Raw genomic sequence first — 1,080,189 nt, 5'->3', positions numbered from 1 at the left:
TTCCCAAGAATTGCTGTGAACTACCGCTGTGCCAGTCCTCCATGGCAGCAGGCCCAGCAGAGCACCCACCCTCTTGCTTTGCCCCCTAGACCCCGCCTTCAAGGTTTGCTTTGCCAGGGAAACTCAACTGCCCCTGGTGTCTGTGATCCCAAGGGGTAAGGCCACTTTAGGCTGGAACTTCCTCCACCACCCACCTGTGAGTCAACAAAGGAAGCCAAGAACTTTACCCTCAGGCCTGGGCCAGCATGCTGGGAGCCTGTCCTCCTGGCCTAGCAAGGCAGCAGGGCAGTCATTGCCCAATATGAGGACCCCAAAACAGGGGTGACACTGCCTGAAAATCCAGGGAGCTACTCCTGGTGCTGGGGTTTCTGTCCAGCTTCTGATCTTCAGACATGCCCCACCAAAGCCGGCTTCTGCCTACAGCCCTTCTACCAGAAGCTCACCCAAGACGATAAGCAGCTTACCAAGATCCACACTTCCTGCCCAAGATAATAAGTACCAAGATCCACACTTCCTGCCCAAGATAATAAGGACGGTTGGTGGAATGAGTTTTTCTGCTGCTTTGGACCTGGTATCTAGGGTCCTAGCTGAAAAGAAGAGGTGCTAAATGCCTCACATTCAAAAGAGAGCTCTCAGAAACCAGGGCCAGATACTATTTCCCTAGGCTTCCACAGTCAGCCCTGCTCCTATCCCTACCACCTCACTGCTCCTTCTGTGTGGAGAAGAGCGGAAAGAAGTCATCTAGGCCAACAGCCTTGGACAAAGTTTACAGTAGGAAGAGACTCCCTATTCCCCACTGTCCACTCCTGCCCCAAGGCAAAAGAAATGGGGGAGGGGCTGCAAGAAGGGGAGAGCAGCACCTCATTCCCCAGCTGGACATCTGCTTCAGCTATGGACTTGCAGGTTTCCCCTTTGCCTACCTGAGCAGGAGAAAGTGAACTGAAGAGAGAGGGCAGCCGAGGAATGGTTTGCACCCGGAGAAAGTATGAGTCTTGAACTGTCTTGTCAAGATCTACCCAAGAGGCCTGCCCACTGGGCACAGGGACCCAGAAACAATAGGCTGTGGGGTGTGCCACCAGAGCGTTGCTGAGAACTGGCAGAAGACGTCCTTTCAAGCTGGATCTTCCACATCAGGGAATGGTGTGGTCCCCTCTTTCCTACACCTTCCCACTCCAACACCTGGAGGACTGTAACACTAAGTGAGGGAAGTAGGCCAGAGAGCATTCGGAATTAGATACGAGAAAGAGGTTTTAGAGTGAACCAACCTCACTTTAGTGTTTGAAAGTGACAAGAGTAAAGGAATCTGTCTACAATGTGCTAAGGGAAAAGACTTTTGCTTTTTATTTTTAGGAGCAAATCAAATTGGAAGATAGTGATTGGAAAAAGTAAAGCCATTTTGTTTATGTGCTGCTGAGTTGGGACTGCCCAGTAAACAATTCCAGAATCATAAATAGCGAAGGGCCTGTGGAAGTGTGGACTCCACATGCTACCACATCCTTTCCTACCCTGAGACTCTAGGTTTGATTGTAGCTATAGCAGACTTCAAAGAGAGTCACAGCCGTCACTGGGCTTCAGTTGTGTGTGGACAAATCTGGAGGACGGTGGGATTAGTCAGCCCTGGGCTCCTATTTGAGTCCTGTGAAGGAGATGGGAGGAGGTACTGAAATAACTGAAAGAGCCACTTTTATTAAAATTGGGTAAAACATTGCTGTTAAAGCATTGCTCTCAAGTCACATTTATCTTATTGCAAAATCCAGTCAAGAGAAAGTTTTTTACTTGCCAACCACTGCATCTAAAGCTGTGCTGTTTAATGCAGAAGCCCACTAGTCACGTGTGGCTACCTAAATATAACTGAAAATTCAATTGTTATATTAGACTAGTCACATTTCAAATGCTTAGTAATCGCATGTGCCTAGTGGCTACTCTATTGAATCTGTATACTGAAAGATGCAGAATGTTTCCATCTTCACAAAAAATTGTATTAGGCAACTCTGTGTGAAAGAAAATGCTATTAGTTCCAATGATGAACAAGATCATGACCAAGATGGACTGCCAAGACGTCATTTAGAATGTACAAAATTACATAGTCCAAACTTCCTGGGCAAGTCAAAGTTTAAAGTGATAGAACAGAAAGAGGAAGAGAAGAAGCCCCATTACTGCAGGGGACACAGTGAGCCCTGGGCTCACAAAAGTCCATGAGGCCTGAACTCTGGGAACTTGAGAGCGGCTATGGAGGAGACTTGGGAGCCGGAGGACAGTCCAGTCACTGGGTACTGATCCCTGCGGAAGTGAGGGCAGTGCCCGGACAGAGGATGGTGATCCTCAGAGAAGGTGATGGCACATGGTGGGAGGGATTTCACTGTGGCAGTCACCTCCCTTCTGGAAACTCTCAGAAACGGAGGGAGACTTCGAGGGACAAAAGCCTGGGAAGTACACATTACAACAGAGTCCTGTTTTTCCCATCAGGGGTAGGGGATGAGAAGTGGCAGAAGTCTGTGTTATCTAATGCTGTGTAACAAATCCCTCCAAAACACAGTGACCTAAAATGACAATAATTACTTATTATTTCTCACAGTGGTGGGTTAAGAATTTGGACTCAAATTGGTAGGCCGGGGTTCCAGTTCAGGATCTCTCATGAGGATACAGTCATGACTGCAAGGTTGTTTGCAAAGGTTGACTGGGGCTGAAGCATCCATTTCCAGGTGGCTCACTGATAGGGCTGGCTAACTGATGTTGGCTATTAGTAGGAGGTCTTAATTTTCTCAACGTGGACTTCTTCACATGGTTGTGTGTGTGTGTGTGTGTGTGTGTTCTTCCAGTACTGTGGCTAACTTCCTCTAGGATGAGCAATTCAAATAGTCAAGGTAGAAATTGAAGTACATTTTTTTAACCTACATTTGGAAGTCACACACTATTACTTCTGCTGTCTTCAATAGTAACACAGCCCAGCCATAAGTCAGTGTGGGAGGGGACTACTCAGGCATACGAATGCTAGCAAGCAAAGTTCATTTGGGGGCCGTCTTGGAGGCTGGCTACCATGAGGACACACAGAGATAAGAGCTGTAAATTTTCAGATTGTATTTTTTTCATCTTAAATGTACTATAAGAATGCCTTTTAAAAAATTTATTATACTTTAAGATCTGGGATACATGTGCAGAACGTGCAGGTTTGTTACATAGGTCTTTGCGTGCCCTGGTGGTTTGCTGCACCCATTAACCCACGATCTACATTAGGTATTTCTCCTAATGTTATCCCTCCCCTAGCCACCTGCCCCCCAGCAGGCCCCGGTGTGTGATGTTCCCCTCCTTGTGTCTATGTGTTCTCATTGTTCAACTCCCACTTATGAGTGAGAACATGCGGTGTTTGGTTTTCTGTTCCTATGTTAGTTTGCTGAGAATGATGGTTTCCAGTTTCATCCATGTCCCTGCAAAGGACATGAACTCATCCTTTTTTATGGCTGCATAGTATTCCATGGTGTATATGTGCCACATTTTCTTTATCCAGTCTGTGATTGATGGGCATTCCAAGTCTTTGCTATTGTGAACAGTGCCACAATAAACATATGTGTGCATGTGTCTTTATAGTAGAATGATTTATAATCCTTTGGGTATATACCCAGTAATGGGATTGCTGGGTCAAATGGTATTTCTGGTTCTAGATCCTTGAGGAATTGCCACACTGTCTTCCACAGTGGTTGAATTAATTTACACTCCCATCAACAATGTAAAAGTATTCCTGTTTCTCCACATCCTCTCCAGCATCTGTTGTTTCCTGACTTTTTAATGACCACCATTCTAACTGGCGTGAGATGATATCTCATTGTGGTTTTGATTTGCATGTCTCTATTGAGCAGTGACGATGGGGTTTTTTTGTTGTTGTTGGCTACACAAATGTCTTCTTTTGAGAAATGTTCAGACTGTATTATTAGAAATCTCTCAGTTGCAAGTGACCAAAACCCAACTCAAACTAGCTCAAGAAAAAAAAATCAAAAGAGAACTTGCATCTATAATTGAAAAGTGTTGATATTGTTGGATAAAGGGGCTTAAATGATGTACTCAGGGTTCTGTTGGATGCTCAGATCAGCAAGATGGCCACAAGCAGCTTTAGGCTTGCATCTCCAGTTTAAAAGGAGACTCTTTCCTGTTAGCACCAATAAAATCCCAGTAAGCTTTCACTGGCTAGAATATTTATATCTGAAACAATCACTGTGAGCCCTTTAGGATAGGTTGTTCGGATTGGCCAGGCTTCAGTCACTTGCCCATTTCTGGACTGGAGTACTGTTAGCAAAAGAAGAATGAATGGTGCTAAGCCAGCATAATCGACCACAGTTGATGCAAAAGCACATCTATGTCTATCTGGCTTCATAATGGACACTTACATGATATTACACTGATTCCCTTATGATGAAGGCAGCCAATGCCAAACTTCCAACCCAGAAACATATCATCATTTTCCATTAACCTTCTTATAGTATCAGAGGTAAATTTATTCCTCTGTGAGATTTGTTCTTGCACAGTTAAGACTAGAGATTTCTCCTGGCTTGATATGCATCTAGTATCTCTATGTCTGGATGGTCCTTCAAGGAGCCATGGCTTTTTTTTATGTTGATGACATCACTTCCAGTGTCCTCTAGCATGCCTCTTTGCCAGAAGGTGAAAACACAAACTTCCAACAAGATCTCAAAGATATGTGATTAAAACTATTTTATTAAAGAGAATTATGACCTTGTATATGCAGGGAGTAATAAGTACAGTAATAGCTCATGGATAACTGGACCATGGATAACTAGTTTATGATATATTCAACCCTTCAAAATACAGACTCTATTCCTGGGTTGGGGGAAGTCTCTCCAGATCAAATATAACACACAGAGCTACATATCGAAGCATTCACTTTGACTTGCATTGATTCTAATTGATCATATAAACAGATAGTTCTGGACATGTTTGATTTTTCTGGTTCCCCAGTATGCAGCAAATAAGAGACAACAATCTGAATGAGAATGTGGCAGGGAGCTGTTAGAGACAGTCACTGTGTTGTCAACAGAGATGATATCTGATAGTTTGGTTTGCCATGACTGTGATGGTATCCTGTTTATATATAAATTTATATGTTTATATATAAATTAAATATAAATTATATATATTTATATATTATATATAAAATTATATATTATATATATAATACATGCTATAACTGTAGTATAGTTTGAAGTCAGGTCATGTGATGTCTCCGGCTTTGTTCTTTTTGCTTAGAATTGCTTTGGTTATTCAAGTTTTTGGTTCCATATGAATTTTAGAATAGTTTTTTTCTAATTCCGTGGAAAATAATATTAGTAGTTTGATAGGAATAACATTGAATCTCTAGATTGCTTTGGGCAGTATGGTCATTTCAACAACATTTATTCTTCCAATCCATGAGCAGTAATGTTTTTCCATTTGTTCGTGTCATCTGTAATTTTTTTCAGCAGTGTTTCGCAGTTCTTGTGCAGATCTTTCACCTTCTTGGTTAGATATATTCCTAGGTATTTTATTTTTTGTATGTGCTGCTATTGTAAATGAGATTACATTCTTGATTTGGCTCTCAGCTTGAACGTTATTGATGTATAGAATTGCTATTGATTTTTGTGCAGTGATTTTGTATCCTTAAACTTTACTGAAGTCATTCATTAATTCCAGCAGCCTTTTGGTGGAGTCTTTAGAGTTTTCTAGGTATGGAATCAGACTGTCAGCAAACAGAGAGAGTTTGACTTCTTTTCCTACCTGGATGACTTTGCTTTATTTCTCTTATCTGATGGTTCTGGCTAGAACTTCTGATGTCCTGATTCTTGCTGCTATTTATTTAACACTGATGGTGGGTATGGCTCTGGACTGAGCACTTTATATGTCATGTCTCATTCAGTCCTGACAATAACTCTATAAATTCAGGGCTATTGTTTTCTCCATTTTTACAGACGGGAAAACTGAAACTTAAGGGAGACATCAAGTTATTAAGAAACTGTTGAGTTATGTTTAACGTCTGTTTAATGAAACAGGTTAGTAGATAACCCAGATTAGAAATATTTCCTTCAGAAGTAGCTTACCAGAGACATTTTAGAGCTTAAAGGGATAAGTGGAAAGTTCACTTACGAAATCTATCTTTTGCTATCTTTTGCTATCTATCTTTTGCTATCTATCTTTTGCTATGAGGTGGCTCCAGGGTGCTTTCCAGGCCTAAGATTTTAAATGCATGGAGGTCTGGGCCTCTAAGGTCATATAATGATATAAATGGTTCTGAGGAGATTGTCTATTGGAACAGCCACTGTCCCTGTTGGATGCTTTCAGGGCCCAGGAGAAGACTGTGAGAGCAGTTGGCCATACAGTCTCTTCTCAGAGTAATCGCGGATAGTGAACCCTAGCATCTCTATGGTGTGTCTAGTCATTATCCCAGCCAACCTAGCATGATGGCTAGAAGGATACAAGATCCATTCGTACTTTGGGTGCCCACAGACCAAAACTACCCTTATCCCCTGTTTCAAGATTACACAGACACATTCAAGGAAGTCTTTCTTTGAAGAAGGCTGCCACCTTTGGACTTGAGGTCAGTGCAGACCTTATTCACTATCCCTCTGCTCTTGATTCAGCTGGCTGAGAGAAGCCATCAGCTCGAATGTTTTCTTAGATTTGAGAAGCAAACAAATGGGAAAAAAATCCTGTGTGTGTTTTCACATCTCACAGTGGTGTGTTAAAAAGCCCTCTGGATCCCTCTCATTGGGGGTGGATACAGTATTGAGAAGGATAAACCTTTGTCAAAGACTGTCAGGAGTCACTGAGATTATGTGGTTTTCTTAGGTAGGGGGTGTGTGTGTGTGTGTGTGTGTGTGTGTGTGTGTGTGTTCATTCTTGCAGATTTTCACAACCCAATGCAGTCGCCTGAGACATGAAAAGAAGCTGCGATAATCCATCCGTCTTTGAATGCCAGTGTCTCCAAAGAGCTCAGGAATTTCATGGTTTTCTGGAACTCAGACCTATGATGGGAAATGCTTCTCTTTCTGACCCTTGGCAACTCTAATATATCCACTGTTCTTTCTGGCCTGGGACTGACCCTTGCATCCATTCAGCAAATACTACACTAGTCAAGAATAGGCAGTGAGGAAGAAAATTCAGATATCAAAATTGGCCTTTGCAAAACAGAACTGATTACTGGATTCAAATATTCCATAGAAACGGGGGGCATGATGCTCTCTTTCAATGAGATTTCTTTTATTTTTAGACTTTACAATGTACAGTGATCAAATGTACACCCATAAGTATGTGGTGCTGGCTGGTCTTAGATGAAATTGCAAAGGAAAGGACCTTGGATTTTCCACACCCTCTTTTTTGCAACCTTTTATCATCTTTTAATAATTCCCCTGCAGGAGATGTTCCATGCTCTTAGGATGTAATGTCCTCTCCCAACAGGGGAAAAGCAGCTATGTAATGAATTAATTCAAAGGAAAGGAAGTAGGACTGTGTTGTAATGGTCTATGCTGCCCAAAAGCAATACATTTTAAAAGACAACTTTTAAAGACACTTTGAAGGAGCAAGTTTCTTTTTTGGCTGTAGGGGAGGGAGGAATACAAGACCCAGCAATCAAGAAGAATTGGAGTATAGTCATTTCCTAAATTCTCCTGATGAGAATCACCTGAGGGTAAAACTCAGCTTTTCCCAACCTTACTCTTGACCTTTGCTCTGTAGGAGAAGGACCTAAGAGTCTGTGTTCTGCCCATTCCTGTGACCAGCTGAGCTTGGAAATCACTGGTCTAGGTGATCACCTACTCTGCATTCACACAAAGCTGAAGGTAGAATGGAGTTGTGGAAAGTTGTTCTTCTTATGGAAAGAGCTGAGTTTAATTCTTGACTCTGTTACTAGATAAGTGGCTTGAGCTAATCATTTAGCTCCCATGAATGTTGCTTGTAAATTGGATCAATTATCCAGTTTTCACAGGATTGTTGTGAGGCTTAGAAATCATGCATATAAAAGCCTGGCACATAGAATATCCTCCAAGTGTTCAGTTAATAATCCTTTAATTTTCTTTTTTAAAGAGATGTAGTCTTTCTATATTGCCAAGGTTGGAGTGCAGTGGCTATTCACAGGCACAATCATAGCAAAATACAGTCTTAAACGCCTGGCCTCAAATGGTCTTCCTACCTCAGCCTCCTGAAAAGTGAGGACTACAGGTGCAGGCTATTGTGCCCGGCCTGATAATTCTTAATAGTAGTTGAGTCGAATAAAGAAAAAAATTGTTTTTATATCATTTCAACTGGGTGTTCAGAGTCTTTAAAAAATTTTATTTAAATGCTTTCAAACGTACTTAAAAATATAGAAAATAGCATAATAGCCCTCTTCATAGCTATTCCCTAGCTCCTACAATTATCAGCACATTGCTCTGCCTTCTTGTAATTCTGTTTAATTTTTTTAAGTGGTAAGAAATATAATAATTTCTGTGGTAACCTATGCTTAGGATTTTTTTAAACCTTCTAAAAGATAATGCCACCTTTTGGGGGAAGGAAAAAAATACACTAGGAAAACCTAGTGTAAGTCAGCACTTATCCCTGACAAATGCATAAGCAGTAGTGACTTTTTCCCAAAGTTCTAACTGTACAAAATTCATCCCAATGCAGTCCCATAGGTCTGCACGGTGTGTCTACAAACAAGTCCACTGCCTGGGCCAGATAGTTCCTAACAGCTGTGGGAACATGCTATGGGTGGCATTGCAAGGTTAGTCCAACAGACGTGTTTTCACAAAAAGCAAAGGAACCTTGCTGGTCTGAGCACAGGAACAGTGTGATACTCGGAAATCCACAGAGGAGTCACATCCAACACATCCTTCTAGCCACTGCACATCGTGTGCGGAAACCTACGTGTCCAAGAAGCTCCTGTCAGAGTGAAGAAAGCACTGTGAGGCTGAAATCCTGGGCCTGCTGTGCTGGGTCAAAAGTTTGCTATTTGAGAGCACAAAGGACATTCATTTGTGACTTCTCCATTCCCAAAAGACCTTGCAGGTGTTAGCATGTTGACAAGGTGACATGTGGTCCTTGTGTTTGGCCGTTTCTAAGGCTCGTTGCTCTTAAATCATCACTCTAATATACTAACAACCCCAGTGAGAACTTGCAGCTCCCAATGTTTGTTTGTTCATAAGTTAACTGTTGAATTAAAAATGGATCAGTTTCACAAAGAATGATCAGAGCCCAAACAAAATACGAAAAGGAAGGGAAAAAACACCAACCACCAATGTAGTTCAGAGTTCATCTCTGCTGACTGTTTAGAATTGAAGTCAGGATTCATCATCATGTAGTTCTTATTCTATGAATCCAGGGCAAAAGACTTCTCTTCTGGGTGGGGGTGTTGTTGGGAACGGCATGTTGCAGCAGGTTCTGAGGCACCCACTGAAGTCTCAGGAAATCTGGGATTGACAGAAAGAAGGCACAAGGGCGCAAGTCCATGGCAGCAGTGATTGGTTCTGTTGTCTTGTTCTTACTGTGTGGAATTTGCCAGGAAACCTTGCAGTCAGACACCTTGTCCTGAGAAGGCTGTGCAGCACCTGGTCCCTCTAATGTGTACCTGCGCCTTCCAGGTGCTCTGACGGGATGCCGTTCCCACAGTGAAGGCAATGAGGGCAGCTTACTGTGAAACTAACTCAGAGCACTGCTCGCCACATACTCGCATTCCTACCGAGTCACTTGCCTGCCTGCCCAGCTCCCTCTCTGGACGCTGATAATCCCCCAAACAATGCCCTATGACTGCAAAGTGATGGGACTGATCTCCCAGAGCCAGACCTGGAACTCTGTCTTGTAACTTTTCAGTCACGCTAGGCATGTGATGCACTTTGAACACCTCAGAGGACAGAGAGGTCAAAAAGGTGTCCATTTTTACTTCAACTACAAAAATCTGTTAATCCTGGTTAGAAGAGGGGGAGAGAAGGGAGTAATGACAGGAAGAAAAAGAAGAAAAGGAATGAAGGAAGGGAGGGCAGGTGGGCTGTTGGCTACTAGCCACAAATAAGCAAGAGGTCTGGCTCCTAATTTATATCAACTTAAACCCAAGACATTTCTTCCTTTGCTAGGATGCTCTACCTTTCTTAGGGTAAGCTTTTCATTATTTCTGAGGGGAGGAGGGATAACGAGTTGATTTAAAAAGTTTCCTTTAAGCTGTGGAAACAAGAATCCCTTAGCAATGTTATGTCTTGCCCTCACATTCTTCAAAGCTCTTTATGTTTTAACCTCATGTTGAATTCACTTTCACAACTTTTGTTGCTATAACATGGCTTTCTTTCACTCCTTCAGTTTTCAAGTTGCTTTATTCGCTATAAATAATCTCATCAAAATATCTAGGTTTTTCCCATGTGAAGAAAAACATTGGGAAAAATGGGGGATAGAGATTTAACCATTAAATTCCACCTCTCCCCCAACTCTGTCAGCAGCCACCAGGACCAAACGCAGTGCATCTTCCATGCCCTACTTAGCACAACAGACACCACCATATCAAACTATTTGCTGGGGGCAATTCAGGCTTCCACCTGAAGAACCTGGATAAATGCCCACAGCCGCTGGCTGCCCATAGCCTCTCAGAAAATAAATGCCTTCCAGGTTGACTTTCTGTTCTCTCTGTGTGAATGAAACTCACCAGTCCTGGAAACTGTTTACACACATTTGGTAGGTCATTCCTCCCTTAAAGGGATCTGAATAAAGAGCCAGAGAAAAGGGCTCTTTCTCTCCCGAAGCTTGCTGATTGTCTCTCTCCTGGGCCACCTGACTCCCCTTAGCCTTGTGCCTTTGTACAGCTGGTGTTGACATCAGGTTAATTACATGGTCCTGTGTTTACACGTGGGTCTCCTGAAAGGCTAGCAGCAAGTTAGCTGTGCGGAGGCAGCTTGCAAAGCTCATTTCATTGACTTGCCCTTATGCCTGAAATGGACTTTTCCAATAGTGACTGGTGAATGATTCACAGGCATTCCTAGGAGACAAGCACATAGCATCATCCCTACTTTGTCAACAAAGAAGTGGGCTAAAGTGGGAGCTGCTGGTCCAGGGCTGCACAACAAGTGTGTCAGCAACAGGGTCAAGTGCTGCTTTTGGGGCTAGGCTTACATTCATCTGCTCCCACCCTGGGTGGCTCTGCTGCCTCTGGACAACTTACACTCTTGGGATATCTTGCAAGCTTGACAGGGAGAACACATTAATATACATATGAAAAATGCAGCACTGGGTGAGTGCTAGCACCTTAGCTCTCTAAAGCCTCCAGCTCTGTATTGGAATGACTATGGGCCAGCCTCTCATGCCATATGCAAATGAAGCTTCATGAAGGCAGGAAATGATGATGTTTTCTTGGCTGCTCCCAGTGCCTAGACTCGTGCCTGGCTCAGGTCAGTAGGGACTCGATAAGTACTAGATGAATGATGAATGAACCTTGACTACATTCTGTTAGCCACTGGGGATAACAGCTAGGCCTTGCCTGGCTGGTGCCCCTGTGAACCCTGCACTCCTCTTACCCACCTCAGTGAGAAAGGGCATTTAAATAGGCTTGTGACTGAGGGTCTCTTGATCTGATCGTCTGTGATTTCTTCGGAGACCCTCAGTCACAAACCTATTTATAGCCATTCATAGAATGGCCTCTATGCCACAAAGTACAAATATATAGAGGTCAGATGATTTGTTCACACTCCCTCAGCTGGGACAAAATCTCAGCTCTCCTGACTTGATACCCCACACTGGGTTTTTTAATACAGTTTTGCCTCAGGATTAGGCTATAGCTGTAGCCACGCTGGCTGTCCACAGGTCCTGGACTGAACAGTCATGTAGAAGGTTTAGAAACTACAGAGAAAGCCCTATCCTCACCATTGTGCCCTCAGCCCTGCAAAACTGAGTTGATCCATAGATTGATCAACAGAGTTGATCCACAGATATGAGATATTCATTTGAAGGGCAGACAATGTGAGGACTAAGCCAGGCTTGGCAAAATGAGCATTTGTAAGGGGCAACTCAATTCGATGGGATTTTGTTTCCCATCGTGGTTCGTGTGAGTGGGAATCTAACAGTGCTCCCCATTTCACATGCTAGGAAGTATCTGTTTCTCTCTACCTTTTTCTTCAGGAAACTTTAGTTGAAGGAAAATCCTTATTTCCTGGATAGAAAATCTAAGGCAGGCAGATAGATATTTGATAACTTGTATGGAAATGTACTGGGGAATCTTCCGTAGGGCAGAATTCTAGCATTGCCTCTTTTCAGAGTCTTGTACATTTCTTAAATCCAAATGTGTAGCTCATTTTTCTGTGAAGGGTATTTTACAAAAGGGCTAGGGAAAATATACTATGTGAAGAAGTATTAACCCTTTGGATCAACTTTGGTCCTTATATCTTAGAAATCAGGTGATTCAAAGAAATCCTAAATGCCTCTGGTCACTCCCAATTCTACATTATCTTTTCTTCCCAGCTTTGGAGAGGGTAGCTGCTCAAGTGCCCAGGTCTAGAGGGGTCAGAACTTGGTACAGCCCTTAGAGTGAGGGTCCTGTGTGACAATCAGGCCCTTTTGCTAAGTGTTAAATATTAATATTTGGAAGTTTCTACTTATAGAGCCTGAGCCTGAGAAGAAACCACTTGGCAGACTTGGAGAAGTTCTCCTAAACCAAGTGCTGCTGGTTTGTCCCACACAGGATCACCCAGTCCCGCCACATTCTTCCACAAAGTCAGAAGTTCACTTAGATGGCTGGGCTCACTGAGATTACAGCAGAAAACTCTATGAAAGGCTACTAAGAATAAATTTCCTGGAGGTGGTACATCTGACCAGCAGAAGAACCTCAGAAGAAGAACCTGACAAATGAGGCTGTCCTTAGACAGCGCAGGGATGGCTGCTTCCTCCTTTGACTTCAAGTCTAGATGACCATGCCCAGGAGTGTCTTCTCTATAGGGATGATTAGGAACAGCAATTCAGCTGGAAGTGGGTGCCAGCTGGACCTTGAAACCATGCTTTTGTAGCACTTCATATAAGCTTAAGAAAACACCAATTGTTCATATAAAGAATTGGGGGAGGTGACCCAATGGTAATAAAGTTGGCCTAAAGTCCCAAAGCCCCTGCTTGGCATGGCGCTGATGCCTAAAAGCCTAGATGCAATTTTTACATAAGAAACTGAGCAGCAGATTGTCTCACTGTTCTGAGAAATTCACATTTTTCAGCAATTTAGAGGAACCCGCTTCAGGTATTTAATTAATCAAAACTGAGAAATATTTTCCAGTGGGAAAATTCAGATGTCTCCTCTATCTTTCAGGATATATAACGTCTAGAAAGCTCAAATGACATTTTCATGTCTTCCTGGTGCCAAGCCAGTGAACGGGTGGTGTGAAATGTTTATACCAACAGTCATTACTAAAGTTTCCCACAGGGCTGAATCCAATTAATTAGGCCTAGCTAAACCTGTCAGCCACACCCAGGACCCAGCTGAATAACCTTTCCAGGATTTAGAAACACCCCTTCGACAAACACTCATTTATTACTACCTGTATTCTGTGAATCACTCTGCTGCAGATACTGCCTGACAAAACTTCCTCAAAACACAGTGCTTCATAGACTAAAAGTCAAAGACCTCTGCTTTTTCATTTTAAAATGTTGTTCTTCAAACCACTTTACCAATATTAATGTATATTTCATTTTGACCCATAGTTTGCTCAGAACCAAGAATAATGCAGTTTATTTTTCTTCAGGTCCTAATCAAAGGACTGGATAGTTTCTACCAGCACCATTTGTTTTCCTTGAAATTGATGGGAACCTCTTTTTCCTCCCCCAAAGTCTGTAGAATATACTCAGAATGCATTAGAAACTCTTCTGAGCCTGAAGCTTGTGTCTTTCTTGGAGGGCTCTGGAAACTCATTCCAGAGCAAACTCACATGTTTTGGTACCAACATTATCTTTGGACCCAGGGTTTCATTCAACACACATTTATTGAGTGTTGATCAGTGCCAGGGTACTGTTCAAAATGCTGGGCAAACAATATGAATGCTTCCTGCTTTCCCAAGACTTCTAGTGGTGAGTGGCTGGTAGGGGGAAAAAATAAGCAAATCAACAAAGAAGCAAAGTTACTGCTGATAGTGACAAGCAATATTAAGATAGCACAAAGGATAACGGCCTAGAGAGCGACTGGGGATGTGAGTGTTGAGGTGGTCGGGGAAGCTTTGCTGAGGGAGTAGCATTTTAGTTGAGATCTGAATGATAATATTATGCTAATTGCATCACACTGTTACATTTACTTTTATATTTTTAAATTAAATCCATAAGGATACAAAGTCAAACAGAACAAAGAGACTGATTAGGAGACCATTGTGCTCTCATACTATTTTTTTTCTTCTTTCTTTTTGGTGGGCAGACGTATTCAGGGAATGCTGGTAAATTGGTTCAATATCTAAGGTGCGCAACACTGCAGTATCTATCCGAAATCAAAATGCATTTTGATCCAACAATCCCACTTCTAGGAATTAAATCTATAGAAAGAATGGTACATATGCAAGTCGGGGGTTGGTTAAGTAAATTATGGAACATTCATATGAGAGAACACTTTTCGGCCATTAAACAATGAGGTTGGGGTCCAAGATAAATTGTTAAATGAAAAACAGCAAGGTGCAAGAACTATGTGTTTTGTTTCATACGCTATAATCTTTGGGAGGATATATTAAAAAAAACTGATAACAGTTTTTGCCTCAGCAGGGGTTAGGGGAGAATTAGAATTAGAAGGACATTGAACAATACTTATAACCTCTATATGTCCTTCTGTAACTTTCACATTGTTTTTACTTGTGCATACATTAGCTATTTAAATAAACAGATGTTATGCAAAATAAAGCATTGCAGTATAAATAATTACAGATATATTTTATCCAAAGTTCTTTCCATGTGTACTTACACATCACAGTTTCAGCTGGGATAAATTTTAAATGTTAAAAGGGGAAAAGCTCCTAAAATCAGTTGTGTAGTTATCTTCTTGGCTGGCCCAGTGTATGGGCATTTCTCAGCCTATGCTTGAGTATGGTCTTTGTAAGATTGAGCTTAGGAAACGTTGCAGAAAAGGCATTTTCTCTCAGGAGAGATATCCTCTTTGGAAGACAGTGCACTCATTTCTGATCCATTGAAAGATTTGAATAACTAACTTGACCAATGTTCAGACAGAGAATTGAAAAAAGATGATTTTTTTCTGAAAAACTTTCCAACACATACATAATTTTTCCTCTTCTAAGGTGGGGTAGGTCTTGGTTTCTAAGAATGAACTTGCTCCAGCAGAAATGTTTTTCTCAGTTCTCACAGCTAATTTATATTCTGGACCATTTATAATTACAGATTGATAAGAGCCTTTAGCTACCAGTAAAATTTTAAGAAACACAATGGAAATCAAAATTTTTTTTGCTGTATTTTGAGCACAATCGCTATTGTTTCCTACAATGCTGTGCCAGGGAAGGATACCTAATAATACTTATAATCTCTGCTTCTTGTGGAAATAAAATCTGTCTCCTGTTAAACAAAGCACTTAAGCACACACAAGTTTTATTTGAAAATTTCCCATCAATAATCTGAAAGAGCCATGGAAATGACATTCAGTACCTATTTTAAAAATGTATTAAATATGTATCTAGTAGAATTGTGAGAAATTAAGTCACTTGTAAAAATTTCCATCAACTACAAGCTGGATGTGAGAATTCGCACAGGGGCAGAGCTTGGAGAATTGGCAGCGTGGCCTACAGTTTTGAGTCCCAGTGGGGCTGCAGAAAGGAGAAATGGTTCATTTCAAAAAGCCATGGTAACACCCCAGAGAGCAGCTGCATGTGGAGCTGAGTCAGAGAGCACAACCTGACCAAGAAGGGGAAAAGAGGACAGAAACTGCTCATCATCTTGTTGGCAGAATCTTTGAACACTCCATTCAAGAAATGAATGCTGTCAGTTGGTGGCAGAGTCTACCCACTTTGTGAAGTAGGGTACAGATGAAAGGTATTTCTGGACGCCAGCTTGTTGGCCACTGGTCTTCCACTGCGGCACAAGCCCCAGGGGAGAAAGCCAGAGTCAATATTGCAAGAGGTCTTGCCAAGTGCAGGCCTTTCCAAACGCAGGCCTGTTATGTGTGCTGACAGAACCTGGTTGTAGGAGAGGAAGTTATCAAAAAGTGGGTCACTAGAGAAGGCTGGGCTAGCTCCACACCAGGGTCCCTTGTCCTCATGATCAGGTTTCAGGGAAGGCTTTTGTTTTTGTGGCTCTTAACAACACATACCCTCTAGTATTCTTGTGGGAGGGAGGGGAAATGGTGTCATGTGGGCACTAGATAGCAGAGGTGGAGAGAGAAAAACCTGAGAGAGTGAAAGAATAATTCAGAAAGAATTCTAGAACTCAAGACTCTGACTGTAGCTCCATCCCAAGGAGGGACTGCTCTGATACAGGCAGCAAATATGCCTTGAGAGTCCTGTGGAGATCTGTGTGACAATTGTGAATAATCTTGAATTTTGACTTGTATTTTCCACTTTCTATTTTTGACATCCCTCTTTAGAGTCACTCAGTTGGAATCAGATGACATTCCCTATGAAGTTTATTATGTCTCTAAGGTCAAAGTCTTTACTATTAATGATTTAAGCTACAGCTTTACAATTTCTTGTAAGAGAAATTGAGTTGGAAAGGACAGTAAAGATCTGCCCCACTCTTTTAAAGATGAGGAAACTGAGACCTAAAGAGGTTAAGTGATATGGTCAAAGCTCTAAGAAAAGCTGAGACTAGAATTCAAGCTTTCTCTAGGCAGAGTCCTTTGCTACTTGAAAAGTAACATTAATTTCCTGCTTTCACATTCTACTCACATTTCTATTAATTTTGTTTCAAACTGTATGGTCCATTTCTCTGTCCCAAAGAGAACAGAATATGTTGATCGAGCAGGAATTTCCAGAGGGGGTCGGGGTGGGAGTCTACAAGGGCCCACAAAACTTAATGTGATCAGAGGAACCTTAATTGACAAATAATGTCCAGATTTACAAATACTTGACACATATAAACTGACTCCAGCTCAAACTTATGAAATAGAGAAGATAGAGTTAACCTTTGTCTTCGGGGGAAGCCATGGCTGCTTAAGGACACTGCACCGTCAGCTCAGTGATGTCTTGATTTGATCTGGGATTCTGCACTTGGTATTGCAGACAATACTCATGTGGTGCCAAGGAAAAAGAAATTTGGCATTTTCCAGTTCAGTAAGTCTAAACAAACCACATCATTTTACATCAAGTAGATCATGTTTTACCAGAATTTTCCAAACTGGCAGTCTGTCTTGATCAAATCAACTAAATTATTGCCACTGTGGCTATCTGTGAAAGAACACAATTTAAAAAATCTGGTGCCTTATCATACATCTTCTCAGGTAACACATCTCCTAGAGACGGTGAAATACACCATTCTGCTCAGTCAGAGTGACTTCCTCCCTCCTTCACTTGGGAGTGGGTCTGTGATGCACAGTGACACTTTGGCAGACAGACTATATTTTTATATGTCTGTCTTAGTTCGTCTTAAGTTAAACTTATGTTAACCTTATTCCTTAAGAATGGGTACCAAATTTTCTGCACCTTGCTGTGGTCTCTGCAGTCATTCACTAAGGTAACATTATTTATTCAGTGTTTGACACATCTGGTTTCCAGACCATGTCTAGATAGACCTCGTCTGGTGATTAAAAAGTTTGTCCAAGAGCCACAAGCCCTGTTCTGTTTCTTCATCCATTAGTTCATCTCTGAAACACTTGAACTTCATCCTTGAAGGCACCAAACTATCACATTGGTGCCTCACATCTGAAAGTTGGAAGAAGAGAGTAAAGGTCCTGTGTACCTTTACCATTTTTACCTCAATGACCTGCTTTTGCAGGAAGATGTGCAGTAGCTTTAAGCCTGTATTTTGAAAGTGAGGTACATATAATGATCAATTGAAAGACACAAATATTATAACATCTATTTATTTTTATCTTTAAAAAATGAAGAAAAAAAATGCTGTTTCCTCATATTTTAACACTCTCATTAGGGCTGTCTGTTGAACGAGCACATATCATGTACAGTAGGCATAGTACCCTCTAGAAAGAATAAGAGGTTCCTGGAGCAGAGGGAGGTATCTACCCTTTTTTTCCCTTTCAGGGTGTCGTAACATATTGCATTTTTTTGCTTTTGGTTGAGTGGGTTTAGGATTATATAATTTAAATTAGGGGTTGGCAAACTATGTTCCCTGAGCCAAATCTGGCCTGCTGCCTATCTTCGCAAATGAAGTTTTACTGGAGCACAGTGTACTCATTCTTTTGCATATTGTCTATGGCTGCTTTCAGACAATGGCAGAGTTTAGGAGTTTAGTAGTTGTGACAGAGACCATATGTCCCACAAAACCTAAAAGATTAACTATCAAACCCATTACAGAAAACATTTGCCAAACCTTGTCCTAAATAGTTCCACTTTTGCAAAATCTTATAAGACTGTGGGAGAGGGGGTGATGACAGTGGGAAGGAGAATTGTACCCATGAAAATCTTTATATTACACCTAGGTTATCTCATGATATTTTTATTTTATGAAAACACACATCTCAAAGTTGCTGATCTTTTTTTTCCCCCCTGACGACAAGTAGCTGATTCTAATGACCTAGAAGATATTTTGGGGGAAAAATGAAAAAAGACTCACAATTTAAACTGTCTTTTCAAGGTAAAAGGACACTTTAAAACAGTGAGTGAGAAAAACCTATGTAATTTCACAAGAAACCTACTATGAAAAATTTTGAAAAATAATGTTTTATTGTGTTTCCATTTTATGTAATTGTTTCTTAAAAAGTATTATCACATACAAATGTCCATATCTGCATTCTTAGAAACACTTGGAAGCAGAATTTTCATTTAAAAGCTATCTAAATGAAGAGTTTCAGTAAAATTTGAAGAGATATGTTAAAAATATAAAAATACACTGGGCGCGGTGGCTCAAGCCTGTAATCCCAGCACTTTGGGAGGCCGAGGCGGGCGGATCACGAGGTCAGGAGATCGAGACCATCCTGGCTAACACGGTGAAACCCCGTCTCTACTAAAAATACAGAAAAATAAGCTGGGCGTGGTGGTGCGTGCCTGTAGTCCCAGCTACTCAGGAGGCTGAGGCAGGAGAATGGCATGAACACGGGAGGCGGAGTTTGCAGTGAGCCTAGATCGCGCCACTGCACTCCAGCCTGGGCAACACAGCGAGACTCCATCTCAAAACAAACAAACAAACAAAAATATATAAAAATACACTTTTCTATTAGTTTGCAAGGACAACTGATAGACGTCTAGAAATATGCATGTTTGCTAGCTGATTTTCAACAGAAATTTTTGCTTAAGGAGATTAAGAATGAAAAAGTGGTATTATGATTTAGTAAGCTCAGCCAGTGATGGGCTTCTTCCATTCAGACGTGTCTTTGGGATATTCTTTTTCCAGCTACTATTAATATTTTTTAGTGAGAACAAAAAAGTATTTTGTGCATATTTAATAAATATGAAACTACTAACATTTCTTTTTAAAAAATCTTTTTATCTTTTATTTTATATTACTTAATCTATTTCTTAATTTATTTCTATTTTTGTGTTTTATAATGTATTTATTAATGGAGAAAATACATATATAATTTATGAATATATAAATATACATACATTGGAGTGGATGCTCTCAAAGTTTTCAGTGATAGAAATGTATAGTCAAAAAATTTAGTGATCAAAAATTTGGAGTGTGAACTTGGAATTTAGCAGATTTAGGTTTAAATAGGGCTCTGTCACTTATTGGCTACATTCTCTTGATTAAAATAATTTATTGTATGCCTTATTTTCTTAATGGTAAATTGAGATAAGGCACATAAGGCAGTTACTACAAAGCCTAGCACATAGTAAATGTTCAATAAATATCAGTAAATATAATTATTGTACCTATATATCTCCAAGTTCTCCAGGTTTCCAGGGTCACCCTTTTCTTTAATATTTCAATAAAATAATTCAACTCCTCCCATCCCACTTATGGGAAAGCTAGTATATGCCCCTGATTTTTTTGTAGAAAGTCCTGTCCGAGTACACTGAGAGTGCTATAACAAATTACCATAAATTGGGAAATTATAAACAATAGAAATTTATTTCTCACAGTTTGAAGTCTGGAAAGTCCAAGATTAAGGTGCAGGCAGATTTGGTGAGGGCCCACTTCTTAGTTCATAAGACAGGTATCATCTCGCTGTGTTTTCACATGGCAGAAGGGAAGATGGAGCTCTTTGGGGTCTCTTTTATAAAGACACTAATCCCGCTGAGTGCTCTATCATGACCTAATCACCTCCCCAAGACCCCACCTCCAAATACCATCATACTGGGGATTGATTTCAACATACGAATTTTGGGAAGACAAACATTCAGCCTAGAGCAGTACTTGAATTCTTCTGCTATGTTACATTTTTTCTGGTTGCCTAATGTCCCTCTCTTGGCTCAGTTCTCTATCACCTGCAGGCTGATCTATTCCTTATCTTACATGACTCTAAGAGTAAGTATTGTAAGACTTTCCTTAAGACTTGTGGATCTATTCACATTAGCAAAGACTTGGAATCAACCCAAATATCCATCAGTGACAGACTGGATTAAGAATATGTGGCACATATACACCATGGAATACTATGCAGCCATAAAAAAGGATGAATTCATGTCCTTTGTAGGGACATGGATGCAGCTGGAAACAACCATTCTCAGCAAACTATCACAAGAATAGAAAACCAAACACCGCATGTTCTCACTCATAGGTGGGAATTGAACAATGAGATCACTTGGACTCTGGAAGGGGAACATCACACACCGGAGCCTATTATGGGGAGGGGGGAGCGGGGAGGGATGGCATTGGGAGTTATACCTGATGTAAATGACGAGTTGATGGGTGCAGCACACCAACATGGCACAAGTGTACATATGTAACAAACCTGTGCGTTGTGCACATGTACCCTAGAACTTAAAGTATTAAAAAAAAAAAAAAAAAGACTTGTGAATAACACAGGGTAATAACAATTAAGAACTGGAAAGAATTTAAAATTTAGGTATCAAACAATGCCCTTCCTAAGTTCATGGACTGCTGCCCATTGCTGAGAATGTCTTAATAATTCTGTCCAGTGTTGAGCCTGGCCTGTTTCCCTGTTGTTGGTACTATTCTTTTCCTTTCAGAAAATTTTGTCTTCCTAAATGTTCCCTGAATTCAGACCCCAGCCCCCAGTTTCTCAGACTACTGCAGGCTACTCTGTTATGCCAAGGCCATGAGTACAGCTGCAGTCTGGGCACTAAACTTATCTGGGGGTGCCATTCACACTGACAACTGAATAATGAATGCTCCCTGGAGTTGTACAGTAAGATAGCCCTGCCTCTTTCCATCAAGAATGGGGTGAATGCAAAAACTTCACTTTCAAAATCAAGAAGCCCATTAGCTAAGAGTATCTTAAATAAAAATGCCATTCACTATAGGTCACTATCTCTCCCTAAACAAACAATTAATAGAAGCTTTTGACTCCAAAGTTATTAGATTGAATTATTAGGCAGAGATCAAGGTCAACATTTTTGTACTTCCCTTCTACAAGTCTCTATGCTGGAACTGGGTCAATAAAACATTTATTAAACCCCTTTCTCAATCAAGTCCTATGTGTCTAGATTTCCTCCCCTTTTCACCACCACCACTGCCAATAGCAACAATACTATGATTACCTTCACCATCATCATGACCTGCTTGATCACCCTGACCATGAACATCACCACCCCCGCTACCACCATAACCATCTCAATCACCACTATACAGCTGACTCTTGAAAGACACAAGTTTGAGTTGTGCAGGTTCACTTACATATGAATTTCTTATGCTTCTGCCATCCCTGAAACAGCAAGACCAACCCCCCCTTCCTCCTCCTCCTCAGCCTACTCAACGTGCAAATGATGAGGATGAAGACCTTAGGATGATCCAGTTCCACTTAATGAATAGGGAATATATTTTCTCCTCTTATAATTTTCTTCATGACATTTTTTCTATGGCTTACTTTATTGTAAGAATACAGTATATAATACGTATACAAAATATATGTTAATCAACTTTACACTATCAGTGAGACTTCTGGTGAACAGTAGTTAAGTTTTGGGGGAGTCAAAAGTTATATGTGGATTTTCAACTGTGTAGGGGTCAGTGTCCATAACTCCCATGGTTTTCAAGGGTCAGCTGTATCACCATCACTACTATCATGAACATCACAATCACCATCAACATGAAGGACCACTATCATCACCCCAACAATAATGATCACTATCACTACAGTCATTGCTACCTACTTGTTGGCTTTTCTGAGGCCCTGTGGCAATTGTCTGAAAAGCTGCTAAAGCTCTCTAAATTCTTTATCTTGGGAATTCTATAGGCATGTCTGCCACCTGTCTGCTTCTGACTTTTTTTGTGTATTAGCCAGATACCCTTTCCCCTCATTTCTAGAGAACAGGATAGAACAAAACTCATTTCCAAGTCCTGATCTCTCGCTTCCACCCAGCCCAACTATAGGCTCTGACATTGGCATCTTCAGGTTTGGGATTGATCCTGAGCTTTGTTAAGCATGTAACCAAGCTTCCGTAATATTGTTTCTACCCTTTTCATCCTATTGTTTCCTTTTGTCTCTGGAGAAAACTCCCTGTTCTATTTCCTGACCAAGTGCCATCCAGACAACTCTTTAACTTGTGAAAAGGGGTATTGGTAATTGTAAGTGACCCCTTGCCTTTACTGGTTCCTTTGGTGCTTGGCTATCCTGTGACAGAAAACTCTAGCCAGGAAAGTTTTCAATCCACTTGGCATCCCAGTAAGAGACTGAACATCTGCCACTCTTGGAGCCAGTTGGTTTCTCACCCTCCAGAAATGGGAGGTTTCTGTTGAACAAGAACAGCAGGGTTGGGACTGCCTTCACTTGGAGGGTGTGTCAGTGCAATGGTGGAAGCCTTCTTGCAGTAGCTTCATGATCCATTACTGATCCCTGAGTGGAAAATATAAGCATTGTGGCATGCCTTCACAAATAACATTGGCCACAAAGCCACAGCCTTCCTAAAGCCTTTCCATTTTCTTTTTAAACTGAATACGGTCTAATACAGAACAGAGAGGGAATGGAAATCAGATTTTAAAAAGTAGGCCGGGCATGGTGGCTCATGCAAGAGGCCAAGGTAGGAGGATTTCTTGAGCCCCGGAGTTGGAGACCAGCCTGGGCAACATAGTGAGACCTCATCTTTACAAAATAAAGTTTTAAAATTAGCCTGGTGTGGTGGCACACATCTGTAGTCCTAGCTACTCAAGAGGGTGAAGTAGGAGGAGTGCTTGACTCGGGAGGTCAAGGCTGCAATGAGCCATGATCACGCCACTGCACTACAGACTGGGCAACAGAAAAAGGTTCTATGTCAAAAACAAGTTAAAAAAAACAATAATGCTTTCCCTGTAGTTAGAAGCACTTCTATAGTAGGAGCTAGAAGCAAAAAGTTGAAACAGTACCTGAACATCTCAAGTAACAAATCAAAAACTAACTTTTGGTTCAATTACCCGAATTGAATGAAAGTGGTATATAGTATAGGTGGAAGCAGGCTACAGTGACTGTAAGTACAAATTCCAGAACCAAACTGTTTGAGTTTAAACTGAGTTCCTCTGTTTACTTATGTGACCTTGATTAAGTTACTTAACCTCTTGAGGCCTTAATTTGTTCATCAGTAAAATGGGAATAATAACAGTACCTACCTCACAAAGTTATGAGGCTTAAAATGGTTAATGAATGAACAGTGCTTAGAACAGTGTCTGGCACCTATGAGTTCTATTATCCCAAAAGTTGTTTCAGTTATATGTCACTTGGCTTTTTCAGACACAATCATAGCAGTAATGTTCTTGTGAGCCCATGTCTGGATAAGAAAGAGCCGAAGCATCTACTTTAGTGTGGAGGGCTCCTCTATCTTTTCCATCACACAATATGAGGGAGAGGACCTCACAGGGCACAGGGTTCTTAACTTGTCTTCTCTAAGAATCATCTAATATGCTTGTCAAAATTCAGAAAGTTTGAGAAAGGGTCCAGAATCTAGTTTTCACACTCCCAGGTGGTCATAAGAAGGCTCAGGGAAGTTGTAAAATGTTGCAGTAGCATAGGAATTGGCAAATTATGGCTTGTAGGCCAAACTGTATTTTCTTTTTCCCTTACAAATAGAAGCCCAATCTTGTTCAGGTATGGGTGACCACTTGCTTAATGGATAACTCCTATTCCCTAGGGAGTAAATATTGGTTAGTTCAAAGCATTCATAATGAATCTCTCCCCTTGCCAGGGATTGGTTTAGGCATGGTCTTGTGATGCAACCCGGGATAGCAAGACATAAATGAAAGTCCACTAGAGTGTTACTCTAAGGTTTTTCTAACTCTTATAAGACCAAAAAAAAAAAAAAAAGGCACTTCATGAGGATCACCCCTTTCTACATTTGGATGTTGCAAACGAGATGTGGTATTTGGAGCCAGAGCAGTCCTTGCAATCATGAGGGAAGAGCCAAGAGAATCACACAGAATCCTTGGAAATGTTGCACCTTTGAATTAATCAATCTTGAATTAATCTGTTCTAGATTTCTGTTAGGAGAGATATGGAATTCATTATATTAATTATAATTTAAGATACTTTTATGTGTCTTTACTGAAACCATCTAATCACCGTGACCCTCTCCACAAGACTCTTTGGAGAAAGGTACAATAGAGAACAAAGTTAAATGGATGTCCCATCCTTCAAAGCAAAGCTTCAAATAAGGTCTTCTGGTAAGAAGTTCCTGATTATGAACAATAAAAAGCTGGTTAGAGCTGGGATTATTCTTAATAAGGTTTGAGACCTTAACAACATCTTTATGAAAGATAATATTCTTTATGAACAAGGGGCTAAAGAAAACTCTGTACCTTGCTAAGCTTAAGAAAGCTATTTTATATCCTGGAGAAAGGAATTTCCTGGGCTCTGAGCTAGTTAATAACTTTCAAACTAGCTTGTTTCTCTTCCCCAGGTAAAAGCACCTAAAGGACGCTTGAATCTGCAAAGTAAATTTACTATTAGACAATCTCAATGCTAAGATTTTTCATCCTACATCTTTTTCACTAACCAATTTGCATTCTCCCCCATCTTCCACAAGAGATCTGTTTTACTGGGCTGTCTGACTAACTGTAGTGCTTGCCATTATTCAGTATTTAACTGCTCCTTTGAAGAAATCTTACTTTAAATGGGGTTTGTCTTCAGCATGTAGATGTACCACTTTTGGAAAGCCACTGGTAGTCTACTCTCTTGGAATTTCACACAACTTTTAACACTTTCCACAGGCTTCGTGAATTTCTCACATTTGTAGAGCTCGTTTTAATTATTAATTCATATTGGAACAGTTCTCTGATGATTCTCCAATATCATTACTATTATTTTTACTATTTATATTAGTTTTCTATTGCAGCTATTACAAATTACAACTTAGCAACTTTAAACAACACAAATTTATACTTACAGTTACAACACAAATTTCTACTTACAGTTCTGGAAGTCAGAGTCCCAAAATCAAGGTGTTGGCAGGGCTGCATTAATTCTGGAAGCTCTAGGGAAGAAGGTGTTTTCTTATGTTTTCTAGCTCCTAAAGGCCATCTGCATTCCTTGGCTCATGGTGTCAACCTCCATCTTCAAAGTCAGCAGTGCAGAGCATCTTTCCATCTCTGACTTGTCTCCTTATAAGGACCCTTGTGATTACACTAGGCTCACTAGAAGATAACCTACCTCAGGAGTCGGGATTCCTAATCAATAGTGCTTTTTTTGCCATATAAGGTTACATATTGACAGGTTCTTGGGATTAGGACTTCGACACTTTTGTGGGCCGTTATTCGGCCTACCACAGTACTTACTATTCCTTCTGCTGCTGCTACTACTGCTATTCTTACTACCACTCATTAAAATTTGATTGTATATCAAGAGCCAGGCACTCTTCTGCTTTACATTCTTTATCTCAGCCCACAAGCCACATACTCAAATTGTGCAAATAACTTTCTTGGGCAGGCTTGTGACTAAGCCATTGCTTTGTGATAAGTAAATGACACTAATTTATCACAAAATTGAGTTCCCCTAGCAATGACTCACAAAATCTGCATTCCCACTCTTGTCTAGCACTGACTTGTATGTGCCTATGTTATCAACAATTATAAATAAGACTACAAACTTGTAGCTTAGAAAATATAGTCATAAATCTATAGTAATGGATAGAAACTGGCATTTAGAAATCCAGCTGCATTTATGAGTGGTTGGAACTAATGCTTATATATACTGGGTTCAATTAGCTTAGATCACTGAGACTAATGCTAATTAGACTCATGATTGCTACTCCTACAGGGAATAGTTAATTACACCCAGTTTAGAAACTATGACTTAACTCTTGACCAAAATACTATAAAATGCACGACCTTCAAGTAAGACCTTTGTCTAATGCCCCAAATCTATCACTGCTGTTCAAAAAACAATTTATAAACTGATGGTTGCACAATAATTTCTTATTCTTATTGAAGAGTACTATATTATCTTGTGCTGTGTAGCACCTGTTTAGTGTACTCTTGCGACTCAGATCTGTTAAATAAGATCCTCAATACACTGTGATACACTTTGAAGAGCAGCTCTGATGTATCTAACATGAGGCCCACCAAATAGACAATTCGGCACCTAAGACTTGCTAAGCATTAAAAGGGTTAGAGGCTCTTGAACTGGGTTGAACCTATTAGCTCTCTGATTTAAGGCTATTTTAAGGTTGGATATAATTAAGGACATGCACCTAGTTATAAAAGGAAATTATTGAAACATTAATAAATAGTCTAGCCCAGTGGTTCTAGCCTGTTAACCATGAACACCAGCAGCATATGGGAATTATCATAAGGAACCGTTAATCCATTTAAGCATCAAATATGTCTACAGACTAAGTATATCCTGCATATCAAACTTAGATATATACATTTGTGATGAGTAATCCAAGTTTGATTAAAAAAAAAAATCATTGAATTCCTGGTAGCTTTTGGTCATTCTGCATTTTATAAATCATTAGGCAATTAATAATTACTATGATAATCGATGAGAATGACATATTTTAAATGGCTGGGCACTGCTCCTCTAGCTTGAAGAATTTGGCAAGTGTTCATGAAACACTTCTACCACACAAATACTTCCATTCATGTAAGATTAAAGCTTCAAAAGAGCTGCCATCTGACAGTTCTATACTGGAGTTAAGTCTTCCAAAAGACATGTGAAGAAGTGAGTCAAGCAATAAAATAAGACCAACTAATTAATGCTGATGAAACCTTTCAATAGCATCTTTTTCTTTATATAACAATAACTTACAAGTAACTAAGATTAGAAAGTTAAAGAAGGTAAAAAGTAGTTTAATTTCTTCAACCTGGCTGTAATAAGAGTACTTAAATCAATAAACTAGATGGGACTGTTTTTAAAACTATCTTTTAATGGAAAATGTATCTGGCTTTTAATTTGTAAGTACATGCTGTAAGTTGTTTGTATAGCACTTTACAAAAAAAATTTGCAATGTAGGGTTTTAAAGTTAGACAGTCTCATCATTTATAGTCATTTTAAAAAGTCAAAGACGAGAAAAATGAGAAAATTAACCATGTGGAAGGTTACGTGATTTGTTCAAGGCTGTATAGTTTAGTTACAATAGAAGAGCTTAAGTTATTTTTTTTAAACCACACGGTAATAGCAACAACATATGTAGTATGGATTAGATTCTAGAAAAGTACTATGTAGGATTTTCTAAAATGTGTTTTGACTGTTAGATTCAAACTAAGGAAATCTAGAAACATTTGCAGTAATCTTATTTTCCTTAAATGAAGGAGGAAAAAACCTCTCATTTAAACTGACAGTATGGTATTGGGTTTCTATTTAGTCAATCTTGGCTCACTGCACCTCTGCATCCTGGGCTCAAGCCTCAGCCTCCTGAGTAGCTGGGACCACAGGCACACATCACTGCACTCGGCTAATTTCTCTATTTTTGTAGAGACAGGGTTTTGCCATGCTGCCCAGGCTGGTCTCAAACTCCTGCAATCCGCCTCAAGCAATCCGCCTGCCTCAGCCTCCAAAACATGTATACATACGTAACAAACCTGCACATTTTGTACACGTACCCTAGAACTTAAAGTATAATAAAAAAAAAATTATGGGATTATAGGCATGAACCACTATGCCTGGCGATACAATTCCTTTTTATATTTCCTTCACACCCAGTGAAGGGGACAACCTGCTTATGTTTTTCTCTGCAGCTGTCTGCTGATACAGATTGAGTTTCCCTTACAGGAAACACTTGGGACTAGAAGTGTTTCGGATTTCAGGTTTTTAAGTATTTGTGTATTTCCCAGTTGAACATTCCTAATCTGAAAATCCAGAATCTGATATGTTTCAATGAGCATTGTCTTTCAGTATCATGTTGATGCTCAAAAAGTTTTCGAGGCCGGGTGCAGTGACTCACACCTGTAATCCCAGCACTTTGGGAGGCCAAGGTGGGCAGATCACCTGAGGGTCAGGAGTTGGGCCAACATGATGAAACCCTGTCTCTACTAAAAAAAAAAAAAAAAAAAAAAAAAAAAAAAAAAAAAAAATTAGCCAGGCATAGAGGCGGTTGCCTTAATCACAGCTACTCATGAGGCTGAGGCAGGAGAATCTCTTGAGCCTGGGAGGTGGAGTTGCAGTGAGCCAAGATCGCACCACTGCACTCCAGCCTCGTGACAGAGCGAGACTCTGTCTCAAAACAAACAAACAAACAAACAAAAACTTGTCCATTTTCTCCAAGTATTACCTGCAAAATAAAATATTGACTCTTCTCTTGTGAATGATAGTGGACTGCTAGATAATGTACTTTCTGCATATTCCCACTGCAGAAAAGTTTAAGCTGCAAGTTCTGGTTAGGTCTGTTCATTCAGTCACTCAATCATACATTTAACCAACCAATCAATGTTTACAGATCACCAACTATGTATTAATCCAGTGATCTTAAATGGAACCAAAACACAACAAATTTTTAAAGAATTACCATAAGTTTTATTTTTGCTTAGTTTTATTAAAAAAATAAATATGTCATAAAGCTTTCTTTTTCCTTAGGGAGAAAAAAAGGAACAAGTCTCATAAAACCAAATAAGCAATGGTAAGGTGTCTTAACTTGAAAAAGATTAGGAGTCACTGGTTTACAAGTTATAATTGAATGAAAGAACTGTAACAGCCACAGTTGGCCATTTCATGCCAATGGCAGCAAACAACAGGATTAACTAGGGCAAAATAAATAACTGTGTGGAAGCCCTGATAAGTGCTTAATAAACAGACTGATTCACTGAGACATCAGTACAGATACATCTTGCTTAAACAATACAAGTTCCTGAAAAGTTTTGTGTAAATGATATAACCACAAACATACCAGGAGAGCTTGGTAACTGAAAGAATTCCATGGTGAATCCTTTTGTGAACAACTACTTTCACTTTTGTAAATCCAGGTATTTGCTTTTTATAAGGAGTATACCTAGTTGCTACCTCTCTGAACTGAGGAAACAGCATATTCACCAAACACTGTGCTCCAGCTGGGCCACCGGCACAATTTCCAAGTTTGTGTTTCTATTAAGTAGTGTTTAAGTAAGGTAGTCAGCCAGGGAACCCAGCTCTATCTGACAAAGCAGGTGTAGGAGTGGAACTGCCATCTACCAATAATTCCAGCAAATACTTTTGCTAATATACTTTGTGCAAAACACAGTAATAACCTTAGCAATTCGGCTGTAGATGTACTTCCTTTTTCTAAAACTTTCAGTCACAAGCGAAGTCTAGAACCCCAAAAGAAAGTCATACTTCTAATCCTGAAGACTGCCTTTAACCGAATTAGCTGTCCAACTCCTTCAAATTGGAATGGATGATAGTGAAAGAGACTGAGTTTTCCAAAGTTGAAGTTTAACAACACAAAAATCACATTTCATATCACTAGTTAGTGAAAAATTTTGCTGGTGACAAACATTTTTCAAATGGTTTTTTGTTGTTTTAACTTCCTCTAAACAGAACTCTGAATTCTGGGGCAAACTCTGCAGAAGTTAAAGTCACTGATGTTCTCTGGTTGGCTGATACATTTTAGTACTACCGATAGAAATAAAAATTTCTTTCTACCCACCAGAATTTCATGAACTTATACCAAAGCAGTGATGCTTTGGACAGGGAATATGCATGGTAGTACTAGTTCCTGCAAGTTTTATCAAATGTAAATAAATAAATAGAATCCTCACATGGCTCACAGCCTCCATTCCATTTGGTCAAACTTCTATCAGGCCCAAGCCACATTTAAATTAGGCTGTTCAGTTTTTCAATTTAATGCTCCTAATAACATTGCTGTCTATATGTACAAGTGTGAATGAAAAGAGTGTGTAATCTGTAGTCTTTTCCACACTGAGTACACTAATAATTAGTATATAATTAAAGAGTAAGTGGTCATTTTAAAACTTGTATTTTTTTTTAAAAAAAAACATTTTCTAGCACTTTAAAAAATGGGTCTGAAAAGTGCCCTATTAATGTCCAATGCTGTTCCCCACCCAGTCCCACCCATTCAAAACCTGCTACAAATGCTGGATTGAGTTCATATCAAATAATTTAGCAGTATCAAGATTTTTCAAATGGAAACAGTGTTACTGACTTCTTCATATTGGATAACAAAATAAGGGTAACTCTGGTCATCATTAAAAATGACAAAAATCTGAGGCTCAAAGAAATTATCCACACAAGAGTCATAAAGGTCACTGGTGACACTGCCAGGATTGACTGGAGGGGGCCTTCTCATGCCATGACTGCCCATTGTGTATCTGCCCGTCAGCACTTTGGCCAGAAACATGAAATGGACTCCTTTGGAGGACTTCTTAGAAAAGTTATGAGAGTAGCTTGCCTTCTTTGCAAAATAACTGCCTTGTCCAAACATTGTAGCATGCTTTCCACAGACTCGAGGGTCAAAGTTGTGTTTGCAGATTCCATCTACCACATCCTGGGATGTTCCATGAAATAAATGTCTCTCATTTATTATCCTGTCACGGCCAAACATTTTCCTGTTCATATATTCCTTTTTCCTAATGGAAAGAACAGACAGGAAATTCAGAAGGATGAAATACAGGTCAATTTAACAGGCATGATGTAGTCATAAACTTCTCTTTATGGTTTTAATGAGTAGGAAATATTAAACTAGTTATCAAGGGCAAAATGCCATCAAAGATCCCATTAAAAGTGGAAACTTATCTTTCCACTGTAGAAAAGCCCTTTTCCTTCTTTCTCCACCAATCATTCACTTGCTTTCTCTTTCATCTTAAATCTATTAAGAGTTCTCATATGTTTTCCTTCCTCCGGATGCCCTCCTTGCCTAATTCCTCCAATCTGAGGGTCTCTTAGATTCTGAGATTCCTGAAATCTAAATGTATTCCTTCCCTTTGTACTACATTAGTTTGTTGACTTGAGAGGCACCACAGTAAAGTGATTAAGAGCAAGGCCTCTGGTGCCAGACTGCCTGGGTTCAAATTCCAGCACCGTATCATAATAGCTGCATGACCTGCAGCAAGTAAGCTTTCTGTGACTCAGTTTCTTCTTCTCTGTAAAATGTAAACTGTAATAATCCTACTTATGGCTGTTATGAGGATTATATGTCAGTTAATACACAGAAAATACGAACATAAATGCTGTGCAAATGTTTACTATTATGTTCCTCATTTGACATTAGCTACAATAAAGCTCTCTTGAACTTCATACATCTGACTCACCTTTTATATTTCTCCCAAAGAAACTGGTTTTGGACTCTCAATATCTGCAAAATTCTGTATTTAAACTCAGGCACAGTCTTATGAAAAAGATTGTAAATGATCCGATAACTTTTATCCTCTGCAGAAACAGGCACTTGGATGAAGTCCTGAGATGGATGCATATAAACCCAAGTTTCAGGGTAGAAGTTTGCTGAAGTGACCCCATCTGGGCAGATGATTTGTGATGAGGAAGTTGCTTCAAGAGGTGGAGGAGCTTGTGTGGGAACCCCACCAAGTGTCCTAAAATGGAGAGGAAGAAACATCAATGTAAAACATTAAGAAGTAAGTACGCCTCACATTATAGTGCTCTATATCAGTGTCTACTTAATATTATAATCTGTATAGCTTAAGTGCTTATTTAAAAAATAAAAAATGCTATCTATTTAATTTAAAAAAAAAAGTCTTACAGCAAACATTGCCTGTACATGAATAACCTATTATTAGCCTTCTCTGGGCCTCCTTCCTGTGGAGAAAATTCTGGAATGTATAGCTACAAGGCAAACAAGCAAGAGCCAATTCACAAATACCTTTACTTTTGAATCTTAGACTCCTCTTTATTACCTATAGCTAAAGAAACTTTGTTATATGTTTTCTTCCAAATGTGCTGATACTAAGCAGAAAAGATTTCATTACCAAAGGATGTGTGGGTGGGAGACAAAGTAAGGCATGAAGCAAGGAGGGAGCTTATAGGGAGAAAAAAAAAGCTACTTTAATTTCTGTATAAAAACAAACAAAAATTATGGAACAGGACCTGAATGCTGATAAATATTTGACATTTACTTCATTTTCCAAGATCACATATAGAAACAAAACCACCAATACTATTCAACTTTTACAGCTTTGAGTGTGCTTAAGAGGGAGCTAATCACTATAAACTCTAGACACCAGAATGCATATCTGTGAGCCTTTAAATTCATGTCTTTATTTTGAACAATGATTTTAGATAAGCAGCAGCTTTGGTAAGTTACTTATTCCTGCCTAGTTAAATGCTTAAATTTAAATCATATTTCTTGGCCATTTTTGAAACGGAGAAAAAGAGAAGAAGTAGAGAGCGAGGAAATCCTGACCCTGAGACCTAGTTCAGGGCCAGGTGCTATAACACTCATTGGCACATACTGGTCACAAGGAAGTAATGTGTGCCAAAATGGATTAGGAAACTGAAATTTTCGTAAGAGCTTTGTGACACAGAGACTACAGCTTTGTGTGTCTCATCTGCAAAGAGCATAGCTGACCATCTCTCTCATCATAATCATAGCCAGTTAATACTATGTGCCAGTCATTTTTACATACAATGTCACTAATTGTCACAATAACTCTGTAAGATGACTTGGTTATCCCCACTTTTCAAATGAAGAAACTGAGGTTTAGAGAGATTAAATAATTTGCCCAAGTATAGCTGGCAAAGAGCAAAGACAGAATTTGAATCTAGGCCAGGCCCATCTAGATAGTTTCTAATCTCATACTCTTTTCAGTCCCATATGTTTCACAATTTATATTTTTTTCTTTCTTAAAAACAAGGCTAGAAAGTGATCAACAGGATACTAGGATTCCAACCTAGTTTTGCCTGACACCACCACCACCACATTATCATCATCAACACACAGTCTTTTAAGAGATGACTTTCAAGAAGCTAAAAGTTACAGAAGCATGACTGCCATCTCTAACCCTCACCTTCTACAAGTGACTGTGCCTTTAATTTAATGTGCCTCAAAGTCTCTTGGTGAGACAGAGAGTCCTGGATGGGTGGATCCAGGGCTTACTGAATCTCCGAGGTGCTTTGAAGTACAGGGACAGATTTAAAGTGCTGCTGGTTTATCCAACCTTCACAACGAAAGGCACAACAGTTCTTGTCCTCTGCAGCATTTTCTCAGAGCCCACACAGATTCCTTTGGATCCTCAGTACTGATACATTTTTCTGGTACAATGGTACATTTTTCACTGGTACACTTTCCTGAAGAGAGGCCTCACTGCTTTAATCAGATTCTCAAATATCTGTAACTCCTTAAAAAACCATCACTATTCTGGAGGAATGGCAGGGAAGCAAAGAATATAAGCCCCTTATTTTTATTTAATAGCTCTTCCCTCTATCCAGCTTTGCAAACAAAAGGGTAAGTCCCCAGCCCACCAGGTTTTCTATTATTATCAGGGGTTGAAGTTACCAACACAGTCTTCTGGTTTGAAGGAGAAAGGTAAGATTCTCTGCGAACACTCTTCCCTAGAGGTTTCAGACTGTCAGCCTGTACAGCAAACCTAGCTGTGACAACAGAAGAGATTCTGTGCCTTTTCTTTCTGATATCACTACTATGGACCCGTTCCATAAAATGAAAGCTTCAAATACAGCTTTTTCTTTTTTGGGGGGGGGATGGAGGTCTGTTATTACTAACATATGCTTGAAGATGAGCGGAGATAAATCCTATCCATTCTAACATATTAAACTGGACTATGTATATGCTTAACATCCATTCCAACCCATAAATGCTTACTTGTAACAAGCCAACATCCTAACTTGCCTAAAACATAAAAATGCATATACACATCTGTCTGATGGGCTTCAACACTCTAGTTGCCACGGGTTAAAAAATGTATTTCAAGCAATTGCAAATGTGCCTTTATTTTCTGAGAATGATGAGTTTGTATTCACCTCATGGGTATTCCAAAGACATACTGCATGTTTCACAGACTGACACTAGCCTTCTCTAGAGAGGCAAAGTCAAAGGGAATTGAGCTTCTACACAAGGATCTCTGAAGAATGAGCTTTCAGAATCCAAAGTCACCTTTTATTATCTCCCTCCTTCCCCTTACCATTTTGAAAGATGTTTACTAAATCAATTTCAGCGATGAAATACAAATTAATTCATTTTATCCTTTTGAGGGGGGTATTAAAGAAACTGTGCCAGGCATTCTCATGACCATGAGGTGACTGCATGGGACAAATGTTCTTTCAGCTGAAAGCACTGAACCCCCAAACCTCTAAGCTTTGTTTGCTTATGCAGTCTCAATTCAAGTATTCTAAGATTATTAAAGAATAAACTCCTGTTTATCAGCCCCATTAAAAAGCAAGAGAAACCTTTTAAAAACAGCTGAATTTGTAGAAAATTCATTAAGTCAACCTCCTACCCCACTCCTTCCACTCTTAGACACTGATTCCCTGAGAATTGTGGCCTCTTTAACACCTATGTTTTTTTGTTGGTTTTTTTTTTTTTTGACCCTTTGCATTTAAAAACACTTAAAAACAAAACATCATGCCTGTAATCCCAGCTACTTGGGAGGCTGAGGCAGGAGGACTGCTTGAGGACAGGAGTTCAAGACCAGCCTCAGCAACATAGTGAGATCTTGTCTCTACCAAAGAAAAAAAAGAAAAAATTAGCTGGGGATGATGGCAGCATCTACCTGTAAGTCCCAGCTACTTCGCAGGCTAAAGCAGCAGGATCACTTGAACCCAAGGGTTCAAGGTTACAGTGAGCTATGATGATCATACCACTGCACTCCACCCTGGGCGACAGAGGAAATTCTGTCTCTAAAAAAGTTTTAAAGATTTAACAAAACAAAAACCACTTAAAAAAGAAACTTTCTCCCTGGCTAAGATCATAGCCTCTGGAATCTACTTCTAAAATATGCTTTTTGGAACCAATTCCCCTCATCTTTCTCCCTACTAGGTCCTTCAGCCCCACGTTCTAGGGTAGATAGGATCACTGCATTTACCCATCCCACCCTGGTAGACTGGCTATTTCTCTGCTCTTTTCTCATTAAAGTTTATCTACCTAATATTTCTTTGATTTGCTGATCTCTTACTTTATATCTGATTATCAGTTTTAGACAGAAAGATTAAAATAGAAAATTTTTAAAAGAAAAAAGAAAATAGAGAGTAACTATTTTTGTTCTCCTGTAAGCCTATATTATGAATATATTACTACCTAGTAGATATTGAGGGTTCTATTCCAGACCACTGCAATAAAGCAAATATTGCAATAGAGTAACACAATTTTTTAGTATCCCAGTGCATATAAAAGTTATGTTTACACTATATCACAGTCTATTCAGTACATAATAGCATTAGTTCTTTAAAAAAAAGAATATTTATACCTTACTTTTAAAATACTTTATTTTAACAATCATCTGAGCCTTTGGTGAGTGGTAGTAATTTTACTGGTGGGAGGGTCTTGCCTTGATGATGGCCTGACTAATCAGGGTGGTGGTTGCTGAAGGTTGAGGTGGCAGTGGAAATTTATTAAAACAAGACAAGGAAATTTGCCACATCAATTGACCCTTCATTTCATGAAAGATTTCTCTATTGCATGCAGTACCATTTGAAAGCATTTTACCCACAGAACTTCTTTCAAAATTGTAGTAAATCCTCCCAAACTTTGTTGCTTTATCAACTAAGTTGATGTAATATTCTAAACCCTTTATTATTTCAAAAATCTTTACAGCATCTTCACCGGTAGATTCAATATCAAGAAACCACTTTCTTTGCTCATCCAAAAGAAGCAACTCCTCACGCATCCAAGTTTTATCACGACATAGTAGCAATTCAGTCACATCTTCAGGCTACACTTCTAATTCTACTTCTCTTGTTATTGCCACCACATGTGCAGTGACTTCCTCCACTGAAGTCTTGAACCCTTCAAAATCATCCAGGTGAGCTGAAATAAACTTCCAAATTTCTGTTAATGTTGGTATGTTGACCCCCTCCCATGAATCACAATGTTCTTAATGGCATCTAAAATGGTAAATCCTTCCCAAAAGTTTTCCAATTTACTTTGCCCAGATCCATTAAAGGAATCACTACGTATGGCAGCTATAGCCTTACAAAATATACTGTTAAAATAGGAGGTCTTGAAAGTCAGAATGACTCCTTGATAAGTGGGCTGCAGAATGGATGTTGTATAGCAGGCATGAAAACACTAATCTCCCGTACATCTCCATTAGAGCTCTTGGGTAACCAGGTACATTGTCAATGAGCAGTAATAGTTGGAAAGAAATCTTTTTTTCTTGAGCAGGTCTCAATAGTGGGCTTAAAATATTCAGTAAACCATGCTATAAACAGATGTGCTGTCATCCAGGCTTTGTTTTTCCATTTATAGAACACAGGCAGAGTAGATTTAGCATAATTCTTAAGGGCCTTAGGCTTCAACTTAAAGTCACCAGCTGCATTAGCCTTTGACAAGAGAGTCAGGCCTGTCCTTTAAAGCCAAGCATCGACATCTCTCTATGACGTCCTAGATGGCATCTTCTTCTAATATAAGTTTGTTTTGTCTACATGGAAAATCTCTTGTTTAGTTTAGCCACCGTCATCAATGATATCAGCTAGATTTCTGGATAACGTGCTACAGCTTCTACATCAACACTCCCTGCTTCACCTTGTACTTTTATGTTGCAGAGATGGGCTCTTAAACCTCATGAACGAACCTCTGCTAGGTTTAAACTTTTCTTCTGCAGCTTCCTCACCTCTCTCGGCCTTGAAAGAACTGAAAAAAGTTATGGCTTTACTCTGGATTAGGCTTTGACTTAAGGGAATGTTGTGGCTGGTTTGATCTTTTATCCAGACCACTAAAACTTTCTCTATATTAGCAAGAAGGCTGTTTTACTTTCTCATAATTTGTGTGCTTACTAGAGTAGCACTTTTAATTTCCTTCAAGAACTTTTCCTTTGTATTCACAACTTGGCTAATGTTAAGGCATAAGAGGCCTAGCTTTTGGTTTATCTCAGCTTTCGACATGCCTTCCCCACTAAGCTTAATCATTTCTGGCTTTTGACTTAAAGTTAGAGATGTATAACTCTTCCTATCACTTGAACACTTTGCTGTTTTATGTGGGTGCTGTTCTAGGCACCCCAAAACAACTGTAACGTAAAGATCACTGGTCAGATCAACATAACAGATACAATAGTAATGAAAAGTTGAAATATCCCAAGAATATCCAAAATGTGATTCAGAGGCACAAAATGAGCACATGCTGTTGAAAATATAGCACTAACATACTTGCTTGACCTAGGGCTGCCACAGACCTTTGATTTGTAAAAAACGCAATGATCTGTGAAGTACAATACAGCGAAGCACCGTAAAACAAGATATGCCTGTATAATGAAGGTATATTTGTGGCATTAATTGTATTGCTGCTTATCTTTATAGTTCATACTTTTACAAAACAAGCCTAAGTTTCAAAAAAAAAATAAATAAAAAAGGAGGGCATATTCCATAATTACTTATTTTGAGATCAAAACAGATGCATTTTCACCATTCACTAAAACTTTCCAACAATGCAGAACTTGCATTCTTAACCTCACACAGAAGTTGTATCTTCCTTGATTGGCTCAGCATGCCAAGCTGCTGGTCTCACTAATGAGTTCTACTATCTCACCAGGAGGACAATATATTCTTAACTATTGGACACTGACACTATCTCCAGCTGTGCTAGTAAAATCACAGAAATGGCATTTTTACTAGTTCTAATTTTTTAAGAAACCCTACAAGGTAAAATTTTTCAAACTGGCACTTAGAAGAAAGAACACACTTAACCCAATTCAATATATATTTCTAAAATAAGTCTTACTACAAATTTATTTTGGATATTGATCATTTCAGGAATTTTTATTTGTATTTTGTTTTTACTGTTCCCCTTGCAATCAATCACAGGATTAGAATCACTAAGATTCTGTCATAACAACTTAGGGAAAACAGTTTGAGCTAGAATAAAAACAGTAGGAATATAAAAATGGTATCTTTACCTCAAAGATCAGCACAAAAAAACAACCATTATGCTAGACCTCTAAAGTTCATAAAACCAAGTAAACCTATATCATTTTCAAAATCCATCTCTAAAAATAGTATATCTGACTAGGGTAGATAATGATTTCCCTAGAGATACTAATTTTCAAAGGTGGGCATGCAAATGGTAATGTGCCTCACCTTTTGGTATCTATAAAGATGTGCCACTGGGTTGTCTGAAGACGAAAGGAAGAAACGACGCTTGGAAAAATGGAAGAAAAGCTCACCTACAATTCAGAAGGGTGAGTTCAGTCCTAACCTTATATTAAGAAAGCTGTATTCTCAGTATGACAAGTAATTTTAGTGAGTATCACAAGAAGAGGTGGCTTACCTAGCAAATGAGAGTGTACCTTATTTGAAAAGATGAATTTTTCCCATTCAAATTCACTCAAGTAAAAGGAAATCAAGAAATCACCTTGTAGGACTCTCCTCACTTAACCTGGAAGTTTGGCTAAGTTGTCCTGTAACACAGAAGGGTCTCATCTTGAAAGTAGTTTCATGGAAGGAAAAAATCTTCCATGAAGGAGGTGAATGCAAGTTCTGTGCCTCATTCCAGACACAACAATATTTAGTTGTGGAAAAACGTTAACTCTAAAAAATCCAGTAAGATACTCATTCTTTTAGTGTAACTGGGTTTATTGTAGCTTATTTGCACTCCATTTATTGAAGAATTAAAATCCAAAGAATAATCTGAAATTTCACATTCTAGGGGTACTAACCAAGGTAGACTCTTAATTTAAGGTATTTTTTCTCTCTAGTATTCAGGAGTGCATTTACATAAAATGAAAGTAAAATTGAGACTTTATACTCAACACTTACTGTAAATATGGAAGCAGTATAAAACAGGAGCGGAAGAGGGGTCTCCTTTTTATTTCTCTCCTGAAGAATGAATTGTGGAGGATGTAGTGGTTATTCCACATCATAAATCGAACCTCTTTCAGACCCCGAGAGTTGGCTTCTTCAATCAATCGAATGACAGACTATGGAGGAGAAAACAGAAGATAACAAAAAAAAAAAGAGGAAAGTTAATAATCATGGTTAAAAATGAAAATTTAACCAAAGGCAAAAGTTAACCTCACAGGAATTTCAATAAAGTACAGTGAGTCTAATTAACTTCCTTTATATGCTAAGATTTTTTTTTTTCCTTCCAAGTATGTAGGGCCCAGGGAACTATTTTATTTTATTTTGAGCCTTAATAATATTATAGAGAGTTTTCGTTCATATTTCTTAAGGGAGTTTTCAAAACAGGAACTAAAGATAGTGATGTTGGCCAGTCCCAGTGGCTCACGCCTGTGAGAGGCCTGTGAGCCACTCCCAACACTTTGGGAGGCAGAGGAAGGAGGACTGTTTGAGGTCAGGAGTTCAACACCAGACTGGGCAACATGGCAAGATCCTGTCTCCACAAAAAATAAAAAAATAAAAATTAGTTGAGTATGGTAGCATGCACCTGTCGTCCCAGCTATTTGGGAGGCTGAGGCAGGAGCACTGTTTGAGCTCAGGAGTTCAAGATTATAGTGAGCTATGATTGTGCCACTGTACTCCAACTGGGCAACAGAGCAAGAGCCTATCTCAAAATAAATAAATAAATAAATAAATAAATAAATAAATAAATAAATTTGAAAAGGTGGTGGTATATAAAGTTCAAGTTCTAAACCCAAAAAACTTCTCAGAGGAAAAACACAGGAACAGTCTGAGTATTCTGAGAGTACCTTTTAAACAGCCTTGTATTCTATTTGGAAGGTAGATGACTAGTGATTACCAAGTATTCTGAGAGTACTTTTTTTTTTTTTTTTGAGATGGAGTCTCGCTCTGTTGCCCAGGCTAGAGTGCAGTGGCGCGATCTCGGCTCACTGCAATCCCTGCCTCCCAGGTTCATGCCATTCTCCTGCCTCAGCCTCCCAAGTAGCTGGGACTACAGCCACCAGCCACCACGCCCAGCTAATTTTTTGTATTTTTAGTGGAGATGGGGTTTCACCATATTAGCCAGGATGGTCTCGATTTCCTGACCTCGTGATCCACCCGCCTCGGCCTCCCAAAGTGGTGGGATTACAGGTGTGAGCCACCACACCCGGCCGTATTCTGAGAGTACATTTTAAACAGCCTTGTATTCTCTTTGGAAGGCAGATACTAGTGATTACTTAAGCTTACTTAATTTAATATTGTGTTTTACAATAATTAACATACTAGGTTTTCTTCTTTTGCTATTGTCTTTAAAAATAAAAGTAAGGTAGGTAAGTTGTTCCCCCCTTTTGTAATGCTGGAAATGAACTTAAATTGAAAAAGTCAGATCTTTGGAATGTGAAATTAACCTCTAAAGTCCATCTGAGGATGTTTAAACGACTCACAATTGTCATTCAGAAGCAAAGTAAACCATCATCATTTTAAAACCTTGCTTTGAGACTGAAGGGCTATTATCACTGTCTCAGACTAAGGATGCAAGTGCACATAGGAGAAAATTGTAAATAACTGATTTATCTGACCACAGCTCAATAAACATTTCCAAGTACTTCTTCCAGAGACATGAGCGATTGTTTCCATTGGGCTTCTAAAATGCTAAGTGTAACACTTGATCCAATCTCCATAAGCCCAGGAGCCAGATATAATCAAAAGTTATACCAATTCTCATCTCGTGAAAATTACTCCATAGGTCGCAACAGGTCAAAGTATTTCATCTCTATAATGTAAGATTCTGTGGAAAGCATTTTATTTATCTGATAATAGTGGTATGTTATCTTTGGATTTCAAATTAATGGAAAGAAATACATTTTAAGAAAAAGAGAAAAGTTTTCTTGTATCATTGACACTCATAAGCTGTTTGATTATATGCATACTTCTGCCTAGTCATTGTTGTAAAGAAAGAATAAAAGAATAGAGGAAGAAAAAATAAATAAATTTGAAAAATGTACTTGTTAACAAAGAACCTGTAAATACCTCAGGATACTCTCTCCATCCAAAGTGGTCCCTACAGAAGAATTTCCAGACTGTGTGGTAAATAGAGTTGACATTGCTAGAGGGTGGTGTGGACAGCCTTCGTAGTTGGTCAAATTCAGTTGTTTCATACACATTCATGGCATTCAAATCTGCCCAAAATTCTTGTCCTCTAAAAAACAAACAAACAAACAAACACCAAAAACCTGTTAATACGTTTGTAAAACAAAAATATCCAAAAATCTCATTGGACATTAAAAATATACAGCATAGCCTGTCGGTAGAATTTTCTAAACTTGCTTTACTTGGAGTAAAAGCATATTTATTGCTGGTTGTTTCCACAGCATCCATTTCCTACATGCCCTTTCTAATCAAGACCAAAATTTCTAGGCCATGGAATTACAGTAAGATTGATTTAACCCCAAAGAACCACTGGCCTAACCCAATCAAAATAAGCCCACCCTCCACTCTACGGTGGGCTGGCCTCAGCCAATCAGGGAGTCAGTTTTACTATGAAGCTATGTAGAAACTAAACATAGACAAAAGAAAATTTCTCTTGAAGCTTGACCTTTTTTTCAGAGGCCATCCGTTTACTTGCCAATATAGGAATACACAGTATTGCCTGATCAAAGACAATAAAAGAAGGGAAAAATAAAATGAATCCAGATAAAGCCAGTACTAATCCACCCAACATCAATATTATCTTTTATCCGGTGGGCTGAAAAATGTTGGCAAAACATGAAGAAAAAAAATAGTTTGGATTATTATGAGGTTTAGCTTTGAGAATATTTTGGTCATCTTATTATCTGGTCTACTGCTGCTGAATCATTACTTTACAAATGTCTCCATACTGCTGGAGGGAAGTCCCACTATATGAATCAGACTCATTTAATAATTTATAAAAGGTAGACCAATAAAAACATTTGTGTTTCCTCTTTTATGGAACTTCATTACAGTTGGAAACATTTGAACCATTATTTCAAATAACTGGCATAATGGTCATTGTATTCTTCTTTCTTTTATCTTGTGTATGTTTGAAAGTTACTATAATATAAAAAATTAAATATATGGTAACAGCATAGATATTGTAGCATAGTCTACCACAGATTTCTAAATGGATGTCTACAACACAAGAAATACTCTAGATCTAGTGGCATTCAGAAAGTACATGTGAAGTCTAGTTGCTGAGACAGATTTTCCCAATAATTAACTTATTTCCTTGCTGTAAATTAGGATTTTGAAAAGGATATTAAAGTTGATCTACAGTTGTGCCATTGCACTCCAGCCTGGGCAAAAAGAGTGAAACTCTGTCTAAAAAAAAAATTGATCTATGGGTTTTGTTAGCTAGCACATTTTCCAAAATCTGCTCTTGGAATACTTGTTTCAAAAACTATTAACAGGTATTCTGTGCACAAAAGATTCTGCAGTCAAATATTTGAAAAACTGATTATGCAAATACTTGCCATTCTCCATCCCAATGTTCACAATTTCTGAATCAGGTTCTACACTGAAAAAAACACTCAATCATATAACCGATGATGCCAAAAAGTATGGAACTTATAAAAAGCAGTATACTCCTTTAAAATTCCTAAAGATGTTGCCAATAAACCCCAAACTTCTTGCTTAGTAAGAGGACTAACTAGTTGGATGTGGTCTCAAAAACAACATATAGTTTTAATTAAGCATGAAATAAGACAATATAACGTAGTTTAAAATAATATTTGGCCACTGTTTTAAAATGATTTATGGTAAATAGGAATATTTAATTCAAACAGAAAAATGTTTCTGGGAAATCCTAAAAAGTGAAACAGACAGACAATACAAAACAAAAAAACAAAAAAGTCCTGAAAACTGGAACTCCTATGCCTAAATTAAACGTCATATCAAGTTGCCTTAAGCAATTTTCATTAACTTCAGGAGAATCTGATGTTATGATTGGGAAGTGAGATAAAAAACTTTCTCCCTGTTAAGACTGTTTCAAGTTTCTAAACATATTTTTCCTGCTTTAAGCTTATCGCCCAGCAACTGTTCCCAATTATGAGTCACAAATCCTCAGTATTTCCTTTAAGGAGTTCTTAGAACAGCAGTCATTATGTTAACATGCATTATAATATAAACAGCCAATGCTTTTTGCTGTTTAGTGTCAGATTTTATCCTGGACATCACTCTAGCAATTTCTGTTTAAGCCTGTATTACTGAGACTTCATAGATAATGATTTGCATGAGAAAGACATCTACAACTGCAGCTTTTGCTACATTCTCGTGCATGTCAGTCCTTTGGGCATTACGAAGTTTCTACGACAAATCCTAATTTACTATAATCAACTGTTCTTTGGATTGATATATCAAAGTACTGTTATAGCTCTATTTGATTTTCAATGCTTTTTCTAAACTTGACAGAGACAAAATCACAAATTTGAAAAACATTAAATTATCTTTTTGTGAGATTAATTTTACCACCTGCTCTCCCTTAAACAGTGAATGCTTTAAAAATCTAAAGCCAAGAGGTTTTTTTCTCCATAATCTGCATCAGCATAAATATGTGCAATATGGATGCCAAATGTTCAACAGCCACCACATTCTTCTTTACCAAACTATTGTTTCCTATTATCAGAAAGCAGTTACGAGTCATCTATATGTGATAATCGCGATGGTGGGCTCTACTGGGCAATACACAAAGAATTAAACAGATGTAGTCCCTGTCTTCTAGGAATGTTAAGAGAGGAATAACTAACAAAATGTAGCCAAAGAAGCAGTACGTCTGCCTGTCTAAATTCATCAGTGGCAAGTACATTCAGGAAATAAGAGACAAAGAATAAACATGCAGCAATATGGAAGAGGAGGTGGTTATTGGCATCCAGTAATGGATACAGGTCAGTAAAATTAAGAGGTTTTACTTTATCAATCCAAGATAGCTTTCTGCAAGAAAAAGAATCTTAGGAGCAGTTTAAATAACAGGAAATATCACTAGTAAGTAAAGAGCTGTGTGTAAGAACAAGGAAAAAGAGGTCTCCAAGCACTTTGCTTCTTAAAAGACAAGTGGAGACAGGATTGGTATAAGTAGCTGGAAAAGGAGACGTTCTAAACAGGGGTATCTGAGAGATGAGGAAATGGGAACCTGTAAATTCCTATAAGGGGATAAAACAAGCGATGTGAGAGACTTCAGGCAACGAACTGAGGGTGCTTAAGTCCAGGGTGTCAGAGCCTTAAGATATAAGGTTAGGAATTTGAAGTATTGAGCAGATAAGTTAGAATCAAGGCAGTAATTACAGGATGTTGGAAACTGAGCAAGAGAGCCAGTGCTAGAGATTGAGGGTGTCTTTGTAAAAGCAACGTGCAACAATCCTTGTGGATGAAAACTCCATCTGGCCTAAAGGCATCTCTGAGGGATGGCCAAAAAAGAGTATGAGTGATAGCCACTCCACAGGAGGATTTATATCTTGCTATTTGTATCACATGGCTAAATCCATCAGTATTCTTTTATCTAAGATACAGCCCTATCATGAACCAGAAAAAAACAAAACCTTGTGAACAGACTGCTGATTTTTGCTATTAAGGAAAGAATTAAATTGAACCGCTGAAATATTAACAATTCTGTTTTTGCATGTCTCACCAACACACCACCACACATCCCACTATAAGAATCCATATACAACACTAATTTAAAATGCTGAAAAGGACGCCCATTCTCATAATTTAGATGCTTTGTAACAATGGTTCTCCTCTTATTCAACAAATATCTACACATACCAATTAAGCCAACATTTTCCGACACACATTACCAATGCACAGAGCACCAACACCCGCACTAAGTCAGAAAGTATGCCACACACATTTCTTTAACAAGTATACTAATATCTTAGTATTTAAGATCCTGAAGAGAAAGTAAAAAGGACCTATGACATGAATAATAAACAGAGTTGGAATGCAAACCAAAACTAAAAAAGAAAAAGATGCTAAATGAAATAGAAAATAGTAAGAACACAACTTCTTTCTCAGATAAATAGCTCTTGGGTTTATGCATTTGGGAGCTCAGTAAAGAGTGTAACCATTTTAGGCAGTTTATCTATTTATAAAGTGTTTATAACCAAGAAGAAAATGAGACCAAAAAAAAGCAAAGTAACTTAAAGTAGACACATTAATTTGGTACTGGGCTCTGCTTTGGCCATAAAGAAATGAAAAAGGCAAAATGACACAGAGCACCAATCGAGTGGGGAAAGGAAACCCTGTGGCATAGTGGGAAATGTGGCAAAAAGGTGGTCAGAAGCAGATGGCCTACCTCTGCTGGGAAAGGTGTCAAGAAAGGTGGTCAAGGGAGTTGTCCCAGAGTGGATAAAATGTGAGCAAGGTCCAGCTACCAGGCAAACAATGGGAGGCAGGACACCACATGCAGAGTGACTCCATGTGTAGAAGCTAACCAAACAAGGCACACAAGAATAGTGTGCAAGAGGCACACCCAGTTCATGTGGGAGGTTAGAGTATATGTATCTATGAGAAATAAGGGATAAAACTGGACTGGATAAGTTGGCTTGGGCCAGATAATGAAGAGCTTTGTTTACTGTGTTAAGTTGTTAGGTCTTGATTCTATGGGCAGTAGGAAACACCAGTGAATTTTCAACAAAGTCCAGACTTGTCTTTATAAAGGTCATTCCAATTGTAGTGGTATAGAAGAATGATTTACTTATTTATTTTTGGCAGTTGATAGAGAAAACCATTCACCTGCTAAATATTAGGATATTTATCAATATTATTCTATGAACAATCATCTCTAGTTATTAGAACTGCACATGAGACATACAATGAAAGAGGACTAAGGAGGCAATGTAGGAATGATTTGAAGTATTTAAGAGTTAGAATTTAACTGCATAAAGGATAATTACATGTGGGGCAGAAGAGAGTGAAATGAGAGTAGGATGTGTCCCATGTTTCTGATCTGGGTGGTTGGATAACGGTGCTATTAATGAGACAAATTACAAGACATACAGCAGGTTTAAGTGGCAAGGTGATAGAAATAAAACATAGAACTCAGACTTTGGCATAGGTTGATTAAATACAAAGTTTTCTGAACCCTACTCTGCACAGTTTTAACCAGATCGGTAAGACTTCAGAACCGTGGCTTCCTGCCTGTAAGAGTTAACTGGTTTCTACAAGGATAAGCCTGTGACCTCAAACTAATTAACACATACCTTAATCAGCTAGACTCACCATATACAACTAGTAGTGCCCTTTTATTATTATGATGTAAAGTGAAAATACCTCCCAAAACGGAGTGTCATAATGATAGAAGGATAAAGATTAAATGCAATGTGGAGAGTACTGAGGTTCTGCTACTGGCTTGAGACAGGCATGACAAATGGGATATGTTTGCCGCTGCTAAAGAATTTCACAGGCGAACAAAACATAGCTGGCTTTTGATACCTGGCTTTGATATTTCCAGGACTCATTTAGCAATGCAGGAATATCTGGAAGCTTATATCCCTTCAAGTATTTTACAAGGTAATGAGAATCAAAGCCATGGCATACACAATACCAACACATTTCGTGAAAACAGTGTCATTATTAAAGTTCAGAAAACTATGTATTTGTAATTTGCTTCTTTAGAAGCAAAACTGTCATTTATTCTGTCGCTAATTAAGATTTTTGCTAACACTGCCTCAAATAAGTAGCAGAGGACTGTTGTGGGGGGCGGCAATAAAACTTATTCATAAATGCTTATATCCAAAGCAACATCTTTTAATACTCACCAGAGGTTAAATTTTTCTTTCCCTTTTTTTTTGGAGATAGGGTCTCCTTCTGTCACCTAGGCCAGAGTGCAATAGTGCCATCTAGGCTCACTGCCACCTTGAACTCCCTTGCTTAAACTACCCTCCCACCTCAGCATCCCCAGTAGCTGTGACTATAGGCACGCTCCACCACACTCGGGTAATTTTTGTATTTTTCTGTAGAGACGGGGTTTTGCCGTGTTGCCCGGGCTGGTCTCAAGCAATCCTTCTGCCTCAGCCTTCCAAAATGTTAAGATTACAGGTGTAAGCCACTGCACCCAGCCTCAGAATTTAAAATTCTATACTTAATTACCACACTATGACACTGTAAAACTATTAACATAAAACTCAGATCATGGATTTATCTAAATACCTCAAAAGATTTTTGGGTAGGTAAAAGTGTTCCCCACCTTAAGATACAATGTATTTCTCGGGATCAGTTCTTGAAGAAGTGATCATGAGGCAAAATTCTATGTTGCTGCTCCCTTGGTACCTCCTGAGACATCTTGGAAATTCCTGCTTCCAAGAAGGCAGCAAGTTAGTGGGAAGGATGCTGTCTAAAATCACATTTATCTGTGTGCCAAACCTCATGTCTGATTCATAAATTGTTAGACATCTGTAGTCTTAAAAGTCATTCTAGAAGTGAACCCAGTGAAATGAAAAAGAAAGGATAAGATATAGAAGAGAGGCAGGTAAGTTTCCTAAATGAAAAAAGATAATCTGTTTTTAAACTTTTTAATTATACATTCTCCAAAAGCATGCAGAGAACTAAACAAACATAACACAGCTTATTCTCAAAACAGACTGATACTAAGACATGGTCATTTGCATACATCTAGATGTTTGCTAAACCCCTAATAAATAATACCACACAATGAAGTCCACCGGCCCCAACGCAACCACTAAAAGCAAATTACAATATCTACTTAAGGAAAAGAACCTACTAAAATATTGTTATGCTGGCTTTTTTTGTTGTTTGTTTTCTATTACAAAACTACAGATCAAAGCAAAGAACACAAAAAGACTTTCCAATAAAATGTGGATAAGTCTAAAATCTTTCATAAATAAAAATTACACTTATAAGACCAGAAGATCTCATTGCCATCTATTTATGGTAGTGTGGGACTAAATTTTGCACCATGAAGGTACCAGAAATCTCATACAGTCTTAACTTTTATTCAAGTTCAGTCACATGTCCTAAGATCACAGAAGGCACTATAAGTGAGACAGACTTCTCAACCATGGCCTGATGAGAAAGTGAAACTTAATTTTTGTAAGAACAGCTGGGATAGAAGGCACAGGTTAGTTTTTAAAAGTTGGTAGCATGCCTTATGCTACCTTATATTATGCAATCACTGATTTTTATAAAGAAGAGTAGCTATCCCCTCTGTTAAGAAAAATATTTTTAAAACTGAAAGGTTTCTATCTAATCTCAAAGTAAACAATAAAAAATGTCTCCCATGTATTCGAGGCACAAATAGTGGTTAATTCAATTTTTTGAATATAGAATTTGACATCCCTTAAAAAGGAATAAAATAGATGTGTTTATAATTTTTTTCTACATAAATATAATACTATATGTAAATGATAAAATTACTTAAAAATAAGTTGCTTTCAAATATCTCAATTCAGCACTCATTTACACATAAATACTAGTTATAGTTATCATAAAAATATGTTCTAATAATGCCTAGTAAGATATAAACCATTAGCTTAATTTATTTCTGCTTTGACTTTTAAATTACAAATGATTCCCATAAAAAGGTTTTTATTCAGAATTTTCTATTATTTAGCTTTGGCTTTTTCCCCAATTAGTCCAGATGAACTAACTGATCAATGAAAGAATCAGAAATATATTCGTTGGTGACTTACTATGTATTTGATGCTAATAACCCAGAGATGAGTAAACAGCTTTCAGGAGACTAGAGATTTGAATGCATACAAGCAAACTATATACAGAGAATTCATCACTCTGATAGTTCTTTAAACAAATTGCTGGAGAAAAAGACTTCCTATAGAAAAGACAAAGAGTCTTTTTATTGTCTAGGTTTTATAAGCTATAACAAAACCTTTCAACATAGTCTTAAATTGGTAACTTTTTCTGAGGGAGTTGGATTCTACAAAGCCAAGTTTCTGTGATAGATTCAATTTTATCAGTTAAGAGAGTCGAAATTATTTCTGAGTAACAAATTTGTAAAACACTTTACATAATGCTTCTGATGTCCGCCAGCATCTGGATAATCCAAATGTCAGAAAGCAAGCAAGCAAAGGTCCTTCTGTTTCACATACTTTGCCCTGACTCTGTTGGGGATGTCTTTCTTTTATTAGGATGAGTAATTAAACCTTAGAAGGCAAACCCAGTGTTTATCCTGTGCTAATTTTTACTCTCTAAATGCCTGGAAATGAAAGAGCTAAGCCAGGTGACAGTCAGAAACCAAAGACCAACCACAGCAGGAAATTATTTGGAGTATTTTGTGCCGTTTGCCCTCTCTATACCTTGATCAGCTGCAGGAACTGTGAAGATCACAGGGTGCATGCAAGATTCTGAAAGCACATGCACTACTGCAAGCAAAGTTCACCCTTTGATCCCCACCCTTGCCATTCAAGTGCTGGTGAAAAATTAGACCAAAGATGATCATCCAAACTCTTTGGCTATGTCATATAAGTGGGACAATTTAAGAATTCTCCAAATTAGTTCAAAAAGAAAAAAAAAGCTAATGTAATAAAGAGAAATTCTTGTAAGTATAGCCTAAACATCTTTTCTAATCATTACAAGAAGTACTATGTTTCAACATAAGATTATTCACAAATCCTTCCTAAAATCAGAGGCAATAGCACCAAAACAGAGGACTTCAATTTGCATAAAGAATACAAATTTACTGAACTCTTCCTCAGACAACTTAGTCATGGGCGACTCTCAACACACTCCTTACACAACTTTTTGTGGTACACATACTCGAAAGTCACTGGTTTCTGTAGAAGGTGAAAAGGAATAGTTGCTCTAGCATTCTCACTCTTGTAAGAACTTATCCTTTCATTGTGATGACCATGCAAAGGTTCTTTACTTGTCCAGTGGGTGTTACCAGTAAGTAAACAGCATAGAGCAGAGAAAGATCTAGGAGACAGATACATTTTGTTGTGTGGAAACCCAAATAGGAATGCTTAGTTAACTCTCTTCTATGCTTGCCTTAGTAACAGTAACTAGCTAAGTCAGCAAGGAAAATTGGAAGTTTCACAAATGACAATTAGAAGTTTATTAATGTCATCAACTTCTAAAATTTGAGTTCCTAATCACAGAATTGATTATATTTAGCTCAAGTCTGCAATACTGTCCTCTTCACAGATTGAATATAAATCTTTACAAACAGAATTTATTGTACATAAAATCCTTAATTTTCAAAAATGTATTTCACAATATATCACTTGTAATGTCAAATTCCCTATTAACAAGGAATTATTTATATTAAAAATCTGAAGCTTTCAGTTACTGTGTCAGGGATTGGGGTGGATTAGGTTTAATGTTTGAAGGAAGAAATTTTAAATTGGGGTGAGTCTGTATACGGTATAATTTTCAGTCCCTAGAAAGCACTGTCATAAACAATCTATAAATATAAAAATGAGCCCTATTTAGTTTTGTTAAAGAAATTCCTTCACATCAGCCGGGCGCAGTGGCTCACGCCTGTAATCTCAGCACTTTGGGAGGCTGAGGCAGGCAGATCATCTGAGGTCAGGAGGTCAAGACCAGCCTGACCAATATGGAGAAATCCCATCTCTACTAAAAATACAAAATTAGCCGGACATGGAGGCGCATGCCTATAATCCCAGCTACTCAGGATGGCTGAAGCAGGAGAATCGCTTGAACCCAGGAGGCAGAGGTTGCGGGAGCTGAGATGGTGCAACTGCACTCCAGCCTGGGCAACAAGGGTGAAACTCTGTCTTAAAAAAAAAAAAAAAAAATCCTTCACATCTAAAATGTAGCTTGTTTGCTCCTAGAAATGGTGAACTTCAGAAGCATTTCACTCCTTGTACAGTTTATGTTTAATGTGTTGCAAAGTAGAGGTAAAACCAAGATCTCAGGCTATCACCTATTTCAAACCCAGAATGAAAGGGAAAATGGCTTAACCTTTGGCACTGTGGTCTTTTTCAAAGATACAAAATCTTTCGAATTCACTTTACCTTAAGACCCCAATCTTATTATAAAAGGGAAACTCTACTACTTTTACAAAGTGAGTTTCTTTCAAAACTTTGACAGTGTCCAATTTGAACTAGCCATACAAGTTGTGCCAAAATAATTATCTTGCAATTTGAAATGTTTTTTCCTTTGCAAAAAATGATACACACATGTACTAAGTTTTCCTTCCACAAAAAGACAACTGCAACTCACAAATTGGAGACTGATAATTATTAAAGGTTGTTGGCCAAGGTTAAGAGGACTTAAGGTCCTAATTTAAATACAATCCAGAATCATCACCATCAGACAAAGGATGCAGAATCTGGTGTCTCAAATCAGGAGATGATAAATAAAAATAAAAGAAACCATGGGAAGAAAGTCATAATTTCAAATAGCTATATTTTTGTAGCATTCCTTGAGTAGTCAAGGTTTGCATGGACTACATACTGCTTTACCCTTTAGGAATAGCACCCAAACCCAGAATAAAACTGAGGATCACTAACCACGATTAGAAATACACAGAAGAACTTAAGAAGTTTATCTTTGCTTTATAGTAGATTGTAAATCTATGATCTAGAAATTCTGGTATAATAGGATAATTCTAGTATAATACAAAGTAGATTTACAGGGACACAACAGAGCTATCAGTCAAAAGTAGCATTTTTTTTTCATGCCCATTATGTGCAGAATGAAGTTTTAAATGCTGAATGGAGTTACTACTATAAATTGAGCACCCCAAATCTGAAAATTGGAAATGCTTCAAACCCAAAACCTTCTGAGCACCAAGATGATACCCAAATGCTCACTGGAGCATTTCGGATTTCAGATGCTTAACCGGGGCACTATGCAAATATTCTAAAATCCAAAATCTGAAACACTCTGGTCCCCAAGAATTTTGGATAAGGAATATTCAACTCGTATTCCCTCTTTTTCTTACTTACAATAAAAAGTAAGAGCTTTGGATTTAACTCAATGATAAAATATATAATGTATCATGCAATTATTTTTAGGGTATGCCACATAACCTTATAAGCTATTTCCTCCAACTGTCTGATTTAAAAGTTATAAATCTTTTTGACAAGGTTCATTTTCATTACCATAGATACATCAGGAAAAGAATGACCCCATCCTGAAGCCAGGTGGCAGCTGCTTCAAAAAGTCTAATCTGCTTATTGATGAAAAACCAAAAAGGGAATAAATGATTGCTATTGATTCCCATGATAGCTCTACACAGATCCAGTAACTTCTCTGGATTAGTATAGATAGAAGCCAATTAGTTGTATTTCATATGTAAATAGTAGCATAAAGAAGTACAAAAAATAATTCATTGGATTGCTTTATCCTAAAGCACAAGGCACACATTTTGAAAGTCACTTCAAACACAGTTCTTGCTTATGGAGCTCTCTTTCTCTTAGGCAGAAATTTTTAAAATAAATTTAAACTCATCCAGCTGTGTATATTCAAGAACTACCAAAAGTCACAAGGCATAGTAAGTTTCAGCTGTTCTCCTCTCTCCAGTGTTATCAATAACACATAATGAGTTAGTTCATACATCATCACAGCTGTGCACGCCACAGCTAACTTGGCTAATTTAACTACTCCAGTAGAGTTCAGGAGCTTGCTCTAGTTTAGCTAATTCACTATGCAAGTCATATAGGGATTATAACAGTATACGCTTTTTATGATCATTAATATACATTTCTCTTTTATATAGAGTTTCTGTGAAGTCATCTAATGGTATTGTCCCTTGGACAGATTTTAAAAATAGACTTCTAAGGGCAATTAGCAATCAAAATCACTCAGCAACTAAAACTGACAACACTCTAGCCTTAAGCCTTAAAGCAACTAAAACTCCCTATCAGTGAGCATTAATCCCAAAAGAAAAAAACCCTGTCCTCTGAAAAAAAAAAATAATGGATTCAGGGTTTACAACTTTCCTCTTCCTCTTCACCTCCACTCTCTTTCAATAAATTCAGAATTAGAAATAATCACTGGTCATATGTGCACCTGCAGGTAGCCTCCAAAATAAGGTTTGCAGTGTGTCCCTTCTTGATAGGTGGAAATAACTAGAAAATTGTTCTGGCTCAATTTAAAATGAATGTAATATGAAACTAGTGGTGATCTTGTTTGCTAAAGAGAGATTTGCACAACCTCCATAATTTCAATTATCCACAACAGTACTCCACAGTGTGCAAGGCTCTTTTAAAACTGCTTAATTCTGCCATCTGATGTCATCGTCTACTAAGGATGAGTGCCTACACTGTTCAAGACTGTGCTTTCTTAATCTAAAACACAACACTCAATGTTGTTTCTCAACTGTATATTTGGAATTTGGAAATTCTCCAAGGCTCATCTCGTGTGCAAAAAAGAAGCCTCAGCATCTATATCTGGGAAGTTCATACACACTAGTATGCAGTTGATGTTGGCAATGAACGTTTGTAGATGTACAAAAGCAGAATGAGAAAGCAAAGTGGGATTACATCATAATTTCATTACAAGGAATAAATAAGCATGTATTATTGAAATCCTTTCTTAATGCGCTTTTAGTATCTAAGCATCTTGACTAAAAAGTTGGAAAGGTCCTGTGAATTTATCTAGTTCAACTTCCTTTCCAATTTCATTCCTGAGAATAAAATGAACACTATACATCTAATTTAGATTTAGGTATTAAATCCAATACATTTGCAAAGCTAAATAAAAAGATTTTTATCTGTACAGTTTGAAACTATGAACTTTCGTCTCTGCTAGAGACCCAGAACTATGAACTTTCCCCAAGTATCACACAATGAAGATGTTATGGATACAGAATATAATGATTTACCAAACCATATAAACTACTGAAAACAGTGGGATAAACAACTGCCATTCATTATTCATTATTTCTGAATCCAAAGACTGCTGGTTCCAACTTGGACATATACACAGCTGAACACACACTTCCTGGTTATGTGCAATCTGCACAGATAGACCAGCTTTACAGGCCTGACCACAGAGATTAATAGCTTTAGCCAAATAATGTGGTAACCATGTGAACCTGGGCTGCTTCAGCTTGTTTGTGAATCTCTCAGCAAGGCTCAACATGCCGTTATCTGCATCTTGTTGCCAGGAAACACAACATCGCTTTAGAATACAAGGAAAACCAGGTTGCAATGACCACAGGTCAACTTCCCAAAAGCCTAATTTTTGACACTTAGCTATCTACTATATTACAACATTTCTTCCTGTAATCTTCAGAGAACTTCACTTTACTAGTAATTTAACAGTTAACACTTTTTGTTATTTTCCCAGGATAGGACCACTTATTACCACTAACAATGTAGTAGGAGCAATGATAATTATAATAATTCACTTATACTTTTCTTTTCCCAAGTGTCAGATAAACATTAGTTTACTTCATTAAAACTGATTTGGAAATCAAGCACCCATTGCAACTACCTCATAATACAATAATGCATGCTTATGGGCCTATATCTATGTCTATTCTTAAGCAAAATAATCTTACCAAAGGATAAAAAATACCCATATGTTCCTGACCTAAGAATTCCTGGATTTTCTAGGATCAAAATTATTGTCTTGCCTTGTTCTCATGGTAACAGAATGTCATGTGTTGGCCAATAATCCTGCTAGTTTCTTCCTGATCAATTCAAACAGATAGAAACTTAATGTACCAAGATGCTGAAGTACTCAGCAGACTGGAAATTTGCTTCATGAGAGTGAAGTGGGAGCCACTGTTCTGCAGAGTTTTGCAATCTGGAGATAGAAGGATTAGAGTGGCTTTGAGAGTATATAAAATTAATTACCCTTGACATAGCCATTAGAATTGCTAGCTCATGGGCAACAGAGATTTTGGAAAATACCTTATTAAAAATATTTTTAAGATAAAATGGAAAAACATTTTTCTCTTCCAATGCTGGTTTGAAAAAGTAAGTTAAAAGTACTTAGCTGTATTATAAGACTTTCACTACAGAAGCAAGGTGGAATCTTGAATGTAATATATTATCAAGATAATACATTTACAGTCAGAAAAACTATACTCTTGATATGACCTTACTTTTATCTCATAGGGTCTTCTATGTAATACTTTTGAATTTGGGCTTTATACTGTTTCTCTTCTTGTTCCACACTTCCCTTTTGAAACACAAAATGCAAAGTTCAAGTCTCATGATAATTAAGTTGCTAAAAAGACACATGGATTTCTGTACTATATAACGGAAATATTAAAATTATTAAAAGAGAACCATTTACCCATTACTGAAGGGAACGAGACAAATGAAAAAAAAAAAAAAAAAAAAAGACCAAGTTTCTGTAATGTGAACAAGCTCTCGCACCAGTCAGAATTCAGAAGGTTGACATGAAAACTATCAGAATCAGACAACTTGGAAATGGTTTACTGCCACCATTTGCTGACTCTCTAAATACATGGGTAGTGTAAACCAACATATCTGTGAACAAAGATGACTCTTAAGGAAGTGTTTTCTCCTGGACTTCTGGGATGGTATATTCAGTGTATTTCCACTCCCCTCTCCCCACCCCCAATATGGGTCATGCATCTCAGTACTATACCAGGCCATTCAGTAGCTATGAAGGTGTTAGGTTGCCCTCATGGCCTCCCCAATCAGGCAGCATGGACAGAAGTGCTCTCCTCTCCCTTTTAATTTTAATCCTTACTCTTGGTCATACACAAATAGCTATTAACACCACACACTTTAGCTCCTTCTATGCTACAGGAGAAATAACTTAGAGATGCAAAGATTAATGCTTATTATATAGCCATTTTTGCACAAGCAACTTTACATCAGGCAACTATCATTTTCTTCATTTTAAATTTTAAAGAAGAATTCAGATGTAGAAATACCAGTTCCCTGCCAGTGAATGCTGCTTAGACATCCATACTAAAAGAACTGAGTTATGTGTATACACTCATCTTGCATACCAAAACTCAAGGATAATTGTTTGAGTAATAAACATACCTTAACATAAATTCATCCCTTCACCGATTGTTAAAGGACTCTTCCAAATTAAAAAAAAAAGTATCCTAAATTCTGGAAAAATTTATTTTATCTATAATATAAACTTAATGGAGAAAAGCTCCAAGGAAACTAATAAAAAGATCCAGAAGTATGGGAAGAACTTCTGAATCACTCACAGAAAAGATGTTTATACCATTCGAAATGAAGAGGGCCACAAACATCTCTGACAATACTATTCTTCTTTAAAAAATAACAGCTACTCAATGTGCAGAGCTTTAAAATTAAACAAATTAGGTGTTCATTATTTATGTTATAGTAAGATTCACCAGACTTTCTTTCAAAAGCTAGCTTTTCTTGGGTGATTAAAACAGTATTTAATTCACAATATTTAATGTATGTGCAACTTCTCAGTCACACGCACGTTGAACTGAGTGACATATGAATTGTTCAAATCATAAAACCTTCATTGTCTGGTTGAGTTAATAGCCTGCATTCACCCACCATGAAAAATCAGGATAGCACAGTCAAAAGAATAATAGTGGAAAAAAAGAAAACCTGTTACTACTGAAAGAAACCACCCTACTAAGCTTTTAGGCTTCTTTACCTTCTCTATAGCATTTAACAACAGTTCTACACGTTGTTATAAATACATACCCATACTTCATTCTCATTCTATCATTTTCTGGGTTACAGTAAAATCTTTCCAAGTGCTCCTGAGAATCATTGAATACACTCTGCCACTTTTGAGTAGTTGTCCTTTTGATCTGCCAATGATATGGCAAGACGGTGTGGTGCTTCAAACAATCCCTGCCATAAATACAAGTGCCTTGCAGAAAGTCCATGCAAATTTCAATTCCGTTCTCTTGGTGAGTGTGGTACTGCAATTGGTTCACCAGCTCAAACACGAGGTCAAGGGAAGCCTCTTCACTTTTGTCCTGGAAGAGCTCAGTACTCAGTTTATCACTGGTGTCCAAAATGTATTGGATTGTAAAACTGTTTTCTTGGAAAATGCCTGGAACATAATCTATGACTTTGTCTAAGCAGTCAGGACTAGTAGGAACATCACTTGAAACTGGGTGCAAGAGATCAGTCTGGAAGTGACCTGCTGTAGAATCTGCCACCGTCCCACTGAGAGTTTCTGATGGAAAGCTGTGATCTTGGATTGGAACCACTTGTTCTGGAGCTTCAGTGGAAGGATGGGCTTCCGGTATCTGGTCCCCAACATTTGTCCTATCAGGTATCAGAACAGACATATTATTTTCTGCTGGTGGGCATGATGAATTGATTTCCATGGCTTTCTTCATCAGAGGTTCATGTAAGCTGTTCTCATCTGTACTCTGGTTCCTAGATCTAAAAACCCCATCAAGCGAGCCAGATTCTAGAAGAGTGTTTAATATTGGCCTCAGAGACCTCAGGGTTCCAGTTCCCAATCTTTTCTGATCCTTTTTCTTAAAACAAGTCTTCAATGGAGTGATCTTCTCAGAGAGTCTCATTTGGCATGAAAAGTTATCAGGAGGAGAGGGAGGCTGCACTACACAGTCTGGCTCAGGTTCGGTGGTTTCCATTTCCATGATGTGGATTAGTTCCAACTGCTCCTCAGAGTCTAAAAATTCTACGAGGAAAGGAAGGAAGATGATCATTTACAAACTGACAGCAACTGGATTTCATTCATTCACTAAAATGTTTTGTTTTTGTCCTAATTCCCTGAAACCATTCCTCTTATACTATATTTAGTTTTTACAGGTCAATGTTAAATTTTATTGAGAAATTAAGGCTCCAAAGCACCCAAGGCTATCCAAAAGCACACAGCAGGTAAAAGTAGAAGAGTCTTTCAATAGGCCATTGGCATGCATTTGTGGGCTGAATACACAAGAGTTTGAAATTCTGCCAGGTTATGAATTTTTACTATAAGGCTAGAGTGGGGTGGGAAATGGGAGGTAGAAATAACTGTGTCTAGATGATGACAGCAGGGAAACCACACTTCCCCTCAGCTTTGCGGTTCTCTTCATAGTTGTTGATGTATCACCTATCTCATGAGTTGACAAAAAGTTTAAAAGTCCATCAAATGAAAGATAAACTTCAAACTTAAACAGTGAGTGAATTTAAGGGTATAAGAATATACACAAGAAACAGGGGCTCTCAACTGAAATACTATATGGGAGAAAGCCAGGAGTTTGTTAAGCATTTCTATATTCAGAAAGCTCTAATATACTATCCAAGAATGTTGAGTCTACTTTTGCAACCCCCAAAAACATTACCATTACTGATGGAATATAAGGGTGTGTTTAGTAACGAAGCCCCATCAGCAACAACCACTGCACACTGTGTCAGAAGACAAGCACAACTTGGTAACACAGAAAAAGCCTCCTAGTTCTCGTCCTTAGAAAAGTTACATATATACATTTTTAAAGGGCAAATGAAGGCATATTATAGAAAAACAAAACAACAATATAAAACACGCACCAAATTTCAGATTCCTAATCAACTACTGAAAGAGACAAAAAAAGTCCTTTCTTCCAAGAATCAGACCCCTTGAAAAAAACTGAAATTTGAAAACATTTACTGAGATTGTGCCAGGTGAGAAAGGAATGGTGATGAGCAATTAATCCTCTTCTCTCTTGTCCAATAAACTGAAAGAGATCTGTGACGCAAGGTCCCATGACTTAATCAAATATGCATCCTAGGTGCCCAGTAAAGTGCCTAGCTACCACAATGCACACAGCTGGTGTTCCACATATATTTTGTCGGCTGAATTACTTAAGAAAAGCACATATCAAATGCTTAGTTCTTTGGTGTTTGTGGGTCAACAACGAAAGATAAAACTGAGTGTCCCCAAAAGTGAATATTAAAAATCTAATTGGAGAGAGTCATAAATCTATGTGTAAGAAGTCCATCACATTCAGAAAAGTAAAATACAAAGCAGTTTATAACAAAGTGTTAAATGTACATAAGTACAAAAGGAAAAGGCAGAAAAAGGAGAGTTCACTGTGAGCTGGCATTGTTAGGGAAAGCTTCACGAAGAAGAAGGGATCTGACATGAGACATAAATCAACTGGAAAGCAGCCAAGCCAGGCGTTATTATTCATCATTTGGTGCTATTGCCTCAAGGCACAATTGGCACAGATTGTGGTATTCCCTCTCCACCATACCAAACCGGACTGCGCTTTCCCCACGCGCACACACTCTAACCACTCCTATCAAACCCAATCAAGGTAAAAGAGACACGAAATCGATTTTATTTATATGTGTGTCTGCAAGTACACACGCAAGCGCGCGCGCAACTTTTCCTATTATTGCCCTTCATCAAACTCGGAAACAAAACTGGGAGGAAGCAGCAGAGAACTGGAGGAGTGGCTGGAGGTGGAAAGCCACTAGAACCTAGTTCCTCAATTAGTTTTCATAACAGAAAAATAAAGATGCGAAGGACACATCCTCCGGTCTCCAGCGGCAGGCGACACACCGCGACACCCCGCGACACCCCTCACCTCGTGACGCCGGGGTTCTCCAGCACTCCCGGCCGAATGCACTTTCCGAAGAAACCGCCGCTCCAAAGCCTGCCCGCCCGCCGCCGCGCGACACCCCGGCGCCGAGCCCGGGTCCGAGCGACGCCTCCTGCCGGCCGCGGCGGTTTGCTCAGCTCCTGGTCCCGGGCCGCGCCAACTCCGCGCAGCGCCGCTGAGGCGCCGCCCGGCTCTGCAATTCCGGGTGTTCCCGGGCGTCCCCGCCCCCGCCTTCCCCTCAGCAGGCGCCTGGGCGCCCCCCAACCCCTGTCCAGCCTCCTTCGGACCAACGACCCGCCCCGGCCTCCCTACATCCGAGAGGCCACTCGCAGCGCCTTCTGCCTTTAATTCTTTTTTATCCCCTCAGCCCACCTCCCGAAGAGCGTCCAGCGGGTCTTGGGGGCTCGCAGAACTGAGCCGCGAAGCGCCGGGGAAACGCGGCTGGCGCTTCCCGCGGCGGCGGGGAGGAAGACGAAGACTTGCGCGCTCTCAAAGTTAACGTGAAAACAGCTTCCAAACTTCTGGGCTGCAGCCCGAAACGCGGGGTAGCCGGAAGACTCCCGCAGCCGCCGTGCCCTCCCCCGGCTCTGGGAAGGGCTCCTCGGCGCCTCAGAGCACCCGGGGTCGGCCCGCGGGGGAGGCCGCATAGACGCGCCCCCACCCTGACCAACGGGGAAGGGGCAGGCGCCGGCGACCCCAACTAAATCCTTCGGCGCCTCGGTCTGATGTATACACCTGCCAGAAGCTCTAAGTGCCTAAGAAGTGTAACCAATTCCATCTTGATGCTGACGGGACCCGAGTGAATTCGGTACAAAGGGCAGTCTCAAAATCAATCACCCGATCCGCGAGAGCCCGGCACACTCCCGGCGCGGGGCCGGAGCCGCGAAGCCGGCGCTCGCACTCCCCGCTAGGGTCCCTCAGCCCCTCAGTGCCCTCCCGGAGCCCTTTACCTGAAAGGGACCCTGAGAGAACGGACGACAGGAGCCGAGTCGAAAGCAGTGTCCGCGCCGGAGGTCAGCGCCGAAGGCGGGAGCCGGCGTCTACGGACCACAGAGCGGCGACGCGGCCAGCCGCGCACGGGCCATTCCGCCGCCGCGGACGCAGAAAGCCTCGATCGCGCTCCGAGTCCAGCCAGCTCGCCTGTCACCTCGATCTCTGCTTTAAGTGGCTTCCGGTCGCCTCCTCCCGACGGCCCGTCGCGGAGGCGGAGCCTGGGCGGCCGGAGCGCGGTGGGGTGGGGTGAGGAGGCCGGGCTCTCAGTGGGTGCCGAGAAGAAGACCCGCCCCCTGCGCGCGCGTGCGCGTTCGTTCGAGGGGAGGCGCGCGGGTTGTGTGCCGTGGACTTGTGTTCCCGCGAGGGGGCGTGTCCTTTCTCGCGCCGGCGGTGTCCCCGCGGGTCCGCGTCTCCACGCGACTGTGAGAAAGGAAGGCGTGTGCCGCGTGGGACGGGCTCCACCTGCCTGCGGACAGATGGTGGGTCACTTTGTTCCGAGGAGACCCAGGCACCCGAGGGAGGATGTGAAACGGAACGACCCGTTTCGGTGCGGTTGGCTTTGTTTATTTGCCTCCTCCCCAGACGCCTCCAGCCCCTGATGTCGACGCACCCTGTGAGGAAGCAAACGGCTGCCTCCGCCACTGCCACCAGACGAGGTCGCCTGCCCCGCGCCGGACAGGCCGGACGGGCTGCGCACCTGCGGCGGCCGACTGTTTCGTGGGCCTTGTACGCCACCTTGCAGAAGGGGAACCTAGCTCTGAGGTTTTGATGATAGAAGCTCATTTACTTGTGTTTTAAAGCCCACAAACGCCGTAGTGACTAATTTATTCATTCAGCAAATGTCTCTCAGAGCGTCTATTACGTACCAATCATGTGGCCTGGACTTCATGCCTGTCCTCATGGAGCTTGCAGAGCACCTCTGAAATACACAGCACATACAGAATGGCCATATTTTCTGGGCTGTAAAATACTTTAAAGTGTAACTCCATATATTGAGTAGATTTTCAGTAGTGAAGGAAGAAACAATACATTTAGTTCATATAATCCGTATGTATGAAAAAACGAAAGTGCTGGTAATTCCAGACATGGAAGTCAGTAAAACCTAGGAGCTAAAAGGTAATAATCATAGACATTATGATTCTAAGCCTTTATTAAACTGTTCTAAACCAGACTGGGTAAGCACACCAGCAATGAATGGATTAAGGGTGTTATCTCCTCAGCAGCTTATTTCAAATTGCATCAAGGCAGGGCCATTAAACTAAGGTGAGAATGATATGGGCGGAATTCAGAGGATAATAGGTAAAAGATGAAAAACTTTACATTTTTCATTTCTCAAAATCTTACTGAGACAGATCTTGGTCTGTGTCTACTCATACATAGAATCGCCTAGAAGCTCATATTTGAATTTACCGTATTACTCTTGGCTTTCTATTTTTCTCATTTGTTCTGTTTCTTTTCTGTCCTTTTGTGCCTTCTTGTAGATTATTTTTAATTCCACTCCCTTCTAACAATTAGGTTGTTATACATTCGTTATGCTTTTAGTAGTACTTCAGTTATTTATTGCTGTGTTCAAACTACCCCCAAAATATAATGACTTAAAACAATGGCTCTTTTATTTGCTCATGATTCTGAATTCTCTGGCACAGGAATTCAGTCAGGACATAGTACAGGTGGTTCATTTCTGCTCCATGATGTCTGGGGCTTCAATTAGTGTGGGCATAATGGGGCCTGGCTGGAATGGCTTAACTAGGGTCATAAGTCTTGGGACTTGAGGATGGAGATGGAGTTTCATGACAAAAATGAATGTGAACATGATATGGAAAATATGGAGATGGAAGCCACAAGCTAAGGATGCTGGAACAGAAAGAAATCTGTTAGCTATATACCTTGGTTTTTCTCTACATGGCTTCTCCATATGGCTAATTTAGGCTTCCTCACAGCATCATAATCTTAGGATTGCAAGAGGGGACATTCCAAAAAGACAAGCCTCAATGTGCAAGCCTTTACTTTTATCATGCTTACTAATGTGTCACTGGCCAAAGCAAGTCACATGGCCAAGCTCAGCGTCAGTGTGGGAAGGAACTACACAAGATTGTGAATATTGGGAGGTGTGACATATTGGTAGTCATTTAGATTAGGGACAGACCACCTTAATCCAATTGGAGAATAATTAAAAGTTACTTCCAGGGTATAACCCAGTTCCAACTTAAAATCTTTTCTCCTTAGGTCCGGAACTCAAAATTTTTACCCGCCCAATCCCACACCCACTCCCCTTGAGACAGTTGAAAACTCTGGCTAGTTTCTCAGCCTCTCTCCACTACTGCTTTCTGAATGTTAATTGCCTCAAAGGGAAAAATGGCACCAAACTCTGAACTCAAAATCTTGGATTTAGGCTCCTCAGACTGCTGAAGTTTTACTGCTCCAGAAAAGGTATCCTCTACAATCTCTACCTTGGATGTGGCCCATCTTTTTTTGAAAGAGGGATGACAATGTGCCTACCTGAAAAATTCATTTCCCTAGATCCCTTGCAGTTATGGATGGCTGTGAGATACACTTCTAGACACATGCTTGAGATTTCTAGAAAAGCATTTCCTTTCCTAATACAGAGTCACCCCTTGAATTTCTTCCTTTTGTTCTTTCTTCTAGAATAATAACAGGATGGAGATGGAGTTTCATGACAAAAATGAAGGTGAATATGATGTGGAAAATATAAAGATGGAAGCAACAAACTAAGGATGCTGGGGCAGAAAGATAGAAGGAAACTGGGTCACTCATAACATCTTGAAACTGCTGTAGCCATCCTAGACTGGCTGCCTCTAGACTTAATATGTTTAAAAAGTAAATCCCAATTTTATTAAACTTACCTGTTCTGTATAGATGAACACATTCTTAGCTAATAAACTATCATGTCTCCTAACTAGTCTTCTTCTAGGCTCTGCCAGTTAGATAGTAATGTGAGTTGGTATGTCAGAAATAGAAGAACAGTCACAAATACAACTCCTGTAACATTTCCTGATAATTCTGTAAATATACCAAATTATAGTAAGATTAAGAAACATGTTAATTAAAGAAAAACAGGAAGTAGAAGAAATAACAATGCACATAGTTGAACCTTTTAAAGTCTCATTTTGGCCACACAGTGGCTCATGCCTGTAATCGCAGCACTTTGGGAAGCTAAGGCGGGAGGATCAGTTGAGGACAGGAGTTTCAGAGCAGCCTGGCCAACATGGTAAGACCCCCATCTCTATGGAAAAAAAATTTTTATTAGCTGGGCACGGTGGCATGCACCTCTAGTCCCTGCTACTTGGAAGCTGAGGAGGGGGGATTGCTTGAGCCCAAGAGGTCAAGGCTGCAGTGAGCTATGGTCACACCATTGCACTCCAGCCTGGGTAACAGAACAAAACCTTGTCTCTAAATCTCATTTTAACACTTTGATATAGTTATGATCTGTCTTATTTATTCCAGGTATTTTTCTATATTTTACCTAACATTATGTCATAAACAGCTTTCCATGTTAATATTGTCTTTTAAACAAATAGCTGTTTAATGTTCCAAATAATTATATTCTTTGCTTATCTAGTTCATTCTCATTGCACATGTCAATTCACTTTTTTTCATAACTTATTCACTGCATATCTACTACATTCCAGTAACTGGACTAAATATTTTAAGTACACATAGATGAATAAGATGTGGTTCCTCCCTGAGCACTCTTCAAAACTACAAAAGACACATATGTAGATGCAATATATATGTATACATGGCATATGCATGTGTATACTTTTTATATGTGACTCTAAGCTATTTAATAAGCTATTTAATTGCCTTTTTTTAAAATTTCTTTTTTTTGAGACAGGATCTTGCTCTGTCCCCTAGGTTGGAGTGCAGTGGCGTAATCTTGACTCACTGCAACCTCCACCTCCAGGTCCAAGTGATTCTCCTGCCTCAGACACCTGAGTAGCTTTGATTACATGTGTGGGCCACCACACTCAGCTGATTTTTGTATTTTTAATAGAGACGCGGTTTCACCATGTTGGCCAGGCTGGTCTCAAACTCCTGGCTTCAAGCAGTCCACCTGCCTGGACCTCCCAAAGTGCTAGGACTACAGGCATGAGCCACTGCGCCTGGCCAACTTATCTTTAAATATGCTTATAGAATGGAAATATTTTAATTTCCAATTCATTTAATTGATAATTTCTGTCATTCTTATCTGCCGGATTTGCCTTTAGCATGACTGATCAGTTATCAGTAGAGTACTTACAATGAACAGTTTATTAATATAAAAGCCATTCCTTCTTACTTGAATTTCAAGTGACCCAAGGCCTCCAGTTTTCATTTTCATTAACAGTAAGTGCTATCAAATGTAAATACCAATATTCTATTGCTTTCTGTTTTCATAATTGTTAATTTCCTAACATCCTTCTTGTGGAAAGATAATCATTTTTTGTTACCATATAAGGAAACAGTGAATAACATGACTCAGAGCAGAATGAAAAACCCGAGATTTGAAAACAAAGGCTTTGTCTTTTAGCTTTGCTGTACTAAAATACAGTATTTCCCATGCTGTATATGGGAAATACAGCCAACTTGTGTAAATGGCAGACTGACAACTCCTTATCTAAGAGGGCTAAGTCCAAGCTATAATGTTTTCTATGAGTGTATATGTAAGAGTAATTTATTCTTTAACTCAAAATTGCATATGTGCATGTATCTCATATATCTAAAGTGAAAGAGGCTGGATGCAGTGGCTCACAAAGCACTATAATCCCAGTGCTTTGGGAGGCCAAGGAAGGAGGATTGCTTGAGGCTAGGGGTTTATGACCAGCCTGGAAAACAGTGGGACCCCATCTCTACCAATTTTTTTTTTTTTTTTTTTTTTGAGACAGAGTCTTGCTCTGTCACCCAGGCTGGAGTGCAGTGGCGCCATCTCGGCTCACTGCAAACTCCGCCTCCCAGGTTCACAGCATTCTCCTGCCTCAGCCTCCAGAGTAGCTGGAACTACAGGCGCCCGCCACCACGCCCGGCTAATTTTTTGAATTGTTTAGCAGAGGCGGGGTTTCACCGTGTTAACCAGGATGATCTCCATCTCCTGACCTCATGATCCACCCGCCTCGGCCACCCAGAGTGCTGGGATTACAGGCGTGAGCCACCATGCCCGGCTAATAAAATTTTTAAAAAGAAATTAGCCAGGCATGGTGGCATGCACCTATAGTCCCAGCTACAAGGCAGTTGAGGCAGGAAGATCACATGAGCCGAGGAGGTGGCAGTGAGCCATGGCCACATTACTGCAATCCAGCCTGGGCAACAGAGCAAGACCTTGTCTCAATGAATAAATAAATAAATAGTTGCATTACTGCAATCCAGCCTGGGCAACAGAGCAAGACCCTGTCTAAATAAAAAAGTAAGTAAGTAGGTAAGTAAGTAAATAAATAAATAAATAAAATGAAACTATTATTATCTAGGCAACTGAAGTACTGTTTTTTGTTTTTTGTTTTTTGAGATGGAGTTTCGCTGTGTCGCCCAGGCGGGAGTGCAGTGGCGCGATCTCCGCTCACTGCAAGCTCCACCGCCTCCCGGGTTCACGCCATTCTCCTGCCTCAGCCTCCCTAGAAGCTGGGACTACAGGTGCCCGCCACCATGCCCAGCTACTTTTTTTGTATTTTTAGTAGAGACAGGGTTTTACCGTGTTCGCCAGGATGATCTCGACCTCCTGACCTCGTGATCCGCCCGCCTTGGCCTCCCAAAGTGCTGAGATTACAGGCGTGAGCCACCGCGCCCGGCCGTACTGTTGTTTTTAAACATATAAAATTTATTATTAAAAATAATGTCTTGATGTTGTTATAATGAACTAACTCCTGGAACTTACCCTAAGGAAGATTTCCTATTTCTCTGCACTCGTGGGATTCTAGAACAAGATAAGATTTGGGCTGTAATTTATTTACTTCTAGTAGGTTTTAAATATGATGTTGGTGGGAGAAGATTAGAAAATGCTCCTAGGGAATATGTCAGGCAGCAAGGTAGGGAATTAATGAATTAAAGGTAACCTCAAAGGTAGGTTTGTTTAGAGCCTGTCATGAACATGCTTTGATAAATGTAAACTTAAAATTCATATTTTCATAAGATGATGCACCTTGCAGACCATTTCCAAGTTTTAAAAATATCTCTCAGTTATAGTTTCCTCCCTCTTGAAACTCACTTTTTTCTCTGCCTCTGACGAGGCAGCAGAGTGCTTCTGTCTGGGAAAGGTGAGGGTTCCAAGGCCTAGTAGGAAATGAAACGGATAAAGTGTGAATAGGACAAGTTCTAAAACGCTTAAGCAAGATCACAAACTATTCTGATTATCTAAGATTTGCATTTGTAAATTGCCTAGTCATCTGCTTGACTGTTTTGTTTTCTCAAGATCCCTAATAGTCAAGTGTTCTCTTCGATCCCCTTCAGTTTTGGACCTGTTGAGTAATTCTTACAGCACATACTGAAAGTACTGTCTCATCTAACTGGCTTTAGTTCTATATGAGATGATTTCCTCAGAGAAATCCCCAGATGTTTTCCTGATCATTCAATCAATTGATTCAACACACATTTATCTAGTAGTAGTTATGCAATGGTGACTAAGACAGTCTCCATTTGTCAGTTTCTTGTAGGGAAGTCTGTGAACTGACCACCCAGAATCACTTGGGAAAGCCTGCTGCAGATGCCCTAGTCCCACCCTAGTCCTCCTGAATCTCAGAGAACAGGTCAGGAGAATCTGCACTTTGCAAAAATTCTCTAGGCACTACTGCTTTAAGAGCTCATAGTCTTTTAAAACACTTGCGAGTGGGGAGGAGGTGGCTTATGGGTGTGGCCAAGTAGGAAGACAAACACACTAGCATGGTAAGTGCCATAATAGAGATTTACATGCAAGGCCAAATACAGTCAGCCCTCAGCATCTGCACACTCCACATCCACAGATTCATCCAACCATAGATCAAAAATATTTAGGAAAGAAAACAGTAAAAAAATTAATGCAAATAAAAATACAATATAACAACTATTTACATAGCATTTTATTAAGTAGTATAAGTAACCCAGAGATGACTTGAAGTAGATAGGAGGATGTGCATAGGGTATGCAAATACTATACCGTTTTCTGTAGGGGACTTGAGCATCCATGGATTTTGGTATCTTGGGAGTTCCTGGGACCTTGTGCCTGAGAATACCGAGGGACATTTGCATAGAGATGATGAATTAAGTCTAACTATATTGTCAGAGAAGAGGATTACCATCAGCAGATTTCTTGAAGTAGCTAGAAGTATTATTCTTTAGAATGTTAAGAGACTCAGCTGTTTTTTACTTGGGGTACATCTAAAATCCAATAGAAAAAAAAAATTTAAAACCTCTACTTAAAAAATAAGTGAATTCCCAACTAAAATTAAAGATCTTGATAATCGTGTGCAGAGATCATCTGAGTTAACAGCACTTCTACTTGTTGAATTTATCCTGAGGATATACTTAGAGTTTATGTGCATGGGTTTGGTTGCAAATCTCTTTCCTACAGCAAATAAATTGTGACTGAGTGCTCATTTTCATCCAGCCCCAGACACAGTTCTCTGTGGGAAAGCTTTCCTCTCCCCATTTCTTATACTGTCAAAGACATTCTGGGACATGACGAGTTCCCATTTTTGCTATTCAGGCACTGAAAAGCCAATACTCTGTTTTTATAGTAAAGAAGGTTTTTGGTTTATTTGTTTTGTTTTCCCCCAGCACAGTAATAGAATTTAGAAATTGAATTCATTAATATTCCTTGGCAGCCTCACTATGCAGTCTCCTGTACACGGCATATGTTTTCATGTTGATGTCCAAATTCAATATGGTGATTTTGGCAGACTGGACATCCTAGCCATTCACTAAAGAGAGATCATTCTGATGCTCACCTGCCTTTTATCTCTGACTCCTCCACTAGGCAGATAGCTCCTGGGTTTTTAAACTGGCCTGCACATGAGAATCACTTGAGCCACTTTAAATAAATATATATAAATAACATATATTATATAATACATTTATTATGTAAATAATAATAAATATACATTTTCTCTCTCTATATATATATATATATATATTTTTTTTTTTAAATTTCATGGGCCCTAGGCGTTGAATAGGGACTGTGTTGTATTTGTCTTCTCCTCTTTGGTTCCCAGTAGGGCACTGGACATAAGTCATGTAATCAATGACTTCACTTATTCATTCAACACATACTCTTGAGCATTTGTGTTCTAGGTACTTCTAAGTGCTAGGAATACAGTAGAGAATAAAATAAATGGTCAACTCTTAACATTCTAATAAGAGGAAGACAGGTGGTATCAGGTGGTATCAGGTGGCGATGAAAGCTGTAAAAATAAAACGACATGATAAGGATAGGACAACCACATACTTTATCAAAAAAGGACACTTTGAGAATAATTATTCACAATTATGTCAATATAGTACAGCTGAAATCAGGACTTTCGTGGAAAAAACAAGATATGTGGTCACTCTACATAAGGTGTTAAGAGAGTACTGTGGAAAAGGAAATGAAGTGTTTTCAAAAATATGATGTGCTGTTACTAGAAGGCCTCCCCAGAAAGAAAACATTTAAGTAGAAGCCTGAGGACAATGAAGGCATAAGGGAAAGAGCATTCCAGGTAGATGGAATAGCATGTGTAGGGACAAGCTTTGCATGTTAGAGGGAAATCACAGAAGCTAGTTTGATGGGAGTGGAATGAACAAGAGTACTGTTGATGAGGTCAAAGGGATGGCCAGAGGCCAGATTTCATAAGATCTTTTAGGCTAGGCCCATGGTAAGGACTTTGGATTTTACCCTGAGACAGAAATCTATATAATTTACCTTTTAAAAGGATCACTCTGGTGTTGTGTGGAGAGGATGGAAAGAGTGAACACAGGAAGATTAGTTAATAGACCAAGCAAGAGATGGTGGTGGCCTGGATCATGATAATGGAGAGAGGTGGTTAGATTCTGGACACATGCTGAGGGTAAAGCTGAGAGGATTTGGTGTATGAGGGAAACTGAAGAGCCAAAAATGGGTCCTCAGTTTTTGGTTTAAGCAACTAGAAGAATGGATCTGTCTTTCACTTAGATGGTGAAGATTGTAGGAAGAACACATTTTGGGGAACAGGGAGAAACAAGAATGTAGTTTTGGACTTGTTAAGATTGAGACATATTAGATATTTAAGTGGGATAGTGGGAAATTGCATAATTAAGTCTAAAGTTTAGGGGAGACATTGGAGCCACTTGCAACCATACCTAAGAAAGTCCCCATTGCCAAACTTACGTAGCAAACATGTTCATTCATCCATTTTACATGTAGGTTAATTAAGAGGTCTTAAAAGTGTGTTTTTTAAAAGAGGAGCAGTGGGCCATATTCTGCACTTGCAGAGGAGGGAGATTTATTTTCATGAAGTCTGGGAGTGAGGTGTTGCCCAGTAGTGTGTCCACTCATATCATATTTCTCTTGCAGAAGGAAGCTGTAATCCCTATAAACATGAGCTAATTTAAAGTTCCCATTACCCAATTGTGACCTGATGACCCCATTCTGGGAAGCTGACTGAGAAATGACTTTGAGGCTAAAGAAATCAAACAGTTGATATTTGTATGTTATGTGACATATTCTTTCTTTAGAAAGAAAAAGTAGCCAGGCCAAGCATATGAAAATAAAATATCAGTACAGGCTCATGCAAGTTCCTAGTAATGTAAGCCTAAATTTGGCCTTAAAACAAAAACTTATAGTATCAATTAGCATTCCCATTATTTATTGGCTTCTTGCCTACAGACTTTAAAGAAGCAGCTGTCTTTTATTTTCAAATGCAAAACAGATGGAAATTTATGGTACCAGGAAAATCTATACTAAGCCAAATAAAACACTTGCAGCATTATTTACTGTATGCATTATTTTTACTTCATCACCTGCCTGAGACTCTTTGGTTTTTATTTTTCACTTTCTGAAGAGTTAGCTAAATTAGAAATCAAGGCTCTGAATGACTTTTTCTCAATTATCAGTGTGTTTACATTGAAACAAAGATAACCTCTTGGTTTGAAAGTTTTGCAAAGTCACCAAAAAACAATGTTACTTTGGTTAAAAATAACTCTCTATTGAAATGAAGTAAATGTCAGCATTAGAGAAATGGAAACCAAAACTTTTTATCAGACCTCAAAGTTGAAAGGCAGGAAATGTTAGCTGCATTGACAGAACCCTAGGTACAGGGAGTTGGTGAAAATAAATAGTATGGTTACACAGATAAGTGACCCAGAAAAGAACTTGTTGGTTGACATAATTTTTATTTATTCCTCTATTTTGTTGAATGCCTGCTACAAGTAGTTGCTGGGCACACAATGGTGAAAAAAGCAAACATGATCTCTGCCTTCATGTTGCATATGGAAGAAGACATATTAACTCAAATAACCACTCAAATCAACTTACAACCGTAAACTTTAATAAGTGCTTTGAAAGAAGCCTTTCCTGCTGAAGAAACATTTGGTTGGCTCTGATGATGGAGTAAGCATGAACTAGATCAAAAGGATATGGGTGGAAGCAGCTAATGGTGGTCAGGGGACAGAATGTTAAGTGCAAACCAGAATCATGAAGCTGTGGCATGCCAAAGAGAACCACTGTGTCTGGAAAATAGCAAGTGAGAAGGAGAGTGGCTGGATATTACTTGGAAATGTAGACTTTTAGGCCTCCTAATTAAGAATTCTGAAGAAAAATGGATGTCATTGAAGTGCTTTAATTAGGAAAATGCCATGATCATATTTTAATTTTTAAAAGTAAAACCGTAATGAGGGGAACTTTCAGTTCCAGTAATGAATTAGGCAATTCGGCTAACACTCTTACCAAGTAAAACCACAAAAGTTGGACAAAATATTTTGAAATTTACTCTGAGAGTTAACATGACAACATCTGGAATAATACCTGGGAGAAGGAAACTCAGACATGTGAGTAGAGCATTTAGAACCACTTTTCCGAATAGGAGTCTGAGAAGCTGAATAGAAATTTTGACAGACTAACAAGGATAGGGAGATAAAACTGAAGTTCAAGGAAGGTCAAGGGGAGTGATGCCAGGTTTTGGGTTGGGACCCAAAGGACTACGTGAAAGTAAGGGTAAATCAGAAATAGGCCAACCTTCCTGGAGGGTTGAACCACCCACTTCGGATTCTCTCAGGCCTTCCAACTGGATTGAATTAAGGTGATATAGGATTGCTACTGGCCTTAATCTCTTACTAGAAGCACATATAAAAATTCCTTGAAAAAAGATAACATTCTTCTTGGTCTCAAACTATTTTTACAATGATCCAAATGCAATATCTAGCACTCATAAAAAATAACCAAGAAAGCATTCACAAACTGGTGGGACAAGTCAGAGGACAAAGAAATCAAATTGAAGGTCTTCCTACAGGCCAAAATAGGGCAATTTGAATGATAAAAAGAATAATGATGGTAATTCATTAAAAAATAGTGGATAAAAAGAAAATCCATGAGCCTATAAAAATACTCAGAAAAAGTTTGGGGCCCTGGCACAGTGGCTCATGCCTGTAATCCCAGCACTTTGGAAAGCCGTGATGGGTGGATCACTTGAGGCTGGGAGTTTGAGACCAGCCTGGCCAACATGGTGAAACCCTGTCTCTATTATAACACAAAAATTAGGTGGGCATAGTGGCAAGTGCCTGTAATTCCAGCCACTTGGGAGACTGAGGCAGGAGAATCGCTTGAACCCTGGAGACAGAGGTTGCAGGAGTAGCCACTGAACTCCTGACTCTTTCTAAAAAAAAAAAAAAGGAGCAAGAGGGGGTACAAAAAAAGAGGGAAAGCTTTTCTTTATAGAAGAATGCTAGCTAATAAATGTGGACAGATTGACAGAATTGGAAAATCACCATTTTGCAATTACAAAAGTAATAATAATAGTATATGAGGTAAACTGAAGAGCCGGGAATGGCTCTTCATTGACAATGAAAGGATAATCAATGGATACTAATGCCACTAGGTGAGAGGTTGGAAAATAGTCATAGTCTCCAAGTATCTTCTTATACATTACTCATTAATAACATAAAGAGATAATCTGACAGTAGAGAAATCCAACACATACCACCTTAACCAAATGATCAAGCTTAAAAATGAATACTGATGGGACTAATGAACATTACAAGCCTTCTGATATTAATGAATAAAGGAGGACAAACCATCATCTATGTAGTGTTGTTGCCAAAATATTTAATTTAAACCCAAGCATTAGACAAATCCAAATAGTAAGACATTCTACGGAACTCTTTAAAAACTATCGATGTCATGAGAGGGGGAAGAAAAGGCAATGGAACTCTTCTAGATGAAAGGAAAGTAAAGGCTATGCCTAAACCTAATATAGATACGGGATGTTTTAAAATGCTATAAAGGATGTTATTTAGGCAATTGAAGAAATTTGCATATGTAGTGAATATTAGATATATTATGGTATCAATGTTAAATTTCTTGAGTGTGATAAGAGAGAGATTGTGATCATGTAGGAGAATATCATTGTTCTTAAAAGAGATACATGTTGAAATGTGTAGGAAATGAAACATCATTTTATATGTAGAGGACTTTCAAATGGTTCTGTAATATCTGTATCTGTACATATGCATGCAGTCTTCATTTTGCAGGACTGTAAAAAGATATGGTAGTACAAGATTATAAAAATAAAAAGCTGAAACTACAAAGTGATCTTAATAATCAATGGGGAAAATCACAATTGTTCTGTCACCTTTAAAAATGTTAACCAAAACATTAAGAACACTCTTATGGTCAGTCATAAATGCAGAAAATTGTTATTAAAAAAAAAAAAGCAAAACTAACTTGTATTTAGTGCACTGTAATTTAAAACATTAGAAATATTGAGGATTAAAGTGTTTTATTTCTTTGTTAAAACTTACCAAAGGCCAGGCGTGCTGGCTCACACCTGTAATCCCAGCACTTTGGGAGGCCAAGGTAGGCGGTTTGCTTGAGCTCAGGAGTTTGAGACCAACCTGGGCAACCTGGTGAAATACTGTGTCTCTAAAAATAATAAAAAAATTAGCCAGGCATGGTGGTGTGTGCCTGTAGTCCCAGCTACTCAGGAAGCTGAGGTGGGAAGATGGCTTGCGCCCAAGAGGCAGAGGTTGCAGTGAGCCATGATCATGCCACTGCATTCCAGCCTGCGTGGCAGAGCAAGACCCTGTCTCAAAAACAAACAAACAAACAAACAACATCAACAACAAGAAACTTACCAAGAATAATTTGAACAGTGCTGCTTCTTCTGATTATATAACTTATCTTATGGATGAAGCATCTTTTCTCCACTTTCACAAATCATATTCCTTTCTAAGTTTGGATTAGCTTGCATTATTTTATCCTTTGCATTTTCACTGTTGTGAAATGTTTCTAAAGAGATTTTCTAATTCTATCAAACTACCTACTTTTTTTGTGAAGTTTTTTGGCAATGTCACTTCCTCTGGGACATCTTCATCCTTTTTTGTCACAGCCACTGTCTTCATTAACGTCAAGAATTTCACCTTTACTAAGTTCCCCTGACTGCATACCTTTAGTCTTTCTAATGATCACAGTGTCAACATTGCCATAGCCAACTATCTTTCCTATAACTCTATGTTTGATTTGAATTTCACTTCCAATGTTACTACTTCTCATGTTTTTCCTTAACTTTCATTTTCCTTGGCCAATTTCCTCTTTTTAATATCTATTTTGTTTTGTTTTGTTTTGTTTTGTTTTTGAGACAGAGTCTTGCTCTGTAGCCCAGGCTGGAGTGCAGTGGTGCTCACTGCTACCTCTGCCTACCTGGTCCCAGTTCAAGCAATTCTCCTGCCTCAGCCTCCTGAGTAGCTGGGATTACAGGCAGGCACCACCATGCCCAGATAATTTTTTTTTTTTTTTTGTAATTTTAGTAGAGACAGGGGGTTTTACCATGTTGGCCAGGCTGGTCTTGAACTCCTGACCTCGTGATCCACCTGCCTCGGCCTCCCAAAGTGCTGGGAGTACAGGCATGAGCCACTGTGCCCAACCTTTAATATCTATTTTTATAAAATATTATGTGAGTTTATCACTGGGAGACAAAGAAGTAACACAATTTCATGTCTTGCTGTCTGTGCATGAACTGAAAAACATATATGCAGTGATCAATTGCTGACAGATTTTGAAAGCAGTGAATGATTGGTCGCTGTCACTGATCATGATGCACATTTGTTAATTACATAGTGATTGGCAGACTGAAGGTCTTGCAGTGAAGTTTGTACTTTGTGTAATTACATTTAGTAAGCATAGTCACTGAAATTTGAATCATGTCACTGGGTAACTGCCTTTGTTTGTGTATATATATGTATGTGCATATATACATAGTTATGTGTGTGAATCTAGAAAAAGGGTATATAGATAGCCCATTGTATTATTCTTGCAGCTTTTCTGTCACTTTCAAATTTATCTTAATAAAAGTTAGGGGTGGGAGAGTGGGAAGGAAGCAGATCATAAGGAGATAAGACAATGCAATCGAAAATCTAGAGAAAGAATAGATAATAAAAACAGACAAACAGGAAATCCAGAGACTAGAAAATCCTATGGAATCAAACCACCTGGATTTGAATCTCACTTTAATTATCAGCCATGTGATCTTAGACAAGTTATGGAATATGTCTTGTTATCTAATATGTTTCTCTTAAAAATTAGGGCTAAAAGAATATCTACTTCATAGGGTAATATGGATGGTTAAATAACTTTCATATATGAAGTAATTCTAAGTGTACAGATGTGTTAAGAGGGGGAGACTTTACTATCTTTAGATACTAATAAGAATCCAGAAGAGAGAGGTTGAAGCTAGGAGAAGAGATAGTTAATGGTGTATCCTTCTTAAGAAGGTGGGAGGGGATGGGATCCAAACAAGAAACAGAGGAGTTGGTCTTGCACTAAGACCATCTCTATTTTAACAGGAAGGAGAGAGAATAGGATGGGTGAAGGTATAGGTTGGATAGTGTATTTGTTAGGGAGAAGAAGTTATTTAATTTTGTAGTCTCCAAGAAATAAAAGGTGAGGCATCTTCTGAGCATGGACAGCACAGTAGGGGATTAGAGGTTGAAGACAGCATGGAAGACTTGAGATGACTCTTGCACAGAATAAGAGAGCCTGCTGGCCAAAGAACTATAACAGCATTGTTGGCAGTGTGGAGGGCCCAGAGTTGCTGACCTTAAAATTATAGTTCTATCAGTCTGCCCTTTTGTGTTTCTTACTTCAGCTGCCAGTGGCTCAGCTGCCTTGGCGCAGGCATGGAGAGTGTGAGCTGTTGAGTTCATCCAGGATTGAGATTTTTTCAGATGGATGTGAGGAAAAGATAGACAAGAGAATTTAAGGTATTGGCAAGGAGATTACTGAAAGTATGTACCATGAAATCTAACCTGGGAGGGAATTAGTCGTAGGAGAGGGCTTAGTGATGAGGGAGAAAATAGAGGGGACCATGAATTAAGAAGGATCTCCTTGAGGCCATTGTAGTAGTCCTAGTGAGAAGCGTTTAATAAGCAAGCTAATAATTTCCTAAATTGGGGAGCAATGTGCTGTGTGAACAGGATGTTCAATTGGGGCCCTTTCTCTTTTAGTTTTGACTGAGACTCTAAAACCTTAAAGGAAAACAGTAGGTGCCAAAATGAGGAGCTATATCAGTTGGCGACGTTTGCCAAGGGAGGGTCAGTGTGGTTGTGTGACCCTTAATTCCTTAACCACCTGTAATGTGTACAAATATTCAAATTGAGAAATTGAGAGACCTGTTTTCTTTGGAGAATTGTTGGAGTGCCTTGGGTGTTTCTTTCCCTCTCTCACGGGGAAAGGTAGTGGTATCCCTGTCTCTTTAGCTCAAATAAGGATACTGTATCGAAATCACCTGAAGAGGTTTAAATGTGCCTCTGGAGTTTGAAGAGCATTAAGGACTGGTACGAGTAGCTCTGTGCAAATCATCCAGGTTAGAGAAGGTGGGGAGGAAAGGGGAGAAGTGGGCAGGGGCACTGGGAGCAAACTGCGCATCCACAAGCAGTGAGGCAAGGGTGGGTGACTGTTTCTCCTGAGCCAGATGCGGCCCTGTGGAGAAGCTTGCCTGGGGCAACCTCAGATGCCAAAACTGGCTGGAGGGGGTATGTGACCACAGGGAAGGGAGTGGCCAGGGGCTAAGGAGAGAATTGTAGGGGGCGAGCCTCAGGAGAGTCATTGCCTTCACAATGGGAGAATAGTTGGATGTTCCAAAGGGAGGATCTCCCTGAAATTCACAAAAATACCCAGTGAAGGAAAGAGTGAGCAACAGGATTCTGCCATGCCAAGAGGCTTCCATAGGTGACTGTGTCTGTGCCTACCAAGTGGGACCTTGATGACCTCTCCTCCCTTTTCCTGACCCAACCCTTGAAGGACACAGAGGTAGTTAATTGGGGGGTTAAGAAGGTGGGTGTGGGTGGACAGAGAGTAAGGAGAGGGAAGAAGCAGCCATCTGTATTTTCATCCCTTCTCCCCACCCCCTCAGGTTTTCCAGTCTGCTGCAGCAACAAGATGGGGGTGGGGAGGCTCAAACTTTATGAGTGTCATTCAAATTTTATTGAACATTTTAATTACTGAACTGAGACCATTCTTGTGGCTGAGTTACCAGGAGAATTTTTATGACCTGAAAGAAGCCAGGAAAGTAAGTCTGCACTAGGAACAAGGAAAACAAACAAACAAAAAAAAAACTAGCCTATAGAGGAGTTGGAAAAGCGTGATGGATATGGTTTAGATCTGTGTCCCCACCCCAATTTCATGTTCAATTGCAATCCCCAATGTTGGTGGTGGGGCCTGGTGGGAGGTGATTGGATCATGGTGGTGGTTTCTCATGAATGGTTTAGCACCACTGCCCTTGATGCTATTCTCAAGATAGTGAGTTCTCATGAGATCTGGTTGTTTGAAAGTGCATAGCACCTCCCCAGTCTTGCTCCTGTTCCTACCATGTGAGATGTCTGCTCTCCCTTTGCCTTCCTCCATGACTGAAAGCTTCCTGAGGCCTCCCCAGAAGCAGAAGCTGCTATCATGTCTATACAGCCTGCGGAACCGTAAGCCAATCAAACCTCTTTGCTTTACAAATTACCCAGTCTCTGGTATTTCTTTATAGCAATGCAAGAATGGACTAATAGAGTGATTTAGAGAAAAAAAAAAAAAAAACCAAACTTGTATTATCGTTCTACTCTATAAAATTCAGTTCATTCACTATAATACTGATTGCATCAGGTTAGTAAAATAATGATAACAAGGTCCAGAATGTGGCTGTGTATGTAGCTGGCCCTGATGGAGTGGACTAGAAGGTCATTGAGGGTGAAGAAGTCAAGGTATGAGAAGACTTGGTGATGGCTGAGTCATCTTTGTAGATAATGAATTCTTCCACGATGCTGGCAAAAGTTGGGGTTTAAAGACTGCAAGCCCAAAGTCCGTGGTTCTTAAACTTTAAAGTGTATTAGAATCCACCTAGAGAGCCATTAGAAGATAGAGGGGCCCAGGCTTATTGAAGTAGGATAGGGCCTGGGCTTCTGTATATTTTCAACAAGTTCTCAGGTAGTATGAAATATACAACAACATTTGAGAACCTCTACCCAATATTTAGTGGTGAGTAGTAAGTGATCAATAAGTACACAACCATATCTACCCGAAGAAAGGAAGAGAGAGCAATTTAGCCAAAGAGCAGGAGTTCCCAGGAAGCAATTTTTTCTTTTTATTACATGAGGGTAAAGAAGGAGTAGTCTAAGAACAGTAATAGGGACAACTAGCCTCTCAACCCATTATCAATAACTATTCTTTTTCATTTTTTTTTCTTTTTGTGAATATGAGTGTTGTGGATTGAACTGTATCTCCCCGAAAAAGATCTATTGAAGTCCTAACCTTTAGTACCTCAGAATATGACCTTATTTGGAAATAGAGTCGTGATAATTTGGAAATATATGTAATCAGTTAAGATGGGTCCCTAATACAATATAATTGGCATCCTTATAAGAAGATGGCCACATGCAGACACAGAGACATACAGTGAGAATGCTATGTGATAATGAAGGCAGAGATTAGAGTTATGCAGCTGTAAACCAAGGAAGGCCAAACCACCAGAAGCTATGAAGGGAGAAAGAAGGATTCCTTGATAGGTTTAAGAAAAACCATGGCCCTGCTGACACCTTAATGTTGACTTCTGTCTTCCACAACACTGAGATGGTACATTTGTATTGTTTTAAGTCACCCAGTTTCTGATACTTTGTTACAGAAGCCCTGGGAAACTAATACAATAAAGTTGAGATATTTCTTTCTTGGTGTGCCATAAATCATCTCTCCTACATTCAGCCCATGTTGTGTTTTTGTCCCCTTTGCAATGAACTTACAGTCTCTCTCAGGACAGAGAAACCATGTTCGAATCAGTGGATGATGCCATTAGAACAACAAGAAAAAGAAAAGTCTACTGCTTCCCAACATGCTTAAGCTAAAAACACAATATACTTTATATGTTCTTGATGGAGTAGTCAGCCCCCACACTGGCGTCTGCATTTATTATTGACAAATGAGTCAGTTCATATGAGATTGGTAGCTTATTTGAGTAGGTGTATGCTAAAGTTATTTTGAAAAAAGGAAAATAAGCCTATAAATATACTTGTATGCTACTTTCATGAGAAAGCACTTCTCATGAGGAATCTTTATTAAACCAGTTTTCGCAAAAGTGCTGAGAAAACTCAGCAGTCATACATAATGGGTTTCACTTTCAAAAGTCCGCCCACCTCCTTTGACTTTCATAACTTCTCTCCTCTCCCTAATATTGAAGGAAACTCTTGGGCCACAGATGGCCCAACAGACCACACTAACTGATCCCAGGAAATATTAAGTTTCCAATTTATTTAGCAAAGCCTACAGAAACCAAGCAGAAGTGAGGTGCCATTCAGAGTAAGAACAGAGAAACATACCAATCCCATTCCCATGTCCACTGGTCCCTAAGAGGGTGCACGGCTGCCTGTGACCCATCAGATCAAAACATACTATAGTCCAGAAATGCTGCTTGTAGAAATTCAGCTTGCAGAAAAATAAGTCAAAGGGCAAGGTAAGGGACTGAGTTGGCTTATAGATTCTAGAGAGAAGATAGAGCCAATGGTTGCTAGCTGAGCAGAGTAGTCGAGGACTTATGCCTGGAAGAGGGGTTTTGTGTTAAATCTCCCTTTTTATGTCAGGACCTTGAGCGTGGACTATAGGAGCAGACAGGGTAACGTCAAAGGGGGATCTGGGCTAAACATTTTTTTTTTTTTTTTCTTGAGACAGAGTCGCACTCTGTTACCCAGGCTGGAGTGCAGTGACACAATCTTGGCTCACTGCAGCCTCTGCCTTCTGGGTTCAAGTGATTCTCCTACCTCAGCCTCCTGAGTAGCTGGGAGTCAGGTGCGCACCACCACGCCCAGCTAATTTTTGTATTTTTAGTAGAGATGGGGTTTCACCATGTTGGCCAGGATGGTCTCTATCTCCTGACCTCGTGATCTATCCACCTCGGCCTTCCAAAGTGCTGGGATTACAGGCGTGAGCCACCGCACCCAGCTGGGCTAAAGATTCTTATCCCAGCTTTGACTGCACATGAATGCTTTCCAAGCTCTCTCTTGAGTCATAATCCAGCCTTCTGTAAGATATTTTCACTTGGATGCTCTGCAGCTACCTGAGTTAAGCTCATCATACCTAAAAACTTAGTTCACATCTCACCTCCATCTCCCTCCCCAAAATCTGTCTCCTCCTCTTGAATTTTCTTTTTATGTACTCTCCCCAACTCCCAAAGAGAGTTGTCTGCTTGTGCTGTCTCAAAATGCTTTACTTCTCCCATGTTCTCTGATCTACCTTCAGCATCCTAGATATTTCCGAAGCTGCCTGGTTAAAGCCTCCAGTGACCCTGGTAGCATGCAACTGAATAGTCTCCTCACTTGTCTTCATGCTCATTGCTGAACAGCATTCAAGCTGCATACTTCTCAGCTGACCATTCTCCTCTCTTGATCTCTAGTACGTTACCCATCTAGTTTCCCTTCTACTTTGGCTATTTCTATATAGTCTTCTTCTCTTCAACTTCTAAAATATAGAGTTCCTCTGACATTTCTTTAAATACTATCAATATATACTGATAAACTATATTTCTAATAGGCTCCAGACATGCAAATGTAATTAGTAACTCAACCTTTCTCTCTGTCTCTCTCGATGTCTCTCAGGCATCTCAAACATAATATACACTCCATCAAACTCTAGATTCCCTTGAAAGCCTCCGAGCTCTGTCAATCCCAAGTCTTTACAGCTCAGTAAACTGCACTCCATTTAATTCAGATCAGAAATCTCTCCCTTTCCCTCATCTCCCACATCTAATTCATCTGTAAGTTCTGTGGTTCCTACCATCCGTTCACCACTTTGATTTAAGCCAACATCTGGACTCTGGAAATGGCCTCCAAACTGATTTCTCTGATATACTTCCTGACATCTTCATTCCAACTCTGCCCCAGTATCTTCACTGAGAACAGCTGGAGAGTAAACATTTAAGAACTTACTGTGGCTCACAAGGCCATGCATGATGGGGCTTTTGCTAGTCTCTCTGAGCTCATCTCATTCCGTTCTCTTCTTCGCCCACAGAGCTTAAACCTGCTGTCCTTTCAGTTCCTGGGGCTAGCCCAGCTTTTTCCTGCTTCAAGGTTTTGCATAAATTGTCCCCTTTTCCTTTGAACACTCTCTGCCTACTCCATATATATATGGAATATATATATACACACACATATATACGTATATATACACACATATATATGTAATTTTATATATATATATACTTTGCCTAACTACACTTAACATTTGGTACAGCAATTGATACATAGTAGGCTCTCAGTAAGTATTTGTTGAATGAGTGCAACGAATGGATCTGACTGGAAAATTCTACCAACAACCCATTGGTCAGTGAGGAGGACAAGGGGAAACCACTCACTAAGTGCCAGAAACTGCCTGTTAGAAAAACAGAATGTTCTTATAGATACCTATATTTCCTTTTCCTTAAAGATTCTTATTTCATAGGGCAGATTAAAAAATAATCAAAATATTCAAAGAACAATATGTAGTGTGAGACTATGTAAATACTTTCAGCAGAAGCTAAGATATAAATAATAAATAATAAATACTGGCAGCAGTACAGAAGACAATTAATTGCCAAATGATTAGTACAGGCTCATGGTTTACAACACTTTCATCAGTAAGGATTTGTTCATTGTGCTTTTCCAACAAGGACCTCATATTTTTGAAAACATTTGCTTACTAAACAAACTACGTTTACCATTTGATAATTGTTTTTCACTTTAAATCATATGTAATCCCCAATTAGACGTATATAATCCCTAATTAGGGCATTTAGTCAACATAACAATGCAAGCCAAAAGCAAGATCAGGTATGTTTGTTTTAATGTCAATAAAATTTTACTGAGCTTTTCGAAATATTTAAAATATCTTGCCAACCCCCACCTGGTGTTTCATTCAAAGCTTTAGCTCATGTATTTTGTAAAGAAAATAATACATATGGTTTGTTTACCATATGTATCTTTTTTCTTCATGAAAATCTCCCTGTGTCTTTTTGCAGATTAGTAACTGTAAGTGAATCCGGTTCCTTGAGGGAGAGAAAATTCTATCATAGTGGTATTTTGAAAATGAGTTAATTGAGGTTTTGATAGTCTACCAGAGCCAGGAGACATAGCAGACTCCACCACGGAATCTGACGTGCTTCCTGTTTTCTCTACTCATCATGCAGCAGTAAAAAGAGAAATGAAGAGAAAGAAATGAACAAAACTTTCTTTTTTAGTGAAACTATTGGATTTGTTTTTATCCTGCCTTAATGGTAGGAAGTAACACTACACACTAGTCCAAACTAATTCAACTACTAAAGCTCTAAAGTTCTTTGTTCTTCCTTTGAACATGTATATGTAATTTTAATCATTTCAGACAGCATGGGTTCTCAAGAAGTAATTTTTGTCAAGGAAAGGAAGAATATGTAAATATTTTATATACATAATATGAACGCTCATCCATGTGCTTTAAATGGGTCTGAAATAATCAAACGAATGATATTTTTCCAGCTGCTACTTTGAGAACATTTCCTAAAAACTGACCATTATTAGCAAGATCAGTGTTTCTATAGAGGTATTTAAGATATTCAGGTAAATCATGTTACATAAGTTCTGAAGATGAAGGATGTTAATCATATAGTTATTGAGCAACTTAACACCGGAACTCAAGATATTTCAATTCATAATTTTGCTAACAGGTGCAGAATCTTCTATTTTTTTATAGCTTTTGTGTGGGAAGCAAGCTGTAGTGGAGTTGGTGGCAATTTTATCTTACTAGACAAATGCTTGATAGATCAAGCATTTTTGGTACTTAATGTGTCTCACAATAGACCCAAATTTCACTTTTTTTTCCTGTTGAGATGTTCACAAACATCCCCCATCTTAAGACTTAAAAGAACTTTACAAATGAATATCATTTTCCTGCATGTTTTAGCCATAGACAAGATGAAACATGTACATTGACTGTTCTGAGGCTATGAAGTCTCTGCAAAGCTGGAATACAAAGCTGTAGGGCTTTTGTCCATTAGGTATATATAAACTTTTTATTTCATTATGGTAAAATATCTGTAACAAAATGTGCCATTTTAATCACTTTAAGTATACAATTCACTGGCATTGGCAACATTCACAATGTTATGCAATTATCACCACTATTTCCAAAATTTTTCCATCACCCCAAACAGAAACTCTATCACCAGGTACATTTTTCATGCAATATGTTGAATAAATGTTTATTCACTAAGAAATAGTTCATCCATTAAACAAATAGTTATCAAGTATCTACCATGTGTGTAACCCTCTGCTAGAAACTAGAGATGAGCAATGAGAACAACGTGAGATGAAAAGAATAAACAATGGAGAGAGTGGCCCATTTTCAGAAATTGATGCCTCTGGAGGCCAGCTGACCAACTAAAACACCAGTAATAACATTAATACTGTCTAAGCACTTTAGTTATATTAATTCATTTAATGTTTACAACAACCCTATGAGGCAGGTACTATTATTATTATCCTGATGTTACAAGTGATGAAACTGAGGCAAAGGGGGGTTAAGTAACTTGCTCAAGGTCACACAGCTAATAACAGTTGGAGCTGGGTTTCCAACCCAGGCTGACAGACTCAGAGTATGTACCCTTAACCACTGTGTGCAACCTAAACAATTTTTTTTAACTGAGGCATAATGGACATACAATAAAATGCATCCAATTTAAGTTACGGTTCAATGAATTTTAACAAGTGACTACAACCATGCATAGCATAATCAAGAAATAGCACATTTTCCTCACCTTAAAATGTTCCCTTGCACCCTTTTGCAGTCCGTGCTCCCTGACCCATAACCCTTAGTTTTAGGCAACCACTAAACTGCTTAATTATAGATTAGATAGATTTTCCTTCCCCTAATTTCATATAAATAGATTCATACAGTACTCTTTCCGTCTAGCTTCTTTTGCTCAGTAAACTTAGAGATCACTGATGTTGTTGCATGTGTTAGTAGTTTCTTTAGCAGTTGAGTAACATACTACTGTATGTATATATCTCAATTTGTTTATCAGTTCATCTGTTGATGGACCCTTGGGTTGTTTGCATCTTTGACTACTATGAATAAAGCTGCTGTAAGCATTCATGTACTAATATAAGCAAATGTAGGGTTTAATTTATTTAGGATAAATACCTACACATGAGATTGGTGGGTTATATAGTAAGTATGTGTTTAACCTTTATAGAAACTATTGCCGGGCGTGGTGGCTCACGCCTGTAATCCCAGCACTTTGGGAGGCAGAGGCGGACGGATCAAGAGGTCAAGAGATGGAGACCATCCTGGCTAACACAGTGAAACCCTGTCTCTACTAAAAAATACAAAATAACAATAATAATAATAATAACAGGGCGTGGTGGCGGGTGCCTGTAGTCCCAGCTACTCGGGAGGCTGAGGCAGGAGAATGGCGTGAACCCGGGAGGCGGAGTTTGCGCCGAGATTGTGTCACTGCACTCCAGCCTGGGTGACAGAGCGAGACTCTCTCAAAAAAAAGAAACTGCCAAATTATTTTCCAAAGTAGTTGTAGTGTTTTATGGTCCCACTAGCAACGTGTGAGAGTTCTGACCATCCATGTCCTTGTCAACAGCGAGTATTTCAGTCTTCTTAATTCTGGCCTGTCTAAAGTCTAATGGATATGCAGTGGTGACACACTGTGGTTTTAATTTGTACTTCCTTGAAGATAAATAGCGAGTATCTTTTCTTGTATTTACACAACATTCATATATCTTATTTTCAAATCATTTGCCCCTTGTTTCATTAGATTATTTTTTTCTTACTATTGAGTTGACTACTTACTATTGAAGGTTTTTAAAAATATATTCTGGATATCAGTCTTTTGTCAAATATATGTTTTGCAAATATGTTCTCCCAGTTTGTGGCTTGTCTGTTCATTTCCTTAATTTTGTCTTTAAGAGCAGAGGGTTTCATTTTATGAAGTCCAATTTATCATTCCTTAATGATTTGTCCTTATTTTTATTCTAAGAAACTTTTGCCTATCCCAAGTTCACAAAGATTTTCTCCCATGTTTTCTCATCTAGTCTTTTACAATTAAGCATGTGGTTAGTTGCAGACTTTCATAAATGTCCTTTACTATGTTAAGGAAGTTTCCTTCTGTTCTTGATATGCTGAGAGACTGTCATAAATGAAGCATTTATGAAATGCTTTTTCTGTATCTATTGAGATGACCATATAGTGTTTTCTTTTTTTCTGTTAATATGGTGAATTACACTGATCACATTTGAATTTCAAATCAACCTCATTTTCCTGAGATTTCACTAGATCATGATACAGCATCCTTTTAAATACTACTGGATATGATTTGCTAATATCTACTGAGGATCTTTGCATCTGTGTTCATGAGAGATATTAGTCAGTGTTTTCCTTTTCTTATTGTAATGTCTTTGTCAGGTTTTGATATCACAGTAGTGGTGGCATCACAAAATGGGTTGGGAAATTTGCCCCTTCAATTTTGTAAAGAATTGATACCATTTTTTCCTTAAGTGTTTGATGAAATTCACCACTAATGTCATCTGGGCCTGCAGTAAAACCCAGATTAGAACTTTAATTTCTTTAATAAATATGAGGCTAATAAGGTTTTCTATTTCTTCTTGAATCAAGGTTGGTTATTTATGTCTTTTAAGGAATTTGTTCATTTCATTTAAGTTGTCAAATTTATTATCAGAGGTGTTCATATTCCATTCTTATGCTTTTAATATTTATAGAATCTGTAGTAGTGTTCCTTTTTTAACTTCTAATGTTGGTATACTTTTCTTGTTGATCAGTCTACCTAGAGACTTAACAGTTTTATTGATCTTTTCAAAGAACCAGCTTTTGATTTCATTGATTTTGTCTTTTGGGTTCTATTTTATTGATTTCTGCTCTTATACTTATTATTTTATTCTTTTTGCTTACTTTGTTTTATTTCCTCTTTTTATCATTTGTTAAGTTGAAAGCTTTATTGATTTTAGACCTGTCTTCTTTTCTAATGTAAGCATTTAGAGCTATAAATCTCCCTCTAAGCACTGCTTTTGCTGTATCCCATACATTTTGATATGTCGTATTTTCATTTTTATTATTTTCAAGATGTTTCCTAATTTCCCTTGTATTTTTTCTCTACTGCATAAATTATTTAGAACTGTGTAGTGTAATTTCCAAGTAATTAGGAATTTTTCAGATATCTATTTTTGATTCCTAATTAAATTCCCTTGTGGTCAGATATTATACTCTGATTTCTATTTATTGACACTTGTTTAATGGCCTAGAATATGGTCTATCTTGATGATTATTCTGTGTGTATTTGAAAGAATGTGTATTCTACTATTGTTGGGTAGAGTAGACTACAAATGTCAATTAGATCAAGTTGATTGGTAGTGTTGTTCAAGTCTTCTGTCCTTACTGATTTTTTGTCTACTTGTTCTATTAATTATTGAGAGGGAAGTATTGAAACCTCTGACTATAATTGTGGATCTGTCTATTTTTCCTCACATTCTATTAGTTTTCACTTCATATATTTGGAAGCTATGTTATTAGCTGTCATTAAGGACACACTTCTCCAGCTGGAAAGAAGTCAAATGATTTCCAGGCCTATGAGAACACTGTGAATTGTTTGGTTTACAACTCCCCAGTCATTTCATAATGAAGCTTCTTTGGAATTTCCCCTTATGTCTTCATGATGACTTATTCAGCAACGATCTCAAGGGCAGCCCTACCCCTACTCAATTTTCTGAAGCTCTCTCTCTCTCTTTTGTTAGTAGAATTCTCCCTCCTACAACTCTGCTATTCCAATCCCAGCTTCCACCTTCTGAATTTCTAATCTTTCAATTTGGCAAGACTGCCACACTCTGCTTGGCCATGCCACACCACCATATGAAAAGTATCCTAGGCAGAAAGCTAGTACTATTGCAGGGTTCATCTCATTTTTCTCCCTTCTCTCAGGGTTCAGAGCACTGAATTACCTGTTGTTGTTCAATGACTACAAACAATTGTTCGTACATTTTGCTTAGAGTGGGAAGGTATGTCTAGACCCAGTTATTCCATCATGATTAAAAGCGGAAGTCAGTAACTTTTGAAAAGAGGCCAAAGTACTGCAATATTGACAAATTATAGCTTACGTAAACAAAGGAGAATTTTAAAAGGAGAAAACCCATTGAAAAATACTGGAAATATTTAGATTTCAAGAGTTTCAGGAACTCTGAAAAATAGTTTAACTAGTACCCCTGACATCAAGCGTTGATTATTCTGTTTGAATTAAGCCAGAGCTAATATTCCTAAGGATTCTAAAGATTCTTGCCAGCTTTTAGGATTTCAGCAAGTAGTGCTTATTTATTCATTCATAAATAATACATTTACATATATCTCACATTAATTATGACCAATTTCATAACTTAGTAAGCATTCATTCATCTTCTTTCTCCAGGGATAATAGACGTAGAGCAGAAATATATTCCGTGTTATATATTTGTGTTATGTGAATGTTCAGAAAAAAACAAACTTTCATACAGTAGTTACAGATAAATAATGGAATCTTCAGGAACTCTCTTTTCTCCTCGATGTCTGCTGAATAATGACTTCTTCCCAGTGGCTGGTCCTACCATCACCTGAAAAAAACTCTTCGAAGCTTCTGATCTACTTCTTTCCTCAATTTTTACTTCACCCCATGAGGCAGAGTTAGGATTTATGGTAGGAGGATAAAAGGAGAAAAGAGAATAATTAGGAATAATATTAGCATTGAATATTCAGCACTTTCAATATGCCATATATTGTGTTCATTAGTCAGTATAGCCTAGGTTTGCTGTGATAACAAGCAATCCCCAAAGCTCAGTGGCTTATAACCTGTAATAACAAACGCTTCTTTCTTGCTATTTTAGATCTTTATTGTATGCTGGCTCTGACTTTAGTCTATATTTTCTTTACTATGAGACTTTGAGAAATGAAGCAATAGCTATCTGGAACATTGCAGGTCATTAAGGTAGAGGGAAAAGAGAAACATAGCAAATGGTGTACTGGCTCTTCAGTCTTCTTCCCCAAAATGTCATGTGTCACATTCATTCATGTTTCATTGGTTAAATCAAGTCTCATGGCCTAGGCTGACATCAGTGGGATTGGGAAGTCTAATGCTCCCCCAGGGAGAAACACCAAATATTTGTGAATAATAAAGTAGTCTACTATACTGTACTAAGCACTCAAATGTTTTCTCCTTTTGTCTTCATAACAGGCTTCTAGAAATAGGTAGTATTATTGTTCTGTTTTAGAGATGAATAAACTAAGGCTCAGAGAGTAACCTGGCAAAAGTCAAACAATATGAAATGGTAAGGCCTGGACCCAGATTGTCTGACCCTAGTGTAATTGTGTTATACTGCCATCAAATGAGAAAAGGAAAAGAAAGGATTTGGGAAGGAATGAGCAGAAAGAAAGGAAAGGAAGTGAGATATTAAAAATAATTGCAAACTACTTCTTAAGGAAATCAGATGCAGTGATAAGAAAGGGGTAAAGAGAAGTAAATGGGAAAGATGAGAGAAAGGGAAATGTTCTCTTACTTCATTGCTTGCCAGTCCACCTGCATATATCCATCCTGCATCACATGCCTTTATCTTATGCCATCCCAAGAAAGCCCAGCTCCTGTCTCTCCACATTCCAAAGGCTCTAACCCTGTGACCTACCTCAAGGTTCCCCAGAGTCCTAGTCTATTTTAATTGATTGTTCTTTTTATACTGTGCAAAAAAGTGAGTTAACCATATAAATTTAGCATTGACAAAAACATTTCTATTCTTTATACCTGGAGTGTTATAAAAATGCAAACACTTGATACTTTTCTATTGCTGTCTTTGGAAACATGCATATTAGTGATTTGTATCTGCCCTTTGAACAAAACCAGTATCCAAAGTTTTCTGAAGCAATTCTGTGAGAATAGAAGGTGAATATAGCTCATTCATATATCTTTAGAATTACATTAAAGAGGGAAAAGAAACTGGAAAATATCACTAGCGTTAATGAAAAAGCTTAAAATCTATGTTCTATCAAATGCCATACAAAATGAGCTGAGGAAAGAGATGCTTCTTCCAAGAGGAAATAACCAGTAAACAAATACATGGAAAGGAGTTCAACCTCACTAGTGGTAAAAAAAGAATGCAAATTAAAACAAAAGTGAGGACCATTTTGTACTTTAATTAAAGGGGTAGGCCGGGCGTGGTGGCTCAAGCCTGTAATACCAGCACTTTGGGAAGCCAAGACGGGTGGATCACGAGGTCAGGAGATCGAGACAATCCTGGCTAACCCAGTGAAACCCCGTCTCTACTAAAAAAATACAAAAAAACTAGCCGGGCGAGGTGGCGGGCGCCTGTAGTCCCAGCTACTCGGGAGGCTGAGGCAGGAGAATGGCGTGAACCCGGGAGGTGGAGCTTGCAGTGAACTGAGATCCGGCCACTGCACTCCAGCCTGGGCGACGGAGCGAGACTCCGTCTCAAAAAAAAAAAAAAAAAAAAAAGGGCACACCACTCTTTAAATGTCCCTACTTGATTATGAGTTGTTTTTTCAGTGAAATTGTTATAATCTTAAAGTGTTGGTGATACTCTTTGTAGGAACTATGTATAACACATAACAAGCTCATATGGGTTAAATCATACTCTTTAAGCCTTTACTTTCCCGAAAATGAACCTGAGCTTGTCCCAGCATTCTAGAGGGGCTGCTGCAGTGGCTGGATACATTTCTGATGGAAAAATGTCTATCTCAAATGTAAAAGGTGGGAGGCTGTGGCTAGAACCTTCAGAGTTCCTCAGTCACTAGAGGAAATAAAAACCTCCTCATATGCAGGGTTTTGACCTTTGAGACAACCTCTTAGAATAGATTCTGAACAAGTAATCCATAAGGGAACAAAAGCCAAATAAACAAAGATTCTCTGCATTATTTCTTATAGAAAAGATTATGAAATGTATGTTGGACAACAAGAAAATAATGTAAAAGATGATATAGCTATTAAAATGTAGATTAAAAGGACTACACAGCAACACGAAACATGCTTCTGAAATTGTATTCATTGAAAATGGCACAATGCACCCACTGTGATTATCCACAATAGCTAGAAAAGATCAGGGCCAAATAAAAAGTTGGATCTGCTGAGGTGACAAAATTGTAAGCAAAAGTTTCCTCTCACTTATTTAGATTTATTGTGTAATACAGACAGAATATTTATGTAATTAGAATTCTATTTTCAGAGTAAAAGAGAAATAGAATACTGTGACCCTTTCCTACTCTTATTGGAGGCTTCAGGATTTCATTAAAATGCAAAACCCCAAATCATGCTCAGTTTTGGTATTTTCTGATAAATATATTGTTAGAAGCTCACTCCTAATCTGAATTGGTCAGTCTTTTCCATAGGATGGTTTATGTGTAGATAAGTAGCTCTTACATTAATCCAATTAACTTGAAAGATTGTAGGCAGGAATGTACACCAATCATGGTGTCCACTTGTTAAATTTTTAAAATTACAGGACAAAGCATAGGAGAAACTGGCATTTTTAAATTATGGTATTCACATTTAAAAAATACTCAAAATGTTTTTGTTTTCAACTATGTTTCAGGTGATGAATCTCTAAGGCAGTGGATTTCGTTGTTAATCTGAAATAATAAGTGCACAATTTCATCTGTGTTTCCAGACTTCTGAATGCTCTTGTAGTGTTTTTATTGTACTTTTTTCAGATAAACAATTGGACCCATTGCATTATTTTTAGAGATAATTCACCTGAAAGAGGGTCTGGAGGTTGAAGAAAAAAACATTCAGCGTATTATTTGGAAATATAACTAAAATACTGTTTAAAACAAATTCATCCTATGTATCCTCACTATTTTGAACACACTGTCTTACCCTTAGCTCTGTATCTATCTCATCAACAGCAAAAATAGAAAAGCCAGACATAGTCTTCTAAACTGGGGGGATGGCAGAGCAGAGCAAGGAAGGAGGAGGAAGAGAAGCCATAACTTCTTGTGGCTGTCCTGGCTGAGGAAAGTTAGGTTTCAACAGCAGGCTTGAAATGAGTTATAGGCTCACTGATGAGGGGGATGGGTTGAGGGGAGGAAACTATTTTCTGCTCTGGGCTCCCACACTTAACAGGAGAATGGGAAAAGAGTTATGTGCCCTCCAGTAACTACCAGAACAGCTTTCTTAGTTTTCATCTACTGAGCTTGAGGCAAATTTTCAAGATAGATGAAGATCTAGTTCCTCCTCTCTGTTTAGTGGCTGTCCCTACCCTCAGAGATAGCTGTGCGGAAACCGCATGAATGTGTGTGTGTGTGCAGGCACGCATGTGTTTGCATGGAAGGTGGGAGTGGTAGCAGAGGCAGGGGAATGAGGAAGGAGAGGAAAATCTCAGAGAGAATAATGAGGCTGTTGAGTGTGGGAGCCCAGTGCAGAAAATATTCTGGTGCTTGAGAGAGAACAGGAAGGAGTGTGTATTTGTGTGTGTTTCTTTTCTTAGATCATTTCATTCAGGAGGCATCTCCCTGGAGACTGAGGAAATTGTAGGAGTCCCCTGGGCTACTGTCAGCTCTACTTGCTGAGCTTCTGGAGAAAGAGTGAAATACTAGGTAAAGGAAATGCCTCTAGCCGGCTTCCAGGCAGAGGCAGTACTGGGAAGAAGGTGTAGGGAGGTGAGAGGGACCCCTGCTCTGAATAAATTGGAGATATTTCCGAATGTGCTCCCTCCCCACATTCAGCCTCGCTGTGCTAGCACTCGTCAGGAAGGATAGTTGGATTGTCCCATGACTCCCTGAAGCTCTAGGTTGGCAGGAGGGATGCCCCTCGCGGTATGCGCTCACCTTCCTTGCTCTGGCCATAACCACTAAGCCCCCCAGCTTCAAAGAAGGGCCATTCCTGTGACAACTGCTAAGTCCAGGGAGTGTTTGGGGGGCTGACGCTTTCCCTCTCAGGGACTTCAGAAGCCCTGTGGGTTGCCAAAGGCTCTCCCTGGCCCTTCTGTCCATTCTCCCAAAAGGACTGCCTGCCAGAGGCTTAGAACCAGCAGCCACTAGGGCAGAGAAAGCCTGTGAGTTTGAAACGCCACACCACACATTTGCAATAGCCTTCTTTGCTACTCTTTTTCATTGCAAATGTGAAGTAATCCATCTGCATTCTTGCTTCTGTGGTCCTATTTATATCATTGTTTCTGGAGAAAGTGTGCTCTGTGTTGCAAAAAACAAAACGCTGATAAACATCTGAAACACAGACTCTTTAAAGAATAATGTCTTAAAGCCTCTGGAAATGCCACCTATTTACTAAAACAAACATGTCTCATGCATCCTATGCCAGGCTTGGAAACACTGTCTGTGCTTTCATAAACTGGGTCACTGCGGCTGGTGCTCTGGGATGTACAATGACAGGGCAGGAAGTGCCCTTGAATTACACAGTGAGACCCTCTAATTCTCTTTCCTTCTGATTACAACAAGGAGGTTGTTTCAGTTTGGAGCTAATGGATTTGAACACCTTTCCAACACTTGCTTGTTACTATTATTACGGTTTTAACAGGCCATATGTTCAGAGCTTTTTGGCAGGTTTCTGGCTAGAATTTAATTTGTTTGCTTTGTTTTTGTTGCATTTATTTTTATAATTAACTTCTGTTCATGGTCGTTGATATTGGTCTTCCCTTTATGTTGTGATCATGCATTTTAAAAATAAACTTAAGTTAGACATAAAAGTTCTATTTAAAGAAAGAAATAGTTATGATGTTGTGCAACATGGCAAAAGCGTGTTCAAAAATTTGGGAAGCCCAGCTTTCGCATATTATCGAGCACCTTGATAAAGAAAAGGACTGAAAGCAAACTCATTAAAACAGTGCTTCTTGCTACCCATAGGGAACAACTAGGGTTTTTTTAAAATCATTTTTAATTTATCATGACCAATTGCTGCTGTAAAATATAATAAAAATGAATTATCACAAACTTCATGTGCTTGGGTGTGAAGACAATGTCATTTTGCTATATAAGTTATTAAATGCTTACTTTCTGTTTCTGCACTTACCTTGCCACAGAATTCTTACAACCCGCAACGGACCAGCATCCTGTTACACTTATTTGTTGGTTTGTTTATTTATTTATTTGTTTAATTTTTTATTTTTATTTTTAAGATGTAGTCTCGCTCTGTCTCCCAGACTGGAGTGCAGTGGCGCCATCTCAGCTCACTGCAACCTCTGCCTCTTGGGTTCAAGTGATTCTTATGCCTCAGCCTCCCGAGTAGCTGGGATGACTACAGGCATACCCCGCCATGCCCAGCTAATTTTGTTATATGTTTAGTGGAGATGGGGTTTCACCATGTTGGCCAGGCTCTTCTTGAACTCCTGACCTCAGGTGAGCCGCTCGCGTTGGCCTCCCAAAGTGCTTGGATTACAGGTATGAGTGACTACTCCTGATCCCATCACACTTTGGAAGTAGAAGGTGAGTTCTGCCTAAGCAAAATCAAGCGGGTTAATCCTAAAGACAGTTCAGAGGGAAGACTGGCCTACCCAGGTTGAGAAAGCCCTTCACAGTGGTTTTATTTTTAGTACCATCTAGATATTCTTTCATTTATCCAGCAGAGAGTATCTACTATGTGCAAGACATTACACAAAACCCCAGGAGGTAGGGGTTGAGAGGAATAGAAAAGGATGACTATAACAAGAGATAAGTTAAAAATAAATTAAAACCCCAGGAAGCTTATAATGTAATACAGAAGACAGAATATATATTACAAAGCAATTGGTTGTCAGGACCATGAGTAAGAGTCTAAATATAATAGAAATGTAATGTAATAGAATCAGTACTTGGTCTGAGCCAATCTCATGCACTTCCCTGTTCTCTAATGCCTCAAAGAGATATCCTCAAGGCAGGCGGGTGAGGTGGGCACTGCTGTCCCTGGATCAAGCAAGTGGAGGATGGTCATTAGCCAGAATGGCTAGAATCCTTCTGAGGGAGGCCTTTGACATCCATCACGGCAATAATCCAATCTAGGAAGTTTAGTTTTTTTATTTTCCACAAGGCCATCATGAAGACAAGCAGGAGTGTGAGAATTTGTTAGCCATAATTTGCAAATGTAAATTAACAAGCCTGCATTTCTACAATTTTTTGTTTGCCTGGATTGTCTCTGACTGCAACTTTGTCTTGGTGAACAGATCTGCCCATTCCACCCAAATAGGAAATCCCCCTGCCTCTTCCCAGTACTGAGTAGACCTGGGGCTCCCCATGGCTGAGTGCAAAGTAGAAAACAAGCCACTGGACCTTAGAAATAGTGCAAGAGGGGCAGGGTGTTGTGGCTCACGTCTGCAATCCTAGCATTTTGGGAGGCCGAGGTGGGCGAATCACCTGAGGTCAGGAGTTGGAGACCAGCCTGGCCAACATGGTGAAACCCTCACCTGTACAAAAATACAAAAATTAGCTGGATGTGATGGTGGTTGCCTGTAGTCCCAGCTACTGGGGAGGCTGAGGCAGGAGAATCGCTTAAACCCAGGAGGCGGAGGTTGCAGTGACCCAAGGTCATGCCACTGCACTCCAGCCTGGGCAACATAGTGAGACTCCATCTCAAACAAACAAACAAACAACAACAAAAAAGAAATAGTGCATGAGTTGAAGTCTAGAGAAGAATAGAACTATTGAAAATGTTCCCGTTTTAAAGGAATCTTCTATGTGCAGTTGGAAGTACTATTTGGGTTATGGAACAAAAATATGTAAATTCATGATTTTATAATTTGGTAAAAGGTATTAAAATATTCACAGGAAAGGCTAATAAAATGCACATGAAATACAACAAAAAATACATAGAGATGACGAGATCAACTGCCAAATTCATTTATTCATTCCCCAAAATATTTGTTGAATGCCTACTATATGCTAGGGGCTGTTTCAGTACTACAGATCGAAAACAAGCAAACAAACAAACAAATGAATAAATTCCTGCTCGTGTAGAGCTTACATTCTAGTGTGGGAGACAGATAAAACCAAGTTAACTGAATATATAGCATGTTAGATGTTGACAACTGCAATAGATTTGATACCATCTAACAACAGAGAAAAAGAAAATATGGAATGTAAGGAACTGTGCGTGAGGGAGAAAGGGAAATTAGTGTCTTAATAGGGGGACCTGGGAAAGCCTTGCTAATAAGGTACCACTTAAGTAAAGACGTGATGGAGTTGAGGGAGTGAGCCATGGTGATATCTGGGGGAAGAGCCTTGTAGGAAGAAGGAATAGCAAGTCCAAAGGCCTGAGACAGGGCCATGCCAAAAATGTTCCAGGAAGAAGAAAGAAAAAGAAAAGAAGGAAGGAGGGAAGGAAGGAAGGAAGGAAGGAAGGAAGGAAGGAAGGAAGGAAGGAAGGAAGGAACGGAGGGAGGGAGGGAGGGAGGGAGGGAGGGAGGGAGGGAGGGAGGAAGGAAGGAAGGAAGGAAGGAAGGAAGGGCCCTTCACAGTGGTTTTATTTTTATGGCATGTAGACATTCTTTCATTTATCCAGTTCTTTCATTTATTCTTTCATCTTTCCAAAGAAAGAAAGGAAAGAAAGAGAATTTTAAAAAAAGAAATGACAGAAAGAAAGAAAGAAAGGAAGAAAGAAAGAAAAAGAAAGAAAGAAAGAAACTAAAAACAGGACAGAATTATTGGAGCACAATAAGTAAGAGAGAGGACTTTAGGGAATGAGGTCAGAGGGGCAATCAGAAATTAGAAGATGTGGGAAAGACTTTATTGGCCATTGTAGTGACTTTGGCTTTGTGTGGAGAGAGATAGCCATTGGGGGATTTTGAGCAGCAAAGTGACAATGCTCTGACTTGTATTTTTAGAGGGTTGCTCTGGCTGCTGGCATGAGAATGGACCATAAAAGAGCAAGAGTGAAAAAGTAGGGAGAGCAATTAGGAGGGTAATGCTGTAAGCCAGGTGAGAGATAAGGCAGCTTGGACCAGAATCACAGCAGTAGAAGTGATGAGAAATGGCCCAATCCTGGATATGTTTTGAAAGTAAAGCTGTGAGCATGAAAAACTGAGGCATCATGAGTGATGCCAACCCTACATGAATTTTGCTGTTTCTACCCCCAGGCCATCAGTAAGCCTATAAGCATCTGCACCAGGCTCTAGCACAGAATAGGTACTCAATAAATATTTAATGGATGAAGGAATGGGCTCTGCCAGAGAAGAAAATACTTTGGGAGGAGAGATGTGGGGGTATGAAGGGAAGCTAGAGCTCAGGTTTGGCCATGCTAAGTTTGAGATCATTATTAGCATCAAGTGAATAGGCAGTTTGATTTCCAGGTTAGGAGTTTAGTGAAGGGTTAGATTTCTATAAATTTGGGAATCATCAGTATTAGCAGTATTAAGATGACTTTAAAAGCCACGAGATTAGATGAGATCACCAAGACAGTTAATGCAAAAGGAATGAGAAGAGGTTGAAGGACTGAGACCTGGGACGCTTCAACATTTAGATGTTGTAGAGATGAAAAAACACCAGCAAAGACAACAGAGGCAGTCAGAAGCATGGTAGGAGACAAAGCGGGTGAGTGTAGTATTCTGGAAGCCTAATGATCAACTCTGTTAATGCTACTCAAGAGCCAAATAAGATGAAGGCTAAGAGCTGCCACTGGATTTAGTAGTGTAGTGGGGCCTGGAGATTCTGACAAAAGCAATATGGGTGGAGGGATGGGAGCAAAAGCCTGATTAGAGTAGGCTCTACAAAGAGGGAGAAAAACAGGGGTAGTGGGGAAAAGGAAATGGGAAGAGAGGAATTGGAGGCAACAATCACAGACAACTCTTGAGTTTTGGTATAAGATCAAGGAGATACCTAAAGGAAGCAGTAAAATCAAGACAGTCTTTTTTATATATTCTAAGTTTTATAGGCCAATGAGAAAGATCTAAGCTGATGAGAAAGATCTAGTAGAAAGGGAAAAACTGATGATGCAGGACAAAGGAGAATTGTTGAAGAAGTGTCCTTCAGTAGGTGAGAAGCAATAGGATCGAGTGCACACTTAGATCTTTGCTAGATTCATCCACAGTAATGAAAAAGGGCAGAGTTTGTATGCATATGCTAGTGGGTGGTAGATGTGTTGGTGGGAACTTGTAGAAATTCCCTTCTGATTGTTTTCATTTTCTCAGTGAAATAGGAAACAAGGTTATCAGCCTAGCCTGGGGATGAAGTTTTGAAGAGAGAAAGAAGGGTATGAAATAGTTATCTAGGAGAGTAGAAGTTTGAATGGATCAGGGAAATGGAACATGCTTCTCAGGCCATATAACAGGCACTTCTTAGGTTTATGATTATTAATTTATATTATGTTCTACAGTTTATAATTGTGTTATTTCATCTGAAGTCTACATGGGGTAGGACAAAAATTATTGGCTCCAACTTGTAGATGAGAAAATTGATTCTCTGAAAGATGCTGGTCTTTGCCAAGGTCACCTAACTGGTTAGCAGGGAGTAGTATGACCCAGTTCCTCTGACACTTGGTTTAGTTATTTCACTCTCTGTGTTGGCCGGGGGCTATGAGTACTATGAGAGCAGAGGTAAAAGATTACTCAGGGTCGGAGTTGCCCGAGGAAGTTTCATGGAGGACTAGAAGGAGCCAGGACTTCCAGGTGAAGACCAACAGAGAATGCATGCCAGGTTGATCAGGAACAGTGGGAAAAAAAAACTTGTAAGGAGTGTTTGATAGACAGTGAATAAACCAACTTGGTTGCCATTGAGGGCAGAATTCCGGACAGGTGTCTTTGAGGCTGGATCCAGCCTGCAGATATGATTTATTTGCACTGCGCTTTACTTTTTGTTTTGAGCCAACATTTAAGAACTCAGGAACTTTTGCCTAAAAATTCAGATTTCTAGCCTCCATTGAATAAACAGAACATCTGACAACCTTCTTCAAATTTCTTCATGGCAACAGCCAGCTCTCACCTTTGAACAGGACACATGTTCTCCCATTTGCCACAGTCCATACTACTCCTTACTGGTTATATAGGACCCATATTATTCACTTCTATTATCTTCCCAGGCCCTTTTGGCATTTGAGTCTTACACCTGTTTTATGAATTCTATGGCTTAAAAGGTAGCAAACTTGAGTTCCAAACTAAGGAATTTGGTCTTCATTCTATAGGAAATAGAAAGCCATTAATACTTTTTTTTTTTTTTTTTTTCTTTTTTGAGACAGAGTCTCACTCACTTTGTTGCCCAGGCTGGAGTGCAGTAGCATGATCTCGGTTCACTGCAACCTCTGCCTCCTGGGTTCAAACGATCCTCCTGCCTCAACCTCCCGAGTAGCTGGGATTACAGGTGCCCGCCACCATGTCTGGCTAATTTTTATATTTTTAGTAGAGACAGGGTTTCACCATGTTGGCCAGGCTGGTCTCAAACTCCTGACCTCAAAAGATCTACCTGCCTCAGCCTCCCAAAGTTCTGGGATTATAGGCATGAACCACCACACCCAGCCCCATTAATAATTTTTGGGGAGGGAAGCCAAGGCTTAAAACAGCTCTTTCAAAATAATTCTGAAAAAATATTCTGATTTTTATTTGAGGCTGGGAATGAGGATAGGAAAGTAAAGGCAAGGGGTTCAAACCTCATTTCCTGATGCTATGGTCTGAATGTATCTCCCCCAGATTCTTATGAAACTTAATAATCAATGTGATAGTATTAAGATGTGGGGCCTTTAAGAAGTGATTAAGTCATGAGGACAGAACCCTTGTGAATAGATTAGCAACCTTATAAAAGAGGTTGGAGGAAGCACTGTAGGACCTTTTGCACTTATGTCTTCCACTATGCAAGGACAGAGTGTTCATTCCCTCAGGAAGAAGCAGAGTTTGAGACACCATCTTGGAAGCAGAGATCTGGCCCTCGCTAGACACCTAACCTACTAATGTCTTAATCTTGGACTTCCAAACCTCCTTGGAATAGCATAAATAGAATAAATTTCTATTCTTTACAAATTACCCAGTCTCAGGTATTTTGTTAGAGCTGCACAAACAGAGTAAAACACTGGGGTAATGGGAGCTAGGAGCTGGGCGCAGGCTGTGGAACTGGTGGGCTTGGCCCGTGTGGCTTCTAGACATTAAGATCAGGGTTGGCAGGTTTGGGCAGTGCAGGGGTGAACAGGGAACCAAACTTGTACTGGAAATGCATGGTCATCAATGAGGTTAGATTAGTTGGCTCAGAGCCTGGAGGAGTTCCTTGAAGTAGAGATAATAGGAGAAGGGGGCCTCGAATAGGGTGCTATAAGCAGGAAAGTTACCAATAAAGTCAAGCTGGTTCTGGTCACGTAGGTAAAGGCTGGACTAGGAACATGGCTATGGCAATGGAAACAGTGGGAGTGATGTAAGAGCCATTTAAAAGAAAGATTCAATAGGAACTTTGTGACTAATTGAAAGGGGTCTGAAGAATGAAGGAAAAAACAACTGTAAAGCTTCTAACTCAGGGGTCAAGAAAATAGTAGTGCCATTAACAGACATAGAAAACTGAAGAAGAGAATGAAGTTTTTAAGTATATGAGACATAAGGTGCCTTTAGAATGCCCAGGAGGCATTTGGAAGGAGAGTTTTTAGAGGAGTCTAGGCTGAAAGTAAATATTAGGGCATCATGTGCACAGAGGGAAGAGATGAAGATGTAGGAAAGTCTGAGGGAGGGAAGTAGAGAAAAGAGTTGAAGAGTAAGGATTGAATCCTCAAGCATATTTATACTTACCGAGCCCATGAAAGTATCAGAGCTGTAACAGATGAATTCAGCTCCATGCTGATCAAGGGGAAAGATGTGGTACTAAGTTAGATCAAACTCTGCAAAGACTAAAGAGAATGAGGACTGAGAAACAAAGGCAGAGCCAGAGGAAGGTGTTTGCTAGAGAGAAGAGCTACAATTTACTCATTTGACAAATATTTATTGAGACATTAGCCCTTATCCAGGCCCCAAACAAACTGAGGTAGGCAGAATGGAGATCTATCCTTGGGGAGCTTACATTCTGCTGGAGCACACAGACATTATACAAGTGTCTATTGTGGTCAGCTCTATGAAGAAAAATGAAGCAGGGCAAGTGGGCAGAGAGGTACCAGAAGATTCAGAAAGGCCTCTCTGAGGAGGTGACATTTTAAAAGAACTCTAAAGGAAGTGAGGTTGTGGGCCATGCAAATATCTGGGGGAGAGCATTCCAGGCAGAAGGGAAAGCAAGGACACACTTAGTGGGTGTGAAAACAGCCAAAAGGCCAGAGTGGCTGGAGAGTAAGGGTAAAGGAGGACACAGGGGCCAGATCACTGAAGACCACGTGGGTCACGCTAAGGACTTCAGATGTTAACCTAAGTATGAGAGGCCTATTGGAGGGCTGAAGCCAGGCAGTGATATGGTGTTGTGTATGCTTTAACATAACTGGATGTTTGTTTCTGGCTGTCTGTGACTTGGAGGGGGAACAGGGAGAGGGCATGAGTACAAGCAGGCAGCTAAAAGGCTCTGGCAGTATTTGATATGAGAGATGGCAGTTTGGAGCAGGAGGAGTGGTGGTTTGGAGCAGGAGAAGTAGCCAGATGATGCTAGGGGATGAAGCCATCAGAGAGGGGGATCTTGCAGATCCTATAAAGAGGGGGAGGAGAGAAACTTCCATGAAAGAGTAAAACCTACACTCAGGGGCTGTTTAGAAGTTCTCAGGTACAAAGAAGACAAGATGTCCTAGCCTTCATTTCAATCACTTTTGTTTTGCAGATCCTCATGGAATGACTGGTAATATTAATAGAAGGTCAACTGGCCAATGTTCAAAAAAAGCTCTCTCAGGAACGGTGGTTGTATGCCTTTGGTTTACAGCAGGAAAACACTGACCTCTCCCAACCTCAGGTATAGGTCTAGAGCGAAGGGCTTCTTATCTCATCCTAAGAGTTTCAAGAATAACACCTCATGACACCCTCCTTCTTAGCCCTGACTCTATGGTTTCTTGGACTGTGGGAGCTGAGGTGTTGGGGAACCCCTGTGGCCCATTACTCTCTTGTCCCATCCCCTCTAGGTAGCTTAGTCCATCTGGCTCTCTAGTCTGCACACTGGCACTAAGTCAAACTTCTCAAAGTACTGCTTGGATCATGTCAGGCCTCTTCTCAAAAACCTTCAGGAACCTTTCTTACTTACCACGTTGAAGTAAGTGCTGCTTCTGTTTGGCCCTAGCCTACCTTTGGGTCCTGTTGGCCTCCTCCTTTTCCCAAGACCTCGTCAAGATGTCACTGCTTGCTTTTCTCCAAATACATATCCTCTTTCCCCACCTCTGTGTCTTTGCTCCTACTGTCCCCCAATCCTTCCCTGCCTGGTAAAAATCTACTTACCATTCAAAACTGGTAAAAATCTACTTACCATTCAAAACCCATTTCTAATACCACTTTTGCCATAAAATCTTTTGAATGTGATCATCCTCCTTGAAATCCTTTCACAACTTACGCTATTCTCAGGATACTTGCTAGTTTTTTGGGGTTTGGGTTATCTGTGTGCTTTGTCTGACTCTCTCCTCTCTCCCCACATTTGACTGATGCTTCAAGGCACAACTCCTTTCTCCTCTTGTTTGTATTAACTGAGATCCTTAGCACAAGGCCTTGAATATAACAGGCAGTCAACAAATACTGAACTGGATTGCTTTTCAGATGAGACAAACAAGAATTCTGAAAGAAGTTAGAATGTGGGAAGAGAGACTTGTGAGCAAGCTTTCACAAATGTTAGAATGTACCGTGAAGATAAGCAGAGGAGCAGCCAGTAGGATGAGTTCAGGCGTGGTAGACAGCCAATCATGTGGGCCTGGCAGTGAAGGAGCTGCAGGCCTGAAGCCAGGACTTCAGGGCCACCCTCCCACATGTGGCCTGCTGCCTAGACAAGCCACCCTAAGAGTTCCACAGACTGTATGAGTTATAGGTGACTTGAGACAATTCACTCTCCTCCTATAAGCTCTTTCAGGTGGCTTGGGAAGCCCCTGTAACCAGTCATTTTTATATGACAGCTGCATGGGCAGAACAGGTGGCCCCTTCCACTCTATTAATGTGTATGTCTACTCCTAGCTATGAAGGCCTCAGTCCACCACCAGTGCCCAGCTTCCTCCCCTTCATTTATTCTGATTCTCTTTAACTGTTTATCATCATGAAATTACCCCATATCTGTGATCTGCACCTAACCATCAAAATAACTCAGCTCAATCAACTCAAAATTCCCAAACAGCCATTTTGGCTGTTAGAGCATGAAAGGACCCCAACAGTTACTGAACTCAGCTGCCCCCAACTAGGCTGCAAAGCAGAATCAGCTGTATAACTTCTCTATGCCCCACGTCTGGAAATCCTGATTAGTAGATTGTGGTGGGCCCCTGTTTTACTCCATTTGTGTTGCTATAAAGGAATACCTGAGGCTGGGCAATTTATAAAGAAAAGAAGTTTATTTGACTCACAGTTCTGCAGGCTGTACAAGAAGCATGGTACCAGCATCTGCTTCTGGTGAGGGCTTCAGTTCACCATGGGACAAACTCTTGGCAGAAGGGGAAGAGAACCTGGTATGTGCAGAGGTCACATAACCAGAGAGGAAGCAATCAAGTGTCATGGTAACTGATAGAGCAAGAATTCACTCATTACCTCAACAACTGGCACCAAGCCATTCATGAAGGATCGGCCCCCATGACCCAGACACCTCCCGTTAGGCCCCACCTCTAATATTGGGGGTTGAATTTCACCAAGAGGTTTGGAGGGTCAAATATCCAAACCACAGCAGGCCTGGAATCTGAATTTTAACATGCCTCCTAAGTGGTTCTCACAAAGCCTGTGTGCCCTGATATAATCCCCTCACTCATCTCATAGACGAGGGCTCTGAGACAGAGTATTTGGTTGCCTGATTCAAGGTCATGCTGCTGGTGTTAATAACAACCAACACTGCCTTCACACTTCACAGGGTATGTTATTTCATGTGATTCTCCAGTAACCTGCAAGGCTGATATTAAAGGATCATCACCATTTTACAGAGGAAGAAAGGAGGCTTCAGAGCAGGCAAGTGAGTTGTTTCAGGTCTCACTGTTAATGAACGAACAAATACTCATGTTCAGATTTCATAAGCCTCAGTCCTGCCATCTTTTTACTAAAAAATAAGGGTTCTGAGCCCCAGTAGGTGGTGGTGGATGGGGCTGGGTGAGGAGGACATTTCAAACCAAATTCCATGCAGTTCTGGCTCCCTATTGCTTGCTGTCATCTGAAAGAAATGAGTAGTATTCAAAGGCATAGATCAACTTAATGCAAGGTTTACAAGCTTTATAATGATTGATTGGAATTTTTAAACAGATTTTTAATTATGAAAGTGTTCAGATACACAAAATAAGAGCAATTTGAATAATCCTATTTACCATAAAATTATTCTATTCCTTTTTGTCTTGTTAGGGCAATAGAATAATCCTGTTTACCCTAATAGAAAATCCCTATATATCCAACATCCAGATTCAATAATGATCACAATTTTGCTACATTTGCTTTATCTGGCCTCCTTTATTATGTTTCTTTGCTGAAGTTGTTAAATTGAAGTATGTCAAAACAAACCCCAGGCATTGTGTCATTTCTTCTCTTCATACTTCAGGATGCATCTTGTAGCAACACCCGACCTGTGTTTAAAGGAGTGTGACGTTGCAGGCAGAGCCCCCTCCACCCACCCTATACTAGGAGCATAGCATATCTGCCTGGGTGCCCTGGCAGGCACCTGTGTGTTGCACTCTGGCACCAGGTGTGGGTTCTCAATCATCCTGCCTGGAAAACACATTTTTGGCTCCTTCTAACCCCTCTGACCATTCAGGTGTTGATTTAATTCAGTTCCAGCTTGTCAGTTGCTGCTGAGTGCCACCTTGCCTGCTTTAACGACTGTCAGGAAAGGAGGTAGAGAGGCTGCCTCCAGTAAAGTTAATTCCTGGTTCACCAGTAGAACTGTAACTAATTCCCTCTCCATGGTAAAATGCAGGACATCTATTCCTAGTGCCATAGACCTGAGGGACAATCATAGATCGAGGAATCAGAGTGTCTAGCATCCGTCAGGCAAAAAAGAGTGGTTATTATTTTTGGCAAGCATGTGTGAAATATCTGCCTGATGCTGGGGTATTCACCAGTCACATTAAGATGAAAAGTGCTCTAACGCCACCTCTGCAGAAGTAGGGAGCCATGATGACAGGAACCTCGTATATTTCACTTTGTTCAGGCTGTCCTCCCGCTACCTACCACCAGCTATTCCCATCAGTACTACACCTATAAAATCAAAAGCTAGAGCCCTAAAATCTGGAGTTAAAAAGGTCTAAAGCTTTTATCCTGGCCTATGGCACTGCTTCAACCAAAGCCATGTGTGGACTTCCCTTCGTCTGCCTGGCCAGCACCCCTACCTCCCTGCCAACCCTAGTGAGGCATTCTTAGGAAGCTCTAGAATGACAGTCCACAGAGATTCTTCAGCATTCATTGTGCTGACACACCATCCAACACAGGCTGGACACAGGAACTACAACTTTGGGTTAAGTTACCCACACTTCTATTTCTGGGAGACTACAGCATATATGTGTCCTAAAATGCTTTTGGAAAACAGGAGTAGCCAAGCTCAACACATTTTTACCAATACCTACTAGTTTCCACTTTTAATACAAGTAACCAATACTTGATTATTTAGTAGCTACATGAGGACTGTAGCCCTGGATTCTGCCACCAACATGCTGATATCTGACACCTATTGACTCACCTAATTAAATTCTTCTCTCTCAGGATCACATTCCTGTTTTTCTGTGGGTGAACAGGGGCTGAGACAATCAGTGCTATAGTTATTTTTCAACTCAGAAGGAAATTGTTGTCATTTGACACCTAGATGCATAACCCAAATTGAAAATAAACTACATATTATCATTATTTATAGAGTATAGGCTATGTCTTTATGATGCAGGAACCACTACTAAAAAATAATTCATTTGGAACAATCAGTGAATTTTTGTAAAGGAATATTTGGCTGGGGTTGCCACCATGTTAGGACAAATGACAGGCACCACCTGTTACATCTACCTTATCTGAATCAGGGTAGAGACTAGGAAGAGGCCAAACGAGGTGCCTAGGACACAAAATTTAAGAAGGCATCTACTCTCTGGACATGCAACTGTTGACCCTATGCTTGCACAACCGTGAGAGTGAGTGCCTCCTTAAATTTTGCACCCTGGGCTCTTTACTTGCCTCACCCTAGTCTCAGCCATGCTGTGGAGTGGGGTCAGCTGAGGGCATACTAATCACCTCGTTAAGTTACAGAGTCTCCCAGTCCAAATTTGAGAGATTCAAATTCAGTATATCTGGGGTGAGGTTCACAAATCATTTAAGATAAGCTTCCTTGGGTAATCCTGATAGGCAGCCAGGTTTAGGATCTACTGATGAAGTGTTTAGAATACCGCAATTAGAAGACAACCTTCTCTGAAATTTAGCGTTACTAGCTCCAAGTAAAAGTATTAGGTTCAGTTCTGAGTTTTCTCCGTGTAAAAGGTACTTGGAAATTTGACTCCGTATAAAGATTTTTGTTCAGCTGCAAGCAATATCAAATTCTACTAACAATGGCTTAAACAAATAGGGTTTTTCTTATAACTAGAAGTCTGCAGGTTAGTTACTGCTGGTATTGGGCAGCATCACTGTGATTTTCTTGGACTTTCCACAAGTGTGTTTTGCTCATGGTCCCAAAATGGCAGCTGAGGCTTCAGGGATTACCTACCCCCAAGACTGTAAGGAAAGAAGAAGCAGAAGTGCATGGTGTGTGTTCCCTTGTACCAAGAAAGCAAAAGTTTTCCCAGAAACTACCTCTTCTCAGTAGAACTCTGCTGGGTGGCATTGACTTGAACTGGGTCACATAGCCACCTGTTGTTGAAGGAAGGCTGGGAAATCAGGAAACAGGCTTATCATAATGGGTTTAGACTAGTGCTTCTCAAACTCTAGCAAGCATTGAAATCCCCTGGAGGACTTGTTAAAACACTGATTGCTGGGCTCCACCCCCAGAGATGCTGATTCAGTAGACCTGGGTTTGGACCTGAGAATTTGTATTACTTAAATATCTCAGTTGATGCGGAAGCTTCTGGACTTTAAAAAACACTTTGAGAGTCACTGACTTCCACCAATGGCTCTCAACCCTGGTAGTGCATTAAAATCATTTGGTGAGCATTTTTAAAGATGCTGTTTCCTGGTGCCACCCCAAGATGTTCTGATTTAATTTGTTGATGGAGTCCAGGCTTCCTTACAGTCAAAGCTCTCCAGGTGATTCTAATGGTAGCAGAACTGGAAACCACTGTTTTAGGCCACTCATGATTTCTTATCTGGGCCTATTATCAAGGTTCTATTAGCAAAGAGAAGAAGGGGGTAATAGGCTGCAGCAGGTTCAGATAGTGGTTTCCAAACTTGCTGCACTTTTGAAGCACTTGGGAATCTTTTAAAAAAAATCCCCACTTTAGTACATACTCTGGACACTTAAGTCAAAATATCTGGGGGGTGGGACACAGGCATCAGAAGTTTTTGAAGCTCCTCAGATGATTCTAATGTGCAAACAAGCCTGGGAACCCCTAGGTTAAAAGAAGATTGCTGCAAAGATGATTATATTTGAAAACTATTTAAAAGGAAGGTGTGAAGGGATGTTATTAATATTTGGATTGTAAATGAGAAACCTGAAGATTAATTTAATTATGTAAGTACCAAGATAATTTTATAAAGAATGCTGTTGTCCCTCTGAACTGAAGAACAGCGAGGAGGAAATGGGATCAACCTGGTCAGAATCCTTGGGTTAGATGCAAGAAGAAATTTCCTAGCTGCAAATTGTTGCAATGAAATGTGGTATGGTAAGAATGTGGTTGTGCAATCCTGTCATTGAAGAGCTATAAAAATAGTATAGATTCTCATCTGTTTAGAATGTTTTAATGTCATTCTTTCTGAAGGTGAAGAGGTCAATGAAATGACCTATCTAGCTTTCGTCTTTGAGAATTTCCTCTTTTACTCCTGTTCTCATTTCACATCTCAACTTAAAAGGCAGACCTCTGCATTAGCAATTCAAAGAAAACATAACCTTTGCCCACCTATCTGCTTGAATGGATAAAATATCTGACAGCTAGTAATAGGTTGAGATGCCACTAGCTCAAACTGCTTAGATCTCTAAAAGGCTATTTTGAGCTTCCAGATGACAAATGTACTGCCAAATAGAGAGGACCATCCGCATTTGATTTGAATAAGTTCCTGTGTTTAAAATGTAAATGCTGTGTTTAAGGATGACTCACTACTGTGTCTGGGTCCTGCTACATGCGTGCACACACAGAAAACCAAAATAGCTATTTTCATTCCACATACAAATAACATGTGTATAAATATAGCTACAATTAAAATGTGTTCTTTGTACACGAAAATGTCCCTGGCTATTGTGAGTAGGACACATCGTCTGAGTTGTCTTTGTCTTTTGCGATACTGATGAATCTTCCCTGGTCAGATGTAACTTTATTACCAGTAACATTCACTAGTTCAACTGCTGAGATTTCAATGGCACAGGAAAAAATAGGAGCCCATCAATGGAGCAAAGCAACACTCAGTGGATCTTCTCCACACTACTTGTATCTTAGGTTGAAGATCCTGTGATGGAGTTAAGGAAAAGATTTAGGAGTGTTTTCCCCGCTTTAGTACAAACTCTTGCTGCAAATCAAAATCATTATGAGGGGCCTTTACATACCCTAATGTCTAGGTTCTCTTTCATACCAACTAAGTCAGAATGATTGGGTGTCGAAGCCAGGCATCTCTAGTTTGTAAGATTCCAGTTGATTTTAATGTGCAGCAGAGTTTGGGAGCCACTGCCTTAGTCACCTTCATTATGAGATCTAAAAACCTCTTATAGAAAGAATTTCTCTTGGGTCTCATGGTAAAATATCGATATAAGGATTTGGCAAATTTTCCTCCCTGCTGAATGTGACAGAGATTAATTATTCTTGAATGTTTATTCCTCCTAATTCCTCCATCATAAGAGAATGTCTAATTTTAAGCTGCCTATGTAGTCACACAGAATAAAGACTACTTTTCCCAGCCTTCCTTGCAGGAGGGCATGGCTGTATGTTTCAGTTCTGACCCATGGGATTAAGTGGAAGTGGTGCATATTCCTGACAGTCATTAAAAAGAAGGTATGTATTCTTCCACCCTTCCTCCACCTTCTTGCTAGCTAGAATGCAGACATAATACATGAAGCTCCAACAGGCAATTGGTCAATGAGATGACTTTAGAAGAATGGAAGCCACACGAAACAAAGAAAGTAGAAGGAGTCTGGTTCCCCACACCAAGCTTGATACCAGCTCTAGAATGACTATTCTGGGCTTCTTAATGGGGGAGAAAAAGAAACTAGTTTATAGCACTATTTCTGTTCATTATAGCTGAACCTTATTCTAACAGACTCAATGGTTCTCAAACTTTGATATATATCAGAAACACCTACAAAGCGAATGAAGCATATTCAAGTAGGTAATTCTGATACCCAACCAAGTTTGAAAACAACTGTACTAGATATCCCTAGGAGGTAGAGAGAACACATGGTGAGGGTAAAACTTTGAATTTGAAAAGTAATGAGTGATTAGAATCATTTTGCAAAAGTGAATCTACTAAATAAAATATTCAGCAGTACAGTGTAGTGGTTAAAGACTGCTTCAGGAGACAAACAGAACTAAACTTAAATCCTGGCCTTGCCACTTACCAGCCATGAGTAACTAAACTTCTAAACTGTTTTCCTCATTTATAAAATGTCAGATTCTAACTGAGGTCCGAGGGGAGTTAATGGGCAAGTGGTGGGTACCTGGAAAAACACTCAAGGAATCGTAGACAGTTTTGACATGGCTTCACTCTCTCTCTGGGCATGAGCAAGCTATATGTGCAGTGTTAGCAGGGTAATTATACATTTTTACAGACAGCAGTGGCTCTGAGCTAAGCAGAAGATCACGTGGGTGATACCTAATTCGCCTCACATGGTGTGGTTACATAATGTGTGGGGTTGTACACCTGCACTCCAAACCCGATGAGTCATGCTGCGCTGGAAGGGCACTTCAGCCTACTCCTGATTAAAGCTTAGCCATTTCCCTTACACTCTACCTCCAAGGCTGAGGGTGCCCTCTGGGCATTGACATGTGCCTGTAGGGCAGAGCCCTGCATCCATAACAATTACAATAGAAACAATACAGAGAGCAACAACTCACTACTAGGATCCCAGCTATGCTATTTATGACTATTAGGGCCCAGAGTAGGCCAGAGCCTAGCGATGTTCACTGTTTCTGCAGGGAGTCATCAGTAAGGCTCTGGACCGCCTTAATCTCCCATGAGACCCATTGCAGAGCTACTGTTATATTCTGCTGATTGTCAGGGATAAAGGTACAACACTGTGTTCCTAAAAAGGCACAGGTGCTTCCTTGGGCAGCTGTTACTATGTCTAAGGCCATTTGATTTTGCCACACAACCTTTCTGATCTGATCAACCTCATCCATTAGCAGGAGGGCCACTTGGGTGTAATTCAGAGCCCAAGTACTGTGCTCTGCAAGAGCAGTAACTTGTGCTTCTACAGTTACGACACCTGCTCCAGGGACAGTCATTGCCAAGGGGTAACTATCAAGGGGCTTTGTGCACTCACAAATACTGAGAGTATAGTGCCACCCAGTTATGCAAGGGTCTGGGCAATGTGGGAAAAACACATGGCAGGTGGCATGGGCGTGGCAGGTATGTAAGGCCACCCCCAGGTACAATGTCCAGTCCAGTGTGCTGGTAGGTAAGGCCACCCTGTGTCCCCACAGATCCATAAACTCCCGGGGGCCACAACATCCATCGGGGACTAACCTTGGTGGGGCTGCTTGTTCCACTATACGTTCAATACGGTGACATGTGTTATGTTTACACAGGCTGTGACGGGTATGCATCCCACAGTGGTGTTACTCCAATGTTACTCTATGCATCATGGCACCTGGGCTGGGGGTACTACATGTTCCCCCATTAGCCAGCCCCGCCCATTATAAACACTATGGGCCAGCCAGGGGGTGGGTGCACGGTGGGCCTTGTGGCGTCCTTTGTCCAAAGCTTACTGCATTGTATTCCAGGCATCAGCCATGGGACCCCAAGTCTCCAACCATGTCCAGTTCACTGAAGACGCGGGGTGTATGTGCCAAGGCAAGCTGTCCACAGCTGCTGCTGGAAGGGTGGTACAGATCCAACAGTTGGAAACATTGGTCACCTCAGCGTAGGTGTGGGCCCAGTCCACAATGCAGTTGGAGCGTGTTAACCTACGGCCAAAATGACAGAGCAGACACAGGTACTAACAGAGGTAAATCACATCCCTCAGGCAAAATATAAGCTAAACTTTGATCCCTGGATAACAACGTGGTCACCAAGGGCTTTTGCCCTGGGAGATGGTACCATATCTTCTCAGCTCCCCATGGTTCCTTTGAATCCTGTCTCCATGCAAAAGTCACAGGGGAGCTCATAATAGGCCACACAGACAGTACATATGTCCCCTGAGGAGGGTTCCTGCCCTGGCCGTTCCCTGACAAACAGTCAACCATAGGGACTATGTATTGAACACCCAAGGAGTGACGTGCAAGTCATACTGTAGGCCCTCCCCGAAGGGAGCTACCGTGGCCAACCACTGCAGTGGGGGGCTTGGAGGGTCCATGGCCACAGCCAGGTTTTCTGTTCTTTTGCCTTCAGGGGTGTTGGGGCAGGCAACATTCATCATAGCAGGTTACCGTTCATCCCCATACCTGGTTGGAGGAGGTCATCCTTGGTATGCTTCTGCAACTGAATAAGGGTAGTGGCTCAGTATAACAAAGCCTACACTGGGGCCAGGCTGCCTTTCCGTAGCCATTCATTCAAGGTTTGGAGCACCAGGTCCAGTCTGGAATTCCAGCCCCGCAAAGACAGGGTGTGACAGGCAAGTGTAACCCATTCTTCAAGAGCCTGTTATATCACTCAATCATATCTGCAGCTTGCAGGTTGTATGGCACATGGAATCCCAACTTTATGTCCATTTCTTGTGCCCATTCTTATACCTGTTGTCCAGTGAACTGTGTTCCCCTATCAATCTCAATGGCCAGAGGGTGATGATACAGGGCACCTAAGTGTTGCAGAGGCCAGATGGTGTTCTGTTGGTCGGCCACCCTGCAAGCGTAGGTGAACAACAGGATTGTAGCTGTGTCCACAGCTGTTAGTGCATGCGTATACCCTTGTGACTTCGGCAGCAGCCCGAAGTAGTCTACTTGCCACCTGGTCAAGGGCACTCGCCCTATCGTCACTTGTGTAACACTGGGCAGCTGCCTCTGTTTAGGGTATGCCTAAGTACATGCCAGACATTTCTGACAAGCCTCCCAAATATCTTGCATGGGCAGGGACAGACCCCAACACTTATTGACCTGTTACATCAGTTTACCCCCCGCATGTCCCAGTTTCCAGTGTAGCCACAAGGCCACATCTTGTGGAGGTGCTGACTCTAACCATCAGACCTTGGCCAAGGCATCTGCTTCATCATTGCCAGGGGTGGCCAAAGGCATACAGCCTGACACGTGATAAATAGTTATCTCTTTCTGATGATCTGTTTCCCAGAGGTCTTGCCATGTGGCTTGGCCCCAAATGGGTGGGTGGCCAACTAGCCACTTCTGTATTTGCCAGGTAGTTAACCACAAGGTTAAGCCTTGAGAGACCATCCAGCTATTGGTACAGATTACCATAGGTGTCACCTCCTTTGTGATCACCATCCATACTGCTCTAAGTTCAGCCCATTGGCTATTTTGTCCACACCAGGTTTCAACCCATATGGTGTCAGTACTAGGTTGGGCTGCAACGGCGGTCCAGGCAGCAGTAGCACCTCAGCTAGACCCATCTGTTTACCATGCCCCATAAGGAATGGAGGGATGCCCTTCCTTAAATGGTGAAGGTTCAGGGTCTAGGGCTGCCTCAGGCCCCATGGCCTTATCTTGCATTAGAACTACAGGTCCCAAGACCTCTTGCCATTCTGCTGCTAAGGGGCTTGTACTCAGTGTACTCTGCTGCTCCATGTAGGCACCCCACTTTGCCAAAGTGGATGTCTGCACCGTCCCAGTCCTGGGGGTCATTACCCATGAATGCACCCATCTCACTATTGGGTAAGTTATCCACACGATGACTGCAGCCCATCCTATCACACTCTCACAAGCTTGAAGGGTGGCATATACAGCTGCTAGCTGTTTCTCTGTCAGGGAATACTGGAGCTCAGCTCCCTTCCATAGTTGGGACCAAAAGCCTACCAGCATTCACAAGCACTCTATGCACTGCCACAGGCCCCCAGCTGAAACCATCTGTGGTCACATGCACATCTAGCTCAAATGGGTGCCCCAGGTGAACTACCCATAGGGCTTGTGCCTGCTGAATAGCCCTCTTGGCTGCCAGGAAGGCGGTCTCAGCCACGTCATCCCAATCCCAGCTAGCTCTCTTCTTTGTTAACCAATGCAACAGTTTTATCATTTGAGCTAAAAAGGGCACAAATGCCTGCCAATATCCCAGGAGCCCCACAAAAATCTGCAGCTTCTTCACCGTGGTGGGCCAGGGATATGCCTGAATCTTATCAGTCATAGCCTCTGGGATGGCTTTTGTCTTACCCAACTAGATAACTTCCAAGAATTTGGCAGCTAATCCAGGCCCTTGGACCTTGGATTCATTGATGGTCCAACCGCGTGCTGCTAAATGTTGCTGCAAGAAGGGTGCTGCCACTTCTAAATCTGCAGGAGAATCAGAGGTTAACATATCATCAATATAATGGAATAGGTGGACCCCTTCTGGACATTGCCAGGAGCTAAATCCGTTGCAACTAGACCATGACATATGGTGGGGCTATGCACATAGCCCTGCAGCAACACTGTAGAAGTCTATTGTTGCCTGTCCCACATGAATACAAACTGTTCCTGGCTCTCTGGAGTGATGTCAATGGAGAAAAATGCATTGGCCAAGTTCACTACATAGTGATACTGTCCCAGTTCTGTCATCAAACAGTCCATCACATCCATGATTGACAGTACAGCTGCATGCAAAGGGGTATTACTTTATTCAGTTCCCGATAGTCCACCGTCATCCAACAAGTTCCATTAGGCTTTCTAACTGATCACACTGGAGAATTGTAGGGGCTGTGGGTGCCACACATTATCTGCACCTCCTCCAGCTTTTTAATTGTCTCAGTTATCTCTGTATGCACACTTGGCAAACAGTATTGATGGGTGGAAGTAACCTGTTGGGGTTGTGGCAAGACCTGAGGCTGGTGATGTGTATGTCCATGCAGCATCAGCTTCACCACATGCACTTGGAGTCTGAATTCCTTGGGTGTGGTTTGTAATGCTAGGCCATGTAAAATGTCCATCCCCAGAATGTATTCTGGTATGGGAGAGAAATAAACAGCATATAAATGGGGAGCCAAACAGCAGATGCCAAGGTGCAGAGATACAGGTTTCACTTCTACTGACCGGCCTCCATATCCATCAATGTAAGCAGGTTAGCCCAGAAACTTATCTGGGTTCCCATAAACAAGGCCACAATCTGTGCTGGTATCCACCAGCACCAGCACCTACTGTAGGCTGGTAGAAGACCAGTGGGTCACTAATTCCACATGTGGCTGCTGGTTGTCTGGTATCCCCCCAAGATGGGCACCTCGGCCAGTTCCCTAATCAAACAGAAAAGGCTCTACATTTCCGCCTGGCTGCAGCAAGTAGTCTTTGAGCTGGTGTCCAGGTGGGACTGGGTCACGCAGCAATGTCCTTCTCCCCCTTGGGCATTTTCTGGAATTGCTGCTCCAGAGGCAACTGTCTCCACAAAGTTAAGAGTACTTCATTGGGCTGCTTATTGATTTTCTTTCGGTCAACTCTGGCCAAAATCAAATCTAGCCACATCTGTGAGCATGTTACTTGTTGGGGCCCTCTTTTCTCCCATGGGGGGAGGGGCCCTGTGGGCAGGGCATCTTCCCCTTCTGTACAGCGTAGACCCCTCAGTCCCACCGACAGCCTTCTGCTTCCCCAAGAGCTGCCATAGCAGTGGTCACTTCATGTATGCAGTGCCCTACATACAGGGTAAGGACAGCAGCTAGGGAGCCAGAGGCACTCGGGAGCACAGAACTCAACATGAGATCCTTCATGTGGGAGGTGAAATGTTCATCATCTGGCCTCTGGGTATTCAAGTCAAACATAGCCTGCCACATACCCATCTCCCAGATGACTTGCACCAACTCAGCATACAACTCCCATTTACTCATGGTTTTCAGTATTTCACTGGTGTTGTTCCACACAGTCTGTATGGCTGCCCATAGCCACTCAATCAGGGTGTGATCACCTTGCCCTGTGCCAGCGACCTGCTCACCTGCAAATGCTGTGCTGCATCTCTCAGGGACTGTGTGTGTACTTCTCATAGCACAGTCAAAAATGCCCATACAACTCTGCCGGCAAAAGCTCTCTCCTTCTCGGTGCTCTGCACTTCCAGCTCCTTCAGTGCCTTCTTCATGCTCACAGAGGACCCATCTAATACCATTCAAGTTTCCACCAGAGCCTATCTGAGCAGCACAGCTGCCACCAGGTACCACAACCCATGTTGTGGCCACATGGATGACCCAAAATCAGTGGGAACTGAAGGTTCACTCACCTCAGGATCCTGTTCATGATGCCAATTGTTAGGTTCTAACCGATGTCTGAGGCGAGTCAGTGGGTGAGTGATGGGTAGCTGGAAAAACACTCAAGGAATCATAGACAGTTTTGACATGGCTTTACTCTCTCTCTCTGGGCACAAGCGAGCCATATGTACAGCACCAGCAGAGTAGTTATACCTTTTAGAGACAATAGTGGCTCTGAGCCAAGCACAAGCTCACATGGGTGATCATCTAATGTGCCTCACATGACATAATGTGCAGGGTTGTGTGCTTGTGCTCCAAACCCGCTGAGTCATGGTGCGAATGAAGGCCACCTCAGCCTACTCCTGACTAAAGTACAGCCATTTCCCTTATAGCCAGTAACAGTACTTTTTCCATCATATATTGTGAGAATTAAATGAGATAGTCGAAGATAATGCTTAATATAGTAACTGCCACATAGTAAAAGTTCAACACTTGTTGGCTTGAAAAAAATGAGTGTAGAATGTATGGTGTGGTTTTTAAATTTCATTTTAGCCCCTGACTCTGCTTTGTCTAATATGGTAGCCACTAACCACATACATGTATCACCCTTTCACACTTACTAGGACAGCTATAATAATAAAAATAATGATGGTGGTTGTGATAAATAATTTTAAAAATAACAGCTGTTGGCAAGGATGTGGAGAAATTGGAACCTGTATACACTGCTGGTAGGAATGTAAAATGATGTGGCCACTTTGGAAAACAGTTTGGCAATTCCTCAAAATGTTAAACATAAGTTATTACATGACCCAGCAATTCTCTTAGGCATATACAAAAAGAAATGAAAATATGTTCACACAAGAACTTGTATACAAGTGTTTATAGCTTCATTATTCATAATAGCCAAAAAGTGTACAAAACCCAAAAGTCCATCATTTGTTTACCAAAAGGTTAGCAAAACATTCTATGTAATGGAATATTATTTGGCAATCAAAAGGAGGTTTGATGCATGCTACAATGTGAATGAACCTTGAAAACATTATGCTAAGTGAAATAAGCCAATCACAAAAGACCACATATTATATGATTCAATTTATATGAAATCCTCAGAATAAAAAATTCCACAGAGACAGAAAGTAGATTGGGGCTGCAGGGTATGAAGAATGGAAATGACTGCTAATACATATGGCATTTTCTTGTGTAGGAGAAAAAAGTTTCTAAAATTAGATAGTGGCAATGTTTGCACAACTTGAAAACACTAAAAACCATTGGATTCTACATTTTAATTGGTCGAATTTTATGGTGTATGAGTTATATCTCAATAATGCTGTTAAGAACAAAACATAGCCCCTCACCCACTGACCAAAAAAGGAAACTAGTTTTGTATCAAAAATAGGGGAAATATGAAATTTACCAAAACTTCATAAAAAGGAAAGAACATTGAGAGTCAAGACCTGAATTTTAGGCTTGCAGTCTTTACTTACTAATATCAAGGGCTAGAGCAAGTCTCTTAACCTCTGTTTTCAGCCTCCTTACTTATTAAAGAAAGAGGGTTCCAGCCTGGCGCGGTGGCTCACGCCTGTAATCCCAGAACTTTGGGAGGCCGAGGTGGGCGGATCACGAGGTCAGGAGATCGAGACCATCCTGGCTAACATGGTAAAACCCCGTCTCTACTAAAAATACAAAAAATTAGCCGGGTGTGGTGCACCTGTAGTCCCAGCTAGCAGGGAGGCTGAGGCAGGAGAATGGTGTGAACTCGGGAGGTGGAGCTCGCAGTGAGCCAAGATCGAGCCACTGCACTCTAGCCTGGGCGACAGAGCCAGACTCTCTCAAAAAAAAAAAAAAAAAAAAATGAGGGTTCCATTTCTAAGATTTGGTGGTCATGATGTTTTTCCTGTTGACCAGATAGAGGAGTAGCTGCATCAGACTCTCCAGGGGGTTCATGATCCAACACAGTTAAGAGCTGCTGCCTCTGGCTTCAGCCTTGTACTCTCTTTAATGGCAAAAATCTGATAAAATACCTGTAGAAGGTTCCCACTTTGCCACACCAATGAAGCACTTATTGCATTGAACTTCAGGAGATTCACTGTATATTCTCAGAGGAATCCTGCAAAGAAACAGGGGATTATATTTTGACTCAGTTTTGCTTGAAGCATTCGGTTCAGTGTGTCCTTCCCTTACAGATCAACATGGGCGCGAAGGAGAGAAATAAAGCACTCAAGTTGCCTTTGCTCAAAATTATCTTCCTTACACCATAGCAAGAACAAAACAAAACAAAATGATTGGGTACAGACTCATCTGAAGATGAAGAACATCAATGCAGTAAAAGAAAGAACATTTGTTCCAATTCACATCTCACTGATGAGGCAATTGAGAACAGAGAGTTTGAATGACTGGCATGCAGTCCTATTAACAGTATAACTGGTACTAGACCCCTTGTCTGTAGACTCAAATTCCTTGACCTAATGTAATAAGTTTTCTCAGTTAAATTTCAGAGTGGGAGAGGGAAGATTGAGCCTCATACACACTACAGTCTAGTTTAATTTAATTAAACAATCTGTATAGTAAAGCTGTAATACTGAATGAATTAAATCTCAATATACCTTTACCTGAAATAGTTACTTCAATCACCTATAAGGATAATGTTTCCAAACTATTTTCTTGAAAGGTTTGCATGCCACCTGCTAGAACTTGGTCCTCTTTTCTCCTTTAGGCTCACTTTGTTGGTGATCTCATGCTGTCTTATCACTTTTAATACTCATCTGTCTTCACAACCCACATCTGATCCATCAGGAAGTCCTATTGACTTGACCTTCAAAATATGCAGAACCCAGCTTCTTCTCACCACTGTCATTGCCTCCATACTGGTTCAAACCACCATTATCTCTCCCTCCTGGATTACTGCCATGGCCCCCAACAATTCCTGTGCTCTGCCCTGGCCTCTCTTAAGTCTGATCCCAATATACTAAGCAAAGCAATGTTTTGAAACATAAGTCAGATCATATCACAACTCTGCCCCAAGCTCTCATGACTCCTCATAAAAATCAAAATTCGTAAAGTGGCCTCCAAGACCTTCCATGATCCTCTCACCTCTCTTGTTCATTCTGTTCCTGCCATGGTGGTTTCCTTGCTATTTCTTGAGCAGCTCAGGCACATTTACCACAGAGCCTTTGTTCTAACTGGTCCTTCTGCCAAAAAATATGTTCCTGTGGGGATAAATCTTGAAACATATGCAAATTTGTGGATCCTCATTAAGAAACCACAAATACAAAATTAGATTTCAGGCCTTGAAGGGGCCCCCACAAGTTAGGGACCTTGCAATGTGAATTTCACTAGCTTCAGTGGTAAATGTACCTACTTTCTTCTTTCAAATGTCTGCTTGACTGACTCCTTCCCTCCTTCAAAGCTTTGTTCTAATCTTTCCTTGTCAGTGAGGCCTGCTATGACCTCTCTGTATAATTCTGCAACTTGTTCCTTCATGCCTTTGCTTTTTATTCCCCCCATGGCACTTATCATCTTCTAACATACTATATAATTAACTTGTTTGTTCTCTTTACTGTTTCCCCCACCAGTACCTTGCTAGAATATAAGTTCCAGGATTCCCAGTCCCTCAAATAGTCCTGGGCTAGAGTAGGTGTTCAATAAACATTTGTAGAAGGAATGAATTTATATTTCCTCAATGCTATTTTAAAAGTATAATAATCAGGGCTAAGTGCAATGGCTCACATCTGTAACCCCAGCACTTTTGGAGGCTAAAGTGGGAGGATCACTTGAGTAAAGAAGTTCAAGACCAACCTGGGCTATCTAGGAAGACCCAGTCTCTACAAAAAATTCAAAAATTAGCCCAGCATGGTGGCATACACCTGTGGTTCCAACTACTTGGGAAGCTGAAGTGGGAAGATTGCTCGAGCCTAGGAGGTTGAGGCTGCAATGAGCTATGATCACATCACTGCACTCCAGCCTAGGTGATAGAGTAAGACCCTGTCTCTAAAAATAAATAAATTAATTAATTAATTAATTAATTAAAATAAAAGGAAAAAAATAAAATAAAATAAAATCAAGTGGAACTCCTAGGCCTGGCATGTGCTGGATTCTCAGCCCACTATCTTGAATATTAAAATTTAATTTTAAAGAGCTGTCACTACTACTGTAGCATCTAGCCTGTGTCAAATTCTTTTTTACATTCTCTTGACAATCGAATCAAGTAGGCACTATTCCCGTTTTATAGATTAGAGAACTGAGTTTAAGTCTATTATCCAAGGTCACGTAGCTAGGAAATAAGCAAATGAAATTAAACCCAGGTACGTTGGATTCCAAAGCCTGTGATCTTTTCATTTTGCTGACAGCAAGTGACATTTACACCCCAGTTTCTTTCTGGCATGGCTGAGGGAGGTAACAGAGAAAATCATATGAATTTGAGATTAATGCCTAGCTTCAGTACATCCTTGCTTTGGGACCCTGGGAAAGTTTCTTAACCTCCGAGTTTTAGTTTTCTTGTATATAAAATGGGCCTCACAGTGCCAACCTTAAAGGATAGATGAAAGAACTAAAGAAGATAGTGTTTAATATCAAGGCTTTTAAAATTATTTGATAAGTATTCCCTTCAAAGGAGTTTATAATTAAAGTACACACAGACACACACGCTTTCATAAATAGAATTTGGAGGAGGGTGCTAGCCAGTTGCTATGGGGAAGCCAGTGGCAGGGATGCAGAGCTTTTCCGATGCCAACACACAGAGGCTTGGCTCAAGAGAACATTGTAGGAGTAGGGCAGAGAAGACGATGTTGCAAACCACAAGGGAATGAAAGAGACACTCTTGAAGTTACATTTTGTTCTTACCTCCTACAAGTTGGCTTGCTCACATCTTTCCATAAGACCCTAGAGCAGGCCTTTTTTCAACACTTCACTGAACAAGTGTCACAGGATACTTGAAGTTTCCTGGAATTGAGTCATCCCGTACAATTTCAAATATTTTAAGTGTTAAATGAAAGAAAAATCTCCAACCTCTTGTTATAGTTCTGCCACGGTTCTTTAGGAACAATAGATGAGGAAAGACAGCCTGACAGTGTGAGGTGATGGGGAGGAGGTTGAGCCAAAGGCTAGAAGGGTTCATAGGTGAGGTACAATCAGCTAGTCCCAAGACTCCAGTTACCTTGGCTGAGGGCCCAGGGCTTGCTTCATGCACCACAGAGGGGCCTGCATCTCACACACATCCTGGCATGGGGCAGGCATCACTGATTAATGTTATTGTTGTTATTATTTTTTTCATTTTTAAAGGGAACATTTTGAATATTCTTTAAATAATCAATTTGACCTTATTATTTAGTCCTAATTTATCTGAAACATGTCATAAAAGAAAATTTTAAATGCCCCTGAACCTATTACCCTACTGTGGCAACAATTAAAACTATGGATTTTATAAGGAGTCTGTCTATGTATCTAATTATATGTTAGATATAATTAGATCTAAATATCTAGATCTTCTAGCTCATAATAAAGGGTTCTGATATTGAGGAGGGTGAAACAAATAAGATATGTGTCAGAATTAAGTCTAGATGTGAGTAATAGAGACCTGAAAAACAATAACTTCAACAAGATAGAACTTTATTTTTCTTTCACTTAAATCTTTATGTAGTCAGTTCAAGAGTAGCATGGTACTCCATGGTCATCTGGGACTAGAACTCCTTTGAGCTTTCTGTATCTACCATTTGTATTCCATCTGATTTATGAAAATATGTCATCTAATGTATAATAGCTTAAATATAATATAAAAATAATATTTGGATATTGTGCTTAATGGCTTAAGAAACATCAGGTTTTAAAATGAAATCCTTTAACATAATGTATATTAATTAAAACCCAAGTAATTGGAAGTGCTCCCTTGCATACACAAAAGCCCTCTGTGTCATTAAAAAAACCAACAACAGGTATTCTTTTCCCCATTTCACAGATGAAGAAAGTGAAGCTCAGAGTGGCTAAGTAATTTGTCTCCTCTCCTACAATAGGTCGCAGAGCTGGCATTCAAGCTGAACTCTCCCCTTCCTTCTACAGTTCTATTTCGAGGTAAGGTAAGGCTATAGTTCTACTTCTAGGAGGGGCTCCACACCATCCTGGCTCAACAGCATCTAAGGAAGCCAAGGCTCAAGTAAACTGTCTTTAGCTCTGGCTAGAATTGAGGTACCCTGGCTAAATGCCTCTGCTGTGAGAGCTTCAAGGACCCCTAATGGGAGTGACAGAAATGAATGCCATATTTGTATTGTTTTCTATCAACTTGTTTTAATTGAAAAATTAATATAAACACATAATTAAACATTCAGTAATAATTCAGAAAGTACAAAGAATCTGTAAAAAGTAAATTCTTAATTTTCCTTCCACTTCAGACCCCTGTGGTTTCCCTCTGCAGAGGCAACCAGAGTAAATAATTTCTTATGCATCTTTCCAGAAACATTCCATGCATATGCTAAGACATTCATAGTGTTGTGTACATACTGCTTCTTTTTAAACTTTTCACTGTGTGCTCTTATGCTGTTTGGATTTTTTTTAACCATGAGTATAGATTACTTTTCAAAAACAAATAGACACTTTTCCCCAGTTCATTCAGTTGGGTAACAAGGCATTTTTCAAACCCTGTTCCTGGAATCATAACCTGAAACTGTTTGTGGAGATTGCCTCAGCACATCTGGAATCACACCACAACTCTCTGAACTGCTTGTTGATAATGCCAGTCCAAAACTACAGGTGCTGTAATTGAGGAAGTTGTGCCCGAATGTGCCTTCAAGGCAGTTTATTTGTGATTATGCAGCCTTCTCTCCCTGGTGCCCTGAGAGCACACAGCTGGATCACTGATGGAGGCTGGGAGAGCTTTGATTCACTTCAAGATTTCAGACCTTTCTGAGGTGAGTTCCCTTAAGCTCTGTTGTAATAATAGATGTGCAGTAAAGTGTGAAGCCCTGGAACCAGACTTGAATGCCAGAAAGATGAGAAATCTCTATTGAGGAATCAGTAGGAGAACTCTTAGAATTATCAAGAAGGTTGAGGAAAATGGCTGGTCATAAATCTTGCAGGAATTTGCAGTTGTCTGGATAGTAACAGTAACCAGTTAAACCAGTGTTTCCCACACTTTGGGCATTAACATACTACCTTCATCATTTTTACTATATCCAAGTACCATTTGCACTATCATTGACTTATTGTTTTTCTTTCAATAGACTCATTCTTATTTAAATTAAATGTTTTAAACAATTATCCACATAGTAGCCAGGGTGATCTAAAAATGTTAGTCAGATCACATCACCTTATGCTTAGTACTCTAGTAGCTTTATGTCTAATTTAGCATAAAAATTGTCTGTAAAGCTGTATGTGATCTGAGCCCTCAGAGTTCACTTTTACCTTGTCTCTATTCACCACCTCCATGGCTTAGCTTCATGCACAATGGCCTCATTGCTGTTTCCCCTGCATGCTAGCCTCCTTCCTATAATGAAGTCTTTACATTTTGAGGTGGCTCTGTCCAGAATGCTGCTTCTCCAGATATCTCCATGTCTTGCTACTTTAACACCTTCAGGTTTCTACTCAAATCTCTCTCAGAGAGGTCAGACTGACCAACCTGCCCAAAAAGGTGCTTGCTTGTCATTACATGCCTCTTACAGTCTTACTTTCTTTACTTTCCTTCTTAGCATTTATCACCACACAAAATATTATACAATTATTAATTTCTTTAATTATTATCTGCCTGTCCTGACTAGAATATAAGCTCCAGGTAATCAGGGGCTTTACTTCTTTAGCTGTTATAGTCCCAGAAACTAGAATCGTGCCTGGCACATAGTAAGTGCTTAATACATAATTGTTGAATGCATGGACAGATAGATACCTGTAACTGACTTGATTGCCTAGAAACAGCTCCTATTTTTTAATAAGCGAGACTTCACAAGTAAATCGGATGAACAGATTAGTCAATAAAAGTTATGGAAAAACCTGATCATCCTTTTTTTTGGGAAAAACATGAATATAGATACTCATCATCATACAGGTAGCTAATTAAATAAATGTGTACCCAGATAGACTAAAATGTGGATAATTTGGAGCAAATAATTTTTGAAAACCTTAAAATTATAGCTAAATTTTCTTCTGATTTCTCATTGAGAAAGAACTTTCTAATCTAAAACAAGTGGAAAAATATATTAAAAGATCAATACATTTAAATTCACAAACACTGTTACTTTCTTTAGGATATTTATTTCATTAGATATTATTTGCTTGTTTTTGCATTCTCAGGGAAATGCAAATTAAAGTTATAATGAAATACCACTATGTATCTATTGGAATAGCTAAAAAATCCAAGTAAGTGACAATTCAAAAACCCACATGAAAAATGACACCAGCAATACCAAGAGGCAGCAAAGATGTAGAACAACTGAACCTTTCGTACATTCCTGGTGGGAATACAAAATGGTAGAGCCATTTTGGAAAATGGTATGACCAGTTTCTTTTTTTTTTTTTAACAGTTTGACATTTTCATGTGAAGTTAAGTATACACTTGCCATGCAATCTAGTGATCCCACTAGATTTTTACCAAGAGAAATAACAGTTTGTGTTGTGTTCCAGTACTTGTATGTGAATGTTTACAGTGGCTTTATTCATTATTGACAAAAACTAGAAATAACCCAAATGTTCTTCCATTGGTATGCGCATAAACAAAATGTGGGATTCCATACAATAGAATATTACTCAGCAATAAGAAAGGAACAAAGTGCTGACATACACAATAACATTGATTGTTTTCAAATGCTTTATTCTAATTGAAAGAAACCAGACTCAAAAAGCTATATTCTATATGATTCAATTTATATGACATCCTGGAAAAGCCAAAACTATAGGGACAGAAAACAGATGGGTGGTTGCCAGGGGCTGGAGGTGGGAGAAGGATTGACTATAAAAGGGCATGGGGAAAATTTTTGGAAATGATGGAGTATTCTATATTTTGATTGCAATGCTAATTACCCAACTTTATACATTTTTTGAAAATGCATAGAATTTTGTATAAAAAGGATGAATTTTCCTGTACGTAAAGTATACCACAATAAACTTGACTTTTACAAATAAAATTTAAAGGTATGTAAACTGAAAAAGTGTTTAAAACAAGCATGATGAAGTATTCATATTGTTAATACATAAGCTGCATAAAAAATTATAAGACAAACAGCAGTTGTTACATAACAAAAGCAAACAATGTTTATTCTAACTGGTAATCAACTAATCAAAATTAAAGCACACTGAGATAATAGTTTCCTCATAAATTAGCACCTTTCTTATCTTCTCCCAGTACCTTTTCTAAAAGGTTAATACAGGGCCAGGCACAGTGGCTCACACCTGTAATCCCAGCATTTGGAAGGCAAGAGGATTGCTTGAGCCCAGGAGTTTCAGACCAACCTGAGAAGCAAGACCACTTCTCTACAAAAAATAAAAACATTTTCTGGTCTTGGTGGCACAGGCCTGTAGTCCCAGATACTTAAGAGGCTGAGGTGAGAGGATCACTTGAGCCCAGGGAGGTGGAGTTTGCAACGAGCTTTGATCCATGCCACTGCACTCCAGCCTAGGTGACAAAGCAAGATCCTGTCTCAAAAAAAAAAAAAAAAAAAAGAAAGAGAGAGAGAAGGAAGGAAGGAAGGAGAAAGAAAAGAAAGAAAAGAAAGAAAGAAAGAAAGAAAGAAAGAAAGAAAGAAAGAAAGAAAGAAAGAAAGAAAGAAAGAAAGAAAGAAAGAAAGAAAGAGAAAAAGAAAGAAAGAAAGAAAGAAAGAAAGAAAGAAGAAAAGAAAAGAAAAAGGTTAATACAGAATGCTTGTAACAGTATGTAGGGATATAAAGGCTCACACAATTTTTGGGGGAGTGTAAATTGGTTCAAATATTCCTGGGAAGCAGTCTGGCAAGTCTATATCAGAAGATTAAGAAGTGTTCACACATTTTGTCTCAGTAATTTCACCTCTGGGAATCTATCCTAAGAAGATAAAGCAAGTTGTGAGAATAGTTTTATGTGTAAAGATAGTGGAACAAATTATTTACGGTAATAAAAAGTTTGGAACAACCTAAGTATTTGCATTAAGGTAATAGACAAATTATAGTTTATTCATATGAAGACATAGTATAAGGTAATCATTGAGAATGTTTTCGAAAAAATTTTAATGATATAAAAAATGCTTATGAAATAATGTTAAAAATAAAAATTAGTATAAAATGTGTAATCTCAACTGTCTTAAAAGTATTGATAGGCTGGGCGTGGTGGCTCACGCCTGTAATCCCAGCACTTTGGGAGGCCGAGGCAGGTGGATCACCTGAGGTGAGGGGTTCAGGACCAGCCTGGCCAACATGGCGAAACCCCATCTCTACTAAAAAACACAAAAATTAGCCGGGCGTGGTCATGGGCCCCTGTAATCCCAGTTACTTGGGAGGCTGAGGCAGAAGAATTGCTTGAACCCGGGAGGCAGAAGCTGCAGTGAGCAGAGATCACACCGCTGCACTCCAGCCTGGGTAACACAGTGAGACTCCATCTCAGGGGGGAAAAAAAGTATTAATACATAAAAAATTCAAGGGCCAGGTGCAGTGGCTCACGCCTGTAATCCTAGCACTTTGGGGGGCCAAGGCGGGCAGATCACCTGAGGTCGGGAGTTTGAGACCAGCCTGACCAACATGGAGAAACCCTGTCTCTACTAAAAATTAGCTGGGCATGGTGGCTCATGCCTGTAATCCCAGCTACTCGGGAGGCTGAGGCAGGAGAATTGCTTGAACCTGAGAGGCAGAAGTTGCAGTGAGCCAAGATCATGCCACTGCACTCCAGCCTGGGGAACAGAGCGAGACTCTGTCTCAAAAAAAAAAAAAAAAAAAATTCAAGAAGACAATTTCTTACCATGGTGAATATAGTTATTTGTGGTAACTGATTTAGTTTTATTTCTTATTGGCTTCTATTTCTTCTTTAAAATACCCCCAAAATGTTATTATGAAAGAAGCAACCTAAGATTAACAGGACTCAGCAGATATCCCTGACTTTGGGTTAACATCTTGGATATTGACTACATTTTTGGTTTTCATCTTCAAAAACTATAAGCCATTAACAGTTTGAAATAAACACAATGCTGTTAATGTTTCTAATATATTCATTTTTCTTAGAAGTTAAATTATGGTTCTGTTTATATTCTGTAGTTAAAGTTCAAAACTTTTGAGTATGATACTTAGGGTTATAAAATTGGACTGTCTAATATGGTACTCATTAGACACGTTCATGGGCTATTGAGCACTTAAAATGTGGCTGGTCCTAATTGAGAGGTGCTGCAAGACACACCATGTTTTGAAAACTTCCAGTGAAAAATTGTAAAATACATTATTAATAATTTTTATATTTACCTGTAAAAATGACATGTATATATAGGATAAATAAAATGTATTATTTAAATTAATTTTACCTTTTTTTTTTTTTTAACTTTTTCCATGCGGTTACATTAATCAGATCAGCATGCAACAGAAACCACATTAGGAACCTCAACCAAATAGGTATTTCTCTTTCTCATGTGTCTAGAGGTGGGCACTCCTGGACTGGAGTGGCAGCTTCCAGACATCATCAACCTCCAGACTCTTTCTACCTTTCCTGTTTCACCATCCTTGGGGTGGGGTTTTTCTCTTCCTGGTCACTTTCTAGTCGAAGAATGGCTACTCTGCTTCCAGCCATATGTCTGCATCTTAGGTAGAGGAAGAAAAAGAAAGTAACAAGGAGGAAAGGAGACACCTATAGTAACACAAAAATTTCTAGAAATCTTCAGCAGACTTTCACTTGTATTTCATTGGCTAGTATTATGTCAAATGATACCCGGGTTTGCAAAAGTGAAAAATACAATTCTTTCTGTTTTTCCTGTTGTAGTGTTGCTGTTGTTATTTGTTACTCTTTTTGTTGGCTTTGGTTTTTGTTTTTGTTTTGCTCGACACATTGCTGCAAGGATATATTAGTAAGGAAAAGGGGTTTCTAGTAGTGCCTGCCCACACTTCTTTGATTTTTTTAGTCAAAATTTATTTCAGTGGATGGTGCTGGATACACATTGAAAATTGTTACAATTTTTGTTTCCCCTTTCCCAGCTTTCAGAGGGACTTTGTTTCTCCCATAAACATAGTTTTTCTTCTAGCAAAGAACAAAATAGTTTATCACATTTTGGATTTTCTTAATTACCATCACATTTCAGTCTTGCCTCTAGGGCCTTTTCATTCATTGCACACAATGCCTAAAGTCTAAGAGCTTTTCGGGGCCTAAATATTTAAGACCTGAAAATAATATATTGGTTTCTCACTGCACAAAGGAAACAGTGATATCAAAAATCATTAAATATGTAGTTAAATATCTCTACAAAATATACTTAATATATTAACTGTTAAGGTTAGTATTCATAAAATGTTATGTTTGAAATATATTTGTAGATTATGATCTCACTTTTCTGAGTATGCATGATGATTACATAGAAATCACAGCTAACCAGAAATTAAATGATTTATTCCTAGTGTTAGTGGACGTGACTACTGCCTCTCTATGTCCTTTCCAGCTGGATTATTGCTCCAAGCCTTTCACAGTATCTTTAATTCTAAATGAGTGAGTGAGTTGTGAATGGACATGTTTAAGTCATTCAGACTCATGAAATATAAGTAGAAGTGTGCTGGCCCGTTTTAGATGTAAATAAGAAAGGATTTTGCCCTTACTGCTGCTGGCAGTCATCTATCTCAGCATCGTAAAGATATGTAGACTTAGGTAAAAGTCCACACTGTGGTGTGCAGAGCAAAGAGGCAATAAAAATAAATAAATAAATAAATAAATCTGGACCTTCGAAATATTAATCCACAGAATCAACCCTGAAGTCTGTCCTTTCTCTGTACTTTTGGTTATGTGTGCTAGTGTTCTCTTTAGTGCTACCCCATTAAAATAAATCACATATTTAAGGTTTAAGAATAGTCCAGATCTCATAATCTCATCCTCTAGTTTGTTTGAAAGAAACTGAAGCTCACAGATTCAAGTAATTTACTCAAGCATTGCTGTATTAATTTTCCAGGGCTGCTTTTACAAAGCACCACAAACTGGGTGGCTTAAACAGCAAAAATGTATTTTCTGACAGTTCTGGAGACTAGAAGTCCAAGATCAAGGTGTGGCAGGTTTGGTTTCTTTTGAAGCCTCTCGCCTTAGCTTGCAGATAGCAAATTTCTGGCTTCTCACATGGTCTCTCCTCTGTGTGCACAAGTCCCTGGACTTTTTCTGTGTGTCCAAATTTCCTCTTCTTATAAGGACACCAGTAAGATTGAATTCGGGCCCACCCCAATGACTTCATTTTAACTTAATCACTTTTTAAAAGTTTTATCTCCAACTATTGTCACATTGTGAGGCACTGGGAGTTAGGGATTCAATTTATGAACTTTGTTGTGACACAATTCAGCCCATAACAGTTACACTGTACTTTTCTTACCACAGTGCTAGAGCTCAGTTTAGGATCCGCATTTCCCGACTCCCAGCTGCACTTTCTTACCGCAATGAAAAGAATACTGAATTTCTGCATAATGTCTGTATGGAGTATGATAAAATCCTTAGCAGTAAAAAAGTAGCATTTGTAAGGGCGTGGAGGTGGGAGTTTGTGAGCAGCAGTGCTGGAAAGAATGTGGAAACTTCAAAAAGCCTGGCTAAAGTGACAACTCTAGAAGCCAATTACATAGAGAGGGAAATTTTATTTTATGATCCAGAAACAATTGAATGTACCTAGGTTATTCAATAATAGAAGACTGGTTGGGTAAATCATGATATATCTGCTTGTATGAAATACTATGCAGCCTTAAAAATTATGAAGTTGAATATATTTCTTAACATGAAAAGATAAGTGTGATAAAATTGGGGAAAGACAGTCTCTTCAACAAGTGGTGCTGGGAAAACTGCATATCCACATGCAAAGGAATAAAGTTAGATTCTTACCTTACACTATATACAAAAATTAACTCAAAATAGATTAAAGAACAAAATTTAACACCTAAAACTATGAAACTCCTAAAAGAAAACATAAGGGAAATGCTTCGGAACATTGAATTTGGCAATGATTTCATGGCTATGACACCTAAAGCACAGGCAACAAAAGCAAAAGTAGACAAGTAGGACTACATCAAACCTGAAAACTTCTGCATATCAAAAGAAGCAATCAACAGAGTGAAAAGGCAACCTGTGGAATGGGAGAAGATATTTGCAAATTATATACCTAAGAAGGAGTTAATTTCCAGAATATATAAGGAACTTCTATAACTCAATAACAAAACCACAAATAAACTGATTTTTAAAATGAGCAAAAGACTTGAATAGATAATTCTCCAAAGACGACGTACAAGTGGCTAACAAATATATGAAAAGAATGTACAGCATCACTAATCATAAGAGAAAGATAAATCAAAACCATAATTACATATCAACTCATACCCATTTGGATGGCCAATATCCGAAAAACAGAAAATAACAAATGTTGGCAAGAATACAGAGAAATTGGAATCCTTGCACACTGTTGGTGGGAATGTAAAATGGTTCAACCACTATAAAAACGCTATGGAAGTTCCTCAAAAAATTAAAAATAGAATTGCCATATGACCCAGAGATCTCACTTCTGGGTATATATCCAAAAGAATTCAAAGCAGGATTTTGAGGAGGTATTTGCACACCCAGATTTATCACAGCATTATTCACAATAGCCAAGTGGTGAAAGCAACCCACATGTCTACCAACAGATGAATGGATAAAGAAAATGTATAACAGTATACACATCTAATGGGATATTACGCTGCCTTAAGAAAGAAGGAAATTCTGTCACACGCTAACATGGATGAACCTTGAGGACATTATCCTAAGTGAAATAAACCAGTCACAAAAGGACAAATACTGCATAATTCCACTCAGATATCGAGTCTAAAATAGTCAAAATTAAACAGAAAGTTGAAAGGCAGTTGCTAAAGGCAGAGGGGAGAGGGAATTAGTGTTTAATAGGGTTTCAATTTTGCAAGATGGAAAAATCCTAGAGATCTGTTGCACAACAATGTAAATATGCTTAGCATTCCTGAAGTATATACTGAAAAATGGTAAGATGGTAAATTTAAAGTTATAAGTTTTCCACCACAATAAAATTATTCTTAAAATAGATTACATAACTATGGTATGTTCTTGTTTAAAAACATATACATATATGTATATATGCAGTTACTGGCAGTTTACACATGAAACTATTAGTACTAGATATTTATGAAAAATATTTTTCCCTCTGCTTTTTTTCTTATTTAAATAAATCTGGATAATGTGTGTGTGGAGTACTGAGAAAGGTCTCCATATCTAGGGGTAAAAGTGGGGACTTTTTCTGGCCAATCAAGCCAGCAGCAAACAGCAGGAAAGCAGGCAAATTTTGGACAGAAATACAGCACCAGTCTCTGCCCTGGGCCTCTCCTCCATTCACCACAGATCTCTTAGAGCTTTTCTTCAGAGCTTGGCCCCCTGCCTGCCCACTCCCTTTAGCGATGTGTGGGGAAAGTTCCTTTTATTTTGTCCTTTCTTCCACCTTTTCCAGCCGCTGTGGAGAGCAGCGCTTTGGAACTTGAGCACGCGCGGTGGGCAGCCAGAGCGTCTGCACACTGGGCCCGCACGGCTTCTGGGCACACGCGCCCCGGGTCAGCCGGTCGGCTGGCTCCCCACCGCCCTGGTGAAATGGTTTGTCCCCAGTCGCAAGCTGTTTGGGTTGTTTGGAAATGTCTTTTCCTTGCCTGTGTCTCACCCTGAGCACATCCCCTTGCTTCTGGTAATAGCCTTATAATAATCGCACGTTCGGCACGTCCTGTGTACCGACCACTCCGGGAAAAGGAGCAGCAGGGAGACTAGGCTAGGAGCGGCCTAATCCAGGAGCCAGACGGTCCTTCGGAGAAGAGCCCTGTCCTTTGGAGAAGTCTGAAGTTTGCTGGAAATGTTTAATGACCGTTTTCCACTAACTTTTGTCATGCAGAGCCCAGGCTCAAAAGCTAGTCATCACATTCCAGTGTGGTCAAGGAGCGGTAAGGCGTGGATCTGAGCTTTCCTGATCCCCTGGTCCCTCTCAGAGCCCCAGTCCCCACCCTCTCCAGCCCTCAGCAGAGGAGAGAAGTGGCGGGGTGCTGGGAGGGGCTGAGGCCCGTTACTGATGAGTGTGACTTGGAAACTGGACAGAAGAACTGCTTGCTGGTGTACATTTTCCCCCTACTGCTTTAGTATAAAAAGCAGGAGCCCCCAGAAGGGAAAATACATGGCTTTTTTTTTTTTTCCTCTCTCTCTTGGACTTTGGAAACCAAGTGTTAAAAGCAATGCGGATGAAACTGTCCCTGAAACACTAATAAGAAAACTAATTGCAGATTCCAGGAGAAGTCTCTCTTTCAGTGCCTCCAAGTGTTGCCATTTTGCTTACAAAGAAGTGAGATAAAGGGAGACAATGAAATACGTTAAGTAGGTCATTGTGGGGGGAAAGTCTGAGTTGTAAAGCACTTTCAGTTGCTTTTAGTCTCTTGATTATACCCAATGTTGACTGATACTGGAATCTTATTTCCATGGCTGGACACAGTTACAATTTACCTCGATTATTTATTAAGAATTGCAATGTATTGGGAGGCCGAGGTGGGTGGATCATGAGGTCAGGGGTTCGATACCAGCCTGACCAACATGGTGAAACCCCATCTCTACTAAAAATACAAAAATTAGCTGGGCGTGGTGGCGGGTGCCTGTAATCCCAGCTACTCAAGAGGCTGAGGCAGGAGAATTGCTTGAACCCAGGAGGTGGAGGTTGCAGTGAGCCGAGATCGCGCCACTGCACTCCAGCCTGGGCGACAAAGGGAGACTCCATCTCAAAAAAAAAAAAAAAAAAAAAAAAAAAAAAGGAATTGCAATGTAAATGTCAGATCAGTAGTACAGAAATTAAGTACAGATTTGCTCTTAGGCAATTTTGCTTGTATTGGTTAACAGTACGGTAAGCAGCAAAGAAAAAGACTGCTTGAAGAGTAATTATGCAAATAGAAGCTGTTGCTATATGTTTCAAGCGGATTATTTGTAGAAAAATCTATAGTCATCTACAGCAAATATTTAATTAATTTCCAGTCTTCTACTTGGCTAGGAACTTCATCAAATGAAGATGATGCAATCGGCACAAATTTAGCGAGTGACACCTCTGTGTGGGATACTGTTCTGATCACCTTCTATTCACTCCATTATTGAAAGAGGAATTCCCCACCCTAAATAGTATGAGATGGTGGAACACCCAGCACCCCACACTGGACAGGTGAGATTGATGGCAGTTTATGACTCACATATGCTCACAGCCTAGGGGAGGATACAGGACACCATACAGGGTCACTTGGGGTTGCACTCAGGAGTATAGTGGACAAGCATGGCCTATGGGAGGCAAGCTTTGTAGCAACACAGACTGGAGTGACCCCTGGTTCCCACTGGAGGATGACTGGCTTACTTGAATAATTTCACAGGCTAACAGGGAAGTAGAAGCCCTTAGGTTGAAGACCAGGTAGAGTGCAGCTCGTTTAGCTAATAGGGAAATTAGCCAGGTGAAGAGTCTTTTCCATTGGGGAAGGCATATCTGGCAAAAGCAGAATTCACAGTTAAGCTTTGGGGGCTCTAGGAAGCTCAAAGATGTCAAGGCAGCACAGAAAACTTTGGGCCTTACACTATAGATCCAAAAGAAGAGTAAGACATAGTTCTTGGCTGTAAAGAGCTTGAATTCTCTAGGCTGGGTTGGGAGTGCGGGTGCCAAACTATTATACATGGTTCTAACTGTAAATGCAAGAGGACTTTTGAGCACACAGAGGAAAGTAGGTATAGTAACAGCAGCAGACACTCTTCGCAGAAAACATGATGCTTGGCTAGAACTTCAAGGGTGAGTAGGATACATGGTTGAAGTGAGTCAAGTTGGGAAGGGGAAGCATTTTAGGAATGGAACAAGATGAGAATGGTCTTGCTGATGTTTCAAGACTGGCCAATTCATGTATTCAATATGTACTTATTAAGGGCCTGCTTGGGGCACAGGCCTTCCAGGGTACAGGATAAGAAAGAAACTCTAAGGACAGCATGTGCCTTGCCAGTTGGACTCTTTGGTCCAAATTGGTGGTGAACTGTGTGGCAGTGGCAGCCAGGAAGCTGTTTAGCTGGGGCCTACCATTCACTGGTAGCCACAAATGTGGACTTTGGTTGTAATCTCCAATGGGGGGAGCAACCCTAGAAATATATCAGTGGGATATAAATATATTCAATTTGTAATTATAATTGTTGTAAACACCCAAAATATACCACAATCTTAACACCCTCTTCAGCTTTTATTTTTTAATATACCAGGACTCTTAAAAAGATGGAAGTGGCCCTGGTGTCCCTTAACTTCTGGGAGGCCCTGCTAGCCAGACTGCTCCCCATCCTGCCAGAATGTGGTTGGCTCTTCTGGGCTCACCTCTGGACCCTATCTTCTCAGGTCTGCACTGAGCATTCCCATTTTTGCACTCCTAGAGCACTTTGGGCCTGTTCTCTCCTGTGGAGCATTTAGTACTTAATGATCCTGCCAACCAAACTACCCAGCATGTATGGGCAGCCACAATCAGAAAAAGAAGCTTTTAAATTACTGAAGGGAGCGCTCTGTTCTTTCCAGCACAGGGTACTCATTTTCAGGTTGTCCAGTACCAGTGTGTGCCCCCAACGATATTTATTGGAGACATGTTTCACCTCTTGTACTTGGCAACCAAAGCACAAAGATGCATACCAACATGTTCTTAGGTCTGTTCTAATTTTATATCCCAAATGGCCTGAGAGAAAAGAAAAGGGTGTTCTTTGGCTCCAGGAAACTCATTGTGACTTAACTTTATCTTCTTTAGTAAATTACTATGTACTATGTGTTACTTATTCGTAATATATCAAATAGTTTAGCTGGTAAAATATAAAGAGAAAAAAACCTCACCATATGTTCAAAGTCAACAACAATAATAACAAAAGAAAACTTTTTGTTTTTTTTAAAAGGGGAGAAGAAAAAAAGTTTGTTGGATATAATTATCACAATTGACAACAACTAAGTCCAAAAGCTATAATATAAATAGTTAAAATTCTCATGGCAAGGAATGAACTTGCCCCAAAATAAATGATTGTACAGATGAGCCCAAAATGTTCCCACACAAGTAAATTAATAGTTTGGTTTTCTAGGGGTAGATGTGCATAAACATCACATTAACCATTCTGAGGACTGTTTGCAGATTTTAAAGACAACTGTGACCACTTTCATGATGATCCCATGGATGGTGATGTTCCCAGAACTGGACATCAGGAAATCTTTAAGTATGTACTAAATCAATTAGAAGGAAATCATGCTGACTCTAGAAGGGATTATGAGTTTAGTTGACACCTTAGTAGGAAAATGAAATATCCTGTTAATGACTCACTAAAGCATATAATGTCCTGGAACAGGGAATCACTGTACTGTACTTTCTTGCAAGAGGTGTAACGTTTGAGATGTGCTCTTTGAGACTGGAGTTATTTGGGAAATGAGTACATGAAAATCATGAGACTGAGACAAATCACCACTTACACCCTGAAGAAATTCTGACCTCATCTGTACACTGTGGTTTTCTTTGAAACCCTGAGTTGCTTTTGAACCATAATGTGTGCTTATGACCTATCAAGTAGCTATGACATGAAGCTTCAGGAGACACAAACCTTAGACATACCACAAAAATATGAGCTTAGAGGATACTATATGGTAAAGTAATGTGGGAATTGCTGAAACCCTAGTGTCAGCTTTGGATGTACTGGCACTGCTCCTTTGCTCCTGATTGGCTGAAAGATCTTTTGATCTGGTGGATTCTTGTGCCTAGGTCTACTCCACCTGGGACTAGAAGGTACCATGTGGTCCATCTTCTCTCTCACTCATAAAAATTGTACTATCTGGAGTCTAAGGCAGTTATATGTAAGAGGAATTACATAAACATAATGCGCGTGTAACTTCATTTTGTTTTACATGACATATTTTGCATAACTTTGTTTTACATTAAAACTTCTTTGTCATTTAACCTGAAAGGAAGTCACAATTTACCAGTTCCACTCAAAGCCAGGACTAGGGTGAGGTGAGCAAGGTACTCACCTTAGGCACATAGTTTAAGGTAATGCAGAAAATACTCAGTAATCAAGATAAAAAATATAAGTCCATATAAGTCCACATAACAGCATCTTGGTCAATGATGAACCACATGTAAAATATAAAGATACTTTAAATATATTTTATCAGTTGGCGGTCCCATAAGATTGTAGTGGAGCCGAAAATTCTTATCATCTAGGGACATTGTAGCTGTCACAATGTCCTAGTGCAACAAATGACTCATGTATTTGTGGTGATGCTGGTGTTAACAAACTCACTGCACTACCAGTCATATAAAAATATAGCAACAGAATCATGTACCGTACATAATACTTGATAATGATAATAGATGACCATGTTACTGGTTTATGTATTTACTACACTACACTTTTTATCCTTATTTTAGAGTGTACTCCTTCTACATATTAAAAAACAGTTAGCTGTAAAATGGCCTCAGGCCGGTCCTCCAGGAGGTATTCCAGAAGGAGGCATTGTTATCATAGGAGATGACAGCTCGGTGTGTATTATCGCCCCTGAAAACCTTCCAGTGGGGTAAGATATGGAGGTGGAAGGGAGTGATATTGACGTTCCTGACTCTGTGTAGGCCAAGGCTAAGAATGTCTGTGTCTTAGTTTTTAACAACAACAAGAAAAAAAGTTTAAAAACTTTTTTTAAAGCTTTTGAAAATAGAAAAAAAAAATCTTGTGAGATAAAGATATAAAGAAAATATTTTTGTACAGCTGTACAATGTGTTGTGTTTTAAGCTGTGTTATTACAAATACATCTAAAAGTTTTTTAAAATTAAAAGTTTATAAAGTAGAAAAGTTACAGCTAGCCAAGGTCAATGTATTATTGAAGACAGAAAACTTTTAGAATAAACTTAGTGTAGCCTAAGTGATACGTGTAGACACACAACACGTGTGCTACCACTGCCTGTAGTACTCAGTACAGTAACAGAATGTATAGGTTTGTAGCCTAGGAGGAATAGTCTATACCATATAGCCTGGGTGTGTAGTAGGCTATAGCATTTAGGTTTGTGTGACTACATTCTATGATGTTCGCACAATGACAGAATCACTTAGTGATGCATTTCTCAGAATGTATCCCCATCACTAAGCAATCCATGACTGTATTTTAATGCAATGCTTTAAAAAACCAAATTGGCAAACCATGGCTCACAGGTCAGTTGCCTATTTTTGTAAATAAAGTTTTGTTGGAACCAGGGCCAGGATTAGGGTGAGACATATGAGACAAGGTCATGCAAATGCAGGGTTAGATTCTGTTATTTAAATTTTTATAGTTTGTTCATCATTGAATTTTTTGCATTAATTTCATTTTTAAAAAACCATCTTATATATCTAAATTGCCTTCCAATCTTCCTCCCATTTCCATCAATTTAGGCAGTGACCAAGTCATCCTAGATTAATAGTTATCAATTAGTGGCTAGTGCACAAAGCTGACCCCTCGCCATCAATTTTTTCTTTCTTCCTTCTTAGGGATGTGATCAAGTTCAACATTGTTCTCTCATTATCCTGTCTTTCCCAGTGCATGTGCGCGCGCGCACACACACACACACATACACACACACACTTTTTTTTTTTTTTTGAGACAGGGTCTCACTCTGTCACCCAAGCTGGAACGCAGTGGCTCAATTGTAGTTCACTGCAGCCTCAATCTTCCAGGCTCAAGCGATCCTCCTACCTCAGCCTCCTGAGTAACTGGAACTATAGGAGCACACCACCATGCTTATTTATTTATTTTTTTTAAATATTTAGTACAGATGAAGTCTCGCTGTGTTGCTGTGTTGCCCAGGCTGGTCTCACACTCCTGAGCTCAAGCAATCCTCTCACCTCAGCCTCCCAAAGCGCTGGGATTACAGGCTTGAGTCACTGCACCTGGTCATTTTTTAAATTAGAGACTTACATATGCTGAAATGTGTTGATTTTAAGTCTAAATATCCTACTTCATTTAATGGTCTGTAAGTGGATACTTTAGTGTTGATGAAAAATACAAGAGCGTACCTGAAGTAGCTTTCAGAAAAGAGCCCAGGTTACTGATATAGCGTTCTCCTATGTGTATATCTTTAAAATGAATAAACAGATATACTTTAAGCAGTTTTATATTAAAAATGTTTATTAAATAAATGGAAACAGCTCCAAACAAATATAAAAAAATTAAGAGACCTGCGGCTATGGTATAGATACATTAAAAATTATCTGTGCCCAGTTCCATTTTTCAAAATGTTAATTTTTAAGTGAGCAATATTTAATATGAAAAATTGCTTGGATTTTGACGGCATGCCTGACTGAGAGTATGCAAATTGTACACAATCCCCATGGAAATGACCTGTGACCCCTGCATTTTATTTAGGTCAGCGTGGCCAGCAGTAACCACCTTGTCCTCGTCCATGCAATTGCTGTGAGGAAAGGAAAAAAACTGCTACAATGACAGGGGTTGGGGGTTGGGAAGTGTGAGAAGCTGAGAAAGGCAAGAAGCCAGAAAGGCCTGCCCTGGGGAGCATGAAGGCTCTGTGAGCCTGCATGGTGAAAACCAGCTCTAAATTGTCAGCGTGCCAAGTGTGGCAAGGTGAACACATGTAGCTACCTCCTTCTCCTGCTCCAACTTCATGGGGGGAACATTTTCTATTTAAAGTAAGTGCGCACTCACCAAATTGATAGAAATATAATTAGGTTTTTCCCAGAAGAGGAATTTTAGGGTGATCTTGTCTCCCTGCTTTCTGCCTTGCTCCAGCTGCAGGGCTCCCTCTATATAGAATGATGCTGAATGAGCTTTCAACACTCGAAATCGATCCTGTCATTTCTTCACTAGACCCCTGGGCTTCCTAAATGAAGTCCAAACTGCTTAGCTTGGCATTCAAACCCTATCGTGAGCTGGTCCTTGCCTTCAGTGCTGGCCTCAAATCCCAAGGTGATTTCAGCTTGACAGTCTTCTATGTAATTTTTATTTCATTTTATTTTTTATTGAGGTATAATATACATAATGTATACTAATCAACAGGGTACAAGCTTATGATATTTACATATGTATGAATCTGTATATAACCACACTCAGGTCAATACACAAAATATTTTCTCTACTCCACAAATTTCTCTGGTGTCCTTCCTAGTCTGTATACCACTCCAGGTTTTCCCTGTTCTTAAACTTTATGTAAATAAAATTATATAATATGTATTATTTTATGCCTGCTTCTTTCAACATCAATGCTTGTGAAATTCATCCATGTTGTACAGTAATTTAGTTCATTCTTTCTTTCTTGCTGAGTTAGTATGTCGCTGTGTGAGTGAACCACTATTTATCCATTTTTTCACTGCTTCTTCATATTTTTCCCTTGGCACTCAGCATTGTGGAAGGTTTGAATGCAAAGGCGTGAGGAGGCCTAGCCACTGCCCTGGAGGCACTTTCCTGAGGCCTCAGGGGACTGTCACCTGGGACAGGGTCTGACCTTCAGCCTCATAGCCTCAGCAGCCTGGACTGTGAGCTCATGAAGAGGGATCTGGTGCAACCACGTCCTTAGGACTCAGAAAATCAACACTCATTTATTTATTTATAGTGAGAAATACAACCGTCATATATTCAGGTGAATGCATTTCATATATTTTTAAAGCAGTTCTGTAATATTTATGTAGCCTTTCTTGCAAGGAACTATGAACACATTTAAATAATGAGCTGCCACACATTCTGGTAAATAGACTGTTGGAATTTACAAATGAAGAATTTGGGACAAAAGAAGGAGCTAAATGTTCTCAAGGCAAACTTGTATGGGAAAAACACATCAGCTTTAACCATATCTCTGCTTTGCTTTATCTCAATTCCAGGAGGTAGGACAGTCAAATGGTTAAGGCTACAGACTGGGGCCAGAGGCCTGGTTTCAAATACATGCTCTGCCACCGCCTCTGTGACCTTGGGCAAGTTATAGTGCCTCCTCATGCCTCAGCTGTGCCACCTATACGAATGGGATGATAACAGTAGTTAAATCAGCTGAGAGGCAGAGTGATTTGAAAAATGCTGGCATGTAGCAAGCAACTTAAAAAATGCCAGCTGCTATTATTGTCTTGAGCTCTGTAAATTGTCACTTTCCTCATTATCAGAAAATTAGATCACATTTAGGCATTGCTAACTACTAAGGCCTCAGCTTGAAGTCATAATGGTAAAACCATCACTTTTAAATTCCTGACGCACAAGGTATTTCTAGAGGAGAGTCAGTGCTGGCAATACTCAACGCATACACTTTTTTTCCCTTTTTTAAAAAAAATTATTATTTCATACGTTATTGGGGTACAGGTGGTATTAGATTACATAAATAAGTTATTTAGTGGATCTGTGAGATTTTGGTGCACCCATCACTCGAGCAATATACACTGCACCCTATTTGTCGTCTTTTATCCTTTACCCCCTACTCTTCCCAAGTCCCCAAAGTCCATTGTATCATTATTATGCCTTTGCGTCCTCATAACTTAGCTCCCACATATCAGTGAGAACCTATGATGTTTGGTTTTCCATTCCTGAGTTACTTCACTTAGAATAATAGTCTCCAGTCTCATCCAAGTCACTGCAAATGCTGTTAATTCATTCCTTTTTATGCCTGAGTAGTATTCCATCGTACATATATATGCCACAGTTTCTTTATCCACTTGTTGATTGATGGGCATTGGGTTGCTTCCATGATTTTGCAATTGTGAATTGTGCTGCTATAAACATGTGTGTGCAAGTGTCTTTTTTGTATAATGACTTCTTTTCCTCTGGGTGGATACCCAGTAGTGGGATTGCTGGGTCAAATGGTAGTTCTACTTTTAGTTCTTTAAGGAATCTCTACATTGCTTTCCATATTGGCTGTACTAGTTTACATTCCCACCATCAGTGTAGAAGTGTTACCTGATCACCACATCCATGCCAACATCTACTGTTTTTTTATTTTTTGATTATGGCCATTCTTGCAGGAGTGAGGTGGAATCGCATTGTGGTTTTGACTTGTACTTCCCTGATCACTAGTGATGTTGAGCATTTTTTCATGTTTGTTGGCCATTTGTATATCTTCTTTTGAGAATTGTCTATTCATGTCCTTAGCCCACTTTTGTATGGGATTTTTTTTTTTTTCTTACTGATTTGTTTGAGTTCTTTGTAGATTCCGGATATTAGTCCTTTGTCAGATGTATAGATTGTGAAGATTTTCTCCCACTCTGTGGGTTGTCTGCTTACTCTGCTGAGTGTTCCTTTTGCTGTGCAAAAGCTATTTCTTTTAATTAAGTCCTAACTATTTATCTTTGTTTTTATTACATTTGCTTTTGGGTTCTTGGTCATGAAATCCTTGCTAAGTCAATGACTAGAAGGGTTTTTCCAATGTTATCTTCTAGAATTTTTATAGCTTCAGGTCTTCTATTTAAGTCCTTAATCCATTGAGTTGATTTTTGTATGAGGTGAGAGATGAGGATCCAGTTTCATTCTCCTACATGTGGCTAGCCAATTATCCCAGCACCATTTGTTGAAAATGTTGTCCTCTCCCCAGTTTATGTTTTTGTTTGTTTTGTCAAAGATCAGTCGGCTGCAAGTGTTTGGGCTTATTTCTGGGTTCTCTATTCTGTTCCATTGGTCTCTGTGCTTTCTATACTAGTACCGTGCTCAACACATATACTTTTGATGGCAAATATAAGGAGATTAGAAAAATAAGACCAAATATCACGGTATCTCAAGATGTTAGAATGTTTTAAATGAATATATTGTATTAGGGACACTAGTTTGTCTGTTTTGCTTTGGCTTTTTAGAATATGGTTCTAGAAAAGCAAGGAAGGTGAAGAATTATTAAAGCTTAAGACTCCCTGGAATGTTGTTAAGGAAAGTCAGAAATCTAGGGCTACTAAGTAAAATTAATTCTACTTATTGTCCATAAATTAGGTCCTAATGAGGTAAGAAATTGCAGTGAATAGTTAAAGAATGAAAATATTTTCTCTGAATAAAAAGAAAAGCCAGGGAGGCTTTACCCTCTCAATTCTATCTTATTTCTCTTTAGCTACAGTTGGATAAAAAGGAAGCAGCTCTGAGAATTGAGAGATAGAAAATACAAACAAAACCATTCATGTAATTACCTTACACAGTCTAGGCAAGGTGAATGGAACACCTGTGAATAATAGAGAATAAAGTCTTTGTAAGCATTGAACGATAAAGCCACTCAGGGGCATTTTAGCTCAAGACCAGTTCAAAAGTAAAGGACAAGTGCCTGGCGAAGGATTTTCATTCCAAGCCAGAGTGACATGAATATGAAAAGTTAAAGATTAATGCCAGAAGAACCAAATGATGCCTTTAATTATTTATATATTTCAAAGGTTACTCTTAAAGAATAACTTGTTGATAAATGTGTTCAAATTACCACTCTTTTAATGAAGATAATTATTTTTAGGTAACAGAGTGAGAGAGAGAGAGAGAGAGAGAGAAAGAGAGGCAGTGGAAGGAGGGAGGAGAGAGAGAAATGAAAGAGATACAGAGAAAGTCTGAGTATTTCAATGTGTTGGATTTTCGAAAACATGAGAGACCCAATGGGACTTCCTGGAAAAAGCAAATTCCAGGCTTCCAGTTCTTGGTAAGATGCAATGTTAAATACAATGAAAAGGTTGGACATGGGGACTCCTGAAATCAGATCACAGTCTTAGGACTCCCTAATTAAACCTGCCTGAAACCCCATTTTTGTTAATCTACACTGGGTTTTAAAATGTTTTAAAACACTATCAAAAAAGAAGATGTCATATTAAAAAATCCAATTTCTGGCTTTCCTCACAAACCCCGACATTCTGGCAACCTTGCAGCGTGCCTGCCTACTAAAGGTTGGCTGTACCTGAGTAGTGACAGTTCCTTTGCAGTTCAGCACAGCCCCAGTTTGGTCTGCCCTACCCACCTGTGCTACTGCTTTTTCAAAGCAAAATGTATCTGTCTGTTTGTAGAAGGAGGAATGAAACTGATGGGAATATTGTGGAATCTCTTTGGGATTAGGAATATGACATAATGGACAGGTCTTTGCTCCACCTATCAGGTGGCATCGGTCACTTTTCACGTAGCTATCAAGGTACATATATTTGGATAACTACCTCCAGACTGGACTTCTCCAGGGCAGGGGATCCAGTCTCATTCATTATTGTGTTCCCTGTTTAGCACAGTGCATAGCATACGGTTGGTGCTTAATAAATATTTATTGAATGAATAACAGATTAGAGGACTGTAATGTTCTCCACCTCTAAATCAAGCATGAGAAAGTATCTGCTTTTAAAAAAAGTATCTCAGTTTTCTGGATATCATCTCTCCCCACCATATACCTATATACCATCCATTCATTCTGTTGACCTTTTTGGACCTGGGGAGTTCAACTCCCATTTACCAGCAAACTGGACAGGATAATCGCTGAGCCACCTCTAGACTCCCATCACTTAACATGATCCTCACAGGAACTGGGCCAAGAGTATACCAACTGACAACTAGTTGCATGACACAGAGGGAAACACAGGGGATTTATCACTTGCATATCTGAACAACACAGATTATTTAAAATCTGGACCCATTGGCTTTCACGAAGTCAACGAATAATTTTTGTATGAACCAACTGCTTTCACTTTGTTAAAAGGACACTGCTTTTCATTGTTCCAACACATAGTTGCTTGGACAGATTTTTTTTTAGGATAATGATGAGGAGAGCAAAGATTGGTTGTTCAAAAACTCTACTTATAAACTAGGGATTCCAAACTCAGTAGCCTCCAGGGCCAGGCAGGTAATGGAAATGAGTGAAGCCTGCTGGGAAAGTGAAGAGGGACAGCTGCTCCTTGCTACAACTAACTGAAGCTATTATAGGAATCTGGACCCACTGTTTCCAGGTCTTCCAATTTTTCCAGAAAACCCAGATGCCCAGATGTATAAGGACATTTCCCAACTTAGAAAAAAAAAAAAAAATACAAAACAGGCCAGGTTGAGCCCAAGCCCTTAGGTTTTTGAAATCTGCTATTTAGCCAGGTAGGGCATAACATTCCCTCACGAAGGCTTTTATGGAAGGCACCTTAGTGGCCTGTGACTAGCAATAGAAGACTCCCTTCCCTTCCCCCTACCACACCACAAAGGGCCCTGGAACCCTCTGAAAGGAAATCATTGGTTTTATTTTTTTATTCCCTTGGGTTTATTCTTAATTAGGCATGTTGGAATCTTTACAAAAAAAATAACCATATAAATGTAAAGTGTTTAACTCACAGAGTACCCATGTGAAAATGGATTAGTAGTATTAACTGGAGAAAACAACAAAACTCCCTGCAGGCAGCTGAAACTGTTCTGCGCATTAACGTATGTATGTGTGTGTGTATGTGTGTATATGTTTATTTTTACTTGTTTTAAGAATGCTTTTTTATCCAAATTGGACTTCAGTAGGTTTTTTTTTTTTCCTTCATTATAACCATGGGATAGAAATGCATCCCTTGCCCAGAGCTATTTTGTTTTGAATGTGGGGAAATGAGAAAACTTCAGGCTTTGATCCTTAGACCAGATTACTTTCTATCTCACACTGAGGTCACAGACAGGACATGTGAATGGAACAAATGCTGAGAACTTGCACTGGCCAAAATCAAGGCAGTAGTTCAGGCCCCTCTAGCTTGATTTATTTTACAGTAATAATGACAATAATAGAAACAAGGATATTATCATTTTCTTGCTGCTTCTGTGTCCTGATTTGTTGGGGGAAAAAAAGTTCTGTCTAAAAGTCAAGCCATTTCTGATTTTTAAATTTTTATTTGTAAACTGGAGATATTAATAACTACCTTGCAGGATTTTTGTGAACATTGCTAAGTTTGACATCTATAAAACACCTGGAACTGTACCTAGTACATGGGAGAACTTAAAAGGTAGTAGGTAGTATTACTCTGATTTTTAAATTTTCATTTGTAAACTGAAGATATTAATAACTACCTTGCAGGATTTTTGCGAATACTGCTAAGTTTGACATCTATAAAACACACGCACACACACACACGTATATATATACGTGTCTGTATATATGTGCGTGTGTGTGTGTGTGTGTATATATATATAGAGAGAGAGAGAGAGAGAACCTAGTGCATAGAAGAACTCAAAAGGTAGCAGGTAGCATTATTGTTATTACTTTATACTTTCATTTGTGCTTTATAACCAGGTGTGGTCCAGGATCAGCAGTATTGGTATTCCCTGAGTACTTGTTAGAAATACAGTGCCTCAGAGCCCTTTACAGGTCTGCTGACTCAAAATCTCCATTGTAGCAAGATTTGAGGTGATTTGTGTGTTCAGTCAACCTGGACATGCACTGCTTTATAAAATGTACTTTGTACTTAGAACTTTTCACATTTTAAATGTTAAATGGTGTTCTAAAACTTGAATTATTTTATACCACCTATACAAGATTTCCTATATCTGTGTTTCATCTGCACCATTACTTATTTAATAGATATTTTGAATCGTCTCAGCAGTTTGGGAGGTCGAGGCAGGTGGATCACCTGAGGTCAGGAGTTTGAGACCAATCTGGGCAACATGGTGAAACTCTGTCTCTACCAAAAATACAAAATTAGCTGGGCATGGTGGCGGACGCCTGTAATCCCAGCTACTTGGGAGGCTGAGGCAGGGAGAATCTCTTGAACCTGGGAGGCGGGGGTTGCAGTTAGCCGAGATGGCGCCACTGCACTCCAACCTGGGTGACAGAGCAAGACTCCATCAAAAAGAAAAAAAGAAAAAAGAAAAAAAAAAAAAAAGGATAGTCTTAATTAAAAAAAAAAAAAAAAAAAAAAGACCTTAGCCTGCTCCTAAAAATGATATTGTGGGTCTTATATCCTAGCTATATTCATATAATATAGCTATATTCTATATTCATATGAAATAAATAATAGACTGTGAAGTTAAAATTGTCCTCCATATACCAATAAAAGCATCCTGGGTATCACTGTGATACACACACTGTCGTTCAAGCAACACTTTCCCAGGGGCTCACTATTTACAAGAAGATTGTTCTAAGTAGTTTAATAAAGCAACGACTCTCAATAAAATACTGGTAAACCGAATCCAGGAGCACATCAAAAAACTTATCCACCAAGATCAAGTTGGCTTCATCCCTGGGATGCAAGGCTGGTTCAACCTACACAAATCAATAAATGTAATCCATCACATAAACAGAACCAAAGACAAAAATCACATAAGTAGCTCAACAGATGCAGAAAAGGCCTTTGACAATATTCAACAGCGCTTCATGCTAAAAACTCTCAATAAACTAGGTATTGATGGATCATATCTCAAAATAATAAGAGCTATTTATGACAAACCCATAACCAGTATCAAACTGAATGGGCAGAAACTGGAAGCATTCCCTTTGAAAACTGGCACAAGACAGGGATGCCCTCTCTCACCACTCCTATTCAACATAGTGTTGGAAATTCTGGTCAGGGCAATCAGACAAGAGAAAGAAATAAAGGGTATTCAATTAGGAAATGGGGAAGTCAAATTGTCCCTGTTTGCAGATGACATGATTGTATATTTAGAAAACCCCATCGTCTCAGCCCAAGATCTCCTTAAGCTGATAAGCGACTTCAGCAAAGTCTCAGGGCACAAAATCAATGTGCAAAAATCACAAGCATTCCTATACATTAATAACAGACAGAGAGCCAAATAATGAGTGAACTCCCATTAGCAATTGCTACAAAGAGAATAAAATACTTAGGAATCCAACTTACAAGGGATGTGAAGAACCTCTTCAAGGAGAACTACAAACCACTGCTCAATGAAATAAAAGAGGACACAAACAAATGGAAGAACATTCCACGCTCATGGATAGGAAGGATCAATTATCGTGAAAATGGCCATACTGCCCAAGGTGATTTATAGATTCAATGCCATCCCCATCAAGCTACCAATGACTTTCTTCACAGAATTGGAAAAAACTACTTTAACGTTCATATGGAACCAAAAAAGAGCCTGCATTGCCAAGTCAATCCTAAGCAAAAGGAACAAAGCTAGAGGCATCACGCTACCTGACTTCAAACTATACTACAAGACAACAGTAACCAAAACAGAATGGTACTGATACCAAAACAGACATACAGACTAATGGAACAGAACAGAGGCCTCAGAAATAACATTACACATCTACAACCATCTGATCTTTGACAAACATGACAAAAACCAGAAATGGGGAAAGGATTCCCTATTTAATAAATGGTGCTGGGAAAACTGGCTAGCCATATGTAGAAAGCTGCAACTGGATCCCTTCCTTACTCCTTATACAAAAATTAATTCAAGATGGATTAAAGACTTAAATATTAGACCTAAAACCATAGAAACCCTAGAAGAAAACTTAGACAATACCATTCAGGACATAGCCATGGGCAAGGACTTCATGACTAAAACACCAAAAGCAATGGCAACAAAAGCCAAAACTGACAAATGGGACCTAATGAAACTAAAGAGCTTCTGCACAGCAAAAGAAACTACCATCAGAATGGGAGTAATGTTTGCAATCTACCCATCTAACCAAGGGCTAATATCCAGAATCTACAAAGAACTCAAACAAATTTACAAGAAAAAAACAAACAACCCCATCAAAAAGTGGGCAAAGGATATGAACAGACATTTCTCAAAAGAAGACATTCGTGCAGCCAACAGACACATGAAAAAATGCTCATCATCACTGGTCATCAGAGAAATGCAAATCAAAACCACAATGAGATACCATCTCACACCAGTTAGAATGGCAGTCATTAAAAAGTCAGGAAACAACAGGTGCTGGAGAGGAGGTGGAGAAATAGGAACAATTTTACACTGTTGGTGGGACTATAAACTAGTTCAACCATTGTGGAGGACAGTGTGGTGATTCCTCAAGGATCTAGAACTAGAAATACCATTTGACCCAGTGATCCCATTACTGGGTACATACCCAAAGGATTATAAATCATGCTACTATAAAGACACATGCACACGGATGTTTATTGCAGCATGATTCACAATAGCAAAGACTTGGAACCAACCCAAATGTCCATCAGTGATAGACCAGATTAAGAAAATGTAGCACATATACACCATGGAATACTATGCAACCATAAAAAAGGATGAGTTCATGTCCTTTGTAGGGACATGGATGAAGCTGGAAACCATCATTCTGAGCAAACTATTGCAAGGACAGAAAACCAAACACTGCATGTTCTCACTTATAGGTGGGAATTGAACAATGAGAACACTTGGACAAAGGGCAGGGAACGTCACACACTGGAGCATGCCATGGAGTGGGGGGAAGGGGAAGGGATAGCATTAGGAAAAAAACCTAATGTAAATGAGAAGTTAATGGGTGCAGCACACCAACACGGCACATGTGTACATACGTAACAAATCTGCACGTTGTGCACATGTACCCTAGAACTTAAAATATAATAAATAAATTAATTAATTAATTTAAAAAATAAAAAAAAAGAAGGAAAGACTCTTTTTCCAATCTGAATAATCACTCCTTGGTTTTTCTCTTTTATCAATTCAAACTAGGGCCATATGATGTGACAGAAAAGATTTTATCAGTCTGATAGACCAGAGGTGTCACTTTTCAGCATGTATCTAGGCCAGATTCCTTCCTCCTTTCTTAACTTCTACCAACATCTATTGAACAACCACTGCATGCCAGCCCTAGTGCTTAGCATGGAAGACAGAGTTGAGGACAACAGTGCCCCTTCCCTAGCATCTTACCACCTGGTTGGTTGTGATAGTACAGAAAAATGTGACAAAGCTGATGGTAAAGCAACCCTTAGGACATCGTGGAGGCACAGAATAGGTTACCTGCCCCAGACAGGGGGTCTAATCAAGGCTTCCTGGCCAGAAGTAAGGCCTTAGCTCAAACCCAGAGGATTGACAAAGGGAAGAGTCAGGGGGGCATGCTTAAAAGGGGAGATAGCCTGGGCAAAGCTGCAGACCAAGAAACAGTAAGGCACGTCTCCCAGAGTCTCAGTTTCTTCATTTGTGATATGAAACAGGAAGGATAGTTACCACATTAGGTCATTTAGAGTAAAAACCCCAAGGCTTGTGTTTATATGAGAGAATTACATCTGCATATCCACATATACAGAGACAGAGGCAGTGACAAGCAATAGCTGTAGTTCCACTCCCAGATATATACCCAAGAAAAATAAAAACATAGGTCCACATAAAAATTTGTACACAAGTGTTCATAGCATTATTATTCACAATGGCCAAAAGTGGAAACAAATCAAATGTCCATGATTTGATAAATAAAATGAGGTATATCTACACAATGCAATATAATTGAGCAATAAAAAGAAATGAAGTATTGATATGTGCTACAATATGAATTAACTTTGAAATGCTATGCTAGTGAAAAAAAGCCAGAAATAAAAGGACACATACGTGATTTCATTTATATGAAATGTCCAGAATAAGCAATCTATATTCCATAGATTCTTATAGATCTATAAATCTATAGAGACACAAAGTAGATTAGTGGTTGCCTATGGCTGGAGGTGGGATGGGAGAGGGAGTGATTATTAATAGGTACTGGGTTTCTTTTTGGGTTGATAAAATGTTCTAAAGTTGATTGTGGTGATGATTGTACAATTCTTTCTTTTTGCTTTTCTTTTTTTTTTTTTTTTTTTTTGAGACAGAGTCTTGCTCTGTCACCAGGCTGGAGTGCAGTGGCACGATCTTGGCTCACTGCAACCTCTGCCTCCCAGGTTCAAGCGATTCTCCTGCCTCAGCCTCCTGAGTAGCTGGGATTACAGGCATGAGCCACCATGCCCCAGCTAATTTTTTGTGTGTGTTTTTAGTAGAAACAGGGTTTCACCATGTTGGCCAGGATGAGCTCGATCTCTTGACCTTGTGATCTGCCCGCCTCGGCCTCGCAAAGTGCTGGGATCACAGATGTGAGCCACCACGCCCAGCCTGATTGTACAATTCTTTCAATATACTAAAAACCATTGAATTGTAGACCGTAAATGTTTGAATTGAATGGTATGTGAATTATATCTCAATAAAGCTATTTTTTAAGTGATAGCTAACACTTTCATAGCATAACATAGGCACAGTTCTAAGTGTTGTATATATGTTAACTTATTAATTCTTACAATATCCAATGATATAGGTACTATGATGATCCCCAGAAAAGACTGTCTAGGGTCACATGGCCAGTAAATCGAAGAGTTGTGATGCAAATCCACGGGGGCTGGCTTTGGCACACACTCACTTAATTTCCAACCTACACTGTCCTAGCTTGGGAACCATCAAAACCTTCAGTTTTAGATTCAGATAAACCTAGGTTCTGATCTCATCCTTGCTATTTATCAGCCAAGTGATCCTGGGCAGGCTACTGAACTCAGTTTTCTCATATGTTCAATGGAGATAATAATAGTGCATACCTCACAGGATTGATGTTTAGCACAGGGACTATCTATAGTAAGCTGTTAACAACCATGAGGTTCTTCTTTATGCAGAGTTGTCACTGGTTTGAGAACTGAAAAGCACCACCTAAAAGCAGCAGGCAGGCTAATACCAGGCAACTTGAAGAGTCAGCTTATTATTTCTGCAAAGACAGAATTTTGTTTTCTGTATGAAAATGGCCTAGTAAACTAGTGGTCTGGCATGCTACTTTTTACATAACATAACTTAAAGTCTTAAATGAGGATAAAAATATTTGCCACATGCACTAAGCATTTGAAATGTTGAAGATCTGCTTTTTATGGCATGAAAATAAGCAGAAGTGTGGGATGGAGAAAGAAATGTGTCACTTCCCCAGCACTGGCCTGCAAGGGCAGAGTGACCTTACACAAGAAGAAAAATGCCAGTAATTTCCAAACTAATCTAATTTTAAATTTCTTGATTTTTCATTTCATTATTTAGAGACATATTTATTCTTGAAAGGAAAGAACAAACAACCCTACATTAGTGATAAAATAAGTCATACAAGTTTTGCTGGCAAACTCCTATTGCACAGTGCTACAGAGTTCATTTGCAAGACAGGGAAGCAAGTCAAAGTCCATTGCAGTTCTCTGCCCAGAATGTTTCTTTGAGCACAGTTTGTGACCGGAATTTTTTAAATTTTATTTTGGGGTTGGCATAGTTTGCTGCGGTATGATTCAGTCTCTTCTTTCATCTCCTATAATTTTCCTCCTAACATTCAATGGACCCGCTCTGGGGTTTCCATACCATGGGAAACGTGCCAGTATTCATTCTGCTGTTTAGGCCACCTTTGATTCCTCCTTTCTCCCCCATGGCCAGTGGGTAGGTACATTTGCTAGGCTTCCTCCAGAATATATCTTGCATCTTTTCACTTCTCTCTAACTCCTTTGCTATTATTTATCCAAGCCACTTACGTCCACTGAAAGGACTACTGCAATAGTTTTTTAAATGTTCCGTCTACTTCCACTGTATTTCCCTACAGCCAATTCTCCATGGAGCAACAAGAGGTATCTCTAAAAATGTGAATAAGATCAAACTTCTGCCTAAGCCATCAATGGTCTAAATTCAAATATATGATTAGAATATTTAAAAGGTGTTCAACATCATTAATCATCAAGGAAAGTAAACTTAAAGCTACAATGTGATACTAAAGATTGAGTATCCCTTAGCCAAAATGCTTGGGACCAGAAGTATTTTGAATTTCAGACTTTTTAAAATTTTGGAATCTTTGTATATACATAATAAGATATTTTGTGATGAGGCCAAGCCTAAACACAATATTCATTTATGTATTTTTAACAATTTTGTGCATATAACTTATACACATAGCCTGATGGTAAATTTATACAATATTTTAAACAATTTTATGTATGAAACAAAGTTTGTGTACATCAAAAGCCAAGGTGTCATCAAAAAGCAAAGGTGTCACTATCTCAGCCACCCATGTGGACAATCTGTGGTTGCATGGCGTCACCATCATTCCTGGCTCTCAATTTATATGCTAACAATAAGTAATCATTTTCTAACATTTATTTACGCATAATCACTTAACTGTAAAAAAAGACATAATATTAATACAGTGAAAAAATAATGTGGTGTACAGAAACTAGGCAGAACAATAGCATCAACAGAATAATGTATTAACTGTTAAACAACAGCAACAACAAACAACGGCAGGCTTTCAGTCTCTACCTATGATGCTGTGTTTTGTTTAAATGTTACTATATACACTTTTTTTAAAGGTGAGAAGAAACATCAGAAGCACTTGAGGGACCAGCAAGTGGGTCCTCTATGGATGAGGAGGCTTTCTGCTGGATGGCTTTTAAAAATATTTCCCCCAGAGTCATCTGCCTCATTAACTATGGTTTTTGTGTTAGAAGCCTGATTTTATACATTGACATGAATTCTTATTCTGTTCTGAATGCACACTACTCTAGTCCTTCAATAAGCCCATCACAGATTTTTACCGTGTCATCTGTAGGTGATTTTTCTGCAGTGCTTTCCACTTGTGGTGCCATGTCAGTGCTCAAAAAGTTTTGGATTTTGGAGAATTTTGGATTTTGAATGTTTGGATTAGGGATGCTCAACCTGTACTAGGCACCCACCAAAATAGCTAAAGTTTTAAGAATTAAAAAGACTGACAATACCAAATACTGTTGAGGATGTAAAGAAACTAGAACTTTCATGCACTGCTAGTAAAAAGGAATATATGACACATTTGGAAAATTGTTTGGCTACATCTAATAAAGCTAAATATATATAATTCTGCTCCTAGGCATATATCAGAATAAATGAGTGCCTATGTCTATCAAAAGTTTCAACACTATTTACACTAGCATTATTTATAATACACAAACATTGGCAACAACCTAAATGTCTACTAACAGCACAATAGATAAATGGTGATACATTTGTACAACAAAATAGAAGAAGTAATAAAAAAGAATGAACTACTGGCACATCCCATAACATGGATGAATCTCCTGGATTAAGCAAGTGAAGACATACAAAAGTCTGTACTGTATGATTCTATTTATTTATGTTCAAGAATAGGCAAAACTAATCTGCATTGACAGAAGGCTTTGCTAGGGACTGGGGACGGGGTGGTTAGATTGAGAAGTGGCATGAGGGAATCTTCTGAGGTCTGGAACTGTTCTATATCTTGAACTGGGCTGGATAGTTGTTTCATGAGTAGTGTGTGTGTGATTGTGTGATCAAGTTGTACAGTTTTTGTGCACACTATAATTATGAATGTTTTTCTTCAGTTATAAAAAGTCAATGGCATCCCAACGCACTTACAATTGACTCTATAAATCATATCGTGGTCTGGCGACTGCCTTCCTTTCCTCATCTCACACTTTATTCCTCCTTGTTCTTTATGTTTTTGCTGCACAGGCCCGGCCTTCTCATTTTCCCTTACACATGCCACTCCCTAACCATTATCCTCTTTTAATTTCTTCATAGCCCCTTCCACCATTTGAAATGATTTTATCTGATTACTTGTTTATTTCCTGCTTTCTTGCTCTAGAATGTCAGCCTCATGAGAGTGGAGTCTTTCTCTGTCTTATTCACTTTCTTTTCCCAGCACGCAGAATAAGACAACTGTAGGACTCAGATATTAGTTCCATAAATTGATATGATCTTCAAATATTTGTAAACAGTAACACTGCTGAGTGTTTACAATATCTCAATATTCTTAACAATATATCAGATGAAAATGTAGCTATTATGACCATTTTGTAAATATCTTACCTGACAGATTTATTCATTTATTTATATTTATTTAATGTAACAAATGTTTATCAAATGTTCTCTACAAGCAAGGTATTGATTTAGCTAGTATTGTCTCGGGTACAATAAAGGAGAATTGAAAATACAGCAGACAGGAGTAGTAATTTCGAACTGTGTCCTAAAGCTAGCCTAGGAGTGGAAGAAGGTCATTGTTTCATGTGAGACTGAGGGGGAAATATGGGTGGGGGATATAGATAAATTTATGGTGGAGGAAGTGGAAAATGTTGAGTTCTTACTTGATGGTTTTTGTTTCCTCCAAAGTAGGAAGCAGGATCACGTGCTAAAACAGAGAAGGCAGGAGTAGGTTAGAAGACTTGAGAATCTTCAGTGCTTTCTTGTTCTTGATACATATGGGCACCTCTCCCAAATTGAAGGTTTGCAGGGTGGTGCAGTGGCAAGGCAAGGAGTGAGGGAACTGGGGGTCTTTGTAAGTCATGGAAGAAACGATATACAGAATGGGGACTCAAGAATTAAAGGCTATGAAGCCAGGAAGAATTCAGAGAAAGGAAGAGATAGAGAGGCTATTGTAATATCCAGATCAAGATGATGGAGTGGTCATACAGAGGGGGGCTCTTCTGTGTGATTCTTTTCAAGCACAGAGAAAAACATTTTAAACCAAAATCTAGACAATAATAACATGAGCATTTGGGGAAAATGATGAGTCAGGAGGGAAGTTTCATTGCTCTGTCTTGTGCAGGAAGAGGCTAGATATATGGATTAAGTACTGACTTTGTTAAAAATATATAAACCTAAGTCTGTTAAAACCACTAAATGATTAGAACTAAAATGTGTAGTTTCCAAACCCATTGAAGAAAAAGAAAAGGAATTAGGATAATCCAAAAGAAGACCAAAAAAAAGGGAGGAAAAAAAGAACTTCATAAATCGGGACTATAAAATGTCAGAGATAAATTGTCAGATTTAAACTCACCTATTAATAGATAAGACTTTTAGATAGGCTTTAGATAGGCCTTTCAAAAATCCAGGTATATATCTGTTTATAAGTTATATGCCTCAAACAAAATAACGTAGAAAGATTACAAATAAAGGGATGAAAAAAGACATACTAGAAAATTAGTGACAACAACAACAACAACAACACAGAGCTGGCCTAGCAATACTAGTGCTAGATAAAAATGGATATTAAATTAAAAGTATTTCTAGGAACCAAGGTCTTATACAGACAACGAAACTACTTACCAAGACAGTAGGGCAACCATAAATTGGTTTGCCCTTAACAACAAATTTGTTATTGTGGAAGGTTTGGTAGAAGACTGGGAAATTGGCTCATTCAATATGACTCAGCCTTCTGTTTATCATGGAAAAGACTACATTTCTCAGTTTCCCTTGCATCTAGATTCTTCACATGACCGAGCTTCTGCCAAGCAGAGATTTGGAAGATGAAAGCAGCTACTGTAAGGTGGCCACACGTTCTGGTGGCTGGAAGGGCAGTAGAGGTGCTCGGTTCTCTAGCGACAGTTATTGAGGAGTTCTCAGATTCTGGGGGAGTGTTGAAGTGGCTAAGTGGCAGGCAGCGGCTGGCCATGGGGTTTCTGCATGATGGTGGATGTTTCTCCTGGCTAGGTTGCTCATAGTCCGGGTAATACCCAAGCTTGGCTCCCCAGCTTCCCAGAAATTCTGTAAGCTCACTTGGATCCTGTAATAATCCTGTTCTGCTTAAACTAGCTGGAGTGTATCACAATAGGACATGACATGAGCTGTGTTAGAGGTAAGCTTCAAGCACTATAAGCATATGTGGGATTCTGAAACTCTGAGTGGGGGCAAGTGTAGAATCCTTGTAGGCTTCTTAGAGCAGGTGATAGCTGCAATATCGGCTGAAGTATGAGTTGGAATTAGCCAGGTAGAGGCAGAAAGATTAGGAAGGCTTAGAGAAAGAAGGAACAACATGTGCAAAGGTGGAACCCAGAAGTTGCAGAACTCTAATTAGTTCAGAATATCCCTTACACAGGATGAGAGGTACAGAGTGATGAAAAAGGAGGCTATGGCAGTGGCAGGGGTAATTCACAGATGGCCCTGCATGCCAATTTGTAGAATGCAACTGTTGTTTTTCTTGTCTGCTCAGCACCTTGGCTGCTTCTCCTCTAATCTTCTGCTCCCCTCTTTCCACTCCAATACACACACATTTCCTTTGGGAAGCTACTGCTTCTCCACTCCAGCAGGTGATTCTGATGAGCCTGTCAATCATGGTACCCTCATCCCTGATGACAGGAAAGGTCTCTTGTTCTAGATCTGACCAGTCCTGATAGCCATTCCTATGAGTATGGTGATTGGTCTAAAGTGGGGCTGTGAGTCAATTCCGACCTGTCAGATTCTTCCTGCGGATTTTTAAAATTTAGGACTGGCTCACGGAGTTGTGGATTCTGGTAGCCATTATCTGCCGTAATCCTCCCTTAATCTCCAACGAGAAAGTCTGTCTGTGATGGAAGAGACTTACGTACAGTAGAAAAAAGTAACAATGAGAAATGGAAGAGGAGATATGAGAGAGAGTTAGTTTTAGCAAGGACAGGTCTCAGGATCTAGGCCCTGACATGGCCACCCTAGTTCCTGTAGTCCTTATGTCATGCTGATCAAAACCTGACCAACATACCTATTTATAATCAAGTTACTCATAGAATTTGTTTACGCATATTTTAGTAAACATTTCTCCTCCTCCTCTTTTCCCTCTTCTTTTGTTCATTTTTGGTTATTGTATAATATTCTATTGAATTTAAATATCTTTATCTAACTATTAGGTTATTTCCAGTATGTCAAACATTGTTGGTTCGGATTTGGACAGAAGACGAGGAGAGAGGATGTGGCATAGTGTTTGTCAGCTTCAGGGAATGGCATAGAAAAAGGAATGGAGGCGAGAAAGTACACAGTGTGTTTAAGGATTAACAAATAATCCTGTTTGGCTGGAGTCGAAGAATAGTGGGAACACAACTAGCTATAAAAATAGAGTCTCTGCTGCATAGTGTACTAATGATAGGGTAGCTGAAGATGAAAAAAGGTGTGCAAATTTGTACTATATTTATTGCTAAAAAAAAAAATAAGGAAGTTGTCATGGACAAAATCATGGGGCACCACATGGAAACTCCAGCATGCTGTTCTAAGAGCTACAAATTACAAGTGTTGGGAAGAATTGCTATAACTATAATAATCTGACTCAGCATTGTGAGGACTTCTTTTTGTGCATTCAGTCGATTTTCTGTAGTTGGAAGGAGTTCTCAAATTCTGGTGCTAGTGTCAAAGTGGCGAAGTGGCATGCAGTGGCTGGTCATGGGGTTTCTGCAGGATGTATGATGTTTCTCCTGGCTAGGTTGTTCACAGTCCAGATAATACCCAAGCTTGGCTCAAAACTACAGAAAATCAACTGAATGCGCTAAAGGAAGATTTGGGAAAATGAAGAATAGTTGACCAGGTGAAAAGACTAAATTTTATACAACTGTCAATTATTAAACTGATAGATTTGGTTGCAATGTGTGTAGGTGGGTGTGGGTGGGGTACTTTTTCCCTACTCCTCTGGTTTTCATGAGGAGAGATTTTCCTGGTCTCACGTCCTAACTTTTGTAAGAATATAATCTGTCATAAAGAAGGCATTCAAATCTATGAGGTAAATCATTATTTAGTAAATGATACTGAAACAATTCAATACATGCTTAGGAAAGAAATCAGAATAGATCCTCATTTTATAGTTAATATCATACCAAATCCAATATGGAATAAAAAGAGCATAACAAATCACATTATAAAATACCAGATGAAAAAAAATATGCTTTTGTAGTAGTTGTTAGTGAGAGGAAGTAAAAAGGGATCAGAGGTAGTTTCTAAACTTGAAAGTGTTGAAAGAAATTTTAAAAAGAAAAGAATTAGTGCACTTGACCACACAAACATTATAAATTTCTATAAATGTTTTACTCCCTCAATTAAAACATTCTCTATAAACTTAGAAAAACTTTTGCATCAATATAAAGAACAGCTTATTATGTAAAATGTTCATGCATATGAATTGAAATCAGCAGAAACTTAATTTCTAAACACCTACCCCAGGCCAGGTCCGTGCTGGATACTTTGCAAACATTCAGTTAAAAAACACTTCAAGGTGGATGTATCCAGTCAATCCAATTAGAAACTCAGGGTCAGAGTTATATAGGAGTATGCCTAGTAATTCACCTCATGGGGTACCTTTTGTTTTTTCCTACAAAATAACTGTTTCTTCCTAGCCCCACAGCAGCCAGGTTCATAATTGAACCCTGATTCCCTGCAGGTACTTTTTCCCTGTGTTCAAGGGAGCCTGGCCCCTCCCCAGACTAGGAGGTGGGTTCTGAATGGTCTCAATGTGGAATGGAAAATGTGGTTCCAGTGATTAGGAGTGGATATTTGGCAAATTCTGGTTAACAAGAGAGGGAGAAATCATCTAAGGGGCTTTGGTAAATAATTTTTTGGCCTTATAAACAGACAGTGCCTTTTTTTGTTTCTGGATGCTGTTGTGTGTAAGTGTGATACATGGAAGTCTTCACCTGAATACAGGGTGATGGAGGATGGACGAGTGGCTATCTGAAGGAAATCAGAGTTTGAATATGAACCTGGCTGAGGTGGGGCTGGGAAGAAACAGCTGTCTCACAGGCAAAAACATAAGGTGCCTCATTAGATAAGTGACTAGGCATGCCTCTACACATCTCTGGCCCTCAGTTTCTACCTGGGTCAACTAGAAATGTCCACCTTATAGTGTGTGTGTGTTTTTTTGGTTTTTTTTGTTTTTAACAGAATGTTTGCAAGTGCATGATCTCATGATCAAGTGGGTGGGGCAGAGCCACACCATCTCAGGGAAAAAGGTCTGAGCCCTAATCATACTCATCCCTTCCCCCATGCAGCTCTATTTAGGGATTTCCTCTTTTGGGAGATAGTACATTTCCTTAATATTTAGTCCTGTGGAAACTGGGTGTTCCATTGCTCACTGCCAAAGGCCTAAACAGTGCAAGTAAATTGAAGAACTGAGGTTTGAACCCATAGAACTCACAATTCTAAATGGGAATATAACCAATTAACTAACACTTGGAAAATAAGTTTCAGCAATTCTAAATGGGAATATAACCGATTAATTAACATACAGAAAAAAGTTTCAACCTCATTAGTAATCAAAGAAAGGTAAATTAATCAAGAATGAGAATCTGGTTTTTAAAAACTATTACATGACAAAAGATTTTTTTAAAGGTGAGTACTGCCATACTTTGCTGGCATTTGAAAATGTAAACTCTCATAGCTCTTTAAAAATAATAACAGCAGCTATCATTTATCGAGTGCTTACTACATGGCAAGTAGTATGCAAAGCAAGCAAGTGGATTTAACCCTTATTCCAGTGAAATGAGTATTATTATCATCTGCAGTTTAAGGATAAGGTTTGAAGAGACCCACTGACTTGCTGAGGTCTCACTGGTACAAAGGACCCTTTGTGGAAAGATGATTCCATAAATGAAACAAACATGTGCCAATAGCACTGGTGAAGTGGAGGCCCCCTCAAAAATATTTTTGAGAAAAAATTTTAAATAGAATTTGACATTTCATGTTAAAAAATAAAAGCATTAAAGTAGATACCACAGGGAAACCTTCATTATGAGCCATCCTCACAACCGATTTTCAGCTAGGTGTTATATTTCTTTGAGTTTCCTAAATGAGTGGGTGGGTAGCCCCACACACTCTTATTGTTGCTGAGGGCCTCTAAGTGTCTCTCTCCAGCCCAGGTTCAACCTGACGTGACTCCAAAGCCTGTGCTCATCACAGAGCACAGGGAATCGACTTAGAAAGTAATTTAGCAAATTAAATCAGTAGCCTCAAAAACATTCATATTTCTTAATCTATTGAATATTGTGACAAATTATAAAAGCTTTAAGAATAAATGCACGAAAGGCAGAGTTTCCTTGTGATAGTAAAGATCAGAAATTAATACAAATATTTAACCATAGGGACCTTGTTAAATTATGTAATGCAAACATTAAAAACAATCTTTATAAGGACGTTATAATAAAGTGGGAAGCTGTATTATACGATGTCAAGTGGGAAAAAATTGACCTATAGAATATGTATAAGAAGCAGAACTACAAAAAGGAAAAATTTAAGTCTGTAGAGAAAAAAACAGAAAAGAAATGTGCTTAAAAATGTTAACAGAGGCTGGATCTTGGTATAATGAGTAATTTTCTCCAATTTTTTATGTTTTCTGTAATGAGGATTTTCTCTAATGAGTACTATTTTAGAGTAGAAATCATCCTAAAAATCTTTATTTTTAAACAAGGAATAAAGGCCTGGGAAGTAGTCTTTAAATAGGAAGTAAACATTACTGAGAGATGGAGAGGCTTCCCCATGAAGATATCATGATTATGATTCCTCAGTGTCAAAGCAAAGGCTGGGAGGAAACACCCATGGCTGACCTTTACTCACAGTTTTCCAGCACCACCCAATGTCAAATATTTTGCCTCACTGTCAGACCACGTGATTCAATATTTGATTCAAGAGTCATGTCATGGTAGATTTATTCAAAATGTATATGCTCATGAAGCATCTGGATAGGTTTCATATGTTTGTGGATCATTAAGCCCCAAAATATCTAGGTGAGTGAAGAATTAAGAAGTTAATTAGCAAAATAAAATACTATAATGGAATACATCTATAAACATCATTATTATAATTTATAAAAATTCACTCCCTCTTTTTGGAAACTGTCATGATTTCTGTATCACCCAGTGGCCTCCCCTGGTTCTCCTGTGATCCTGTCTGGCTGTTCCTTCTCTCTTCTTTGAGGCTCATCATTCTGTGCTTCCCTAAAAGGTACAAGCTCACCTGGTCTGTCCCAAGTGCTGTGCTTTTCTCTCTGTACCCTCCCCTGGAGAACCTCATTTTACTCTATTCGTTGCTGCGAACCTCTGTATACGAATCACCCTTCAACAGCCCCTCAGAGTTGGTACTTGATGGCTTATAAATAAGTTTAATATAAAAGTTTTCATCAGCCTTCATTTCTGAATAACAGGTAATTCTTAAAAATGATTATCAAAGAATAAGCATGTAAAACAATGTGTTAACCTTTGATGACCCTTTCCACCACTCTGTCTGACAGCGGATGCTTCAGTCTTAAGATGCACAGACTGTGTCTTGCTTTCAATGTACTTCCTCTAAAGCCACTTCATCACAGTTTTAACAACTGCCAAATCAGTGTAGTACTTCAAAAAATCCATTGAGGAATACCCTATGTTGAAGAATTAACTTGGAGCGTACAGCCACTCCATTGCTTCGTAGCTGGCTAAACCTTAGTGAGGGATCAAGGGTGACCCCTACTGAATAGGATGTCCATTCCCAGGATGAATGTATGTATAAATATAACATCCCCAAATTATCCTTCCAAAGCAAACTGTGCCTTTCCTTGTAAATGGTTTAGATTGCATTTGATTCTCATTGCTTTGCCTTAACTGAGTATCAAAGCATTTGTGTTGTCATCCCATCAAAAGATCTGAGACAGGGCACATCAGCCACTTCTTCCTCTTTCCCTTCCTTGGGGTCACTCTTAACTATTTTGGGCAATTCTCGCTCATCTGCACAAGCTCATTTAAGTATCTCCATGTCTTCTATCCCCTCCCTTTATTGTGTTTGTCCAGTTGGTAGCAAATCATCAGCTCAACAAACATTTTTGAGTGCCAATTATATATGAAGAGCTGTGCTAGGCACTGAGGAGTGCAAGATAAAAGTAAAAAGAATCTTCCAAAGTAATTCTGTCCCTTTCCTCTGGTTTCCAGGCCTGACCTGAGCTGTCAGCCACTATTCCCAAATACAATTGCTCTGTGGCTGGAGCTCAGTGTCAAAACCAGTAAGGAGCTAGTGCTGGTTACTTTGCTCTCAATCCCAACCTTTATTACAACTTTAACTTACAGCTACAAACTTAGGCGTAAAAAAAAGACTGAATTCAAGATTAGACATTCCAAATGCTCCCCAGCTATCCCATCCTAACGTTTGAAATGTTCTTTCTTACACCAAATCCTCCCTCCCTCTTCCTTCCCATCTAGCAGCCTTCTCAGGCAGTAGCGTGACTTAAAACCATATAAACCATTACATTCACAGGCAACTGGCTTTCTGTGGAGCTAGGGGAAAAAAATTCAGAAACTCCCAAGATCAAAACTGGCCCATTGTTATTTTTTTACCCTTTCACAGCAAGTTAGAAAGTTTGATGATCACTATTGTTTTTCTTCATTATTAACACTGACACTGGTTTTAGCCTTTACACTAATTTTTTTGCTCCAAGTTTCAAACAAAGAGGAGCAGACATTATTCTGCATTCATTAAAAATAACCTTGTGTTTTCCTTCATGGATTTACTACTTAGTGCCATGTGAAAGCATCTTATACATAGTAAATGCATAGAACTGGTGCCATCCATTCAAGAGCAGAGAGGGTCCATGGAGCAAAGACCAGCTGATCTGGAACTGTGAACTACACCTCCCTCCCCACTGCAGTGGCACCATCTGCGGCGTGAGGCTGGACCCCCTCCAAGTACTCACTGCTTCCTTTAGAACTCTTATGAGACTGTTTTTTGAAAGCATATTCATTCCATATGCAAAGGATGGGATACATATGCACACTAACCGCTTCTATGCATGCAAAATGTGCAGATGGGCAGAAAGAAATGAAGCAGGGGTTTGATGTTAAGATAAATTATTAACCCCAGAAATTCCTAAAAGCCACATAGGGGTCCTATAGAAAAGCAGCCTCTCTTAGAACTGGTAACTGGAACTTATTTTATATTTCGGTAACTGGTTTAGTAAAAGAGTAAGAAAAACAGCTTTTATAACTTTTTTTTTTTTTGACATTGTTCCCTTTGAGAACAAACATCTGATGGTCACAGGATTTTAACCAGGAACATAGTATCATCCCCAAAATTGATCTTTCCTCCAGGGTTCCCATCACATGTGGACCACATCATTCTTAGCTGAAACAGTGCAAGAAAACTAAAATATGTGCCTCCTTCAATGAACAGCTGTGTGATTATTTTTAGAAAGGGAAAGCAAGTAGAATTTTTAAGCAGTATACAATAAATTATAACACATTTTCAAATACTTAATATGCACGTAGTATTTATAAATACATAATAAATCTTGCAACAGATACACCAAGAGTTTTTATTGGGGTTATTTATTTCTGACTAGTTTACAGAATTAAAATGCTTAGATTTGTAGACCACATTTAGGTCTAAGGGCTTCTGGGTTTAGTCAGCATTTCTAAATGAAGATACATGGCTGACTGGATGGGGGTTTGAGAGAGCAAGTCAAGGGTAATGCCAACATTATTTGGGCAACTGGATACAAATTGATATAGGAAACAATGAAGAAATAACATGTTTCAGTCATAGCGCTGAAGGTGCTACTGAGATATCCAAATAGAGCTATTCGAAGGCAGTTGGATAGAGGGATGTCCAAGAAAGCTGTTTAGGCTTTTGGGGAGTCACTAACATATGGATGGCAGAGAGTGAATGAGATTGCCCAACATGAGAGTGTAGAGAGAGAAGGATCAGGATGAATTCTGAGACCCTAAGAATAAAAGAGGCCAAGGAGGATAAGAGGAAAGTTAGCAGAGAAGAGCAGAATGCTTCAAGAAGGAAGGAATGGTCAGCAGGGTCAGTGCTGCCCAGTCAAATAAGGTAATGACTGAAAAGAGGAATTTAGCAATGAAAAGTTCTTCAGTGACCTTAAGGCATTGGGAGGCATTGGGGAGTGGAGTACACTGAGCCAAATTATAGTGGTAGAGGTGTGAATAAGTGGTCAGAAAAAGGAGGCAACGAGTCAAGTTTAATGATGAATGAGGACAAATGAGGGTAGGTGGAGGGATAGATTAGGTTAAATCAGTATTTCTTAACCCTGGCTACACATTAGAATCATGTGAGGAACTTGAAAAAATTTTGATGCCTGACCCCAACCCCTGACAATTCTGACTTGATTGTTATGAGGTACAGTCTGGGTACCAAAAACGTATTAAACACCCAGGTGATTCTAATGAGCAGACAGAGCTGAGAGCAACTGAGATAGGAAAATAATTTCTTTTCAGGTGGAAGTGAGTTGGTTATTTCCAAATGCTGAAGATGGGAGTCATAGAGAAAAAGCAGCTGAAAGTATATGGATGCAGAGATGATGACAGTTTATGGTTTGGGGCTCCTGAGATGGGGGCCAGGATAGTCAGCACAGGTAGGGGATAAGCCTTGGACAGGAAAAGCATTACTTTACTATGACCAGAGAAAGGGTGAAACGGGTGTGGGTGGTACTGGGATTGAGTTTCTTCTGGCAGGAGGGCAAGGAGGTGACCTTTTAGTGCATCTTGTGCTCTCTGTGAATTATGATAGAAAAGAAGGGGAGGCAGTGGTAAGGTTAGCATTTGGAGGAGAGTGTGGAGAGGACTTGGCAATGTCGAGTGCCTGGTTTAGGTTAGAGACCCTGAACATGTAGTGTCAGCAGGATGTGAAGCTGATGGTTCTAAACAGAACATTAAGTACAGGGTTTGCATTCTTCATGTCATGTTAGGATAATTCAAAGCTGAAAAAGTGAAGACTATGAGAAGCACTGGCTGGTGGCTGGTTGCAAGCTAACCAAGGAAATCCCTTGTAAATAGTTACATTTATTATATCTAAAACAAATGAACAAACAAAAACCTTTATTGATACTAAAACTTATATCCATAATAAAGAGAATATAAACCGCATTCAACATATTTTAAATGAGTAAAAAGTAAATGCTCTATATTTTTATATTTGCTTCCTCAAAACATGGCAAGATATCCCCCTTCTGTGTTTGCAATGAGATGTTTCCAAATTCATTCACAAGCTGATTTCCCACACTTCCCATATTTGGTCTTGTCCAATATTCACTGCCTTTCTGATTTTATAACTAAATAACTGGTATTTGTGCACATGAAATCTAGACATTTTGAAGTTGTAAAAAAAAAAAAAGTATGTCTATATGAGTCCATGGATAGTTGAATTTTCTGTAAGATCACTCCAGGTAGGTGAGAAGAGTAACTGCATGGTTTTCAAGGGAACTGAGAGTTTCCTGGGACACCAGACTTTCTATGTTAAAGCCTAGAGAGTCCCAGGCAAACATGAAGGATTGATCACTCTACAATATCTCCGTGTCTCTCCCTCAATAATCCTAATTCCCTTATTAGTGACAAAGTGCCCACTTTCATATGGCCTGTGAGACTAGCAGAAAACAGGATGATGTCTGGTTTGTGTGCCAGGTTTTTGGTGGGAAGCCAACGTGGTGAAAGAAGACACCAATAATTGTTTGAAGAGCACAGCACCACTCTATTATCTTCCTTCTACTCTGATACGGTTTGGCTGTGTCCCCACCCAAATTTCATCTTGAATTGTAGCTCGCATAATCCCCACATGTTGTGAGAGGGACCCAGTGGAAAGAAACTGAATCATGGGGGTGGATTTTTCCCATGCAGTTGTCCTGATGGTGAGTAAGTCTCATGAGATCTGATGGTTTTATATAGGGCAATTCCCCTACACATGCTCTCTTGCCTGCAGCCATGTAAGATGTGCCTTTGCTTCTCCTTCACCTTGCATCATGATTGTGAGGCCTCCCCAGCCATGTGGAACTGTGAGTCCATTTATCCTTTTTCTTTATAAATTACCCAGTCTCAGGTATTTCTTCCTAGCAGTATGGAAATGGACTAATACATACTCCATTTGTCTTCTTACTCTAGTGTAGTAGAGCACACACATATATTTAATTCTTGAAGTCCCTGCCCAGTTTTCTTCAGGACCATGGTTTCTTTGAGGAGGGTGTTCTGACATCTCTTGCCTCTGAGACACCTTGTTTCACCTTGAGGCTACTATCCTAAGGCCTCTTCCCTTCTCCTACCTTTGGACCTCTGCAGTTCTTTTCTCTCATCCTCAGGTAGGATAAACTAAGTCAAGTACATACCTTAATTATCCAGACACAGCACTTCTTGATTAAGGAACCATAAACATCTCAATACAAAAAGGGTGTTTTGCCCTTTAGAACTCCCCAGGACAATAGAGGCCTTGACTTTGGAAGAAAAACTACTTTCTTCTTCCAAAACTCTGCTTTCTTCTTCATTCCAGTATGTTCTTTGCTTAGAACCAATTTTAAAATGATCAACAGATGAAAAGTCATATTCTTGAGGTGCATAGGATAACAGATGGCACAATAGACTGAAGAAATAAGAGTTTCATCTTTATTAAATCCTCAATACATGTTTATGGATTCGATGAATAAAAGAAGACAAAGTAGATTTCTTTTCTTTAATAACTGAAAAATTTCTCTTTCAAGTCACTGTTACTGTTTTCTGCCTTCACTGTAACCAAGCAAGTACAAATATTGCAACACTGGGTATAAAGTCATGGATCAAATCTGTAGAATATACAAGGACAAGTAAAGCAAGGTTTTTGCCATAATAATGGGCTATTACTAGTTAACAGATGTGGTAAGGTGAGGAAAGAAACTTATAGAGCAAAGACCAAAAGAATACCTATTCCACAATTACATGACAAGTCAATCCAGCCATAAAATAGAAGTCATTAAGAGTTTAAGCAGAGTATCACAGAGGAAGAAAGTGTAGTGAATAAATTATGCACATCCTATGCAAAACAGAGTGAGTTCCTCTTTCCAAGGAGAATATGGTGGGTTCATATTTTGCTCACTCTGTACAGAGTCATATTCAAAAGAAGCATGAAGTTGCCTCTGGAAGCCTTGAAGATTAATGCATATCTTTACCCTTGGTGTTCCTAAAGAACCAGACCAGATACATAGCACCTTCTAGAAAGCATCCCATAAATCCTCTTCAGCCAGAGTTCTTTTCTTCAAAGCTCATTCATGGCAGCCCTTAAAAATCTCTCCTCCTTCCTTTGGTCCACACAGTGGTCCCTCTTGACCTCCTCCTTCACCCCAGTGCTACTTTCCCAGTTGTAGCTAACTGTTTGGGCTCCTGCCCCTACTTACCATTTCTGCCAGGTTGCCCTAGGATGCTGGAGAGTTCTTTATTTGTCCCCACCCCTGTTTCTCCTTACTTCCCACAAAGCAGTTTGTGGAGTGCTCTGAGAAGTGTTCCCTTTCTCTGACTGTGGTGTGAAAAAAGACCATGAAGTATTCCTGGTAAATAAAATTCTTCACTTTTTTCTATATGCATTCCTGGGTGGGGGTAACTCTCTTTGAGGACAGCTTGAGTAGCTGGGGGCAGATGAGACTCAACTTGAATTACAAGTGAAATGAGGGTGAGGGGTGAAGGAGAGCTTGTTTTGCTATGGGTCAATCCACTAGGGACAGCTGCCTAACTAAAACAAGAAACCCCCAAATTCATCTATTAACAAGATTTAATCCTGTTGAATAGCAGCTTAAACAAATCTTGTTTTTTTTTGCTTCATGAGGCAAGTGCTACAGTCTTCATGTTCAACTTAGTTCTTCTTGGCTTCCCACCATCCCCATGCCCATTGTCTGAGCCTTTGTAGAATGCAGTCATTTCCCCTTACCTTACACCTTGCTATGGTTGGCTCTAGGCTAGTCTGTGTTTGTACTCATAAGGTTGTTCACATACTTCGGCCCAGTTTCACCACTCCTGGAAATCTATGCCAAAGAAATAATCAGAGATGCAGACGTATATTTATACCTAATATAGATATAATAGCAGAGAAATGGATACAGCTTAAATGTCCCCAAATCAAGAAATGGTTAAACATTTTTGATAAAAGTTATGTGATGAAATATATAGCTATCAGAATTCTGATATCAAAGACTATTCAATGACAGAAAATCTTTCTGGTTTAGTTTTAAATAAAATCATACACAAAAAATTTTGAAGTATGATATTAATTTTGTGTATGTATATATACATATGTATGTGTGTGTCTACACACATGCAGACATTTGGTTGCTCCTGGATGGCCAAAATATAGGTATTTATATTTCTGTATTTTATTATGAACACATCTGCATTTTATTGTGAACATATGTTTATTTTACAATCATAAAGAAAGAAATATGACTGTAAAATAAATGAAAAAGAAAGTAATTCTTAGCAGAGTAACTGTCTTAGTCTGTTTTCACACTGCTATAAAGATACTACCCGAGACTGGGTAATTTATAAAGGAAAGAGGTTTAATTGGCTCACAGTTCCACAAGGCTGGGAAGGCCTCAGGAAACTTACAATCAAGACAGAGGGGGAAGGAGGCACCTACTTCACAAGGTGGCAGGAGGGAGAAGTGAGAATACAGGAAAAAACTGCCACTTTTAAACCGTCAGATCTCATGAGAATTCACTCACTATCAAGAGAACACTATGGGGAGACTGCCCTCATGCTCCAATCACTTCCCTCTCTCAACACAAGGAGATTATAATTCAAGATGAGATTTGGGTGGGGACACAGAGCCAAACCATATCAGTAACTGATGTAGAAGGAAACTGGAAAGCACCCTATATGGTTAACAGTTGGGGCATGGTTAAATAAAGTCAGATATATTTGTAGGGTCCATCCCCACTGAGGTCCTTATTCCTGCCCCTGGCTCCTGAATGTGTGTGAATGTTGGAATCACTCTTTGCCTGCCTCCCTTTCCTCTCTCATGATCCTGCTGCCTGTGATGGTGCAATCATTAATCTCTTACCTGTTTCGACATGACTCTGCCAGCATTTATTCCTTATTTGGAGAAATCCCCTTCTCCTACTCTGCAGTTTAGTAGTGCTGACCCTCCTACACCCCACCAGGTGTGGTCCCCAGGAACCAGCTTTGTCAATCTGATATTTTTTCCCCCTGAGAACAGTGATTGGTTCACCTTAAGCAACCAGAATCCTTGCAGGCAATTTTCTTTAGGAGCCATTAGAAAAAAAACACTCGTTTTCGGGGATCAATAACTATAACGATGTTATAACCTGGAAAGTCATAAGATAAGCTGTCTTTCAGGAAAATACCCACTGTATTAGTTCTGCTTTCATGCTGTTGATAAAGACATACCTGAGACTAGGAAGAAAAAGAGGTTTGATTGGACTTACAGTTCCACATGGCTGGGGAGGCCTCAGAATCTGGGCGAGAGGCAAAAGGCACTTCTCACACGGCAGTAGCAAGAGAAAATGAGGAAGAAGCAAAAGCGGAAAGCCCTGATAAACCCATCAGATCTCATAAGACTTATTAACTATCCCAAGAATAACATGAGAAAGACCAGCCCCCATGATTCAATTACCTCCCCCTGGGCCCCTCCCACACACGTGGGCATTCTGGGAGATACAATTCAAGATGGGACTTGGGTGGGGACACAGTCAAACCATATCATTCCATCCCTGGCCTCTCCAAATTTCATGTCCTCACATTTCAAAACCAATCATGCCTTCCCAATAGTCCCCCAAAGTCTTAATTCATTTTAGCATTAATCCAAAAGTCCACAGTAAGAAGTCTCACCTGAGACAAGGCAAGTCCCTTCTGCCTATAAGCCTGTAAAATCAAAAGCAAGCTAGTTACTTCCTAGATACAATGGGAGTACAGGTATTGGGTAAATACAGCCATTCCAAATGGGAGAAATTGGGCAAAACAAAGGAGTTACAGGGCCCATGCAAGCCCAAAATCCAACAGAGCAGTCAAATTTTAAAGCTCTAAAATGATCTCCTTTGACTCCAGGTCTTGCCTCTAGGTCACGCTGATGCAAGAGGTGGGTGCCCATGGACTTGGGCAGCTCTGCTTCTGTGGTTTTGCAGGGTACAGCCTCCCTCCTGGCTGCTTTCATAGGCTGGCATTGAGCGTCTGCAGCTTTTCCAGGCACATGGTGCAAGCTGTTGGTGGATCTATCATTCTGGGGTCTGGAGGATGGTGGCTGTCTTCTCACAGCTCAATTAGGCAGCTCCCCACTAGGGATCCTGTGTGGGAGCTCTGACCCCACATTTCCCTTCTGCACTGCCCTAGCAGAGGTTCTACATGAAGGCCCTGCCGCTGCAGCAAACTTTTGCCTGGGCATCAGGCATTTCCATACATCTTCTGAAATCTTGGCGGAGGTTCCCAAACCTCAATTCTTGACTTCTGTGCACCCATGCACAGGCTCAACAACATGTGGAAGCTGCCAAGGCCTGGGGCTTCCACCCTCTGAAGCCAAAGCCCAAGCTGTATGTTGGCCCCTTTCAGCCCCAGCTGGAGTGGCTGGGACACAGGGCACCAAGTCCCTAGGCTGCACACAGCACAGGACTTGGACTGGGCCCACAAACCTACTTTTTCTTCCTGGGCCTCAGGACCTGTGATGAGAGGGGCTGCCATGAAGGTCTCTGACATGACCTGGAGACATTTTCCCCCCAGTCTTGGGGAAAAACATTAGGCTCCTTGCTATTTATGCACATTTCTGCAGCCGGCTTGAATTTCTTCCCAGAAAATGGATTTTTCTTTTTTATCACATAGTCAGGCTGCAAATTTTCTGAAATTTTATGCTCTGTTTTCCTTTTAAAACTGAATGCCTTTAATGATACCCAAGTCAGCTTTTGAATGCTTTGCTTCTTAGTAATTTCTTCTGCCAGATACCCTAAATCATCTCTCTCAAGGTCAAAGTTCTACAAATCTGTAGGACAGGGGCAAAATGCCGCCAATCTCTTTGCTAAAATATAACAAGAGACGCCTTTGTTCCAGTTCCCAACAAGTTTCTCATCTCCATCTGAGACCACTTCAGCCTGGACCTTATTGTTCATATCATTATCAGTATTTTGGTCAAAGTCATTCAACAAGTCTCTAAGGAGTTCCAAACTTTCCCACATTTTCCTGTCTTCTTCTGAGCCCTCCAATCTATTCCAACCTCTGCCTGTTACCCAGTTCCAAAGTTGCTTCTACATTTTCAGGTAATCACATTTTCAGCAATGCCCCACTCTACTGGTACCAATTTACCGTATTAGTCCATTATCACATTGCTGATAAAGACATACCCGAGACTGGGAAGAAAAAAATGTTTAATTGGACTTACGGTTCCGCAGGGCTGGGGAGGCCTCAGAATCATGGCGGGAGGGAAAGGCACTTTTTACATGGTGGCAGCAAGAGAAAATGAGGAAAAAGCTAAAGTGGAAACCCTTGATAAACCTATCAGATCTTGTGAGGCTTGTTCACTATCATTAGAATTGCATGGGAAAGACTGGATCCCATGATTCAATTACCTCCTCCTGGGTCCCTCCCACAACAGGTGGGAAATCTGGGAGATATAATTCAAGTTGAGATTTGGGTGGAAACACAGCCAAACCATATCACCCACATTATCCATATTGAGAGAGAACGATGCCAACATAGAGATGAGAGATAATGAATAAGAAAGTCATAAAGATGTCATTTGAGCCTCTGTACTCAGTAGTAATGGAACTTATTATTTACCTCCGCTAATGAATTTCTCCTCTGCCTCCCTTTCTATCCTTCTTATCTCTATTAATTTTTTTCTGTTGTTGATTTTTTCTTAAGCTTGCTCGGGAAGGGCTTCTGTTACTTGTAACTGAAAGAATTCTGACTCAAACAGGTACCCTCCCTTGGATTTGGTGACCTGAGTTTTGGAAGGAACCACTGGCTTTTGTATGCCAAGCAAGTCTGAATTATTTTTCTAAAGAACCTCTTGACTCAGGAGGCAGGGCCTTATACAGGCCTTTTCTTTCTATTTCTGGACATTTTCTGTCTTTGTTGGCTAAAAATGTGTTTCATTCTTACCAGTAAGGAAGTGATATCAGACATGTATAACTTTTTACAGGCACTAAAAATTATATTTTGAAATCATTTTTAATGACATAGGAAAATACTTGTAATATATGACCTCAATTATTTTAAGTACATAATAGCTAATCATAGAAAAATATTAGAAGGAAATATATCAAAATATTAATAGTGGCTATATCTGAGCAATAAGATTATGGGTGATTTATATATTACATTCTCTAATTTTGTAAATGGACACAATTATTTTGTGATTAGAAAATAATGAGTTATTAAAATAAATATGTGAATTGTGATATATTCATCTAAAGGGCAATTTTGTAGTCATTGTAAAGAATACTTTGAAGGCATTTTTGGTGACATTGAAAAATACTCATGATGGAATAATTGGAAAGGTAGTCAAAACTATATATAGCACTGATTACAGATGTGGAAATAAATGTATAGGAAATGACTAGAGAAATTGCTTCAAAATACTAATACGGGTTATCTCTGGGTTGTGAGGTCATGGTTAATTTTTGTTTTCTTTTTTATTTATTTTCTTTTCTTTTTGAGACAAGGTCTTTTTCTGTTGTCCAGGCTGGCATGCCTGGTGCCCTGGTTGAGGCTCACTGCAGCCTCAACCACCGAGTCTCAATCAATCCTCCCATCTCAGCTTCCCAAGTAGCTAGGACTACAGGTGCAAGCCACCATGCCCGGCTAATTTTTGTTGCTGTTGTATTTTTTGTAGAGATGGGATTTTGTCGTGTTGCCCAGGTTGATCTTGAACTCCTGGGCTCAAGCAATTCACCTGCCTTGGCCTCCCAAAGTGCTGGGATTACAGGTGTGAGCCACTATGCCTGGCCTTTTTCCTTTATATGTGTTTGTGTTTTACAATTTTCAGAATCAGAATTCTTTCTTTGTAATAATAATTGTATTAGAGTTCTCTATGCACAAATTAGTTAATTAATTATAGAATTAACTCATGCAATTATGGAGGCTGAGAAGTCCCATGATCTACTGTGTGCAAGCTGGAGGTCCAGGAAAACTGTTGCTGTAGTTCCAGTCCAAGCCTAAAGATCTGAGAACCAGGGGAGTCAGTGGTGTAAGTCCTGGTATGAGTCTGAAGGCTCGAGAAACAGGTGCGTCAGTATCTGAGGACAAGAGAAGATGGATGTTCCAGTTCCAGAAGAGAGGAAATTCCCCCTTTCTTTGCCTTTTTGTTCTATTCAGGTCTTCAGCAGAATGGATGCTGCCCACCTGCATTGGTGAGGACAATCTTCTTTACTCAGTCCACTGATTCAAATACTGATCTCACAGATCCTTCCAGAAATAATGTTTTACTAGTTATGTGGCTATCCCTTAGCCCAGTCAAGGTGACACATAAAGTTAATGATCGCAATAATAACACAGTAAAATGTTACTCTGGTGGGGAATGAGTTTGAGAAGGTAATTGTTTCTCCCTGCTACCCTTTTGATATAGGATTTGGACACCTTTCATCTTCTCTTTGGGTCAGGAGCTGAAATCCCCTCTGTCTTTAGGGATCTCAGGGATCCCCTTTAGGGGTAGGGATTGCCTTTTGTGCTGTGCAGAGACTGAGACCTTTTAAAATTTTACGAGGAATGACTGTCTTCTTGAAGCAAGTTTCCCTTGCTTTATCTCCCAAGTTATCTACACACACACACACACACACACACACACACACATTTATTTATAAATAATTAATAATACAAATTAAAATAATTAATCATGACAAATTAAATAATTTCTCAGAAAGGGAGAAGCTAAATCTGGGAATGTAGCAAAAGAAAAAATATTTATATGATGATTTGAATGCAAACCATGTGTCTTGAACTGTAATAAGTACTTTATGTACATGAGAATATGCACATATCTTTACAAAATCCCTGTGAAATGGTATAATTATTCTCCAAATTTATACATTAGCAAAATTGGGTCTTAGAAAAATAAAATAACTTTCCCAATTTCATACAACAGGTAAGTCAAAGAAAGGGAATTTGAATTAAGGCACTCTTACTCAAGTGCCTATGCTGTTAATCACTATGTATATGACAAACTGTGACAATATGCACTATGATTTTTGTGTTATTAATAACTCCAATGCCGCCTTAGTTGACAGTTGGTGAAATCCTTGCAAAGGGGCTAAGGCAAAAGTCTCAGTTCCTTTTCTTTGTTAATTATCTGATTCTGCATCATTTCTTGGTGCTCATCTTTGTAACATTCCTAGGTGATGTACAGTAGAATGAAGCCTTCTTTGGATCATGGATTTTAAAAGTAATTATAGAAAAAGCTGAACTTACCTGTAATTGATTGGAGCTCAGGCTTTAAATATATGGTATTCAGCAGTGTGTGGTTTTAGATATTTCTGTTTCTATGAGCTACTGTACATATTTTGTAGTAAAAGAAGACAAGGAAATATATTGCCTAATGTGCTTGTTGTAAAGCTCTGTATACATTTTCCTGTTTCCTTTCACTTTGTTCTGTGTGGCTAGGGTGTGAAGCAGTTTAAAGATGATCTCAGTTTTGGTTAGTTAGGAAGCAACATAGTGTTTAAGGCTATCTGAACAAGTTATCTCCATTTTGCCAAAATTATTGCCAGTGTGGTACCGCTTATTGAAGCCTCTGACTGGAGCCACCAGAGTTTTACCCCTGACCATTTCATATTTGTGTGAGTGGGCAGACTCACCCCAAGAATCAGAGAGAGGTAGTGGAGTCAAAGCAGGGGCCACAGAAGGAGCTGTCAGAGAGGAAGGAGAAGAACCAGGGGTTCCTCCAGTTTCATTGGAGATGAGAGAACAGAAACTTTTGAGAGGATGAAATATTTAATGGTGTTAAATGCTGAAGAGAGGTAAAGTGGTTAAAAATGAAGGAAAGAAGGTTGGATTTGGTGATTTAGTGGGTCATTTCTGGAGCAGATTCAGAAGAGAGGTAAAGTGGTTAAAAATGAAGGAAAGAAGGTTGGATTTGGTGATTTAGTAGCTCATTTCTGGAGCAGATTCAGAAGAGAGGGCAGGAGTGGAATTCAGGTTGCAATATGGTAAGGAATGATTGGGAAGTGAGTCTGAACAAACTCTTTTTTTCTTTGTTAGCCAAAAGCGGGTGGAAACTTCAGGTATGCAATAGAGCTGAGGGGAAGTGTGTGCATGCACCTGAGCATGTGTAGGAAATATGTTTGTGGAGAAAATGAGAAAGCTGTGCAGGCTTAACAGTTGAACAGGAGGCAACACGTCAAGAGAAAAAAGAGGACAATTTACCCTGTACCAGTCACAGTACTAGGGCCTCACATTATTTGTTTCATTTAATGCTTACAGCAACCTTGTGAACCTAATGAGATAAGTGAGGCTCAGAGAAGTTAAGCAATTTGCCTGAGAGCACACAGCTATTGTTGTGACAGATTAAACAGACAGGCCTTTCTGATTCTAAAGATCTATAAGCTGTATGCATGGAGAAAAGGATTTTAGTACAGAAAGGTCCTAGAGTGAGGTGGTTGGAGTTGGAATAAAATATATGGGTTCTTGAGACAGAGGCAAAGGAAGGTGGAATTAGAAAATGCTGTAAAGGGATTAGAACTGAATTTCATTTTATTTCTTAGATAAAAACACAGTAGACTAGGCAGCTGGCATAGGTGTTCGGCTAGGTTTCTATGAGATGTTGGTGATTCCATTGATCCATGGTGACAGAAGCACATAATCCTCTTTTTTCAATTCCTTATTGTGTCTGGTTTTGATCATTCCCCTAAATACTTCATAGAATGATTTGAAAATTGTAATACTGGGCCCTTTTATGATCGTGAACTTGCATGCTGTATTAGTTCGCTTTCATGCTGCGGATAAAGACATACTCAAAACTGGGAACAAAAAGAGGTTTAATTGGACTTACAGTTCCACATGGCTGGGGAGGCCTCAGAATCAGGGCAGGAGATGAAAGGCACTTCTTACATGGCAGTGGCAAGAGAAAAACCAGGAGGAAGCGAATGCAGAAATGTCTGTTAAGCCCATCAGATCTTGTGAGACTTATTCACTATCATGAGAATAGCATGGGAAAGACTGGTGCCCACGATTCAGTTACCTCCCCCTGGGTCCCTCCCCACAACATGTGGGAATTCTGGGAGACACGATTCAAGTTGAGGTTTGGACACAGCCAAACCATATCATCCCATCTCTGGCCTATCCAAATCTCATGTCCTCACATTTCAAAACCAATCATGCCTTCCCAACAGTCCCCCAAAGTCTTAATTCATTTCGGCATTAACAGTCCAAAGTCTCATCTGAGACAAGGCAAGTCCCTTCTGCCTATAAGCATGTAAAATCAAAAGCAAGCTAGTTACTTCCTAGATACAAGGGGGGTAGAGATATTGAGTAAATATAGCCATTCCAAATGGGAGAAATTGGGCAAAACAAAGGAGTTACAGGGCCCATGCAAATCCAAAATCAAGCAGGGTAGTCAAATTTTAAAGCTCCAAAATGATCTCCTTTGACTCCAGGTCTCACATCCAGGTCACGCTGATGCAAGAGGTGGGCGCCCATGGTCTTGGGCAGCTCTGCCTATGTGGTTTTGCAGGGTACAGCCTCCCTCCCGGCTACTTTCATGGGCTAACATTGAGTGTCTGCAGCTTTTCCAGGTGCATGGTGCAAGCTGTTGGTGGATCTATCATTCTGGCATCTGGAGGATAGTGGCCCTCTTTTCATAGCTCCACTAGGCAGTGCCCCAGTAGGACTTTGTGTGGGGGCTCTGACCCCACATTTCCCTTCTGCACTGCACTAGCAGAGGTTCTCCATGAGGGCCTCGCCCCTGCAGCAAACTTTTACCTGGGCATCCAGACATTTACATACATCTTCTGAAATCCAGGTGGAGGTTCCCAGACCTCAATTCTTGACTTCTGTGCACCCACGCACAGGCTCAACACCACATGAAAGCTCCCAAGGCCTGGGGCTTCCACCCTTTGAAGCCACAGCCCAAAGTGTCCATTGGCCCCTTTCAGCCATGGCTGGAGTGACTGGGACACAGGGCACCAAGTTCCTAGGCTGCACACAGCATGGAGATCCTGGGCCCGTCCAGTGAAACCTCTTTTTCCTCCTGGGTCTCAGAATCTATGATGGGAGGGGCTGCCCTGAAGGTCTCTGACATGGCGTGGAGACATTTTCCCCATGGTTTTAGGGATTAACATTGGACTCCTTGCTACTTATGCAAATTTCTGCAGCTGGCTTGAATTTCTTCTCACAAAATGGGTTTTACTTTTCTACTGCATAGTCAAGCTGCAAATTTTCTGAAATTTTATGCTCTGTTTCCCTTTTAAAACAGAATGCTTTTAACAGCACTCAAGTCACATTTTGAATGCTTTGATGCTTAGAAATTTCTTCTGCGAGATACCCTAAATAATCTCTCTGAAATTCAAAGTTCCACAAATCTCTAGGGCAGGGGCAAAATGTCGCCAGTCTCTTTGCTAAAACATAACAAGAGTGGCCTTTGCTTCAGTTCCCAACAAGTTCCTCATCTCCATCTGAGACCACTCCAGCCTGGACATTATTGTTCATATCAGCATTTTGGTCAAAGCCATTCATTCAACAAGTCTCTAGGAGGTTCCAAACTTTCCCACATTTTCCTATCTTTTTCTGAGCCCTCCAAACAGTTTCAACCTCTGCCTGTTACTCAGTTCCAAAGCTGCTTCCACATTTTCGGGTATCTTTTCAGCAACTGGTACTGATTGCCAATTTACTGTATTAGTTCATTTTAACACTGCTGATATAGATATACCCGAAACTGGGAACAAAAAGAAGTTTAATTGGACTTACAGTTCCACATGGCTAGGTAGGCCTCAGAATCATGGTGGGAGGTGAAAGACACGTCTTTTTTTTTTTTTTTTTTTTTTGAGACGGAGTTTCACTCTTGTTACCCAGGTTGGAGTGCAATGGCGCAGTCTCAGCTCACTGCAACCTCCGCCTCCTGAGTTCAAGAGATTCTCCGGCCTCAACCTCCTGAGTGGCTGGGATTACAGGCACCTGCCACCATGCCCAGTTAATTTTTTGTATTTTTAGTAGAGACAGGGTTTCACCATGTTGGCTAGGCTGGTCCCAAACTCCTGACCTCAGGTGCTCCGCCTGCCTTGGCCTCCCAAAGTGCTGGGATTACAGGCGTGAGCCACCGAGCCTGTCAAGAGACACTTCTTACATGGTGGTGGCAAGAGAAAAATCAGGAGGAAGCAAAAGTGGAAACCCCTGATAAACTCATCAGATCTTGTGATACTTATTCACTATCATGACAATAGCATTGGAAAGACCAGCCCCCATGATTCGATTACCTCCCCTTGGGTCCCTCTCACAACACATGGGAATTCGGGTGATACAATTCAAGTTGAGATTTGGGTGGAGACACAGCCAAACCACATCACACACATTGTTTTTCCTGGAATTCCTTTCTTTATTTATTTGTGAGTATGGAGATGGATTTTACTAGTCAATTAGTAAACCAAGTGAAATAAATAATGAGATTGAATAAATCTCACCCTGGCATTTGGTCTCATGATTTCATCTAGTAAGTTGTTAGATAACATTGACTGGGGGCTGTGAAACAGAAGAATTTTAAAAGAGTCCCAAAAGATGAGCAACAAATTACAGCTGGCTCCTGTATCACCTAAGCCATTCCAGTTGAAATTCGTGACCTACTTTGTCTTACATTCTGTTGCCATAGTGCCTGGGTTAAATGTGTAACGAAATAAAATTGATTTCCAGCGTAAATCTTAATTTTTATTGTGCCCTGCAGTGCTGCATGAATGATGCATGTGTGATAAGCCTCATATTAGAAGATTCTTGGGGGAGTTTTGAGATTTAAAGTATTATGGCCTCTATCAGTGGTTATTAAAATAATACATTTTCTGTAGATGTGTATCATTTTCTTAAAGAAGTTAGTGACTTTATGAATATCCTTAGGCACAAAGGGAACAGGTTTTTCTGACTGCTTCAGAAGCAATCCCCAATTTACGCTGGTCACATAAGTGTTTCCTAAAAAGGAAAACAATATCTCTCTTGAAAAGTATAAGCTTCAAGCTCAAAGACAAATGCTTGTTCCCCAAGTGTTTTAATGCCTCATTGAGTTTAAAAATCAATTCCATAGTAAAGTACACTTTTAAAATTCTTGAAACCTTATCTTCATTTAAAAAAAAAAATCGCAGCTGGCAAACATATCCTGTCAACAGTAGCATATGTGTGTAGGGGAATGGGTGGTTGGGGGAGGAGGTCTAACCAACAATAAGGGCCAACTTCCAGCATTCTCTCCAAAAGAACACAGTTTCTTCTGAAATGATAAGACTTTATATTTTTTAATTACACTTTACATTTTTAAAATATTATTTGCATTTAAGTCTGTTTCCTTAAACTGGGGAATTTATTGGGCAGATTAAACCCCAAATCTGCTGTGTTTGGCCTACACAAAATTTGCTGTTGATTCTAGTTTTCTTTCTGTTTAATCTCTCTATTTCAGTTTGAGTGTTTTTGGAAAGGTCAGCTTTCCAGTTGTATTGACCCTACCACTATCTCATGTCCTATGCCTGGCACAATTCACTCCCTGAAGTTATGTACTTGAACCTTATAGACATTTTGATCTTGTTACCTTTGCCTTAAACCTTTTGGCTGGAGTGATACATTATGTTATTTATATTGTTGTTATTATAAATTAACAAATTATGCTGAGTACAGTTATTCATCTAGATGTTCATTTACATGTAGAAGTTATTTATATTATTTATTTTAATAGATTCCAGATCTGTTTTGCTTTCATTTTTTGAATGAGTATTTTAGCTTTATTGTAGGTAATGGGGGTTTCTTTCAAGTCTAGAGAGAGAAATAAGGAAGCCCGAAGGCCCTTTGAGCATCTCTAATTTTCCCTTTTCTAATTTATGGCTGCTGGGGAGTTATGATTTATGCTTTCCACCTCTTCTCAGTTTGCTTCCCTTGTTCTGTATATATCTATTAACTGTTTCTTTTTTCTGGGGTTTCATTTTCAAACTCCCCGAGACAGAGAATCAGGTATGGAGAGCCCAGGCCTGCTCACCAAGGTTTGCCTATTATCCTATCTGTCCAAAAATTCACTAGGGAGAGCTGCAATGTGACAGGACTATGCCTGATAATTGGTGCATAAGAAACTGCTTTTGGCTGCTTGCTCAATATAGGGCTTTTGTGAGCAGGCATGCAGAATCAGAGATTCCACTGCATGGAGGAGACCAGAATTCATTTGTGGTTAAGAGCATGCATCCTGGAATCATATTGCTTGGGTTCATAATTTGACTCCACCATTTACTGGCTGTGGAATCTAAATGAGTTATTTCACTAATCTGAGTCTCAGTTTCTTCATCTGACAAATGGGGATAGCAAAAACATATACCTCCTAGGGTTGCTGTAGGGATGACTCAGACAATATGTGTGAAGGACAAAGCACAGAGGTGGACATATAACAAAGACTCAATTCATGTTGGTTATTATAATCAAAATAATCATGATTATTATTTGGATACTTTCACAGGTTTTGGACAGCACTTTTCATGTAGTAGCTTCTCAATAAATATTTGCTGAATGAGTACATGAACTAATGAATTAGTCAAATATCAGTGGCTGAAATATGTAGTCTGGCTGAGTAAATCATTTTACAGGTGATACTTTAAAACATTATACTTAGGGACTAATATAAGTGTTCCATCTCTTTTACAATTATTCCCATCATGAGATTTGCATTTCAAGTAGGCTTTAAAACAGAGGAGATTTTTCTTTTTTTTTTTTTTTCCCTCCCCACAGTAGCCCTGGATGATCCATTTGTTATTCTTTGAAGGTCCTAGTGAAAAGCTAGCAGCAGCTTTCTATATTGGCTAGGCAACTTGCAGTGTCTGACACAGAAAAATATGTTAATTTTTAGCATGCTAGATTTTCTTTCACAAAGTCATCAGTAATCTCTTACCATATACCTGACAGCAATAAATATTATTGCTTGGGTTTTTCCCCCAATCTGGAAAGAACAAAGTGATCTAATAGAAATGTTAAGCCTGAAATTCATAGATTAGACTCAGACTGGTATGGAATCAAGTGCATTTGATTCCTTTAGAGTTAAGCTGTGTTGAAATGGGCAAAATATATTGTAGATCTTTGCTTGGGTAGAATTTATTACCCACTTCTCTTTCTGTTTCTTAGCACATTGTATACCCTGCTTGTCCAGTGTGCCACAGCTATATATGCCACATACAAGTGATCCTTAGGTCTTGCTGCTTGCTTTTCAAAGGGAACTAGGTAGCTCTGGTGCAAGAAAACACTGCTTCAGTACTCCAAGCGTGCTACCTTCATAACTGTAATTGTTGCCACTACCAAAAATGTTATATCATAAGTATTATTCCCTATCATATTTCTCTAATTTACCCCCCATGAAAGTAATTTAAAACTCCTATTTTAGATTATCTTCTGTTTATAGTTATCTGTAGCTTTAAAAAATGTATTAATTTTTTTCTACTAGTTCTTTTATTATATCAATTGTAACATTTATATCCACTCAACATTTCAAACTTTTATCTTTCCTATTTTAGTTGTTAAAATATTTTTCTCAGGCATAATTCTTTTTAATCTCATAATTATTGTTTCTTCTTTTCTTCTTTTAAAAGAAAGATGATTGTTGTCTCTTTGGATCTTTTAGTTTTCTGAGTTTTTTTTTTTTTTTTTTTTGATGGAGTCTTGCTCTGTTGCCAGGCTGGAGTTGGAGTGTAGCGGTGCGATCTTGGCTCACTGCAACCTCCGTCTCCCGGGTTCAAGTGATTCTCCTGCCTCAGCCTCCTGAGTACCTGGGGACTACAGGTGTGTACCACCATGACAGGCTAATTTTCGTATTTTTAGTAGAGACGAGGTTTCACCATGTTGGCCAGGATGGTCTCGATCTCTTGACCTTGTGATCCATCCACCTTGGTCGCCCAAAGTGCTGGAATTACAGGCATGAGCCACTGTGCCCAGCCTCTGATTTTTATCTTTTATTTTCTTTTTATATCCTTTGTTTGTTTATAAATAGGCAAAAGAAAATCTAGTTATAGAGACAGATCCAAAAAGTTTTATTTATGAATTGGTCACAGATGGAGAAGGAAAAAAATAATTAGTGTTGAAACCCACCATTTTAACCAGAGCAAATGGGTTTAAAAGAATGCAACTGAGATAGGAAAAACTGGGGGAGGAGTATGTTGTAAGAGAAAAATAATACTTTCTTTTTCTATCACTACCATGTAATAAGGAGCATTTTTAACATCAAAAAAGACATAAACCCAGATATTTTAAAATGAATACTTTTGATTTTCTGAAAAATTCAATAGATGGTCTGTTTTCTTTTTCATTTTGTGGTGAGTTAATGAAAATTTCTGGCATTAAGGAATACTTGCAGTAGATAATGGAGGGATTTATATTTCAGGAAAACTCACTCTGGTACCTGTATAGAGAATAGATTGGAAAATATTGAAGACAAAAGCTCAATTAGGACTAGTAATAGGAAGCTGTGGAGGTAGATTACAATTTGAATACTGTGAGGAAGAAAGGTATCTACAAAACTGTTGATAAGGAGGCTGGAGGTTGAGGAAGTTGTGCCTAATGCACTGGCGTGTTCTCAGTAATGAAAAGCAGCATTTGCTGGGAGTGATGTGGTGGAATTTTTTTTTTTTGAATAAAAGATAATGTGTTGAGTTAAAAATGGAATCCAGCTGTTTTAATAGGCATACTTAAATCTTTCTGAGCTTCAGAGAAGGAGTCCTGCCTAGCCAACCTGTTCTTAGTATTATGTTTTATTTAGCATGGCTTTGGAAGCCACAAAACTCTATACGTTTATTTGAAATAAAATAGTAAGTAACTTGTAAGTGTATCAGACATATATTAAATATTACCTTCATCAGTAAGATCATGAGTTTCTCAAAAACAAGAGTCCCATTTTCTTCCTACAGAGGTGGCCTACTGTTTAGTGAAAAGAGCCCACACCTTGGAGAGCCACACCGCAGATCTACCACCCTCAGGCTCTTCATCTTCAGTGGCGGTAATGACGCGCACGTCATAAGATTCTTCAAGGTATTTGGTGAAATAAAGGATGTGTAAAGGAGAAGGGATTTTACATGAGTTAGCTATACCTTTCTCTTCTTTCTCCTTCAATGTACTCAGTCCTGGGTACGTACAGAGGGCACTAATGGCGTGGGGCCAGAAGAGCTTTTAATTTTGGAATTCTGAAGAACTGAGAACTCATGACCCTGTCATCAGCTCTGAAGTGGAATATAAATAAAGTTTTGTCAATTTTTTTTTAAAGCACCCACTAAACTACAAATCCCTTCTCTCTCCTCGAGGTGGACGGGTCACGTGTCTTTCCAGGAATCCGGAAGTCTGGTCCGCTCGCCCAATCACGCCCGGAATCCTAGCTAGCGGCGCCAGGTTGGCCATTCCTGGGGAAGCTTGCTCTCCGCCAAGCCGGGTCCCGCCTCCGCGCGCCGCGCTGACGGGTCGTTAGCGGATACGGCGGCCGCAGGGGCGGAGTCAGGGGCCTTTGCCCGCCTTGGCGGCCGGCTCTACCTTCCAAGTTTTCGCCTCCTGCTCCGCCATGGCTCCCAAAGGCAGCTCCAAACAGCAGTCCGAGGAGGACCTGCTCCTGCAGGATTTCAGCCGCAATCTCTCGGCCAAGTCCTCCGCGCTCTTCTTCGGGAACGCGTTCATCGTGTCCGCCATCCCCATCTGTGAGTGCTGGGAGCGAGGCTGGTTTGGGAGGCCGCGGGCGGGTCGGGCTGGGCGGGGACGTGGCAGGACCCAGCGAGCAGGCCAGGCGCGGATGCCGGCCGGGGGTCTGCGATCTCTCCAGGTCCCCTGAGCTCGGGGAGGCACAGAGCCTCTTCTTTTGGCACGGCGTTGTCGCCTGGGATTCTCCTGTTAAAGCACTCCGGGAGGTCACTTGTTAAAAGTACGCACGTTCCCGAGCTCCACCCCCGGAGAAGGTGGTTAACTAGTTCTGGGGTGGCGGCCCCGAATCTGTATTTAAACACACTCAAGCATACTGCCTGCTGCTCTTTTCCATACAACTGTTGCTTGCCGTTACGAAATTTTAAACTTACGTTATTACTTATTTTGTATAAATTAATTAGGTGAGAGACCCATGAAGTAACCCACTGAATTAGAAGTGCATCTTTACGTGAGCTACTTTACACCACTGCATAATTTTCCTGGTTTTTGCAGAAAGAGAGAAATTGAAGTGCCAGGGGTTGGGGATCTACCTTGTTTAGACTTTTTAAATAATCCCACTGTACCAATTCTAGAATTCTCACTGGGTTGGGAAAGTGCAGACTTGCACAATGTTGTTTTTAGTAGAGCTTAAGGTTCCAGAACTCTTGTCTTTTGCTGCACTGTTGTTGGGGCATTTAAAACCAAATGTATTTTTCTCTTTTGTCCTTATACAACCCAGCGTGCAATAAACGTGATGTGAAGCCATATTATGGCTCACTCATTTGACAGCACTGCTTGGATTTCTGATAACAGCCACGTCAGCAAGGAAACTATGGTTTGGGACTGCACGTGGCATTTTGGAATGGCCTGTGTTTAGCATGCTAGTACCCTGATGAATGAAATTCGAAGTCTGACTTGTGATTACGTTGAGCCAGAGTTTGTTCTCATTTTAGAAGCAGAAATCTCATCTGAACTAGTAATAGGAAGGTGATGTTTTTCAAATGTTCTGAACTGGAAGGCTTGAGACTATACTGTTAACTGGTTATCTCACTTCTGAAGATCCTCAGATACTGTATTGATTGCATAACTAATAACCTGGTATTTTACCAGGCTTAGCTTTAAATAATTTCGCAGGCTTTTGTTATGGGGTTGTAATGTTTTGTTTCTTTTTGTACTTTCCCCCTTTTATTTTAATTCAGGGTTATACTGGAGAATATGGCATATGGATCTTATTCAGTCTGCTGTTTTGTATAGTGTGATGACCCTAGTAAGCACATATTTGGTAGCCTTTGCATACAAGAATGTGAAATTTGTTCTCAAGCACAAGTAAGTATGTTTTTCAAGTGAAAGTACGTACTACGTGTTGTATTTTTATGTCTTCTTACAGATCGTTTGTGTGTGTTGGTTTTAATAAGCATTAATTTGAGATATCTATGTATTAATATATATATTTTGGGGGAAAGGAACATTGATGCTAGGAAGAATTATTAACTAACTGAAATGGAGACAATCATTCTGACATGGCTACAGAAGATTTTGAGGGTGGAATTAGAACACCTAAGCCCAAGCCTTAATAGGTTCATCGGAGAAACAAACCCACCAAGTAAATTAACATTTCAAAAGCTAAATGTAATTATGGAGAGAATTGTTCTGGGCTCTTCACGTATTGTTTTTGGAAGTTAAAGAAATGATCTTTTTGTCATTATTATTATTATTATTATTTTTGAGACTGCATCTCGCTGTGTCGCCCAGGCTGGAGTGCAGTGGCCGGATCTCAGCTCACTGCAAGCTCTGCCTCCCGGGTTTACGCCATTCTCCTGCCTCAGCCTCCCGAGTAGCTGGGACTACAGCCGCCACCTCGCCCGGCTAGTTTTTGTATTTTTTAGTAGAGACGGGGTTTCACCATGTTAGCCAAGGATGGTCTTGATCTCCTGACCTAGTGATTCCCCCGTCTCAGCCTCCCAAAGTGCTGCATTATTATTTTTTGAGATAAGGTCTAGCTCTGTTGCCCAGGCTGCAGTGCAGTGGCATGATCATGGCTCACTGCAGCCTGAACCTTCCCAGGCTCAAGTGATCCTCCCACCTCAGCCTCCCAAGTAGCTGGGACTACAGGTGCAGGCCACCATGCCCAGCTAATTTTTTTGTCGAGACAGGCCACGTTGACCAGGCTGGTCTTTTTGTTTTATTACTTTTTTTAAAAATTAAACTCTCTGTCATTTTCAATGCTAATTACATTTGTTTTCATACAAGTGTATAAAATGTAAAGGATTAACATATTCTAAGATCACACATGTTGTAAAATACAGCTTTTAGAGAAGAAAACTCAAGCCTCACCACCGTAAATTTAAACATTAATTATAAGCAATTAAATATTCTAGTTTCATAGAGGTTAAAATGCAGGAGCATCTAGACTTAGGAAAGATGGTAACATTTATTATTTCTCAGTGTCATGGTCCTCATTGTCTCATTGGAAGTGGTATAAATTATTGTTTAACTGACACCCTTTGATGTTGCTTTCATGTACACTGTGATACTTGGGTAGGGATAGCAGGATTATTTCCCTCCTTCCTTCATGGGGCCATCTAGGTGCCATATTGCTTTGGAAGTAATTTCTTAAAGGCAATTGGAATTTCACTGAGACTTGAAGTGTGGACATACTTTGTATGTGCATTATCTTTTCATCCATAGTTCTCACTCTAGTTTGGACACTGTTTATACTCATATTGCTGTAACAGCCTCCATCTGGTCTTTTAAAACAAGTTTAGGGCCCACCCTGCCATGCACTATATAAAGCACATTACCCTATGTAATCCTTAGAGCATCCATATGAAGTGCAGGTATTTCCCTTGTTTTATTGAATAAAGAGTATGTATTTCTCCTTATGTGACATCATTTTTATCATGTCATTCTGATAACTCATCATGGGTTTTTTTTTTTTTTTTTTGAGACAAGAGTCTCACTCTGTTGCCCAGGCTGGAGTGCAGTGGCCCAATCTTGGCTTACTGCAACCTCTGCCTCCTGGGATCAAGCGATCCTCTCACATCAGCCTCCCAAATAGCTGGGACTACAGGCACGCACTACTACCCCGCCTGGCTAATTTTTGTATGTTTTGTAGAGATGGAGTTTTACCATGTTGCCCAGGCTGGTCCTGAACTTCTGAGGGCTCAAGTGATCCATCTGCCTCGGTCTCCCAAAGTGCTAGGATTACAGGTGTGAGCTGCCACGTCCAGCCATGGCCTCTTTTTTTTAAAATGTATTAAATTCTAGACCTCTGGAATGCAAGTCATCTGCTTCCTTCCTATGAGTCTGGCCTCATCTTTCAGAATTAGGCTTTAACTCTTCTGCTTCGCCCTCACATCATCCTTTGACCATGTCTTGTGCCCTCCCCCATTTAGGATTAACTTACTTCCTTTCCATTCTTACCTGTGTTTTATTTTGAGACCTAGGAATCTTTTCCAGAGAAACCCTTCCTGACTTTGATCATTTCTTTGCTTTGTTGTCCCTGTGTTAGACTCTTTCGGAGAATGAGGAATAGAAACATGTTGAGATGATCTCAGTTAACAGGGATTTATTTTAAGAAATGGCCCAGAATGGCCTCAGCGGCTGAAGTGGCCTTCACAGTTTCCTTCCTATTGTTCTGGACACAAAGGAGCTCAGGTTTCGGGGCAGCCGTTCTGATGGACCAGCAGAGAAATTGGGTTATCTCTGTTATCTTTCTGCTTGGCAGCCCCTCAACCAACTGCCATTCCAGGATTCAGCTCATGTTGGCCTCCACTGTATGGGACTGTTTCTTGTGAGGCGTGGCCATTTGTGCATCGGGAAGCCCTCGCAAGTGGGCATCTTGTATGACCCATTCTTTGTAATACTCTTGGAACTCAGTCCCTTTGAGACTTACGTTTTTTACTTGTTCTTCATATCATTTTTCATTCATCTCTTTAGAATCAAAGTCATGTTCTTTTTACCTTCTCATTTCTACTTTAGGCTTCTTGAAGACACCCGCCATATCTTATTTTATACCCCTTAAAGCAGTTAATGGTACATTTAGTTCAGTAAAATTTCACTGACTTACTGACTTAATAGACTCAGAGTAGAGGTTTTTTTTTTAGTCATAGTTTTGGCTTTATATTAAATATGCTACTGACTTTGAAACTCCTACAGATTTGCAAGATGGTTAAGGTTCAAAGATCCCACAAGATACTGAGTGTGGGTAGATGTTGGCTGTAGAAAGAAGATGGCTTCAGAGTTGACAGTCTGGGTTCCAGTGCCAGCTCTGCCACTCTTAAATGTATAGCCGTGGGCATAGTTTTCCCTATGTAGACTTCAGATTCCTCAGCTATAAATTGGGGATGCTAATGGAATCTCAGAGGGTGGTGAGGATTCATTATGATCATACATGTGACATGTTAAGCATATAGTCTGGCACATAATAAATGTTTATGTGCAGGGTTGAAGAGGTTGGGACTAAGAGAGCCCTTAGAAGTTGTTTTTGTTTTTTAAGGTGGCATAATTTAAACGATGTTTGCAAAGATGTTTTTATTTTAAGAAATCAGGTAGTGTCTTTTTTTATCTTTAATTTTGGAAGTGTTCTGACATACTGATGTGAAAGAGTAAAGGAAGAAAAATACAATTGATTTTATGGGTTATCTCAGTTGACTGAGTGCTAGGTCACTAGCGTGACTTCTATTTTGTTTTACAGTATTCAGCACCGAGTGAGGTTTATTTTCTGAGAGCTCTAAGACAGAGGGGAGGGCTTCCTCTTAAGTTGCAGTAAACCTGCAGTGTGGTTGTTATGCCCCTGGTAGGTGAGGATAAAATTCTAGACCTAGAAGAGAAATTGCTTAGTTATCTGGTGTAATGTCTTCATGAGGATTTGTCATGTGGATAATCGGTTGACTGTTCGTCCTAAAGACACATAGTGATAACCAACTCTTTTGAAAATGCAGTAGTTTATTCCTGTGTCCTAACACCTTGATAGTTGGGGTGTGTGTGTATATTTTTATGTTAAGCTAAGAAAGGTTTCTGCAGTAAACTGTCCATTTCTTTTCCGTTGGTCTTTTGTAGAAAAAAAAAAAAAAAGTAGTCTGATGTTAAGTTCAGGAAACACATTTATTTATTTTTAATTTTTCTTATTTTTCCTGTTCTCATCATCTGTTCTCATGAAGAAACATATTTAGTGCCTGGTCTGCTAAAGAGGTTCAGAGAGAAGAATCTGCCTTTGGAGCTGAGTGTCTCAGAAATGCAAGAAGCATATGAAAAGATAGTTTTTACATAATGAATCAAAGGAATTTGGATCTTTGGAGTAAAAAGTTCATTTTAGTGTCCTAAAGTGTCTCGTAAAAAGACAGCTGTCTGCCCCCTTAGCAGCCTTTTTCTTTAGGTTTCAGAATTGATTTCCTCTTATTGTGTGATTTTTTTTGTTTGTTTGTTTTTTTAAAGAACTGTTTTTTCCTCTTTCCAGTTACCAATTTGTGTGGGGTAACGAGGTTTAAAAAGTAACTTTGTAAACCTTTTAAAAAATACATTATTAGAAACTGACTAAATGTTTTCTTTTTATTAATAACAATGTCAATTCTAACTCAGTTCTTGAGTGAGAGAGCTAAAGATGGAGACATAGGTAAAATCAGTTGTAATTTGTGCTTCACTTGTATCCCAGACACCCTTGTAGTTGAAGAAGGGTTGAAAACTCCTGCCTTGAGTGACCTGGGGCTTTCTGTCCATCACACCTAGCTTAAATCGTTCTTTGGAGTAAAGTTAGAATAATTACTTTAAGATATTACAGCTGTTATTTCCTCTTTGTTTAAGCCTAGTTTTCATTCCTGTTATGTACTTGGAACTGAAATAATACATCATATACCAATGCCTTATGGAATTTATTTGTTGAACAGTTAGATGACAGATTAAAACAAAATGTAATTAAAATGATTCTTAACTAAATTGTGTTAATAGCATTTGACTTTATTAACCACATTAATTCCTAAACTTTGGAAAATTCTTCTTTTTAAGCAGAAATCAAAACATGTCACTAATAAATTAACCACATCTTGGACATTTCTTGAACTTTTGGCTAGTGCAGTGTAATAAACTTGGACTTTCTGCTCAGCTTCTTTTCTTGAAATGTGAAATATTCTGTTGCCAATACGAAATAGGAGTACAGAGTGTTTCTGAGAGAGTGTGATGTTCACCTCTGTAGCATATGGAAACTTTTTCTTTTCTTCTTCCAGAGTAGCGCAGAAGAGGGAGGATGCTGTTTCCAAAGAAGTGACTCGAAAACTTTCTGAAGCTGATAATAGAAAGATGTCTCGGAAGGAGAAAGATGAAAGGTTTGACTCCTATTTAAAGTATGGTCATCATAAAAGGGGATACTTTTTGAATAAAATTTTTTTTTATTTTTGCTTAAAGAATGTGGATTTTGGAATTGTCTGAGGTAAATTTTGGAATTGTAGTAGTAGTAGTAATGGAAATAGTAATAGCTGATGTTTAGAGTTTTTATTACAACCGGATACTTTTATCTGTGCTATACAATAGTTGATTTATTTCAGTAAAGAGCCCTGTGAAGTAGGTACTATTTTTATCTCCTTTTTATACCTGAGGCAACAAAGGTACAGAAAGCTTGGGTAACTTGCCCAAGGTCCTGAATTAGTACATGGTAGATCCATGATAAGAACACAGGCAGTCTGACTTGAGAGCTTGTACTTGTAACTGTCTGCTGGAATTGAGGAGGCAACAGAGCTTTGTACAGAGCAGGCTTTGCCTGTTAATAGGTGTGCAACCTTGAACATATCGCCTAACCCCTCTGGGTCTGAAGGGTTTATGTGTTAACATGTCTATGTGGTGGTATTTCTGTTCCTGAGCTTCCCGAGGGATATCCAGTAATTAGTTATCTGTATTGGTTGGGAAAAAGAAAATAACTGGACTTTTCTCCTTTTGCCCAATTCTATGCCACGTTTATTAGCCCCAGTCCCGATTTTTTCTGCCAGCTGCTCTTAGAAGGCTTATTGAGCAATCTTAACATCTGAGTAGCAGAAGTCCCTGAGTCAACTTGTGCTGAAGAATTGCCACTTAGTTTAATTGTTGTGAGTCTGCTGTTTTCATGGATCTTTAGCTTTAGTATCAAGAAGGGGCTTTGTTGGAACATATTTTTTACCTCACTTTGCTCCAGAAAGACTTTGTGTGAACTTGCAGTGTTAGTGTATATAATATATTTTCTGCATTTAATACGGTTTTCTTAAAGTGCATATAAAACAAGTAACGCAACTTTAAAGAACAGAAACCATTTAAAAGGAAGAAAAGGTGGATGAGCAAGTACCTTAGAGTTAGTTACAGCAACTGAGCACTGAACTTAGTTGTGGGTTTCCAAGTGTCAGGGGAAGCATCTGAGGTCACATAGCTTTCATTGTCTGACGAGAAGCAGCATGCAAGTCCTTCTGAAAAGAAACTTTCCTGGCACTGGATCTTGGAAAGACTTTATCAAGTGGATCCTTATTTAAGGGACACTGAGTAACTTAATGAACAATGTCTTCTATAGTGGTTTTGGAAAGGTACCAAAACATTATTAAAATGATTATGTCTTATGGCTCCTTTATAAAACTGAAGGCACAGTATTACGACAATGGAGGCCTTTCTGCATGGAGCAGCTTTAATGAGGTCGGGCTGCATGGTGTTCCAGTTGCATATTTTTTGCATAGGGTTCAAGGTTAGGGAATCTAGATCACTGTTTTAGAAAAAACCTTTTGTTGAATTTTTCATTACAATGGTGTTTCTTAAACTAGGGTATGCATAATTACCTGAATTTCAAAATGTTTGTTACAGGTTTTAAAGGTTTTCTGTGATTAATTATGTCAGGGATAGTAAACAGGTTTCCTCTGCCGACTGCAGTCTTGGACAGATTTGGTCTGGCACTTGTTCTTGAGCCTGGGTCATGTCTCGGAATCTTTTTCAGTTTAGTGTTCAGGTAGTGACTACTAGTGAATCAGTTGAAATTGGGAATGAAACCTTTGCCATTTGCCGGATTAGGTATTTCAAAGTGGGGTGAGGTGGAGGTTTCATGGATATATATAAGTGCAGAGTATCAGAACATTATACAATTTCTCTTTTCATCGGTAGAAATTTGGCTGTAAAAGCCATACTGGATACAGTTTGTACTGTATTGATTGCCCTTGATAACTGGGACCAGAGCCTCTCATTAAGATCTAGTTTGTTTCCCTCTGAAAGAATTCCAGGAGATTTGATGTAAGGAGAAGGCTTATCAGCATTTCTTTGCTTAGATGTGTATTTCTCAAAGCTCTGTCTACATTCATTTGGAATATATACTCCATGCTGCTTAAAAGTACTTCAAAATATTCATTTATCCAAGGATGGAAATAAGCAGAGGAGAACGTGGGATTCATTAACATTCGTTCCAGAGTGCGAGTGTGGTTTCTTCTTGATTTATGGGTGATCTGTCATTTCACATTATTTGATTGTAACTGTTGCTTGGTCTCAGCTTTTCTCTTGTAGGAAGCTCTTCCTGAAAACATCCTTAAGATATTGGGAAGTGCTCTCCCAAACCAGGTTCCCTACTAGGAAGAAAATGTCTTCTACTAGGCAGAACCGTTGGCAATGAGGGCATTTGGGGGTCCTAAATTTAAAACAGAAACAAAAAAAAAAGGATATGAGTGGACTCAGAAAAAGTTCTAAAGGCTGTCAGGCTTTATACACTGATGTAACTAACATGTGGTCATATTGGGATCTAGGGAAATCTAAAGGATTGGGCCACTTCTTTCATTAAAACTTTTTTGAAAATGGTTCTTGTATTAGTCCATTTTCACAGTGCTATAAAGATACTACCTGAGACTCGGTAATTTGTAAATAAAAGAGGTTTAATTGACTCACAGTTCTGCGTGGCTGGGGACGCCTCAAAAAACTTACAATCATGGTAGAAGGTGAAGGAGAAGCAAGTGCCTTCTACACAAGGTGGCAGGAGAGCGAGTGAGCGCAGGGGAAACTGCCATTTTTAAACCATCAGATCTTGTGACAACTCCCTCACTGTCACGAGAATGGCATGGGGGAAACCACACCCATGAACCAGTCACCTCCCACCAGGTCCCTCCCTCAACATGTGGGGATTACAGTTCAAGATGAGATTTGGGTGGGGACACAGAGCCAAATCATATCACTCTTATTTAGGGCTTGACAGAAAAGAAGTTAGGGAGAAGCACTGTGATGCAAGTGAGATAATTTTATCATCTAGAGTAAAGTCAGGCTGATAACCTACTTAAGCAACCTGCCTTCACTGGATCTCCTGCCAGAGTCTTAAAAATGGAGGCAGTTGTCCTGAGTGTTCATTCTAGTGTTAAACCATGTTGAGACTATGCATCTTACTAGGCTGGTCTCACTGATCAGTGTTAGAATGATGTTTCCTGGAACTCCAACTCATGATTTTTAACAACTTACATTTAAACTTCTATGAAATTACAAGGTGTTTTATAGTTGATGACTGCACTTAATGTAATGTCCTTCCCTTCCTCCAAACTTACAATAAATGGAAGAGTTATTAAGTTGATGGTGTCTGTAATATGGCATGTGTTAGAGACTACAGATTTCTTATGGTGAGCGTAAGATGTTAATTTTTAGCCTTCATTTAGCTCCTTTACAGCCAAACCTGTTGTCTTTGGATTAGTATACATGGTGAATAAAATGTGTCAGTTACCAGTGACTTAAAGTGTTGTCCTTAGGGTTGATGGGATGTGTCATCTGACTCCAGAGTAGGTTTATCTTTTGAGGAGACAAAGTGTCTACAATAGTGGCCTTCAACCTTTTTGATAATGACCTACAGTAAAAAATATGTATTTTACCTTTTGACCAAATAAACTCACATGTGGACACATGCACATGTTTCATAAAACAATAATTATCCTGCTCTGTGTGATGTGCTGCTGATGTTTTTCTATTCTTTCCTGTTTCATTTTTTAAAAATGCTGGTCTCAGCCCACTCAATTAATTTCTGTGGGCATTTGATCCACTCGATTGAGTTCACATCCCACTAATGGGTCACAACCTACCCTTTTAAAAACTGCTTTACAAAGTTAATTAACCAACAAGAATAAAGGCTCCCTTATTCACAGGCATCCTTTAACTTCCTTTTGCCTGTTTGAAGGCGTAAAAGAAAAGATGGATGAAATACTAGTAAATTAGTAAGATAAACTATCAGATCAAGTAAAATAGAATAAAAAGTAAAAGAATTTTACAAACATTAAAAAGTCCTCCTAATGATTAAGTGCCTTTTTTGTTTGAATTAATGAAGATGGCTAACAATAGCCTGCTTCTGTGAGACCACAGGTAGTTTTTGTCATTGGGATTGTCTTCTGTAGGTGTGATATTGAAGTCTGATATTCGTAGGCTGTAGAAAGCCTCAAGCCCAAGGCATAGCCAAGGAACCTCCACAGGCTGCCAATCATGGAGTCTGAGTTTTAGGTAAGGGCCAAGAGAAAGACATTTGACTTAGCTGCTGATGAAAACATGCCAGTTGCCATTAATGAGTCCCTTCTTCCATAACCCTAGTTGCCTGGGAAAAATGGTAACATAACCAGTATGATGTTTTCTTACCTATCATAGAGTGAAATATTTTTTTTTCAGTGTAAGAAAGGGGAGAATTCTGACTAAATTTAATATTACATTCTTATCCTAGAACACTCAAGGAAAAACTTGTTTTATGATGAACTAGAGCCATATGCTACTTAAAGTTTTTTTTTTTGTTTTGTTTTCTATCATATTTATAAGCTTGTTTGACTTGGTTCTGTGTCTCTAGAATCTTGTGGAAGAAGAATGAAGTTGCTGATTATGAAGCTACAACATTTTCCATCTTCTATAACAACACTCTGTTCCTGGTTGTGGTCATTGTTGCTTCCTTCTTCATATTGAAGAACTTCAACCCTACAGTGTATCCTTTTCAAGGTTGATTATCTTTTTTAGAAGTCTAGAAACAGTAGTTCGTTTTGGTTCTGACTTGTCTGGATATTTTAAGTAGAAAGAAAAGCTGCTCTGGGAGTCAGTCCATTAAATAGTGCCGACTTTAGGTAACTTTCTGGACATTTAAAATAACAGCTATTGGTTTAAGATTCTTTTAAGTTTATGAATTATGACTTTATGATAAAGTATTACAAAGCAGTCTGTGGGAATCTGTGTCCTTGCCTACTTAAAAAAAAAGCTCCAAAGAGCCAAAGCAAACTTGTCATTTTTGATAGCTTCTGAAATAATAAGCCCCTGTATCTGCTGTTATTTTTGGGCTCAGGGGGTTGGGTGGATGGCCAATGCAGTTAAATAGGTTAATTCCAGTGTATCTTAATAGTGTTTCAAGATGCTGTTAAATTGAGCTTTTGGGCAAGAATCAGCCTTCTCTTATTAATTTATTAAAGTTGTTATCCAGGAATGTGCAGCCAAGATTTTAACAATTGGTGATTATGATGTAATAAAATACCAGATACCCTCCAACGTGTACCTTTTGGGAATGCTGGAGTGGTTTGCTGAAAATTGTACAGTTGTGAGGCTGGGAGTAGCTTTGAACTTTTAGAACCTCCTTGCTGTTGCAAGCCAACTGCAGCAAAACACTGATTCGCAGGGAAGACTTATTTTTCCATTGCTCTTAGGGGGGAAAAGGGAAAACAAATCTCTTTTCTCCCCATGTTCTTTGATCAGCTCTTTTCATGAAGGTTAATTGGAATTCAGATTATTCTTTGTGATCGTGTGTTCTAGGTTTCTGTCTTAAGTGTTTTTTTAAAATTGGAACACATTTCCTGTGAATGTTTTCCATTTCTTTTGGGTCTTCTGTCTTGCAAATTGTGTTTGCAGACAATGGGGCTGCACATCATTATGATTACACCAAGTGTCAGGAAGGAAGCAGTACGTTCCAAAGAGATGGGCTCTTTATTTTGTCGAAAAACTAATTTGGAGTTACTCATTTTTCCATAACATTAAATTTCTTACAGGAACTACATCTTGTCCATAAGTGCTTCATCAGGACTCATCGCCCTCCTGTCTACTGGCTCCAAATAGACCATGTCAGCTTCACCCCCTGGCTTTGTGTCTATGGGTGGCCTGTGGTATATGGAAAAGTCGCAGGGTGGTCAGGGTGGGAGACACACAAGATGTTTTCATAGTCTAGAGCCTTTAAAAAACCCAGCAGAATGTAACTCAGTATTTGTTTATTGGCTGTTTTTGACAGATTGTTGAAATTAAATGAATTGAAAGGGAAACTCAGAGTACCAGGACGTTTATTAAAAGGAAAAAAATGTCTTGCAATGTGCTATAATCACAAGAGGAGAAAATAACCTGTTTCCTTGATCTGTCAGAGGTCACAGTAACCTGGGCCGAGCTGTTATTATTTATTATATAACAGTAGTAGGAAGTTAATAACTGGTTCTCTGTGTTCCAAGTACAATATTGCAGCTTCTTTTGAACCATAAATATCCGAATGAATCCTCTTCCCAGGGGATTGAACAGAAGCTTAATGTTTAAAAGTGTTTGAATTTGTGATCTGAAATAACGCAAAATTAAAAACATGATTTCTCCAGTTTTCCAACTTGAGGAAGAGAAACTTGTGGAAAAGTTCTGCTGTTTTTTTTTTTTTTTTTTTTTTAAAGAAGAAGGGCAGCCAAGGTAGTAACCTAAAAATAGTGCCCAGGCATATGAGAGTTGTCCTATGAGGTTAAAGAACACACTGTTCCGCTGTATGGCTTTGGCCCTGAGTGGCCAGGGAGGTCAGCTTGACCCTGCCATGTTGGTTTGACTTACTAAGACATAGGAATCATTGTTTTCCTTGACCAGGGTCTCACACCCTGGAGGAATGTTAAGTAAGAGAGAGAACCTCTTTCCTGAATATTGACATGTAAAAGACCAAAGTAATTTTTCTGAACTTCTGCAATTCTGAGAACTTTCCAAGGAATTTACAGTGATTTTAGTGCTTGTCAGCATTTTTCCATGAGGACTTTCATACATTTGACTCTTTAGTTCACAGATTCCCATTGATTGTGAGTAAAATATTTCTCTCTTTAGCCCTTGGGGATCCAGCTGAGAGGAATCTCTTGCATTTTTTAACCAGTGTATGTACAGATATTTCTTGTGTGTGCCATGACTTGAAAAAGTTTGGGAAGCTCTTTAGCAATATCAGCTAAAAGGCTATGAAATCAGTTGTCATTCAGTAATTTCCTACAAGCAGCACCCCAAAGGAAATACAGTCCTAATCTTTAGTATCCACTTCTAAATTTAATGTGAATTTCATACGTGTTATTAGTTGTTTTCTTTATAATTTTATAAAAATTATCCATCAGGAGTTTAACTTCCACTTCCCATGCTATTGGATGTGTTGGGCTCCATCCAACAACTTGAAAGAAAAATGGGCAGGAATACATTTGCATAATGACCCAGATCATTTTCTGCAACTGAGAATTATATTTCATCATTGCTTCCAGAAGTCTGCAATTCTTTACTTTTCCTTGGTGGATTATTATCTAGCTGCCATCACTGGATAATGTGGAGTGACTAGAGAAGTCACATTCACTGCAAGGTACAGTTAGGGTAACACTTAGGAGGTTTATTATTTTTAAAAAACTTTTCTTGAACTCCTGGCCAACATGGTGAAACCCTGTCTGTACGAAAAATACAAAAATCAGTGTATTTTTTGTACACTAATTTTTGTACACACCAGATGTGGTGGCGGGCGCCTGTAATCTCAGCTACTGAGAAGGCTGAGGCAAGAGAAGCTTTAACCTGGGAGGTGGAGGTTGCAGAGAGTCGAGACCCTGCCACTGCACTCCAGCCTGGGTGACAAGGGTGAGACTCCATCTCAAAAAAGAAGCAAAAAAACCCCAAAAACTTGTCTTTACTGTTGATTAAAAAAAAAAAAAAACAAACAAAAAAAAAAACAACGAGCCAGACCATAGTTTGACTGGTGGCATGGAATTTGTGTATCAAATAAATGCATTTCCTTATTTGACAAACCATCAGTGTCTACTATTTGTTACCAGAGTTGGGCCATCTTTTAAAATTGCTGGTGAAAACTTGCCACTAGATGGCAGTGCCTGTATAGATGGGGAAAAAATCACCACCATTCTTGGTATAATACAGTGTAGCTTAGATGAGGTGGTGAAATAGAGGTATCAGCCTAATATTCCTAATATAGTTTCTCTTGAATTAATAAACTGAAGATTTGTAGGAAAATAAGTGAGCAAAATTTGTTTCCTGTTGTGAATTTTTCCTACAGCACTCTTTTTCATCTTGATGTTTTCCAACTTTCTGTACTAATAGATACATTTCTGTGCATAAGATTATGAGGCATATACTCACAGTTCAGTAGTTTTTGTTAAGGATTTACTGTGTGAGTACTTCATTGTCAGGAATTGCAGAACCTTTTCCCCACTGCTCTCATCGTCTAAAAGTTCTGTGTGGCACACAGAGATGCGACCCACTCAGTCAGACTTAGATAGTGAAACCATACTGTAGAATTTTTGTCGTAAAAAGACCACATACCCAGCACCCGTGAAATAAAAGATTCATCTGTAACTGGGATTCAAACTGATTAAATTCCTTTGCTCATACTCATAAATAGCACTAAAATGTTACAACATTTTCATTTACCTATTTTTAGTTCCTCCATTTTAACTTACTAAAAATCTTGGATTGATATTCTTAACCAATAAAAGTTTACTGGTGGTCCTATTTGGCATATTATTGAAACTTGGAAAGGATAATTTGAAACAAGGTTTGAAGTTCACTGAAATACAGAGATTGAATTTATACTCAATTCTTGTGAAAAGTCTTGCTAAATAAGTATGATTAAACTTTGCTTTTTGAAATTTGTCTTTTCCCTACACTTCTTTATAAGAATCCTATGATGAAGTACATAATCTTTATTATATGACATTAACTATCATTTTTCTTTTCAAATTGCTTTATTTTTAATTTTACTTTAAGTTCTGGGATACATGTACTGATCATGCAGGTTTGTTACATAGGTATACATGTAACCATCATTTTAATATCTCACACATAAATGCACATCTTTGTAGTTACCGATCAGATATATGTGAGGCAATGAAAGGCATTGAGCGGTTACAATAAAGGGCAGACATCAGGCCTCTGCCAGTATGTACCTGCTGTGCCTTTCTGCCTGCCCTCTTTCTTTGTTTTCAGTGTGCATGCCAGTCACTGCTGCTTCTGGAGACAGAATGGAAGGATACATGTATGTGTCATTTATGGAGAAAACCAATTTATAGATGTATCTATTAGAGCTCTAAGGGATTCTCTTTCACTTCCTTGGGACTCCCAAGCAGAGGAATTAATAGAAGACTAGGAGGGTCTTGGTTTAAATTTTCAGGAAGAGAGAGACTAACTTCTCTTTGGCCTTTATGAATTTTCAGTATATCTCTTCGCTGACTTTTCCCTGTTTGATTTCTGAGTTTGGATTAATACTTAAGTTTTTTAACTTCAACATTCTCACAATTTCTGCATAAAACTTTAAAGCCTTTTAAAAGAAAAAAAAAAAATCTACCTAAAGGAGCCCTGACATAGAACACAAAATACTTGGGTTCCAGGCCTGGTTCTGCCATCAGCTAGCAGTGTGTGAGTTTGGGCAAGTTTTTTTCATCTATCCAGGCCTGCTTTGCTCATTTGTGAGAGGGATGGCTTTGCAGATTGCTAAGGTTCCTTCAGGCTCTGACATCTGCCTAATGACTTGGGCAGTCTCTTCATGAAGTGACAGTTCTTAAAGTGGGAAGCCAGACACAGGGTTTCTAGTTTGCCTGAGATTTCCATATAGGGATGGCTGCTACCCAAGTTACCTTTTGGAATGATATATTCTCTGCCAGGGAATTCTTTTCGGAAGAGAAAAGAAAATTAGAGTGCGTGGAAATTTTCCTAAGGACGTAACTGAAATACATTATCTAGTATATTTACCATGACAGATTCGCATATAAAAAACTGGCTGTTCCCACAGCTAAGCCATAATATTTATATTTGGTTTTGATTTGCAAGTTTTTAAAAGTGAATTCATGAAGCCTTAACCTTAGTGCAGAGTGTTCTAAAACTCAGTGAGAAATGATATCTTCAGTAGTTAATCTCCATTGATAGAAAATGTTTGGATTGCAATTTAAATCTCAGACTTTTGATCACTGCTATTTCTGTTGAGTATTCAGTGCAGCTTAGCTGCCAATATAATTTTTATTTAGATGATTATTGCCTATTTTATGGCCACATATATTTTATATGTGTATATTTTCCATATATGGAAAATATACATAAGCCTTAAAATGAAAGATCAGATAAAATCTATTGTGAGATTTAATGCACAAAATGCTTTTATTACTCTAAGCAAATAAATCACATTTCCCATTAGACGGCACCTCAGCTCCTCTATACGTACAGCAGTTCACTGGATTGAATACACAATGAACAACTGAAAAAATGATCAATTTCCATCATTCTGATATTCGGGCAAAAAATTCAAACTTTGTTAGAATACAGGTACTAGTAATCAAAAAGAAAATTTCTTGATATCTCCCACTAGCATTTTCAGATTTAGAATTTAACCATGAAATACACATTTAGAAATAATGACAGAAAATAACATTTTAAAATGATACTACAATTCTTCTGTAAACCTCAAAGTGATTTCTGTATGGGGAAGTTGCTGACCAGAAAATTAAATTAGAATTTTGTACATCCTCAGATATCCAAATAAAGTTAAAGGGCCACCTCCACACCACCCCCTTCAAAAACAAAAAACATATTTTCTCTCTTTTTACAGATATTGACACAGTATATTCTCACAATTTTTCTCAAGTGGGATATTAATGAGGGTAAGTAGCCAATAGTGGCAGGGCTAGATATACCTCAGATTTCGAGTGCAACAAGGGTAAGCCCCATTAATCCATGCAAAGAACTTTCATGCATATAGTTTAGTGCATATAATATTATATAACCAGAAGTTCTTTAACATTTTGCTTTTCACTAGGCAAGTTAATTTACCCAGCATATTCTGAATAGTGACATAGCATTTTTTCACAAAGCCAGTGGTTGACTTTCATGTTAACAACGCTTCAAAAATACCAAACATTATGTTGAAAATCCCAGTGCTAATTAAACAATCAACATTTGCCTTTCTGGGTATTTTACAGGTTTACTTAAAAAACTGAGCATGTATTATGTTTATTTTTAAAGCTCAAATATTTAAACTTGCAGAAATTGTGCCTCCAAGCAGTTGACAGTATAAAGCAGGTTTTAATAAAATGTAACAAATGAACACCTAATTGCAGATACATTGCATTTTCTTCAAAGCTAAGTTTCCGTAGCAGTGTAGCCCTCTCTTTTATAAATCAGCTGCAATGTCACTAAAGATTGGGGTATTCATCCTTTTACTGTCACTACTTGTAAGTGGATATAACATTAGAATCCTAATAGACATTCTGGATAAGTTGTACAAGGCCATTCTTGGGGCCAAGCAACAGTAAATATTTGAAAGGTAATAAAGCCAAAATACCCAGAAATTGTAGTTTTGTTGAACAACAAATGGAACAAAACGTGTTAATATGAATGTGAAAATAGAAAAAAATATATATAAAATTCTTTCTGCTTATTCTTCCAAGCAAGACTTTTGAGTGAAGATACTGTTTATTTTTTTGTTTTTTTGTTTTTTTGTTTTTTTTTGCAGTGAGATATATTTTTAATAACTATTTACTTAACAAGAATCTATTTCCTAAGAAAAATCTCTGAATTCCTTTCCTTCACTGAATTTAGTCTGTCTACTCTGTTTCTTATGCAACTCACATTGCATCTGTGGATTTTGTTCTTTTGAAAAAATATATCTGTACAGCCTTCTTTGAGTTACCAAATGCCTGAAGGTAATACATCACCCCCTGGCCCCCATATTCTTCCCATTGCATAAGCATGAGGTGTATACAGCAATGCAAGAATAGGTGACTCCAGTCCAAGATAAGAAAATAGAATGGATTTTCTTGGTTGTGAGTTTTCAGATGTGCACAGTGGTAGCGACAGCAGACACCTCAGAGAATCCAGGGAGGGACACTAGAGGTTGAGCAGCAAGCTGCTAAGTGATTGAAAAGACTGGTTAGTAACACCTTTCTGTACTGGGCACAGGCCGCTATTTTAACCATGCAGCTTCTGTGGTTCATGCATTGCCTTATGATCTATAGTCCTTCTTGCTGTAGGGCTTGTTGCGCAATATGTTATCAATCTCATTTACCACATGTGATGTCATCTTTGGGAGGACCTGAGAGCAGGAGGAGAAGTACATAGGATATTGTTAGCAGTGTTGATCATTCGTTTTTTTGTGCTCTATATTTAGCAAATTAATCTAGCATCGTGTATCTTCACAAACCACAGCTGAAATATAACCACCCCCCCCATCACATTGTAACCTCCTTGAGGTCAGGGGCCTTGTTGATTGCATAAATGAAGGCATAAAGGCATAAGTGAAGGCTCATAGAAATATAGAGCAGCTCTATCCAGTGTAAATATAATGCAAGCCACATTTGTAATTTTTAATTTTCTATTGGATACCTTAAAAAGAACAGTGAAATAAATACACATTTTTACTCCATTATGTCCAAAACATTATTCCAACATGTAATCAATATAGAAAAGATACTTGACAGTTGTTTTTGGTACTAAGTCACATCTTGTGAATATGTTACACTTAAAGCACATCTTTGTTTGGACTCGCCATCTTTCACGCACACAGTAGCCTCATGTGGCTAGAACTATGGTAGTGCATAGCACAGGTCTAGAGACTAAGAAGAGATTTATTCTGACTGGTGGTCTGAACCCTGGTGAAAGATGGCTGGGGTTTAACAGGCATCCCAGGTAGATGGAATAGCATGGAAAAATGAACTGGAGTGATAATGTACAGTGATTAGTTGTGGGGATGGTAAAACAGGATATGGATGGTAAGAACCGGATAAGAGTGTGGAAGGCCTTAAATGCCATTTTATGGAATCCCCACTTTAGGCAGTGGGGAACCTGTCAGGACTTCTGATCTAGGAGTAACCCCATCAGACACCTGGAGGTGGTTTGAAGGGTGAGTTGGAGGAGGTTAAAAGGGGACACAGATGTTAGATATGTGTTACAATCCAAGCCGGGCAATAGGGCCTTAACTAGGGCAGTGGAGCAGAAAAGAAAAGTAGACCTGAGAGACATTTTGGGTGATGATGGTGGTTTCAAGACTGAGTAACTAGAAGAATATTGGTGTTGATTATTGAGATTAGAAACCAAAGGGAAGTAGTTTGGGGAATGAGAAGTTGGGAGGGAGTAGGATGTGTTGAGTGTAAGGTGCCTGTGGAATATCCACCTAGGAGTGACTGAGCAGCTGCACATGCAGCTGTGGAGCTTCATAGTTGCCGGAGGGCTGGAGTTGAGGGTTTGTGAATCATTTGCACTGACATGCTGATTGAAGCCTGGGGAAAGGATGAGCTCATTCAAGGCTAGCATTTATTGTGAGAAGTGGGCCAAGGGTACACATTACACCATAAGACAAGGGACAAAGGCAGACTTTCTCACTGGAAAAGTCTGACCCTGTGTGGAGACCGTGGTGAAATACAATTCTGACGACCAGTTCTGAGGTTTGAACCTCATTCTCCCTTTGCTGCAATCCTGCTGGCCAAGGTGACCTTGTCTCCACTCAAGTGCTATCCTCAGAAGCCTTAGGGTTTGGCAAAATAGTAGAGCTGCCAGCCTGGGAAACTTCATTCTGGTTAATGTTTTACTGTGAAGCTGAAGAAATAATTTGATTTCCCACTAGCTCTGGAATTTCAGTGTCCAAACAGCTAATGTGTTATTTAAAATGAGATTGTAATAATGAGACCAAAAACCTAGAAACTGGATGTGTTGGATTTTTTTTTTTTTTTTTTTTTTGGTCTAAAATACAGTGGGTTAGCCATGTGAGGAGAAAAATCCTTCATTCATTACACCAAAACAAATTTTTGATAGGAAAGAGATTTAGACATTAGAAAAACGAAACCATAAAAGTACTCGAATAAAACAAGATGTAGTATCGCAAGACCAGAATTTTCAAGAGAAGCCCCACTTTAAAACATTGTAAACTACTACAGATTTTACAAACACCCCACAGGCTACTAGTTTTGCAAACTTGATGTTACAATGCCTGGGATAGGTGGTGGGTGAGGGAAGGTCTGGCTAACGTTGCTGGGGCTGGCTGGACATTAGTGAAAGGCCTCCCAGGATTCGGTTCCTGTTGATCTGGAACCTGGGAGTGGAGGAGGATTTTGCTAGGCTGGGGTAGTGGTCAGTTTGTAGGCAGGGGGCCACTGCTATCGCCGAGGCTCTGAGTGGTTCAGGATGACTGAGGATTCAGATTCCGGGGAGGTGTGGTGGGGAGTGATGAGGCCCGACTGCTGCGGAGCCTGGCCTTCTCTGAGTGGGTGGGGAACCTCAGAAGGGTTTTAAGGCATGTGGGGAGGACGAGGAGAGGCGGTTCTCCCACCTTTTAGGCGGGAGTGGGGAGGATGGAACCTGTGTGGGTGAAGGCTGGCTGCCTGTAACTGTGCTTTCACCTGTTGTCTCTCCCACCTATCGGGCTCTGATTTATATACGCCCCTTCATTTCTGCACATCCTAGGCACATGGCATCCCTTGAAGCAGCTGCCTTCCCAGCCTACTAGAAATATTTTCTTACAACTACTGGTGCTCCATATTTTCCATCCTTCTGCAACCAGTCCCACCACTGCTGGGTACCCCTAGTCACCCAGTCTGCTCTTCACCATGTTGTGGGCCCAATCACAACTTGTCTTGGGTGGACTTCAGTGCTGGGTAGTGGGAGGTGGAGTAGAACGGGAGGATTGGTAAGCCCGCAGTGGTACCAGCCTTGCTGCATGGATAATGTCCCCTTTAGGATAGGCAAAGCCTCATCCTGCTGCAAGCAAAAGCCTTGCTAGGGAGGAAATGTTTTGGGAAGAAAAATTACTCAAGACTTTTCCTCTGAAAGTGTCTCCTTCCCCGTCAGCTGCCTTGTCTACTTCCACAGCTTTTAAAACTCAGCCTGAGACTTGCCTCATATGCCATCCCCAGGCACTATGACTGCCCCCAGGAATGGCAGTGATCTCCCAGTAATAGCATGATAAGAATCCTCAATTCCTCCCTCTTCTGCCAAGCCATGGTGTCTCTCTTTCTCAAACCTGCAGAATCCATGCACTTCTCTCCCCCTCCATGGCCACTACCCTCATTCAAGCCACCATCGCCTCTTGCCTGGATGACTGCCCTTGCTCTTCATTCTACTTTCCGCACAGCAGCCAGAGTGACCTTCAGACATTCAAACAGGAGCATGTCCCTCCTCTTAAAACCCTCCACAAGGACTTGTCACATGTAGCATGAACTGTAACCCATGGTGTCCTGCGAGACCTGGCCCTGCCTGTCTCTCCTCATCACTGCAGCTGCTGTGCCTGTGCTCAACTACATGTTGACCACATTGGCCTTAGCTGACAGTTCCTGGGAAAAGTCATGGTCCTTCCCATCTCAGGGCCTTTCCACTGCTCTTCCCTGTCCCTGAAATGCACTTTCCTGGACTCTTCACATGCTGTGTGAAGGCATGTAAATCGTTGTCAAAGAATGTAAAAAATGAAGGCATGCGAAGTCCTTGGAATAAACATATTCCAGAGGGGCTTTTTGCAAAGACATTTAAAATAGGCTCACCCATTTCTCAGTCTCAGTAAAATAAACATTTATTTACTTAATGGCCCTTTTCACAACCTGAAATCATTTTGTATATTTATCTGTCTCTCCTACTGGCATGTAAAAAACCCCTTGAAGGTTAGACGGTGTTATTCTTCTTTCCTGTGGGTACCTGGTATACAGTAGGCTCTCAAAGATCTGTTGAATGAATTAAGGGATAGATTTTTTAATTCACTGTTTCTCAGCCAGCACATGAGCTCTTTGAAGGCCGGGTCCTGTTGCCCATCTCAGTCCTCCCACTGCCTAAGATGATGCCAGACATAGAATTAAGTGCTCCATAAATATTAGTGAAACTGAAATCATTGGATTGAATTTCAGTTCTTTTTTGTACAAACTGTTCTGTCCCCTCATCACTGTGTACCCTTATCTTTTCCCAGAGCATAAATGAAAATGAGAGGTGGCATTCATAAGAGGGATAATTCCTCATGTAGGCACAGGGAACCTCACAGAATCCAGTAGGAGTTACAGGGCTGGATATGGGAGTTGTTAGAAGCAGAGAGGCAGAGGTGATTAGACAGCTGCACAGCCCTAAGAAAGGTTGGGGGAGTGGGCAGCGGATCTATGCCATTTATTCCACAGTGTGTTCTGGGCTATTTTTAAAAAGGATTTTAAATCATATTTGTCCCTACCTCCACCTGTTTCCTTTTGGGAATGGTAACAGGGCTATGTGCTTGTTGCAAGGACAGGTAGATAGGGAAGAAGCTGTGAGATAGTTCTTTTCCTCCCATGAGCAGGAGAAAAATAGACAACCTTTCTTGTTTTAGCAGGTAGTGGCAAGAATTGCGGGCAGGATCATTCCTAGGGCTTTTAGCAGGGTTGAGAGTAGGACAGACTCAGGATTAGTTGTGGCCTTTGGGGAAAGGAGGTGGTCACAATAGATACTAAACTCCACCCCTCTCCTTAGAGTTCCCAGGAACATCCTTTCAACCCACCCACTGCCACTACAAGCTCCCCAGAATATAGCTGCAGGCCCCATCTAGTGCCCTGAACCAGCGGCCATCCTCATGGCATAGGGAATGGGGATGGGCCTCCTAAATTTGCTTCTAGGGAGATGTGATCCTGGAAGTCCAAAATAGAATTTTGAGCCCATTTCTCTTAAAACATGGCAAATATTATTCAATAGGTCTTGAGTATTAACTAAGGAACATGTGGTAAGTACCCTAGGAACTGGAAAACCAGTGGAAAAGCAAAGACGCAGGTCTCTGACCTCAGAGGGCTTGCAGTCTAGCAGGAGAGACAGGCAGTTATACTACATTATCATAAAAGTTATCATGGGAGGGGGAATACAAGATGCTCAGCGAACAGAAGAGGCTCAGCACACAGCAGGTGGGCAATATTTGTGGAAAGAACAAATGAGTAAATGATGTATGTATATTGTCCTATGACTTAAATTTCCAAGCAAGTTATCAGCCAGGCTTTTATGGCGAGGCCTGGGAAGTCAGTTGCTGGGTTAACACTGGAATGCACTCTTCCACAGAAACAAACCATCCCAAGAAATGAGCTTTGGGAATACTGCCTGTTCATAGGCAGAGGACAACCCTGGATACATGTTCTGGGAAAGTGTTCTTTGCCTTTGTTCCCCCTACTCTTGCCCCACCCAGAAGGATGGAGCGGGGCAGAGACAGACACTGCCTGGAAATAGCCTCAAAGGCACCTTTAAATTCCCTGGTGTTTGTTGGAAGGGGCTGCAATACTTGCCTGAATGGCACCAAGGTTTTCAATGAGTTGTTCAGGGGTGGATGATCCCAGGAGCACAGAACTCACACCTTCATTTCTCAGGCACCACGCTGGGAGGAGAGGACACTGGGTCAGGTTATCAAAGCACTTCCAATCACTGATTAGCTTATAAACACCTGCTACAGCTGTTTGTTGCAGCCAAAATTTATTAACTCCTTTTGTGGAGGATGTACAGTGCTTCCTAGATTAAAAACCTGAGCAGCACCCCCTATTGTGTAGAAGATTTGACAGAATCTGTCAAAGCCCACCTGGGAGGGGAGATGCGAATGCACAGAGGCGTCGGATCATGGATTGTAAGATTCTCTCCGGCACGCTCAGTTGCCCTCAAGTAGAAGCAGAAAACACAGATGCACTGCTGTCTTTCTTGCTTCTCTGTTGGTTTTCCAATTCCTAGCCTACTATATGTCCCTTAGTTAACACTCAATGCATTTGGGTTGGCTCAGGGCTTAAGGCCTTTTTGCTTTCTACATAAGGCCTCGTCACCACAACCGGGGCATTCAATCCAGCTACCCACCCTAGAAACACATTGTTCTGGAAACACCTAACATTGCTCACCAGCAGATGGCTCGATTCCTGTTTCTACCTTGACCCACAACCTCCTGTCTTTCCATCGTATTCATGTTCTCACTTTTCCACATCTGTTGCTTGTAGCCCTTGTAGACTCTAGGTTTCTGGTTCCTTGGTTCCCACCTACCTGGCAGCCCTCTCTGGACCTCCCTTTCTTCCTAACACAAGATTCATTCTGTCTTGATGATCTAAATTACTCTCTTATGAACCCTCACACCCTTCACTTCCTCTGCTTCCTTAGCAGATCCCCATCAGTACTGCATCTGTGTTTTTGGCTTCTACTTCAGGGCAGCTGAGCGTGCTGGAGAGAATCTCACAGTTCATGGTCTGGTGCCCCTGTGCATTCACGTCTTCCCTCCCAGCTGGCTTCAGCCAGCCTGGTCAGCCTCATTCTTGCCCTTGGTCATCTTTCTTTTCCCAAAAATGACCTTAAACCTGTACTCTTAAACCATTCCATCAACCTCTGTCCCCTGACTCTTACTAGATGACCTTGTCCTAATGTCTATAGAAAATCAAGTCCCTCCATTGGAATATTCCTTAATTCCCCACTCTCCTACTGCATAAGAATCCACATCCATATCCTCCAGTTTCAGAAGAGGATGTGTGCGGTTTCTGTCAAAGACCAAACTCTGCCTTGGAGCCATCTCCTTTTTGCCTTTTCTTGGACTTGATTCATACGTGGTTCCACTGCCCCCACCACCCCATTTCAAAATTTCTTACGGTGTCTTTCTGTCAACAAAACATGCTAAAATTTCTCCCATTCTAAAATAAGCTTCCTCTGACCCTTTTTACCTGCTTAGATACTTCCCCAACCTTCTCCCCCTCTTAAACTTCTAAAAGGTCAGTTCGGATTCCCTTACTGACCTTCTTCACATCCCAGTCACCTTGTTGCTGTGTCCCAAAGCTAAGGTCCCCAGGAGCCTCCTGGTGGTTACGGTGGACTTCTCAGTCCTTAGCTGCCTGGAACTCAGTGTTGCTGGACTAGATGCGGTGTCTGCTGGGCCTTCCTGCGAGATGCCCCACAGGCACCGCAAACTTCCGGCTATGATGCCTGGCTCTCTTGCATTCCCAATCACATTTGGGGGCATCACCAGCAATGTGGCTCCCCAATCGGGAAACCTGGGAGTAATCTTTAAGAACTGTCCTTTTCCGACCCCCTTTTCCCTTTTAACTGCTAAGTCCAATTAATTATTCCTCCTAAATAATCCTCTAATCAAGTGCTTTTCAAACTTTGGTATGCGTCAGAATCATCCCAAGGGCCTGTGAAACACCCACTGTTGTGGCTCACCCCCTGAGTTTCCGACTCAGAAGTTCTGGGGTACGGTCTGTTCATTTTTAACACACTCCTAGGTAATGCTTATGCTGATGCTGCTGATCTGGGACCATGCTCTTTTGTGTTTTGTTTTCTAAACCAACTTTATTGAGGTAAAATTTACCCATCAAAAATTTTACCCATTTTAGTTGTACATTAAATTTTTTTTATAAATTTACAAACCACCATTTTTAATATGCAACCTTCACTATTTTCAATCCAGTTTTATAACATTTCCATCACCCTAATAAGATCCCTACCTCAAGTACCAGGCAACCACTGACCCACTTTTTGTCTCCAGATTTGTCTTTTCTGGACATTTCACCTAAATGGAATCAAACAATAAGTGGTCGTTTGGGTCTGGTTTTCACTTAGGCGTATATTTTCTAGGTTTTTCCATGTTGCAGCATGTATCCGTACACCATTTCTTATTGTTGCTAAAGAGTATTCCATTGTGTGGATACAGGGCTCAGTTTGACAATGACTGCTTTGGTTCAGCTGTCTTCACCACCTCAGTCACTGCTGCCCTCACTCAAGCCCTCATCTCTCTCCTGGAAAACTGGTTTTCCTACCTCTTGCTTGAATTATCCCCTTATATTTCCCCCATACAGCTCTCATCCAGCCAGCAGCGGTCTCTAAAAACACAAATCTGATCATATCACTTCCCTAGTTGGGCCTGAGGTTCTTAATTCTTACCTTGGAAAACCTTATTTTCTAGCCTACCTCTGCAGCTTCATGGCTCCCTACCTTGAACTTTGTGCTTCAGGAGCACTCACTTGTCTTTAAATCCTCTCCATCCCCAAGCATCTTGCTGCTTTTCTCCTCTTCCTCCCTTCCTTCTGGGGCATATTGCTCAAGCTGTTCCTTTTGCCTGGAATGTCCTTTTGCCTCCCCCTTTCTTTTCACCTCACTAATATCTGCTTATCATTTGAGATTTCCCAAAGGTATTGCCTGCTCCTAAAGTACTTCCCTGAATTCCAAGCTCCTAATTCCCTAATCCTCTGTTCCCTTCTCAGTATTATGACCTGTATTAAAATTATCTGTTTATTTGCTTGACTTGCCTACCAGGCTGTGAGATGTGTCTTATTTGCATTTGGGTGCTCAGCCACCAGCCCAGTGTCTTGCACAAAGTAGGAACTTATTAAATGTTTGTTGAATAAACATAGGCATGGATGATTGATGGATATCCCCAAGCACATCTTCTGCCCCCATTTGGACAGCCGTATTGTCAACTGATACTCTTAAGCTGTTACCATGTCCAGGCCTTTTATGGTAATCACTGAATTTCCACATGGGCAAAATACAAAATAGTGCTCTATAAAAGTACCAATCCAATCTTTCTCTCCTTTTCTTGACTGCATTGTTTCCTGCTTTGCACTGAGAACTGTTTTTGGCCTTAAAAGTAGTTCTGAGGACAAAGCCAATTCTAGGCAAATTATTGCCCATAAACTACCTGAGTACGCGAGGTCATCAACAGCTGATTCCCCTAATGGGCCTCTGGGGCACAGGAGAACCCACTGGGCAGAGCTGGTCAACTCCATGGTAGCAACTGCAGCTGATTCTGGATAATTAGCACCTCTAACCAAGTGTCACCAGCAAGTATGTCCAGAGTGCCTGTTCACTAAGAACAAAGTGTGAATGCTGGCTCCACTATACCTGTGTGACTTGGGGAGCAGGCACACAGTTGGGTTCAAGTAGTTCGCTTCCTGCTGGAGGATCTCCCCTCTCCCACACTAGCAGACCAAAGATAACACACCTGGAAATAATTTCCCTTTTGATTTTGAGAGTTTTGTGGCTATAAACAAAATTATTTATTTACAAAGAAAGAAGTGACAGGTGAGAAAGACATCTGAGGGGATAGAGGGAGGAAAAGGGGAAAAAAGCATGTATTAATTTAAACTCGGACCCCGTAAAGAAGGTACTTCATGTATATCTAATATCCAGTGAGAGTCTAAATCTTGTAAAGATTTCCTCTCTAGAAAGACAATGTTCTTCCCTGTCTTTCAGGGCTAAGTTTAATACTTCATGTTGCTGTCTAAAAACCATATTTATGATTGTGCAGAATATGTTTCTCTGCATATTACTCTGATTGCATGCCATGGCTAAGAGCAGACAGAATTTCAAGTTTTGCATGTCTACTCTTTGCAAGAACATTATCATCTTTATTAGCACTCACTGAGCACCTACTTTTTGCTTTATATATATAATTTCCCTTTACTCAACTAGTTTGTAAGATATGTATTATTATACCCATTTCACAGATAAGAAAATTGTTATCAGGTTAAGCAACTTGCCTATGGTCAAATAGCTAATATGTTTTACTGTGCTTGTTAAAGCTGTAGGGTTGCTAAGTAAAAACATTAAATACATTGCTTTATTTTTTTTTTTGAAGAAAGGATTAAAGCAACAGTCATACATATACTTAGGTACATGGCATTTCCCCCTCTTTCTAAAACCACGTCCCATTTCTATCTTTCTATGACTGTTAATTGCAACTAACATTTCTCTGCCTTCCAACCTCTGAAGAGTCAAGCTACCAACAAATATTCTATTAAATTATTTTATTTGCATAAAGCTTATCTTGAGCTTTTTATCTCATTGGGTTAGTGTTTCTGATATGTCCCAATTCCTGCAATTTCTTAATCTTTAGGATTTTTTTTTTTTTTTGTCTAGAATCAGCACCCATTTTATTCCTTTCTCATAGCTACCACATGAACTCTTTTATCTCATTTCTTCATTTGTAAGTGGAGATAGTAATAGCAAAATCCTCCACTAGCATCTATAAAATATGACTAGTAATAATATAGACCTCAGCAGATTGTTTTGATGATGAAGGAGACAACACAGTGAGCATGAGCCTGAGGTGCTTACCATAGAACCTGACAAACATCCCCTAGTAAGGGAACCAGAAGTCTCAGTGCTTTTCTGCCCAGTGTGTAGCCTTTGGCAGCATGTGGCTGTTGAGCATGCAACATGCAACATGTGTCTAGCTTGAATTGGAATGTGCTTGCTCTAGGTGTAAAATATATGCTGGATTTCAGAGATTTGTAGAAAATAAAAGTAAAATATCTCAATAATTTTTAATATTTATTACATGTTGAAATGATAATATTTTGGCTATATTGGGTTAAAGAAAATCCATTATTAAAATTAATTTCACCGGTTTCATTTTAATGTTTTAATGTGGTCACTAGAAAATTTAAAATAAGATACAGTTATGCATCCCATAGCAACAGGGACACGTTCTGAGAAATGCATTGTTAGGTATTTTCCTCATTGTGTGAACATCACAGGGTTCTTATGCAAACCTAGTTGGTATAGCCTACTGCATATCTAGGCAATATGGTATAGCCTGTTGCTCCTAGGCTCCAAATATGTACAGCATGTTACTGTACTGAATACTAGAGGCTGTTGTAACACGTGGTGTTGTATATCTAAACATAGAAAAGTTATAGTAAAAATACGGTATAAAATAGTATACCTGTGTAGGGCACTTCCCATGACTGGAGCTTGCAGGACTGGGAGGTGCTTTGGGTGAGTCAGTGAGTGAGTGGTGAGTGAATGTGAAGGCCTAGGACATTCTTGTACACTACCATAGACTTTGTAAACACTGTGCACTTAGGCTACACTAAATTTATTTTCAAGATTTTTCTTTCTTCAATAATTAACATTAGCTAGCTGTAACATTTTTACTTTATAAACTTTTAATTTAAAAAAACTTTTGGCTGGGCACGGTGGCTCACGCCCGTAATCCCAGCACTTTGGGAGGCCAAGGTGGGTGGATCACAAGGTCAGGAGTTAGAGACCAGCCTGACCAACATGGTGAAACCCTGTCACTACTAAAAATATAAAAATTAGCTGGGCGTGGTGGTGTGCACCTGTAATCGCAGATACTCAGGAGGCTGAGGCAGGAGAATCGCTTGAACCCAGGAGATGGAGATTGCAGTGAGCCGAGATCACGCCACTGCCCCTCCAGCCTGGGCGACAGAGCGAGACTCCGTCTCAAAACAAAAAACAAACAAAAAAACCTTTCAACTTATTTGTAATAACATAGCTTAAAACACAAACACATCGTACAGTTGTACAAAAGTATTTCCTTTATATCGTTATAAGCTTTTTTTCATTTTTAAAAAGTATGTTTTTAGCTTTTTAAACTTTTTTATTTGTTACAAACTAAGACACAGACACACGCATTAGCCTTGGCCTACACAGGGTCAGGACCATCACTATGTTCCACCTCCACATCTTGTTCCTCTGGGAAGTCTTCAGGGACACACGTGGAGCTGTCATCTCCTGTGATCATAATTCCTCTTTTGGGAACACCCTTCAGGAGAACGGCCTGCATGAGGCTGTTTTACAGTTAACTTTTTTTTTTTCTAGTAAGTAGAAGAAGTAACACTCTAAAGTAAAGATGAAAGGTATAGTATAGTAAATACATAAACCAGTAACATGGTCATTTATTATCATTATCAAGTATTATGTACTGTAGATGATTGTGTGTGCTAGACTTTTAGATTACTGGCAGTGCACTAGGCTTGTTTATACCAGCATGACCACCAACACACAAGTAATTCATTGCACTAGGACCTTAGGACAGCTACAACATCACTAGGCAATAGTAATTTTTCAGCTCCATTATAATCTTATGGGTCCGCCTCCATATATGTGGTCCATCGTTGACTGAAACACCCATGATTGAATGTGGTTCATGTTATCTTTCTCTCAAACAGTGTAGGTGGTTTTTCAATTGTTACCAGCAATCATGACCTTTCATGGACTCCACAGCATTAGAAGGACAATTTTTATGGCCTTCAAGAAGTTTCAGGTTGAAGCTATTTCTCTAGGATCAGCTTCTCATGTGGCAGTAGCCTTGGGCCTGTAACAGTCCTGTATCTCAGCTTCTAACCAACCCTGGCTCAGTTTTCAACAGAGACAGCAACTTGAGCCAAAAGAAATGGATGTCACTACACAGTTCACCCCTGACATCTGTGATAGTGTGTGTTATCACTGACATGTTCTCATTTAAACTATATTATAAGGGCAAGGGGAAAGAAGTAAGAAAAATTTGCTATCGTGTAGAAAATTCTGGGGAACCTCAAATAACTCACTTTATATCTAGCAGGAGTTTATGCTTCAGAGATCATCTGTCCCTACAAAAGACATTTTATCATGGTAAGGGTGTGGTCAGCAATAGAAAACTATGATCTCAGCAGAAGTCCCTCTACCACCCCATAGCTTAGTAATTTTCTTACCAACAGCTAGCTGAGGTAGTGTGCATCCCAGACGCTCTGCAATTGGGGAAAGGTCTTTTAGCTTGTTTTGCTGTTTTCTCCCTTCTTCACTTACAATTCTTTCTTTCAACCACTGGTAGCACTGAGGAAAAGCATAACATTGAAATGTTAATGTCTGGTAAAGATCTGATGTCAAAGAATGGTAATTCAATAAAATATGTGAACCTTATGATGATTTTCTGAATTTTTTGACCCTTATGTTTCACACTGCCAGGGATGATTTCATCCAAAGAAATGTTCCTCACAATCTTGCTCCTTGTTTATTGGTTCAAAGCAGATTGATTTTGACTAATATTCACCATTCAAATTGATCAGCCTGCACAGAAGTTGTTATAACCCTGATCGTGACTTATAAGCACTTACATCCTAGCCTGTCCAATAGAGGAGGTCATATTTCTTATTGGGATAGCCCAATTTTAGAATGTAGCAAAAAAAAAAAAAAAAGTGCATTTACATTTTACCAAGATCTATTATGTCTCCTTTTTATTAAGAAAACTGGGTGCCAAGCTTTCTGCTCAAAGAAAATCTTTACTTTACATTTTTGTTTGACTATTTTTCTCCCCCTTGCTTTCAGTTCACTGCTAATCTCTTATTCTTTTTATAATAGGGCTTTGTTGTTAGCTTCTGCAGCTTCTTGCTAGAAGCAGACATGGCATAACTGATAGATACCGAGTAGATTTTTAAAATTTTAAAGTGGATAAAGACTTTGCAAATGTTATTACCTATTGTGTAACTATTGAAACTTTAAAAAGTAAAGAAACTCAAAACAGGAAACTATTCTTTAAAGCCAATGAGAAGAAACTGACCCTGATCTATAGACTACAAAATGAACCTAATTTCCTCAATATAAAGAGAAAAATATTTTAGAACTTCTCAATGCCCTACTTTCCAGAAGGCTCTGCTCTTACTATGAGAAAGGGAACAACAGACTCTTCTACATAAAGCGAGCACTAAGCAGCAACACTCAGAGGAAAAGAATATTTGTAAGAGTGTTAGTCTGTTTTAGGGAAAATAATTGAAAATCATCACACTGTGTGGCAATGTGGACTTTCTCTCTTGTGTGTATTTGCGACACAATCGCCATCGCAGATCTTTATCTTCCCAGAGGCCGCAGAATGCTCTGCAACAGGCAGTGGGCCATGGACACTGCACCCACGTGATTTCAATAGGCTACTGGCTTTTGTTTTTTGAGCATTTTTTTCATCATTCTAAGACAATATTTCCAAAGAAAAGGGTAACCATATTATGTTTTATTGTGATTTTTTGAGTTATTTTGCCGATGAGAAAAGGAGAAGGGCAAGCTGCCCGTTTTGCCTCCTAAATCTCAAAGGCTTATGGGCTGGCTCCTAACTTGGTGGCCTGCTTGGGGAGATGGCTAAAGTTTTCCCAGCCTTAGCTCTGGGAAGCCTCAGCTCCTTCAAAAAGAAGAATGGCCTGAAGCATCTCTCCAGAGATGACAGTTGGTGCCAGTGGTGATGAGATGGACATTGTGAACAATGGACACTGCCTGGGGACCGGGCAGACTTCCTGGGCCAGTGCTGTCTACGTCAGAGAGTCCCTGAACTTACTTTTGGTGTCCTCCATGGGAAAAACACCAATCCTCACTAAAGTTTCATAACATCTTTCAGGGGACCAATATTTCTGAATGTATTCAAACAGACTAACAAATATTAAAAACTAATAGCCAACTGCTTTTTGAACAATTGCTTCTTATTAGTATTAGCATTTCTGAGTTTCAGTATATACCATGCATGTAAAGAGTGGTTGGTTTATCAATCTTTTGTAACTTTTCTGTTTTTGAAATCTTGTATGCAGTGCATTCTCTTCCTTAGGATTGGGTTACAAGTTCTATGTATGTGTGTGTGTATATATGTATGTGTGTGTAACACACATACACACGCACCATTTTCAGAGACAGACTTCCAAAAGTAAAAAACATTAAAAAGTAAAAATCAAGCAATTATTTATTGAGTCCCTATCTCTCCATCTTCAACACCATAAATCTCATTGTTGCTTTAGCCTATGGAAATACAAGCAGATTAGGGTTTTTAAAAAGTAGATGCATAGTTTTTATACTGCTTTCCTCATACCAAAGGAAACAAAAGTGTGTTGGAAATAAACAGCTTTAACTGCTTTACAAATGAGAACGTGTTAGCAGAGATAGGAATGAGGCTTAATTAAAATATTAATTAAATATGGAAGCAAACAAGTGTGTTTTATAGGAAGGTTGGAGGTGGGTGTGCTTGTGGCAGTAATATACCCAGCTTGCTGACTGGGCAGTAATCCATGAATCAAAAGGTGAAATCTCCTCATCCAACCCTATTCTATCATCCCACTGCACTGCAATGATTTGATTACTTGTTGGTTTTTCTAAACCTAGCAGGTGGAAGAAGCCAGGGATGGCTTGTTGCTCACGTCAGCATCTCCAGTTCTGACACTTGTAGCTGGCAAGGAGGAGGGGCTCAGCTAATATGGTGGTCAAGGAGGAGTCAGAGAAACCAGAGTTCTGTGGGGTCAAAATAAATCTCTTCCCATTTTTCAGATTGATCATGACACCTCCTCCCCAATGCAATGTGACTCTGTCAGCAGTCCTGTGGGACTCCACAGGGCTTGTGGAATCCATATTATTTCATGATTCACCCCTTCATATGTCTGTCCCTCTCATAAGGCCTGGAGCTACTCCTTGAAGGTTGCGACTGTCCCATTCATCCCTGTATCCTCAGCACCCAGCACAAAGTCTAGGTACACTCAGTAAATATTTGTCAACGGGACAACTGAATGAGCTTTTCTCCACAGATTAGTTGGCTATTAGTTTTATGTACGTTACAAACTCTAAATTTTCTTAAAGCCTATTTCTTTGCCCTCTCCCAATGCTATGATGATTTTATAAGTCCCTGTTTCATAGGTATTGATATTGGGGTGAGAATAGTCTGTGAGACTTGCCCCAAATCCCTAATTAGTTGTTTGTTAATCTTGGATTGAACTCAGGCTGAAACTGGAGCCATGGACAGAATCAGTCACATTTCAGTTCTGAACACTGTCTAGAATAATTTAACACCCAAGATCGCTGACTATTTCTACTTAAACATCAAAGGCTTTGACTCAAAACAAAAGCAAAGTCACTATTGAGGTTGAGATCTCTAGGTAAAATGCTAGAGCTGAAAACTTGCCTTCTGAAATTTTGCCATAATGTACAATATGCTTTGTTTCTTTATATGAGCGCTTGACGTACTTGGACCACCTGTCTCCCCCAACTTTGATTCATCAAGGTGTGCATGCTTCTTATTTTTTTTTGACAGAGGGGTACATACTTTTGTATTTTTTTTTTTTTTTTAGAAAGGATCTCACTATACTGCTCAGGTTGGAGGGAAGTGGCATGATCTCAGCTCACTGCAGCCTTGACCTCCCAGGCTCAGGTGATCCTCTCACCTCAGCCTCCTGAGTATTTGGGACTGCAGGTGAGCATGATATCTAGCTAATTTTTTGTATTTTTGTAGAGATAGGGTTTCGCCATTTTGCCCAGGCTGGTCTCAAACTCCTTGGCTCAAGCGATCTGCCCACCTCCACCTCCCAAAGTGCTAGGATTATAGATATGAGCCACCATACCTGGCCTAAATTTTTCTAGAAAGCATTTTGCCAAGAACAGGGAGGAGCTGCCAATACATTTTATTGCACTATTTATTTCTATTTAAAAGCTGTACACCTGGTCTCTTGATCAGACTTTATTGATTTGGTTATGGCTCATCAAATTAACAAAGGCTTAAGTACCTCTTATGTACTCATCAGGCTCTGTGATGGGTCAGATGAGAAGGTTTCAGTTTCTGTCCTAGATGTATTCACAAATCATTACTTAGTAACATGGGAAGTGTTTTTTTGTTGGGGTTCCACTCTTGTCAATGATTTCCTTACAAGCTATGTCTTTACTGCCTCCTAATGGGAAATGCCATGATGAAGTGGTGCATAACCTGAGCTGATCATAGTACCTTACCCTTTTAGCCACTGTCATTGGTCTCACAGGGTGGCACATGACCTAAGCTTGGCCAGTCTTCTCTGGACTGAAGTTGGTAAAGAAAAGATCACTTTTATCTTAGGTTACATGCCTTTAGAAATGCAAACCCGCAACCACCAGTTTTCCTGCTCCTGGTGTCATGGAGGAGACCCATTTGTAGTATAAGAAAATGACACCGACAAGCAGAGAGAACTAGAGAAGATGGAAAATCCTGACAATGTACGAGTTCATGGATGGAGTCATTGCTGAGGCCACTCCATATTTCCCAAGGATGTCTTTGTGAACCAATAGAGTCCCCATTCTCTGATCAGATTAGTTTTCATTGAGTTTTGTTACTTGCAACCAGAGAATTAGAAGACTCTGTAAGAAGCATTCATGGAATAATAGAGAAGGTACAAATAGCTCATTTTTGTAAAGTTAGGACAGTCTTCATAGAGAAGACAACCAAGCTTTGCCTTTAACAATAAGAAGGGGTTCCACAGGAGAATGAAAAGAAGGACATTTCTGGGAGGCAAAGGAGAGTACAGTGCATTTGCATGGAAAATGAAGTAGTATGATATGGGAGACACAAATGAAAAAATAGGCTCAACTTAGATCCCAAGGGAGTTTCCTTGAATGCTTTATTGTGGAGTTATGGCTTTGTCCTATAAGCAATGATTGGGAAATCATTAGAGGATTTTAAGCAGAGTTACGATATGGTCAGATTAACATTTTTAAAAGATTCAGTGGTCACAATGGTGGGTCGTTGAGGAAAGGGAAGGAAATCAGAGGCCAGATGGGAGGCTACTATAGTAAATCTGACAAGAAATGATGAAGATCTAAACAAGGGCTGTGCACAAGATGGATCTTAGAGTCAAGATAGAGTCTGGAGGATTTGGTGCCTTGTTGAACAGGAATAAGGAAGGAAAGGAGGCAGTCTGAGATAATGCCTTGGCTTCTGACCAAGATAACCAGATGGATGGGTGGAGGCACTGTTAAGCAAGAAGGAATGGCAGGTTCTGGGGGTGAGGACAGATTCCATTAGGCATGACTGATGCCCATGGGACTTCTACTTGGAGATGTCTAATAGACACAAAGAAGGAGTGCTGTGCAGTTCAGCAGTGAAGTCAGAGCTGATAACACAAATTTAGAAATCATTGTTAGAGTAGTGGGGCCAGATGAGGGGGCCCAGAAAATCCAGAAAAAGTAGTATTACCTTCTAAAAGAGCTCTAGATAGGTATTTTTTATGCTGATTTAATTTATCCTTCAACTGCAGTTCAATACTACAACAGATGCAAAATATTAACATCTTAATCTTATTAGTATAACAATAGCCAATGTGAAACACAAACTACTTATTCTCTTTTAGGGTGAGATGAATGTTACCAATTTATTTATCTACTTGCCCAGATATCTATCTTTTAATTTAACTTACTTTCTTTCCTTCCTTCCTTCCTTCCTTCCTTCCTTCCTTCCTTCCTTCCTTCCTTCCTTCCTTCCCTCCCTCCCTCCCTCCTTCCTTTTCTCTTTCTCTTTCTTTCTTTCTTTCATGGTATCCTCATTCACTCCTAAGGTTGCTCTGATACTTGCCTCCTTTACTTTTTATTTTTTATTTTTTTGCTCTGGAAACTATACTCAAGCGGCTTTCCTAAGTGCACATACATTACTCCGAAAGCACTCAGGCTGATAATGTAGAGCCTTGAGAGTCTGCAGAGCTCTAAAGAAGCATACTTTGTGATCAGCCACCTTTCATCTATTGAGAGCTCTTAATGTTTATTATTAAGGATGTTCCAGTAGATACAGAGTTGACTTTATAAAAGTCAGCAATAGAAATATTTCCCAAGCTGCTTTTGGGCTTAGCCACCTTCAAACATTTGTTACTCTTTCTTTTTTTTTTTCTTTTTCCTTTCACTAGTGAATTTGTGAAAGCTTTTTCAGCTGTTTGCAAGCTTTTCTCAGTGATGAAGGTTAGACAATCATGCACTCCAAATACAGCATAGCTACTTTTTTCTCCTTTAAAAACCTGGGTTTAAAGACAAATAAAGATGTCTTTGAGGGAGATAATTAACTGAAAGCCAGAAGACCTGGGTTCTAATATCAGCATTTTCTGTTATGAGTTTATGGTCTTGGATTGTTATTTAAGGTCTTCGTGTTTTAGTTTCTGCATCTGAAAAGGGTCTGCCTCTCAGCAGGTTATTGTGAGAACAAACACTCAGCCTATATAGAAATGCTTGGAATTTGTCAGCAAGCCTCTGAAAGAACATGTGACACCATGCTTAGCTCAACTGACTAAAAGTCACCTGTATCCATTCTGTTTGTGAGAATAAAAGTTGTTGAATGAAAACACTTAGCTCAGTGCTTGGCACATAGTAGGTATTCAGTAAAATTGTAATTATCAGTGCTTCCCTTCTTCCAATTCCTTCCTTCTTCACTCCCTTCTTGCCTTCCTCTTTTTACACTTCTTTCCTAAGATGCTTTTAGTCTGTCTTTGTTGACTTGTTAGACTTGTTTCAGAACAATCTTTAATTTTTAGAAGAGAGACCTTATTTAATATTCTGGGATAATTGTTTTTTGTAATAATACAAAACTAGAAATAGGACCATGTCATCGTGCTTTAGGAGATATTTATGTTGTATTATTTTAGAGAACAAACAAGCAAAAGCTCAACTGTTACACACAGAAAGGAAAGTCAAAGGCCTAGAGCCTTGAAAATATTCTGATTAGGGAAGCTCATGGTGGCCACAGCCACAGTGATTAAAGGATTGGTGGTTCAGACTTGACTTGAGCTGTTTTCCCAATAATTTAGCGCTGATGGAGGCAAGAGGTTGCGTAAGGCTTATACTTCCTCTTAGAAGGACTCTGGTTTATCTGATTTTTTAAATGCCTGTATTTTCTCTCCCTTGACAATACAGAGTAATTTGTGATTCTAATGTTATTACACATTCTCTCAAGTTTTTAAAAACAGGCATGTTGTTATTAATAAGGAGAGATGTTTGGAGTACTCTCCAATAAATTAGTCATCAAGATGTCCTGAATGGAGGTAATTTTGTGTCGATGATCTTGAATATCTTTTTGCTTCAGAGCAGAATTTAAACTGCTTTAAGTGACAGAAGCTTTGCTATGTATCTGTCTCCTGAAGTCTCCCCTTCTAACCCACTGCCCCCAACACACACTAAAAAGTGTCAAACATACTCAGCTACAACTGTTGGCCTTATATGGATTAAGCCTCTATGGCTTACATTTTATTTTGTAAGTTACATTTTATCAGTTTCAAATGATGGAATGTTTTCTTTAACATATGAATAAATAACAATGTAGGAATTTGAGCCCTGCAAGTCCAATCAGGTCATTGGGCACTTTTTCCCCAGTCCCCAGAGGAAGAGAATATTCGACGCATTCGACGCAGGCAGATTACGAAGGGCTGACTGATACATGGCCAGGCGCCGAAACCTCCAGAAGGCTCAGAGGAACCTGCCAGAGGCCACTGGCCCGGACAACACAGTCTGCCTGAGCTGGGAAGCCCTAGGCTGTTGCAGAGCTGTTCTTATCGATCTTCCCTCCTTCCTAGCCCGAGGCTTTTTTCTAGACATTGAGAAAAATACCTTCAGTGAAGCCCTGGAACTTTCAGGCACCCCATTTCCGTATTTTCCTGAGATGATTCCACAGGCAAGTGGAGACCACGTCATTGCACCAACCCCTACAGAAGAAAAAACTGAGAAAGCTGCTTGTGCAAATTGGGATCAAAAGTTGCGGGGGGGGGGGGGGGGGGGAGGGATGGTGGTGTTTAAATAGAATTTGGTAGGTTATCGGGAAAAGCTGTCCAGATAAATGAGTTAATATCGGCATGCATTTTTTCCATTACAATTTAGGAGCTTACAAATTGTGTTTCATTCTTTCATCAACCAATTAAACATGGACTGTCAGTTCTTGGGAAAGCCTGAAAAATGTGGCTGAAAAATGTGGCTTATCCATGAATTTTTGTTGTCCATTGAGTGCCTAACATAGTGCCTGGTACACAGCAGGAGCACACACCTGGTACACAGCAAGCACTCAATAAGTGAGAGCAATAATAACAATTGTTGTTGTTGAATTTTTATCTTTATCTCCTTTTCCCAGAATTTTCCTGCTCATATGAACCTCTAATTTTTAGGAAGAAAATTATCTCTGGAAACTTTTGATAAATAAGGCTGAAAATGTGGCTTATTCATCTTTTCCTAATGTCTAAATTTCCTGGGTACATGTTATATATGTATTTCTCCCCTCTCTCTGAAGGCATTAGTTCTACCTACACAAAGTGATAGTGCCCGACTTAGTAGTTGTTGAATTTCCCAATTCTCACTCAGTGCCAGGGCTAGGGTAGTAGATACAGATGTATATATCCATGATATTTTTGAAAGGTAGTCATTGTTTACTCGAGCAAGCACCAATGAAAAATGAATTTATTCATTGGTTGTTCCCTTTATTCAGTATGCATTTTTTTGAACACCTGCTGAGTACAGCTGAAACACTAGTCACAATTTACAACTCTGCTTGGCTTTCATCAGTGATACCTTGTAGACTAGGTGCAGATTCTGCTACATTTTGATTCTGCTACAATCTCTGGAATGCATGGTTCTTACAATGTCTGTGTTAATTAGGGACATTTAGGAAAGCATTTCAGTAACACTGTTTTTACTTCTTCCCCCCCCCCCCCCAAATCAGTGATCTTTCTCTTGTTAAAAATACCCAGTAGCTTTTATTCTGAAGATTACCTATTTTGTGGTAGAGCTCTGGCAGCTGGACCTCCACTTTCTCTCTCTGGAAAAGATGGTACTCAGCTTGTTCACAGACTGGTGGGATCATATTGAACTGTCTTGCTACAGAATAGGCTTCCTAGGGAGGAATGAGATTACAACTGAATTTATACTGATGAGAAATGAGGCTTCACTGTAATTTGTATGCATGAGAAATGTTTACTTTGGTGAAATCAGTACAAACCAAGAAACATGTAGGATGCCAAATAATAAGCAAATTTGTCACCACCAATTTCACTAAGAGCAATATGAAATGTAGGAAACCCTTATTAATTTTTTGGGAGGGTTTGGATTGAGTTAAGTCCAGGGCAAATTAGTCAAAGTGTGAATTATACACTATGATAAAGAAAATGTAGTTTAACTATTTTTAAGTTCCTAAAGACATAAGACTTAGACTAACATATAAAAGTATCTTTAACTAGCTTGGTATAAACAATGTAGTTAATACAGTTTTTTATAAGAAAACTAGAATACTCTGTTAATATATCTCCATAGCTGTGAAATTCACTTTGCCCTCTTGCCACCAGGGAACACTGTATTCTCTGTTGTATTCTGAATGGATGAGCTCCGGCTCCAATATCCATCTCTATAATGATGGAATTGGTTCTAGAATTCCAGTACCATAGTGATTATGAGAAAAGTTTGCAAAAGATCTTGCAATTTATGCATGGCATCTGAAAAGCAATAATAAGGTACTCAATAACCATTTAAAAATAGAAATTAAATTACCATTATCTCCATAGCACTCCACCTCGAGGTGCCCCAGTACATCGCCATGCCTTGGTTTATCACATGTGTCATGGCTCGGACAATTTCTATGGAAAGTCAAACAGACAACATTTCATGAATTCATCTACTTTTCAAAGATATGTGATTTTTACCCCTCTAGCCAAAGCCTAGAAGCTTAATGCAGTTATTTGTTTGATTAATAAAATTAGTCTAATATTGGTGACAACATTATTGTCTGACACGAAATATTGATGGTTTGGAGGCTGATGGTACTTTTAGGTAAACTGACATTCCATTTTCCATTTGCAGCAACAACACTAAATGGTATTGAAAATATAATGAGCACTTTAAGTTCTTCCTTTACTTTTATTGCTTGATGATTCCTGGCCTAATAAAGAATACACGATTCACCTTTTTAAGAGCCTGGGTACCTTCCTCACTAAAGTGAGAAGTAAGAGAAGGTATCTGCTTTGACTTTGCAGAATGTGAGGTCACTGAGGGTGAAAGGCCTGTCTCTGTATATTGGACTTGCAGAGCATGGCCGCACACAGAATGGGTCTCTAAGAGAGGTGACTCAGCGACAATGTGTTTAGCAGAAAGATAAACATATTAAATGCTGAACAAACAGCTGAAGCCACAGTGGCTCACAGCTTGCAATGACACACCCTGTCCTTGATCACTTTGAACCAAATTTTGTCCTAAGACACCCACATAATTGATTTCATTGGGGCCTGTTTGTGGTCCCACCCGGTGTGCTCATCAGCCTCATGCAGCTGAACATCACATTTCCTAAACAGGAAAATGAATCCCTTCCCCAGAGGATGGAGCTGAGCAAATCCTCTTGGCACCAGCCAGATGTGTTGCGGAACAAGAGAGCGTGGAGACCCTCAGTTTAATTTAGTTAAAATTTACAGACAGGGTTGGATTTCTTCCTCAAAGCAGGTCAGTTAAACACTCAGGATGCCAGGTCACTCAACATTTTCAAATAGTCACGTGCCTTGGGCTTTTCTATTTCTCAGTAATACCAGTCAGTTAAATGCCCTTCAAAAGAACCAAATCCTTGTCTCAAAGTAGAGTTGCAGTAGATGTATTCTTTTTTATTATTATTATTTCTCATGAGCAGGCACTGTCTAAATCGATAGGGAACAGGATTTGAATGAAATGGCCAGAGTTAGAGTCTTAGCTTCTTTGCTTGTTTGGCTTGTGTAAATTATTTTTAATCGCCCTTGATTTCTTTGTTTGGAAGATGGGAATGCTTTCATTCACCATTGTGTGTCCAACAGAGATAAAAGCTGGCTTTATAAGCAAACGTTTTCTTTCTTGGAGAAAGACTCTAGAATATCAAATTATTGCCCAGCAACTAAAACTATGAAGTTCATTCTCCATTTATAAAACATATGATTAAAAACGTGTAAGGAACCGCTTTTCTTCTCTTTTACTGTACAAATGGAGATGCGTGCCTATGATAAACATTTCTAAAAGTTGAAAACAATGATATGAATCTCTGCCCCAGATGAATTTTCTCTTTGGATGTCTCCATCACTGCACCAGCTCCCTTTCCCTTCACATCCTGTGTCATTCAGAGCTGGGAGTTCAGTCAATCAACAGTATCTATTAGGTGTCTGCTGTCCTGGGTGCTGGAGATATTGTGGTGAATCAAACATGCTGGTAAACATAGAAGAAGTTAACAGAAAATAAACTGGACCTGGCCTCTCCCTTAACTCTGTCTCCGCCATCAAGTAAGACAGGTACAGAGTGCTGACAGGTGGCTTGGGCAGTTGGGAGTCCTTGACAAGAGCAGTGAAGATGGAGTGGAAGTTGTGACTCTTCGTGTGCACTCATTCAATTATACAACACACAGGTATTACAAGCTTAATATTTGCCAGTCACTGTGCTGGTTGCTGGGTTCATCTGTGAGTAAAACAGACACAAACTTCCTGGACTCAGAGAGTTTCAAGTTGAGTGGGAGAGACAGAGAGGTAAATAAGTAAGTCATTATAAAATGTAAAGTGTTATAAAGAAAATAACATAGGGGACTGGGACAGGAAATGAAAGAGAAGACATATTTAGTGGAGTAAGGAAGGTCTCACTAAAGCGCAATCATGTTTAGGCATAAAAAAGCAAACAGGAGCCATCCATGTGAAGAACAGTGGAAGAGCATTCGAGGCAGATGGTATAGTATGTGCCAAGGCCCTGAGGAAGGACAGAGCTTAGCGAGTCCCAGCAATGGGAGGGAAGGAGGACGGGGGTGCAAGATAAAGTTGGCAGAGGGCAAACCATGTCATTTGTATGTTATTCAAGGTTTAATGATGCCATTAACATTTTATCAGGTAAGGGGATGGTAGAATAGAGTTTGCATTTCAGAACACTGTCTCTATGCTGTGGAGAATCATTAGTAACAGGGAGGACTGGAGGAAGTAGGAAAAGCTTGAGGAAGGTATTGCTGTATTCTAGGCAGGAGATGAGGGTGATTTGTAATAGGGTGGTGGTGGCAAACAGAGAGAGAGGTGGATATATTCAAAATATAAGTTGAAGGCAGAATCCACAATACTTACAGATAGATGGGGTGTGGTGAGGGAAAGGGAGGAATTAAAGCTGTTTCCCAGATATCTGGTTGTTTACAGAGATAAAGGAGACTCAAGGAGGAACATGTTTGGGAGAAAAATCAAGGGTTCTTCTTCGGACATGCGAAAAATGGAGATGCATGTGAGATACAAAAGGGGAGATGTTGAGCGGATATTTAATAGTTGGATAAATAAGACACTGAACAATCTGGGCCGGAGGTGGTATATACATTTATTAGTTACCAGTCTATTGATCATATTTAAATTCATGAAAATGGATGAGCCTCGTAAGGAAAGTCTATAGAGAGAAAAGAGAAGAGGTTCTGATGGCCAGCCCAGGGGTTAGAGACAGGACCCATGCAGGATGCTGGGTAGGAAGGGCCAGCCAGAGGGGCAGGAAGGAAGCCGGCACACAGGGATGTGTCAGACCAAGAGCAGAGGGCACTTCAAGAGGGAGCTGTGCCCACAGGGTGGAATGCCGTGGACATTCATGTCAGAACAGCCCCAAACAGTATCCACAGGATTTGGACACACGTAGGGAGATCACTGCGGACCGTGAGAAGAGCAGCTTCAGTGTCAGTGATGTGATGGGATCAAGCAAGGCTGGAGCCATTGGAGCCACTCAGTGGAAGAATGAGTGGAAGAAGGAGAGGCCTTAAAGACAATGAATTCAATACGTTTGGAAGAGAAACAGGACACGAGCTGACGGGACATTCAGAGTCACAGGACATTAAGAGTAAGCGTGTGTGCCATTTGGAGTGACCTAGGAAGAGGGAGTTATTGATGAAATAGACTGGGGGCTGGGAAGGAAGAGGGAGACTTGATAAAGGGAGAGGGAGGAGGGGCAGAGCCCCCATAGGTGGGAAGGACACTTCTGTCAAGATGATGGGACCCAGGGAGGTTTGTAGAACTCATCATGGGAAGACATGGGAGCACCTGTTTGATGAATTCTAGTCTCAATAAACTGTGAACCAAGTGTACAAGGAGGCGTGAGATGTGTAGGAGAAATGAGAAAAACGTGAGGAGAGCCTGTGCAAGGCACTCCAATGGCCAGGTCTTTTTGTTCCTGCTAGTTTTTTCCTCACTGTTTAGCTTTTGACTCTGAAGAGAAAAGCTTGGTGGAATTGGGAAAAGAGAACTCTGTGAGTTCTTGTCCTGGAAGGAGGCTGCAACATCAAAACTAGGGAGAAATTTCAGGAGAACCAAGAGGCTGCAGTTTTGGAGATTCATGTTGCCATGAATTAAAATTTAATTCTATTTCAGAGAAAAATTTGTTTAGCTTACTAACAGGAAAGAACCATACTGATGGCTGAGGTGGGTTTTTACATGATTTGAATAATTAAGAACACTAGAGGGCAGCATTGCTGAAAGGAAAAATCAACTGTCTTCTAGATACTGCTGTTTTAAGCGTATAACATGGAGATGCATTTTAAAAGCCTCCTAGGCAGAGTAACAATTCTGAGTGGGGAAAGGATGTTAGAAAGGTAGTTTAGTGCACCGCGTCAGCTGCCTCTGGGAAAGGAGACTCAGACGAATGTGATTAAACCTGATAACCCAGTACTGAATGTGACTCTCCTGCTCTGGACTCCTTCCCCAGTTTTCTAGAAGCCTTAACCCCAGTGGTTCGCAACTCCGACTGCATATTAGAAACACCTGGAGTGGGGGATTTACAACTACCCATGCCCAGGCTCCACTGAAATTCTGTTATATTAGAATCTCTTGTGGGTGAGGCCCCAGCATCGATGATAATTTAAAAACTCATCCCAGATGATGATTCTAGTGTGCAGCCAGGATTTAGAACCAATGCGCTTGTCTACACCAATGGTCTCGGGGTATAGCTTCTGGACTAGCAGCAGCAGCAGCACCTGGAAACTTGTTACAAATGCAAATCCCAGGGCCTCACCCCAGACCTAGTAAATTACAAAGTCTGCATCCGTGTTTTAAGTAGCCTTTCAAGTAATGCTGATACACACTGCTTTATACTATTCCCAAGCAAGCCATTTCAATGGGTACGAACGTCTTCCTACATTTCCGCTTTTACTTTTTTATCTAATCCAAGTGCTTCATGCTATAATCTTTAGTTATTTGCCTTAGTACATAAGCAAGGAGCTAGTATGATATCTATGCTGTCTCTCTCTCTCTCTCTCTCTGTCTCTCTGCTCTGAATCAGAACCACCTGGGAAGTTTGATAAAAATGCTGAGGTCCAGGTCCTCGCCTCCTTCAATGAGCCAGGGCCTTTGCATTATTTTCATTAGCTCTCAATCACAAACTTTTAGAAAAACTGACTAAACTATGGAAAGACTTTGTGAAGTCCTCCCTCTGCACTCCTTTCCAAGTTGAAATAATCATTATTCTTTAACCTAGTGGTGCCTCCCCAGGGCTCACCCGCCACAGGCAGCTCTCGCACATACTCCCTGTATCCTTAGCACACAGGTGGCTCCCTATAAATGCTGCAGGTCCATTTTGTTTCCTTGAGTACTGAATTTCCTTCTGTAAATTGAGAAATGATACGGATGTTGTGAAATTCTTTCAAAGCTTCACATAGGATAATGGGTGTAGAATAATTTGTGAATTTGAAACAGTAACACAAACTGAAAATGGCCCAGGTTTCTTCTCAAGTAGGCCCAGATTCTAACATTTTGGGGACAGTTGTTTCAGTAATGTAGGCCATCCATCTTTTTAAAAATATGCATTTTATGTCAAAGAAATTAATACAACTATTTGTTCTGAGTGAAAACAATTTTGGTTGATCAATATTTTAATTTTCTAAATTGGATCAGATGCCAAAAGTGGTAGCTCACATTAAACTTTTTTTCCTGCAAAATGTTCCCTAGAACTTTGAAAATTGTAAGCAAATAGTTGTACTGCATGAACAATAAGCCATAGGAGTAAAGATAAAAATATCTTTATTAGAAATGAGTGTTTTAATCATATAAAATTTATGCAAATTAATCTGGCCATAGAGACAAAAAGACAAAAGCAAAAGAAACCTTAGAGGTAATCCAGTGCAGTTTCTTCTCATTCTAGATGAGGAAACAGGTTAGGAGTGAAGTTTTTAGGCATAATTAAAAGCTTGAATATTATTGACAATTATAAATATTTTAAATATACTTGCAAAATGCTGAGAAAAACATGCAAAATAATAATTGTATTATTTAGTGAAATTACATGTAATTTTGTTCTTAATTTTTCACATTTCCAGTAAATATATGTTATACTTTTATGTAAAAAAGAAAGATTATCTAACAAGGCATCACTTTAAACACTAACATGTTATATATTTAACCAAATGAAATTGCTATTTTTAGAGCCCCATAATAGTTTAATATTGGCAGTATCCTATGGTTCAACCCAGATGATATCAGATTTTTTTTTAAGAGGCAAGGATCAAGATGGAGGCTAGAACACTGGTATAATGCAAGAATTTGGTTTCATCAGAGGAATTGCTGTTAACACTAATGAAAAATAGGCCTAGACCTAGGCACAATTTTTACTTCAGATCAGCTTTTGTGATTTATCTACCTTAAGTTGTTTATTTATTTAACTTCAGAAGCTTGTGTTGGTGGTGGTTTATAATTGTGCTTCTTTGAAGCTTAGAGGAATCCTCTTGAATCTTGATCAGTCCTTCATCTTCTGAGCTGTGGAGAATCCTCTCAGCTTGATGCCTGGAGATAGAGGACTACCATTCTTCAGAGGACTGGAAACTTATAATCATAAATGAAATGATGTCATCCTTAGTATGGATCATGAGTCACATGTCTTAAAGGTTTGCTGACTGTCTAAGGACAGCCTGGTTCCATTTGCCTTACAGAGCATGTACTAGGATGCAAAAGACATTGGTTTTTTTGGCCCCATCACAGTCACTAACCTTTGACATCTCTTGTCCTTGCTGAGATCTCAGTTTCTTCAATGCAGATGAGCAGATTGATCTTAATTAAGCATATACTGAATCTTGACAATAATTGTTTAGGTGGGAATATTTGAATCCCATTTTGTTGAGGAAGAACCTGAGACTCAGAAAGATAAAATCACTTGTGCCAGGTCTCAGCAGATAGTCTATAGACCCTGTCTAGCTTTGAAGTTCTGTGATCAGTCATCGTGAGAGGCTCTGTGCATAGTGCATTGAGGGAGAAGACAGTTTTGGGAGAGAAAACTAACAGGACATTTACTTAATTCACCTCATTGTGTGTTTGTGAACATGTGATGCCTTGTGTGGTTATATCCATCCATCCCTTTGCATTTAATACACAGATGGCTATAGTTCATGATGAGTATAAATGACTTGGGAAATATGATCTCTCTTTTTGTTTTTTTTGTTTTTTGTTTTTTGAAGAAAGACTAAAATCTGATGACTCTTTGAAAAGAAAGGCAAAAAAGGGCTGGTATCTGCATCTGATCTGTAAAGCTTAAAGAAAGAGTAGTATTCACAGGGCAGTTTATAGGGAATATGCTTTCTGGATCAGCGCACTGGCCAAACTGATTCTGAATCAGAACAGAACAGATTCAAGAGACTAGAAAGGAATTCACACACTGAGCCAAGTCAATAAAACCTCTTATATCTGGAGAAATTGAACCTTCTTCAAAACTCTGGCCCAAGAATGGAGCTTTATGTCTCTGAAGGCAATGCATTTTCCTCCACCCCGTAGCTACCCTGAGAGAACCCTCCCTAAAGAGCTCATGGTCCTCAACCTCTCCTCTCTGTCACACACTAGTTTTCCCTGACTCTAGACGGTTTGAAGTGAGACTTTGATATTGCCCAAATATGATTTCAGAACCTTATTCTAAAATGTGAAATAGGTTATTGAAATGGGACACTTTTAGTCTCACTTTTAGCTCAAGTCCAAAGGCTCTGAACAGCAACTGTTGTTTTTAAGTACCCCTGAGTTCCAAAGTGAAGAACTAGACCACCTATGCAGGAGACCATGGTGAAAAATGGTCATCTTTAGCCCAGCCTTCACCTTGAAACAAATAAATGAGTGGAAAAAACCCTTTTAGAACTGATCAATAAATTCAATAAGGCTGCAGGACACAAAATCAGCATATGAGAATCAGTACCATTTCTATACAATAGCAACAAACTAGCTGAAAAAGAAATCATGAAAGCAATCATTTACAATAGCCACAAAAAATTAAATACCAAGTGGTATGGTTTGGATGTTTGTCCTCTCCAAATCTCGTGTTGAAATGTGATTCCCAGTGTTGGAGGTGGGGCCAGGTGGGAAGTGACTGGATCATTGAGTGGATCCCTCATGAACGGTTTAGCATCATCTCCTTGGTGATAAGAGAGTTCTCACTCACTCAATTCACATGAGAGCTGGTTGTTTAAAAGAGTCTGGGATCTCCTTTTTCTCTCTCTCTTGCTCTCTCTAGCTTTGTAATACACCCCCCCCTTGGCCTTCCACCATGATCGTAAGCTCCCTGAGGCCCTCACCAGAAGCAGATGCCAGCACCATGCTTTCTGTACAACCTGCAGCACCATGAGCCAATTAAACCTCTTTTCTTTATAAATTACCTAGCCTCAAGTATTTCTTTATAGCAATGCAAAAATGGCATAATACACCTAGAAATAAATTTAAGAAGGTAAAAAAATCTCTACAATTATGAAACTCTGATGAAAGAAATGGAAGAGAACACATTAAAAATAGGAAGACATCTCATGTTCACAAACAGGAAGAGTTAATACTGTTAAAATGACTATACTACCCAAAGCAATCTATACATTCAGTGTAATCCCTATCAAAATTCCAATTACATTCTTTGCAGAAATAGAGAATATGATCCTAAAATTTATATGGAACCACAAAAGACCCAGAATAGCCAAAGCAATCTTGAGCAAAAAGAACAAAGCTTGAGATATCACACTACCTGACCTGAAAATATACTACAAAGATATAGTAACTAAAATAGTATGATACTGGTATAAAAACAGACACATAGATCAATGGAATAGACTAGAAATAAATTCATATATTTACAGCCAACAGATTTTTGACAAAGGTTCCAGGAACATTCACTGGGGGAAAGGGAAGTCTCTTCAATAAATAGTTCTGGGGAAACTGGATATCCATGTGTAGAAAAATGAAACTATATTCCTATTTCTCATCATGTACGAAAATCAACTCAAAATGGACTAAAGACCCAAATGTAAGACCTGACCTGAGGCTATGAAACTACTAGAAGAAAACAGGGGAAATGCTTCAGGAAATTGGTCTGGACAAAGATTTTATGGGAAAGACCTCAAAAACACAAGCAACAAAAACAAAAATAGACAAGTGGAATTATATTAAACTAAAAAGCTTCTGCACAGCAAAGGAAGTAACCAACAGTGTAAAGAGACAACCTACAGAATGGGAGAAAATATATGTGAATTATTCATCTAACAAGGGATTAATTTTCAGAATATACAAGGAACTCAAACAACTCAGCAGCAAAAACAAACAAACAAACAAACAAACAACAAGAAAACCCCCAAATAATCCAATTTAAAAATGAGCAAATGATCGGAATACATATTCCTCCAAAGAAGACATACAATTGGCCAACAAGGAAGACCCTGTCCCTAAAAGAACAAAAACAAGGCATAAGATACCATCCCACCCATTAGACTGGCTGCCATCAAAAAGACAAAAAAAAAAAAATGCTGGCAAAAATGTGGAGAAAAGGAAAATCATATGCTGTTGGTAGGAATGTAAATTAGTACAGCTATTACACAGAATAGTATGGAGGTTTCTCAAAAAACTAGAACTAGAACTACCATATGATCCATCAGTTTCACTACTAATTATATATCCAAAGGAAAGAAAATCATGTGTTGAAGAGGTATCTGCACTCTCATGTTTATTGCAGCACAATTCACACTAGCCAAGATATGGAATCAACCTAAGTGTTCGTCAACAGATGAAATGATACAGGAAATGCGGTATAGATACACAATGGAATATTATTCAGCCATAAAAAAGAATTAAATACTGTCATTTGTGGCAACATAGATAAGCCTGGTGGACATTATATTAAGTGAAATAAGCCAGGTGCAGAAAGATAAATACTCATATTTATCCTACTCATATGTGGAAGCTAAATCAGTTAATCTCATAGAAGCAGAGAAAAGAATATTGGTAACTAGAGGCTAGGATGAGTGGGAGGGAAAGGAGAATAGGGAGAGTTTGGTTAATAAACACAATATTACTTTTAAGTAGCTTTGTAGGGAGACTATAGTTAACAACTGTTTATTCTGTATTTTCAAATAGCTAGAATAGAGTATTTTGAATGTTTCTAACACAAAGAAATGATAAACATTTGAGGTGGTGGATATGTTAATGACTCTGATTTGATCATAACACATTGTATATGGGTAGCAAAATATCACACTGTGCTCCATAAATATGTAGAATTTTTATGTGTCAACTAAAAATAATAATAAGAGAATAAATAAATGGAGGTTGAGAGATTATTTGGTCTTATTTGAGTTTTGTGGTATTGCCCCTGTGATCTTTCCCTCCGCCTCTACCTTTCACCTCATCTCTAAGTAAATAAAACTTTGGAACCTAAAATTCCCATTTGTAGAACTTGCAAGTAAGAACAGTTCCCTGAATTGAGAGCCTGACCTTGCTGTGACTTCTCCCAGACAGACACAGGCTGTCCTGGGAACTCTGCTCACTCCTTGTACAACTCTCCCTACACAGGGGAAGCTATGTGGTGCTGTATCCTCTTAATATTATTTCTTGCTCCACCAGACATGTACTCTTTAATCCTAGCAAGACAGCAGTTGTTCATCTTACATTTAGATAAAAATGGCGAAGTGACTTGCCCAAAGCAATGAGAGAGCTTTCAACTCTATCCTCATTATTTCCTTGTAATTCTTTTATCACCACCCCCAGTTTTTCCAGCTTCTCACCTAGACTTACCACTGCCTGCTGACATGCTCCAAGAAATAATTATGTAGAATACAGTTCACAAAATTGCACCTTTTCTTTCAACATAATCTAAATATGGCCCCACCTTTTTCTACTAAAACCTGGTGATTCCAAGTAATCAGTTTGCTGTGTTTGGTTAATGCTAAATGGTAGTAATTAAAGAGGTTATTCTATTCTGATAAAAGTGAGGTGGCATCCACAATGAACATAGAGTACAATGCTGTTATTGCATATGTCAAATTCTACAGGATTTGTCAATAGTGCAATGAATTCGAATTCATTTAAAAACACTCAAAATGAAAGTAAACTCATCACTTCAAATTTTATCTGGAGCAACGCAACGAACAAATTTAAACAAACAAACCAACCTAAGTGAACTGAAATTACAGGACTGTGCAACTTTCCTAGATACCTGACTTATATATTCGTTTGTGAAGCTAAAAGTTTTATCATTACTATGTTGTAGGACACTGGTCCTCTAAGCATCCTGGGGGTTCCTTTGGCAATGTTACTGAACTCAGTCTGTAAAAAAGGAATTTTTATAGTTTGAACATGGGTCTTACCCAGATATGGGATATTTCCGTGACACAAATGAAAATGTTAAAATTTGAAAAAGAAATCTTTGTCCTTCTAAAATTTGTAAAGTTTTGCTCTTGTCACCTAAGTTTTTGATTCACCTTGACTTCATCCGTGTATGTGTGTATCTGTGTGTGTGTGTGTGTGTGTGTGTGTGTGGCATAAGGTAGGGATCCGGTTTCATTTTTTTTCATATTATAGGAAATAGAATGCCACTTTTTCCATGTCCATTTATTGAATAGTCCCTTCTTTCCCCACTGATGTTCTAGACTACTTTGTCAAATATCAATGTTTCATAAATGCTAGTGACTGTTTCTGGAGTGTCCATTACAGGGACGTATATTATATTACATCAATTTCTCCCATAGCCAGTACCTTTCTTAATTACTGAGGTTTCATAATGAGTGCTGGTACTGTGATAGGGCACGTCCTTCTCTTCCACTTTACCCATTTTCAGGAGTCATTTGGCTCTTCTTGGCCCTTTACCCTTTCGTATATATTTCATAATTAGCTTATTAAATTATTTTAAAAGCTTGGAAGGATTTTGGTTGGAATAGGACACATTTAGCAGAATTGGCATCTGATATGGTTTGGCTGTGTCCGCACCCAAATCTTAACTTGAATTGTATCTCCCAGAATTCCCACGTGTTGTGGGAGGGACCCAGAGGGAGGTAATTGAATCATGGGGGCTGGTCTTTCCCGTGCTATTCTCATGATAGTTAATAAGTTAATAAATGTCACGAGATATGGTAGGTTTATCAGGGGTTTCTGTTTTTGCTTCTTTTGCTTTTGCTTCTTCCTCATTTTCTCTTCCTGCCACCATGTAAGAAGTGCCTTTTACCTCCCGCCATGATTCTGAGACCTCCCCAGCCCTGTGGAACTGTAAGTCCCATTAAACGTCTTTTTCTTCCCAGTCTCGGATATGTCTTTATCAGCAGCATGAAAATGGATTAATACAGCATCTTTAAGGTACTAAGTCAGGCCGGGTGTGGTGGCTCATGCCTGTAATCCCTGCATTTTGGGAGGCTGAGGCGGGTGGATCACCTGAGGTCAGGAGTTCAAGACCAGCCTGGGCAACATGGTGAAACCATGTCTCTACTAAAAATACAAAAATTAGCCAGGCATGGTGGCACATGCCTGTAATCTCAGATCCTCGGGAGGCTGAGGCAGGAGAATCCCTTGAACCTGGCAGGCAGAGGTTGCAGTGAACCAAAATCGCACCATTGTGATCTCCAACCTGGGCGACGGAGCAAGACTCGTCTCAAAAAACAAAAAAAAAAGGTACTAAGTCTTCCTGTCCATGGACTTAGGATATATCTGCATTTATTCAATCTCCTATAATGTCTTTCAGTAAAGTTTTATAAATTTCTCCATATACTCCTTGCACATCTTTTAAAATCTTTTTATTTCTACTTACTTGATATTCTAAAAAATATTCTAAATGGTTTCTTCTTGCCTGTACAGGCTTTTTGGACTCTCCTTTTCCCTTCCTTTTGTTTCTATGGAGGTACATAGCAGTTCCCTGAGGAGCAGAATGGAAGCTGACTGGGGAATCTCATGCATTATTAATGTTTTTCCCTGATCATACTGGTGTTCTGTATTGAGGGTAATTATATTTTAGAAATCAAAGAAGCAGATGACAATGACAGCCTCTAGTAGAGATGGAAAGGCCTACTTCAGGACATTTGCCTGATTAGAAGGTTATCTTATCTCTGTATGAGACTCAACTGCTGCAGTCTATGCTAGTACATTGATATGTAGTCAGTGAAGCCCCTCAAATTCTATCATAGAACATGGTCAAGATAGTTGTGACCTAGAAAAATTTCAAAGCAGGTGTTACCAGTTACTCATCACTGCTATTGATGATGATACTTCCACAAACATCTGATTTTCAATAACCTGATTTTTCCAGTGAATGTACCAGAATGAATGATCTACAAAATGTATACAGAAATACATAAGGAAAATAACCTACTCTGTAGGTTTATTTGATAGAGCCAATTTATTCTAACTTTAGAATAGTTAAATGAGACTTTTTTATGTATCAGAAACAATTAATAAACCTAATCAGCAACATGTGGAAAGATATAAGTTGTTGTTACCCTTCATTTAACTATAATATATAAAAATGTCTAAAGATAATATCTTTAAGAATTGTTAGTTTTTTATTTTGCGATTCTCTTGAGCTTTGGGTTGCAGTTTTTCTTATGGAGAAATCAAGATATCTCTAACTTCTTGATGTATTGAATAATTAGGTTTTTTTTTTTCTTTTTAAATGGAGTAACTTGTTGAAAACTCAATTGGAAGTCTTAAATTGTAAAAGATTTATCTGCTCTTGTCACTGGAAATGCAGTCACATGGTGCTTTAGGAATGATTGTTCCAACAAATCACTGAGAACTAATCTAACCCTCCACGCTGCTATTCCCAGGCTGGTTGCCCTTGTGGCACTGGTGTGGCTGTCAGTGACATGTGAGGCTATGTGCTTCCTTGTACCTATTCAGCCAGGCCCTCTGCTTCACCATTCCAAGAAAGACTCCTGAGATTTACTCTGATTGGGCTGTTCCTGTCACATGAACCAATGACTCTAGCCAAAGGGGGGGGAAAAAAAGGATCATTTAGCTTACAACCCAGAGCCTACCTCACAACCAAGGAGTGGCAAGGAGAGAGTAACGCAGCCTTCCTCTGGGTCAACTGGCAATCTTGGAAAAGAGTCACCCCCATATGAAAATTTGGGCACCTGAGAAAGCAGGGTGGCTGCTGGGTAGACAACCAACAATTTCTACTCTGCTTAGATTGGGTCTTGTGGATCACACTAGGGAGCTGGGTTACTAGGTCACATGGCAACAGAGGGACAGAGAGGGCATGAACTCTATTGAGTGCCTACCTTGTGCTTGGCTTGGCTCTGTGCTGGGAATTTTTCCATTATTGCATTTATGTTTTTTTTTTTTTTTTTTTTTTGAGACGGAGTCTCGCTCTGTTGCCCAGGCTGGAGTGCAGTGGCGCGATCTCGGCTCACTGCAAGCTCCGCCTCCCAGGTTCACGCCATTCTCCTGCCTCAGCCTCCCGATTAGCTGGGACTACAGGCGCCCACAACCACGCCCGGCTAATTTTTTGTATTTTTAGTAGAGACGGGGTTTCACTGTGGTCTCGATCTCCTGACCTTGTGATCCGCCCGCCTCGGCCTCCCAAAGCGCTGGGATTACAGGCGTGAGCCACCGCGCCCGGCCGCATTTATGTTTTGCTACAGCCCTATGAGGTGGTATTACATTCCCACTTTATGTTTGAAAAAATCAGGTTCAGGAGAATGAAAATTTGATGAAGCCAGTTTTAAATTTCTCTCTTTAACCAGCCCCACCCACTAGCCCCCAAGCTGAAGCAGAATGAAGCAAAATATCTTTATCCCTTTTTCTTCATCCACATTTGTATTTCGTGCAAACTCTTTTGATTATGCAATTTGAAGCACATAGAGGGTTAACAATATGAAGGGACCTCAAAAATTTCATGGAAAAAGGAAATTAAAAGATAATAATAAAAAGTGTAAATTTTATTTCTCATCTTAAGCCCCATCAAGTTCAAGGCACTTTTGTAAGCAATAGTACCAGCCATTTAGTTCACCCCTAAAGAACTGAGGGTCCTAGACATTTAACTATATCAATACAGTCTTTTCGCAGTATTAACTAAAGAAAAATGGGTCCCCTTTAAAGATTATTTTTAAGATTAAGAAACAAAAAAAGAACGCAGAAGGAGCCAAATCAGGACTGCAAGATGGATCCCTTATGATTTCCCATCAAAACTCTTGCAAAATTACCTTTGTAAGAGCAGGAGCATTTTCATGATGGAGAAGGACTTCCGGTAAAGCTTTTCCAGGTGTTTTTCTGCTAAAGCCTTAACTAACTTTCTCAAAAACACTCTCATAGTAAGCAAATGTTATCATTCTTTGGGCCTCCAAAATGTCAACAAGCAAAATGCCTTGAGCACACCAAAAAGCTGTTGCCATGACCTTTGCTCTTGACCAGTCTGCTTTTTCTTTGACTGGACCACTTGCATCTCTTGGTAGCCATTGCTTTGATTTTGCTTTGTCTTCAGGATCATACTGGAAAAGCCATATTTATCCCCTGTTACAGTTCTTCAAAGAAATGCTTCAGCATCTTGATTCCACTTGTTTAAAGTTTCCATTGAAAGCTCTGCTCTTGTCTGCAGCAGCATTGTGTGCAATGGTTTTGATACCCACGGAAAGAAAACTTTGCTCAATTTCAGCATTTCAGTCAGAATTGTGTAAACTGAACCAATTGAGATATCTATGGTGTTGGATATTCTTTCCACTGTTAATCATCAGTCTTCTTTAATTAGGTCATGTATTAGTCCGTTGTCATGCTGCTGATAAAGACATACCTGAGACTGGGCAATCTACGAAAGAAAGAGGTTTATTGGACTTAGGGTTCCACATGGCTGGGGAGGAAGACATGCAGGAGCAAGTCACATCTTACATGGATGGCAACAGGCAAAGAAAAGAGAGATTGTGCAGGGAAACTCCTGTATTTAAAACCATTAGCTCTCATGAGACTCATTGACTCTCATGAGAACCTCACAGGAAAGACCTGCCCCATATTCAATCACCTCCCACCAGTTTCCTCCCATAACACGTGGGAATTGTGGGAGTTACAATTCAAGAGGAGATTTGGGTGGGGACGCAGTTGAACCATATCAGGGCATAAGCAAGATGAATTTTTCTTCTTGCAAACTGATGTGTATGGTTTGCTGCTGTGGGCTTCATCTTCAACATTGTCTTGTCCCTTCTTAAAATGAGTTATCCATTTGTAAACTTCTGGTTTCTTTGGGGGCATTGTCACCATGAACTTTTCATAAAGCATCAATAATTTCACCATTCTTTCACCCAAGCTTCACTGTAAATCTGATGTTTGACTTGTTTCAATTTTAGCAGAATTCATGTTGCTTTGACAGGGGCTCTTTTCAAAGTGACGTCTTATCCTTCTTAGTGCTTCAAACTAGATATTGTTTAGACATGCTATACCAAGTTAGTATGAGTTTATTTTGGCACAAAATAAATATGCAGTCCATGCACAGTTTTTTTCATAATACACATTTTTCCACAAACTTTTTGAAGACCCTTTGTATCTATATCAATTGAAGAAACAAGCCTTTGGGCCTATTGGAATGGGATGTATTAGGCAACATACTCACTAAGAATAGTTTTCCTAATGTTCATTGAGTTGCTAAAAAATAAATTTAACCAAACCCAACCAGTTCTACATGGCATCTAATATTTCTATATTCATTAGTGGAACAGTTATTTTTATACTTGGAAGCATCTGTCATTGCATTGCAGACATCTGACTCAAGTCTTAAATTTCTGATCTTTTAAATTGTGTAAATGTCATCCTTATTGGTCAGACAGACGGATGTGGAATCTTGACATATAACTTCTTATTCTATGATCCTGTCTGGAGATTTTTATTTATACAACTGTCTGTGTATCAGCTTCTTGGGACAGGCTTTTAACTATTTTAAAAGGAATTCTGTCTTGTAGATGAAGGAATAAAGCAAGAATCTTGGCAGAGGATTGATAAGAGTAAAAAAATATTTACCCTAATGAGATTTTCTACTGGTAAATCCAGTTTCGTGCTGTAACAGGAAGCAATTTTCATTGCTCCTTTAATAGTGTAGAGCTGGCCTTCCTTCCTGGTTGTGTCATGGCACATGTCTGGAAGGGGATGCTTTCTTCATGTTAACGATATTAAAACCTCCACTTAGTTCATGCAGCTCACTGGCAGTCTCAAATGCATTTTAGCTCTGTAGCACTTATTTATATATTTGTTAGATATCTGGTAACAACCAAAAGGCAAGTTTAAAACTTGATATGTTAGAATAAACTGCTTTTTTAGTTTTTCAACAGTGAATTACCCAGCAAGGAGGAGTTTAATATTTTAAATATTAATGTTAATATTTTAAAATACAGCATCTGTCACTCTATATGTTAAAATGTGAGGCTGGCCCAGTAGTGGCTGGGCAACTGTCACTGCAAGGGCCATTACAGAAGAGGCTGTCCTGTCTCCATGGGTCTTCCCTTGGATGCCCCCTTTTATTTTCCTTATACCTATTTCACTATTCCACACATTGTCTGCTGTATCTGGGCCCTTAATCTCTTTCTTTGGGGCTTTCCTTGATGTTTCGGAGGCTCTTCCCCATTCCCCATACAATGTTGGCTGTTTTCCCTTATTTTCTCCTTTAGAATCTTCTACTAAGGAATGACTCATCAAGGTTTATCATGGTAAGATATTGCTTCTACTACATGACCCATTAAAGTGGCTACAAAAACAAATAGATAGTTTTGGGTTTATCATAAAAATGTATGCAAACATTCTATATCACATATATTAGCCCATTTTCATACTTCTATGAAGAAATACTTGAGACTAGGTAATTTATAAAGAAAAGGAGGTTTAATGGACTCACAGTTCCACATGGCTGGGGAAGCCTCACTCTTATGGTGGAAGGCAAAGGAGGAGCAAAGGCACATCTTACATGGTGGCAGGCAAAAGAGCATGTGCAGGGAAACTGCCCTTTATAAAACCATCAGATCTCATGAGACTTATTCACTATCATGAGAACAGCACAGAAACACCTGCCTCTGTGATTCAATCACCTCCCACCAGGTCTCTCTCGACACATGGGGATTATGGGAGCTACAATTCAAGATGAGATTTGGGTAGGGACACAGCCAAACCATATCACCATGAGAAAGAAATTGATTTAAAACAATAATAATATTTTTCTTTACAAATCTTTACAAATATTATGCCTTTACAAAACTGATATGGAGAAAAATGTCACATGTTTACTCTGTGGCTTCTTCAACTTACCTCCTGCCTCCTAAATCCACCTCTTACACACACAAACACATTTCCTTGTGCTTCAGGGGAAACACCTGCCTGGTTGTGAGGCAAAGGGCAGTAGGAAGGAGTCAGTGACAGAAAATGTGTAATGTATTGTCCTTCTCAGGGACTACACATTCATCAGGCACTGTTAGTTCACCCTAACTCTTTATGGTCTGAACTTTTGTGTTATCTTCATGAGACATTTTGAGACATTCCCTTACATTGATACTAAGGGTCTTTTATCTTCTGGGGTATTAAAAACGACAGTTAACACATATGGCACCTTCAATGTGCCTAGTAATGTTCTAAACACTTTACATGTTAACTACTTTATTCCTTACAGCAATCTTATAGAATAGGGTTATTGTTATTCTTATTTCGCACATGAGGAAACTGAGGCACAACAAAGGTGGGTAAATTGTTCAAGGTTACCCAGCTAGTGATGGAGCTGAGATTTGATAGCAGGCAGTCTGGCTGTAGTCTGCTGTTGTTCACAGAGAACACTTCAGCAAGTTAGAAATCAGCAAACTTAGTATTCCATGGTGTGTATGTATCACATTTTCTTTATCAAGTCTATCATTGATGGGTATTTAGGTTGATTCCCTGTCTTTGCTTTTGTGAATAGTGCTGCAATGAACATATGTGTGTATGTATCTTTATAAAAGAATGACTTATATTCCTTTGGGTACATACCCAGTAATAAGATTGCTGGGTTGAATGGTATTTCTGCCTCTATGTCTTTGAGAAATTGCCACACTGTCTTTCATGATGGCTGAACTAATTTACATTTCCACCAATGGTGTAAAAGTATTCCTTTTTCTTCACAACCTCACATACCACAGAATACTATACAGCCACAAAAGGAAGGAGATAATGTTCTTCACAGGGACATGGATGGAGCTGGTGGCCATTATCTTTAGCAAACTAATGCAGAAGCAGAAAACCAAATACCATTTATAAGTGGGAGCTGAATGATGAGAACACATGGACACACTGCAGGGAACAACAGACAATGGGGACTGTTGAAGGGTTAAGGATAGGAGGAGGGAGAGCATCAGGAAGAATAGGTAATGGATGCTGGCCTTAATACCTGAGTGATGGGATGATCTGTGCAGCAAACCACCATGGCACACATTTACCTATGTAAAAAACCTGTACATCCTGCACATGTATGCCTGAACCTAAAATAAAAGTTGCAAAAAAAAAGAAAAAACATTGGCAAACTTGCTTGTAACCAGCAAGGTAGATCAAGAAGCTTTGACAGAACATAACAGGTTACATTGAAAGAATGAAATGTTAACTCTTGAATGTCTTTGGGAACCCACGGGAACCATATTCTGCTTCCTGAGGTCATTTACTTCATACAGTGTGTGTGACTACATGGCACTCCTCTGTGACATAGCAATGTGAAAAGTCTCTTTTCCCTACTTGGCCTTCATTGCCTTGAAACTTTCATACATGAATCTCTTTCAACACAGGAATTTGACAGGACAGATATAGAACAGTGGAGAAAGAGGTCATTAGTTCCCAAGCTATCCTTCAGTCATAAGCTATTGTCTACAATAAAGCAGGAAAAAGTAAGTGCTGAGTAGAGAAGGAGGCACCATGCAGAATAGGTGAGAAAGGAGGTTGCTTAAATTTAACTCAGGGCATTAGGATCACTTCCCAGGGAAAAGTCTAGAGAAACACTGGTAGACCTAAGAGCTGGGCTCTTCCAAATTTTTTATTATCCTTCCCAATCAGTCAGAAAAAAAGGGCATAAATAACAAAATAATGCTAGTAATGAATTATAAGTCATAGAACAAAATCAAAGTCTATGAGTTCATATTGATATAAATAAACAAATAAATGGGGAAGGAGAGAGAGTTCTTTTTTACAGTAGAATGCCAATCTGCCTCCTTCCCTGCAAACTTTGAAAGTGTGATGGAAATAGAAAACCACCTTGGCAAGCACAACAGTGCTGGTTTCAGGCAAGAATCACTGATGAATGCTAAAATTAAGCATCATCCTGATGAGAAACAGGATATTTGCATAGTTTCAAAGTATCTTCCCCAAAGACACTTATTAATTACTAAAGGAAAAATAGTAACTTTACAATGGAGAAGCCTGGTAGGTACCACCATAAAACCAAGTGATCAAAGTTAACATCATCAGTAATGGGAAAACTAGACATTCTGCACCCTCTAGCATGATGTATTGGGAAGGATACAAAATTATTTCTGTGGTCCTCCTGCCAAAAGTGCTTAATCTGAATTTAATCACTAGAAAATGCCTGAAAAACTCCAACTGAAGGACATTCTACAAAGTAGTCAATAGTCTTGTAAAGTGTCAGAGTTATAAAGACAAAGCCTGAAGAGCTGATCCAGCTTACAGGAGACTAAAGACACATGATGAGTAGCTGCAACGTGTGATCTTGGCCAGAAAAGGATATTAATGGGCAGCTGGAGAAACATGAATAAGACTCAGATTATATAATATTATTGTGTTAATGTTAATCTCCAGGTTTTGATAATTCTAAACGGTTACAGAAGATATTAACATTTGGGGGAATCTGGGTGAGGGGCATATAGACATTTTTTTGTGCTATTTTCCTTACTTTTTATGTCTGACATTATATCAGTGGAAAGTTTAAAAATGGACAAAAATAATACAACAAATAGAAACTTTAAAAAGGATAATATAATTTCAATGAAGGATTCATTTTTTAAAAAAGAAAAAGGATGCTGTAAAATAGAAATGGTAATATATTCTTCCTATCCTGCAGTGGATTATCTGGCACAGCCCACTTTGGTGGTTACTGAGGAAGAAGTCAGGCTCCCTACAGCTTGTTTAGGAAGAGGTGGGTGGGGCTCTGGTGTGGGCATATTTCTGGAGGGATCTGGTGAGAGATGAGTTGGCATCTGATCAAGCAATCTGGGCTAGAAAAACTAGCATTGGTTGTGTGTTTCTAAACCCTAAGGACTGTGTCTGGACTTTGACAGCCACAATCATATTTAATACTGACCACTCAAAACCACTGGTATTTTTATCCCATTTGTGTGGTTATTGCTTTCCTCTTTAGCTTTGTCAAAGTAATACATGCACAGTGTTTAAAGAGTCAATGCTCAAAGGCTTGTAACAAAAAGCAGCAGTCCCTTGAACTCTTTCCAAGCACTGCAGCAGGAACTACTTCCAACTTATGTAGCTGTGCACTCTGGTATTAATTTCTGTATTTCTCAATAATATTTATGTATTGCTCTCTTGGTTCAGCTTTTTGAGACATTATCTATTGACCTCTCCTGGAGGTGAAAGCTTTAGCTTCCTCTCATATATCCTTCAACACCCACTATCTTATTAATATATTCATATCTCAACTTTGGGTTAAGTTCATATTTTGTGTTTTCAATTTTTTAGTGGCTTAAACATTTTATTTCTTCCAGCTTTGGAGTTGTTGGACTCAGCTGGGTGTTGCTTGTGACTCCTCTTGCAGTTGTAGTCATACAGAAGCTGAGGTAGGAGTTTCCGAATTTCTTCCCTAACGTATCTGGTGCCTGGGCTGGGATGGCTGGAACAACTGAAGATTGGCTGGGTACTTCTCTGTATATATGGTGTCTCCATATGGCAGTTCAGGGCTTAGAGAGTGAGTGCTAAAAAAGAGTGCAATGAAAACTGCCAGCTTCTTAGTCCTGGGCCCCAAACTAATGTAACATCACTTGTGTCTTATTGTTTTGGTTAAAGCTGTTACAGAGCATGTCCAGATTCAAGGGGAGGGGCTTGTACTTCAGAATGAGCAAGTAAAAGAAGTAACCAATCTGTTAGGGCTTTTATCTTCTTTTTTATTCTTTATAGCACTTAACATGGTCCTGCGTTTATTGTAGGTAAGAAACACTTAATTTACTTTTATTTTTTGAAATGGAATGTACCCATCACCAACCAAATTAGAGGTGATATAGTTAGTATCTATTAACATACATTTTCATAGGAGCATTAGGGCTAGGAGTCAGAATTCTGGAGAATTGGATTCTAGTTCTAGTTCCTCCAATAATTAGCTATGAGACCTGAACCAAATGACTTACATTCTTGTCTGTGTCTTGATGTTTTAAAAGAAGATGGTGTAATTAAATTTAGCCAAATTACATTCCAGAATCGAATAATTTCTCTGATACTATGCAGTGCTCATCAGGACACTTAGAGTTCTCTATCTGGTTCTGTTCTTTTTATTGCTTCCTAATTTTATCACCTCCTATTTTTTCATCAAGGAATAATTTTAGATAGCTAGCGTGTATTAAATATTAATTATTTATAGAGTACTGTGGCCCTATAAGAGGAGTAAGAAGACCTCCAAGGCCAAATAAAGGCAATATAAGAAAACAAATTACAGGCTAATTTTGTTTATGAATATAGGCATAAAAGTCCTAAATTAAATATTAGCTTACCAGATAATAGTATGATATTTAAAATGATAAAATAATACATCATGAGCAAGTTGAGTTTATCTCCAAATGTAAGTATGATTCATTGTATTTTCATTTTTATGACTAAGTATTTAATATCCATGGCTGAGCAAAGTAGTCTATAATGATTGTATTTCCTTTCTCCCATATATTTTCATGTTACCTTTCATTAACAATTGCTTTATTAATTTAGTTTGATTTGGAGCTACAGCCGAGTCTTCCATACTTTGTGCAAAATATCTCTCAATACAGTTTTCCACATGGTCAAGCTGATAAGAAACTCAGTTCCTTTTTGTTTTCTTGGCAACATTCCTTCTAGAGCCCTCCATTGTCTTGTTGCAGTCTCTGCTGGTCACTTTCTGTGCCATAAGCTGTCCTCTTGGCGTTTCCCTTCCCATAATCTAGAAAATTCTTCTCCTCCCTTTAATGAATTGGATCCCATGGCTTCCACTTTGTGACTTTATTCTCTCATTTTTTCTTTATTCTCTCATTAAAAAAAAAAAAAAGAATAAAGCACTAAAATTGTGCTTGAACAGTGCTTGTTAAAATTTTTCCTGGGACAGTTAATTTTCTCCTAAGAGATATTCTGTCTTCTGCATGGGGAGGGTGTGACCTGGCTGCTGGTGATCTGGACATGGGTGAGAGAAGGGGTCTGGGGTCTCAAGTCTCATAGTCTTTTTATTTGCAGCCTGGCTCCACCTTGCTCTGTGCCTGGTATCTCTCAGCTTAGAGCCTGTCAACTCAATGTCTCCAGTTAATGAAACTCCTCTTCCTCCGTTGGAGGAGAAAGGCAGGACACTGACTGCAGACCTGGGGACATGGAGCTTTAGTAGCTCTGTATCCTCTTTTAAAGAACTACCTTGTTCCTAGTTCCTGCCTCACCCACATCTTCTGTGGCACTGGTTTCTCTAATAGATGAACCATCCTGAGGTTGTGTGGTACATATTAACTTGTTTCTCATCTGCAGGCACTTAAAAAATCTTTCCTCAGTTCTGCTAAGTCATATAATCCTCCATCCCTTTTTCATTTTCATACATATTGGTCTAGGTTTTCAGTTTACTGACACTTTCGTGAGAAATGAAGTTTCTGTTTCTGTTTCTTTGTCTCTGTGTTGTGTATTGGGTAGCTTTTTATTTTTTAAAAGGAAAAGGTAGAAGCATTTGTCCTGCTAATTCCAGGTGTTTCCTTACTTTTTTCCAAATGAGGAAACTGCAAGTCAGAGGCGAAGTGGCTTTCACTCACCCACTCACTCCTTACTTCACCAGAACTCGCTTGTCAATGTTGTTAAAGATTTCCACATTTTTAACACCAATAATGTTCAGTCTTCATCTTACTTGACCTATCAGTAGCATTTGATATAGTTGATCCCTTCTTTCCTCCTTGATGTGATTTATTTATTTCTTTCTTGAACACTACACACTTCTCCCCATCCTCTCAACCTCCTAATATTGGAGAGTCCCAGAGCTCAGTCCTCAGTCCTTTCTTTCTATATCTTCTTTTTTTCCCGCTTTTACTACTTGTGTGATTTCATCAGTTCTCAAAGGTTTAAATACCATTCACATGCAGACAGCTCCCAAATTTATGTCCCCATCCCAAGACGGAGTCTCAGCTTTGGTGTCTAACTCCCTGCTCAGCATCTTCACTTGGCCACCTAATAAACATTTCAAACTCAAGATGACTAAACTCAAATCCCTGAGCTTCCCCGCAACTGGCTCCATATCAGCTTATGATCCCCATATCAACTGATGGCAACTCCATCCTTTTGGTGACTCAGGCCTAAAACCTTGGAGTCATTCTTCACTCTTTTCTTTCCATCACACTCATATCTAATTCACCAGGAACTTCTGTTGCCTCTAATTTCATTATTTATCCAAAGTTAACCACATTACACTTCCACGGCTAGCACCCTCATCTGAGCCGTATTCTCTCACCTAGATTGCTATAATAATTTTTTAACATGTCTCCCTGCTTCTACATTTGCCTGTTAATGTATTCTCAATCCAAGGGAGGAGGTATCCTTTTGAAATGTAAATCAAGTCACATCACTTTTTTGTCAAAAATTCAGAGAGCCCCAAAAGATCTAGCCTCTCTTATCTCTCTAAACTCATCTTCTTCTACCTTCCCCCTTCCTTACTCTGCTGTAGCCACATCAATGTCCTTGATGTTCCTCAAATATGACAGAAGGCTTCCATCTCAGGGCCTTTGCACTGTTTCTATAGCCAGAAGCAGTCTCCTTATCCTCTCTTCTGGCTATTCACTTGACTTCTTCAAGTCCTTGCTCAAACCCTACCTTCTCAATGGCCAACTCCAACTTCCTAAGCATTCCCATTCTCATTACCCTGCTTTAGTTTTTCTTTTTTTCATAGCACCTATCAACATCTAATATTCTATATAATTTAACTTTTTGTTATTTTATTGTTTCTTATCTCTCCTGACAGAAAAAATGTGCCCAACAGGGGTTGGGATCTTTGTCTATGTTGTTCTCTAACAAATCCTACATATGCTGTGGTATACAGTAGACACTCAATAAATATTAGTTGGGTATGAATAAATGCACAAGCCAGGTTTTGCACCTGAGTGTTTATACTATGTCATGTTCTTCTGTGGGTCATCTGAGTACTATATGGTGACATTTAAAATGCATTGTGTAGGTTTTTTGAGACAGGGTCTTGCAACATTTGATCTCTGCTCAGGAAGAGAGTAGGGGAAATGGATGAGAGAAAACCAAATTTCATTCTTTCTTCTTACCCATTTTTTTTTCTTTTTTTATCTCCCTTTTTTGGCTTTTTGTTAATATTTGTGTGAATTCTCTTGTCAGATGGGTTAATCTCCTATCTCATTAGATAAAAACATTCATTTTAAAATGGTAATTGGGTTTGTTTCATTACCAAACTTGCTTCTAGTTCCAAAGGCGATGATACAATGCTTTCCTTTTTGCCCTTAATACAGAAGAATACTGGTAATATTAAGCTTTCTTTCCCTTCCTACTGCTTCTATGTACAAACTGTTCCATCCACCGGCCCTCAAAAACAAATAAAATGGTTTTCTGGAATAAGCAAGTTCTGTGCTGACTACATTTGGATTGTCAAAATTTTAAGTCTGAAAGTATCTTATTTAATTATCAGCAATTCTGTATGGTTGGCTTCACTGAAGCTAGACACAACGTAAGCTTTCCCTTTTGAATTTAAAACAAATACATAAAACTTAACATGGGGATACATTTAGAGATGATGGGTAAATTCCAAATTGCAGAGGTTGAGGCTTTTGTGGCATATATTATTTTCCAGTATTTGAACATTAACAAATAATTACTCCCCAAAGTTGAAGTGACACCTCAAAAGTGTTCAGATTCCCAAGGAGGGTATGTGGGGTAGAGTTGTGGTGGAGTATGAGGGATGTCCTTGTATAATCTATGAATTTTATACAGGGAGCCAAGTGCCTTATTCTGTAATTTATGGAGACTTGAATCTTAAGCACACAAGGTTTTCCTAAACTTCCAGTTATATTGGACTTAATGGTATTTTCTTATAAAGGAAATATATTTGTTTCTGGAACTAAGAGTTAAATTTTTTTTTGGCATGTGCATGTGTAATTTAAGTCAGATAGATTTAAACTTAGGTATTTAAACATGTGTAACAAGCATAACTAATGATAATGTAATCCTTCAGCTTAATATTTTAAATCTCCTACTGGTCCTTAATATTCAGTAGAGCAAATATCCTCTGGCCTTGATGAAAACTCTGTTATATGGTAATACAGAGTCCTAAAGTCATTTTAAGTCATAAGCACATCCTCCATCAATCTCAATCAAAACTTCAAACTCAAACTCTTTTTCTCTGCCCAAGCTGGGACCTGTTTAGGCTAGAAGACTACAGGAGTGTCAGGTACGTTTGGTTTATCTATTTCTTTATTTTCTCCTTCAAACCTCTGTCCTCCAGCCTTCATCCTCCAGAAGGCCCTGAAGGGAAGTACCCAAGATGACCCCACACAGGAGACATTCATAAGTACCTTCCCTACCAGTCCCAGGAGGTCAGCACTCCCCCAGTGGTGCCACCAAGGCAGAGAGTCAGCCCACCTCTTCACCCCTAGATTTTCCAGTCACGTAACAGCTCCAAGGCCACCATGTTCCCTAGTCATGGGGTCATGTTTCAAATCATCTGAAAGGCGTTGAAACCCCCATCCCAACCAGGGTGGCAATGAAGAGGCAGCTTTCTCCTGTGCTGGGGTGGATGGAGCTCACAAGCACAGCTTTCTTCATACATACCCTTCTCACTAGATCCCCTTTACTCCCATCTCTCAACTTTTATATTTTTAAAACCAGTGAGGAGCTCCAGAGTCACTGAACAGAGAGTAGGGGAAGAGGAGAAGGGAAGGCTTCTCTTTGCAGAAGAAAACCAACTCCTAAAGAAAGAGGAGCTGATGGAATCAGGAAAGCACCATCTCACAGCCCTCCTTGTAAAAGCAGATGCAGGCAGGGATCCTTGGTGGATGCCAAAATGAGGTTGTGGGGGACAGCCTATTCACATAGTCTCAAATAATCACATTCTAGGTTGTTTGTTAATTATAAAGTTAAAGAGGTACTGTCACAGTGGAGAAACCTGGCAGACATCACTTTAATTGAGTGATCGACCTGAACAGGACCAGCAATGGGATGCAACAACCCTCCTGAGCCCTCGGAAAACAGTGTGGAGAATACTATGGAATAGTACACAGACATAAAAAAAAAAAGAAATCATGTCCTTTGCAGCAACATGGGCGGAGCTGGAGGCCATTATCCTAAGTGAAATAACTCAGAATCAGAAAATCAAATACCTCATGTTCTCACTTGTAAGGGGGAGCTAAACAAGGGGTACACAAGGACATGAAGATGGAAATACTAGACACGGGGGACTCTAAAAGAGGTGAGGGTGCAGGGAGATGAGTGTTAAGAAACTACCTATTGGGTACAATGTTCACTATTTGGGTGATCAGTTCACTAGAAGCCCAAAGCTCAGCATTATGTAATATACCCATGGAATAAACCTGCACATGTACCCCCTGAATCTAAAATAGAATAAATAAAAAAATTAACAGTCATGACAATACTGCAGGATTCACGCCCCCTCCAAAAAAGCAAAACAAATAAATCCTATAAAGGACATTTTAGAAAATTTGAATATGACTTGTATATTCTTGAATGTGATGATTGTGTTATGGTCATATAGAAGAATGCCTTATTCTCAGGAGATACTGGAGAAAATATTTATGGGTGAAATGTCACAATAGCAGAGAACAAGAGAGGAAAAAATAAAGGCAAAATGTGGCACAATTTGGTAAATGTATTGGGTATTTATTCTTTCACCATTTCTATAAGTTTTTAATTTCTCAAAATAAACAGCTAGGAGAAGAAAGAGCTACGGAACAAGCTCTCGAACACTTCATTTGAAAGTACAAATGGAGAACTGGCATCTCACTCTAAAATTTCATTTCAATTGTGTCTTGGTGTCTGGCTGAAACTTCGATTATTATATTTTCCGGGGCTTATATATTCCTAAAAGTGTAAACATATGTAACAACAACAACCTCAAAATATTTGTGCAGGACAATTACAATTTGTAACATGTTTCCACTTATCTCATTTTGTCTTCACGACAATCTTGGAAATAGCTAGAATATTTTTATTCTCCCAGTGTACAATGAAAAACGGAGAAGTTGAAAGTCTGAGCAACTCAGTCAAGTTTATATGCCTAAGACTAGCACCCTCATCTTTTGATTGCAGACCTCATATTTTTTCAGGACACATATTAAATATTCAGGAGGGGGGTTAACAAAACCACTTACTCTCTTATTATTAATACTTCCTTTTGTACAGAGAGTAAGAGAGAGACTTGAGGGTGTTTGTTTATCCCCGGCTGTCTGAGAATTTTCGATTAGCCTGACACAGGTGGCTCTGCTCACTGCATTCGATCAGCATGCCAGTAAACCCTCCGAGTGTGTTACTGCTAAGTAATGTTAGTCTCCAAGTCCTCTGCATGTCCTTGCTGATCTGCTGCAGTAGATCGAGGAACTTACAGAAATGAATTCTCCTGAGATCCAGTCAACATCCCCTCAGAATATGGAGTTAAATTTTGTCACAACTCCAAATATCTTTCAGAGAAATGACAACTCACAGAAGGAAGTGCACATGAGTCATAAACCCACAGCCCCAGAATACTAAGCAGCTGTTTTTCACCTGACAGCTGGGGTGAGCAGAAGCAGTCTCTGTTCTCCCTCTCCCTCTCTCTCTCTTTTTTTCTTAACTAAAAACAACTTAAGGGAAAAAGAAGAAGAAGGAGAGAAAAGTACCCTTTTGGAGCTTGGTGAAGTCCACAAACTTGTTGTGAGAAGGTACAATAGTCCCCCAAACATTTGACCCACCTCGTTTCTCCTTTTTCAACTTACTAATGATACAGATTGAATCTCTTCTGCCTTCAATGTTGAGTAAAGATGACATGAAAGAAAAAAACGGTGGTGGGGGGGGGACAGAAAATAGAGGAAGTAGTTAAATTGCATAGCATGTAAGCATACCCTTCTTTAGAATCTTCCTTTCAAACCAGGACTTTATGGAATAAGGTTGGGAATCATTGATTTCCAAAGAAAGCAAAAAATAAAACACCAGATGAGTACAATTGTTTTTCTGGAGTATAGTTTTCTTTAAAGCCAGCTCTTTGTGTATTTTCTGCAGCCTTGGCCATTGTAACTTCTCAGTAGTTCTAGTAAAGATAATTTTTCTAAAGCTCTTGTTCTTTCTATGGAACTCAGTTGGAAAAGATCATTTGTTAACCAGGGCTCTGTTCCTGATAGATGCATATCAGAATGATCCACAGTCAGAACTTTGTGGGCCTCTGTTAATGCTGGAAATTTTTCAACAGGCCTGGAGGATTCGCCGGCCTGAGGCAACATGTCAATGACTGAGAGTGGTGAACTCTGTAATGTGCCTTTATTGTATTACTTAAGATTATTCAGTTCTGCTCAAGAAAGTAAGTGAAACAAAGAAAGAGGATAAATGAAACTGGGTGGAGATGCAAGTAGCTTGTGAGACATAGGCAGAATTTATAGGATGAGCATGGTAAAACTAAGTGGATTAGTAACCCCTGAGTCATAGTAGCCATCAACAAAGTAGAGAATGTGCATGCAGAACACAGATAGGAGGGAGGAATGGAAAGAAGTGATATTGACAACATATCCATATGCATATGACACCAAACAGTTGAAATATATTAAATATAAATACATAAAATATGAGAACTTAAGTGAAGTCTTCGGTCAGTCACCTCTAGGATAACCTGGTAGTAGACTTGGAGACTACAATTGCATCAAGGTAATTTCCTGCATAAAAAATTTATAGCAGTACTATGCAAACCGTAACAATAACAAAAATGGTAGCCCTAAATTTCGCATAGTTACTAGACAACATGCTAAGCATTTTGTAGATATTATCTCAAATAATCCTCGCAATAACCCTATAGAGCAGATATTATTAGCTACATTCTACAGATAAGAAAACTGAGGACAAGAGAAGTTCAATAACTTGCCTAAGATCAACTGGCTCATAACAAAAAGAGGATTTGAACTGAGATCTGACTCTTAAAGCCATACCCTCTCTATTTTGGAGGCGGCCGAGTTATTTCCAAGCCCCCTCCCCACTGCCCACCATTTCCTCCTGTTAGACCTTATTTGGTCATCCTAACTAAAATCTATCCCTATAACCTCCTAGCCCCCTCCCAGGATTAATTTGTTTCTACATTCTATTAACACCATCTAATGTAACTTTCTCACTAACTTCTTGTCTGTCTCCCCAACAAGAAATGTGATTTTTCTAAGGATAGGGTTTTCATTTGATTATTAACTTCTGCTTCTCAAAGTGTCCAGAACAGTACTTGAATAGTAAATATTCAGTGACTATCAACTGAATGAATGAGTTCATCCTATTATTGATTTTTTTTTTCTAGAGACATCTTTGAAAATAAAGTCACAGGCACAAGATCACCTTTCAGGCTGAATAGATTAACCCTGGAAAATTTATGATTAGGGGCATAAAGAGTTTCAGAGCAAAATTTTAGGAGAAAAAAATGGGCTGTAAGAAAATTACGCTGCCAACTCCACAGCTTGAATCTTACAGGACTTCACCAGATCCTCTGCAGTCCTGCAGCTTGGCTATCTCCATTAGATTTTCATCATATTATAATCTCAGGGCCTTGGACTTCTCCCATGATTATCTCTGAGAAGAGATCCAGAGAAAGGAGAGTTTTACATGCCTTACCTAGGGCATTCTAGAAATGGGGCTTATGTTTGTGTGCCCAGCTGTGGGTGAGGTGCTGTAACCACATTATTAACTCATTCAGACGGTGCTTTATGTTTCCTCTGTTTTCAGTGAGGAAAGTGAGCCTCTGTGGGGATAGTAGCTTGTCCCGAGTGTACAGTCTGATAGGTAGTAAAGCCAGAATTTGAAGTTGTGTCTGTCTAATGTCCTAGTCCACTCTGCAGAAATATTGTTCCAATGAGGAGGTCCACCATGAACAGAGACATGGAATTTTCTAAACAGATGAACTGGAGACGAAAAGAACTGAAGTGAACCCATTGTTATATTTCTTATGATGGATGAAATAAATTTGTCTTTTTATGACACATTTTTTTTTTTGGTCTGTAAAGGATAAAACATCAGCTAAATAGGCCTGAAGTATCAGGAAAATTTTTGATGAATTTGCAGTTAAAATGGAAATAAAACTGCATTTTAAAATTGAAACACTTTTTTTTTTTTTTTTTTTTGTCACAAGCTTGGCTGGGTTTGGCTCGTCTTCTTGGACATGAAAATCATTTTCTCCAAATTAATTTCTTGAAAACTCAACTGTCCCAGCCTCTCAAGCCAGGGGGTTAAATTGATGCAATGTACACCAGAGGCCTTGGGAACATCCTGGCCAAGGTAATAAATGAAATGCATTAAATAATCTTAATTGATATAGTAATACACAGGGGGCAACTGTATTGCCAAAGAATTGTCCCTTTATTCATTTCTGCTCATTTAGATATCAATCACACTTCTAAAGAGAGATGCAGCGCATCTGGATGCTACTGCGATTGCAGATGAGAAACAGCATGTAGGTGTCCTGGGGCTGTTTGGCAACAACCTGTCAACATCTCCTTGAAATATGTTGAACCAGGTACTAGAATGTTTATAGAGGTTAGGAAACCAAGATAGGTTTTCAAGTAGAGGAAAATGAAGTTAGAGCTATTTAACTTTGGAGCTTTATTCATTCAATCACTCAAACACTTGTTCAGTCCTTCATCCATCCAACCAATAAATATTTATTGAGCACCTACTATGTGCCTGAGGCTCTGTTAGACTGGGAATATAGTTTATGAGCCTGTGTGGTCAAGTACAGTAGCTAACTAGCCACATGTGGGCTATTGAACACTTGAAATGTGGCTGATCCTAATTAAAATTGTCTACTGAGCAGTTGAAATGTGTTGCTTCAAATTAGGGTGTACACAACTGATTATACAAAGACTTAGTAGGGAAAAAAAAGAATGTAATATACGCCATTAGGAACTTTTGGATACTCATGGATCGTGTTGAAGTGATAAGTTTTGATATATCACATTAAATAAAATATAATAAATAACCTCACCTGTTTCTTTTTACTTTTTTTTTTTACTTTAAGTTCAGAAATGCCATGTACAGGACGTGCAGGTTTGTTACATGGGTATACATGTGCCACGGTGGTTTGCTGCACCCATCAACCCGTCATCTAGGCTTTATGCCCCACATGCATTAGGTATTTGTCCTAACGCTCTCTCTCCCCTTGCCCCCGACCCCCCGACAGGCCCCGGTATGTGTTGTTCCCCTCCCTTTTTACTTTTTTAATGTAGCTAATAGAAAATTTAAATTATATATATATGGCTTGCATTATATTTCTATTGGACAGTGCTGTAATATTTGCAGAAGATTTCTTCCTTCTATATCATGTTTTTGCGGATAGCTTGAAGGTAACTTTCAGGGAAGATAATAAAAGATAGAGGTGGAAGGGCTGATCTATTGTGGGGTAAATGATGTTTCTAGGTTTTAGGTGGTTAATTTTTGTTTTGAAAACTTTTTACTTTGGAAGTTATATATCTAGGTCCAGTATTTTGGAACTGTCAAAATGTAGAAAATTTGGGATACTGTAATGTTTTTTGCTTTCTGGCATTTTCTGAGTTGCCATTGGATATCCTGAATCCCTGAATATCCATAGATGGCTACTTTCACATGACAACACTAAAAAAGATGGCTTAGAAAGAAATACTTATGGAATGGGTTATTTGACAAGATGATACTATGGGAATAAGTGAAGCTAACTTTGGTCTTGCTTCTCTTATTTGAAATTAAGACATATGGGCTGCTTTATGTCTGCACTGATCTGCTAGCAGGAAAAAATAAATAACTGGAACTGTAATCAGTATGGAAGTAATATTTAATGACTCAGGAATTCTGTAAGAATAATCAGTTTTGGCAAAAAGCTCTATGTGAAAAGTAAAGACTCAATTCCAAGTGTTTTTTAAAATCAAATACTAACTAAAATTTAATTTAATTTAAAAATCAGATTCTTAGATCAACAAGTTAGTGTGTCCCCTCTTTTTGCTTTTGTCTACAAGGGGTACAGGCTTACACTCTCCTTTCATGACCACAGTTAGGCTCAATCTCTTCTTCCTGGAGCAGTGAGAATAGTATAGGTAGAGATATTAGCCTGGTGTTTGGGAATGACAGAAAATCAAACAAACAAACAAACAAACAAACAAAAAACTCCTCATACATGTCCTTGGACACACAAATGCTCTTTGTCTATCCATGTCCAGACTGACTCTATTGCCTGAACTTTTTCTTGTCTAATGAGCTCGAGAGAAGATTTTGAAATACATATTAGGGATTTGTGGAAGTGAGAGAATTAAGGATATGAGCTTCATAGAGCATAAAAAACTGTCAGTGACTCTACTGGGAGGAACACAGACCCATAAGAAGGAAGAAATGGGATGTGGGGCTGATTTTTTTCTAGGACTGGAAAACATACCATCGTTGCCAGATATTGTAGCAGAGACAGATGGCATGACAGATGCTGTGAAAGAAAAATGACTTACTACTAGGTGAACCAGAAAAAATAAACAAGAGGGACAGAGGAAAAAGTACACAAGCTCCCCTCTGTTGTCAGGAACATCTTCCCATAGCCTGAAAATGTCTAACTGTATTCCATGGGGTTGCAGATTGCGAATGAAGTGTCTCACCCCTTTCTCCACTGATTGCACCTTTGGAATTTACAGCCATTCTTTTGAGAGGACTCACTTTTTGTCTATTGATCTTCTAAGAAATAAGGGAAGGAAACAACTAATTGGATATATGATGCCAATATATTATAAAGATGCTGCAGTTAATCTTTTTCTGGCTCAAATGGTTGCTATACGATATGTAGAAACTGGCTGAAACTCATCTTGGTTTATTTTTAAAATGTTCCCGATTAACATCATTTCATGGTAGAAATCACATGAATGCAATTGGCATTTTAATAATGTTTAAATGGAAGTTGTTTAAAACGTGTCTTAGCGATGCTCATTGTGGGCACACACATGACCCTTGACATTTGCATAGTTTATGACTGGAGACTCTCAGTGTCTCCAAGTTCTTGAACACTACTCTACTCGGTAATCAGTGACAAATAAGAGCAAGCACTGAGTTGGGTTGAACTCATTTGAAAGTGCTATGTCCCCTGTGTTTAAAAGAGGTGCCTCAGCAAAATTATGTCAGCATGTGTTGTGACTCCATGGAGTTGACAAATAATGGTTGAAATCAATAAAAATGATTTACAAACGCTAAGGGTCTATAGTATTAATACATGTAGATTTAATATATAAATACGCAACAATATATACTTGGCAACCACTGTTTCGTCACTTAAACAGAAATGGATGCAAGTGAGCCTAAAGTAGCCAATGTGAGTTGCTGAAACAAGAAAAAAGTAATATCATTTGATATTAAGGATTTTTCTGCCTCTACCAAAAAATAAAAAGGTTGAACAACTATCTAGTGATGATTTTTTTCACCACATTTGAAAAATAAATTGAATAATTAATTAAAGCCAATAGAATATCATTGACTAACAGAGTTACTGCAGTGTTTTCAAGGGTAATTTGATTATAAATAACATTTGACTTCTGTCATGTTTTTAGAAACACTAATAGTCTTCCTAAGGTATACCCCCATTGTACATGTACAGCTTTATTCCCATACATACACAGTGTGATTTACAAAATTGTTGCAAAGGTGACTCTCAACAACATGGAATCCAGAACTAACACAGGCACCTTATTTTTCCCCCATTTTTAGGGTGCCAAATGTACCCAAGTCCACCTGACAGTCCTGTCTCTTTATTTCCTATTGCTTCTTTATTTCCCAGATCAGTACTTTCCCCTGGCACAGTAAAGTAGAAAAGACTATATGTATAGATGTGTTCCCAGAGACTTACATCAAACTCTGATTGTTCCAGTAGACCCACCTTGGAACAAATGCGTGTACTAAGTTTGAGGATAAACATTTTCTGAAAGCTAGGAAACACTCACATGGATGCTATTTCAATCTGGAACAAGTCCTGCATGAGGAGCTGCCTGTGGAACGTCCCTGCTAGGTCCTCCCAGAAGAAGAAGCCTCAAAACTTGATTGGCCTGCTTGGGTGAGTCTCCTCTTGCTGGTGAGGGGAAGCAGGCTACATTCCAGCATGAGGTGGTTGATTGCTGCTGTGCTACAAAATGCCATGTGCCTTGACCTTATCAACAAGTGGCAAATCTCCATTGTTTGACACTCTTCATTATGCTTCTGAACTTGGAAAATGACTCATGATAAAATAGCTTCCCATTCTGCTTTGTGGAATTGTATATAAGAAACTACTTGGGGAAAATGTAAATTTTCTCTGATTCCCACAAAGGCTAAACAATGTTGTGAACTCCACCAGACAGCAGCAATTATTTTTTAAAACACTTTGAAGATTTCTTTTAATAAATTTCAACATATTATAAATATTGATACAAGAGACATCATTATCTTGTTGGTGTCACATAGTTTGACTCCTAATTGAGGATTTCCTCCTTCTTCTATAAATGTAATGTAAATTATGTTTTCTGTTTGAGAGACTCCTACAATATATTCCAAAAATAAAAGGCAGAGGTAAGATGGGGGAAAAAAATCCTTAAAAATTTTAGATGTTCTGCTATCCTGTACATGGTATAGTTGCAAAGAACACTGTCTAAAAGAGGAAAATAGTCACTAGGCACCTAAAATGTGAAGCAATTCCAGTCTTTCATAGACCTCACTAAATGGCATTTTACTTGACACTTTTGCAGACTAAATAACTTTAGTGCTCTGTTTTCATGTGTCATTAAGAATTGTATGACTGGAACATTTCTACACTGCTGGTGGGAATGTAAACTAGTACAGCCACTATGGAAAACAGTGTGGATATTCCTTAAAGAACTAAAAGTAGAACTACCATTTGATGCAGCAACCCCACTACTGGGTATCTACCCAGAGGAAAAGAAGTCATTATTTGAAAAAGATACTTGCACATGCGTGTTTATAGCAGCACAATTCACAATTGCAAAAATCGTGGAACCAACTCAAATGCTCATCAATCAATGAGTGAATAAAGAAACTGTGAGATATATATATATATATATATATCTGATGGAATACTACTCAGCCATAAAAAGGAATGAATTAATAGCATTTGCAGTGACCTGGATGATACTGGAGACTATTATTCTAAGTGAAGTAACCCAGGAATGGAAAACCAAATATTATATGTTCTCACTGATATGTGAGAACTAAGCTATGAGTACACAAAGGCATCAACATGCTACAATGGACTTTGGGGACTTGGGGGGAAGAGTGGGAGAGGGGCAAGGGATAAAAGACTACAAATATGGAGCAGTGTATTCTGCTCGAGTGATAAGTGCACCAAAATCTTACAAATCACCACTAAAGCACTTACGTAACCAACTACGACCTGTACCCCAATAACTTATGGAAAAATAAGATAAAAAATATAAAAGAGTTGTATGACATCATATTATCCTTGCAATAAATACTTCTTATGCTTATGATTTGCTTTATCAAACACCTAATCTTTGCTTTGACAAAAAATATGTAGATTTATGTCCATTTCCATGGAAAATTTCCAACACTGATACTGTTTATAATAAACTCCTAATTTTACCCAGATTCAAGAAAGAAGAAAACTGTAGGAGAAAGTTAGATATAAGAATATATATATTTTACATTTCTCTGTAGTTGAGAATGAGATAAATGGCAAGGAAAATAATTTCCATAACTTTTTTATGGTCAGAAATACAACCTAGAAAAATTTATAATATGTCAATCATTTATACTTTTCCATTACTATAACCCTTCTATAACCCTATAACAAGAATCACTCTTTACAGAATCTGGTTTATTACAAGATCCTGCCTTTTGAATCATCAAGGACAAAGTTACCTTCAGTGTAATCTCATGTGAATCAAACTATTCTAATTATTTTAAAAGTGGCAATCCATATCATATTGTTCAAATAACCAGAATATTCATTTTTGCTCTTTTTCTCAAATATCTTCATTCTCAGTCACCTCAGGTAAGTGATAATCCATGTGATTTTGAACTTCAGTTAACTGGAACATTCTTTTCAATTCATCCTCATCCTCTCAAACTACCTTCTGCCTCAAACATCCTAGCAAGTTCCGTAAATAAATGTAAATTGAAGAAAATCTGGTTTTAGAAACATTCTGAAAGCTTCCAGAGGAAGAAGCTTAAACTGTGGTCCTCAAACAGTTATAACAGAAAGGCGATAAAATGTTGCAGCTCCTTGAGAATCAACAATCAAACTGCAATGAAATCTTACTTTGAAGCAGTCGCTGCTGTGGAATCCCTGCTGGTGGCACCACTGAGCACTGCTACCACAGACTGGAAACTAATCAGACTTAGAGCCATTAGAAAATAGGAAGACCCTGAAAGGATTTACTGTGAAATGATGATGGCTGTGTTATAAAGCCCCTTTGCAATTAACCTTATTGTTTTAGCTGATGAAATCACGAAAGTGAAATGAACCTGGAAAAGGTGAGCACTGTAACCAGCGGGAGCCACAAACCCAATGCCTTCAACTGCTTTCAAATAAGAAGATGCAGCAGACAGAGCATTGGTTTTGGGGGTAAATGCTGAGGCCAAAAGGCATCAGTCAGAAATATTTTTTTTTTTCCACATTCAGTTCAATCAGTCTGAATACAATTCATTTCCTACTGTGAGCAGAGTAAGTCCTCAAACTGAATCAAGAATTCTAGAGTATTTTATTAAAGTTCTTAACTTACCTTCCATGGGAGTGTTACTGTCTGGTCGATTAGCAAAGACCACATCCACATACTCCAGCTGCAGCCTCTGAAGGGAGCCCTTCAATCCTGGGAGCAGAAGCAGGAAACAAACCCCAAAATCTAAATATGAGCAGTATTCAAAGAGTTGAAGTTTGGTTTCTTTCAAGAATTTACTTTAAAAAAATAGAATTGGAATAGTTTCAAAAATGCTTTGAATACAATGATTGCTAATTGACCCTAGAACGTTTTAAAATTACATCAAAGGCTGACTTCCCCCAACAAGAAAAGTCTTAGAACTTTTTCAGGAATATTATCACTCTCACAGGAAAATACATACTTAGGAACGACCTTCACAGTAACTTGTATGAGGCAATATCCAGAAGCAAAGTTTAGAATAAAAAGCAGCTTCTTTCCAACAGTTAGTGTTTTTCTTCTTGAACAATGCAAATTAATGTTTATGTTTTGGATCACTTAATAGGCTTATAGTGAGCCAGAGATACATTTATTACACATAAAACTCATTAGAATGGTTTAAATCAGAAATAAATGACTGCCCCAACCCCATCTTAATGTAAATGTTGGTTTTAATAGTAATATAAAGGGGTTAGCAAATGAAGCCTTTGCTCAACATTTTACTAATTGGAACAAAGTTTAAGGAACATAAAATATAGCTGAGCTCTAACATTTCTATTATTCCCCATTTTGGGGGAAGAAACAAAAACATTAGAAGCTATAAAGACTGAAGAGGTAATATAAAGGAGAGAATAAGAACTTGAAAAGGGCGTCAGGAACCAACAGCCTATGTTTCAGCTCTAACCATTTGGTCACATTTCTATGAATACTCAGAAAAAAATTAATTTTAGTAAAATTAATACTTCCCTGAAATAGAACATATTGTATATAATATTATGCAACCAAAAGGATGACAGTGTTTGAGAATCATGTTATCCCATTTCCATGGGGCACAGCATTTAGCATTCTCTTATCAGCCTCTTTAATTCCTCAGGGAGACCAGAGGCTTTACTCTCTTTATTATAGACATAAAATTAATTGCATGTTAAATGAGGCTCTTATAAATTTAAATTTGGTTCATTTAAATTTGATTTTTCATACTGGTTTATCAGCCAGCCACAATTAGTTTTCTGACAGGAAGATGGAGTGCTTGAATATTGTTCCGGAAATATTTTCCATCCATTGAGAAAGGACTGTCTGTGATGGCAGCTTGTTTAAAGCTTTGATGAAGAGATTAGGGCAGACAGATGTTATGAGGTCTAATGCCTGCTCTTATAAACCTTCCGTGATGCTCAGGCACAGGGTATCACCAGCTATTTCAAGAAACGGTGTGAAGTTAAATTAACGTGAAAAAATATCATGATATGAGCCACTTTTGGGAACAGTTTTATGCAGGGAGGAGGTAAGGAAAGGACAGGAATACTAAGTAAACAAATAACAGGATATCACAAGGTTTGAAAGGCTGGAAATCTGCACTCTAGCATGCTTGGGACCCCACTTGGGTTCTTTGACCTTTTTTTGAGACTCAATTCTCTAGTCTGCAGTGGGCCAATACTGACACCTTCAGAATTGGTGTTCCTGGGAGAGCTGTGTAACACAGTCTACAGAACCACAACGTGAAATTATACCGTGGTGTTCACATCTGGAAAGTGCCAGGGGGAAGACAGCAAAAGACCAAATGCCAAAAATTTTCACTAGACCCCCTGTTTTGGAGAGGGGCATTTAATGACAGTTCTGGCCTGTGCTTGGCAGACGAAATAAGTATCTTGTTTTCTGACAATGGCCCTCTCTTCCTGTTCTCTTCTAAATAGCTCAGTGTGGGCTGAGAGTAACTAGCAGAAGCAGCTACAAATAACTTGGCACTGTTACAGCACTGTGTGATGAGGCATGTCACAGATAGGTGTGACTTTTTGTCATTTATTATTCCATCCCATGAGCATGTATTGAGTCCCAATTTCATCCTGAGACTGTGCCAGGCTCTCAGCGTTTAAAGATGCACAGACACAGTCTTCATCCCAAGGAGCTCTAACAGTGCATATTGAGAGCATCTATTGGCACAGGTTCCTTGTTCAAGGTTGTAATGTGTACCTGGAACTAATGATATGGACTTGATACTAAGGTCAGCCTCATGGTATTTGGTCATTCCCACCTCTTTAATTCTTTCTCTGAAAAGCACTCTTTCTTGATATTTGGCAAGAAATTCAAGTATCTGAGGCCAGTGATCCCTCCTCTGACTTTGAAGTGGAATGAAAGGAAATTGTCCCTCCAAAGGACACTATCCACTCACTTTACAAATCTCAATCACATAAAGTCTTGTAATCCATGGTATGAACTTTGGATTCTGTGTGAGATTTAAAGACACTGGTAGGGGAGGTTCCAGTGAGGAGGAGATTAAGCAGGGGAAATAATATGATCAGATTTCCATTTTGAACCAATGGCTCCACCTGCTGAGAGGGACCTGAAGGCACAAGAGTGAAGGCAGGCACAGCCACTGCAGCCCATCCAGCTCAGACAAAGTTAGTGAGAGGTGTATAAATTTGAGACAAGTGGTGTAAGTAGAAATACACGGACTTGCTGGTGTGCTGCATATAGGGTGTGGAGGTTAGAGTAAACAAGAACGACTCCTAGATTTGGGGCCTGAGAAGTGAAGTGACTGTTACTAAATGGGGCAGTCAGGGGGAAAGCTAACCGGAGGTGGTCGGGGAGCCAAGTTTAGTCTAAGCAGCACCTCAGTCACTACATGGAGCTCTTGGCAGCTGGATGGACCAGTCTGGCGTTCAGAGGAGGTGAGGCACAGGGTCTGGGATTCAAGGTACTGATTTGGGTTGTCCTGAATAACGCTGTGATATCCCTTAGCCTCTCTGAGCCTCAGTTTCCTCATCTGTCCAAGGACAAAATGGTGCTAGCTGATCTTCCTGCTTTGGTCTTTCATGTGACTACAAACCAAACCAGGTATTCCTGCTTTTTCATTAAGATATGTTTCATGAGTATCTCCTTCAGAGTCATTTACGTTTAGTTTCAAAAAAACAAGTCATCGGGTTCTATCTCCATTTAGCAAATGTTTGTTGAGCACTGGCTTAGGGCCAGGTATTGTTTTAAGTTTAAGTAGACATGCAAAAATGCATTAACCTTGGCTCCAGAAGGGCAGCTGGGCAGCCAATCTTAACCTAAGGAGTTAAGTGCTCCAGTGCAGTAAATGCACTTGCTGAAGGCAATTTGACCTTAGCCTGTCCCTCTGCACTAACCCAGCACCTGTGGGAGGAGAAAACAGGAGAAACAGCAGAAATGCTCCCTGACCTTGAGGAGATAATTAGAAGTAAACTGGCAATTTCTCAAAAGTTCACAGGAAAATAAATTACTTAAAGAAAATAGTTTTCAAGTGACTACAGTAAAAAAAAAAAAAAAAAAAAAACTAAGTCCATTTTTCTTTTAGGTTCCAAAGTTTAACAAGAACCATAATGTTTAGAAGGTAACCTTAATTCAATTTAAGCATATTTCACAGGTTTCTAAAGAAATATGCTTATTCCAGACAGTCAGCAGATTGGCACAGTTAGAGGTGGATGGGGTGTTCGGTGCTGCAGGTTTGTGTGGAAGCAAGGAAATCAGTAGTTTGGAGATTCTGCAAGGGTTCTATTTAAGCATGCTGTGTCGTCACCTTTTACACCTACCACGCACTTGCTTTTCTATCTAGCTTGCAAAAAAAGTTGCCTTAAATAATATACATTGTTTATATAATTTCTAGTTTTTTCTCAGCAGACCTATCGTCATAATTTGAGACATCTGCTTCTTTTTTAAAGGCTGAGTTGTATCGGAATCATATTCAGCATGTGGCTGTGCCTCCTGTTATGAAACGTGGTTATCCTCGATGGGTGATGTACGTTTACATGAATGTAGTACACGGAAAAAAAATCCTGTGGCAAATCCATTTGTTTAGAAATGTATTCTTTAATTGAAAAATCATAGATTGTCTTTTTCTTTTAAAGTTCATAGAGTTTAACATTTGTTATTAATTTAAAAGTTTCAAGCAGAGCTTTCTCAGATTATTTTCCTCTCCTACTCCAAAAACAATGGCAGTGGATTTGTGTTTTGAATTGCATAACAAAACTGTTTATCTGAAAGGCAAATGTAGAGTCAGACACAGCTTTTGGCTATTGGAATACACAAGAGATTTACTTATTCTTACTCAGTGACCTACCAAACTATTTCTTTTCCTTTACATTAGGCACTGAAGGAACGTGTTTATTTTATTTTTATTTATTTATTTATTTATTTATTTATTTATTATTATTATTTTTTTTTTCTGTAGAGACAAGGGTCTCACTATGATGACCAGGCTGGTTTCAAGCTCCTGGCCTCAAGCCATCCTCCCGTCTCAGCCTCCTAAATCGTTGGGATTACAGGCATAAGCCACCATGCCGAGCCAGCACCAAAGGAATCTGCCCTGCTCCATTCCAACATTGGCTCAAATTGGGGTTTAACAAATGTTTGTGGAATGGCTGAATGAGTAAATTGGATTTTAGAACCCGAGGGGACTTTGGGATTCTAAATGAGTGCAATCAATCTACTAGTGAAATTTCTTCCTCCTCCTTGTGAATCTAAGGAGAGCATTACACCTAAGCAGATCTAAGTCAAGAACTTTGGGCTCATTAAAAAGGCCTTTCAACATGAACTCTTTCAAACCTACATTATACACAAGTCAAGCTCATCGTATACTCTGTAAACTAATTCAGGTGGCTCAGGTCAGCCAGCACAGAAGTGGCCTGAACTCTGTATCAATTTGAACTTTCTGTCTTATCCTCTAATAGTACTTCTCAAATTTAATTTGTATACAAATCTCCAATGTCGAATGAGGTCACCTTCATCACAGAACCAAGTACCAGTGAAATCCAAGGATAATGACTTGTAAACTCTTTTAAACTTTATTTTGGGTCTCATCTCATGTCCTTGCTTTTCTGCAAAATTCACTCAATCCCCTAATTTCAGCCTGCCTAGAAAATACTTTGAGCTAATTCTCTTGTAATCACAAAGCTTTATCTTTGGCAGAAACTATGGACTGTAAAATAACACCACCACCACCAACATAATAACAAATGATCTCAATTCTTCTTCCATCTCAAAAGTTTGAAATTTTGTGTTAAAGTTTGAATCTGGGTCAGCTTGAATTTCAGCTGAACTGGTTTATCCATCCTCAGAGATTAGTTCCTAAGAGAATTCCTGACTTATTTAAAGGTGGAGGGAATTTAAGGTATTTCTATTATGTCATATGAGGCTTGAAAAAATGCTTATTTGTGGGCAGATCACCTGAGGTCAGGAATTTGAGACCAGTCTGGCCAACATGGTGAAACCCCATCTCTACTAAAAATACAAAAAAATTAGCTGGGCATGGTGGCGCATGCCTGTAGTCCCAGCTACCTGGGAAGCTGAGGCAGGAGAATCACTTGAACCCTGGAGGCGGAGGTTGCAGTGAGCCGAGATCATGCCACTGCACTCCAGACTAGGTGGCAGAGTAAGACTCTGTCTCAAAAAAAAAAAAAAAAAAAAAGTAAAGAAAGAAAGAAGAAAGAACCCTGAAATTATGTACACACTCTGGTAAATATTAGAGCCATGGAGATTCAGTGAGGAGTATAGTAGCATACCTTCTCCTTTCTTTTTCTCTTCGATTTTATATTTCTTTGTTAATTGCCAGTGTCAACCATTTTCTGAATCTCTCTTTCCTAATTAATTAGATTAACAAGAAAAGAACAAAAAACAAGAACTTTTCTGGCAGCAAACTGCTGCCCTGTTCATTCAGCGTGGTTCTGTGAGCTGACTTGGTTATTTGTCACTGACAAACTCCATGGAAGAGAACACAAGTCATGAGGGCAAATGCTGGAGCAGGAATGCTAGGGCAGTAACAGTTTTGAGAGGCAGGTTAGCTTTGATTTTACAGTGTCAAATGGGACACTAAGGCCTGAGAAAGGATGCTGTTTGGGTGAGGAATCTGGAGGTTTTTCTGAGGGCTAGAAGTTTGTCATTTGTTGTGGCTGTTTCAGAATGTCACTACTTAGTAGTATCCTTATCCACGGAATGAGGACTAGCAGTTGATGATGACAAAAATAACATGTATTAAGTGCTTATTATGTGACAGACACTGTGCTCAATGTGAATTATATAATTTTTATCCTCATATAGTAACCCTTATATTTATAGTCTATAGTTAAGGAGACAGAGGTTAGGTAGGTTAAGGAACTTGCACAAAGTCACTAGCTCATAAATGACAGAGTTGGAACTTGTACAAAGGTCTGTCTGACTTCAAAGCACATATGCTTAAAATTATATTTAAAAATAGTCAGTGAGAGATACTAAACCTATATAAAGGCTTTGGAGACAGTGGAGTGATGTAATTATTATGGTATATATCTATGTACACACACACAAACATGCACACACATATGATTCACACTGGCAATCGAGAAAGAATACATATATATATACACACACACACACATATATACACATTTTGAGATCTGGCTTCAAAAGTCTTCATTTTAAATTCAGTGATTGAATACTGAAACTATTTTTTTTCTGTTGTAAGTCTAAGATATTTCAATGTAGTTTTGTTTATAGGTCAATAAAGATCATCAGCTTCCAAGTTGGAATAAAAATACTTGAATGAAACATTATCTCTTAGGTTCATGGAAAGAAAAAAAAGTTCACAATGAAATGACAGCCCGGGAGAAAATATTTGCAATATATATAACCAAGCAAACAGTGACCATCACTAGTATACAAAGAGTTCCTGCAAATTGTTATGACCAAGACAAACAAATCAAAAGAAAAACAGCCTGACAACACGAAGAGTGAATTTCCAGAAAAAGAAGAACAAAATTATTAAAAGAAGCTCAAACTCACCAATAAATAAATATATACATAAGGAGATAAGACCAACTCATCTAACAGGATGGCATATTCCTTTTAGAAAGTAATTTTGTATTAAAATTTGTATAATTCTTTGACTTAGAAATGCCACTCTGGAATCTACCCTATTTACCTAAGGATGGTCACTTGTATAATTCTTTATGACGCTAAAAACTGAAAATAATCTGTAAGTTATATATTTTAATTGAGAAAAAATCAAGACAAGTTAGTATTTGTAGCTTGGTTCTACTGTTTATATATATATTTAAAATATAAGCAAGTGTTTGGATGGATGGATAGATAGATAAGTCAGTACAACCATAGAGAAAAGGTGAAGAAGATATATACAGATTGTCAAACTCTGGGATGGGATGAGGCTGGATGAGCAAATGGAGAAGCTGGCTTCCTTATCTATTTTTATTTTTGAAGTGGTGAGATTAGAGCACATTTTACATTTCTGGTGATGTTAGTAATTAGTAAATGAAATTATTTTTAAAAAAGGAGAAAAATCACTTGTTTCAATGATCAATCATGAACCTAAAGCTACAAAATTCTTGGATTTTTTTTTGAAATACAGATAGTTCACAACTTACAATGGTTTGACTCAGGGTTTTTCAACTTTATGATGTTGTGGAAGTGATATGCATTTAGTAGAAACTGTACATCGAGTTTCCATACAACATTCTGTTTTTCACTTTCAGAACAGTATTCAATAAATTATTAATATATGTGACAATTTATTATAAAATAGGCCTTATTATAAAATACGTTTTGTGTTAGATGGTTTTACCCAACTGTAGGGCAACGTAAGTGTTTTAAGCATATTTAAGGTAGGCTAGGCTAAGCTATGATGTTTAGTAGGTTAGGTGTATTAAATGCATTTTCAGCTTAAGATATTCTCAATTTAAGATAGGTTTGTTGAGATGTAATCCCATCATAAATTGAGGAGCATCTGTACTTCACAAACTAGTATAAACTCTTAACATTTTTCTTTACTGCAAAAAGTATAAGTGTAAAATTTTATAATATATAGACAAGCAAGAAATAAACAAAAATTACTCACAATTCTCACAATCTTCACGATTGAGTAGTAGTACTTTATTACATAATGGTTCTTGTTGACTGTTTTATTTCCTGGTTGCTTGGGACTGTGGGAGGGGGTGAGGTGGTGATAGGAAGTGACTTCTAGTGAGTATAAAGTTTATTTTAAAGGTGATAAAAATGTTTTCACATTAGATTAGGGTGTTTGGTGTACAACTCTGTAATTATACTCAGAACTAATGAAATGTACACTTTAAATGGGTAAACTTTTATGATACGTACATTATATCTCAACAAAGCTCTTTCAAAAAGTCTTGTGGGAATGTTTTATTAATATTAGTAATAGCTGAAAATGAGAAGAGTTCTATACAATTTTGCCTTTTCCTTTCGAGTTTCCATTCTCCCCTCTACATCTCTGCATTCCCTATATTTAACCCCAAGAAGAAACTTGGTTGATTGTGGTACTTTTCATATAGAACTTTTTCCTCTTCCAGTGTATTCTGAACTTGTTTGGTTGATACCCTTCTTGAACGAGGGGCCCACAGCCAAAAATAAAATTGAAGCAGAAGCACCCACCTTCAATAATATGCTTTCTTGACAGCCCTCTTTCTGTTTCAGCTCTGCCAAGAAAAAGAAGCAAGTAACTTTGAATGAGAGTGGGCTTTCTTTTCTTCTCTAAATGTCTGATCTGAAATGCTAGTTTTGTACCCTGTTCTTATCAAATTCTGCACCACTGGAGGCTGAGGAGAGAAGTCTGGTGGCCAACACACTGAACCCCTTTTCTTTGGAGACCTCAGTAGATGAATTATCCACGACGGTCACCATGCCTCTATCATGCTCAGCACCAGGCTCCAGTAAACAGCAACTCAGCCACGTACACTCTGTCCATATTTAACTCAAGACACTGTACAACCTTTTCACCTTGTTCTTAACCAATCTAAAGAAAATAAAAGGCTTGACATAGGTTTGTGAGCTTACTGTAAGATTGCCAGGCTGCTGAAGTTTCTTTGTTAGCTTTTCTGATAAAGGAAGCAAATGTGGAAGTACCTTTGACTTCCAAAATAAATTTTAAAACTAAATTAAAATGCAATGAAGCAAATGTTCCTTAAATTAGTATCTCCAGAAGACAGACCCTTAATCATAAGGACTTTTGCCTTCCCAATTCTCAAGCTCTGGCCAATTTGAATGAAATATGGTACTTGAATTTTAAAGTAATGATAACATGTTTCTTCATCTTCAATACCTTTGGCAGCTTCTTTTTAAATATAATATCTACCATTCACTTTTGTGAATATATTCTTATTCGGTATTTTTAATAAATACATTAGTAATACTGTAGGTAGTATTCTACTACATATTCTACGATATAACAGTTCTTGCAGACTGTCTTATTTCCTGCAAGGTTTTGTGGCATTGCAAAAGCACTGAACAATGGCACTGTGAATCAAAACACAGGCAATGAAAATCCGCATTTCTCATAGGCATGATGTTGCTTTATTTTTGTACAGATTACTACAGGAATACAAATTTAAATTCATCTTTCTGTCTTCATATCATTATAAATAGGCTCAAAACCAACAACAAAACAGAGTATATGTTTACAAGTGTGTATATACACATATACATTTTGATTAGAAGGTTCCTAAAGAAGAATTGGCCTCTGCCTCCAATTAAAAAAATTCCCTATCAATTATAGGAAGATAAATAAGGTTTTGTTTGTTTTTGCTTTTTGTTAAAACTCCAGCATTTTTCTTTTTGTTATGATTTCTGTCTCAAAGATGGAAAAGCACAGTACCAATGATTGCTCTGGTATATGGAATAGCTTGCTGTCTTCTTACATGTTTGTCAAAAGGCCAGCCTTCTAAGTCCTGCTGAATAATGTAAGTACCAGTTCAAATGCCAGCAGGCCCATAAGAAGCCAATTCATTCCATGAAATCTTCTCTGCATCCCACAACAGAGAGCACATTTCTCTTTCATTTAGCCTGACAGCGAGTGATACAGGTAGCTCCGTGTTATTCTCCAATGAGATGGTTCTTTTGATCAGCACTTTCAGAGCCCTCTGCAGAAATGATCAGAGACTTAGACATGGAGCCAGACAAGATATTTTTATCTTTGCATTCTGTAGAAGTCTCTGAGTTTTGGCAGATTTGAGTGACTTTTCTTCTGTGATGCTTCATGCCTATTTTCCTTTCCTGAAATTTGAACTCTATTTTGGAAATGATTCTAAGTATGAGACTGGTATTTGAAAAATCTACATTAATCACTTAGTAACAAGTGACCACATGCTTTGCACTAAATTTCTTTGGGAGTACCTTGCTGAAATTAAATCTTAGGCTAATTGGTATTTCCTTAGTATGAGAAAAAAAAAAATCCTCTCTCTAAGCCAATTAATCTTAGTATGTTATATGTAAAATAACTGCCTAACAGCAAAAAAGCAGGAACTACTAGTGGTTTTCTGTTTAGTAGGAAAAATAACTTACTTTCCACCCCAGTAGAGTTTGGTTGTTATGACCAGACTGGACCTCCTGTATATCAAACAGACAAACACAGAGAAGTAGTAAATACATACAGGTTATTGTACCGAGTCATATTATTATAATAGCACCAGAAAGAATTTGTTATTGTACCTCACATTTTAAAAATTGGTAAAGAGGTAAATTTGTTAATCCATCTCACTGAAATAAAGACAAAGGGAAGCTAGTGAGGGGGGACTCAAAGTTGGATCCTAGAGGAAGAGGCTGAATGGAAATGATCTTTGCCTGGAGGAGGTGGAGGGCAGTGATAACAAGTCAGATTGAGAACTGACAGCAAGTCCAGGTGGACATAGCAAAGTGAAGGTGAGTGGTGGGCCAGCATGGAGGGTCAGAAATGGCGTGTGGGGATGGAAGTGAAAGGACTGAGGGGATGAATTGCTTTAGTAGGTCAAATGAACAAACACCAACGAACACGTGTATTCAGCATCTGGCCTAACGCTGATTGCATACGAACTCCTCCCAGGAGGACTCCACTCTCTGCCAAGGAACACGGACCCTTGTGGCTCTGAGTTATTATCCCTTCTAACATCACATTAACAGGCAGGAACTGACTACATAGAAATCTAAATGATGAAGTGAATTATAATAGTAAATATTTAGAACAAACAGGAAAAAAATGTCTTTGAGTGTCTTATTAAATGGAAATGTCATTTTAGGAAAACAGTCGTAAAATCCTTAGCTCAAGGTTCTACCATTTTACTGCTAAGGGAATGAAATGTGCAAATCTCATCAGCAAACTTATTACCTTCTGAAAGCCACAACCAAGGGCAGGAAATGCAATCCTAGTATTATGATCATGGAATAAAAAATATGTCTTGAGAACTACAGGGATACAATAAAATTGGGAAACAGATCTCAGTGCAATTTGGTTTCCCTCAGTATGTAATTTGATCTCACTGGTCTAGAAAAAAAAATCATTTGAGATTCAAAGGTTAAGGCCAATCTTCAGGAGTGCTTGAAATAAGGCATTTATAATTCTATCATCTGTAAAGTCAACGCCTCAGGGCTCTCAGGTATAAAAGCCTAGTATGATTAATGATAACCAACAGGGAATGACGGTGACAATTCTGACAACTTGGTTGCAACAAGAAAAATTTGTTGAAAATGTTAGCAGCCCCATCCCACTGAAGTTAATCCTCCAAAAAGTAATTTGAATCACTGTAATGGAAGGTCGATAAATACATGTACCTGGAGATTACACAACCTGAAAGGGCTGATGTACTTTCCAGGTTAATACATCAACCTCATGATATCTATTATAATAGCAATCTGCCACAGGCGAGCCTGGTCTCCTTTAGCACTTTCAACCTTCCACAAAAAGCGGGATGGAATATTATAAAAACTGAATGCAGTCCTTTTGATTATTGAAAGCTGCACATTCTATACAAACACTGCTACAGACTTAGTTTTTCAAAGTTAGGCTTCCTGTAAAACATTTGGCCTATAAGGGTATGCACACCAACATATATGTTCAAAGAGCAAGAGTAGACAGCAGCCTGGCAAATTATCACTGACTCCCACAGAGGCTATTAGAGCAACTCTTCTGAGTGCGTAGAGAATGATAATGCATTTTACAGTGATATAGCATAGCCTTCAAAATGCTTTTGCACACCTTATCTCACTCTGTCAGCATGACACTTCATGAACTGTTACGCTGTCCATTTTACAGGTGGTTAAACTGAGAATCAGAGAAGTGTAATAACTTGTCCTGGATGACATAGCTAGCAAGTGGTAACGCCAGAACCAGAAGTCAAGTGTGCTAGTCGAAACAGCTTTCATAGGCTCAAAGCTATGATGCTATGGTTTATCTTTTCACCAGTCTCATGGGGGCAACTGTGAACTAATATAAACATTCTGGAGTATAATTGTAGCTTGAGTTTTTATTTGCAAGAATGAAAGGCAGTTTGTGGAATATGCATGGTAATCTATTTTCTACAAAAGGTATATAACATAGGTTCTGCAGCTATGGAGAGTGACCATTTAATGTTCTCTGGGTGTTAAGAAAGAAAATAGCTACTGCGCTGATGCTTTCCCTTCTTCCTTAGATGTACTCCAGCAGCCTACACCTTGTTGCAGACCTCACTGTACTATTAGTGGAATTATCTCCAAGGTTTCTGTTATAATTGAATCATGTACCCCAAAAAGATATGTTAAAGTCCTAACCCACACAACCTCAGAATGTGAGCTTATTTGGAAATAGGATCACTGCGGATATAATTAGTTAATAGGTAGAGCAGGCCGTTAATCCAATATGACTGGTGTCTTTATCAGAAGACACACAGACACATGGGAGGAGAGCTGAGGTGCTGCAGCCACAGGCCAAGGAATGCCCAGGGTGGCTGGCAACCGCCAGAAGCTAAGAGGAAGCGAGGAAGAACTCTAAACTTTACCCAGAATGTCAGAGGGAACACGGCCCTGCCAACCTTGAAGTCAAACCTTGATTTTGGATTTCTGGCCTACAGAAACATGCAAGAATAAATTTCTGTTATTTTAAGATACCCAGTTTCTGGTCCTTTGTTGCAGCAACCATAGGGAATGGATACAGTCCCTATTTAGGCAGTGATGGGTGAACCAATACTTTGAGTGGGAAGGTAACTCAGGCAAGGTGAAGGACTGAGTGGGAACATGAATGTTTTCCCATATATAAGGTGGAATATAGTTTTCTATTAACATCCTTACAGTTCCCTGGGGTGGGAGAGAAGAAGGGAGAAGGAGAAAGTAGGTCATCAAAGTTTATTTGTTCATATCTCTATAAATGTTTGCTTTTCCGTTTCCACAGGGCCCTCTATTCCTACCGAAAGTTTGTCTCAGAGTGGGGAGTAAGCAGCCTTAAAAATACATGCAGGTCTGTTTCACCTTCTTAGTTTCGCTTCCTAGAGAGAATTTAAATCATGTGTGCAAAAGCATAATAAAACCACTTTTGAACTCTTTGAGAATGTCCATTTTCCCTAGACTAAATTTTAGAAAATACATGCTAAGTGTTGAAGCATGAGTACACAGCTCTTTGCACAGTTGTCTTCACTAATACAATTACACTGTCACTTATTTGGTAATCAGCAGATATTATGCCAGGGCAGAGGAGGACCCCAAATTTGTCCAGTAATCTTTGCTGAGCTTTGCTTAATTCTGTATTCATGAGGGGGAAGTAGTGGCTGTTGTGGCTGAAATCTATAGTGAAATGGGGAAGTATTACCTCCCCACTGTCCATAGATGTTATAGCTTCCCTTATTACCACTGTCTTTGGCTACAGAAGGTGATGGAAAGGGACAGGTCAGCACAGCCATTGTGTTTCTCAAGGATAGCAGATGAAGCACTTTTCTGAATACCCAGATAACAGGGTTCCTGGGCACACAGGAGAGACGCTGACTAAATGTGTTCAGATAAGAAAGCTTTGGGGTATTTATCCCAAAGTCTTCTTGTTTCATCATTTCTTTGCATCCAGAGTTAATAAAATAAACAGCAAACATAAATGCATGTGTGTGGGGGGATAGTTTTCTGTCAAGTTACTTCCTACAACAGATTAGCACAAATGGCAGTCAGAAGCCATGAAATTGTTTACTTTTTTATGCACAAATATTTCATGAACATCCCCTCCTCTGCTCAACCCTTTGGTAATTCATTGTGATCAATGACTAGTCACTGATCTAGTCATTGACTAGACTAATTTTTGAAGTGCCAGAAGTGAACTTGCCGGCATTTATTTTCAAGCCACTATAAATCATTGCTTTACCAACAGTTGATTTTTTTTGACAACCTTTTGGTCAGATGTCATATAATTTTATTTTTCCTTCTCTGGTGCAAAACGATATCTTTTTAAAAATAAACAAATAATTATGGCAAATGCAATACCTCCAGCCTTTCTTCTTGATGATGCTCCCCAGAATCACTTCAGCCCTGGAGAGGGAAACAGATAATGTCTTAGGATGCAGTGTCCTGGAAAAGCAAGAGTCAATCCAGAACACAAGAACCATTCCTTGTTTGAACTCTCAGTGCCTACATATCCCGAAAATAGAAGCCGCTCTCGGCTGGTAGCACAGTTTCCGCTGTTTCTGCTTGTGCCTGCAGAATCCTGCTCCGGAGCATTCCAGAAGCACCTGCCAAATCCTGACACGCTGGCAGGAGACCGCCTGCAGTCCTGATACTAAGCAGCAGCAGTCATTTTGCAGTTTGGTGTTTTTGAACCAATGATCCCATATATAAATGTCTTGCTTGGTAGTGTCCAAAGGAGGTCAAAGTTTTCCTTCTAATTGCTATGAAGCAATTCAATTGTGACCATGGAGAACAATAAGACCTCACATTGCTTAGATAGAAACTATTGGCTCTCAGGTATAAATTAAAACCGATGTTGTGGGTTTAGATGTTCCACATAGAGAACACTCACGTACGGAACATCCTAGGTTCCAGTGACCAACTTTGTCATAGGAGCAAAACAGAGGAAGACATAACGAAGTGTCCTTCCTGCCCCTAAGGCTGAGTTGCAGAGGCATACTGAAGGCATCCACTGTCCTCTCCTCTTCCACCTACCCAGGCTGGGACCCGAGATTGAGTAGACAAATGTTCTATGTCCCTCCCAGTATGACCAACATTGTCAGAAGCAGCTGGGCTCTCAGAGGCTTAGTGAATGGGAAATCAGTGGAATTAGCACCTTGCCCATTAGGATGCTGTGGACAGGAGTCATGGCTAATCATTATTGGTTTTAACTGAAAGTTCTGTCTTTGTTAGAGTGTATAGCTTGCAATAAGCTATGATGCAGGTTAGCTGTGGAGTATGCCCCAAAGAGACAAGCATTGAGTCTTGCATTGGTGTGTTGCTTTTGCTTCTCCCGATCTCTCTGTTACCTTTTACAACCTTGCATTTCACAGTGGAAACCTATCTCAATTATAGACTGACAATCAATAATTAATCAGAGCGATTATCCTCACAGGAGTAATACAAACAGGACTCTAACAGACTTGCTACTTACTTCTCCCTTTTTCTACCTTAGTGCCATTTGGTACTAAGCAGGATTCCACAAGAAGAAAACAATGGAAAGGGGTAGAAGGCAGAAAGGAGCAAGACCCTATAACCTTTACTTTCTCTCCTTGGATTCAACAGAAAGCGTCAAGAATGTGAGCTATGAACCTCCTTGATGGTCCTTAAACATATACATGTCTTGAAAAGGAGGAAACTCATGCAAAGAAAATGCACTGGGACCATCCACTGATTATCCTGATTCAGCAAGCCCAGCAATTGGATTGTAATTCTCACCTAGAAGGAGGTGAATTAGGCCTGCAGGTGATTATACCTCACAGTCCAGTTAGAAAATTGCAGAGCTGTTCAAACAGCTGGGCAGCTATTTAGTTTCCTTGGTTCTGAGACCTGGACATCCATCTTCCCAGTAGGAGGCCAGGGAGTCCCAGATCTATTCTGAACTGTGCTGGTTAGGCTGGAACCTGGACGGCATGAAACTTCAGGCCTGGCCTGGCCCATTTCCTATGTGTTCTAGTTTAACAAGCCCTGTCTTAGGGCTCCAAATCTGCCTTGGGTTCAAAGGAAGGTTGCAGTTGGATGTGACTCCTTTCACAAAAGAAGCGAGGACTCTCTACAACCCTTCCTGTCCTCAGAATGGGCTCTGAGATCCCCTCTTACAAAAGATAACAGATTCTTTGTCATCTTGGGGGATCCTGACTTTGACGTCTGATCTTCCTGTAATGCTAGTGTAGGGACAGGGAGGTAAACAAGAGAAGCTTCTGCTTCCCTGCGAGGAGGATGTCCCAGTTCCTCAGGGGCTGAAGAACTATGAGATACGGTTATGAAATAATGACACTAACTTTTGAGCAACCATTTTGGAACCTGTTCATTCATTTGGTCACTAATGTATTCAACTAATATTTCTCAGTCTCCACTGCCACCACTCTGGCACCAGACTCTGCTGTCCCTCACATAGACATGGCAATTGCTTCCTGGTCATATACCTCTTCAGTCCATTCTTCATACAGAGACCAGACGCAGGAAGGTTTGGGTGAGCAGAGAGTTCCAGAGACAGTCAGTATCCCCAATTCTAGTAATGGTGGTAGAGGGCAGAGCAGAGCCATCAACACGTGGAGAAAGGACAGAACCTTTTCACCAACATGTTGGAAATGGTTTGATTCTTTTGGTGCTACAGATGCCATTTGAGTGACACAAACAGGTACTGACTTACTTTCCAGCAGCATAGACTTCAGCAGTATCAAAGAGGTTAACACCACTTTCATAGGCGATTGTCATCAGCCGTTCAGCAACCTGCAAGGGGATGGGAAGGTCAGTCAGAAAAGCCAAGTGCTTTCCAAACCTGGAAGCAACTTTGAGTCCTCTACTGATCTTTAGGAACACTGACCTCTCACTAACCACTCCTTATTTTTCTTAGTTTTAGTGAAGAGAGGGAAAGAAAGAAGGCTCAGCCAGTATCCATAGGACTGAAGTATTCTTTCCTTCAGACATAGGGCACTGAGGAGTTACGTGAAGGCTGGGATTTAGCCTGACCAAAGTGGATAGATTTGTGTTTCTCACTCTTCTGGGAAGAGCTGGTTTGACAACATTCTTTATGGCATCTTAATCTTTCTGACAGAGGGGGGCCATTTGTATCACTGGTGACTCCATTCCTCAACTCTTTTCTCCAAGCCAGTAAGTTTTGGCAGCTAGGTGACTCCTGACCTGAAGGCTTGTGACTTTTTTCTTGATGCTGAGACAGAGCTGTGACTGTTATAAAATTCCTGCCACCCACAGTTCAGCAAAATCTCAGGCACCATCGTAGAGCAGCCATTGAATCAACACAGAGAGGGGGCAGCGTGCCTTTGACTCACCAGGAACCCAGTTCCTCACTGTTCTGCCTGCAAACAGACCTCAAATCTCCTTGTTCCTTGCTTTGTGCTGCTGCACGCAAGCAGTGAGTATGACAGAAGAGTAGAGAATAGCTATACACAGCTTAAGGAATAGCCAGAGAGGGATAGCCATAAACAACAGTGGAGAGGGGCCATTTTTTCATTTTGCCAATTGACTTACTAGTCATTTGGAAAATTACACACCTCGCAAATAATTATAATTGATTTTTTCATTATGTTTTAATGGCAGGCTGAAGTTGCTTCATCAGCATTTCCAAAATGAACTATTTTTCTGTTTGCTTTAAAAATTAGCCTACCAAGAAAAATGTCAAGTTAGCAAAATGGAGTCCATCCAGATTCTTTAGCATAATAGTATGCTATTAATGCTTTTAATTTACTACCATTAAAACATTTATCTTGTATTCCTATAATTTTTAAATTATATCCTAACTGGAGATTAAAAGTTAAGACAAGTTTTCCCCATTATGACTGTCCTATTTTTAAACATTATTGTGCATGTATTTTATATTAGCCTGTGTTATGTCATATGACATACTGGTATATTATTATTGGAAAATGTACACAAATCTTATCTAGAGAGTTTTTTTTTTTAAGATAAGATGGAGAATTCTGCATGGAGACTTAAACTAAACGATGACAGAGATGTTTCCCAATCATTGGACTTGAAGGCCTGAATGTGAAATAATGAAAAACATCACCAACTAAGTCTGAAGAGTGGTTTCTGGCCTTGAGGGTGCTACTTACTAGATAGATAAATCTGGGCAAACCATCTGACCTCTCTGTAGATTCAGCCTCCTCATTTGCAAAATGGGGATGATTTTGTTCAGCTATCTCCTCCTCCTGCATGAAGCCCAGAGGCCTCAGGCAAAGCTGACCTCACCTCCCTCTAGCGGGGGCCTGGGGGCCCACGAGAGAGTTACTCAGGAAGGGTCATGTGACACACCCTGGCCAATGAGATATGAGGAGAAGTTTGCTGGGGACTTCTGGGAACATTTTTATTTGTTCCTACTGAGTTTCTAGGAGCAACACCCTTACCCTGGAATTACAGTTCTAATTGAAGCCTGGGATTCCGGCAGCTGTCTTTCTGCCTGAAGAAGCAGTTGATACACAAAGCCCCACCGGCCAAGAGACTCGCTGGGAAGCAGATTGGGAGTCACTGACAGAGGCAGCCCTGAAGCTTGCTCTTTGTCTGCACTTCTAGCTTAAAAGTCAAAATAATTTTTATTTTATGGGTTAACCTGATTTGAGTTGGGTTTTTGATACCTACAGTTAAGGGCACCTTAACTACCTTACAGATAAAAAAAAAAATCAATAAAACTCTGAAAATTAAGTGCTGTAAGATGCTAATCTGCTCTCATCATTATTTTAAAGAAATAATTATTCATATCAGTAACACCTATCTTTATTTTATGATGAAGCCAAATCATCTTTGAGAGGCACCTTACAGAGTTTGGTGTTTGTATCCTTTTGATAATATCCCTGCCAGATGGTAATTCAGTAAATGAACTCTCCCAGTGATGGGGACATCCCCACCTCCTGAGACAGTGTTGACAATGATGTAATTGTCAACAATTAACTCAGCACACTGTAGTATGGCCAGCCCTAGTATTCCATATTTGCATGTACTTTGTGTTGAGATTATTTGAAGCCAGAGAGAAAGCAGAAAAATCGAGGTAGGTCAACTCATTGCTATTGATCCGCGTTTTTGCTACATGGAAAGCACTGAGCTCAAAGAATTCTGTGATGGGTGAGACTGACTCTGGCTGTGTCTCCCTTCTTCTCTTTGCTGGTATTCTCTCTTCAAGGACCCACGGAAAGCCACAGATGCTCTCTGGAGGTACAATAGCTATTTACCTGGTCTGCATCTGAGATGAGCACTTCAGCAGCCATTCATGACAGCTTTATTGTAGTTTTTAGACTTGAAATTTGGAAATTATTCATCTCAGAGGTCAGCCCTGCACACTACAACCCGGGCAAGCTTGGCTCATTGCAGCAGAGAGCAGACACTGTGAAGAGGAGAGTGAAGACTAGGGGGAAATAATGCACTTTACTTGGCCCCTCTGCTCAGAAAGGGTACATATTTTTGTCTTTTTCTCTTCCAAGCACCATCCAGTCAGTAGTAGGTAATACATGTGCTGGATACAGAGGATTATTAACTGTAGGCCTCCCTCCCTGCTTGCCACCTATTTTGTATGAGACTTCAAGTCCATAGCTTGTGCTCTGCTTTCTGTGGCTTTGCCTTTGTGCCTCTTCCATACACCCCTTCCTGGTACCAGTCAGAGAGAGCCCTGTAGTAGACTCTGTGCCCTCAGGTTCTCCTTTGGAACTGAAGGACTTATTCCCTGAGTTGCTGTGAATGCTGCCATCAAATGGCCTTCCTCCGTCAGCCCTCTCTGGAAATTGCACTTGGCTAGAGAGAGTCACCTAGCCCAAGGTCAGACCTGCTTCCTGATCAGCCTCTGGTCCAATGACTGGTCAGTAAAAGGACATAAAGGCCCAATTCTTTATGTTGTGCCAGACTGAGACAACTCTGCAGAACCATCTCAGCTTCGGAGATCCCCATGGAGTTGGCTGAGGTCATTGTTGAGGCTGCATCATGACCCAAGTTCTCTGTCTGCCCAGTGCTGCTTTCTTCCCTGCCCTGTGCTGATCCTGAGAACACTTCCTAATAACTGTCCTGCAGGCTACTCTCTAGCTTAAAGTCTGCATCCCAGGGGAGCCTCCATGAGGCAAGCCCTCTAAGGTGACATGTGCCCAATACAGGGAACAGGCATTAGGACAGACAAGAATAGACAGTTAAGACTTCTCTCTCAGATCTGCTAAATAACACTGGTGATTTTGGGAGCTGTGGAGAAAAGCCTCAGTTTCCCAAGTGTCTCATTAGAAATGATGGTAAGCACTACCTTTGTAAAGAGCTTATTCTGGGCCAGGTACGCCACTAAGCCCTTTACAGGCATCATCTCGTTAATCTTAACCACCATCCTGCTGAACAGAGGGTATGAGCATTTTATTGATGTGGCCGCTGTTAATACACATAAATGTTAGTAAACCAGGTCGGTCAATGGTAGAGTGTGACTGGATCCCGCTCAGATACACTATCCCTGACTCTTCTTGCAAGTAGACAAGGAGGGATCAGAGGGACTCAGGGCATTGCCCTCAGGGGAGTTCTTGGTGCTCAATGCCTGCATACCTCACTTGTGCCATGAAGGTATTCCTTAAAGGAAACAATAAAAATGTCACTTTGGTAAGTACTGTTTTGACTGTGTAAATGATCATCTAAAGGAATTTTATGGTAAATATAATTACCATAGTTGCCATTTATTGAGTGTCTGCTACCTGCTAGTCAGAGGACTATATAAACATCTGACAAGCATGATGTGTTAATCCTTTTAACAGACCGTGAAGGTTAGCATTAGCATCTCATTTTATATAGGATGGACTGAGGCTCAGAGAGGTTAGATTAAGTTGCCCAAGGCAGGTGACCAACTGTTCAGTTTTCCTAGGACTGAGAGGGTTTCTGCAACGTGGGCTTTCAATACTACAATTGAGAAACTTCTGTGCAAATTGAGACAAGTTAGTCATCCTAGCTGCAGCTAAAAATAAACAAATAAATGAAGCAAAATCACATCACAGCAATACAATCTTTTCATAAAGTGACTAATGTTTATTCCAAATTGTTTCGTTCTCTAACTGCTCAACCTGCATGTATAGTATACAGCTTCAAGGGCTATTAATAGTCTAAATGGAAAAAATACAACAGGCAAAATAAAATCAACAATAACCTCTGAGGCGATTTAACCATTTCCTGTGATTTAAACCTTATCCCTGTAGAATGTCAGAGTCCCAGGAAGAGGACTCCCGCTATACAGCTCTCTCTGCATTTTCTTTCATCAGCATAATACAGGCCAAAGGTAACTTACCTCATCTGAAATTTGACCTCCAAATGTCACCCATGTTCCTAGAAAAGAATAAATATTTGCCTATTATTCATCATTGTTTTTCTTTTTCTTTTTTTTTTTTTTTTGAGACGGAGTCTCGCTCTGTCGCCCAGGCTGGAGTGCAGTGGCCGGGTCTCAGCTCACTGCAAGCTCCGCCTCCCGGGTTCACGCCATTCTCCTGCCTCAGCCTCCGGAGTAGCTGGGACTACAGGCGCCCGCCACCTCGCCCGGCTAATTTTTTGTATTTTTAGTAGAGACGGGGTTTCACCATGTTAGCCAGGATGGTCTCGATCTCCTGACCTTGTGATCCGCCCGTCTCAGCCTCCCAAAGTGCTGGGATTACAGGCTTGAGCCACCGCGCCCGGCCCATTGTTTTTCTAATATTGTGCATAATAAGGGAATTTCTTACCTTGGGACTACCTCAGTAGGTTGTATGGGTAGTTCACAAAGGTACCTGGATGAGGGGCACATGTGGGCCGTGGCCTAGTTTGTCTTCTTCTCACTAAGTATTCCAGAAGGGGTCTGCATCCCTCTGGAGAAAGGGGTGCCGTTTCTTTACTGAAAGCTACCGTGCACGCTATTGGCAGCCCTATCCTAGAAGATGCTTTCTCTTCTGCTATAGGACTATGGATGCTAGTGTACAAGACATAGTCTTGCTCCCACTGAGCTAAGAAGCCACATGTTCTGAAAGTGAAGATAAGACCTTGGGTTATGGTTATGGTTCTCCCCTTCTTCACCTCCAAATAGTGGCTGTATTTTTATTCATTATTACTTTTCAAAAGAAACCCTCTTAGAGGTCTTTCCAGTGCCCACTTACAAGACTCAGGAGGTGACACTTAACGTGCCTCTTCTGTCAAGACCTGCCATTCCAGAATGGAAATCTCCATGGGTTTGGGTGAGAGTGGAGAGAGCAGCAGGAGTAAGCTTTGGGAAGGCAAGGGAAGAAATGCACACTCGGTAGCCAAAGACATTTGAAACTTTGTAAAGCAGAAGGGAAGCTGAAGTGGAGTGAGCACTTGCTATGCTGGTCTCCAGTCACCTCATTTATTCATCCCATCCTTTATGGATAGATCCTCCTAAAAGGAGGATTTATTCCCTTCCCTTCCCTTCCCTTCATAAAGGAGGGAATGAATTCTTCTGATTCCTAATTACATGCCACGTAAAAGCATTGCACTCACGTGTGAGGAACAGTGAGATGATTGGCCCAGTTCCTGTCTCCCAGGAGCTCACGGTTTATAAGACCATTTGACAAATGCTATGACTGAGGCGAACACAAGGCAGAAAAAAGGGAGTGCTCTATTTAGATTGGAGGGTGGTGGCATTGAAGGAAGACTTCCTAGAAGAGGTGACAGCTAGGTCGAGTCTCACAGGAGTTAACTGAACGAAGAAGAAATGGACAGACGTTCTAGGGAGAGGCAAGAGCATAGGCCAGGAAAGGAGGTGGGAAACTCCAGAGAGTACTTATGAGCAGGGGCCTACACCATCAGGCCATGAGATGAAACATGGGAGCACAGGAAGGGATAGCAGGAGTGAGAGCAGTAGGGCCTGGGCACAAGCGATATTTGGGAGGGATACAAAGAAATGTGGTTGAAAATGCATATTTTGCATTTCATATTAACAGTCCTGGTTACCATTTATGGAACACTTTCCAAATGCCAGACAGTATACTAAGAAGCTTACCAGATCACTTTATCCTTATTTCCAGATGAGGAATCGAAAATTAACCAACTTGATAAGTGAAATACCCAGGATTCCCCAAACATGTCTGGCTTCAAGAAGGGTATCCTTTTCAGCACACCACGCTGCCTTATTAGACCATTTCCAAATTAATTATGGCTCTTGGATTTCATACTTCATAGAAATACGTTGATATAATTGTGCCTTTTCTCTTACTTCTCAGGGACTAAAATAAAAGTAGGGTATACATTGTTTTACTTTTATACTCTACGTATCCAGAGGTTGCAGATGGGCAGCCCACAGGGTGCCTTGTTTTGCTTGATTAGAATGGTGTTGATCCACTTGGTATTTTAATAAACTTTGAATAAGTTGCCAACATTTAAACAATTAGAAGATTTTTCTTGAAATGTTTTGATTTCCAGCTGCCTTTGACAGTGAAGGGTTGATGTCCTCACCAGGTAGACAGCCCCTAAATCAGAGGACTCTGCCGTCTCAGTTAGTTAAAGCCTCCACATCTTCCTATTGTATTCCCAGCACTGAAATCAGAGAGTAGTAGCTTTTTACCACCATGTGTTTACTGATATTTTTCTTACTGTAAAAAGAAGAGGAAAATGAACTTGTACATCTCCTAAAAAACAATTATTATAAGAAAAAAATAGGAGCATACCTTTTTTTTGGGCGGGGGGGTGGATGGGAAGAGTATCCAACCAAAGAATGTTTGCAAAGAAAAATTACATCTTAAGGCACCATAAAAAAATATGTCGGCCTGGACTGCTACACAGAAAAGATGGGTGTTGGAAAATTTAATGGACTGAAGAAATGGCAGCATTTGTTTTTGAACGAGAATAAGTGAGCTGCTGTGAAATACAGTTCTTTATTAAGTGAAAAAATTGCCTGGGCATCAAAACCTTTTTACAGATAGCACAGTTTATAAGAGTCTCTTTTGAATGCTGCAGAAATTATGTGTCTAACGAGCAACTTTGTAGCTTGGTAGGTTAAAAATAAGATTGAGAACTGTCAGGACAAGTTAATTTATGGATGGCATTTTCTCTTGCGGCAAATGAGAACACAGATATAAAGAATAGCACACTGTTAACTATATTTATTTGTGGTGTGGTGAGAGTTCTGAATGGGTCAAGGAACTTCAGAATTAGGAGCCCATGAAAGGCAAAACATCAGGAAATGGCTGACTCTATGTTATGAAAAAGGTCTCAGACCATTTGGATGTAGAATGCATTGGTCAAAGTCACCAAGTGTTACTACAGATGGAGCTCTCAGGATGGGTGGAGTTAATGTCAGGCCTGTCAAGCAACAGCCCATAGGTGGCACTATTTTGTAGGGACACTATCCCTAAGTCCATTAATTTCCTCATTCATCAGAAATTCCTTTGGGCACAAAGCTAAAATGGGAGAAGCCATGGATTCAGTAACTAATACCACAAATTGGCTATTCTTCTATGTCTTTGAGCAAAATCAGGTCAACATTTGCTTAATGAATTTGCTGGCTTACTTGCACTGTGGTGCAGAAGAGATTTTTTTAACTGTTAATGTAATCACAGGGGATAGCCCTATCTCTGCTTAGCAGTGGCTGACTCTACCACTTATCTGTATCTTTTGACAATTTTTCTATAGGGACAGTCACAAGTATTGCACAAATGTTTCATTTGTGAGCTTCTCTCAGTCCTGATAAAGTTAACTTTTTGGCAAGTTCATTTGTAAAGGAATAATTTCATCTACTTTCCTACGTTGTGATCAGTTTCCAGAAATGAAGATGATACCCTAAAATATATTCTCTAAAACTATGCCATTGAAAACCAAATTCTTAAAATGTTCTCAGACTTCAAACTTTATGAAAATAGACTAACATTATTTAGCTTACCTTTCTTATTTTTTGATAGTACCTATGTTGGGCTGTGATTTGACATTATCAAACTGTAGTACAAAAATGGTACTGAAGTCTATTTGAAGTCTAAGTAGAACAATGCTGAAAGCCAGGATTGTACACACATATTGGAGGAGGTGATTCTAGATATAAGAACCATTTACAGTAATTCCATCCATGTCAGGAAGAGCCTACGTTTAGGAGTAGTTCAACTCCAAAATTAATCTGAGAAAACTACCAACCACCCTCCTGGCTTAAGTGTTTAAGGCTGCATTCTGCGCATCGCAGTGAAAAATACAGGGCACGAATCATGTTTTGGTACAGAAAAAAAGATGTGAAGTTTCTGATTCGAAGTCAAAGCAGTAATGAATTATGAAATAAAAATATAGCAATAATTAAATGTTTCCTTTTTCAATTAGTTTTAAAAATTTAATATAAAATAGCATATGAATATCATATAAATTTACATTGTTACATACCTATACCATAACTTAATAAGAATAAAGTGTTTGCTTCCATTTCTAGGAGTTTGTCATTCTTTTTTTTTTTTTTTTGAGACGGAGTCTTGCTCTGTCGCCCAGGCTGGAGTGCAGTGGCCAGATCTCAGCTCACTGCAAGCTCCACCTCCCAGGTTTATGCTATTCTCCTGCCTCAGCCTCCCGAGTAGCTGGGACTACAGGCGCCCGCCACCTCGCCCAGCTAGCTTTTTGTATTTTTCAGTAGAGACGGGGTTTCACCGTGTTAGGCAGGATGGTCTCGATCTCCTGACCTCGTGATCCACCCGTCTCGGCCTCCCAAAGTGCTGAGATTACAGGCTTGAGCCACCGCGCCCGGCCGGAGTTTGTCATTCTTACATTCAGGTTATTTTGTTCATGATGACTACTTCCTTGGCTCTTTTGACATTTGCTACTCATTTGTTTTCTAGCTATTTGTTTATAGAGTTTGTATCTTTTACTAGAGAGTAAGCTCTCCGAGGGCTACAGTTTTATTTCATTCTTCTTTGCATCTCCACAGCCCTAGAATAGAAGTGGGTTCTTAGTACACGGTCAGTAAATGTTGGTTAAATTGAATTACATTGCCTTTTTGACTGCTATTAATTTTTAAAATTTTGGGATAATTTCCTACCAAACAAACATCTTTATTATGACTTATACAAAAATGAATAATGCTCATCAATAATCTTTAGTTCTTCTAGTCTCTAGATGATTTAAAAGTTTCTCCCTATCCCCAGGTACCCACCCAGCTATGCCCCTCTGTGGAAAAAGGCCAAGGGAAACTGTTTCTCCTTGGCTGAAATGCCTCCAGCAAGGGAATGGGTAGGTGGTCCAGTGCAGGTGGGGTCTACCGACTGCCCCTGAGGAGGAGTTGCCTCTCACAGACAGGACACATCCCCATCCAGCCTTCTAGACAGAAGAACTCTGTTTCTATGATTTTATTTTCTACTATGCTCCACTCCAGAAGAACTAAGGTGACTTGTTAGTTAATATGATTCTCAAAAACCCTCTGTGACAGTTTTCTTAACCATATATCTGCCTCTAATGAGAACATGCTTTCCTGAGACCTAGGATGGCATACAATTATTTCACTGTGTAATCTCAAATTAGCGGGATGTTATTTACAAGATGATTTTACTAAACTGACAATTGTTATTTCTAACCTTTTAAAAGAAGGGGGAGTATAAAGATAACTCTTTGAACTATTTTGTGTCTTCTGATTAAACCCCTTTTATGCACCAAGGAATATTTGCTTTGAAAACCTCTGTTAGGTCCCTTGGAGTACATCTACCATAGCATAGAAAAACGATGGATGAGGCCGGGTGCGGTGGCTCCTGCCTGTAATCCCAGCACTTTGGGAGGCCGAGGCGGGCGGATCACGAGGTCAGGAGATCAAGACCATCCTGGCGAACACGGTGAAACCGTGTCTCTACTGAAAATACAAAAAAAATTAGCCAGGCGTGGTGGCGGGCGTCTGTAGTCCCAGCTTCTAGGGAGGCTAAGGCAGGAGAATGGCGTTAACCCGGGAGGCGGCTGAGCTTGCAGTGAGCGGAGATCGCGCCACTGCACTCCAGCCTGGGCGACAGAGTGAGACTCCGTCTCAAAAACAACAACAACAACAACAACAACAAAAAACAAAAAAAAAAAAAAAGAAAAATGATGGACGAAAGGTAGAAAGAAGAAAACTGCCCACCCACACACATCTATCTTGGTTACACCATTATCTTTTGGTGATTATCAGGCTAATTGCTTCCTGCATATTCATTCAAAAAACATGTTTATCATTTAAATGACTGCCTTGTTTTGAGTATAAAGGATATTTAGACATTTAGATGAGATCATTTCGATATCTTACATCACTGTAGTGCAATTATCAAAAGCAGGGAATTAACATGGGTACAGTACTAACACAACAGACCTTTTTGGAATTTCATTGTCTTTTTTTCTCTTCCAGGATCTTCTGCAGCATCCAACATTGCATTTAATTGTATTTTTTTCTTAACTGACTCCAATCTGTGACAATTCCTCAGTCTGTCTTTCATGATGTAGACACTTTTAAGAGTACTAATCAAGTATTTTGCAGAATGTCCCTTAATTTGGGTCTAAATCATCTTAACATTATAAAGTTGGTGATTTCCTTTTCTATATTGCAGGTTGGTCAGCCTATGGTTTGAATATATTATTATAGTTATCAAGAAGATAATATATGAATGCAATTGTAATATTAATATTAATTATGCCACAGTTAACATTTCCTCACTCTTTCATTCAACAAGTATTTATTGAGTCTACCATGTGCCAGGTATTGTACTTAGTTCATCAGGATGCAACAGTGAGCAAAACTGGTAATTATTTCTCCCATCATGAAACAGATATATGGTAAAGAAAAAGGAATAACAAAAATAAGTTAAATATGTAGGATTTATAAATGTTACTTTTACAAATAAAATGTAAAATAAAATACATAGTGTTTACTGATGAATGTTAGAGAATCAATTTTATAAAGCAGGGATAGAGCATATGAAATGTCTAGGGATCAGTATGGAAATTTTAGATAGGGTGGCCAGATAAGATTCACTAAGAAAGGAGCTTTCAAGAAAAGACCTAAAGAAAGTGAAGGGGTTCACCAGGCGCTTATCTGGAGGGAGAGTGTTCCAATTGTGGGGAGCCGTGAGGTAGGGGCTTGCTCAGCATGAGCAAAGACAAGGAGGAAGCCAGTGTGGCCAGAGAAGAGAAGGCGAGGTTCATGGGGGCCAGATCATGTCATGTCAATCATAGGAAGGACCTAGGAAAGGCTAATGAAGAAGTTTGAATACAGAAGTGACATAATCTGACTTTCTTTTAAAAGGAACACTCTGCTATTGTGCTAAGGATAGACTGCAGAGGTGAGGCTGAAACGTGGGGGACCAGTTAGGAGGCTGTTCCTATAATCCAGGTGAGACATGACAGTGGTTTGGTCCAAGGTGGTGGTAGTGAGGATGATGAGGAGTGGTTGAATTTTGGATAAACTTTGAAGGGGAGGCAATAGTATTTACTGATGTAAAAGGATGTAGGGTGTGAGAGAAGGTGAAACCTCTAGGAGAACACCAAGGTCAGAGCGTGGGAGAATGGAGAGCCAATTCAACACATTTCCATATGGATTTAATAATTTTAAGTTGGTAAACAGAGCATATGTGAACTTCAGCTTAATATAGTCAAGACTGACCAAATGTAGTCATAATTGAGAGATATTTCATCTGTTTTGAGGTATTAATCTGTTACATAGCTAAATAATTTAAGATAAGAGATTCAAACCCTAGGTCACATTGACATTAAGCAATACACCAGGCAAAATTAACATGTTCAATATCTCAGTTGTATAGAGTAACCCCCAAAGAGGAGTGGAACTGGAGGTGGGAACATTCCTCTAAATTGTATATCCAGCAAGAAATAGGTGTAAGTCCAAAACTAGAGTTGATGCGGAGGAGGGAGTCCTAAGCTTTTGGCCACCACCTGAGATCCTTAAGCTCCAGGTTATTACCCGGGTGAGCACTTTCTCCTCTGAGCTATGGGCTGAGCCTTCCACTGAAAATGTGAACTTCCCCATGCCTTTTTGTCCAAATTCTACTTATTCTTCAGGACCCAGAACTCCAGCTTCAGAGTCCAGTGCTGCTAAGCTGTAGCTTCTTAGCACTTCCCCTGGTGAGTTAAAGTATGTCTTGCTACATCATTAGAATTTTTTAGGTTCTGTTGCATTAACTCTGTGGCTCTGAGAAACCTCCGTCTTGATTTCTTGTTTCCTTATGCACAAAATTAGGAACCTTGAGCTTCCTTCATCTCTACTATTTCATGAGTCTATGGTTTTTCTTCGAAAGGATAGGAAGTCATTCCATTTACTCTTCTCCTACCACTTTGAACTAACTGCTATTACCATATTGACCACATTATATTGTAACTACATAGTTTATTTTTGCCTATGACTTCCTCATTAGACTGCAACTGTCCTGGGATCAGGGACTGAGTTTAAGTTTAATTTAAATTTTAAATTTTAGCCATTGCCCTGGAGCCAGGCACAGGGTAGGTAGGTAATAATTGTTTGTTCAATCAGTAAGCATTCTCACCCTTACTAAGAAAAGTTGTCTCTAACCGGAGAGCATTTGTGGAACGTTGGTTGTTTTCCTCACTACCTTGAACAAGAGGTTTTTCACCACAACTGTGCATTTGAATATCCTGGGGAGATTTAAATGGTACTGCTGACCTGATTCCTCACCAGACCCCAATTAAATCAGAATCTCTGGGAATGGAATCCTGGCATCAGCATTTTTAAAAGATCCTCAGATAATTCTAATCGCAGTCAGGGTTGAGAAGCACAGTTTAGATTCTTCTCATACTAGTAGCATCTCATCCTTTTCCTTTGTGTTTTGTTTTTGTTTCAGAGAAGAGTGTTGCTCTGTCACCCAGGCCAGAGTGCAGTGGTACGATCTCGACTCACTGCAACCTCCGCCTCCCAGGTTCAAGCAATTCTCCTGCTTTAGCCTCCTGAGTAGCTGGGATTACAGGTACATGCCACCATGCCCAGCCAATTTTTGTATTTTTAGTAGAGACGAGGTTTCACCATATTGGCCATATTGGTCTTGAACTACTGACCTTGTGATCTGCCCACCTCAGCCTCCCAAAGTGCTGGTATTACAGACGTGAACCACTGCACCCAGTCCATCCTTTTCTTTACACCCTGACTTGCCTTTCTTCTTCTTTTACTCAAGTTGTGCCATCTCCATTTTCCAGAGGTTAAATGACATGCCCATAGTTTAAATAACTAATAAGTGATGGAGTAAAAGTTGGGATTTAAATCCAGCAGACATGCTCCTGCGCCCTGGCAATCACGAGACGGTATAGAGAGGGCGCTGTTATTTCAATAAGAGAGGTAAGTTACATAGTTACCTTAACCTTCTTTACTTCATGCAGAATCAAAACAAAACAAACAGAACCAAATTCTTAGAAATCTGGCCTGAGGGGAAGGCCCATGATGGTGCTGGGATGTAAAGACAGGTGATGGAGGTGAAGAATTGGCTTCCTGCCCTTGGCACTCTCTACTAATTGAAGGGCATGGAATGAAGATACCCTCTTGCTGGTGAGGCTTAGAGTGAAGGGCTAAGTAAGTAGGGGGACATCAGGAGGCTTGGGCTGGAGTTCTGACTCCACCACTCTCTAGCAAGATGGGATGGTAATGGTAATAATCACGACTAGTTCACAGGATTTTTAGGAGAATGCAGTGAAATTAATTTCCTAAGTGCTTACCAGCCTCCATCATAGCTTCAGCATTAATTCCCAATCTCAGATCAACAGGTCTTACTCTTCAGGGTGCGTTCAAATCCCCCAGAACCCCCACACAGATTCTTATTCTGCAGACATGAGCTGCAATTGGGGCATCTGTATGTTTATCAAGCATCCCATACGATTTGGAGGCAAAACAATGCTCTGAGCAACCCTACTGTGGCCACTAAGATAAACTGCACGAAGACCTGTGTCTGGGTGCCTGGACGTGTTCTTTTTCAAATGACGCAGACAAAGCATTCTTCCTTGTTCTGGCTTGCATCTGTCAGTATTTCGCACAGAGCCTGGCCCTTATTTTTGGATCCAAGCTGCAGCCTGGTCTTTCATTTTTGGCTTCTAGCATGTTGCTAATGAGCATCTGGCCAGAGTTGACAAATGTGATAGCAACTTAGCCTTTTCTTTTTTACTTTCATTACCTTTTCTTGCAAGAACCACCCAGGTCCTCAAGGTGGTGGGGGTGGGATGCTTTCACACCTGCCCTTTACAGAAGAGCTTGAAATAGCAATAAAAGTAGGTAAGGAAATGGTAAAGGCCAGGAGAGGTAAAGGTGGGCCTCCTCATGTAGGTGAAGTGCAAGCAGCATCTCCATTTACAAGTAAAAAATAATATGTGTGTTTGTGTGTGTGTGTGTGTGTGTGTGTAAGGATTAAATATTACTTAGAACCCCTTCCACTATTTAAAGTTGCTGTGTCAGCACTTAATAAAATAGGAATCTACGGCCAAATGAGAAAGACATCCTCAGCCTCCACGATGTAGATCCATCATGCTTTTCTATCTCCTTCGGTGCTAGGTGCTTTACATACATCAGCTCTAATCCCTATCACAACTGCAGGGTCCGAATGATTCCATCTATTTTCCTCACCTGAGGAAATAAGGAAGTGACAGTGAGTGGTAAGAAGTGACTTGCCACAGCTGCTTAGCGGGCGCTCCACAGCCCCATGCTGATTCCTGGTGATGATGCTCGTTTACCTCCCCGCAGCCCCTGTGCTCTGCTCCAGCCAAATGGTATGGCCCGGAGTTTGCTCTAAATGCTTGTAACAGCATCCTGCTTTACAATCTGCCCATGTTCTTCCCTCTGCTGAATGCCTTCCCCACTAACCTTCCTTCCCTATGGTAAGCTTTGTGTTCCCATTGTTTAGCAGAACAACACACACTGGGGCCTGCTGAGGGGTTGGCGGTGAGAGGGAGAGTATCAGGATAAATAGCTAATGCATGTGGTGCTTAATACCTAAGTGATGGGTTGATAGATGTAGCAAACCACCATGGCACACGTTTACATATGTAACAAACCTGCACATCCTGCACATGTATCCCAGAACTAAAAATGAAATTTTTTAAAAAAGCTTTGCACCTATCTCTGCCCCAAAACTGGCTGTCTAGATGAAGAACTCCGTATGTTTGCCTTCACTGCCCTGGACCACCTCCCTGCTCTCAGATTCTCTCAGTCCCACCTAAGATCAGGATTTATCTCAGGTTTTTTGCCATCTGAGGAGCATCGCCTCCAACCTCATGCACAGAGCCATCCTCGACTTTTAGCCCTAAAACCCTTTTAAGAACTCTGGATCAGGGCAGAGAGCTGGGCAACAATGACACGTGATCACTGTTGAAGGGATCCTCGGGCGGGCTGTCTGCAGCTGGGAGGGCAGAGGGAGAGGGGAGTCCAGTCTTTCATTAGGAAAGGCTAGGGGGGTGGGGGGCTGGCTGGCTGAGCCTCCCAGAAAAACCTGTGAGAATTGGAGGCTGACCTTCCAATGCCTGTGCATAGCTTGAGGTTTTGAGGGTTAAACGTCCGGGATTGATTAAAGTTCCTCATGATGCTTATAGAGATGTACAGATATTTGATATTTCTTTCTTTCTTAGATTTAAGATTTATGTATTTCAGTGCCAAGGGATACTGCTAGCTCCATTTTGTTTTAAGATTTGTTTCAGGGCAAATCTGTCTAGAACCATTTTGTTCTGTTTCTCCATTAATCTGATCAGTACAGTTTAAAGACAAGGAAATGACATTGGAAATAGGATGAACGGTGGGGATGTGAAGTTTAGAAGAGGCCGTTCTGTGTAATAAAGCAGACTGCAAGGATTGACATTGCTCTCTAGAGGCTGTGTGGGCAAAACAGGAATGGAATTTCGGTGCACTAAATCTAACCCTAGAAACAATGACCTACTCTCCATACTTGGATGTTAGAATTTATGGTATGTAGTAACTTAAATTAATAACTTAATCTCCTTAAATTTCCTGATGTATGTATGACACCCCAAAACTGATTAAGTTAGCACCTTGAGCCTCATAGGAAAATTTAAAATAAAATAAAGCCAAAAAGTCCTTAGATAAATTTTTTCTTCTCTAAGTATTTTAGTTTTTTGACCCACATTATTGAAATAAATATTATTACTTTTATAATCAGAAGCAAAATTTATTTTAAAAATATTCTTGTTACTAGAAAATCTGTTGATGAACAAGAGTTTCCACAAATCACAGCTCTTTCTACGTTTTGAAGATGAAAAAGAGGCACTGTTTACATTTTCTTAATATTTTGTCCTGAATGTCTTGGTCAAAATTCCTCATATTTTCTCCTGCTGACATTTTAAATGTTTAAAATTATTTCTCACAATAAAGTTTCCAGGGCTGTTAAAACCAATAGGCATTACTATGCCTTAGTCATTTTGTTTTTTGAAGAACTCCTGTAGTAAATGTATTGAATAGTTAATGTAGATAAAATAATACAGTCTTAGAATAAAATTAGACACCTTCTGTGTGACACTAGGATTAAATGGCAATTTCTGATTTTTAAAGCAAATTTAAATATTTTCAATATCTTCTTCTAAAATAGGAACTATTATTAAGATTGAAAATTTTTTTCTGGTGAAATATTTGTGCAGTGTCTAGAATATAGTATATGTTTAAATATATATTTTTATTTCTTTTTTATTTATCTTTTGGTTTTCCACAGTAAGTCACTATGAATAAGAAGTCTCTGGAAAAGCACTACTGTCAAGAAGTTTGAAAGTCAATGTGACCTCCTTTATACTTTCTTTTATCTGTGAAAAGCTAATGTCAAATCTTTATCTTTGTGTAGGGATATATTTTTTGCTGGTTCAGTGAATTGTTCTCCCCCAAACAGTAATAATTTTGAGTAACTCTGGTTCTATCTGTACATAAAAAACACAGTGTGTGCTGATAGACCTGTCAGAATCTGCTGGGAAATACATTTTAATTGCATGGCAAGGCAAAGAAACTCTCTTAGTGAAAACAAGACAATACATTGTAAAAAAGAATGAAAAATATATGGCAACAGTCCTTTCAAATTCTTCCTCTTGAGGTATGTGTGAACTTCATGACATTTAGAGTATTAAATATCATTAATAAAAACTCAAAGAGGAATATAAAATGATTCATGTGCTTTTGAATAAGTTTTTAAAATACAGAAAAATTAAAACTGAGGGAATATATAAGGGATAATTTAGCAAAAACCCAAAGATTTAAAAAGTTCCCAACCATATTACACTCAAATTTACCCAGTTTTCATGTTTCTCTGTAGATTTACAGATTTACATATAGGATTAGCTTATTTTACCTGTGCCCGATAGATACCAACTGATTTCAGCTTTAAAAAAACTATAATGTCCTTTTCCTAAAGAAAATTTATAGCTGTACCAAGTGGACAGGATATTTTTGCATCACCCATAGAACTATGCATAGATTCTCTTTTTATGCACTGACTCTTAGTCTATTTCTAAGTCTATTTCTTCCCTTTGCAGTAATTATATGCAGAAATTTAACATGTCAAAGAAGAAAATGGAGCAATAGTAAATCATAAAACTATGTTGGTACATCTTCAATCTTGGGAGATTGCAGTTAGTCCAAATTCTACAGAGTCATTCTCCTTTGAAATGATAGACTATAAATTAATTATGGTTCAGGAAAAGCAAAGAACAGCTCCTAGCAGCCTGGCCTGAAGACAAGTTTCCGTTGTAAGAATGCTGGTATTTCCAGCCAGGCTTTGGCATGGAGGTGATGATGTTATAACCATAGTCCCGATTGTACAGGAATGAAGTGACTCTCCTAACAAGCTGCATGAAAAGTTATCCAGAAATTTAGGTAACTAGAGACATCAAAGAATATAAATGTTATATTTGTATCTCAACAGTATTTTGGATTGTTCTCAAATACACAAGGCTGGCCTTCTTGAGACATTTTCAAGATTACCAACATCTCGGGATGAACTCTGTGTCCCCAGAGACTATATAAAACCTGGCATAGAGGAGGTACTTAAGAAATGTTATATGAATGATTGAATTCAAGAACAGCAGAGGAGAAGTGATGAGCAGAGAAGTAATGTCCAATGAATTCATGTATTACCTGCAGTTGCTTTTTTCTTAATCAATTCATTGCTTGGAAATAAGTTAATCTAAATGAATCCATTCCTGGCCTTTATGTAAATTAGTGGTCTGGGTACTCACCAGCCACCACACCTGAATACACAATGGGAGAACATTTTGGAGGGTGGCTGGGAGGTCAGCATTGATCCAGGGAGTTATGACGGTAGAATAAAGCTTGCATTTGCCATCTTAAAGCACTGATGGCATCCGTTTCTCCTCCTGCTGGCACCAGGGTCCCTGGCTGTGGGAAACGAGGGAAATGTTCCCAGAGGGCTCCTGGAGAGCAAAGTTCTCGTCTGGTGATGCTCCATTTTTCATTATTTTATGATTGGCCCAAATTTCAGGACTGCTTAAGATAAGAGAGTAGAACTTTCTGTTAACTCAGAAAGAGTATACATCTCTGGTAAAGACCATGCCATCAAAAGGCCTGTGTGTACACTGCGTGATAGTGTCAAAGTCAGATGGAGATTTTAGGGTCCACTCAGCAAGGACAGGGCTTCTGTCTGTCTTGTTCATCACTGTCTCTCCAACATCAAAATAGAGTCTGGCTTTGCAGGTTAACTATCTCCCAGACTAGGTAACACGTTCTGAAATTATTTATTTTATTTTCCAACAATTCTGAAAGGTAAGTTTTTCATCCTCCTGACAATATGCCTGAGGTTGATTATGCCCATGGATAATTAGTTCATTTTGAGACTTGTTCATCTCTAAAATGGATAATGATACCTACTCACAGTATTGTGAGAACCAAAAAAAAAAGAAACCACAATGATGCAAATTAACACTTTTTTTTTTTTTTAGAATTTACATTGTTCCAAGCACAGTGCTATACCCTTTATAGACATTTTCTTGTTTAAAATCCACAACCAATCTGTGATTTGAGTTTATTTGCTAGTAAGTGACTGAGCCAGGATGAGTCCAAGCAGTCTGATGACCTATCTTTTCCTTTTTTTTTTTTTTTTTGAGATGGAGTCTTGCCCTGTCACCCAGGCTGGAGTGCAATGGTGCAACCTTGACTCACTGCAACCTCCGCCTCCCGGGTTCAAGCGATTCTCCTGCCTCAGCCTCCTCAGTAGCTGGAACTACAGGCAGGTGTCACCACGCCCAGCTAATTTTTGCACCTCTAGTAGAGACGGGGTTTCACCACATTGGTCAGGCTGGTCTTGAATTCCTGACCTCACGATCCGCCCACCTCGGCCTCCCAAAGTGCTTGGATTACAGGTGTGAGCCACTGCGCCCGGCCAGCCAAAACTGTCAATGATTTCAATAGTATATGTCAGTGTCTAGAATAGTACTAGACAATAGTACTAGACAAATAGTACTAGTACAAGCCTACAACAGGTGCTCACTAAATGCTACTTTCCTTATTATCTCCAAAGAGATAATACATGAAGTAGCAGAAGTTCCACAAGAACATAAATGACTTTTTCAGAACCCACAGCGAAAGCCAAAGTCAACATTGGAATGTATCAGTTCTAATCACATACCCATCTTAACAAAGCTTAGACAAATGTATTATTTATTATGGATTATTCTTAAGTGACACATGGAGAATGATGAATAGACTAAAACATTCAAACATTATTCAAAATTCTGAATTTTAATTGGGGATGAAATTGAAAAACAAATACCTCACCTGCTCCTTGCTTCTTGCATTGGTCACCAAAAGTGACCATCTGCCCTGCTCTCTGGCTGTGCTTGCTGCATGCTGCCTGGGAAGCAAAATGTTCCCAGGTACTCAAAGCCTCCAGTGGACTCAGTCATTGGATGAGCAAGTAACTTAGGTGGGGAGCCAGGCCACCTTTCAGCTGCACGGGAAGCCAGAATTTGGAGCTCCTTATCCAAGCCAGTGATCTTCAACTGTGGCCCAATTAGGAGGACCACCTGGGAAGCTGATGTATTGCTCCAAAGCAATAGATTCTGGTTTGATTGGTCTGAGGAAAGGTCCAGACACAGGTATTTTTTAAAAGCTCCACATGTGACTGTAATGGCAGCCAGAGATGACAACTTGTCTAAGTAGTGGGTTGGGATGTTGTAGGAAAGAACTCTATGAGGTCCCAATACAGTGAGAAGCCTTGGAGTGACAGGAAGAGAGACAATAAATATTGGTCCTAGAGGATGAAGAACAATTTGGAAGGTTGAAGGTGGCCTTGACCCCAAAATGGAGATTGTAATACCTTGCAGGGTCTTTTGCCCTGACCAAATAAAGAATTACAGACTATTCCTTCAAGATTCTCTTTGGTGTTTTGCCATTCATTTTATTAGTACTATTAACCTTCTGCAAAAATCCCAGTGGCAGTAAATGACTGTAGCAAAAGAAGCTTAGCAGAACTTTTTAAAAATGTGAAATAAAACAATAATACCAGCAGTCTCATTTTCTGGGACAAGATTACAAGGGCCACCAATTCTGCTACAGTAAGGTGCAAGTGGGATGCATCACTTTGATGGGGTCAGGGTGGAATTTCTCCCACTGGTGTCATGCAGAATGATTAATTTATTATGGAGATCCAAAAGCTTGACTGAATGCTACTCTGAGATGGGCTACTAGATCATTATATTGCTCCTTCATATTTAATTAACTGCAGATGACTCTTGATTTTTCACGGACATGTTATGCCTGTGGCACCCAGATTCAAATAGAAATAGAAAGTGCATTCCAAAGATAAACAAAAATACAATTAGATGTATTTTTATACATCTAATTCAACATAGATTGAATACATACAATCTATGTCACAGTTCCCTTCTCTTAGCAGAGGTAATTGAAAATCCAATTTTCATGTGGTTCCAGTGGGTCAATTGGAAGAGAAACACAGCAGCCACTAATCCCCCTGAATAAAAGACCAATCCTTCTTAAATTTACACTGGTTATAGAAATTACATGCATTTAGGACACTGTGGATATCACAAACTTTCAAGAATAAACTTCAATTAAAAAAAAATGTTATGCAAGACAGACATTTATGTGAAACCCAAAACCATAAAGAACCTAGAAGAAATCTAGGCAATACCATTCACGACATGGCACAGGCAAAGATTTCATGACAAAAACGTCAAAAGCCATTGCAACAAAAACAAAAATTGACAAACGGAAATAAACTAGAGAGCTGCACAGCAAAAGAAACTATCATAAGAGTGAACAGACAACCTACAGAATGGGAGAAAATTTTTGCAATCTATCCATTTGACAAAGGTGTAATATCCAGAGTCTACAAGCAACTTAAACAAATTTACAAGAAGAAACAATAAACAACCCCATTAAAAAGTGGGCAAAGGACATGAACAGATATTTTTCAAAAGAAGACATTTATGCAGCCTACAAACTTATGACAAAAAGCTCAACATCACTGATGATTAGAAAAATGCAAATCAAAGCACAATGAGATATCATTTCATGCCAGTTAGAATGGCCATTATTAAAAAGTCAAGAAACAACAGATGCTGGTGAGGCTGCAGAGAAATCAGAACACTTTTACACTGTTGGTGGGAATGCAAATTAGTTCAACCATTGAGGAAGACAGTGTGGTGATTCCTTAAAGACCTAGATCCAGAAATATCATTCGACCCAGCAATCCCACTACTGGGTATATACCCAAAGGAATATAAATTATTCCATTATAGACATACATGCACATATATGTTCATTGCAGCACTATTCACAATAGCAAAGACATAGAGTCAACCCAAATGCCCATCAATGATAGGCTGGATAAAGAAAATCTGGTACATATATACTATGGAATACTATGCAGCCATAAAAAGGAATGAGATGTCCTTTGCAGGCACATGGATGGAGCTGGAAGCCATCATCCTCAGCAAACTAATGCAAGAACAGAAAACCAAACACCACATGTTCTCACTCATAAGTAGGTGTTGAACAATGAGAATACATGGATACAGGGAGGGTAACAACACACACTGGGGCCTGTTGGGGGTGGGCAGGGGTAGGGAGAGCATCAGGAAAAATAGCTAATGCATGCTGGGCTTAATACTTAGATGATGAGTTGATAGGTGCAGCAAACCACCAGGACATGCATGTACCTATGTAGCAAACTTGCACATCCTGCACATGTACCCTGGAACTAAAATAAAATAAAAAGACATTGACTATTAGATGGAGCAGAAGAAAATGTTGATGGGGTGGAAATTCTACAAGATAGCAAAGCTGCCATGAAAAATATAACTGAACATGCACACAACAGAACTTGGATGAAGGTATGCCTTATTTAATTCCAAATATATTTATATATGTAAGAGCTGGTCATTAATCTCCACGTGCTAGAATCTCACTCTTGCAGATTTTGTACATTCTCCCTACATACTCTGACTTCAAACTCTTTCCCTTCTCTTCTATCTAATGTCTGTCTTCAATTCCTTCCTTATCCAGGAGGGTCAGGGTGGCTAGATGATGTGGTTCACCATTTAGAAGGTTCTCTTGCTTTATTCTCAAGTCCATTGATTCACTGTCCTTTCATTGCGCCTGCCTGACAAAAAACCACATCCTTATAAATCTGACTGGCTGCTCATCACCTACAACCGAGGTGCTGAGCTGTGCTGGAGAAAATAGCAAACTATAGAGACTGACACAGTGTAAATTACTTGTCTCTAGTCCCTCATAGACCCCCAACAATCCTCTGTTTTCTAATCAGTTTTCTCCAAAGTGTGCATTTCAAACCTGCTCCACTTTTCTCAACCTCAGGTCCTACCTCCTCTTCCTTTAACCTCAGCAGGTAACAGTGCCTCCTGCTTCACAAAGAAAATAAAAGAAGACAAATTATAACCCCCTGCTATCTGTCCCATAGCAGACACAATTGGTGCCCTGCCCATTTTCCCTGGGGCTTCCAGGTGCTTGACAACTCTCTCTGGTATAGAAATACCCCATCTCCCTCACTCTCAGGTAGGTGTGCATTCCACACTGGCTCCAGAGTCCCAGGGGAATTCCAGTTTCAGTTACCCACACTAGCACTGACTTGATTATATGCCCTTTATGACCTTCCCTTTCCAAACTCACATTTCAAAAAATCATCAAACCACCTGCCTTCAAATCCTTGTTTCAGAGCCTGCTTCAAAGAGAACATAAATTAGAACAGTACCATCTTCTCCTCCTTTCTTCCTGCCACTGTGGAAGGCTGTCCTTTCTATTCAATGCTTATTTTTCCACTTATCCTATGGATCCCATCTCCTTCCTCTTTCTCAGGGACTCCACTCCACCAGTGATCACCTCTCATTACGATGTCTTTTCTTTGCCTTGAATTCTACTTTATATCCTATTAATTTTACATCCCAACTTTGATTTCCTTTTCTTCTTTGATTTGTCTATTTGCCCATTTATTTATTTTCTATTTATCTTTGACCTTTTCCTTACAGAAAATATCTAGGAACTAGCATTTTTTTCCCCACCCAATCTCAGAAACTTTGTAGTTTACTATGTTGACACTTATATTAGAGATCTTTTCCGGATATGTTATTTTAGGCTTTTAAAGGTATTTCCCTTTGTATTTTCTCTACCTGCTTTTGCCAATTTGGTCAAGCCTCATTTACCTTACTGCCCTGATAGACCTTCTGTATGGGCTGTCTGTATAGGCTCACAGTATGATGAGCTTGGCTTACAGCGCATGGGCAATTGATGTATTGCTACATTTAATCTTCTGTAAAAGTGAGAATACTCAAGTCATTGAGCCTGTCTCCCTGCCTTTATTCTCAACCCTCACCACCTTGCCATCTGCACTGTGACCAGGATGAGCTGACTGAAATGTATCTGGCCAAGTGACTCCTGGAGTTAAATGTTTTGCTGACTCCCAATCACACAATAGATAAACACCAAGCTTTGTGACATGGTTTCAGTGCTTTTCTTAATCTTTCGGAGGTTATCTTTCATCATTTTTCTCCCCCATATGGCTCCCTCTCCAGGTCATACTAATTGAGGCTTCCCAGCTTCTCCTCTTCCTGAAATTTATATATTAATTCACTTAGAAAATATTTATTAAACCCCCAGTGTTCCCTCAGAGCCATGCCAGATGGTGGTATCAAAATGGTAAATGATAGTAATGGTCTCTTTTTCCTAGAACTCTCAATCCAGTGGTAAGGCAGGCAAATACGAAAATAATCACAACCACAGGGCAACATATTGATAAGAGGGATCGTGATGGGAGCTTGTAGGAAGCCTCTAGCCCAGACTTGAATGTTCAGGAAAGCAACAATCAAGTCAAAACCCAAGTGAGGAGTAAGTAGAAAATTTAACAAGATATGACTGTGGCATTCTTTCCCTTGTCAAGCTGACAGATTGCTATTCATCCTTCAACATCAGGTGGCTTCCAGAAGCACTTTCCCTACTCCCCCAAAAGAGGTGGTTACTTCTTCACCTGGGCCATTTCTATATCTTGTACCTCTATCTCTCTGCCTGTCTACTTCTATCACATTCTTGTTTAACTGTACTTTTCCTTGTGTTCTCCTTGACCTGGCTCCTTCCCAATCTATCCTTTACTACTCTTCCTCCAGGAAGCCTTCCATGACCTCCCTTAACCCTAGCTTAGGCAGCCCTTTTATGTGTTTCCATGACACTTTATATTTCCTTCAGAGTACCGACTGTGTGGTACTGCATTCTTTCATTCATTTGTCTTTCCATAATTGAGTGTATATTGAGAACCTTTTTCTCTGTTCTAGTCATGTGTTCTGAACTGATAATCCAGCAGGAAATAAGTCAGGCTAAAAAATTAATCACCATCACACACAAGTAAAAAATGCAGGGTGTCCTTTAGGGGCACATAGCCCAAGGATCTGATCCATCCTGAGAACCACGTCTTCTCCACCCCCTAGATAGGCTCTGTGAGGGCAGGCACCTGTGTGTCATTTCTCCCTGTTTCCCCAGCACAGCGTCTACTGCATCTTTGTAAACTCCATGAACACATGAAAAAATGACAGAAAAAGTGCCTGGTCGGTGCTTCACAGGGATGACCGAGTCAGTTGCAGTGTCTAAGAGTTCACAAACTGAGACGCAGGCAACATCCGAGGCAGCAAATCCATCAGCAGGGCCAGGACAGCCAACCAGTCCTCCCTGGAAGGCACTGAAAAGGAGGGGGGCTGCTGTGCTCCTCCCTTTTGCCCTGAGGATGGTGGGGGTAGGTAATGAAGTCAGACAGAAGGTCACCTGTAGCAACATGTCTCGAGACCAGTCCTGTGTCCTCTATTCTTCAGAGAGCAGTTACAGACATTGCTGCCAAAAGAAACAGCTCAGAAAGGGCCAGAGGAAAGGCTATTGTCGAGCATAAGGTGGAGATATGGGAAGGGAGGCAAAGTAAGAGACTATGAAGACAAATGAAGCTAATTCCAGCCACAGAACCAAGTCAGGTCCTGTCTGTTTCTTTTCAGCTAAAGAAATCCCCATGGTTAGACTGTCAGCTCCAATTCAGCCACTGCTCATTACCTCATCACCCATTTCCTATAATTATGTGTTGGTAGCCTCTTTTTCCTCTAATTGTAATTAGTTGTCAGATATGAAATGAGTATTGATGGTATTTTCTGCTTCTCTCTCATGCAGGTCTTTCTTTGCATATTTTCATCATCCAGGTGTTAGGACAAAGCTTTTATCTGTAAATGAGTCTTAGGTCTCACTAATCCTTTGAGATTATTAAAAACATAGAAAGGAGAGAGTATATTAAAAAGGCAAAGCTGTATATTTACCCCGCAATGGAAAATTTTGTCGATTAGGCAAGTTGAATTGACTCACAAAACTCTGAGCATACCTCATGCCATAGAAAACTCTGGGAGAATTTTAATTTTCAACTATGGCTACCGATGACATAGAAAGGGCTCAGATAAGCTAAAATAAGTGGGGGAAGTCATCCCAGATCCAGGAATATATTTTCTTCTTAACTATTCATGGTGGTCATCTGCTTATTACCTCAGCCACTATTTCCCCTCTTTAGGTAAGAGTTCTTTCATTTTCTTTTGAGAATGAATCACTTCCCTACTCCCAGAACGCAGTTTGGGTGGATTTAAAGTACCCTTCCCCAGTGTCAGGGTGGGTCTTGAGAGACTGAAGTCTTTGATGATTGGCTCAGGTATGGATACATAAACCAACCAGAGCCAATGGGATGTGAGGCTTGAAGCCTCTGCAGCCCTCTTGCCAATTTCAGGACAGCTTAAGAATAGAACCAACCTGCAGCTCACAGAATTCATAGTTTGATTCCCAGATAAACCCATATGGGTCCACAGTCCAGGTGAGCCTAGAAATTCTTCCATGTGGGCCTAGAAATTTGTGTTTTTGCTAGAGCTGATGTTTTGGCTTGCTTTGAGCTGTGTTTTCTGTTGGCTTACTGTGGAAGGTTTCTGATTCATTCATACTCAATAGGCCTGAAAAGAACTGAGACTTTATTCCTTCTTCATCCAGCTGAGGCCCTTAAGGCATTCCTATGAATGTCTGCACAGTCATCCTCAGTGTGTTGGCCCCTGGAGGGTCATTCAGCCATGTACGCTGCACTTTCAGAGGTGACTGCCTGCAGCCCTGTGCTCTCCTCACCTGAGCATACCAGAGGCAGGCACAGACACAGCCCCACCCCACTGGCAGACAGGACTCAAATGATTTCTCCATTTCTTGCCTCACTGTTAGATAAACTTAATAGCATTATTGATTGAAATTACAAAACTTTCATTTGGGTTTTTATGATGCACAGAGTTTAGAAAAATAATCTTTATATAAATGTAGAATGTACAAGGCAAACAATATAAATAGACTTGTACATACACAAGATGTGCCTTTGTCAGGTTGCTGCTTAGAGTACAGAACTATGGGGACCTCATGAAACCTTTAGGGCAGTGTGCAAAGGAGGGAAAGGCAAGCATTAGGAACTTCATTGATGGTATCCACAAAAACCAAAATGCCTGCACTCAATTGCATCCTTACTTTGAAATCTCTCATGGGGAAAGCACACCTAATCATGGGCCAAGAGACATGGATTCCAGTCCCCATTTTTGTCTATGGAGCTTTCATAAGTCATCGTCTACCCTAACTCTGGAGATGGATGCCAGGAGTCACTCAGGTTCTGACATTTTCTAGTTCAAAAGTGAAGACATTTTCACCCAGCTACCAACCCAGAGTCATGCTGAACCTAATCATGACATCATCTGACTATTGCCTGAATAAGAGAGACACAAGGGGCCCTACACATTTGGTGCAGCCATTCTCATTTCAAGGAGGAAGCGGAAGTTCGGGACATTAAGAGATGTGGGTGACAGCAGTGGCTGTGTGTGCTTGGAGACTGGAAGTAGATGGGCCGTAAGGGATGAAGCTGCTAGTGGAGGGGGGAGGGACAGAAAATGGGGGAGTCTGCCATCTCTACCACTGGTCTTGAACAAGACATATCGCCTCTTCCTGACCCTGTTTTCTCATCAAGGAGCTGGTGGCTGCAAGGACTAATTCTCCCTCTCATAGCAGTGATGATCTTTAGTGAGATCGTCTTTATGAATGATTAATTTCAGCAAATTGCCCACATCTGAGCCTAGAGAGGACCTTTTGTTCCCCATTACTAATGGTTTTGAAACCATTTGTTTCATTTTTGAATCACAGGTTGGCAAATGAGGGCTACTTATCCCTTTGCGGCTGCATGGAGAGAGATGAGGTGTGTGCGTGCATGTGTGCACATGGGTTGTTTGCATGCCCAGAGTGTTGAATAAACCCCTCTGTGTACAGACCCTTCTATTTTCTCTCCCTGAGTTCTCCCCTAAGCCTCAAACTCTGACAGCATGTGAAATATCAGGTTGCCAAACTCCTACCTAAGCTGTATCATCACTCCTAATAGACTCCTGGGAGCAGAGGCAAAGTCATGTGGCCAGCAGTCCCTGCTGATTTAGAGGGCAACCACTTGTCAGCAATCTCTCTCTTTCTTCCTTTCTTCCTTCCTTCCTTTCTTTTCTTTTTTCTTTTCTTTTCTTTTTCTTTATTTCTTTCTTCCTTTCTTCCTTTTCTTTTTCTTTCTCTTTCTTTCTTTCTTCCTTTCTTCCTTTCTTTCTTTCCTCCTTTCTTTCTTCCTTTCTTCCTCTCTTCCTCTCTTCCTCTTTCTTTCCTTTCTTTCCTTTCTTTCCTTTCTTCCTTGCTTTCCTGTTTTCTCTTTCTTTCTTTCTTTCTTTCTTTCTTTCTTTCTTTCTTTCTTTCTTTCTTTCTTTCTTTCTTTCTTTCTTTCTTTCTTTCTTTCTTTCTTTCTTTCTTTCTTTCTTTCCCCTTCTTTCTCTTGTCAGCAATTCTTAAGAGGGATTTTATCCATAAAATTAGGAAACTAGGAAGAAATATTTTTAGACGATTTTGGAAAAATACGAAGGTCTGCTCATTTTTTATGTGTATGCATCATGACATTTATTCAAGTTAGACTTTCCAGAAAGAGTGACATGCCTAAAGCACTCTTGTATGTTTAATATTCATACACCATTTAAATTCTATGGGTATTTTGGAGTTAAGATAGTTCACTCTGTTTGTGTTATGCAGAAAAATTGGTAAACTCTTTCAGGGAAAGCTTGCATTTTAAAACCACCTCTCAAGTGTCCTCGGAGGCACTTCATAAATATTTATTATTGCTGCTCTTATGTTGTTATAATAGGTGAGCTAGCTAGTTTATATCAGCCTAAGCAACAAGAATGGGAATCACAAAGGGTGTCATAAAAATAATACCATCCATGTTAAATATTTAATGTCGTGTTCTCCTAGTGTCAAAATATTTAGTGCAGTGAGAGCATCACTAAGGCAGAGGGAGATGAGCCAGGACTATATTCTGCACATATGAATGCATTAAAAAGAAGCCCACACAGTTTATTCTTAAGATTAACTGCTTTTGCTCTAGAAAGTTCTCTTGATTAGGGAGGGGCATAAGGCAAGACTGGCACCCAGATGGCAGGAGTCGAATGGCAGGGATACCAGCTCATCCCACCTGCCCTGAGGCCAGCCCTAAGCAGGGCAGATTCTCCTCTTTGGAGGCTTTCCAGTCCAGTTGGAAATGCCTCAGGCCAGCTCCCAGGCCTAGATCTGGGGGCGGCTACTACTACATAGAGAAGAATCATGGCTGCTGGCACTGGGCACACTAGATATCAGTTCACACATTTTTCTATCTTCTTCCATCCAGATAAGACAATGTATTCCAACCCTGATACTGCCTCAGAACCGTCAGGGCAGCATTTTAAAAACACATGCACATGGAGCTCCTTATTCAAAAGATCTAGGTTGAGACGGGATTATCTGAATTTTAAATTAAACAGGTAATTCCAATGTGCAGCCAGAGTTGAGAAGAAACACCTTTTGAGAGACTCGTATAAGTCCTCCAAGGTGTTAAGGAGTATTTTACTTTATGACTTTACTTCTTCAAGGATGGCATGAAGCAGCTGCCTAAAAGGACACAGAACATCTCCTTGGAATCAGTTTGCATTCCCTAGGAATTAAAGCCTTGAGGATGTGTGAAACAGGGACCCAAAGGCATGGTGGTGTTCTTTCTCTCCTTTGCTGTTTAGATCCAGATCAAACCCTATCTGGCGGGGCTGCATAAATTGTCCTCTTGACCTGCGAACAGCCCAGGAAAGCTCCATTTGGATGATGGTATTTTATATTATGTTCAATATGTGCCCAGATGAAAAATTAGCAAGTGACCACATTACTCCTCATTTGGGTCTTCCATATCTTCCTACCTATATCCTTACAAATACTTGACTCTGGTTGGTTGGTCACATACACTTGCATGATGTTTTGAAAAAAATCAATAAAAATCATTCCTCAGGGTTCTCCAGAGAAACAGAACCAAGAGGGTGTGTGTGTGTATATAGACAGAGACACAGAGAGATGTATTATAAGGAATGGGCTCATGTGATTATGGCGGCCAAGAAATCCCAAGATCTGCAGTTGGCAAGTTAGAGACTCCAAGGAGCTAATGGTATAGCTCTACTCTGAAAGCTGGCAGGCTTCAAGATCCAAGAAGGCTGATGTTTCAGTTTGAGTCTGAAGGCAAGAAAAGATCAATGTCCCAGCTTGAAATGGTCAGGCAGGAATTCCCTCTTATTCACAGGAGGGTAAGCATTTTTGTTTTATTCAGGCCTTCAACTGATGGGGAAAGGGCTACCCACATTAGAGAGGGCAATCGGCTTTTCTCAGTTTATAGGTTCAAATGTTAATCTCATTCCAAAACACCCTCATAGGTGCACCCAAAATAAAGTTTGACTAAATATCTGGACATTCCATGGCTCAGTCAAGTTGACACATCAAACTAACCATGATGTGCCTTTTTTCATTGCAGGCATCTTGCCTGCTAGGAAGCATGCCCATTCCAGAGTGAATGTTGCAAGGTAAAGTCAGCCCCTTTCAAGCACACACAGGTGAGCTGGACATTGTGGTGTGTTACCTCCCATAAAATGAATCAGACTGGCCTACTGTTCCTAATGGGAGACTTTTTGGAGCAAGTCAGTGTGGGTAGGTGCCCCTTTCTAACTGTAGAAGCAAGAGCCCTGATGAAACAGCTCTGGGTCTAAACCCAGCCTAGACCCCATGTCACCTGTGTATATGATAGGTTCCCCAGTCTCCAACCACCTTTTAAGACAATCCCTGATGCTGGGCCTCTCTCTATCTCCACTCCCTACCCCACACTTCTGTCTCTTCATTGATATGCCACTGGAGGAAGTCAAAGAACTGGGCTGGGCCTCAGCAATTCATGATTTTTGACTTCAGCTGTATCCTTGCTATTACTCAGTGGACCTTTTGTCATTTCTTAGCAACTGATCATCTATTTAGTCATTCACTCAAAAATATTTTTGAATACCTGCTGCTAGCCAGATACTGTGATCTGCTCAAGGTGCAATAGGAGTGTAGAAAAATAGGCAGTCCCTGCTCTCAGGGAGCATACAGTCAGGCAGACGCCATGAGCCAGATGTCCTAAACCTGTCCAAACACCTCAGTCCTCTGTGTTTCCAGGTGATCTCAATGATAATCCTAGGGTCACCACTGTTAGAAGTTCCTGGGTCTGCATTTCCAGCCTAGAGATCTCCACAGAGTTCCCCTTGTTCTCTAGATGTCTGAAGCTGGGAGGTCACAAGCTCCTTGGTCACCACTCCCCAACAGTGCTGTCTGCCCTCACAGCTCCCTCCTGTGTCTCCTGTCTCTGAGATTTCAGCTCATCCACCTCCATGCCCAATCCAGGAATCTGGGCATCCTCCTCCACTCAGGAAGACCTCCTATTCTGTATCCAGAGATCACCAGTCCTATTTATTCTTTTCTCCTAATCACCTCCTTCCTCTACATCTTTCATACCACTGCCTCATCATCAACTCCTAATTAATTTTCCTGCCTCCAGCCTCAACCCTGTTTCCTCTATTATAGCCTTCATGTTACTTCTAATACCTTTGATTATGTCTTATTCCTGACTCAAGGTTTTCAATGGCTTATTGCAAGATTGAGCAAGGTTTTGATAACTGTTTTTGGCATAGGATGAATTTTGTTTTCCAAAATTTAATATGAAGCACTAAAAAGAAATGAACTATCAAACTATGAAAAGACACAGAAGAAACTTAAATGCATATTACTAAGTGAAAGAAGCCAATGTGAACGGGCTACATGCTATATGATTCAACTATATGACATTCTGGAAAAGGCAAAACTATGCAGATAGTAAAAAGATAGTGATTTCCAGGAGTTAGAGGAGAGGGAGGGATGAATTGGCAAGACAGAGGATTTTTTAGAGCAGTGAAACTAGTCTGTATGATAACTGTAATGGTGGATACAAGTCATTATACATTTGTCAAAACCCATAGAGTGTACAACACCAATAGTGAACCCTAATGTAAACTATGGACTTTGGTTGATAATGTTGTGGCACTGTAGGTTCATCAGAGGTAACAAATGTGCCACTCTGGTGAAGGATGCTGATAATGAGGGAGGTTATGCATGTGTAGGGACAGGGGTGTATGGGAACTCCCTGTGCTTTCTGCTCAGTTTTGTTGTGAACTTAAAACTGTGCTAAAACATAGTCTACTTTTTTAAAAAAATAATAATATGAAGAAAAAGTGGAGGTGCTTTGATGGAAGCTGTGGCAGATGGAAGGAAGAGAGGGGAGAGAAATGGAGCCTTTGCTCCTCCTTGTCCCCTAAGTGTTTGTTGAGATCTGGGGACCTTTGGATTTGAAGGAATTCCAGAGACATAGAGGACAAAGCTAAATGGCTTAGCAAGGCAAACAAGGGTTCTTATAATCAGACCAACTTTCTTTCCAGGCTCATTTCTTGCTGTTCCCCAATACATTGTACTCATAATATTCTATAAATGTGACCTGTTTCCCCAAGTACCTCCCCTTGGTGGAGTCTCCCTCTGGAGTCGCCGTTGCTTGCATTGCTTCCTGTATTAAACCTTTTGCCCTCCCTCTCCACTTGACTTCTCCCTTCAAGTGTCAAGCCAAGTGATAACCCCTGTTCCCATATCAAGCTATCCCAAATCCCCCAGGAGACCTTCTTTGCGCTTCACTTGCCCTGTACTCTCCATTACGGCATCTGTCAGATACATTATCAGTTTGTTTTTTTGCAAGCCTAACTCCCACTGCACTATGATAAATTTGAGGGCAGGCTCCATGCTCTTGTCCTCATATCTCCTGTAACTAATGCCTGGCTTCATAAATCTTTGCTTAAGAATGAATAAATGAATGAGTGAATTAATGTAAATTCTACCATTTTTCTCTTGTAAGACAGTTCCACCTCCTACCAGATCGAGGTAAGTTTGGTCACTCTGAGTTTATTCCTTTCCCATGAGTTTTTTGACTTCAAGTATTGACAATAATGGGAAGTATATTTACAGGTCAGGCCAGCCACAGCAACCCACAGGTGGGATTGACCACATAATATTAATATGTTTTCCCATTTCTCTCCTTGGCAGAGCTGTGTTCTTTCGGATGTACCATCAGTTCACTCTCAAGTTACTTCACCTTTCTACTCCCATTAACACATTTGCTCTTAGTTCACCAAAAGGAAAATTAGCAGAGCAAGGAACTTCCAGCTGCTCCTTCTCTGGTAGAGAAGAAAGTCAGAATTGTTAGCTTTAACTATGACTTTTAGAGTATTTCAAGAAAAGACATCTATAGCTTTTTTATTTCCTGGCAGTTTTACTACTTAATTTCTAAGGCCTCAGTTGAACATGGGTAGTGACTGAACTGACATCCTAAGCCTACAGCAGTAAACCCAGCTCCATTTGGATTTGACAGCTGGGGTCTGCAGAGCCTGACAAATTATCTAAGGCTGGTGCATTATTTCTTTCTATGAATTTCTTGTCTCCTCTGGCTTATAGAGGCAGTTCAGAAAAGTTCTCAAAGAGTGCTTATTCAAGTTGTCAAGCTTTGTTACCTATTTTGAATGAAGCCTGAATGTTACCTGTTTTGAATTATCAGCATCCTTCACCAGAGTGGCACATTTGTTTCCTCTGATGAACCTACAGTGCCACAACATTATCAACCAAAGTCCATAGTTTGAACTTCCTTGTTTCCTCTTATTTTTCATGCAGTGTCTTATCACAAGTGTTCAGGCTCTTCAAAAAACTTGAAGCTCAAATCAGAATTTGCTGCTCCTGAATCAAGTCTGTTTCAAAGTTCGTTAAAATGCCTGCAGCTCATATACAGTCTACAGTTTTAAAAAAATAAATAAATAAACAAAAACCGGAGACTGGCCTCTGGAGACTGGGATTGCACAGGCACCTGAATCTGTTATTGTCTTAAGGGCTTTCAGTTGAGTTTTCTGTGTACTTATTGACTAAACTATTTTCCACCATAGATACAAGCTTGTAAATAGTTGACCAATGCTTTTGCACTACATGTATTTCTTACTTTACATTAATAGGTAATTCCTTTCAATAATGAATACTGAACAGTTATTTACTGTAAAGATATTCTTAAAAAAACTAAGGTCAGAGTGTCCCTGGTAATGAATCTCCAGGGTCTTTCAAATATGAGTAAATAGTAACAATATCAGAGCCATAAATTAAGCAAATGTCAAATTACCTTAGACTTATGGTGAACAATTACTGCCTTCACCTCCCAAGTCAGATTATTAGGAAAAATCAGAAAAACTCAGACACTGGTGGCTTTCCGTGTCTTTGAAACACCCCCTCACACATGCCAGCTCTGAATCTCACACATCCTCAGGGCTCTCGTGTTGTAGTTACTGACCCACCCTGGTCACTCCCTCTCGTTCTTTGAAAATTTTAGCTCATTTCTCACTGTCACTCTCCAATGTTAGTTTTGCTGTACTTTTCAGTGAGTTCAGTGACCCCAAAGATGATCTTCCCTGTACCTTCACCTCCAAGTTCCTTAACCTTCTCTCCTTCACTGATCTCGCCTTCTATACAACCTCCACAACTCTCTCCCAATGGACACACCATAGGCTATGTCACTGACAATAACTGAACCCCTCTATAACCCCAGTTTCAAATGTTTCCCTTTTCAACCACTTTCTATCCTTCCAACCACTCTCTAATGTTTTTGCTTCAACAATTCTTTGGGCCCTCTGGGATGTATACTTTATTGATCCTATCTAGTTTTCACAGTCCCTCAGCTCCCTCATTTTAGCTCCTGGCTCATTTCCTGACTCTAGTCCTCATTTTCCTTTCTACTCGGTTTAAATGCCAACTCCACCATTAAAATGACTGCCCTACACAAGCCCTCAGCATCTTTGCCCTCCTTTTATCATCTTATTTAAAAAAACAAAAACCCACCTGAACTTGCACAGTTGAATACGGCTAGAAGAAAAACACATAACTATAGACATGGTCTCACTTCAAATTTAATCATACTGATCTTAAGTTGGTCCTTAATGCTGTCTTGTCACTGTGTGGCCTAGCCTTGGTCAATTCATTCTTCTTCTCTCCTGCATGTCTTCTCTCCACACTTCTAACACTTCCTTCTCATCGTCACTAACAGCTGATGACTTTGCTTCTGATTCCCACTGAGAATATAGAAGCAATAGAAGAGAACTTTGACAAGATACCTCCCCCTCCACTACCCAATCAATCGCCCTGCTAGCCTCAAAGCCCAGGTACTCTGCCTTCTTTCATGCACTCTCTTCTTGTGTGCGTCTCGTGTCCTCAAAAAATCATTCCAGATATTCTTCTCTCTCCTTCTGCATCATATTTTCTTCTCAAAAAGATTTCCCCATAAGTGCATAAATATGTGGTCGTCTTCCATGTGCAAAAGCTACCTCTCTGATCCCCCTTGTCAGCTCAGTGCCACTCCATTTATCTGCTTTTCTTTATAGCAATCATCATCCAAAAGAGTAGCCTTCAGCTTGTCTCTTTGCATTCTCCCAGAGACCATTCCAATTATGCTTTAAACTCTACCATTCCACCAAAACAGACCTTGTAAAAGTCATTAATGACCTCCATGTTGCTGAACTTAATGGCCAATTCTTGGTCCTCATCTTGTTTGATGTATGAGTAGCACCTGACGGATTAGTCACTCCATCTTCCTTGAAATGCTCATCTGGATTCCAGGACTCCATTTTCTTCTAATTGGTCTCCTGCTGTTCTGCTTGCTTTATTTTCAGCTTTCTTTGGCTCCTCCTCAGTTTCTCAATTTCTTAATGTTGGATTTCCTAGGTCTTAGACCATGTGCCTCTATTTTCTATTCTGTCTATATGCACACCCGTAGTGCTGTCATCCAGGAGCCAGGCTTAAACAGCCTCTACTTGCTGATGACCCCCAAGTTAATATATCTAGCTCCCCTTTCTAAACTCGAGTCATATGTCTATTTACATACTTGACAATTTTTATTGCAGGCCTAATTGATATCTCAAACTTAGTATGTCCCAAATCAATCTCCTAATCTACCTAAATTTTTCTCTCATTCTGCTACCTCATTTACTTGTACTTCATCCTTTCTGCTGCTCAGGCAAAAAATCCTTAGAGTCATCTTTGACTTTTCTCTTTTCTGTCATCTTCCACATAGAACCCAACAGAAAATCTCCCGGATTTTACCTTAAAAACATAGCCACAATTTGACCACTCCTCACTACCTCCTCAGTTACCATTCTGGTCTAGACTTAGGTCACAGAATAGCTCTGATTTGTCTTGAATGGCCAGAATGCCAAGGCTGCCTGTTCCTGGGCCTGAGGGATAACTGGAGGCCTCAAGCCTCCCCAGGTTTCACAGTCAGATTCCACGACTTTATGCTGTTAGAATTGCCATCTCTATTTAACCCTCTTTAAATATTGACTGGGAGGAGTAACAATTTTTATTTATTAATGCATATTAATGTATGTGTGATTGTGTGTATCTCACCTTGCCCCCCCCACATATTTAAGGCAGATTGTAAAAGTATATAAAATACATAATAATATAGAAAAGTGAGGAAATTAGGCAAAGGGAAAACAAGGATAGATAGAAAAAATTCAGGTGAATTGAGGGAGTGGTGAACTGAACCTATAAAATGCATGCCATGCAGTCCTTCATACTTGCTAAATGGGAGTGACACATGAGTCCCTTTCTCTGAGGTGTTCCTTAGCATTAGGTTGCCTTATGCTCAATGGGCCCCTGTAAGGAACCATGAACATGGTGGCTCCCTGGGAGAGGGTCATGATGGGAAGAGAAAGGCTAAAAGGAGAAGTGGGGCAATACTGGCCAGGAAGCCTCCTCCTCACCTGAGACCAGGTCCTGGCCTGGACCACAATCATTCCCTGGTGCCCTCCCCAGTCTCCCACCTTCCAGCCCACCCCCACACCACACCCTCAGTACTTACCAAGACCCAAGCAAGAAACTCTGAGTCCTGATTTTCCAAGATTCCTATAATAAAAACAAAGCAACACTTGGTCATCATTTCCTCAGGTGAAACTGTACATGCTTAAGTGAATATCGTATCTCCCTTTTGGCATGATTCTTGACGAGTCCTGGTAGAGACAGAGCCACAGATGTAGGCATATTGTCTTGAGACAAGTCTCCCTTGCATGGCCACTCAGGCACCAGGAAGCTCAAAATCTGTTCAGGCACAGCACAGAACAAAATGTCCCTCACAGAACACAGCTTCTCAGTCCCATATTGTCTTCTGTATTAACTTGTTTACCCATTTATTGGCTTTCTCTCTCTTTCTAGAATGGGAGTTTCTTGAGGGTAAACTTTTTTACCTTATTCACCAACCATTCATTCATTATTTGTCAACTGACCACTTCTCACTCCTTCCTCCGTTACCATCCTGGTCTAGATAGTTCTGATTTGTGTTGAATGGCCTGACACACAGTGAGCCTTAATAAATATTTTTGACTTATTGACTAACAAACTGACTTCTAAAACAGAATATTGCTTCTAATGGATGTGAATTATTAAAATAACAAATACAAAACTATCTTTTAGGTTATTTTAACTATATCCTATATTTAATATAATATACATATTTAACTCTATATATATATATGTGTGTGTGTATATATATATATATATATAAAACTCAAGATTATGTAAAATTACCATGGGAACATCAGATAGTTCTTTATCCCCAAAAGTTTAAGGAAAAGAAATATATTTTTGCTTTCTAAATAAGGATAGAACTAGGAGCTCTAGTATGCATTTGCCTATAAGTCTTTGTGGAAATCCAGACTCAACCCATTTTTCCGTCTTCTGACTAGCAGCTGTTAGAGAAGAAAACAAATTCTCAGAGACAGGGTGCCTCATAGCATTAGTGTAAGGGTCCAAAGTGAGCAGGTGAAGCTGAAATAACTGTAACGCTGTAGAAAAGTGCGCCCTTATTCTCCGATAAGAGGCTCTCATAAAAATACACTTTCCCTTCTTGCTCCCACACCAAAGGAAACAACACAAATAAAACTTCCAAATCGGTGGCACAGCTGAACTACTCCGAGTTCTCCCTTGATTTGTCATCAGTTTTGGTTTATTTAGACTTAGCAATTAGTACTCCCATTTTGGCATCACAAGTTTTTCCACTGCTTATTAATGTTTTCTGTAAAATGCCACCTAAGCAACACATTCAACTGCACAACATAATAAAAACTGCATAAAAATGCAAGGAGTTGAAAGACCCGGGCTTTTGACCCATTGCCACAGCTAGTTGAGTGACCTTGTGGAAACTGCTCCCTTTTCTTTCTGGGGTTCAGTTTCTTCATTCGGAAGATGTAGTGTTGATGTCTATGACATTTTCCTAGCATCACTGTTTGCAGGGCCAGAGCGTGAGAATGTGTGCTAAAGTGTTACACTGTAAACAAATGCAAGGCATAGTGATTTCTGGTGCTTTTTGACTCCTACCCTCCAACAGACATGGTGCTAAATTTTCCCATATGAATTGGACATGTCCAGCTGGAAGAAAACCGTTGCATAAAGAGGCATGTGGAAAATATTTTGAACAACTAAATAGGAGAAAAATAATTGGATTGCTCCAGTGAAAACACTTTATGTAAGAAATTGTTCATTTAGTAGTTTTTCAGAAATCAATAGATGTACAGACAAAAGACTTTTCTTGGTAGTCTAAAAGTCTACTGATTTTAAAGGGTTGGAATCTAGAGCAAATGCTATATTGTAGGGAGAATTTTTTTAAAAAGTCATGGAGATACAGAGAAGAACAAGGCATGGTCCTCTACCCTCAAGGAGCCTAGAATCCAGTGAGGGACACAGAAAAACAAACATGTAATTCCAGTAACATCAGATACATCCTACCATGGAGATCTTTGGGAACACGTGAGGTGGTGGCTTCCTCGGGCTTATATTTGCATAACTTTGTGGGTATCATGGAGAAAAGGATCTAGATAAGGGTTTTCATGTATTTTTAATGTCTTTCAGTAGGGAGAAGTGACTTGCAGAAAACTCTACAGAGCAAGACAGTTCTAAGGCTAAGTCTCTATAGTTCAGAGATTTTTCTAACAAACTCAAATAAGGCAAAGTTATATCACTGGGTACTTAGCAACATTTCACATCCAAAATGGGGAGACTTGTCCTATTTTCCTTATGGCAGCAACTTAAGATAATGATCACTCTGTTATGGGTTTTGAAGACCAAACTTGAGAACTGTCAGCAAAAACAAACTGCAAACTAGCAAGTACTAATGGCCCATTTTCTTGCCACTGCTATTTAAACGCCCAGGATGGCCTTTCTGGAAAGAAAGCTTTACAAGATTTTAAATGTAAGAAAAATTCAATTACAGACTAATACTGCTATAGCGGTGATAGGTACCCACTTTGAGACTTGCTATTTTTGTTTCCCGTAACTCTTTAATACTTTTAATGCTTTTTCTAAATACCCTCATCCTCTAGAGAGAACAGTTATGAAATTCAGGTGGTCACTTTTAAAGTGAGAGGCATTTTCTCTGCATGAGATATATCTGGGTCTATATGTTCATTGCCCTAACTTTGTCCAGATGTAAGTCTCTTTGTGAGGTGTGTACCACTTAAGACACTCCCAACACAGGACGGTGCCACTCACTTTGCACCTGGAGAAGGTAGGAGGAACTAGCTAACTCCAATTCAGAGCATGAAATCCCAACACGATTTCTGCTATTCCAAATGGCACATCTGCATCCTCCTGTCTCTATCCATCTTTGTGCAGTACTAAGTGAAGATGTAGCTATTCTCCAGTTACTCTAAGCCACTTAAAATCTGCTGTATAATAGAAACCCGAATACTTGACACATTTGATCTCATGAGTTCAGTAGCTTGTGTGGCTTTAACATCAAATAATGGCCAAGTTTGCTAATCATGCTGGGCTATAACACATACCCTGGAACCTTCATCTCACTCATGCAGAATTTTCACAAATACCTCATAATCTTATGTGACATTGTGTAAAAAACCACCTTTATATAATATTATTCTATTTCTTAATTCCTTAGTGTTCCCATAAGTGAGGCTACATAAAAATTCTGTAAGCATATCAAATTGCCAATTAGAATGAATTATTTTTCCATTTGATTCAAAATTGTTTCACTGCACAGGTTTAACTATTTTATCTGTGTCAGATATACCAGAAACAAGGCTCACCATGTTCATTTTTAGTATCTGCTCCTGTTCGACTCAAAATAAAGGCTCCTTTTTCTCAGGTGAACCTGAACTGCTCTGCTGCTAATATTAGAAACAAATGACATCAATGTGGAGGCACAGAACACTGAGTTTTGTCAGTCAAATTTCGGAAATCCTAAAGCATCAGTAAAGAGTTATCTGGAGAAGGGATATAGCTTCTTGAGACCTCAAAGGTTGTGATTCCCCTTTCTTTCTGAAGGCAGACTCGCCACTCAGTGAACACATGGCTGACCTTATTTCAGGACAATAATTTGTTCCATGGCAGAGGCATTGAATGTAATTCCTAGCCTCATTTTATGGAGCATCCACCGGGCTTTTTTTTGCTTTTAAGGCAATACTGGAGTAGTGAGAACTGAAATCAAGCATCACTTAGGCTCAGTATTGCAGGCCACTCTGATGCTCACAGTTTCTTTACAAGTCAAAGAGGCTTAAAGCAGATTAGTAACCCAAATTTTTTTGTTTTAAATGGCTTGTTTCTCGCTGTATGTATCTTAGACCTTATTCACAGTTTTAAACGGCTGGGAAAAGTAGCTTGCAAAAATATGTGCCTTACATTTGACCAAGCAAGAAGCATATGCATGGGGCAAAATCCCCGATTTAAAGGTTGACGTAACAGGGACAGCTGGAAAGCATATGCAAGGGGCTCCAGCAGCTGTGTCAGGCTGGCAGAAACAAGCTGAGTTTGACCTGGTTTTCATGTGGTCAGAGAATTACACCATTTGCTGTCTCACTCTATTTGAACATCTTTCTGATCCTTCTAAATCATACTCTGCCTTACCTGGAAGTTACTAATCAAATATGAGATTTGGGTTTTTTGGTTTTGGTTTGTTTTTATTTTTAAGAAATGCACATTTAATAATGTACATGAGCAGAAATCATGTTCATTTGCCAGCCAGCTGGTTTTGATAGTTACAAGGTAACATACATTTTGACAGCCATGAAGGTGGCTACAAATAGTAGTAACATTTTCTTATGAGAGCTCTGTTCATCATTGTTGGTAAGTAAATAATGACTCATTTGGGACTCACCAGGCATATAAATGATTTAGCCAGGCATTTTGAGGACAGACATTAACAGGTGGCACAATGAAACTTTTATTCTTACCTTTTTAAAAATAGCAACAAAGTAGAATAGGATTCTTCCAGATTCTTTGATTTAAAATTTTAAGTCATTTGTCAATTGTAAATTCCAACTAGGTCCTTATTCATTTTCTTTGGTCATATAAAACACCTGATGATCTATATCTTTCTAGAAAAGTCTAGAGAAGTATGGAAAAAAGAGACTTTCCTATAATTAATTAATTAGGTCAAAGGAGATGTACCAAATTTTACCTACGTACCAGGCCTCAGACTAGGCTGTGAGCCTGGGCTGAGTGGCGGATAGTTGCTGCTCTTATGGAGCTTATGTCATAGGAGGGCAGACAGATATTAAATAGATTAATTATTTGATTATAATATTAAATAAAAGGACAGTAGGCCCTAAATACAAAATTAGGACCCTGAGAAAGCTGACCTAATATGGGTAGTTAGGAAAAGCTTCTCTAGGGAAGTAATATTTAAACTGAGATCCAAAGGAAGAGTAGGAAGAAACTTAGTGAAGAGAGGAGGGATCCGCATTTCAAACAGAGTGAACAGCATGTGCAAAGGCTCAGAGACTGGAAGAAGCATGGGTAATTGAAGAACTGAAATACGTTCCAGGCAATAGAGAAGGGGAGAACAAATGGTTGAGTGGTTCTACATGAGTCTGATAGGGTGGCAGGAGCCAGATCAAACAGTGCCTTAAACATTATGTTGCAGATTTTGACCCTTAATATGGAGTAATGGAAGACATTAGCAGGGAAAATGGGTTGAAGGGAGGTAAGAAGGGAAGCTAGAAGGCTGCTTAGTTAATCCTAATGAGAAATGGTGCTACCTTGAAATCGGATTTAGTGGAGTGGGGAGGATGGGGAAGATTCCAGATATCCCCAGCAAGTAAAATCTACAGGACTTAGTATTTTGATTGAATATGAGAGTGAAAAAAGAAGGAATAATGGGCCATTCTCATTTCTGATTTGGCCAGCTGGGTGAAGACGGGTGCTTTTCACTGAAGTATAATGTTCACTGGGGACATTGGGGAAACAAGGGTTTTGATTCTTTGGGCAATCTCGTGGGGACTGAACATCCTTGAGACATCCAAGGTTAATTGCCTAGAACTCAGAGTAGGGAGAGGGATTTTCTGAGTATCCAGGGTAACAGGCAGCATGGGCTGGGTCAGCTGCCTAGGGAACCGATGTTCTGTTAGAGAAGAGGGCCCAGGATGGGGCCTTGAGGAGCTCCAGCACTATGGGTGATGGAGAGGAAGCTGCATCGGCAAAGAAAACTGAGAAGGAGCAGCAAAGGTGTAGGGGGAGACCAGGAAAGTGTCTGTGGAGAAGCCAAAACAGGGGATGGTCTCAGCAGGGAGTGAGTGGGCAGCAGTGTTGAAGGCTGCGGTGAGATAGAGCACAGTGAGTGGGGTGGAGAAATTCCCTTCATGTTCAGCTTTGTGGGGATTGCTGTTGACTCTGTGGCAGCCATTTTAGTTGTGTCATGGATGGGAAGCCGGGCTGAGTGGGCCAAGGAGAGGAAAGGTGTAGAAATGCTGTTCACCAGATGTGTGTGACCTTGGGCAGGTTGCTTGGCTTTTTAAAGTCTCTTTCCTCATTCATAAGTGGAGGTAATCATAGCACACTACTTTTGTTGACAGTTAAGTGAGACAATATAAATGCAGTACCAGTCCTAGCATATTTCAGTGTTCAATTAGTGCTAGTTGCTTTCTGCTTTCTTATTTCTTAGGAAAAGCTCTATTTTAAACACTGAATCTGGTTCTGGTATGCGTACAAAATCTGGTAGGAGGCTGCCTCTGTGATTTTCAAGACCCACTTCCCTGACCTAATGATCCTCTCAGTTGCCCTAATGATCTTCCAGCCTAGATGAATTTGTGCTTAGACATTACAGATAGCCTGAATCTATTATATGTGAATTGTAAGTTATTTTGCTAGAAAAAGTGGGAATTAGAAAAAGTGGGAATGAGAGGACGAAGATAGATAAAAGAGGCAAGGAAGAAGGTGGCACTCTGGAGAAATGATAGAGGTCTGAGGCGTTTAGAACTGTTTCTATGATCACCAGAGCAGGGAAAATGAAGCTGTGACATAAAGTTGTGTGGATATAACCATACAAACTTTAGTGTTCTGTGGAGGTGGGCTTGAGAGGTGCCCACTCATGTCTACTTAGCCCTTAAATAAGAGCTACTCATTGCTTTTCCTGTCTCAAGCATCTAAGGCAGCAGAAAAGCTAGACATCAGTAACTCAAAAAGTCTTAAATCAGAAGAATCTGGAACGTCTCTCTCGAGGGCGTATAATTTGGGGATACGTAAAGTTAAATAGGAAAAATACATCTTTATTTTTCACCACGTTTTAACTGAAAGTTAGCATATCCTTCCATTCTCAGTGTAGGCAAGAAACCCCGTAAGTCCTCATGTTACTGCTTGTGACTTTGACACCATCAAAAACTACAGGTATTTTTGTATCACTTCAAAGTTTCTTTGGAGACATCAAAAAATCATTTACTCTCACCATTTACACTCATTACCACTTGCAAATTGTGGTATTTGACCCACACCTAGAACTTGTTAATACATTAATAAAGAAGCGCATGTATTACTAGGTCACAGATTTGGTTTTTACATATTTTGAACTACAAATTAACTGGAATCCTGTGTATTTTATGTAATGTTATTTAAAAGCTCTTTCCACAAAATGAAGGGAAAGCCTTCTCTGGCATTCACTTAGTGATGAGAGCTGTAATTAGTTTTTACCGTAATGAGTTTTCAAAGGCAAAATAAAACAAAAAAAAATCTGAGGTAGGAGTTCTATGCCTTTTATCTTTCTTATTCCATTTGCTGTGGGTGAATATCTCACTTTCTCTTTAGAAAGCAAAGTCAGCAATGCAGCAGAGACCGAGGAATGAGCCTGACTGAGGAGGAGGGTGATATTTAAATATACACTTAATCAAAAGTAAATGCTTTCAGCCATAATGCATTAGTCTGCCTTTCATTTTCCTTGACAGAGGAACAGAAAATTAATGCCTGTTTCTCTAAGTGCCATGTCTTTCACATCTGCGTCGGAGTGCCATCTATCACAGTGAATCTTATGCTTATTGTGTACGAGATTATTTCCCCTTCCAGACTGAGATCCATGAGGCCAGGATTGTGTCTAAGGTGTCTGCATATTCCTACCACCTAGCACAGTGCTGGGTGCATGACAGGCGCAGTGATGCCCACAGTGGGTGCTGTAATGCTATCGCTTCGCTGTGGATAAAGACAGTATTGTTACTCACTTGTGACTTTCTTTTTGGCCAGGGAGGCTCTGTGGTTTGCCAGAAGACATGGGGCAGTTGAGTGAAATGCAGTATAGTGTGGCAGTGCCTCTATCACTTACTATCAGCAAAGCCTTGGGAAATGTATGGAACCTCTCTGTGTCCCATCTGTTACATGGGGATAATAATAGAAACTACTTCATAGGGTTGTTGTGAGGATTCAATGTAAGGGTTGCAGCATTTAAGATAGTGCTTGGCACATGGTAAATGCTCTGTCAGTGCAAGCTGTTATTAGACAAACATTTCACCTTATTTCAGGAGACAGATTCCTGCCTCCATAAGTGAGTTTCAAACCCCGCTTTGAGTGGAGGAACATAGTAAACATTGTGGCCTTTCTTTTAACTAGCATAGGTGTTAGGACTTCTTCTTTTAATTTTACAAGAGGCTGGAGCTCGTGAACCTGCTTAGCAGGTCCTATCCCCACTCAGACCCTTCTTGTCCTTCTACTTCTCCAGTTAACTGTGGTCACTATTCCAATGGAAGGGCCAAGTCCCAGGTCCCAAGTGTTTGCAACCTTAGAGTTTGGGGCTGGGGTGAAAGGGGGAATCCTGACCATGCTCTACGCCTATGTTCAGCCTTGACTCTACTTTTTAGTTCTAGTAACTCCAGGACTTTACACCACCTGCTGGTCACCTCATCTGAATCTTCAGTGCATATTTCAAATTCAGAACATCAGTCTGTGGGTCAGCCTCCACCCAAACAATGAAGCTCAAACCTGCATATTTTGTCTTCTTCCTCTCCCTTGGCCTCTACAGCCAGTCAGCAAATCCTGAAGAGCCAGCAAATCCAGAAGAGCCAGCTGCCTCCAGCACCACCCTGACTTCTTCACAGTCACTACCAGGTCAGACTCTCGTGACAGATAGCTAGATTCAATCTTGTTCTCTCTCTCTGTTTATCTCTGATCAGCTTTACCACTTTCTTTTTATATAGCTACTATTATTCGTGCCCTGTTACCTTTCCTCAATTGCAAAGTACTCAGTTGTAGACTCCAAGCCTGATTTATATTTGTCTTCCTCATAATACTTAGTACCATGGAAGTGTGACTCAATACTTCAGTGACTAAAGGAATGATCCAATAACAAAGTCTGAGGAGCCTTTCTTACCTCTCTGATGTGGAGCTCACAGTTAGATATTATTTTATTCTTCATTCTCTTATGTTTAGATTGACTATTACAATTCAGTTGTCTTATTCACTGTCATAGTAAAATAAGGCAAGAAAGAAGGCATCCATATTTTAAAAAAGGAAATAAAACTGTCTCTCATCAAAGACATGATTGTCTATGTAGAAAAAAATCCCGAAGAATCTACAAAAATCTCCTAGAACTAATAACCAATTTAGCAAGTTTTTGAGATATAAGATCAAGATATAAAAGTCAATCATATTCCTAGGAATAAATTACCAATTGGAATTCAAAATTTAAAAGGGTAATACTATTTATAATAGCACCCTCAAAATGAAATATTTGTTTATAAATTTATTAAAATATGAGTAGTCTCCGTATACTAAAAACTAAAAAACATTGAAGAAAGAAATGAAAAAGAACCTAACTAAATAGAAAGGCATATCATTTTCATGGACTGTATGACTCAACATGGCTAAGATGTTAATTCCCCTCAATTTGACCAAAGGACTAAATATTATCCCAATTTATATCCTAGCACAATGCTCTGTAGACAGCAACAACATGATTAAAAATGTATATGATAAGATAAAAGAACTCAGATATTCAAAACAATGTGAAAAAGAATAAAGTTGGAGGACTCATACTATCTGATTTCGAGATTTAATATAAAGCTACAGTAATCAAGGCAGTGTGGCATATGTTAAAAAGAGTGAAGCACATATAAATGAAACAGAATAGACAGTAAGTGGAACAGAATAGACAGGTCAGAAATCGCGTCACATAAGTACAATTAACTAATTTTTGACAAAGATGCAAAGGTAATTAAATGGAGAAAGGATCGTTTATTCAACAAATGGTGACGGGGCAAATGAAATAATTGTTCATATGTAAAAACATTGAACCTGGACACAAACCTCACATCTTATACAAATATTAATGAAAAGTGGATCGTAGATCTAAATGTAAAATATGAAACCATAAAACTTCTAGAAAAAATGGGAGAAAATATGTGTGACTTTGGTCTTGACAAAGTTTTTAGATATGGCATAAAAAAGATGATCCATTAAAAAAATAAAAATTGGACTTTATAAAAACTTAAGACTTTTGTTCTGAGAAAGATACTATTAAGAGAATGACAAAACAAGTTACGTGCTGAAAGAAAATATCTGCAAAAATCCATTTAAAAATGGCCAAAGTACTGAACAGATACTTTACCAAAGAAGATATTTGATGGCAAATAAGCATATGAAAAAAAGTGCTCAACACCATTAGGAAAATATAAATTAAAACCATAATCAGATATGACTATATACTTGTTAGAAAGTGTAAGATAATAAACAAACACACAATACTAAGTACTGGCAAAGATACAGAGCAAATGGGATCTCATACATTGCTAGTTGATATGCAAAATGGTACAGCCCACTTTAAAAAACAGTTTAAAGGTTTCTTACAAAGTTCAACAATCTATACCATGTGACTCGGCTATTTCATTCCTAAATATTTACCAAAGTGAATTAAAAACTTACATTCACACACAAAAAAACTGCATATAAATATTTATAGCAGTTTTATTCACAAACACCAGAGGTTGAAAGTCCCCCAGATGTCTGCCAACAGATGAATGGATTAACAAATTTGGGTACATTCATACAAAGGAATACTACTCGGCAATAAAAGAATTAAAGACATTTTGCTAAGCGAAGGACACCAAATTCAAAAGGCTACAATATTGTATGATTCCACTTACATGACATTCTAGAAAAGACAAACTACAGGGACAGAAAGCAGGTGTGTAGTTACCAGGATTTGGAGGTGGGGAGAGCTTGACTACAAAGTGGCAGCATGAGGGAATTTGAGAGATTATGGAACTGCTTTGAATGGGTAATAGCCTGACTTTGTGCACTTATTAAACCATACAACTGTAGAAACACAAAAAGTGAATTTCACTCTATGCAAATTAAAAAATATCTACCAGAATGTTGGAGGGACCCAAGATGAAATACAGACTGTGAGAAATGAATTTAACTGTATTACAGATTAATGGCATACCACACTGTAGGACACGGGAGCAAAGGCCTGACAAATAATTTTGGAAAACAGTCTTTTGACTGGATATTGTAAAGCTAAGAACAACAATAACAAAAAAACTATACACAAACACAGTACTCTACCTGGCAAATTTGTTTTTCACAGGGTTATGAGTTAACAATTCTGAAACTATAGTTGAATACTAGGGTTGACAAATAAAAAATGTAGTAAGGAAGCCTTGAAGAGTAGACCCAAAAACTAAATAAAAGCAGAAGAAAACTGAAGATCTCTTGAAGCCAACATCCTTTCATTATTTAATTTCATTTTATCTACAAACGTTCTCACATTGCCAGAACATTGGTTTTGGTTTGTTTCTGTTTTTTGTTCGTTTTCTTTTCTAATCCAGCACATGCTTACTCAGTAGCTACTAAGATGCATCAAAAGCTAGTAAATGACTTTGAAGTTAATGATGCTCTTTCTCTCCAGAAGAATAACATTGAATACAGTTGGCCCATGGCTACTTTGAGCCGTTATAAGTGACTAATGCTTGGTCAGGCTAGTTCTGGTTTTAGTTTATCTTTATTCTTGAACCTCTACTTTGATCTTTTTATTATTCTTCATTTTTTGGTTTGTTGTGTCTCAAAAGCGAAGGTATTGTATGTATCTCATTGCGCAGTGACCAGCAGCGAGGTGGTGTCTGACTAGAGTGCCAGGCATTGTGCCTTCTCATGATGACTAGGAAATACCTGCAACAAGCAGTGGGCATTGCCCTTCTAAATGCAGAGGTCCTTTGGTGCGAATCCTGATTTTATTTGATATAAAAGGAAAGCTCCTTCCCATAAACACATGAAAGGGAGAAAAGGTGAAAAGATTGTCCTCTCATGATACAGTAAGGCACCAGATGAATATATTCATTAGGGCCTTAAGATAAAACCTAATTGAAGTTCTCTTGAAAATGAAATCAAAGCTACCCCTCCTTGGGCCAGGGTGAATTTTTACTACTGCAAATACGTTTTTTAATTGACTTCAGCATTTTTAATTAATCACTGCATGGCAACTATAGAATCCTATGAAATAAACTTACTTTATGCATTTGTGAATTAACCCATCCCAGAAAATTAAAGTAATTAATTCCATTTGGTTAAAATCACTACTGATACTTTATTCAAGTTGAATGACTTGACTGGTTCTAGGCAAGATTTAGATGACAGAATTTCATAGGCTAGAGCCCAATATTGATGGCAGAGTAGCTGGTGCTCTGAGAATTCTTTGGTTTGGCCCTAAAGAAGTCAATTTTCAACTTTAGTATCACCATATAATGAGAGTGAAAATCATTATGTAAAGTAGGTGCTTTCTACACTGCGGCTGGTTATGTTAGTCACAACTCCAATTACACCTAATTTTTGGACAGTATAATGCCAAACTGAACAACTGAGTAAAGCTTTGTATCTACTTTGAATCCATTAATTAGAATGTTTAGCATCTATAAGCACATGTCTCTGACTTTTGAAATGGAAAAGTACAACCTATTATAATATGTTTTTTCTTATTCACTTAATGGGTGAACATAAATACATTCGTTATTTTGCCTATACCTGAACTCAGGTTCTTTTTTTTTTTTTAATGGAGATGGAGTCTCACTCTGTCACCCAGGCCACAGTGCAGTGGAACCATCTTGGCTCACTGCAATCTCTGTCTCCCAGGTTCAAGTGATTCTCCTGCCTCAGCCTCCTGAGTAGCTGGGATTACAGGTGTGCCCCACCACACCTGGCTAATTTTTGTATTTTTAATCGAAAAGGGGTTTTGCCATGTTGGCCGGGTTGGTCTCAAACTCATGACCTCAAGTGATCCACCCACCTTGACCTCCCAAAATGCTGGGATTACAGGCATGAGCCACTGCACCCTCTAGGTGCTTTTACACACCATCCATACACAGAAGCACAGGCAACCATTCTGAGTAGGCACTCTTGTGCCACGAGAGAGAAGGAGGTTGTGAGAGGTAAGGTAATGGGCCAGGGTCCCGCACATCCAGAAGGTTGCAGAGAGGGGCAAGGAGTATGGTGTGATATTGAAGTGTGTGATCTTCCTCTGCCCCTTGCTGCCTTCACATGATCTGTCCATCTGAAGTGACCTGATTCTTAGCTATTCCCTAGAGAAACAAGTAGGCCTCGAAGGGCCCTGAGAACTGGAATAGGGTCCCTGCTGAGTTTGGCCATTTTTGGAGGCCTAGAGAAGGAGAAAAATAAAAGTTTCTGCTGCCTGAGCTAGTTCATGCACACCCCCTCCCAGCGCCTTCCTGTTTGTTCCGTGTCCCCCCGCCCCACTGCACCCCCTCCCCTGTCACTTTCCACAGTCTCTCTGTGATTGACGCCACGGCAGTGGTGGGAGTTGGTGAACTGTCACTCATCTCAGTCAGAAACAACAGAGTAAGAAAATAGAGCAGAAGGAAATTAACAACTCACATTGGTTCAAAATTTATCAGAACTTATTTCATCCTGTTTTGCAGTTTTGAAAAGATGAGAAAATGAAGTTATTTGTGTGCTCTGCTGATTGGAGATAGGAAGAGCAATGTGGCTGGAAGAGATCATGTTCACAGCTTGTGGGGCGTGGGGTTAAGTGCTTGAGAAGGGGAATGGAAAGGAACACTAGGAAGAACTGAGGTGACATTGCCTAAAAAGGCTAAATCAATAGTGACTTTCAGCACAATTCAATGAACACACTGGAGCTGCTATGAGCAAGGAGCTAAGGACATAAACTTTAATAGACCATATATCAAAGGTGGATTATTCATTCATGCAATTCATATTTATTGAGTACTGTTCTAGGTGCTAAGGTTATAGCAGTGAACAAAACAGGCCAAGTTCCTGACTCATGAGGCTTACATCCTAGTGGGGGAGACCTATGGTAAACAAGTAAACAAAGAAATAACTTCAATGAATGATAGATGCTATGAAAGCTTAAATGCAGGAGAAAGGCAAAGAAAAGGTGGTGAGAAACAGCTTCACAGAGGAGGTGCATTTGAGCGGGGACCTGGAGGAAGGGACAGAACCAGACTTGGAAATACCCTGGGGAAGAGAATTTCAGGCAGAGAGACAACATGACCTTGAGGTAGGGACAAGGTTGAGGAGCAGAAAGCAGGTGAGTCTGGTGGAGTTTGGTGTGTGAGGGGACAGCAGGACTAGATGAGATTAGAGAGACAGATAGAAGGCAGGTTGCTAGCGACCAGCTTAACCCCTCTCAGTCAGGACAGAGTAGATAGAAAAGATCCAAAAGCTGCTACAGACTCTGTGAAGAGTGAATAAAATGGAATTGTAAAACAGACAAGGGATTAACCTTTGCTGGAGGACTTTTAGAAGAGCACTGATACTCTGTGGATTAGGTTAGGTAATCTTCACTTGGAGCCAGGTCACACTCCCATACTGGTGAGGGTTTTCGGGTTTGGAAAATAGGCATCGCCTTGTTGTACAACTCTATGTGCCTAAACTCCCTTTCCCTATGGAATACTTCAGTGATCTTGTCTCAGGCTCCCTACTTCCTGTCTGTACTCCTTTCCTTTTTAATGGTATTCTCTCCTGCCCCTTTGGTCCCAAGTACCTCCAGTTCTCAGGTTCTATCTCTTTTCTCTTCATCAGATTCTGCTGTGAGGAAAGTCAGAGTAACCAATTCTCACCAAAATGTAAGTGACCAACATGACAAGGTGCTGACTGGGGTGGGGAAAGAAAGACGAGACTGGCATTCCATCACTAGGATTCTCTGGATTAGGAAGAATGTGTCTTTGCATTTGCATCTGCTTGGAAAGGTTTTCTCACATGTTCTTACTCAAGATCCAGCTCCAAAATCCTCCTTTCCAAGGGGGCTTCCCTAGGAAGAGCTGGTGGCTTCTTCCACTGCTGTGCTCAGACCTCTCAGTTCTGCCCTTTTCATGGTTCTTTGTGTGTTGTCTGCAAATCTGTCTCTCCCACAAGCTTGAGTGCTTCTTGAGGATAGATTCCAGTCCCTGGTGTGATGCCGGGCCATGCAGACTGACTGACCAAGGAGCTGGGCAACGTCATAAGATCTGCATTTACTTTGACCATGATAGGCTATGGTTTTCACATTGAGAATTGAGGTAATACTTATTACAAGCCCCATTCCCCTCTACAGTCCTGTATTCACTATAAACTTCTATTTCTTCAATTTTATAAATATTGCTGTCTGAATTTATACCAATGTAAGATGCATTTGTTAACAAATTTCGTCTTTTAAAATGCAGATAATCCTAATAGAATTAAGCCTATTCATTTATACAACATGTATTGTGTATCTTCTACTCTATTCTCTACACTGTCCCATCACTCACACCAAGACACTAATGGGCTTACAAAAAACTGCTCTTTTCTTCCATATATTGAATCAAGAGCTCCAAGTCGAGACTTGATAATTCTACTTTTAATAATCAATCTAAAAGAAAACTTCAGAAATGTGAAATTAGGTTTATGTACAAAAAAATGGATCATAGTGGTTATTTATAAGGTTGAAAGGAAGAAAACTATTCAATAGGAGACTCAAATTGTTTTATCAGTAAGATGTATTACTATTTGAAATTACATTTAAAAGAGCATTTTATTAAAACAAGAAAATGCTTGTATTACCATGTTAAATGAAAAAAAGCAAGATAAAAATTTGGTTTCAGTATGATCTTTAAAAATGCATAGATAAAAAAGCCTAAAAATAGTCACTAAAAATATAAATAGTGGTGGTCATTCTAGGTGGTAAAATAGTGGTTGATTTTTAGTTCTTACATATTTATATTTTCTAAACTTTTTGTTCTGAGCACATATTGCTTTTATGATGAGAAAACGGAAGTTACTATACTGAGAAAATAGAACCACCTCCTCTTAGTTGCTAAGGTCAGCTATACAAAGGGAATGGGATGAGAGGGGACAGGACCACTTTATGGGTAAGATGAACCCTTGTGAAGATGGACACAGAAGGTTGGGCTGGCAGTCTGAGGGCTCTGGTCCCTGCGGTAATAACCAGAAAGACTGGATAGCAGGAGGTGGGAAGGCATAGAAGACATGTTTTGGAATGGCTTCATCTTGCCTAGGCTGGGCCTAAGATGGGACTGTGACTTCTCTGGGTTTGGACAAATGGAACGAGGCTCTTTTCCAAGACTGACTGCATGGCTCAGCAGGAGCCCCTCACTGGGCCTGCTTTTTACAGGTAGAGGGAGCTTCTAACCTCAGCCGGGTTCATATTTCTTTTGCCATTTTTTAAAGTTAAGTCTCAGTTAGAGGACTTTATCACCATCTAGCAATGTTAACTTGCCGTTCATTACTAGGTGCTAAGCCTTCTAGGCTTGCCTAAAGTTTATAACTGAGCTCTCTTGAGCTTTGCTCCTGAATCTTAAGTACATCTCTTTTATAGCTGATACCTTCCTTCTTTTCATTTTCCCAAAACAGATACATGCAGCGTCAAAGCCATCAAGTTGTTTTGCATGAAGTAATTTCTGGACACTTTCCTTCTGCTTCTTCCTACTCCCAGAAAAGATTTTAAGTAAAACTGGAGAAAGGGAAGTAGAGTAATGGGAGGCTGGAATCAGCAGCAAGGACCTCTGGCTTTAGGACTGGATTCCACCTGTCACTTGCACCAGGACGTACCAGGATACACTGGGATGCTGGGATAGTTGCTTAACTTCCCCAAGTCCCAGTGTCTTCATGGATAAAATGTGCATACATTTAATGCTTCCTTTAACCTATTTATTTCACAAAAAGTCGTTGTGAGATAAAGCATGTGAAAAGGTTTGCAGAGCTTTAGATTCTTTACTTACATTAGTTATTACCATGATAATAACTATTGGAATTAATAATTTCAGAAGCTGCTGCATAAGCTGAAACAAGTTGGGGACAGACAATTCATCATTTGTGTGCTGTCAAGGGGAAGAATAGCCCTTGGTTCCATGGACTGATGGACAGACTTTGTAGTAAAATCAAGTTATTCACACTGTTAAGAACTCAGTTGAAACATTTTGTGTAGCCAGTTATGCAGTAAAGAAAAAAAACAGACTAAGAAATATTTTAAATAGAAGTGGAGACAAATGTTTTGTGAAAAAGAAAATTATTATTCAGTCATTGTGCTTTGAGACCTTCACTCAAATTCAGGCCAAAAAAAGACAGTAGGAAGTAATTTCGCTTTAAAATTGTCTTTAAACTCCAATATACACATGTTTTGTCAGGGGAAATCTCTTGCTACATCAACTATGCATGGTACTTAGGAAGAGCCATTATAATATAAAGCAAAGAATCCTAAATCTGGAAGTAGATAGGTGAATTTTGGTTCCATCTAACTGGAGGCCATGCACGTTGGTTAACCCAGGTCAGGCTCTAGTTGCACCTGCACCTGTTGTTTGGTACACAACTATGCATGGGATCACCTCCTTTTTTTTTTTTTTTTAAATGGAGTCCCTCTCTGTTGCCCAGGCTGGAGTGCAATGGCGCCATCTCAGCTCACTGCAACCTCCACCGCCAGGGTTCAAGCAATTCTCCTGTCTCAGCCTCCTGAGTAGCTGGGATTACCGGTGTGCACCACTACGTCCGGCTAATATTTTTGTATTTTTAGTAGAGATGGGGTTTCATCATGTTGCTCAAGCTGATCTTGAACTCCTGGCCTCACGATCCGATCCACCCACCTCGGCCTCCCAAATTGCTGGGATTACAGGTGTGAGCCACCATGCCTGGCCCTCCTTTTCTGTTTTAAAAAGTCTCCCATTTTGGATAATAAATTATATGGTCACCCTCATCAAATCTAATTAATAGCTATGTGTCCTTGAGCCTTACACCAGAAGAAAAATAGAACTCTCTTCTGCAGGAAAGAAGAGAAAAATAGGTCAGAAGTAATTGTCTGGGCTCACCCCTTCCCCCACCTGCCCACTATGGTTAAAACTCCCCAGAGGGTAAAGAAAGAATAGAAATAACCAGAGAAGTCTGTGGGAATCTCAGACTGAGTACTTCTTCCTCAGGTCCTTAGATGCCTGGAATAATTCCAAGCCCTGGATGGAAGCTCCCCACTAGCACGGCTTGACCAGAAGGGCAACACAGCATGGTGACCAGGCTTCACTCTGGCAGCCTGGAAGTTTCCTACACTTTCTCCCACTTCCTCACACCATTTTGGGAAAAAGGAAAGAGAGGTTCCTGATAGAGAGTTTTACCTTTTAAATCAGAAGAGATGGAATTAGCTTTGAATGAAATATTTTAAGTGCCTTCTCACCAGCCATCAGCAAGAAATCGATTTTTTTCCCCATATCTAAGTAGTAGAGGTAAATGTTATCCCATCTGTACTTATATCTTCAGAGCTCGGCATAGGGTCAGGAGCAGGTAAATCCTCAACAAATGTTTGTTGAATGAAGCTTCAAATCATAAAACGGACAATAAAACTCTAGACTATTTTAGTATAATTCTACCAAAATATTATAGTTACCATAATAGGAGGAGGAAAAAACCAACAAAGGAATTTAGAGAATAATCTTTGTTGACTACTGAGCCTTCAACAGTGATTCGTTTCCTTGTGGTAAAATTACAAGTTGGTCTCATATATTAAAAGGATTTAGCCTTCCTTCATGGTATTATACACAGGCTACTGCCAGAGGTAAGCTAATGTGGACTGTAGTCTCTATTGATCTTACTCAGATAAGGAAATCCCAGCATCCCAATCCTTATCAGATAAGCAAAACACATTTTGAATAATTACATATCATTGTCTCATCTGTTCTGCAAAAGGAGAAAGGAAACCACTAGATTTATCACTAAAATAGCAAGTGTTATAGGAATGTAGATTCAGTTATTGAGAACCTGTTTATTTAGCTCTGGGCAGTTTGATGATAATTACATTAAAATTCCCCAAGACATTTTCGATGAAAACGCTGGTAGGCCAAAAGTTATGTTTACAAAGACAGCTTATGTGAAGGTTGGGAATAGACCCATTTCTTGCTCTAAGTGAACAGAAAAATAGTCTTTAGACTAACTTGTAAATATACTGTTTCTATATTTAGAGATACTAGATTCTGATAGCACTTAATATTGGTCTCAAAGGATTATGAAACACTAAGATTGTTGCATTTCTTATTATGTTCCCACCCACAACACTTTTTCTTTACTTTTCTCTCTCTCTCTCTCTCTCTTTTTAATTATACTTTAAGTTCTAGGGTACATGTGCACAACGTGTGTAATGTTCCCCCGCCCTGTAACACTTTTTCTTTTCTTTTCTTTTTTTTTAAAGTCAAACCACAATTTGCTCCTCCAAACACTATTAACTAGTGTAAAAAAAAAAGTTGAAAATCTTTGGAGAGATTTTGACCTTTTCTCTTAATGCTGCCTTGCCAAGCAATCATTATTTTACAAATGTAGAGAAGAACATATTCTAGAATGATCTTTAAATTTAATTTGGCTCATTTTGGAGAAAGTACTTTGGAAAGTTGGCTGCAGGCCTTTGTTGCTGTTCTGAAAAAAGAGAAAAGGCAGATTTTATTGGGTAGCTGTAGCCTTGGTGTAGCAAACCATTAACTCAAGGGAAATTGAGTTCTAATTGTTAGACAAAGAGAATGAAAATCTAGACTCAGACCCTCATTTTGGCTTTTCCATGCACTAAATGAATGAACTTGGACATTGATGGGCCAGAACAGCCACATTTCAACACCAAGATCTATCTATTAGCTGAGGCATTCTTAACTTGAATTTCACTGCCTCTCTATAAAAATAGAAAGAAAAAAACCTACAATTAAGACCAAGTTCAGTGATTCATTAAGTACACTTTCAATGTCAAGGACTGGTTCAATCATAGAGGATCAGATGCAGAACTGCTGGTGAAACCCAGCTTGCAGCTGGTTCATCTGGGACTTACACAGTTTTCATATACACTTATGCATAAAGGGCCCAATATATGTGGAGAGAAGAAGAGTTAGCAATGAAGGACACTTGTTTCTGTTTACATTCTATTTCAATTTGAGGCTTTCTGTGTATTTACCAAAAATCCATAATTTGATTAAAGATGTTTATAGAGAAGTGGTGACTAGGTCTGAGATCCCCCATGTCAAGATACCCGAGGATTGGGCCACCTGCAAACAAGAATTATATAAACCCCCCAAGAAGGAGATTTTCTCATTAGGAAACCTAAACGTTCAATAAGTTCTCTTCTGTGCAGTCAGTCATGGATGATTTATTGAGTAGCCCTTGGGTATCACTGTGTCAGGTTCTAAGGGTATACAGGCAGAGAGGACAAGTAAATAAGCATCATTCTGTGACATGGTGAGTATATAACAGAGCTAAGTAGGGGGTAGGATGGGAGCAGAGAAGTGGGTGAGAAACTCTGCTTGATGGTATTTGAAAGAGCCTTCCCAGGAAGAAAGGATGTGAGCTAAGACCTGAGTAGAGAGAAGGTGTTCACTAGGAGAAAAAGTGGAGACAACGTCAGAAATAAATTTGAATAGACAGCCATATCTAAACAAGAAGGTACATTATATATACATTGTGGGGACCGTTGTACAGATGAACCAATGGGTCAGAGTAGAGCTAGGGATCCTGAAACAAAGCTAGAAAAATCTATTAGAACTAGAGTGATAAGGGCTTGAATGTCCTGTTTAATTTGAAATGTAATCTGTAGGTGATGGAAAGCTATCAGAGAATTTAAGCAAGGATAAAGTGTCATCCAATTTGCATTTCAGAAAGATACTGACAGCAGTGTGGAGGATGGATTGGAGGAGGCTGTGATTGGAAGAAGGGAGATTAGGAGGCGATTTCAGTCATCGAAAGAAAGAAGTATCAGAGTCTAAACTAGAGCAGCTGCCTTTGATTGACAAGGGCTCTTTCTTTCTAATGAACTTGAGGCACAGTGGTGGTTACCTTTGCAGGCTGCAGGGTTTTACAGGCTCTAAACACATTGCCTGTGCACTTAGCAAATTAAGGAATACCACTCCTGGAAATATCCTCAGGAAATTTAGACATTTTAAAGCATTAACATCAAACTTTTGTAATCTTTTCTTCTGCTTTCTATATCACTGACAGATATCTTACTTTCCCCCCTAGGAAGTGTTGAAAACAAATGAAAAGCTCACATTTGGAAATCACATGGAAAACTAATTGTGGATTCATCTCAACTCTCAGGTGTTTAGAACTGCGGCCACCATAAAGAGGACCCCCTTATGTGGAAGGCGTGCGAGGGGGTGGTATGGCCTCGGTGGGGTGTGCAGAAGAACTAACAATGCTGGTAACTGAACTAGACGGTGGTGGTCAAAAGCCCAAAGGAAGAGTTATGGTGGAGAAGGTGGTGCAATAATTTTTACTGCTTCTGAACTGGATGATTTCAGCTGTTTTACAATTGAATGATTTCTATTTTTCTGCTTTTAGTGATGGAAAATTCTAGTGATAAAACCTGCCCACCTCTTAAGTTTTACTTTGTGGTCTACCCTTTCAAGGCAGATTCAGTTCATCAAGAATGGCTTCCAGCTGCATTAGAAGGGTGTGCTCAGTATCCTGTTCAGTGTGAGTTTCCATCTCTAAGCAATTTGGTCATCTCTTTCTGGCAGCTCTGATCTCATAGGCTGTGTTGTCAAGACTCAGGCCGGCCACACAGATCTTCCTCTGAATAACTTTGCCATGTCCTGTAGATGCCAGCTGCTTGCACTGTAATTTAGTTTCCCCAGTTCATATTTAGGAAGACTAAAAACTCTCTAAAGAGAACACCCTGTCTTAGGCATTTCTAGCACATATTTGGTGAGAAAGCTATTGTATGGGTTCGCTGGAAACCCACAAATCGCCCAGACTTGATGTCACACATACCCCAGCCTTTCCCCAGCACCTCTTTATGACACTACCATCTGCACCCTGGAATGAAAAACTGTTTTTATTTTTTCTAGAAAGAACATTTTCCACAATTTTTGTGGGTGGCCTTTCCATACAGCACACCTAACATGACTGAAACACCAGAGCGCGGCTCCTTGGGAACAAGCAGCCCCTGGAAGATTCTTGTATTTATTAGGATGAGGAGAAAAGGCAGGCTGCTGGTGTATCTTTTATATCCAATAAAATAATCATGAATGTAAGCTAAGCAAAAAATCAGTTGCCCAAATGTTGCCCCAAACACCGGCTAAGGCAATGTAAATGGAAGAGGGAGGCATTAAAGAGAGAGAGCTTGGTGGGTAGGAGATTGATGGGAGAAAAAAAGCAATGAGAGAACACATCTGGGTAGCCAATCATGGCAGAACACAACTGGGTGGCCATTGTGGCTGCTCAGTCCTGAAACAGATTGTCCTGTTCTTCAGTGCTAGGGGACGGTCGTCTCCAAAATCGGATATGCCCCAGGAGACAACCCACTATGGTGTGGGAAGAAAATATTTGTAGCACTCATGTTTGCATCTCTAATCCCTTCTTTTAAAAATTTCTACTTTCTGTTATTTTTTTAATTAGTATAGTATTGTGTGTGTGTGTGTGTGTGTGTGTGTATTTTTTTTTACTGTAAGTTCTGGGATACGTGTGCAGAATGTGCAGGTTTGTTACATAGATATACATGTGCCATGGTGGTTTGCTGTACCAATCAACCCATCATCTATGTTTTAAGCCCCACATGCATTAGGTATTTGTCCTAATGCTCTCCCTCCCCTTTCCCTACCACCCCCTGACAGGCCCCAGTGTGTGTTATTCCCCTCTTTGTGTCCATGTGTTCTCATTGTTTAACTCTCACTTATGAGTGAGAACATGTGGTGTTTGGTTTTCTGTTTCTGTGTGAATTTTCTGAGGATAATGGTTTCCAGCCTCATCCATGTCCCTGCAAAAGGACATGAACTTTATAGTTACTATAATATGAGCATAGTGATACATGTATATATTTTTAAAATAAATATTTGTTCATTGGAGGTGCCTGGTTTTCCTGATTAAGGCACACAATGAAAGCAATTTGAAAATATCTACTATAGTACAAACCATCCATACACTAAAGCTCTTATTTCCAAAGAACTTACATTCTAATTAGGGAGCTGACTAAATATGTTTATGTAAACAATCAATTATTAGTTGTTTTTCCCCAGATATACACACACAATGAGTGTGGTAATGGTTCTTAATGATCATGACAGATGTGGCAAAAAGAATGAGTAGAATGGCTATAACGAACAAAGAAGCTCCATTTACCCTGTAAAAGGATGGGTCCCTGTCAGCTGAGGTTGTAATTCTTGTGTGGGAGGGCTCTTAATACACCAAATTAAAGTAATTTTTAATGTCTCTATGAAAGGAAATGGGAAGGAAACATATGCATCTTCACATAGGCTGTGAGCCAAGCTGTTATAGTTTCCCAGGAGGCAGGGAGCACTGTTACATAGCATAGGAGAAATGCATTGAAAACTTCAATAATTCCATTTCTTCAGTAAGACAGCTTAATTTCCCACATGAGCCATTCCTGAGGTCTTTCTTCCAGTTAGTATTAACTAAATGTGCAGACGGTTCAGACATCTGCAAAATAAAGAGATTCAAATCTCCATGGTAGGTATCCAGGTACTCACAGTAATGTTCTTTCTATAGAGAACTTGGGCCAAGTACTTTACATATATTACCCCATTTACTCCCGATAAACAACACATGTAAGTTGCTGTCTCCCCCATTTTTTAGAGGAGAACACACTGAATCATAGAGAAGTTCAGTGGCTGATTCAAAGTCTCTTAGCTAGTGAGTTTTGAAGTAGGGATTTTACATAACTCTGCCTTACTCATGATGTCATGAAGTTCTCAAATACTTTATAAAAGGAGGCCTCGCTCTGATTACCCTGTGCAGTTTCTGGTAGCTAAGTGTGTTCACTTGCTTCAAGGAAGAGTGGCAATTACCACTCCTCAGTCCAACATTTTTACATGTACACATCAATCGTAAATACCACAGCAGGAGCCAGCAGCCAGCCCAAATATTTTATGATTCTTACCATATGTGTTTGATTGTGTCATTACATTGCCTGTCCTAATTAAGAAGAAACACATCTGAACTGAAGTCCCACTGGTTATGTGAATGCCAGAGCCACTAAAATAAAATCCTCATGAAGCTCAGATTTCCCAGCGCCAGCATGGCTTGTATAACTTCTTGAGTGATTCCATGACTGTGGTCCACCCCCAGTTTTAGAATAATTAATTGTCATTGGAAATGTTGAAAATGAATATTACTGCCAAATATATACCTAGGCAGAGAAAGCTAACCCAGAAAATTTGAGGCAGTAGGAGCACCATGCTTTATTACATAGTGTATTTGTCAGAAAGATGTAATTGGGTCCGGTAATTGGTGGGAGAGGATGGAGTCACTGGAGGCAGAAAGGAATAAGTTGAATTATTGAATGATTTATCTGGCTGACTGATAATGGTGTGTCGTGATTGAGCTCTTTGGTAAATGAGGCCACATATAAGCAGAACTTGGTAAGAAATGCTTCATACGGATTGAAAAGATGCATTTTAAGTATAGAAGGATGAAAGTGGCTGCCCTGTTGGATGTTAATATTTTGCATTTTAACTTTATAGTTTTTAAATTAAAAATGGAAACAAAATGTTGTTTCTATTTTCTTTTTAGAACTTGCATAGTCTATATGTTAAAACAGATTTATCTGAACTAGCTCTACCTACCTTCAAATAGCACAGTTAGTGCTAGCTATGCATAAAAAAACCATTTGGGGTCAGTTAACCCATTAGGATGATCAAAGGTGACCAGAGAAGAAAAACAAACAAGTCCTGTCCAAACAGGAGTGTTCTTAAGCCTTTCAGAGTCAGCTAAAACAAGGTTTACACAGCCAGATGGTTTTATAGAACCTTTTGGGGTCACTGTATTGTTTAATGTTCTTATTACCAGTCACCATTACGTTGTTTCAACTTCTAAACTTCTTTGAAGTAATAATGTAGTTTGGTCTGACTATCTTTTAGAAGCACCAATCTTGGGCAGGACTGAGTAGGTATTTTCTACATATGGTAACAAGGTATGAAATAGGAAGGAAGGTGGCTGCTTTTCCTGTGCACTGGAGGAATCTGTCTCTTCACAGTCATAAGTCCGTCCCTTTATGGCTGGTCTCTTAGATGTTCTGCACATACCATTTTCAGAATACATATTTAAATCCAAAGAGAGCGAGCTTCCCAGAATGAAGCATTCTGTTTTGGAAAGGTTCACTATAAATCCAGAATCCATTGTTCCCTTAGAGGAGGAAAAATAAATAAATAAATAAAATTTGCAGCACTAGCTTCCTTTTGAAAACAGTACGTTGGAAACAATGGCCTTCACAAATAACAATGTCTGATTTTGAGACTGCACATTACAAAACAGCTGAAAATTTATTGATTAAGTACACAAAAAGAAGAACAAGCCTTTTGTTCCAATCAATGAAAATTGTACTATGTATGGTGAGCACTTGTCTGGAAAAATAATCACAACACTCTTGGGATTAAAGAGCACACGTCTACTAGTTCCATATTTTGACCAAAGAAACTTAAGAAAATTAATTTAGGGAAGTTCTACTTCATGTCTAAAGGTTATATGAAACAGAATGCACAATACCAAGAAGAGCTTGCATTTTAGAAGTTCACAAATCATCATCTCTGGTTATTTAAGAATATTTCCACGTTTGCAATGAGCTGCTTTCAATAACACTAGATGATTGACACATTAATCATTACATTCATTTATATCCTGGACCATTTCCAAGTTTGCATTGAACGCCGGAGCAAGAACTCCTACTACATTCTTTCTCGGAGTTGAAGAGAGAAGAATAAAGCTGGTAAACAAAAATATGCAAAGACTGGAAATTAATCGGCACTTACAAGGACAAGTACAGCAACTGTGCTTGGGGACATGTGCTGAGGGTAACATGAAGGCTGAACAGCTTAACTTCATCTATATAGGGCAAACATGTTGAACTTCTCTATGTGATTTGGCCTTAAACATTCTTTTTTTTTTTTTTTTTTTCTTTTATCCCCACAGAGCTTGTCTTCACTATGTTCAATTAAGATAGGGAGTTGACAAATGGTTGTGGTGGCAGCTGCCTCCCTTGCACAAGTCAGCTGAGGAAGAGATCCCTGTTCACCTCTGCTCTGCCCAGAGTCAACGCTGTGTGATAGCTCTCAGGATGAAACACCTCCGGGGCTTTTCATTTCTATCTTAGCCCAACTTCCCCCGCCACTTCTGGTCCCTACCTTTGAAAATAGACTTCACTCTTGTGGGCCCATTTTTAGAACATGGCAGAATCAACACTTGATTTATTCCAGCTCCCTCAGTACTGCTGAGCTCCATTCTAGGATATTCTAGGGGAGATGGTGAAGCTAATACAAATGGAGCTTGTATTTCCAGGTTTCTCTTCTCCAGCATAAGCCAAATCCTGTCTCTGTAAGACAACTGTGCATTTGTATAGCACTATCTCGTTTGAACCCACTATATTCATTATTCTCATTTCAAGTGGGCAGGGTACATATTGTTCTCATTTAATGGTGTCTAATTAACACTCCAATAGTTAACTGACTTTGTAGAGAAGAAATGGAAGGACAGAGCCGGGTCCCGAACACAGGTCATCTAATTCCAGCACTTGTGGTCTCTCCCTAACCCATGGTGTTTCTCTCAGCTGGCAAAAGAAACTTATTAAAGGTATAAAAAAAGGCTTTTATCTTTAGCATCTTCTTCCTGGTGCTGCTGTGGTAACCATTTTCAGCTTGGCAATTTAAGACAGGTTCCAATTTGTGCAGATGAATAGATTAATCACGTATTCCTTAACTAGATTTAGCTATTTCATTTTGAACATCCTGTCTTCCACCCTCCCTAGAAAGAGAGAATGGAGGAAGAAGACCTTGCCACTTAACCTGTCATATATTGGCTGATATTATTTAATTTATAAGCATTTATTAACACAGAGTATGTGTTCACTGATGTGCCATGCAAGAATAGTAGCATAGGAAGCAGGACTCTCACGTTGAAAAAGGCTGCCCTATAGGTTGTCAGACAGAAATCTTGACTTGCAATAATTATTATAAGAAGCAGCACAGGAAGGAATAAAAAGCTGAGGGGTGCACGTGGTCGCTAGGGGTTGGATTAGTAAGAGAAGGGTACACAGAAGAAGTGGGACCTGGCAGTCAGGTGGCATTTCAGCAGCAACTAGGGGGGAAGGAGGGCATCCTGAAGAGAGGGTGTGACTAGAGAAGGTGCAGAAGTGAGATGAGTGGGATGTGTTTGCTCTGAGGAATGGACATACCTAAGGGGTAAAAACTCCAAGGAGATCATCAAGTAATGCCTCCTTACAAACAAGTTCAGTCATGTTCGTCTGGATGAGTGCCATCTCCTTTAAGGAAGTCTCCTGGGAAGACAAGTTCCCACCATCCTGCCTGGTGCAAGTCTGTTCTGGAGCCCCTCTTAGAGGGGATGATCCTCCAACTCCAATGTGATCTGCTGTTTCCCAAACCTCTGATAGAAGCACAGGAAAACTCCAGGCCTAAATGGCTTCGGTAGTAAATTCTAACAAATACTGGAGAGAAAAATAACAGCCATCCCACACAAACTCCCAGAAAATAGAAAAACAGGGAAAACTTCCACTTTATCTTATGAGGTCAACAAAACCTTGATATTAATACTAGATAAAGAAACTATGAGAAAGTAAAGTTACTGACCAATCTCACTAATGAGCATAGATGCCAAAATTCAAAGCAAAATATTAGCAAATTAAGTTCAGCAAAATATGAAAAGGATATTTCGTGACCCAGTTGGATTTACATCAGGAATGTAAGGATGGTTTGAAGTTAGATAATATAAGGGGAAAAAAAGTTCTTTGATCATTCCAATAGTTGCCACAAAATTATTTGCTTATATTAACATTCATACATCACAAAAAACATCTTAGTAAACTAGGAATAGAAGGGATTTTCCCTAATCTGATAAGGGTATTTCAAAAATTCTACACCACATATTATACTTGATGGTGAAATATTAAAAGCTTTCTCTTTGAGATCGGGAACAAGAAAAAGATGCTTATTATTATCATTATATTCAATGTTGTATTGACTGAAACAGTACAGTAAGGCTAGGAGTAGAAAGCATAAGCATCAGAAATTAGTAAGTGATTGATAAACTTGAACCCAGAAATAGGAGAGAGTTCTTCTGAAACGAGAGACTACTGAGTCAGTTTGCCTTGAAATCTCTCTTTTACAATAGGACACAAATTCTAGCCAGATTTTAAAAAATGTTTTGGGAGGAATAATTTATTCATTCCTTCGTCAAATACTTGTTGAGTGCCTGTCAGATACTGCTCTAACCCCTGAGGATACAGCAGTGAATAAGGGAGAGGTGTTTTTCCTACTGGATAGAGAGACTGACAATAAAAAAGGAATCAGAAACATACACCATAGAATTTCAAATGATGTTACAGCAATTGGTGGCAGGGGTGTGAGCAGGGGTAGCAGAATGGCTGGAGAGGACAGACCTCAGACGGTGGATTGGAAGTCCTCTCTTAGGAGGTGTCTGTGAGTGGGGCCCGAATGAGAAATCTTGCTTTATACCAAGAACACTTCAATTCTTTTCTCCAAGCTAATCGATGTATTTCTTACGAGAGTGGTGGGTGTAGCCCTTAATAACAAAACACCTATTTTTGTTTCTAGAGATCAAAACATTTCTTCTTTTAACGATCCATAAGTTTTTGGGCATCTGCAAACTACAGAGGTTGAAATACTAGTTAATAATGATGATCTCTGCGGAGCTCTTTTTCTCCCACGTGCCATCACTCTGCCCCTCCTCTGTGCCATCTAAGTCACATGACTCTTTGAAACAGGTAAATACAGCTGGGGCTGCTCTACTTTCAGGGAGATGTGAAGTAAAAATGTTTGCCTGGTCAATGTCTCAAGCAGGTCTGGAACCCGGTTCTGTTAGAATCATCTTTCTACTCCGTTTTATTTTCCCCATAGGTGGTAGGCTATGCTTGGAATCCTTGTCCTCTGGCCCACAATTCTCCCTCCCACATCCTGTAGAGGTATTAAACCCAGGAAAAAGCAATTTCAAAGACAGCTCCTCAGTGGAGATAAATAAATGAAGCACTTTCCTCAAATTAGGGAAGTTCTTTTAGCTCTCTTCAAGCAGCACAATTTGTTGCCAAAGAGTCACCCTTTTCTGAGTTCCGCTACATTGTCTAAAATAACAAAATGAAAGGACCATAAAACAAAAGGAAAAATTTTAACAATGGGCCAGTGGGGCAAATGAAAATATTGATTAAGTACCCTTATACTGTATTAGGAGTTTATCAAGTTTTAGTTAATCTCGGATATAGATATAATTATCTTTATTTTGTAGATGAGGAAACAGGTTCAGAGGGTTAAAGTTAAGTATCTTCCCCAAGGCTACTCCAGTAGAAAATGACAGGGCTGAAATTTCAACCTGGGTATTCAAATTCCAGAAACTTTCTTGCCACTCCACCACATTACATCGTTGACCTTCAGGGACTGCTGTCACAGAATGGCTATTCCCATTATCTGTATCTCTTAAATACCCCTCCCCTGGAGCATATCCCTGTCCCACTCCCTAACAGATGAGTATCAGAAACCAAACCATACATCTAAACTGGAGGTCTGACTTAATGACACTCCCCAGCTTTAGACATTTGCAGATTGCTCTTGTTCTGGGAACACTCGCAACTGGGAAGAGTGGGGAAAGTGTATTCAATCACTGTAGAAAGAATCCACAAAGAAAGGCCCAGCGTGGTGGCTCACACTTGTAATCCCAGCACTTTAGGAGGCTGAGGCGGGCGGATCTTGAGGTCAGGAGATCGAGACCATTCTGGCTAACATGGTGAAACCCCATCTCTACTAAAAATACAAAAAAAATTAGCCGGGCATGGTGGCAGGCGCCTGTAGTCCCAGCTACTTGGGAGACTGAGGCAGGAGAATGACATGAACCCGGGAGGCGGAGCTTGCAGTGAGCTGAGATCGCGCCACTGCACTCCAGCCTGGGTGACAGAGCTAGATTCTGTCTCAAGAAAAAAGGAAGGAAGGAAGGAAGGAGGAAGGAAGGAGGGAAGGAGGGAGGGAAAGAAGGAAGGGAGGAAGGAAGGAAGGAAAGAAAGAATCCATAAAGAAAAGTCGAGTTTCTTAGCTGCCAAGGAAAAGAGTTCAAATACTCTCCCTCCTTTTTTTAAGATTCTAAACTAATCAAATATGCCTTTGATATAAAACCTTTCATTTTATGGACATGTTGATCTGAAAAAGTCATGAGTATGCTGCCATAAAAAAGTGTAGTTTTTTTTTTTTTTTCTAAGTTAAGGTATGCTTAGACTACTAAAAATTAGCCTCTTCTCTACACAACTGACACCCCAGCATTCCTGCCTCTCCATTCCTGCCTCTCCATTCCTGTGTACCTACAAATTCTGCCCCTGGTCTATCCCTTGGACCTGGGGTGGGTGAGAGGCACACTGCTAGTAACAATCTCTACCAGAGGCTTCTGATCTCAGCTAGAGTTGCTTTCATATGTTTGAAGAAAGCCCTTTCATTTCCAGACAGAAAAAATATGCAAGTGCCCAGTTTCCCTTTGTGTTATTATTGTTGTCTTTGCCTAAACTCCACTTGGCAAGATGGTATGTAGTTTGTCCAAAAAGGATATGTCTGTGTAAGCAGGGATCGACACGCCTTTTTCATAAATATTTTCAGTTTTGCAAGACATATGGTCTCTGTCACAACTATTCAACTTTGCCATTATAGCAAGAAGGCCATAGACAATATGTAAATTAATGGGTGTGGCTATATTCCAATAAAGCTTTATTTACAAAAGGAAGTGGTGGGCTGTATTGCTACAAGTGGCTATAGTTTGCAAACCACTAGTTATAGAATAACCATTCCCACAAGTGCATAAGTAAGTGGTTCCCACTACCTGGTACTCAGATCAACAGTATCAGCATTCTCCGAGAAAACTGTTCAAAATGCAAATTATCAAACCTTGGCATGTATCTAAATCACCTGGCAGGCTTGTTAAACACAGAATGCTGGGCATCAATCCCAGTATTTCTGATTCAGTAGGTCTGGGCGGAGGTCTGACAATTTGCCTTTCTCACAGGCTCCCAGATGATAGGGATGCTGCAGCCAGGACCACACTTGGAGAATCACTGCCATAAACAGATCTCTTCCTGTACATGGGATCTCAGGTGGCAGGCATGTGGTCATAAGAATGCAGTATTGGCAGGAGCTGGTTTAGGAGCAGCAGTTGGGAGATTCAGACTTGCTTGTTCCTCTAATTGACTTCTTGCTGGGGTGAGAGTAGGACAGCCAAGGAGGCAAAAGGAGCCAAGGTCATGGCAAGGTGAGGAGCTTCTGAAGCTGTTGTCACCAGGAAGCTCTTCAGAGAGAAAAATTTCCAGAGAATTGGATTGTCCCTTTCACTGCAGCTGCAAATGGCCTGGGCTGGCTGCATTTGTTTCTGTCCAGGCACGGGAGAGGACAGGAGAATTCTCTGAGCCAAGCGAGAAGGACACAGGGACAATTTACAAAGACCTTGCTTGTCATGAGAGGCTGCAGCACCACCAGACCCCACTACTTTGCTGTGATCATATACTGTCAGAATTGACTTACTAGGCATGTGGCTGTGGAACTGGAGGCTTCAATGAAACATCTGGTGGGAGGAAACCTACCAAAACACCTCTACCATCACAGCCCAGTCTCTCTCACCTGCCAATACTTCCAACTCCCTGAGACTAGGAGAGCTGAGATTCTTTAATCATTAAATGCCCCTGATGTGAAAGGACAGACTTGTCAAAGCTGGAGGTTGGTGTGCAAAGAGCTTGGACACTAAGCCCTCAACTGTTGTGGGCTTCTCAAGAGATTTGCTGTGCAGCTGGTGAACAGATGCTGCAGAGAGTTGGAACTATGAGTGGAGCTGCCCACAGGATGTGATGGGCAAGTGAGGCATGCTCTTGCGTTTTCTGTTGTGAAGAATGTGAGCATAATTATTTCCATGGCCACTTGCTCAAATAGCATTTGAAAATTTACTTCGACTTCCCCTACTTTGGCCTTAGCAAGAAATAGACTATTATGCAACTCACACTTGTATCACAGGGATGCAGTCTTGGTTGGACCATACCAGAACTTCCCAAGAAGACAGGCTGAAGAGAATCAGCTCAAGGTCACAGAGTGCTGGGAAACATGGTGTTAGAATATTATTAGGATGTCTAAGGACCAGACTGGGAGAAGAAACACCGTCCTTGCTATACTGCTCTTTGCTCTGTGTGACCCTTTGCTCCTTGAAAGGGCTCTCACAGTCCCAGCTCAGAGCCTTCCTGAACCTTCCAGGAACTCTGAACCTAATTTCAGTCCTCGTTCCTGTTTAAAGACCTCACTCCAATCCTATTTTAGAAGCATTTTTTTTTTTATAGGATTAGCTCCAGATACAAGGTTCTACTTCCTTTGATTTTTGCTGGGTCTGCAGGGTTCTGGCACTGGTTACCATATCATATGTATTTCAGTTAACAGTTGCCAGGAGATCCGTGATGCCTCCCTTGGTCTTCATAAACAAGTTGACCAGACTTTTCCCAAGTATAGATAACAGAGTGACACCTTGACTATAAGATATTTACGTCTTTTCTACAGAAATGAAACCCAGTATAAATAGCACCGATATGTTTTTTAAATTAACAAATGGAACCTGAACTTAGAGAAGAATTTTTAAAAGTACGATAACAAGCCGGGCGCGGTGGCTCAAGCCTGTAATCCCAGCACTTTGGGAGGCCGAGACAGGTGGATCACGAGGTCAGGAGATGGAGACCATCCTGGCTAACATGGTGAAACCCCGTCTCCACTAAAAAATACAAAAAACTAGCCGGGCGAGGTGGCGGGCGCCTGTAGTCCCAGCTACTCGGGAGGCTGAGGCAGGAGAATGGCGGGAACCCGGGAGGCGGAGCTTGCAGTGAGCCGAGATCTGGTCACTGCGCTCCAGCCTGGGCGACAGAGCAAGACTCCGTCTCAAAAAAAAAAAAAAAAAAAAACAAAAAAAAAGTACGATAACAAATATGTGGTGAATTTTCTTTACCATTTAATTTAGTCTTCACTTTATTCTTCACTAAGAAAAATATCTCTTTTCTTCTCTAATGGTTTGAATTTTTAAAAAAAAGTCCATATCCTGCACACATCTCCAAGAGTGCCTGCTTGTTCATACCATTTTCAACATTCAGAGTTGCTTGGTCTAAAACACTGATTCACCCTAATGGCTTCAAGATTGCCCCTGCTTGTTAAATATGTTTATATTGTTAACAATGAAAAATCTGTATTTTTCTTCTTACACTGGTGAATCTGTATCTGTCTAGTAATTGTCCTTTCCATTTTAATTTTTGAATCTATTAAAAATGAGAATCAATCTTGAAAATCAATCACTGTAACTTAACAATAAGGAAATGGCTAAAGACATTACACTACAGCTATATAATGGAATACACGCAGCCACCAAAAATGTTTTAAAATTATACTAATGGGAAATGCCACTGGATTAAAAGATAGGACTGTACATTTTTATCTGAGAACATGAAACCCCATTAAATCTCGTGCATCACTCTCTATTCGCTCTTGATCTCTATTCTATCCCTAGGCCAATTCTAACCTTTAGGCTTGTCTCTCTGTCCAGCTCTGTACTCATTCCCTAAGGTTCGATCACAACATTCAGCTCCCTGACTTGGCCTCAGGCAATCCATACACCACAGGGGTGGTCATTCTTTGTTTTTTTCTGGCCCGGGGCTGCTTCAGCACTCACCCAGCTCCACACCCTTTTGACTCCTGGGACCTCATACCTGTGTCAATCACCCCTGGTCACATCTGTCCTGACCCAGCCAATCTTCTAGAACACATAGTACTTTTCAATTTGAAGAAGAAAATTTGTAAGTCTACATAGATTGTAGAGTAGCATACTGGCTTTCGAAAGGAAGGAAGGAAGGAAGGAAGGAAGGAAGGAAGGAAGGAAGGAAGGAAGGAAGGAAGGAAGGAAGGAAGGAAGGAAGGAAGGAAGGAAGGAAGGAAGGAAGGAAAAGAAAGAGGAAGGAAGGAAGGAAGGAAGGAAGGAAGGAAGGAAGGAAGGAAGGAAAAGAAAGAGAAAGGAAGGAAGGAAGGAAGGAAGGAAGGAAGGAAGGAAGGAAGGAAAAGAAAGAGAAAGGAAGGAAGGAAGAAAGAAAGAAAGAGAGAGAGAGGGAGGGAGGGAGGGAGAAAGATAGAAAGAAAAGAAAGAAAGAAAGAAAAAGAAAGAAAAAAAGAAAGGAAGGAAGGAAGGAATGATTTCCCTGAGCTAATCACAGGGAAATCATTGCTTATGAGAATGAATAAACTTCTTCTAAAAGAGTCTAACATTCAGAAGGAAGGAAGGAAGGAAGGAAGGAAAAGAAAGAGAAAGGAAGGAAGGAAGGAAGGAAGAAAGAAAGAAAGAAAGAAAGAAAGAAAGAAAGAAAGAAAGAAAGAAAGAAAGAGAAAGAAAGAAAGAAAGAAAGAGAGAGAGAGAGAGAGAGGGAGGGAGGGAGGGAGAAAGAAAGAAAAGAAAGAAAGAAAAAGAAAGAAAAAAGAAAGAAAGGAAGGAAGGAAGGAAGGTAGGAAGGAAGGAAGGAAGGAAGAAAAAGAGAAAGAAATCAAGCTCAGATCCTCCAGGATCAGCAAAGGATAAGGAGCTGACATGAAAGGGAAGCTGGGCCTTGCAGTGCTGGCTTTGGTTCTCAAAGATTCATTTTTCCTTTGGGACCACTCCCATTTGCTCCAAGACTGGTGGTGATCACCATTATCTGGTAAGGGAACCTTTGAGCATCTGGCTCCAATTTGGTAAAGAAATTGGTAGATTTCCTCAGAGATGAGGTGAGGTGACTTTAAACAATGCCCTGTGTCTAATAAGTAAATTTGACCTCATTTTACACTTATATTGACAATCATGTTACAGGTAGTTAGACAGGCATGAGCAGGGCAGGAAAGGGCTCTTTCCCCACCCACTAGGAATGTCGGGTGATGGTTTGGCAATTATCACATTGCCTCTCTAAAAGTAATAAATTGGCAGCCAGTACCAGGGAGACACCATTTCCTGATGGTCCAACCTGTTGCACTAAAGTGTTAATTGAATGCAGATGCCAGAGAGATGCAACTTCCCTGTCACGTGCATTAAGAGACATAATGGCAGAGAATGACCTTCCAAGGGCACACCACTGGAAAAGGGAAGAAAGCCTCAGATGGGCATTTGTGCAACTTCCTAAACACACTGTGTGTGCTCACCTGTCAATGGCAAGGAGGGCACTGTGAATGCGGGCATCCCACCCTAAAGGAAGACTCATGGGAAAGAGGCCAGTGTATAAAGTCCTAGGATCACCGTTAAATACCACACTTGTTCTTCAAGTTGCTCACTTGGGTCTCTTCCAAGAGTACCTTCTTTTCTTTTCTGTTCTAAAGCCTTTTAAAATAAACCTCCACTCCTACTCTGAAGTTTGCCTTGGTCTCTTTTTCTGCCTTATGCCCCTCTGTCAAATTCTTTCTTCTGAGGAGGCAAGAATTGAGGTTGCTAGAGACCTGTATGGATTTACTGCTGGTAACTTGTATACCTTCCACCAGTAACAATCATGGTTGAATTATTTGAAATATCCATTGCTTAGAAGCTTGAAGGTAGTAAGAAGAGTCATATAATTTCTTTGACCTAAAGAGGTGATTAAATATTTCATGACTTATAATCAGAAAAACTACATTAAAAAATTGAAATCCAATCTGCAGAATACAACAAATACACAAAATAGAAAGTGCTCACTTTAATTTATAGATATACTTAATGAGCTAATCACAGGGAAATCATTGCTTATGAGAATGAATAAACTTCTTCTAAAAGAGTCTAACATTCAGAAAAATGTCAAGAATATATTTTGCCGTGTTCATTTATAAAGTTATTACTTAAATTAAACTTCCTTTTCTGGTTTTACTTAAAATATTACTCTATAAAAGTTTGTCTTAGTACAATTTATTTTGCCTCTGTTTCTTCTAAATTAGGTAACTGTGCCATATCTGACATTTTATTTAATTTTGAAATAATTTTTTAAATATGCTTTTTTGAAAAGTATATTAAAATAATTATTTTTATTGTAGGCAATATCTATATCTTTAACTTGGATGCTTTTCTTTCTCTTCCATCCAACCAGATCCTCCTTTTGTCTGAAGCAGAACACAGACTGGTTTCTTCTCTGATAAGCTTCTTTCTAGGCTAATGGACTTAAAGATCTAGAAGGCACTAAACAGACTGGTTTCTTCTCTGATAAGCTGCTTTCTAGGCTAATGGACTTAAAGATCTAGAAGGCACTAAACAGCCAGGCGTTTTAGAGACAAGAAGTGGGGGCCATGGAGACTGTGAGAGATGTGGCTTATTGGAGCAGACAAGATTCCCAAGGCAGCACTTTTATCATCATCATCCTCATCTCTGAGCTTCCTCAGGGCACATGCTTCTGAAACACCGGTGCCTCCCTCAAAGCCCCAGATTTAGAAAGCCCTAAAGGCACTCTGACTGGCACTTTGGCATTGGCAGGAAAAGCCAAAGTCTTAAAGAAATAAATGACATTAAGGCAAAATCTACTTGCACAAATCTTACTGAGATTAAATTCATGAGGAGGTTGGTTAGGAGAAAAGTCCAATCCAAACAACTTTATTCTTTCTTGTTTTCTTTTCCTTCCCATGGGGCCGGCTGTTGGAAAGGTACTGAAGTAGAAAAAATAATATTCATTGCCTTTACCCTCCTACCTACGCTTTTTCACCTTCCAGGTACCCCTACACCTTCAGGTGCCCTCCGTCTCCTGCCAGCGGAACAAAACCTCTCTGAGGAATCCATTCCAAGGGAGTTTTCACAGAATGGAAGTTTTCTCAGGAGGACCCGAATTCATCTAAAAGAAGAAATAGTACAAGTTCTGACGTTGCAGTTCCTGTGCCTGTGTGAATATATGAAACAAGAAGCCTATCCCAGCACATCTTCAACTATATTCCCTGAGATCCAATGACCCTGCCTACCACACGAACCGTCCCTGCCTCTAGAAAGGTCCTTATTTCCCTTCCTTTCTTTCTACTCATATCTCATGTTCTCATTTCTTCCTAATTTGGGCTCCTAGAAACAGACTTTTTTCCTTTTGCACTCTATTTTCTTTTGGTGCATTTCTCCAAGAGCAAGTTGTTTCTGGAACAATCTTTTGTCTGAGACCCAGGACTTTTTGAGAACTAAAGGAGGGAACAGAGTGATCAAGACAGGGAAAATCGGGCTTTTCAGCAAATCATTCTTTACCATTGGGCTGCTCGGCAGCAGAGTAGAAGGACATTCAGGCAAAGAGTTCACTTCAGAGGTATTTTCTGAAAGTTGAATATACTCTCCTTAGTCACTTCATAATATCTTGTAAAAAGACAGTGGTGAAGCAAATGTTGTATCAGCTTTAGCCACTCTGGGTTTCACTATTTTCCAACAAGCTCCCATTCAGTTCTCCATTATGCATTTTTAGCAAAAGGTCAGTGCACTTATTTAATTGCAGAATAAAAAGTGTTTAATTTTATACAACCCTTTAATCTGACTCTTCAAGTAGGATACAGACCAGCCTCCAACATTTAATGTTTCCTGAATCAAATCTACTCTGGGGCTCATCCACCCTGAAAACAACCACCCAAGTACTAAACACCCTTCAAATGACATCTTGTCTAGCTGTCAGAACAGAAAAACTCAAAGCGGCCCTGGTGGTGACAGACTGTAGCATCCCTGCCAGCGTCTGGAAACCTGGATGCCATCAAGTGGCAGAGCTGTGAGGCTCAAAACCAGCTCAGGGGCGAAAAACGCTGTTGGAAACCATCCATCTCTGCCGATGCCTATCAAGCTGGCAAAAGAATCAAGCTGAGAATAATTTTTTTCTTTTTGGCTAGCATATTGAAATCTGTAAACCTCTTTCTGCAGAACAGAAGCTGTTGAGGTTTTATTTTTTTCTGACTTGAGCCAGAGCACATGAAAAGAGCTTGAAACCTAACTTTGCCAACTATCAGGGTGGAGTGAGGAGAATTTATCTTCACAGTGATGTTATTAGAAAGAAACAAAATGGCCTGTAGGGTGACCAACTGTCTCAGTTTGCCCAGAACTGAGGAATTCCTAGGATGCCAGACTTTCAGTGCACAACTGGGATAATTCTGGGCAAACCAGGATGAGTATTTACCCTAAGGGTGGATTGAAGTGGCCTAAATTACAGTGCTAAGGAGTTTAGGCCTCATACAAAAGGGTTTCCAGGCAAGCAAAATTTTAAGGGACCATGTTTACCCAGGATAAAAACCCCTGAAGCAGATTACCCATTCATTTATATAAAAATTCTAGTGGCAAGAAATGTTGAATTGTTAAAAGTAGAAATAGAAATTCCAGATGCCAAGTTGGCCTTCAGGCCAAAGGTGAGTTGACCCTTGGGAATGTACCTACTCCTTGCTCCCACCTATATAGCTGCTCTCTCTGAGAGCTCTGCTATACCCCCAACCCCAGTCTAACCTCTTCACACTGCCTATTTTGCAAGAGCAGCTCTCAGAAAGACCTGACAAGGGCTTTTCCTATCGGATGGCCAGTAAGCATCTTATCAGAAGTTAATAGCTAATAACCTGCTTACAGAACCAACCAACAAAGTTCAGATGTAGAAAGCACCTGAAAGATCATCTAGCCAAGGGTTGTCAAAGCCTGGCATCAGGCTGACTGTGTACAAATCACCAGAGGATGGTTATCAGTCGGTCTAAGCTAGGTTAGGCTGTGCTAACAAGCTCCACACCTCAGCGACACATAACCAGCCATCAGGCTTCTTTTTCGTTGCAGGTAAGCAGGGTGCTCTGCTTATGGTGGTCACTTGGAGATCCCAAAGTGGCTGATTGCAATGCCAGAGGGAAAAAGAACTTGGGACAGTCTCACTTTGGCAATTCCATGCTCCAGCGAGGAAGAGACACTGGCCCCTTCTACTTCCCATTCAGTGGCCAGAACTGTTCCCATGGCCCCACCTCACCACAAGGGGGCCACAAAATGCAACTCTATTTGGTTCCCAGAAGCCAATAGGACGCAAAATAGTTAGTAAATAACGCCAACCAGTATCACAAGAAGACTAGAAAATGCAGGTTCTGTTTGGTTGGTGGTTGTTGTTGTTGTTGTTGTTGTTTTAAGATGGAGTTTCTCTCTTGTTGCCCAGGCTGGAGTGCAATGGTGTGATCTCGGCTCACTGCAATCTCCACCTCCTGGGTTCAAGAGATTCACCTACCTCAGTCTCCCGAGTAGCTGGAATTACAGGCATGCGCCACCACACCCAGCTAATTTTGTATTTTTTCTAGAGATGGGTTTCTCCGTGTTGGTCAGGCTGGTCCCAAACTCCCAACCTTGCGTGATCTACCTGCCTCAGCCTCCCAAAGTGCTGGGATTACAGGTGTGAGCCACTGCGCCCAGCCTGAAAATGCAGGTTCTGGATCTCACTTCTGGAGTTATGATTCAGTGGATCTGGATGAGACCTGGAAATGAATATAGCTTTTAAATCTCCCCAAGATTTTGGAATGGGCCATGTGTTGGGGACCTTTACAGATGAGGTGAGCTATTATACCTAGGGCCACACAGCTATTCAGGAGAAGTCAAAATGAGGTTAGGTTTCTTGATTCATGATCCAGTGTTCTTTCAACTTGGCTGCACTGTTACTTCAAAAGAGTTTGCATTTCATCTTTTTCTTTGCAGCTAAAAGAGTAAATATAATGAAATGTTAAGCATCTGTGCAAGGCTAATGCGTCAGTTCTTTGAGCCTTGGGGGCCTTTCACATGTCAAATGACTGGATGGGTATTACTGGTTTTACCCAGGTCTCATCTTTTCCAGGGGCCACAGGATGTGGAGGTGAGCAGAGAAGGAACTAGGTAGTAGCAGTGTGTTAGAGCCACTTCCCTGTGTTTCCCGCTTGCTAAAGCAGCTCCATTTTCCAGAACAAGATCCTTTCCTCATTTTGTGTTCCTGGCCAAGCTGATAATTGCCTTCTAGCTTGCAAAATGTCCACTGATTTAGTTCAGTGAGAAGTTCTGTAAATTTCCCCGAAGAGCCTATTAAAGAAACTTGTGATAAGGCTCTTGCTGACTGTGTTTGCTTGGAAGACACCCATGTTAGAACCCCTGCTTGCGGGCAAGGAGATCCCAGCCTTGGTGAAAGAGTGAATGCTCTATTCTGTCTACACTGGAGGCTTCACTTCCTTTACCACATGGTCCTGGCTCATTTCCTAGTCTCCTCAGTATCACCAGAATCCCCTCAGTATCCTCTACTGGGACTCTTTTCTAAAACTGCTACACACTTTGGAGGCTCTCATGCTGTTCCTTCAGCCAAAAATGTTCTTTCTCCTTTTGCAGAAATTTCCATCCTTTAACCGGCCAGTTCAGATATCACCACCTATCTGCAAAATTCCCTAATCCCGAGACTCAGTTTTAAATATTCCATACTCCTTCATCTGTGGTCTAATGGCTCTTTGGGAGCCTTTTTGGTTTGTTTTTTAATGTATTTTTAATTGACAAATGCCAGTTATGTATGTTTTTGGGACCCAATATGATGTTTTGATATACGTTTACAGTGCGGAATGATTCAATCAGGTCAATTAACAAATGCATCACCTCACATCCTTATTTTTTTATGGTGAAAATGTTTGAAATCTACTCTTTTAGTAAATCGGAAATATTTAATTCACTATTATAATGCTCTTTGTTTGTGGCTCTCTTCTGAAAGATTTTCCATCTCTATTATAGTGAGTTTAGTTGGAGGCTGATGTCTCCCTCAGCAGACTATACCCCTCAAAAGCAGGGACCTGATCTATATTGTGTATTTGTACCCTTAGCATGTGGTGTAATTCTTGAAACTATTTGATGTTTAATACATGTTTCAGAGAGGAAGGAAGAGAAAGTAGGTTATTTTACCTTTCTCCCTAGTTTCTAATTTCCCTAAGGCTATATTTTATTCATCTTTGAAATTATACCTCATTCCCATCCTCACCAAATTTATTAATGGCTTCACTAAACAAGTTGGGCACACTCCTGCTGCAGACATTTGCACAGGCCATTCCCTCTACCTGGAAATCTACCTGATAAGTGCTCTAAAATTTTGTTCAGTCTGGAGACTGAAATCTAATGCTAGTTTTCTATGAAATAGTTGTGTTATTTTGGAGGGCTTAGGTTTTAAGTTTTCTTAAATCTAAATTGAAAGTATTCAAAATGTCATTCAGGACTTCCCAAATAAATGCTCAGTACACCAAGGAATGCATATAGCTATCAAAAGTAAATAGCAGTCATTGTATAGAATAAAACATTCACAAACAAAACCAAGGTACACTGGAGGAGAACATGGTGAATATTTTTCTATAATCCAAACCAACTAAGAAGACAAAGCTGCCACATGTCATCTTGGTTTTCTGTCTCTTCCTGGCAATGGAAGAGAGAGGGGAAAACGCTGGAGAAGGATCAGGCTTGTTTAGAGACCTCAGCTGATGGATGGAGAGGGGTCACAGAGCAGAAAGTCAACTTGCTGCAATGTGACTGTTCAGTAGCCTCCATGTGCTTGTGGTGGGAAGCCCCATATCTAGAATTATGAGGTGTAGGAAAGGGAACTTGCAGAAAGAGGACTTAGAGCAGCCATATCCTTCTAGTTACTCAGGCTGAAACCTGGGCACTAGTCCTGACTCCTCCATTTCACATACCACATCCACCCCATTGTGAAGTAAATCTCGTCTACTCTACCTTTAGAGTATGTCTGGAAAAAAATCGTTGCTTACTACTTCTACTGCCACCACCTCTTCCCAGATCATTGAAATCACCTCGCAAGGGTCTCCCTGCCTCTAACCTAAGCCCCTATGCAGTGGTCAGAGTGATCTTATCAAAACACAAGTCAGATCCCATCACTGCTTTGCTCAAAACCCTCTGGTGAATTCCCATCTCCCTCCATGCAAAGGCCTGCAAGATCTGGCTCCTGTTATCTCCCTGACCTGCTCTACTTTTCTCCCCTTGTTCACTCTGTGGTTCCACAGGGACTCCCTTGCTTTTTCTTAACATGCTGGGCACACTCCTGCTGCAGGCATTTGCACAGGGCATTCCCTCTACCTGGAAATCTTCCCCAGATTATCACATGGCTCACTCCCTCACCTCCTCCAGCTCATGTGTCACCTTCCCAAGAAAGTTTTCCCTGAGTACCCTTTAAAAAAAATACAATTCCCACACCAACACCCTCATCCACCTTCCTTTTTTATCTTTACATATAGCACTTAACACCACCTAACATAGTACATGATTTCCTCATCTTATTTATCGGTTCTTCCCCAGCTAAAATGTAAGCTCCACAAGGGCAGAGATGTTTGTTGGATTTGTTTATTGCTATGTGCCCAGCACCTGGAACAGAGCTTGCAGATGTAATAGGGCCCCCATATATGTTTGTTAAATCAACCAAGCTCAGAAACAGACAGGATCCCGACTCTTCTCAGTGGGACCATCACCGGCCTTCAGAGCACTGCTGCCACACAATGCTCACAGAGTTCTTCCCAAAGGGATTAAAACAGATGAATCAGCAAATCCCCCTCAAACTGTTCCTAGGGACTGATTGGCTATAAGTCCCACAGGAAGCATGATCTTTGCAGGCAGGAGCCCCCACAGCTCTGGGGATTTTTCTGCAGATACTGTCAGGACAGCCTTTGACTCCTGGAATGGTTCCCATGCCAGCTTGAGGCACTGCGGGACATTCCATTTTCTCTTTTGTAGACCCTCTTCCCTCTGTTTTGGGGTGCCTGCTCCTGGCTTCTGTTGAGTCCAGCTTGGCTCTTGACCTTCCTCATTCCTGGGCTTGGAGCCACCTTAAGGCAAGAGAGAACCCAACCAATAAACATGTTTGGAGTATCAACCCAGGCACTGTGCTGGGTTCTAGAGACCTCAAAATGAACCAGTCATGAAACCTGCCATCTAGAACTCTATGGCCACACTGGGGAGAGGAAATGAACGCACATAGAAAGGAAAACAGGGAAGCAGGACCTGATTTAACGTTGAATGAATGACACACCACTGGAGTTCAGAGGAGGGGGTGAGGGATTTCTTGAACGTAGATGCTCAGAGAAAGGTTGAGGAAGAAGGAAGGGTGTGAACTGGCCAAAAAGGGCTGAGAGGAGATAGACAGGCCAACTTAAGAAACAGGCTTTCCGGAAACATCCACACCATGCATGCATAGTTCAGTGCCCAAATTTAAGAGGAAAATTTCTGAGGTTTCCTCCAAACAAAAAGGCTGTCTGCCTTTTATCTGGGTGGACTGTAAGGGTCAGAGAAGCTCCGCCAAATAGTGGCTTTCAATCCTACCTCCTCCACCCTTTGTTCTGGGACCATGATGGTATCCTAGTTTACAGACCCAAATACTTAGGAGTGATCTCCATTCCTGAGTCTGGACTCTGGAGATGAAGAACTGAGTTTCTCGTCTTTACTTCTCTACCCAGGTCTGTTCCTTAGTTATGGCAAATCCATTTTCCTCACCTTCCGCTTTGTTTGCTTTTTCATTTCTGAAATGTGTTCTGAAGATAAAGGCTCCCTGCATGTCCACATACACATTAATTACCCTTGTTCAGAAAGCCAGGCGGGCCCCTCCCCACGCATACCACACCTTCCATAGCACCTCCCCAGACTTGCCCGTGGTATTGACACTGACAGTGTCTCTCTCCATGTGGCACTATTGGAACCAATCGTTCCTGTCTGAAGAAAAGTTGAGGCAAGCCATAAAAATAGGGAAGCACACTGAGAATAAATCAGCTTTTCTCAGCACTTTCCACAAGCTTAGCTTGTTCTCGTGGAAGCTTTACTGGGCCTTTCTTTTTGTAATGAACTTGAAAAGCTATTTTCCCAGATGGGCTTGGCTAAAGTTTTCTTAGCAATCGCTCTCATATCACACCTGCAGGTATTTACCTCCTGCATGGGACCTCTTTCCAACTCACAATAGGCATTTCCTTCCTTCGGTGGTGATGAGGAAAAGGGGTTGGGGGAGGAAGTGCTGGGGTCCATGGAAGTGACTGCAGAGCTCATTAAGCATTGCCAAGTCAGGCCTTCACCTCACATACAATACAGTCCACCAGCCTGGATTTCCTCAGTGCCCCCTCCTCTGAAGTATCCTTATCTCCTTGTCACAAGTGGCAGTGTACAACCATTGGTCTGTTTTCTCCCTGACCTGACATTCTTCCCCAGTTTTCCACAAGCAGCACTCTGGTCTTCCCTGAGAGCTCCCTAGCTCTTGGTTCGCGTGGCTCGGGGGAGGTGCTCATCCCTCCTCTAACTCACAGATGGGCTTGTGACCTGCTCAAGCCAACCTGCTCTTCTTTCCCTCCAGCTGGAATCATTGGTCAGGAAAGGGTACATGATCCAATGTAGCCAACAAGAATTAGTCTTGAGAATTTTTTTCAGATGTGAAGAGAATGCCTCCTGGGCATTTCCATATTTTTGAAGCCAAACAGAAATGAAGAGCTGAGAAATGGAGTGATATCAAATCCTAATGCCCATGATCTAGCTGCCCTTAAAACCAGATCCATCCTTAGAATTTACAGTTAATGACTCAGTTAACTTGCCTTATTTTGTTTAAGTGAATTGCTTCATTCTGCAAACCAACGGTTAATTATTTATTTTATTTTATTTACTTTTTTGCTATTTGACACAAAATAAGAGTACCACTCCTAAATGGGAAAAGCATGTCCCTCCTTCTATCTACCTGTGTCCTCGATCCCATCTCCTCAAGTCCTCATTCCATTGTTACCTTCTCTCTCAACTTTAGTGCCTTGGGTCTTCCTCTTCACTGACTCCTTCCTCTAGATTAAAAATTAGCCCAAGTCTCTTGCATTCTTAAAACACAACAAAACAACCCTCCCTTGGTTGTAGCTTCAACTTTTCCATACATAAGCTGTTGGCTACCCACAGATTCTCCCTTTTCTTTCCAGCCAAGCTCATTGAAAGTCATCTGATCTCAGGGGCTTATCTCTTCTTTACCCTTCTTTACCTGTATTATTCCTCAAACAACAACTGTCTAGCTTCTTTTCCCTGCACTTCATTAGAACTGTGCTCATTAAAACCACATCAACCTCCCAATAGTTTTTCCCTGTGGTTGACTTTTGGTCCTTGTTTTTTTCACTCCACTATGTATTATAGTGTTGGCCTTGCCCTCACTTTTCATTCTCTTTCCAAATTGTCCTCCTCAGTCTTTGAACTTTGCTTTGTAGTCTACACTGACCTTGCATCTTCTGTCTGTCTCTTAAATGCTGTACTCCATGACTCATCCTCGGCTCCTCTCCCTCCTCTCAACATTCTTTCCTCTTGGACATGACTTCTTCATCTACTCCAGTGCCTTCCACTGTTGCTCTCACAGTGCCTCTCTCCTGCTCCTGAATTCCATCTAGGAATTTCCAACTTCCTCTGAGTACCCTATGGACCAGGTTATGGGGACCTCAAGCTGGCATAAAGCCCCACACATAGTAGATGTTCAATTAAGAATTGTTAAAAGAATAAATGAAAGGCCACATGCGGTGGTTCACACCTGTAATCCCAGCACTTTGGGAGGCCAAGGTGGGTGGATCGCTTGAGGTCAGGAGTTCAAGACCAGCCTGGCCAACATGGTGAAACCCTGTCTCTACTAAAAATACAAAAATTAGCTGGGCGTGGTAGTGTGTGCCTGTAATCCCAGCTACTTGGGAGGTTGAGGCAGGAGAATTGCTTAACCCGGGAGGGGGCGTTGCAATGAGCCGAGATCGTGCCATTGCACTCCAGCCTCGGAGACAGAGTGAGACTCCAACTCAAAAAAAAAAAAAAAAAAAAGAATACATCTTCAATATGTAGGACACTAAACTCCAGGCATACAGACTTTCCTCACATACTGGCAAAGTTGTGTTGTGCCTCTGTTCTTTTGCACATGGTTTTTCCACTGCTAATTTTCTTTAGTTGCCTACTTTGCTGCCTACTTTTCTTCCTAATATCAGTTCAAGTGTCACTTCCTTTGAGAGACTTTCCCTGGACAACATACACATGCGCTTGTGCCTCTGCACAGACACAATTATTTTCTTTCCCGCTGAGACCAAACACCAACTTATAATTCATTTTTAAAGAATTATAACACGTATTAACATTGTTCTGATTTGCTTACCTATGTTTCTGTCTGTGTCACTAGAAAACGAGCAGGTTCTGGTCTATTCTCTGCCCCTTCCCAGCTTTGCAACATCAGGAATGTCATTAAACTTCTCGGAGCATCAATTTCCTCACCTAACAAATGGAGATAATAACACCAGCCCAGCTTCCATCATGAAAGTGACTGGGAGTGAGGGGCTGCATAAGGATGAGCTTCATAAACTCTACAAAGAAGGACTGTGGCCTTCTGCAAGGAACAGAGGGTGAAGAAAACTGCATTCTACTTTCTGCTCTGTCACTCACCAGCTCTATTATCTAGGGTCAATTTTCTTGTTTGAAGAAAGTTGGACTATGAATATGGGAGATAATGCATGTGAAATTGTTTTATAAATCATGACAGTCTAATGCAAGGCATTGTTATTTTATCATCATTTACCTTAACTAACCTACTCTGAACATAAAACCAAATCAAACAATATCAGTGCAGAGGCCAAAAAAGGAAGAAGTGAGGGAGACTTACATAGTGAATATAGTCCTTGTATACTTATATCAAAGATTTATGTTGGCTTAACATTTTAAATTTCTTTGTGTTTTCTATAATGAGAACTCACATCTCTTAATCATTTATATTCAGAACATCGTGCTAGGCACTTAATCTGTAATTTTTAAAAAAAATCTAACCTTTACATCAACTTATTAAAGTAGGTATTGTTAATACCTACTTTCCTAAGCCCCACTTCATCCATAAGAAAAGCAAGGCTTAGGAAAGTTGAGTAACTAAGGCCGAACAGCCGTAAGTGGCAGAGCTGGGCATGGGACCACATCTGCCTCAATGAAACTGAAGTTTGTGCCATTCACCTCTGTATTCTACTGCCTCTCACTAGTGGGAAGGGCAAAGGTGAAGCTTCTACCCATGCAACCACCAAGGCTGCTATTTCCGCTGCAATTTCCATAAGCCAATTTCCATAAGGCTTTGGACTGGAAATACCTATTGCTAGGAATTAAGCCTCAATATTGGTGTACCTTCTAAAAAATAATGTTTGACAAATAAACACTTTGTATGTGCAAACTACCACGAACAAATCAAGCTTCCCAAGCAAATAAAGTATTCTAGGGTATGACTCAAACACTGAAATAACTCAGGAATTCATGGCCAAAATTAGTGAGGAGAAGAGACAAAAGTTAGTCTTTCACTCCTCTCCATTCCTTTATTTCTCACAATAGACACTCAGGACAGAGTCACAGGATCAAAGAGTTTAAGAACAGGAAAGTTCTCAGAGGTAAATTCATCCTATTCTCTCATTTTCTGAGAAAACTGAGACCTAGAGAAGTTAAGTGAGTTTCCTAAGGCCACCCAGTGGGCAGGCGGCTGGCGCCTGGTCACTCCCTATGGAGTGGGGGACATGTAAGATCTAACCCATTTAATATTCACAATAACTCTATAAGGTAAGTGCTGTTATCACCCTCATCTTACAGATGAAGAAACTGAGGTATAGAGAGATTGAGTGACTTATCCAGTGAAGACAGAGCCAAGAATCTAACCCTGGCCATTTGGCTCCTCTTAACCTGCTTCCCTCCAGAGCTTTCATGAGCCACCCCATTTCACACAGGACAGACACAGTTGGGGAGCCAGCCCCTTACCTGGCCTGTATGGATCAGACCATTATGATCTCTGTTCTGACCAATACCTTTGGTAGGATCAATTGTTTTGTTTTTGCTTGCTAGGGCCTACCACAGTACAGGTCAGAAAGAGCCTTTGGTACAAGGCTGATGGCCGTGGAGGGCCTTACATTTAGCCTTTTGGTATTCTTCTTACCCAGGCCATGCACAGTCTCAGACAGACATAGAAAAAGTGGAAACAAATTTTGCCATATAGACTGAAAACATAGCTTATCTTACAGACTGTGGGTTGTTTTTTCTTAAAAAAATGTATTTTGTTATCCTGTGATTGACAACTATTTTACATTTCCTGTTAAAAGGATATTTACAGGATAATAAACATTTAATATGCACTTCAGCTTCTGTAACTTCATTTTGCATTTCTTCCTTTTTTAAAAACAGTGAGGTCTCTCTTGAAACCCGAGAGGCCTTGACTCATCACTTCCGCGAAGTCTCTCCAAATTATCCTTTATGGAAAATGAAAATGAGATTAAGCTCCCCATTTAAGGACTGGCTGCAATAAGAGTGATTAAATCTGTCTAGATTTCATATACCTGGCTCTCAGGACATTTCCAAGGCTTTTGTGGTGTTTTTCCCTGGCCCAGCTGTAATTGTTTTTCAGTAGATGAGATTGCTTCGTGGATTTGCCCTGTTGTGTTGGGATGAAATAACAAAAGAAGACAGTTTCAGCTGCTCAGCGGCCTTGAAATCTTGTGTTTGACCTAAGAAGCTCAGAGCTGCCTGTGTTTTCCAACTTAGGAAGCTGCTAACTGGTCATCTGCTGCCCTTTATAATTTACACATAATTTTACCTTTTCTGCTTACATGCACTTAGCCCAGAAGCATTTACTAAATGTTCTCCGTATGTCTGGCATGTGCTGATGCCTCTGCCAGTCCTCCAATAGCCAAAGTCTCATAAGAGAGAGGACCTGAGAGAGGACTTTAGCCCTAAGTGTTCATCAAGTCATCATTTAAAGTTTCTGTCGCACTCCCAAGCATTCACAAACTATCCTGTAATATTCTTTCACAGCCTCACCTTGGCATTCCCTAACCCCAAGGCATTCTATATTCTGGCTATACCAAATTTCCAGTTTATCTCTGAAACATCACACTGTTTCTTTGTCTACAGTGTCCTCTTCCTGAAGCATCTTCCTCTATCTGGCAAACCCAGCTCCACAGCTTATAAATGATAGCTCACACCTGCTGAGTGTTTGCCATGTGCCAGAGTTGTTCAAACTCCACACTTGTATAATTCAGTGGTTCTCAAAGTGTAGCACCCTGTCCACCAGCATCAGTACTACCTGGGAGTTTGCTAGAAGAGCAAATTCTAGAGTCCACCCTAGACCTATTGAATCAGAATCTCCAGGGTGGGGCCCAGCAATCTGTCTTAACAAGGTTTCCAAGTGATTCTGATGCAGGCTCAAATTTGAGAACCACTGTTTTAAACTTAATTCTGAAAACAACCCTATAAGGTGAATATTATTATCCTCATTTTACAACTGAGTTCACTGATGGATAGAGACATTAAGTAACTTACCCAAGGCCACAGTGCTAGGGCCAAAGTCACACTCTTAACCACACCATATCCTACTATTCCATGTACTACTCTCAGAATTTTATTTTCTCCATGAGGAAATTCCTCTCTGCCTAAATTGCTTCTGTGTTGCCCAGTATGTTGTATCCAATCTCCATGTTCACATTGTATTATTTAATGAATAATTTTAAGTCTCTGGTTTGCCTGAGACCAGTGAGGTCCTCTAAACCAGGGGCATTGCAAATAATTAATCTTTAACTGCACATGTGGTCTGGGGTAGGTGGCTGATGACTATTTGCTTATAACGAACAAAAAACTAAACCGGTCACAAGGTTTTATCAACAGTTTGCTACAATAAAATTAGTTTGAAACCATTTTCAGTATTCTGTAAGGAGTAAAGATTTATGGATTCATAATCCTCATTTTATTGCCTTCTGGTTGTTAAAGTAGTTTTTGTGAGGAAAATTAGCTTGGGCTCTGCTTCTATTACATTCAGAGTTAGACTGACCATTGTAATTCATTTCAGCATCTATTGGCTATACCAAGTATTTTTATATGCAAAATACTGAGAAAACTGAGGGGCAGATTTAATTGGTTTTTACTAAAATTGGTTATCACTGCAGTACATTCAAGCCCCAATTCCTCTGGTTTCTTTTTCACATGAAAAAAATGTACCCTGAGGGCCCTCCCGTAAGATTGCATTTCTGTAATTTTTCAAAACCTGTTTAAGACCCTAGTCTGCAGTATCCTATTTTTCTCTAAATGGAATCATATCTCAGGAAGTGAAAAAATGATATCAGCAGTCAAGACAGTTTCAAGAGGAAGAAATGATGCACTGGCCTGCCCAGGGTATTTCAGCAGAAAAAATAGAATGGGGGAAGGTTGGGGATGTTAGAAGCAAACATTCGTTGAACTTTTGCTGTTTGACTTTACCCTCACAATAACGCTGTGGTAGCTTCTTTTTCAGATAAGAAAACTGAAGCTCAAGAGGTTAATATTCACAAGTTCACGGAGCTGGTAAGTGACAAGTTTAAGATTTGAACCTAGGCCCACTGCCTCCCAAGCCCACACTGTTCTCTAAGCAATTTCCTTGACCCCTTGAGGGCAGATGGTGGGTGTAGGGGAAACACACCTAAAAACAATAACCTAAGCATATCCTTAGAATGACTCTGTATGGCAGATACATCTGAATGTGTGTTCCAAGCTGGAAAATCTGGAAGTGGCCAATGCTGAGATTCATTCCTTATCTATGATAAACATCTGAGCCCCTGGTTTGTACCATGGAACACAGGGCCATCCAGGGAATTCAGGCCCTGAGTTTGGGTTAAATGAAGGATGCCAGGTAGAGGTTGTTGACTGAGAAGGCTATATAAACTGCATAACGTTCGCAAGCCATTGCGGTTTCCCTGTGCCGCCTGCCGCCACTGGATCGTTTGCGTGTGTAAGGCGGTTCTCCTGCCCAGCCTGCCACCACGGAATCTCTCCCCTGTATGTGAGCCCTTAATAAAACCCCATGTCTCCTTTGCTGGTTCTGGGTCTCTTTGGCCTGTTTAACCTGTGCCTTCCCTATTGAGTTTAATAGAAGTTTGGCACAACAGTGGGAGAGATACAATTCAGGGAGGGCTTTAATTCCTCAATTCTGGAGCTTAGGAACCGACCCTTTGACTTCTTTTGTATCGTATCCCCTTCCCTTTCCAGTGACCCGATTCAGTCTCATACATCAGTTTGCGTTAAGATGTATTTTTGAATGAACAAACGCCACATCAGAACCCTCATCCCTCTTAGTGTCCTGGGGCATTATGAATGTGTTCTCTGAAGGCTTAATTTTATAATCCTGGCACTGGACTTGTGGTATTATGGATTATTTCACTTAGGGCTAAAAAAATTTCAGGCAGGATAATACATTTCACATTATTTTATAAGTGACTGTACTTTACAACCACATTTTTAACTTTTTAGCCCTTTATCTGAAAGAGCTCTTGCTTTGGTGGACTCCACTGCTTCCCTCTTACTATGTCCCATAAACCTCCTTCCCTGAGTAGCTTCAACAATAGAATGCCCAGACCTGCATATTTTAGTGCCGACATCAGAGGAGCGTGTTTGCACGCAGTGAGCCAGTGGAAGCTCAACTCCTCTCTTATCCTATGAGCCAGTTGAAGCTCAACTCCTCTCTTATTCTAGTGTCAAAATGTAGCTGTATTCACTGTCATAACACAAGAGGGAGAATTTTAGACCTATACGAGGAAATTGCAGCAAAAGGCACAAACTGTCCAGAGGGTGGAAAGTGAAAGAATTATTTTGTCCCTTTTTATGAACATTTTATTGTGCATGAAATTTAATCTTCAATTTCTTTCCAAAATGGAAACAACGCTAATGATGTTTAGTGTATCTTTGGCTTTTAAAAACTGACTTGTTTGGGAAGTATTTTTTATATCTAAGAACTAATCTCCATGATGTGACAGTTGAAGTAAATTAAGAATTCACAAAAGTATCATTAAGATTGGTGTAAGATAAACAAATGACAAGATTTGAACATACATTTTAAGTTAGAAGAAACTACAGTTTTTCTGCTTAAATGACATTTGTTTAAGCTTAAGTACATCACTCATATGTGGCTAAATATACAAGGCCCAAGATTCTCTGTGGATTCTGTGTTCTGAACTGTGTCAAAGAATCTCTTCCCCTAAATTCAGGAGACTTTCCTACAGTGGAATGTGAGGTTTGGTGAGGAAGATAGGCTAGCAGTTCCTTTTTTTTCCCTTTCTTATTTGCTGCTTCTCTCCCCTTTAAAAAAAATATTTGCAACTTTACTATGCAAGCTATGTGCTTTTGATCCACCTGGGATTGGAGAGAGTGAGAACTCCATGACCCAGTCAAGCTACTTCTATACATCTAAGAGAAATGAATACATATGCTCACAGAAAGATACACACAAGAATGTTCATGATGGCTTTATTTATAATGACCCCAAACTGAAAACATCCCTAATGTTCATCAACAATAAAATGGATAAACTGTGGTATATTCCTACAATGGAATATCATACTGGAATGAAAAAGATCAAACTACTAGTATACATGAAAACATGGATGAATTTCAAATATATAAAAGAAGCCAGACTTAAAAGGATACCTTCAGAAAATTTCCACTTCTGTTAATTTTAAGCACAGGGAAAATTAATCTATGGTCAAAGAAATCAGAATACTGGCTACCTATGGAGAGGTGATATTGACTGGGAACAGATAAGAGAAAAGCTTCTAGGGAGGCAGGGGGTGGGGGTAGAAATATTCTAGATCTTGACCTGCCTGTGGTTACATGAGCATATGAAAAATCTATCACGTCGTACATTGAAGATTTGTGCATTTTGCCACATAGAAATTATACATCAATGAAAGTATTAAAGAAACAAGCAAAGAAAGAGCTATAGCCAAAGCCTATGCATCCATGCTTTACCAAGGAGCTTGGGGCTATAACTATTTCAGCATTTCTTTTACTAAGGGACAAACTGTTGCAGGAGATGGAATGACATTGGGTGGTTCTCTTGTGCAAGGGGCATTGTGTTAGTAACTTTATTTTACCTTTTAATTCTTACTTCAACTTGGGAAGTATTCAGAACAGGTATGTATCTTCTCTGGTACTAAATGTGAATGAGTGTGAGGTCACACTTGTTAATAAATGTCAGAGTTGGAGTTATATCCCAGGCACACTGATGCCATTCTACCAAGATGCTCTTCCAAGGCAAGCTTTGTTTGCAAATAATGGTTGAAAATAACAACAAAGGGTGATGCTTTGAGAGGCCAAGGTGAGAGAATTGCTTAAGCCCAGGAGTTTGAGGCTGCAGTGAGCTATGACTGCACCACTACACTATAGCCTGGGCAACAGAGAGAGACCCTGTCTCTAAAAAACATTAAGAAAACAAAGAGTGAAACTTTCTGTAAACAACAACAATGACAAAGAGTAAAACTGTTGCTCATCATCCCTCTTGAATGAATCACCAGGTGAGCTTTATGCACAGATGGACTCATTGAGATTTTGGGGGCACAGAGAACTGCTCCCTACTCAGAATATGACCTCCCAACCCTCCCACGTTTGCCAGGTAAAATACAGAATGCCCAGTTAAATTTGAATTTCTGATCAACCACGGAAACATTTTTTAATATAAATATGCCCAACGTATTGCATGGAAGACACTTAAACTGGAAAATTACTCACGGTTTATCTGAAATCCAAATTTAACTGGGCATTCTGTATTTTTATTTGCTAAATTTGGCAACCTTATCCATTCCCATTCCATCTTTTCTGTGATAACTGCACATCCTAGAGCCTTTCATTTCACAAACAGGATTTAGGTTTAATTGCATAAAATCAAACATATATACAAACAAAACCTTGAAAACAGCTTTGAGGAGGAAAGGGGACATTGTTTGTTTGGAGTTTGGGATAGGGAAGGAGATCCTGTAGGGAAATTCTGCCACCTCAAATTTTTGTCTTGTTTATTTTTTGTTAAAATATCTTCCAATTTCAGAAATAGAAAAAAGGAAAAGATATCTGATTTGTAAATGAATCTGTGACAGAGTTCCTTTGCATTTCTGGCTTATTTGCCTGCAGCATGCAAGGCAAGGAAAAGAGGAAAGAAAAGGGACTAAACACTGGGACCCTCTCAGGCCTGCCCAATGTTGCTGCTATAGCTATTTCCATTTGGCAATTTGTTAAGAAAAATGAAAAGTCTCCTCAAAATTGCCAGCTACTAAAACAGTACCAGCTACAATTTTTGAATTATCAATTTTGGGTTGGAAGGGTAGAGGGAGATTGTTTTTTCAGATTCTCCAAACAGGTTTTTTTGTGAATAAAGGATTGGTGTTAAGATAGTCAGATTACTCTGAGATGCCACTTGCAGGGAGGTGAATTGTTAGAGGCACTAATAATTCATGCAAATGACTTTTATGAACTATAAATTACTACAGATTAGCCATTTTCACAATATTATGACTTTCTGCTTTTAGTGTAAGTTTTTCACAATACTCCCGGGACCAGGTATTTTCCTTCTGTTAACTTTATGCCTATTCTCAGCAGCTAACATTATTCTTGGGAGCTATATGGTTTAAATTTAAATGCAGCAGTCCTTTAAAATAAGACATATGTAACCTACAATTGCATGAGAGGTCACTGTTGAGCAAAGTGGTTTCCCTGTTTGAATGTTAAGACAAAATTAAGATGCAGAGATACTGGATTCCCCTATGAACTGTATATGATTCCAAATTATTGCTCTAAACATGGCTTAGGTGGTGATGCAGCAGTCTTTGCTGCAGGCTGGAGAATTATCCTTGTCTTAAAGGGATGGGATGCAGGGAATTCTCAATTCCTGATTTGGTTACCCCTCAAATGACCTTAAAGGGTATCACGGTGGCTGGGAGCTGGGAGCTCCACGGTATGGCTACCTTTTCAGTGGGGGCCATCGCGCCTGACTTAATCAAGCCCCACAAGCTTAGGAGGTCAAAATTCTGTCCTCTATTTTCTCATTGCTTAACAAATGATTATTGAGCACCTAGTAGGGCCCAACACTCTTCTAGGAGCCAGGGGCACAGTGATAAACAAAGCAGCCAATGTCCTTAACAGTTCCGGTGTAGAAGACAGATGACAAATGGCCATATAATGCATGATTCCAGATTTTCTTGCTTCACTATTTTCTAGCACCAGCCAGGCTTCCATACGTTCAGTTTCTGTTCAGTTATTCAAAGTTCACTCTTTTTTCACCCCATCATTTGTTTTAAACACTATAGGAGAGAAGGAGTGAACATAGTTTCAAAAAAGAAACTGCAAACCATCAGTTTGCCATTTCCCATCTTCAGTAGTCATGAAAATGCCAGATTGCATTCATACTGCACACACTGTGATATTTGCGCATCAGTTATAATAATTTTTATCAACTTTTCGAGGGCCAAAACTTCTGCTTTCTTTCATTAATTTTTATGTGTAAGGGCCAAGCGTAGGAGAAAAGATAAAGGCTGAGGAGAAGAACGTTTTCCTTCAGGCCCCAGCCTTTCGGAACTGTGAGCCCACCCCTCCAAGCCACAGTCTTTACCTCTTAGACTTCTGCAGTCTGAACAATTTTATTTCTGCAATTTTTCAAAACCTGTTTGCCTTGATTATGTCTGATCTGCATCCATTTGGATTGTATGAGGCTGTAAACTCCTCGAGTTTAGAATCTTGTTTATTTGAATTCATTTTGGAAAGGCTGAAGCCAGGACCAAATGCTTTGCAAGATAATGAGCAATAGCAAGCAAAAATTCAAGATGAAGAGGCTCAGGCCTCCAGACAAAAGAGTTTGATTTGTCCTACTTCAAGGCCCTTTCCAAATCACTACAGACAAAAGAGCACAACACACAACCCAGCAGGAGCCTAGACTCAAAGGTAAATGATAAGAAAGTATTTGAATATGAAAGCATGCAATCACCATGATTACAGCTGTGAAAAATACCGGTGTATAAGAGCAAACACTGCAAAGGGGGTGCAACAAGCTAGGAGAATTTGGAGGCACTAAAATGCCTTATTAATGGTAACATTCTATGAGACTAAAGGGAAGTTCAGTGGCAATTATCATTCTCCTTAGTCAAGAGGAAGATGAGCCTCTTACACATCTACTCCATTCAGAAAATAGAAACTAACACTATTGACAGTATCTATGTACCAGGCAACTTACACATGTTCCATCATTAAATATCTCAACCACCTTATGAGGTAGGTACTATTACTACCAGCATCTCCATTTTTTCCATTTTTAAAATGAGGACCCAAGAGGTTAAGCAAATTGACTGGGGTTACACAGTAAGATTTAGAACAAGGTTTTAAACCAGGCCAATTTAGTCCAAAGTCCAACTCTTAAGCCCTATTCTGTCTCTGCCACAAAAAAACACTTAGAAAAACTAAATTTCCTCTTTCCTTTCCCCAGCTCAGATCTAAGTTCCTCAAATACTTATGCTACACTTCATTTCTGAAGAGGACAATCCACATCTTTACTAGTAATAGGTTGTGTTTGATATTTAGCTTTGTTATTACCTTTTTACTGAATGTCATCTCTCCTATGACCTCCCTCTGCCACTTTTTCCCTGAAAATAAGTGTGCAGGTACTTTTAATGAGATTGATTTTTGATCATTGTCTCTTTTCCCATTCAAGTGTCTGTGCTTATTTGTGTTGCAGGGTTTATTTTTTTGGAGATGTAGTTTCGCTCTTGTTGTCCAGGCTGGAGTTGGCTCACTGGAACCTCTGCCTCCCAGGTTCAAGTGATTCTCCTGCATCAGCCTCTTGAGTAGCTAGTATTACAGGCATGCGCCAACACGCCTGGCTAATTTTGCATTTTCAGTAGTAACGGGGTTTCTCCATGTTGGTCAGGGTGGTCTCAAACTCCCGACCTTAGGTGATCCACCCACCTCGGCCTACCCAAAGTGCTGGGATCACAGGCATGAGTCACCGCGCCCAGCCTTGTGTTGCAGTTTTAAAGCACATAGAGGCATCTCTGTTGCTGTATGAGGGACACCTCCTTCAGAGTAATTCCTAATATGTGTTGTTATGAGCTGATCATCATTTGATATTCATCAGAGGACTTGGTTTCATGCTTAGCTGAGGTCTGAAGAGAGAATTTTTGACATGAAAAATGGACTGATCTTAACTAGAACGAATCACTTTACCCTGGTGTTCAAATACACCTCATTTATCACAGATATATCTCAATTGCTCTGAGAGAGTAAAGGTCTATGAAAGTCTGTACTCTTAATTCTACAATTCAATCTCAATCCAGAGGAATGGGACAGATTACCTCTGGAACTTCCTGCAGGTTGATAATCCTGTGCCCTCCTTGGCATGCCACCCCACCCTGGCAGTCTCTCTTGATATGATAAGAATTGAGTAGGTAGTGATTGAAAGGTTTTTGAGAGAGTGCCAAGTATTGTGTGGGACAGGGGAAATAAAGGTTGTTCAATTATCAAGTACATAAGCACAACGCACCTAAATCACTGCACTGAACTTATTTGTCACTAAAGTTTAGTGGCTAAAATGGAAATGGTATGATCTAGCATCATGGAGTCTTATCTTGGAGCTTTCTAGTCATTAGTTTGGGAGGAAATGGGTTAATGATGAGATTCTGCACCATTTTATGTAGTTGCCTTGTAAACATCCCTAACTATAATACATAAGATTCCCGAGCCAGGTGCAGTGGCTCACGCCTGTAATCCCAGCACTTTGGGATGCCGAGGCAGACAGATGACAAGGTCAGGAGTTTAAGACCAGCATGGACCAACATGGTGAAACCCTGTCTCTACTAAAAAAATACAAAAATTAGCCGGGAGTGGTGGTGTGTGCCTGTAATCCCAGCCACTCAGGAGGCTGAGGCAGGAGAATCTCTTGAACCCGGGAGGCAGAGGTTGCAGTGAGCTGAGATCACGCCATTGCACTCCAGCCTGGGCAACAGAGCGAGACTCTGTCTCAAAAAATAAATAAAAAAAGATTGCCAAAGTGCAGAATTTGCAGATGTCTTACACTTATTCTTGCATTAAGCAATACGCTTGATCAGATTTAACTGGATTATTTGTGAATGAGTATGATAAAATGCTCAATTAAAATATTTTCAATTAATAATGTAATCCATTTTGGCTGGACATTCAATCAGAGTAGGAAAAACAAATGAACAAATAAATGACTAACCAAAATGCTAAAACCTTTAAGGTTAAACGTAATAAGGCATAACCACTTGTCAAACTATGGCATTGGAATATGCTTGGCAAAGAATTATGTGTATTTACCTAATACACAATAATGTCATTAATTTCAAATGTGATCTGGGGTGAAATCAATTATTTTTCCGAGGCAATGTAATGGTTTCTCTAGCTTTGATATAATTAACTTCCCGTTGGGCACCCAGGCATTCACACTGAAGTGCCAATCACACTAAGCCATTTCCACTGCTCTTTCTGTGGCAGCTCTGGAGGCAGCATCCTGACTCCCTTCTTACATGGCCAGAAAATCTGCTGCCACAGACAATGCCTGAGAAAGTTCCAAGAACGGAGCTGGGCTCATCAGGGTTGACTGCTTCTATTCTCAGAATTGTTGTTTAATTCCTGATGAATTTATCGACGGAAGACCATACTTTAGATAAATTATTCAAATTTGTATATGAGAATAAGTATTTTTTTCCAGGAGCCAGTAGATTCATAATTAAGTGTAATGGTCTAGAGAATACAACTTTCCCTTTTTTCACTCAATAATAATAAAGATAAATATATAGCAAGAAAACAATAATAGTACTAATCACTGATTATCTGTGTCCCACACTGTTCTAAGCACCTTACATGTATTGACTCAATTCATCCTCACATCAACCAATGAACTAGTATTAGTAATAACAATACTATTATTATTTCCAATTTTCAGATGAGGAAACTGAGCTAGAGAGCCTAAGTAAGGTCATGTAACTATAAAGGATTGAAACCCAGGCAATTTGTCTGCAGCAATTCTGTTCTTCAATTTAATGCCGCCCTGCCTAAACAATAGCAGTGATAGAAAGTTGTGATACTTAATCAGATGTTGATGAAGTTCACATGAGCACAATATACATGTCAAAGTTTTCTCTTGCATTTAACTGTTTCTTCACTCCGCTTTCCTATTTACACAATTGTTTCTCATTACAATAATAATCACATCATTCTAGAAATTTTAAAAATTGTGCTTTAATTTAGAAAATTCAGAATGTATAGAAGAGCATCAATAATGAAAAATCAGCCATAATCCTTTCACTGTACACTTTTCGGTCTTAGATAGATAGATATGTGTAGATGTGCATATAGATGTTGACATCCAGATAGATATAGATGGATGTAGAGCTACAGACACAGATGTAAGCTCTATGAGAAGAGTATTCTTGTCTAGTTTTTTTACTGTTGTATTTTAAGTTCCTAGAACAACGTTTGGCACAGGGTGAGGGGTTAATAATATTTGTTGAATAAATATAGACAAATAATTCACTCATTGCAGCGACTCACGCCTGTAATCCCAGCACTTTGGGAGGCCGAGGTGCGAGAATCACTTGAGCCCAGGAGTTAGCGACCAGCCTGGGCAACATAGTGAGACCCTGTCTCTACAAAAAATTTTAAAAATTTGCTGGATGTGGTGGCATGAGCCTGTACTCCCAGCTACTTGGTAGGCTGAGGTGGGAGGATGCCTTGAGCCCAGGAGGTCAAGGTTGCAATGAGCCGTAATCATGTGCACTGTCTCTGTTGCTTAGGCTGCACTCTAGCCTAGGCAACTGAGAGAGACCCTATCTCAAATAAAATAAAATAAAATAAAATAAAATAAAATAAAATAAAATAAAATAAAATAAAACAAAATAAAATAAAATAAAATAAATAAAAAATTCTAAAATATTTATTGAGAGCCTTTTCTGTTCCAGGCACTGCTCTGGGCAGTAGGGCTATCACAATGAAAAACAGTGATCCCTGCCCTCATGGAGCATCATGATAGTGGGGAGTGACTGACAATAAATAAATTTACGTGTGTGTATATATTATTCACACACACACACATATATACATACACATATCAAAGGGTGATAAAGTCAGGTGGTGACGAGCTTCATGGGAAAAAATGAAGCAGGGAAGGGGTATGTGGAGTAGGAATGGGGTGGCTATGTGGAATAGGGAGCCAGTGCTGATGGTTTCACCGAAGACCTGCGCTGTGAGATGAGACCTGAAACTGGGGAATAGGCAGCCATGTGGATGGCTGGGGAAGAGCAGGAAGGGAGAAACAAGTCCAAAGGCACTGGAGTAGGAGGGGCTTGGTCTGTTTGAGGAACACCCCGGGGGATGGTGTGGCAGGAGCAGAGTAAGCTGAGATGGGAAGAATGATGAGGGCAGTAAAGTTCTGGGGAATTGGGGTGTCAGAGCATGTAGGGCTATGTTAGGCCATTGTGAAGGCTTTGGCTTTGATTCTGAGTGTATTGGGAAGTCATTGGATGGTTTTACACAGAGCAGTGATGTGAAATGACTTCAGGTTTAAAAGTATCACTGGCTGCTTTGTTGCAAGTGGGCCAAGAGGACAAGGGAGACAGTAGCAGGATCCATTAGGAGGCTATGGCATTAACCCAGGTGAGAGATGGCAGCTTGGGCTGGATGGTAGCAGAGGAGGAGGTGAGGAGCAGATGGAATTCGGATACATTTTGAAGGGAGAGTTAACGGGATTTGCTGACAGATTAGATGTTAGGCAGAAGATAATATAAAGAATTAGGAATGATTCCAACATTTTGGTTTTTCTTTTTTTTTAATAAAGGGAGAGAGACAGAGTGTCACCCAGGCTGGAGTGCAATGGAACAACTGTAGCTTACTACAGCCTTGACCTCTTGGGCTCAAGCAATGCTCCCTCCTCAAGCCTCCTGAGTAGCCAGGACTACAGGCAAGTGTTACCATGCCTACGTAATTTTTTATTTTTATTTTGTAGAGAAGGGGGTCTTGTCATGTTGCCCAGGGTGGTCTCAAACTCCTGGCCTCAAGTGATCCTCCCACCTCAGCCTTCCAAAGCACTGGGATTATAGGCATGAGCCTGTGTGCCCAGCTAGTTTAGACTTTCCTGACTGGAAGCGTGAGGAAAAATTAACTGTCATTAACTGAGGTGAGGAAAGCTAGAGAAAGGCAGGCTAGGTTGGGATGGTGAGTCAGGGGTTAGGAATTTGGTTTTGGATATGTGAAGTCTGAGATCCAAGTAGAGATGACAGATGGACAGCTGGATGTACATATCTAAAGCCCCAGAGCTGGGAGAAACTCAGGCTCGATGCAATGATGTGAATAGTTGATTACAAAATTTACATAATTTTTGAATATGGTAATATACTGTTTTTATTTAACCATATAATTTGAACATTTTCTTACCTGGTTAAATGAAATTACATAAATTTGAAATCAATAGTAACGGAACACTGAAGTTTAAGAATAATCCTAGAAAACCACAGTTATTATCTTGTTTAATCCTCACACAAACACCATAGTATAGCTATTCTGATGCTCATTCACATGTGAAGAAACGGAGGCTCCAATGGAGTCAAATGGTCTACAGTACGTGGGAGGATAGGACACAAACTTGGATTTTCTAAGATTCTTTTTCTACCATACCACCATTGCCTTTAATATAACATTTCCAGTTCCACTTTTCTGGAACTCCGACAAATCTATAGAAAGCTCATTGCAACTAAATATCCATTAAAGATCTCAGGATCTTGCCCCAAAGTAGACTCCATAATGGCATGCTGTACATATCACATAACATGGTGATGCCCAGCTTCTAGCTAACATGATCACTTACAGATGACATAAATTCACATAATGATGCACACCTACCACAGTGATTATTTCATCAGCATTACATAAGAAAATAATTCATCATTCTCTTGGTGTCCTTGCTCAGTTTTGATCTCCTGGATCCTGGTTTAAGGTCACTGATCTTACTAATCCCAAAGCAACAACAGTCAATGGATCTGAAATGATAAACTGGGAGGAAATCATTGCTTAGTCATAGGGCTTCACCTTTTTAAATTCCTTTGAAAACCAGTGGCAATGGGTTATGGGAGAGGATGGACAAGGTGTGAGATCGTTGCCCATTTTCTTAAAGTCATGGATGTTTGGCCTCTGATGTCCCCTCTGAGCCACAGACTGAGGACTATCATATCATAAGGTGCTGGTGAGCTGAGGAGAGGAGAAATAGGCTAAAAATAAGGAAAAAAGGATAAGCTAATACAGAAAAGCAGACGAGTGACCGCTGGAAAAAATAATGTTTCTTTCTTTTGCAATGCAGGGGGCCACATTAGTTTTTAATGAGTACCAACAGAATGACTCAAACAGCATGATTTTGAAAGAAGTTCTGCAAGTAATATATACTCCTCTTCAGGATAAAATGAGAATGGTGCTATGAGGCACACTCATATATTTTTTAAAAGCCCAATATTTGTTTATTTAAAAATAAATGCTTTTTTGCCAAATTATAAAAGACATTCACTCCCTTGTGCACTGTGGGACATGCTGTGCTTAAAATATTCATATTTTATATATAGTAGTTATACAGTTCTTTGTTGAAAAACTTTATAGGAATCCATAGTGTAAAACAATAATAATAAACTCTGCTGTTTCTTGAGGGCTTTCCATTCACCAGACATGCTTCTAGATGTTTTAAATAGCAACTTTTTAAACCTTCATCGAAACCATGTTTCACTGATAGGGAAAGTGAGCTGTGTTTCCTCGCACAGGGCAATGCAGGTGGGAAGAAAGGGAGCTGGAACTCTGGCCCAGAAGCAGTTCGGGCTCTCCCTTCAATTAAAAAAAAAATGGAACGAGAAAAACCCTACCAGGGATCACTAAGATAATAATTTCCACAGGCATATGCAATGTTTTCTAATTTTCTTGAAAACCTCTACCCTTTCCCAAAAGACTCCCAAGGAAATTGCAGAGATGTAAGTTGATGCAAGGCTGTTTGCAGTGACTGGGAGGCAAGGTGAGGGAGGGGACTAGAAGATCACGGCCAGAGAGGAGACCAGGTGAGCGAGTAGAGCAGGTTTCCTCTGGGCTCCTGCTCTGGCTTCCCAGCTGTCCTCCCAGCAGGGCTCAGAGCACAATTCCTCCCTTCCCTTTCTCCTGCCCTCCTTGCTGTTAGCTGATGGAAGGACAGAAATGACCACCCCAAATTATGTCATGACCTTAGCTTTACTGTTGGTGGCAGAAGTGACGGAAATGACAAACCCAAATTATGTCATAACCTTAGCTTTGTTGTTGGTGATGGTGATTTGTTTCAAGTGGAGGGATGATATGAAGTAATCAAAAAAATTCTCAAGCCTCGTTCTGCCCAAAGTTTTAATCTTTTAAAATAAATCCATCTCCAGTGAGTCCTATGGTGGCTCAAAGATGAAAAGGATTCATTGATGTAAACCTGCGCTGTCTAATGAGGTAGCTACTAGCCACAGGTGGCTGCTGTTCACTCGAAACAACAATAATTCATTAGCATAATTAAGAAACTGAATTTTTAATATTATTTAATTTTAATTATTTACACACACAAATTATTTTAACTATGTCTGGAACAACTTGGAAACATGAATCAACTTTTTCAACAGTAAATTTTATGAAATCTAAGTACAGATTAAGGATTTCTCATAAAACTTTAGCATCCAAATTGAGTTTTCCTCAGGTACAAAATACTCACCAGATTTTGAAGATTTAGTATTAAAAAATATATAGAATATTTCATTAATACCTTTTATATTATGATATATTGATGTGGTATCTGAATCATGATACATGATTACATATTGAAGTCATCATGCTATGGATACAGTGGGCAAATAAAATGTATTATTAAAATTAATTTCACCTGTTTCTTTTGACTTTTTAAATACAGCTACCAGAAAATTTAAATTTACATATGTGGCTTCATTATACTTCTACTGGAGAAAGTTGCTGTAGTACTCTCTATCATTTAAAAGTTTGAAATAGTATCCCAAGCAGTAGACAGGCTCTGGTGGCTTTTTAAATAGGTGGAATCACATAAAGGAAAAACAGAACATTGTACTACATGTCATGCAGTCACTAAGTATGTGAAACATTACATTGTCATACAAAAAGCAAGAAACTGAATTCTTGAGGGTATCATAAAAAGTTTTCTCCTATAGCTCAAAAATTATGACTTCCTATTCTAACTGTTCCCACTTGAAAGTTTCCACCCATTGCAGCATGAGCCCATTTTTTGACCAAAAAATGAATTCACTGTGGAAACTTTCAACACTTTTATTAAGAAGCACCAGACATCTATCCAGTCTTGGTAAGATACCCAAGTTTCAGAACAGGTTTGTGTGTGTGTGTGTGTGAGAGAGAGAGAGACAGAGAGACAGAGAGAGAGATAATGGATAATGTGTGATATGAGTACATGCTTGTGCATAACTTTGTATTTCATTGTGACTTTGGCCATAGAGATTTTGTTTGTTTCTTTCACTTCACCATTTCGAATAAAACACCCACCACATCACACCATGCCAGAGGCATCTGCCGGTTGAGTGGGAAGTTCAAGGAACTCCCTATTGCTGTAACTCTGGAAAGACAGAGCCAACTAGAGTAATTATTCTTAGGACTTACTTCTGACACCACAGTCCCTCTCTTGTAACGTGGACCTGTTTCTTTAGGATTTCATAATTGCTGGAAAGTTTGAAAGAAACATTGCTCTTCTAGCCTTTCTTTTTTAGGCTACTAAAAGACACCTCTGCAGAAACTTGTGCAGTCAGTAAGGGAAGTGTACTTTGTGGAGCCAGTGATGACAAATTCCCAAGTTAATTGTAGATTCAACTTGTGCTGCATTTTATTATATTATTTGTACAGAAAGCCCAGAGAAAGGGAGCTTTGAAAGTTGTTTAAGTTCTAAATTTGAAAAATAGGAGGCTTTTGGGTTTCTAAAACGTAGTGAGGAAAAAATCAGAGCACTTGGGTTTAATTGGTACCTGACTGCTGATGTCACCGCCCCTCTGTGGGGTTCTATTGTCCCATCAGCAACTTGGGCAGATGATCCCTGCCCCTGCAGAGGTCAAAGGAAAACTTTAAACCTTAAATAAGTTCTTGAAAAAAAAAATGAAAACAGAATTTAAGTTGTTTTCTGTGGTTTCCACCTTGGTCTTACTTGATGTGTTTCTTTTGGAAATTGGCCTTGCAGAATGAAAGTTTTCTTGTTCACATTCATTCCTCTATAAGTTATGCATTATGACAGGTTTTCAAGCATTTCTTCTCAGTATATCTCTCATTTGGGATCACCTTCCTTCCTTCCTTCCTTTCCCTCTCTCTCTCTCTCTTTCTTTTCTTTCTTTCTTTTATTCTTTTTGTATTCTTTCTTCTTTTTTTCTTGCTTTCTCTCTCTCTCTCTTTCTCTCTCTTTTTCTTTCTTTTTTCATCCTTTCTTCTATTTTTCTTGCTTGCTTGCTTTCTCTCTCTCTCTCTCTTCTCTCTCTCTCTCTTTTTTTTTTTTAACAGGGTCCCAATCTGTCACTCAGGCATGAGTGCAGTGGCATGATCATGGCTCACTGTAGCCTCGACCTCCCAGGCTATAGAAATCCTCCCACAACAGCCTCCCAAGTAGCTGGGACTACAGGTGCACACCACCGTGCCTGGCTAATTTTTGTGTTTTAGTTTTTGTAGAAACAGGGACTCCCTATGTTCTCCAGGCTGGTCTTGAACTCCTGGGCTCAAGCGATCCACCTGCCTTGGCCTCCCAAAGTGCTAGGATTACAGGGCTGAGCCACCATGGCCAACCCTGGGGTCACATTTTCTTTAATATGAAATTACAAGCATTTTAGAATAATAAAATAATGTTATGGGAGGAAAAACAATATCTGATACTCTGAAGATTCAAAATCAAGTCCCTCAAAAGTGGCTGTAGTTGAGTATTAGAAACCTGTACGTGATATGGAATATTTTCAAACTGAATTTTGATGAAAAAGATAAATTTGCTCATTTACAAAATTAGCAAAACAATTCTAACTTTTGAGTTATAAGTATGATTTGGCTTTATTTTGTCTCTGTAAGTTAAAAAAAAAAAAAAAAAACTATGAATTTGCAGCAGTGTTTCAATTAACAAAGACTTTTCAGGTAGGTCAACATGCAGGGCTAACTGTTTTTTGTTTTGCAAGAAGGCAAGTGGAGTGTTGAATGTCAATGAGGAAACTGTCCAGGCAATGAGGACATGTCCTTTAACTCAGTTTCAGGCCTCTGACCCTTCTCTCAGAGGGTTTGCAAGGGCCACTGCGTTTACGCTTGTTAGACTGAGAATCTACACATGTGGGTCTCAAGTCAATGTTAGCAAATTATGTTAATTAAAATAGTGGGATTCTTTGGTGAAGTATCATATGTCCTTTATAAAATACTTAGATATTTCCAATCTGCATTTGTTTCTGTTTAAATGATGGTACATGTGAATATACTTTTAAAAATCTTAAACAAATTGCACTGCAGGATCCATTTGTGTGATACGTGATTAATCTTTTAGACTGAAACACAAGTCCCTATAAATCAGGCTTAACAGACACTGAAATATCGAGTGATATTATTTCAAATGTGTTATATCCCAAGGCAACTAATTAGGAATGCCTTCAATCTTTCTCTGATCTGACACTATAAATGAATAATAACCAAGCTAGTAGATTAGATTCTGGAATGGAAATCTTTCTTCTGGGTATTGAGTATGAACTAGTATTCTTAATAAGGTCACAAATTTTGCTGGTTGGAAACTTGAATACAAAACATATTGAGTCTAACCAGATACATTGCAAGTTGTAACACCTTAGTTGTTCTGGAACTAAATAGGGACAGTTGAATATCCCCTACCTGTCTCACTGGCACTGGTCTCTTTCTTTCTTTCCTTTTTTTTTGGAGGGGAGATATACTTGATTAAGCAGGCCTGGTGAAGTTTATCTCAATTCTCCATTAGAGACAGCATCTGAGTGTACCTTTTAGCAAAGTAGAGAAACAGGAATGAGGAACCGTCTTTATTCTTTGGGACTTTAGTCTAATCCTATGGAAGTTTCTTCACATACCTTCCTTATGGCATCTTAAAGAAAGGGTAATTGATGTTTTTAATTTGCTGTGTTTGGGCCAGGTGATTTGAGTCTTTAAATGTCTTTAAAGATATTATGGGCCGGGTGTGGTGGCTCATGTCTGTAATCCCAGCACTTTGGGAGGCTGAGGCAGGCAGATCACCTGAGGTCGGGAGTTTGAGACCAGCCTGATCAACATGGAGAAACCCCATCTCTACTAAAAATATAAAGTTAGCCGGGCATGGTGGTGCACGCTTGTAATCCCAGTTACTCGCGAGGCTGAGGTAGGAGAATCGCGTGAACCTGGGAGGCAGAGGTTGTGGTGAGTCAAGATCACGCCAACACCATTGCACTCCAGCCTGGGCAACAAGAGAGAAACTCTGTCAAAAAAAAAAAAAAAAAAAAGGTATTATGACAATACCTCTACTGTGGGGGGCCTTTAACATGCCCCCAAGGGCCCCATGTCCTGGTATTCATTAATCACATGTCACACAAATGGCTCCTGCAGTGCAATTTGTTTAAGATATTTTTGTAACCTCTTCCCTTTGAGCATGGGCTGGACCCAATAACTCCTAGCAAATAGAATGTGGCAAGAGTAATGGATGTCACTTCTGAGATTAGGTCACAAAAAATGTGCTGGCTGCCTTCAGGCTCACCCTCTCTGGCTCTCTGGCTTGCTCACCCTGCGGGAAGCCAGCCTCCCTGTTATGAACTGCTCCCTAAAGAGGCCCATGTGGCAGGGAACTGAGGGAGGCCTCTGGCCAACAGCCAGAGAGGAGCCCGGCAACAGTCACATGAGCTTGGAAGTGGCTCTTCCTGCTGCTGAGCCCTGAGATGACTGCAGCTCAGGCCAACACCTTAACTGTGGCCTTGTGAGGGTCCCTGAGCCAGAGGACCCAGCTAAGCCACCTGGATTCCTGGTGCCCAAAAACTATGAGACATTAAATGTGGCTTGAAACTGCTAAATTTTGAAGTGATTTGCTGCACAGCAATAGACAACTGATACAACCTCCAACACTTAATATGTTCACTTGTCTGAATGTGAGCTCTTTGAGGCCAGGGTCTTGGTTGGATTCATCATTTTCTATCTGGTACCTAGCCCACTGCCTGTACATATAGGAATTCGGTAAATGTTTGAGAAAGGAAGGAAGAAAGAGGAGGAGAAAAGGATGGAGAGAGGGAGAGAGAAAAGGAAAAGGTAGGTATCAGTGAAGGCACGAAGACTCAAGCTCCAGTTCACTTGACAGAAAGCTGTGGGTTAACAGTCGGCTGCTAATGAAGAACTGTCACTGAATGCACAGATATTACCTCTACTTCTAATTTAATTTTACAATTGGCAAATTGCTTCACAATCACTCGTAGAAGACTTCTCTCCTTTGGTATGTGCTACAATCATCTAAGGAGCTTTTGTCAAACGTGTGAGTACAGAATGCCGGATCCACTCTGTTAGATGTCTAGGGTGAGCCCAGGCATCTGTGCTGCTCCTGACTGAGAAGCCAGAGGCTACACTGTCAGCACAAGGGAAGCCTACAGATGGGCTTGATGACAGGCAGCTAACTTCCCACTGTGCAGAATCCCTGAGGCAGAGGCCTGCCAGGAAACAGGGCCGGCAGCAGGAAAGGCTCAGCCGGGCTCAGGCTGACTCCCTCTGCCCAAAGCCTTTTCCTGTGGTTGGAGGTCCTTTCCTTTCCAGGCTGGTCAGCTGGGGCCTGAGCAGCCAGGAGCATCACGGGAACATGGAGAAGACACATTGGGTGTGACGCCAAGGACAGACCTGACTGAGGTACAAATGTCATAGGGAGACTTTGGTAAAGATGGCACTGTTCAGCAACTGAAGGGGCTGTCCAGGGCCGAGTAAGGATCCTGCCATTAAAGTATGGGATACTATAGAAAGGCCCAAACACAGCTGAGGATTGGGGGTGGATGAGCTCGGAGGTCCTTTTCAACTGTGTGAGCTCTGTGAAGACAATATAGTATGGCATATTCAGTGAGGCTCTGTCCCTTATAATTCCTGCAGTAGTCATTGCTTAGAATGGCCGCGACACCACAGAATGCAGAGGTTCACCTTCAGAGTTGAGGGGAAAGAGCTCTGGGCATACCTGACAGCTTTGGAGGAATCTGATCAGGCATCGCAGGATCCCCCCAGCCTGTAGATAACAACAGTCTTTACAACGGGAAAGGGAGGCAGCCAGAGGAAGGAAGAGAACTAGACATTGATACGGGTCCCTGGGAGGAGCCCACAGGAGATGGAGATGGGTTATTGGCAGTACTCTAGGGCGAGCTAGGGGAGAAGTGTGGCCCAGCACAGTTGCAATGTACTCCTTTACACCTCCCACTCCAGACCCTGCTCCAAGCCTCACAGCAGGCTTGAGTTGAAATGGCAGCAGGAAGCCTGGGCAGCTGCCCCTGAGCCAGCCTCACAGAGCTCAGCAGTGTCCCAGGACAGTGCAGGGGGCTTCAGAACATGCCCTGAGAGACAGCCTGAGGAGGCCCCACTGGTGGGACTGTGCGGTGTGGACCTGCATGGATGAAGACTCAAGACCAAGCGGGAGCAAGGGTGGCCCACCCCAAACTCACCTTGGCTCTGTGTGACTCTCCCCGAAAGAGGCACTGCCCCAGAGGAAGGCAGGGAGAGACCCTGAATTGTCTGAGGTTGTTTCACACATCTACTAGAATAAATAAAAGTAAACCCAGAAGTAAAGAATGTCACGGGTCTCGCACAGCTCAGCTGGTGAGGCAAGACTCTTACCCACCTCAAGGCCTTTCATTTGTCAGGAGGGCCAGTGAGGGGACTTAGGGACTGAGTGGAGCTTCTGCCAGAACGCACTATACCAGGCCCCTCCACCTCCAAACAGGCTGGAAGAAATCTCTGTGATTCCAGAAGTTTGCACTGCCAATTAGATGCCAAATGAAGGTTAGAAAGTAAGAAGAAATTAGGGGGCAATGAACAATCAGATAGTAAGTGGTAAATTAGAGGAAATGGAGCCTTAATTAACATCAGGTGGATGCTGAAAGACTGGGTGGAGCCCAGCGTGCCAGGCAGCGGGACAGAGCCTACATCCGTGCATGCCTGTCTTCACGTCTCTGTTGCCTCTTCCCAAGAAGCTCACATGCCCCCCTGACATGGAGCTTCCCTTATGTTGTCACAGAGTTGTCTGCTTAGCCCCGACTATTCTGTTCATTAGATTCCATGTTTGATTTCTTTGCTTACCTGCCCTGATGGATTCAGCGTGAGACACACTCAGTGTGGCCAACCAAGACAATAACAAAAGCGTTGTGTTTGCTCTGAGATTACTTGAAAAAGTCAGCAATCTTTCTTATGAGATCTTTCTAGATGCGTTCAAGTTTTCATTTCCTTTCCATACTGGATGGTCCCCAAATTAGGTTGTTCTCCCACCGCACCATCTTTTAATCTGTCTGATTCCTTCCGTGTACTACGTCCCTCCCATGACACCTGTGCAAATCTCACAGCAAACTTCACACACGGTGTCTCAGCTGCTGAGCCCTGCTCTCACACTCCCTGCACAGCTGGGTGAGGGCACAGGCTGCCCCTGCACTTAGCCTAGTGCCAGGGACACAGCAAGTACTAGGAATTATTTAATTAAAAAAGATATTATTTAATGATTAACCAGAATTCTGTGACATAGTATCTCTGGCATTACATAAGCAATGCTTTCCTGAAAATTTTGGTGAATCAAAACACATTTTCATGGAGTTATATCTTAATTTCTGAAATGCTTTATTTTTATTTCTTGCTCATCTTCAGGAGGCAAAGGCTATGAAGCAATTTAGAATTCCATTTTTCCTCTTGTGACCGCTCTTGTCAAGTAAAACACTCTATAAATCAAAATCTAAATATATTCAGAACACTTCTTTTTTGGAGAAGATTTTTTTCTCTGTGAGGAAAATAATCACTCTCCTTTTTTTTTTTTGAGACAGGGTCTCTCTCTGTTGCCGGGGCTGGAGTGCAGTGGCAGTGGTGCAATCCTCCCACATCAGCCTCTTAAGAAGCTGGAACTATAGGCACGTTCTGCTATGCCCATCTAATTTTTTATTTTTTGTAGAGATGGGGTCTCACTATGTTGTTCAGGCTGATCTTGAACTCCTAGGCTCAATGATCCACCTTTCCCTGTCTCCCAAAGTGCTGAGATTATAGGCATAAACCACTGTGCCTGCCCTTTTCCTCTTAACTAATCTGACCAACTCAGCTTTTTATCTCATTTATCTGACATTTTAAAAACATCTGTACTCACGTGCTCAGAACTGAACCAAAGTCATCCTGACATGATCACTTGTCATTAAAGATTGTCAGGATACAATGATAAAAGACACAGGTAACAATAACATAAAAATAACAAGTCATACATACAAATGTTGGTATATGTAAAATAGAACACTCAGCTCTGCATTTTGAAACTAGTTGGGAAAAAGATGAACAAAATTTGAAAAGATCTGTCCTAGGCTAAGAAGAAAATCCAGACTAGACAACACCAATAGGCTAAACATACATAAGAAATAAGAACAAGGAATTACAGAGGGGAGAAAAGAACCCAGTAGAAAATGAAAATTAAATAAGAAAAACAGCTGGGCACAGTGGCTCATGCCTGTAATCCTAACACTTTGTGAGGCTGACGCAGGTGGATTGCTGGAGCCCAGGAGTTCACAACCAGCCTGGGCAACATGGTGAAATCCCATCTCTACAAAAAAATAACAAAAAAGTTTGCTGGGTTTACTGGCACTTGCCTGTGGTCGCAGCTGCTCACGAGGCTGAGGTGGGAGGATCACCTGAGCCCAGGAGGACAAGGTGCAGTGAGGCGTGATGGTGCCACTGCACTCCAGCCTGGGTGACAGAGTGAGACCCTGTCTCAAAGAACCAGAAGAAGGAGAAAGGCAAGAAGACAAGAAGCTGGAGAATTGGTAGAAGTGGTAAGGTGGAAGAAAAGAAAAATAGAAAAGTAGACGAGGTAAGGTAGAAGGTGACCAACTATTGCCTCATTGCTATTGATTATCTTCCTCTCATTAGAAAGTATTTGTGAAGCAGACAGGTACTCCTCGGGGAGTTGTACTGAACTGTTTACGGGTTGGCTTTCCAACATAGGGCTGGGCCAGAGACAGGAAGGGCAGTTTCTGTTTCAGTCCATCAGTGGTGGGAACATCATGTGAATGCCCTGTCTCCAGATTTCTCACTTTTTTCCTTCCACTTGCCCCTAAATAACCTCAGAAGGACAAATTAAATGGTGCCTCTAGACTGATTATCATTTCTGTTAGTTGATGTAATATAATAAAGTGATTGAAAATTCAGAAGCTGCATAACTAAGCGTGTGTTCCTTAACCTCCCTGTGTCTCAGTTTCCTCTGTGAAGTCAGGGAAACAGAAGCTCCTGCTGCTAAACACCAGGATGCTTCTTGCATGATTTCTTATAAGGTTCTTCAATAGAGGCTGATAGCATGATCTAATAAAAGCCATTCTGTGTTCAGGTACAGCATCAAAATACAGTCAGTGGCCTGGCTTAGTACAGAGAAGAATTTTAGAGGGTCTAGAGGATTCTTCCTAAATACTAATTATTCAACTGAGCTTTTGAGAATGGAGAGAACCATCAAGGATGGGTACCATGTATAGAGGCTTCTTTACAGTCACTCAAACCAGGCCTCAATCCTAGATACATGCTTCCTGGGAAATCACGTCCATTCCCATGGATTCAATAACAATATGGGATTTAGGCTGACAATTCCCAGTTATTTCTTCAGATCGGAGCACTCCCCCCTCCGAACTTCAGACACAGGTACAGAACTGTCTGTCTTATAACTCCACTTGGATGTCATGCAGTTATCTCAAACCTTACATGTCTAAAATGGAACACAAGTTTTTTCCTCCAAAACCTGTTCCTTTACTCAGTAAATGGAACCACCATCCCCATGTCTCAGGCTAGCAACCTGGGAGGAGTCCTATTTTTCAATCTCTCATGCCCAATCCACTGACAAGAAATGTCAGTCCCACCCCTAACATATCTCAACCCACTGCCCTGAACCTTTGCTGCCACCACCCCGATCTGATCACTAGTGTCTACTGCCTTAACGCTGCAACAGACCCTTGCTGGTCTGCTTCTTCTGCAGCCAAGCCAAGTTCTTTCCCAACTCAGGGCCTTTGCACATTCGATTCTCATTGTCTGGATGCTCTCCCACTTACTCTTTACTATCCTCTCCTTTTTAGGCCTCAGCTTCAATGTCACAGCCTCCAAAAAGCCAAACTAACCATCCTATCTAAAAGTCACTCTCTTGTGACTTTCTGTCTAAACCCCTTGTTTTGTTTGGTGTTTTTTCCCTTCATATCTCCTATCCTAGCCTACACTATTTTATTGTGTCTGTTTTTGTTGGCTTGCATATAGCAGAAAGGGGCCCTGTGTGACCTGTTCTCCCTGTCTCCCTAATGTGTATAACAATGCCTGACCCTTGTTAGATGATTCATATGTATTTCCTAATTTAAAAATGAATGGAGGATGGGCAAGAATTTTTGTAACTAATCCCCGTTTCTGGTTTCATTTATTTTGCCCTGCCAGATCCATACTGTGTGAATTTAGAGAATTTTCCATGGGAAACTCACAAAAGTACCAAATTAGTTTGAAGTACACAAAGATGGGTGGATTTTAAGAAAATTTAAAGGGTACAACTTTGAAGAGCTTGGAAATGATGTTTGGAAGGAAGATACCACTCAGAAATGGTGAACAAGCTGTCCCAATTAGTTGAAATGTGAGTCTATCCAACAACCTTATGACTGGGCTTCTCCAGATTCTTTAAGTACTATTTTGATTTATTTTCTCAGGGGCAATAACATACTATAATGGGCACATTTCCATATGAAATGTGCTAACTGGTGGATGAGTTCTTTATAATATGGAACGAAAGAAGTCCAAACTTACTGATTCTCTAGCTCCTTCCAATGATTTAGGTTCTCACTGATGGCAAAGCCATCAGAGAAAGGCAGAGGTGTCTTCTCAGAGTCTCCAGGAGTCTTCAGAGGACTCAAGCTCAGAAAGGTAACTTTTTCCTCACACTGCAAGCAATAAAGCCCTCAACTCACCTGTTAGGGCTGATTCTCAGGGCTGGAAACTGCATTTGCAGCTGAGTTGGATGTGACCAGTGATCTCATTTCTCCTGGTATTATTTCAGTGTTCGCTGCTCTAGTTTTCTTTTCTCTATAGTTTCCTTTGTCTCAACACAAATACTGATCAGAGTCTTTATCTGGTACTTGAGGCTAAACATTTTTTCCTTTTTCTTTTTGTCTTTAAAATGAATTAAAATTTGTGTTACCTTTTTTAACCTTAAGGGTAATAAATTAATAAATACATATTTTATATTTCAGGGTTTTTTCTTTACATATTTACACCACAGACCAGAAATAACTTATAAGCAAATACACTCTGAAAAGAAAATAATATCATTTAGGTTCCCTCTCTATCTCTTTGACTATCTCAGTAAGAGAGGTGGGTTCATTCTATTGCTCTAATATCAGTCAACTCACAAGTTTTTTGACAATGGCATGCTGACAAGAACAGAACTGAGTGAGCAAGATGTGTGAAAAACATCTGCTGAAAACTCATCTGATAAATAAATACAAAGGCTATAACTGAAAAAAAAAACATTTCCATAAAATTAATCAACTTCTGGATTTCTCCTAGACCCTTCCATATTTGACTACTTAATTTTTGATGATTATTGTAGCTAGCTTTGGTTGATTACTTATTATGAATAAGACAATTTATGCATATTATTGAATTTAATCCTCACACCAACCTGAAGCTTATGATACTTGTTTTTTAGGAAAGAAAAACTGGTACATAGTAAGTTTTCTCCTGATTATTAAGCATTTAAGAGACAATGTCATGATCTGCACTGAAATCTTGGCCAATCACAAATTCTATGCCTCTTCCCACCAGGCGCCACTCTCTTTAGTGAAGTGTAGCTGTTCCTTATTTGTCCAGAGACATGATTCTTCTGCTAATTTATTTCTTTGTGGACTTTCATATTACTGTATTTGTCATAGACCACATATTCATCAGTACTTCATACATACAAATTATGTTATTTCCTCCGAGTTTTTCTCCTACCACATATACATCAGTACTTCATACATACAAATTACATTATTTCCTCTGAGTGTTTCTCCTACCAGTTCAAAAGTAACAGGGCTTAAGCAATAGTTAATTTGCTTTATTTCCCTTTAGGTGTCTGCAAGAAGAATTTTTTTGCTCTTCTCCATTTCCCTTTAGATGTCTGATAGAAGAGTTTTCCGTGTTCATATAGTTAATTATATTTTTTGGAGTAGCTCCAAAAGACATAATTAACTGTATGAATATGGAAAATGGCACATCAGACCATGATAGCCATTAATACATATTGCTGTGATTTCAGGTACATGCTAAATATTCATCTAATTTAAGCTTGTACTCCTCCCATTTGTTTCTTTAGAACAATGAGATGGCTCCAAAAATTAAGCTGGGCAAACTTGTATTTATTTCAATTCAGTATTCTATAGTGAGATACTGTTCAGTAGCACAGCATAAGACATCCTCATTGATTTACTTTGCTTTCTCTTTTTGTTATCTTTTCCTTCTCTTCTTTCATATAGAGGCCGGAACTGATCATTCTTCTCTGTTTCTAGTGCAAATTGGAGTTGGTGGAAAATATTCAAACACTGTATTTCTGAATCAGTTCCGAATTGCTTCTGAAAGAGTTTCTGCCTCAAGCTGTCCCTAGCCACCAAAGTCCCAGCTGCTATCCTGTCCCTCTATCTGTCCTCACTACTCAACAACTAAAAGGTTAATGCTCTGCTATAGCACATGGGCTAACCTATCAGCCGTGCATCCAATAGAATTTGTCCCAGCCAAATGTAGTCATACAAACACCTTTCTCATTCTCATTGCCTTGAATCCAAGGTTCTCAAATGGAACACTCTCAAACTAAAACACTTTTGCTTTGTAGGCCGTAATACAATGTTAACCTTGGAGACAGGTACCAGCCATAAATCCATCAATCTGCTTTAAATTTAAGTTTCATTATCTAAAATTTCAGGCTATTTGAGTTTTCCTTGTATTAAGATTACACCTGAACAAAACTAGAGTATATCTTTATTTTAATTATATGCTAAACTTACAGAATCTAGGACCATAATAAAAAAGTAAATTAAAATGCAACTTCAAAGTGACATATTTATTTCTAAAATGTCAATCCATTTCCTTCACTCCAAAACAAACATTATTAATGTAGAGATCAGTTTTTCACCTTTGTCACTAGGAAAAGGGAAATTACAAAGCCTCTTGAATCTCATCCACTGCCTGCTGAACACAATATGCAATTAAAATACAAGTAAATAAAACAAATCATACTATTTATCTGTTTATATGAATAGTTCTCATTCCAGAAAATATCTTAAGCAACTCATTGTTATTTGGGAGGAGAATGCTTAGGGTAATTTGATTTTATTTTGGCTATTTAGAATGTGAACTCTGGGAGGAAGAGGCGATACCATCTGGGGTACCATGCATATGCATGGATGCCCAAGAGGTTGATGTTCCATTTTCCTGGAGATAGGACGTAAGGGGATCTTAGAGCTTCAGAACACAAACTTACAAACTGGTCCCATTTAGTTGTGTGCTATTCTCTCAGTTTATTTCTTTTTATTTTTACCTCATTTTAAAAAATCTCTTCGCTAGTGTTTCTTGGAATGTAATCCTTAGACCATGTTGCTCAGAATCACTCAGAACCCTCCCAGGCCCACTGAAACAGAATCTTTGGGTTTAGAAACGTATTATCTGATATTAAAGCGGTTAATATCCTCCCATGGATTTTTAGACATATGAGTTTGAGATTCACTGCTCTAGTTTTTAGTAAAGCCTTGTTTAAATATTCCCACCCTCTCTCAGCTGTGCGCTGAACAGATTGTAGGTTCACCTGTGGTTATGCACATGGCAAGAATATTAAGAGGGAGGTACCCAGCATCTAAGACCTGTGGTGAGGGGTAGGCAGTCAGTAGCAGCTTTCAGAACAGGAAAATGGCTCTCGGCAGATGAGGAGAGAAGAGAGCATAAAAAAATCAGCGCTGAGAAGTTGAGCAGTTCTTTGTCACAGGGCAAATTTCCCCTTTTCGTTAGAGAGGACCTTAGAGGACCATGTTTTATTTTGTTGAGGGAGATGATCCTGTCCTTTATAATCCTAATAGATCCTTTAGGAAGTTAGCCAGAAAGAGCTGAGCTCAAATGATAGTGATACTGAGCTCCCTGATAAAAAGACATTGTCGGGGTGGGGTATCTGTGGCCAAGGCAGGCTCCATTGAAAGAACTGAAAGGAGGGGAGGGGGTTGCTGCTAAGAGATCCTTATCAGATAGGAGACTGCCTGGGTATCAAGAAAGAAGACATGTAATCAAGATGTTGTGGTTTTAGCAAATTACTGAATAGGAAAGTAATAATATAATCAATTAGCCAGGATCTTAACTGCTGAAAGAAATCCAGAGGGAGCCAAATGTGTCGAACTGGATCTTCACATTCTAGTAAGAAGCAGCAATACACATTTTTCTGCTTAGACTTTCTTTTCTTTAACTTCTTGGTATTTCTTCATTTATATATTTATATAAATTAGCTGTTATGGTGCTACTATAAAGAAGTAGGCTCTTTGTGTAGTCACTGGTGATTGTTCCCTGGGTTTGTTAAACTCTCCAATCCTAAAGATGCTGGTACCTAAACCATGATGCTTTTGATGTTATCAGAACCAAGATCAAAGTCAACCAGCCAAGGGGAGACAAAGAGGGAAGGTCTCAACTACAATGAGAACTGGGGCCTTTCCAATAAGCCCCATACCCTCCCACAAGCTGGGGAGGCTGAAAAGGCCCTGACTCGGAAGGCCAGTTTGCTGAAAGAAGCTTTTCTGTAGCCAGAGGAGAAATCCCTCCCCCTCCCTCGACCTCAGGTCTGTGAGTATACTTCATGGAACCATCACAAACTCCCACATAGCTTTTTACCTGCTTAGAGCAGTCAGGTAGGGGATCTGTGGCCAGAAGCCAATCTGTTTTAAGGCCTAAACTCAAAGAGTAGACCAGCAGCAGCAGCAGCATCACCTGGGAGCTGATTAGGAATACAGAATCCAGAGCCCCTCCTCAGACCTACTGAATCAGAAACTGTATTTCAGCAAGAACTGAGGTGATTCCTGTGCATATTAAAATTAGAGAAACACTAACCTAAGATACAGAGAAGAAAATACTTCAAAGCTGAAGCAACTAGAGAGCTGTATGATTAAAATCCATTTTATGCAGGAAGATCTAAGTTTCCAGCCTGGGAAGTAGAGACTGAATAAGGAGGTGAGGGTAAGGAGGCTAATACGATTTTTTATAATAATGAAAGGGTCTGTGCAAATTATGTTTCCCATGGCAGTTCTCTTCCTTAACATGTATGTAAACATTGACTCTAGTGATTATTTGTTTTGGGGAGAAGTATCTGTGTGTCTAATTCCATAGCTCACATCTATGTGCTCAGGAAGAATTCTTGTGCACCTCGAGAGGGTGAGAACATCTTGAAAAGCCCCCCATTGGACTTCCCTCTTGAAGATCCCCAGTCAGGTCAGTCAATCCCAGTGTTCCTCAGCCCTGGTCATTCATTAGAAACACATAGGGAGCTTTCAAAAATTCCAACGCCCAAGCCCCATTTCCAACCAGTTCAATGTGAATCTCTGGGTTTGCAGCTCTGTGCATGGGTATTTCTAAAAGCTCTCAGCGTCTACTGGCCAGGCTGACTAAGTTGGTATTGGGAACTGTATGATGTGTCATGGAGGCCATGGCTAGGCACTGAGGTTTGTCCATAAGGAGACCCCACGTGAAGAGCTTCACTTTCTTTGGTGCACTCCCTTGGATTAAGACGATAGTCAGTGAAGCTTGCATTGATAAACTTTTCTAACTGAACTAGACGTCTGAATTCCTTTAGGTCTCCCCAGTGCTGAAGTGTAGTCTACCTCTAGTACCACCTGTGGTTGAGGTGGCATAGAGGCAAAAAGAAATGCAGAAGTGAAAGGAAGTGTGGCTTCCCCACACTCACACTTTCTTTGTCATTCATCTGTTTGTTGGGGATGGAGTATTACTGAAGCCACCAGGCATTCCAAGTGGCATCCACAATGAAGCTGAAGGTAGCACAAGTTCACCTGGGAGCATGGAGGTGGTGTGAGAGGTGGGAGAAGCTGCCAGGGAGTGGCTCTGGTGAGGGCAGGGGATAAACCTTTCTAGACATATCCTCGTACTGTTTTTTAAATTGATAGTTATGACCCATTAGTGTGTCATGAAATCTATATTAAAGGTCACATCCAGTATATTAAAATAGAATAAAAGGTCACAGAATGAAATGAAATAGAATACAAAATATCAGAGCTCAAGGTCCATCCCATATCTAAGGATGATTATTGTTTTGTGAAATTCTGGTTTATGGTACAATATGTATATGTATGTATGCATTAGGTCACCACACAAAATGTATTTCTTTCTATATTTTTTTTCTATGATTGTGTGCAAAGTATTTGAGAACCACAGGATTATATTTCTATGTAGCAGAATAACAATTAAATGTTAATGGACACAGCCTGGATGCCTGGATGCAGCATCTGTAGCACCATGACACAGATCACAGGGACAATAAGCCATGATCTCATCCTAACACAGCTCGGAGGCCAGTCGGGCTCTGAGAACAACAGTAGCAAGAGCGGGGAGTGACAGCATGTGAGCAAGTGTTGAATGACATGTGTCGGGCCTCAATGGCAGTGCAAATTAAGGGGAATTCAGGGCATTGGCAGTGTGGTTAAGGTGATAAGAACTGAGTTTACTGGTATTGCTTTTTCTTGGAAAACTTGGAAGGCAGTCTGATGGGCTTATGTGCCTCAAAAGAACTTAACTCATCATCTAGATCTGGGTTTTATTTTGTATGTTTCTCTCATTTGAGGGTCAATGACTTACTACCAGCTTTTGATGCTACGAATTATCCATGAATGTAGGTATAGTACTCTAAGAGAATCTAATATCCATATCTTGACATCTATATCAATAAATGGTGACTTTACATCATAAAAGAAGTTTTGTATTTTTTGCTGTAATTGAGTTTTCAAAGTGTATTTCAAATAATTAAATTTGCCATAAAAATACTTAAATGTAAAAATATGCTCCATTTTCTAGACCAATGTATTGCATAAAGGGAGGAGTGTCTCTTTTGTTTGATAATCACTTGATCAAACCAATATTTCTCTAATTACTTGCCTTAATTTTGGAGGTGGTAGAGGTGGGAGGTCTTGGAAGAGTCTAATACTTTCAGGAAGAAACAACAACAACAGTGGAATAGCCTGCCATTATATTTTGGGAGGATATAACTCTACCTTGGCAACAAAGGTGGCCAATAAAGACATAGCAATAAAAGTCTGGGCAGGCACTCAAAGTATAAAACCCATTTCCTCTCCTCACACTGACTTGCCCAATCTGTTGAGATGATCACAGGCCCATTGAAGACTTTCCCTGCAAAGTCCCCTACATTGGCTGTTTATTTCAGATCAGCTTGTCCAAGGCAGCAGGAAAGACAGACCATCTGGAAAGGGAAGGACGTGGTCAACAGACATCAGCGGCAGCACTACCCAAGATGGGTTAGGAAGGATAGATGATGGCCCCCAAACTTGGTCACATGGCCCAAAGGAAAGTGTAGGTTGAGATGGAACCAGTTCCATCTGCCACGGCGCCCCTCAGCTACATCTGCCAGGACCTTGCACCTGGCATGCTCAAGAAAGGTGCTTCTGGCTGAGGATGGTGCACTGTGATGGTCTCAATGCCCCCCCCCATTCGAAGAGAGGTGTAGTGGGAATTTGGCATTTAGTAGAATAATTTTTCTCTCTTTCAGAAGGAAAACTGAATCACTGCTAAGGACTTTGGGGGTTTTACTTTATTTTTACAGCTTATCTAGAAGTCATTTTCCATTGGGTTTTTCCTTTTACTTAAGCTGAACTGCCTTTCCTGGGAATTTCTCTGTAGTTTGACCATATGTTTTTAAAGATATGTGTTAGCAGTGTTGTCGGAATTTTGGTGGGGTTGAGGCCGTATTGCGGTCAGGTGACCAGGAGCGCCCCAATCTTGTCTATGACACACTGCCCACCTGGCCACAGCCCCATGAGGTGCCAAGGGAGATACAGGCACAGGACAATGACTCACTGAGATGAGCAAGCAGGAGAAGCTCTCTCCGCTGCTAGCCGGGGTTTGCTGGTGCTCCCAAAAGTAGAATCATGGGAACTGGAAGCTGGGACATGGTCAGGGATACAGACCCAGTGGGTCTGTTTTGTCTCCCTTAAACTTACACTTGAAATTTACCACACTCTGGGATGTTTAGTGAAATGAAAGAAGTGCAAATGCTAGGCCAGGTGCAGTGGCTCATGCCTGTAATCCCAGCACTTTGGGAGGCCAAAGGGGGTGGATCACCTGAGGTTAGGAGTTCGAGACCAGCATGACCAACATGGAGAAACCCCATCTCTACTAAACAATACAAAAATTTGCTGGGTGTGCTGGCACATGCTCATAATCCCAGCTACTTGGGAGGCTGAAGCAGGAGAAGGAGAATTGCTTGAACCCGGGAGGCGGAGGTTGCCGTGAGCTGAAATTGTGCCATTGCACTCTAGCCTGTGCAACAAAAGCAAAACTCTGTCTAAACAAAAAAAGAAAGAAAGTATAAGATGACTGACTCCCCAAGGGAAAGTGGGCCATTGTTTTCAACCTAAAAGGAAGAAAAGAGAGTTCTGTCTCCATATGCGAAACCTTTGAGCACACAGCAAACTGACTGATGTGGCCTTGGAACTTGATCAACCAGATTTGTGCATCTTTCCTTGAAGCAGGCAGTGCCAGGAGAGGCACAGAGTTCCCCTCATCTCTGGAGGCCAGCAGCATAGATCACCCAGTGGCTTGCAACATTGTTACTTGTGTACATAAGCAACATTGTTACTTGTATATACATCACCGTCCCCACCATACAATAAACTCCTCACAATAGGATCTGCTATTAGTTCATACTGCAGTGTCTGGAACAGAGAAATAGATAATACTTGAATGTGACACAGCATAAAGAAAACAGTATTAATCAAACATGGTTTATTGCTATGTTAGATATTGAAATCTATCATTGTATTTAATTGTCACAATCATTTTTTCAGGTAGGGATGGATCACTGTTCCCTTTCACACATGAGGCTGAGGAACAACTTACCTAAGGTTACTAGTGGCAAACACTAAGTGGAGAGAGAAGTGTGAACCGGATTTGTCTAACTCTGAGACTGTGATCTTTACATTCACTGTGATTTCCTTTAAGCTTCCAGAATAGAGTGAAATGTACTATCAACCACCACAGTGAATGTACCGTCACACTCTGAATGGATGTACTATGGCTCTACAAAGGGGCCTCATCGGTAGAGAAGGCAGTGACCACTTGGCATCTCTAGGCAAAGTGAACTCTGGCTCCAGAAGGAGGAGGAGGAAGAAGAAGGAAAACGAAAAGGGAAGGATGAGAGAATAAGAAAAAAGGAGGAAGGAGGAGGAAGATACATAAAGGAAAAAAGAAGAAAGTGGGGGAATAAAGAATATGAAACAAGTCAAACCATTATTATTCAGCTCTCTGATTCCTATGAGAAATGCTCCAGTCTCTCTTGGCAAATAGTGCTGAAGCCACTAGCCCTCTACTCCTCAAAATAGCAACTTCCTCACTCGAACCCACCCCAACTTCAGTGTTCTCAGGTGATGATTTATTTCCAACTTATCTCACTTGTATATAATGCAACTTTGTTTCTAGGGGAGGAGTTGTTGGTCTGTCAGGTAGAAACAGATGATTTGAATAATGTCTGTGCATCTAAATGCCATGTGAATTATGTCAACTTAGTACAATTGGCAGCAAAGGCAAAAAGTTGGGATAATAAGGTGACGATAATCACAGTCACTTACAAAACTCTGATTTTTACTTGCCGACCAGTTCTGCACACTACAATAGCATTTTCAGTAGGTCTTATGTCTAGTCCTTGCACTTCAATTAGCTATAAACATATAACGCTAATTTAATCTGCATTTATCACAAAAATCTACTTTTGAGATCGTAGTCATTGGATTTCTCATGTGAAACTTGCTTATGAATCTGGGCATGATTGAGCTGTGATATATAACTCACCAAACTCCACAACTGGTTCAGCTAACTGGGCTGCCCAAGTGGGTGTCCATCCTTCCTTCCTGCTCCTTGTATTTTTTTTTCTCAAGATAAAGCATTTGTTCAAAAGAAAGAACACTCCCTTAGACTCTGCAAAAGGCATCTCCAGGTTTGTCACTGGAAATTTACCATGAACACATATGTACAAATAAATCAGTCTAATTCTTCATCAATATAAAAATCAGCACCCAAATGTCTTTAATGCGTGCCTTTCTGAACACGTACAATTCACGGACTGCCAAAATTAAACTCGAAATTCTCTTCAAGGTGCTGTTTAGAGCTATGGCCTATAGATTAGCTTGAAAGAGTATTTGTTGTTATTCCCCATACATCATGAGACTAATTCAGTAACAGCCATGATATTAGCACTATGGTTAAAAGTATTGTTACTTTTTTTCTTTTTGACAGAGTCTCACTCTGTTGTCCAGGCTGGAGTATAGTAGTACAATCCCAGCAAACTGCAACCTCCACCTCCCGGGTTCAAACAATTTTCCTGCCTCAGCCTCCCAAGTAGCTGGGATTACAGCGACCCACCACATCTGGCTAAACTTTTCATATTTTTAGTAGAGACAGGGTTTTGCCATGTTGGCCAGGCTGGTTTCAAACTCCTGACCTCAAGTGATCCGCCCGCCTCAGTCCTCCAAAGTGCTAGGATTACAGGTGTGAGCCATCGCACCTGGCCTGTTACTCTTAAATATTTTCCAGATTCCAAAAATTAAATTAGACCAATAATTATAGTTCCTAGAATTGTAACCAACGTTCTGACTTTTTACTCCCAAGTAGATAACCACAAATCAACTTCACAAAAATGACATCTCACAGTAAAATGTAAAATGCACAATGTTAGCCAAAAGGACCTCAAGCTATTATTTTCATATCTGTGTAATAAAAAAAAAATGCAAACAATTTTATAGAATCCCACTTTGACAGCTGGCACTGTTTTTTTTTTTTAAGGCATTGTGTTCTTTCTATCTAAACACAGTTTTGATTTATTATTGTTTTATTATAAGTTCACATCATAAAATACCAAATGACAGGTGAAATGTTGACAGTGAAAAGAAAAATGAAAGCTTTTTTCTTGAGGTATCTCAGTGTTAGCTGAAAATGATACGTTCCAGAGTCTGGAAATCCTAACACAATTACTTCCTTATCTGGAAATCTAGACAATGTCTGGATATTGATGGATTACTATTTTTAACAAATAATTTTAGTGTTTAATATGTACTAGGCCATGCGATAGGAATAAATAGAGCTATAGTCCTCAATGGCAAGGAGCTCACAGTCAAGGGAAGACCAGACACATATGTAAATAATTTCATACCATGTGAGGAGTAATGGAGGTGTCAGCTGGTGTCGTGATTGATGTATGTATAAAGTGGTGACTCAAAGGAGGGAGTAGCCACTTTCCTTGGTTAGAGGCAAAGGTAAAAGCAAGGTAATGACAGTGGGCACAGGGGAGGGTGTGCAAACACACAGAGAGCAAGAGGAAGCTGGAGTAGGCTCTTGAGGAATAAGCATTTTTTAGACCAAAGAATAAGGCATGATGCATCCTGGATTGAAGGAATGGCAAGGATAAAGTCACAGGGACAGGAAAATTAATAGTGTGTTCAGAAAATCCACAAGAAACCAAAGGCTCCAGATGCCAGCAGGAGGGAGATCATGGAGCGCATTGTCTGTTATGCAAAGCCACTGGGGTTTTAGCCTTTAAGCAGGAAAGCAATGTGATCCGATTTGTTTCTGGAAGACCAATTTAGCAGCAGGCTTTTGCATGCATTTGGGAAAGAAGGGCAAGACTGGAGTCAAGGAAATGATCAGGGAACCAGTGCAGTGATTGCAGTATTGATACGAGAAAGTCTGAGGTTGGGGAAATCCAGGTGTAATTTCAGGTTCAAGCTTAGGGGTTCACATTAAAGTCCACATGATTCCACAATGAGTGCTGATGGGTATAGAGGCCAGGGTCCCAAATACCAGAAAAGAGTGGGTGAAAGAGCTAAGTTGTGAGAAGAAGGTCAAAACAGGAAGCTGGGACTGTGATTTCCAACCAGTGTTGATGTCTATTGGTATGAGAAAAACTTAAGTGGAAAAAAAACAAAGGAAAATTAAGGATTAAATGCATATTTATTGGACAGCTTTTAGATGCTGGGCACAGTGCCAGGAAACATCATAAACTTTTTCTCATTTAATTCATAACAACCATGATGTGTTGGAACTGTTGTCCTTAACTTTCACAGATACAGAAACTGAGGTTGAGATAAAACAACTCATCACAACTGATAAGAGTAAAGCCAGGTTTTGCCCCTAGGTCCATATGACTCAAGACCATTCTGCAAGTAAGATCCGATAGGAAAGAGAAGACCCTTCCAAGGTGGTTCCTTCATCCAAGTCCTGATATTGAGGAGCCCACAGCATCATTCTATCGACACATTCATTTGTCAGAAAGCTTAGAGCCAGGGAGATAAATCCACTGGTCAGAGAAGGTTACCTACTGATGGTATAGCTGTCACTTGACTCTGTATTTCTATTTCCCTGACCCTGTGCTGCCACAATGGGGAATGTTCTTTTTCCTTTACGATAAAGGGAGAAAGACACTCATTATGCCAAAACAAATTCCAAATAGATCAGGAATTTAAATGCAGAAAATAAAATCATAAAAGTTTTAGAAGAAAATTTGGTATTTAAAAATTAATCTAGAAGGGCTTTCAGGGCTTTTAAAGCATGACACTAACCCTAAAACCAAATACATTTGAATACATACAAACTAAATTTTTCTGGGAAAATATGATTTGTTTTCTGCCTGATATCTAAAAAGGTAATTTTTTTATAAAGAGCGCAAACACATCAATATGGAAAGACCAACAACTGATTGAAAAATGAACACATTCACAGAAAGTTAAGAGAAAAAAAACAAAAGTGAATTTTAAATATGTGAAAAGATGCAAATTAAAACTTCATTGACATATCACATTTTACCTGTCATGTTAGCAAATATCAAAAAGTTACTAAAGTGTGGCAAATAGGCATTCTCAAACATTATCACTAGGAGTGTATTTGGAAGCTATCTTATTCAAGGATAATTTGTCAATGTGCATGAAAATTTAAAATGGACATTCAATTTGACCCTGCAATTTTACATCTCTTATGAATATACTCATAAATGCATACAAAAATGCATGTATTGTGCTATTCAGTACAACTATTGTGTGTGTGTGCAGAAAAGAACTGGGAACTATTTAAATATTCATTGATTTGAATTCTCTGAGTCAATTATAAAATAGCTACACAAAGAATATTCTCCTAAAACAAATGAAGCAATACACACTGATATGAGTAGATTTAATATGTATTATTAAACAAAAAAGCAAGATGAAGGTCAATGTGTATAGTATGTCACCATTTTATAAGAAAAAGCTATACACATGTGTGTGTGTGTGTGCTTGTCTGTGTGTGTTTGTATACTGATATGTGCATGGACTGTTAGAATGCATAGAAAACTGGCTATAGTCCAATGTGGAGGAACTCAGGACAACCAAAAGGGGGAAACTTACTTGTGACTAGGTATTCTTTTTTACCGTTTGAAGTTTTGTCCCACTGTGTGTGCATTTATTCCATCTTCCAAAGTAGAAGGAGTAGGGTAAGACAGGATGAAGGAGTGAGAAATGATGCCTAAGTGGGCTTGGATTGCAGGAGTACTACCCAGACACATTTTCCCCTCATTCCCATTTTATCTCAGGCTAGCTTCAAAGCTCCTTGAGGCTTTACCTGGCAAGGCCAACTCCACAAAGTGTTCATAAAGAAATCAAGAAAAAAATAAAGAATTTTGAGAACTGTTTCACATTTAAGTTTCTGAATAAACTTGATTGTGGAAACTAGGAAATAAACAATCATAAGATCCAGGGGAAAAATTGATCTCCCCAGAGGAAATCTCAAATCATACATAGTACTAAGTACCTAAGGATAAGGAAGTTTTCACAACAATCAACCACAATTTTATCATTACTTTAAAATTTTACCCAATGGGTTTGTATCACAGTGGTCATATTTTTGAAAAGAAAACTCAGACATCTTGGTCTGACTGTGCTCTGATTGCTGGATGGAAATTACTGCATCTCTAGGGTAGGTGGAGGTTTATTGAGCATGGAAGCCTTAGTCTCGTTTGGCAGGTGCAGACATTTTTCATAGCAGATATCAAGACACTCTGAAAAATTGTGCTTGTACCACAATGAACATTGACAAATACTGGTTGAAACTAACCCATACAGTAGGGAGAGCACTATTCTACAACAGACAAGTTCCAAGTAAATGTAATGCACAAGTTTATGGGTAAATGCGGTATAATTGAGAGGGTTAAAGGACTAGAGTATAAAGGATTTCACTTCATGAAAAGAAATTGGATGACTAAACTTGATAAAAACAATTTGGTGAAGGGGTGGGATCCTTGTATGAAAGTAAGAAAATCTTGGCATCAAACTATTTATGCCTGACCTTTTAATTTGTGTGTAAACTTTCATTAATGTTTTACATTACAAAACATACCATTCAAATAAGAATTCAAACACATAAAGCCCAGAAATGAATAATTTTTTTGGTAACCAAAACTCATTTTAATTAAAATACTATTAATTATACTATTAATTAATACTAATTCATGGCTTATTTTTGTATAAAATGTGTCAAGAGTCATTCCAATCAAGAGTGTTGCACCAAGTTACACCAGATATTCACATGTGATGAATGAAGGCAGGCTGCAGGGAAGTCCTGTGCATCCCAGCCTTACACATCCTGAGCTCAGGTACTTCTGACAAGAGCAGGGAGAATTTCCAGGCCACTGCTGACTTGTGTGTAGGTATAAATCCCCTTTTTTAATGTTTGTCTGGCTCATCCTGGTAGGTTTCAGAACACAAGACTGTTTGGAAAATTTGACCCCCTGCTGGCAAACTTGGTTCATGGGGAATTCATCAAAACCAGGGGCTTCCAGATGTCTGGATTTCAAGGACAAGTAGGCAATCTAAAAGAATTTGGGGAATAGACGTAAGATTGCTAACTTTTATTTTGCCAAATGTGGATATAGCTAACATGCAGAAAAATGCCCACCGCTATCTGCTATTATCAGGGTTTCATATAAGAAAAAGCCGTACTAATACCACAAAAAAGTGAAACAAAATACTCTAAATTTTACTTTAAAAATCATTTATATGCTCTCATTTATGTAAAATTATGTATGTATCTATATGTCAAAATATTTTTTAAATTCTCTTAAGAAGAAATGAAAGGGTATTATTTTATATTGAATGGTGAGCTTTAAAAAACAACTGACTCCTTTGTTTTTATTTTACTCACTTTGCCATGCACTGTTAGAATCTTCTGTCTGAACTAGCTTGGACCTCTGTCTGGCAATTGGGTACCACTGATGTGTACAATAACCACCTCCACCACCCCTGGTTTTTTCCGTTCTTCAGCTCCACTCTTCACTAGTTGTGTTCTGAATACCATCCCAAATGGGACCGTGTTTCCTACTGTTAGAACATCTACACGATCACTGGTGCTGTTAAGTGTTCAGAAAAGGATCTTAGTATAGTTTTAAATAACTGGTTAGAAAATATTGTTTGCAAGCCAGTCAATCACTTCAAGGGTCCTCGGAGCAGGTTTCCAGTGACTGATTATCAATGATGGACAAGGAGCCCCTCTCCAGCCTGAGGCCAGAGCCACATCCACTGCCCACAAGAACTTCTTCCCTGGCTAAGGTGATGGCTACGCTCAGAATGAGAAGAAGGAAGTTCAGTCTCCCTACCCTGCACACAACTGTTTTTTGTTTTTAGAAAGTCGTTTTAATAAGATATAAGGGGAACATTCCATAAGAGGAACACCAAAATAGTAACCTAGAAAAGGAATGCTAAGGGCTGAGCTATAAAGCTTGAAAGGCCTGGAAGCTTTGAGAAGGCATGCAGTGTGCCCTGGGAGGACAGAAGTGAGCCGAGGCTTACCAAAAGCACTAAAAGACAAATAAAAAAGGCTCAGGGACCACAGAAAGCATGCTGGGAGCTCTGTTCACTCAACAGAGATTTTCTTTGCATCTACCTGGGTCAGGCATTGTCTTAGGGAAATGATGAAAGAATGGTCACTGCTTGGGACAGGTGATGTAATGTGATTAGTGATAACCAGAACAGAATTTCTGAGCTGTCCTTTTGAGCTCATCTTCCTCCATTAAGTGAAAATAGTCTCAAGGTGAAAATGTCAGAAGAAATGATTCAAAGTGGAACTAAGACCTAGCACTGGGGGCAACAGAGTAAAATGCCCTTGTGGCTGTAAACGAATGTTTTTTGGAAGCCTTCCTGGCCATCTTCCACGGGTATAGATACCTGGACTGTGGAAACTGTTAGGGCTCTGAAAGCAATCATGGTAAAGAGAAGTGCCTAAAGAGGGGAAACAGGCCAATGCTGCCCTGATTTTTCTTTTTTAATGGGAAGAAATGGGCCCTGGAAACAACATTGATAAGGTGAATGCTGATTCCTAGGCTAGGGATATGCATTTAGTTGAGGAAAAGGTTATAATTTATAATTAGCCACCAACATGCATTTGATCATAAGCCATAGAACATCCAATTTCTTCACTTTTCATTGTTTCTCCCTACTTTATTATAAAAGGGGGGACGGGATATATTTTACATACTTAAGTTTGCAAAACAAGTTTTGAAATTTTTCTGTAGGCCTCATTTTCAAAAATTTAATTATATTTGAGGAAATCAATGAAATGTGGGATTTCAAAGTTACTTTGGAATTAAAACTCTGTTTCATTCAGGATTCCTTTCTCTCTTTACCCCATTTTCCCTGGGGTTGATTATAAACTCTGAGCTTATGTAAATGCAAGTGTTGAAAAAGGAAAACATTTACTTCTAAATCTTAACCCAGTCTGGTCTGGACTCCCTTGAAATGTGGGATTAATGGAAGGTATTCAAAGGAGAGCTGTGTCTACATCCACATCTGCTAAGAGTCTCTAGTCTCATCTTTGTATTGTCTTCTATCGGATGGTCGCTGTGACTCTCTTCTCTGGTGTTTCTTCTTGGCATGAGTGAAATGGCTTCCTTTTTCAGCTTCTTTCTCTTCCTTAGCTAAATTCCCACATGACTTGGGACATTGAGCTGCCCTCCCTCACTCCTCTGAGGCCACAGATGGCTCCATGTGTCCCCCTTAGGATGCGCTGTCCAAGAGACCCCTTATAGTCATTCCTAATCTACTATCCAACCTATTCCCATCTCATGCCACTGGTTCATAAGGCCCAGCTGTAGGGCAGTTCTCTCCCAGGGCTCCCTCTACTCTTGGATCTCTAAAGGTAGAAGAGTTCAGTTGATTTCCATCCTTTTCTTTGACTCTAAGAATTGTAGGCAGGCAATCAATCCCTGCTCCCCTACCCCTGCCCCAGCATCTCATTCTCTTGTTTCCCACTTCTCCATCCCCTTTCCAACTCAGAGTGCCTTTATCTTGTGTGCACATTAAGGGTTGGGGGAAGGAAGGGGAAGATGGGGACAAACTCTGTCTGATTTCAAGGCATTTCAAGTTTTTGCCCTGCCTCTTGATATTTGGATCTTTAAAGTCAAGAATCTCATGTTTTGGTTTTCAATTCCACTCACCCTGAAGATATTAGAGATCTCAAGTTGACTGGCTGAATACAAGGTTGTCACCAGCAAAAAGATAAGTATAGCAAAAGGAAGTTTTTATAAACCTCACCATAACTTCCCATTTAGAAAATACCTCACTATAGAAAATTTTGATAATATCAAAAGATAGACCCATTTCCCATTTGGATACCAAATGTCTAGATATACTATAATAAGTTGGTAGACTATAGAAATAATACAAATATCAAACACCTCCATTTCAACAAGGCAAAGACTCACCAGGTAGACTGTGGAGCCAAGTGGCTTTGTAGTTGACTGAAGAACTTACTCAAAGCCTATTGAATTATAGATCAATTTCTCCCTGGAAGTAAATCCTTAATGCTGCTCTACAATGCAGTTCTATACTATACTGCCCTCTGCTCAACAACTCTATTAACAATTCTACAGACAACAGAAGATGCAGTTATGGAATTTGTACCTGGCCTACAGCTAGAAAGGACAGACAAGCTGCAACAATGAGCTGAAACTAACTTGACGAAACTCAACTCGAAGGGGGTGGAGCAAGATGACCGAATAGGAACAGCTCCAGTCTCCAACTCCCAGCGCGAGCGACACAGAAGACCGGTGATTTCTGCATTTTCAACTGAGGTACTGGGTTCATCTCACTAGGGAGTGCGGGACAGTCGGTGCTGGTCAGCTGCTGCAGCCCGACCAGCAAGAGCTGAAGCAGGGCAAGGCATCGCCTCACCTGGGAAGCGCAAGGGGGAAGGGAATCCCTTTTCCTAGCCAGGGGAACTGAGACACACAACACCTGGAAAATCGGGTAACTCCCACCCCAATACTGCGCTTTAAGCAAAGGGGCACACCAGGAGATTATACCCCAAACCTGGCCAGGAGGGTCCCATGCCCACGGAGCCTCCCTCATTGCTAGCACAGCAGTCTGCGATCTCGCAGCAAGGCAGCAGCAAGGCTGGGGGAGGGGCGCCCGCCATTGCTGAAGCTTAAGTAGATAAACAAAGCGGCTGGGAAGCTTGAATTGGGTGCAGCTCACAGCAGCTCAAGGAGGCCTGCCTGTCTCTGTAGACTCCACCTCTGGGGACGGGGCACAGCTAAACAACAACAACAACAAAGCAGCTGAAACCTCTGCAGACGCAAACGACTCTGTCTGACAGCTTTGAAGAGAGCAGTGGATCTCCCAACATGGAGGTTGAGATCTGAGAAGGGACAGACTGTCTGCTCAAGTGGGTCCCTGACCCCTGAGTAGCCTAACTGGGAGACATCCCTCACTAGGGGCAGACCAATACCCCACACCTCACATGGTGGAGTACACCACTGAGAGGAAGCTTCCAAAGCAAGAATCAGACAGGTACACTCGCTGTTCAGCAATATTCTATCTTCTGCAGCCTCTGCTGCTGATGCCCAGGCAAACAGGGTCTGGAGTGGACATCAAGCAATCTCCAATAGACCTACACCTGAGGGTCCTGACTGTTAGAAGGAAAACTAACAAACAGGAAGGACACCCACACCAAAACCCCATCAGTAAGTCACTATCATCAAAGACCAGAGGCAGATAAAACCACAAAGATGGGGAAAAAGCAGGGCAGAAAAGCTGGAAATTCAAAAAATAAGAGCGTACCGCCCCCTGCAAAGGAACGCAGCTCATCGCCAGCAACGCATCAAAGCTGGATGGAGAATGACTTTGACGAGATGAGAGAAGAAGGCTCCAGTCCATCAAACTTCTCAGAGCTAAAGGAGGAATTACGTACCCAGCACAAAGAAACTAAAAATCTTGAAAAAAGAGTGGAAGAATTGATAACTAGAATAATTAATGCAGAGAAGACCATAAACGAATTGACAGAGATAAAAACCATGACACGAGAAATACGTGACAAATGCACAAGCTTCAGTAACCGACTCGATCAACTGGAAGAAAGAGTATCAGCAATTGAGGATCAAATGAATGAAATGAAGTGAGAAGAGAAACCTAAAGAAAAAAGAAGAAAAAGAAACGAATGAAGCCTGCAAGAAGTATGGGATTATGTAAAAAGACCAAATCTACATCTGATTGGGGTGCCTGAAAGTGAGGGGGAAAATGGAACCAAGTTGGAAAACACTCTTCAGGATATCATCCAGGAGAACTTCCCCAACCTAGTAGGCCAGGCCAACATTCAAATTCAGGATATACAGAGAATGCCACAAAGATACTCCTCGAGAAGAGCAACTCCAAGACACATAATTGCCGGATTCACCAAAGTTGAAATGATGGAAAAAATCTTAAGGGCAGACAGAGAGAAAGGTCGGGTTACCCACAAAGGGAAGCCCATCAGACTAACAGCAGATCTCTCAGCAGAAACTCTCCAAGCCAGAAGAGAGTGGGGGCCAATACTCAACATTCTTAAAAAAAAGAATTTTAAACCCAGAATTTCATATCCAGCCAAACTAAGTTTCATAAGTGAAGGAGAAATAAAATCCTTTACAGATAAGCAAATGCTTAGAGATTTTGTCACCACCAGGCCTGCCTTACAAGAGACCCTGAAGGAAGCACTAAACATGGAAAGGAACAACGGGTACCAGCCATTGCAAAAACATGCCAAAATGTAAAGACCATCGAGGCTAGGAAGAAACTGCATCAACTAATGAGCAAAATAACCAGTTAATATCATAATGGCAGGATCAAGTTCACACATAACAATATTAACCTTAAATGTAAATGGACTAAATGCTCCAATTAAGACACAGACTGGCAAATTGGATAAAGAGTCAAGAACCGTCAGTCTGCTGTATTCAGGAGACCCATCTCACATGCAGAGACACACATAGGCTCAAAATAAAGGGATGGAGGAAGATCTACCAAGCAAATGGAGAACAAAAAAAAAAGCAGGGGTTGCAATACTAGTCTCTGATAAAACAGACTTTCAACCATCAAAGATCAAAAGAGACAAAGAAGGCCATTACATAATGGTAAAGGGATCAATTCAACAGGAAGAGCTAAGTATCCTAAATATATATGCACCCAATACAGGAGCACCCAGATTCATAAAGCAAGTCCTTAGAGACTTACAAAGAGACTTAGACTCCCATACAATAATAATGGGAGACTTCAACACCCCATTGTCAACATTAGACAGATCAATGAGACAGAAAGTTAACAAGGATATCCAGGAATTGAACTCATCTCTGCAGCAAGCAGACCTAATAGACATCTATAGAACTCTCCACCCCAAATCAACTGAATATACATTCTACTCAGCACCACATCACACTTATTCCAAAATTGACCACATAATTGGAGGTAAAGCACTCCTCAGCAAATGTACAAGAACAGAAATTATAACAAACTGTCTCTCAGACCACAGTGCAATCAAACTAGAACTCAGGACTAAGAAACTCAGTCAAAACCGCTCAACGACATGGAAACTGAGTAACCTGCTCCTGAATGACTACTGGGTACATAACGAAATGAAGGCAGAAATAAAGATGTTCTTTGAAACCAATGAGAACAAAGATACAACATACCAGAATCTCTGGGACACATTTAAAGCAGTGTGTAGAGGGAAATTTGTAGCACTAAATGCCCACAAGAGAAAGCAGGAAAGATCTAAAATTGATACTCTAATATCACAATTAAAAGAACTAGAGAAGCAAGAGCAAACACATTCAAAAGCTAGCAGAAGGCAAGAAATAACTAAGATCACAGCAGAACTGAAGGAGATAGAGACACAAAAAACCCTCCAAAAAATCAATGAATCCAGGAGTTGGTTTTTTGAAAAGATCAACAAAATTGATAGACTGCTAGCAAGACTAATAAAGAAGAAAAGAGAGAAGAATCAAATAGACGCAATAAAAAATGATAAAGGGGATATCACCACTGACCCCACAGAAATACAAACTACCATCAGAGAATACTATAACCACCTCTATGCAAATAAACTAGAAAATCTAGAAGAAATGGATAATTTCCTGGACACTTACACTCTCCCAAGACTAAACCAGGAAGAAACTGAATCCCTGAATAGACCAATAGCAGGCTCTGAAATTCAGGCAATAATTAATAGCCTACCAATGAAAAAAAGTCCAGGACCAGATGGATTCACAGCTGAATTCTACCACGGGTACAAGGAGGAGCTGGTACCATTCCTTCTGAAACTATTCCAATCAATAGAAAAAGAAGGAATCCTCCCTAACTCATTTTATGAGGCCAGCATCATCCTGATACCAAAGACTGGCAGAGACACAACAAAAAAAGAGAATTTTAGACCAGTATCCCTGATGAACATCGATGCAAAAATCCTCAATAAAATACTGGCAAACTGGATCCAGCAGCACATCAAAAAGCTTATCCACCATGATCATATGGGCATCATCCCTGGGATGCAAGGCTGGTTCAACATACGCAAATCAATAAACGTAATCCAGCATATGAACAGAACCAAAGACAAAAACCACAGGATTATCTCAATAGATGCAGAAAAGGCCTTTGACAAAATTCAACAGCCCTTCATGCTAAAAACTCTCAATAAATTCGGTATTGATGGAACGTATCTCAAAATAATAAGAGCTATTTATGACAAACCCACAGCCAATATCATACCGAATGGGCAAAAACTGGAAAAATTCCCTTTGAAAACTGGCACAAGATAGGGATGCCCTCTCTCACCACTCCTATTCAACATAGTGTTGGAAGTTCTGGCTAGGGCAATCAGGCAAGAGAAAGAAATCAAGGGTATTCAGTTAGGAAAAGAAGAAGTCAAATTGTCCCTGTTTGCAGATGACATGATTGTATATTTAGAAAACCCCATTGTCTCAGCCCAAAATCTCCTTAAGCTGATAAGCAACTTCAGCAAAGTCTCAGGATACAAAATTAATGTGCAAAAATCACAAGCATTCTTGTACACCAGTAACAGACAAACAGAGAGCCAAATCGTGAATGAACTTCCATTCACAATTGCTTCAAAGAGAATAAAATACCTAGGAATCCAACTTACAAGGGATGTAAAGGACCTCTTCAAGGAGAACTACAAACCACTGCTCAGTGAAATAAAAGAGGACACAAACAAATGGAAGAACATACCATGCTCATGGATAGGAAGAATCAATATCGTGAAAATGGCCACACTGCCCAAAGTAATTTATAGATTCAGTGCCATCCCCATCAAGCTACCAATGAGTTTCTTCACAGAATTGGAAAAAACTGCTTTAAAGTTCATATGGAAGCAAAAAAGAGCCCGCATCTCCAAGACAATCCTAAGTCAAAAGAACAAAGCTGGAGGCATCACGCTACCTGACTTCAAACTATACTACAAGGCTACAGTAACCAAAACTGGTACCAAAACAGAGATATAGACCAATGGAACAGAACAGAGTCCTCAGAAATAATACCACACATCTACAGCCATCTGATCTTTGACAAACCTCAGAAAAACAAGAAATGGGGAAAGGATTCCCTATTTAATAAATGGTGCTGGGAAAATTGGCTAGCCATAAGTAGAAAGCTTAAACTGGATCCTTTCCTTACTCCTTATACGAAAATTAATTCAAGATGGATTAGAGACTTAAATGTTAGACCTAATACCATAAAAACCCTAGAAGAAAACCTAGGTAATACCATTCAGGACACAGGCATGGGCAAGAACTTCATGTCTAAAACACCAAAAGCAACGGCAGCAAAAGCCAAAATTGACAAATGGGATCTAATTAAACTAAAGAGCTTCTGCACAGCAAAAGAAACTACCATCAGACTGAACAGGCAACCTACAGAATGGGAGAAAATTTTTGCAATCTACTCATCTGACAAAGGGCTAATATCCAGAACCTACAAAGAACTCAAACAAATTTACAAGAAAAAAACAAACAACCCCATCAAAAAGTGGGCAAAGAAGGCCGGGCGCGGTGGCTCAAGCCTGTAATCCCAGCACTTTGGGAGGCCGAGACGGGCGGATCACGAGGTCAGGAGATCGAGACCATCCTGGCTAACACCGTGAAACCCCGTCTCTACTAAAAATACAAAAAACTAGCCGGGCGAGGTGGCGGGTGCCTGTAGTCCCAGCTACTCCGGAGGCTGAGGCAGGAGAATGGCGTAAACCCGGGAGGCGGAGCTTGCAGTGAGCTGAGATCCGGCCACTGCACTCCAGCCCGGGCTACAGAGCAAGACTCCGTCTCAAAAAAAAAAAAAAAAAAAAAAAAAAAAAAAAAAAAAGAAAAAAAAAAAAAGTGGGCAAAGGATATGAACAGACAGTTCTCAAAAGAAGACATTCAGACAGCCAACAGACACATGAAAAAATGCTCATCACCACTGGCCATCAGAGAAATGCAAATCAAAACCACAATGAGATACCATCTCACACCAGTTAGAATGGCAATCATTAAAAAGTCAGGAAACAACAGGTGCTGGAGAGGATGTGGAGAAATAGGAACACTTTTACACTGTTGGTGGGATTGTAAACTAGTTCAACCATTATGGAAAACAGTATGGCGATTCCTCAAGGATCTAGAACTAGAAGTACCATATGACCCAGCCATCCCCTTACTGGGTATATACCCAAAGGATTATAAATCATGCTGCTATAAAGACACATGCACATGTATGTTTATTGCGGCACTATTCACAATAGCAAAGACTTGGAATCAACCCAAATGTCCATCAGTGACAGACTGGATTAAGAAAATGTGGCACATATACACCATGGAATACTATGCAGCCATAAAAAAGGATGAGTTCATGTCCTTTGTAGGGACATGGATGCAGCTGGAAGCCATCATTCTCAGCAAACTATCGCAAGAACAGAAAACCAAACACCGCATGTTCTCACTCATAGGTGGGAACTGAACAATGAGATCACTTGGACTTGGGAAGGGGAACATCATACACCGGGGCCTATCATGGGGAAGTGGGAGGGGGGAGGGATTGCACTGGGAGTTATACCTGATGTAAATGACGAGTTGATGGGTGCTGACGAGTTAATGGGTGCAGCACGCCAACATGGCACAAGTATACATATGTAACAAACAAACCTGCACATTATGCACATGTACCCTAGAACTTAAAGTATAATTAAAAAAAAAAAAAAAGAATATTGCAAGATGAGGTTGGAGAATTAGGATCTTGTATGCCAAGTCAATTTGTTTTTTAATCCTAGAAGCAATGAGAGGTTTCTGAAGAGTTTCAGTGAAGATGACATTATCATATTTGTCTTTTTAAAGATCTCTCTGATTGTAGTATGTACAATGGATTGGGGGAAGGCAGCATGAATGAGAGAAAACAAGTTAAAGAGCTACTACAATGGTCCGGGTAAGACTTGGCTGTTTTTTGAACTTTAATGGCAGTGAAAATTTTAAAAATTATAATGGGTAGATTAAAGAGATGATTAGGGAGAAAAATAACAGGTCTTGGTTATGGATGGTTATGAGTTTTGTGGATAAGAGATACTTTAAAGATGCTTAGTTCTCTTAGATGTAACTCCATGGATCCTGGTGCCACCTAATGATATGGTAAATGCTGGAAATTAATAAATAATTTTCATAAATTAAAAAAAAACTCAACTCAATAACAAGTTATGTCTTATAATTAGTAGTATTTAATATAATAATAACATAACTACAGGATAGGGGTGACCCAGCTAAATAATAAAGGAGCACCAAATTTGTATCCAGATGACTTAACCACAATAGCAACATGTGCCAAAGATGAGACAATCCTTTGGGAAATCTAGTAGATTTGGAGATGTTACTATAAGATCAGTGTCCAGAAGAGGTGTTTATCTCATCGTAGTTTTCCAGAATGACATGTTCTTTCAATCCAACCTCCAAGCTTCTGCTATAGCTCCTCCTCAAAAACATTCCACAGCTCATCACAGCCTCTAGAATGGAGCCCAAACTCTTTTTAAGTGGTATACCAAGCCTTTCATGATCTACTTCCACTATCCAGCCTCATTTAGCATCGTCCTTATTTCTTATCTGCTATCCCACTGCAAACGACATGCAGCCTCCTGATAGGCCAAGCATTTTTAGGTTTTTGTTTCTTTGTCCATGTTGTTCTTGCCTCAATTTTCATGTTATGAGGTATGGAGAAGTGTGGATGGGAAGGAACGTTGGCTTTGGGCTAGAATTTTGGGGTGGTGGGCAGGTATAGGGAAAATAATTCCACAGAGTCAGGAGTTAGACAACATGAGATCCCAGAAGAAAGTCACAGGCAAAGTTAAGAGCTATGCAGAACCGGAGAAACAAATGCTGGGCGAGTACCATAGAGAGAGATGAAAGCTATGGTAGAGAGTCAAGAACTTGAAATGAGGGAGATAAGCAGGAATGAAGAAAGCCACCTATCTGGAATGCTTGCCACCTTTGTTGTCTTAATCATCTCCTGAAATGCTTTTAATCTTTATCTTCTCCATTTCCCCTGACTCCAAGATACAGCTGACCACTTTCTACTCTGTGCCAACCCTGTGTCTGGGATATTTCTGTAATAGATCCCGTAAGCCTAGATATTCAGTTATTTGTTCATATTTCCAATTTCCACGCTACAATGAATGCTTGCTTGGTGATAGGGCCATGAGTTACTCACTTATGTAAGCCCTGGATCTAGCCCATAGTACTATACCCGCATCAGTAACACAAAACTTGACACACAGTACACATTATATATGGGTTAATAAATTAATGGTATATCTAACTTGTTAAATATGGCTTGAAATCATATTTCTGAAAGTATCATGCTAATATTAGCATATGGAAATTAATATATCCTGATCTATCTCATTATGAATCATCCTTAAAAAAATACATTATTGAGAAAATGCCTTTCAAGCCATGTTCCAAGGTAGTCGTATCTACTCAAAGACAAGGCATTTGGATTGTATGGCCTCAACACATGCACCCCTGTCTATTTCGGGCAGATTAAGGTGAATTCTAAGTCTCAGATCAAGAATGAAATAAAGTGACTGATATTAACACAAAATTCTTCCCCGTCTTTCAAATATTGAATATGTCAGTGGGCTGGATCACAACCATAGAATCATGCTATTTTATCATTGCTCGTACATTTGCCTTAACCAGATTTTTAAAAATATGTTTAATTTGGTGTAGTAAACTTTGCAAAGAGAATCCTACTTAGACACAGAGAGGTTTGCGAGCCAGCATTCCTGTCAACTGTTTCTTATCTGCTTTTCAGGGCATGGAGTCTGAGCTACAACATGACAAATGTTGCTTCTACTCTTAATTATGTGTTCTAATGGGAGAAGACAAAAAAGACGCCAAATAATTAGATAAACATATAAAGGTATACCAAGTAGTGCTCAAGGCTATAAAGAAGAATAAATGGGGTGAGGAGATAGACAATGACAGTGATTACTACTTTAAACAGTGTTTCCAGATAAGATCTCAAGGAGGAGGAAATAGTTGAGCAGAGAACTGAATGAAGTATAGAAGGGAGCCACGCCAAATGCTGTGAGAAGAGCATTCCAGGTAGAGAGAACAGCAAGTGCAAAGGCCCTCAGGCAGGAGCATGCTGCAGTGAGGAAGGGTGAGACTGTATCACAGTTGCAGTATGCTGAATGGGGAGAGTAGTGATAAGAATTGAGGTTGGAGAAGTTGCCATATGCCAGATCTCATGGAGTCAGAGTAGAATGCATTGCTGAAGAATTACTGAGAATGTCATGTTTTTCATCATGAGAATCCCATTCCTTGCCATTACTACTCTTGTGCACTGAAAGCATCTGGGATCAGAGTGGGCACCTCCCTACAGGCTTGAGACATCTATATATTTGCCAGTATTCTATGATATATGGTCAGAACTCTGCTTAGACAGAGATAACGGTTATAAGCTGGGCGTATCTGATCATCTCTCATAGCAATTTTAGCTAGAATATCCTGAGAAAATGAAGTTGTTAGGAGGTAAGGCAGGAGTTTAAGAGATGTATAGAGATGCCATGTCAAAGACAGTTAGTGGTTATAAATAAGCACATCCAACGCAATAGGGAAAAAATACAGGAAAAAAGAAATGAATAAGCAAGTCAGAGATGCAGGAGAAGGGAGCAGACCCCCAGAGTAGCTGGGTGTGACTGGTAGGGAAGCACCCAAGGCATGATGCACTAACCCCTGCTTCTGAAGTTTCTAGAGCTGCCTAGTATCCACTTTAGGGGAGAACTGGCTATTCTATGACTATTTTCTTTGGAGTCCTGTAAGATTCCTGTCATCCATGGTTCACTATCTTATGGGTATCCTTTTTGTAAACCCCAACTTACTTGAGGAAATATGAGGAGAAGTTTGTTTTGTGCAATTATAAAACCTAATTAGGTTAAATAAATAAAACATGTGCATTCCTGAGTTGGTATGGCAATTTTATTTTATTTCATTTCATTTTTTTCCATTTTGTGGAGAATAAGGTCTTGCTATATTGCCCAGGCAGGTCTCAAACTCCTGGGCTCAAGCTATCCTCTCATCTCTGCATCCCTAAGAGCTGGGATAATAGGTGTGAGCCACCATACCTGGCCAGTATGATAATTTTAATTTGACAATATATATCTCAGACTTTCATGTTATGCTGAACCCTCACATTCTTTAATATAGAAATGTTATTTTAATGTACATTTATTAATATAGAAAATATTTTTTTAAAAACATGGAACAAGTATCCAAAGGAAAGACGTTATTTTCTTTACTTAATTTTTAAATCTTTCTGAAATCGATTAAATAATAGTATCTACTTCTCTTCCTAGGTCTATGAATCACATTTGCTTTAGGAGAGATTTAAAAGTAAGAGACATGTGCTTCTCAATAAAGTATAACAAAAATAGTGTCATGGATATCAGTTTATAAAAGAGAATGAACACTTCAGTGGGACCCATATCTTGCCATGGAGTAATTATGACTACTGCAAAGTTTAAGAGCTTGAGCCCTAGAGTCAGAAAAAAATTGGGTTTAGATCTCAGCTTTTCCATTTATCTACCTAAGAGATCTCGGAGCAGTTACTCTGAATCTTAATTTTCTCATATGTAAGACGGGAATGATAGTAGTATCCACTTCACGTGGTTTTTGTGAGGATTAAATGAGCCAGTAGGTGTAAGGTATTTCACACCATATCTGGCATACAGTAAATCCTCCATAAATGAAAGTTGTTATCCCATGTACTATGGGGCACCCTTGAGCGAATGAAGTTCAGCGCCATGATTTGCAGGAATTGTACCCTCATAAGGCCTTGCTTGGAGGAGTAAAGGGAGGGGAGAATTGAAGAGATGAAAGAGTTTGAAGAAAACCTAACGTTCTAGTGGGGTTAATAAGAAAAGGAGCTCCCCTGTACTCATGCTCTCAAGAACTGGATTCCAAAGGGTCTGGACTAAGCCTTTTAGGGCAGGGACTACCCTGGTCTTTTTATTACTTGAGCATGGTAGAAAGCCTGGCCTAAGTAACACCAGTTGAGCGAATGAGTGATATTTTGATAAAGAACCATTGAAAAATGAATATGACTCTGAGGGTCTGGGAAAAGTCCCCAAACTAGCAAAGCCTAGGAAACAGGAGTGGCCTGTGACTGCTGGCTCCCACTTGGTATCAGTTCTGAACTTGAGAACTCCATCAGCCAGGTTAGTGTGTGGCATCAAATTATCATCCTTGGCACAAAGTAGGTGCTCAATAGTATCTATTGAATGAGTAAATGCATGAATAAATGAGGCGTCCTCTGAAAAACCTGTTCAACATAGTCACTGAAATGGCACCAATTCACAGGAAACATACATGGGCAACATTTCCCTGGAAATGAATGAAAATTATAGAGCAAAGTCTTAATGAAACCACTTTCTACTTATATATTATGCTTCCTAATTAAAGCACATTGTAATATAGACCAATATAGAAAATACAGCTTGGCCTCTAAAGGCTTGTGAGAGCCAAACTGTTGCCAAGGACAGGATGAACTGGAATTATTTAAGAGAAAATACATGTCTATCCATTCAGCTAAAAAAGAGGCTGATACAGCAGGACTTAGATTATGGTTTGAATTTTTCTATTAATTCAGACTCACATTTCTGATCATACCCTAAAAGCACACCCAATTCTTCATGTATTTTCATCAAACATATGTGCACTCCTGAGGACATGAGAGAAAAAAAAAAAAAGCAAAATAAATTACTCCGTTTTTTGACAATTGTTCTATGTGATGTTCCTTGGTTTTAAGAAGTAATAACAATGCATAACTGAAGAAATTAAAAGCAAAGCACTCTACATGTTTGACAACGCTGTGAAAATCATGGGAACTTTGCTTCTCTATCATGCTTAATAAAAGCCATTTCCATAATAATTCTCTTTTTGGTTGTTCTAAAAGCAACATGAAGCAGTAAAAAGGAAGCTTTAGACTAGAAATGCAAATTCCGGACAGTATAAAAGATGGAAAGATTGTTTGGGGCCAAGAAAAGTCAAGGTATGACAAGACTATAATAACAGGAACCCAATATGGGGTTGCCACATGCAATGTTCCTAAAGCACGTCTCCCAATATTGCACAATAAGTCATTACCATGGCAACTCAACCTTCACCGACATAAAAGAAACACCTCACATCCTCTCTTCAGAATGACACAGATCTCACATAGGATCAAGGGATTTGTTTAAAAAATACTTCTCTAATACTATTTTTAATGGCTGAAAGATTTAGGACGTGGGGGTCGATGTACAGACAGAATGAAGATAAACCAAGTACATGAATGATTGACTTAAGCATTTTTACAGTTTTATGGCATGGAGTTCTACTGGAATGATGTAAATAAATACAAATCTGTATACATTGGATAAAGGAGAAGTCTAATAAATGCAAGTGTCATTTCCCCCCTGAATACCAATGGAACAGTACAAGTATTTCATTTTTATGCTTTTTCAAAGGACACTTTGAAAACCCATTCCAGTCATTGGTCCTCAATATCTACCACTTTACCTGAAGAATCTTCCTGAAAACCACTTATATTTATACACTAATATGGGTAATAAAAGAATTAATTTCCTACATAGGTGAGCCCCAAATCTTAAAAAAAATTAAGAAGAATTTAGCAGTCAAATAATAGAAAGTAAGTCCACAACTAAGTCAAATGACCTGCTGATCAGTGCACCAAGCAGATGCTAGTAGAAAGATGTTGCTGATGGGTGCAGATTCACCCCCTTGGAAAAATAATTTAAAATATGAGCTTCTTCTTGGCACATCGGTAGCATCATCTTCTAATAAAAGAAGAGCTGATCACTCAAAATCCAAGCAGCTTCCACTATAGTGTAATCTCGTCAGATATATGGACTTAAAAACCCTGAGGCCTTACATGGGCTAAGAGGCTCATTAGGCAAGAGATATCCGAACCCCAGAAGCACTTGGAGCAGTCAGTAATGCCTCCATCTCTTAATACTGCATTTCTAAAGGGAATTCCTTGGAAACCAGTGGTTCTGTTAAATATTAAAGTGTTCTACAGAAGCAGACAAAGGCATAAGAATCAGAATGCTTTGTGATTATCTTAAAATCACTCTCAGGCCCCAAGTTTCCTATTGGCCTGCATCATATATATAGTCATCTCTGTGCAAAGCTGGTTCCAGGACCTATAACGGATATAAGAAGCTCAAGTTAAGATGGTGTAGTATTTGCATATAACCTCCTGTGTACTTTACATAATCTCTGATAACTTATAGTACCTAATACAGTGTAAACGCTATGTAAACAGTTGTTACACGGTATTGTTTAGGGAATCATGACCAAAAAATGTCTCTACTTATCTGGTACAGATACAACTATTCTTTTATTTTTCCCAGATATTTTCACACTGCAGTGTGTTGAATCCCTGGATGCAGAACCCATAACTACAAAGGACTGACTGTACATATTTTGAGTTCAGTCACATCAAACGTTCATTTAACATATTCAAATTTAACAAAACACACTGGGGCAGAAAAGTGAGAGGAGAATAATTAAAACCATGCTGTTGGTGGTTTCCTTCATCTAAGAACTGTTCTGGGACAAGCGTGAGCTGGGAGAATCTGCCCTTTGTGTTTGCTCAGCTGGACCCCGTCTTTTGTGACTGTCGCTGTGTGAGTGAGCGTCTCACTTGGCTGAAGGGATCCTGAAGTTATGCACTTGTTTGTGGCCCTAAATGCTGGCTACTTCACCTAGTGTTCAGCAGAAGTAACCACAGTTTGTTCCCACATTGGAGGTGGTTAAGTTGGCCTCTAGTGTGGGGCCTTCCTATTTTCAGGGGTAGTTTTTTGACACCTGGTTTTCTCTGTATGCATTGATTTTGGAACATAACAAACAAGTAAGATGCATCTCTTAAGATCTATCTTTTAAAGTCTAGGGTATGTTAAGGGATCTTGACTTTCTGCAACCAGACTGCCTGGTTTCTTTAAAACACTGTTTTAACTTCCTAAAATTTAAAACGAAATTAAAAAACCAAAAACAAACTCCAGCTTACAAATAGAGTGAGGCCCAAAAGTTTATTTCCAAGCTGAGAGTTTAGAACTCAGAATGCATTTTGATATTAAAACAATGTCATAAATTGTATAAAAGGTATATGCACTCCCCAAATGCCCACATAAATCTTTGTTCTGAAGTGTATACCCTTGCAAAGAAAAACTGGAAGCATAAGGGAAGAAGGATACAGAGCGGGAAGCCTAGTACCGCAGCTGAGAGTGCCAGAGCAGCACTGTTTGTGTTCAAATACCGTCGCTCAGTAGCTTTCGGTCCTGACAAGTTGAACTCTGAGTTTGTGCGTTTTTAGAATAAGATAATAGAGTATTTGCCTCAGAGATGTGCTTGAGGATATAATGGGCCAATATTACCCATGTTGCACATAAAAAGGGCTCTGAGTTTGCTTTTGCACTGGTTCCTCTGGGTGTGATTGGCTTGCACGCCACATTTTCACTCCCTATGCTTCTCCAACCAACAGCCACTCTTGAGACAGGGAATTCAGGAATCTTAACCAAAAAACCATGCCCAGCACAGAAACATTCACTCTAAAGAATATTTTATCTAATGTGAATGAAAAGAAAGGAAAAGTGTGCACTACGGAGAGGGGTCTGGGAAAAGTTTCTCTGACAGGGCTCCAGCATCCACTCCTTCTTGGGCCGAGCACTTGTGCTGACCTCTTCTGCTATTATTATTAGCAAACAATATTGGAGTTTTGTCTGTTTGTTTGTAAGTGTGACCCTGGTGTCTGTAAGAGTGTGTGACACACAGTAAGCTCTCAAAGACTATTTGTTGAATAAATACATATAGAAAAAAAAAAGTAGACAGGCAAGCACTTGTGCTGGGCCAGGCACTTGCACTGATTTATTCCACTATTATTATTAGCAAATAGCATGTCCTCCTCTAGTCCGGGGGTGCCTGCAGCAGGAGGCAGATGTGGACATGTGATGGTAATGAGAGGAGAACTTCCCCATGCTTCCCAAAACCTGCTGGACAGGCCAGCCCAGAGCAATAAGGACAGAGGGACCAGCTAGAGCTACTTCAGTAACATTCCTGGCACTCTCCCCTGTGCCTTCCACAATGCCAGTCTTTCACTGGACACATTCCTGCTGTGGTAGCCTCCCACTTTCCAGATTTTCTCTGAGATCTCCCGAATGTTCTGTGGGAAAATGGCAAAAGAAAATGAATTATACACAGTGAGAATACCAAGATTTCTGTATGGGCCCTCACCACTTTCTCAATTCCAAGGAAGTCGTCCTTATATAAAACATATTTGGGCAAAGAACTTCTTTCAGTGCATTTACGCTCATATCAATTGCTTGCACCATTCACTCGTTCATTTAATAAATCTTTTGTGTAGGATTATGTAGATTCTAAGAGTACAGAAACAAGTAAGCCTTTGTTTATTTTGTTTAAGGAAAATTTACTTCCTTTGAGGAGCTCACAGTTTAGATTAAGGAGACAAAATAGTCAGCTTTGATTAAGGGCAGCGTGACTGAGGGTAGTTCAATTATTGACAAATCAAAATTTTTCTTATCAGTGCAGCTAGAACACAGTAGCTAAGCCTGCAGTCTACAGAGCATGTCCCCCTGACACCCTGTGCACAGCACTGTCTGATGGCCTGGGAGGTCCTCAGAGAATGTAGAAAGGAAATATAATGTATCTGAAAACACTTCATTTTCCAGTATGGACCTAGCCCTGCTTCTGCCCACAGTGTGCAGGCTGATTATGTGGACAGGATGCTCATGAAGTTGGAGAGGGCCTGTATGATCTACATTAAAACTGGACTTCATCAAAGCAGATGGTATACTTACTTGGAAACCCAGAATAGTAACATGGTACTCACAATTAAGCTATATTTCTAAGTTTTTGTTTCCTTCCATCTGGTTAAGCACTTGATTACCAGGTTATTTGGAAGAATTTTAAAGGAGAGAGGGCAAAACGGAGAATATCCAATTAAAAGATATTGATAAGCAGAACATTTGGTTTTCCTTTCACTAGTCTTAGGGAAAAAAAATGTAGATATAGTCAGTGCATTTCATGACATCATCTAAAAGTAAGAATGCATTGAGGAAAAATGGTGTCTTTTCACAGGGTTCTTGAGTTCTGCAGGTGAAATTGTGCATAGTAATCAACAGTACTGTTCACCAGTGTTTCTGGCGCCCTGCATTCCCAGCAAACGGTAGGATAGTACTTCCCTGTCCTTTTTAAGTTTGGCATGGCCATGTGACTTACAAGGCCCAACAATATATGAATGGAGGTGATAACATCACCTCCGGGAGAAGTTTGAACAGCCAGTGTATCATTTGCCATGCTCACTTAATTAGTCTGCCACAGCAATGGTCAATGTCACCTTGGGTCCCAGGGTAAGGACAATGCAGAGTGAACTTCCAGTGGACCCATGAAGGAAATGTAGTGTGAGCAAAAACTAAACCTTGTGCTTAAAGCTGCTGAGATCTTGGGGCTATTTGCTCCTGCAGCATAACCTGGACTACTCTAACTGACAAAATGTTGGAAAGGAGAGCTTATGTCACTGCCAGGCTGACTGTATGAAAATCACAGGAGGGACGGTTCCTCCTGTATCCTTCTAAGTTGTTCCATGTTCCCTTGCAACTTATCTTTTAATTTTAAAGCTTTGAGCTATACTTTGAAATCTTATAAAGGAATATAACTTTATTTATTAATCTTCTGCTTTTGTTTTTGTATTTATTTTTGAAATAGTAGCAAGGTGTGAAGGAAGAAAAAGCTATAAATGGGAAATTTGAAGATGAAGGTTAGTTGACTGGTTTACTGGCTCTGCCACTAATCATCTGTGTGACTCTTAAACTAGTCCTTAAGGTCTTAGGATCTTGCTTTTCTTGTTTGCAGCACAGATAACTTGAATTAGACATGAGATGGCAAAGTAGCATCTCGTGATAAATTGCACCTAGCCCTGAGATTAGTTTTGTTTGGTCCTCCCAGAAGTGGGCTCCTACTTTCAATTAAGCCATGCAAAACAAAAATCTATTTGTCAACATTAAAATTCAAGAGCAATCACATAAAATCCAGCTTGCTTGCTTGTCTACTTTCTTTTCTACATGTATTTATTCAGCAAATCTTTTTTGAGAGCTTACTGTGTGCCATACACTCTTACAGACACCAGGGTCACACTTACAAACAAACAGACAAAAACTCCATGACCTCATGGAATGACATTTGAGAAGATTTCCAGCTTCTCTTGAATATTTGGAAGATCTGGCAACATAAGGTCCATATTCCAACAAAGCAACAGTTGCTGGGAAGCTGGGGGTCTACTCCCTGTGGGTGAGGCATGTGGTCTGCTCCTCCAGGTTCAGAGAGGCCCACGTGGGCATCACTCTTTCTGCCTGGACCCTGTGGGTCTGTGAGTTTGTGATGACCCCTCAGAGACCTTTATTTCTAACAACCATGATTCTAAATGTATATTCAACCCAAAATGAAAACTGAGTATTTTCAAATATGTTATAGAAAATCATGAGCTATGGATGTATATTAAAAAGCAAAGGCTTTTGCCCCCTATCCTGCTTAGTCCTATTGTCTCTCACTTGACTGAACTCTTCCAGAAAGAAAGAAAGAAAGACATCCAGCACACTTGATGTCTCCTTGGCTTTCTTCCTGTTCCTTTTACCTCTCTGTCACTGCTTTTCCAGCAGGCTTTTTATTCTGGAGATGCAGATTAGCTTTGTAAATAACCAAGAGCACCTCTACCTTAGGTATCCTAAATATCTAACTACCTGCCTAAAATTTCAGTTGAGCGGTTGAATGGGAATTAGCAGATTGCTTTAATGGAAGCAATATGCTAATATTGCTGGAAGGTCCTGTTTGCTCTACAATGTTATTTGCTAACTCATTCACTGTTTTCCTTCCCAATAAATCCAAGAAGGCACGTGGGTGCAGAGTAATGGTTCCATGTTTCAGCTCCAATGGGAACTGACTTTGTGAAAAGTCTGAGGGCTGGGATACACTAAAAAATTACTTGCAAGGCTATTGTAAATCATCTGTCATATAGCCATTCTTTTCCCTTCTGCCTTTTCCTGCTCTTTTGCTCTTTGTTTCTTCTCTTCCGCTAGGTGGAATTGTGGATGAGTCATCTTTTTGAGTCATTTCCTTTATTAAGTGGCAGGGTTAATGGCATCAAGATAGAGAAGAAGGGAGACAAAACATCAAAGCTATTACTACAAGTATTAATGGATGGATATACACATACATCTACACCCACAGTGAACACACATATATTCCATTACTCAAGTGAAAGACAATTAAAAGACTGTTTTTCTCTGTAAAAAAGAATTCATCTAAAGGCTGAGATATAGTAAGCCAAGTTTCTGCCAGGCAAAAATTTATAACCAAGTTATAAAAGCTTGAAAATAGCAAGACACAATGGAAACCCTGACATAATCTTAATTACACTGTCACCAGACGCAATGTTAAAATGTACATGTAAAAGTTCCTTTATAAGCCTATGAATTAGTCCTGTGGATATGTCTAGAATTATATTTCTAACTGCTGACAAACCTATCCCACTTCTGAGTGGAATAATTATTCTAGGTTCCAGATCAAAGTCAGTTCTTTTCAGTCAAGATTCTAAAAATATCTCCCTGAAACTGAAAAACACCACCAAATATTAATGGGAACAATAATAAGAAGAACCATTCTAACAACTAACATTTATTGAGAACTTATGCTCTGGGCCCTGTGCTAGTCATTTCTCTCATCTTATCTCATATAATCATCCCAGCCTCCACCCTGTGACGGGGTTCATGTACAGGTTATTCTCCATTTGCTTCTGCCGATCCACTCTCCATCTTTCTTTACCCTGCTTTGTGCCCTGGGCTCTGACCTTCATGGATTTCATCTTTGGAGTTCCCATGTCTTCTGGCTTCTGTCAGGTTCCCAAAGTAAGATGAGAGTAAAGTCTGGTATTTCTTCTCCCAACTTGAGCTCTTTTGGCTGAGAACTGGCATCTCTCTTTGTTACCCGCCTCCTGGCAGGAGCCCTCTTCCACAGACACTACCCTCTCTTCAGCTGCTGGCAGCTGCTCCCCTCTTCAGAGTTGGGAGCTGCTTTACTAGCCACAGGATGCTTTACTGTCCTTTGTTGACTGCCCTTAACTCTGCCTACACTTTTATCCCTTATTAAATTTTCTCAATTACTTTGAGTGTGCCACCTATTTTATGGACCCTGAAAAGTACAGTACAGTCAGTTCCCATTTTATAGATTGAAAACTACTGAGACTGACCTATTATGGGACACATCCAAGATTGCACAGCTGGTAAATGCTAGAGTCAAGATTTGATCTGAGATCTTACCTCAGCCCAGGCTTTTAACCAATATGGTATATATTCTGTAACAGAGTCACTACTGTGTTGATTTTCTGCAGAGGTGTCAAGAAAAGAGTCTAGGCTTCCAGCCCAGTAAAGAGCTGACTTGACTTTACCACTGCTTGGCTGGGGGGGGGGGGTGGGGGGTGTTGGTTTTCTAAGCCACCTGGCTTCTCTGTGCCTTGGCTTCATCATCTATAAAATGCGGGAAATAAGACTTGTTCCACTTAACTACTCAGGATTCTTGTAAGAATAAAAATGAGAAAAGAGATGTGAAACAACCTTAAAAAGATGTGACTGCTACATAAATGTAAACTAGTTTTTTTGAGTTGTACCATTTCTAACAGTATTAAGATATAGATCTCTCTGTATGTATTTATGCATATGTGTGTGCATATGCACACATGGAATTTCTCTTTTATTCATTCTATAGATTAGAATACCATTATTCTTCTATGATACAAACACGTTGTCAGGTTATCTACTATTATTTTCCCATATTTGAACGTGCAGTTCAAATTTTATATGTTCTAAACATTAGGACCCCACATTCACATTCAGCCATTCTAGAAAGTAAGAAAATTGTATTCACCATTATCAGTGCTCTGTGTAATCAGACATACCTATAACTTCAGAGAATATGATAATACAGATATGAAGATATATTTTTATAAAGTGGTTTTATCCCACATGAGTAGATGAGAAACATTTTCCTATAACTTCAGAGAATATGATAATACAGATATGAAGATATACTTTTATAAAGTGGTTTTATCCCACATGAATAGATAATAAGAAACATTTTTCTTAAATGGGTTCATTTATGCTACAGTTGAGATACAAATACGTAGTAGTCATGATTGAAATAAAAATAAAAGCTTTTCTAAGGGATAGTAAAAAGATGAGGCCAGGCGCGGTGGCTGACGCCTGTAATCCCAGCACTTTGGGAGGCCGAGGCGGGAGGATCACAAGGTCAGGAGATCGAGACCATCCTGGCTAACACCGTGAAACGCCGTCTCTACTAAAAATAGAAAAATTAGCCGGGCGTTTTGGCGGGTGCCTGTAGTCCCAGCTACTCCTCAGGAGGCTGAATTTGGAGAATGGCGGGAACCCGGGAGGCGGAGCTTGCAGTGAGCCAAGATCTGGCCACTGCACTCCAGCCTGTGCGACAGAGCCAGACTCCGTCTCAAAAAAAAAAAAAAAAAAAAAAAGATGGATTCCACTCCTTTACATCAGCTTGGAGGTAAGTAGATATTTGATAATATTCCAGGACACAGGTCCTTGGAAAGAGAACCAGTATTTGTATCTGTAAAGCCTCAGGTCATGAGGAATTCCAGGGACCTCAGTAAGCAACGTTATCCTGGCTGTGGAAGTGGTGGACAGGTGGGCTCCCAAAGAATCTCAGGAGTTTGGCTAATGCCACATCATCCAGCAGAGGCAAATCCAAAGCCCCTGAGTGCCTGAATGTGCTATAGCCTACAAACCCCAGTACTCCCATCCCCTGCTTACAGATAGATGATGATGACCTCCTTTTCCATTGGCAAGGCAGGCTGGCCACCATAAGAGAAAAACAGCAGGCACTCCCATAGGACCACTGAGACAAGCCTCACCTTCCTTTGGCCATGTTCTGACTCATTCTCTGACGCTGGAAATATCATGTAATTATTTGGTAATGCAATTGTCCTATCGACAAAGTATGTACCAGCTTCCCGCCTCTTGCTTACATGATGCCAGATTTTTTGGACACCCAAGAAAATGTTGCAATAGAATTTTTTTTTTCTAGATGCAGTCTCCTTCTGTCACCCAGGTTGGAGTACAGTTGTGCAATCTCGGTTCACTGCAACCTCCATCTCCTGGGTTCAAGCAATTCTCCTGCCTCAGCCTCCCAAGTAGCTGGGACTACAGGCATGTGCCACCATGCCCAGCTAATTTTTGTATTTTCAGTAGAGATGGGGATATCACCATGTTGGCCAGGCTGGTTTTGAACTCCTGGCCTCAAGTGATCCACCCACCTTGGCCTCCCAAAGTGCTGGGATTACAGGCATGAGCCACTGCACTCAGCCTGCAATAGAAATTGAAGGGCAATTATTTGCATCTTGAGCTCAAGTCACCTATGCACCTGTCATATGTCTTTAACTTATGACTAGCTTTTAATCAGATAATAAGCATTTGGCATTGAGTGTTTTTGATGTAAAAGATCTTGGCTCAGGGCCATGGGGCTTCCTCATCCTCGGCAATCCTGCCCATACTGCTTCCTAGCTGAGTAGGCTTACGGAGGCAGTAATGCAGAATGGTGGGGAGGCTGGCCCCTGGAGTCAGGCAGGTTGGGTAGCCTTTGATAGAATTCCTTTCTGAGCCTCAGTTTACTTGCCTATAAAATGGAGATAATAGCACTAACCTCACAGGGAAGTTGGGAGCCTTATATTAGAATAAATATAAGCATTTAGTAACATGCCTGGTACATAGTAACAACCCAACGCATGTTAACACTGTCCCTGAACACTTGTACATTTTTGACACAGCACCTAACATACCAAATACATGTACTACATTTTTGCCTTTTTACTCTCACCTCCAACTCTGCCCCTCAAGTGCTCTGAACTGTGCCCAGTATATAGCATGTGCTCAATAAATATTGGTTGAATGAATCAAAGGAAAGTATAGATGGGATCCCTGCCCTATAGGAGTTTACTAATGAATTGGCAGATAAGACATTTATATGCCAGATACCTAGTAATTATGCCTAGCAGAAAATAGGTGGAATGGGAGTGTTAGACACAGAGGCGAGAGACAGACAATACTTCTAACCAGATGGGGAAAGAAGGCTACATGGAAAAGGGGGACTTTGAGCTTAAATCAATACCATGAAAATGAGCCAGTGCTTAAAAAAGGAATTTCACTCCCCACTCTGGTCACTCAAACACTGACAATACTTTTTCCCTCCATTTTCTGGGTTTTAGCTTGATGCTTTAACATGATGACAGGCAGCTCTATTAGTTTCCTATTGCTGCTATAACAAATTATCACAAAAACAGTGGCTTATAACACTACAAACTTACTTTCTTACAGTTATGGAGAGCAGAATCCCTAATTCAGTTTTACTGGGATAAAGTCAAGATGCAGATGGGGTTGATTCCTCCCAGAGCTTTTAGGAGAGAATCCATTTCCCTTGCCTTTTCCAGCTTCCATAGTTGCACTCCTTGGCTCTCAGCCCCTTCCTCCATCTCAAAGCTAGCAGCGTGACATCCTCAAATCTCTCACTGCTCCATCATCACATAGCCTTCTGTCTGGCTCTTCTGTAGTCAAATATCCCTCTGCTTCACTCTTGTAAAGATACCTGTGATTATGCTTAAGAATCACCCAGATAATCCAGGATAATCTCCCATCTCAAGATCCTAAATTCAATCCCATCTGCAAGTCCTTTTTTCCATGAACGTGCACAGAGTCCAGGGATTTTGGTGGATCATTATTCAACCTACCACAGTGGCCAAAAAATAGGGGTGGGAGGAAATGTTTTCAGAACACTTGGATTTTTTTTTCTAGTCCATTTTAATATTGAATCCAGCAAATGTGCCAGTGAATTGATAATATATTATTTTTTACACTGTCTACCGTTAATCAGAATTTGCTTAAATTCTTTCATTGGATTTCATTTAAATGTATAAATTTGAGCTATTGCTATTTGGTACTAATGCTGTGGAAGTATAAGACCATCGATACTTCCTGAGAAACAGAAATGTGAAGCAAAAAGACCCAGTCTGCAATACTGGGTGAGGTGCAGGGTTGAGGAGACACAAGACAGGGAAGGAAGTGCTCACAAAGTGGACAAAGTCCTCAGGGCTAGTTGATCCGGCTGGAGCCAGGCTTGTGGCCATTTCTGTTAGAAGAGGCAGCTGTTAACACCTTTCCTGCCTTGAGAGAAAGTTCCATAAACCTTGGGGAGAGGGCCAAATGAGCAGTCAACCTGCACCCTTTGAGCTTGCAGTAATCTTTTTCTTTATAGTAGAATATGACCACTCAAATGTACATAGAACTAATTTCATTATTATGAGATGAAGATGATGATGATGATGATGATGATGATGATGATGATGATGATGATTTTACCCAGGCTGGAGTGCAGTGGTGCTATCTTGGCTCACTATAACCTCCACCTCCCAGGTTCAAGCGATTCTCCTGCCTCAGCCTCCCAAGTAGCTGGGATTACAGGCAAGCAGTACCACGCCCTGCTAATTTTTGTATTTTTAGTAGAGACAAGGTTTCAACATATTAGCCAGGCTGGTCTCAAACTCCTGGTCTCAAGTGATCCACCCGCCTCGGCCTCCTGAAGTGCTGGGATTATGAGATATCTGACATAGCCACAATGGGCGTTCATACTTACACATTTTGGGGAAATTTTGTTGGTTTTAGCATATGAAAAGTCTCCTTCTTACTGGAACTCTCAATAGTTCATTTTTCATGCGATTTAAAACCTCTGGGAACATGTCTTCTTCAAGATAAGGATGTAGCCTTGATTTCTGTCTTAAGTTTAATACCACATCTTCCACCAGAGGTGATGGTTTATGTTAATGTGGTCACAATACCTGTCGCCTACTTTACTCAGCAATAGCATCCACACTGCCAGTCATCTCATAAACCAATTTAACACTGCAATTGTGCATGTCAGTAAGCTCTGCTCATTCTAATAGCATCATGTTCCCATAGCTACTAATGCATTTCAAGGCAAGGTTGGGGGAGCACACGGCAGTTTAAAATTATAGATAACAGGAGAACTAAAAGTAACATAAATAAAATGTGTGATGAGTGGGGTGCTCCAAAACTGATTGCTGCCCAGGCAGGGACATGCAGCTTATGAATGGATAGCTGTCAACAGGCTGCAGAGACTTTCTACCCAGTAACACGAAGGGACTCAAGGGCACACTGCACTATTCGCAGTCAGTAAATGGGGCTGAGGAAAGAGTCAGGAGTAACAAGTCACAGTCGTATTGATGTGTCCCTGAGCCCCACACCAGAGGTTTGGAATAACTTCCTCAGGAGCACCTTTGCTGCTTCTTTCTCTCACACACCAGCCATCTTCCTAAGGCATCCTTCATATTGGACCACTCACCCAGTGCTAAAGTATATGCAATGACTCCCATTGTCTTTCTGATGGAGGCCAAATTCCTCCTGTGGAAGCTTGGGCACCCCTGGCCCAGGTCTGCGCATGGGTGCAACTTGTCATACTCCCCATGCCTCTGCTCCAGGCAGGCTGGTCGTCCCTCTACTTCACACAGCCCACCTGCTCTCCCCGCTTCACTCACCCACCATCTATCCTTCAGTGGTAGGACCCAACCTCCACCTTCTCCCTGAAGCCTTCTTGATAACTCTCTGGTCAAAATTCATCTTTCCCTTTCCTATTTTCTCACAACACATACTCTTGCCTTAACTTGTCAGGGTATAAACATCAATTGGTTTTATTTTTCCTACTCACAACTTTCAACGCAACTTCTTGGAACCCTCTCTCTCTTTTCCACAAGGTGATACCTTCCATCGAGCCTCTGTTAGCTCAATTCCATTACGTTTAAATCACTTTTCTTAAAACACGTTCTAAGATTCAGCCCTGCTGCTTTTAACATGTTGACCTCACATTTAATTCATATTTCCATCCGTTTCCATCCCTGACCCTACCCTAATCCAGTGCTACTGGCACATAAAAGCAGGAGAAGAAGCGGGGAGTCTTCTGCTCCTCAAACACCATCTACTCTTTCACTTGCACCTGCTTCTGATGTTGATCCAAGAAAATGAGGAAAATGGAGAGGAGTCTCCTTTCTGCTCTGCCTGTGGAGAGTTCCAGTCCTCCCCACATATGGGCCATCATTGCTGCCCTGGCTCATTTTCTTGAAGCTCAACAGTGGATGCTGGTGGACAATTCTTAGGAGGTAGGACCCTTTATGAGATAAGCTGATAGCTTTTTGTTTGTTTTGTTTTGAGATGGAGTCTCGCTCTGTTGCCCAGGCTGGAGTGCAGTGGCGCAATCTCAGCTCACTCACTGCAAGCTCCGCCTCCCGGGTTCATGCCATTCTCCTGCCTCAGCCTCCCGAGTAGCTGGGACTACAGGCGCCCGCCACCCTGCCCGGCTAATTTTTTTTTTATTTTTTAGTAGAGACACGGTTTCACCATGTTAGCCAGGATGGTCTTGATTTCCTGACCTCGTGATCTGCCCACCTCGGCCTCCCAAAGTGCTGGGATTACAGGCGTGAGTCACCGTGCCCAGCAGTTAAGCTGATAGCTTCTTATCATCTCCTCTGGTGCATATCCAACCTGTCCCACCCAGAAGTCTGTAGCTTGGAAACTCATCTCTTTGGGCTCAGTGTTCAGGGCCTGCAGGACCAATCAGGATCCTGTTTTCACACTTCTTCATACTTCATGCCTTTGCCCCATGTCACACCACCCACCTCTCTTCTGACCCTTCCTCCACACCCTAACAGCAGCCAGTGGCTTGAAAACTATCAAGATGGCATTCCATCACCATCTTGGATTTTGAGGATGTTGTACAGTCATGGCAAGTTTTATAAGTGATTCTCTTGGAGTCTCCCTGTTGGCTTGGGGGCAGGGAGAGAAATACCCCATTCTCTTGAGGAGAATTAGTGAGGGGAGAAAGACCACTGCACTACTGCGCAAAGAGGCCTCTCATTCTTCCTCCAGTTTGCTTCTTTATATTAAATTGGCGGAGTAGACGACGGAGATGGTGCCAAGATTGATTCCGCTGAAATCTCATCACTCAACAACCCCTGTTGGAGGCACTTGGCAGCTGTGTGAACAGAATGCATAGGACTAATCTCACTCCCTGAATAATAGAAAACATTGCACTAGGCACTTGGCTTTCTCTTTAGTTCCTAGAATTGTGAAGGCCCGCAATTCTAGAATTCTAGAACTAATTCTCTTTAGTTCCTAGAATTCTTCTGCCCCTGCAATCTCTGGCTTGTAACACTTGATAATCAGGTTGATCACAAAGAGGGCAGCAGGACTGAGGACTGCCAGCCTTTACATCACTCCTTTTGTAAGCATATGCCAGATCTTTCTTTAATGCTGATCACAAAGATTGTGTGAGCTGGAATCCATGGTTTGTAACATTCCATTTGATATATTATTTTAATTTTATTGGGCAATCTACTTTATATTGTCTAACATTGTTCTCGACTCATTTAAGCAGGTAAATTTTGTCTCCCCAATAAAGGTAAAAACTGAAAGGAGTAGCATTCAATATTTCTTTTGCTTTATGCAGAAACCCTACCATGGTGCTACGCACAAACAGATAAAAACTAGATTTGTTGACTTGAATGGAACATGAACAGCATGCGCTTATAGGCCCTGAGAGCCAGTGCTGGCATCTGTGATGGCTTCCCACTGCCACATAAAAGCCAGAGAGGGCTGAGGCCTCTGTGGTAAAGACAACTGCAGCCTCATTCAGGCTAATAAAGCTGTATCTACATGATACTCAATATTAGTTTTGTTCATCAAAAACTTAGATAAGTCAGATTTAAAATTCATATTTCCAGTGTCAGAGATATAAAACACCCATATGATTAGGTATTTGCTTTTTATTAAAAAAAACTGATATATTGTTTATAACTCACTAGGGAGCCAGAGAGAAGTAGGTAAGACAAGAAAAAAGTAAATTTCTAATACATTTCCAGATGAAATGTTTGATTTCCAGTTTTGAAATTGGAAGGATTATTTTTTCTTTCTAGAAGAAGAAAAAGCACGAAAAATAAATAATGGGCCCCCAATTAAAAGGGAAAATAACTTTTATTGAAAATCTGAAAGCTAATGCTAATAAATTATTAGTAAAGTGTGTGTGCCAATTTTTAATTTTTATATTACATATTTCCTAAATTCTAATCTTCCATCATTTGAAAAATGCACCATCCATTTAAAAATAGCTGTTCAGAACAAAGAAACATGATGACAAAAATTCTGATGCTTTCTAATATTAACATGATAAAACTAAAGTGTCAGAATGCTAAAGTCAGTGCTGTGCTAAGCCTTCCACTCAATCCTCTTAACAACTTGTAAGACAGACACTCTCATGATCTACATTTCACTGATGAAAAGCTTGGCCAGCATCAAGAACATATAAGTGGCAGTGCTGGATTCAAACTCAAGGCTAAGCACTACAGCGGACAGCCCCAGAAGAGAAACTCCATATGTGAGAGAACTGCATCATTATCATCATGGGCTTAGCTACGGCTTCTCACTATTTCCATCCCTGCCTCCACAATTCAAGCCACCATTGTCCTCATGAACTGACTATACACTGTTTTTTATTGACCTCTCAGCTTACACTTGTGCCCCTATAGTCTATTCCTCACCAAGAAACCCGAGAAATCCTTAGGAAGCCAAAGTCAGATAATATCACTCCTCAGCTCAAAATCCTGCTCCATGTCACCCAGAATAAAATGAAAAGTCCTCACCATGGCCCACAGGGCCCTCAATATCTGGCCCATTCTAACCTTAACATTCTCTTGATTGTTCCTCAGACACACACTTGGGCCTTTACACTTGCTTTTTTCTCTGCCTGGATTGATCTTCTCGCAGATACTCAGAAGCTCACTTGCTCACTTTCTTCCAATCTATGACTGAAAGTTATCAAATAATGTCCCCTGCCCAACCTCTTTCAATAGCACCCTCCACAACTTTCCACCTTTTGCCCAGCTTATCTTCATAGCAAGTATCACCTCCTGACATGCTAAACATTGTTTCTTTTTCTCCTCTTCTACAATATAAGCTTTTCAAAGGCCAAGGCTATTTTGTTCACTCCCTCATCCTCAACACCCAGAACAGTGCCTGGCACAGAGTAGGTGCTTAGGGAATGTTTATTGAATGAATCAACTGACTCCAAATCATATGGTTAAGAATCCATGGCTGGGCGCAGTGGCCCACACCTGTAATCCCAGCACTTTGGGAGGCGGAGGCAGGCAGATCATGAAGTACGGAGATCAAGACCATCCTGGCTAACACAGTGAAACCTCATCTCTACTAAAAATACAAAAAAAAAAAAAAGTTAGCTGGGCGTGGTGGCGGGCACCTGTGGTCCCAGCTACTCGGGAGGCTGAGACAGGAGAAGGGCGTGAACCTGGGAGGCAGAGCTTGCAGTGAGCCGAGATCGCTCCACTGCACTCCAGCCTGGGTGACAGAGCGAGACTCCGTCTCAAAAAAAAAAAAAAAAAAAAAAGAATTCATATCTACGAGCATGATGCTCAGAGACTATATTCTGTACAGCCTTATTTTACTCTGAAAAATCAAAATTAAATATGAAGAAAGTTTGAATAACAATAGTTTAGTAATGAGACAGACCTGTCCTGTAACTCCTGCTCCATTGTAGTTGGCATGATGACATTTCAGTAATAATATGGTCAGTTGACAGCCTCCCATTTACACATCTGCACCTTCCTCGGCCCAGAGATGAAGTGAGCCACCTTGGGTTCTCCTCCCTCAGAGGGGAAATGACAGCACCAGAATGATTTCACAGCCCTTAATTTTCTTTTTACAGTTGGTCCTGCACTACCAAACTCAACTTCAATTTTAATAAAATTCGCTCATGTTCCAACTCTAACTGGAAAAGCAATTTAATCATTCTTTTGAGAAATAAGTGTACTGGCAAGGGGAACTTTTTAACCTAATAAATCATTTTCTTTTCTTGTGGAGGGAGACCAACAATAGAAAGAAAATGATGAAAAGAATCCAAACTTAAGAAGTTCTCTGTTTTCATAAAAATAATCTCTTCTGTTCTAAAATCAAATCAGTATAGTCTCTGAATGGCTAAGTCTGGAGACTCATGTCTCTTTGCAGTATGAAGCATATGTCCTCATCTTTGTCTCCATGCTTTGGCTGGCTGGTTTCTATCTTGAAATGATGCCTGAATTGTCCTTCCTGCTCTCCTCTTCCATCTCCCAAAATGTACACGAAGCAAGTAAGAATCTTAGGTCAAAAACTTAGGTAGCAAGACAAACAACATGTTAATATTTTTCTATGAATTAACTTAATTTCACCCCAGGGACTCCCTCCTACCAAGCCAACAGGAAATTTAATTTTTAGACAATATTAACTCCCTCACCACTCCTCCACACTGATGCTGCTGAGATTGGGCCAAGGTCCCCGGGTCTTAGACTCTTAAGTGTCAGGGAATTCTGTCCATGTTTACCACATGATTATGGATGATTCTGCCCATCATTGGTCATGTGTCTATAGCTGTTCCAAACCACATGTTCCTCAGTTCTGCTGCTTTCAAGCCACACCAGGGGCTTCACAGACCTTGGGAGAGGTTGGAAATCCCTAGCTGGGGATCCAGTCTCTCCACTATCACAGGGCCATGTCCACAGGGCCATCATGTGCCTTGGACGCTTAGGCACAAGGGAGCAAGGCTTATGGGACTCACAGACTTTACACCAAACCAGCAGAATCTCACCTTAATCTGGGAAATGCCTTTTATTTCAAACCTGACTTTCTGTAATGGACTTAGACATCTGGGAACCAAAAACACACTTTCTGCAAATAAGAAAGCATAAGCTACTTGCTTGAATATAGTCAAGTGAAGAGATGCAGGGAGGAACACCACATGTTAATATCTTCAAATGGCCTCACCAAACTGGAAACTGGAGGATCCCATCTTTGTTCATGCAACCTAGAAGAAAAAGCTGTAGCTCTTTGCAGGTCCGGGTGAATGGACTTGGAGTTGGGATTTCAAGTGGCCCTGCTGCCTAGGCCTGGACTATTCTGTCTCCTGGCTACTGCAGCCCTTGAAAAAAGGCCAGAGTGACTGAACATGCCACACAGGGAAGACTCAGCTCTGTCTGTGCACCACATCTGCTCAACATTCAAAATCCATGTTATTCTAAGAGTTTTGGAATAGTTATATCACTTTTGCTAATTGATCAATACTAACCTGTAATATCAATATAAATAACATGCCCCCACATTATAGCTTCCAAACAGATACTCTCTTTTTGTTACTTTATCTGTTCACTACTTTAAGGAATACAGTTTTATAAGCCATGTTGCTTCCATCACCCCCTCTTTGTAAAGGATCAAGTGATAACTCAGGAATCGCTACCTTACACTGACCCACATTCTGAGCAGACCAACAAAAACAAAGACTCAAGAAGTCCCTGCACAATTCTCTCCCCAGGACCCCGCACGCAGCTCCACTCTCTCTTTTGCAACAACCTAGACAATGACCAGGAAATGTTTCTTGAGGACATGTGTGCTCTTTAGCGTCTAAACAGTAGGACAAATTATTACAAGCATCTTTGATTCCTGTCTCTGTTGGTTTTACATTTCTTTTCTTTTATAACCTGTGCAAATTTGACAGCCACCTTAAATCATTTTCTGGAACAAGGCTGGGTGTAAGTAGATATAACAGAAATTATGTACAACTATTAGTTTCCAGTCATTACGGCAGAATAATTTGGGGGACAGCAAGGTTGGTCAGGCTCTTCAATAACCAAGGTCAAGAACAGATACGATTCCTATTTCCAAAGGAAAGAAGCCCATCATGAATGTGAAGAGAAGTCTCATAGAGAATTAAGCCTGCACTGGAAAGCAAAAGGGTTGTATTGTAATGCAATCCCACAGAAGACTTTGAAGCTTATGAAAACTGGATCACTCATGCATCCATTCATCCATCCTACAAACCTTTATTGATCACCTACAACATACCAGGCCACCGTGGTTAAAACAGGAATATTTTGGAGCCATGCACATACAAAGCTAAATAACAAGACCTACTGCAAAGATATCATATGTTCAAAGAACTTAATTTTTTTCTTGTCTCTTTGTCCCATTCTATGCTGATACTGATATTAATGATAATTTTAATGGATAGTAATTGGTGCTTCAGATATATGGTCGCTTGCAATTAAGAAAACAATCTTGAAACTCTTGAAAAAGATTACCAAGTCCATCTTACAGACACTGGTAGTAAAGACAAAGCAAAATAAATTGATACTAGAGTCCCTTTAGCTACTATGCCATGCTTCCACTGAGCCATTCACCCCTACAACCTCATTTATGTGTGCAGCTTAGCACACATCACACACACATTCACATACTCAATATAAATGATGGGCTAAATATGTAGGATAAATACTTGCCATAAAAATCACCTTCAAAACATCTATTACTTCTTTAAGCTTGATATTAATTTACCTATTAACACCTGATGATGCATTATTCCTCCCTTGAGGCAGATTTCTAACAGCTTGAACTGCCAAAAACAAAAAACCTCAATGGCTGCTGAACCTTCCATTAGCCTTTGGATTCTGGCATCAGTCCTAAGCTCTTTAGTGCATGTTCTTTGTACCACCACACTGCTCCAGTCCTGCCTCTGCCCTGGTTTTCTGAGCTGAGTAATTATGGGGGACATCCCACTGCTACATGCCAACGAGGGAAATTAAAACCTTGTTCAGAAATGTCATTTGCCAATATTACATTCCTTTTAATCCTGAGTCACTATTGGTATAAACATACGCTGGTCAGTATAACAGAAAGTAGGCCAGAAGCTGTCTGAACTTAGAATTGAAATCAAAAGTCCAATAATTTAGACTACATAATATACCATTTAGTTCTGTTTAAGTTGTGCCTCAGCTGCTGTAACTTAAAATGGGCATAACATTGCTTGCTACCCCCTTTCAGAGTTTTTCTCAAGGATAAAAATAATAGTAGTTAAACTATTCAATCCCTTGGTTTGGATGTTGACATGAGGTAATCAGCATAAATAATGATTTTACTGGCAAAGAATGTTAGTCAGACATTCTGATAATTAGCATTTGTCTTTTGTCAAACCCTGTCCCCAAGGTATTTCTATCTCAAAATAAGTAGAGACTGTACTAATATCCTTAGCATGAATAGCAACAATCAAAATGATAAACTAACATTTTACAAATGTTCTATTTCTAAAACTAATCATTATTAAAGGCCAAATACTTCTCAGTGATACTGTCACGTGACAGTACTGCCTTTCTGCTAAGAAACGAAATTGTAAAACACTAACCTCATCACATTTGCTTCATTAATGGTCATCAATGACTTGTAATCAGGCAGAATCCATCTGCAGAATAAATATGCAGACTTCGATTTGCTTATTTTTCTTTTCTGCTGTCAATATGAACCAACATTGTCATTGTTGTATTTGCATTAGGCTCAAGCAAAATGTCTTTTCTAAGTTAGAATACAGACCCTGGTGATAATAATTTGGAAGGCAGCAAGGGTAGGTCAGGTTCTTCCCCTTACTATCCTCGATGTAGTACTAGAGGGACTTGATGTGCACTGTTCACTCTAAATACACTGCCCTGCCTATATAAAGATGGCGCCACCTAGTTGAAAGTGCTTGTGGAGTTACCTAGCCCTGTGAGGGGTTCTAGAGCAATATCCTCCTGTCCCTGTTTTAGAATGACTTCCTTCACTATTGCATTCTAACCCATGCTTTGCTTCCCAGACTCTATGTCAGGGTGGTAGCAGAGTTCACAATCAGCAAGGTCCCCCAGGGGCCATTTCCTCATTTCCATCTTATTCAAGCATGGTGTCTCTTACAGCCTCCAGGAAACAATATCTGGCCACAAGAAATTAAATTATAGGCGAAGGTTGAGTTTTAACTCTCGATTCTCCTGATTTCTGAATTCCAAGAAAACCCTTTTCCTAACTCACTTTGATTTGTAACCACTAATATTTCTCCCCAGATGTAATGCAATCTGGTACTTTTGCTTGTGTGCCAGAAGGCAGTATATAGACTTAAATGATTTGAAATCAAGAGTATAACCTTCAAAGCCCAGTATTCTAGGGAGTGATAGGAGAGCTGTAGGTCTTTGGAAAGAACCAGGGAACACCCAGGTGTTGGTGTGTGAGACAGAACTTCACAGAGGTGAAACTGCATCAGATTTAAAAGATTTGAAAATGTGTGTCATAATAAACTCCTTCTTTTCTCCTCCACGACACTGCTATGACAATGTGAACAAAGCAGGGACAGCGTGAGTTTTATGGAAGGGTTAAGGTCTATTCTGTGATGTGAACAGAGCCTCCCAGATGCACTGGGAATGCGCTGCTTCATCTCCCATGATCCCAAGTGCTAGAAAGAAGTTCTATTCCTGTATCTCACTGATTACAGTCATGAAATTTGGAGGTAGATATATTTTTTAAGTCATGAGCATTTTAATTACAGCTTGGTCTTTGTGGCTCTCCATTGATTTTCAATTAATATTCGCCCCTTAATCTAGTTTGTACTTACTTAGGTCTTGGTAACAAAAAAAGAACAACAACAACAAAAAAAAGCAAAAAGAGATACTCCCATAGGTGTTAGTGAGGGGCTGAGGGAAGCAGAGCAGATTCAGATAGTAGCTGCTGTAATATTAATTGCAAAGGCCAAGACTTTACCAAACTGTAGCCACACAATGTAAATGAGAGTTTTATTTCTGATTCAAAACCCAAGCTGTAGCCTTACTCAGAGAAAATCCCCACCATACAGCATTTCCAATGATCCCATTATTCTTTTTGCTGGCTTGCTTCACCTGAACAAGTCTTACATTGTAGAAAAAGTGATGGGGATCTGATGCTAGATATTTTAGGGTTCCTTTAACTCTCCCCTCTCCCATATAACACTTTTTGCATGATATGGGTGGCAGGCTGTATAACGGCCCATGAAAGACGTCTATGTTCCAATTCCTGGAACCTGCGCACATATTACCTTCTATGGTAAAAGGGACTGTGTAGGTGGAATTAATTAAGGATTCTGAAGTGAGGAGACTTTGCTGGATTACCCAGGTGGGCTCGATGTTGTCACAGCAGTCCTTTAAGAGGCAGGCAGGAGAATCGAAGTAAGAAAAAAAGATGTGAAGACAGAACTGGAGGTTGGAGTGATGTGCTTTGAAGATGGAGGAAAGAGTCAAGGAATGCAGGCAACCTCTAGAAGCCGAAAAAGCCAAGGAAGTGGATTTCCAGCCAGAAGCCTCTGGAGGAAAGGAGATTTGCTGACACTTTAATTTTAGACTTTGGACCTCCAGAATTACAAAAGAATACTTTTGTGTTAGTTTAAGACACTAATTTTGTGAAAATCTGTTATTAACAGCAAGAGGAAATAATACAGTGTGAAATTTATAGCTTTGCTTCTTAAGGATACTTGCTGTGCCCCCTTGTAAAAAATCACCTCTTATTTTGAAACAGAACCCACAGAAGGTCCTGCTGAAGCCCTCAGGAAAAAATATCAGGTGAAATTTGGAGTTCTCTGGCAAATGTCCACTTGTTTTTCTCATTAAGGAATTATCCCGAACTTTTATGAACTAAGATCCAAGCCTCCTGATTTCCAAAAGATCGCTTCTGGAGAAACTGTATTTGAGTGAAAGTGAAACCTTAAACTCCTTCCTTGGAAATGAAATATAAGCCATTATTGAGTGAGACATTGTATGTTAGACCATGGCTTTCCCAACTCCTTCTTTCTATTTGGGTCTCTTTAGAGTAGAAGTTCATTTATTTTCTCTTCATTAAAATGAAATAAATATGTTCTTCATCAAGATGAAACCTTCTGAAATTAGGCTGCTAAGATTTCTTCTGAGCATTTTCAGTTTTTTAAGGTAAATGCACAGACACCATCACGCAGATGTGCTTGTGCATATACAGGTAGGAAATTGAGTAGTGAGTCAAAAGGTTTATTTTCCTCAAATGCCTCAGAGGAATTCTTTGCTGATTCTTGAGTTGAGAGAGAGTAGCATTCGTTAAAGCCATGTTATTTACGCAGTTGATTTTTATAACAAGCTTCTTGTTGTGGTCTCAGGCCAGACATTTAAAAAAAAAAAAAAACACAAAAACCTAGTTTAAAGAGGAAGCTAATGAAAAAGAGGAAGCTTATTAGCATGTGTTCCTCAGGAAAAATCTTGCATTTCTTATATAAGAGCTCTGTTAAACCAGATGGGCTTTCCAGTAGATGCGAACTAATCACGAGGAGCTCTGTGCTTGTAATTTCTGGAGTTGAGCCCCTCCATGGGCATTCTCCTGGAAGATGTTAATTACCCATACAGAAAACTTCTCTTGTTAATCATAGAAGTCATATACAGTTGCATTTATATTTAAACCTCCTATGTTAAAAATAAATTCTCTATAAGAATATATCAAAAAGCAAATTAATCACAGTACAAGTTGTTAGCTTTTCTACCTGGATACTCAACTGTCATTGAAACCTATGTGTCAAATTTGGCCTTTTCATATTTCTTTAACCCAAGAAACTTCAACTGTCGCCATTATAATTTTTCGAGTTGATATCTCATAAGAATTGCTATGTGTCAGCATAGTCATCCCCCATTACTCTAATAAATAGGTCAGGATTTTTTTAATGTTTTACAGAAATTGTTTCATAGAATGATTCAAAACATGAAAAACATTTTTTTTTCTTCGAAAACAGGAAGCATGACCAGGGCATGCAGGCAAAAGGATACAGCATGTTTCTGTTATTAGGCAATCTTGCTATTCTATACTGAAAAGTCTAGACTTTGACTTGGAATTGTATCCAGCACTGAATGACTCAAAGAAGAGGTATTCATCGTGTAGAGGGTTTGAATGAGAGTTGTAGTTACAGTTGGGAATCAGAAAATGAAATCTAGGAGAAAACGGCTGGAACCATTCTGGAAATTAGGAAGCTGAGTCGTAGTAATGGTTTTCAAGTACCACCAACCATATGAGGCAGAAAATTGTAGTTAGCTCATTTTCATGTCAACAGAGGACAGGACAAGAAGTTATCCGTGCAGCTTTAAAGAAGCCGAGTCAACTGCAAAGAGGAATTTTGTGATGGGGAAATATTTTTTGACTCTTGGATGGTTTCGTAGTAGAACAGTCAGGCCAGATCTGATGAAGACGTGCTAGGATGAGAATGGGAGAGAATCTCCCTCCCCAGGTATCGGAAGGAAGTGGGAGTCCTCTGTATGCCACATGTGCCTCCCTTGTCTTGTTGCTGTGCCCTTGGTTTCTTGTTTTTCAATCTTTTATACTCATTTTCCTCCCTGACTTGACTGTTGGAGTCCAGGCAATAGACAACAATTCTGAAAACCCTCACCTTATCACTTCCTCTGAGGACTTTAGAGCTTAATGAATGATTCCGATTCTCAAAAAGAAGAGCCTAATTTTTTCATGACTGCTGTGAAAGATTACACAATATTTCTTCAGAGGCCTTTACAAGTAGTTGCTGCACAGTGCAAATTGGAAAAACAGGACAGATTTCTCATGAGGGCTAGACCAGATGGCCTGTGTGAATGCTCTCAGAGTCCTCCCTAGCTGTCGATTCCAAGAAAAAAAAATCACTGCTGGGCTTCTGTTTTGGTTTCCAATCTGGGTAAATGAAAATCAACCTGCAGTAAGGAATTTTAAATGTATTTTGATTCTGACTTTCAGGAGCAAGCTTTCAAAGTAATCTCTAAATGCATGCAGGAGAGTTAAGTATGTTCAGCACAGAATGCCCAAATGAGCATTTCCTGTCCAGTGTTGACATGTGGCATTGTTCAGTCATATGTGCCCATGGTTTTGTAGATCTCTTCCTGAGAAGCCTGTGCTTTAGACACTGTGATGCTAAGCACGCTATCATCTGGAAGTTGATTTATGTCCAACTTGAGAATATGTATCAGTGGAGAGCCTCTGTGGCAGCACTGTGGGGTCCTCACAGCTCTGCAGGAGATAGAGAAAGCTGGTCTGGCTCTCTCAGCACACAGCATGGCTTTGCTTCTTCCAGAGATAAGAGCTTGGGCTCCAAATTGTGCATATGTAGAGAAGGGGATTGTCCTGTCTAGAAGTGTTTCATGTGCTGTGCTTCTTTCCTGTGTTGAAAACTGGGGCCTACCCAAGAAGCTGCAATGTGGAAGCGAAAGGAGCATAAGGAACTCTGCCCTTGGAGTCAGGACCTCAGTTTGGCCTTGTGCCTCTGCCCAGCTTACTGGGTAACTCTGACGAAGGAACTAGCCAATCTGTATAAAACAAAGTGAATGGCTGGGTACGATGGCTCACGCCTGTAATCCCAGCGCTTTGGGAGGCCGAGGCCGGCGGATCACGAGGTCAGCAGATCAAGACCATCCTGGCTAACACGGTGAAACCCCGTCTCTACTAAAAATACAAAAAATTAGCTGGGCGTGGTGCCGGGCGCCTGTAGTCCCAAGTACTCGGGAGGCTGAAGCAGGAGAATGGCATGAACCCGGGAGGCAGAGCTTGCAGTGAGCCGAGATTGCGTCACTACACTTCCAGCCTGGGCGACAGAGTGAGACTCTGTCTCACAAAAAAAAAAAAAAAAAAAGTGACTGTACTAGATGGCATCTTAAGTTCCCTCACCAACCATTGCTAACTCTCTTATTTCTAGTGATCACATAGTATTACTAATTCTCAATATTGAAATGAAAATTTAAAGAACTTTTGCCTTGAATTCTTCAGACTCAATCACTCTATTTCTCATTCTTAAAAACGTGAAAAACTGGTTACAAAAATGTTTTTAAGCATACAATATGATTAACTTGCAACATCAAATCTTCTTATGATGCCTAATAGCTATTTATCTGAATGGCTCTGACATTCTTCAAGAAAAAAGTATGAATTAATTGATGCTTCTGAATTCTTCTCGTAAGAGAGTTTTCTCTCCTAAAAAAGTTTTTAAAGGATCCTCAAAGCAATTAAGAGTCCTATATTTTGATCAAATTCACTGAATCCAAATCTCATACTGTTCATAAAATGATGTACTGAAGATAGACTACGAATTTGATGAAAGAAATTTTAAAAATCAAAGTGAAATTTAGGAATCTGGTTTTCCTTTTGAATGTGATGGAATTTTTTTCTCCTCTCAGAACATTTCTCAAATTACCATAATGTTTGCAGAATTTTTTAAAACAGAATTTCTTTAAAATAAGTATACTTCTAAAGAGGATCATTGAGTGGATGTGGGATTAAGGACTCCATGTGTAACAACCAAATTGAAGATTGCAGCTAGAAAACTGGCCATTTCCGGAAACTCTTCAGACTCCTTCACGTGCACGTGCGCACATGCATGCACGCGCGCACACACACACACACACACACACACACAGCCCCACAGCCCCCACACACACTTCCAGAACCATAGAACTGGAACAATGTTTGCGTAATAACTTCCAGGAGGCTCCCTCCCCTCCTACCATTTTCTCACCATCCCATGGATGCCAGACTTCTGACTGCTGCCTTGCAGAGGTGGAATAAACTCTATGAGATTGAATCAGCAACTAATTTTTAGGAAGGCTTCTCCACCTCCCCATTCTCACCATTTTACTTTGAGGCAGAGAGGAAAGCCCATACCCATGGGTGTCAGTGGAAATGACAACGATATTCTTTACCAAAAAACAATAACAAAAACCAAAAATAAACCAAGCAATTTGGCATTTCAAATAACCAAACTGCTCTTTTTTTCTGGACTAAAATCAAATATTTCTGTTTGAAACACAGCCACAGAGCTGACTCTCCTTTTCCTCCTCTTCAGCCCACCTATTTCCTCCCACTTTTCCCCATACGGAGACTTGCATGCACACACACACGCACACGAGCACACACACACACACACACACACACACACTAAGTGCCTTTTACATAATGGGCTGACAAGATTGATCTTTCACTTGAATTGTTTTAATTCAAAAACTACCCACCATTCGTGGGAGGTAAAGAATGGTGACTGTGACATGTGCTTTAATAAAGAGGCTGTGAAAGGAATGGCATGGGAAAGGCATCTGGTATCTGGTCTGAGTCTTTTGCATACAGTCCTGACTCTCTATAGGAAAACAGAGAGTGCCATGGAATTTAACATAAATTTTCTTATTCCATAGCTACAACTCTTAGATTTTTTGCGGGGGGAACAACTGCCAGATTAATCCTTTCTTAACAGAACTTTGTAAGCAGACATCTTGCTTAAAAATCCTTACCAGTCCCTCCATTGCTGATGTTCCCTCGTGTCTAAATAGCTTACCCTCCATGGAGCCATATTCCAATCTCTTTTTACCACTACAAGATTCTTTCTCACCACTTCCCTGTATAAACCCTCTGAGTGGAAAAAAAAAAAAAAAAAGCCAACCTCAATACATACTGTATTATGACATTTATATTCTTGAAACAATAAAGTTATAGAGATGACTTGAAAATTAAAGTTATAGAGATGACTTGAAAATATGGCTCCATGGAGCCATATTCCAATCTCTTTTTACCACTACAAGATTCTTTCTCACCACTTCCCTGTATAAACCCTCTGAGTTGGGGGGGGGGGGGAAGCCAACCTCAATACATACTGTATTATGCCATTTATATTCTTGAAACAATAAAGTTATAGAGATGACTTGAAAATTAGTGGTTACCCAAGGTTAGAAATCAGAGAAGAGGGAGTGAATGTGGTCATAAATGGATAGTATGAGGGAGCTTTGTGATGATGGAACAATTTTGATTGTTCATTGTGGTGGTGGTTACACAAATCTATACATGTGATAAAAAATACATAGGCATATAACATGCAGACAAAAATGAATACATGTATAACTGGTAAAACCGGAATAAATCCTACAGATTGTACCAATCCATATGGATCATCAGTTTCCTAGTTTTGCTATCATGCTGTCGTTAAGCAAGATGTTTACCACTGGGGAAATTAAGGGCCTATGGAAATTCCCTGTACTTCTTTTCTGTGCAAATTTCTGTGAATTTATAATTATTTCAAAAACAATTTTAATGGTAAAGTGTAGTTAACTTAAAAAATGGGGGAAAAATTGAAGTTTTTAGTGAAATTACAATGAAATTGGGCCCATCATATTCCAATTGTTCTAAAACTAAAATAACAATTTCAGAATGAGGAGGAGGAAGGTTATCAGTACAAAAGTGCTCAATTCTGAATGACAGAAACTCTGAGACCATGTCAAACACTGGTAGCTGGATCATTCTAAAAAGTTATTTAAAAAAACAAAAACCAAACCAATCAAAGAAGCGAAAACAAACCAATGTGCCTTAACTTCTGTTCGGAATGATTTGCTCTTCTTAGGATGAAAGGTTCATGTATATACCTACATCTATCATGTGAAAAATCTATCATGTATGGTAGTGGAGTGTACACCAAACTAACACAGTGTAATGAAATCTGAGATTAAAAATAGACACAAAAATAGAACAAAGGAACTTTCATGCACTAACAAAGCACAATTATGAAACTCTAAGAGTGAAAGGATGAAGAGAGTTTGGTTAATGGGTACAGACATACAGTGATATAGAAGAAATAAGTTCTAATGTTTGATAGCAGAGTAGAGTGACTATAATGAACAATAATGTATTATATATTTCAAAATAGCTAGAAGAGAGGACTTGAAATATTCCTAACACATAGAAATGATAAATACTGATGGTAATGGGTTCCCTAAATGCCCTGACTTGATCATTACACATTCTACACATGTAATATATAATATCACATGTACCCCATAAATATATACAAATATTCTGTATTGAAAAAAAAAAAACCTCTAAGGAAAGGAAAAACCCTCTGAAGTCCTGTGTTATTTACCTACAGGATAGTCCTCAGTATAAACATTAGGTGGGATCTTGTTTTCTTGGGCTGACAGTAGCTTTGGAATGCCAGAATGTTCTAGTAAATTTTTTTTGTCTTCCACCTTCAAACAATAACCAGTTTTATGCAAGATTCTTACACAGTGATGGTGTGAATATAATAGTGGCTTTAAGCATTTTATTCTTGCAAAATTCAGATGTTTTGCACAAGTATACATTAATTCTTTCTAAAATCCCAGTTTCGTTAGTTATTGATTAATGGGTGGTAACCTTAGGCTGTTATATTAGTTGGCTTTAAAAATCATAAGGCATTGTATAAGTAGAAGGCATTCTACCTATTTATCAGGGTCACAAGTAGGTCCTCAGCTGCCAGGTAGCACCATATACCTTAAAGAAGTCTCTAGGATAGCAAAATGGGTGGCAGACATGGGCACAATTACTCACGCCCGAAGACGCAATCATTAATTCTGGAACTGAAGCAGAGTTGGTAACTTCAAAATGGATCAACTAAGTTGGACCAAGCATGACTATCACCCCTCCAAAAAAAAAAAAAAAAAAACTTCTTTGGAATGTCTTATAATAGACAATTATATTATTTGTTTGTTTGCTTGTTTGTTTTCTTATTTATGGTCTGTTTCCTCAACCTGTACATAAGCCCCAGACTTCACCTGGCTTCTGCACATATGCATACCAGTTGAGTGAGTTTCCTGATATAGAATAGGTGCCCAATAAATATTTGTTGACTATGCTGAATGGATGAGTACCTCTTCATTAAACAACATTGCTGTTTGACAATTTTTGAGTTGTAGACCATTTTCAAATTCTGTTGAAAGCAGTAAACCCTTTCCTCAGAAAAATGCACAAAAAGACTTTTTAAAAATCTTCTATTGGATTTATGGATCCCCTTTAAAGCTCTGCCCATGAAAACCATTTTCAAGGATGAAATTGTGACCACAATTAGCCACTAACTTTCCATTTTAGTTATTTCAGGCATTCTCCAGATGGCTTACCTAAACCAATTATCTTCCCTATTCTATGGCATTATTTTTGTATTTTCTGCTATTTGTTATCGTTAACAAATAGTCCATATATGCACATTATATTTTAGCTAAAACAATGTAAAAAAGGATAATTTAGCTAATAAAAGTTACTCCTATCATTTTTTATAAAGTACATAGTTAGTCTCCTTCCCCTTTTAACCCTAAGAAAGCTTGGTGTACATTTGGCATAATTTCATAATCTCCTGCATAAAGGTCACTCAGAGTAGAATCTGAAACAGAAGAGTAAGTCACATTCACACACACAGGCAAACCTCCTGACTGTTATAGATGGAGTGGCTTGGAATATGAGCACACGTGAAGAAGAGGCATCTTGTTTGGTTACCTTAAGAAACAAAGTCTACTGAAGACCCCAGATGGCTAACTTTTTGTTAGAGAACTGTCTTTAGTTGTCAGTAATGAAAGGTGCCCAAGTGAACCTTGCTCACACCCTGAGCTTTTGGGAAGCAGAGAGTTATCACTCAACAGAGTTGAGCTGTGCCACCAGAAAAACCTTAATACTTTAAAGGAAATCTTCTGACTTCCAAAGGCCTTCATAACAGCAAACTCTTCCAACACAATCATCAAGCAACTATGAAACTCTGCCTCAAGAAATTAGTGATCTTACTTTGTATTTCTTCTGATTTACAGAAAGAAAGTTCATAGTGCTGCTAAAGTACTAGAGGTCACAATTTAAACCACCTTCTGTGATCTGCCTTAACCCTGGAGGGTCCTGTTCCTGGGGACCTTGCCCAGGAAAGCAGCTGCTCATCTCCATCTCAGTAGCTGAAATGCATGCAGAGCAGGACTGTGTCCACAGGGCAGGGGCTGTGTGTGTGCCCCAGCAGCAGCTGTAGAAAACATCAGTGGACTCAAGACTACAGTCTCATTTAGAGAACTGTCACTGTGGTGCCCCACTCTCTCCATCACAGGGATGTCAGGAAAAGCAAAGTCACTTACATAGCTGGTGCTTCAATGAGTCAGGCTGCTTACATTTGTACTGTAGCTGGGGCAAAAAGAGCTTTAGTTAAGGTTGTTTTGCTTTTTCCCACCCAAGGACGTTTTTTCTTAATGGCTCAAACATATATCAAAACAATAGTGCTTGACGTTTGTGCAATGAGAAACTTTCCTGTAACTCTGCAAAGAAACTTTTTTCAAGGGCGACTTTTATAAAAATAGGTTTAAATGCTTTATTTCAGCAACACCACATGAGAAACACAGTGTTGCCTATGCATTATTTTAATTTAATTAACTTCATCCTATCCTAAAACCTGATTCCTAACAAAGACAAGAGTTAGTTAGATGTAGATAATTAACAAAATCATATCTGCAAACTGAAGTAACCAAAGTTTTTGGAAGATGTGTTGGTAGCTTCTCTCCTCTACATTCACAAACACTTTTAGAAACTAGAAGCAGAGTAGTTTTACAGAAATAAAGTCAGAGGGACTTGGTACAAAGCAAATGTAATGAGGAGGCAGGAGTCACATAATTGAATAATGAAATTTTCTACTTATCAAATGTAAGTCATGCCCCATTAGACAGAGCATCCACTATTACCAGGATGATTCCAACTATGGAAAACAGCACAGAGGATGCGGAAGCTTTAAAATTTATGAGGAAACTAGTAGAACTGCAACAATTTACATTTTCTCCTTATTTCACAAGGTCTACATTTTATTTCAAGCAGTATTTAGGCTTAAATATGGCAGTATTCAATCTAATTTACCATTGTAGGTGGTTTTTCCTGCAAGAAAGCTTCTTTAAAAAGCTTTCTATAGCATTTGTTAACTTGGTCTTTCAAAAGAAAAATAAATTCGGGCGCGGTGTTTTAATCCTGTAATCCCAGCACTTTGGGAGGCCGAGGCGGGCGGATCACTTGAGGTCAGGAGTTCGAGACCAGCCTGGCCAACATGGTGAAAACTCTTCTCTATTAAAAACATAAAAAATGAGCCGGGTGTGGTGGCAGGCGCCTATAATTCCAGCTACTCAGGAGGTTGAGGCAGGAGAATCGCTTGAACCCAGGAGACTCTGTCCCAGGAGACAGAGCCCAGGTCGTGCCACTGCACTCCAGCCTGGGCAACAGAGCAAGACTCTGTCTCAAACAAAACAAACAAAAGATAAATAAGAGAGCAGTACTAGATGGGAAACTATTTCTGATAGTATAATCCCAGAAACTACAGTCTTTATCATAAAATAGAACAAACACATTTGCTATTGAAAAACTATCCTGATCTAAACACCAGTTCCAGCAGTTGTGTTTTTTTTCTGGGCACTGAAATGTACATAGTTCCTAAGATGTTCATAGGACTTTAGAATTATACAAAATGGGCCACATTTTTAAAAATCTTCTACACACACAACCACCCTGGGTTTATTCATCCCCCTAAGGAGCTATTTTAGAAGCACCTGAGAATTCTGAAGTGAGCGACCCACTGATGAGTAAGTCACTTTTCAAAACCGATGGGCTGTCTCCACTGCACCTGTATAGAACCTGGATACCCCGCGCAGAGGGAATCTTACATGCATACCTATATTTCATGCCAGTCTGCTTTGCGGTGGACTCTTTGAGAGAAATGTGATGCTGAGGCGTGAACGTCCCCAGGCTGCGCGCGATGATAGCGACCGTGCGGAATTTGGCCCGGGCTGCGTTCACCACATTGGGGGCGGTGGAGCTCTGCTTGCTTAGAAGTCGGTCCTCACCATTCCGACTCTTCAAATTGTGCTCTGTGCAGGCTATGGAGACTTGCATTGCTTCCCCAGGCAGCGCACGGTCCCTCTCAGAACCCCAGAACACAGGCAGTCACGAGAGGCTGAGCAGTTGGGGGGATTCCTGCTTTTCTTTTAAGCCCTCCTTGCTCCCCCTTCCTGGGGATGCCGTCAGAGGAGTCCTGGCGGCTGACTTCCGAGTCAAGCCCACAAAGTGGCACAAGGGGCTGCGATGCCGGAAAGAGTCCCGGGGACCCAGAGAAGTAAACAGACGGCCCCGAAGTTGTCACAGCAGCTGGAGGGAGAATCAGGCTTGCAAATCTTCCCGGGCTGTAATCTCGGCTGATTAAACAGCCAAATCCATGCAGTGGGGAGGTTTTTACAGAAGCCTAGAGCTGAGCATTCATGGTGACTGCACGCAGCCCTTCGCGGAGCCGGTCCGCGGTGTCTGAATGCGGGCTCGCTTCTGGGCGATGGCTCAAATCAGCGCAGGCTTACCGCAAGATGCGCCGCCAGCATCCCCTGGACCACAGGCAGGATGCTCAACTGGCGCGCGGAGCATCCCAAGAAGCAGCTAATCGCAAGCGGGTCCCCGCGGACTGGTGGTCTCCATCCACTCCGACTGTCAGCTCCCTCCCGCCTCCGCTCCGGGAGGACGTGGGGGCTCCTCAAGACCCCTCCCCACTCATTCTCGAGCAAAAGCCTGGGTTACTGAGCCTGCACCGACACGGGTTTGCAGCTGCAAGGAGCAGCAGGCAGGTCCCTTTAAGGAGCTCTTTGCCTTTGTGTGCGATGGGAAGGCAAGGATCACTTGCACCAGACTCTTGCTGTAACGAATCGGGAGGGTTGCTCCATAAAAAGGGGCTCTGCCCAGACTCAGACCAAATCTGCTGCAGCACAACAGTTGGAACTGGGGGAAGACAGAGAGGGGGTGCTTCTGCCGCGGAACACGCCAGTGAATTAACACGTGAATACTCTGTGACTGGCTTGCTGAAACACAGCTCGAAATCCCTTTTATTAGCCTTGTCAGAGTTCCTTTCCTCTCTGCAAGTTATTTCTCAAGCAGATAAGTTTGAAGTTTCCTGAGATGCCACAGTGCAGATTTTTTGGAATCAACTCTGCTAACTTACTGCAAAATTTATTCTGGCTATCAGAGGAGGGACTGGGATGGGGGAGGAACAGCAATCCAGCACCACCCAGGAGGGTGCTGCAGCAGGTCCACAGCACCACCCAGGAAGGTCCAGGCATGTGGCTGAGACCACATACACTGCCCATTCATCATCTGTGCCCAGCTATGAGGACAATCACTATATCCTATCTCCAGGTCAGGTGGACAGTAAGACACCCCTGGGGACTCTGAACCCACATGAGGCAGGAATATTTTCTGATTTGATGTCAGGTGCAAAGCAATTCCTCAATAAATGTGACTGAACCAAACTAAGCATCAATTGGCTGGTAATTTACTTTCCATTTGAAATGTATGGAAACCAAACCCTCTCGCAGATTTACTTACAATAAAATTATGGCTTCTGCAAAATCAGCTTTCTAAATGTGGTTCCCAACAGACACTGCTGTCAAGCAAAAATAACCAGTATTTAACTCAACAATATTTCTGAATACCATCACCGTACTAGTCAATGAAGACCAATATGGAGAAAAAAGGAAGCACTGTCCCCCTCCTCAAGGAACAGGCCATCTGGGAGGGAAGGACAAAATATTCAGCCTTAAAGGGTCTGACTAACAATGTTGGAAGGCATATTATGACATATCTGAATGGGTGGCACGGACACTAAGTACACTAGAGAAAGTACACTGGAGAAAGTTGTTCATTTTGATTCATTCCCCACACTTCTACAAAGTCCCTGACTTTACTTGTTTCTGGGCCACAAAGATGTGGCTGAAACAGAGGCTAGGCCCTCAAGAAGCTCATAGGTGCCCAGGCGACCCTCCTAGAAGAATGAGACTTTACCTGGGACATGAAAAATGGGTTGAATTTGATTAGCAGGAGAGGAAGAAGGCAGTGATCCCAGGAGTTGCCAGGTTTGGACAGGACACACTATCTATGTGACTTAAAAAATAGCTGGTCTGGCCATTTCTTCCCAACTAAATTAAACTGTAGGAATAAAATTTTCAAGTAGAATATGTGCTTGTGTTGCGTTCTATTCCAAACATGAATTTAACATTTTATAACCTGCAGATAAGATTTAAATCAGATAATAGAACCTCATCATTCACTCTCCACAACCTTCCCACTGTTTACTTTAAAAAATAAACATATTGACTAATGTTCAGTGATTGAGAAGTAACTTTAGAATGAGTGAGTGTTGTGGAAAGGAAAAAATAAGTCTGGGACCCCTTCTTGTATGCTCAGCTCTGAGGGAGGAGTACTTGAAGCATGTCTTTACTCCCTGGATAAACAACAGTGGGCAGAGAGGAAGACAGATCATTAGAACCTTTATTTTTTCACACTCAGCCGGCTCATCAGAGATGATCAATGTGAATTGGGAAAGAAGTCAAAATGAGAAGAGGAAGAAGTGGGAGGAATCAGAAGGAACAGCTCAGAAAAGGAAAAAAAAATAAAGCAGTCTGGGAGGCGAGAGACAGTGAATGAATAATCATCGGACCAGAGGGGTCAGGAGCCAGGAACTTCAGCTTGGACACTGGCTGAGCGGGAGGAGATGTGTGGGTGGCTCAGAGATGAGGTGGAGTGCTGTCAGTTCCACAGGGAGGACAGAAGACCTTGAAGGTCTGGATGCTGTAAGCTGAAGTGGCTTTCAGCCTTGCCAAGAACTAGCAGAGCAATGCCTGAAAGCATAACCAACAGCAGAACAGGGAGTAGGTTATCAGAATGAAACATGCAAGGCAGAGTGCCTCTTAGTCACCTTTTTATCCCCCATAGGACCAAGCAGAGTGCCTTGTGCATAGCAGGCCCTCACTCTATAAATAATTGAGAGAAGGAGATAAGAAAACAAAGAAAGGAAGAGGGAGGAAGAAAGGAAGGAAGGTAGGTGGATGGGAAGATGCCATATTCTTGGATAAACTTGATTCCTTAAAAAAAGAAAGAAAGAAAATCCTGCACGTTCTAGTTTAAGCACAGCCAGCTCACTTGAAAGGAGTGTATAATTGCCCCACATTCATGTCTGCACCTCTTGTGTGTAGATGAGTGTCCCAGCCTTTAGGACATGCCTCAAAGAAAATCAAAGACCTGAGGCCAGAGGATGCTCACAGTGCCAGTCTCTTTCTGGCTGCCCACAGTGCACCTTTTCAGATCCGACACCACATGGGCATTCTGACTGCCAGCCAGCAGCTTGGTGGCTTCCCCCAGCCATGCTCCCCTTCCCAGCGTTAATGGAGCAGTCGGTCTCAGGAGCCCAGAAATTAGATAACGCTTGGCTGAGAAAATGCTCATTCTTAATAAGTTTGTGCTAAGAGGCCACATGCCAATTAGACTTGGAATATATATTTTTTCATTGTCACATCATAAGATCGGGAAAAGTCTTCAGTGTTATTTCAGGTTTCAGTAAGACCCATAAACATAGATATAGATGTGGGTGTAAATATAGATATAGATATTGTTTTCAACTGGCTTGTGTTCCCTCCAAATTCATGTGTTGAAGCCCTAACCCCTACTACCTCAGAATGTGATTGTATTTTAAGATAGGACATTAAAGAGGTAACTGAGGGAAAGTGAGGTCATATGAGTGGGCCCTAGCCCTAACCCAATGTGACTGGTGTCCGTATAGAAAGAGGAGATTAGGACACAGATATGCGAAGCCCATGGGAAGGCACAGGAGAAGACGACTGTCTATCAGCAAAGGACAGAAGCCTCAGAGAAAACCAACGCTTCAAGTACCTTGATCTTGGACTTCTAGCCTCCAGAATGGTGAGGAATTAATTTTCTGTTGTTTAAGCCACCTAGTCTGTGGTTCTTTGTTATAGTAGCTATAACAAATTAATACAGATATAGACATAGTTTGTTTTTACTTTAATTCTTATATCATTGCTCGCAAGAAACTGTTGGAGCTCACTGATGAAGGTGCCTCTAAAAGTTACTAGATCATGATAACTATCATTATTATTCCACCCTAATGCAACCTATATACAAAGTTGTATTTGGAGCTTTTTTTTTTTTTTTTTTTTTGAGATGGAGTCTCCCTCTGCCACCCAGGCTGGTGGCTCACTGCAACCTCTGCCTCCTGGGTTCAAGCAATTCTCCTGCCTCAGCCTCCTGAGTAGCTGGGATTACAGGTGTGCACAACCACGCCTGGCTAATTTTTGTACTTTTAGTAGAGACAGGGTTTCACCATATTGGCCAGGCTGGTCTCAAACTCCTTACCTGATCTGCCCACGTCAGCCTCCCACAGTGCTGGGATTATAGGCGTGAGTCACCGTGCCCAGCCTGGAGCTCTTTTTTGGAGCACATTGTATATAGGATGTATAGAGTGAATGATAATGATAGTTATCATGATTTAATAATAAAGTGCTTGAAAATCACCTCTTCTTGTATCAAAAGCCACCATATAGAGGCTTTATTACTTTGTGAAATTGATTTCCTCTTGTTTTGTGGATACACTGGGGTAGTTTTTTTAAAAAATAGATATGGAGGTTGCAACATTGCACAGGGCCAAATAATCACTTACTCTTACGCTTTGCCTGAGTCTCAGCTGGTCCCTATTTGTTATGCAACATGTGGAATTCTTTGGCATTAATGTCTCCCATATTGGGTCATGGTGACAGAGCTGGTTAGGAACAGATCACAGGCTACATAGCTCATATGCCAATGCCCTGTCTCCTCATGCTCATCTTAGAGTCTTCATGGTAACTCAAAGGACTTTAGGGTATAGAGTCAGCTGGAGTTGGGTGTGAATCCCAGCTCTACTCTGCCCCTCCTTCCTGTGTGCCATTGAGCAGGATGCTTAACCTCCCTGAGCCTCAGTATCCTCAGAGAGATAAAATAGTGCAAGAACATGGTTCTCCAGGAAAGGTGCTATCATTATCAACTCCATTCTACAGATGAAGAAACATGACACTTAGAGAAGTTAAGTAACTTGCCTAAAGTGACACAGGCACACTCAAATTTAACTTGAGGCAGCCTACCTCTGGAGACTTGGTTCTTACCCACTGTGCACAGTGATCCTCACTGCAAGAACTTCCTTATGACAGGGGCTTTAAATCATGTCATTTTATGAATATAGTTTAAAAGAAACCCCGATATTTTTATAAGTGATAGAAATAATTTCCATTTAAAAAGAGTAAAGATTTTAGAACAACTAAATCACCTATGCTTGGTAGCTTTTGAGGATGTCTGTTATCAACATGTTCAAATACTTCATGATACTTTATTCCTGTTGCTCAAAAAAATTTTTTTTCCAATCACCTGGCAAGTTACTGATTGATTAAATGTCTTGCCAGTAAAGTCAGAACCAAACATTTTTTACTGGATCCACTCGGAACTTATGGTTTATATTCCATTGGAAACCACAGTCAACAGGGGACAGAAAACAGTTATGCAGCCAGGAAAAATTGGGTTTATCCAAAACAGAAAAGAATGCTAATATTAGAAGAATTTAAACATGCAAGTATACAGATGACCCTGTTTTTGTGGCTATCATTTGTGATTAAAAGAAGAATCTAGGATGCAAGTTTGCTATTCATTAGAAATTCTTAAAACGTGAGTTTGAAGAGCAATTTATTATATTCTGAAAAATTGAACCAGCTATAAAAATTAGTATGGGCCCACATTTGCAGGAATAGAGCATTTCGAATAACAGGCAAAGTAAAATGGAGAGGCCATATTGGAAATACTCAAGGCTCTGCTGAATAGAACACATTTCCAGATGTCTATCCTCCTATTTCCCTAGAAAAACAGGCTCACCAGAGAACCTCCACTGAGAAACTCTGAAGGCAGGCTTAATACAGATTTTCTCACACTACCAGCCACATGTCCAGAACTACAGCATAATTAATCAAAGAATAGGTGTGCTTTCCAATGAACATTTAAACTATATCTACAGCCACTGATGATTATTTCCTGAATTTGAACACTCTGACATAGAAGACCTCTGTTATTTATCCATCACTTTATATGCTCGAGGCAAGGTGCCATAGTGTTATAGGAAGCAAGTGTGAAAAATCGGAAATTCAGGCTGGGTGCGGTGGCTTACACCTATAATCACAACACTTTGGGAGGCCAAGGCAGGTGGATTGACTGAGCTCAGGAGTTTGAGATCAGCCTGGGCAACACGGTGAAACCCTGTCTCTATCAAAAAATATAAAAAATTAGCTGGGCATGATGGCCTGTACTTGTGGTCCCAGGCACCCAGGAGGCTAAGGTAGGAGGATCACTTGAGCCTATGAGGCAGAGGTTGCAGTGAGCCAAGGTCATGCCACTGCATTCAACCTGGTGACAAAGTGAGACCCCCATCCCCCCCACCAAAAAAAGAAATTCACAATTCAGACTATTTTGTTCAGGCCTCTTCAGGGTAGTTAATTTCTCACAAGCTTGTCTGGAACCTGGACATAGCACTAAGAGGAGACGGGGACACATGGTCAGTTTGTTTTTTACAAGTGTCATTATTTTTTCCTAAATTATTAGTCATTAGTATAATTTTTGCCATTGTCCTATGTTAGAACAAGATGGCATAAATATTGGCCATGTCTTTGGATAAGAGATTTTCCTAAAGACCTTAACCCACAGATAATTTGTTTTCAAAGATAAGTGGAATTATTATATTTCATCTACTGTAAAATAATGTCAACCCAAATACACATGTTTATTTTATATACCACTAAAATAAAAAATGTGGTCAGTTATGACATAATGCTTTCTTATCCCTTATTTTTTTATTTTCAATTAATCCAAAGAATCATTTTAAACTCAGTTAGACTGTCTCCCTCCAATTTCACTCTTGTACATATATAAAAGGAAAATATGACAGAAATAAATTGGTTAAAGTATTCCCAAATTTGTTTACATTCAGAATTTGAAATTATGAATGTTTTACTGAGCATTATTAATGTCCATGTCTTTCGACACAGTCATCCTTTGTGTTGATGATGTAGCATTTTTTTTGAAAGCATGCTCAACTTTTGTCTCTGAGACTTTTTTCCAATCTGGTGACACCGACTCTCAGAGTTTTGATGCACAACTTACAGGCATTAGCAACCAGATCATGACAGCTGCCTGGCCAGCGGCAGTTAAAAATGATTTCACAATTTCAGCAAAATTTTAAAAATATGCTTCAAAGAATTGATGAACTATGATGATTTCTAAAATGGTATATTATGAATTCCCATTTTATGGCAATTTAAATCTAAAATACTGCAAATTAAATGAAGGAGGGAAGGAAAAAAGAAAATGTTTTTTGAGTACCCGCTCTGCTGTAAGCACTGTGTTAAAAATTTCCACATCCATTATCTCATTTCAAAGGAAAGGGGAAAAAATAGACTTCGTGAAGCATCTGACTTAATTGGACTCAAAACTAACGATTCTACAGGTGGAGTTACATAAACATTTACCTTCACCCTTGAAAACTACAGTGAACTAGACTCTTGAAGAGCTTCCCACATAATGCTAACCTTGCATGATGGGATGGAGAAAAATATCTAACCTGAAGGTCTTTCAGGAAATAAGTTAATAAGTCAAAATTTGTTTCTGTTCATATTTGTTCATCTTCTTTGGGTGAGAAAAGCCATTATTACATGTCTCTTTACCTCATAACATCTAATATGTTTTTATGAATAAGTGTATTTTCTCACTTCTTTTTTATTCCATTCATTTTTGAAGGAAGAGTGTTGTAAAAAGGGCAGATCCAAGATCCTATGAAATTCTATAAGAGTTAAGTACTTAAATTTGTCAGATCACAGAAAATTAATGTAGGAGACACTCTCAACTTTTTATCACAGTTAAAATGAAATGCATTTTGGGAACATACATGTTTTATCACCTCACACCTGTTGCTATCCATCGAAAGGACAAGAGATAACAAGTATTGGCAAGGATGTGGGAACTCTTGTACACTGTTGGTGGGAATGTAAATTAGTACAACCACTATGGAAAATGATATGGAAGTTCTTCAGCAAAGTAATAATAGAACTGCTGTGTAACCTAGCAATCCCACTACTGAGTATATACCCAAGGGAGATGAAATCAGCATCTTGAAGAGATATCTGCACTCCTGTGTTTATTGCAGCACTATTCACAATAGCCAAGACGTGGAGGCAATCTGAGTGTCTGTGAATGGATGAATGGATTTTTAAAAATGTGGTATGTATACAATAGAATATTATTTAGTCCTTAAACAGAAGAAAATTCCACCATTTGCAACAATGCAGATGAACCTGGAGGACATTTTGCTAAGTGAAAAAAGCTAGAAACAGAAGAACAAATACAGGCATACCTCACCTTAATGTGTTTTGCTTTATTGCACTTCACACATATTGCATTTTTTATTGCACTTCACACATGTTGCATTTTTTATAAACTGAAAAGTTGTGGCAACCCTGCATGGAGCAAGTCAATTGGTACCATTTTTCCAATAGCACACGCTCACTTCATGTCTCTGTGTCGTATTTTGATAATTCTCACAACATTTTAAACTTTTCATTATTATTATATCTGTTATGTTGATCTATGATCTTTGATGTTACCACTGTCATTGTTTTGGGTGCCACAATCTATACCCATATAAGATGACAAATTTAATTGATAAATGTTGTGTGTGTTCTCCCTGCTCTACTGATCAGCTATTCCCTCATCTCTCTCTTTTTCCTGTGGCCTTTCTATTCTCTGAGATACAATAATATTGAAATCAGCCCAATTAATAACCCGACAGTGGCCTCTCAGTGAAAGGAAGAGTCACACATATCTCACTTTAAATCAAAAGCTAGAAATTATTAAGCTTAGTGAAGAAGGCATGTCAAAAGCCGAGACAGGCCAAAACCTAGGCCACTTTTGCCAAACAGCCAAGTTGCAAATGCAAAGGAAAAGTTCCTGAAGGAAATTAAAAGCGCTTATCTAGTGAACACATAAATGATAAGAAAGCAAAAGAGCCTTATCGCTGATAGAGAAAAAGTTTTAGCGGTCTGGATAGAAGATCAAACCAGCCACAACATTCCCTTAATAAAAATCATAATCCAGAGCAAGGCCATAATTCTTTTCAATTCAAAAGGCTGAGAGAGGTGGGAAAGCTACAGATGAAAAGTTTAAAGCTAGCAGAGGTTGATGCATGAGTTTTAAGGAAAGAAGCCATCTCCATAACATAAAAGGGTAAGGTGAAGCAGTAAGTGCTAAATAGAAGCTACAGCAACTTATCCAAAAGATCTAGCTAAGATAATTATTAATAAAACTAAACAACATGTTTTCAATGTAGACAAAATAGCCTTCTTTTGTAAGAAGATGCCATTTAGTACTTTCATAGCTAGATAGGAGAAGTAAATGATGGTCTTCAAAGCTTCAAAGGACAGGCTGACTCTCTTAATAGGGGCTACTGCAGCTGGTGACTTTTAAGCTGAAGCCAATGCTCATTTACCATCTCCAAAACCCTAGGGTCATTAAGAATTATGCTAAATCTACTCTGCCTGTGCTCTAAATGGAACAACAAAGCCTGGATGACAGCACATCTGTTTACAACATGGTTTGCTGAATGTTTTAAAGCCAACTTCCTAGACTTACTCCTTAGAAAAAAAGACATATTTCAAAAATTACCATTCATTGACAATGCACCTGGTCACCCAAGAGCTCTGATGGAAATGTACAAGAAGATTAATGTTGTTTTCATGCCTGCTAATACAACATCCATTCCACAACCCATGGATTAAGGAGTAATTTTCACTTTCAAGTGTTATTATTTAAGAAATACATTTCATAAGGCTACAACTGCCATACATAGTGATTTTATGATGGATGTGGGCAAAATAAACTTAAAATCTTCTTGGAAAAAAACTCACCATTCTAGATGCCATTAAGAACATTTGTGATTTATGGGAAGATGTCAAATATCAACATTAGCAGGAGTTTGAAAGAAGTTCATTCCAGCCCTCATGGATGACTTCGATGGGTTCAAGACTTCAATGGAGGAAGTAACTACAGATATAGTAGAAATAGCAAAGAAAACTAGAATTAATAGTGGAGGCAGAAGATGTAACAGAATTGATGCAACTAATGATGGACATGAACAGACAAGGAGTTGGTTCTTACAAACGAGCAAAAAAAAGTAGTTTCTTAAGATGGAATCTACTCCTTGTAAAGATGCTATGAATATTATTGAAATGGCAACAAATGATTCAGAATATTCCATAAGCTTAGTTGATCAAGCAGTGGCAGAGTTTGAGAGGACTGGCCCTAATTTTGAAAGAAGTTTTATTGTGAGTAAGATGCTATCAAATAGCATTGCTTGCTACAGAGAACACTTTCATGAAAGGAACAGTCAACTGATATGACAAATTTCATTGTCATCTTAAGAAATTGCCACAGCCACCCAATCCTTCAGCAACCACCATTCTGGTCAGTCAGCAGCCATCAACGTCAAAGCAAAACCCTCCACTAGCAAAAAGATTACTTACTGAATGCTCAGATGTTCATTAGCACTTTTTGGCAATAAAGTATTTTTAAATTAAGGTGTGTACATTATTTTTAGACATGCTATTGTATATTTAATATGACCACATTGTAATGTAAACATAACTTTCATATGCACTGGGAAACAAACAAACTTATTGGAATATTTTCTTTATTCTAGTGGTGTGAACTGAATTCACAATATCTCCAAAGTATACCTGTACTGTCTGATCTCACTTACACATGAAATCTGAAATAGTCAAACTCATAGAAGTAGAGAGTAGAATGATGGTTGCCAGGAGCTTGGGACAAGGGAAATGTTGAGATGTTACTTAAAGGGTACAAAGTTTCTGTTATGCAAGATGGCTATGTTCCGGAGATCCGCCGACAGCATGGTGACTGAAATTAACAATGCTGCATTGTATACTTGAAATTTGCTAAGAAATTAAATCTTAAGTGTTCTCACCAGAAAAAAATAAAAGAAAAAGAAAATGGTAACTATGTGAGACAACAAACATGTTAATTACCTTGGTTGTGGTGATTATTTCACAATGTATGCATATGTCAAATCATCAAGTTATGCAGCTTAAATATATGTAATTTTACTTGTCAATTATACCACAATAAATCTGTAAAACAAAAACCCAGGAAATGTTCAATAACTTTTGACAGAACTACTTAGTGGTAGAGTTTGAGCCATCATCCAGGTATCCTAACTGATATTCAAAGACACTTTTGACTACATCGCAGAGAGTTATTTTTTATTTAAAACCTTCAAATCTGTCATTAAGATTTTGTCAAATAAATTTCCTAGTTAAAAGAAAAGTTCAGTTCTTACCTTACGCTCCAAGTACTGTATTTTCTGGTTTTTACAATGTCCATGTAATTACTCTTGTAAGTCAAATGAAATAAAATAAGTATTTTATTATAAAGGTATCGCAAGTTCCTAATGGAAAAATTGAGAAAGTGTAGGTAATTCTCTTAACCATGTGTGAAACTTGGTTACAGAGCAGGGAGAGAACAGGGATACATGGAAGAAAGAAGGAGAAAATGTCATTGGGTAATCCAGATTGTCAGTGTCTTCTTGACTTTGGTGTTTATTTCCCATGCATTGTTTTGTGGTTTTTGTAATTGATATTGTTGTTGTTCATGTATGTAGTTGAGGATTTTTCAAGGTATATATCAGTTACCCCGTGCCTTTCTTTTCTATTTGTCCATTTTTCTTTTCCTTTTTGTGTATCATCTATCCTTAAGTCAACTATTAATATTTGTCATCACTATCATCCATATGCATTTTTTATTGCTTGGGTGACAAATTCTATACCTTGGAAAGAGAAAAAGGTAGAAAATTCAGCCCTCTTCATGGGACTCACTTCCTACCTGGGGAGTACACAGATATTCATGGATGACTAGCTATGTATTCTATATGTCAGAATAAGTGCAATAGCTGATACACACTTTAGAGGAAGAGAGAGAGACCACTGTGGGTTGGGGCAGTTCGAGAGACTACAGTGATGTCAGAAAAGATCTCGAGGAGGTGGAGCAAGGTGGCCGAAGAGAAGCCTCCATCGATGATCCTCCCCACAGGAACACCAAATCTGACAACTATCTACACACAAAAAAAACAGCTTCATAAGAACCAAACATCAGCTGAGAGATGGTAGTACCTGGTTTTAACTTCATATCGCTGAAAAAGGCAGTGAAGAGGGTAGGAAAGACAACTGTGAATTGCTGACGCCACCCCTCTCCCACCCCACAGCAGCAGCTGCATGGCATGGAAAGAGAATCTGTGTGCTTGGCGGGGGAGAGTGCAGCAATTGTAAAACTTTGCACTGGAACCCAGTGTTGTGCTGTCACAGAGGAAAGCTACATGGGGCAGAACTCAGCCAATGCCCACAGAGGGAGCATTTAGACCAGGCCTAGCCAGAGGGGAATTACCCATCCTAGCAGTTGGAGCTTGCTTTTTGGGAAGCCTCACTGCCAGGGGGTAAAGTGCTATGGGGATCTAAATAAACTTGAAAGGCAATCTAGGCCATAAAGCCTGCAATTCCTAGGCAAGTGTAAGTGCTATGCTGTGCTCAGAGCCAGTGGATTTGGAGGGCATGTAACCTAGTGAGACACCTGCCAGAGCAGCTAAGGGAGTACTTTTCCTCCCCCTTCCCCAGTCCCAAGCAGTGTAGCTCATAGTTCCAAAAGAGACCCCTTTTTTTCACTTGAGGAAAGGAGAGGAGAGGGAAGAGTAAAGAGAACTTTGTTTTAAAACTAGGGTATCAGCTCGGCCATGGTAGGTAGGGCAGCAGGCAGAGTTGCAAGTCCCCCTTCCCAGGACCTAGCTTCCAGATGACATTTCTAGACAAACCCTGGGCTAGGATGGAACCTGTTGCCTCTAAGAAAAGGAACTATTCCGGGCAGGATTCACCACCTGCTGACTAAAGAGTCCTTGAACCCTGAATAATCAGCAGCAGTAACCAGGTGGTATACACCAGGGGCTTGGTTAAGACTCTGAGACATGCTGGCTTTAGGTGTGACCCAGCATATTCACAGAAGTGGTGGCTATGAGAAGAGATTCCTTCCGCTTGAGAAAAGGAGAGGGAAGAATAAAAGGGGTTTTGTCTTGCAGCTTAGGTACCAGCTTGGCCACAGTGGGAAGGAGTACCAAGAGGGCTCTTGGCGTCCCTAATTCCAGACCTTGGCTCCTGGAAAGCATTTCTGGACCTACCCTGGGCCAGAGGAGAGCTCACTGCCATGAAAATAGAGTCCCAGGCCTGGCAGCATTCACCACAAGCAGACTGAAAAGCCCTTGGGTCTTAAGGGAACACTGGTGGTAGCCTGGGAGTATTGCGCACAGGCCCGTGGTAGTGGTGAACATGGCAAGAGACTCCTCTGCCTAGGGAAAGGGGAGGGAAGAGTGGGAAAAACTTTGTCTTGTGTTTTTGTTGCTAGCCTAGTCGCAGTAGAATAGAGTGCCATCTAGATTTCTAAGGTATCTGACTCTAGGCCCTGACTCCTGGACAACAACTCTGGACCCACTTGGGGCCCAGGGGAACTCACCACCACCCTGAAGGGAAGGACAAAAGACTGCCTGGCTTTGCCACCAATTGATGGTAAAGCCTGAGGTCCTTGAGCAAACATAGGGAGTAGCCAGTTAGTGATTACAGCAGGCCTTGGGCAAGGCTCAGTGCTGTGCTGGCTCCAGGTCAGACTGAGTACAATCCCAGTGGTGGTAGCCACAGGGGTGCTGGTGTCACTCTTCCCCCAGCTCCACACAGCTCACACAGAGAGAGACAGTCTCTGTATGGGAGAAAGTAAGGAAAGAGAACAAGAGTCTTTGCCTGCTAACTCAGAGAATTCTTTTAGATCTTATACAAGACCACCAAGGCAGTACTTCTACGAGTCTACAAGAACTACAGTGTTACTTGGCCTGAGGAGTCCCTTAATGCAGATATGGCTGCAGTGACCAAAAACTTAGATCACAACACCTAAGACTCTTTAAATACCTGAAAAGCCTTCCCAAGAAGGATGGGTACAGATAAGCCCAGGCTGCAAAGACTATGATAATTACCTAACTTTTCAATGCCCAGACTGGTGAACATTTACAAGCATCAAGACCATCTAGAAAAACATGACATCACCAAACGAACTAAATAAGGCACCAGGGACCAATCCTGGAGAGAGAAAGATATTTGACATTTCATACAGAACATTTGAAATAGCTGTTTTGAGGAAACTCAACGAAATTCCAGCTAGCACAGAGAAGGAATTCAGAATCCTATCAGATAAGTTTAACAAAGTAATTGAAATAATTGAAAATACTCAAGTATAAATTCTAGAGTTGAAAAATGAAGTTAACATACTGAAGAATGCATTAGAGTCTCTTAATGGCAGAATTGATCAAGCAGAGAAAAGAATCAATAAGCTGGAAGACAGGCTATTTAAAAATACATGGTCAGAGGAGACAAAAGAAAAAGAATAAAAAAGAGTAAAACACATCAACAAGATCTAGAAGATAGCCTCAAAAGGGCAAATCTAAGAGTTATAGGCCTTAAAAAGGAGATAGAAAGATAGAGGTAGAAAGTGTATTTAAAGGGATAATAACAAATAACTTCCCAAATCTAGAGAAAGATATCAATACTCAAGTACAAGAAAGCTATAGAACACCAGGCAGATTTAACCCAAAGAAGGCTACCTCACAACCTTCAATAATCAAACTTCTAAAGGTCAAGAATAAAGAAAGGATTCTAAAAGCAGCAAGAGAAAAGAAACAAATAACATACAATGGAGCTCCAATATGTCTAGCAGCAGACTTTTCAGTAGAAGCCTTACAGGCTCAGAGAGAGTGGCACGACACATTTAAAGTGTTGACAGAAAGAAAACTTTTATCCTAAAATAGCATACCTGATAAAAATTTCCTTCACACATGTAGAAGAAATAAAGACTTCCCCAGACAAACAAAAGCTGAGAGATTTCATCATCAGCCTGTCCTATGAGAAATGCCAAAGGGAGTTTTTTTTTTTTACCTGAACGAAAAAGATATCAATGAGCAATAAGAAACCATGTGAAGATACAAAACTCACTGGTAATAGTAAGTACACAGAATATTATGACTCTGTAATTGTGGTGTATAAACTACTCATATCTTAAGTAGAAAGATGAGAAGATGAAATGTTAAAAAATAATAACTACGAGAACTTTTCAAGACAGCGCAATAGTGTATAAACAGAAACAACAAAAGTTACAAAACAGAGAAACAAAATTATAGAGTTTTATTAGCTTTCTTTTTGCTTATTTTTTACTTTGTTTGTTTATACAATCAATGTTAAATTGTCATCAGTTTAAAATAATGAGTTATAAGATATTAATTGCAAGCCTCATGGAACCTCAAATCTAAAAACATACAACAGATACACAAAAAATAAAAAGCAAGAAATTAAAACATACCACCAGAGAAAATCACCTTCACTAAAAGGAAGACAGAAAGGAAGAAAAGAAGGAAGAGAAGACCACAAAACCACTAAAAAAATATACAACAACATGGCAGGAGTAAACCCTTATTTATTAGTAATAACATTTAGTGTAAATGGACTAAACTCTCCAGTCAAAATACATAGAGTGCCTGAATGGATTTAAAAAAAAAAAAATGTGGCTGATAGCTCATGCCTGTAATCCCAGCACTTTGGGAGGCCGAGGTGGGTAGATCACGAGGTCTGGAGATTGAGACCATCCTGGCTAACACAGTGAAACCCCGTCTCTACTAAAAACACAAAAAATTAGCCAGGCATGGTAGCGGGCACCTGTAGTACCAGCTACTCAGGAGGCTGAGGCAGGAGAATGGCGTGAATCTGGGAAATGGAGCTTGCAGTGAACCAAAACTGCACCACTGCACTCCAGTCTGGGCAACAGAGCGAGATTTCGTCTTAAAAAAAAAAAAGGAAGCCCCAATGATTTGTTGCCTGCAAGAAATGCACTTCATATATAAAGACACACATAGACTGAAAATAATAAAGGGATGGAAAAAGATACTCCATGCAAATGGAAACCAAAAGAGAGCAAGAGTAGCTACATCTGTATCAGACAAAATAGATTTCAAGACAAAAACCATAAAAAGAGACAAAGAAGGTCATTATATAACGATAAAGGAGTCAACTCAGAAAAAGGATATAATAATTGTAAATATATATGCAACCAGCACTGGAGCACCCAGATATATAAATAAATATTATTAGCACTAAAATAATATCTGAAGACTTCACCACCCCACTTTCAGCATTGGACAGATCATCTAGCCAAAAAAAGTCAACAAAGAAAAACCAGATTTAATCTGTCCTATAGGCCAAGTGTACCTAATAGTTATTTACAGAGCACTTCATCAAACGGCTGCAGAATACACATTCTTCTTGCCAGCACATGGATCATTCTCAAAGATAGACCATATGCACATGTTACGCCACAAAACAAGTCTTAAATATTCAAAAAAACTGAAATAATATCAAGTATCTTTTCTGACCACAATGGAATATGGCTAGAAATCAACAACAAGAGGAATTTTGGAAACTATACAAACACATGGAAATTAAACAATATGCTCCTGAATGACAAATAAGAACAGCATTATACTGGCACAAAAACACACATATATACCAATGGAACTAAATGTAGAACCCAGAAACAAATCCATACATCTACAGTGAAGTTATTTTTGACAAAGGTGCCAGTAACATTCACTGGGGAAAAGGACAGTCTCTTCAATAGATAGTGCTGGGAAAACTGGATATCCATATGCAGAAGAATAAAACTAGGTCATTATTTTTCTCCGTGTACAAAAATCAAATCAAAATGGATTAAAGACTTAAATCTAAGACCTGAAACTATTAAACTGCTACAAGAAAACACTGAGGAAACTCTCCAGGACATTGGACTGGGCAAAGATTTCCTGAGTAATACCACAACAAACACAGACAACCAAAGCAAAAATGGACAAATGGGATAACATCAAGTTAAAAAGCTTTTTGCACAGCAAAGTAAACAGCCAACAAAGTGAAGAGATACTGGGAGAAAATATTTGCAAACTCTCTATCTGACAACAGATTAATAATCAGAATATATAAGAAGCTCAACCAACTTTAGAGGAAAAATTCTAATAATCTGATTTTGAAAATGGACAAAATATCTGAATCTCCAAAGGGACATATAAATGGCAAACTGGTATATGAAAAGGTGCTCTACATCACTGATCATGAGAGAAATGCAAATCAAAACTACAATGAGATATCATCTCACCCCAGTTAAAATGGCTTTTATCCAAAAGATAGGCAATAACAAATGCTAGAGAGGGTGTGGAGGAAAGGAAACCCCTACAGCTGTTGGTGGGAATGTAAATTAGTACAGCCACCACGTAGACTAATTTGGAGGTTTCTCAAAAAACTAAAAATAGAGGTACTATATGATCCAGCAATTCCACTGCTAGGTATATACACAAAAGAAAGGAAATCAGTATATTTAAGAGATGTCTGCACTCTCATGTTTATTGTAGCACTATTCACATAGTCAAGATTGGAAGCAACCTACGTGTCCACCAAGAGATGGATGGATAAAGAAAATGTGGTACATATACACAATGGAGTTTTATCCAGCTGTTAAAAAATAAAGAAATTCTATCATTTGCAACATGGAGGTCATTATGTTAAGTGAAATAAACCAGGCACAGGAATAAAAATTTGCATGTTCTCATTTATCTGTGGGACCAAAAATTAAAACAATTGAACTGATGGAGACAGAGAGTAGAACGATGGTTACCAGAGGCTGGGAATTGCAACGCGGGGTGGGGAGGAAATGGATCAAAAAAATAGAAAGAATGAATACAATCTAGTATTTTATAGCACAAGCAGGTGACTATAGTCAATAATAATTTAATTATACATTCTAAAATAATTAAGAGTATACTTGGATTGTTTGTAACACAAAATATAAATGCTCAAGGTGATTACCTTGATGTGATTATTACACATTGTATGCCTCTATCATAATATCCAATATACCCCATAAATATATACACCTACTATGTACCTATAAAAATTTTTTAAAAAATTTAAAAAGCAAAGAAAACATTTGGGCAAGTAAGGGCAGAAAAGAACCTGGGCAAAGGTAGAGAATAGGGGAGGGAGACTCTACCAGCAGAGAGAGCAGCTTCAATGGGGAGATTGAGTGGTCTATCAGGGAATAATGAGCAACCGTGTTGGAGGGAAACTCATTTGGACAAAGGATTTCTGTAATAAGTGATGCAAAACAATGTACATAAATCATGTTGGACTTGTTGAGGACAGCCTGGAATAAAGGGTCAGGTGAGAACTCCTCCCTCTAGGCAACTGGGGCAGAATGAAGGAAAAAGTTTTATCAAGGATTCTGGTCTGGGGTCAAGGGTATAAGTAGTATTTTAGGCAGATCAATCTGGTAACCAGGCACAGGGTGGCCAGGGGGTGTAAAAGACTCAAGCAGGAACACCAGAAGGAGATAACTAGAGTCAGCCAGCCATAAGGTAAAATCTGTTAAAGGAAGAACGATGCTTCTACTGTCAGTTCTAACAAGAATATAACGGGAAAATGTTCACTATGCACTATGAACTGAAAAAGCAGTCCACAAGATATGTAAAATGTAAGACTGTTTTGATGTAAGCAAAAAGTATGTATCTCTGCAGAGAACAAAAGATATACTATATACTGAAATATTATCAGTAGTTATCTGTGTGGATGGTGGGATTAGGGGGTGCCTTTATTTTGTTAGTATTGTATTTTATTTTCTGCTGCGAGTACATATCACTTTTGCATACGGAACCAAAGAAAGTCATATCCAGAAAAAAGAAATAATGCTTTCTGTAATGGGGACCCTGTAGGTGTACATATTCTGAAGGGCAGACCAATGACTTTTTTCTGTTTATTTCACCACATCCAGTAGTGTGGGATAAATTTCACTAGGCAGACTCAGTTTACTTTTTAATAAACAAGCATCTGGGAGCAGATTATCCAGAATATGAACACTGAGCTTTGCTGACTGATGTGGAAGAATGTAGCAAGTCACATCACTGTTTATTTGATTCTCTGTAGATCTGATATGGATTGCTGTTGAGGAGTCAGGCAGGGAGTGGTCTGGTCCACTAAGGACAGCAATAATTATGCATGGAATATTAAAGGAATTTTCTGCAGTAATGACTTTGTGAATTCTATTAAACTGAGCCTTTTTAACCCTCTCTATAAAGAAAAGAGAAGCTATAGTCCATAGTTAATCAAAGCTGAGCTCCTTGGGAGCAAAGGACATGTCTCAGTCTATCACACAGCTGTGCAGAGAGGTGCTTTATGAATTCCTATTGAATGAAAAAAGGGATTTAAACCAGCCTCTGGGATAGTGACATAACTGGATGGGAATATTCTATGTAGAAATTGAATCATTGTGTTAAAATGTCTAGGTTATCTCTAATAACAGTAGTGTGTCCCCAGTATTTTGCTTTTATTCTTTGCCCTTCGCTCTACTTGATTTTACGTAGTTCTATGGTAATGACGGAGAGAAAATGGGAGTAATGCAGCATGGTGTTTCTGTGTAGATGTTTGGAATATTGGCAGAGGGGTAGGAATGAGGAAGGGGCTGGAATAATGGGAAAAAATTAGCTAAAGTCAAATGCAAGAGAAGATTTGAAGACAGGCATAAAGCTTAAGCTTAATCTGCTCACTAAATTCCAAGGGGAGGTGGTTGATCAGTTTTGGGAAAAGTTCAGGGTATTATTTATATTCACAGTTTTTGTTTGTTTGTTTGTGTTTTTGTTTTTTGTGACAGAATCTCACTTTGTCGCCAGGCTGGAGTGCAGTGATGCAATCTTGACTCACTGCAACCTCCGCCTCCTGGGTTCAAGCAATTCTCCTGCCTTAGCCTCCCAAGTAGCTGGGACTACAGGCATGAGCTACCATGCCCAGCTAATTGTTGTATATTTAGTAGAGATGGGGTTTCACCATGTTGGCCAGGATGGTCTCAATCTCCTGACCTCGTGATCCTCCTACCTCGGCCTCCCAAAGTGCTGGGATTACAGGCATAAGCCACCATGCCTGGCCTCACAGGTTTTAGAGATTAGCATATGGGCATATCTTTTGGGATCTACAATCCAACTAACTATAGTCAGTTTGGGGAAAGCATGGGTCAATAGAGGAATTCTCATAAATCAAATAAGGGCAGCTGAGCCTGCCCGTACCCCACATAGAGGCCCTTTTCCCAGGGATAGCAGTGTTGGCTCAGGTATGGAGAATCACATCCACATAAAATAATTCACATGAAAGGGTCACCAATCACCACACTCATGGTAAAAATGGAATGGCCCACTGAATCAGGGCCTCTTTGGGAGAAGTACTGACCCGGGGATAGGGAGATAATGACACATGGCCTACTTAGGAAGTAGAAGTAGCCAGATGGAAGCTTAGGGAGTAGAATGGATGAATGGATGGAAGCAGGATGGAAACTATAGACATGCAAGTTGTGGAGAAAACAGCAAGCAATGATAAAACCCCTAAAAAATAATGGGTTTGTTATTATTTTCACCATTTTCCTAAGCAAGAGTACCCCAAGTTTTTAAATGAATAGCTTTCTTGTTTGTGAAAGCTTGAACTATTATGTCCCCAGATGTAGATATTGAAATCTGGAAGTCATAGTATTAGGTGGTCCAGGGCTAGAATGGCTCAAAATTCAACCAGAACTCAGGTCTCAGATTCAATTCTGAATACAGAAGATTCCAGTCATGTGACTCATGGTGAGGTCAAGGAGCTGAGAAAGACACTAAAATTCAAAAGAATTCAGTGCTTCTCATTAAAAAGAAAACCCAGAATCTGAACAACTCAAGACAGTAGTTAGGGAACCAAATAAGCTAAGTGGTCACTGAGGTCAAAGTGAATCAGACACTGAAACGGAAAGATAACTTTGAAAATGTTAAACCAAACAACTTTTTGGTTGTTCGGTTTAACAATCAAAACAAGATTTGCAGGGAATGTAAAATACTTTAGTTTAATATTAAAAGACGTGGCATTGCATGAATAAATAATTTTAATATCGTGTTATAATTATTATATACATGCGTATGTATTTGTGTGTATATATAATATTACAAAGTATAATACAAAGGATAAGGAATGAATGAAAGTACATTGGAGCAAAGTTTCTACGTTTTATCATAATCAAGTTATGTTAATCTGAAGTATAATATGATAAGTTAAAGTGCATATCATAACCACTAGAACAATATCACTAAGAAAATAACTCACAGAAATATTTTTAAAAATGAACAAACTAATTAAAATATGTATTTAACACAAAAGAAGGCAAAGAGGAGCAGAGTAACAAAAAGGAAAGAAGACATTTAGAAATGCAACACAGTAAACGTAAATTAAATCATATCAATGAATGCATTAAACATTTGTGGTCTAAATGAGAAGACAAAGATTGTCATGAAAAATCAAGATCCAACTATATGCTGTGTATAAGAGATATACCTTAGATTCAAAGAAAAATATAAATTGAAAAAAAATTGGAAAAAGATAGACCATGCAAACATAAGAGAGCTGCAATGACTACATTACTGTCAAACAAAACAAACTTTCTTTAAGATAAAAAATGTTATCAAAGATAAGGACATTTTATAAAAATAGAACAGCCGGCCGGGCGCGGTGGCTCAAGCCTGTAATCCCAGCACTTTGGGAGGCCGAGATGGGCGGATCACGAGGTCAGGAGATCGAGACCATCCTGGCTAACACGGTGAAACCCCGTCTCTACTAAAAAATACAAAAAACTAGCCGGGCGAGGTGGCGGGCGCCTGTAGTCCCAGCTACTCCGGAGGCTGAGGCAGGAGAATGGCGTGAACCCGGGAGGCGGAGCTTGCAGTGAGCCGAGATCCGGCCACTGCACTCCAGCCTGGGCGGCAGAGCGAGACTCCGTCTCAAAAAAAAAAAAAAGAAAAAAAAAAAAAAGAAAAAAAAAAATAGAACAGCCAATACATTAGTAAAATATGGCAATCATAAATGTATATATGGACTTATAAACAAAGCACCAAAATACCACAAAAACAATAGACTTGAAAGGAAGAAAAGACAATTCTACACTTTTTGTTGGAGATTTTAATACCCCACTCTCAGTAACTGATAGAACAACCAGACCCTCCCCTGCAAAATTGCAAGAATATTGAAGACTTGAGCAATACTATCAATCAACTCTATGTTAGTAGCAATATGCAATTGGCCCTCCCTATCTGCAGATTCAACCAACTGTGGATTGAAAATATTTGAAAACAATCAACAATTAAAAATAGCAAGTCAACAATAAAAATACAATGCAACTATTTACATAGCATTTACATTGTATTAAGTATTATAAGTAATCTAAGATGATTTAAAGTATATGGGAGGACGTGCATAAGATGTATGCAAATACTACACTATTTTATATAAGAGATATGAGCACCAGGGGATCCTAAAACCAATTCCTGGTTGATTCTGAAGGAAAACTTTATAGAACTCCATACCTAATGACTGCAGAATACACGTTCTTTTCAATTACATATGGAATATTCTCCAAGATGGACCATATGCTAGGCCAGAAAACAAATCTTACTATATTAAAAGGGTTGATGTTATAAAAATATTCTTCAAACACAATGAAATTAAGTTAGAAATCTAAACCAGAGAAAAAAACTAGAAATTTTCAAACATTTGGAAATTAAATAGCACTATTCTAAATAAACCATTGGCTTAACAAAGAAATACAGAGGAAATTTAAAAATATTTTGAACTGAACGAAAATAAAATTTTAATAATTTATGGGAAGGAGCTAAGGCAGCATTCTGAGGAAAACTAATAGCTTTAAATACCTATATCAGAAAGTATCAAATCAATAACCTAAGCTGCCACCTTAAGAAACTTAAAAAGAAAGTGAAAAGTTAAACAAAATCCAAGCAAAAGAAAAGAACTTTTTTTGTATTATACTTTATGTTCTAGGGTACATGTGCACAACGGGCAGGTTTGTTACATATGTATACATGTGCCATGTTGGTGTGCTGCACCCATTAACTCGTCATTTACATTACGTATATCTCCTAATGCTATCCCTCTCCCCTCCCGCTACCCCACAACAGGCCCCCATGTGTGATGTTCCCCTTCCTGTGTCCAAGTGATCTCACAGTTCAGTTCCCACCTATGAGTGATAACATGTGGTGTTTGGTTTTCTGTTCTTGCGATAGTTTGCTGAGAGTGATAGTTTCCAGCTGCATCCATGTCCCTACAAAGGACATTAACTCATCCTTTTTTATGGATACATAGTATTCCATGGTGTATATGTGCCACATTTTCTTAATCCAGTCTGTCATTGATGGACATTTGGGTTGGTTCCAAGTCTTTGCTATTGTGAATAGTGCCGCAATAAACATATGTGTGCATGTGTCTTTATAGAAGCATGATTTATAATCCTTTGGGTATATGCCTGGTAATGGGATGGCTGGGTCAAATGGTATTTCTAGTTCTAGATCCTTGAGGAATCGCCACACTGCTTTCCACAATGGTTGAACTAGTTTACAGTCCCACCAACAGTGTAAAAGTGTTCCTATTTCTCCACATCCTCTCCAGCACCTGTTGTTTCCTGACTTTTTAATGACTGCCATTCTAACTGGTGTGAGATGGTATCCCACTTTGGTTTTGATTGGCATTAAAAGAAAAGAATTAATGAAGATTAGAGCAGAAATCAATGAAATAGGAAAATAAGATAAAATCCATGAAATCAAAAGTTGGTTTTATGAATTATCAACACAGTTAACAAAACTTAGCTAGACTGACTGAAAACAAATTACCCAAATCAGAAATTAAAAGGGGGATATAACTTCTGACCCTACACAATTAAAAAATATATAATAAAATATGAACAACTAAAAAAAAATTGAACAACTTCACACCAAAAAAAAATAGACAACTTAGATGAAATGAACAAATACCTAAAACAACACAAATTACCAAAACTCACTCAAGAAGATAAAATCTAAATGGACCTTTAACAAGTGAAGAAATTTAGTCTTAATTTAAAATGTTTCCACAAAGAAAAGCCCAGGCTCAGAATTCACCCGTGAGTTTTCTTAAATATTTTAAGATGACATAGTAACAATCCTTTACAAACTCTTTTGGAAAACAGAAGAAGGAATAATTCTCACCTCTTCTTTAAGGTATTATTTTAATACCAAAACAACACAAAGACACCAGAAAAGAAGAAACAACAGATTGATATCACTCATGAACATAAATGTGAAAATCCTTAACAAAATATGAGCAAATCAAATCCAGCAACTTGTAAAAGGATTATAGGCCATCACTAAGTGGTCCGTAGTTTGGTTTTACACCCAAAATACAGTTAGTGTAAGGTGCCAGATTAATAGAATAAGAGGAAAAAAAATGAATGATCAGCTCAATAGATGAAGAAAAAAACACTTTTCAAAATCTAACACCTATTCATGATAAAACTTTCCCAAGCAAAAACTATAGGAGAACTTCCTTAACCTGAAAGAGTGTCTCCATGAAAAATCCACAGCTAACATCATACTAAATGGTAAAAAAGACTGAATGTTTTTCCCCTAAGACAGGGAACAATGCCACTTTTCCACTTCTTTTCAACACTGTAAAGGATGTTCTAGCTAATGCAATAAAAAATAAATACAAGGAAATTAAAGATGCCTAGATTTGAAAGGGAGAAGTAAAACTGTTTTTATTCATAGATGACATAATCTGTTATGTAGAAAGCCTCAAGGTATTCATCAAAAAACTACTAGAATAAATGAATTTAACAAGATCACAGAATATAAGATCAATATTTCTATATACTAGCAATAAAAAATCCAAAAACAAAATTAAGAAAGATTTTTGTCATAAAAACATTAAAAAGAATAAAATACAAAGAAATAAATGTTTAAAAAGAAATACAAATTTTGCATACTGACTACTACAAAACATTGCTGAGCAATTAAAGATCTACATAATGTTCACATTCTTGAACTGGCATAGTCAATACTGTCAAGATGACAAATTCTCAACAAATTGATCTAGAAATTCAATACAATCCCTATCAAAATCCCAGCAACTGTTTGTGTAAAAATTAACAAGCTGATTTGAAAATGTATATGGAAATGCAAGGAACTTAAATAGCCAAAACAATTTGAAAAAGAACAAAGATAACTTGCATGATCTAATTTTAAAACTTACTCCAAAGCTATAGTCATCAACAAAGTGTGGTATTGGCAAAGGATAAGTATATAGATTAATAGGAGAGAACTAAGAGTTCAGAAATAATTTCTTACATTTATGGACTATAACTTAATCTTTGACAATGGTGCCAAGACAATTCAACTGAGAAAGCATAATGGTTTCAAAAAATAGTGCTAGGACAATTGGATATCCATATGTGAGAAAAAAACTACTTAGGCCCTTCCCTCAAACCGCACACAAAAATAAACTCAAAATGAATCATAGACCTAAAGTTAAGAGTTAAAACTCTAAATCCTCTAGAAGGAAACATAGAAGAATTCTTTATGATCTTGGGTTTGGCAAAGCTATGACACCAACAAAAGAAAATTTATAAAAGAAAAAAAAAGGTTAATTGAACTTCCTAAAAATAAAAATTATTTTACTTTAAGTAAAACAATTACTTAAGATATCACTAAGTAAATGAAAAGACAAGCCATAGCTTCAAATCTTGTGCTTGATAAAGGACCTGTATTCAGAATGCATGGAGAATACTAACAACTCAATAGAAAGAAAATACGTAACCCAACTAAAAAAGCTGGATGAAAGATTTTAATAGACATTTTACCAAAGAGAATAAGTGAATGGCTAATGAGTACATGAAAAGATGTTCAACCTCATTAGTCATGAAAGAAATTCAAATGAAAACCACAATGAGACAGCTCTATATACTTACTGGAATGACTGTAATAATTTTTGTTAGTACCAGGAGTTAGTGAAAATGTGGAGAAACTGGAACTTTCATGCTTGCTGGTGAGAATGTAAAGTGGTACAGCCACTAGGAAAAGTAGTTCGGCAAGTCCTTAAATATTTAAATACAAATATATCATTCAACCAAGTAGCTGCACTTCTATATATGAAAATGTGTGTCCACATAAAGACATACACATGAATGTCAAAACAACATTTATAATAACCCAAACCAGGAAATTATCCAAAGTCCATCAAATGGCAAATGGAAAAGCAAAATGTGTTGTATTTATGGAATTCTATTCAGGATTAAAAGGAATGAACTGCTGATACATGCAACTACATGAATCATCCTCAGAAACATTATGCTAAGCGAAAGGAGCTAGACAAAAAAGACTATATATTTTATAATTCTATTTTTATGACTTGTCTAGAAATGGCACACTTATAGAGACAGAAAACAGATTAGCGGTTGCTGGGGCTGGGAGTGGGAACAGGGATTAACTGCAAACAGGAATGAGGGAACTTTTTTGAGGATAGGAGAATATCATAAAACTGAATTTTGATTATTGTTCCACAATTCTATAAGTTTACTAAAATCAGTGAATCGTACATTTATTTTGAGTGAATTTTATGGTATATTAATTATACCTTAATAAAACTTTTTAAAAAACACAACAAAACAGAACATGGTTTGCTGAGAGAGAACGTTTATTTTTTTAAAGGCCCCAGATTTCCTTTACACGTCAGAAGCAAAGGTTGAAGGTCTGAACACAGACTTCATTACAAGCTGCAGTAGAGAGAGGTCAGAGGTCTGGCAAGTCCTAGACAGAAGTGTCAAGGCAGGATCAGAAAGAACAATGCATTTAGTTGCTGTGGGGTTCTTGAGAAAATCTGAGTATCCCGCATTACAAAGCTGAGATACAAGACATCCCTAACAAGGGTGAGGGGGAGTCCAAGAGCATCCAGAAATGTTCCCCGTTGGGCATGACACTGGGTCTGGATGGCATGCAGAGATGGCAGAGCAGCAATAGTGGAGAATGGCTGCAGAGGCAGCCTCACTGAGTTGCCCACATTGTAGGATGGGGCGACAAAGCAGTCAAGCATAAACAGGACCTCCAGAGCATCATGGAGGTCACAGAGCAAAAGCTGATACTGAGCAGGGCAAGGTTTTTAGTTAAAGATACTGGGTACAACAGCGTGTCCCAAAGACAAGGCAGGACGACTTTAGGACACACAGGTCTAGATGGGCAAGGAACAACTCAGAGGAAAGCGACAAAACCCAGGGAATGGCATAAAAGTCAGCTGTGTTAGGGACTTGGAACTTTAAACCAGCAATGCTCCTGTTTTGGTAACAGATGAGTTACCTTGAAACAGCAAGTTTAGGAGTGTTTGCTTCTGCCAGCCCTCCGCAGAACTAAGAGCTTTAGAACACGAGGACAGTCCAAAACAAAAACAAAAATCTCCTTTTGCTGCCTGCTGGCAGACATTTGCAGGGTGTGGAAAGCTCCCAGTGAGGGTTAGTGTTGTGACTTTTGATCTCAAGCTTTCCAGATTGACTTGACAGAAAGAACGTTTTATATCCCTAATAGTCAACTCTTCTGAGTTTAAAGGAATCTCACTTTATCAGATTACGAAGTCTCCTTGAGAGTCAGGACCCCTTAAGGGGGTCAGGGCAGAGAACAAGGTGCCCAGAGATAATGCCTAGGCCACTGTCTTCTTACCACTGGAATCTTATCCTTATTAACCTCAGGCAAAACCCCTAGCTGCCAGGGTGTTGGAATAGTTTGCTTCTACAGCACTGAGTCACTAGATCCCAAAGGTGTTCAAAGGTTTAAATTCCAAGTATTGTTAGGTTCATTTACAAATCAATGAGTCAATCTGTGACACTTTAAGTGACATTTGAAAGAGAGATAGCATTAAACAAAAACCAATTGGAAGCAGAATCATTCCATTTCCCTGCTCATCAGATTGGATTGTCTGTTATGTTCTGCATGCAGAGGGGGATTTGCCATTCTACAGCTAAAGTCATTATTTAGGCCCAGTGCTGGCTCACTCAACAGCAAGGCACATTATTTAAAGCAATATGGTTGTCTGTGATAAAATCGTCCATGTGGGGGAAGGGGAGAGAGAGCACTTGGATTCCTAATGTTTTTGGCTTGGGGCTTTTAATTGAGTAGGAGAGAGTTATTTAATGTTGCATGTAGGTAAATGAGAAAAATATGTTTTTTTCCAGCAAATGATTGCCCAATTTTAATTTCCCTGTAATCATTCTTAATTCTTAACTGTCTTATAAAATTCAAAAGGCTGTCATGTGGAGGAGGGAGGATATTGGGGAGTGTTGTCGCATAGGACAGAACAGGACCAAGGAGAACTGGCAGCAGGTAGGTGGATACATATGAACTAGGGACTTGCTACGGTGTGGGCTGCTCAACAGCATATCAGGCTGCCCACCTGGAGGTTTAGTAAGCTGTCCCTGGAAGTATTCAAATTGTGCCCATAGGACTAGATGACAGTACATAATAGAAAAAAAGAGGATTTGCTTCTCTGTATGATAGTTATGTTAGGCACGCTCTTTCAGGTAGTAAGAAACTGAAATGTACTAAAATGACCCAATCTGTTCTTCTGGCCTGTCCAGGCTTCTCCTTTCTTCTGAAAATAGCATTCCATCGTTTGGTAAGATAGACACTCCTCCCAGGCTCTGGGTGTGTATATGTGACCCAGCTCCATCAATGAGAGTGTTCCATTTCCCAAGTCACAGTGATTGGCTCATGGTTGGTCATGTGACCCCAACCAGTCCAAAAAGACTCAATCCTGGGAATTTATTAGAAAAGAGAGACTCTCTTTCTTCTATACTTGAAGTTAGTTAAGCCTGATGCTGCCTAGGATTATTGCAAGGAAAGGACTTGCCTGAGAATAAGTTGGAAAGTCGTTAAGGATGTAGGCTGTAGCAGACTGCTTCTGTTGGTCTCCCTGAGTTGATAGTGTCTTCTCTTTCCTATTCTGTTGTTATTCTGTCACAGTGATTCAGCTACTTGATCCCTTCTTCCACTGCTGCCAGGTCTACAAGTTTAATAATTGTACAACTCCTATTCAAATTCCCTAAGTGAAAGGATTGACAGGTCCTTTCTGAGAGTGCACCAGCCAGTCACCATCCATGTAATATCCTCCAGTAAACTGTGGCTCTCATACGCAGCCACCATGGATGGAAGGCGGTCTTTGTGTAAGGCATCAATCCTGAATCCAAGTCCTGGTGATCATGGGGATACATTATAAAGAAAAGTGTGCTCCCTATAGTGAAAGTGCTCCATCATGACTAGTAAAAGTTTTAGACCTATAGAAAGGAACCTGCTTCAAACTACTTTATTGTGTAAAGATATTGTAGGGTAGAAGCTGTCCTCAGAGTAGGGCTCTGGGCATGGAACAGGCAAAGCACCCTAGATCCCTCCCCAGACAATTTCCAAGGTTCTTTCTCATTTTCAGTTTCTCCAGCTCCTTTTTATTGTAAAATTCTCCTTTTAAAAGAGAAATTTTGTTTGGCGTTTTATTAACGTTGAGATGTTTCCCACAAGAATTGATAAAGGAAGTTGCTAAGCGGAAAGCCCCGTGCATTTTGTTCCTTTCCTCACTTACTACCCAATTCTTGTCTCACTAAGGTCTGGAGTACAAGTTTTTCACAAGGAGAAGGAGATTTAAAAACAAAACCAAATCTAGGACACAACAGGTGTGTCTGATATGACACTGTGATTTAATCAAGTCCTGGCAGGAAAATGATGGTACACTCATGGGTCATGAGGAGAGTTTAATACAAAGACTATGGACAAGGTACAATGGGAATGTTCCTGAAGGGAAATAAAAGTATCCCTAAAACATAAGAGATAGCTGAGGCCTAGTAATAGCTGGGTCTGTTACCACCACTCAGCCTAAAGGGGCAATTGGAAGGAGTGGTCACCAGAACCCAGACACAGAGAGAGCCACCACAGAAACTGCAACCTTCAATGGAGGGACATAGCCTGCCCACAGGAAGAAGCTCAGAGAATAAATACCCAACTCTCTCCCTACCCTTCCTCCAATCTCCTGCCAATGGGCTGAACCCAACTAGAAGCCAGAGACCAAAGAAGAATGGGACAGACTCCTGGGGCACAAAGCAGAGTAGAAAAACGGTAGGAAGTATATCTGGAGGAGTAAATTTAAAATATTCGGCACACATGGGCTAAAAAAGTACTTAAGCTACATTTTCCCTCAAGCAGGCAAAAATATCTCAAAATCTAATAGCCCACTGATAAGTCTTCAGTGGGATGGATTAGCATAAAACAGAAGGCGATGCCTGAGGAGACAGGGAGCATCCACTCATATTGATGGGGCTAGGCTGTCCTGCCTGAGGATATCATGAAATGGGAAACCATCCCCTCCATTAAAAGCACTGCACACTGACCCTGGGGAGCCAGGACAGTCAGAGTGTTCTGTGTAAAGTGGCACCAGCCATAAATGCTGGGCCACATCATCCTTCAGGCGTTTCCTAAGAGATAGTTAAACAGGATAGTGCCATTCTTTCAGTGAAATACCTTTCTTTTTTTTTTTTTTTTTTTTTTTTTTTTTTTTTGAGACGGAGTCTTGCTCTGTAGCCCGGGCTGGAGTGCAGTGGCCGGATCTCAGCTCACTGCAAGCTCCGCCTCCCGGGTTTACGCCATTCTCCTGCCTCAGCCTCCGGAGTAGCTGGGACTACAGGCGCCCGCCACCTCGCCCGGCTAGTTTTTTGTATTTTTAGTAGAGACGGGGTTTCAGGGTGTTAGCCAGGATGGTCTCGATCTCCTGACCTCGTGATCCGCCCGTCTCGGCCTCCCAAAGTGCTGGGATTACAGGCTTGAGCCACCGCGCCCGGCCAGTGAAATACCTTTCTTTTTAATCAAAATGTGGAATAATATTGTGTTTGAAAAGAAGTGAAAAAATATAGAAGAGAAAGGTCAGATTTCTGGGAGCATTGTCTTGCATTTAAGATTGAATCAGGAATATAATTGGTGCTGAACACACAACACTTTTTCATTTGTTGATTTAAAATTAATCCACAAAAAGCCTAAAGAAACAAACAATTTCATGGAAATTATTCAAACTCAGCAGTCAAACTGTGGCTGCTTTTTTTCTGCCTTTTTCTATGGAGAATCTAATGTGAAAGAAAATCATAATAGTCTTCCATCTATTAAGCATATATTTACTGAACACCTAGCACACTCTGGGTGCTGCTCCAGGTGCTAGGAACAGAAGAAACATTTCAAAATAAATAAGACCCATCTTCCCCTTAAGCAGGTTATAGTCACATGAGAAAGACAGACATAAAAACAGCTAACCACAATATAGGGTAAAATAAAATACATGCTAAAAGAAGTGCAGGTAGTCTGCTTGGGGAGTTTGGGTGCGTGCCAAGGAGAGATTCATTCTGAGTGAGAGGAAACCAGAGAAGGCTACGTGGAGGAGGTGATGTTTACTCTGGAACTTGAAAAATGAGTAGAATATTGTCAGAGGACACATGAGCCCATTGTTAGACAGATAAAACAAGGACATTTCAGGTCAGGGTAGAGCATGAACAGAGACATGGATACATGAAGTACTGGGCAAATGCAGACCACAGCAGGCAGTGGGAGGCATTCCGAGGGAGTGGTAAAAGAGAGTATAAGAGGAAGATGGAGCAGGAGAGAGGCTCGGGTCGGAGCAGGACAGAGGCTCAGGTCAAAGCAGGAAAAACCTTAATGCCAGCTTACTGAACTCAATTCAGGAAACAGCAGGGACTCTGACGGGGGCCATATCTGTTTGGAATAATGTTACATGCATTATCTTGAACATCACAGTCTACAGCAGTTCTATCTTATGCCTTGAGTCTGCGCCCAATTTGTTTCCATGACAGTAACATCTGTAGTGCATTCATCCCTACTGTGCCACATTAAATCACTTCAACCTAATGATATTAATGACCTCAAACTGAAAATAAGATCCAGCTCATAGCACCCTCTTGTATAATGGAAATAGTTCACTACCAACAATTTCAGATGAAGGAGCTAGAATGAAAGTGGTTTGTTGGAACAAAGTAGCCTATAAATAGTCATACTGGGACAGATAGGCCGCGTTGCTGAAAGGCCCTCCAACTAATGGGCTGAATGCTCCATAAATCAGTGAGAGTGCAGAGAGGGAGCCCACGTGTCACCCACATCGTCAACTCGGCAGGGAAAAGAGAGGGAGCCTGCTAATTAATCTCCACATTCTGCCACTGCAACAAAATTCACTGAAGTTTCCTTTTTATCTGGGCAATTGGTATTAAAAATGAAAAGAAACAAAATCAGTCTGCCTGCTTTATATGGTATATTACCTAAGCCCAAAGGCCAAATCAGGAAATGCTTTGAGATTCTGATGTTACAGAAGGGCTGGAGGATGGAAAGGAGGTTTATGAAATCAGACCAACCATTACAAAGTTAACTCGAACTTAGGTGGATAGGAAGTCAAAGTCCCTAGCCTAACTCTCAGCAGCCAACGCTTCTTGTGCTTTCGGGCTCAGTTAAGAAACATAAAACTGAACAAAAGGTCACATTTTCAACTGTGAGCCTTTGTAACTAAATATCAAATATTGTGACGCCCTTCTGCAGAGTTCACAATGAGACTTCTCATAAGCCTGGAAAGAACTGCAAATAATCCTTGATGAGAAATAGCTGAGCTCCGCAAACACTGGTCTGAGCAGTGGCCATTGTGCAGCTACAAACACAACTCTGGGGGCCCTCTTTGCCTTAGCATGGGTGAGCTGAGTGACATCCAAGCATAACCATTCCTCACCATCCTGGGAGAATGCTCCTGTGAGAGACAGAGTGTTTGGCAAGGGATATGCACAGAGTGGATGGCCCCATTCCTGTGGCCAATGCCTGACCTCAAGGTGACATCCCATGAGTTAGGTTCTGGGCCAATTGAGGCATATCTGCAGAGGGCAGGTAGCTAAATAAGATCTCACTTAGCCAGAATATTCCAAAGAAATTATTCACATAAACTACATTTAACCTCTGCTCTCTTTTATTTTTAACATTTTATCTCTTCAAAGACATAACTATTTGTCAAACCTCTTTACTAATACCTCTTGTTCATAAAAATCATAAGTTCTCTGGTTGTAAAAAATCGTAAGTTCTCTGGTTACAGAGGGCATTGTGTCCTTACACATCAACCTCCAGAGGTAAGGGAAAAGAGGAACATACCTGTCTTTTGTCTCTTTTAAGAAGCCTCAGCTTCCCCTACCATCTCATCAACCAGAAATGCATCATATACCCCCACTTAAAGCCATCACATCGCTGGGGGCATGGCCTCCATGTTTGGCTTAGACCGATGGTTCTCAAACTTCAGCTGGCATCAGAATCACACAGAAGACTCGTTAAAACAGATGCCTCGTCAAGAGGACGAGGAATTTCTGATTCAGCAGTCTGGGATGCGACGGGACCTAAGAATTTGCGTTTTTAACAGGTTTTTAGGTTGATGTTGACACTGCCAGCCCACATACTGACTATGTGGCTCAGACAAAGCAAGTTTCACTCTTAGGTTCAAAGAAGCTGAGCCTCCCCTCAAATACATGGCTGCTTAGAAGAAAGGGAATAAAATCAGGGTTCTGTTAGCAAGGAAGAGAGTGGGTGTATGATGAATGGCAACCATCAGAATCTTCTGGGTTGGAATCCACTGAATCTGGTCTACACAAAATGGTAATCTTTTGTGGTCTGTGTTGATTCTGGCTTCTTGCTTACCTGGTTAATAGCACTCAGTCCTGCTGCTCCTAACAGGCCCAGGACTGGAACTAAGGCAGAGCTAACGCTGGAAATGGCCAATGGCTCATCAGCCGTGGAACCCAAAGGACTTTGTCGGGAGGGGATGTGAAAGTCTTTATTTCAGCCACGTATCTCATTCCTGTTCAGTGTCTTGAGGGGAAGTACTTCCATTTTCTGAGATAACATGGTGAAACAAAACAAAACAAAACAACTGCTAATCTTAAACTATTTCTTTAAATTGAATTAAGGCAGACTTTGTAAACACAGGCCTGGTGCAGCAACCTACCTTTTACGTGACTTCTATGTATGCGCAATAACACCCATGGATTTAGTTAAAATTATGCTATGAATTGGGCCAAATATTACTGCTCCATGAGAATATGCAGGCATTCAATAATAGGTTAATTTGGTCTTGTCTTTGCTGCTCCTCACAAGGTAATCTTTGCTCTAAGCCCAATTTTGAATCCCATTAGTTTGGAGTTTAACTACAGGCTATGTTAGGAAAGAATGCCTAAGGTCATTTGAAAGAATTCAGAGGTGAAGTTGCTGATGAGTGAGTGAGCTTTCTTGTTCACACAGCCCAGTAGGCTGGATATGAAAGATTTTAAGACAATGCGCATTGGAAAGCTGCTGACTCTCTTCTGCCATAAGTCCCCATGGAAGCTCTTGTACTGAGAAGAAAGCCTGTCCTAAGTGCTTTGGGGATGAGGATGAGGAGTGTTATAAGTAATGCACTTTGGGCACTCAGCTTCCCACAGCCACCTTATCACCATGGGTATTTTTTCCTATATATTTGGAGTGAGCCATCAGTCACTTCTAATCTACGTGCCAATTCTAGGGAACTTGTAACCTTGAAGACAGCCTCAGAAACTTCATATATTGAAGGCAGTAAAATATATTGCATACCACATTAAAACTTTCTTTCAGCCAAAGGATATCAGCTTCTTGAAATAGAGTGCTGTCAAAAACAAATCCATTAGCTGTACCTTTCTCCTGTAGATTCAGGCAGAATTAGAAACACCAAAAGAATAAACAATAAAAGAATAAAAGTGTTGGTTTATCAAATGTACACAGTATTGCTCCACTTTCCTTTCCTCTCAGCCAGCAAATGGGGAAAAATAGCAAATAAAAGATAAAAGAAAAGGCACCACTTTCAGCAGAGTGATTTGGTTCTACTATGAATGACATTAAGCTTGTACCACGGAACAGATCCACATGTGTGCTGTTTAGTGCCTGAGCACACGTTTCCTGCATCAGAGATGCCAAGGCAATAGCCCAATGTCCGTATGGCCCAGTGATGCCCTCCGTCGGGGGGCCAGGTGGAGCCAGGTGCTTCTCACCTGCCATGCCCATCACGTAAGACCTCTCCATTTCCTGGGGGTCATCACAGTTCAGGAAAAAGGCCCAACTCATCAGCAGGAGGAAACTAGAACTGTCACCAGACTGGGCCAGAACAGAGGAAGACGTAGCAGTCATGACCAGAAGTAACCGTTTCTTTTTCAGTCACTTCTTGAAAATTATAGGCACTTGGTCTCTGACATAGCTTTGACAGATATTCAGCAGCATTTGACCTACAATATAATTAGATCAGGAAAACTTTATAAATCTTTACAGACAGGTTTAAAATATAGTTATCAGCCTCAATTTCAATTGCACAGAACATCTCAAGGAACATACCTGTGAAAATTCTGGGATTCTTCTTGTTCTTTGGCTGTACCTTTGTATTTTAGAACACACAATTAAATTTTTCAATCAGTATAAACCTACCGAATGAGCAAGTGGGAATCCCCTTTCTACATCATCCCTTGAATCCGTCCATTCAAGAAAAAGGACGCCCCTCCTCTCAGGCCCAGGTCCGGACCCAGGAATGTGACCAGATGAGCAAACGCCATCAGCTCTCCTGGGAGCCCTGACAGTTACTCTCTCCAGGGGTAAATATGTTTCCATGTGTCTGCTGGCCATATAATATATACTCAGATATTCCATATAGTTTCAGTACTCTCAGAACTTGTCATATATTTGTCTGTACTAACCTTAGCCCTGGTGTTGTCGTCCTTTCCTCATTATCCTTTCACTCCACCCTGAATCCTTCATATATTTCTGTTAATAATCTTATATATCAGTAATAAGGACAATTAGACAATCGAGCATATTTACTCTCAAGTGATTTGTATTTCAGGACTTTGGCTTAAAGCCCCTTGTGTGAAACTCAGGACATATTTTACCACAGAAATTACTTAAAGCCTCCATCTCACACAAGCCTACTTACATGTATATTTGCAAGCATACTCAAGTATTCTCTTTGCTGGCCATGTCTTCTAGCATCAGGTTTTTACCTGGCACATACTAAGTTATTCATCAGTAACAAACTCTTCGATGAGGTGGGTATCCTATTTGAGCTTCTATTTTTCATAAAAATTCCCCTCCGGGTACCTTCCAGCTTCTTAGTTATATATCAAAGAATGGTATGAAATAACGTTGACTTAAGAAAAACATGAGCAGATAAAAGAAAAAAATATTAAAAAGAATGCTCCCTCCCACATTCATAGAATCACTTGTCAATGTCTACCAAGATAATCAGTCTTTAAAGGAATATTCTGGTTAAAGGACATGAAAGTATTAATCTGAAGATAGCCTGGGCATCGAGAGAGATCTGACTATGACCTTTGTCACTCTTTTATCTCTGGGGTGTTTTAGCTCATCTAGCTGAGAGGGCAAAATCCCCCTTTCTACATCATCTCCTGAGGCCACCCAATTGTCAGAGAGGACACCCCTTCCAGGCCCAGACCCAGGAATGTGGCCAGCTAGTCAAAATCATCAGCTCTCCCAGGAACTCTGATAACTACTCTATCAAGGGTGAAAAAGAGAATGACTTCTCACTGATGGTAAGAAGCCCTAACCCAGAAGCTACACCATACATCTGGGGACACCACATTTTTCAGAGTGGGTGCGCACAAAGCTTGCTGAATGAATAAATGGTAATAGCTAGAACTATGGGTTCTGAGAGCAAAGGACCATATGGCACACAATGGGAAGAGGAGGGAAAGGAGGAGGAGGAGAAAAATAATGAAATCCCTTTTTCCTGAACACAGCTGGCCTTGGGCAAATTTATAAAACAGGCTTTGAAGAAGAATTGACTGGGATCATGATTCCTCCCCTTATAAGCTCTCTGGACTTGCCCTCCCCTTGTTAGAAAGCATGGACTGTCCCTGATGCTTTCTAGGACCAACAACTCCCTTGGTGCATTGGATTTCTTCAGCTCTTCCCTTCTCAAAATGTTTTTTCTTTCCTCTCTCCTACATTCAGTTTCTCCCTCCAAGCTTGATCAATCCTAATAGCTTTCAAAGATGCTATAAAACCTCCAATTTAGAAAAAGATCTCCCAGAGCCCGCATTCTTCTAGCCAACATGCTATTCACTCATATATAACAGGAAGTCTGTAAAAGTTAACAGTCACTCCAATCAGTTTCCCCTGACTCCATTCGAACAGCTTCTGTCAAATCATTAATGATCTTCAGTTTGCCAAATCCAGTGGTCAGTTTTTGGCTCATCTTACTAAGGTCTTACTAAAGAAGATATCCCCAAAGGTTTGTGCTCCCCTTTCTATAGTGTGGAGCCTGTGTGGAGAGAAGGCTGCTGAGTTAGAGACTACATTTTCCAACAACTCTTTCTGGCCCCATGAACACATGTGGCCATGTGACTAGTCCTTGGCAATGATCAGATTGTATAAGGTCTTATAGAGCATGGAAAGGAGATTGGATTTTACTCTGAGATTGATAGGCAACTGGGTGGTTTATAGCAAAGTCGTTCTCCTCCTTGAAACTGCAAAGCTCATGTCTGGTCAGGTCCTCTGCATTTAGTTGTTGTTGTTGTTGTTTTTAGATGGAGTATTGCTCTGTCATCCAGGCTGGAATGCAGTGGCACAACTGCAACCCCTGCCTTCCGGGTTCAAGTGATTCTCCTGCCTCAGCCTCCCTAGTATCTGGGATTACAGGCACGCACCACCATGCCCGGCTACTTTTTGTATTTTTAATGGAGACAGGGTTACGCCATGTTGGCCAGGCTGATCTCAAACTCCTGACCTCAGGTGATCCACCTGCCTCAGCCTCCCAAAGTGCTGGGATTACAGGCATGAGCCACTGCGCCCAGCCTATGTTTACTCTTATTCCCCCTTACCATAGATCTTTTCATGGCCAACTACTTCTTTCCAGGACTCTGGTCAAAGTCATTCCCATGAAGTAATTCATCCAAATAGCATCATCCCTCAAATTAATTTATTTTTCTCCATAGCACTTTTCATTGCCTAACATTATATTTTCTTATTCTGACTTCAAGGTATATCAGAATCAACTGGGTACTTGAAAAAAAAAAAAAAAACCAACTAGATTTCTATCGAAATCTCCAAGACTTCAAGAGGTCTTAGTGCCCAGTAATCTGCATTTAGTCAGATAATTCTAACCCAAGTGAACCAAAGATAGGTACCTGGACTCCTAATCCAGCCAAAGAGGTACTGCCTTCTACACTTGGCCACCTGGAAGATAAATGGTGCATTTTCAAAGAGGAATCTCTGTTAAGAAAGGATTCATATCACATGGAGCTTCACCTGGCTTAACCAGGGGGAAAATACTATCTTGCTGAGCAGCAAGCTTGTCTACAATGTTTCTAAACTATTCTAACTGTACAAATCCTGTTCCTAAAACCGTAAAGTCAACATGTGACTTTGGGTATGTTACTTTGCCTCCATGGGCCTCCATTGTCATTTATATGCAATGAGATTATATTGAATTAGGTATTATCTCTCTTCTCAACTCCAGAGAGTCTTAACTAATGGCATTCATTCTATAGTACTTACATCTGTAAGCAATAACATGAAATAAGAGGTAAATGTTCAGAAACAGAGGGGTTTGTTACAAAAAAGAAATCTCATTACAGGCCTCCACAACTGTGTAACAACTTCCCGTGGCACCAAATTGCCAGTTAAAGAAAAGTACTTTAAGAGCTATGTCTTACAGAACTACCAGGGAGTTCTGAACATTTGACCATAAACATTTCTGTGTTTGTAAATGCTAAGAACCTAGGCACTTGCAACTGTACCACAAAAAGGATATAAAAGGAAGCCACCCCAAAACAGAACAATTAAAGCAACAATGCTACATTGTAATTAGTAAACATCACAAAAACTCAAAACTCTAGCTGCAAAATATAGAATATAGTATCATTGACACATTGATTACAACTTAACAAATAGTGCAATTTGTTAAGGCGTTCAAGGAAGAGAAATTAACAGGAGGGATAAAGTCTTCACAAGGTGATAGCATCAACAGAATATGAATTGGGGAGATAAAAGAACTGGAGAAATGGCCACCATCTCACTTATTCAGAAGATATTTGTTGAGCCAAGCACTGTGCTAGGAACTGGAGACACAAAAATGGTTATACAAGTTGGTGCCTGCCCTCAAGGAATTGAGAACTGTAAACAGACAATAGAAACACAGTTGCTGGTGACACAAAAAAAGACTGTCCTAGACTGGGCACCATGGCTTATGCCTGTAATCCCAGCACTTTGGGAGGCTGAGATGGGCAGATCACTTGATCCCAGGAGTTCAAGGCCAGCCTGGGCAATATGGCGAACCCTGTCTCTACTAAAAAAAATACAAAAAATTAGCGGGGCATGGTGGTGCATGCCTGTAGTCCCAGCTATCTGGGAGGCTGAGGTGGGAGGATCACCTGAACCCAGGAGGTCAAGGCTGCAATAAGCCATGATCGTGCCACTGCACTCCAGCCGGGAGACAAAGTAAGACACTATCCCCCTCTCCCCCACAAAAAAGTACTGTGGTTTGGTCTGCTGCAAGAAAGGACAGGCCAGATTCCCAGAGGAGGCGGTTCTTGAACTGAGATTTGAAGGATGAGTAAGAATTTCACAAGAATGTAAGAGAAAAATCTCTTACCAGGTACAAAAAAAAAACAAGTGAACATATTGGTTGGGTAATTTTGTTAGCATTTTTCTTTTAGCCATTGTGATCAGCTTTGAACATGAATTAGCATTGTGACTTATTTTGTCCAGCAGAATGCCACAGAAGTGACTGTGTGCCAACTGCTATCCTAGTCTTCATAAGGCTTTGCATAGTTCCATTGCTATCTCAGACCCCTGCAACCACCATATGAATGAGCTCAGGCTAGCTTTCTGGAGACTAAGCAACCATGAGGAAGGGAGCCATTCTATACCAGCCAGTAGGCAGACAGTCTGCCAAATGACTGCAGATGCATTGGTGAGTGCAGCCAAGATCAGTCTGACCTGGCCAAGATCACTAGTTTTTTTTTTTCCCAGTCAACCATACACTCATGAGCAAGAATAAATGGTTGTTTTAAGCCAACACATTTTGGAATGGTTTCTTATGCATTGATAGATAACTGAAAGAGCTCCTTCCAAACTGAATTTACAACGACATAGTTCTCATGCTCTAAATCAGCGTCACGGATAGACTGAAGCAAAAGGTTACACAGCACATACACAAAAAAAGTCCCTTGTTTATAAATGCTCACTACCTTTGTCACTTACCCTGCCTGTTCCTGATCAAATAGAGCAGATGAAACCACAGTTATCTCACAAACACAACCTCCCAGAAGAGCCCACTAAAAAGAGAATAGGAAAAAATAGTATCCCTTTCTCTCACCTAAATACAATCTGTAATATGGCACAATATACATAAATGACTAACATAAAATGTTGGGTTTGGTTTTTTTTCACAGCCTATGTTAACCTTTTTTTTTTTTTTTTTGAGACAGAGTCTCGATCTGTTGCCCAGGCTGGGATGCAGTAGTGTGATCTTGGCTCACTGTAACCTCTGCCTCCCAGGTTCAAGCAATTCTCCTGCCTCAGCCTCCTGGGTAGCTGGGATTACAGGCATGCGCCACTACACCCAGCTAATTTTTGTATTTTTAGTAGAGACAGGGTTTCACCATGTTGACCAAGCTGGTCTCAAACTCCTGACCTTCTGATCTGCCCTCCTCGGTCTCCCAAAGGACTGGAATTATAGGCGTGAGCCACTGCACCTGGCCTATATTAACTTTTAGACTAGATGTTGCTTGGTTTTGACTGTCTCATACAGCCCTTGCTCCTACTACTTGATTCTAAGTACAAATATATACTGCAAATTTTCCATGACTGCATTAAATTTGATACAAATGACCTATTGGGACAATTTAATCATCTGAGTGCCCAATTATGATTATAGGGGGTTCAGGAAAGTTACATATTAAAAAACAGATCTTCATTGCCTCTCGATTTATGCACCCTGTCAATTCATTAATTCTTTGTCTCTGTAGAAATCAGAAAATACAATTTTTCTCTCCAAGAAGAGAATGTGATTCTTTTTAAACATTGTTAGTCTTTTTTTCTGACCAATGTTGATTAAAATAACCCATCAGTTATAATTCTGTATGGACAAGAAGCTTGGCACAGAAATAATTCAACACCATGATCCTAAAAAGTCTGTTTATTCTCTTTTCTGTTGCTAAATGCCTTTCTCTGGGCTGATTTTTTACAGAGGAGGAAGGTACAGAATGTTTACAACACAGTGAGCTAAACAGAGAGCTGACCCTGCAGTCCATGGGCAAGGTTGTAAGGAAGAAAAATTTTGGCTGGGCGCGTTGCCTCTGTAATCCCAGCACTTTGGGAGGCCAAGGTGGGCGGATCACAAGGTCAAGAGATCGAGACCATCCTGGCTAACACGGTGAAACCCCGTCTCTACTAAAAATACAAAAAATTAGCCGGGCGCGGTGATGGGCGCCTGTAGTCCCAGCTACTCAGGAGGCTGAGGCAGGAGAATGGTGTGAACCAGGGAGGCAGAGCTTGCAGTGAGCCGAGATCATGCCACTGCACTCCAGACTGGGTGACACAGCGAGACTCTGTCTCAAAAAAAAAAAAGAAGATAAAATTTACCCATGCTCTGCTCTTGTTCGCAAATTCAAGATACTATTTGTTATGTTTCCAGTGATTCAGCTTTCAGAAGAAGATGGCTCATGGGATATAGCATCTAATTTTGCATGTTCCAAATATTACGGTAAAGGGAATTTTTCCTTAAATATATACATATGTATAATTCATATTATAAAATGGCATAGAAGTAAATACACACACATGCGCACAGACATACACATACGCACACACACACACACAAATGAGTGCATGTAAAACTGGTGAAATGTGAACAAAGCCAGTAGATTATATCAATGTCAATTTCCTGGTTCTAATGTTGTACCATGTTATGCAAGATGTTATGATTAGGGGAAGGGTATGTGGTTTCTCTGAATTGTTATATTTCTTTTAACTGCATGTGAATCTAGAATTATCTGAAAATAATATGTTTCATTAAAAAATAGAAACCTGTAAAAATAGGAAGAAAAAGAATGGGTAACAGATAAAAATTTCAGAAGCAATCAAGCAGATCGCTAGGAGATACATATCTTAGCTAACTCTAGAAGCTAAATTCTAAGATGGCAGGAAGGATAGTTGAGAAGCAAACTTATTTAACCACAGAATCTCTGAAACATTTGGGAACTGATAGCAACAGGCTTCTGGAAATGGAGTGAAGAAGGAGTGATGGTAAATAAAAGCAGAATCTAATAATGACCGTTTTAGAAACAGTGAAATCCCTGGAGCTTCTTCCCCTTCCCTGACCTTGAGATTCTGCTCCTTCTTCTGTACATGGCCAGAGGTTGAAGTGATGTTCTCTAGAGGCAATATTGCAAAGGATCTCTGTCCTGGGGACTCCTACAGCAGGCAAATGGGGTAGAACCAAACTGAAAATAGCAAAATAAAGTCAATGAATTGATATGACCAATGAAGACCCCTCTACTATTTTCATCCTCTTGGCCCTCAGACCCTTGGCAGCCAAGTCTTTATCCTCCAGGCTGGAAACTAGGAGAATAACTTTGGGGAAATCTGAAAGAGGAAATACATAGAGATATTGACATTGGGGGTGTATCTATCAGGGTTAAGTCAGAAAATCAGAGCCACTAAAAGTGTATTAGGGGAGTAAGGGGCTTACTCTAGGAATTAGAGCTTGCACAAGTGTGGGAAGAGCTGAGGAAGGAGGAATCTGGAAGAGAAGACTCAGAGGATTCAAGGAAGTCATTACCTACTGTGGCAGGTCAGAAGAGTGACCCCCAAAGAAATCCACATCCTACTCCCCAGAGCTTATGAATATGTTGCTTTACATGGCAAAAGGGACTTTGGTGGTGTAATTATGTTAAGGATCTTGAGATGGGGAGATAATCCCAGATTAGCTAGGTGGACCCAATGTTATCACAACAGCCTTTATAAAATGAGACAAGAGGAAGAAAGTGAGAAAAGGAGAGGTGAAGACAGAACTGGAGGTTGGAGTGACGTACTTTGAAGATAAAAGAAGGAGCCAGAGCCAAGAAATGGAGGTGACCTTAGAAGTTGGAAAAGGTAAGGAAGTGGATTTCTCTCCTGAAGGTCCCAGGAGACACTTTGGTTTTAGACTACTGAGCTCCAGAACTGTAAGAGAATAAATTTGTGTTGTTTTAAGCCACTACTCTTTGTTGTAATTTTTACAGCAGCTCTAGGAAACACCTACAGCGATTTAAAGTATGGGTGTGGATGGAGCATGTGGGAAATGTTCAGAAAGACTGGATGTTTGGCCACCCAAGTAGAATAGTGGGTGAGGAGGTTATGGCAGGTCCATGGAAGCTACAGCCTCTGCAGAAATTGCAGTCAAGCATTTGGTGGCTGGGAGTCACTCTTGGTCCATGGGGTCAGTGGTTGGGAGGGGAGGCTACAGCCTACTAGGCATCTCTGCATCTATATGGCAGATTCCCTGATTACTGTGACCTTCTGAAAGGAAAGGCTCCTGCTTTACTTCTGCTTTCTAAATTTTGTACAAGTTTTTCTCTTAGCTAAACCTAATCACAGAGAAAATGGGGTTCTGGAAAGGGTAATTCCTAATCTTAAGTAGAAGCAGTAGTGCCAAGGTGATGAAACACAACTCAACTTTAGGAGTTTCCCTACCAAAGGCTCAGATAGCTCACCTGTCAACAAAGTTCAATGTCAACAAGCCCTACTCCTATGTATAGAGCTTCCCATCAAAGTTTTAGTTTCTCACTCTTGATAATAAGCATACTGGCCAGGCGCAGTGGCTCACGCCTGTAATCCCAGCACTTTGGGAGGCCAAGGCAAGCGGATCACCTGAGGTCAGGAGTTTGAGACCAGCCTGACCAACATAGAGAAACCCCGTCTCTACTATAATACGATAAGAAATTAGCCGGGCATGGTGGCACATGCCTGTAATCCCAGCTATTCAGGAAGCTGAGGCAGGAGAATTGCTTGAACCTGGGAGGTGGAGGTTGCAGTGAGCCGAGGTTGCACCACTGCACTCCAGCCTGGGTGACAGAGGGAGACTTTGTCTCAAAAATGAAAAATAAAAATAAATAAGCACACCATCGGCCAGGCACAGTGACTCACGCCTGTAATCCCAGCACTTTGGGAGGCTGAGGCGGGTGGATCACGATGTCAGGAGTTCAAGACCAGCCTGCCCAACATGGTGAAACCCCATCTCTACTAAAAATACAAAAATCAGCCAGGCGTGGTGACACGTGCCTGTAATCTCAGCTACTCAGAAGGCTGAGGGAAGAGAATCACTTGAACCCAGGAGGCAGAGGTTGCAGTGAGCTGAGATCGCGCCATTGCACTCCAGCTTGGGTGACAGAGCAAGACTCCATCTCAAAAAATAAAAAATAAAAATAAAAATAAATTTTAAAAAAAGCACACCATGAAGGATGATCAAACATCTGGGGAAAGTCTTGAACATGAAAAATGTCAAAACACAAAAGCCAATATCAAAACAGAAAAAAAATCAACTTGAAAAAATAGAGACTGTTCACAGAGTAGAAAATATGACACAACGATAACAACTGGAATCACTGGTTTATTTAGAGTTAAGAGAAAAATACTGCATCTATGAAATATTACTGACAAGATGCTTTAGAAGAATAAACATTCAGAAAACCAAAAGAAGGTTTTAGAAATTTAAGCATGCTATCCAAAATGAAAAGCTCAACAGAAGAATTAAAGAATAAAGTTGAAAAAATTTTTCAGAAAAAAGAGTATATAAAAGAGAGAGATACAAAGCAGGAGAGAGAATATGTGACAACTAGAGAAGTAGGCAGAAAGTTCATTATCAGAATAGCAGAAGCACATGGGAAAGGGGTGGGGTATAAAAGACCACGAATTGGGTTCAGTGTATACTGCTGGAGAGATAGGTACCCCAAAGTCTCACAAATCACCACTAAAGAACTTACTCATGTAACCAAATATCACCTGTTCCCCCAAAACTTAGGGAAATAAAAAATTAAGAAAGAATAACAGGAGCACCAGAAAGAGAATGGAGAAAATGTAACAAATAATAATAATAAAACAAAATAGTTTAGGAACATTTAACAGGACTGAGGACACGAGAGTTTACAGATTGAAAGGGCCTAGCCCACAGAGCACACTGTGCAATGGATGAAAATCAGCCAACACCAAGTGATTTCACGATAACGTTTCAGAATAGCAGAGCCAAAAAGAGATTCAATAAGCTTCCAGAGATTTAAAAACAACAGCAATAGGGCAAATAGGAGGGTGTCGATGTCAGAATTGCTTCATACTGCTTAATGGCAACATTGCAAGATAGAAAAGAAAGATTTTCTTAATTCTGAAGGTAAATTATTTCCAACTTATAACTTGATCCAGCCAATCAGTTCAAGGGAAAAGTAAAGACATTTTCAGACATATAAGATTTAAAAAGATTTATTTCCCAGTCACCTTTTCTTAGACACTGGAAGGTTTATTCCATCAAAATGAAGAAATAACCCAAGAAAAAGGAAAACACAGAATAAAAATAAAAATAAAAATAAAAATAAATAAATAAATAAATAATAAAAAGAGGAGCTTCAAAACAATAGAGTGCTGAGGGAACTCTCCCAGGTGCCAGGGAAGGGAAATGCTAGAAGAGCAGCACCACAGAAGCATGCGGCCCCAGGGGGAGCAGCATTACCCAAGAGACAGACCCTTTACCACTGAACCGAGTCTGACTACGCTCAGAATGATGTGGTCCACCCAGAAGTCAACCAAGAAAGAGAAACACTCAGACCAGGAAACAAAGGAATCCAACTCAGAAGGCAAAGAATATTCCCAGGGTGACAGCACAGCCATCCTAGGGTGTCATCTGTGTAGGAGACCTTGAGAGCATGCAGTCCATAGGGCATAATGGAGGCTTCCAAGGATGGCTCCAAGAAAAAGAAATTAGAGCTGGTAAATTACCTGATATGATTAACTTTATAAAACATTGTGTTGAGAAACTATTAGGAAGATTTGCAATAAGTATCAAGAACACTAAGGAAAGTTTAAAAGGCAATTATTAATTTCAGGAAAGAAACAAAAGAAGGAAAACATAATCATAATGCATTATAAAGTTTGTCTTCTTGGCCAACTTCCAACTGTCAGCATTGGCACCTCTTTGCAGAAGACTTTCACAAAAGCTTCAGAGGGTCGTGCTGCCTGTACATGGCAGGCTGGAAGTATTGGGGAACTAACGACCCTTGGGAGCATCCTTCAACAAGTGGCTGATAGAAACTGGTATATAAATATCCCAGCTCCCCCACCTTTCAGGTGGGATGGCACTGAATTGTGAGTTTTACACCAGTTCCCAGAGTTTCCCTCACAGAATTAAGCTCCAATTACCTATAGTAGTAACGTCTTGATAATGCACCCTCAGTTACTGCCTTTTCTTCGTTTATCACTTCCTTTCCCCTCTACTGGTGTATCCTGTGCCTCCCAAATGAATTACTTGTGCTTGAATTCTTGTCTCAGGGCCTGATCCTCGGGAACCCAGATATTACAGTTTTCAGCTGTGAATAAAACTTGGCTAGGAATAGTAATGTTAACATTGAGTATATACTTAACCAAAATTTGGAGTATAATTAAATCAGGAGAATAGGTGAAGAGAAGCAGATAGGATGGTAATATAAGGGAGTTAAATCCTCATATACTATATTAGAAACTCAATAGAATATGTCTAAATTGATTAATCAAAAGAGAGCAGTATTCACATATTATTTAAAAGCATAAAATGCTAGAAGGAACAGGTTAAAGAGTCAAAAGTGGTTGTCTCTGGGGAGAGGGAGTTGGAAGAACGAACATGTTGGGACCAGGAATTGTGTATTTTGATATATAAACCCTTTACTATTATTTGACATTTTAACAGTATTACTATTTTAATAGCATTACTACTAGCATGTACTATTTTGACATAATTTATTAAGGGAAGAAAAGAAGGAGAAAAAATAAAGGAATGAAGGAAGGAAAAAAGGGAGAGGAAAAGGGCAAGATAATTTAAAAAGGAGAAAGACAAAGGAGGCCATATCTCTTAGAAATGTCAAAATGTTGTTTTATGTTTTACGCTGCCTTTTCTCAGCTGGACTGTAACTCCTTAACCCCAAGTCTTATGTTAAATCCAAAGCTAGGAAAATTTATTTTCGAGAACCATGAAGTCATAAAACATGTCTATTGTAGAAAATATTTTTGGACAATGAAATACATCTTCCATTAGTCACTTAAGTTGTAAATGACCTCATTAGTGTGTATGTGTTTCTCATTCTTTTTTTTATCTCCCTAACATGATGTATTTCCTGCAGCTTTCAAGTTTAAAAAGTACCTCTAGCTTGTGAAGCTGGTTTCCCCTCATCCCATCACAGGTGTTTTTTATCCCTTTTCTAAGCAAATACCCTCCGTGAGGGGAAGAGACGCAAGTCTTCATGGATTTGGGGTACAGGAGACACAAAAGATGAAGAAGATAGAGTTTGCTTTTATGAAACTTACATCCTGTCCCAAGGACTGATATAAAATGAACAAATTTTAGAAATCGAGGTACAAATTATGATAAATGCCATGAATGGAATAAACGGTAGGATATAATTAAGAGCACGTGCAAAAGGGTGCCGTAGACAGTGTGGTGAGTGTGGGCTCTCCGAGGATTGCAGGTGCTACTGGTTGGACATTCCCAGAGGCCCCAGCACTGAAAGCCACAGGTCAGAATGGGCTTTTCAACGTGGTTGAGATTGCAACCACCCCAGAGTAGTGGCTGGAGAAGGAGACCCAGGTGAAGGGAAGAGAGAAGCAGCTTTAGTGGGAAGAGTAATGGGGAAAAGTTGACCTCCTCTACAATTTGCTAAGGACTGACTCACTGCCTATCTGTTAAGAAGCTCCTGTGAACTACAACAACAGAATAGATTTCCTTAACAAGCATAGAGAAATACAAACTACTACCTTTGAGTTCATTTTTCTATCTTTACATTTAACATGAAAGGAAAGGCAATAAAAAGAAACACTGTGCCGCCCAATGACCACAAAATACCCAAGAAAGAAGCAGAACGACAAATTTTATTATGACAAACTTATTATGTAGTCCACATTTGAATTCTATCAAAAGTTTGTCAGAACAACAAACTTATTATGTATTCCACATGCAAAGTAGTGTGTACCTTCAAGAGAGATCTGAGTAGTAAATAAAATCCTCCAAATTTATTATGGTTTTTCACACCAACACTTCTGATTAAAATACTTGTTTCTCGATTTTCTTATCTCTGAGTAAAAGTAATGATCTGCTCTTTTTTCCCCAAAGGTGTTGAAACTTAAGGAACCTTAAGTTCCTTTAATTAATTAATTTCCTAGCAGCCTCAAGTCAAGGACTTATATGACATGAAAGCGAAGTATTATTGTAGACATTTCTCACAGTAATAACCTCACTGTCAGCTAGCTGGCTTATAGCTTGAAGATTCATGCATAATTTCATATCTCAATATATTGTTCATTTTTCACAATTTTAGATCAGAGACAAGGACGTGCCAGTGAGCTGAATCAATGACACAACAAGCAATGCGATTTAGAAAAATTACTCATGTTATTCTAGAGTCAACTACTCAAAACTGGTAAGAAATTACAAACTTTCAGTCTAAACAATTCAGCTGAAAAAGGCAAACTAAAAACAAGGAGGCTATGAATCTAAAAGCTCTGACGTAATTGTAGAATCATTTGAATTCTATCAAACTCTCATTTTGGATCTGAGATTAAGGAAACGTTTTTCAGGTTTTGCTATTTGTCATTTGTTAGGGTCCAAACAGTGCCTTTAAGATCTCTCTGGGCTTGTTAAAAGGGATCCCATTTTTAAACATCCTGTTTTATCTGTTTGCCCAGCCATGGACTCTCAGCTCACCTTCTTAGCTATGGCTCTGACTTCCACCGACCCAGACCAACGGTCTCATTCATCTTCTCAGTAGTCAGTCTGTCAGTCATTTAGTTATCTATTCTACAAATGTCTATCCAATCCCTACTCTGGGCTAGCCCTGTTCTAGGAAATGGGTGTACAGAAAGGACAGAATAGGACCGAAAGAGCCCTGGTTCTGATGGCACCTGCACTGTGGTGGGGAAGACAAACAGGAAACAAGTAAACCAAACTATTAAGAAAGTCACATCGGAGGTTAAAAAAAAAAAAAAAGATCAGGAATGATTTGAAAATAGGGTGAAACTTCAGATTGAGTGGTCAAGAAAGGCCTCCTTGAGGATGTGATCTCTAACCTGAAGCACACATGTTAAGAAAACAGCCACTTGGAGGAGGTGGGTAAAGCACTTCAGGCAAAGGAAAGCACATGTGCAAAGGCCCTGAGGTGGAAGAGAAAATAAACACAGTAGAGGTAGATGCAAAACACTTCCAATCCCCCAAATCATTGTGTTTACAAGTTACAAAACAGTATGTATAGTTGAGTGGGGTGGGGGTGTTGTATTCAAGAGCAGGAGGGCTATTCCCCAACATGTCAACAGTAATTTCTAAAAAAAAAACAAAGGCAACTTTAATTCTCGTTATTCCATTTCTTGTATTTTCTAATATTTCTTCAGTTAACACTAAGCTACTGATGTAGTTAAAAATTAGCTATTCTGAAAAACCCTGTTTACTTTCTTAAGAACAATAAAATATAAATTGAAAAAAAAATGGTAATTTTATCCATTTAGTAAACTTAATTTAGACTTTTAAAATTCAAAATCTGAGATAATTCTAGACACACTGGACTGAAAATTTCATGCTATTGTCTATGAAAGTACATTATTTATTTAGAAGTAATTCAAAGAAAATGATTTATATGAGGGGCTAAAACCAATAAACACCTTTCAAGCTACTCTTTTCTAACCTTCCTCTTCAAACACTGTGTGTACTGAGGACAGTTGTCTACCTGCATCCCTCCTTACCAAGAGCCTAGCCCCAGTCTCTGACCCCAGTTCGTCGCCTACACTCAAGAGCAATAACACTGCAATTCTGAAAAAACGTTCTTTTAACTCAGCCTTTTACTAGATCCTATTTCCAAGACTTTTGTTGTATTTATTAAATTTAGTGTGTTGAAAACAACTAAGAAGTCATGCATGCCTAACTATAAAAGCTAGAATCCTACAGCCTTAGAGTGGGTATATAATTCCGGAAAATAAACAATTCTAGTTTTAGGCAGGTCTCTGCCAGCAACCAGACACCATGGTGACAGAGCACTGGAAGCAGCCATGCCAGAGGGCAGGCAGTGGCAGCATTGGTAGACAAACAGAAGGATGCTAGGAGATGAGGCAAGAAAAGAAGAAGTCTGCAGAATATGTTCACAGAGTTTTTAGGTAAGAGGCAATGCAAAGTATCAAGTTGATGTAATCAGTAGTTTGAGGGCATGTTTGTTTTCATCAACTGTTCAGCTGCTGCAGCACCCCCAAATGGCTGTTATGTTGGCAGTTCCCTCCACGGTCATAGACTTATGGCTCCCAAATTTGTCTCATCTTCATCATCATCTGAATGCTTCTCAAAATAGGGATTCTGGACACCACTCCCAGAGACCACGATTCAATAGGTGTGGGTTGAGCTTCAAAATCTATGTTCTTGCAAATCTCCACCAGGCAATGTGACTAGGTTTGGGAGGCCTAGCTTTAAAAGAGCAAAACCGACAGGCCCTCAGTTTAGCCATGTATTTCAGAGGTGTAACTTTGCAGGAGCTGAATGGGAGTCAGCATCCAGAGCTGGTGCTCTCTTATGAAGTGAGAGATTTTCCAGCACAAAGAATCTTTTTCAAATGAGCTGAAAAGAGTTTGGCATAAGGGATGCTTTATATTTCCAACCTGGCTGATCATCAGAATCGTTATAATTATTATTGTGATTATTGTTATTGTTATTATATTTTTTTAAATTCAGAGTCCCAGGCCACACCAGAGTCTGATTTAATATGTATGGGATGAAGTCTTTGAATCTGCACTTTAACCGTCTCCAGTGGGTAGTTCAGGAACCACGAGGTTTGGGAGCAATTGCTCTAGACTGGTAGCCCTAAAACTTTAGACTTTATATACCTTTTGGGTACTAATCAAATAAGCAATGTCATAGCCCCCACCTTCAGAGATTCTGATTCTGTCGTTTGGGGAAGGACCCAGGAATTTCTATTTTTGATGAGCAACCCAAGCAGTTATCTTTTTTTTTTTTTTTTTTTTTTTTTTTTTTTGAGACGGAGTCTCACGCTGTTGCCCAGGCTGGAGTGCAGTGGCGCGATCTCGGCTCACTGCAAGCTCCGCCTCCTGGGTTCACGCCATTCTCCTGCCTCAGCCTCCTGAGTAGCTAGGACTACAGGCGCCCGCCACCGCGCCCGGCTAATTTTTTGTATTTTTAGTAGAGACGGGGTTTCACTGTGGTCTCGATCTCCTGACCTTGTGATCCGCCCGCCTCGGCCTCCCAAAGTGCTGGGATTACAGGCTTGAGCCACCGCGCCCGGCCCCAAGCAGTTATCTTGCAGAGAATTCAAGGACTGTCCCTCCAGAAACACTGATCCAGAACAACCACCCATCCCATCTCTTTTGCCTCATGCCACCAAGCTAATGGTAATCTGCACCTCACAGGAACCTCTCTTTCAAAAGTAAGAAGTAAAAGAATTTACACTAATATTTCTTTAATGTATGCCATAGTAGGCATCCATCATGATGATGTGTTTTCACAAGCTCCAGGAAGACTTATCAAAAAGGCCAAACATTTGGGTCAGCCATGTGGGTGACCAACCTCGAGGCTTCAACTGCACTGGGTAACACTGTCACCCAGGGAAGCCGAATGTGGACTGAGTTGGGAGGGAAAGGATAATCCATTACTGAAAAGGAAAGTCAAGTTTATGGCACCTTGTCAGGTACTGCTTAGTCAAGCAGCATGAGTCTATAGCCAGAAGATAGAGATGAAGGGCAAGATTTGAGAATGAAAGAGGTAGGACACAAAATAGGTGAAATGAAGGAAGAACAATGGTTGTGGTGCCAGATATGAATGAAGCAAGGTTGCTGGGTCCTCAGTCTTTTGTTGTGTAGGCCAAGTGGCACACAAGTGGATAAGCTTGATCAAAGAAGGTAAATGGCAAGCTTGAATGAGAGTAGAGAAACTGATGTGTACGAATTCAGCAGTTGCCCTTTCTACCAGCAAATAAAATTTTCTGAGGCATGACTTTGAATCTTGCACTCAAGGCTCATGGGTCAGAGTGAAACACTTAGCTGGCGAGGGATCCCCGTTCCCTCACCACAGCTATGTTACAATGTAAACATGCTGCTCTTACTCATGGCTTTTGTTTAAACCTAGAAAATTCACATTAAATGGTGCTAATATACACGAAAAGAGAGAGATCACAGACAGTTATGGTCACATTTCTTATTATAGCAAACTCTGGTATATGTTGACCTTTGATGCGAGTGAAGATATCAGGAGTCTATTTTCTGGGAGAAACATTATCTCTGTATATGTCTAACTCAGCCTGCTCTGTACGTGGACCTGTGTAGCTAAATGCAACTAGAGCAAATCACACAGCCATACTGATCAGCCTCACTTTAAATTCATGACATTAATCTTTAAGAGCCCCTAGCGGTACCCAGAAATCATACTCTGCTTCCCTAGTCCTTTCATCTTCCCATTCTTCACACGTTGTCTTCCATCTTCAAACCCTCAGGACACCCCCAACCCATCCCCACTCCCAGCGTCGACCTCACTTCCTATTTTGCTAAGAAATAGAAGGCATAGGAAGCTTCTTCTCATCCTACATATAAATGGGTGCCCATTTCCTCTTCCTTTCACCTATTCCTATGGATGAACTGTCCTACATCTAGGTAGGGTTAAGCCTTCCGCTTATGCTCGGGCTCCCAAAGTCTCTTGGGTACTTGTGGAAATTGCTGCAGCAGTTCTCTCTTCGCCTTCTTACAGTGTCAGGTTTCCTTTCTCTACAGGGTCTTTCCCATAGGCACACAGACACATTTGCCAGAGTTGATCATGCTCTCCTCCTTCAAGCATGGTCCTCATCTGGTTTCCAGGACACTCCCTCTCCTGGTTTTCCTCCTTCCTCACTGTCTGTTCCTCTCACTGTTCAGTGCTGGTTCCTCTTCCTCTCCTCAACCCCAGCCCCTGGGGAATTCTTGGAATTCTTCTCTTCTCTGTCCACGCTCACTCTCGATGATCCACCCAGCCTCAGGATTATCAGAATCATCTATGAGCTGATGCCTCCCTCAGTTCCATCTCTAGCCCAGGTGTCTCTCGTAAACTCCAGAATCACATACCCAACAGCTTATGTGACATCTCTGCTTGGGGATATAATGGTCATTTCTAGTTTTACAAGTTCAAACTGAGCTCCTGCTCTTACTCCAGCTCTTTTCCCACAGTCTTCTTTCCTCAAGAAAAGGCAGTGCCACTCTTCCAGCATGTCAGGCTCCAAACTCTGGAGCCATCCTCGACACCTCTTTTTCGTTAATTCCTCAGATTCAATCTATCAGCAAGTCTTCCCAGCTCTTTCTTCAAGAGAGATCCAGAGCCTGACCACTCCTCACTGTCTCCACTATACTTCCCCTGCCTGAGCCACCTCATTCTGCATCTGAATGGCAGCAGGAGCTTAATAACAGGCCTCTCTGCTTTTGCCTTTGCTGGTCCTCATCCAAACTTGAGCCCCGTATGCTAAAACACTCTACTCATGCCTTCTCATCTCACTATGAGAGAAAGCAAGAGCCCTTAGAATGGCCTCCAAGGCTCTACTCAACCTGGCCTCTATCACCCCATTTGTATTGTTTCTTACTTCCTGCCCTCACCCTCCAGCCTCACCTACCTCATTGCTGGTCCTTCAATTCATTGGACACACTCCTGTTTCCAGAGACCTCTGTGTGGCTCGTTTCCTATCTCCTTTGGGTCTTTATTTAGACAGCTCCTTCTCAGCGAGACCTTCCCGGACAGCCCTATTTATAATTGCAGCCCCTTGTTCTCCCATATCCTCCATTCTGGTTTTATTTTTCTTCTTCTTGGTGCTTACCAATATCTAATATGTTACATATTTAGATTGTTATAATGACAATGATTATTATTTTCTGTACTCTCGGCCACTCACAAAAGCTCCACAGGAGCAAAGACACTTATCTGTTTTATTCATTCCCATTTGTGCCCCAAATGGTGTCTAAAACAGTACCTGGCAGATTTCAGTGCAGAACTATTACTTTTTGAAAGAATCTGAGAGTTGGGCCTTGAGATTTCATACTTCTGCAAGGCATAGACCATCCTCTAGAAGAGGTATAATAATCCACAGGTATAATAATCCAAGGTATCATAATCCACATGGCCTCTTAGCTCAAGGAAAGGAATTTAGAAAGGAAGGAAAAAAATGAAAGAAAACTTTCTCTACTATTTCTGTGTTTTTCTGAAAATTGAATAGTTTTATGTTCTGATTTTATTTTTAGAATGGTGACTAAGGTATTTCAGTATTTCTATATTACTATCAGCCCTTCATTCTTTCCAAATGGTTTATAAAACCTTAATAATACATTTTATTTTAAAAATCGCAGTCACAGATTAAAATTCTATATGCTTGGGGAAAATATTATTGTCTCACTTTGGAGTGAAAAACCACCTTTGCATTTTTGCCTTGTGGACATCCACAAAGATAGGAAGAGTAATTCTATGCCTTCATCTGGCGTGGGCTTCTGTGCATTGATTAGTAGTAAAAGTTCTGGCCACATCCTTGCCCTCTTGGCCAAGCCTGAGTTTAGCTGGGAAATTGTGTTTATTCTTATAGATCAAGAAACAAAAAACTAATTGGCCTCCTTGCACAAAAGCATCGGGACAGAAGCAAATAAAAGCCTGTCTAAAGGTCTAGCTCCCTGGACTTTGAAATCCAAAACAGAAGTACAAGTAAGTATCTGGTATTTCTTTGTTGAAGGGCAAATTAACATTTTTCAGAATTCACTATAGTTTGATCTACATTTTAGCTTCATTTTCATATGTTCACCACCCATGTAAAACAAATCTACATTTCTACTTAACCAATGGGGGTGAGAGTCTGTTTGAAGGGAGGGGTTAAGAGGCAAATTATTAATCTAACTTCCTTTTTTCAGGTGGCTAATGCTTGCTATTACTTTCTAAGTAATACTATTTAGATAGTTTTTAGATATTTAGACAGCTGAAGAAGTGTTTGATGTTGAGTAAGGGATACATGGGAAAATAACGTTAGATTCAAAAACAATATAATTTGTAATGTTGACGAAAAGAGTCAAACTCTGTAAAATATGAGAAGAGATTTATTCTGTGCCAAATACGAATCACCATGGCCCATGACACAGCCCTCAGCCTGAGAACATGTGCCCAGGGTGGTCGGGGTACAGCTTGGTTTTATACATTTTAGGAAGGCATGAGACATCAATCAAATATAAGAAATACATTGATTTGATTCAGAAAGGCAGGAGAATTCAAAGTACAGGCTTCTAGGCTATAGGTAAATTTAAACACTTTCTGGTTGGCAATTGGTTGAGTTTATCTGAAGACCTGGGATTAATGGAAAGGCATGTCTGGTTAAGGTAAAGGATTGTGGAGACCAAGTTTTATTGTGCAGAGGAATCACTCAGGTAGTAGACTTCAGAGAGCCGGTTGTAAAACGTTTCTTTTCAGACCTAAAAGGGTGCCTACCTCTTAGTTGATTATCTCCTGGAGCTGGGAAAGAAGGAAGGAAGGGAGGGAGGGAAGGAAGAAGGAAGGGAGGGGAGAGGATGGGAGCCGAGGGGAGGGGAGGGGAGGTAGATGATTCTCTACAGAATGTGGATTTTTCCCAGAAGAGACTTCGTAGGGCAATTTCAAGGCATGGCAAGGAAATACATTTTGGGGTAAAACATTTTTTATTTTCTTCCTTGTTATGCCAGAGTCAGATTGGAAAGTAAGTCATGATATACAGTCAAATAAAACCCATCTGATGAGAATTTATGGTTTGTAGGGCATGACTCCCCAGACCCCTTAGATAGGAGTTTGGGCAAAATAAAGAATCAGAGCTTAGTCCTCATTAATATACAGGAAAAGAAAAGTAATCATATGTGATTACAAGTAATCCCAGCTTAACTGTGGTCAAAATGATGCAGGTCTTGAATATTGCTGTAATCAAACTGAAGATAAATCTGTAAGAGGAGGATGGGAAGGGTACACCTGTGCACCAGAGCAAGAGGAGGAAAGAAAGCTATCATACCCCAAATCATCGACACAGAAGCCACAAACAGACCTGTCTAAGAGTAAAAGGCAGTTTTCTCCAGAAGAAAGAAAAGAGGGAGGCTGAAGACTGTTTCTCCCAACAGATCCTCAGGATTTGCTGACTCTCTAAAGTGGGTGCATACAATTTTAATGCTAACTGTTTGTGAAAGTAAACAAACCTTTTCACTGATATATACATACAGAAGATACACAATCATACGTAATTCTCACAAACACATCCTGTGTCTACTACTTAGATCACAGAGGTTCTGACTTCTTAAGAAAAACCACTCCCTGCATTCGTATTATTTATCTCATTATCCTTCTTGTTTACTTCATAGCACAAGCTGTATGTGTATATTTATTTGGACGTTGACATCTTTGTTCTCTCTCTCCCTCTTGTATGTAAATTCCACAAGAAAAGCTCCTTGTCTTTATTAATTGTTTTATACCCAACGTCACTGTGTATTACATACAACACTCTATCTCTGAATAAATGCAGCCATATGTTGCTTAGTAACAGAGACACATTCTGAGAAATGTTAGTCAATTTGTCATTGTGTAAACATCATAGAGTGCACTTAAACAGACCTAAATGGCATAGCCCACTACACACCTAGGCTATATGGTACATCTCAAGGCTCCTAGACTACAAACCTGTGCAGCATGTTACTCTACTGAATACTGTAGGCAATTGTAACACAGTGGTATTTGTGTATCTAAACATAAAAAGGTACAGCGCAAATATAATCTTACGAAAGCATGATCATATATGTAGTCTGTCATTCACTGAAATGTCATTGTGTGGTACATGACTGTATTGTTAAATGAATACATAAATGAACATAAGGCCACAAATATGATAAAATGGTACAGCCATTAAGAAACTTAAAACTGGATGATAACAATTCTAGGTATTGTTTTGCCTTATGCTCTTTGGATGTCAAGCTTAGGTAATAAAGAATAAGCCTGTGAGCTTATCTTTACAAGTAGAACATTCAGCACCAGGCCTGAAACATAATGAAACAATCAATAAATATGTGTTAGATGTCTAACTAAATGTTTTCCCATACTATACCAACTATTGCAGTTTGGGATACAGGTTCTTCCTACATTGGAATGTGGTCTTCTCTTAAAAAACAAAAAAAAAAGTTAAAAATTATAACTGCAGGGTTTTCAATATCTTGCCACCCAAACAAATACCTCTAGGCACAGCTGCTATTTACCAACACCCAACTGGAGAGGAAGCGAGGAATTAGCACAGTCAAAACTGGAAGGTCTTTGATACATTTCTGTGTTAATGCATTGTCTCTCTTCTCTGTACCCCTCTCTATACCCCTCATTTAAGACTTCTAGTGCCTACTGCTTTTCTGAGCCCATCTTCTTACCAGATTAGGAAATGACTCTACATCATTTTACTCCTCCACTGATTATACTTCAGGATGAATAAGTGTTGTCCTTTCCATTAATGCATCCAACATAATTGTGTCCCATCTTTTATCTGTAACCATATGATATGGTTTAAATTTGGGTCCCTGCCCAAATCTCATGTCAAATTGTAATCCCCAACGTTGGAGGAGGGGCCTGGTGGGAGGATATTGGATCAAGGGGGCAGATTTATCGTTTGCTGTTCTCATGACAATGAGTGAATTTTCACAGATCTGTGAGGTGTGTAGCACCTCTCCCCACTGTCTTCCTCCTGCTCTGGCCATGTAAGCTGTGCCTGCCTTCCCTTTACCTTCCACCAAAATTGTAAGTTTCCCAAGGCCTCCCCACCCATGCTTCCTGTACAGCCTGCAGAACCATGAGCCAATTAAACCTCTTTTCTTTACAAATTATTCAGTCTCAGGTGTTTCTTTATAGCAGTGTGACAATGAACTAATACACCATAGAAAGAAAAATAGTCTTGTTCTTTTTAAAACAGAATCTCAAACCTCTCCCTCAAAAAGACTGTGTTCAGGGCTGAGACCCCTCAGCGGCTCCCGTTTACACACACAGAAGAGGCAAATGGTGCCTCTGGGGTATGTCTAGTGCCTTCTCCCCAAACTCCACGCTAGAACAACACCTTCTTTCTGTGGAGACCCTAGTCTCCGCTGGGGTTCAGTTATGCCATGGAACGCAGAGGCCGGTTTCCCCAGAATCTTGACAGTAGGAAATAACTAGCCTGCAAAGGGCCATGTGGGCATAGACAGAAAACTGGTCCCAGTGGGAGGAGAAATAGTGTGGTCAGAAGAGGACAGCGATCCTGAGAATCACATGGTGGCTGTCACTGAGATTTTTCTCCGATCTATCCCCCATTGACTCCAACCTAGGTCAAGGGTAAGAAAGGCCTGGAACTCCACCTGAGCAAGCTATTTCACTTAAGACACTGTAAACCTTTGGAGCCTTTCAGTGGAGAGCAACACGAGAAGGAGAGGTGCCCTCCCCACTTCCCACCTCCGAGCTCTAGCGCACGTGCAGCGGTCTCCAGTGGAGCATGATAGAACCCCGAAGAGGTAGGCTAGCGAGGAGGAAGAAACAGCAGACGCTGTGTGAAGGCTGACCAGCCTTGCTTTTGACCACACATGAGATACAGGGACTTCCAGAAATGCTTGAGGAAACAACACAGAGCTGGGATCTGTAACAGTCAAATGGAGGCAAAACCGTCAACTGCTGCTCCTATGTTCAAAGCATATGGTGGGGCTATGGACAAGAAGTGTGTGGCTTTTTGTGAATTACAACATCTAAGGTTTCAGCTACATCCCACCTCCTAACCAGCACTTGCTTCTTTTCTCCTCTCACCTTCACCTGAAGACTGTGCACTATCTGAGGGCAAGGACAGCATCTGACTTCCCACCGACACAGTCACTGCCAAGGGGAGGGGCTCAATATAGATGTGTGGAATGGAATGAATGAACAGAGGAATGAAATTGAACTAATTAGGTACACGAAATTATTGTGCAAAATTTTAAGGTGGAAGACATTTCTGATGTTTACTTTCAACGTATGCAAAAAGAAGGTAAGTTTAAAACTGGATCCTACCAGTTACCTGCTCTCTCCTCTAGGATTCCGCTGCTAAATGTGCAGATAATTCCCATATTCATTGCTGACTCAATGTCTCTTTCTGACCTTGTATTGATGACATGGCAGAAAGGGCTGGAGGAGGAAAAGCCATGTCTAAGCAGAACAGCTCTGTACAAGGAGGTCCCTCCTTAAGCACAGTTTGCCTAAACAGCTCTGAACCGGGATGGTGTCCTAAAAGGGCATTTCTGGGATTTGGGGTGAGAACTTACCACTGTGCCTGCTAGTGGGAGCCTTGCGCCTGTTACATGAAGAGGAGAATCATTTGGTGAGTGACTGGGGTTTATGTTTAAGCGTCCCTGTTTACTAACTGCATGAGCAGGAACAAATTTCCTAACTGAGTCTCATTTGCCTTCTTTCCTGAAATACAATAATGTCGACTTTACCTACATCACCTATTGTTGAATCAAACAAGAGAATCATATACTCATTTGCATATAAAAATAGTACACACACACTGGATTCAGACTATCCTGAGAAAAGACAATTCTCACCGAAATTGGAGAGAAATCTTTTTTAGTTGCTTGGAATTGTCCCACTTTGTTGCAACATTGATTGTGATTCCAAACACTTTTCTTTCTAAGTCAAACTTTCAGGGCCAATTAAACACCTTTGAGAACAATGTCCTTTGTCTTCGCTTTTTAAATTAGTTTCATTCTTGCAAATGTCCAGTCATTCCAGTACTAAATCAAAACGAGTTCATGTTGTAAAAGAATAAAAAAGAACTTTTTCCTTGCATTAGTTACTGATCAGCGGAATAATGGCCTACATTTGTTCACACAAAGACCTAATGGATAACTTTTTAAAAACAACATCGTGACCAAGAAGTACTGAGATTTAGAAACCATTCAATATTATAGAATAGAATAACCCAAAAGCACTTAATCATCCTGTAGCTTTGTAAAAAATCTATAGTTGGAATTCACTCTTCATATGCTTTTATTTCTATGCAATCCCTACAAGCTCCGGGCTCCGTGTTTTTTACTTTTAGTAAATGTTTATCCCTTATGTCTGTGTCATAGTCCACTACGGTTTGATTTGCCCCAAAGTCAAAATCCTCTCTTGATCATTGTGCACAGAATTAATCAAGACTGACAGGACTATGAATGGTGCTTATCACTTACACAAGAGAGAGGAGGAGGGCTGGGCTTGGCTGCGGGGTGTTTTCTGAAACTGGAATAAAAGGATCACCACCAAAACATGGAAAGTTGTTCATAAGCTTTGCAGATGAGCTTTTCTTTTCTTTTTTCCTTTTTTTGATTTCAATAGGTTTTTGGGGAACAGGTGGTGTTTGGTTACATGAATAAGCTCTTTAGTGGTGATTTCTGAGATTTTTGTCTGTTAACTCTGCTGATATTTCTTTTGCTGTGCAGGAGCTTTTTAGTTTAATTAAGCCCCATCTATTTCTCTTTGTTTTTGGTGCATTTGCTTTTGGGTTCTTGGTCATGAAGTCTTGCCTAAGCCAATGTCTAGAGGGGGTTTTTGATGTTATCTTCTAGAATCTTTATGGTTTCAGATCTTAGATTTAAGTCTTTGATCCATCTTGAGTTGATTTTTGTATAAGGTGAGAGATGGGGATCTAGTTTCATTCTTCTAACATGTGGCTAGCCAATTATCCCAGCACCATTTGTTGAATAGGGTATCCTTTCCCCACTTTGTGTTTTTATTTGCTTTGTCAAAGATCAGTTGACTGTATTTGGCTTTATTTCTGGGTTCTCTATTCTGTTCCACTGGTCTACGTGCCAATTTTTATACCAGTATCATGCTCTTTTGGTGACTGTGGCCTTACAGTATAGTTTGAAGTCAGGTAATGTGATGCCCCTAGATTTGTTCCTTTTGCTTAGTCTTGCTTTGGCTCCGTGGGCTCTTTTTCGGTTCCACATGAATTTTTGGATTTTTTTTCTAGTTCTATGAGAAATGATGGTGGTGTTTTGATGGGAATTGCGTTGAATTTGTAGATTGCTTTTGGCAGTATGGTCATTTTCGTAATACTGAATCCATGAGCATGGGATGTGTTTCCATTTGTGTGTCATCCATGTTTTCTTTCAGCAGTGTTTTGTAATTTTCCTTGTAGAGGTCTTTCATGTCCTTGGTTAGGTATATTCCTATGTATTTTATTATTATTATTATTTTTTGCAGCTATTGTGAAAGGAGTTGAATTCTTGATTTGATTCTCAGTTTGGTCGCTGTTGGAACATAGCAGAACTACTGATTTGTGTGCATTAATTTTGTATCCTGAAACTTTGCTGAATACATTTCCCAGTTCTAGGAGCTTTCTGGATGAGTCTTTAGATTTTTCTAGGTGTACAATCATATCAGCAGCAAACAGTGACAGTTTGACCTCCTCTTTACCAATTTGGATGCCCTTTATTTCTTTCTCTTGTCTGATTGCTCTGGCTAGGACTACCAGTACTAGGTGTTGAGTAGAAGTGGTGAAAGTGGGCATCCTTGTCTAGTTCCAGTTCTCAGGGTGAATGCTTTCAAATCTTCCCTGTTCAGTATCATATTGGTTGTGGGTTTGTCATAGATGGCTTTTATTACCTTAACATATGTCCGTTCCATGCCGATTTTGCTGAGGATTTTAATCATAAAGGGATGTTGGATTTTTGTCAAATGCTTTTTTTGCATCTATTGAGATGATCATGTGATTTTTGTTTTTAATTTTGTTTGTGTGGTGTATCACATTTGTTGACTTGTATATGTTAAACCATCCCTGCATCCCTGGTTTGAAACCCACTTGATCATGGTAAATTATCTTTTCGATATGTTGTTGAACTTGGTTCACTAGCATTTTCTTTGAGGATTTTTGCACCTATGTTTATCAGGAATATTGGTCGGCAGTTTTCTTTTTTTGTTATATCCTTCCCTGGTTTTGGTATTAGGGTGATTCTGGCTTCATAGAATGATTTAGGGAAGATTTCTTCTTTCTCTATCTTTTGGAATAGTGTCAATAGGATTGGTACTAATTCTTCTTTGAATGTCTGATAGAATTCAGCTGTGATTTGGTCTGGTCCTTAACTTTTTTTTGTTGACAATTGTTAAATTACCATTTCAATCTCACTGCTTGTTATTGTTATGTTCACAGATTCCATATCTTCCTCATTTAATCTAGGAGGGTTGTTTCTCCAGGAATTTTTCCAACTCCTCTAGGTTTTCTAATTTATGCATGTAAATGTGTTCATAGCAGCCTTGAATAATCTTTTGTATTTATGTAGTATGAGCTGTAATATCCCCCGCTTCATTTCCATTGGAGCTTATTTGGATCTTCTTTCTTCTTGGTTAATCTCTCTAATGGTCTATCAATTTTATTTATCTTTTCAAAGAATCAGCTTTCTGTTTAATTTACTTTTTGTATTTGTGTTGTTGTTTGTTTCAATTTCATTTAGTTCTGCTCTGATCATCGTTATTTCTTTTCTTTTTTTTTCTTTTCTTTTCTTTTCTTTTCTGCTGGGTTTGGGTTTGAATTGTCCTTGTTTCTCCAGTTCTGTGAGGTAAGAACTTAGATTGTCTAATTGTGCTCTTTTAGACTTTTTGATGTAGGCATCTAATGCTGTGAACTTTCCTCTTAGCACTGCTTTTGCTCTATGCCAGAGGTTTTGACAGGTTTTGTCACTATTATCATTCAGTTCAAAGAATTTTTTTTTTTTTTTTTTTTTTTTTTTGAGACGGAGTCTCGCTCTGTCCCCCTGGCTGGAGTGTAGTGGTGCGATCTCGGCTCGCTGTAAGCTCCGCCTCCCGGGATCATGCCATTCTCCTGCCTCAGCCTCTTGAGTAGCTGGGACTACAGGTACCCACCACCACGCCCGGCTAATTTTTTTGTATTTTTAGTAGAGACGGGGTTTCACTGTGTTAGCCAGGATGGTCTTGATCTCCTGACCTTGTGATCCACCCACCTCGGCCTCCCAAAGTGCTGGGATTACAGGTGTGAGCTACCGCGCCCGGCCCAAAGAATTTTTTAGTTCCCATCTTGATTTCATTTTTGACCCAACAATCATTCAGGATCAGGTTATTTAATTTCCATATATTTGCATGGTTTTGAGGGTTCCCTTTGGAGTTGATTTCCAATTTTATTCCACTGTAGTCTGAGAGAGTACTTGATGAAATTTCAATTTTCTTAAATTTGCTGAGACTTGTTTTGTGACCTATAATATTATCTATCTTGGAGAATGTTCCATGTGCTAATGAATAGAATGTACACTCTGCAGTTGTTGGGTAGAATGTCCTGTAAATATACCTGTTAAATCAATTTGTTGTAGGGCATAGTTTAAGTCCATTGTTTCTCTATTGACTTTCTGTCTTGATGACCTGTCTAGTGCTGTCAGTGGAGTGTTAGAGTCCCCCACTATTATAGTGTTGCTATCTAGCTCATTTCTTATAGTAATAATTGTTTTATAAATTTTGGAGCTCCAGTGTTAGATGCATATATATTTAGAATTGTGATATTTTCTTGCTGGACTAGTTCTTTTATCATTATACAGTACTCCCTTTGTCTTTTTTAACTGATGTTGCTTTAAAGTTTGCTTTGTCTGATGGAAGAATAGCTATTCCTGCTCACTTTTAGTATCCATTTGCAGGGAATATCATCTTCCTACCCTCCTCCCTTCACCTTAAGTTTATATGAGTCCTTATGTGTTAGGTGAATCTACAGGAGATAGCAGAAATTTGGTAGGTGAATTCTTATCCATTCTGCCACTCTGTATCTTTTAAGTGGAGCATTTTAGGCCATTTACATTCAATGTTGATATTGAAATGTGAGGTACTATTCTATTCATCATGCTTTTTGTTGCCTGAATACCTTGTTTTGTTTTGTTTTTTCATTGTGTTACTGTTATATAGGTCCTGTGAGAATTATGCTTTAAGGAGATGCTATTCTGATATATTTTGAGGATTTGTTTCAAGATTTAGTGCTTCTTCTAGCAGTTCTTACAGTGCTGGCTTGGTAATGGCAAATTCTCTCAGTATTTGTTTGCCTGGAAAAGACTGTATCTTTCCTTCATTTATGAAGCTTAGTTTTGCTGGACACAAAACTCTTTTTTCTTTTTTTTTTGAGCTGGAGTTTTGCTCTTGTCGTCCAGGCTGGAGTGCAATATCTCAGTCTCGGCTCACTGCAACCTCTGCCTCCCAGATTCAAACAATTCTTTCACCTCAGCCTCCCAAGTAGCTGGGATTACAGGCACCCACCACCATGTCCGGCTAATTTTTGTATTTTTAGTGGAGACGGGGTTTTACCATATTGACCAGGTCTCAAACTCCTAACCTCAGGTGATCCACCCGCCTCGGCCTCCCAAAGTGCTGGGATTACAGGCATGAGCCTCTACCAGGCCTAGCCACAAAATTCTTGACCGATAATTATTTTGATGAAGAAGGCTAAAGATAGGACCCCAATCCCTTCTATGGTTTCTGCTGACAAATCTGCTGTTAATCTGATAGGTTTTCCTTTATAGGTTACCTGATGCTTTTCCCTCACAGCTCTTAAGATTCTTTCCTTCAATATCGTGTCATTAATTTAGATTCAATGCTATCCCCATCAAGCTACCACTGACTTTCTTCACAGAATTGGAAAAAAACTACTTTAAAGTTCATATGGAAACAAAAAAGAGCCCACATTGCCAAGACAATCCTAAGCAAAAAAAAACAAAGCTAGAGGCATCACGCTACCTGACTTCAAACTATACTACAAGGCTACAGTAACCAAAACAGCATGGTACTGGTACCAAAACAGAGATATAGACCAATGGAACAGAACAGAGCCCTCAGAAATAACACCACACATGTGCAACCATCTGATCTTTGACAAAACTGACAAAAACAAGAAATGGGGAAATGATTCCCTATTTAATAAATGGTGCTGGGAAAACTGGCTATCCATATGTAGAAAGCTGAAACTGGATCCCTTCCTTACACCTTATACAAAAATTAATTCAATATGGATTAAAGACTTAAATGTAAGACCTAACACCATAAAAACCCTAGAAGAAAACCTAGGCAATACCATTGAGGACATAGGCATGGGCAAAGACTTTATGACTAAAACATCAAAAGCAATGGCAACAAAAGCCAAAATAGACAAATGGGATCTAATTAAAGAGCTTCTGCACAGCAAAAGAAACTATCATCAGAGTGCACAGGCAACCTACAGAATGGGAGAAACTCTTTGCAATCTACCCATCTGACAAAGAGCTAATATCCAGAATCTATAAAGAACTTAAACAAATTTAAAAGAAAAAATCAAACAACCCCATCAAAAAGTGGGCAAAGGATATGAACAGACCCTTCTCAAAAGAAGACATTTATGCAGCCAACAGATACATGAAAAAATGCTCATCATCACTGGTCATCAGAGAAATGCAAATCAAAACCACAATGAGATACCATCTCACACCAGTTACAATGGCGATCATTAAAAAGTCAGGAAACAACAGATGCTGGAGAGGATGTGGAGAAATAGGGATGCTTTTACACTGGTGGTGTGAATATATATTAGTTCAATCATTGTGGAAGACAGTGTGGCAATTCCTCAAGGAAACTAGAAATACCATGTGACCCAGTAATCCCATTACTGAGTATATACCCAAATGATTATAAATCATGCTACTATAAGGACATATGCATGCATATATTTATTACAGCACTATTCACAATAGCAAAGACTTGGAATGAACCCAAATGTCCATCAATGATTGACTGGATAAAGAAATTGTGGCACATATACACCATGGAATACTATGCAGCCATGAAAAACGATGAGTTCATGTCCTCTGCAGGGACATGGATGAAGCTGGAAACCATCATTCTAAGCAAACTATCACAAGGATAGAAAACCAAACACCACATATTCTCATTCATAGGTGGGAGTTGAACAATGAGAACACATGGACACAAGGCAGTGAACATCACACACTGGGGTCTGTCGGGGGGTTAGGGGCTGGGGGAGGGATAGTATTAGGAGAAATAACTAATGTAAATGACAAATTGATGGGTGCAGCAAACCACCATGACACAGATATACCTATGTAACAAACCTGCATGTTGTTCACATGTATCCTAGAACTTAAATAATAATAACAATAAAAAGATTATTTCCTTCATTTTTGACTTTAGATAACCTGAGGACTATGTGCCCAGGTGATGACATTTTTGTGATGAATTTCTCACATGTTTTTTGAGCTTCTTGGATTTGCATGTCTAGATCTCTAGCAAGGCTGGGAAGTTTTCCTCAATTATTCCCTCAAATATGTTTTCCAAACTTTTAGATTCCTCTTTCTCGGGAACACCAATTATTCTTAGTTTTGGACATTTAACATAGTCCTAAATTTCTTGGAGGTTTTGCTCATTTTTAAAATTCTTTTTTCTTTGTCTTTGATGGATTGGGTTAATTCAAAAACCTTGTCTTCAAGCTCTGAAGTTCTTTCTTCTGCTTGTTTGATTCTATGCTGAGAATTTCCAGTGCATTTTGCATTTCTCTAAATGTGTCCTTGATTTCCAGAAATTGTGACTCTTTTTTATTTATGTTCTCTATTTCACTGAAGAAGTTTCCTTTCATACCCTGTATCATGTTTTTGATTTTTTTTAAGCTGGACTTCACCTTCGTCTGGTGCCTCCTTGGTTAGCCTAGTAATTGACCTTCTGAATCCTTTTTCTGGCAATTAAGAGATTTTTTTCTTGGTTTGGATCCATTGCTGGTGAGCTGGTATGATCTTTTCGGTGTGTAAAGATCCTTGTTTTGTCATATTACCAGAATTGTTTTTCCGATTCCTTCTCATTTGGGTAGACTGTCAGAGGGAAGACCTGGGATTCAAGGGCTGCTGTTCAGGTTCTTTTGTCCCACAGAGTGCTCCCTTGATGTGGTGTTCTTCCCCTTCCCCTAGGAATGGGGCTTCCTGAGAGTCAAACTGCAGTGATTTTTTTTATTTTTTGCTGTTCTGAGTCTAGCCACCCTGCAGAGCTACGGGACTCCAGGCTGGTACTGGAGAGTGTCTGCAAAGAGTCCTGTGATGTGATCCATCTTCAGGTCTTGCAGCCATGGATACCAGCGCCTGCTTCAGTGGAGGTAGCAGGGGAGTGAAGTGGACTCTGTAAGCGTCCTTGGTTATGTTGTTGTTTAGTGTGCTGGTTTTCTGTTTGTTGGCCTCCAGACAGGAGGTAACGCTTTTAAGAGCGCATCAGCCACAGTCCTATAGGGAGGATGCAAACTTACCCTAGGACACCTGGTTAAGTATTCAGGTTTCTCAGGTGGTAGGCAGGGCTATAGAGCTCCCAAGAGATTATAACTTTTGTCTTCAGCTACCAGGGCAGGTAGAGGAGGACCACCAGTTAGGGGCTTGGATAGGCATGTCTGATCTCAGCCTCTCCTTTGGCAGGGCTTGCTGTGGCTGCTGTGGGGGATGGCAGTGTGGTTGCCTGTCCAGTGGAGTTATATTCGCAGGGGGATTATGGCTGCCTCTGCTGAGTCATACAGGTCATCAGGGAAGTGGGGAAAAGCCGGCAGTTATTGGCCTCACCCCACTGTCACATAGCCCACAGTCCTAAAGGCCGGTCTACCACTCCCACTGTGCCCCCACAACAGCACTGAGTCTGGCAACCGGTAACCAGGGCTGAGAACTTGCCCCAGACCACGAGCCTCTCTGTCAAGAAAGCACGTCAATTCACAGTTTTCCCGCATCTCAGGGATCCTGCAGCAGTGATTCTGTCCCTTCAAAGGGTCTGTGGATTCTCTCAGCTTTTCTGGTATGTTCCTGTGGTAGTTCCTGGAGCAACTTTATGATGTGACTCTCCACATACCACTCAGTCCATCGGAGTGGGAGTTATAAGCTAGTCCTTCCTCCTATTTGCCATCTTAATCTCTAGACTGGAGATTTTCAATGCCTGATACTGGCGTTACCTGCTCCAAGTAACCGGAGGTACACAACTCCCTGTTGTAAATGGGACATTATAACCAGATTGTTTCCAGAGACACAAAAATGGGTATTTGCCATCCCCTGGAGGGAGGCACAGGCATGTTAAATGACGAGCATTCTTTCTATATCAATAATAAATACCAAAGCAGCTCTGAGATTTGTACATTTTTAAAATGACAAGAAGAAAATAAGCTCTATAGTCTCTACACCCCTGGAACTCAAGTAAGAAAAGAGTTCCTGATTTTCTTTGTTCATACTAAACCATAGTGGAAATGCAATGATTTCAAAAGAACAAAAATGTCTGACAGTGAATGAGCTCATCAGGACAGGCTCTTTTTACTCAGGTCTTCAAAAAGTCTTTTTTTTTTTTTTTTGAGACGGAGTCTCACTCTGTTGCCGAGGCTGGAGTGCAGTGGCGCCATCTCGGCTCACTGCAAGCTCTGCCTCCCGGGTTCAGGCCATTCTCCTGCCTCAGCCTCCCGAGTAGCTGGGACTACAGGCACCTGCTACCACGCCTGGCTAATTTTTTTTTTTTTTTGTATTTTTTTAGTAGAGATGGGGTTTCACTTTGTTAGCCAGGATGGTCTCGATCTCCTGACCTTGTGATCCACCTGCCTCAGCCTCCCAAAGTGCTGGGATTACAGGTGTAAGCCACCATGCCCGGCCAAGAAAGTTATTTTTAAAACTAGGGAAATAAATTTTGTTCGTATATCACTCTAGTTTCCTGACTGCATGTCTCAAAACATAATGTTACATGAAACTTTAAATCATACTAACTTTGTTGTTGCTGTTGTTAACATATTTGGAAAAGAGAGGCCAAAGTAATAATAATCATGTCACCCAAATTAATAGCACAACATCTGGGTTGCAACTTCTACAGCTTCATCAGAACTGGAACCAGATGCACATTATCTTTGCTGACTCTGAACAATATTATTATACTTTCCCTGAACATAGCAATGGAGTCTGTTTGACATGCAGGAATCTGCAGCATCATTACCTTGGGTGTAAAATGCTGTTTTCATGCCTTTGGCAAACATCAGTCACCTGGCCTTGACACTCTAATTTCATCTCTACAGCTTGCCTTGCCATTGTCAACAAATGGTAGTGATTACACTCACAAGGTTCCACTCTGTTTGAAAACAAAATAAGCCTCTGAACGAACAAGCATGTGCTCCTCCAGGTTCATCATGTAAAATCTAAAATCACTTTATACTGGGGATGCTGATGGAAAGAATTCAGGTGCTGGACAAACAGATGTGGGCTTAAACTCTGCTCCACCACCCTCATGCTGGGCAACTGGCCGCAGTTTTCTCAATTTCTTTGAGAGTCAATTTCCATATCTGTCAAGCAGGGCTAAAACTACCTAATTTGTCCAAAAGTAGGGAATTCAAAGGAGAAAGTGAGTTAAAAACCCAGTGTCTGGCACTAAGTAGGGACTACTGAATGTTACTCTTGCCCCCATCCCACCCTATTTTCCCCCGGAGTCGACTCTGCCCCATTCATGCACAGGGTTAGTACTAGACAATCTTTCTTAACAACAGTTTTGTCTAATGTTATTCATTCTAGTTTGGGCAGAAAATCGAAGGACCAGATAAACAAGTTATCTAGCTTATTTCCAACCATCTCTTCAGTGCCTAGAACTGTTCACAAAACATTTAGACACTCAGAAAACATTTGAAGAATGATGGAATGTAACTGCAAGCCCAGGTTCTGGGCATAAGTCATGGAGAGTTATAGGTTTTGTTTGACTCCCACCTCTCCCATTAATATCTGAATACATTCTGCAAGTTACCTAACTTCCATAGCTTCTCTTTTCTCATCTCAAAAAAAATGAGCTAACAGTCCCTACTTCTCAGAATTGTTATAAAGATGAAATGAAATAATGTAGAAAACATACTTAGCCTGTCATGAAGTAAGCACTCAGAAATGAGAACAATTATAATTTAGTTTCTCTTATAATAATTATAATTATCTGTGAAACAATTAACTCATAGGTAATAGGTTTACAGAAAGAGTAATGCTAGAGGTGGATAGAGGAATAGACTTTTCCAAAGAAGACTGTACACCCTGAAAGACCAGAGTGTGAAGATCCTGCTTGTGGTGGGCGACAGCCTGATGTGTTTGGTGCAAACACGTCAATCCCACTATCCCCTGGTGACAAGAATGAATGTTTCAACCTTTATTTATCACACTCACTGGGAAGACATGACTAGATCGGAACTTTTGAGAAATTAGAGTTTTGGCTTCAATTGAGCTGTGAAAATTTGTTAAATCATTTCATTCTGTTGCCATTGAAGAATATGGTAGGGTAGTTTTCCTGATCCTCTTCAGCCTGTAGATGGCCTTGGAATCATTTAGCTGGATGCCCTGCCTTGAGATCACAGCAGTCAGGTAACTACCTGCTCTCAGCTGACAAAATCTCTCCATCTTCCAAAAATGAGAGCAATAACAGCAAGTTTGGGGACTGATTTTTAATGAGTCTTTCCATTTTTGCCTTGGGTGGCAAAAGAAAACACTCAGTATTCTCTATTCACACAACAATTCTAATACCAAACGTGTGGGTTTTCCACACCAGGCAGTTCTCCAGTTCTCTGTGGATGCCAACCGGATGATACTAAGTGCCTGGAATTAGCAGAGACCCCACAGATTAAGGGCTCAGTCCCACAAGACTGCCCCCAACTTCAGATGCCAATCATAAGTAGCAGTTCCCCAGACTACTCACACTTCCGGCCAACTTGGGTACAAATTGGGGGTTCCCAGAACCCCCTCCTCAGATTCAATAATTTTCTAGAACATTTCATAAAACTGAAAAGGAAATTTACTTACTTTACCAGTTTATTAAAGGATACAAATAAGATGCCAGAGAAAGAGGCACATAGGGCGAGGTCTGGAAGGGTCCCAAGCACAGGAGTATCTGTCCCTGTGAAGTTGGGGCGCATTACCTTCGGGCACATGGATATGTGCACCAACTCAGAAGCTCTCCACTTCATCATTCAGGGGTTTTTAAGGAGGCTTCATCACGTAGGCAAGATTATCAACCCAGTCTCCAGCCCCTCTCCCCTCCCTGGTAGATGGTGGATGGGCCTGAAAGTCCCAAGCTTCTAATGATGACTTAGCCTTTCTGGTGAAAGGCCCCATCCTGAAGCTATTCAGGGACTCTAAAGAGTTGCCTCACTAGAACAAAAGACACTCCTGTCATTCCAGAAATTCCAAGGGTTTTAGGACCTCTGTGTGAGGAACTGGGGGCAAATACCAAATATAAATTTCTTATGTCACAGGTAGAAATAGATAAGGGATGCTGCTTATTACATATGACCGGAGTCTCTAAAACAAAGGCAGATGACATGGCTGACAAGAGTTTCCCCAACAATCCCACCCTGCATGGAGGACAGCAGAGCGTCTCTCATTTTCCCCAGAAGCTACTTTAGCAATGTGGGTGTGCAGTGGCCTTGGCAGAATCTTGCAACTTATTAGAGATGGAACTGAAGAAAGGGGAAAAGGCCAGGCAAGGTGACTCATTCCTGTAATCTGAGCACTTTGGGAGGCTAAGGCAGAAAGATCACTTGACTCAGAAGTTCAAGACCAGTCTGGTCAACATAGTGAGACCTTGTCTCTACAAAACAAAAATTAGCCAGGCATAGTGATACATGCCTGTAGTTCCAGCTACTCCAGAGGCTGAGGCAGAGAATTGCTTGAGCACAAAAATTTGAGGCTGCAGCGAGCCATGACCCTACCACTGCATTTCAGCTTGGGTGATAGAACGAGACTGTGTCTCAGAAGGAAAAAAAAAAGTGAAAGAGACTGGTAGGACTCCACATTGTTTTATTTGGGTAACTAAGAATACTGGCACTTCTAACAGACACAGGAGGACAGCAACTTCCTCCTTACCCCATACTCAGCCCATCACCAGATCCTACTGGTGTTAGTTACTAAGTGAGCTGTTCAATCTGGCACTGATCTCCTGCTTCCCCACTCGTCCCACCACATCTATTCTCCAAATAGTGGTCAGAGTGTCTTTATTTTGAAACATCACTCCCCATTGTCTTAAAAGCCTTCCATGACTTCCTCACTTACCCTGCTGACACGGTGACAATTTTGCACTATTTACAAGGTGACAGGGTTTATGCTCCAGCAGCACCTCTCACCACCTTCCCTCTTGCCCTTTCCATGTGACACACTTTCAGAACCTTGCCTCCCTCAAGCTCCTCCCATCCCAGACGTGCATCCTTGCAGTTCCTGTGCCTGAAGTGCTCGCCTCCCCTCTGTGCCTACCCTTCTGATTTCAACCCAATCATCACTTCCTGGAGGTCCTCCCTGCTTAGGTCAGACCTCTGCAATAAACTCTAGGAGTCAGAAGTGTCATCCTTTGCCACCGGGTAGTGGCTGTGAGTTTACAATCATTTGTCTGCTTGTCTCCCATCACATCCCCCACGTAGCCAGTAAGATCCAGGAGCACCTCCCACTAATCTGTTTCTGCTCCATTGTAGCTATCTCTAAAGCCTGGCCTACAGCCTGCACATAGTAGGGATTTCATAATTAGCCCCTGATTGTGGAATGACTGAAGGAGAAACAGCATTTTTTTAATTCATAAAAGAAACCTACCCCATTATCTTTCATAGTATCTGAAACCATCAGTTTTGTTCCTTTGAGGATTTTTAAGTTTTCTGGAGAGATCAATAAACTGAAAATACCCCTGGGAAAGGTTAGAAAACTTTTCTCCACTTGGACTTGAGTGTTCCAGGTGAAGAATGTACCGCCTGTTCCCTGGTCTGCACACAGCCTCTGTTCTTTTTATCACTCCATCTCCTATAGCTGCATCTACAGGATGAATTACCACTAAAACAGGGAACCGGGAAGATGCATGATTCACTGAACTAACATGGTGGGGGATCATGAAGTTCCCTTACAAGGCTTCCTTGCACCCCAGAAAAGAGCTCATCAGTGTCATCAGATACCTGAAATCTGGAGGACAAAACTCTCTGTGCAGCCACATTAGCCAGCATCATCCTTTCCGGCCCTGATTCCCCTCCGGTTTTGACTCGAGAACCCAAATTCTTCCTACGATTCTAGCTCCTCCTCAGAGCCTCTTCCTGTGAACAGCTCTTTCTGGGCTTTCCACATCCAGATAAGTAATTCTGTTGGGAAACCTGCCACAAGTTCGGACACCACCTGGATTGTCACCCAGATAGACGTATCCCTCAGTTTCCTGAAGTCATTCATTTCCTTTGAGTAATCACCACAGAATTATGAGACGTGTCAAAGTAACCCAGTCTCCTGGCCATGGGTAAGTAAATTGGCTGAGTTTACCATTGCTGCATCATCTATTTCCATCTCCATGGGGCATAATATGATAGCAAGGAAAAAACTGCCCTTTGAATGCCTTTTCCACAATAGTGCTTAATTGATCATCCTGTGTGTGGGCATTGGCATAGCACCTGGGGTTATTAAGCTGAGAGATTGATTTTAGAATTGAGTCAATTATATTAGGGCTGAAAGGCATCTACTTCTTTTGATAATATCCAGAAGAAGCAACTGATGATTACCCAGAAATCCAACCCATTGCATTGGGCATATATCTAAAAATAATGCATGTTTGCATATTACAAATATTAACCATTGCAGATAATTATTTAACAAATTCAAAAGTAGTAATTTGCTGGAATGCATCAGGCAGTAAGCAAACCTTGAGGACAATTTCTAATTAGTAATTCATTTTGTGACTTTTTTTGTTCTCCCCCTTTGATATGTAGTTCCCCAGAATAAGGTATGAAAATTTTCAGTAGCGATCATTTGATTCTCATTTCTGACTCCTCTTCAATATTCTCTCAGCATGGACGAGAGGACACTCCACTGCACCCCTTTCTTCACTACCCACACTCATACTGAGGACCATCTCAAATCTCTGTTTGACACCAAACACAGCCTGACAGCTTGGATTTCATTATCATTCACAAAGGAATTTTTCTCTATTTTAAAAAATCTTTGAAATCTCCACATTGCATTTGGCCAACTCTGCTTCCTGGACCAACCCTGTGGAAAATCATACTTTGAGGTACCCATCCACTAATTTGTTCACCCCGTGTCCTCTTTGAGCATGTAAAGAATAAAATAAATTTGAAAGTGGAAAGGATTTTTCCAGAAGGGCAATACCCAGCCAAGAGACACTGAAGCATGGCTTCCAGATGCAGGTGCCTGCCAGGGACAGTCCCAACTCACTCCCAGGGAGCCCTGTGGGGAGTAGAGAAAGCACAGGGTCTGGGATCAAAAGACACAGCTTCTAGTCTCAGTGCTGCCACTTGCTCCTGAATTTTAGGGCTATCTCGGGACCTGGTTTGGTAATGAGTGAGGTGCCATTTTAGCTAGCGTGGCTGCTCTCAGCATGGTGTCCGGAACATCATGGTGATCAATAATTATCTTTTGCATGAGGAGATGAATGGATGATGTGAGTGTTTTGTAAATATCATGATGACTGGCTCTCTCTAGTATAGGCTGAGGAAATAACCTCCATCTGCTGGAGCCCTCTGACCTCCAGAAAGCATAAACCGAATGCACAGAAAATCACCCAAATTTTCTGTACTACAGATACAATCCAGAATTATAACCCATGATAGTGTGAAAACTAAGAATGAGATCTGTATACATTCATATCTAACCTAAATTCTGTTCTTAACCCAACACTTCAGCAAAAGTGAAATGTACACCAAGTAAAATGGAGGCACAACTGGCTCCATAGAGCAGGGCCAAGTTCTCAGACAAAGCAAGCGGAGGCAGAGGCATTCCTGGTCAGCGAGCTGCCCATGCCCTCCTGAGCAGCAACCCTCAGCTCACCGACAGTCTCAGCCTGTGCCTTCTTCCACTCCAATTCAATAACCCAGTGCAGTTTGACAGTTTGCTTAGTGAGCAGCCATGAGGAATGCAGATCATTGCAGATGTCCTGCAGGGAAGCAGGGAAACTGGCACAATGTATTAACAATTAGTAGTTTTAAATAAATATTAAGGTAACAGTTTTAAGATCTTTTTTTCAGGAAATTCTCTCTAATGTGGAATGCAAGTCCACTGGTTTGAAATTAGCTCATTTGATTTCCGTCACTGCTCCAAGCCCTTATCTTTCTGCCATTCTGGAGAAACGTTTGCTATGCAATAAACAGTTTGAACAAGATGCTGAAGGCGTTTAACCTTGATAAGAGAATAAACTCTTGGAAATAAATTTAGTAGACTTGCAGACACACCAATATTGAGCATGTTTGTCAGCCCCCACACAACATCCTTCCTTATGCCTCTGTGCTATGGTGGAATTTTCCAGACATTTTGTGTTCTGTTCACATCTGTGACCTGAAAGTACAGATATTTTCAGATTCCTGAAAGTTTCTGTATCAACATGAACTGAAATGCATGCAGTCTATATTTTGCCTAAACTATCAAAGCCATAACACCTGTCATTAATGTTCAGGAAATATTTGGAAAATTTTTGTCTTCAAAGCATTATCTTTTTAAAGTTCATTGATGTGGGTGTTGGCTTATTAATCAAGGTAAGCACTGTCCATAGACAGGAGCCCTTATCATGACCTTCTCCCTGAAAGGAGAGCATTCTCCATTATTCTGAATAAACTAAAAACAAAAGATCAGTTCACATAAGTAGTCTGTTTCCCTGCCATAGTACCTTTGCACATGCTATTTGCTGTGCCTAGAGTACCCATCCTAAACCAACTCCAACTCAACTCCCACGTTCTTCCAGAAGCATTCCCTGGCTCTTGCCCCTCTTTCCACCAAGGCAAACTGTGTCTTCTCTGCACCATTAATACCACACACACTCTGATTATGGAACTCATCATGTCTAAATGTGATTGTATACAAATTTACTTCTCCACTTGACTGTTTCTTTAAAAAAACATAAGTTTAAAAAACGTAGTATCTTATACCTCTTTTAACACTGAACACATGAATAACCCTGGATTGTTATCCATTAAAGCGGGCTAGAAAAATACCTGTCTTTGCATTTCTTATGTTATGTATTTACATTACTATGTATTCTTAAAAATTATACACCTGAAATAGCTATCCCATAACTGAAGTTTCTCATTAAGCCTGATGGCCACTTCCAATAGGTATGAATGAGTGAGGTTTCACTATAGAACCTTTGACTTGCCCTGTGTATAGAACATGTGCCCACATAGTAAGAGTGCTGGCTAATTAGTGAACATTGTGATACCAGGGCACGCAGTCAGGATGTAGGATTCTTGGACAGCTGACTTACACCAGAATTAACACTTTGTTCTGGTTTCTCACAGCCTGAAATTCAGCTCATTGTCAGTATGGACAAGTATTTTTTCCCTCCTTGTTAACATAAACCCTCATAACACACTCAGAGTACAACATAGAAACACCTCTTTCCCCCTCTAAGTTGTCAGATGTTCTTAGACAAGTCTGTTAATGACTGAGACGGGTCATTTGGAAATTTAAAAGCCCTTAATGAACATGCTTCCTGCTCCCCACTCTCATCCTCCTTCCTAGTCTCACAAGATGTCGTTATTTTTAACTCCGCACTGCTACAGCTGCACTTCAGAGAAAGCCAAGCTGAGATAGAGGCACAGCCCTGTTCACAGGATAGGAAGCATGGCCGTGAAAAAGGAGGAGCATCAGAAAGAAGGGGAGACATTGGGAGAGAAGTTAGAAACACTTCTCAGAGAACACAACTGTTACAAAGATCAAGTAGGAGCAGTAGCAACCCTCAGGAATGGGAAATCATGATGATCCACCCTTTCCCAAACTAGGGTGCAGGAAGTTCCCAAACTTTGGTCCCAGTCATGACCAAAGAATTAGACAAGGATATAGCACAAGCCTTAGGAAACTGGTAGTTTTGCCAATTGGTGCTAGAAAAAAAATATATATATCATGTATTCTGATGTGAACAAACCTCTAAACCAAAGTTTCTTACTTTGATACACAACTCTTAGTCCGTATTATTTCAGAAGTTTTACACTAAAGGAGCAAATCCCAAGGCCATGTTTGGGGATTTCTTTTTCTCTTTGTGGTTCTTCTTAGTACCAGTTTTAACCTCATTTCACCCAAATAAAGGTACTTGATTTCCTCTCATTCTCTTTATATTAAACAGAAATAGTTCTGGTTGTCAAAATTTCCTAAAGTTAGCCTGAATTATCTTGTGATTGGCACCCCTGAGGTTGTGCAATGGGAAGACCTGCTTGATGACAACCAAGAAAGCCCTCTAAGCATTTCTCCTCCCTGATTTGTCTTTTTAGTCATTTTTCTATGGGCACAGCTAACATGGGTTCTATTCTTCCGCCAATCTTAAAAGATAATATTTCATGTAGCAGCATAAAAGTGCATTAGATTTGTATTGTTCCTGTTTAATTTTTTTATTTCTGAAATATATATGTATCACTTGGGTTCCCACCAGAAAACAGATGGCACACTCAAATTAGGCAGTTCAAATGAGTTTATTTGCAAAGGTGTAGAAGAATTGTAAGGGTTGCTGCAGTAACCTAGGGTGAGTTGCAAAAGAGAGGAGGGAATAGCTGCCAGAACCAGGGTAGAGAGAGTCATAAAGAGTAGGCTGCCTAGAGCCCATTATCAAGGACTAACTACCTCTGGTCAAGAGACACAGTCAGCCTTAGATGATCCCCTGCAAGGAGAGTATAAATACCCAATGGGGCCATAAATACCCCAACCACATTTTCTTCTTCTCCCACCCACTACTCCTACCCACTACTCCCACCCTGCCACCTGCTGGGGCTTCCCATTGGCCAAACCAAATGATAAGGCCTCCTATCGATGTAGGCCATGCAGGTCTGCCTTCTGGGTTGCAGAGCAGGGTAGAGAAGCAGAGAGAGTGCATCTGGAGAAAGAAGATAATTGGCACAAAATAGAGTATTATTTTAAAACTAAAAATTAACACTTTATTTTAACAGCTGCAAATTTACAGTCCCTCAATTTCTAGTGCCTTCCAGGGACAGACAATGTCAGGTCCTGCAAATTCTCTGATATGCTCCTTGTTGAAAATAAATGAGAACCAGAAATTCCTGATTTTTTTCTTGCGTAAGTCCTTTGTTTTTACTGAAACATCTTTTCCATATTTTTTCCAAGAAATAAAATACAAAAGAATTGAAATCTAAAAATAGCAGAGCGAAGTTTTGCTACTTACATAGCCAAGCAGAAAATACTGAGGAAAAACTACAAGTCTCCTTCTTTCCCATCTTTTCATAAACACTTACTGAACAATTACGATGTCCCCAGGTGGCTGCAATATGTTGAGATGCAAAGATAAATGTAAATAAACAAACTTTACCTATGCTGGGTTATCAAAAAATGGTGGTTAGTCAGTTTCAGTTAGTTAGCTTTTATTTGTTTTTGGCTTATGAAGAGTAGTTTAGAAGGCAGAACTAGCTTTAGCCTTGCCCTGATTTGGGGGTTCACTGATGTTTCTCAGCTCCTTCTCTCAACTCTTCCTCCTTAAAGTGCTTGTTTGTAGCCTTAGGAAGGCTCTCCTTGTTGCAGGGGGATGGTGATAGCAATCTAAGTGGTGTGATACCATCACACCACCAAACCCAGAAGAGAAGTGATATCTATGTGTCACAACCACAGTACAGTTATGGGTTCATGTCGATTGAACTGGTTCAGATCACCCTTGAGTCAGTTACTGGAGCCAAGAAAGTGAAATACTCTTAAGTCAGTGAGAGCCATCATTTGGGTTGAGTGTGAGGTCAAGCCAATCCCCATACCCTGACAATGGAGGAGAGACAGATCCCCAGGGATCTGAGAGCTGTTGGTCAAAGAAAGAGAGAATGAATGCTAGGGAACCAACCATCATCAAATAAAGATATGTGCAAATGCTCCAGAGGCCAAAAACTTGGGAGTGCCAACTCCCCAAACAGACTTAGTGATGTTTTACCTGATTTTTGAAGGGAGAATAGGATAGGACAGTGCACACTAAAGTAGTAAAGGGGCAAAGGTGATCCTGGCAAACAAAACAGCATGTACAAGTGCACAGAGGCACGAAAGAGCATGACGTCTTCTAGGAACAACAGGACGTTCCATGTGTCTGGATTGAAGGGCGTGGGCAAAGTCTCAGATTGCAAAGATGATTGAGACCACTTTTTGCAATGGCAAAGATTTCAGGTCTTATCCTTAAATGCATTAAAGCATCTAGTCAGGGTATTGACAAGGCCAGATCCATATTTTAGAAAGTCAATGTAGGATAGACAATGGGGCTGAGAGGAGGGCAGAGTCTAAAAGCACCTGTTCAGAGGCCACTGAATTTGGGGGCAAGAGATTATGTCTAAGTGCAGAGGAAGGAGTGGGTAGTTTGGGGAGAGAGCTAGGTGTGAGAAACAATTGGACTTGATGATTGATTGGACCTGACAACCAATGTACAGGGGGAGAAAAGAAAATGAAAGAACTCTGAATTTACCTGGGTACTAACAAGGATGTTCTGTCTCGTGCCAGGTGTTCCTACTCTTCATCTCATATTTTTTGTACAAATTCATTTTTATATTTATTAACACCATCAAATTCTATTACCTCTGAAGCTTCCACTGGCTTAATTCACACATGCAAAGCAAAGTGGAATAGTGAAATAATTTGGGGTGAAATTCAAACCACAAAATATTTTGGCTTAAATTAAAACACAGTAACCAAAAATTCATACCAAGGTGTATTTTTAAATGCTTTTTCATTATCTGAATAACTGACTTATGGACACAGATATAGAACAAATATAGCTCAATCTATAAAAATTAAGCTCGAGAAATGAAACTTGGAATTTTGCCTTCTCCATGAAAATGTTCTAAGAATCCTTCTTTACCCCAGAGTTGGCAAAGAGAAGAAGCCTTTTTACGATTATCTTTTCAAGTAATTTACAAAAGTCACTTAAAAATATAATTGTCAATTGCCAAGGTATTTAAGAGATATATAATTTTTGTGTTGTACATGTTGGCTATTTCATAGGAATGTTTTCTCTTGTGTTTGAATACCACAATTTTTTAAAAAATAAGAAAATCAATTGACATCTGATTCAAGTTCATCATCCTAGCTGCCCAACTTAGCTTGCCCCTTATTTTTATTTATTTATTTTTGTTGTTGTTGTTATTGTTGTTGTTGAGACAGAGTCTCATTCTGTCGCCCAGGCTGGAGTGCAGCAGCACAATCTCAGCTCATTGCAACCTCGCTCCTGGGTTCCAACAATTCTTGTGCCTCAGCCTTCTGAGTACCTGGGATTACAGGCATGTGCCACTATGTCCGGCTAATTTTTTGGTATTTTTAGTAGAGATGGGGTTTCACCATATTGGCCAGGCTGGTCTCAAACTCCTGGCCTGAAGTGATCCACCCGCCTCGGCCTCCCAAAGTGCTGAGATTACAAGTGTGAGCCACTGTGGCCGGCCAGCTTGCCTCTTATTTCTATTCAAATGGATAGAGATAGAGAATTTATGTCAGTTCTAAACAGAGGGAAGTGTGTCTTCTATATGCTGGTAACTTTGAGAATGCCTATAAGATAAAATACATGTAAAACTAGATTTTAAAAGGAACCTACCAAACCCTGAGTCATAACCCAAAAAGTAATTTCCCACCTGGGAAGTAAAGTGAATGAGACCCTAAGCCAAACCTCTACAAGTAACAGGAGCTGGAGACAAGAGAAGGCCATGCAGCAATCAGTAGAAGGGCAAATCTCAGTCCTGCACCACCTGGGAGTGCATGACTCCTAGTAATTCAGTAAATACAGTGGTTGGAAAGTGCTCAGCTAACTTATGAATGCAATAGTCATAGAAAATAAACTTATTTGGACAAGTGAAGCTTGCAGCCTTACAGCTTAACTAAACAATAGCTGTCTTCCTACTCCCACTGACATCTTGATTTCTACCCTAAGCTCTTCTTTCCACTATGTGCCCAGACCTGAAATATTGGAGAAAGACCCTAATAAGTATGATCTGAACCTATCTGCTATCACAGCAATGAGCAAAAGATGATTCCCCCTGAAGCACAAATGAAAAACAATCACTGAATATATGGGGAAAGAAGTTTAGAAGAGGATCTGAAGAATCAAAGCAAGGAAGAATACAAAACTATAAAAGAGACTTGCTGAAAAGACAGAGTGAACTTTAGAAAATATTATTTCTGTAAGATTTGAAAAAGACATATTTGATAAAAAGAAAGAATCTGGATTGGAAAAAATCCTTTCAGATAAAAACTAATTTACTTAACTTAAGGATATATCTTTGGCAGCAAATAGCCTTTGGGTACTGGAGGAAACAAACGATGATTTGACGGCAGTATCAAAAAACTCTCCCAAGAAAAACATAACAATAACTTGTATTTAAGAATGTATGCGTTCCTAGCATTCTGTCAAGTATTTTGAACATGCATTAACATCTCATTCTTTATGGTATTATTTTAAATAAGTATTATTATTTTTATTACTATTCACATTGTATAGTTGAGGAAAATGACCCATAGGAAGGTTAAGTATGTTGCCTAGCAGCACATCATTAATAATGTGGGCTGGAGCTGAGTTTTAAACCCAATGCTATCATACTCTAGAGCCCATGCTTTGGTTTCAGGAGTGAGCTCCTCTAGAGCTATCTGAATGCTATCATTAAGAGATAGATAGCATTTCTATGCTATCTAAATTATGGTAGAGCAGAGATCAGCAAACTTTTATAGGGCCAGAGAGTAAATATTTTCAGCCCTGTGTACCATACAATCTCTACTGCAACTACTCAACCCTGCCACTGCAGTGGGAAAGCAGCCACAGGCAACACATTAATGGGTGGTCATGAATATCTCCCAGTGAAATTTTATTTGTAAAAGCAAATGATGGGAAGAATTTGTCATGTGGGTCATACTATAGATTACCAACTGTGCATACAAAAGATGAAAAGATCATCTTTTGAGTGTATGTTAAGATATCACACCACTAATACCAAAACTTGTCAAAGATAATCTAAAAACTTTAAACAATTATCTCACTTAACCATAGTGGTAAAAAGTACAAATACAATTTTTACAAATTAAAACTTACAGCAAGTAAAACACTACTACACAGTGACCAAGTAGAGTCTATTCCAGTAATGTAAGGAGATTTTTACTCAAACTTTAAATTTTATTATTATTAAGAATATAAATAAATGATATATTATTTACTCAGAACATTTTTTCAGAATTCAGCATTGATTTCTAATTTAAAAAATAATACCACTGGCACAGTAGGAACAAACAATATTACCTTAACATGACAGACAATATCTATGGCTTAAAAACTGTTGACGTTATAAATAAAACTATGATTAATATTCTAAGGGCGCTGAATGAACAAAGTACACAACATGCAAGAACTGATAGGTAGGGTAAGCAGAGAGAAGGAAATTCTAAGAAATAACTGAAAAGAAATGCCAGGGATTCCTGCTGCAAGATGGCTGACTAGACACAGTCAGAAGGAACATCTCCCACTGAGGGACAGGGACATTAGGAAGACTGGTGCACTCCTAGCAGATCGTTAGAGAAAAGGCATTGAGAGTGGATGGAGGGAAGACACAGATGCTGGGCTGAAGGAGGAGGAAGCTGGGAACCCTGCACAGGGCTACTACACACCCAAGACTTGTTCCTGGCCCCCAGTGACTCCTGTGGAAGAGGCAAAGTGGTGAGTTGAACAGGCAAGGAGTGACCCACTCTCACCACAGGCCTCTGGAATCCCAACAGGAGGAGACTCTTCAACCATAACAGACATGTGAGTTGGCAGGGAGAGCTGCTTAGACAAGTGGTAGGAGCAGAACTCCAGCCAGTGTTGAGCCCAGAGGGTTTGGTGTGGAAGCATCTACAGTGGAGCAGGGCCAAGGACAGCCATTCCTGCAGGCTTAACTTGCTCCCATAGGAGACTTTAGCCCCAGAGAAACTGTTGGAAGTAAACTCTGCAGGGCAGTCTTGCCAATGAGATGAGGCCTGTCCAACCTGAACACCCCTTGGTCTGCTGGCCTCTGCGGGGGCCCCAGCCCAATTACGCCCGCTTGCAATAAAGCACCCAGATACCTCCTGGGGGCCTAGATCATAGCTCCTGTGCTGGCAAATGCACCTGACCAGCAGAGGGCTCCAGCAAAGCAGCCCTCGTGGACATGTACTAGCCTGTCTGAGCGCTCCCCAGATTGCAGCCTCCCACATGCCACTTTACATACCTGCACTCACCAACGGCCACCCCTCATGCGTGTATGGACAGACCCTGCCTTCTGAAGTTGACCTGGGATGATCCAGCTTGGTGGGGGGAGGGGCATCTGCCATTACTGAGAATTCAGTAGGTGGCTTTCCCCTCACAGTGTTAAGCCCTCAGGAAGTTCTGCGGAATTCACTACAGCATGGCAAAGTGGCTGTAGCCGGGCTGCCTCTCTAGATTCCTTCTCCCTGGGAAGGGCATCTATGAAAGAAAGGTAGCAGCCCCAGTCAGGGGCTTAGAGATAAAACTTTCATCTCCCTGGGACAGAGCACCCAGGGGAAGGGGTGCCTATGGGCACAGCTTAAGCAGACAAATCTTTTTGCTTGCCGGCTCTGAAGACAGCAGTGGATCTCCCAGCACAGTGCTTGAGCTCTGCTAAGGCATAGACTGCCTCATCAAGTGGGTTCATGAAACCTATGCCTCCTGACTGGGAGACACCTCCCAGCAGGGATTGACAGACACCTCATATAGGAGAGCTCCGGCTGGCATCAGGCAGGTGCCCCTCTGGGATGAAGCTTCCAGAGGAAGGACCAGGCAGCAATCTTTGCTGCTCTGCAGCCTCCACTGGTGGTACCCAGGCAAACAGGGTCTACAGTGGACCTCCAGCAAACTCCGGCAGATCTGCAGCAGAGGGTCCTGACTGTTAGCAGGAAAACTAACAAACAGAAAGGGATAACATCAACATCAACAAAAATGATGCCCACTCAAAAATCCCATCCAAAGGCCATCAGCATCAAAGATCAAAGGTAGATAAATCCAGGAAGTTGAGGAAAAAACCAGTGCAAAAGTGCTGAAAATGTCAAAACCACAACTCCTCTTCTCCTCCAAATGATTGCAACTCCTCACCAGCAAGGGCACAAAACTGGATGGAGAATGAATTCGACGAATTGACAGAAGCAGGCTTCAGAAGGTGGGTAATAACAAACTCCTCTGAGCTAAAGGAGCATGTTCTAACGCAATACAAAGAGGCTAAGAACTTTGACGAAAGGTTACAGGAATTGCTAACTAGAATAACCAGTTTTGAGAATAACATAAATGACCTGATGGAGCTGAAAAACACAGCATGAGAACTTCGTGAAGCATACACAAGTATCAATAACCGAATCAATCAAGTGGAAGAAAGGATATCAGAGACTGAAGATCAACTTAATGATATAAAACGTGAACACAACAATAGAGAAAAAAGAATGAAAAGGAATGAACAAAGCCTCCAAGAAATATGGGACTATGTGAAAAGACCAAATGTACAATTGACTGGTGTACCTGAAAGAGACAAGGAGAATGGAACCAAGTTGGAAAACACGCTTCAGGATGTTATCCAGAAGAACTTCTCCAGTCTAGAAAGACAGGCCAACATTCAAATTCAGGAAATACAGAGAACACCACTAAGATACTCCTTTAGAGAAGCAACCACAAGACACATAATTGTCAGATTCTCCAAGGTTAAAACAAGGAGAAAATGTTAAGGGCAGCCAGAGAGAAAGATCAGGTTACGTACAAAGGGAAGTCCATCAGACGAACTCTGCAGAAACCCTACAAGTCAGAAGAGAGTGGGGGCCAATATTCAACATTTTTAAAGAAAGGAATTTTCAACCCAGAATTTCATATACAGCCAAACTAAGCTTCATAAGTGAAGGAGAAATAAAATCCTTTCCAGACAAGCAAATGCTGAGGGATTTTTTCACTACCAGGCCTGCCTTACAAGAGCTCCTGAAGGAATCATTAAATATGAAAAGGAAAAACCGGTAGCAGTCACTGAAAAAACAAACCAAAATATAAAGACCAATGACAGTATGAAGAAACTGCATCAATTAATGTGCAAAATAACCAGCTAGCATTATAATGACAGGATCAAATTCACACATAACAATATTAACTTTAAATGTAAATAGGCTAAAGGCCAAAATTAAAAGATACAGACTGGCAAATTGGATAAAGAGTAAAGACCCACTGGTGTGCTATATTCAGAAGACCCATCTCACATGCAAAGACACACATAGGCTCAAAATAAAGGGATGGAGGAAGATTTACCAAGCAAATGGAAAGGAAAAAAAAAAAGTAGGGTTTGCAATCCTAGTCTCTGATAAAATGGATTTTGAATCAACAAAGATCAAAAAAGACCAAGAAGAGCATGACATAATGGTAAAGGGATCAATGCAACAAGAAGAGCTAACTACCCTAAATATATATGCACCCAATACAAGAGCACCCAGACTCATGAAACAAGTTCCTAGAGAGCTACAAAGAGACTTAGACTCCCAAACAGTAATCGTGGGAGATTTTAACACCCCACTATTAATATTAGACAGATCAACAGGACAGAAAATTAACAAGGATATTCAGAACTTGAACTCTGCTCTGAATCAAGCAGACCTAAGAGACATCTACAGAACTCTCCACCCCAAATCAACAGAATATACATTCTTCTCAGCACCACATCACACTTATTCTAAAATCAATCACATAATTGGAAGTAAAACAATCCTCGGCAAATGCAAAAGAACAGAAATCATAACAAACAGTACCTCAGACCACAGTGCAATCAAATTAGAGCTCACGATTAAGAAAATCACTCAAAACCACACAACTACATGGAAACTGAACAACCTGCTCCTGAATGACTACTGGGTAATAACGAAATCAAGGCAGAAATAAATAAGTTCTTTGAAACCAATGAGAACAAAGACACAATGTACCAGAATCTCTGGGACACAGTTAAGCAGTGTTAAGAGGGAAAAACGTAGCACTAAATGCCCACATCAGAAAGTGAGAAAAATCTAAAATCAACACCCTAGCATCACAATTAAAAGAATTAGAGAAGCAAGAGCAAATTAAAAACCCAGCAGAAGACAAGAAATAACTAAGGTCAGAGCAGAACTAAAGGAGATAGAGACACAAAAATCCCTTCAAAAAAATCAGTGAATCTAGGAGCTGGTTTTTTGAAAAGATTAGCAAAAATAGATAGACCGCTACCAGACTAATAAAGAATAAAAGAGAGAAGAATCAAATAGACACAATAAAAAATGATAAAGGGGATATCACCACTGATCCCACAGAAATAACAACTACCATCAGAGAATACTATAAACACCTCTACACAAATAAACTAAAAAATCTAGAAGAAACTGATAAATTCTTGGACTTATACACCCTCCCAAGACTAAACCTGGAAGAAGTCAAATCTCTTAATAGACCAATAACAAGTTCTGAAATTGAGGCAGTAATTAAGAGCCTACCAACCAAAAAAACCCCAGGACCAGATGGAGTCACAGCCAAATTATACCAGAGGTACAAAGAGATGCTGGTAGCATTCCTTCTGAAACCATTCCAAACAATAGAAAAAGAGGAACTCTTCTCTGACTCATTTTATGAGGCCAGCATCATCCTGATACCAAAGCCTGGCAGAGACACAATAAAAAAAGATAATTTCAGGCCAATATGCCTGATGAACATCAATGCTAAAATCCTTAATAAAATACTAGCAAACTGAATCCAGCAGCACATCAAAAAGCTTATCCACCACAATCAAGTTGGCTTTACCCCTGGATGCAAGGCTGGTTCAACATACGCAAATCAATAAACTTAATCCATCACATAAACAGAACCAATGACAAAAACCACATGATTATCTCAATAGATGCAGAAAAGCCCTTCAACAAATTTCAACAGTGCTGCATGCTAAAAACTCTCAATAAAGTAGGTATTCATGGAATGTATCTCAAAATAATAAGAGCTATTTATGACAAACCCACAACCAATATCATACTGAATGGGCAAAAACTGGAAGCATTCCCTTTGAAAACTGTCACAAGACAAGCTGCCCTCTCTCACCACTCCTATTCAACATAGTATTGGAAGTTCTGGTCAGGGCAATCAGGAAAGAGAAAGAAATAAAGTGTATTCAAATAGAAGGAGAGGAAGTCAAATTATCTCTGTTTGCAGATGACTTGATTGTATATTTGGAAAACCCCATCATCTCAGCCCAAAAACTCCTTAAGCTGATGAGCAACTTCAGCTAAGTCTCAGGATATGAAATCAATGTGCAAAAATCACAAGCACTCCTATACACCAACAATAGACAAGCAGAGAGCCAAATCATGAGTAAACTCCCATTCACAGTTGCTACAAAGAAAATAGAACACCTAGAAATACAACTTACAAGAGACATGAAGGACCTCTTCATGGAGAACTACAAACCACTGCTCAAGGAAATAAGAGAGGACACAAACAAATGCAAAAACATTCCATGCTCATGGATAGGAAGAATCAATATCATGAAAACAGCCATACTGCCTAAAGTAATTTATAGATTTAATGCTTTTCCCATCAAGCTACTACTGACTTTCTTCACAGAACTTGGAAAAACTACTTTAAATTTCATATGAAACCAAAAAAGAACCTGTACAGCCAATACAATCCTAAGCAAAAAGAACAAAGCTGGAGGCATCATGCTACCTGACTTCAAACTATACTACAAGGCAACTGTAACCAAAACAGCATGGTAACGGTACCAAAACAAATATACACATCAGTGGAACGGAACAAGGTCTCAGAAATTACACCACACATCTACAACCATGTGATCTTTGACAAACCTAACAAAAACAAGAAATGGGAAAATGATTCCCTATTTAATAAATGGGGTTGGGAAAACTAGCTAGCCATATGCAGAAAACTGAAACTGGACTCCTTACTTACACCTTATACAAAAATTAACTCCAGATGGACTAAAGACTTAAACATAAAACCAAAAACCATAAAAACTCTAGAAGAAAACCTAGGCAGTACCATTCAGGACATAACCACGGGCAAAGACTTCATGACTAAAACACCAAAAGCAATTGCAACAAAAGCCAAAATTGACAATTGGCCTCTAATTAAACTAAAGAGTTTCTGCATAGCAAAAGAAACTACCATCAGAGTGAACAGGCAACCTACAGAATAGAAGAAAAAGTTTGCAATCTATCCATCTGACAAAGGGCTAATATCCAGAATATCCAAAGAACTTAAACAAATTTACAAGAAAAAATCAAACAACCCCATCCAAAAGTGGGCAAAGTGTATGAACAGACACATCTCAAAAGAAGACATTTATGCAGCCAACAAACATATGAAAAAAAAACTCATCATGACTGGTCATTAGAGAAATGCGTATCAAAACCACAATGAGGTACCATCTCACACCACTTAGAATGGCAATCATTAAAAAGTCAGGAAACAACAGATGCTGGAGAGGATGTGGAGAAATAGGAAAGCTTTTACACTGTTGGTGGGAGTGTAAATTAGTTCAACCATTGTGGAAGACAGTGTGGTGATTCCTCAAGGATATAGAAGCAGAAATACAATTTGATCCAGCATTCCCATTGCTGAGTATATACCCAAGGATTATAAATCATTCTACACACATATGTTTATTGTGGCACTATTCACAATAGCAAAGACTTGGAACCTATTCAAACGTCCATCAGTGATAGACTGGATTAAGAAAATGTGGCACATATGCACCATGGAATTCTATGCAGCCATAAAAAAGGATAAGGTCATGTCTTTTGCAGGGACATGGATGAAGCTAGAAACCATCATTCTCAGCAAACTAACACAGGAACAGAAAACTAAACACTGCATGTTCTCACTCATAAGTGGGAGTTAAACAATAAGAACACATGGACACAGGGAGGGGAACATCCCACAGTGGGGCCTGTTGGGAGTGGGGGGAAAGGGGAGGGAGAGCATTAGTACAAATACATATGCATGCAGGGCTTAAAACCTAGATGATGGGTTGATGGGTGCAACAAACCACCATGGCACAGGTATACCTATGTAACAAACCTGCACATGCTTCACATGTATCCCAGAACTTAAAGTACAATAAATTTTTGAAAAAGATTAAAAAATGAATGCACAGAGCATAAGTGAGCTGTTGGATAAATTCAAGTAGCTTAATATATGTATAATTAAAATCCCTGAAAATTGGGGGAGGTGGGAATTTTAAAAATTGAAAAAATAATGGAATGGCTAAAAGCTTTCAATTTGATGAAAACTGTAAATCCTTGGATCCAAGAAGATAAATAAACCCCAAATGTAAGAAACTTAAAGAAAGCTATACCAAGTCAAATCATAATCAAATTCCTTGAAATCAGTGCCAAAAAGAAAATGTTAAAAAGAAGCCAAAGGGAAAAAATACATTATATTCAAAGGAAGAAACATAAGAATGACAATAGAGTTATTATGGGAAACAATGTAAGCCAGAAAATAGTGGAAGTACCAAAAGGAAAATCTTTTCAATCTATAATTCTATATTAAGTGAAAATCTATTTTTAAAACAAAGTGAGAATCAAAAAGTTTTCAGTTATAAAGGAGCTGAAATAATTCATCAACATCAGACTTGCACCACTAGAATGCTAAAGAAAGCCTTTGGTAGAAAAAAAAAAAAATGGGAACCTGGTTCAATATAAAGGAATGACAAGCATGAGAAGTAGTAACTATAAGGGTTATTATAGGTAAATATTACATTTTCTCTTAATATTTAACAAAAAAGTAATAGCATTATATTATGGGTTCTATAACATAGAGAGAGGTAAAACGTATGACAACAATTGTTCAAAAGGATGAGAGGTAAGAAACACAAGTATATTTTTAAGATTCTTTTGCTTTATGTGGTGTATTATCAATTGAAAGTTAGGTATAATAAATTAAAGATATATGAATGCTCTTCAACTTATGATGAAGTTATGTCCCAATAAATCCACTGTAAGTTAAAAAATATCATAGGTTGAAAATGCATTTAATACACCTAACCTACCAAACATCATACCTTAGCCTAGTCCACTGATATGGTTTGGCTGTGTCCTCACCCACGTCTCATCTAGAATTTTAATCCCCATAATCCCCACATGTTGAGGAAGGTACATGGTAGGAGGTGACTGGATTATGGGGGCAGTTTCCCCCATGTTTTCTCATGATAGTGAGTGAGTTCTCATGAGATCTGATGGTTTTATTAAGGGGCTCTTCTCCCTTAACTCTCTCTCATCTGCCGCCATGTAAGATGTGCCTGCTTCCCGTTTTGCCATGACTGTAAGTTTCCTGAGGCCTCCCCAACCATGTAGAACTGTGAGTCCATTAAACCTTTTTTCTTTATAAATTACCAGCCTCAAGCAGTTCTTTATAGCAGTGTGACAACGGACTAATACACCCACCTTCAACATGCTGAGAACCCTTATTTTTGCCTAGAGTTGGGCAAAATCATCTAACACAAGACCTATTGTATAATAAATAGCTCATGATCTATTAAATACTGTACACTGAAAGTGAAAAACAGAATGGTTGTAGGGTGGGCACTCAAAGTATGGTTTCTACTGAATTTGTATTGCTTTTGTGCCATCAAAAAATCCTAAGTCAAATCTTCATAAGTTAAGAACCATCTATATATTAAACACCCTAAAGCAATGACTAAAATAACAAAATGGAGTTTTAACTAATAAACTAAAAAAGGAAAAAAAGCATGAAAATACAATTAATCCATAAAGGAGACAGAAAAAGAGGTAAAAGGGAACACAGAATAGATAACACAAGTAGAAAACAAATACAAGAATAGTAGATTTAGATTTAAATCCAACCATATCAATAATTACATTTAAAACAATGAAATGTAATTAATTTTCATTTAATTAAACCCAATTAAAAATATGGAGATTGTCAAATTGGATAAAAAACCAAGACTCAATTGTCTCCCACCTACAAGAGAACTACTTTAGATATGAAGACACAAATAGATCAAAACTAAAAGGATTGAAAAAGATTTACTATCACAATACTAATCTAAAGAAAGCCAGATTAGCTATACTAATATTAGAAAGTCTACTTCAAAGCTAAGAATATTACTAGGGTTTTAGAAGCTCATTTCATATGGATAAAAGGGCCAATTTATTTATAAGACATAACAAACCTAAATATTCATGTACTTAATAAAAGAACATCAAAAATACATGAAACAAAAACTGATTGAATTGCCAGAAAAAGGCAAATTTACCATCACATTTGGAGAACTTAACATCTCTTTTAATATTTAATAAAACAAAGAGACAGAAATCAATATTGATATCAAAGATTTGAACAGCACTATCCACCAGTTTATCATCTGACATTTATAAAAAACCCTACCAACAACAGCAAAACACATTATTTTCAAGTGTTTAAGGAACATTTACCAAAATAAATTATATTCTAAGCTATATTTTAAAAGTCTCAGTAAACTTTTAAAAATTCAAATCTAATCCTCTTGGAATTAGATTAAAAACTAGTAACAACAAGATCTCTTTAAAAATCCTCAAAGCAACAAGAATGTTAATGGCAATTTAAAACTACCCCAAATCATCAAAAGGTAAATAAATAAATTGCAATAGATCTATACAATGGGACACAACTCTGCAATAAAAAGAATGAACTCATGCTATGGGCAACAACATGGATGCGTCTCAAAACTATTAAGCTGAATCAAAGAAGCCAGACAAAAAAAGAGTATATGTGTATGATTTCATTTATATAAAGTTTTAGAAAATTCAAACTAATCTATAGAGACCAAAAGCAGATCAGTGGTGCCTGGAAATAGAGAAGGGGGACAGAGAGGAACATTCCAAAGAAAGGATGCTCTAGGTGTAAAACTTTAGATATTAGCCAACAGTAAAGAAACATTTGGAGAATCAGAGTCCTTTTCCTTCACATCAAATTCAGTCTCTTGTTTGTGAGGCTTGCCTTGGGCATCACCTGGGATTGTGCCTTTGGCTCTCTTTGTTCATGGGGATAGCATTAAATGAGGCAGGGACTACACAAGCAAATTGAGAGGTAAAAATGCAGCAAAAGCCAATGTCATCAGTAGCTGGCAGCTCTTCATTTCACATTATATCTATGGGACAAAGAAGACTTTTTTTTTTTTTTTTTTTTAATGAAAGTATTTTCAGAGACATTGCCCTTAAACCACAACAGCTGTAAGAACTCAGGCACATTTTGTCAACTTCTGACTGAGCCCCTCTGTGACATTTTCCCACTTACAAGATTGCATTGTGTGTCTTTAAATTGGATTCATAAAAAGCATGGGGGTTGCTTATAGGCTTTACTGATAGGAATAGCCAGTTTGAAGAACAAAAGATGAAAGAGCATTTTAAAAGTCCATACAAGGAAGCATTCCTGTGTGTGAAGCCATTTTCCAGTGATGCTCAAGCCCCAAGGCAAGAACAGTGCTAATGTTCTGTAAAGCAAATTGGCCCTGGAATAGGAGGTTACTTTCTTCGTCAGCATTGCAGGAGTAGGTTCCCTAGTGACAGATCACAGAATCTAAGATAACCGACGTTGGAAAACCATGAACTCTTGTAAGGCTGCTGCATGAGGAAAGCAAACTCTTGCCTTGAGGCCTTTTCTGCATGTTTTACATATTCTTGATCTGATATCCTGAGGCTTCTCCTTTGTGATCTAACCAGTTGATATTTGTTTATTTCTACAAGTGAATCCATCTCTTCAAATCTCTAGCAAGGACAAACATCCTCAAATGATGAGCCTCTGCTCCTGCATTTTGGAGGAGGTATGACATTATATTACCACTCTGTCTTGTATTTTTATTATTTAAAAATACGCGGTGGCTCATGCCTGTAATCCCAGCACTTTGGGAGGCTGAGGTGGGTGGATCACCTGAGGTCAGGAGTTCGAGATCAGCCTGGCCAAGTTGACTAAGCCCTGTCTCTACTGAAAATATAAAAATTAGCCAGGCACGGTGGTAGCACCTGTAATCCCAGCTACTTGGGAGGCTGAGGCAGGCGAATCTCTTGAACCTGGGAGGCGGAGGTTGCAGTGAGCCGACATCACACCACTGCACTCTCCAGCCTGGGTGACAGAGCAAGACTCTGTCTAAAAAAAAAAAAAAACTTAAAAGTGCTTTCCTATTTTCTAGGCATCACCTTATTTGGCCCTCCCAAGGGTCTTATGAAGTCAGCATGGCCAGTGTTACTGTTCTCATTTTGCAGATGAGGAACCAGGCTCAAGGAAGTTTAGTGACTTTCCCTCCATCTCATAATAAGCTACAAGACACCTAATTGTTCAATAAGTACCAGCTATGTACTTTATTTCTTGTTTGTACTTTATAAGTGACTGACTATATTTAGAAATGGTCTACACTGATTCTTTTTTTTTCTACTTTTGACGCTTCTTATGTCTCTGAGCTGTCATGAGGAACATATCAAGTTCTACAAATGAAGGATGCAATTATATTTAGAGCTAAGTTATTTAATGTTTAACACAGAATAAGAAAAAAATCACAGTCTACTGGTCCCAGTGGTAAGGAAAACACAGGTTGGCAACTGCAAATCGTTTGCAGCTCTACAAAGGTAGGAGGCCTGGGCACTGGGGGAGCAAGCAGAAGGAAAGTTACTTTCAAATGCTCTAGGAAGATGCCTGGGAAAACCAGCAAAAGCGATGCAGGGAAAGTGCAGTGGTGAACTTCACAGAATTCCTCAGGACTGAAGCTTTTGATTAATGAGTCAACATAACTCAGAAACTAATTGTACTTAAACTTCTTTTGTATATTTGTACAAATTTTCTTAAAATAAACATTTTTAAAGTATTAATTGTTTTAATAATTGCTTTTGGTTTAATGTTTGGTCAAATGTTACACCTGTTAAAAAGGCCCTTCAATTCAGCGTGGGTATCAGAATCTGGAAGGTATTTGATTGGTCATCTGTTTTGTTAAAAGCCCACGAAAATGTCCCCTTCAACCCCTGACCCAACAAAATGACCTTAGCTGTGTTTGCTCTGCCCAGTAAGGCTCCCATATTGCCTGTACATTTGCGAGACAGATGTTTCCTAACCTGTATCTGAAATGTACAAAGCATGTATCATTGTGAAATTTTAACTAACAAATTACTAAAAAGAATAAGCTTTTCTTTCCCTGAATTTCATGACCACATTTATTTAACCACACTGTCGTATTAGTGTGCAGTAGAGATTTAAATGGCAGGAAAACAGAACAGGCGATGCAAAAGATTAGAAAGAGCAAGAAGCGCTTGTGATTTATCAATACATGAGCACTATCCCCGACACCCCTCCCCCAACACCTCTTTAATGAAACTCTGGGTTTGGCAATGTGATATAGCACACACTGGCCATAATAACAGCATTTTGTCCATTGTGGGAATACAGAGTTCCTTACCCACCATCCATTGTTTCTTCTGGCAATGCCAGTAGGTGGCTGCTTACTCACACACCCTGTCTCTGGGATGAAGGAAGGCTTATGTCTCTGGGGTGGCTCCTTGGACTAGGCAGGCAGCTGTCATCATGGAACAGGTTAGCTGGACTACACATGGATTCAAATAGCTCTGGACTCCTTAGCCCTGTGATCTCATCAGCTGGGCTCCAGTGACTCTCCTCTTAACCAAAAAGAGGGATTATAAGTTTACAGCTCCGAGTCAGAAACAGAAGCTGAGGATGTGTCAAATAAAGAGAGTTATGGGACAAGTGGACCATTCAACATGGACAAAGTGTCACCAGTACTTTTAGAGAGCAGGAGAAGGGCATCCTCGGGCTTCTGGTTGGAGGAACCTGTCTGGAGTCAAGGTAGACTCCAGATCCAAAGAGAGACCTTGTCAGCCAACTCCAGCAGCAGCTGCAAAGCATGGTCAGTCCCCCGGGCCCACCACGACTCACCCTCCTTCAGTGGGCAAGGAGTTCTCTGAGGAGAAGTGATCACAACTACCTGTCTGATATTCTTCCAAATTACTCAGAAAACAGTAAATTAAGTTCACTTGAAGGCAAACGGCTTTCTTCCAAGGTCTCAGGGTATAGTAGAAGAGAAAAATGCAAAATAATGATTACAACTGAGACACCATTAAGGTGTTTTTACATTTTCAAACATACATTGTCAAATATATTTTAAAAGAAAGTTTCAGAATAGATGAAGCATATTATCCCACAATATAAATTTTTAATGTATATTGAAATTAGTAGAAGCATAGGAAAGTCTGAAAGAGTATGCTACAAACTGTTTAAAACCTATGACAGGATTAAGAAGCACTTTGCTTTTCTAAATTGTAAATTTCTGTACTGTTTGCATTTTTATTTACATAAGTATGCATTTCTTTTGAAATCAGAAGAATCATTTTTTTAAATAAAATGTCAACCCTTTGAAGAAAGTTTACCATGAAATTTTTTCTTGAACAAAGCAGGCTATGAAACAATATATAGTATAATATTGGTTTCTAAATATATGCAAATATTTATGGTAAATATACCAAAAGGATGTCCACTAAAATGCCGAGAAATTAATTTCTGAGGGAATGAATTGTAGGCGATTTTTTTTCCACATTTCCAAAATTTTCTAGAGTGATGACAGTTATAATCAGAAAAAAAAAAAATCCACAATGAGATAAAGCATAAAACATAAACTTACCAAGGGAAGCTGGGAAAAGACGTATCCAAGTAGGTAATCTTGAGATGCCCAAAATATTAATAGAAATTTACCAAGGGAATGGGAGAACTCTCTCTGAGGGAACAGCGTGTGAAAGGACATGAAGCTATAAAAGAGAATGAATGGTGTATTGCTCTGCCCACTAAGGGTCCCATATTGCCTCTGTCTCCAAAATGCCACATAGTTCAGCATGATAAGCTTGTGAAGTGCAAAGGAGTGAAATTGATGAGAAATTAAGCTATAAATTAGGGAACCAATGAAGGGAAATGTACACTGTGCCAGCGAACCCAGACTTGAAGCTGTAAGCCAGGGAAGCCACTGAGGATTTTAAGTAGGGAAGTGACCTGATTTGATTGGCATTTGAAATCACTGGCTTCACCGCAGGTGATGGAGTAAAATGAGGCAAAACTGAAATAAGAGAGATCAGGCTTTGCAATGGTTAAGGTAAGAAGTCATGAGGATGAACGTGGATTCAAGAGATCATTAGGAAGCAGAGCCAACAGGACTTGATAACTTGCTGGATGCACAGAGGGCAGGGGTCAGGGCTGAGGATGAGTCTGGCAGGATGCCCAGGTTTCCGATCTGAGTGGTTGTGTACTCATCATACTGTTTTCCAGAAAATAGGGAGGGGGAGTTCAAGAAGCAGGATGGAGGCCGGGCGCGGTGGCTCACGCCTGTAATCCCAGCACTTTGGGAGGCCGAGGCGGGCGGATCACAAGGTCAGGAGATCGAGACCACGGTGAAACCCCGTCTCTACTAAAAATACAAAAAATTAGCCGGGCGCGGTTGTGGGCGCCTGTAGTCCCAGCTACTCGGGAGGCTGAGGCAGGAGAATGGCGTGAACCCGGGAGGCGGAGCTTGCAGTGAGCCGAGATCGCGCCACTGCACTCCAGCCTGGGCGACAGAGCGAGACTCCGTCTCAAAAAAAAAAAAAAAAAAAAAAAGAAGCAGGATGGAATGGGGAGATAAAGAAATATCAATTATGCTTTAGACATGCTGAATAGAAGTGACTGTGAATCATCCAGGCAGAAGTATCCAGTTCACAAATATGTAAAAATGATAATATGGGTGTGGCAGTTAGAAAAGACAAATGGACAAGAGACAAAGATTTCAGAGCTATGAGTTATAAGTGGTAGTTCACTTACCAAGAATATGAGTGAGTCAACTCATGGGGAGTGTATACAGGGAAAAGAAAGCCATCCAAGCATGAATCTCTGAGGAATACCAAGTTGGAAGGTCAGTGATGAATTCAAAGATGGAGTCAAACACACTGAGATGTCCCAGCACAGTGGCTCATGCATGCAATGCCAACACTTTGGGAGGCCAAGGCAGGAGGATGGCTTGAGCCCTGGAATTCTAGACCAGCCTGGGCAACATAGGGAGAACCTGTTTCTACAAAAAATAAAAAGAAATTAGCCAGGTGCGGTGGTGCACACCTGTGGTCCCAGCTACTTGGGAGGCTGAGGTGGAAGGATCACTTGAGCCCAGGAGGTAGAGGCTACAGTGAGCTCTGATCACACCATTGCACTCCAGCCTGGGCGACAGAGTGAGACTCCATATCCAGAAAAAAAAAAAAAAAAGATGCTGAAAAGAATCAGAAAAACAATGCCCTAAAAGTCAAGAGAGGAGTATAAGAGGGAGGGAGGCCTCAAAGAACAAGGAGAGCCAGGCCTGAAACTTCTCCCTTAGCTATTAGTAAAAGCAGACATCACCTTGTAGAGGGCAGTGTTCCTAGAGGGATGGAGACTGAAAGCTAGGGTGCAAAGAGGTAAGAGGTTGAACAGAAATGAGAAGGCGGAAGCAGGTAGGACAGGTCTAGGAAGGAGACAGGCAGCAGCTAGTGGGAGAGAGTGCAAAAGGAGAGGAGTTTCGTTTCGTTCATAAAAAGGAAATACTTGCTCAGGCTGGTATTCTGAGAGGGCAGTGACAGAAGGCAGGAACAAGGAATAAAGAAGACAACAGAGGCTGCCAAGTCTGGGGAGATGTGTTCCACAGCACAGCCTGGGAGGGAGATGTCGGCTTTGAACAGGAGGGGAACCACTGATGCTACAGAGGTGGAAGGGAATAGGACAGGAACAACTAATACAGACAATTTTGTGGATTAAAAAGCTAAATTTTGAAGGCAATACTTTAAAGATGGGCTGCAATTTCTTCCCAGAAAAAAAAAAAAGAAAAAAGGCAAGTTCTTCAGATTGGAGTCATGGAGTTGTGCAAAAGAAGGGAGCTTGAAAAGGGAGATGAAACACTAAAGTAGCAAGTGAAACAGAACTGAAGTCTCCAAGAAAAGGACCATCGGTTTGAATTGAGCCCCCCAGCAATTGGCCGCAAGTCTGGTCATTGGAGACTTGCGGCCAATTGATTGGCAAAGTGAGATTTTTTCTGCACTATGCTCAGTAGCTGCTCCTATGTAGATGCAGAGAAAGAATATTTAGATTTCCCAAACTTGGGATTTGCAAGGCCAAAGGAAAGAAAGGAAGGAAATGGGGAAGATATCAGTCCCGCGGTTGCAGAGATGGCCTGTACGTGTTCGGTTATAGAGAAGTTCAGAACACACTGCCCCCAAAAGGTGCCAACGGGCATATTGACAACTTTGAATTAAAGGTACTTGAAAAACAGCAGGTACAAGAAGATCATTCTTCCTCTTCTTAAAAATAGAAGATGAAATTCCCATCTGAAAGGTGTCCTCCTATACCAGAAAAAAAAAAAAAAAAAATACTCCTATCATCGAAGATGGGAAGTTGAGACTGAGGGAAGTCTGTGCAAACCTTGTTACGCTAACCCTTACCTTCCTAGTTACTTCTCTACCCAATTAACTGTCCTAGCCCAAGCCCCTTAGCCTTGTCACATTTTCACAATTTACTAATCTTTCTCCAATTCAGTATATAAGCATTCAACCCAAGCTGGGTCTCTGGGCCTTCATTTCCTTATGAAAGCTTCCATACCACATAAAAGTGACACTAAATACATTTGTATGTTTTTCTCCTATCTGACATCAACTGAATTCTCAGGCTAATCAGAAAAACTCTAAGAGAATAGAGGTAAAGTTGTGCCTCCCCAGCTGGCTAGGGCAGAACGTGGGCCCAGGAAATTGTTGACAATTTGGAGATGGTGAGGTGGGAAGGCGGCTATGGAGGTAGCAGGGACATGGGTGTGGGCCAGCTATTAGAAAAGGTGGCTGTGAGTGGAAGAAGGGATATCAGAGTCTGGAACCATAGAAGACGCTCAGCCCTGAAGACTGAAGGTCACATGAGCTGGGGAAGAGCTTTGCCAAGGTGGCTGGAGTGTCAGTGAAGGTCACTGAAGACAACTGGTGGGGACTTAGTGGGGAATAGTGGAAAGGCCTCTGGACCAGTCTTCAGGAGTCCTGGGTTTTAATTTTACCCCTGCCACTTTCTTTCTGTGTGGCCTTGAGCTTTACACCCACCCTCTCTGAGCTTTTGTCTCCTCCATGAGAACAGAGATATGGAGGTACTGTAATGTTAAATAATACGCATGAGAATTCCTGCCACTTAGTCGGTCTCCATCAGTATTGACTGGATCTGGAGCCTGGCATGTTAGACATGAGCCTGTGGAGCATAGGAGCCCAGGGATGGGAGGGAAAATGCCCCAACTAGTATGGGACAAGAGACAGAAGAAAGGGGACTGAGGAAGAAGGGGATATACTTTGGCAGGCTTCCCAGTTTTGCTTAGAACTGACCTTACTTACCTTCAGATGGAGGAAGGCAAAGAGGAGTTACCCTGAAAGATATTTCGATCATCCTACATTGCAAAGATAGACAACTTTGTTTCACTTGATTTATGAAGACTGTTTTTAAAATCCAGCCACCTTTGTTCTTAGATACCTGTGTCCTTGAACTCATGCCCTTTTGGCTGTTCCAGGCACTCTTTCCATCAATTATCTGTCTAGCCAGCATATTCCATTCCTCTGTCTCCACTGGCAACTTCTTTTCAGCCTCCAAACACCTGGAGTGTCTCCTTCCTTAAGAGACTCTCCCCAGCCTGCCTCCCAGCCCTGAGAGCTCTATTGGTCTCTCTCCACTTCCTTACTAATCCCACTCTAGCCCAAAACAGAGCTGGACAGAATATAAAATTCTCTTTGGTAGAACAGGGAGCCTAGAGATGCTAGAAACTGATCCAAGCCAGGCCTGACAGGGGCAGAATCAAACTGGCAGAAAACAGAACGGAAGGTGGTTGCAGAATAGAGACAGGAGAATGAAAACAGAAGGAATAACCATCTTTCACCCACTTCTAATTTAAGTTATCTCTCGGTATTGTATAAACTTTGGACTGTGGACTGTCTTGGATCCTATGGGGGACAAAAAAAATGGTTTGTATATACATCACCACTTGTACAATAATAGTAATAGTATAATAATAGCTAGCACATGTATAGCATTTACTAAATGTCACAATTTGCTCTATGGTCATTGTGTATACTAACTTATTTAGAGCTCACAACAATCCTAGGAGGTAGGTATAGTTATTATCCCCATTTTACAGATGAGGGGACTGAGGGTCACCAAAATTAAATAACTTGTTGAAGGTCAAGTATTTTGTAAGTGGTGGCCAAGCCCAGGTAGTCTGAATCAGTAGCACTTATAGAGCATTTATACTTATACTTTTTCTCATGTCATTTGCCTACTGACCCTGGGAGGCCCAGATGACATGTATAATTATGCTCATTACCACTAACAGATAAGGAAACTGAGTCCAGGAGATGAAGTCATTGCCTGAGTTCACAGAGTCAGGGAATGGCAGAGTCAGCGACTTAGGTTCTGTACTACAAATCCGTGCAACTGGGGAGACATGAGTGAAAGAAACTGGCATCTGAGGCTGCTATGGGCAAACAGCAGGGCACAAAGCCAGGCTGGCTACTAGGTGAGCTGCTAGGGACAGCTGGGCACACATTCAGCCAAGTCAGCTTCAATGTTCAGGGGTTCTCTGGCAGCACACAAACCATGCATTGCCAGTTTTACACAGTTAGTGTAGGATTTCTGGAGTGTCCCCATTCTTTCAGGCAGTCATGAATCCTCCAGTGAATGTGACAATCCCAGCAGGGATCCTGGGTCTGGGTCCTAATAGCACCACTGTACTGAATCCCATGGCCCCAATGACTTTGCTTCCACTTTTATTCTTCAGAACCCTGTCCCTTGAGACTTATCTCCCACTCCTTCTCAAAGCCCTCACCTCCCTCAATTTGACTGTGCATGCTCCTGATTCTCCTGCCTCGTCTTTCCTTGTCTCCCTACCGGGGTTCTCTATGCCCCAACTCCACCCCTCATCGTGGGCGCTCCTCAAGGCCTCATTTCTTTCCACTCCGTATACTCTTCCCAGATGGTCTCATCTCTCTCCATGATGTCCAACATTTAGTTATTTTTGAAGTACTCCTTAAATCAATTATTGTGTGGTAAAAAATATATTAAAGGATAGAACTAAAATTCTTCTTAAGAATGAAACTGTCGGCTGGGCGCATAATCCCAGCCTGTAATCCCAGCACTTTGGGAGGCTAAGGCAGGTGAATCACAAGGTCAGGAGTTTGAGACAAGAGTGGTCAACCATTCATACAGCCAACAGACACATGAAAAAATGCTCATCATCACTGGCCATCAGAGAAATGCAAATCAAAACCACAATGAGATACCATCTCACACCAGTTAGAATGGCGATCATTAAAAAGTCAGGAAACAACAGGTGCTGGAGAGGATGTGGAGAAATAGGAACACTTTTACACTGTTGGTGGGATTGTAAACTAGTTCAACCATTATGGAAAACAGTATGGCGATTCCTCAAGGATCTAGAACTAGATGTACCATATGACCCAGCCATCCCATTACTGGGTATATACCCAAAGGATTATAAATTATGCTGCTATAAAGACACATGCACACGTATGTTTATTGCGGCACTATTCACAATAGCAAAGACTTGGAATCAACCCAAATGTCCATCAGTGACAGATTGGATTAAGAAAATGTGGCACATATACACCATGGAATACTATGCAGCCATCAAAAAGGATGAGTTTGTGTCCTTTGTAGGGACATGGATGCAGCTGGAAACCATCATTCTTAGCAAACTATCACAAGAACAGAAAACCAAACACCGCATGTTCTCACTCATAGGTGGGAACTGAACAATGAGATCACTTGGACTCAGGAAGGGGAACATCACACACCGGGGCCTATCATGGGGAGGGGGGAGGGGGGAGGGGGGAGGGGGGAGGGATTGCATTGGGAGTTATACCTGATGTAAATGACGAGTTGATGGGTGCAGCACACCAACAAGGCACAAGTATACATATGTAACAAACCTGCACGTTATGCACATGTACCCTACAACTTAAAGTATAATAATAATAATTAAAAAAAAAAAAAAAAAAAGAGTGGTCAACATGGTGAAACCCCATCTCTACTAAGAATACAAAAAATTAGCTGGGCGTAGTGGCAGGCGCCTATAATCCCAGCTACTCTGGAGGCTGAGGCAAGCGAATCGCTTGAACCTGGGAGGCAGAGGTTTCGGTGAGCAGAGATCGCACCACTGCACTCCAACCCTGGGCAACAGAGTGAGACTCCCCCTCCAAAAAAAAAAAAAAGGAATGAAATTGTCTTACTTTAAGAAGATACGTTGTTGAGACAGTTGGGCAGAAAAGATAAGACCCGAGGGCAGGGGGAACCTGGAAAGAAGGAGTAGAATATAAAGAAGGCTAAATTGATTTTCTTAAGAAAATGGAAGAAATTTGGAAAATAAGGGTGAAGGAGAAGTGTCCGCCAGAGGAAAAGTAGAGATGAGTGGCATAAACTTAGGCTGAGTTGGTAGAAATGGCTGAGGGACCCTTTAAGAAGGATGCCCCTAGGTCAATGTTAGGTTATTTGCACATCTGCAATGTAAAGCTCAACAATCTCTCCTGAATTTTAATAAATTCTAGTATTAGCCAAGGATTCTCATGAGGCTTTTTATGATCTCTTCTTCACAAAATAAGCAAAATTCTGATTCAATATCTGAATAAATGAGGTACAAAATAGCAGCAGGGCCTGTAAGGTTTTAGACAATCCACAAACTAATTGGGTGAGAGGCTCCTAAATTCTTAGATATCTTGTGGAAGGTATTAGACCTATGATGAGTGAGGGAATAGGGATTTTAAACCCATCTTATATAGGGACTTAAGAAACATGGATACCTCACACTAATATAATTATAAAGTTATTAAAGTTGCTCATGATAAACATTTTGAATAATACTAAAAAGTAAAAAGAAGGAATACAAATAAACTGTAGTCTACCTCCAAATGCAACTAGTTTAACATTTTCATGAATAACTCTCCAATTTCTTTCCTGGTAAAACTTCTCATATAACTTAATAATCTTTTATATACTCCAATGTCACTCCAATATTCTAAACCCATCTTTTCAAATTCCTGTATATTGAACAACAAGGTTGACGTGTCCTAAATTGAGTTCAACATCTTTACTCCCCCTACCCCCACCTCACTGCCTTTCCTCTTTCAGGTAATGACTGAAAGACATTGTGTCAGGGGGACTCTCCTAAATGCCATTATTTTTTCCATCATGTTGGGTTACTTAATTTCTCCCCCAAATGCATTTCACACTGCTCCCTTCTAACCTCTGTCTCGTGTTGTTTTCTCTGCCTAGACTTCTTCTCTCGATAGTTTACCCATCTGTCATGGGCTGAATTTTGTTCCTCTCAAAACTCATATGTTGAAGGCCTAATCCTCAGTATGTCAGAATATGACTCTATTTGGAAACAGAGCCTTTAAAGAGGTAATTCAGTTAAAATGAGATCATTAGGGTGGGCTCTAATCTAAGATGGCTGGTGTCCTTTGAAGAAGAGGAGATTACAACACAGACACACAGAGTAAAGGATGGCCATGGGAGGACACAACCAGAAGGCAGCTCTCTGTGAGCCAAGGAGAGAGGCCTCAGGAGAAACCTATCCTGCCCATACCTTAATCTCAGACTTTCATTGTCCAGGGCTGTGAGAAAATAAATTTCTGTTCCTTAGTCACCTAGTCTATGGTACTTTGCTGTGGCAACCCAAACTAATGTACCATCTTCAAGGCCAATCTCTGTTTCCACCTTCTTCATGTGACATTTCTGTTCTCCTTCCCTGGGGCCTGCATGACACTCTGCTATGGTTTATTTGCCCATCTGCTCTCCTGTGCGAGGCATGAATCCTGCCTCATTCTTCAGGACAGACGATGTTTTAGTCATCTCTATCATCATCATTGCACCTAATTCAGAGCCTTGCATGTGGTAGGTGTTCAAAAAGCAGTTATTGGATTGTACTAAAAAAATTTATTGCAGAATAATTCACTTAAATATTACTGTAAAAAAGTAGAAAATGAATCATTGTAAGCAGTAATAAACATGTCATTTTCTTTTTATTTTTGGCATTCCCCAGGTACCAGGCATTTTCCTCTGATACTGAATACCCAAGAAAAGAAAGTTGTTAGGCAAACCAAAATAAATGTCTAGTCTTTTAAAAGTTTAAATAGGTAAGTACCTCCCTTTTTACATGGTAACATGCTTTAAATCCACAACTAGTCAGTATGGCACAATGAAACAAGCATTGGTTTATGAGTCAGACTACTCTGGTTTCATGCTTGGCTCCACCATTTACTTCCTATGTAACTATTATCAGATTATTTCACCTCCCCAAGTCTGCTTCCTTATCTATAAAATGGAAATGTCCATAAGTACTTTATAGAATTGGCGTGAGGATTGAATTACAAATAAGATTAGAAAAGCTGGATTGGAATCCCAGCTTTCGACCATTTATTGACTGAGTGACCTCTGACAGGTTATTTAATCCTTCTAAGCCTTCATTTCCTCAACTATAGAAGGAGGATGATGGCAATAATAGTACCAAGCTAATAAGCCTGCTGAGATAATTACTTGGGTATCTGAGTAAATGTTCAATATATGTTAAGTGATACAATGTCAGCATTAAAGTGACTAATACAGAGACTAACACATAGATAATATACAATAAATTATATTTATTAATATTACTATACTAGGATGATTTACATTAAAAACATAACTATGGTCATAAATGAAAAGTCTTTTCTTTATACTCAGTCAATTATACATTTTCTAAGGGAGAAGTTCAGTATTTGAAGCAATTCAATCTTTTCCTGAGCAAGAATAGTTTTGAGCAACAGCATTGACAGAGCAATATGTAATCTCATCACTTTCAGTCCATTCTATCATCACCTTTGGTGCTGGGGTTACCCCTCATTGCATGCAGCCAGAACTGTACTTTACAGAGTCATTTCATGCAATGGTAGACAGGAAGATAAAGCTGTTAGTGAAGCTAGCTCAGCTCCGTGACAGATGCCTTCTGAGGGAGTCCAAAATGGGCGGCTTCCCCGACCCAAAACACGTGCACGTGGCTGGGTCCTTCCACGTGACATAACAAGAGTAGTTAACCAGAAGAACGCGGGGGGGTGGGGTCGGTTCCAAACTAGGCAATAATAAAGAATATTTTTTAATTGTTTTTAATTTTATACAATTTTATATCCCCCCCTTCTGGAATGGGAAGAAAAAGTATAAATGGACTATAATTTTGTTTCAGAAGTAGTATTTACATATATGTATAGTATTAGCATGGAACTGTAAACCCTTTTCTTAAATCTTTACTATTTTGAAAATACTGTGTCAAGCACAAAATGAAAGCTTAGTAAATATTCCTTGAATTTCAATTCATCAATAAATTCATATCTATTTCAATGACTTCAGGAAAAATAAAACCTTATATAATATTATATTGGTGATTCTCAAAGAATCACCAGAGTGGAGAAGCAGATGCTCATTACAATTACTTAGTTAAAAAATCATAATAATAAATCTTGATAAATAATTTTATTAAGTAAAAAAACACATTTATTCTGTACCTACCATATGCCAAGTAGGTTCTCAAAAAATAAAGATGAATTAGATTCTCTATCCTTTCAAGGTTGAATAGATAAATCCTCCCCCAATCCGATGGACTCTTAACGAAAAGAGAATTAATTCCAGAAGGGCTTTACTCCCTTTCTGCCACTTTCTCCCATGAAACAATGGAGCAGAGTGGAAAGAAAGGTGAAGTCAGGCTTTATGAGCATCTCTGTTGTGCAACATCTTCTCTTTTCCCCACTAGGGGTAGAAAGAGTGTCTTCTCAAGTTTGTGGGGATTTCTGGAGCAAAACCTCAGAATCAAAGAATGCTGGAGCCAAAGGTCATGGGAGAGGTCTCCTTGCCTCATAGTTCTCAACCCCAGTTTCTAAATGAGTGTGAGGGTCAATATATTCCTGCAGTTTTATGTCTAGTTGAAAACCACTGATAGAGTCTACGGTTTTCCTTTTACAGGCAAGAAAGCTGGTTCACAGGAACACGGAAAGCTTGCCTCAAATCACAGTGGAAACTTGAATCCAGGTCTCCTTACTTCATATACCAAACTTTCTTTACCTGGGATCCCAAGAATAGCTCTAGGAAGTCTGGTGACCCTTCCTAAAATTGTATGTAAAATTTGGATATGGGCCGGGTGCGGCGGCTCACACCTGTAATCCCAGTGCTTTGGGTGGATCATGAGGTCGGGAGTTTGAGACCAGCCTGGCCAACATGGTGAAACCCCGTCTCTACTAAAAATACAAAAATTATCTGGGCCTGGTGGCGGGCACCTATAATCCCAGTTGCTCAGGAGGCGGAGGAAGGAGAATCGTTTGAACTAGACAGGCGGAGGTGGCAGTGAGCCGAGACTGTGCCATTGCACTCCAGCCTGGGCGACGTGGCAAGACTCCGTCGCAAAAAAAAAAAAAAAAAAGGTATACATGTGTACATTCAAATGGGAAGAGGATCCATGGCTTTTGACAAATGCTCAAAAAAATTAAAACCGGCCGGGCGCGGTGGCTCACGCCTGTAATCCCAGCACTTTGGGAGGCTAAGGAGGGCAGATCACGAGGTCAGGAGATCAAGACTTTCCCGGCTAACATGGTGAAACCCCGTCTCTACTAAAAATACAAAAGAATTAGCCAGGCGCGGTGGCCTGTAGTCCCAACTACTCGGGAGGTTGAGGCAGGAGAATGGCGTGAACCTGGGAGGCGGAGCTTGCTGTGAGCCGAGATCGTGCCACTGCACTCCAGCCTGGGTGACAGAGCGAGACTCCGTCTCAAAAAACAATAATAATAATAATTAATTAATTAATTATAACGATAAGTTCAAATTTGCATTAGCTATTTCCCAGGCAATTTTAAGAAGTGTCTCGGTATAGTGAGCAGGATTGGCCAGGTGTGACTCAGGGTTAGAACCCCACATAACGTGATTGGAGAGATGTGGTATGAGCCCCACTCTATAAGAACTCCCCAGTTTCCTCACAGTGTGGCGATTCCTCAAGGATCTAGAACTAGATGTACCATATGACCCAGTCATCCCATTACTGGGTATATACCCAAAGGATTATAAATCATGCTGCTATAAAGACACATGCATACGTATGTTTATTGCGGCACTATTCACGATAGCATAGACTTGGAATCAACCCAAATGTCCATCAGTGACAGACTGGATTAAGAAAATGTGGTACATATACACCATGGAATACTATGCAGCCATAAAAAAGGATGAGTTTGTGTCCTTTGTAGGGACATGGATGCAGCTGGAAACCATCATTCTTAGCAAACTATCACGAGAACAGAAAACCAAACCCCGCATGTTCTCACTCATAGGTGGGAACTGAACAATGAGATCACTTGGACTCGGGAAGGGGAACATCACACACCGGGGCCTATCATGGGGAGGGGGGAGGGGGGAGGGATTGCATTGGGAGTTATACCTGATGTAAATGACGAGTTGATGGGTGCTGACGAGTTAATGGGTGCAGCACGCCAACATGGCACAAGTATACATATGTAACAAACCTGCACGTTATGCACATGTACCCTAGAACTTAAAGTATAATAATAATAATAAATAAATTAAAAAAAAAAAAAAAAAGAACTCCCCAGTTTCCTCCCAAACTTTTGCCTGAAATTGCTTTGTGGGTTAACGGATTTTGTACTATTCAAATGCAGATGTCCCTGGAGAAACAACAGAAGTCACTGTCACACACAATAAAGTTGAAGTCATCATATTGCCTCCAAAAAGCTGTGGAGTAGCTGCAAGCAGATATGAAGGATGGGGAAGGGACACAGGGACTACAGGAACCCTGTACATTGAGGGATGGGAGATCTCCACGGAGGAAATGGCACAAAAATGGAGGCAGGTGGGCCTCAAAAACCCAAAGCACCATCCAGTTGCCGCCGTGATAGAACAGCAGAAGCGTAGGGGCCCAGAGTTACCGCTGGTCCCAGTCAAGCGGCAGCGGCATGAGTTGCTGTTGGGAGCGGCGGGGTCGGGCCCTGGAGCGGGGCAGAAGCAGGCCAAGCCGGGAGCTTTGCTGGTGTTCCTCCCTTCAAGCCCCAATCATGCTGCTCTCTGGACATGAAGGGGAAGTATACTTCTTGAAGTTCCACCCCAACGGATCCACCTATCCATCTGCAGGATTGGACCGACTGATATTGTCGTGGAATGTATATGGTGACTGTGATAACTCTGCCATACTGAAAGGACACAGTGGAGCAGTGATGGAACTGCACAACACCACAGATGGCAGCATGCTCTTCTCAGCATCCACAGATAAAACCGTGGCTGTGTGGGATAGCGAAACAGGCAAGAGGGTTAAAAGGCTAAAGGGACATACTTCTTTTGTGAATTCCTGTTATCTAGCCAGCTTGTTTGCACTAGCAGTGACGATGGCAGTTAAGTTTTGGGACATCTGGAAGAAAGCAGCCATCCAAACATTTCGGAACATGTACCAGGTGTTAGCTGTGACCCCCAGTGACCCAAGTGATCAGATTATTTCTTGTGGAATAGACAATGATATCAAGGTCTGGGACCTGCACCAGAACAAACTAATGTACACCATGACAGGCCATGCAGATTCAGTGACTGGCCTGAGCTTAAGTTCTGAAGGCTCTTGTCTCTTGTCCAATGCAATGGACAATACAGTTCTTGTCTGGGATGTCTGGCCATTTGCCCCCAAAGAGAGGTGTGTAAAGATATTTCAAGGAAATGTGCACAACTTTGAAAAGAACCTTCTAAGATGTTCTTGGTCACCTGATGGAAGCAAAATAGCAGCTAGCTCAGCCGACAGGTTTGTGTATGTGTGGGATACCACAAGCAGAAGAATATTGTATAAGCTGCCCGGCCATGCTGGCTCCATCAGTGAAGTTGCTTTCCACCCTGACTAGCCCATCATTATCTCAGCATCGAGTGACAGCATCGAGACTGTGTGTGATATGGAATGGAAGACTCCAAGGCTACTTGTCTTTGAGACCTCAGACTGCATAAATGACATCAAATGTTTGTTGCCCAGGCTAGTACCCTCCCTTCAGATGACCATTACTGGCAAGAAACAGAGGAGGCGTTGGCCATATTCCGAAAACCACTGCTATCCCATTTCACCAGGATGACTAAGGCAAGCTCCTCGTGGCCTCTAAAATCCACCTGCCAGATTTCAGGGAGTGTTTTATTTTATTTTTTCTTTTTCTTCTATCCTGTTTTGTAATGCCTGACCAATGTGACAAATTTGCTGGTTGGGATTTTTTTTTTTTTTTTTTAGTAATTGGCTTGTATGATATTTTCTTTCTGTATTTCTCTGTGATTTTGTATTAAAAGCCTTAAAAACAAACAAACAAACAAACCCAAAGCACCTCTGTTTTCTGTCGAAGACAGTCCTGAAGGGTAAAAATCCAAACTCACTGCAACAGATCAGAAGCCTCATGAACTGACAATTTGGCTGAGACCACTCTAAGCCCTGTGATGTTCTCCGTCAAATAGTTGAGTAGGTAAATAAATAAATATTGTGGCAGCCAGAGAAACACCATGTTTCTCTGAAGAATTCCACTTGCAGACTTGAGGAAGAGTTCAACAACAAGCATCTGGTAAAGTTAGCTAGAAGCTGCCATATCTTCTAAAAGTGGAAGCTCACTGACAGATGCCCCCTCATTGGCAGCCCAAGCCCAGTCTTCCTGGTGCCTTTTTAGACCCCTGCATTGGTGGGGCTCCATGCCTCCTGATGGGAGGCTGGGCTGCTATGAGAACAAAAGGGTCAGTGGAAGCGACCACGTTGGCTAAATATCAGCCCCTCCAGCTCTTCTCGACCTCAGGCACTCTGACATATAGGGGTAGCTCACCAGCTTTTAAAAAGAGACCTAAAAAAGGACTTGGCAGGTATGGATCCCCGATTTCCCATTGATACTTCGACTATAGGCTGGAACAGTCAGGGTGTCAGGGAAGGGCGCACCCATTCCTTAATGAGTAAAGAAGCATGGCATTCTCTGCTGGGAGAGTTTTATTTTGCTGAATACCATAGATCTTGCTAACTACCTACCCTTCTGATGACTGACTGTTCACACAGCTAAAGAGCTCCTCCTGCTGAATTCTCATCAAGAAACTGGCTGCAGAAAGCAGCTCCTCCTTATAAGCTCGGCATGTAGCCCTCTGTCAGCTACATAATGTTTCTAATTCCTACCCAAGAACAAAACACTAAAAGTTAATTATTACTTGAAGGGAACAAAGAGAGAAAATACCAAGTGTTTAGTTCCTAAAATTATTTTGAGTAAAATTGGAGATAAGAAGGCTAGCCTTGAGCAGTATCTTTGTCCCCAAATGTATAATGTATTAGTCAGAGTTCTCTAGAGAACCAGAACTAATAGGAGGTAAATATAAAGAGATCATTAGAAGGAATTTGTTCCTATGATTATGGAGGCTTAAAAGTCCCATAATCAGTAGTCTGCAAACTGGAGACCCAGGAAAGTTGGTGGTGTAGTTCCAGTCCGAGTCTGAAGGCCTGAGGACCAGGAGAGCCAATGGTACATGTCACTGTCTGAGGGCAGAAGGCCAACGTCCCAGCTCAATCAATTGGACAAAGAGAGTGAATTCTGCCTTCCTCCATCTTTTGTTCTTTTCAGGTCCTCAACTGATTGGATGATGGCCACTCACATCAGGAAGGGCAGTCTGGTTTACACAGTCCTCTGGTACAAATGCTGATCTCATTGGAAACACCCTTACAGACACACGCAGAAATAACATTGAAACAAACATCTGGGCACCCTGTGGCCCTGTCAAGTTGACATATAAAATTAACCATCGCATACGATTTGTTGCATTTTTTTTTTTTTTTGGTTACATAGTGTTAATAAAACTGGATGAAACTTAGAATTAATGCTGTCTTTTAAAGATGGGGAAACTGAGGTCCCTAGAGAGGTTAAGGGACTCCCTTAAACTGAGACTCCCACTGACAGTTGGATAGACCTGGAAGTAAAATCCAGATGAACTATGCTATTTTCTTTTCTACTGACAGCTGGACAGTAATTGCTCTTATTACCTGAATGATTCATAACCCATTTCCAGCGTGTTTAACATTTATAACTAATTAGTTAAAGCTAGGAAGAGTTTCACTTCCAGACATTGAATTTTTTGTGTGTTTTTTAGACCCTCTTCTTCCCATTGTCTTATTACACCCTCACTCCCTCATCTCAGAAACACCCTGGTTATCTCATCGGCCATCTTGATGATGGTTCTGTTGCCCTGAGAGTGAAATCAGGGCTGAGCTTGTTACGAAGAAAAATGCTGAGTCAATTTCTACCCAACTGACAGATTTTGTGGCAGGGCCTTGTAACCAGGGTCCCCGCCCCTCTTAGATATTGACGGCAGTGAATTGAGGCATCCGACACTCAGATCTTCTTCCAGGCTTTTCTTTCTCTCCAGAGGAGAAGCCTTTTCTAAACACTTGCCAGGTGCTGTCGATGAGCCTTACATGTCTTTCCCTAGAAGCAAAATGCTTAAGGTCCACAAGTGAATAAAATACGCACACTAGCTTCTGAAAGAAACTGCCCGATGACAGAAGGACCTTTACATCCAGAGGCATTGGCAAAGTTGTGTGAGGCCACATGGGTAGATTGGAACTGCTCTAGCTTAAAAGGCATTAGATGCCCTGGGATCTCTCCATGGCTAGCAAAACCCAGCTCAGAGAGCGTTCTCAGCCTCCAGTATTCCCCTGGGACTTTCCAGGTCCTATCTCGGTCCTTTGGCCTAAGGTTTTATCCCCTTGTCTTGTCTACTCTGTGACTTCACGCTGACTACCTCTGATTACCTAGAAAGGCCCCTGTCTACTCTCAGTGGCCACTTGCCACTAACCACTGACCTGGGAATAAGTAACAAATCACGTCACCATCCTCATTCCCTTTTGAAAAATGCCGTTTGATGGCCAGATGTGCTGGCTCACGCCTATAATCCCAGCATTTTTGAAGGCCGAGGAGGGTGGATTGCTTGAGGTCAGGAGTTTGAGACCAGCCCAGCCAACATGGCAAAACCCTGTCTCCACAAAAAATACAAAAATTAGCCAGGCGTGGTGGCGGGCACCTGTAATTCCCGCTACTCAGGAAGCTGAGGCATGAGAATTGCTTGAGCGTGGGAGGCGGAGGTTGCAGTGAGCTGAGATTGCACCATGGCATTCCAGCCTGGACAACAAAGCAAGACTCTCTCTCAAAACAAACAAACAAACAAAAAAAGCCATTTGAATTACGCAGAAGGGCAAGGCTTCAAAATTCTGTTACGGAACTCTGCTGTCCCTCTGTCTGTCACACACACCCCCACCCAGAGGGATTTAAGAGTGTGTTTGCTCATAGTATCTGGTTTAATAACAGCTTCTGATGAGTAGAGATCCAAAGAAAATTGTCAGGTTTATGTGTGAATCCACTGGGCATCAAATGCTAGCCCTGTTCCTAGAGATTTTTCTTGGCATATTGCCAAGAAATACAAAACCCAGTCTTGTGTGCAGTTGAAATGTATTCAGAAGGTGTGTGTGATAAGATTTCTCATTAAAGAACACCCCTGGCTGATATACACAGCCTCAAATACATTTTACTACCAGAAATCACTTGGTCAGATTGAATAATTACAAAGATACTAGAGAAGTCTGTGATTTGTAAAAATAAGCTTACAAAATGGAATCCACTAATAGGCTAGGCATTTTTGTCACTGATTTGAAAAGAAATTTCAGAAACTGACTGTCCAAAGAACACGGTTATGTAGGTAGAGATTAGCGGCCCTGTAGTGTTTTAACTCTCTGGAGGGTGTAGGGGAAATGAAGAGCCCTCGAAATAAACACTTTGAACAGCAGAGTACGTTCACATTGGACTCTTTCTTGCGACTGGCTTCTTAAAGCAGAAAACGTTATACAAATATGAAGAACTGTCTTCAGAGAGGACATATTTCACATTCCTGCCCTTTAATGGTCCTAATGTTGTAAAATTGGATAAAGAACATATTGCCGCTAAATGAAAAGTATAAATCTCTTTCTCACTTGCTATCCCAATTTCCCTCAAGGAAATTCTTTCAAGCACTCTGCTTTATAGTTAATGCTAATTTCTCCATGGCCAAAGGACCACTGGGGAGAAATTTGTGTTTAAAATGTAGTCATATGGATTAGGATTCTTCAGGAAAGCAATTATTCAATGACATTTATAGAAGAAAGAAACCAATATAGACTATTCTCACTCTTACAATGGATGTTCCTGCAAGGGGCAATACAGGTCCACATGATACAAATGGGAACTGATTTAAGTGTGTGTGTGTGTGCGTGTGTGTGTGTATGTGTGAAGTTTCTAACTATGATCTGGTGCTCAGAGTTGACAGAAATGGTCTTCAGCAACATACTTAATCAACTATAAATTCTTATCCTTGTGTAGCTCACACAAAGGTAGACATACACAATTGGGTAAAAGCCAACTCACCCCCAAAGAGCAGTGTATGTAATTCCTGGATCAATTGAACAATTTGTTTCTCAGATGTATTCAACTGAAAGATCTGTCCTTGGATATTTATATCAAAACATACTAAAACCAACAGTCAAAACATCGTATTAGTTAACAGGAGATTGTTCTGCTATGTGCAGCAAAAGGGAATTGAAAACATTTCCAAATCAATCACACCACATAAATTTGGCCATATGTAAGTCCAACGTATGATAAACTCCTCTTGTGGTCTTGCACTTTGCTTTACATTTATTCCAATAGGACTCAATGTTTGGGGTGTGCATGCCAAGTAATGACATGAGACAGAAGTTGGGAGCAATATGGTTAACCGGAGCATGTTGGAAACCAAGGAGAGGCTGAATATTGTTATATGTAACCCATGAATTGTAGTGAATGGTAGAACTAGGCTAAACTGTGCACTGCAAAACAGGTGGCAAAGTTTGGATACAATTGTCATCAGCAATTTCCAAATAACAAACAGCTGATTGATGGATAGTAGCTACCATACCAAAAATCCATATTTGCCCTTTCTGGAGCACGGCCATGATGACACTTCGTTTTGTGGCTTAAACAGGACTTGGCAATTTGCAACTAATGACATGTACCTCCAAGCTGTATCAGATGTAGTTCCAAGTATTCTTGGACAAGTATCCTTTGCAACAGAAATTGTAGGTATCAACCACAGTAGGAGCCAGAATGCCAATAATTGCAGTTGTTGCTTTCTCTATGACTTCATAAAACCATAAGAATAGGTAAAGTCACATTTTCAGGGAAATGTTGCACTTAGTAAAAAAAAAAAATTCCTTAGGAAGGGAAACCCATGACGATTGGCCCCACAGGGACAAATTGTTCAATTGATCCTAATTCCTCTCTCTTCTTCCCAGTTTGGAGAAGAGATTCAGCTGATCAGAAAACACAATATGCTTGGACCGAAGAGAAACAGGAAGCTGGGAGGCCTTCTGAGCCCAGAGAAAAGTCAGTCTCAGGATGAGTATCCTTGGGCAGCAGAGGGAAGAAGGGCCTCTTTGGGAATATGATTGATCAGGGCACTGTACTTAAAATGAACTTTGAACAGAAACTGCAAGAAGACTGTATTAGTCCATTTTCACACTGCTATAAAGAACTATCTGAAGCTGGCTAATTTATAAAGAAATGAGGTTTAATTGACTCACAGTTCTGCATGGCTGGGGAGGCTGCAGGAAAGGTACAATCATAGCAGAAGGCGAAGGGAAAGCAAGCACATCTTACCATGGTGGAGCAGGAGAGAAAGAGAGCAAGCAGGGGAAGCACCACATACTTTCAAAATGTCCGATCTCATGAGAACTCTATCACAAGACAGCACTAGGGGGATGGTGCTGACTATCAGAAACCACTCCCATGATCCAATCACCTCCCATCACAACCCACCTTCAACATATGAGGACTACAATTCCACATCAGATATGGGTGAGGACACAGAGTCAAACCATATTTTTTTTTTAATTATACTTTAAGTTCTGGCGTACATGTGCACAATGTGCAGGTTTGTTACATATGTATACATGTGACATGTTGCTGTGCTGCACCCATTAACTCGTCATTTACATTAGGTATTTCTCCTAATGCTATCCCTCCCTCCTCGCCCCACCCACAACAGGCCCCAGTGTGTGATGTTCCCCTTCCTGCGTCCAAGTGTTCTCACGGTTCAGTTCCCACCTATGAGTGAGAACATGCGGTGTTTGGTTTTCTGTCCTTGCAATAGTTTGCTCAGAATGATGGTTTCCAGCTTCATCCATGTTCCTACAAAGGACATTAACTCATCCCTTTTTATGGCTGCATAGTATTCCATGGTATATACGTGCCACATTTTCTTAATCCAGTCTATCATTGATGGACATTTGGGTTGGTTCCAAGTCTTTGCTATTGTGAATACTGCCGCAATAAATGTATGTGTGCATGTGTCTTTATACTACCATGATTTATAATGCTTTGGGTATGTACACAGTAATGGGATCACTGGGTCAAATGGTATTTCTAGTTCTAGGTCCTTGAGGAATCGCCACACTGTCTTCCACAATGGTTGAGCTGGTTTATAGTCCAATCAACAGTGTAAAAGTGTTCCTATTTCTCCACATCCTCTCCAGCACCTGTTGTTTCCTGACTTTTTAATGATCACCATTCTAACTGGTGTGAGATGGTATCTCATTTGGAGTTTGATTTGCATTTCTCTGATGGCCAGTGATGATGAGCACTTTTTCATGTGTCTGTTGGCTGCATAAATGTCTTCTTTTGAGAAGTGTCTGCTCGTATCCTTCCCCAGCTTTTTGATGGGGTTGTTTGATTTTTTCTTGTAAATTTGTTTAAGTTCTTTGTAGATTCTGGATATTAGCCCTTTGTCAGATGGGTAGATTGCAAAAATTTTCTCCCATTCTGTAGGTTGCCTGTTCACTCTGATTGTAGATTCTTTTGCTGTGCAGAAGCTCTTTAGTTTAATTAGATCCCATTTGTCTATTTTGGCTTGTGTTGCCATTGCTTTTGGTGTTTTAGTCATGAAGTCCTTGCCCATGCCTATGTCCCGAAAGGTATTACCTAGGTTTTCTTCTAGGGTTTTTTGTGGTATTAGGTCTAACCTTGAAGTCTTTAATCCATCTTGAATTAATTTTTGTATAAGGTGTAAGGAAGGGATCCAGTTTCAGCTTTCTACATATGGCTAGCCAGGTTTCCTAGCACCATTTATTAAATAGAGAATCCTTTCCCCCATTTCTTGTTTTTATCAGGTTTGTCAAAGATCAGATGGTTGTAGATGTGTGCTATTATTTCTGAGGGCTCTGTTCTGTTCCATTGGTCTGTATCTCTGTTTTGGTACCAATACCATGCTGTTTTGGTTACTGTAGCCTTGTAGTATAGTTTGAACTCAGGTAGCATGATGCCTCCAGCTTTGATCTTTTTGCTTAGGATTGTCTTGGCAATGTGGGCTCTTTTTTGGTTCCATATGAACTTTAAAGTAGTTTTTTTCCAATTCTGTGAATAAAGTCATTGGTAGCTTGATGGGGATGGCACTGAATCTATAAATTATCTTGGGCAGTATGGCCACTTTCACAATATTGCTTCTTCCTATCCATGAGCATGGAATGTTCTTCCATTTGTTTGTGTTCTCTTTTATTTCACTGAGCAGTGGTTTGCAGTTCTCCTTGAAGAGGCCCTTAACATTTCTTGTCAGTTGGATTCCTAGGTATTCTATTCTCTTTGAAGCATTTGTGAATGGGAGTTCACTCGTGATTTGGCTCTCTGTTTGTCTGTTATTGGTATATAGGAATGCTTGTGATTTTTGCACATTGATTTTGTATCCTGAGACTTTGATGAAGTTGCTTATCAGCTTAAGGAGATTTTGAGCTGAGATGATGGGGTTTTCTAAATATACAATCATGTCATCCACAAACAGGGACAATTTGACTTCCTCTTTTCCTAATTGAATACCTTTATTTCTTTCTCCTGCCTGATTGGCCTGGCCAGAATGTCCAACACTATGTTGAATAGGAGTGGTGAGAGAGGGCATCCCTGTCTTGTGCCAGTTTTCAAAGGGAATGCTTCCAGTTTTTGCCCATTCAGTATGATATTGACTGTGGGTCTGTCATAAATAGCTCTTATTATTTTGAGATACATCCCATCAATACCTAGTTATTGGGAGTTTTTAGCATTAAGGGCTTTTGAATTTTGTCGAAGGTCTTTTCTGTGTCTATTGAGATAATCATGCGTTTTTGTCTTTGGTTCTGTTTACATGATGGATTAGGTTTATTGATTGCACATGTTGAACCAGCCTTGCATCCTAGGGATGAAGCCAACTTGATCATGGTGGATAAGCTTTTTGATGTGCTGCTGGATTCAGTTTGCCAGTATTTTATTGAGGATTTTTGCATCGATGTTCATCAGGGATATTGGTCTAAAATTCTCTTTTTTTTGTTGTGTCTCTGCCAGGCCTTGGTATCAGGATGATGCTAGCCTCATAAAATGAGTTAGGGAGGATTCCCTCTTTTTCTATTGATTGGAATAGCTTCAGAAGGAATGGTACCAGCTCCTCTTTGTAACTCTGGTAGAATTAGGCTGTGATTCTGTCTGGTCCTGGACTTTTTTTGGTTGGTAGGCTATTAATTATTGTCTCAATTTCAGAGCCTATTATTGGTCTATTCAGTGATTCAACTTCTTCCTGGTTTAGTCTTGGAGGGTGTATGTGTTCAAGAATTTATCCATTTCTTCTAGGCGTTCTAGTGTATTTTCATAGAGGTGTTTATAGTATTCTCTGATGGTAGTTTGTATTTCTGTAGGATCTGTAGTGATATCCCCTTTATCATTTTTTATTAACCTTAAATGTAAATGGGCTAAATGCCCCAATTCAAAGACACAGACTGCCAAATTGGATAAAGAGTCAAGACTCATCAGTGTACTGTATTCAGGAGATCCATCTCACTTGCAGGGACACATAGCGGCTCAAAATAAAGGGATGGAGGAAGATCTACCAAGCAAATGGAAAACAAAAAAAAGCAGGGGTTGCAATCCTAGTCTCTGATAAAACAGACTTTAAACCAACAAAGATCAAAAGAGACAAAGAAGGCCATTACATAATGGTAAAGGGATCAATTCAACAAGAAGAGCTAACTATCCTAACTGTATATGCACCCAATACAGGAACACCCAAATTCATAAAGTAAGTCCTTAGAGACCTACAAAGAGTCTTGGACTCCCACACAATAATAATGGGAGACTCTAACACCCCACTGTCAACATTTTAGACAGATCAACGAGAGAGAAAGTTAAAAATGATATCCAGGAATTGAACTCAGCTCTGCAACAAGCAGACCTAATAGACATCTACAGAACTCTCCACCCCAAATCAACAGAATATACATTCTTCTCAGCACCACATCACACTTATTCCAAAATTGACCACATATTTGGAAGTAAAGCATTCCTCAGCAAATGCAAAAGAACAGAAATCATAACAAACTGTGTCTCAGACCACAGTGCAATCAAATTAGAACTCAGGATTAAGAAACTCCCTCAAAACCGCACAACTACACGGAAGTTGAGCAACCTGCTCTTGCATGACTACTGGGTAAATAACAAAATGAAGGCAGAAATAAAGATGTTCTTTGAAACCAATGAGAACAAAGACACAACATACCAGAATCTCTGGGACACATTTAAAGCAGTGTGTAGAGGGAAATTTACAGCACTAAATGCCCACAAGAGAAAGCAGGAAAGATCTAAAATCATCACCTTAACATCACAATTAAAAGAACTAGAGAAGCAAGAGCAAACACACTCAAAAGCTAACAGAAGGCAAGAAATAAGTAAGATCAAGCAGAACTGAAGAAGATACGGACAAAAAAACTCTTCAAAACATCAATGAATCCAGAAACTGGTTTTTTGAAAAGATCAACAAAATAGACCACTAGCAAGACTAATAAAGAAGGAAAGAGAGAAGAATCAAATAAATGCCAAGCCATATTAAAGACCAAATAGAAATACCCAGATAGTCCATAAGGCAAGAACAGCTCAAGAAGGGAAATCCAAAGAGAACAAGAACAAAAACTGTTCTCTCAGTCATTCCGGACTACACTTCTTGCCAGTTCCTTCCTGAGGAGGGTCCAAACATCACTGTTGTATATAATTAGGCTTAAAATCACTACATAACATTGCGTATGGTTTCCATTATATAGATTGAGCTCAAGCATTTCAACTCATTATTTTGCCATTTTTCTAAGGTCTTCAGCATAATATCCCCTGTAGAAAAAGATATTGAGGCTAAATGAGCTTTATTTGTCATTTGCTGCACTCAAGATTCTGACTGTGAGGGAGAGCTTATCAGGGAAATATTCCTTTAAAAATGTTGCTTTTAGGAGCTTATTTATGTCTTAGGATACTATTAGATACAAGTGGATGATATGAAGATTTCTTAAATGTAAAAAAATCAATTTAACAGTAAATTACAATAATAAATTATATAAAATTATTTCATATGATATAGTATCAAAGTGTTCTTAGAAAAGTCATCCCTTGCCTTATTTCTACTGGAAAAGAAATTACAGCTGAAAGAACATCTTCATCAGAGTCATGGAGGCAAGAAGTGGTTCTTTCAACAAGATCTTTACAGAATGTGAAAGAAGTAACAGAAGTCCCTGGATGACTAAGAAACTGATCTGAGACTCTTGTTTATCTACCTCCCATTTCTCAGTACAAATTTCTTTGGAGCAAATGTCTACATTAGAGATCAAGTTTTTGGTAATTCTGCTGTCCTAAATAGAAACATTTCATTGTTTTCTTGAGCTGATTTCTCAACAGCATCACTAGCTTCATGTGCACGTTGATGTTGCAAAAATACTTCTAAAATTCCATTATTCAGTACATTTTGATGTATCCATGTTGTATTGCTTAACATATAATAAGGACCAAATTTATATTCATTTGTTGAATGAATACATAGATTTTTATTAGATATGGTACGTACTGTGCAAGACTCTGTGAAAAATATTTAGATGAATAAAATAATAATCACTATGTATTAGAGACTCTAAGATATACTTCTTTATATTTACACACATCTAAACTGGAATGCTTCTTACAGTCTTCTAAATTTTTAAAATTTTAAAACAGTATTCTTATTGTTGTCTCTTTAAATGATAATAGGCAGTGTGTCTCTTTCTTAACAGTACACAAATTAATGGTGCACCCTTCAATTGATAGTATCTTCGGTTCGATAGATACTTTATATGCTGTATAGCTAATAGAGAACATGGTTTTTATATATTCAGGACTTACTTTTTGGGGGATGGAGTGGAAGGACAGAATCACACTCTTTTTCCCAGGCTGGAGTGTAGTGGCATGATCTCAGTTCACTGCAACTTCATACTATCCTCCACATCCCGGGTTCATGCTATCCTCCCACCTCAGTCTCCTAAGTAGCTCAGACAACAGGTGTGCACCACCACACTTGGCTAATTCTGGTATGTTTTGTAGAGACAGAGTTTCACCGTGTTGCCCAGGCCGGTCTCTAACTCCTGCGCTTAAGCAGTCCATCCACCTCAGCCTCCCAAAATGCTGGGATTATAGGCATGAGCCACCATGCCCAACCCAGGACTTTCAAACATATAAGAAAGTCTAGAGAGCATTCTGTCCAACCCCTCTCATTTAATAGATATCAAAAATGAGATCCTAAGAGGCTGTGCCCCAAATAACTCAGCTGCTCCATGAAAATGCTAGAACTAAAGCACGGTTTTTCTGACTCTTGGCTGAATATCCTACCCCGTATCACCTTATACTACAAAAATCTTATAATTTGATCTCAATCTCCACTTATTTTTGTTGTTGTTGTTGTTGTTGTCAAAAAGTTTGTTGAAACTGGCTGTTTCGTTTTCAATAAACACATATTTTGTATATTTCAGTGAGTTTTTCTTCAAAGTAAGCACCTTTAAAAATGGTATTTTTATTCTATTGATGTTGTCATAGCACAAAACACCCTTGGGGTTTGTTTTAGGTCATCTTCAGAGAAAGCTTATCTGTTAAAAAAAGAAACCCAATGTTCTTGCTTAAAATAGTAGTGCTGTTGCTTCCCAGAGGTTATTTCAGAAATTTCCAGAAGTGATTTGATCATAACAATAACCGTATTGCCACTGTCATGTAGTCGGTGTGGCTTGGGGACCAGCTCATGCCTCATAACTGTAGATGGAATCCCCTCCTTTTCCATTCCCTACTCCTTCGGCCCTCGCAAAAAGTCTCACACGCCACCATCTGATAGACATACCAGCCCACACATCCACACCCTCAAGCTTGGCCACCTGTGGTCTGGGGCATTGTCCACTCTAAGAGGAAGAGATCTAAAGAGGCTGTATAAGTCATTCAGTGAGGGAATACCAGGATTCTGGGTATGCAGACATGGTGGTGCAGAAAGGGGATGCAGATAGCTGGGCACATCCCTGGGGTCCCATGGACTCTGCCTTGTTGGGGCCAGAGTAGGGTGCTGGACTTCTAGAGCAGCACTGGTCAGGGATGGAGACTTGTTGCCCTTCAGGGACAGTCTAGCACAACCAAGAGGTGCCTATGTCCAGGATGACTTCAAATGTCCTGCCACACTAAACCATTATAAACATAAACCGGTTCCTACAAATCCTAAAAAGCCTTCACAAATGTTACATGAAAAGCCCAACCATTTGCCCACTTTTTGATGGGGTTGTTTGTTTTTTTCTTGTAAATTTGATTGAGTTCTTTATAGGTTCTAGATATTAGCCCTTTGTCAGATTAGTAGACTGCAAAAATTTTCTCCCATTCTGTAGGTTGCCTGTTCACTCTGATGGTAGTTTCTTTTGCTGTGCAAAAGCTCTTTAGTTTAATTAGATCCCATTTGTCAATTTTGGCTTTTGTTGTCGTTGCTTTTGGTGTTTTAGACATGAAGTCCTCGCCCATGACTATGTCCTGAATGGTATTACCTAGGTTTTCTTCTAGGGTTTTGGCAAAGGATATGAACAGACACTTCTCAAAAGAAGACAGTCACACAGCCAACAGACACATGAAAAAATGCTCATCCTCGCTTGCCATCAGAGAAATGCAAATCAAAACCACAATGAGATACCACCTCACACCAGTTAGAATGGCGATCATTAAAAAATCAGGAAACAACATATGCTGGAGAGGATGTGGAGAAATAGGAACACTTTTACACTGTTGGTGGGACTGTAAACTAGTTCAACCATTGTGGAAAACAGTGTGGCGATTCCTCAAGGATCTAGAACTAGAAATACCATTTGACCCAGCCATCCCATTACTGGGGATATACCCGAAGGATTATAAGTCATGCTGCTATAAAGACACATGCACATGTATGTTTATTGCGGCACTATTCACAACAGCAAAGACTCGGAAACAACCCAAATGTCCATCAGTGACAGACTGGATTAAGAAAATGTGGCACATATACATCATGGAATACTATACAGCCATAAAAAAGGATGAGTTCGTGTCCTTTGTAGGGACATGGATGCAGCTGGAAACCATCATTCTCAGCAAACTATTGCAAGAACAGAAAACCAAATACCGCATGTTCTCACTCATAGGTGGGAACTGAACAATGAGATCACTTGGACACAGGAAGGGGAACATCACACACCAGGTCCTATTGTGGGGAGGGTGTAGGGGGGAGGGATAGTATTAGGAGATATACCTAATGTAAATGACGAGTTAATGGGTGCAGCACACCAACATGGGACATATATACATATGTAACAAACCTGCACGTTGTGCACATGTACCCTAGAACTTAAAGTATAATAATAATTTTTAAAAAGCCCAATCATCTAGGAAAATTTTATTAGAAGGGGAGATGCTTAAATGGAATACAATCCCTTATCATAAGATTGTTGTCCAACTTATTCACTCCATACATTCTCTCTATCTACCTGTTCCACTAGAAATTTAGTTGAAACAGTCTGTACAATAGTGTTATTACCACAAAAGCAAAGAAAATGTTTGCAGCTAACAGATGAAATCTGGATATGCTTTAAAAGATTTAAACCCATATAAGAAGCACAGGGATCTTGCTGATTTTCACGAAGGACTGTTTTAAAGTATACCATATATTGCCTGTGTGTGTATATATATATATTTTTTAATTTTTCTAGCACAATGATAAAAATAACATGTTTACATTTATTTTGGGATTGCATGGTCAATCTTAATTTGTTAGTATCTCTCTAGTACTATTACACAGTTTCTTTATAGGTCCTTATATTACTGTTTGTTTTCAAATGCATCCTCTGCTCCCCTGTTCCTTTTAAAAGATAAGATTTCTAGAGCCTTTTTATGTACTAAAAACTGAGCGTGTGCCTCCACAGACCTTGGGACTTTCGAAAAAAGAGATGTGCTGCAGATGAGGCAGCACATGCACCCATGGCATGACACTGAGAATTATTTTCAACACTACACTTAACAGTAAAGCCCAGCATATCATCTGAGTCATTAGTCTTTCTCCTTACTTCTGCTGTTGATCATGGCATATTAAGTAAGGCCATTTCTCTCTTTCTCTTGTAATATATAAATGTTCACTGAACATCTGAACATGGAAAAAATGAGGGGCCTAAGCTCCAGCCAGAAATCAGGTGATTCACACACCTCAGTTCCCAACATCGCAAAAGGCTTTCTTTTGCACATAAGCACAGCCTTAGAATCCCTTACACACCTCCCAGGACCTACTTTGTGATCCAACAAGAAGGGAGAGGAGCCCTTGTGAGAACACAGTAAACAAGTCCCCAGTTCAAGGAGATCAAAATGGTGAGAATTAATCATTTACATTTGAAAAGTGATAACCAATTATTTACACTGAAAAGAAAAACCAGGATAGCTCAGAAGAACAAAAGGGAATAAAGCCACAATACAGATATAATGTTAAAGATAAATACAAATGAAAACATTAACTATAACAAAACATCATTTGCTTAGAAAAGAAAGGCAATGTAATATAAAAGATTTGTAAGCAAATTAAGGTGTTGATCAATGGAGTAAAACTTCATGCTATATTTTAGTAGTTAGGGGTATTGACTCAATATATGAAACACAGTAATGCTGATTGTGAAGACTCCTCCCTTCTTCAGTCTCCTCTGCTTTGGTCATCTAAGCTCTGCCTCCCTCTTCTCTCAAATTGCCAGGCTGAGCACAGAGCAAGACCTTTGGTGCAGGTCTGCAAACTGCACATCCACTGACCACACACAATATCACAGGCCTGGGTCCGTCAGTGAGCAGCAAACTCACCACTCCATTTCTGTTTATAGTCTAGTTTACATGGCAGTTATAATGCTCTACTCACTTACTTGCTTTCATTAGGATCTTCTTTCAACATCAAAAGCATTTTAGACATCATCCCCAGGAACAAAAATGTAAACAGCAGTACAGCTTTTCAATTCTTCCTATTTAAGCACTTGTAATCCATTTCCATTCTGAATGCAAGTAAAATTTATTTTCCCTTTTGCTGGGCTGACTACAAAAAGAGATGGAGTATCTTAAAATAAAGCACAGTGGTATAAAAAGAAGAGAAAGTTTTAATGAGAAACATATTGTAAAAAGAGTCCTGAGCCCTAGATCTCCATCACTGGTACTGAGGCCCAGACCAGGCTAAACAACATCTTTCTCATTTTGGGCAGGGAAAACACCCAAACTAACAAAATCCAGCAAGTTTTTCTCCCTGAACAAACATCATAATTCCTTTATAGATCTTTTGTGTTACATTTGCCTTTCTTCTGGGCAAATAAATAGCTGATGCACCAGGCATCACACTATTTGCCAGGAAAACAAATTGTTTTTTGTTTTCTTATTCAAAAAGAACGTGGTCTCTCCCTGCAGGCAGCTTCAAGTCTAGTGAAAGAGATGGTCATGCACACAAATAATTAAAAACAGGGGCACGTAGGGAGGAATAAAGCCAATGGGACACTGATGGAAAAATGATCAATTCTTCTCAAGACAGTGGCCTCATTTGTAACATCTAAAACCTTCTCTGCTTGTATACAGAATGATGTGAGGATCAAATGGGGTTTAATATATTGTGAAAGTACTTTGAAAGGTATAATGCTCTCTTATTCTCTCAAGCATTCACCTTACATTTTCTGCCTTTCTTATTTAGTCACATCTAAACTGTAAAGTTACGCAAACCATCAACAGGCAGAGGGGAGAAGGGAGGGCAAGTCATTCTTCATATTACCCAGATTAATTCACTGTGTTTACGTAATTGATTCTGAAAGGCACCACTCCCTGAAGCCAGTGGGTTGAGAAACAGTTAGGACTAAGAAGGATAATATGCAAGACTTTGCAGTCTTGATACCTAGCATTAACTTCTGTACATTAGTACGCACCAGCATCCAACTCGTCAGTTGGAAGACAGGATAAAAAGCAATGAATCACCTTGTAGATCATCAAGGTTGTATCCACACTAAATGAATCTTCATGCCATGGCATCCGTGCAACATTTGGACTTGATTTATAATTCTGTACAAAGTTTGCCATTGCCACAAAGGGTAATGAATTAACAAGATAAAAGTTGACTTAAAAGTGCTACTTCATCTGTGTTTACACCCAGCAAAAGGTTATGGCTGGAAATGAATCAACAAGAACAAAGACAAAATTCATATATCTCTTATCGTAAGATTCAGCTGGCGCCAGGAATATGCTCATTGTAGGAATTTAATCACCAAGACTATGATGTTTCTCAGTAACTTGAATAATAGCTGAATACACAGAAGAGTATACATCAAAATGTTTTTTGGTGAGGTAGGTATGTCCTGACATCTTTCCCATAACTGAGTTTTATTTACAAGTTACTAACTCAACTGCACTGACAGGTAGTAATCTGATTCTTATTGATCATAACTCCTACACATTTACCGTGAGGTTGACATTGGGTAACAACCAGAGGTCCCGCTGCCTGGCATGACTCAAGGTAAGGGGACTATGTGGCATTTTTTAAGTGCCATAGCTCACTGGGAAACCTAAAAAAAAAATTCCATAAAACAAAGACAACCTTAAGGATGCTGAATCTGAGATTTTTGCCTTGAGTTGTATTTTATAATCCCCATCTCGTTTATTGGATGATGAGGCTGTTTTATATCTGCACTGTCCAGCACAGTAGCCACTAGCCTCATATGGGTATTGAGCACTTGAAATATGGGTAATGCCACTGAGGAACTGAATTTTTAATTTACTATTATGTTAATTTAAATTAGCTCCATGTGACTAGTGGCTACCATATAGGATAGCATAGTGTGAATCTTACTTTCAAGTACTGTTCAATAAACCACACCTAAACTTGAGTTTTAAAAGTAATTTTCTAAACTACCTAATTATAATTCCTCTGCAATTAGTTACGGACTTCAGAGCACCAAAGTTTTGTGAATTATATAATTGGCTTTGTGAAATGGTCTCCCCTGTTTTTCTGATCTTATTTTAGTTTAAAGCAAGTATCGAGTCAATGGGGATTTTTGCTTCCTTCGGTGTAAATTTGAAGCAGCTAATCAAATGAAGGAGGTGAAGAGTGGTTTTCATGCATTTGGAGCCAGCAGGGTGGGCAGATTTCTCCCCAGGCTGTCCCAGGGTCAAGCTCTTTGGTGTTTTTTTAAAAAATAACCAAATGTAAGAGTTACTGAAGATGTCATGATGCTGGCTGGCAAATGGCCTCACTTTGAGTCATCAGTAGAAAATATCTGAAGGAATTTCATAGACATCACAGGTCTATAAGAGATGCTAGCAGCCACTTTATCCTTTTTAAGCAAGAAACTCCATTTCTTAATAACATCTGTGATTCTCTCCAACCTCAAAATCCAGCTGAACATACAATGAAAATAAGACAACTGTTCTCTCAAGACCATCAGGAGTAAGGAGACTGAAGGCAACTAATTAATGGAAGGTTCTGTTTTGAGACCTAGTCTTAACTTGTGTCTAGCAGAATATTTTCCACATAGCAGGTGGTCAAAATCATTATAATTGACAGATCTAAAATGGGAAGAAACATCAGATTCACATAATGCACAAAAAATAAACAGGTATAGTGATATTGCTACCATTTTCTCTGTACTCCTTGCTAAAAATTAAAAAAAAAATCCAGTATAAATATGTCCTAAATGCTTTCTATTCAATATGGCCATAGGCAATGTTTAGAAAGCCATTCTATGATTTCAAGTATGAAAGCATTTCAGATGTGAGTTCTTCAAAGGCTGTTATGTGCCCAATCCTAAAAATCAGGCATCCCACGCACAGTGTTCTGAATGTTTATTCTAAAGTCTTGTGAATTCTTAGAATGCTTTCAATATCTAGACCAAAAAATTCAAAACCACATCATATTTAAGAATGTTATATGAGTAGTTTTCGGTTTTGGTTTTGTTTTTAATGTAAGCAAAACATGCTGTATGGATAAAAATTAAGATGCCTTGTCAATAATTCTTCATTTTCATCTGAGCTCACATACATAAGTATTTTGTAGACAAGTCAAAAACCAGTTATTTTATGTAAAGTGTAAAGTCACAAATACTTTGCTTATGTGGACCAGCCTTCACAGATTATGCAGAAACCCATATGCGGGTAGAATTAAAATATTTTAAAAATATATAGACAGCTATCTATATTCAAAAAGAAAATATGAACAAAACTGAATTACTAATTAGATCCAAAATCGCATGTAATGGAATGAGGAAGAGTGAGGGGAAACTCCCTGTTAGCTGAGCCTATCACAAATGTCAGATAACTACATTCTTTTTCTTGACATCAGTCCTCTGGAGTGTTGGGGGCTGGATGGGAGTGGTTTGTGTGTGTGAACAAATTATTCCATCTTTCAGTTAGGTCATCAATAAAAGGAGTCATTAAAACCATTGTGAAATAAGAAAAACAAACGTGGTAAAGACCACAGGGCTTTTAAAAGGAAGTACACGGTGAATGATGGAGGCAGGGAGGTAATGCAGTTGATCCACAGGATTTGGTGAGCACCCCCAGGGGCCAGGCCTACCCCCACTGGGCCCTTTAATACGTCTTAAAGGGCAGACACAGCCTTGGAGGAAGGTTTTGCGCTACTTAAAAGTAAAGGATTTGAGGTTACTCTCAGTTAATAAATTGTAGTGAAGAGATAATTGCCTCAGAAATGGAGTGGTTTAAGGAGTTGCTTTAAAGTCAGAAAAGAAAGAAAAGATTTTCTAGTTCAAGGGCTCTCTCTGAGATTTCCTTTCATGTGAATGAGAATAAGAGGATGATTTAAGTGATTCTGTAGAAGCATTTTAAAGACATAAGAGCCAAAAGCAGCTACAGTTGCTGCAGAGTTCTGCCCTTCCACCTCCTTCCTTCATGCCACAGTGACTACCTCCAGGCCTAATTAGATCAATGAGCATTTTCCCTTCTAGACAACCTCTTAATGTATGTGTGAAAACGAAAGTCAGAATGCAGTGAACAAAGCTATGCAAAACATATCCTGCTAATTTAACTTCCCCTATGTCTCTAGATCCATGCTTTCCTCTCCTTTCCATTCTACTGCTGTTACTCATCTTCAAGCTCTCTCACCTAGATTATTCAAATCACTTCCTATCAGTTTCCTATGCACAGATCTTCCAGTATTATCTTTTTTGGACGGTAGTTTGATCTTGTCACTTCTTACCTAAGAATCCTTCAACAGTTTCTCATGGCCAGCTTCGAAGACCTCCACTGATCTCTTTCTTCCCTGCCTCTTAACCTCATCTTCTAACACTCTCTTCACCAGAAGGGTTGAGGGGTGGGATGAGAGCAAGGAGAAAGAGGAGGAGGAGGAGGAGATGGAGAAGAGTGGCTACCCGCTCCTGAGCTCCTACTATATTATGTGTTTTATAGTCGTTCTATTATTTAATCTTCTCCAAACCCTATGGGATAGGTATTGTTATTTCTACTTCTGATGCAAACAAGTCAATATTCATAAAGGATACTTAAATGGTATAGTCACTCACCTAGCAAGACTTAAAACAAGCATTTAGTCCGGATCTGCCTGTCTCTACTTGTGCTTATTACCATCACCTTGGTTCCCTACCTCTTGGGCCTTCAGACATGCTGTTTCCTCTACATCAAATTCTCTTCTAGTCTTAGGCCACTTGTTGAACTTGTTAACTAGGGTAGCAAACCATCTATGTGACTGTTAGCAGGCTGCTTAACCTCTTCAAGCCTCAGAAAACTTATTTGTAAAATTAGTTAGGGGGATGGGGCATGCGAAATTATTCCTAATATCTCCTCAGATTCTAAAATTCTGTGTACTTAGTCTTTGTATACAAAGAATGTATGTGGAGGGGCACTGCCATAATCAAATGCAAACTGAAATGTGGCATTTGTATAATTGTACTTACTGAAGAGTTGATGGAACTTAATGGTATTTATTGGAACAATGGGCAAGCGGAGGCTAACCTCCTTATAAATAAAATACTTTATGAGTTTTTAATGTGTTCCTTATTAAAAATGCATTACTTTCCTTGCTAAATTAAATATCATTTAAAGTCAGTTTCTCTTCTTACTTTTAGTTAGATAAGATTTCTGCTCATTTTAGTCATGTGACTAAGCAGAACAAACCACTTGGTACATAGATTAATAGAGGAAAATATTCCCCTACCCCTAAGAAGTCCGAGTTTTAAAGCAAGAAGAGAGCTAAGAATAAGACACAAAGCTCCAGAAATAGAAACAACACACAACTAGGTAGCAGTAGAGTAGTGTCATTCCCAATTTCCAGATGATTGGACACCTGGAATCTTCACTACCATGAGTTTACCACAACATTAGCTCATCAAACATCTGTGCCCTCCAGACTCAATCATTAGAGGGAGTGGTGGACATATGTAGGTTGCCTCACCATAAACTACTGCCCTCTTCTCCCACCAAGAGTATTCTGAGTCTTCATTCTCAGTCAGGCAGCTTAGGAGGGGTTGAGCACAGAAGCTACAGAAGTCATTCAGCTTCTCTCATCTCCCAGATAAGGTCAGTGGTTCAGAGATGAACAACGAAGCCAATCAAAACTAAAGAATCATAAGTCAGAGCTTCTGGGAAATGAAAGGTGCCTTTGCTTTTTCCTTCTGGGACTGAATGAGGTAGGGTGTAACCCTGAGAGTTGTCAGCCACATGACATATTGCAGATGAGAGGAAGGCTTGAAGCTGCCACAGACCCACCATGTGGAGCTGGGAGTGAAGCCATTATCAAAAAAGAAAGTCCACAGATGCAGAGAGAAAGAAACAGAGTCCTGTCCACATTGTTTGCATCTTAAATCTGAAATTTTTCCCTACCTCTGGACTGTTCAGTTGGGTGATCCAGTAAGCCAGTTTGTGTTAGGTTTTCTGTTACTTGCAAAAAAACAAGTTATATATGATAAAAAATAGTCTATACAATCCAAGGTTATCTGTAAAATAGAAGCACTTTGATAGAATGCATTTCAGTGTCTTGTTTACATGAGAGCCCAAATTTTTCTCCTGGTTAATTTCAGCATAAGAATATTTATTTGTAAACCTCAGTAGAGACGTGACTAATGAATCCTAATACTTGTTTTGGTTTTAGATCTAAGCTATCTCACCTTATCTCAAAAAGAACTTCAAAACCATATATCTTAAATTCTTAAAATCTAATAGAATGCTAGATTTTATTTTAATTATATTCTTTGGCCATTTTATCATGGTAACACACATGTATTTGGAATAGAGGAGAGGGAAAAAATAATCCACCTTTCTAATGCCTAAAAATAACAACTGCTAATACTTGTGTGTTTTTCATCCTGTTCTTTTTGTTGTGACTTTTATAGTTTAATGGTATCCATTTTGATAGTTAAGCATAAGTTTGTATTTTCACTGAAAAATTAAACCATGGGTCAATATAAAAGATTTAATTGATGTGGAACATTCTACACACACATACGCATACACACCTCAAGCAAATAGAATTCCTGAATAAAATATAACAAAATTAATTTAAATGCAAGTTTATAACCTATAAAGGGACATCTCCAGTTGTCAAAACAAAGGGAACACTATAGTTTAAAATATACAGTAGAATAAGAGCACAATGTCTTTCTACTCTCAATCAGGGGACAGAGATGCTGTTTCATGAGACAAACATAGATAACTTATGAGTATTATTTTTAAGAATCCAGCTTTATAAGCATCATCATTTGTGGAAAACCTTTCTGTATTCTCCTCATAGGTAGGGCCAATTTCTTATGATTTTTTTCTATATGTTCATAAGTAGGAGGAAATTCAGAGATGCTGCTCAATGGATGGTAGTCAGAGTTCTGTTAAGTAGGAGTTTAGAATTAAATTTTAAAATGTTCCTACATGCATATATGGGTCTTTGTTTTCTCCTGTCAAGCCTAGTGCTGTGTATAAAGTGAGATACATTTTTCTCTCTGCTCTTATAAATAGTGGGCTCTATGTTCCTACATCCAATGGTCTTCTCCCAGTCCTCACCTTACTTGACCTAGCAGTAGTATCGAACATAGGTAATCTTTCCCTCTTTTGTTTGATCCTGACACCCCACTCTCTTGTTTCTCTCATGCCTTTCTGCACATTCACTCTCAGTCTCCTTTGCTGGTTCCTCTTCATCTTTCCTACCTCCTCACATTGGAGAGCCTAGGCTGTAGCCCTGGAGCTTTTGTTATAATCTCTCTCTACACTTACTTGCTTATCTCATGGCTTTATGTTCTCACACTAGACTGACGACTCCAAGATTTATATATTTATATTTTGAGTGTGAATCTCCAGCCCATACTGCTCCCAAGAACTTCAAACTCTTATCAACTTGACACTTTCCCTTTGTTCTCTAACAGGCATTTAGATCCAACCTGTCTAAAAACTGCATTCCTACTCTTCTTCCCTCCAGACCCACTCCCCTGAGGTCTTTCTCATCTCATTTAAGGGCAACTTGTTGGTTCTAATTGTCTGGGCTGAGAAGCTTAAAGTCATCTTTGATTATGACTTTTATTGCATACCATATCCATTTATTTTTCCAATCCTCCTGATGGTACTCTTATAATAGATCCAGAATCCAACTACTTCTCACCATTTCCATTCTGGTTTAAGCAGTTGTTACCTCTTTCCTGGGCAATTATGGTAATACTTTCCTGGGCAAGTATGGTTAACCAGTAACCCTACTTCTACTTTTCAGCCTATTTTCCAACTTAGCATTCAGACAATCCTTTTAAAAATAATTCAAATCATGTCACACCCTTGATCAGAATTCACGAAAGCTTCCATCTCACTCAGACTAGAAGCCAACACCTTTAAAATGGCCTACACATTTTTGTACAATGTGTCTCTTGTGCAGTAAAGAATTAACCCAAAGAAAAATCTAGCTCCTTGCCCCCAACTCCCGGAAGTTAACCTCTAAGTCCTTGGAATGCCCTAACCAATAAAAATGTCTTTGTTTATCTGGGGACCTAAGACCCTACAAGATGGTCTAGGCTAAGTATTCAATTTATGGTGGGAGTCTTGGGCCACACTGTATCAGAATGAACTCCAGCGGGGCCAGGACTAAGGTCAAACACACAGGTAGTCAGCTGTGTCTACATGGCCAAACCCAAATAAAAACTCTGGACACCAAGGTTCAGGTAAGCTTCCCAGTTCCTGAGGGAAATAAGTACTATCCACACAACTCCACTGGGAGAGGACAATTGGAAGCTCCATTCCTGGTTCTCCTGGACCTACCCCTAGGTACCTTTTCCTGATGCTAATTTTAATCCGTATCTTTTTGCTATAATAAGCCACGACCATGAGCATAAGACTTTTCTGAGTTCTGGCTGGGCGCGGTGGCTCAAGCCTGTAATCCCAGCACTTTGGGAGGCTGAGACGGGTGGATCACGAGGTCAGGAGATCGAGACCATCCTGGCTAACACGGTGAAACCCCGTCTCTACTAAAAAAATACAAAAAAACTAGCCGGGCGAGGTGGCGGGCGCCTGTAGTCCCAGTTACTCGGGAGGCTGAGGCAGGAGAATGGCGTAAACCCAGGAGGCGGACCTTGCAGTGAGCTGAGATCCGGCCACTGCACTCCAGCCTGGGCTACAGAGCGAGACTCCATCTCAAAAAAAAAAAAAAAAAAAAAAAAAAAGACTTTTCTGAGTTCTACAAGTCCTTCTAGTGAATCACTGAAACTGAGAGTGTTCTTGAGGACCTCCTAAACTTGCAATTCTCCCCTTTACCTTCTTGACATCATTTCTTACTATTCTACCATTCATTCACTCTGCTTTTGACACACTGGCTGTTTTTGTTTCTTTCTACAGACTTTCACACTGGGCTTTTGCACATACTGTTCCCTCTGTCTATAATACTCTTTCCCCGGAAACTTCAATGATTATCATTTCTACCTCCTTCAGGTACTTATTCAAATGCTGTCTTCTCAGTGAGGCCTTCCTTGGCTACATTTTTAAAAATTGCAACTGCTCCCTGGCACACATACTCATCCTCCTTCTGTGCTTTGTGTTTCTCCAGAGAATTTATCCTTCTGAAGTATTATATATTTTATTTTTTATTTATTTATTTATTTTTGTTTATTAACTGACACATCCCCACTAGAATTAAATCCTTAAAAAAGCAGAGAACTTAGCCTAGATGTTCACTGCTGTATCTCCAATGCCTGGAATTGTGCATAACTCAAGGTGAGCACTCAACAGAGAGCTGTTGGATGAATCTGTGTGAGGGGTGGTTGGGAGCAGGGGGAGAAATAGGTAGATGGTTCAGTAAAACTAGATAGTGTACCAAAACCAGCAAGGCTTGACTAGTGGTCATACAGAATAGTTTTATAAAAAGAGTGTAACCAATGTATCATATAATATGCATTAGTAAATTTGGCTGCATGAACCTGTTTTTCCATCTTGTATAAGAATGTGTTTTAGATTATCCAGCACTTTAAATGAGACAGTCATGAGACACATTAGAGAAAATATTTAACCTATACAGGATCCAGAACCCAAGAGGTGGTGAACATTAGGTCAGAAATGGAAGGCTCTTGGAGAGGTACCTGTGAAGAAGGGGCAGAAAGAACATAGCTGGATTCTGTCCACTGTAATGAGTCTCACCCATGCTCCTGCAGGTAACCAACCCTCTGAAGTAGAAACACATGATCCTTCCACTGCCATTGCCCAGTCCCAGCAGCACTGACTACCTTTACTGAGTCAAATGGGTCAGGGTCTTGCCGAAGTGGTAGAGTAGGGCAGACTTAAGTAAGAAAACCCATGGATCTGATGATACCACCAAGGTCCAGCCTGCAACTATTAATTACCAGCAAAAGAGTGTTTCAGTTGTAGGCCAAATAGTTGATGGGAAAGTCTGATCTATACCAAGAACAAGAAGTCTAACCAGAACCCACACTCATCCACGATTACTGAATAGACAGAAAATCCTCTGGTGCATTTATCTAGGAGGACGAGTCAGCTAGGAATCCCAACAGGTAAGCTAACTCTCCACACTTGTTCCCCATAGTTTGGAAGATGACACCTGGCTGCTATAATGAGATGATGACCCCTCCTGTAATAAGATGGAAATGTGAAATGAGGAAAAGAGTAAACTTAAAGAGGACTTGCCAGTGGGATTAAGGGACAACTGGTAGGAAAGGAAAGAAGAGCTGGTGGTAAGAGGAGTGGAGAAGGAGAGGCCCATGGCTCTGTAATATGAGTGTGTTAGACATCTTCACTACTTCTGGTGACCTTAGTCAGGCTGTAATCAGCTAAACCTCCCTCAGAAAGCACCACCTCTAAGTGGAAACAGGAATTCACACTGAGTGAAAGCAATGAGTGTCTCATTCTGGTCAAGGAAACTCAAGGCCCCACTATGAATAGGGCTGGGCAGCGACACATAGAGAACTTTGTGGAGGAAAGTACAATGAGAAATCTATGTTACTTAGAGCTTTCCAGATAAACACAACTAACACGAGATGGACAAATTGACAGATAAATGGATAGATAGGGATTGACTGACTGATTGATTGATTACAAGGAACTAGCTCATGCAACTGTGGAGGCTGAGAACTCCCAAAAACTGCAGTTGGCAAGCTGGAGATGCGAGAGAGCCAATAGTGTAGTTCTGGTTCAAATCTGAAGGCCTGAGAATCAGGAGGGTCAGTGGTGTAAGTTTGGACCCAAAAGCCGGAAGGCTCAAGACCTGACTCAAGAAGAGCTGATGTTTCAGTTCATCTCTAAAAGCAGAAATAGACTGATGTCTCAGATCCAACAATCAGGCAGAAGGATTACCCTCCTCTCCTACTCATGAGAGGTCAGCAGGTCAGCATTTTTGTTCAACTTCAAATGACTGGATGACGCCCATCCACAATGGGGAGGGCAGTCTGCTTTACTCAGTCCACTAATTCCAATGTTAATTTCATGCAAAAACACCTTCACAGACACACGCAGAATAATGTTTGACCAAATGTCTGGGCACCCTGTGGCCCAGTCAAACTGACACAAAATTAACCATCACAAACTTAATGAATGATTGAAGTAAATGAGCAAATTAAGGTTAAACAAGGTGGATATCTCAGGAGAAACAAACATAACAAACATACAGTGGGCTATGCCATGATGAGTATGATATGGTCACCTCAAAGCATCTTAAAATCCAAGATTTAAGGACCTATTTCCTATGAGAACAATGCCATCCTCAAGTACCACTGTCTCAAACAAGAACACCTTTGATTTTTTGTAGTGAAAGTTAGGAAGTGAGTGGTAGGGAGACTATGGATCCTGGTGAAGTGGTGTCCTGTGCCTGATATTCAGCGGCTTGTCCTCCAGTGAACATTGAAGGTTTATTTGTTAGACTCCTGCTTAATAATTTATTTATTCAGCAAATATTTATTGAGCTCTACACTAGATGTCAGATTCTGGGAATGCAGTAATTAACTATACAGATAAAATCCCTGCCCTTTTGGAATTCACATTCCAGTGAGAGAGACAGATGATACAGAAATAAACAAATAAGTGCACCAAAAGGAAAAATAGAGGTAGAGGAAGAAAGTGCTAGCATGGACTGTTACAAAGAAGTTACAACGAGAGCTAACCCTTTGGAAAGTTATGTATAAAGATGCCCATCTTATACAATGGGCATCTCTGGAGGTAATCATAGCTCTTCTTTGAAACCATAACCAGCTTCTAGATGCATGTATTGTCACTATGCACTGAGTTACAGAGTGCCGTAAAATTCCAAAAGCAGGGTTAGTCACTGACCTGTTACAAACCCTTCAAATGATAAACGGAGAGCTTACTTAATAAGCTGCACGTTTTACACCCACACTCTACAATTGTCAGAGCTTCTATCTCGTCTGCCTTGGCAAATTAAGAGGAATATCATGAAGGAGAAAATGACTAAAGACAATTGGGTCAAAAGACAATTGGGTCAAAATCCATTGTCTAAAAATGTTCCATCTAGCCCACTGAGAACCTGCATCTTTCTGGAAGCTCCCACCCCTCCCACAGTGGTTTCACTAGAAGCTATAGCCAGAATCCATACTCCCATTGCTCTGAATTCAGCTGGTATCAGGCCTCTCCTTTGGCTGCCACTTCAGCCTCCTGGGATGGTTTCCTGACCCAGCTCATTTATGGGCCCCTGACTTAGGGGCTCGACAACCCTGAGGTAATCGTGTCTGCAGTCCATCAGTGCTCAGAGGGCCTTACCCCTCTTAACGTCTGGTGACTCTCTTTTAACACACCTGCCACCAACACCCACCCCTCAGGGGATGTGCTGAGCACATGGACACAAGGGACTAGATTTATATAGGCTCATAAGGTCAGTAGGCCTATGAGATCCTTTAGCTTTGGGCCTAAAGTTCCACATGAAAACTTGGTAGCCCTCATTAGGCAGCTGTGGAAGACACAGTCGTTGGCAGGGACATGGTAACAATATCCAGGAGACCTCCTGTAGGCCTAACAATTGTGTGGCACCACAGCGCCACCTCCCAACCCAAGGCGGACTTGCAATTAGTTGTAGTCTTTCCTTTGACCTCTTTCCTACAATAAAATTAATTTCTCCTGAACTGTTCCAGATTGAAGGAGACCTAAAAGATATGACAACAAAATATTGCCATCCCATACTGATCCTGTACAACTGGAGTAAAAAAATGCCACAAAGAGCATTATTGTGTGAGCTGACAAAATTAGAATACAAGGGTAGATTAAAGTATCATATTTATATAAATTTTACCAAAGTTGCTAATTGTACTGGGGATAAGAAAATATCGTAACTCTTAGGAGAAATTGAGGAGTGAAAAACCGTGATGTGTGAAACTTAGTTTTTAAAAGCTTGGAAAAATGCATGGGGAGGTGGGTTGTAAGGAGTGAGCATGTGAGAGCATGAACAAAAGTTAATGCAAATGGGGCAAAATGTTAACAATATGTTAAGGAGGAAATAGCCCAGATGTGTTCTTTATATTATTTTTGCAACTTTTCCTTATATGTGAAATTATTTTCAGATAAAAATTTTAAAATAGCTCTGGCCTTAAATACTAGGCAGTTTGTCTAAAAATAACTCCTTTACTACCTGTACTCCCACCATTAGGGATTCATTTCTTTGGATGATATATTTTGCAGACACTCTATTAAAAAAGCATCTATATTTTAAAACTTAGGGAGAATTAGTTGGTAACTAGCTAAGGAGAGGAAGAGGAATCACTGGATGGGAGGCACTCGCTCTAAGTGTGGGGAGGTGACACGTGATAAGCGAAAACAAACAGTGGGTATAGAGGAGGACCATCTCCTAACCAGGTAATAAGCCAGGCCCGCAAGACCATGGTTCTGAGAATATTGACAGGCTTTGATACGGCCTTCTCCCATGCAGTCCAGATTCACTATGTCTGCTCCATCTTAACTGTGTAACAAGGTGCCTGCACCTGAGATGGGGCAAACACCAACAGAATATTCTCTGAAAGATGGTAGGGGATGAGATGTCTACTTTTCTTTTCTTCACCAACCATGCCCAGGGGTCTGTGGTGTAGCTCAGAACTCCCTATGCTAGAAAACTCCCAGACATAGAAAATTTGCTCTATAAAATATCTAACTGGTTTAGGTTATAATAACATAGGCTTGTTATGGGATCAAGGCTTCTCAGTACCTTAGGAATATGCTGGTCTTACCTTTTTAATTTTTTCACACTATACAAAATTTCCCATTGTCACAATCAAGGTAAATACATAGATTCAAATTGAAGTTCAAGTCTAGGATTGTCTGAAAAAAGTTTTCTGCTAGCAGCGTTTCAGGGAACAGAAGAGCTTCCTTTTCTTTATGAAATAGCACATCCTAGTGGCACTCACAGGCACTGTAGGGAAATTCAGAAACTGTTTTTCTCTCGGGTGAAAACGTCTTTTGCCTACAGTTACTCCTCGGTCAGGAAAATCAGATTTCAAAATGCTCACTTTTTTCCAGATGAAACCGCTGTCAACAACTTCTATATGAGAAAGCATGGATCTCTGTAACTCAGTATTGTTCTCAAGCCCTGAATTTCCAGTATTTTCATCATGCTGCGTAAACAAAGCAACTTTTATCCTGGAAAACCCCAAGTGGAAATTTCAAAACAGATTGAGTATCTGCCCACCCCCCAACAATATTTCAAGTCCAAGCAGCATTCATCTCTCACTCATGCTTAAATTCTCAGCATTTTCTCTCTAAACTGACACTTTCAAAACATACTTATTTTAGAACTTCTATTCCATTCAATAGGAAAGAACACGTTCTGCTCGTTTTGAATAAGCCCCTTTCACTGCGCCTCCTCGGCCCTTCACCAGCAGCCTATTCAGGTTTCAAGTAATCACATACATCCTGAGCCCGAGCCATCTTGGTGTCATCTACTTTCCTCCAGAAATATTGATACAAGGAGAAAAACAGCCAGAGGGCTCAGAGCAAATTAGCACAGGCCCAGAGACTCACCAAAATTAGGTCATCTAAAATAAATCATGTAGACATTTTTTCATACAACCCCCTGCATGAGTAGCATTTTTCTAGGCTATTGATTTTCACAGTCACAGCCCTAGCTATTAATACTTTTCAAGCAGGTCTGAGTGTGCCAAGCATCTCATGAAAAGGGCAGGTCACAAGAACACATGATGAAAGGTTGTTTTTGGTGGGGTTTGGGGGTCCTGGGAGGATGACAGTAAGTGCAATTTAGGAACAAATGTAATTTTCAACTTCCACGTATGTCAACCCTGTAATACTATGAAAAGGAGAAAGAGCAAGAGGGATAGTCTTTCCTGGGTATCCACTATACGCCTCTTTGAGTGGATGGCATTACCCTGTGAAGCAGGGCTTCTCAGCTTCATTTTGTAGATAAGGAAGCAGGGGATGAGAGGAGGGAGGGAGGAAGCTTGTCTTTAAATCCTCCTGCTAGAATATCATGTTTGCACTGTGACAGAACCCAGAGAGGGGTTCGGGTGAAAAAATTGTTCCTACTTATCTTCAGAGTCTTCATTTAATGATCAATGAAAACTCTCATTTACGCCGTCAAATCCTCTGCCCTGACATCTTTGAGAAAAGCTGGTAGCTGAGTGAGGTTTCTCTCTAGTTTTCCTTCCCCTGTTTTTCAATTCCATCCCTCCTGATTCTATGGATAGTCCGTAGCAATGCACCATGCTCGGATACTCAAGCTTTTCTGTTGATCTAACCTAGAAGCCTCCTTCCTATTTTCTCTTGTTTTAGGTCAGGCTTGGACTACGTCCTGTTTCTTCTTGGTCTGCCATCTAGTAGCTTGGATTAGTGTGGCCACCACTCAGCAAGCACCCTTGCCTTTTAACAGAAGTCTCTGAGAACTGACGCCTGCAGTCTAGGGAGATCTTTGGACACTGGGGCAAGCTGATGGGAGAGACACTGCAAGCTGGTGGAAGTTTCAGTCCTTTTCATGTCATTCTGGCTCAAATATTTTTGTGCTAGGCACAATGCCAGGCACTGGAAATGCAGCGGTTGATAAAAGATACCTTCATATTACATTGTTTGAAGAGTTATTTATTCCAACATTTCCTGAGGCCAAGCTGATTAAATAGGAGCCCACGTGGGAGATAAAAAGAAAGAAAAATAAACACTTTCTCAATGGATCCTAATAGGAAAAGCGAAAAGAATGAAAAAGCAAGTGAGGAAAGGAGGGTGAAATGTTCAGAATTATGCAATATTCAATTTTAGGTGTTTATTTTCTGTCCCTCTCTCCTTTATAGACAGACACACACTTCTTTTTGGAAATGCTAAAGATGACTAAGTGATAGATTCCTAGGACCGGTTAAAAAGGAGTTTGGAGCAAGGGAGCACTTAGGTTCTCACTCTAGCAGGCAGTGAGCTAAGCACTTCCACCTATGTGACTTTATGGATTTCTTACAATGCCATTGTGAAATAAGTTAAATTAGGTCCATTTTACAGATAGGGAAGCTGAGGCTTAGCAAGATTAAGTAGCATATTGTATCTAAGATACAGGAGAAAGGATGGGGCTAGAGCACTATTAGTAGGAAAAAGGAAAGTTCCTGCTTGCTCTTTGGTTTCTCTCCTTCCCAACTTCTGAATAGATGCACCTCAATCAAGCAACATGTATGTATCCAGCACTTTCTAAGTGCAAAGGCATTGACGGAGTATAAAATATTATAAGTTTCAGTCCTCATCCTCAAGGTCATGACGCACAATTTTGACAATAAGATACACACACACAGAAATAACTAACAATCTATATCCTGTATAGAGAAAAGACTGGTGGTCCATGCTATGGGGCCAAAGGAGAGCCTGTGGGTTGGAGTTACCTAGGCAAGTGGGATGTGTAAGAATATTCCAGGTAGGAAAAGTAATGATGACTAGAGACTCAATAATTCCGGCAGAAGGTGGAGGGTAAGCATGCAAAGAAGCAGGACTGAGCAGGTCATAGGGCACAGTAACAACAGGGGAGCCTGGAAAAGTAGACAGAGCAGAACGGTGAATATGGCTGGATCTGCAGTATCTCCAGGTATGTGTGTGTGTGCGTGCATGCATGCGTGTGTGTGTGCGTGCGTGCGTGTGTGTGTGCGTGCGTGTGTGTGTCTTGGCATGTGGTGGGATGGAGGTTGGGGAGCTGGGAATAAATACAGAAAGCATGAAGAAAGCCCCGGACTGAGACCGAAGAGACAGGGGTTCTAGTCCAAGCTTCGTTGCTAGCTGGAAGTGCAACTGCAGGCTACAAACTTAACATCTCTGAGCCTCAGTTTTCTTCAGCTGTAAGACCAGAAATTGGAGCAGATTATCCCTAAGGTCCATCCCATGTTAAGAATTCCGAGACTTTCCCTACCTTTCCCTTTCTTCTTTTATTGCCCTCTCTCTGCTGTCAGCTTAAGGCTTTAGAAAATGTTATCCTTAATTGGCAAATAACACTTATTTTTTCCAGAAACAATTGCTTCATTCCATGAACCTGAACAAGCCCTGTCATTCTTTAAAAAATAAAAGAAAAAGAAATCTGTGTTTTTGTTATTGGAAAATTCTTAAAGCATAGCCCAAAGTGGCCAGTGTGGTTTCTATTTAACCAATGTCACTTTTTTCCATTATGCACCTATTCGTCTTTACTGAGTTATTATTTGATGTGATAGTAATATTAGGGGCTCCATAGGAAAGATCCTCTAGGAACCTTACTGCTGTGTTTGCTATAAGGATATTGCAAGGATATTATTCATCACACAAAGAAGAACCTCAAAAGGAACTTCTCTCTGATTTACAGATCAGGAAGAGGTATGCCATTACAGAGCAACTGACTTCTCTCTAACTCAAGGACTCTGTAACTTTGTAAAGGGCTCAGTTTCCCTCTTCACAATTTAATGCTGCCAGAAAGCACAGAGCCAAATACAGGTCTAATTCTTGCAACACATTGGCTTATACACAGCGTGCTCCCTCACCCTTGGCTCTCTGTTCCCTTCCCGCTCTTTTGGTCTTTCTTGGCTCTGTTTTTTCCATCTTCTTTATAATTTATTTTTATCTTTCTCAATTATATGCATTTGAGTTCCTTAAATACCTCTGGAAACAAAAAGGTTTAAAAATAAATAAACACAAACAAGTAAATAAATAACCTGAGCAACTGAAGGCCTTGCTTTCTAAAGCAGGGGTCAACAAACTATGGCCTGCTGAAGGAACCCAGCCTGCCACCTGTTTTTGTATGGCACACAAGCTAAGAATGATTTTTACATTTTTAATGGTTTGTAGGAAAAAATAAGATTTGTGATATGCAAAAATTGTGTAAAATTCAAATTTCTGTGTCCATAAATAAAGTTTCATTGGAACATGGCTATGCCCACTCATTTGTGCATCATCAGTAGCTACATTCAGCCTACATAGCAGAGGTCAGTAGATGTAACAGAGGCAGATACAAACCTGGAGTATAAAATATTTGCTATTTAGCCTTTTACAGGAAAAGGGTTGTCCCTGGATTAGAGCTTCATTTTATATCTGTTTAAGTTTCTCCTGCCAATGTTAGTATTATAAGATTGCTTCAAAGCTAGGTATTTGCTACATACGAACTCAGTCTAGATATTTTTGGTGTTTTTCTCATAAAACTATCCCTCAGAGTACTTTAACCTTGACTCAGGCTCATGTTTACTGTTTGGCTTAGAGTTCAGTGCTATGTAATAAAGACAATTAATTTTCAGCTTTTTAGAAGTAACTTGAAGACCCTCTTAGGTCCATTTTATAGCCACTGATAAAATGAATTTTAAAACTTCTATTTTTGCTGAGATTTCTAAGCCAACAGAAAGATCTACACAGCAACTTGGCACTTTTTACACCACATTCAATGTCCTCCAGTTTCTTTTCAATTGATGCATGTGTTTGCATATTTACTTCTTTTTTTTTTTTTCCTCCTCCTGGTCAACCTTAGTTAGAAATAAAACGAAGTCTCCATGGAAACACAACATAATGCTCTCTCACAGATGATCAAGGGACCCAAGCAGCTGGTATTGGGCTAAAGTCTGCAATGGCGTCTGACCAAATTTGGAATGGAAAACAGCTTACCCAGCTCTTCCAGACCTCTCAGAATTCTAAAGCTGAGCATGGAAACCTACACAGATTGTGAACTACCGTGGGTTGTCTTATTCTTTTATTTTCCTTCTGAGAATATTCTCTTATCCATTTCTATGTTTCACTTAAAGGGTTTCAATCCCTCCCCTACGTAGACTGATGGACAGACACAACAGAATAAGTGGGAAGAAAACCTCCATTCCCAGTGAGCAGCTACTATATTAGGCATTTCTATGTCATGACTGGCCCCCAGTGTCTCACAGTTCTAAAAGAGGCAGAGCTTAAATTTGAACTCTGATCTGTTTAATTCCAATGCCCATTTTCTTTCAACTTCACAAGAAAAAATAGAAACAACAAGGCTTAACGGAGGTTTTATCTTTAACGTAGCCATGGTCCCCTGCCCACCCTCTTTTTCCTGAGGGGGAAAAAAATCATAATAAAGAAGTAAGAATATGAAAATCAGCTTCTCTCTTAACCCCAACTATGTTTATATGAAATCAAGATCTAAAGCTAAGTTGGGGAGGAACCAAGAGAACCCTGGTTCTCTTTCCTAGAAATCCTTTCCAAATGGTTGAAGGAGAATGTCTTAAATAAGGGTAATAAGTGAGTGTCTTAAAGGGAGAATAAACAGAGCACTAAGGACATTGGGGAGTGGGTAACGGAGAAATGTGTCAAGAAGGTGTGTCAGCACAAGCTCATTCTAATTTAGAGCCTTGGCTATTTCTTAGGGTTAATGATCAACTAAACTGTGCTTTTCTCCCCTCAAACTCCGATTTAGAAGCAACATTCTCCTAGGTCCCATTTCTTACTACGGTGTGATCTGGTAGCATATACCCTTGTCCAAGGCAGTATCTGGCATCTCCAAGGTAACAGAGCCTTACCCACCAAGGCACCATAAAGAGCCGTTCCAAACCTATAGTCTCAAACCATGGGGAGTATAGGATCCACATAGGTGTCTCAGAAGAGGCTGGGGGATGACTGCTCCCCTCAAACAGGTGGGCTCCAAGCTCCCACCTTTAGCTGAGGCAGCTTTGCTTTCACCTGTCTGGAGAAAGTGTTCCTCTACTTCATAATCCTTTGAAAAATGCTTTCCTAGAACATACCTTCATCTGAACATTGGCACACAGCACAGATCTGTAATTGATATTTAAACTAGACTTTCAAGAGAGAAAGGCATGCCCTCTGAAGGTTTATGCAACAATTCATGGTAATACCACCCATCCTATGACAAAGACACGGAGGCAGACTTTTTTTTTAAGTGAAACGGTCCCTCTTCCCCTTCGCCTGATCTGTGTTCACATCACCATCACTACTACCACTGAGGGTCGAGGAAACACGAAGAGAGAATGTGGGAGGACAGAGAAGCAGGCTCCTTCCAGTGACAGAGAGATTCAGGAAAGAAACAGCAGCATCTCCTCCTCATCCATCCCTCCTCATTCCATGAGCTACCATGAAAAGGTGAGCTCCCCTTCTAAAGCAGGATGTGGTAGGCTGTCCTATCCTCCTTATAAATTGAGAAGAGTTCATTTCTTTTCTGCACAAGCCTTTTATTACATAAAGAGTCCGTGTAAAATACTTTGCTTCCAGAGAGGAGCCATATCATTGCAAATTGCTGTATTAATATAATTAGCTGATAAATTAGAGCAGCAGCTACTATACTGAAATAGACCTTCAGATTATGGAAAAATGAAATCACTGGGGACATATTGTACATGGAAAACAATCTTATGCTGTGCAGAAGTTTTGATTTGAGCTAGGACAACTGTTCTTACAATTGCTAAATTGTTTTTTCAGTTTTCAGTACCCTTGTCCTTCTGAATGGCTTTTACTCAGTTTCTGGGCTCTTTAAAACTCCAGGCGCAGGTAAAGGAAAGACTTGTGCAGGAGCAATAATTGCTCTGAAAAGGAAAGATTCTTCCCATTGCAGAGCAACTTATAAAGATTACACATCCAACCCTATACCAGGAAAACATTTCTCCTTTTTGCTAATATTTCATGAAATAAATAATGGCATTGGAAGTTTAGTGTACTACCAGTAATTTATCTTGGGCTACATTGATAGGGAAACAAATAAGTGCTGTCATTTCAAGGAGAACTTGAACTACTTTATTAGCTATTAGTACAGACTACATGATTCAAGTTTAGAAGAAAATAAGTCTTGAATCTCAGGGAGCATTAAAAAAAAAAATTCAACTCTTAACTTATAAATTCCCTTTCCCTTAAGAAGAATGGAGTCCCCATTCTTCATTTTGACCTGCTAAATCATCTCCCTACTCAGAGCCAAAGATACTTCTTCTGGCAGCACATGGTTAGGAGTTTCCACAGGTGAACTTGACTGTCTTTTGCGTAACCCTCTGAGGAAAGAGAAAACTCAAAGCTAAAAAAAAAAAAAAAAAAAAAAAAGTAGAAGAAGAAGAAGAAAAAAAACAAGGCAACCCAAGAAGAGGGCTCACTGCATTTTTCTTTCTTTTTCTTACAGGGTTTTGTCTTGCTACTTCAGTCCTTATTTCTTTAATAACAACCTTTGACATCAGTGCAGTGCCCCGGTTGGATGACTTTGCAATCAGCAGTACCTGTATGCCATGCCCGTCTCTGCTCTGGTGGTTTCCTGCAACGAAATTCCATGAACACGTAGAAACTTTTCCAGATATTTCTGTTCGGCTGCTCCACTGGGCCTCACAGGTTTGCAGGCTGCCTGAGGCTGAGTCTTGGTCACTGCTAGGTGCCATCTACATTTTAGAGCCGATTCACTGGATTTTGGCAGACCCAGCTTGGGGCTAGGGATGTCTGCGCAGGCAGGTTTATACAGATGCATGTTTCAAAAACCCAAGGAAGCAAAGCTAATTGCACGGTGCTTAACTTTAAGACTCACAGTATCTTGCTGTGAATACCTTGGGTTATCTGGCTTCAGTAGGTCCCTCAAAAGGATTAGCTTGTTTTCTTTAGATCTCTCTTATCATTTTTGTAGGCGAGCAGGCTCCTACGTTCCCGACAGAGCTGTTGGTTGTGTGTCTCTGCCCAGGCCTGTGCATAAAGGAGCCTTTCGGTGGCCAATCACTTTTCTCATCCCTTTAAAGTACTCTGAGTCAAACGTAAGCAACTATGTATTGGCCCTGGGGAAAAAAAATATGGGAACTTTTTCCCATGTCTTTCTATTTAGGTAAAAGGAAATATTTTGGTGGGATCTGGGCCAATCTGTTTTTATAAGGACCATAAAGCCTTAGGGATGATTCATGAGTATGTAATGAGGCTTCTCTAAATTATTACATATTTTATAATCAAATAATTTTTTATACTAGTGGCATGATTCATTTGGGTGAAAAGTCCATTAACCTCTTTCAGGTGTTGCTGTCAAATGATAGAAAAATATCAAGGGGTTGTAAAAGGCAAAGGGTCCACACAAATATGGCTAACTATTTTTTACAAATGTGAAGAGCAGTTCTGTGGTGCTAGAGCAACTGCATATCCATCAGCGAGGCAAAGCAAAACAACAGCACACAAAAACAAACGAACCATTGACTTAAACCTCATCTTTATACAAAAATCAACTCAAAATTGATCATGGATTTAAATGTAAAATGTCAAACTATAAACTTGTAGGTAAAAACAGGAGAAAATACTCAGAACCTAGAGTTAAGTGAAGAATTATTAGACTTGACACCAAAAGCACAATCCATAAAAGGAAAAACTCATAAATTAGATTTCATCAACATTAACAACTTTTGCTCTATGAAATACCACATGAAGGGGATTTTCAAAAGCAAATTACATTCTGGAAGAAAATATTTGCAAACCACATATCTGACAAAAGACTTATATCTAGAGCATACAAAGAACCCTCCAAACTCAACAATAAAAACATAAACAATCGAATTGGTAAATGGGCAAAAGATATGAACAAACATTTCACTGAAGAGAATATACAGACGGCACATAAGAACATCAAAAGATCATTAGTCATTAGAGAAATACAAATGAAAACCACAATGAGAGACCACTGCACACCTATCACAATAGCTAAAATACAAATAGTGATAACACTAAATGCTGTCAAAGATTCAGAGAAACTGGATCCCTCATAAATTGCTGGTGGGAATGTGAAATGGTTCAGCCACTCCAGAAAAGTTTCTTATAAGACTAAACATTCCAAACTTACTATAACACAGCTATCACACTGTTGGGTATTTATCCCAGAGAAATGAAAATGTATGTTCACATGAAAACTTGCACACAAATGTTTATAGCATCTTTATTTGTAATAGCCAAAATCTAGAAACAACTCAAATATTCCAGAATGGGTGAATGATTAAACTGTGGCATATTCATACTGTGAAATACCACTCAGCAAGTAAAAGGAATGAGCTATTGGTCAAAACAACAAGTTGAATAAATCTCGAGAGCCTTATGCTGAGTAGGAAAAAAAAAAAAAAGCTAATACCAAAAGGTTACATTTTGGAATCTGTATCATTCTATATATATAATATTCTTGAAATGGCAAAATTGTAGCTAGAGAGGAATAACAAATTAATAATTGCCATGGGTTAGAAAAGACAAAAGGGAAGAAGATGGCTGTGGCTATGAAAGAGTAGAGGTGGGATTCTTGTGATGGAACTGCTGTGTCTTGATTATGGTAGTGGTCACATCAATCAATACATGCAACAAAATTGCATGGAATTAAATATAAATACACAAAAATGAATGCATATAATATGGGTGAAATCTGAATAAGGGCAGGGGCTTGTATCATCATCCATTTCCTGATTGTGCTATTGGACTGTGGCTAGGCAAGATACCATCATTTGGGGACACTAGGCAAAGGATATATGGAATCTCTCTATTGCTTCTTATACCTGCATGTGAATAAACAGTTATCTCAAAATTAAAAGTTAAAAAAAAAAAGCAAAGAAACTCCTCACACATGGGTTTTTCCACCACATGATTCCAGCTGTGACTTTCCTCCAGCCATGACTCATGGACATAAACTGTTCATTCGGTCTAATAGGCTTCACACTCCCACCTCCCACCTGCCATCACATCTTACATCTTTGCTGACATGAATCTCCACACACACACACATGCTCCCTTAAAGCTCACCTCCTCTAGGAATTCTTCCCAGCCCCTGGCACACAATTATTCATTGAAATTCTACTTGCAATTCAAATCTAAAGCCCTCACTTGACACTTCTAAACTGCTTCACAAACATTTGCACACCGCTTGTGATTTCTGCCATATTTTTGTATATCCTATACCATTATTTATTTACTATTTGGAATTGCTTTTTCTACCTAAATGAATTTTTTTAGTGTTATGGACTGAATGTTTGCATTCCTCCCAAAATTCATATGTGGAAATCCTAACTTCCAGTGTGATGATATTAGGACACAGAGCCTTTTGGAGGTGAGCGAGTTGTGATCTTGGAGCCCTCAGAATGGGATTAATGCCCTTATAAGAAGAGGCCAAAGGTAGCTTGCTCTCTTTCCACCATGTAAGGACACTGGAAGGAGAGAGCAGTGGTCCTTCAACTGGGAAGAGGGCCCTTACCAAGAACCTGACCGTGCTGGCACCCTGATCTCAGACTTCAGCCTCTAGAACTCTGAGAAATTAATGTGTGTTGTTTAAGCCACTAAGTCTATGGTCACAGCCTGAACTAAGACATTTAGTTAGGAAACATTATATTACTACCACCATAAACAGAAAAACCTTATCACTTACAATAAAATAGAATGTAGTCTGTAAAAAAATGCAATCAAAATAAAGAATGTTATTACATTGCAGCTGGATATTTAGTGTCCAGATGCTTGGGATCAGAGTCTTAACTCTTTTCATCTTTTATTGACAAAGATTTAAAAGTATTAGAGAGGTTTTAAAGATAATTTAGCACAAATCTGAGATTTTCTCTTCCCTCCTTTTTAAATAATGAGAAAAGAAATAAGAGGAAATTGAAACAGCAATATACTATGTTTACAAAGTGAATCAGTTATTTAATGTCATATGAGTGGTACTTGTACCTCCTTTGGGAAACAAAGACATAATATGCTGTCCCAGAGTATGAGATACCTCTCTTGCAAGTGTACCTCTTAACTCCCCATCCAGATTATAAGGCCTTTTAGGGAAGGGACTGTACCTGATACAAGCTTGTAAACTCCAGTTATAATGATCAGAATGATGCTTTGTGCACAGTCAACATTGCATAGAGATTAACAATTTCCTTGCTTTAATTTTAAACTCCCAATAGCTACCTTTTCTCTCATAAACCTATTTCCATTTTCACCCTAGCAGCCAAAGTCCTGAGCATGAAAGAAGAAATAAGAGCTTGTAAAGAAAAGGTCAGAAAAGCTACGAAACACACACACACACACACACACACACACACACAGAGTACAATGGAGTTAGGGAGAAATTAGCATTCCCAAGTAAAGTTGCACCATTGACATCACTTATGGTAGCCACCAGTTAAATCTGACTACGTGAGCCATGAAAGTGGTTCCTCCAGGGCTGAGAACACCTGGAGGTTGAGGCAGTGGTGCCAGTGGAGGGCCAAGGAAGAAACACAGGTGAACCAGGAAAGCAGTTTCTAAAATATGGGACAGGAGCCCTCTCCCATGTGTCCCTCTCTTTTTGTCCTCCAAATTTGGAACTGGGCCCGGGAAAGGAGAAAGAAATGAGAAAGGCAGTATTTGTCTGGAACTGAAGTTTCTTTTCATAAAGTTCCAAAAGCAGGTCAATGTCATAAAAGGCCCCAGTTTAAAGGTGGAGGATAGAAACTGTATTTAATAAGAGAACTATTTATCCCTTCGGTTGTCAATACAAATTAAGATCAATTTTAAGTTCAATGTGGTAAGACTGTAAGAAATGCCTCTGAGCAGCTGAGAAGGACAGTTAATGTCTTTCTTGCTTTCCTTCTGTGTCTCAAGAACGATGATTTTCATATTCTTAAGTACTGTGCAATCACATGGTCAGCAGAGTGTAGGAAAAAACAGGGCCATGTGATGAGACAGGTGCTGCCTGCCCCGTCCTGCTGATGAGGCATGGGAGGTCCAGGACACAGAAGCCACATATAGAAGCTTCCACAGCTCTGGGTGGTGGGCAGCCTTCATCTACACCTGTTCAGGATTCATAAACTGCCCAAGTGTGACCTTGGGCAGATCTTGACCTTTCTGATCCCTTAGTTTCTTTACAGGCTCAGTCTTAGGTAATCTCTAAGATTCTTCTAGTCTACATCTGATGTTCTGTGCATCTTAAAAAGTAATTGCTCGAATCATACTATACAGGTGATGACCCTTCCTCCTGCATAACTGGCGAGACTCGGAGTCCATGAATTATTCACCAGTTATGAAAGATACCAGGCCCACGAGATTTATGTTATTCTTGGAATATAGCAAACACCTTTATAGCCTAGTTTTAAGTGTTTCTTGGCTTAGGAGGTGATTTGTTGAACACTATATCTTGGACATGTCGCAGTCATCCAAGAATCGTCCAGGTCTAAAATAAAAACTGAGGCCAGAGCTGGTGGGGCTAGAGGAGTGGGAATGCACTGCCACCGCTGGGGTGGAGAAGTATTGGGACCACCCAAGTCAATTTGGACAAGGGACACCAGACTACAGTCCAGAGCATATTTTTCTATTCTGATTATTTACAGGAACTTCGTCTTTCTGCTCTTGTTCACGTATTTGCTCACTAGCGCTCTGCAGGTGATGCCGTGAGATGTCTGCCTTCTTCTCACTGGGAACCTTCTAAAGGGATTTCTCCTCCTGTCACTGCCATCTTCTCTTCACCTTTGCCAGAGCTACCTTGGGGTCTAGCTGTATGTGGTGAGACTACAGCTAAGTACAGTATGTGTGTGTTGTGTTAAAAAAACACAATGCATAAAACATTGCCTTTGCCCTCAAGGAGCTCTCAGTGGAGGAGAGGAGAGAAACCAGTAAAGATTACAAAGTGATGTGATATGAGCAAAGATAGAGGCAATCGCTAAGGCTGAACCCAGTCTGGGAAAAGAGCAGAGGATCAGAGAAGATACCCTGAGACAACATCAGCAGGAAAGGTAAAGGGTGGGAGGAGTGGAGGGAGTTCTTCCAGAAATTTGCAATCCAGGCCAGGCACAGTAGCTCATGCCTGCAATCCCAGCACTTTGGGAGGCCAAGGTGGGTGGATCATCTGAGGTCAGCAGTTCGAGACCAATCTGGCCAATATGGCGAAACCTCGTCTCTACTAAAAATACAAAAAAAAAAAAAAAAAATCAGCCAGATGTGGCAGCGGGTGCCTATAATCCCAGCTACTCGGAAGGCTGAGGCAGGAGTATTGCTTGAACCCGGGGGGCAGAGGTTGCGGTGAGATCCCGCAAGTGCACTCCAGCCTGGGTGACAGAGCGAAACTCTGTCTCAAAAATAAAGAAGAAGAAGAAGTTTGCAGTCCATCAAGAAATCTAATGTTAAATGTCTCTATCATGCATTAGTGCTTTTCTAGACAATCCCTCACATCTCCTATTAGTCTAGATTTTCTCAGCAAATACAACACAACAGTCCTGGTAGGATAGGGGAGGGGTTGCATGTTACAGTGCATGGGAGTACAGCACATGACTAATGGAGGGCCTCTATGGAGCCAGTCTTAGCTTCTTCTCCCTGGCATCCAAAGGCAGCATCTTCAGTCTCACCTGATTCCTCTTCCTTATCCTTACTGCTTATCTATTGTATACTCCCGCATTACAGCATAAAAACAACCCCTCCCCAATGTATGATACATACACATTATAACCTTGCTTTAGAAAAAATTAGTAGGAGTGAGAGGATAGAAAAAATAATTATTTGGTACTAGGCTTAGTACCTAGATCATGAAATAATCTGTACAACAAACCTGTTACACAAGGTTACCCATGTAACAAACCTTTGCATGTACCCCCAAACCAAAAATGAAAGTTAAAAAAAAAGAAAGAAAGAAAAAAGAGTGAGCACACTTATTGGTGACTAGGTCTATAGATCTCTATCTTGGTCATAGAGGGTTTGTGGGCAAGACTGGTCCTTGATATTTAACTACTATTCTGCATTGATCCCACGGTCCTCAACTAGAAAGCATCTTTGAGTAGAGCTCTGGCATTTGTAGCAAAAACTTCCTCACCTTCTTTGGGTATGATGACCCTCTTGCTCTTTATTCAAAAGTTCCCAAAAGATGCCAAAATGTAGCCTTAGTCTAAAGCTAAAGGAAGGGAAATGGTCCATGGGGCCCAGATGTGCAAAAGTGCACAATGTGGCCAGAAATACCTCAAAACGTGGCAGTTAGAAGCAATGACTACTTTGGAGGAGAGGTAGGTGAGCAGTGTGGAAAGGATGGGAGATGAGGCCTCAGTCACATTATTTAGGCTCTAGGCTCTCTTTTTCAGTAATGTTGAGCCATGGAAGGTTTGAGAGTATGATAGTATGTGGTCTCATGCTGTTAAGTCAACACTGAAGTAATGCTTCCAGGGTGCTGAGATCACCTTCTCCCTTATCCCAGTCTGCATTGGCCTGGCTTAGGGGAATTTCCGCAGAGAGAGTAGAGTACAGTAGAAAAAGCACAGGCTATGAAGTTAGGAAGACTTGGGTTCAAATCTTGCCACTACAGCCCACCAGTGGGCACTTTCTGAGTCGCAGTTTCTTCCCCTGGAAACTACAGTTCATCATATTACCTAATAGGGTTGTTGTGAAAATTATAAGAAATATTGTATTTGATGTAACTAGTACAGAATAAATGGCTCAATAAATGGTGATTATTATTATAATACCTGCAATGCTGTCAGTGTCTAAGGGTTACCACAGACACTGCACAACTCCAAGGACTGCCATCCAAATTTTAACATACGTGGATCGTGCCCCTCTAGTGTTGTACAGTGCACAGCACACACAGTTATACGTGGGAGACTTAGACTTCTAACAAGCAATAATTTTCAGAGGACTTCAATGCTATGGGCTGCATGACTATACAATGGTTGGGAATGGCTTTCTCCCTTGCTAAAGAGAAATGAGAGGTTATCTGAATAATGCTTATTTGTTCTTCATCTAGCAAGAAATACCTCCATCACTCCTTAAGTGCCTACTCAGAAAGCAGTTTTGAAAGTTGCAAAGAAGTCCACATATTTTGTCACTGGTGCCACATGCTCTGCCATGGGGCTCATCTATCTTCTTCGACACGTTATTTCTATGGGGTCTGGAACTTGTCTGTGACAAGGCTTTGGAGGCTGGGGTGCAGAATGGCACCATGAAAAGTAATTCTCAGCTACAAAAGCAAGCCTAAAATTTTATCTTTTCAGTTTTGTGATATCATGCACTAAGAAGTCTCACTGGAATCACTCCATCCAAAGCAATCTCTCTCTTCATCTTCTAGGCACTTACGATTAATCTAAAACATCTAGGAGTCTAACTAGAGCTAGAGGAACTCTGAAAAATAAACTGATTTAATTATCTTGTTTTACAAATAAGGTAATAGACATCCAGGTAAATTGGCACTATTAAGCAGTCATTATTGTAAGGACTGGAATAAAGTGCAAGTTCCCAGGAGCAGGGGCTTAGTGGATAAGGACTTAAATCCTTGCCTGCCAGCCTAATGCTTGTGTGATTTGAATACTCTCTGAGTTAATTAGCTTTCTCTGGGGAAAAAAATGGGGAAAACAAAAGCTAAACCAGGCTGGGTGCGATGATGCATTCTTGTAATCCCAGCACTTTGAGAGGCCAAGCTAGGAGGATCGCTTGAGGTCAGGAGTTCGAGATCAGCCTGGTCAAAATGGTGAAACTCCATCTCTACTAAAAAAAAAAAAAAAAAAAAAAAATTAGCTGGGTGTGGGGGCAGGAGCCTGTAATTCCAGCTACTTGGGAGGCTGAGGCATGAGAATCGCTTGAACCCAGGAAGCAGAGATTGCAGTGAGGTGAGATTATGCCACTGCATTCCAGCCTGGGCTGCAGAGTGAGACTCCGTCGTGAAGAAAAAAAAAGAAAATGAAAAGAGAAAACTAAATCAGTTTATATATTTTGAAGTCCCAAATATACCATCCTGCCTCTTGAAGTGTCATGTCACTGTATAATAATTGTACATGTTTAATCACCAAAGTTCCAAGGCAAAACTGTTGAAAAAACAATCCACTGAAAAGCCCTCTGTGTGTCTCTGCTACAGAAGACAAATGAATAGTTTCACTTTGTTTACTCTATTTGTGCTAGAATGTTTTCTTTGGCTGAGAAATTTATAAAATGTAGACTACAAGCATCCCATCAACATTTTGAAATATTGTGTTCTACATGGTTTGCTTTTATAAAATCTCTATGGTTTATTCCAAGATAAACATAAACTTGAAGTAATTTCAGCATTTGACATTTTCCCAAACAGATTCAAATGTTAGTTCAAATAGAGTAACCACTGAATTTTTAGACATCACCTTTTTTAGAAACCTTGCCAGATAAAACACAACCAAGAATGCATGAATGAACATATAAGATATCCCAAAGCCCATATTTCAAACCTCCTGGTTGATTACCTCAATTCACAAACCATGTATTCTTTCTTGGACATAATTTGAGCAAGACTGGATTTCTTATTTCCCATCCCTCCCTAAAGTAACGATAGCAAATCATATTAAAAAGAACTATTAAAGGCAGGCATCCTGACAGCAGCAAGTAAAGCTTACAGCAAGGTAAGGATACAGAAAAAATAATAGAGGAAGAAAAAACTCAGAAGCCAAAATTTAAAACTAAAATAGCAAAATGAGGCCTCCAATTTTCAAGACAGATAGCTCCATATGCTTTAATAGCCCCTGAGGATATTTTAACATAGCACAATAGCCGACATTTATTAAGATAAATGAGAGTTGTCAAGTCATTTCTTCAGGTTTAGAAAGTTAAAATAAAGCCTTGACACTTAAATTAGAAAGTTTCAGGTATTAGAAAAAATCACTTGGGTGAAAGTTTTCATTCTCTGACAATGTCAGATGAATGAGGCTTAATTGGGAATATTTCCTGCATTTAGAAATGTTATCAGGCCCATTCTCATAACTTTTTTTCCCATTAATAGCAATTTGGTGGCTTAGCCAAAAAAAAAAAGAAAGAAAGTCAACCAATTTGTTTTCAAGCTGCCGATTACATGTTTCTTTCCCTCGGCCGTTTCTTACCTGCCTCCTCATTGGTTTGCACTCCCACAAACCCCCATGCGTTCTCGTATAAATCTAGTTGAAATGCGCATCTTAAGTGTATTTTTTCCTGATGCTTCTCTTCCCTGTCTCCTTGCCTCCTGGTGTAACTAATCACACCTTTACCTGAATTTTATAGCAGTTCCTTCACACTTCTAAGATCACACCAAAAAACTTTACTGTTGTGTTGTCTTCCCTGAACAGATCCCAGGATCATTCAGGGCAAGAAGCCCTGACTCTGCATCCCTGTATCCCCAGAACTGGAACATGGTAGATGCTCCAGCTTCCTGAATAACTTCTGTTTAATTTTCTAGTTTGATTGTTAGAAACTATTTCGATGTTACATATATGGTAATGAAAGAATGTCCTTAAATGTAAGTATATTTTTTCCTTTTTAAAAAACTAATTCTGAATGTTAACTTCATTGAAAATTCATTTAACTGAAAATACTTTTAAAACACATTCAGTACTTCTTTTGGATAAATGACCATCTGGAATGTAAAATATTGCAAACAGATTTAAGCATTTAATATTTTGCTCAACAGCAACTGGTGTTTGGATAGTCACATCGTTCAAATTACTAAGCTTGGAGACAGAAAGAGCTGACCTTTCTAACACATCCCACTTGTAGAATTGTTTGTGCTGACTCTCACCTCCTTAATCCCAGAGGTAATTAAATAATTCAACAGCCCTTTGGACAGCTTGTTTCATACTTAATGTCCATTGCTGTAATCAAATTAAATATAAAGATTAAGCTACGAAATGTACCTTAGGCTTTGTTTTTTTAAGGAAATTGTTCACATGGGAGATATTTGTAATAAAAAGTCTCTTGTACACAAACCATATTTTCTTAACCTATTATTCTCCAAATTCCTCATTAATTCTGCACAAAAATGTATATATACCTTGATTGAGGATAGTGATTCAGAGAAGAATGCCAGAATATCATTGAGGATATGCAATTTTATTTAACAACATTATATTCAAAACCACGCTGTCTCCTGCTTCTGGGAGCAAAGTGATTATCTTGTCTGTTGTTATGAATCCTGGAAGTACATTACGGAAAAACCTGTGTAATGATTATATTGTTTAAATGAACACAGTGTTGTAGAAGCTCCTCTTTAAAACATGCACTTTATCTGTTCTGAAATAACAGACTGAATTAGTGAGCTCTCCTAACTCTCCACAAGCGCTCCCTGAGCCTTGTTTCCATGTGCCTGATCCTGCCTCCTGAGACATCAGACCATGTCTGTAGCACCAGAGTCTGTGGCTGTTACCATGGAAAGGGATGGCCTTGCAGCAACTCCATCTCACAATGGAATGGAGGAGGAATAAAACATGAGCTGCCGAGAGCCTCATCCAGTCATAAGTGAGTCTCAGGGCAATGAGGAAAACTCTGACAGGTTCAAAATGAGAGCTGATGCTCATAGACTGACATAAGGAAGGCTGCTTACCATCAGTGTTCCACTGCCAGGTGGATATCAGATGACCATCTACAGGTCTCTGAAGTGTCATCGGCCTTCTCAGTGAAACAGGAAAGTTGAGATCCAAACAAAGAAGCCAGAAGAGATTGACCTACCATGTGGCTCAGGAAAGGTCAGGTCAAGGGGTCCAGTTTGAACAAGGGGAGTAACATTGAAAGTAAAGGAATGCCTTGGTCTCTCCATGTTATGGAAAATAGCCAAACTCTACCTTAGAAGCTCCGTAACCCTGTTTCAAACACAGCTCTGTGGCAGAAATGGACCTGGGATTCACCATGCCCACTTCTCTTCCTTCCAAGGCATACATTTATAACTACAGTTCCCAGCCTCCCTTGCAGTTGAATGTGGTCATGTGGCTGAATTTCAGTCAACGTTGCCTCTGCCTGCAGGTACCACTTACAGGCCTGGCCCACAACATGGGCCCTCCACCTACTCCTTCCATACTCCTCTCTTGATCCATGTCAATGCTCAACTATGGGCCAGCTTAGAAAACAAAAGATGAAGATGATAGACTTTTCATCAGCCCAAGACCCACCTGACTGGACCCTTCCCACCCCTGATTGGACCTACATAAGTAAGAAACAAACTTTCTCTTTTTTGAAACAAGGTGTCACTGTGCTGTCCAGGCTGGTCTCAAACTCCTGGTCTCAAGTAATCCTCCCGTATCTGCTTCCTGAGTAGCTAGGACTACCATTGTGAGCCACCACTGTACCCAGCTTGAAATAAACTTTCTGATTTCAAGGTATTGAGGTTTCAGGATTTTGCAGCTCGGGTTACCTTTAATAAAAACAATGCATTTTATTTTGTAGAAGGCATTCACCTACAACCTATCCACAATAAGCATTTGGGAGCCGTTCCTGGATTGGAAACCAGAGCCAGATATCTGGCGGGAAGCCTAGTTTAATTTTTTGGAGACTGAAGAAATATTTGGCAAGTTTCTGTTTGAAATTAGGTCACAATGTGTGTACCAATGCACAAAAAGTTCCTAATTTCTCTTGCCATGGAATGGAGGTATTTCTCTAAAACTGACACCTGATGACATTTCACATACCTGGGGAGGCTGTTGGGGAAAGCTGTGTTTCAACTGCCATCTCCAAAGAAATATGAGTAAGTGCTCCTCAAAACTGTGTTGTTTCCTCCTCCCATGCAGCAAAAACACACAATAGAATGGCAAAAATCCCTGGCAGGAAATTAGCACATGCCATTCAGTGACAACCACAGTCTACAATTTGAAAGACCCGGGCAGCTATTGCTGTCTAGCTCTCAGAGCTAGGATGAGAAGGAGGTGGCCAAAGACTGACTTAAACTCAAATTCTGAAATTGAATTAAATTTATCTTATAAGGGATGCCACTTGGGTGCCTCCTCAGGCCTCTGCACTTACACAGATCTTTCGATGGAAACAGCTCCTGTGGGAGAAAAGCCTGAGGAAATATAAAAATCCATAGTTCACCCTATGACACAACACTTTGCTATCCACCCAAGTGACTTTCCAACGTTTCAGCCTCCCAGCCTTTTGATAGACAGGTGCAGGGCAAGAAGCAAAGACTTCAAATGGGAGGGGAAGACATGACTGCCACATCTTGAGTTACAGAACCTTATGGTGTGGTAGAAAGTGAAGGTGAAAAGTGAAATTACTAAAGTGGCATCTTTGTAGTGATCTATAATCAACCCAAACGAGGGGGGAGACATTCTGTTGAGCTAAGATGTGCATCTGCAGTCTGCAGCCTGATTCTCCAGATTCAAGTACTGGCTTTAACACATACTTAACCAGCTAACGTTGGGCAGGATCATTTTTAAGGCTCAATTTCCTTCCACAAAGTGGAGATCATAAAAATAGGCATCACATGCACATGGATCACTGGGAAGGAATCAATGGAATATCTAAAGAACGTGCTAGCTATATAATAAATAATCAATAAACAGTTGTTGATATTAGGAAAAGAAGAGAGATGTCATGGACTTTGGTCAGCTCACCCAGGAAGGCTTGTTTAAGGTCAAGGAATGAAGCATGGCTGTATCTACCCCTATGTTTACTAGAAAAACAGATTAGGGGTGACCACGCTCTTAAGCCGTGTTCTAAGCTGACTTAGAGCCCATGTCCAGTGCAGAAGGTAATAAAAATAATAACGAACGCATAGATGGTGGTTTATAACATACAGAGTATTTTCACATATACTTTGGATCTAATCTTTAAAATCCTAGAAGATGGATAACATAGATGTTTTCATTTCTACCATATAGATGACAAAATCAAGGCTTGGAGAGGAGAGGTGTTTTGCTAAAATCCACACAACCTGCCAGAAACAGAGCTAGGATTTAAATCTAGGCCTTTCTATTCCAGAGACAAGAGATGGATCCACTGTGCATGGAGAGAGGAAATGTGAGACAGACAAGGTGTTTGATCCATGTTAATCAGAAAAGATTTTAAACCAGGGTATGAATGAAAATCTTAGAAGAACAAGGTTCTAACTGAAGCAAGGAGGGAAGCAGCATGTCAAGACCATTTGCTAAGGCTTGGAGAATTTTCCCAAGCTTAAGAACTCATAGAGGGACTCTTAGCTAAAGGAAGATCAGGGAGGCAAAATAACAGAGGGCCTGATGGCACTTCAAAGGGAAATAGCAATTATGGCTTTTGCTGAAGGCCCCTTCCTATGCACTCAGCACTATGCTAAAACTTTTATGGATATTATCTCATTTAATCTTCTCAACTCTACGAATATGTAACCCTGCTATTCTGATTTTACTGGTGAGAAGACTGAGGTTCCAGGTCACATAGATTGTAAGGGGTTGAATTTAGACCTAAGTCAGTCTGACATCAGAATTTATATTAATGTGTCCCCAGTTTATATATCCATGGCGACTTACAGAGGATGCAAGAGGCACAACGTCTCTAACTGGCTAATACCACAACTGCACAACAACGTGAAAAGTAAATGTGAAAACTTAATAAGCCAAGCTGTATAAAATACAACTAAGCTGTATAGCTAAGGCTAAATTTAAACTCATGGTATGATATCACCACACCCCAGAGAAGCAGAGTATTCAGTACATAGAGACAGAACTAGAAAGGTTGACCTTGGATATGGAGTAGAATAACAAAGGCTCAAAGAGATAACCTGGAACATACTTGAGCATATTCAGCAGGGAGGTAGCTCAAGGAATATTTCATCCCCTTAATGGGAAAAGAAGAAAAAAAATCAAAAATTGACAGAAAATGAATAGGCAGAACCACACTCTCCTTCACTGAAGGATATGGGTTGTAACAAGACTATGAGGTTATTGTATGGATTAAACAGAATGACTATAAAAAGCCCCTGGAAGACAGCATGATGCTTTATAAATGTTTAATAATTATGAAGGAGATGAAAGAAATAGTCCTTTGTGTATTATCTTGAGGATTTTTGTCAGATCTGAATTCCACCACTACTCATTGTTAGTGAATGTTTTCCTATAAATTGCCTCATGTATTTTAAAACTTATCCTTGTGCCCTGCTATAATAGCCATGAATTCATAGATTTTAGGTGTATGTTATACATTTCTTCCTAATAGTCATGAAAATGAATTATCAACCCATTGAAAGATTTAATTTCCACATGCCCCCAAAAATCATCTCTGGCACAATTAGAGTGCCATAGTTTGGGAAACATTGAAAGCATGTAAAGAAGCCAGACAAGGAACCAGGAGACCTGGGATCTGGCCCTAGATGATCATGCATGTCACCTTTATGAGGTAAATTGCCTCACAGGAAAGTAGGAGAACACCGGCTCTACGTTGTGTGAAGGCAAATGAGATAATGCACAAGAAGACATTTCATAAACAAGGATACTACAAATTGTGGGTATTTGTGTTACTCTGTCTCCTTCTACTAAAGAACACTTTTTTAAAAATTAAACATCTGTCAGTAATCAACCAATCACTAAAATAACACACTCTGAAAATCAAAGAGAAGTTTTCCTTTCAGAGATACTTCAATTGCACTGTCTCTATAAACAACACAGTGTGCCCCTTTGGTCAGGTTTATGTCATTATACCCCGCAGGCTCAAAGCTGGACAAAGCTCAAGGGATCATCTCGTCTAGTCTCATTATTTTACAGAGGAGGCACTGAGTTCCGGAGAACTTTGAAAACCTTACTTTGACCACACTACAAAATGGGATTTGAATCATGACTCCCGGCCCCCTCAACCGATTTTCCTACTGTTACATGAGCCCATTCCCTGGAATGGCAGAGAGATCTCAGAGAAAGAGGACCCGGAGCTTACGCTCTATCTAATTTATCAATGGCCAGTTAGGAAAGAACCCTATGGGCAAGTCAGAAGACCAAGATAGAGGCACTGCCTTCTAGGTGTCCACAGTCATTCAGAAGAAACCAGGCGCGCGCGCGCACACACACACACACGCTAAACGAAGATTTAGATTTCCTTTAGTTTGGCTCAGTTTTGTCAAGATAACCAAAAAAGCAGTCACAGGGTTGCAGACTGAACAAACCCCTGTGCATTTGGCTGCTCCTGTGAAGTGATATGCCTGTCCAGGGATGTCCACTTCCAACTCATCACCCTGGTGGTGCAGTTACACAGGGTAATGGCAGCCTCATGCCCAAGTCAAAGGACATCATCACCATCTTTAGTGACCATGGCAACTCCAACACTCCCCAGAGGCTGCTGCTGGGACACTGTAACTTTCTCTGGCTACCTAAATCCTGTCCTGTTGATGTTCACCCTTCCACTCCTAGCCCAATCATTCAGTGGTCCAAGATTTTCTCTAACATGCAAAACAACAGAATGATGAGCTAGGAGGCAATCTTTCTAGCATATAACTAAAATCACAGTAAACTACATAAAAATGTCCTCATATTCCAATATCTCTGAAAAAATACTTCTATGTGACTGCTCATACAAATATGACATGAATTACAGCCTTAGAGAGAATGTGTCTGCTCTAAGAAATAGATATCTTTTAGAAAAGGAAGAGCTTTCTCTTCAACAACAACAAAAAATGAATTAATAGCCTTTTCTAGGAAAAAAAATATTGGTTTGAATAATTTAGAGTTATTCCATTGTAGCTCACTTCCATCCTTCCATACTCCATCCCAGATACCATCTTACTGATGCTGTCCACTATGTTCCAGGAATGTGGAAAAGGAGGAAAGTGGCAGAGAGGAGCACCAAAATTGGTTGAGTGTCTAATCTACACCAGATGATTTACATCATTTCATGGGATCCTTACAGCAGTCTTATGAGCTAGATATTTTTATGCCCATTTACAGAATCAGTGTGAGCACACTCCAGAAACGAGAGGCATCCCTAGTTTTGGCATCTCCAATAACAGTCTCATGATAATAGCAAGGGCATAGATCATGCGTCAGGAATGATGTTAAGACCTTTGTATAATATCATATTTACTACTGTATGTGCCCACTGCTGTTCTGTGAGCTTTACTTACTTAAGTCATTTGAGCTCCTATAACAACCCTAAGGTATTACTGCCATCATTACCCACTTGTTATAGCTGAGAAGACTAAATCACATAGCTGGTAAGTGGTAGAGCCAGGGCTTGAACCCAGAAGCTTAGCTCCAGGATCTGTGGCCTCAACCAAAACCAACTGCTTCTCTCAGGCAAGGGGCTTACCCAGAGCCTCCAGGCTAGTAAGTGGTACTGCTGAGATGCAGTCTGCTGGCCACCAGACTCCAGAGCTTCATTTTCATCACCAGGCCCAACTACACTTCACTTTGCCAAAGCTAATACCTGCATTTGATACCCAAGAGGCTCCCCCTCCTTGGGGATCTGAGGACGATTTTGCTCTATTCTTTGCATTACACACATTCTCTCTCCCCTGGACTCCTCCCCTCTGCCTAAAAACATCCACAGATCAGCTTTCTCCTACAAATTTCCCCCCAGACTCTACTACAGACTTCAACCATCATCCTCTCTCCTCCTCGGCATTGCCTCTTCTTGAGACTGGCCTGCACATACTGCCTGTCCTCTATGCCTCCCCTCTACCCAACTCCCCAGTCTCCAAAGTAGTCAAATGGCCTCCTCTCCTCCTGTTCTCCTGGCCACACTCCCAGATCCAGCCTGCAAGAAACTTTGAAGGATGCTGTCAGTAGCCTCGTGAACAGAAGCAGCTCTCTATCTTCACTTCCTGCCCCCTTTATCTGCACCTCTGCTCACTCTTCCCTATGCATGGATTGCCTTCCCCTCCCCATCTCCTCCTGCTCAAATCCTGCACATCTTCCAAGTCCATATCCAATTACTCCTAGGCCGCAAGCAACTAGAATCTTTTCAAATTTCATCTTTGTGTCACCTACAAGGCCTTGTACAAACAAGAATCTCAATCAATGGCTGTCGAATGTTTACTCACTGACCTCCAGCTTGATTCTTAACAAGAATATCTTCTTGCATAAACTTCTTGCATCAATTCAGATTCTTTCATAAACTCAGCCAAAGGCTTCTAAGCTCTTGGATCTCCTGCTGCCTGTTGGCAGGAACCAAGTCTACCAAACTCACCTGGAAAACTAACTGCCTTTTCTCACACAGAACCACATCTGGCCTTCTAGAAGCAAGTGTGAGTAAACACTTTCTTGGAAGTCAAGCAGTTTTGAGAGCAGAGAGAGAAAATATTAGGAGCGAGTCTCAGTATAACTACTGTCCTAGATAATAAGAAACATTCATTAAGGTGGTAAAAATCAGTATTAAAATGCTATAGCTAAATTTTCACTCACATGTCACTTTGCCCTATTAAATGTTCCTAGTAACTCTAATTTAATAGGTTCAGTCAACTATCATTTGAAATGTGAATACAGATAGTGTTTAAAAGCTCTTTGTATACTATTTCCAAATCACTTTTCCTCAGCAGGATGGTATCCTACGAATCCTTAAAAAGCTTTTGGTGAGGACACACAAAGGTCTCTTATAAAATATTAATTGAGCACAGCAGGATGCTAGGTGCTCTTGGTGCTAGGTGAAGTATACACTTTTGTTGGGGATTTTTGGAATCATCCATCCTTAATTTTCTTCATAGGGTTTAAATGCACCATGTACAGTATGGGTTATATCTCAAGCCCTATTTTACAGAGTGTGAAAACAAAGCACATTACTCTTTCAAATCACTGCACATTATCTCATTTAAGTTTTGCAACAGTTTTTTTTTTTTTTCCCCAGATGGAGTCTTGCTCTGTTGCCCAGGCTGGAGTACAGTGGAGCAATCTCGGTTCACTGCAACCTCTGCCTGCGGGGTTCAAGCAATTCTTCTGCCTCAGCCTCCTGAACATCTGGGACCTCAGGCATCAACCACCACACCCAGCTAATTTTTGTATTTTTAGTAGAGACAAGGTTGGCCCGGCTGGTCTTGAACTCCTGACCTTGCGATCTGCCTGCCTTGGCCTCCCAAAGTGCTGGTATTACAGGCATGAGCCACCATGCCCGGCCTACAACAGTTCTTTACAATGGTATTGGTCCCCTTTTGCAGTCAAAGAAATTGAGACCTGGAAAAGTTCATTAAATAACCCAACAATTTGTTGAGCTATAAAACTCAGTGTTGGCCGGGCGCGGTGGCTCAAGCCTGTAATCCCAGCACTTTGGGAGGCCGAGACGGGCGGATCACGAGGCCAGGAGATCGAGAGACGATCCCGGCTAACACGGTGAAACCCCGTCTCTACTAAAAAATACAAAAAAACTAGCCGGGCGAGGTGGCGGGCGCCTGTAGTCCCAGCTACTCGGGAGGCTGAGGCAGGAGAACGGCGTAAACCCGGGAGGCGGAGCTTGCAGTGAGCTGAGATCCGGCCACTGCACTCCAGCCTGGGTGACAGAGCAAGACTCCGTCTCAAAAAAAAAAAAAAAAAAAAAAACCTCAGTGTTAAAGATTCCATGTAAACATTATGTAGTACAGAGAAAGCAGTGAGATAGGCATTCTTGAATATTGATAGTGAGAAGGTATAATGAGAAAAATGTTTCCAGAAAGCAATTGGATAATATTTATTAAGAATAAATATATATATATTTGCATATCTATGTATATGTGTAGATGTATATGTTTATCTATACATATATATAATATATTCATCCATTAATTGAACTTCTAGAAATAGAGCCTCAGCCAGGCTCGGTGGCTCACGCCTGTAACCCAACTCTTTGGGAGGCCAAGGGGGGCAGATCACTTGAGGTCAGGGGTTCAAGACCAGCCTGGCCAACATGGTGAAACCCCAACTCTACTAAAAATACAAAAATTAGCTGGGCGTGGTGGCACCCACCTGTAATCCTAGCTACTTGGGAGTCTGAGGCAGGAGAATCACTTGAACCCGGGAGGCAGAGGTTGCAGTGAGTTGAGTTCGCACCACTGCACTCCAGCCTGGGCGACAGAGTGAGACTCCATCTCAAAAAAAAAAAAAAAGAAATAGAGCCTAAGAAAGTAAGCAGAAATATGGTTAAAATGATACAAACATAATTATTGTAATATTATATCTAATAATGATAAATAGTATCTAAAAGAAGAATGGCTAAGCAATAATATGGTCATAAGATGTAGTCCTTAGAAAATGTTAAATTGTTTTTAAGACAATAAAATAGATTGTTGTAATATTAAGTGAAAAAAGGAATGATATGATCATATTCTGACTTTCACCCATAATCCAAAAAAATGTTGGGGAAAGCATGCCAAAATATTAACAATGGTGGCCTTTTCTGCTTTATATTTTTCTGTTTTCAAACTCTAGTACAAAGTTCAGATGTTACTTTTGTAAGTAGAGAAAAAAATGTTATTCAAAAACAATAATTTTTTTAAAAAACATGCCCACAGTTACATAAGCAGTAAGAAGAAAAGCCAATCCTTTGCCTTCAACTCCAGAACTCTGGCCCCTGCCCCATCCTCCCTCGGTGTGCAGGGCCATGAACTGTCACCTTAAAAACATCAGTATCACAGAGTTATCAGTCAACTCTGAGATGAACAATAAATCTGTATTAAGCAAAGTATATTAGATTGTTTCACTATATAGTCATATGTAAATACAGCCCAGAAAAGGAGTCAGATCTACTTACCACAAACCTAATGTGCATTCCCTATCCTGCTGCCTGCAATTTTACTTCTTAAATATACCAGGACTGCTGAATCTCCCCCACCTCTAAGGCTTTCTTCCAATCATTTAATAATACCCTTTGTTTCAAATATAAGTTACCATAGAATCTGGACATAAAGCAATCCTCAAATTCCTCAGGAACTAGAATTAACCTGATGTAAAATATTTTTATTCCATCTTCCAAGAAAGGAAACAAGTTTGAGTTCACTAGCAATTCCTTACTGATGAACATTAACCGAAGACCCACAGAATTATTACCAATAGCAAATGTGTCATGTCTTCAAGGACTCTTCAATACGTTTCATATTCTGTCTCATAAGTAATGTTTCACAGGTGGATAAAGTTGTTAATATTTTATAAGTTAATCACATTTATCTTCACATACAAGTTTCTAATGGAGATACCACTCGCAGGCCATGCTATTGGAAGAAAGAACAATTGGAAGTCCAAGAAAATTTTCTGTGACTTCTCAACGACTGACATTTACGAATGAAAGAAAAATTTGGGTGACTTGGGGGATCGCACACTCTATCTCTTACATTAAAATTGGAAGAGATTGCACCATCAGACATTGTCACTGTGCAGGAATCTCAAGGACTCCACAGAGGAATGCAGTTCCAACATTTGAGAGGTAAAAAAGTTGCTGGCGATGAGAAAAACTGCCTTAGTTTCCTGAGCTATGCAAACATTGAACTCTGTAATAAATATATTTAATTTAAAAATAGAGTTAGTTCCAACTACACATACTCGTTTCTTCCTGGAAATAATCATGCTGCAATAATAAAGAAGGATGGGACATTTTTAATTTTTGATGATGTGAGACATACCTTCACTCTTTTTCAACCCTTTCACTAAACAAGGCAAACACAATGCTATTGTCAATCAGTGATGAATAACACTGCCGCACAGATTATCATAGGAGACATTAATTCTGGATCATGTCTAATCCAGTCTTTTCTGATTACAGAACAAAATATTATTGCTTAAGTGAAGCAGAAAAGAGCAGATATTTGCTTTTCCCCAAAAGTTTCTTGCTAAACTTGGTTACGTTAACTAATAAGCCACTCTGACTTGTTAAATGTTGTTCGAATGTCAGATAATAAAGAATTCTATGGTCTTGTATTAGACTCTTTAAAGGAAATTTCTGGTGTATTGTAAGTCAAGGAAAATGTTATGGAAGAAAACCATTTTCAATGCTTTCCTTTGCCACTTAACTCTGTTTCCTAGAGGCTCTTTAATAATAGCTTTAAGATTTGTAGATGTGAGATATCTAATAGTTTGAAATATGAGATATGTAACGAGATACACCCCAACACTAACAAGCTCATTCAAACTTTCTTTAAATGAGACTATTCTCCTTGGGTCTTCCTCTCATGTACCCCAAATGTGAGCCCAACAGCATATACAAGAGCTTCAGACAAACCACTCTGGCCATGAATACCAAATATATTTCACAGAACATTTCCAGAAGCTTTATTTTGTGCTAATTTTTAAACGTTGGTTTTTGAATAATAGTTTAGGTTTTAAAATATCTATTTATTGCTGCCTTGAGAAAGAGAAAATGAAAGTTAGTTGAGGAGTTTTAAAGTGTATGGTACAAGTTTTTAGTCTATATGCACAAGTTAATTCAATTACTAAGTTTTTCTGTAGTGTCTCTTGGAATTAGAAATATAGACAGAAAGGCAGCTCAGAGTCCACTGGATGCTTTCATACAGGCTGCATTGCAGAATTTCAGTGCTACCATACAGTCACTACAAAAGGAGTTTTCCATACTTTGATCAAGTAATTGGAACCATTTTTCATCTCAAATGAATTTTTATTACCATTTAATAAGATAGCTATTCTAGGCTTTATTTTCACAGTACTTTTTCTTCCAAAATTATCTTTAATTCCTAAGAGATTTTTTGCACAAAGTATAGAAAATAAGCATCCTTAAATTTCAGGATGCCAGACACTTTTTACTCAGTACGTTTTGCCTTGGAACACTGGGATTTGTGAAATTATCCTTCCTCTGCTTTATTTGAAGCTGAGGCTGAGAAAAGAACAGAAAGAAAACCCATAGAGATTTGCCTTACATTTATCTCTTTTTTAAAAGGTACCTTTTTCTCCTGATGTTATCTGTCTTCGACACGGGACTCAGATCCCTATATTGCTGGTCAGTATCTCCCATTCTGCATCCCTATAGCCAGCCGGACCCCTCATTCAACAAGTTCACACTACTCAACTACACACTTTCAAACAGGCAAAACAAATGTGCTTCCCTCATCCCCAAGTTCTCAGAGTAAAGGAAATGCTGAAAGATTACAAACTCTTTTTTGCAGTCATTTTGGAAGGGAGCATTTTCCTACCATCTCTGAACTCCTCTGATTTTTACTTAAGAAAAATCATAATGCTCTTCTGTGCGGTCAGCTCCTAAGCATCCACTGCCTCCCTGTAAGGGGTCTTTTCTGAATAACCATTCAGGGAACATTATTTGCCATTTGCACCAAGATCCTGCTCCTTGTGGTTACACATTCTGAAGTGCCAATCATCTCCAAGGCAATTAGAGCCGTTAAGATTTCCAGCTGCACAGGAAAAGAAATCAAAGTGCTCTCCAGAGCACCTTCGAATGGCGTCTCCCAAAGCCCGCGCAGAGCAGGGGCAGCTTACCTGTGCGGCATGCCCGTGGTGCAAGCGGTGGTGTGCTCGCTGGACAGGTCGCAGAGCTTTAGGTACCAGTTCATCTCCACTTCGCGCAGCAGAGCCAGTTGACGCGCCCTGAGCTGGCTTTCCCCTGAAGGGCTAAGGCTGCTGTCTTTAGCATTTTCTGAGGCTTTCTTGGGAGATTTGTCTTTCCCTGCTACAGAAAACCCAGACTGTCTCCTTAACTTGGTGTTCTCCTCTGAGATCTGACTCCCCGCTGCCCCTGTCCGGGCTGCCAGCATCGTGGAGATTTGTGTCTTTCAGAGAAGACTGGAAGTCACTGTCATCAAAGTAATCTGAATTGATTTTTCTGCTTCTGTCTCCCTCCCTCGTCCCTGCCCACTCCACCTCTCTTAACCTTATCCTGCCACAAAGCTGTAATTGAGCCCAGTCTGTGGCTTGGGATGAAAATGTATCTCTAACCTTTCCTAATGAAGAGGTAAGGTGGCCACTACCTGTGATATCTTGAAACATGGAAATTTTAAAAACAACTCCCAACAACTTTGTAATACTGCAGTTTGGCAGTGGCTGTTTCTTCTACAAAGTTAGGACTTTTGCTTTATTTAATAATGACAACTCTGAACCTTTGGTCATATAGGTTTGGTAAATTATATTTGATAATCATGTTAGGTTATAAAAGATTTCTGGAGGCTCATTAGCCATTCCTGATTAGAGTCCCTTTGGAGTTTTAAAAGTTTTCATGTGAATTTCCTCAAATAAGTTTAACAGTATCAATGCAAGGGGAAGATTATTTCTCTTGTGTAAACCTTAACATTTTACATTTATTTTATATTTCTTTGAATGTCAGTGAACCACATAACGTATGTCAGGCACTCTTTCATTCCTAATGTGAGAATGGTAAGCCCTCATAACTGATTCAGTAACTGCCCCTCCCAGCACTTCTGACAAATGGAAGCCATGAGAATTACCTGATAATTGGGAAGACAAAGGCCAAAGTTGGTGTGAAAAAACAGAAGAGTGGGAGGGAATGGTGGGAGCCTGTATGTCCATGGATGTGTATGTGTATGTCCAGTGTACATGAAAACTAGTTTGGGAAAAAGAAAGAAAGCCAAGTTGATGGTCTATGGTTAAGATGCATGGGGTTGACCCCCACACACCCATGGATCTGACTCTGTTTTAGTTTAGGAGATAATGATGTCAGGGTCCCCCTAGGGGTCTATCACAGAGTTGTTTAGTGACCCGTTAAGCACCGGGTACCCTCCCCCTCAATCAAGTTAAGTCTCTTCTGGATCAACTGTCTCAGTGTCTGCTGCATGTAAAGAACTTGGGAAGGTTCATGAATTTTTCTTTCCATGACAAGACCGTAGGTTAAAAATTATAGAGGTATAGCAAGGCCTTAGAGCCCCTGAGAAGAGCAGGAGAGGAAGGAGGAAAGAAGCATGTCTTATTAAAGAGATAGGAAAGTGCAGTTAGCTCTTCTGGAAAGTCTGTCAAGGTCTTTGAGGATCCTTATGGCTGTTAATTAACCAATATCAATATTAACCAATTATCAGCTATGTGGGCTTTTGCATATTTGGGTAAAAGCTGTTTGATATCAGTGTCCAGGATAGTCTAGGATTAGAACTGTGACCACCAACTAATGTGCAGCCTGAAGCATGTATCAAAGGAGGCAGCTGATATCAACTAGCAGGGTCAGTCCCATCTGACACTGTCGGGTCTCAGGAACTGTTAGCACCAGCAGGTGACAGCCTCTTCAACTTCTCTCTTTGCTCCCATCCCTTGAGTCATTGAGGAGTTCTGGCAACATTAAATGCATAGCAACCAGACTTCCCAAAGTGCAGACTGGAGACAATCCCCCCAGTTTAATATTCTTGGAGATGTTTCAGTAGGGGGCTCTGCAATGGAACTGTGGAAAGGGCACTATTTTCATTCAGCCAAGGAGACACAGGGCTTCCCAATGTCCTTGGTTTGCAGGGCTGTTGTGTTTAAGAGCTCTGCTCTGGAGTCAGACTGCTTGGGTTCAAATCCTAATTCCATCATGTACCAGTTCTGCGATCCTAGACGAATTTCTTAACTCCAGTATGCTTTATTCCCTTCATCTATAAAAATAGAGATAATTATCTACTTACTCCTTTCATTGCGAGGTGGGGTCTGTTTCTCAGCCCCTTGAATCTGGGTGAGCTTCATACTACTTTGATGTAAAACATGGTGGAATTGATACTATGTAACATTCACAGTTAAGTCAGAAAGACCATGCAGCTTTCACCCACCACTCTTGGAATGTTCATTCTGTAAGGAATCCGATTACCTTAACATTGCCTTGCTGGACAGCCACTTGCAGGTGCTCTGATCAGTAGCCCCAGCTGAGTTTCCAGACAACAGTTAGCTTGGGCACTATCCTTAGATGACTGCGGTCCCGGCCCACATCTGAGTGCAACTGCAAAAGACATCCCAAATTACAATGACCAACTCATACCCTCCCAAATTCCTAACCCACAAAATTGTGAGCTAAATATAATGTTTGCTTTATCACTACCATTAAGTTTTGGGATTTTTTATAGTGCACAGGAGTAATGAGAACACTACTTATATCTTTATTATAAACATTTAACAATATATGCGTGACACTTAGAACAATTTCTAGCATTATTAACATTCAATAAGTATTAATATTTATTCTCCAGGTTAGAAACCATTGCATCAGTAGAATCTAAACTTTCTGCTTCCGCTTCCCTTTTAAAAATTTGGAAAACTAAGTATTAACTTCAACACTTTTAGGTATACAAACAACATTTTTCATCATAAATTAAGTAGTCACGAGCCACATGATGACATTTCAGTCGATGACGTACTGCATACACCAAGGTGGTCCCATAAGATTATAATGGTGCTGAAAAATTTTTATAACCTAGTGACATCATAGTTATCATAATGGTGTAGTACAACCATTACCTTTTCTATATTTAGATACACAAGTACTTACCATTGTGTTATAATTACCTACAATATTTAGTACAGCAATATGCTAGACAGGTTTGTAGCTTAGTATCAATAGGCTCTACCATATAGTCTAGGTGTGGAATAGGCTATACCATCTAGGTTTGTGTCAGTGCATTCTATGATATTCCCACAAGTATGAAATCGTCTAAGGAGGCATTTCTCAGAAAGTGACCCTGTTGTTAAGGAATGCATGACTGTAGTTGCAAAGGATGCAACATCTAGCATATTGCACATAGTATTATTTTTAAATAAAGTGGTTACATCACTATCTTAAGTGTATCCAGTGAAATTTAAATCCCATAGCTATTTGATATCTATCATTATCCATTTTAAAAATTCATGAACAAGCTCTTCTTTAGCAGCTGGAAATTTAACGTTCTTCCTCTTTCTCCCTGAACTAATTTTTTCCAGTCAATTTCTCACCCAGAATTTTATTTTAATATGTAATATTTGTATGCTTGACAGTGTCTTACAGATGACCCTGTCAAATAATTTTGATGCAATGAAAGTATTAATATAAATAAAAATTTAAATTATTTTTTATGACCATAAGATTAAGTGTTATCAGATATCTTAGGGATTGTGTCATCTTGACAACTATAATCAGACATAATTGATCAAATGCAGATTTTATAAATTTTGATAAACTTTGCTTAACATAAAAATAAATTTTTTTGAAAATCTGTCTTTTAATGGCTTGTATAGGGCTGCGATATTTTTTCTGAATTAGGTCATGTGTTCATGGAGGTATGTTATTTATTGGGAGACTGAGACAGGTAGGATTAAGCATTAATTCTATTCCCTTTATGTTTTCATTTTTAAAGGTATGTGTTGTGAGAAATCTTGTTTACATAAATAACTTAATGAAAATGGAACTTTTTTATTATAGTAAAATCATTCAGTCCTTTGAATGTCTTCTCAAATATACATAAAAATCACAGTGATGTGTCATTTTTAAATGATATATGTATATTTCATTGCTGCATAATAGATGTACATCTATTCAGGGTACATGTGATAATTTAATATATTCATTTAATCTGTAAAGATCAAATCAGTGTACGTGGGACATCCATCACCTTAAATATTTGTCTTTATGCTAGAACCATTGAAATTCTTCTCTTCCAGCTATTTTGAAATACACAATACATTATTGTACACTATAGTACCTGTACTGATCTAATACTAGATTCATGATACATTTTTAAATATAAATATAAAAATGATGATGTATCCACCCCCAGCTGAGATGGAGAGCTTCTAGAAGGCTATGACAGAGGAGTGAAATGATCAGAGTTACATATTCGAAAGATCACTCTGGCTACGGTGCTGAGGGCAGGTCATTGGGAGTCAAAGGAAGAAGAAAGGAGGGTGATTTGGAAGCTATTGCAATGATGTCGGTGGAGATGAGGGTAGCTTAGAACAGGCTGGTGAACACCGGTGGTCAATGTGTATATATGTTTTGCAAGTAGAAAGGATAGGACTTCCTGGTTGATTGGTACAAGAAAAGTAATACAAAAGAATAAGGGGAGTTGAGATGTCCCAAAGGATCATGGCCTGAGCCACTTGCTAGGACTGAGAAGATGTAGGAGGATGAATATTTCTGGGTAGGTGTGGAGTAATCAAAGGGTTGTTTTGTATTTTTTCACAGATTCACCATGTTTTGATGCTCTTTATTTCTTCCTGAAGATACAAGTTTCCATCTATTATCATTTTCCACAATCTGAAGAACTTTCCTTAGCATTACATATCTAAGAGCAACAAATTCTTCTTTATCTAAAAATATCATTTTTCAACTTCATTCTTTTTTTTTTTTTTTTTTTTTTTTTTTTGAGACGGAGTCTCGCTCTGTCGTCCAGGCTGGAGTGCAGTGGCCGGATCTCAGCTCACTGCAAGCTCCGCCTCCCGGGTTCCCGCCATTCTCCTGCCTCAGCCTCCCGAGTAGCTGGGACCACAGGCGCCGCCACCTCGCCCGGCTAATTTTTTGTGTTTTTAGTAGAGACGGGGTTTCGCCGTGTTAGCCAGGATGGTCTCGATCTCCTGACCTTGTGATCCGCCCGTCTCGGCCTCCCAAAGTGCTGGGATTACAGGCTTGAGCCACCGCGTCCGGCCATCAACTTCATTCTTGAAGAATATTTCCTCTGGGTGTTTTTCTTTTCCTTTCAGCACTTTAAAAAATGTTTCTCATTGTCTTCTGGCCTCTATATTTTCTGATGAGAAGTTGTGATCAGTCAAGCCACTTTGCCTTGTATGCAGTATGTTAGGTTTTAGGGGTTGTTTTGTTTTGCTTTTTTGTTTTCGTTTGTTTCTTTGGTTTTTGATACAGGGTCTTGCTTTGTCACTCAGGCTGGAAGCGGTCCAAACATGGCTCACTGCAGCCTCAAACTGCCAAGCTCAAGTGATCCTTCCAAGTCAGCACCCCAAGTAGCTGGGACACGTGCCACCACTCCCAGACTAGTTTTTATATGTTTTGTAGAGATGGGTTTTTGCCATGTTGCCAGGCTGGTCTCAAACTCCCAAGCTCAAGCAATCCACCTGCCTCGGGATCTCAAAGTGCTGGGATTACAGGCATGAGCCCACCAGGCCTGGCTTAATATGTTGGGTTTGCTGGCTCTTTTCTGTGTTTTCTCTTTATCTTTGGTTTTGATCAGTTTGACAATAATATGCCTAGACTTCTCTTGTATTTATGTGCTTGAGGTTTACTGAGCTTCTTGAATCTGTAAATTTCTGTCTTTCACCAAATTTGGGAAAGTTTTGGGCACTATTTTTACAGTCTCTCTTTCTCCTCTCCCTAAGACCCCAATAACACATGTATTAGGTTTTTTAATATCGTTCCTCATGTACTTGGAGTTCTGTTCATCTTTTTCATTCTTGTTTCTTTATTCTTCAGATTAGATAATACTGTTGATCTGTCTTCAAGCTCACTTTGTCATCTCCATCCTGGTAAGTGCATTCAGTGACTTTTTAAAATTTTTCAAATAATGTATTAATCAGTTCTAGAATTGTCATCTGGTTATTTTCTATAGTTTCCATTATTCCAATGGGATTGCTTATCTTTCATTCACAGCAATTATATTTTTCTTTACCTCATTGAGTATAGTTATAAAAGCTGACTTTAAAATCCTTATCTGTTCTTTCCGTTTCTAATTCTACCAAAATTTTATTCAATCTACCTACCTGACATGTGTATTTCCCTCTAAAAAATGGGATGAGGGAAATCTAATCTAAATATGTCTCTCTCCCTTGCTCAAAATCCTTCAGTGGCTCCTTTGTACCCGAGAATAATATTGAAATCCACCAAACTGATTTTAAAGACCTCCAACCTGCTTTGTCAACTTTATATCCAACTGGTTCGTTCGTTCATCCTTCCTTCCTTCCTTCCTTCCTTCCTTCCTTCCTTCCTTCCTTCCTTCCTTCCTTCCTTCCTTCCTTCCTTTCTCTCTCTCTCTCTCTCTTTCTTTCTTTCTTGGATTATCTTGCTTCCTTTAATGTCTACCTTGCCCCCTTTCACTTGCCCTTAGTCCACCTCTCACACACACCTTCAGCATCCTGAAGCAATGTTCAACATGATGTTAGGTTTCTCCCCTTAACATCAACAAGATATCTTAAATGCCAGTGGCAGGGCCAGAAACCTGAAATAGAAAGGTTTTGTTTTGTTTGATTTCCAGAAACTTCTGTTAAAACAGTAAGGACAGAATTCAGGTTTATGGCCCTGTGGATTCTCAGAGGCAAGTCCGACCGTGCTGTTTTCTTCTCACAGATCCCACTCTTTCTTCCTGGAAAGAAGACAGCCTCGGGTCCCAATGCGTGGGGCTTTGAAGAGTCCAGGAGTGGGAATTTCTAGAATTTGGAATAGAGTGAATTTTCTGACATTTGAGCACAGGACCCAGGGATTCTTGGAGAAGAACTTGGTCACAGAGGAGTTTGACTGACCATAAAAATGAGTCCTGCAGAAGTACTTGATGATAAAAACTTGTTTAAAATCTTAGTTGCAATACATATTGATCTTGGATTTATGCAGAAAGATGCGGTCAGAAGAAATGACACGTGTGTAACACTTGATGAAATTTTAAAACTTGCCCAGGAAAATGAAGTGGATTTTATTTTGTTAGGTGGTGATCTTTTTCATGAAAATAAGCCCTCGAAGAAAACATTACATACCTGCCTCAAGTTATTAAGAAAATGTTGTATGGGTGATAGTCCTGTCCAGTTTGAAATTCTCAGTGATCAATCAGTCGACTTTGGTTTTAGTAAGTTTCCATGGGTGAGCTATCAAGATGGCAATCTCAACATCTCAATTCCAGTGTTTAGTATTCATGACAATCATGATGATCCCATGGGGGCCCATGCACGCTGTGCCCTGGACATTGTAAGTTGTGTTGGGTTTGTAAATCACTTTGGACGTTCGATGTCCAAGTAGAAGATAAACATTAGTCTGGTTTTGCTTCAGAAAGGAAGCACAAAGATTGCACTATATGATTTAGGATCCATTCCAGATGAAAGGCTCTATCGAATGTTTGTCAATAAGAAAGTAACGATGTTGAGATCAAAAGAAGATGAGAACTCTTGGTTTAACTTATTTGTGATTACAGGAGTAAACATGGAAGTACTAACTTCAGTCCAGAACAACTTTTGGATGACTTCATTGATCTTGTTATCTGGGGCCGTGCATATGAGTGTAAAATAGCTCCAACTAAAAATGAACAACAGGTCAGGCGCGATGGCTCATTCCTGCAGTCCCAGCACTTTGCCAGGCCAAGGTGGGTGGATCATATGAGGTCGGGAGTTCGAGACCAGCCTAACCAACATGGTAAAACCCCGTCTCTACTAAAAATACAAAATTATCGGGGTGTGGTACTGCATGCCTGTAATCCCAGCTACTTGGAAGGTTGAAGCAGGAGACTCACTTGAACCTGGGAGGTAAAGGTTGCAGTGAGCTGAGATGCTGAGATCACACCATTGCACTCTAGCCTGGACAACTGAAGTGAAACTCCATCTAAAAAAAAAAAAAAAAAAAAAAAAAGAACAACAACTGTTTTATACCTTACAACCTGGAAGCTTAGTGGTTACTTCTCTTTCCCCAGGAGAAGCTGTAAAGAAACATGTTGGTTTTCTGTGTAATAAAGGGAGGAAAACGAATATGCAGAAAATTCCTCTTCACACAGTGCAGTAGTTTTTCATGAAGGATGTTGTTCTGGCTAATCATCCAGACATTTTTTAACCCAGATAATCGTAAAGTAACCCAAACCATACAAAGCTTCTGTGTGGCGAAGATTGAAGAAATGCTTGAAAATGCTAAACGGGAACATCTGGGTAATTCTCGCTAGCCAGAGAAGCCTTTTATACCACTGCGAGTGGACTACAGTGAAGGTTTTGAACATTTCAACGTTCTTCGCCTTAGTCAGAAATTTGTGGATCTGGTAGCTAATCCAAAAGACATTATCCATTTTTCAGGCATAGAGAACAAAAGGAAAAAACAGGAGAAGAGATCAACTTTAGGAAACTTACCACAAAATCTTCTTCAGAAGGAACAACTTTAAGGGTAGAAGATCTTGTAAAACAATATTTTCAAACTGCAGAGAAGAATGTGCTACTCTCACTGCTAACAGAAAGAGGGATGGGTGAAGCAGTACAAGAATTTGTGGACAAGGAGGAGAATGATGCCACTGAGGAATTAGTGACATACCAGTTGTAAAAAACACAACAATTTCTTAAAGAGCATCATATTGATGCCCTAGAAGATAAAATAAATGAGGAAGTATGTCATTTCAGAGAAAACAGACAAAAAAATACTAGTGAAAATGATGACATCCAGATCTCAATCAGAGGAACCTGCTTCTGCCTTTAGTGCTGATGACCTTATGAGTATAGATTTAGCAGAACAGATGGCTAATGACTCTGATGTTAGCATCTCGGCAGCAACCAACAAAGGAAGAGGTTGAGGAAGAGGTGGAAGAGGAGGAAGAGGACAGAATTCAGCATCACAGGAGGGTCTCAAAGAGGAAGAGCAGGCATTGTTCTGGAGACTTCTACTCATAGCAAGAACTCAAAGACTACTGTGCCAGCATCTAGAAATATGTCTATTACAGATGCCTTTAAATCTACAAGATAGCAGCCTTCCCAAAATGTCACTAAGAATCACTCAGAGGTGATTGAGGTAGATGAATCAGACGTGGAAGAAGACATTTTTCCTACCACTTCATAGACAGATCAAAAGTGGTCCAGCACATCATCCAGCAAAAACATGTCCCAGAGCCAGCTATTAAAAGGGGTTGATTTTGAATCAGATGAGGATGACGATGATAATCCTTTTTATGAACATTAGTTCTTTAAGAAGAAATAGTAGACAATATATTTAGTGGCACTGAGAAATTTGCAAGATACAGGAAAAATCAAAACGTTGCATGCTAAGAGTTTACAGTTTAAGATTTTAAGTATTGCTTCCTGAGCATGACTCCATAAGTAAGAAATTTCTCAGCTCAAGGACATATGCAATAGCATTGATTCACCTTGTTTTTTAACCAGGTAGCTATATTAAGAGCTTTGTGTAAATATCATTCTTTTTGTTTTGTTTTGAGACAGAGTTTCACTCTTGTTGCCCAGGCTGGAGTGCAATGGCACCATCGCCACTCACTGCAACCTCTGCCTCCCAGGTTCAAGCAATTCTCCTGCCTCTGACTCCCAAGTAGCTGGGATTGCAGGCACATGCTCCACCATGTCCAGCTAATTTTTTATATTTTTATTAGAGACGACGGGGTTTCACCATGTTGGTCAGGGTGGTCTCGAACTCTTGACCTCAGGTGATCCACCTGCCTTGGCATCCCAAAGTGTTGGGATTACAGGCGTGAGCCACCCCACCCCTAAACATCATTTTTCAGTAAAGATTAAAATAAATATACCATTTTACATTTCTGCTCCATGATCATTTAGTTTTCTACATTTAGTTTTCTAAATGTAGCTATATAAATGGTCGCATTTAGCCAAAGTTGAGGGAAAGAGCTTATTAAATGTAACTTCTTCATAATTTAAGAATTTCCTAGAGGTTCTGGATTTCCTGAAAGTAAAACAAACTATGTGAACCTGTGCCTAAACTCACTGTTCATTAGTATGTATGTTTTTTTCTAATGCTTCCTAAAAGACTGAATGATTAGAAGTACCTTACAGTTTGAACAGATATGTTTTTATTAAAAGAGTAGAATAACCACACACACAAAAAAAAATAGTAAGGAGAAAGCTTAGAGCATAAAGGCATGGAGTGGAGAATAATATTCGCTTATGTAAGTATTACTTTCCTTCTCTCCTTTCCCTTAGGCCAAAAAGAAACTTGAGGCAGGATGAAAGGATTGGAGTGGACTGGATAAGGTTTGAGTTGCCACTGGGCCTGACCTACCCTGTCCAAGGAGGCATCCAGGTGGAAGCGAAGTGGAAGATTATGGCAACGTAGGCCTGAGGGCAGCCTCCTTGAGTCCTGTACCCTGAGCAATTGTAGAATGTACTGCGAAACTGGGACACTTTCGAGCATGAAGAGTGCTATTAATAGTCACATAGAGACAACAGGCAAAAACTGGCAAAGTCTTCTGCAAACCAGGAGGTATAATCATCCTACACATCCCCCCAGCATGATGTGGGACAGCAGCCAAACGTTTCTCTAGCAGTGGTCCCTGCCATCAAAAGTCATGCAGGAATGCCTGAGGAAGCCAGCAGCTGCGAAAGCTGGGGTCGAGATCAAGGGGATACAAAGGGCACAAATGGGGCCCTGGAGGCCCACAGATGTGAGGGGAGAAAGTCTCATCCCGGGGGCATGGGTTAGCAGCCCTGTAGTGTGGGCCCCTGAGGACTGAGGATGGCACGGAGACCAGGTGCTCTGCCCCGGCTTAGATAATACGTAAGACCCTTAGAAACACAGGTCACCCCTATGGAGAAGGGAGGCGAGGAGAGAATCCAAAATGACTGAGTTTTTACCTTCAAAGGTGACTGTTTATCTTGAATTGCCAAAATTTTTATTCAGTAATCAATGGGAATTAAGGTTTCATGAGCTACACACTGAGGAATGAGTGATGTTTTTGTATTCCTGGCCACCATGATGTGTAAAAAGTAAAATTATTTCAATTTTCGTTCTAAGATGATCCACATTTGTTTCCAATGTCCCCTGCATCCTCTGAACTTGGTAGAACATCAGACTATTCCCAAGTAAGTGAAACACATACATCTTCAGATAAGCAGGTTGTAGATATAGACCATGATGGGCAGAGCCTAGCAGGAGGAGCATGAGGATACGGACCTCCAAGTCTCAGCACGAAGAAGTTCAAACCAGGCTGCTATATACAGTCAGAATAACAATAATAATGATCACAATAACTAATACCCATCTAGTTTTGGATCTGAACCATTTTTACATGTATTCTCATTTCGTTCTCCATTTTTAGATGAGGAAATGGAAGCCCAGATGGGTTGTATGACTTGCTCTACTTTAAGCAGCTTTCAGGGACTCAAACACCCTGATGCTGTGTTTCACTATCCATATATTCCTTCCAGGACCCCCAGCTGCTGACTCAAGGACCACCACCCAAAAGTATAGAGAAGGGTATTTCCCTACACAAAGAGTATGGAATCCTTCCAGCCATGAAAGAACTCTGTGCATTAACTATGTTTTGAGAGATCAATTTCTTTCACTCTCACTTAATGGTATTAGTAGGTAGCACACTGGCTATTTGCTCCGCTAATGCCTTGGATTTTTTCCTTACCCACCTGGTGCAGGCAAAGGAAAAAAGATTTCTTCCTTCCTGTTAATTTGCTAAACATGAATTACTGTTGGTCATCTTTATCGCTTTTTACATACTTATCACTGTGTAAGGAGTTGCTTTGTATTTTTACAGCATTTTTGCTGCATAAATATGCCACACATTTCTTTTAGAACATCATCATTGAAAGAAAACACAGTGCATCTTGGTAAGTTTTAGAACATCGCTATTTATAAAGCATGGAGCAACTCTCTCTAAAAATATTTAAGTGTTTGGCAAATAAAGAAAACACATTGAAGCCATCAGCAAAATATGTGCTAAAGGCTATGCTGTCCTTGCTATCACTGCTTTAAAGAAACATCAAGAAAAAAATAATATCCTCTGTGGGCCTCTAGCAGCCTCTTATATAAATCATCTGCTTCTTCACCACCTCCTCTCCTTTGGAAGAGACAAAGAACTGAGCATGGTCCCAAAAAGGAAAAGTAGAGAGTGTGTAAAATGAGAAGTAATTACTTTCTTGTTTTAAACGTGGACAAGTTGTGATAATGATCAGGCAACTAGAATTGATGACATTTTGTTATCTTACAGGAAACATTCGGAATGTCAGATTATCAGTAAGCCTGGCCCAACTAGTGCCCTTTATTGCTATAATGTTCTCAAAGATCTTTTTTTTTTTTTAACTTGAAAGGCCCTTTACTAATAGACTCAAAGGGCATTTCTAATTCACAAAATCTATTTTGGGGGTCCAATATCTAAATCCATTTCTCCCTTGTCAGAGTTTTGATGCTGTGATTCCTTTGGTCCAGTTCTTGTTTATGTCACATTGCCTTAGTTTCAATCCTAGGGACTGATCAATCACTCATAATTCAATCACTCAAATAAATTCAGTCACAAAAATTCAATCACTCCCAATAAAAATAACACACTGAGGCTACGTGTGACTCAGTACAAACTTAAATATTTCTTCAGCCCTACAGTGAAAAAACAAATAACGACCCACATTTTGGATGCATTATTCCTACCCTTTATACACTGATACTGCCTTGCTACCTGGTAGAAAAAAAGAAATGACTTCATTTCTCACCCACACCTGACACAGAAGAATATCATTTTGTTTAGGGTTTCAACTTGACTGAATATTTTGAAGAAACCTCTCACTAATATTTTCTAACATGATGATCACATTGCCTTGAGGGGAACCTCATTAATAAAAACCACAAATATTGGGGATGAGAAAGTAAATAGCAAAACTAAAACAATGCATGTGTTTAGGGAAGCGGATGTCTAATGAAAAGAGCTGTTGATCTGGAGAGGGAGAAGGTGTTTAACAGGCATCAGACAGAGGTGGGTGGACCCGGGCTATGCTGTACATGAGCTGTGTAAACTGGGCAAGTTATTGCTCCTGAGTTCCTGTGTCCCCACTGGCACAAGAGAAAAATACAGATTCAATGTTTCTTTGAGGATTACAGATATTGAATATAAAGCATCTAGCCATAGTAAGTGATAAATGAAACATCTTGTCATTCATTGTTATATTATTTCCATTTTAACACCTAGAGTGTTTTTTAAATGTGTCAAAGTATCCACACATGTTTTATTTAAATGTAATGCACATTGAAGCATTTGACCCAATTGTTTTTTTCCAGCTTCCAAAAGCTGATTTGTACAGTGATGACCCAGTACCTGTGAAGTTTAGGCCATATCACCAGGGAACTCATTATTCCAAAATGTCAGTGGCCTGATTTAGGATACACTTTGCACAGGCTGGTTAATGGTGAGGAGACTGAAAGCATAGAGGTTCCCCTACAACTATTTAAGGCACCATAAGAGGGCTAAGGTGCTGTGATTAGTTACGACATAAATTAGGAGAAGGCACGAGACAGGGCCAGTAGGGGCAGCAGACCTGACCACACTAAGAATGAAGCAACCGGAGGGACCCAAGCATCTGCAGGGGTGCAGACTCCTCAGAGTTGCTCACAGCACTTCCATCATTCCTGTAAGGAGTCCTGGAAAAGGCTGGGGCACATTGTGGGACTTTCAGTTGCTATGAAAAAACAAAAACAAAAAAACATTGGCTCATTTTCTTTTCACACTCAGATTATCCATACACAGAGTTTTTTGCTTCTCCAAGTGTGGTCCAAGAACCAGCTTCCTGGGCAGCACCTGGGAGCTTACTAGAAATGCAGAATTAGCAGGGCGTGGTGGATTATGCCTGTAATCTCAGCACTTTGGAAGGTCAAGGTGGGCGGACTGCTTGAGGTCAGGAGTTCAAGACCAGCCCAGCCAACATGGTGAAACTCTGTCTCTACTAAAAATACAAAAATCAGCCGGGCATGGTGGTGCCTGCCTGTAATCCCAGCTATTTGGGAAGCTGAGGCAGGAGAATCGCTTGAACCTGGAAGGTGGAGGTTGTCATGAGCCAAGATTGTGCCACTGCACTCTAGCCTGGGTAACAGTGAGACTTCATCAAAACAAAACAAACAAACAAAAAACACAGAATCACCCCAGACCTACTGAATCAGGATCTGCGTTTTAATAAGGTTTCTCAGTTGATTCGTATGCACATCGAAGTTTGAGGCTTTAGTTTGCACGTATGCGGGGACTGTGTGTATGGAGTGGCTGAACAGGGTGGAGAAGGCATAATTTTTGAGTGGTACAGAAAAAACTGAGACCTACAGAGTTTTGGTAACTTTTCTAAGTGCACCTATCCCTGAATGATTCCAAAATCCATGCTCTTTCACTATTATTCCATAATTTTCATTACTTGAAAAATAGCAACTCTTCAAACTTGAGCTGCATGCCTGTTAAAGACTACATATGTCTTCATCTATGGCCATACCACCCCAAACGTGCCTGATTTTGTCAAATACATATGTTCTCTATACAAAATTTCCTCCTGACAAATAGTGGTTAGCAGGATTAGTACAGATCGTCCCAGGTGGGTTGGGGGAAGGGAGAGTAGGAGTAGGGATGAAAATACAACTCAAACCAGGGCAAGTAATTTTCCCATAATGCAGCACAGACTCTTCTATTAATATAATAAGACTATATGTGAATTCTCTTTGCCTCAAACCCTAAGACCTGCTTCTGGCCGTGAGCTTCTTAAGACACTGCTTTCTGCCTCAATGGTGCATGAAACATGCCTTCCTGTGTCTTGATGCCCATTCTGACCATAGCACCTTCTATTAAGTGCTGATGTACCATATTTAAATTTTCCCAGTGATTTCCTTTGTGAGTTATAACTAAAAAGTAACTGTGCAATGTTGGCATTAACAATGTTTGACAAACTAATCAGTTTCTTAATCCATTTTCTTCCTGAAATACTATTTTTCAAGTTTTTCATTTGTTTGTTTTTTTGAGATGGAGTCCCACTTTGTCACCCAGGCTGGAGTGCAGTGGCCGGATCTCAGCTCACTGCAAGCTCTGCCTCCCAGGTTCACGCCATTCTCCTGCCTCAGCCTCCTGAGTAGCTGGGACTACAGGCGTCTGCCACCACGCCCAGCTAATTTTTTGTATTTTTAGTAGAGATGGGTTTTCACCATGTTAGCCAGGATGGTCTCAATCTCCTGACCTCATGATCCGCCTGCCTCGGCCTCCCAAAGTGCTGGGATTACAGGCGTGAGCCACTGCACCCAGCTAGTATGATCTTTTAAACAGATAAGCTACCCATTCAGAGCTAGACAGACCATGTTTTATCCTTCACAAATAGGAGGTGAGGCTGTGGAGACTGCATGGTGAGGAAGGGAGGAAGGCGGAAAATAAGCAGCCCAACTTTCCTCTCCTCTTGCCCTCTCATTCTTCTGTTGGTGCTTCCCTTGACCAAGCCCAACAGGAAGCCAGAGGCCAAGGGAGCCAGATGATAGTCTGTAGAGGTTGGACAATAAGGGCACAGAAAAGACAGAGGTTGAGAATGGATCTGCAGGAGAAACAGAATAATCAGCAAGTGGAGGATGTTCTAAAATGGCCACTGTCTCCACAGTGGATGAAAGAGCTGCCTGGGAATGGGGCCTGCCTGAAGTTGGAGGCCATGAATTTATAGTAGTCTTGCTAGTGCAGACCTGTGACTACCTCCTGGAGTGCCCAGAAGTCCAGTTGTAAGCCTGGAGAAATGGGGCGGTTTGGCTGACTTGGAGTTTTGCAGGCAGGAGAAATGAAAGCAAAGTGGAGGTGAGGAATTTGACACTGGAAAAACATCAGTGATGGACAATGGTATGTAATATTTGTGAATAAGATATTGAAAAGAGGAAGCTACTAGTAGGGAAAAAAAGTCAAATTCCTGGAGGTGAGACCCGGCGGTACACTGCTGTGCTTCTCAGTGGTCTCTGGAGAGTCAAAGCATCTCTGAATGGACAGGAAACTGGGCCAAAACAGGGATTTATTTCTATTGCTGAGCTTCCTGTCATGAGCATCTCTTCAGGTTGTGTTGGTTTGTTTTTGTCTGGCACATCTTTTTGTGTCGGTGAACAGTAGCTTCTGCATTCCACATAGATATCATCAGACTATAAATCACAATGCCCACCTGGCTCCCGATCACACTGGTGACCACATTGTCCAGGGCATTGTATTTTGAGCACGGCAGCATGCCATTTAACATGCTATCATATGCTCATCCAAGGAATGAGCACACAGCTAACAAATTCCAATCAGAGCCCTTCTACAGGACTGATGTGTGGACAAGGGGAGAGGGGAGACCTCTATTTCTGTTATATTGTATCGTATTGCATCGTATTCTATTCTATTCTATTCTATTCTATTCTATTCTATTCTATTCTATTCTACTGTATTGTATTGTACTGTATTGCACTGTATTGTATCCCTATGGCATTGTAAACCAAAGTCTGCAAGCCTAGGTCTGCCAAGATCCAGGGTGGCTCTCAGGTGGAGAAAGTCTATCAGAAACAGGAGGAAAAATACAAGACCAACATTCAAAAAGACAGACAAGAAGAACAGAAACATGTAGAGATAAAATGCCCTGACAACATCATTTGAGGTCCTCAATCCAGTAGTGTATGGATCTATCCCATTGACTGCCAGGATTAATGAGACAATGAAGTCCCTTTCATGCTGATTTTTACAGGGTTCCAACTGGTTTTTATAGGGTTTCTGCTGTTTCTCACCAAAAGGAAGCTGAATAATACAATAGTCTGAACCTGTCACAAGTGCCTAGCTTGGTTCTGGAATTGGTTGGTTATTTAGAACTCCATGTAGGCTTGGGCTGAACCTTCCTGGCCAGAAGGACTCAGGCTGTTACCTACCCGAATCCCTCTAACTTGTTCCTCAGGCCCAGTCAAAAGTCACTCTGCCATGGAAGCCACCCAGGCCACCCAGATACCTGTGGTCATTCCACCTTTCACCTGGAGCTAATTCAATTCAGCATTGTTGAATGATGACAACATAAAGAATCAGAGACTCAGAGACTTTTCAGGCCTGATACAAATTACAGTGTGTGAAGAGCTGGTCAAGCCCCTTAATTTTACAGATGGGTAAACTGAGACCAGACTTGCCCATGGGCACTCAACTATAAAGCACTGCAGGCGGCCAGGGGAGGGACCTAATATTTATCTAAATGTATTGAGCAATTACTATGTGCCACATTGTGAGCTTTACAAACGTCCCCTCATTTTCCAAACCACCCTGCAAAGTTGGGCTTATTACTGCCATTTTCCATACGAGGATGCCGAAGATCACAGATTTTTTTTTGGTTTTTTTGTTTGTTTGTTTGTTTGTTTGATTGATTGTTTTTAGCCGGAGTCTCGCTCTGTCTCCCAGGCTGGAGTGCAGTGGCGCAATCTCTGCTCACTGCAAGCTCCGCCTCCCGGGTTCACGCCATTCTCCTGCCTCAGCCTCCCAAGTAGCCAGGACTACAGGCGCCCGCCACCTAGCCCGGCTAATTTTTTGTATTTTTAGTAGAGACGGGGTTTCACTGTGTTAGCCAGGATGATCTCGATCTCCTGATCTCGTGATCCACCCTCCTCGGCCTCCCAAAGTGCTGGGATTACAGGCATGAGCCGCCGCGCCCGGCCTTTTTCTTTTTTGAGAGGGAGCCGCTCTGTCGTCCAGGCTGGAGTGCAGGGGCGCGATCTCAGCTCACCGAAAGCTCAGCCTCCCGGGTTCACGCCATTCTCCTCCCTCAGCCTCCTGAATAGCTGGGACGGCAGGCGCCCGCCACCACGCCCCGCTAATTTTTTTGTATTTATAGTAGAAACGTGGTTTCACCGTGTTAGCCAGGATGGGATCACAGATTTTTTAATAACTTGCCACGGACAATTCAATGGCTGAGCTGGAATGCATGCCTTGATCTCTCTGCTTCAGTGCCCTCCCACGTCTGTTTGTTTGTTTGTTTTTGAAAGAGGGTCTTGCTCCGTCACCCAGGCAGGGGTACAGTGGCATGATCACGGATTACTGCAGCTCGACCTCCAGGGCTCAAAGGATTTTCCTGCCTCAGCCTCTGGAGTAGCTGGGGCTGCAGGCAAGGCACGCACCACCACACCCGGCTAATTTTTTGTATTTTTTTGTAGAGACAGGGTTTTGCCATGTTGCCCAGGCTGGTCTCAGACTCCTGGGCTCAAGCAGTTCACCCATCTCAGCCTCCCAAAGTGCTGGGGTTACAGGCGGGGCCACCATGCCCTGCACCCTCCTGCCTTTTTAAAATTCTGCAGTGTTAGCTCCCCATTCCGAAGATAGAATAAAAATCTGAAGAAGTTATAATATAGCTTTAATTTTAAGATATCCCAAGTAGATGCTGTCTGGGTTATACTGGAAGCCGGCCTTTCCAATAATCTCTCTACCATAAAATATTTCTCACTGTGACCTTTAAGGAATGTTTTACCATACATTATAGTCCTAAGCAGTGAAATATGTTACAAAATCTCCAAACTTCCGAATACTTTCATCCATGAGTATGATGGAACAGGAGGGAAAGGGAAAACAAAAGACTCTGCCTGTCAAAATAAAATGTAGCTGACTTCTGCCAAAGCACTTTTTCCCGGAATGTCTAATTATTAAACCAGGGGCTGTGATAGAGAAGTCAACTATTTCATTCTCTTCACGCCTGCAAAAAGCCCTTTAGAAGCTCCATTCAGCAACAGAAGAAAAAATTCTTCTGAGGACTATGCAAAATTCTGTTTTATTTGAAAGAAAATCCTGCCATCTCCTTGGCAAGAGGTGTATGCCATGAACAGGAGATAAAACAGGGTGATCCAAACAGCCCAATTTCACCCTGGGGCCTCCAGACTTCCTCCTGGGCATGGGCCTTCCCCAGCTCAGCTTTAAAGGGCTGCCAGTTGCAAGGCACAAAATCAAAGAGCAGGCACATTGTCCCTCTGACTCCAAGAACCCTAGATTCTTGAATGTTCATTTCTGTTATTATTAATGATAGCTAACATTTACTGAGCACTAAGCATGTGCTATGCATTTTGCTATGTACTTAATGTGCATCATCTCATTTAAATGCCACAACAGGCCAGGCACCATGGCTCATGCCTATAATCCCAGCACTTTGAGAGGCCAAGGTATGTGGATCACTTGAGGTCAGGAGTTCGAGACCAGCTCGGCTAACATGGTGAAACCCTGTCTCTACTAAAAATGCAAAAATTAGCCAGACGTGGTGGCACACACCTGTAATCTCAGCTACTTTGGAGGCTGAGGTAGGAGAATCGCTTGAACCCGGAGGTGGAGGTTGCAGTGCAGAGATCATGCCACTGCACTCCAGCCTGGGCGACAGAATGAGACTCCATCAAAAAAAAAAAATAAAAAATAAAATAAATGTCACAACAACTCTATAAAGTAGATATCCCTGGCTGGGTGTGGTGGCTCACGCCTGTAATCCCAGCACTTTGGGAGGCCGAGGTGGGTGGATCACGAGGTCAGGAGATTGAGACCATGGTGAAACCCCATCTCTGCTAAAAATACAGAAAATTAGCTGGGTGCGGTGGCAGGCACCTGTAGTCCCAGCTACTCGAGAGGCTGAGGCAGGAAAATGATGTGAACCCGGGAGGCGGAGTTTGTGGTGAGCCGAGATTGTGCCACTGCACTCCAGCCTCAGTGACAGAGTGACACTCCATCTCAAAAAAAACAAATTAAATAAAATAAATAAAGTAGATAGCCCCATTATCTTTATTTTATAAATGAGGAAATTAAGACTTGTAAAGGTAAAGTAATTTATTTGAGAGAAACATCTGTTTTGTGCCTCCGGCATGGAGCCATCTCAGGGGAGATGAGGCGGGAAGGGAAGGAAGTCAGTCTTTTAGCATCTACTATGTGACCAACACCGAACTAGGCACTTTGTTTCTTACCTCTTCTTCACCATAAGCCTGGTTTCTATAAGACAGGCCTATTTTGTGTAAGAGTTAACTAAGAACTCAGAGAAATTCAGTAACTAGACTATAGCTAGTAGATGATTGAGTGATGATTTGACACAGATCACCTGTTCCTAACATACCTTTCTATATACACCATATGTGTATAGATTATTTGTATCCTGGCTCTGTGATACTAGCTGCATAATTTTGGGCAAGTCTCTGAGCTTAGTTTCCCCATTTTTAAAGGAGGAATAATATTCCCTCCCAAATAGAAATTGGGAGCCAACTAACATAATGTTTGGGAACTATTACCATGTTCTATAATATTTTTTCCTACGTGCATCTCCCTCCTCTGATTTCTGTGGTGCCTGGTTGACACCCTTTTTAGATCCCTCCCTGCTCATCAATGCTTCTTAGTGGCTTATGGGAGATGTGGGGAAAGGGGGTACTATAATGTGAGTCCCTGGGGGCCTATTTATTCTGCAAAACCCACATCTTGGGGTGGACTTGTCACTCACCAGTTATGCAGTAAATGTTGATTGCTAAGGATCTCCTGCTGTCTTCAATCATGGACACTACAAATGTCCTTGGAAACTCCCAAAACTATTAATGAGTCATTTGGCCTGCTGGTCTTCTTTGGGAGACTTCAGACTCTGCCCCTTTAGGAATTCTGGCCATAACCTCAGTCCCCTCTATAAAATACAAACTCCCAAAGCAATCCCCCACCCCCAATATCCATTATATTTTCCTCTGAAGAGCTACTTCCTTCAATAAACATGGATTAGATTTTACTTTTTTAAATTTCATTTTCACCAAAGATTTTGGAACAATATATAAAGGAAGGGATATTCATACCCACTCCTGTGGTATTCGGCCACAGTAAGAATTAGGCAGTCCCAGAGATATAGATTTGCCTTTCTGCTCCTTAAGCCAAATATGCATGGCCTTCTTGGCGTTCATGTGAGCCACATGGATGAGAAACCCATTGCATTAACTATGTAGTGACCAACAGTGCAGATTAGTTGGGTAGGGCATTTACAGAGAGATATTCTAGAGGATGATGCCTGAATCAATATCACTGTGTGCATCTGGTGTTTAGATGAGAAAATTTAGACCCGCATTGCTCTTCAGCTAGGCATTTTATCAGTACTTCAGTAATGTAAAAACAAAATGTCCCAAAGGATTACAAAGAATACAACATTGTTCACTCACAAGACACACAGTATCACAAAAATTTGTTGGTTCTCAAAGGGTTTTCCTGACCAGAAGAATCGGTATTACCTGGAAACTTGTTAGAAATTAAAACTCTCAGACCTCAGAATCAGCATGTCAGCCTCATTCTGGTGGCCTGATTTCATGGCATCCTATAAGAGAGATACCATGCGATCCAGTGGAAGCTATCTGCTTGCCAGGATGCCCTTCTAGAACTGAGAAATGGAGGGCGATAAACCCACAGGTGTGAGTCCCGAAGCTCCTGTGAGACAACTGGTCAACCCCGCACATAGGGAACGTGAGAGTGGGAAGAGTCAGAGAGCACCGTGAAGGTGAGAAAGGAAGGCCGGGGCCTGCGCTGGGCCTCATTCGGGTTCAGAGCACCCTGACCAGATGGCACTGCCAGCCCTGGCAAGTTCTAAGCATCAGAAAGGCACTTAGAACTCTGAGGAAGAGACTTCAGAGCACAGGAGTCCCTGACGTTGGGGTTTGGGGGAAGGACAGTGGATGGCATGGAGCCTGGGGCAAAAGCCCTGGTGGCCCTGGTCTAAGCATACTACTGACCTCCGTTTGCAAACTGCCTCCACTTACTGCTAAGCACCAGCCTCTACTTTCCCTTAGGCCAGTCTTTGTACATCCCTAGATCCCAGCATGGCATTTTGCATGTAAGAAGAGCTCAATAAAGTTTGTTAACTGTTCCACACATAAATTTTACGGTTATTTTAATTAAAGGAAAAACTACACTATTTGTGGTCTAAATTAATACCACATGCTGTGGAAAGTCTGTCTGAGTCACAGGGTGATCACAGCAAGTTAACGGCAGACCTGAGATCAGGAGGTTACTAATCAGGTCCTTCTGATTCTGAACACTACCGCTTTCTACTATACCATGTGGCTCTGGGCCCATCAAAAGTCATAAAGACCTGAACTTGGGAAGATTGGATTAGGTGAAACTCAAATATGGAATGCAGTCAAAAGAGGTCTCTGGTAGAAATCCCTAAAATAAAGAGTATACAACCAAACTATGGCTGCAATGGTAGGTCTCCTGGAGGAGAGGGATCATTTGACTTTCTGCAAACTGTTCATCCAGACTGCTGTGGTTTGAAGACAAATCATTTGATACTCCTCCCAGAGAAGATGGAGTCTAATTCTCCTTCCCTGATGTGGGCTGGCTTTGGCAACTCATTCCTAATAACTTGAATGTAGCAAAAGAGACACTTAGTATCATCTGAGGTACGTTAGAAAAGCAACACAGCTCCTGCCTAGCTTTTTCTCTCTCTTGAAGGACATGTCTTGGGAGTCTCCCATCTACATATGAAAAACATCTGGCTATGCTGAAGCCACCCTACTGGGGAAATCATATAGAAATAGAGAGAGATGGCCATGAAGCACCAGTTGTTCCAGACCTCAGCTGTTTGCATCAACCACCAAACATGTGAGTAGAGAACATTCAAATAATTTCATTCCTCCACCTTCAGCTGCCAAAGCTGATATCAAGTGGCTCAGAGACAGGGTGCTCCCCCTGAGCCCTGTCTAAGTTACAGATTCATAAGTAAAATATTGGTGTTTTTAGCCACTAATTCTTGAAGTAGTTTGTTCCATGGCATTGCATAAACTAGAACATAGTCCAAACCAAAGGAGGTAAAAGATTCCTGTCAAAAAGAGGAGGACAACTGCCAAATATTATTACTTGGAAGGATCATTTTCAGCATCTATAAATAACACATTTTTGCCTATTTTCTCCAGTAAAGGATATGACAAGTATACACATTCCTCCCTGCCAGGAACAAAAAGCCAGTAAAATAGGGGAAGTGTTTAGTGCCTATTAGAGCTGCCCATGAAATTTGAACATGTTATTCTAAATAAGATTTTCACATTCAGTTCAAAATTACTTGAAATCAATTCAGCATTTTTTTTCCTTCCAGAACTTCTCTTTTGCTGGGATTTTACCAGATTTTCATGTTGGAGGAAAATTTTACTTTGTAGTCTATTTGTGAATATTCTGTTAATGTTATTTGTTTGCTCTACTTAGAAAATCCGTTGATTTTTTTCATAGCTCTGGAATATTCTTTACTGTTCCTAGGGCCTAGCTTGTATCTCCTGTAGTTTTTGCTCCCTACTCATATTTTTCCGTTGATGCCTCTCTTAGAATAACTGACTCTCAGTTTTGGTTTCTCCACTAAACCCTCTTGGATCATTCAAGCATGCTGCCCTGTATTTTTAAGTCCTTTCTCAGCCCTGTGCCATTCAACCTCCAAGGCCCTTGACCTGGTCCAGCACCATGAGCATCTTTTCTTTTCTGCCATCATCACTCTTCTGTCTCCATCTTCTTAATTTCTTTCATGAGTAATCACAATGGTCTCCTAATTGGTCTCTTTGTTCCCAATATCTTCCTCCTGAAATCCAGGCACCACATTGCTATATATCTTTCTAAAACACCCATCTCATCAAGTCAGGGGTTTAACACCACCAGCGTCAAGTCTAAGAGCACAATAGCCCAACGCTATTCCTGAGCTAATCACTATCCTCCCCTCCAGGTTCATCACCCCTTTCCTCTCCCCATAGCAAATTTTCTAGTCATAGCATTCTGCATATGGTTCCCTAAATACACCGTGTTTTTCTGGGCTCCATCACATTTGAAAATAGTGCTCTCTCTCTCTTCCCCACCCTTCCTGCTGCACAATCACCTGTGGAATCCCTGTTTATCTTACAAAAATGCAACTCAGTTGTTCCCTCTTCTAGGACAACTTCCCTGACCCCTCTAGAAAGGCATTACTAGCTCCTCTACCTTGCACATGCTTCTGTTGCTGCACATGTCACAGTGAAGAAATCTGGGTATTTACTAGTCCACCTCCCCTGCTAAACCATGAGCTCCTCAGGAGAAACCATCCTATTCATCACCTAGCACAAAGCCGTCTACACCAAAGAGGCTTAATAAATGATTTTTCAACACATAGGACAGAATAAAATTAACAGCCAATCAGTGGAAGATTACCTGAATGATAGACCAAATATCTCTTTGAAAAAACAGCCTGTGGAAGCTAGCCAGGCAAATCTAAATGTATAAAGTTTCTGTCACAATAACAAAACTTAAATTTGATCCATAGCACTGTGGAAAGTGACTGAGCTGATTCAGTAAAAAGAAATTACTGGGTATATACCCAAAGGATTATAAATCTACAAAGACACATGCACAAGTATGTTTATTGCAGCACTGTTCACAATAGCAAAGACTTGGAACCAACCCAAATGCCCATCAGTGATAGACTGGATAAAGAAAATGAGGTACATATCACCATGGAGTACTATGCAGCCATAAAAAAGGATGAGTTCATGTCCTTTGCAGGGACATGGATGAAGCTGGAAACCATCATTCTCAGCAAACTAACATAAGATCAGAAAACCAAACACCGCATGTTCTCACTCATAAGTCGGAGTTGAACAATGAAAACGCATGGACACAGGGAGGGGAACATCACACACCGGGGCCTGTCGGTGGGGGGGCAGTGTGTGATGGGGGACTAGGGGAGGAATAGCATTAGGAGAAATACCTAATATAGATGACGGGTTGATGGGTGCAGAAAACCACCATGGCACATGTATACCTACGTAACAAACCTGCATGTTCTGCACATGTAGCCGGAACTTAAAGTATAATGAGAAAAAAAAAGAGATGAGGAGGTGGAGGGCCAACTCAATATAAACCATCTAAAAAGTAAGTTTTGTTGTTAGCTCATGTAATTCTGGTTAAAATTAACAAGGATTATGAGCTCTAAGAGGTGGAAAGTCATTTCTATCTTGTCCTTAACTCTGGTCCAATCCTTTCTTAGATTACTAGGTCTGAGTTTCATGTTCAAACTTCCATAAAAATGGAATGAAGTCACATGGGGCCCAAAGAAGAAAAACAGAAATTATTAAGATTTGAAAACAGGATTGATAAGAAAACATTAAAGATACTAGAGAAACAATTTCACTAGTAGGAATTACTCAAAAATATTAATTATGTGTGCAAAAGATTAGCTACAAGTTTATAGAAGCATTATTTTAAATTATAAACAAAATGAAAAACAAGTGACCAAAATAGGAGATCATATCTTTAAACATCAATACTTTTGATAGACAAGATAGGAAAGTATAAGCATGGAATTATGTTCAATGATATAGTTATTGAACATCAGATTATAGTATATGTAGTAAAATTCTATTTTTATAAATCTACACATGTATAAATATGCATAGATAAAAGTCTGAAAGAGAATACAGTAAAATGTTGGCAATGATTATCTCTGGAATTTGATTTTTTTTCATTTTGCTCATCCACATTTTCCATGTTTTCTAAAATCATCATGTGTTGCTGTATAATTTTTTAAATTTAAAGTAATTTAAATTAAATGGTAGAAACTGACACGTGTTAGCAGTGGATATAATCAGGAAACCTCTATAATCTTAGTTTCCTGGGAGCATAAAGTAAATATACCAGTGAATTAGACATAAAACCAAAGGTAGGCTAGGGTGAATACGGGAGATCCCACAATGCCAGGCGAACAAGTTGGGTCATTATTCTGTAAAAAATATGGAACTTTGAAACTTTTTCTTCACAGGAATGGCTCCAATATAGTTGTTATTTAGACAGATATTTGATGGGTAACACTGGGCTTGGTGACTAATTGGGATGGTAGAAAGACAGGAAAGCAGCAGGCAGTGTTTACTACTATAAGGTTTGAAGCCTAAGACATCGGGCAGAAGTGATGGGTTAAATAGGCTACAGAAAGAGGAGAGGAAAAAAATTGCAAATGCAGAAGGAAAGCATGAGTGAGCTGGACTCTGGACTTGTGCTCCAGCAGCCATGCAACAGCTACTGTTGACCAGGGGTCCCCAAACCCCTGGAACCAGTTCCTGGCCTGTAAGGAACCAGGTCACACAGCAGGAGGTGAGCAGCGGGCAAGCCTGTGAAGCTTCATCTACATTTACAGTTGCCCCCTGTTCCTCACATTACCACCTGAGCTCGAGCTCGGCTTCCTGTCAGATCAGCAGTGGCATAGCATTCTCATAGGAGCACAATTCCTTTTGTGAATTGCACATGCAAGGGATCTAGGTTGAATGCTCCTTATGAGAACCTAATACCTGATAATCTGTCACTGTCTCCCATCAGCCCCTGATGGCTGTCTAGTTGCAGGAAAACAAGCTCAGAGTTCTCACTGATTCTATCTTATGGTGAGTTATATAATTATTTTATTATATATTACAATGTAGTAATAATAGAAATAAAGTGCACGATAAACGTAATGTGCTTGAATTATCCCGAAACCATCCCCACCACCCTGGTCCATGGAAAAATTGTCTTCCAAGAAACCAGTCCCTGGTGCCAAAAAGGTTGGGGACCACTGCTGTTGACTCTTGGGAACTTGATGTGGATTCGTTTTAGAGGACAAAAGAGTGTTAATGCATGTGAAGTTTACACAATTCTTGTAAACTTCAGATTCTCTAGACCAGTATTACATTTCAGAGACCAAATTTAACAAAGCAGCTCTGAATCCACATAAATGTCCAGTAATTTGAGATAAATAAATTAAATGAATGTTGTTGATGTTCTGTTTCAATAGTCAAATTTTCCTTTTCACAATGAAGAATTCCTGGAATGAAACCCAGAGAAATATCTGTCAAGGAATCGGAAGAAATAATATAGAAAGTAATTTCTTTAATCTCAAGTATCTAAAGCTGAAAAGGCATTAAACAATCACAAAAACTGTAGGAAAATAAAAGCAAAGGAAAATGAGAAACATAATACTTTAATTCTCTTTGTTGATATTTTAAGATAATTCTTTACTAATTTATTCTTTGCTCTTTTCCAAAGAGATAGCTTGTTTCATCACCTTAATGTATTTAAAGTCATTTATAATTATTTCAGAAAAGCTTTGTTGGTTCATTCCAAACTGGATTTTAGTGAGAAAGCACTGAGTGGAATGCTGATGTGTCTTCTCATTGGATCTCCAATCCAAAAACTGGTACAATGAAACTTCATTCTGTGTAATCACTAACCTCAAAGGACATGTTATTGATTAAGCACATAAGTCTAGTTTGTACTCCAAATATTTAAAAGAATGAGAGGTGTTAAAATAGAAGAGTCTATCCACTTATTAAAAAAATAGACTAGTAGTCTATTTTACACTAGACTACTCAAGAAGAAATCTCTCAATGTTCTTTCAAAAAGCCATTTGACACTGATACTCTGTGAGGAAATGACCTACTCACCCCTCAACACTATAATGAGGACAGGCAGATTGAAATTTAGAAATTTGAATTCATTTCTTCTCTAACCTTTCCAGGAAGAGAGAAGGCTGCAGACCCAGAGATGTTCAAGCTTTGATTATGAATACCACCCAGTCCTCTTCACATAAGCCAAGCAGATAAATTCATCATCTGGATTTGAATAGAGGCTTTTTTTTAAAAGACAGAATTGCACCCACCCAACATATGTCATCAAAGTATCAGTTTCCAAATGAGATATCAGAGAGAAAAGCTGAGAAGAAGATCTGAGAAGCATTACCCACCAGTGATAGGGAGAAATGCCTTAAGAAATGTAGCCAGGCGCGATGGCTCACACCTGTAATCCCAGCAGTTTGGGAGGCGGAGGCAGGCAGATCATCTGAGGTCAGGAGTTCAAGACCAGCCTGGTCAACATGGTGAAACCCCATCTCTAGTCTCTACAGAAATACATCTCTAGTCTCTATAAAAACACAAAAATTAGCCATGATGGAGGGTGCCTATAATCCCAGCTATTTGGGAGGCTGAGGCAGGAGAATTGCCTGAACCGGGGAGGCAGAGGCCATAGTGAGGCGAGATCACGCCATTGCATTCCAGCCTGGTCAACAGAGCAAGACTCTGTCTCAAAAATAAATAAATAAATAAATAAATAGAAATGTCTTATTACCATTATTCACATTCTATAGATGAGAAACTGAGTCTGTGGCACACAAAATAACTTGAAGTTGCAGAGCCAGTAAATGGCAGAATCAGAATTCAAATCCATATCGATCTCAGTCTAGACCCTGGCATGTCATTATGAGGCTTATAATATTCTCCTTATATCATTGATTCCTAATAGAGCAGTTGTACTTGAAAACACCTCAAAAGGAACACAATCCTGTAACTTTACCCAGTGCTGTAATGCTTGCCACAGACTGCATCTCTTTCCACAGCTGCATCCCTTGCCCCTGCCTAGTAGCTTCTCCTTTAGTTTGCCTCCCATTTCTCAGGACCAGAGGAATCATTGAAGTCGACACTTCTCAGGCCCATCCTGAGTGTCTGTTGGCTAGAACTTGTTGGAAGTGGCTCTCTCAGGCTCCTGTCTTTCATATGATATGCACTCTAGTTCATGGTTCCTGTATGCAGAGCAGGGATGCTGAGATTGATCCTCCTTAAGACACATACACAGGCCGGACCTTCATCTGTGCTCGACACCTCTATGCCTGTGTTCACCACCTTGGCTTGGTCTAACATTCCTCAGATTCTTACAACTGGGATCCTTTAGGAGTTCAAGGTCCAAGGACCTTAGGATTGATTTTTGCCAAGCCCCCAGAAGAAGGGCAATGGAGAAAAACTCTACATGGTCATATAAGCAAAGCAACAGGGTAAATACATGCATGTTCATGGAGTTTTCATTTTATTCAAAGGCTTGGAGAAAAAATGTGGAAAGTATCTGATAATTAGAACAATTTTATAAAAGTTAACATAGATATATTACAGACTAGAATAAAAATTCATGTATATTTTTAAGATAAAACTAGAGGATCAACAGATATGTCAGTGACCTGCTTCAGGCCAGGCTCTCCATCTCCTCACAGGCGTGCATGTCTTCTTCTCCCCCTGTGGAAGTGCCTCAGGGATGAAAGTAGAGAGAACTCTCAGGGCATGCTCAAGGACATGACTTCTACTCCAGCCATGTGCTTTTTCTGCCCTAAGGAGTTTGCTACATGGAACCTCACAGGCCAAAAAAGGCATTGGGTGAATGATTTAGATAAGCTCTCTGCAGGAAGGACCTCTGCTTCTTTTCTCACAAAGGGAATGGAAAATTTTCAAGAGGAAATTATCGAGTGTGGACTTAAGGGAAAAGAGCCCCTAAGCTGCTCCTATTCAAGACCTGACTAAAAGAGCCAAGAAAATCCTCAAGGTTTCACACATGAATCAGCCCAACTCATCAGAAAGGGTGTCCATTTAGGGTTCTGCATTAATAAGGACAGTTTGAGCCAGTTAATTCTTTGTTGTGAGGGGGATATCCTATGCCCTTTGGAATGTTTAGCAGCATCCCTGGATTCTACCTACAAGATCCTCAGTTGTGACAACCCAAAGTGTCTCTAGACATTGCCAGTGTGCCCAGGGTTAAAAACCACTGAGTTAGGGGAACACAGTTGTAGCTTAGCCAATAATCAAATATTTGTTTTCTTAGAGTATCTTCTGCTATAGATATAGATATAGATATATAGATATGACCTAGGACTTAGAGAGGGTGCTATGGCTATAGTAGATGGAGTAAAATTCAGGATGTGATGATTCAGATTCCTGTGCTGGCCACCATCCTCAGAACTAACACTACCTGAGCTGAGTACCTCAACAAAAGGCAGAGGGCCACATACAGCTGCACAGGCTAGGCACTGCACAATTCCAGACAGTGCCCTTCACACAGTTTATGATGTGAATGGAGCTCCTGGAGTCGTGCAATGAAGCAGCCTTGGATGTTTCAGTGTTTCAGCCATCTGTCTCCTGTCTGTAGAAAATGTCTTGGAAGAAGGAAAAATAAAACTAGTAAACAGTATATATGGGTCAGGAAATCATGAATCACTGTCTCAGCTTTAAAATGGGATACCACTTCCAGATGGCATCACATTCTCAAAAGTTAAAACAAAGCTTCAAATCCGAAAAATCTTGTAAAAAATGTTTCTTTTTAACACTTCTGTTTTGTTGCCAGGACTCTACTGGGTTACTGGAAAGCTGTAGAGAAGCTACATGGTGCAGTGGAGTGAGCTGGGGATTCCCCACGAGAAGGCTAAGATTCGAATCACGTTTCTACACCTAAGAGGTGTTTTGGTCCTTTGACAAGTTACTTAACCCCTGAACCAGTTTTCTACTGATACACTGAAGAACGTTAACAGTTACTCCTGCCCCAGAGTGTTGTGAGGATTAACAAAGAAATGATCCATGAGTGCACACATGTGTTGTAAAGCGTAAAGCAAAACACAAATGCTGCTCAATTTGACAGATAGATGGGGTCACTCGATAGCTTGCTGAAGATTTGAGACTGTTCTTCCAGATGTCAAAGATATTTATATTTTAAAAGGTGTTCATTTTTAACATTTTTTGAAATCTTCTCACTCATGTAATTTTAAGTACAGTCGTTCACAGCTTGTATTATTTTATGCTTATAGATTATAGAGGTTATCTTATTGACAGAGAGCTAAATAGTCTAATCACTGGAATATTTAAAGAAAACAGCACTTTATAGAAACTTTTTCAAAGTTTACCCAAAAGAAGGTACAATTGTCTGCCCTTAGCTTAATAATACTTTTTTTCTAATTACAGAAGCAATATATGATCATTCTTCTTTTCTCTACCAAAAAGTAAAGTCATGAATGTTCCATATTTATGAACTGTTATCTCACCAACTTTTGATTTTTACCTTATACCCATCTATTCTTTTAACTTCCTAATTCTTAGAAGTAGAATTATAAAAATAAAGAATTGAATTTTTTTTTTTTTTTTTTTTTGAGACAGGGTCTCACTCTGTTACCCAAGCTGGAGTTGTGCAGTGGTGAAATCACAACTCACTACAGCCTTGACTTCCCAGGCTCAAGCAATCCTCCTGCCTCAGCTTCCTAAGTAACTGCACCTACAGGCAAACACCACCATGCACAGCTAATTTTTTCTAATTTTCGTAGAGACGGGGTCTCCTTATGTTGCCCAAGCTGGTCTCAAACTCCTGGGCTAAAGCGATCCTCCCATCTTGGCCTCACAAAGTACTAGGATTGCAAACGTGAGCCACTGTTCCTGGCCTGAATTTTCAAAGATCCTGGCTTCAATTTGCTTTCCAGAAAGAATTACATCAATTTGCACACATTTTAGCAATATGAGAATGTACCTAAATGTTTTTAACATATTTATTCTCCTAATTTGCATATCTTTATGATTTTATTAGTCATTAATATCTCTTCTTATGTTTATGTGCTCTGCATATTTATTTTATGGTGCATTTGTGTTAATAATTGATTTTTATGAATATATATTAAGTATATTAATCATTTGTCTCTCACATTTGGGTAATGGGCTTCCTAGTCTATTGTTTTCTTCATTCAATATTATGTGATTTCTTAACACTAAAGAGTTTAGTTTTTATGTAATCAAAACTATTGCTATCTTTCCTTTGATTTTTTTCTATTGCTTTTAAGTTAGAAAAACTGTTTTTTATCCTGGGATCAAACATTTAAAGTCACCTCTGTCATCTTTATGCTTTGTATAGTTTTATTATTTTTGTTTTACACCTAAAATTCACATTGGCTTACTGCGCCAAGGAAGAGAGGATTCCAAAACAGATAAATACAAACAAAATGATTTAAAAACTCCAAATTCGGCCGGGCGCGGTGGCTCAAGCCTGTAATCCCAGTACTTTGGGAGGCCGAGACGGGTGGATCACGAGGTCAGGAGATCGAGACCATCCTGGCTAACACGGGGAAACCCCGTCTCTACTAAAAAATACAAAAAACTAGCCGGGCGCGGTGGCGGGCGCCTGTAGTCCCAGCTACTCGGGAGGCTGAGGCAGGAGAATGGCGTGAACCTGGGAGGCGGAGCTTGCAGTGAGCTGAGATCCGGCCACTGCACTCCAGCCTGGGCGACGGAGCAAGACTCCGTCTCCAAAAAAAAAAAAAAAAAAAAAAACCACCTCCAAATTCTTGGCTTTGAATACAAAAGTAGGCTCTATAAATTCAGAGTGGAAGCAGCAATCTTGAAGGCAGGGTCCTTTAGATTTTTTAAGAGCTGAGTATTTCAAGAGGTAATAGCTTTGCGTTCAAAAAGCAAAAGCCTGAAAGACTTGGGGCCCAGATTTTAAATCATGAACCAGAAAGCAGAGAAGCACCAGAGAGATCTCATAAGGGTGGAAATAAGAAGTTTCTCTGAACTGGGAGGAGCTCAAAGACAATCACAAGAGTAGCAAGATACGGCGGGGCACGGTGGCTGGTGTCTGTAATCCCAGCACTTTGGGAGGCCGCGGTGGGCAGATCACCTGAGGTCAGGAGTTCAAGACCAGCCTGGCCAACACGGTGAAACTCCATCTCTACTAAAAATACAAAATTAGCCGGGTGTGGTGGCACATGCCTGTAATCCCAGCTACTCAGGAGACTGAGGCAGGAGAATCGCTTGGACCCGGGAGGCGGAAGTTGCAGTAAGCTGAGATCGCGCCATTTTACTCCAGCCTGGGCAAGAAGAGTGAAACTCCGCCTCAAAAAAAATAAAAATAAAAAATGAGTAGTGAGATAGAAGCTTACTTAAGTCTGCAAACAGCAAACTCTCCAAGGATTCAGGTTTGCAGTGCCCAGGGCCACTCGGGGCAGCCACAGTAGAGTAGAAATGGCAGCACTGTCAGTTTAAGAATAGCATCACCCACGAATGCACCTGATGGAGTGAAAAGAGATTTGGATGCCTTCCATTGGCTTCTGAGAGATGTGCTGAAAAGATCTGAGGATCAAAGGCCAGCGTGGCTGCTGAGGGCTCCCTGCTGTTACAGCAAGGGCAGCCTGCAGCAGGAGCTATGGGATGGACAGCCAGGCCCGGTGCCAGCTGCAGTGAGGCTGGCCCAAGTCAAAAGAGGGATAGTGCCCCTCATGGAAGAATCACTGTTTCTGGGAGGACAGACATAGCTTCCTCAGCCGGGGACACATGGAGCAGATGCTGTGGGATTGGCAGTGCAAATTCCATCATAATGAAGCCAACAGGACAGATGATGAGCTTAGATCCCGGCCTCTGTCCACCAGGGCATGCCCATGCCTGAGAGAACTTTATGGTCCCAGTGTGAAGGAAAAGTAGAGGGAATAAAAACCCTAAGAGATTGGGTTTATATGAAAAGTGACTGAATTATCTAGTAGTAACCAGATTACATTTTCTACTCGCAGAGAAAACAGAAACTTATAAGCCTTATTAATTATTATAACTGTCACATAATGGTGTGTAAATATAAAAGGAATACATAAATATACAGCTAAGTATATTCAACATACATTATAAATATGTATAACATGGGATTAATATATATGCCTCTTTTTCCACTGATTGGGACACCACCTTCATCCTGTGTCAAATATGATGCATACCGACATCTGTTTCTCAGCAGGTTGGTTCCATTCATCTGTCTACTAGCTAAGATGACATTTAGCAGGTCTAGGCCCAGAAACTCAGGTTTGCTCAGTCTTGCAGCTTTCATTTTGATTGTATTCTAATTCTGTATTTTCCTGCAGTCCTTTTCCCAGAAGCTGCCCACTGCCTAAATCCTGTAGGGTTTTCAGGTATCCTCCATTAATAAGCCTACATCATCCTCGCATCCTCAGCAACTGTGTATCTATTGATTGACAATGATCAGGGGTGTGTTGAAACCAGCTCCTACCAGACCACAAGAGCCACTCCTGTGCATCTCCTCCCAATTCCACATTCAGTAATGTCACACTGATACTTTGATATTTGCTATGGTGAAAGTATTTACACCACACTAATCAGCAGATGCTACAAATGTGGACTTTTGTTTTTAGAGCGCCAGCTTGCCAGCATACCATGAATTAGAAAGTCTCTGAAAGGCCCCTAGGTCCAGGACTCTTCAACAGAACTAACTATAACAAATGTATTAAAAATCTAAAATGAATGGTATAATTATCTGAAAACTTAGTTTTACTGCATCAACACCCTCATAAAAACGTAATTTGAAAATGTGTGAGCTAAGGTGTTCTGTGTATAGTCCTTTTTTCTCTTTCTCTCCTTGATAGGCAGGATTCTTGAAGACTACTAAATATTAGATATCATCTGCATTAAAATCAGGAGGAAAATAAAGACAAGTTTTGACCTAGAAGAATGTGATACTTTGGATTGTAAATGAGGAATAAATAACATCTTGTATCAGATTCTGTCCCAGGAGGTCTTGCGTTATTAAATATAACTGCTTCAACAATTAGTACCTCTGCCCCTGGGAGACCTTGTTCTGCTACTCCCAGAACAAGATCTGCAAAGCCAGTCAGTCAATAGCCTGTGTCAGATTAAAACCCTCTTGTCCCTCCCCTGGAAAAGCCTAGATAGGCCTGGGTTAGAATCACCGCAGACAGCCTTATCTATCTGGAGCACAAAGCCAACCAAAGGTAGCCCTGCACCCTGGGCCTGTGGGTGAGTGGGGACCTTGCATGGCCATCAGAAGATTCTACAGGGTGGGCTCTCCATCTTTTCAGTTTCAAATATTCCTCACTCATCATGGCTCTCTATTGAGGCAGCTCCTTCAAACACCCGCACCTTTATCCAGTCTCCTATGGACCACACCTGTCCTCAAAATTCATCTCTAAAATCATAAACTAGTAGACTCAGCAAGAATCACAGGGGTATTTTGCTTTCATTTTCCTTTTACAGATAAGGCCCAGAGAAAGGTGGTCATTTGCCCGAAGTAACAACAGATCCCTGGCAAAGGTATAATAGGAATTCAGGACTGCCGAGTCCCAGCCCAGGGCCCTTTCTACTGAAATTCTGCCCTTCTCTCTTCCACTATCTCCCTTGGAGGTGGCAGGAAGAAGTAGCACTCTTGGGCGAAGAGAGGCAGCATCTTTACTACCTGTGTTCTACAGCAGTCACAGGTTTTGGGGACCCCTAAATCCATGAGAATGTCAAGGGTCCCCCAGAAGCTTAACTAATCCACAAAGATTTCAGAGTTTAATTTTTAGTGTGACTATTCCTTTTAATTAACTGATTGAGTCATTTTTCTCAAGCTTTCTAATATCTCCCCCAAATAATAGCTGAATTGCAAAGCCACAAAATGGAGAGTATTTAATCAAGTGCTTCCTTTTAGAAATAATTCAAGGAAAAATAAATAGGATGTCTTACGTCATTCACCTAATTGGGTTAATCTCCCAATAGGCCCTCCTTCCATTATGCAAGTAACAGAAAAGAAAACAGAATCCTCTGTTTTTCAATGTGAATAATATATTGTTTCTAAACAACAGACCTTAAGGAATCATTTCACCCTCAAGCTAGCTAGCTCAAGCTTTTAAAAAAGAGGGTCACATTACTTAATTTTTTTTCAAATTTCTTTTTAGAACACACATCATAAATTCTAAAAACAGATTTTCATGTGTGGCAATACTAACACTTTAATGGAAGAATAGTTGGGTCTATGCCTTCATTTCTTTATTATTTGACTTATATTTAGATGATTTCCATCGTCTGAATGGGATAAGCTAAGCTGGTTCATTTTTATGTCGTATACAGGATTGCCAAATTACAATACTACACTCTGCGCGTGTGTGTGTGTGTGTGTGTGTGTGTGTGTGTGTTAGAAGTCCCAGAATACTGTCTCCCTTACCTTACAGACAGGAGAAATGAAATACGGTGAGGTCCTGGACACACCCAAAGTCATGGAGCTAATTAGCCTCAGAGCCAGAAATAGAACCTACATCTCCTGACCCCCCAGAATGTATGCTGCTGATCATTCTCACAGAGTGAATACAGCATCCTTCATCATCAATTTCTATTATTTGTCATTTGCTATGTGAAAATTACGGTACCATTATTTCTAATAAATATTTAGCCCTCATAATTATACACCATTACTTTATACATTGTGTAAATCAGAATAGATATACCTTGTCAGTGACTTTTCTTCACCTTTAAAATATCACAATTGTTATAGAGCAGAGGGAATAGAGCCCAGGTTTACGAGTCAGAAACAGAATTTAAACCCCAATTCTGTTGTTTGTAAGATTGGTAAAGTTGTGTAAGTTACTTGAGAACACTTAAGTCGTTTAAGACTTCATTTTCTCATCCAAAAATAGGATAATTAATAACTACTTTTGTAAAATTAGTGCAAATCCCCAGACATAGTGTCTGGATTTGTGGGAGGGGGGTCTTTTTGATATTTGAAATCTACCAATTTTCTGGTCTAAATTTATTAACTCATTAAATATTTATTAGGCACGTTTTATATGCCAGACATTGTTCTAGGTGCTGGATATACAATAGTGAACCAGGCAGACAATTTTCTGCCCTCTTTCTGGCAAAGAGAAGACAGGCAACAGATAAATAAGAATATATATAAGGAAACAATATAACATACTTAAGTAAACAACATAATGTCAGAGGATAGAAGTTCCTATGAAGGAAATAGCTGGATGTTGGAAAACCCTTGGGATGGGGAAGGGTTGTAACTTAGTGTTAAGGAAGGCCACACTGAGGGAAGAACATTTGACTTGAAACCTAAAATATGAGATACTTTTTCTCCATGGGAAAAGCTGGAGAATAAGCATCTCAGGTACAGGAAGAGCAAATGCAAAGAATACAAGCAAGAATAAAGTTGACATATTTAAGAAACAAGAAACGACTAGAGAATGGTCTGAGAAGACAGAGAGTTGGGCAAAGTCTGGGTCATGAGGACTTTTTAGGCTACAGAAAAGAGTTTGGATCTGATTCTGAGTGGTGAGAAGCTGTGGAAGGGTTTTAAGGAAGAGAAGGCATGATTAGGCCAAGAGCTCTCAGACTACTATATGGGAATGACTATTAGGAGATATTAATGGAGCAGGGACGCCAACAGGAGGCTACTGTGGCTGTCCAGAATAGAGGTCATGGTGTCTTGAACTCAGGTGATGGCAAGTAAGATGGAGAGAGGGTGCCGGATATCAGATGTGTTTCAGAGTCATCACCGACAGAACTTTCTGATGAATTTGCTGTGTGATGTGGATGAACAAGAGGAATCAAGAATGACACATGAGTTTTTGGCTTGAGCAACAGGATAATAATATTTGGAAGGAAAGGATGGTGAGCAAAGTTAAGAGGATGGAAGTCAAGAGAAGTATTCTGGACATGCAAAAGTTTATCTACCCATTGCACATCCAAGTGGAAATGCTAAGTAGGTAGATGGATATATACTACTGGAATTCTAGAGAGTTTAAAGATACAGATTTGGGTGATATTGATATGCATATGGTACGTAAAGTCACAGAACAGGATAAAAACACCTAAGGAAACAATACATCTAAAAGAGAAGGTAGTTTAGTGCTAAGTACTCCACGACTATACGCTGGGGAGAGTGGAGAGAAGTCTGCAAAACACACTGAAAGAGAAGGACCCCTGCCATGGTGGGAAAACTAGAAAATTGTGGTATCTCTAAAATGGAGTGAGACATTACAAAAACAGCAGCACTATCTTGTTTAAGGAATTTGATCCTTTCTGTGTCAACTATACACAGTTTATGGAGAGGACGTATTGCATAGGATTCTTCACACCGTTTGCAGAACACAGTGAGAACCTATATTTGGTCCTTTCTACTTTCAGATCCTGGACACACCACTGCTGCTGTATCAGTGAGGGACTAGTTTCACTAGTTATTTCAACAGAAAGAATTTAATGTAAAGAATTGTTAACTCGGCCAGGCGCTTTGGCTCACGCCTGTAATCCCAGCACTTTGGGAGGCCTAGGTGGGTGGATCATGAGGTCAGGAGATCAAGGCCATCCTGACCAACATAGTGAAATTCCGTCTCTACTAAAAATACAAAAAATTAGCCGGGCATCATGCCCGGCGCCTGTAGTCCCAGCTACTCAGGAAGCTGAGGCAGGAAAATGGCATAAAGCCAGGAAGGTGGAGCTTGCAGTGAGCCGAGATCAGGCCACTGCACTCCAGCCTGGGCAACAGAGCAAGACTCCATATCAAAAAAAAAAAAACCTGCCTGTAATCCCAGCACTTTGGGAGGCCGAGAAGGGCAGATCACGAGGTCAGGAGATCAAGACCATCCTGGCTAATATGGTGAAACCCCATCTCTACTAAAAATACAAAAAAATAGCTGGGCGTGGTGGTGGGCACCTGTAGTCCCAGCTACTCAGGAGGCTGAGGCAGTAGAATGGCGTGAACCTGGGAGGCGGACCTTGCAGTGAGCTGAGATCGCACCACTGCACTCCAGCCTGGGCGACAGAGTGAGACTTCGTCTCAAAAAAAAAAAAAAAAAAAAATTGTTAATACTGAAAAATTGTCTTAGAGAAAGCAAGCACTTTTTTTTAATAAATTACTTTCCAGTTTTATTTATTGCAAATATTAACATCTTTTTTGCTTAAATTATTTCTTTTTTTTAATTGTACTTTATGTTCTAGGTTACATGTGCACAACGTGCAGGTTTGTTACATATGTATACATGTGCCATGTTGGTGTGCTGCACCCAGACACATGAAAAAATGCTTAAATTATTTCTTCTTTATGTACTGTTTTTTATACATTCAATCTTGTAACAATATGTGATTCAATTTTTGTTAATTTTTATTTAAAATGAGTGTTTAAGTTACTATGAGAATTAAAATCTATTAACACATAATGTTATGGTTAGGGCTCAGTACAAATTAGCTATTAATAAGATATTCATATGCTGAATTCCATTAATACATGCTTTAACATATTTTTACATAATACACAAGTTTATCAACCAATAAATATGCATTTAAATTCATTTTTTTAATGTGGTAAATGGAATACAATTCAGCCTTAAAAGAAGGTAAATCCAATCATTTGAAACAATGTACATTTGGAAGACATTATGCCAGATGAATAAGTCTGACACAGAAAGACAAACACTGCATGATCTCATTTATATGTAGAATCTAACAAAGTTTAACGCAAAAAAGTAGAAAGTGAAATAATGGTGACGGGAAGGCAGGGGTCTAAGAGGGAAATAGGGAGTTGTTAATCAAAGGGTACAATGTTTCAAATAGACAGGCAAATAGGGTTTTCTGGTCTGAAACTCCTGACCTCAGGTGATCCACCCACCTCGGCCTCCCAAAGTGCTGGGATTACAGGCGTGAGCCACCGTGCCCGGCCTAAGAAAGCAAGCACTCTTTTTTTTTTTTTTTTTTTTTTTTTTTTTTTTTTTTTTTTTTTTTTTTTTTTTTTTTGAGACGGAGTCTTGCTCTGTCGCCCGGGCTGGAGTGCAGGGGCCGGATCTCAGCTCACTGCAAGCTCCGCCTCCCGGGTTCACGCCATTCTCCTGCCTCAGCCTCCCGAGTAGCTGGGACTACAGGCGCCCGCCACCTCGCCCGGCTAGTTGCACTCTTAAAGGAAGCAAACGCAGTAAGAAGCTACCACCTGGAGGCCTTAAGGGTATGAAGGGAAGAGGTTGGAATTATTAACATGTAGAAGATTAGAGGAGGGGCTCGTTGGAGCTGAGCCTCATGCCTCTGAGGAGTAGGTACTGCTAGCTGCTGTTAGTGCCCCTGAGTTCAGAGATGAGACTCACGGGAACCAGATCGCAAGTTAGGGATATCAGCCAGCTGGTACGGGTGTCTCTGAGAGCATACAATGAAACTGGGTTCGCATGTATTAGAAAAACTGCAAACTGAACTCAACTGCTACTAAGGGTTTATAAACTCTCCCTGCCAGGATAAAGATGTGTTGCTAGGATGGTGTTCTCAGAATCAGAAAGCAAGTCTTTCTCCCTTCTCCAACTACCAGGCATCCCCTAATGACAGAGTCTAGTAGAGAGCCAGCTAGCAAAGCAGAAATGGGGTTAGAAGTATATATAAACTGCTAGATATCCAACTGGTAGATGGATATATTTTTATATATATATGATATATTATATATATAAATGATATATATATATCCATCTACCTACTTTATACTATATATTATATATATATATACACACACACACACACACACACACACTCTAAGTTCTGGGTTACATGTTCAGAATGTGCAGTTTTGTTACATAGGTATACACATGCCATGGTGGTGGTTTGCTGCACTCATCAACTCATCACCTACATTAGGTATTTCTCCTAATGTTATCCCTCCCCTGGCCCCCCATCCCCCAACAGGCTCCTGTATGTGATGTTCCCCTCCCTGTACCCATGTGTTCTCATTGTTCAGCTCCCACTTATGAGTGAGAACATACGGCGTTTGGTTTTCTGATCTTGTGATAGTTTGCTGAGAATGATGGTTTCCAGCTTCATCCATGTCCCTGCAAAGGACATGAACTCATCCTTTTTTATGGCTGCATAGTATTCCATGGTGTATATGTGCCACATTTTCTTAATCCAGTCTATTATTGATGGACATTTGTGTTGTTTCCAAGTCTTTGCTATTGTGAATAGTGCTGCAATAAATATATGTATGCATGTGTCTTTATCGAAGAATGATTTATAATCCCTTGGGTATAAGCCCAGTAACGGAACAGCTAGGTCAAATGGTACTTCCAGTTCTAGATCCTTGAGGAATCACCACAATGTTTTCCACAATGGTTGAACTAATTTCACTCCCACCAACAGTGTAAAAGCGTTCCTGCTTTTCCACAACCTCTCTAGCATCTGTTGTTTCCTGACTTTTTAATGATCATCATCCTAACTGGCATGAGATGGTATCTCATTGTGGTTTTGATTTGCATTTCTCTAATGACCAGTGATGATGAGCATTTTTTCATATGTTTGTTGGCTGCATAAATGTCTTCTTTTGAGAAATGTATGTTCATATCCCATGCCCATTTTTTGATGGGGTTGTTTTTTTCTTGTAAATTTGTTTAAGTTCCTTGTAGATTCTGGATATTAGCCCTTTGTCAGATGGATAGATTGCAAACATTTTCTCCCATTCTGAAATATAGGACTATGTGAAAAGACCATATCTATGTTTGATTGGTGTACCTGAATGTGACGGTTTTGGATCTTAAAGACAATATTTTTAATAACTGGCATAGAAACGTCCTGAGAAAGCTAATCGCTTGGCTCCCTTCAATCATAAGGCAAGGTGACCCAGCCCTCTGTCTTTCCATGCAAATTTGAGAAGTACAGCACTTTCCAACTACTGCTTTGAGTTTTAAGTCCTTCGCTGAGAAACACCAATTACTCAAAACAGAGCACACCTGTATGGTTTATTTTATTTTTTCTTTTTTTTTTTTTTTTTTTTTTGAGGCGGAGTCTCGCTCTGTCGCCCGGGCTGGAGTGCAGTGGCACAATCTCGGCTCACTGCAAGCTCCGCCTCCCGGGTTCCCGCCATTCTCCTGCCTCAGCCTCCCGAGTAGCTGGGACTACAGGCGCCGCCACCACGCCCGGCTAATTTTTTTGTATTTTTAGTGGAGACGGGGTTTCATCGTGTTAGCCAGGATGGTCTCGATCTCCTGACCTCGTGATCCGCCCGTCTCGGCCTCCCAAAGTGCTGGGATTACAGGCTTGAGCCACCACGCCCGGCCTATTTTATTTTTTCAAAGAAAAAAAAATCTCTCTATGGGTTTATCTGGAAGTATTTTAGTATTGAAAAATTTTAATCAAATACCATGTGAGAAGAGGGGAGGAGATTAAGAGATTTAGAAGGCAAGACAGGCCAGTGGGGAAAGGACTGGGAACGAACCCTTGGGGGAACTGACAGTGAAGAGGAACTTGGGGAGGAGAACCAAAATCTCTTTGGAGGATTCTTCTTAAATCTTACCAAGAAGTATGCAGAGACTAGTCTAGTAAATCTCCTTACAAAATCTGCAATAAAATTTTCAACACTCACAGATGTTTTATGGACTTGGATTTTATTAATAGTAGCAAAGTAGATAATGTATGCATTGGCACAAAAGACGAAAGAAAAGCATACATTATAATAATTACGTTTTTCTCCCACTCTATCCTCCAGCCAATAAGTTTCCCTCCCAAAAGATACCAACAGATGCCATTTTTATTTGTCCTTTTACAAACATTCCACTTGTTATGTTTATTATTATCATGGATCTGTTTTATTCTTTTTATAGCTACATAATGTTCCACAATATGGCTGTGACATAATAAATTATTAATATTTAAATATGATGGGTATTTGGCTGGTTTACAATGTTTTTACTATCATAAATAATGCTAGAGTGACTTTTCTTGTATATAAATCATTTTGTACATATACAATTATAGGTATGTTAAAATTCTAGAAGTAAACCTTCTAGGTTTATATCATACACTTTGATTTTGAAAATATGGCCAAATTCTTCTAAATAAATATTGTGTATTTTACGCTACCATCAGCAATATGTTAGATGTTGTATTTCTCATATCGTGTTAGCGAACTTTTTGTTCTTTCACACTACGTGTGAAAAATGTGATTTTATTGTAGTTACTATCTGCATTTCCCATATTATGATTGGGGTTGATTTACATTTCAAAGCTGTTAACATATACCTTATAGAGTTTATTTCTTAGGAGGACACAACAGAGCACTGCCTTAAGGTTAGGATAATGACAGAGGCTTTCACAAATGGCCCTGTGACAGAAGTTTGAAGGATTTCATCAAAGATTTCCAACAAAGGCACAGGGTATCTCAGATTACAGCATCACCCTAGAAGTTAGAGAAAGAGGGCACTCTCGTGATGACAGCTAAACCCTTGGATGCAAAGTCCTGGGGAATGGACACAGACTCGGAGTTAGGATTCTTGGAAAGCCACCTCGGAGCTTACAAAAGTTATGGTAAGCACTCTGAGATCAGCACTGTAGACTTCAGAACATGTTACATCAGTTCTTGAATATTTCTGGTGGCGTCTCGTTATGTGAGCTTACTAGAGAGAATTTGTGTTTTAAAAAATCCCTTGTATGTCTACAAACTAGAAGTTTCATCTTTAATCCATACTTCAGGGGTAGGCAAACTATGGCCACTGGGCCAAATCTAGTCTGCTGCCTGTTTCTGTTTGGCCCGTGACCTAAGAATAGCTTTCATCTTTTAAAATAGCTGAGAAGGATTTTTTAAATAATATTTTGTGAGGTAGGAGGTGGAGCAAGCCTCCACCAATTATCCTCCTCTTAGGAACCGAGTTGAACTATCTACCACAAAAAAGTACCTTCATAAGAACCAAAAATTGGGTGAGCAGTCACAGTACCTGGTTTTGACTTTGTATCACTAAAAGAGGCACTGAAGAGGGTGGGAAAGGCAGTCGTGAATTGCCAATGCCACACCTCCCCCACCCCCAGACAGCAGCCTCGTGGCACAGAGAGAGAATCTGTGCACTTGGGGGAGGCAGAGTGCAGTGATTGTGGAACTCTGCATTGGAACTCAGTGCTGCACTATCATAGCGGAAAGCAACACTGGGCAGAACTCAGTCAATGCCCATGGAGGGAGCATTTAGATCAGTCGTAACCAGAGGGGAATGGCCCATCCCAGCAGTCAGAACATGAGCTCCAACAAGCCTCACTGCAGCAGACTAAAGTGCTCTGGAGTTTTAAATAAACTTGGAAGGCAGTCTAAGCTACAAGGACTGCAATTCCTGGGCAAGTCTTGGTGTTGTGCTGGGCTCAAAGTGTGGACTTGGGGGTCATGTAATCAAGTAGATATGAGCTGGGACAGCCAAGAGAGTGCTTGTGTCACCCCTCCCTCCATCCCAGGCAACACAGCTCATTGATCTGGAAGAGACTTCTTTCTTCCACTGGAGCAAAGGAGAGAGGAGAGGAGAGAAGATTTTGTCTTGCATTTTGGATACCAGCCCAGCCATGGTAGGATAGGGTGGCAGGCAGAGTTGTAAGGCCCCCTATTCCAGGCCCCAGAGTCAAAGAGAGAGAAAGAGACAGAGACAAAGAGGGAGTCAGAGAGAGAGAGAGAGAGAAGGAGAGACAGAAAGTCAAAGAGAGAAAGGAGGAGACAAAGAGGGAGTCAGAAAGAGACAGACAAAGAAGAAGTCAAAGAGAAAGAAAGATAGATAGAAGTAGTGAAGAAAAAACAGTGTACCCTATTCCTTTAAAAGTAAGGGTAAATTTAAAACTTATAATTGATAATTGAAGGCCTTCTCTATAACCCTATAACACTCCAATACCACCTTGTTGTCAGTGTAAACAACAGCATAGCCCAAAAGCACTGAGGCCACTGACAACCCATAGCCTTCCTATCAAAAATCCTTAACCTAGCAGGTTTCCTAATGGAATCTTAATTAATTATCATACAAAGATCCAAACAGATGTAGGAGGAACTCCCTTCAGGACAGGATAGATGTTTCCACCCAGGTGATTAAGGGAAAAAGACACAACAAGTATTCAGTAAATGATAAGGAAACTCTTGTAGAAGCAGAGATAGGAAAATTAACTAATAATTGGTCTGCTCAAATGTGCAAGCTGTTTGCACTCAGCCAAACCTTAAAGTACTTACAGAATCAAGAAAGAGTCATCTATACCAATTCTAAGTTAATATGGACTGAACGAGGTCTTATTAATAGCAAAGAATAATTGAAATCCCAAACTTACAAGTTTTTCGACAAAAGTAAAGTTTGCTAAAAATGTTAACAGTGTAACATGTATTATCCTAAGTTCTAATCTTATGGAAATCAGACCCTATCAGTGCCCCTCAAATCTCAAGTCTGTCAGTGCAGGGTCACACAACTAATACCTCTACTTATAAGTTTAGGAATGGCTACTGCTACAGAAACCGGAATAGCAGGTTTATCTACTTCATTATCCTACTACCACACACTCTCAAAGGATTTCTCAGACAGTTTGCAAGAAATAACGAAATCTATCCTTACTTTACAATCCCAAATAGACTCTTTGGCAGCAGTGACTCTCCAAAACCTCCGAAGCCTAGACCTCCTCACTGCCGAGAAAGGAGGACTCTGCACCTTCTTAGGGGAAGAGTGTTGTTTTTACACTAACCAGTCAGGGATAGCACAAGATGCCACCTGATATTTACAGGAAAAGGCTTCTGAAATCAGACCACGCCTTTCAAACTCTTATACCAACCTCTAGAGTTGGGCAATGTGGCTTCTCCCTTTTCTAGGTCCCATGGCAGCCATCTTGCTATTACTCACCTTCGGGCCCTGTATTTTTAACTTCCTTGTCAAATTTGTTTCCTCTAGAATCAAGGCCATCAAACTACAGATGGTCTTACAAATGGAACCCCAAATGAACTCAACTAACAACTTCTACCAAGGACCCCTGGAACCACCTGCTGGTCCTTTGGCCTAAAGAGTTCCCCTCTGGAGGACACTACAGCTGCAGGGCCCCTTCTTCGCCCCTATCCAGCAAGAAGTAACTACAGCGGTCATCACCCAATTCTCAACAGTAGTTGGGCTGTCCTGTTTAGAGGGGGAATTGAGAGGTGAAGTCAGCTGGGCTTCTGGGTCGGGTGGGGACTTGGAGAACTTTTCTGTCTACCTAAAGGATTGTAAATGCACCAATCAGCACTCTGTAAAAATGCACCAATCAGCACTCTGTGTCTAGCTAAAGGATTGTAAATGTGCCAATCAGCACGCTGTGAAAACGGACCAAACAGTACTCTGTAAAATGGACCAATCAGCGGGATGTGGGTGGGGCCAAATAAAGGAATAAAAGCTGGCCACGTGAGCCAGCAGCGGTAACCCACTTGGGTCCCCTTCCACGCTGTGAAACCTTCGTTCTTTCACTCTTCACAATAAATCTTGCTGCTGCTCACTCTTTGGGTCTGCACTACCTTTATGAGCTATACACCCACTGCAAGGGTCTGCAGCTTCATTCCTGAATTCAGCAAGACCCAAACCTACCAGGAGGAACAAACAACTCTGGATGCACCACCTTTAAGAGCTATAACACTCACTGTGAAGGTCTGTAGTTTCTCTCCTGAAGTCAGCAAGACCACGATCCCACCAGAAGAAAGAAACTCCAGATAAATCTGAATATCTGAAGGAACAAACTCGAACACACCATCCTTTTTTTTTTTTTTTTTTTTTTTGAGACAGAGTCTCGTTCTGTTGCCCAGGCTGGAGTGCAGTGGTATGATCTCAGCTCACTGTAAGCTCCATCTCCTTGGTTCACGCCATTCTCCTGCCTCAACCTCCCGAGTAGCTGGGACTATCACCACACCTGGCTAATTTTTTGTATTTTTAGTAGAGATGGGGTTTCACCATGTTAGCCAGGATGGTCTTGATCTCCTGACCTCATGATCTGCCCACCTCGGCCTCCCAAAGTGCTGGGATTACAGGCATGAGCCACCGTGCCCGGCCCGGACACATCATCTTTAAGAGCTGTAACACTCACACAAAGGTCCGCAGCTTCATTCTTGAAGTCAGTGAGACCAAGAACCCACCAGAAGGAACCAATTCCAGACACACCAGCATTCCTAGACACACTATGGGCCAGAAAGGAATCTGTTGCCTTGAAGGGAAGAACTCACTCCTGGCAGGATATATCACCTGCTGACTAAAGAGCAGCTGAGCCCTAAATAAACAGGAGCAGTACCCAGGCAATACTCACTGTGGGTCTTGGGTGAGACTTAGAGATGTGCCAGCTTCAGGTGTGATCCAGCACATTCCCACCTGTGGTGGATACAGGGAGGGAGTCATTCTGCTTGATAAAAGGAGAGAGAAGAGTCACGGGGACTTTCTCTTGCAGCTTAGGCACAAGCTCAGCCACAGAGGGGTAGAGCAGCACCAAGAGGACTCCTAAGGTCCATGATCTGGATCTTCTGGTTCTAGGCCAGAAGAGAGTTTAATGGCCAGAAAACAGAGCCCCAGGCCTGGCAGTATTCACCATAAGCTGACTGAAGAGCCTTGGGGAATCAAATGGACATCAGCAATAGTCAGTAGTACTAGCTGTGCACCTTGTTTGGTGGTAGCCATGGGGAGACTCCTCTGCTTCTGGAAAGGGGAGGGGAGGGTGCAAAGGACTTTGTCTTGTGACTTGAGTGTCAGTATATGGCACTTCACCCAACACTAGAGCAGCAAGATACACAAAGCAAATATTATTAAAGAGAGAGAGACCCTAATACAATACAGTAAGACTGGAACATCCCACTTTCAGCATTGGACAAATCTCCCAGACAGAAAATCAACAAAGAAACATCAAACTTAATCTGTACTATAAACCAAATAGAACTGATCAATATTTACAGAACATTTCATTTAATGGCTGCAGAATACACATTTTTCTCCTCAGCACATGGATCATTCTCGAGGATACACACTACATGTTAGTCCACAAAACAAGCCTTTAAAAAATCCAAAAATAATTAAAATTATATCAGGTATCTTCTCTGACTACAATGGAATGAAACTAGAAGTCAATAACAACAGGAATTTTGGAAATTAAGTAAACACATGAAAATTAAACAATATGCTCTTGAATGATCAGTAGGTTAATGAAGAAATTAAGAAGGAAATTTTAAATTTTCTTGAAACAAATAATAATGGAAACAAAACATACCAAAATGTATGGGATACACCAAAAGCACAACTAAGAGGAAAGGTTATAGATATTAAGTGCCTATATTTAAAAAGTAGAAGAACTTCAAATAAACTACCTCACAATGAATCTTAAAGAACTAGAAAAGCAAGAGCAATCCAAACCCAAAATTAATAGAATAAATAATAAAGATCAGTGCAGAAATAAATGAAATTAAAATAAAGAAAACAATACAAAAGACCAACCCAAAAGAATTAGTTTTTTTAAAAGATAAAATCAACACACCCTTGGCCAGACTAAGAAAAAAAGAGAGAAGACCAAAATACATAAAATCAGAGACATGAAAGGAGATGTTGTAACTGATACCACAGAAATGCAAAGGGTCATTAGAGGCTACTTTGAGCAACTGTACATCAATCAATTGGAAAACTTAGAAGAAATGGGTAAATTCCTAGACACATACAACCTACCAAGATTGAACAATGAAGAAATCCAAAACCTGAACAGATCAATTACAAATAATGAGATCGAACCATAATAAAAAGTCTCCCAGCAAAGAAGAGCCCAGGACCTAATGGCCTCACTGCTGAATTTTACCAAACATGTAAAGAACTAGTACCAATCCTAATCAAACTATTCTGAAAAACAGAGAAGGAGAACATGCTTCCAAACTTATTCTATGAGGCCAGTATGATCCTGATGCCAAAACCAGACAAAGAAACATTAAAAAATAAAAATAAAGACTACAGGCCAATATCCCTGATGAACATTTATGCAAAAGTCCTCAAACAAATACTAGCAAACTGAATTCAGCAACACACTAAAAAGATCAAATTACCCTTGTTCATAAATGATATGAATTAATATTTGGAAAAACATAAAGACTCTACCAAAAAAACTATTGGAAGTGATAAACAAATTTAGTAAAGTTGCAGGATACAAAATCAACATATAAAAATCAGGAGCATCTTTTATATGCCAACAGCAAACAATCTGAAAAATAAAGAAAGAAAGTCATCCCATTTACAACAGCTGCAAATAAAATTAAACACCTAGGAATTAACCAAAGAAGTGAAAGCACTCTACAACACAAACTATAAAACATTGTTGCAAGAAATTGGAGAGGACACAAAAAAAATGGAAAGATATGCCATGTTCATAAATAGGAAGAATCAATATTGTTAAAATGTCCATACTCCCCAAAGAAATCTACAATCAAAATACCAATGCAATCCAATCAAAATGCCAATGACATTCTTCACAGAAACAGAAAAAACAATCCTAAAATTTATGTGGAACCACAAAAGACCCAGAATAGCTAAAGCAATCCTAAGCAAAAAGAACAAAACCAAAGGAATCACATTACCTGACTTCAAGTCATACTACAGAGCTACAGTGAACAAAAAGGCATAGTACTGACATAAAAACAGACAAATAGGTTAGTGAAACAGAATAGAGAGCCCAGAAATGAATTCATACATCTACAGTGAACTTATTTTTGACAAAGGCTACAAGAACATATATTAGGGAAAGTACAATCTTTTCAAGAAATGGTACTGGAAAAACTGGATATGCATATACAGAAGAATGAAACTAGAACCCTATCTCTTGCCATATACAAAAATCAAATCAAAATGGATTAAAGACTTAAATCTAAGATCTCAAACTATGAAACTACTAAAAGAAAACATTGGGGGAACTCTCCAGGACATTGGTGTGAGCAAAGATTTCTTGAGCAGTACCTCACAGGTACAGGCAACAATGCAAAAATAGACAAATGGGATCATATCAAGAGTAAAAAGCTTCTGCACAGCAAAGGAAACAATCAACAAAGTGAAGAGACAACCCACAGAATGGGAGAAAATATTTGCAAACTACCCATCTGACAAGGGATTAATAACCAGAATATAGGAGGAGCTCAAACAACTCTATAGGAAAAAATCTAATAATCCCATTTAAAAATGGGCAAAAGATCTGAATAGACATTTCTCAAAAGAAGACATAAAAATGGCAAGCAAGTATACGAAAAGGTGCTCAACATCACTGATCATCAGAAAAATGCAAATCAAAACTGCAATGAGATATCATCTCATAGAATGGCTTTTATCCAAAAGACAGGCAATAACAAATGCCGGTGAGAATGTGGAGAAAAGGAAACTCTCATACACTGCTGGTGGGAACGTAAGTAAGTACAACCACTATGGAGAACAGTTTGAAGGTTCCTCAAATAACTAAAAATAGAGCTACCATGTGATCCAGCAATCCCACTGCTAGGTATATACCCAAAAGGAAAATTTTTTTTTAAAAAGCAATATATCAAGGAGATATCTGTACTCCCATGTTTATTGTAGCACTATTCACAATAGCCAAGATTTGGTAGCAACCTAAGTGTCTAACAATAGATGAACGGATAAAGAAAATGTAGTACATATACACAATGGAGTACTATTCAGCCATAAAAAAGAATGAGATCCTGTCATTTGTAATAACATGGATGGAACTAGAGGTTATTATGTTTAGTGAAATAAGCCAGGCACAGAAAGACAAGTTTCACATGTTCTCACTTATTTGTGGGAGCTAATTACAGTTGAACTCAGGGAGATAGAGTATAGAATGATGGTTACCAGAGGCTGGTAAGGGTAGTGGGCCCAGGGGTGGGGGCAGACTGAGGATGGTTAATGAGTACAAAAATGTACTTAGATAGAATAAGATATAGTATTTGATAGCACAACAGGGTGACTACAGTCAACAATAATTTATTGTACATTTTTAAATAACTAAAAGAGTATAAATGGATTGTTTGTAACACAAAGAAAGGATAAATACTTGAGGTGATGGATATTTTGTTTACCCTAATGTGATGTGATTGTTACATATTATATGCTTGTATCTTATGTACCCCATAAATATATACATGTACTATGTATGCACAAAAATAAAAAATAAAACAAAACAAATAATATTTTGTGACCTGTGAAAAGTATATGAAATCAACATATTAGTGTCCAGAAATAAAGTGTAATCAGAACACAGCCATGCTTATTTATATTACATATTGTCTACAGCAGCTTTCACTCTACAATTGCAAATTTGAGTAGTTGTGACAGAAACTACATGGCCTGCAAAGCCTAAAACACTATCTGGCCCTTACAGGAAAAGTATGCTGTCCCCAGTGACTGTAGCAAATGCTGCTATTGCACTATCCTCATCCTCTTGGCCCTCTGGGGAAGACCTCTGTTGACTGCTCTTGACAATGCCAGTGGCTTCCTGTGCCTGTCTGCCTTAGGATGCTCTCTGCCACGGACCAGTCAGGCCACAGAAGTTGATGCTCCAGGAGCCACATTTAACCACTGAGGAATGGGAGTTCATGATAAATACCCGAGCTTTTCCTCTCCTTTGTATATCAATTCTGAGATGCATTCTGCACAGTTTATCAGTGTGTCCCCAGGGGAGGTGAGCCCCAGCTGTCTAAGCAGTGTCACGTTCACAGATGTACTCATATTGGTTTCCTACCCTCTATTTATTTCCTATAGGTTCACATTGCCTCCTGGAATCTCCTTCTCAAATAAGTTCCTCTTCCCCACCCAAGTCTTAGTCTTAGGGATTGTTTTTAGGAGGGTTGCCACTCAAATTATTTCTCTCCATTTCTCCCATGAATAGAGTTTTAACTGCTGAGAGCAACCCAGCTATAGACTACAATTCCCAAAGTCTCTTCTGGCCAGCTATGGCCATGTGCCTAATTTCTCACTATTGGATTCCAAGAGGAAATTATACAGGCTACTTCTAGCTCATTTGATTAAAAAGACATGTCTGGCCCTGGACTTTTTAACTGGGCTTGGACATTTTAGGGTGCATTTCAAGCCCTAAACTGGAGTTAAAATGCATAAAGCAGCAACTCAGATTTAACCATGTGAATGAGAATGACACCCTAGAAAATGATAGAGCAACAAGATGAGAGGAACGCGGGTCCACAAATAGCTTCATGGAACCTAGTCCTAGGCCAGCTGGAATGTTTTGTGAAAAAGCAATAAACTTCTACCTTCCTTGATCCTTCATTCTACTTGGGGTCTCTTTGTTATACCAATTTAACTTCAATTAATATACTAAGAAAAATTACTTAGAAAAATATAAGGAAAAATTGTTGTTCACAATAATAACCATAAGCTTTAAAATGCCTAATAATAAACTCAACATAAAATGTGCAAGACACAAATGAAGAAAGTTATAATATTTTGAAGTTGAAGAACTTGTAAAAACATTATAAGTAGGCATACCATATTTTGGGTAAAAAGCTTTTCTATTTGAAGGATATGAGTTCCACAAATTTAATCTTAAATATAATGCAATGCCCTTAAATACCCAACAATATTTCTTAAAATAGAACCTAACTAAATAATTTAAAAATTCATCAGTTTAGAAAAAACTTTAACCAGAATTTTTTAAGAGATGAGGTCTTGCTCTGTTGTCCAGGTTGGAGTGCAGTGGCACAATCATAGCTCACTGCAGCCTCAAACTCCTGGGCTCAAGCAATCCTCCTGCCTCAGCCTCCCAAGTAGCTGGGACTACAGTTGCACACCAACTTTCATTATTAACTTAAATAAAGTTAATTCACTTTATTTGTACAGACAATGTCTCATTATGTTGGCCAGGCTGCTCTCAAACTTCTAGCTTCAAGCAATCCTCTCGCCTCGGCCTCCCAAAGTGCTGAGATTACAGGCATGAGCCACTGTGCCCAGCCTAACCAGAACTTTCTGGCAAAGAATAAACATGATGACAGATGTATTGTGTCAGTGCTCATTTTCAAAAAACAGAATCTATCTAATTAGCATAAGAATCATTCTAGATATGAAGTACAGTTCCAGAACCATTGGGAAAGTGAACAAAACAGAACTTAGGCTGAGTTTCCAGGAACATCTTCCAAAGCCTCAATCAGGCCACCAGAAGAGCAGCTGCGCCCTGCAGAATCAGGAAGTTCCTGGCTGCATAATGCCTCCCATTTGTCACAATCCGTATCAAGGTGGAGCCAGACCAAGGCACTCTGCCACAGTTATGGTAGAAAACTCAAATGCACCCTCCTCTGTGCTTGCCAGCAGATGGCAAAGAGCAGCCTCCAAAACACTGTGTTCCATTTTCTCCTTCCAAATATTAAATCTCAAACAGAACTGCAACTGCAAGAGAAGCTGTGCGGTGTAGCTTTTAGCCTTCTCACATTTGAAGGGAACTGGCTTAAATGTTGAACGAGCCCCTCTGCAGAAACTGCCATAGTAGAATTCCACCACAGGAGGAATCCTGCCCCTCAAAGGGACAAAAGTCAGTATCCAAAAACATGATCATCAATATATGAACATTGGGTAAAAGATAAATATGGCATCTCAAAGAAGTGAAAAAAGTATGAGCTATTTAATTAAATGAGTGTTGGAACAACTGGTAAGCCATTTATGTAATTATAAAGCTACATCTTTCATATACCATGCAGAAAGAGCAATTCCAGATGGATTAAAAAACTAAATGTTGAAAAGGAAAAGTATAGAAGTATAAGAAAAAAATACAAGATAATATTTGTATTGCCTTGGAGTGAAAAAGGCACCCTTAAGTGAGCTACAGACCCAGAAATCATAAAAGAAAAAAAAACCTGACACATGTGACTCTACGATATTTAAAATTTCTATACCCTGAATGAAGCCCACAATATTAAATTAAGATGAGTAACATACTGGGAGAAAATAGTCACAACATACACAAGATTAATAACTTCATTACCTAGAGATTACTTACAAATCAAATAAGAGAAGCTAAATAACCAATGTAAAAATTTACAAAGGATATATGGAGGTAATTATCAAAAAATACAAATATAGTCATTCACCGCTTAATGAAAACAACCCCAATAGTCCCATAGACCAGCAGTCTCCAACCTTTTTGGCACCAGGGACTGATTTTGTGGAAGACAGTCTTTCCACAGGAAGACAGGAAGTAGGGTTGAGGGGGTTGGGGTGGAGGTGGAGGGATGCTTTTAGGATGACTCAAGCACATTAAATTTATTTTTAGATTCTCATAAGCATTGAGCAACCCAGATCCCTAGCATGCGCAGTTCACAATAGGGTTTGTTAGATTCTCTCCTATGAGAATCTAATGCCACTGCTGATAGGACAGGAGGTGGAGCTCAGGTAGTGATGCTGGCTTGTCTGCTACTCACCTCCTGCTGTGCAGCCTGGTTCCTAACAGGCCACTGACTGCTACTGGTCCACAGCCTGGGACCAGTCACATAGACAGTTATTTTGGATAAACATAGAAACTGACCCTCTGGTCTTAAAGCTTAAAGCTTACATTTGTTTTATCTGAGTTCCTTCCTCAAGAAAGGACCCCCTAGTCTTCTCAGAAAGTATCAAAGAACTGAAACTCACCAGACCACAGACCCCTCATTTTGTTTCCTTACACTTCCTCTAGTTCCTGTTTTCCAACACATTGTTACACTTCTTCCCTATTATATAAAGCCCTAATTTTTAGTGGGTCAGGGAGATGGATTTGAGACTGATCTCCCATCTCCTTGACTGCAGCATCCAATAACGCCTTCCTCCTTGGCAATGCTTGTCTCAGTCATTGGCTTGCTATGCAGCCAGCAGCAGGACCTAGACCAAACTGCTGGCATTCAGTAATACTAACAACAGAGGTACATTGTAAGAAATGTGTCATTAGGCAATTTTGTTATTGTGTGAACCTCATAGAGTGTACTTACACAAATCTAGATGGTACTGCCTACTGTACACTTAGGCTGTAGGGCAGAGCCTATTGCTCCTAGGCTACGAATCTGGAAAGCATGTTACTATACTGAATATTGTAGGCAATTATATCTAAACATAGAAAAGGTAATGTGTTGTACTAAGACATTATGTCACTAGGTAAATGGAACTTTTCAGACCCATTATAATCTTGCAGGGCTATTGTCTCATATACAGTTCATCATTGACCAAAACATCATTATGCAGTGCATTACTATAGTTAATACATATATTCAGCTTTACTAGTAACCAGGCATATTCAAATGCTAATAATAATTCACCATTTTCATCTACCAAAGTGACAATAGCTGGGTGTCATGGTTCATGCCTGTAATCCTAGCATTTTGGAAGGCTAAGGCAGGAAGATCACTTGAAACCAGGAGTGTAAGACCAGCCTGGGCAACATAAGGAGACCCCATCTCGACAAACAATAAAAAATTAGCCAGCCATGGTGGTGCTTGCCTGTGGTCTCAGCTACACAGGAGGTTGAAGTGGGAAGATCTCTTGAGCCTGGGAAGTCAAGGCTGCAGTGAGCCATGATCATGCCACTGCACTACAGCCTGGTTCACAGAGCAAGACTCTGTCTCAAAAAAAAAAAAAAGAAAGGGACAATAATTTTAAAAATTAATAATAGTCATATTGAGGATGTCTGCTCTTACTATTCTTATTGTATATTTATTGTATATTGTATTAGACGGCTTCATCAGAAACAGCAAAAAGATAAAATAAAAGATTAGAAATAAAAAAGGACTGTCTACAAAGAAAGTCCCAAACAACCTACAAAATTTCTGATAAGAGATATGCCAGGCAAGATGACCAAAGAGGAACAGCTCCGGCCTACATCTCCCAGCAAAACCAACGAAGGAGACAGGTTATTTCTGCATTGCCAACTGAGGTACCCGATTCATCTCATGGGGACTGGTTACACAGTGGGTGCAGCCCATGGAGGGCGAGCCGAAGCAGGAAGCACAAGGGGTAGGGAAACTCACCCACCTAGCCAAGGGAAGCTGTGAGGGACCATGCCATGAGGGATGGTGCACTCTAGCCCAGATGCTAGGCTTTTCCCACAGTCTTCACAGCCTACAGACCAGGAGATTTCCTCAGGTGACTACACCACAAGTGCCCTGAGCTTCAAAAACAAAACTAGGAAGACACTGAGCTATCTGCGGGAGTTGTTGTTATTATTTTTTTGGGTACCCCAGTGGCACCTGGAACCCCAGTGAGACAGAACCATTCACTCCTCTGGAAAGGGGGCTGAAGCCAGGGAGCCAAGTAGTCTTGCTCAGCGGATCCCACCCCCATATAAGATCCATTGGTTTGAAATACTAGCTGCCAGCACAGCAGTCTGAAGTGGACCTGGGATGCTCAAGCTTGGTGTGGGGAGGAGAGTCTGCCATTCCTGAGGCTTCAGTAGGCGGTTTTCCTTCACAGCTTTGTAAACAAAGCTGCCAGGAAGTTCGGACTGGGAAGAGCCAACTGCAGTGCCACAAAGCCACTGTAGCCAGACTGCCTCTCTAGATTCCCCCTCTCTGGGCAGGGCATCTCTGAAAGAAAGGCGGCAGCCCCAGTCAGGGGCTTATAGATAAAATTCCCAGCTCCTTGGGACAGAGCACCTGGGAGAAGGGGTGGCTGTGGGTGCAGCTTCAGCAGACTTAAACAATTCTGCCTGCTGGCTCTGAAGAGAGCAGTGGATCGCCCAGCACAGTGCTCAAGCTCGGCTAAGGGACAGTCTGCCTCCTCAGATGGGTCCCTGACCCCATGCCTCCTGAGAGAGAGATACCTCCCCAAAAGGGTCGACAGACACCTCATACAGGAGAGCTTCAGCTGGCACCTGGTGGGTGCCCCTCTGGGATGAAGTTTCCAGAGGAATGAGCAGGCAGCAATCTTTGCTGTTCTGCAGCCTCCGCTGGTGATACCTAGGCAAATAGGGTCTGGAGTGGAACCCCAACAAACTTTAGCAGACCTGCAGAAGAAGGGCCTGACTGTTAGAAGGAACTGACAAGCAGAAAGTAATAGCATCAACATCAACAAAAAGGATAACCATGCAAAAACTCCATCTGAAGTTCACCAACAGCAAAGACAACAGGTAGATAAATCACGAAGATGATGAAAACCAGTGCAAAAAGGCTGAAAATTCCAAAAACCAGAATGCCTCTTCTCCTCCAAAGGATCACAACTCCTAGCAAGGGAACAAAACTGGACAGATAATGAGTTTGATGAACTGACAGAAGTAGGCTTCAGAAGCTGGGTGATAACAAACTCCTCCAAGCTAAAGGAGCATGTTCTAACCCAATGCAAGGAAGGTAAGAACCTTGGTAAAGGGTTAGAAGAATTGCTAACTAGAATAACCCGTTTAGAGAAGAACATAAATGACCTGATGGAGCTGAAAAACACAGCACAAGAACTTCGTGAAGAATACACAAGTATCAATAGCCGAATCGATAAGCAGAAGAAACGATATCAGAGACTGAAGATCAACTTAGTGAAATAAAGCATGAAGACAAGATTAGAGAAAAAAGAAGGAAAAGGAGCAAAAAAAGCCTCCAAGAAATATGGGACAATGTGAAAAGACCAAATCTATGTTTGACGGGTGTATCTGAAAGTGATAGGGAGAATGCAACCAAGTTGGAGAACACACTTCAGAATATTATCCAGGAGAACTTCCCAACCTAGTGTGTTCGGAATTGGTGGGTTCTTGGTCTCACTGACTTCAAGAATGAAGCCGCGGACCCTCGCGGTGAGTGTTACAGTTCTTAAAGATGGGGTGTCCGGAGTTTGTTCCTTCAGACGTTCAGATGTGTCTGGAGCTGCTTCTTTCTGGTGGGTTCATGGTCTCGCTGTCAGGAGTGAAGCTACAGACCTTCGTGGTGAGTGTTACAGCTCTTAAAGGCAGCACGTCTGGAGTTGTTCGTTCTTCCCAGTGGGTTCGTGGTCTCACTGCCTTCAGGAGTGAAGCTGCAGACCTTCGCGCTGAGTGTTACAGCTCATGAAGGCAGCGTGGACCCAGAGTGAACAGCAGCAAAATGTGTTGCAAAGAGCGAGAAAACAAAGCTTCCACATTGTGCAAGAGGACCCCAGCAGGTTGCAGCCTGCTTTTATTCCCTTATCTGGCCCCACCCACATCCTGCTGATTGGTCCATTTTACAGAAAGCTGATTGGTCTGATTTGACAGAGTGCTGATTGGTACGTTTACAATCCTTGAGCTAGGCACAGAGTCACAGAGTACTAGTTAGCTAGATGCAGAGTTAGCTAGATACAGAGTACCAATTGGTGCGTTTACAAACCTTGAGCTAGACACAGAGTACTGATTGGTGTATTTATAAACCTTCAGCTAGACACAGAGTGCTGATTGGTGCGTTCACAATCCTTGAGCTAGACACAGAGTCAGAGTGCTAGTCCTCCAAGTCTCCACTAGGTTAGCTAGATACAGAGTACCAATGGGTGTATTCACAAACCCTGAGCTAGACACAGAGTGCTGACTGGTGTATTTACAAACCCTGAGCTAGACACAGAGTGCTGATTGGTACACATACGATCCTCCGGCTAGATATAAAAGTTCTCCAAGACCCCATCCAGTTCAGGAGCCCAGCTGGTTTCACCCAGTGGATCCTGCACCAGGGCTGCAGGTGGAGCTGCCCACCACTCCCGAGCCACGCCTGCACTCTTCAGCCCTTGGGCTGTTGATGGGACCGGGCGCCAGGAAGCAGGGGGCCGCGCCCGTGTGGGAGGCTCAGGCCACCCGGGAGCCCACCGCAGTGGCAGGAGCTCAGACACCGCGGGCTGCAGGTCCGGAGCCCTGCCCCGCCGGGAGGCAGCCAAACCCCGGGAGAATTTGAGTGCAGCCCTGGCAGGCCAGCACTGCTGGGGGACCCAGCACAACTGCCACAGCTGCTAGCCCGGGTGCTAAGCTCCTTACTGCCCTGGGCCGCAGATGCCTGCCGGCGGCTCCATGTGCGGGGCCCACGGAGCCCACGCCGGCAGGAACTTACACTGGCCCGCGAGCGCAGGGCGCAGCCCCGGTTCCTGCCCGCGCCTCTCCCTCCACACTTCCCGGCAAGCAAAGGGAGGGGGCTCCGGTCTCAACCAGCCCAGAGAGGGGCTCCCAGGGTGCCCTGGCAGGCTGAAGGGCCCCTCAAGCCCTGCCAGAGTGGATGCTGAGGCTGAGGAGGCGCTGAGAGTGAGGGCTGCTAGCACTTTGTCACTTATCACCAGCAAGACAGGACAACATTCAAATTCAGGAAATACAGAGAACACCACAAAAATACTCCTCAAGAAAAGCAACTCCAAGACACATAATCATCAGATTCACCAAGGTTGAAATGAAAGAAACAATGTTAAGGGCAACCAGAGAGAAAGGTAAGGTTACCCACAAATGGAAGCCCATCAGACTAACAGTGGATCTCTCAGCAGAAAACCTACGAGCAGGAAGAGAATGGGGGCTGATATTCAACATTCCTAAAGAAAAGAATTTTCAACCCAGACTTTCATAACCAGCCAAACTAAGCTAAGATTCATAAGCAAAGGAGAAATAAAATCCTTTCCAGACAAGCAAATGCTGAGGGATTTTGTCACCACCAGGCCTGACTTACAAGAGCTCCTAAAGGAAGCACTAAATATAGAAAGGAAAAAACAGTACCAGCCACTGCAAGAACAAACCAAAATGTAAAGACTGTCAACACTATGAAGAAACTGCATCAACTAAAGGGCAAAATAACCAGCTAGCATCATAATGACAGGATCAAATTCACACATAACATTATTAACCTTAAATGTAAATGGGCTGAATGTCCCAATTAAAAGGCACCAACTGGCAAATTGGATAAAGGGTGAAGACCCATTAGTGTGCTGTATTTGAGAGACCCATCTCATGTGAAAAGACACACAAGCTCAAAATAAAGGGATGGAGGAATATTTACCAAGCAAATGGAAAGCAAAAGACTTTAAGCCAACAAGGATCAAAAAAGACTAAGAAGGGCATTACATAACGGTAAAGGGATCAATGCAACAAGAAGAGCTAACTATCCTAAATATATATGCAGCTAATACAGAAGCACCAAGATTCATAAAGCAAGTTCTTAGAAACCAGCAGTGTGACTTAGACTCCCACACACATAGTGAGAGATTTCAACACTCCACTGTCAATATTAGACAGATCAACAAGACAGAAAATTAACAAAGACATCTACAGAACTCTCCACCTCAAATCAACAGAATGGACATTCTTCTCAGCACCACATAGCACTAATTCTAAAATTGACCACATAATTGGAAGTAAAATACTCCTCAGCAAATACAAAAGAATGGAAATCATAACAAACAATCTCTCACACCACAGTACAATCAAAATACAACTCAGGTTTAAGAAACTCACTCAAACCGCACAACTACATGGAAACTGAACTACCTGCTCCTGAATGACTACTGGGTAAACAACAAAATTAAGGCAGAAATAGTAAGTTCTTTGAAGCCAATAAGAGCAAACACACAAGGTACCAGAATCTCTGGGACACAGCCAAACCAGTGTTGAGAGGAAAATTTATAGCACCAAATCTCCACAGGAGAAAGTGGGAAAGATCTAAAATCAACACCTTAATATCACAATTAAAAGAAATAGAGAAGCAAGAGCAAACAAGTTCAAAAGCTACCAGAAGACAAGAAATAACTACGATCAGAGCAGAACTGAAGGAGATAGAGACATGAAAAACCCCTCAAAAATCCAGGAGCTGGTTTTAAAAAAAAAAAAAAAAAAAAAAAAAAAAAAAAAGATTAACAAAATAGATACACCACAGCCTGACTAATAAAAAAGGAAAGAGAAGAATCAAATAGATACAATAAAAAATGATAGAGGGGATATCACCACTGATCCCACAGAAATACAAACTACCATTAGAGAATACTATAAACACTTCTATGCAAATAAACTAGAAAATTTAGAAGAAATTGATAAATTCCTAGACACATACACCCTCCCAAGACTAAACAAGGAAGAAGTCGAATCCCTGAATAGACCAATAACAATTTCTGAAATTGAGGCAGTAATTAATAGTCTACCAACCAAAAAAAGCTCAGGACCAGACAGATTCACAGCTGAATTCTACCAGAGGTACAAAGAGGAGTTGGTACCACTCCTTCCGAAAATATTCCAAACAACAGAAAAAGAGAGAATTCTCCCTAACTCACTTTATGAGGCCACCATCATCCTGATACCAAAACCTGGCAGAGGTACAACAAAAAAAGAAAATTTCAGGCCAATATCCCTGATAAACATTGATGTGAAAATCCTCAATAAAATACTGGCAAACTGAATCCAGCAGCACATTAAAAAGCTTATTCACCACGATCAAGTCGGCTTCATCCCTGGGATGCAAGGCTGGTTCAACATATGCAAATCAATAAACATAATCCATTACATAAACAGAACCAATGACAAAAACCACTTGATTATCTCAATAGATGCAGAAAAGGCCTTTGACAAAATTCAACAGCCCTTCATGCTAAAAACTCTCAATAAAATAGGTATTGATGGAACATATCTCAAAAGAATAAGAGCTATTTATGACAAACCCACAGCCAATATCATACTGAATGGGCAAGAGCTGGAAGCATTTCCTTTGAAAAAAGGTACAAGACAAGGATGCCCTCTCTCACCACTCCTATTCAACATAGTATTGGAAGTTCTGGCCGGGACAATCAGGCAAGAGAAAGAAATAAAGGGTATTCAAATAGGAAGAGAGGAAGTCAAATTGTCTCTGTTTGCAGATGACATGATTGTATATTTAGAAAACCCCATCATCTCAGCCCAAAATCTCTTTAAGCTGATAAGCAACTTCAGCAAAGTCTCAGGATACAAAATCAATGTGCAAACATCACAAGCACTCCTATACACCAATAACAGAGAGCCAAATCATGAGTGAACTCCCATTCACAATTGCTACAAAGAGAATAAAATACCTAGGAATCCAACTTACAAGGGATGTGAAGGACCTCTTCAAGGAGAGCTACAAACCACTGCTCAAGGAAATAAGAGAGGACAAAAACAAATGAGAAAACATTCCATGCTCATGGATAGGAAAAATCAATATCATCAAAATGGCCATACTGCCCAAAGTAATTTATAGATTCAATGCTATTCCCATCAATCTACCATTGACTTTCTTCACAGAATTAGAAAAAACTACTTTAAATTTCATATGGAAACAAAAAAGAGCCCATATAGCCAAGACAATCCTAAACACAAAGAACAAAGCTGGAGGCATCACGCTGCCTGACTTCATACTATATTACAAGGCTACAGTAACCAAAACTCCCACGGTACTGGTACCAAAATGGATATATAGACCAATGGAACAGAACAGAGGCCTCAGAAATAACACTACTCATCTACAATCATCTGATCTTTGACACACCTGACAAAAACAAGCAATGGGGAAAGGATTCCCTATTTAATAAAGGGTGTTGGGAAAACTGGCTAGCCATATGCAAAAAAAAAAAAATGAAACTAGACCTTTTCTTTACACCTTATCCAAAAATTAACTCACAATCCATTAAAGATTTAAACGCATGACCTAAAATCATAAAAATCCTAGAAGATAAACCTAGGCAATACCATTCAGGATATAGGCATGGACAAAGATTTCATGACTAAAACACTAAAAACAATGGCAACAAAAGCCAAAATAGACAAAGGAGATCAAATTAAACTTCTGCACAGCAAAAGAAACTGTTATCAGAATGAACAGGCAACCTACAGAATGGGAGAAAATGTGTGGAATCTATCCATCTGACAAAGGTCTAACATCCAGAATCTACAAGGAGCTTAAACAAATTTACAAGAAAAAAAAACAAACAACCCCATCAAAAAGCAGGTGAAGGATATGAACAGACACTTTTCTTTTCTTTTTTTTTGATGGAGTCTCACTCTGGTGCCCAGGCAGGAGTGCAGTGATGTGATCTTGGTTCGGCTCACTGCAAGCTCCTCCTCCCAGGTTCATGCCATTCTCCTGCCTCAGCCTCCCAAGTAGCTGGGAGTACAGGTGCCCGCCACCATGCCCAGCTAATTTTTTTGTATTTTTAGTAGAGATGGGGTTTCACCCTGTTAGCAGGATGGTCTCAATCTCTGGGCCTCGTGATCCACCCACCTCAGCCTCCCAAAAAACAGATACTTTTCAAAAGAAGACATTTATGTGGCCAACAAACATGTGAAAAAAACCTCATCATCACCGGTTATTAGAGAAATGCAAATCAAAACCACAATGACATACCATCTCACGCCATTTAGAATGGCAATCATTAAAAAGACAGGAAACAACAGATGCTGGAGAGGATGTGGAGAAATATGAACACTTTTACGCTGTTGCTTGGAGTGTAAATTAGCTCAACCATTGTGGAAGACAGTGTGGCGATTCCTCAAGGATCTAGAACTAGAAACACCATTTGACAAAGCCATCCCATTACTGGGTATATACCCAAAGGATTATAAATCATTCTACTATAAAGACACATGCACACATACGTTTATTGCGGCACTATTCACAATAGCAAAGACTTGGAACCAACCCAAATGCCCACCAATGTTAGACTGGATAAAGAAAATGTGGCACATATACAACATGGAATACTGTGCAGTCATAAAAAGGAATAAGTTCATGTCGTTTGCAGGGACATGGATGAAGCTGGAAACCATCATTCCCAGCAAACTAACACAGGAATAGAAAACCAAACACCGCGTGTTCTCATTCATACGTGGGAGTTGAATAATGAGAACATACAGGCACAGCGAGGGGAACATCACACACCAGGGCCTGTTGTGGGTCTGTTGTGGGTAGAGGGGAAGGGAGGGATAGCATTAGGAGAAACAACTAATGTAGTTGACAGGTTGATGGGTGCAGGAAACCACCATAGCACATGTATACCTACGTAACAAGCCTGCATGTTCTGCACATGTATCCCAGGACTTAAAGTATAATTCTTTTAAAAAATTCTAATAGAATTATAAGTAGGTTTAGCAAAGCTGAAAAATACAAGTCAGAATACAAAAGTCAATTTTGTTTCTATACATTATCCATAAAAAATTTGGAAATTTAAATTTTAAATAAAATGCTATATATAATAGTATCAAAATCATAAAATATTTAGGGATAAACTTAACAAAATATGTGCACTCTTTGAATGCTAAATATCACAAAACACTGATGAAAAATTAAAGAATACCTAAATAAATGGACGAAGGTACGTGTTCATAGGTAGGAAAACCCAATACTGTTAAACAATCAATTCTCTTCAATGTGATTTATCAATTTAATGCAATCCCAATAAAAATTTCAGCCTTTTTTTGTAGAAATTGACTAGATGACTAAAATTTGTAGAGAAAAGCAAAGGACTTAGAATAGCCAAAATAATTTTGGAGAAACAAAGTTTGACGACTCTCACCACCTGATTTCAAGACAGCTTATAATGCTATAATAATCAAGAGAATGTGGTATTGGCACGAGGGCATGTAGATTAACAGAACAGAATAAACAGTCCAGAAATTAACCTACATGTCAATTGAATTCTGACAAAGGCCCAAAGTAATACAATAGAGAAAAGACAGTCTCTTCAATAAACAGTGCTTGAACAATTGGTCTTCTATATGCAAAAATTGAACACAAACTTTACCACGTATATATAAAAATTAACTCAATATGATCATACACCTAAATGCAAAATCTAAAACTGTAAAGCTTTTAGGAGAAACCAGAAGAAGAGAAGAGGAGAAGAAAACGAGAGAAAATTGTTCACAACAATGGACAAGGTAAAGCTTTCTTAGATATGATACAAAAAGCATGAGCCCTAAAAGAAAAATATTACTAAATTGGACTTCATTAATATTAAGGACGACTGCTCTTTGGAAAGCATTGCCAAAAAAGTGAAAGACAAGCTACAGACCGGAAGAAAATATTCACAAACACATAAAGGACTTGTATTTAAAATATATTTTTAAAACTTTTAAAATTCAATTATAAGAAACAAAAAACACAATTTTTAAAGTGGGCATTGATTTAAATAGACACTTCACCAAGAAAAGATACCAATGACAGATAAGTACACAACAGGATGCTCAATATCATAAAAAATAAGAGAAGTACAAATTAACACTGCAATGAGATACCACTACACACATAGTAGAAAAGCTAGGATTTTTTTTAAGGAAAAATGAAAGAAAAAACTAACAATACCAAGGGCTAGTTCAAATGTGGAGTAACCAAAACTCTCATATTGCTAGTGGTAATGCAAAATGGGACAACCACTATGGAAAAAAAATTTGAGTATATTTTTTAAGTGAATCATACACTGATACTAGCCAGCCATCCCACTTCTAGATATTTACTTAAGAGAAATGAAAAGATGTGTCTAGAGAAAGAATATATGTAAATGTTGAGCCAGGTATGTTGTCTCTCACCTGTAGTCCCACCTACTCAGAAGGTTGAGGTGGGATGATCACTTGAACCCAGGAGTTTGAAGCTGCATTGAGCTATGATCCTGCCACTACCTTTCAGCCTGGGCAACAAAGTGAGTCCTTGTCTCAAAAACCAAACAACAAAAACCACTATACATGAATATTTATAGTAGCTTTATGTATAATTGCCAAAAACTAAAAACAACCCAAATGTCCGTCAGCTGGGAAATGGATAAACAAATTGTTATATGTTCATAAAATGTAATACTACTTGGTGATAGATTGAACTACTGACACACAATATGGATATATCTCAAAAGCATTGTGCTAAGTGAAACAAGCCAGATTCAAAAAATTACGTACTGTAACTTATATAACATTCCAGAAATGGCAAAACTAGATCACATCAATGGTTGCCAGAGACAAGGTTTAGGGGAAGAGACTGACTACAAAGTGGCACTAAGGAAGGGTTTGGGTGATGAAACATTCTATATCTTGGTTGTAGTCTTGATTACAGGGCTGTATGTCTTTGACCAGGATCATCAACTACACACCTAAAAGGGGTAAATTTTACTAACCATAAATCAGACCTCAATAAATCTGACCTAAAACATCTGCATATATAGTGTAACTTTTTTAAATCTATAGCTTGATAAGAAATTTTTAGAAATATGTTACTGTATCCTTCCGTCTTTTGCCCTCCTTATATTTGACCTTCTCCCAATTCAGCTAGAGGCTGAAACTTGTTTTAGTGAAAATACAAAATGAAAGGAGTCAGTGTTAGGCAGAGGACTTGTATATAAAGATGTTTTAGTCTACGGCAGAGAGGAAGGCAGGAAGGCAGGGAGGGAGGCAGAGAGGGAGGGAAGGATGGAGAAAAGGAGGGAGGGAGGGAAAAAAGTCTTGAAAGCCAAGCTTTATTGAGAATGAATTCTATTATCCGAAAAATTCCTTAGAAACCAAGGCTTAGCAAATTGAGCATAACATTTTCAAAATCCAAAGGTAAAGAGAATTCAAAAGGAGGAGTATTGCTGACTGAGAGAAGGAGAGAAACAGAGAAGAAACAGGCACACAATTAGATGTTCTTATGGTCATTAAAATGGAGGGGAAGGAAGGGTAGAGAGAACTCCCAGGGAGTCCCTATTCCCTGAGTGTAGCCAGAGGACACTGACAGTCTCTCGGAGGAGCCTGGCATTCAGTAGGGCACTACATACAGAAGAGCCTAGAATAAATGGCTGAGAACATTCAGCAGCATGAAGCTCCTGAACCCCCTAGAAAAGGTTCTGGAAACATACCTCAAAACTATAACTAGTCATTTCTCTAAAGAGGGCATCAATGTTTGGGGAACTTAGAGGAAGTGCAATGGGAGACACACTTTCACTTTTTAGTCTGTACTTCTGTTTTGTTTCAATATTTTATTACAGTGACTATGTTATTACATGTGTAATTAAAACCACAGTTTAAAAGAGAAATCAGTAAATACAGAAAAAAAATGAAATTTAAATCATACATAATGCCAGCTTCCAAAAATAATCATTTTTCACATCTGATGTGTATAGTTTCAGTATCATAGAAAATACACTTTTACATAAAATTATAATTGTCCTGTAATGTGATCTTATAACCCATTTTCTTAACTACATAGCATATTATGAACATTGTTCCACGTAATTGGAATCATGAGTGTCATTTTCCAGTACAAGTTTTTAATGAAATCTCAATCACCCCTCGATCTTTTTCATGCAACATGTCAAGAAAGCATTTCACCATTGGATAGCTCTTAAAATACATGTATAGTATTTCACTGTATTTGCATACCATAACTTATTTAACCAACATCCTATTGTTGAGATTTAAAGATGTTTGGAGGAAGAAACAGCAAATAAGAACAACGCTGAAGATACGTTTTTTCACACACATAAGTATTCTTCTTTTTTTTTTTTTTAGAGACGGAGTCTTGCTCTGTTGCCCAGGCTGGAGTGCAGTGGCATTATATCTGCTCACTGCAACCTCTGCCTCCCAAGTTCAAACAATTCTCCTGCCTCAGCCTCCTGAGTAGTTGGGACTACAGGCACACACCACCACGCCGGGCTAATTTTCTTTTGTATTTTAGCAGAGATGGGGTTTCACCATGTGTTGCCCAGGCTGGTCTCAAACTCCTAAGCTCAGGCAAAGGATAAATTTCTATCAGTGAAATTGTTGCGATAGAACCAAGAAAACCTTCACACTACTTGATACATATCATTAAGCTTTTTCCAGAAAGTTTGAACCAATTTTTACCTAAACCACTATGAAAAGGCCCATTTCTCCCTTTTATACTGAGAATTACTATTTCAGTCTTTACAATGGGATCCATGAAAATCATGTGTCATTGATGTTTCCGTTTTTATTTACTAATGTTATCTTTACTTTTTTCCTGTATTCATTAGCTGTTTGTATTTCTTCTTTTGTGAGTTTCTTTTTCATACCCTCTTCTCTTTGACTTCTAGAGTTAGAAGGATTTATCACTCAGGTGTTTATAGAAGAATCATAAAATGGATAAAGCAAACCCCTGTTTTGGGGGAAAGTAAATGTTTCTCATGCCAACTCTCTACAAAATGCTTGTAACATTAAATGTCAACTCAACAAAACTTTTCTTCAAGGACCAGGGAAAACATGATCCAGGCACATTGTCTGACAACAATGTAAGGATGCGAGTCTGGCAGTATTATTTTTAAAAGCTAACATTCATAAAGGTATTGCTATGGGCCAGCCACTGTAGTAAGAAACTTGTAAGCATCATCTCATATAACCCTTTCTAAATTCCGTAAGACAGGTATTGATAACAAATGAGGATGTAGAGATACAGAAAGGATGGAAGTCTCAGAGATGGTAAGTGATGTGACCAAGGTATTTTATATGTCCTTCAACTGTCTCTTTTACTGACCAAACTTTTGGTCTTCTTCAAATGACTATGTGCATCTGTCTGTTTCCTTAGTTTAAATGTAAACTCCTCAAGATGAGGCCATTTCCTCATTCTTCCACAGCACCCTCTCATCTCTCTATTTTCCTTTCCCTCTACTCCTTCCCTAGGTAGGCAATAGACTTCACCACTGGGTCACATCAAGCACAGAGCAAGGACTTGGTGGCTTTTTAAACTGAACAGTGGAATCCTCCTAACGCTTGCCATTAACAGCCAAAAAGGGCCTCATGAGTCACCTGGCCCAACTCTAGATTTTATATCCCACTATGCCGTGGAAATGGCCACTAGCCATAAATAGGCAAATAGAGAGGCACAGTGTTTCCCTCTTTTTCACTACCCCTGTACTTTCTTTGGGAGCCGTGGGTAAGTAAACCTGCAAGCTGGCACAGTTTTACATCACAGATCCTAAGACTTTCTGAAAGGTCAGCTATCCTCATCACTTCTCTCTGTATCTTGGTTACACTGACCCAAAACACCAGCCTCCAGTTCAGCAGGACATTTGACACTGTATAGTGATAGGGACCATGACATTATTAAGTGATCAAGCTTCTAAATCTGACAAACATCACATGGACCCATATTAGCCAGCTTCTAAATGCAACAGTAATGCCTTAAGGTCAAAGCAATGTATCCATTACTGGCCTTTAACTTAGAAGTCCAAAAGGGATTACAGTTTGAAAATAAATTGAGTGAATGTAATGGCTATTTCTTCAATTTATATTGTGATGGGTAGCATTACAATGCAGGCAAGAAATCCAGCAGACATTTTATGTGACCATCATTAGAGTTCATTATAAGCTATCCATAAATGATTCACCCAGTCTTCTCTTTACTAGTGAAAAATTAGCATCCATATGTGTTCCAGTACAGCAGGCAACTATAGGAACTCAAAGGAGCAAAATCCTAATGTGGGACAGTAGCATCTCCTAATCTATGTTTCATTGATTAAGTCATAAAAGTTATTTCAGTCCTTATGATATGCATGGTGCAGGGTGGGAACACTTCTTCCCACTCTTCACTCCTTCCATACTGAGGGAGCTCAAGTAGGGTAACACCTCTGGCCTACCTCCACTGTTTTACCAACGCTTAAGGGGAAGTGGAGTGACACAGCCCAGCTAGATACCTTGTCCAGCATTTTCTTCAGGCGTGAGCTGCCCACAAGGCATGGGAGCGTTCCCTTGCTTTCCCACGTCCCATCTTCATTATGAGGAGGCCTGCCGAGTCCTGCATCACCTGTGACTGGGTGAGGCTACTTCATTCTTGGGATCAGATTTAGGAAACCCACTTGATTCTCACAATAAGTTACAGCTTCAACTCAGTGTTTATCACAATAGAGATGGCGTTGTGGCCTCCCATTTGCTAATCTTTGACTTATGTTCTATTTTGCTATACACCCAGGAGGAAAAGAAGGAGATAATTTGTTTGGTGCATTCTCAATAACTGCAACATTTCATGTTTGGAATTGAAATTTTTCAATTCCAAACCAAAAATTGAGCAAAGGCATGGAACTAGGAGAGAGCAAAATATTTAGGCAGAGAGGCATTCAATAGGGCCAGGAAATGTGTCCATGAACCTTGTGCTGTGGTGGTAAGGTAAGGCATTTGGGTCTTGGTGGTTACATTAAGTCGGCTTTACCTGTCATGATCTGCACCAGTGGATGGAAGGCCCTAAGCCAGCAGCATGCTGTGTTGACCATGGTGGGTAGCTGTGGCCTATGGTGGCTCTGTCCACAGGCCAAAGACTGTTTCTCTAGAAGCAAGTTATCTCAGCTTCTGTAATTGTGTTTAAAGTAGCCTTTATATGGCATTTGTTAGAGAGCATGGCCATATTTGAAGCTTCAATAAAACCACAACCATAGACTCAAATACAACTCCATGCCAGTACTGCCTAGAAACTTTAAAAATGAACAAAAACTAATCATATACAGTTCCATCTATATCTCGATTACACTGACCCAAAACACTGACCTCCCAGTTCAACAGTCACCTGATATGCTATAGTGACATTCAGAAAGCATTTGTTAAGCACCTGTCATGTGTCAGTCTTTCTGTGAGGAATAAGAAATGCAGAGACAGACAATACAGAGCACCCTGAGCTCAACGTGTTCCCTTCCAAAGGCTACTACAACACAAAATGGTGAGTGCTGTCATCAATGGAGCCAGAGTGCTGTGGTAACAGCAAGAAAGGTGCCTGATGCCAATTTAGTCAACAGAGGTTGATCAGAAAGCTTCCGCGGAGAAATGATATGTTCCTTGAGTCTTTAATGGCTGGAGGAAGGTAGCTGACCAAAGAGCCACAGGGAAGGGAAGAATACTCCAGGAAGAAGAAGCCACCTTTTCTCAAAGGAGATGAATTCAGGGAATGGTAAATAATCTAGCTGCAGGGAAGGGAGGCCACAAAGGGCCAGAGAAGAGTGCCAGGAAAGAAAGATAAATAAGGAACAAGGGCAGAGTGGTCAAAGGCTGCTAGGGAATTTAGCCAGGAAGTAGCAAAATTAGACACGCCTTTTAGAAAGACAATTCTGGCTACAGTGCAGAAAATAAAAGGTAGAAAGCAAGGCTGGAGGCAGGTAGAGCTTAGGAGATGACTGCAGAAATCCAAGTGCATGTGAATTGGCCTAAAAGAGGGGAGTAGCCTTGGTTCTCTCATTCCTTTCCTCTCTACATTCATTCCTTCATGCAACAGGTAACATTTAAGTGCATTTAACATTCTCCAGGCACCGTTCTAGGTACTGGAAATACAGCAGTAAACAGTAGAGAGAGAGAAAAAATTAAAATGTATATATCTTTTTCTTTTTCTTTTTTTTTTTTTGAGACGGAGTCTCGCTCTGTTGCCCAGGCTGGAGTGCAGTGGCGCAATCTTGGCTCACTGCAAGCTCTGCCTCCCAGGTACATGCCATTCTCCTGCCTCAGTCTTCTGAGTAGCTGGGACTACAGGTGCCCATCACCACGCCTGGCTAATTTTTTGTATTTTGTTTAGTAGAAATGGGGTTTCAGCATGTTAGCCAGGATGGTCTCGATCTCCTGACCTCGTAATCCACCCATCTCAGCCGCCCAAAGTGCTGGGATTACAGGCGTGACCCACCACACCTGGCCTAAAATGTATATATCTAATAGAGAGAGATGAGTGTTAGAGAGAGAACCAGGGTAAGCCAGGAACAATGGCACTTGCCTGTAGTCCCAGGACTCAGAAGGCTGAGGTAGATGGATCACTTGAGCCCTCCTATCTTAGTGGCACAGTCATAGCTCACTGCAGTCCAGGAGGTCAAGGCTGCAATGAGCTATGATTGTGCCACTGCACTCCAGCCTGGGTGACAGAGTAAGACCTTGTTTCTAAAAACAAAACAAAGAGAGAGAGAGAGAGAACCAAGATAAGAGAGACAACAATGCTGAGGCCAAGGTTGCTGATGGGTGGGGTGAATAAAGAGGAAAAAGCTGGTCTGGGAGCCAAATCAAAGCTGGAATTGACAGGAATTAGCAGATAATTCGCTGGTTGTTGTGCATGTGCCATATGTGGAGTCTGGAAGGAGAATGGAGGTGATAGTGGAAGGAAAAGGAATTGTGAATGATGGTTCCCAGGTTTCTGGTTTCTGGAACTATATGGCCCAAAAGTGCCACTACCACTCATAGGAAATAAAGGAGGCCTCGCTGTCCCACTGGGGTTTAAAATGCCCAATTCAGTGGCGGCTCACTCCTGTAATCCTAGCACTTTGGGAGGCCGAGATGGGTGGATTCCCTGAGCTCAGGAGTTCGAGACCAGCCTGGGCAACATGGTGAAATCCCGTATCTACTAAAATACAAAAAATCAGCCAGGCCTGGTGGCGGGCACCTGTAATCCCAGCTACTCAGGAGGCTGAGGCACGAGAATTGCTTGAACTCGGGAGGCGGAGGTTGCAATGAGCGGAGATAGATTGTGCCACTGCACTCCAGCCTGGGCAACAAAGTGAAACTTTGTTTCAAATAATAAAATAAAATGCCCAATCCATGGGGCTTAGATAAATACACATTGGGGCAACTACTAACAACAATACTAATAGCTGATAGTTAAATTCTTTTTGTTACAATAACTAGTGTAACTAGCTAACAGTTGTTAAATGTTTACTATGTGCCAGGCTTAGTGCTTAAAGAGGTAAAGTAATTGACCTGGGATTACACAGCAAAGAAAGCACACAATTGGCGCCAAGCCATTGTTTTTCTAAAATCATTGCTATTAGCCATTTTGCTCCACCTTCTCCAACAAGTTCTGAGACTAGAACACTAAAGTAAATCACCTTGAGTTTGTCTTCCCAATCAAGAGCATCACTGAGGATGCTGGCCACTCTGTCAGTCTACTTTACACTGTGGAAAGATTCACTTTTAAACTGAAGTTGGTAAGACAAAGACAAAAACAACAATGACAACAACAACAATAAAGTAGTAAGTAATTTGTGCTTTGCCTTAAGAAACTCATGTGCTTGGCCTATAAATCAATATACTCCATCCCCAAAATGGGAGCATCATGAAGAGAAACTTCAAAGATAAAGGTAGAAATCAAGGTTGATTTAGGGAGGAGGAAAAGGCCAGGTGCTGGTTAAGCTATAACTCTAATTTCTTTGCTTTGCATCTCACCATATCGATAAATGACCCAAAGAGATTGTGTCTTTCTATTCCACACACATGTGTACCAAGCAATGGTTTCTGGGTTAGCTAGTTGCTTTTTAAAGAACAGAAACAGCATTTGCATCCCATATCCATTTTTATTCTCTTGACACCTCCTAGAATATGGATGTCTTCTCCAACAGCACTTGTAAAAGCATTACTAAACAAAATAAAGACAGAAAGGAAAAAGGTGTATTTACTCATTCTAAACTTTTAAATGGGAAAGAAGAAGCAGGAAGTTTTTCATTTATCTTTTTCAACTACTAGCAAGCTCAGGCAACCATTTTGACAAAATCAATTTCTACCCAGGTGGCTTTATCAAGTTAAATGATTTCCTTATTAATCAGAAATACAAAGGGCAGTAGAAGCTAGTACAATCTAATAGGATTATTTTGGAAGTGATGTTAGGTGTCTAAATTGTAGCTTTCTAATGTGTTCCCTTTTATTTGAACATGTGCTTCAAATGTGCAAGTGTCAAATGTCTAAAGGATGTCAGCAAATCTGATGTGACAGTTAAACTCACCCCAAATTGTTGAGAGCTCTGTTCCCAGCCAAGTCATCACGAGCTATTGCCTAGTTGACAGTAATTACTACTAATTTTCAAACAACTTCCAAGCTTCCAATCTTACCACCCTATACTCTTTTCTCTACAAAGTAGCCCATTCATACTTATTGCTGTACACTATTCCATTGAGTGAGTATATCTCAGTTTATTGATCCATTCTACTGTTGATGGACATTTGAGTAGTTTAATGTTGCTGCAAATCTTCTAGTATTCATCTTTTTGGTAAGCATACAGGCATAGTTTAGTTAGGTATACTTAGGTATATTCCTTGGAGTAAATTTGCTGAATCATGGGGTAGAGAGATACATCCATGACTCAGCAAATTCACTCCAAGGAAGTGAATATATACACATGTTCTTCTCCAGTGAATACTACAAATAACTTTTTAAAGTGATAATTGACATTGCATTTTTATTTAGCCTTACTCCATTTCCTGTTCTTTCAGCAGTTTCTGCTGCTGAGCTCAGAATGGCCTGCTGAGCTTCCAGTGATTGCCTGATGGCAGCTGTGGGGTTTTCCAAGTTGTCATAGTATCAGGAGTACCTCTAACTTCTTTCTACTTCCTCCCACATCATTTCTGATATCCCTACCTGGTAGTATGTAGGTGTACATGGGATATCATATCGCCTAGTTATGTTGTAAATATCTTTCACGGGGTTTTGGCCTTGCTATTCTGGTTACTCTATTGGGATGTGGTGTCCAGGTAGGTTCAACGACTGTATGACTGCTACCATCTTTCCAAAATCCTCTACATATCTCCCTATGTCTTCATTTGTTATGTGTCCTCATTTTTTATGTACATTATTTGAAACTTTCTATGAATACCTCTATTTTAGGCTATTTGATTTTATTCTCTGGTGTGGCAAAGATGGCTAATTGATCACTGAAGATTCATGCTCCCTTTTCATAATGTGAAATTGTTGATGAATATGGCTTCTCAACCAGGGACCACATTTCCCAGCTCTCTTGCCTTAAAATGGGGCCATGTGATGACTTCTGGCCAATAGAATGTGAACAAAAATTATCTGCGTCACTTTATGGGCCTTGATGGCTGAGTATCTTATATGCTCATGTTCTCTTCCCCAAGACTTCACACTTTCATTTCAGATGACCCCACAGGTCCTCTTCCCCTTTAGCAGGAACTGTGTATGGCTTGCATCAAGGATAGCAGTATCATAAAACGAAAATAATTTGTATCACTCTTTGAGTTAAGACCCCAGCAGTAAATAGCTGGGGCACCCAAAAAATAAGACAGTTTAAAGAAGGAATTATTGAAACAAGCGGGCAAAGTGACAGGATTTAACAGAGGATGGTGAAACACCTGGGGCCAGGAACAGTAGGAAGGTGTTATCACACTCAAGTCTGGAAGGAGAAGGGGAGGGATTCACACACATGTCACCTAGTAAGAGCTGTAGCCATGGGAGAGTGTCCACAGACAGAGAAATGAGCCATGAGTGAAACAACAAAGACCTGAGTGGGCCTCTCCTCTTACCTCCAGTCTCCTATTAGTGCCTCCCTTTGGCAAAAACCCACTGGAAGCTACAGGCAAAGGAGTTTATGTGATACAGTCCATAGAGGTGATAGAGCAGAGAGGGGAAGGCAGAGAAGGGCCAAATAGAGAACATCCAACAGACTCCTTGAGGGCTGTCAAGGAAAGCAGCCTGACCAGTAACACCAGCATTCGTCTTAGTGTGTGTGAACTGATATCTGCTAAGCCTCTAAGATTTAGAGATTGTTCCAAAAGTTAACCTGCCCTACAACTGTCTATTTAGATTTTCACATTATCCTTTTTGTATCCAAACTGGTTTTCCAAAAAATATCAGGGGAAATAAATAACAATCCCCCTAAAAATGTAAATATGTGAATTTTACCAAGATTGTTTACATAAATTGCTAATAATTCTACTTTGAAATTGTAGCTACTTACTCTGCCTGTAGATATTTGAAAGAGCTGCTCTTTACAATGGCAGCTCAAAAGGGAGGGTACTGTGTGCGGGAGGTCAGAGTAGGGGAAAATGAGAAAATAAGTATTTTTTATTCAAAAATGCAAACATAAGGAGTAGAAAATATTATGGGAAAATAATTAAATGAATATGATGGAAAAACTTTTCAAGACTTCACTCTTCCGTTTCAACTGGCGTCCTTCTTTCCGGTCCACTCTCCATCCTCTTTCCTCAATGGAAATGCCTGTTACTCTGAAGCTAGCCCCCTACTATCTTGAAAACAGGTTCTTTGCACCTTCCTCCATTCCTGCTGTGCTCCAGGCCCCAAGCCTTTCTTCCTCATCTTACATTGACACATTGTCCCTATGCCTTGCTACATGAGTGGTTAGCTATTTTTATAACTTTATTCATCATCTATTAAAAAGATTGGGTGCCACCCAGGCAATACCATTTTGAACGTAGGAACGGACAAAAATTTTATGACAAAGATGCCAAAAGCAATCGCAGCAAAAGCAAAAATAGACAAATTAGATTTAATTAAACTAAAGAGCTTCTGCACAGCAAACAAAACTATCAACAGAATAAATGGAAAACCTACAGAATGGGAGAAAAATTTTGTAAACTATGCATCCAACAAAGGTCTAATATCCAGCATCTTATAAGGAAATGAAACAAATTTACAAGAAAAAAACAAAACAATCCCATTTAAAAGTGGGCAAGTGACATGAATAGACACGCTTTTTTATTTTTTATTTTTTTGAGACGGAGTTTTGCTCTTCTTGCTCAGGCTGGAGTGCAACGGCCTGGTCTTGGCTCACTGCAACCTCCACCTCCCAGGTTCAAGTGATTCTTCTGTCTCAGCCTCCCAAGTAGCTGGGATTACAGGCACCCACCACCACACCTGGCTAATTTTTGTATATTTAGTAGAGACAGGGTTTCACCATGTTGTCCAGGCTGGTCTCAAACTCCTGACCTCAGGAAATCCACCCACCTCACCCTCCCAAGGTGCTGGGATTACAGGTGTGAGCCACTAGACGTGAGTCCGGCCGAACAGACACTTTTCAAAAGAAGACATACATGTGGCCAAGAAGTATATGAAAACAAGATCATTAGAGAAATGCAAATCGAAACTACAACGAGATACGATCTCACACCAGTCAGAATGGCTATCATTAAAAAGTCAAGGCCAGGCATGGTGGCTTACACCTGTAATCCCAGCACTTTGGGAGGCTGAGGCAGGCAGATCACCTGAGGTCAGGAGTTCGAGACCAGCCTGACCAACATGGTGAAACCCTATCTCTACTAAAAATACAAAAATTAGCCAGGTGTGGTGGTGGGCACCTGTAGTACAAGCTACCCAGGAGCCTGAGGCAGGAGAATGGCTTGAACCCAGGAGGCAGAGATTGCAGTGACCTGAGACCACACCACTGCATTCCAGCCTAGGCAACAGAGAGAGACTCCATCTCAAAAAAAAAAAAAAAAAAGTCAAAAAAATAACAAATCCTCATCCTGATACCAAAACCTGACAGAGATACAAAAAAGAAAAAGAAAACTTTAGCCCCAAATCCTTGGTGAACATTGATGCAAAAATCCTCAACAAAATACTGGCAAACCGAAATTAGCAGCACATCGAAAAGCTTATCCACCATAATCAAGTAGGCTTTATCCCTGAGATGCAAGGTTAGTTCAACATATGCAAATCAATAAATATGATTCATCACATAAACAGAACTGAAGACAAAAACCACATGATTATCCCAATAGATGCAGAAAAGGCTTTCAATAAAATTCAACATGGCTTCATGTTTAAAACTCTCTGTAAAATAGGTATTGAAGGAACATACCTCAAAATAATAAGAGCCATCTATGACAAACCCACAGCCAACATCACACTGAATGGGCAAAAGCTAGAACCATTCCCCTTGAAAATTGGCACAAGACAAGGATGTCCTCCTATTCAACATAATATTGGAAGTTCTGCCCAGGGCAATCAGGGAAGAGAATAAAATAAAGGCATCCAGGTAGGAAGAGAGGAAGCCAAACTATCCCTGTTTGCAGATGACATGATCCTATGTCCAGAAAACCCTATAGTCTCACAAATTCAGAAATTTATATTTCTAAAAATAGAATGCTATTTGACCCAACAATCCCATTAGTGGGTATATAGCCAAAGGAAAATAAAGTGTTCTATTATAAAGACACATGCAATCATATGTTAATTACACACTATTTACAATAGCAAAGACATGGAATTAACCTAAAAGTGCATCAGTGATAGACTGTATTAAAAAAAAAAAAATGTGGTGGCCGGGCATGGTGGCTCACACCTGTAATCCCAGCACTTTGGGAGGCCGAGGTGGGCAGACCACGAGGTCAGGAGATCGAGACCATCCTGGCTAATATGGTGAAACTCTCTCTCTATTAAAATTACAAAAAAATTAGCTGGGCGTGGTGGCGGGGACCTGTAGTCCCAGCTACTCGGGAGGCTGAGGCAGGAGAATGGCGTGAACCCAGGAGGTGGAGCTTGCAGTGAGCCGAGATTGTGCCACTGCACTCCAGCCTGGGTGACAGAGTGAGACTCTGTCTCATAAAAAAAAAAAAAAAAAAGTGGTACATATGTACTGTGGAATACCATGCAGCCCTAAAAAAGAACAAGCTCATGTCTTTTGCAGGAACATGGATGGAGCTGGAGGCCATTTTGCTCAGCAAACTGACACAAAAACAGAAAACCAAATAATATATGTTCTCACTTGTAAGTGGGAGTAAATGATGAGAATACATGGACACACAGAGGGGAACAACACACACTAGGGCCTGTTGGAGAGTGAAGGGTAGGAGGAGGGAGAGGATCAGGAAAAATAACTAATGGGTACTAGGCTTAAAACCTGGGTGACAAAATAATCTGTACAACAAATCCCCATGACACAAGTTTACCTATATAACAAACCTACACATGTACCCCTGAACTTAAAAGTTAATAAAATAAAATAAAATAACAGATGCTGGCAAGTTTGCAGAGAAAAGGAAACACTTATACACTGTTAGTGGGAGGATAAGTTAGTTTAACCATTGTGGAAAGCAGTGTGGCAATTCCTTGAAGAGCAAAAAACAAGACTACCATTCAACTCAGCAATCCCATTACTGGGTATATAGCCAAAGAAATATAAATCATTCCATAACAAAGACATAAGCATGCATAGGTTTACTGCATCACTATTCACAATAGCAAAGGCATGGAATCAACCTAAATGCCCATCAGTGATAGACTAGATAAAGAAAATGTGGTATATGTATACCACTGACCACTATGCAGCCATAAAAAAGAACTAGATCATGTCTTCTGCAGGAACATGGATGGAGTTGGAGGCCATTACCCTTAGCAAATCAACACAGGAACAAAAAACCAAATACTGCATGCTCTTACAAGTGGGAGCTAAATGATGAGAACTCGTGGACAAAAATAAGGGAACAACAGACACTGGGGCCTCCTTGAGGGTAGAGGGTGAAAGGAGGGAGAAGAGCAGAAAAAGTAACTATTGTGTGCTAGGTTTAGTACTTGGGTGATGAAATAATCTGTACAACAAACCCCTGCAACATGAGTTTACCTACATAACATACCTGCACACATGCCCCTGAACCTAAAAGTTTTAAAATGCTTTATATAAAAAGATTAGATGCCAATTAAGTACAAGTTATATTCTATATGAAAAGGCTACAAAGATAGATGGATAGACAGAGAAATAGATGCATACCTAAATAGATTTCAAGTTCCCTTCATGAAGTAATTTAGAATGTAGAGGTAGACCCAGGACAAGAAAGTAGATAACCCTGGTATGAGGCAGAAAATGGTCAGTGACATGACAGAGTCACAGATAAAGTCCTACAATGCTTCATTTTTTATTTTTTATTTTTTTTTTGGAAATGGAATCTCGTTCTGTCACTCCGCCTCCCGGGTTCACGCCATTCTCCTGCCTCAGTCTCCCGAGTAGCTGGGACCATAGGCGCCTGCCACCACGCCCAGCTAATATTTTGTATTTTTAGTAGAGACAGGGTTTCACCATGTTAGCCAGGATGGTGTCAATCTCCCGACCTCGTGATCCACCCGCCTCGGCCTCCCAAAGTGCTGGAATGCTTTATTTTTTTAAAAAGGAAAGGCGAAACAAAAAACAAGCCAAAAAAAAATCCCAAAACAAACAAACAAAAGAGGACGGGAAGCTGACACTTACCATGCTCCAAGTAGTAGGCTACGTAGAGTGCAAACTTTAGTCAGTCTTCCTTTCATATGGCTAGTTCCTTCTTGTCCTTCTGGAGTTTGTTCAAGTGACACGTCGCCCAGGAAGCCTTCCTTGACCTTAACTCGCTCTGCCCTTCCTCTATGCGACCACAATCACAGCTTTATCACATCATAGCATAATTGTTGGTTTATTACCTATTACCCCAAAAGATGGCAAGCACCTGGAGATGGGGAACAATGTCTCATCTTTGTGTATCTTCTATGTCTAACTTTGAGTCTGGTGTACATCAAGCCCTTAAGGAGGGAAGAGAGAAAGCAGAGAGGGAAACGCAGGAGGGAGGGAGAGAGGCAGGAAGGGATGAAGTGCCATCAGAGCATTCGGGGAAAAAGGGAACCATGTGACTAGTGTGAAATCTAAAAAATGAGAGGTGAGTTTCAGAAATTGCAGGAGTGCAGCTGAATTGTGTTAAAAGGATACCGGCAGGAAGGTGACAGGTGACAACTGTTGAACACAGAAAATGGAAAAGAATTTTGAGAGTCTTGAATGTCAGACTATGAGAGCTAAACTCATGCTGTAGATAGTGGAAAACCACTGGGAGTTGATGAGCAGGGAAGAGATGAGATCAGAGCGGAGTTTTAAGGAAATTAACCTGGCAGTGGGAATATCTTATCCTTTTTAAAAGTATATTCACTTTCTATCAGGAATTATCTTTGCCTTAATGCAAAAACTTAATCTCATGGGGTGGGTTTGAGCAGCCCTGATAAACATCTCATTTACCAAAAGAACTCAATCCTGCGTGTGTGTATGTCAGCCCTGAGTAAAGTATCCTTTTTTTTTTTCAAGTAATTAATCTTTCTACTACTCCCCAAGCCAGCAACTACATAATTTTGATGCAACATCTGAAACTAATTCTGAGCTGTTCCCCAAGGCCCAGTATGTAGTTACCAGCAAGTGCTCTTCCACAGCAGGGAGTGTAACTAGCAACTTCTAAATGAGATTGTCTTACAAAACAACATGTGCTGATAGAGATTTCAGTCATTGTTTCTTCACTAGAAATGACTTTTACTGTTTCTAGAAATGACTTTTACATGATGCATTCATCCAAAGAGAAAATATTTTTTCAATTTGTGGGAAATATTTTAACAGTTAAGTAATTAATTACAAAGAATAAAACAATACTACAAATTAGATCATCATCCTTTGACAATCATATATTATTCATTTTAACTGCCATAAGCCAGTTTCTATAACAATACACGTATACCAAATCGACAAGTGATAACTTCAGACTATTTTAGATGAAAATTGTATCTTAAAATTGTAAAGTTGTATAAGTAAATATTAACGTTAAACACGCAAGTTCAGTTGATATTTTGTTTTTAATGATGTTTATTTTCTCTAATTTCCCAAATGTATTGCTGATCAAAAAAAATAATAATAATGCAAAGAACACATGTCTGCCAAGACAGTATTACTAAGCCATGTTAAATGAAAGGAGATAATTGAGTCTTTGATATTACCCAAATGGACTTCTGGAATTATCTTTTTAGAGACCATATGTTCAATAATCAACAACTCAGAAAAGAAGAGGATTACCCTGATATTAAAATATTTTGAAGACAAAAGTAAACCAAGTCACTAGACATGAGCCATCTTTTAGCTTTTGTTTACAATCTCAAGGTAAATCATTGAGAATACTCAAGCTGAATGTATACCTGAATAAGAAATTAACTCACAGATTATCGTTTTCCTATTGCTCCATATTTTGACAAAGCATTATTTTCCAGCGTTCCTCCCTGGGTCAAATGAAGGGCCAAAGAAAGTCGTTTCCCCATTCCTCATGCTGTGATATAGGCTCTCCTCTAACAATTCTAAGGGCTGTAAAAGTGTTGGGAGATGGATGTGTGAATAGATGCTTGCCCAGAAAGTCCTGGGAATACCACTGGTTCTCCAATAAAGGGGTCATTTTGAGCTTTGCTGAACCTTGAGGTAAACTTACTATTTAAATTACAGGAAGCTCGTTCCCTTTGTCTGGTCTAGAATGATCATTCTTAAAAAAAAAAAAAAAAAAAAAAAAATCAGTAAATAAGTTCCCAACAGACTTGTCCTGCTAAACTAGTCATCACACTTTCACTTGCTGCTCCCACGAGCCTCCATGAATCTCTGCCCAGCTTGCTTAACTGAAATTCACAAACATCAAGTTATCTTGAAGAGAGAGTTCTTTCTGATCCTGTCAACTTCTAGAGTTAAATATACACAAGCATTTTTTACTTACCAGCATTTCTACAAATTCTGTTTTTCCACACATATTCATATACACGTAAATGTATATAGGTCATTTTCAAAGTTCCATATCTAGAAAAAGATTGAAAATATTTTATAACATTTTCACATGGAAATCAAATTCCAGGTAACTGTACATAATCAGAGGGCAAGTATCTATCAATCACTCAATTTATCCTAAAAAATCTTGCATTCTAATACCTGCTCTAGGTAAACATCTGCTTTTTTGCTATTCATGTCTTCACTATATAATGTGAATAATATAATTCGCATTATATAGTGTGAATTATATTATTCACTTAATAATTGCTTTGCCAACTCTTAATTCCCTTTTTTTTTTTTTTCAAGCAGAAGGATCTTTTAAAACTCAGTTACTTTACCACATATTCTCCCCCAGGAAAATCTGTAGCAGATAGATTTGTAGACTTGCCTTCTCTCTGGGAGAAACGTGTCTACTTCTATACATGTTCAAGAAAAAAACTGAGTTTTGCTGACATCGTAATTCCTTCAATATTCTCTGTACGTCACAATAAATTCTCTTCCAAACCCCCTGCTCCATGAGTTGTAATTCTCACCTCAATCAGAGAAAAGCTGTGTATTTCAGAGATACATTAACAGAATGTAGAACAAAATGTCTCTCTTGTTCCCCATTAAGTGATTTGTTTTAGGTAAATTTCTAGATCAGACATCCATGATGTAAGAACAACTACATTCAAGAACTAAATTTGTTTATCTATATATATATTTTTAATTGAGTTGGTGTCTCTCTCTGTCACCCAGACTGGAATGCAGTGGTGCGTTCTGCAACTTCCGGCTAACTGCAACTTCCACCACCCAGGTTTAAGCAATCCTCTCACCTCAGCCTCCTGAGTAACTGGGACTACAGGCATGCACCCCCACTCCTGGCTAATTTTTGTATTTTTAGTAGAGATGGGGTTTCACCATGTTGTCCAGGCTGGCCTCGACCTCCTGACCTCAAGTGATCCACCCACCTCGGTGTCCCAAAGTGGTAGGATTACAGGCATGAGCCACTGCATCTGGCCTTATCTATCATTTTAGATAACTGGCTCCTACTGTATCCTCTACTGCCTAGTCCTTATACCAAAGTATTTCAAAATGTTTGAATGAAATAGGTTTTAATTTCAATAGTAAAAGGTATTCTGGTTCATGCTAAATGGTATCTTATAGTACGAGATTTGATATACCATGCTAAGACTACACCACCAAAACCCAAATCCTCAATGTGACCCGAGAGTAGTAGGCAGCTGCTATAGGAGCAACCTGAAAGGGAATGTTGAACCACATCATCGCTGCAGCTTCGAAGGACACATGTAAATCACAACTCTAGTCATCCAGAACAATTGACACTGTGGTATTGTGAAGCTCACTGCTCACAGAAGCTGAGGTCAGTTGGATGCTCTTATCCGTGGCAGAGACTCTTCTACCAACAATTTCATCGGTGTTCCTCTGTGGCCTCAGCAAAATAATGAAGCACTTAGAAGCAAATATACAACCCAACAAACCATAGCTGAATGCCAAGATTGCAAATATTTACACAGCCACTTTGAACTTGCCTTTGGTGCTCAAATAAGCAGGGACAAAAGAGATCCAGACGATGAAAAAGACGAGCATCCCAAAGGTGACGCATTTTCCTTCATGGTAATTATCTGGCAACTGGCGAGTCACAAAAGTTGTAAGAAAGCATAGCGAGGCTAGGAAGACATCAATCCCAAACATCGAGCACAAAAACTCTATGGAACCTTCATTGCATCCCGGAATGATCTTTGCATTTTGAGGTTCCATGTTCTTGTATACCCTGGGAGGTTCCAATACCAAGTAGGCTGTACATATGTCAATCTCAAATAAAACAGAGATTAGCACAGTGATTATCCGATAAAGCGGGTGCATGGATGTAAGTCGAGTTTTGGATTTGGAAATTCTGTAGGCTAAAAACAGTGAAATAGTCTTTCCAAGAATGCACGACAGGCAAAGAGAAAAGCCCAGTGCCAGAGTGACCTGGCGGGCCATGCAGGACCAATTGTGTGGCTTGCCAATGAAAAGCATGGACGACAGCAGCGTGATGATCAGAGAAAACTGAATGAGAAAACTCAACTGCTGGTCATTGGCGTTCACCAGGGGAGTGTGCCTGTGTATCACATACACAGTTGTGATTGCCAAGACCACAGATGCCCCAAAGACAGAAAGAATGACAGGCGTGAATCCCAAGGCCTCATCATAAGCAAGATATTCCACCTGTTTCGGCACACACTTGCTCTTTTGTGCATTTGACCAATAGTCTTCATCACATTGTTCACACTCCCTTTGACCTATTGAATAAAGAACAGAGAACTGACTGCACAGAAATCCAATTGTCCCCTTCCACTGTGAATATCCCAGAGCCCTCATAGTTCTAGAGTGGGGACTTGTTGAAAATCCCTTTATGTAGAATATATATAGTATCTCAAAAGAAATAGTGATAAAATGGCCTTAGAGTGTACAGATAATATTACAGATTGAGAATTATTTTCAGTTTTGGAAAGTCAGTCTCCCTTCTCAGTTTCAGCCTTTCCTGCATTGGCCTTTTCCAGTAACAAGCTTCTTTCTTACTACTCCAGTTAGCTAATTGAGAAGAGTGGTGTGTATCCTCATAAACCCAAGAACAATCCACAAATGAAAAAAATGTAAAAAAAAATTAAAGCTACTGAGGCAAAACAATCGAGAGAATTGTGACAGGAATAAGGTTGATTAAAATACAAATGTTTTCTGTCTTTATTCAATATCACCCTTATGAGAGGGAATTTTGTCTTTGCTTACTCAGAGCTTTTCCCTTCTTCACCCTCCAGATGCAGATTCGAAGGAATAGGTAGAGTAATTGAGGATAAGAAGAAAAACAAGGCTGGGCACAGTGGCCCAGGCCTGTAATCCCAGCACTTTGGGAGGCTGAAGTGAGTGGATCACTTGAGCCCAGGAGTTTGAGACCAGCCTGGGCAACATGGCAAAACCTTGTCTCTGCCAAATAATACAAAAAATCAGCTGGGCGTGACAGTGCATGCCTGTAGTCCCAATTACTTGGGACGCTGAGATGGGAGGATTACTTGAGCCCAGGAGGCTGAGGTTGCAGTGAGCCAAGATAGTGCCACTAAACTCCAGCCTGGGTGACAGTGCAAGACTTCAACTCAAAAAGAGAGAGAGCGGGAGAGAGAGAGAGACAAAGAAAGAAAAGAAGCAGCAGCAGCAGTGGAGGGGGAGGGGGAGGAAGAGGAGGAGGAAGAAGAAGAAAATGAGGAAGAAGAGAAGAAGAAGAAGAAAAGAAGAAGAAGAAGAAGAAGAAGAGGAAAAGGAAGAGGAGGAGGAGGAGGAGGAGAAGGAGGGGGAAGGGGAGGGGCAGGAGAAGGAGAAAAGGAGAAAGAGAAGGAGAAAGAGAAGAAGATGGGGAAGGGGAAGGAGAAGAAGATGGGGAGGGAAGAAGAAGGAGAAGAACCTACATGGTGCTTGACATTGAGAAGATCTGGAGCATTTAGCTGGGTGGAAGCTATAAGGGAGAATGTCAGAACATAAGACTATTTGATATGAGTTTATAGTAGACTGTGAAATTGATCTCTTTAATGTCTTTGAAAGATGCAGGAAAGATTGCAATTCCTGTTTAATCACTTTTCACTGCTGTATTGGACTTCCCTGGATGTAACTCTATGCAGAGACTGGGCTGTGTGGGGTCCAAGGAGTTGTTCAGGTTACATAGTTCTTGTTTTCCATTTTGAGAAAATGTTACTTTTTTTTTTTTTTTCTTCCCCGAGACAGAGTCTCGCTATGTCGCCAGGCTAGAGTGCAGTGGCACGATCTCAGCTCACTGCAAGCTCCGCCTCCCAGGATCACACCATTCTCCTGCCTCAGCCTCCTGAGTAGCTGGGACTACAGGCGCCCGCCACCACGACCAGCTAATTTTATGTATTTTTAGTAGAGATGGGGTTTCACCGTGTTAGCCAGGATGGTCTCGATCTCCTGACCTCATGATCCACCCGCCTCGGCCTCCCAAAGTGCTAGAATTACAGACGTGAGCCACCGTGCCTGGCCCTCAAAATTCTTTTATAAAGAATTGCTATTGAGGGCCATTTGACAAAAGACAAGTACACTTTGTGTTATCTTTAACAGAAGGTAGAGATAAAAATAAACCTGCTCCAACATGCTTCACAAGACCGAGCACACTGAGCCCAATTAAAATTCTGGTCATAAAGAGCAACAATTTGGCAGGCCATAGTGAAGAATTCATAGAGCAGGGGTTACAGAAATCATGTGTCCTACAAATTTTGAGTACTTATGACCTTAAGCCAATTGCCTTTAGGGATGAAATTTTAGATCTTATAACTCCAAATTAGAGCTAATTCAATAAAACATAGTACTATGTAAGTCCCCTGTCTTCTGATTGTGAATATAACTAGCATTTAATTTTTTCAGAAACAAATACTTTAAAATATTTTTTATGAATCCTACTCATATTTCACATTTCATATATTTTATTTTGCATTTTCCTCTATTAACTTCAAGGTTGTAGGTATTTTCCCAACTGTAGCAGCTTCAGAACTGAAACACAATACTATGTTTTTTTCACAGTGCACAAAACATCCAATAATTTGAAGGATTTTAATTATTTTTGTTCTAAGTTGTTCATACCTATTTATAAAGAAAGCTCCTGAGGCCTTCTTTGCAAAAACATGTTTGATTTAATAGCATCCTCATATCAATGAAGAAATTACCATCTCTACCTGGTTTCTGTGACACATGTCCATCAGCCATGGGATGGAGTCAAAGCAGCATATTGGTTCCCCCTGACGAATCCCCTTCCAACTCCCAGGAGCACATGCATCAGTACACACTGAATGAGGAAGCTAGCAAAGACAAATATGACAGATTAACAAAGCCCTTTGTCTCTAGTACTCATGAGGCTGAGAAAGAGCCCATTTGAATTTCCATGGAAGCTTTGTGATTTCCGGGAAACCCAGGATACCTGAGTGAAGATAATGAACAAAGAAAATAACAACATGGAGAACCTAGAGAGGAATTTTGCTAAAGGAGAGTCTCGTTGTTGATTCTAGAAATGCAAAGCTAATCCTAAGCCTACTTCTTTCTAACCTTGGGGATCCAGACCAGACTCCATGCCTACAGGACTCTGGGGATGAGACCATTTGGCAGGTCTGTTCCTGCTTGTGAAGGAGGAGGGCAAAAGGAAAAGCAGACAAGGCATAGCATTGAAATATTTTCTCGCTAAATGAATTTCAAAATCTCAGTAGTAAACACAGGCCTCCTTTTACATTCTACACGGATGTGCGCCTTGAAACCCAGAATAAATGCAGGTTTTTAAATAGTTTGTTTCTTAATCCATTAGGGAGTTTCCTGTTTAAGAAATAAAATGCTTTTCCATTAAGCAAAGAATCATTTTGGAAGATGCATGATTACATTTATATTTATTTTACAAATCAGAATTTTCATATGTTGAGTTTTCCAGGTAAATCTGAATTAGATAATACAGAAAATACTAGAAATCTCTGGGCTAGGTTATGGTACGTAACGTTACAGAAGTATGTATACACAGTAGATAAGCTTCTTATATGTTTCATACATATATATCTGTAAAATCATATTTTAAATGCACTTTGAGGAGTACCTATTACAGCAAGAAGTGAGAGCAAGGCATTCTCAAATTCTGAAAGATGAACAATAAAATCACCACAGAATGAACTAGAATTCCTTACCCCGGATCCAGTCTTCTGGAAATAGCTCTCGATATTCCCTTATTATTATTATAATTATTATTATTATTTCATTAACAATGAGCTGATACCTTTTCGTTCCATTTATCAGTATTCCTTCCCTTTTCAACCTCTGTGATCTATCTGCCAACCCACTTACCTCACTAAAACTCTTCTTGCCATGTCTGAGAGATTTTCCTCTAGCCACATTTTCCTTCAGCTTTCTTCAATACCTGACACTTTTGATCAACCCCTCCTTGAAATGTAAGCTCCCTTGGGTTCCCTTGGGTCCTGGTTGTGGTCCTTGATCCCCTGGTTTTCTCTCTTACTGTAAAGCAGTTCCTTCATTCTATTGTCTTCCACCAGTATCACTGTAGAAGAACTCCCAAATCTTGATCTCTAAGACCAACCTTTCCCACCTGACCTCTATCTAGTTCCATATTCTGAACTTCCAATATGTTCCCACATTAAGATTCCACCATCACCTCAAATTCAACATGTCCAAAACTATCCCATAAAGCCTATTCCTCATTTCTGTCATCAACACCACCATTCCTATCCATCATCTCCAACCTTCTATTCTATTACTTGCCTGTATGGACTCTCTCTTCCACTCAAGTCCACCTTCTCACCAACTACCAGACTCAGTTTACCATTATGACTTAAATCATTCTTTGTATTGTCCTCTAATTGTCTGATGTAAAAAAAAAAAAACACTTCCAGGTCCAACCGGTCAGCAGATTTGATGTCTTCTACCTATAAGGTATTCATGAGATGTCCAGAATCTAATGACTTTTTGCCACCTCCATCACTTCTATCCTGGGCCAGGCTACCTTCATTATTTTGGATGATTTTATGGTCTTTTAACTGTCTCCTTAGTTCTGTTCTTGCCCCCATACCCTACTCCTTCCACCAATTTGCAACATGGCAAACAATGATACCTGAGTCAGAGCATGGCCCTCCTCTGTCAAGATTTTCATGGTTTCCCCTCTCACTCAGTGTAAAAGCCAAAGTCCTTCAAAAGTCAACAGGGCCCTGCATGATCTGTCCCTCTCTAACCTCTCTCACCTCCTTTCCTGCTCTCCCTCTCTTTCACTCTTTCCAGCCACACTGACTTCTTTACTGTTCCTCCAAAGTGCCAAGCACACGTCTCAGGGTTTAGAAGATGCTGTTCCCTCTGCTGGAAATATTCTTCCCCTAGGTAACACATGAACATACTTTCATTTGAATGTCTGTTCAAATGTCACTCTGGTGAGGCTTTCCCTGACCACACTATATGAAATTTCAGTGCAACACTCCCCCCAGCACTCCCTATCTCAGTCCTGCTATTTGTTTCTCCCTGACATTAACATCCTTTAAGATACAGTATAATGTCTGTGTTTGTCTTGTTTGTTGCCTACTTCCTTCCACTGAAATGTTAATCCCATTAGGCTGGGATTTGTTCTGTTTTGCACACTGACGTATCCTCAGTTCCTACACACATATGCTACTGTTCTCAACAAATATTTACTCAGTTAATTAGGGGCAATTGCCTTATTTTTGCAATGTTTAACCCAGAGTTGGATTTATAGTAGATGCTTAGTAAATTTGTATTGAATTACATTTGAAGTAATTTCATTATACAAACCTAATCCCAATTTTAATATAGAAGATAAGAAAAATAAATTACTATACCCTAATGAAGATTATTAAAAGAAAAATCTACTATTAGATTTCACTATTTTTCTGTCAATTTTCAGTAGAGCAAGCATTCTTTGAACCATGTATATGCAAAGAATAACATCTTCCTTTTCATGTAAAACAATATATTGGGGAACTACTATATACCTAACCAAAAGGAATACAAAAGTGAAGTCTCAAGCCCATTCATCAAGTAGCTCACCATTCAGAGAGAGCTCTGGGCCACGTAAGATGGCTTATAGCCTGGACTTAGGGCAGCTCTGTCCTTTCTGCAGTGACAGAAGTGTTACATATCTCTGTTGTTCTGTATGGTAGCCCCTAGCTACATTTGGATATTGAACACTTGAAATGTAGTTAATGTGACTAAGAGCTGAATTTTCCTTTTATTTTATTTTAAATAATTTGCATTGTAAAGCTATCTGTGGCCAGGCGTGGTGGCTCACGCCTGTAATCCCAGCACTTTGGGAGGCTGAGGCAGGCAGATCACGAGGTTAAGAGATCAAGACCATCTGGCTAACATGGTGAAACCCTGTCTCTACTAAAAATACAAAAATTAGCCGAGTGTGGTGGTGCACGCCTGTAGTCCCAGCTACTCGGGAGACAGGCAGGGGAATCGCTTGAACCCAGGAGGCAGGGGGGCAGTGAGCCGAGATTACGCCACTACACTCCAGCCTGGCCACAGAGCGAGACTCTGTCTCAAAAAAAAAAAAAAAAAGCTATCTGTGGTTAGGTACTACTGTATTGGGCACAGCAAATTCTAGATCAAAGGCATAAAATGTTGCAGAGAGCTCTGGTCACTAAAGTGGTAAACACTGACAAGTGGCTGTTTTTACATCTAGCCAAAATATATTCAAGTGCTGCTTAAAGATAGACCAATAAACTACTGAGTATGTGTGCATGTCTGTATTCTTCTGTGAGCGTACATAAGTCAATAGATGTTTATTGCTACACATAGAAAGCAGAGAGGAATAGTCTGACAGACAAAGATCTCACAGGTGTCTGGTACAGCATACCAACTCAGAAATCTTGAGGGTTTTTTTCCTACTATTTTCAGATGCTTTCTCAGCATGATTTGGAAGACTGTTTGGGGATCTCAGATCTGAGCTCAAGAGGGAAAATACATGAAAAATAAACAAGATGAAAAAAGACGCCCTTTCCTCCAAAAGAAAGTCCTGTGTCAGCAAACAAAAAGCATTCTCTGGCTATGCTGACATCACTTTCATCTCTCTCACTTTTCCTGGTTCTTTCATTCTGAGATTCACACGGAAGATGAAATTGCCAATTCTTTTTCACTACCCTATCAATTGACTGTAACTCTACATGTCATCCCGAAGTAAACATAGAACTGGATTATCCAAAGCTCTACAGTACTGGGCCGGGCACAGTGGCTCACACCTGTAATCCCAGCACTTTGGGAGGCCACAGTGGACAGATCATTTGAGGCCAGGAATTCGAGATCAGCCTGGGAAACATGGCAAAACTCTGTCTCTACTAAAAATACAAAGCCTGGCGTGGTGGTGCACACCTGTAATCCCAGCTACTCAGGAGGCTGAGGTAGGAGGATTGCTTGAACCTGGGAGGTGAAGGTTCCATGAGCCAGGATGGCGCCACTGCACTCCAGCCTGGGCAACAGAGTGAGACTTCATCTCAAAAAAATAAAATACAATAAAATAAAAGCTCTATAGTTCTGCTTTCCTGAACTAATATTTCATTGAGGGTAAAAAGTTTCACTTCTGGTAAGAGAAGGGGTTTCTTCTTAACCTCTGGGAAGTAACAGAGTTTTCCTTTAACTTTCCCCAACACTTCTCTAGGTGTTGTCTTTACATTGTGTACCACAGTCTCTAGCTCACCAACCCCTTCCCTTATAAAATGTTCAGACCTCCTGCAGTCTTGCAATCAACAGCTCTCTTGTTGCTATAAGAGGAAGAGGAAGAAAAATGATCATAATCATTATCAATAAAATAATAAATAGCAATAATAATGAAAAGTAATTTCATTATTTTTATCTGGGGTAAGCATTTTACATTTAAAAACAGTTCATCTAATACTGAAACCCTACTTCTACTACCTTCCAGGATAATTTTGGGAAATTATTTTTTAAAGAATTTTATAGCTTATGAAACTCTTTTTTTCTCATATAAAATACCAACATAGGATGTTTTGAAGGATATACTGAAGTGTACTAACATGTATGTGCCTCCATTCATATATCATACTGGTAACCAATGTTTCCTACTTCAAATTATATTATGAACTTGTAAATTTTCTATCCTATTTTTTGTCCTGGAGAATGAATAAGAAGAAAGAAGAAAACAGGGAGGAAGAAATGAAGTCCCTCTAGAACTACTGTTGGAAGGGAAGGGGAAGACCTCTGGGTGCCCCAGGGTAACAGTAGCTGTCAAACTGTGGTTCTGTCCACATATTCTCCAAAAACACCATACATATTTTTTTAAGTGAGGAGAATAAATAAATAAATAAATAAATAAAGCCACACATGGCCCATAACCAACATCACAAAGAGCCTGAGAATACTATGAACTTCAAAGTACTTGTAAGTAAAGAAATAACCAGTTGGGCGCAGAGGCTCATGCCTGTAATCCCAGCACTTTGGGAGGCCGAGGCGGTTGGATCATGAGGTCAGAAGTTCAAGACCAGCCTGGCCAAGATGGTGAAACTCCATCTCTACTAAAAATACAAACGGCCATGTTAACCCTCTCCACTGTGAGGACTTGGTTTTCATGGTCTTGATTTACTGACATCATATGGAGACTGTATCAAACAGAATGCACCTGTTACAGACTAATCTACCAACACTAACCTAGACACTATTTAGTTCCTTGGCCCTCCCTAAACACTCTTTTTCCCTGCAATCCTAACACATGATCGTTGCTCTTTGAGCAAAGTTAAATTATAATATTGAAATGTTTAAATAATAAATTAGAGGGTAGTTCCTTATCATAGAAACATTCTTCTTCTTTTTTTTTTTTTTTTTTTTTTTTTTTTTTTTTGAGACGGAGTCTCGCTGTGTCTCCCAGGCTGGAGTGCAGTGGCGCGATCTCGGCTCACTGCAAGCTCCGCCTCCCGGGTTCACGCCATTCTCCCGCCTCAGCCTCCGAGTAGCTGGGACTACAGGCGCCCGCCACCACGCCCGGCTAATTTTTTTTTGTATTTTTAGTAGAGACGGGGTTTCACCGTGTTAGCCAGGATGGTCTTGATCTCCTGACCTCGTGATCCGCCCGTGTCGGCCTCCCAAAGTGCTGGGATTACAGGCTTGAGCCACCGCGCCCGGCCAGAAACATTCTTCTTTATTGCAAAGAAAGAACCTGGAGAATTTCTTTTAAAATTAAGGAACTCTTCCATGCATTTAAAATATAACTTAATTTCTCATTTTGTATTTATTGCAACCTCCTCAGTAACAATGAATTCACCTCCCACCCAGATCTTGTTTCTAAATTCCATTCTTCAGTAAATGCAAAGTCCCAGCACTCTTTGGAGAAATGGTTGACAACAGTGCTGGGACCAAGAAAGTACAAGATGAGCTTGGAACATCTTGGGGTTCCAGAAAGGAAGGAAGTGCTCAGAAATTACAAGACTGTGTCAAGAGGAGACAGGAACCAACTCAAAGGGCTCCCAATGGTCAAACCTGGGCAGTTTTGAGCAGCAAAGTATATAATGATAGTTATAAATTAGAATTACTTATAGAATAGAAATAAATATCCACGAGCCCATATTGATATAAATAAGTGGAGGAGGAGTAGAATTCCAGCTAATAAATGTGGAAAGAATAAGGGAAATAGAAAGCCATCATTTTTCAAACAACACAATAATCATCTCAAGCAGGAAGAACCATCAATGACTGTGAAAATTTGTGGTCAAATGTTATGAGAAACAGAACATCTTCAGAGTCTCAAAATATCACTTCACAAGATAATTATTCATTACAAGGGAAAACACAATAACTTCATGGTAAGAAAATATGATGACATCACTGTAATTAAGTGACCAAAGGTAATATCACCAGTAATCAGACATAATTACATCATGTACCTCCTGATATAGGGCACAGAAAATGATACAACATCACCTCTATGGAATTCTTGCCAAAAATTCATAACCTCACTCTAGTCATAAGAAAAATAAATTAGGTAAACTCAAGTTGAGAAACATTTTAAAACTGGCTGACCAGTACTTATCAAAAGTATCAAGGTCATGGAAAACAAGGAAAGAAAGAAAAGTTTTCACAGGAAACTAAGGTGACATAAAATTAGATACACTGCGCAATTAATTTGAAAATAAAAGTAAAAATGAAGATACAATGGTTCCAGCCACTGTGGACTCTGTTGAGCATGACAAGCAATCAGTGTTGCAGGAGAGTAAAGTGGTAATGGAAGGAGTGATAGAATCAGAGATACTGACAGAGCCTAGATCACAAAGGGCTGAAAGTGCCAGACCACAGATGCTCATCCTTCAGAGGGGAGGTACTAAAGGATATAAGCAGAGGAGTATTCTGATTAGGTGGGCAACCTGGGAATACCACTCACGCTACCATGTCCCAACATGAGTTTCTGGGATCAGACCAGAGACAGATGTGGGAACCAGTCTCCAAGATGGCCCCCAATAATCTTTATCTCCTGACATTCATGCCCTTGTGTGGCCCCTCCCATACTTCATGAGTACTACATCTTCCAGTTTCCTTTGCAGCTAGATATGATCATAACAAAATTCTGGCTAATGGGATATAAGGAGAATTATATGTAATTTCTAGAAATTATCCTTAAGTGGAGGGATGCACACATACTTGCCTTTTTTCCTTCCTGCTGATTAGAATATGGACATGATGTTTGAAGCCTATGTGGTCATCTTAGATTATCAGGTGAACCCTCATATTGTGGATGGTGAAATAGCACCATAGGGAGTGGGTCCCTAAGCCATTCTTTCAGTCCTATAATGCCTATCTCTGAACTTTATTTATGTGAAGGAAAAAAACTATGATGTCTAAGGCACTATTTTGGGGGGTTTTCTATCATTCACAACAAACTTAATAATAACTGTTAAAAAATGGATACTTTAAAATGCCCACTTAGGCCACATAAGCAAGTCATTATTTTATGTGACCATGTGATAAGATTATGTCTACTAAGCACAAAGGCAAATCAATAGTTTTAATGACATGAATTCTTATAATTATCAAGCTGTGTCATGACATACACCAAACAACGACTTACCTGCCAAGGCTCGAAGTCAGGTATATATGCACAGATGTTTCCTGGAGTATATGGCCCATGACCTTCTTCACATCTACTTTAATGGTCCAGAGCATAAGCCATAGAATACACAGCTTGTTTGACATTGTTCGTAATTCTTAGCTGAGCCACATCCAGATAGGTATTTTTAAGATCCTCCAACTTCTCCTCTGCAGTAAAGAATGTATCAGACATGGCACGTAATCTGTCTTCTTTACCAATCATATTCACTCTATGATCGATATTGTATGGAATACTACCATTTGGCCAAGTACAGTTAAAAGCCAGTTTGCCAGAATTCAATGGTCAGGACATCATTTGGATCCTTGCTAGGATGCACATCATAAAGAAATTCCCTCAATCCTGGTTTATCAGCTCTTGGTATTGCAAATCCATACTTCCACCCAAAATACGGAAAATATTCAGGCTTTGCAATGAGGGCTGAGATAACCCACACTTCATTGGAATAGACTTTGGGAATGATTTCAGCAAATGCGATACAGAGGTTGGCATTCTGCATATTTTCCTTAAAAGTTTTTACTCCATATTTTCCATAATCATCATCAGCTGCTATAGCGCCTACCCAGACCCAGTGAAAGTGTTGGATAAGTTTTACCATGACCTTCGACTGGATCTTATCACGGGCTATTACACGAAGATAAGATGGAAACTGGTATTTGTCACTAAGAATCACGCAGGTAGAGGCATAGCCCACCTACAATTGAAAATATTCATGCAGTTATTAGAAAGCAATAGCCAAATATCAAATTACACATTTTCACAATATGTTTATTGGGGAGGGAAGGAACTTAACAGTTCTTCTCCCTTTATTTTCACATCTTTCTTTAGACAAAAGGATTTCTGTTCCTTTCCTTGCTCAGTGGATGGGAGTGTGGAGTGTTGGAGGGAACACTTTGGGCCTCCCTATGGACTCTTTCAAATCCACTTCCCCACGCCCCAAGGGAATCGGAGGAGATGATTATTAATACAACATTCAATGCACTACTTTTCACAAGTGGGATCACAGCAGTGAAAAGGAGGCCATTTGCTTTTTCCTCTATGCACCCCACAGACAACGGGAGTGAATCAAACCATCTAGGCTCTTCCTCAGATTTTACTTCTCATCCACATGGATGATGGACTGAGTAGACCTACAATCCATTTGGCAAGCCCAATTCTTCTCTCTCTCCCCCACCCCCCACTGCTTCCACCTCCCTTCCCTCCTTCCTATCACCATTTTTCTTTCCTTGTTTTTCTCTGCCAGGACTTATGAGTATGTAGATCCCAAGACTTAACTTGAGAAAGGTGGTAGAAAGCACCACTTCAGCCTCACATCTAAGCCCTGTCATCCAACAGAGATAGAAACCCTAATTTTACAGTCACTTGTCTAGATAAATGAAGAGACAGTTTGTCATTTTGCCAGTGATCTCTGTATGTATTTTCCAATAGTGGGAACTTAAGAATAGAGGCCAAGTGATCATGAATTCCTCACCATTTTATATACATTTCCACTGTAGCTTACCCTTAACGGCACTGACCCTACAGTTAAGAACATATTGAGAGGTGACAACGTGCTAGCAGCCCTTGCTCTCGGCACCTCCTCAGCCTCACCGTCCACTCCAGTGGTGCCTGAGGAGCCCTTCAGCCCACCACTGCACTGTGGGAGCCCCTCTCTGGGCTGGCCGAGGCCAGAGGGAGCCGGCTCCCTCTGCTTGCAGGGAGGTGTGGAGGGAGAAGCATGGGTGGGAACCCGGGTTGCGGGGTGGTGCTCACAGCCCATTAGAGTTCCGGCTGGCGCGGGCTCAGCCGGCGGCACTTCGAGTGGCCGGCCGGCCAGCACTGCCGGCCCAGGGCAGTGACGGGCTTAGCACCCGGGCCAGCAGCTGCAGAGGGTGCACGGGGTCCCCCAGCACTGCCGGCCAGCCCCCGCCAGGCTCAAATTCTCACCAGGCCTCAGCCGCCTCCCGGCCGGGCAGGGCTTAGGACCTGCAGCCCTCCATGCCTGAGCCCCACCCCGCTCCCGGCGGTGGGCTACTGCGCAGCCCAAGCTTCCCCCACGGGCACCGCCCCCTGCTCCATGATGCCTGGTCCCATTAACCGCCCAAGGGCTGAGGAGTGCAGGCAAGTGGGACCAGACTGGCAGGCAATCCACCCGTGGCCCTAGTATGGGATCCACTAGGCAAAGCCAACTGGACTCCTGAGTTTGGGTGGGGACTTGGAGAACTTTAATGTCTGGCCTGAGGATTATATATGCACCAATCAGCACTCTGTGTCTAGCTCAGGGTTCATGGATGCACCAATCAGCACTCTGTATCTAGCTAATCTGGTGGGGACTTTGAGAACCTTTATGTCTAGCTAAAGAATTGTAAATACACCAATCAGCACTCTGTGTCCAGCTCAAGGTTTGTAAACGCACCAATCAGTGCTCTGTGTCTAGTTAATCTGGTGAGGATTTGGAGAACTTTTATGTCTAGCTAGAGGATTGTAAACTCAGCAATCAGCACCCTGTCAAAACGGACCAATCAGCTCTCTGTAAAATGGACCAATGAGCAGGATGTGGGTGGGGCCAGATAAGGGAATAAAAGCAGGCTGCCCTAACCAGCAGTGACAACCCTTTGGCGGGCTTTTCCACATGGTGGAAGCTTTGTTTTTTTGCTCTTTATGATAAATCTTGCTGCTGCTGGCTCTTTGGGTTCACACTGCCTTTATAAACTGTAACACTCACCACAAAGGTCTGCAGCTTCGCTCCTGAAGCCAGCAAGACCACGAACACACCGGGAAGAACAAACAACTCTAGATGTGCAGCCTTTAAGAGCTGTAACACTTACCGTGAAGGTCTGCCATTGAACTCCTGAAGTCAGCGAGACCAAGAACCCACGAGAAGAAAGAAACTGCAGACACATCTGAAGGAACAGACTCCGGACACACCATGTTTAAGAACACACCATCTTTAAGAACTGTAACACTCACCGCAAGGGTCCAAGGCTTCATTCTTGAAGTCAGCGAGACCAAGAACCCACCAATTCCGGACACAATATGACACATTTTCGCCTGTCCTATCACATTCCCATCTCATGTTATAATATTAACACACCACCTTCAATAGGATTGCCCATATTATAACTCCATAGCTCAAGATTGTCAATTTCTTCATGAGTACCAGAATATTCTTATTTCCTGTTTCCTCTATCCCATGTCCTATTTTCACTCCATTGTCTGAAGTTTACATTCTTCTTTGGAACCATGCAAATAGCAACATTGGAAGCCCTATGTAGGAAATAATCTTATTTAAGAAGCAGAGACAACTGATATCTAATTCTGGATACATATTTTATCACTGTAAAATCTTAGAGAAGTTACTTAAACCTTCTGAACCTCAGTTTCCCTATAAGTGAAATCAGGGTAATGATATCTACATTTCAAGATTGCTCATATATTCAATGAGATGACAAATGTGAAAATGTCCATTACATAGATTTCTTTTACCTTCGTTGGATATTTACTACAAGCATTTAATGAGAATATCTAGAGGTTTCCAGCTAGTGCTTGGGAGACAGAGCTCACAGCAGCAGCAGTTTGAGCTGCACGAAGCCCACATCTAACGTGTCAGTTGTGTCACCCAACCTCTCTTCTTGGTTCTATTTCTCAGTATTTTCCCGTTGCCTCTACATCCGTATTTGAAGCTTTATAAGAAATACTCTGGTAATGCTACTTTTTACAGTTATTTCAAATTCTCTCATTACTTCAGCAACACAAATAAGCTTATTCACATTGATAAGTCATGACAACTGATACTTTAATGATCCATCCTTAGAAATAATGATAGAGCTGTATTCATATTTCCTTAATAATCAATTTTTCCTAGAATAATCTCTTCTTATGTTGAAATATGTCATTGTCTCCGAATTTTAAATAACCTGTAAAGTTAGCATCCTCTAAACTCTAGCCATCTTGCATAATTCCTAGGCCCATTTCAGTATGTTAGTGCATGAATCAAAATTGTCATGAATAGTAAGCATTAATATAGGCCAGAAAAAAAGTGAATTTCTTATACCATCCATTGACCAACCAACACATATTTATTGATCACCTACACTGTGCTCCACACAGTCCTATAGAGCATTATGCCTAGTGAGTTGTCAACATACAAATCACTGAGTCATAATCTAGAGCCAAAAATTAAAGCAGCATGCCAAGGGATGTAGAAAAATGTCAAATTGCCTCTAAGTAGACATCAATTCACACTTGCTAAGGCCTGATTGAACATAGTAATTAGGGACAGCAGCATCACCACCATCCCTGTTTGTCTCTGCAACTTAACTCAGCCTCACCTGAGCACCTTGCTATCTGCTGCAATTTCCACAAGTATGATTTGTGTTGTTTTTTTTTTTTAAGTTAGTACTAGCACAATAATTGGAGATACTTGAGGCAAATAATATAACCCTAGAATTCTTGAAGCAGCAACTGATAAGGATGATCCAACTGCTCCAACAATTCCTCCCAAAAATGCTCCAGTGCTGTTCCTAAAATTGGGCCTGCTTTCTTCCTGCCCTGTAAGAAGTACCAAAGCTGCTTCCAGTGATTTGGAGATGGTAAAACAGGTATCAAAGATCTGATAGCCCAAAGTGATGTTGGGCAAAATGTCCTTCCTCTTATTAATCTCCTTGATCATGTGGATCATGGCTTTCATTCAGCAGAATCCCTGAAAGTTAAACCTGAAAAAGAAATAGACTTTGTAGGTTATTAGGTGGGTCTTTGAGGGGAAAAGCAGCTTTTGGAGCATTTTGCCAGAGCATCAGCGGGCACCTCACTTTCTTGAGCATGTTAGTTTTTCTTAAATGATACTACAAACTTGAAAAATTCAAGTATGAATAATATTCATCATTGATAGATTTGGATTGAAAAGTACCATTTTGGATGTCTTCTTGCTCCGTGTATCTTTATATGCTATAATCTCTTTAAACTGCTATATCTTTTCACAAAAATATTCTTATATTCATAATTATAACCACCTAACAGGGCCTCCAATAATTTCTCAATACATTTTTCCCCATTAATTGGAAGTCCCTGGTGCCATATGAGTCTCCTTTCTCTCCCACTTGCTTTCTTTAGCTTTTTTTCTGGACATTAATTATAAAAATTATGTAAATACAAGGAAATACTTATGCTAGGAGTACCTAAAAGCAGTACATAAAATCTATATATACCATGACTCCAATTACAATAATTTTTCTATCCATAATTTCATTGTTAACGTTAAGAGGTTTTTAATTGAAAATGTCTTTTTTCTACTACTCCTAGATATAACCATAAATAAAATACCTCCTCCTTTCTGTTTCCTAGCCACTAAAAGGGGAATATATTTCTCTTGCAGTCCGTCACCACATTTGCTTTTAAATTCCTTCTCCACTAAAAAAAAAAAAAAAAAAATGTAACATTTAATTGCAAACTCTTTCTTCCCAATCTTAACCAAATCTTAACCTATTTGAGAGCAATTTCCCCAAGACCTTCTTTCCTTAATATCTTCTGTGACTATAGTATCTAACTCTGTGTCTTTTATTCAATAAGTATTTTTTAATTTAATATGTGATAGCAAATAGCCCTGTTGGCAGGGTGGAATTTTTCTCCATGTTTCTTTAATTGGGCTTTTAGTTTATTTTGTTTTTCATTTAATATGTAGTTATTGAGTTCCTCTGGTGCTAGACACTGTAAATACAGTCAGAAACAAGATAAACACAGCACTGTCTAAGCAAAGAAATAGAAAAGTAACCAAGCAATTTCAGCATAAAATGATAAAAACAGTGATGGGTTAAACCTGGGAGCTATGAAATACAAAGAAGGGGCACCCAGTTCTAGAGGAATTAACAGCCAAGCTGAGGCTTAAAGGATGACTGAAGAACAGGGGAAGAGTGCTGCAAACAGCATGCCTGAAGGAGTTACAGCAAGAGAACGTGTCACATTCAAGGAGTACAAAAACCAGTATGTTTGGAAGAGACAGGATAGGAGTGGGTGTGGACAATGAAAGCGGAAACTGGAAAACCAGAAGGTGCCAGAACACAAAGGGCTTTATCATCCTAAGATACTTAGTTTCCAAATTTACACTAATGGCAATATCCATTTTTGAAATAAATATAGCAATATCATTTTTAAAATAGAATAGCAACACATTTCAAGAACTAGAAAAATATACAATGGCTGTAATTCCTCCATCCATGAAAATTTATTTGAACAAAATGTTTTTCCCAAAGGAAAAAGTAATATGCCCCAACTGTTCATTACAGAATTATTTATAATATTGAAAACCTGGAAAGAACATACATGATGGAAACATTTTTCATTATTTTAAAACTATTAGAGAAATTACACAGCAGTATATGTATAATATTGTGAAAGGTGCAGTATGCAAAGTTGTTTCCATACTATAATTAAAACTACATGTATAAGGTATACTAATATTTGGATAAGGATTAACAAGGAAACTTTTTTAATGCGCACAAAATAATTACTGGAAAGGTGGAATTTGGGATGATTTTTCTTTGATTCATTGATTTCCATTATGATAGTCACAGTATTATTATACAATGCATATATTTTTTCCTCAGGAAGTTTCTCTATGTCCTATGTTTGCTTAGATTAATGGAAACAAAATTAAAATACTCCCTCCTTCCATTTAACTATCTTTCTCTTTTCTGAGCAACATTTTCAAAATAATAGCAAGTCTTCCTCTCTGGCCATATTTAAGGTCAGTTAAAGTTATAGTTAAAGTCTGGTCATACTTAAATGATGGCCGGTCACAATTAGCATATTGTTAAAATTGTGGGTTTCAGAATGAAATTTTTCCAAACTCCAACCTGAATTTCTAGATCAGTTATAGGTGAAGGTTAACAATGCCAAAGTGAAATTATCAGCTTAGGCCCAGCCTGGCTTCTAAGTACCTCGTAGGCCAGGCCCCCCATGAGAACTCTCCCACTGGAGAAGTTGCATCACGTGGAGGAGTAGAGAGGCTCGGAAAACACTGGGGTACAGATGAGAGGAAACTGTTGACTCCTATAAGTGAAAGAGAATTATATAGGCTCTAATTTTGAAGAACTATATCAAAAACTTTTAAGACATGAAATGTTTTTGATATTCATAACACATAATTAGGATGGGTTGATTAAAATGCTGAAGAACATTTGAGTCTTATAAAGATGAGCAATTTGGGTTTCAGACAAATCAAGCTGGGAGACAAGCAGAATACACACAATGCCTTGCATAACAGATCCACATTGAGGACAAGGAACTGGCTTTTTAGATTGCCTGGACCACATTCAACCACTCTTAAGAGAAGAGGCAATCAGTGGACACCAACCCTGAGATGACTGGGCTGCCAAATGATCAGCCACAGACTTTGAAGCAGCTATTACAACACTGTTCCATAAGGTGAGGGAAACCCTCTTAAAGCAAATGTAAAAATACAAGTCTGAACAAAGAAATAGAAGCTATTTCTTAATAGAAATTTTAGAAATGGAAGACCACTCAGATTAGTTCATCTTTTTTTTGTGAAATCTGCACTGCAGAGCTTCAGGCCCAGCCCAAGCACTACCTCATCTTCCACTCCTTCTCTTCTGTTGTGATGGAATCCCGTTGGCAGCCGCTCTTTGTGTCCCAGAGAGCTCTGATATACCCCAGAACTCCTGTCTGTTGTAAAGATAAACTTGCCTTACTGCTTCTACTACCTACCTCCCTCCTCTGCACAGCTCATTGCACTTGCACATGCAGTAAACCAACTTTCTATATGTGAGGCAATGTGGGGCAGTGCAGAGTTCCCCAAATGAAGAGTTCTGATATCAAATAAATTTGGGACGTGCTGCATGCTTAGCCCTTTCTTAGACATTCACAATGCTTGTCATATACTAAATGTTTGTGATGTCTTGGTAGTTACCCAATTTTATCCAAACCCAGAATCCTTTTTTCAAGGAGCATTTATCCGTTTGGAAAATATTCTTAAGGTGGACATGCAAAACACTTGGCTGATTCTGAGAGCCTGAAATAAAACCACAACTCTGCCTTATGCTTTCCATGTGACCTTGTGTAAGCCATTTAACTTTTTTGAGCCTTAGTTTCCTCATCTGAAATGTGGACATAACATCTTCAACCAGCTGTTTTTAAGATTAAATGGGATGTCTTCTGTACCTAAGAATGAGTTAGTACTGAAGAAACATTCTCTTCCCAAGAGCTTCATCCCAGAAAAACAGGCCCAGATCCAAATTGTTTTTTATTTTCTTATTGTCCAGAGTGTCAAGAAAATCAAATACAAATACATGAAGTAAATAAATGCTATTGCTTATTTTCTCACAATTTTATGAAGAGGTTGAAATCAGCTTACTGATACCTCTCTGAGGCAGGTTCTGAGCTCAGGCCCTCATCTCCACAGGCCCTGCTGACTCCCTGGCCTCACTGTCGACCTTTTCTGTTTCCTGCTCCCAGATATCCCCTTCTGGGTGAATATTGAAGCTTTACCCATCCCTGGCCTCCATCCTATGGGACAAACTCGCTTTCTTCCATTTCCTTTCTTGTTATATTTTCAAGAGAAAAACTTTATATGTGATCTCTCAAAATACGAGAGAAAACAACCAACTCTTTACAACTTTCTGAAGGTAAATCTTCTCATTGTTTCCATACAATGCCTTTTTATCTGCCTCTCTCTCAAATCTTAGCGCTTACCACTTTCTTGTTTGTCATTCTAAATGACTCTGCCTCTTGTACTATTATCTGACTCTTCTGATCTTCCACTATGGTAGTTCATCAGGCAAGCTGTCTCCCTAAATTCTCTTCAGAAATGCCCTGTCCTGCTCTCACTGTCCACCTTCCCCACATTTCTATTCCCTTATAGCAAGAAGAACCAACTGAAAAAAAACTAGAACTTATCCTTTTGGGTGAATAACTAGTAGTCACTGTCTGCCCCTGTCACTTGCCAATAAACAGTAGAATTTTTAGTACTAAAAGCCAACCTAAAGGCTGTGGTGCTAACTCTTAGTGCTCTCCTGTATCTTACTCTCCACTTCTTCCTGACAATAAACAAGAAGTCACGGCTTAGAAATTTGGTACTTTGCCTGTTTTCACAGTTTCTAACTCCTGCAACTATTATTTATTTTACATACCTATATTGGGTAAGTTTGTCTTATATCACTTATTAACTTTTTTAAAGCACATTATATTTTCTTTCATGTGCACATATATCAAATACATAATATAAAGCCAAGCAGTAGCCACTCAAATCCTGTTGGCATTGATTATGCAAATCCCAAAATATTCCTGATAAGTGAATTATTTTCAGAAAGGGATGTCGTTACTTCTCATCACTATTGCAACCACAAGGTATATGTAAAATTATTTTTAATGAGGAGGAGGGGAGTTTTATTTTAAAACATGTATATTGGCTTTTCCATTTAACCTTCTAGGAAAATAACCTTCAGAAGTTCCAATGCAGAACAGACAACAAATTAAATGATTCTGTTTATGAAATATAAATATTATATGTTTTGTTAAACTTCAAGTTTTCATTTTATGTAAGGATTGAAGAAGAGAAAAACTATGATAAATAACGAACTGAGTCTACCATAATGTAGCTGTAAACAAAAGCCGTTCTCATCTTTCTTCTTTTAGCTTCACAGTAAGAAAAGAATTAAAAGATCTAGGAAAAAGATAAGTAGAGAGTGATTACAATCCTCTCTGCCAACAACATTATGGTTGATCCCTCCACTAATGATATCTAAATATGGGCCATAAAATATAATCAAAGGACAGTGGTTGTAATTAGCAAAGATTTAATGTGTAAGAAATTATTTACATTTTTACAATATGCATTTATAATTATAATAGCCATGCAGCATCATGGAAATGCTCCCTACACAATATAAAATGCTAAATATAAAATTGCATCTGTGCTATGGTCACAACTATGCACAAATTATGGATGCATTTCTATAAAGGGCTAAGAAAGCATATAGGAAAATGAAAAGATCTGCTTTGTTATGCAAGTAGAATGGTGGATAAATGTTTTAATTTCTGGTGTTCTTTTTATAGCTGAAGTTGGGGGAGTGATCTAACACATGTTTGCCTTTATTATAATGGATTACAAGCGAATTCAGATTATCAATCATGGATCCCATTTCCTTACATGACAACTTGGAGTTAGGGAAGTGGAGGGCAGAACCCTCACAGCAACTAAAAGAACCTTGCCATTAACAGTAGCTCAGAAATAAGTTAGTGTTCCCACACTGTGTATTTTCACTTGATGAGAGTTTAGTCTATAACAATTAATAATAAACCTGCAATACTGTAATTCTGCATTAGGGCTTCTCAAATCTTAATGTGTACATGAATCACCAGGGGGTCTCGTCCAAATGCGGATTCTGATTCAACAGGTCTGGGAATGTAGCCTGAGATTTTACATTTCTAACAGTCTTGGGTGACACCTCTAGGAGAGGCCTGGCAAGAAGTGGAGGAGAAAGAGCTCTCAGGAAGAAACCCAGGGACATGAGCCTCACCAGTGACAAAGGAAACAATGTGAGCTGAGGGCAACACTTCACCTTAAAGTGTAGGTTAAAGAAAATGATGCATACAAAAAATGTTCATTGACCTCTTATGGGCTTTACAAAAGTTTCTAAGGTAGTTTATTATCCCCTAGTCGCAGAGGCAGGAAGGGAGGCTCAGAAATTAAGTAAGTTTCCCACCACCATGCTAATAAAAGTGGCAGAACACAGATTAAAAATGATGTATTCCATTCCAAATCTCATGTTTTGTTCACTTTACAAATGAAGAATCATGAGCTCACAGATCCAGCGTATGCTAAAGTGCAGACACCAAAGCACACATCCTTTCAGAGGCCTAGGGGTAGAGAGAAAGGACATGGACCAAGTCCCAGAGCAGGAATTGGAGGTGTGGCTTTTTCACTGTGTGACCCTCTCTCCATCTCTTGGACCTCAGGCCCCTCATCACCAAATAGGAGGCTTCAGACTAAACAGCATTTTTTCTTAAGGGTCTTAGGTCGTAACAGAGTCAGCAATGCTCTGGTTCTGACTGAGCCATTCCAAGGCTCAGATTCAATGATAGCTTAATAATGTGCTGCCAGAGCAAGCAGTAGCAAATTGTTTCATTGACTAGCAAGGTGAAATTGTTTTCTCAATAATACTTTGAACCTAATTATCATTTTCATGTGACTCTGACTTCAAGGACCCCCGAGCAAAGCAAAAGACACCAGATGAATGTTGGTGCAAAAAGCCATAGGTGTTTAATCCCATGTGTCCGCACCAAGACTCCTAGGCCTGAGACCATGAGCTGTATGTTTTTACCTCACTCCCCTAGACATGTTTGATCTTTGTGGTCCTCCAAGGGCCCTGGTGAAAGTTAGGCTTCCTTCCGGGAACAATAACACATCCTGTCCAGACTTGTCTTCACCTTCAAGAGAAAGAAGACATCCGAGCTCCTAAAGACTCTGGACCCATGTTATTAATAAAGGCTAAGAATATTTAAAGACTGTTACATGGTTTCCAGGAAAAGCTCAAACCCCAAATCTACTGCAGATAAACACTGCTGAGTGCTTCTGAGAAGCTGGGGCATTACAGCCATCCCAGTGCACTCACAGCTGGGTCACAGTCATTTGGTCAGGCACAGTTTGTCAGATGTCATTTGACTTTTATATTTCTCCATGTTACTCGGAATCCTAGGTAATACTCATGCCATACCAGCAGATGAATAAACACACTAATCTACTTTGTTTTATTTCCTATGCAGAGCCATCCTACCCAGTCACGTAATGACATAACACCTAGTTATATGTATTTAAGTTGCTGTTTTCACTTTGCAAAATGTATATTACAGCTGACTCTTAAACGACATGCGTTTGAACTGCATGGATCCACTTTCCTGTGGATTGTCTTCTGCCTCTGTCACCCCCAAGACAGCAGGAAAAATCCCTCCTCTTCCTTCCCCTCCTCAGCCTATTCAATGTGACAATGACAATGATGAAGACCTTTATAATGATTCACTTCAACTTAATACATAGTAAATATACTTTCTCTTCCTTATGATTTTCTTAATAACATTTTCTTTTCTCTAGCTTACTTTACTGTAAGAATACACTATCTAGTATGTATACTAAATATGTGTTCATTGACTGTTCATGTTATCAGTCAGGGCTTCAAATCAACAGCAGGCTATTAGTAGTTAAGTTTTGGGGGAGTCAAAAGTTATGCACAAATTCCCAACTGCACAGGGGAAGGGGTCAACATCCCAACCCCCATGTTGTTCAAGTGTCAACTGTAGTTTTTTTAGATGTATGTCTCCAACAGTTAAAACATGTTTACCTATAATATGAATTTTGTGACATTATGACATTATGGCTTGCCTGTATCTTTATTTTGAGAAGAAAAAAAAGACCAAAAATAAATCAGCTTTCATAAGTGCGTTGTTATTATGATATTCAAGTTATTAATGAGAGGCCTCGAGGTGTGTAAAAAGTAGGCTTTGGGATTTTTTAACATGTCAATACTAATCACTTGTTACAGAAGAGCCCCTGTGTGTCTAAACAGAGAAAGCCCTTAATTATAGCAAAGGAGAAAGACATTCAGACACTGCAGGCATAAAAATCTTTAAACAGCTGCCTTGCTGAATTGAGAAAGCCACAGGTTACTACCTCGTCTGCTGTATCTATTTTCAGGAAAACAATTTGACAGCCTGATTAATCTCCTACCTCAATATCAGCTGACTCAATAAACAGCAACTCTTACCATAGCATCCTCTTTCTCCTTGGAAGCATCACATGTTACAGAGCTATAGCATGCTGTGGCTGCAACAAAAATCGTGAAGATGGTAAGCGATTGACTAAAGCTGGAAAACGATTATAATCACAGCCTTGCAGAGAATAAACATCTATTTTTTTAAAAATTTTGGAATAAAGAAAACTGACCAGCTATAATTCTCACCTAAAAAATTAAGTATGCCTGCCTGCCTCCAATCTTCCCTTTTAATCTATCCTAACACTGAAAGAAAGTGACCACATCAATCTCCAGACCACCTTTTACATTTTTTAGTTTATTGAAATACAATTTACATATGACACACCAGCCCCTTTTAAGATGTACAGTTCAATATTGTTTTAGTATATTTACAGAGTTATGCATTCATCACTGCAATCTAATTTTAGAACACTTTCATCATCACAAAAAGGAAAACTTACTTCCCATCCGTCCCTCATTCTAAGCCTTAGGAAACCACTTAATCTACTTTCTGTCTTGGTAGATTTGTCCATTCTGGACATTTTATTTAAATTGAATTACACAATATATGGGGGTTTTGTGTCTGGTTTATTCATACAGCATAATAGTTTGAAGTTACCCATGTTGTAGTACATATTAGTACTTCATTTAAGAAATATCTTTGAGATATAATTTATACACCATAAAATTTACCCAATTAAAAAGTACAATTTAATGGGTTTTACTATACTTAAAGAGTTGCAACTATCACATGGACTAATTTGGGAATGTAGAATCATTCCCCTTTCTGTCCACTACCACCCCCAGCCCTAGATAACCACTAATCTACTTTTATGTTGGTAAAGATTTCCTATTCTGGACATTTATATAAATGGAATAATAAAATATGCGGTCATTATTACTGGCTTATCTCATTTAACACAGCATTTTCAAAGTTTGCTCATGTTTTAACATGTATTGGTACCTTCTTCCTTGTTACTGATTTCTTTTCATTGCCAAATAATATTCCATTGTATGGATGTGCCAGATTTTGTTTATCCATTTATCTGTTAATGAAGATTTGGATTGTTTTCACTCTTTGGCTGTTATGAACAATGCTGCTATGAACACTCTTTTACAAGTATTTGTGTAAACATATGTTTCCAACATTTTGATATTCATATAAACATGTATTCTCCCATATCCAGGAGTAAAATTGGTAAGTCACATGGTAACTCTATGTTTAACATTTCGAGAAACTGCCAAACTGTTTCCTAAAGTGGCTCCACTATTTTACGTTACCATTAGTAATGTAGGAGGGTTCCAATTTCTCTACATCCTTACCATCACTTGTTATTCTCCTGTTTTATTATAGCCCTTCTAGTGCTTATAAAGTGGTATCTCGTTGTGGTGTTGGTTGTCACCTCCCTTACAGCTAATGACTCAGAGAAAGCTATATGCTTTCTCCTAGATGTTTTCAAATTTTAATTCTCACATCTAGGATTATTATCTATTTTGAGTTAATTTTTGTGTGTGATATAAGGTAAAGCCTAAGTTCTTTTTTCCCTTTTTTTCCTTTTCTTATAAATAACCAACTGTCTCTGCACCATTGGTTGGAAAAACTATTCTTTCCAAAGTTGAAATGAATTATTATGGCATCCCTGGCAAAAATAACTTGACTGCAAATGTAAGGATTTATAATCTCAATTCTATTCCACCGGTCTATACGTCTATCATTTTGCCAGTGTTGTGCTGCCTTCATTACTGTAGTTTTGTTGTGATTTTTGATATCAGGATATGTAAGTCCTCCAATTTTATTCTTTTTCAAAAGTGTTTAAACAATTCCAGGTCTTTTCCATTTCCATGTGAATTTCAGGATCAGCTTGTCAAGTTCTGGAAATCTTCAGCCAGCTAAGGAGTCTGATAGAGATTGTGTTGAATCTGTAGATCAGTTTTGGAAGTGTTGCCATCTTAATATTAAGTTTATGTATCAGAAGACTCAGATCATTTGCAAGGGCTCTTCATCTGCCTCAGATCAAATCCACCTACAACAGGTCTTACAAGGTCCAAGGTCCATCTTGATCCAGCCCCTAGTTAAGTAACCATTGCCTCTTTGGCAGCACCCCCTCCCATTGCCACCACAAAATACACTACAAGCCATATAAACCTGCCTTTGGTTCTTTAAATATGTGATGCTCTCTTTTATCTCCAGGTCTGTCCTCACTCACATACACTGCACATTCTCTGTGTCAGGGGTTTTCTCCCTTGTGCCCCATCCCTGATTCACTTCTTTTCCTTCACATCTCAGGTCCCTTTTCACTTTCTCTGAGACTCACATCGTGAGATATGCAGCTCCCCACAGTCTACTGACTTGCCTTTCTTTGTTCTTTCATAGTGGACTTCAGTTTATTTGATGGAAAACATTGTTCGAGACTTCAAATTGGTTGAAATATCTTGATTGAAATGAGTATCACTAGTCCTTGCTTTAGGCAGTATTAGAAATTTGGGCAGTTTTACAACTATTCTTGTGTCTTTAAACATTTTTATAACTCTTTATAAAATCTTCAGGATTTGGAGAAAATATTTTCCTTCCTTTTTTTCTAGTATTTTCCTCCAATCTGTTGTACCTGTTCATACCTATTGGACCTGTTTAAAATGGTTGTTGCAGGTTGACTAATGGCCCCTCAAGGTGTCTATGTCTTCATCTCTGAAACCTCGGAATATGTTCATTCTATGGCAAAATGAAAATCTACAGATGTAATTAAGTTAAAGACTATAAAATGAGGAGATTAACCAGGATTATCCAAGCGGGCGCAAAGATGAAATCACAAGTGTCCTTATAGAAGGGAAGCAGAGAGAGATACTACAGAGATGAGAAGAAAATGTGAGGAAAGCAGAGTCTGGGGTGTTGGCAGCCTCTCCAAACTGAAAAAGGCACGTAGTTGGATTCTCCTCTCATAGCTTCCATAGGAAACTAGTTTTACTGACACCTTGACTTTAGCTCAATGAAACCGATTTCAGAAACTGATCTCCAGAGTTGTAAAATAATAAATTTGTGTTGCTTTAAGCCACTAAATTTGTGGTAATCTGTTACAGCAGCTAAAGGTAATACAATAGTAATGAGTTGTAAATAACCTAACATCCAACAAGAGAGGCTAGTTGGAATCAACTTGGATGTCCAATAACATGCCAGTAGGAAACAACCTATGTGCCCACAGGAAGAAACTGGTTATATAGATTCTGATAAGTTTCAGAAGAATAGGTGTGGTTTGGTTTTCTTCATCACCCAGGCTGGAGTGCAGTGCCGCAATCTAGGCTCACTGCAACCTCCACCTGTCGGGTTCAAGTGATTCTCGTGCCTCAGCCGCCTGAGTAGCTGGAATTACAGGCATGTGCCACCATGCCCAGCTAATTTTTGTATTTTTAGTAGAGACAGAGTTTCACCATGTTGGCCAGGCTGGTCTCGAACTCCTGACCTCAAGAGATCTGCCTCCCTTGACCTCCCAAAGTGCTGGGATTCCAGGTGTGAGCCACCCATCGCACCCAACCTGGTTTTCTTAATGCATTAGAAAAAGATCTGGGAGGCTGTCTACAAGTTATTAAAGTGGATAGGACAATGAGTATTCTTTATGCTATTCTTTTTATTTGTTTATTTCATCTTCAGTGAGTCAAAGGCTTCATTGTTGTTGTAGTAATAAAGGAGATAGATCAATAAAAGAAACTTTAGCAATGAAAGGAACAATAAGAAAACACAAGGAAAGGATCTGGAGTCTTTAGGAGCCTGAGTGGACTGTATGATTTCTTAATTTCTAATTTATATGCATCCAGGTTCTCCTGTACTATTTGTTCAACAATGTTTTCAAGAACATTTCCATCTTGCAAATTGGTTGAAAATGAGTATTTCTAATCGCTGGTTCCCATTTTTATAGCTTTTGTATGTACTATAAATACTGTATGATAATCTCTACTACTATATTTATGTGCCATAAGACAAAGATCTTGCCTAGAAATGATCATTTAGATGGTGAGAATCAGTAAAACTAAGTAAAATAATTGGAAAATGAGGCAATCTGCAATAAAATGTTGAGTTACACATCTTGGATTTTAAGGGAATGATATGTGGTGGTTCATAAAACCATAAACATAGCTTTCCATGTGCTAGATTATTTATCCACATCAGCATCCCCAACTGTGAGTTCAAAATATACCGATTAACAATAACATTAATAGCAATGATAACAGTACTATTAGAATAAAAGTGTCATATTCTACAGTATATGTGTCTCATTGTTCAGCAACCCTTACAAAAACCATGTGCAGTAAAAATACTTGACTATTATTTATACTTTACACATGAAGAAGCTGGAGCTCAGAAAAGTTTAGCAATATTATCAAGGTCACAAAGCTCCTTAGTGACTTAGATGACTTTTCTATTTAGTGACCTGCCCATGGGAGGTACAGATATCCCAGATCCCCATCTGTCTCTAAGAATCAAAGATAAAGGGAATCACCAGTAGCTCCCCTACTCCACTGGGGATTTCCAGTGAAGAGGAACCTGTGGCAAGAAATTTCTGACTGACACCTGCTCAAAGCTCAAGGGAATTTCTTGCTGAGCTCATTGCTGTGATGCCTAACACTGGATGGCAATCTTGCACTAGGCAGAATTCATTAAGTGCCTAAGGGTCATGCAGGTCCATTTGTTTTTTGTTTTGTTTTGTTTTTAATTGTATATATTTAAGGTGCACAATTTTTTTTATATTAGTCCATTTGTTTTTAGAAGTAGGTTACTGTTGGCCAGGTGCAGTGGCTCACACCTATAATCCCAGCACTTTGGGAGGCCAAGCCAGGAGGATTGCTTGAGGTCAAGAGTTCGAGACTAGCCAACATGGTGAAACTCCGTCTCTAATAAAACTACAAAAATGAGCCAGGCATGGTGGCGCATGCTGGTAATTCCAGCTAGTTGGGAGGCTGAGGCACAAGAATCGCTTGAATCCAGGAGGTGGAGGTTGCATGAGCTGAGATCGTGCCACTGCACTCCAGCATGGGCAACAGAGCGAAACTCCATCTCAAAATAAATAAATAAATAAATAAAAAACAACAACAAAAAAATAGGTTACTGCTCAACTTGCCAGAAGTGACTTACAATATTTGTGTTAAACACTATTATGATGTAGCAGAATGAGAATTTGTAACAATTCCAAAGTGCACTAAATGCAACTTTATTTTCTACAATTGTCCCCATCTTGCTCCAGCTGGCTCTGACTACAGTTCTGCTGATGGTCATTAAGGTACAGTTGAAATGGTGTTGGGGAATTTATTCATCTGTTTTCACACTGCTATAAAGAAATACCTGAGACTGGGTAATTTATAAAATAAAGAGGCTTAACTGACTCACAGTTCCACATGGCTGTGGAGGCCTCAGGAAACTTATTAACACAACCATGGGGGAATGCAAAGGGGAAGCAAGCACCTTCTTCACAAGACGGCAGAAGGGAGAACAACAGGGGAAACTGCCACTTATAAAACCATCAGATCTCATGAGAGCTCCTACTGTCTATCATGAGAACAGCATACGGGAAACCGCCCCCATGATCCAATCACTTACTTCCCTTGACACGTGGGAATTACAATTGGAGATGAGATTTGAGTGGGGACACAGAGCCAAACCACATCAAGGAGGAACACTTGATTCTGCTAAAGAAGGGTAACAGCATCTCTTTCTAAATACTGTCTTCAGATAAAGACTCAATGTAATTCAGATTTATATTCTTCATAACAGTGGTTTCTCTCCTCTTAAGGAACTTCCCTGTCCAATTCTCCCTTCTTCTGAGTTCCATGGAAAGTTTATTACAATGTGGGGAAGAGCCTCTGGTCCACGTGCCACATTCTGTGTCCTTGCCGACCTCACTTCATTTGGTCATTGTCACAGCTACCATGTTGATAGACATTGACAAGATTGTGGATATCTAGACTATACTTTCAGGGATCATTTCTATAGTTTGTTACTAGAGAAGTTTCTCTGAATGTGTAGAGCACCGAAGACAAGAATCCCCTCTCTCACCACTCCTATTCACTCATAAGTGAGAGTTGAACAATGAGAACACATGGACACAGGAGGAGAATATCACACACCAGGGCCTGTTGGGGAATGGGGGGCTGGGGGAGGGATAGCATTAGAAGAAATACCTAATGTAAATGACGAGTTGATGGGTGCAGCAAACCAACATGGCACATGTATACCTATGGAACAAACCCGCACGTTGTGCCCATGTACCCTAGAACTTAAAGTATAATAATAATAAAAAATCAAAATTAAAATTATAAAAAAGTAAAATAATAGAAACCCCCCCAAAACAAAGACTGTAGATCTCTAGTCATGACTTCATGTACAAGGCCCCTTCACTGTGTGACCTCCTTTTTCCATGACTCCAGGCTTCTTCTAGCCTACCAGTCCTCTCAGTTTCCAGGTTCCTCTCTACTCACACACAGCCTGCAAGTACCTGTGATTCTCCAGTGCACCATTGTTCAGGCCATGGGGCATAGGGGAACTAGTTTAGGTCCATCTATGGAAACACCTCTCTCCAACATCACTTCTGAACCGAGCCCATAGGACGGCACCATGTTCAATAAGGTGCCACAAAAAAAACCTATGGCTTTCCTCAACTTCTTGCAATCTCTCCAGCGTGGAGAGTCTCTGACAGCCCCAAACCTGTGTGGATGTTTAACCACACTTGCCACATGCTCAACCCTAGGACATGGAGAACTAGGAAATTCTTACCTGGCCCTCGTCTCTTTCTCAACTTCCCCCCTTTTCACAGCACCAGGACTTTCTGTTTACTTTCCCTTTCCCTCTGTAAGCAACGTTCCTATGTAATAGCCTGTTTCTTACCAACTGCATGAGTGTCTTTGCTCCACGTAGATACCTTTTCCCTTCCTTAGCACTAAAACCTTCATAATCTGGCCCTTATGCTAGAAGGACTACAGAAGTTTTTTTGTTTTTAATTACCAAGGGGCAAATATATTGTAATTATTTCAAGAATATCCGTTTCCAATAATAGCAGTAATTAAGTGTTAGGCTCTATCTCTAGGGTTTGAAGCATGGCTGTACCACTCACTAACTGTCCAGCCTTGGATATGTCACTTAACTATTCTATACTTCAGTTTCCTCTTAAGTTGAAAAAAAATAGATAACAGTCAGCTTGTTATGATGCTTAAGTAAGATAAAGCAGGTGTAGCACTCAACATAGTTGCTAGTACACAACGAAGTGCCTAGCTAACATTAGAAATTAGTGGTGTTTCTTTGTTCCTTAGCTACTAAGTTAGTCATTCATTTAAGTTATTGAATTTCATGTACAAAAAAAGAACACTAAACAAAGAAAGGATATTTTATTTCCTTGTAAAACCACAAAATTCTGCCTCCAGCTTTTTAGATCCCCTTGCAGAAGATCATTGCTGAGATGCCTTTTTAGATCCCCTTGCAGAAGATCATTACTGAATGCCAGTGTTTCACTGGGCAGGCTTCATTAAGACCCTGGAGAGTGGGTTCTTCCTTTCTGAAAAAGGGCATGGTTAAATCAACTTAATCAAATGTTAAGTGAAAATTTAGGGTCTGTCACATACACACATATGCACAATACACAATCTCTCCCTTTTTTTTTTTTTTTTTTTTTTTGGAAATGGAATCTCACTCTGTTGCCCAGGCTGAAGTGCAGTGGCACAATCTCAGCTTATTGCAGCCTCCGCCTCCCGGGTTCAAGCAATTCTCCTGCCTCAGCCTCCCAAGGAGATGGGACTACAGGTGAAGCCACCATGCCTGGCTAATTTTTGTATTTTTAGTAGAGGCAGGGTTTTGCTAGGTTGGCCAGGCTGATCTTGAACTCCTGACCTCAGGTGATCTTCTCACCTCGGCCTCCCAAAATGCTGGGATTATAGACGTGAACCACCGCACTTGGCCCACAATCTCTTCAAATCTTTAAGAAAATATATCTTAAAAGCTATCTTCACATTTTAAATGATCTATTTAATACTAAATATCTTATTAACATTGAAAATGTCTCTTTTAATACTTCAGTAAGCGCCATTGTCAGTACATAGTATTCTATATACAACTGTCAAGTGTTTAGTAACAGCTGATTACTATGGCTTAATAGCCACTTCTGAATAAATCGGAAGCACTTTGAAACCTGGTTAAAGTAATTTATCTGCTTGTTCAAACACAGTTCCACGAAACAAGCTGCAAAATGTACCTGGCTTATAGTCCTGCCCTCTCAATAAACATTTGCTGAAAAACAAAATGCTGTCACACAACTATACCTTGAAACAACTGTAACTCTTTAGAAACTACCATTATGGAGAGATTTTGGTCATAAAAGAAATTTTATTAAATTTAGTGAGATACATATAGGAATTCAAATTGTGCTGCAATATTCCTTTGTTCATTGGTTCATTCATTTAAACTACCGTTGAGAGAGATATTCAAAATAAGCCAGATTTGCAACTCCGACAACCCACACCAGAATGCAAAAATTTCCCTTTTCCTCTCAGAGCTTGTCAGTCTAAATAACACATATGTGTTTAATTTAACTAAATATCTAAATGATACTTCTAAGATGCTTGGAATATAGTTGCTTTTATAAATATAAGGCACTACCACCCCAGATATTACCAGAGTCTTATTTATAGTGTTAATTTTCACCTTCTATGAAAAAAAGAGTTTGCAGAGCAAACCTCAGACTAGTCTCTATGCAATTAAGAATGTGTGGAGTTCAAATTAGTGAGACTTCATAGCATTTAGAACCAGAGGCAGAGCTATTCCCCTGGAGGGTCTCTGTCTTCAGAATTAACACTGCCTGTTTTGGTTTTGCAAAGTCTACATTTGAGGAAGCGGGAACAAAATCCCATCTAATAAACAAAAGTTTTCTGAAACTTTGGACTCTTTCAAAGCTAAGCAAATGCTTTCAAAGACAGGGCTTGAAAAAACCACTTTACTGCTCTTCCCTGCCCCGACCCCACCACCCAATGCTGGGACATGGGGTACTGTCCCGATGCAGCAAATAAACAAAGGGAAGAATCGAACTGATACTAACTCAAATGTGTCCTTTATACTTTATTTTAAATTTCCATAATCAGGAGGAATGCAGAGGTTCCTTTCTGCAATGTGCTTTGGTAATACATTTATTTGCTTTTTTGGTGTGGAGGAAGAGCGGGTAGTGCTTCTCTCTGAAGAAATTACGAAATCTCTCTTCTACCCATTTTCTCGTCTTCATCCCTTTCCCAAATTACTAATGTTTCTTTTCCAAATAAGATTCCATTAGTTTTTTACTATAGACACAAAAATCAGAGCACCTGATATGCATGCCTTGCAGTGATGAAAAAAAAAAAAAGCAAATAAATGACAAGGAAGGAACAGGAAAAGCAAAGGTGAGAAATGAGATCTCTTGATATTTTTTCAAAGTGATCAGCTGGACATAAGTGTTGTTTAATGACTCCCTTCCTGCTCACCTCTCCTCAAGGGTCCCACTTCCCCCCACACAGCTTACCCCTCTGGGTTGCAACTGGATAAAAAAATTCTAAAGTTTCTTCAATGAGGGGAATGATTTGTGTATGCGTGTGAGTGCACTAATTTAAAAAAAAAAAAAAACCCCAAGCAAATATATATGGATAATCTTCATATCTAGGGAAGAAATGAAATTCTTCTGGTTAAGAGAATAAGGTAAGATAAGAATGTTAATTTATTTTAATGGGTGGTGTATCAACTTTTCCCTGAAAAACATGCCCAATTCAATAAAGGAGGAAATCATCATTAAAAAGAAGTTGAGCAGTTTTTTAGTATATTATCCTGTTCATCATAATAGATATTGTCTCTGCCTATCCCAAAAAATAAAATAGAAAATACAAGCAAATAGGGCTGGGCATGGTGGCTTACACCCGTAATCCCAGCACTCTAGGAAGCCAAGGCAGGTGGATACAAGGTCAGGAGTTTGAGACAAGCCTGGTCAACATGGTAAAACCTTGTCTTTACTAAAAGTACAAACAGCCGGGTGTGATGGTTGTATGCCTGTAGTCCCAGCTACTTGGGAGGCTGAGGCAGAAGAATCGCTTGAACCCAGGAGGCAGAGATTGCAGTAAGCCAAGATCATGCCACAGCACTCCAGCCTGGGGGACACAGAACAAGATTCTGTCTAAAAAAAAAAAGAAGAAGAAGAAGAAAAAGAAAGAAAGAAAGAAAATACAAGCAAATTTAGGGTGGCTGGCAAGATGGCCAAATAGGAACAGCTCCAGTCTGCGGCTCCCAGCAAGATCAATGCAGAAGGCAGGTGATTTCTGCATTTCCAACTGGGGTACCCGGCTCATCTCATTGGGACTGATTAGACAGTGGGTGCAGCCCATGGAAAGTGAGCTGAAGGAGGGTGGGGCATTGCCTCACCCAAGAAGCGCAAGGGGTTGGGGAACTCCCTCCTTTAGCCAAGGGAAGCTGTGAAGGACTATGCCATGAGGAACAGTGCATTCTGGTCCAGATACTACACTTTTCCCATAGTCTTTGCAACCACAGACCAGGAGATTCCCGCAGGTGCCTACATCAACAAGGCCCTGAGATTCAAGCATAAAACTGGGCAGCTGTTTGGGCAAACACTGAGCTAGCTGCAGGAGATTTTTTTCATAACCCTGTGGCACCTGGAATGCCAGCGAGACAGAACCGTTCACTCCCCTGGAAACGGGGCTGAAGCCAGGGAGCCAAGTGGTCTAGCTCAGCGGATCCCACCCCCATAGAGACCAGCAAGCTAAGATCCACCAGTATGAAATTCTCACTGCAGCACAGCAGTGTGAAGTTGACCTGGGATGCTTGAACTTGGTAAGGGGAGGGGTGTCCACCACTACTGAGGCGTGAGTAGGCAGCTTTCCCCTCACAGTGTAAACAAAGCCTCTGGGAAGTTTGAACTGGGCAGAGCCCACCACAGCTCGGCAGAGCCGCTCTAGCCAGACTGCCTCTCTAGACTCCTCTTCTCTGGGCAGAGCATCTCTGAAAGAAAGGCAGCAGCCCCAGTAGGGGCTTATAGATAAAACTCCAATATCCCTGGGACAGAGCAGTTGCAGGGAGGGGGCAGCTGTGGACACAGCTTCAGCAGATTTAAATGTTCCTGCCTGCCAGCACTGAAGAAAGCAGTGGATCTCCCAGCACAGTGCTCAAGCTCTGCTAAGGGACAGATTGCCTCCTAAAGTGAGTCCCCAACCCCTGTGCCTCCTGACTGAGAGACGCCTCCCAGCAGGAGTTGACAGACACGTCATACAGGAGAGCTCCGGCTGGCATCTGGTGGGTGAGCCTCTGGGACGAATCTTCCAGAGGAAGGAGCAGGCAGCAATCTTTGCTGTTCTGCAGCCTCCACTGGTGATACCTAGGCAAACAGTGTCTGGAGTGGACCTCTAGCAAACTCCAGCAGACCTGCAGAAGAGGGGACAGACTGTTAGAAGGAAAACTAACAAACAGAAAGCAATAGCATCAACATCAACATAAAGGACATCCACACAAAACCCCATCCAAAGGTCACCAACATCAAAGACCAAAGGTAGATAAATCCACGAAGATGAGGAAAAACCAGTGCAAAAAGGCTGAAAATTCCATAAACCAGAATGCCTCTGCTCCTCCAAGAAAATCAAAACTCCTCACAAGCAAGGGAACAAAACTGGATGGAGAATGAGTTTGATGAATTGACAGAAGTAGACTTCACAAGGTGGGTAATAACAAACTCCTCTGAGCTAAAGCAGCATGTTCTAACCCAATGCAAGGAAGCTAAGACCCTTGAAGAAAGGTTAGAGGAATTGCTAACTAGAATAACCAGTTTAGAGAAGAACATAAATGACCTGATGGAGCTGAAAAACACAGCATGAGAACTTCGTGAAGCATACACAAGTATCAATAACCGAATCAATCAAGTGGAAGAAAGGGTATCAGAGACTGAAGATCAACTTAATGAAATAAAGCGTGAAGACAAGATTAGAGAAAGAAGAATGAAAAGGAATGGGCAAAGCCTCCAAGAAATATGGGACAATGTGAAAAGACCAAACCTATGTTTGATTGGTGTACCTGATAGTGACTGGGAAAATAGAACCAAGTTGGAAAACACACTTCAGGATATTATCCAGGAGAACATCCCCAACCTAGCAAGAGACGCCAACATTCAAATGTCGGAAGTATAGAGAACACCACTAAGATACTCCTCCAGAAGAGCAACCTCAAGACACATAATTGTCAGATTCACCAAGGTTGAAATGAAGAAAAAAATGTTAAGCATGGCCAGAGAGAAAGGTTGGGTTACCCACAAAGGGAAGCCCATCAGACTAACAGTGGATCACTCTGCAGATACCTACAAGTCAGAAGAGAAAAGGGGCCAATATTCAACATTCTTAAAGACAATGATTTTCAACCCAGAATCTCATATCCAGCCAAACTAAACTTCATAAGCGAAGGAGAAATAAAATCCTTTACAGACAAGCAGATACTGAGGGATTTTGTCACCACCAGACCTGATTTACAAGAGCTCCTGAAGGAAGCACTAAACATGGAAAAGAAAAAGCAGTACCAGCCATTGCAAAAACATACCAACTTGTAAAGACCATCAACACTATGAAGAAACTGCATCAACTAGTGGACAAAATAACCAGCTAGCATCATGATCACAGGATCAAATTCACACATAACAATATTAACCTTAAATGTAAACGGGCTAAATGCCCCAATTAAAAGGCACAGACTGGCAAATTGGATAAAGAGTCAAGAACCATTGGTGTGCTATATTCAGGAGACCCATCTCATGTGCAAAGACACACATGGGCTCAAAATAAAGGGATGGAAGAAGACTTACCAAGAAAATGGAAGGCAAAAAGAAGCAGGGTTTGCAATCCTAGTCTCTGATAAAACAGACTTTAAACCAACAAAGATCAAAAAAGACCAAGAAGGGCATTACATAATGGTAACGGGATCAAAGAAACAAGAAGGGAAAACTATCCTAAATATATATGCACCCAATACAGTAGCACTCGGATTCATAAAGCAAGTTCTTAGAGACCTACAAAGAGACTTAGACTCCCACACAATAATAGTGGGAGACTTTAACACCCCACTCTCAATATTAGATCAACAAGACGGAAAATTAACAAGGATATTCAGGACTTGAACTCAGCTCTAAACCAAGCAGACCTAAAGGGTATCTACAGAACTCTCCACCTCAAATCAACAGAATATAATTTCTTCTCACCACCACATAGCACTTATTCTAAAATTGACAATAACTGGAAGTAAAACACTCCTCATCAAATGCAAAAGAATGGAAATCTATTGGGGGAACCCACCCCCAATATTTCAATGTAGTTCTTTCTATTTTCCATAAATGTTGGCCAGCTGAGAAATAAAAAGAGTACAAGGAGAGGAATTTTACAGCTGGGCTGCCAGGGGTGACATCACAGATCAGTAGGACCGTGATGCCCACCTAAGCGGCAAAACCAGCAAGTTTTTATTAAGGATTTCAAAAGGGGAGGGGATGTACAAACAGGGAGGTCACATGCTTCAAGGGGCAAAAAGTAGAACAAAGATCACATGCTTCTGAGGAAAGAGGACAAGGGCAAAATCAGAACTCCTGATAAGGGTCTATGTTCAGCAGTGCACATATTGTCTTGATAAACATCTTAACAGAAAACAGGGTTCAAGAGCAGAGAACCGGTCTGACCAAAAATTTATCAGGATGGAGTTTCCCAAACCTAGTAAGCCTGAGGGTACCGCAGGAGACCAGGGCATATCTCAGTCCTTATCTGAACTGCATAGGACAGATGTTCCTGGAGTGGCCTTTATAGACCTCCCCCGGGAATGAATTCCTTTCCCAGAGTATTAATATCAATATTCCTTGCTAGGAAAAGAATTTAGTGATATCTTCCCTACTTGCACGTCCATTTATAGGCTCTTTGCAAGAGGAAAAATATGGCTTTTTTTGCCTGACCTAGCGGGCAGTCAGACCTTATGGTCGTCTTCCCTTGTTCCCTAAAAATCGCTGTTATTTTGTTCTTTTTCAAGGTGCACTGATTTCATATTGTTCAAATATACATGTTTTACAGTCAATTTGTACAGTTAACACAATTATCACAGTGGTCCTGAGGTGATGTACATCCTCAGCTTACAAAGATAACAGGATTAAGAGATTAAAGTAAGACAGGCATAAGAAATTATAAAAGTATTAATTTGGGAACTGATAAATGTCCATATTAAAATGAAATCTTCACAATTTATGTTCCTCTGCATGGCTCCAGCCAGTCCCTCTGTTAGGGGTCCCTGACGTCCCACAACAGAAATCATAACAAATAGTCTCTCAGACCATGGTGCCATCAAATTAGAACTCAGGATTAGGAAACTCACTCAAAACTGCACAGCTACATGGAAACTGAACAACCTGCTCCTGAATGACTACCGGGTAAATAACAAAATTAAGGCAGAAATAAATAAGTTCTTTGAAACCAATGAGAACAAAGACATGATGTACGAGAATCTCTGGGAAACAGCTAAAGCAGTGTTCAGCGGGAAATTTATAGCACTAAATGCCCTCAGGAGAAAGCAGGAAAGATCTAAAATCAATACCTTAACATCACAATTAAAAGAACTAGAGGCCGGGTATGGTGGCTTATGCCTGTAATCCCAGCACTTTGGGAGGCCAAGGCGGGTGGATCACAAGGTCAGGAGATTGAGACCATCCTGGCTAACACAGTGAAACCCTGTCTCTACTAAAAATACAAAGAAAAAAAAAAAAAGAGCTGGGCATAGTGGTGGGTGCCTGTAGTCCCAGCTACACTGGAGACCGAGGCAGGAGAATGGCGTGAACCTGGGAGACGGAGCTTGCAGTAAGCTGAGATTGCACCACTGTGCTCCAGCCTGGGTGACAGAGTGAGAATCCACCTCAAAAAAAAAAAAAGAAAGAAAGGGCCGGCGCGGTGGCTCAAGCCTGTAATCCCAGCACTTTGGGAGGCCAAGACGGGTGGATCACGAAGTCAGGAGATCGAGACCATCCTGGCTAACAGAGTGAAACCTCGTCTCTAATAAAAAAATAAAAAATACAAAAAACTAGCTGGGCGAGGTGGTGGGCGCCTGTAGTCCCAGCTACTCGGGAGGCTGAGGCAAGAGAATGGCATTAACCCAGGAGGCGGAGCTTGCAGTGAGCCCAGATCGCGCCACTGCACTCCAGCCTGGGCAACAGAGCGAGACTCTGTCTCAAAAAAAAAAAAAAAAGAAAGAAAGAAAAAAGAAAAAGAATTAGAGAAGCAAGAACAAACAAATTCAAAAGCTAGCAGAAGACAAGAAATAACTAAGATCAGAGCAGACCTGGAGGAGATAGAGACACAAAAAATCCTTCAAAAAATCAGTGAATCCAGGAGTTGGTTTTTTGAAAAGATTAACAAAATAGATAGACTGCTAGCCAGACTAATACAGAAGAAAAGAGAGAAGAATCAAATAGACACAACAAAAAATTATAAAGGGGAGATCACCACTGACCCCACAGAAATAGAAACTACCATCAGAGAATACTATAAACACCTCTATGCAAATAAACTAGAAAACCTAGAAAAAAATGGATAAATTCCTGGACACATACACCCTCCCAAGACTCAATCAGAAAGAAGTCAAGTCAAATCCCTGAATAGACCAATAACAAGTTTGAAATTGAGGCAGTAATTAATAGCCTACCAACCAAAAAATCCCAGGACCAGATGGACTCACAGCCAAATTCGACCAGGGGTACAAAGAGGAGCTGGTACCATTCCTTTTCAAACTATTCCAAACAATAGAAAAAGAGAGACTCCTGCCTAACTCATTTTATGAGGCCAGCATCATTCTGATACCAAAACCTGGCAGAGACACAACAAAAAAAGAAAATTGCAGGCCAATATCCCTGATGAACATTGATGCGAAAATCCTCAATAAAATACTGGCAAACCAAATCCAGCAGCACATTGAAAAGCTTATTCACCACGATTAAGTCGGCTTAATCCCTGGGATGCAAGGCTGGTTCAACAAATGCAAATCAATAAACATAATCCATCACATAAACAGTTCCAATGACAAAAATCACATAATTATTGCAATAGATGCAGAAAAGTCCTTTGATAAAATTCGACACCATTTCATGCTAAAAATTCTCAGTAAACTACATATTGATGGACCGTATCTCAAAATAATAAGAGCTATTTATGAAAAACCCACAACCAATATCATACTGAATGGGCAAAAAAGCTGGAAGCATTTCCTTTGAAAAAAGGTACAAGACAAGGATGCCCTCTCTCACCACTCCTATTCAACATAGTATTGGACGTTCTGGCCGGGACAATCAGGCAAGAGAAAGAAATAAAGGGTATTCAAATAGGAAGAGAGGAAGTCAAATTGTCTCTGTTTGCAGATGACATGATTGTCTATTTAGAAAACCCCATCGTCTCAGCCCAAAATCTCCTTAAGTTGATAAGCAACTTCAGCAAAGTCTCAGGATACAAAATCAATGTGCAAAAATCACAAACATTCCTATACACCAGTAACAGGCAAACAGAGAGCCAAATCATGAGTGAATTCCCATTCAAAATTGCTACAAAGAGAAAAAAATATCTAGGAATACAACTTAAAAGGGATGTGAGGGACCTCTTCAAGGAGAACTACAAACCACTGTTCAAGGGAAATAAGAGAGGACACAAACAAATGGAAAATCATTCCATGCTCATGGATAGGAAGAATCAATATGGTGAAATGGCCAAAGTAATTTATAGATTCAATGCTATCCTCATCAAGCTACCATTGACTTTCTTCACAGAATTAGAAAAAACTAAATTTCATATGGAAACAAAAAAGAGCCCATATATCCAAAAAAATCCTAAGCAAAAAGAACAAACCTGAAGGCATCGCACTACCTGACTTCAAACTATATTACAAGTATACAATAACCAAAACAGCATGGTACTGGTACCAAAACAGATATATAGACCAATGGAACACAACAGAGACCTCAGAAATAATGCCACATACCTACAACTATCTGATCTCTGACAAACCTGACAAAACAAGCAATGGGGAAAGGATTCACTATTTAATAAATGTTGTTGGGAAAACTGGCTAGCCATATGCAGAAAACTGAAACTGGACAACTTCCTTAAACCTTATACAAAAATTAACTCAAGATGGATTAAAGACTTAAATGTATGACCTAAAACCATAAAAACCCTAGAAGAAAACCTAGGCAATACCATTCAGGACATAGGCATGGGCAAAGACTTCATAACTAAAACACCAAAAGCAATGACCACAAAAGCCAAAATTGACAAATGGGATCTAATTAAACTAAAGAGCATCTGCACAGCAAAAGAAACTATCATCAGAGTGAACAGGCAACCTACAGAATGGGAGAAAATTTTTGCAATCTATCCATCTGACAAAGGTCTAACATCCAGAATCTACGAAGAACTTAAACAAATGTAAAAGAAAAAAAAACAACCCCATCAAAAAGTGGGCAAAGTATATGAACAGACACTTCTTGAAAGAAGATATTTATGTGGCCAACAAACATATGAAAAAAGCTCATTATCACTGGTCATTAGCGAAATGCAAATCAAAACCACAATGAGTTACCATCTCATGCCAGTTAGAATGATGATCATTAAAAAGTCAGGAAACGACATATCCTGGAGAGGATGTGGAGAAATGGGAATGCCTTTACACCGTTGGTGGGAGTGTAAATTAGTTCAACCATTGTGGAAGACAATGTGGTGATTCTTCAAGGATCTAGAACCAGAAATATCATTTGGCCCAGCAATCTCAGTGCTGGGTATATACCCAAAGGATTATAAATCATTTTACTATAAAGACACATGCACACATATGTTTATGGCAGCACTATTCACAAAGCAAAGACTTGGAACCAACCCAAATGCCCATCAATGATAGACTGGATAAAGAAAATGTGGCACATATACCCCATGGAATATTATGCAGCTATAAAAAAAGGAAGAGTTCATGTCCTTTGCAGGGACATGGATGGAGCTGGAAACCATCATTCTCAGCAAACTAACACAGGAATAGAAAACGAAACACTGCATGTTCTCACTCATAAGTGGGAGCTGAACAATGAGAACACATGGACACAGAGAGGGGAAACACCAGGGGCCATAGGTGAGGGATAGCATTATGAGAAATACCTAATGTAGATGACGTGTTGAGGAGGTGCAGCCAACCACCATGACATGTTTATACCTATTTAACAAACCTGCACATTCTACACATGTATCCCAGAACTTAAAGTATAAAAAAAGAAAATACAAGCAAATTTAAAACTATTTGCTGATAATTATGTCATTAACATCCTTGAAGTCAGTGAAATTTTTCTTTTATAAACATTTTGGATTGGTCACTTATCAACAGAAATAAACATCGGAATAAAATTATAACAAATAACTGATAATTTCATTTAATATTCTTCATTTTCTTTTTTTTCTTTTTTTTTTTCTTTGAGACAGAGTCTCACACTGTCGCCCAGGCTAGAGTACAGTGGTGCAATCTCCGCTCACTGCAAGCTCCGCCTGCTGGGTTCATGCCGTTCTCCTGCTTCAGCCTCCAGAGTACAGGCACATGCCACCATGCCCAGTTAATTTTTTGTATTTTTAGTAGAGATGGCGTTGGCCAGGCTGGTCTTGAACTCCTGACCTCATGATCCACCTGCCTTGGCCTCCCAAAGTGCTAGGATTACAGGAGTGAGCCGCCATGCCTGGCCCATTTTCTCTTTTTATGTATGTAATCTTAAGTACAGGTACCAGGAGGAATCACTTGTTTTGTTTTGTTTTGTTTTTAAGACGGATCACCCAGGCTGGAGTGCAGTGGCATGATCTCGGCTTATTGAAGCCCTTGCCTCCTGGGTTCAAGCAATACTCCTGCCTCAACTTCCCAAGTAGCTGGGACTACAGGCGCCTGCCACCACACCCAGCTAATTTTTGTATTTTTAGTAGAGACAGACTTTCACCACATTGGCCAGGCTGGCCTCAACTCCTGACCTCAAGTGATCCGTCCGCCTCAGCCTTCCAAAATGTTGGAATTACAGGCGGGAGCCACTGTGCCCGGGGAGGAATGACTTATTTTTAACAAATGTTATTCTGAGCTGGCAGAAAAAAATGTTGAAAACTTTGAAATGGGCAAATAAAATTACTGGGTGTCCTGTCCAGTGGTGCATCTTGTAACTGGACAATCTAAACATAGGTCACTGTAAGCAATGCAAATGACTCCTGTTCACAGACTGCAAATGAATTTTGCCAGGGAGAAGTGCAAAATGACATCCATTTCTTCCAAGAATCCAGCTGTGCATTTATTAAGCAAATTCATTTCAGCATTCCTCATTGCCAATATATGTGTCTGCTCTTTGAATTCTCCTAAATTGGCTGTACATCTTACTGGTTCCCATTCATTAATGAATTAAATAAAAATCATTTATATATTTCATTTTACACTTATATTAGAATCATAATTTTAGCTTCTCATCAAAACTGTCTTTTCAACAGATCCAAGACACCTACACCATCCCCTTCGTAAGAGGGAATTTTGAATTCCCCTTCAGAAAAAAAACAGATTAATTCAAAAATCATCCTTCAGAGAACATTACCAAAAAAAAAATCACATGATCGTCCACCACCACCACTATTAAATTGTTTCTTTTTTTGTTTTTAATGTACTAATTGAATTAAAAATAAATTAGCCCATAAAATTTAAACAATACATAAGTATATAAAGCAAAGAGTGATGACACCTCCCTAAACATTTTGGTATCACTTCCCAAAAGTAACCAGTGTTAAAAATTAAAATGAACATTACATGTATAGGCATAAACTATAAGTAAGGAATCACAGGAAGGTAATATGGACGTAAAGTTAAAAACTTTGCCTTGGCATTGGGGTGGGAGTCTAATTGTTACATTTGAAGTCAGAAAACAAAAAGTCTATTCACCCTTTGTGGGCCCCTTACACGTACCCATGTGCTTCTTAGAAGTGCCTGTGGCCTCCTTATTCATACCTGTGTGCTCCCTGTATGTACTCATGGGCTCCTTATATGTATCTGTGTGGTTCTCATAAGAACCCATGTGCTCCTTATGCATACCTGTGTAAAAACACACCTACAGGAGGAGTTACGCTCAGCCTCTTCAGGGCCATCTCCCATGCACCTTCTCTGGTATGTTCACTCCTTGAGCATTTACCATTCCTCGTTTACCATTTTGCTCTTGTAACTTAATTCTTGTCCTTTAGCAATCTCCAACGCCCAGGTGGAGGCCCTCTATCTTAGTGTTCAGCCTTGGCCCCCTTCTAGAATATGACTTCTTTCTTTGCCTTTCAGAAAAGGGGATAAAGTAAATATTCATACCTGAAACCAGGTAAGAAAATGAAAAGCAGACCTGCTGGCAACTAGGCCATGATATTTCCAATTGAATATAAACCACAATCACAGAATAGAAACAAGGTCTAAACAAATCCATTTCAATCCCATATTTGGAAGGAGACACAGACAAGTACACTCTGAAATCACAAAAATAGTAAAACAGCCCCCTCTTCTGTCTAACATGAGTGACTGCTTCTCATTTACCTCACCAAGGAAAATCACTGTGGTCCTTCTATCTCGTAGATAAAAATGATTACGATATTCAATCACAAAATTGCTCCTGCTTCCTGAAACATCCAATTCAGAATTGCTCCCCACCTCCTCAATCCTCCCTTGAATCATCCAGCACACACTCACATACTATGACAAGCTTCTTCCAACTCCTCATCATTTCTTTAAGGTGCTTTCAGTCTTGCAACAGCAAGAAAAATACATGTAATTTCTTTGTACTGCAATAAATGTGTTCCTGATGGTCCTTCATTGGTGGGCTTTAATGCAGAAATACTTATTTACTTTAAGGGAATATTAAAATTGATTCTGGTCTTCTAGTAACTCTTAAGAATGCTTCCCTCTGTATGCTCTGTGTCCTTTCATTTCTAATAAACAGTCATATTGCAATGCACTTCCGTATGCATTTTCTCACTTTAATTTAGCATCCAACATCTAAAGCAGGTAAAAGTAATGTTTTTGTCCTCAACACTCTCTAAGGTTGAGATTTAGGTCTGAGTTCATTCAGAAAGTTGTGAGCAATGCCATGTAGAGTTCTGAATTCTCTACACCTGAGGACAATCTAGCACAGGGAAAGTGATCAATGAAAAGGCCAAAAGTTTACATTTGTCTCCTCAAAAAACACACTGAGTGATGCAGGAGCTCCCAGAGGGGCAGCTGGATTGGAATGTACATGGGTTCAGGAATAGTGGCCACTGACACCTGAGCAAGGGGCAGTCCCACTTTAAGTGGAAGGCTAGTCAAATAACTTACTCCTTTTTCTTTCTCCTAGGTTCATACATACATCATCTCATTTTTAATGTATCTGTGTGGTTTTAATGAGATGATGTATGTATGAACCTAGGAGAAAGTGGCTCACGCCTGTAATCCCAGCTCTTTGTGAGGCTGAGGCGGGAGGATCAGTTAAGCCCAGGAGTTCAAGACTATAGAGAAAACCAGAACCCACGGCAGAACAAGTTCCAACAATGCTATTAATTAATTGAATTGCTTCTGCAAGAAGGAGTGATCAGACATCTCCAATGACTGACTCCTTTAACACTCCAAGGGGACTGACTCCTTTAACACTCCATCAGTCCCCACCACACGAGGATTCACCTTTTTCCTAGCCCTTCACCCTCCGACCTCCACTTCCCTCCCGCAATTTCACAAATGGAGTAAAGCTCACGAGCACCACCTCGAGGTTTCAGAATAGCTCAACTGCCCCCAGAAACTAATTAACCTAACAACCTGCAGCTACACTACCCCATGTATGAGACCAGAAACTTTGTGAGATGTAAAGTCAACAGACACCCCAGTTGGTCATTAAGACTTCCTCCAAAACATTGCTAAGCTCACCACCTAAGAATAAGCTTTGAGATTCCAGCTTCAGACACAAGCTGCATCCAGAGCTGTCTTCTCCCAAGAAATCCGAGGCACTGGAATGGCACTGGGGTTCGCCTTTCTAGTAAATTCCGCCCCCCCTCCAGGGAGGTCTCAAGTGGCCTTTTTTACACTGCTTTCCATTTAATAACAATTTAAATCATCAGAGATTTGTTTTGTTTTGTTTTGTTTTGTTTTTGAGACGGAGTCTCGCTCTGTCGCCCAGGCTGGAGGGCAGTGGCGCGATCTTGGCTCACTGCAAGCTCCGCCTCCCGGGTTCACGCCATTCTGCTGCCTCAGCCTCCCGAGTAGCTGGGACTACAGGCGCCTGGCTAATTTTTTGTATTTTTAGTAGAGACGGGATTTCACCATGTTAGCCAGGATGGTCTCGATCTCCTGAACTCATGATCCGCCCGCCTTGGCCTCCCAAAGTGCTGGGATTACAGGCGTCAGCCACCGCGCCCGGCCCCCCAGAGACGTTTTAATAGCAGTTGACATGAGAAGGAAAACGTCTCAATCCTTGATAGCAGAAGATTCCATGTCTCCTATGCAAATGTCACCATCACTATCCCAGCAAATTTTGAACACCTTGTTCCAAAGGATATGTATTAGAACCTAAGTCTCGCTAGCTGCAAAGCCCTTACTTTTTCCACTTGCTGGCATAAAACCAATGAAAATTTGAAATACTTCAAAAAGAGGCCCCTGCTAGAGACTATACCCGCATTGACCAAGAACTATCAAATGGCACATTCAAGCTCTCCTGCCATGACCTGCACCTCAAATAGCATAAAGACATTTATACAATTGCAAATACAAAGGAGGCTTTCAATTCTTTTAATATATAATATGGAAAGGAAATTGCTTTTCAGTGCATACACATTAATAGAATCTCTTCAAGCATATTTCTATTTAGATTGTTATTTGCAAACATTGGAAATAACACATTCTATGAGCTGTCAGCAGATGGATCAAACATTTGCACAACTCTCAGCTGAACATCCTAATGGAGCCTTAAAGTCACTATGATATTTGTGTGCATATTTGTGAGGATGTGTGTTTGAGCCTAATTTTAAACCCACACATTTTATTTCCTCTAAAGAGAAGGGTTGTTGCTTCATAAAAAGCTTTCTGGACATCAAGTGTAAACACACAGCTGGGTGCAGTGGCTCATGCCTGTAATCCCAGCTCTTTGGGAGGCTGAGGCGGGAGGATCAGTTGAGCCCAGGAGTTCAAGATCAGCCTGGGAAACATAGGGAGATCCCATCTCTACAAAACAATTTTAAAAATTAGCCAGGCATGGTGGCGTGCGCCTGTGGTCCCAGCTACTCCAGAGGCTGAGGTGGGAGAATTGCTCCAGCCCCCAAGTTTGAGGCTGCAGTGAGCCATGATCATGCCACAGCACTCCAGTCTGGGTGAGAGAGCGAGACCCTGTCTCAAAAAAGCAAAACAAAACAAAAAGCATAAACACATTCTTTTTTTTTTTTTTTTTTTTTTTTTTTTTTTTTTTTTGAGACGGAGTCTTGCTCTGTCGCCCAGGCTGGAGTGCAATGGCACAATCTAGGCTCACTGAAACCTCCACCTCCCGGGTTCAAGCGGTTCTTGGCCTCAGCCTCCCAAGTAGCTGGGACTACAGGCACATGCCACCATGCCTGGCTAATTTTTGTATTTTTAGTAGAGACGGGGTTTCAACATATCGGCCAGGCTGGTCTCGAACTCCTGACCTCGTGATCCTCCCACCTCGGCCTCCCAAAGTGCTGGGATTGTAGGCACGAGCCACTGCGCCTGTCCCATAAACACATTTTTTAAAGAAAAGTCAGTCTTTCATTTCCAGAATTGGCAGTGATGAGGGGACAGAATACGTTAACTCACGCTATTTCAGTTTTGTCTCAGAGGCATTTACTCTGGTGGTTTTATGTAGAGTGTGTGTCTCATCTCCCAGACTGAACTGCCAGCTTCTGAGAACTAGAACTGAGCTTTCTGCTTCTTTTATTTTCCTCTTAGGTGGTGGCCATAAGCAAAGGCCAACATTTAATGAGCACCTATGGTAGCTCACTTAATTATTTTTCAGCAACTCCAAGCACAAACATTCCTATTACTTTCAGTAAACTCAAGCTCAGAAATTTAAGACACCCATGATCCCAAGGCTAGAAAATGCAGTTGATGCTTAAGATTTCAGGTGAATCTAAGATCCACCCACTATACTATAGTATATTACTACTCAGAGACACATATGTGGTCTTCCTATTTTGTTGTTTTCAGTGTGAGGATCATCTCCACTCAAAATCCTCCTGCACATGACTGCTGGATGACCTACACCTCCAGGTATGCTACACCATAGCGTATCTATGCTTATGCTATGCCTCATTCTATGCCTCACCCCAGCACGTTGTGAAAAGCAGGTGATACTTACTGAAACCTAATGGTTCATAAGGCACCCCTACTTCTTCCTTCTGTTTCCAAGAACATCAACTCCCTATGTAACAATTTGAAAAGCCATGTAACAAATTGACCAGACTGGCAACTTAATTTCCAGCATTTGTTTATCTGATGGAACTATGATCAGAGCAGTCCAAAAACAAACAAACAAACAAACAAACACAAGATCTCATCACAAAAGGAAGAGGCCAACCTAACAACTACCTGGTGGGGATTAGAGCCACGTATCTTACACATATGCTCAGCAAATACTTACTGAATTAATCAATGACCCAAAACTAAGAGACAAACTTTGCTCTGTTAAGCATTGTGAAATACTTCAGACACTCCTGAACTAGAAGCATTAACATAAAGCAAAAGATATTGGAAAAAAAAGACGTATACGATACGCTATTTCCATTTTTTTCACAAAATCCCTGCACTGCAGGTGTGATGTCTCTTTGGCTGGGGAGGTGAGCGCAGGAGACTTAACAGATGTTGCTTTGCAGCCAAGTTGGAAGAGTTGAGCGGTTGTTCTTGGCTTCGGGGGACTGAGGCTGCAGTGGTTTGTAACAAATTGGCTGCATGTTTCTGCTTTAAAGGCTGAACTAATAAAAAGTCTTTGAAAATCCAAATGGTGCGGGAAAATGAAAAGTCCAATAAATCCAGTCTGCTGGGAGGCCCTCTGCTGAGAAGACTGGCGAGGCTTCCATGCCCATCCTTCATGTGTATTTTCTCTAAATATCACAGTTGCTGTAAAACTTTCATATAGTAAAGGCCAGAAGGGGCTTCTCAGACTCTGCAAATGAAAGGCGGTAAAACTCTTTAGTGACCCAGATTTCAGCTTATCATTAACGCACCTCCTTGAAGGTGCTTCACACACTTGGCTAGATCTGCACAAAGAGAATTCATGTAAAAAACAGGCAGAAAATGAAGAACGAGAACAAAGGGGCCTTGTAAAATCCAATCGCCATCTGCCTCTTCAAATCCAGCAGCACTAGGGTAGCTCACTGGCAGGAGTTTTCCCTCTGGCTTTCTAGAAAGACACTTTTTAGGCAAAGGTGGTGTAGGTCATCCCACAGTTTCATTCAGGGGGATTTTGAGTGAGATGATTAGCACACTGAAAACAACAAAATAGGAAGATAACAAATGTGTCTTTGGGTAATAGGAAACTGCAACAACTAGATTAGTGTTTGGCATTGGAGAGCTCAGGTCAGGCCTAACAATGGGATTTATTCCATCTTCACAAGTTTGAAAAAAAATAACTAGAGGAGTTGTCTTTGGCCAAAATGTAAAGAAATATAGTAATCCCTGACTTACCTATGATTTTGCTTTCTTCAGTTTTAGTTACCTGTGGTCAGCCACAGTCTGAAAATATTAAATGAAAAGCTCAAGAAATAAACAATTCACAAGTTTTAAATTGCTTACCATTCTGAGTACCATGATAAAATCTCATGTCATTCCACTCTGTTCCCTCTTCATCACAATAAGAAGCGTAAGGCCAGGTGCAGTGGCTCACACCTGTAATCCCAGCACTTTGGGAGGCTGAGTCAGGTGGATCGCTTGAGGCCAGGAGTTTGAGGCCAGCCTGGCCAACCTGGCAAAACCCTGTCTCTACTAAAAATACAAAAATTAGCCAGGCATGATGGCTCGTGCCTGTAATCTCAGCTACTGGGGAGGCAGAGGGAGGTGAATTGCTTGAACCCAGGAGGCAGAAGTTGTAGTGAGCCCAGATTGTGCCACTGCACTGGCGACAGAGCAAGACTCTGTCTCAAAAAAAAAAAAAAAAAAAAGAAAACAACGGTAAAGAAGGGTAAGTACATTACAAGGTATTTTTGAGAGAGAGAGACCACCATGTTCACATAACTTTTATAATAATATATTGTTATAATTGTTCCATTTTATTATTAGTTACTGATGTTAATCTCTTTCTGTGCCTAATTTATAAATTAAACTTTATCATAAGTATGGTATGTATAGCAAAAAACATAGTACAGTTATGCACCCCATAAAGATGTTTCAGTCAATGACAGACCAAACATACTCTGCCGGTCCCATAAGATTATATACCGTATTTTTTACTGGATCTTTTCTATGTTTAGAAATTTTTAGGTACACAAATGCTTACCATTGTGCTAAAATTGCCTACAGTATTCAGTACAGTAACATGCTATACAGTTTTGCAATCTAGGAGCTATGGGCTATACCATATAGCCTAGGTGTGTAGTGGGCTCTGCCCTCTAGGATTGTGTAAGTACACTCTGTGATGTTCACGCAATGACACAATTGCCTAATGATGCATTTCTCTGAATGTATCCCCATTGTAAAGCAAGGTATGACTGTATATACAGGGTTTAGTACTATCCACGGTTTCAGGTATCTACTGGGAGACTTGGAACATATCCCCTGTAGGTAATGGGGGGACTAATGTAGGAGTTCTTTTTTTTTTTTTAGTTGAAGTCTTTTATAACTTTAGGTTTACAGAACTGAATGGATAATATTCCTGAATTCACAGTATGCTATCATTGGTGGCCCCGGCAAGGTTATTATATTCTATTTAAATTTGTTTTATGTTAATTTTCTTTATTCCTCCTTCCAATTCCAATCTCTTTCCAGGTATAGGCACCCACTCTACTATATTTAAAGTTTGATCTTCAAACCATCTTTCATGCATATTTATTTTGATGCATACATATTTACATCGTGATACATAAATCTTATTTATATGGGGCATCTGTCTGCTGCATAATATTCCTTTAAATGTATGTACCGCACTTTATTTGTACATTTCCCTAGAGATGGACACCTGTGTAATTTCAGATCTTTGCTAGTTCAAGTAATACTGCTATGAACATTATCATGTGTCTGTTTGAGGACGTCTTTTTGTAAAACTCTATGCAAGTGATTCTCCAGATGTTGGAATTTCTCCAGGCATAGAATTTCTAGGCATGGTATTTATGCATTCTTAATTTCACTTCGCACTGCTAAAATGGCTCACTGGAATGACTCTTTATACTTCCACCTGCCATAGATGAGGATTCTCATGTCCTCACATTTTTGGTCACTATTTGACACTACCTGACTTCATTTTTGTCAACTGGATTGTGAGAAAATTGAGTTAATTTATTCTAAATTCATTTTTCTTATTACATTCACTTAAGAGATTTAATTATTATGTAAGTTTCGCTTTCTATTAACTACTTATTAATATTCTGTGTTTTCTTTTTCTTGCTGCAAGCTAGAATTATATGCTAGAATTCCCTGAATATTCTAAATAGTTTGTTGGTTTTATACATTGAAAATAGCTTTTCCAATCTGTTTCCCTGTAGGTTGTTTGTCTATGATGAACTTTATTAAATAAGAATTCTTAATTTTGTTGAAAATAAATTTTTAATTTATAGTATCTACTACTTCGAGTCTTGTATAATTAGTCTATCCTCAGACAGTATCCTGTATTTTCTTCCATAAACTATAAAGTTTTAATTTTCATATTAAGGTTTTTAATCCACCTACATGTTATGTGGAGAATTGGAGATTCACGCTACCTCTCAAAGAAACAAGAGTAGGTCAGGCACAGTGGCTCATGCCTGTAATCCCAGCACTTTGGGAGGCTGAGGTGGGCGGATCACTTGAGGTCAGGAATTCAAGACCAGCCTGACCAGTATGGTGAAACTCCATCTCTCCTAAAAATACAAAGATTATCCAGATGTGGTGGCAGGCACCTGTAATCCCAGCTATTTGGGAGGCTGAGGCAGGAGAATCGCTTGAACATGGGAGGTGGAAGTTGCAGTAAGCTGGGATCATGCCACTAAACTCCAGCCTGGGCAACAAAGTAAGACTCGAAAGAAAGAAAAGAAAGAGAGAGAGAGAGAGAGAGAGAGAGGGAGAGAGAGAGAAAGAATAAATCAGTACCAGCCAGCTTTGTCATCCAGGAATATTAGTAAACAATGACAAATCTTTCCATTTTTCAAGAGAAGCTGGAAGTTGAATTCTTTCGTACGTAACATCTCCTGATATTTAAAACATGGTGCTGCTCAAACAAAACATATATGTGACCCAGACTCATCCCATGAGCTGCCAGCTTTTTCCTTTGAGTTGTAAGATTTTTCTTTCGTATGTTGACCTGACTTTTGATGCCTTGTAGTCTAGTTATTAAACAAGAGTTTTTGCTTTCATGCTTTATATTGTTTCTACATTTATTTAATGCAGCTTATCTGTACTTAACTTGTTCCTAATCCTGCCCATTTAGCATTTTATCCCCATCTTCACACAAGTTAAATAATTGACCATAATTCTGTCAGCACATTTATTATTACGATAATACTACCTCAAGGCAACAGGGGTAACCACATGTTTCTCAAGAACTAAAATCAATGGGAATAAAAGAGGAGTCATTTTTCTGCCATCTGTCTCACAATGCAGATTCCAGGAACACACACTTACACCAAGGACTTCCTGGAGAGGCAATGTTTAGAAAATGAGGCTGTGAGTACCTTGAGAGTAACTGCTGTGTCTTCAATTGCATTAAATGCCCAGGAGCTCCTCACAAAAACATTTATCTGAGAAGTTCCTTTGTCCCCTTATCCTCTAGAAAAATGAATGTAAGGGAACTCAACATCCAAGTAGGTAAGGACATGGCCAATAAAAACTTCGCACAGGCTGGGCGCGGTGGCTCATGCCTGTAATCCCAGCACTTTGGGAGGCCGAAGCGGGTGGATTACTTAAGGTCAGGAGTTAGAGACCAACCTGGCCAACATGGGGAAACCCTGTCTCCACTAAAAACACAGAAATGAGCCAGGTGCGGTGGCGGGCACCTGTAATTCCAGCTACTTGGGAGGCTGAGGCAGGAGAATCGCTTGAACCTGGGGGGACAGAAGTAGCAGTGAGTCAAGATCGTGTCACTGCACTCCAGCCTGTGTGACAGAGTGGAACTCTGTCTCAAAAATAAAAAAAAAAAAAAAAAAAAAAAAAGAACCTTCTCACAGTAGTAATCACAGTCCTGGAAAGTCTTTGATAAGAAAATTCTAAATAGCCAATTTATAATAAATTAGAGAGGAACTTGGTAGACACTACATGGCAAATTGTATTACTATTCAAAATACCTGATACTCCTTTCAGTGGGAAGACTATACTTTGCACCACACTGATGCCATGCTTGGCCATGTGGCTTCTGGTTCCCTTTCCTGTTGTATATTCATCCCCATTCCATTGAATGCAGATGGCATGCTTTGGGACAAAAAATGTGAGTAGAGGTGCTGTGTTCCTCTTTGGAACAAAAGCTTCTCTTTTCCTTTGACTGGCATGTCTCGGGGGAGCCCACTTCTTCAAGCTGAGTTGCAGAATACAGATGACAGAGAGCAAATCCTCCACTGACTTGCAATCAATATGGAGCATGAGTGAAAAATACACCTTGGTTGTCACAAGCTATTGAGATCTTAGGGCTATTTGTCACCACAACATAACTTAGCCTAAACTGACAGATGAAATTTACTGCAACAAATCCATAATACTTTATATTTTGGACACATTAATTTTCTTCCAAACAATGCATAGTGCTTTATGTTCTCTGGTGAATTCTCTATGTTCTCTGGTGCAGTCAGTGGTTCGATTTGGTTGGGCTCTGACATTATTTCTTTTAATAAATACAATTCCTATTGTATTGCCTCTCTGCCTCCAAATACCAAGGATTCTCTCCATCAGACTACTAAGAACTCTATTTTTAAAATCTGAAAAGTGTTTTGAGAACTTAGGAGTGAGTTAACTTTAAGGTTCTTTACTTTAAGAACTAACTTCTGGTTTTCAGTCCAGCATGTAAGAAGCTTGGAAGTCACCACTCCATCCTAACAACAAGTAAAAAACTGAACAAATGGAAAAATCAACAACTCTTCCTAGATCCATCAGAGAAAAGAAGTTCCAGAGAAATCCACTTCCTCAAAAATTGGCGAGAGTAGCAGGTACAGAGAATTGCAACTCATCAGAACGGAAACCTCTTCAGGAACCAGTGCCAAGGTAGGGAAACCAGAACTATCATTGAGGAAATGCTGGAGGCTCAAAATAGATAAGACTGAGGTTTAAAACTTTAGGAAGGCCTCACGCTTTTGTCAGTGTTTGCTCCTGGAGCTCCACCAGGTTCTTACGGTGAATATCAAGGAAAAATCCCTTTGTGCTTCCAACAGCGGAAGGGGAAAGATAACCTTGAAATATGCCACAGCATTCTGTTCTTCTTAACAAGAACTGCCCTCAGGAGAAACTATTTTATCAGAGTTTAACCTACCGGAGTTTTATCAGAGCCTAACCCACCGAGGGGGAGGATTATATCCAACTCCAGCTCCTTCTAGCCATCCTAGCCCACCTAAGATGGTGGGTGTGGGGTAAATGAGAAACACATGTGAAGTTCACAGTTTAAAGTTAAAGGCTCACTAAAAGACTGAAACCTAATCATAGAACTACAGAATGCCTCCTTTTCCCCCACACCTTATCGCCACATCACTAAAGGCCTATTTATCAGAGCTACTTTCACCCAGCCCATCATGTCTGGCTTTCAAAAAAAAAATTACAAGGCATATAACAGGCGGAAAACACAGTTTGAAGCAACAGAGCAAGCATCTAAAGCAGACTCACATGTGGCAGGGATATTGGAATTATCAGACTGTGAATTTAAAGCAACTGTGATTGGCCAGGCGCGGTGGCTCACACCTGTAATCCCAGAACTTTGGGAGGCCGAGGCGGGCAGATCACCTGAGGCCAGGAGTTCGAGACCAGCCTGGCCAACATGGTGAAACCCTGTCTCTACTGAAAATAACAAAAAATAAAAATAAAAAATTAGCCGGGTGTGGTGGCAGGCACCTGTAATCCCAGCTACTCAGGAGGCTGAGGCAGGAGAATCACTTGATCCTGGGAGGTGGAGGTTGCAGTGAGCCAAGACCGTGCAATTGTACTCCAGCCCGGGGAACAAGAGCAAAACTCCATCTCAAAATTAAATAAATAAAAATAAAACAAGAAACACTAGTAAAGCAACTTACAATACTACCCCCAACATCTATTTAGTCGTAAAGTCGTAAAGCTCAGGGAAATTTTGCCAACAAATAAAATGTTGGTTTCTCTTAGCCAAAGAAACACAGGGCAACACAAGGGAAATCTCATGCAAGTGAAGTTAAATATCTGTGAGGTTTTTTCTTGAATTTGCATCTATGAAAATTCCCCTTTATTTCCCATGTGTTTAATAAGCTAAGAGTTCTAATGGGAAAGAAGGCAACACGTAAGAACAGATAGGTAATGAAAGCAGAGAGATAGAAATTTTAAGAAAAAATTTTAAAATTGCTAGAGATCAAAAACACTGTAACAGAAAGGAAGAATGCCTTTTATGGGTTCATTGGTAGATTAGACACAATTGAGGAAAGAATTTCTGAGTTTGAGAACATGGCAAGAGTCCCGTTATTTGAGGTGTTTTGTTGTTGTTGTTGTTGTTGTTGTTGTTGTTGTTGTTGTTGTTGTTTTGAGATGGAGTCTTGCTCTGTCGCCCAGGCTGGAGTGCAGTGGCACAGTCTCGGCTCACTGCAACCTCCATCTCCTGGGTTCAAGAGATTCTCCTGCCTCAGCCTCCCAAGTAGCTGGGACTACAAGCAGGCGCGTGCCACCAACCTGGCTAATTTTTGTATTTTTTAGTAGAGACAGGGTTTCATCATGTTGGTCAGGCTGGTCTCGAACTCCTGACCTCATGATCTGCCTGCCTCAGCCTCCCAAAGTGCTGGGATTACAGGCATGAGCCACCACGCCCAGCATGGGGTTTTTAAGTGTAAAAATATATACAAGCCTGAAACACCTCCCTTTGGAATCTTTGAGGTTTAAAGTTTTAGCTTTATAGTGCAGCTTCCCTTTGAACATTCAAAATTATAAGATGGAAGAAATCTGGGGGTAAAAAAAATAGCCAATTACAGCTCTGCATACTCCAACATGGGTTCCTGACAGCAGAGAAGTAAACTTTCCCCTTGTTAAATTTGTCACCCTCTAAAGTAAAGGAGCAAGAGACACAGTGAAAGTGAAGCCCAGAAACACTAGTAAAGCAACTTACAATACTACCCCCAACATGTATTTAGTCATAAAGCTCAGGGAAATTTCGCCAAAAAATAAAATGTTGGTTTCTCTTAGACAGCCAGAGAAACACAGGGCAACACAAGGGAAATCTCATGCAAGTGAACTTAAATATCTGTGAGGTTTTTTTCTTGAATTTGCATCTCTGAAAATTCCCCTTTATTTCCCATCTGGCCTCCTGAGGAGTGAGGGTATCCTGTGGGCATCCAGTTATTAGACTAAGTATTTTTACATTCTGTAGTCATTTTATATGGATACTAGATCATGTTTACATCTTTACAGTGACATTTCTAAGGTTTATAATAGTCTACATTCGTGATAAAAATGGAAATATTGAGAACATTTAGACCATTGGGATCATAACCAGTAGTATCCTTCAACGGCGAATAGAACTTGCCTATTTAAGGGCTTAAAAACCAATTATTTTTTCTAGCTTTTAACTTAGTGACATCATCATACGGGTATTTCTGTAAAAGAATTTGAGTTTGGGTAACATAGGCCCACTGGCCTCATCCCAGGTTACTCTCACTGTACCTGGGAATTACAGCTATGTGACCTATTAGCACACATTCTGGCCCCTTAGGAATTCACCTCCTCATCACTGTACCACAAGGCCTCTTCCAGAAGAGAAAACTAGAGAATACACTCCCCTAATGTATTCTATCAGGTAAGTATAAACTCAACATCAAAAAAGACAAGTACAACATGAGAAAGAAGTATTACAAGCCAATCTCACTTATAAACATAAATGCAAAAATCCTAAACAAAATTTTGACACAACACATCCAGCAGGGCATAAAAACGATGACACATCTTGACCAAGTTGGGTTTATAACAGAAATTCAGGGGTAGTTTAATCCTAGAAAATGTACAAATGTATTTATCATGTTCACAGATTAAAGGGGAGAAAACTTACATATACTCATTTAAATAGATGCCGAAAAAGCATTTGACAAAATTAAACATGCAGACATGACTTACTCCCAAAATAAACTAGGAATGAAAGAGAACTTGCTCGCATTGATAAAAGATATCAAGCACAAACTTAATTCTTAGTGATAAAAGGATTCTCTTTAAAGTGAAGAATAAATAAAGATAGAATCTGTTATGGACTGAATTGTATACACCCCTCCCGCCCCCAAACCCTGCCACAAACTCACATTTTGAAGCCCTAACTCCCAATGTGATTGTATTCAAAAATAGGACCTATAAGAAGGTAATAAAGATTAAGTGAGGTCATAGAGAGGGACCTTAATCCAATAAAACTGACCTCCTAAGAATAGGAAGAAACCCCAGAGTTCACTCTCCCTCTGTGCACACTAAGAAGAGGCCAGATAAGGACACAGCTAGAAGGTGGCCGTCTGCAAGTAAGAAAGAGAATCCTTGTCAGAAACTGAATTTGCCAGCACCTCAAATTGAGACTTGTTGCCCAGGCTGGAGACTTGTTGCCCACTCTTGTTGCCCAGGCTGGAGTACAGTGGCACGATCTCGGCTCACTGCAACCTCCGCCTCCCAAGTTCAAGCAATTCTCCTGCCTCAACCTCTTGAGTAGCTGGGATTACAGGCACCCACCACCATGCCTGGCTAATTGGTACTTTTAGTAGGGATGGAGTTTCACCATGTTGGCCAGACTGGTCATGAACTCCTGACCTCAGGTGATCCACCTGCCTCAGCCTCCCAAAGTGCTGGAATTACAGATGTGAGCCACCACGCCCGGCCTGACTCTTTAAACATATCCTCGTTACTTGTAACCTGAATTTTGATTGCTGAGGGTTTTAAGATCCACTGGTAAAGTAAGAAGTTCTTGTTTTTCCTTTCAAAATTCTTCTTCAATTGATCACATTTTTTGTGGTTATAAGGTGACTCTTCTCTGTTTTCTGAGAATTTTAATATGTCTTCTTTATAGTGCTATAGCCCATCACCTATGACATTATCTTGTACAAGTAAGCATGTGCATCTATCACGTGTGTTACTGGCTTGAGAACATATTGTTTGATTAGGGGCTCACTCTGGTTTTTGCTGTTTCCATTGGATGAGTAGTTTTTAAAATGTGGTTTTCAGATTCCTGGGAGGCCCCAAGACCCTTTCAGAAATTTTGTGAGGTCAAAACTATGTCCATAATAACACTAAAACATTATTTGCATTTTTAATTGTGTTGACATTTGCACTGGTGGTGTAACAGCAATGGTGGGTGAAACTATTGGTGGCTTGGCATAAATCAGTGTAGGAGCAAACTATGCCAGTAGTTGCTACACTCTTCACCGGCATGCACTAGCAGAGAGTGAGGCATGAGGCCTAGAAGCCAGTTTCACTTACAAATGTCCTTGATGAAGCAGTAAAAACTATCACATTTTATTGTATCTCACCTGTTTAGTACATGTCTTTTTAATATTCTGTGGGATGAAATGAGAACTACACATCAAGGCCCTCGGCTTCATATCCATGTTTGATAGTTATCTCGAGGAAAAATACTTGTGCAATTGTTTGCTTTGCAAGCTGAACTGCTTTTTCCATGGAATACTATTTTTACTTGAAAGAATAGCTGACAGATAAACTAGGCCATCCAGATTTGGGTATTTGGTAGACATTCTCCGAAAAATGAACTAAGTGAGCCCGCCACTTCAAGGAAAACAACTGACAGTGTTTGTTCTTAATAATACAATTCAAAATGTAAAGTTGAAATTAGAATTTTTAGAACTGTAACTGCTACCAGGAACTTGAAAAGTTCCCCAATATTCAAAGGCTTCTCTGATGAGATCAGTGCTGACATTAACAAATATAATTATCTTTTTTATTTTTAGACAGAGTCTTGCTCTGTCTCCCAGGCTGGAGTGCAGTGGTGTGATCTCAGCTCACTGCAAGCTCCGCCTCCCTGGTTCATGCCATTCTCCTGCCTCAGCCTCCAGAGTAGCTGGGACTACATGTGCCCACCACCACGCCTGGCTAATTTTTTGTTGTTGTTGTATTTTTAGCAGAGATGGGGTTTCACCATGTCAGACAGGATGGTCTCGATCTCCTGACCTCGTGATCCACCCGCCTTGGCCTCCCAAAGTGCTGGGATTACAGGCGTGAGCCACCACAGTCGGCCTAACAAATATAATTTTCTTATGTTGTAAAATGAACTGTACCACATTTGGATGATCTGTATAACTCAGCAAACCAGTATTTTCCAAATGACCAATGCATGATGTTAAAACGTCGATTCAAACTGCAAAACAGACCAATTAATTTTAAAGTTAACAGAGTAGGAAAAGGCCAATGATATGATTTCAAATTCTACATCACAGCCAACATTTAAGAAACTACCAAGCTTTGCCAAGCTTTGATATAGTATCAAAAAAGAAACCCACAATTAACTGAAAAGGCCACTAAAATAACCCTCATTTTTCCACTTCCATATTTCTTTTCTTTTTTTGAGACTAAGTCTTGCTCTGTTGCCCAGGCGAGAGTGCAGTGGTGTGATCTCAGCTCGCTGCAGCCTCCACCTCCCGGGTTCTCCTCCCTTCTGGGATTCTCCTGCCTCAGCTTCCTCCACCTCCATATTTCTGTTAGGTTGCATTTTCTTCATATATTTGAACCAAAACAACACATCACAACAAACTGAATTCAGAAGAGGTGAGAATCTGTGTTCTAATACCCCATGATTTGTAAAAATGTAAAACAGTACCGCCCTTGTTGGTAAATTTATTTTTGTTTTGGGAGTATCATTATTTTTAAGGAAAAAATGTTATTTATGTTAATATGTAATGGGTTTATTGTTTTTTAAAGTGAATTAATAGCTAAACAGTTTTCTAACTCCTTATTTAATTTCTAAAAGAGTAAATATTGCTGGATGTAACCCACATAAACAAAATGCCTTTGGAGCTCTCAATTACTTTTAAGACTGTAAAGATAAATGCACGTGTATGTTCATTGCAGCACTATTCACAATAGTAAAGACATGGAATCAACCCAAATGCCCATCAATGATAGACTGGATAAAGAAAATGTGGTACATGTACACCATGGAATACTATGCACCCATAAAAAGAAATGAGATCATGTCCTTCACAGGGACATGGATGAAGCTGGAAGCCTTTATCCTCAGCAAACTAACAAAGGAATGGAAAACCAAACACCGCATGTCCTCACTTATAAATGGGAGCTGAACAATGAGAACACATGGACACAGGGAGGGTAACAACACACACTGGGGCCTGTTGGAAGGGTAAGGGGACGCAGGGCATCAGGATAAATAACTAATGCATGTGGGGCTTAACACCTAGGTGATGGGTTGATAGGTGTGGCAAACCACCATGACACATATTTACCTACGTAATAAACCTGCATGTCCTGCACATGTATCCTAGAACTTAAAATATTTTTTTTTTAAAAAAAGAGTATAAATTGGCCCTGAGACCAAAAAAGTTTAAGAGACTCTGATGTAAAACAAAGCATGTATTTTCAATTTCCAGGCAAATGGCTTGCATGATAAACTGAACTTTCTTACTCCTTATAAACTCCCAGTTCTTCACGGGGAAAAAAGAGAAAAAGAAAGCCTTAGAGAATCTAGTGATTCCTATCTGGCTCCTTTAAAGATAGGAAGATCTTCAGCATTAATTCAAAATAATTAATTCAAAATAATACCCATTCATTCATTAATGGAATTAATAATTATTGAGTGTCTGTCCTGTGCTGACGTTGTGTTTAAGCACTAAGGTTAGGAAAATGAGCAATAACGACTGTTCTTACAAGTCTCCATTTTACATTAGAAAAGAAAAATTAATAATATCATGAATGTAAGCAAATTAACTCTTATCGTATCAGTTTTAACAAGTTTTAATGCACGAAAGTGATTCCTCCCATTGTAACTGTAAGAGAAGACTTCCTCTTCATCTCTTTCTCAGACTCTTCTGGTTACTAACAAAGACTTGCTCTTTTTAGGACTTTATCATTATAAAGCAAAACCCAGCTTGTAGGAAACTATAAAGACAAAACACTGATTGGTGGTCTTGGTCTGGGGGCGGTGGGCAAGCTTCAATTGTAAAGGGCCAGGAGGAAACTTTTTAGGATAAGGAACCTCTTCTGTATCTAGGTTATGGTGGTAGCTACATGATTTTGTACAGTTACCAAAATCCATCAAAAGAATACCTTAGGATGGGCACAGTGGCTCACGCCTATAATCCCAGCACTTTGGGAGGCCTAGGAGGGGATCACCTGACGTCAGGAGTTCAAGACCAGCCTGGCCAACAAGGCAAAAACCCATCTCTAGTAAAAATACAAAATTAGCCAGGGGTGGTGCTGCATGCCTGTAATCCCAGCTACTCGGAAGGCATGAGAATCACTTGAACCCGGGAGGCGGAGGTTGCAGTGAGCCGAGATCACTCTACTGCACTCCAGCCTGGGCGACAAGAGTGAGACTCTGTCTCAAAAAAATAAATAAATAAAAGGAACACCTTAATAAACAAAATAATGGAGGGGCGAAGCAGGTCTCAACTTTACTAGCAGGAATGGAGAAAGGGAAAAATAGATTTTACTTTTTTAAAAATTACGGCCGGGCGCGGTGGCTCAAGCCTGTAATCCCAGCACTTTGGGAGGCCGAGACAGGCAGATCACAAGGTCAGGAGATCAAGACCATCCTGGCTAACACGGTGAAACCCTGTCTCTACTAAAAAATACAAAAAACTAGCCGGGCGAAGTGGCGGGCGCCTGTATTCCCAGCTACTTGGGAGGCTGAGGCAGGAGAATGGCGTGTACCCGGGAGGCGGAGCTTGCAGTGAGCTGAGATCCGGCCACTGCACTCCAGCCTGGGCGACAGAGCATGACTCCGTCTCAAAAAAAAAAAAAAAAAAAAAAATTACATAAGGAGCCTGGGACATTTTTCTCTCACAGACTCAGTGGTCTATTCTGGAAGCACTATGCATGCGCCTACAAGTTCAGATGCTGGCATTAGACAGTTCTAAGCTTGAAACATGCTATTGGTAGGTAACATATGTGTGGCCTTGGGCAAATCACTTATTCAAGGCCTCACAGCCTTCATCTGTAAAACGAAGTTCACAGCAGTATCTATCTCATTTTTTTAACAAGTAAATGAGACAACATATGTATCTCATACATTTACACAGCCCATAGGAAACGCTCAGTAACATTTGTAATTACTTTATTGAACAATTTAGACATCTATTTGCTGCACAGATATTCCCTTAGATGCTGTTATGGGTTGAATTGTGTCTCCCCGCAGAAAACATGTTGAAATCTTCATCCCTCCCCAGTACCACAAAATGTGACTTTATTTGAAAATGTGATCTTTACAGAAAATGTGATAATTACAGAGGTAATTAAGTTAAAATTAGATCATTGAGGTGGGCCCTTATCCAATATCACTGTGTCCTCACAAAAAGGGGAAATTTGAACCCAGAGATAAACATGCACACAGAGAGAATGCCATGTGCAGATGAAGGCAGAGATTGAGGTGATGCATCCACAAGACCAGGAATGACGAAAAGTACCAGCAAAGCACCAGAAACTAGAGGAGCGGCGTGGAACAGATTCTTCCTCACAGCCCTCAAAGGGAACCGACCCTGCCAAAACTTGACCCTGGACTTCTGGCCTCCAGAGCTGTAAGGCAATAAATTTCTGCTGTTTAAGCCACCCAGCCTGAGGCATTTTGGTACAGCAGCTCTAGCAAACTAATAAAGATGCTAATTATATAAAGGCCAACTGTTACTAACTCAGGTCACCAAATAACTCAAAGAAACTAGAACTATATTAACAATAGTGATTAACTGCAGGCAGAGAGGGGATAGTGAGGAGAGGGAAGGAAAAAGTGGAGGGAAAGGAGAAACAATACAGAAATCATTGGACTCGAATTCTTAATCCAGAAAAACTTGGACTCTAGAGGTGAAAGAAGAAAAAGCTGAGAAGGAAATCATTTGCATTAATGAAAGAGAAAGCACACAGAATATTGCCCACTGCCTCTTTTAAGCTTCCAAGGGCTCCTGACCATGGGTCACAATCAGCGTCTCTGTAAGAACTGTCCCCCAATTGGGGCCCACTGACTGTATGATTTGAATGTTTAAAGATCAGGTTTTTGCACCTATTCTGTACCAGAATTTCTTCAAGGGATAGACGTTTCAGCTCATTTCTTCTTTTCTCAAACGATCTTCTAACCATTGTCACCAGACTTTGCCCAAAACGATCAAACCCCCTACTCCCAGCAAGTGTCTCCCTTCCCTCCAGACTCAGGGACTCAGAGACTAACCTTTATCACTCCATGATAGCTCCAAATCTTCATAACTTACTGGCTGCATAAATAATGGGCTACCATCTAAGGCTTCCTTACAAGAAATATTTCTTACTTATTTTTGTTGTAAATTGTTCTGCATCCTGAATTTAAATGAGTCTTACTGAAGGAACGAGAATATTCCACTTACGTGATTTTCCTAAAAACATGTCCTAAGGGAAAAAGCGCTTTAAGATAATCTGGGTTAATTCAACCACCAAATACTTACATTCTGGTCAAATTTTGGTCAAATGCACAAGGAATGACAGAACCAGGACTCAAGAATTAAACTTTCAGGATTAAGCTGACTTTTAGCACAGTGCTTTTTCCTATATACCATTTACCCCCTATAATTTCAGAATAAAATAATTTGGGTCTCACAAGAAAACAAGGCTGACCTGGATATTGGACCTACCCTTCTAAACAGAGTACAGGCTCCCTCCTTTTTAAAGAAGGTCATTCTAAGTATATCTTAGCCTGTTGTGTGCAAAGCAGGAAGCATATGTTCAGCAGATATTCGTACAGATGTTGGCAGCCATCTGCCCCATTCTAAGAGCTCTGAAGGCCAAGGAGTGCCTCGGGGTGCCAGGGCAATTACAGGATGTATAGACCAGTGGCAGGGCTCAAAAATGCCCATGCCATGCACTCTCTTCAATGTTGGGGAAAGAAATGTGTCAAGAAGGGACCAGAGACACATATGTTGTGTACAGGGACCAGGAATTGACGTATGCAAGAAGAGCCCATCATCTACAGCCATTGTTGGGAGCAGGCTTTCAGCAGCTGAGATTCTGAAATGTATTCATTATAAGGTGAAAATATGAAATGACCACTAGCAAACACTATCTCTCACAGCACCTAGAACAGTATCGGTGCTTTCTACGTGCTATGCCCTATTCCAAGCACTTTACACATATTAACTCATTTACTCACCAAAACTTGCCCCAAAACAGATATTATTATTATCCCTATTAAACTGCTGAAGAAGTTGAGGCACAGGATTAAGTAACTTCACTGACATACCAAAGCTACCAGTGGCAAAACCAGGATTCAAATGGAGGTAACCTGGTTCTGGGTCCATACTGATACTGCATTTTCCCCCTTACATCTCTACCAATTGGTAGCCAATTTCAAGCTAGCAGTATGACATCACTGAACATAGGGTTGGAGAAAGATGTACACAGTTGGTTCTTGCCAGCTGTGAGCCAGCTCCAGCATGCCAGTGGGTTGAGTGAAAGAGGGAAAGAAAAAAAGGAAGGAAAGAAGGAAGGACGGGAGGGAGGGAAGGAGTTGTGAGGGGCAGAGACTGGAATAATAAGATATGCTTTCACCATGTGACCTCTCCCAGCAGTGACGCCTGGGGAATTTGAAGGCTGTCACAGGGAGGATCCCATTGTTGAGTCTGGTTGTGACATATCTTATTCATGTAATGAGTTGTTTCTTACCACCAGTAATCCCAAGGTGCAATTAAGACAAGATGACAAAATCTACAGTTTTTTGCTGACCCCCACCAGCATGAATGCAAGAGCCTACCCATTGGCTCTTCTGTTCCATAATGGGGGACTCTCATCACTTGTCACCTTAGTCCTCTCTATCTGTGACCATCTCGTATGTTTTTGGAATGGAGTCTGGGATGGTGCCTCTGGCTGCCAGCCCTGCCACCATGGCTGACAGGGCTGCCTCCCCACCACGAGGTGGCTGCCATTTTTGTGGCTGCAGCCGTTCCTGCTCCTCTCTTAACCAATGTTGCTGCTATTGTGCTACCACCTCAGGCACCAGTGGGACTGGTAGTTCCTTAGCACTGCTTCTGGCCACACCACCCCTCAGGCCCACCTACTGTCTTCTACCTAAGTCCTAGGGCCCTTCTCCTCATCCAGACAGAGCAAAGTTGGTCCTCCAAATGTGGCGGGACTTTTCCTTAGTTCAGCTAAAGTCAGGGTCCTTGTCACATGGCCATGAAAATTTAGACTAGCAGACAATCTGAAGGGTGAGTAAAGCAGGGTTTTACTGGGTGAAAAGGGAAAAAAAGGTAAACAAGGGCCCTCTGCAAATCCAGAGTCCCTGCTGGTGCACTTCCGGCCTCACAGTTTGAATTCCAGGTTCCACCCAGGAAGAGGAGGGGCCAGGCTCCTCCTCTTGCTGCAAAGGGCATGAACTTCTGTGTTCCACCCCAGTGTGCACTCCTCCCTGTGCACAGGCAACTGGAGTTTTGCCAGGGAGCCCTTCCCACCTGTCTGTCTCACAAACATCAGGAGGCACATGCCTATTTCAAATCCAAACCCATCCAGAACAGTTCCATTTCTGCCTCAAGCCTGGTTACCCTAAATTGAATCAGTATAGTCCCCCATTTGTACAACAGACATTTATGGAGAGCCTAGGCACTATGCTGATCTTTCAAAATGCAACAGTAAACAAAACAGTACCACTTCTGGGGTTTACAGCCTGGCTGGGGGTTGGAGGAATAGATTCCAGGGAAGTGTGAAGCTTTGCTTTGCTAGGAGAGTGCACCAAGGAAACTGATCCTGAGAAACTAACCTCCAATCAGCTTGCTGGTAAGCACTCAGAAATAAGCAGTGTGCTTGCATGTGGCCTACTCAGCTACTTGCCTGACCTGGTTCCTGCAGCTTTCCCCATCCTCCATGCCAGAAACCTTTCCTCCCAAAATATGCATGCAGCTGTCTTTCCTCACTTCACTCAGGTCCTGGTTCACATACCACCCAATCAGAGAGGACTTACATGGCAACCTAATAAAAAAAATAGCATCCTCAGCAACATGTGAGAAAGATTCAACTGGCTGCTGCTGGCTTGGAAAATAAAGAGGCCACAAGCCAAGGAATGCAGGCAACTTCCAGAAGCTAGAATAGGGAAGGGAATGGACTCTCCCCTAGAGCCTCCAGAAGGCATACAGTCCTGTTAACACCTTCGTTTTAGTCCACTGAAACTCATTTCAGACTTCTGACCTCCACGATTGTAAGATAGTAAATTTGTGTTACTTTAAGCCACTAAATTTGTAGCAACTTGTTACAATAGCAATAGGAAATTAATACACTAAAGTTCCCAGCACATAGAGCCAAAGTATGAGTAGCAGTTTTAAAAGCAGCTGGGGGAATGTTTTTCCAGGCAGAGGGAGCAGTGGCAGCATGTGCAGAGCCAGGCAAGTGAGAGAACATTATGCTTTTAGAGAACTGGAAGTAAAGGGTAGGTAACATTGAAAGGTATACAGTGTTCTACACATGCAATTTCTTATTTTATCTTCCAGAGATTATCTTATTTTCCACTGACCAGATCAAAGCAAAGAATGACAAGTTTGAGTGCTTTGTTCAAGAACCCAGCACAGGCCAGGTACAGTGGCTCACTTCTGTAATCCCACCACTTTGAGAGGCCACTGAAGGCGGAGAGCTTGAAGCAAGAATTTCAAGACCAGCCTGGGCAACAAAGTGAGACCCCACTTCTGCAAAAAATTTTAAAATTAGCTGGGTGTGGTGGCACATGCCTATAGTCCCAGCTACTCAGGGGGCTGAGGATGACTGCTCGAGCTCAGGAGGTCAAGGCTGCAGTGAGCCATGATCATGCCATTGCATTCCAGCCTAGGCAACAAAGTGAGACTCTGCCTTAAAAAAAAGAAAAGGAAAAAAGAACCCACAGCAAGTAAAATGCAGCCAAAGATGGCCAAGAACACACCTGTAATTGAACAAAACTGGGTTTAATGATATTCTTGTAAGAGTGGAAAGCCATGGGACCTTTTATAAAAGTTTCTTAGCAAGTGCTTATTTTGTGATTTGGGCTTGTATTGAGGAAGCACATTGTGTTTTGTTTTTTTCTGGATTAGGTGCTCTCACATAATGGGAACAATTCTATACTTGGATATCTGGATAATTATTATTTAGCAGGCCAGAGCTAATGCTGCAATGGGTAGAGAAGCAGTGGTCACTCATGTGAGCCAGGTGAGGGGATGTTTAGTGTTTTTGCATTTTGTACAATGTTCTATTTTTGTCAGCACCCAGACATGATTATAAGTGTGGTCCTTCATCTCCCATTGTTGTCGACACACAATGACGTTGTCAGATATTAGTGTTTTGTGAAATTGTTTATATTCAACAAGAGTACCCCATGCCAGGCCAGCTCCCAGCTGACAGCTGTCAGGGGCTGCCTTCTTATTTCTCACTTAGCTGGGGCTCAGATTCCTATCTTCTGATGCCAGGTCCTATGCTCTTTCTACTTCATGGCTCCGCCACCATTCAGTGGATCTGTAGAGTTGCAGTAATTACAAGACCTTAGCCAACAGTTCCAACCTCCTTCTCCTTTTTTTCCAATTTCTTCTCCCCTTATTTCCATTTTATTTTCTGAATATGTTGTATAAGATTATGTATCCGGCCAGGATTGGTGGCTCACGTCTTTAATCCCAGCACTTTAGGAGACTGAGGTGGGAGGATCACTTGAGTTCGGGATTTCAATACCAGCCTGGGCAACAAAGCAAGACACTGTCTCTACAAAAAATTAAATAATTAGCCAGGTGGTGCATGCTTATAGTCCTAGCTACTCAGGAGGCTGAAGTGGGAGAATCACTTAAGCCCAGGAGTTCAAGGCTGCAGTGAGCTATAATCATGACACTGCATTCTAACCTGGACAACAAAGCAAGGCCCTGTCTCGAAAAGGAAAAAGGAAAAGAAAAGAAACGAAACAATAAATTGTAATCACAAAAGAAAAGCATAATCAGTTTGTACTATTATACAATTACTCACAAACCCACTTTCCTAACATACCACCTGGTTCAGTTTTGCATTTCTTTCTAGATCTGCTCCAACAGCATCCACATTTTTACACAGACATGATGATAGGGTGAATATAATATTGGGTTTTTTTCATTTAATACTACATAAGAACCTTCTTTTCAAAGAAACTATTACAAAATTACACAGCATAATGAAGAATAACTTTGAATAAAAAATGTATCCTTTCAAAGGATCCACTCATTTTGGGTGGTTGTCAGTGGGATTCTACACCCAAGATGAAAAAAAAAGAAAGATGGAAAAGTAAATAGACCAAAAGGGTACAACTGAGTAGAGTTAGTGATTGGCTGAATGGCCTCCAAATTCTCACACCTTGGAGGCCACTGTAGACTCTAGTGTTCCATAATTGTTTTCTTGAGCTCTATCCTATGGAATCTGGACTATATCTTTGGGGATAGGAGAGCTCCATAGAGGCAAGGATAATCTGGAGACCAGTCATCTTTTAAATTTTTAAAGTTACTGGCTGAGAGAACAGCAAAAGCAGAGCTTAAAGGAAAATTTAGAAGATGACTGGTCCCTTGACACCAATCAGGAAGAGCCTGAACACACTCTCTGAGGGAGCTTAGACCAGGACCACTGCTGGGGAACCTGTCAGGAATTGCCCCAGTCATGCTAGTATGGAGGTGGATATAGAGCCATGGGTTCTGCTGGAACCTCACAGCCAGAAAAGCACTTCACCCTAGAAACTGAAAACCAGCCCATGTGTGGAAAACCAACTTTTCCAGGAGAGAGTCATCTCAGAGGGTACTGTAAGCATATCCTGTAATCATCTTCCGGGACTGCACCTGACACTACAGGCTTTGGAATGGAAGCATCTCAGGTCTCAATACCTCTAGTGAGTGTCCTACCCATCTTTCCTATTGAACAACAGAAGGGGCAGAGATTGATTTCTTTTTAATCAACACTTTATGAGGGAGCAGCATATCCAACTAAGAAACGTTATGAGGTTTGGGCTGAAGATGGTTGGAACTAGATGGAGTGTGGCTGGCCAAGACCGACAGACTGCAATTAAAACTGTTCCAGAGGAAGGAGATTCATGGAAAATACTGAATTCATTGCAAAATACTCTAATCTCAATTCACTTTACCATCTGGGTGTATGTATGTTAATGGTCAGTTCCATACCCAAGCTGCTTTAGCTCTGACTGATGTAGAAGAATGTTACCTGTGAGAGCTGAGATTCCTAGGTGTATTTGTCCATTTTTGCATTGCTACAAAGAAATACCCAAGACTGGGTAATTTATAAAGAAAAGAGGTTTAATTGTCTCATGGTTCTGTAGGCTGTACAGGAAGCATACCAACTTCTGCTATGTGAGAGGCCTCAGGAAACTTACAATCAAGGCGGAAGGCGAAGGGGAAGCTGGCACATCTCACATGGCCAGAGCAGGAGGAAGAGAGATAGAGAGGGAAAGGTGCCACATATTTTTCAAACAACCAGATCTCATGAGAACTCTATCATGAGAATAGCACCAAAGGGATGGTGCTCACCCATTCAAGAGGGATCCAATCCCATGATCCAGTCACCTCCCACCAGGCCTCACTTCTAACATTAGGGATTACACTTCACCTGAGATTTGGGTGGAGACACGGATGCAAACCACAGCACTAGTTTTCTCTAAACAGGGAAGAAAAATTCTGAGGCCTGAGCTGGGTATTGAGACATTTAAAAAAGAGAAAGAAAGAGAGAGAGAGGGAGAGAAAGACAGAGAGAGAGTGACAGCACACATAATGTGGTTAAGGAGCTCCCCTCTCCCCACGAGGAAAAGTGTTGCCAGCCTTAGGACATGGGGGCTGGTGCTCCAGAATCTTAGGGTGCCCCCCTCCCCCTTAAGAAAGCAGAGCTTCCCAGGCATCTGAGATAGCTTTGTGGAAAGGAAGGGCCATAGGATAATTGTGGACTCAGCAGCAGTAGGCTGGGCCAGGAAAGGGAGATGAAGTGTCTGAATTTTGCCTTTGCTCATGATAAAGAGAAGACAAAGGGGATGGCAGAGGGGGATAGAATAAGACACATGGCTGTTAGAGAACCATAAGAAACAGCTAAAGCATGAAGTAGTCCCAGAGTAACTTTTGGAGAGATGGCTACTTCCTTTTAAGTCTGGGATCAGAACATCAGGGACTGTTCTGTTGAATTGGGGAAACTGGCATTCTTTTTACTGTGATGGGAGAGGTTCTCTGGTGTCACTTCTGAAACCTGTGAAGGCAAGGGAGGAAAAGTTACAAGGGTGTCAAAAACAATGAGATAAGAAAGCACAAAGAGAAAGAGAAGCTGCCACATCATGGGTACCTAACAAGGGTCCTAGTTTTACCCCTTATTGACTATCACCTCTGGGACCATTGGGAGGATACCCAGAAGATTGGAATCATCCAAACTAGATCCAGAAACACTGGACTGACAAGTGTCAACATTGGTGGGTTGATTTCTGAGCATGGACAGGAATATAAGGAATATAATGAAGCCGTGGTGTTGGGCAGAAAGTCGTAGAGAACCAGGATCTTAACTGGGCTAAGAACTGTGCCTGCGGTTGCCTATTTAAAATGGTATACTTGAATCCAGACAGCCTGGTGGGGCCCACATTAGTGAGGACTGGACCCTAGAAAATGTTGGCTCATCTATTACTGTTAATTGCAGGAGTGTAAAAGAGACTACTGAGGGATGTGGAATGAAATTGTGGCAGTACAAAACTTCAGTAACCAATCTTAGCTAATAAGGATGAGCCAGAAAATGTTAGTTCCTTTGTGGATGATAACTGGAAATATTTTAAGGTTATTGTTGAATTGGGGAAATTGGCACTCTTTTCATTGTAATGTCTTACAAAATATTTGATAAGACAAAACTTGATAAATTTTTATCCATGGCGATAAGCCTGGTTGTGTCCACATTGAATGAGGAACAGGGTACCAGAAAATGTTGGTCCCTCCATTGATGGTAATTGGAAGAGCTTTAGGACAACTAATGAGACTGGACTCAAATAGTAGGCCAAACTTGGGTAACCAATTATTTGTAGGGACCAGCTAGTTAGTGCCCACACTGCGTAAGGATCTGGTACCCTAAAATGTTAGTTTCTTTGTTGATGGCAGTTGGAAAAGCTTTAGAGTGGCTAGAGAGAAGCCTAAAGAGAAATTGGGTTAGGACAAAAACTAGATGGCCAATTAGATTCAAAAGAAAAAGGTTAGGAAAGAACTAGTTTCTTCAACCTATTGAGTCGCTGAGGGCCCTGCCCCTGTGGTTGGTCAAATGATATTTTCCATGTGGTCTGATTCTTATCGTTTAGAAACAATTTGTTTTAAGGTAATAGGGTGAGACATAGCAAGGGTTTATTGCACAGAAAGAAGCAGCTTCAAACAAATGGAGTTGAAGTAAACACTGAGAATAAAAAGAAAAATGGAGATAGAGAGAAAAGAAAAATATGGTAACTATTAGTGGTATCGAAAATGGAATGAGAAAGAGCAAGGAGGCAAGAGAAAAACACTGTGTCAGTCAGACATGGAAGAGAGCCAGAGAGCCAAAGGAACAAAAATAAATTTCTCTCTCTCCCCCACTCCTGACTTTCTTTCTTTCTTTCTTTTTTTTTTTTCCTTCCTTTACAATCATAGAGTGGCCACTATGTGTCAAACTAAGTAGAAAACCGTTCTACACCATGTTCTATAGGCCGGACGCGGTGGCTCACGCCTGTAATCCCAGCACTTTGGGAGGCCGAGACAGGCGGATCACGAGGTCAGGAGATAGAGACCATCCTGGCTAACACGGTGAAACCCCGTCTCTACTAAAATACAAAAAAAAAAAAATTAGCCGGGCGAGGTGGCGGGCGCCTGTAGTCCCAGCTACTCGGGAGGCTGAGGCAGGAGAATGGCGTGAACCCGGGAGGCGGAGCTTGCAGGGAGCCGAGATGTGCCATTGCACTCCAGCCTGGGCGACAGAGAGAGACTCTGTCTCAAAAAAAAAAAAAAAAAAAAGTTCTATAAAATATAAGTAAGACTCACTCTCTGCTCTGTGGGTCATTGCTTGGGACTAACACTTGGGAGAGTACAATAGTAGACCGCTAGTAAGATGGACATCAAGCTTTTAAGAGGAATTAAGAAGGAGTGGCAGAGTGAGGAAGGATCAGATAACCAAAGATTTAACTACCAGGGATCTCATCCCTGAAGTTGGGAAAGTGAGTCTGCTACGGAGAAAGGCCAAGGAGAGCAGGGTGGGAGGGCAGCTGTGAGAGCCACTTCCTACAGCCTAGAGTCTCTGAAGGGCCACAGATTTAACTCCCACCCCACATTTCGAGGTTGACTTACCAGATGTTGCCATTCTTGGAGTAAAAATGTTGAATTGCCTGTGCTCAGAGACCTGGCCACCCAGCTCCCTGGCATTATAGGTGCAAATGACTCACACCATCCCACATCTAGTGGTGGCGTGGTTACACCAGGAAGCCTTTACACACGGGGAAGTTCAAGAGAATCCGTGTGTTAGTGCCCACACTGGGTAAGGACCCGGACATTTATTTTTGTTTCTTTGGCTCTCTTCCATGTCTGACACAGTGTTTTTCTCTTGGCTTCTTGCCGCATTCCATTTTCAGTACCACTAATCATTATATTTTTCTTTTCTCTTCCTGTATCTCCAATTTTAAAACACTGCAGGGTGTGGGGTCAGAGAGGAGATTCGCTATCTGTACTTCAGTTGTGGGTTTAGCTGAGCCAGCTGGAGCATCACAAAATGCCAACCTGGTGCAGCCTAAAGCAGGCATTCATGTTACATGGAATTTTTAAATGGGTTGAGGAAAGTTCATAATTTTTAGCATTACCAGGAAACACATAAAGATATTCTTTAATATATTATTGATTAGCAGTCTGTTTCCAAAAGGCTTTTGAGGTAGCTTTTTGTTTTTTGTTTTTGTTTTTGTTTTTTTTTTGAGACGGAGTCTCGCTCTGTCGCCCAGGCTGGAGTGCAGTGGCGCGATCTCGGCTCACTGCAAGCTCCGCCTCCCAGGTTCCCGCCATTCTCCTGCCTCAGCCTCCCGAGTAGCTGGGACTACAGGCGCCGCCACCACGCCCGGCTAATTTTTTTTGTATTTTTAGTAGAGACGGGGTTTCATTGTGTTAGCCAGGATGGTCTCGATATCCCGACCTCGTGATCCGCCCGTCTCGGCCTCCCAAAGTGCTGGGATTACAGGCTTGAGCCACCCCGCCCGGCCTGAGGTAGCTTTTTGTTGATGCTAGGTTCCCATTTTCTTTTTTTTCTTTTTCTTTTTCTTTTTTTTTTTTTTTTTGAGACGGAGTCTTGCTCTGTCGCCCAGGCTGGAGTGCTGGAGTGCAATGGCACATCTCGGCTCACTGCAAGCTCCGCCTCCCGGGTTCACGCCATTCTCCTGCCTCAGCCTCCCGAGTAGCTGGGATTACAGGCGCCCGCCCCTATGCCCGGCTAATTTTTTGTATTTTTTAGTAAAGACTGGATTTCACTGTGTTAGCCAGGATGGTCTCCATCTCCTGACCTCGTGATCCACCCGCCTCGGCCTCCCAGAGTGCTGGGATTACAGGCGTGAGCCACCACGTCCGGCCCCCATTTTCATTTAATGGGAGGAAAGCTTCAGGAGAAAGAGTCATGGGCCGGTAAAATTTTGATGGGAGAAAATACAGCAATAAATCTTAAGTATTCACATCACAATTGAAGATCTGCAGAAGCTACAGGACAGTGGAGAAAAGTGATACATGTGCTCAGAAAAAGGGGTGGGAAAAGAATTTCAAGTGGAAGACAAACTTTTCTTCCGTTGTGCCATATTCTACACAAAAAGCAAGAAACATTGTATTGCTACTGTGGACTTTAAAAGTAATAGACAAATAGAAATAACATATTAATTTATTCTCTTAAAGGTTCTATCATATAGAATAACAAGTAAAATGTTAAAGTCCCAATTCCCTTATCTCTTCTACTCATCTACCCCAGAGATAACTACTTTATAAAGTTTATGGTTTTTTTCTAGGCATTTACATATTTTTTCAAATATAAATATGATTGCTATACATTTTTACAACAGCCCATGGAGCTTTGTATTCTTTTAAACAGCTACATGTATACTCGATTATAAATGAACCCCACTTTATTTGACTATTTTCCTGTGGACAATGAGATTTTTTTTTCCTACCCTGTTTTATTTAAGAGCATTATTTAATAATCATCACTATCTAAATCAAGGATCTGCATGTCTATGAATCATTACAGAAACTTATGGAAAAGTAGAATTAAGGTCAACTTAACAGTTTTCCTTTATAAAGAGAATTGTGAAATATACCAATAAAGACCAAGAAACACACTTTTCAATAAATATACTAAAGTAATTGTCAAAACAGACATCATTGCTCTGGAACGCATAGGGAAGACAGTCAAAAGAGTGAGAAATAGGGAGAAATAGTGAGGGATAAAGGAAGAGACATAAACTGTTTACACTTTCAGAAGCTCAATGGACACAGTATTAATAATTCACTTTGAAATACATTTTCTGAAATAAAGCATCTCAGCTTTCAAAAGTCCAAAAATATTAGTAAATTTGCCAAGTTTACATTTATGTGACCAACAAACATATGAAAAACAAAGCTCATCATCACTGGTCATTAGAGAAATGCAAATCAAAACCACAATGAGATACCATCTCACACCAGTTAGAATGGTGATCATTAAAAAGTCAGGAAACAACAGATGCTGGAGAGGACGTGGAGAAATAGGAACGCTTTTACACTGTTGGTGGGAGTGAAATTAGTTCAACCACTGTGGAAGACAGTGGCGATTCCTCAAGGATCTAGAACTGGAAATACCACTTGACCCAGGAATCCTATTACTAGGTATATACCCAAAGGATTATAAATCATTGCACTATAAAGACACATGCACACATGTTTATTGTGGCACTATTCACAATAGCAAAGACTTGGAACCAACCCAAATGCCCATCAATGATAGACTGGATAAAGAAAATGTGGCACATACACACCATGGAATATTATGCAGCCATAAAAAGGGATGAGTTCATGTCCTTTGCAGGAACATGGATGAAGCTGGAAACCATCATTCTCAGCAAACTAACACAAGAACAGAAAACCAAACACTGCATGTTCTCACTCATAAGTAGGAGCTGAACAATGAGAACACACGGACACAGGGAGGGGAACATCACACACCAGGGCCTGTCAGGATGTGGGGGGCTAGGGATAGCATTAGAAGGGATAGCATTAGGAGAAATACCTAATGTAGATGACAGGTTGATGGGGGTGGCAAACCACTATGGGACATGTATACCTATGTAACCTGCACATTCTGCACATGTATCCCAGAACTTAAAGTATAATTTTAAAAATTATTACTTAAACTATAGCAGCAGAAACTTTCCTCAAATTCTCTATTTTCCGAATTTTCAGTTAAATATATATACACACACTGTGGACGAGAGAAAATGACTTTTTAGATTTTACAAACCAGGAGTTAAATTTCATAGAACAATACCCTTGTCCTCCAATCCCTTAGCTTCTAGAATATTGTTACAAAATACTTTTTGTGTGTTTGTTTGTGATGGAGTCTCCCTCTGTCGCCCAGGCTGGAGTGCAGTGGCGCGGATCTCTGCTCACTGCAACCTCTGCCTACCGGGTTCAAGCGATTCTCCTGCCTCAGCCTCCAGAGTAGCTGGGATCACAGGCATGCACCACCACACCCAGCTAATTTTTGTATTTTTAGTAGATACGGGGTTTCACCATCTTGGCCAGGCTGGTCTCAAACTTCTGACTTCAAGCAATCCACCTGCCTCGGCCTCCCAAAGTGCTGGGATTACAGGAGTGAGCCACCACACCCAGTCAAATGTTGTTACAAAATACTTTGGAAAGTACATTATATTTTTGTCTATATGAGCCAGTTTATATGAAGCCAAGGTAGATATCACATATGAGGGATAGTTTATGCTCTCTTCCCATCTCCTGCAGCACTAGTTGCCAAACTTGGAATTCCCTTAAGGCTGCATTTATAAAAATGTGCAGTATTCAGTCATCAAGAAGCAGCTGAGGATCTAAATTTATCAGTCTGGAAAATAACTCGACATCAACCATCTTTGCTCCTTAGAGGCTGTAAGATTCAGAAGCAGAGTTTTGAGGCACAGACAAGGTGACAGACACAGTATGGTCTCAATTGGCTCATTAAATTTTTCTGCCAATTACCTTTTTACGTGCATTTATTTAAACAACACTTACGTGAACTTTCTATAGCCCAAGCTGTATTCTAAAGGCTTTGCCCTCATTGCCTGTTTCTCATCTGCCAACTGGGAATGAAAATAATAATACCTACTTCACAGAGCTGTGAGGTTCTATGAGGTTAAGTTTGTCTGAGGCCACATCTACTGCGTGGTAGAGTCACTTAGCCATCCTTCATCTTCTCTGGGTTCAACCTTTTCTGTTTCCCTTAACCACTAGTTCATTCAGTCCCCCAGTTCACTGTGATGGAGATTAGATGGGACCTAGAAGTTCTATCCAATCCCACCTTTACTAGTCTCCAAGTTTTCTAGCACTTGTTCTTGAGTGCTCAGGTGAAATTTATGATTTAAGAAATTTAATATTTAAATCTCTCTTTTTTTTTTTGAGACAGTTTCACTCTTGTCACCCAGGATAGAGTGCAGTGGTACGATCTCGGCTCACTGCAAACTCCACCTCCCAGGTTCAAGTGCTTCTCCTGCCTCAGCCTCCTGAGTAGCTGGGACTACAGATGCCTGCCACCACACCCGGCTAATAATATTTAAATCTTGAATTAAAATATTATCATGAATACAAAACCTAAAAGAGTTAGGAGAGCCAGAAGAAAAACTGGAATTTTTAAAATAGTTTTGAGAAATTATGAAAGCTTTTTCCCTTTAACTCTCATGTGACAACAAAATTTGATATCTGGGAAAGAAAGAGAGTTTGATGAAGCTTACAATGGATTTAGATCAATGTAAACCAGTTTGTTTTTCTAAATAAATTTCTCTGGTTAGGGTAACTATTAATCACATGTTAATCAGTGACAGTGACCCAATATTAAACGTCAAGAAACAAACTAACCAAAGATAAAACAATGAATGCTGTACTATATCGTTAGGTGTACACCATCGCTCCCCACCCCCTCACAAACACATCCATTTCCAGTTATGTGCACCTTTCAAGAGTCACTGTTGACCTGCTACAGAATGCACATTCAAGTCTCCTGGAGGCCTGATCTGTCTCTCCTGCAGGCATATAATTCATGGTTTTCCCCTCTCTAATGCAGGCCCCTAGTGGTGTGACTTCTAGTTGTGGGTTTACATTATACAAGTTCAGTAACATGGAGCTCGTTGCACCTTACAAGGTGCCCAGCTTCCCGAGGCCTATTTAGTTCAAAACACCTGGTCCAACAAAATCATTAAGTCAAACCACAAGATTGGGGTTTCCTGGTAGGCAACTGCTTTTCTGTAGTAGTTTCACTTTTTCTTGGGCTTTCAAGGAGCTTATGCTCCCTTGCCAAGTACCAAAAACTTTTGCTTTTATCAAGACTTCTGTTTCACATGTCCCTAAGGCTCTGCAAACCACTTTTAAACCATTAATTTTATCTAAAAGTCCTATTCCTGGTTTCTTCAGGTACTGGTTAAACAAAATTAGGGTTTAAAGTGCTGTTAGTTGGCTGAGCAAGGTGGCTCACGCCTGTTATCCCAGCACTTGGGAGGCTGAGGCAGGTGAATGACTTGAAGTCAGGAGTTTGAGACTAGCCTGGCCAACATGGTGAAAGCCTCTCTCTACTAAAAATATAAAAAATTAGCCAGGTGTGGTGGCATGTGCCTGTAATCCCAGCTACCAGGGAGGCTGAGGTGGGAGGATTGCTTGAACCAGGAGGTGGAGGTTGCAGTGAGCTGAGATCGCGCCACTGCATTCCCGCCTGGGCGACAGAGCAAGGATCCATCTCAAAAAATAAAATAAAATAAAAATGATCCTCAGAGGATTATCATTTGGGGAATATATTTTTTCTCCTATGAAAGTAGCATGTGTTGTGGGGAATTTAGAAAATTCAAACCAAAAGGGGGAAATTTGGAATACCCTCTAATTTCATTACCCTGTGATAACTCACCAATAACATTTTAATGAACACCCTTACAATTGTTTTCATAAGCATTTTTTTTTTTTTTTTTGAGACAGAGTCTTGCTCTGTCACCCAGGCTGGAGTGCAGTGGCCGGATCTCAGCTCACTGCAAGCTCCGCCTCCTGGGTTTACGCCATTCTCCTGCCTCAGCCTCCCGAGTAGCTGGGACTACAGGCGCCCGCCACCTCGCCCAGCTATTTTTTTGTATTTTTTAGTAGAGACGGGGTTTCACCGTGTTAGCCGGGATCGTCTCTCGATCTCCTGACCCCGTGATCCGCCCGTCTCGGCCTCCCAAAGTGCTGGGATTACAGGCTTGAGCCACCGCGCCCGGCCCTCATAAGCATATTTTTGCAGAAATAAGTTTAATTAGTACATGCTTCATATACCAAAAGTATCTTCTTGTGATTACAATTTTCTATCACATCAATTTTAATATCTATTACATGGATGTACTTTAATTCATTTAACCAATTATGCTGCTGTCTCAGGTTATCAGACTCTGAGAACTTGCACCTAGAAGAGACACCCCACTGGAGACCCTGAGAACAGGAGGCCATGGTGTGATGGGAGTTCTCTCCCAATGAGGAGAATCACAGTGCCTTTACAGCAGAGTGTGAAATGCATAGGTTATATCAGGTGGAGGATTCTTTGGAACTGTGTTTTCATTTATGGAATGAACAGTCCTATCCTGTGTTAAGAGGCCACAGCATTTAAACACTAAATCTCTCTTGAAGTGTCTGCCCATCTCACAATGTATTTATTTAAAAGTGATGTTACTTCAAAGCCATGTTTACCTTAAGATAGACACAGTTAGATAGATGCCAAAATTATAACGATGTATATACACATGTGCTAATATACACTCATATTTCCTAGCTTGTCCACTGAGAGGGTCTGGAGGCAGTAACACACACCCCAGTAGCAAGAAGCTCCTAGATCTTGGTTTCTATACCATTCTCCAAAAGAAACCAGAGCTCTTTGAAGAAGTGGCTGATTTTAGGGCTGGGGCAGGGAATATATAAGATGAACCTGGAGTATGACATTTTGAAAGAAAGCTTTACCAAAAGGAAAAAAAAGATCAGACATCTCAAAGCGACAAAGGTGCCAACCTAAAAGAGCTCCCAATGGCCAAAGCTGGAACACTTTCAACAGCAAAATAAACAACATAGTCCCATAATATAATAAAATAAATATCCATGAGTACATACTGGTCTAAATGACTGAATGGGAGAAAAGAGTCAAGTCTCCTGTACAGAACTCTAATTTAAGTAGATACTCCCACCTTCCACTCTCCTCCCCCAATTGCTTCCAAACAGTAGGGTATAGAAAGGAAAGAATAAGTAACTTTACAGTGAAGGAACCTGGCCAACACTACCTTGGCCTGATAGTCAAGGTTAACATCATGAGTGCCAAGACATAGAGATAGCATGTTCCTCCTGAAATGACATCATGAAGGCACTTCACCTTTGTGGTCTTCCTCACAAAATCCATAACTTCGTTCTGAAAGAAATATCATGCAAACCAAAACTGAGGAAATATTATTTGACAATAAAAGTAAATGAAATACTGGTACAATCTATAATGTGGATGAACACTGAAATCATGCTCAGTGAAAGCAGTCACAAAAGACTACATAATATCTCACTGCATGTGTATGAAATGTCCAGAATTGACAATCTTCTGCCCCAGCCCTAAAATCCATAGAGACAGAAAGTAGATTAGTGGTTGCCTAGGGCAGGGAAGTTTGAGGGGAAACTGGGAATAACCACTAATGGGTAGGGAGTTTCTTTTTATTTATTTACTTTTATTTTTTTCAAGTGGTCAGTCTTATTACTGAAGTTTTTTTTTTAGAGGTGATAAACTGTTCTACAATTATCTCTATAATGAGAATTACAGAATATTGCCAAAAGAAATCAGAGATGACACAATCAAATGGAAAAATATTCCACATTCCTGGATAGGAAAAAATCAATATTGTTAAAATGGCCACAGTGCGCAAAGCAATTTATGGATTGAGTGCTATTTCTATCAAATTACCAATGACATTTTTCACAGAATTAGAAAAAAACTATTCTAAAATTCATATAGAACCAATAAAGAGCCTGAAAAGCCAAAGTAATCCTAAGCAAAAAGAAAAAAGGCAGGCATCATATACCCAACTTCAAACTATACTACAAGACTACAATAAACAAAACAGCATGGTATTGGTACAAAAACAGACACACAGACCAATGGAACAGAATAAAGAACCTAGAGATAAAGTCATACAAGTACCACCATTTGATCTTTGACAAAGTTGACAAAAACAAGCAACGGAAAATGGACTCCCTATTCAATAAACAGTGCTGGGATAACTGGCTAGCCATATGCAGAAGATTGAAAGTGGATCCCTTTTTTTCATCGTATAAAAAATTAGGCTGGGCACAGTGGCTCACACCTGTAATCCTAGCACTTTGGGAGGCTGAGGCTGACGAATCACTTAAGGCCAGGAGTTCGAAACCAGCCTGACCAACATAGCAAAACCCCGTCTCTACTAAAAACACAAAAAATAGCCAGGCATAGTGGTGTATGCCTGTAATCCCAGCTACTCGGGAGGCTGAGGCATGAGAATTGCTTGAACCCAGGAGGTAGAGGTTGCAGTGGACGAGATTGCACCACTGCACTCCATCTTGGGAGACAGAGTGAGACCCTGTCTCAAAAAAAAAAAAAAAAACCCTAAAAGAAAACCTAGGAAATGCCTTTCTGGACATAGGCCCTGGGAAAAATTTCATGATGAAGACTCCAAAAGCAATTGCAACAAAAACAAAAATTGACAAATGAGACCTAATTAAACTAAAGAGCCCCTGCACAGAAAAAGAAATTATCAACAGAGTAAACAGACAACCTACAGAATGGGAGAAAATATTTGCAAACTATACATCCAACAAAGGTCTAATATCCAAAATCTATAAGGAACTTAAGTTAACAAGCAAAAAACAAATAACCCCATTAAAAAATGGGCAAAGGACATGAACAGACACTTCAAAAGAAGATATACACATGGCCAAGAAGCACATGAAAAAATGCTCAACAGCTTACCAATCATTAGTAAAATGCATATCAAAACCACAGTGAGGCTGGGTGCAGTGGCTTACACCTGTAATCCCAGCCCTTTGGGGAGGCTGAGGTGGGCAGATCACGAGGTCAGGAGATAGAGACCATACTGGCTAACACACTGAAATGCCATCTTTACTAAAAATACAAAAAAATTAGCCGGGCATGGTGGCGGGTGACTGTAGTCCCAGCTACTCGGGAGGCTGAGGCAGGAGAATGGCACGAACCCAGGAGGTGGAGGTTGCAGTAAGCTGAGATCTCGCCACTGCACTCCAGCCTGGGCGACAGAGCGAGATTCCATCTCAAAGAACAAAACAAAACAAAAAAACACAATGAGATACCATCTCACACCATCAGAATGGCTATTATTAAAAAGTCCAAAAAATAATAGATGGTAGCAAGGTTACAGAGTAAAGAGAACACTTATGCTGGTGGGAGTGTAAATTAGTTCAGCATCTGTGGAAAGCAGTTTGGAGATTTCTCAAAGAACTTAAAACAGAACTACAATTTGATCCAGCAATCCCATTACTGGGTATATACCCAAAGAAATATAAATTGTTCTACCATAAAGACACATGCATACATATGTTCATCACAGCACTATTCACAACAGCAAAGACATGGAATCAACCCAAATGCCCATCAACAGTGGACTGGATAATGAAAATGTGGTACATGTACACCATGGAATACTAGACAGCCATAAATAAGAATGACATCGGCCGGGCGCGGTGGCTCACGCCTGTAATCCCAGCACTTTGGAAGGCCGAGGCGGGCGGATCACAAGGTCAGCAGATCGAGACCATGGTGAAACCCCGTCTCTACTAAAAATAGAAAAAAATTAGCCGGGCGCAGTGGCGGGCGCCTGTAGTCCCAGCTACTCGGGAAGCTGAGGCCGGAGAATGGCGTGAACCCGGGAGGCGGAGCTTGCAGTGAGCCGAGATTGCGCCACTGCACTCCAGCCTGGGCGACAGAGCGAGACTCCGTCTCAAAAAAAAAAAAAAAAAAAAAAAAAAAAAGAATGACATCATGTCCCAAGAAGTAACATGAATGGAGCTGGAGGCCATTATCCTAAGTCAATTAATGCAGGAACAGAAAATCAAATACTGCAGGTTCTCACTTATAAGTGGGAGCTAAACACTGAGTACACATGGACACTAAGAAGGAAACAACAGACACCAGGGCCTACTTGAGGGTAGTATCGAGTACCATGCTTTTTACCTGGGTGACAAAATAATCTGTACACCAAACCCCCACAGCACGTAATTTACCCATGTAACAAACCTGCACATGTACCCCCAAACCTAAAATAAAAGTTGGAAAGAAAAAGTAAATAAAATAAGAATTATACTGGATAACATTTAAAAAGTTAAACATATATCACAGCAATTTCACTCCTAAGAATGTGCCCAAGATAAATGAATGCATATATCCATGCAAGCTTATACAACATCATAGTGAAACCACCATTGCAAAATTATAACTGAGACAGTGAAAGAGATCGGATCTAACCAACTCCATCTTGCTTCTAACTTCCAAGCTGTCCTTGTTCATTCCTGGGCATAGGGCAAAGTAACTTTGGGAGGAACTTAGTTTAGAGTTTAAAATAAAGACGATAACAACCCTTTCCCAAAGGAGACCTCCTTCTTGCCTGGAGACTAGATTGCCTTTGTAGGACTAACAAACTAGCCAAAAGATTAGAAATCATGGTTTAGGTGTCATGCAGCTGGAGGCTACAGGATTCTGACCCTCTCTAAACTGCTCCTAAGAGATATTTTGCACACCCTGCACTTGACGGATCAGCTGGCACCACCCAGATACATCAACTGGCTCATCTGATCTTGTAGCCCCCACATAAGAACTGACTCAGCCCAAGAAGACAGCTTCAACTCCCTACGATTTTATCTCCAAACCAACCAATTAGTACTCCCAATTCACTGGTCCCCTACCCACCAAATTATCCTTAAAAACTCTGACCCCCAAATGCTCCGGGAGACTGATTTGAGTAATAATAAAACTCTGGTCTCCTGCACAGCTGGCTCTGTGTAAATTAGTCTTTCTCTATTGCAATTCCCCTGTCTTGATCAATTGGCTCTGTGTAAGCAGCAGGCAAGGTAAACCCAATGGGCAGTTACAATAGCAACTCTTTTCATCACAGCCCCTAACTAGAAACAACCCAGATGTTGATCAGCTGGTGAATAAACAAATTGTGATATATCTTTTAAAAAAGAAATGTTCTACTATTGATGGTGGCAATGGTTACACAGCTCTGTGAATATACTTAAAACCATTGAACTGTACAGCTTAAATGGGTGAATTGTTATGTAAATTCTACCGCAATAAAATTATTAAAAAGAAAACAAAACAAGGCGCATTCAACAAAGTATCTGACCAGTACTGATAAAGGAAGTAAAAAGAAATCACTTAGGTAGATAGTGGGGGTAAGGAAGTCCTCAATAAGGTTTTCCTTTCAATGAAAAGCAGCCCCCAAATCATTTCTTTTCTAACAAGAACAGCCTGTAAAAATCAAGCTGCAGACAGGTAAGCTGGAAGCTTGCATGGATGAATGCTGGCAGCTGTACCAATAGGAAAAGGCTATGTGGGGGCTAGGCATGTTCAACATGGCATCTTCCCTCTTCTTTGCCAACCATGTGTACAGTAAGGAGCAGACAACATGGCACCAGCCAGGTAGAAAACACATTTGCATAATAAAAAGATTAGGGTGGGGTGGCCAGCTTCTTCGTGGGCTATGTAAACATCACACCCGGTCCAACCAAACTTTGGGTCCTATGTAAATCAGACACTGCCTCCTCAAGCCAGTCTATAAAATCTTGTGCACTCCGCTGCAGACCAGAAGTCCCACTCAGGCACCCCTCTCTCTGCAGGAGGGAGAGCTGTGCTCCTTTCTCTTTCTTTTGCCTATTAAACCTCTGCTCCTAAACCCACTCCTTGTGTGTCTAAGTCTTCAATTTCCTTGGCATGAGACAACGAACCTCAGGTATTTCCCCAAACAACACCCACACCACTTCAGTACTACACAAAACTGTCAAGGTCATTATAAACAAGTCTTAGAAATTGTTACAGACAAGGGGAGACTGAAGAGACATGAAAACTAAATATAATGTAGTGTCCTGGATGGGATCCTAGAACAGAAAAAGGACATTAGGAAAAATCTAGTGAACTAGTAATAAAATGTGCCTGGTTACTAATGCACCAATATGAGTTCCTTAACTGTTATAAACGTAACACACAGGAATGCACCCAGGCCTGTCTCATTCTACAGTTCGTTTTTTTTAGCCACCAAACCACACTGCCTCTCTGTAACCCTAATTATGGAAGCTGACCCTGCCCTCATGTTGGAGGCTTATCTCTGTCTCATCCAGGCCTGCTACTGAGATCGCAGGAGGCCTCATCAAAAAGCTGCATCAGTTAATAAAAGAAACATCACTTCCTCCATAGCTCTGTCTAAAGACAGATTAAAATATAAAGCAGAATCAAAGTATATGAGAACCACGTTATGACTCTCTTCTGAGTCATAATGAGGTGATTGAAGCACGGAGTGGGCATTCAAATGTTGGTTAAATAAGTAAATGAATTAGCTTCTGAAGGCATTAAATTGCTCTTTTCTTCAAATATTTAAAAAGTTAGAATAAGAACATTTGAAAAGTTCTAAAAGTCTTTTTAGAACTCTGCTTTCTAAAAGACCTCTGAGATTGAAAAATCCATCCCTATGATCTGATACAGATTAGCTTGAAGGGGGAAGAAAAGCTTTTTCAGGTGATGTTTGTCTGCTAAAAGGACACTGGTCTAAGAAAGAAGCAGAATGAGTTTATTTTTAAAGTGAACTTGATGGGGGGGAAGGAGAAGCAAAGGCATATAAATATAGCAATGACCCAAGACAGGCAAGACTGACCAATGGGAAGAGGTATTTGCTCTCAAATGTGCTTGTAGGGGGCTGGGGGAAGTCTACCCTGACCGTTAGGATCCTCAAGGCAGGCGGGCAGGCAGTCTAAAATAGTGGGAAGTGCTCCCAGGCAGGAGTCCCAAGATGGGAGTTTTCTATGTAGCTCCAGCTTTAACCAGAGTGCAATCTTTCCACTGCTGGAAACTTAGTTGCCCTATGGGATAAAACTAAATACTTTTCCTGGGTCCTTACCAATTCTCATCTTTCAGAAATCTGAAAGAACTAGAGCTAAGCGTCAAATAACCTTGAGGCCAATAGTATATTTCCTCCCCTACTGAAACTGTCTGGGCTGAAGTTATCAAGAAATAAAACTATAGTCAACTCTTGTGTATGTAAGGTTCCAGGACTCCCGCATATTCCAAAATCCACGCACACTCAGGTCCTCCAGTAAGCCCTGCAGAACTTGGGTATATGAAAAGCCAATCCTCCCTCCACAGGTCTCATATCCTGAGAATGCTATTTCTCCATCCACATTTGGTTGAAAAAAACCCAGGTATACATGAACTCACGCAGTTCATGCCCATGTTGTTCAAGAATCAACTGTAGCTTGTGTTTTCAGGCCTTTCCTTCTCAGTGACAAAGGAGCAGTTCAATAGCTAGTCAGGCAGTAAGAAGACAGAGGGCACGGGGCATAATTAGGCTAGAATAGCTTTCAGATGGATAGATACCAAAACGCACTTTCAACTTATAATTGGACCAAGTCATACTATGTTAGCTTCAACAGCTTGCCCTCACCAATTCATATACCCTATTTTTGTTTTTCCTAGGAAACCATAAGGATCTAGAAGAATAATACAAAAAAAAAAAAAAAAAAAAAAAACCCACAAAACCTGACTTCACTTATTTTCCCCCAGATATTGGTGCTGCAAATATTTTAAATGGAGACAGGCTGGCTTTTTACTAAAAGATGAAGAAAAGGAACCAATTAAAATAGAAACTCCTTTCCAGGTGGAATCAGAAATAAAGCAGGTAAGGTTTTGTGCCTCACTAGAGTGAGGTGCTGGTGGAGGGTGTGGGGAAGGGGTGCACAGGAGGAGCTGGAGATTTGGGAGGTGTTTAACTCTTGTGCTAAGAGGACTCAGGTAAACCTTATTTCTGAACTATTAAACCAGGATGATGGGTTTGATTAACCTAAACTGCAAAACTGAACTAAGATTTTTCCTTCTGTCACCCACATTGTCTTTTTTTTTTTGAGACGGAGTCTTGCTCTGTCGCCCAGGCTGGAGTGCTATCACCCACATTTTCAACACTTGCAGCCTCATTTAACGTATCTGTGGATCCTTTGCTCTCTGGCTTAGTTCTTTTGGATAATAATGCCAAGTTCCTACCCATTACAGGAATCGTGATTGGAATCCACCAGCCCAGCACCCGGTACTCTGCTGCCCCAAGTGATTACATGTGAGCCTCCCAGAAAGGACAAATACAAATACTACTCTTGCTACTCCTCTCCAATGCTGACAGGACTGAGTCCTGGGGCAAGTGGATCCGGGAATTGCACTGCAATTTCGCAGTAATTCCCTGTCTGGAGAAGCACACCAGGTAACACTAGTTAAGACTGTCACAGTCCTAGGAGAGGTAGGAACAAAGCCCACATTATCACGATGTCTTCTGGTGGCAAGAAATCTTTCTCCCACCACCATCCCCTTCCTCCCAGCATCCCTGCCCCTTTGTGTATCTCTTCTGCTCTCACTTGACCACCCTATCCTGCTTACTCATAACCTCACCTTGCACAGTGCCAACACGGCCTCTCAAGACTCACTCTGAATTTTTTAGTTCTCATGCCCCTATATATCTCAGTGTTTCAGAACACCCTAGTTTAATTCATTTTTTAAGACAGGGTCTTGCTGTTGCCCAGGCTGGAGTACCGTGGTGTGAACAGGCTTACTGTAGCCTCAACCTCCCAGGCTTAAGTGATCCTTCCACCTCAGCCTCCCGAGTAGCTGGGACCACAGGTGCACATAACCATGCCTGGATATTTTAATTTTTGTAGACACCAAAGGACTCACTATGTTGCCCAGGCTGGTCTTGAATTCCTGGCCCCAAGCAATCCTTCTGTCTCGACCTTACAAGTGCTGGGATTACAGATGTCAGCCACTATGCCAAGCCCAAACTAAACTAAACATTTTTCAATTCAAGATCAGTGATTTACTTGTGTTTGAACTCTCAGAGCCTGGTTCATAAAATTTAAAAATTGAATAAATGAACAAGCTTATTTACAGTGAGGTATTAATGATCAAATCTATGATCTTTTTAAGGAGTTTCTGCTTTTTATTTTTTATTTTCTATTTTTTTGAGACAGTCACCCAGGTTGGAGTGCTGTGGCGCAATCTCAGCTCACTGCAACCTCCGCCTCCCAGGTTCAAGCAATTCTAGTGCCTCAGCTTCCCGAGCAGCTGGGATTACAGGCGCACGCCACCACGCCCGGCTAATTTTTTTGTATTTTTAGTAGAGATGGGGTTTCACCATGTTGCTCAGCTGTTCTCCATCTCCTGAACTCAGGTAATCCACCCGCCTCAGCCTCCCAGAGTGCTAGGATTACAGGCATGAGCCACTGCACCTGGCAGTTTCTGCTTTTTAAAAGAGACCTGCAAGAAAAGAGCAAGGCTTATATCAAAGGAATAAATGTCTAACAGTAGAATTCCAAGTATTAGACACCCAAGTGAAGCTGAACATGGGCAGGACTTAGCCTGCACCCTTGGCTTCACACTTCACATCACCAAATAGGAAACCCACTTGTATTTTTCCCCTATGTATAGCTTCAGCCTTTCCTGTTACAGCCCTAAGTGCAATGCTGTTTCGTTTGTTTCCGGAACTCTAGACAGTCTGTTCCTTGGCAGATTCTGTTTGAATTGTAAATTAAAATATGATAGCATGGAGAATAGCATGCAAGGTTGGAGATTAGCGACAGGAGTCAGTGTGTTCTGTTCTGTTAGGGTTAATATCATGTGGCATAAATTTCATAATGAACAACGAAATTGTTATATAATGGGGCAAGTACAAGCCCCATATAGTTCAAAGCAAGTGACCCCACACCATCTTCAAAATCTGGGACTCTGTCATAGTCTAAATTTATCTGATTTGTCCCAGCTAATTGAGCACAAAGACTATTAATCCTACAACACTCATTTCATCTGCACTGCTATGTTTTAAATAAGAGATTATGCTTATGTTATACATAAAGCACCTTCTCATACATATTTTCATACTTAATGTACTGGTAAATCAATTCCTTATACATTCTTTCACTTGACCCACAGAGGCAGTATTATTCCTCCATTATATGAGTGATTTGGTGCCAAGGAGATTGTTGCCTTACCCAGGGTTACACGGCTACATGGAGTCAGTCAGAAATAAGATACTGGATTCTAGGCCAATGTTTTACCAACAGATTTAGACCAATATGTTACAAGTGAATATTCTAACATACTGGAACAAGTATTAGATAAAATAGATTCCCAAGATTACACCTAACTCAACTAGGAATCTTACTCTTATGTCACTCATACTCTGAAAATGCCTCATTCCCATTTCTCAGAGATAAAATTTTTACATTTTCTATAATGGTCCTCTTCTGAGATTCAGGGTAAAGAAATCACATAAAGATGAAAATATAAAGATAGTTATGCTTCTTTAGTAAGCTTTTTAAATTCAACTTATTTCCAAACTAATGTGAGCAATGCTGATTCCCTCTCTGCCTTACTGAACGACATCTCTAAACTCAAACATATCCAAAGGATGGACCATTATTGTTTACTTAATGGGAAAAATTTAAAAATATATGTGGTGACTATTTCCCCTTACTTTACAAAGGGAAACCAACATTGTAACAACACTGTAAATAGCACATCTGGCCTTTTCTAAATCCAGTATATTAGAATATTCACTTCTATAATAATGGTCTAAAAGGTATGAGATAGTTTTAAATCTCTGTAGCAATACCAGTTACCTGAAAAAGCTAGCTCCAAGGTGAATTTAAGTATGCTTTAAATGTGGATCTAGGGACATTCTATACGGGTCTACTTTAAGAAATATATGGGATGTCTGTACCTCTACCCCAGGAAGATGCAATAAGATTCTTAAGTATCTATATTTTTGTAAAATATTCCAACTCTTAAATGTCAAAACAGGAAAGACAACACTTTCAATATTAAGGAGCTATATATATGTTTTTTATTTTATTTTTTGAGACAAGGTCTCGTTCTCTCACCCGGGCTGGAGTGCAGTGACATGATCACAGCCCACTACAGCCTTGACATCCTGGGCTCAAGCAATTCTCCCGCCTCAGTCTCCCACATAGGTGGGACTAGAGGTGCACACCTGGCTAACATTTGTGTTTTTTTGTAGAGACGGGGTTTTGACATGTTGCCCAGGTTGGTCTTGAATTCCTGTGCTCAAACTATCTACCTGCCTCAGCCTCCCAAAGTGCTGAGACTACAGGCATGAGCCACTGCACCCAGCCAAGGACACATATATATTTTAAGACATATCCTTCAAAGTTAAGAAAAATTGAGAAAAGAAAAAAAAAAATCACAATAATCAGACACCATGGTTCTCAAACTGTGCACCAAGGCACTAAAAGCCACTGCAACAAAATCACAGACACAAAGTGAACTATTAGCTTGTGGTCAATTTTCAACACAGCATCATGCTACCTTCCATTTAATGATGTCATGTTTGCACAGCTAGCTGGGTTTTCAGTGGCCGTGATTAAAAACATGTATGTTGCAAAAATCAGCGTGAAAACAGAAAATGAGGATGGCAGTGATCTGATAAGCTTTACAGTGCTCAACAGATGCACATATCCCATTCATAGTTAACTTTAAGGATGGAAAGAATGAATTTTTTTCATTTACACATATTTTTTCAAATGGCTATGTTGATAGGACATAACTTTTTAAGTTGTTTTGTAACTATTAATAAATGGAACTGTTACTTATTTTGGCGTAGGGACACTACTAAAATTACTAAGGGAACTGTCAAAGAAGAAAGTTTGGGAACCTCTATACTAAATTCACATCAGGTACTCCAGCAGCCTGACCAGAAAAAGACAAAACAAGTAAAACAATGCCATTCAAAATGTATTTTATTTAATGATGAATCTTTAAGTTTCTCTTTAAGCAAAAATCTAACAGAAAATAGGTCAGGACAGCCACATAACCATTAAATTAAGTACATGAATTCTCCAAACCATCTCATTTCTTTAAAAAATCTCTGGGTACTGGCCAGGCACAGTGGCTTCTGCCTGTAATCCCAGCACTTTGGGAGGCCAAGACAGGTAGATCACTTGAGACCAGGAGTTCGAGACCAGCTTGGCAACATGGCAAAACCCCATCTCTACCAAAAACACAAAAATTAGCCGGGAGTGCTGGTGTGCACCTGTAGTTCCAGCTACTTGGGAGACTGAGGAAGGAGAATTGCTTGCACCTGGGAGGCGGAGGCTGCAATGAGCCTCCCACTGCACTCCAGCCTGGGCAACAGAGCAAGACTCTGTCTGAAAAAAACAAAAAATCCCTGGGTACTTATTGCCAACTTTTTGGAAATCTCAACTGTGTGCTATATGGCTAATTCAGTCACTAACGAATCATGTTATTCTAATTCTTGAGTCTGAGTAATAGGAATATTGGGGTATGCTAATTGCATTATTCTACTTTTGTGTATGCTTATTTTCACGGTAATTTTAAGAAGGTCGTTGAACACCTAATAGTCATGATATACAGAATTCTTGGTACTCTCCCATAAACAAAATAAGCACAATAAGCAGTTCAATCTATTATATGCTCACTACTACTCACAATAAAATAGAAGTTGTTTTCCAAAAGAATCAAAAGATGAGATTGTCTTACTTAGCTAGATTTTTAGTCCACTGAAACTTTCTTCTTATTCAGAGTATCAATCATCCTAATGCAATTAAAGACATCTTGACAAAAGGCTCATGTTTTCCACACCATTTATGTAGCCATATTAAGTGGAAATTTTTAAAAGTTTTCTCTAATAATGTTATTTTTTAAAAAAGAATGTTTTGGCAGGTTTCATATTGTCTAAAAGAACAGTAATATATACACATGGAATGGCATTCTGAAATATTAAAAAAGCATTTAATGATTAGAATTTGACACACTACTTGAAAACAGTGAAGTTAACATAAGATTCCTAGCTGCTTTTCTTAGAATCTATATACATTAATTAGAATAACTCACTAACAATCTACTGAAAAAACAAAAAGCAAAAACAAAAACAGCTGTGTGGTGTTTATATAGCTTTTGATAAAAGGAGTATTAAGAGGCAGAATGTCAGTTTTGAAATACAGGAGTTCAAGATTAAAAACCTAATACTTTTGTTATGAATTATGCTAAAACAGTAAAAAAAATTTTCAAAATATAGTTGTCTCAAATACAGTCTTATCAGATAGCAGAAGGCCAGGCAAGGGCACTGACTTGAAGGGAAACAGACCACGGAAATATGACTGCCTGAAAGTAACTATGGAATTCAATTTCTCAACATTATTATTTCTTCTGATCTTCATATTGATGATTCACTAGTACATTTACTTTGATGGGTTTAATCAACTCTGATAACATAGTTTCAAATAATTAAAAGGACCTTATGTATTAAACAAAGGTTAAATTGTTCTTGAGAAACTGACAAAAGATTTGGTCAAATGTAAATGAATATGCAATAAGTCACGTCTATGTATATACATATATATGACTTTAATTTTATAAGTGCATGTGTATACGCACACCTTTAGCTCATCATTTAAATAAAAAGCTATCCAATGTTTTGTATCTATTATGTTCCCTGTTAACACTGAGCAAAATGCTAATGCCTCCTATGTATGTAAAAGAAATAGAGTAAAGTTGTTATATAGAAACCCCTGACACTATACGCAATTTCTTATGTCCCATATTCTGATAATGTCTGTCCTCTTGGCTCTCACTTCTTGGACTTTCTCATAAACATGGAAGCTTCATGACAAAGTGTGAAAATCATCATTTCCTCCTTTATGAAGTATACTGAAGACAAAGGGATTAAAGTCATTTCACATTTAGCAAAGCTATTTTATGGCAACATTGTTACAACACAAAATAGACATTGCAGTTTACAATTAACAATTACATAGTGATTTCATAACAATTAATACTACTTACTCCAATTAACAAAATATTTCTTTATAAAAAATATGTTCAAAAGGAGGTTTACATTCACTTCTTTAATATCAAGGTTGTAACAATGGTCTTAGGAGATGCAAAGACAGAAAACTACTTACCTTAAAAATCTGTATTCTTGAAGATATATACTCCACTTGGATACTGCTCAAGGTTTAGGCTTCCCAGACAACTCAAGAGGATTTTGGAGTTGTACTTAATATACCCAAGAAATAGCCAAATTTCCTAAACTCAAAATTTTGCTAACCAAGGGCCCGTAACAAAGTTAAAAGACACCACAGGGTTCAAAAGTGAACAAATATGTTGTTTTTGTTTTGAGACGGCATCTCACTCATCACCCAGGTTGGAGTGCAGTGGTGCAATCTCTGCTCACTGCAACCTCCATCTCCTGGGTTTAAGTGACTCTCACACCTCAGCCTTCCGAATAGCTGGGATTACATGCGCGCGCCACCAGGCCCTGCTAATTTTTACATTTTTAGTAGAGATGGGGTTTCACCATGTTGGCCACACTGGTCTCGAACTCCTGACCTCAAGAGATCCGCCCGCCTCAGCCTCCCAAAGTGCTGGGATTACAGGCATGCGCCACCATGCCTGGCTACAAATATGTTAATGAGTTAATTAGATGGTGCTGCTCAAATGATTCTAACTCAGGAAACTTAGGTTGCAGGTAGGTAATCTCTAGTTCTCTAAAGAATAATACCCAAATGGCAGGAGGATTTATGTGTTGGTGCAGTAATAGCTCAGTCTGTTTCATGACCTAGCTAGAGTCAGAACTGGAGCAGTGGCTACAGCACAGGGGTGGCTTTCTCCTCTCTGAAGGAAAAGTAAAGAAGTAGGAAGAACGATGTTGAAAGAACAGCCTACACAGTTGTTGCCCAGATCTCGAAATTAGCAACAAGTATGTCAGCTGTCCTAATTATTACCAAACAGGTCCTGGGAGTGTCTGACATACAACATAATAAAGGTATAATCAGTTCCAGAATCTGGTTCCTGGATATGAACTAATTTAGCTCTAAGACCTTCAGCACGACTGTCTCTATGGCCTGCATTTCTCTCCTATAGGTTTGACAAAGATTCACCTGTAAGTTTGATGAAGATAGGCTAGATATGGCCCTCAGTAAGAATTCATTCTGGCTGGGAGATTTAAAACTGTAAATGCTTGAGTTCTACCTCCAGATTCTAATTGTATTTAATTGGACATCAGACCATGGTGTCTGATTAAATAACTATCCAATTATTTAATTGGGCATATTGTATTTTTAACTCCAGGTTATGTAATAGGCATGAAGTATTGAGGAACACTGACAAAAAGGTTAAGAGTTCAGTGAGACACTGAGGCCTCTTCAGTACATAAAAATAGGGTTGCAAGTTAGCATCTTCATACTCTTTGGGGGATTCCGTATCTCTTCACTTGCCATTAAGTGAAACGTTCAGAAATTTAAGAGTCAACAATGCCATCATTACTGCTGTCAAAGTCCTTCAGTGATTAAAAAGATATCGTGATCCCTCCATCATCTGGTGTTGTTAAACTACTTCAGTAAGAACAAAAGATGTGCTTTCCAAGGGTGGAGACATCCAACTTGTATTCAGTTCCCCATTACATTCTGGATTTGGGTCAATGAAAGCAGCATCCATTGGGGTGATAGCTAAGGCGTGCCCTCGCCACATATGAGTAAGATTTCTGGAGGGGAGTAGTGTGGAAAAGTGGTTTTAACATTGGGCAAGAGGATGTCAGAGAATTTCTGAAAGACACGGCTATCTCTAGAAACTCACTGTAAGTAAAGAGACAATTAACACTTTCGAAGCCCATTTATCCCTGATGGTCAATTACACACTAAGAACTTCCTTTTTAAGATTTGCCTTGAAGGGCCCTAGAGCATTACCTCTTCCATGCAGAGAATCAGAAAGCTTGGATTCTAGCTCTAGCTCCCAACAATTAGCTGTATATAACTGATGATGGGTGACTTCATTAGTGTCAAAGCCAAAGCATATTCTCTGTCAGCTTTTCAAAAAAACACGCAGTAAAGAGAGATTCCTACCAGGAAACTTTGATGGGTGTTTTTCAAGTGTTATCTCACAGCAGAAGATTCCTCAAGTGGTCAAACCTTGCCAACAGCTTCAAAAAAAAGGTAACTAGGATTTAACTTTACAGTGCATTTTGATGTTTCCCTTTGTGTCATATCTGACAATAAAAGAACTTAAAAAAAAAAAAAAAAAAAAACCAACACTATCCAGCTTCTCCATTCTGTCTCCTGCTTTGCTTTTTCTTGTTTATAAAATACAAATTGATGGCTGGATTTGATGTTGAAAATTTAATATAGTTATCTCATGTCACAGATAAACAACAAAAATGACTTGACCAAGTTCACAGTGTTGTTTAATGGCAGAGCAAAGCACTAAAGATGGATAGTCCTGCCTTCCTAATTTGAACGCTCTTACCTCTACAGGTTAGGATCAAGTTATTCAGCAAAATAGGCTATCAGGAGGTTAAGCCCAAACAGTGAGGACACAAACTTTTATGATGTTTGACTAAATGCATGCAGTTTACCTCAAGATTAAGGGATTTAAAAAAGGTTGGAAAACAGTGTAACCCTATCTCCTGGATACATCTACAGACCTGCATTTAGGAATTATGCCAGGCTGTTATTTCTAACAGAGCTGATGATCATAGATGGGGCCTTTAGGCAGGACTGGGTATTTGGTTCTTAAAAATGATTCTGTGCCTGCTTATCTTAGGAATAAATAATGCTTTCAATGATCTGCATTGTTCTGTCTACCTAAAAGGTACAAAGAAAAAGAATATATTTAATTAAAGAGAGATGTGTCCCAGGTAGATGGTAAGCAATGGGAATAAAGTCATGATATACCCAGCATAACCAATGATGAATGTTATTAGCCTGGTAGCCACCATTCTAGTCTTAGTTGAAAATAAGCATCTCATAAGTTTACATAATTTTAGGTGTCAGAATACACGTACGGAAAGGACAATCTAGACTAAGGAAACCTGAAATTTAATTCTGAAATTCATTAGGGAACCATGCCTAAGATGAGTTTATTTTCTTAACTGTAAAATGGAAGTGCAACCTTTAACTTTCCTCAGTGGCTCAGATGAAATACTGTGAAGGTACAGAGTAATGCTATATGACACAAAGCAAAAAGTGCTGTGCAAAAGAAGACAGTGTGCTAAATATTAGGAAATTTCTGAGTTCCAGAAAATTTAGATTTTTAAGAAACTATGTCATGTGAAGACGTGTTTTGGATAAACAATTTTTCCAATATTGTATTTATATATTAGGAGGGATTATATAAAAGGTGTTCAAAAAACAAGTATCAGGAAAACACTAAATTAAGCAGAATTTAGCAATTGTTTTTAACTTCAGAATTTCTCAGAGCTTTGAATATTGTATACCATGAATCTCCAGGAAAGGACAACTGAGCTTATTCTCCCCAAACTTATATGACCACCTAATCCTTTTTACATGGACCTTCTCAGTGGAGCAGTGTTCCATATAACATACTTAGGGAACACACATTCTTACTATCTATTTTCCCAATTCCTATTGTTTGCTTCAACACAAAATAGTAAGACACCGTGGCTAGAATTTTTTTTTCCATATAAACATAAACGTGTACTGACACATGTTGGTAAGCATTTTATAGGCTGTCTATTCTAGCTCTCAAATAACATGACTCTAAATCTAAACCAGATCACTAACATAGCCTCTTTCCAGAAGGCCATAATGAGTACCTCCTCATCAGGATAGAGAATGTACCCTTTAAGTTTTGTAGGAGTCAAGTACCCCTTTGTCTTGGGCACAGATTTCTGTTAAGACAGACAGAAACTCTTCCCTTGCTGGTCCAGCAGCGGTTTTCTTGTTCTCTGGACCAGCCAGAATAAAAAGACGACTTCTTGCCATGCATCATTTGTTGTTTATCTAACACGGAATCCCAAATAAAATTTCACACCTGATTAATAGATCTGACCTTTTAAACTAGAAAAGCAGCAGCAACCTGAGATGGAATTGGTAAGAGAAAAATATGGTAACATTCTTAGCTAAAATACTGAGAGAAACGGAGAGTTTAAGTCTACTACTGCCTACAGTACTTATGTGAATGTTATAAAAGATCTGTTAGAAACTGGTGGCGATGGCAACAAGTCCTGCACCAGTTCTTAAATTCTCTCTTATAGCTAGTAGAAAGGATTACAAAGTTTGGCAAACATCTTGCATGGATCAAGACTGTTCACAGATGTCTGAGCAACGAATAATATGTCTATAGATTAGATCTAAGAGGTCATTTTACAACTGTTTACTAGAAGATATAAACATTTTTGCTCTCCCATTTGTAAGCTGTAGGTATGCATCATGGCTTCTGTAATCTCAGAGCTGTTTCTCGGACCAGCAAAAGAAGAGATCAAAATGCTCCTCTTGACCTCTATCTGCACTACACCAGAAATGTCACTGAGCCAGTTTCTTCTAGGGAGATAACAGAAACATTCTATGCAAGGCTGTGGGGGGCTGGTAATATAAGGCTAGGAGGATAAAGCTCCTTACTAATGAACAAGCTGACATTGAATAACATGGCATCTATGTGGAACATGGTTTGAAAACATTTTAAGATCATTCAGACATCTGAGACCATTCACAGTTTCTTCCTCCCAAGGCTGTGAAATAAAATTCAAAAGTACATCAATAAATTCCTGGTGCTTTTCCATTTTATGGTAGCTTATATTTTATACCCTCAGTGTCCTTCAAAAGTGGCTGGAATAGCCCACCTATGCCTTTATCTGATATGTTCATCTCTTTTTCACCCTTTGGAGAAGTAAGATTACTTACAAGAAAACTGATTCTCCAAAAGGTATATATACATAGTACGTAACACTGGTAAATAATGGGTGTTTCTAACAGTTCTTAGAAACTGGCAAAGAGACAGAAGCCCGTAACTACCCCCAAACTCACCCACCTTCATACATCTTCACAGAGACATCAATAGCAACAGTGAATTTATACATAAAGAGTAAGTGAGGCAAAGGCAAAAGCAGTATCAATCTGTCTGAGTGTAGGCAATGGTGCCTTGATTATTTACCCGTACAAATTCTTCAGTCCCTTTTGGTTATCCCCAACTCAGCTCTTAAGCCGCAGATTTTTGCTGTGGAGAACTCAGATGTGATGTAGCTGCTCCAGTAACTCTTTTCACAGTACTGCATGTCAATAATGGGAATGATTTCTAATCAATTTAAACTGCACACGGTACTTTAATAGAACAAGAAGTTTATTACTCCCACTCAGTAGTTCCTGGGGGCTTTGATGTTAAGTCATACATAATTCGAGAAATACCAGGAATCTTCTTAATCTCAGTGACCATCTTTAATACCACCTATTAAAAAAAATTACAGAGAAAAGTCAGCATCCACTGCATGTCCAACAGTCCTAGAGGGCTTACATTTCTAATTTAAAATTAAAAGTTGACTATTTTCACTATTGTCCTCCACGTATATGGGATGGTTTCCGATTAATCTTATAGAATGAACCTATTCCCCTCTGCAGGGATAGGTTTAAGTTATTAAGGTTTAAAATATTAGTGACTTAAACTCAGTACTACTCAAAGTGTGATCCACAAACAGGTGCTAGTCTGCAATTTGTGTTTGTGACTGAGCCACAACAAATGCTTAAGAACATACAGTGATTTGACATTGCTGTGGCATCCAGGCATGTGATTTTATGTGTTTCAGCCAATGCTCTGCAAATTATCTGCAGCTTAAACATACAACTCTAAGGGCCATTAATCATTATCAAGTATACAGGAAGAGAGGATAGCCTGCTCACTTGTCAAATTTGGCAAATTTGAGTCTAAGAGAAAACTAACTAAGCCACATTCCCCAACCCATCTACCTAGCTACAACCACAGCCTCGTGTTAGCGCACTGGAGGCAGCGGCCCAACTGTGAGACAGAGTCTCACTTTGATTTTCACTTGCTATTATGCAAGTAGCTCCTTTGGAATGTTCTGGTGAAAACAAAGAAGGATCAAAAATTGAGTTGGAATTGGTAGTAGGGAGAATATTTAGGCAATTCTTGGGTGTCTGGCCATAAAGCTATCAAATTGCATCCTTATTTCTAACAAACTCTTCTTCACTCCTAGAGTTTTCTTCTTTATTTGGGGAATACTATTTGTAAAGTAGAAACTGGCAGGATTAGATAAAATTATTATAACTGATTACTGTTTATATAGTAATCAGACATTTGGAGAGCATTTATAACTTAAGGCCTTTTTCTGCCCCAGTGTATTAATCAAATATGTGAAAATTAAAAAAAAAAAAAAAAAAAAAGGCCTATCTTATGAACAGAAAACCAACATCAGAAATACAGCACTGGCACAGCCTATTCCATTCACTGTATTATAAAATGTAAGAGGCACTGAGAACATGCATTAGAAAAAAATATATAAATTACCTCTACAGGGATCTCATTGCCAGGTGTTGCAGGTATACCAGTCATGAAGTCACTAGTAATAAAGGTTCGAATAACCACAGATCTCTGGCATGAAGGCTGCTTTTGAAGTGGGTCCCGATCAAAATGTAATGGTGTCAAAATCACCGGCATCTGGCTGATTTTCCCAGCATACCCTAGAGAAAGGTACATGTAGAACCAATCACCGCACCATAGAAAAGCACTCTCAGTTCAATTAAATCCTCCCAGACAATATCTGAAATCACATATACACACACAGTATAGTTAAGACTGTCATCATGCATTGATTCTAGCTACTCGCAGAGCATTTTAATTGGACTCAACCACAAATGCAAAAAACAGAATTTGATCACATCAGTGATGTTTCACTGATGTGCTATAGAAAGAGTCCATTCTCATTATTCTCTATTATAATTTGCAGTATAGTTATATTCTACACTGCAAACAATGAATTAGTGAATATTGAACCATTTCTCCCAGGGGATATGGAGGGTTAGGTCCCTGCAAGCCTCTGGTTGCAATATTTTCATCAACTGATTAATATATAACCTTGTTTTATGTATGTTTCTGATTTAAGACACTGTATTTAATATTTATTATAGATTCATTCATACTGAACTCAAAATCAACAGCTCTTTAACTCATGCCTGAATGAAGTTTATCTAACACACAGATTTTCTCTGTAAGGTACATCACAGCATTCCTGTGCTTAGGAACCCAGACAGCACTTCAACACTATACTTGAGATCCATTTTAAACAGCAAAATCACTAACAAAAAGCATAAAAATGCAAAAGATATTTCATCAAGGAGACCATGAAAAAGACTTGTTCACATTATGAGCGCTGGAACAAGAAGGCACAGTGTCACCTTGTTCAAACTCAGCTGGGAACATCTAAGTCTGGAAATTCAAATTTTCTGCTGCTCTGTGCATACCCACAAATTGCCACAAAGGTGAATATATTTTATTTAGAAGCAACATTATAGGCTAGGTGCGGTGGCTCACACCTGTAATCCCAACACTCTGGGAGGCCAAGGCTGGCCTCACCTGACTCCTGACCTTATCACCTGAGGTCAGGAGTTCGAGATCAGCCTGGCCAAAACGGCAAAACCCCATCTCTACTAAAACTGCAAAAAAATAGCCAGGTGTGGTAGCGGGCGCCTGTAATCCCAGTTACTCAGGAGACTGAGGCAGGAGAATCACTTGTAACAGGAGGCGGAGGCTGAAGTGAACCAAGATTGTGCCACTGCACTTCAGCCTAGGTGACACAGCAAGACAGACTCTGTCTCAAAAAAAAAAAAAAGCAACATCATAGAACATTCAAAGATTTAAATAATAAAAACAAAAGCATCTAAAAAGCAAAAGCTACATCCTCCTACTCTTAATGTCAAGCTTCCAAAAACTAGTTTCAGAGGGTAGTGATCAAAAACATGAGCAACTTACCAGACTCCCTGAGAATGTTATGGGCCTCAAAATCTGCTTGGCGTAAAGTACTGAGCACCCCTGTTGTCAAGAAAGTGGGAGTAACATCTGTAGGAGGTTCTTTAACTGGTGGGCCAAATATATAAACAACTCTGGAAACAAAGAGGTAAAAATAATAGAGCAATTACATTTTAAATGTAGAAATTACATTTCAGTATGAGAAGCAAGGCACTTAGAACAGTAACATTCTTTCCATTTCCCACTTAGTTTTAGGCCCTTCTCCTGCCCACTTCATCTCCTCAAATGGATAGGACAACATGTAAGATTATAGGAAGGTCTGTGTTCTATGTGCTTTCCTCAAAGTGTGTTCTCTGGAACATTCTGTATCTCAGAATGTGCAAAGATATAAGTGATTATTACGACTCTCTTTTCACTTAACGTACTGGGTCAAAGAGTATCCCCAAAACTTCATGTCCACCCAGAATCTCTGGGGAGAAAAAGGGTCTCTGCAAATGTAATCAAGTTAAAATGAAGTAATACTGGATTAGGATAGGCTCTAATCCAATGACTGGTATCCTTTCAAGTACCGGAAAATTTGGATACACAGACACACATAGGGGAATGAGGATCATGTGAACACAAAGACTGACTGGATTATGCTGCCACAAGCCAAGCATTGTTAGCAACCATCCAATAGTAGGAAGAAGCGAGGAAGGATCCTCCACTAGAGTCTTCAGAGAGAATATGACCTCGCCAACACTGAATTCAGACTTCTGGCCTCCTAAACTGTGAGAGAATAAATGTCTGTTGTTTTAAGCCTCCCAGTTTCTGGTAATTTGTTATGGGTGGTCCTAGGAAACAAATACACATAGTTAAAATTTAAAAATAGGTGCCTTTATGACAAGACTTCAGAAACTATTAATATACTATGCTAACATGCACTGGAAATCTCCAAGAGGAAACTATAGTGAATTTCCCAAAATTAGTAAACTCATCTTTTTTTATCTACTTGAGAAACAATGATCCTAGAGAGATTCTCATTTGCACTTCATTAAAAGGGCCATTGAAATAGGACTTAGTATCCTACTACTTCCTTCCAAAAAAAAAAAAAATTCATTACTGTTTTATATAAATGTCTGTTTGAAAGACATGAAGATATACCACAAATATCTTCATGTTAATGACAGTCAATGAGAGTACAGTTTGGAACATAACTTGAGGAAATCAGAATCAGACAATTTTAACAACTTGAAGTGTGTAGCTGGCCATTGGTTTGAAGGGATCTGTTTCACAATCTTCACCCAGAAAACAAGAGGGAATCAGGGTAGAGATATGAGTGCCACTTAGCTAGTTCTCCCTACTCCAGCCAGTAGACAATTGTCACTTTTCATCAGTCATGATTTTAGCAAAGAAAATAAAACTCCCTGGCAACTATCATGGTAAAGTTCAGTGTTTTTTCTTTTTTTCTTAATATGTACTTAGGTAAAATACACAAAAGAAAACCATATTAGCACAAAACCACTGACACCACCACCGACTTTATTGTCTCCTTCCAAACATACTACAACAGAAGCAAGCTTTTTATCCCATGCATAGACAGTAAGTTATACTTTTTCTAAACAATATAGTTCCTAAAGCTCATAAAAGATCTTTAGAGGAAAAAGTTAAGAGAATACCATGAACCTGCTTTTTAAACCTTCTCACTTCTTACATACAAAATCACTAGAGTGTACTGGCACAGGTATTTACCCACACTATATATGACAGTAAAACTGGAACAGTCCCTTCCTGTACAAAGATTCCCTCATCCAAATTAGGAAAAAAACTGGCAAACATCGAAGAATATTTTAAAACTCCAATTCCCCAAAAAGACCCCGGCAAAGAAATCTAAAGTTCACCAAGATCTCTTTTTTTTGAGACGGAGTCTCGCTCTGTCGCCCAGGCTGGAGTGCAGTGGTGTGATCTCGGCTCACTGCAAGCTCTGCCTCCTGGGTTCACGCCATTCTCCTGCCTCAGCCTCCCGAGTAGCTGGGACTACAGGTGCCCGCCACCACGCCCAGCTAATTTTTTTTTATTTTTAGTAGAGACGGGGTTTCGCTGTGTTAGTCAGGATGGTCTCGATTTCCTGACCTGGTGATCCTCCTGCCTCGCCCTCCCAAAGTGCTGGGATCACAGGCGTGAGCCACCGTGCCCGGCCAAGTTCACCAAGATTCTTTTAAGAGCTTGCTGGGAAAATCTAGTTTTTTGTTTGCTGATTGTTAGGCTTTTTATTTTTTTCTTTTTTGAGAAGGGAGGAAGGAAGAAGAGACAAATAGGGAAAAGAGAGAGAAACTGGAATATAAACATAAAGTTTAAATAAGGATGTGTGCCCTTCGGCAAAAGAAAAAGGAGATAAAACTGTAAGAATGCTGTGAATGAAGAAATACACTAATTATACAGTAAAAGTGTGCAGTTCAATTTAGGGAAATTTTCTCTGTGATAGGCAAATTATGAGCCACTGTTCTAACCAAGACAATTATGTCCACTCAAAATAGGCAATTAAAAATTTATCAATTATTGAAGTTTTTTTGTTTTGTTTTGTTTTTGAGAAAGGGTTTCACTCTGCTGCCCAGGCTGGATTGCAGTGGCACGATTTTGGCTCAAGGCAACCTCCCAGGCTCACGCGATCCTCCCACCTCAGACTCTCAAGTAGCTGGGACTACAGGCACACACCACCATGTCTGGCTAATTTTTGTATTTTTTGTAGAGATGGAGTTTCACCATGTTGTCCAGGCTGTTCTCAAACTCCTAAGCTCAAGTGATCCACCATGCCTGGCCCCCATTATTGAAGATATTAATAATTCCATTTTTCAGCATATGAAAGATGCTTCTGTATTTGGGGGTCTTCAGTTCATTTGAGTAAGCTTTTGAATGAGCATGTTCCCATCGGTAAAAACACGGCTTCCCTGTAACTCCTTATCTCTAACTATACAGACTCTGCTAGGTTAACATTAAAAGGTAAGCTTCTGATTTCTGCAGCAATTTGAGCAAAATGAAATCTCAAGTAATTCTTTTTGGTTGTTAACTGCCTAACACCCATGAAGAAAATTGAAGAGAGAGAATAACCGTGAAATAAGAAAATTTAATTAGCAATCTAGTACAAAATAAGTGAATTTTTAAACTATATATGGTATGATGAAATTGAGTATTAGAAATAGATTATAAATCAGCTGTTGATATATCCAATGTAAGAAATTAATATGCAAATTAAAGGAAAATTAACCTAAAATGTAAATTATATATTTAAATGTAACTATGTTAATGCTATCTGGCACATGCCCATTTCTTCGATTTTTTCCTTGGGGTTACTACTAAATTAACCAAGTCTCCATTTTTGTTTGCGGGGTGGGTGGTTGGTTGTTTTGTAGGGGTGGGTGGGTGGGTGTGTGTGTGTGTTACTTTATTTGTAATTCTGTAACCTGGACATACATTTTTTCAATCCTTCTGGAATAAAACATGTCACCATAAAACCAATAGCTAATATAAGCCACTAATTTAGAAGATAATGTTTTACAGCTGCCTTTAATATTTTACACTAAAATAAAAAATCTTTCTCCTTTAAATAATTTTTAACAGATGATTACATTGTGATAAAGAGTCAAAACACAAGATAATATTACATATCTACTTAACTGCGACCTATGTGCATATTTGAATTGCAAACACAGCCATTTACTCTTATCTACATGACCTACCTATATCTACATTTGAGCCTTTTGGTCTTTCATTAATGGAAAGCCCTTAAGAAGCACATCCTTCCATTACACATGTCCCCACCCTAGCTCCTGTGAAACACACCTGTTAACGTTGTGACACATGCGAGGTATAAGCCTAGCCAGAAAAATAAGTGATTCCCAGTCAGGTTCATCTTTACTGGAGATTCCACACACGTAACTGTAGGAACGACAGTCACCCTGAAAATAAAAAGATAATCAGTAATTTTTAACAGTCAAAAGTTTAACTTGACTTTAAACTTAAACTCGGTTTAACTTGACAACGCTGTTTTTTTTTAAAAGAAAAGATGCATTGAAAAATATCTTATGCATGGTGACACTATTAATAGTTTTTTTGAAATCTGAATGAAAGTATATACTAGATGTTTCTTTAATGGTATGAATAAATTCCAAATTAAAATCCCATATTAAATCCTACCTGAATCAGTTAAGACATACATAAGGTATCATGGTAATATCAAGAATTTAGGCTGAGCACAGTGGCTAATGCCTGTAATCCCAGCACTTTGGGAGGCCGAGGTGGGCAGATCACCTGAGGTCAGGAGTTCAAGACCAGCCTGGCCAACATGATGAAACCCCGTCTCTACTAAAAATATAAAAATTAGTTGGGCATGGTGGCATGAACCTGTAGTCCCAGCCACTTGGGAGGCTGAGGCAGGATAATCGCTTGATCCTGGGAGGCGGAGGTTGCAGTGAGTTGAGAGATCACGTCACTGCACTCCAGGCTGGGTGACAGAGCGAAACTCTGTCTCAAAAAAAAAAAAAAAAAAAAAAGAATTTATTCAACATTCCCATTACCTGCTAACTGTGGATAATTTGGCAGACAAGGCCAGGTACAGAAGCTCACACCTATAATTCTAGCACTTTGGGAGGGCGAGGTGGGTGGGTCAGTGGAGCCCAGAAGTTTGAGACCAGCCTGGACAACATGGCAACACCCTGTCTCTACAAAATATACAAAACTTAGCTGGGCAGTGTGGTGGCATGTACCTGTAGTTCCCGCTACTCAGGAAGCTGAGGTGGGAGGATCACATGAGCCCAAGGAGGTCGAGGCTATAGTGAGCAGTGATCATACCACTGTACTCTAGCCTGGGCAACAGAGTAAGACCCCATTTCAAAAATAAATAAATAAAATTATGAAAAATTGTAATTTGGCAAACAACATCTGCCCATGTTTTTTGAGTGGATAAAGAATTCTTAAGTGGAAGACAAAAACGATTCATAAACATTTACTTATCAATGTGTTTAAGTATCAGCTTAAAAGCTAATTTTAAAATAAGTAAATAAAACTGATTATAATTTATTCTCTTTTCCTGTGTCCTGTTTAATCCAAGTAATTTGCTTTTTTTATGAAAAGCATTTTAAAAAGTAACAGATTAGAGAAGTACCTAATGCCCAGAGTGGCAGGTACTAAGAACGCGAAAATTCAACATATGTGAACGCTAATGTGATAGCATCTATAAAAGTGTAAAATGGGCCGGGCGCGGTGGCTCATGCCTGTAATCCTAGCACTTTGGGAGGCCAAGGCGGGTGGATTGCCTGAGCTCAGGAATTCAAGACCAGCCTAGGAAACATAGTGAAACCCCGTCTCTACTAAAATACAAAAAATTATCCAGGCATGGCGGCGTGTGCCTGTAACCCCAGCTACTCAGGAGGCTTAGACAGGAGAATCGCTTGAACCTGGGAGGTGGAGGTTGCAGTGAGCTGAGATCATGCCACTGCACTCCAGCCTGGGCAACAGAGCAAGACTCCATCTCAAAAAAAAAAAAAAAAAAAAGTGTAAAATGTACATTTAACACAGAAAATGATCCTATATAAATACATGGATAACTGATGGGATGCCTATATAATAAAAAACTGAGAACAGTTTAAATGCCCACTGGTTAGAAGAATAGTTAAATAAATGATGGTATGCATAGAATATGAGGGAACAGTTAAGAACAATCTACTTGGAAAGGCACAGAAAGGTAAGTTCATGATGCTCAGTTAAAAGAAAAGTTGACAATGTGTACCCCAAATCCCCTATTTTCTTTTTAAAGTGTTTCTGGAAAGACACATACAAACTTAACTGGAGAGTAGAAATAAAAAGAATTTTTTTAATGTATTTTTGATTTTTTACAAATATGGTTTACTTCGGTATTTAGAAAATAAAATGCGTTCTTATACTAACCATGAACCATCATTTTTATCTGGGCTTGCAAGGGTCTAAGCTTCAAAGGGTAAGAGACGAAAGTCAGTTATCCAATAACAAAAGAAAATTTTATTTTGGTGGGAATAGTAGTAGAGCCTGAATAAGTTTCATTTTCAAAAAAGAAATCACTTATTCATCAAATTACCTCAAATATCTATTTTTTGTAACATTTCTCTAAAAAGAAGAGTAGGGAACTATTTCAACTCAACTCCCTGTGTAGCATGAGTTAGCATACAGACGTGGAAGTTCTCTGTAACAAATCTACTTAAAACTGAGAAACTTTTAAGAATTAAATAACCTGTCCACGATTCTATTTTTATATATTAGGGTAATACTGCCTGTATCATTGCAAATTTCAAAATAAATTTGTATGTGAATGAGATAATCCATAAACCACTGAAAGAAAACATCAATAACTCCAAGTAAGGTTATTTCAATAGTGATTTTAAAACAACATAAGCAGCTTACAACATTTTACCTTTAAAAAGAAGGCAAGAGTTCCTTAACCCAAATAGCTGGCTCTATCACTTTCATGAAATAAAATATTTTAGTTTACTTTAAAAATAACAATCAATTTTTTCTTTTTTAAGACGGAGTTTTGCTGATGTTGCCCAGGCTGGAGCGCAATGGCACGATCTTGGCCCACTGCAACTTCCGCCTCCTGGGTTCAAGCAATTCTCCTGCCTCAGCCTCCCGAGCAGCTGGGATAACAGGCATGCACCACCACACCCGGCTTATTTTGTAATTTTAGTAGAGATGGGGTTTCTGCATGTTGGTCAGGTTGGTCTTGAACTCCCGACCTCAGGTGATCCACTCAACTCGGTCTCCCAAAGTGCTGGGATTACAGGCATGAGCCACTGCACCTGGGAACAACCACTTTTTATCTTGTTTCATTTACAAGCAGAACTGCATGAATTCAGAGCAAAGAGGAATTTAAACTGACAGATTCATATATTTAGAAAAAATGCTTATTAGGTTTTAGATGAATAATCTCAAACAGTAGAACTTCTTTCTACACATAATTTTACTGTAAGAGCACATTATAAACACATTAACCCAATAACTGGCACTTATACCATTTTTGAGTTGAATTACTGACACCTCTTCTAGTTTCCCCAACCACACACTTGAAATAAAATAACCTTCCTCTTCCCTACCCTCCCACACTTTTGTTCCCCAAAAACTCATTTAAGGATCATATAAAGAAGACCGGTCACAGTGGCTCACGCTTCCAATCCTAACACTTTGGGAGGACAAAGTGAAGGATCACTTGAGGCCAGAATTTCAAAGCCAGCCTGAGCAATGCAGTGAGACCCTATCTCCATAAAAAAATTTAAAAATTAGCCAGGCATGATGGTGCATGCCTGTAGTCCCAGCTACTTGGGAAGCTGAGATAGGAGGGTCGCTTGAGCCCAGGAATTCAGGGCTATAGTACACCATGATCACACCACTGCACTCCAGCCTGGGAAACAGGGCAAGACCCTGTCTCCAGAAAAAGAGGAGAAATTAACATACTATCTTATGTATTTTACTGGTTTTTAGCAGGTGATTGTATTTGGTATCTCCTTGAGTTGTGTGTGCTAGGCACTATGCCAGAAATTCACAGCTGAGGGCTAGGACTATGAAGAAGTCTTAGGATAAGAAATGCAGATTGGCCGGGCGTGGTGGCTCAAGCCTGTAATCCCAGCACTTTGGGAGGCGAGACGGGCGGATCACGAGGTCAGGAGATCAAGACCATCCTGGCTAACATGGTAAAACCCCGTCTCTACTAAAAATACAAAAAAAAATCTAGCCGGGCGAGGTGGCAGGCGTCTGTAGTCCCAACTACTCGGGAGGCTGAGGCAGGAGAATTCCGTGAACCCGGGAGGCGGAGCTTGCAGTGAGCTGAGATCCAGCCACTGCACTCCAGCCTGGGCGACAGAGCTAGACTCTGTCTCAAAGAAAAGAAAAAAAAAAAAAAAAAAAAAAGAAATGCAGATTATATTTACATACATTCAGGCTTTAGTACCCTGTCACCAGCACGTGATGCACCTTATCTGAGTCAAATATTATCTCTAATGCTTTTTGCCATAAAGTAAGTTTTGTCTGAAATTATGTTATTAGTCATTTTGCAAGTAGCATTTTATAATTGAGAACTATATTATTCTCATGTTCTTTTACAACTAGAAAGGCAGAATAAACACAAAAAACATCAGCAGAACATGTTCCCTAGCACAGGGAATACACAAGCTGAGAACAACACCTAAATGGTGTAACTTACATCTGGAGGCCTTCCTGCAGTTAAAGACTTCTAAAACCATAGTGTATTTCACATCTAGAAGGATAAATGACCTCTTGATCCCTGCCCTACATGGCAGAAATAAGCATGCCAACCCTATAGGAAAGAGCTGCTTTCAATATTTGCCTTTGGTTAGAGTTCATAGATGTTCCAAAACTACAAAATCTCAACCTGACTATTTAGTTCCTGTAACTATTCACTCCCTAAACATTCTATAAAAAATTACCTTCTTATTTCTCTAAACTTGGTATATATACTTACATATTTCATTTTTCTAAGTAATCCTTATTTCAGTATTAGTAGAAAGAGTGCTAGAACCCAGGAGGCGGAGGTTGCAATGAGCTGAGATCATGCTACTGCACTCCAGCCTGGCCGTCTCAAGAAAAAAAAAAAAAAGTGTATCACTGATGAATGAATTCACACAACTCACCTGCACACCTACAGTTTTAATTGGCAGCAAGAAGGCATTCAGTGAATGCAGACTGGTAATTTGCATCAGCTTCTCCTGATCCTCTTCTGTTGTGCAGGCTTTGACTCTCTGTAATAGGGTATGTGGCTGAGAAAAACCAAAGAGGCATTTTTTCAGTTTTAAGAAATAAGGTATTCACTCTTTTATTATCTACTACTATCTTATGTATTTTACTGGTTTTTAGCAGTGGATTGTATTTGGTATCTCCTTGAGTTGTGTGTGCTATGCACTATGCCAGAAATTCACAGCTGAGGGCTAGGACTATGAAGAAGTCTTAGGATAAGAAATGCAGATTATGTTTACATACATTTAGGCTTTAGTACCCTGTCACCAGCAAGTGATGCACCTTATCTGAGTCAAATATTATCTCTAATGCTTTTTGCCATAAAGTCAGTTCTGTTTGAAATTAATATAGCTCTACCCATTTCTTTATTTACCTGGTATATGTTTTTCCATTCTTTAATTTTCACTCCTCCTATCCCTAGGTATTAGTAATGCCTGTTATGAACAGACTATACTTTTCATATCTACTATTCTATACTAAACAGATTTTAGTTTTCAATCTAGTTTGACACTCTATGTTTTAACTAGGGATATTAGTCCTTTTAATGAGTTATCAATATAGTTGAATTTCATTCTACAATCTTATTCTGTAATTACCTATTTATCCCACTTTTTACTCTTACTCCTTTTTGTTGTCTTTTGAACTGGTGATTTCTCCCAGCTCATTTATTTCCTCTTTACCAATTTTGAAGTTAAATCCTCTATTTCTATTCTTGCAGTAGTTGCCCTTAAGTGTTAACAAGGATACTTAAAAGATAATCAATCTTCTGTCCTTCTGGCAAATAATACAGGCATCTTTGAATTCCTTAGCTCAAATCAATCCCTTTGTGGCTTACATGTTACTTCTGCTAAACATTGTTACATATTTTCTAATAAACAAGAACAAGTAGGTATCATTTTTACCTCTACTCCCAATTTTATAATTATTTTTATCATTTTATACAGTCCATGTTTGTTTCAGTTTTACTCATTTACCATTTTCTTTGCTTAGCATTCCTTCTTGTACTCACGACTTTCTCCTGGTATCCTGCTGTTTCTCCTGAAGTCAGTTCTTTAAAACAATGGTTCTCAGCCGGGCGCAGTGGCTCACACCTGTAATCCCAGCACTTTGGGAGGCCGAGGCGGGTGGATCACCTGAGGTCGGGAGTTCGAGACCAGCCTGACCAACATGGAGAAACCCCATCTCTACTGAAAATACAAAAGTAGCCAGGAGTGATGGCACATGCCTGTAATCCCAGCTACTCAGGAGGCTGAGGCAGGAGAATGACTTGAACCTGGGAGACGGAGGTTGCAGCGAGCCGAGATCGTGCTATTGCACTTTAGCCTGGGCAACAAGAGCAAAACTCCATCTCAAAAAAAAAAAAAAAAAAAAAAAAAGTTCTCAACCCTAACTGCACAAATTACTTGGGATGCTCAGGTCCCATCTCAGACCAATTAAATTCTAGGGCTTTATATCAAGAATAGTATACTTCAAAAGCAAGGGACTATTAGTAGTAAATTCTATGTAATCTCAAAATAACTTTATTTTGCCCTTGTTTTTAAAAGACAGTTCAACTGTTCACTACAGTTAATTATTTTCTCTTAGCATTTTGAAGTCTTACCTTTACTATTTCAGTATAATTTCCTGGGTAGGTAATTGATCTGTTCTCTGCAGCTGCTCTGTCTTTGGCAGTCTTTAATTTCTCTAAGATATGCTTACTAGGTGTCAAATTATTTCCCTTTATTCTGCTTGAGATGTGTTACGTTTCCTGAATCTGAGCCATCATGTCTTTTACCAGTGTGGAGGAATTAATACATTTTTGTCTATTATTTCCTTCTGGACATATGTTAGCACTTGCCTTATCCTTCTATCTTAACCTTCTGTACCTGTATTTTCTTTATGATGATTTGTACTAATTTCTGGATAATCTCTAAACAACTTTCTTTTAGTTCATTAATTCTGTCTTTAAGCTGTTTTTCAGTTACTATTTTCATTCCCAGAACTTATTTTCAAATCTGCCCAGTTATTTTTAGTAGTCTCTTATACATTATTCTTATTATCAAGAGCTTATTTCTATTTACTTTACATATTGCTTGTTAATTCCAGTAAAGTCCTGAGGGTCTTGTTCTGACAGTTTTTTCCCTTCTCATTCATGGTGCCATACTTCTATATGTGATTTATATTTTTTATTATAACCTCATATTTGTTGGAATTCTATCTATGAGAATCCTTTGGGACCTAGGTGAAGATGTTCTAAAGAGAATCTGTATTGCTCCTTGCCTAACTCCCATAAGCACTACCAACCGAGATCCACTTTAAAATTCTTATGTTGCAATTTTCAGACCACACACATTACATAAATTAAAACCCCACATCTGTAGAATAAAGTAGACTGGGGAACTTTTCCATTCATCTTCAATTTGGAGCTAAAGTGTTGCATAGCGTGAAGATATCTGATCCAATCTCTGGCCCTTCTTGGACCCAGTCTCATACTCAGACACCTGTACATAAATGAAATTGTTAAAACCCAAATCCTAGACCACACAGGATTTGAAGCTGTCCTCAGAGGAGCAGACAGCTTTGGTTTCTTGAAATGATGCTCCCAGTAAATTCCTGACTCAAAGGATTTCCCTTACTTTCTTGCAATACACATAAGACAGTGCTTTAAAATACTTTATCTGACATTTTTAGAGACTCAGGATATCCAGTCTTGTTTCGCTGGAAGGAAAAATGTATATATAAGAATATCCGTGGAATACTTTCTCCACAGTCATTTCAAAGGTTACATTGCTCCAAATTTTCAAATAATAAAACCCTAAAAAATTCATTATAAATGCTGGTATATAGTAAGAATCCATTCAATTTCTTGTAATGATTAGCTGTATCAAATATTACCTTTTTAACACTTGCAGAAAAATCAGCTACTATTTTCAAAATATTGTTGGTTTCAGGAAAGTCCTTACAAATATAAGGTTCTTCAGCACATATAACTCTGATTGCCAGGCCAGGACCTAAAGGTAAGAGTAAGTATTTAACATTAATGTTATATTTCCAATATAAAAATCTAATATAAAAATGCCACTATTTTCAAAATATAAAACCTTTCCAAAATTAAAATCCATCTGCCATCATAAGTATCCAAGTGTAGCTATTAGTTTCCCATTCAACTCAGCATTCTTTAGAATGCTTCAACATTCTAAAAATGTTGTAACATTTAGAATGCCGCAACATTTAAGTTATGCACACTTTTTAGTCTGCATAACTTTTCGGCATGTTAGTCTCTGTCCCTAAGTTTCTTCATCTATAAAACAGGATAATACTATCCTAGTTTCCATTGTGAGGCTCAAATAAGACAACATGTTTAATTCTCTCCCTATCATTCCTGTCTCTCTTTTTAAGAGATAGAGTCTTGCTCTGTCACCAAGGCTGGAGTGCAGTGGTGCAATTATTGCTGACTGCAGCGTCAAATTCCTGAGCTCAAGCAGTCCTCCCACCTCAGCCTCCTAAATAGCTGGGATTACAAGCACACGCAGCCGTGCCTGGCTAATTTTTTCAGTAAAGGCAGGGGTTTCACTATGCTGTTCAGACTGGTCTTGAACTCCAGAAGCTCAGCTTCTGGAAATGCTGGAATTATAGGCGTGAGCCACTGACTGCACTTGGCCTATCCTATTTTTACAGTCCATGTATTAAGTATCACAAAATTATCCAGTTAATATTTTTAGTTTATAACATATGTGCCAATCTATTCAAAGTTTTTAATAAGGGAATTTTCCAACATATACATAAAGAGAACAGTATAATTAACCACCTTACTCATCATCCAACTTCGACTATCAATCTGATTTTAGGAATGGTATCATACTGTTAAAATATATATATAATCAAATAAATAATGTGAGTTTTTAATACCAAAAAATCTGAACTAGTATTTCTATTTTATTTTATTTTGACAGACTCTCATTCTATCACCCAGGCTGAAGGGCAGTGGCACAATTTGAGCTCACTGCAACTTCCACCTCCCGAGTTCAAGAGATTCTCCTGCCTTACCCTCCCCTAGCAGCCACCAGTAGTACCTAGTACAGGCATGCACAACCATGCCCAGCTAATTTCTTGTATTTTTAGTAGAGACTGGGTTTCACTGCGTTGGCCAGGCTGGTCTGGAACTCCTGACCTCAAGTGATCCGCCCGCCTAGGCTTCCTGAAGTGCTGGAATTACAGGCATGAGTCACTGCACTCGACTTCCGTTTTACGAAATACTTAAAAGTTTGTAAAAACACAAGGTGTGCATAGACGTATGAAAAACTGGATTCTGCTGCTTTACTACAACAGAAGAGGCATCACTTGAGATGCCTAGTTGTAGGCAAAACCTCAGCTATGTCCTTTAATTTCCTAGTCCATTCTTTACCTTTAGAATAAACAGCATATTTAAGATAGTTTTTAAAGTAGCAAAACAATTTTTGCTAATGAAATCTTACATAACAGACAACTCAACATACAAAGTAGATTTTTATTTTTTATTTTTATTTATTTTTTTTTTTTTGAGACGGAGTCTTGGTCTGTCGCCCAGGCTGGGGTGCAGTGGCACAATCTCGGCTCACTGCAACCTCCACCTCCTGGGTTCACGCCATTCTCCTGCCTCAGCCTCCCGAGCAGCTGGGACTATAGGCGCCCGCCACTACGCCCAGCTAATTTTTTGTATTCTTTAGTAGAGACGGGGTTTCACTGTGTTAGCCAGGATGGTCTCGATGTCCTGACCTTGTGATCCGCCCGCCTCGGCCTCCCAAAGTGCTGGGATTACAGGCGTGAGCCACCGCGCCCGGCCAACAGGGTAGATTTTTAAAACATCAAGTGAGTCTAGATGAAATAATGACCAAGGACATAGAACACTTGGCTTCCCTCCATTACATTCACAGACCATGTTTTTTTTTTTTTTCAAGATGGAGTCGTGCTCTGTTGCCGAGGTTGGAGTGCCGTGGTATAATCTCGGCTCACAGCAACCTCCGCCTCCTGGGTTCAAGCGATTCTCCTGCCTTAGTCTCCCGAGTAGCTGGAATTACAGGTGCCTGCCACCACACCTGGCTAACTTTTGTATTTTTAGTAGACTCAGGGGTACAGGCATGAGCCACACGCCAGTCCACAGACCATTCTTTGCCAGCATGCAGGTTAGGGACTAAAGATCTCAATCTGATTACTAGATTTGAGAACAAGTGCTAATCACCACATAGGTTACACATTTGTAAAGCTGTTTATGGAGGCAATATGATCATTAAGAGTATAAACTCAGAGCTAAAAATTATTGGGGATATAATTCTGGCTCCACTCCTTTCAATCTGCATAACTTTTGGCAAATTAGTTGCTTTCCCTAAGTTTCTTCATCTGTAAAACAGGATAATACTAGTTTCCACTGTGAAGATTAAATAAGACAATAAAAGTATTTAGCAGAGTGCCTAGCACATAGAGTACTCAAGAAATGTTGGCTATTATTCTGTTTTTCAATTCGATTAGGTCATTCTCCCAAATCATCCCCTAATCACTATTACAGTGAGCTAGAACCTGAGGTACAGACTTGCCCAACCTCTCAAGAAATAGTAACAAAAACAGGTTAAGACCTGCAGTCCTAACTTTAAACAAGTATCACCTCTAATTTTTTTCTATATGACAGCAAATGGAGTATTATTTGTTCAGGAATTAGTTACATTGTGCCAAGAAGAAGTGGTTCATCCATTCAAACAAGTCAGACATAGGACAAGGATTTTAAAGAGCTAAGTTTAAATCCTCACATCTTCCATGGAAAAGACTATGGTATGGTACAAAGAATATAACAAATCCTAGCTCTACTACTAGGACTGTGTGGCAATGTTATTAAAATATCCTTATGTCTTGGTTTTCTCATCTGATGGCAACAACAGATGCCAAACTCCCAAGGATAATGTAACACTGAAATGCAAAGACAATGGAAAATGAGTATTTAATAAAATGAAGTAAATACAGTAGATACTCAAAAGATTTCAATTATTCCCTAACCATCCTTTCCTTTCTCTCATGTTACATATTCCCTGAGATGACAGATTATTTCAGAATAGTATGAATTGATTTTTCTTCAACATGAAGGTCTAAAGATGAATCAGGCCGGGCGCAGTGGTTCACGCCTGTAATCCCAGCACTTTGGGAGGCCGAGGTGGGCAGATCACGAGGTCAGGAGATTGAGACCATCCTGGCTAACACGGTGAAACCCTGTCTCTACTAAAATACAAAAAAAAATTAGCCGGGCATGGTGGTGGGCACCTGTAGTTCTAGCTATTCGGGAGGCTGAGGCAGGAGAATGGCGTGAACCCGGAAGGTGGAGCTTGCAGTGAGCCGAGATCGCGCCACTGCACTCCAGCCTGGGTGACAGAGCGAGACTCTGTCTCAAAAGAAAAAAAAAAAAAAAAAAAAAGATGAATCAAACAAAATTCAATTCTAATTTTTACCTGGAAATGGATGCCTGGAAACTAACTCTTCTGGAAGTCCAAGTTCTCTGCCCAAAATTCTCACTTCATCTTTATGAAAATCTTTCAGAGGTTCTATTACTTTTCCCTACAGGGAGGAAAGAAGCCAACCAATACAAATTAGTAACCAAGATGACATGACAAACAAAGGGTAATAAATTATTGGCTTTTCCTGTTACCATTTCTCTTAACACTAACAGATTATTACTAAAAATGCATCTTTTAAAGTATTTATTCCTAAATGCCTATAAGGAATTAGATGAATATTTTAGTGCTATTATTTCTCTTTGAAGCACATTTTAAACATAAACTTTTTAGATATAAGTAAATCAGGGTAAACCAATCCATCATCTCTGATCTAGTTCTCATTAGAACACAAAGCAATTAGAAAATATACTAGTGTTCCAAAATTAAAATTCTCCAAATACTATCACTGAGAAAATGAAAAGACAACTCACAGAACTAGAGAAAACATTTGCAAATCATATATCTGATAAAAGATTTGTAACCAGAATATATAAAGAACATTTACAACTCAGTAATAAAAAGATCAATAAGTCAATTAAAAAATAAGCAAAGCTAATGGGTACTAGGCTTAATACCTGGGTGATGAAATAATCTGTATAACAAACCCCTATGACACAAGTTTACCTATGTAACAAGTTACAGTTACCTATGTAACTACACTTATACCCTTGAACTTAAAATAATTTTTTTTTTAAAAAGGGAACAAAGGATATGAATAGACATTTCTCCAAGATACACAAATGGCCAATAGGCAAGAACATGGAAAAATGCTCAACATCATGAGCTATTAGGGAAATGCAAATCAAAACACCACTTCATATACACTAGGATGACTAACATTTTTATTTACTTTTTTTTAAGACGGAGTCTCACTCCGTTGCTCAGGTGGGAGTGCAGTGGCACAATCTCGGCTCACTGCAACCTCTGCCTCCCAGGTTCAAGCAATTCTCCTGCCTCAGCCTCCAGAGTAGCTGGAACTACAGGCATGCACCACCAAACCTGGCTAATTTTTTTGTATTTTTAGTAGAGACAGGGTTTCACCATGTTGGCCAGACTGGTCTCGAATTCCTGGCTTCAAGTGATCCATCTGCCTTGGCCTCCCAAAGTGCTGGGATCACAGATACGAGCCACTGTGCTGGGCCAGATGACTAAAATTTTTTAAAGTCAGATAACACATCCATAAAAAAATAGAAAATAACAAATGTAAGCATTTGGAAAAACTGGAGTCCTTACGTACTTTTGGTTGGATTGTAAAATGGTGCAATTGCTATGGACAACAGTTTCCTCAAAAAAATTAAAAACAGAACTACCATATGATCCAACAATCCCAATTCTGGGCATATATCCAAAAGATAAACAAAAATGGATAAGCAAAACGTGGTATATACTTATAGTAGTATATTACTCAGTCTGTTTTTTTGTTTTTGAGATGGAGTTTCACTCTTAATGCCCAGGCTAGAGTGCAATGGCAATCTTGGCAATCTTGAACCTCCAGGGTTCAAGCAATTCTCCTGCCTCAGCCTCCCAAGTAGCTGGCATTACAGATGCCCACCACCACGCCTGGCTAATTTTTGTATTCTTAGTAAAGATAGGGTTTCACTGTGTTGACCAGCTGGTCTCGAACTCCTGACCTCAGCTGATCCACCCGCCTCAGCCTCCCAAAGCACTAGGCATGAGCCACTGCACCTGGCCCATTATTCAGTCTTAAAAAAGAAGGAAATTCTGTCACATGCTACAACATGAATGAACCTTAAGGACATTATGCTAAGTGAAATAAGCAAGTCACAAAAAGGCAATACTGTATGATTTCACCTATATGAGGTATTTAAAGTAGTGAAACATAGAAACAGAAAGCAGAATGGTGGTTACCAGAGGGTGGGGGCCAGAAAAAAGGGAGAGTTGTTTTTTAACGGTATAGAGTTTGTTTTGCAAGATGAAAAGTTCTGAAGATCTGTTTTACAACAATGTGAATACACCTAACACTACTGAACCTTATACTTTAAAATAGTTAAGATGAGGCTGGACGCAGTGGCTCGCACCTGTAATCCCAGTACTTTGGGAGGCAGAGGTGGGTGGATCACCTGAGGCCAGGAGTTCAAGACCAGCCTGGCCAACATAGTGAAACCCCATCTCTACTAAAAATACAAAATTAGCCAGGCCTGGTGGCACACGCCTGTAATCCCAGCTACTTGGGAGGCTGAGACAGGAGAATTGCTTGAACCAGGAGGCAGAGGTTGCTGTGAGCCAAGGTCACATGACTGCTCTCCAGCCTGGGCAATAGAGTGAGACTCTGTCTTAAAAAAAAATAAACACAAAACAGAGTTAAGATGGTAAACTTTATGTTATGTGATTTTGTGTTTTTTACAATAAGAAAAGAGATAACAACAAGTCTTGGTGAGGATGTGGAAAAATTTTAATCTCATACGTTTCTAGTGGGAATGTAAAATTGCATCGTCATTTCAAATAATAGTTTGGCAATTAATCAAAATGTTAAACCTTAAGACCTAACAATTCCACTCCCAGGCATATACCAAAAGAAATAAAAACACATATCCACAAAAACTTATGACCAGTATTCATAGCAGCATTATTTACAACAGCCAAAAAGTAGAAATAACCCAAAAGCCTATCAACTGATCAATGGATAAATACAATGCATTATACCCATAAGATGGAATATTATCTGGCAATAGGAATAAAGTTCTGATACATTCAGCAACATGGATGAACCTTGAAAACATTACGGTAAGTAAAAGAAGCTAGTCATAAAAGACCACATATTGGCTGGGCGCAGTGGGTCACGCCTGTAATTCCAGCACTTTGGGAGGCCAAGGCGGGCAGATCATGAGGTCAGGAGATCGAGACCATCATGACTAACACAGTGAAACCCCGCCTGTACTAAAAATACAAAAAAATTAGCTGGGCGTGGTGGCGGGCGCCTATAGTCCCAGCTACTCGGGAGGCTGAGGCAGGAGAATGGCATGAAACCAGGAGGCAGAGCTTGCAGTGAGCCCAGATCGCGCCACTGCACTCCGGCCTGGGTGACAGGGCGAGACTCCGTCTCAAAAAAAAAAAAAAAAAGACCACATATTGTACAATTCCATGTATATAAAATGTCCAAAATAAGAAAATCTATAGAAACAGAAATAAATTATTGGTTGGTAATTGCCTAGGGCTGGCAAGAAAGGAGGAAAGGAAGAGCTGGGGAGTGGGGGCAGGATGACAATGACAACAGGTAGAACAAGGAGTGACTGCTAATGGGTATAAGGTTCCTTTTTAGGGTAATGAAAATGTTCTAAAATTAGATGTGGTGATGGCTGTGCAACTCTGTAAATAATAGGAGGGAAGAGGAGGGAAGAAAGGGAGACCTTCCATGTATCTACTGTATGAAAAAGTTCTCATAAACTTTTACCTCCTCTCTCAACTTTCTGATGAGCTCTGTGTCATTGTGATGGGTTTTGATGAGTTCAGCTTTGCCACTTGCAACAAGGGATGCACTTTCAATTAGATCAGGCCGTAAAGTACCTTGGGCAAGGAAAACCTCCTCTGGTTTCAAGTTCATTTCCCCAATTACTTCATTGGCAATCTATAATCAACGGGAGTAAAACAGCCTTGTAAGAGAAAAATTTTTTTAAAAGCAAAAGTTTATACTTTCAGCTAAATCTCCTAGAGTCCTTTAGAAATACTGACCAGAAAATAAAATCCACCAAGCCCCAAAATAAACTCCTTTATGAACGTGTCCTTTAACATGATTCAAAAAGGTACGTGAGGCCAAGCACAGTGGCTCATGCCTGTAATCCCAGCACTTTGGGAGGCTGAGTGGAGCGCATCACTTGAGGCCAGGAGTTCGAGACCAGCCTGGCCAACATGATGAAACCCCATCTCTACTAAATATACAAAATTAGCAGCCAGGCATGGTGGCTCACGCCTGTAATCACAGCACTTTGGGAGGACAAGGCAGGTGGATCATGAGGTCAGGAGTTTGAGACCAGCCTGACCAACATGGTGAAACCCCGTCTCTACTAAAAATACAAAAATTAGCCAGGCGTGGTGGCACACGCCTATAATCCCAGCTACTCAGGAGGCTGAGGCAGGAGAATCGCTTGAACTCTGGAGGCGAAATTTGCAGTGAACAGAGATTGCGCCACTGCACTCCAGCCTCGGAGGCAGAGCGAGATTCCATCTCAAAAAGAATAAAAAATAAAAATAAAAATAAATAGCTGGGCATAGTGGTGCATGCCTGTAATCCCAGCTACTCCAGAGGCTGAGGCAGGAGAACCGCCTGAACCCAGGAGGCAGAGGTTGCAGTGAACCGAGATCGCTCCATTGTACTCCAGCCTGGGTGACAAAGAGCAAAACTCCGCCTCCAAAAAACAAAACATAGGTATGTGAACATTCCATTCAAGAGCTTGAAATTAGCCATTGAGATAACCAATGAATTAAAGTCTATGATCAGCTGAAGACATCTATTCTTAAAAAGTTAAAATAACAGTCTGGCAATGTAAGCAAACATGTTTATTAAAACATAAAACAGTTGGCTGGGCATGGTGGCTCACACCTGTAATCCCAGGTTTGGGAGGCTGAGGCGGGCGGATCATGAGGTCAGGAGATCAAGACCATCCTGGTCAACATGGTGAAACCCCGTCTCTACTAAAAGTACAAAAGTTAGCTGGGCATGATGGTGCACACCTGTAGTCCCAGCTACTCAGGAGGCTGAGGCAGGAGAATCATCACTTGAACCCAGGAGGAAGAGGTTGCAGTGAGCCGAGATTGTGCCACTGCACTCCAGCCCAGCCTGGTGACACATCGAGACTCCGTCTCATAAAACAAACAAACAAACAAACATAAAACAGTTTCTACTGGTCAATATAATGACAATATACAGTAAAACTCTCAGCCACATAAGAAAAAGGAAAAAATTAGCAAATTTGGTTATTTGATATAGTGACAAGGAAAAACAAATACAAAGATTCACATCAAAAACAGTACATGTTGAGGATATTAAAAACAAAGGTACCTTAACAAAAGTATCCCCAATGATTTTTCTTTTCTCTTCAGGACTTGTGGTCATATTTAACGTTTTGCTAATTCTTTTCCGTGGGGTTCTATCTTCATCTGATATTGGTAGGGTTGTTGTTCCATTGTAGAAAGAATGAGCAGCATTTATCACTAGAGGAAAGGGGAGAAGCATTTGAAATTGGTATAACATGTTTTTTTAATCAAAAATAACAAGTCAAACTACAGAAAGAAAAGTTTATTTCTTTTCCAGGCTAAAGAACAGTCCATGGTTCCTTTGATCTCCCCTAAATCTGCCTACAAATTTCAATAAACTATCAATGTTCAAGAATTACTGGCCAGGCCTGATGGCTCACACCTGTAATCCCAGCACTTTGGGAGGCCGAGGCAGGCAGATCACGAGCTCAGGAGATCGAGACCATCCTGGCTAACATGGTGAAATCCCATCTCTACTAAAAATACAAAAAAGTTAGCCAGGTGTGGTGGCGGGCACCTGTAGTCCCAGCTACTGGGAAGGCTGAGGCAGGAGAATGGCGTGAACCCAGGAGGCGGAGCTTGCAGTGAGCCGAGATCGTGCCACCGCAATCCAGCCTGGGCGACAGAGCGAGACTCCATCTCAAAAAAATAAATAAATAAATAAATAATTTAAAAAAAAAAAAAAAAAAAAACTATCAATACATCCTGAGTAAAAGAATTCAGATACAGGCACTCATTAAATGTTGTTTCTGTGAGAATCTCCTGGCATTTAGATCTAGGGCCATGACATCACAAATTATGCTGATTAGGACTGGCACGGTGGCTCACGCCTGTAATACCAACACTTTGGGAGGTCAAGTTGGGTGGATCACTTGAGGTCACGAATGTGAGACCAGCCTGGCCAAAATGGCAAAACCACATCTCTATTAAAAACACAAAAATTAGCTGGGTGTAGTAGCACATGTCTGTAATCCCAGCTACTCGGAGGCTGAGGCAAGAGAATTGGTTAAACCTCGGAGGCAGAGGTTGCAGTGAGCCGAAGTCGTGCCACTGCATTCTGGCATGGGCAACAGAACAAGACTCCACAAAAAAAAAATAAAATTATGCCGATTATTTTCCCTCTGTTCAGTGCTTCATCAGAGCAACAAGCAAACGCCACAGCAAGAAGCATAGCCCCAAAGGAATCAAAAGCACTGGTTCCTAAACAGAATCAAAGTCGTTTGGAATCACACACTAGTGTCTTGTAAAACTGATATTTATGAACACACGTTTAACAATCCTTGGCTTTTTATTTAACGACAGGAAACTAAAAACTGACTAAGATCTCTATTTGCTAATAAAACTTAGCTACTGGAGGCCTTCACTGTAAGATGACAGGGCAGCTTGCTATTTCATTGTGGAAAACCCAGTGAATTTGTAGGTCTTTCCTGAACCTGGTCAACTATCCAGAGAAGACGTATCTACTCTCCTGCCTATTGGCATTCTGGCAGTTGAACAGAAGAAGTGGTAGCAAAAGGGAGTTGCCATTCAGGATAGAGACTTTTACTTCATCCTGTTCTTAATGTAGAGTCTTACCTCCACCCTCAACTATGCCTGGTATTAGTAGGCTCAAGTCCAGAACCTCTCTTGTTTAGCCTTTCTAGAGAATATATCCACAATGTTCTGATGGGGAAGGAGAGTGCAGTTTGCTCCTGTGCTAAGGAAAAGGATCTGCTTCTCAGATATTTAATCCATTTTAGGCTAACCCACAGACCAATGACCCAAAAAGAACCCAATGATTCAAATTCCTGAGCCTCCTCAGAAGTCTACAGCACAAATCAGCTTGCTTTTTGTTGGCTTCCTTCCCACCCCACCCCAAGGTTGTGAATTCCTTCATTCTGCTATGTCAGTTACCAGGGACAGATCCAAGTTTTACAATTTGAAGGCCTCCTTCAAGAAACAGAACAAATAAGATATTAAAAATCTTAAGTTATACTGGGATGGCTACCAAGTACTTAACTATACACAGAAATAATTGCAAATCACATATATACCTCTAAACCCATACTAAGCACATCCCCAGCTCATCTTTGTCTTAGCCTGATCTCAAAATGCCCACGGCCATTCCAGCACCACCTAACAGAGAACAAGTTAAGAGTTGAAAGAAAATAAACAACTACAAATTATCAAAATATCTTACTTGCAAATTTGACAAAAACATATGACCATGTGAAGATACCATTGGGGACCTTCCCAGGATGCTGGGAGAGACCTCCCTAGCTTAAACAGAGAAAATCCACCTCTACCCATCTGCTTTCTACTTCCCAACATTTTATTGAAAGCATCTGTCTGCTATCATCTTCTCTATCCCTCATCCTTATGGTATTACACTGTTTTGTGCTTTTACTGTTATTTTAGAGAAGTTTCAAAGAAATAGATTCATATTCACATCATGCTTACCTACAAGTCTTCATTTTATTCAGACTTTTGGTATCAATTCCAATTAATTCAATAATATGTACAATAACTTGTATCATTAAACTACTGACCTCATTTCATTATAACTATCAATTGCACCTTGTTTTTAAAAAGTATAAAAGGTATCTACAAAAGTAAATGTTATTAAGGACTAAGAAATTTATTAGTGGCCCTTTAAAAAAAAAAAAAGTAACTATAGAATCTTCACCTCTCCCACAATAAGCTTTCCTGTTTGCAAAATAATCTGTATATCCACACCTGAGGAGGGTTTGGGTAGCCTCGTGCTATATAAATATCATGAAATAGAGTGGGAAAAGATAATTTCTTTTTCTTTTTTTTGAGATGGAATTTCGCTCTTGTTGCCCAGGCTGGAGTGCAGCAGCGTGATCTCTGCTCACTGCAACCTCCAGCTCCCAGGTTCCAGAGATTCTCCTGCCTCAGTCTCTCGAGTAGCTGGGATCACAGGCGCCCACCACCAAGCCTGGCTAATTCCTTGTATTTTTAGTAGAGATGGGGTTTCATCATGTTGGCCAGGCTGGTCTCAAACTCCTGACCTCAGGTGAGCCACCCACCTTGATCTCCCTAAGTGCTGGGATTACAGGCGTGAGCCACCGCGCCTGGCCAGGAAAAGATAATTTTAATAGCGAATGACTAGAAGAGAACTGAACAGTAGCTGGAAAATGTTAACTTATCAATCTATGTATAAAATTAGCAGAATCAATAGTTTAAAAATTTATACTGAGACCTCTCTTACACCAGAGTAATTGTAAAAATGAAAAGCATTTTCAACCTTGGCATACTGAGAAAACTGTAATTGTGCTCACTTAAACCGTAAGACTAGATTTGATTACACAAGTCCTAACATGTAAGTTAACTTTTCTGGGGTTCTTCAATACCTTTGACCTGAATTCCAAGCTTTTTGAGGGCCTCTTCAACAGACTGGCTTTCTCGTTTTCTCATAAAGCCATTATCAATGTGTACAGCAATGACTTGATCTTGGTTCAAAGCACGATTTAGCAAAGCTGTACAAACTGTTGAGTCTACTCCACCACTGAGTAAAACCTACGGGGTAAAATGAAAAATCAAACTAAGCAAAACAAGCAAAAAAGAAAATAAACACTATCAGCTTAAATCGTTACCTAAAAGTGCTATTTATATCAAAGATATGTATGGTGACTGGAAAAACACTCTAAAATTATAGAACATTTAAGGGCTGTGTTGAGGACTCTAGCTCCTGGATTCCACCATTATTGATATAAATTTGTAGACTTCTAGATAATAAATTGCTTACCAAAACTTTTGACGTGCCTACTCTCTCTTTGATCTCTCGAATGCACTCAAGTTCTCTGTTCTGCACCGTGAAGGTTCCACTGCACCCAGCTATATCATAAAGGAAATTCTTCAGTATTACTTTTCCATTTTCTGTAAGGCCAACTTCAGGGTGGAACTGTGCTCCATATAATTTTTTAGATTCATTTGCTATACCTTTATAGAGAAAATAGTCACAAATTAAAATTTTTTCATGCTGAAAAGACTCAAGCAATAACCACAATTAATTTCTCACAATCTCTGCCTCTATGGTTTAAATTTTTTTTTTTTTTTGAGACAGAGTCTCACTATGTCACCCAGGCTGGAGTGCAATGGCATGATCTCGGCTCACTGCAACCTCCGCCTCCTGGGTTCAAACAATTCTCATGCCGCAGGCTCCCAAGCAGCTGGCATTACAGATGTGTGCCACCACACCCAGCTAATTTTTTGTATTTCTAGTACAGATGGGGTTTCAATATGTTGGCCAGGTGGCCTCGAACTCCTGGCCTCAAGTGATCCACCTGCCTCAGCCTCCCAAATGCTAGGATTACAGGCATGAGCCACTGCTCCCAGCCAATTTTATTTTATTTTATTTTATTTTATTTGTTTTTTTCTTTTGTTTTGTTTTGTTTTGAGACGGAGTCTCACTCTGTCGCCCAGGGTGTAGTACAGTGGTGCGATCTCGGCTCACTGCCACCTCTGCCTCCCACGTCCAAGCGATTCTTCTGCCTCAGTCTCCCGAGTAGCTGGGACTACAGGTGCCTGCCACCACGCTCAGCTAATTTTTTAAATATTTTTAGTAGAGACGGAGTTTCACCATATTGGCCAGGCTGGTCTTGATCTCCTGACCTTGTGATCCGTCTCGGCCACCCAAAGGGCTGGGATTACAGGCGTGAGCCACCGAGCCTGGCCTATTTTATTTTTTAGGCAGGGTATTTACTGCTCTGTCACCCAGGCTGGAGTGCAGTGGCGTAATCATAGCTCACTATAGTCTCGATCTCCTGGGCTCAAGTGATCCTTTCACCTCAGCCTCTTAAGTAGCTGGAATGACAGGTGCGTGCCACCACACTCAGCTAATTTCTAAATATTTTGAAGAGATGGGGTTTTATCCTGTTGCCTTGCTGAACTCCTGGGCTCAAGGAATCCTCCTGCCTTGGCCTCCCAAAGTGCTGGGATTATGGGTGTGGGCCACTGCACACAGCCTTCTTCCTCTATAAATGTTAAAACTGATATGTCTCACTGGATTTTTAGCTATAGGAAAAATAAATACAGAACAAAGACAAAAACTACATTGCTGTAACCTTTCTTTATAAAGGTCTTTCTTGACACAGCAATTAATGGGCTAGAGGATGGTACATTAAGTCCCACACAGAGATTATTTAACAGTATTCTCACCTCTCCACCCAAGTTACTTCAGTTGCCTTGTCTATCTAGTGCATTGATAATTCAGTTTTGGTTCTCATGTTGCACATGGCTTTCATATGCATTGTACAGCTACCAAGTTCTCATATTAAAAGAATCTCATATATCAGACTTGTCAGAATATACTGTTTCTTTCTTGACTACTATTAACCACAAATATATATTCACCTACTTGACTAATGTGTTTCCAGCAAATATTACCTACGGGGCAATAGATGTTAGGCTAGGTATTTTACATGTGCATGTGTTACCCCTATTTTATGGCTCTGAGATATCGAGAAACTTGTATGAATTCTCAGGTAATTAAGTAACTAAATCAGGCCTGACAGGCTCCCTAACTCATACTCACTCTACTATACCACAGTACTTCACACCTTATTTGGCTCTCAGGATACCACTCTCTTGGTTTACTTATTTTACTGTCTATTCCTTCTGAATCTCCTTTGCTGGTTCCTCTCCATCTTGCCCATCTCTATACATGGAAGTTACTCAGTCCTCAGCCCTTAAATCTCTTTTCTAAACATTGAGAGATCTCACACTCTCATCACCTTAAAATTCTGTCTGTATGCCGGTAGACTCCCAAATTTATACCTCCAGTCCAGTTTTCTCCTCTGAAGTCCAGGCTCACATATACAACTGCCTACTCAGCACCTTTGTTTTGATGTTTAATACAGCACCTTGAATTTAATATTGCAAACTCAAACTCCTGAGGTCTTTCCAATCAGGTAATAGAAACATTTTCCTTTTGGTTCCTCAGGCCAAAAAACTTGGGAGTTAAAACTTGATTCTACTTTTTCTTCCTCACTCCATATTCAATCTAACAGCAAATCTTGTGTCTCTCCCTTCAAAACAGTGGAATCCAATCACTCCTAACAACGTCTACCTCTATTACCCTAGTCCTGTCAACTTCCACCTCTGTCAACCTGGTCCTAACAACTTCCTCTTCTACTGTTATAAAAAAAACCGGGTTCTTTTCCCATAACCAGGAAAAGTTAGGCACGCAGACACTTTGAAAGGTAAGAAGTAATGGAATTTATTGAGAAAAAAGGAAAAATCTCTCAGCAAAGTGGAAGGCTTCCTGTTAACAGGCCCCCATCTCACAGATTGAATCCCAGGTCACCACACAGGAACAGGAAAGGCCAGGCTCCTCCCTCCTGCAAAGGGTGAGAACTTCCTGTGGCTCCACCCTGTTCTCCCAGTAGGCAGGCTGGTGAGAGATTCTCCAGGTACCCTCCCCTTTTATCTTCCTCCTGCATCTATCACTACTATCTTGATCCTGACAACACTGTCTCTCTCCTCGTTACTACAATAAATTCCTAGCTCGTCTTCTTGCTTCTCTTTCACCCTGTATCTTTTCTCCTCATCACAGCTTAATCCTGAAATTAGATCACATCTCTCCTTCATTTAAAACCCCACCTCACTATGAGTAAAGCCAAAGTATAGGAGTGGCCAAAAGGTCCTGTGTTCTGGCATCCAACTACTTCTCTAACTTCACCTTCTTTCACTCTCCCCGTCATGCTTACTCTGCTCCAACCACGTGGATTCCTTGCTGCTCCTCAAATATGGTACCCACCCAGGATCTCTACTGCTGTTTCCTCTTTCCCCAAATATCCAAAAAGGTTAGCACTTATTTTCTTCGTGTCCAGTGTCATCTTATAGGAATGCCTTCCCTGAATAGCCTATAAAATTGCAACAACCCTAATCATCCATATTCCAGAATACCCTCTTCCCCCTTAGTTTTTCAATGTAAACACTATCTGACTCTGACATATTCTGTATTTCTTTATTGTTTACTTTCCTTTTTTTCCAGTGTTAAACAAGAATTTTTGCTATATTGGTTTTAGGTTTTGTTTTCTTTTTAAGAGAGGGGGTCTTGCTCTGTTGCCCAGGATGGAGTGTAGGGGTGCAACCACAGCTCAACACAGCCGTGATCTCTTAGGATCAAATGATTCTTCTACCTCAGCCTCCTGAGTAGCTAGGACTGCAAATGTGCATCACTACACCTGGTTAATTTTTTTTAAATTATTTTTATGTAGAGATGGAGTCTCACTATGGTGCCCAGGCTGGTTTCGAACTCCTAGCCTCAAGCTATCCACCTTCCACAGTCTCTCAAAGTGCTGAGTCACAGACTCTCAAGTGAGAGTCACCACACCTGGCCTGTTTTATTCATTGCTAAATCCTTGACACCTAGAACTGTGCACGACACATAATAAGTACTCAAATGTTTGTTGGATGAATAAAAATACACAAGCCTATCTACCACTGTTGATCTTTTTTTTATGAAGTAAAACCATTCTTGAGCATTCCTATGCTAATGTCTGTTAAGTAACTGCAGGCAGTTTACTAAATTCAGCATATCCATGACAAATCTTTTTTTCAACTTATTATTTAGCTGTGGCATCTCAAACAGAACTTTATTGATAAACCCACCTTTTTCTTTCACTGACTTCCAGGACTATTAGTGACCATTTACATTATTCAAGTAAGCAAGTCAAAACCCCAAACAGCCAGAAAGTCAATTTCCCTTCCTCAAAAAAGTAGAGAACAAAATGGTTTAAGAGCATGGGTCAGCAAACTTTCTGCAAAGGACTAGAGAGTAAATAGTTTAGGCTCTGTGCAGCATATACAGTCCCTGTATTTTATTATAACCCTTTAACAATGTAAAAACATTCTTAGCTCCTGGACATTAAAAAAGGGCAAAAGACGAGATTTGACCCACAAGTCACAGTTTGCCAACCCTGGTTCAGGGAAATCTCTTGAGTACTTATTTGGGTGCTATGGGCTATGTATACCTAAGAAAGGAATAAAAGACAAGTAACTCTGAATATAGTATAGTAGGAAGAGAGCAAGTTCTCAAATTTTTCCTGAGTCATAAAAGTATAGTGTTTTATGTTTGAGAAGCTTATATTAGGATGAACATTTTTCAAAGTATTTCAAAGCAAACCAGTAAACCAGTAAGTGAGAGATTTCTGGATAATCCTCTTATTATTAAATTCCCTTCATAACAGTTAATCCTACATTCATTATTATCTTTTAAAAAAGAGAAGAAAAATCAGAAGAAAAAGGAAAAATCAAAGAGTACCTCATACAGAAGCATATGCTTACTCTTCAGATAAAGTTTTTAAAATGAACTCTGCAAAACTTTTAGAATTTTCACCTGCTACTATGTTTCCAGAACGTGCCACAACCTTGAATCCATCAGCTACTTTGTCTACACTATCTCCATGTGTAAGCAAAACAACTTCTTCCTTCTGAAGGCCCCTAAACATACAAAAAATAAAACACACAAATATCTTAATTAAAAACATGATTCCTGGGTTCTTTTGTTTTAGAAACACAAGCTTGCCATACATGATTAGAAAAACAGAAAAAAGTGACAATGGAATACTGCTAGCATTCAAATATTGTGCCCATTACAAATAAAGCCAATAAAAAAACGATAAATCTTAAAAAAGGCAATCCATAAAAACTGGAAGGAAACTAGAACAAATAAATATATGTAGTTGGTAGTATAACCAGACACCCAGGAATAATTTTAAGAGAGTATAGAACAATAATTTCAATATTATATATCTGTTGAGATTTATGTTAAGAACAGAGGTATTTCAAAGATCTTAACACTTCATTCGGTAGTCTTATGTAAGTAGTAATAGGACTCAGTACTAAAACTATTATCCTGTAACTGTAAGTACAGTATAGATACAGGCACATGGTAGGTTAAAACAAATAATATAATTAGCAATCAACATTTTCAGCTTAAGAGTAAGGAGATGGCCGGGCGCGGTGGCTCAAGCCTGTAATCCCAGCACTTTGGGAGGCCGAGATGGGCGGATCACCAGGTCAGGAGATGGAGACAATCCTGGCTGACACGGTGAAACCCCGTCTCTACTAAAAAATACAAAAAAACTAGCCGGGCGAGGTGGCGGGCACCTGTAGTCCCAGCTACTCGGGAGGCTGAGGCAGGAGAATGGCGTGAACCCGGGAGGCGGAGCTTGCAGTGAGCCTAGATCACGCCACTGCACTCCAGCCTGGGCGGCAGAGCGAGACTCTGTCTCAAAAAAAAAAAAAAAAAAAAAAGAGTAAGGAGATACAAAATCAAAAGAGTTAGGTAAAACTCCAATAATCTTTCATATTAACTGGAAATAAGTATACACTAATGATTCTGTTTTCTAATTCTAAAAGACTAGGTACTGCCCAACTCTGTTATCTGGAAGTCCTAGAAACAATTACAACCCAGTACCAATGTGGACCTCTAGTGCCAAACAAATTAATGATACTTAGTTAAGAAAGTGTTACTTAAGAGATTTAAGTAACATTAATCAAATGTAACATGTAGACTTTCTCTGGACCCTGATTCAAACAAATCAATCATAAAAATATACTGTTTACGTTATGGAAAATAATGTAAGAACTCAATATTAAATAATATTAAGGCATGGCCAGGTGTGCTGGCTCATGCCTGTAATCCCAGCACTTTGGGAGCCTGAGGCAGATCACCTGAGGTCAGGAGTTCAAGACCAGCCTGGCCAATATGGTGAAACTCAGTCCCTACTAAAAATACAAAAAAATTCGCCTATAATCCCAGCTACTCAGGAGACTGAGGTGGGAGAATCACTTGAACCTGGGAGGTGGAGGTTTCAGTGAGCCGAGATCATGCCACTGCACTCCAGCCTGGGCATGCGACAGAGCAAGACTCCATCTCAAAAAAAAAAATTAAATTAAATTACAAAATAAATAATAAACATTAAGGAATAAAAATGTAAATTAAAAATAAAGCAAGAAGATAAAGTACATTAATGCCAAAAAGATATTTTGGGGTTTGTTGTTGTCATCATTGTTTAGGAATAGTATAGGTTGTGATAGAGTCTCAGAATTTTAGAACTAGAAAGACAGAAAAATGTCAAATCTTAACCAAATCTTTGTTTAAAGCTTCTTCTGGTATATCACAAACAAGATTCCTGAAATGGTTCTCAAGATTAGTCACATGAAATAAGGATGAGTGTATGTGTCAACACCTCTCCATTATGAAGCTGAACAAGAACTGGCTTTCAAACTCATTTTGGCAATAACTTCAGTTTAAAAAATTATTCTGAGCAACCTTGGCTTTTTTATTAATCTTCCTTTGAAAAATAGTAATCTTGGCCGGGCGCGGTGGCTCAAGCCTGTAATCCCAGCACTTTGGGAGGCCGAGGCGGGTGGATCACGAGGTCAGGAGATCGAGACTATCCTGGCTAACATGGTGAAACCCCGTCTCTACTAAAAATACAAAAAAAAACTAGCCGGGCGTGGTGGCGGGCGCCTGTAGTCCCAGCTACTTGGGAGGCTGAGGCGGGAGAATGGCGTGAACCCGGGAGGCGGAGCTTGCAGTGAGCCGAGATCACACCACTGCACTCCAGCCTGGGAGACACAGCGAGACTCCGTCTCAAAAAAAAAAAAAAAAAAAAAAAGAAAAATAGTAATCTTCGGCAGGGCACGGTGGCTCATGCCTGTAATCCCAGCACTCTGGGAGGCCAAGGTGGACGGATCACGAGGTCTAGGAGTTTGAGACCAGCCTGGCCAATATGATGACACCCTGTCTCCACTAAAAATACAAAAATTAGCCGGGTGTGGTGGCTCACACCTGTAGTCCCAGCTACTCGGGAGGCTGAGGCAGAAGAATCGCTTGAACCCAAGAGGCGCAGGTTGCAGTGAGCTGAGATGGTGGCACTGCACTCCAGCCCGGGTGGCAGAGCAAGACTCCATCTCAAAAACAAAACAAAAAAAAAAAAGAAAAAGAAAAATAATAATCTTTAAAAACAGATCAAAGAGTGAAAAGGGAAAATACAAATGTTGGTATCACTATATATGATTCCAAATAGGGTTCCACAACTGCACAGGTGTTTTCAAATTTCTTAAATACCTTCCTTACTCCCTATTAACATCACCACCATCCCATGTTGTCTTGACACTCAACTGGAAGGCAAACGTGACAATTACACTTGTGGTCACTACTATACCCTTAATTTTGTTTATGAATTATAGAATCTCCAATTGTGAAAAATAACAGTATCAACTTTAAATTAATTACTATTGTTCTTATTCATCTAAAAATGTAATACCTGAATAATGAACATGTATTATCCACACTAATGTTGAAAACTCCATCTTCTCTAACACTTTTTTTGTGCACAGTACCTCCAAATACCTTATTCATCATCTGTTCAAAGAAAAAAATTAATGTTAATAGAAACAAAAGAAAAATACCCATTTTGTTACACTGATTTAATAATTTATATTATTTCTTTTCAGAACACCTGATATATCTGTATCCCCAAAATAAAAGGAGTTTAATAAATGTAGATCATTTGGTATTGTTATATATAACTATACAGTTATTAACAGGCATTGTTATAAAACAAAATTGGATTCAAAATTTGACCTGCGGTTAAGTTTTGTTAAACACTGGCAGATTTTCCACTTAGTGTACTTTAATGAATTCATCTGCTTAAAAATAGATATCTTAATTACTTACATCTGAGTTTGATTTAAAAGCATTTTAAAAGGTATTCTGAGTTTGGAAAAAGCTACAGCAAACAACAAGAACCTTGTACCAGAACAAGAATTAGACAATAAATTTCTCCAAGCTATTTAAATCTTTGGCTCCAAAGGAACAGTCTGAAAGCCTGCCGAAGGCTGCGCTGTAAAGATGCGAGAAGCAGGAAAATCTGGCCTTTCAGTTAAGCTCATCTGTTCAAGTCCCATAGGTTTATAGACTGATTTCAAATGGTCTCTTCAATTCAGCACCTCCTCTGTTAATCAATCTTCTTTTCTTATTTATCATTTACATGTCCCAAACTTCCCACCTCAGATAAATATACACAAGATTTTTGCAAACATTAAATCTGCAGTGATATAAACACTCCCACTCATCTTAGTGTATCTGTTCCACAACAGGTATCAGAAGATATCTGCCTTAATCATGTGTAATGCAGGTTGACCCAGCCCCTGACAGAAAATAAGACAGACTTAAATAAATGTTCATTCTTGTAACTCAGAGTAGCATATTCTTCAAAACCATTACCAAACAGTGCCCTCTACATTCTCCTTTTAGGTATTCACAATATACTGTCCCACAATAAAGGTTTGTGTTCGCTCCAGCAGGAAAGGACACCTGCTAGCACTTGTTTAACACAGTATTTGTCAAACTAAAGACTCAGAAACAAAACTCTTTACTGTAGCACATTAACTAACATGCAGTTTAAGAAACATTGCTACGATCTAATCAGTTCCCTTGACTCTAGTCTTGCCCATCTTCCAGCAATGTTCTAGAGACCTACCAATGTTAGCTACTACAGTATAAAGATGATTCTATTAGTCTATGATTAAATTCTTCATTAGCGCTCTAGCATCTACAGCAAGGGTTGGTAAACTTTCTGTAAAGGGCCAGAGAAAAATATTAGCCTCTGCAGGCCCTACTGTGTCTGTACCAACTATTCAGTTCTTGCCACTGTAGCTCAAAAGCATCCATACTTATAAAGAAATGGGTGTGACTATTCCAATAAAACCTTATTTATGGACACAGACTTGAATTTTATTTTCACACATCACAAAATATAATTTTTTTCAATTTCCCAATCATTTAACAATGTAAAAAAATCATTCTTTGCTTGCAGGTCATGCAAAAACAGGGGGTAGGCCAGATTTGGTCTATAGGCCATAGTTTACTGACGCCTGGTCTACAGGATAAAATCCAAGTTCCTTATATTAAACACAAGACTTCCTTACCTGACCCTTGTCTAATTTTTCATTTCACCTTCCCCCTCATTTTCTACTCCAGTCCATTCGAACTAGAGTGATTATCAAAACAGACTATGTTCTCTCCTCCCTGTCTTCAGGTCTCTTTACAGCCCAAGGGCCCTACCTAGCAAAGTATATGGCCAGTATGGATTCCTGATAAACCCCGAGGTTCTAACTGCCTCAAGGAATCCCATATAGTACTCCAGGTCCACCATCCAATCAGATCAGCTCCTCTTATCTTTCTTATATATCAAAGTTTTCTAAGTTTTAGAATGAGAAGGGAGAAAGGGAAGGAAATTCTGCCCAATAAAAATAATTTGACAAAATCTTGTGAGAGTATATAAAAAGCCAAGTGAAACCATAAAGAGTGAAGAGACAAGTCACAATCCAGAAGGTATCTGCAATAATATACAGTTGGGAAAAGTTTAGTATCCAGAATATATAAAGGCTCCCACAACACAATAACAAAGACAATTTGATATAAAAATGAACAAGTATGGCCGGGCGCGGTGGCTCAAGCCTGTAATCCCAGCACTTTGGGAGGCCGAGACGGGCGGATCACGAGGTCAGGAGATCGAGACCATCCTGGCGAACACGGTGAAACCCCGTCTCTACTAAAGAAACACAAAAAACTAGCCGGGCGAGGTGGCGGGCGCCTGTAGTCCCAGCTACTCTGGAGGCTGAGGCCGGAGAATGGCGTGAACCCGGGAGGCGGAGCTTGCAGTGAGCTGAGATCCGGCCACTGCACTCCAGCCTGGGCTACAGAGCGAGACTCCGTCTCAAAACAAAAACAAAAACAAAAACAAAAACAAAAACAAAAACAAAAAAAAAAGAACAAGTATCTATAGTAAAGCAGACACAAATGGCAAATAAACATACGAATCTTACAATAACAAGGAAAATTAACTTTGAGACTACAATGTGACCCCCATTTAATACCTTTGCAGATAAGAAAATACAAAAAGAAATCTAATCATGTCAAGGGTTGGCAGGGATATAGAGCAGAAGATGTTTTTATATATTGTTGTGGGAACATACATTGAGGGAAAAAATTATCATTTACCTAGTGACACTGAAAATGTACATTATGACCCAGCATTCCTACTGCCAGTTACCCTGGAGAAAATTTTGTGTATGTATAACACCAGAAAACAAGTACAAAAACATTCATGGCAATATTGTCTAAATAGAAAAAAACTAGAAAGCTAACAGTATGAACACTGGAATGTAAAAGTAACATGCTATATTCAAACAAATTCAATAGTGAAAATGAATAATTTACAGTAAAATGTACTAACATGAACGAATCTCAAAACCAAAGTTGAAAATAATACATGTAGTATGACTTCACTTATATATAGGTCAATAGACAAAACAAATATATTATTTAGGAATACAAACATATGTATAAAACTATAAAAAAGAAAGGGAATGAATAATAAAATTCAGGAAAGTTGGTCGCCACTGATAGGAAGAGAAGAATGTGAATGGAGACATACAAAGAAAGTTTCAAAAGCTCTACCGATATTCTGTTTTTTTATGCTGGGGGGTGTAAATCAGTAAGAGATATAAAAGGGAGCAGTATAGATATTTTTCTTCTAAAGCAAAGAATCACGAGGAAGCAATTAGAAAGACTCTGTCAGGAGAGTCCAGTTAATGGGAAAAGATGGTATATAAGACACTGAAATTGCTCAAATTTCAGAATGTCATGGGGGGCAAAGGTACACACTTAGGTCCTAAAATTACCCAACCTAGTCACTAAGTGGCAGCCCTTTACAAACAATACATTAGCTAGACAGCATCATCTATATCCTTATTTTATGGAAGGACAAATTCTGCCCAAATAACCAAGATCGGCATATCCCATTATCTTACTACAAAAGTTCAGATGATAATAAAGGCAAAAATTGTTACGCATTTAACATCAGCAGGCCTGGCTTTGGCTGTAAGATATCCTATCGAATGACAGAACAATTTGGCCTTATAATTATATCAGGAAACTGACATAATAGGGAAACACTAAGCCATTATCTCTTAAATTAAAGGAGCATTTTTCAGACATATTTCACTCTAAGTAGGCCCTAAAAATATATCTTGTGAGATTCTTCCTTAGGAGAAGTTACAATGCCTCTCAATATACTAACAACCATTTAATATAATTATAAGTTGTGCTATATGATTAACATTGAGTACTCTGACAAAGAAAATCAGTAAATTATATAAATATATGACACCCTGGGACCAAAAAAAAAGAAGCCAGCCAATATCCAACATTCAACTCAATCAGGGTACAGGCTCTTCTAAGACTACTAGATGGAAAAATCTTTTTGCCAAGTCAAATTCATAATCACTTTTCAAAGAACACTGAAAGGGAAAAAGAGGCTTTTACTATAAAATGCAAAATTGTACACCTACTTTGGAACACAGTTTTGGCAATTTCTTACAAAACTAAACATACTCTTAAAAAACGATTTAGTAATCATTCTCCTTAGAATTTACTGAAAAAGACGAACATTGATGTCCACACAAAAACCTGTACATGGATGTTCACAGCAGCTTTATTCATAATTACCGAAACTTGGAAGTCACCAAGATGTTAGTAGATGAGTAAGTAAACTGTCACTTACGGAATGAGTAAGTGAGTGAATGAACTGTGATACATCCATACAAAGGAATATTATTCAGTGCTAAAAAGAAATTAGCTACCCAGACTGAAAAGACATGGAAGAACTTTAAATGCACATTACTAAGTGAAAGAAGCCAATCTGAAAAGGCTACATACTGTATGATTCCAACTATATGACATTCTGAAAAAGGCAAAACTATAAAGATGATAAAAAAAATTTGAGTGGTTGCCAGGAGTTGGGGGATGAATAGGTAAAGGATTAGGCAGTCAAAATACTATGCATACTACTACAATGGTAGATACATGTCATTACACATTTGTCCAAAACAATAGAATGTACAAAAATCAAGAATGAACCCTAATGTAAACTAAAGACTTTGGGAATAATGATGTGTTGATGTAGGTTCATCAGTTATATCAAATGTAACACTGGTGTGGGATACTGATAATGGGAGAAGCTATGCATGTGTAGCGGTTGGAGGTATTTAAGATATTTCTGTACCTTAATTTTGCTGTGAATGTAAAACCACTCTAAAAACAAAGTATTTGGAAAAAAAAAGAAAGAAAAGAAGACGAGTACCTTATCTCAAGATCTCAGTAAGTCCCTACTTATTCTTACTTTTTTTTTTTTTTTTTTTTTGAGGAGTTTCGCTCTTGTCATTCAGGCTGGAGTGCAATGGCATGATCTCCGCACACCGCAACCTCCACCTCCCGGGTTTAAGCGATTCTCCTGACTCAGCCTCCCAAGGAGCTGGGATTACAGGCATGTGCCACCACGCCCAGCTAATTTTGTATTTTTAGTAGAGACGGGGGTTTCCCCATGTTGGTCAGGCTGGTCTCAAACTCCTGACCAGGTGATCTGCCCACCTCAGCCTCCCAAAGTGCTAGGATTACAGGCGTCAGCCACCACGCCTGGCCTATTCTTACTTTCGATATAAAACCAAGGTACATATACTTATTAATTAATGTTACAGTGGAGACACCTGACAGATACCATCTTGATCAAATAATCCAAGTTAACATCACCCGTCATGCCACAAATCCACACCGTGTGCCGCCTGATAAGATGCTCTGAGAAGCACAGCACAAATTCTGTGATACTCCTGACAAAAGTTCATAACCTGAATCTAACAATGAGGAATCATCACAGACACCAAAGTTGGGAAATGTTCTACAAAATAACTAACACATACTTTTTAAAAATACTTTCATGGTCATGAAAGAGAAGGAAACACTGAGGAACTGTTTCAGACTGAAAGAGTCTAAAGAAACAACAACTAAAAACAATACATAGTCCTGACTGATCTGTGGCCTATAAGGGATATTAATGAGACAAACTGAAATGTGAAGGAGTCTGTGGATTAGATTCTAACAATAAGTCAATGTTAACTTTTCTGATCTGGATAGTTGTACTGTGGTTAGGCAGTGAGAGTGTCCTAATATTTAGGAAATATAAGTAACAGGGCATCACGTGTGCAACTTTCAAACGGTTCAAAAATGTCAACAACTGGAGTATTAGATAAAGGTATACAGGAGCTCTGTGTACTATTTCTGAAAATTTTATGTAAATTTGCATGTCCAAGGATTTTTTAAATGGATAGTGTTTTGTTACATGAAATAGTATACTTACTACTCTGGAAATAGATTCCCTATCAGGCCAGTTCTGCCATACTAGTGTGGCAATTCACATATTTGTAATATTTGCGCAAGTTATCTCATCCAACTAATCCTAAATATCCTAAAGAGAGAAAATACTAATACAGTATGAGTCACAAACAGAATAAAATATAAGTAAGCTTTCAAAACAAATTTGCTGACATACCTGCATGCCATAGCAAATTCCAAGAACAGGCTTGCCAATAGTGAATATTGCTGGATCAAACCAGGGAGCATCTTCAGCATACACAGAATTAGGTCCTCCAGAGATGATAATAGCACTGTGATTTAAGGAATAATCAGTGAAGAATCTCTGTTAATTTTTACACAAGGTCTATGCCCTCTCTCCCTTGTGCCACTGAGGGAAACAACACAGATTCAGAAATTTTGTTGTTTTTGGTAGAATGTAGCAAATTCTAATTATATCACAGCGAATTACCATCCTACACAGTTTAATTATTTTTACTGTACTTTACTGCAATGTTTAGAAGTCTATCAAGCATTTACTTGTTAATAAGCACAAACTTCCAAATAGACAATACCAATGTTTCTATCTGTGATATTTAGCATGGATTTGTTTTACTTGTTTCCTTATCAGTGGAAGAAGTACATAAGAATTCTGGGCCGGGCGCGGTGGCTCAAGCCTGTAATCCCAGCACTTTGGGAGGCCAAGACGGGCGGATCACGAGGTCGGGAGATCGAGACCATCCTGTCTAACACGGTGAAACCCCGTCTCTACTAAAAATACAAAAAACTAGCCGGGCGTAGTGGCGGGCGCCTGTAGTCCCAGCTACTCGGGAGGCTGAGACAGGAGAATGGCGAGAACCCGGGAGGCGGAGCTTGCAGTGAGCAGAGATCGCGCCACCGCTCTCCAGCCTGGGTGACTGAGCAAGACTCCGTCTCAAAAAAAAAAAAAAAAAAAAAAAAAGAATTCTGGAGATGGTGAAAACACGGGTCTTCTCAGAGCCTAGCAGGTCACAGAACAACTGAAGGTATTATGAAGGCCCTGGGTAGCTCAGAGCAAAATACTCTACAACAAAAGACGGCAGAATAGAAAGTATAAATTACCTAACTTTGCCTGTTTACAGCATCCACCATCCCCAGCAATTTTCCCTGAGCCCAGGAAAGGGAGCTAATAACAATTCTGCCCCACATGCCCTGCTCTCAGAAATCAGGCCAGTAGTATAATTTAGCTACCTTACAATTTGCAGAGCATGGGTTAACTTGGGAGTCAAACTACTACACTAAGGGAAAACTCCAAACTGAGGCCTATGTTCCTCTCCTGGCCATTAATACATCTACACTGGCCATCAGTATTCACTCAAAAAATTTAAACATTTTAATATCAGGAATTTCACAAAAATTCAGATTTCTGGATTTTCTTTAGGGAAAAAAGAATCTGGAAACACTGGGCCTTCACTCCTGTAAAACTACAACCAACTGGAATCATAAAGAGGCTTGCACCTTCAAGCTGCACATGCTCTCCAGTTTGCCACACATGCCCACTCACATAATAAAGGTATACTTAGTCCCTTTATCCAATTTAAGGTACTCTCTAACTCATTTTGAGTTTGCAGATAAATCTGTTTCATCTGTATTTCAAAGAAAAAGGCATTGTAAAATCTAATCAAAATTTACTTACAAATTTGGATTGCAACACACTTTTTAATTAGTCGTTCCCTGTCATATAAAAATATACAAAGTATATTGCTAGATTTATAATACATCCAGAAGAATAATATGACATAAATCAAATTTATTTTTTTAAAAAATCTCAGTAAGGCTGGGCATGGAGGCTCACACCTGTAATCATAGCACTTTGGGAGACAGAGATGAGCAGACTGCTTGAGCCCAGGAGTTCAAGACCAGCCTGGGCAATATGGCAAAACCCCATGTCTACAAAAAATTTAAAAAAATAAAAAACAAAACAATGCGAGAGAGAGAGAAAAAAAAAAAACAACTCAGTGAGCTAGGTCATTTTTAAAAAAACAGCAATTTCAATGAGCTCAAAAGCACCTTTTGAACTTTGTATGAGCAACCTGAGACGTGGTAAACATTGGCCAGCATGTGTCCTGCAAAAGAGAGATGGATGACAACCTATTCAGATGATAAATATGAGATATTTAAGATAACAATTCTAAAGGGAAATGCGGTTACCCCTAAGGGTAGATCTATAACCTAACTCCTTAAAAATACAGAAGCTAAGGCCGGGTGCAGTGGCTCACACCTGTAATCCCAGCACTTTGGGAGGTCGAGGCGGGAGGATCACGAGGTCAGGAGATTGAGACCATCCTGGCTAACATGGTGAAACCCTGTCTCTACTAAAAATACAAAAAATTAGCCAGGTGTGGTGGTGTGTGCCTGTAGTCCCAGCTACTTGGGAGGCTGAGACAGGAGATTGGCGTGAACCCAGCAGGCAGAGCTTGCAGTGAGCTGAGATCGCGCCACTGCACTCCATCCAGCCTGGCAACAGAGTGAGACTCCGTCTCAAAAAAAAAAAAAAAAAAACCAAAACAAACAGAAGCTGAAATTCTATAAAACATACTTAATAACCAAGACCTCTAGATTCTATTATATTATATTTAGTTTCACAAAGGATAACCACCATGGGACTGCCTAGTACTCCTTAATCTGCTAAATAACTCAAGGATATAAGATTCTTAGTGCTATTAAAAAAACAAAAAAGTCATGGACTTAGTTAAGGATAAAACTCAAGCAGTACTTAAACCAATTAAGAACGTCTTATTTCAACAAATCTTTAAAAGCTAATCACTCTTTGAGCCTTCCATTTCTAGCCTGCTATTTTGAAAATAACTTGCAATTACAAGGTCCAATAAGCCATAATTCATTCCAAATACCAATTTTATGTATCAGGCAGATCAAGTTTCTAAAAATAGATGGACCACATGGGGTGGCTCACGCCTGTAATCCCAGCAGTTTGGGAGGCTTGAGGCGGACGGATTACTTTAGGTCAGGAGTTCGAGATCAGCCTGGCCAACATGGCAAAACTCCATCTCACCTAAAAGTAAAAAAATTAACCAGGTGTGGCAGCACCTGCCTGCAATTCCAGCTACTCGGGAGGCTGAGGCAGTAGAATCTGCCAGGTTGAACCTGGGAGGCAGAGGCTGCAGTGAGCCGAGATCACACCACTGCATTCCAGCCTGAGCAACAGAGTGAGACTCCATCTCAAAAAAGTAATAATAATAACAAAAATAAGTAGGTTAAGATGTCTCTCATGTCACAAGATGTTCTAGAAAAGGGGTGGCCAAATAGTTATTTCTGCAGAAAGGATTACAGTAATAAAAGCCACAGTGATATAGTTCCTATTCTCCTGCTACATAAGGGAAATTTGAGGTACAAACTGAACCTAGACACTGTTTATGATCAAGTGACATGAAACCCATTAGATTTCTCTCACCAAGTATTCAGCTATCCTATTCTAGTATCTATTTAGTCTGTTACTTTGCTGGGGATTTTTCATTTGTTTTGGGTGAGGGGAATGATGGAGCTCTGATCTGACAGAGAGCCATTCAGATTTATCACAAAGTTTTTTGATCCCTCTAAAAAACTAGTTCTTACTGGTAAATAGTCAGCTGAATTAGATAAACTCGAGGGTCCCTTATTACTCTAAAATTCCATAGTTTAAAAGAGAGAGTCATTTTTTATCTGTATCCTAACACTAGAGCAGAATTAAATTTAAACCCGCCTTTTCTAATTTCTAATTCACTCTACTTCAGAGCCAAAATATCACAGGATAATGCACACATGTCTGTGAAGTCTTTAAAAGTTCTTTTAACCACTTTCACACTAGAAAGATAATTCTTTTAAGAAAAATAAAATTTTAAATTTTGGGAAAAGCATAGTACATCTAATATTAAAGTTTAAAAGCCAATTAAGGACATAAACTACAGTTGCTTGCTTCCACATAACAGTCTTAATCTAAGAAAAAACAACAATTAAAAAAAAATTAAAAAGCATGACATTGGCCGGGCACAGTGGCTCACGCTGGTAATCCAGCACTTTGGGAAACTAAGCAGGCGGATCACCTGAAGTCAGGGGTTCGAGACTAGCCTGGACAAGATGGTGAAACCCATTCTGTACTAAAAATACAAAAATTAGCCAGGTGTGGTGGCATGCGCCTGTAGTTCCAGCTACTCCAGAGGCTGAGGCAGGAGCATCGCCTGAATCCAGCAGGTGGAGGTTGCAGTGAGCCAAAATCGTGCCACTGTACTTCAGCCTGGGTAACAAAGTGAGACTCTGTCTCAAAAAAACGAAAGCATAAGCCGGGCGCGGTGGCTCAAGCCTGTAATCCCAGCACTTTGGGAGGCTGAGACGGGCGGATCACGAGGTCAGGAGATCGAGACCATCCTGGCTAACACGGTGAAACCCCGTCTCTACTAAAAAGTACAAAAAAACAGCCGGGCGAGGTGGCGGGCGCCTGTAGTCCCAGCTACTCGGGAGGCTGAGACAGGAGAATGGCGTAAACCCGGGAGGCGGAGCTTGTAGTGAGCTGAGATCCGGCTACTGTACTCCAGCCTGGGCGACAGAGCGAGACTCCGTCTCAAAAAAAAAAATAAAATAAAATAAAATAAAATAAAAAAAGAAAGCATGACACTAACCAAAAATAGCGGTTAAAGGAAGAAACGATATAAGCTGGCTGTTATTTTGACTAGTTCTAAGGGTACAAGCTGTCAAAATTAGCCTGTATATTAGATTTAAGAAATCTTCTCCATACTTTGGAAACTAGTCTATTGGGACAGGAAGCAAAAACACTTATTGTACACAGATTTCTTCTCTTTGGAGTATTCTAGCCAACTTCCTACTTTCCTTTGATAAAATGCTTTTGGGTAAATGAATGAATGACCACAACAGCTACATCTAACTCTGACCCACAAATCCTATAAAACATAAAATACTCAAAAGATAGTAAGTTCTTTCAACTGTGCAATTAAAATTAATCCCTTTAAACTGAAAGCTTAAATTTTTCCTTTTTCTCCCCAAATCAGAGCCATGGGAAATCACTCATAAAACCATTCCATATCTTATTTTCGTAGAAAAATTCAGTGCTCAAGCAAATTAATAATAAAATATTCCACAATCTAAGTTCAATCTCCTCATAAAAAGATTAGTGAAAAGCCTACCGGAATCCTTGTTCTTTTATAGCAAATGCTGGTGTTTCCAAGGGGAAAATTTCAGACTGCACGAACATTTCCCTCACTCTTCGGTCTATGACTTTCCCGTACTGAGCACCAGCATCCAGAATGACAACAGCTCCTTCATAGTGGTGGTGGCCATCCTTAAGGTCTCCTCCAGCATTCTCCAGCTGCAAATATCAATACAAATACAAAGTCCTAATTATGAAAATTAAAGCTACAGTACTTAAAAAAAAAATTAATGATCACTGTCAGCTCCAAAAAAACACAGGAATGAAAACTTAGGACTTTATGAGTTACCAATTCAAAATACCCCTTTTAAAGGGAAGATTTTAATATATATCCATGCATGGGCATATATTAAACACTTAAACTTAATAAATGCTACCATTTATTGACTATGTAATATAGTGATCGTCTGTATATATATATACCTTATATACATGACCTAATGGTAGGATGAGCATACAATCCAGCTGCGCCAAAATATAGTCCTGGTTTATGTTCCTTAAATGGACATTATTATTAACAGTGCATCCTTTCAATCTCAAAGTGTCCCAGTTTGGACAGTAAGTTATTTGGTCACCCTATCAATAGTCACAACATTTTTATGAGGGATATATACTGATGGGGAAACTAAAAGTTTGATGCCAGAGTATAAGAACGGCCTAATTCACTGTTAGGATTTTTTTGTATTATCTGAGGAAAATGATATATGCATCTAACTCATAACACTAAGATTTTTAAAAGGCCTTTTAGGCCAGGTGCAGTGGCTCACGCCTGTAATCCCAGCAATTTGGGAGGCCAAGGCAGGTGGATTACCTGAGGTGAGGAGTTCAAGACCAGCCTGGCCAACATGGTGAAACTCTGTCTCTACTAAAAATATGAAAAATTAGTTGGGCGTGGTGGTGGGCACTGTAATCCCAGCTACTGGGGAGGCTGAGGCAGGAGAATCGCTTGAACCCAGGAGGCAGAGGTTGCAGTGAGCTGAGATCACGCCACTGCACTCTAGCCTGGGCAACAAGCGAAATTCTGTATCAAAAATAAATAAAAATAAAAAGACTTTTTAAATCTAATCGCTGTCAGGTATACATGGATACACTTTTCAGGAAGGTTAATTTGGCAAAATGTCAAGTTGCTAACTGAAATATACTGAAATACTTACCTGGAAGATGTTTCAAAATAATGCAAAAGTAGGTGGCTATGGATGAAACAAGATTGCTCAGGTACTAAAATCACTGAAGCTGGGTGATAGGTACATTAAGTTCATTGTACTAATCTGGTCTCTATCCTGGATTTTTTGTTTGTTTGCTTTTTTATTTTGTATATTTTAAATTTTACATAAACTCTTGGCCGGGCGCGGTGGCTCAAGCCTGTAATCCCAGCACTTTGGGAGGCCGAGACGGGCGGATCACGAGGTCAGGAGATCGAGACCATCCTGGCTAACCCAGTGAAACCCCGTCTCTACTAAAAAATACAAAAAACTAGCCGGACGAGGTGGTGGGCGCCTATAGTCCCAGCTACTTGGGAGGCTGAGGCAGGAGAATGGCATAAACCCAGAAGGCGGAGCTTGCAGTGAGCCGAGATCCGGCCACTGCACTCCAGCCTGGGCGACAGAGCAAGACTCCGTCTCAGAAAAAAAAAAAAAAAAAAACCTCTTTAAAAGTTTCTGTGTACCCTGGAAATCCACTTATAGGAAGCATATACAGTATAATGCCACTTAAATATGGCTTGTATAAAAGTGTAAAAGTCTGTATGCATGCATAAAAAAGGAAGAGTATGGCTGGACATACACCAAAATATTAACAGAGAGATGAAGTAGTTCATCTAAGTAATGGAACTATACGTGATTTTCTATTTTTATTTCCTTACACTCTTCAATATGTCCTAAATGTTTACAATAAACATATTAAGGGAGGTTTTCTCCCTCTAGTTGTAAAATTTGCACATAAAAACCTTCAGTCAATCCTTTAGCCACTTGTGTAATCTTTTCCACCCTTCATCCCTTCTCCATTTATCTGCAAAAAATAAATGCAGGCCTCACCTACAACACCATTATTCCTTCTGCTGCAAAAAGGAACAAGCGTTCAGGCATGGTAGCTCACACCTGTAATCCCAGCATTTTGGGAAGCCGAGGCAAGCGGATCACCTGACCAACACGGAGAAACCCCGCCTCTACTTAAAATACAAAATTAGCCAGGCATTGTGGTGGGCGCCTATAATCCCAGCTACTCGGGAGGCTGAGGCAGGAGAATCACTTGAACCCAGGACGTGGAAGTTGCCATGAGCCAAGATTGCACCATTGCACTTCAGCCTGGGCAACAAGAGTGAAACTCCGTCTCAAAAAAAAAAAAAAAGGAACAAGCAAGTCAGTCATCTACATAGGAGGATTTGTGAGAGACCCAATCCGGTGCCAGAAGAAATTACTCAGGTCATAGAAATGAAGGTTTTGGTCACACGAATATGCAATAATGTAGAAAAGTAAGATCACAGAACAAACTAAAACTTTGTCCTTTCAGACCTTTACCCTTAGTGTTACTGTATACACACACACACACGCACACACACACACACAAACACACACACATCTTCGTGGATTTTCTCTATAATTCCTTAATCTTAACTTTTTTTTTTTAATTATACTTTAATTTCTAGGGTGCATGTGCACAACGTGCAGGTTTGTTACATATGTATACTTTTGCCATGTTGCTGTGGTGCACCCACCAACTCGTCAGCACCCATCAACTCGTCATTTACATCAAGTATAACTCCCAATGCCATCCCTCCCCTCTCCCACTTCCCCATAATAGGCCCCAGTGTGTGATGTTCCCCTTCCCAAGTCCAAGTGATCTCATTGTTCAATTCCCACCTATGAGTGAGAACATGCGGTGTTTGGTTTTCTGTTCTTGCAATAGTTTGCTCAGAATGATGTTTCCAGCTGCATCCATGTCCCGACAAAGGACACAAACTCATCCTTTTTTATGGCTGCATAGTATTCCATGGTGTATATGTGCCACATTTTCTTAATCCAGTCTGTCACTGATAGACACTTGGGTTGATTACAAGTCTTTGCTATTGTGAATAGTGCCGCAATAAACATACGTGTGCATGTGTTTTTACAGCAGCATGATTTATAATCCTTTGGGTATATACCCAGTAATGGGATGGCTGGGTCATATGGTATTTCTAGTTCTAGATCCTTGAGGAATCGCCATACTGTTTTCCACAATGGTTGAACCAGTTTACAACCCCACCAACAGCGTAAAAGTGTTCCTATTTATCCACATCGTCTCCAGCACCTGTTGTTTCCTGACTTTTTAATGATTACCATTCTAACTGGTGTGAGATGGTATCTCATTGTGGTTTTGATTTGCATTTCTCTGATGGCCAGTGATGATGAGCATTTTTTCATGTGCCTGTTGGCTGTAGGCATGTCTTCTTTTGAGAAATGTCTATTCATATCCTTTGCCCACTTTTTGATGGGGTTGTTTTTTTCTCGTAAATTTGAGTTCTTTGTAGACTCTGGATATTAGCCCTTTGTCAGATGAGTAGATTGCAAAAATTTTCTCCCATTCTGTAGGTTGCCTGTTCACTCTGATGGTAGTTTCTTTTGCTGTGCAGAAGCTCTTTAGTTTAATTAGAACCCATTTGTCAATTTTGGCTTTTGTTGCCATTGCTTTTGGTGTTTTAGACATGAAGTCCTTGCCCATGCCTATGTCCTGAATGGTATTACCTAGGTTTTCTTCTAGGGTTTTTATGGTATTTGGTCTAACATTTAAGTCTCTAATCCATCTTGAATTAATTTTCATATAAGGAGTAAGGAAGGGATCCAGTTTCAGCTTTCTACTTATGGCTAGCCAATTTTCCCAGCACCATTTATTAAATAGGGAATCCTTTCCCCATTTCTTGTTTTTGTCAGGTTTGTCAAAGATCAGATGGTTGTAGATGTGTGGTATTATTTCTGAGGGCTCTGTTCTGTTTCATTGGTCTATATCTCTGTTTTGGTACCAGTACCATGCTGTTTTGGTTACTGTAGCCTTGTAGTATAGTTTGAAGTCAGGTAGCGTGATGCCTCCAGCTTTGTTCTTTTGACTTAGGATTGTCTTGGAGATGCGGGCTCTTTTTTGGTTCCATATGAACTTTAAAGCAGTTTTTTCCAATTCTGTGAAGAAAGTCATTGGCAGCTTAATGGGAATGGCATTGAATCTATAGATTACCTTGGACAGTATGGCCATTTTCACGATATTGATTCTTCCTATCCATGAGTATGGAATGTTCTTCCATTTGTGTCCTTTTATTTCACTGAGCAGTGGTTTGTAGTTCTCCTTGAAGAGGTCCTTTACATCCCTTGTAAGTTGGATTCCTAGGTATTTTATTCTCTTTGAAGCAATTGTGAATGGAAGTTCATTCATGATTTGGCTCTCTGTTTGTCCGTTACTGGTGTATACGAATGCTTGTGATTTTTGCACATTGATTTTGTATCCTGAGACTTTGCTGAAGTTGCTTATCAGCTTAAGGAGATTTTGGGCTGAGATGATGGGGTTTTCTAAATATATAATCATGTCATCTGCAAACAGGGACAATTTGACTTCTTCTTTTCCTAACTGAATACCCTTTATTTCTTTCTCTTGCCTGATTGCCCTAGCCAGAACTTCCAACACTATGTTGAGAATAGGAGTGGTGAGAGAGGGCATCCCTGTCTTGTGCCAGTTTTCAAAAGGAATGCTTCCAGTTTTTGCCCATTCAGTATGATATTGGCTGTGGATTTGTCATAAATAGCTCGAGCAAACACATTCAAAAGCTAGCAGAAGGCAAGAAATAACTAAGATCAGAGCAGAAATGAAGGAGATAGAGACACAAAAAAATCTCCAAAAAATCAATTAATCCAGGAGCTGGTTTTTTGAAAAGATCAATAAAATTGATAGACCGCTAGCAAGACTAATAAAGAAGAAAAGAGAGAAGAATCAAATTGACGCAATAAAAAATGATAAAGGGGATATCACCACTGACCCCACAGAAATACAAACTACCATCAGAGAATACTATAAACACCTCTACGCAAATAAACTAGAAAACCTAGAAGAAATGGATAATTTCCTGGACACTTACACCCTCCCAAGACTAAACCAGGAAGAAGTTGAATCCCTGAATAGATCAATAGCAGGCTCTGAAATTAAGGCAATAATTAATAGCCTACCAACCAAAAAAAGTCCAGGACCAGATGGATTCACAGCCGAATTCTACCGGAGGTACAAGGAGGAGCTGGTACCATTCCTTCTGAAACTATTCCAATCAATAGAAAAAGAGGGAATCCTCCCTAACTCATTTTATGAGGCCAACATCATCCTGATACCAAAGCCTGGCAGAGACACAACAAAAAAAGAATTTTAGACCAATATTCCTGATGAACATCGATGGAAAAATCCTCAATAAAATACTGGCAAACTGAATCCAGCAGCACATCAAAAAGCTTATCCACCATGATCAAGTGTGCTTCATCCCTGGGATGCAAGGCTGGTTCAACATACACAAATCAATAAACGTAATCCAGCATATAAACAGAACCAAAGACAAAAACTACATGATTATCTCAATAGATGCAGAAAAGGCCTTTGACAAAATTCAACAGTCCTTCATGCTAAAAACTCTCAATAAATTCAGTATTGATGGAACGTATCTCAAAATAATCTTAACTTTTTAAAAAATATTTTTAAGCACTACATTATTGCATAAATTTCTCAGACTCAGTCCCATTACTATCTTCACCATTTTTACCAAATCTAAGTATGCTTTTTTACATTACAGGCGGAGTTCTTGACTTGCATAATCCTAATATGCACAAATTTCAATTACTATGGTTTATACCAAGGTTTAATTACCAGTCCCCAACAACATGGCTCAAATTTCAGTTATCATACATTACTGTAAGTAATTACATAAAGGACAAACTTCATTGCCAGCTCTTCAGTCCACAAACCACCATGTAAATAACAGATGAACATCAGGATCAGTGACCAATCACCTCCCTTCTTTCATTCTATTGGTGATTGGTCACTGGACAACAAACAGCCAAGAGTGCAGTGTGTTGCCTGTCTTACAGTGATAAGCCCCAAAGGACTTTTTACAAATACAGATAATCTGGTCGGGCACGGTGGCTCACGCCTGTAATCTCAGCACTTGGGGGAGGCCGATGTGGGCGGATCACGAGGTCAGGAGATCAAGACCAACCTGGCTAGCACAGTGAAACCCTGTTTCTACTAAAAATACAAAAAATTAGCCAGGCGTGGTGGCGGGCACCTGTAGTCCCAGCTACTCCGGAGGCTGAGGCAGGAGAACGGAGTGAACCTGGGAGGCAGAGGTTGCAGTGAGCCAAGATCGCACCACTGCACTCCAGCCTGGGCAACAGAGCGAGACTCCGTCTCAAAAAAAAAACAAAAAACAAAAAAACAAATACAGATAATCCAAATGGGGCTGGCCAACAAAGATGAAAGTGCAGCAAAGAAATGAAAAGTGATAATACTGGAGTGAAATTTGAATATATGGAGTTATAGAAGAAAATGCTGACTATGGCAAGGCTGACAAGGTTTCAGGGCCTCTAGATATACAGCCAGGGAACTTACCAGCATCAGTGAGGAAACTGGTTGTGATGGAAAGAATGGCAACGTCCCAGAGGAAGTGACTCCAGGAAAATAGTTCACATTAAAGAAACTCTAGGACATTTCATGACATTAAAAGTGCAAAGGATAAAATGTTGGAAGCAACCACGGCACAGAAAAGACACAGAGAAGTACTCTTTAAACTACTATTGAAACTACTACTGGCAAGCTTTTTACAAAGAAATAAAGTACTTTAATTCTCAATGTTCTTAGTATTTTAAGTTACACTGTAGTAAACAGTAGTTTTATTTTTTTGTTCCCCTATACTTTTGTAATTGACAAAAGATTTTAGTGTTTTAACAAAAATTTTTAAAGATCACAAAGCAATTGTAATTTTCCCACTGACTATTAAAATTGCTTTGCACGGTTTCAGCTTGCATTATTATTTTTAGTCGTTTTACTTATCCTGCATAGCAAGGACTGCCTGTATTTAAGTAAACTAATCTTTACTCAAAAAAGGTATTTTAAAAGAATATTCCTGTTTTCTTAGCAATAAATGTTCAATTCTGTGCCACAAGAAGTTACTGAAGAAACTGAATTCTTGCCCTATTTCCTTCTACCTTGGGTATGACCTTGCCTATGCAGCAACTGTCACAGCTTTGACAATTCAGGAGAAAGCAAAAACGCTCCCGCTAGTAAAGGCAAAGTTCCTCTCCCTCAAAACCTGGAATTTATTTACTCCCACTTCACACACAGTTGAAAAGTTTGATAATTGGACTTCAAGAGATTAGAAAAACCACCCTAATGAGAAAAAAGAAACTTAGTCACATCAGTGCAGAGACAAATAAAATTCAGCATCACAAGACAGGAAAATCTACCACATCTATTTACATAAAGTTATTAAAAAGACAAATGCCTAAAGACTTAAGGTGACTATCCCTCAACTGCCCTGAGTGCATCACAATAAAGTAGGCAATATTCATAAAGATATATTTTAAGATATCAAGAAAAAAATATTAAGGAAAAAACTAAACCATATACAGCAAACTCTTTAAGAATGGGGCAAGAAGATCTAGCAGATTCTGGAAAAGTAGAGATGGAAATGTTTTGGATTTTCCTGGATCCCACATAACTACTGAACTAGATAGCAATGACCTTTACAAGAACCCCAAAATACAAGTTGGTGGTGACAGACTACCACAGTCACAAACCCTAGTGCTATAGCACCTACATGGGAAGCAATCCAGCTTTATTAAAGGACCCGAAAACAGGAGAATTCTCAACACCCAAGAGGTATGACCCAGAAGGCACAGCAGCCAATTAGAGAACTGCAGCGCACTAGGAGGAGGTTTGTCCACACCAATAATACACAAGTAACAGGGAACCCAAGGTAAGGCATAAAGGGGCCAGAGGAGTTTAACCCCCATGAACCCTTGACACTAACCAGTCAGAGATCCTTTCCAGGAGAGGGCCTGCTATGAAGAGTCACTGCTGGGAGATGAATCAAAATCAACAGGACAGGAAAAAGGGAGAAGGAACAGACTAACATGGGGCACAGGGACAGAGCCAGGAATCCTTAGAAAACAACTGCCATAATTTTTTAACAGAAGAGGGAGTTATATAAAGTTAGAAACATTATCTTGACTAGTTTCCTTCTAAAAGTTGAGGAAAACTAAATTCACACAAAAAGGAAACAAAGTATAGAAGTTAAATCCCATACAAAGTTACTAAAAGTAAGAAGAAGGGAGGCCAGGTCCCTGTGACTAAAGCCTGTAATACCAGCACTCTGGGAGGCGGAGGTGGAGGTGGGCAGATCGCTTGAGCCCCATGAGTTCAAGACCAGCCTGGGTAACATAGAGAAATCCTGTCTCTACAAAAATTACAAAAATTAGGCCAGGTGCCATGGCTCACCCTGTAATCCCAGCACTTTGGGAGGCTAAGGCAGGTGAGGTCAGGAGTTCAAGACCAGCCTGGCCAACATGGTAAAACCCCATTTCTACTAAAAATACAAAATTATCTGGGTGTGGTGGCGCATGCCTGTGATCCCAGCTACTTGGGAGGCTGAGGCAGGAGAATCGCTCGAACCTTGGAGGCAAAGGTTGCAGTGAGCTGAGATCACGCCATTGTACTCTCGCCTTAACAAGAGCGAAACTCTGTCTTAAAAAAAAAAAAAAAAAAAAAAAATTAGCTGGGAGTAGTGGCACGTGCCTGTGGTCCTAGCTACTCGGGAGGCAGAGGTGAGAGGAGCCCAGGAAGTTGAGGCCACAGTGAGTCATAATCATGCCACTGCACTCCAGCCTGGGTGACAGAGCGAGACCCTGTCTCAAAAAAAATAAAAATAAAAAATAGAAGGAATAAAGAACAGAATGATGTCTCTATGACAGTAAGCCAGAAAGACATCCTCAGATCAAAACTAGAATATACCATTTCTATAGGAGCTAAAAGATACTTTAAAAATTACACAAGGCAAGAGAGAACATGAATCAACATTAGTCTATGAACTCAGAACGACCAACCCTAAGACATACTCCAGCAAAATTGCTGGATTTAAAAAAAAAAAAAAAACCTTTGGGTATTTTAGATTAAAAGCACACATAATTTTTTAGGCTAAGGTGGGGGGATTACTTGAGCCCAGGAATTGTAGACTAGTCTGAGCAATACAGCAAGATCTTATCTCTTAAAAAAAAAATTAATAATTAAAAAAAAAGGAATGTTGATAAACTTTACCGAGGTTTTTCATAAGAGGCCATCATCTCACATGTAACACTGAATGAAGCTGGAACCTAAAGTGTTAAATCAAAAAGTTTAAGACTCTGTAGTTCTGTTATCTTACCATGTACTTATTCTACCCTATCCCTTTTTATTTTTAAAAATTTTAACCTAAAGAAAAGTTGAAAGTTTGGTATAATAAACACCACTCTTCATCTATATCAATGATCAGTAACATTTTGCTATATTTGCTTTATTTCCATCTACATATACTTTTTCCACCTGAACGAGTTAAAAATAAACTGTATACCTTTCACTCCCCCAAAACCTTTTCAGCATGCATCTCCTACAAACAGGGACAATCTCCTATGTAACTACAATATCATTATCACATCCAAGAAAGTTAAAACTGATAATTGTCTACATGTAAGTTTCCCCAATTGTTGAAAACAAGGTGTTTATGGGTTTTTTTTTTTTTTTTTTTTTTGAGAGGGAGTCTCGCGCTGTCGCCCGGGCTGGAGTGCAGTGGCCGGATCTCAGCTCACTGCAAGCTCCGCCTCCCGGGTTTACGCCATTCTCCTGCCTCAGCCTCCCGAGTAGCTGGGACTACAGGCACCCGCCACCTCGCCTGGCTATTTTTTGTATTTTTTAGTAGAGACGGGGTTTCACTGTGTTAGCCAGCATGGTCTCGATCTCCTGACCTTGTGATCCGCCCGTCTCGGCCTCCCAAAGTGCTGGGATTACAGGCTTGAGCCACCGCGCCCGGCCTGTTTATGGTTTTTTTAAAAATCCATGGTTTTTAAAAAAATCTATCAAGGACCACACACACAGCACACACATTTTCATTCACTGCCTCCTTCAACTATTCACTCCTCACCTTTGTATGGTCTTTTATGGCATTGACCTTTTTTAAAGATCACACCAGCTTTTTGTAGTATGTCCCACACTGGATCTCTTTGTTGTATCATGATCAAATTCTAGATCAACATTTAACAAGAAATTTACATTGGTAATGTTACCATGCCTCCTCTTGATGTGATACAATGGCAAAGACACAATGTCATTTTGTTCCATTACTGGTGATACTGAGTTTGGATAACATGCCAGCGTGCTTAATAGAAAGAAAAAAATAATCAGATTCAAATCTTCCCTTTGCTCAAAACCTTACAGTGACTTCCTCTTAGAATGTTCAATAAAGCTCAAAATATTTCCCAAGACCTGTAAGAACCTGGCCTATTCTTTAGCCAAAACTGCTCTTAAAATTCTCTATAGCTCCAGAGTGGTATGCTGTCTTTTCTGGCTGAAAAATCCCCAAAACAGGAATGAATCATTTCAAACTTGCCAAGTGAAAGCAGCCAGGCATCTCTGAAATTACAATATATCTTAAAATTCCACTAGTCCAATGACACAACTATTATTGCCATTGTTAATTGTTACTCATACTGAGTTACATAAAGTTGCAGAAAAGCTTTTCCTTTAGGGAAAGGGATTCCCAGTGTGTCTCAAGGAATTTCCCATAGAACAGCCATGTCTGTAATCCGAGCTACACTGGAGGCTGAGGCACTAGAATCACTTGAACCTGTGAGGCGGAGGCTGCAGTGAGCCAAGATCATGCCACTGCACTCCAGCCTGGGCTGTAACAGAGCGAGACTCTGTCTCAAAACAAAAAACAAAACAAAACGACAACCCACGTGTAAGTAGGACATGAGTCTTTCAAGTTTGTCTAAATAAGTCTCTTTCTACATGCAGGTTAAACATCCTTAATCCAAAAACCTGAAAAATTTTGAGCACCGATATGATGCTCAAATGAAATGTTCATTGGTGCATTTTGAATTTTTGGATTAGTGGCACTCAAACAGTAAGTATAATACAAATACTCCGAAATCCAAAATCTGAAATACCTCTGATAAAAAATTCTAGGTATAGATGACAGTTACACAGTTGTTCATTTTAGGTAACAAATGTATAAAATGCCTTGAGAAAACTGTGTTTATACCTGAGAAAAAATCTGGAAGTCACAAGACATACCCTGATGCAATAATGCACAGTATTAGATCTACATTTGGTCATATAAGCAATGCTTACCAATTACCAACTGTTTCATGTTGCCTAAATTATGACCACTGTTGTTCCATTGGTCTTATACTAACAAATGCGTAGCTATTGAACAATATAAACAAAAATTTCAATCACTTAATTCATCTGAGTTCATTTTCACTCCCTCCTTTAATCTGAGTACACAACACATAGGATTCTATGGGAATGCCTTCAATAAATTACTATGTTTAAGTTTTCAATGTTCGATAGGTTTGGGAAATACAAGTCTCTACTGACATATAATGTTATCTCAGCTTTTCACCGCTCTTGGTTAATAACTTCATACACTGAGAAAACTCTTTTCCCTAATGAGATTTGAAGCTAGTAGGTATTCATTAAAGACTACTTAATTTCTACATGTTATGTATATTGTTTCAAATTCAATTATTTTTCCTCCTTAACTGAACCAGTTTGTACCTCTGACTGCAGTTTCATCTTCTTTTGCTAACCAAACACATCTCTTAATTTTTCAAAGTAATCCAGACTCTCTTCTGCCCTATCACAAGGGGCCAATAGCTCCTTTCAAGTTCATGTGGGCACCATCCCAGCATATAATGAACAGCTGAATATACTATCTAAATCAATGAACTAAAAAGCAATTTAGCTTTAACTTAGATACCAGTTCTAGCACCCATCTAAAGACAGCCAAAACCCCATACACATACCCAAACCATGGAATTGGGTGGACGAATTCTATCTTCTCAGGTAAAATGAATACAGTTCTACCGTATGTAATCTGTACATTATGAACACTAGGGGTAAGAAAATAGAACAATTCTCTATTATCTTTTTCTTCTAATTTGAGCGGAAATTTAAAGTTGGTTCAGGGCCACAATTTCTAATCTGATTTTTTAACCTTTGAAATCAATGCCCATTTTCCCCTTGAGTTTCAATTATCCTAAGACTTGTCTTTCCAGAAAGTTAAGGCAATATTATTTTGTTGACACAATATACGTATGTGACCAGTTCTCAGATAACTAAGAAAAGTTGGCACTGTTGACTAAATGAAAGTATATTGTTCTTTGCCCTGTGATTTTTTTTTTTTTTTTTTTTTTTTTGAGGCAGAGTCTCACTCTGTTGCCCAGGCTGCAGTACAGTGGTGCAATCTCAGCTCACTGCAACCTCCCCTTCCCAGGTTCAAGTGATTCTCCTGTCTCAACCTCCTGAGTACTTGGGATTACAGGAGTGCACCACCATGCCCAGCTAATTTTTGTATTTTCAGTAGAGACGGGGTTTCACCATGTTGGCCAGGCTGATCTTGAACTCCTGACCTCAGGTGATCCACCTGCCTTAGCCTCCCAAAGTGCTGGGATTACAGGTGTTAACCACCATGCCCGGCCTGCCTCGTGATATTTAATTCCCTAAAATCTTCATTATAGCTAGTTTTTCTATTCAATAACAAGCATTAGCCAACTGAGGAACAAGGTTATCTTTGGGTAGGTTTAAACCAGTATCAATCAGCCCGAATCAATCTGCTTGTTTCCTAAAGTTGGCAACGTACACAATTTTGAAAAGGGTAAACATTCAGTAAAAACTGTTGTCAAATTATTAAAATATTAGAACAAAAAGTTCTGAACTGCATTCAGTCTGATCAATTCTGTTCTGTTAAACTCCTTGGGTTTTTTCTTACATTCACCTCTAGTTGTCCTGACTCACTCTGCATTCCTGTGGTGACGGAGATCTACTATTTTAACAAAAATTACTTTTGAAGGTGATTTCAAGTGTGTGCACATGTGTAGCCTGCTTGCATGAAGAACCAAAGGTATCTTGCAAAGAAGCGAAGAAATGAAAACAATACAAATGTATACCCAAACTCTGACTCGTTCTCTTCAGTTCATCTTTCCATACTATCAGTGTACTAAAGATGACCTTAAAACACAAGACAGTTTTTATGAAGAGATGAAAGATAATCAAAGGGCTATATTTTTCTAAATATACTGAATTTGTGAACACTCTTAATTTTGATTATCATATGATCACTATTCCTAAAGTATTTTTAAGATATTTATACATTTTTTTCCTTAAGAAATAAATTAGGCCAGGCGCAGTGGCTCATGCCTGTAATCCCAGCACTTTGGAAGGCTGAGGCAAGTGGATCACTTGAGCTCAGGAGTTTGAGACCAGCCTGGGCAACATGGTGAAACCCCATCTCTACTAAAAATACAAAAATTAGCTAGGCATGGTGGCCTGCGCCTACAGTTTTAGCTACTTGAGAGCCTGAGGTATGAGAATGGCTTGAATCCAGGAGGCAGAAGTTGCAATGAGCTGAGATAGTGCCACTGCACTCCAGCCTAGGTGACAAAGTGAGACTCTGTCTCAAAAACAAAAAGAAAAAAAATAAACTTTAAGTAATGGAGTGTCACAATTTCACAAGTGTTTAGTATGTAGGTAGTATGTGGTCCATTTTTCAAGATGTTACTATTTTGTACTTCATAAAGCCAGTCTCTTTTCTACATGTGACCCTTTCTATTATATAGCATACATTAATTGCACCATCGGAAATAATGAATAAAACCTGAAAAAACTATTTACAAAATTGGTAAAATAATACTGAAAATGAGAATGAATCAAGCATGTATTCTGACTCTACCAGAGTAACCACATAGTTAGCGAAGGAACATTTTTAAGCAAACTGTTACCAGTTCATGACAAAAAAAGAATACATAAGTTTTACATAAGCATCCATAAATTTGCATAACAAGTTGACAAAGTAATTTTATTTCTGTTGCATCTATAATAAATATCGGGGGCTTTTAAAATATATTAGATTTTATATTTTCATTTGTCTAGAAATATATTGTATTTTACAAAAGTAGCAGTCCTCAGTACTGGAAATTTTTTTAAAATGGTCTTCACTACAGATGTTTGAGAAGCACTGAAAAACAGTGGCTATTAAAACCATTAGGTAAAAGGTTAATGAGAAACCTGATAATGATGGATAAGTTGGTAATATCTGAATCAACCAATGCAGCTTAACATACAAAAACAGACAACCAGACATATGTAACTATCTTACTGTGATGCACTACATAAACATAAATGAAAGACTGGTCACATGTTGATAATTGCTGAACTGGATAGGGACATGAGGGATCATTATACTCTTCACTGTACTTATGCAAATGTTTTCAATTTTCCATATACAACAGTCTGCATCATTGGCCCTAATTCTTCACCGTTTCCTGTATCTATGATTTTATCACTTGAGTCTGCAGCTTGTCCTATTACAGATAGAATACACTTCCCTCACCTTTGTCACTGGGCTCAAGCACAAGACTTGCTTTGGCCAACATAACGAGGGCAAAAGTCATAGTACGCCAAGCCTTAAGCAGTCTTCATTTATTTTATTTTATTTTATTTTATTTTTTTTTTTTTTTTTATTTTTTTTTTTTGAGACGGAGTCTTGCTCTGTAGCCCGGGCTGGAGTGCAGTGGCCGGATCTCAGCTCACTGCAAGCTCCGCCTCCCGGGTTTACGCCATTCTCCTGCCTCAGCCTCCGGAGTAACTGGGACTACAGGCGCCCGCCACCTCGCCTGGCTAGTTTTTTGTATTTTTAGTAGAGACGGGGTTTCACGGTGTTAGCCAGGATGGTCTCGATCTCCTGACCTCGTGCTCCGCCCGTCTCGGCCTCCCAAAGTGCTGGGATTACAGGCTTGAGCCACCGCACCCGGCCTATTTTTTTGGGACAGGGTCTCACTCTGTCACCCAGGTTAAAGTGCAGTGGCACGACCTCAGCTCACTGCAACCTCCGCTTCCCAGGCTCAAGCAATCCTCCAAGCTCAGTTTCCCAGGTGGCTGGGACCCCCCCATGCGTGCACCACCACACCTGACTAATGTTCTGTATTTTTAGTAGAGACAAGGTTTCGTCATGTTGCCCAGGCTGGTCTAAACTCCTGAGCTCAAGTGATAACGCCCACCTCAGCCTCCCAAACTGCTGGGATTACAGGTGTGAGCCACCAGGCCCTGCTGCCTTAAGCAGTCTTAGTGTTTCCACTTGCCTCTTGGGCTTCTGCCACCATAACATCATGAGTGTACTAGTCTCAGGAAAAGGACAAGATCAAGTGGAGCTGAGCAATGTCAGTTGACCCACAAACTCATGAGCAAAAAATAAATGCTTATGTTTGTACGCCACTTAGATTTTATGGTTGTTAATCAGCATTATTGTGGCAATAGCTAACTGAAATGCCACAGTACAATTTTAAAAATTAGTATATCATATGCCTTTGTGAAGATGTTTCTACCACCAGCCTAAGTAACATTTAAAAAACTAATATCAAGCTGGGCACAGTGGCTCATGCCTGTAATCCCAGCACTTTGGGAAGCCAAAGCGGGTGGATCACCAGAGGTTGGGAGTTTGAGACCAGCCTGACCAACATGGAGAAACTCCGTCTCTACTAAAAATACAAAATTAGCCAGGTGTGATGGCACATGCCTGTAATCCCAGCTATTTGGGAGGCTGAGGCAGGAGGATCGCTTGAACCCAGGAGGCAGAGGTTGTGGTGAGCCAAGATCACGCCATTGCACTCCAGCCTGGGCAACAAGAGCAAAACTCCATCTCAAAAAAAACCCAAAAAACTAGTATCAAAGCATCCATAGCAGGCTCTGAATTAACAACATACTTTGTCAAAACATCACATTGTGCCCCATAAATATATACAACAAATAAATATTAATAACATGTGTTGATTCTGCCTTTGCTGGCCATATACAACAGAAATACAAAGAGTGTAAGTCAAAATTGTACAAAATGTCTATAATTATGGCCATCTCTCTGTGACTTTATCTTTATGATAAACGTTACACTGATTCTTTAGCTTTAGACATTAAAATACAAATGCACATTTATCGTTTTCTTTTAATAAGGGAGTAACTAATGAAGGAAAGACATCAGAGAAAAGAAACCACTGGGAAGCACTATTAACATCTAGAGAGACAGACCTGGTTAACCCAAGATGTACCACATTAGACAGGATAATATGCCTAACAGACAAACCGATAAAGATTTTAATAACTGAAAAAAGTTTTTACTTAAAAATACTGCACCAAGTTTGCATTTTTTAAAAACATAACTTTGTTAAATCCAGAGTGCTTCTGATTCTATTTGTTGTTCAAGGGAATGTTGTAAGTGACAGAAGTGTTCTATATCAATTGGGGTGACGGTTACATGAGTACATATATATGTCAAAACTCAAACTACATACTTAAAGATCTATGCACTTCACTGCATGTACATTTTACCACAATAAAAACAAGCAAAACAAAACACCTATTAGTGAGTTTTTTAAACTACCACCTCTCTCCACAAACCGATACTAAAGATACAAAGCTGATATAAAAAGATACTACCACAATGAGCAACTGTTACCCTCAGCCTTCCGGGGCACTGACGGTCAAGCTCTGCCAGCGTGTCAATAACAAGGCCAACAGTCATCCAAATCTAAGAGCCAGTCTGTTAAAAAACCATAAGTCAGATTAAATCCACCTTAGAAAAGATACAAAAATGATCTCAAAATGAAACAAAGACATAAATAAGAGCAAAAACTATAAAACTTTTATAAGAAAACATAGGTAATTACACAAATCTTTGTGATATGCATTGAATTAGGCAACAGTTTTTTAGATGACACCAAAAATGAAAGTGACAAAAGAAGAAATAAATTAAGCCTCAAAATTAAAGGTTTTGGTGCTTCAAAGAACACCATTGAGAAAGTGTAAAAAGATAATCCACAGAATGGCAGAAAATAATCACAAATCATATTGACAAGAAACATCTCTAGACTTAAAAAACAAAACAAAACAAAACAAAAAACTCTTAAAACTCAATAAAAAAGAAAAATAATCCAATTTAAAAATGGGCAAAAAAGTTAGCCAGGCATGGTGGCAGGTCCCTGAAATCCCCGCTACCTGGGAGGCTGAGGCAGGAGAACTGCTTAAACCCAGAAGGTGGAGGTTGCAGTGAGCTGAGAGTGTGCCACTGCACTCCAGCCTGGGTGACAGCATGAGACTCTGCCTCAAAAAAAAAAAAAAAACAAATGGGCAAAAGACCTGAACAGGCATTTCTCCAAAGAAAATACATAAATGGCCAATAAGCACATGGAAAAAATGCACATAATCAGTCATTTGGGAAATGCAAATTAAAGCCAGAATGAGATCCCACTTCACAGCGACTCTGATGGCTATAATCAAAAAGACAAGTAGGTCAGGCGTGGTAGCTCATGCCTGTAATCCCAGCATTTTGGGAGGCCGAGGCAGGTGGATCACCTGAGGTCAGGAGTTCGAGGCCAGCCTGACCAACGTGGGAAAACCTCGACTCTACTGAAAGTACAAAAATTAGCCAGTGTGGTGGCGCATGCCTGTAATCCCAGCTACTTGGGAGGCTGAGGTGGGAGAATCGTTTGAACTGGGGAGGTGGAGGTTGCAGTGAGCCAAGATAGCACCACTGCACTCCAGCCTGGGCGACAGAGACTCTGTCTCAGGGAAAAAAAAAAAAAAAAGGATGTGGAGAAATAGTGATGGCTAATTTCAGGTATAAACTTCACTAGACTAATAATACCCAGAGAGCTGGTAAAGGATTATTTCTGGGTATGTCTCTGAGGGTGCTTCCAGGAGAGACTGGCATTTGAATCAGTAGACAGAGAAAGAAAGATCGAATCCAATGTGGGCAGGCATTATCCAATAGGCTGAGGCCAGGGCAGAACAAATTCAAGGCAGGGGAAAGTCGAATTATCTCCCTTCTGGAGCTAGGACACCTTCTGCCCTTATATATAAGAACTTCAGGATATGGCCTTCGGATTCCAGGACTTGCACCAGCAGCCACTCTCCCATCGTCCTCTCACCAACCCTCTTCCACCAAGGTTCTCAGGCCTTCAGACTGAGAGTTACACCATGGACTCCCCCAGTTCTCAGGTCTTCAGACTTACATGAAGTAATGCTACCAGCTTGGTGGGTTCTCCAGCCTGCAGACAGTCTATCGTGGGACTTCTCAGCCTTCATAATTGTGTCAGCCAATTCCCCTAACAAATTTCCTCTCATATTTCTCTATATATACATATCTATTATCTATTTCTCTGTCTATAGCCTGCTGTTTTTCTGGAGAATCTTAACATATACTGCTACACAGCAGACAGAAATATAAAATGTTGCAGCTGCTTTGGAAAACAGTCTGACAGTTCACTAAAACGTTAAACGGAGTCACCGGCCGGGCGCGGTGGCTCAAGCCTGTAATCCCAGCACTTTGGGAGGCCGAGGCGGGCGGATCACAAGGTCAGGAGATCGAGACCACAGTGAAACCCCGTCTCTACTAAAAATACAAAAAAAATTAGCCGGGCGCGGTGGCGGGCGCCTGTAGTCCCAGCTACTCAGGAGGCTGAGGCAGGAGAATGGCGGGAACCCGGGAGGCGGAGCTTGCAGTGAGCCGAGATCGCGCCACTGCACTCCAGCCTGGGCAACAGCGTGAGACTCCGTCTCAAAAAAAAAAAAAAAAACGGAGTCACCATATGACCCAGAAATTCCACTCCTAGGTATGTACTCAAGAGCATGAAAACTTTTGTCTAGATAAAAACTTATACAGAAATGTCCATGGCAGCATTATTCACAATATCCAGAGTGAAAACAACCCAATGTTCACCAACTGATGAGTAGATAAATATAAGGTGGTACACATACGATGGAATATTAGCAGGTAATAAAAAGGAATAAAGTACTTATACATGCTACAAGATGAACCTCGAAAGCATTATGCTAAGTGAAAGCCACAAAACACCATATATTTTAAGATTCTAGTCACAAAATGTCCAAAATAGGTGCTATGGTCTGAATGTTTGTGTCCCCCTAAAATTCGTATGTTGAAACCTAATCACCAATGTGATATTAGGAGGTGAGGTCTTTGGGAGGTGGTTAGAGCATGAGGGCAGAGCCCACACGGATAGGATTAGTACCCTTACAAAAGAGGCCCTAGGGGCTGGGTACAGTGGCTCACGCCTGTAATTCTAACACTTTGGGAGGCCAAGGTAGTTAGATCGCCTGAGGTTAGGAGTTCATGACCATCCTGGTCAACATGGCAAAACCCCGTCGCTACTAAAAATACAAAAATTAGCTGGGCATGGTGGCACATGCCCAGCTACTCAGGAGGCTGAAACAGGAGAATCGCTTGAATCCAGGAGGCAGAGGTTGCAGTGAGCTGAGATCACACCACTGTACTAGTGAGACTCTCAAAAAAAAAAAGAGGCCCCTCACCTTGCACATAGAAGTGCAGGAAGCACTTCTATGAACCAGGAAGTGGGCCCTCACCAGGCACTGAATCTGCAGGTCCCTTGATTTTGAACTCAGCACTCAGAATTGTCAGAAATTTTTGTTGTTCATAAGCCACTCAGTTTCTGGTATTTTGTTTTAGCGGCCCCAACAGACTAAGACAATTGGCAAATCTACTGACAGAAAACGAATTTGTGGTTGACTAGGATTGGGAGGGAGGAGTGGTTGCAGGAAAATGGGGCCTTTGCTAAAGGGCAGAGGATCTTTTGGGGGAGGGGGGATGAGAATGTTTTAAAATTAACTGTACAAATGGGGGGTGATGGTTGTATAAATCTATGAATACACTAAGAACTATGGGGTTGGACACTTTAAATAAGCAAAGTACATGGTCTGTGAATTATATCTCAATAAAGCCGTTATAAAAATAATGTTTTTTAAAGAAAAGTAAATGGTAGAATCCAGATTGGGGACATGGATGTTGACTAAAATTTCTTTTAATTTGCTTGCGAAATAATAAAGCATAGGCCGGGCGCGGTGGCTCAAGCCTGTAATCCCAGCACTTTGGGAGGCCGAGACGGGCGGATCACGAGGTCAGGAGATCGAGACCATCCTGGCTAACATGGTGAAACCCCGTCTCTACTAAAAAATACAAAAAAACTAGCCAGGCGTGGTGGCGGGCGCCTGTAGTCCCAGCTACTCGGGAGGCTGAGGCAGGAGAATGGCGTGAACCCGGGAGGCGGAGCTTGCAGTGAGCTGAGATCTGGCCACTGCACTCCAGCCTGGGTGACAGAGCAAGACTCTGTCTCAAAAAAAAAAAAAGAAATAATAAAGCATAATAAAGTTCTACTACTACCAGTAACATCAAAATAATGATGTATCTACAAGTACTTTTGTTCATCTAAAATTTCCCAAATTAATCAGAGATCGTTGATCCAAAATTTGTCCAAAGCAGAATTTTAGAAATCTGGAGTCCTAAATTTACATTCGTAATAGGATTCAGGAGAATTACTGAGGCTCGTTCTCCAAACTGCAAATGAGGCAGAAGTAAATTAAATTTACATGGACTGCTGTGAGTTTTGAGATTAAAAGGCTACTGTTTTTCCAGTGACAAACAGGAGTAACTAAACAGAAAACTTCACATGCCCAGGCAGCTTTAAAGGTTTGGGAAACATCCCTTGCAAGTGTTATGGCAGACTAGAGAAGATTATTTTACCTCTCGGTCAGGTTCAGTATTGCTGGCTCACCACTTTTAAAAAACAAGTAATTAATGACACTCAATTTTCAAGAATTTTAGGGTAATACTCTTATTATATAATTAACTCAGAAAAATAATGCTAATGTATACACATTAGACTTAAATTTTAGCCAAATTTTAAATACACATCACTGGGAGAAATCAGAGCCAAACTCAGAACAATACGTGCTCTATAACTGGAGTGACCATATGGTCCAGTCTGCCCAGGACTCTCCTGATGTACATCTGTTATTCCGGTATCCCACCCAGCTTAACATTTGTCTCAGATTTTTCTTTTTAACAACATACTATGAATAACTGCATTAAAGTAAAATAGGACGGGTTTGTTAAACTTTCACCTTATATTTAATACCACCTTCAGCTATGGCTTCGCCTAGTGTCCTGTGGGTTGCAAGCATAGCAAACAGAGTTCTCGCTTTTAACTTCTCATTCAGTCTGAATGCCAAATACTGATAACACATCTTTCCTGACTCTTTTCTGATAAAATCAAGTACACTTGGACACAGGCAATTAAGGATAGCTAACTCGGCCGGGCGCGGTGGCTCAAGCCTGTAATCCCAGCACTTTGGGAGGCCGAGACGGGCGGATCACGAGGTCAGAAGATCGAGACCATCCTGGCTAACACGGTGAAACCCCGTCTCTACTAAAAATGCAAAAAATTAGCCGGGCGAGGCGGCGGGCGCCTGTAGTCCCAGCTACTCGGGAGGCTGAGGCAGGAGAATGGCGTGAACCCGGGAGGCGGAGCTTGCGGTGAGCCGAGATCGGGCCACTGCACTCCAGCCTGGGCGACTAAGCGAGACTCTGTCTCAAAAAAAAAAAACAAACAAACAAAAAACAAAAAACTAGCTGGGCGAGGTGGCGGGCGCCTGTAGTCCCAGCTACTCGGGAGGCTGAGGCAGGAGAATGGCGTGAACCCGGGAGGCGGAGCTTGCAGTGAGCTGAGATCCGGCCACTGCACTCCAGCCTGGGCCACAGAGCGAGACTCCGTCTCAAAAAAAAAAAAAAAAAAAAAAAAAAAAAAAAAAAAAAAAGGATAGCTAACTCTATCTAGTCTTGGGTGATGATAGGAGAAATATCTGAAGTTGCTGTTCCTGCCAGCTACTCAGTGTACCTCCCAGTTGTGTTACAGCCACTCCCCACCTTGCAAGATGCACAGGAGCCTCAAGGCCATTATAAGCTGGGTCACTGGGAAATATGGGGTATTTGTGTAACACATGCAGGAAAGAGATGTTATACGTCCCTGTGTATAATGTACAGAAGACAGTAATCTGAACACTCTTGGTAAAGGAGTTTTGCCATTTACTTACTAATCGTATTGTGCAAATCTACAATTTTATTGTGCAAACCTACAATTTTATTTTGCAGCAATTATTATAAATTTAAATTTTCCACACCTTCTTTTTTTATGCTCATGTGCCCCAGTTTAGAGATCTTACTCCCTTTCACATAACAATCTTAATGAGTGTATAAACTTAACTATATAATCTCCTAGGTCCTCAAAACCATGAACCTGAAGCCATAGCAAGGGTCCACCAACAAGAAAACCAATTGACTATTATGTTTTTACTATAATAAAGCTATTTTTTTTAACCACCATCATTCTTGAGCAAATACAGAAACATCTCTATTCCACAATAAGCATGAAAAGAATAATATTCTACACAACCCAGAATTATATATGCCATACAGAGATTTAAAATTCTATGAAACAATTACTTTTCTGTTGATTCACAAACTGCTTCAGAATTATGCATTAACCCTGATACCTTCATTCATTTTCAGCATCTAAACATGGTTTAGGTTAGAAAGAGGCATAAAAACAAAGTTTAAGGCCAGGGCCGGACATGGTGGCTCATGCCTATAATCTTAGCAGTTTGGGAGGCAAGGCAGGCGGATCACCTGAGCCCAGGAGTTCGAGACCAGCCTTGGCAACATGGTGAAACCCTGTCTCTACTGAAAGTACAAAAGTTAGCCAGGCACGGCGGCACGCGCATTTAGTCCCAGCTACTCGGGAGGCTGAGTCAGGAGAATTGCTTGGGCCTGGGAGGCGGAGGTTGCAATGAGGGGAGATCATGCCACCGCACTCCAGCCTGGGTGACAAAGCAAGACTGTCTCAAAACCAAACCAAACCAAACAAAACACAAAGTTTAAGGCTAGGCGTAGTGGCTCACACCTGTAATCCCAGGACTCTGGGAGGCCAAGGCGGGCGACTCACCTGAGGTCAGGGGTTCTGAGACCAGCCTGGCCAACATGGTGAAACCCTGTCTCTACTAAAAATATAAAATTAGCCGGACGTGGTGGCACACGGATTACACATGCCTGTAATCCCAGCTACTCGGGTAGCTGAGGCACAAGGATCACACAAGAATCACTTGAACCAGGGAGATGAAGGTTGCAGGGAGCCAAGATCATGCCACTGTACTCCAGCCTGGGCAACAGAGCCAGACTCTGTCTCAAAAAAAGAAAAAGAAAAAGAAAAAGAAAACAAAGTTTAAGAATGTCTCACAACAGTAAAATTTGATTATTCTGGGTAGCAAATAATTATTCGTTACTTCAAACAACATCCTTTGGAGTGTAATTCATTAACCTTAAAAAAGTATCAAATACATTTGTACAAGTATAGGACAAGTCTATACTTTTTGTAAAAATTCTTAAAAGACTGAATTGTTTTCCTTAAGTGACAAGTTGGCCCACGCTAAAGGCAATGTCATCTGAGATTCCTGGAGGAATTTCAAAACCTTTCAAGTCTAAGAACATACTACACTAAAAACCATTCCTTTTGTCTGCAGCAGTTCTTCCACTCTAAATGAATATCCTAACGGAATAAAATCTGAAAAATCTAACTTTTATCTAAGAAAAAAATTTACTAAGTTGTGACAAAAGTTGATACAGTTGTTTAATTCTCAGTGCATCCTGGATAAAAATCCCAGGTTATATTCCCATTGCATTCAAAATCTTAAATTTGGAAATTCCAAACTTAAAATTAACACTATTATTTTATTTTATTTTATTTTATTTTATTTTATTTTGAGACGGAGTTTCGCTTTTTGCCCAGGCTGGAGTGCAATGGCGCGATCTCGGCTCACCGCAACCTCCGCCTCCCGGGTTCAAGCAATTCTCCTGCCTCAGTCTCCCGAATAGCTGGGATTATAGGCATGTGCCACCACCCCGGCTAGTTCTGTATTTTTAGTAGAGACGGGGTTTCTCCATGTTGGTCAGGCTGGTCTTGAACGCCCGACCTCAGGTGATCCACCTGCCTCGGCCTCCCAAAGTGCTGGGATGACAGGCGTGAGCCACCGCGCCCGGCCAAAATTAACATTATTAAACGCCATTAAAGATTCTGTATTACATGTAATCACTAAGGGAGTGTTTATAAAACATCTTTCATCCAAGTATGATATAACCTAGTCATAACCTCTCAATGAAGGTGATAGGACAGGTACCATCTTTACTACAAACAAGAGTCTCACCCTTAGATGGGGGAAAGGAGAAGGAAACTTGACAAGTCACCCAAAGCATTACTCTGATAATGCTGCCTTAATAAAACTCAAGAAAGTTACTATGTCAAATACACCCTTGCCATAATAAAAAGTTTTTAAAGAAAAGCTGATCACCTATGCTGTGAGGATGCAAAGGTGTAAGAATGACACAATGGACTTTGGAGACTCAGGGGCAAAGCGTGGGAAGCGGGTGAGGGATAAAAGACTACAAATTGGGTGCCGTGTATGCTGCTCGGGTGATGGGTGCACCAAAATCTCACAAATCACCACTAAATAACTTACTCATGGCCGGGCGCGGTGGCTCACGCCTGTAAATCCCAGCACTTTGGGAGGCCGAGGCGGGCGGATCACGAGGTCAGGAGATCGAGACCATCCTGGCTAACACGGTGAAACCCTGTCTCTACTAGAAATACAAAAAAATTAGCTACAGGTGGCAGGCACCTGTAGTCCCAGCTACTTGGGAGGCTGAGGCAGGAGAATGGCGTGAACCCGGGAGGCGGAGCTTGCAGTGAGCCAAGATCTTGCCACTGCACTCCAGCCTGGGCGACAGAGCGAGACTCCGTCTCAAAAAAAAAAAAAAGAACTTACTCATGTAACTAAATGACACCTGTTCCCCAATAACATATGGAAATAAAAAATTTAAATAAATAAAATCCTGGCCAGGCACAGTGGCTCACTACTGTAGTCCCTGCACTTCGGGACGCTAAAGTGGGAGGATCGCTTGAGCCCAGGAGTTCCAGACCAGCCTGAGCAACATAGCGAGACCTGTCTCTACAAAAAAATAAAAATTAGCAGGGCGGGGTGACCCATGCCTGTAACTCCCAACTACTCATGAGGCTAACGAGGTCAAGGCAGCAGTGAGCTGTGATCACACCACTGCACTCCAGCTTGGGTGACAGAGCAAGATCCTGTCTCAAAAAATATATAAATTAAAAATTAAATGAAGTACTGTGTATAAAAAATAATTAAAATATCCCAAATGCTTTTAGAGCTTTTAGGTCCCTCTCTAGTTTCTATCATGCAAAAATGCTGTTTCAGAAAATCCTGATAACTGAAATGTACCAGAAACAGGAATCAAAACCAGCTCTTGCCCAACGTTTAATTTATGAACTAAGATACACACAACAAAGGCCCAATCAATGTACAAAGCAAGCCCTTCCTCCCAAGGGAAAGGTGGTTCAATGGTAGGCTATGCAAAATAAGACTCCTACTTATTTCCAGGTGGGCCTCTTAGAAATATGCATAATATAGTAGGTGATATAAGGTATTTCCCATATTTAATATCTCTTTACTTAAAATGTTTATGATCAATGGCATGTTATGGTTTGTCAGGACTTTTTTTATCCTCAGGGGTACATACAATGATCATAGATTTGATGAAATATGTTAATTCTCCAGATGTTCCTCTTGAAAATGCTTCCAATTCAGTCCACAACTAATCGTTCACATAGTTTTAAAAATGTTTAATTATGCTATAAAACATAAAGAACCTTGAAATAAAATTAATTCACCTTAGGCTCAAATATAGCAAATGGATAAGATTATCTTTGTAATTCCAAGTCAAGCAAAACAAAAAATACCAGTTAGGAAGAAGAAAAATCCTCTTATATACTCTGGAAAGAGATCTTAACACTTTCCTGTCACTTAGTTTTGTGAAAATACTCCTCTCAAACGCACTATGTATCTTTCAAAGCCCATAAATTTTCAGTCCTTCTAACACCAGTTATTTCATCTATCAGTATAAGGATGAATCTTTCCAAAGAGTTGTAAGGCTCAAAACTAGACAGAAAAATGCTTTGCAAGTCAACTAGTATGCAGCAAAGAGCTGAACAATGAGGTTTACATTTGCTTCTGCGGTCAGAAACTAAAGGTTTGTGTGTTCTTCACCAGTTTTACAACCCTCAGAAAGAGCTCCCCGGACCCAAGCACCACTGGTGCCTTGGTTAAAAGAGTTAAAATCAGCTACCTTATAATCTTTACTCATTTGTTCAACAAATACTTTTTGAATTACTACCAGGTGCTAAGCAACCATTCAAGAGTACCTCCTAAGATGTGACCCTTGAGCACCTTTTAAAGAGAGTGTTAAAATTCTGCCTGTATAAGGCACTATTATCTGACGTAGAGCACCAAATTCCACTCGAAGTATATAATCCCACCTCCCGAGTCAAATTTAATTAAGTTTTTTCCTAAAGCTAGGCCCTCAACAGCGTACAGGAGGAGGTATATATATCTTACTCAAGTAAATCGCAGTTCAAAACTGCGCGGTTTCCCGCAGGCAAAACTGACTTAGTGAAGGTCGGAAAGAACTCCAGGCCAATGAAAATGTTAATACAGAGGTGAAAGCGAAGGTGCCCAATTCAGAAGCGGGACGAAAGTACGAGAAAGGGTCTAAGAAAAAAGTGAGTTGGAGGCGAGGAGATGCGCAGCAGCGGTCAAACGTGCTCTCCCCGCCGGGTACGTCAAGGTAGCAACTTTTCCAGCACTCCGGAACTCCCGACTGTCCAGCCCTCGGGCGAGCTGGCACGGCTCGCATCCCGGGGAGCGACCCCAAAGGCGGGGAAGGGGGTTACCCCGCAAACCAGCAAGCTAGACAGGGAGTAAACTGGACGGGGGCGGGACCTGGACACACACCCTTTCCTCTCTGGGAAGGAAGCGGGGAGGGAGAACGGAGTGCGCGACCCCGGGGCCACCAGCCCTCACGCGGGCCTGCGGGGGCGTGGGGGGAGGGGGAAGACGGTGCAGCCCCGCGGGGTTCGTCCAGAACCGACCTAACCGCTACGGAGCCCAAGGCCGGCGGGGCAAATGGAGCGGGCCTCGCCGAGGGCAGGCGGGAAACCGGGTGGCGGGAAGACCAGAGGCCGGCCCAGCTCCAACGCCGCACAGGAGGCCTCGACCCTGCCCTGCCTTCGGCGGGCCACGGGATCGCCACAACAGGCCCCCAGCCTCCCAAAGGGACGGGGTGAGAGCCAAGGAAGCCCCCACCACGACACACAGACACACAAGCCTGCTCACCTCCCTACCCCCACCCTCGGGCCGCGCTCGCGGGCTCTGCGCCCCACAGCGGCGCGGGGGAGGCGGGGACCATCGGCGCGGCCGCGGGAGCTGATGCCCTCCCCGACGCCCGGACCTCGACACGCAGACAGAATCAACAAAGCATTGCCGCTCCCGAGAAAAAAACATGCCACAGGCCCCGACCAGGGACTCTCCGACGCATGGCTGCCCGGGCCGCAGGGCTGCGCGGACGGGCTGGGGGAAGGGGTGGGGAAGGGCCCCGCGGGGTGGCTCCCCGGTCCGGGAGCCTCGCCTCCGCCGGGATGCGGTGCTGCAGGGACCCCCACGCTGACCTTGGAGTCTCCGTTGCACAGAGCCATCGGGGCCAGGGCCGGGGCCGCGGCGGTGACGGCGACAGTACGAGACGGGGCGGGAGGGTGCCGGAAGGGTCGGCGCCGCGGGCCGAGGCTGAGAAGGAGGCCTGGTCGAGGAGCAGCCGGCAGCGGAGAGGAGCCAGCCGCCAGAGAAGCGCCGAATGGAGCAACAGCAGCAGAGCGCGGGCCCCAGCGCCGCGGGAGAGGAGACCAGCAGCGCGCACGCAGCCCCCGCCTCCTGCTTCCGCCCCGGCCGGCCACTGGGAGGAGCCAGAGCCCGTTCGGCTTGGCAGCCGAGCCTCAGATACCCTCCGCAGCCGCCGCCAAACCGGCCGGCCCTCGAGAGGAGGGGCTCGCGGCGTCCGGCCCCGCCCCCAGCCCCGTCCCAGCCGGCAAAGCCGGCCGGGTCTCCGGCGGCCCGCCCTTGGGAGGAGGAGCCCGCGGCACCCACCGGCTCCGCCCCTCCCGCCCTCGCACTGAGGAGCCAGCCCCGGGAGGCGGGGCCTGTGGCGCCGGCCGGGAGAAAAACCGAAGCCGAATCCGAGCCAGTTTGCTTCTACCCGATTTGCCTGCTACATTGGACGACTGCGGGAGACTGGCGGCACCAAGGAGGCCTCCTGAGAGCTGGGCCTCTGGCGGAACTCTTAGCCGGTGGCGTGGCCTTATCTCAGGTTGTCGGACATGAAGGAGGCCAAGGCTGCTTTGGAAAGTTCCGTGACCGTATCTCAAGGACGTCATTGTAGGAACTGATCACTTAGATACTTCAAAAGTTATACAGCTCCCCACAAAAAGTTCTACAGCAGGCGCAGTATTTCCAAAGAAAAGGGAGTTTGGGAGTGGTATTCTGGTGAGCAGCTGGCCCAGGAAACTGGTCATGAAGCTCTGTTTGCACAGCAGTGTTTTTATTGGAATTGTTTGTGGGGAAGGGGCTGCAGTCCCTCCACCTATCCCTTGGCGACCATCAAGATGAGGTGTTGCATTGAATTTTGTTACCTAGAGGCCTAAATCGAGATTGGGGTATAAAGAATAACACTTGAGATGGCTTCCCGCTAACAAAGCCTTTCCACAAATATTGTTATTATAATACAGCCAACATTCTACTGCAGTTCATTCTTGTGTCAGACTCTAGTTCGGGTGTTAAGGAGCCAAAGTGAGAAAACACTTTGAAAACTAACTTTAACCAGTCCCGTGAAAGTAGTAAGGTAGGATTGATGTTCTTATCCTTTTTACAAATGAGGAAATTGAGGGGTAGTGAGATAATGTGCCTCTCAGTATAGATTGTAAGGGCTCCCTAATCTGGGAAAGAGTAGACAAGTTTATTAGTGAAATATTTACAAAAACGAAAGGCCCAAGGTCCTAGTGGGCCTGAGACTCAAGTATTTTGCTTATCTTTTTATGAACCGAAAATTGAATATTTGAACTCTCCAAAGCCATGGATACTGGCTTCTCTGGGTAGGTCTGCATGCACAATCTAAAGAAGGGTGTAGTAACCAATAGGAGAGCCTCAACTTACATAAACATCCACCCCCAATGGAATGGAATGTGATGTGATGTACTGGCATTAAGGATTGGCTAAATCCCATCTATCTTAAACAATGCTTAGTTTAAATATATTCCAGGCTAGGCATGGTGGCTCACACCTGTAATCCCAGCAGTTTATGGGAGGCCGAGGAGGGTGGATTACCTGAGGTCAGAGTTCCAGACCACTCTGGCCAACATCATGAAACCCCGTCTCTACTAAAAATACAAAAATTAGCCAGGCGTGCTGGTGTGTGCCTATAATCCCAGCTACTCAGGAGGCTGAGGCAGGAGACTTGCTCGAACCCGAGAGGGGGAGGTTGCAGTGAGCCAAGATCATGCCTTTGCACGCCAGCCTGGGCGACAAGAGTGAAACTCCGTCTCAAAATAAATAAATAAATAAACAAACAAATTCTAGTGGTCAACTGTGCTTAATGGCTAAGAATATTGGCATGCACACAATATAGGATCCTGATATTCCTAAGTTCTTCTTTAGCTTCTGACTCTATTGACCCATCCCTCTTTGTTGAAACTGGATTTTCTTTAAAATGCACCAAAAAGTTGTCTTTTCATCGCTGTGATTGCTCTTGGTTGCCTTTGCTTGCTCCTTTTCCAGTATCTGTCCTTCAGGAGCTTTAAGATCTAGATTTCTTCAGTATTTCTATTCCTAATCCTTCTCTCATCTTACTCTTCCTTGGGGGCACTTGTTTAAAAATATAGACTTGTTGGCCAGGTGCGGTGGCCCACACCTGTAATATCAGCACTTTGGGAGGCTAAGGCAGGTGGATCGCCTGAGGTCAGGAGTTTGAGACCAGCTTGGCCAACATGGTAAAACTCCGTCTCTACTTAAAAATACAAAAAATTAGCCAAGTGTGGTGGTGGACACCTGCAATCCAGCTACTCAGGAGGCTGAGGCAGGAGAATTGCTTGAACCTGGGAGGCAGAGGTTGCAGTGAGCGAAGATGGTGCCGCTGCACTCTAGCCTAGGCAACAAGAGTGAAACTCCATCTCAAAATAAATAAATAAATAGGCCGGGCGCGGTGGCTCAAGCCTGTCATCCCAGCACTTTGGGAGGCCGAGACTGGCAGATCACGAGGTCAGGAGATCGAGACCATCCCAACATGGGCTAACATGGTGAAACCCCGTCTCCACTAAAAAATACAAAAAACTAGCCGGGCGAGGTGGCGGGCGCCTGTAGTCCCAGCTACTCGGGAGGCTGAGGCAGGAGAATGGCGGGAACCCGGGAGGCGGAGCTTGTAGTGAGCCGAGATCCGGCCACTGCACTCCAGCCTGGGCGACAGAGCAAGACTCCGTCTCAAAAATAAATAAATAAATAAATAAATAAATAAATAAATAAATAAACAAACAAACAAAATATAGACTTGTTTTTAAAATACCCTTAATATGCTCTATGTTTTAACAACTCTCTTCTGTGCTCCAGACCCAGATAACTACGTTCATCCTCAGTTCGATTGTCAATGTCATGTTAGGCCCCAAACTCAACAAGTCAAAACAAAACTTCTCTCCCAATCTCCCAAACTTCATATTGACACTTACTTTTTCTTTTTCTTTTCTTTTTTTTTTTTTTTTTTAGACGGAATTTCGCTCTTGTTGCCCAGGCTGGAGTGCAATGGTGCAGTCTCGGCTCATTGCAACCTCCACCTCCTGGGTTCAAGCAATTCTTCTTCCTCAGCCTCCTGAGTAGCTAGGATTACAGTCACCCCCCATCACGCCTGGCTACTCGTTGACACTTATTAGGGAGAAAACATTCAGTCTTTCACAAATAACCTGTGGGTTTTCATAGATGCCCTTTGTCAAGTTGAGGGAGTTTCCTTCTGTTCCTCTTTTGCTGAAAGTTTTGGTCAAGAGTGGATGCTGTCAAATGCTTTTTCTGTGGCTATTCAAATAACTATATAGTTTTTCTTTTTTCAGGTTTTGAATGTGTTAAATTACAATGATTGATTTTGTTTGTTTGTTTGTTTGTTTGAGATGGAGTTTCACTCTTATTGCCCAGGCTGAAGTGCAATGGTGCAATCTTGGCTTACTGCAACCTCCACCTCCTGGGCTCAAGCAATTCTCCTGCCTCAGCCTCCCAAGTAGCTGAGATTACAGGTGTGTGCCACCACACCCAGTAATTTTTGTATTACTAGTAGAGACCACGTTTCACCGTGTTGGCCAGGCTGGTCTCGATCTCTTGTCCTCAAGTGATCTGCCCGCCTCAGCCTTCCAAAGTGCTGGAATTACAGGCCTGAGCCACTGCGCCTGGCCCTGTTTCATATATTTTGTCTGAGTTTTTTTGTTTGTTTCAGGCAGGAGGGTAAATCCAGTCCCTGTTACCTCTTCTTTGACAGAAGCAGAAGTCTGGAAACCTTTTCTTTGTTGTTGTTCCTGGAGATCCATGTCTGCTGAATGGAAGTATCTTTTAATGATACATTGAGGCAGCTTAAACCTACAAAGTCTTCCTTCTTTGCTTGTCATATAAATATTTTTGTTAAGGGACAAGGTTGCCTTGAATTCAAAAATCTTAGGCAACATAGAACAGTGATGTTGAGTCCTTTAAATGCAATTGTATGCTTTCTAGGACCAATACATTTTTTCAAAATACAGTTGCTAAAACCCACAGATAGAAATTTCATACAATGTTTCAGATTTGGTATGTATGTATCATGTCATAAAATATGTATTTCAGGCATAATCCATGGTTACCTTATTTCATCTTTCAAAATGTTTAATATTTTCAACCTCCCATTAACAAAAAATTAACTTGTAAACTTATGAAAAATATTAGTTGTTAAGATGTGGAAGGAGGTACACAGTTTTGCAAAATTATTTTAGGGCAGTATATTAGTTTTTTGTTTGTTTGTTTGTTTGTTTGTTTTTGAGACAGAATCTCACTCTGTTGCCTAAGCTAGAGTGCAGTGGCACAATCTCAGCTTACTGCAACATCTGCCTCCTGAGTTCAAGTCATTCTCCTACCTCAGCCTCCCAAGTAGCTGGGATTACTGGTGTGCACCCCCATACCTGGCTAATTTTATTTATTTATTTATTTATTTATTTATTTATTTATTTATTTTGAGACAGAATCTTGCTCTTGTCACCCAGGCTAGAGTGCAATGGCGCAAACTTGGCTCACCGCACCCTCCACCTCCTGGGTTCAAGCGATTCTCCTGCCTCAGCCTCCTGAGTAGCTGGGATTACATGTGCGCACCACTACGTCTGGCTAATTTTTTTGTATTTTTAGTGGAGATAGGGCTTTGCCACGTTGGCCCAGCTGGTCTAGAACTCCTGACCTCAAGTGATCCACCCGCCTCGGACTCCCAAAGTGTTCAGATTACAGGCATGAGCCACTGTGCCCAGCAAATTTTTTTTTAATTGAAGACAACCATTCTAAAATACAAATGTGATCGTTTTATGGCTCCCCATGGCTCTCAGGAAAAACTCCAAACTTCTAACATTTCTTATTAGGCTCTTGGAGGTTTGACTAGCCCTTATTTACCTTGCAGCCTGCTCTCTTACCACTGCCCCATCACTCTACTCTCTAGCCATATTAAACTGCTTCAATTCCATAAACATGACATGTTCTGTTTTGACGTGGGCCTTTTGTACATAAATATCTTCTGTGTGGAATATTTCTGATTCCCTCCCCACAACTCTGAAGTCTTGGGTTACATGTCTCCTCCTCTTGTGATCCCATAACCCTTTCCTCTTCATTAATATTTGCCACCTTCTACTTTTTTTGTTTTTGTTTTTGTAATGGAGTCTCGCTCTGTTGCCCAGGCTGGGGTGCAGTGGCGCAATCTTGGCTCACTGCCACCTCTACCTCCTGGGTTCAAGCAATTCGCCTGCCTCAGCCTCCCAAGTAGCTGGGATTATAGGTGCCCTCCACCATGCCTTGCTAATTTTTAGTAGAGATGGGGTTTTACCATGTTGGCCAGGCTGGTCTCGAACTCCTGACCTCAAGTGATCTGTCTACCTTTGCTTCCCGAAGTGCTCGGATTACAGGCATGAGCCACCGTACCCAGCCTTCCTTTTACTGCTTTTATGTGTTCACTTGTCTCTGTCCACAGAGAGACGCTGACAACAGTATCACTCCAATAGCAATAAGCAAAGCCAGCACCCAAATACTGGTTTCTAAATACCATTCTCCAGCAAGAGAAATGAGGGCTTCTTAGAGAAATGGCTGATTTCAGGACCAAAAAAGAGACAAGATGACTAGGAACAACTTTTTGTACCAGAAGTAAGGAAGTGCTCAAGGAATCATGGGGACATGTCAGAAGGACACAGAAGTTAGCTTGAAAGAGCTTTTACTGACCAAATAAAAAACAATATGTCAAAATAGACAATGATAGTAAACATTACGTCCACTGAATCAATTAGGAATATATCAGTCTATGCCAATATAAACAAATGAAAGATTAAATGGAGAGAAGAGAAAGTTCTTCCTTATAATGGAATGTTGACTAATAAACATACAAGGAATAATTGAATTAGAATATCTTCATTTTGCAACCATCATAAACATAATAAATTTAGGCAGTAAACATCAATGGATAGTAAAATTAGTGGGGAAAAGATGGATGAGGGAATGGGTTTTATTTATGTTGTCTCAGAGTATCTCCCCACAAAATAATTATCAATTATACAAGGAAAAAGAGTAACTTTACAATGGAGAAACATGAAGATATGTCTTTACTCAAGGATCAAAATTAACATCAAGAGTAATGGAATAAATCAACACCATGTGTCACTTGATGGATGCAGTGAGATGTGCACAGTATTATCTTAGTAGTGTCTTGCCTAAAATGCATAGCCTGAATTTAATCATGAATAAACATTAGGCAAACCCAAATTGAGCCACAATCCATAAAATAGCTAGTCTGTAATTGTTCTCCTCATCTGTTGCTATATAACAACCCCCAACCTAGTGGCTTAAAACTACAACACAATTTTACTGCTATTTGGGCAGCCTTCAGCAGGGGCAGCTTTTCTTCATCCTGTTGTGTCAGCTGGCATTGCCCAAAGCCCAACCCCACTAGGCCTTAGCTAGAGTAGTTCAAAGGCTAGAAGCTAGAATCATGTGAAGGCTTTCTCGCTCATATCTGTGATACCTGGGCTGGGACACTCAAACAGCTGAGGGCTAGAACAGTTGTAGTCCTCCTGGCATCTCTACCTCTATGTGGTCTCTCTATCACAGCTACTTCAGGTTAACTAGATTTCCTATGTGTCAGCTGAGGACTCCCAAGGAGAGTGTGGGGGTGAGTGGCAAGGGATGGGCAGTGAGATATCAAGCACTAGGTAGAAGCTGTGTGGTTTTTTCTAATCTAGTCTTAGAAATCAAACAGGTTTACTTCCCTGCATTCTCTTAATTAAATGCATCACAAGACCCACCCAGATTTAAGGAGAGTGTTCTGGAAGAACAGGTGGAACTGAAATCATGGTGCAATACTTGGAAAATAAAATTAGCCACAATAGGCTGAGTGTGTTGCCTCACACCTGTAATCTTAGCACTTTGGGAGGCCAAGGCAGGCAGATCATTTGAGGCCAGGAGTTTGAGACCAGGCTGGCCAACATGGCGAAAACCTATCCTACTAAAAATACAAAAATTAGCCAGGCATGGTGGCGCATGCCTGTAGTCCCAGCTACTTAGGAGGCTGAGGCATAAGAATCACTTGTACGCAGGAGGCGGAGGTTGAAGTGAGCTGATATGGTGCCACTGCACTCCACTCTGGGCCACAGAGTGAGACTCTATCTCAAAAAAATAAATAATCATGATAATAATAATAATAAATAATTTTAAAAGTAATCTTCACAAGATTCCTGTACAATGGGTGATATATTTTCCTTTTTCTTTTTAGAGGGAGTTTCACTTTTGGCGTCCAGGCTGGAGTGCAGCGGTGCGATCTCAGTTCACTGCAACCTCCACCTCCGGGGTTCAAGCAATTCTCCTGCCTCAGCCTCCCGAATAGCTGGGACTACAGGCATGCACCACCATGCCTGGCTACTTTTGTATTTTTAGTAGAGATGGGGTTTCACCATGTTGGCCAAGCTAGTCTCCAACTCCTGACCTCAGGTGAGCCACTTTCCTCAACCTCCCAAAGTGCTGTGATTACAGGCGTGAGCCACCACTCCCCGCCTCTTTTTTTTTTTTTTTCGAGACAGAGTCTCACTCTGTCACCAAGGCTGGAGTGCAGTGGTGTGATCTGGGCCCACTGGAACCTCCCTTGCCCTTGTTCAAGTGATTCTCCTACCTCAGCCTCTGGAGTAGCTGGGACTATAGGCACACACCACCCCACCAGGCTAATTTTTCGTATTTTTAGTAGACACAGGGTTTCACCATATTGGCCAGGCTGGTCTCAAACTCCTGACCTCAGGTGAGCCGCAGGCGTTGGCCTCCCAAAGTGTTGGGATTACAGGTGTGGGTGACTGCGCCCAGCCTCAAGACCCAGAATTTTTTTTTTTTTTTTTTTTTTTTTTTGGAGACGGAGTCTTGCTCTGTCGCCGAGGCTGGAGTGCTGTGGCCGGATCTCGGCTCACTGCAAGCTCCACCTCCCAGGTTTATGCCATTCTCCTGCCTCAGCCTCCCGAGTAGCTGGGACTACAGGCGTCTGCCACTTTGCCCGGCTAGTTTTTTGTATTTTTTAGTAGAGACGGGGTTTCACCATGTTAGCCAGGATGGCCTCGATCTCCTGACCTTGTGATCCGCCCGTCTCGGCCTCCCAAAGTGCTGGGATTATAGGCTTGAGCCACCGCGCCCAGCCAAGACCCAGATTTCTAAGCTGAAAGTAAAATATCTGGAGTACATCCTAAGCCCAGGATACTGAACCTTGTCCATCAGACAAAAAGAGACTATCTTAAAAAACAGAACTTTAACAAACAAAAAAAAACTCAGAAGTTTCCTGAGTATGGCAGGATTTTACAGAATTTGGATCCCAGGATTTGGGCTCATTGCTAAGCAGTTGTATGAGGCCCTAACAGGGCCAGAGCATAAACCATTTAATGGTCAAAAAAACAAGAGGTTTTGGACCGGGTGCAGTGGCTCACTCCTGTAATCCCAGCACTTTGGAAGGCTGAGGCGGGCAGATCACAAGGTCAGGAGTTCGAGACCAGCCATAACCAACATGGTGAAACCCTGTCTCTACTAAAATACAAAAAATTAGCCAGGCATGATGGCAGGTGCCTATAGTCCCAGCTACTGGGGAGGCTGAGGCAGGGGAATCGCTTGAACCCAGGAGGCAGGGGTTGCGGTGAGCCGAGATCACACCATTGCACTCCAACCTGGGGGACAGAGTGAGACTTCGTCTCACAAAAAAAACAAAAAACGAGGTTTTATCCGAACAAGGAGGGGTTTGCACAATAATAAATCACACCGACTGTTCTTATATTAACAACTCAATTAGTTAAGCTAAAACTTAGTTAAACTAATATTAAACTAGTTAAACTAGTATTAAACTACAAATTCAAAATATTTACCAAAAGGCTACCTGGCTACATAATTTCTTTTTTTTTTTTTTTTTTTTTTGAGACGGAGTCTCGCTCTGTTGCCTAGGCTGGAGTGCAGTGGTGCGATCTGGGCTCACTGCAAGCTCTGCCTCCTGGGTTCACGCCATTCTCCTGTCTCAGCCTCCCGAGTAGCTGGGACTACAGGCACCCGCCACCTCGCCCGGCTAGTTTTTTGTATTTTTTTTTTTTAGTAGAGATGGCGTTTCACCGTGTCAGCCAGGATGGTCTCGATCTCCTGACCTCGTGATCCGCCCATCTCAGCCTCCCAAAGTGCTGGGATTACAGACTTGAGCCACCGTGCCCAGCCCTGGCTACATAATTTCAATAGCTCCACTACTCGAACCATCTGGGACTTCATCAAAGGATACCTACCAAGTGTGACATAATTCCTACCTTTCCTAGGATCTTTAATAACTATCTTATTACTACTAATCTTTGGTCCTTATTTGTTTAATCTCCTTGTAAAGTCTGTGTCTTCTAGGTTGCTGTAGTTCAATGCCAAAATAATGGTCATACAGAGATTGCAGCCAATCCCTGCCTCATATTCAGACTCTCCTGATGCTCCACCCTTGGGACCCTCAGACCAAGCAGCCAGAGATTTGCATACCCTCGATAGGCAGGGCCAATGCCCCATTCAACAGAAAGTAAATACGTAAGATTGACTTCCTCCCTCATCAATCTGGAAAAATAAAAAGTAGTCATCTCTGAGACGGGAAAATGAGACAGGCATAATACAAGGTGGTTGCAGAAAAATTTAATAATTCCAGGCAGCAGTTTCACGTAACAAGGAAAAAAACTGTTAAAATATTTGCATAAGGTAGAGGCTGATAAGACTCTAAAAACCAGGGTGTGGGCCAAACTCACTAAGGCTGACAGGACATAACATGGCGCTGGATTTGACCTAGGTTTCACCTAGGACCTGATTATACACTTATTAACATACTAAATTACACACCCACCAGTGCCATGACAGTCCCATATTTGGTTAAAAAATGGCACCACAGTTCTGAGAAATCTCTACATTTTTCCAGGATTCTTTATGAATATTCCATTCCTTGGTTAAAGAAATCTACAAAGATAAAAACTTCAGATCGGGCTGTGTGACTCTCGAGTATGTTCACACTCCCCTTTCTTGAATGTGTAATTTTCTCTTTGCAATAAACCTCCATACTTTTATAACCGCCCAGTGGGTTCACCTTGCCCTCTGCCTAGACAGAGTCAATCTATCAAGATGGGAATTGCCATAGAGAAAGAGTAATTCACACAGAGCCGGCTGTGTGGGAGACCAGAGTTTTATTACTACTCAAATCAGTCTCCCTAAGCATTAAGTTTTTAAGAACGAATTGGCTGGGCGCAGTGGCTCACGCCTGTAATCCCAGCACTTCAGGAGGCCGAGGAGGGTAGATCACGAGGTCAGAAGTTTGAGACCAGCCTGACCAAAATGGTGAAATGCTGTGTCTGCTAAAAATGCAAAAATTAGCCAGGCATGAAGGCATGCACCTATAATCCCAGCTACTTGAGAGGCTAGGGGAAGAGAATCACTTGAACCCGGGAGGCGCAGATTGCTGTGAGCAGAGATCACAACACTGCACTCCAGCCTGGGCGACAGGGCGAGACTCGGTCTCAAAAACAAACAAACAACAACAACAAAAAATGGTGGGTGGGGGGAAGCCAGTGAGCTGAGAGTGCTGATTGGTCAGGTCAGAGATGAAATCATACAGAGTCGAAGCTGTCTTCTTGCACTGAGTCACTTCCTGGATGGGGGCCACAAGATCAGATGAGCCAATTTATCTATCTGGGTGGTGCCGGCTGATCCATCGAGGACAGGGTCTGCAAAATATCCCAAGCACTGGTCTTAGGTTTTATAATAGTGTTTTCTTTTATTTATTTATTTATTTATTTATTTATTTATTTATTTATTTATTTTAAGACAGAGTTTCACTCTTGTTGCCCAGGCTGGAGTGTAGTGGCACCATCTCAGCTCACCACAATCTCAGCCTCTTGGGTTCAAGTGATTCTCCTGCCTCAGCCTCCCAAGTAGCTGGGATTACAGGCATGTGCCACCACACCCGGCTAATTTTGTAGTTTTAGTAGAGATGGGGTTTCTCCATGTTGGTCAGGCTGGTCTCAAACTCCCAACCTCATGTGATCTGCCCACCTCGGCCTACCAAAGTGCTGGGATTACAGGCGTGAGCCACCACACCCAGCCTCTCAGAGTGATTTTTATCCCCAGGAGCAATTTAGGGAGTGTCAGAATCTTGTAGCCTCCAGATGCATGACTCCTAAACCATAATTTATAATCTTTTGACTAATACGTTAGTACTACAAAGGCAGTTTAGTCCCCAGGCAAGAAGGGGATTTGTTTTGGGAAAAGGCTGTTATCATCTCTGCCTCAAACTATAAACTAAGTTCCTCCTAAAGTTAGTTTGTCCCACACCCAGGAATGAACTAGGACGGCTTGATGGTCAGAGGCAAGATGGAGTTGGTCAGGTCAGACCTCTTTCACTCAGTTATAATCTCGCAGTGACGGTTTCACTTTCATTATCTTCCAACTAATCCTTGAATTGCTTCTTGGGAAGGTGTCAAGAGCCTGGAGACTGGTTGGGGTTGAGACCCCACTGGCATTTGGGGACCTCCCCTAACCCACTGGTATCAATAAGACCTAACAATCCTATTGCTAGGTATTTGCCCAAGAGAGATGAAAAGATATGTTTACACGAAAACCTGTATGCAAATGTTTATAGTAAAATTACTCATAAAAAATGGGAAACAATCCAAATGTTCTTCAACTGGTCAGTAGATAAACACACTCTGGCACATCCATACAATGAAATATTAGTGGGGAGAAAAAATGAAGGAGGTGGGGATGTGGGACAACGATATCAATGAATCTCAATGCATTATGCTGACTGAAAGAAGACACACTCAAAAGGTACACTTTGTATGATTCCATTTACATGATATTTTGGAAAAGGCAAAGCTATAGGAAGAGAAAAGAGATCAGTGGTTACCAGAGGTTGGGGAATGGGTGGAGAGGTTGACTTCAGATGGGCACAAGGGTACATACTTTTTGGAGTTAACAGACCTATTCCATATCTTGATTGTGGTGGTAGTTCTATAATATTTATTAAAACTCATAGAACCGGGTGATGGGTGCACCATAATCTCAGAAATCACCACTAAAGACCTTATTCATGTAACCAAACACCACTCATTCCCCCAAAAACCTATGAAAAAAACTTTTTTTTTTTTTTTGAGACTGAGTCCTGCTCTGTATCCCAAGCTGTGAGTATAGTGGTGCAATCTTGGCTCACTGTAACCTCCACCTCCTGGGTTCAAGCAATCCTCCCACCTAAGCCTCTCGAGTAACTGGAATTACAGGTGTGCGCCACCATGCTCCGCTAACGTTTATATTTTTAGTAGAGATGGGGTTTCATCATGTTGGCCAGGCTGGTCTACAACTCCTGACCTCAAGTGATCTGCCCGCCTCGGCCTCCCAAAGTGCTGGGATTACAGGTATGAGCCACCATGCCTTGCTTAAATCTATGGAAATTTTAAAAACAAACAAACAAACAAACAAACAAAAACACCCAAAAACCTCATAGGGCCAGGCGTGGTTGCTCACGTCTGTAATCCCAGCACTTTGGGAGGCCAAGGCAGGCAGATCACTTGAGGTCAGGAGTTCAAGACCAGCCTGGCCAACACGGCGAAACCCCATATCCACTAAAAATACAAAAATTAGCCAGGTGTGGTGGCATGCACCTGTAGTCTTAGCTACTCAGGAGATTGGGGCATGAGAATTGCTTGAACCTGGGAGACGGAAGTTGCAGTGAGCCAAGATCACATCACTGTACTCCAGCCTGGGCAACAGAGTAAGACTCTCTCTCAAAAGAAAACAAAAGGTCAGGTGCCGTGGGTCACACCTGTAATCCCAGCACTTTGGGAGGCCAAGGCGGGTGGATCACCTGAGGTCAGGAGTTGGAGACCAGTCTGGCTAACATGGTGAAACCCAGTCTCCACCAAAAATACAAAATTTGCCAGGTCAGGTGGCAGGTGCCTGTAATCTCAGCTACCCAAGAGGCTGAGGCAGGAGAATTGCCTGAACCCAGGAGGCGAAGATTGCAGTGAGCCAAGATCACGCCACTGTATTCCAACCTGGGCGACAGAGCAAGACTGTCTCAAAAACAAAACAAAACAAAACAAACAAAAAACACATACAAAAACAAACTCATAGAACTGTACACTAAAAAGGGCCAATTTTACTGGATATAAATTATACCTCAACAAACCTGATTCCCACCTCAAAAATAAACAATTTTAAAATTCTGAGGAATATACAGAAGATACTGTTCAGATCTTAGTGAAATGATTGGAAAACCAGAGAAGAAATCCACAATCAGACATAGGTATACGAAGGGTCCACTAGATGGTGGTATTAATTTTTGTAATAGAGCCTAGAAAACTTTGAAGTGAAGACATCACAGGCATGGCAGTGGAGTAGTTTTTTGAAAAATGTTCTTGAAGTTTATTGCTGTAATTCCTGATGTATGTGTCACCTTGATTTTTGTGTTTTTGCTAAGCCAGGTGTCCTGGCCTTCCACTGATTCTGGGAGGCCATAAATATCCTTCTAGTAAAATTCTCTCTTTCGGATTTGTTTTGTTTCTGAAACAGACTGAATAGCAGCATTAATAGTGGTGGTTAACCAACTTGTTTGTTTATTTTTTGAGATGGAGTATTGCTCTTGTTGCCCAGGCTGGAGTGCAATGGCGTGATCTCGGCTTACTGCAACCTCCGCCTCCTGGGTTCAATAATTCTCCTGTCTCAGCCCCCTAAGTATCTGAGTTTACAGGCATGCACCACCATGCCCAGCTAATTTTGTATTTTTAGTAGAGATGGGGTTTCACCATGTTGGCCAGGCTGGTCTCGAACTCGTGACTCAGGTGATCCACCCACCTCACCCTCCCAAAATGCTGGGATTACAGGCGTGAGCCACTGTGCCCAACCTGCTTTGAGGTTTTTGTTGTTGTTTCTGTTCTTATTTTCCTGTATGCAGAATTTTAAATATGTACAAAATAAACAGTCTCATATGAACCCTCAGTGTACCTATCACCAAGCTTCAATAGCCTTTGATAATCCGCCATTTTAAATTCAAACCTCCATGACCACCAATCCCCATGTAAAAAGTTTTTTATAGTTGTTTGTTTGTTTTTTGAGATAAAACTCTTATGTATTTTGAAATGCAGAAATTTTAACTGTGCAATTTCAATTTGTTTCTGAAGGACCTAGTTTGGAAGTTTCTAAGAATACAGAGCAAAAAGAAAATGGAAAATTATGAGAGAAAGCTTAAGGGGTAAATCCAGTAAACAAAATATAAGTTTACTAGGACTTTTAGGGGGAGTTAATGAAGAGGAAAAAATGAAAAATCAAAGGTATTATTAAGGAAAATTTCTCTAAAATCAAGAAAGATTTGAAACTTTGTTCAAAAAGACCTAATAAATGTCGAACGAGATTAACAGAAAAACATATATGTGTTATACAATACATACCATCATACATCTTGGTGAAAATTCTGAACTTCAAGGATAAAGCGAATTTTCACAAGCGTTATCCTGGAAAACACAGGATACCTATAAAGGGGTAAGAAAAAAAAAAAGCAAGAAAGGATCATGGCTACCACCAGAAGGGTTTTATATTTGGCAGTTTCACCAGCTTCCCCAAGACACATCTATCAGGGAACACCGGTATTCCAAAGAAAAGGGGAAATGATATTAACTGAAGTGAGTAAGGGGAGTTGAAAATGCAAAAAACAAAAACAAAAACAAAAACAGTTATTCATGACAGTATGGGCTGAAGGTCCCATGCAGTATCAGTTTTGTTTTTATAGTGATAGTGACATTTGTTCCACATTTGCTGAGGGACACTGAGAGCCTAGTGGGGGTGGGTTCCCAGGTTTGTAGAGAAATGTTTTAGTTTGTGTTGGAAAGATACTACCACTAAGTCTTCTAAGAAGACAATAGCAATTTGGGCATGGCTTAGCAATGAATACTTGTCTCTACTCTTCATTTAGCATTAGCAGGGGCAGCTCAACTTGGGGCTGGAGGATTATCTTCCAAGATAGCTCACACACATTGCTGGCAATTTGGGGCTGTTGATTGGGAGCTCACTCAGTGCTGCAAGCTGCAGGTCTTAGTTTCTTTCCACACAGTCTTTCCCTTAGTTCATGGGACTCAGTTGCAGGAGTGAGTATCTCAAGAGAAAGAAAGTGAACACTTCCAGTTTCTTAAGACTTGGGCCTGGAAATTAACCCAGCATCATCTCAGCTGTATTCTGTTGGTCAGTCATGTATAAATTCAAGGGAAGGGGACCAGTCATGGTGGCTCACGCTTGTAATCCTAGCACTTTGGGAGGCCGAGTTGGGCGGATCACCTGAGGTCAGGCGTTTGAGACCAGCTTGGCCAACATGGTGAGACCCCCCAACCCCGGCCCCCCATCTCTACTAAAAATACAAAAATTAGCTGGGTGTGGTGGTGCGCATCTGTAGTCCCAGCTACTCAGGAGGCTGAGGTGGGAGAATCACTTGAACCTGGGAGGCGGAGGTTGCAACGAGTTGAGATCATGTCACTGTACTATGCACTCCAGCCTGGGTGACAGAGTAAGACTTGGTCTCAAAAAAGAAAAAAGAAGAAACCTTAAAAATCTGCAGAGACCAGATGCGGTAGCTTACACCTGTAATCCCAGCACATTTGGAGGCCGACGGGGGAGGATTGCCCCAGTCCAGGAGTTCAAGACCACCAGAGGCAATATATGGAGACTCCATCTCTACAGAGAAATAAAATAATTAGCTGGGCATAGTGGCGCATGCCTGTAGTACCAGCTACTTGGGAGGCTGAGGTAGGGGATTGCTTGAGCCTGGAAGGTTGAGGTTGCAGTGAGCTGTGATCACGCCACTGCATTCCAGACTGGGTGACAGAGGGAGGACCTGCCTCAATCAAATCAAATCAAAGCAAACCAAACCTCCAGATAAATTATTACATATAATTGCTAAGATAATAGAATAAAACTTCCCTGAACTAGAGAATGATTTTTATCTTCAGATTAATTGAAATGGTTCACTCATTCCCAGGCTGGTGCTTTTAAAATACGTCTACAATTGTCTGTCTTTCTTTCTTTCTTTCTTTCTTTCTTTCTTTCTTTCTTTCTTTCTTTCTTTCTTTCTTTCCTTCCTTCTTTCTTTCTTTTCTTTCTTTCTTTCCCTCCTTCCTTCCTTCCTTCCTTCCTTCCTTCCTTCCTTCCTTCCTTCCTTCCTTCCTTCCTTCCTTCCTTCCTTCCTTCTCTCTCTCTCTCTCTCTCTCTCTTTCTTTCTTTCTTTCTTTTTTTGAGACAGTCTCACTCTTGTTGCCCAGGCTGGAGTCAATGGTGTGATCTCGGCTCACTGCAACCTCTGCCTCCCGAGTTAAAGCAATTCTCCTGCCTCAGCATCCCGAGTAGCTGGGATTACAGGCACCCACCACCACGCCCAGGTAAATTTTTGTATTTTTAGTAAAGACAGGGTTTCACCATGTTGCCCAGGTTGGTCTCAAACTCCTGACCTCAGGTGATCTGCCCACCTTGGCCTCCCAAAGTGCTGGGAATACAGGCGTGAGCCACCGCGCCCAGCCAGCTGAAGCCATTTCTAAGCAGTGTTGAAGATGTGGCTTAGTTCCTCCTGACTGCTTATAGTAAAATGCAAGAAGAGAGAAATGATTTAAAGACAGAATTGTTAAGCCAAAAGCCCAGGGAGGTTGAGGCCACAGTGAGCCATGGGATTGCATCACTGCACTCCAGCCTGGGTAACAGTAAGAGTCCATCTCAAACAACAACAACGACAACTACCCACAAATATATTCAGCACTGTTTACAATGAAACACTAGAAATAATAGGAGGCTGATTAAATAGATGACACACCCTTATAATTGAATAGTATAAAGTCTTGTTAAAAGAAATGGTTCTGTAGGTTGTAATATCAAAAGAGATTTCTGATACATGTTTAAGGAAAATGAAAAAGCAAGGCACAGGACATTGTGTATATAGTGTCACATTAAGAAAAACATCTCCCAGGCCGGATGCAGTGGCTCACGCCTGTAATCCCAGCACTTTGGGAGGCCGAGGCCTGCGGATCACCTGAGGTCAGAAGTTCGAGACCAGCCTGGCCAACATGGTGAAACTCCATCTCTACTAAAAATATAAAAAATTAGCAGAGCATGGTGGTGTGCATCTGTAGTCTATGAGAGCTATGAGAGCCTTTGCAGCAGGGTTGCCTAGCATAGCCCTGGCGGTGAGATTCCTGCTTGGTAGAGCTGTAAGAGCAGGACCTCTTACCAGTGGGTCCAGAAGGTGGGACCTTCATCCCAGTAGGCTTAGAAGGAAGCATATCAAGTCAAAGAGGATTATTCTCAAGCCTTAAGATCTCATGTAGTTGGACTTACTTGGGACCTGTTGCCCCTTTCTTTCTTCTTCTTTCTCCCTAACAGAACAGGAATATCTATCCTCTGCCTGTCCAACTACTGTATTTTGGAAGCACATAGCGTGTTTGGTTTTATGGGTTCACAGCTGGAGAGGAATCTGCCTCAGGATGGATTGTACCTTGAGTCTCACCCAGATCTGATTTGGATGTGATTTAGATGAGACTTTGGATTTAGACTTTGAAGTTGATGCTGAAACAAATTAAGACTTTTTGGACTATTGGGATGGAATGAAAGTGTTTTGTATGTAAGAAGGACATGAGTTGGGGGGTGGGGGTCCAGGAGCAGAATGTAATAGATTGAATGTTTCTGTCCCCCAAAATTCATGTGTTAAAACCTAATCCCCCATGTGACAGCATCTGGAGGTAGGGCCTTTGGGAAATTAAGTCATAGGGTAGAGCCTTTATGAAGGAGATTAGTGCCCTTGTAAAAGAGACCCTGGAGAGCTCCCTCACCCCTTCTGCCATGTGAGGACACAATGAGAAGGTGGCAAAAAAGATGGCCATCTAGGAACCAGGAAGGAAGACCACACCAGCACTGAATTTCCTAGAACCTTGATTTTGGACTTAACCTCCAGAAGTGTGAGAAATAAATTTGTTATTTAAAAGCCACCAAGGCCGGGCGCAGTGGTTCACACCTGTAATCCCAGCACTTTGAGAGGCCAAGGCGGGTGGATCACGAGTTCAGGAGTTTGAGACCAGCCTGACCAACATGGTGAAACCCTGTCTCTACTAAAAATACAAAAATTAGCCAGGCGTGGTTGCTCGTGCCTGTTATCCCAGCTACTTGGAAGGCTGAGGCAGGAGAATTGCTTGAACCCGGGAGGCGGAGGTTGCAGTGAGTCAAGATTGCGCCACTGCACTGCAGCCTGGGTGACAGAGGGAGACTCTGTCTCAAAAAAAAAAAAAAAAAAAAGTCACCAAGTCCGTGGTATTTTTCCTTTAAAAGCTTGAATGGACTGAAATACCAGCAATAACATGTTTCATTTCTTAAAAGGTGTAAAATTTGGTATATTTACTTTTAATTAAAGAGTTCTGGTTTTTGTTTTTAGCATTTAATTATTGTTATCCATTGGAAAAAATAGATATTATATACATTATGTGTAAAACTGTTTATAGGTAATGTATTTTCTATACCTTATAAATAATGCTAATTATTTCCTAAGGTTGTTTTCTCCCCTATCATTTTGTTATTTTATTTTATTTCTTTTCTATTTTTTGAGACAGAATTTTGCTCCTGTTGCCCAGGCTGGAGTGCTATGGCATGATCTCGGCCCTCCGCAACCTCCACCTCCCAGGTTCAAGCGATTCTCCTGCCTCAGCCTCCTGAGTAGCTGGGATTAAAAGCATGTACCACCACGCCCGGCTAATTTTGTAGTTTTAGTAGAGACGGGGTTTCTCCACGTTGGTCAGGCTGGTCTCGAACTCCTGGCCTCAGGTGATCCGCCCCTCTCAGTCTCCCAAAGTCCTGAGATTACAGGCGTAAGCCACCTCACCCAGCCTTATTATTTTATTATTATTATTATTATTTTTTGAGACAGTCTTCCTGTCTTGCCAAGACTGGAGTGCAGTGGCGCAATCTTGGCTCACTGCAACCACCACCTCCGAAGTTCAAGCGATTCTCCTACCTCAGCCTCTCAAGTAGATGGGATTACAGGCATGCACCACCACATCCAGTTAATTTTTGTGTTTTTAGTAGAGACAGGGTTTCACCATCTTGGCCACACTGGTCTCAAACTCCTAACCTCAAGTGATCCACCTGCCTTGGCCTCCCAAAGTGTTGAGATTACAGGCATGAGCCACTGCCCCTGGCCCACCTACCACTTTAATAATGCATGCATATTGAATTGGGGTAACATGAAAAACACTTTTCCTGATACTTGGCTCCAGTAATTTTTCCTATTGTTTGTAAATCTTGCCTGCATAGATGTAAAGATTTAACATTTGATAGGAAGATCATTTAACCACTAAAGGGGGAATCACTCTTATATGTAGGGAGAAATCAATTATTTGCAAGAAGTTTCCTTATTTAAAATCTGATGTGGCCGGACACCGTGGCACACACCTGTAGTCCCAGCTACTCGGGAGGCTGAGGCAGGAGAATTGCTTGAACCCGGAAGGCAGAGGTTGCAGTGAACAGAGATCACACCATTGCACTCCAGCCTGGGTGACAGAGCGAATCTCCATCTCAAAAGAGAGAGAGAAAAAAAAAAACCATTTGATATCAATACAATGTACTACTACTCTGTGATTTAAAAAAAAGACGGACAAACATTGATACTGATATATTACCATCTTAAATGGATCTCAAGGACATTTTGGTGGATGAAAAAAAAAAGTTGCATGATATATGATTCAATTTTGATCCCCAAAGTTGCATACTATATGATTCAATTTTTATAATATTCTTGAAATGACGTAAGTATAGCTGTGGAGAACAAATTAGTGATTGCCAAAGAACAGGGAGGAGGACAGTGGACTGGTGCAACTAACGATGTGTAGTAAGTACTATAAGGGATAGCACTATAAAAGGGTGACACAGGGGACACACACACATACACACACACACACAAGCTAGTGCATGTAAAAACTGGTGAAATTGGAATAAAGCCTGTGGTCTGGTTAACAATATTTTACAGATGTCAGTTTCCTGGTTTTAATATTGTACTGTATTGAGGCCATGATCAGAGGAAGGTGGGTGAAGGGTACATGGGACTCTGCTATATTTGCAATTTCCTGTGAATCTATAATTATTTCAGATTAAAGAAGGGGAAAAAAAATCAAACACGAGACATACAAACTCATCAAATATTTCCTTTTTCCAACACCTACTGATTGTGCGTGGCTTTATTGGCTGCTTGCTTTAACTCCCACAATTCTCTGAAATAGATGTTATGAACTCTATTTTATTTTCATCAAAATGGAGGCTTAGGTTAAGTAATTTGTCCAAGGTACAACTACTGTTAGAGCCAGGGTTTTAATCCAGCACAATCTAAATCCCACTCATGGTTGTTTGGGCTGAATCCTGACTGGACTTAAATGACACTGTTCTTTTCTTTGACGCCCAGACTGGAGTGCAACCGCGGGATCTCAGCTCACTGCAACCTCCACCTCCCGGGTTCAAGCAATTCTCCAGCCCCAGCCTCCCTAGTATCTGGGACTACAGGCGTGAGCCACCACGCCCGGCTGATTTTTGTATTTTTAGTAGAGACGGGGTTTCACCATATTGGCCAGGCTGGTCTCGAACCCCTGACCTCAAGTGATCTGCCCGCCTGGGCCTCCCAAAGTGCTGGGATTACAGGCGTGAGCCACCGCGCCTGGCCTGCCATCACGCTTGTAATCCCCGCACTTTGGGAGGCCAAGGCGGGTGGATCACAAGATCAAGAGATTGAGACCATCCTGGCCAACACGGGGAAACCCCATCTCTACTAAAAATACAAAAAATCAGTTGGCGTGGTGGCATGCGCCTGTAGCCCCAGCTACTCGGGAAGCTGAGGCAGGAGAATCGCTTGAACCCAGGAGGTGGAGGCTGCAGCGAGCCAAGATCGCCCTACCGCACACCAGCCCGGGCGACAGTGTGAGACTCCGTCTCAAAAAAAAAAAATAAATAAATAATCTTTCTGCCAGAGGTGAGAGAGCAGAAAAAAAAATTAATCAGATTCTCAAATTCCTGTGCGTCTCTTAGTAGAGAAGGGGTTTCTCCATGTTGGTCAGGCTGATCTCGAACTCCCGATCTCAGGTGATCCGCCCGCCTCAGCCTCCCAAAGTCCTGGGATTACAGGCGTGAGCCACCGCGCCCAGCCACAAGACGTTTTATTGCAACATAAATATAGAGGATGTAACGAGTCATCCAATCACCAATGTAATTAGAGTTGGTTACCAAGTTTCCCTACGCGTCTTCCACCAGGAGGGATAAATGGACTGCAGACAAACCTAGCACCCCTTGAGCAGCTTAATTCGTATCATAAATATGCATGCACCGTAAGGACGCGATTCTCCTGTTAGCCAGGCCTTTTTCCACCCTTTTGGGGGCACAAGGCGACCTTGCCTCCTGATTCAAAAACTTCGTAAACTTCAATCCTTCTGCCCCTTTCCGGTCAGCCACGAAAGCAGCAGCCTGGCACAATTCCCAGCCTAGAGTTCGGGCACTGCTTGTCATCAGCACAACGACGAAACCTACACTCACGGAGACCTCAGACCCCGCGTGATTACATCACTCAACCACCAGCGCAGGCCTGGAGGAACCCACTGTCACGTGACCGCTCGTGCCCAATGACCGAGGCCCACGCTTTCCAGACTGCCATAGGCGCTGTCATAGAGCCCGAGCTTGGGCGGTGCCCCGCCCCGGCCGCACGGTGCGCCGGCGTTAATCCTCCCCGAAAGTTCCGGCCGCCAAGATTGCAGGTTCCCACCAAGCATTGTTTCCGAACTGGGCCACAAGAGCGTGTTCCTGATTGGCTTGCTCTGGAGGTTGGGAAGGGACGTGTTAGAGACTGGGACCACTTCCTGAAGCGCGAGGCAGGAAGTTATATGCGTTTTCTGGAGTCCTGTAGAGAAAGTGCTCTCTGCCGCATTGGTGTCGGCGAGAGCTGGAGGTGTTGGGTCGGGAGACCAGCCGTTCGGTCCCGCCGCAGGTAGGAGCTGGTTTCCATCGCGGCACCACGGCACACACCTCCAGCCCTGAGCCCGGAGCGACTGCCCGGGGGTCTCCTTCAGGCTTCTTGACGCCGTTCCAGGGGGCACCTAGCCAGGCATCCTCTGGGCTTCTAGCCAGAGGACTGGCTCCCGGCTTCAGCACTCTGGGCTGCAGTAACAAGTGCCCTTATCGCCCTGAGCCCTGCCACCATCCCGTGAACCACCGAAACCCTGGTCCAGCGCGACAGCCTTGGACCTGGGACTGGACGGATCCAAAACGCTCAGCCCCGGCCCCCCACAGACGGGGCTCTGCATCGTCTCTGATATGTCACCCACCATCTCCCACAAGGACAGCAGCCGGCAACGGCGGCCAGGGAATTTCAGTCACTCTTTGGATATGAAGAGCGGTCCCCTGCCTCCGGGCGGTTGGGATGACAGTCATTTGGACTCAGCGGGCCGAGAAGGGGACAGAGAAGCTCTTCTGGGGGATACCGGCACTGGCGACTTCTTAAAAGCCCCACGGAGCTTCCGGGCGGAACTAAGCAGCATTTTGCTGCTACTCTTTCTTTACGTGCTTCAGGGTATTCCCTTGGGCTTGGCGGGAAGCATCCCACTCATTTTGCAAAGCAAAAATGTTAGCTATACAGACCAAGCTTTCTTCAGTTTTGTCTTTTGGCCTTTCAGTCTCAAATTACTCTGGGCCCCGTTGGTGGATGCTGTCTACGTTAAGAACTTCGGTCGTCGCAAATCTTGGCTTGTCCCGACACAGTATATACTAGGACTCTTCATGATATATTTATCCACTCAGGTGGACCGTTTGCTTGGGAATACCGAAGGCAGGACACCCGACGTGATTGCTCTCACTGTGGCATTCTTTTTGTTTGAATTCTTGGCCGCCACTCAGGACATTGCTGTCGATGGTTGGGCGTTAACTATGTTATCCAGGGAAAATGTGGGTTATGCTTCTACTTGCAATTCGGTGGGCCAAACAGCGGGTTACTTTTTGGGCAATGTTTTGTTTTTGGCCCTTGAATCTGCCGACTTTTGTAACAAATATTTGCGATTTCAGCCTCAACCCAGAGGAATCGTTACTCTTGCAGGTAGTGTATTTAAACTATTATGGTGTTAGGTTTATTTATCCTTTTGAAAGAATGTGTGATGTTGGAGGGAAGCTCATTAATTTACTGGAAATCATTGTATGGGCGATAACTCAAGGTAAGTTTTCTGTTTCGTCCAGATGAGCTTCTTTAAATTATTAAAGCCAAAATGAATGACATCAGAGCAATCAAATGATCAGTACTCTGCAGGTAGTTAACAGGGAGAGGCAACCCATCAAATAACAACGGAGTCCAGGGATTCGTGCCACTTGCTTAATACACAAATGCACATTTTTTAAAAGTGTGGCTCATATAGTTCACATTTTTCCTTTTGTCTTGTTGGTTTTAGGTTTCTAGCTCTATACTTTCTGATCCATTTCTACCCCTACCATTGTACCCAGAATCCAGCCTTCTAGTGAGTGGAACAGGGTTTATTCTTTCAAACATTATTGAGTCAGCTACTGGACGGGGTTCTAAGGCCTCTTATGAATAAGGCAGAGTTCTGCACTCAAGAAATAGGGGAGATGAACGTTTTAGGAGACTTCGGAGTTGCCAGTTAGTAGTAACTTCGGAGTTGCCTTTGGGAGTCAGGCTTCACAGTGCAGATAACATTTGACTTTGTTCTTGAAAAAGATTCCACGGGGCCAGGAAATGGCACACCAGGATGCACAACACAAAGTGAAAGTGCACTGAGGCAGGAAAGTACAAAAAAGTACAGGACATTGCCTGAACTGGGTTTGGGAAATCATGCTGAGAAAGGCTGTGACTAAATTAGTAAGATTTTAATTACTATGGGAAAAGGGTTTAAAAGTTTGTCCTGTAAGTAATGGAGGGTAAGGTCTAAAAAATTTCTCCGTTTCTCTGCATTAGTAAAACACATGTAAGTTTTTCTCTTTTTTCTTTTTTCTTCTTCTTTTTAATTGAGATGGTTGGGGGTGGGGGAGTGTCTCACTATGTTGGCCAGGCTAGTCTCAAACTCCTGGACTCAGGTGATCCTCCCCCTCCTTGGCCTCCCAAAGTACTGGGAATTACAGGTGTGAGCCACCCCACCTGGCCTAAGCTTATCTGAGGGTTTTTGTATTTTGTTTTTTTTTAGCTTTTGTAGCAACTAGAAAACAAGTAAAATGACCAATATAAGGAATAACAATGTCAGGAATATAGTGGAATTCTTCATTTCTGTCAGTGATGATTAATTTAGGGGATTCTGTTTTGAAATTTAAGCAGCTAAACCTCTCAGCTTCTGTGCTACCTTGGAAATTCCCAGTAGAGTAAATGTCCAGGTATGTGGGTGATGGTAGGAGGTGTCACAACTATACTAATTTCCTGTGATCTCCTGCAATCTTACTCATTCTCACACACATCTAACCTTATGTACACCTCCTCAGACTGCTAGTGAGTGAGCCACTATTACTGGTGAAATGATGGTGATAGTACTTTTTCCTCAGTTGTTTGATTGAGAGATATTATATATATAATATATAATTATATATATGCGCCCAGCCAAAATTAAAAAATTAATTAAAATAAAAATAAAGAAGTCAAGGCTGGGTGCAGTGGCTCACGCCTGTAATCCCAGCACTTTGGGAGGCTGAGGTGGATGGATCACCTGAGATAAGGAGTTTGAGATCATCCTGGCCAACATGGCAAAACCCCTTCTCTACTAAAAATACAAAATTTAGCTGGAAGTGGTGGCACTCACTTGTAATCCCAGCTACTCAGGAGGCTGAGTGGGGAGAATCACTTGAACCCAGGAAGACCCAGGAAGCAGAGGTTGCAGTGAACCGAGATCACACCATTGCACTCTAGTCTATGTGACAGAGCAAGGCTCCATCTCAAAAAAAAAAGAATAAGTCAGCGTAAATTAAAATCCAGTGGCATAATTTTGATCCATTAGGGAACAGTTGTGGCTAAGGGAGTATAAATATACTAATTATTGAACTCATAACAGCATTCTCTGGGATAATGTTTTACCAATCACTCTTACATTAAGAGAAAGTTCCAATTTAGCTAATTAGCAATTTAGTTTCCATGGCCTCTTAAACTTTGATTTCACTGAGGCTTTCTCATCTTAAGTAACATCATCTTCTTAATCCTCTAGGGTGATATAAACATCAGTCCCAGGACAAAATGAAAAGCAGACACCAAAAGCAACAAACTGGCTGGGCATAGTGGCTCATGCCTGTAATCCCAGCACTTCGGAGGCCAAGGCGGGTGGATCACAAGGTCAGGAGACCAAGATCATCCTGGCCAACATGGTGAAACCCTGTCTCTACTAAAAATACAATAATTAGCCCGGTGTGGTGGCATGCACCTGTAGTCCCAGCTATTCAGGTGGCTGAGGCAAGAGAATCGCTTCAACAGGGGAGGCGGAGGTTGCAGTGAGCTGAGATCGCACCACTGCACTCCAGCCTGGGCGATACAGCCTGTAAGACTCCATCTCAAGAAAAAAGCAACGAACTGGTAATAGACGGGATGCATTCACAAAGTATTTCTAGGCAGTGAATTATTATTATTATTCTGAAATGGAGTCTCGCTCTGTTGCCCAGGCTAGAGTGCAGTGGTGTGATCTCAGCTCACTTCAACTTCCCCCTCCAGGGTTCAAGCTGTTCTGCTGCCTCAGCCTCCCTAGTAGCTGGGATTACAAGCATGTGCAACCTGGCTAATTTTTGTATTTTTGGTAGAGATGGGGTTTCACCACGTTGGTCAGGCTGGTCTTGAACTCCTGACCTCAAGTGATCTGCCAACCTCGGCTTCCCAAAGTGCTAGGATTACAGGTGTGAGCCGCTGTGCCCGGCCTTGACTTGTTACTTTGAATTTTTTTTTTTTTCCTGTGGAATTTGAACTTTGTTCTGCAGTAGATTCTAAAACTAGCTTACTTTTTAATTCAGCTGTTTATATCTGTGGTAGACTGCTGTTTCTGGTTCAAACATTTTAGTTGAAAGTTAGAATTCCTATAGTTTCATTCTCCTTTTTATGACTGAACATACCACATTTATAACATTGTTCTTTCTGGAACTTAGGATAACTAAGAAAAACCAGTGGTTTTGAAAAAGTTATATAGCACATGAAGAATTATATGAAGGAAATATAATTGCTTAGGTGATTACAGAGGAGCTAAGCACTGAGGCAATGTTTAGAAAATCCAAGTATTGAAAGGAAGCATAATTGTTTATTGTTTTTGTTTTTTTAATTCTAAAATATGTTCTGGCCAGGTGCAGTGGCTCACACCTGTAATCCTAGCACTTTGGGAGGCTGAGGCGGGCAGATTGCTTGAGCTCAGAAGTTCAAGACCACTCTGGGCAACATGGCAAAACCCCGTCTCTACTAAAAATACAGAAAATTAGCCGGGTGTGGTGGCGCATACCTGAAATCCCAGCTACTCAGGAAGCTGAGGCATTAGAATCACTTGAGCTGGGGAGGTGGAGGCTGCAGTGATCTGAGATTGCGCCACTGCACTCCAGCCTGGGTGACAGAGTGAGACTCCATCTCCAAAAATATAAATAAATAAAAAATAAATAAAATACTGTCTGTAGCAGTTTTGATTGTTACAGATTGTTACAGATAAGTGGAGATGGAATATATTGGGTAGATAGATAATGTAAATGAGTCATCTGAGTTGGAGGGACAGAGATAATTTGAGAAATCTATGCCCCTCTAAAGGTGAGGAGTATCAACTCTAGTAAGTTGTAGTTTTGTGACAATAGGATCCCAAGATTGCTAGATCTTTTTTTTTTTTTTTTTTTTTTTTTTTTGAGCCGTAGTCTCACTCTCGCCCAGGCTGGAGTGCAGTGGCACGATCTCGGCTCACTGCAAGCTCCGCCTCCAGGATTCACACCATTCTCCTGCCTCAGCCGCCCGAGTAGCTGGGACTACAGGCGCCCGCCACCACACCCGGCTAATTTTGTGTATTTTTAGTACAGACGGAGTTTTACCGTGTTAGCCAGGATGGTCTCAATCTCCTGACCTCGGGATCCGCCCTCCTCGGCCTCCCAAAGTGCTGGGATTACAGGCATGAGCCACCCCACCCGGCACGATTGCTAAATCTTAGGAGTATTCAAGAGAAACTAGAAATTCCTTTTTTATTTCCTGATTTTAAAAACACTTCTTAGGCTCATATAAAAACATGTCTTTAGCTGGGCACAGTGGCACGCATCTGTAGAGTGGCATGACACTTGACACATGACACTTTAGCTGACACATGACACTCAGCCACTTGACAGACTGAGATAGGAAGATCATTTGAGGCCAGGAGTTCGAGGCTGCAGTGCATTACAGTAGTGTCTGTAAATAACCACTGCACTGCAGCCTGGGCAACCTAGCAAGACCCATCTTTTAAAAAAAATCTATCTAATCTATCTATCTGCCATCTATCTAATCTAATTTATGTCTTCAGGCCACATCTAGCCTGTAAACTCGTAGTTGAGGCCCTCTCCCTCTAGCATAAGTAGTAACAATTAGAAGTGATTGGAATAGGGAGCAGCATATTTGGGTTTAGGACAGGGAACAAGATGGTCTAATGCCAGAGAAGAGAGCTAAAGATACTAGAGTTTATAAATCAGTTTGTTTATAAATAGGCATGCACATACAGGAATAAGTAAGAGAAAGTATTGCTTTGAAAAAGTTGATACTGTGAGTATGAATCTAACCAAACTAATGACAATAAAAACAGTGTTTGTAAGACATTGATGCTTTAGAGAGAGGAACCATTAATTCCTACCTGATGACAGATTTCTTTGTCCTGCTTTCATAACACATAATTTATGACTCAAAATGCCTGTTAGAATTTGGAAAAGACTAATTGACCGTTTTCTAGATAGACCAGGTATTCTTATATAGGCTATAATACATTATTTAGCATTCATGTCTAGGCTTAAAATGTTACTCTATGTTCTCAGAAAGACAAGCTGTATTCCTTTTTTATTTTTTTGAGAGTGTCTTGCTCTGTCACCCAGGCTGGCGTGTAGTGGTGCAATCTCGGCTCACTGCAACCTCTGCCTCCTGGGTTCAAGCAGTTCTCATGCCTCGGCCTCCCAAGTAGCTGGGATTATAGGCATGTGCCACCATGCCTAGTTACTTTTTGTAGTTTTAGTAGAGACAGGGTTTCGCCATGTTGGCCAGGCTGGTCTTGAACTCCTGACCTCAAGTGATCCACCTGCCTTGGACTCCCAAAGTGCTGCGATTACAGGCGTGAGCCACCGTGCCCAGCCTGTTTATTCTCATTAATGTCATCTCCCTATAATTTATTGAGTAAAATGAATTCTTTAGGAAGACACACCAAGTTTGTTTATCCTGTGCATTTAAATTTTCTTTGGCATATCACCATATGAGGAGATGGAGGTGAGAAGGGGGAATACAAGTAGCCAGTTTAAAGAAGTGTGTGAACCAGGTGCGGTGGCTCACGCATGTAATCCCAGCACTTTGGGAGGCTGAGGCGGGTGGATCACCTGAGGTCAGGAGTTCAAGACCAGCCTGACCAGTATGGAGAAACCCCGTCTCTACTAAAAATACAAAAATTAGCTGGGTTAGTGGTGCATGCCTGTAATCCCAGCTGCTTGGGAGGCTGAGGCAGGAGAATCACTTGAACCCGCGAGGCGGATGTTGCGATGAGCCTAGATTGTGCCATTGCACTGCAACCTGGGCAAAAAGAGTGAAACTCCATCTCAAAAAAAAAAAAAAAAGAAGTGTGGAGAAAGTATCTATGTTTCAGACCTCATGGTTGGAGCTAAAATATGAACCTTTTTTCTCAGCGGTGTCCAGTTGATAGAAAAGAGAGCTTACTTGCTGTGGGCGTATCTGAGTATCTGGATGATATAGTGGAAAACATTTCTTGCTTTAGAACTAGACCGGAGTTTGAATGCCATTTCTGGCACTTTCTGGCTTGTGATTCTGTTTCCTTGTATATAAAGTAGGAGTAATAATGCCTATTTTGGAAAGTGATTTTGGGATTTAAATGAGATGTCCTCTGTTTTTCTCAGATCTTATAATAAACACTCAGGTGCTAGCTATTGTACCTTTATTGGTTACTAATGAATTGTTACATGCTCTTAATTTCTGCATTCATGAAAGCACTGGACAAGATCGTGGAGCCACTTCAGAATATTTAGTCTGTTTTTTAGGTCTTTGCTCAAAAATCATGTTTATGAAACTTGAACATCAGCTTTGATATCTTGATCATACATATATATACCATGTATGCTTAAGTTTATAAAATACACAAATCAAAATTAACCAAAATGTTAATGATTAAATATTTCAATATTTTTGGTAATAATGGTAAAATACATAAATCAAAACTAACCAAAATGTTAATAATGAAATATTTCCATATTTTTGGTAATAATGTTTCTTTATGGTTGTTGGCATAATAGTCTATGGATGTCTCTAGCATCAAAGCAATGTTAATAAGTCTAAGAAGACTACTGGCTATCAGTTATTAGCATTGGTCTGATTTGTGGTAATTGTATTCATAAAACTTCTTAATATATTTCCTGGCCTCTCTGAGCTATTGGCTTTTTCATTCTTCTGCATGTGTGAGATATGGAAATCCTTTTAATTAGGGCTTTGTGACTGAACCATTGTCACTACTTCCTTCTTTTTATGTATTTTCTCTTCAAAGCACAAAGAAATTAGAAATATCTTTGTAGCCGGGCGCGGTGGCTCAAGCCTGTAATCCCAGCACTTTGGGAGGCCAAGACGGGCGGATCACGAGGTCAGGAGATCGAGACCATCCTGGTTAACACGGTGAAACCCCGTCTCTACTAAAAAATACAAAAAAACCTAGCCGGGCGAGGTGGCGGGCGCCTGTAGTCCCAGCTACTCGGGAGGCTGAGGCAGGAGAATGGCGTAAACCCGGCAGGCGGAGCTTGCAGTGAGCTGAGATCCGGCCATTGCACTCCAGCCTGGGTGACAGAGCGAGACTCCGCCTCAAAAAAAAAAAAAAAAAAAAGAAGAAATATCTTTGTCTGGGTACAGTGGCTCATACCTGTAATCTCAACACTTTGGGAGGCTGAGGCAAGAGGATCACTTGAACCTAGGAAGTCAAGGCTGCAGTGAGCCAAGTTTGCACCACTGCACTATAGCTTGGGTGAGACCCTGTCTCAGAAAAATAAAAAAAGAAATAATCTTATCTGCAAACATTGCTGAAACTTTAGTTTCTTCTTTTTTCTCTTGGTATCAAGGAATTTAAATTTTAGATGGACTGTGTTTATTAAAATTGGTAGACTATGCTAAACAAATTTTCAATTCTTTTGCCTCGAAAAATGGAACTCTTTAAGTCTTATATAATTGGAAAACTTTTACTTTTCACTTAACATTAATTTGAATTTCTGGTGACAGTGAAAATTATTTTTTTTCAGGGCTTGTTAAACAACTGTTTTAAATGATGAACAAAACCCTACTCAATGAGAATAGTATTGTACGTGAAACTGTAAACAAGTCATTATTAATCTCATTTTGCAGATGGAAGTAAGAATGCAAAAATAGTGGACATGCCAAGTGAATGCTGTTAATAATATGTAAAATTCTTTGCTTAAACATTTATTACTTAAACTAAAAAATAAAAAAGTGGACATTAGCCTCACTTACAAGGATAATGTTATTAATACATTGTTGTTCATTCCTTTTGAATCAGATTCCAAAATGCTAGAAATTATGTTAAGATGTTATTTTATTCTGGGCATGATGGCTCATACCTGTGATCCCAGCTTTTTGGGAGGCCAAGGTAGACAGAATCATTTGAGGTCAGGAGTTCGAGACCAGCCTGACTAACATGGTGAAACCCCCATCTCTGCTGAAAATACAAAAATTAGCTGGGTATGATGACACACACGCCTGTAATCTCAGCTACTCCAGAGGCTGAGGCAGGAGAATCGCTTGAACCCGAGAGGTGGAGGTTCCAGTGAGCTGAGATTGCGCCACTGCACTGCAGCCTGGCAAGAGTGAAACTCCATCTCTGAAAAAAAAAAAAAAAAAAAAATATATATATATATATCTTTATTAGGCAGTATAAAATATGGAAAGAACGTAAGACTCAACTTCAGAAGGTTGAGATTCAAGCTCTGCCTCCGCCTCTGCCTGTTAGTGATTTTACCTTTGGTAAAGATTTAAGTGTTCTGAGTTTCTTTTCCTCATCTGTATATAGTAATAACACATGCTTAGCCTATTCTGTTTGCTGTGAGAATCAAATGAGATAACATATAAGAAAGGAATATTTAAATACCAAGGTGAAATTTATATAAACAAATAATGCTATATTTCTCCCTCATAAATGAGGTTCAAACTGTAGTGATCACCTTCAGTGAGCACAGCAGCAAGAGCAAGATTCAATCTAAAGAAATACCCTGACTGAAGAATATTCTAATTGTTTTTGAGAAGAGGTGACTAGGGTCCTTGATCAGTTGTGCCACATACACCATAAAATCAAAAGTAAAAACATCTAAAATGGAGTACAGGTCTAGAATGTTTAAGCTCTAAAGCAAGGATTTTCTAGCCAAATCTTATTTTACAGATGAAGAGACTGAGACAGGGTTATCTAATAAGTTTTCTGGTGGCAAACTAAAATGCAATTCTCAGGGTGGTTAATGAGATACAAGTTCTGAAATTAGTTGTACTTATAAGGTGTGAAATCACCGTTTTACCACTGACTTAGAATGTAACTTGGACAGCTTGACCTCCCTAAACCTTTGTTTGTTCACCTGTAAATTTGGGCTGGTGATAACCTAATCTCTTGGGTTGTTGAAGTAAAGGAGTTGATACATGTAAAATGCGTAGCATATTTTTGTCATAAATGATATCTCCATTATTACTATTATTTTTAGCTGTTTAGCAGAATCTTCCAGATCTTTATTCACTCCCTCCACTAAATTTGTTCAAGATGATAGCTAATGGCTCAACTATCTTTCACTGAAACAATTCAAACAGTACTCTTCATGTGTCCTCATTCTGCACCTACGAGTGTGAGCAAATGCCTTTTGTATCATAGTATTGAGATGCGAAGGTTATTCTTAAACAGATTGAAAGCCTTAGAAAGTTTAAAAATACAAGGTAGAAAATCTGATGTGAATAATCGCATGTTGTCAAATTTAATGAAGAACTGAAAAGGCTTGGGTGTATAAGAAATATAACTGGTGTACCTTAGGGGATATGAAAATCGTTTCCCACCCCTAGCATTTTCCTTGAATAAAGTGACATGATAGGCTTTTGTTCATTCAACTCAGTTGTACACTAAATGTAATGCCCTCCACTCCCGCCACCCCCTGCCTTTTTTGTTGTTGTTGTCACTGTCTATTTTGGGTCTCTACGTTTAAGAGTCAGGACTCTTTTGTTCATTTGCTGTGTCTGGTACAATGCCTTGAATATAATAAAGAGGTACCTAAATGTTGACTTTTTTTTTTTTTTTTTTAAGACAAGGTCTCACTCTGTTGCCCATGCTGGAGTGCAGTGGTACAATCACAGCTCACTGCAGCCTCCACTTCATGGGCTCAAGTAGTCCTCAGCCTCCCAGGTATGGGGGACTACAGATGTGCACCACCAAGCCTGGCTAATTTCTTATTGTTTGTAGAGATAGGGTCCCACTATATTGCCCAGGCTGGTTTTGAATTCCTGAGTTCAAGTAATCCTCCCACCTTGGCCTCCCAAAGTGCTAGGATTATAGGCATGAGCCCCTGTACTTGGCTAATTTTTTAAATAACATTTTAGTTGAAAGTTACTGTATATAGAATTATTGAGTATCAATGAAATTATGTAAATTAAATTAATTATAGATTTAAAACATTTTCAGATTTCCTTTTTTTCTGGGGAACTGTATTTTTAATAACAACAACATTGGTTGCCCTTCTGAAAAAAGAAAACAAAGAAGTATCAGTAGTAAAAGAAGAAACACAAGGAATCACAGATACTTACAAGCTGCTTTTTGCAATTATAAAAATGCCAGCAGTTCTGACATTTTGCCTTCTGATTCTAACTGCAAAGGTAAGAGATTTATAAATCAAATTTATCATTTTCTTATAAGTATCAATATCATGGAATACTTTCAGTGTCTTTTTCATATCACAGGTCCCTTTCCACTACCATTAGAATTTAACAATGAAAAACAATATTTTCTGTTTATTAAATGTATTTGAAAAGATACAGTGATATCAACTTTAATTTTAAAGTAAGCTAAATATCTTGGAGTATTGTAAAGAATTATGTCAATTTGAAGAACTGTTAGTAAATGTGGACCTTAATGATATTAATGCTTGGAATGGAGATTAATATCTTCAATAATCAATAGCTCTGCCTTCTTATAATCAGTATACATTTAATGTTGGAGTAATACAATTATTTACTTAAAGTGTGATGTAAAAAGATATAGGGCCAGGCGTCGTGGCTCACGCCTGTAATCCCAGCACTTTGGGAGGCCGAGGCAGGCGGATTACGTGAGGTCAGGAGTTCAAGACCAGCCTGGCTAACATGGTGAAACCTTGTCTCTACTAAAAATACAAAAATCAGCCAGGCATGGTGGCACGTGTCTGTAGTCCTAGCTACTTGGGAGACTGAGGCAGGAGAATCGCTTGAACCCAGGAGGTGGAGGTTGCAGTGAGCCGATATTGCACCATGGCACTCTTAACTGGAGCGACAGAGTAAGTCTGTGTCTCAAAAATAGATAGATAGATAGATAGATAGATAGATAGATAGATAGATAGATAGATAGATAGATAAGTATATGAGTATTAGAAGTCAATTAAAAAAAATCCATTGAATTATTTAAGTACTGAAAGGAAAATTATACCATAAGAGAAATAGGGATTACTGGTGACTTTTATTCTATATTAAGGTGTCTCAGTTTTATAGTTCTAAAAATATTTTTAACACGTTAGGCTAGAATAAAGGTAAGTATATTTTGTTACAGTGAACTATTGCTAGTGTTGGAGTTAATATTTCTAAAATCTGCAATCTTACAGGATTTTCATTTTATATACTTAAATCTATGTACATAAACACTTTACACCTATCTTTTGACAGCTTTGAAGGAACCATTTTAGCCTCATTATATTCATTTTAAATAGTGAGTGTTTTTTCCTCTTAATGATAGAAGGCCAGATGTGCTGGCTCATGCCTGTGATCCCAGCACTTTGGGAAGCCAAGGCAGGAGGATCTCTTGAGCTCAGGAGTTCAAGACCAGCCTGAATATGGCGAAACAAAAAATAAAAAAATTATCTGGGTACGGTGGCACATGCCTGGAGTGCTAGCTACTTGTGAAGCTGAAGTAGGAAGATAGCTTGAGTCTGGGAGGTGGAGTTTGCAGTGAGCCATAGTTGTGCCACTGCACTCCAGCCTGGGCAACAGAGCCAGGGGTCTGTTTCTCCGTTGAGACAGGGGTCTCAAGGAAAAAAAAAAAAAAGAATAGGAAGTTCAGAAAATGTGAAAAGTTCAAGGAGCATAACTATATATATATATATACACACATATATATATATTTGAGATAAAGTCTTACTCTGTCTCCCAGGCTGGGTGCAGTGGCACAATCTTGGCTCGCTACAACCTCTGCTACCTGGGTTCCAGTGATTCTCCTGCCTCAGTCTCCTGGGCAGCTGGGACCACAGGTGTGTGCCACCATGCCCAGCTAGTTGTTTTGTATTTGTTTATTTTGAGATGGAATTTTACTCTTGTTGCCCAGGCTGGAGTACAATGGCCCTATCTTGGCTTACTGCAACCTCCGCCTCCCAGGTTCAAGCGATTCTCCTGCCTCAGCCTCCCAAGTAGCTGGGATTACAGGCACAGGCTGAGCTAATTTTGTATTTTTAGTAGAGATGGGGTTTCTCCATGTTGGTCATGTTGGTCTCGAACTCCTGACCACAGGTGATCCACCCTTGGCCTCCCAGAGCGCTGGGATTACAGGCATGAGCCACCACGCCTGGCAATTTTTTTGTATTTTTAATGGAGACGGAGTTTCACCCTGTTGACCAGGCTGGTCTTGAACTCCTGACTTCAGATGATCTGCCCACCTGGCCAAACAATATTATCTAATTATATCACTTAATAATTTTATCATTTAAAATACAGTATTTGCTGGATGTGGTGGCTCACGCCTTTAATCCCAGCACTTTGGGAGGCCAAAATGGGCTGATCACTTGAGGCCAGGAGTTCAAGACCAGCCTGGCCAAGTTGGTGAAACCCCGTCTCTACTAAAATTACAAAAATTAGCTGCGTGTGGTGGCAGGCGCCTGTAAGCCCAGCTACTCAGGAGGATGAGGCAGGAGAATCGCTGGAACCCGGGAGGTGGAGGTTGCCTTGAGCTGAGATCACGCATTGCACTCCAGTCTGTGTGACAGAGCGAGACTCCATCCCAAAAACAAATTAATTAATTAAAAAAAAAAAAACAGTATTGACCTTCTTGGTATATTTCCTTTGAACCTCCCTTTTTTCCCTGTATATGTGTGTGTGCATGTATGTGTGTATACATATACTTCATATATTTATTTGCTCATATACTTTTATTTTATTTTATTTTTCTTTTATATTTTATTATTATTTTTTTATTTTGAGACTGAGTCTCACTCTGTTGCCTAGGCTGGAGTACAGTGGCACGATCTCCCCACAGTGCAACCTCTGCCTCCCTTGTTCAAACAATTCTCCTGCCTCAGCCTTCCTAGTAGCTGGGATTACAGGCACACGCCATCATACCCAGCTAATTTTTGTATTCTCAGAAGAGATGGGGTTTCACTATGTTGGCCAGGCTGGTCTCAAACTCCTGACCTCAAGTGATCTGCCTGCCTCAGACTCCCAAAGTGCTGAGACTACAGGCGTGAGCCACCATGCCCGGCCTATTTACTCATTTACTTTAAAAGTGGAATTGAATCATGCTGCATATAATTTTTTATTTTCTCTTTGTCTTATACATTTCTGTAGCATTACATATTTGAAAACATACTTTTTAGTAGCTACATGATATAGTGTGTAAATTTACCATAATTACTCATCTACTCATTTTTCTGTTGTATATTTTGCTTATGTTTTTAAATTATGAAAATGCACTAGCAAATATTTTTGTGCTTAAGTCTGTGATTTTCTGGACATTTCCTTCCAGTAAACTTTTTTTTTTGAGACAGAGTCTCGCTCTGTTGCCCAAGCTGGAGTGCAGTGGTGTGATCTCCGCTCACTGCAACCTCCTCCTCCCGGGTTCAAGCGATTCTCCTGCCTCAGCCCCTGGAGTAGCTGGGATTACAGGTGTGCACCACCATGCCCACTAATTTTTGTATTTTTAGTAGAGACAGGGTTTTACCATTTTGGTCAGGCTGGTCTCGAACTCCTGAGCTCAGCCAATCTGCCTGCCTTGGCCTCCCAAAGTACTGGGATTATAGGCATGAGCCACCGAGCCTGGCCCACCCAACTAATTTTTAAATTTTCTGTAGAGATGGGGGTCTCATTTTGCTACACAGGCTGGCCAATAGATTAATATATTTTTTTAAATATATATATGTTTTTGAGATGGAGTTTCACTCTTGTTGCCTAGGCTGGAGTGCAATGGTGCGATCTCAGCTCACCACGACCTCTGCCTCCCAGGTTCAAGAGCTCCTCCTGCCTCAGCCTCCCACGTAGCTGGGATTACAGGCATGCGCCACCATGCCCAGCTAATTTCATATTTTTAGTAGGGACGGGGCTTCTCCATGTCTGTCAGGCTAGTCTTGAACTCTCGACCTCATGTGATCCACCTGCCTCGGCCTTTCAGAATCCTGGGATTACAGGTGTGAGCCACTGTGCCTGGCTGGCCAATAGATTATTAAGTGGGCAATTAGTGGGTCAATGAATGTGATATGATTGCTGAATTGCTTTTCAAAAGGTTATGCTAGTTTATACTGTCTGCAGCAATATATAAAGAGGTATTTCAATTACAAAGTCTATAATACTGTTTTCTCCTTTTAAAATTCTCCCCAGTAACATCTCTCCTAATTTTTAATACTACAGATTAATTTTCTTTCCTTTTGAATTATATGTTTTTTTTTTTTTTTTTTTTTTGAGACGGAGTCTCGCTGTGTTGCCCAGGCTGGAGTGCAGTGGCGCGATCTCGGCTCACTGCAAGCTCTGCCTCCCGGGTTCACGCCATTCTCCCGCTTCAGCCTCCGAGTAGCTAGGACTACAGGCGCCCGCCACCACGCCCGGCTAGTTTTTTGTATTTTTAGTAGAGACGGGGTTTCACCATGTTAGCCAGGATGGTCTCGATCTCCTGACCTCGTGATCCACCCGCCTCGGCCTCCCAAAGTGCTGGGATTACAGGCTTGAGCCACCGCGCCCGGCCTGAATTATATGTTAATGGACTATACAATATGTATTTTTATGTTGGATGCATATGTTCTTTTGCTCAATGTTCTATTTGTGCAATTTATCCATATTTTTATTTATAGCAGTAGTTTGTTGATCTCATTACTGTATAGTATTCATTTGTATGAATATGCCACAATTTATCCATTCTATCAACAGGTTTTTAGAGCTATTATGAGTAGTGTTTCTACAAACATTCACATATGTGACTTTTGGTGAAGATAGGTGCACATTTCTGATTGGTAAATATATAGGAATAGAATTGCTGGTTCATGTAAAATGCATAGTATTATGTACTGCCAAATAGTTTTCCCAAGTTGTTGTTCCAATTTTCCCTACCATCAGCAGTGTAAGAGAGTTCTGATTGTTTCACATCCTTGAAAACACATATATTATCTTTTTTTTTTTTTTTTTTGAAACGGAGTCTCGCTCTGTCCCCCAGGCTGGAGTGCAGTGGTGCAATCTCGGCTCACTGCAAGCTCCGCCTCCTGGGTTCACACCATTCTTCTGCCTCAGCCTCCGAGTAGCTGGGACTATAGGCGCCTACCACCACGCCCGGCTAATTTTGTGTATTTTTAGTAGAGACAGGGTTTTACCATGTTAGCCAGGATGGTCTCGATCTCCTGACTGCGTGATCTGCCTGCCTTGGCCTCCCAAAGTGCTGGGATTACAGGTGTGAACCACCACGCCCGGCCTATATTATCTTTTTAATTTTAGCCTTTCTGGTGGTTGTGTAATGCCATCTTGTTATTGCCATATTTTGAATTTCCCTAATGACAAAAGAAATGGAGCATCTTTTGATGTGATTATTGACCATTTGAATATCCAAAGTTGCCCTTTTCTTTAAATGTGTAAAGTTTTTGTTTCTGTTTAGATTTCATTTTTTGAGATGAGGTCTCTGTCACCTAGGCTGGAGTGCAGTGGCACCATCACAGCTCATTGCAGGCCTGACTCCTGGGCTCAAGTGATCCTCCCACCTCAGTCGCCCAAGTACAGGCATGTGCCACCACCATGCCCAGTGAATTAAAAAAAATGTTTTTGTAGAGAAGAGTTCTTACTATGATGCCCAGACTGGTCTTGAGTTTCTGGGCTGAAGCAGTCCTCCCGCCTCATCCTCCCAAAGTGCTGTGCTTACAGGCATGAGCCACTGTGCCAAACCAAACTTTTTAAAATATATTTTGGATTTGAGTCTTTTATTAGATGTATGTATTACAAATATCTTCTACTATATAACTTTTAAGACTTTTAACTTTTAACATTTTAAAAGTAAACATTAAAGTCAGTTTGTATATCTTATTTTTACAAAGAGAATGAATAAAATGTAAGTGAAATTATTTTCTGTACTTAAGTGAAATATATGTTACCTTTAATTTTTTTATGGTGAAATTTGGCTCTATTCCAAGAAGTTACAGTGTATACTATTTATAATTTATTTATTTTTATTTTTTTTTTAAGACCAAGTCTCACTCTGTCACCAGGCTGGAGTGCCGTGGTGTGATCTCAGCTCACTGCAGCCTCCACCTCCCAGGTTCAAGCGACTCTCCTGCCTCAGCCTCCTGAGTGGCTGAGACTACAGGCGTGTACCACCACACCCAGCTAGTTTTTGTATTTTTAGTAGAGATAGAGTTTCACCATGTTGGCCAGGGTAGTCTCAAATCTCCTGACCTCATATCTGCCCACCTTGGCCTCCCAAAGTGCTGGAATTACAAGCATGAGCCCCCGTGCCTGGCCTTATTATTATTATTATTATTTAAATATTTGTGTGATATTGAAGTGGCCTCGTGGTCTAGGGTAGTACCTGAGATTTGTTGTCTCACAGCCACAGAGATCAAGGACGTGGGCACACAAAGAGTGAGGTTAACAGCAGAAGTTTAGTAGGCGAGAGAAAGAGAATAGCTCTGTGGTACAGAGAGGTGTCCTGGAAAAATGTGTTGCCAGATCTGTGGTGAAATACAAGAGGTTTTATAGATGAGCTAGTGGGGAGGCGGTGTCTGATTTAAACAGGGCCTGAAAAACTGGTAAGGTCCAGGTGCACCATTTACACAGGGCACGAATTTCTGGCAGCCCCCACCCTAATTTTTTATTATGCAGGTGAGTTCTCTGCCTGAGCTGCACCATGTTGCCGATTTCTTTTTTACGGTACACATGCTAACAAAAAGGAAAAGATGGAGCTTTCATGGTGGACATGCCTCCCAGGGACCCCTTTTCTGTTGGTGCAGCTGCTGGCATTCCCCCATGCAAGCTTCCAGCTTGCTTATCTATGTTTGCGACTCAAGTCGCTCTTTGTTAGAAAAGAGATGATTTGGGGAGCTACTTTTTGTTAGAAGGGAAGCTTTGCCGAGGATTCTTTTGCCCTCACTATCTGCCTAAATAATTTCTTTCTGCTTACTGTATCGATATAATTTCACACTTTTTGAAAATGTGTTGGTAGAACTCCTTTATATCCTTTATCCAGATTATCTAATTATTAACATTTAGCTCCACTTTCCTTATTCTGTAGATTTTCTCTTTCTATGTATATCCATTACATATGTCTTCTGAAATACTTTAATTTGTACACATTGTGCACTTTTATCCATAAGTACCTTAAGTATGTATTTCCTAAGAACAAGTTTTCTGCTTACAAAACCACAACTCAATATCGGGAAATTTTAAATTGATATAATATTATTATCTAATTATAGTCCATATCCAAATTTTACATAATAGCAATCTTCATAACTTTACTTTTTTCTGGTTGGGGATCTAATCTAGGATCACACATTGGATTCAGTTGGTATGACCTTTCATTGTCCTTAATATCCTTGACATTTTTGAAGAATGCAGGCCAATTATTCTGTAGAATGGGCTTCTAGTTACATTTCTCCCATGTTTCTTCTTGTTTGGGTTGAGGTTACACAGGTATATAAGGCAGGAAGATCAAAGAAGTAATGTTTTGATGTCTGCAGGGAATTATATTGAAAGCCATATCATGTCTCTTTATCCCTTTAACTGTTGTTTTTAACTTTAATTGCTTTTCTAATCTATTGTAAAAGTACTATTTTTTCTCTTGTAATTAAAAACTGACTCATGGGGAGATACTTTGAGGCTATCTAAATAATCTTAATTTAATTCTTATTCTTTTTTTGTGTTGTTTTTAAGGATTAATCTAACTATACTTTATCACTCTCATTTTATTCAATCTCTCAGATATGTTTTCTCAGAATTACTTTTGAAACATTAAGATGAACTTTGGAAATTTTATTATGGTCAGTCAGAAATCATTAAAAATGTATATATATATATGGCATCATTTTAACCAGATTTATTTGGGTCAATTAAAGGCTTAAGTTCTTTTAAACCTAAAACTTACAAATCAGTAAATTTGGATTTTTGACCTTGTTTACTATAACAGATTGGACTTTTTGAAGTGGAAATTTAATTGTATTTATAGCCATCTACAACCCCTACCAGTACTGAATTTTCAGTTGTTTTCACTTGATATTATTAGAAAACCAAAAGGCAAAATGTACCTTGTATAACTTGATTGTTGTACCAGGTATAATAATATGATGCTCACTTGTCACTGTCATGAGTCAGTAATAAAATTGAGGTTCTTGAAGAACTTACATATGAATGGAGGAAAATATTTCATAAGTCACGAATTAAAATGCTTTTTTGTTTTTATATTGCAGATTGGTTTTTCAGCAGCAGATGCTGTAACAGGACTGAAATTGGTAGAAGAGGGAGTACCCAAAGAACATTTAGCCTTATTGGCAGTTCCAATGGTTCCTTTGCAGATAATACTGCCTCTGATTATCAGCAAATACACTGCAGGTCCCCAGCCATTAAACACATTTTACAAAGCCATGCCCTACAGGTAAAAATGAAATAAAACCTTACTAAATAAGAAAGGGTAAAATGAGGAACATTCATCAATATCACTAATATCTGAGTGTAGAATTATATATATGGAAAAAGGTTTGAAAAGTATCTTTTTTCAATATTATTTATATGCACTTTTATCTTTTTAACCTCCTAACAGGTTTAGATTCAGCTTCTTTCATATGGTAGGCAAACGGATTTCTGTTTTTGTTGTTGTTGTTATTTAAGCTAAAATGGAAGTCAACTCAATGTTTCTTTCTCTATAGATTATTGCTTGGGTTAGAATATGCCCTACTGGTTTGGTGGACTCCTAAAGTAGAACATCAAGGGGGATTCCCTATATATTACTATATCATAGTCCTGCTGAGTTATGCTTTACATCAGGTAAGCTTGTGGTTTTCTCAGGAAATAAACTGTTCTGTGTAAAATAAAGAAGACAGCTTTATACAGTTGCCTTAACATAATGGTAATAAATTTTAAGATTTAAGCATGAATCTGACACTGAAGAAATTATTGATGGTGGGCTTTAAACCTTATGACTTTTCACTTAATGAGTTCGGTTCATAGAAAGAGACTTTCTTTTTTGTTTTTTTTCCAAGATGAAGTCTTGCTCTGTCACCCAGGCTGGAGTGCAGTGGTGCAATCTTGGCTCACTGCAACCTCCACATCCCAGGTTCAAGCGATTCTCCTGACTCAGCCTCCTGAGTAGCTAGGATTACGGGCACGTGCAACCACGCCTGGCTAATTTTTGTATTTTTAGTAGAGATAGGGTTCCACTATATTGGCCAGGCTGGTCTTGACTCCTGACCTTGTGATCCACCTGCCTCAGCCTCCCAAAGTGCTGGAAATACAGGCATGAGCCACTGCACCCGGCTGAAAGATTAAAAAAAAATGTATTCAACAAGTATTTGTTACATTTTAGAATTGATTCCAAAGCCAGCAAATTCTACTCTTGTTAAGTATTTCTCAGTTTATCCCTAGCTTTCAGTTCATTCTTTCTTGAATTCCTAAAATCTTTTCTTTCTGAAAGTATTGAGAAATAGTAGAGGGCCCTAGTTTCTGGCTTAGCTTCTGCCTCTTTTTTTTTTTTTTTTTTTTTGAGACAGAGTCTGGCTTGCTTGCCCGCTGCCCACGCCCTGCTAATTATCTGTATTTTTAGTAGAGACAGGGTTTCACCATATTGGCCAGGCTGGTATTGAATTACTGACCTCAAGTGATCCGCCCACCTTGGCCTCCCAAAGTGCTGGGATTACAGGCGTGAGCCACCATGCCTGGCCCTGGCTTAGCTTCTATATTGAAAGTTATGACTTATTCTTTATGATTTTGAAAGCTGTGTCAAGCTGCTTTTTCTTTCTTTCTTAAATATGTTTGTAATCCCTAAAAGAAGGAATCCCCACTTTGCTCTAGCCTAAGCTGCTGTTGCAGAATGAGACTTTTTTTTTTTTTTGAGACAGAGTTTCATTCTTGTTGCCCAGGCTGGGGTGCAATGGTACGATCTTGGCTCACTGCAACCTCTGCCTCCAGGATTCAAGCAGTTCTTCTGCCTTAGCCTTCCAAGTAGCTGGAATTACAGGCATGTGCCACCATGCCTGGCTCATTTTGTATTTTTTTAGTAGAGACAGGGTTTCTCCATATTGGTTAGGCTGGTCTAGAACTACCGACCTCAGGTGATCCACCCGCCTCAACCTTCCAAAGTGCTGGGATTACAGGCGTGAGCCACTGTGCACAGCCCAGAATGGGATTTTTTTGTTCTGGATGCAAGTGACTCAAGTAAATGGCAAAGGCCCAGAAATAACCTTTGGGACTTAACTGCAGTTATTGCTAATGCGTATTTCTGAGTCACTTTGGATTTTTCTAGCTTACATCCTTTGAAAGTTATATTTGCTAATGTATTACTTAGTTTTTAACTGAAACCTAAAAATATGACTACCAGGTAATCTTAGTAGTTTTGTGCATACAGTAAATCATTTAGGAGAAATCCATAGTGGGTCATGTCTGACTAAATTCTATGCCTATAAAATTATTGAGGCCAGACTGCCAAATATAATTTTTTTTCTGTTTTGCACATGCTTAGTTAATGCTAGGCATGTAATAGAAGGTTGAAGAAGTGCTTTAACTAGTCAATGCTTTAGTATTTCTGTCAGTAGGTTATAGCCCAAAAACTATTTATTTAGCTTTGTATTTCATTTGAGAATTTCCTGAAGCATAGTCACTGAAACTGAGATAACCAGATGCTTTATGGGGGAAAAAAGGTACAAGGCCAAGTAAATTCGAGAAATGATGTATGACATAAGCCCTTTGTAAGTAGCGCCTTAATGAGTCCTTCAACACATTTTTTTTTTGAGACAGAGTCTCACTCTGTTGCCCAGGCTGGAGTGCAGTGGTACGATCTCGGCTCACTGTAATACCTCCACCTCCCGGGTTCAAGTGATTCTCCTGCCTCAGTCTCCCAGGTAGCTGGGATTACAGGTGAGCTCCACTGCACCCAGCTAATTTTTGTATTTTTAGTAGAGACGGGTTTTCACCACATTGGCCAGGCTGGTCTTGAACTCCTGACCTCAGATTATCCACCCACCTCGGTCTCCCAAAGTGCTGGGATTATAGGCGTGAGCCACTGCACCCAGCTTCTTCAACAATTACTAAGTGAACACCTATTCCCTGCCAGAAACCATTCTGAGTACTGAAATGTAAATGAATAAATCATGCCAAAATCCCTGCCCTCAAGGAGTTTATGTTGTAAAGATTTCAAAAGGCATACAATGAAATGAACCAATTTTGTGTAAGTTAATGTCTTTCAGTTTTATTTGGCTTTGGAACTCCTTTTTCTGTGAACACCTCCAAAAACAATATTCAAAGGAATACCATTATGGAAACACAGTTTGTTTCCATCTTTCTAAATTAAAGGTTATTTCTTGCCTTTTAAGTACTTTTTGCCTCTTAAGGATGTTTTTCTCCAGTTTGTCACATAAATTTTGAAATACTTTTCTTGTGTATATGTAGGAGAAAATATATATATTCCTATTTCTTTAAATATTTGAGTATTTATATGTGTAATAAATGCATACATATAAATACGTATATATACACATGTAATATGTGATATATATTTAGGTACAGTACAAATAGGAGGTTTTGCATTTTGCTGTGTGCATTATGCATCCTTTAATGCCACCTCATCTAACATTTTCTCTGTGGAGTCTTTCTTGACTACTTGTGCTATAATTAATCTCATTTATATTTATGCCCCAGTAACACAATGTGTGCACTTCTATTTACAATACTTCCTATATTTATAATTATTTATTCCCTATTTTCCAGCCTAGAATAAATTCTTCAGTGTCACAGAGGGACCAAGGTCACATCTTTGTATTGCTTTGATCTTAAAGCCTGGCCTATAGTAGGTGCTTGATGAGTATTTGTTGAATTGAGTTCAATAAATATCATGAAAATTAATTTTCAGGTTTATGATTTTGATGTTCTTAATTTAGACTGTAGCTTTATAAGCTTTATAATTATACTAAAGATGTTTTACGTTTTTCCTGTAGGTTACAGTGTACAGCATGTATGTTTCTATAATGGCTTTCAATGCAAAGGTTAGTGATCCACTTATTGGAGGAACATACATGACCCTTTTAAATACCGTGTCCAATCTGGGAGGAAACTGGCCTTCTACAGTAGCTCTTTGGCTTGTAGATCCCCTCACAGTAAAAGAGTGTGTAGGAGCATCAAACCAGAATTGTCGAACACCTGATGCTGTTGAGGTAAGTATGTTTTAATTTTAGATAACATTAAGCTAATACTAAGATATTAATATCTTTGTTTTGCTTCTAGAAGTACTATATTTTTTTTAAAAATCATATCTGTCCATAGGTTCTGGTATAGAAATCTACATATACTTTTTCTTTCACATCAAGGCTGAGGGTTATAATAATTCAAATCAGTAAGACTAGTCCTCTTAAAGGCGTTTCTCAGTAAAGGAGAGGTGATCTCTTTTTCCCCCACCTTGAGGATCACTATCCTACACAGCAGGCACTATATAAATGCATAATTAAGGCTGGGTGCAGTGGCTCACGCCTGTAATCTCAGCACTTTGGGAGGCTGAGGCCGGCAGATCACGAGGTAAGGAGATCGAGACCATCTTGGCTAACACGGTGAAACCCTGTCTCTACTAAAAATACAAAAAATTAGCGGGGCGTGGTGGTGGGCGCCTGTAGTCCCAGCTACTTGGGAGGCTGAGGCAGGAGAATGGCGTGAACCCAGGAGGCGGAGGTTGCAGTGAACCGAGATCACGCCACTGCACTCCAGCCTGGGTGACACAGCGAGACTCTGTCTCAAAAATAAATAAATAAATAAATGCATAATAATTAATAGCTTAAGTTTTGTAGTGATAGAAAAAGAGAATGTCCATTGGCTATCCATGTAACAGTTATAACTAAACCTGAATAGTGAGTAGTTTGTTGATAAATTCTTTCAAAATGACATTAGTCTACTTCTAGATTTGATGGACTGGAAATTTCTTCATATTTCTGAATGCGAAAGCTACATCATGAAAATAGATACTCAGGCCAGGTGCAGTGGCTCACACCTGTATTCTTAGCACTTTGGTAGGCTGAGGTGGGTGGATTGCTTGAGTTCAGGAGTTCAACACCAACTTGGACAACACGGTGAAACCCCATCTCTACTAAAATACAAAAAATTAGCCAGGCGTGGCAGTGTGTGCCTGTAGTCCCCAGCTACTCAGGAGGCTGAGGCAGGAGAATTGCAAAACTGGGAGGCGGAGGTTGCAGTGAGCTCAGATCGCACCACTGTACTCCAGCCTGGGCGACAGAACGAGACTCCGTCTCTAAAAAAAAAAAAAAAGAAAGAAAATAGATATTTAGCTGGGTGTGGTGGCTCACACCTGTAATTCCAGCATTTTGAGAGGCTGAAGCAGGCAGATTACTTGAGCCCAGGAGTTCAAGACCACCCTGGGCAACATGGTGAAACACCATCTCTACAAAAAATACAGAAATTAACGGGACATGGTGGTGCATGCCTATGGTCTTAGCTACTCAGAAGGCTGAGGTGGGAGGATTGCTTGAACCCAGGAGCCAGAGATTGCAGTGAGCCATTATCACACCACTGCATTCCAGCTAGGGCAACAAGTGAGACTGCCTGAAAAAAGAAAATGAGTATTGTTTACAGCAAGAACTGAAAATTATTTTTAATCCTGTTAGTAGCATTAGAGAAATTAAGATACAGTAACATATTTTGTCATTGGAATTCAGTGAAATACTGAAATGTTTTAGGAAAAATATATTTTGATTAATTATTTATAAAGTAGAAGCATGTTAATTGCTAAATACTTCCATTTTGAAATTGTAGATTATTTATTATAGTTTTATTTTTACAGCTTTGCAGAAAACTGGGTGGCTCATGTGTTACAGCCCTGGATGGTTATTATGTGGAGTCCATTATTTGTGTTTTCATTGGATTTGGTTGGTGGTTCTTTCTTGGTCCAAAATTTAAAAAGTTACAGGATGAAGGATCAACTTCATGGAAATGCAAAAGGAACAATTAATATATACACTACTGGACGTTCTAGAAAGGTAATTTAGTTTAGTTTTAATTCGGAGAGCAATGATAATCAGTGCACAGGAATATAAAATATTATTTTAAACAGCAAAATTAATAATATAAAATGCCAAATGGTTGAAAAAATAGAAACCTCTCTGTATATTTGATCATATTTTTCTTTGCCTTGTCGATGTATTTAAAGTTTGCTTAAGGTCAGGAAATTCTAAAACAACTTTTCTGGCCTCGTTATTTGATTTATATCTTTTAAATTTACTGACCAAAGCATGTTTTAGGCTGCAATGCAGTAGTCATGGGTGGTAACCATGTAGTTAAGTATAGTTATTAGTACCTATCACTGCTGGATCTGTATTTAAAATTGTGGTACAATATATAAAATGGAGAAGAACTTGATATTCAGGTACTAACCACAACTAGTCTGACATTGTTGGCAGTTAAAATCTTATTTTGAATTGTAAATTAGTTAAATTTTATGTGGAATTTGCTGAGAAGAGAATATAGACTACTGAAATGTCATTTTAGTTATTTTTCTTATGACCGTATTGTACAAATGAATCTGTGTTAAAAAGACTATTTTAAATGTATTTCCTGCTTTTGTAAGCATTAAAGATTTATAAGAAAATTATTCAAACTATTTTTTATAAAATGAAAGTTATGATTTTTAAACTTATTGATTACTCTTGTCCCTACCGCCTCTTTTTGGAAGATATTTTGATTCCTTATAAACTTTTACCCTAAGCTTACATATGTTTTCTGTCACAAGTGCTTCATGGCACACAGACAGCCAATGGAGGGGATCAAATTCAGTGTTGTATGTATGTTTATAGCAACATTTTGAAAATAAAAATTAAATGTTATTCTTCAAGTAGTTTTTTTTAATTGCTGAGAAAAAAAAAACACAGTAAAGCTTTCTGATTAAGTAAAATTTAAATGGACAGTACCATAATTTAAAAAACTAATACTTTAAAGAGAGACACAAAGATATTTTGTGCCTTTGACAAATTAATAGTGGAAAAATGTTTCTTAATTAAGCACTTTACTAGTGAAAAAGATCTCACAATTTATGCCAAATCAGGTACTGTATTTTCATTTATTAACACATAACCTTTTGTTTGAATACTGTAATTTTCAGTGGACAGTTGCTATTCCAAGAAAATTAAGCTTTTGAGTACTTTAGTAATTCCCAGCATATTATATACACCGAGTGATAAGGTTCTTTGCATGTTTTGTGTTATGTATTACTCTGACTCTTTAGAGATTATATAAATCCTTCAAAAGTTAGAGGAAACAAGATAGTACATTATGAGTCTTAATTTTATCATTGTGGAACAATGTGTACTAACTCCTGATTATGTTAATTTTATAACATAGGTTGAATTTTAGAGTGGGGTTTTTATAAGTAATGGAGGATAAAATGGGTGGGAGAAGATGGCACACAGCACCTGAAGAAAGATGGGGCAGTGACCTCTAAAACTCATGCATTGCCATTGGAAAGCCTGTGTTGGGCATCGATGTCAGATCCTGAAGAATCACCTGGAAAAAATCCCATCCTAGAGGCAAGGAGACACCACCAAACCATACACTGCAGTACTTTGTCACATGGTTGTCCATTATCATGTGTTAATAAAGAAAAAAACCCACTTAACTCTTACATATAAAATGTGTTTTGATTTTTAATTTTTGGATTAAGAAACTCAGATTGCCATAATAACCTTTTATTTCTTCCCATTTATATTATTACAAATTATACATACTTTCAAACATAGTTTTTTGTTGTTGTTGTTTGTTTGTTTTTTCTTTTTTTTTTTTTTTTTTTTTTTGAAACGGAGTCTAGCTCTATTGCCCAGGCTGGAGTGCAGTGGCCAGATCTCAGCTCACTGCAAGCTCCGCCTCCTGGGTTTACGCCATTCTCCTTGCTCAGCCTCCCGAGTAGCTGGGACTACAGGCGCCTGCCACCTCGCCCGGCTAGTTTTTTGTATTTTTTAGTAGAGACGGGGTTTCACCGTGTTAACCAGGATGGTCTCGATCTCCTGACCTTGTGATCCGCCCGTCTCGGCCTCCCAAAGTGCTGGGATTACAGGCTTGAGCCACCGCGCCCGGCCATTGTTTTTTCTTTTTTAATTGAAACAGTCTCGCTCTGTTGTCCAAGCTGGAGTGCAGTGGTGCAATCTTGGCTCACTGCAACCTCCGCCTCCTAGGTTCAGGCAATTCTCCTGCCTCAGCCTCCTGAGTAGCTGGGACTACAGGCGCACATCACCACACCTGGCTAATTTTTGTATTTTTAGTAGAGATGGGGTTTCACCACGTTGGCTAGTCTGAACTCCTGACCTCAAGTGTTTCACCACGTTGGCCAGTCTGAACTCCTGACCTCAGTCACTTGAACTCCTGACCTCAAGTGATCCACCTGCCTCAGCCTCCCAAAGTGCTGGGATTACAGGCATGAGCCACTGCACTCAGACTTCAAACATAGTTTTAATGTCAGTACATCTTTAATGACTTGAAGTTTTAAAACATTTTAAGCCTTTAAGGTGAAAGCCATTAATTAAGTTGTCCTAGAAATAAACACAAAAAATTATAGTTATTGGTAATTTGAATACATGTTTGTAATGCATGCCAAAATAACTTAATAGCTATGTACAACTGTGTTGCATACATTGATCACTAATGGCATGTAAAAATGATCTACCTAAATCTGAGGATCTGTTTATTGTAAATCAGTAGTACTAAAAAATACCCTGTTTTTATGTGTGAGTGTTTTTCTTGATTGATTGATCCTGATAAATTAAACACTACCTTCAAGTATGGACTTCTAACTCCTGCAGTTAATGCATCATATGTTTACTGGCTAATATTAGATTGAACATTTTTCTCTCTCTGTCAGTATCTCCATATGCATATTGGTTGCCACATATATACATCTGAGTTTGAAAAGTTCTTCTGAGATTACCTAAAAGTAACACCACAGACTCCTTCCATTGTAAATATTTTATTTTATTATTATTATTACTATTTTTAGAGACATGGTCTCACTTTTGACCAAGCTGGAGTACAGTGATACAATCATAGCTTACTGTCACCTCAAACTCCTAGGCTCAAGGGATCTTCCTTAGGCTGGGTGCTGTGGCTCATGCCTGTAATCACAACACTTTAGGAGGCCGAAGCAGGAGGATCACTTCAAGACCAACCTGGGCAATATAGTAAGAACACATCTTTACAACTTTTTTTTTTTTTTTAAATTATCCAGGCATGGTGGTACACAGCAGTAGTCCCAGCTACTTGGAAGCTGAGGTGGGAGGGTTGCTTGAACCCAGGAGGTCAAGGCTTCAGTGAGCAGTGATTGTGCTACTGCACTCCTGTCTGGGTGACAGAGTGAGACCCTGTCTCAACAACAAAAAAGGATCTTTCCACCTCAGCTTCTCTGGTAGCTAGGACTATAGGCACACACCACTATGCCCAGCTAATAAAATAATAATTTTTTATAGAGGTGGTGTCCGCTGTATTTTCCAGGCTAGTCCCAAACTCATAGCTTCAAGCAATCTTCCTGCCTTGACCTCTCAAAATGCTGGGATTACAGGCGTAAGCCACTGTGCCCTGCCCTTGATAAATATTTTAATTTTGCCTGAGAAATCATTAAAAAGTTTATTCAACACCTTAGGTTTCTCAAATTTTTAAAATATTAACCCTTTGAAATCTAAAGTAATTGTTGGATTTCACCCCTTTATTGCAAGGTTTTTTTAATCTAGATGTCTGTGGGAAAAACCCCTGAATTGCTTGTGAAACTCTGGATATGTAATTTTTTTTTTTCTTTTTCTGAGCAGAGTAAAATCTTGGATGGGCCATAATCCAAAAATCATGGTTTTGAAAGTGGACTGTACTATGAGTCATAATCACAAATCTGAGGTAATAGTTGTAAAAGTGTTTAAAGCATCCTGAAAACAATGTTGAAAAAAAAACTATGATAAAAACTATAAAATCTCTGCATATGTTGTACTGTATTGAACTTGAAACTGAAGGAATTAGAGTAGATAAGACTTTAATGGTAGAAGAGAAACCATAAGGGTGAATTATATCCTACAAAAGAGAAATCTTAGTCATTTAACCTTTTTTTTCTGAGTGACTTTTATTTTGCCTTATTAACAGAAACCTGAGAAAGTCTGTTGCTTTGTATTAAATGGTTGAGACCATTATTTGATGTAAAAGCTGAAAATTTTATTTTTGTATTTTGGAGAATCCTGTGCTTCCAAGAAATTGAAAGAATGACTAAAGCTGTATACCACAGACCCTGCTAAAATGAAAGAAATAACTTGTTGGGGACATTCCATGCAGATTTCCAAAATGTATTTTACCTTATTATTAGAGAAAGAAAATAAACTTTTAAAATAATCTGATAACTAGCATTCATATATCTAATAAGCATTTTGGTTACAGAAGGGAAGGTGATACTGTACATTGTAACTGCTGAGACTTTTTTTTAACCAATGCCTTTAGTAGACAGCAAGGCACAATTATTTTCTCTTAGGGAGGATTTTGAATACCTATTGCAGGCTGGGCATGTGGCTTACGCCTGTAATCCTAACACTTTGGGAGGCCGAGGTGGGCGGATCACTTGAGGTCAGGAGTTTGAGACCAGCCTGGCCAACATGGTGAAACCCCGCCTCTACTAAAACAGCCAGGCGTGGTGGCACATGACTGTAATCCCAGCTACTAGGGAAGCTGAGGCAGGAGAATCACTTGAGCTCGGGAGGCGGAGGTTGCAGTGAGCTGACATTGCGCCACTGCACTTCAGCCTGGGTGACAGAGCAAGACTGCATCTCAACAACAGACAAACAAACAAAAACAAAACAAAAAACACCTGTTGCAGACCATGTTCTTTTTACTTTATTATTATTGTTATTTTTTTGAGACGGAGTCTGGCTCTGTCGCCCAAGCTGGAGTGCAATGGTGCAATCTCGGCTCACTGCAACCTCCGCCTCCTGGGTTCAAGCGATTCTCCTGCCTCAGCCTCCCAAGTAGCTGGGACTGCAGATCTGCACCACTACGCCTGGCTTATTTTTGTATTTTTGGTAGAGATGGGGTTTTGCCATGTTGGCCAGGCTGATCTCAAAACTCCTGACCTTAGGTGATCTTCGCGCCTTGGCCTCTGAAAGTGCTGGGATTACAGGCGTGAGCCACCACGCCTGACTCTTTTTTACTTTAGATTGTATCTGCCTGATTTGACAATGCCACATTTTTTATGTAATCACCATTTGGTTTGAGACTGAGAGCTCTTTCATTTTCTACCAGTCAAACCACTATTAGAGTGGTTAGTCCCCCAATTTGTTAGCAAGGTAGAATCGGCATGGATAACTTATTTTCCTTCCTGGAATTCTGTTTTGGAGGAGGCAAGTCTTATAGCAGGGCAGACTAATTAATGTACTGAACTCATTCCCTCCTGCTTAAGTGAATAAAAACTTTTATTTGACTATGGATTATAAAGATTGCCTTTAAGGTGCCTTGTTTATTTTGGGGAAGGAGAATGGATATTTTGTAGGAGAAAAAGACTTTATATAGTAAATGAAAAGTGTATGGGCTGGGTGTAGTGGCTCATACCTTTAATCCCAACACTTTGGGATGCCAAGGTAGGAGGATTGCTTGAGCTCAGGAGTTTGAGACCAAGGAGACTGCATCTCTATTTTTAATTAAAAAAAAAAAAAAGAAAGAAAAAAAATTCTATGACTTATCACCTTTACTCTAAAAAAATTTTGCCCGAATGTATAATGAAAGAGATCATATTTAAATATCAGCAATATTAATTTGCATAGCTCAAATGAAGAATCATTTAGAAAAAGGTTGCTACAGTTTAATAGTTTTTTTATTGTCAATATAGACAATATAACTTTATAACACTTTTGTGTGAAGAATAATGATTAAATGTCATGACTAAAATGCACAAGGTACAGCAGGTATAATCCTTAAGAATTATCTTAAATTTCTTTTTTTTTTTTTTTTTTGAGATGGGGTCTTGCTCTGTCGTCCAGGCTGGAGTGCAGTGGCATGATCTTGAGGGCTCCCTGCAACCTCTGCCTGCCGGGTTCAAGTGATTCTTCTGCTTCAGCCTCTCCATTAGTTGGGATTACAGGTGCCTGCCACCATGCCTGGCTACTTTTTTAGTATAGTAGAGATGGGGTTTCACCATGTTGGTCAGGCTGGTCTCAAACTCCTGACGTCGTGATCCACCGACCTCGGCATCCCAAAGTGCTGGGATTACAGGTATGAGCCACTGCATCCGGCGGGAATTATCTTAAGTTTCTAAAATTTAATACCCTAGTCAGCTACAATTAATCAGTCACTAATATAAATATTAAAGCCTATGCTTATTTTCCTTGAAATGATCTTAAATGTTGGAAAAGTTTCATTTTATAGTCAGAGCTAGTGAAATTGAAATTTTTTTATCACCTGCCCCTATAAAATTAGAGAAATATAAGATTGGAAAAAAAATTGATAGAAAGTGGCATATTTGAACCAGGCGTGTTGGCTCACACCTGTAATCCAATTAGTTTGGGAGGCTCAGGAGAATTGCTTGAGGTCAGGTGTTTGAGACCAGCCTGGCCAACATGGTGAAACCCTGTCTCTACTGAAAATACAGAAATTAGCTGGGCATAGTGGTGGGCTCTTGTAATCCCATCTAGTCGGGAGGCTGAGGCAGGAGAATCGGTTGAACCCGGGAGAGGGAAGTTGCAGTGAGCTGAGATTGCGCCACTATTCTCCAGCCTGGTCAATAGAGTGAGTCGCAGGCCAGGCGTGGTAGCTCACGTCTGTAATCCCAGCACTTTGGGAGGCCAAGGCAGGCAGATCACCTGAGGTGAGGAGTTCGAGACCAGCCTGACCCACATGGAGAAACCCCATCTCTACTAAAAATACAAAATTAGCCAGGCGTGGTGGCCCATGCCTGTAATCCCATCTACTCGGGGAGGCTGAGGCAGGAGAATCTCTTGAACCCGTGAGGTGGGGGTTGTGGTGAGCCGAGATTATGCCATCGCACTCCAGCCTGGGCACAAGAATGAAACTCCATCTCAAAAAAAAAAAAAAAAGAGTGGCATATTTGGTAAATTGATAAATTACCACTGTCAGATTATATTGGTGAGTCTATATCTATTGTTCCCAGATATTGCCTTTGCAAGAATTAGTGTAAAATTGGAAAAAATACTCAATGTTGAGAGCTGTCATTGTTGAGATCTTTATGAAATTATTGTGCCCGTGTTCAGGTTTGAATTAAAAATACACAGCACACAATCATTTCTGTTACCACTTTTGGAATATCTAGCATTAGCTTTGATAGTTTTGTATTGTGTGTTTTGAGTATATCTGAACTGGTAGTTATATTTGTTAAAAGATGTGTGTTAGGCTGGGCGCGGTGGCTTAAGCCTGTAATCCCAGCACTTTGGGAGGCCGAGATGGGCGGATCATGAGGTCAGGAGATCGAGACCATCCTGGCTAACACGGTGAAACCCCGTCTCTACTAAGAAATACAAAAAACTAGCCGGGCGAGGTGGCGGGCGCCTGTAGTCCCAGCTACTCGGGAGGCTGAGACCGGAGAATGGCGTGAACCCGGGAGGCGGAGCTTGCAGTGAGCTGAGATCCGGCCACTGCACTCCAGCCTGGGCTACAGAGCGAGACTCCGTCTCAAAAAAAAAAAAAAAAAAAAAAGATGTGTGTTAAACCTTAATATTTATGCAGTGTTTAAGTATTTGGAATATATTAGAAATATCTTTTAGATAAATGGTTATTTAATTGCTCAAAGTGATTCTCTAAAAAATAAAATATTAATGAAATATCTTGTTTTCATTTGTATTAAGTAGTAGCTAAATTTACTTTCAAATTAGTCATGTTAACATTACAGTAGATTGGCATAATTAGAACCAACTGCAGTAATTTCAAGTAACTTACACTTACAAATCTTTTGTTTTCTTTTTTTTTTTTTTAAGACATTTATTCAGCGTCACGATCGGACTATTACATTTAGCAATCAACAGCATGGGTGCAAAAAAAAAAAGAAATCTACATTAAAACTCTTTGTTGGAATGCTTTACACTTTCCACAGAACAGAAACTAAAATAACCTGTTACGCAATTAGTCACAAATACAGTCCTTGAGTTTTTTGCCCGTGCACATGAGTATTTGTCTAAAACATGTCTTCTTTGTAGCAGCTAGGCCCTGCCACCACCGTGTTTGGCTGAATTCACAAATCTGTTGTAACCTGTAGCTTCCCCGTCACTTCTCTGGCTCTCCTGTCCTGCAAAGCTTTGTTTCCTAATTAAAATCTTCTGTGACTGCCATAGCTGGAGTGCAGTGGCTTGATCTCTGCTCACTGTAACCTCTGCCTCCTAAGTTCAAGCAATTCTCCTTCCTCAGCCTCCCAAGTAGCTGGGATTATAGGTGCCGGCCACCACACCCAGCTAATTTTGTATTTTTAGTAGAGATGGGGTTTCACCATATTGGCCAGACTGGACTTGAACTCTTGACTTCAAATGATCCTCCTGTCTTGGCCTCCCAAAGTGCTGGGATTACAGGCGTGAGCCACTGTGCCCAGTCTGAAGCCTCTCTTCTTCATTTGGAAACAGCCACTTTCTCGCTGTGTCCTCACATAACTCTTCCTCTGTGTGCATTCGTCTTTGTTATTTCCTCCAGTTCTGTGGTCTCGGGGGCCTACCCTTATAAGCTCACTTAGCCTTAATTATCCCCAGAAAGATCCTAATTCCAAATATAGTAATTGGGTGTTTAGGGCTTTAACACATACATTTTGAGGAGCACAGTTCATTCCCTTACACAGAGATACTTCTCTAGTATGCTCATTGCAAGGGGTGATGAGACCTGGGACCGTGAAGACATCTCTGGTTGTTTTAAGTATGGAAACACTAGTCTTGTCTTGCCCCTAGAGATATATATTTATATTCCAAATGGTAAGATCCTTCCCAAAGAGAATTTAAGTAATAATTAAGTCTCTTCCTGTTCCAGAAACTTTGTGTCTACTTTCAGCACTATCGGGACATCTCGCTCCCAATGTTTATATTTAAATGTGGGTTCTTTTCTATTTCCTAAGTGTCTTGGCTGGGTTGAGAAATAAAGGGAAAGGGCACAAGAGAGAGAAATTTAAAGCTGGGTGTCGGGGGAGACATCACATGTTGGCAGGATCCATGATGTTCTCCAAGCCATAAAACCAACAAGTTTTTATTAGCGATTTTCAAAAGGGGAGGGAGTGCACGAATAGGGTGTGGGTCACAGAGATCACATACTTCACAAGGTAATAAAATATCACGAAGCAAATGGAGGCAGGGTGAGATAACAGGACCACCAGATGAGGTAAAATTAAAATTGCTAATGAAGTTACCGGCACGTAGGTAACATCTTACCAGGAAACAGGGTTTGAGAACAGATAACCTGTCTGACCACAATTTATTAGATGGGAATTTTCCCATCCTCATAAGCCTGGGAGCACTATAGGAGACTGGGGCTTATTTCATCCCTTCAGCCTCGAGGGTAAAAGATGGGAGGCCTTAAAAAGGGGCCATCTATAGGCCTACCTTCAGGGCGCATTCTCTTTCTCAGGGATGTTCCTTGCTGAGAAAAAGAATTCATCGATATTTCTCCTATTTGCTTATGAAAGAGGAGGAATATAGCGCTGTTCCAGCCGGCTCACCGGCGGCCAGTTCAAAGTTACCTCTCTTTTTCCCTGAACATTGCTGTTATCCTGTTCTTTTTTTAAGATGCCCAGATTTCAATTCAAACACACATGCTCTACAATTTGTGCAGTTGACACAATCATAGGGTCCTGAGGCAACATTCATCCTCCTCAGTTTACAAAGAAGATGACAGGATTAAGAGATTAAAGACAGGCATAGGAAATCACAAGGATATTCATTGGGGAAGTGATAAGTATCCATGAAATCGTCACAATTTATGTTCAGAGATTACAGTAAAGACAGGTGTAAGAAACTAAAAGTATTAATTTGGGGAACTAATAAATGTCCATGAAATCTTTACAATTTATGTTCTGCCGCGGCTTCAATTCCCTCCGTTCGGGGTCCCTGACTTCCCGCAACAAGAACAATACAAATACAGATATTTTATCTATTTATTGGAGTTGTATTCTAGTTAACTCAAAGTTTTTCATTACATTATGGTAAAGAGGTCTGGGATATTAAAAACCTGGATACTTTCTCCTAGTCTAAATGGGCAAATTATCCAAATAATTTAAGGTGATAATTTTTAAAAAGTCCACTTCTATGGGTAGAGAAAATTTTATTTTAGTAGCGATCTGTGAGCTAAGGCAAAAATTGGAAGAAATCACACCCTGCAAGTCAGCAAATGTAAATTATTATAAAAGCAGAAAGAAACAACTCTGGGTTGGTGATTTTTATTTTTTATTTTTATTTTTATTTATTTTTTTTTGAGACGGAGTTTCGCTCTTGTTGTCCAGGCCGGAGTGCAATGGCGCGATCTTGACTCACCGCAACCTCCGCCCCCTGGCTTCAAGCGAGTCTGCTGCCTCAGCCTCTCAAGTAGTTGGGATTATAGTTATGCACCACCACGCCACGCTCATTTTGTATTTTCTTAGTAGAGATAGGGTTTCTTCAAGTCGGTCAGGCTAGTCCCGATCTCCCGACCTCAGGTGATCTGCCCGCCTCGGCCTCCCAAAGTGCTGGCATTACAGGCATGAGCCACCGTGCCTGGCTTTTTTTTTTTTTTTCTTAAATGAAGAAATGAAACTATTTCAAATGAACACTTTTACAGTTTTTTGAACGTTTTTATTAAGTTAGTAACTTAAGATCAAAGAAAAAGTCAGATTTTTACTTCTTAAATTCAGATTTTTACTTCTTAAAATCATTTCTTTCTAGTTCTAACTCAATTTTTAAAAATTGCTAATCAAATACTGCCTTGCACTGAGAGATTGGTCCATTGGTCATCATCTATATATTGCCAAAGTATGCAAAAGCTTGTACATTTTGCCTTTTACAAATGCTTATAAGTTTATAAGGACTGATTTTTAATGATGAGTTTTTCTACTGCCAATTTCTAATAAAATGAAATTGGAGGCAAGGTTAGAAGGTCCTTTTTTTTTTTTTTTTTTTTTTTTTTGAGACGGAGTCTGCCTCTGTTGCCTAGGCTGGAGTGTAGTGGCACAATCTCGGCTCACTGCAACCTCCGCCTCCCGGGTTCACGCCATTCTCCTGCCTCAGCCTCCCCAGTAGCTGGGACTACAGGCGCCCGCCACCATGCCCGGCTTAATTTTTTTGTATTTTTTTTTTTTTAGTAGAGACGGGGTTTCACCGTATTAGCCAGGATGATCTCGATCTCCTGACCTCGTGATCCGCCCGCCTCGGCCTTCCAAAGTGCTGGGATTACAGGCGTGAGCGGCAGAAGGTCTTTATAGTAAACAGAGACTAAACTAGAATGGTAGCATTAGAAAAGGAAAAGGAATGGATTCTAGAGAGTGTAAAGGTCAATTATAAGGACAATAGATTGCCTCTAGGAAGCACGAGCTTCTGAGTGTAGGTGACTGTAGGAAATGTCAGTGGAGTAGCTTTCCCTTTTAATTAGAAGATGATAGTATTTAGAAGATGGTAATATGGGTAGGAATAGGGACTTGTTTCAAAATATTTTATTTCTAAGAAGTTGAAACTTGAGCATTCACTTGAATGAACCAAAGTAGTGAGCCAAGGAAATAAAGCCAATAAGAATGCAAAAGAGGGCCGGGCGCGGTGGCTCAAGCCTGTAATCCCAGCACTTTGGGAGGCCGAGACGGGCGGATCACGAGGTCAGGAGATCGAGACCATCCTGGCTAACACGGTGAAACCCCGTCTCTACTAAAAAATACAAAAAACTAGCCGGGCGAGGTGGCAGGCGCCTGTAGTCCCAGCTACTCGGGAGGCTGAGGCAGGAGAATGGTCTAAACCCGGGAGGCGGAGCTTGCAGTGAGCTGAGATCCAGCCACTGCACCCCAGCCTGGGCGACAGAGCAACACTCTGTCTCAAAAAAAAAAAAAAAAAAAAAAAAAAAGAATGCAAAAGAGAAAGGGGCATTTTGTAGTGCAAAATTCTAGAGAAGACTGTATGAAGATAATAGTATCCTTTAAAAAATTTTTAACAAGTTATTACTGTAAAAAAATTAAATGGTATACTCATTACTTTAGTCCTGATGGAAATAAGATTGAAAGTTAAGAGTTTTGTTATATAAACTCATATTCCTCATGGTGAATATTACTTTTTGAGGTGCTGATTCCCTTTCCATCTAGAATTGTGCCTTCCTATGGTTCTTCCATACTCTCGGTTCTTCTGACTTACAACAAGTATTAAAGAGTTCTTTTAAAATGCAGTCAGAAAATATGAACTCCTTTCTTTAGAACAATTGTTACCCCTCAATGTTAAAACCGATCATCATGATGTAGTCACACATTTCAACACACTCTGTCCATTGTATATTCTACATCCCGATGCAGTAAGTAGAGAACTCCAGATTTGAAAATCACTGTATACTTACCCCCAAATTCAAGACAGTGTCCTATGGGCATTCCTCTTCTAAAATTAGTGATGGGCTTTTATTCACTCCCTTATCCACAGCACCACAATTTAAACTGTTTATTTAAACTATAGGCTGGGCATGGTGGCTCACGCCTGTAATCCTAGCACTTTGGGAGGCCAAGGCAGGTGACTACCTGAGGTCAGGAGTTCGAGACCAGCCTGGGCAACATGGTGAAACCTTGTCTCTACTGAAATACAAAAAATTAGCTGGGTGAGGTGGTGTGTGCCTGTAGTCCCAGCTACTCGGGAGGCTGAGGCACAAGAATCACTTGAAGTCGGGAGTCAGAGGCTGTAGTGAAACCCCGTCTAAAAATACAAAAATTAGCCGGCCTGGTGGTGTGTGCCTGTAATCCCCACTACTCAGTGGGCTGAAGCAGGAGAATTGCTTGAATCCAGGAGGCAGAGGTTGCCTTGAACTGAGATTGTGCCACTGTACTCCAGCCTGGCGACAGAGCAAGACTTCATCTAAAAAAAAAAAAAAAAAAAAAAAAATTGGGTAGGTATTTTGATATAAGTAAATATAAGGTCAAAAAGAAACTGAAGGATAAGATTCAACTGAAAAGACAGAAGAGGCTTGAGATATGGAGAACTGGGAAGGAATGAACTGGAAATGAATCAAGCCTGAGTTTAGAGTTTAGGTAGTATAATCTGGAGATCTGGAGGTAGAACTAGTCAGCCTAGTTTTCTGACTTTTCCAGCAATTCTTAGAATTTCCAAGAGGGGGCCGGGCGCAGTGGCTCACGCCTGTAATCCCTGCACTTTGGGAGGCCAGGCAGGCAGATCACCTGAGGCCAGGAGTTCGAGATCAACCTGACCAACATGGAGAAACCCCATCTCTACTAAAAATACAAAAAAAATTAGCTGGGAGTGGCAGCACATGCCTATAATCCCAGCTATTCAGGAAGCTGAGGCAGGAGAATCGCTTGAACCCAGGAGGTGGAGATTGCAGTGAGCCAAGATCACGCCATTGCACTCCAGCCTGGGCAACAAAAGCGAAACTCCATATAAAAAAAAAAATTCCACGAGGGAAGTCTTAGTGTTAGAAAGATTTAGCCACGGTGCTTGATCCTCTAGATATGGCACAAGAGGGCCGGGCGAGATGGCTCATGCCTGTAATCCCAGCACTTTGGGAGGCCAAGGAGGGTGGATCACTTGAGGCTGGGAGTATGGGAGCAAGAGATTCTAGAACGATTGATCTCAAAGGTGCTTCGGTGGTGACGAGACAAGATAAGACATTCACTCCTGAAAGCATACTACCTAATTATGTGTAATCCTTGAAGGACTAGCTGTTTCACTGTCTGTTTACCACTCAAGAAAACATAATAGGGTATAAAAGTTACTTCATATAACTTACTTCTCTCTAGAACAGTTTCCAAGACATTCTTTGTATTTGATGCCCTTAACACATATGTATGCTTGTGTGCATCCACACACATATGCACATTATTTGGATGTGTAATTTTGGAGAACAAAATTAAATTTCTCAAGTGAGTCTAATACACCAATCTCATTCATATCAGTAAGAATACCACTGAGCTACAATACTGCGTTTTGAATTGACTTCTGTAGGATAAGGAACATTTTAAAAAATTATTTGTTAACACTTTTTTTTTTTTTGAGATGGTGTTTCACTTGTCGCCCAGGCTGGGCATGATCTCGGTTCACTGCAACCTCCACCTCCCAGGTTCAAGTGATTCTCCTGCCTCAGCCTGCCGAGTAGCAGGGATTACAGGCACCTGCCACCACACCCAGCTAATTTTTGTATTTTTAGTGAAGGGGGTTTCACCATGTTGGCCAGGCTGGTCTTGAACTCCTGACCTAAGGTGATCTGCCTGCCTCCGCCTCCCAAAGTGCTGGGATTACAGGTGCGAGCCACCACACCTGGCCTATTAACACTTTATTATGGAAAACTTTGAACATACAAAGGTAGACAGGGTAAAAATGAACCCATGCAGAGTTAAATAGAGCAGTCCACAAGACCACCAATACTTCTGACACAAACTGCAGAGTTCAGGAGAGCCTAAGACCACCCTCAGGTGTGGTAATTTGTTAAAATGACTCAGAACTCACTTAAAGCTGTTATACTCATGGTAATGGTGGGTTACAGGGAAAGGATACAGAGTAAAATCTGCAAAGGATCTAGCACTGATTTGGAGACTTGATCTATGCATAGGGCAGAGGCCAGAAGGGTTCTAAAGGTGGAGATTCCAGTTGTCCTCTCCCTGTAGAGTCATGGACAACACTGACCCCTCCCAGCAATGATGTGTGAAAAGAAACATGGAGCAGTGCCAACCAGGAAAGCTCCCCCAAGCCTTGGTGTTCACAGTTTTTATTGGGACATCATGCTTGACTGACCATACAGTTGACCTCAGTCTCCAGCTCCTCTGGAGGTCAAACTGATACTGCAAGACTCAAAGTCGCCACTCTAAATGAGTTTGTGTGATCCAAATTCCCAAGATAAAGGACATTCTTATCAGGCAGGATATGCTGAGGGTTTAGAGATTACCAGGGGCAAAGAAAGAGCAAAGGCCAACCCTGACTTAAAATCTATATTATATAACCCATTACTCAGCTTCAATAACAAGTATATCTCCAACCACCTTCCCTTTCCATATTGTTTTCCATTAAAAATATGTGGAGGCTAGGTGCCATGGCTCATGCCTATAATGCCAGCATTTTGGGAGGCCGATGTGGGAAGATTCCTTGAGCCCAGGAATTTGAGACCAGCCTGAGCAACATGGCAGGACATTGTGCAAAATATTAAAAAATTAGCTGGGTATGGTGGCACACCCCTGTAGTCCTAGCTACTGGAGAAATGGAGGCAGAAGAATCACTTGAGCCCAAGAGGTCGACTGCAGTGAGCTGTGATGGCACCACTGCACTCCAGCCTGACTGACAGAGCCAGACCCTGTTTCCAAACAAACAAACAAAAATTTAGAAACATAGTAAAATGGCAAAAATACTATCAAGACCACATGTAGATATCCTAATTTTTGTATTTTACCCCATATTCCTTATCATCCTCTTTTTGTCTTTATCTATCCAGCCATACCTATAAACACATAAGTTTTTCAGAACTATTTTTCACAATTATTTAGAATACATTGTACCAATGAGGCTCCTGTAATCTCTTAATTATCCCTTAATACTCTGTGCATTTTCAAAAAACAAGAACACTGTCCTATGTAACCACAGTACAACCCCCAGACTTAGGAAATTCACATTCACACATTTTTATCATTTAATTTACGAACCACATTCACATTTTGATGATAGACCCAATCAGATTCTTGCTAAGCATAGAATTGAATCTAAGATTACGGATTATATTTAGTTTTTGTGTTTCTTTAGTTTTCCTTAATCTTGGAATTTCCCAGTCATTCTTGGTATTTGATGCTCTTGAAACCTGAAAAATGTCTCTCAATTTGGTTTGTTGGATGTCTCCTCATGATTTATGTATATATATTAACACATTGTTTGAATCATGATTCATATATGTTTTGGTTGGTGCTAAGTCTTATAATCTATAGATACTCCCATTATCTTTTATTTTTCTTGCAATTTATCTCTTTTTTTTTTTTTTTTTTAGATGGAGTCTCACTCACTCTATCGCCCAGGCTGGAGTGCAGTGGTGCGATCTCGGCTCACTGCAACCTCCCCCTCCTGGGTTCACGCCATTCTCCTGCTTCAGCCTCCCGAGTAGCTGGGACTACAGGCGCCCCCCACCATGCCTGGCTAACTTTTTGTATTTTTAGTAGAGATGGGGTTTCACTATGTTAGCCAGGATGGTCTCGATCTCTAGACCTCGTGATCAGCCTGCCTCGGCCTCCCAAAGTGCTAGGATTACAGGTGTGAGCTACCGCGCCCTGCGCAATTTATCTCTTAAAGAAATAGAGTCTGGGCATGGTGGCTCACACCTATAATCTCAACACATTGCAAAGCCATGGTGGGGAGATCACTTGAGCACAGCAGTTCAACACTAGCCTAGGCAAGATGGCGAGATCCTTTCTCTATGAAAAAGAATTTTTTTAAATTGCTAGGTGTGGTGGCAAGCCCCTGTAGTACCAGCTACTCAGAAGGCTGAAGCAGGAGGATCCTTTGAGCTCAAGAGTTCAAGGTGACAGTGAGCTATGATTGCACCATGGCACTTTAGCCTGGCAGCCTGGGTGACAAAGTGAAACTCAATCTCTAAAAAAAAAAAAAAAAAAGAAAGAAAGAAAGAAAAAGGAAAAAAAGAAATAGAGTCAGACCATTTTCTGATTGTATCACCACGGTGTATTTTATGTGTTCCTCTGTTCTCTGAGTTTTCTCTAAATTGATAGAATATAACGCAATACTTTTCAGACACTAATGTGCATAAGAATCACCTGCAGAGCTTTAAAACCCCTGATTCCTGAGTCCCACTCAAAAGATTCTGATTTAGTACATCTGAGCTAGGCCGAAGACTTGACTTTTTTGTGTGTGTGTGTGGAGTCTCGCACTGTCGCAGGGGCTGGTGTGCTGTGGCACAATCTCGGCTCGCTGCAACCTCTGCCTCCTGGGTTCAAGCGATTCTCATGCCTCAGCCTCATGAGTAGCTGGGATTACAGGTGCCTGCACCACGCCCAGCTAGTTTTTTGTATTTTTAGTAGAGACGGGGGTTTCACTATGTTGGCCAGACTGGTCTTGAACTCCTGACCTCATGATCCACCCTCAGCCTCCCAAAGTGCTGGGATTACAGGCGTGACCGCACCTGGTCAAGACTTTACACTTTTAACAAATTTCCAAGTGATGCTGATGAGGTGCTGGCCTGGAGTTAACACTTTCTGTAGCACTGGTTTGGAGACTTGACCTAGCCTGACTTTTTTTTAGGTAGTGATGTGTTCTTATATCAGGAGACATAAAATGTCTGATTCTCCTTAATTTTGATACACTAGTAGCTGCAAGTGCTCATTACCCACATCTATTAATTCTTGAGGAATTACAATGGTGTTATTCTAATACTATTATTCATTTCTAATGAACTCAAATACTTCTATAAAAAGAAGTATTTCCTCTTCTGTGTGGTTACTCTGTGATATAATTTGCACAAAAAAGGTAAGATAAATGCTAGATTCTTATTTCCTATTTTCAAAGTGATGAGTTCACGGTATCCTCCAACAGTATCCTTGTGTTGTTTTTGTTGTCTTGTTTGGGTTTTCCCAAAAGCAGACCCTGAGACAAACAAGAGCAAGGCAGGCTGGTAGGGAAGTGGAGAGGCAGTTCAAAGATAGGATGGTAGCCAATAAAGTGTGTACTACTAAGCCCGTTGCCACAGTGAGCTGTCAAAGAGAAATTCCACTGGGATATGGTACAAAGTACATACCTTATAATTATTATTTCACCCCAAACCAACTTTCTAACATCAGCATTTGAGGGCTACTTTCAGTGGATGTTACTTCCTTGGCACATCTGGCCTTCTACACATGTGAGTTGCAGTTTTCAAAAGTTTATGGTGGAGGTAACACTTAGGCACATATATGCAAATACTGGTATTTGGATTCAGTTGATGCATGCTGAAAGGTCAGAGACATAATGGGTGGAGCATGAATAAAGTCAGCTGCAGTCCATTCCTTACTCTACTGGGATCCTCCTTAAATTCACTTCTGTACTAAGAGAAGGTTATTACAATTTCAAAATGAGAGAGGGTGCAAAAGAATTGGCAAAAACCAAAACCAAAACAAAACAAAAGAGGCAACCCACTAAAAAACCTCTTGGAACTCATAAGCAGTTACAGTAAAGTTGCAGGTACAAGGTTAACACACAAAAGGTAATCCCTTTCCTATATACCAGCAATGAACAAGTAGAATTCACAATTAAAAACAAAACCATTTGTATTATCAACCTGTGAGAATGAAATACTTAGGTATAAATCTAGCAAAATATATATAAGATCTAGATGAGGAAAACTACAGAACTCTGATGAAAGAAATCCAAGTGGACTAGATAAATGGAAAGATATTCCATGTTCATGGATAGAAAAACTCAATATTGTCAAGATGTCCGTTCTTCCCAATGTGATCTATAGATTCAATGCGATCTCAGTCAAAATCCCAGCAACTTATTTTGTAGATAGCAACAAACTGATTCTAAAGTTTATAAGAATAGCCATGTAACATTGAAGAAGAAGAACACATTCAGAGGACAGATGCTGTCTGACTTCAAGACTTGCTATAAATCTAACTAATCAATACAGGTTAGTATTGAGAAAAGAATAGACAAATAGGATCAAGTAAACAGAATAGAGGACCCAGAAATAGACTTACATATAGTCAATTAATTTTTTTTTCTTTTTTTTTTTTTTTGAGACAGAGTCTCGCTCTGTTGCCCAGGCTGGAGTGCAGTGGCACAATCTTGGCTCACTGCCTCCTAGGTTCAAGCAATTCTTGTGCTTCAGACTTCCTGAGTAGCTGGTCTTACAGGCATAGGCCACCAGAGCCAGCTAATTTTTGTGTTTTTAGTGGAGATGGGGTTTCACCATGTTGGCCAGGCTCGTCTTGAACTCCTGGCCTCAAGTGATCCACCCACCTTGGCCTCTCAAAGTGCTGGGATTACGGGCATGAGCCACCATGCCTGGCCTAGTCAATTGATCTTTGACAAAGGAAGAAAGACAATCTAATGGAGAAAAAAATAGTCTTTTAAACAAAAGTTGCTGGAATGTCTAGACTTCCATCTATAATAAAATTAATTCTAAACATAGTTCTTTTTTTTTTTTTTTTTTGAGACGGAGTCTCGCTCTGTAGCACAGGCTGGAGTTCAGTGGCCGGATCTCAGCTCACTGCAAGCTCCGCCTCCCGGGTTTACTCCATTCTCCTGCCTCAGCCTCCCGAGTAGCTGGGACTACAGGCGCCCGCCACCTCGCCTGGCTAGTTTTTTATGTATTTTTAGTAGAGACGGGGTTTCACCGTGTTCGCCAGGATGGTCTCGATCTCCTGACCTTGTGATCCGCCCGTTTCGGCCTCCCAAAGTGCTGGGATTACAGGCTTGAGCCACCGCGCCCGGCCTAGACATAGTTCTTACACCCTTCACAAAAACTAACTCAAAATGGACCATAGACCTAAATGTCAAATGCAAAGTTATAAAACTCCTAGAAGATAACATAGAAGAAGATTTAGATGACCTTGGGTTTGGTGATGGCTCTTTTATTTTTGTTGAGACAGACTCTTACTCTGTCATCCAGGTTGGAGTACAGTGGTGCAATCTCGGCTCACTGCAACCTTTGCCTCTGGGGTTCAAACGATCTTCCTACCTCACCCTCCTGAGTAACTGGGATAACAGGTGCATCCCACCACACCCCACTAATTTTTGTATTTTTAGTAGAGATAGGGTTTTGCCATGTTGGCCAGGCTGGTCTCAAACTCCTGACCTCAAGTGACCCACCCACCTCGGCCTTCCAAAGTGCTGGAATTACAGGCATAAGCCACCATGCCCAGCCTGGTGATGACTCTAGATATAACACAGAACACAATCCATGAAAGGAATAACTATTAATGTCTTATTGTTTTTGTGCTGCTATAACAAAATACCACAGACTGGGTAACTTATAAGCAATAAATATTTGTTTATCCGGCCAGGCATGGTGGCTCATGCCTATAATCCCAGCACTTTGGGACACTGAGGCAAGTGGATCACTTGAGGCCAGAAGTTCGAGACCAGCCTGACCAACATGGAGAAACCTCATCTCTACTAAACATACAAAAATTAGGCAGGGCATGGTTGCTCACACCTATAATCCTAGCACTTTGGGAGACCAAAGTAGGTGGTTCACCTGAGGTCAGGAGTTTGAGACTAGCCTGATCAACATGGTGAAACCCCGTCTCTACTAAATACAAAAACATTAGCTGGGAGTGGTGGCACGTGCCTGTAATCCCAGCTACCTGGGAGGCTGAGGCAGGAGAATTGCTTGAACCCGGGAGGTGTAGGTTGCCGTGAGCTGAGATCATGCCTTTGCACTCCGGTCTGGGTGACAAGAGTAAAACTCCGTCTAAAAAAAAAAAAAAATTAGCTGGCTGTGGTGGTGCGCACCTGTAGTCCCAGCTACTTGGGAGGCTGAGGCAGGAGAATTGCTTGAACCTGGGAGATGGAGGTTGCAGTGAGACGAGATTGCACTTCTGAGCTCCAGCCTGGGAGACAGAGCCAGACTCCGTCTCAAAAAAAAAATAAAATAAAATAAAATAAAATTGTTTCTTACAGTTCTGAAGGCTGGAAAATCCAAAATCAGGACATTGGTATTCAGTATCTGGTGAGAGCCTTCTTGCTGCATCTTCACATGGCAGAAAGGTATAAATGCTGTGTCCTCACATGGTGAAAGGTGGAAGGGCAAAAACATCCTCAAGTAGTTCCCTCTAACTGATTTATAAGGCATCAACAAGGGTGCCACCCAACAGGATTTATCTCTTAATGCCTTTCCCCAAAGTTCCCACTTAATACCACAATGGGGATTGTTTCAATACATGAATTTGGGAGGCCATGCAGACCCTAGGAGATAAGCTGTACTGCACTCAAATTAAAACTTCTGGCTGAAGGCAGTGGCTCATACCTTTAATTCCAGTACTTTGGGAGGTCAAAGCAGGAGGATTGCTTGAAGCCAGGGAGTTTGAGACTAGCCTGGGCAACATAGCAGACTCCATTTCTACCAAAAAATAAATAAATAAAACATTAGCTCAGTGTGGTATTGTGAGCCTGTAGTCCTAGCTACTCAGAAGGCTGAGACAGGAGGATCTCTTGAGCCCAGACATTCAAGGTTGCAGCGAGTCATGGTTGTGCCACTGCCCTCCAGCCTAGGTGACAGAGTGAGACCTCATCAAAAAAAAAAAAAAAAAAAAAATGCCCCATGAAAGACATTTTCAAAGGAATGAGACACAGACCAGAAGAAAATATTTGTAAAATCTTATAAAGAACTGCTATCCAAAATATACCAAGAATGCTTAAATCTCAAAACTATAAAAAAAGAACAACCTGATTAAAAATGGGCAAAAGACCTGAACAGGTCCTTTACCAAAGAAGATAGATGGCATAAGTATATGAAAAGATGCTCAACATTCTATGTGCTATGGTTTGAATGTCCCCACCAAAACTCACATTAAAATTTAGTTGCTGTTGTAACAGAATCAAGAGGTGGAACCTTTAAGAGGTAATTAGGCCACGAAGGTCACACTGGTGATAGAGAAGAAGGTAAGGAAGTCATTTTCACAGTAGGAAGAAAGGAAGGAAAGTCTAAATGGAGGAAGAGAAAAGCAAAGTCATGTGAGTAGTGAAATATTAGCATAAAGGGTCACAAATCCCTGATGCTGTGATTCCTAGAGTTTCTTTGGGGCCATTTCCCCATAACTGAATCCCTGCTGTGCTAAAGTGCCTAGTATGAGAATTTTGTGAAGTTTCTTTCTCTCTTACTTCTACCCCATGCGTTAACACTGGTAGTACTGCTTCTGTTATTTGAAATAAAGCAAATCTCTATTCATGTTCAATGAGAGCTCAACTGGAATAAATATTGTCCTATTATATAGGCTAAAATAAGAGATATAAGTTAATAAATTTCAAACGTTGTCTGTATATAATTTGCAACGATCTGTTAGAAATACCATTCCTTACACAGATTTAATTGTCAGATTATTGCTGTGAAAATAAACTGCATGTAAACTTAATAAGTGCTAAATTCTGAAGGGAAAAACCCAGGGGGCAAACATTTCAGTTTTCCAAATTAGGCTCGTTACATGATAGAGTAGCATGGCAGAGAACGGATCTAAATAGGACAAATGCTGTAAGAATATCTAACTCTGAATTTTATGATAACAAAGATTACAAGTTACATTACAGAAATATGCCTATACATTGTCCTTATTATGTTGGTGAATGTCTTATAGTCTTTGTATCTTACTTTGATTCAACACATTTATTGACTATATTTTCTGTAAAGTGCACCTTGTATAAAGCACAGAAATTTCTTCACATATCTTCGCCCTTTAGAGGTTCATAATTTGCTGAGCAAAGAAAGGGCAATAAGAGAACTAAGAAGACCAATTAATTTTGTCTAGAATGCCTTGGAGAGGAGGTTGTATCTTCTATATATGTGTCACACTCACTTCTGAGGACAAATGACATGCTGAGAGCCCCAGGCTGAGCAAAGCACCTCTTAACTTTTTCTTAAGATTAAGTGGCTGGCTGGGCATGGTGGCTCATACCTGTAATCCCAACACTTTGGGAGGCCGAGGCAGTCAGATCATCTGAGGTCAGGAGCTCAAGACCAGCCTGGCTAACTGGTTAACATGGTGAAACCCTGTTTCTACTAAAAATACAAAAAAGTAGCCGGGCGTGGTGGTATGCGCCTATAATCTTAGCTACTCAGGAGGCTGAGGCAGGAGAATCGCTTGAACCCAGGAGGTGGAGGATGCAGTGAGCTGAGATTGTGCCATTGCACTCCAGCTTGGGCAACAAGAGGGAAACTCTATCTGGAAAAGAAAAAAAAAAAAAAAAAAGATTAAGTGGCCATGTTCTTGGCCACTTAGCCTTGTCATAGTGATCCAAGCTGATTGTGCTGGAGAGGTGATCCCCTGACAGATGACAGCCAGTTTACAGATCAGCTAGCAGCCCATTAGGTGGTCTGGCATGATAATTTTGCTTGATAGGGATGACAATGACTAGACCAATCATAGTGTCAACATAAAATAAAATATCGAAATGAATCTCTAAGCAAAAGGTTTCATTTGGGAATATAGATAAAAATAGAATTGCAATTTGGGGCATAAGAACAGACCAGACTGGGCCGGGCGCGGTGGCTCAAGCCTGTAATCCCAGCACTTTGGGAGGCCGAGACGGGCAGATCACAAGGTCAGGAGATCAAGACCATCCTGGCTAACCCAGTGAAACCCCGTCTCTACTAAAAAATACAAAAAACTAGCCGGGCGAGGTGGCGGGCGCCTGTAGTCCCAGCTACTCGGGAGGCTGAGGCAGGAGAATGGCGTAAACCCGGGAGGCGGAGCTTGCAGTGAGCTGAGATCCGGCCACTGCACTCCAGCCTGGGTAACAGAGCGAGACTCCGTCTCAAAAAAAAAAAAAAAAAAAAAAAAGAGACCAGACTGGTCTTCAGAATGTCAAAAAAAAAAAAAAAAAAAAAAAAGGAAAATGTTGAGGTTTTATTGGGAAAGAGAAATGTAACATAAAATGTTTTGAAAGAGTTAATTGGTGCTGGCGAAGTCTTTGGGAGCTGGCAAGCTCTGATGGTTGGGTGAGGGCGGTAGGTAAAAGTAATTGCCATTGAAAGTAATGGCAAAAACTGCAAATTACTTAGTCTCAGGTTGTTTTGGCAGCTATTAGGTAAAACTAGTCTTAAGGTTATAATATGCTGTTTCAGAAGCTGAGGAGAGGCTGCCAGACTGTTCCTAGAGGAACTGCTTTGTGCCTTGGGGCTTTTTACCCCTGGTCTCTTGATTCTGATTTAGTTGAATATGACAGGAATTATTCCAATCCATATGATCAATTTTTACAATAGTGTTTTAGATGATTGTATGGGAGAGATACCATGTATGTGTTAGTAGAGAAAAGAGAATAAGAAATACTCAGCGAGGCAAAATTAGAGTTGTTGAAGATAGGTTAATGATAGTATTCGTAGGAATCATAAACTTTTGCTCCCTGACGAGGGCGGACAGCGTTTGTGGCTTATTGCCTTCCTTTGTGTTAAAAGATATTTTCTAATGGGCCAAATGAATTACCTTTTTATTTCTTTTCCTTTTTTTTTTTTTTTTTTTTTTTTTTTTTGAGATAGAGTCTCACTCTGTCGCCCAGGCTGGAGTGCAGTGGCGTGATCTCAGCTCACTTCAACCTCTGCCTCCCAGGGTCAAGCAATTTTCTGCCTCATCCTCCCGAGTAGCTGGGATTACAGGCGCCCACCACCAGGCCTGGCTAATTTTTGTATTTTTAGTAGAGATGGGGTTTCACCATCTTGGCCAGGCTGGTCTTGAACTCCTGACCTCATGATCCACCTGCCTCCCAAAGTGCTGGGATTACAGGCATGAGCCACTGCACCCGGCCTTCTTTTCCTTTTCTTAGTGGTTTTGTGAGTTGTTTTCTTAGTGGTTGCTCTAGTGATGACAATTTTGTGAGTTATTTCCTTAGTGGTTACTCTAGTAATTACAGAGAGTTATTTTCTTAGTGGTTACTGTAATGATTGCAATTAATATCTTAAAACAGTCTAGTTCAGATTAATATCAACTTAATTTTAATAGATACAAAAACTTTGCTCCAATATAGCTGTTCCCTCCCCCAATCCTTTGAGCTATTATTGCCATTCAAATTATATCTTTATTATAAGCCCATCTACACAGTTTTATGATTATGGTTTTATTCCAGTTGCCCTTTAGATCATATAGGAGAAGGAAGAACTATAAACAAAAACATTTATACTGTATTTTATATTTATTTGTTTAGTTACCTTTACTGGTACTCTTTAATTCTTAGTGTGGATTCAAATTACTACCTCCGCTCTCCCTAATGGCTGTAGAGAATGGAAGGGAATGGAACGAAAGAGGATGAGGACAAAAATGGACTTATCCTAGAAGAGAAGGGAGGATGGTAGACATTTTGCAGTTTAGATAATTGAAAAGTATCTCTTTCATTTGGCTAATACTTAATTAGACTCTCCTATGTGTCAGGAACTATGCTCAACAGTAGGTATTCAGTCATAGACACAGAGACATAGTAAAAAGGACACAGTCCCTGTTCTATAGACTAGTGGGGGAGAAAGAGGGAAAAAAGGCATATCAATCCTAAAATTATAAATTTGTGTCATGGATGGTGCAGACTTACTTGAGAGAGTGCTAGAAAACACCTCTTGTGGATATGATGTTTAAAATGAGATCTGAAGGATAATGAGGCAACTTGGTGATGGTGGTGGTGGTGAGGGGCTGTGGGGAAATGTAACGGCAGAAGGATCAGGGTATTTTAGGATGAGGGAGCAGTGAGTATAAAGGCTTTCAGACAAGGGTGAATCTAGCATTGTGAAGAACAGAGAAAAGGTCTGTATGTTTGAGGCATAATGAATGAAGTAGGGAGTAGGAAAGATGAGTTGGAGAGACAGGCAGGGTCTAGATTATGCAGGGCCTTGCGTGTGAACCTGAGGAATTTTGATTTTACTTAAAGAACAATGGGGTACTGCCCTGGCTTTTTTTTTTTTTTTTTTTTTTTGAGACAGAGTCTTGCTGTTGTTGCCCAGGCTGGGGTACAATGGCACATCTTGGCTCACTGCAACCTCTGCCTCCCAGGTTCAAGTGATTCTCCTTCCTCAGCTTCCTGAGTAGCTGGGACTACAGGTGTTTGCCACCATGCCCTGATAATTTTGTATTTTTAGTAGAGACGGGGTTTCATCATGTTGGTCAGGCTGGTCTCGAACAATGGAGTACCTTTAAAGCAGAGGTAATAAACTAAAAGTATGTAGTTTCTGCCTCAGGCATATCCATACTTAGTGCAGTATGGTGCCAACCCTTAATTTTAGTTTTAAAACAGGGAGATTTCATATAAAAATCTAGATTTCCAGTTTCTCTTTTAAAAAGCTGAAGATCTCACCACATGTTAATCCAACTGGTGGAAGTTGGGTATAATCCCATGTTGGGGTTTTGCCAGGCAAGTGCAAAAGAGGCAGAGGAAGATGGGAGGTCAGAATACTTTCAAGGGAGTGATTGTAAGGATAAACTATTGAGTCTAAGCTGGGTCATATGGCAACTGAATTCTAGAGGGAGGTGATGAATAGATCATGGTGGTTCAGTGGACTGGCATCTCAGTTAACTCACAGGATTATTTATAAGGGGTATTTTTGCAAGTGAGCCAGAAGAACTGAAAGTTGTCTCGAGAGTGAGGTGTTAGCACTGTGATTGTGAATGTGGTAATTTCTGGTGAAGAAAAGCTCCAAGGTGTGACTATAGAAGTGGATGGCCGAAGTGGGATGTAAGAGAAGGTCACTGGGCATGACAGTCATACGACTAAGAGATCAGAATAATGAGAGGAATTGAGATGATGATAATGTCTTGAAGTCAGATGTAAAATCTTCAGTGAATAAGAGGGAGTCATGGGAAACCACAACATCACAGCCCCAATCACTCCTGAAATCCTGAAGAGGATAAAAAGAGATAATAGTTTGAAGAGCAAGGAAATTATGACCTCATCTGCTCCTGAGGTATGTCGTGTAAGAAAAATAGAATGGTTGACTTTGAAACTGGGAACCAAGGCTAGAAACTGGGGTGAGAGTCTCATGAAATAGTCAACTTTTTTCTTTTTCTTTGGTCTCTGGGAACACTTATATTAGCATCCAATCAAATTTTTTTTTTTTTTTTTGAGACGGAGTTTTCTCTTGTTGCCCAGGTTGGAATGCAATGGCGCGATCTCAGCTCACTGCAACCTCCGCCTCCCGGGTTCAAGCAATTATCCTGCCTCAGCCTCCTGAGTAGCTGGGATTACAGGCATGCACCACCACGCTAGGCTAATTTTTTTTTTTGTATTTTTTAGTAGAGATGGGATTTCTCCATATTGGTCAGGCTGGTCTTGAACTCCCGACCTCAGGTGATCTGCCAGCCTCGGACTACCAAACTGCTCGGATTACAGGTGTGAGCCACCGTGCCCGGCCCTCCAATCAATTTTTTAAATGATAATTCCACCTCATTAATTTTAAACGTTTAGTAAGAGTCTATTACAGATATGTTCATGGTATTGTAGGAAATTAAGGGATGAGGCAGTGAATCTAAGTGTGGCTTTTCATGTGTATCTCTCTGTTGAGGTCATGTAATCATCTTATTCAGTGAATTCTCAGAAATTACCAGCAGGAAGAGGAACAGTGTTCCTTGGTGGAGCTAACTCAGGAGCATAAGTCTCTGAGTAATCTGCAGAAGTCCTGGAACAGGCACTACATTTCTCACGTCAATGCTTAGTGAGGTGACACTGAAACATTATGGAAGGACAGTTAAAGACATTTAGAGGACTTAGAGATGTCCAGGTGGCTGACATCTGAAATATTCAGAAAGACTTTGGGATGGAAAGTAGGGAGAATGGACTAATCCATCTTCAACTAGGACAGTGAGAATGCTAGCAGGTAGGAGATAAGAGGTAGGGGACATTGGAAAACCAAAAAGTTAGGTAAATGATTGCCCATAAAGAAATCCACACATTTTTTCCTTTTATTAACTAGATTTATTTCAAATCTATGAACACACAGATATTTTTATTTGAAATAGTGATTATGGATTAATAGTGTATCTTTGTAGATGGATCTTCCCCAATATCATTTGTGTTCCCCCCTTGATGGAAATTTATAGGTATTTTTGTGATTTGGCCAATTGCCTGTATAAGACACAGTGTTGTAGTTAATTGCACAGAGTGAGCCAAATGGCTGAGTTGAATGCCTGCAGAATATCCCAGTTCGTCACTTCTTGGCTAGGTGACCTTAGCTACTGCCTTAATCATTCTGTGCATACTTCCTCTGTAAAAGTGGGATTAATAATAGTGCCTACCTCATAAGGTTGCTGGGAGGATGAAGGGAGTTAATGTCTGAAAAGCACCTAGAACAATACCTAGCACATAACAAGCAAGACCCAAGTGTCAATGATTGTTATTTATTTTCTTACTTTCCTTTCCTTTTTTCTTTCTTCTTTCTTTTTTTGACAGAGTCTTGCTCCGTTGTCCAGGCTGGAGTGCAGTGGTGCGATCTCAGTTCACTGCAACCTCTGCCTCCCGGGTTCAAGCGATTCTCCTGCCTCACCCTCCTGAGTAGCTGGGACTACAAGCGCGTGCCACCACGCCTGGATAATTTTTTGTATTTTTAGTAGAGATGGGGTTTCACCGTGTTAGCCAGGATGGTCTCGATCTCCTGATCTCATGATTCATCCTTCTTGGCCTCCCAAAGTGTTGGGATTACAGGCGTGAGCCACCAGTCTTGGTTGTTATTTACTTTCTATTGGCTATAACACAGAGTCAATACACTCCTTGAAGCCACCACTCACAATATGTATTGTTAGGAATACAATATAGTCTATTTTGACTTTTAAAGGTAATATTTGTATAAAGAAAAAAAATTCCAATAGTATAATTGCACTCTCCGATATGGTAGCCACTAGCCGTATGTGACTAAATTAATTAAAATTAATAAAGTTAAAAATTCAGTTCCTTGATTTCAGTAGCCACATTTGACGAAGGCAATAGCCACAGAAAGCTACAGGACATTTCTATCACTGAAAAATGTTTATTAGAGTTGGCAGACTGTGAAACTTCTTGCCCTTTCCTACCTGCAATCCCTCTCCCAGGGGTAGTCACTGTTACTAGTTTCTTGTATAGTATTTAGTATTTATTTATTTATTTAATATGGAGTCTCGCTCTGTTACCCAGGCTGGAGTGTAGTGGCATAATCTTGGCTCACTGCAACCTCCGCTTCCCAGGTTCAGGCGATTCTCTTGCCTCAGCCTCTTGAGTAGCTGGGATTATAGGCGAGTACCACCACGTTCGGCTAATTTTTGTATTTTTAGTACAGACGGAATTTCGCCATGTTGGCCAGGCTGGTCTCAAACCCCTGACCTCAAGTAATTCGCCCGCTTCGGCCTCCCAAAGTGTTGGTATTACAGGCATAAGCCACCACACCCGGCCTCAATATGTATTTTTATTACACAAATGTTACCATATTATTTGCACTGCTCTGTTTCTAATTTTTTTTATTTAAAATATATTACTATTGTTTTCTAACAGTTCAAACATTTACAGCATGTGATATTAGGCTTTCAGAGCAGCTCTTAAAACTTTAAAGCACAATTCGAATATAAGAAATATGCATAGGTTTCAAGGACAGGCCGTATTTGGTTAAAAAAAATGCATGTTTTTGTTTGGGAGCAGGTGGAAGGAATGAATTACTTCAATTTCCTTCCTTGTGTGGCACCTGCGGAAACCACACTGCAGCAGGGTGAATTAAAGTCACCAATTGAAAATCACCCTACTAGCTTGGTCGGGAATGCTTCAACCCCTGCAGTGCCGTTCAGAGATCGCCTGCATCGTGGAATCACCCTGCATAAAAGCGGTTGAGGCACTGTTAAGACATCTGATATCTGGGGCCCGCCCACTGGCGACTGCAGGTCGCGGGGCCACCCCGGTCGGCGGGGCAGGGGACCCCGCCGCCTTCCCGAGGTGCGCGGCGCCCCCTGCCGCCAGCCTGAGGAGCGCAGGGCCCGCTCGCAGGAGGCCGGGAACATGGCGGGGCAGCCCGCGGCCTCAGGCTCCCAGTCTCCCGACAGGGACGGAATGGAGCCCAACGTCGTGGCTCGGATCTCGCAGTGGGCAGACGACCACCTGCGCCTAGTCCGGGTACTGCAGCCACGCGGTCTGGGCGGGCGGTGGGCGCGGGGCGGCACCGAGCGACCCTGAGAAGAACGTGAGGCCTCAGGCGTGGATCCCGCCGGGGCCGGGGAGCGACAGAAAACTGCGGGGGAGTGAGCTCGAGAGGCCGACATCGCGAGTGTAGTGCGTGCAGGGCTGCAGAGGGCCGGGGGCGGGCCAGGGGGCCAGTTCGGCCTCATTATTGCAAGGACTGTGCAGGATCCTTGCTGGGCTGTGGGGGGCGGGCACCTCAAAGGGTGAGACGCAGCCCAGCTCCGGGATGCCACTTGTTCCATTAGAGCGTTTGGGGAGAGCCCAGAGAGGAGACCGAGGAAGAGCAGGGAAGTCCTGTACACCTTTGGAGAGAGCATTTCTAATTTTTATTTATTTTTAATTTTATTTTTTTAGGGACGGGGTATTCCTCTCTGGCCCAAGCTGGAGTGCAGTGGCACGATCATAGCTCACTGCTGCCGCTCCACCTCCTGGGCTGAAAAAATCCTCCCACTTCAGCCTCCCAAGTAGCTGGAACCACAGGCGTGCGCTACCCCCATCGACTACTTTCTTTTAGAATTAGAGACTGGGAATCTTGGTATGTTGCCCGGGTGGCCTCCAACTCCTGGCCTCAAGTGATCTCCCACCTCAGCCTCCCGAATAGATTTCTTTTTTTTGAGACAGAGCCTCACTATTGTCACGCCTGGAGTGCAGTGGCACCATTATGTCTCATTGCAGCCTCCACTCCCTGTGCTTAAGCAATCCTCCCACTTCAGGCTCCCGAGTAACTGGGGCTACAAGGCACTTGTCACCACACCAGGCTAATTTGTTTTTTGTTTGTAGAGACAAGGTCTCCCTGTGTTGTCCAGGCTGGCCTTGAACTCCTGGCCTCAAGGGATCTGCCCACCTCAGCCTCCCAAAGCACTGGGATTATAGGCATCAGCCACTGGTGCCCTGCCTTTTTTTTTTTTTTTTCCTGAAGCACTAAGCCTCTGGAGTTGAAGCAAGAGGGGGACATTTTGGCCACCAGGCGAGAGAGAGTTGTGGCTGAGACACAGAATTGTGGTGATATGAATTGTTTGGGTGTGAGGTACAAAGAAAGAGGTCTAAGGAGGCTGGTAATAGTTGCTGATAAGGAGAAGGAGTTGGAGTAAATGATTTGTTGGGGAAAATCTAGATAACTTTTTGGACATGTATATGGAGATGTGCAAACTTGAAGATGGTTATTAGACTTCTAAGCAGAATTGTAGATGCTGTTCTTGGCAACTGGATATGGAGTCTGGTGTTGAAGGGAAATCAGAACCTGACATAGAACACTGGGAATGACCTGCATAAACCTTAAGTAGCATTTAAAGCTGTGGACTTGAGTAACATCTCAGAGCAAGTGAGAAAAGCTACTGAAGAAGCCCTAGAATTTGGGGGATTATCACATTGAGAATCTGGGGAGTAAAGAGAAAGTCAGCAAAGACCAAGAGGAAGCAGACAGTGAGGTCGTAAGAAAGTCAGGACAGCCTGGTGTTCTAGAAGCCAAGTGAAGAAAATGTTTTCAGAAGGAATCATTACCTTTAAAAAATAATACTGAAAAGTTGAGTAAGATAACTTTGCAAATGCTCTGCAGCCAAGCAGCACAAAGTCCAAAGCCATGCCTGTTTTCACTCACCATTGTAGCCCTAGTTCTTAGAGTAATGCCTGTCACTTAGTAAGTGCTAGATAAATATTTGTGGCATCATTGAATGGTAAATAATATATGTGTTAATTGGTGAAAACTCATTTCTTCCAGTTAAGCAGCAATAGATGCATGGGTTATTTCAAATTAAAAAATGACTTCAGAAGGATTATGGGAGGAAGTTGTTTAAATTAGAACATGGTTATAATATTACAAATAATCCGGTCATAGAACCCAGCGTATGTACCTTTGTGCATTTTTTCAATCTCATTTTTTTTCTTTTTCTTTTTAGACGAAGTCTCACACTTGTCCCCCAGGCTGGAGTGCAATGGTGCGATCTTGGCTCACTGCAACCTCTGCCTCCTGGGTTCAAGCGATTCTCCTGCCTCAGCCTCCCGAGTAGCTGGGATTACAGGTGCCTGCCACCATGCCCGGCTAATTTTTTAATTTTTAGTAGAGATGGGGTTTCGCCATGTTGGCCAGGCTGGTCTCGAACTCCTGACCTCAGGTGATCCGCCCGCCTCGGCCTCCCAAAATGCTGGGATTACAAGCATGAGCCACCGCGCCCAGCCTCTTTTTTATTTTGAGACAGAGTCTGGCTCTGTCGCCCAGGCTGGAGTGCAGTGGCACAATCTCGGCTCACTGCAACCTCCACCTCCTGGGTTCTAGCAATTCTCGTGCCTTAGCCTCCTGAGTGGCTGGAATTACAGATGTGTGCTACCACATCCGGCTAGATTTTTGTATTTTTAGTAGAGATGAGGTTTCACCATGTTGGCCAGGCTGGTCTCAAACTCCTGGCCTCAAGTGATCCACCAGCCTCAGCCTCCCCAAGTGCTGGGACTGCAGGTGTGAGGTACCGCACCTGGCCTCAATCTCATTTCTTTTTTTTTTTTTTTTTTTTGAGATGGAGGATTTCAGCTCACTGCAAGCTCCGCCTCCCGGGTTTACACCATTCTCCTGCCTCAGCCTCGCGAATAGCTGGGACTACAGGCGCCCACCACCTAGCCTGGCTAGTTTTTTGTATTTTTTAGGAGAGACGGGGTTTCACCGGGTTAGCCAGGATAGTCTCGATCTCCTGACCTCGTGATCCGCCTGTCTCGGCCTCCCAAAGTGCTGGGATTACAGGCTTGAGCTACCGCGCCCGGCCAATCTCATTTCTTATATACCTAATTGTATTGATTGAAGGAAAGTGTGTTAGATTATCTCTGTTTTTGAGAGAGTTGCAGGATTCTTAATTTTTCATTAACTTCTTTAGGCCTACCCTAGTTTAAATGAAACACTTTAAAAACATCACTGAGTATTTCCCAGCCATTTACCCACATCTGCCAAGGTACTGTATTTTAAGGTTTTAGTGATAACATTTTCTACCAAATACTTAAATTCCTACCATGGATGCAAGGTTATACTAATTACTATGGGTACTGTATAGGAAGTACTAGACCAGCTAATCTATTCATGGTACTGATAGTTAAATAATATCAGTAGAGAACAATCCAATACTATATACATATATGTATGTGTGTATCGGGATGGGTGGGTGTGTATATGTGTGTGTATATGTTTACATATATATAAATTTCTCTGTGTGCCAGTTTGGGAAAGAATTTGAGTACTATAAAAGTTAAAAGAAGGAAAGATTAATGAATGAGTGGACGGTTTTTGAAGAAGTGGGCCTTTATTTGAAGGACATACATTGTTTGTACAATTAGATATAGAGAGCACAGTCCTCTTTTTTTCCACTTTCTAATTAGTGCTTTCATTATTGTGAATAATAATTAGTGAGGGTTAACCCTTAAATCTCTTTCTGTAGAACATCAGCACTGGAATGGCCATAGTTGGAATAATGTTACTTCTAAGAAGCATTCGACTGGTAAGTTAAAAAATGAAAAAGACTTTACAACAAGCGGTAGGTAGTTTATTCCCATTTCAGACAATTTTTATCTCAAACAGTGTATCATATTGTTACTCGTATTAGTAGCTTTTAAATAGTATTTTAGAACAGTGAACATATTTTAAGGTGTTGGTTTAAACCTAACACATCCACAGGATTTTACAGGAAGTAATTGCATGGTCTGTATTTCCATAATCACTTTTTTTTTGTGCTTAAAAAGGAATCTGAAAAGGATTTAGTTTGCTAGACTGTTATAATCACTATATTTGCATTTTAAACACTGTAGAATATCTTAAAAGTGTTTTTTTTGTGTGTGTGTGGTGCTTTTTGATTTAGACCACAGTTGGATTATGTCCCTTAGCACTCAATAATTTATGCTTCCAGTTAGCACATTGTCTTAGCTTTTTCAATAACGTTTTATTGGTAGCATAATAGACATAATATTTTTTCCATGCCCATTAAACAACTCCAGGGGACGGTGCGGTGGCTTATGCCTGTAATCCCAGCACTTCGGGAGGCTGAGGCGGGTGGATCACCTGAGGTCAGGAGATCGAGACCAGCCTGGCCAACATGATGAAACCCTGTCTCTACTAAAAATACGAACAATTAGCCAGGTGTGGTGGCAGGTGCCTGTAATCCCAGCTACTCAGGAGACTGAGGCAGGAGAATAACTTGAACCCGGGAGCAGAGGCTGCAGTGAGCTGAAACTGTGTCACTGCACTCCAGCCTGGGCAACAAGAGTGAAACTCTGTCTCAAACAACAAAACAAAACAAAAAAACAATAACTCCAACTTCCTTTTCCCTTCATCCCCTGGTACCCATCATTCCATTTCTGTCTCTATGATTTTGACCATTCCAGATACCTCATATAAGTGGCGTCATATTGTATTCTTTTGTGACTGGCTTTTTTTCACTTAGCCTGGTATTACTAAGATTCATCCACGCTGTTGCATATATCATAATTTTTGTCCTTTTTAAGATGGACAATATCCCATTGTAAGTGTATATTACATTTTGCTTCTCTGTTCATTTGTTGATGGACACTTCGGTTGCTTCCATGTTTGAGCTGTCGTGAATAATGCTGCTATGAATATGAATGTATAAATATCTCTTCGAGATCCTGCTTTCAGTTATTTTGAGTTTCAGTTACATACCCAGAAGTGGATTAGATGGTCATTGTGTTTTTAATTTTTTTTTTTTTTTTTTAGGCAGAGTCTCACTCTGTTGCCCAGGAAGGAGTGAAGTGGTGTGATCTCAGCTCACTGTAACCTCTGCCTCCCGGGTTCAAGCGATTCTCCTGCCTCAGCCTCCCGAGGAGCTGGGATTACAGGCGCCTGCCACCACACCTGACTAATTGTTTTGTATTTTTGGTAGAGACAGAGTTTTACCATGTTGGTCAGGCTGGTCTCGAACTCTTGATCTCAAGTGATCCACCTGCCTCGGCCTCCCAAGGTGCTGGGATAACAGGCGTGAGCCACTGCACCTGGCCTATTTTTAATTTTTTGAGTAACTGCTATACTGTTTTTTACAGTGGCTATACTATTTTATATTACCACTAACAATGCACAAGAGTTTCAATTTCACCATATCCTTACCAACAATTATTATTTTCTGTTTTTTTGTTAGTAGTTATCCTAATGGGCTTGAGGTAGTATCTCATTGTTGTTTTGATTTGCATTTCTCTAATGATTAGTGATATTGAGCATCTTTTCATGTGGTTATTGACCTTTCTTTTTTTTTTTTTTTTTTTTTTTTTTTTTGAGACGGAGTCTTGCTCTGTCGCCCAGGCTGGAGTGCAGTGGCCGCATCTCAGCTCACTGCAAGCTCCGCCTCCCGGGTTCACGCCATTCTCCTGCCTCAGCCTCCCAAGTAGCTGGGACTACAGGCGCCCGCCACCTCGCCCGGCTAGTTTTTTGTATTTTTTAGTAGAGACGGGGTTTCACCGTGTTAGCCAGGATGGTCTCGATCTCCTGACCTCGTGATCCGCCCGTCTCGGCCTCCCAAAGTGCTGGGATTACAGGCTTGAGCCACCGCGCCCAGCCTATTGACCTTTCATATGTGTTTTTTGTGTAAATGTCTATTCAGTTCTTTTGCCCCTTTTTGAATGGGGTTGTTTGTTTTTTTGTTGTTGTTGAATTTTAGGAGTTCTCTACATTCTGAGTCCCTAATTAGATAAATGATTTGCAAATTTTTTCTCACATCCATTCTGTATGTTGTCTTTTTTTTTTTTTTTTTTTTTTGGAGACAAGGTCTCACTCTGTTGACCAGGCTAGAGCACACCAGCATGATCATGGCTCACTGCAGCCTCAACCTCTTGGCCTCAAGTGATCCTCCTGTCTCAGCTTCCTGAGTAGCTAGGACTAAAGGCACCTGCCACCATGCCTGGCTAATTTTTAATTTTTCTGTAGCAATGGCATCTCTCTGTGCTGCCCAGGCTGGTCTTGAACTCTTGTCCTCAAGCAGTTCTCCCATCTTAGCCTCCCAAAGTGCTGGGATTACAGACATGAGCCACTGCACCCCACCTGTGTGTTTACTTTTTCTAATCTCTGTTGACCATGCTCATTGATGTGCAAGTTTTTAATTTCTATGAAGTCCAATTTGTCTGCTTTTTCCTTTTTTCATTTTAATTTTTGTGGGTACATACTAGGTGTATATATTCATGAGGTACATGAGATATTTTGATACAGGCATACAGTCCATAATAATCACATCAGAGTAAATAGGATATTCATCACCTCAAGCATTTATTCTTTTTTTGTGTTGCAAACAATCCAATTATGCTCTTTTAGTTATTTAAAAATGTACGATAAATTATTGTTGACTGTAGTTACCCTGTTTTGCTACCAAATACTAGATCTTATTCATTCTATTTAATTACATGGTCATACTCATTAACCAACCCCACTTCTTGCTCATGCCCAGCTACCCTTCCCAGGTTCTAGTGACCATTATTCTACTCTCCGTCTCCACGAATTCAAGTTTTACATTTTTTAGTTCCCTCAAATAAGTAAGAACAATGCAAAGTTTGTCTTTCTCTGCTTGGCTTACTTCACTTAACATGATGACCTCCATTCTATCCATGGTGTTGCAAACAACAGTTCTATTTAAGGCTGAATAGTATTCTACCATGTATATGTACCATATTTTCTCTTTTCTTTTTTGAGACAAGGTCTCACTCTGTCACCCAGGTTGAGTGCAGTAGTGTGATCATGACTCATTGCAGCCTCGATCTTCAGGGCTCAAGTGATCCTCCCATGTCAGCCTCCTGAGTAGCTGGGACCACAGGTGTGAACCAGCATACCTGGCTAAATTTTGTACTTTTTGGAGATGTTACCCAGGCTGATCTCCAGCTCCTGCACTCAAGTGATCTGCCTGCCTTGGCCTCCCAAAGTGCTGGGATTACAGACATGATCCACTGCACCCAGCCCACATTTTCTTTATCCATTCATCTGGTGATGGACACTTAGGTTGCTTCCAAATCGTGGCTATTGTGAATAGTGCTGCGATAAGCACGGGATTAAAGGTATCTCTGTGATATACTGATTTCCTTTCTTTTGATATATATCTAACAGTGGAATTGCTGGATCATATGGTACTTCTATTTTTAGTTTTTTGAGGAGCCTCCAAACTGTTCTCCATAACGGTTGTAACAATTTACATTTTCACCAACAGTGTACGAGGGTTTCCTTTTCATCCTTGCCAGCATTTGTTATTGCCTATCTTTTGGATAAAAGCCATTTTAATTGGGGTGAGATGATATCCTATTGTAATTTTGATTTTCATTTCTCTGGTGATCAGTGATGTTGAGCACCTTTTCATATACCTGTTTGCCATTTGTATGTCTTCTTTTGAGAAATGCCTATTCATATCTCACGACCATTTTTAAATGGGATTGTTAGATTTTTTTTTTTTCCTGTAGAGTTGCTTGAGCTCTTTATATAATCTGGTTATTAATTCCTTGTCAGATGGATAGTTTGCATATATTTTCTCCCGTTCTGTGGGTTGTCTCTTCACTTTGGTTATTGTTTCCTTTGAGGTGCAGAAGCTTTTTAATTTGATGTTATCCCATTTGTCTGTTTTTTCTTTGGTTGCCTGTGCTTACAGGGTATTTTTCAAGAAATCTTTGCTCAGTCCAGTGTCCTGGAGAGTTTCCCCAATGTTTTCTTGTAGTAGAGTTATAGTTTGAGGTCTTAGATTTAAGTCTTTAATGCATTTTGATTTTATTTTTGTATATGATGAGAGAGAGAGGTCTAGCTTCATTCTTTTGCATATGGACATTCAGTATTCCCAGCACCATCTATCAAAGAGACTGCCCTTTCTCCAATTTATGTTCTTGGCCCTTTGTTGAAAATGAGTTCAGTGTAGATGTATGGATTTGTTTCTGGGTTCTCAATTCTGTTCCATTGGTCTATGTGTCTGTTTTTATGCCAGTACCATGCCATTTTAGTTACTATAGCTCTTATAATTTGAAGTCAAGTAATGTGATTGTTCCAGTTTTGTTCATTATACTCAGGATAGCTTTGGCTATTCTGGGTCTTTTGTGGCTCCATGTAAATTTGAGGATTGTTTTTCTGTTTCTGTGAAGAATGCCATTGGTATTTTGATAGGGATTGCATTGAATCTGTAGCTTGCTTTGGGTAATAAGGGCATTTTAACAATATTGATTCTTCCAATCCATCCATGAACATGGAAAATTTTCTCATTGTTTATACCCTTTTCAATTTATTTCATTGGTGTTTTATAGCTTTTTTTTTTTTTTTTCCTTTGAGACAGAGTCTCACCCTGTCACTCAGGCTGGAGTACAGTGGTACAATCTTGGCTCACTGAAACCTCCACCTCCTGGGTTCAAGTGATTCTCATGCCTCAACCTCCCAAGTAGCTGGGATTACAAGCCTGCGCCACCACGCCTGGCTAAGTTTTGTATTTTTAGTAGAGACAGGGTTTCACCATATTGGCCAGGCTGGTCTTGAACTCCTGGTCTCAAGTGATCTGCCCACCTTGGCCTCCCAAAGTGCTGGGATTACAGACGTGAGCCACCGTGCCCAGCCAGTGTATTACAGTTTTCATTGTAGAAATCTTTCACTTCTTTGGGTAAATTAATTCCTAGGTATTTAATTTTATTTCCAGATATTGTAAATGGGATTAATTTCTTGATTTCTTTTTCATATTGTTCACTGTTGGCATATAGAAATGCCAGACTTATATATTGATATTGTATCCTGCAACTGTACTGAATTTGTTTATCAGTTTCAATAGTCTTTTGGTGGAGTCTTTAGATTTTTTCAAATACAGGATCATATCATTTGCAAACAAGAAAAATTTGACTTCTTTTTTTCCAATTCAGATGCTCTTAATTTCTTTCTCTTGTCTGAGTGCTCTAGCTAGGACTTCTAGTACTATATTGAATAACAGTGGTGAGTGGGCATCCTTGTCATATTCTAGATCACGGAGGAAAGGCTTTCAGTTTTTCCCCATTCAATATGATACTAGGGCTGTGGGTCTGTTGTATATAGCTTTTATTGTGTTGACGTATGTTCCTTCTGTAGCATTTTGTGAGAGTTTAATCATGAAGGAATGTTGATTTTATCCAATACTTTTTTTAGCATCTATTGAAATGTTCATGTTTGTATGGTTTTTGTCTTTTCTTTGAGATGGAGTCTCTCTCTGTCACCCAGGCTGGAGAGCAGTGGTGTGATCTCAGCTACTGCAACCTCCACCTCCCAGATTCAAGCAATTCTCCTCTTCAGCCTCCCAAGTAGCTGGAATTACAGGCACTTGCCATTATGCCTGGCTAATTTTTGTATTTTTAGTAGAGGCGGGGTTTTGCCGTGTTGACCAGGCTAGTCTCGAACTCCTGACTTCAGGTGACCTGCCTGCCTTGGCCTCTCAAAGTACTGGGATTACAGGCATGAGCCACCGTGCCAGGCCTGTCCTTCATTTTGTCAATATGATGTATCACATTGATTGATTTATGTATGTTGAACCATCCTTGCATTCCTGGGATAAATCCCACTTGGTCAAAGATGAATGATCTTTTTAATATGTTGTTGAATTTGATTTGCAGGTATTTCTTTGGGGATTTTTGCATTAATGTTCATCAGGGATATTGACTTATAGTTTTCTTTTTTGATGTGTCTTTGTCTGGTTTTGGTATCAGGGTAATACTGACCTTGTAGAATGAGTGTGGAAGTATTCCCTCTTCCTCTATTTTTTGAATCGTTTGAGTAGGATTGGTATTTATTTTTTTCTTAAACGTATGGTAAAATTCAGCAATGAAGTCATTGAGTCCTGGGCTCTTCATTGCTGGCAGTTTTTATTACAGCTTTGATATCATTACTTTTTATTAGGGCTTTGTTTTCATTACTTGTTATTGATCTGTTCAGGTTTTGGATTTCTTCATGTTACAATATTGGTAGGTTGTACATGTCTAGGAATTATCTATTTCTTCTAGGTTTTCCAACTTATTGGCATATACTTGTTCATAGTAGCCTCTAATAATTTTTTGAATTTTTGTGGTATTGGTTGTAATGTCTCCTTTTTCATTTCTGATTTTATTTATTTGAGTCTCTTCTCTTTTTTTCTTAGTCTGGCTAAAGGGTTGTTGGCTTTGTTTATCTTTTCAAAAAACCAACTTTTCATATCCCTAATCTTTTGTATTCCTCCATTGTAATTTCATTTATTTTTGCTCTGATCTTTATTATTTCTTTTCTTCTACTAATTTGGGGTTTGGTTTGCTCTTGCTTTTCTAGTTCTTTTAAACAGATCATTGTTTATTTTTCTACTTTTTTGTAGGTGCTTATAGCTATAAAATTTCCTTTTAATACTGCTTTTGCTGTATCCCATGGGTGTTGATATGTTGTGTTTTCATTATCTTTTTTTTTTTTTTTTAGATGGAGTCTTGCTGTGTTGCCCAGGCTGGAGTACAGTGGCACGATCTTGGCTCACTGCAACTTCCGCCTTCTGGGTTCAAGCAATTCTCCTGCCTCAGCCTCCTGATTAGCTGGGATTACAGGAGTGTACCACCACATCTAGCTAATTTTTATATTTTTAGTAGAGACAGGGTTTCACCATGTTGGCCAGGCTGGTCTTGAATTCCTGAACTCAGGTAGTCTGCCCACCTTGGCCTCCCAAAGTGCTGGAATTACAGGTGTGAGCCACCGTGCCCGGCCTTCATTACCATTTGATTCAATACATTTTTAAATTTCTTTCTTAATTTTTTTGTTGTCTCATTGGTCATTCAGGACCACATTGTTTAATTTCCATGTGTTTGTATAGTTTCCAAGATTCCTCTTGTTATTGATTTCTAGTTGTATTCCATTGTAGTCAGAGAAGATGTTTGATATAATTTTGATTTTTTTGAAATTTTTATTTTTATTCGTTTGTTGAGATGGAGTCTTGCTCTGTTGCCCAGGCTGGAGTGCAGTGGCGCGATCTCGGCTCACTCCAACTTCCACCTCCTGGGTTCAATCAATTCTCCTGCCTCAGCCTCCTGATTAGCTGGGATTACAGGCATGCACCACCACGTCTGGCTAATTTTTGTATTTTTGGTAGAAACAGGGTTCGCCGTGTTGGCCAGGCTGGTCTTGAATTCCCAAACTCAGGTGATCTGCCTGCCTTGGCCTCCCAAAGTGCTGGGATTACAGGCGTGAGCCACCACACTTGGCTTGAAATTTTTTAAGATTTGTTTTTTGACCTAACATGGTCTATCCTTGAGAACGCTATAAGTACTATAAAGTGCTTTAAGGAGAAGAATGTATATTCTTCAGCCATTGGATGAAATGTTCTATGAATATCCTACGTCCATTTGGTCTACAGTGCAGATTAAGTTCGATGTTTATTTGTTGATTTTCTGTCTGGAAGATGAAAGTGGGGTGTTGACGTCTCCAGCTATTATTATATTGGGACCTCTCTCTTTAGCTCTAGCTCTAATATTAATTGCACTCTATATCTTGGTGCTCCAGTGTTGGCTGCATATATGTTTATAATTGTTGTATCCTCTTGCTGAATTGACCCCTTTGTCATTATATAATGATCTTCGTTGTCTCTTTTTATAATTTTTGTCTTGAAATCTATTTTATCTTAAATCTATTTTGTCTGTAAATCTGCCATAAATATAGCTACTGCTGCTCTTTTGTAGTTTCTATTTGCATGGAATATCTTTCTATTTCTTTATTTTCAATCTATGTGTATCTTTATTAAGAGAAGTATGTTTCTTGTAGGCAAAATATTGTTGGGTTTTGTTTTTTTAATCCATTTAGCTACTCTATGTCTTTTGGAGAGTTTAGTTCATTTACAATGTTATTGATAAGTAAGGACTTACTCCTGTCATTAAAAATTTTTTTTTGTTTGTTTGTTTTGTGGTCTTCTCTTCCTTCTTTCCATCCTTCTCATCTTCCTTTTACTAAAGATGATTTTCTCTTGTGATGTGTTTCAATTTTTTGCTTTTTATTTTTTGTATATCAGTTATATGTTCTTTGATTGGAGGTTACCCTGAGGCTTGCAAATAATATCTTATCACCTGTTATTTTAAATTGATGACAATACTGATTGCATAAACAAGCAAACGAGGCCGGGTGCGGTGGCTCACGCCTATAATCCCAGCACTTTGGGAAGCCGAGGCAGGTGGATCACCTGAGGTCAGGAGTTTGAGACCAGACTGGCCAACATGGTGAAATTCTGTCTCTACTAAAAATACAAAATTAGCTAGGTATGATGGGGCACAGCAGTAATCCCAGCAACTTGGGAGGCTGAGACAGGAGAATCACTTGAACCCAGGAGGCAGATGCTGCAGTGAGCCGAGATCGCACTACTGCGCTCCAGCCTGGGCCAGACTGAGTGAGACTGTCTCAAAAACAACAAAAACAACAAGAAGCAAGCTAACAATGAAGCAAAGACAAATTTAATAACTCTATACTTTGACTTTTAAACTTTATGTCTCTCTATTTATATATTATTATACGTCTTGTCTAGAAAAGCTGTTTTAGCTTTTTTTGTTTTTTTTTTTTTTTGAGTCAGAGTCTCAGTCTGTCTCCCAGGCTGGAGTGCAGGGGCACGATCTCGGCTCACTGCAAACTCTGCCTCTTGGGTTCAAGAGATTCTCCTGCCTCAGCCTCCCAAGTAGCTGGGACTACAGGCGTGTGCCACCATGCTAATTTTTGTATTTTTAGTAGAGATGGGGTTTCACTATGTTGGCCAGGCTGGTCTTGAACCCCTAACCTTCAGTTATCTGCCTTCTTCGGCCTCCTAAAGTGCTGAGATTACAGGTGTGAGCCACTGTGCCTGGCCTTTCTACTCAAGATACAGTAGTTTACATACCACAATTACAGTGTTATAATATTCTGTATTTTTCTTTGTATTTTCTATTACCAGTGAGTTTTGTACCTTCAGGTGATTTCTTATTGCTCATTAACATCCTTTTTTTTTTTCATCAGATTGAAGAACTCACTTTAGCATTTCTTGTAGGACATGTCTGATGTTGAGGAAGTCCCCTGGCTTTTGTTTGTCTAGGAGTCTTTATTTCTCTCTTGTGTTTGACTGGCTATACTACTTTGTTAGGTTGGTGTAAAAGTAATTGCAGTTTTTTTTTTTTTTTTTTTGCCACATACATATTTTCTTTTCTTCAGCAGTTTATGCCATATCACTCTCTCCTGGCTTGTAAGGATTTCACTGAAAAGTCTGCTGCCAGATGTACTGGAGCACCATTGTGTGCTATTTGTTTCTTTTCTCTTGCTGCTTTTAGCATTGTTTCTATCCTTGACCTTTAGGAATTTGATTATTAACTGTGTTGTGGTGATCTTCTTTTGGTTAAATCTGCTTGGTGTTCTGTAACCTTCTTGTACTTGAATATCAGTATCTTTCTCTAGGTTTTGGATGTTCTCTGTTATTATCCCTTTGAATAAACTTTCTACCCCTATCTCTCTGCCTCTTTTTCAAGGCCAATAACTCTTAGATTAGCCCCGTTGAGGCTATTTTCTAGATCTTGTAAGAGTGTTTGATTCTTTTTAAATTTTTTCTCCTCTGACTGTGTATTTTCAAATAGCCTGTCTTCAGGCTTGCTAATTCTTTCTTCTGCTTGATCAATTCTGCTGTTTAGAGACTCTGATGCATTCTTCAATATGTCAATTGCATTTTTCAGCTCCAGAGTTTCTGCTTGATTCTTTTTGACTGTTTCTATCTCTTTGTTAAATTTCTCTGATAGGATTTTGAATTCTTTCACTGTGTTGTCTTGAATTTTGTTAGGTTTCCTCAAAACAGATATTTTGAATTTTCTGTTCAAAAGGTCACATATCTCTGTCTCTGCAGGATTGGTGACTGGTACCTTATTTAGTTCTTTTTGGTGAGGTCACGTTTTCATGTATATTCTTGATGCTTATGGATATTGATGTCTGGGCATTGAAGATTTTGGTATTTATTATAGTCTTCACAGTCTGGATTTGTGTGGACCTGTCCTTCTTTGGAAGGATTTCCAGGTATTTGAATGCACTTGGGTGTTGTCATCTAAGTTTTTGGTCACTGCAGCCATATTTGTATTAGGGGGCATCCCAAGCCCTGTAACACTGTGGCTCTTACAGTCTAATAGATGTACCGTCTTGGATAAGATCTGCAAAAATTCTCTGGATTACCAGGCAGAGACTCTTGTTTTTCCCTTTTCTTTCTCCCAAACAAGTGGAATCTCTCTGTCTGTGTGTCGAGGTGCCTGGAGCTGGAGGAGGGGTGACACAATCACCCTTGTGGCCACCACTACTGGGATTGCACTTGGTCAGACCTGAAGCCAGCACAGCACTGGGTCTCTCCCAGGGCCCATGGTAACTGCTGCCTTGTTACTACCTATGTTTACTGAAGACCCTAGAGCTCCGGAATCAGTAGGTGGTGAAGCCAACCAGGCTTGTGTCCTTCCCTTCGGGTGGTGAGTTCTCCCAGTCTCAGGTAGGTCCAGAGATGTCATCTGGGAGCCAGGGCCTGGACTAGTAAATCTTCAAAATCTACCTGGTGCTGCTATATGCTACTGTGGCTGGGCTGGGACCCAAGCCACAATACAGTCCTTCCCACGCTTCCCTCCCCTTTCCACAAGCAGAAGAGTCTCTCCCTGGGGCCCCCACCATCCCAGGCCTGTGGCAAATACTGCCTGGCTACCACTGATATTCATTCAAGGACTGAGGTTTCTTCAGTCAGCTTGCAGTGAATGTTGCCGGTACAGGGACTCTCCCATCAGGGAAGTGGGCTCCCCACTGGCCCAGGGCAGATCCAGAAATGGTATCCAAGAGCCTAAGCCTGGACTTGGGGACCCCAAGAGGCCATGGGGTGCTTTACTCCACTGTGGCAAAGCTGATACCTAAGCTGCATAACAGTGTCCCCTTAGTCTTCCCCCTCCTTTTCTCAAGTAGAAGGAGTGCCTCACCACGGCCATCACAGGTGTGCTGAGTCACACCTGAAGTCAGTGCGTCTCTCAGTCTTACCCAAGGCCCGTAGCGCGTGTTGCCTGAGTATTGCTGTTGGTTATTCAGGTCCCAAGGGCTCTTGAGTCAGCCAGTGATGAATCCTGCCAGGACTGGGTTCTTCTCTTCAAGGCAGTGGGTTGCTTTGTGGCCCAGGGCATATCTAGAAATGTCCTCTATGAGCTAGGGCCTGGAATGGGAGTCTTCATCCTCTGCCTGGTTTTTTTTTTATCCTGCTGTAGCTGAGCTGGTTTCCAAGTTGCAAGACAGAATTCTGTTTACTCTTCCTTTTCCTATTCTCAGGTAGAAGGAAGGAATCTCTCCTGGAGCTGTGAGCCATGCTACCTGGGGTTAGGAGAGAGGTGCGGCACAAGTATTCACTTGGCCACCCTCATTGGTGTCTCACTGGGTCATGTGTTCCCCAAGTTCTCTGGCTTCGAGCCAACATGGCACCAGGATTTGCCTAGGAATTGCAGGCCTTGTGGTCTAGACTGCCTTTCAAGTTTATTTAGGAGCCCAGAGTACATTATCCCGTGGTGGTGAGGCTTGAAGGACCTCAGGTTCTGACTGCTGGCATGGACGATTCTCTTCTGGCTAGGGCTGGTCTAAATACTTCCTCTATGGGCCTCGGCTCAGTGTTGTCTGGTGTTGCTTTCTGCTGTAACAGGCAGCTCTGAGTTCTAACGCAAAATCCCATAATCAATGTACTCTCCCCTCCTCTGAGTGCATAGATTCTCTCTCCTTGCCACGCAGCTGCTGCAAAGGAATGGGGGAGGGGTGGCATCAGCAGTTCAAGACTGTCTTTTCTATTCTCTTCAGTGTCATGAAATTAAAACCAGGTACTGTGATTGCTCACCTGATTTTTGGTTCTTATGAAGGTACTTTCTTGTGTGGATCGTTGTTCAATTTGGTATTCCTGTGGGGGGGATGATCCATGATTCAGCCATTTTTCTCTGCCCTATTTTTCTTTTTTTATTGTTGCCTGTGCCTTTGGTGTCACAGCCAAGAAATCATGGGCAAATCCACTGTCATGAAGCTTTTGCCCTATATTTTTTTCTAAAGAGTTTTATAGTTTTAGCTCTTGAGGTTAGGTCTTTGCTCTATCAAGTTATTTTTTTTATATAGGGCTAGATAAGGGCCCAACTTTTTTTTTTTTTTTTTTGCATGTGAATATTCAGTTTTCCCAGCACCATTTTTTTTTTTCTTTGAGGCAGAGTTTCACTCTGTCACCCAGACTGGAGTGCAGTTGTGTGATCTCGGCTCATTGCAACCTCTGTCTCCCGGGTTCAAGTGATTCTCATGCCTCAGCCTCCCTAGTAGCTGGGACTACAGGCATGTGCCACTACATTCGGCTGATGTTTGTATTTTTTGGTACAGATGGGGTTTCACTGTGTTGGCCAGGCTGGTGTCAAACTCCTGGTCTCAAGTGATCCACCCAGCTTGGCCTCCCAAAGTGCTGGGATTATAGGCCCGGCCTCCCAGCACCATTTTTGAAAAGCCTGTCTTTTCCCCATTGAGTGGTGTTGACACCCTTGTTGAAAATCGTTTAATTGTATATGTGAGCATTTATTCCTGGCCTCTCTGTTCCATTGATCTGTATGTCTATCTTTATGCCAGTACTACCCTGTTTTGATTACTGTAGCTTCTAAATATGTTTTGAAATCAGAAAGTGTGAGTGTTCTAATTTTGTTCTTCTTTCTCAAAATTATTTTGGCTATGTGAGATCCCTTGTGATTCCACATGAATTTGAGAATGGATTTTCCTAGTTCTGGGAAAAAAAAAAAGGTCATTGGGATTTTGATAGGGATTGTATTGAATCTATAGATAAACTTTGTGTAATATTGACATTTAAACAATATTAAGTTTTCCAGTCCATAAACATGGGATGTCTTTTCATTTATGTCTTCTCTAATTTCTTTTAGCAATGTTTTGTAGTTTTATTGTATGCATTTTTCACTGTCTTGGTTAATTCTTAATTATTTTATTCTTTGTGATGCTATTATAAATGGAATTGCTTTCATAATGTCCTTTTCAGATTGTTTGTTGTTAATGTTAGAAATGCAACTGGTTTTTGTGTGTTGACTTTGTATTCTTTTACTTGGTTGAATTTGTGTGTTCTAATAGTTTTTCTAAAGAGTTTTCTACATATAAGATCATATAATCTGTGAACAGAGGTGTTTAAATTCTTCTCTTCTATTTTAGATGCCTTTTATTTTTTCTCTTGTCTATGTGCTCTGGCTAAGACATTCAGTAATACTCTGTTGAATAGAAGTGGTGAGAATGGACATCCTGGACTTGTTCCTGATCTTAGAGGAAAAGCTTTCAGTTTTTGATCATTGAGTGTAATGTTCACTATGGTTTTTTCTTTTTTCTTTTCTTTTTTTTTTTTTTTCTTTTTTTTTTTGATGGAGTTTCACTCTGTTGCCCAGGCTGGAATGCCGTGGCTGCGATCTCAGCTCACTGCAACCTCCGCGTCCTGGGTTCAAGCGATTCTCCTGCCTCAGCTTCCTGAGTAGCTGAGATTATAGGCATGTGCCACCACGCCCGGCTAATTTTTGTATTTTTAGTAGAGACAGGGTTTCACCACGTTGGCCAGGATGGTCTCGATCTCTTGACCTCATGATCCACCTGCCTTGACCTCCCAAAGTGCTAGGATTACAGGCGTGAGCCACCGCACCCAGCTGAATATGGTTTTTTTATATGTGACCTTAGTATGTTGAAGTAATTGCCTTCCATTCTTAGTTTGTTAAGTGTTATCATGAAGGATAACAAAGGTTTTTTTCTATATCAGTTGAGGTAACCATGTGTTTTTGTAATTTATTATATTAATGCAGTGTATTATACTGGTTGATTTTTATATGTTGGATCATTCTTGCATTTCAGGAATAAATCCCACTAGGTTATAATGTATAATCCTTTAAATATGTGGCTGAAAGACTGGGTGTGGTGGCTTAAATTTGTAATCCCAGCACTTTGGGAGGCTGAGGTGGGAGGATCACTTGAACCCAGGAGTTCAAGACCAGCTTGGGTAACATAAAGAGACCCCCATCTCTACAAAAAATAAATAGATAGATAAAACAAATTAGCTGGGCATACGGCTGGGCACAGTGGCTCACGCCTGTAATCCTAGCACTTTGGGAGGCTGAGGCAGGCAGATTGCCTGAGCTCAGGAGTTCAAGACCAGCCTTGGCAACACAGTGAAACCCCATCTCTACTAAAATACAAAAACTTAGCCAGGCATGGTGATGTGTGCCTGTTGTTGCAGCTACTTGGGAGGCTGAGGCAGGAGAATTGCTTGAACCCGGGAGGCAGATCATGCCACTGCACTCCAGCCTGGGTGACAGAGTGAGACTGTCTCAAAAAAAAAAAAAAAAAAAATTAAGTGTGCATAGTGGAGCATACCTGTGCTCTCAGCTGCTCAGGAGGCTGAGGTGGGAGGATCGATTGAGCCCAGCAGGTGAAGGCTACAGTGAGCCGTGATCAAGCCACCACACTCCAGCGTGGGTAACAGAGTGAGACCCTGTTTCAAGAAAGAAAAGAGTGGCTGAATTTGCTTTTCTGTGATTTAGTAGAGAATTTCTTCATCAATGTTTATAATGGATATTGGTCTATAGTTTTCTTGCAGTATCTTTGTCTGGCTTTGGTATCAGGGTAACACTGGCCTTATAGACTGAGTTAAGAAGTATTCTCTCCTCTTTAATTTTTGGGAAAAGTTTGAGAAGGATTGGTGTTAGTCCCCTTTTAAATCCGTGGTAGAATTGACCAGTGATGCTGTCAGATCCAGGGCTTCCTTATGTTGGGAGATTTTTGATTAATGATTTAACTTCCTTAGTAGTTTTAGGCCTACTTGGATTTTTACTTTCTTCATGATTCCATCCTGGAAGGTTTTTTTTTTTTTTTGGAGACAGAGTCTTGCTCTGTTGCCCAGGCTGGAGTGCAGTGGCACGATCTCAGCTCACTGCAACCTCTGCCTCCCTGGTTCAAGTGATTCTCCTGCCTCAGCCTCCCAAGTAGCTGGGATTACAGGTGCCCACCACCATGTGCAGCTAATTTTTGTGTGTTTTTAGTAGAGACGGGGTTTTGCCATGTTGGCCAGGTTGGTCTCAAACTCCTGACCTCAGATGATCCGCCTGCCTCAGCCTTCCAAAGTGCTGGGATTACAGACGTGAGCCACTGTGTTCCTGGCCTGGTTTTTTGTTTCTACAAGTTTATCCATTTCTTCTATGTTATCCAATTTGTTAGTGTACAGTGGTTCACAGTAGTCTTTTATAGTTCTTTTCATTTCTGTAGAATTTGTACTAATGTCCCCTCTTTTATTTCCGTCTTAGGAATTTTTGTCCTTTCTCTCTTTTTTAAGTCCGTTTAGCTAAAGATTTGTCAGTTTTATTGTTCTTTTTGAAGAACCAACTTTTGGTTTCATTAACTTTTCTCTGTTTTTTTTTTTTTCTCTTTCCTGTCTGTACTCTCATATTTAGTATTTCCTTTCTTCTGCTAGCTTTGGGTTTAGTTTGGCATTCTCTCCCATTTCCTTAAATTATATAGTTCGGTTTTTGATTTGAGATCAATCTTTCCTTCTTCCTTTCTTTCCCTTCCTTTCCCCTTCCCTTTCGCCTTCCCTTTTTCCTTTCCTTTTCCTTTCTTTTTCCTGTCCTTTCCCTTTTCCTTTCTGAGACAGGCTGGAGTGCAGTGGCACTACCATTGCTCACTGCAGTATTGACTTCTCTGTCTCAGGCGATTCTCCCACCTCAGCCTCCTGAGTAGCTAGGACTACAGGTGTGTGCCACCACACCTAGCTAATGTTTTGTATTTTTTTAGTAGACAGGGTTTTGGCATGTTGCCCAGGATTGTCTCAAACTCCTGAGCTCAAGTGATCTGCCCACCTATACCTCCCAAAGTGCTGGGATTACAGGCATAAGCGACTACATCTGGCCTGTTTTTCTTTTTCTTTCTTTTTCTTCTTTCTTAGTTAAGCATTTATAAATTTTCCTTGTGATTGTTTTTTGATATATTGGCTGTTTGAGTACATTTAATTTCCACAGATGGGCAAATTTTTTCTTCTGTTATTTATTTATAACTTCATCCTGTTGTGTTCAGAGAAGATACTTTGTATGACATCTGTCTTTTATAATTTACTAAGACTCAATTTGTGGCCTAACAAATGGTCTGTGTTGGCGAATGTTCCATGTACATTTGAGAATAATATATATTCTGTTGTCATTGGGTAGAGTATATGTTTGTTAGATCTAAGTGATTTATTTTATTATTTAAGTCCTCTTTTTCCTTAGTTATCTTCTGTCTGGCTGTTCTATTCATTATGAGAGTGGGGTGTTGTATCTGTTATTGCAAAATTATCTATTTCTTCCTTCAACTCTTACCATTTTTGCTGGTCTGTTATTTGGTACATAAATATTTATAATTATTATGCCTTCTTGCTTTTTTGAATATTTTATTAATAAATAATGTCCTATTTTTTTCTATTGTAACTTTTTTTGATTTAAAGTCTAGTTTTTCTGATATTGGTTCAGGTACCCCGATCTTGTTTGGTTATTATTTGCATGGAATAGTTTTTTCTATCCTTTCACTTTCAACCTATTTATTTGGATTTAAAGTGTATCCCTTGTAGACTGCATATGGTTGAATAATTTTTAAATAAATTATGCTGATCTCTCGCTTTTTATTGGAGATTTTAATTCATTACCATTTAAAGTAATTAAATGGTAAGGAGGGACTTCTGTAATTTTGCCATCTGTTTTCTGTGTGCCTTATAGGTTTTTTTGTCCCCCATTTCCTGCATTACTGTGTTCTTTTGTATTTTGTAGAATTTCTTTATTTTATTTTATTTTATTTATTTATTTATTTATTTATTTATTTATTTATTTTTGTTTTTTTGAGAGAGTCTTTCTCGCCCAGGCTGGAGTGCAATGGTGCCATCTCGGCTCACTGCAACCTCCACCTCCCGGTTCAGGCGGTCCTCCTGCCTCAGCCTCCCAAGTAGGTGGGATTACAGGCACTCACTGCCACGCCTGGCTAATTTTTGTTTTATTAGTAGAGACAGGATTTCACCATGTTGGCCAGGCTGATCTCGAACTCCTGGCCTCAAGTGATCCATCTGCCTTGGCCTGCCAAAGTGCTGGGATTGCAGACGTGAGCCACCAGCCCGGCCAAAGTATTTTAATTTTATATTATTTCCTTTTCTGTGTATTGTGTAACTATTTGTTCTAGGTTACCATTAACATCCTAAACTTATAACACTCTAAATTAAATTCATACCAACTTAACCTCAATAAAATACAAAAACTACTCCTTTTGAACATCATTCCCACTCCTTTCAGTTCTAGATGTCACAAAATTGCATCTTTGTACATTGTGGATATAAAAAAACATAAACTAGGCCAGGCGCAGTGGCTTATGCCTATAATCCCAGCACTTTGGGAGGCTGAGGCGGGAGGATCACCTGAGGTTGAGAGTTCGTGACCAGCCTGACCAACATGAATAAACCCGTCTCTACTAAAAATACAAAATTAGCTGGGCCTGATGGCACATGCCTATAATCCCGGCTACTTGGGAGGCTGAGGCAGGAGAATCACTTTAACCCAGGAGGTGGAGGTTGTGGTGAGCGGAGACTGTGCCATTGCACTCCAGCCTGAGCAACAAGAGCGAAACTCTGTCTTAAAAAAAAAACAAAAAAAAAAAACAAAAACCAAGAGAAATATATACTAATCATTTTAAAAATATCCGAGTCTTTAAAATTATGTAGAAAACAAAATATGGACTTACAAACCAAAGTTACAATAATACTAAGTTTTAAACTAATTATTGTCTCTTAAAAATGTAGTACAGGCTGGGTGAGGTGGCTCATGCCTGTAATGCTAGCACTTTGGGAAGCCAAGGCGGGCAGATTGCCTGAGCTCAGGAGTTTGAGACCAGCCTGGGCAACACAGTGAAACCCCGTCTCTACTAAAATACAAAAACTTAGCCAGGAGTGGCGGCGTGTGCCTATAGTTCCAGCTACTCGGTAAGCTGAGGCAGAGAATTCCTTGAACCCGGGAAGCAGAAATTTCAGTGAGCCGAGACCGTGCCGCTGCACTCCAGCCTGGGCGACGGAGCGACACTCCGTCGCACACACACGCACACACACACAAAAAACAACAACATAGTACAGGTTTCCTGGGTGCGGTGGCTCATGCCTGTAATCCCAACCCTTTGAGTGGCTGAGGTGGGTGGATCACCTGAGGTCAGGAGTTCAAGACCAGCCTGGCCAACATGGCAAAAACCTGTGTCTACTAAAAATACAAAAATTAGCTGGATGTGCTGGCATATGCCTGTAATCCCAGCTACTCGGGAGGCTGAGGCAGGAGAACTGCTTGAACCCAGGAGACGGAGGTTTCAGTGAGCTGAGACTGTGCCATTGCACTCCAGCCTGGGTGACAGAACGAGACTCTACCTCAAAAAACAAAAACAAAGAAGCAAAAAAAGTAGAATGGGTTGAGTATCCTTATCCAGGATGCTTGGGACCAAAAACATTTAACTGAGCAGAACAGTAGCATCATCAGGATACCTGTTTTGACTGTTAAACAAGAACAATAACAAATAATGGCAGATTTTTCTATTTTTCAGGTGTGGAATTTTCTACTTTTGGTGTTAGATTGGCACTCAAAAAGTTTCAGATTTTGGAGTAGTTCAGATTTCAGATTTTTGGATTAGGGATGCTCAACCTGTAGTCTCTTAAATTATGTAGGAAACAAAAAGTGGAGTCACAAACTGTTGTTACAATAATATTATGTTTATAATTGCTCATGTATTTACTTTTACCAAGATCTTTATTTCTTCATATGGCTTCAAGTTACTGTCTAGTGTCCTTTCATTGCAACATGTAGCACTCGTTTTAGCATTTCTTGCAGGGCAAGTCTGTGGTAACAAACTTTCTCAGCTTGTATTTATCTGGAAATGTCTTGAATTCTTCACTTCTGAAGGTCAGTTTTGCTGGATATGATATTCTTGGTTTATAGTTTTTTTGCTTTTAGCATTTTGAAGATATCAGTCCACTACCTTATAGCCTCCAAAGTTTCTGATGAGAGATCTGCTGATAATCTTATTAAGGATCCTTTTATGTGACTTGTTGAGCTTTTTGGATGTTTGTATCTGTCTGTTTCATCAAACTTGGGAAGTTTTCAGTCGTGGTTTTTTTTTTTTTTTTTCAAATAGTCTCTTTCCCCCTTCTTTCTCTTCTTCTGGGACTCCTCTAGTACACGTGTTGGTTCATTTAGGTGTTCTATAGATTCTTTAGGCCCTGTTCACTTTTCTTCAATCTTTTTTTCTTTCTGTTCCACAGACTCAATAATTTATCTTGATTTTTTTTTTTTTTTTTTTTTTTTTTGAGGCAGAGTTTTGCTCTGTTGCCCAGGCTGGAGTGCATTGGCATGATCTTGGCTCAGCCAGCTGAGTAGCTGGGATTACATGTGCCCACCACCACACCTGGCTAATTTTGTATTTTTAGTAGAGATGGGGTTTTGCTATGTTGGCTCAGTGCAACCTCCAGCTCCTGGGTTCAAGCAGTTCTCCTTCCTCAGCCTCCTGAGTAGCTGGGAGTACAGGCATGTGCCACCACACATGGCTAATTTTTTTGTATTTTTAGTAGAGATGGGATTTCACCATGTTAGCCAGGATGGTCTTGATCTCCTGACCTCATCATCTGCCTGCCTCAGCCTCCCAAAGTGCTGTGATTACAGGCATGAGCCACCGCACCTGGCCCACTTTTTTTTTTTTTAAGATGGAGTCTCACTCTGTCGCCCAGGCTGGAGTGCAGTGGTGCAATTTCGGCTCACTACAAACTCCGCCTCCCGTGTTCAAGCGATTCTCCTGCCTCAGCCCCCCAAGTAGCTGGGACTACAGGTGTGTGCCACCACACCCGGCTAATTTTTTGTATTTTTAGTAGAGATGGGATTTCACCATGTTAGCCAGGATGGTCTTGATCTCCTGATCTCGTGATCTGCCCGCCTTGGCCTCCCAAAGTGCTGGGATTACAGGTATGAGCCACCGCACCCAGCCCCGGCCCGCTATTTTTAAGTAATGGTGACTTACTAGTGATGAGAAGAGCAAGTAGGAAGAGAACATTGAAACATTAAGTGATTAAAACAAAAACAAACAAACAAACACTTCTGTTGTATTACAGATGAGTTTGGCTGCAAGTAAGAGAAACCCCAAGCAACAGCAGCTTCACCATGCAAGGGGTTTATTTTTTTCAAGTCATAAGAAGTCTAGAGGTAGGCTGCTGGCGGTGGTTCCCGGCCTCAGTGACATAAGGGCTTAGGTCCATGTTATTTTTTGGCCTTTTCTCATTACATAGGATGCCTTTTGTAGCTCCAAGTATCATATTCATGATCAAGGCAGGAAATGGAGGAAAAGGACAGTGCCAACCACAACTTTTCCTTTTGTCAGGAAAGCGTTTTTCCTAGAAGCCTTCAGCAGACTTTTGTTTGTATCCTCTGTCACATAGCCACCTCTAGCTGGAAAGGACATGGGGAGAGTGACCATTTAGCTTTCCCATCCCTAAAATTCATGGTGGCAAGGGAGAAGGGATTTAGCAATGGATGTTGTGTTAGTCATGCTTCAGTGTCCTTTTTGTATTGCTGATTTTCTTCCCTCTGAGAGATTATTTATCAAGTTCTTATATTCCTTCAGTTACTGGTTGATAATTGCCAATTTTATATTTAAGAAATAAAAAAGATTATTGAGTTTGGCATTGTGCCAGCACTTTATAAACATAATTTCATTTAATGCTTATAATAATCTTTTGATCAAGGTTGATTTTTATAGATGAGGAAGTAGATACTTAAAGGAGGTAAACAATTTTCACAAGATCATCCAGCTAGTAAGTGGCACAGCTGGATTTCAAATTTATGTCTTGAATTCGAAACCCTTATTTTCTTTGTCTTTCCCAGGATGCTTCCAGCATTTATCTTTTTGCCTTTAGGACATCTTCTTCACCGTCCGCAGCTTAGACACAGCATCCTTGTAGCAGCAGCATCTTTCTGCCTCTCCTAGAGAGTAGGTTGTGTTTGTCGCAAGCTCAGGATTTACTTCCTGTGAAGACAGCCTCCTTATCTGTTCTTATGTTTTGGATCTATCCCTTTTTGTCCCCTTTGATATATGCTTTATCTTAAACCTATTCATGTATTTCTGTACAATTATATTCTGGTTGTTTTATGTATATTTTTTGTTCATCTTTCAAATAGTCCCTGCTGTGTTACAGAAGCACAGCTTTGAGCTTTCTGTTGTTGTGGGATGTAAAATAAATGGATGCAATGGGATGCAATGGGATCTTTCTCACATGAGCTCCTTCAGAGCGGGAACACTGATGCTCCTTCGGTTTCCTCCCTCAGCTTCTTAATAATTTATAAAACTCTAAACATTAAGGCACTCTTTGACCTTCTTACGTCTATTGTAAGAAAACACACCAGAATTAAAAGGGATGCACTTTTAGTAGTTGAAGACATCTTTAATGGCCATTCTACTTCTTTTAACTCCTTCTTTCCCTGGGCAAAGTACTGTTAGTTCTCCTGGGCGATATGGTTTCCAGGCACCTTACTATTTTTTTTTTTTCTTTTTTTCTGGCTTTGTTCCAGTTTGTTAAAGCCTTTTATGAAATATGATCTCATAGCCAGGCATGGTGGCTCACGCCTATAATTCCAGCACTTTGGGAGGCTGAGGCAGGCGGCTCACCTGAGGTCAGGAGTTTGAGACCAGCTTGATGTGATGATGCATGGTTGTAATCCCAGCTACTCAGGAGGCTGCAGCAGGAGAATTGCTTGAACCCGGGAGACAGAGATCGTAGTGAGCCGAGATCACACCACTGCACTCCAGCCTGGGCAACAGAGCGAGACTCTGTATCAAAAAAAAAAAAAAAAAAAAAAAGTCTCCAGAGTAGCGCAATATATTCTCCTTAGGGCCTGCTTTAGGACAATCTGTCCTTCACTTCTCTTGCTCTAGATTTTGTTCCTAAAAATGTTACCTTAGTTTGATCTTTTTTTTTTGTTTTTTGGTGGTGAGGAGACCAGGTTGCACTTTTTCTGTTTTTGTGTGTTTGTTTTAGCAGCAGTGTTACACTTTTACTCATTTTGAGTTCACAGTTCCCTAAAATCTCTAAATATCTCCCATATAAGCACTATAGGTATTAATTTGTTCTCTCCCATCCTTCATTAGTTTTGGGGAGTACATGAAGAGTCTTTACAATTTAGTTCATGATTTTGGTTGTCAGAATCTTTTTGAATACTTATCCTGACTTCCAGCAGTCATATCCTTCCAGACAACCAGCCCTCCTGATGTTTGTTCCTTATGCTATCATTCAAGTCATTCGTGAGCATATTAAACTGGAGGTCAGAGTTCCATAGATTACCCCTAGAGTACCACTTTCCATTGACGTTGATTAATTCATTGGTATTCCCTTAGTGTTTTCACTAAACCGTGTTGGGAACCATCTGACTATGTGGATATTTAATCTGTATTTCTCTGTTTTTCTCATAAACTTGTCATAAGCAACTTTGTCCCGTGATTCAAATTCTTTGTGGTTTGATTTAGCATTTCTCCTCTCTTTTGTTTACATTCTGCATATTTCACATTCTTGAATGAATATTGAAAGTAGATCCAGAAGCTTTTTCCTCCCAACTTTTTCTCCTAAAAAATTTTGTCACATTCATTTTCCTTTCATCTAAATTCACCAGTTGTTAACATTTTGCTACAGTTGTATTCTCTCTCCCTTTGTGAAACCAATTCAAAGCAAGTTGCAGACATCATGTGACATCGTCCATAAATACTTCATAGTATGCTTCCTAAGAGCAAGGATGTTCTCCTACATACCCACATTAATATTAGCACATCTAATACATTTAACATTTCTGCAGCAATCTTACATACAATAAAGTTCATATTCAGATGTATTTTCTAAAAAATGTCCTTTATTGTTTTTTTTCCCAATCCAACATTCAGTCAAGGATCATGCATTATATTTAGTTGTTATGTCTCATTAGACTCCTTTAATCTAGAATATTACTCCTTTTTTTTTTTTTTTGAGACGGAGTCTTGCTCTGTCACCCAGGCTGGAGTGCAGTGGCCGGATCTCAGCTCACTGCAAGCCCCGCCTCCCAGGTTCACGCCATTCTCCTGCCTCAGCCTCCCGAGTAGCTGGGACTACAGGCGCCCGCCACCTCGCCCGGCTAGTTTTTTGTATTTCTTAATAGAGACGAGGTTTCACGGTGTTAGCCAGGATGGTCTCGATCTCCTGACCTCATGATCCGCCCGTCTTGGCCTCCCAAAGTGCTGGGATTACAGGCTTGAGCCACCGCGCCCGGCCTCTTTTTTTTTTTTTTTGAGACGTAGTCTCGCTCTGTCACCAGGCTGGAGTGCAGTGGCACGATCTCAGTTCACTGCAACCTCCACCTCCCAAGTTCAAGCGATTCTCCTGCCTCAGCCTCCTGAGTAGCTGGGACTACAGGTACGCACCACCACACCCAGCTAATTTTTGTATTTTTAGTAGAGATGGGGTTTCACCATGTTGGCCAGGATGGTCTCCATCTATTGACCTCGTGATCCATCCCCCTCGGCCTCCCAAAGTGCTGGGATTACAGATATGAACCGCCACATCCAGCCATTACTCCTACTTAAAAACAATTTTTGTCTTTCATGATGCTGACATTTTTAGAGTCCAAGCCAGTTGTCTTTTAATATGTTCCATAATCTGAATTTGTTTCTTTCCTTGTGAGATTCAACCTAAGCATTTTGGCAAGAAGGTGATGATATGTACTTCCTAGTTTATGACATCAGAATTCATGAGGCAGCAGGATTGTTTGAGGCAGGAGGATTGTTTGAGCCCAGGAGTTTGAGATCAGCCTGGGCGACAAGTGAAGACACCATCTCTACAAAAAATTTAAAAATTAACCAGGTGTAGTGGTGCACACCTGTAGTCCTACTTGGGGGGCTGTGGCAGGGGGATTACTTGAGCCCAGGAGGTCGAGGCTACAGTTGAGCCAGGATTATGCTGCTGAGCTGCAGCCTGGGCCACAGAGCGAGGCCCTGTCTGAAAAAACAGATCTGTAATGTTAGTTTGTCCTTTAATATTATCATACCTAATAAAATTAACAATAATCTCTTAGAATCATCTAATACCCAGTCTATAGTCAGAAGATCTTGATTCTATGATTTTTAAAAATAGATGATCTATTCAAATAGTCTATATATATTATATGTTATATTTCTTAAATCTCATTTATTTTGTAATACGTTCCCACCCTTTTTTTCCAATGCCATTGTTTTGTTGGGAGAACGAAGTGATTTATTCTATAGTATATTCCACATTCTGGGTTTGTCTCCTACATTATTCTTGTTTATAAAAATCTTCAGTTCAACTTTACTGTCATAGGAAGTTGGGTACTAATTTATTTATTTATTTTTTGACAGAGTCAGGTTCTCGCTCTGTCACCCAGGCTGGAGTTTAGTGGCACTGTCATGGCTCTCTGTAACCTTAAACTCCTGGGCTCAAGTGACCCTCCTGTTCTATGTTACCATGCCCAGCTGATTTTTACATTTTTTTCTGGAGATGGTGTCTCACTATGTTGCCCAGGCTGGTCTCAAACTTCTGGCCTCAAGTAACCCTCCAACTAAGCCTCCCAGAATGCTGGAATTATAGGATAAGCCATCGTGCCTGGCTTTTCCTTCTGTTATGTGAGCCTCTTAGCTAGCCATAATTATGATCAAAGCTTGTAGTATTGTCAATGTGGAAAAAAGTAGGCATAAAGTGTTGATTGATCCCAAGATATCACCTAAGTGTTAGGGATTGTAGTACATTCCTAATGTTGGCCTTTTTTTCTTTTTTCTTTTTTAAATGTGCTTTTTCTCCTACAAGATAAAAAAAATGATAAGAAAAAAAATCTCGTTGGTTAAGGTTCTAATTTAATTTGACTGAGCTTTGTTTAAGTTTTCCCATCAATATATGCATGAATAGATTGTACTTACGTGGAATAAGCTGGAGACTGTTTAACCAGATTTGTGTGGTGCCGGGCACAGATAGATACTCAATGTCTTTTGACGAATTGTGTCCTATTTTGAGGTTACAAGCTTTTCGAAGTTAGGAGTCTGTTTAATGTTCTTTATGTAGTGGCTTGAAAATAGTGAATAAGGATTTGTAAATAATGTTTCCATAAACACATTTGATTAAATCATATTAAAGTAATATAAAATTAGGAACTAAATTTTAAAATGTTGATGGTTATGTCTAATTGTGAAATGTTTTGATAATTTGACATTTTAAATTTTGAAATGACAATAATAATAAGTGGTTATATTTTTCTCCTTGTAAATCCATAGACATCAAAATTTACAAGCGCTTCAGATATTCCAGTAGAATTTATAAGAAGAAATGTTAAACTACGTGGACGATTACGCCGAATAACTGAGAATGGTTTAGAAATTGAACATATACCTATTACTTTACCTATTATAGCTTCGTTGAGAAGTAAGTAAGGTACAAGATTAATGAAACTAAATAACTATTGTGGTCTTCTTTTATTAGATGTTATTTATAAAATATCAAAAAAAAAAGTCATTTTAATTCCTAATAACTCTCCATTGTCCATGAGAAAGTCTCAATTTTTGGCCTTATATATTAGGAGGTGCTTAATTTGGCTCAGATTTCCTTTTTTCTTTTACTTCTTTTTTTCCTTTTTCTTTCTTTTTTTTTTTTGAGATAGGGTTTCACTCTTGTTGCCCAGGCTGGAGTGCAATGGCGCGGTCTCGGCTCACTGCAACCTCCGCCTTCCAGGTTCAAGTAATTCTCCTGCCTCAGCCTCCCGAGTAACTGGGATTACAGGCATGCGCCACCACGCCCTGCTAATTTTCTATTTTTAGTCGAGACGGGGTTTTTCCATGTTGGCCAGGCGGGTGTTGGACTCCTGGCCTCAGGTGATCCTCCCGCCTTGGCCTCCAAAAGTGCTGGGATTACAGGCGTGAGCCACCACACCTGGCCCCTTCGTTCCTTTTTATTTTTTTATTTTATTTATTTATTTTTTTTATTTTTTATTTATTTATTTTTTTTTGAGACGGAGTCTTGCTCTGTCACCCAGGCTGGAGTGCAGTGGCCGGATCTCAGCTCACTGCAAGCTCCGCCTCCCGGGTTTACGCCGTTCTCCTGCCTCAGCCTCCCGAGTAGCTGGGACTACAGGCGCCCGCCACCTCGCCCGGCTAGTTTTTTTGTATTTTTTAGTAGAGACGGGGTTTCACCGTGTTAGCCGGGATAGTCTCTCGATCTCCTGGCCTCGTGATCCGCCCGTCTCGGCCTCCCAAAGTGCTGGGATTACAGGCTTGAGCCACCGCGCCCGGCCCGTTCCTTTTTAAATTCAACTATTCAGTCATTCAGTCATTCATTTCACAATGTTGGGCACCTATTATGGTCTAGGACCTAAGCTAATTGTACAATGTTGGGTAAAACAAACAAAGTTCCTTTAACCCTTGAAGCTTACAGTCTAGGTGGAAGATAGACAACAGACAAATGAAAAGTTGTCCTAAGAGCTATGAAGAAAAGGAGCAGGATACTAGGATAATTCTGGGTGGTCTTGGGGTGGCAGTAATAGAATCTATACATATAGAGTAGTCAGAGAAGGCCACATTGAGGAATTGTTATTTAATCAGGTACCTGAAGAATTAAGAGGAGGCTAGCTAGGAAGAGCATAGGTGAGAAAGAGCATGATGCTTTTGACAAGACATACCAAGACTCCTGTGTTTGAGATACAGGGAGGAAGGGTGTAAGCCAGGGGTATCCAATGTTTTGGCTTCCCTGGGCCATACTGGAAGAAGAAAAATTTTCTTGGGCCACACATTAAATACACTAATGATAGCTGATGAGCTAAAAAAAAAAAAAAGCAAAACAATATCATAATGCTTTAAGAAAGTTTACAAATTTGTGTTGGGACATATTCAAAGCCGTCCTGGGCTGCATGTGGCCCACAGGCTGCAGATTGGACAAGTTTGGTATAAGATACCACTTTCCGGCCGGGCGCGGTGGCTCACGCCTGTAATCCCAGCACTTTGGGAGGCCGAGGCGGGCGGATCACAAGGTCAGGAGATCGAGACCACGGTGAAACCCCGTCTCTACTAAAAATACAAAAAATTAGCCGGGCGCGGTTGTGGGCGCCTGTAGTCCCAGCTACTCGGGAGGCTGAGGCAGGAGAATGGCGTGAACCCGGGAGGCGGAGCTTGCAGTGAGCCGAGATCGCACCACTGCACTCCAGCCTGGGCGACAGAGCGAGACTCCGTCTCAAAAAAAAAAAAAAAAAAAAAGATACCACTTTCCTGCTGCAATTCCCATTTCTCCTTGCTTCACATCAAAGCCCCTAGGCACACACAGACTTTCCTGCTGCTTATATGCATTCTCATAACCCTGGGCCTGGCTCTTTGCTTGGAGTGTCTTGGCCTCTGTTGAACATCAATTGATTCTTTAGGATCTGGCTCAACTGTCAGCTCTTTTGTGAAGCCTCCTTAACTGCCAGGCTGAATTAGCCTCTTTCTTTACTATACCCCACAACAATTTATGATACATACACTGCAATTATAGTACTTATTCACCTTTTTCTGCTATTGTTATGTATTTAGGTTTATATTCCTCACTGAACTGTGAGCCCCTGATGGGCAAGGTTTTCTCCTTTTCATTTTGGTATTCAAAGTCCCTAGAAAAATACTTATTAGCCAATAGAGACTTGGTAAAATTTGTCAAATGGATTAATTTAGTTCTATTTATGGCTCTTCTTAATATTCTGATTTTATGAAGAAAGGAGTTCCTTTTTAAAATCCCAAGGTGAACGAATATCACTCTCTTCAATAACGTACAACTATAAAGGAACAAGATTGATTTTTCCCCACCAAACATACTTGATACAATTAATTCTTTTAGTAAACCAAAGAGAACTTACACAGTTTTAATGAGTGTTGCTCCCTGAAGAGAGATTACCAAGGATGGCCTTTTTTGACCATCTCATCTCTAAGTAGGATTTACACTTCGCAAGTCCTTTAGCTTCTCAGTTGTTGTAATAATTTAAATCTCCCCTATCTGATAGTAATGACTCATCAGAGCTTAGCCAGCCAGATCATCACTTGTGGTTATCCAGGCTATGCATTGCATGTCTACAAGGGTGATATTCAACAGAAATCTGCCTCCTGAAATCATGCAATGCCACAGCACTGTAATTGCCATATATGATTTTTATTATTAATGGGTCTCACAACAAATAATAAAGTGATTATGTAATTTGGTACATAGAATCTGAATTTTAGAGTCTAAGGGAGCCTTAGAAGTTCCTTAAATTCCCACTTTTCTCCTCCACTTATTTTAATATTTTCTACAGAGATTAAATGCCATCTAGCTAATAATGTTGAAATCAAAGCTAGAAAACAGATTTTCCATCACTCAGTTCAGAACTGCATGTTCTATAGACATGTAGAAGTTAAAGAAACAGATGATAAATGTCTTATACCTCTCAACAGATATTAACCACTACAAATGTCATGATAGTGCTAATGCCTGTTTTGTGACTAACATAAACTGCTTATGTGAAAAAGATTATTTTGCACTTTCAGACATGAAACCTATTTACCTGTAAAATTGTTTTAGAGCTAGAAAGTTGTTACCCAAACACCATTTTGAATGATACGATAAGTTGCTAGAGCATAGTCGTCATTTTAAAATAGTTAATTAAAAACTCCTTATGTTCCTTTCACCATTTTTACTTCTTGATTTATGTAATAGAAATAGGTGTTTATTCTATTTCTGAGGAGGGCTAAGATCCAGGTCCTAAAAATGGAGATCATTCTTACCAAGAAGGTTTGGTTCAAATGACTCAACATAGTAGTAGAGGCTGCATGGTGTAGTAGAACACAGATTGGTGTGTGAAGCTGTGTTCTGTTTCTGCTTTTGGTCTGTGGTTCCCACCACCATCAAACAAGAGAGTTATAAGATTTCTAAGACTCCTTTCTAATGGCAATTCTGTGCCACTTATCCCTTCTGTGATCTTATTTTTGGTGTGTGTGAATGAGGAGGCGCGCACACACACACACACACACACACACACACACACACACACACACAGCCTAAACATTTTATGAAGTGAAACATTTAGAATACTTAATTCCTCCAATTATTACTGAATTCCTGCGCTGTTGCTACAGTCTCAGTACAGCGGCAAAGAAAATGGGCACACACTTACAGTAGTCATAAAACCTGCAGTCTAGTGAGGAAATTATTCAAAGCTTCTCTTATCCCTGATGGTAAAAAAAAAAAAAATGTTTTTGACATAGGTGTAGATGATTCTGCTGTCATACAACTTCCTGTGTCTCATGAAGTTGTACATTGTCATGAATCCACTTATAGTGTTTTATAGATCTAGAGTTATTTAAAAAAAAATCAGTTTTTGTATTATGTCCTATCTCTCTAAAAACCTTAAAAATATTTAGCCACAAAGTTTCCCACTCATCTCATGAGGCAGAAATATAACAGACTCCCTAGTTGGGGTTTGCTTCAGTTTTCATCTTATGTCTGTAGTTTTTCTAGATAATCATGATCCTTCCCTTACTTGACATAGTCACTCTCTACTCCCTTCTGCTTCTCTGTGTATTTGAAACACCCAAGTCCCACCTTATATTTATTGATTGATTTTGAGACTGGGTCTTGCTCTGTCCCCCAGGCTGGAGTGCAGTGATGTGATCACGGCTCACTGCAGCCTCCTCCTTTCAAGCCAAAGCAATTCTCTTACCTCAGCTTCCTAAGCAGCTAGGACTGCAGGAGTGCACCATCATGTCCACTAATTTTTAAGTTTATTTTTTGTAGAAATGGGGTCTTGCTGTGTTTCCCAGGCCCTTCTTGAACTTCTGGGTTCAAGACACTGGCCCACCTCTACCTCCTAAAGTGCTGAGATTACAGGCTGAGCCACTGCATCTGGCCAAGTTCTACCTTTTTGATAGAGTTCTCTTGGCCTACTCCACTGGAGCCTAAGTTCTCCCCTCCTAACCAGCACCTACTGTGTCATCCCATCTATTATGAATTGGGCTTTATTTACTTATTTATTTTTGATGTTTGTATAAACGATTTATTGAAGGGCTGAGAATATAGAGGGATTAATGTCACAGTAACACAAAACTAAAAAATTCATAGGTTAGAAATCAAAGACCAGGTGGTGGTGGCTTTTGCCAGTATTTCCAGCACTTTGAGAGGCTGAAGCAGGAGGATCCCTTGAGCCCAAGAATTTGAGACCAGCCCTGGCAACATTGTGAAACTCTGTCTCTACAAAAAAAATTTAAAAATTAGCGATGGCTCATACCTGTAATCCAGCACTTTGGGAAGCTGAAGCGGGTGGATCGCTTGAGTCCAGGAGTTTGAGACCAGCCTGGGCTACATGGTTAAACCCTGTCTCTACAAAAAATACAAAGATTAGCAAAGTGTGGTGGTGCAGGTCTGTAGTCCCAGGTACTTGGGAGGCTGAGACAAGAGGATTGCTTGAACCCAGGAAGCAGAGGTTGCACTGAGTCAAGATCATGCCACTGCACTCCAGCCTGGGTAACAGAATGAGAGGTGATTTCAAAAAATAAACAAATAAACAAAAAAATTAGCTGGGCCTGATGGCATGTGCCTGTTGTCCTGGTTACTTGGGAGGCTGATATGGGAGGATTGCTTGAGCCTGGGAGGTTGAGGCTACAGTGAGCCATGATCATACCACTGCACTCCAGCCTGGGTGGCAGAGCAAAACCAGATCTCCACACCACACACACACACACACACACACACACACACACACACAAACACACACACACAGTGGTTCACGCCTGTAATCCCAGCACTTTGGGAGGCTGAGGTGGGCAGATAACTTGAGGTCAGGAGTTCAAGGCCAGTCTGGCAAATATGGTAAAACCGCCTTTCTACTAAAAATACAAAATTAGCTGGGGGTGGTGGTGGGGGTGTGGTGACATGCGCTGGTAATTCCAGCTACTCAGGAAGCTGAGGCAGGAGAATCACTTGAGGCAGAGGTTGTAGTGAGCCAAGATTGCACCACTGCACTCCTTCCTGGGTGACAAAGAAACTGCATCTCAAAAAAAATAAAAAATAGGCCGGGCACGGTGGCTCAAGCCTGTAATCCCAGCACTTTGGGAGGCCGAGACGGGCGGATCACGAGGTCAGGAGATCGAGACCATCCTGGCTAACACCGTGAAACCCCGTCTCTACTAAAAATACAAAAAACTAGCCGGGCGAGGTGGCAGGCGCCTGTAGTCCCAGCTACTCGGGAGGCTGAGGCAGGAGAATGGCCTAAACCCGGGAGGCGGGGCTTGCAGTGAGCTGAGATCCGGCCACTGCACTCCAGCCCGGGCTATAGAGCAAGACTCCGTCTCAAAAAAAAAAATAATAAATAAAAAAAAATAAAAAAATAAAAAAAATAAAAAATAAAAGTAACATTTGCTTTTTCAAAAAAGTAATTTTTTTCTGGAAGATTTATTTTTAAATTCTTATTGATCACATTATATTTTAAATACTCAATGGGGAATTTGCTAATTTAAAGGAATGGAATGACCTTTGTCAAGTAAATAATTAGGATATTAATACTTAGGTTGATAGTGTTTTATTAGATTAACGGACCATCCACTTCAAGGTTTTGGTCCCAAAAGCTTTGGTCTCAAAGACTATGGGGTTGACACAGGATTTTTTGGCTCTGCTTCCCCAGAGACCTCCACAGCTGGTGATGCCCCTGCCTGGACCTTGCTTGGCCCTGGGCTTGCCACAGGAGGTATTCTGCCCCCTTGGCCCGGTGGGCTGCACTTGGCTTGCACCCTGGTCTGGACCCTATGCTCATTTCCACTTGCCATTTAGTGGGTCATGATTCTTGTCCCACATCCAAGAATGAGGTTAGCTGACCGCTGGTGGGTGAGCAAAGCAAAGTTTTGTTGAGTGAACAAAACAACTGTCAGCAGAGAGGGTGCCTGAGTTGTGTAACCCCACCCCCAGCACCTGAAGTCAGGTAGTCCCCTGCCGGAAGACAGGCAGTCTCAAAGTGTGGCTGAGTTTGGGGCTTTTTAGGCTCAGAATGGGTGAGTGCATGCTAATTGGTTTGCGAGTATGCAAAAAAGGCTAAAAAAAGGGCACCACTAAAAGATGAGCATGACAGTGCAAAAACCAATTAGGGAAGGGTAGCTATATGTAAAATAGGTGAAGGGTGGGGATCAATCACAGGAAAGCACACCAAACAAGAAAAGAGGTTGTCTATCCAGTCCATGGATTTATCTGAGACTTGTAGCTCGTCTTTCAGGCTTTAAACTGTATTTGGTTTGAAGGTCAGGTTTCACTGGGCACCTGCCCCTATCTGCCTGGGAATTTGACTGTCTCCTGCCGCTATCAGGATGTCTTACTCCAAGAGGATTGATGGTGTTGGCAACATTAAAGGGTTGGAGAGAGACCTCAGAATTTTCAGGCTTTCTGTAACTCATTATGTACTAAGATTTGATATCATTTAATCTTTGTTGTATGTACTACCTTAATCTAATTTGTGTATTTACTTATTGTAACACAAAGTTTTTGTAAAAGTATGACCATTCTACAAATACCTTATTTTTTCTTCTTCTTCTTTTTTTTTTTTTTTTGAGACAGTCTCACTCTATCGCCCAGGCTGGAGTGCAGTGGCGCAATCTCAGCTCACTTCAGCCTCTGCCTCCTAGATTCAAGTGATTCTCGTGCCTCAGCCTCCTGAGTAGCTGGGATTACAGGCACGCACCACCATGCCCAGCTAATTTTTGTGTTTTTTTGTTTGTTTGTTTTTGAGAGGGAGGTTCGCTCTTGTTGCCCAGGCTGGAGTGCAATGGCATGATCTCGGCTCACTGCAAACTTTGCCTCCCAAGTTCAAGCAATTCTCCTGCCTCAGCCTCCAAAGCAGCTGTAATTACAGGCTTGTGCCACCATGCCTGGCTAATTTTGTATTTTTAGTAGAGACGGGGTTTCACCATGTTGGTCAGGCTGGTCTTGAATTCCTAACCTCAGGTGATCCACCTGCCTCAGCCTCACAAAGTGCTGGGATTACAGGTGTGAGCCACCACGCCTGGCCTTAAATTTTGTATTTTTAGTAGAGATGGGGTTTTACCATGTTGGCCAGACTGATCTTGAACTCCTGACCTCAGGTGATCCGCCCTCCTCGGCCTCCCAAAGGGCTGGGATTACAGGCGTGAGGCACTGCACCTGGCCTTCTTTATTTTGAGATAAGTTCTTGCCCTGTCGCCTAGGCTGGAGTGCAGGAGTGCAATTGCTTATACCTTTTGATGCTTCTCAAACTAAAATTCCAGGACACGTTTTAAGAAGCCTGTATCCTAAACACTTTTTTTTTTTTTTTTTTGTCAAATACTATAACAGTGTCCTAGGCTATCTTCTTGAACTAAAGTATTACTTCTTTCCTGGAGAATAGATGGATTTAACTTTATATTTTTAACCATTATGTAAGAGCTTAATGTATGTTAAATGTATAATTTTTTTTTAAGACACTAAGTTTTTTTTTGTCAGCTGTTATCCATTTTTGGAAAGTTATAAACTTTTTCTAAAGTAAAATCTTGTTATTAAAGTTACATCGGTTAAAATTCTATCAAGGGTTTGGGTAAATAGGTCTTCTTCATATTATGCTTCTTAGAATATCAGTTGATAAAATCCTGTCTAGAAGTCAGTTTTGCAAAATGTATAAGCATAACAGTGTTGATGTAGATCAATATTTGTTGAGAAGGGACGACATCTTCAATAAGTGAAAAAGCAGTTTCTGTGGTTCTTTTGGTGGTAATAGCCCATATTATTAAACTGAAGGTCTATAGCTTTATGTGTGTATATGTAAAAATAAGCATGGGAGGTTGAAAAAAGAAGGTTAAATTAGTTAAATCTCACTTCCTGTTCTGAAGCTTACTGAAATGGATTTTTGAAGGCTGGGTGCGGTGGCTCATGCCTGTAATCCCAGCACTTTGGGAGGCCGAGGTGGGTGGATCACTTGAAGCCAGGGGTTTTGAGACCAGCTTGGCCAACATAACGAGACCCTGTCTCTACTAAAAATGCAACAATCAGCCGGGCATGATGGTGCATGCCTGTAATCCCAGCTACTCAGGAGGCTGAGGCACGAGAATCACTTGAACCTGGGAGGCAGAGATTGCAGTGAACCAAGATTGCGCCACCTTACTCCAACCTGGGTGACAGAGTGAGAGCCTGTTTCAAGAAAAAAAAAAAGAAAAAAATAAAAGAAAAGAAAGAAATGGGTTTTTGAAATTACTCTGTTATGTATACTTGTATTGTTTTAAAAGAAAACTTGAATATAGAAATAAATGGGTCTACATTTAGAGAGACTGGGTATTTATAAATAAACATAATATATTTGTTTATGTTTTGGAGGCCAAATGACTGGAATTTGCTTTTACAACATGCTGTTAAAGCTGAACTCTTTTCTACCTCACCTTTTTAGAGGAGCCACGTGGTGCTTTGCTGGTTAAGCTGGCTGGAGTAGAACTCACTGAAACTGGGAAGGCATGGTTACAAAAAGAGCTAAAACCTTCCCAATTACTATGGTTCCAACTTCTTGGAAAGGAGAATTCAGCACTCTTTTGCTATCTTTTAGTGAATAAGGTAAGCAGTGTGAAGAAACAACTAGCAATATCTTATTCTTCTTATTACTTATGTGTAAACACTTATTTAGCTGGAACTTTGGATATATAATGGGACTGACTTTTTTTTTGCTTTTTTAAACTGCTACGGATAGTGATTATGCATAGAGAACTAGGTGTCTTATATACAAATTTTATTTTTGTTATATATGTAATTTATGTTTATTATAGAAAAAATAAAATTAAGAAAAAAGAAAAACTTCAAATTATTATTTTTTATTATTATTATTTATTTATTTATTTTTAGATGGAGTCTCGCTCTGTTGCCGGGCTGCAGTGCAGTGGCACGATCTTGGCTCACTGTAACCTCCACCTCCCACGGGTTCAAGTGATTCTCCTGCCTCAGCCTCCCGAGTAGTTGGGACTACAGGGGCCCGCCACCATGCCCAGCTAATTTTTGTATTTTTAGTGGAGATGGGGTTTCACCATGCTGACCAGGATGGTCTTAATATCTTGACCTTGTGATCCACCCACCTCGGCCTCCCAAAGTGCTGGGATTACAGGCATGAGCCACTGCGCCTGGCCTATTATTTATTATTATTATTTTTTGAAACAGAGTCTCACTCTGTTGCCCAGGCTGAAGTGCAGTGTCATGATCTTGGTTCACTGCAACCTCTACCTCCCGGGTTTAAGCAATTCTGCTGCCTCAGCCTCCCGAGTAGCTGGGACTAGAGGTGCACACCACTACGCCTGGCTAATTTTTTGTATTTTTAAGTAGAATGAAGTTTCGCCATGTTGGCCAGGCGCGTCTCCAACTCCTGACCTCAGGTGATCCGCCTGCTTCAGCCTCCCAAAGTGCTGGCAATATAGGCATGAGCCACCATGGCCATAAGCTTCAAATTATTAATGACTCTGGGCATTGCTAATTTAGGAAGTATCATTATATGTTTGTTTATGTATGGGTATATTACATCATGCTTGTTACTATAAACCACTTGTTGAGTGAGGCTTGTCAGCTGGAAACTACAAACAGCCAGGGTGTTTCCTGAGGGTTTGCTTAGTCTGGTCCAATATGTTGTTGATAGGTCTGTCTAAGTGTATAAATCTTTGAACCATAAAGTTGAACATTCTTAGGTACTAGTTCTGATCAGTGATGAGTCATTTAAAGATATTGCCTCAGAGTTTTCTTACCTTTATAATTGGCCATAGCCATTGTAAAACTGGAAATGACAGTTTCATCTTTGTTGCTGAATCACTGTCCCGAATCCCTGGATGTGTCTTACTCCAGATTTTTTTGGTGGGCCGTCAGATAGGTTTTCATACCTTGATCACTTCTATGATATTCAGCTCTTAAAATTATAATTATGAGCTGGGTACAGTCACTTGTGCCTGTAATCCCAGCAACTCAGGAGGCTGAGGTGGGAGGAATGCTTCAGCCTACACAGTCGAGACTGCAGTGAGCTATGATCGCGCCACTATACTTCAACCTGGGCGACAGAGACAGACCCCTTCTTTTAAATAAAATAAGATGATTAGAATTTTGACCATTTTAATTCTTAAAAGCTTTTTGAATTATTAATAGAAAGCTTAATGAAATTCCTTAATTTTTGCATGTCCAGGTGATATTCAGTACTTTCAAAATAAGAATTATCTAAAACTAATTAATTGAAGTATCTTATATTTTAAAAGTAAGTTTAAAAGTAAGTTAATAAAGGCTGGGCATGGTGACTCATGCCTGTAATCTCAGCACTTTGGGAGGCTGAGGCTGGCAGTATACTTGAGGTGAGGAGTTCGAGACCACCCTGGCCAACTTGGTGAAACCCTGTCACTACTAAAAATACAAAAATTAGCTAGGCATGGTGCTGGGTGCCTGGAATCCCAGCTACTCAGGAGGCTGAGGCAAGAGAATCGCTTGAACCCTGGAGGCGGAGGTTACAGTGAGCCGAGATTGTGCCACTGCACTCCAGCCTGGGTGACAGAGTGAGACTCCGCTTCAAAAAAAACAAAAACAAAAACAAAAAAAAGTAAGTTAATAATACAAAGTTGTATAAAACATCCCAAAGGCCTTACAAAAATATTAGCTTTTAAATTAAAGAGTATAATTACCAAAAAAAGGAGATAATTATGATGATGATAAAGATAGCAATGATGTATATTTTGAGGGTCAACATGTGCCAGACGCTGAGCTAAGGTGCCATGCTTATATTATGTCACTTATCTTCAAAACCACTCTACAGGGTTGTTGTTTTTATTCCCACTTTCAGGTGAGACTTTTAGGGAAACTGATTGTCTTGATCAGGGTAACCCAGAAGAAGAGCCTGTATTCAAACCCAACTCTTCCTGGCTCCTGAGCCTACATTTCATCTTATAAGCATATCTCTATTTTATCTCGCTTCCTAGTTGACCAAACTACGCTATACACATAGAGTGATAATTTACTTCTCCTGTTTGAATTTTGCTAATGTGTGAGGTGGACTTTTAATTATTCTGAGTTTGGTTCAAGGGAATGAGCTTATAAGATTTGAAAGATTTAGAAAAATATAATTGCTTTATAACTGTTATCATGTACTAAAAATTTCTGAATTTGAAGGAACAGAATTTTATTAACCCTTTGTTAAGATTAAAATCCCACAAGGATTGTAGAAGTATCTAGGCAGGATCTCCTTTTATTTATTTATTTATTTTCCCGAGATGGAGCCTTGCTCTGTCACCCAGGCTGGAGTGCAATGGCGCGATCTCGGCTCACTGCAATCTCCGCCTCTCGCGTTCAAGCAATTCTCCTGCCTCAGCCTCCTGAGTGGCTGGGATTACAGGCGCCTGCCACCACACCCGGCTAATTTTTGTGTTTTTTTAGTAGAGGCAGAGTTTCACCTTGTTGGCCAGGCTGGTCTCGAACTCCTGACCTCGTGATCCGCCTGCCTCGGCCTCCCAAAGTGTTGAGATTAACAGGCATGAGCCACTGCGCCCCGCCAGGATCTCCTTTATACAGTAAATTAATGAAAAAAAAAATCCCATTTATCCAGTTTCATTAGGAGGTGAGGTATTCCATGAATGAAATTTCCTGTAGGATGAAGACTCAATGGCCCAAACTATTTTTATGTTAATAATTTTGAGGGAGGTCTTTTAAAAGTGTATTTACTTGCCAGTGCTGTCCAAAACACTGGAATTCTGAACCTCATTTAACAGTTCAGTGATGATTCAGTTCATTTTGCATTTGACCACTACTTTCAGTTTAGTTTCTCTTCGTCTCTTAGTTTCTTTTGCTGGTCCTGCTGTCACTCTGCCTATCTTGTGCATCCCACCTCCCCTCCATAGAACCACTGATAGACCAAAAACACATTTTTCGTACTTTATTGCTTCCTCACCACTTTGGGTGAGGAGAACAGTGAGTCTGTGGAGAATTCCATGGTATAAAAGAGTTAACTGATTTTGAGAAAGGGTCTCTTCTAGTAATAAAAATCCTTGGATTTAGCAAGAGCTGTTTTTGGGGAGCCTTGGGGACCATTTTTGCCTTTTCTTTGGAGGACTAAAATTGTTGAATGACTGATTTTTAAGGTAAATAAGATGTGATGGGTTTAACAACAATTATCTTAAATAATTGGTTTGTATTATTTTTAAATTCAAGGGTGGATATTTCAGCGTGAATCTGAATGAAGAAATTTTGAGAAGAGGTCTTGGCAAAACTGTTCTTGTTAAAGGGCTTAAATATGATTCTAAAATCTATTGGAGAGTTCACAGAAACTTACTTAAAGCTGAATTAACAGCCTTAAAAAAAGGAGAAGGAATATGGAAGGAAGACTCTGAAAAAGAAAGTTATTTGGAAAAATTAAAAGATTCCTGGAGAATATGGAAAAAGGACAGTTTTCTAAAAACAACAGGATCAGATTTCAACTTGAAAAAAGAAAGTTATTATGACAAACTTAGAAGGACTTATGAAATATGGAAAGACAACATGAACAACTACTCCTTAATACTGAAGTTCAAAGAACTTATAAGTCGCATACACTTTCGTAGAAAAGGGTGAAACAGTCAAGAGATCTAGAGGTAACCTTCTCCAAAGAGTAAATATGTAAATATATGGACATTTTTGACTCAAAATGGGAGTTTTGCCAAATGATCAAAGTGTTAGTCTAATGGTATTTAAATATTAAAAAGAGATGATTATTATAATGTCAGAATTAATTTAAACAAATTATAATTAATTAATATGATTTTAGGAAAGATGAAATACTTCATGAGAAGTTACCAGGCTGAATGATTTATATATATAGCGCTACTGTGTGAAGAGAAAGTTTAACTCTTCACCACTATGTTGTTTTTAGTTATTTTGGGCAGCTATATTGAATTTTTTGTTTCTTTGTTTTGACACGAGGTTTCGCTCTTGTTGCCCAGGCTGGAGTGCAGTGGCGTGATCTCAGCTCACTGCAACCTCCTGTTTCCTGGGTTCAAGTGATTCTCCTGCCTCAGCCTCCCAAGTAGCGGGGATTACAGGCATGCGCCACCATGCCCAGCTAATTTTGTATTTTTAGTAGAGACGGGGTTTCTCCATGTTGGTCAGGCTGGTCTCGAACTCCCGACCTCAGATGATCTGCCCACCTCGGCCTCCCAAAGGGCTAGGATTACAGGCGTGAGCTACCCAGCCCAGCTTTTTTTGTTTTAACACGGAGTTTTGCTCTTGTCACCCAGGCTGCAGTGCAGTGGCGTGATCTTGGCTCACTGCAACCTCTGCCTCCTGGGTTCAAGTGATTCTTCTGCCTCAGCCACCCAAGTACCTGGGACTACAGGAGCTCACCATGAAGGCTGGCTAATTTTTGTATTGCCATATTGAATTTTTGTTTAAAGAAGATACATGTTTATTTTTCCAGTTTTATTACCTTTCACTATAATAAAGGAATTCTTTATGCTTTATGTGCAAAGTAGCTTTTTTCTCCTAACTGCTTTCTAATTGCTTGTGAATTTGGGGGCAGGGTCTCTTAGATCATTCCTTGTAATAAAGAATGGCTAATTTCTAACTGTTGTTAGATGAGGGGGCTAATCCAGAGGACAAAAACAATGTACTAGCTGGGCATGGTGGCTCAAGCCTGTAATCCCAGCACTTTGGGAGGCTGAGGTGGACGGATCACTTGAGGTCAGGAGTTCGAGACCAACGACCAGCCTGGCTAATATGGTGAAACCCCCGTCTCTACTAAAAATACAAAATTAGCCAGATGTGGTGGCTCACACCTGTAATCTCACGTACTTGGGAGGCTGAGGCAGGAGAATCGCTTCAACCTGGGATGTAGAGGTTGCAGTTAGCCCAGATCACACCACTGCACTCCTGCTTGGGTGACAGAGCGAGACTCCGTTTCAAAAACAAAACAAACAAAAAAACAATGTACTGAGGATGGCAGCACAGAGGATAGAAAAAACTGAGATGCCTGACATTGTTGAGTCCTTGACGTAGCCAATACTTGAACTGCCCTGCTTCCCAATTTCTTGTTATTTGAGATAGCAATTAAAAAACTTGCTGATAAAATCATCTTGACAGTGTAAGCTTCTTTTTTTTTTTTTTTTTTTTTTGAGACGGAGTCTCGCTCTGTCGCCCAGGCTGGAGTGCAGTGGCGCGATCTCGGCTCACTGCAAGCTCCGCCTTCCGGGTTTACGCCATTCTCCTGCCTCAGCCTCCTGAGTAGCTGGGACTACAGGCGCCCGCCACCTCGCCCGGCTAGTTTTTTGTATTTTTTAGTAGAGACGGGGTTTCACCGTGTTCGCCAGGATGGTCTCGATTTCCTGACCTCGTGATCCGCCCCTCTCGGCCTCCCAAAGTGCTGGGATTACAGGCTTGAGCCACCGCGCCCGGCCGACAGTGTAAGCTTCTTTCGCCAGGCCAGCAGTAATGCACTCACATCCACAAAGTCTATACAAGTTTTTTTTTTTAATGGTTTATGATACCAAGAAAATTCAGAGTTATCATCTAGTCCAGATAGCTGACTCCTGTTAGAATTAATAGCACAGAATGAGAAGTATACTGCTGCTGCTGCCTGACTCCTTTTTTTTTTTTTTGAGGTGGAGTCTTGCCCTGTCGCCAGACTGGAGTGCAGGGTTCACTGCAACCTCTGCCTTCCCAAGTTCAAGCAATTCTCCTGCCTCAGCCTCCCGAGTAGCTGGGACTACAGGCACCACGCCCAGCTAATTTTTACATTTTTATTAGAGATAGGGTTTCGCCATGTTGGCCAGGATGGTCTCGATCTCTTGACCTCGTGATCCGCCGGCCTCAGCCTCCCAAAGTGCTAGGATTACAGGTGTGAGCCACTGCGCCCGACCCTGACTCCTTCTTAGAACATAAGAAAATGGATTCTGCATCCTTTAGAAATTAAACATTCATTTTCAATGAGGTCCCAAATGTTCCAAAGATTTTATGTGTGAATGTGTTTTATTTGATGACCTTTCTTTGGGATAGGATAGGAAGTCACATCCTAGTTTTTATTTCCTGGTTTCTATGCCTCAATAGCTTTTTGTTTTAAGGGGATGTTTTATTTTTATTTACAGGGAAGTTAACCGAGTATATTTAAACTAGTTTTGTGGCAAGCTCTTGAGCCTTTTTCTTTTCCAACTTGACATTGTGAATTACAGAATTTGGACCTAAGTCATTGTCTTCTAGTGATGTCAGATTGTATCATAGTTATCACTGTAGTTAGTTCTGATGGCCTCTACCAGCTCAGCCAGCATACAACTATCTTTCCAGTTAAGCCGTATGAAAGTGAGACTGATGTAGGTCATCCTGTGACTTGATCTAACCTTTCCCTTGATGATGTAGTAGGGAACCCTGATTTTATGAACAAGATGAGCAATGAGAAATGCAGATCAAGGGGTCTCCTCTCATGTGCAGTCACTGTTGCTGTCTATTCTTGTTCTCCACTTAGACGGTGGCAGTATTCATACTTACGTGAAAATCATATGGTTCTTGGGTGGAGAATTTCCATTGACTGGCAGCTTTTTTCTGGGCCTGCATTCACTTTTTCAGCCTGTCTCTGGTCAGTATCATAGAGCAGCTTGTTGGATAACCCAAGCACAAGCTGAACCGGGTAATTTTAGAAAAGCTAGATCTTTTGTCACTGGGATGGTTATAACAGGGCCATCTGAAAAAGTAAAAAGTCCCTATTAGGCTGGATATCAGACCAAAGCCCATACTCTTTGCCTTTCTTACATAGAGGATTTACTACTTTTTGGTCTTGTTGGGGCTCAGAACATGACACCCCAAAATGTGGCACCTTGGCATACTGAGTATTTTAAGTTGAAGGAAATTGAGAACACTGCAGAAGCAGGAAGGTCACTCTCTGACCTTCTGCCACCTTTCTTTCCTGAAGCAGGCCATAAAATAATTATCTGACCTGCCTCTCTTGAAAGTAGGTCAGAAGACCCTTATATCAGAGGGAGTCTTCTCTATCCCCAGAGGCCAAGAAAAATCTGATCAAATCGGCCTTATTCCCCCAAGTTTATTTATTTTTGTTTTCGAGATGGGGTATTGCTCTGTCACCCAGGCTAGAGTGCAATGGTGTGATCTTGGCTTATTGCAACCTCTGCCTCCTGGGTTCAAGCGATTCTCCTGCCTCAGCCTCCCAAATAACTGGGATTACAGGCATGTACCACCACACCTGGCTAATTTTTGTATTTTTAGTAGAGACAGGGTTTTGCCATGTTGGCCAGGCTGGTCTCGAACTCCTAATCTCAGGTGATCCACCTGCCTCTGCCTCCCAAAGTCCTGGGATTACAGCTGTGAGCCACTGTGCCCAGCCAGCTCCCCCGAGTTTGATACCATTAGGTCGTACCCATTTGTCCTCTGCATGATCGTCCATAAATATACATAGTTTTCCCTGGGTTTTTGAGTCTTCATTTCTGATGGCTCTTATGTCATATAAAATTTATATTAAATAAATTTTTATAGGTTTTTCTCTTGTTAATCTGTCTTTTATGAGGGATGTCAGTCTGAATCTTGCAATGAGTGAGGAAAAGATACTATGATTTTCCCCTACAATCTTGTCTTTAAAAAAACAGGATCCATGGCCACTCTGTTTTCCTTTCGGCCTTCTTTTCTTTTGGTACTTTGGGTACCTAGACTTCCTTGCTTTTAAAATATTTTTCTATCAAATGAATTTGGTTCTTTGTTTCTAAAGGATTGGATTTTTTGGTTCTTTTCAGTCTCTTCTTAATTTACGTTTCCTTTTTTGGGGTTTTTCATTTTCTATTCATACTTTTTCTTTTTTTTTCTTTTTTTTTTTTTTGAGATGGAGTCTTGCTCTGTTGCCCAGACTGGAGTGCAGTGGCACAATCTCGGATCACTGCAACCCCCGCCTCCTGGGTTCACTCCATTCTCCTGCCTCAGCCTCCTGAGTAGCTGGGACTATAGGCGCTCGCCACTACGCCCGGCTAATTTTTTGTATTCTTTAGTAGAGACAGGGTTTCACTGTGTTAGCCAGGATGGTCTCGATCTCCTGACCTCATGATCCACCCACCTCGGCCTCCCAAAGTGCTGGCATGAGCCACCGCGCTCGGCATACTTTTTCTTTTTTTCTTGAGGTGGAGTCTCACTCTGTCACCCATGCAGGAGTGCAGTGGCATGATCTCGGCTCACTGCAACCTCCATCTCCTCGGTTCAAGTGATTCTCCTGCCTCAACTTCCTGAGCAGCTGGGATTACAGGTGTGTGCCACCACACCTGGCTAATTTTTTTATTTTTAGCAGAGATGGGGTTTCGCCATGTTGGCCAGGCTGGTCTTGAACTCCTAATCTCAGGCAATCTGCCCACCTCAGCCTTCCAAAATGCTGTGATTACAGGCATGAGCCACTGTGCCTAGCCGGAAACACATGTACTCTTCCACTAAGTGATGGGAATGTCAGCTCTTATCCAGGCACTTCCTCTCTCTTGCCTCACTTCTCAAATCATGCCTCTTTCTTCTTGTCTCAGAAAAATGAAATGCTGGCAGGTCCAGTAGCTTAGCAAATTTCAGGAGAGACAATCATGATTTCCCAGGATAGCGGGATATGTAATACCCTCAGCCTTGTAAAAAGAGAAGGGAAGTGTTAATGTCAAATCTCCTCCCCCATTTGAATGGGAAAGGGAAAGGATGGTTGCTGCTCTGTAGACTCTAACTTTTCCACTCCTCCTTACTCCCAGACCTCTTCTCTTAGCTGGTACTTGTGAAACCTAAATCAGCTTGACTTCTCCCACTACTGGGAAGTCTGGGGATACTGCTGCCTGAAATACCGTCTTCTTAAAACTTGACTCAAAGGAAAATTAGAGCCATGGATCCCAACAGTGCTGCTGTTATGCCTGCTATATCTGGTAACTCCTGGAGTCCGGTAGAGATCCCAGTCAGTACCTCACACCAACCTAATATGCTTGCAAACCTGCTTTTAGAGAATTAACTGCACCGGGCACGGTGGCTCATGCCTGTAATCCCAGCACTTTGGGAGGCCGAGGCAGGCAGATCACTTGAGGCTAGGAGTTCGAGACCAGCCTCGCCAACATGGTAAAACCCTGTCTCTAATAAAAATACAAAAATTAGCCAGGTGTGGTGGCAGGTGCCTGTAGTCCCAGCTACTCGGGAGGCTGAGGCAGAGAATTGCTTAAACCCAGGAGGCGGAGGTGGCAATGAGCTGAGATCGTGCCACTGCACTCCAGCCTGGGTGACGGAGCAAGACTCCATCTCAAAAAAAGAATCAACTGCACTTGAGGCAGGCAGATAATGTTATGCAAGAGTTTTATCTTCTTCTGAATTGCTCCAGCATCATTTGGCTCCTCAACAATGTAAGGACTGCATCTTTGAGCTATAAGACCCTCCCTTGGGTAATTAAACTCTATGTGCTGTCAAGGGGCATGTTGTTGACACAGTTTGTCCCCAGTCCAGTGTTACATGTGCTAGCTACCATTTGTTAAAGTAGGCAGATAGCCACAAATGAGCAGACAAGGGAGCTCCTCTGAGAAAAGTCCTGGAGATGCTGCCCACTAATAATCAGCACTGCCCACTCACAGTCAGCAAAAACAAAACAAAACAACAAAAAAACAAAACCCAGTGGCTACACTGGCTACTTCTGGCCTTATGGTTGGTCTCCTGCATTCCTAAAGGGTACGTATAAGGCCCAAGCCACAGATACCATGGTAGAAACTTTCCCTGCTGATGAGCATGTGCACTCCTCCAAAAATTCACCCTAGAGTAGCCTTTTGCTCATTATAATAGTAAAAAACACTCCCCTGGGTGGAGATTTTAAATGCTGATGAGACATGTGACATGTGTACTGGCATGTACAACCACAGAGCGTGCACGCCCAAAGAGACTTCCTGAAACATCTTGCGAGTAACATTCCCCTCACGCCCCTTTCTGAATAATCATGTCATATTCTCATAAAGAGAATCCTCCAGCACTAGCTGCTGCTGGCTTTTTTTTTGAGACAGAGTCTTGCCTCTGTCGCTCAGGCTGGAGTGCGGTGGTGCGATCTTGGTTCCCTGCAAACTCTGCCTGCTGGGTTCAAGTGATTCTCCTGCATCAGCCTCCCGAGTACCTGGGACCACAGGCACACACCATCACACCTAGCTACATTTTTGCATTTTTAGTAGAGACAGGGTTTCACCATGTTTGCCAGGCTGGTGTTGAACTCCTGACCTCAAGTGATCCACCTGCCTTGGCCTCCCAAAGTGCTGGGATTACAGGTATAAGCCACCGCACCTGGCCTGCTGCTGGTTTCTTATTTCACCATGTACTGTCTCTTTACTTAAATGTTACTACTACTGTTTTTCCAGCTGGAGCAACCTAGAGCTGTTTTTCACTCCTCTCTAGGAATGTACTTTATCTTCCTTCAATAAACTCTGCTAATTAACCCTTGCTGTGCATCTCTTGGCTGAATTATTTCTTCCAAGTTAGACTAGAACTGAGAATTCCTGCACCTCCTGATAACACATTGACATAAAGAGGCTACGTGGTTCAAGAAGCCAAGAAACAGCGGTGTTCTAGACGTTCAGGGTACCAACAGAAACAGTATTGCTTAGCCATCATTAAAAGATGACAGGGCTAGGCGCAGTGGCTCACGCCTGTAATCGCAGCACTTTGGGAGGCCGAGGTGGGCAGATCACTTGAGGTCAGGAGTTCCAGACCAGCCTGGCCAACATGATGAAACCCCATATCTACTAAAAATAAAAAAATTAACTGGGCGTGGTGGTGGGCGCCTGTAGTCCCAGCTACTCCAGAGGCTGAGGCAGAAGAATTGCTTGAACCCAGGAGGCGGAGGTTGCCGTGAGCTGAGATTGCACCACTGCTCTCCAGCCTGGTGACAGAGTGAGACTCCTTCTCAAAAAAGAAAAAAGAAATGACAGCTATACTAAGGGAGTGGCTACACTGCTGGGATAGTTGAGGAGGAGCTGGTTTCCTAGGAGATGCTTCTTAATGATATGGAGCTTCTCTAAAGTCACTACCAAGGCAGCTATTTCTTTTTCTTTTCTTTTTCTTTTTCTTTTTTTTTTGAGATGGAGTTTCACTCTTGTTGTCCAGGCTGGAGTGCAATGGCACGATCTCAGCTCACCTCAACCTCTGCCTCCCGGGTTCAAGCAATTCTCCTGCCTCAGCCTCCCGAGTAGCTGGGATTACAGGCATGTGCCACCATGCCCAGCTAATTTGGTATTTTTAGTTTCAGAGAAGGGGTTTCTTCATGTTGGTCAGGCTGGTCTCTAACTCCGAACCTCAGGTGATCCACCTACCTTGGCTTCCCGAAGTCCTGGGATTACAGGCATAAGCCACTGCACCCAGCCACCGAGGCAGCTATTTCTATGAAGGCAAATCACAGGGAGAAAGTAATACAAATTTATTAATATGAAAAGGCTGAAGAAAATAAAAAACTCAAGATTAATATTAAAATGGTTAAGGCCAGGCGCAGTGGCTCATGCCTGTAATCCTAACACTTTGGGAGGTCAAGGTGGGTGGATCACCTGAGGTCAGGAGTTTGAGACCACCCTGACCAACATGGTGAAACTCTGTCTCTACTAAAAATATAAAAATTAGCCAGATGTGGTAGCGGGCACCTGTAATCCCAGCTACTCAGGAAACTGAGGCAGGAAAATCGCTTGAACTGGGGAGGTGGAGGTTGTAGTGAGCCGAAATTGTGCCACTGTACTCCAGCCTGGGTGAAAGGGTAAGACTCTGTTTAAAAACAATAAAAGACTAAACAAATAAAAAATTAAAATTTTTTGTTTTAAAATTTTAAAACACCTGCCAGGCGAGGTGGTTCACCGCTATAATCCCAGCACTCTGGGAGGCTGAGGTGGGCAGATCACCTAAGGTCAGGAGTTCGAGACAAGCCTGGCCAACATGGCAAAACCTTGTCTCTACTAAAAATACAAAAATGACCCGGGCGTGGTGGTGGGCACCTGCAATCCCAATTACTCGTGAGGCTGAGACAGGAGAATTGCTTGAACCTGGGAGGCGGGGGTTGCAGTGAGCTGATTGTTGTGCCACTGCACTCCAGCCTGGGCGATAGAGCGAGACTTTGTGTTAAAAAAATAAAATAAAATAGGTTAAGAACAGAAATTTAACAGTAAAATAGTAAAAATGCTTTTTAAATGAACAAACTATACTTTCTTTTTCTTTTTTTTTTGAGACGGAGTCTGGCTCTGTCGCCCAGGCTGGAGTGCAGTGGCGCGATCTCGGCTCACTGCAAGCTCCGCCCCCCGGGTTCCCGCCATTCTCCTGCCTCAGCCTCCCGAGTAGCTGGGACTACAGGCGCCGCCACCACGCCCGGCTAATTTTTTTGTTTTTGTATTTTTAGTGGAGATGGGGTTTCATTGTGTTAGCCAGGATGGTCTCGATCTCCTGACCTCGTGATCCGCCCGTCTCGGCCTCCCAAAGTGCTGGGATTACAGGCTTGAGCCACCGCGCCCGGCCTATACTTTCTTTTTCAAGGTGGCAATTTGAACTCATTCTTTTAACTTGCATTCCTCCCATTAAAATTACATCAAACTATTAAATATTATAATTTGAAAATGATATTAATGATGGAAAATCAGGAAAGGTATCATTAATTAGCTAGATATTTTAATATTTTGCAAATTATGATGAGGTGGTATTGTACTGAGATACTGATGACTTGAGTTCATTATTATACTTAAAGGAAAAAGGTAGGCTTTATCTAGTAAGTAAGTGGGTAGGATTACCCAATTACAATCCAAAAAGCCCATCCCCTTGTTTGGGATCTCTGAGAGTTACTCCCTTTTGGTCAGGTCTAGAGGTAGTTCCTCATGGTCTGGAAGCCTTAGTTCAAATGTCAATGCATCCACTATATAATGCGAGGGAAAACAGAATTCAGTGGTCCACAACTATGTCTTGTCCTGCCGGAGAGGAATAATGATAGCTCCTGGTTCTAGTTGTGTGTGTTTCTTGGTCATATCATCTGGGTGCCTCAGTTCTGTTCTCTGTAAGATCATCCTTATCCTCCATGGCCTCTTCAAAAATAGCCATTGGAGGCTGGGCGTGGTGGCTCATGCCTGTAATCCCAGCACTTTGGGAGGCTGAGGTGGGCGGATCACAAGGTCAGGAGATCGAGACCATCCTGGCTAACATGGTGAAACCCTGTCTCTACTGAAAATACAAAAAATTAGCTGGGAGTGGTGGTGGGCACCTATAGTCCCAGCTACTCTGGAGGCTGAGGCAGGAGAATGGCATGAACCCGGGAGGCAGAGCTTGCAGTAAGCCGAGATCGTGCCACTGCACTCCAGCCTGGGCAACAGAGTCAGACTCTGTCTCAAAAAAAAAAAAAAAAAAAATAGCTATTGGAGCAGATCCACCTTTTGAGATCTGGACACCTCTTTCTATTGATCTGGGTTGAGAAGCCCAGGGATGGCTAAAGGGTTGAGAATCACAGGACTTTATTCTTCCAGAGACTTAATCTTATATGGTTATGAGATTTACCAATTTACTAGGCAGGATGGAGGTCTTTGGGGATCTTTTGATCTCACTTGGTTCTGTTCTGAGTATTACTGCTTTGTTTCTTGTTCATTTTTAATGAACACATTGGAACATTGTTTTTCTTTTTTTTTTTGAGACAGGGTCTTGCTCTATTGCCCAAGGTGGAGTACAGTGGCATGATCTCAATGCACTGCAACCTCTGCCTCCAGGGCTCAAGTGATCCTCCCACCTCAGCCTCCTGAATAGGTGAGACTACAGGTGCGCACCAGCACCACTATGTCCAGCTAATTTTTTTGTGTTTTTTGTAGACACGGGTTTCACCATGTTGTCCAGGCTGAATTTGAACTCTTGGGCTTGAGTGATCTGCTGGCCTTGGCCTCCTAAAATGTTGGGATTACAGGGTGAGCTACCGTACCTGGCCAACCACTGTTTTTCTTTCTTTTCTTTTTTTTTTTTGAGACAGAGTCTTGCTCTGATGCCCAGGCTGGAGTGCAGTGGCACGATCTCAGCTCACTGCAACCTCCGCCTTCTGGGTTCAAGCAATTCTCCTGCCTCAGCCTCCCGAGTAGCTGGTACTACAGACGCGCACCACCATGCCTGGCTAATTTTTTTCTGTATTTTTAGTAGAGACAGGGTTTCAACATATTGGCCTGGCTGGTCTTGAACCCCTGTCCTCATGGTCTGCCCGCCTCAGCCTCCCAAAGTGCTGGGAATTACAGGCATGAGCCACTGCACCCGGCCTAAACACTGTTTTTCATTTGTAGGCTCTGCCTATTAGTGAGATGTGAAATCAATTAAAAAAGAAAAAGATAAAGGAACAGAACAGGATAAAATATATCAGAGTGCATTGAAAATAGCAAAGGTAAGTATTGTTAATTTTTTGTTATAAATATATTTGAATGTATGTACTCGTTTGCAATGCAAAAATATGACATTATTGGTTACTAAAAGTCAGTACCAAGGATCTCATTTTCTAGCACACTCTTTGGAAGAAACCTGATTATCCTTTCCTTCCTTTCCTTTTCTTCCTTTCCTTCCTTCCTTTCTTTCTTTTCTTTCTTTTCTTCCTTTTCTTTCTTTCTTTTATCTTTCTTCCTTTTTTAGACAGAATCTTGCTCTGTCACCCAGGCTGGAGTGCAGTGGTGCAGTCTTGACTCACTGCAACCTCTGCCTCCTGGGTTCAAGCCATTCTCTTCCCTCAGCCTTCCTAGTAGCTGGAACCACAGGTGCACGCCACCATACCCAGCTAATTTTTAAATTTTTAATAGAGACAGGGTTTCACCATGTTGGCCAGGCTTGTCTTGAACTCCTGACCTCATTTGCCTACCTCGGGTTCCCAAAGTACTGGGCTTACAAGCGTGAGCAACCACACCCGGCCAGCCTGATTATTTCTATAACTCAAGTGAAGACAGTGAGTAATTCAGACAGAAATAAGGTTTTTAAAAAATTGAGGCATTAGGATCATTACTTCTATTTTCTGCTTCATTTTGGTTATCAAAACACTTTATTTCTGTGTAACTAGCAATGAAATTGAGGAATTAGCACCCTATTCTGTTCTGCAGCACTGTACATGTATCTATTTTAGCACTCGTTATTTATATTGTAAATATTTATTTACATGCCTCTCTAGTCCAAGGTACAGTAGACTTTATAATTCAAATACTGAATTTTGGATCATTTCTGCTCCTTCCACAGCAGGATTTGGCCCTATTTCTTGCTCATATAGGGAACTCCGTAAATATTTGTTAAATAAATGAATGAAAGAATAAATGAGTGGACCATCACAGTGTTGCCTTGTCATTTTGACCAGGACCTTTTTTTTTTTAGTCAGAATTTCCCCCATGCATCCCATGAGCCTACACCATGAAGATTAATTTGCTGAAGTGATCTGAGAGAACATTTTGTAAACTTGTCAAGTTTGAAAAGGGAGACATTTATTTTGGACAAAGCAAGCCATCTTAATATGTAGCTAGTTTAATTATGCAAATAAGTGAAACAAAAACTAAATACAAATTTTAAGGTGTAGTTTTTCCTTTTGCTCTGTTTATACAGAAAAATCTAACCATTTGTTTTCTGCTTAAAAATAAACAGATGTTAGTAAAAGAGACTGCACACCCCACTAGAATTCCAAATGGTAGGGAAGAAGAGTTTTCCTTGTGGTGTAAATTGCCTCCCCCCTCCAACGCCCCCATCTTTCAAAACTTTAGAATTTGTACTGTAACTCTTTCACCAGTGTCTTTCCTCATTTTCTCTCTACAATTCAGTTTGCTTGTCTTTCTAAGCATTTGTTCAATGTCTATAAAAATGGTACTTCAGATTCTTTTAATTGTTGAATTCTACAGAATCTTTTAATGATAGTATTGGAGGGGGAGCCCAGTATATTCCATGAGGGAAATCTGTAGCCTCAAAGTTTCAGTATTACTTCTAAGGCTGAATAAAGAAACTTCAATTAAAGGTCTGTCTTGGTGAGCAAGCCTTGACCATCTTGAAAGTTGCAGATATTGGCTCTGTGGGAGGTCTTTCTGGAAACAACATGCACAGAGCTGAGTTGTGAAGCTCTTAGGAAGGAGGAAAAGGGGGCACTTCCTTCTCTGACACTATTGTTTCCTCCAACTACTTCGTTCCCCTTCCCCCCGCAGGAGAAATAAACAATCAAACACGTTGGGGAAGAACAGAAAATGGGGAAAGTTCACTTTAGCACACTTACTGCCTTTTAAAAAGTGTTCACCTTATCTTGAGAACTAAAATCTCCCGAGAAGTATAACTGAGGTTAAGAAAATCTTAGTTGAATAAAATTAACTTAGGCGCAGCTATGCTACTTTACCTTCACCCAGCATTCACAGGATGAAGTATTTTGCCAAGGTAGTGAAGTGGGGACCTAGTATTTAGAATTCTGATATGTAGTCCAGGCTCATTCCTAAGTTTGAATTTAAATCATGTTTTCTCCTTATTTGTATGGTGAAATGTGCATTTGCTTATAATATTTTTGACCTTTCCAGATAAAATGGGAAAATAGTTATTTAGGCTTGTTATAGAAAAAATATAAATAGCTGCCATTTAAAAATAAATCATTAAAAAAGTTATAGTCTGTTGGTAAATGAAGAATCAGAGTTTAGCCTTAAAAAGTTATTTTCCAGCAGAACACCTGTAGTTCCAGCTACTCAGGAAGCTGAGGCAGGAGGATCCCTTGAGCCCAGCAGTTAGAGCAGTTAAGAGTCCAGCCTGGGCAACATAGTGAGACCCCAGTCTCTAAAAAAACATTATTTTAAAAAAAAACATTATTTTCAGTTGGATGCTCATGCCTGTAATCCTAGTACTTTGGAAGGCCAAGGCGGTTGGATCACCTGAGGTCAGGAGTTTGAGACCAGCCTGACCAACATGGCGAAACCTCGTCTCTACTAAAAAACACAAAAATTAGCTGGGCATGGTGGCGGGTGCCTGTAATCCCAGCTACTCTGGAGGCTGAGGCAGGAGAATCGCTTGAGCCTGGGAGGCAGAGATTGCAGTGAACTGAGATCACGCCACTGCACTCCAGTCTGGGCGACAGAGCAAGACTTTGTCTCAAAAAACAAAACAAAACAAAAAAACATTATTTTCCTCTGTATGCCAAAACATTTCCATTTGTAGACTTCATTCATATTTAAAAACTTTCAGCCGGGCACAGTGGCTCAGGCCTGTAATCCCAGCACTTTGGGAGGTCGAGGTGAGCACATCACCTGAGGTCAGGAGTTCACCTGGCCAACATGGCGAAACCCCATTTCTACTAAAAATACAAAATTAGCCAGGCATGGTGGCGCCTGCCTGTAATCCCAGCTACTTGGGAGGCTGAGGCAGGAGAATCACTTGAACCCAGGAGGGCGAGGTTGCAGTGAGCTGAGATCGTGCAACTGCACTCCAGCCTCGGCAACGAGAGTGAAACTCCATCACACACACACACACAAAATAATAAGTAAATAAATAAAAAGTTTAAATAGGTTTCAAATATTAACAGTAAAGACATATTTGAGAACTCATTTTGTACCAGGCATTTTGCTAAGGGCTTTGCATGCACTGGTCTTATATAATTTACCATAAGAGGCATGTATTTCTTTCAGTAACCAACATCATAGTACTGCAAAAATGTGTTAGTTTATGAATTCAGGTATTTCAGCGAATCTCCATATTCCTGGATAAAGTTGCCAAAATATTAATAATTGTTGAAACACAGTGACTAGTACATAGGGTTTTACTATACTATTCTACTTTTGTGTATGTATAAACACTTCCATGATAAAAAGTGAAAAACACAAAAGAAAACAATCCTTTCAGAGATCAGCTATCCTGGTTGTGTTCCTTCCTCCCCATCTCCAGCTCCTGCCAGTTGGCCCCACATGGGGACACATGCTTCTTCAGCTGGGGAGGGAAAGATTGGCAGCACTTACAGTTGGCCATTACTACTCCTCTCCCCTCAGTCTCCTGTGATGGATTTAGGACATTTTGCTTCTGATCTACTCTGTAGATTAAGTAGTATACATATAAATCAGTCTAAAGGTGTTTTTTCCTTTGGCAGCAGATTTAAGAGAGGGCGCCCTAGGGAACATCTTTTTTTTTTTTTTTTTTTTTTGAGACGGAGTCTCGCTCTGTCATCCAGGCTGGAGTGTAGTGGCACGATCTTTGCTCACTGCAACCTCCACCTCCTGGGTTCAAGCAATTCTCTGCCGCAGCCTCCCGAGGAGCTGGGATTACAGGTGGCTGCCACCACACCTGGCTAATTTTTGTATTTTTAGTAGAGACGGGGTTTTACCATGTTGGCCAGGCTGATCTCGAACTGCTGACCTTGTCATCCACCCGCCTCAGCCTCCCAGAGTGCTGGTATTACAGGTGTGAGCCATCGTGCCCAGCCCACATCTATTCTTTTTATTTGCTAGAATCTCTTCCTGCCTTCACTTGGTAGAACCAGCCCCTTTCATCTTGGGAACAAATCCTCTCTGGTTCCAAGTAGTTCTGATGGGCTGCTATTTATAATATCCCACCTTCCTGGCTATAAGGGTGTGTGTATAATCAGGGTCTGGCCACACATACACTCTACTTATTGTTGTCCACAGTAATTGACCTATGGATGGATACATGACCTAAGTCAGGTCAGTTCAAATCCTTTCCTACCCTCTTATTTACAGATGGTAAAAGCAAAAAGGCCTCTCTAGCTGAGACGATTGAAACCTGGAGCTGTCTCTAGCCATGTTCTCCCCACCCCCAGGTTGTACAGAAAGCTCATATGGAATAGGAGAGAACAGGATCAAAATACTGAGAAAAGCAGAGAGAGGGAAATAGTAGGAGCAAAGGTGAAAGTGTGAGAGTGACAAAAATTGCTTGCTTGGCCAAACATTAGTCATGCTTCTGAGCCTTCTCCTGGGCCCATATATGCATTTTCTTGTAAAACTCAGTTTTAGTAAGGAGTTCTGCTAAGTCAGTTTAGCAAGAACCCCCAGTCTCCATATCTGATCACCCTCAATAGATCCTTCATCCTCCACTGTCCCCCAGGTCATGTCTGATCACCCTGGCCTGTGTTCAGCAAGAATCCAGTTAGGTCGGTTTAGCTGGAGTCCCTCATATCCCTGATGTTTCCTCTTAGTGATTTGTCATCCAGCAACCCCGTCTGCTCTTTGTCTATAACTTCCCAGCTGCCTATGCTGTATTCTGCATGAGCTCCGTGCAGTAGTCCCTGTGTCGATTTCAGTGGTCCTGAATAAAGCCTTCCTTACCATGCTTTAACATTGAATAACTTTTTCTTTAACAAGAGAAACGCTGATTCTGAATTGCTAGACTCCCATCGTTTCCGAAGTCCTTATCCTTCCCCCATCGTAAAGTGGGAGTCAATACATCAGCTTTTTACTCAAGCTGGTTTGATAAGGGGTTTTGTTATTTGTACCTAAAGGCCGTGACCAATTCATAGAGTAGGGCCATAAAGACAGGTACTACGCTCTACTTCAGGAGTGCTATCTATATTCCAGCTAAGGCTAACCACCTAGAGCAGTGCCTGGCACATGGCAAGTACTGAAGAAATATGTGTTGAAAGAGGAATGCCTCCTTCTCGATAAGCTTTTTTGGTCAAGGTTTTCTTAACTTGGTGCATTGATTAAAATAGGGAATATTTATCTCCTTTCCTCTCTTGCTCATGGGTATAACTCAAGATGGTTGCTGTTTAAATTTGAACACCTTAAATAAGTGGCTCTTTTTGCAACTGGAAGCGCAATTTTTGTGCAGCTAGAAAAATCTTTTTCCAACACAGAAATTTCCAGTGCAGTTTTCTAAGAACCCCCTGCGATATGCAGCGCAGTGGGCTCACCACAAGGCACATCAATCATTTTACCGTGTATCAGGCACCTCTTCCAGGATTTTCTGTGATCCTGGTGTCAGTGCACATTCTGTATCAAGGCAGAGATGATATGTAGAAATCTGGCAGCTATTTAGAAGGGAGGCTGGGCCGCGGTGTGCCAGTATAATTAATGAGAGTCATCACTCAGGAAATGAGGAGGGTGGGGGTTGGGAAGGATGCCTTTCACCATTCAATGGCATTTAAGAAAAATTGATGCTTTCTTAGCACTTTTAATGCTGGGAGGACATGAAGTCAAAGGATCACAGCAAAGGATTTTTTGTAACTACTGTACAGATGGATGTCCCTGTGCTTGAAGAAGCAGAGCTAATTCAGCCCCAGACTTCTCAGCCAGGCGGATTTCAACCTTGTATTGAGCCACCAGCAGGAGTTCTTTATACTTGGAAAAGTGGTAAATCCTTACTAAAAGATCATAGCTTGCATGACCAAGAGATCATCTAGAAAAGGTACTTTATTACCATGTAGGATGTTTGTCTTACCTGCCCAAAGAAGTTTTAATGTAGGTCTCATTTTCTCCAGTTCCCCTTTAACCAGTGAAAGAGGAGGGCATTATTTGTTTTGTTTTTCTATTTATTCTTCGGTAACCATGGAAGAGTTTGTGTAACCTAGAGAGGCTGCTTATTACCCACTTTCTAATCCCTGTGTTATTATTCCATACTCTGATTGTCACAAGCAGGAAAAATAGTTCTGTCCTGCTTCTAAAAACTTAGCAATGTAACAAATTTTCTTGTTTTTAGTGATATTCTCCAATTAATTAATTAATTGTTTTAGTGATTTTTCTCTGATAAATAATGTTAAAAAGACTTGGAGAGAAAAGCTACATTAAAAGATTATGGATGTATAAATATCCTAAACATTTAAGAACATGCATAATTATGATTCATATCAACTTCAGAATTATTATCCTTGGAAAGGGGTGGGGGTAACGAGTCAGGAGTTGGGGTTTAGCCATATCTGTAATACTTTATTTAAAAAAGAAGGGGTTGGGGGAGCAGGAGTATTACATGGTGTATGTCCTGTTTTTGGTAGGTTTGAAATACCACACAATTAAAAAATTTGAAAGTTTACAAAATTATGGGAGTTGATTAAAACTATCAAAATAAAGTGCATAGCAAACAAGTGCTCTTATTAGAAACTTTGTGTCTGAGTTTATTTCAACATGTGCATCTGCATTTTTTCAGACTCAAGAAAGACAAACACCGGAGGTTAGGGGGTGAACTGCTGCTGTTGAGGGATTATCTTGGTGGGTTTTTTTTTTTTTTTTTTTTTTTTTTTTTTGGCTTTTCTATTCACCATGGAGATTACCAGCAAAACAAATCTCCAACAAGCATGTTTACAAAATAAAAAGCAGTTTGGAGGCAGAGGGTTAATGACTTAATTTCTTATAAATTGAGGCTTATGTATGGGCATGTAAAAAAAAACAAAAACAAAAGTAAATTTGGGGAGGTTTCTTTCTATAGAGGCAAAGAACGTTTTACCTATATTTTTTTCCAAATTGATTTCTTCCTGGTACTATTGGGAGGAAGAAATTCAAGTGGGTATTCTGGTGGCTTTTTTCTTTTTTCTAAGAGTCTAGGATTGTTTTCAGGATAAAGTTTCTTCTTGCCCATGGTGCTTTGCTGTGACATTGTAATTGCCTCTGTTGAATTGAATAATACAAATGGGTTGTTTCTATGGTATCGGCTAAGTGGGATGAAAAGGTGAAACCCTAGATCTTGTGCTGAGAGGTCACAGTGCTACCACCCTCCACACTAACTGTCTGTCAAAGCGGACAGGCAGCCAAGGCCCGGAGCTCCAATCTCAGGCACTCATTTGTAATTTACTCATTTGTAACTTCCTGGGCAAATTCACGCATGAAAAAAGAAAATGACTTTAGTTTATGTTGTCACTAAGCCCAGAAAATCCCTGCCAACCCCATGCTGCCAGCTTTCCTAGGACATTCTTATTGGAGGATTATTTTAAACTGAAAGGTGAGTGAAGAGCTGCGTCCCCACTCCTTCCCAGCCAGGCTTTGAACTAACAATAGGGCAGGTTGAATGAAGGCTGATAAATGTAAATCCTGGAATCCAGAAGCCGGATCACACTGCGGCAGTCTAGACCAGTGGCGGTTCCCGCATCCGCCCCTAGCTGGTCACTCATCCTGTCAGGGCGTTCAGTAGATTTCATCGTTTCATCTACACTTGAGTGCCTGCTCTGTGCAAGCTTTCCTCTGCCACCGCGGTCTTCTTACTCCCGGCAGGTTGCCCGCTTGAGTCAACCAGCTACTAAACGGATCTAAGTGAGTAAGTGTCCTGTTAATGCCAAGGAGTAGCATTTCCAAATGAAGAGACTGGGAATAAATAAAAGCAAAGTGTTATCATCCACACTCTCAATTTTAGTTGCACTTCACTCAAAGTGGATCTCTTTAATTTGCAGCATTGACAGATGCTATGTTCTGAGAATTTTTTTTTTTTTTTTTTTTTTTTAAAGGAGGTAAGATGGGCATTTCAGAACACCTTTTACTTTGGTGCAAGTTGCACGCAGTTCCCATTCCCTGCCCCTTCACCTCCAACTTTGTTTCTCCAACTCCTTTACCCGCCCACCACCGAGGCCCTCCAGCTACAGCCCCAAACTGAGTATCAGGGGATTACCCTGGGTTTGGAAACTTTTGAAACTTGCAGGGGGTGGGGCGTAGGTAAAATGACTTCATTGCCAATGCTTCTGGCCCTTGCCAAGCGGGTAGCCCCGCAGAAGAGTGTAAGTCAAGGATTCCAGGTGCAGCCCTGGGGTTCCGTACACCTATCCCGCCCGGGCCAGCGGAGGCAGCGGGCGCTCCAGTCCGCTCTTCCCAACTCCAGTTCCTGATTTCCTCGGAAGCTGCGGGGCCGAGAGGGAGTGGGGCTCCTGTGTGAGTGTGAGGATTTGAATGAGAAAGCAGGTTGTGGCGGCGGCACCCTGCTCTTCCCCGCTCTTCTGGGGCTTCTGCTGGCTAGTGGGGAGAAGTGCTCTTCTAGGGGGGCTTTTCTGGCCCTTGGCAGGGCTTTGGAGTTGGAGTCACAGGGGCCAATAACTCATCACCCCAGCACTTCGGAGGTGGCTCCCTGTGCCACGGACTCCGAGGAGTCCTTCATCTACTGAACACTCAAAGCTGAGGAGGTCAGTGCTTTCGGGGGGAAGGGGAGGGGGGCGCGGGAGAGAAGAGGGTGTGCAGGAAAAAGAGGACTGGTACGCCAGTCCGATGAGCGAGTGAGCAGGTGGCCCGAGTTCCTCTCTCGGCAGCCACAACCTGGACACGCCTCTTTAGGACTGTGTGAGTGCTGTGCGTGGGGATCCTCCAACCCCCCGTGCGGGGAACTGGCCACGGCTGCTCTTAGGGGTCCCGTAATTCAGAAGGATGTGGGGGTGTATGTGTGTCCGCTAAAGAATGTAACTCTCGGGTCCCTTGCGGTAGTGGTGGGTGGCATTTCGTCTGGTAGAACGTCCAGCATCTTTGCAGGATGCTTCACCCTCATGCGGGGTCCCGGGACCCTCTCTCTGATCGCCAGACGCCGCCAGGAGAGCAGGTCCGCGTTTCCCAGCAAGGGAAGTGCAGCGTCGGTTACACTTGGGGAGTCTCACAGCTTTTCCTGCGACCGGTGACCCTGCTCAGGACCCTCTTAGAGAAGACTAGGTGTGCTCAGCGCGAGGAGGATATACTCCATTGCCCTTTCCTGGGAAGAACGAGGAGCGCCCGAGCGGCGCGGGGTGGTGGAGGCAAACCCCTGCCCACGGCGGCGCGCTCTGCGCCTGCGCGGCGTTTCCTTGGCGACTGAGCAGTGGGTCCGAGACGCCACCCCGCGCGCCCCTAAGCCCAGTTCCCTGTTGAGCATCTGCGACGTCCTCTCCCCTCCTTCCTGAGGCGTTTTCTATTTGTTTCCGTCTGCGAATCAATTTGTGATCACATTATGACGTTGAGAGTTCAGCATTAAAGCAATAACCAACTAAAAAAAAAAAAAACAAAACAAAAACCAACTTTTCCCTTCCCTTGTTACCATTTTGATCACGGACAGAAGAAAATGGTGAGAGATTAGTTATTAGGGCAGCAACTGAAATCCCCCTCTATCCCGAAAAGTGGAGACGAATAAAACATTTACTTCCTGGTAAGGAGTTAAAAAATTCAGTAAAGTGATTGTTCTCGAGCGTTACAAGGACAAATCTGTGCCTCCTAACCCAAGTGAAGAGCAGGGCTTGTACAACCCAGCAGCACCCATGTCCTGTTTATTGGCATGTTTATGACAAGGAGATGCGCTGCGAAAGGGACCAGAGTATAATGCCAATGAAAAGAAACAAAGGCTTTCCCAGAAGAGGCGGTTGTTTTTTTCAGTTGCCTCAGCGTTTTGGTCACCTTTGGGGTTAAAATCTTCTGCAGAGAATGCTTCAAGAAGCCTTAACAGAAGCCAGTTTTCTCAAGCTGTCTGTTGAGAGTAATTTTCTTTTTCTTTTTTTCCTTTTTGAGACAGAGTCTGGCTCTCTCGCCCAGGCTGGAGTGCAGTGCAACCTCGGCTCACTGCAACCTCCGCCTCCTGGGTTCAGGCGATTCTCCTGCCTCAGCTTCCCGAATAGCTGGGATTACAGGCATGCACCACCATGCCCAGCTAATTTTTGTATTTTTAGTAGAGACGGGGTTTCACCACATTGGCCAGGCTGGTCTTGAACTCCTGACCTCAGGTGATCCACCCACTTCGTCCTCCCAAAAGCGCTGGGATTACAGGCGTGAGCCACTGTGCCCGGAAGACAAGAATAATTTTTAGTTTCATAAAACTGTGAATCTTGACAGCCCTCCTCCCTCTTTTAAATCCCATTTGTTTACATACAGCCTAGCATTTGGCAAAAGTACACATCTTAAGGGGGTATGTAGAAGGAGCGGTAGCTTCTTGCTTATCTTTCTTAAACTGCATCAATATTTGGCAGTATGATTGGTACCTAGTTGCTATTAAACATTGGTTAGAATTAATATAACTGCTAATACAAATTTAAAATTGAGTTAACTCTTCTTGGCATAAAGTGTGGCATAAAATACCTTGGGTGAAGTAATACGTGAGTACTGTCTTGCTACATACCAGTTTCAAGCAATTTGTTTTCAAGAATAGCAAGTGTTTATTTGTGGTAGATGTTTTAAGATAATATACTCTCACCATCAGCAAATGAAATCAATGTACCGCTTTTCAAATGATTAGCGAGTAACATGCTGTTAAAGTTCTCTCCCATCTCATTTGTCATAAATGCTTAACATTGTGCAATCCATCTAGCTTAAATGTTTAAAAATAAGTCCAACTGAGTTTCTCCCCTTTTCTCTTGTTTAGAAAAATAGAAAAACTCTTAATTTTCAGGTTCAGATACTTTGTGACCCTATGTGGTGGCTTGTAACTGGCTCCAATTCCCTAATTCTCAGTGACATGTGTTTTTGCTGGTTCCAGGAGGTAAACTGCAGTTTTAACAGATCATGGGATAATGAGACTGGGAGTACCTGGGGGAGGCAGGGGAGAGGCAATGGGAAGGAGACAAAGAGAGGGAAGATTGATGGGCAGAGCGAGGATTTATAGTGGCACCAGATTCGTAATAAAATCTGTTTAAAGTTATTGCTTCCGTTTGATATATTTTCCCACATCATCAACTTCAATTAAATTTATTTTAAAAATCAGTCTTCCAGATAAAGGGATAGTATTATAAACACAGAATATGATAAAAGTGCTTCTTGTTAGGGTGCCATAATGTAAAATACTGAGAAAATTCTTAATGAAATGTTTTTTACTTAATTTATTCATGTAGTCAATAAATGTTTATTGAGAATGTGTTATATATAAGGCAAGATGAATAAATCCAGATTTCTGTTCTGAATGAACTAAGAGCTGTGAGTCCTGAAATAATTCTAACACCACTTCAGATGTTCAGGGTGAAGATACTACCTTTGGTACTCTTAAGGAGAATGATTGATTTGGTGCTAATCACTCAGACTTGCAGATTCAGAAGCAAAAGCTGAAACTTTGAGTAATTTAGATAAGGCTCTATATCTAGGATAGGAAGCATTATGTGCACCTATTTGCTTACATTTTTGTAGTACAAACTCTACTCTAAAACTTGTACTCTTGGCAAGTGCAGCACTTAGTTCAGAAGAAACAGAAACCCTGTAATTCTCAAGTTTCTTAGATGAAGATAAGGTGAATGATTCAGTAATCCTTTGTTCTGGCTCTGTGTTTCATGACATAATGAACCTTCTGCAGCTCCCTTGTAAGAATGTTGGTCTGCATGCCCGAAGGATCATAACTATTTTTCCCTGAACAAAACAAACAAAAAAACCAAAAAACAAAAAATGAGAGGGGATATAAAATTATGATAGAAGGATAAAAGGAATACAATAGAGTATTAAACATTTTAACTTTTGAGATGGAATAATTTCTAGGCATTTTTAGTGAATTTAGACTCTTGAAATCCATTACAGCCATGACAAAATCCTGGTATAATGTTGACCAGGGTTGACAAACATTTCCTCTTGTCATTCCTAGGACATAGATGGTTAGGGAGACTCTCGTCTTTCCTTCACCACCTCGTGAGTCTAAAAACAATGATAAACCCAGGGAAGCTTGCTGAAGAGCATCCTCCATTTGGTTATTGCTCTTTGTCTAGGAAAATCAGACTCAGCTGTGAATTGTGGACCAAGTGGTGCAGAACTCATTACTTTGAACAATGCCTCCTCGGCCTGGGAAGCATGTTCCCTCTTCTCACTAGCAGAGGCTTATTCCAGGCTGGCTTTGGTCACAAGGAAAATCATTTAGACACAGTTCAGTGGACACTCACTCACATCTCTTTGACACCCGTGACCATTTTTGTTTAAGGAGAAATTCAGTACTGCTGTGGTAGGGTGTGCCAAATTAGAAGTGCCTTTTAAGAAGCCTGTGAAGAAGTTTACACAGCTTTATTTTATTATCATCAAGGTCTCTGTCTTCTGTGCTTCGTAGTGGAAGAGGGCAGGATGGATGCAGAAGGGACAACCAAGAGAATTTGGATAGCTAAGTTTAAAATGTTCTTACCAGCTCTGCATTTTGGTGGCATTAGCCTAAGTGCCTATGCCTTATTATAGTCATTAAATTATAGAGCAGAAAAAGATAAATCTACCATATTTATCGTATACATCTGGAAACCAGGGCCCAAAGTTGCTAAATGATTTTCTTAAAGTGACACAACTAATAAATGGCAGAACGGAGATGACAACGCAGAGTTACTGATTTCTAATGATCTTGTTGTTTTCAGGAAATCTAGGGAGGGCAGACAGATATTGAATCCTTGCTTTATTTTTTAAAAACAATTTTTAATTTTAAAGATGAGGTCTCACTATGTTGCTCAGGCTAGTTTTGAACTCCTGGGCTCAAGTGATCCTCCCTCCTTGGCCTCCCAAGGTGCTGGGATTATAGTTGTGAACCACTGCTCCTGACCTCGAATCCTTGCCCTAGATTTGCTATTTCCAACTATATGAAACTGCTATAGTTGTAAATATAAAGTGGTCAAGCATCAGCAATGTCATATGATTTAACCTAATATTGTTGAGTAGAATTAACAGTGGTTACCTTTTTTTTATTTTGAGATGGAGTCTCTCTGTCACCCAGGCTGGAGTATAGTGGGGCAATCTTGGCTCACTGCAACCTCTACCTTCTGGGTTCAAGCGATTCTCCTGCCTCAGCCTCCGGAGTAACTGGGATTACAGGTGCGTGCCACCGTGCCTGGCTAATTTTTATGTTTTTAGTAGAGATGGGGTTTCACCATGTTGGCCAGGCTGGTCTTGAACTCCTGACCTCAGAGTGATCTGCCTGCCTTGGCCTCCCAAAGTGCTGGGATTACAGGCCTGAGTCACCGTGCCCGGCCAACAGTGGTTACCTTCTGACGATATCTTTTTATAATCATGTGTGTATCATGAGAGCACATATGGTACACATACTATGTACAAATGCAAAAAAGCCCTTTTTCAGTTAGTATCTATTTTGGTCTGAGGAATTTTGGCATGATTGGGATTTACCATAAGGGGGATAGCTTTTCTGGTTATTTATTGTTCTGTAAATATCTTACAGGGTTCTGGAAGAAAATGAGGAAATGAACATTAATGTATTCCTAACATGTGATGGCACTTACTTTATGTCTTTTTATAATTCAAAATAATCAAGAGAGGCAGGAATTCTCATCCTATGTTACTGATGAGCTTCAGACAGGTTAGTTTCTTGCCTAAGATGGAACATGGGACAGACGAACATGGAACAGACTTGGAATTTAAACCTATTACCACTCAGGAATGCAGTGGTAATAGGCGGGAAATTTGTGACAAACACTGGGTTATTTTTATTTTCAAATTCACCATTTATGCAAAGTACAGACAGGTAAGAGTTTCTGATAAGCTGTCTGGCGAGTAAAGAAACTGCATTCCCTACGTGGAGTTTAGGAGGTTGTAAATTCAAGTCTGGTTCCAGAAAACATTCACGGCTTTGTTTATAAACGATGTTGGCTGTGTTTTTGGAAGTGGTGTTTAGGTTCTGTTCTGTAGAGATTTTTCCACATCGAAGTGCTCACTTACCACTTCTGGATTGTTGCCATCTTGTGGTGGGTCCAAGAGGATCCCTCGTGATTTTAATATGTGCTTTCTGACATCCTAAGATTTAGATATTGGTTTTACCTAAATGTTGCCTGATTATTTTTCTTGAGGTAGTATTGATAGATTGACTGCTAGAGTGGACCGGGTAGTGTTTTGTAATGTTTTTCAAACTGTAGATCAGAATTGCCTTGGACAGTTGCTGAAAATGTCTTAAGTTATTCCAGAAGCTGGAGTTTTGGTGCTCCTAAAACTGCTGTGGTACTGGGAAATTGCAACTGGCTTGTACTGAGCTGGTTTTAGATTTGCAGTATTTTCGAGCTGGTTTACACATAAAAAAACTGGGCTCAGGAACGTCATCATTCACACAGTCAGTTGGTGGCTGAGTTGCGATGGATACCTAAGTCATCTAAGTCTAGTATTCTTTTATTTTTGTATTTTTTTTGAGACAGGGTCTCGCTCTGTCACCAGTGGGATCTTGATTCACTGCAGCCTCCACCTCCAGGGCTCAAGAGGTCCTTCCCCCTCAGCCTCCCGAGTAGCTGGGACTATGGGCGTGTGCCACCATGCTCTGCTAATTTTTTTTTTTTTTTTTTTTTGAGGCGGAGCCTCGCTCTGTCGCCCAGGCTGGAGTGCAGTGGCGCGATCTTGGCTCCCTGCAACGTGCGCCTCCTGGTTTCAAGGGATTCTCCTGCCCCAGCCTCCTGAGTAGCTGGCATTAAGGGCCCGCCAGCACACCCATCTAATTTTTTGTATTTTTAGTAAAGACGGGGTTTCACCATGTTAGCCAGGCTGGTCTCGATCTCCTGACCTCGTGATCCGCCTGCCTCGACCTCCCACAGTGCTGGGATTGCAGGCATGAGCCACTGCGCCCGGCCCCGCTCTGCTAATTTTTAGAAGAAATTTTGTAGAGACAGGGTCTCACTATATTGCCAGGTTGGTCTCGAACTCCTGCGCTCAAGCAATCCTCCCACCTCTACCTCCCTAAGTGTTGAGACTACAGGCATGAGCCACTACTCCTGGCAGTCTAGCATTCTTAATAGTGCACCACACCTTAAAAAGCACACCCTTCTTCTGAGTCTTCTTTCTTCCCTAGTACCTGATTCCAGGCTAGAAGAAAAGGCTGAGGGCTTCAAAGAAAGCGGGTGCTGGACTCTCTCTTGGAATTCAGCCTCTGCCTCAGACACCACACGGGTCCCTGGAGGGCTCTCTTGGTTTTGATCTTTAGTTGTTTTCTGTAGCTTATTCTCCAAGCAGCCTCTTTTCTCTGTGGCTGGTTCTTTTGCACTGAACAAGAGACTTACAAACTTGTCTAGCCTTACCCGGTCAATTGCCACTGGATGTCAGAGGGATCTAGTTTAGTGCGAGCGTAAGTGAGTTACTGATTAACTGATCCAAGGCACTCAAGGTTTCTCTTTCATCTGTCTTCACTTCCTTGTTGCTAGTCCACAAGAACCAAACATTTGAATTCAACTTCCTGCTTTCCTCTTCTCTCCCTCTTCAATTAAGTTGAAGAGGCTTCTGGACCTTAGATCTCCATGGAGTGCTAATAAAACTTCTGCAAAATTATTCCTGCTGGGAACTTGGAAGATCTATACAGGTTTTTCAGGTCAGAATCCTGGACCAGAAATTCAGTGAGTTGATTTGCTATAAAATCATATGCAATTTAGTTCTCTAGACATTCTATTTCTTTTTGCCAAATAGCTCTTTCTTATCTTTGAGTTATATAGGAGGTATTGAAAATTTATTTTTTAAAGAAGAGATTGCTTCATAGAACAGTAATGTGTTAATATAAGGAGTTAGGGTTATGTGACGATCCTCTGATTTTTAAATTTATATTTGAGGGGGGAACCACCTTTTCTTTTACCCGTACATAATATCTCTAGGAGGGCAGGGCATGGTGGCTCATGCTTGTAATCCCAGCACTTTGGGAGGCCGAGGTGGGAGGATTGCTTGAACCCAGGAGGTTGATGTTGCAGTTTGCTCTGATCCTGCCACTGCACTGCAGCCTGGGTGAGAGATTGAGACCCTGTCTCAACAAAGAAAAAAGAAAAAAATCTCCAGAAGGATACACAAGAATTAAGAAGTTGATTACTAAGGGACAGAAGTCAGAGGTAAACTAGTCACTGTATACTCTTTTTTTTTGAGACAGGGTCTTGCTCTGTTGCCCAGGCTGCAGTGCAGTGGGGTGATCTTGGCTCGCTGCAATCTCTGCTTTCCGGATTCATGCGATTCTCCTGCCTCAGCCTCCGGAGTAACTGGGACTACAGGCGTGGGCCACCACGCCCGGCTAATTTCTTTTGTATTTTAGTAGAGACGTGGTTTCACCGTGTTGCCCAGGCTGGTCTCGAACACCTGAGCTCAGGCAATCCACCCGCTTCGGCCTCCCAAAGTGCTGAGGTTACAGGCGTCAGCCACAGCGCCCGGCCCGTATACTCTTTTGTGCCTTTTTAATTTTGAAGCTTTCAACTTAATAAATAAAGTGAAAGAAAAAAAAAAAAAAGAAAAAGAAAAAGAGAATACATGGGTTTCAATCATAAATGAATAAATAAATGACTGTCTCTTAGCTCCTAACTGGTAGAAATAGGAGAGTGGGAAGCAATTTTAAAGAAAAGAAAAGCAATTATCTGTCTTACTTTCTTCATAAGTCTCATTGCATTCTATAATTTTTAAACCTAGTGTTCTCTAAGGTCTTCTGGATTTCGATAACAGGGCGGGAGAGGTTTTGCAATTTTAATAGTTTTCTTTCCTCTCATAAAGCATCACTATTGGCTGCAACCTGGCTCAGGGGACCAATGGGAATCAGACTCGTCTGACTCCTGAGCAGCTGAACCTATCTTTTGCATGCAGTGTGTTTATGGAGTGAAGGCTGGAAAGTTTCTTTTTCTTATTTTTTTGCCGATTGCTTTTGTTCCCCAAAGAGAAATCATTGTAGTGTGATTATTCCTGAATTTTCCTGAGCCTTGTCTGAATGTTAATGTCACAGGAATCTTTTCTTCTTAAATGGAAAAAGAGAAAAGGCTTGTACACAAATGTTCTACTCTAAACCACATATTTTCTTCTTTTAAATAGGTTTTGGATTGAAAGTATTTTTCTATTTACTGGGCAAATCATTAAAATGCAGTCTTGGAAAAGAGAGAACATAAACTGTTTACTAACTTCTTTTTCTTTTGTCAAAAGAGAGAAATGTGAAATCTGTTATTTAGTGTCCAAGTTTCAGTCAAAAGCAAAAACCCAAATCAGGACCAATTCCCAACATATTTGTTGAAAAGTCCTCACTTCCAATCTGGTGAACTAAATGAAAGGTATACATTTTCTCACAGAATTCTTCTCATTGGTATATTCATTTTATTCTTTGGGAAAGAATAACTGGATAGATATTATATTCTCAGATTACACATTTTAAAAGCTTGCAATTTAGGGAAAAATTCCCCTCACATCTCTGTTCCTCAGCCAGTTTTTCCTCCTATAGAAAACAGTGTTATTAGTTTCTTGTGTATTTTTCCAGACGTAAAATATCTATATATACACATATGCAAATATATATTTTTGCTTTTTCTTCCTTCTAAAAATCAAACGGTAGTGTACCATGTGCATGATTTTGCATTTTGCATTTTTTGGTAGCATATTTTGTGTGTCATATATCAGCATATAAGAGCTTCCTTATTTAAACAATTTATTTTCTTTGACAAATAAAAATTGTATACATGTTTTAAAATATGATACATTGCAGAATGGCTAAATTGAGCTAATTTATGTGTGTAATACCTCACATACTTTTTTTTTTTTTTGCTGTAAGAACACTGAAAATCTACCCTTATCAATTTTTTTTTTTTTTTTTTTTTTTTTTTTTTTTTTTTTTTGAGACGGAGTCTAGCTCTGTTGCCCAGGCTGGAGTGCAGTGGTGTGATCTTAGCTCACTGCAACGTTCGCCTCCTGGGTTCAAGTGATTCTCCTGCCTCAGTCTCCCAAGTAGCTGGGATTACAGGTGTCCACCACCATGCCCAGCTAACTTTTGTATGTTTAGTAGAGACAGGGTTTCACTATGTTGGCTAGGCTGATCTCGAACTCCTGACTTCAGGTGATCCGCCTGCCTCGGCCTCCCAAAGTGTTGAGATTACAGGCATGAGCCACTGCACCGGGTTCCTTATCAATTTTTTAAGAATAAAATACATTGTTATTAATGATAGTCATCACGTTGTACAATAGACTCTTGAACTTGTTTCCCCTATCTAACCAAAATCTTGTATCCTTTTACCAACATCTTCCCTACCCTGTCACTCAGTCACATCCCAGTCCCTGGTAACTACCATTCTACTCTTTCCTTCTGTGACTTCAACCTTTTTAGATTTTACATGTGAGATCATGTGGTATTTGTCTTTCTGTGTCCAACTTACTTCATTTAACATAATGTCCTCCAGTTTCATCCATGTTGCAAATGATAGGATTTCCTTCTTTTTAAAGGGTGAATAGAATTCTATTGTGTATGTATACCATATTTTCTTTATCCCTTCATCTACTGATGGACACTTAGGTCAGATTCCATAAGTTGGCTATTCTGAACAATGCTGTAGTGAACATGTGAGTGTAGATAATTCTTTGACATACTGATTTCATTTTCTTTGGATACATACCCAGTAGTGAAATTGCTAGATCATATAGTAGTTCTATTTTTAATTTTTTAAAATTTAATTTAATTTTATTTTGAGACAGGGTCTCACTCTGTTGTCCAGTCTGGAGTACAATGGCATGATCATGGCTCACTGTAGTCTTGACTTCTCAGGCTCAAGCAATCCTCCCACCTCAGCCTCCTGAGTAGCTGGGACTACAGGCACATGCTGTTATGACTGTTTATTTTTATTTTTAATAGAGACCAGGTCTCACTATGTTGCCTGGGCTGTTCTTGAACTCCTGGGCTCAAGTGATCCTCCCACCTTGGCCTCCCAAAGTGTTGGGATTATAAGCATGAGACACTGTGTCTTGCCTATTTTTGATTTTCTGAGGAACCTCCATGCTGTATTAATTTACATTCTCACCAGTAGTGCACAAGGATTTCCTTTTCTCCATATCCTTGCCAGCACTTACTTTTTGTCTTTTTGATAATAGCCATTCTAACTGACATGAAGTGATATCTCATTGTGATTTTAATTTGCACTTTCCTGATGACTAGTGATGTTGAGCATATATATATATATATATATACACACACACACATACACACACACCTGTTGACCATTTGTATGTTGTCTTTTTTTAATTATACTTTAAGTTCTAGGGTACATGTGTACAGTGTGCAGGTTTGTTACATATGTATACATGTGCCATGTTGGTGTCCTGCACCCGTTAACTCGTTATTTACATTAGGTATATCTCCTAATGCTATCCCTTCCCCCTCCCCCCTCCCCCCAACCCATGACAGGCCCCAGTGTGTGATGCTCCCCTTCCTGTGTCCAGGTGTTCATTGTTCAATTCCCGCCTATGAGTAGGAACATGCGGTGTTTGGTTTTTTGTCCTTGCGATAGTTTGCTAAAAATGATGGTTTCCACCTTCATCCATGTACCTACAAAGGACATGAACTCATCTTTTTTTTTATGGCTGCATAGTATTCCATGGTGTATATGTGCCACATTTTCTTAATCTGGTCTATCATTGATGGACATTTGGGTTGATTCCAAGTCTTTGCTATTGTGAATAGTGCCGCAATAAACATACGTGTGCATGTGTCTTTATAGCAGCATGATTTATAATCCTTTGGGTGTATACCCAGTAATGGGATGGCAGGGTCAAATGGTATTTCTGGTTCTAGATCCTTGAGGAATTGCCACACTGTCTTCCACAATGGTTGAACTAGTTTACAGTCCCACCAACAGTGTAAAAGTGTTCCTATTTCTCCACATCCTCTCCAGCACCTGTTGTTTCCTGACTTTTTAATGATGGTTTTGATTTGCATTTCTCTGATGGCCAGTGATGATGAGCATTTTTTCATGTGTCTGTTGGCTGCATAAATGTCTTCTTTTGAGAAGTGTCTGTTCATATCCTTTGCCCACTTTTTGATGGGGTTTTTTCATTTTTTCTTGTAAATTTGTTTGAGTTATTTGTAGACTCTGGATATTAGCCCTTTGTCAGATGAGTAGATTGCAAAAATTTTCTCCCATTCGGTAGGTTGCCTGTTCACTCTGATGGTAGTTTCTTTTGCTGTGCAGAAACTCTTTAGTTTAATTACATCCCATTTGTCAATTTTGGCTTTTGTTGCCATTGCTTTTGGTGTTTTAGACATGAAGTCCTTGCCCATGCCTATGTCCTGAATGGTATTGCCTAGGTTTTCTTCTAGGGTTTTTATGGTTTTAGGTCTAACATTTAAGTCTTTAATCCATCTTGAATTAGTTTTCATATAAGGTGTAAGGAAGGGATCCAGTTTCAGCTTTCTACATATGGCTAGCTAGTTTTCCCAGCACCACTTATTAAATAGGGAATCCTTTCCCCATTTCTTGTTTTTGTCAGGTTTGTCAAAGATCAGATGGTTGTAGATGTGTGGTGTTATTTCTGAGGCCTCTGTTCTGTTCCATTGGTCTATATCTCCATTTTGGTATCAGTACTATGCTGTTTTGGTTATTGTAGCCTTGTAGTATAGTTTGAAGTCAGGTAGCGTGATGCCTCCAGCTTTGTTCTTTTGACTTAGGATTGTCTTGGCAATGCGGGCTCTTTGTTGGTTCCACATGAAGTTTTAAAGTAGTTTTTTCCAATTCTGTGAAGAAAGTCATTGGTAGCTTGATGGGGATGGCATTGAATCTATAAATTACCTTGGGCAGTATGGCCATTTTCACAATATTGATTCTCCCTATCCATGAGTATGGAATGTTCTTCCATTTGTTTGTGTCCTCTTTTATTTCGTTGAGCAGCGGTTTGTAGTTCTCCTTGAAGAGGTCCTTCACATCCCTTGTAAGTTGGATTCCTAGGTATTTTATTGGAAGCAATTGTGAATGGGAGTTCACTCATGATTTGGCTCTCTGTTTGTCTGTTATTAGTGTTTAAGAATACTTGTGATTTTTGCACATTGATTTTGTATCCTGAGACTTTGCTGAAGTTGCTTATCAGCTTAAGGAGATTTTGGGCTGAGATGATGGGGTTTTCTAAATATACAATCATGTCATCTACAAACAGGGACAATTTGACTTCCTCTTTTCCTAATTGAATACCCTTTATTTCTTTCTCCTGCCTGATTGCCCTAGCCAGAACTTCCAACACTATGTTTAATAGGAGTGGTGAGAGAGGGCATCTGAGACAGGGTATCTCTTTGTCACCCATGCTGGATAGAGTGCAGTGGCACAATCTTGGCTCATTGAAGCCTTAACCTCAAGTGATAAGTGATCCTCCCACCTCAGCCCTCCAAGTAGCTGGGACTATAGGTACATGCCACCATGCTTGGCTAATTTTTGTATTTTTTGTAGAGATGGGGTTTTGCCATGTTGACCAGGCTGCTGTCAAACTCCTGAATTCAAGTTACATGGCTGCCTTGACTTTCTAAAGTGCTAGGATTACAGACATTAGCCACACCACCTGGCTGCCCTGACTATTCTTGATGTTTGTTGCTGTGGGCTGGTGCCTGTGCTTTTGAAGAAGTAGGGATTTATTCCAGTCTTTGCAGACTGACTTTGTGTGGGAAAGCCTTTTATCAGTCAGCCCTTCCAGAGATTCTGGGCAGGCCATCTGGTGTGCTGTGTGGGTGGTCTTGCTGTTGGGGTTCATGGGCAGGCTGGCTTGATGCCTGGGTCAGTAGGTGGGCAGACCTTGCATCTGAATCTTCAGGGTTGAGCCAGGAGCTTGGATCCACTAGCGTGGACCTGTTGATTGGGTCCATGAGGGTGAGCCTGTTGCCTAGGTGCATGAGGGTGGCCTTGGAGTTTGTTATTTGTGGGAATTGGACTTGAGCCTGGATCCACAGAGGCAAACCTGTCACTAGAGTAGGCCTTGAGCCTGAGTCTGCAGGTGCGGGCTAGCCACTGTGATGAGTCTGGTACCTAGGTCCACGGGTATGGGCCTGGAGCCTAAGTACAACATGGGGGCTGGCAATGCCCTAGGGTTGGCCTAGAGCCAAAGTCTGCAGAGGCTGGCCTGGAACTGAAGCAAATCCTTATCTTGGTGCCACTGGGCTAGTCTGGAGTCTGTGGCCTCTGAGATAAACCTGGCAATAGAACAAACCTGGAGAACAAGTCCATCGGGCAGGTCTGGAGCCTAGGGCTGTGCGATCTGGCATGGTGCCAGGGTAGGCCTGGAGGCTCAGTCCATGGTTACCCATCTGGATTCTGGAACCATGCAGGCCCTCTTGGTTCTGGATTTTACTGGGTTGGGCCTGGCATTAGGGTCTGAGGCAATGTCCATTATTCACCTCCATCTTCTTCCCCCAAGCAGAGGGTATCGCTCCACACTGTGCTGTCTGTGGTTAAAGCATGGGTGACATGGGTAATGTAAAACTGTCCTTCCTACCCTTTTCAATGTGGTTTCATATTTCTGTGCTATACTTAGGTGCTATGATCTCATGATCTCTTACCTCATTTCCTTAGCTCTTTTGAAGTTATTTATTTTGCCATCTTGCTCTTGTTTACTTATTTAATGGCTGCATATTTCCCACTGTATGGATATACTATAAATTAAGCAGATGAATCAACAATTAGGTTGCAGCTGGGCATGGTGGTTCATGCCTGTAATCCCAGCACTTTGGGAGGCCAAGGTGGGTGGATCACCTGATGCCAGGAGTTTGAGACCAGCCTGGCCAACATGGTGAAACCCTGTCGCTACTAAAAATACAAAAATTAGCCAGGCGTGGTGGCGGGTACCGGTAGTCCCAGCCACTTGGGAGGCTGAGGCACAAGAATTGCTTGAACCCAGGAGGCAGAGGTTGTAGTGAGCCAAGATTACCCCATTGCACTCCCGCCTGGGTGACAGAGTGAGACTCTGTCTCAAAAAAGAAAAAAATTTTTAAAATCATTTTTTGATGCTCTTTTGAGCTTGAGAATTCTTATGAACAAATCAGGTTTAATATCCCATCTCCTTCTCTCTTTCCTTGAGGACCTTTTGAATTCCTGTCTTGTAATTTCTGATATTCTTATATCTTCATATAATAGAGGCTCTCTATTGACCTGTTTGAGGATTAAGAACCCATCTCTGTTGCCTTTAGAGAAATAAAACTTTAATTCTTAATTTTACCACCAGTATCTTAGGTTAAACTCTTTATAAAGCTATAATTTTTTATTATGACTATAGTCCTTCTAAAGAGAGGCCTTTCTCAGGACTTATATTCTGAATAATTTATGTTTTTTTTTTTTTTTTTTTTTTAGATGGAGTCTTGCTGTGTCACCCAGGCTGGAGTGCAGGGACATGATCTCATGCTCACTGCAACCTCTGCCTCCTGGGCTCAAGTGATCCTCCCACTCCAGCCTCCTGAGTAGCTAGAACTACAGGTGTGCACCACCTTGCCCAGATAACATTTGAATTTTTAGTAGAGGCGATGGGGTTTGACCATGATGCTTAGGCTGGTCTTGAACTCCTGGGCTCAAGCCATCCGCCACCTCAGCCTCCTAAAGTGTTGGAATTACAGGTGTGAGCCACCGTGCCTGGCCCAATTTCCTTATATGTTCTTTATTATATCACATTATATTTAGATAGCATATTAACAATATTCCTTAGTAATTTTTCTTTTATAACCAGGAACAGAGATTTGAGCATCTACTCTTCCTTCCTACTAAAATGTCCTTCCCATGCAACCCTCCCATATTCTCCTCCCTCTTTTAAACCTACTAATCCTTTGACATCTGGCTGTAACATCCCACTCTCCAGGAACTTTTTTCTGTACTTTTGGGCACAGATCCCCCACTTACCTTGCTGTGTGGTCGAAAGGAGGAGAGATGATGTTTGGAGTTTGAATTGGCAGCACAAGGCAGATCTCTTGGAGCTGCACTCCTTATTGCTGGGCAGAAGGGGTAGGGAGGGCAGGCAAGCATGAAAATTGGACACATTCTCTGCTATAAGCTCCCTTCACTCACTGGTGGGTGCGAAGAAGACAGAAGACAGAATAAGATGAATCAGGGAGGCTGGCAGATCTGCCCTTCTTTGGGGGATGCCCTTTCTTAGACTGAATTTTGGACATCCTTATGTATGAAGGAATTGTGAGCAGACATATTTTGAAATCCATTTCCACTATTTAAAATGTGTGGAAATCACTGGGTTAGAGACAATTAGCATAAGCCAAGGAATTTTTGGATATTAGACCTACACATAAGTTGATTAAATAAGAATTGTAAAATAAATCTGCTGTTTGTATGTCATCAAGAAACATCTTCAGATGCAATAAAATATGTTAATATTGGGCTAGAGTTCCAGATTGATGGCCACTGAGAGTTGAAATCTAATTACCAAATACTCATTCCTTTAGATGTTTTAAAATATGGTCTTAATTTCCAATCAGTACTGTGTGCCCACTTTTAAAATGAAGGGATATGTATCTATAAAAATGGAAATATGCCCATCCTGATACGAGCACAGAGAGGTGGAAAGGACTGAGGCTGGGAAGTCTGGGTCCACTACTGGCTCTGCCATGCTTAGCAGGGGTCTGTCTTGATGTCTTTCTCTCTCTCTCCCTCTGTTTTATTCATGATTTGTTAGGAAGCAAAATCACACAGATCTTAAGAAGGAAATCTTTAGAGTTAGATTTTTTGAGTTCAAATCCTTGTGCTGTTGCTTGATGGTTGTGGGACGTTGGGTAATTATTTCACCTTTCTGTGTGCCGCAGTTTCTCTATCAGTAAGAAAAGGATAAAAATTATACCTAGCCCTTTGGATAGTTGAAAGGACTAAATAAAATAATACTTGCAAAATGCTTACCATGATACTTGGCCATAGGAAGTGTGAAAAAAAAAAAAAATCAGCAGTTATTACAAAGTGGCAGGCCCTGAGTTAATATTTTTTGTGCTAGCTCAGGTCCTGATTTGGCTGTCAAACGCATGGATCTGTGGCTTTGAATGTGAATTACCAGGGTTCAGCTCTCTTTTTAGCAACACACCCTCACTCCCCACTGATATCATTTAAAAATTCTATTTTATCAATAGAAAAGTCATTTTCTTAAATGCAATGGACCAGTAAGAAAGTAATGAATACTCATGCCAAAAGCTCAGTGAAGAGGGTTCAGTTGAGCACTGAAGCTGGATTTGCCTTGAGGACATTTGCCAAACCGGGTTAACTTGAATTTCAGTTTTCATTGCCAGAAGGCATAAGGGACAAGAGAGGGTGAGACATCTGAGAAGGGGCCTTTTGGTTATAAAGCTGGGATTTCAAAAGGCTTCTCTTTCAATGTAAGTGTGAATTAGAAAAAAAAGAAACAAAATCACCATATTTTATTTCCAACTTAAGAAGTCTGTAAGGAAGATCACCTATTACTGGTGCTGAGCAGGTGCCTGAATTCTTGGTCCTGAGAATCTGTGATTGTAAACCAGCTCTAATACAGGTATACATCTGGAATTCACAATACCTATGAAGTCAGGACAACCTCCAGATGAAGATTTGGTTTAAAGATTTCATACATTGGGCCAGGCACAGTGGCTCACGCCTGTGATCCCAGCACTTTGGGAGGCCGAGGCAGGTGGATCACTTGAGGTGAGGAGTTTGAGACCAGCCTGGCCAACATGGTGAAACGCTGTCTCTACTAAAAACACAAAAATTAAGTGGGTGTGGTGGCACACACCTGTAATTTCAGCTACACAGGAGGCTGAGGCAGGAGAATCGCTTGAGCCTGGGAGATGGAGGTTGCAGTGAGCCGAGATTGTGCCAGTGCACTCCAGCCTGGACAACAGAATGAGACTCCATCTCAGAACAAAAGAAAACAAAACAAAAAAGGATTTCATGCATTGGAAGTGTTGCTGAACCCATTTCTGGGTACTGAGCAGAACCCATTTTTTTCCCTTTTTTGGTGAAATCTATTTTTTATCTCAGACTACAGAGAATTTCTGCCAATGAAATTAAAAGGCAAATGAACATCTCTGTAAAACCAAAAACAGAACAAAAAACCTCCCCTAAACACAAGCTATGAGCTGAAGATAAGAAACTATAAGGACTAACCAAGCTCATTTTATTTTTTTTATTTTTATTTTTCCAAGCTCATTTAAAAAATAACCAAATACAACTTGAAAAAATAAAAATGTAATAATTAAAAAGAAGTCAGTGAATGAATTTACGAATAGGTAAATCCAAGCTGCATAGGAAGTTAGTCAAAAGAATTTGGGCCGGGTGTTGTGGCTCACGCCTGTAATCTCAACACTTTGAGAGGCCGAGGCAGGCGGCTTACGAGGTCAGGAGTTTGAGACCAGCCTGGCCAACATGGTGAAACCCTGTCTCTACTAAATATACAAAAAAAAGAAAAAAAAAATCCGGGCATGATGGTGCGCACCTGTAATCTCAGCTACTCAGGAGGCTGAGGCAGAAGAATCACTTGAACCTGGGAGGCAGAGGTTGCAGTGAGCCAAGATTGTGCCACTGCACTCCAGCCTGGGCAACAGAGTGAAGATCCCGTCCCCCACAAAAAAAAAAAAAGAATCTGAACAAAATTGTAATTATAGTTACAGAAAAAGGAGAGAGAAAGAAAATTGGCAAAGGCAACATCTAAAGAGATAATGGCTGGGAATTTTCAAGGATCAAAAAAAAGCATCACTTGACATATTGATGAAGTCATATGAATTCCAGTCAGAATAAGTAAAAAGAAATTCACACATAGACAAAACATAATTACACTGCAGAACACAAAAGATAAAGAGAGGATCTTAAGCTTATCTTCAAAGACATGACAAATTATCCTGACAATGTAACAATAGAAGCCAGAAGACAATAGAATATTATCTTTCATGTACTGTGGGAAATTAACTGTTGCCCTAGGATTCTATTTTCATTAAAAAACAATCTTTAAAAAACAAGGACACAATAAAGGCCTTTCAGATGTATAAAAACCTAGAGAATTTGTTCCAGCAGATCCTCACTAAAAGAGTAACATTTCAGGTGAGAAGAAAATTATTCCCAGATAAAGGATCTTAAAAACAAGAAATAATGAAGAGCAAAGAAAGTTTAAGTTAAAACACATATTGACTATATAAGGTAATAATGATATATTCAGTGGGAACTGGTAACATATGTTGGAGAAGCAAAAGGAGTTAATGTGCTCCAAAATTCTTGTATAGTTTTGGAAGAGATTAGAGATAATGATTATTGAGACTTTGATAAGCAAAGTATGCATGTTAAAATGTTTAGGGCAACTACTAAAAATTAGGAAAAGAATGGATAACGTCCTAGCTAATGGAGAAAAATTAAATGAGAAAAATAATCTCAATGAAATCAAGGGAGCTGAGCAAAAGTAGAGAATAGGCAAGAAAAATAGCAAGCAGAAAATACGATGTTGAAATAAATTCCATTGTATCACTAATCATAATCTGAAGGAACCAAAGATTGTTAGAGTGGATGAAGAATTCAGCTACATATACCACTTATAACAGAAATGTCCAGGCCGGGCGTGGTGTCTCACGCCTGTAATCCCTGCACTTTGGGTGGTCAAGGTGGGCAGATCACCTGAGGTCAGGAGTTCAAGACCAGCCTGGCCAACATGGTGAAACCCCGTCTCTATTAAAAATACAAAAATTAGCCAGGCATGCATCTGTAATCCCAGCTACTCGGGAGGATGAAGTAGGAGAATTGCTTGAACCTGGGAGGCAGAGTTTGCAGTGAGCTGAGATCACACTATCGCACTCCAGCCTGGGCAACAGAGTGAGACTCTCTCTCAAAAAAAAAAAAAAAAAAAAAAAAAAAAAAGTGTCTAAAATATAAGGATACAGAATGTTTAAAAGTAAAATAATAGGGAAATAGGTGACTAAAAACCAAAAGAAGCTGGCAATTTTGACATAAGACAAAATAGTCTTTAAATTGCAAAAAGCATTTTTAGAGATAAAGAGGGCCAATTGGTTAAAAAGTCTCAACTTATCAGAAAGATAAAATACTTATATGCATCTTCAGGTAGCCTATAAAGAAAAGCCTATCAGATTAACAGCAGTTTTCTCAGCAGAAACCCTATAAGCTAGAAGGGATTGGGGTCCTATCTTTAGCCTCCTTAAACAAACAATTATCAGGCAAGAATTTTGTATCCAGCAAAACTAAGCTTCACAAATGAAGGAAAGATACAGTCTTTTTCAGACAAACAAATGCTGAGAAAATTCACCACTACCAAGCCAGCACAGTAAGAACTGCTAAAAGGAGCTCTAAATTTTGAAACAAATCCTTGAAATACAGCAAAACAGAACCTCCTTAAAGCATAAATCTCACAGGATATATATAACAATTACACCATTAAAAAAAAAAAAAAAACCTAGGTATTCAGGCAACAAATACCATGATGAATAGAATAGTACCTCACATCTCAATATTAACATTGAATGTAAATGGCCTAAATGCTCTACTTAAAATATACAGAATGGCAGAATGGATAAGAATTCACCAACTAACTATCCGCTGCCTTCAAGAGACTCACCTAACACATAAGGAGTCACATAAACTTAAGGTAAAGGGGTGTAAAAAGATATTCCATGCAAATGGACATCAAAAGCAAGCAAGAGTAGTTATTCTTATACCAGATAAAAAAAACTAAAGCAACAGCAATTAAAAAAGACAAAGAGGGACATTATACAATGATAAGATAATTGGTCCAACAGGAAAATGTCACAATTCTAAATATATATGCATCGAACACTGGAGATCCCAAATTTATAAAACAATTACTACTAGACCTAAGAAATAAGATAGATGGCAACACAATAATAATGGAGGACTGTAATACTCCACTGACAGCACCTAGACAGGTCATTAAGACAGAAAGTCAATAACAACAAAATGGACTTAAACCATACCCTAGAACAAATAGACTTAACAGATACTTACAGAATATTCTTCCCAATAACTACAGAATATACTCAGCACATGGGACATTCTTTAAGATAAACCATATGATAGGCCACAAAATAAGTCTCAACAAATTTAAGAAAATTGAAATTATAGCAAGTAGTTTCTCACACAGTGGAATAAAATTGGATATTCACTCCAAAAGCAAGCCTCAAAACCATGCAAATACATGGAAATTAACCTGCTCCTGAATGATGGTTGGGTCAACAGTGAAATCAAGATGGATTTTTTTTTTTTTTTGAGATGGAGTCTAACTCTATTGCCCAGGCTGGAGTGCAGTGGCAAGATTTCTGCTTACTGCACCCTCCGCCTCCCGGGTTCAAGTGATTCTCCTGCCTCAGCCTCCTGAGTAGCTGGGATTACATGCACCTGCCACCATGCCCAACTAATTTTTGTATTTTTAGTAGAGACAGGGTTTCACCATGTTGTCCTGGCTGGTCTCAAACTTCTGACCTTGTGATCCACCTGCCTTGGACTCCCAAAGTGCTGGGATTACAAGCATGAGCTACCATTCCCGGCCCAAGATGGAAATTAAAAAATTATTTGAACTGAATAATAGTGACACAACCTATCAAAACCTTTGGGATACAACAAAGGCAATGCTAAGAGGAAAGTTCATAGCATTAAATACCTAAATCAAAAAGTCTGAAAGAGCACAAATAGACAATCTAAGGTCACACCTCAAGGAACTAGAGAAACAAGAACAAACCAAACCCAAACCCAGAAGAAGAAAACTAATAATGAAGATCAGAGCAGAGTGAAATGAAATGGAAAACAAAAAACAATAAAAAAGGTAAATGAAACAAAAAGCTGTGTCTTTGAAAAGATAAACAAAATTGATAGACCAATAGTGAGATTAACCAAGAAAAGAAGAGAGATGATTCAAATAAGCTCAATTAGAGATGAAATGGGAGATATTACAACTGATACCACAGAAATACAAAAGATCATTCAAGGCTACTATGAACACCTTGATGTGCATAAACTAGAAAACCGAGAGAAGATGGATAAATTCCTGGAAATATACAATCCTCCTAGATTAAACCAGGAAGATATAGAAACTCTGAATAGACCAATAACAAACAGCAAGATTGAAATGGCAGTAAAAAAATTGCCAACAAAAAAATTCCAGGACCAGATGGATTCACAGCTGAATTCTATCAGACATTCAAAAAAGAATTGGCACCAATGTTATTGACACCATTCCAAAAGAAAAAGAAAGAGGGAATCCTCCCTAAATCATTCTATGAAGTCAGTATCACCCTAATACCCAAACCAGGAAAAGACATACCAAAAAAAGAAAACCACAGACCAATATCCTTGATGAACATAGACGCAAAATTCCTCAACAAAATACTAGCTAACCGAATCCAAGAGCATATCAAAAAGATAATCCACCATGATCAAGTGGGTTTCATACCAGGGATGCAGGGATGGTTTCACATGTGCAAATCAATAAATGTGATACACCACATAAACGTAATTAAAAACAGAAAATCACATGATTATCTCAATAGACTCAGAAAAAGCATTTGACAAAATTCAGCATTCTTTTATGATTAAGACCCTCAGCAAAATTGCCATACAAGAGACATACATTAAGGTAATAAAAGACATCTAGGCTGGGTGCAGTGGCTCACGCCTGTAATCCCAGCACTTTGGGAGGCCGAGGTGGGCGAATCACCTGAGGTCGGGAGTTCGAGACCAGCCTGACCAACATGGAGAAATACCATCTCTACTGAAAATACCAAATTAGCTGGGCGTGGTGGTGCATGCCTGTAATCCCAGCTACTCAGGAGGCTAAGGCAGGAGAATTGCTTGAACCCGGGAGGCAGAGGTTGCGGTGAACCGAGATCATGTCATTGCACTCCAGCCTGGGCAATGGGAGTGAAACTCTGTCTCACAAAAGAAGACATCTATGACAAACCCACAGCCACCATTATACTGAATGGAGAAAAGTCAAAAGCCTTCCTCCTGAGAACTGGAACAAGACAAGGATGCCCACTTTCACCACTTCTTTATTATTTTTGAGAGAGAGTTTCACTCTTTTGCCCAGGCGGCAGGGCAGTGCCATGATCTCAGCTCAATGCAACCTCCGTCTCCCAGGTTCAAGCAGTTCTCCTGCTTCAGCCTCCCAAGTAGCTGAGCTTACAGGCATGCACCACCATGCCTGGCTAATTTTGTATTTTTAATAAAGGTAAGGTTTCACCATGTTGGCCAGGCTGGTCTGGAACTCCTGACCTCAGGTGATCAGCCCGCCTCAGTCTTCCAAAGTGCTGGGATTACAGGCATGAGCTACTGTGCCCGTCCCACTTTTACCACTTTTATTCAATGTAGTGCTGGAAATCCTAGCCAGAGCAATCAGACAAGAGAAAGAAATAAAAGGTATCCATATTGGTAAAGAGGAAGTCTAACTGTGGTTGTTTGCTGATGATATGATTGTACACCTAGAAAATCCTAAATACACATCCAAAAAGCTCCTATAACTGATAAATTCAGCCAAGTTTCAGGATACAAAATTAATGTACACAAATCAGTAGCTCTGCTATATATGAACAGCGACCAAGCTGAAAATCAAATCAAGAACTCAACCCCTTTTACAACAGCTGAAAAAAAAAAAAAAAAAAAAACCTTAGGAATATACCTAACTAAGGAAGCAAAGGACTCTACAAGGAAAATGAAAAAACACTGCTAAAAGAAATTATAGAAAACACAAACAAATGGTAACACATCCCATGCTCATGGATGGGTAGAATCAATATTGTGAAAATGACCATACTGCCAAAAGCAATCTATCGATTCAATGCAATCCCCATCAACATACCACCATCATTCTTAGAACTAGAAAAAACAATCCTAAAACTTATATGAAACCATAAAAGAGCCCACATCGCCAAAGCAAGACTTAGCAAAAAGAACAAATCTGGAAGCATCTTATTACCTGACTTCAAGCTATACTATAAGGCCATAGTCACCAAAACAGCATGACACTGGTATAAAAATAGGCACATAGACCAATGGAACAGAATGGAGAACCCAGAAAGAAAGCCAAATATTTACAGCCAACTGATCTTCAACAAAACAAACAAAAAAGTGGGAAAAGGACACCCTATTCAACAAATGGTGCTGGAATAAATGGTAGACACATGTAGAGGAATGAAACTGGATGCTCCTCTCTCACTTTATATAAAAATCAACTGAAGATGGATCAAAGACTTAAATCTAAGACCTGAAACCTTACAAATTCTAGAAGATAACATTGGAAAAACCCTTCTAGACATTTGCTTAGGCAAAGACTTCATGACCAAGAACCCAAAAGCAAATGCAACAAAAAATTATAAATAGATGGGACTTAATTAAACTAAAAAGCTTCTGCACAGCAAAAGAAATAATCAGCAGGGTAAACAGACAACCCACAGAGTGGGAGAAAATCTTCACAATCTATACCTCAGACAAAGGACTAGTATCCAGAATCTACTAGGAACTCAAATAAATCATCAAGATAAAAACAAACAATTCCATCAAAAAGTGAGCTAAGGACATGAATAGACAATTCTCAAAAGAAGATATACAAATGGGCAACAAACATATGAAAAAATGCTCAGTGTCAACTAATGATCAGGGAAATGCAAATCAAAACTACAATGCAATACCACCTTACTCCTGCAAGAATGGCAATAATAAAAAAATCAAAAAATAATAGATGTCCATGTGGATGTGGTGAAAAGGGAATACTTTTATGCTGTTGGTGGGAATGTAAATTAATACAACCACTATGAAAAATAGTGTGGAGATTTCTTAAAGAACTAAAAGTAGATCTACTATTTGATCCAGCAATCCCACTACTGGGTATCAACCCAGAGCAAAAGAATTCATTATATGAAAAAGATACTTGAACACATGTTTATGGCAGCATAATTCACAAATGCAAAAATATGGAAACAGCCCAAATGCCCATCAATCAATGAGTGGATAAAGAAAAAGTACACCAGGCACGGTAGCTCATACCCGTAATCCCAGCACTTTGGGAGGCCAAGGTGGGTGGATCATGAGGTCAGGAGTTCAAGACCAGCTTGACTAATATGGTGAAACCTCATCTCTACTAAAAATACAAAAATTAGCCGGGCATGGTGGTGCATGCCTGTAATCCCAGCTACTCAGGAAGCTGAGACAGGAGAATTGCTTGAGCTCAAGAGGTGGAGGTTACAGCAAGCCGAGGTTGCGCCACTGCACTCCAGCCTGGGTGACAGAGTGAGAGTCTGTCTGGAAAAAAAATAAAAGAAGAAGATAATGTAGTATATTTATACCATGAAATACTACTTAGCCATAGAAAGGAATGAAATAATGGCATTTACAGCAACCTGGATGGATTTGGAGAACATTATTCTAAGTAATTCTAAGTAATTCAGGAATGGAAAACCAAACATCATATGTTCTCACTCACAGTGGGAGCTAAGCTATGAGGATTCAAAAGCATAAGAATGATACCATGGACTTTGGGGACTCAGGGGAAAGGGTGGAAGGAGAGTGAGGGAAAAAAGACTACACATTGGGTACAGTGTACTCTGCTTGGGTGATGGGTGCACCAAAATCTCAGAAATCACCACTAAAGAACTGATTCGTGCAACTTTTGGAAAACACCACTTGTTTTCTGAAAAGCTTTTGAAAAAAATAAAAACTTCCATGCATCTAATAACATGACTTCAAAATATATTCAGCAAAAAATTGAGAGAACTACAATGATAAATACATATATTTTGGTAAGATTTTAACATACTTCCTCAGTACTTGGTAAAATGGGGAAAATATCTGCTAACATACAAGATGATATAGTTTGAATATATGTCCCTGCCAAATATAATGTTGAATTGTAATTCCCAATGTTAGAGTTAAGGTCTGGTGGGAGGTATTTGGGTCATCCCTCATGGCTTGGTGATGTCCTTGCAATAGTAAGTGAGTTCTCGCAAGATCTAGTTGTTGTAAATTGTGGCACCTTCCCCCGCACTCACTCTCTTGCTCCTGTTTCTGCCATGTGAGACCCCTGCTTTTGCTTCACCTTCCACCATAAGTAAAAGTTTCTTGTGACCTCCCTAGATGCAGATGCTGGTGCCATGCTTCCTGTAGATCCTTCAGAACCATAGCCAATCAAACCTTTTATAAATTACCCAATCGGAGGTATTTCTTCATAGCAATGCAAGAATGGCCTAACAGAAAATTGGTTCTGAGAGTGCAGTATTGCTAATAGCAGTCTGGGGTATTTCACCTGAAAATGTGGAAACAGCTTAGGAACTGGGTAACAGGCAGAGGTTGAAAGAGTTTAGAGGGCTCAGAAGAAGAAAGGAAGATGAAGGAAAATTTGGAACTTCTTAGAGACTGGTTAAATTGTTGTGACCAAAATGGTGATAGTGATACGGACAGTGAAGTTCCAGCTAAAGAGGTCTCAGATGGAAATGAGGAACTTACTGGGAGCTGGAGCGAAGGTTATGCGTGTTATGCCTTGGCAAAAAATTTGGCTACATTCTGTTTATGCCCTAGGGATCTATAGACATTTTAACTTCAGAGTGATGATCTAGGGTATTTGGTGGAAGGAATGTCCGAGCAGCAGTGTTCAAATTGTGACCTGGCTGCTTCTAACAGCCTATGCTCAGAAGTGGGAGCAAATAAATGACTTAAAGTTAGAATTTATATTTAAATAGCAAGCAGAGCTTAAGAGTATGGAAAATTCACAGCCTGGCTTTGTGGTAGAGAAAGAAAATACTTTTTTTTTTGGGAGAGGAATTCAAGCAGGGTGTGGAGCAACACCTTGCTGGAGATATTTTCATAACTGAAAGGGAGCCAAGTGCTAATTGCCAAGACAAAGGTAAAAGAGCCTTGAAGCATTTCAGATATCTAAGACTGCAGGCCCTCTCATCACATACCCTGAGACCTAGGAGGACCAGACAGTTTTGTGGTCCAGGTCCAGGGCCCTGCTGCTCTGTGCAGGCTTGGGACACTGCTCCCTGCATCCCAGCTGCTCTGGCATTAGCCTCTGCTCAAAGAACCTCAGATACAGCTTGGACTGCTGCTTCAGAGATTTCAAGCCATAAGCTTTGGTGGCTTCCATGTGGCATTAAGCCTGTAGGTGTGCAGAGTGCAAGAGTGAATGAGGCTTGGTAGCCTCCACCTAGATATCACAGGATTTACAAGAAAGTCTGGATGCCCAGGCAGAAGCCTGCTGCAGGGACAGAGCCCTCACAGAGAACCTCTACTAAGGCAGTATGGAAGGGAAATGTGGGGATGGAGCTCCCACACAGTGTCCCCACCAGGGCACTGCCTAGCGGAACTGTAGGAAGGGGGCCAACTGCCTTCCAGACCCCAGAATGGTGAAGCCACTGGCAGCTTGTACACTGCTCCAGGAAAAGCCACAGACTCCCAACAACCTGTAATAGCAGCTGCGGAGGCTGAACACTGCAAAGCCATAGAGGCAGTGCTGCCCAAGGTCTTGGGAGCCCACCTCTTGCACCAGTGTTCCCTGAATGTGGGTCATGGAGTCAAAGGAGATTACGTTAGAGCTTTAAGATTTGATGACTGCCCTGCTGGGTTTTGAGCTTGCATGGGGCCTGTAGCCCCTTTCTTTTGGCCAACTTCTGCCTTTTGGAAGAAGAATTTTTTTCTTAATGCTGGTACCACCTCTGTATCTTGGAAGTAGAGAACTTGTTTTGATTTTACAGGCCCATAGGTGGAAGGAACTCATTTCCAGATGAGACTTTGGACTTGGGACTTTTGACTAGGTTGATGCTGGAATGAGTGAAGACTTTGGGAGACTGTTGGGAAGACATGATTGTATTTTGCAATATAAGAAGGGCATGAGATTTGTGGCACCAAGGGCAGAATGATATAGTTTGAATACATGTCCTGGCCAAATCTCATGTTCGATTGTAATTTGCAATGTTGGAGGTGGGGCCTGGTGGGAGGTGTGTGGGTCATGGGGAAGGATGACATGGTACTGTCATGTGTTGGTGCTGTCTTCATGACAGTAAGTGAGTTCTTGTGAAATCTGGTTGTTGAAAAGTGTGGCAGCCCCCATCGTACTCTCTTGCTCCTGCTCCTGCCATGTGGGATGCCTGCTCCCACTTTACCTTCCACCATTAGTAAAAGCTTCCTGGGGCCTACCCAGAAGCAGATGCTGGTGCCATACTTCCTGTACAGCCTGCAGAACCGTGAGCTAATCAAACCTCTTTTCTTATAAATTACCCAGTTTCAGGTATTTATGCCAATGCAAAAATGGCCTAACACATAAGATTTGAATGAAGTAACTAATAAGTTTGAGCAGATAGACATGAAGATCACACCTCCCAACTTCAGAATACACATTATTTTCAAACACACATAGAACATTTATGAAAAATGACCTCAAACTATGTCATCAAGCAAGTTGTAATTATCAAAGGATTAGTGTCATACAGACTAATGCTCTGACCACAGTGGAATTAAACTAGAAACTATGACCAAAAGATTACTATGAATAGTTGTAGAAATGTGTTCCAGAATCACCTTGGGTTTAAAAAGAAGCTGTAATAGCATTCAGAAAATATTTTTAACTGTATGATAACAAAAATACTATGAGTCAAAACTTGGGGGTTGGGGAAGTAGCTAACACATGCTTAACCTTAATTACTTTTATTAAAAAAGATGAAAACCTGAAAACAGTTAAATGTTGAAATTAGAAGGTTAGAAAAAGATGCAAAATAGGCCCAAAGAAAACAAATGGAAGGCTAGGTGCAGTGGCTCATGCCTATAATCCTGGCAGTTTGGGAAGCTGAGGTAGGAGGATTGCTTAGGCCAGGAGTTCTAGACTAGCCTTGGCAACACAGTGAGACCCCGTTTCCACAAAAAATTAGCTGGGCATGGTGGTGTACACCTGTGGTTCTAGCTACTTGGAAGGCTGAGGCATGAGGATCCCTTAATCCTAGGAAGTTGAGGCTGCAGTGAGCCATGATCATGCCACTGCACTCCAGCCTGGACAACAGAGTGCTACTCTGTCTCAAAAAAAAAAAAAAAAAAAAAAAAAGAGGCCAGATGTGGTGGCTCATTCCTGTAATCACAGCACGTTGGGAGACTGAGGCAGGCAGATTGCTTGAGCTCAGGAGTTCCAGACCAGGCTGGACAACCTGATGAAATCCTGTCTACAAAAAATACAAAAATTAGTTGGGTGTGGTGGCGCATGCCTGTGGTCCCAGCTACTCAGGAGGCTGAGGTGGGACAATCATCGCTTGACCCTGGGAAGCAGAGGTTGCCGTGAGCTGTGATTGTGCCACTGCCCACCAGCTTGGATGACAGAGTGAGACTCTGTCTCAAAAAAAAAAAAAAAAAAAAAAAAAGAAAGAAAACAGATGGAAGGAAATGATAGTAATAATTCCGTGTTATTCAATGGAGATTACTGTAAAAGCTAGCAATGTTGACAAATACCTGGTGAGATTGATTTAAAAACAAGAGAGGTACAAATAAGCAATATTAGGAATCAGAGAACAGATGTTGTAGATATTAAAATTATATGAATAATACTATGAGCAACTTCATGCTAAAACGTTTGAAAGCTTAGAGAAAATAAATGAATGTCTAGACAAATATAACTTACCAAAACTGACTTTGAAAAAATAGAAAGCCTGAATAATGCTATAATTTATAAATAAAATAAACCAGTAGTCAAATATTTCTTCTTAAAGGAAAGTTCAGGCTCAACTGGTTTTACTAGCAAATTCTACTTAATTCTTCCAGGAAATAGAAACTCATTTTGTAAAGCTATAATAATTTCAGTGTAAAAACCTTTTGAGAGCAATATGAGAAATGGAAATTATAGGCCAGCCTTGCTTGGAAACATACATATAAAAATCATAAAACATGAACAATTCAAGTCCAGCAGTGCATAAAAAAGGGAAGAGGACTCCTTCTAGCTCTAGATACATATTATATACTCTAAACCAGCCCTTTCAAATGCAGCAGCCCGGGTGTCTTTGGAGGGTCGATTGTGCCTCATTGCTTAACTAGATCAGAGCATTTTCAGCTCCTGATTGCGTTAGAGAAAAGAAAACACACCAGGAACTTGGGATTTAGTGGTGTCTCCTGTGAGCCTTAAAAAATGAACAAAGTACCCTTTTATTTCTTTCCCTTTGTGTACATAGCTGGGAGGGGGCTAGGCTGTGGAATTAGGCTGTTTGCAGAGGCCTTTAACAACCAGTTTGGTGGTGCTTAGAAACCTGCAGGAAGTCGGGGAGGGGCCTATGGTGGGGGAAGCCATCTGCTGGGTGGTGGGTGACGGGGGAGCCCTCTGGACCTGACCGAGGCTTCTGAACTGCTTTAGAAGATGTCAGTTTGGGGCTGGGCCAGAGAAGAGGATCCCTGGCCGCTCCCACCCCATCCCTGCCCTGTGTAATTGTCTTACTTTGTCTTAAAATTAATGGAAAAATGAGAAAGGAGCAACTTTGTTTGAAATCTTAGATTTTCAAATGGATTTAGTTTAAATTCTCAAGTTTTAGGGATACCTGGGTGCAAAATTCCCAAACATATGTTGTGTCAGAGGCTGAAGTACAGGATATAGTTTCGAGACCTGTTTTTCTATGCCTTCCTGTTCCTAAGTGCTTGTCGTTTTATGAATACTACTGTCAGAGCTTATTAATTTTGCCTTTTATCTCTCAGCAAGACTTAAGGAAAAAGAAATGAGCACTTCTCCATATAAGTTAAATGCTACACAACCGATACCTGAGAGTTAATTTTGTGGTTTCTCAGGATTATTTTAATTTATAAAAAAAGATGAATGGATTGGGATATTAGGGAGGAGTTTTCCATAATCCTTATTAATGGAATATTGACTATTAAAATTGGAAATGCTTTGAAGAGCATCTCACTCACTGCCATCCCTTTTTTGTGACATAGATGAGGCAGCTGAAGCACAGGGTTGTGAAGAGATTGACCCTGAAACACAGTGTTAGTAAGAGGCAGGATTGGGCTGCAGCTCTGGGTTTTTGACTTCCAGTTACGTGTTTGTCCATTGTCCCTTGATACCTTACTACATCCCAAGAACTAGTAATTCTTTTTCCAACAAGGAGACAGGTGTTTGCATTACGTTTTAATTTTTGGCCAGATCTTCTTTCTATTCCAACATTCTCCAAATGCTGTTAGCAATTTGGAAAACACACACACCTCTCAGACAGTTTTTTACCATATCTTGCGAGTAAACTTGGTCTTGGTGTTTCCGAACTTGGTCCAAGTAGCTCACTCAAATTTCATTTCAAAGGAGCCATCCACCATCTTATACCCAAAGGACTGACACTTTGCTCTGATCATCTCTAATCTATACACTCCAGAGGCTCCTGCTGGAGGGACAAGGTATGCATTTTTTGAATAAGTAATGTTTCATTTAGTTGTCTCCTCCTGTCTCTTCTCCTTGGTTCATAGTAGAGTTGGGGTGAATGGTGGATGTGGGAAGAATTAGAGTCTTGTCTGTTCTGAGTAATGCAACTCTAGGTTCTTTTTATAGGGAAGCAGAATGTCAGGGAGGAAATGGTGCTGGCCGTAGAGTGTTGTTCTGGACTGGGGACAGTGGATTTGGAGTCAGGAGATGGAAACAGACTAACTGCTGTTTCCAGTTAGTCTTATTTGTTAATAGTGTAGAACTCACAGGGCTATTGTAAAGGCCATTTTTTTTTTTTAAAGACAAGATATAAATGGAAAATTGTGTAAATCATGAAGTGATTTACAAATAATATATTATTAATAAGGAATATAAAGGGAGTATTGGTTTTTATGGAAAAGGGTACTGGAGGGGTTTGGGCTCTGGTGGTGATACAGTAGAGAGAGAGAAAGAGGTGGAGACAGCAGTCAGGGTGTAACAGACAAATTCCTCAACTTAGAAGAAAAAAAAAAAAAAAGCCCCCTTCCTCCCATAAAGTTATTTATTTATTTATTTATTTATTTAGTGACAGCGTGTCACTCTCTCACCCAGGCTGGAGTGCAATGGTGCGACCTCAGCTTACTGCTACCTGCATCTCCTGGGGTCATGAAATTCTCCTGCCTCAGCCTCCCGAGGAGCTGGGATTACAGGCGTCCGCTACCTCGCCAGGCTAATTAAGTTATCTTTTAAAGATTTACTTTTTTTTTTTTTTTTCTTTTTAGCACAGTATTATAATTCTGATTGCCACATACGAACTGGGATAATTTGTCTTTTAAGCCATTCAAGTGGCTTGAACAAATCTGTAGTGTTTCATAAAACTCAGGTTAAAGCAGCAATATCGATTTGCCTCACATCTGAAAATAGCTAAAGGAATTCTAAAGCTGAAGAAAAGATTTTGTGTTTTGCTTTGCTTAAATACACCTTCAGATAGTATGGGGGAATCCTTTTCAGCCAGGACAAAGGGCTTGAATGCGTCATATCCCTAGGGAAAGCCCAAGAAAGAAAATACTGAGTCATATTTTTGAACTCAGAGAGGACTTGTTAAAAACTTGCCCAAGGTCTCCTGTGAGTTGGTTGTTAGAAGTGAAACCAGAATAGAGAGCTCACGATGGCCAGATGGGTCCTCTTTACATTTTGCTGTGCTGACATATTTCATCAGTCAGGACTCTAGGTGCCAGTGACAGAAAACCCAACTCAATGTGGCTTACACAAAACTAAACAAAACAAAACAGGGAATGTACTGGCTTATTTAACTAGAAGGTGCAAGGATAGATCTAGCTTCAGGTGTGGCAGATTATATTACCAGGACTTGGTTTGTTTCTATTTCTCTGGGTTGGCTCCAATCTCCACAAATTTTTCCCTTATATTGACAAGATGGTGGCCAGGAGCTTTAGGTCTTCAGGCTTAGACCTTGCAACTTCAAGTAAAACTGAAAAGGAAGGTTTTTGTTTTTGTTTTTTTCCCCAAGAGTTCAAACAGAAATCTGTGCCTGACTCTCAGTGATCTGAAACAGGCCGGGTGGATGCAATTCTCTGATTTGCAGCCTAAGCCACATGCCTACCTGAATCAGGGGATGAAGCTGACAGCACCTGAATCTTTTGAACGGAGAGTGGGAGAAGGAGTTTCCCAGAGGAAAACTGGGGTGCAATTTCTAGAAGAGTGAAAAATCAGCAGATGTTCACCATGGTAGAGCTTTCTTAAAGGGAGCTTTAATTCTAGTAAGTGGGTGTGGGTGTGAAGGATTTTATTTTTCATTGTCGAGTTTTAAAAGTATTGACAAATGATTATTACCCAGTACTTCCCACTTTTCTTAGTTAAAACTGCCATCCTTGAATTTCTAATATTCTTTGTTGGTGGTGTCCCTACTGCCACATATGACTTGTTTGGTATTGGCAATTTTGGTCATGTTAACTACAACTAAAAATGTCAGAAATAAAGAAATCTTACATGATTTTTACATGATTTTACATAATTACAAAAGTTGCTTATCACTTGTAAAATGAGCTTAGGAGCATTTTTAACTTTTAAGGAATTTGTTTTAGTCCATTGGGTGCATGAGTCCTCTACACGCTTACATGGCTCTGTTTATTTATTATTTTTGCTTTAGGATTTTTTGTGTTTGGTGTCTTTGAGTAGAGTTCATTACAATTTTTTTCAAATCACATTTATGTTCTGCAGAAGTATATTTGTTGATATATCTAGAGGGTTGCAACATATTAGTAGTTATTAAGCAAAAGAAGTAGACTTATAATATCTAATTTGTGTTAAAAAAAAAAAAACAAACCACTGTGCCCATGGTCATTGTCTCTAGGGGATAAGTAATACCACATTGAACTTTTTTTTTGAGTTTTTCTGTGCTTTTCAAGCTTGTAAACATGGAGCCATATTTTAAAACTAGTTTTGTTTGTTTTTTTGAGACAGTTTTTTGCTGTGTTACCCAGGCTGCCGTGTAGTGACGCGATCTCAGCTCACTGCAACCTCTGCCTACCAGGTTCAAGCCATTCTCTTTCCTCAGCCTCCTGAGTAGCTGGGATTACAGGTGCATGCTAATATGGGTGGCTAATTTTTATATTTTTAGTAGAGATGGGGTTTCACCATGTGGACCAGGCTGGTCTCAAATTCCTGACCTCAAGTGATCTGCCCACCTCAGCCTCCCAAATTGCTGGGATTACAGGCATGAGCCACTGCACCTGGCCATAAAACTAGTTTTATTAACAATCAGTTATTTCCTTACATGGTGCTCCTTACTCACTGTCAGTTATTTTGTGAATCATTGTAAGGATTCAGAATCTAATTTTTCTTCATTGATAAGCTAGACTTCATGAAAATTAAAAGTTTCTGCTCCGCAAAAGACACTGTTAGTGACAAATCACAATTTGGGAGAAGATATTTGCAAGAGATGTATCTGATAAAAGACTCTTGTCCAACATACATTTTTTAAAAACTCTTAAAACTTAGGCCGGGTGCAATGCTTCACGCCTATAATCCCAGAACTTTGGGAGGCTGCGGTGGGCGGATCACGTGAGGCCAGGAGTTTGAGACCAGCCTGATCAACATAGTGAAACCCCGTCTCTACTAAAAAACCACAAAAATTCGCCAGGCCTGGTGGTGTGTGCCTGTAGTCCCCGCTAGTCTGGAGGCTGAGGCATAAGAATTGCTTGAACCTGGGAGGCGGAGGCTGCAGTGAGCCAAGATGGTGCTAGTGCACTCCAGCCTGGGTGACAGAGTGAGACTGCATCTCAAAACAAAAACGAAACCAACCAACCAATCAAACAAACACTTCTTAAAACTTGCCAGTAAGTAAACAACCTGATTAAAAATTTTTTCAAAGGCCAGGAATGATAGCTGGCATTTTTAATCCCGGTACTTTGGGAGGCTGAGGCAGGAAGATCCCTTGAACCCAGAAGTTTGAGACCAGTCTGGGCAACATAATGGGACCCTGTCTCCGCAAAATGTTAAAAAATTAGCCAGACATGGTGGTTCATGCTTGTGGTCCCAGCTACTCAGGAGGCTGAGGTGGGAGGATTGCTTGAGTCCTGGAGGTTGAGGCTGCAGTTGAGCCTTGATTATGCCACTGGACTTCAGTCTGGGTGACAGAGGGTGACCCTGTCTCAAAATAAATACATGAATGAATGAATGGGTGAATGAATGACACCTCACCAAAGAAAATACACTAGTGGCAAGTAAGCATATGAAAAGGTGCTTCACATCATAGATCATTAGCAAAATGGAAATTAAAACAGCAATGAGTACCACTACACAGCTATTAGGCCAAAATCCACAACGCTTGTAACACCAAATGCTGGCAAAGACATAGAGCAACAGGAACTATCATTTATTGCTGGTAGCAATGCAAAATGATACAAAATATCTTATACTTTAGAAGATAGCTTGGCTGTTTCTTACAAAGTAAACATACTCTTACCACAGTCCAGCAGTCACCCTCCTTGGTATTACCCAAATGAGTTGAAAACTTGTATCAACACAAAAACTTGCACATGGATGTTTGCAGCATCTGTATACGTTTCAAAATTTGGAAGCAACTAAGATGTTCATCAGTAGCTCAATGGATAAATAAACTGTGGTACATCCAGACAATGGAATAGTATTTCGTGCTAGGATGAAATGAGCTCTCAAGCCATGAAAAGATGTAGAGCATTAAATGCATATTTCCAAGTGAGAGAAGCCAATTGGAAAAGGCTATATACTGTGTGATTCCAACCATAAGATATCCCGGAAAAGGCAAAACTATAGAGACAGTAAAAAATATCAGTGCTTGTCAGGGACTAAAGGGGAGGGAAGGAGAATGCAGAGCATAGTGGAGTTTAGGGCAATGAGACTATTTTGTATGGTACCATAATTAATCTGTAGGTTTAAAAAAGAGCATAAATCTGCATGTTCTATTTATAAGATGTAGATGCTTGTAGAGTTCTCGATGTGTAACCGGTTATATTACCTAGACCTCTTAGGAGGTGGAGTATTTTGTAAGTCTTAAAAGCAAGTTGAAAAGAAAAAACAAGATGATCAATTTAAAACCATCCTTGCCTGAATACTGACCAAACAACTTCAAATTGGATACAAGATGCAGGGGAAATACATCTCTAACGTAATATAAATTGTCTAAAAAATAAATGAATGTAGTATACTTTAGTAGTTGTTTTTACCTACTGTGTTCACACAAACGGGGCCATGAAAGACTCAACCTGCTTTGGAACTGCTGAGGCTGGGTTTCCCACCAGTTCATCATCTTAGAGCTAGAGGTGTTATCTTGCAAGCCACACATCCTTTCTGGGCCTCGGTTTCCTTCTGGCTACAGCATGAGAGGTTTGTCTTAGTTGATGTCTAACATCCCTTTCACCTGAATCCCTTTAGTGAGCCCTAGGGCCTGGCTCTTCTGAATCTGGTGGAAGCTAAAATGAGGCTTATCGCAGAGCTCTGTTCCCTTGCCCCAGGTGTACTCACTCTTTATTATCTCCACCTCCATTATCTCTAAATCTGAAGGCCAGACGGAGAGCATCTTTTCATCAGTCTCCTGCTGATGCCCGAATCCCACCCCTAGAGATTCTGATGTAATTGGCCTAGGTGTAGCTTGGGAGTCAGGAGTCTTAAGCTTCTCAGGTGATTCCAATGTGTAGTCAAGGTTGAGACTCACTGATGTAAAGCCTTATCACAGTTCCTGATGCATAGTAGGTTCTCAATAACTGGGAAACAGGATTATGGGAGTTCAGTGCATGAAAGTATTGTAGGTAAACTGGAGGGAGAGATTCCTAGGGGCATTTCACAAAGGCAGTGGCATTTTACCTGGCCCTTAAAAGCAAAAAGATCTGGAAGTTGGAAAGCCTGGGCCATTGATGTGAGCTAGTGCCAAAGTATATGAATATTACATACATGTCTGTAGGTTTGTGCTTCTGTCACAAAAGAGTTGAAGGTCTCAACTCCGATTGGATGATCATCCTCTAAGAGGATGTTACATGTATTATATGTTACATTATGTATTGCTGTGTAACAAATTACCCCAAATCTTTTGTCTTAAAATAATAATTATTTATTATCTTTCACTTTTTTCTTTCTTTTTTTTTTTTTTTTTGAGACGGAGTTTTGTTCTTGTTGCCCAGGCTGGAATGCAGTGGCACGGTCTCGGCTCACTGCAACCTCTGTCTCGTGGGTTCTAGTGATTCTCCTGTCTCAGCCTCCCGAGTAGCTTGGATTACAGGCACCTGGCACCACGCCTGGCTAATTTTTATATCTTTAGTAGAGACGGGGTTTTGCCTTATTGGCCAGGCTGGTCTCGAACTCTTGACCTCAGGTGATCCACCCACTTCGGCCTCCCAAAGTATTGGGATTACAGGCATGAGCCACTGTGCCTGGCCTTACCTTTCACTGTTTCTATAGGTCAGAAATACATATGAGGCACAGAGGGATGACTTGCTTCTTCTCATCAGTATCTGTGGCCTCATCTGAAATACTTGGGGTTAGAATCATCTGTAGATTAATGTATTCTTATGTTGTCTTTGTTCATTTTGGGCTGCTATAACAATACCATAAACTGGGTAGCTTATAAATAACAGATTTATTTCTCACAATTCTGGAGGCTGGGAAGTCTCAGATCAAGGCATTGGCAGATTTGATGTCTGGTGAGGGCCCTTTCTTGGGTTGCAGACTGCTGACTTCTTGCTGTGTCCCCATATGGTGGCAGGGTAGAGCTAGCTCTCTAGGGTCTCTTTTATAAGGACACTAATCCTAATCATAAGGGTGGAAACTCACGGTCCCACCTTCTAATACTATCACATTGGGGGGCATTAGATTTCCCCATATGAATTTGGGGCAGACACAAACGTTCAGCATAACACATGTCTGTGGCTGATGCTGCTGTTGGATGAGGGGCTAGCTGAGCATGTGAGCTAGAACACTTAAATCTGGGCTTCCTTACAGTGTGGTAGCTGGGTTCCAATGCAAGCATCTTGAGAGAGAGGGAACTAGGCAGAAGTGGTATCCTTTTTATGACCTCATGATGGAAGACTCATAGCATCATTCCCAGCTGATTCTATTGTGAGAAACGAGTCACTGAGTCCAGCCCATATTCAAGGAAAGGTGAATTTAGATTCTACCTTTTGAGGGGAGGAATGTATAATAATTTGCAGATTTTTTTGTTGTTGTTTGTTTGTTTTTTTGAGATGGAGTCTTTGTCTCCCAGGCCAGAGTGCAGTGACAGGATTTCAGCTCACTGCAACCTCCGCCTCCCGGGGTTCAATTGATTCTCCTGCCTCAGCCTTCTGAGTAGCTGGAATTATAGGCACATGCCACCATACCCAGCTCATTTTTGTGTTTTCAGTAGAGATGGGGTTTCACCATGTTGGTCAGGCTGGTCTCAAACTCCTGACTTTGTGATCTGCCTACCTCGGCCTCCCAATGTGCTGGGATTACAGGCGTGAGCCACTCCCGGCCTAATTTTTTGTATTTTTATTTTTATTTTTTTTTTTGAGACGGAGTCTCGCTCTGTCGCCCAGCGGGGAGTGCAGTGGCCGGATCTCAGCTCACTGCAAACTCCGCCTCCTGGGTTCACGCCATTCTCCTGCCTCAGCCTCCCGAGTAGCTGGGACTACAGGCGCCCGCCACCTTGCCCGGCTAGTTTTTTGTATTTTTTAGTAGAGACGGGGTTTCACCGTGTTAGCCAGGATGGTCTCCATCTCCTGACCTCGTGATCCGCCCGTCTCAGCCTCCCAAAGTGCTGGGATTACAGACTTGAGCCACCGCTCCTGGCCTATTTTTTGTATTTTTAGTAGAGACAGGGTTTCACCAATTGGCCAGGCTGGTTTCAAACTCCTGACCTCATGATCCACCCACCTCGGCCTCCCAAAGTGCTGGGATTACAGGCGTGAACTACCGCGCCTGGCCAGCAGATTTTTTTTTTTTTTTTTTTTTTTTTGAGATGGAGTCTTACTCTGTCACCAGGCTGGAGTTCAGTGGCACTGTCTCACCTCACTGCCACCTCCGTTTCCCGGGTTCAAGTGTTTCTCCTGCCTCAGCCTCCCGAATAGCTGGGACTACAGGTGTGCGCCACCACACCCAGCTAATTTTTGTATTTTTAGTAGAGATGGGGTTTCACTGTGTTGGTCAGGCCGGGCTTGATTTCTTGACCTCGTGATCCGCCTGCCTTGGCCTCCCAAAGTGCTGGGATTACAGGAATGAGCCACGGTGCCCAGCCCAGATTGTATTTTTTAAACCACCTCATTTTGTAAAGTCCTAGTTCCTATTATGGCTTGACTTTGGAATATGAAGATATGACTTCAAGTCTCATTACTATTTTTTCCTAGCAGTGTTGGGTGAATCAGTTAATCTCTAACACCTTATCTTCTTTAATGTTGTAGAAGGAGAAAACAGTACTCACCTCAGAAGATTAATAAGGGGCAAATGAGAGTCATGTATGTGAATATATTTTGCTAACTATAAACAAATGCACATTATTAAAATTAATGAACATATATAACTGCATTATTTGTATAACTAAAAATACTTTTTAAAGAAGAGACCTTTGTAGTATATAGTATTGGCAGGCGAGAGGGCAGAGGTTCGGTTGCTTTCATCATTAGCTATATTCTGTTGTATTTTGTAGTCAGTTCCATACAGTAGTAAGACTCCCTCAGCCAGAGGGAGTAGGATAAGCAGTCAGATTAGCCAGGTGGGTATGAGGCAAGAAGAAGTGGCGAGTCCAGCATGGAGCCAGAGAAAATGCAGGATAGGCGAGAATTAGGTAAGATCCCTGGTGGGGTGGGTTAAGGTTGGGTCATAGGGAGCCAAGGAGAAGCTCTGACAAAAGCTTCAGGAGCCTTCACCAATTGTTCCGTTAATGAATAGACAACACTCTGATTTTATATATATATATATATATATATATATATATATATATATATATATATATATATATATATATATATTTTCACTAAGGGACTGATTTCATCCTGGGGTACGTTTACAAAATTCTAGGTTGTTTTAGCAGGAGAGATGACAAATTGCTTCCCACCTGTGGGTTTTGCTGCATGCCAGCCTTGCTTGATTTTGCCTGGCTTTATTCTGTGAACAGAAAGGAGGTTGGAATTCTGAAAAGTTGCTTTAGCCAAATCCTGTGAACAAAGGAGGCCTTGTTCAGGGTTATGCACGTCAGCTTTTGGAGGAATTTAATTCATCAACTCAGATCTCTGCTTTTCAAGTTGTTGCTCTAGCTAGCATTGTGTTTCCCTGTGTCTGTGATGGAGCAAGTCTTACGTAGGAGCAGGCACTGCTAGTTTACCTTGCCGAGGCCTGTGCCCAGCTCTAGTTACACCACTGAGTTCAGCCTGGGCAGATCCAGGCTCTAGCGGTCCTAAATGGACACCAGCAATGAACCAAAAAGAGGAAGGCACGTTTTGTTAATGTGCTTGGCTCATTCATGGCCACGTGGATGCTACACTGACACAAAATTCAGGAATTGGGGATGATAGCTTCATTCCTGTCAGTTGCCTCCCCACCTGCAACTGAAATTTCCTGAGATGTTACCAGTGTTGACTAGTTTGGATCTTGGACTACTAGGAGTGAGGCCGGGAGCACATAAACCAGTCCTGAAACCTGCTCCCTGACGGTAGATTTATTTCCCCTGGAGACGGGTAACATTGAGCCCTGAAAGGTGGTTTGAGAAAGTTACTGTTTTGATATGCTGAATGACATTCTAGACCCTGGGAAGACTTGTGGGAAATGTCTTAGGGCCTGGGGGATTCCAGCTCCATGTGGGGAGAAGTTGTATGCCGTATGTGTTGCCCTGTAATGCTGGGCAACCGATGGCATTATGCTGCCAGCGTGAGCGTGTGGCTGCCGTTTTCTTCATTTTTGTCTCATTCTGTTTCCCTTGACAGGGCAATTTGGTTTTGATGCTGTGCCAGAAATCTTCTGACAATGAGTTACTGGAACTTGGAAAAAAAGAACTGTGTGCAGTACCGCAGGCATTTTCTGGTGGACAACAGTGTGTTTCATGGTAAGCTGTCTCTTGTATTTATATAGTTGGATCTTTTATTTTGTTTCTGACAGGCCTTTTGTTCTAGCACTCTAGATGCAAATATGGTATAATTGTTGGATGGAACCAAGAGCTTGAGTTAACTTGTTTATGAATAATTACCCAAGAAGTCCCATTGCACTTACTGTCTCCAGTTGTAAGCAACGGGCCCCACCTCAACAACTGTAATAGTGTTCTCTCTGTCTACTTTGTGGGGTAGCTGGTACCAGTGCCTTCCCTCCTCTACCACCCTGTCAACTCCAGTGATATCCCTTTCTGATGTTTGTAATTATTTTGGGCGAGGACCATATATTGTTCAGTTAATATTTCTGGATCACCAGTCAATGCTTATTACTAGCAGAGCGTGGACTTCCAAACTGAGATGTTAGAGGGTGCTTGTGGTCACCTGCTTTAGACACTTATTGAAGAGAAGTCCACCCACTTTTATTGCTGTCCTTTAGGGCTTTAAGACTTATCTGTATATTATGTCCCATATAAAAACAGAACAGAACAGTTTGCAGCACTAAACCGTTACTATCAGGGTAGAGGACTGCCGCTGTGAATCAGAGAGGAATCAATATTAGTCATTTTCATGCCAAACTAAGACAAATTGCCTTTACCCTGCTGGTATCTGTTTGTTTGTGGTATACAGTCAGGGATAAGCTCTGTCAATCCTGCTGTCGAGATACCCTAGGGTGAAACCGGTTTAAAAGCCAAAGACTTACGTGGTGCCAGAATTTTTGGAGTAATCTCCATCAGAGGCCTGTGGAAATGTAGAGGGAAGAGACAGATTTCAGGGGCAGTGGAGTGCTCTTTAACAGAATCCTGTAATCTAAGCTGCTTTCACCTTTCTAAGATTGGTTGTTCTGAAGTCTTCCCCAATTTGACGACAGACTTAATGTTTATTATTGCTTTAAACTAAGTTTAAGATAACACATTTAACCTTACTTTATTAAGCACTTTAGTGTTTATAGTGTTTTTTCAACATTCATTATACCACCTCAGTAAAAGGCCTTATAAAGTAGAGAATGACTTCATTTTACAGATGAAGAAAGAGAAACAGATGAAATAACTGCCCAAGTTGATGTAACTAATTAGGTATTAGCAAGGTCAGCATGAAAATTTCTGCCTCCACCTTTCCAGGTTGATTCTTTTGACATTCCAGTGGTGAAATGCCCTTAGCAGAGGAGACGTGGTGATGGCGACTTGACACTGTGGCACTGAGATTTTGCGTTGCTTTTCTCTGAGCCTTAGCCAAGGGTCCTGTTCATTGCTTTATCTCTCATGCAGTGTTTGATTTATGTATTTTTTCTGCTGCAAATTTATTTGTGTTAAAAAAGAGTAAATATGATAATAGAAGAATCACGGGAGTTAGAAGAACTAGGTTTATTTTTTTCAAGCTTTATTTTGTGCCAATTTTTAAAGAGTTTAGATTTAAGTGCCTTAAACTCATTATTATTTTCATTATTTTAGAATGCCTTTATTCAGAGATCTCAAAGGCTATAATCATTTAAAAATTTTTCTATGTATTTTTGTAGTCATATTACCAATTAGTTTATTACTATATTGCAGATATTTATGCCAAGGGCTTGATGAACATTAACATTGTCATACTGGATCCTTTCAAGGACTTTGCCATAGATATTATTCAACAAATTTTATGAATGCGGGAACTAAAGCTTTTGGAGATTGTGAAATGGTGACCTAAAATTCAAATCCTGATCTGCCTAATTCCAACACCTCACTATTTTTTCTTCTTTCAGGCTGCCATCTCCATTCTAATTAAAAAAATTAACATTCTGAGGCTTAAGTTCTATATAACAGTATTTGCTGTGTTACTCACTAGCAGTGTATGGTCTTGGACAAGTTATATAATCTTTCAGGAACTCAGTTCTCTTTTCTGTGAAATAAGCGTGCTGGTCTCAATGATTTTTGAGGCTGTTTCTATAGAAGTTCTAAACTCAGATTCCACTGAAGTATTTCTGAGAATTACAATTACTGTATTGTCTGAGCTCCCCTTTCACTAAACACAAGATACACAAGGGGGCAGTATAATACTTAAAATATGAATTGGTTACTTCTTACATTCAAGAATTACTCTTTCGAAAGGGTTTAAGAGATACTAAATCCTCCCAAGATTAAAAGAATCAAAGCCGATTAGAACAATGATTCTATTCATTTATAATACAGCAATAACTTTATATATTTCTGATAGTGTAAAATATCATTTTGGATTTCCTTGCCTCAGGATATGTTGTAATTCAGGAAATAAGGATGCCTTTTGCTCTTCTATCTCTACTGAAAAAGAATCTGTTAACATAGGAACTTACTTAACTTAAGGAAGAATTGTGAGAAGTCTTGGGATATTTTAAACCAAGGGAGCTCTGGTGATAATGTCTTTGCAGAGGATTTCAGAACATTTCTGAGAAAAGAAAGGGGACAGGACATGTTGAGTAGGAAATGTCAGATTTCTCTTGGGCTTCTTGAACATTTACTGACCACACTTTTGCTTATTCACTTTGGCTTCTCCTTGTTTTTGTTGATAACTCTCCTTACATAACCAAATCAACCAAAAAAAAAATTTCTTCCATAAACAGGAAAGAACCATTTCCCGTGTAGAATAATAGACTTTTGGAATAAGCATACTTGGATGTGCAAATGATGCCAGCCAGGTTCTTTTTGTACAGACAGACTTCAGCAGTGTTGCCAGGATAAAAGAGCTACATTAAAATGAGAACTCTAAAATGGTCAATAGCAGCAAAAATAAAAATGTAACATTTGTGTAGTTTCACAGTTCATAAAGCATATTCATAGCCTCATTTTCTGATTATAGAGGTGGTATATTCTCACTGGAAACAATTTAGAATATTACCCACAATCCCAGAACCCAAAGAGAAAGAGACTATTAAGCCTACTATTAGGAGTTCACTTATGTCTGGTCTTTTATCTACTTACTTTTTCATCTTCACATTTCTGAGGCAGAAATGAAATATTGGAAAGGTTGGGAAATAGTGCTTCACGGAAATGAACTGGTTGGTTGAATTGACTTCTATGCCCAATGATGAGCGAAACCTTGTTAGGCATGATGAATTTTTCTGTTTCCCTCTTGTCTGTCTTTTGCCTAGATTTTTAGGAAAAACCCAAAGGAATTTGCACCTATTAGAGAAACTAATCTCTGGGATCTTCCCCTACTTGACTTTTATTCTTCTGATATGTTTGCAATAGAAAAAAATCTTGAGCAAAGAATGTTTGGTGCCATATGAACCTTGCCTTAATGGCTTATACCTTCATGATTTATCCTGATTTGAAAATTGCCTGTATCTTCAGCTGCTTCTCTTGCTTTCAGTGAATTGCAGTATTTTTTTTTTTTCCGACCTGGGATGCAGTCTTGATTCTTAACCAGTGATTAGTGTAATTGCAATTAATATGCACATGCAATTTCTTATGCACATAAACTTTTCCAAACATTTGAGCTCCTTAATAAGTGACTTGATGTTTGTTTTCACATACTGCTAGTTGTAATTGTACTATTGGAAAAAGTATTAATTGCTTTCCCCTAAGTTATTAGGGTATCATCTCAACTTCTTATAGGAAAATTTACTTTTGTTGCCATCATGTTGTTAAACGAATATTTCTGAATAACCATTACAAATCTAGACTAGAAACATTTTGGACTGAATTAGGAGTATCTCTTACTATCTGGGGATAAAATTAAGGGTAATTCTCTTATTAAATATTTATGCAGTATGCCTTTTCAAGAAGTTGCCCTATATATATGTTAATACTTTTACTTTGCCTCAGAACTACATTTTAAGAAAACTAATTGACTTAGTTAATTAATTAAACGATTACTTGTTATCCAGCCTCCCCTTCCTGGCCACAGACGTAGTTGGTGATGTGAGGGTAGAAACTTGACCGCTAGTCTGTAATGGAAAGTAGGCTGAAATGGGATCCTGAAGACTAGTACTAATCCAAGTTTACCAACTATCTTGTGTAGCCTCATGTCACTTCTGGGGCCGTCAGTTTCCCTGTCTTTCAAGTGCGGATTGTGCCAGATTGTAAAGTTCCCTTATAGCAGCAAAGTGTGAGGTGTCTGTGTAGTCAAACATCAAGATAGGTGTATGGTAGATGGAAGTGTTCTTCAGACCTAGGCTATGAGAATAAAAGGCTGGCAAGATGGTGTTGAAGAGAGGATAAGGTTTCTTTTTGGACTGTAAAATTTGTAGTTAGTGTTGCACTGGCAAAATGCTGCATTTCCCTTTAGGGGAGAGAGGTGGGGTGTGTGTGTGTGTGTGTGTGTGCGCGTGTGTGTGTGAATGGTCACAGGTTTCTCCTGACCATGGAGAGACCAATATCTAGGACTGACACACAAGCTTTCAGGACAAATGTGATTATATTAAAAAATGAAGAGTGAAAAGCTCTCCCTCACTGGAATTCCATCTGCACTGGAAGAAAAGAGAAGAATGCCAGATTCTGACTGGTAAATATGCAAGGAGAATGAAATTATGCAAAAGTGAATTAGGGTTCCAATTGATTTCAGCCAGTTTATTAGACTTTGGCAGCCTGCCTGCTTTCGGTTTGTGGGGCATCACTAGATTTTATGTTAGAGTGGCATTTCTTTACCGAATCAAAGCCTAGCTTTTCCAGCCATAACTTTATAAGCATCCTTTTCTAGGTCCAGAAAATACTTGTGCACATAGAATTCCTATTAATGCAATGACAATCAAGATTTCATGAACATCATTAAGATTAAAAGTATCAGGCTGGGCGCAGTGGTTCATGCCTGTAATCCCAGCACTCTGGGAGGCCAAGGCAGGTGGATTACCTGAGGTCAGGAGTTCGAGACCAGCCTGGCCAACATGGCAAAACCCTGTCTCTATTAAAAATACAAAAAATTAGCTGGGCGTGGGGGTGGGTGCCTGTAATCCTGGCTACCTGGGAGGCCGAGGCAGGAGAATCACTTGTACCTGGGAGGTGGAGGTTGCAGTGAGCCGAGATGGCACCATTGCACTCCAGCCTGGGCAACAAGAGCAAAACTCTGTCTCAAAAAAAAAAAAAAAAAAAAAGATAAAAGATTAAAAGTATTATCATCACATTATTAGAGAGGACCAGAGAGAAATTTCAAAGACAGATTGAAGAGGAAGAGTTTAAAAAAAAAAAAAAAAAAAAAAAAAAAAAAAAAAAAAAGAAGATAGGTCTTAAGGGAGAAAATATATTTGAATCATTTACGTTTTATAAATTATAATAGAACTAATTCTGGAAGCAGCGTTGGCCAGTAGATTTCTTTTATTGGCCCCACCCACAAGGCTCTCCACTTTCCAGTGATGGCCACCGAAGCAGAAAGCATCAGGGCGGGTATCCTTTCAGGCCTATGATGTTCAGGTGCATCTTGCAGGTGGTGAAGATTTAGACAGAGGGCGGCATGGCCTGACCCAGGTGTGACACTTTGTAGGGGCTCCCACTGGCTGAGTTACTGTGGGTGAGTTGTTCTCTTTGGGACTAAGTTTTCCGTATCAGCAAAATGCTGGCATTTAGGGAAAATGACCTCTAAGTTTCTAAGTGCTAAAATTTTAAGAAATGCGAGATTGTCTACCTCCCCTACTCACCCTACTTTTAAACAGAGGTTAATTGGAGAATTTGCTATGAGTTAACTGACCACATTGATTTATCTCCTTTTCTTCTTCCCCTGTCTGAAGGAAATCACAGCCATCCATTTAGGCCTTACAAAAGAGGATATTTATGTCTAGTTTAGAACACAAAGGAAACAACCTTTAATGTGAGCTGGTATGAAATATATTTGTTCTATGACCTTTTGGGAACATATGCTCTTCTTTGATGTCTTGGAGATATAAAAATTCTCAATGAAAACCTCTCAGTGGATGCTACTTATTTATATTTTAAAATCTAAAGTTCTTTCCTTTTTTTCGTCTTTCTTTATGATGAGCATTCTATTTGTAACTGGTTTATTGAGCATTTTCAACTTAGTGCAGCATATATGCTTCAGTGAATGCTTCAGAAAATACTTTGTCCCATTGTAGCATCTTGGGTAGATTCTATTGCTTTCTGGCTAATTTTGGCAATTAAGTGTCCAGTCCATTTTAAAATTTCAATCTCAGATTCATTAAGCCCCCTTACCCCCTGACCTGGCTGTTGGTGGTTGAAGGTGAGGGTTCCTCTGTCTCTGCTATACTCCTTCCCCTTGAAGGAGAATTCAAGGCCCTGTTCCACAGATTTTGGTACAAGGAAGAGAGCAGGGGCCTTTTGTCCCACATGTCCCTGTTGTATGTCAGCAGCAGTGAGGTGATCCAGACTCCCTCTGCTTCCATCATCTGTAGAGTCTCAGTTTTATCCTGGCTCCCTCTGTTACCAAGGACCCTCCAGAGAGGACCTGCCATCTTGCTTCAGCCTCATGCCTTCTCTGCTGTCAATTTCCTCTGGCTAGAGCACAGCTTCCTGTGCCCCTGAGGACACTGGGGCAACTGTCTGGCTCCTGGCCTTTCTCTTCTCTCCATTATTTCTTCATGTGGAGCTCTACAGACTGCAAGGGCTTGAAAGATGGAACGGGGTGTGAAGTTGCCCCTTGCTCTTCTCAGACCTACTGACGACAGTCTCTTTTCACACTGTGGGGGCTGCTCCCATACGTTACCAACTTAGGCAATCTCTAAGTCATTCTTTCATAGCTCTTCCCCTGCTTGTTTCTGGGGGTGAGGGGTGTTTCCTCCAGTTTCACTCCTCAGAGTGCCATCTCTGCTACCCTGGGCATTGAGGATATTATACACCTAACAATGGCTCAGGTAATGTGATTTTGATGGATGAAATCCCAGCCCCCCCAACCACTGACAGCTCTCCTTGGACTCCTAGAGCCACTCTAGGCACGTCCTTGTTCACTAACATTTTAGATTAGGGCGACTTGATTTCCCTAAAGCTACTGGTGTTCTTTATTCTGTTTGCTCTTTGCAACATTATGTAGCTGGATTAATCAGACCCAAGCAATGATCTATATGTATAAAAATCCATGTTGAGGTGTATCAGCCTCTATTCCTCATCGGGAATCTAATTCAGTGAAGGAATTTTTCTGGGTAACTGAACCCACTGTGATCTCTCTGTCATGCTTTCTATGCAAGGTCATTTATGTTCTGCAACGATGAGGGGGATGAAAAGGTGCTCTTTAAGTGGCAAATTGGAGATCTGGATGTATGGGAAGCCCAGGTGGATGAGAAATGACAGTGTTCTTTCTTCGAAGCTTTAGCTTTCAATTTTCTGAAACAAGCCTGTTGCTGCCAAGTTAACGTCTTGGATGGCCTTTTCCATGAGACTCTCAAACTCTCTCTTAAACCTTGGGCCATTGAGAGTCCAGCCAGGCAGAAAGGCCCTTGATTGTTTTATTCCTTTATGCTTGGGAATACCAATTTTCTAATTGGCAATTGGAATTGGTAATTTTCTAATTACTCAATTAGAAAGAAGAAATAATGTGTATAATAAACTGTCATTTTTTCCTTCAGATTTGCAGACTTTTCATGTTTTAAGTGGTTACTTATGAGAATTATTTCCCCTTAGACCTGTGTTACAAATTTAAGCCTTTGTTCTTGAAGCTGCATTTCCATAATTAGAATTAGTTTTCCTCTGCTCTCTCATTTTCCCAATTGTCTGTCCCACTCTGTTTCTAATGTATGCACAGAAATTGATGGGAGGATGAAAAATCTTTCCATGAGTAGATTCAGAGTTCTTCTAGGGCAACATAATTGTTTAATTTAGTTATACAAAAGATCTAGATTTTTTTTCTTGGATCCAGTAATAATTAGTGACTGTATTTGTAATCATGAAACCCTCCAGTCTCCCATCTATCAAAAGAAAGTTGAAAAACTGCAGTTTGTTCCTTCTTACCATGTGGATGAAGTCATCCCCATAGAGATCTGTGACATGTTTTATATTTTCTTAGGGCTCATTCCTTTCAGCAAATATGTTTGGGGTTATTTCAAGTGCAAATTGTTGGTTTCAAAGGAATATTCAGATTTTTAATTTAAAGCCTCTAGCCTAGTGTGGAGTGGCTTCACCTACTCCCACAGCTTCAGTTCCCATGTCTTTGCTAACTCCAAAAGTGTGTTCATGGCTTTGACCTTCCCTCTATGCTGAATACTCAGATGTCCATCTGCCTACCTGATGGTTCCACAGATGCTCTCCAGGTCCTCAGACTTAACATGTGTGGAGCAGAATTCCTTCCTGCCCTGGTACTCATCTGCCTTGCCAACCTTATTTCACCCTTCCCCTTCTCTACTCCCCAGCAACACTGACCTTTGCATTCCTTGCCCACATAACTCACTGCTTCTTCACTTAGCCAACTTCAAACACATCCTTTCAATCCCAGAGTAAAGGTCTCCTCAGCAGAGAAGACTTTTTTGATTTCTCAGACCAGGTCAGGCTCTGCTTTATGATTTCCTGTCATTGTGCATTGCTGCTTCATTTTGCTGCTTCATTGTGTTATCATTACTGTAATAAAACTTAATTGTGTGATTACTAGTTTCATTTCTGTCTCTCCAACCTGAGGTCCAGGAGATCAGAGACTGTTCAGACTTATATCTGCAGCACACAGTGCAATGCATTGTGTATAGTAGGTGCTCAATAAAATATTGCTGAATGAATTTCTATATTTTATTTAATAGGGGAGAAAGGCTGGGCGCGGTGGCTCACGTCTGTAATCCCAGCACTTTGGGAGGCCAAGGCGGGCGGATCACGAGGTCAGGAGATCGAGACCATCCTGGCTAACGCGGTGAAACACTGTCTGTACTAAAAAAATACAAAAAAAAAAAAAAAAAAAAAAAAAGGCGTGGTGGTGGGCGCTTATAGCCCCAGCTACTCGGGAGGCTGAGGCAGGAGAATGGTGTGAACCCGGGAGGTGGAGCTTGCAGTGAGCCAAGATTGCGCTACTGCACTGCAGCCTGGGTGACAGAGTGAGACTCCGTCTCAAAAAAAAAAAAAAAAAAAAAGGGAAATAATAATAATAAGGGAGATAAGAGCGGTTTCACTATTTTTGCACTCTCTGTTGAGTTTGGTGTTTAATCTTTGTGCTGTGAAATGCATCAGTTCTCTCTCCTTGCCTTTACTCAGAATTTTGCCATAGGAAAGCCAGAAAAAAAAATACTCATACAGCATCCTTGCTGAGATGAAGAAGGAAAAGAAGACCATTGAGAATCCAAGTGTGCCTTAGAAAAGATTATATATTACAAATGCATACTGCCTTGAAATGGGCAAGAACAAAGCCATTTCTTTAAAAGAATTTCTTAAAGTAATTTCAAAAGGCTTTTAGAGTTCATTGTAGATGTTCCATGTTGGTTATACATAGATATCTATTTTACCTGACTCTGAAACTGAAGATTTCTGTCTTTAAAATAGCACTATCAGTAAAGTTGTTTAATTGCAGTTGTTTGCATACTATTAAAATTCTCTGCTGCTTGTGTCTGAAAATCTCCAGTCCAGAAGTAAGTGTTGTCTGTGGGGTAATTGTTACTGCAGAGAGCACGGAATAGACCTGCATCAAAAAACAACAAAACAAAACAAAACAAACAAACGAACCAGAAAAGCACTAGTTTTCTCAGTAAGAGAGGAGGAAAGGAGGCCTGGGGCGGGGGTACATGAGGAGAATAATCAAACAGTATAGGACTTCTTTAAAAGTTAAGAAGATGCACTTTTATTTCAGCTTTACAAACAAGAAGAATGGTCAGCACCTAGGCCTTTCCTCTAAGAATCTCAGGCATTATGAGAGTACATTCCTGACTTATAGGTAGCAAGATCACTCTGAGAAGTAAATGCTTCTCTGGGTAGGATAAATATAGAATCCGTGAAAATGTTTTTGCCTGTTTGTCAGCATATGTGACTGACATATAAGTGTTTTTAGAATTTCTCCCATTGAAATGTAAAGGATGGTGGCTTATGCTCAATTAAAAGGAAGAACAGGGAGCACATTTATTATTTAGTGTCCTAGTTTTACTCCCTGCCAACTTGAAATTGAACATCAATGCATTTCTACAAATGACCATTCTTTGAAATTGTGCCAATGTGAGAATTTCACGGTATTGTGTTTTAAGCTAAATAGAAGCTCATCATCTTTAGATGTGGAGACTTGTAAGTAATTAATGCTTTAAATCAATGGTTCCCAGCCTTGGCTGTGCATTGGAATCACCTGGTTCACAGCCTTGGCTGTGCATTTATGCACACCTGGGCTGTGCATAAAACACAAACAAAAATAAAAACAAACTATTTCCTGGGTGTCAGCTCAGAAGCTCTGATTTTTTGGTCTAGGGTACCGCCAGGGTATGGGGAAATTGTTGGAACTCTTCATGTGATTCTAATGGGCAGCCAATTAGATTTTGGTGGGTTGAAAACCCCAGACTTAGGGTGACCAATACATATTTTCTCAACAGAACTATTGAATTCATGAATTTGATAATGGTTATTTTCTGTGATGATAGTCTATTTTATACTGAATCTTGAAGGGTAAGGAAGGGGGAGCGTTAAAAAAGAAGGATATGGATAGAAATACAGTATTTGAATATAAATTAAGCAGGAAAATATAGAAGAGTCATCTATGCTTGGGAATTTGTAGCTGCTGTTTTTCTTTTCTTTTCTTTCTTTTTTTTTTTTTGAGACAGAGTTTCGCTTTTGTGGCCCAAGCTGGAGTGCGATGGTACCATCGTGGCTCACTGCAACCCCTGCCTCCTGGGTTTAAGTGATTCCCCTGCCTCAGCCTCCCGAATAGCTGGGATTACAGGTGCACACTACCATGCCTGACTAATTTTTGTATTTTTAGTGGAGACGGGGTTTCACCATATTGGCCAGGTTGGTCTCGAACTCATGACCCCAGGTGATCCACCCTCCTTGGCCTCCCAAAGTGCTAGGATTACAGGCGTGAGCCACCACACCTGGCCGCTGCTGTTTTTCTTTAAAAATATTTTTTCACTTTATTTTTTCGGATGGTAGCAACACAGGTTCATTGTAGAAAATTTGGAAAGCATAGAAAAGAGTAAAGATGGAAAAAATAGTCTATAATCTCAATAATGTGTTTTAAGTCTGTGCTTTCTTAAAGTGATTTAAAAACCATTGACTAAGTAGTGATTCTCAAATCTGGTTATACATTTGAATCTGCTAGGGTGCTTTTTAAAAAATGCTGATGATTGAAGAGACTAATATTATCCTCATTTTGCTAATGAGGAGAATGAGGCTCTGATAACCACAGGCAGCTATGGGAAAGAGTACGAAAGGCAAGGTATTCCCAAGAAGTAGGCAACAGCACGGAACAAGATGTTGCTGTGGTAAGCACCCAGCTACCAAGTTAAAACAAAACAAAACAAAACAAAAACAATGATGGCTGGACTCAACCCAAGCCCAGTTAAATCATCTCTGGAACATGGGACTCAGATGTTGCCATCCATCCATCCATTCATTCATTCATTCTTTATCTGTATATTTATCTATCTTCAGGTGATTTTGATGACATGGGAGGGATAAGAATCACTGCATTAAAGCTGTTGGTTGACCAAAGTATTGATTTGCTCAGTACACACAGTCGGGTATGAGTTTACTGATTTAATACAGCATATAATTGTACACTAGTTTGGGCAAAAGTGGTACATGAAAATCTTTATAGACTATTTGCAGAGAGGAAGGGGGAAGTGATATGCTAACCTTTATATGGTTATTTTCCTCTTTTGTAACAAATTTATTTCATATTCCCTTTAATATGCTTTCTTAGTGTCCTTAAAATGTGATTTGTCTTAACTTTACTACCAATATATCTGTTACATGATACAAAGATATACCTTTGAGCACTATTTTTTTTTTCTTTTTTGAGATGGAGTTTTGCTCTGTCACCAGGCTGGAGTGCAGTGGCATGATCTCGGCTCACTGCAACCTCCACCTCCTGAGTTCAAGTGATTCTTTGAGCACTAATTGACCTCACAATGTTGTATACAGTCTTCTGATGATAAGTAGAAATACTTTGGGAAGGTCCTTAACAACAGATGACAAATAACATATTAATAGTGTTTTGTTTTGATTAATCTGTAAAGAGAAGTACGCAGTTCACAGTAGTATAATTTGAAGAACTGGTACAGAAAGAAATATGAAATACAGGAATTGAGAGAACAATACCATCATTTGGAGTATATCAGATGCAACCTTGAGTATTGACTAAAATTGTGTTTATTTGTCTACTTTGGAAAACTGAGTGGTATCCAGAGACTTAGAGACCCATGTGCATTTTATTGTGGAAGGCAAGCTGTGTCAGTCCCTGTAGATATCTGCTTTATCTCCCTTATGCTACATGTGAGAAAACTGATCCTCAGGTTCTCTGTGTTGTTCCCAGAAGCCTCAGAGTTGTGAAGAAGAAACCTTGCCTTCTCAGATCACTCTTGTTTTGCATGATATCTCTGGCTTTGCACATAGGATCTTAAGGGGAACACAAGGAGGAATTTGAGACTGATGTTACTGTAACTGAGTTTAGACCTTGTCTGGAGGAATTGGTGGACTCTATGTTAGAATATTCCTGAGGGATCATTAGGAAATGTTAGGGTTGATGCTAAATCAAGGTTGTCATTGGAGTAGCATTACCTCTTTTAAGTATCTCAACAAGACTGTTTTACAGATGAAACTCATAGAAATCACAATTTGCCAGAAATCACATTGTTAGATTATGGAGTTCAAACCCAGGTTTGTCAGACTCTCAAATCCAGGGTTTTTCCACTATTGTGACACAGCAATGCATTACACAAACTTGTTTCTTTTAAAGCTGCTGAGGGCGTGGGTTTGTGTTTTACAAGAGCTGTAACACCCTTTCTTTAGAGGCTACTAGAGAACTTCTAGAGACACTGTGTGAGTTGCCCTTAGGCTGAGTGTGGGGAGGGGGCTGAGGAACTGGGGGTGAGGGCTAAGAGTTGGTGTCTACTGGAGTGGTCCCTGGGAGCTTGTTAAAAATGCAGACTCTCAACCCCACCAGGGACCTTCTGAGCCGGAATCTGCATTTTAACAAGGTCCTCAGATGATTAAGTATGAGCAGCTTTGCTTTAGGAGACCACTGGGCTTGGGTATAAATCCTCTGGAGTGAGGAATTTGTCCTATTCTCCAAGGAGCAGATGGAAGAAGGATGGGTGTGAGGGAGAAGAGAACTGTTTTTCATCATACAAAGCATTGAGAGGTTGGAAACTTGTAAGGAGCACAGCTAATGACAAAGACCCCCAGCAGTATCCTGATGCTCAGACTCCCAAGGAGGAAACGTGAGGGCTATGAATCGGCAGGTCATTTTCTTTGTACAGTGGGCTTAAAAAGTTGAATCTCTGTCTAAAACATATGAAGATATAGTCAAGGATATAAGTAATACCCTGATCTACGATAGCAAGGACTGGGGGAGCCCTCTGACTAAGGGATTCTGAACAAAACCCATAGCCAGGCTTCAGGACACTTATGACATTTTTGTAAACATTATGCTAGATACTCTATGTAGATATGCATGTACATTTGTGCATCCTCTTCCTTTGAACAAAGTCCTTAGCTTTCATTATATTTCAGAATAATCTGTTATTCCTTACCCTTTTTGCGAATTATAAACCCCTGAATAAAACCACTTTCCTTTTATAGATGAGAAGGTAAGTGACTAGTACATATTGATAGCAACCAGCTAGTGGCAAAGTTAATTCTAAGGTAAAAGTTCTTTCTGTCAACACTTCAAATATGTCATGCCACTCTCTCTCGGCTTGTAAGGTTCCCACTGAAAAGTCTGCTGCCAGATGTATTGGCGCTCCATTGTATGTTATTTTCTTTCTTTTTTCTCTTGCTGCTTTTAGGATCCTTTCTTCATCCTTGACCTTTGGGAGTTTGATTATTAAATGCCTTGAGGTAGTCTTATTTGGGTTAAATCTGCTTTGTGTTCTTTAACCTTCTTGTACTTGAATGTTGATATCTTTTCCTAGGTTTGGGAATTTCTCTGATATTATCTCTTCGAATAAACTTTCTACTTCTGTCTCTCTCTCTACTTCCTCTCTAAGGCCAATAACTTTTAGATTTGCCCTTCTGAGGCTATTTTTTAGATCCTGTAGGTGTGCTTCATTGTTTTTTATTCTTTTTTTCTGTTTTTCTCCTCTGACTATGTATTTTCAAATAGCCTGTCTTTAAGCTCATTAATCCTTTCTTCTGCTTGATCAGTTCTGCTGTTAAAAGATTCTTCATCATGCCAATTGTATTTTTCAACTCTAGAATTTCTGCTGGTTCTTTTTAATTATTTCAACCTCCTTTTAAAGTATATCTGATAGAATTCTGAATTCCTTCTCTGTGTTATCTTGACTTTCTTTGACTTTCTCTCAAAACAGCCATTTTGAATTCTCTGTCTGAAAGGTCATATATCTCTGTTTCTCCAGAATTGGTCCCTGGTGACTTATTTAGTTTATTTGGTAAGGTCATGTTTTCCTGGATGGTGCTGGTGCTGGTAGATGTTCTTTGGTGTTTGGGCATTGAAGAGTTAGGTGTTTATTGTAGCCTTCACAGTCTAAACTTGTTTGTGCGTGTTCTTCTTGGGAAGACTTTCAGGTATTAAAAGACTTGGGTCCCAAGTCCAATAATGCTGTGGTTTTTTCAGACTCATAGAGTTATCACCTTGGTGGTCTTAGATAAGATCTGGAAGAATTTTCTAGATTACCAGGCAGACTCCTGTTCTTTTTCCCTTACTTTCCTCAAACATATGGAGTCTGTCTTTTTCTTTGCTGAGCCACCGGGGAGCTGGGAGGGTGGTGATGCAAGCACCCCTGTAACCACAACCACTGGGACTGTGCTGGGTCAGACCTGAAGCCAGCACAGCACTGGGCCTTGCCCTAGGCCCTTCCCTTCAGGATGGCACGATCCCCCGGCCCTGGGCCTTTCCAGCGATGCTGTCTGGGAGCCAAGGACAGGAGTAAAACACTTTAGCAATTTATCTGATGTTCTATTCTACAGCAGCTAAGCTGGCACTCAGGTCACAATACAAAGTCCTTCCTGCTCTTCCCTCTCCTTTCCACAGGCAGAGGAGCCTTTTTCTGTGGCCACCACTACCACTGGTCCATGGGGGCTTTCTGCTAGGCCCCTGCCCATGTTCACTTAAAGTCCAAGGGCTCTTCCATCAGCTGTGGTGGATGCTGACAGGCCTGAGACTCACCCTTCAAGGCAGTGGACTCCCTTCTGGCCCAGGGCAGGTCTGGAAATGCTGTCCAAAAGCCTAGGCCTGGACTCAGGGACCCTAAGCACCTGTTTTTTGCTCTATCCCACTGTGGCCGAGCTGTTACGTGATTTTTGGTTCTTGTGATGGTGCTTTTTTTTGTGTGCAGATAGCTGTTAAAATTGAGTGTCCCAGCAGTGGGGATGAATGGTGCAGGCTTCTGTTCTGCCATCTTGCTCCTGGGGTTAATTCTAAAAGCCAGCATTCTGTCATTCCAACTCAACTGGCCTTTATGACCTGAACTAAGTATTATGAAATGCTAAGTGGATTTTCTATGGGATAAATCTTGTAAATCGCTGCATTTTCTGATTATCAAAAATGGCTAGACATTTATGGCACTGGAATATTGTGACATAAAAGGAATTTTAGGTGAAAGCATTTGAAAGCCTCTGTGTGTTGGCCAGGTGACTCTGGAAGTTTCACTTTGGAGCTGCCAAAGGGCTGAGGTCCTGTTTTCCCATCATTGATGGCAGCAGAACTCTATGAGACAGGGCTCTCCTTGCCTAGTGGCATCCAACTGACTTCTTTTTGTGTCTTCATAGGTAATAAATGATTATTAACTCTCTGTGGGGAACCAGGTGCTGAACTTTACCAATACTGTAACATAATCCAAGTAGCATTTAGATCCAGTAATGATTTCACTATATGGTAATTTACTAGGTAGTAGTGTTGACTCTGTGAATCCAAAGGATGTTTAGACATATTTCATTTCTTAGCACAAAGGTTTTAGAGTTGCTGCTCTGCAAAACCATAGGTGAATGAACTTTAGTTGTGGAAGTTAACTCTTTAAAGTAGTGGTCCTGTGTGTCTACTAGAAAAATAATAGCGTTCAGATCCTTGGGAATTATATCAGTCAGTGACAGGAGGATGGTTGTTTTTTAAAGACAAATACTTAGTATCAGTATCTCAACTTGCAGCCTGTTGAGACCATTTTTAATACATACATCCTCTTGCTTGAACTTCTAATAACCCATCTGGGAAATAATATTCTCATAGGTCTCTTAATATAGTTTTGATCCCTTATCCCTTACCATTTCTCCTAAATTATATAAATCAATGTAGACATTTAATATCTAGCAACTGTAGGCACCATGTTTCTGATACTAGTAATGTAAAATTTTCTCTTAGCTAGAGAACAAGTTCTGCATAAATCATAGTACTAAATTATTTCTAAATTAGATTAATTTATATAAACTGATAAAATGTTATTGGTTTCCTATTTTATCATCTTTAGTATTCATGAAGAAGCAATTCTTTTTTCCTTTCTCCAAGGTCTTTAACAAAATTAGCCTTTGAAACCATTTTTGTGCTAGTCGACTGTGAATGAGGAGGACTATTGAAGCAGAAAATTAAAATACTTTTGTTGTTTTAATTTTAATACTAATCATTAATCTATACTTCAACATTATTTCTCTCATTGATAAATTTATTGCTTTAAAAGTATTTCTATCTTCCATAATGTCTTTTCTAGCGAAAGAGCTTTGTTACATTTTTGAAATTCTTGCTATTTGAGTGACTTATCAAAGAGCAAGAATTTTGGCAGCCAAAACAAATTTGACTATTATATATGCTGTCAAGCATTTTATTGCCTTATGTGTACAGATTTTTTGAAGTTAATAAACAAGAGGCATTTCCAGTATACTTTCACCTTTAAGAGAGTATATATTTACTACAAGTATTTTAGAGAGTGGTTACACTGTAAGATTCATGTTTATTTTTTTAAATAGAAAGCCCCAAGTTTTTGTATAGAATTTTCAGGACTAGGAAAGACTTCAAGGACCTCAATAAAATATTTAATGCCACCAGTTTCTGAGATCCCTTCTAGCATGAAAGCTCTAGAGAATAGGGAATGTGACTTTAGAGCTTTGCATATGGGAGATGCCTGGTAAGTATTTGATTGATGAATTAGTAACCTCTCACTTTTGATCAGTGAGGATGCTGAGGCTGGGAAGGTTCAATGATGGGTCGAAGGTGGGTCTAAGCCTAACTAACTATTAGAAAGTGGAGTGGTGAGAACTGAGTCCCTGAGCAATATGGGTGCATTGTGAGGTGCCTACCATGCCACACCGTGTGTTCATGTCCACAGCTTCAGAAATTCCTTGGTCTCATTCTAAGTAGAGCAGCTTGCTGATTCCCAAGCACTGACATAACAATCAATCATTTGTCCCTTCCCTGGGTCCTTATTCCCCAAGCTAGTTTGAACAAGGGATAGTGCTCCCTTTTCTCGTTCATGCTGTAAATATTTATTGACTTAGATTCTACGCTGGGGATCTAGCAGTTGACAAACCACAAATGGCCTCTGTCTGTAAGGAGCTTACTTTACAGTCTTGCCCCTCTTTGCTGCTACCTACTTCCTTCCCTCTTCTTCCCCTCAACCACACATGGGACTTTATGTTAACTTTTATCCTGTTTGCTTTATCATTGTGTACTTGTACACTCTCTATACACACACACATGCATGCACACACACACACACAATTATTTTTTCTGAATAATTTGAGAATAAGTTGCATACCTCATGGCCCTTTGCCCTATGGTATAATTATCAACTTAAGTAAATTTAACATTGATAAGGCCCTTTAATGTCCTTGATTTCTGAAAGATGTTTTTTCAACTGGTCTCTACGGGGAAATGAACCTAGGAGAGGAAGGTAAAAAACATGGAGAAAAATATTTTCATAAATCCTACCAAGTTCTTAGGGTTAGAGCCAAGCTTCTCATGTGTTTGTGACTTAGAAGTTCCCTGTGCTTGGTTTAATGCTTTGCTGTTGCCATCTTGAAATTCTTTATCATTGGGGGGAAAAAAGTCTCCATGTTTTCATTTCATACAGGGCCAACAGATTGTGTAGCTCATCCTGCTTATAGCACTTACATACTAGGCTAGGAACTTTTGCATCTGTTATTATAGATATTGCTGAGGATGGGGAAACTGAGGCTTAGAGGGATTCAAAAAAACTTGGCTTGGGTTGTTAAGTTACTGGTAGAACCAGGATTTGAACTGAAGTCTTTTTGATTGCTTATCTGTTGACTATCACATTGTCTCCAACTACTTTATGCCCCTTAACTCTTCTTCCACTGAGTTAAATTATTTCTGGATTTGGAATTGACTTGTCCTTTCTCTTTTTCTCCTAAGGAGCTCTCTTCTCTTGGTACCACAGTTGCTGTCTCTCATCCTAAATCCCTGGGCTGAAGTGTTAACCAGAAGGCCATTTGGAAAATTTCAATAAGTTGATAATTTTCATCCTAAGGGAACTGTCCATTAGTAGCTTCCACCTTAATCTTCTCCCTGATTTGTAGAGAAAAGGCTACATGCCGTCATCCCCTCACTTACCCTTACCGTATCTCACAATTGAGCAACTGGTTTTCTTCATGTTCCCAACTTTTGGAGTCCCTCTGTTATCCTTTGGGATCTGAGTCTTGCTTTATACCCAGTGTCTTCCAACAATTAGAAAGCTATCCAGAATCTGAGTTTGGGTCTGGGTGGGTATTCCTACGCTCAGACCTTCTCCTGGTACTCACTGCTCTTCTGGTCTGTTCTAGGCCCTGGAGCTACATCAGGGAGCAAGACATTCATTGTTCTAGCTCTCAAGGAGTTTACGTTATGTTCCTCCTTGTTGCTGTGTCTATTTTTCTGTTAAGATGTCTTAGGCAGAACAGAAAATTATTAATAAATCAGTGCTCTTAGGGGAAAATAATATGAGGAGAAAGGCTAAAGAGGTAAGGAGACACTGCAAAAAGTATTAGTATGTGTAAAATTGTACTGCTGAAGTTGTGGAGAAGAGCTACTTTCTCTTTCATCAAGGGAGAGACAAAGGAGTTGATTTTTCATTCTGTAGAGTAATTTAGTTTAGGAATGTAGACTGTTGTGATAGTACTGTGAGCTGTAACATATTGAAAATTGTTACCAGGTTACCAGAGGAGCCAGTACAATCTCTTTGCTTGATTTTCCTTTAGAAAGAGTGAGGTCTCCCTGCCTCAATCATTTAAGGGCATCCTTTCCCTAAAGGTCATCTTTTGTTAATAAAATGTCTTCCTCAGACATTACAGAATTAGATTTTCAGCGGAGGCATCCCCCTTCCAGTCCTTCAGGAGTTTATGGCCATCCCACTCCCTTGGAGACCTGTTTCCTGTTCTCAGGGGAATCTCTGGTTGTACAGAGCAGACATCCCTGAATTCTGCGGGGGTTGAAGTGACCTGGTGGTTCTGAGGCAGCCTCGAAGTTTGAATTCTCTTTAGTCAGGCCTTTGGGTTTGAGTGGCCTGTAGAGACTTCCCAGAGATGCGGCTGTTGTGTTCAATAATCTAGAATCATCTTCTCTGCTCTCCCTGCTCCCCCCAGTTTATGGTTATCTCTATGTTTGCTTTCCTTATGGGACCAGTCTGTATACGTATCATCCCAGGGCTCAGTATTGCTGGATAAGGGGGTAGGGGGTTTGCGTTATGATGACCATCCATATCTCCTATTTGAATGCATGTATTGTAATCCCTATTTGATTGGCTGTAAGTCAAGCCATGCCTGGGCAGATAATATCATTTACCTTTTATTAGACTCAGAGATGGCAGATTAAGGCATAGTAAAATATCCTGTATTAAGATATCAGGTATGTCCAAGTGTGGTTATTATATAACCAACAGTCCTCTTTTAGCTGGAGTGCTAGAGAATACAAACACTTAGGATTTATTCTGGACATTTCCACTCTAGTCATCCAGCTCCACCTCGCAAGGGAGGAGGTAAGGGGGCTTCTACTCAGGGAAAAGTGCATACCAAGTGCTGTGGGGGTTTGAATATATGACTACGTAAGTTTTGAGAATTTAATTAAAGCTTCAGCCCTCAGGACAGATATTTGTTTTAATATATGTCACTGTCAACAACCATGAGAGAGTCCCATGTGACTACCTATCTCTAGTTAATTCTCCTCTGTTAATGTTATAATGAACACTGATCAGCACTGATAGTAGCTGCTCAAACAGTTGATGCTGATTTACAAAGTCTGGGTACTTTTATTTATATCTGGATATGAGTTCATGGCACCCAAATGTCAATCAGAATTTTATATTTTCTGAGTCATTACCAAAGATAGTTCAGTGTGCTTTAGTGTTCTCTGGCTGCAAGATCCTGGGATTCTTACAGCTCCTGTCTGTAAAATCTTGCCCACAAGGTCTTGGTTATTTTCATGGATTGCTCAAGTTGAAATCAAGTTCTGAGCCTACCAGAGATTTTGTTTTCAATTATATTGACATCTTCATCAAGTTGACAGTGATGTGCCTGTAAATTTGTATGCTAACCTATAACATTTAAAGTGACATGACCAATAAACAATCAAGTCTTTCAAAAAATAATGAAAAAATTTTATTTTAAAGCCAAGAGTCTCAAAGGGGAGATCAATAAGTCATCAAGCAGGCAGCATTCAAAGAGGTAGTCAGGCTAATGAGTGGCTCATCTCTGTCCTGTGGAACATAGCAAAATTAAATATGGGTTATACTCAGTTTGTTTTGGGATTCAGATGCTTAAAAATGTGTAGTAATTACTGTCCACTGATGCATGTCAGGTTTCTAATGTAGGAGAAGTCCAAACTGGTTTATTTGACAAGTGTGTGTGATCTATAGGACATGTTCTGTCTCATTAGACTATAGAGTTATCTCTCCCCAGTGATGCATAAACATTCACAGTAAGCCTGCTCTCTGAGTAAAACCCTTGTGTAGGCTATTCTCAGCATTTATTTAGCAAGCACTGGATGGAAACCTGCACCCCTACAGGTCTTCATCTGTTCTTGGCTAAAATTTTTGTGATATGCTGGGTTTGTAACTTAAGTGTTTGGTTATACTCTGTTATCCTGTTGTCTAGCAATTCTTGCTGGCAGTAATATTTTAAACATGTTTGCCTGGTTTGGGGAAAAAGCACTGTGTTTGGATTGGAAAGCCCAGTTTCTCCACTGACTAATTTTATAGCCCTGGGCAAGTCACAGGGAGCTGCCGAGGCTCAGCTTCCTCTTTTGTGAATGCAGGCTGATAATTCTGCCTGTCTGCCTTCCTGTAGTTGCTGTCAGGCTCATGTAGGGTATGTGTTCCTAGAGGACTTCGTAAGGCATAGAGTTTATAAAGCATCATACAGGAGTGATGAGATTGTAATTATTACCGTTATTGAGCATTTACGTACATGGCATACACTTTTGTTTGTGAAGTGCCTCTTCCTTTGTATATGAACTCAGAGTAGCATTCCATTTTGTTCCTTGGGGTTTAATACAAAAGTTGCAGCAATTTTCTGAAACAGTCCTGATGGGGCTTTCTGAGCTTCATATAATGGCAATTTCCTCAAATGTACTGATGATGAATAGACCATAGGCATGAACTATGCTGGGCTTGTTTGAATTGATAAATGATCTCTACCTTCTCTCATTCATTTAACTCCAAGTTTGCAATGACTACATCTTTAGTGAGTTGAGTCCATTGTAAATAAAAACTGAAAGCATACTTCCAGTCTATCCCATAGATTATTAGCAGACACTTAGAGGCTAAAGTCTAACCCTTCAGTTAGCTCATTTTTTATTTCTGTGATTTGCACGGGCCAAATAATGGATAGTGCTACCCTCTGCTTCAGAACCAGATATTGCTCAGGACAGCTAGTTGAGTAAGGATGGCTGAGTGGTCAAGGGATTTTGATGAAAGATTAGTGCCCATTGTCTCCAGAATACTCTGGAACAGCTTAAGACTAAGCAGGGGTTCAGACAGGACAATGTCTCAGTGGTAGTAAAAAAAACCCCCCTATTTTATGGAAAGGAAATGTACTTGCTCATCCTGGGAACATCTCCCTGGACCATCCACTTGGGAGTTTCCCTGCATCTAGCTCTTTGGGGTTGTATGTAGATTGGAAAATTCTTGTTGAGGTTTCATGTGTTTGCATAGCTACATTGGTAATTTTGATATGTAACTTATAGCAATGATTTTGGGTTTCATCTGTAGTTGAGTGCACAGTGAAATTTCCTAAAAGGAATTAAGCTCTGGTTGCTCTGTTCATTGTTCTGTGAGACAGTCAGATGAAAAAAAGAGAGACTGAAGGCAATAAGTGACTCAAGATCTCCATATTACCTTATCTGGTGAAGATCACTGATTCTAGAGACATTCTGTGGAGACTCAAAGCCCAGGTCTATCACAGACTTGCTGTGTCATCTTGGGGAAGTTATTTAACTGCTTTTGGCCTCAGATTCCACATTTGAAACTAGAGAAATGATTGTATCTAATCTACTCAAAGGGGCATTGTAAGGATTAAATAAGGCATGTGCAATGCTAGAAACAGTATGTGGAACATAGCAAAGTGCTTCATAAATGTTAGTAAGCCTCAAAGCAAGTTCTTCATCGTTATACTAGTGGGAAGAGATTGCATTCTTTTTCTAAGTTTAGTGTTACTAAACTGGCTACACTTTTAAAAAATAATGTTATTTTTTTCTGAGTATAAAAGAAATAAATGCTGGTTCTAAATAATCAAAATATAGTAACATATAAAGAAGAAAGTAAAACACCTAGAGATAGCCATGGATAACCTCTGATAACATTTTTTCATGTAGTTTTATAGGATTTATTCTATATGTCTATACACATATATTTTACATAATTAAAATAACATTGAGTAGTTTGTATCCTCCTTTTTTCACTTAGTATGTCAAACATTCTCCAGGTAATTGCAATGTCTTACAGACATCGTTAATGGTTAGACAGAATTCCAAAATGTGAATGTATATTTAAGTCAATCATTCCCTTTTTGGTAGACGATTAGACGGTTGGGAGTTATTCATTATTATAATCAATGTTAAGCAAAGGATACATCCTTCTATATAGATGTTTATATTTCTAATGATTTCCTTATGGTAGCTTTCTAGCAGCAATGATTATTGACTAAAATAAGCATAACCATTTTTACAAATCTTGCTGCATCTTGCCTGATGACTTCATTAAGTTTGTTACAGTTTATGCTCTCAATGTACAACTTAACAGCAGAGTATGAGAGTTCCTGTGAGATCCTCCCCTTATCGAGGTACCTGTATGTAGGATAGGCCTTAGGAAGCGGTAGCTGGGTGTGACTGGAGGCTCTCAGTGGTGAAGCTGCACCCTATACTTGCTTTTCCCCTACTTTCCATTTTGTGATGAAAACTGTGAATATGCTTTGAGTTAAAGTGGTACTATGGCTTTAACGACTTTTTTTTTTTTTTTTTTTTTTTTTTTGAGACGGAATCTCGCTCTGTCACCCAGGCTGGAGTGCAGTGGCATGATCTTGGCTTACTGCAACCTCTGCCTCCCGGGTTCAAGCAATTCTCCTGCCTCAGCCTCCCGAGTAGCTGGGATTACAGGCACGTGCCACCACACCCGGCTAATTTTTGTATTTTTAGTAGAGATGGGATTTCACCATGTTGGTCAGGCTGGTCTCGAACTCCTGACCTCGTGATCTGCCCGCCTTGGCCTCCCAAAGTGCTGGGATTACAGGCATGAGCCACCGTGCCCGGCCGAGTATTTTTTATTTTTATTTTTTTTAAAGCATTTGTGTGTTTCTATGCCAGAGACACTAACAGCTTCTGGAATTGTGTGGGAATATTTTCTAGCTGGGAAAAAAACATGAGGCGTTTCAATATCAGGCCTAAAACCTTACGGATGGTTTCCAGGACCTAAAGCACAGAGCCAGGGGAAAGGGCCCAAATCTGGAGTCAGCTTGGGTTTGAATTCTGGTTCATCACAGCTGTGTGATCTTGGACGTCTTGTCAGACTTGAATCTCAGTTTTCTTACCTTTAAAATATGGATACTAATATATCTCCTTGCAGAATTTTCCTGAAGATTAGGGAAGATAATGTTTGCATAGTGGTGTCTGGTAAATGGTAGCTTTTATAATAATGTTTCATTAAGTGACATGGTTTCTAGGTTTGTGTCAGTAGGTTTTCTGATTGGACTTGTGAGCCCTAAGGGCAGATATGCTCCATGTTTTCACTCCGAGTTCATCTCAGTTTAGAATTATATGACTGGTGAGGTTGGGGTGTGGCGAAAGTGTTGTGTAGAACATTTTAAACATGAGACTTGGTTAAATGAAGTTATATCAAGCTAGTGATTGGCGTGGCCATTCACTTACTGCATTAGCTTCTATTTATGGAGTATTTATTTTTCCAGTCACTGGGGCTAGGCCCTTGGCCTCTACCACTCATTTACTCTTCAGCAATACCCTGTGAGGCAGGCCCTGCCATCACCAGAGGAGGATATTTAGGCTTAGAGGTTTAGAGAGCACCAGCCCGGCCGACTCCCATTTGGTGGTGTCAGATTTAGCAAGAAGAAATACAGGAATATTACAGCAAGTAAAAATACAGGAAAAAACATACAGAAAATATTTAGCAAGAAAAAATGCAGTATGTCATGGGACATACTTAACTGAAAATTATTTGGTGTTTCTCTGAAATCTGAATTTAACTGGGTGTCTTGTTTTATCTGACAACCCTACCCATAACTGACCCAAGGCCAGGCAGTGAGTAAAGGAAAAGGCTGGGACTTACATCTTTCTCCATCTTCCATGGAACCCATTGCTTTTACCTATTACTTTATGATGTTTCTTTTTTTTTTGAGACGGAGTCTCGCTCTGTCGCCCAGGCTGGAGTGCAGTGGCCCGATCTCAGCTCACTGCAAGCTCTGCCTCCCGGGTTCACGCCATTCTCCTGCCTCAGCCTCCCGAGTAGCTGGGACTACAGGTGCCCGCCACCTCGCCAGGCTAGTTTTTTGTATTTTTTAGTAGAGACCGGGTTTCACCGGGTTAGCCAGGATGGTCTCGATCTCCTGACCTCGTGATCCGCCCGCCTCGGCCTCCCAAAGTGCTAGGATTACAGGCTTGAGCCACCGCACCTGGCCATGATGTTTCTTTAAGAAATCAGAAGTAGAACTCAGGTGTGAAAGATGAGGGAAATGCTGTCAGATGAAGTGTAAAGTCCTTCACTGACTGTAAATTTAGAAGCTGAACTCAGAAATATTGTTTTTTATTTTTCACCTGATTGTTGAAGGTAATTCCATGTTAGATCTAATGATTAAAAATGGAGAAAGTTGACGAGGGTCTACAAGGTACCTACTGTATGCCAAGTACGGTGCTAGAATGAATCTGGAAAAGGCCCAAACTTTCCAAATAAGGGTGCCAGTTAAGAAGTGAAAGATTCTAAGGCTGTAGGATTGTTGAGGTGATCCATCAGAGGAAGCACCATTGCACCCAGAGTCTGTTGGCCTAGCTTTGATATTGTACATGACCTTCTGTTGGGAGAATACAGGGGAGTGATTTCAGAGCTATGGTTATTCATTCAATGTCTCTGCCAACCTCAGGATAGGTGTTTATAAGTTTTATGATTCTTCTGAATGAGCTGCATAGGAGGTTATTTGCTACTGCTGAAGAATTGGATATTTAATAAGGAGTAGATATTTCTAGGCTCTCAAAAATCTGTGAGTGCTCCATGGTGGTCAAACAGACACTTATAGGCCATAATTGCTTTTTAAAAGCTTTCCCACCTGCCCTATGAAGCTGCTATGTGCTCCCCTGGGTGAGTGGCTTGGCCGTCAAAGGTGCCCCAGAGCCACTCAGGATAAACGTGCCATGTGCTTGTGTGGTTGGGCTCCATATCCAATCCTGCATGTCAGTCTTTTCAGGGAGGAGCCTGGGGCTTCAGGAGCAAGAGGTGAGAGGGATGAAGAACTTATTATGAGCAAGACTCCCGGTGGGTAAAGGGAGCACATCAAAAGTTTGTCCCCTTCCTCTTTCTTGACCCCAGATTGGAGTGGGGAGGGGGGATCTTTGGAAGGAAGGCTTTCCAAACCTTCTTGGCAGCCGGGAGTACTTTGCTCTTCACCTCTTTTCAGGACTGAGTGACAGATAAACCCAAGATGCCTCTTGCTTTTTGGGCATCTTTGGTTCTGGGCAGCCAAAGGAACGAGACATTCATTCTTTGGTGTTACTAATTTTGTGTTAAGAAAACACCATTGTCTTTTTGTATAAAATTATCTGGGAGTATTAAATACTTGGAGTATTTAGCAGGAATGGGTATTTCTGAGATATCTCACATTTTGGGGTGCCATCTTGTGTTCGGACCACTGATTAATTCAGATTAAGCAATGAAGTCCACTCCTTGTCTGGGCTGATGTAAGTAACTTCAAGACTAATAATAGTAAAACAATAATAATATATAATTGTGATTCTAAGCATTTTATGTGTATTAAATTAATTACTGCAATAACATTTTGAAGTAGAAACTATTATTATGCCCACTGTACAAATAAGGAAATGGAGGAGCAGAGAATTTAAGTAAATTGCCCAAAGTCACACAGCTAGTTGGTGGCAGAGTCAGTCTTTGAACCCAGGCAGAGAGGCTCCTAAACTCTTAATGGCTATTTTGTACAGTCATGTATGTATGTGTGTCAGATTCAGTCTTGCAAGAAGGATATTCTCATCATGTATTTAATTGTGTGTGCCCACATATACCTTTGAAATCCAAGTCTCTCTTGAGTATTTAAAAGTAAATAGTGTGGTTTGCAATTTGGGGCAGGGGATGCGCAAAATGGGAAACAGGTGAATTGGATCTGGGATAGAGCTTGGCACCTTGGAATCGAGGAGTGAGTTAGCAATCTAGGCTGGGTGGCCCTGGTGGGAATTGCCTAAAGGGCCTGACACTGGTATATGCAGAATGGGAGGTGCTGGGAGTCCTAAGGGCCACAGGTGGGGGAGGGACAGCTGAAGCTGGGAGAAGAAAATGGCAATAGGGTCGATGTTAGAAAGGGAATGCTGGAGTAAGAGAGTTAATACTCAGGATGAGAGGCTTAGTTACAATGCTTAAAGGCAAGACTACCGTAAATTGCTTATGAAATATACCTGCTTATGTGTATGTTTGTCTACCTATCTCTTCAAAGAAGTTGAATGAAGTTGCAAATAATGCTTACATAGACTTTAGGGAAAATTGCACTATAACATTGTGCGGTTTCATTCACTAAAAACTGACTTTTTTAGACTCATTCATGCTGTTTACCTTGTCCACGTCCACAGGGATGTAATTTTTTTTTTTTTTAACCTAAGAAATAGCCTTCACCTAGTGTTTTGAAACTGTAACCTCATTCCTTCTGAGTTGGAAACATTCCAGTCTTTTCAGTGATCATTGCTATGTTTGTGTATGAACAAAATCAGAACAAAAAAAGCAAGGAAAACCCTCAATGCTTTGAATATGCGCTTAACCTGACTGGCACAAAAGTAGTCTATAGGGCAGCCATAGCTTATTTCTTAATGGATTGTGTTTGCCTCCGATGGAGTGATGTTTGCTTCCGAGAGTGTGTGTGTGTCTGTGTGTGTGCTTCTGTGTCTGTGTGTGTGCATGATCATTTTCTGTATTCAGTCTGCGTCACTCCCACGGTAATCAGTGTTTCTCAATGACCTCTGAAGGTGAGGAGGGTTTCTTTGATGGCTAAAGACCTACACTTCCCAGACATTAAATGTGCATAATGCCTTTAGGGCTTTAACGCGGCCGCACGAAGCATGCATGTCTCATACCCAAAGTAGCCACAGCGCCTGCATTCCCACAATAGCGGCAGCCCGGAGCAGATGCTTCCAGTGTGCTTATCTGGCTGTGCTTTTCACTTTGGGACAAAGTTCTATAATCATATCTCATGGATTTATTTTCTCCACACTGTAAAGCCTGAATTGTGAAGATCTCATCATGCCATAAAGGGCAGCATGAGCCAAGTTCTGGGGGCTGCTAAGGATTTCTTTGCCTTTTTTTTCCCACCCTTTTTGGAGATGTGTATCAGGAAAAGGCTTTGCCTTTAGAGAGAAATTTTACTGCTCTTGCCAATAATGTGTAAGACTATTAAATTTAATGGCAGACCTTGAAGTGTATAAAAACCTAAGTCCAGAAAAAGGTAAGATTCATACTATTAATTTTAAGGTAAGTGTAATAGTCCTAGTAAAAGATGGTAAACATTTATTTTATTTCATGTTTAGTTAAGTTAAATATTTATTTGAATTCTTCAGAACATATTTATTATATTTCAGTATGAAATGAGGTAACAAAGTATTTTTGATTAGGTAGAAGTGTTTTT

The 1,080,189-nt window shown here is 40.3% G+C and overlaps 8 protein-coding genes, 2 long non-coding RNA genes and 3 pseudogenes across 25 annotated transcripts; 8 read left to right on the top strand and 5 right to left on the bottom strand.

The window, feature by feature from the left end:
• Positions 1-29,078: 29,078 nt before the first annotated feature.
• Positions 29,079-62,468, bottom strand: TIPAR (TCDD inducible poly(ADP-ribose) polymerase). 4 transcript variants are annotated; one of them, XM_011752778.3, is made up of 7 exons: positions 62,367-62,468; positions 61,823-61,875; positions 57,118-58,075; positions 41,564-41,732; positions 39,452-39,612; positions 31,828-32,106; positions 29,079-31,146 (listed from the first exon to the last, which is right to left on the bottom strand). In XM_011752778.3, exons 2-7 carry the CDS (start codon positions 61,827-61,829, stop codon positions 30,699-30,701), a joined length of 2,022 nt encoding a protein of 673 aa, XP_011751080.2. In that variant the 5' UTR covers positions 61,830-61,875; positions 62,367-62,468; the 3' UTR covers positions 29,079-30,698. The 4 variants fall into 4 exon arrangements, with proteins under 4 accessions (XP_011751080.2, XP_070947232.1, XP_011751081.2 ...); XM_071091131.1 differs by lacking the exon at positions 61,823-61,875 and having other exon boundaries at positions 62,367-62,390; XM_011752779.3 differs by lacking the exons at positions 61,823-61,875; positions 62,367-62,468 and adding an exon at positions 60,914-61,171.
• On the top strand, positions 60,689-65,984 carry LOC112427837 (uncharacterized). Its single transcript, XM_071088851.1, has 4 exons — positions 60,689-60,727; positions 60,875-61,435; positions 61,539-62,072; positions 63,603-65,984. The coding sequence occupies exons 1-3, from the start codon at positions 60,689-60,691 to the stop codon at positions 61,752-61,754; spliced, it is 816 nt and encodes a 271-aa protein (XP_070944952.1). The 3' UTR covers positions 61,755-62,072; positions 63,603-65,984.
• Positions 65,985-165,321: 99,337 nt separating this feature from the next.
• LOC105488576 (uncharacterized) lies at positions 165,322-167,353 on the bottom strand. Of its 2 annotated transcripts, none has more exons than XR_011619353.1 (3): positions 167,279-167,353; positions 166,605-166,698; positions 165,322-165,489 (listed from the first exon to the last, which is right to left on the bottom strand). It is a non-coding gene; the product is annotated as an uncharacterized lncRNA (long non-coding RNA). The 2 variants fall into 2 exon arrangements; XR_011619354.1 differs by having other exon boundaries at positions 167,310-167,353.
• Positions 167,354-182,278: 14,925 nt separating this feature from the next.
• On the top strand, positions 182,279-196,453 carry LOC105488577 (signal sequence receptor subunit 3). Its single transcript, XM_011752782.3, has 5 exons — positions 182,279-182,499; positions 183,679-183,805; positions 188,701-188,799; positions 193,266-193,397; positions 194,443-196,453. Exons 1-5 carry the CDS (start codon positions 182,367-182,369, stop codon positions 194,507-194,509), a joined length of 558 nt encoding a protein of 185 aa, XP_011751084.2. The 5' UTR covers positions 182,279-182,366; the 3' UTR covers positions 194,510-196,453.
• On the bottom strand, positions 196,351-697,874 carry LOC105488578 (potassium voltage-gated channel subfamily A regulatory beta subunit 1). Of its 5 annotated transcripts, XM_071091130.1 has the most exons (15): positions 697,614-697,874; positions 620,762-620,890; positions 314,159-314,202; positions 281,671-281,708; positions 277,072-277,151; positions 274,740-274,784; positions 270,837-270,881; positions 268,932-268,975; positions 260,406-260,492; positions 222,629-222,714; positions 221,858-221,978; positions 220,709-220,803; positions 213,079-213,199; positions 205,909-205,997; positions 196,351-200,738 (listed from the first exon to the last, which is right to left on the bottom strand). In XM_071091130.1, exons 2-15 carry the CDS (start codon positions 620,767-620,769, stop codon positions 200,649-200,651), a joined length of 993 nt encoding a protein of 330 aa, XP_070947231.1. In that variant the 5' UTR covers positions 620,770-620,890; positions 697,614-697,874; the 3' UTR covers positions 196,351-200,648. The 5 variants fall into 5 exon arrangements, with proteins under 5 accessions (XP_070947231.1, XP_011751087.1, XP_011751090.1 ...); XM_011752785.3 differs by lacking the exons at positions 620,762-620,890; positions 697,614-697,874 and adding an exon at positions 618,460-618,775; XM_011752788.3 differs by lacking the exons at positions 620,762-620,890; positions 697,614-697,874 and adding an exon at positions 595,690-596,344.
• LOC139361902 (uncharacterized) lies at positions 322,580-336,006 on the top strand. Its single transcript, XR_011619826.1, has 5 exons — positions 322,580-322,668; positions 328,615-328,658; positions 335,038-335,115; positions 335,359-335,493; positions 335,868-336,006. It is a non-coding gene; the product is annotated as an uncharacterized lncRNA (long non-coding RNA).
• On the top strand, positions 558,263-561,494 carry LOC112427840 (U5 small nuclear ribonucleoprotein 40 kDa protein pseudogene; annotated as a pseudogene).
• Positions 625,394-627,812, top strand: LOC105488598 (double-strand break repair protein MRE11-like; annotated as a pseudogene).
• A 3,141-nt stretch (positions 697,875-701,015) lies between the features above and the next one.
• Positions 701,016-745,462, bottom strand: LOC105488599 (vomeronasal type-2 receptor 1-like). The gene is given in 10 exon segments (XM_071089930.1): positions 701,016-702,232; positions 704,666-704,695; positions 704,698-704,788; positions 708,343-708,428; positions 712,500-712,857; positions 712,859-713,287; positions 716,996-717,287; positions 722,944-723,045; positions 723,909-724,014; positions 745,339-745,462. Coding segments are annotated over 10 exon segments (2,601 nt in total). The 3' UTR covers positions 701,016-701,249.
• On the top strand, positions 731,280-731,361 carry LOC112427843 (small nucleolar RNA U3; annotated as a pseudogene).
• A 53,996-nt stretch (positions 745,463-799,458) lies between the features above and the next one.
• On the bottom strand, positions 799,459-872,749 carry LOC105488600 (guanine monophosphate synthase). 3 transcript variants are annotated; one of them, XM_071091127.1, is made up of 16 exons: positions 872,503-872,749; positions 844,740-844,921; positions 839,765-839,879; positions 833,639-833,736; positions 830,698-830,801; positions 826,102-826,295; positions 825,707-825,872; positions 822,379-822,530; positions 820,774-820,947; positions 817,317-817,422; positions 813,742-813,857; positions 810,765-810,890; positions 805,933-806,048; positions 802,117-802,247; positions 800,656-800,828; positions 799,459-799,581 (listed from the first exon to the last, which is right to left on the bottom strand). In XM_071091127.1, exons 1-16 carry the CDS (start codon positions 872,527-872,529, stop codon positions 799,480-799,482), a joined length of 2,082 nt encoding a protein of 693 aa, XP_070947228.1. In that variant the 5' UTR covers positions 872,530-872,749; the 3' UTR covers positions 799,459-799,479. The 3 variants fall into 3 exon arrangements, with proteins under 3 accessions (XP_070947228.1, XP_070947227.1, XP_070947229.1); XM_071091126.1 differs by lacking the exon at positions 872,503-872,749 and adding an exon at positions 872,171-872,486; XM_071091128.1 differs by lacking the exon at positions 872,503-872,749 and adding an exon at positions 854,934-854,954.
• Positions 872,750-894,536: 21,787 nt separating this feature from the next.
• LOC105488579 (solute carrier family 33 member 1) lies at positions 894,537-921,165 on the top strand. Of its 3 annotated transcripts, XM_071091123.1 has the most exons (7): positions 894,537-895,778; positions 905,554-905,744; positions 913,751-913,935; positions 914,207-914,324; positions 917,486-917,701; positions 919,333-919,528; positions 920,886-921,165. In XM_071091123.1, exons 1-6 carry the CDS (start codon positions 895,004-895,006, stop codon positions 919,498-919,500), a joined length of 1,653 nt encoding a protein of 550 aa, XP_070947224.1. In that variant the 5' UTR covers positions 894,537-895,003; the 3' UTR covers positions 919,501-919,528; positions 920,886-921,165. The 3 variants fall into 3 exon arrangements, with proteins under 3 accessions (XP_070947224.1, XP_011751093.1, XP_070947226.1); XM_011752791.3 differs by having other exon boundaries at positions 919,333-921,165; XM_071091125.1 differs by lacking the exons at positions 905,554-905,744; positions 914,207-914,324 and having other exon boundaries at positions 919,333-921,165.
• A 28,110-nt stretch (positions 921,166-949,275) lies between these two features.
• Positions 949,276-1,002,827, top strand: C2H3orf33 (chromosome 2 C3orf33 homolog). 4 transcript variants are annotated; one of them, XM_071091122.1, is made up of 6 exons: positions 949,277-949,414; positions 952,894-952,953; positions 978,768-978,915; positions 987,911-988,071; positions 991,675-992,093; positions 1,002,741-1,002,827. In XM_071091122.1, the coding sequence occupies exons 1-5, from the start codon at positions 949,301-949,303 to the stop codon at positions 992,071-992,073; spliced, it is 882 nt and encodes a 293-aa protein (XP_070947223.1). In that variant the 5' UTR covers positions 949,277-949,300; the 3' UTR covers positions 992,074-992,093; positions 1,002,741-1,002,827. The 4 variants fall into 4 exon arrangements, with proteins under 4 accessions (XP_011751111.1, XP_070947223.1, XP_011751113.1 ...); XM_011752811.3 differs by lacking the exon at positions 949,277-949,414 and adding an exon at positions 952,119-952,413; XM_011752809.3 differs by lacking the exon at positions 1,002,741-1,002,827 and having other exon boundaries at positions 949,276-949,414; positions 991,675-998,907.
• The last annotated feature ends 77,362 nt before the right edge of the window (positions 1,002,828-1,080,189 follow it).

The sequence above is a fragment of the Macaca nemestrina genome, chromosome 2, assembly GCF_043159975.1.
Source record: "Macaca nemestrina isolate mMacNem1 chromosome 2, mMacNem.hap1, whole genome shotgun sequence".
Taxonomy (NCBI): domain Eukaryota; kingdom Metazoa; phylum Chordata; class Mammalia; order Primates; family Cercopithecidae; genus Macaca; species Macaca nemestrina.
This window is presented reverse-complemented; position numbering and strand designations above follow the sequence as displayed.

Coding starts and splice junctions, on each gene's coding strand:
- LOC105488578 (XM_011752785.3), bottom strand. CDS start 618,734: ATGCTGGCAGCCCGGACAGGGGCAGCGGGGAGTCAGATCTCAGAGGAG. Junction 268,976..270,836: donor AAACTCTACTGGGGTGGAAA/GTAAGTTATTTT, acceptor TTTTCTTGGCAG/AGCTGAAACAGAAAGAGGGC. Junction 221,979..222,628: donor GGAGTGCTATGGAGATAATG/GTAATTTAATTT, acceptor ATTCCTCCCTAG/GAAGCCTATTCTGTAGCAAG.
- TIPAR (XM_011752778.3), bottom strand. Junction 41,733..57,117: donor AGAATGAGAATGAAGTATGG/GTATGTATTTAT, acceptor TTTGTTTTTTAG/AGGACAAGAATTTTGGGCAG. Junction 32,107..39,451: donor ATACTGCTTCCATATTTACA/GTAAGTGTTGAG, acceptor TCTCCATTTTAG/GACACTTGGTGGGGTTCCCA.
- C2H3orf33 (XM_071091122.1), top strand. CDS start 949,301: ATGGCGGGGCAGCCCGCGGCCTCAGGCTCCCAGTCTCCCGACAGGGAC. Junction 952,954..978,767: donor TTCTAAGAAGCATTCGACTG/GTAAGTTAAAAA, acceptor GTAAATCCATAG/ACATCAAAATTTACAAGCGC. Junction 978,916..987,910: donor TATTATAGCTTCGTTGAGAA/GTAAGTAAGGTA, acceptor TCACCTTTTTAG/AGGAGCCACGTGGTGCTTTG.
- LOC105488577 (XM_011752782.3), top strand. CDS start 182,367: ATGGCTCCCAAAGGCAGCTCCAAACAGCAGTCCGAGGAGGACCTGCTC. Junction 182,500..183,678: donor CGTGTCCGCCATCCCCATCT/GTGAGTGCTGGG, acceptor ATTTTAATTCAG/GGTTATACTGGAGAATATGG. Junction 188,800..193,265: donor CGGAAGGAGAAAGATGAAAG/GTTTGACTCCTA, acceptor CTGTGTCTCTAG/AATCTTGTGGAAGAAGAATG.
- LOC105488600 (XM_071091126.1), bottom strand. CDS start 872,338: ATGTTTTTTTCTCGGGAGCGGCAATGCTTTGTTGATTCTGTCTGCGTG. Junction 817,423..820,773: donor TCAGAAAGTTGAGAGAGGAG/GTAAAAGTTTAT, acceptor TCCTCCCTGTAG/GGAAAAGTAATAGAACCTCT. Junction 799,582..800,655: donor GCAATGAGATCCCTGTAGAG/GTAATTTATATA, acceptor TTTTTTTAATAG/GTGGTATTAAAGATGGTCAC.
- LOC105488579 (XM_071091123.1), top strand. CDS start 895,004: ATGTCACCCACCATCTCCCACAAGGACAGCAGCCGGCAACGGCGGCCA. Junction 895,779..905,553: donor AGGAATCGTTACTCTTGCAG/GTAGTGTATTTA, acceptor AAACATTTTCAG/ATTTCCTTTTTTTCTGGGGA. Junction 914,325..917,485: donor TGAGTTATGCTTTACATCAG/GTAAGCTTGTGG, acceptor TTTTTCCTGTAG/GTTACAGTGTACAGCATGTA.
- LOC112427837 (XM_071088851.1), top strand. CDS start 60,689: ATGTATACACCTGCCAGAAGCTCTAAGTGCCTAAGAAGT. Junction 60,728..60,874: donor GCTCTAAGTGCCTAAGAAGT/GTAACCAATTCC, acceptor ACTCCCCGCTAG/GGTCCCTCAGCCCCTCAGTG. Junction 61,436..61,538: donor CACCTGCCTGCGGACAGATG/GTGGGTCACTTT, acceptor CCTCCTCCCCAG/ACGCCTCCAGCCCCTGATGT.